The sequence below is a fragment of the Meriones unguiculatus genome, chromosome 9 (assembly GCF_030254825.1).
Source record: "Meriones unguiculatus strain TT.TT164.6M chromosome 9, Bangor_MerUng_6.1, whole genome shotgun sequence".
Lineage (NCBI taxonomy): Eukaryota > Metazoa > Chordata > Mammalia > Rodentia > Muridae > Meriones > Meriones unguiculatus.
In genome coordinates this window covers 46396684-47491663 of record NC_083357.1, presented here as the reverse complement: position 1 = coordinate 47491663, position 1094980 = coordinate 46396684, and the positions used below count along the sequence as shown (strand labels likewise).

The 1094980-nt window shown below is 43.0% G+C and overlaps 9 protein-coding genes, 1 non-coding gene and 2 pseudogenes across 19 annotated transcripts; 9 read left to right on the top strand and 3 right to left on the bottom strand.

The window, feature by feature from the left end:
• Nucleotides 1-12437: 12437 nt before the first annotated feature.
• Nucleotides 12438-32705, top strand: LOC110566629 (PHD finger protein 11-like). The gene is made up of 5 exons (XM_060390624.1): nucleotides 12438-12547; nucleotides 14818-15080; nucleotides 18802-18852; nucleotides 28458-28520; nucleotides 32494-32705. The coding sequence occupies exons 1-5, from the start codon at nucleotides 12438-12440 to the stop codon at nucleotides 32703-32705; spliced, it is 699 nt and encodes a 232-aa protein (XP_060246607.1).
• Nucleotides 32706-49601: 16896 nt separating this feature from the next.
• On the top strand, nucleotides 49602-65613 carry LOC132656211 (PHD finger protein 11A-like). Its single transcript, XM_060390623.1, has 7 exons — nucleotides 49602-49739; nucleotides 55849-55956; nucleotides 57474-57607; nucleotides 59642-59691; nucleotides 62628-62759; nucleotides 64259-64330; nucleotides 65588-65613. The coding sequence occupies exons 1-7, from the start codon at nucleotides 49641-49643 to the stop codon at nucleotides 65611-65613; spliced, it is 621 nt and encodes a 206-aa protein (XP_060246606.1). The 5' UTR covers nucleotides 49602-49640.
• Nucleotides 65614-75458: 9845 nt separating this feature from the next.
• LOC110544188 (PHD finger protein 11A-like) lies at nucleotides 75459-89671 on the top strand. Its single transcript, XM_060391112.1, has 7 exons — nucleotides 75459-75572; nucleotides 77867-77974; nucleotides 81296-81429; nucleotides 84713-84762; nucleotides 85619-85750; nucleotides 87369-87440; nucleotides 89460-89671. The coding sequence occupies exons 1-7, from the start codon at nucleotides 75474-75476 to the stop codon at nucleotides 89669-89671; spliced, it is 807 nt and encodes a 268-aa protein (XP_060247095.1). The 5' UTR covers nucleotides 75459-75473.
• A 26890-nt stretch (nucleotides 89672-116561) lies between these two features.
• Nucleotides 116562-122097, top strand: Shisa2 (shisa family member 2). The gene is made up of 2 exons (XM_021649050.2): nucleotides 116562-116895; nucleotides 120003-122097. The coding sequence occupies exons 1-2, from the start codon at nucleotides 116562-116564 to the stop codon at nucleotides 120554-120556; spliced, it is 888 nt and encodes a 295-aa protein (XP_021504725.1). The 3' UTR covers nucleotides 120557-122097.
• An 8010-nt stretch (nucleotides 122098-130107) lies between these two features.
• Nucleotides 130108-136826, top strand: LOC110555693 (eukaryotic translation initiation factor 4B-like; annotated as a pseudogene).
• Nucleotides 132886-644980, bottom strand: Atp8a2 (ATPase phospholipid transporting 8A2). 4 transcript variants are annotated; one of them, XM_060391096.1, is made up of 37 exons: nucleotides 644962-644980; nucleotides 558853-558997; nucleotides 520506-520605; nucleotides 519869-519967; nucleotides 518488-518533; nucleotides 517856-517896; nucleotides 513156-513229; nucleotides 511805-511874; nucleotides 510063-510190; nucleotides 508519-508630; nucleotides 502758-502923; nucleotides 500351-500478; nucleotides 499048-499125; nucleotides 497342-497430; nucleotides 497008-497052; nucleotides 495326-495401; nucleotides 491294-491399; nucleotides 490532-490614; nucleotides 488426-488475; nucleotides 485763-485832; nucleotides 483054-483138; nucleotides 480298-480437; nucleotides 478277-478415; nucleotides 468948-469012; nucleotides 402442-402614; nucleotides 339205-339388; nucleotides 336095-336205; nucleotides 287509-287583; nucleotides 279248-279370; nucleotides 276682-276760; nucleotides 265446-265507; nucleotides 265200-265256; nucleotides 263218-263325; nucleotides 186963-187051; nucleotides 180606-180710; nucleotides 145870-145961; nucleotides 132886-139470 (listed from the first exon to the last, which is right to left on the bottom strand). In XM_060391096.1, exons 2-37 carry the CDS (start codon nucleotides 558951-558953, stop codon nucleotides 139373-139375), a joined length of 3447 nt encoding a protein of 1148 aa, XP_060247079.1. In that variant the 5' UTR covers nucleotides 558954-558997; nucleotides 644962-644980; the 3' UTR covers nucleotides 132886-139372. The 4 variants fall into 4 exon arrangements, with proteins under 4 accessions (XP_060247079.1, XP_060247078.1, XP_060247076.1 ...); XM_060391095.1 differs by lacking the exon at nucleotides 644962-644980 and adding an exon at nucleotides 644684-644702; XM_060391093.1 differs by lacking the exon at nucleotides 644962-644980 and adding an exon at nucleotides 644280-644598.
• On the top strand, nucleotides 522007-523629 carry LOC110555692 (jupiter microtubule associated homolog 2-like). The gene has a single exon (XM_060391719.1). The coding sequence runs from the start codon at nucleotides 522007-522009 to the stop codon at nucleotides 522577-522579; it is 573 nt and encodes a 190-aa protein (XP_060247702.1). The 3' UTR covers nucleotides 522580-523629.
• Nucleotides 534717-534823, top strand: LOC132656742 (U6 spliceosomal RNA). The gene has a single exon (XR_009594434.1). It is a non-coding gene; the product is annotated as a U6 spliceosomal RNA (small nuclear RNA).
• A 15587-nt stretch (nucleotides 644981-660567) lies between the features above and the next one.
• On the bottom strand, nucleotides 660568-668329 carry LOC110555695 (PAT complex subunit CCDC47-like; annotated as a pseudogene).
• A 7320-nt stretch (nucleotides 668330-675649) lies between these two features.
• On the bottom strand, nucleotides 675650-730237 carry Nup58 (nucleoporin 58). Of its 4 annotated transcripts, XR_009594181.1 has the most exons (16): nucleotides 729929-730183; nucleotides 726800-726942; nucleotides 722572-722721; nucleotides 721615-721752; nucleotides 719365-719475; nucleotides 716359-716383; nucleotides 715114-715179; nucleotides 713883-714057; nucleotides 710496-710575; nucleotides 709214-709332; nucleotides 708783-708865; nucleotides 705507-705708; nucleotides 699887-699985; nucleotides 698165-698260; nucleotides 688799-689062; nucleotides 675650-675960 (listed from the first exon to the last, which is right to left on the bottom strand). XR_009594181.1 is itself a non-coding variant. In XM_021649044.2 (15 exons), the coding sequence occupies exons 1-15, from the start codon at nucleotides 730033-730035 to the stop codon at nucleotides 688854-688856; spliced, it is 1803 nt and encodes a 600-aa protein (XP_021504719.1). In that variant the 5' UTR covers nucleotides 730036-730237; the 3' UTR covers nucleotides 683743-688853. The 4 variants fall into 4 exon arrangements, 3 of the variants coding, with proteins under 3 accessions (XP_021504721.1, XP_021504719.1, XP_021504720.1); XM_021649044.2 differs by lacking the exon at nucleotides 675650-675960 and having other exon boundaries at nucleotides 683743-689062; nucleotides 729929-730237; XM_021649045.2 differs by lacking the exons at nucleotides 675650-675960; nucleotides 688799-689062 and adding an exon at nucleotides 694698-696769 and having other exon boundaries at nucleotides 729929-730237.
• A 9975-nt stretch (nucleotides 730238-740212) lies between these two features.
• On the top strand, nucleotides 740213-774925 carry Mtmr6 (myotubularin related protein 6). Its single transcript, XM_021649049.2, has 14 exons — nucleotides 740213-740374; nucleotides 750675-750791; nucleotides 753483-753645; nucleotides 755568-755725; nucleotides 758275-758403; nucleotides 762293-762427; nucleotides 764791-764923; nucleotides 765732-765841; nucleotides 766193-766318; nucleotides 768636-768685; nucleotides 769143-769343; nucleotides 770921-771052; nucleotides 771690-771816; nucleotides 772848-774925. The coding sequence occupies exons 1-14, from the start codon at nucleotides 740351-740353 to the stop codon at nucleotides 773094-773096; spliced, it is 1854 nt and encodes a 617-aa protein (XP_021504724.2). The 5' UTR covers nucleotides 740213-740350; the 3' UTR covers nucleotides 773097-774925.
• Nucleotides 774926-829651: 54726 nt separating this feature from the next.
• Amer2 (APC membrane recruitment protein 2) lies at nucleotides 829652-838260 on the top strand. 4 transcript variants are annotated; one of them, XM_021664824.2, is made up of 3 exons: nucleotides 829652-829899; nucleotides 830090-831285; nucleotides 831457-838260. In XM_021664824.2, exons 2-3 carry the CDS (start codon nucleotides 830319-830321, stop codon nucleotides 832326-832328), a joined length of 1839 nt encoding a protein of 612 aa, XP_021520499.2. In that variant the 5' UTR covers nucleotides 829652-829899; nucleotides 830090-830318; the 3' UTR covers nucleotides 832329-838260. The 4 variants fall into 4 exon arrangements, with proteins under 4 accessions (XP_021520499.2, XP_060247074.1, XP_021520500.2 ...); XM_021664825.2 differs by having other exon boundaries at nucleotides 829675-829899; nucleotides 830090-831078; XM_060391091.1 differs by having other exon boundaries at nucleotides 829653-829899; nucleotides 830090-838260.
• Nucleotides 838261-1094980: the final 256720 nt, after the last annotated feature.

The window sequence follows — 1094980 nt, the reverse complement described above, 5'->3', positions numbered from 1 at the left end:
CTGCCCAGCCAGTGATTGTATGGGCCATCCAACCCCTCACTGGCAGATAACCAGCTGAGTAACCACCAAAGCCTAGCAGACCTGCAAAAACTATACCTGCCTGCAATCTTCAACAGCACTTGTGATCCCTTAAGCGCCTGCAACACCTTCAGTGCCTGCAAGACACCCCTCTCACACACTGAAGGCCTCTTCATTCTCCAACACCCTGTCCCTTAGGACATACCTACACGAAAACGCTCAATCACAGGCTACCCCGCATTTGCCCTTCTGTGCCTGCAAACTTTCCTCCTACAGGTATAGCTGAATCACCAACGCACACACTGAAACCACTGGACCTCCCTCATTTTCCTGAACAATTCTCTAGACACCAGAGAAAGACCAGTCTGATCTGCAGAATCTAGGAACAAACAGTGAACACTACTGATAACCAAATGGCTAGGGGTTGGTGAAAGAACACAACCAACATAAATCAATATATCATGGCTTCACCGGCAAACCCCAAAATTAATGGATACTCCAACTCATCAGAAACACAAGAAAATGATTTTAAAGCTATGATTATCCAGTTATTTGAGGCACATAAAGAGGAAACCAACAAATATCTTAGAGAAATAGTCATACAGATTTAAACAGTTAAAGAGGAAACAAATAAATCTCTCAAAGATTTGGCCTCCCAAATGGAAACAAAGAAAAACAAAGTGAACGAAGCTCTCAAAGAAACACAGGCAAATATAGCCAAACAAATGGAGGCAGAAGTAGTGGCATTAAGAGAGGAAACAAACAAAAAAATAGAGACCATCTTGGAGACACAGGAATCCACATTCAAGCAGATGAAGGAAATGTTGCAAGGCATGAAAACAGAATTAGAATCAATAAAGAAAACACAAACTGAGAAAACCCTGGAACTGGAGAACTTAAGAGAAAAGAGAAGGAACCACAAAGGTAAGCATCACTAATAGAATATAAGAAATGGAAGAGAGAATATCAGGTGCTGAAGATACACTCGCAGAAATTGATACTTCTCTCAAAGAAAAAATAAAATCAGAAAAATCCCAAACACAAAACATCCAAGAAATCAAGGATGCCATGAAAAGGCAAAATCTAAGAATAATAGGAATTGATGAAGAAGAGGATTCCAGGCTCCAAGGTCCAGAAAATATTTTCAAGAAAATCATAGAAGAAAATTTTCCCAACCTAAAGAAAGAGATGTCCACAAACATACAAGAGGCCTACAGAACACCAAATAGACTAGACCAGAAAAGAAACTCCTCACGCCACATCATAGTCAAAACACTTAATCTACAGAACAAAGAAAAGATACTAAAAGCAGCAAGGGAAAAAAGCCAAGTAACATATAAAGGTAGACCTATCAGAATCACACTGGACTTCCCATCAGAAACTATGAAAGCCAGAAGGGCCTGGGCAGATATCATGCAGGCTCTAAGAGACCACAGATGCCAACCTAGGCTACTATACCCTACAAAGCTTTCAGTCAACATAGATGGAGAAAACAAAATATTCCATGACAAATCTAAATTTAAGCAATATTTGAACAGCAAACCAACCCTACAGAAGATACTAGAAGGAAAATTCCAATCCAATGAAAACAACTACACCCAAGAAAACATAGGTTAAAGATAATTTCCAACAAAAATCAAAAGCAAACAAGCAATGATTCACAGTAACACCACCAACTCCACAATAATAGGAAATAACATTCAATGGTCATTATTATCTATCAACATCAATGGACTCAACTCTCCAATAAAAAGACACAGACTAACAAAATGGAAACAGGATCCAACATTCTGCTGCATCCAAGAAACACATCTACACAAAAAAAGATAAACACTACCTCAGAGTAAAAGGCTGGAAAACTGTTTTTTAAGCAAATGGACCCAAAAAACAAGCAGGAGTGGTTATCCTAATATCTAATAAAATAGACTTTCAACCAAAACTAATCAAAAAGGATGTTAGAGGGGCACTACATACTCATCAAAGGAAAAATCCACCAAGAGGACATCACAATTCTGAACATCTATGCCCCAAATACCAGAGCACTTACATTCGTAAATGAAACATTATTAAAGTTTAAATCACACATCAACCCCAACACCTTAATAGTGGGAGACTTCAACACCCCACTATCACCAAGGGACAGATAATCTAGACAGAAGCCAAACAGGGAAATAAAGGCACTTAGAAACGTCCTAATTCAAATGGACCTAATAGATGTGTACAGGAGTTTTCACCCAAACTCAAAAGATTATACATTCTTTTCAGCACCTCATGGAACATTCACCAAAATAGACCATATAGTTGGTCACAAAGCAAGCCTCAACAGATATAAGAAGATTGAAATAATTCCCTGTATACTATTTGACCACCATGGACTAAAGCTGGACCTTAACAACAATGGAAATAGCAAAAAGCCTACACACACACGGAAACTTAACAACCTACTTCTCAATGACAGCTGGGTTAAGGATGAAATAAAGAAATTAAAGACTTCCTATAATTCAATGAAAATGAAGGCACAACATACAAAAATTTATGGGACACAATGAAAGCAGTGCTTAGAGGAAAACTCATAGCACTAAGTGCCTTTAAGAAGAAATTTGTAACATCTCATACAAACAACTTAATGGCACAACTGAAAGCCCTAGGGAAAAAAAAAAAAAAAAAGAAGCAGAAACACCCAAGAGGAACAGACTGCTGGAAATAATCAAACTCAGGGCTGATATCAACCAATTAGAAACAAATAAAACAATTCAAAGAATCAATGAAACCAAGAGCTGGTTCTTTGAGAAAATTAACAAGATCGACAAACCCTTAGCCAAACTAACTAAAAAGCAGAGAGAACCTATCCAAATCAGCAAAATCAGAAATGAAAAGGGGGACATAACTACAGACAATGAGGAAATCCAAACAATCATTAGGTCATACTACAAAAGCCTATATGCCACAAAGTTCGAAAATCTAAAAGAAATGGACAATTTTCTTGATAGATTCTATCTACCAAAATTAAGTCAAGATCAGGTAGAAAGATTGAACAGCCCTATATCCCCCAAGGAAATTGAAGCAGCCATCAACAGCCTCCCCTCCAAAAAAAAAAAAAAAGCCCAGGGCCAGATGGTTTCAGTGCAGAATTCTACAAGACCTTCAAACAAGCATTAACTCCAATTCTCTCCAAATTATTCCACAAAATAGAAGCAGAAGGAACATTACCACACTCATTCGATGAAGCCACAGTCACTTTAATACCTAAACCACATGAAGTTCCAACAAAAAAAGAGAACTTCAGACCGATCTCTCTTATGAACATTGACACAAAAATACTCAATAAAATACTTGCAAACCAAATCCAAGAACACATCAAAGATATCATCCACCATGACTAAGTAGGCTTCATCCCTGGCATGCCAGGGTGGTTCAATATATGGAAATTCATCAATGTAATTCACCATATAAAAAAACTGAAGGAGAAAAACCACATGGTCATCTCGCTAGATGCCGAAAAAGCATTTGACAAAAATCCAACATCCATTCATGTTTAAAGTCTTGGAGAGATCAGGGATACAAGGCACATACCTAAACATAGTAAAGGCGATATACAGCCAGCCTATAGCCAACATCAAACTGAATGGAGAGAAACTTAAAGCAATCCCACTGAAATCAGGGACAAGGCAAGGCTGCCCACTCTCTCCATACCTCTTCAACATAGTACTTGAAGTCCTAGCCAGAGCAATAAGACAAGTAAGGGAGGTCAAGGGGATACAAAAGGATCAGAAAGGAGGAAGTCAAAGTTTCACTATTCACAGATGATATGATAGTATACCTGAATGACCCCAAAAACTCAACCAGAAAATCCTACCAGGGAATTCCTTCAGCTGATAAACACCTTCAGCTAAGTGGCTGGATACAAAATTAACTCAAAAAAATCAGAAGCCCTCATGTATTCCCAAAACAAAAGGGCCGAGAAAGAAAGGAAATAACATCCATCACAATAACATATTACTATTACTATTACTAATACTAATACTAATACTAATATAACATAATACTAATAACATAAAGTACCTTGGGGTGACTCTAACCAAGCAGGTGAAAGACCTGTTTGAAAAAAAAAAAACTTTAAGTCTCTGAAGAAAGAAATTGAAAAAGACATCAGAAGATCGAAAGATCTCCCGTGCTCATGGATTGGTAGGATTAACATAGTGAAAATGGCCATCCTGCCAAAAGCAATCTACAGATTCAGTGCAATTCCCATCAAATTACCAACACACTTCTTTACAAACCTTGAAAGAAAAATTCTCACCTTCATATGGAAAAACAAAAACCCCAGAATTTCCAAAACAATCCTGTACAACAACAGATCCTCTGGAGGTATCTCCATCCCTAATCTCAAGTTGTACTACAGAGCAATAGTAATAAAAACTGCTTGGTCCTGGCATAGAAACAGAAAGGTTGATCAATGGAACCAAATAGAAGACCCAGAAATAAACCCACACACCTATGAATACTTCATTTTTGACAAAGAAGCCAAAACCATTAAATGGAAAAAAGACAGCATCTTCAACAAATGGTGCTGGTCCAACTGGATGTCTACATGCAGAAAAATGAAAATAGATCCATATTTATCACCCTGCACAAGACTAAAGTCCAAGTGGATCAAAGACCTCAATATAAAACGAGATACTCTAAATCGGTTAGAAGAAAAAGTGGGGAAGATCCTAGAACTCATTGGCAAAGGAGACAACTTCCTGAACAGAACACCATCAGCACAGGCCTTAGGAGCAACAATTAATAAATGGGACCTCATGAAACTGAAAAGCTTCTGTAAAGCAAAAGACACTGTCGTCAAAACAAAACGACAGCCTACAAATTGGGAAAGGATCTTCACCAACCCAACATCTGACAGAGGGCTGATATCTGGAATATATAAAGAACTAAAGAAGTTAAAAGGCAATAATTTAAGCAACCCAATTAAAAAATGGGGTATGGAGCTAAACAGAGAATTCTCTGTAGAAGAATATAGAATGGCAGAGAAACACATAAGGAGATGTTCAACATCCCTAGCCATTAGAGAGATGCACCTCCCTACCCCCAAGGGAGGAGCAGTCCTGCTAAGCCACAGAGGAGGACTTGGCAGCCAGTCCTGAAGATACCTGATAAAACAGGGTCAGATGAAAGGGGAGGAGGTCCTTCCCAATCAGTGGACTTGGAAAGGGGCAAGGAGGAGATGAGGGAGGGAGAGTGGGATTGGGAGGGAATAAGGGAGCAGGATACAGCTGAGATACAGAGTTAATAAAATGTAACTAATAATAAAATAAAATAAAATAAAATAAAATAAAATAAAATAAAATAAAATAAAATAAGACATATTTACAGTGCAGTCAGGGATTAAGCTGGTCTAGTAAGGTGGCAGCTCTAAGTTCTCCTCCAACATCTGTGACATCACTATCCCTGAGTACTTAGCTAGGTTTTTAGGATCAACCATAATCTCCTTCTTGTTGAGCAGGCCTTAAGATCAATTAGAGAGCCGTCAGTTACTCTCTGTTTTAGACAAACACGTTAGGAAGTAATAGTGAATTGCCAACAATATATCAGTGTTACATTAAGGCTAGAAATAAAGGCACTGCCCTTTGAAGTCATTTTACTACAAGCAAGTTAAGATTTGAATTCTCTAATTTCATATTCCCTGTATTCAGACTTACTGTCTGAATCTGTGTCTGCCTATGTATTACACTGTATTTTTCTGATCTTGTTTTTTTCTATTCGTGTATGTAAGTGAGTATAGACTTTGGATGTTCTACTTTATCAATCTTCTTGTCCCCTGGAGATAGTCTACATTGAACCTGGCTTGTCATTTCACCTAGACTGGGTGGCCAGCAAGCCCAGCATTCTGCCTGCCTCTGTCCCCTGAGGTCCTGAGATTACTGAGTTTATGGAGTGCTGAGGAGTGGAGAACTCAGGTCCTTGTGTCTGTATGCCAGAGCTCTACCCACTGATCCATGTCTCCAGCACCTGTTACTTTTGTGTGTAAGAGTGTTCTTTTCTTGTTTAAGGACTCTTTTGTTGTTTGACATGCAGTGTCACTGTGTAGCCCTGGCTGGCCTCAGACTCATAGAGATGGGCCTGGATCTGTCTCTGCCAGTTCTGGGGTTAAAGGTGTGAGCCACCATGCCCAGTGTGAATCCTGTTTTGGCCCATGGATATAATAGTTGTTTGTCTTTTAAGATATTAGCTGTGGGCCAAAGAGATAGCTGAGCAGATAAAGGCACATGCTGCCAAGCATAACATCCTGACCTCAGACCCTGGGACCCACATGCTAGGAGAGAATTATTATAACCTGAAGTAGCTCTTACTGCCATGTGTGTTTCATGGTACACATATGCACATAGTGATATGCATACAAAATAATATGCAATAAAAGCTTAATATACCATTTCATTGAGTATGTGTGTGTAAATGCACACACATGCAATCATGTGATAGTTCCCTTCAAGGCCTCTGTCTACCTGCTTGTCTGTTTCCTCCACACCTCCCCTGGCTTTATCTTTGAAGTTAGAGGCTTTCCTCAGAATCACAAGTCTTCATCTACTCTTACTGAAGAGTGAGAAAGGACTTCTCCAGGACCAACCCCAGGCACTTGTCATCCTGTGCTAGGACCTTTCATTTTGCTCAGGCTGTGCACATTGTCTTCTTTAGTTGTCCTTCCTTCTGCCAGGCCCAGTCTGTACTTCATCCTCTCAGAGTGCAGGCCTTTCTGGAGTCTATATTTAATTCCCAGCAAAGCACTGAACTTTTAAAGTAAGAATTTCTGTATGTTGGTGCCTCTATCAATAATTTTGTCACAGGGTCTGAAATCTCTGCATTTCTGTGGTGCTTTGTAGCCCATGGTGCTGAATAAAGACTCCTTACTGGCAGAGGGGTCTAGGGCCTGTTCATTTTGGGTTGGTTAAAGATACTCCTGCATAGGCCAGAGGGTGTGGTTGAATTTTCAGAAGTGGAGACCTTTTCTTCCTTCAGCTGAGCACAGGCAGGTAGTGGAGCCTGGTGTGGTCTCTCTCAAGCTGTTTGAGGGCTACTGTGGTTGTGCCTGACACACCTGGAAGAGGAACAACAGACTTGCCTCCGCCAGATTGGCCTGTGGGGCATTTTCCTGGTTGCTAATTGATGGAGGAAGGCACAGGCCACTGAGGGCAGCACCACCACTGAGCAGGTGGCTGTGGGTTGTGCTGCACAGCAGGTTTAGAGAGCCAAGGGAAGCAAGCCAGAAAGCATTGCTGCTCCTTCCTTCCCTGTTTCCCCTGGATGATGACTGTAACCGGTTAGCCAAATAAACCCTTTCCTCCGGTGAGTTACATTGGGCCATGCTCTTCATCACACTGGCAGAGAAACCAAACTGGAAAACTTTTTAGATGACTATTCAGAGTTGAAAATCTGCAAGCAAACTGCTCCAACTTGCACTTCCTTCCAGGTTGCTGTTTTCTATCACCACCCAAATTTAGAGAAATGAAACTAAAAAGTAGAAAGCAGAAACTAGAAACTTGCAGTGGCACATCCTGGAATGCAGGTCATAGCTCAAGAGCCACCAACGCCCAGTGGCCCAGTCCCTGAAACCTCTAGGCTGTCTGGTTCCACCCTCATGGGTCCTTGCTTCACAGGACTGGGAGTTCTGTACTTTAAAGTTAATAATGAAGACAGGCTGTTGGGGAGGGAGGGTAGCCTTTATTGTGGATGCTGGCAGCCTGGAAAGAAAGCTCCATGCTTTGGGGCAATTGGAGAATCTTGAGGACAAGATTGAAGAAGGAAGGTTGCAAATAGTTTCGTAGAAGCTTGAGTTATGTACATTCATGTTTCAAGGTCACCCATGCTGGCAAACTCCTTCAAATGGTTTTACTCTTATCTTTTTTTTAATGACTCTAAAGCTTTTTAATTTTTATTTTTGCTTTTTATATTAATTACAGTTTATTCACTTTGTACCCCAGCTGTAGCCCCTTCCCTCATTCCCTCCCAACCCCACTTTCCTTTCACCATCTCCTCCCAAGTCCCTTTCCAAGTCCAATGATAGGGTAGGGCCTCCTCCCCTTCCATCTGACACTATCCTATCAGGTCTCATCAGGACTGGTTGCATTGTCTTTCTATGTGGCCTGGTAAGGCTGGTCCCCCCTCAGGGGGAGGTGATCAAAGAGCCAGCCACTGAGTTTACATCAGAGACAGTCCCTGTTCAACTTACTAGGGAACCCACTTGTATATTGAACTGTCATAGGCTATATCTGTGCAGGGGTTCTAGGTTATCTCCATGCATGGTCCTTGGTTGGAGTATCAGTCTCAGAAAAGATCCCTGGGCCCAGATTTTTTGGTTTTGTTGCTCTCCTTGTAGAGCCCTTGTTCCCCCAAGATTTTTTTATCTCCCCTTTCTTTCATAAGATTCCCTGCACTCTGCCCAAAGTTTGGTTATGAGCCTCAGCCTCTGCTTTGATACACTGCTGGGTAGAGTCTTTCAGAGGCCCTCTGGTAGGCTCCTGTCCTGTTTCATGTTTTCTCCCTCTTCTGATGTCCATCCTGTTTGCCTTTCTGAGTGAGGATTGCTCATCGTACCCAGGGTCCTCCTTGCTTAGCTTCTTTAGGTGGACAGAGTTTAGTACGCTTATCCTCTATTATGTCTAATATCCACTTATAAGTGAGTATATACCATGTGTGTCATTCTGCTTCTGGAATACCTCACTTAGGATGATCTTTAATAGATCCCAGCAAAACAGAATGGTGGATCAATGGAATCAAATAGAAGACCAAGAAACAAACCCACACACGTACAGATACTTGATTTTTGACAAAGAAGCCAAAACCATTAAATGGAAAAAAAGACAGCATCTTCAACAAAGGGTGCTGGTCTAACTGTATGTCTACATGTAGAAAAATGAAAATAGATCCATACTTATCACCCTGCACAAAACTCAAGTCCAAGTGGATCAAAGACCTCAACATAAAACCAGAAACACTAAATCTATTAGAGGAGAAAGTGGGAAAGAGCCTTGAACTCATTGGCACAGGAGACAACTGCACAGGCTCTAAGATTAGCAATCAATAAATGGGACCTCATGAAACTGAAAAGCTCCTGTAAAACAAAGGACACTATTGTTAGAACAAAATGACAGCCTGCAGACTGGGAAAGGATCTTCACCAACCCTGTATCTGTAAGAGGGCTAATATCCAGCATATATAAAGAACTCAAGAAGTCAAACAGCAACAAATCAAGTAATCCAATTAAAAAATGGGGTACAGAGCTAAACAGAGAATTCTCTGCAGAGGAATATAGAATGGCAGAGAAACACTTAAAGAAATGCTCAACATCCTTAGCCATCAGAGAGATGCAAATCAAAACGACCCTGTGATTTCACCTTATACCCATCAGAATGGCTAAGATCAAAAACTGAAATTACAATAAGCGCTGGAGAGGATGTGGAGAAAGGGGAATCCTCCTCCATTGTTGGTGGGAATATAAACTTGTACAACCACTTTGGAAATCAATCTGGCGCTTTCTCAGACAATTAGGAATAGTGCTTCAAGATCCAGCCATAACACTCATAAGCATATATCCAAAACATGCTAAAGTATACAACAAGGACATCTGCTCAACCATGTTTGTAGCAACTTCATTCGTTATAGGAAGAACCTGGAAATGACCCAGATGCCCCTCAGTTGAGGAATGGATACAGAAATTGTGGTGCATTTACACAATGGAATACTACTCAGCTATTAAAAACAAGGAACTCATGAAATTTGCAGGTTTTCTCTTATCTTAAGGGCATGGAGATGCAGGATTTTGTCAGGTTCCTGGAATCTTCTTAGAAAAACATGAACTCTAAAAGATAAACGAAGTTCTCTCTGGGACAGGAAACAGAAATAGTAAGAGGAATGAAGCAATAAAACAAAATCTCATGATGCCAGGTTAATACAGTGTCCCCAACTCTGTCTCTCCAGTAGCAATCTGACCCAAAGGTTAAAGCAGGAAAAGACAGACACAACAGGAAAGCACTGACGCCAAACCTTTCAACCGTTCAGTCACCAGTGACTGCAGTGGTCACTGCCCAAGTGAAGTCACTAGTTCCAGCACAGCAGCTTCCATGCCAGACACTTAACCCAGGCAACATCCTGACTCACTTGGGAGAGATGTCTGCAGCAATCTGGGGGGGGGGGGGGACTAGTGGTCTAGTCCAGCTTGTGACCCTCCCTCCCAGCTAGTACATTACTGAGATATATTGTGTGTATGATTACCTTGCCTGTGTAAATGTCTGTGTGCCCCGTGTGCACTCGATGCCTGTATAGTTTAGAAGAAGAGTACATAGGATTTCCTCTGAATCTAGAGTTAGAGATGGTTATAGGTCACCATGTGGGTGCTAGGAACCTGGGGTTCTCTGCAGGACCAACCAGAGCTCTTGTCTGTCTGTCTGTATATATGTATGGATGTGTGTGTGTGCATGTGTGTACATGTGTTCATATGCCATGTGTGTAGAGATCCTGGAGCTGGAGTTAAAATTGTTTGTAAACATTCCCAACATGAATGCTAGGAACACAATATAGGTTCTCCAGAATAAAAGCAAGCACTCTATCTCTCTAGCTCCATCCTATATTTCAAAGTCAAGAGTCAGCCATATCTAGAAAATGTGAAAAGTGTTTTTTTTTTCCAGGCATAAAGGATGGCACAAATAAATGTACCACTCTCTAAAACACATAGCAACCACTAGCCATCTGGTCAACCACTTCCTTTAGTAATCCATTTGTGCAGTGCAGGGTGAGGAACAGGAGGGATGAGGTTCCATCCCATGTCCTAGGCTCAATATTAGCACACCCAAAATGGGCTGTCCTCAAAAAAACTATTTTTCTGATTTTTAAAAATTTAAATGTGGGCCTGAGAGATGACTCTTCAGGGAAGAGCAATGTCTGCTCTTGTGGAGAACACTGGTTGGATCCAGAGCCCACATGATGTCACACATCTGCAACTTTAGTTCCAAGGGATCCTGTGCCCTCTCCTGGCCTTTATATGCACTCGTGTGGTGCCCACATACATGTAGGCAAAAGACACTCATACCATACAACTGTTTTATAAAAATGTAATGTTACTGGGAGGTCACTTGAGCAAAATATAAGGTACAGAATAAAAAATAACCATGTGTTACCGTTATGACAAATTATATGTCATCATATACTTAAAAATAAATTCCATATTAATATTATATAAATAAGAGTTAACTAGTTTCTAAATAGATCTCTCTTACCTAAGAGTAGAAACTATAAAGTAGATTTAATATCACACAGAACAGATAGACTTTTGAAATACTTGGTATGTATGTGTATGGTGAGTACACATGTGTGCGCACTGCTGTGTGTGCAGAGGCCAGAGGAGGATGCCTGGTGTCCTGCTCTTACCAAACTTTGTTTGAATAACAAAGTGATAACATTGTGAACAAGTGACAAGCTCTTGTAAATCAGTAAGACTAATAATTCAATAGAAAAATTGGGCTTGGGCATTGCTGCTAGGGAAGAAATGCAAGCACCACTGTGTTATCCAATGAATTAAAAAAATGTGAAGTGTGACCCACTTGTGCCTGTATTGTCTGTCCTTTGACATCGTCATCTAACCATCTGCCCAAGTGGTTCCATGAACCATCAAGCAGGTATGAGGCCCTGTCTCATTTTCTCTAAAGCGTCCTCACTATCTGTGCCCATGGAGTGTTCCTAATAATTGCTTTTTCAAATTCTTTAACATTGGAATTTGGGTTGAAATTACATTAAGCCTATTAATGTATTAGGAGGAGGAGGTTGTATAGCATTGCCATTTTTGTACATCTAAGCCTTTGGTCCAGACATGAGACGCTCTGCTACATCTATTGGGATCTTCATCACACTCCTCCCTTGCTGACAGTCTTTTGCCTTGGTTTCGCAAATCTTCCTTTGGTCTGTTCTCCATCTGGACTGGTTTACTATCTCCAGATTGTGCTGAACACATACCCATGTGTGTGGCCAACCACTGAAGTATGGTAAAACTAACAGGGGCCACACCCTAAAGGAAATCTAACACTCCCTCCCCCAGAAACCTTCAACTGACAAGATCTCCTCAATTAGGGGTAGATGCTACTGAGTCCTGCTTCTCCACATTCTACCCCACCATGACAACTAGAAATTTAACTTGCTTGATGTTATGCAGGTGTTTTGCAGGTAACCACAGCTTCAAACACAGCTGCTTTGAGTTTATGATTATAGCATTCCGTCATGCCTACAAGACACTATTTCTACGAATTTTAGAATCATTCCATTCCCTCTTCCACAAGGTTCATTCTTTAAGATTTCGGGAGCTAGCAAGTCCATGAGACGCTTTCCTGTTCTTAATCTAGATGTTATTTAGAGGTGTCTGTGAGGTTACAGAAAAGATGGAAAAACGGACGTGTGCCCTCTGCCCAAAAGGCCATGACTGGAGTGTGATATACTTTACACCATCAGTGAATATAGCTGCCCATGAAAATTGTTTGGCAACTTACTTGTAAATTTAAAGCCACATCTGTGGGGCTAGAGAGATGGCTTAGTGGTTAAGAGCACTGGATGCTCTCCTGAGGACCCAGGTTCCATTCCCAGTCTGAGGTGCTAGCAAACTTGTGACGAACATCTGTGTATGACCCTTTGTTTTTTATGTGCTTTTATTCTTGGGCAAACAACTAAAAGAATTTCCCATTGTAAAGCAAGTGTATATTTAACATCTAAATGTTTATCACTTCAAGCCCAGTCTATTGGGTGCTTGCATGCTGGTAGCTCCATGATTTTAATTTGTGTGAGGGTTAGTTATTGTGGGTATCTTTTACCACTTCGAAGTATCCATTTGAATTTATGCTCCTCCCTTGTTTTTTGGTGATGCTGGGGATCAAATCCAATACCTGGAAATAATAAGGAAAGGTTTTATCACTGAGCGACAACCTCAACCCTTGTTGACCAATAATAATAATAATAATAATAATAATAATAATAATAATAATAGTAATAAGGTTTGTCTGTGTGTGAACACACGGTGCCACAGCTTGCGTGTGGAGGTCAGAAGACAGCTCTCTCAGGAGCTGGTGCTCTCCTTCCACCTTCTTGTTGGGTAGTCTCATTCCTGCTACCATGCTGCAGACACGGGCTTCTGACTGTGTCCTCTGCCTCTACAGGATCCCAGGACTACCGATGCGTGACGTGAGCCACAGCTCTCGCCTTCTACAGGGCTTTCAGGAATTGAGCTCATGTTGTCAGGCTTGCTCAGCAAATGCCTTTACTCGCTGAGGCTTTTCTCTGGCTCCTACCCTTTGTCCATGTCAAATTGAGTTGTCTTATTGAGTTGTAAGGTTTTCCTGCATTCTAGAGACAAGCCTCTGATGAGATTCACATTTTGTGTTTTTTCCTATTCTCTGGCTCACCTTTTTAAAATTGCATCTGTTTATGTCTGTAAGCATGTAGCACAGCATGCAGGTGAGGTCAGAGGATAACTTTCAGGAGTCAGTTCTCCCCTCCATGATGTGAGAGCCAGTGCTAGCCTCAGGTCAGCAGGGGGCAGCAAGTGATTTTTCTTGACAGGCCACCTTATTTGCCCACCTGTTCCCTCTCAGCATCTTTCAGAGAGCAACTTTCAATCCCAATAAAGTACAACATATTAGTATTAACATTTTAATTATGATTTTTTTTAAAGATGGGGTTTCTCTGTGTATTCTTGGCTGTCGTGGACTTGCTTTGTAGACCAGGCTGGCCTAGAACTCACAGTGATCTGCCTGTCCCTGCCTCCTGAGTGCTGGGATTACAGACATGCGCCACTGGGATCAACTTAATTGTGTTTCTAATTCTTATTTTTTTTAATTCCTATATAAGTGTCACAATTTTTTCCTCATATTTTTAATGCTTTTTGTCTTTGAGTTTTTCTGACGTGAACCTTCAATTGAAAGCAGGCAGATGGTTTAGGTTTCCCGTGACTCATAGAAACTTCCCCTTTCCAGAACAAGACAGCTGGTAGCTCTGTTAGTAAAGTTTTAGCAACATGAGTGTGAGGACCTAACCTCAATCCTCAGGACTCTGCATTGTCTGTAATCCTGTGCTAGGGAGCACAGACAGGAGGATCCTAGGAGCTTGCTGGCTAGCTACTTGAGCTGAATTTGTGAGCTCTCCAGGTTCAGGGAGAGCTAAAATAAGGTACCTAAAAATAAGGTAGAGGAGCTGGAGAGATGGCTCAGTGGTTTCAGCTGCTCTTTCAGAGGACCCAGGTTCAGTTCACAGCTCTCAGAGGTGAGTTCACAACCATTCATAACTCCAGTTCCTGGGATCCAAACCTTCTTCTGACCTGTGCTTGAACCAGCACACATGTGATGCACATACATAAATGCAGGCATAACACTCATAGTCATTAAGGAAAGTTAGTGAGTACTAGTGTTGTGCCCTGTCTCCCGGGAGCCTGGACACAGCCAGGCAGAAGTGTACACTTCTGGGCCAGGAAGGTCCCTCTGCCATCGGTCTCTGGGCAGAAAAGGATAAAGCTTGGGGTCCTGAGTTCCACTTCCCGCAGCTGGCCTCCTGAAGGGGAAGAGTGGAGCATGGAATGAGCTCTGTGCCACAGAAGGTTCAGCCGGGAACTCGGACGATCTCTGCAGTAAGAGCTCATTCAGTTCGACAGCTGCTTTGGTGGCAGACAGTGCGGAAGCCTGATCAGATTATAGCTGGAACATGGTTCCTGGGCTGAGCCAAGCTCAAAGACCTACAGAGATGGCAGCAGAGGCCCGAACTGACTGTGTCAAATAGAACGGCAGCGTCAGGAACAGCCACACCGCAGATGGGCACCGTGGCTAGCGGAGCAGTGCAGAAGATGGCGGCTGCGACGGTCTCGCCCATGAACAGCAGAGGCCCGAGGCTCCCGAGCAAAGGCCATGACAGTCCCTTGGTGACAGCTGGCAGTCAAGTCCTGGAGCCCAGCGGGGAGCCCAGCGGTGAATACTTGGGGGAGAAGGGAAGCTCTTCTTTCCCCAGTGTTGCCGCTCAGAATAAACAGCCAGTCTCAGATGATGGTCAGTGAAATAGTGCAAGTGCTTGGGGTATGTGTGCTTTATTGCAGTTGAAACAGGGACTTATAAACCTTGGGCAGGGGGGAAGTGATTTGGCGATGAATGCATCTCATTGGCTGGGGCTAGCATGCTGGCAATGGTTTATTTACATGGGGAAAGATAACAGGTGACAAGCTCATGCGACTGACCGCCTGTGCCCACCTTGGAGTTGTGTCACATGCTCCAGAGGCAGGCAAGGAAACAGGAAAAGAGCTTTGTTCCACACCTTTTGTTCTCAGGATGAGATTTTAAATCTCAAGTTTGAGATTTCTGGCTTCTGAACATACTCCATCTTGCTAACTTGGAATTCGCTCACTCAGACACACACAGAAGTAAACAAAGTAAATCTTTCATTTAAAAAGTCTATTGGTAATGAAAAGTTAGAGCAACGTCCTGAAGAGCTGGAGGAGGACTGTGAGAAACTACCTCAGCTAAGTACTATCTAGTTAAAACCGACTATCCCACACCCCAGGAAAACAGGCTTGGGATGCTTCTGTCTGAGGGAAAACACTCCCATCAGACAGGCTTTATCAAGTCCTTACTGTCATTTCACCAGAGCAAACACCAACTTGAGCAGCTCAGCAGCACCCTCTAGGTGCTTCCTTCTGCTCCCCTGCCCCAAAGCAGATGGCTGGTCCTCTTGCTGCCACAAAGGTGCAGGCAGCAAGCAGAGCCCAGGGCTCATGCTTCCCATGGAGGAAGATGCCTTCTGAATGTCTACTGTGGCTGCATGTCTTTCTGCACCAGTTGCTGGAATGTTGTTGCTGATCAGCATCTGCCTTGGAGCTGAGGTCATAACAGGCCTATCCAGGAAAGAAGGATGGCTCAGAGGGTTTCCTGCCAGGTCCACAGGTGTCTGGGCTTTCTTTGTGAAAGACCATCATTTGCAGATTAGTAAACAGGGTGGCAAATCTGAGATGTCATGTTTGACCAGGAGCACAGTAAGGTGTCAAGGAATGGAGAAACAATGCCTTACCATCTCTGTATAAAACCAGAAAGAAAAATACAAACAAGGGGTCCAGAAAAATGTGTATTTTCCAGTCGTGATTTCAATGTTGTTCAGTTTCTACACATTGAAGACCGGTCCCTTTATTTTATATTCTCCTCAGCAGCTTTAAACTACATGGTGGAGGGGGGCTGGTTAGATTGTGACACACTTCTCAAGCTTAGTTTATGCAAATGGTTTTCACTGGAGAACGGTTCTTATGGGACACCCATCAGGAACTCAGCTTCACAGCATGTCTGCCCTTGACAGGAAGAAGAACTACAGGAGCTCTTGTTTGACTTTCTAAACTTTCTCTGCACTCTCTTCTTCCTGGGAGAGCCTCCTTCCTAATGGCAGCATGCAAGTCCTACCTGAGCCAGGAGCCAGTTCAAGCCTGTTTTCTTCTGGGACAGGAAGAGACTTTCCTTCATTTACACATCCACAGTGTCATGGGTCTGTACTCCCACCTAGTGAGCATGAGCTCTCTGCTTCCTGGACCCAGATGTGGAACTCAGGATGTCAGACCTGATGGCAAGCACCTTTACCTGCTGACTCATCTCTTCAGCCCCCAGCTTGTTACTGTTCTTAAAATTTTCTTTCAGTTTTTTTTCCTTTTTTTATTATTATAACTTATTATAATTTATTCAATTTGTATCCCAGCTGTGGCCCCTTCCCTCATCTCCTCCCAACCCCACCCTCTCTCCCTCTCCCAAGTGGAGGTGATCAGAAAGCCTGTCACTGAGTTCATGCCAGAGAGAGGGACTCCTTTAATACGGAGCCCACTCAGAGACTGAGTCTCTGGGCTACATCTGAGCCTGGGTTCTAGGTCCTCTTCATGCATTGTACTTGGTTGGGGTACCATTCTCTTCAGGGCCCCAGGGCTCAGTTTTTATGGTTCTGTTGGTCTCCTTTTGGAGCTCCTGTCCCCTCCAGGCCTTTCTATCTCCCCCTTCTCTCATAAGATTCCCTGCACACTTAAAGTTTGACTGTGAGTCTCAGCCTCTTCCTGTATACCTCGATCAGTAAAGTCTTTCAGAGGCCCTCTGTGGTAGGCTCCTGTCCTGTTCCCTGCTGTTCCCTGATTTCTCCTGCTTCAGATGTCAATCACATTTGTCCTTCTGAATGAGAATTGAGCATCATCCCTAGGGTCTTCCTTCTCATTTAGCTTCTTTAGGAGTATAGATTTTAGTATGTTTATCCTATATTATGTGGCTAATATCCACTTATGAGTGAGTATATACCATGTGTGTCTTTCTGCTTCTGGGTTACTTCATTAAAGATGATCTTTTCTAGTTCCCATCATTTATTTATCTGCAAATTTCATGATTTCCTTATTTTTATTAGCTGACTGGTATTCCATTGTGTAAATGTACCACTTTTTACACTTGAATTGCTGAAAAACCTATAGGTAGTTTTTATCTTAGAATTTCACTTTTAGTACTCACTTTCACAAAGAACTCACTTTACTATTACAGTAGATATAAACACATAATCAAATAAAAGGGACTGAATTCCCTGCTGTCTCTAGTTTTTTTGTTTGTTTGTTTGAGACAGCATCTCACTGAGTAGACCAGGCTGCCCTGAAATTTATGAAGATACCTGAAAAGTTTCTCCCCCTTCTTTGTTTTAACTGTGTTGACAGTACTGGAAATAATTAACTCAATTAAAAAAAACCCGTTTAATTGTTTTGTCAAAGAAGAAGTGGGCTTCTCTGCAGTTTAAATGTTAATTTACACATCAATTTGCATAAGACACCTGAGACACCTCACAAAGGGGAAATGATTCAGAGAGAGAGAGAATGAAGTTTAAGAGTACCATAAGGTTGGGGCTGAGTGCAGAAAGGCCACTCTGGACACTGGCACATGGGAGGGGCTGAAGCAGGAAGGGACTTTGCCTAGACTTGAAAATTACTGACACTGGGGATGGGGAGGGCACTAGGGCACAATATCCTAGTATTTTCTTTACATTTTTACGCTTTTCAAAAACTTACAGCCAAGCATGCCTAAAATCAAACACTGGAGGAGTGAGGGGCAAAGTTCCAAGTCAGCCTGGGAATAAAATTTGAGACCAAACAAAAGGTGCTCAGGGGTCCCACATCTAGAGGAGGCGACTTTGAGCTGGCTGCTGCTGGGAAGGCTGCATGGAGGGACACTGGGGTAAAGGGGAGGACATTAGGTCCTATAGGGGCTAAGACAAAGGCAAGCCTGGGGGCAGAGAAGTCCCTTGCAACTCCCTCACTTCAGGTCTCCAGCCTGCTTTGCTGCTTTCCTCTCTGAAGACACTCACCAAACACTAGCCCTAGCGAAGGCATGTTCTGGACTTAGAAAGTCATTCTCCAAATTAATGCATATGTGTCTGTGTTATGTTTGAAGATCAGCAAAACTATGGGTAGCCAGGTTGAAGCTCGAAAATCTTAGACATTAGTTCTTTAGATGAGCCTCATCGCAGCAGAGGAACTGGAACTACTCAAGACATTTACTCAGCATTCATGTCTTCAGAGAACAGAGTCCCAAAGATAATGGCCAGGCTCACCCACACTGGATGTGGGTTAATACTTTTACACAGACTTAAACACATTTCTTTTACAAAATAAAGACTTTAGCCAGTGTAGAGACATGCACCTTGGGGGCAGGGAGAAATGGCAGGTGGCTCTCTACAAATGAAAAGATTCAGTGATTGTTTGAAATTCTGTATTTTCAGGTTATTTTGCCAAAAATATGCTCCAAAAACAAGAAGAGACCATTCAAAGTGGTAAGTTTCTAAAGTAGGTTTAAAGAAAGTTAATTGTTTAGGCAAAACATGGAATAATATAATTTCTTCTCAATTGTAATTTCTTCTGTGCACCTGTTTGTGTGGATACCATAGGCTACAGATGGTCGTGAGCCACCATGTGGATGCTTGGTTCGTCTGAAAGAGCAGCAAGTGCTCCTAACCACTGAGCCATCTCTAGCCATAGTCAGTATGTTTTTAGCTCATAGGAGGGTACCATTTGTGGTTGCTTCTTATCATTGTATGTTGCTGGGAATGATGGTAACATTATGTGTTATATACATATATACGTATATAAGTATATATTTGAGACAGGGTCTCTCTGTGTAGCCCTAGCTGTCCTGGAACTCACTCTGGTAGACTAGGCTGGCCTTGAACTCACAGATCCACCTGTTTCTGCCTCCCAAGTGCTGGGATTAAGCTTGTGCACCACAACCACCTGGCAATCTTTTGCTTTATATATTCTAACTTTTAAATGGTTGCCATTGTAGCTGGTTGCCATTGTAGCTGGTTGAAAAAGAGAGGAAGGAAGAGTTGTCCCCCATCAGGCTCTCCTGCACAGGTAATTTCATTTATAGATCTAATTTCTTCATGTAGAGTCTTTACTTAGAATTCTAAATGCCAGAGACTCACACTTTCCAGCTCGTTGGAGGAGTTGGCATTGTACAACATCCTGCATGTGTGTTCCCTCCCTAGATGAAGCAAAGCTTTTCTTAGGGTGGGATCTTGGGGAGAACCTTGCACTCAGCAAGTACTTAGATCATCCTGACTTTTTTTTCCTGTGTAAAGTAACTTTTTATTGGAACATTTTTATAAGGAAAATATACAATGTAATGCTCATTTTTCTAAAACAGAGTAAATATGACTATTTAAATTATGTTTGTGATTTTTATCTTCGGCACATATTTTTTCTTTTTTAATTATTTTTATTAATTAGAGTTTGTTCACTTTGTATTCCCCTGTAGCTCCCTCCCTTTTCCCCTCCCAATCCCACCCTCCCTCTTCCCCACCCATGTCCCTCTCCCAGTCCACTGATAAGGGAGGTCCTTCTCCCCTTCCCTCTGATCCTAGTCTATCAGGTCTCTCCAGGAGTGGCTGCACTGTCTTCTTCTGTGGTCTGGCAAGGCCACTCCCCCCCTCAGGGGGAGATGATCAAAGAGCAGGCCAATCAGTTCCTTTCAGAGACATTCCTGTCCCCATTACTATGAAACCCACTTGAACACTGACTACCATAGGCTACCTCTGTGCAGGGGTTCCAGGCCATCTCCATGAGGAGAGCAACAGATCCAAAAATCTGGGCACAGGGGTCTTAGGTTATCTCTATGCATAGTCCTTGGCTGGAGTATCAGTTTCAGAAAAGACCCCTGTGCCCAGATTTTTGGATCTGTTATTCTCCTTGTGGAGCTCCTGTCCTCTCCAGGTCTTACTATCTCCCACTTCTTTCATAAGACTCCCTGCACTCTGCCCAAAGTTTGGCTATGAGTCTCAGCATGTGCCTAGACACCCTGCAGTGTAGAGTCTTTCAGAGGCCCTCTGTGGTAGGCTCCTGTCCTGTTCCCTGTTTTCTCCCTCTTCTGATGTCCATCCTCTTTGCCTTTCTGAATGGGGATTGAACATCTTAGCCAGAGTCCTCCTTCTTGATTAGCTTTCTTAGGTTTTCTTAGATTTTTAGTATGTTTATCCTATATTATATGTCTAATATACACTTATGAGTGAGTATATACCCTGTGTGTCTTTCTGCTTCTGGGATACTTCACTCAGGATGATCTTTTCCAGTTCCCACCATTTAAGTGCAAATTTCATAATTTCCTTGTTTTTTTTTATCACTGAGTAACATTCCATTGTGTAGATGTACCACAATTTCTGTATCCATTATTCAACTGAGGTGCAGCTGGGCTGTTTCCAGCTTCTGGCTATTACAAATAAAGGTGCTACAAACATGGTTGAGCAGATGTCCTTGTTGTATACTTGAGTGTCTTTTGGATATATGTCTGGACGTGGTATAGCTGGATCTTGAGAAAGCGCTATTCCTAATTGTCTGAGAAAGCACCAGATTGATTTCCAAAGTAGTTGAATAAGTTTACATTCCCACCAGCAGTGGAGGAGGATTCCCCTTTCTCCACATTCTCTCCAGCGTTTATTGTCATTTCAGTTTTTCATCTTCGCCATTCTGATGGGTATAAGGTGAAATCTCAGGGTCGTTTTGATTTGCATTTCCCTGATGACTAAGGACGTTGAACATTTCTTTAAGTATTTCTCTGCCATTCAATATTCCTCTATTGAGAATTCTCTGTTTAGCTCTGTACCCCATTTTTAATTGGATTACTTGATTTGTTGCTGTTTGACTTCTTGAGTTCTTTATATATTCTGGATATTAGCCCTCTTACAGATACAGGGTTGGTGAAGATCCTTTCCCAGTCTATAAGCTGTCGTTTTGTTCTAATGATAGTGTCCTTTGCTGTACAGAAGATTTTCAGTTCCATGAGGTCCCATTTATTGATTGTTAATCTTAGAACCTATGCTGTTGGTGTTCTGTTCAGGAAGTTGTCTCCTGTGCCAATGAGTTCAAGGCTCTTCCCCACTTTTTATTCTAACAGGTTTAGTGTGTCTGGTTTTATAAAGAGGTCTTTGATCCACTTGGACTTCAATTTTGTGCAGAGTGATAAGTATGGATCTATTTGCATTTTTCTAAATGTAGACATACAGTTAGACCAGCACCATTTGTTGAAGATGCTGTCTTTTTTCCACTGTATGGTTTTGGCATCTTTGTAAAAAGATTAGGTGTCCATAAGTGTGTGGTTTTATTTCTGGGTCTTCTATTTGATTCCATTGATCCACCATTCTGTTTCTATGCCAGTACCAAGCAGTTTTTATTACTGTTGCTCTATAGTACAGCTTGAGATCAAGGATAAAGATACCTCCAGAAGATCTTTTATTGTAGTGGATTGTTTTAGTGATTCTGGGTTTCTTGTTATTACGTATGAGGTTGAGAATTTTTCTTTCAAGGTATGTAAAGAATTGTGTTGGTAATTTGATGGGAATTGCATTGAATCTGTAAATTGCTTTTGGTAAGATGGCCATTTTTACTATGTTAATCCTGTCAAGCCATGAGCATGGGAGATCTTTCCATCTTCTGATATCTTCTTCTAATTCTTTCTTCAGAGACTTGAAATTTTTTTTTTTCATAGAAGTCTTTGACTTGCTTGGTTAGGGTCACACCAAGGTACTTTATGTCCCTTGTGGCTATTGTGAAGGGTTTTCTTTCCCTCATTTCTTTCTCAGCCCTTTTGACTTTTGTATACAGGAGGGCTACTGATTTTTTTTGTTTGTTTTTGAGTTAATTTTGTATCCATCCACTTTGCTGAAGGTGTTTATCAGCTGTAGGAGTTCCCTGGTAGAATTTTTGGGGTCACTCAGGTATACTATCTTATCATCTGCAAATAGTGATACTTTGACTTCTTCCTTTCCAATTTGTATCCCCTTGATATCCTTTAATTGTGCTACTGTTCTAGCAAAAACTTCCAGAACTATGTTGAAGAGATATAGAGAGAGTGGGCAGCTTTGTCTTGTCCCTGATTTCAGTGGGATTGCTTTAAGTTTCTCTCCATTTAGTTTGATGTTGGCTATAGGCTTGCTGTATATTGTTTTTACTATGTTTAAGTATGTGCCTTGTATTCCTGATCTCTCCAATACTTTAAACATGAATGGATGTTGGATTTTATCAAATGCTTTTTCAGCATCTAAAGAGATAATCGTGTTTTTTTTTCTTTCAGTTCGTTAATATGGTGGATCACATTGATGGATTTCCATATATTGAACCACCCCTGCTTGCATATCTGGGATGAAGGCTACTTGGTCATAGTGGATGATATCTTTGATGTGTTCTTGTATTTGATTTGCAACTATTTTGCTGTATTTTTGCATCAATGGTCATAAGGGAGATTGGCCTGAAATTCTCTTTATTTGTTGGGTCTTTGTGAAGTTTAGGTACCAAGGTGACTGTGGCTTCATAGAATAAGTTTGGTAGTGTTCCTTCTGTTTCTATTTTGTGGAATAGTTTGAAGAGAACTGGAGTTAGCTTTTCTTTAAAGGTCTGGTAGAATTCTGTGCTGAAACCATATGGCCCTGGGCTTTTTGTGGATGGGAGACTTTTGATGACAGCTTCTATGTCTTTAGGGAATAAAGGACTATTTAATTGATTTACCTGGTCCTGATTCAGCTTTGCTAAGTCGCATCGATCAAGAAAATTGTCCATTTCATTTAGATTTTTCAAATTTTGTGGCATATATACTTTTCAAGTAAGTCCTAATGATTGTTTGGATTTCCTCAGAGTCTGCTGTTATGTCCCCCTTTTCATTTCTGATTTTGTTAATTTGGATAGTGTCTCTCTGTCTTTTAGTTAGTTTGACTAAGGGTTTGTCTATCTTGTTGATTTTCTCAAAAAACCAGCTCTTGGTTTCATTGATTCTTTGAATTGTTTTATTTGTTTCTAATTGATTTCATCCCTGAATTTGATTATTTCCAGCAGTCTACTCCTTTTTGGTGTGTCTGCTTCCTTTTTTTTTTTTTTTCCCTAGGGCTTTTAGGTGAGCCATTAAGTTACTTGAATGAAATGTTTCAAATTTCTTCTTGAAGGCACTTAGTGATATAAACTTTCCTCTTAGCACTGCTTTCATTGTGTTCCATAAATTTGGGTATGTCGTGTCTTCATTTTCATTGAATTCTAGGAAGACTTTAATTTCTTTCTTTATTTCTTCCCTGACCCAGCTGTCATTTAGTAATGAGTAGTTCAGTTTCCATGTATGTGTAGGCTTCTTGCTATTTCTGTTGTTGTTGAGATCCAGCTTTAGTCCATGGTGATCAGATACGATACAAGGGATTATTTCAATCTTCTTGTATCTGTTGAGGCTTGCTGTGTGACCAACCATATGGTCTATTTTGGAGAAGGTTCCATGAGGTGCTGAGAAGAAGGTAAATTCTTTTGTGTTTGGGTGTAAGGTTCTGTAGATGTCTGTTAGGTCCATTTGATTCATGACCTCTGTTAAAGATATTGTTTCTTTGTTTAGTTCCTGTTTTGTTGACCTTTTCTTTGTTAAGAGTGGGGTGTTGAAGTCTCCCACTATTAATGTGTGGGGAACTATGTGTGCTTTAAGTTTTATTAACGTTTCTTTTAGAAATGTGGGTGCCTTTGTATTTGGGGCATAGATGTTCAGGATTGTGATGTCTTCCTGGTGTAATTTTCTCTTCGTGAGTATGAAATGTCCTTCCCCATCTCTTTTTATTAATTTTCGTTGAAAGTCTATTTTAGCAGATATTAGAATGGCTACTCCTGCTTGTTTCTTAGGTCCTTTTACTTGCAAAACTGTCTTCTAGCTCTTTACCCTCAGGTAATGTCTATCTTTGTGACTTAAGTGTGTTTCTTATATGCAACAGATTTTGGGGTCTTGCTTATACATCCATTCTGTTAGTCTGTGTCTTTTTATTGGAGAATTGAGTCCATTGATGTTGAGAGAGATTAATGAACAGTGGCTGTTAGATTCTTTGATTTTGATGTTGCTACTTTTTGTTTTGCTGTAGTGAGGTTAATTATTTCCTGTGTTTTCTTGAAAGTAGTTTTCTTGGGTTGTATTTTTTCCTTCTAGTATCCTCTGTAACACTGGATTTTTGGGTAGGTACTGTTTAAATTTGTTTTTGTCTTTGAATATCTTGTTTTCTCCATCTATGAAGACTGAGAGTTTTGCTGGGTATAGTAGCCTGGGCTGACATCTGTGTTCTCTTAGGGCCTGCATGATATCCGTCCAGGCCCTTCTGGTTTTCATAGTCTAGGGTGAGAAGTCAGGTATGAGTCTGATGGGTTTGCCATTATATGTTATTTGGCCTTTTTCCCTTGCAGCTTTTTTCTTTGTTCTGTATACTTACTGTTTTGATTATTATGTGGCGGGAGGATTTTCTTTTCTGATCTAATTTATTGGGTGTTCTGTAGGCCTCTTGTATTCTTATAGGCTTCTCCTTTAAGTTGGGGAAATTTTCTTCTATGATTTTGTTGAAAATATTTTCTGGTCCTTGGAGGAGGGAATCTTCTTTTTCCTCTATTTGTATTATTCTTAGGTTTTGTCTTTTCATGTTTTCTTGGATTTCTTGGACTGTCTGTGTCAGGAATTTTTTTAGATTTAACATTTTCTTTGATGGATACATTGATTTCTTTCATTGTATCATCCACACCTGAGATTCTTTCTTCCATCTCTTGTAGTCTATTGGTTATGCTTACCTCTGTAGTTCCTGTTTTCTTCCCTAAGTTCTTTCTCTCCACAATTTCCTCCCTTTGTGTTTTCTTTAATTTTCCAATTCTATCTTCAGATCTTGAGCCATTTTGTTGATTTCCTTCACCTGTCTGACTATATTTTCCTGTTTTTTCTTCAATTCCTTCTGTTTGTTTGAACAATCCTCTGTTTCTTTTATTTCTTTCAGTGATTTTGTTAGGCCCAGCAAGAGTCTAACTATAAGAAGGTATGAAGAGAACTCAGGAAACTAATCATCCATCGATGCAAAATTGCAAGAGGTTTGTTTATTTTGACCATTGTGCAATGGGGTCACTCCTGCTGGTCAGCAAGGAGTGGCACCGGGAGACAAAGACCTTAGGTTTTTAAAAGACACAAGGTGGGAATCTCCTGGGGTTGCTATCTTGGCGATTCGGGAATGGGTGAGGTGTTTAGTTTTTAAAGTAATTGGTTAGTTCTGGTCACCCTTAGGTCCAGTCAGCCCTGCCGTAAATATCTGATCTTCAAGTCAGTTTGGAATTTCCTGCCATATGAGATATAGCTACAGTTAAAGGTGGGAGAGTGATTAACTCATCCCGTGTCTGTTCTGAGGAGAGGGGGTTTCAGGCTTTGGATCAAAGGTCAGGAGCTATGCAGGAGAAGGATTGGGGTCATTTGGCCCGGTTTCCAAACAAAGCTCATCTCACAGGCGTAACCGGTGATTTATTCTCCATTTAGTAGGGATCTCTGCTTGTTCTCTTCCTTATCTCTGCCCTCACAGATGGCTGATGTCAGGAACTTTTACATTTCTTGGCTCTCTGGAGAAGCACTAAGAGGCTTTAATTAGCATGGGCCTAAAACTTGAAAATATAAGTTATAAGGCAATTAAAAAAAACATAGTTTACAAGGTTAGTCTGATTCTTTCAATTTAAGTATTTCCTCTCTAAAGGCCCCAAACTGTTTGGCTGCAACTTCCTGTATTTCTTTATGGATGGTCATAGTCTGTTTGTCTTTATCTTCCTCCATTTCTTTATGGATGGCCATAATCTGTTTGATTTTTATCTTCCTCTAGTTCTTTACATTTTATTTGTTTCCTCTATTATCCTCTTCATAAGCATAGATGTAAAGTCATCTTCTTGAATTTAATTTATGCTAGGGTGTCCAGCACTGCTTGCCCCTGGATAACTGGAATCTGGAGATGCCATATTGCTCTGTCTTTTGTTGGTTGAGCTTTTATGCTGGCCTCTACCCATTGGCTATCTTAGGCGTTGTTTCTTATTCTTCCTGGAATCCTTTGGCGGGGAGAATCCCCTTGGCAAGAAGATGATTTTTCCTGAAGGAGGCCTCCTCAGCTTGTTGGGTATGGTCACTGAATGCTTGGTGTTTTTCAGGAATTGCCACAGCTCACCTTAGGCGTAGAGACCTGAGTGGTAACTGTGGTCTTTGTTAGTCAAGGGGGCTCTCCTCTCACCCAGAGAAGTCCTGGAGACAGCTGCCCTGCTTCTGGGTTTCTTGCTGTAAATTTAGTGAACTGCTGCAGTAACCTGGGTGTCCCGTGGTTTGCTCAGTTTAGTTAGGGATGACTGGTTGCCCCTTGGAGCAGTATCTGGGGGTTGATCCCAGGGATCCCAGGCTTCTGTAGGTCTGAGGTTGGAGCTCTGTGCCCCAGTACCCAAGCAGTAATCAGTGGCAGGTAAGCACCATTCTCATGCGTGCAGCAGGAGGCTAGAGTCTGGAGCCTGTGGATAACCAGAAACTTTTCTGGAGCTAGGTGTCCTGAGGTAGGGCCAGATGTTTCCCCCACCGTGGGGTTTCCTCCCAATGGGGAGACCCAGTCTGTGGTGTTTGGGTTGGTGCTTAGAGTATGCAGGCGCTGGCGGGTGGTGGCTCTAAGCTGGTGACTGGGCAGGAACCTGAGGCCTTTTCTGGGGAACTTTTCTATGTGTGCTGCTGCTGGTGGTGGTAGTGGGGTCATCTGAGTGCTCTAAGCTAAGACCTGCTGTTTCCCTCTCTGTGGGATTTTCTCCCGGCAGAGAAACCCAGTCTCAGGGGCCCTGGGATGCACAGTTCTGTCTGTGACTGAGAGTCAGGCACATAACAGGCCTCTATGCTCCCGGCTGGAGCCCCACTCAGGGCTGGTGGCATGTGCCCGCTGGTCTGCAGGACCTTTTCCAGGGATAGACTGTGTGACCTGAGGTCAGTCCCATTTGCTCCCTTCCCTGTGGGGTTTTCTCATAACTGGGACTCTCAGTCTCTGGTATTTTGGCGCCCACAGTTCAGCCCGGGAAGTTGATCAGGACACACAGGCTTGTGTTTCTAGTCTGGCTACCGAGTGCCTGGGCAATCGGGGATCTCTTCCAGGTTCTGGCTGGGTGGCCTGAGAGTGGACCCGACTGATTCCCACGCTGTGGAGTTTCCTCTCACCTGGGAAACATGATCATTGGTGTTTTAGGGCCCAGAGTTCAGTCTCTTGGTCACTATACCGGCATTGCTGTCCAGCTCCTCAGACACAGTATTCTCCTGGCGCCGCCATCTTGGATTTACCCCCATCCTGACTTTTTAGAAGCATGCAGAGAGTAGCAAAGAGCTAGAAGCTCAAGTCTGATGTCATTCCCTCAGCTTCTATCAAGCATTTCACTTTGCACCATGCTAGTGAAAACATCTGCCCTTACAGGACACCTGGTCCTAAACAGCCTGAGAGTACAGACAAGCATTCATTCATAACAATTTATAACATTCATTCCCAGCTCTATGTTCCTCACCTGACCTAAGTTCTAACTTACAATGTTCTGGTTTAGTAGATATAAAAGGAGAAAGAATTTGGAGAAATTGAAACCGTATTTCAATCATTTCTATAACCAAAATTAGCACAAAACAACAATCTTTCCCTCTTATTGTTTATTCAAGAGTTGTTTTTTCTGGCCACAAACAGCATACTCCATAGGTCTCAGCGAATTTGAGGGTGCCATTTGGATCCAGGAGTTTATTAAGACTACCTTTAAAAGAAATTTTATCTAATGCATCTTTTTTGTCATTTGAGTAAAAAAAAAGTTTGCCTAACAGATCTTTTTTGTTATTTGATTAATGCTTTTAATTATAAGGCTAGAGAGATGGCTCAGAGGTTAAGAGCACTGGCTGTTTCTCCAAAGGTCCCGAGTTTTATAGTGAGATCTGGTGCCCTCTTCTGTCGTGCAGGCATACATGCAGGCAAAACACTGAATTGATTAATTAATTAATCTTTAAAAATACTTTTAATTATGTAGCAAAACATTTAATGTAGTACTCTAGGCAAACATGAAAAGTCAATGCAATCTTGGTTTTCTCCTGTAGCCAACAAAGATGAATTCAGTAGATACAAAAGACACATGACGGAAAAACCCCTCAGCCATACAGGTGTGCTCTCAGTGATGGCTGTACAATCATGATGGTCTTTAAATGTTTATCAACACGTTGACCCATATTCAGTAACAGTAGTGTCATGCTTTGATCTTTATTCTTCTGGGATTTTGGTAGCTAATAAGAGCATAAGCCTTTATTACACCTATGGCTTCTATTAAACTCCATATCATATCAAAGTTGTTTGACTGGAAGGGCCCCTTTCTTCTCAGTCTGAGAAGACATGTTAGAAAGGCGGGTCTGTTTGCCTGAGGCCTGAACCCAGTGGTATGCAACCACTCAGGGTGACATGCAGCTCCTGTTCTATAAGGGTAATGTCCTTCCAACACAGTGTGATCAAAACGAGGGGCTGTCATCTGAAGCATTTGAAGCTGAATGTTACAAAGTCACACCGATTCATACAGTTACTACAAGTAGAGAAATGTTTTAATTTTTTGTACCAATTACTGTTTGAGCTATAGAAAAATGATATCACTTCATTAACAGGTATTGAATCAGCTAAATGTAAACAAATACTAGAAAACAAAACATTCCCATGCTTTTCCCTCCCTTCTTTAACCTATTCTTTAAGAACACTCATTATGGGTTGGAGAGACAGCTCAGTGGGGAAGTACACATTTTTTTCTTGCAGAGGACCTGAGTTTGGTTCCCCGTACCCACGTCTGGCAGCTCACAATTACCTGGACCTAAAGCTCCTGGAGATCTGACACTCTTATGGACTCTGAGGACACCCAATCCACACACACACACACACACACACACACACAAATAAATCTGTTTTCAAACATTGCACTGTGAACCTGCCACAGCACACATGTGCAGGGCAGAGGATAAGTCATAGGAGTCATGTCTCCTTCCACCACGTGGGCTCTGGGATGGACTTAAGTTGTCAGGTGGGAGCCATCACCCTACCTGCTGAGCCACCTTCCCAGGCCATGGACTAGTTTATATCACTTCAGTAGCAGAAGTTTCTGTCTGAATGAGCTCCTAGGGGAGAAAAAGGCCCGCTTACCTTGTGCAAGTGTGTGGCTCTGTGCCCTCCTGTATTCTGCAAAAGGAGCTAAAACCTTCATAGTCTCTTGTTAGGGGAATCTGAGCACTTCATATTGTAAGAGACAAAGCAAAATCAGGACTTTAAGGTTTTCTATATGGCAAAACCAAAACATAAATTACTAGCAAACATTTCCAAGAGCCCATTTGTTACGTAATTTTATTTACTTATTTTCTCAAGATCAGGAACTCTGAAATTTGTGGGTACCTTATAATCACCTGGGGGCTCCCTGAAACACAGCTGTTCCCTCCCCAGAAGTTCCAGCTGCACAGAGATACTGAGCTGGTGCTTCCACGGAGTCCCTGCTGGGGGTGTGCATTGAGCTGCCTCCTCTGCTGGTGACACCTACATTTTGGGGGTTATTTTCTGTTTCTCCCCATGTGACTTATTCAACTGCTTCTCCCTCTAGAGTATGACGAGGTTGAGACATTGCTGTTTAACAGTGGATTGTGTGAAGACACATTAATGAAATTCCAAGAAGGTAGGTGACTCATTAAATAATGAACAGGGTGGGTTTGAGACAGTTATTATTCATATCAAAATGATGGACATACTTCTAAAAGACAGTTTTATCAAATGAAGAAAGTTCATTACAAAAACAGTGTGACACAGGAGAAAAACATGCAAAAAAAAGTAGTTGTATACATACAGACAGACATGGATGATGCATAGACAGACAGGCAGCCCAGTCTATAGAAAATGCAGTTCTTTGTAGGTGATTCGATTACAGAACTTTGTTTTCCAGGTAGACCCACAAGTACTTTTGTGTGTAGAAACACTATTGACAAGGCAGAAACAACCGAAGGTTTTGACTGTAAAACTGCAGAGTATTTTGACCCATGCATAGACAGGCACAGGCTGGAGCTCAGGCTTCCTGCAGCTTCTCTGCCTCCAGGCAGCAAGGTGGTGCCAGCAGTGACCCATCCTGCAGCTTGCCTCGATTTTCTCTGCGCTCCGTTGGTGGCTGCGGTGCCCGGCAAGTGCTCCGAGCCCCAGCTTGAAAAATCAGCTTTAAAAAATCTACTTGGCACGTTGCTTTAGGTAAGAAATTTCTAAAAATTCAGCACAGCGGCGGAGCTCTCTTAAATAAAATTTTAAAACTCCTGCGGGATTTTAAATCTCCCGCAATACCTACGACGCCATTTTGGTTTTGGGGGGAAATGGGCGAAACCATAGCTTCACAGTAGACTTTCACATGGCGTCGCTGCCATTCTGAGTTCAGGCAACAGGGTTCGGCCTTGCCATGCGCTCCCGCCTCCCCCACCAAGCCACTTTCGTTCCGTTCCTAGGTCTGTGCATTCTTCTAAGAGGCTGCTTCCAAGCTTTAAAAAATATTTTCTTGCTGATTTTTGTACACTCTACTCTTATATTTTCAATGCTTTAAATTCCTTATCTAATATTTTATATAATCTTCTCATTGGGAGATGCCAATTTCTTTCCTAAGGTTTGTCCTCACAGCTCATCTCTTGAAGCAGTGTGTACTATAATTCTAAAATTCCTCATGAAAAAAACAAACCAAAAATAATCAAGAAAAATAAGAAAAAAAAAAAAGAATAACCAAGAAATATTTTTGTTGTAGTTTGTGTGTGTGTGTGTGTTTTAATGGTAGTATGCAGGCAGGAATAAGGAGACCTATTCTTAACAAACAAACAAACAAACAAACAGTGATGCATTTAGCTGGGTGCTGTGGTGCACACCTATAATCCCAGCTGTTGAAACAGTGAGGCATGAAGATTGTCAGCCTAAGCTACACAGCGAACCTTGTCTGAAAACAAAAGAAATGTGCATTTATTATAGTCCCCCTCAGTACTAAACACTCCATGTGCTGCACCTCTGGATATGGGTGAGGGCCAGATTCTCACAGGATTGGTGTGAGTCGCTGCAATGAGGACCTGCAGCTGGCTTGTCCTACTGGCTGAATTCATGAAGCCATTCCACTCTAGTGACATTCAGCCCAGTATTTCAAGCTGGGTGTGGGTATGCAGACACTCTGACAACCATGGATTTAAAAGTTCCATTATGAGGCTTCTAACCCTTCTAAAATGACCCTGACCAGGTCTATATTGCGCTACAGCGTTTTTTACTGCAGACGTGCCAGTCCGTCAAATGACTGGACAGCAGGTTTTCCCTGTGGAGAAGAGATTTTGTCTGTGTTGCCTCAACACACACAGCCTCTCTCATTTTGATTTGCTGTTACTCATTCTTATTTGAATTCTGCAATATTCCATTTCAGTCAGCAGAAAAAGTGTAAGTCACTTGAGAATGTCTGTGAATGAGAATAGCTTTCAAAGAAAAACCAGCCTTCAAAAACTTGTATTTCCTATGATCCTTACATGTGTCACTTAGTAAGAAAGTTACATGTCTGGAACATGTCACACAGCATATGGGGTGGGACACCTCAAGACCCTAATCGGGGCTGCATGAGAACCAGTGGGAAAGGCTAGCCTCTACGCAGTGCCATTCTACTCTAGCTGGCTGCAGGCATGCGGTCATTCTGACTATGAATTTAAAAGTGCAATTGTGAGGCATCTAAACCTAACCAAAATGACCTTGCTAGACTTCTACAATAAATCATTTCAGTTCCTAAATCATACCCAAAGCTGTGATGAAAAAATATCCTTAGAGCCAGAGATGTGCTCATGAAAGAGTTGTCACTGAGACCAGCCACATGCTCTAGTCTCTGAATGAATACTGTGCAACCTTGTTCTACCATAAAGATGTGCACAAATCCACGTTCCATCCTGAGTGGGAAAAGGCAGCAAAGACGTAGAAGGAGCAGTTTCTGCTCAGACCACTCTGTCTTCTCAGTTCAGGCACAATTACTATGGAGTGTCTATTTGAATTGGTCCAGACTAGAGACAGTACATTATTTCTAATCAAATTACTGCATAAACTGAAGCCACTTTATTTCCTTTAAAGTAATAAGGAGTAAAGCCTATGAACATGAAGAAAGGCAGAGGCACCTGAAGCAGCAGCTTGAGGTACTTGGAGACTTAAAACAAATCTTGTGCTCACTTCAAGAAAATGTAGACCAGGACCACTTGAGTTCTACTTCAAGATCCTTGGAGGACAACCAGTTCAAGTGCCAGGAGTCTGCTGAGATGCAAACAGGCTCAGCAGACAGCCTGTGACACACGCTTAGGTCCCCAGTTCTCTCTGACCTGCTACTGCTCATCGATGCTTCATACCTGATGGAGTGCTTCCTGTCTCCTCTCTTGTCATCTCACTTGTCCTGCTTTTTCCTGCCAGTAAAAATGGTTCCTTTGGTCAACTGCATCAGGCTCCCCATCTTTCTCAAGCAGCGAGGAAGACTTCCCACCTTCCCTACCCACCCCAGTCAAGTGCAGCAACACCAGAGCCTTTGCATGGCCTTCTGGGGAATCTTAGAACCTTCTCCTGCCTCTGCTGCTCCTCTGATAGGTTTCACAAAGGCCTCCTCTCAGGATGAATAACTCCATCAGAATAGAGCAGAAACACATTCCTATGGCTTGTTCACTGTTAGCCTGGCTTTCTGCTCACTACCACATTTCTAACTCTTAGCACATCAATATATTCTTGTAAAATACACTGAAAAGAGCAGGCCATTTACTTAATGCAGCCCCAGCAGTGCTGGGCTGTAGCAATGTAGAATGCAGTGTCCTGCTTTCCCGATTTTGTGATCCCCATCAGAGTCATTTTAGAGGTGTCTTTTTGCCATAGTCCTTACAAAGGCATGTGTCATCTTGAAGACAAACACCAGCACTTAAAACTCAGCTCTTTGAATAAGAGCATTATTGGGAATATGGAATGCAGACAAATTAAGACTTTTTTCACCTGACAATATGCAATTCAGACCTGTGTGCCCATGTTCCCTTGAAAGGGTTTGACTAACTTTGTAACCTGTATGTCTTCTAAAGCCTATAGTTTTGAGTTTTAGGACCAGGTTAAGCTAAAGCCTCTTAGTGCTTTTTCAGAGAACAGAGAAATGTGACCCTATCTGTGAGGACAGATATAAAAAAAGTAAGCAAACAATGACCTTCACTCAGCAAAAAGAATGACCAGACCCTTGTCTTCAAGATAATGTTTCTTAGCAACCAACCCAGATGGTCTCAATCTTTCTTCTGAGTAGCTCCTGACCTCCAGCCAAAAGCCTAGCCCTGATCTTCAAGGATGAGCTAACCACCCCACCTTCAATTGCAGCTGCATCCACACTTGGCAGGACTGGCCAAGCTTGAGCACCTAAGACTAACCAATTATCTTACTTTATAGCTTCCTCATCCAATCCTAAATTGCCAAAACTGCAACTTCAAATTTCCCACACTTTTTCTTTTAAAAACCTAAGGCCTTTGTCTCCAGGTGCCACTCTTTGCTGACCAGCAGGGGTGACCCCATTGTGCAATGGTTAAATTAAACCTCTTGCTTTTGCATCGAGTCGTGGTCTGTGGGAGTTTCTGGGAAGGGCTTGATCTTGAACTCCTGAGCTGTGAGACCCCAGGTCTTACACCCTGACCCTTGACTCTTTTCACATTCACCTTTCTAATTTCCTCCCACAATCCTCAGGTCCACAATAATGCCACCTCTCAGAGTGGGATTGAGCTGGGTCCCCAGCATGGTGTCTAGTTTGCAATGCGTGCTCAAACACACTCGTGAAGGAGTCATTCCTGGTGCAATACTGTGGTGACCAGGACCTCAGTCACTTCAGGAAGGACCAACTGAGTGACTGCAGTCTGCCCACACATCATAGTCTGCTGGGTCACTGTGTCAGCTTTCCTCTCTGCTTTACATCCAACTTTAATTTGTCCATCACAGGAAATTATAGGGCACAAAGGAGCAACACTCGTTCTGGGTTCACAAAGTAGGCATTTATTGGGTAATCAGCTAAAACAAGCCTGCTGTGTTATTACTGAAAAATAAGCCAAATAACCACACCCATTATTTCTATATAAGATAATGAGTGGAGGCTCAGGGCACCATGGATGGATCTGTGGGAAGTAATTTTAGACATCTCAGACACATAATCACTTATTCAGCCTGCAGTTTTTTCAAGCCTAGGCAAACATTATCACTCATGTTTACCTTACTGTTTTATACATGAGCTAAAAGCAACAGTTTATAGTTCTTTTTTCCTAGTGTACACAAAACAGCTTCAGAAAAATTGTTTGTTGGGTCCCCTTCATTTGGTGCCATTAAAAAAATAAATTCTGGTGAGGTGGTTCAACTCTTGCCACCAAGCCAGAGTACCTGAGCTTAATGCCAGGAATATGCACAGCAGAACCAACTTCTACAAGTTGCTCTCTGTCCTGTTTAAAAAAAAAACCTGTCAAACATTCCATTATATCATTGTTTGTCAACCCAATCTCCACTTTGCTCTAATAACCAGTATGCCTCACAAGGATAGTGGCTGCAACTTTTAATTTTTAAGTACTCCAAATATAAATACAGTTTCACTCTGATGGTTCAACTGTACTCTGCTCACATAACAAAGATCTTTCGGTTGGTGGGGTAGTTAACACAGTCATAGTGGTACGTTATTTGTATTCTAACTGCTAATTTTTAAAATTGTTACACAATATACATAACAAAATTTACCATCTCAACATTTTTTAGAATATATGGTTCAATAGCATCAAATGTAGTAGTAAAAAAGAATTATAACTCATCCAGAAACCTCTTCATCTTTCAAAAGGGAAACTACCCATTTAACATCTGTCTTTTTCCAGCTCCTGGCAACCACTCCCTTTCTATTTCTAAGGAACTGGACCATATACTACTGGGCTGTTTTTTGTAGGTGGATGACTTTTTAAATTTCACTTAAAATTAAGTGATTAATTTCCACTTAATTGTACAATTAATTGTACCAAACTATCAAATTTCTCCCTTTTTCAGGCTTTATACTACCATATTCTAACGGGAAAATCAACCACAGCTACACATGCCAGTCTTAAGAGATTATTTATTAATATGTCATTCGAGAAATTACATATATGCATACTAATTACTCGAGTATCAAACATTGTTCCAATTAGTTCAAGGATACATTCTGGGTTATTTTAAGAAATGTGACTTCTCTGATTTCCATTATTACATCAGAAGAAAACATTAATTCTAAGAGTAGTTCTTTCCATTTCTAAGATTTAAAAACAAACCCAAATAGAAAAATTTTTAAAAGTTGACTTAAAAAATCAAACACTTTTTAAAGGACTTTTCTTACCACACTCAGTTTAGCTATTCAGTAAGCTACCGGTGTGTCTTCAGTTACATCCGGAACTCAGCATATTTTTGTAGGTGAACTATCTGTGGACATGGATTTACAACTGTAATTCGTGGGGTTTTTTGTTTGTTTGTTTGTTTTGTGGAGAGTAAGTGCAATAGTAAATATACTAAAGTTACAGCTTTGAGACCCTAATTTTGTAGGACTGTGGCCATATAGATGGCCTATTACAGCAAATCAAATTAATGTCCACTGGTCATCCTGGTCAGGAAAACTCACAGAAGAGCCTGTTCTCACCAATGCACAGGGCAACAATCACTGTGGGCCTTCACTTTGGGGGTTGTTGGCAATTGACCCTCTACGGTGAGGGCAATAGAGGCTTCAGTAGGGTTTGGATGGTCAGAGTACAATGAAAGACCTTTCAGGAACAGCTTTATTGAGACAACTTAACTTTATTCATGGTGAAAAAAAAGCCATATAGATTTTGAGGAGTGGGTAGGGATTTCCTGGATTGCTGGAGCCTGCTGGCAGAGTTGAGTAGTTCTTGAGTGGGGAGTGAGGCTTGAAAAGAAAATAAAGAACTAACACGACATATGGGATCAGTTCAAGAGGGCTACCAGTAGAAACTGTCACACTGGTTTATTCCACAATTCCTTTTTATAGTCAGGGCAAAGCACCTCGATATAAAGAAGGGATTCATCGAGAAGTCAAATTTGTTTACCTTGACCACTTGTCTGTGTGATTCTCACACAAACAAAAGGAAATGAACTTGGCAAAACATCTCCAGGTGAAGGCCAGGGTGAAAACAAGTAGCTCTCCACACCGGATGAGTGTACATGATTGGCTGGAGTGGAGGTGGTCAGAATCCTTCATTTATGTTAAGAGGAATCTCAGGAGCTTGGTGGGCAGGTTCTTTTCCGGAGAAATGAAGTTGAACCTGTAATCTGTCCATAAGCTATATGACTGTCCTCAGAGGTGTCGAAAGTTGGGTTCCTGGGTTAGAGAATACAGGGGAAAAGCTATCTAATTCCTGCCAGTCTCAGGATGGGATTTTTCAGGGTTTGGGCTGTCTCAGTCTCACTCTTGCTCCAGGCCAGCTCCCCTGGTTTCACATGTCCACATCTCCCCCCCTCCCCCTTTTTTTATTTTATAAAGGGGAAGTGTCATCACAGTCCTCAGCCTCTAAGTTTGGGACAGTTTGGTTTTGAACTAGAACCCAATTGGCAGTAATTTTTGCAATGCTCCTTATCTGCCATTTTAGAAATTGAATAAGTCAGGGTGTCAGGAGGAGTATGGTTCTGAAGCCAGTATGGGCCCAAGGAGGCGAAGAAGCCAAGCTAAACGAGGATTTGAGTACCATGGGGTGAGGGGTACTGGGCGAATGGTGTTCTTGGAGATCCAAACAGAAATCGTTGCATTTGTGTGTCCTCTTCCACCAAGCCAGAAATTTTAACATAAAACATCCCACCCTCACAACAGTGCAAGCCCCTCCCTGTTCAGCACTCATTAAGTCCAGGGCTCTCTGGTTTTGGAGAACAACCCCTGCTATGGAGGTGATCTGTCACTGAAGGGACTCAAAACTGTAGTGAAAGCCATTGTCTGGTCAAGCTGGTTGTGGAAGTAAGTTACTGGCCAGATAGTGTGTTTGGGTGTAGGCTGGCTCCAGCAGATCCCATAGCACCCAGTGAGACTGCAAGACCCTGTCCAACAAGTAGAGGGATGAAGAGCTCTCTTTTAGTTTGGTCTCCTTCCAGCTGTAAAGCAATTCTTCAGGCTCCTAAAGATAAATCTGGGGAACAATCATTATAGTGTTATAGCCCAGAAATAGCCGCACAAACCACTTAGACCCCAGGCTCAGATGTGGTTGATTTACTGGACACCATTTCCAAGCTGGTTGCCATCAGGGACAGAGAAGGACTTGGGGAACTAAGTGTGACGTTGACCCATTTTCCAGGGTTATAAAGGCAAAAACTGCAATTAGCACATACAGGGTAATGTGGGGGGGCAGATGGTGGAACAGGGTGGTCAATTTTCACTCGAGTTATTTTTGGTAACTGGACAAGGAGTTCTAGTTGACCTTTAATTTAATTGTTCTCAAGTAAAATTTATGGTTAGGGCCAGCCGCGCTTATAGTTGGGAATTCTAGGAATAACAAGGCCACAGACTATGCTGAACATAGTTAACCTGACCTTGTGCAGGGATTCAGCAACAAGTTGAGATGATGTGGCTGGTGGTCCTGAAACAAAGATGGCTTCACTTATGCCTAAAGGACCAGTCTTCAAACAGTAGAAGCCTTGAAAAGAGGGTTTAATGCAGGAACAAGGAGTGTTAGTGCAGCAGAGAACACTGAGGGTGGGTTAGAGCATATCGGCTTGTTGACAGTGATGTTACAGGAGCATGTAGAACGGACTCTTGAAGAGGGCCCTGTAAGGCAAAGGAGAAGGGGGAGATTGCAGACAGGGATGTTTTGCAACTTCTGTGTGGGTAAGGACCCATGGGGTTCATGAAGCAAGATGTTCATGGGAACAGCTGCCAAATAGTAGCCAGTGAGAAAAGCACAGAAGCATTGAGTGGAGTTGGGTGGGTGGTGAGAGGAAGGAGATCAGCTGAGTATTAGATGTACTGTAGCCAGAAGAGGGTGGTCTGGGCTTCCTTCACAGTTTGATTTTTCCGAGAAACAATGTTAATATGGGCAAAGACTGATCTGGAGGCAGGGACAAGCTGGTTTAACACATGTAAGTTAGCTATGGGGTCTTTAGCAAATCCATTAGGATAGAGCTTGCCCACGACTTCCATTCACCATCATTTGTCACAGGAAAGCTGAACATGAGGTTGGCAAACCTGGTACTATCATCAGGGAATTCCATTTGGCATTCCCAATGTCGGCAACCTCCATATATGGAGGCCTTCTGGAGACAGTCACCTGTGTTTCAGTAAGGAAAGCAGAGGAAGAGGCTGGGATAATGGAAATGGAGTCATGGTGTAGGGGAATCTCAATCCTGGCCCGCCATCCTTGAAGTAGGCAGTCCTGGATTCCTGTGAGTTTGTTGTCCATTATAAAGGTCTCCCTAGCAAAAAAAAAAAAAAAAAATCTTTAGTGGTGGGTATTGGGAGGGTTAGGAAGACTCTGGGCATTATCATAATGAAGAATAACAAAGACAGCCATTGAATAGAGGAAAGGGAAGCCTGTGGAGGGCAGATGGCCTGGGCAGCAGCCACTAAATCATAGATGTCCTTCCAGGAGATGTTGTTTGATTAGGGGTGGTGTCTCCTCTGCCTTCTCTGTCCTTAATCTGTAATGGAGAAGCAGGCCATTTTCTTGGTTAGTGGGGTGGTGCTGGACATTCCAGGCAGAAACCCAAATAGGCCTAGGATGGTCCTATGGAAAGACACAAATAAATCCCCTCCCTACAGTTAACAGGGGGTCTGTCCCCTCCATCATCCATCAAATGAGTCCTTCCACCTGACCAGAATGAGTGGTATGTGTGGTGGCTCACTCCAATGATGGACAATGGGAGGTTCATCCTGGGTAGCACAGACATTTAACACATTGAGTATGAATAATGCCAGGTTTAATTGAGTGTTTGGTGGTAAGGGACCTTGTGTTTGTTTAACTCTATTTTTAAGTGTTTGATGTGTTCTTTCAATAATAGCTTGGCCATGAGGATTGTGAGGGATGCCAGTATGGTAGATAATTTTCCAAATCTTGAAGAAATTTTGGGATTGATGGCTCTTGAAAACTGGTCCTGTATCAGTTTTGATTTGGAGAGGGATCCCCGTAATAACATAAGTGAGGAGAATGTAATTAATTAGTTTTTTTTGAGTTTTCATTAGTCTGTGCCATGGCGCAGTGAAATGGAAACAGCTATCTATGGTAACAAATACAAATTTTTGTATACCAAATGGTTGAATATGGGTGACATCAATCTGGCAAAGGTCACTGGCCTTAAGGCCTCTGGATTTGGTGCCCAATTGTTGAATAGTAGGGATACAGATTAGGAAGGCACAAGAGGAGCAAGTTTTAAGAATACACTTAAGGTGGTTTATGAGGGTGTTAGGGAATTCAAGTTGTACTTCTTTCAGGTTGATATGGGTGTAACAGCATGGTTTAGTACTTTGTAATTAATTGTTAATTATTTTGCTCCCTGAGGTCTGCTTGCAGACTATCACATGCCCCAAGTAATTCTGTGTAACCTCGCTCCAAAATTATTCCAATTTGCTATTCCAAAGGCCTACACACCTGGGCAGGACAGAAGTGAGAGGAGCAGCTAAGATTTGTGGGCTCTGAGAGGAGAAGGATGGTGGGAAGGAGAGAGAGAGGGATGAGAGGAGAAGAAGGAATCGGGACTGCCAGCAGTTAGCAGAGAAAGAAACACATGACCAGGAGAAATTTACTCTGGATTAGCATGGAGAGAAACAGACCAGATAGAAAGCATGTGCAAGTGTTTATGGGAATATCAGATGAGAAGTAGCTCAGGTAGGAATGATTAGAGCAGTGGCATAGGATGTGGGGCTGGGTGGTGACCAAGGAAGCTTAGGGGGGTTGTATCCACTCAGCTCCAGGTAAAATAAGGCTTATTTAAAATTTGGCAGGTGTCTGTATCTTTTATTGATTTGGTAGCATATTAGAGAACAATACCATCATGATAATTAGGCTATTAATAATGAACTTTATAGCTATTTTTATTCTCTACAACATTTGGGTCAGCTGATGGAGTTCTTTAGTGGTGAAGGGTGGCACAGTAAATTCTCCAGTTGTGGCAATTTTATTGGCTAAGGCATTGCCATCTGAGAGGGGTCTGGGAAAAGATGAGTGTGGCTGTATATGACTGACAAAAATGGAGTATGTTCTAGTTTTTAAGTATTTTTGATACCATTATTAATAGTAGGGAAATGGGGTTACAATCAAATCTGATATAGGAGTGGTCTAGCCTGAAACACAGTGAGCTAGAGAGATATTTTTAATGGGACTGTTAATAGGACAAAGGGCTTTCCTGTCTGTTGGCAGCAGGGATTGAAGACAGAGGGATCTTTGTTACCCTTAACAAAGTTAAATAGAGGCAGAAATTGGCTATTTGATATGGGAAGCCAAGGTCTAAGACAATTAAAATCGCCTAACGAGCTTTGAAGGGTATTTAAGGTTAGTAGATTAGGGGAGTCCATAGCAGGTTTAGAAGGGCAGACTGAAGTTAAGGTAATTTCAGCCCCTAGGAATGTGATGGGAGAAACAAGTTGTATCTTGTCTTCTACTGTTGTAGAGCCTCTATCTTTCAGGGCTTTTATGGCTTGGTGTATAAGACTTTCTTAAAGTTAATTTTTGATCCTATCTTTTGTCTTGCCACATATTTAATAGGTCATCCATGTAATGATATATACAGAGACCTGATTTAATAAGGGGTTTTAGTGTGTGGGCTACAGATTCTGACAAAAAGTTGGGATCTTATCAATGCTTTGGGGGAGTACTCTCCACTCAAACCTGTGAGCTGGTCCTGAGTTATTGACTTTAGGTACTGAGAAGGCAAGCACTGGCAGTCTTATTCATGGAATGGTATTGAAAAGAAGCAATCTTTTCAAAAGATTTATTTATTTATTTATTTATTTATTTTATACAGCATACAGTATTCTGCCTGCATGTGTGCCTGCAGGCCAGAAGAGGGCATCGGATCACATTATAGATGGTTATGAGCCACCATGTGCTTGCTTGGAACTCAGGACCTTTGGAAGAACAGCCAGTGTTCTTAACCTCTGAGCCATCTCTCCAGCTCTGAAAAGAAACAATCTTAATGTCTAAAACTAATAATGAGGTATTTACAGGTTTGGCAGTGGCAAGGGGGAGGCCTCACTGAGGCAAGCCCCAAATTTTCCTGGTTTTATTAATTACTCTTAGGAGTCTCCAGGTCTGGATCTTCTTTTTAATCATTAAAAAACAAAACAAACAAAACAAAACAAAACAAAAAAAACAGAGGAAGAGGACTCACTCAGTCCTGATGAGACTTAATGAGCTGGGGTGGGGAGAGGGCTTCCCTTAGCTGAGAAACAGGAGAGGTGGGAAGAGGGAGGAAGGGTGGGGGCTATGATCTGGATGTAAAGTGAGTAAGTTAATTAATTTCAAAAATGGGGTATTCCAAGGGCTTCTTGAGGGACAAATGTGTCCTATGTCTAACTGGTGTTTAATTAATTGTTGTAAAATTGTTAATTTTTCTATTTCAAGGCCACTGTTTTACCCAGGTGGAATCTTCTGTGATCTGTTCCAGGCAGGGAGTAAGGTATTCAACAGTCCCCTTAGGACTCATGGTTCTTTTAATCTTGGTATTTTCGGTAATCTTCCATCTGAAGGCATTCTCCCTTTCTCCACTAGGAAGGACCACGTCTTCTAAGATACCTCTTACCCAGCATGTTAGTGGCCTTGTCAGATACTAGGGGTATAATGGTCCAATTTGTTTCATCTGGGTCTCCCCATTTATAAAAGTCTTGGGGAATAAATGTTTGTGAGAGACCACCTACTCAGTTGAGGCCCTGGTAGGAGGGTCTAATGTGAAGGAGCCTTGGCTTGTGGTAGGATGATCTTATCTGCCCTTGTGTCTATTGGGCATTAAAAACCATTATTGTTAATTTTTATTGAAAGTTTAGGGTGAGATTTCTACAGTATATTAGTGACCCAGTAGACTTGTGGGTTTTTTCCCTCTAACTGGTGAGGCTGAGTGTTGCCCTGTGAGGAGTTTAAAAGGGGCAGGTGTTTGCCTTCTTTATAATTTTTGGGTTTTCAATCCTTTTTCCAAGGTAAGCCTTTCCTGCACCACGGATGGATGAATTGAGGAGGGTTAAGGGCAGCTGGGTCATTTTTTGAGCACTCTCGCTCCCAATGTCCAGTCCCTCCATATTTAAAACATTTCCAATTAGACCATGTTGTGTCCGCAAAGGCTTGGTGAGAGAGAAGGCCTGGTGTGAGGCAGTCCCCATGTTGTGGGCAGCCACTATCCATTTATCATAATGTTCATTTTTTTTTTTTTTTTTTAGTACCTGTCATCCTTGCCTGTGTTCTGGAGTCATTTCTTCCCAGATAAGAAATATCTGCTGACAGGACCCATGGTGGGAATTGGAGCACCTCATGCCCTAATTTTAGGCCCTCCTTTTAGTAGATTTTAAGTCCTCTTGATTTAAGTAAAGCTCTAAGGGAATGGACTTGGAAATCCCTCTGGTGTGGTGTTGAATTCCCCATTATGGGAAAGAGTGGAAGCGCTGCCTGCAGTGTTAAATTTGCCAAAGGAACCGGATGCCTCTAATCAGAAGGAGGGTAATGATAATGTTGCCCCCTCTCTGAACCGTCACTTTATTCAGGGATCTCATTCCTTTTTCTCTATTCTTTTTCACTCTCTTATCTCGTGTTAGGGGGTTGAAAGGGTGGAAGATAAAAGAACCTACAAAGTAGCTAACGCCAGCCACAAGGAGCAGATATGTATAGTGTATTTGGAGTGATTCTGGGGAAAGGCAGAGGATAGCGTGCTCTGCGACCTCAACCCTTTAACACTCGAATTTCTGAACCACTCTCTCTTCTCACGCAAGGCTCCTTTTATCGCTAGCTTCTCACGGGTACTTCCATTCGCTTCTGTTTAGCTACCGAAGTCTTTATTTATTTATTTATTTATTTTTCCATTAATTCATTCAATCACTTTACAGTCTGGTGGTAGATGCCTCCCTTCTCTCCTCCCAGTCTCACCGTCATACCCTCCTCTTCCATTCCCTTTCCTTTCTCCGAGGTACCAACTCACTCTGGCACCTCAAGTTACAGCAGGACTAAGCACGTCCTCTTCAGACAAGGCCGCCCAACTATGGAAAAGGGACCCAAAGGCAGGCAACAGAGTCAGAGACAGTTTCCAACAGTGCCGGTGTCCCAAAAAGAAAATGGTTGTGGAGGAATGTCCTGTGTGGATGTAGCAGCTGTCAATTAAAAGCTGATTGGCCAATCAGCTTGGCAGGAAGGCAGTGGAAGGCGGGACTTCCTGGTAGAGAGACAGATACTCTGGGACAGGAAGAGAGAAAAACATTTTCGCCAGGAGACACGGAGGAAGACAACCGTGTCCATGGAAGCTGGCCGTTAACTTAGGTGAGATAGTTAAGAGTCTACTCAGTTTAGGCCTAAGTCTTGAAAATTTAAAAGGTCTTGGCGTCTTTATTTTTATGGTTTGAAGGCTGCCCTGTGGCTTGGGTGTTTTTCGCCGGTCTTCTACAGGTGGTGACAGAGAACAGCTCTCTGGGAGTACTCGGCCGGGCCTGTACTTCATAGACAGTGTGGAAAGGCTTGTTGCCAGAGGCCCAGGGACATTTGCCGACTTCCTTAATCCAAGTTCACAAGTTCTCATCATTGAAAGAGCAAAATCAACTAAACTTTCATCCCTCCCCTAAAGTTCTGCCAAATGTAAAGAAAATCTCACTTAAAATATACGTATCTAGAAACAAGAGTTGTGACAAACAGGCTCACAAGAAGCAAAAGCCCTTCATATATTCGTCCAGAGCACTGTCTCTCATGTGGGGTTCATTTTGCTTGCGGATTCACATCATCCACAGTGCCTAGAGCACTCACACCTAAATAAATAGGTGCCCAGTCTGTATAATGTTACTTGTATGTATATGTTTTCAAGGTTGCTATTGGTGACCAATTGATATGTTCTTCCCTGGAGAAGACTTATTTCTTCTGCTCTCAGCACTCTGGTTATCTGCAGTCTTTGTGGAGGGTTGAGGCTTCTGGGCTTTCCCTTCCCATGTTAGCATGACTTTGGTGTCATCCTTGATCAGCTCATGATTAGGCAACCATGTTGACTTCATGGCTGTAGCTTCTCAGTCATTTCTATGAGAAACAATCTCACAGCAGACTTCCTGTTCTTGTGGCTCTTGCAGTCTTTCTGGCTCTTATGCATTGATCCTGAGGGGTAGGAGTTGTGTTGGAGTTGTGTTGGTGTATTCGTTAGGGCTGGGCTCTGCAGCTGTGTTTTGATCAGCTGTGGTTTTCTATAACAATCTCCATCTGTTTTTGCTCTGAGGTGATAAAGGGTGAGAGCTATACTTATCCATGGGCATAAAGACACATATTTACAGTACAGTTAGGGATTATGCTGGTCTAGTAAGGTGGCAGTTCTAAATTCTCCTCCAACATCTATGACATCACTATCCCTGAGTACTTAGCTAGGTTTCAGGACCAACCATGATCTCCTTCTTGTTGAGCAGGCCTTAAGACCAGTTAGAGAGCTGTCAGTTACTGTGTATTAGACAAACACATTAGGAAGTAATACTGAGTTGCCAGTAATCCATCAGTGTTACATTAAGGCTAGAAATAAAGGCACTGCCCTTTGAAGTCATTTTACTACAAGCAAGTTCAGATTTGAATTTTCTACTTTCATGTTCCCTGTGTCTTCCGTATTTTGTCTTCCATGTTTTGTCTAAATCTGTGTCTGCCTATGTATTACACTGTATTTTTCTGATCTTGTTTTTTTCTATTCGTGTATGTAAGTGAGTATAGACTTTGGATGTTCTACTTTATCAATCTTCTTGTTCCCTGGAGACAGTCTACACTGAACCTGGCTTGTCATTTCACCTAGACTGGGTGGCCAGCAGTCCACCTGTCCCTGTCCCCTGAGGTCCTGAGATTCCTGGTGCTCATCCCACCCCTGAGTTTGTGGAGTGCTGAGGAGTGGAGAACTCAGGTCCTTGTGTCTGTATGCCAGCACTCTACCCACTGATCCATGTCTCCAGCACCTGTTACTTTTGTGTGTAAGAGTGTTCTTTTCTTCTTTTAGGATTCTTTTTTGTTGTTTGTTTGATACAGGGTCTCACTATGTAGATCTGGCTGGCTTCAGACTCAGAATTGGGCCTGACTCTCTTTCTCTCAGCTAGTTTTGGGGTCAAAGTGTAAGCCACCATGCCTAGGGAGAATCCTGTTTTGTTCAATGGCTGTTATAGTTGTATTTTTATTAACCTGTTAGCCATGGGCTAAAGAGATGGCTGAGCAGATAAAGACACAAGCTGCCAAGCATGACATCCTGACCTCAGACCCTGGGACCCACATGATAGAAGGGAATTACTGTAAGCTGCCATGTGTGTGTCATGGCACACATGTGCACACACTTAAATGCATACAAAATAACTTGTAATAAAAGCTTAACATACCATTTTATTGAGCATGTGTGTGTAAATGCATACACGTGCAGTCATGTGATATTTCCCTTCAAGGCCTCTGTCTGCCTAGCCCACTTGTCTGCTTCCCTGCACACCTGCCTGGTCTTTATCTTTGAAGTTAGAGGCTTTCCTCAGAATCATGGGTCTTCATCTATTCTTACTGAAAGGACTTCTCCAGGACCAACCCCAGGCACTTGTCATCCTGTGCTAGGACCTTTCATTTTGCTCAGGCTGTGCACATTGTCTTCTTTAGTTGTCCTTCCTTCTGCCAGGCCCAGTCTGTACTTCATCCTCTCAGAGTGCAGGCCTTCCTGGAGTCTATATTTAATTCCCAGCAAAGCACTGAACTTTTAAAGTAAGAATTTCTGTATGTTGGTGCCTCATCAATACTTTTGTTTGTCACAGGGTCTGAAATCTCTGCATTTTTGTGGTGCTTTGTAGCTCGTGGTGCTGAATAAAGACTCCTTACTGGCAGAGGGGCCTAGGACCTGTTAATTTTGTGTCACTTAATATATGCTCCTGCATAGCCAAGAGAGTGTGATGAAACTTCCAAAAGTACAGACCAAGCTTGGTGGCATATGCTTGTAATCCCAGAACTCATGGAGACAGAGGCAGGCAGATCTCTGTGAGTTTGAGGCTAGCTTTTCTTCTAAGTGAGTCCAGCACAGCCAAGGCTACACAGAGAAACCCTGTTTCAAATAACAAACAAAACAAAACAAAACAGAACAGAAATACAGACCAGTTGTTCCTTAAGCTGATTTTTCTTAAGCTGTTTGATGGCTACTTGTGGTTGTGCCTGACACACCTGGAAGAGGAACAACAGACTTGCCTCCGCCAGATTGGCCTGTGGGGCATTTTCCTGGTTGCTAGTTGATGGAGGAAGGCACAGGCCACTGAGGGCAGCACAACCACTGAGCAGGTGGCTGTGGGTTGTGCTGCACAGCAGGTTTAGAGAGCCAAGGGAAGCAAGCCAGAAAGCATTGCTGCTCCTTCCTTCCCTGTTTCCCCTGGATGATGACTAACCGGTTAGCCAAATAAACCCTTTCCTCCGGTGAGTTACATTGGGCCATGCTGTTCATCACACCGGCAGAGAAACCAAACTGGAAAACTTTTTAGATGACTATTGAGAGTATTTCAGACTATTCAGTTGCAAGCAAACTGCCCCAACTTGCACTTCCTCACAGGCTGCTGCTTGCTCTCACCACCCAGATTTAGAGAAATGAAACAAACCAGAAACTCTAACATTTCCAGGAGTGTAGGTAGTCAGTCTTGGCCCAGGAGACTGCATGCCTGTGGCCCATTTCCTAATGGTGAGTACTAGGATGGTGGCTAGCAGGAAGGTGCCACGTTCTACTTCCTCCCAGGGAGTCTGCAAGGTTCTACTGAGGGCAGAGCTGGACTTAGAGCATCTGGGAAAGCTGAAGGCACTGGGGACCTCAGGAAGTTGGAATCTCTAGATTAGCCTTTTGGATCCTGGCTTCACAGGTCTTGGAACTCTCTCCTTTAAAGCTAATACAATACAGGCTGTTGAGAATAGAGGGTAGACTTTATTGGAGATGCTGGAAACCTGGAAAGGAGGCTGCAGTCTCTGGAGAATACTAATGTTTCAGGGCCACCCAAGGTGACAGTCTCCTTGAGATGATTTTCTTTTGTTTCTTGACATAATGATGATTCAAGTTTTTGTCAGTTTTATGGTCTACAAGCTTCTAGAATCATCTGAGAAAAATCATGAACTCATGAATGCAAAGGAAATCCTCTTTGGGACAGGAAACAGTAACAATGCACAGAGAACAGCAGGAATAAAATAAAGGCTGTGTTGAGAAGCCACTAACCTCTGCCCCCTCCCCACACCTTCATGTCTCCCCAGTAGCAATCTGACCCAAAGGTTAAAGCAAGAAAAGACAGACACAACAGGAAAGCACTGACGCTAAACCTTTCAACCGTTCAGTCACCAGTGACTGCAGTGGTCACTGCCCAAGTGAAGTCACTAGTTCCAGCACAGCAGCTTCCATGCCAGACACTTAACCCAGGCAACATCCTGACTCACTTGGGAGAGATGTCTGCAGCAATCTGGGTGGGGGGGACTAGTGGTCTAGTCCAGCTTGTGACCCTCCCTCCCAGCTAGTACATTACTGAGATATATTGTGTGTATGATTACCTTGCCTGTGTAAATGTCTGTGTGCCCCGTGTGCACTCGATGCCTGTGTTGTTTACAAGAACAGTAAACATCAGATTCCCCAGTAACCCGAGTTAGAGATGGTTATGGGTCACCATGTAGGTGCTAGGAACTGAGCCTGGGTTCTCTGCAAGAGCAACCAGAGCTCTTGTCTACTGAGCAATTGGTCTAGTTCCTGGTATGTATATATGTATGTACGTGCATATGTTGAAATTTCGTTAAGCTGTAAACTTCTTTGGTGGGAGTTTTAGAATTTCCATATTTGCATATCTAGTCTCTGGTCTAGACATGGGCTATTCTGGTACATCTGTTAGGATCTTCATCTTGTTCCTCCCTTGCTGACAGTCTTTTGCCTTGTGTTTCTCAAATCTTCCTTTGTTCTTTTCTTCATTCTGGCATACTATCTCCAGATTGTGCTGAATGTATACTGTGTGTCACTGTGTGTGTGTCCAACCACTGAAGCATGGTATACCAAAGGATGACCACTACCTAAAGGAAAACTACCGTTCTCTCCCCACAAACCATCAACTGACATTATATTCTCAGGGGCAGACGCTAGGGAGTGCTGTTCCCAACAACCACCATCACCCTAGCTGGAAAGTTAACTTGTCTGATCTTACACAGGCCTTTTGCAGGCAAACACCCCTTCAAACACAGCTGCTTTGAGTTTATGATTACAGTATGACTGTCATGTCTAGAAAACATTGTTTCTATGGGTCTTAGAATCTTTCTACCCCCTCATCTACAATGTTCCCTGGGCCTTGGGGGGAGGTGAGGGTGATTTTAATTGTTACATGGCTGAGCATTCCACAGACAGTTGTTCTCTGCACTTTGACCAGTTAAGAACTTGGTATTAAGATCCTGTTGTCAAAGACACCACCCTTTTTAGTCACAGGACACAAAGAAATTATGCAGTTAACAGGAAGTTCTTTTCTGTTGGCTGACTTTCATGGTACTGGAAGGTGCCATGTAGCTTGTGGGAGGAGAAAAGTAATCAACAATCTTACACAGCTGTGAACACTCTGAGCTACAGTAACAAGCAGCACAGGAAGATATGTTTAATGGGTTTAATCGTGGCACAAATGTTAGAGAGGTAACCAACTGATTTCTATTTGGCTTTAAGGCCAGCAGGAGGAAACACATACCTGGTACTAAAATTTGACAAGAACTTATAATAGAGGAGCTCAGAGCCCCCCAGAGGTGAACCCACTACGATTTTTGCTAAATAGACATGGTATTAAACTTCAACCTAAACTTCTATCTCTGCCCATAGGTAAGTGCAGCTCAGTGACACAAAAGCCCACCCAGTGGCTTGTTCCTTTTCTGTGCATAGCACTGGTCTAGAACACTGAACAGAGGTGTACCACACAAACAATGCTGTTTTCCCCACCTAGATTGCTGATTTGTTGTTGTTTCCAGGAGTCATAAAACAAAAAAAGGGCCCTGCCTCCTTCTTTAAGATTGCAGCAATTAGCAATCCTGTTTTTAACCTAGATATCATTTATAGGTGTCAGTCAGGTTACAGAAAAGATGGAAAAAAGGACGTGTGCCCTCTGCCCTGAAGACCATGACTGGAGTGTGATATACTTTGCACCATCAGCAAATATAGCTGCTCATGAAAATTGTTTGGTAAGTCACTTATAAGTAAATATCTTTAAAAATACATGTGTAGGGCTGGAGAGATGGCTCTGCAGCAAAGAGCTCTTCCAGAGGACCTAGCTTCCATTCCTATCACCCACATGGTAGCTAACAACCACCCATAAACTTTGTCCCAAGGTATGTAAAGCCCTGATCCACCCTCTGAGGGTACCAGTACACATGTGGTACATACACATACTTGTAGCCCAAACACCGACAGACACAAAATAAAGAAGAAAAATGAAAATACGGCCAGGCAGTGGTGGCGCAAGCCTATAATCTCAGCATTCAGGAGGCATAGGCAGGCGGCTATGTGAGGCCACCCTGGTTCACAGAGGACAGCCAGGGCTATCCAGAGAGATCCTTTGTCAAAACCAGACAAACGAAAACAAGACATGACACCTAAATGAGTACTTCACACCAAAGGCATCTACCTGCTGAGGCACCTCTCTGTCCACAATCTTACGATCTCTTAAGTTATTTGCTTCTGTTTTATTGAATTTTTCTGGAGCATTCTATTGTAGTGATGATTAGGAGGAGTTAAAGTAGGCAGCCTTGTCTCACTTTTATCACTATAGAATTTTTGAAATTCTAGCTAAATTTTCATGTGCTGTAGACTTTCTTTAAGTTTCTGTATTTCCTTATGTTTTTAAAAATTAGCATATTCAAAGTTAAAAATTGTATCTATAGTTATTGAAATGCTCTTTTAAGTTTGTTTTTTTAAACTTCTGGCTACTATAAGGATTGAGTGCTTTATTTCAGGTTTTGTTTGTGCTTTATTTTTGTGTTTTGAGACAAGGACTCCATGGCTAGCCAAGATGGAACTCAATGTGTACACCAAGCTGTCCTCAAACTCACAAGAGATCCACCTGCCTCTGCCTCCTGAGTGCAAGACTAAGGGTATGTGTTACCCCAGCCAGCTGCCACATCTGTTAAAACCATGTATCATCTGTCCTGTGCATTGAGTGTGTATCTCTAGGGACCTTTCTCACATAGTACAATTTAACCATCACAACCAGACATTGGCACTGTGTCTACAGGACCACCTACTCCCCAAACTTGAGCTTTCACCTGTTATCCTAACAACACGACAAAGGGTTGAAGCACATGGGTTGCAGGAAGCTTTCATCCCTTAAGCCTTTTCCTTTAAACTGTTGTGTACTTACATTTTTTCCTGTTGTTAAATCTTTTCTGATGGACTTCTAACTGGCCAATGGTTTTAGTAAACTTTATTGATACACATTTCATTAAAAATGCAGCTGACTACAGTGTACAGTTGAGTTGTGAGACATGCTTGCCCCCATGTGATCACTATCACTATTCAGAGAGCTCCCGGGACCCCAGAACATTCCCCCGTGTCTCTTTGCAGTCAGCCCCACCTACTCCAAGTCCCTCTGGATTGATCTTTTCTCAGAGATCACATGACAGGACTGATACAGCATGGACTCTAGTGTGTAGGTTTCAACATTATGTGGTGTTTTGGGGACCCTCTGCCGAGTGTGCATTTGTCCCTCTTTGGGTTCTACATCTATGTACTCAGCCAACATATTCAGCAAAAATAAGCCTGTACTGAATAGACATGCACTTCTTCTTACCCTGTTGCTTTAACAATTGCAGCAAGCATTTCTGTAGCATTTACACTGTGTTAGTCCAGGGAATATTTAAGCATACAGGCAGGCATGCATAGGGTGTGTCTTAGGGTTTCTATTGCTGTGACAAAACACCATGACCAAAATGCAAATTGGGGAGGAAAGGGTTTATTTGGCTGCACTTATTGTTTATCATGGAAGGCATTCAGAACAGGAACTCAAACATGGCGGGAGCCTGGAGGCAGGAGCTAATGCAGAAGCCATGGAGGGTGCTGCTTACTGGTTTACTCTCATGGCTTGCTCTGTCTGCTTTCTTATAGAACCCAGGACCACCGTCCCAGGGATGGCACCGCCTACAAAGGGATGGACTCTCTCCCATTAGTCACTAATTAAAAGTGCCTTATTGCCAGTTCTTACATAGAAGTTTTCCCAATTGAGCTTGCCTCTTTTCAGATAACTCTAGCTTGTGTCAAGTTGGCATAAAACAAGCCAGGAGAGGCTACATACTTATGTGACATGCTTCTATAGGATAACTTGAGCACCCCAAAGAGGTGCCTTGAGAACAGCAGGTGGATGTATCAGTATTTACTTCCCTATTTTCATATTATCCTATTAGATGGATATGTCACACTCTTCATCTGTCCACCAACACATGAATTCTTTCCAGTCTGAGGTGATAGCAAACTTATGATGAACATCTGTTTATGAGCCTTTGTTTTTTATGTGCTTTTATTCTTTGACAAACATCTAAAAGAATTTCCATATTATAAAGTAAAGGTATATTTAACCTTCAAACAATTGTCATTTCAAAGCATGTCTGTTGGGTACTCGTGTACTGGTAGCTCCATGATTGTAATTAGTGTGAGGGTTAGTTATCTTGGGTATCTTTTCCCAGGTGACTGTTTACCACTCTGAATTATCTAGTTGAATTTTATTCACCTCCCTTGTTTTTTGTGGTGCTGATGATCAAATCCAGAGCCAGGATTTGTGTGTGTACACACGGTGCCACAGCTTGTGTGTGGAGGTCAGAAGACAGCTCTCTCAGGAGCTGGTGCTCTCCTTCCACCTTCTTGTTGGGTAGTCTCATTCCTGATGCCGTGCTGCAGACACGGGCTTCTAACTGACTGTTTCCTCTGCCTCTACAGGATCCCAGGGCTACATATATGTGTGGCTTGAGCCATAGTGTTGTAATAAATAAAAAAAGTGAATGTTTGGGTATATATTTTATTATCCTTTGCCCTTTGATTATCATGGCAGTATTATCTAGCCTGCTTTCACAAGTAATGAGACACAGACAGATACCTGTTAGATTTCATAATTGTCTTATTTATCTTGGGCCAGGCAGATATTTCAGTAACCTCTGCTGTCTCAGTAACCTCACCATCCACCTCCCAGCCCCCGTCCAATGCCATCCTCCTTAACCATCCTCATCTGGGCTGCCTTTCATCCATAATCTTACAAATACTTGACTTATTTTTCATCTGGGCCGTTATTGGAGTCCTTCCTCCAGACCCACTAGATTCCTTCTCCATGCTAACCCATCTTGGTGTCCTCTTTACTCCTCTCTTCTCCTCAGTCTGTTTCCTGTGATTTCTCCTTCCCTGAAAGCCTAGGGAACTTTTTAGTCATTCCTACCCCATTTTGCCCTGCCCTGGTATAGGCCTTTAATCAACCAATCAGGTAAAATGTGTTAGGCAGGTTTACAAAATAAGGATAGGTGTAACCAAATCTTGAAAGCCAATAATTAGCATCAAAATAAAGCAGTAGAACAACCCCCAATCCCATAGCATCTGCCTTTTTACAGGGATTTCAGGAATTGAGCTCAGGTCATCATGCTTGCTCAGCAAATGCTTTTACTCACTGAGGCATTTCTCTGATCAGTACCCCTTGTTCATTTTCAATTGAATTGTGTAATTAGTTTGTATGGTTTTCCTATGTTCTAGATAGACACCTCTGATCAAATTTATATTTTGTGTTTTTTCCTATTTTCTGGCTTGTGTTTTAAAAATTCCATGTATTTATTTCTGTATGCATGTTTCACAGCATGTAGGTGGGGTCAGAGGACAACTTGCAGAAGTCAGCTCTGTCCTGGGTAATGTGAGTTCCAGTGCTAGGCTCCGGTCATCAGGTGGCAGAAAGTGATTTTTCTTAATGAACCAGCTTACTGGGCCACCATTTTCTCTCAGCATCTTTAAGAGAGCAACTTTTTTTTTTTATTAATTACACTTTATTCACTTTGTATCCCCCCATAAGCCCCTCCCTCCTCCCCTCACGATCCCACCCTCTCCCCCCCTTCTGCATGCATGCCCCTCCACAAGTCCACTGATAGGGGAGGTCCTCTTCTCCTTCCTTCTGATCTTAGTCTATCAGATCACAACAGGAGTGGCTGCATTGTCATCTTCTGTGGCGTGGTAAGGCTGCTCCCCCCTCAGGGGGAGGTGATCAAAGAGCAGGCCAATCAGATTATGTCAGAGGCAGTCCCTCTTCCCATTACTATGTAACCCACTTGGACACTGAACTGTCATGTGCTACATCTGCGCAGGGGTTCTAAGTTATCTCCATGAATAGTCCTTGGTTGGAGTATGAGTCTCTGGGAAGTTTCCTGTGTTCAAATTTTCTGGTTCTGTTGCTCTCCTTGTGGGGTTTCTGTCCCAGAAAACAACTTTTAATCCTGACAAAGTATAACATGTTAATGTACTAAGCTTGCAGTTGGAGCAGAATAGAGACCCTGCCTCCAAAATGAGGTGGAAGGAGAGAACTAAAACCCAAAGTTGTTCTCCGACGTTTATGTGCAAGTATTAACATTGTCAACATGGGTTTGTTTTTGTTTTTGGTTTTTTGGTGCTTTTGTTTGTTTGTTTTTGTTTTGGTTATTCAAGACAGGGTTTCTTTGTTTATGTAGCCTTGGCTATGCTGGACTTATTTTGTGGACCAGGCTGGCCTCAACTCACATATATCTACCTTCCTCTGCCTTCCTGAGTGCTGGGATTACAGGGATGTACCATGGTACCTGGCTTCATTAGGATTTCTAATTCTTATAGTGAAAAAAGCTTTGCCTATGTAAGAATCAGAAATTTTTTTTCTCATGTTTTTCATGTTCTTTTTTTTTTTTTTTTTTTTAGTTTATCTGTGACAGGAACCTTCAATTTAAAGCAGGCAGATTGTTTAGGTTTCATGTGATTCACCTATCTGAAAGTTCACCTTTCTGGAGCAAGAGAGCAGGTGGCTCAATTAGTAAAGCGCTGGAAACAAGAGCGCGAGGACCTGACCCGTGCAAAAGGCTGGACACTGCTCTGTGTGTCTGTAATCTCATGTTGCACAGACAGGAGATTGCCAGGAGCTTGCTGGCCAGCTAGTTGAGCTGAATTTGTGAGCTCTCCATGTTCAGGGAGAGACTATCTCACAAAATAGAGGAGCTGTAGAGATGGATCAGTGGTTTAGCTGGTCTTGCAGAGGACCCAGGTTCCGTTTCCAGCTCCCAGAGGTGAGCTCACAACCATTCATAACTCCAGTTCCAGGGATCAAATATCTGATCCTATTTGAGCTAGTCTTCTGACCTATGCATGAAGCAATGCACATGTGACAAAAACACATGCATACAGGCCAAATACTCATAGTAATTAACAAAAGTCTTAGAAAAAAGCTGAAGAGCAGTAGAGAAAGCCAAAGTAAATCTCTGTCCTCTGCATGTACACACAGAACACACACACAAAACACCCCCCACACACTCACAGATACAAACTTAATACAATGTAAAAAGATTTTAATGTGCAGTCAGTTTGACCTGTGTGCTGGGAGCTGAATACAGGTTCTCTGGACACTTGACAAGCAGTGTTCATGTGCTGAACCACTAGGCCATCTCTCCATCCCTAAAACTCTGAAGAGTAAAGAAACTGGTCACAGTTAAGGCACACAAGGGGATTCTGGCTAGCTGTGGTCACACCTGCATTTCCAGTGCTCACAGGCTGAGCAAGAGGCCAAGGTCCAGGCAGCTGGGATGGATAGCAAGAGCCTATCTTTAAAAACATCCTAAGTGCAAGGTGTGCAGTGGATGCCTTTAGTCCCAGCACCGGGCAGCACAGACAGCTGGACCTGTGTGAGTGCATCCCAGGCCAGCCAGGCTACAGTGAGACCCTGTCTCAGCAAAAGGGAAGGGTTGCAGTAGATTGTGGAGACATAGTTCTTGAGGTTAAGAAGTGAGGCCAGGAAAGCCATCAGGAAGGGCCTCTGGCCCTTGCTTTGACTTCTCTGCCTGCATGGCTGTAGTCCTCACTAGAGCCTGCTGTGCATTCCTAAGCTAGAGAACAGTGGTGTCGCAGCCTTTGTCTGCCTGGGTCCAGAGAGTCCATGGAGATCAGTTACAATGTACAACCCAAGTCTGCAGACTGAGATCACTCACAGAAGTCACAGGACTCGTGTCTGTTCATCTAGCTGCAAAGGGGCCAAGGCTGTGAGCCATCATCCACTCTTTGCACTCCTGCTTCATGTCAGCTCTGTTTTCTCTCCTGCAGCTGTATTCATTAGGACTGGTGGAATGTGAGGATCATGATCAGAGTAATACAGGTAGAAACTTTGATGTGGAATCAGTAAAGAAAGAGATCAGGAGAGGAAAAAGATTGGTAAGTTGACATGTTTTTATCATTCTTGGGGGCTACATTTGAAGGACAGTCTATTGGGGGTGGGGGGAGTAAGAAAGATGGTTCAGCAGTTAAGAATGCTTGCTGCCCTCCCCAAAGACCTGAGTTTGGTTCCCAGCAGTCAAATGGCAACTCACAACTGCTTGTAAGTCCATATCCAGGGCATCTGACATGCTGTCTGCCAGCCACAAGCACCTGTACTTACATACTCACTCACTCAGACACACAGACACAGAAGTAAACATACAAGTAAATCTTTCATTTAAAAAGTCTATTGGTAAAGCAAAGTTAGAGCAACATCCTGGAGAGCTGGAGGAGGACTGTGAGAAACTGCCTCAGCTGAGTACTGTCTATTGTAACCGACTATCCCACACCCCAGGAAAAACAGGCTTGGGATGCTTCTGTCTGAGGGAAAACACTCCCATCAGACAGGCTTTATCAAGTCCTTACTGTCATTTCACCAGAGCAAACACCAACTTGAGCAGCTCAGCAGCACCCTCTAGGTGCTTCCTTCTGCTCTCCTGCCCCAAAGCAGATGGCTGGTCCTCTTGCTGCCACAAAGGTGCAGGCAGCAAGCAGAGCCCAGGGCTCATGCTTCCCATGGAGGAAGATGCCTTCTGAATGTCTACTGTGGCCGCATGTCTTTCTGCACCAGTTGTTGGAGTGTTGTTGCTGATCAGCATCTGCCTTGGAGCTGAGGTCATAACAGGCCTATCCAGGAAAGAAGGATGGCTCAGAGGGTTTCCTGCCAGGTCCACAGGTGTCTGGGCTTTCTTTGTGAAAGACCATTTGCAGATTAGTAAACAGGGTGGCAATCTGAGTGTGTCATGTTTGACCAGGAGCACAGTAAGGTGTCAAGGAATGGAGACACAATGACTTACCATCTCTGTATAAAACCAGAAAGAAAAATACAAACAAGGCATCCAGAAAAATATATATTTTCCAGTCGTGATTTCAATGTTGTTCAGTTTCTACACATTGAAGACTGGTCCTTTTATTTCATATTCTCCTCAGCAGCAACTCTGTAGAGCAGGTGCCACTGTCCCAGACAGGACTGTCTAAGAGGAAGAAGTCATAGCAACTGCCAGCTGAGGCCACACATCTCTTAGTGGCATAATAAAGAGCTGCTCAGCCCCAGGGTCAAACTCCACAAACCAACTCCCTGCCTAGAGATAAAGAAGCCTGCCAGCTGTGCATTTAAGAAATCTTTATTTAAAGGGAAAGACTATTTTTGGAAACATCTACATGTTTTTGTATTTATGTAGAACATGACTCAACTGTGTGTGGCAGGTCTTCTGTTCCAGCTGGCTACAGTTTTCCTCAAACTTCCTCATGAGTTATCCAATCTAAGTCACATTTAGTGTGGGCATGGAGGCTGGGACACACCAGTGATAGCCAGGACAAAAATGCAGGGTTGGTGGCTTAAATAACATTTAATGACATCCTTACCTTTTAGCAAAGAAACAGGTACTTAGTCAGTGTGATCTATTCTTCTGTAGAAATGCTCACTTTGTAAAAACAGAGGAGCCACCGTGGGATGTGATGAAGCATCCTGTGCCAAGAAATACCACTTACTCTGTGGCAAGGAGGACAAGGCAGTTCTGCAAGTTGATGGAGCTCACGGAACCTACAAGTAATCAAATAGCTTTAAACTACATGGTGGAGGGGGCTGGGTAAGGAATGGTTAGATTGTGACACACTTCTCAAGCTTAGTTTATGCGAATGGTTTTCACTGGAGAACAGTTCTTATGGGACACCCATCCGGAACTCAGCTTCACAGCATGTCTGCCCTTGACAGGAAGAAGAACTACACGAGCTCTTGTTTGACTTTCTAAACTTTCTCTGCACTCTCTTCTTCCTGGGAGAGCCTCCTTCCTAATGGCAGTATGCATGTCCTACATGAGCCAGAAGCCAGTTCAAGCCTGTTCTCTTCTGGGACAGGAAGAGACTTTCCTTCATTTACACATCCACAGTGTCATGGGTCTATACTCCCACCTAGTGAGCCTGAGCTCTCTGCTTCCTGGACCCAGATGTGGAACTCAGGATGTCAGACCTGATGGCAAGCACCTTTACCTGCTGACTCATCTCTTCAGCCCCCAGCTTGTTACTGTTTTTAAATTTCCATTCACTGTTGCAAGGCACTTTTTATATTTGAATTTCTGAGAAACCTATTGTTAGTTATATTATTTTTATTTATTTATTCATTTATTTTTATTTATTTGTTTTTTTGAGACCAGGTTTCTCTGTGTAGCATTGGCTGGTACTGGACTCACTTTGTAGTTTCTTCCTTAAACTCTCAGAGATCTGCCTGCCTTTGCCTCTGATTGCTGGAATTATAGGCATTCACCACTGCACTACCTATTAGTTATATTCTTAAATCTTCACTTTATCTATTTTCACAAAAACCTCAGTTTAATTTTTAAACATATAATGAAAGAAAAGCAACTTAATTCCCTGCTGTATCTATCTATCTATTTATTAATTAATTAATTTATTTTTGAGACAATATCTCACCAAATAGACCAATTTGGCCTGGGACTTCCAGAGATAACATAAAAAACATTTTTTAAAAATACCTCTATTTAACATACTGGAAATAATGAATTCAATAAAAAGACAAAAACAAACCAACCTTTTTTAATTGTTTCAGAAAGGAATAGATGAGGTTCTCTACAGTTTGAATTTAATTTAAACACTGAGGTTCATAGGATTCCTGAGGCTCTTCATAAGTGGTGATGGATTCAGAGAGAGAGAATGAAGCTGACAAGTATCACAGGGTTGGGGCTGGGTGCAGAAAGGCCACTCTGAACACTGGCATATGGGAGGGGCTGAAGCAGGAAGGGGCTTTGCCTAGACTTGAACATTACTGACACTGGGAATGGGGAGGACATTGGGGGAGGTTTTATCCTAACATTTTCTATAGTTCTTTACATGTGTCAAAAGCCTATAGCCAAGTATAGTGGACATGCCTAAAATCAAAGCACTAAAGAGGTGAGGGGCACAATCAGTCTAGGAACACAATCTGAGACCAAACAAGAGGTGCTCAGAGGTCCCAGATCTAGAGGAGGCGACTTTGAGCTGGCTGCTGCTGGGAAGGCTGCATGGAGGGACACTGGGGTAAAGGGGAGGACATTAGGTCCTATAGGGGCTAAGACAAAGGCAAGCCTGGGGGCAGAGAAGTCCCTTGCAACTCCCTCACTTCAGGTCTCCAGCCTGCTTTGCTGCTTTCCTCTCTGAAGACACTCACCAAACACTAGCTCTAGCGAAGGCATGTTCTGGACTTGGAAAGTCATTCTCCAAATTAATGCATATGCGTCTGTGTTATGTTTGAAGATCAGCAAAACTATGGGTAGCCAGGTTGAAGCTCAAAATCTTAGACATTAGTTCTTTAGATGAGCCTCATCGCAGCAGAGGAACTGGAACTACTCAAGACATTTACTCAGCATTCGTGTCTTCAGAGAACAGAGTCCCAAAGATAATGGCCAGGCTCACCCACACTGGATGTGGGTTAATACTTTTACACAGACTTAAACACATTTCTTTTACAAAATAAAGACTTTAGCCAGTGTAGTGGCATGCACCTTTAATCCCAGCACTGGGGAGGCAGAGGCAGGTGGATCTCTACAATTAAAAGATTCAGTGATTCTTTGAAATTCTGTATTTCCAGGTTATTTTGTGAACAGCATGCTCCAGAACAAGAAGAGCCCGCTCCAAGTAGTAAGTTTCTAAAACGGGTTTAAAGAAAGTTAATTATTTAGATAAAACAAGAAATGATGCATTTCTTTTTCAGTTGTGATTTCTTCTGTGCACCTGTTTGTGTGGATACTGTATGTTACAGATGGTTGTGAGCCACCATGTGGTGCTGGTTCTCCTGGAAGAGCAGCAAGTGCTCTTAACCACTGAGCCTTCCCTAGCCATAGTCAATAGTTTTTAACTCATAGGAAAGTACCATTTGCAGTTGCTTCTCATCACTGTATGCTGACAGGGAATGATGATAATTTGTGTATACACTGACACACTGACACACACACACACACACACACACAGTTCAAGGCTAGCCTGAGGTACACAGTGAGATCCTGTCTCAAAACAAAATTATTCTCTATAAAACTTTGTTCCACTTTATAACTATACTGTTAAGTATGATGGCTTTGAGAAAAAAAAATCACTGGGTTAAAGAATATAAATCTCTGGATAAGCAAGCGCTGGCTAATTATCTTTAAAAGCCCACTCTAGACCAGGAGAAGAGGGCTGCAAATCTCTGCAAGCATTAGAGACAGCACATCAGCCTGATATGTGAAACGTGTTATTCTGGCACCTTTCAGCCATCACCTATGGCCTGAGTTGACTCTTCTGTCTAATGAAATACAATCATCTGTTTTTCAATTTCATGTCTGCTTTTGAGCCTATAATTAAAATAAACCCTCTGTTGTAAGTTGCACATGCTTAGGTCAGACTTTGCCCAGTCAGCTGATTTTGTAACAACTTAGCAGATATTTTCATTTTTGCAAATATTAGTCATTTGATACATATGCATATTTGAGACAGGGTTTCTGTGTGTAGCCCTGGTTGTCCTGGAACTCACTCTTTAGACCAGGCTGTCCATGAACTCAGAGATCCTTCTGCCTCTGCCTCTCAAATGCTGGGATTAAAGTCATCCAACACAACCACCTGGCAGTTTTTTTTTTTTTTTTTTTTTTTTTTGCTTTTATACATTCTAACTTTTAAATGGTTTCTATTTTAGCCTACTACCCAAGGGTGAAGAGAAAGAAAGGAAGGAAGAAACGCTTCTTATCAGGTGCTCCTGCACAGGTAATTTGACTTACAGATCTAATTTCTTCACATAAAGTCCTTAGAATTCTGAATGCCAGAGACTCCTACTTTCCAAATCACTGGAGGAGTTGGCATTTGTACGTTATCCTTCACGTGTGTTCTCTACCTGGATGGAGCTGGAGCTCCTCTTAGGGTGGGATCTTGGGGAGACTCCTGCAATCAGAAAGTGCTTAGATCATCTAGAGAGTGTCATGAGGCCAGAAGCTCAGGGGATGGGAGTGGCTTCATTTCTGCAGCTTCTATCAAGCATCCCTTGGCACCACACTAGTGAAAACATCTGCCCCTACAGGATACTTGGTCCTAAACAGCCCGAGAGTACAGAAAAGTATTCATTCTTAGCAAGTGTTTCCCAGCTCCACGGTCCTCAATGACCTAATTTCTAACCTACAATTTTATGGACTAGTAGATATAAAAGAGGAAAGAATTTGGAGAAATTGAAACAGTATTTCTATCATTTTTATAAACTAAATTAGCACAAGACAGCATTTTCCCTCTTATTTTTTTATACAAGAGTTGTTTCTCAAACCACAAACAGCATACCCCATAGGTCTCAGCCATTTGAGAGTTCCATTTAGATCCAGGAGTTTATCAAGACCACACTTAAAAAAAAAGTTGGTCTAATAAATTTTTGTCATTGTTTGATTAATATATTTAATTATGTAGCAAAATAATTTTATTTAATATGATATTCCAGGCTAACATAAAAAGTCTATATAATCTTGCTTTTCACTTCTAGCCAACAAAGATGAAATTCGGTGGATCCAAAATCTACATAACAGAAAAGCTCCTCAGCCACACAGGTTTGTTCTCAGTAAAGGTTGTACAACCATGGTGACCTCCACATAGTTATAAATCCATTGACCCGTATAATTTAAAGCTAGTATCATGCTTTGGTCTTTATTCCTCAGGGATTCGGGTACCAACAAGAACATACGGCTTCATTATGCTTATGCACTCTACTAGAACCCATCCCCTATCAAAGTTGAGCTAGAAGGGCCCCTTTCTTCTCTGTCTGAGGAGACACATTAAAACGGTAGATCTTAGAGGGGATAGGAGCTCCAAAAGGAGACCAACAGAGCCAAGAAAACTGAGCTCTGGGAGCCCTGCAGAGACTGATATCCCAACCAAGGACAATGCATGGAAAGGACCTAAAACCTAGGCCCAGATGTAGCTCATAGACTCAGTATCCAAGCGGAGTCCCTAGTAAGAAGAGCAGGGACTGTCTCTGACATGAACTCAGTGGCAGGCTTTCTGATCACCTCCCCTTGAGGGGTGCAGCCCTGCCAGGCCACAGAGGAAGACAATGCAACCAGTCCAGATGAGACCTGATAGGCTAGGGTTAGATAGAAGGGGAGGAGGACCTCCCCTATCAGTGTACTAGAGGAGGGCATAGAGGAGGGAGGAAGGGGACCACAGCTGCAATACCAATTGAATAAATTGTAATAAATGATAATAATAAAAATGTAAAAAAAGAAAAACAGCAGGTCTGTTGCCTGAGGCCTGGACCCAGTGGTGTGTTATAACTCAGGGTGACAGGTGGCTCGTATTCTATAAGGGGAATGTCCTTCCAACACAGTATCTGTGACCAAAATGAGGGGCTGTCATCTCAAACATTTGAAATTAAATGTTACAAAGTCACATTAATTCATATAGTTACTAAAAGCAGAGAAATATTTTAATATTTTTTTTACCATTTACTGTTTGAGCCACAGAGCAATGAGACAAGTATGCAGACCCATCAACTGGTAAAGTATAAAGTGATCACCACATGATGGGAATTGTTGACCATTTCCTCCTAAAGACACATTCTTTGTTCTTAGATGCAACGTTCAAAGTTCCTTTTCTAAAGAAATGCAAGGAAGCAGGACTTCTTAACGAATTATTTGAAGGGATACTAGAAAACATGGATTCAATTCTTTCACGACTCATTGATGAGAGAGCTTCAGAATCAGGTACTGAACTGGCTAAATGTAAACGAATACAAGAACACACCACCTTCCCACGCTTCCCTCCCTTCCTTACCCTGTTCTTTCAGAACACTCCTTGTGGGCTGGACAGACAGCACAGTGGTCAAGAGCACTTGTGACTCTTGCAGAGGACCCAAGGTCAGGTCCCAACATCTGCACAGTGGCTCCCAACTGTAGCTCCAGTTTGTGGGGAGCCCAACACCCTCTCTTTCTTGTGCAATTACATGGTACTCATTACTAGGCAATTACATGGTACACATGTGTAAATACAGGCAAACATTCATACACAAAATAATGAATAAATCTTAAAAAATTAAAGTCAGTAAATGAACAAGGTATAAAAACCACAGATTCTTTATGTAGTGGCTAAAATGCACTGAGGCCTGGAGGGTTGTTTCACACAGAGGTGCACACAGATGGATGGAGACATCATTGAAACTGTGTTGTGCTAGTTTGCCTGGTTTTGTTGCTGCTGCAGCGGCTGTTTTAAGATATACCTTTATTATTTTTAATTTTGTGTGGGGGTGGGGGGAGAGAAAGATACGGACATGGCAGTGCAAGTACTCTCAGAGGACAAAACACTCTGATCTCCTGGAGCTAGTGACAGGCAGTTGTAAGCCACTCAACCTTGGTGCTAGGAACCAGCCCTAGGTTATAATTTTGATGTGTCTCAAATTCTCTTCCTTAATAGATTGACTTGAGGACACCTGGCCCATGTACACACACACCACACAGAAACACTCATGTGAGCATGCAAACACACAGAACCCCACAGACACAAACAATTAGAAATCTGTTTCTCAAACATTGCACTGTGCACCTGCCACAGCACACACGTGCAGGGCAGAGGACAAGTCATAGGAGTCAGGTCTCCTTCCACCACGTGGGCTCTGGGGATGGACCTAAGTCATCAGGTGGGAGCCATCACGCTACCTGCTGAGCCATCTTGCCAGGTCATGGACTAGTTTATATCACCTCAGTAGCAGCAGTTTCTGTCTGAATGAGCTCCTAGGGAAGAAAAAGGCCCACTTACCTTGTGCAAGTGTGTGGCTCCTGTGCCCTTCTGTATTCTGCAAAAGGAGCTAAAACCTTCATAGTTCCTTGTTAGGGCAATCTGGGCACTTCATACTGTAAGAGACAAAGCAAAATCAGGACTTAAAAAGGTTTTCTCTATGGCAAAACCAAAAGATAAATTACCAGTAAATGTTTCCAAGAGCCCATTTGTTACGTAATTTTATTTACTTATTTTCTCAAGATCAGGAACTCTTAAATTTGTGGGTACCTCATAATTACCTGGGGGCTCCCTGAAACACAGCTGCTGCTTCCCCAGAAGTTCCAGCTGCACAGAGATACTGAGCTGGTGCTTCCCTGGGGTCCCTGCTGGGCGTGTGCAATGAGCTGCCTCCTCTGCTGGTGACACCTACATATTGGGGGTTATTTTTTGTTTCTCCCCATGTGACTTATTCAACTGCTTCTCCCTCTAGAGTATGACGAGATTGAGGCATTGCTGTTTAACAGTGGATTGTTTGAAGACACATTAATGAAATTCCAAGAAGGTAGGTGACTCATTAAATAATGAACAGGGTGGGTTAGACATTTATCATTCACATCAAAATGATAGGTGACAAAACAATGGACATACTTATAGAAGACAGTTTTATCAAATAAAGAAAGTTCATTACAAAAACAGTGAGACACAGGAGAAAAACATGCAAAAAAAGTAGTTGTACACATACAGACAGACATGGATGGTAGATAGACAGACAGACAGCCCAGTCTATAGAAAATACAGTTCTTTGTAGGTGATTCGATTACAGAACTTTGTTTTCCAGGTAGACCCATAAGTACTTTTGTGTGTAGAAACAGTATTGACAAGGCAGAAACAACCGAAGGTTTTGACTCTAAAAAACTGCAGAGTATTTTGACCCATGCATAGACAGGCACAGGCTGGAGCTCAGGCTTTCTGCAGCTTCTCTGCCTCCAGGCAGCAAGGTGGTGCCAGCAGTGACCCATCCTGCAGCTTGCCTCATCTCAATTAAAGAGATGCCAAGTTCTTTTCCTAAGGTTTGTCCTCACAGCTTATCTCTTGAAGCAGTGTGTACTATAATTGTAAAATTCCTCATGAAAAAAACAAACCAAAAATAATCAAGAAAGATTTTTGGTTGTTGTGTTTTTGTTTTTTGTTTTGATTGTGTGTGTGTGTGTGTGTGTGTGTGTGTGTGTGTGTGTGATAAAATGGTAGTGTGCAGCCAGGAATAGGGAGACCTAGACTTTCCAAAAAGTCGTGCATTTATCTGGGTGTTGTGCACTCCTATAATTCCAGGTGTTTAAAGGTGAGGCAGGAGGATTGCCAACTTAGGCTACACCGTGAAACCGTGCTAAAAAACATAAGAAGCATGCATTTATTACAGCCCCCTTTCAGTACTGTATACTCTGTACTTTGCACCTCTGGACATGGGTGAAGGCTATATTCACACAGGCTTGCTGTGAGGAGCTCCTCCCTTCATTATGTAACCCACTGCCCTGCAATGGTCTTTGCTACAGATATTCCTGTCAGTAAATAGGACAGCAGGTTTTCCCTGTGCTTTTTTTTCATCTAATGAGATTATCTTTTTTACATGGTGGATTACACTGATGGATATTTGTATATTGAACTATTCCTGCTTCCCTGGGATGAAACCTACTTAATCCTGGTGGATAATGTATTTGATGTGTTCTTGGATTTGGTTTGTGAGTATTTTATTGAGTATTTTTCCATCAGTGTTCATGAAGAAGATTGGTCCGAAATTTTCTTTTTTTGAGTCTTTGTGTAGGTATCATCGTGGCCTCAAAGAACTAAAACTATTTTGCCCTTGGTTGAGAAACTTGATGACTGCTTCTGGACTGTTTAAACTATTTACCTTATTTTGATTTAGCTTTGCTAAGTGAAGTCTATTGAGAACACCATCCATTTCCTAGGTTTTCTAATTCTATACTACAGGCTTTTGAAGTAAAACCTAATGATCTTTTAGATATCCTCATTTATTGTTGTTATGTCCCCTTTTTCATTTCTGATTTTGTTAATTTGCATACTCTCCCTCTGCCTTTTAGTTAGTTTGGCTAAGGGTTTGTCTATCTTGTTGATTTTCTCAAAGAAACAGCTCTTGGTTTCATTGATTCTTTGTATTGTTCTCTTTGTTTCTAAGTTACTGATTTCAGCCCTGAATTTGATTATTTCCTGAAGTCTACTCTTCTTTGATGTTTCTGGTTCTTTTTGTTCTAGAGCTTTTAAGTGTGCTTTTAAAAAGTGCTAGTATGAGAACTCTCCAGTTTCTTTATGAAGGCACTTAGTGCTATGAACTTTCCCCTTAGCACTGCTTTCAGGGTGTCCCATAATTTTGGGTATGTTGTGCTTTCATTTTCATTGAATTCCTGAAAGTTTTTAATTTCTGTCTCTATTTTTTTCCCTGACCCAGTGGTCATTGAGTAGGGAATTTTTCGGTTTCCATGTGTTAACAGGCTTTTTGTTGTTTCTGTTGTTGCTGAGTTCCAGCTTTAATCCGTGGTGGTCTGATAAGATACAAGGGGTAATTTCAATCTTCTTGAATCTGTTGAGGCCTGCCTTGTGATTGAGTATATGGTCAGTTTTGGAGAAGGTTCCGTGAAGTGATGAGAAGAATGTATATTCTTTTTGTTTGGGTGAAATTTTCTGTAGATATTGTTCGGCCCATTTGATTCATGATGTGATTTATACTTAGTAATGTTTCTTTTACAGATGTGGGTGTCCTTGCATTTGGGGCAAGAATTTGTTCAGAATTGAGACGTCATCATGGCGGGTTTTTCTTTGATGAGTATGAAGTGTCCTTCCCCATCTTTTTGATTAATTTTGGTGAAAGTCTATTTTTTTTAGATACTAGAATGGCTACTCCAGCCTGCTTCTTGGGTTGGTTTGCTTGGACAACTTTTTTCCAGCCCTTTACTGTGAGTTAATGTCTATATTTATTACCAAGGAGTGTTTTTTTGTATACAGCAGATTGATGGATCCTGTTTTTGCATCCATTCTGTTAGTCTGTGCCTTTATTGTTGGGGAGCTGAGGCCATTGATGTTGAGTGATATTAATGACCAGTGGTTGTTAATTTCTGTTATTTTGATGTTGTTGGTGGTAGAATGTCTATGTGTGTTCTTCCTTTCTTTTGGTTTTGTTGATATGAGGTTGTTTATTTCCTGTGTTTTCCTGGGTACAATTAGCCTCCTTGGGGTTGGAATTTTCTTTTTAGTAACTTCTGTGAGGCTGGGTTTGTGGTTAGGTACTGTTTAAATTTGTTTTTGTCTTGAGTTATTTTGTTTTCTCCCTCTGTCATGATTACAGGTTTTGCTGGGTATAGTAGTCAGGGCTGACGTGTGGTTTCTTCATGTCTGTAAGATATCTTCCCAGGCCCTTCTTGCTTTTAGAGTTTCTTGTGAGAAGTCAGGTGTAATTCTGATAGGTCTGCCTTTATATGTGACTTTGCCTTTTTCCCTTGCAGCTTTTAATATTCTTTCTTTGTTCTGCATACTTAGATTATTATATGACTGGGGGATTTTCTTTCTGATCCAATCTATTTGGTGTTCTGGGTTCTTGTATGTTTATAGGCTTTTCTTTTTAGGTTGTGGAAATTTTCTTCTATGATTTTATCGAAAATATTTTCTGGATCTTAGAGCTAGGAGTCTTCTTCTATTCCTATTACTTGTAGGTTTGGTCATTTTTATAGTATCCCAGATTTCTTGTGTGTTTTGTGTTAGGAACTCTTTAGATTTAACGTTTTCTTTGGATGATATATCAGTTTCTTCAATTGTGTCTTCTACACCTGAGATTCTCTCTTCCATCTCTTGTATCTGTCGGTGATGCATGTGTCTGTATTTCCTGTCCACTTCCCTAGGTTTTCCATCTCTAGGATTGCCTCAGATTATGTTTTCTCTATTGCTTCAATTTTCATTTTTAGGTTTTGAACAGGTTTGTTCATTTCCTTCTCCCATTTGATTGTATTTTCCTGTAGTTCTTTAAGGAAATTATTCAGTTCAGTCACCTGTTTAATTGTATTTTCTGGTTTTTCTTTGAGATTTATTTTCCTTTTTCAAGGCCTCTATCATTTTCACAACCTCAGATTTAAGATCGTTTTCTTGTGCTTTAGGTGTGATAGAGTCTCCTGGGCTCCTCTGGTAGAGTAGTTTGTTTCTGGTGGTGTAATATGGCCCTGGGTTTTGTTGCTTGTGTTATTATGCTGACCACTAGCCATTTGGTTGTCTTTAGTGTTAGCAAACCTGGTGGTGTCTGATGGTAGTTGGCCTCTAGGATTGTAGGATTAGCTTGTGGTCCCAAATGATAAGTAGCCATTCTTAGGCTTTTCTGGGTGAAAGCAGATCTCCAGGGATGCAGGGAGAACTGGTAATCTGTCATGGCTGCCAGCCTCTGCCAATTCAGGTGGGGATGGGGACCAGGATGTGGATGCTGTTTGCCCCTGATGGATGTTGGCCTCTGCTACTTCTGGATGTTTACTGTGTTTCCTGGTGGCTGCTGATCCCAGTTGGTTACCTGTCTCCAAGTATGCAGGTGGAGATGTGTCCCAGGAAATGGAACAGGCCCAGAAGATGGTGCTTGGAATACACTGCTGTTTCCTGTGGTTACTGGCCCCAGGAAATGGGGTGAGCCTGATAGGTGGCACGTTGGGGAGGGTTGGGCACAAATGGCCTGAGGCAGACCACACCTGCAGGCCTCTGCAGCTGGTCTCTAGAAGGTCAGTGGCTGGAGGAAGGGTATTCCCCGCTATTCCCTGTAAGTTGGCGATCTGGGAAGTGAATCAGGCCCAGAAGAAGGTGCTTGGAGCCCTCTGCTCTTCTCCAGTGGTTTCTGGTCCCTGGAAATGGAGTAGACCCATGGGTGGAACTTGGAGCACTCTAAGGAAGGATAGTCATGGATGGCCCTAGGCAGACCATGTGCAGGTCTCTACAGTTGGGCGCTAGTAGGCCAGGATCTGCTATTCCCTGGTTGTTGCTGGTCAAGGAAATGGGGCAAGCCCAGAAGATGGTGCTTGGAGCACGCTGTTGTTCCCAGGTGGTTCCAACCAGACTTTCAAAGACTTCTCAAACTATTCCACAAAATAGAAACAGAAACAATGTCAAACTCATTCTATGAGGCCACAGTCACCCTGATACCTAAACCACTAAACCATATAAAGACTCAACAAAGAAAGAATTTCAGGCCAATATTCCTTATGAACATTAATGCAAAAATACTCAATTAAGATACTCTCAAATGGAATCCAAGAACACATTAAAAACACCATCCACCATGATCAAGTAGGCTTCATCCTAGGGATGGTTCAGTATATGAAAATCTATCATTGTAATCCACCATATAAATAAACCAAAGAAAAAACACATGATTTCTTCATTAGATTCTGAAAAAGCCTTTGACAAAATCCAACACCCCTTCATGTTAAAAGTCTTGGAGAGATCAAGGATATAAGGCACATATCTAAATATGATAAAGGCAATATGTAGCAAGCTAATAACCAACATCTAATTAAATGGAGAGAAACTAAAACAATTCCACTAAAATCAGGGACAAGAAAAAGCTGCTGGCTCTCTCCATATCTATGTAACATATCTGTAACAATGAGACAACTAAAGGAGATCAAGGGGATACAAATTGAAAAGGAGTAATCAAAGTATTGCTATTCAAAAATCATTTGATAGTATACATAAGTGCCCTCCAAATTCTACCAGAGAATTCCTACAGCTGATAAACCTTCAGCAAAGTGGCTGGAAACAAAATTAACTGAAAAAATAAATAGTAGCCTGGATTTTTACAAATGATATCATGCCTACTGAGAATCCTGTTTTGGCCCGTGGCTGTAATGGTTGTCTGACTTTTAAGATATTAGCTATGGGCCAAAGAGATGGCTGAGTAGATAAAGGCACACGCTGCCAACCATAACATCCTGACCTCAGACCCTGAGATCCACATGATAGGAGAGAATTACTGTAAGCTGAAGTGACTCTTCCTGCCATGTATGTATCATGGCACACATAGGCACACACTGAGATACACACAAAATAATGTGCAATAAAAGCTTAGTATACCATTTCAATGAGTATGTGTGTGTAAATGCACACATATGCAGTCATGTGATATTTCCCTTCAAGGGCTCTGTCCTTGAGTGAGAAAGGGCTTCTCCAGGACCAACCCCAGGCACTTGTCATCCTGTGCTAGGACCTTTCATTTTGCTCAGGCTGTGCACATTGTCTTCTTTAGTTGTCCTTCCTTCTGCCAGGCCCAGTCTGTACTGCATCCTCTCAGAGTGCAGGCCTTCCTGGAGTTTATATTTGATTCCCAGCAAAGCACTGAACTTTTAAAGTAAGAATTTCTGTATGTTGGTGCCTCTATCAATAATTTTGTCACAGGGTCTGAAATCTCTGCATTTCTGTGGTGCTTTGTAGCCCATGGTGCTGAATAAAGACTCCTTACTGGCAGAGGGGTCTAGGGCCTGTTCATTTTGAGTTGGTTAAAGATGCTCCTGCATAGGCCAGAGGGTGTGGTTGAATTTTCAGAAGTGGAGACCTTTTCTTCCTTCAGCTGAGCACAGGCAGGTAGTGGAGCCTGGTGAGGTTTCTCTTAAGCTGTTTGAGGGCTACTGTGGTTGTGCCTGACACACCTGGAAGAGGAACAACAGACTTGCCTCCACCAGATTTGGCCTGTGGGGCATTTTCCTGGTTGCTAGTTGATGGAGGAAGGCACAGGCCACTGAGGGCAGCACAACCACTGAGCAGGTGGCTGTGAGTTGTGCTGCACAGCAGGTTTAGAGAGCCAAGGGAAGCAAGCCAGAAAGCATTGCTGCTCCTTCCTTCCCTGTTTCCCCTGGATGATGACTAACCGGTTAGCCAAATAAACCCTTTCCTCCGGTGAGTTACATTGGGCCATGCTGTTCATCACACCGGCAGAGAAACCAAACTGGAAAACTTTTTAGATGACTATTGAGAGTATTTCAGACTATTCAGTTGCAAGCAAACTGCCCCAACTTGTACTTCCTCACAGGCTGCTGCTTGCTCTCACCACTCAGATTTACTAAAAAGTAGAAAACAGAAACTAGAAACTTGCAGTGGCACATCTTGGAATGCAGGCCATGGCCCAAGAGACACCGTCATCCAGTGGCTCAGTCCTCACTGGTGAGTTACTAGGGTGATGGCCAAGAGGAAGGTGCTACATTCTCCCCCCCCCCCCAGGGAGACTGCAGAGCAGTGCTGAGGGCAGAGCTGGGATTACAGCATCTGGGGACCTCAGGAACCTGAAATCGCTGGGCTGGCTGGATCCACCCTCTTGGGTCCTTGCTTCACAGGACTGGGAGTTTTGTGCTTTAAAGTTAATAATGAAGACAAGCTGTTGGGAAGGGAGGGTAGACTTTATTGTGGATGCTGGCAACTGGGAAAGGAGGCCCTATCCTTTGGGGCAATTAGAGAATACTGAGGACCAAGTTGGGGGAAGAGAGGTTGGTTACAAGTTTCATAGAAGCTTGGGTTGTGTAGGCTCATGTTTCAAGGTCACTCATGGTGACAAACTCCTTGAGATAATTTTATCTTAAGGACATGGAGATCCAGGTTTTTGTCAGTTTTTTGCTCCATAGGTTTCTGGAATCATGTTAGCAAAACATGAACTCTAGAATACAAAGTCCTCTTTGGGAATGGAAACAGAAATAATAGAGGAATGAAGCAATAAAACAAAATAAAACTGTACTAGCTTGTGATGCCAAGCTAGTACAGTGCCCCCAATCCTGTCTTTCCAGTAGAAATCTGACCATAAGGTTAAAGCAGGAAAAGACAGACGCAGTAGGAAGGCACTGCCGCCAAACCTTTTCAGCCCTTCAATCACCAGTGTCTGCAGTGATCTCTGCCCACATGAAGGCGCTAGTTTCAGCACAGCAGCTTCCATCCCGACACTTAACCCAAGTAACCTTTATCCTGACTCACTTGGGAGAGATGTCTGCATCCAAACTTGTGGGTGACTAGTGATCTAGTCTAGTCTGTTACCCTACCTTCCAACTAGTTCGTTTTTGAGATTTATTTTGTATATGACAACTTGCCTACATAAATGTCTATGTCCCCCATGTGTACTTGATGCCTGTGTTGTTTAGAAGAACATGTAGGATTCCTTCTGGAACTAGAGTTAGAAATGGTTATAGATCACCGTGTAGCTGCTAGGAACCGTGCCTGGGTTCTTTGCAGGACCAACCAGAGCTCTTGTCTACTGAGCAATAGTTCTAGTTCCTGGTATGTGTGTGTGTGTGTGTGTGTGTGTGTGTGTGAGTGTGTGTACATGTGTATGTATGTGTTCATATGCCGAGTATATGGAGATCCTGGAACTGGAATCATTTGTAAGCCTTCCCAACATGAGTGCTGGGAAAACAATGTGGGTTCTCCAGAATGATAGCAAGCACTCTGTCTGCCTAGCCCCATCTTATATTTTAAAGTCAAGGGTCAGCATGGATAGAAAATGTGAAAAATTGTTCCAGGAAGAGAGGATGGCACAAATTAGGATACCAGTCACCAAAACACATGGCCACCATGAGCCATCTGGTTAGCTAATCCATGTGTGTAGTGCAGGGTGAGCAGCAGAAGGCATAAAGCTCTAGCCCTCCTCCTGGGCTCTGTATTAGCAAAACCACATGGGCTGTCCTCAAGAGAACTAGTGTTCTGATTTTGTCCATTTAAAAGTGGGCCTGAGAGATGACTCTTCAGGGAAGAGCACTGGCTGATCTTGTGGAGAACCCAGGTTGGCTCCCCAGGACCCACATGATGGCTCACAGCCATCTGTTACTACAGTTCCAAGGGATCCTGTGCCCTCTCCTGGCCTCCATAGGCACCAGACACTCCCCTGGTGCCCACATACTCATGGGCAAAAGACTCATACATACAACTGTTTTATAAAAATATAAGTATAATATTAATAGGAGGTCACTTGAGCAAAATAGGTACAGAATAAAAAATAACCATGTGTAAACATTATAACAAATTATATGTTCACTATGTACTTAAAAATAAATTCCACATTAATATTATAAAAACAAGAGTTATCTAGTTTTCTAAATACATCCCTCTTACCTAAGAGTAGAAATCATGAAGTAATTTTACTGTCACACAGAACAGATAGACTTTTGAAATACTTGGTATATATGTGTATGGTGTGTATGCACGTGTGTGCACTGGTGTGTGTGCAGAGGCCAGAGGAGGATGCCTGGTGTCCTGCTCTTACCAAACTTTGGCTAACAAAGTGATAACATTCTGAACACATAACAAGCTCTTATAAATCAGTAAGACCAATAATTCAATAGAAAAATTGAGCTGAGATATTGCTGCTAGGGGAGAAATGCAAGCACTACTGTGTCATCCAATGAAGTAAAAAATGTGGAGTGTGACCCACTTGTGCCTGTATTGTCTGTTCTTTGACATCTTCATCTAGCCATCTGCCCAAGTGGTTCCATGAACCATCAAACAGGTATGAGGCCCTGTCTCGTTTTCTCCAAAGTGTCCTCACTATCTGTGCTCATGGAGTGTTCCTAATAATTGCTTTTTCAAATTCTTTAACCTTGGGATTTGGGTTGAAATTACATTAAGCCTAATACTTCTATGGGGGGAGTTGTGTAGAATTAACATATTTGGTCCAGACATGAGACGTTCTGCTACATCTATTGGGATCTTCATCACGCTCCTCCCTTGCTGACAGTCTTTTGCCTTGGTTTCGCAAATCTTCCTTTGGTCTGTTCTCCATCTGGACTGGTTTACTATCTCCAGATTGAGCTGAACATATACCCCTGTGTGTGGTCAACCGCTGAAGTATGGTAAAACTAACAGGGGCCACACCCTAAAGGAAATCTAACACTCGCTCCCCTACAAACCATCAACTGACAAGATCTCCTCAATTGGGGTAGATGCTACTGAGTCCTGCTTCTCCACATTCTATCCCACCATGACAACTAGAATTTTTAAAAATTTATTAATTTTTTTAATTAATTACAGTTTATTTATTCACTTTGTATCCCAATTGTAGCCCCCTCCCTCATCCCTTCCCAATTCCACTCTCCCTCCCTCTTCTACCCATGCCCTTCCCCCAGTCCACTGATAGGGGAGGTCCTCCTCCCCTTCCATCTGATCCTAGTCTATCAGGTCTCATCAGGAGTGGCTGCATTGTCTTCCTCTGTGGCCTGGTAAGGCTGCCCCTCCTGATCCAAGAGCAGGCCAATGAGTTCATGTCAGAGACAGTCCCTGTTCCCATTACTAGGGAACCTACTTGGACACTGAGCTGCATCTATGCAGGGTTTCTAGGTTATCTCCATGAATGGTCCTTGTTTGGAGTATCAGTCTCAGAAAAGACCCCTGGGCCCAGATATTTATTTATTTATTTTGCTCTCCTTGTGGAGCTCCTGTCCACTCCAGGTCTTTCTATCTTTCCCTTCTTTCTTAAGATTCCCTGCATTCTGCCCAAAGTTTGGCTACGAGTCTCAGCTTCTGCTTTGATACCCTGCAGGGTAGGTTCTTTCAGAGTCCCTCTGTGGTAGGCTCTTGTCCTGTTCTCTGTTTTCTCCCTCTTCTGATGTCCATCCTGTTTGTCTTTCTGAATGAGAATTAATCCTCTTACCCAGGGTCGTCCTTCTTGATTAACTTCTTTAGGTGTACAGATTTTAGTATGATTGTCCTATATTACATGCCAACTATAATTTTAACTGGTTTGATTTACATAGGCCTTTTGTAGGCAAGCATGGCTGCAACCATGGCTGCTTTGATTTTATGATTATAGCATTTCTGCCATATCTAGAAGACACTATTTCTACAGATCTTAGAATCTTTCCATCCCCTCTTCCACAATGTTCCCTAAGCCATGGGGAAAGTGGGGCTGATTTTTAATTGTCTCATGGCTGAGCATTCCACAGACAGTTATTCTCTGTACTTTAACCATTTGAGAACTCGATAATAAGACCCTATTGCTAAGGACATCACACTTTTTAGTCACAAGACACACAGAAATTAAGCAATTGCCAGAAAGTTTTTCCCTGTTGGGTACTGGAAGGTGCCATGTAGCCTGTTGGAGAAGAAAAGTAATCAATGTTACACAGCTGTGAACAACCAGTGTAGGAAGATATGTTCATATGTACAGTAGTGACACAAATGTTAGAGGGTTAACCAACTGATTTCTAATTGGATTTAAGGCCATCAAGAGGAAATACATACCTGGCACTACAAATTTTACCAAGTACCCATGGTACGGGAGCTCACCGAACTCCAAGGTAAGCCTACTACTATTTTTTGATACATAGACACTGTATCAAACTTGACTCTAAAGTCTCATCTCTGCCCATAGAGAAGTGCAGCTCTCAGGAGTCATCAGAGAATTGCTTTGTGTATTTTATGCATTTCCGTAGGACTATTAGAAAGTTTTGAGTGACACCACAGTCCACCTTTGTGGCTTGTTCCTTTTCTGTGGATAGCACTGGTCTAGAACACTGAACACTGGCTGTACCACACAAGAAATGCTATTTTCCCCACTTAGATTGCTGATTTGTTGTTTTTGTTTTTTTCCAGGAGTTAAGACTCTATCTTCTTTAAGATTGCAGGAGTTAGCAAGGCCATGAAATGGTTTTCTGTTCCTAACCTTGATGTTATTTATAGGTGTCAGTCAGGTTACAGAAAAGATGGAAAAAAGGACGTGTGCCCTCTGCCCTGAAGGCCATGAGTGGAATGTGATATACTTTGCACCATCAGCAAATATAGCTGCTCATGAAAATTGTTTGGTAAGTCACTTGTAAATATCTTTTAAAATGTATGTGTAGGGCTGCAGAGATTGCTCAGTAGTTAAGAGCATTGGATGTTCTTCCAGAGGACCCAGATTCCATTCCCAACAGCCACATAGTGGCTTACAATATGATACATAAATCATAATGCATCAGTAGGTAGTGTGCCTTTGAGGTGAAAATACTCATTTAGGTCCATCTGTCTATATCTTCTGAGTACTGAGACCAAAATTATGTGCCACCAGATCTAGCTTTCAGATGTTTTAAATTATGTATCATCTCTCCTACATACTTGAGCTTGTATTTCTACAGTCAAGGGCATTCCATCACATAAGTAAAATTTATCTATCAAAATCAGACATTGGCACTGTGTCTACAGTACCACCTACTCCCCAAACTTGAGCTTTCACCTGTTATCCTAACAACACGACAAAGGGTTGAAGCACATGGGTTGCAGGAAGCTTTCATCCCTTAAGCCTTTTCCTTTAAACTGTTGTGTACTTACATTTTTTCCTGTTGTTAAATCTTTTCTGATGGACTTCTAACTGGCCAATGGTTTTAGTAAACTTTATTGATACACATTTCATTAAAAATGCAGCTGACTACAGTGTACAGTTGAGTTGTGAGACATGCTTGCCCCCATGTGATCACTATCACTATTCAGAGAGCTCCCAGGACCCCAGAACATTCCCCCGTGTCTCTTTGCAGTCAGCCTACTCCAAGTCCCTCTACTCCAAGTCCCTCTGGATTGATCTTTTCTCAGAGATCACATGACAGGGCTGCTGCAGCATGGACTCTAGTGTGTGGATTCCAGTGTTACGTGGTGTTTTGGAGATTCTCTGCCGAGTGTGCATTTGTCCCTCTTTGGGTTCTACATCTATGTACTCAGCCAACATATTCAGCAAAAATAAGCCTGTACTGAGTATGCATGCTCACTACCGCTTGTCCATTTTTAATTGAATTGTCTTATTATTTTGTACAGTTGTCCTGTTTCTAGATACAAGCCTTTGATCAAATTTATATGTGGTATTTTTTCCTGTTGTCGGCTTGCCTTTTATTTTTTCCAGTCAGGATCTTATGCTTGGGAGGTACAGACAGGAGGATGCTAGGAGCTTGCTGGCCAGCCAGTTGAGCTGAATTTGTGAGCTCTCCACAAAATAAGGTAGAGGGGCTGGAGAGATGGATTAGTGGTTTAGCTGCTCTTGCAGAGGACCCAGGTTCCGTTCCCAGCTCCCAGAGGTGAGCTTACAACCATTCATAACTCCAGTTCCAGGGATCCAATACCTTCTTCTGACTTCTGCTAGAACCAGTGCACATGTGATAAACATATATGCAATATAGGCAAAACACTCATAGTCATTAACAAAAGTCTCAAAAAAAAAGGCTAAAGAGCAGTAGAGAAAGACAACCAAAGCAAATCTTTGTCCTCTGCATACACACATAAAACACACACACACACACACACATACATACATACATACATACATACACACACACATACACACACTCACAGACAGAAACAATACAATTTAAAAAGATTTTAATGTGCAGTCAGTTTGACCTGTGTGCTGGGAGCTGAATACAGGTTCTCTGGACACTTGACAAGCAGTGTTCATGTGCTGAACCACTAGGCCATCTCTCCATCCCTAAAACTCTGAAGAGTAAAGAAACTGGTCACAGTTAAGGCACACAAGGGGATTCTGGCTAGCTGTGGTCACACCTGCATTTCCAGTGCTCACAGGCTGAGCAAGAGGCCAAGGTCCAGGCAGCTGGGATGGATAGCAAGAGCCTATCTTTAAAAACATCCTAAGTGCAAGGTGTGCAGTGGATGCCTTTAGTCCCAGCACCGGGCAGCACAGACAGCTGGACCTGTGTGAGTGCATCCCAGGCCAGCCAGGCTACAGTGAGACCCTGTCTCAGCAAAAGGGAAGGGTTGCAGTAGATTGTGGAGACATAGTTCTTGAGGTTAAGAAGTGAGGCCAGGAAAGCCATCAGGAAGGGCCTCTGGCCCTTGCTTTGACTTCTCTGCCTGCATGGCTGTAGTCCTCACTAGAGCCTGCTGTACATTCCTAAGCTAGAGAACAGTGGTGTCGCAGCCTTTGTCTGCCTGGGTCCAGAGAGTCCATGGAGATCAGTTACAATGTACAACCCAAGTCTGCAGACTGAGATCACTCACAGAAGTCACAGGACTCGTGTCTGTTCATCTAGCTGCAAAGGGGCCAAGGCTGTGAGCCATCATCCACTCTTTGCACTCCTGCTTCATGTCAGCTCTGTATTTTTCCTCCAACCTGCAGCTGTATTCATCAGGACTGGTGGAATGTGAGGATTATGATCAGCGTAGTACAGGTAGAAACTTTGATGTGGAATCAGTAAAGAAAGAGATCAGGAGAGGAAGAAGATTGGTAAGTTGACATGTTTTTATTACTCATAAATGATGATTCTTGGGAGTCCATTCAGTGGACATTCTGTTTGGAGTAGGGGGTGGGGAGATGGTTCAGCAGTTAAGAATGCTTGCTGCCCTCCCCAAAGACCTGAGTTTGGTCCCCAGCAGTCAAATGGCAACTCACAACTGCTTGTAAGTCCACATCCAGGGCATCTGACATGCTGTCTGCCAGCCACAAGCACCTGTACTTACATACTCACTCACTCAGACACACAGACACAGAAGTAAACATACAAGTAAATCTTTCATTTAAAAAGTCTATTGGTAAAGCAAAGTTAGAGCAACATCCTGGAGAGCTGGAGGAGGACTGTGAGAAACTGCCTCAGCTGAGTACTGTCTATTGTAACCGACTATCCCACACCCCAGGAAAAACAGGCTTGGGATGCTTCTGTCTGAGGGAAAACACTCCCATCAGACAGGCTTTATCAAGTCCTTACTGTCATTTCACCAGAGCAAACACCAACTTGAGCAGCTCAGCAGCACCCTCTAGGTGCTTCCTTCTGCTCTCCTGCCCCAAAGCAGATGGCTGGTCCTCTTGCTGCCACAAAGGTGCAGGCAGCAAGCAGAGCCCAGGGCTCATGCTTCCCATGGAGGAAGATGCCTTCTGAATGTCTACTGTGGCCGCATGTCTTTCTGCACCAGTTGTTGGAGTGTTGTTGCTGATCAGCATCTGCCTTGGAGCTGAGGTCTTAACAGGCCTATCCAGGAAAGAAGGATGACTCAGAGGGTCTCCTGCCAGGTCCACTGGGTGTCTGGGCTTTCTTTGTAAAGGACCATTTAGTACACAGGATGGGTGTGTCATGGCTGACCTCACCCACAGTGTCAATGACTAGAGATACACTGCTATGTTCTCTTTGTGAAGGTCAGGGTGTGTACCTGCAGGCTTATGTAAAATGTCCTTCTAATTAGAAAGTGGCAGGTCAGCCTCTGAAACATTATTTTTATCATTCTGTGCTAATTGGATTTTGGGAGTTTGTGGATAGAATTAAGAAAAGCTACCATGAGAGTCTAGAAAAGTGGTTCTCAACATGTGTTTCGTGACCAAAAACAAAAACAAAACACATTTCCAATGGTCTTAGGAACTACTACCATAAATTTATTTTCATTGCTCCTTCATAACTGTAATTTGCCACTGAGCTGATTCTCATATTGTAAGGCTATCTGAGATATGTTTTCCAGTGGTCACAACCCACAAATTGAGATCCTCTGCTGGATAGTTTCTCTATATGCACAAAGTCCAGTGCAGAATGATGACAGTTAAGTAAGTAGAATATTGAGAAAGAGGTTTTTATACTTCCAAGTATTCATAGACTTTCCTTTTGGGAAGGAATGTATTGGAAGTGCAAGATAAAAGAGAAAGGAAGGCAAAAGGCATGTGAGGTAAGGGCTACCCTCTCACTGACAAGTGCTTCTGGAATCTCTGTGTCTGGACAAATGTTCGGCACATACCACATGGAAAGAGAAGCCAGTGCCCAGGCAGTAACAGATCAGCTGTGTATGTGTTCTGGGAGGGATCAGCCCTGTCCTCACACAAAGTCTCCTCCTGGAGCAGGGCCTTTGAACACTTTCAAAGTGTGGAGAAGAAAGGTAAGGAATTTCCCAAGGGAACTATCTTAGTTATATTTGCCATTGCTGTGGTGAAACACCAGGCTAAAGCAAGTTGGGGAGGAAAGGGTTTATCTGGCTTACAGTTCCACCTCATAGTCCATCATGAGTAAAGTCAGGACAGGAATCCCTGGAAGCAGGAGCTGATGCAGAGGCCATGAAGGAGTGCTGCTTACTGGCTTGCTCCCTGTGGCTTGCTCAGTCTGTTTTCTTATAGAACCCAGGACCACCAGCCCAGGCTGGCTCCACCTTCAAGAGGCTGGGCCCTCTTTCACTGATCACTGATTAAGAAAATGCCCTACAGGCTTACCCACAGCCTGGTCTTCCAGGGGCATTTCCTTAGTTGTGGTCCTCTCATCTTTGAAGACTAACCCTCATTGCAGCACTGTCAGCTGGTGTACCGTGAGGTAGCAGGATCATGTTTTTCCTGCACTTGCAGCTGCATTGCTCCTCCACAGTTAAATAACCACACTTGCATGCTTTGGTTTAGTCTTCTATATATGTCTTAATCTTCTTTTACACCTACATTTGACATTTCCTTGTGTGTGTCCTTACGTATTGTCATGGTATCCTTACCTGAGATTCCCTGAGTGCTGTCTCTTGCTTTATAGAATGGCCTCATTGTGCTTGTACCTCATTCATCCAGAGGATGGTGTTAGTCATCCTTGGTCCATGGCTTGGCTTGCCCCTCATCACAGCATGAAACTCTAGTACTGCTCAAAAGGCTTCCTGGAGCCACACAACCCTAACCACGTCTACACCACCTTTATATAAAACCAGACAGGGAAATAAAACAACACAACCCTAACCACGTCTACACCACCTCTATATAAATCCAGATAGGGAAATAAAACAACACAGTACCTGACCATGTCCACACCACCTCTATATAAATCCAGATAGGGAAATAAAACAACACAACCCTAACCACGTCTACACCACCTTTATATAAAACCAGATAGGGAAATAAAACAATACAACCCTAACCACGTCTACACCACCTTTATATAAAACCAGATAGGGAAATAAAACAACACAGTACCTGACCATGTCCACACCACCTCTATATAAAACCAGGTATGAAAATAAAAACAAGGGACAAACAAAAATATTGTGTTGTTCAGTTGTGTTTTCACTGTTTAGTTTTTACAAATTCCGAACAGGTCCCTTTGGTTTCATATTCTTCTCAGCAGCAGCTCTGCAGAGCAGGTACCACCATCTCAGACAGGACTGTCTAAGAGGAAGAAGTCACAGCAAGTGCCAGCTGAGGCCACACATCTCTTAGCGGCATAATAAAGAGCTGCTCAGCCCCAGGCTCAAAGTCCCCCAACCAACTCCCTGCCTAGAGACAAAGAAGCCTGCCAGCTGTGCATTTAAGAAATCTTTATTTAAAGGGAAAGACTATTTTTGGAAACATCTACATGTTTTTGTATTTATGTAGAACATGACTCAACTGTGTGTGGCAGGTCTTCTGTTCCAGCTGGCTACAGTTTTCCTCAAACTTCCTCATGAGTTATCCAATCTAAGTCACATTTAGTGTGGGCATGGAGGCTGGGACACACCAGTGATAGCCAGGACAAAAATGCAGGGTTGGTGGCTTAAATAACATTTAATGACATCCTTACCTTTTAGCAAAGAAACAGGTACTTAGTCAGTGTGATCTATTCTTCTGTAGAAATGCTCACTTTGTAAAAACAGAGGAGCCACCGTGGGATGTGATGAAGCATCCTGTGCCAAGAAATACCACTTACTCTGTGGCAAGGAGGACAAGGCAGTTCTGCAAGTTGATGGAGCTCACGGAACCTACAAGTAATCAAATAGCTTTAAACTACATGGTGGAGGGGGCTGGGTAAGGAATGGTTAGATTGTGACACACTTCTCAAGCTTAGTTTATGCGAATGGTTTTCACTGGAGAACAGTTCTTATGGGACACCCATCAGGAACTCAGCTTCACAGCATGTCTGCCCTTGACAGGAAGAAGAACTACACGAGCTCTTGTTTGACTTTCTAAACTTTCTCTGTACTCTCTTCTTCCTGGGAGAGCCTCCTTCCTAATGGCAGCATGCATGTCCTACGTGCGCCAGTAGCCAGTTCAAGCCTGTTCTCTTCTGGGACAGGAAGAGACTTTCCTTCATTTACACATCCACAGTGTCATGGGTCTATACTCCCACCTAGTGAGCCTGAGCTCTCTGCTTCCTGGACCCAGATGTGGAACTCAGGATGTCAGACCTGATGGCAAGCACCTTTACCTGCTGACTCATCTCTTCAGCCCCCAGCTTGTTACTGTTTTTAAATTTCCTTTCAGTTTTGCACACACTGTTTATATTTGAATTGCTGAGAATTATAGAAGACATTAACTCTTACTCACTTTCACAAAGAGCTCACTTTACTTTTATAGTAGCCTTTAAACATATAATCAATTAAAGGAGACTTAATTCCCTGCTGTGTCTACCTTTTGTTTTTGAGACAGTGTATCACTTAGTGGACCAGGCTGGCCTTGAATCTCTAGAGATAACTTAAAATTAAAAAAAAAATCTATATTGACCATACTGAAAATAATAAACTCAATTTAAAAATTTTAATTGTTTCAGCAAGGAACCGATGGACATCTCTGCAGGTTAAATTTTAATTTAAACACTGAGGTGCATAAGATACCTGAGACTCCTCACAAAGGATAAAGGATGCAGAGAGAATGAACCTGACAAGTTATCACACAGTGGGTCACAGATGCAGAAAGGCCACTCTGGATTCTGGCACATGGAAAGGGCTGAAGCAGGAAGGGGCTTTGCCTTGACTTGAAAATTACTGACATTGGGGATGGGGAGGACACTGGGATCAGGGTCTAAGAGATTCTAATATTTTAAATACTTTTTACATGTTTCAGAAACTTATAGTCAAATCTGATAGTATATGCCTAAAATCAAAGCACTGGAGACGTGAGGGGCAAAGCTCCAAGTCAGTCTTGGAATAAAATCTGAGACCAAATGAAAGGTGCTCAGAGGTCCCACCCAGATTTAGAGGAGGCGACTTTGCTGCTGGGAAGGACATGGTAGGAAAGTGGAGGACACAGGCCCATAAGGCACTAAGACAAAGGCAAGCCTGGGGGCAGAGAAGTCCCTTACAGCCTCTCCACTTTATTTCTCTAGCCATATTACCATTCTGTTTTTTTACAAAATTAATTTGTTTATTTACATTGCAGCAGAAACTTCCCTTCCCTCTTTTCTTCCCAGTTCTTCCCTATCCCCCTTATCTCCCCTCCCCTTTTCTCCTCCTTTTCTTCTCAGAGAAGGGGAGACCTCCCATGGGTTTCAACCAGCCTGCCTTGGCATGTCAAGTAGGACTGGGCACATCTTCTTTTGAGGCTAGACAAGGCATCCCAGTTATGGGAAAGGGATCCAAGGGCAGACAACAGAGTCAGGGACAGCTCCTGTGCCTGCTATTGGAGGTCCCAGATGAGAACCAAGTTGTATATCTGTTAGATATCTGTAGAGGCCTAGATCTGTCCCCTGGCTGCTCTCTGGAGCCCCTGTAAGTCCAGGTTAGTTGCCTTTGTAGGTTTTCTTGCCATTTCCTTGACCTCTCTGGGTGCTTCAGTCCCCGCCCCCCTTTCCTCCATAAGATTCCCCATGCTATGTCAAATGTTTGGTTGTGGGTTTCTGCACTTATTTTCATGAGCTTCTGGGTAAAGCCACTCAGGTGACAGTTATGCTAGCCTCCTGTCCGCAAGTATAACATATTGTTAATAGATTCAGTGCTGGGATCTCTCTCATGGCATGCAACTCAACCTGGGTCAATCACTGGTTAGCTAGGTTGAAGGTTTTGTGTGTGGGTTGGTGTTTCCCTCCCTCCACTGGAAGTCCTGCCTGGCCATTTAAGTTTCCATATCCATTGCTGCTAGGAGTCTTAGCAAAGGTCACAACCATAGACTTTGGAAGCCTCCTCTGTTCTAAAGATGTCCTTCCACTGATTCAGTTCTCTCTCCCTCCCTCCTCTACCCTTTCCCCACACCTGATACCCACCTCAGTTCCCCTCCCCAACCTCTTCTCCCATCCCATTTTCCTTCCTCCATCTACTTCATATGTCTAGTTTATTTCCCCTTCTGAGGGAGAGTCAAGCCTTCCCTTGGGCTCTCCTTGGCTTCTTTGGGTCTGTGGATTATAGGATGGCTATCCTATACTTTATGGCTAATATCCACTTATAAGTAAGGATATACTATATGTGTTTTTTCTAGTTCTGGTCTATCTCACTCAGGATGATATTTGGTAGTTTCATACATTTGCATTCAAATTTCATAATGTCCTTGTTTTGATAGCTGGGTAATATTCCATTGTGTAGTACATTTTCTTTATCCACTCATCAGTTGAGGGACATCTAGGTTGTTTCCAGTTTCTGGCTATTACAATTAAGCAGTTATGTGAATATAGTTGAACAAGTCTCTTTGTGGTATATTGGAGCATCTTTTGGGTATATGCCCAGGAGCGGTATATCTAGGTCTTGAGGTAGAACTATTCTCAATTTTCTGAGAAACTACCAGACTTACTTCCAAAATGGTGGAGAGAAACTTAAAAGCAATTCTACTAAAATCAGGGACAAGACAAGGCTGCTCATTCTCTTCATCTCTATTCAAAGTAGTACTTGAAATTCTATCTATCCTCTCTTTGGAGACAGTCACCAGATAAAGTTCTAGTGAAGGCATGTTCTGATCTTGAAAAATCATTCTGCAAATTAATACATTTGTGTCTGTGTTATGTTTGAAGATCAGCAAAACTGTGGGTAGTCACGTTGAAGCTTGAAAATCTTAGACATTAGTTCTTTAGATGAGCCTCATCGCAGCAGAGGAACTGGAACTACTCAAGACATTTACTCAGCATTCGTGTCTTCAGAGAACAGAGTCCCAAAGATAATGGCCAGGCTCACCCACACTGGATGTGGGTTAATACTTTTACACAGACTTAAACACATTTCTTTTACAAAATAAAGACTTTAGCCAGTGTAGTGGCATGCACCTTTAATCCCAGCACTGGGGAGGCAGAGGCAGGTGGATCTCTACAATTAAAAGATTCAGTGATTCTTTGAAATTCTGTATTTCCAGGTTATTTTGTGAACAGCATGCTCCAGAACCAGAAGAGCCCACTCAAAGTGGTAAGTTTCCAAAGTGGGTTTAAAGAAAGTTAATTATTTAGATAAAACAAGAAATGATGCATTTCTTTTTCAGTTGTGATTTCTTCTGTGCACCTGTTTATGTGGATACTGTATGTTACAGATGGTCATGAGCCACCATGTGGTGCTTGGAACCAAACCTGGTTCTCCTGGAAGAGCAGCAAGTGCTCTTAACCACTGAGCCTTCCCTAGCCATAGTCAATAGTTTTTAACTCATAGGAAAGTACCATTTGCAGTTGCTTCTCATCACTGTATGCTGACAGGGAATGATGATAATGTGTGCATATGTATATGTACACACACACACGAACACGCACACAGTTCAAGGCTAGCCTGAGGTACACAGTGAGATCCTGTCTCAAAACAAAATTATTCTCTATAAAACTTTGTTGCACTTCATTAACTGTACTATTAAGTACAATTGTAAGAAAAATCACTGAGTCAAAGAATATAAATGATAAATCTCTGGAGAGACAAGCGCTGGCTAATCTTCTGAAAAGCCTCCTCTAGACCAGGAGAAGAGGACTGCCCAAATCTCTGCAGATCTGTTTGCCTAAGGCCAGAACCCAGTGGTGTGCTACGACTCATGGTGACAGGTGACTTTTGTTCTATAAGGGGAATATCCTTACAACACAGTATCTGTGTACAATGAAGGGCTGTTACCTCAAGCATTTGAAAGTGATTTTGTAAAATGTTTCAATTTTTGTACGATTTGCTACTTGTCCTACAGAAAAATGAGACAAGCTTGCTCAGGCATCAACTGGTAAAGTATAAAGTGATCACCACATGATGTGAATAGCTGTTCATTTCCTCCTAAATATGCACCCTTTCTTCTTAGTTGCAGTTGTCAGAGTTCCTTTTCTAAAGAAATGCAAGGAAGCAGGACTTCTTAACGAATTATTTGAAGGAATACTAGGAAAAATAGATTCAATTCATGGAAGACTCATTGATGAGAGAGCTTCAGAATCAGGTACTGAACTGGCTAAATGTAAACGAATACCAGAGCACACCACCTTCCCACGCTTCCCTCCCTTCCTTACCCTGTTCTTTCAGAACACTCCTTGTGGGCTGGACAGACAGCGCAGTGGTCAAGAGCACTTGTGACTCTTGCAGAGGACCCAAGGTCAGGTCCCAACATCTGCACAGTGGCTCCCAACTGTAGCTCCAGTTTGTGGGGAGCCCAACACCCTCTTCTCTCCTCTGCATTTTCTAGGCAATCACATGGTACAGTGTGTAAATGCAGGCAAACATTCATACACAAAATAATGAATAAATCTTAAAAAATTAAAGTCAGTAAATGAACAAGGTATAAAAACCACAGATTCTTTATGTAGTGGCTAAAATGCACTGAGGCCTAGAGGGTTGTTTCCCAGAGGTGCACGCAGATGGATGGGACATCACTGAGACTGTGTTGTGCTAGTTTGCCTGGTTTTGTTGCTGCTGCAGAGGCTATTTTAAGATATACCTTTATTATTTTTAAGTGCGTGAGTTTGTGTGTGCGTGTAGCAGGTGGATGTTGGAGTCCAAGTGCCCACAGAGGACAGAACTCTCTGATCTCCTGGAGCTAGAGTTATAGGCAGTTGTAAGCCGTCCAATCTGGGAGCTGGGGACCAGGCCCTAGATTATAATTTTGATGTGCCTCAATTTCTATTCCTTAATAAATCAAGTTGTTTTTTTTTTTTTTCTTTAAAAATTACATCTGCAGGCGAGATAGCTCAGTGGTGAAGAGCACATTCATTCTTGCAGAGTTTGGTTCCCTGTACCTGTGTCTGGCAACTCACAATTGCCTGGACCTAAAGCTCCTGGAGATCTGACACTTATGGACTCTGAGGATACCCAATACATACACACACACACACACACACACACACACACAAAAATAAATAAATAAATAAATAAATCTGTTTTCAAACATTGCACTGTGCACCTGCCACAGCACACACGTGCAGGGCAGAGGACAAGTCATAGGAGTCAGGTCTCCTTCCACCACGTGGGCTCTGGGGATGGACTTAAGTCATCAGGTGGGAGCCATCACGCTACCTGCTGAGCCACCTTGGCAGGCCATGGACTAGTTTATATCACCTCAGTAGCAGCAGTTTCTGTCTGAATGAGCTCCTAGGGAAGAAAAAGGCCCACTTACCTTGTGCAAGTGTGTGGCTCCTGTGCCTTCCTGTAACCTGCAGGAGCTAAAACCTTCATAGTTCCTTGTTAGGGCAATCTGGGCACTTCATACTGTAAGAGACAAAGCAAAATCAGGACTTAAAAGGGTTTTCTCCACAGCAAAACCAAAAGATAAATTACCAGTAAATGTTTCCAAGAGCCCATTTGTTACGTAATTTTATTTACTTGTTTTCTCAAGATGAAGAACTCTGAAATTTGTGGGTACCTCATAAACACCTGGAGGCTCCCTGAAACACAGCTGTTCCCTCCCCAGAAGTTCCAGCTGCACAGAGATACTGAGCTGGTGCTTCCACGGAGTCCCTGCTGGGCCTGTGCATTGAGCTACCTCCTCTGCTGGTGACACCTACATATTGGGGGTTATTTTCTGTTTCTCCCCGTGTGACTTATTCAGTTGCTTCTCCCTCTAGAGTATGAAGAGATTGAGATCTTACTGTTTGACAGTGGATTATTTGAAGACACATTAATGAAATTCCAAGAAGGTAGGTGACTCATTAAATAATGAACAGGGTGGGTTAGACATTTATCATTCACATCAAAATGATAGGTGACAAAACAATGGACATACTTCTAGAAGACAGTTTTTATCAAATGAAGGAAGCCCATTACAAAGACAGTGAGACACAGGAGAAAACATGCAAAAAAAAAACACATCATTGTACACATCTACACACATTGATGATATATAGACAGAGAGGGATGGACAGAGGGACCTCTCTAGAGAAAAATAGAATTATTTGTAGATGCTTGCACTTTGTTTTCCAGGTAGACATACAATTACTTTTGTGTACAAAACAAAACTGATTGACAAGGCAGAAACAACCAAAGTTTTTGACTTTAAAATGGCAGAGTATTTTGACTCATGGAATGACAGGTACAGCCTGGAGCTCAGGAGGCTTCCTGCAGCCACTCCGCCCTAGGCAGCAAGATAAAGCCAGTGGTGGAGTCCTGTGGCTTACCTCCTCTCCCTTAAAGAGCTGTCAAATGCTTTTCCTAAGGTTTGTCTTCAAAGCTCTTATCTTGATACAGTGTGGACTCTTAATTCTAAAATTCCTCATGAAAAAAACAAACCGAAGATAATAAAAAAAGACTTTTTTTTTTTAAAATGGTAGTTTTTAGGCAGGAGTAGACTTTCAAAAAGTGATGTATTTAGCTGGGTAGTATGCTGCACCCCTATTATCCCAATAGTTGAAAGGGTGAGCCAGGAGGATTTCCAGTATAAGCTACACAGTGAAACATTGTCTGAAAAAGGTAAGAAGCATGCATTTATTATGTCACCCTCTCCATAGTAAATACTCTCTAAGTGGGTGAGGGCCAGATTCATACAGGATTGGTGGGAGGGCTCCTTCCCCTCATTGCATAACACACTGCCCTACAATGTTCTTTGCTGCAGATGTGCCTGTCAGTAAAATGACCAGTCAGCAGGTTTTCCCTGTGGAGAAGACATTTTGTCTGTCCTGCCTCAACACACACAGCCTCTCTCATTTTTATTTTCTGTTATTCATTCCTATCTGAACTCTGTAATATTCAGTTTTAAAGTAGAAAAGTTACTTTAAATGGGCATAGTGGCACATGCCTGTAATCCCCGCAATCTGGGAGGCAGAAACAAGTGGATCACTGTGAGTTCGAGGCCAGCCTGGTCTTCAGAGTGAGTTCCAGGACAGCCAAGGCTACATAGAGAAACCCTTTCTTGAAAAACAAAAACCAAACCAAACCTAAACAACAACAAAAGCCAACAGCCTTCAAAAACCTCCCTGTGGTGCTTAGCTCTGCCACTTAGTATGAAAGGTACATGTATGAAACATGTCACACAGCATATGATGTGGTGCACCTCAAGACCCTAACTACGTGAGAGCCAGCCAGAGGCTAACTGCTGACTCAGGACAATTCTGACCTGCTGACTGAGCCTAGCATTGCAGGCTAGCTACAGGTATGCAGTTATTCTGACAGCAGTGAAGTTTAAGATTTAATTGTGATTAATCCCCGCACTCACGGAGGCAGCAGCAGATCACTGTGCGTTCAAGGCCAGCTGGGTCTACAAAGTGTGTCCAGGACAGTCAAGGCTACACAGAGAAACCCTGTCTCAAAAAAACTAAAAACTAACAAAACATCAATTGTGAGGCATTTAAACCTAACTAAAATGACCTTGGTAGGCTTCTACAATAAACCTTTTATACCCAAAGCTGTGATGTAGCAAAAGTCCTTAGAGCTAGAGATATGCTCATATGTCACTGAGACCAGCCACATGCTCTAGTCTCTGAATGAATACTGTGCAACCTTGTTCTACCATAAAGAACCAAGTGATAAATGCCATGTTCCATCCTGAGTGGGAAAAGGCAGCAAAGACGTGGAAGGAGCAGTTTCTGCTCAGACCACTCTGTCTTCTCATTTCAGGCACAATTACTATGGAGTGTCTATTTGAATTGGTCCAGACTAGAGACAGTACATTATTTCTAATCAAATTATTGCATAAACTGAAGCCACTTTTATTTCTTTTAAAGTAATAAGGAGTAAAGCCTATGAACATGAAGAAAGGCAGAGGCACCTGAAGCAGCAGCTTGAGGTACTTGGAGACTTAAAACAAATCTTGTGCTCACTTCAAGAAAATGTAGACCAGGACCACTTGAGTTCTACTTCAAGATCCTTGGAGGACAACCAGTTCAAGTGCCAGGAGTCTGCTGAGATGCAAACAGGCTCAGCAGACAGCCTGTGACACACGCTTAGGACCCCAGTTCTCTCTGACCTGCTACTGCTCATCGGTGCTTCATACCTGATGGGGTGTTTCCTGTCTCCTCTCTTGTCATCTCACTTGTCCTGCTTTTTCCTGCCAGTAAAAATGGTTCCTTTGGTCAACTGCATCAGGCTCCCCATCTTTCTCAAGCAGCGAGGAAGACTTCCCACCTTCCCTACCCACCCCAGTCAAGTGCAGCAACACCAGAGCCTTTGCATGGCCTTCTGGGGAATCTTAGAACCTTCTTCTGCCTCTGCTGCTCCTCCAGTAGGTCTCACAAAGGCCTCCTCTCAGGATGAATAACTCCATCAGAATAGAGCAGAAACGCATTCCTGTGGCTTGCTCACTGTTACCCTGGCTTTCTGCTCACTACCACATTTCTAACTCTTAGCACATCAATATATTCTTGTAAAATACACTGAAAAGAGCAGGCCGTTTACTTAATGCAGCCCCAGCAGTGCTGGGCTGTAGCAATGTAGAATGCAGTGTCCTGCTTTCCCGATTTTGTGATCCCCATCAGAGTCGTTTTAGAGGTATCTTTTTGCCATAGTCCTTACAAAGGCATGTGTCATCTTGAAGACAAACACCAGCACTTAAAACTCAGCTCTTTGAATAAGAGCATTATTGGGAATATGGAATGCAGACAAATTAAGACTTTTTGCACCTGACAATATGCAATTCAGACCTATGTGCACACATTTCCTTGACTCCTTTCACACTCACATTTCTAATTTCCTCCCATGATCCTCAGGTCCACAATGACGCCACCTCTCAGAGTGGGATTGAGCTGGGGACCAGCATGGTGTCTAGTTTGTAATGCGCGCTCAAACACACTCGTGAAGGAGTCATTCCTGGTGCAATGCTGTGGTGACCAGGGCCTCAGTCACTTCAGGAAGGACCAACTGAGTGACTGCAGTCTGCCCACACATCATAGTCTGCTGGGTCACTGTGTCAGCTTTCCTCTTAGCTTTACATCCAACTTTAATTTGTCCACCACAGGAAATTATAGGGAACAAAGGAGCACCACTCGTTCTGGGTTCACAAAGTAGGCATTTATTGGGTAATCGGCTAAAACAAGCCTGCTGTGTTATTACTGAAAAATGAGCAAATACTCACGACCATCATTTCTAATGAATGGAGGCTCAGGGCACTGTAGACAGCACTGTGGGGACTGAATGTTAGGGATCTTGCACACACATTCTTTTATTCAATGCTACACTTTAAAAGATCTATATGAAGGTTCATTATGGCCCATGTTTACTTTTTTATAGCTGAGCTTAAAAATAACACTGTTTTTCCCTATTCCACACAAAACATTTTCAGAACAATTGTTTCTCAGGTCAACTTCATTTGGTTCAAGTAGTGTGTGTGTGTTTGTGTGTGTGTGTGTGTGCGCACACTCGCATTGCTAAAATAGTTCAGCACTTGCCACCAAGCCTGATGACCTGAGTTTAATGCTAAGAACCCACATAGCAGAACTGATTTTCACAAGTTGCCGTCTGACCTCCATATGAATGTCATGGTCCATGCACCCGCCATATACAAAGATAATCTTAAACTTTACAAATAATCCACTGTATCGTTGGTTGTCAGCCCGATCTCTACTCTCCCCTAATAACCAATATGTCTCACAAGGAAGTGGCTACTACTCTGCATTTTTAAGTCCTCCCAATTCAGATGCATTTTCCACTGTGATGGTTCAGCAGAAATAAGCCTTTTCATTGGTAAGGTAGCTGAGACGTAGTTGGCACATTCTGTCTTATCTTCCTTTTATTCTAATATTGCTAATTTTTAAAATCTCGATACACTGTAACAAAATTTACCGTCTCAATCCTTTTAAAAATATATAGTTCAGTAGCATTAAGTATAGTCAAAATAATTATTCATTCAAAAACCTCTTCGTCTGTGAAAATTGAAAGTAGCCATTTAATACCTCCATCATAACTCCTGGCAGCCACCCTCTTTCTTCCTCTAGGATCTGGACCACATACTACTAGTTTTTTTTGGTTTTTGTGGGTGACTTTTTTTTCCTACAAACTAATGCATGTTGTACCAAAATAACAAGTTCTATTTTCAGGCTGCATACTACTGTGTTCTAAAGGGGAAGCTAAAAATACAGTCTGGGCTATGTTACGAAGTGTGACTTCTCTGGCTCCCATTATTACATCAGAAGAAAACAATACTTCCCAAAAAAAAGTCTTTAGTTTTCTTTTTTTCAAATTATTTTTATTTTTTATATTAATTACAGTTAAGTCTTTAGTTTTCAATGATTAAAAATAAAACCAAGTAGAAAAATAAAATAATTGCATTTAAAAATACTCTAACACTTCGAAATTTTCATTTGTTTAATCTCTTTACAGCCTGATCCCAGCCCCCTCCTGCCTCTCCTCCAAGCCTTACCCTCTTGTCCCATTTCCCCCTACTCCTTTTCCCCCACTAACCTTCTCAAAGAATGGGAGACCCCCACCAAGGAGTTCCAAACCACTCTAGCACCTAAAGTCTCAGCAGGACTAATCACATCCTCTCCCAATGAGGCTTCATAAGGCAGCCTATCTAGGGGAAGGGGATCCAAAGGCAGGCAACATAGTCAAAGACAGCCCTGACTCCCATTGTTAGGGGACCCACATGTTGACATGGTACACATCTATGTATGTATATGGCCTCTAGGTCCAGCTACTGTCTGCTTTTTTGTTGGTGATTCAGTTTCTGTGAGCCTCCATGGGCCCAGGTTAGTTTACTCTGTAGATCTCCATATGGTGTTTTTGACCTTCCTGCTCCCTCTATGCTTCCTCCCACTCTTCCACAGAACTCCCCAAGCTTGGCCTATTGTTTGGCTATGGGTCTTTGCATCTGTTTCCATCAGCTGCTGGATGAAGCCTCTCATGAGACTGTTATGCTAGGCTCCTGTCTACAAGTATAGCAGAGTATCATTAAGAGTTAGGGGTTGGCTTTCTCCCATGGGGTGGATCTCAAGTTGGGCCAGTCATTGCTTTGCGTGTCCCTCAATCTCTATTCCATCTTTACCCCTACACTTCTTGTAGACAAGACAGGTTTTGGGTCAAAGTTATATGGGTGGGTTGGTGTCTCCCTTCCTTGACTGGCTTCAGGACATGACAGCTTCAGGCTCTTTAACCCCTGCTACTAGAATTCTCAGCTAGGAATACCCCCCATAGACTCCTGGGAGCCTCCTCTGCCCTACAGATGGCCCCCTCCACTGATTTCTGTTCTCTCTCCAGGTCCTCATCACCCAACCCTGCTCTCCACACACCTGATCTTCACCCCCTCTCCCACCCAGTTCCCTCCTTCCATGTACTTCAATTGTCATTTTATTTCCTCTTCTGAATGAAATTCAAGCATCCTCTCTTGGTCCCCCCTTGGCTTCTTTGGGTCTGTGGATTGTGGCATGGTTAACCTGTACTTTATGGTTACTGTCCACTTGGGAGTACATACCATGCATCTCTTTCTGGGTCTGGGTCACCTCACTCAGAATGATCCTTTTTAGTTCCATCCATTTGCCTGCAAATTTCATGATGCTGCCTTTGCTCTTAATAGCCAAGTAATATACCATTGTGTAAATGTATCACATTTTCTTTATCCATTCTTTGGTTGAGGGACATCCAGAAATTGTTTCCAGTTTCTGGCTATTATGAATAAAGCTCCTGTGGGCATAGTTGAGCAAGTGTCCTTGTTGTGTGGTGGAGCATCTTTTGGTATAACCTTCAGATTGACTTGCAAAGTGGCTGGACAAGTTTACATTCCCACCAGCAATGGAAGAGGGTCCCTCTTCTCCACATCCTCTCCAGCATGTGTTGTCACTTGAGTTTTTGCTCTTAGTCATTCTGACAGGTGTAAGATGGAATCTCAGAGACATTTTGATTTGCATTTCCCTGATGATGTTGAACATTAAAGACTTGAAGTTTTTGTCATACAGGTCTGTCAATTGCTTGGTTAGAGTTACACCAAGATATTTTATATTTGTGGCTATTGTGAAGGGTGTTGTTTCCTTTCTTGGCTTGTCTATCACTTAGGTAAAGGAGGGCTACTAATTTTTCTGAGTTAATTTTGAATCCAGCCACTTAGCTGAAGATGTTTATCAGCTGTAGAAGTTCTTTGGTAGAATTTTGTAAGCCACTTATGTATACTAACATATCATCTGTGACTAACAATACTTTGACTTCTTCCTTTCTAGTTTGTAACCCTTTGATTTCCTTTAGTGGATTCAAACACTTTTTTTAAATTTCAGTTTACTTACTTTATATTCCAAGGGTGCCCCTCCTTCCTTTCCTTCCAGTCTCCCTGTTTTCTTCCTTTCCACTTCTCCTCTCCCTTTCCCCCTGAAAAAGAGGAGCCCCTTTACCCCCATATCACCCCTCCCCAGCACATCAAGTCACATCAGAACTGAACATATCCTCATCCCCATGAGACCAGGCAAGGCAGCGCTGCCAGGGGGAAGTGATTCAAAAGCAGGCAATAGAGTCCATCTTAGAAACAATGCCCCACCCCCTCACCAGGTGCCCAGTATGGAGATCAAGTCACCCATCAGCCACATATGTGCAAGTGGCCTAGGTCCAGACCATGCGTGCTTCTCAGTCCCTGTAAGTTAGTTGTCCCTGTTGGCCTTCTTGTGAGGTTTCTGTCCCCTCCAGGTCTTTCCATCTTTCCCCCTACACCTCCACAGGATCCCTGGAACTCCACTCCATGCTTGGCATGGAGTCCCGGCATCTGTCTTGATCCAATCCAATGCTGGCTGGGGCCTCCCAGAGAGCCAGCGCTGACACTATTAATAATGTTCTGCTCTGCTTGCAAACAGGAGCCTAACTTGACTGTCATCTCGCTCAAACATTATTTAAAGAACTTTTCTTTAACACACACACACACACACACACACACACACACACACACACTCCCTTCCTTTTTCCCTCCCTCCCTCTCTCTATTCAGTAAGATTAAAGTGTGTCTTCAGTTGTAACTGGAACTCAGCTTTTTGTTTAGGTGAACTATCTATGGATATGGATTTGCAGCTGTAATTTGTGCTTTTCTCTGGAGAGGTTTTTCAAGTAAGAGCAACAATAAACATACTGAAGTTACTGCTTTGAGACCCTAAGTCTACAGGACTGTGGCTATGCAGACGGCCTTTTACAGCAGATTAAATTAATGTCCACTCTTTACCCCAGTAAGGAAAACTCTCACTTCCAGTGTCCAGTGAGCCAGTTCTCATTTCCCAATGTCCCAGGTAACACTTGTCACATAATCAAGAACGGGCTTTGACTTCTAGGTTTGTATTCTGTCTGTCAATGACTCCTATCACTGGAGCCTCACTCACCACTCTGCCCTGATACAAAGTCTTAAAAAAATGAACTCTTCACAAAACTGTGACTTGGAAACCCTATCTCAGGGCTAAAGTACACCAAAAAGTATTCCTAACACAATTAAAGAAAGAAAAACACTGAAACTGGAAAGGTGGCTCCAATTATGTTTTGATGGAATTTGGTCCAGATCCCACCCACCCCCAACAAAAGAGAACACTCTATGGGGTCCTGTAAGAAGGATGGTTTTAACCACCACATCATGTCAGAAAGGAGCAGATGTGCAGAGTGTTTTGAGTGACTACAGGGACAGGTGGAAGTGTGCCGTGCTGTCTCGAATGCAGCCCTACTGGAGCACTGCTGGGTCATCAGTGGAGACTAATTTCTCAACCACTCTCCTTTCTCACACAAGGCTCCTTTTATCTCCAGCTTCTCACAGGTACTTCTAGCTGTTTCTCTTTAGGAACCCAAGTCTTCTATGTTTTATTATTTGTCTTTATTATGATCATGTCTGTAGTGCTGGGACCTGTGTAGCAGTCAGAGGACACCTTATTAAATGTGCTCTCTCTTACCACCATGTGGGTCCTTGGGACTGAGCCTAACTCACCAGGCTCAGGATAAGAGCCTTTACCTGCTGAGCCATCTTTCCAGCCCTAGGCACCTTCATCTTCAGAGCATCAGAGCAAATCTAATAGTTCCTGCCTGTTTAAGTGGGTTTGATGAGTATTCAGGAGTATTCCTTAGGAGCCTCCCACAGTGCTGGTGTCCCCACAGGAAGGTGGTGACAGAGAACAGCACTCAGGGATCACCGGGCAGGGCCTGTCCTTCACAGGCAGTGTGGAAAGGCTTGTGGCCAAAGGCTCTGGAACATTTACCAACCTCCTTAATCCAAGTTCATAAGTTTGCATCAAAATTAAAAGAGCACAAGCAACTAAACTTTCATCCTTCCCTAATGTTTACCCAAATGTAAGAAAAATCACATTTAAAACATACATATCTAGAAACAAGAGTTGTGAGAAACTGGCTCATGAAGCAAATGTCCGTCATATATTCCTACAGAGCACTGCCTCTGGTGTGGGGTTGCTTTTACCTGCAGCTGTACATCCCCCACAGTGCCCCAGTGCACTCTCTTCAAGCTCAGTCTTAGTAATGTTATTGGTCTGTATATGTTTTCAGGGTTGCTATTGGATCACCAACTGATACGTTCTTCCCGGGGAAGACATTTCTTCTGCTTTCAGCACTCCTTGGTTGTCTGTGGTCTTTGTGGAAGGTTGGGGCCTTCTGGGCTTTTCCCTTCCCATATTAGCATGCCTTTTGGTGTCTTCCTTGTTCAGCTCATGTTTAGGTAGCCAACTGGTGAGACTTCATGGCTGTAGCTTCTCTTATTTCTGGGCTCCTGCACATGACATGTTCCACTTCAGAAATAGTTACATGAATTTGTATTACCTAATTCCAGATTAAAAGAAGGCGTAAATCAATGCGTTTGCTGAATTTGTGGGTGGGGACATCAGGTAGGCAGGTTAGAGCAAAGCAGGGAATCTCTGCTCTGTAGGTTTTAGCCATTTCGTGATGACATTCTTAGCTTTTGAGCTAGTTGAAGATAGTGTTTACACAATACATTCCAACGTGTTTAGCCGATAGTCAAAAGGATCTTAGGTCTGGTACAGAGGTAGATAGCATGTCTACTGAGGGGGTCAGTGATAGATTGAGCTAGCCTGGGCTCCAGGTCTACAACATCAGCCTCCCACAATCACAGGGGTATAGCAGGTCAGGCTACTGATCTTCATCACAGGTGTGGCGTTTTCAGGACACTGCCGCTCACAAACATTTCTTCACCATAGTTTCCCATGTCTGCAGAAGACCACAAACTTGGTGCAATTTAAAATTTGACAGCTCAGCTTGAGGCATAGCTAACCACAGTGTGGAAGCTTGTTTCTCAGAAACTTGGCTTATAAAAATACCCACAGAGAGAATTTTTAGAAAAACAAAAAACAAAAACAAAAGAACACTGTCTAGGGTGATCCTCTTTGTGAAGTCAGTGCTTGATTTGGGGACATCACGTGTTTGCAGTTCCCAGCTGATAATTTGAACACAAGCCTGAACACTCGAGGGCTGAGGAAAGACATTGGGGTCACAGAAGTCCTTTGTGGACTAGGCTGGTATGGGGCATGCTGCCCTCTACTGGTGCTGCAACTACAGTGACTGTTTCTGGCTCCCAGAAACCCACACCTGAGCCCTTGGTTTAGTCCCCTTGTATAGCTTAAGATTTAGGTATAGTTCACATGCTTTGCATTCTTGGGGAATATAAACCTGACTGTCGTTTTCACTACCCTGTGACAGAAGGGCAGAGGCACATGCATTCTGAAAATATTGTCTGGGCTGGGAATGTATCTCAGAAGCAGGACATGTGCTTAGCATTCTCATGGCCACTGGCTCCATCCCTGGCACCACCAGAAGATAAAATATTCTCCTTGGAGCAGAAGAAGGTTAAACAGCAGGTAGTGTGAGCTTGAAACATCTATTATTTCCAAACTTTGGATTTGGTAAAACAGGACATTGTTCAATAAGCTGTTTTCTTCTTCCTTTGAATATAATTGAATTTCCTTAGGGTTGCTTACCTGTAAAAAGTTATTAGCCCTCAAACCTTGCAAAGTTTTGTTTGTTTGATTTTTTGAGACAGGGTTTCTCTGTGTAGGCTTGGCTGTCCTGGACTCACTTTATAGGCCAGGCTGGCCTAAAACTCACAGTGATCTGCCTGCCCCTGCCTCCCTGAGTGCTGGGATTACAGGTGTGTTCTACCAGGTCCGGCTTCATTAAACTTCTGATTTTTATGCCTGGCTCACTTGCAAAGTTTTTGAACAGAGAGCTAGGTTGCTCTCTGAAACAGAGCCTGGTAAACTTTGATAATAATTCTTTGTAGAAAAATGTAGACCTGGGCTGGAGGGATGGCTCAGAGGTTAAGAGTGCTGGCTGTTCTTCCAAAGATCCTGAGTTCAATTCCCAGCAACCACATGGTAGCTCATAACCATCTATAGTGAGATCTGGTGCCCTCTTCTGGCATGCTGGCACACATACAGGAGAACACTGTATAACTAATAAATAAATAAATCTTTAAAAAAAGAAAAAGAAAGTGCAGACCCGGGAAATGCTGGAAACATCTTTTGTTGTGGGGAAGGAACAGTTAGTGAGTTAGATGAGCCCTTGCAGAACTCTGAAAGAGCTGGCCACCCAGAGACCCTCCTCCCAGTGAGTTACTGGGTAGTTAGTACAAAACCAAGCTGTTCACTGAGTTGTAATGTCGCAGTTGCCACAGCAGGGCTCTGGCTGGGGACTCGAGGATGTAGCAATTCGGCTTTCAGTGCGGCATGAGCAGACAAATTTATTGAACTATCTGTTCTGTTTCCTCTTCCCACCAAACCCTACATTCACCCACGAACATATCTCCCCTAAATCTGCTGTCCACCTTTTAATGTTTTTTCAGCCTCTTTGGAGCTTATCTATATTTTATTTACTATCAAATTCCAGAGGCTTCCAATCGAACTGGTAAGTACAAAGGTATGAAAATCACTTGTCCTCAGTTGTTTGGACAGATCTATTACTTCTCTGAAACAGTATCCTCCCCCCTTCTGGAATATGCTGAGGCATATAAGTCCTACTGTGTGTCTTAGATCTGAACTGAAGTGGGACGGCCCTACTGCCCTTCCCTTCATGCTTTTCTTCCTCTTGTGCTCACTCTGCATTTTGGGTACCCATAATGTGGCCCCTCTAGTCTTCGGTATTCCCCTCCTTGGCTGTGGGATCTTTGCTTGGCTCTGCTGTGGGTTTTCTGACCTCCGCTGCTCCTGTTGGATACTCATTGCTTATCCCCATCTCTTCTCAGTAACTCTATCAGAAGATGGCGTCGCACATCCATTCACTGTAGCTGCTCAGTGGTCATGTTCTTCAGCTCCCCTCAGCTCTTCAGTTAGGCTCGCTTTAGGCTTATCATCAATACAGTGACACAGCTACCAGCACTCACCAGCTCTCCTTGGCTCCCACACTTAGATACCTGAATTATATTACTAACAGAGTCTTTCACAGACAACGATGGAGAATTAAGATGCAGTAACAGTGATGACAAGTGCTTTGGGTTAAAGAAAAGTACAGGATTTTTTTTCCTTTCAGATTATCCACACTCTGAACTGCTCGAAAGGGGCTGTAGACACCAGGGGGCAGGAGAGGCTTCATTTCTAGCCAGTCTTGCTGCTGCTGCTGCAGGGACGGGTGCATACTTCTCTCTCTGTGCTTAACCGTAACCCCCGCATGTTTCCCCACGGTTTACACAGTTCTTCTGTGGGGAATCTTGATAGTCCTCTAGTGTTTTGTAAATACCTCATTGGCCCTGTATTGGCCGTAGATAAAACATCTGGGTCAATCTGGCAGCTTTTGTCTTCGTCGTCGTCGTGTGACTTGCTGGCCATGGTGCACTCTCCTGGCCAGGCAACATCCTTTTGAACCTTAGCATGCATTCAAAGGCAGCTTACAATTAGAGGTGTGCTACATACTAACCGCATCTGCTGGAGACTGACCACCCACTTCCAGCCTTCCCTCAGGCCGCTCCCACCATCCCACTCTGCTTTACATGAGCCTGTCTTTGGTGCTCATTCCTCCCCCTGGCAAAACCTCCTCCCCCACATCACCTGTCTACCCCCTCCCACTCACCTTCACCTCCTAGTGGCCTCTCCAGGGGAACTCCCTTTACTGGCCTCCTCCTGGGCTGAAATTCACTGAGATGGCCCAGTTGACCAGTAGTTGGCTTTGAACAGCAGGAGCCTGGGAGGCCCCAGAAGCAAGAATTCTGATCTTTTCTGTCTTCTGCAAAGCCTGCCCCTATAAACCAAGAATCCCTCTTCCAGACAGCTGTCATATAGAAACTGGAACCCCTAGCAACTTATTTTGTTCCTTTTCTTCTCACTTGTTCTCTGAGGACCTCGTTTCAGGGGGTCTTGAGATACTTCCCTTGAATGATGCCAGAGCAAGGAAAGCCACATGGGGCCCAAGAAGAGTCAGCAGCCAGGCTGGGTCCTCACTCTGCCCACAACCACTAACTTACATCCTTGTCCAGGTACCCTTCTTATCCTGATCTAAGTATTAGGATGGGTGTGTCCCTGGGTCTATGTGTTGTTTCTGAAGGCCCCCTTTCTGAATAAATTTTGCTGATATTGATTTGTTGTGCTTTTCTTTTTTTTCCTTCTTTTTCTTTTTTCCCTATATTTTTCCTATATTTTGCTTGCTGTGATCCTGAGATGGAGGAAAGGTGTTTGCCTCCTCCATGCTTGCCCCATCACATTTAAATCTCCATTTTTTCCTTCCTGTAGGTGAATGCCCTTTTATCTCCAATGACCAGCACTGTGTCTAACTCAACAAGTAACCAGTTGAATAAATAAACTTATGAACACACTAATGTGGGCCTGAGCTGCATCTCTTTGATGGCTTGGTGACCTTGGGCAGGTCTTACCTGGACCTTTAAAATTCATTCTTACAGAGAGTTATACGCAGAGGATGAAATGGTCACATCTATTCTGCACGACACTTTCTAGTTCATGTAATATCTCTCAGAGTGTTCCAGAATATGAGCAGATGCTCACCCAGGCCAAGCAGCCAACAAAGGTCTCCCTTCCCCAGAGGCAGCATGACATATTTCATTTCCAACCTCTACCATCTCACAAACACATGACAACTTAATTTCTTGATATTGACATAAGTTTGTGGCAGTGAACTTTATAAAGCTCACCCTATTTCAACAACAACAAAAAAACTAACATAGGAAGTAAGATGACATCACACTTCTTTGCATATTTATTTTCTTGTTTGTGTCACTCCTTAATGTTGGGGGTAAAAACTTGAAGATTACACACATACATACACACACACACACACACACACACACAAACACACTTTTCTTGTCCAGTTTTAAAATAGTAAGTACAGCTGCTAGTGGACATTCTTCAGGGATTTTAAACTCATTCATCAATTTACAGTTGGAGGCAAAGCACTTTGCTAGGAAATATTTTGCACATGACATTTGCTCTGACCTCATCAGGAAGTAGAGGTGCCACCTCACAGCCTGTGTCAATGCCAAGATGGCTCCAGGGAGGCTGAGCTCTGGGGCTGGCTGCTTTCCCCACACTTTGCCTCGTCTCTGCCCGCTACTGTTGAGAGGACCTGATTAACTCCTTTTTGAGACTGGTCCCAACACTGGGCCAAAGTTCTTGCCACCTTTCTCCCTTTCCTGCTTGATGAGTTCCTGGAGACTACAGGAGATGGGCAACCAATCAGCGACTGCCCAATATCTAGCCAGAAACATAGTCAATCAAAGAAAAATCCCTATAAGGTAATCCTCTCTCTTCCCCAAAGGGAAGAGCAGTCAAAATTGTGCAAACACATTCCTCCATGGGCATTGGCCAGTCCCAATCGAAGTCACATTGCCACAGTTCAAAGTCCTTTAAAAGCCTTTAAAAGAGCCTGTGGGTTCACTTTGTGGTTGCCATTTCGCACAAATGGTTGATCCCTGCATGCTGGTTGTTCCTGCAGAATAAACACTCTTTGCTTTTACATACTATTTGAGTCTGGGGTCTTCCTTCAGCAGTTCTCAGAACCTTACACTGTCACTTTTGACAAACTGAGCCAGAAACAAGGAAACACTGTTAGGATATATTTAAAAATTGCAGGCATGCACTCAACAGATCTGGGTAGAAAGAAGATTTATTTGGGGGAGGGAAGGGGAAAGAAATTCAAGCAGAGAGAGAGAGAGCACGCGGGTGGGAGTAGCAGATGGATCATATCTGAAGCACATGGCCCAGGGGACAACATCAGATGAAGGTGGTGCGTAGGATGATGTCAGCACCCTAAAGGGCCCTGAGGTCAGCTGAATTGCCTGCAGAATATAACAAACCCAACTTCAAGAACTTATGCAAGAGCCTTTTTGGTCAGAGACCAAGACCTGGTTTGAACGTGGATAAAGCAGACAAGTTTTCTCCCACTCCCAGAACCTGAGAAACAGCATAATACAGAAATGGTGCACTCAAACAACACAGCTGGGTATGGTGGCTCACACTGAAAGCTCCGTGCTTGGGAAGCTGAGGTAAGAGAATAGCCTTGAGGGTAGCTGAAGGTAGCCTGAACAACGTAGTGAGTTCCAGGGCAGCCTGAGCTACAGAGCAGTCTGTGTGTGAGAGAGAGAGTCAGAGAGAGAGAAAGAGAGAGAAGGAGGAGGAGAGCATCCCTTGCTGGGACTGAGGCCATCCTTCTCGGGGGAGGAAATGTTTGTTTAGCATCACAGGTCCTGGCTTCTATCCCCAGCATTGGGTCAATTCCCTGTCTCCAAACAACTCCTTCCTGCACCGGACTGCCGAAGGAACCCTGATTGCAGAGCGCTGATGCTCTGTGTGTGCGGAGTGAGAACTGGCATCTACTCTTGTTGCTGGTGCTTCTGAAACGCCCACTGACCACTCCTGTCTTTCGATGAAGTATGTGCTCATGTGATCATGGTGTTCTGTGGGGGGAAAGCAGCTTTTTTCAGTTCTGGGGAGGGAACCCAGGCCTAGCATAACTCTGCAAGTACTGCTGGGCCACAGCTCCTGCTCTTTATTCTGAGAGACAGCTGCTTTATTCTGGTCTCTCCTCTGCAGATGTCAGTTTCGTGGGACCTGGGGTGGGGAGAAGGGGGCGAGTGACGATCCACAAGTTGAGTTATTGCTCTTATGCCATCGTGCTTCAGGATGGCGACTAAAAGGACTGTTTCGTGAGATCATTTTAAGGATTTCCTCTCTCTGAGCCCTATAATATACTTCCCTGATAAGTGCTTCACTCATTCAATCCGTTTTTATGGAGCATCTGTGGGCCACTGTGAGATAGGAATGTGGCACTTCCTGCTCTCCAAACCCTTTCCAGAAGCAAGTTAGCATGTGTTGCAGGGTGTGTGTATGTGTGTGTGTGTTTGTGTGACACAACAGGACACGGACTTACCTGTTCTCACTGGAGGCTCATCTCAGAGATGGAGTTAGAAAAAGGATGTGCTTTGGTGGGTCAGGACATAGTGACCCCTGAAATAGCTCAGCAGTAAGCCACTTGCCCAGCATGTGCAAGGCCTGAGTTTGTCTCCACCACTAAAAAAAAAAAAAAAAAAAAAAAAAAAAGGAAAAAAGACATAGATTATAGGATAAGAGAGACCTGAAGCTGAGGGCATTCTAAGTATGTGTGTGTACTCTCATATATTTGTGTATGTATAACTGGAAACTGGAGATAGTCCTTACCTAATGGAAATGTAAGTTATCCACAATGTCTCCAAATTTTCAGCAGCCAAGTGCTAAATTCAAAGCTAACACTCACCACCATGACAATGCTCTCTGGAGAAATGAATGAAGTTGATGCAGTTATAAAGAGCAATCACTGATTCTATCCATTGCCCACTACCCCTAAGACCACTTGCCTTTTGTGCCATCTCACAGGTTGGCTGGGTGGCTCAGCTTCTGCTGGCCTGGGTCAGATTCCATGGCTCCCCCCTCGGGATGGTCTACTTCTGTGGCCACAGTCACTTGATATCTGGGCCTGGCCGATAGAGGCTGCTCTGCCCTGTGGCATGGAGACCTGTTGCATTGCCATCTCTCTGAGATCACTCATCCTCTAGCAGAGACCTGAGCCTGCTCTCATGGCATGGGAGGATGTGGTGGTGGTTTACGTGACAGATGTCCCGCACAGGCTTCAGTATTTGACTAGTTAGTGGGAGGGTTAGGAGGTGTGGTCCTGCTGGAAGGACGTCACTGGGCCCAGGCATTGAGAGCTTTGCCCTTCTTCCTATTTACTCACTCTGCTTTAGCTCGGATTTGAAGGTGTGAGCTCCAGCTCCCTGCCGCCATGCCCCCTGCTTGCTGCCGTGCCTCCCTATGCTATAGGCGCCTCTGCCTCTGGAACCGTATGCCCAAATAAGTTGTCTTGGTCCTGGGGTTTTATCTCAGCAACAGAGAAGTAACTAATACAGGTGTAATGACTGCGAGATGGAAGAGGAAGTCATCTTCAGGACTGAGCTCAGCACCCACAGGCCGGTTACTGGTGTTGTTCTCTGCTAGCTAAAGTCACACAGATTCAAACTTTGGCTACAAAGGCCTCCGTCCAGAGACTCCAAGACCATCTTGGAAAGCTTAGATGGGTAAAGAATTAGTGCTGTTTTGTAGACAACTTATATTAACATACTTCTATCACTAAGATTTGTGGCTGTTTAGCTCAGTGTGCTTCGCATGCTCAAGACCGTAGATCTGATTCCCCCACCCAGCAACAAACTCCCCCAATCCTTTACCAGTGAGGAGTGTCCAAAAGAAACAATGCTCTCTCCAAGAGCAGCCACTGGATTTCTCTTGTGCAATGGATGCCAATTTCCTCATCAGTGGGTCTTATTTTTGATTTTGCTACAGAAGCAACGTGGAGCTGATTTAAAATAGATACTCCACATTCATCCCTTAGTCTTTGTTATGACTGAATTAGAGATGATTTATCACGGGCTTTGCCACAGAAACATGTGGCAGATTTTCTTTCCTGTGAAAGTCTAAGTGACGAGATCAGCAAGATGATTGTAAAGCACTCATAAAATACTTTGAAGCAGAATTTTCCTGTGAGAAAATTATGACTTAAAACAGAACTTGAAAGTGAAAAAATAAACAGAGTTGTAAAGTTTTACTTCAATGGTAAGAATGCTAGTGTGCTGTTACGATCTGGGGAACTTCATGCTTACTCTTTATCATCCTCCTTTGTATTGTTACTTACATTTGCATGAACATTTGCGAGTTTGAAAAAAAAAACAAAACAAAACAGGATTATTAGGAGCTGGAGTGATGGTTCAGTGGTTAAGAGGGCCTCTTGCTCTTCCAGAGGCGCCAAGTTTGGTTCCCAGTATTCACACAGGGAGGCTCCCAACCACTTGTAGCTCCCCCTGAGGGGATCCAACAGCAATAGCCTCCTCAAGTAACTGCACACATGCCTACACACTCACATGCAGATACACACATGCAATTAGAACTAAAATAAATATTAAAATAACATACATCCTAAAGCTAACGTGTTTGCTTTTTTGTAAAATTAACAATGTTCTCACTAATCAGTCTTGTGATAATAAACATAAACTCATGTTTCAACTGATCTCAACTACTGTATACATGAAGGAGAATTTTTACTCTGAACTTCACAAGCAGAATACTTGTCTTTATTTGAAAATTAATACTGTATTTCAATATTAACAAATCCAAGTGTTTTATTTCTGATGTTATGTAACTAGCTACAGTGGAAACTCATGCAGGCAGAAGACCATCAATCATGCACAAGTTCAGAAATGCCAGAAATATCATTCCAACCACTTTCAAAACTGAAGCCAAAGGCAGATGGCAGGGTTTCAACATCGCACTCAACCAGAGCTGAGCCCTGGTGTGTCTAAGCTCCACTGTGGCATTTAATGGAATAAAAGAGTCTGTGGATGCAGAAATGTGTGGCACAGAGCAGGCCTTTGATAAATTACTGATATCCTTTTTTAAAACTTTTGCCATTTTTGCCATTGGTCAGAACTAGTTTTAATAGCATATTGCTGCTTGGCCCCCTGCAGGAGCACATGCTCAAGGCTTCTTGGGTCAAAGCAGAGATAACTGTGCAAAAATCAAAGGGTCCTGGTGTCTGGGGGATTAGAGCAGAGTGTGGTTGGGAAGAATGTCTTGGGGCTTTGTTGTCTCAGCTGTCCAGCTGTCCACCATCTTTCACTGTGTGGACACTCTCAGCACCACAGCGTCAGCATCATAGAGATTTCCTCAAACTCTTGGCACAGGTGTGCTGTGACGCTATTTACCCCAGAGCAGATTACCGAAGGGCTTGGACTCCACTGTTGGAATTTAAAGAAGTATTTAGGACGATAATTAAAAACCACGTGGATAAGTATTGAGTTTAACATAAAGTAGATAATCGTTATAGGCCAAGCTGGATTCAGAATATTAGAATTTTAAATAAGCACTGTATTTCTGCCAGTAGATTTTAGTAGCAAACTGAAAAATGACAATTTAGAGCTATGTGATTAAGTTTGGGTAGTAAAAAACTTAGTTCCAACAAAGTTTTTGCATAAGACAGTCATTTTCTTTCCCTTCCTTTTCTTTTCTCCATCTGTCCCTCCCTCCGCTCTCCTTCCCTTCCTTCCTTTACCTCCCTTTCTTTCAAACAGTATCTTACTATGCATCTCAGGCTACCCTCAGATTTAGGACCGGTGTTAATTACAGATTTCTATTGCTGTGATAAAATGCCATGAGCAAGGCTACTTAGAGATAAAGGTTTATTGGGCTTATGGTCCCAGAGGGTGAGAGTCCGTGACGGTGAAGCAAAGGCTTGGTGGCAGAAGCAGGAAGCTAAGGGCTCGCTTCCTGAACAGCTTCATGAAGCAGGTAGAGCAAACCTGAAGTGACAGGCATCTTTAAATTCTCAAAACCTGCCTACAGGAACACACTTCCTCCAACCTGGTCACATCTCCTGACCCTCCCAAACAGCACCATCAGCTAGAGACCAAGTGTTCAAATGCCTCAGACTATGGCAGTGTCCACACAGACCACCATAGGATGGTCTTTCCTTTGCCTCCTATTATTACTTTAATATTGATATTTTAGATTAAACACAACCAGCAAAGTTCTGCAAGCTAAAGAAAAGTGACTCACTGATCATTCTTTCATTCTTCTTCGCTGCTTCTTTTAAAAGTATTATGCAAGTTTAGGTATAAAAAAAATGATGCTATGAGATGCACGTGTTCAGTTCTGAGGCTACTATAACAAACAAATTAGTATATTATCTCACAGAATTAGTTATTTTAAAGACGTTTGCAAGAACAGCTAAAACCAATTTATTTAGCATGAATCCCATATGAACTATTTGATCATTCTGAGTTCATGCAGCAAGACAATGTGCACTCTGTAGAAGATACATTGAAACCATCTATATGAGGTATATTTGAGTAGGTTCTTGCCCTCAAAGCACTTAGATCCTGTTTGAGGGGAAAGTTAGGATTTAAGGCAAAATCATGATCATCAGATGATTGGTTTTCATTGCCTTGCACCCAGCTTTCACCCTTTCTGACCCCAACATGTGACCACCTGGTCTATTAGAGTCAGGTGGTGATTATTCCCACAAAAAGATCCCAGAGGAGGGCAAGGCAGCTTCAGCACCCCCAACCCCACCCCCACCCCCGCTCCCGCCATGGGAGACTTAACACAGTTGATCAATTGCTGTGCTCAACTGTTTCAGGTGTTTTCTTTCGGTCAGAAGAGGGCGCGCAAGAGCCCGGACTGGGAAATCCTAGGAATTTTTATGGCCTTCATATATTTTTCCCAGTTCTGAAAGACCTGGAATTTTATTCTTCAATTTAGCACTTGGAATGGGCTACCAAAGCCGTGTTTTAACAGCATATGATTTAGATTTAATAATTTGTTGAAAACGGAGAAAAAGCATAAATCAGCGACTGTTACTAAAGAACGCACTTTGGTTCCAGCCTGTCAAACACGTGCAACCGGGAATGCCGGCTCTTTAGTCTCCAAAGTCTGAATGACGGGGTGCCGGATCAGAAGGGGCAGGGTAAAGCATTTCTGTGACTCGCAGTGTGAGCAGGAACCAGACTGCCATGAATGTTAACAGTTGGTGAACTGGAAGAGGGGCCCTCAGGAGTCTTTCCTACTCATTCCTCATATTGTTGCAACTTTTTCTGAAGTTTGAAATTATATGTAAGAAAGAAAAAGTATATATATATATATATATATATATATATATCCTCATTTGCTTGGTCAGTCAGACCCAGCATGATTTTAGTCTTTGGTACAGTCAGCGCGCTTAGACCCTCTTCTTAGGGGCAGGAGACAGTAGTGAAAATAACTCGGCAGGGATCTATCTGTAGCTGACTGGGAGGTGGAACACAATTATCATCGGTGGAGGAGGTATGAAGATTGGTGTGCGCGGATTATCTAAATTCCAGTTTCCTTTATCCGAGGCGTCTCCGAGTCTCCCCTGATTCGAAGGCATGATAATGGCCAACTGGGTTTCCACAGAGATGATTCTCGCGAACTGTGGAAAGCTGCAGAGCAGCCTTTAAGGAGAGCCTCCTGGCCCAGGGCACTTGCTGCCACGTGCTCAACAATGGCAGGGTCGCAGGTCCCAGCATGAGAGGCAGAGCCTCAGCGAGCCCTCTGATCGGCCTTTTCTTCGCGGTTGAGTCTCACCATGGCGCCCAGGTTGGCCTCTCGCCTCCCGAGCTCGGGCCATCTTCCTGTTCCACGCAGCCTCCCTGAGTAGCTACGGGCTACATGTGCACAGCACCACACACGTTTGGGTTTTAAGGTAAATCAAGGCCAGAGCTTCTGTTTCACTTCCAGGCCTACAGCCGGGACCTATCGCAATGAGTAAAACAGGTGAGTTCTGTGCTGTGGAACCGGTTACTGGTTCCAAAAAAAAAAAATTAAGTCTATTTTCTCTTCCTATCAAACTGCATATGGGTTCTCATTCTCTCTCTCTCTCTCTCTCTCTCTCTCTCTCTCTCTCTCTCTCTCTCTCTCTCTCTCTCTCTCTCTCTCTCTGTCTAGACCAGGCACTGAGACTACAGGAGGGCACCACCACTGTGTGTGGATAGGGCTTCCTCAGCAACCCGGGTAAGCTGTGCTCTGGAAACGCAGACAGTGGTTTTCCCTCCGGGTTTGCTTTGCTTTGCACTGTTTATGTGTTGCGTTCGTCCACTGGCTCACACTCACTATTGAATGCTCAAGTGCATCTGAACTGCGACAAGAAACTCAGAAGTTCAATTTCAATGTTTTTTTTTTCTCCCCTGTGGTTTCAACACTCAGTATCATGATTGCTGTACTCAATTCAGCAGGCAAGATTACTGCAAGTGGGGGAAGACAGAGGTTTTTACTGCAGTCCATAAATAAATATGACCATTTATTGGCCCCTACATATTTCTGTCCCACTTGTTCAATGCTCACTTAAACTGTCCAATTTGCTTGACCTGGTCTATAAATGTAAATTGCCTATGTCGGAAAGTGACTCTGGATGGCTTTTGAGTGTGCGTTGGAATTCTGTGATTTCTGCAGGTGAATCAGCACTCTTTGACAGAAAGCACCAGGCCTGACGGCCCCCAGGCAGATGGCCACCCTTTCCTTCTCCCTTCTGCCTCCTCTCAGAGGCACTAAATGACAGGGCTGTGGTGACCCTCAGTGACAGAACACTTGCTGAGCATTCTGGGGTCCAATTTTTTTTTCAATTTGTTTTGTTTTTTCATTCCTAGTGTGAACCAAAAACAGTACTAAAACATCAGGCATACATGCAATGCCAAAACTTTCACTAGAACACCGTTGAGGTATGTGTGGCAAAGGTCACGTTGTCACATATAAAATGTTTGTTTGCTCGAAAAACTAGGCAAGCTTGCTCCTAGGCAGAAATGAGTCAGATTTACTAATTCACCTAAACATCCTTCTTAAAGATTTGTTGGCATTATCCGAGGGGTACCAGTGAGAAATCCTGAGCATGTAGCTAGCCTGGCCCTATCAACTGCCATAATTACACCGTTAGATCCCCCCCCCCCCCGCACCTGCCAGGTGAGGCTTGTTTAATTTAGTTTTGTTTTACAGGCTGGGGACCAGACTTCACACGTTAGAAAAGTGCTCTACCCACTGGGCTACAGCTCCCAGACTGCTCCTTCCTAGCACAGCCCACAGCTTTCTTTGTGCACAAGGACAACGACCCCACTCTGCTCTTCCTGATTTCCATTTGCCCCCAATGTTTTCTTTGTGACCTCATGTTTCCAGCATAAATTGATCCACTTTCAGGAATGTGTGTGTGTGTGTATACACATCTATACATATTTACATCAAAGAATATATTTACAAAGATATATATTTATATCAAAGATATAGTTACAAAGATATGTATATATTTATATCAAAGATACATATTTACATCAAATACAAACACATATTTGTGTGTGTGTGTGTGTGTGTCTTATGAGATCAACCTTGTGTGTACCAAAAAGGAAACTGGTGATGGAGAGTGAGGTGCCAGCGACCTCTTTCCTGGGGAGACATCACCTCCCCTGGCCACCGTTAGAAGGCACCTATTGCAAATGAATCCTAGTAATGCTTGTGTCACAATTACTTGCAAGGTATTTTGCGTGAATTAGAAATTTCTTTTTAACTTATTAGGGAATTCTAGAAGGGGTGATGAATTCAAAAGATCACTTAATGGACTTATTACAAGAGCTACTATAATGATGTCAAGGAATTCAACACACGCCCAGGATATGCCAGATGCCTAATCAGTGGAGTTATTAGCTGAGCTGAGCTACAGTCAGTTCAAGTATATTTTCTAACATAAGACCATTTTAAACCCCCTCCTTCTAATTAGGTACTGAAAGCTAGCGAGCTGGAGACTCTCCAGGTAGCTGTTATATAACCTAAGAATTCATGATACAAAGCAAGACACGTCTTGGACACTATAAAGCTGGAAACGGTCTGAAATTTGAAGGAGTCCTCCTTCAGGTGCTATTGCGGTCCTGCTGTTTGCTCGAGGTGGATTTCATTAAACATTTCCTGCTCCTTAGAGTACTCTAACACACAGAGAAGTCTCTTCTCAGGGCGTTTTCAGTGGGGCCCCCGCCCCAGCCCCGCAACTTTCTGCCCTGGGCACAGAGGCCAGGAACTTGTGCAAGCTGGATCGGTGCTCTACCAGGGAGCTTCAGCCCCAGCCCAGGGGCAGATGTGGATTGCTCTGTAAGAGCTCTTTAAAAACAAACAAAGTTTAATTCAATTGTTTCCTGAGAGACTGCCTTCTTGCAAAAGCCAAAGAAAATCGTGGATTAATCCAAAAGGTACAGAACTAAGGTTGAGACTGTAAAACTGAGGGGCGGGGTGGAAAGTTAGTGTGCTCGGCCGGGGATAATTACCCCTACTCTGAGGCAGTGCAAATCCCAACCATCGACTTTCTGTCGCACCAGGCAGCACAATGGCTCTTTTATCTGTCGAGGGAGCTTTGATACAGGAAATTGTTATTTATATCAAATCTAAACACCTATAATAAGGGAGACTTTTCTTCTTCCTCACCGACCTTCCCCTCAAGCCCCCCCTCCCCTGCCATTCTTCTCTTCTTTGACGTGGTCAAAGAAAAACAACGAACTTGCTAATTAGAAATCCCAAGGAGACTATTGTCCAAAACTGCCTTCTGCATTCTTTCAGTAAAGACAATGAAGCTGTCTACGTGCAATCCAGTTTCTCAGTCTGGATGAAACCACACCACGACATTAGACATTTCCTCGTTTCTCCATGCTGGGACTAGGCCCATCTCACTCAGAAACTGCTCTCTGCTGTGAAAGTCCTGTCACAGCGCAGGCGAGGGTTTCTCTAATACCAGCTGACCACCAAGTAAAATGAGGGTTCCTGATGTGGCGCTAGGCTTCAGCAATGCCTCCTCCAGAGCGGGGCTTGTGCTCACAGCCAGTGCTAGCCATAAGAGCACCCATATCAGGCCCTAGGCAGCCCAGGACTGGAGTCATCCCCTTTCAGTTAGATTCACCCTCCACCAGACCATCACTCATCTCTTGCTCACGGCGGCTTTCAGACTGATCATCCTGGCGGCACTGTAACTGTTCTTTTGTTTGGTAATGGCCCTAAGGTGTAAGAGTGGGGATTCCGGCAGTCTCCATATACTGTATCTATTTTATCATTAGTTACTGTATAGCTCCTGTTGTACCTGATTCATTAATTAAGCCAACACAGGCATCTGTGTGGGATCTGAGCCCTCACCTGTGGAAGCTGATGCTGCCTCCAGGGAGATGATGGGAGAATTAAATAGAATCAGAGGTCGGACACCTGGCTAGTCAGTTTCTGGTCTGCTGCTTGTTTGGTATTGGTCAGAAAAGCTTCTATATATCATAGCATGGGAATATTTTGTGTTGGGAGACTTATAGGAGAAGCTTTCCCCCCCACATATCCTCAAAGTAGCAAAAAGACATACATATAAAGTGCGGCCAATGACATTCATTCAGTACATTCCTAATGTGTGTGAACATCACCACCATCTATTTCAGGATACTTTCAACCTAAAACTCCAGACCCATCATGCATTCACCTCCTCTCCCAGCCTCTCAGCATCTGAAACCACAAACCTGTTTTCTGACATTGCCTATAAGGCAGCGGTCCTCCACTTTCCTAACGCTGTGACCCTTTAATACAGTTTCTCATGGTGTGGTGACCCCAACCACAAAATTATTCTTATTGCTACTTCATAACTGTAATATTGCTACTGTTATGAATTGTAATTCAAGTACTACAATGGTTTCCCAATGGTCCTAGGTGAACCCTGTTAAAGGGTCATTTGACTCCCCAAAGGGGGTTGTGACCCACAGGTTGATAACCTCTGCCTCCTCAATCCGGAGGCCCAGGAAGTAATCCAGCTTCATCTTGCCCTCATCCAGCACCCCAGTGTGAGCAAGTCTCCCCAGCAGAGCATTGTCTTCAGACGGCATGGGATCTTTCCAAGTGGCATCAGCAGCTCCCAGAAGGCCTTTCGGATCTTGGCAAGGGTAAATTTAGTCCTCCACACCTCATGTTTGTTCCGGAGCCCGACTCTCCGATCAGTTTAAGTTCCTGGTCGAGATGTGATTTCTCGAAGCATCTCCGTAGAGTCCTATGTTCCTGCAACTGGCATGTTGCCTTTTCTAGGCCTGCTGAGCCTACAGACTCATGCCAAAGTTCAGAAGTTTCCCGTTTTCTTAATCAACTATTTTATTCATTTAAATGCAGGTGTATCCACACATACTGAAAGGAAAAATAACCTGAGAATGTACTATAGAACTCAGGTTTTTAAAGAGAGAGATCACACTTTCGTGTGTTTTTAAATACGGCTTGGTCAGAATGCCTGATGTCTAGTTTTGATTATAATAAACTATTATTGCTACTAACTACTCTTCTGATAGCTAGCTGTGGTTTTTCAGAAGAGAAGAGTAGAGTAGGCAGTCCGTTAAGGATACTGATGGCATTTCTTCTTGTTTCCTCTGGAAAGAGAAGGCCATCTTAAGCTCTCTCTGTAGCACCCACAATAGAAAAGTAATTGGTAAGTTTATTTAATGTACTGTGCACATTAGGAACACAGTAAAAATAAAAAGAAACTAGAGGATGAGATAGAACAATGTGTAGGGCCTTTGAGCATTATTATTGGTTATCTATCAAGTCCCAATGAGGCAGGGCTCTGCTTAACTTGTGAGAAACACTTCTGGGGGGGGGCTCACCTGTAGAGCATCTGCCTAGAATGAGCAAGACTTTGGGTCCAACTCCCAGCACCAGCTTAAAGTGAGTAAAGGATGCACAGTGCCTTACGAAAGAGGGTGACCCTCTTCAAGGTGCCATACTTCCAAATTTGCTAATTATGGACCAGGCGCTGACTAGCTGGGAAAACAGAAATATGGTACTCAAGCCCCTGCCTAGCCAAGCTTCTGACCAATTCAAGGTGAAATGATCAACAACTTCTTCATGAACCCTGGACAAACTGTGAGTGCTTTTGAGACCCACGTAAGTGGGAGAGGAAGAGGGGGTATGGAACACGTGTTCTCCACACTAAGTATAAACACCTTACATCAAACAACAACAATTAAGGAAATACTTACAGTACTAACCTACTTGCAGAAGACTGGAGCTAGTTTCCTAGGATTTGCAAGGGACAGCTCACAACTGCTTGCAGTTTCAGCCCCATTGGATCTAATGTCCTCTTCTGGCCTTTGAACTCACACCCACTCATACACTTAGACACATAATTAAAAACAAAATAAATTTTAGAAAAGTACTAACCCTCAGAATTACCAGGTAAAATCAATTTATACTGACTCTTCTTGGGGCCTAATTTTAAATACCAGTCCTCATTTCTCTGATTATTTTTCCTGGCCTTTCCTTTCAGCCTGATATCAGTCTGTGTGTTTCAACTGGCTCTGTAAAGGGGCACACGGATCAGTCAGTAAAGAATGGGTTAAACAAGTATGAGGACCTGAGTTCAAATCCCCAGCACCTACTGAAAAGCTAAGTGTGATGGCACTGGCCTGTAATCTCATCTTGGGGGTGGGGTGGAGAGGAGCACAGGCAAGTCTCTGGGGTTTATAAGCCCAGAAGTCTAGCTCAGTTGGTGAACTCCGGGTTCAGTGAGACACCGCTTCTCAAAATGGAGGGTCATTGAGAAAGAGGCCTGACATCAACCTTTGGCCACCACACCCATGCTCAGGATATGTGGACAGATGTGTGTATGCAAACATATCCATCTCCCATACAGAAACTGGCCCTGTACATTGTGCTGGTAGACCATCATACTTGTATTGTTTTTACGTGTTTGATTATGTTTCAGTCCAGCTTTTCTGTTAACTCAGAAGCTTTAGGGTCTGCCTGAGTTTTTGGTCATAGCACCCTGATTGTGCCCAATGTCATCTGATCTCGGAAGCTAAACAGGTTTGAGCCTCATTAGTATGAAGGTTGGAGACAATGCTGCTTGAGGGAAATGGCCACAGTGTCTGGCTTCCAGGTGAATCCCCAGCACTCAGCACACAGTGTGTTTTTGAAATGAGTGGTTCCTCGGTGTTGAAATTTTGTTCATTTCTGAGCCTGTAGAAGGTTGGTGTTTGGTACATTTAGAATATCTAATGTCAGGACTGGAGCCGAACTCATTGGTAGAACATTTTATTCTCAGACACAAGCTCTGGGGATTGCAGTACTTGGAGGCAGCTTAGATGGTTAGAATAGAGGTGTTTTGTGAGCCCAGACACACGCAGCGGCGTTTTTTCTGTGAACATCTTTGGAGTGAGAGGGAGGCTAGTCATGCTCAGTGTCTGCGGTGAGGGGGTGCATTAGGAGCCCTGTAGTGTGTTTAGCCCAAAGGGTCTTCGCTACGGATGAAATTGCTTTGTGTTCTGCAGTTCTGCAGTATCCAACAGCTGGCGTGCCATTGGATACACAAACAGAGCCCAGCAGCACGCGATGGTTCCTGCTTGAGGCGCTGGGTCTAGAATTCACACGGACTGACTCTGGCGGAGAAAGGCGCGGTAGCTCTTTTAAAAATACTCATCGCTACTTGAATAGCATCAGCACCTGCTCAGCGGCCTCAAGAGCGAAGCTATTCGTTTCTTCTGAGAATCTCTGGCGTCTGGAGCCTTGCCTTCTTCCTGGCTGCAGCTGTCTAAGCCAACGAGGTCAAATGTGGCACCGAGGCACCTTTCTGCAGGACCTCGACAATCACCACCCTCAACTCCAGAGGGAAAAGGAACCCACCGACCATTCGGACAGTGAGATCTGTCATGGATGTCTTCGCTGACCTCTTCAGCCTGCCGTGCAGGGGCCCCGGGAAGTCAGCTCAGATCGTGTTTATGTTCTTCCTGGGCCTGGAGGCTGGAAGCTGAGCAAGACAAGTCTATCTGAGTGACGTCTGTAACATGGAAAGTAATTAGTAATTATTCCTTTAGAGGGTTGTCGGAGTAACTCAGAGTGTTGGTTGACGGAGAGCCACACTTGCTCCTGCTATCCTGGCTTTAACTGTGCTTCCAAGGGGTGGCTGACATAAAACTTGTTTTCCCACACGCCTGTTCTGTTCACTCACACCGCTGCCTGGCCACCGCCACACCTTCGGTGTGGCAAAGCGAAGGGCTACGAGTGTCCCCTGGCGTCCCAAGGAGGGAAACCCGCTCAGCACGCATGCGCGCAGGGGAGCCTCCAGCCCCTCTTAAGAGCGGAGCGCTGCGCGCAGCCCGGCAGTCGGAGCTGGCCCGTGGCCCCGCCGGGCGAGCGTGGGGTGGCCGCGCGCTCCTCCGCCCCGGTAGCCCGAGGGACCGAAACTTCCGTGGGCGGCCCCCAGCAGAGCGCAGGGCCGGGAGCGCACCAGGGACAGGGAGAAGGGGACCGGGGACCGGCGGCGGGCTGCGGCAGGAGCCGGAGAGCGCAGCCCGCTGGCCCCGCGCCCAGCAGCAGCCGCGGCCGCCGCCAGCCGGGCGGGCTCCGGGACTGCGGGGGAGGTGCGGACACTCGCAGCGCCTGCAGCGGTGGCCGGAGCCATGAGGACCGAGCGCGGAGCCGAGGAGGCAGAGTGCAGCCGGCCGCCGCACTTGCCGCCGGGAGCTCGGCGCGCCATGCCCGCCGCCTTCGCCGCTTCCCGACCGGGAGGTGAATAGAGGGGGAGCGCACCCACCCACGGGACCCCGACCCCGGAACGCCCCAGCCGCGCGGCCTGCCTCCTAGTCGGCAGCAAGGCGTCCCCTCGGGGATGCACGGGAAGGCCGGATCGCAAGTCAGGACTCCAGGAACGCTCCTTCGGTGATGCCCCTGTGAAGGCAGAGTCTAGCGGGGACCGGCTCGCTCGCAAGGAGGGATGCCTTAGACCCTGCCTCTGCAGCCTGCGCTTCGCGACAGAGGGGAGTGGCCCTCACGGAAAGCCTCTGGGGCCGCCACCGAGCCATAACTTCTCGGGGGAGATCTGTGTCCTCTAGAGACATCAGCGGTGCCCAGGGCAGTGCCATGTGGGGCGGACGCTGCTCACCCTCTACCTCCTCCGGGCACCGCGCGTCGCTGCTGCAGCTGCTGCTGGCCGCGCTGCTGGCGGCGGGAGCGCGGGCCAGCGGCGAGTACTGCCACGGCTGGCTGGACGCGCAGGGCGTCTGGCGCATCGGCTTCCAGTGCCCTGAGCGCTTCGACGGCGGCGACGCCACCATCTGCTGCGGCAGCTGCGCGCTGCGCTACTGCTGCTCCAGCGCCGAGGCGCGCCTGGACCAGGGCGGCTGCGACAACGACCGCCAGCAGGGCGTAGGGGAGCCTGGCCGGACAGACCGAGAAGGGCCGGACAGCTCGGCAGGTAGGGCAGCAGCAGCCTGGGGCGGGGCGCGGGGGGGGGGGCGGCTGTTTTGCCTGGGCAACAGGGACCTGGAAACCTGGAGATTTTAGGAAAGGGCCTGGGAACAGAAGCCCGAGTTTTTTGTTTGTTTGTTTTGTTTGTTTTCCCTACTCATTAACTTTGTGTGAAGTCACACAGAACTCGAGACAAAACACGTTGTTTCTGTTCGCAGTCCTTGGCTTCCACTAGACTTCATTTATTGAGAATACGCAAGGAAATGGCAAGGGTGCATCCCTTTGGAGAAGGCCCGTCCTCAAAGGCTTCTCCTCCAAGGGTCCTCAGAAGGAAGGTAGGGGATGGATTCCCATGGGTGACACACCTTTTTCACACCCAGTCTCACCCAGAGGAGCCAGTGCAGGGCTCCCAGTGACCATGAGGCCTCTAGGAATTTAGACTGGTCTCCTTAGGCAGACCTGATAGACAGGACACTGCAACAGCGCCCAGCCTTGCTCATTGAGACTTTGATAATTTGTTAATAGTCAAAGCCAGATTTTGAAAACAAGCCTGTAAAATAATTTAGTTCATTGCATTTCCTCAAAGGAGAGGCTGCCAAATTGTGTGTGTGTGTGTGTGTGTGTGTGTGTGTGTGTGTGTGCGTGGTGTGTAAGTGCTTCAGGCTTGGAGTTGCCTGAGCATTGGCACAGGTGGCTTCTGGTTTATAAAGCAGCCTCCCGCCCAGAGGCTTTTCACTGACATTCTCTTTGCAGGCGAGCACTTTGTAAGTTTGCGACTCCTACAGTTCCACTGACTTGAGTCTGAAGAGAGGAGAACTTAGGGTCATTCTAGAGAAGGTTCCAGCTCAGCTTCGCAGAGTGTGTGGTCTGGGAATAAAGCCTGGAGAAATGAGCCAAATTGCTACAATAAGGTGTCTGTTGAGTTGGGCTTGTTCATAATGCCTAAAAACTCAGGATGGCGTTGGCCAGAGCTGGAGGCAGCAGCTTTCTCATCCAGCTGGTATTGGGCATGGGCACCCTTTACTGTGCTCCTAAATTTTCCCTTTAAACCTCCTGCTCCTTTCACAGTCATTCTTTAGGGAAGGACAACACGCCCAATTAAGCCTTTGGGGTAGGGGGTGGGGGCTTCTGGTGGCACCGCATTCTTTTACCCTTGTAGAGTTATTTACACTTCCAATTAAAAATCCTGGAAAGAGAACAGTTATTTCTCCCCAAAACTCATTATGTGGGCTGAGTGGTTTCAGCTAGTTTTCGCTATCATATTGGAGGTAAAACTTACCTGTGTGTTTTTTTTTTTTTTTGTTGTTGTTGTTGTTGTTTGCTTCTTATGCCCTGCGGGGGCTGGTATTCAGTATAGGGAGTGGCATATTTATAGTGTGTGTAGGAGAAAGCTTGGCTTTCGCTGCTCCCGTCCTGGACTTGGCCTGCAGTGTTGGCATAACGAGAGCAGTACAGCTGTGGGAGCCAGCTGGGCTGCAGACGGCAGCTAGCCTTCCGGTCTGCTGAGGGGACCCTGGGTGTGGAGAAGTGGCTCTGCTCGGCAGTGGCCACTGCCCAGTTGCAAGTCTGTTTCTCTGTGATTCTGTGGTATGCGAACGGTGCTGTCTCCCAGGACATAGGTGGCAAAGGCCTCGAGTTCAAGTCCCAGCGTCTCCCATTCACTCCCACTCCTGCCCAAAAGTGGGGAACTGAGTCAGGAACAAACCAGAAAGTGCAGCAGTTTCTTGAATGTAGAATTTTACGGAAGTAGCTCAGAGGCTCGCCGGAGGCTCCTCCTGCCTGTTTTTGTCCTGAACAGGCTGTGGGACAGCTCGCTCACATGGCTTGCTAGCTCTGTGTGGTTGTCATCCCTATGGCTCCCACAGTTTAAAAACATTATTTAAAAAAATAAATTATACTAAAATATAGCATATTATTAAAATATACATTAAGACAAAGTCTTACTTTATAGGCCAGGCTGGCCTTGAACTCAAAGACAGTTTTCTTGTCTTAGCCTCCCAAGGGCTGAGGTTAAAGCCGTGAGACGCCGTGCCAGGTTCCCAAAAAGATTTTTTTATGACAATAGTTTTAAAATGAAGTCCATTACTCTCCTGGCTCTGCTAACAGGCTTTTACGGTTATTTCCGGTTTAATTTTTCAGAGTGGCTTAGTGCCCACTGGCTCCTCTCATCCTTCCCTCTTCCTCCAACTCGTCCTCAGCCTCTGATAGCCTCTCTAGTCTCTACTTTTATTAAGATGGGTTTTTTTTTAAATCTTTACTATTATATATATATTATAAAAACACATATGTATATACACACGTATATACTTTTTATCTGGTGTGTGTGTGTGTGAGGCAAAGAGAGAGGACACACGCACACATGCACACGTGCTGAGTGTGCATAAAGGAGGTCTGGAGTTCAGAAGACAACTTAGAGGAGCTGGTTCTCCCCTTCTTGAACTCAGGTCACTGGGCTTGGTGGCAAGAGCCTTTTTGTGCTGAGCCACCTCGTAGGCTCAGAGTGTGTTTTGTTCTTCCCCTTCCCCGTGCTCTCCAATGTTTTAGTTTCTGCTGGAAATGACAGTGGCTCAGAATCTGACCTAAGTTATTTGTTTCGTTGTTGTTGTTGTTGTTTTGTTTTTTATTGTTCTGCCTATAAGAAAAGAAACTTGTTAAAAATAATGGCAAAAAGAAGTCGAGGAACATGGAAAACTCACTAGAAGGAAAAGGGGGAATCGGGGAAGTGTAAACTCATTTCCGCTCAGACCCCGTGGCTGCCTGCTAGGGAAGACTTACATTTATTTAGGCTGCGTGGCCACCGTGGGATCGCCTAGATCGAGCCTATGCTTTGCCAATTTGGATATATTTGGTGTCTGTTGTTGTATTAGGGGAATGTAAGTGGGATTACCAAGTTTAGCTTTCAGGGGCCTTGCGTTGCCTGTGGGGCCTTGGCAGCTCTCCGAAGCACTTGGCCATGGAAGTTGCATCTTGTGTACCTCTGACCTGTGACCAAGCTGGCCTAGCCTCTGTCCTCCGCTCCTGAGGGTCAGTGTTGTATATCTGTCCCTGGCTGCGTTACCAGCACTGTGATATTCTGGCGTGAATCATAACGCTACCTCTCTGTTCTTTCTCCAGTCCCCATCTACGTGCCATTCCTCATCGTCGGCTCCGTGTTTGTTGCCTTCATCATCCTCGGTTCCCTTGTAGCAGCGTGCTGTTGCAGATGTCTCCGGCCAAAACAGGACCCCCAGCAGAGCAGAGCCCCGGGGGGCACCCGACTGATGGAGACCATCCCCATGATCCCCAGTGCCAGCACTTCCAGGGGCTCATCCTCTCGTCAGTCCAGCACGGCTGCCAGTTCCAGCTCCAGCGCGAACTCGGGGGCCCGGGCTCCCCCAACGAGGTCACAGACCAACTGCTGCTTGCCAGAGGGAACCATGAACAATGTATATGTCAACATGCCCACGAATTTCTCGGTACTGAACTGTCAGCAGGCCACCCAGATCGTACCCCATCAAGGCCAGTACCTGCACACCCCATATGTGGGGTATGCCGTACAACATGACTCTGTGCCCATGACGCCAGTGCCGCCGTTCATGGATGGCCTGCAGCCCGGCTACAGACAGGTGCAGCCCCCCTTTGCCCACACTAACAGTGAGCAGAAGATGTATCCTGCGGTGACCGTATAGCCTGCAGGTCACCCACTAGACCCCTGTGTGAGACTGAGCAAAACAGGGCCAGAGGCTTGCACCGAAGTCGGCTCAAGTTGGTGGTGTTTTCATCACTGTCCTCCCGGATAGCTTCCTGTGCCCCTAGCCTGTTGAGAAGAACAGCACACAGAGCAGCGGTCTCTGTGCATGTATTTTGAGTCAAAGTGGAAAACCACAGCCCCTGGAGTTGCCACCTCCATCCTCAAGCATGTGACACATGCTTGAGCCCCTAAGTGTCCTTGAGGGGTGGCTGCCAGAGTCAGAGGTTACAGTCAGAGGTTGTGCTAGGCCGTTCTTTCTTCCTGTTTCAGCCGCACCAGAGAATGCCTGTTACCTCCCCTTTACCTGCGCTGGGTTTTGTTTTGTTTTTGTTGTGCTGTTTTTTTTTGTTTTTTTTTTTTTTTGTTTTTTTTTTAAATCAGTGTTCAAGGCTGAAAGGAGATGTAAATTATATAATTATTATGAAAAGAAGCCAGCTTGAACTCTGAGACTAGTCATCAGCCTCAGTGTTCTGGAGGCATGTCTTAATTTCACTGTACAAGATATAGTCTGTCTATTTTTATGCTTTTTTGGGGGGCTATTTTGTGGGTTTTTTTTTTATAATTGTGTGTGGAGATCATATTATGAAGTTAAAGAGCTGGAAAGAAAATGTATGTATCTAGTGAAGGTATTCAGAATTCTGTGGGCAGAGTGGTGCTGAATCCATTCACCCCTTTTTTTCCGTGGAGCCCTTTTATTTCCTGGCTCTACAGCGTACCTGAGATGTAATTTGATGCTTTTTTTTTTTTTTTTTAAATTGAAATCATGAGCTGTCACCTGCTGCTCTCCAAGTTACTTTTAACTTTGCCATGTGCTATGGCCTGGTGCTTGGTTTTGTTCTGCCGGGCTGCAGGATCCCCTTGTCTAACTAGCCCCGAGGGCAGGAAATTATCGATGTGTTGATGATGATCAGTAAACAAAGGCAAGGCAACGTGCTGCGGAGATGCTCAGTGTAGGTCGTCAGCCGCCCTGGGGACACGGGTGGCTCTCAAACCTCAGACATGAACCACTTTGCAACTCTGGAGGCTTTTTTATACTCTCGTTTTCAGAATGGTTTACTCTTCCGGCAGCAGGAAATCCAGAAGAAAAGATCTTCATGGAGACATGGAATCCCTGTCCTTTTTCCTCCCCAGTCTTCAACAAGCTCTGTATTCAATGCCAATGTTTTAAGTTATCAAATTCAAGTGAATTTGTATGTTGATCACTTATGAAAAAAAAAAGGTTAAATATGTTGTAAGTAAGTTTCCAACTGCTAGCAAAGCCAAAATTAGTTAAATAACTGTGAAGGTTGGTCTTTTGTACATTCTACCCACAGCGTCGTTCATCTAGCCTTCTGTCAGCTGTCAATCATCTCATGATGACAGAATAATGTCACATTAGTGCTGGCGGTTGGTATCAGCAGAGATAGGAATCAAAGATCTTTAATAACCAAAGCAGGAGAAAATCATTTAAAATTTTTTAATAAATATTTTATGGTGTGAGTTCCTTGGGGATGCTTGTTTTACAGTTAGTCCTTGTTAGTGGAGCACAGCTACACAGAATCATCAGTGCTGTTTTGGGGGCCGTGAGCCTTGCTTGCTTACGCAGTTGCTGGTATCTAGGAAGGTCAGGTGTGTCTGTGGCAAACAGTGACACATAAAAACCAGTCACACCCCCCCCTTTGAGGACCTCCTGTCGTCATGGCAATGTGAAGTTTAGGAGCCAGTCAACTGCCCCAACACAGCTATGGATGGCACTTCACAAACCCTTGAGCAAGGCCAGTCTCCAACTAGGCCTTGTGTACATACTTGTTTAGTATTACATCTGTTTAGCGTGTATATGTGTGCGTGTGTACAGTGACACACCTGTGGAGGCCGGAGGACAATTTGTGGGAGTCAGTTCTCTCCTTCCATCTTGTGAATCCCAAGGATCCAATCCAATCCAGGCATGGTGCAAGCACCTTTATCCACTGAGCTGTCTTGCCAGCCCCAAACCTGACTTATAAAGAATGAGATTTGAATTCCATGAAATTTCAATGTCACAAAATAGTTTTCACCCCAGCCCTTTCCTCCAACCACCTCAAAGGGTAAAATCCAGCTTAGACACTAGTTCCACAAAGCCAGGCAACAAGCCGGTGTTGCCCAGGGAGTCGGAGGCGGCCAACTCTTAATCTGATCACCAGGCTCTGCTCCATGCAGGTGACCTCTGTGCATTTCTGAAGCAATGGATGGCCATGCATGCTCATATGAGACTGTCGGATTTCTTTGCTTTTCTGTGTTGGTGAAAGCGTAAATGAAATGGGAGTAAAACCATTTAGTCTTTCTAAAGGTGACATCACTAGATGCAATTGCAGAGATTTTGGGGAGGAAACGGAGAGAGCTAGCAAGCACAGTGGAAGTACAAACACCTAGTTCCAGCATGCCTTCCTTGCTCTCTTGGGATTATAAAAATTCTGAACTTCTATGATGTAATTTGCATTCAGTTGAAACATTTTACAGTCCTTCTAAAAGGGGGCTCATTTACTGATGGAAAAATAGTCACATTTTCTTTTCTTAAATTAATTTATTTTTTATAAATTACAGTTTATTCACTTTGCATCCTTGCTGTAGCCCTCTCCCTCATTCCCTCCCAGTCTCACCTTCCCTCCCTCAGCTCCTCCTACACCCCTCTTCCAGTCCATTGATAGGGGAGGTCTTCTTCCTTTTCCCTCTGACCCTAGCCTATCAGGTCTCATTAGGACTGGCTAAATTGTCTTCCTCAGTGGACTGGTAAGGCCGCCCCTCCCTCAGGGTGAGGTGATCAAAGACCCAGCCACTGGGTTCATGTCCCATTACTAGGGAACCCCTTGGACACTGAGCTGCCATGGACTATATCTGTCCATGAATGGTCCTTGGTTGGAGTATCAGTCTCGGAAAAGACTCCTGTGCCCAGATTTTTTGGTTCTGTTGTTCTCCTTGTGAAGCTCCTGTCCCCTCCAGGTCTTTCTATCTTTCCCTTCTTTCATAAGATTCCCTTCACTCTGCCCAAAGTTTGGCTGTGAGTCTCAGCATCTCCTTCAATACCTTGCTGGGTAGAGTCATTCAGAGGCCCTCTGTGGTAGGCTCCTGTCCTGTTGCCTGATTTCTCCCTCTTCTGATGTCTATTCTATTTGTCTTTCTGAGTGAGGATTGATCATCTTACCCAGGATCCCCTTCTTGCTTAGCTTCTTTAGGTGGACAGGTTTTAGTATGTTTATCATGTACTATATGTCCAATATCCACTTATAAGTGAGTATATACCTTGTGTGTCTTCCTGCTTCTGGGATACCTCACTCAGGATGATCTTTTTCAGTTCCCACCATTTTCTACAATGTTTAAGCTGGTGGCATTGACTCATGCAAGATAGTGGGGATTTTCTAGATTTTAAGAGGAAAAATCAGATCTTTGCAAGGAAGAAGAAACTAACCAGAAAGTATGGGCCTAGCATGGTAGCTCAGGCTTGTAATCTCAGAACTTGGAAGGCAGTGGCAGGGGGATTGCCATGAGTTCAAAGTCAGCCTGATTCAGAGTGATTTTGGTATAAACAAGTGTGATCTGTTCCTGGTGGCTCGTCACTGCACTGCAGTACCAGCACTTAGGAATCTAAGGCAGGACTGTTTGACTCCAAGCAAAGCAAAACAAAACATTAGTGGCAATCCCACATCTACCATTTCCACTGCAGGTGAGAAGCTAAGATGTATCAATATCAGGATGGGGAGTAGCTCACTACATCACCTGCCTACCTGGTGGGAGGCCTTGTTTCATCCCCACTACCAAAAAATAATGACGTCAGCACCCAGGGTGGTCATCCAGAGGAGACTAGTGTGACCCCTGACTTTATTCTGCAGCATGCCCCTTCCTTCCCCTCCACACCCTTGGCAAGTCCCCACAGGCACCTTGTGCTCATGCTCTCGAGATTGCAGAGTTTTAGTTCCCGAGCTCAGCGACCCATATGTTCCTTGTTTTGTTATGAATTAGGATCTTTGATTCCCTCAGAACAAAGTTTGTAATGACAATCAAGCCATATGCCCATAAATGCCCTGGACTGCAGGAGGGAGATAGAATGGTGCTCAAGGCTGAGGTCAGAAGGACTTCAGGGTCGGATGCTTTCTCTCCTCAGGCAACCCCACGTTGAACCAGCAGAGTGGCCTTTGTTACAGTGCCAGCTCTCCAGCCCACAAATGCATATCGCGGTTTCTTGAAGTGGCTCAGCCAACTGATAAATGGTGCGCACATTTGTTTGCAGTTGCTTGAGCTTCCTAGATGCCAAGGAATAAAGTTAATGGACTTTAGAATTGTGTCTCTTGTTAACTCAGCCTGGTCTGTCAGAATGGATGTCCTGGAGAATGTGGTTTTTACTGTGGTGCCCAGGGCAGACCTCCTTGTGTGGTTTAGAATCAGATCCTGCTGATCTCCAGAAGGAGGGTGACCATCGTCAGACAGAGAAATCAGACTGTGCTGTTGGTCTTCTGGGCAAAAAGCAAGCTTACAAGCAGTCCTTACAGGACTTCACTGAACTGAAGTTCAAAATAATAAGAAACAATAATGTGTCTGCATTAATGGCTCATTGAACTTCCAGGAATTAAAAAAAATAATGGTCACGTGCTGCTTATGCTTGTGCTTTTTGAGCACTAGAACAATCAAAGCCCCCAAAGGGTTGCCCAGTGTGGTGAGGGTAAAGGTCTGTGCAGAAAGCCCTCAATGTACTTACACACATTAGGCACCTACAGGGACTCTCTGGAGCATGCCAGAAAAAGAGCAGGGGGCAGAGAGGGCTGGTCAAGGCCACTGGGCAGCACTCTGCGCTGCACATTCACAGCACTTTTCATGCTTAATGGGATAGTCCAAGAACACAAGGAGGGTTGACAAAATTCCAGAAGCCCATGTGTCCAGAGGACTGCCGACAGCACAGGAGGACGCCTTCCTGAGTGCCCACTGCCACTCCAGCCTCTCCCTCCCCTGGCTTCTCCCCATCCTTCCTCCACACAAATCAGTAGACATTTCTTTGTCTTCTCAAAACGTTTCTTTATTAATTAAGAAACACACATGTTCCTCTTATTCCAGTGCCTTCCAGGGGTTCAGGATTGGAAACTAGCTGGGTGGTGGCTCACACGTCTGATCCCAGCACTCAGGAGGCAGAGAGAGGCAGAGGATCTCTGTGAGTTCGAGGCCAGCATGGTCTACAGAGTGAGTTCCAAGACAGCCAAGGCTAAAGATAAAAACTCTGTCTTGAAAAACAAAACAAGGTAAAATGAACAAACAAACAAACAAAAAGAACTGGAAATGGCTAGAAAGATGGCTCAGCAGTTAAGAGCACTGGCTGCTTCCAGAGAAACTGGGTTCAAATCCCAGCACCCACGTCGTACCTCACAGCTGTCTGTAACTCCAAGATCTGACATCCTCACAACAGACATACACGCAAGCAAAACTCCAATGCACATAAAATGGAAAAACGGATAGGTTAATTAACGTTTTTAAAAACTTTTAAGAAACTGGAAACTATTAAATCTCTTCCCAACAGCTGCAGCAATGGCTCCTGAACATTTCAGGGCCTTGCTTTACTGCCCTCCTTCAGTTCTGTTCTTCTGTACAGAGTCAGTGATCAGTGAAAAGCAGAAGAGGTAACCTAGGAAAACCCTCAAGTTACTCACACTAAGACGTTGACTGTAAAACCTCCACACTGTGAAAGAATGCTTTGGGGGTTTGAGACAAGGTCTTCCATATAGCTCAGGCTGGCCTGGAATTCACTATGTAGCCCAGGCTAGGCCTCAAACTTCTGGCAGTCCCCCTCCTCCAGCTTCCCTTGTGCAGAGATTACAGTTGTGAACCACCAATTCCAGCTGTAGCATTGTAAAGTTTTGCCTAAAGACCTGATAGTCATTTTATCTCCTACAGTTGCATCTTCCAAATGTCTTCAACATTTATTATACCCAGAATCAAGGGACCTACACTCAACTCATAAATGCCCAGAACAAGAAATTAAAAAGTAATGCTCTAAAAGCCTTCTAAGTGGAAAAATGATGATGGCCTTTTGCTGTTCTGGTACCTCACTTCCCCTTCCATAATGGGGTGACTGCCCAACAGATCCTGGAAGAGTGAGCAGGGCAGGAATGGCTGGGGGGATGAAGGCCTCGGGTGAGCACCAAGAAACAGGCCTCCCAGGAGACAGCTTCAGTGAGACTGTGGGGAGCAAAGGCTATTTAAACCTTTGGGGAGTAGGCGGAGGCTTTCAGGGTGAGTGGATATCTTTGGCTGGGAGCCAAGGTGCTGGGAATGCCTTATTTGCATAAAGAGGAATTCTGGGGGCTTGCTGAACATGACCTTACAAGGAGAGAGGAAGTTTGCCCTATAACCTGGCCACCAGGCCACATGACCACCTTAAGGGTGGCATAGGTGGGGTCTGTAAGGCTACGTTTGCCAGGAGGGAATGATCCTACCCCTACCAGCCTCAAGACAAGATTTTTGGGATTTGGCTGCCCCTCGACCTCATTCTTGCTCCTGGCCAGCTTCACTGGTTGCGTGGCTCTTGGGCCCCACAACTTTTTTAGATTAATTTTAAACATAAAAACTTGGATTTTAGTTTCAGCCATCTTGACGGCATTTAGAAAAACCATACCTTAGTGACATACTTTGATTTAAGAGACTGAATAACCACAGACCACTGATTGTCATTTGTAGCTATAATAATATAAGATGCTACATGTGTGCATGTATGTGTAAAGACAAATTTCGGGATGTTTCAGGCAATGGATTGTTCATCTGTGGGAGGCTCACACAGGACTCTCAGGTGCTTAGCTTGCCCTGAATCTTGTAGGATCAGGCAAAACCAATTTAGAATCACTTCTAGTGAGTGCCAGTGGCCTCTGATGACAGCCCAGTCTCTCTGAACCTGAGGACTGTAGTTCTCGCTTCTGGATGAGATATTACATGTTATATAACAACTGCACCCATAAATACACAGTCCAACTCCTATTTAGATGCTCTTAATATGTTCAGTATAGAGAAATGCATGTGTTTATGTGAACAAATATATCAAACAGAGAAAGAACCCTGGAAGCAACTTAGGGCAGGGTTCTTGATTTTCTTCCACAAGCCAATCAAGTGTTATACTGGGTTCATCTAAATGTCTTGTTTTTCAGCTGGTTCTCTCTGAATCCTGCCAGCACTTTCTCTTTGATGTGTCTGGTGGACAAGTCTTATTTCCTTACAATGTCGGGTTCATAACCCACAGGGGTTCTCTCTCTGGCAAGGCTAGTCATCTGGAGCCTTCTCTAGGACAGATCCAGATTCAGGAAATCACAGAGTGAGAGTTGGGCTGGGGCTGAATGCTAGCATCACACACACACACACACACACACACACACACACACACACGCACACGCACACACACACTATACCACATATACTCTTCCCAATAACTTTACATTATAAAACATGTAATTTTTATTGTTAATTTTAGTTGTGACTGATACGGAATCAGTTAAACATTTCTATCCAGGTAATTGCAAGTGCAAAACTGTCGGTGTCTAGCTCAACAGAGCATCACCCAGATAAGAAGGTTGGAAGTTCTCTCCTTGGGGACATGAGCTGAGCCTGGTGCTGAGCCTCCTATATGAAATTACATAGTGTGGAGGCCTTTGTGTCTGTATTTCCTTCCATGTTACCACCACTGTTGGACAGAACAACAGTTTGTGTCTTTTAATTGTGATGGTATTTCTTTGTCGGACTCTTGCCTAATTAGCTTTACTTCCGGTGATGGACATCCGAGGTATTATTCATTTGAGACTGCGTCTTGGAGAATGTGGCTCTCAGCTCCCTCAGATGGGGCTCCAAGGGCTGGATTGCTGTATTCTATCATGCTTGCTTAGAGCTCAGCAGCTAGCCATTTTTGACACTTGGGGCCTTTGGGGAAGCAACAGTTATAATTTGGCTAGCAGATGAAGATGTGTACACGTGTGCCTGTGTGTGTGTGTGTGTGTGTGTATGATTTTGTCTGGGGTTGGAGATGGAACCCAGAGCCTCACCTACACTAAGCATGTGTTCTACTACTGAGCCACATTCTGGCCCAGGCAAAAAGACTTTTAACCTTAGAAAATAATGCACAAAGAAACACTTTTGGAAAGTTTTTTTTTTTTGGGGGGGGGAGGGATGAAAAGCAATTTCTCTGCAAGTAATTTAGAATAGCTCAAATCAAAACACATTTAAAAGAATCAGAGTAGATGGGAAGACTTTCAGCCTCACTCAACTCTGTGAACGACTCTATACTGTTACAGAAATTGTTGGAGAACGCCACTCAGACCTGCTCAGGAGGAGATGGTGCCCAGAGTTCAGTGGAGACACCTTCCCTTTAAACAACTATTGCTCTAGAATCTCAAGTCCAGAGCACTTAACTGCAGCTGGTGATGGAGGACTGAGGTCAGTCTTCAAGAATTTTAAATAATTTTTTTTATGTTTGTGGCACACTGTTGATGAATACCCAAGAGCTTGCCGAGTGGGTTCCTAAAGAAAAGGGTTTTAGCCTCCGTTGGAAACACTGGGATTGTTGGCTTTGTCAGCCTGACAGGCCCTGGGATCACCTGGGAAGAGTCTTGATGAGGGGATGTCTACATTGGGTAGGACTGTGGGCATGCCTGTGTAGGACCGTCTTAAGTTCACTGACAGAGGAACAAGCCCACTGTGGGTAGCACCATTCCTTAGGTCCTGAACTGTGTGGAGAAGAAAGTGTGGTGAGCACAAGCAAGCACAAATGCATTTATTTCTCGCTGTTCCTGACCGTGGGTGTGACACGACTAGCTATTTGAAGCTCTTACCTTGCCTCTCCCACCATGGTGGAAGAATAACCTGGAATTATAGCTGAAATAAACTCCGTTCTACCTAGGAGCAGCTTTATAGCAAACATTTTAGATAATTTTGTCAATGAAATGAAGATCTATAGAGTGAATTTTCCACTCATGGCATAATAACAGGCTTTAAACCTTTCTTTCAGATTTGGGTGCCAGGGCCATAGATGAGTGGTAACATGCTTGCCTAGCCTTGCCTAGTGGCTCTGCATCTGACTCCTAGCGCTGCCAACAACGTGCAGGGAGATGAACCAGGAGGGAATATTGTTATAGACACAGTTCTTTCCTTTAGTTGACACATCAGAACCTGGTGTGGCCTTCTGGAGCTTTTTTATCATGAAGTGGGCATGGATACCATAATGCTTATGGGTGGGGAAGGAAATTCCAAAATAAAACATGATCCAGTCCTCTGTTTTAATCAAAGGTTTATTTAAAATGGGTTTGTGCAAACATCTACCAGTTAACAGGACTGTTCAAAGCCACTGGTCAATAAAACCGGTGTACAAGAAGACATCTTTGGCATGTCCCGTCCAGGAGGGAGATTGAGTTCATGCCACCAAACTTAACATCGTTGTCACTTCAACAACCAGACGACATCAACAGCACTGAAAATCATTACGGTTCCAGAGAGAAGGAATAAAAACCTTCATGTGCCATGGAGGTGCTTCACTTATCGGCTGCGAGCCAGCTTAACAAGGCCCCAGCCAGCTTCCCTCTGCACGGCTATATTAAGACGGTCCTTGGTAAACACTACTAGAGCAATCTCAGAACAGATGTAACAGGAGACAGGGGGGCACATGGTTTTGCTCACATCAGAGACATACCCTCACTGTGGGTTCAGTGACAGGTAAGGATGTGGGACCCTTGCTTTGCAAGCTGCGTTGCTCTAGGGAGGGAGGCCCAGATGCAGGAGTCCTGGTGCTTGTCTGCTCTTGGCCATCCTTGGCAAGAAGGGAAAGGGAGCAGTTTATGACTGGAAACCAGACAAGTCTGTACTAGCACAGGGCTCTCTGTAATTGCCATAGGATAATTGTCCATAGTTATGGGATATGCTGCTGGGATCTTGCTGGAAGGAGAGGAAACGCTGTGACCAGGCTCTCTCTCTCTCAGTTGGTGTCTGCTGCTTGCCCTGTAAGCACATACCAAGCTACCTCTAGGAAGACAGCTGGATCCAGTCCAACCCCATGGCTCTTTAGCTTTTCTTTCTTTTCCACACAGGAAATCAGAAGATCTTACCTGCACAAAGCTTTTATTTATTTTATTTTATAGGATCTTGCTTGTGGGCCAGGCTGGCCTCCAACTCTTGATTCACCTGCCTCTGCCTCCAAAGTGCTGGGATCACAGGCCTGTACCACCAGGAAGGGCTCCCAGCTTTTGATAAGCCCTCTTGACCCCTCTCTCCCTCACCTCCACCACCGGCGCTTCCCAGGGCAAGATTGTTTGGGTAGTGATGCTATTTCAACTTTCTTCTTCCTATTTCTGCCATAAATCACAGCCACCTGACACTTTGTTCCTGATTTCTCAGACAAGCAGGTCTCCTTCCTTTCTTGAGCCAGGTCAGAAGAGATGCCTGTGGGCTAATCCTGTGAGCATGTTTTTCTTGGTCCCATGCCTGGGAGAGGGAGCAGAGGAGCTATCTCAGAGGCAGGGAGAGCAGGAGCTTGTCATCTGAAAAGGAGCCAGCCTGAGTAGAAAAAGAATCGCTCCTTTGTCTCCTCTCCCTGGGGACTGCTGAGGTGTTCCTCAGGCTAGGCTAGGCTGGGGGTGGGGATCTCCCCTCTTTGCTCATGGCATTGGGTAGCAGCTTGACTCCTTGGATTTGTGTTTCTTCCACACCCACCTTCTCTTCACATGCAAGAATCACCCATCCTGGTGCACGGGGAGCTTAAACGAAACGAAACAGGGCCCACAATATGAGGCTTGGTATTCGGTGAAGCTCGGGGAGGGAGAGATGGACATGGGTACTGAGGGGAGAGATGCATGAAGGAAGGCTACCACACACTAGGTTGAGTATTGGTCTTTCTCTTTTTGGCACACTTAACAGTCCATTGTGAAATTCTTGGACCTATATCTCTGCTGCCCAGGGAAAACCCTTGATGAGAACCTTCTATGAAGGCTAGCCTGAGTTCATCTCCCCTACTTGATGGACACAGATAATAGCTTTGAGGCTACCACAGAATTGCCAACACAGTCAACTGATGCACACTTTCTTATTTTGAGGGGCCTTTATTTCAGCTTTCCCCTGGTCATTACATTTAAGCACGTACATGCAGAGGGTATGAGAGGGGATGCCATCTCTTGTTTGCTTTTTGAGACGGAGGTCTTCCTATGGAGCCCGGGTTGGCCTAGAACTCACTGTGTAGTCTGGGCTGATCTCTAATTCTGGTTCCTCCTCAGCATCCTGGGGGCTGGGATCACAGAGTGCACTATCTCACCAGATGGCATGCCACCTTTTAATTTGACCTGATAAACCCATGTCTTTGCTAAATTATCACTTCAGGCCTGTTTGGCCAGTTTCCCTGTTCAGTTTTTAAAGACCCCAGGAGATGAAGGCTACATTTCAAATGCTAAAGCTGAATCACTCCTTGAGTTACTTTTCGACAATGACCTGGGCAGTAATTCAGACCCTGGCTGACCTGTGCAGCCCTTTCACAGGTTCCAAACAAAGACGGTCTCACCTGACAGCAGTGTTGAGGACACTCGACCTACGGCTTAAGACATAAGCCCAGGACAGGGATAGCCGATGAAAATGATCTTCCTTGGTGATACGGCCTTGACACACATTGTCTTTTCATCTCCATAGGTGAGTCATGACCTGGGAGCACTCCCACACACATATGTACATGATCTCAATTGTGGACGTTTTGGTTTATGATATGTAAATATGTTTTTGTTATAATTCTAAGTAGGGGGTTTTAGTTTGTCCATACCTTTTCAGTGTCTTATGAGGAGTGTGTTCTTTGCCAGATGGAATTAGTTGAATTCTGAGAACTTTGAGGAGCATAAATTTGATATCCCAGAGGAAGAGGGCAGATGCTTGGAGGAGAACTGCTTGCTGCTGGTTTGTCCTGCTGCTGCATTTGCTGTTGGCTGATTTGCTGATTACCTGGATATCTGGATTTCTTGACGACTGACATTGGTATTTCCCCCAATAGAGTCCTATGACCCTACCCAATGGAAAGTAGCAAAGAAAACTCCATCCCAAGTCCCCACTAACCTTCTTTCCTTCCTACCTGCTGTTAGAGATTGGAAGGGCAGTAGAAGCATTTAAGACCCTAAATAAAGTAGGCTTGTTAAGAATATATATATATATATATATATATATATATATATATATCAACACACAATAAATGCAAACAATTAAAATTAAAAAAAAAGAAAATGATCTTCCTTATGACTCAAAAGAAAACTCATTATTATAATAAATGAGAGATTATGGATGATAGCTTTCTTTATTTAAAAAAAAATCTCAAAGCCTACATATCCATTTACATTTTCAGATTGTTTCGCTGAAACAAAACAACACAAATAAAAAACATTCACTGATTGGGAACGTAAGTAGCTCAATGGCAAACACTAGCCTAGCGTTCACAAGGTCCTGAGTTCCAGCCCCAGCACAGCAAAACAAACATACAATAAAACACTTTTCAGGAGGCCGGATGTTCAAGGGCAGCTTCCGTTCAGAGTGAGTTCAAAGCCAGTGTAGACGACAACAACAAAATCATCCATTGCTTCCTGATTAGTCATTACTGATTTTTGCCGTGCATACTTGAAGGCTTATCAAAGAAAAAAATGCTCAGCTGGACTCTGCTGAAGCCCAGGGTCACTGTCTGGCAATTTCGTTATAAACATTGAAGAAGCACTGTCTCTTTTGCCAGAGCACAGTTATCTATCTCGCTCTCATGACTTTGTTTTTGTGTTTGTGTGAGTGTTAGAAGATGGGAAAAATAATACTGATCTGAAAATCCGGACTGTTCTGCCCTGAGGCAGCAGGCACATCTGCTCTGCTTCTAGTACTATCCCATAGTGGACCCCAACCCGCTGGGCGGTGCTAATCCAGGTAGCCCGGTAGAGATGGGCAGGGTATTGCCACCAATCTCAGTGTGTGCTGTCTACACTACAGCCATCCCTGGGGGTGTGGGGAGCGTGGCAGAATCCAGAGCTAAGTTGAAGGGGTTCTCCTGGCTGTTTACAGTTTCAGGAACAGGATCTAGCCAGACATAAGAGCCTTCTGTGAGTAAGCCCAACCCTTAGCTCAATCCAGAGGCAGGCCTGGAAGTGCTGACCGAAGCTGACCTGCCAGGCAAGGGTCACAAACTATGTGACAGGAGTGACATGCCCCACATGACATTTCCACTGAGCTGACAGCCAGTGTGTGCGACCTAGTCCAGTCTACTCCACTCCCCAGGGAGGGGTTGTGTGTGAGGCACTCTGACCTCAATTTAAAGACAGGACACATGACATGGCTCCCCAGTGGGCCCTGCATAAATACTAGGCATCACACACCATGACAGCTGGTTTGCCTAGAAACCCAATTTAGTCATTTGGCTAGGAGAAAGCTTAATCAGGAGAGAGAAAATAGAAAATCAGCCCTCCCAGAAATGTTTTCTCCTGCCTGTATACCTCATTATTGCAGAGAATGTTTAGTCTACTTCTCAAAAGAAAAGAAAAAAAAAAATGCTTCAGGAAAATGCACACTAGAAAGTCAAAAGACAAGAAAACAAAAAACTCCAAACAAACACTTTCATTCACTAATCTGATTTAGGGCCTTCAAGAGAGGGCTAAGAATTGACAAAAAGCTGAATTTTTGCTTAATCTTTCCAAATGGGTTTAGTTCCTGAATGAAAATGAACAGTGAGTAGAGCCTTCCTGTTCTCTTTTCCTCTCCCAACGTGGTGGCCTCAGCTAAGAGGAAGATGAAGATGGGGAAGGCCACCTCCCTGACAGGCTTTCTGGCTGAAGGTGGGGAGGAAGCACCTCTGCCCCCAGCCAGGTAGGCTGATGAAACAGGTGACCTGCCATTGTAAGGATGGCGATGTGGTACTTCCAATACACTGTGCCCTCCTTCCCACTGCTCCATGAGCTGCTCAGGAACCAAATATTCACTAGAGCTGCCTTCCCAAAGCACCATCCTACACTGCTTTCCTAGGGAACCAGCGCTGTGATGTGTCAGAAGACTCCATTAAGGAATTCTTAGAGGATGAAGTATCAGCACTATCTACTTGCCACGTGACCCCAGCATTCCAAACAGGTTGAAGGGTTTGGCTGTGGAGAATGAGAGGACCTGAGTGCTCCACTCAGTGGTCAGAGTATCAGTGAGAAGTCTCTAGGTAACAAGAATCTGAGTGGACGTGGCTAATCAAGCAGTGGATGAAGACAGAAATGATTTTTGTTGTTGTTGTTGAGATAGAAATAGAGATGATAACAAAACAGACACAGACAGGAGGGTCCGCCCCGTTGCATACAGCTTTGAGAACTATCTACCTAGGAAAGGTGACGTTCCCCAACAATCGAAATTGTTATGCTTCAGAGCAGTATCAGGATGGCCCATGCTGAGAAACGGATCACTATGGGTGCCAGGATAGCTTTGGTGTCAGAGGAAGCAGAGACTATGACCATATGACTTCATGATAGGCAGTGGCAGAAGAGCATTTGGTAGTGAGAACCATAAGCATGATGACTACAGAGGAGGTAGGATGAAGACAGGTATGACAGATGAGGCAATTGATTAGACCTGGAACTCCAGGGATGATTGCTTTCAGGATGATTATAGGTTTGATGACAGAGAATTCCCCCACTTCCACAACCCCCCCCACACCTCCAAAGTCCAAACTGCACAGAAAGCCCCAGGGTGCTACTAAGGAAGCTAATTCCTTCGCTAACATCTCCCAGTCCAGTTGAGCAGACTCTACCTTTGAAGGGGCAAAGCATGTTGACCCAGCTGATAGGGGAAGAGAAGATCAGCTCCAGAAGGAACAGGGGAAGTTGCAGGGCCAGCTGGATGAGCCAAAATTTGATGGCCGACCCCAGAAAGGGACACCCAAGTTGGCCAAGTGAACTCAGGAAAGAGAAGAGCTGCAGACAGGAAGTGAGTCATCACAGACTAGGGCCTCAGCCATGTCTGGCCGATACCTGAAGGCAAGAAGCGAGAGGTCTCTAGAAAATGAAACACTAACAAAGAAGACGATTGTCACTCTCCAACCTCTCCTAAACCTGATCAGCCTCTAAAGGTAACGCCAGCCCTTCCACCAAAGGAGAACATGTGGGGGCAGCGATCTCTGACCCTCCTGCTGGATCGCAGTGCTCAGACACAGAGCAGCAGTCCTCTACAAGGGATGGAGGGAAAGTAGCTCCTGCTCAGCCCTAAGGAAAGAATCTAAGGAAAGATTAGAAAGGAAAGAAGAAAACAAGATAGATAAGGCGAGTGTCCCCAAAGGCCAAAGTGGGAACTCTAGCTGGTCCTGGAGAAGGAGGGAACAAAGACTACTGGAAGGAGTTGGACAGGAAGACGGCAAAAAGGGTCATCACTCCAGATCAGCACCTGAGCCAGAGAAACCCAAGGAGGACACAGCCTCCAAGGTCAGTTCTACAAGCAAGTAGGCAGCTCTCTCGTGGATGGTGAAGACGGGAATGAAGGACACAGCTGTACCAAGCAGACCTCCATCCACACCTCGTGCCCTCTCCTAGTCACTCCGCCCTGGAACATTCCAGAGCAAATCAAACTAGTCTTGTGCATCCTGGCTTTGCCCCTTCTCCACACTGTCCTTTCTAAACTTTAAAATATACCCACAGTTTTTCAAAGCCTTGTCACTCTGGCCATCTCATGTTCTTGATGATGCTGTCAGCCTCCCAAAAGTAGGCTCTGTAAGTCACACACCCGTTCTCAAAGATATCTATGTTAGGCACCGGAAAGTCCCGAGGAACCGCTGCTTTTCTCAAGTGCTCCAGCTCTCCTGCCCCCGCCTGCCTGCTCCTGTTGCTTTCACCCCCTTGGAGAACAGTTTGGCCTTCAGTTGGGGTGGTTTCTGTCTTTCCTTCACCAGAGCCCACATCGGTGCTTGGGTTCACAAGGTATCTCAGACTGCACGGTTTTCTGCTTAGGAGGACTGGTTTCTTAACTCCCCTTAAGAATAAACGATAATGCCAGGAAGTGTTGAACAAGGTCCTGGTTTCTCTTGCAGTACAGGGGCTTGACCTGTCTGCTTTGATATGCAGCTTTGTAGGGTCATCTCCAAAGACGGCAAGTTCCCCTGCTGCAGGAAGCCGGGGCACCTGCAGACAAATAATGCCTGGGTCTTCGTGTGCAAGCGCTGGTTCAGCGTGCTCAGAGTGGGCATAGCAGCCACTTATCCGGTAGACTTGATTGGCTCGTAGCTAGAAAGCGACCTACAGAATGGGTTTTTAAAAAACCATTGGTTGTAGACAGTGAAGAGGTAGTTTGCCCTCTTCATGGCTATTTCCCTTCCAAAAGAAAGCTGTTGTGTCCTGCTCTCTGTTAAAATAAAAGCAGGGATTGACTTAGGCCTCACTTCTGAACACATGTAAAATTTGTGCAAAAATATTTTTCCTATGAAATGATCTGTAATCTATAGATATTCCTTGGGAGATGTCCTGGGATATCAAATCCCAAACTTTAGATTGAGGGTTGTTTTCTCTCCAAATAAATTCAGACTTTAAAGTTGAAAAAAAGAAAGACAGAAAGACAGACAGAAAGATGAGCAGTGGAGATCCCAGGGCACATTCAGTTGGTTTCCCCTTCCCTCCACCGTTCTGCCCCCACCTCTGTGGGGGTGCAATACCAACAGAGGTAAACCATGGCTGGCCCCCTGGTCTGAGGCACTTTCTGCTGTTTCTCCTGTGTTGTACACACTGTTGGGATTCAGCTTGCTGGGCACACAAGACTTTTTTTTTTTACTTGCCTCAGGGAGCAAAGGGAGGTCACTTCCAAGATTGTAGTTAATTGCTTCACCTTTCCTCCTTTCAAGTCTTCTCAGTATCCTGGTTACTTCCTAAGTGGGAATCAGTCCTCTTACTCAGTGTAAATCATATCCACGCTTTTCCAGTGCCCACTGGCCTCCGATATTCCAAAGGTAAAGGGTTAGGAAGCAAAGCACGGTGTCACTTCTTTTCCTGAGGGCAGCACCTTGGGCTGCTCAGCCATCCCACTGCTGCTGCTGCTTTGTTTCTAAGCTAGTGCAGCATCCCCAGTGGTATGATACCACGTTACCCAGGAACAGGTGCCATCCAAAATCTGGGCTTTCGGAGTTTGGCAGCCAAAGTAAAGGGAAGAAAGGATGCTAGTGGGCCTGCATTTTTGGGGAGCCCCCCTCCCTCAGTTCTCACATGCAGCCTTGGAGCACCGAGGTTCTGTTCTAACTCAGAGTGGGGTTCTACAGTGCTCAAAGCTGAAAACCGGCATTCCCTTTCTTCATTTAGAACCCAAGCCACCGCTGAAGAGAGGCCCTTGGGTCTAAAATTTGTGGGATACAGAAAGGAAACCATCTGTAGGAGTCTGAGGAATTGTTGAGAGTTTGAGGCTTGCCTGGACTAGCAGGTGTGTTCAAAGCTAGACTGGCATAGCATGTAAGACTTGGTCTCAAGAAAATAAACAAAACAAAAAAAACCTCTGTGGGAAAAGGTCTGGTTTCTGCTTTGGTGTACGTGGGCTGATCACAACTGTCTGTCAAGAGTAGGACTTCAGAACTTCCATGGAGAGCTGATGAAAATGTCCTCTATGTCTGCCTCCTGAGTCTCATGTCCTTTGTCACTTTCCAGGGAGATCTGGGGTCCCCTTCCCTACCTCTCTCTGCCCCATGCTATCCTTCTGGGTCACCCTGATTCTAGAATTACAGTTGGCAGCTCTGTTCCTTCAGTGCTCAGACGCCGTTATAAGCTCACCTCCAAACAGCAGAAGGTCTAAAGTGTCCTGAGCTTCCAGGAAGCAGGTGTCGGTTCTGAGAGGTTGCTAGAGGCCTAGCTTGGAAGTGGTGTACAGTCTGCTGCCCTCACCCACAGGGTCCCATCGGAAGCAGACAGCGAAGTATCCAGGCTGGTTATGGGATAGCTGCTTCTCCTCAGTTTGGAGTTACAGGGCAGCAGGAGGCAGGACAGGGGTAGGGTGGGACTAGGCTAGAGATTTCTGACATCCTTATCTGAATGTACAGAGAAACAAAGACACACAGAGCTTGGATGTGTGGCTCGGAGCGGTGACGCACCACACCCAGGGGCCAGCTGTACAGCTTTGAGGTCAAGAGCACAGGGTTGCAGTGGTAAGACTGAAGGTCTGGACCTAAAATAGGTGCAGAAGGCATGGGACACTGGCTGGTTGCCTTGCTGAGGCTGTGGCTGAAAGAGCCAATGAAACTTTCTCAGGTTTATCCCTCAACCGTATGTTTTCCTGATTTCACTGCAATCAAGAAGTTTATGCCAACTTCAGACAAACAAACCAGGAATCAGAGTGAGTGAGCAATCTGCAGAAATCTGGGCGTGTATGATCTGTGCACGAACCAAACAGGAAGTAAGTGTACCCTGTTCCAATTACACAGGACTGGTCTCTAGTAATGTAATGAATGCCCTTTCCTCTCTCCCAGAACCACTAGTATTGATGTGTAAGCATTGGTGAAACATAGTTTTTAATTTCACACCTCACAGAGCCCAGCTGAATGCTTCATAACGACGTAAACAGAAGTCGGGCCAAGCGCTGCAGACAAGCCGGGAGGAGAATGGCTTCCCCTGACCCCTATACCCTGGGACTGCAAGGGGACAGACAGCTGCTAACAAACTGGTCGACTAAGGCCACAGAAATGTGTCTTCCGATGTTGGGCTGCTGGTGCCAGTCTTTTCTGACTAAACTGTTAACGCTGCGTGCAACAAACCGAATCTCTTTCCTTGGAGCCATCAGGGGAAAAACAAAAAGCCTCTTATTTCTTCCTCGACTTCTTTTTGGTGGTGTCGTAAGAACGGACTATTTCCTCCTGTGTGACAGCTCCATGTTCTTCTTGAGAAAAGGCATACCCATCTACGGAGAAACAGGAAGAAGCATGAGCGGGAGTGAGGGAACGCTCTAAAGACAAGCTGCTTCCTGGAAGACCCCGCTGGACTGTGTGCTCACGGGACTTTCTTAGCCTTGGATACAGAGACCTGAGATGAAGGTGCCTGCGAAAGCAAAGGGGACCGTGACCAGGAGGGACTGTCGTGGCAGGGGCTGATGGAACTGTTATGGGAATAGCTCGGAGTGGAAGGAGATTGTTTTCTGTAGCTGTAGTGAAATACCGTGGGCTAGCTGAATTATAAACTAGAAGTCCAGTTTCAGAACTCCCAGCTCTGGGGGCTGGGGGCCCAATAGCAAGAGACAGTACCCAGTTAGGACTTTTTACTGCAAAGTAACATGGGGGAGGGAGCAGCATCCCACTCCTGGGTGACAACATTAGTCCGCTGGAATAGAGCTCTGTGATCCTATTACCCTTAAAGCTTCCCCCTCGATTCCATCACCACAGCAATGACATACCCATGTGCATTATGGGGCACATTCAAATCACAGCAGTAGGTTTCTTCTTCTTGGAGGCTCAGTGTGGAAAATGTAAGCATGGGCTAGTGGGCCACGTCCCTACTATTCCCACCACCAATCAAGGGGAAATGTCCTCATCTGCCTAATGCTATTTGTGAGGCCGTAAACATGTCGGGAAAGGAACTCCTAATAGAGAAGCCGGCAAAGCACACAGGACACTTGAAGAGTTCCGGTTTATAAACTGGACTGGTTCTGGCTGCTAAGTCACTGAAGTGGGCTTGTTTCTGAATAAACAGGGAGAACAAACACATAAGAAGTGAATGGTTCCATGACCACGGGATGACTGAGCCTCACAGCGCAAATAATAAAACAACCGTTACCACTACACACTGCATGAAACTAGCTCAAGGAGTCCACCTGTCGACACGTGACATGAACTCCCACCTCACATGAGGAAATTAAGGCCCAGAGACATTTTTACTTCCCTGAGGTCACAGACCTCTGAGTGGCATGGCTAGGAAGCAAAGCAGTGCAGTATGACCCCCTCTGCTATGAGAACTCCTGCTGTGGCAGGGGGACAGAAAAATCCCATTGCTCAGTTATACGTCTGGGCCAGATGACAGCACAGTCAAGCCTGAGGGCTGTAAAGGCTCCCCGCCTTCCTGTCTGTGCTTTATCAATGGAGCTGTCTGATAATTGGCAGACTATTTTTAAACATTTTTTTCCTCTTTGCGCTGTTGGGGATGGAACCCGGGGCTTCCTGCATCCTAGGTAACTGATCTGGATCATAACTCGCCCCCCCCCCCACCTACCCAACCCTATTCCTGCCATACTCTTTAAAAGGGGAAAAGAAATCAGAAGAGGCAGGCAGCTGTCAGTTTGTTAATTGGGTAGTTATTTATTTTTTTTCCAGATGTTTGACAGAAAGTGAAGTCTGCAGGGTGTGAGGACTCAGTCACAAGTGGACAGGCTGGCCGAAGGCTGTAAGGGAGGGCTCCGTGATATGGTTCATTTGCGTGGCCAAAACCCGGAATCCATGTCCCTAAGACTAGCTTCCTGCCCTTCAGGAGAGTGAGCCTGCCAGCTACTCCCCAGAAAGGCTTGGGTGGGCACCAAGGGTTCCTATGTAGAGTGCACTGGGGGTCCCCTAGGACACTGGGTCTGAGGAGGAGGAGGAAGATTCCAGCCCAGCCAGTCACAGGAAGGAGGATGGAGTCTGAGAGACAGAAAGAGCATTGAAGGTGGGAAGGCCAAACCGGGGTGAGCACGGGACGATGGACATGCACCCCTGCCTGCTGCCTAGCCCCATTTCCAACAAAAATGAATGCTCCCAAACAGGAAACCCATGTTGTGGTAGCCACAAGAAGTAGCTCTCGGTGTAGCATGAGCCCCCGCAGCAGGGCAAAAGGCAGATGGGAGCTGGGGACAGGGCTCAGCAGGTGCCTGCGCTACACGCTAGGAAATGACTTTGCTCCCTGGAACCTACATAAAGGTGGAAGGCGAGACTGATTCCACAAAGTTGTCCTTTGACCTACACACACACCTGTCACCCACTCCCCTCCAAAATGGGGTGGGTCCTTGAGTAGGGGCAGAAACCAACCTGGATGGGAAGGCCCAGTGAAGCTACTCCCTGGCCTCAGGCCCTGAGGACGGGGGCTTCCTTATGGTGCTGTCCACACAGATGGCCCTGCTCCACACATCCTGCTTCTGTGAGGTAAGGAGGGAAGGCTGTGGCTCATCTCTGTTGCCAAAGAGCTTTGAGAAATGGGCCATGGCTTGCTGGAGAGCTCTGTGGGAATGGGAGGAGCTCCTCCCCCTCTGCCTCCTCTGTCCAGATCCCTGCCCGAATCACACACAAGGTGTGCTTTGTGAGGCATTCTTACTGCGGTCCAAGAGGACAGCCTTTCCTTGGAATGGTTCAAAGTAAAACCTAGTAAAAGAAAACCAGTGTGTCCTTTGGTAGCAAGGCTGCTTACTGTGGTTACATTTGACAATGTTCATTCTCTCATCTTCCAACAAGGAAGGTTTTGTGGATCCCCGAGGGTCATCAGTCCCAGCAGCTGTCCCTGCTTGGGATGTGCTGCTGGAATGATGCCTCCAACTTCCACTGTGGCTGCGGCTGCTGCAACCCACCAGAGTGACACTTCATTCTGAAAAATGTCATTGTGATCAAGGACGGGCCTCCCAGGGAGATTCTAGAAGCTTTTTTGAGGTAAGAGGGGAGAGGACCACTGGGCTCCCTCTGAGAAGATGGCACTCTCGGTTGTCCAGGCATCTATCGTGGAGGGTGACCAGATGGCCGGAGTACTGGGGACACAAAAGGGAACTTATCTTTTATCAGCTTTGCCAGGCTTTGTAACCTTGGATTCTCGAAGCTGTCTGGGTTGGGGATTGCTTCTCCATAAGAGAAAATGGCCTAGGACCAGGCATGCCCTCCCTCTAACAGCTCTAGCCCTTCCTATGGACTCCAGGAAACATCCTTGGCTGATCTTATGATGGCTGCAGCCTTGCCCTGACCTGTTTCTTTCTAGTTTACACTCTGGAGGGGGAGGCCTCTGTATGGGAGGCCATAGAGAAAGGAGCCTGTCTCAACAGTCAGTCCAATTTGGAAAATTCCTAATCATTTATAGGCTGTGTGTGTGTGTGTGTAAGGAGTTATGAATGAAAGTTATGAATAAATGTTAAGACATTAAAAATAAACATTAGTAGGGTTATCAAAACCTAAGTAAACGAATTATAAAGACTAGTTAGGGGTATCCTTTTGGACACCCAACTCTGGAAGAATCTTAATCTCAGGGCTACAAAGGGGTCCTGTGGGCTGGAAAGGGGCTGCCTCAGTAACTCTGAGTGAACGTTTCTAGGCTTCTCTTCAGGGAAGTAGGCAAACACTGTCATCTGAACCTGTTCTCAGGTGAGCAGAGCATGACCCAATGCCCCTCTGGAGGCAGGAGATTGGCAAGTTCAAGGCCAGATGGGGCAACAGATTGAGAACCTGTCTCGAGATGGAAAGTAAAAAGAGAGCTGGGACTAGATTAGGAGTAGAGAATTTGCCTACCGTAAATTTCAGGTTACCTTTGAGTACAAAACAAAAGGAAGGAAGGAGGAAAGACTTATCCTAAAAGATTTACCCTAGGAAGGGGTAAGGGTTTCCCTGGCAGAAATTTTCTCATTAGAAACCAGGCCGGGTGAGAGTTAGGATGGTCCAGTGAAAAGATAAGTCCCGGGGTCACTCACTGACTCACCATCTGGCAGCTCCCAAGTCTGACCAGGAAGCAGGATTTCTTTCTAGGTTATTTTAGGAGGGGCATTTAACTGGTATTTGCATCCCTATGGGGGAGTCAAGGGAAGCTCCAGCTCTCTGCACATGCGGCTTTTGTTTGTCTTGATGGGGATGGGGGACCGGGAGGAAGCATTCTCTAACTCATTTGTGATCCTCCTGGCTCCTGCTTCTAGACAGAATGGCGTACAGTTTATTTCTTCATTGTTTTGTCTTGTTGGGGTGGAACATTTGGTGAATCTGATAAAGTCAAGTCATTCCCCCACCTCCCAATTTCAGAATAAAATTCTTACATTCTATTCCTTTGAACCTGAGATGTAATAGTAGCTTAATGAAAGAAGAGTTTCAGAGAGGATGCAAATTACGGGGTTGATGATGAAATTTAGACTGTGCAGGAAACACTGATCTCAGTTATTAATACTGCACACATTGGCAGGTCATAAGAACTGTATTACTCTAATTTTTTGTTACTATAATGAAACATTCAAAGCTGAGAATCTTATAAAGCAAGAAGATTTATTTCATCTCTCAGACCTGGAAGTTAAAGATTGAGTGATGGGCTTGCTGGCAGGGTCCCAGGTGGCACAAGATATCACACGGCAAGAGTCAGGGATGTGTGTATGACTTTCTCTCTCTCTCTCTCTCTCTCTCTCTCTCTCTCTCTCTCTCCCTCCCTCCCTCCCTTGCCACAGGATTCAGTTATGAGGGCTATGTCGTGATGACTGAGCCCAATTTGAATCATTAGTAAAGGTTCTGACTTCTTAATTTTCTGCCCCTTATACAAACCATGGTAATGGCTGAGCACTGAAGATTACAGTCTCTCAGGTTCGCAGAGAGGTGAGGTCTGTGACAGCAGGACAGTCGGAGGGGACATTCAAAGCTCAGAGAAGCTACAGAGCCCTTCTGAGACCCGAGTTCTGAGTGCTTGAAAGTCTGGCTGTGAATGGCAGGAACACTCTAAGTTATTTAACAGGCTCTAGTCCTACTCACTGAGGGTTTACAATTTTTAACAATTTTATTTGTTGTGTATGAGTGTTTGTCTAAACATATGTCTATGCTGCCTGGGTGCCTGGGTGCCTGAAGAGGCCAGGAGAAGCTGTCAGATTCCCTGGGATTGGAGTCACAGATAATTGTGAGCCATGGTGTGGTTGCTAGGTATTGAGGTTGGGTCCTCTGAAGAGCAGCTGATGCTCTTAACTGCTGAGCCATCTCTCCAGCCCTCCATAAAGGTTTTTTTTTTTCTTCTTTTTTTAAATAAATGTGGCATGCATGACATTACAAACTGTCTTATTTCTTGTATTTCTTCAGTACACTTTTTTTTTCCCTTCAAGTGTTGACTCAAGTGTTGTTAAGACAGTTATAGTTGTCCCCTGGACATATGTGAACACATGTAATTGGTTTTGATACTGAAGAATGAACCTAGGCCCTGTGTATGCTAAGTAAGAGGTCTGCCACCCAGCCCTGTCTCCAGCCCTCCCTCATCTCACTTTTAATTTTGAGATAGGATCTCACTGAATTGCTCAGGCTGGTCTTGAGCTCACTTTGTAGCTCAAGTAGCTTTGGCCTTGTGATCCTCCTGCCTCAGTCTCCTTCCTTATGTGGGTGCACATATTCTTTCTCTGATTACTCTGAGACATTCATTAGGGAAGCCGTGTGGACCACAATGTGGATGCATCCATCCTAAGGGCTTTCTATATTTCATGTGAGAAGGTATTAAGGATATCATATAATCATTTTTTGTTTGTTTGTTTGGTTGGTTAATTGGTTTTTCAAGACAGGGTTTCTCTGTGTAGCCTTGGCTGTCCTGGACTTGCTTTGTGGACCAGGCTGGCCTCAAACTCATAGAGATCTGCCTGACTCTGCCTCCCTGAGTGTTGGGATGACAGGCAAAGTCCCAGAGGAAAAAAGTAGAAACTTTGAGAAATACATGCGCTCTCCAGAGTTACTCAGCTAACTGAATAATAACCACAATACTTAGCACTTACTGAACTCTTTAGGTCCAACATTCTCCTAGAACCCTATATCTATATGATCTCATTTTATCCTCCCAATAACCCTGGCTGCATTCTCACAGTGTTCCCATTTACAGATGTGGACACAGAGAGGTAAAGTGGCAAGACAGTGTGGGTCTAGAGGAGGACCCCTGCAGCTTGAGTCCAGAAGGGACTGATTTCCTTGGAGGATCTCATCAGTCCTCATACCTTGACCTCCACCTTTGCTCAGAGATATGACTGTGACCCAGATCCCATGGCGATGACCTAGAAGCCACAGTGATGACCTAGAAGCCACGGCATAGCACTACCACCTGTGGCAGGTGGATGCTCTCTGTTTGAGCCTCTGATACTTGTGCACTCCTAGATGTGCTACATATTCTTCTAGGGGCTGTGGGCAATAGAAAAAGGAGTGGCGTGCTGACAGGTGACATGACTACCCTTCTCTCCCCACTGAGAAAGCCTCAGTTGACAGGCAGAGCTCAGCTGCACTGCCCAGCGGGCCATCAGGACGTGTTCTTTCTGAGCACCCAACTTTCAGCTTTCAGAAAGTCTGCTCACTGCCAGGAGTGGCATCCTTCCTGGGCCCGCTGCCCCACTCACCCTGCAGCCTGCCGCCCTCTGCTACCCACTGTCACTTACGGGTGACACACTGCTGGATGGAGCCTGCACGGAAGAGAGTTGGGGGTGTCTTCCTGCTCAGCCTCTTGATCAGACGGTCGCGCTCATTCAACCTGCAAGAAAGCAAAGAGGGTCAGGACCCAGGCCACTCCAACACCTCTCTGAGGATCCAGGTAGCTTCAGACTGACAGAATGAGGCAGAGGGGCCTCCTGTGTCCACAAGGTTTATTTATTTGTTCCTCTCCCAGGGGCAATACATATGCCCCTTCATACTAGGCAGATATCTCTCTATCTCGTTCCTTCACCTCTCTCAACATGTTGAAGCCCAAACCCTGAACAGGATTGCACTTGGAGATCAGACCTGGACAGAGGGTAAAATGACATACAGATGGGCCCTGATCCTTATAAAAAAAGGAGATCGAGATTGAGACACACACAGAGGGAAGTCCATGTGAGTGCCAGACAGAGGCAAGGAGAGACTGCAGATTTCAGCCCTATGGGCATTTCTGGTTTAGATTTGCAGCTCCAGAACAGAGAGGTGTCAGCCCTCACTATAGCACTTAGTCTAGGCAGCTGGAATTCTGAGCAGACAAGTCCATGCCCCCGTCCCCACTATTTTCAGAAAGCTCAAGTACCTTAAGAGTCTGAAGCCTGAGGGCATCTGTGCTGATCACAGCCCTGCTTTTACCCAAAGTACAAATAATAAAGAAAAGAACTAATTTCACGAAAATTAAAACCTTTAAATTGGGCACAGTGGTACACACCTATCATTCCAGCTACTTGGAGGCTGAGAACCAAGTATTACTTCCAGAAATTTGAGGCTAACCTGGGCAAAATAGCCTAGCAAGATCCAGTCTAAACAAAACAAAACAAATGAAACAACACCCCCCCCCCAAACCAAACCAACAAACAAAAAATAAGAATAAGTTGGGCTGAGGAGATGGCTCAGTGGTCAAGACCACCCATTGCCCTTGCAGAGGATCAGGATTCAATTCATTCATTCAAGTCCTTTGTTCATGTGTCAGTTGGATTGTGTATATTTTTGCTGTTCATTCATAGGATTTTCTTATATATTCTAGATACCATACCACATTATGGTTCATAATCACCATGACTGTAGTCCTAGGGGATTTGGAGGCCCTCTTCTGGCCTTGGGCACCATGCACACATGTGGCACACATACAACATACAAGCAGGTCAAACACTCACACATGAAATTTTAAAAATCTAAAAAAAAAAAAATCAAGTTAAAATATCAAAAGGTTATTGTTGGTATATTGTTCTTATGGAATGTAAACAATTTAACCTTGTTCATTCAAATGCTGATTTCTCTACCCCACTATCTGGTTTCAATCTGGACATAGCATTGTGATGTTTACTCTAAGCACCACGTGTCTCAAGTTTGTGTAAACATGCCATCATTTGTTCTCTGTATTGTCAATAAAACAACCAGCCAATGCTGAGCAATGGAGAGAATAGAGTGGAACATCCTGGTCCAGAGGGGAGGAGAAATAAGTGAATGGGAGGAGTCAGAGAGGAGAGATGGGAAGGAGAGGACTTTGAGCCAGAGGAGAGAAGAACCAGACCTAATATATGACAAGTATAATGTGGAAAATCTGGATGGGAGGAAACTATACAGGCTTGGAGGTTTAGGATGGAGTAACTATCGCCCAGCATTGATCTCTAGGTTAATTAAGTAAATCCTAGTCTCTGTGTGGTGATTTGGGCACATAGCTGATCTAGGAGTAACTGCTGCTTAACTAAAAGATAAATCAATAATAAATGTTAATAACCAAACAACAGATCATTACAAAGGAGCAAAAGGCAACTACAAAGTGGGAGAAACATTTGCTCTTTAGTCATATCTGATAAGGACCTGGTATCTAGACTACATAAGAAATTCCTATGAATTAACAGCAAAAGGTAAACAATCCAACTGAAACATGAACAAAGGACTTGAATGAATTTCTGTACAATGAAGAAGCACACCGGTCAGCACATACATGCTAAGATTGGCAATGTATTCGTGACTGGGAAATGCTAATCAAAACCACAATGAGACACTGTTTCACACCCACAAGGATGGCTATGAATACAGCAAACAAAACAAACTTGTAGGAAAAGATGAGGGGTGGAGAAAGTGTGGAGAAACTGGAACCCTCTTATATCACTGATGGGACTACAAGAACGCAGAGCCACTGCCCCTCAGGAGGTTAGCCTAAATCAACAATATCACCTAGACACCCTAACTCCTAGACACACACTCACAGCTGAGATGGACTCAGACGACACCTGCACACCAATAGTCACCATTATTCACAGACATCTAAGGGTGGAAACCAAATACACATCAGCTGATGAATGAATAAATAAATAAAATGTGTCACATCCATGAAAAAAATATTAATCTGTGCTATAGAGGAATTCAGCCATGATCCATGATACACACAGACATGCTTTGAAAACATACCCAGTTCCAAAGGCCAGGTATATGAAATTTTCAGAGTAGGCTGTTGTAGACATTTTGGTTTATGAGATGTTAAACATGTTTTTGTTATAATTCCAAGTGGGGGAATTTCAGTTTGGCCACACCTGTTAATTGTCTCATGCAGGGCATGGAATTCTGAGGACTTTGAGGGGTATAAATAATGACGGCCTAGAGGAAAAAAAGGGCAGTGGCTTGGAGGAGACAGAGAAGGGCTGCTTGCCTCTCTTATTGGCTTGCTGGTTTGCTGGTTACCTGGACTTCTGGATTTCCTGACGATGTATATCGGTGTTGCTCCCAAAAGACTCCTACAGTCCCACCCAACAGGGAGAAGTAAAGAGGGCTACGTCTCCTTTCCCTTCCAGCTTTCTTTTTTCTCCTACCTGGTGCTGGGGGGCTGGAAGGAAAGTATAAGCTTTAAGGAAGCCCCAAATAAAGTATTGTTGGAAAAACTAGTACCAACAGTAGGCAACTATATGAAGACAGACTGAAAACTACATGCGTAGGCTGCCAGCGGCTGCAGGGCAGGTGGAGTGAAGCAAAGACTGGGTGTTTAAAGCATGATGGGTTCCCCTTAGGGAAATAAACATGTTCTGAGACACTGGCAAAATTCTTAATATTGTAATTGCAAATGTCACAGAACTGTAGACTTTAAAATGACAAAGTCTAAATTACATAAATTGGATCACAACCGAAAACAGAAAAATTAAATTTTAATAAAGGAGGAATAGGTCTTGATTCAAGACCAGTTCCCTCACATTCTCCAAACTGTTGGCATCTTTACAGCTCATTTCTCCAGCATTGCGGGGGTGTTGAAGTAAAGTGTTGTCTATGCTAGCTGGGATCTACTGGAATGGAAGGTGTTGGGTAAACACAAACTCAGCCTAGCTATGAGCTACGTGCAGTCTTGGTGCCTCCTCAATAATGACGTTGAAACTGAAGCTCTGACAAGTCCTCACAAACGGGCCCTTTTTAGAAGCTGACATACCTTGGAGGAGGTGTTATGTTCCTGTCCTGGAAAATAAGCAGTCTGAGGAAGGAGGGGCACACTGGGAAGGGTTGTGCTGGAGAAAAATAAACTCTCATATCCACATTTCTCTTAGGAAGCGCTTCCTCCCCCCAATGAAAATCACACAAGACTGGAAGCTGCCTAAGCGCAGGAGTGCAAGGCAGCCAGTGAGTACTGGCCTGTTTTCACCTCCCTGCAGCAGATCCCACAGCTGATAAGATTCACAGAAGATGCTATAACAAAATCCCAAACATATGAGGAGTTTTAGAAGCTCATCTTTAAATTAGCTGCTGGCCATTCTTGAAAGCATAGGTGTACAGGACTTGCCTAACAGGCTCAAGGCCTTGGGTTCATCCCCAACACCCCCAAAACCAAACCAGCCATAAGAACAACATGGAGATGACTGTGATAGGTCCCCTCCCTTCAGGCAGAGCCAGATACCGACCAACTCTGAAGGCTCTGGGAAGTCTCACTTGCCTTAGGTGGTGGCTATTCTTGGTTGTCAACTTTCTTACCTCTAGAATTAACTAAAATCTAAAGGGGAGAACACTTGTGAGTGATTTTTGCTTAATTTGAAGTGGAAAGATCCACTTCTTTTATTTAATTTTTATTTTATGTGCATGAGTGTAAAGGTGTCAGATCCCTTGGATGGGGGTTACAAACAGATGTGAGCTGCTGGGAATTGAACCCAGGTCCATTTGGAAGAGCATACAGCACTCTTAACCACTGAGCCATCTCTCCAACACCAGGAAGATCTACTTCTAATCTGGATCTTTGAGGTGGGAAGACACACCTTTAATCCAGATCTTTTGAGGTAGGAAGACATAGCTTTAATACAAGTCTTTAATCCAGAGCTAATCTGGACCATGCATGCTGCTGAAAGCCTATAGAAGGACATGGAAGCTTCAGCTCTTTGCATGCTTGCTATCACCCTGCTGGCAAGTCCATTTCTTCACTGGCATTAGAACCTACTTCTTCATGAATCCAGAGTAGAATGAAGACCAGCTCAGACATCCAACCTCGTAGACTGAACAACTGGATTCTTAGACCTTCCATTAATAGCCATCCATTGCTGGATTAGCTGGACCACAGCCAAAAAGTCATTCAATAAATCCCATACATATATTCTATAAGTTCTGTTACTCTAGAGAACACTGACTAATATACCTCAGAAGCAACTAAAAGCTTCACATCTGAAATCAAACTTGCGTTTCCCCAAAACCCATTCTTCTAGCAAAAAGCTGATCCACTTCCTGTTCCAAAGGCAGCAGCTTCAGAGCTTAGTGCTCTGAGAGCTGTCTAGAACCTTCTCTGGGTCATTTCTTCCATTTCATCCTGTTGATCAGGGCACCCATGGTCTTAGACTGTGATATTTATGTGTACAGTAAGGTCCCTCAGAGACTGTCTTCCTGCATTTCTTCCAGGGCCTGCCCCAGGCTGAGCAGAGGACTTGGTTAGCAATATGATGTGTCATGTCACTACGCTGTGACAGCTAGTCCTCTTCTAATGTGTACCTATGACATAATCTTGTTAGTCTTTGCCTCTTCGTGTGTCTTCTAGGACAGTGCCAAGCTCAGGCCATAGCAGGTTTGCCAAAGTGGCCCAAATCAACTCCTCTGTATTATTCTTTGAAAACCACAGAATATCTCCTGTCTCTCAGGAGGAGGGCTCATTCCCAATGTTGAGACTGTGAGGAAAAGTCTGAATTTGCAGAGAATAAACTCTGTATTTTTTTTAAAATTCAGGCTGCAAGGTGTTGTAGGAGGCCAGTATAGCTGAGCGGGTAACAAGGTTAATGGACAATCTAAATTCCATTCCAGAAATAAGAAGGCAATATTTCCTGTCCTCTGTGGACTCAGCTCCCATCTGCCTATCAGAATTGGGGACCTGGGGGACAGAGACTGGCAGTGGCATGGTACTTACTTTCCTTGATCCCAGACAAGCTCTCAGGATGCTTCTGAGTGTTTGAGAAAATCTTATTTTCTTACAATGTAGTTTGGGTGAATTCTTGTCAAAAGGAGAATTTGTCTAGGAAGCACAGTACCAACAGGGTAAGAAGAATAAAGGGGAAAATAACCGGTTCTCAGCCTCAGAACAAGTTGTGTCTGCCAGTCCACATGGCCTACAGTCAGGGCAGAGGTAAACGATGGCTGGCCATGGGTGAAAAACTGAGGGGGGGCTCCAACAAAAGAGGGCAGAGGTACCGCCAGCATTTGAAAGTGTTGTCCTGTTCTGTGTGCTTGACAGCTGGGATGGCAACTTGAACAAACCAATGAGGTTAGGAGGAAAGTTCAAAACTAAACATACATATGCTGGCAGCCAGTGCTCATCTGTCCTGTAACAGTAGCCTCAGGAGAAATGGCCAAAAGGCTGGTAAAGACTGGTAACACATTGTCAGAACCTGTTAGCTCAGAAAAATAACAACCATCACGTCAGATCCCTGCGTGGAGAGACCTCTGCTTCCAGGAAGGGGAAGATGGAGGGCATGCACCCAAATACTCCTTGCTGAGTGGAGCTGATGACTCTGGACTCCAGGTGCAAAGCAAACCTCATGAGCCTGAAAACATGGTGGGAAGAAGGAAGATCCTCAAGAAACAACAGCATGAGAACCCAAGTTTCCACTGACCTCATACCTCAGACTTAGAGCTGCAGATCTCATAGTCCCAAGTGCTCACAAGAACAGATAAAGAGGAGCTCAGTCTACTCTAGCCACAGGCACAGCACAGCAAGATGATAACCTTCCAACTCTAGCTGCTTTATCTGAGCCAGACACCCTAGAAAAATGTGTGATTCTCTCCCACCCATGCCAGCCATGACTGAGAGGAAGCCTAGGCTTGCTGTCTGAAGAAACAGTCAAGAGGCTGTCCAACAGCACTTCTTGCAAACAGAGAGCTGTGATCCTCAATGACAGCCAGTGCTGTGTTAGCCTCTGAAGTGGAGAACAGGGGATCCCCACAGGGAGCTGGAAGTGGACCTTAAGCCAGGACAGTGTGAAGGCTTTCTGGCCCCTGCTCACCGGGAGTCAGGGTTGCTCAAATGGAGAACCAGGAACCAGGCACCAGCAGAGGTCATTATTTCTATCCCAAGACTGGTATAGGCTGCCATAAAATACAGGGTCTCCAATGTCCAGAATTTATCACCGAGATGACAGGGATGGTGGAATTATCTAATGGACTTTAAAGTGCTATGACAATCACACACACACACACACACACACCACATACAGCTTCAATAAGCAACTATGAGTAAATTTAATACAACAAAAAATTTGGCCCGAAGATAAAAGAATTTTAGAACTGAGAAATGTAATAACTGAGATAAAAACTTTAGTGGATGGGCTAATGGGAAAAAATGGTAGGGGAGTAGAAACAGCCAAGAGATAGAAGAAGATGGAATAGTAGAAATCACCCAGTTTGAATAAGAGATAAAAGAGACCAAAAGGACCGGAAGAGTCTTGGGGACCTGGGGGTGGTGGTGACAGAAGATCTAACATTCCTCTCTCTTCAGAGTCACAGGCAGGACAGGACAGAGCTTTTGGGGTTGACGGCGCTGGGAGAAATAATGTCTGAAAGGAGTCCCAAACTTGTTGAGAAAGCTGAACTTACAAAGCAAATTCCAAAAGAGGGGAAAACTGAGGAGATGCATGCCAGGAAAGGATTTAATCCAACTTATCAAGGCTGAGATAAAGGGGAGATCTCAAAAGCAGCCTGAGAAACAACATCTTATCTATAGGCTAATTGGAATGTTAATGTGTTTCTCCTGAAAAACTACTGAGGCCTGGAGGAAGAGGAACAGCTTTCCTCCCTGCTGGAGAGCAGCAGCCAGCCAGCCAACCAAAGAACTGTACGCCTAGGGGAAACTTCCTTTCAGAAACAAGGAGAAAGAAGACATTCTCAAATGGAAAATGGAATTTGTAGCTAAAGACATGTCTACACCCAAGAAGGAGGTGATAAAAAAAGAGGGACTGGGACATAAGATGGAAGAAAAAAAATCACAGAGAATGAGTTTTTCCTCTCTTCCTCAATTCTCCAAGTTATACTGGATGAGCTTAAGTAGAAAGTATGCACAATCTGATATATGATGAGAAAATAATTATAAATGAAGATAAAGAAAGGATAAAAGAGGAAATAATGTTTCTGTGCTTCACTAAAACTGACAAAGTTGCCAGTAGTGTAAACAGTTATATATCTATAATGAAGCGCCTGAAGCAAAGCGCTAAAAAGTAATTCTAAGGTATAACTTACAATCACAACAAATAAGTGACAGTATAAAACACTATAAAAACATGTTTTATAGTGGGGATACAGGGATGGCTCAATATACAGAAATAAATAAAAGAACCATGTTAATAGGCTAAAAGAGCCGGGGAAATCACAGTATTTGTTTTTATAGGCAAAGCATCTTACAAAATTTGACATCCATTCATGATTTTAAAACAAAAATAGCAGATTAGATGGAAACTTTTTTTTTAACTTGTCAGAAAAACATCTACAAAAAAGCCCCACAGCTAATATCATACTCAGTGGAAAAAGACCGAATGTTTCTCCCCCGGGAACATAGTAAAGTTGTTTGTTCTCACTATTCTTATTTAACATGGTGTTAGACGTTCTGGACTGTACAATAAAACAAGAAAAGCAAAAAAGAAGGGGGGGTTAGGATATAAGTAATAACAGTGCCCACATTTATAGATGACAGATTGTCTAGAAAATGTCCGGAAATACATATCTGCATTCAGACAGAATATCTGTAGTAGCGTAAGGGACCTCAGCAAAGTCACATGATACAGACGTGCAGAAACGCAAAGTTAGCAGCGTAGTGATGAACGCATGAACTCTGGAGTTAAGAAGACACAACTTCAACTGCTCAAAGATATCTGAAATACTCATATGCAAAGCTAACAAATCATTTATCATTCTGTGAGCTGCAACACTTAAGTCAAAGATCTAAATGACTTTGGAGAGAGTTGTCATTTGCATGGATCACAACTGACTGCTAGGAAGCCATTAACTTCCCTCAGTGTAATATGGCAAAAGTTTAGCACACTCTCTATCAAAGCCCCAACATTTCTGTAGCCCAGGCAAGGCGATGCTTAATAGTGCTTGGAGCTGGCTCAGTGGTTAATGTGCTTTTTCTAGAGGAGCAGCAAGTGGAGGACAGGAGTTGGGATCCCAGAACCCACATAAAATGCGGGTGTGTGCTGGGCCACTGCAGTCCTAGCACTGAGAAGGTGGCATCAGAGGACCCCCAGTGCAAGCCGCCTAGCTGGACTAGTCATATGAACCAGCTCTGGGTTTCAGCCGAGAGACTCTGCCACAATGAATACAGTGTGGAATGGTTAAGGAAGACATACCACATCAGCTGTGGGCCTCCACACACGTGTACCTGCTCAGACGCATGAGCATACACACATATAGACATTTACATCATACACAGAGACAGATGCAAAAAGAAGATTATACTAAATATGGAAAGGCATGAACAACTGTTAACAATCCTTCTGGAAAAGAATACTACAATGGAGATAACAGTCTTCCTGATTCAAAGATGGTGATGGTATATAGTTATCCAGATGCTGCGGCCCTGGCATGGGTTTTATAAGCACACAAATATAGATGGAACAGAAAAACAGAATGGGTAGAATAACCTCAAAGCAAGAACTCCTCCCCAAGCCCTCCCCATGTTGCTGCCTTCTTCCTTTATATCATGGTGGGGAGGCGGTCCAAAGCCTCACATATGGGTCAGCTCTCCGCCACAGAGCTGCACCTCCATCCTCCACTTCACTTTTAGCAAATGAGCAAAGGAAGTCAGCGAACGAAAAGTCTTAACAAATGGTTCTGGAGAAACCATGTACATACAAGCAACAAAAGCAAAACAACAACAGAAGGAATCTTAATACACAGACCCTTATACAAGGTTAATAACTTAACATGCAACACGGACTTTAAAGCAAAGTATAAAAACAGAAGACTTTAAGGAAAAAACAGGTTCGCGGTGTGTGCAATATAGGTTGATGGGACAAAGAGTTCTTCAACCTGTCACCAAGAGCATAACCCAAATGAAATTCATGATTTTTCTTCTGCGAGGCTGGAAGGGCAGGCCTCCGAGTGAAGACAGCACTTGTGGACCACATAACTGCCACAGAGCCAGTATCTAGACTATATTAAGACATTCCAGGACTCAGTAACAGCATAGAATCCAGCTAGAAAATGAACAAAAGGCATGAAAGACATCTCAGCATGAAAGATCTGGGTGGCACGCAAGCAGAAGCTTGGCCTGCTCGGGCTGTCAGGGAAGCGTGACTTGGACTCACAAGGAATCACTGAACACCTATGACAATGGCCAAAATAATACTAAGATGGCATCAGGGGCTGTGCTCAAGGACTGCAGGGGTTCCAGCTGTGCCACCACCAGAAATGCAAGATGGCATGGCCTCACTGTAAAACGTTATCTTGTGAAAATATGCTTGTGAAAATATGGTGTTTGCCTTTGTACTCAACGTCAAAACACTGAGTCAGATGACTGTGGCCCATGTGTCAACCCACAGAACCATGAGCTAAAGAAAGGGCTGCTTTTCAGAACAGACAGCTAGCCCGGTGTGGTGCTGTGTGCCATAACACCAGCACTTAGAGAGGAGGCAGGACTGCCCTGTAAATTCAGGCACCAGCTGGTCAACACAGTGAGCTCCAGCAAGCCAGGGTTACAGAGTGATCCCCTGACTCAAAAATCAAGCATCAATAAATAGGATATTAACAAATAGATGGGTGTTGCTTTCACAGTGGGCCAGGTTCAGTTACCAGCACCCACATTATAACTCTTTACAGTTCTAATTCCAGGGGATCTGACATCCTCTTCTGTCTTCTGCTGGTACCGGACACACATGCACACACAATATATTCAGACGAAACACTAATGGATATAAAATGAATAAATCTTAAAAAAGAAATATGTAGCTACCATAAACACAGCTACTGTACTCCTGGACATTTATCCCACAGAAAAGAAGATAATGCTCTCAAAAGTTTTGTGAGGAAATATTTATAAGTGTTTGACACTTTTCCAGGCCCAAACTGAGAACTGACGTGTCCTTTCACGAATGAACAGTTAAATCACAATCATGGAATATTACTTGGCAATAAAGAGAAAAAAATAGTGATAGAGCAACAAACTGGAAGGAATTATGTGCGTGTGGAATATCACCACACAAAAGGAACACATGATGTGATTCTATTTACATACTTACTGCTCTTGAAGTGACAACATTGCCACACTGGAGAACAGCTCAATGCTGCCTGGGGTCATGAGGGCAGCAGCTGGCGGATGCAAAAGAGCCACACAAGAGACCCTGGTACGATGAAAAATTTCTGGTGGTGACCATGCCAGTGACTGATTGTGATGTTGTACTAAGGCTTTGGATGATGTTACCACTGGGGGAATGTGGGGAAAGGAGCCTGTGGTACTGCATTATTCCTTGTTTGCATGGGAATCTACAATAATCTCCAAAGGTGAGTAAAAAAATCCCTGTTCATTTTTTTTTTTAACGAATCTTTTGTTTCACTCATGTCTCCTTGTCCTCACATCTTTCTAAGCATTGCAAAGAAATGCTATCTTGACAACTTTCACTGAGGGGGCAGGACTCTCTCCTCTACCTCCTGCAAGCTTACCAGAGGAAGAGCTTCATCCTTGCTAGCTGAGCAGGCAAAGGAGAATTTGAATGACAGCTCCAGCAACATGTGGAAGCCATTACCTCATTCCATGACCCCAAATGAGGTAGTAAGGCTCCTCTCAAATCAGGCTGAGCTCTGAGGTACAGTGGGTAAGCCTTGAGGAGGTCAGGCTGGAGTCACAGGACTACTAGGAACAGATAAATTAGGAGGCCCTGGGGGGGGGCATACCAGGCTGTGTGGTAGGTTAAGGGGGCATAGGTGGAAAGGGACAAGGAACAGTCTTGGATGTGCATTTGCCAACATGAGCAGAAGGCAAAGGAAAGCTCCCTGTGCAGCCAGAAGCTAGGCATGAAGGAAGACTCAGCTGCCGAGGCAGAGAGTTCAGTGACAACTCTGGGGCTGCAAACAGGACTACGCGCACTGTTTATTTCAAAGCCACACAGTTGGAAATTTGAGGGTCCCCATTTCCTCTCAAGCTCTAACTGTTCCCCCTCCCTCACTCTGCTCCAGCCACATAACTGTCACCCCCTACCTCCAGGCCTCTATGTTTGCTTTTGTGTTCTCTCTATGTTCATCCCACTGAGGAGACTCACTCCTACCCTCCTGACCACCGCCCTCTACAGCCCTCTCCATGTAAGCACCCACACTAGGCCTTGTTTTCTCGATCACACTTTTTTTTTACCATGTAGCTCGAATTAATTCTTGGATTCTCTGTTGGGAACTAAGTTCTACAGGACAAGAATTTTGTCTTGCGGTTTTATCTCTGGTACCAGAAAGAGTGCCTGGTGCAATGGGGATGCTCAGAGTTGTTTGCTGGGCTGACAGGTAGCTGAGTGGTAGAGGGTTCCCCGAGCATCAGCAAACCCAGGCCTCCATCCCCAGTGCAGCTAAACAATGAAAGAGGACACTTGGTTGGAGGGTTGAGGAAATGAATGGATGAAGGAATAGATGTAGGATGGACCAAAGAACAAGAACAGTGAAGACAGAAAACAGAAGGGTATTGAGCCCTCTGTCTATGTTAGGAAATTCTCTTTCAAACACTGTCCTCTAAAGGAGATAGAAGGAGCCGGCCCATTGATGTCCCAAGATGTAGCTGGAGGGAACCATTTCATATAAGATGGGATTTCCAGGACCATGGGATGACTAAGTCCATGTCTTATCACTGTCACTTCTCAGACCTACACCCAAATCTCTCTAATTTTCTGCTGAGTGGGAATTTTACCTAGGTCTAGAGTTCAGTCTGAACACACCTCCTGCCAGGGGTGAAGGAAGAAAGGAGCTGAAGGTGGTGGGGGAGCATGTTAACCTTTATGGTGTGTGACTGTCACAACCACTGGGCAGGGAAGAGAAAGAGTACTGGGTGCTAGAGGGCAACTGGGATACGGTGAGACTCAGTGGTGATGCCTGTCCAGAACAGTCCACCTTTAACACAGCCAAGGATGTAGGTCAGCCTCTGAGCCAGGGCCTGATGGTGTGGGGTGTGAATCCTCAGACTAATGGGACCAGTTGCATCATGCCTATACCAGAACTTAAGTGCAGGCAACCAGGTACCACTATAAAATATAAAGAGGAGTTGAAAGATAAAGATAAGTTTCTGTCATCCCCAACTCCTCTTTCCATCTCTTTTAGCTGCATCTTCAGCCCTATTTTTCATACAGCTTTATAGTTTGCATACATTCACTGTACCCAAAAATGGGCTTCATTATGGCATTTTTATGCAGGTCTATCACATACTTTGATCATATTCATTCCCGATCACTCTCTTCTCCTCCCCCTTCCCCTCTTGCTGCCCGCCTTTTTTCTACAGATAATCCCACTTCGGCTTCACATCGTACTGTTTTGAATCCTAATTCTACATATAAGAAAACTATGGTCTTTCTATCTCTGGGTCTGCTTACCTTCCTTATTCAATACATTAGTTCTAGCCACTCTCCTACATGTGACCTTGCTCTGTCTGGTGTATATACGTCATGTTTTTGTCATTATTCATCTATTGATGAACTTAATCAGCTCTAGTTTGTAATCAATTAAATCCTTTTATGAACTTGCCCTGACATGACAAATAGATTTGCTTGTTGTGGTTTCAGGTTTAAATTAGGTTTGAAACCATTGTCTGTTTCGACTGTTGCACTATTTTAAAATAGCAAACCCCCAAGGTCCCTAAACCTGCAAATTAATTACAGTGAAAAACAACTGTGTCCACCACTCTGAAACTCTCACTAGCACTCCATCAGTGTTCATCTCTGTGGTAAACATCCGTCTTTATCAATTCAAATTAGCATTAAGACAAACAGAATAATTCAAAGCTAGCTGTGAGGACCCCCTGCCTCAACCGCTGAAGTAATTAAAGAAAGATGAGCCTTGCCACTAATTAACCTCCTAAACACTAATTAAAGATAATGAGGGTTCAAGGTGCTTGGCACAACCTGACCTGCTGGCAGAGTCCGCACAGACTCAAGAGGGAAAGGACAAAGTGGTTGCAGGTGCTGGCTCCAAGTGTCTCCCTGGAAAAATGGCTGCTGAGCTGGGAGAATTCGCCATTTTTCTATGCAAGAATTAGAGATGCCAGTCTCAGCTGGAGTACCAGTCTCAGCACTTTGGATCACAGGTGAACATTCAGCTTGGCACACAGAGTGAACCAGAGTGTTACAGAGACTGTGTTTTAAATTCCATTCATGCCTTGGGCTGCCTAAGAGCCCTTCCTAGAAGAGATCAGTCAAAGGTGGATAAAGTGTCATGAGGGGTGAATGAACTCCAGGTCAGGTACACTTTTTTTTTTCCTTCCCTAGAGCCAATACACAGAGGCACAGGCGTGGTGTCCATCTTGTCTCCTCTCAGGTGAGAAAGCTGGGATACTTCCTTGACAGTTGAAGGAAGAGCCAAGGATGAACCAAAAAGTACTGTCTGCAGCTGGGCCTTCTGCACCCCAGTGACTGTGCCCCAAGTGGGAGGCCACAGTCTCTGCACAGGCGGTCACCGAGGCCCTGCAAAGCAGGCTGGGCTGGTCAGGTAAGCAGCTTGGAGCTGCCACCATCTTCACTATGCAAGGCTACCACCTCTAGCACTAGGGAAGGTGCTGTCATTATGGAATCATTCCAGGGCAAATCCTTATCCAATCTACCCAGGGACCTCAGGACCAGGCCAAGGCCACCACCGGTCGCAACAAGCTAAGGCCAAGAAAGTCATCAGGGCTCAGACACTACCTGGACACTGCCTCCTGTCCTTCCATCACAAGCCCATGCTACTCTAGTAATCAGTGGGGCCATTTTGTGGTGGAAGGTCAAAGGGCTGGGCTAGAAATCTGAAAAATCTTCCTTTTAAACCATCTGCTCGACCTCAAATGACCCCGTCAACCTGTGACTTTTAGAATAAGAGCAATGGGAGGAACCCTTCCTGGGGCTCCCTGCCAGCAAGACACTACCACGTGCCTTCTTGTTTCAGCTGTGTTAAGATTTATGAAAATGTTAAGTGTGGCTCAGTGGTAGTGCAATTGTCCAACATTCAGGAAACCCCGTTAGATTCTGAGCATCACTAAAGAATCTGAATAAAAGAATAAGGGGAATAAAGAGTTGGGGGTGGAGCTCTGTAGTATGCTTGCTAGCATGTTTGACTCCAAATCCCTGGGTCAGTGGCACAGACCTAGAATACTAGCTCTTAGGAGGTTGGAGGCAGGGGCATCAGGAGTTTAAGGCTGTCTTTGGCGACATAGTGAGTTTAAGGCCAGTCTGAGCCAGCTCAAACATGAACTATATGGGACCCTGTCTTAAAAAAAGAGAGAGAGAAAGGAAAAGAAGGAAGGAAGCATTTTCCCCCATCTGGTAGCCACCAATGGCTGTCTTCAACGAAAAATAGAATCATGCCTGTGGTGAAGCTGTGTAGGCTAAAAATCATGAGCCTAGCCCTGTGTAGCTACGGGTGATATTCAATGACCTCTGAACCTTTCTGGGCCACGCATTTAGAAAAAGGACTCGGATTGGTATAGATCGAAACATCAGCAGGCTGCGTCTGCCAGCCTTTCTTTCTCTTACTGCCTTTACAGCCAGCTGCATTCACAGTTGATCAGCTATCAGGAAGTCACGGGCCCCGCCTTCCTCCTCTGCATCGCTGAGCCTGCCCAGGACTTCTGGTAAGCCCGTTCAATTCCTAAACAGGATGATGGTCTACACCACATGCTCCTGCTGGTCAGCTGTGATTAGATTCTGAAGGGTCCAAATATGGCTATGACATCACCCTACTCTGAGGACCTCCCTGTGTTGGGGAAGATCCCTGGAACCTGGACATGAAGAAATAAACAGTATAAGGGCATGGGGCAGGGAAGCATGCCTATCTTCCTGTCCACTGGGACAAAGAATCCATGGGTTATGAAAGGAGGTTGTTCTAGATTCATTTCTGTTGCTGTGACGGAATACCACAACAAAAATCAACTTAAGGGGGAAAGGGTTATGTTAGTGCACAACTCCAGATTTCAGTCCATCACAGCAGGAAAAGTCAAGGCGGTGGGAACTCAAAATAGCTAATCACATCACATCCAGTCAAGAGCAGAGAGAAACAAATGCATGTGTGTTCAATGCTAAGCTAGCTTTCTCCATTCTGATACAGTTCAGAATCCTAAACCCAGTAACCGTGCCACCTCCTTTCAGGCTGGGTCTTCACACACCAGGAAAGGCAAGGAAGACAATCCCCACCCCCCACAGACACACCTGCAGGCCAAATGGATGTAGGCTTGTGACTGTAGGTTGACAGGTAGACAGAACCAACCACAGGGATACATATTTTAAGTGTTTACATGTTATTTGACCCATGAAGATGATGGGAAAAGAACTTAATCACCATTTACCTTCAATGTTGACTCACCATATTTCTTGGCAGATAAACACTTCAGGAAGACGCTGGGGTAGAGGAATAAGGTGGGCTTTGCCCTTGGGAGGTGAGGTCATCTTTCTAAGTGACTCCTACCCAGTGTTGGTAGGGAGGTAAAATGGTATGGCTACCATGGAAACATCACAGAGTCTCCTCAGATGATGAAATGTTAGACTCCAATCCCACTTAGAGGGTATGAATCCAACTAGGTTGAAATTAATGTTGAAGAGACATCTGCACTCTCATGTTCATCACAGCAGTGAACCCAGTAGCTATGGTATGGCTGACAAGCAGATAAAGAAAACGTGCTTCACATACACAGTTGGATATTATTCTGCTTTACAGAGGAAGAAAAGCCTGTCACTTGGCATTATGGGTGAATCTGAAGGTCATTACATGAGGTGAAACAAGCCAAAGGCTACATGATTTCATGCATAAGTGAAGTCCACCTCAAAAGGAAAGAAAGGGAGTTACTTGGATGTGTGGAGCATATGTATTCAGAGTACAAACTTTTGGCTTCGTGTTGTGAGTGTTCTGGAGGGCTAATAGGCAGGGTGCTGTCTGTCATTTGTGGTGACGTGTGCTTGAGATCTGCTGAGAATGTTCGTCCTAAGCACCACTGCACATTCGAACACATAATTGTGAGGATTGTGCATTCTAGTTAGCTTCATGGTGACAATCATTTCACAGCACAAATAGCACACCATGACGCAATAGCACTTAGAACACACAACTGAGACACACAGGTTTGATTTCTCACCCATAGCTCAAGTAAGCCTGAAAGGGAAAAGAAAATAATTCACTACCCCTGATATGTAGTGAATCCAGACAAATCTAATCAAAATAGGTTCTGAGAGAAATGGGACTTAGCTTTGTGGTTCCCAGAGGTCTGGAGGAGGGATGCTAATATCCCCAAAGCCATCCCATCCTGACCCGAAGAGCAACCAGAGTGATACTCCACCCTACCTTTCCTACAAGGAGGCATTTGGAAACTCAAGCCTAAACTAACCCAAAGGTGTTTGCACAACCAAATGGCCCAGCTCTAGATGGCCTCATGGAGGACAACATGAAGTTCTGTTACCTGCCAGCGAACAAGGCTGCACACAGTTCTGGGCATAGCAACTCGTGCCTGTAAGAACAGCATTTGAAAGGCAGTAATTTCGAGTCCAAGGCCATCTTCCACTCTGTAGTAGCTTTGTGACCCCACTGGGCTACAGGACACACAGACTCAAAAAAAAAACAAACAAACCAAAAACCATAACAACACTCCCACCCCTAAAACTGGTGCCCACCACATAGGACAACCTCCTCAGAATGATGCCAGGTGCCAAGAAGCAGGCTTTGTACAGCTTTGTGGGCAAAGAGGGAAGGCGCAAAGAGACTGGCTGGAGGTCCTTCAAGCTCCTCATACCCAGAAGGTCAGTTGGCCTGGAGTCTCCATTATTTGCAAAATCAGAGCATGTTCCTCTGACCCAGGAAGTACTAATTCTGGATCGATGGCTCAGGACAGACTCTAAGGAACCCGGAGGACAGAGCACAGCGTAAAAGCACAGGACAGCATCCAGGAGGACAGGACTTGACTCTTTTGGCCTTCTGACCCTGAGAGCCTTGGTGATGATTGTTTTTACAGGGCACTTTCTGGATGTTGGTTAGTCTTCATCGTCAGCGTGGCTGGATTTAGACTCATCCGGGACACACACCTCTTTGTGCGCGTCTGCGTGGGCATTTCCAGAGAGGTGGAACTGAGGAGGGTTGGAGTCCTAAGCTGAATAAAGAGGAGGAGGCCCACTGGGCACCAGCATGCATTTCTCTCTGCTTCCTGACTGTGGATGCATGGAGCTGTCTCACGCTCCTGCAGCCATGCCTGCCGTGCCCTGCTATGATCCATAAATGAACCCCCTCTTAGTGGCTTTCATTCAGGTCTGTTTTTAAATAGCAACAAGAAAAGGGTATAGATGTGACTCATAACAGCTGGAATTGCTTTTAAATGTAGAACCATAAGACAACAAATGAAGTTACTGTATCGTAGGTTTAAGACCACGAGGGCTGGAAAGGTCTGTTCCTAATCCAGAGGAACAGAATGGATGGCTGCTAAGGGGTCATGCAGAAGCGTTTGTATACCCTGTGGCTGCTACTGACATATTTCAGGGCAAATCACAAGTGGTTTTGTGCTCTTCTGTGTGATAGGGAATAGGGCAGACCACCCGATACTCCCAGTTGCTAGATTTAGAACGAGATGTGTAATTTCTTAAGTTCAGACTGGAGTTTCAACCTGGATCTTAATATTCCAAAGTAAATGTTTCCCTATTACATCATCCTTCTATGGCTGGATCGATGTTAGAAAATGTGTGAGTCAAAGAAAAGCCTATCATAAGCAAATAATGTCAGGAACCCAGAAAAGGGGCAGTTCCTTATTTCCTATTGCTAACTAACCTCTTCTTAAACGGCATCGTTTTCTGAAAGCTTATGAGGGCACATTAGCCGCTTAAATCTGACCATTTTTTTATATGAATACCAACAATATCACTAGGTACTTGTTCTATTAAACACCTGCACCTGGTCATTCATCATTTAAAATTGTAAAACCTGTGGCTTGATATCCTGCCTAATTGTACTGCCACTTCCCATAACAACTGTTTAAAGATTTCTTTTTGAAATAACAAGAGAACGCGAACGCTGTCTACATCACAACAGCTGGATTTTAAGCTGTCATGTTTTCCATTCTCATGCTGAGCATGCGTTACTTGTACTTGTGTGGCCCTGGACGACAAGCCATATTCCTCACTGCAGCAGGGCTTTGATCCTAAGTGTGGTCAGCCAGGTGTGGTCAGCCAGGGGAGAGCACTAAGTAGTCACACATCTGGCTGGTTTGGGCCCAAGGGTAAGACAGTAAACTACAGTTTTCTTTTCTTCCCCAAAGGGCATGAGGTCACTCCAGGAAAACCTTTCTAAATCCAAATTGTTCTAGAAACAGGTAACTCTCAGAGAAATGTGTGTGCCCTAATATGTTCCACTTGGGAGAAGAATCCTGGTGACAGGTGACTTTAGTTTTCATGGCCATGCTGCAGAAGCCTTGCTGAAGGCCAGATTTAATATTCTTCACTCAACATTTCTACCTATAGCTATGCCTTATAGGCAGAGTTCCTGTGACTTACAGAGTAAAGCTCCAACTTTATTCTGTGGAGTAATCCAGCCTTTCTTACTTGTTTATCTTTTACTATCTTTCTAGACTCAAAGTGTACATCATACCCACTGGGCACATCTACCAAGTTATTCTCTGTAGTTGGAATTTCTCTCCTGCCTCATTACCTGGGAAGAAATTTCCATCCACTGTCCTGGAATTCTCTCCATCATTACATGTCTTAGGGTTTCTATTGCTGTGATGAAGCAACAGGATGATCAAAAGGAACTTGGGGAAGAAAGGGTATATTTGCCTTATGCTTTCACATCACTGTTCATTATCAAAAAGAAGCCAGGACAGGAACTCAAGCAGGGCAGGAACCTGGAGGCAGGAGCTGATGCAGGGGCCATGGAGGGGTGTTGCTTACTGGCTTTTTCAGCCTGCTTTCTTATAGAACCCAGGATCACCAGCCCAGGGCCAGGCCCTCCCCACCAATCGCTAATTAAGAAAATGCCCTTCAGGATTGCCTATAGCCTGATCTTATAGAGGTATTTTCTCAATTCAGGACCTCTCTCTGATGACTCTAGCTTGTGTCAAGTTGACATAAAACTAGCCAGTACAGTACTATTAATATTGAATTTCACTCTTGGGCTAGTCATCTGTCACTATTACCTTCCTTCTTTATTTCCCAGTTTGTTGCCTGAAAAACTGTCAGGATTTGATCCAAGGACTTGCTTGTATCAGCACGGCAAAAAGGAGAACAGAGTCTGGGATATAGTTTGGTCAATCAGAGCTTCATGGCATCTAAAAACCCCTGGTTTCCATTCCTAAAACCACAATGAAACAAACCCCAAACCAAACAAAATAGAAAAGCAAGGACACTGGCATTTTGAATGAGCAATACGATTCCAATTGACCCCTGAAAATTAGGAAACCTGAGCAGATGTTGGCTTCCCAGAGGGACTTCTTCAGCAGCATGTGTTCCCCAGGGAGACTTCTCAGAAATCATGGTGCTACAAACCCAGGACGTATTTGGAAGCTAAACTTTTATAAGGTCTAGTAATGTGGATGGTTGCCGGTTTATGAAGGAAAAAGTACTTAAGGGAAAAACGATGGCCTGCCTAGATGCTCCAGAAGGCATGCATGAGGGTATTCAAGACCAAACTGCAAACACCACCATGAACTCTGCTCTCATTGTTTCCTGCTGAAGCTGACATATAGACTATAGAGGAAATCAGAATAGACATGCAGAAGGTGCATCTGGGAACCAGAGTACTGTGGCTGCTGCTATCCTTGGCTGGATGCACTCCAGCAAAGCTCTAAGAGAGTGAGAGTTGGAAAGTAGAAAACCTGTGCACTCGGCCATGTTCAAGAAGCAAGTGTGCAGGACAAAGCAATGACAGGGACAATGATGCAAACCTGATGGACAGTTGCGGTTATGTACTCTGAAAGTACAGAGAAACAGAAAAATAGGAAGAAACAGAAAAAAAATCAGAATGGAGGAAGAGCCAGGGATCTAGAGTTAGAACAGGAGGATGTCTGCGGGCCTTGTAGAAGAAGAAGCTAGTGAATTTCTTTTTCACATGACAGTTGTCTACAGACATTCTATGCAACAGGGAACAGATAGGAGTCAACTGTTTTGGCTGTTGTTTTCATTTTCAAATGTGAAAGAAAACAAAGTAGAAACTCCATGAAGGGGCAGAAGCACAGCACCAGAGGGCTGCTTTGCAGCCACACATCTGCTGGGTGCAAGAGCGGAGGCAAGAGTGGCAGCAATGTGCAGCCATGGCTTCTCTCTGGTTTATGAACTGAAGAGCATATTGAGACTTTACTTTGACATAGTCCTTGTGTATCAATAGCTCCTGATCCAGAGCATACCTGTGGCTGTCAGTCACAGGACACAATGCATTTGTCAGGCAGCATGACAGCACATATGCTGAACCGTGCCCAGGTTGTCCCTGGCTTCTGAGTCTCCTTTGCACAGTGTGAAAGGGACTGTCACCAAATTTGGTACAAGCCAAAGGGCGTTGTCTGCAGCTTGTGGCAACTTGGACCATTCTAAAGATTTGTGTGGATGGAGAAAAGATAATAAGTTATCCAGGGAGGAGGCCCATGATGTCTACACAGGAGTGTTTGCAGGAAAGGCCAGTGCCAAGTGCTTTTTGTTTTGTTTTGTTTTGTTTTGTTTTGTTTTGTTTTTAAAAGCAAATGTTTTCTAAATAGGTGAGGGGGAAAGCAGGGTCATGAAAGGCCTGGGTCAATGCTTCAAGAAAACAAGACAGCTGGCATTCTAGAAATACCTTGCTATGTAAAATGTCTTTCATTTGGAAACCCTTTGGGTTGTCTGATGAATGAGCAGAAGGAAACAAATGGGGGATCTAAGGCACCGAGGCTGCCATGAGACATTGCCATTGTCGGGAAATTCAATGGGCACATGAGAAACTCTTGCTTGGACTATACCCTTTAATCTAACTGTCAACATTTCACATTAATCCGATCATGCTCTGCACTACATGTGTAATTAACATGAAAATAATCAGAAGTGCTCTGCCCCCTTTAAAATGAATATTCTTATGAACTATTTCAAGCCTTTTGAGGAATGCACACATTTGGATTTTATGACCAAGTTGAAATATAAAGCTAATGGATGGTTTTAGAGTTACATCAGTGTTAGCTGTTCTTTCAACACTAGTTTTTAAATTATAGTTTTATAAACCTAAATATATTTAACCAAAATGAGAACACGTGTTTCATGTAACCCACATCAAATCTGAACATGCTGAAACCCACAGGTGCCTTCAGGAGAATATGCTTCTATGAGGGCATCAGGCCTCATTCTTGGTCTTACAAATAGGCATGGATGAGAAGGCTTTAACCACAAAGCCTTTCAAAAAAAAATGAAAGAAAGAAAAAAAGAAAGAAAGAGAGAGAAAGAAAAAAAGAAAGAAAGAAAGAGAAAGAAAAAAGAAAGAAAGAAAATGCTTACAAAAAGGAGCCTTGGTAATTAATCTATTTTTTTTTAGGTCTCCTCTCAGTGCTGGGATGACAGGATTTTGCCACCACACCCAGGGAAGTGAGTTGGTTCTGCTCAAAGCATACAAATTGGCCAGTGAGCCTGTCTACACAAGCTCGCTGTATAACAAGAACACCATTGCTGTTGTTTCTGAGTTCTGGTACCAACTTGTACATTTTGTTAAGAGATTTAAGTTAGGCCCAGAGAAGTACACAAATGAGAGGTCATCTGAGGCTGCAAAAGCGAGCTATGAAAGCACAAAACTGGATGCGAACTGGCGTAAGCCAGGGCTTTCCAGTCACTGTCGGGACTCAACATGGTACCTTAGAGTACTGTGGACTGGAGGAAGCTGGGAAGGCCCGGGAGCAGAGGTCACCATCATCTTCCTGTGACAGATGAAGCAAGGGAATTCTCTGACCCTCCCCGCCTGTGAAAGACCCTCTTCTGAGGCCTTGCTCCACATGGGGCCCAAGGTGCTGCACAGAGAAACCTTGCAGAGGTCTCCCAGGTTGATTACCATTCGATCAGCTTCTTTTTGTCTCTTCACAGTGCAAGAGTACTTACTCCCATCAGCCCTCACTTCTCTTGCTTCTCATTGAGTTCCTACTGCAGGGCAGCAGGAACCTGCCACAGTCTACTTGGCCACTCTTGCCTGCCACGTCTTCAGTTTTCCACATGTCTGTTGCATGGACAAATAATGACTCACCTCGGACTCTGTTAGGTCAACCTGTTGGCTGTGCCTGCAATGATGCCAATGTGTTTATTCATTAGTAAGAGTGACTTCCAATTACCACCACCTGAGGTGTCCTGAATGAAGCCTGATTGCAGAGGGAAGAGAATAAACACTGAATAAGCATACTATCCGTGCCGTGCTGGAAGGTGACGGCCTAAATGGAGCTCAATGTGTAGCTGATGACCAAAGCTCTATGATAAGCAGACACGGAGTCAAGTCTGCAGAACAGGAGGGACGTGCTAGTTGTTTTTAGGGCCAAGAAAAGTTTAGTTTTGTTTTCCCAGGGAGGGGTTTGGGATGGTATTTTTACATTTTCTACTTCTATTCTTTAAAGATGTCTCCAAACTTTTTATAAATCAACTGCTCGATGCACTGACTCCTGTAGACAGTCTCCCAGTGGTAACTCTGCCATTCTCTAAAGTTTTTTGAACAATTGAGCCTATGATGTCATAATTCTTATACTCATCGGCTACTAAGCCAGGCCTTGTGTGGCTTTCCTAGTGCCAGGTGGAAGTATAACTTCCACATCTGGGCCAGAGGCCACACCTGGGAAGTGCAGGCATGCCCTGTGGTGAAGCAGCTGTCCAGTACTCCCCTGTATAGTCTCTTTTCTTCCCACAGTCCGATGCACCAAAAAGCACCGAAATTCTCTTACACGTTGTACTAAAATCAGATTCTGAACTTGAGGAGCCCTTGACTAGAGTTTCCCTGGTCTGCCCTCCTAAGGAGATGGACCCTGGGAGTGTAGACTGTTTAGACTGAGTGTAGACTCAGTTTAGGGAGGCCTGCAGATGGTCACCTGCCCTCAACTGCCAGGAATGTCTGAGCCTAAGAGAGCTTACACAGTGGGAGCTGGGAGAACAGGGGTCAACTAGAAAAGCAAACAGTTGCCCAGGACTTAACAGAGCTCAGCAGAGACCTTAGGGTGTCTGGGTTCCCGCCTGGAATGGGCACGGTCACTGCCCACAGTCGGCCACCCACAGAACCACCACCAAGAGCACCTAAAGTCTCCTGTGGATGCTCCAATGGCTGAAGCAGAGGCAGCTTGCAGGAAGCGGGAGAATTCCCACATCCACCAGGACCTGCAAAGGAGATTCAGGTATCCTGCCAGTGCTTTCCGGGGGGTTCATCAACCCTGAGCACTGGCTGAGGCTGGTACTGATTGACACTCAGGGTTTAGTAAGGATGATTCTTGAAAGGTAAAGAAAAGGGGCATGAAATTAACCTGCGAATCAAAAATAAATATAGTGGAGTCTTCCTGAAGCTGAGACCTGAGGCCAGGCTGCCCCAAGCTTCTATTGGACCCTCTGTCCCATCAGCCTTCCTCTGCTCTGCCCAGGCATTTCCTAAGGCCTGTGGCCTCTGCAGCAGGAAGCAGCTGAGGTCCTCACAGAGATGTCCCATCAGCTAGCACATCGTTTCACCAGTGAACAAGAAGGCTTTTGCTTGCCTCAGTAATCATTATCAACCAGTGTTTAAAATTGTTTTAACATTATTAAACATTAGCCCATCAAAACAAAGGCTCTGCGGATTTAACACCCATAATGTAACAGAGAATTGATTATTTTCGGTTGACGGGGCAGCTTGAGCCGGTGGGGGTGAGGTGGGGGGGGGTGGTTCCCCGAACACTAATGATGTGTTTTACCTCTCTGAGTGTTTACTCCCCTCCTCCTTCCTTCCTGTGCCCGGGAGCAGGTCTCAGCCATCCCCCAGTGGGTAATCCAGTCAGCCCTTCTGCAATTTCCTGGACCATTTACCCTCTTTGTTCCACTAACGCCTTTCCTCACCTGTGTTTGTTAGCCCGACACTGGGCAGCTTTTGCCTGCCTGCCAGAGCAGTTGACTTCAGCACTTGCTTTTCTAGAACTCTCACTTTTGTGTAGGCCTTGATGATGGTTTTCCCCTCTTCCAAAATGAAATGCATTTATTAATTTCTTTCACATGCTGTACTGGAGCCCACGAAGTGGTTCTGGAAGTTATGGAAGTCTGGAAGTTATGTGTATCAAGACAGTTGACAGGTCCATTAACTCCTTCCCTTCTACTCTAAATTCTTCACTTCAGTCTACCTTGGGGAGTCGGGGACAGTTTCTACGATTGAGTCTTGATCTCCCCACCTCACCCCCCCCCCCCCCGGCAAGTAGGCACTGAAAAGGCAACAACACGAAGCCTTTATTCCCTCACTTCAAGTTCTCACACAGCCTTGGCAGGCCTGCCTCCTTTAACCCTTTCCATCAGATGTTTCAGGCAGGTAGACATTCTGGTCTGGCGACTGGGGCTCCACAGCCTTCCGAGCACCCCCACTGAGAATGAAATTATGAATGGAAGCACTGGAGAGACATGTTATCCTGGTTATGTGCAAAGAAGCCTGGTAAAAGACGGTCTTGGTTTTCCTTTCTCTTTAGTGGACAAAACTGGGCAGAGGGGACACTGTCTCTTTCCGGTTTTGGGTCTCTTGGTTCCATCCGTCACCTGTGGCCACAGTGTTATGATAAATGAAATGGGACTGCAACACATAAGCCCATGGTATTAAAAATAACTTCTGCAGGTAGAGAGAGACTTGGCCAGGTTCATGTGGTCCTTGCCTCTGTTTCAGGATAAACCAGCTGGCCCTGAAAAGGCAGGGAGGGCCAAGGCCATCTGGAAAGTCTATTTCCAGAGCAAGGATGTGATTGCCACTGAGGAACGTTCACCAATAATTAGATGTGATCCAGAGACCATGGCATGACACTATTCAGATTTAACAACAGCACGGTGCACATTGTAGGAGGTGTTATAATGCAGGCTGTACTCTTTGGAGATAAGTCTAGAGTACATAAGGACAAAGAGTGCTGATGTCTAAGATCTACTTTATATACTTCAGCAAACTGAAATCTAGGGCCAAAAGGGACTGAACACAGCAACTCTGGCTTGCTCTTGGCACATGATGGATCTGCAAGTTGGGTGTGTGGGCCTCTGTGATAGTCTCTTTGATTTTGTGCATTTTAATGTTTGAGTACTTTCTTCTTTTTAAAAGCAAGGCTTTTTTATGCCTCCTAAGTGTATGGTTACCACCTTCTGAGTTCAAGGAATCTTCTCTCCTCTCAGTCTCTGATGTGCCAGCATACCGCCACCACTGCCACCACCACTGCCACCATCACCACCACCACCACCACCACCACCACCACCATCACCACCACCATCACCACCACCATCACCATCACCGCCACTGCCTCCACTACCACCATCACCATCACCAGCACCATCACCACCACCACTGCCACCATCACCACCATATCACCACCACCACCACCATCACCATATCACCATCACCACCACCATCACCACCACCACCACCATCACCACTACCACTGCCACCATCACCACCACCATCACCACCACCACTGCCACCATCACCACCACCATCACCACCACCACTGCCACCATCACCACCATATCACCACCACCACCACCATCACCATATCACCATCACCACCATCACCATATCACCATCACCACCATCACCATATCACCATCACCACCACCATCACCACCATCACCACCACTATCACTACAACCACTACCACCACCATCACCACAACAGAATGTGTTAATTTAAGGGATGCCCAAGCTGACACGATCACAGTAGAGAGAGGCCAAACATATGGGTGATGCCCATGAGAATGTGCTTGTTCCCAAGGCTTTGAGTGTGTCTGGGACCTATGGCAGGGGTTATGGGGGATGCTGTATTTCAGCTGGGCATCAGGAGAGCCTGAGTGTAAGGGACAGCCTTTGTGGGCCCAGCTTCTTATGTGTAAGAGGGGTCCTGGAGGCAGCGACCCAAAGCAGACTGAGTAAACTGACTGGAATCTGTGGACTAAAGTGTGCGTGTGTGTGTGTGTGTGTGTGTGTGTGTGTGTGTGTGTGAGAGAGAGAGAGAGAGAGAGAGAGAGAGAGAGAGTCAGTGGTAGAGTACCTGCTTAGCACGTGTGAGGCTCTGGGTTTATTCTTGGCACCACAAAAACAAAACAAAGCTCATTCTGGATGCCTCCACTATCCTGATACACCTCAGTTCAGCTAAATTTCCACACTGACCCAATAGGAACAGGGTCCCTGCTATGTCCATATCCTTTGTTGAGGAAACACCCATGGCTTTTACAAATGGCCAGTTGGGAATGGCCAATCGAGATGGATTATCTTCTAGGCTGGAGAATGAGATGGGAGTGTACTCTCTCTGAATGTCTACAATATACTGTAGATATGGTATTTTTCCATTTCGCCCTCAAAGCAGATCCATGACTGGGAAAGGGAAGTGCAGAGAAGTTGGTAACCCAGCCAAGGTCGCAGAGCTAAGCGAGGGCAGCGCCTGCAGCCCCACTCCGTCCTGCCTGTCTCACAACTGGTCTCCTTGCTCCACTTCACGACACAGTCATGGAAAAATGCAGCTGGAAGGCAAATAAATCTCAACCAGGTGTTGGAAGCAGACACTTGCCACCTGGCATGGAGAAGTTTGCTGAAATGATGCCATAATTTCCTACCCTTTTGGCCAATAAAAAACTAATAGTCATTTTAGGGGAAAATGTGGATGGGGTGGGAGGGAAATAAAGAGAAGATGGAGGTGCATGATGCCAACAGCCATAACTCTGAAAAAATGTCCTCTCCTCCCACCCCCACCCCTGAGCTGATGTGGTTAATGCTGGAGGAAACCCACAGTGATGATGGTGTCCCCTGGGAAAGGCCTGCCTAAATTCCACATCCACTTGGCAGTTGTGCCAGTGCCAAAATTTTTGAACATTATTATGATTTTATTTTCTTCTTTATTTGAGATGTTAGGGTTGGAGCTCAGGGCCCCTCATGGGTAAGTCAAGAGGTCTACTTCTGAGCCACACCCTAACCCTTAAATACTCATTTAATGACACAAGAATTTTTGGTTAAGGGTCACAATGTAGCAGGTGTTTTGAGTTGCATTTTGGGATGATTTTGTTGTGTTGGGGATTTTTTGTTGTTGTTTTAATATATATTAATATGCATATATTAATATATATATCACCTGTTTCAAAAGTAGCGCTGAGAGAGCATGCTGCCTGACCTTGGTGGTTTGGAAATCCTGGGAAGGCTACAGGTGCTGGCCTCCATTCTTCAGCAAGGAGCACTGTGCTAGGATTTACTGGTCACGGGCAGTATCTGCCCCACCTCCACCCTCCTCATCCAGTAGGGTTTGTCAAAAACATCCAGGCTGTCCTGGGGGCTGCACTAGAGAGCACAGGCTTTGCAGCAGCACCCAGCTGGGATCAGATTCCTTCCTGAGGTCACTTTATGCGAGGCCCCAGAGCCACGCATCAGCGTTCTCGGAGAACACAAAACCAGAGGGGGACACTTGATCACCGGCAGAAGACTCAAGGCCAGACAGGTCAGGGAAAGCACTTACATGAAAGAGAATCTGAGTTTTCTTGGGAAGCTACAGGCAGCAACCAGAACTGCTTGGCCTTGAAACTGGAGACAAGCATTGTGGCCACCTGCCCCCCACCCCCAGCCATGATGAATAGAGAGAAGGATCTAGAATGAAACAATGAAACAAGAGGGTCCTTGTTGTTTACCCAGACTAGGACAGTGCCACCTCTAGACCCTTTCCATTAGTCACCTGTTTTCTCGCCATATGGAAAACCTAACATCACAGAACACACTGTCCCACACCAAGGAATTAAAAACATAGGGAAAAAGTAGTCTGTTACCTTGCATGTTGTTTTGGACATTTGTTTGTTCTATCTATTAGTAGATTTTCTTTTACCAGAAAGGAAAACAAAAACAAAAACAAAAACCTCCAGGAACAAAGAAGGGAAAGTATTAAAGCACTGAAGAATGAGCTCTTTCATTTAGGTCTTTGTTTTTTAAACACCCAAGATAATGGCTATCCAGGGTGGCCCTTCTACAGAGATCAACTGGCCCACATGCTTCCCCCTTAGAAAGGGCTCCTGGGAGGATGGTTTGGGAGAGCATCCTCACCATCCAGACAGCAAGAAGTGCTGTGTGGGTAACCACACACAGGGAAATCACTCCTCTACGGGCAGACCAAGGCCGAGACGGTGCTGCTCTTGCTTACAGAATGCTCTGCTTTGTGGCACTGTGCTCTCCACACGCCTGTCTTTGACTCATTCTTGACCTACCAAGGTCTTTCTTGTGCATGGAATCCACAGGCTAGCCTGATTTACTGAAGGAAGAGCATAGAATTACTGTAGCACCTACTTCCCCATCACTGTGACAAAACCGAGTAAAGGGATCAAGTGCAATCAGAAAGGAAAGGCATGGTGGAGTCTCAGTTCATTCACACGGGATTCATGGTGGGAGCTCAGGTTGGAAGAGAGCTGTTGGCACCCTAACAGACAGTGAAATGGCGACTGAGGCTGAACCAGCGGCAGGCACACCTCTAGAGACATAGCTTCTACTCAGCCACACTCCTTTTTCTAAAGCCTCCAGAACCTCCCAAATGGCAACATAAATGAGAGGCCAGGCATTCAAAACTGGAGCCTGTGAAGAGTGGACATTCAGATGCAAACTGAAATAGGTATGTGAAAGAAAATGTAATGGCTTATTGAACTATAGTGAAAGACTGAGGGTTACATAAGTTCATCAAAATGGTAGGTTAAATAGTTCACTGGGGCCGTGGAGATGGCCTAGCAGGTAAACATTCAGCTTGCTGCTATGCCCCATGACCTGAGTTTGATCCCCAGAACCTGCGTGGTTGGAGAAAAGAACTGACTTGCACAAGTGGTCCTCTGACATCCACACACATGCACGGCAAGCCTTGGTCATCCTCCAGCCCCCTAAGTAAACTTCAAAAAGTTTATTGAATGAATGAAATACAGAAGGACCCTAGACACCATCCCAAAACTGTAGTTATAAATTTGGCACAAAGGGGTAAAGGTTTTTTCATGAGTACAATCATGACAAAACTGTTAAACTCTCTGCCAGTGAGTAGGATCTGGGTGCCACAGCTTGGCAGAATGTCCTTAAGGTCCCTAGAGAATGGAAGCTGAGAACTGGGTGCAGAGGCGGGCCCAGGCATGGCTGCTCCTGGTTTAACCCACAGCACTGAGCTAATGCCACCTGAGATTGTACTTGAGGTCTACCCTTTGTTTTGTTTTGTTTTGGGTTTCTCTCTGTAGCCTTGACTGCCCTGGACTTACTCCAGGATGGCTTTGTACTACCTGCCTTTGCCTGGGATTAAAGTGCTGGGATTAAAGGCATGTGTCACCACTGCCGGGCTTTTTTTTTTTTTTAAACATATATATTTCATTTATTTTGGGTATGTGTGTGTGGATGTACCACAGCACATGTATGGACATCTTTCGGGAGCCAGTTCTCTCCATCTGCCCTGAGGGGCCCCAGGATTGCACTCAGTTGTCAAGGCTTAGCAGCAGGTGCCTTTTACCCTCTGAGCTAAATCATCAGCCTTTAGATATATTCTTTCTAAAATTCTGTTCTTTTTTAACATAATGTGTATACATGCATGTCTTTGTGTGTTCGTGTCCATGAGTTCAGGTGTTTGGCAGGGCCCCTGAAGCTGGAGTTACCCTTGGCTGTGACAGGCGGATGTGGGTGCTGAGCCATCTTTCCAACAACCCTATCCTTCACTGGTAAGAGAAAGGTTTTTCTACAGAAAGGAAGTGACTACATCGCCCTTAGTTTTTCTCTCTGTGGCCACCTCCAAGACAAGCTAGCAAACTGGGCACCACCAGGTCACCTTCCTTTCCTCTCTGCCACCTCACTGAGCTGGACTTGAGAATTTTCAGACAGTCAGTCAACCAATATTTATTGAACTTCCTCTATGAGCCAATATAACACACACACACACACACACACACACACACACACACACACACGGCGGGGGAAGGTGACCTGACAGTCAAATGGGGAAGAAAGAAGAAATGGAAACAGAAGGACAATGTGATCAGAACCTTAGCAAGAGTCTAGATTCTAGATTCTTGAAGATCTTCAGAAGGAAGGCTGAGTCCAACCCTCCCTCTACCCATTCCCCACTGGCCCCTCCTACCATGGAGGTGCCCAGGAATCCAAGCAGATGTGAAAGAAGCAAACAAAAGTGATCAAAGAACAGGGATGAGGCAGCTCTCAGGAGGTCAAGTGGATGAAATTGCCTCCTGAAGAGCACAGCATGCCTCTATTATCCAGCCGGCAGATGGTCCATAGCAAACCTGGAGCAATTAGAAGGGAGAAAAAGAAAGTAACACTGGCAAGGACAGTGGGTCCCCACACCATCTCCAGTGAGCAATCCCACAATGAAGGGTTGGACAAGAAGGAAAAGAAAGGCTGACCTCAAAATGGTGTGCACACACAATATGCTCATCTGTATGTGCACACGTGTAATCAGAGCAACTACAGTGTCATGAAACTCACTGTAGACGAGGCACAGGGGTCTTCAAATGCAGCAGGTAGAAAACCACACACAACTTCTACCTTTTGAGACCCACTTGAACATTTAGAGGAAGATTTTGCTAAGCAGATGTTTGTTAGTTTAAGTTTTTTTGAGACAGGGCTTCTCTGTGTAGCCCTACGTGTCCTGGAACTCACTCTATAGACCAGGCTGGCCTTGAACTCAGAGATCTGACAGCCTCTGTCTCCTAAGGGCTGGGATTAAAGACTCCTGCAACCACACCGGGGAGAAGTTTAAAGCTTGGGGAGGGAGCTCAGGGGGAGGGTGTTTGCCCTGTGTGCCTAAGGCCTTGGCTGGGGTGTGGTGTGGTAGTGCATAGCCATAATGCTACCATCGGACAGATGGGAAGATTCACATTAATGGTGAGATTTTACAACAGGAAAAATCCTGGAGAAGTGAGAAGGGAAAGGACACAAATCCTCTCACCAGGAATGAAGCAAGAATTCCAGTAGTTAGTTAAAAGTACTGAAAGTAGGCTCCTCACTGCAATTCCCTAGGAATCTTACCAGAAACACAATTCACAGAGGCAGGGCATCCACTACATTCTTTGTGCACCCCTAGTGCAATCCTCCTTTTACTTTATCAGATTATAAATTAACCCAAGACACCTATGGTTACCTTATAATTGATCTAATCAAGAGAGTAAGGGGAGGTGTCCAAAAAACCTTTTGAAATGGGGCCTCAGAGCCACCAAAATGGCATATATGAATAATTCTAAGACACTCAATTGCATGTCTCCCTTGAAGACCCATACCTAAACTTGGGTATGCTTTAATTTCCTCCTACTCTCCCTTGAGAAGCAGAGGCCTGTACATGGGGATGACTTTCTGAGTGTCTTTTCTTCCTATTCATCATGTCTGAGCCTATATTAAAATGTCTTTTATAAAAGCTTCCAGCTTTGCTACATCCTGGTTCGGCCTCAGACTCTTTTCTGAGGTGAAGCCACAAATAGAGGCTTAGCCAGAGTTGAGTTCCCTTAGATTAGGTGAACTCCTCAGGCTGCTGAGGATAACATGAAGCTATGTTTCCGTCCCCCCTGGTGGAGAAATTCAGGGGCTTTATGTAGCTCAGGGGTGGAGCATACACAGGCCCTGAATTCAGTTCCTAGTACAGCACAGAAAACAAAACAAAATGAAAAGATCCCATCTTTTTATGAAGAGAGATCGGGCTCTTCTTTCAAAACAAACAGTTCACAGTTCCCTCTCAGACTGGGAGACTCTGGGAAAACTCAGAGGTGATATACTTTGCACTCTCACAATGGCTTAGGCTATCTCTATGACTTCATAAACCTTCCTCCTCCTTTCTAAGTGTTAGCTGTCTACAACACATGAAGAGACAGGCTTTCCCAGATTGCCAAGGGCACACAGTTAAGGGCTCAGCCAGCGTTCACAGACTCCAGAGCTCTGGAAAGTGTTCATAGCCCTGAAGACTAGGGTGGAGGGATGTCTCTGCCTGATGCAGACTCACCGCTGCTGTCCTCTCAGGTTCTTTATACCCTAAGTTCTTCCCCAGCCTATCTCCAGAGTGAAAGGCAAGCGTGTCACCACCGAGCTACACCCCATTCCCAGTTTTAAGCTCATAGAAGACAGAGATTTTCGTTTTGTTGGCTTATAAATACCAACACAGTGCTTAATACCCTCACCTATTAAAAAGCTACAGGGGCTGGAGAGGTGGCTCAGGGGTTAAGAAGAACACTTGTTCTTATAAAGGACCTGGGTTTAGTTCCGAGCACTCAAATGGTAGATTACAACCAGTTGTAATTCCAGTTCCAATGGATCCACAGACCTCTTCTGACTTTATAGTGTCTACACATGGTCCACATACAAACATGCAGGCAAGCATAGAAATACATAAAATAAGTAGAAAATAATCTTAAGTAAGCCATAAACAAAAACAAAACCACAACTCCAACCATGTCCCTGAAACCTTCTCTAAAATACCTATAAGCTATTTGAAACAGTATTTCTAAAACCTCCAAAATGCCTGATTCTCCGTGTGTGTGTGTGTGTGTGTGTGTGTGTGTGTGTGTGTGTGTGTGTGCAGGCCAGTGGAGAACCTTGGGTGTCATTTCTCCTATCTCATTTTTTTGGAGTCTGATTTCTAATTAGGACATGGGGCCAATTTGGCTGGAGGGTTGGGGTAAGGAGCTCACTGTGTATTATACTGACTGTTTTCTTTCATGGGGTTCCAGTGATTAGGCTTTTAATCCATCATGTTACCCAGACATCTCTGTGGCGCCGGGCTTGTGAGTGCTATCTTGCCTGACTTTTTCCATGCTTGGTGTTGAACTCAGGTCCCCATGCTTGCCCTGTGAGTACTTTATGGACTGAGCTACAGTCCCAACCCAAAATCTCCTTCCTTAAAAATCAAGAATCTTTGATTCTAAAGATAGTTCATACAAATGCAATATAAAACAAAGCAACTTAGAAGTACTTAGCTTCTTGGTCTTGGTTTCGCGCCCTTCCAGGCACTTAGGAGAAGAACACTCAGAATTTTTCTAGTTGTTCCACGTTACAAACACAGATGTCTTTTTACGCTGTAGATGATCCTCGGCCCAGAACCATCTCTTTTTGTAACACACAGATTTCTGGTAAATTTACCCTGACTAGTTGAACTCATGGGAGGAAAGGCACACCACTCCTAGTCACCTGTGTGTGGAGGGCCGAGCAGCTGGGCTCTTGGTGACAAAGAAGGTGAAGCAGCAATTTCTGCACCAAGAGGGGTCTCAATCTTTCTCAGATATACTACATCATGGTAATTCACCTAAAATATCCCTTTTTAGGGGGCTGGAGAGAAGGCTCAGTGGCTAAGAGCACTAGCTGCTCTTCCAGAGGACTCAGGTTCAATTCCTAGTACCCAGACAGTGACTCCCAACCATCTATTAACTCCAGACCCAGGGGATCTGACATCCTCTTCTGGCCTCTGCTGGTACCGCACACATATGATCCACAGACATACATTATATGCCAGCAAAACACCCATACACATAATATATAAATAAAGGGGAAACAGGTCTACTCAAGTGGACTGCAATGAAACTTCTATGGACAGCTAAAGCTCTCCATCATTAACCATAAAATCCTCTACATTCTCAGCCTTGGGTAACATGGTTGGACCTGAAACCAAAGGCCCACCTCTTGGATCCTCTTTAAATCCCTACTACTCCTCTTTAATAAATATTGCTAGGCTGTCGATTATTCATAAGACTGTTTTGTCCACATCCCAAACCCAACAAAACCACTACTATTACCTGGGGATAAGTCCGCTGACCCAGAAACTCAAGATTCTCATGGCTGCTGAGAAGATGCAATTTGAAGCTCACCATGACCGCATTCTTAGCATGTAATCAGAATGCCTGAAACCGAGCCTACCAGGCTCTTCTTGAAAACTAGCCAAGGAGGAGAAACCCGAGATGGAGGGGACAGGGGAGCACTCTGGGGCGGCCCACCTCTTTCCATTACTGTCTCGCAGCATCGCTTTCCCCATCACTCGGGACTTGGTCTCCAGCTCCTGCACTTCTTCCAGCAGCGTCTTTTTGCAGGTGTGCTTGGCCCTAGAGCAGGAGAACAGAGGGAAGACGGTATGTGACATAGCCGTGAAGACTGGCCATCATTCTTCTTACCACACCTAGGTACCCTCTGGACAATCTGAGCATGTCACAGGAGCTTTCCCTCCCCAGCCTAGAGCGGCCTGAGTTCCACAGATGAGAGCCAGACTGTGAGCCACAGGTTCCCCTAAAAGCCTGGAGACTAGGCCGTTCTGACCAAAGACAAGAGGAACCCTGAAGATCAAGAAGTTGGTCCCTAGAGCTTTCACTGCATGATATGAAGCACACGACACAATGCTTTGCACAGGAGCTAGTTCCTTGTTTCCTGGGGTTAGCAGTCTCCCTGTTTGCTGTGAAAAGAGCCACCGCCTCCACAGAGATGGAGTTTAGGGTACCAGAGCCCACGTTCTCAGTGCAAAAACCCTCAGTCTGAGGTTTAGAGTCAATACATACTCAGTGCAGTTTTCCCATCCTCTGGCTGTGACTCACTCAGGAAATCCAGCGCCGGTTTCCTACCACAGCGTTTGGTTCCTCTTGGAGAGTGGAGAAATTACCTGCTCCCCATTCCCGGCTAAAGTAAATCCCTCGAAATGGGCAAATAATCTGCCAATCTCAGGTTCCTCTAAAATTGAAGCTAAGCCATGTCCTGTTAAATACACATATTCAACCCCCGTGCTTCTCCCCAGAGCCATGCACAATTCTGCGTAACCAAAAACTACATTGCTGTTACTAGGCCCAGTGTGTTCTGAAGAGCTTAGTTTCTGCTTTCAAGACATTCTGTCTGTCTGTCTGTTTTTGCTTTGCTGGGGACAGAGCTCAGACATAACACATGCTCCACAAATGCTCTGCCACTGAACCACCCTTCTGCCACCCCGTCAGCTTAATAATTAACTCTCTCTCTCTGTCTGTCTGTCAATACATTCTATTTCCTCATCAAATAAATCTTATGTCTATGCATTATTTTTTTTTTAATTTGAAACTAAAGTACACAAAATTAAAATTGATCCTACGGTTGGAAATGTACAGGTGAAGGAAATGCGAGCAACCATAAAAGGGGGAAGAAGAAAACAGTAGGTGGGATAAAGGAAGCGCAGTGCTGCAGAAAGAAAGGTACGGCAATGGGGCGTGAGCGGTGTGGGCCATGTTCCTCTCGAGCAGCTGTGCAGCCGCTGCTGATGGGCTGTGCTTGAGGAGCCTGCTGGGCACCAAGCTGCAGACAGGGGTAGGAGTGCAAGTGCTCAGAAGTGAAAATGGTGACCCGGAACAGTTGGGAGGTGGGGATTCGCTCCACCTGGCAGCCCTCTGACTCTAAGGACAGAGGCCCCACTCAGATAGAGCCAGGTCACCTAGCACTTCACCTTAATCTGTAATGGAGTATTAGCAGGAAGACGTGGGAGATGCGCCTGCCATCCTTCCCCGCAGAGTAAACAAGCAGAAAACCACACAGGCTTTAACACATGATACCTTCATGACTTCAAAGGGAGTTCGGAGGCTCACTATTGATAATACCAAGTGCAAAGCCGGCACTGCAGAATTTTAAGTTAAACAACAAATGAGAAACTGGCCAACCTTTTGCAGGAGAGAGGGAGGGACGATGTTAAAATGTACACTGTGCTGTAGATTGTTGGATGTTCCTGGGCCCGTGCAGGCTTATGGGCTGTGATGATAATAAAACAATGGTGTGCTCCACTCTGCTCAAATCACTTTACAGTTACAGCCCTAGGAGAACATGCCTCCCGCATGGCCCGGATAGTCCTTGATCCCTCATCACCCTCCCTTCTGCACAGGACTGCCAACCTCTATGCTAGCCCCATGGCTGTTTTCTGGGCCAGGAGAGACAAAGAGGCTGGGGCTTGAGCCAGGAAGAATAGCCATGGGGTGGGCACAGGGTAATGGAGCCTGAAGCCTAGGCTAGAAAACAAACTGTGACAGGCAACTGGCATGCAGACACTAGGGCAATGCCTAGCTCACGTCCACAACCCCAGAAACTATGTTTTCTCTGAGGACGCAACGACGCCAGGCTGCCTACTGTAAGCTAGCCTGGAAACATGGCCACTGTTGAGAGCCCTGGGCTGTAAGCCTGGAAAGGCCTGGACTACTCTCTCTGCATGCAACACTTGGGTAGGATGGCAGCAATTAAAAGCCGTGTCCTCCAGAACCATGAACCACTAAAAGCTGAATTAGAAAAGTGATCTTACATGTCCCTGGAACCCATGTGTGCAGTGATTTCACACTGACAGGTTATCAAGGCAAACCTATAAGCATTTGCATTGGCAGGTAATCAGATCTCATTGAGGGCCGGGGTTTGGGTCACAGCTCTGAACTTAGATTATCTGTGTCTTTTCCCCATGGCCCAACTTCTTTCATCTCACTCCATCCAAGAGACTAGGTGACTACAGAAGGAAGAGCATGGAGGTACCTGGTGACAGATGAGTCACTCTGAGCTTTCAGATACAGGCAAGGGTAGCTCTAGGCTTTAAGAAACTTTCAATTGTCATTTAAAAAATGAGCATTAGTTATACAAAGCAATGGGTTTCACTGTGAGATTTTAACACATCCATATGAATATTATTTTAAATCATGCCCATCCCCCACTCTAGTCCACCCCCCCTGATCTCTGCTTTCATGTCCCCTTAGGCACTTTAAAAGGACGTCGCATGGTTAATATCTTTACGGTTTCATCTTTTTGCTTCTAAAACATATTTTCTGAGCTCCCATTTTTACATATACAAGGTCAGCATGTTAACTGAAAACATCAAATTCTAGGTGTGGGTGAAAATGAAAACACAATGTGCTTCAAGAGAAATTGGTTTGGTTAGAATGTTTAAAAAAAAAAAAAGCCCATTTGTACACAGAGATTTCTTTGATTGCCATTTAACTACCTATCTGGGATTATAAGAAAATGAAGTCTGGAATTGGGGAGTGTACTGTGTGAGGGCCTGCTAAAAGACAGGAGAGCAATTTGATAAAAGGAAGCATGTTCCTCCGTGCGCAGTGGCCTTGAGCTTTGTCTTATTTATCGAGAGTGACGGTAACCAATTTCTCTTGGATGTCGAGCCACACCTGGCATCTTACTTAAGTGTGCTGTCACAGGTGAGCATTTTGGAAGAGTGTAGGGTTAACAGATATTAAAATAGTTCTGGGAAAATTACATCCATGCCTCTAACAAGACTTCTCATTAGCCAGAGATCACATATAATCAATTACGTTAATAAACAATAGGGCCATTTGAGCCCTCATAAACTTTTGAGGAATAATAGAGGCAGGCTTTTTATGTTGTTCCAAATCTGACTTAAGATAGGCCAAAAATGGATCTTCATCCAGAAAGCTGACAAACTTTGTGGGGAAAGTGAGTTACCTCATTCAGGTTCTCCCTTTTTACTATTAGCAGCCTGGGGCCAGGAGTGAAAGTGAAGAATGGGGCAAAGGAAGCCAGAGATGCCTACAAGAGTCACTCACTGTCACAGATGTCCACTGCAAAGCCAGGCCTTCTCTGTGATAAAAATTTCAAGACAAGGCAACTAGCCCTGTCAGCGCCTGCAGCACCAGCATTTGTGAAACTGAGGCAGGAGAATCTCAATCTCAATGCCAGCCTAGGCTGTACAGAAAGATCCTAGCCCAAACAAAACAAAAACAAAACACCAAAAAACTAACAGGGCTGGAGTGTAGCTCAGTGGGAGAATATTTGCTAGTACAGTGATTGTGTCTGATTCCTAGAACCACAGAAAGAGGACAGGTAGATGGAGACACAGTGGTCCTCAACCTTCCTAATGCTGTGGTGACCCTTTAATACAGTTCCTCGTGCTGTGGTGACCCCTCCAACCATAAAATAATTTCATTGCTACTTCATAACCGTCATTTTGCCACTGTTATACATCATAATGTAAATATCTGATATATAGGATATCTGATATGTGACCCACAAAGGGGTCACCGTCCACCCACCCACAGATTGAGAACCACAGATGCAGAGCAAGGTTGGGAGGTGGGAGTGCGGAGGACATGTTCTAAAAGCTTACATAACTGCAGTTCAGACACAGAAATCACAGGTGAGTACTGTGGCTCTGCCAGGGGCAATCAGTCCACCACAGCCCGCCACATGCTTCCTCTCTTTGGGAGGAGCCAGCTAATTTACTTGCCTTGGCAAATATTTCCAGAATAGTATTGCATAGAGTATGGACCCCCATGCCGGTGGGCCCGTGGGACAATGCTCACATATATTGATAAAACCCTGTTCTTCGTGATGGGGATGGCAGAAGTCTAGGCATCAGGTGGACATTGCAAATGAGCATGTACTCTGGGTAACCCAAAACATCAGCTACTTTAACACACTGTTCTTCCAGCTCCTCTCGATAATTCAAGAGCAAGATGCATTCAGGAAAATGGTTATGTAAGTCAGTGGGCCCCTTCTGGTTCTGCGAGGTGATGGGACACTGTGCTTGCCACCCCTGCCAGGCAGCCGGCAGCAGCTTCCAGGGCCTCAACAATACAACAGACAAGGAGAGCCTGCCCTGCTGGCTCCTTAAACCTCTCTGTGGGGCTCCGGTCCAGGCTGGAACCCAGCTGCCAAGCTCCTTGGAGAGGAGGTGACTTTTATTCTTTCCATATGCTGGCGCTGGAAGCAGTATCATCTAATTTATCATCTTTAATGGTGCTAATTTTATAGCCTAGGTCCTACAAACAGGACCGAGACAAGTCTTGTTGGAGGGAGGAGATCATTTGCTTCATGGTGACAGGGAATTTGTACTTGAAATGCATTGGAAGGGGTTCTGAAAACACAGAAGGAGGCAGAGCCCTTGCAATCTATAAACATGCTCTTTGAAATGCAACAAAGATGCTTTTGCTGAAGACCCGCTTGGCAGAAGGAACCTCAATTAAACTCTGCTTCCATGACATTAATTTAAGATAGCTGAATTAAGATAGCTGGGGGTGAATTTGTGAGCCCATAACTACTCCCCATCAGACCCAGACAAGGCAAGAAGCATGTCCCTAAAGCCAACTGATTTGCAGAGCTGCATAAACTCAACTAGGGAATAAACACATTGTGCCAAAATTGGGTTTACCGCTCCAAAGGCAAGTAACAGAATAGATATTTCCTCACAGCACATCCATTAGGTTAAGGAAATAACTTTCCTGGCGATAATCATCCCAAAGGTTCCAATTATGCCATTTAAAGAACATAGTTGTAGCAAACAAAACAAAAGCAGTGATTAGTCAAAGCATTTAAGAAGTTCAAGTCATTAGAATTTTAGTAGTAGTTTGAAAAACTCAGCAGAAGAAAAACAAAAACAAAATACTCATTCCAGGAAAATTACTGCTCCCCTCTCTCTGCGTCAGCACCGTCAGTTGTCAAGATTATGCCCAAATGAAGACTTTTTCAAAAGATATCCCTGCCAGGCAAGAATATTTCCTGCCGAGTTTGGCAACAATGAGGAGATAAAAATGATGTCTTTTCCTGGAAGGCTTGGGTTAAAAAAAAATCTCACTTCACTACCTCAGGGCTCTGAAATAATTGTGGTTTGTCCAAGCTGGAAGTCTCAGTTTTCAGTGAAATTGGCCACATCTGAACTTAAACCAATACCGTGGGCATTGGAGCCATCTCTCATCTGCTTCTGAATAAAATTAAAGGTTCTATTCTCTTAGGACATCACTGCTTCCTTTATATTTTAGAAATGATATAATTTAAAAACATTAGGTGCAGAAAGTGAGTTTGAATTAATTCCAATTTAATCTGCATTATAATTTTATATTTGTGATGCGATTTTCTTACAGACTTGTAAACTAACTCTGGAGAAGAATTTGATTGGCAGGATTCCTACTGGGAGTCAATTGGAAGAGTGATGCATCCTTCTTTGTCATGGAAGTGACTTACATGCATATGATTTTCCTCTATACATGGTGTTTTGAGCCAGGAGCTATTTGTGATTGCTTGGCACCAGCTTTAAGATGTGAAATGAGTCTCCGGTCCTGCTTCCTAAACACGATGAAATGCATCTGTGTTTGTAATTGGCTTGTAATCACACAGAAGGCAATGCCCCCATCAACTGTCATGTGACTGCTGCCCAGTATTCCTTTTTCCTATCAAATGCATCTTCTATCAAAATGAAGCACAAGCTTAAATTTAAAACAAAAACAAAAACAAAAACAAAAAAACTCTCTTTGGTAAGTGTCAGGAGTCCTGTTCCTTCTAAATTGCCATCGTCCTTACTTTCGAGACAGAGGCGCAAGGCCTGAAGGTAAGACTTTTTTTTTACTTACGCTCTCCACATCACATCTTCGATCAAACATGCCGTCGGAACCAGGAACAATCCCAACCAGAAGTACGAAGAGCTCAGGACCATGGTTGCCTGCAAGAAACAAGTCACAGTATTCCTTCAAACAGTGGATGTGATTAATCAGCATAGAACATCCTGCCACATGGACACAATGGAAGGTATTAAGCCAATCAAGAAGAGGCCAGAAAGAGCTAGACAGGCTCTGGTCTGGTCTCCACTGGCTCTCACCTCCATTCTTCCAGTTTAATTTGTGGTGTGGTCCCTGCTTCAGCACTGCAAGCTCCCTCCTGAACAGTGTTGTTTTAACCCCACCCCCACCCCCGAGAGAAGTGTTAGAAGCATCCTTCTGTGGAATAAACTGTTTTCCCAGGTTCCCTTCACTCATTTAGCAGTGACCCACTTTCCTTTAGGACTCTTCATGGGCTAGGCAGCACATGGCTCACTGGCACAAGTCAGTGGTTCTTCCCATTTGGAAGTGGGGAAGATGTCCATGTCAGAGACCCTGGCTGGCTTCAGGCAGTTGAAATTATATAGAGTCTGTCCTGGACATGCTTGGCAGTTATGGGAGGGTTTCTTGGTTAGGATTAACATATTTTTTTTGTCTGTTTTTTTTTTACCATTTTTCTTTTCTTTTCTTTTTTTTTCTTTTTCTTTCTTTCTTTTTTTTTTTTTTTTTTTCTTTTTTTTGTTTGGACAGGTCTCGATCTGTAACCCAGGTCCTGATTCTGATCCTACTGCCTTAACCTGTAGTCTCCTGTCCAGGTAGGAATTACAGGTGTCTTCCCAACCCCCCCATCCCCCCCATTGCTGGACTTGAGAAGACAAGGGAAAGAAGGCAGAGTGAGCTACTGATGGAGGTAAAAGAATCAGTTCAAGGGCCAGCCTGGTTGCCTGGAATGTCAATATCCCCTCCCCCAACTAACAACAGCAGCAGCAACACAACAAACCAATCTCAAACACCACAAGCCAAAAGACAGGCAGAGAGGGACACAGGGAGATGACAGGAAGGGAACAGAAGACACAGAGCACAGCTTTCCGTGGATTTCCTTGCTCCCAGCAGCCTAAGCCCAGGACAATTTTGGTTAGTGAAACACAGAGGCTACAGAGAGATGAAGCTAACTGGCAGAAAGATGAGACACTTGGGACAAAAGCAAAGGGTAGGAGCAGCCTGCACTGAACAGAAATGGGGACTGGACAGTCCAGGCTCCATACAGTTTGGTTCTGAGTAAACAAAGGTCAGAAGCACGTTGTTGACTGGCAACTGGCAAGGCAGTCTCACAGCCCGCACAAGCAGAGTTAAAGAAAGGCCAGGTCCTTCTGTGCCCTGGCTTTTCGGTCTTCTGCGCCCTGGCTTTTCTTTCATCCATGAACATGTTTTGCTAGTACTTAGTGTGTGGTGTGGGGAGGGCCATAGGGGAAGGAGAGCACAGGGGCCTCTCTACCTCACAGAGACTGCATCAGGGGGATCCCAGAGCAGCTCCAGTCCCATGGGTGAACCTGGGTCCAGCCTGGTGTCCTAGGATCAACTCAGTCTGAGCTTCTTTCTAGGCCTTAGAACTTAAATACACTAAAATGCGCGAAAGTTAAACTCCATAAAGTTTTGGATACTGTCTATGTATGGGTTAACGGCTGCCCATACCAACATAAAAGATATTTCTATTACTCCAGAGGCCCCTCTGTGTCTATCCCTTCCAGCCAACTTCTGTTCCACAAAAATGGCTGTCCTGATTTCTGGCATTATCGTGGTCGTGCTGATTCTAGAACTTTTTCTAAATGAATGACACAGCAGAGTATGAATTTGTTTGATCAAGCTTTCTTCACTCAACATGAGGTTTTCGAGAATGAACCATGTTGCAGCACGGACCTGTAACACACACATTCTCTGTTTCTTTCTGTCTCCTGTGTCTCTCTTTGTCTCTGTCTCTGTCTCTCTCTCCAGGAATCATTATGTGGGCATACCGAATTTTGTTTACTCACTCTCCTGCTGATGGACATCTGGGTTGTTTCCAGTTTGGGCCTGCTGTTGAGAATAAGGCTGCTGTGCAGGTCTTTGCACAGTCTTGTTTTATGGACGTGTTTCCATTCCTTTCAGGTAAACACCTAGGAGTGGGAATGCTCTGTCACCCGGGAAGCCCGTGGTTCACCCCACAGAAGGTCCAGGAGGCTGCTGATGGCTGTGCAAACACAGCCGTGTGAGGCGCCAGGTGCTCCTCTTCCTTGTGGTGACTGAGATTTTGTCAGTCTAGTGGCTCCCTGGAACAGTGACATCATGCCCAGAGTGGACCACTCTCACTACAGCCACCACCCCTGAGGATAAAGAAGCCCAGAAGGGAGGAAAGCTGATATTTTCTGAGTGGGTGGGGTGGCTCATGTCCACTGTCAATCCCAACACTTGGGAGGCTGAGGCAGGAGGCCTGCTTTGACTTCTAGGCCAGCCCGGGCTGCACATGGAGTTCCAGGCTGGAATACAGGCTAAGACTGTCTCAGAAAACCAGAAAATAAGCAAGCAGGGAAACACAGAAACAAACAAAGGCTGCAGGAAAAAAACAAAACCCTGAAGCAAACAATATCCTCTTCCCCTCCAACACACACCACAGGGTGCTTCTGTTTGGAACTGAGGAAGAGACGCTGTGCTGTGGACAGCAATTTTCTTACTAGATCAACTCTCAAATCCTGCAAATTCTAGACTGATTTTCCCTCTTTCAAGTGGTAGTGTGAGTTTTCCATTTTTCTCTTTGGGATCTTATTTTAGAGAAAGGATGGTTGATTTAACTAAATTCCTGTATTATTTATATTTGTTTGGTTTCCAGTAACTTCTTTCATAGCCCTTTATATCCTTGGGGATGCCTGAGATGCCCATACCTACAGATGCTCAAGTTTGTCACATGCAACACTGCAGTTCTGCACAGGTCCTACACATGTCGTCATACCCTTTACGTCCTCTTTCAGTGACTGTGATCCTTCATACAAAGTCAGCACCGTGGGAACAGACGCCAGGCTGTATCTCAGGTCCACTGAGAAGAGAATAAGTCTGTGCAGACTCAGTAAGGTCCCTTTTATCCCACCAAGATATTTCCCATCCATGGTTGGTTGGATCCGTGGTTGGAATCAGCCTACACAAATGCCAAGGACTGAGTCTGTTTGGATGTGGAGAGGCAGGGCGGTTCTCACACTGCATGGCACAGGGTGTGTGGCAGGAGGAATTAAGGCAGGGAAACAGCTGCTGCTGACACAGATGGCTCTCGTTCTCAGCTGGCAACAGGGTGAGGTTAAAAGTGTGTTGTCCAGCTTAAAACCTGGCGTCTCTAGTCCTGCCTTCTGGAATGATGCATCAAAACAAGCTCCTGTCACCTCCGCCTCCCCTGTCCGCCAACCTCAGCAAGCTGTGACTCCCTGGGCAGGGGTGCACCCGTGGCTTCCAGAGCCTTGCTGGGGACTGCACATGTGCAGGACATGGTGTCTATTTACAGTCACAGGTAAGTCCAAGAAACCTCATTTCTAGGTTGCTAACAGAAAACTGGAGCGAGGCCTGGAAACAAGCCCAAACTTCTGGTCTTTTGAAATCTCAGATGAAAACAAGCACTAATGAAGAGAGGGCAGACATTCTATATCCTCTTGGCTGTCAGACCTCGGAGCCCTGAGGAGAAAGGTAAGCTTAAGACCTCCACAGCTTGTTCATGACCAATCGCTTCTGGAACGTCCAGGGATGGGGTTGGGGTTGGCCTAGCTGAAGCTGCGCTCCTCCCCAGCAGAGCCCAGAGCTGGAAGAGACGGTGCTACTTTCATTTCTTTCATGATCTGGAAGCTGGGACACCTCAGTAACACAGAGAGGCACAAGTCATATGCCACTCCCCAGCGGTGACCCACCCACCTCTCCTCCCACAAAGGCAGGGAAACTGAGGTTATCTAATCAAGCATTGAGTGGATGTGCCTCCAAAGAAGAGCATCAGAAAGGGCCGGAGAGATCGACTTGTGCTTCTGGGGGAAGACAGAAAGCCTGCGAGTTTTCCTGAGTGGGGCTGGGATTACATAGCTACTGTCACAAACACCAAAGTCCGTGCGGCGAAGCAATGGATATTCATCTCTTTGTAGATCTTAAGGCCAGAGGTCTCTGCGCTGAGGGCTCTTAGTAGACAACTGGCTGGTAGCGAACACCCCTCCCTTCACATGTGTATCGCTTCTATTACAGGTATGCAGAGAACAAGTTCCAGAGAGTTTCTGGGCTGTCCCTCTTAGGCAGTCACAAGCTACCAGAGGGACCCACTTCGTGACTATGCCAGCTGGATTTATCTTCTCATGGCCATGCGTGGAAGTCAGCACTTCCACAGCTGATTTTGCGGCGTGCCATGAACATTCAAGCCATACTAGGCAGGGACAAACTGCCACCAACCTCAGCCCTGCCATTTTTTTCTGACTTGACCATTCTGTCCTGAAAAACGCCAAAAATGTCCTATCTGGCAGAGGAGTGGTTACGTGCGGTTTAAACGAGCCAGTAAACGTGAACTGCACCATGCCAGCAGGCTATCAGGCCTCACGGATCTCTTTATCCTGCTGACTAGAACCACACAGCTTTTGTTTCAACATCCTAGCGGTGGTCAAGATGCTCTCCCAGTGATTCAGGAATCAAGTCTGAGGATGAGCGGGATGCAGAAGATCCTGACCTGTGTGGTGTGTGGTGTCAGCCATTGCCGCTCCCAGGTGTGTGGCTCCGTGGAGCCGCATGCTACCTCCCGAGTTCCGACACTACATACAGCGCCAGTGAACTGCTCCCTGTCAGGGGGCAGGGTTAGCACTAACCGCGACGAAACCTCGGAGCGGTCCATACTCAAGGCTGTGCATGTGTGCTACTCTGCACTCGTGTGCTGCTGTCCACCAGCAGCCTGCTTTTCATCGACTAAGGCAAACTTCTTGCTGTACCATGCCAGACACCTACTTATCTCTGAAAACACGGCCAAGCACACACTCAGGCGCAGCCCCTTGATGGAGGCTGTTAGCCAAAAAGAAAAGGGTGAGAAGGTGGGGTAGAACTGCTCATAAAAATGCACCCTCCCGCCCTGCCCCGCCATGGCTGGGCATCGGGAAGGCTACAGACAGCACCTCTTAGATTCCAAGCACAGGAAGAAGGACATGCTGGGTGCGAAGCATTCCAGAGCCCCAGCTAAAGTTATGAGTGTATGGGGTGGAGAACAGGGATTCCACAGATTTCAGAGCTGGAGGTGACCAGGCTTCCTGACAGACAGGAGCCAAGCTGCAGACAGATAGCGGTCACCGCTGATGGTGACAGATTCTGCTCCTGCTTGCAGTCCTGGGTGACCACATATTGAAGATGAGCTGTGATGTGCAGCCTGGGGGGAATGATGCTGGGAAGGACCACCTCCCAGCCTCTGCTCTTCTTGTTGGAATGAATAAAGACAGCAATGGGAACCACGTAATTTATGGCATGTTAATATGCACAACCCCCCTAAGTATGAGAAATGTTACCCTCCTGAAAAGCCCCTATCATTCAGCCTCAACTACAGGTTTGGGCTATATAAAATATACATTTGGTACGGCAATGACCATTTTGCCTAACACTAGGGGCTTAAGAATCAGTGTTTTGAGAGCAGTGATGTGCACTTTCTCAGGCGTGTGAACTTTGCCTTCCACATCCATCCCTCTGGCAAGTTCAAGGTAAGTAGGACTTGAGCCAGGAATGAACGTCAGCATTTGAAAAGAGATCCAACCTTAGGTGGCATAGTGGACTCATGGTGGCAATAAACAGGAGACACGTGTGCTCGCCTGAGTGTGGAAGGGTCTGAAATTCATTTCCTATTCCAGGGTCTTCCTCAGACTGGGCTATTCTTGGTGGACGCTGTGAATCAAGGTTGCTCCTCTCTTTCTGTCTGGCGGTATTTCTTGCTCTGGTTTTTATTTATTATCTCAGAGCTATGCCTTATGAGTAAGATGTGCAAGAGGAGATGTCCCTTCAGACACAAAGCCACTGGGCTCTCACTAGCAGTGAGAGGGAGGTGCTGTGAGGCCGTGGTGGGGCTCAGGAGTGAGGTGGAGGTAGGAACCAGGCCTCCGGTTCAGCAGCACTTGGGAGTGGAACCATGACTCTGAGCCGCAGAAATACCACTGACCCTAGTCAGTCAGCTTCTTGGTGACATCGCTCCTCTCCCTCACACTAAGATAGCACAGTGCCTACCTCACGGGGCCAAAGTACCTGGCATTTACTTAGCCGTGTTTTCACTTCCATGAATTCTGTTTCCCTAGAACCCAAGAAGCCCTGGGGCTAGCCCTTGGAAAATAAGCACCCACTTCTTGTTTCCTCCAATTCTGCAGTGCTCTTCCCCTCCCAAGTGTCTGCGCGCTGCAGCGTGCTAATCTTGAGACAGCTCCGCCTGTAAAAATGACTTCTCTGGAGCAAATGAGCTCAGTGGCTGGCTCAGGTACCTGGTGTCTGAGCCCCTGCCAGCTGGCTGTCATCCACCCCTCAGCTGCCTGCCCAGAGCAGAACAATCCAGGGACCCCTCGATGAGACATTTTCTCCAGTGTTTTCTTAAGCCCTGACAACTGCAACTGAAATTTAGCAGCAGCCGGCAGACCCCTTGGGATTCCTTCTGTGTAGTTCATTCTCTCCCTCTGTCCCTCCTCCTTCTTCTAAGCCAAAGCCTGCCTTTCTTTTCTTTTTCTTTCTTTCTTTCTTTCTTTCTTTCTTTCTTTCTTTCTTTCTTTCTTTCTTTCTTTCTTCTTTCTTTCTTTCTTTCTTTCTTTCCTTCTTTCTTTCTTTTTTCTTTTCTCTCTCTCTCTCTCTCTCTCTTCCTTCCTTCCTTTCTTTTTTCCTTCCTTTCCTTTTAATGAAAAGTTTTCTCTAGAAGAAGAGTGTTGATAAAGAATTTATGATTATGGATGAAGACTGGAAAATTCTCTACTGTTCTGAGGACTAGACTAAGAACCTAAACAAGGATTTCCTGCTTTTTAATTTTAAATTTATTTATTTATGTGTGTGGCATGTGTGTGCCATAATGCACACATGGAGGTCTTAGGACCCCTTGCAGGGGGTGGTCAGTTCTCTCCTTATACTGTGTGTGTTCTGAGGATCAAAATCAGGTTGTCAGTCTTGGTGGCGAGTGCCTTTATCCTCCAGCCACCTCTCTAGCCTGCTTCCTGCTTTTCAAGTTCATTTAGCCTGTTGTGCAAGTACATTTCCCAGTGACGGCCAGCCTTCCCTCCTGAGAGCAGTATTTGGGTGCTCATGGTGTGCCACCCTTTTGCTACCCAGGAGAGACGGAAGTACCTTCCTTGTGGCCTCATCACAGGCTTCTGCGCACATCTGGTAGAATCTGGTGCACATTACAGTAGGTATTTGTCAATACCCACTTTATTGGGTGCTTAGCACTTGCTAGCACATTCTGTGCAAACTCTAAACTCCCGATAGGGATATCATAAATAATGGGCCTGTATATAGTCTAAAGCCAACCCTCACTTCCTGCTATTCCTCTGTTTCCACCAGTGAGATCACTGGCCTGGGTACACCTGCGAGGTGGGTCTTGGCTTCAGCCTCTGTTCCTCCATCAAACCCCTTTCCTGGCTTCTCCTGCATATCTTATGTCTAAGTCCCCCAGAAACCTCACACAAGAGAGACACTAATTGCTCCTGTTTCACAGATGAAGCAACCAAGGCTCAGCAGTTGAGTGGCTTGTCCAAGGTCACAGGACTGGGTCAGGATGTGAATGCAGTAGGATCTGAGAGCGGGGCCTGTCCCGCAGTTGACTCCAGAGCCCCACAGACAGCTGCACTGTCTGCTCTGCACTGACCAGGGTGCTCTCTACCATCTGCTGACGTTTTCACAGCTCCCACTTTAATGAACTGCAAACTTTTAAACATGTACAACCTGGCTCCCACTCTCCAGAAATCCCAGCCCCATATTACAGACACATATTAATTCTTTAACCACTTTTCTGAGCTGGCCCGTTGTCCCTGGAACATAGCCTCTTAAGATGGTGGCTGTCGGAGCAGGAGTTTCTGGAGGCTGCTTTGACAGGCTCACTGAGCAGGCAGCTATGTGTCCTTTATTCTGGACAGCAGAGCCGCTGGCTCCTGCTCAGGCCTGCTGGCCGGGCATGCTGTGGCGAGTGACTGGCTTTCACGGCTTCCCACTGAAACTGATGACTATGAAGAAAATGACATTTTACTTTTCAAACCATCCCCAGTGGGTGTCCAGAAGTACCAAAATACCATTTTTATAAAAGGACAGTAATTGGATGAGAAGAACGTGCCTCGGGTCAATAGTTTTGATTGTTCAGTCACAATTATAGCAGAGACATTAGGATTCTGCTAAGAGTCTCTCCAGAGACTAAACAAGCCACTCAGGCATGGAGGCCCATCTCAGATGCCCTAAAGGCCAAATTCTTGCTCCTCTCAGTGTAGTAAGTAGTATATCACAGCAGCTTTTATGTGGCCCTTTCTGCAGATTCAGGGAACACACGAAGAGGAAGCTTGCTGTGTGGCTTTTCAACACACACGCATGTGTGCACACACACACAGACACACACATACACAACCCAGAAGGGTATCTATAGCACAAGTTCTCTATATGTGTAAAATTTCAAATCTCGGCAAAATAGCATTGTATGTTGTATTTTCCTAGGTTTATACATACAGAATCAGTATGTGGCCACAGTAGCAATGGACTAAGGAGAGCCATTCTGTCTTCAAGGGAGTGAGGACACTGGGGGTGGGGGCCAACACAGGCAAGTGAGGCTACTGTTCTCGTCAGCTTCAGACACATTTACACAGGTGGCACCATCATATTTCAATCCACAGTCTAGTTATTCGGTAGTTCTTGTCCTTTTGTGTGCAATTTGTCACAGTTTGGGTAAATTCCATTCTCGGACCCCGGTGGCTGGCTTAGTGGTGCTGAGGTTCAGCATGAGCGATGGTCTTTGTCAGTTTGCTTTGTTCTGTTTTTTGCTGTGGCACCAAGGTTGGAATCCAGGTTCAGGTGGAATCCAGGGTTTGGTGCAGCCTGGAGAAGTGCTCTCCCACTGAGACACACCCAAGACCTTGAGATGCTGAGCTCACAAGTTGGCTCTTGGCCACAGACAACAAGTCCAGCTGAGCGGGTGGTACTGCCAGGGCTCATGGGAACCTGAGGAATAATGCTTGTCCTAATGCAGTGTCAGTGTCAGGGAGCAGGGCTCTGTTAGGGCAGAGTCACATGACTGTGGAGAAGAGAACTCTGGATGGGGTCCACTTTGAGCAGGGATATGAACTGGTGGTACCAGCTACAAGAGGCATCCAAGTGAGGGCAGGATCTACACCACACAGGAAGCCTCTTCAGCAGCTGGGCATGAGCTGGAGTTAGGGCTAACAGGAAGGTGTTGGGCTTTGGGAGCATGGGCTAGGCATGGGGGAGGTGGAACAGAGGCTGTGAAGCTCAGAAACTGTCTGTTGGAGGGGAAATCAGGAGGTCTGCAGATGTGGAATTTTCAGAGAAGCCGAACATGCTGAAACTGTCAAGCGTAATGGTGAGGATGAGAAATGAACCCATTTGCTCTTGTTCGAGAGAGGGACCTATTCCAAAGACCTCCAGTGGGTGCCTGAAGTCCACGCCTGTGATGTGGGAGGGGGCAGGTTGTAGGACACCAAAATGCAAGGGCAAGAACAATCTCTTCGTGACGGTGGTGGTGAGGAGAGTGGTCAGTCTATGCATGGACTGTGAAGCTGAGAGACTGGCTGATGACAGCGAGAAAAGGGAAGATGGAGGGCAACAAAAGGCTCAGGCAACACAGGCCAAAGGTCACTGGGGGCCTAGGAATGAGCTTTAAGATCCTGGAGGGGACTGGGTTATAGAGGAGGGGCCTTCCCAGGGCTGGGGAGGGCGCCGAGGAGAGGGAACGTCACAGGCACTGAGGAGGTCCAAGGATCATGCAGACTTGCGAGTAGACGAATGGCCCAACATAGGAGCATCTCCAGGGACATAGCAACAGTCAGCAAGGAGAGTGAAAAATCAGTGTTTTGTGGAGGAGAGGCCGCAAAGTGGAGGAGAGCTAGTCCAAATGATGGTTCAGAGGAAGAGTTTGAGCTCCTCATCACTGGGTCTGAAGAGAGATACGCTGGGATATAGGCCATCAAAAGTTGATTGAAGGTCAATAGCAAAGGACGACAGAAAATCCAAAAATCATATCTATGGTTCGGATGCTTTCAAAAGGAAACAGAGTTGCCAGTAACGAGATGGTGTTAGGTAAGGCGGAGTATACCAGCGGAGGCTTACAAAGAAAAGGAAAGCACAAACACGGGAGTGAGGAGGCCTTTAGATCCAGTGGGGCCTCTAGGGTGGGTTACAGACATCCTTCCTTCCAGCCTGACACGCGAGGACTTCTCTGCAGTTTCAGGAAATGCGCACCCCTTCTCGCTCCTGCGCCGAACACTGACTCGACTCCGGTTGGCTCGCGCCCCCGCTGCAACGCAAGAGCAGCAAGACGCCAAGGTTCCCAGCACTGCAGCAGGCAGCCCACTCCTGTTCACACCTTCGCTCCCATTACCGCTGTGACTCCAGCCAAACGTATACACATGTATGTTTAGGTGTGAAAGTTCACGCCAGACAGTAAGGTGAAATACTACACATATGCAAAGGAGCTAATTTATAGTTACTGCGGGATCCATAACTTTACAATTTCCTGGCTTTGGTCTGCACAGGTTTTCAGACTCAACATGTTATTGGCTTCTCTCTGAGGCAGCGCTCTGTCTCTGGGCTGGTATTCCCCACTGTATCAGTTTGCCTGCTTCCAAGTGGAATATCGTGTTCGGAAAGTTCGCTCACTTCCTCTCATCTCTCTCAGCCCATCTGTATATTTTACATCTAACCTCCTGGGACTTCACCTTTCCTGGCTCTGTAAATTTAATTAATGTACTTTTGACTTTCTTCACCAGGTCACTCTTGAAAATTTACGTGAAACAGACCCACTTTTTCTCATCATAGCCTAATGGAAACACATTTGCTCCGTTTCCCTCTCCAGTCTATTTCAATTTATCTTTTCCATATATCTTCCCTCATTTCAAAATTTTCAGATACAGTCAAACACGAGTCCGGTGCAGTGACCCTTCGGTGGAGAGCCTGCTGGTTATGGCATTTCCCATCTTAGGGCTGAGTTAATATGTAAATCACACTTGCCATCATATGCTGTTCATAAACCTCTAGACCCTTTTATGGCTTTGCTCTCCTGTTGAAGTATTCCTTAGGCTTTTATAAAACTGTCCCCCCTTTCTCCACTAATTTTGGAAACTTGATGTTTTCAGAGAATGAGAAACAAAATACAACTAGCATTTTCGTGCAGTTTTCAAAACCAGAACCAAAGAGCTTAGAAATGCTGTTTATAAAAACAAGACAAAACATCCAGTGGGTCGAATGAATGAGCTATTGTATTTGAGATTCTCCCCCAATTTAGTTGATTGTATATTAAATGAATTTTATTTTAATTTAAACTGTAAATATTTAAAATTGTAAATTAAAGACTTAGCTGGACAAAGCATGGATTTGCCTCTAATCACAGCACTGGAGAGGTGGACGATCAGCAGTTGAAGGCTATCCTCTAAATGGTAAGTTAGTGGCCACCCTTGGCAACCTGAGACCTGGTGACTGTGGGAGAGTGCAAGGCCTTGGCATCCTCTTCCGCCTGGTCCTCTCAGGGACCGGCTCTTGGAAATGTCACTGTGCCGCATGTGGAAAACAAGTGGCTCCAGTGAGCTCACATGATTGAGATTTGAAGTTATGGGGTACTGATTGCAAAATGCTTTTTGTTTCTTCTCATTCTATTATTTACTTTACTCACAAGGCCACCTAATACCAAATAATTTCATGTTGACTTTTTTTTTTCATTTAAAGTGTCTTAATGATCTATTGTCAGTTATATTGTTCTCCTCATTAGCAACATAATTTCTCCTTAGTAGAAACATGGCCACATTTACTCTAGAAAAAGTCAGACCAACTACCCTTGTAGAAAACAACCTTGACATCATGTTGACCCCAAGCAGCCCAGCTGGGCACACACCTCACTGCTGTGCTTTTTACTAAGACTTCGGAGCACTGTAAATAAATCAGCAATGAAAGCCACTGGGGGAGAAATCGGAAGATGCTTTCTGAAATTTATTTCTCCAAGAATCTTCATTTAAATACTTGGCAAGCAATCCAGGTTTCAAAGTTACAGCCATACTGAAATATAGTTACCAATCTATTTGGGTTGCTATGAGAAGTATGATGTCTGGGTTCACTAAGTCTACAGGGTGCTGCTGGGGGTGAATACAGCGACAGAACATTTGCCTCTCATGGAAGCAAGGCCCTGGGCTCCATTCCTAACACAGCAATACACAAATAAGTAAAGAAATGTTTAAAAAATTTAAAAAGTGAACATAAATGCGAAAAAGCTCCAGGTATGGTAGTGCACAGTACTTATGAGGTAGAGGCAAAATGATCAGGAGTTCAAGGTCAGCCTTGGCTATATCACATATTCAAGGGCAGCCTGGGCTACATGGGACTGTCTCAGAAAAATAAAATCAGGGTTGCTACGTGGAAATACCTCAGCCAACATGAAGCCCTTGGTCAGCTGCCTACTGAGCACCACCTGAATCTGCAAGCGGACCACTGATCAGAGAACCCCTGCTCTAACCTTCACCATTGGAGCCTTGCAAAAGCTCTGCTAGTAGAGCAGACAATGCTTTGAGTGGAGCCATTAGATCCAGAAACTCAGGACATCAAGGAAGAAATAGCAGACTGAGGGAGCTCGGACTCAGCTTAGCCCGAGTTGGGGATGAGTGTTCTGCAGATTTTCCCTAAGAGTCTCCATGGAAACTGGAGGATGCTCCTTTAGGGCTTTGGTGCCAAGGTCCTGCCAGTTCATTCATAGATCCAGGCTGCATTGTAACTTGTATGGCTGAGCATTTTCCCCCTTCTCCATTCAGTCTGCCTCAAAAACACTGCCGTACTAATGTCCTTTAGCCAAAGAACACCAGGGAACATTTGTTTTGAGACTATGGTCTTGGGCCCACCAAAGCTTGCTTCCTCAAACTTCTCATGAAAGCTTCAGCAGGGCCTGTCTGCTTCTCGGTAATGAATTGCTTCCACAGATGCTATGGCCCAAGGCCTCCCCAAATCCTCCCCAATAATCCCCAACATCTGTCCTGTGTTCAGTGCTGGCCAACATGGGGCTTGGCCAGGACTGACTGTCAGATGAGCCAGTGTGTTCACGGGGCACCAGCAGGACCTGTTTTCAGCTAAATGGGCTCAGCTCAGGTTTAAAGCATGGTAACACAGAGGGGGTACCTGCTCAGAATTCTTCCAGGGCAAATGTGCCCAGAGCAGCTTGTAGGTTAGAGCTAATACTAATTCAAGTTCTAGAACTGGGTATGTGGTGACATCACACACTCCAGATGTCTAGAATGATGGCATCGTACTTTTCTAATCTTATGGTGGAGGATGGCACATTTGACACTGGTTTGAGATATTCTTTGTGGTGACATGGGGAATTTCCTGAGACCCATTTCTTTAACCTCCACTCAGCGTCTGATGTCGCTTTACTCACTAGTTAAAAACAGAGCATGAGTTTCTAACAAGGTGATTGCCTTATTTGAGGGACTAGTATGCACAGCAGCAGGTAACAGTGAATCTTAGTCTCAGGAAGGTGACTAGAGCCTCCTCTCTACTTCTCCAAGCCAACAGCATTCTGGGGAAGAGAACATGCTGAAAAGTGGAGAAGAGTGGAGTTTATCTCTTTTGTTCCAGATGAAAGTGATAACAATGGAGATTAAATTTTAAAAAAATAAGGCAACAAGATTTATCAGTGACACAACAGATGAGACAGTATGTCTGTCAGACAGGCCCTGGCCAATGATTAAGCAATTTAATCCAGTCATGCTCAGCAGTACCCTGAGGCTACAGTATCCTGACATGGTAGCTGTTAAGCAGGCAATAACAAACAGGTAGTTGTGTGTAGTGCTTTGTACTTAACAAACAAGACCTGGAGTTTTTAGTATATTCTTAAGAAAGACAGCAAAACTGAGCTCCTAGAATGTCATATAGACTTTGTAGCACAGCCCTGATCATTCAGGGACCCATTCCTGGGCCTCACGCACTACAGCCTGTACTCCAGCTGTGCCAAGCCATTTGAATTTCTTGAGATCCTGGCTGTCCCTGTCCCCTCACCTACCCTCAGCCTCTCATTGCCATCTTGTTCTCTCAGTTGACAGTACTCTGCTCCATCTTTGAGAAAATACCTTATGCAAGCAAGATTCAGCTTCAGTCTCGCCTGCGCAGCTTTGGGCAACGCATGCTTGCTTCTTCCCTTGAGTTCCTCTAAGGTGATAACAGTCCTAACGCTACCATTTGTTGCTCAGAGGAAACATGATGGAGGCTGGAGAGATGACTTAAAGGTCAAGCAAGCTTGTTGCTCTTGCAAAGGACCCAGTTTGAGTTCCAGCACCCACATGGTGGTTCATAACCACCCGTAAACACCAGTTCCAACACCCTTTTCTGACCTTCCTGGGCACCAGGTATGCATGTCAGGTACATACACACACACAGTCAGGACAGTTATGAAGCAGAAAGTAGGTAAATATTACATATATATATATATATATATATATATATATATATATATATATATAATGTGTCAGGCTGGTCATCTACATTCCCTTCCTGTAATGCATGCAGATGGCCCTATGAAAACAATTGTCCTCTACTGATGGATGAGGCAGTTTGGTTCAGAGAAGTCAGAATTATCTTCCTATGGTCACAACACTGGCCAGGGCTAAGAACTATCACCACCACCGGGTTTACAACAGCTTTACAGAGTCTGCTCTTAGGACTGGGCCCCGGGATTTCATAATACCTCTAATAAAATAAAAATAAAATAAAATCTCCTACTTTCAAGATGAAGTGTCCTAAGTCAGCTTAGGCCCAACTGCAAGTGCACTGGAGACTCCCTACTGGTATGTGTTTCCATGGCTACCTTTACCCCAACTAGCTACACCTAACAACCAGCAGATGTGACAAAGGTCATGAGCTTGAAAAGATTTAAAATAAGATGTTAAACATAGAGACTGCTGGGCACAGCGGTGCACAGTTTTAATCCCAGCACTCTGGAGGCAGAGGCAGGAGGATATCTGCGAGTGCAAGGCCAGCCTGACTTATATAGTGAAACCTGTCTCAACAAGAACAGCAGCAGCAGCAGCAGCAGCAGCAACAACCCCAAAAATCAAAACAAGTATACACACTGTTACAAGATCTATAGAGACAAGCACACATATAGTCTTTGCTGAAAAATAGACCCAGTAGCAGATGACCTGTACGAGTAACCCCCTGAGTGCTCAGCCAATGAGCAAAGGAGAAAGGGACCTGCACTCAGGAGTATTCAAACTGTCATCTGCACTTGATTGGCAGGCCCGCCCTGGAACTCAGCACTGCAAGATCTCTTTTAATCTGAGTCTCCACTGCTCATTATTACAGAGTGGGACACTTGCTCCTCACACACAATGGCCTAACGGGAGGTACACATTTTCACCATCACTGTGTCCTTTGATGCTAAGGGAGGCACTAGGGACAACGGAGGGGGACTCTGTCTAGGGGGGCTATTCATGTGTATAGAACTTCCATGTGGTCTCTGTGGCTGGGGTCTAAGCACACCGTTGAGCACTAACGGTGCTTTCACTAAGTCCTTTTGTTCAGATCCATAGCCTGGCATCGTGGGGGCTTCCTCTGCTGGCTTCCAGCAGCTCAGCCTAAGGTTCAATGCCTGCCCAGGGTCTGTTTTGAGCTGAAAACAAGCCAGAAACTTATGATGGGTTGACGGCGTGCTCCCAGTTAGCCAGATGTGTTGCCCTCTGCAGATACAGCCATAATGCTGGCAGTCAGTTCTCCTGCAGATCTGATTCTGAATTCCTTCTCTGGAGCAGGAGTCACAGGACGCAATGACTAAACGGCTGCTGTAGCTAAGCTTTCTGCTGGTGGATATCCCAGGTTTGGGGACACACCCTACTGACCATGGGTTGTATGAGTGACTGCCTTAACCACATCACCCATGTCTTTGGAAAAGTAAACTGCACAACTCCTCCTGCCATCTCTGTCTCCCAGACTCACTGGCTGCAGGTTACAGGGGTGACAGTCATGGTCACTGTTGCCATTTGGGGAAAACTCATCTAAGTCAGGCATGCAATGAATTTTTTTTTAAAAAAAAACCTGAACTGTCTAGCAAACTTAGAATGTCTTCAGTTCTGAGCTCCATTTTGCAGCTGCCAGAACCAGGCACAGAGAGCTTAGGTGACACACAGAAAGCCAGGCAGACAAGGAGTGGTCCGTCTTTTAACTATTCTCCTCCTTGGCAATGTCATGTCTTATTACAATGAAGACCACAGTCAGAAGAAGGGGAAGAATCTAGGAACAGGACTGCCAAACCAGTCAGAGAAGTAAGCCACCATGCTGGCCTTCTGATATCCTGGTAGGAGCTGAACAGACCCTCTGCAGGAGAGCATGAATAGACCATGCAGAACTTCCAGCCAGGAAGCCCTGGAAGCCTGCACGAGAAGACCGAAAGTGAATTGGGGGAGTATTAACTATGGTTCCTTTCAGGCCCTAAACTCATGGTTGACTTCCTCTGCAGGCTTTGAGCAATCAAAACACCCAAGACAAATCCCATGCGCACACCTAATTGAATAATCCAGATTCTGTTTGCTTGGGTTTTCCAAAGCATCAAAACAGTTCCTTTATGCGCTTACCTTGGCTCCCCTGTAGTTTTAATTAAGCCTCCCAAGGCTCACAAGTATATTAAAATTAGTGGAAAGAAAACCTGAAGCCTTTGATGCCAAGGACCACAAGGTGCAAGTATCCTGGCTTCATCTCTCACTTGCCCATACTCAGGGGCAACCTGAAGGGAAATTTTTCTGTTTGTTTTCCTTTGCAGGGAGGGGACAGCAATCATCCTGGTAATGAAAAGGTCTCTTTCTTGTGGGAAGCTGTGACAAAACAGACACAGGGGATCCCTCTGCAGAACATTCTCTGGTGTTCCATCTCGGGCTGCCTGAACCAACACACTCTAGCACTACTTTTTCCTACCTTAGGGGGAAATCAAGTCCCATTGCGCCTTAGGCCTGCAGGTCCATTTCATTGCACTTCCCCACTCTCAACTCCAGCCCTGATGCCACTCTGAGCTTCTTACCAAGCATCTCTTTCTTTGGAGGTTGGCCGTGGGCTTCAAGATTCTTCTCTGATTTCAGTTTGACTTCAGTGACACTTGAGTATTGTGAAAAAGTTGGTTCAGTTTTCTCCCCTGGCCTCAGCATCATGAGGAGTGAGCACTGTTGGCTGAGCTGCCTGTTCAGCCAGCATGGTTCCCAAACAAGGCTCTGTCCCCAGCTGTGGCAAAGTGGGGACTACACTAAGACCAGTGTGTGTGTATGTGTTTGTATGTGTGCCCATGCCCATGTGTGTACATGTGTGTAAGACACACTTGCTTCTCTGGCATTTTACATTCTAGTTCTAAAAAGACACACAAACATTCTATATAGCTGTACGGTGCTGGACAAACATGAGATGATGAACGGCCAGGTGCTGTGTGCTTCTTGCTGGGGACAAATTTAATGTGCGTCATAGGTAACAGGATTAGGACCATGAAGAAAAGGTTGGGCTTTGATATTAAGAGACAGAAAATGAAAACAGACAGGCAGGGTGCTGGACTAGTAACAGGGAAGGCATGCAGTGACCGCAAAGGACTGGGATTTGCTTCCTTCAACACAGATAGACAGAAGAAAGGAGGGAGGCCTCTGGAGTTGGACTCTTTTAGAGGCCACTGAACAAGCCTAGAGGCCCAGATTTTATTGGTAAGAAATGGCTACTTATTACTTATCAAGTGGTAAGTAATGACTATGTAATGATATTACATAATGATAAGTAATGTGGGAAACACAGAGCTTCCCTTCTTAGTCATTCAAAATGTGCCTTTTAGCCTGAGTTCTGTGAGGTCACTGGGCATATAATGAAGAAGGTCCCTCACCTCAAGATGTTCCAAGATTTGAGATAAGGGGAATGGAGCATGGAACAGATGAAGAGGTTGATGTTCTTGTTGTGAATGGTAAAATGAAAGAAAATATTTGGTGTCATTATCAAGAATAAAGACAAAGCTCAGGCCTTCTCCTAGGAAAAGTATTTAAGAAAACACCCACAATGGTGTGAAACCATCAGGAGAGGGTCTGGAGAAACAGTGTGAGCAAAGATCCTGAGTGGGGAGGAAATTTGGGAATGTGAGTAGCCAGATGATCAGTGTGGATAGACTGAAGCCCTTGAGGTGACAGGGCTGGGTCCAGCTATTTGCCATGTAAAGGATTTTCATTATAAATATAAATGTAAATCAGGTTTGAACAGGTCTATGATGGGGAGGTGTATGATTTGGTTCACACTGTTAAAAGAATTTCTTGAATACACTGTAGAAACAACAGAGAGGAGTAAGACTAGGAACAGAGAACCATGTTAGTGGCAACGTCATGGTGGTGGCTTGTGGGAGGAGAAAACAGTGATGATGACGACAAATTAACAGCTGAAAGATTCTTTTTTTCAGGGAAGAGTGGACAGAAGGAAGAAAGGGAAGTACCAAAGAGCTGATATACCAGGATAGACCAAATCAAAAAACCAACTGAGTTATTACCATACTTGCCCAGGAGAAGAAGTAAGGGCTATCACAGAGGGGATTGCATTGAGAGAGAAGTTGCAAGAAAAGGATGAGGAATTTGCTGGGCACATCTGAGTACAGGTTTTGAAGGAAGACAGTGAGGAGGACTCAAGGATGGCTTGGAGATCCTAGACTAGAAGCTGGAGATAGATGAAAAGGGAAACCAGTGGGTGATTATCACATGGACATGGTGTTTGAGGTCGGGGACAGTATAGAAAGGAATAAGAACTGTGGAGAACTCTGTGAATTGCTCAGGAGATGAGGAAAAGATGGGATGAGGCTAGGGGATGGAGGTGGACCAGAGCTGGGAGATATGACATCAAGTGAAGCTGAGACAGGACAGAAAAAGGCAGGAGATGCTTCCCAAGGCTAAAAGAATGTTCATGATTGGTGAGAGAAAAGGCCAAGTGGAGATGCTTCTGTGCAGTGCAAGGGACATGAAGATATGAAGACATGACTATGGCAGGAGCAAGTTAGGCAACTCTTTCAACGAGCCTAAGGATGCAGTAGAGTAGCAGAGCACAGAGATGGAAAAGATGGGCCAAGGTGTTTGGGAAACTCCTATCAGAGAAGGTTGAACAAGCAGAGAAAAAGCCAGTGGCAGTGGTGGTGGTGATGGAGAGGTAGAGGTCAAAGTGGAGGTTAAGGTTGAGGTTGAGATAGATGTAAAGAGGTAGGGAGAGAGAGGAGTGGGAGAAAGGGAGAGAGGGGGAGAGTAGAAGAGAAAAAAGATGGAGAAAGGAGGAGAGAGGGGGTGAAAGGGGATAGAGGGGGAGAGAAAGAGGGAGAGAGGGAAGAGAGGAAATAGGGGAGAGAGTAAGAGAAGGGGAGAGAGGGAGAGAGTAAAAGAGGAAGAAAGGGAGATGGAGAGGGCTCTTGGATTAGGCAATGTTCTTAATCTGTTCTGCTATGGGTCTGAATTGGAGCAGAAATATCTGTTTAGACTGTATTTGCATATACTGGGAATTCTGCTAACAGTGTGGCCAAACAAAATGACAGAATTTTCTCCCCGAATAATTCTGGAATTCTGTAATTGTTTCTGTAAGCACCTGGGTCCTTTTGGTCCTGGTGCACCACAGCGCTCACTGTCAGCTTTCCCCCTTCTTCTTGGATAGTTGTTGTAAGTAGTTTGCACCATACCTGCCATCAAGGAAGAGAAGAGAAGAGAGGGAGAGAAGGCACCATACCTGGTCCCATTCTCATGCTAGAAGCTATGAACTGTTTCTCTAGTGCTCAGTGGACGATTCACATTATCACGGATGGCTACAAGGGCAAGGCTGGGACACAAGCCATCATTACAGTGACCTCAGTAGACAGTGGTAGATCTGAAAGGGGTTTTAGCCTTTGGTGAGTGTTCAAGGTGGGAAGGTCACCTTAGGGAGAGTGTTCAAGGTCCCTAGAGTGGGAAGGTGCTATTGAGACATAGTGGGACCTTGAGGGAACTGGGCCTAGTGGAGGCCCTTATGACCCTGGGGGCTATGCTTATGAAAAGGATGGCAGGATCCCGGCCTCTTGTCTGGTTTTCGCTTCCCTGTATGAGGTGAGCAGCTCTGTTTCAGAATGAGGTAGCACCAGGATAGGGCCTCTTCCCCCTGTCCTCACCACCACCAAAAATTGATTATGGGCTGGAACCTTGAAATCTGTCAACCAGAATAAGCCTCTCCTCCTACAAGTTAATTATCTCAGTGTTTAGTTATGAGATACAAAGCTGTTTGAGTCAGCCATGTGGGTGCAGACTGTAAGATGGGGAAGAGACTGCTAGCCCTTGATGTGACGTGGTCGTGTGGTTTCTGAGGAACAGTGGATCACACAGAGGAATCTGGGAAAGAAAGGCAAGCACCTGCAGGTGTGTGAGGCTGGCTGTCCACCAGCCAGAGGAGGTAGTTCACTTCTGAAAAGAGAGCCAGGCTGAGAGGAAAGGGGGGATGGTCAGCCTGAGGGACAGCCACAGAAGAGAGGCAATTTCCAGGGGCAGACCACAGTGAAGGGGCTCCGATCAACTCTGTGCAAGAGAAATAGCCTAGTGGTTAATATGTGCATCTTCTTGCAGAGGACCCGAGCCCAGCACCGAGCGGGTCAGGCTTCTTACAGCTGCCAATGACCGCAGCTCCAGGACATCTGAAGCCTCTGGCTTCCCCAGTCGCCAGCACACCTATGGCATACAATCACACAGATGTGCACATACATGTGCTTAAATAAGATTCCTTGGAATAGTTTGGGATTGATGATATCACCTTTGAGAGGGAGGGTGGCAGTGTGGTGCCAACACCAAGAAGACAGAGCTGAGGAAAACACCCAGCTGGGGTCATACAGCAAAAGCTAACAAATGATTTTTCCAGGCTCTTTAATGATGGGAAGGAGCTAATTCTGAAGAAGCCTAGATTCCTCTATCTACTGCTCCAAAGGGAAGTGCAGACTGCCAGCCTCTTTCCTCTCCTACAGCAGCCATCCCCCCACCCCCACCCCATTCACAGGCTTCCAGAAACCCCTCCTACCAGCATACAGCCACTTTCTCACTGACCAAGATCTGGGGCTGCAGAACTCACTCACTGTTTTCTCTGGGGCTTGAAACCATCACATTTCCATCCAGAGGAAATAGTCTGGGATGTTTATTTTTTCAAACCTCATGAATATTAAAAGTGCTGTAACCAAAGCCAAAACATAAGAAAAAAATGAATGCAACGGTATCAAGTGTGGGTGTTCCGCTTTCAAAGCTGTCTCCATCAGTGTCAAATGTTTGAAGCAAAAGAAGATAGATGGTATAAACACAGCTAAAGGCCAGCCCTGCTTTGGAGATGAAGGGAGATCGGTTCTACTCAGGCTCCTCCCTCACCAGCTCTAGGAAGGGAAGCAGCCAAGAAAGTGCTGCTGCTTGGGGAGAGTGAGCGTACATCTACTGAAAATTCAAAGTGCCAATTCTCTTCTAAAGGTTCAGATTTACTTGGCCTGGATAGACCACAGACCTCTGAGGATTTGCATATCTTTAACATAATGTGCAGAGCTAATAACCAGTGAACAGCTTAGGTAAGACCTTATGAATATTCACACTTTTAAATCTCCAGTGCCCGTTTTCTCAACGCCACAACACATCCTTTTCAAACCCTGTTAGTTCAACAGTGGCCCCAGGACTGAAGAAAATACGATATTCTGACAAAAAAAGTAAATAAATAAGGTTCAGAATGGGATGCTAATGTAGACAGCTCTCAGGCTACTTTGGACTTGAAAATTATTCAGGATTACTCAAAGTCAAACTTGGGGGGTGTGTGTGCATTGCGCACACGTGTGTTTGTCGCCTCACCTCCGAGTTGGTACATGTGTTTGAGTGTACATGTGAAGACAAAAGGCTGGCAATAGCTGGGAGTCTTCTCTAGTTGTTCTCCACTTTATTTACCAAGGCAGGATCACTTGCTGAGCCCCGAGCTCACTGATCCAGCTTGCCTTGAAGATTCCCTGTCTCAGCCTCCAAGTGCTAAGATTTCAGACAGGCCTCCGTGCCTTCTCAGCCTGTGGTTATGGAGATCTGAATGCCAGTCCTTACCTCACTTGTACAACCACCTTTGAACCATCTCCTCCAGCCCTTAATTTTATCTTTTAAGATGAAATCAAACACAGAAGTCACTACCAAAAGGAGGATGCCATTAACTTGTTTGAAGAAAGAGATAAAATACAGGATTCAGCATCCTTAGTCCAGAAAGAAATATTTAAATTTTTTTTCATACTTCAGAATTTCATATTTTAGAACATCCATAATCACAAAATTTAAATTCAGAAATGCTCCAAAAACCAAGACTTCCATAAAAAGTTTCAGATTTTTGGATTAGGGGTGCCTGGTCAGTACAGACTTTAAATTTCGCCCTTGGTGCTGTGGAGTAAAGCTGGGCTTCCCATATGCTGAGAATGCACTCTCCCACTGTTTCCCAGTGGGCTGGGGTGATAGTGCAGTCCTAGTGCAGGACCAGCCTCCTGGGGGGGGGCGGGGTGGAGACAGCAGTGCTGTGCAGATACAGATGCACAAGTGTTGATATAATGTTCTTGTGGGGTGGATACAATTTACCCTTGTTCATTCCAATGCTGATTTTTCTACCCCACTCTCTGGTTTCAATCCAACATTGCATTGCGATGCTTATTCTAAGCATCACCTTTCTCAAGTTTGTGTAAACATGCCACCTTTTGTTCTCAACAAAACAATGAGGCAATGCTTAGCAGTGGAGAGAATAGGGTGGGACATGCTGGTCCAGAGAGGAGGAGAGAGAAGCGAGTGGGAGGAGTCAGAGAGCAGAGATAGGCAGGAGAGGGCTTGGAACCTCCAGGAGAGATGAACCAAGCCTAAAAGCAAGTATAATGTGGGAAATCTGAATGGGAGGGAACTATGCAGGCTTGGAGGTTTAGGATGGAGTAACTATTGCCCAGCATCGTGCTCTAGGTTAATTAAATAAATCCTAGTCTCTGTGTGGTGACTTGGGTATACAGCTGGTTTAGGAATAACCACTGTTTAACTAAAAGTTAAATCAATAATAAATATTAAAAATCAACACACACAAGTGTGGAGAACCCAGGCCAGATCCATGTCATTCCTCAGATGTCACTTGCTTGTTTTTGAGACAAGTGTCTCTCACTGGCCTTGGGATTCATTAAGCCGGTTTCGATGGCTAGCCATGGGGCCTCAGTGATCATCCTGGGCCCAGCTTTCCAGCAGTGGGGTGTGTGCCACTATGCCTAGCTGGTTTTGTGTTTGTTTGTTTGCTTTTTGAAAGGCTCTGGAACACTTGCTATCTCCCTACCGAGCCCCTTCCAAGATCTTTCTGAGGGGCACGCATCAGTATTGTCCTTCATCTCTGCTACCAAAATTGACTATGTCCCTTTATATTTGCACGGAAATCCAGGCTGCTTATCTCCACCTCTGTACATACTTCCATCATTGCGCAGAATAGACTGGTACTCTGGGTCCATCACCTTCACTAGCACCAGGAAGGCAGTGGCCAAGCATTTTGTTTTTATATCCCAAACCTAGATGAACCAATATCTGACAGAAAAAGAAACCTGTCCCATGACGCTTTCCCTTACCTGAACTATTAGTAATGTGAGAATAGCATCTCAGAGTTCCTGTGCCTCTGAAAAATGACTGAGAAATGGGAGCTCAGGACCCCTTCAGAAGGGAGAGAAGAAAGGAAGGTGGACACAGAGGGAGAAAGGAGGAGTGCAGTCTAGTGTGTTTTCTAGTTGGTGTTTAGAGAGGACTGCCTGTGTTGGGAACTCCAAACACCTCAGTGAAAAGCCGTCTTATTGCAGGACAGGCAGTACCTCCTGAAAGCGTAAACGTTGGACTGGGAGTCAGCTCACAGGGAGGGTGCTTGTTGGGCACATTCAAAGCCCTGGGCTTGACTACCAGGATCAGGACAAATCAACGAACTTCTTAAAGACAACTGTGACAAAACCTCAAACCAACAACAACAACAAAAATAAACAAAAACTCAAGCTGGCATCCCCTGTCCCAGGGATTCTGCTTATGACTTTATTCAGATAAATGACTGATTGCATATCTGATAAATTAAGTTAAAATAGGGTCATTACAGTGGTGGGCCCTGATTCAAGATGACCAGTGTCTCTAGAAAGAGGCGACATTTAGACAAAGGCAGGCATACAGAGTAACTCTTCTATAAGCCAAGGAATATCAGAGATTGCCAGCAAACTACCAGGAGCAGAAGGAGAGAGGTCTGGCACACACTGGCCCTCCCAGTCTGCAGAGGGAAGCAGCTCTGCCAGGCCTGTGGTCTGACTTGCAGCCTCCAGAGCTGGAAGACAATCCTTTCTGTTGTTAAAGCCATGCTGTCTGTGGCACTTTCTATCAGCCTAGGAAATTAATCCACATGTTTATTGGAGTGCATTCTCCATAACTGAATTGCTTTTTATCAAGCCTTGAGTAGCTCTGCTTTGAATGGAAAAGGCCCAGCAAAGCTCAGCTGGAAAGAAGGGTTGTTTTATGGGATCAGCTTTGGAGGACACTGTGAGCCCATCTTGTTTGTACAAAGAGAGAAGTAGGTGGAGAGGCAGCTGGCTGGCTTGCATTTGTTTCCTTCATCCATGCCAGCTACTTGGAAAAGAATTATTCCTCAATAATGGAAAGGTCTGCCATTTTAAAAGCCAGACACTGTGAGTGTACTAGAACTCTCTGGTAACCTCTTATGAAGGCAGAGAACAACCTTTTCAATATGCTAGACCAGTGGTTCTCAAGCTTCCTAATGCTGTGACCCTTTAATACAGTTCCTCATGCTGTGGTGACCCCAACCATAAAATTATTTCTTTGCTTCCTCACAACTCTAATTTTGCTACTGTTATGAACTGTATTGGAAATATCTGTTATGTGATCCCTGTGAAAGGGTTGTTTGATCCCCCCCCCCAAAGGAGTGTGATCCACAAACTAAGAACCACTGTATTAGAAAATATTTAAGAACTTCAACTCTTTGTCACCTGAAAGATGTAAATCAGGGCCCATCATTAAATGCTCCTAGCCTGAAAGTGAGGGCTTCTTCAATGTAAGGCCCACATGGGACTTCTACATCTGTTATTTTGATAGTTGAGTTAGCTCAGGCTATAACAGAAATGGGTGGTATAATGACAATCTAGATTTGACCAACAAGACTTTAGTCTGTAATCTGTAAAAAGAAGAGCTGGTTGGATAGCATCAACAAGAAGTGAGCCATACTTCTTAAATTACAAAAGCTAATGGTAAGAGGTAGGAAATAATTTTGTGAGTTGTCACTGAGCTCTTGAACCCTCAGGCTGACCCTCAGACCAAACACCAGCTCACCCTCTCTGAACGGGTGGAGAGCTGGCCTGAAGTGGGAAAACAATAAATGTTCGCTGAAAGTGAAATATAAGACTTTAATAAAGGACCATTTTAGAAAGGCTCCACAAGCTGGCATGCACATCACAGCGGCTCTTGCCAGGGCTTTGCTGGTGGATCTGCTTATGGGAAAACTTTACTGTTATGATTTAGCTGAACTGGAGAATCACCAAACCTTCCCCAGTGTGAGCAGGCATGGGTGCCACTTTTCACCGCAGCCCATGCAGATGTGAGTTTCTGGGGCATTCCTTTTGCTCTCTGAAGTGAGCACTGCGGTCCCCATCTGCCCCTGTATAGTCTCACAGCTCTTCCCACTTTGAGATGACAGCAGGGAGGGTCCACTTCAGAATCTGGATCCACACAGCCTGGAACTGGAGACTGCTCACCATCAGAGAAACATTTCTCAGGGCTTTCTCACAGGCAAGGCCCTGGGCACAGTGCATGCCAGGGGGCTGCTGGGCTCAAATGAGTCCCCACACAGTTGGGAAGAGGCTGACTCACAGTGTCATGAAACAGAAGAGCAACAAATGTGTGTGCAGCCCCCCAAGATTCACCTCTTTGGGACCCACACCCTCAACACCCTTGGGTGAGCTATGTGGACACATGCAGGCGCGTTAGCCATGGCCTTCTAATTCCAAGAGTGAGCCAAAAAAAGGAACAGAAAGTTGCCAACCCTTCTGCTTAATGCTTTCAGAAGGAGCTCTAATAACTGCCTATTTATAACCTCTGAGCACTTGGTGGCCTTCCGTGGAAGGAGCAGGCAGCTGCTGCAGGAAACCAACTGCCGCTGACTGGAAACAGATGTCCCTTTCTGTCATCTTTGTGAATATTTGCAATTCCATGAAGTGATCATTGTCGACTTATTTCCTTCTGTTTATGGCTCACTGAAACCACGATGTAAAGATCTCATCATCTTGTCATCAGACATGGCTCAAAGATGGAGCAAAGGTGTCACAAGATAAGCCACGCCTATTTCTCTAAAGACATTCCTTCCTTTTAAACATCCAAATGTCAATTTGAGGCTCCCATGGGGCTCAGATTATCCAAATTCTGAACGTTACTTTAGAATAAAAACTTATATTACTTTTGGCGATGCCAGGAGATTGAACCCAGAACCTCCTACAAGGTAGGCAAATGTTCTAACCCCAAGCCACAGCCTTGGCTTAGTTCAGTGGTTCTCAACCTGTGGGTCATGACCCCTTTGAGGATTGAACAACCCTTTCACAGGGGTTGCCTAAGACCATCAGAAAACACAGATTTTTTATATTGTGATTCATAATAGCAGAAAAATTACAGTTATGAAGTAGCAATGAAAATAATTTTATGGTTGGGGTGGGGTCACCACAGCATAAGTAACAGAATTAAGTGGATGCAGCATTGGGAAGGTTAAGAACCATTGTTCTAGAATTAAACACTCTTTACAAACAAGGACAGGACTCCCAGGGGAGTGACCACGAGTCTTTCCGGATTGGAGCCAGAGAAGGGAACCAGGGCCCACAAGGCCCCACTTGCAGCTAGAAGCTCCTACGAAGCCTGGGCTCAGGAGCATCCTCCCTTATCCCAGGGTACAGTTCTCAGCACTGAAGAGCTTGTACTGTTACATCTTAAGAACAAAAACCCCAAGCCCAATTCTTCAGAATTCTTAGGCACCGTGATCCAAACACAATTTTAAAGAAGGTGGCACGTCAGATGATAACCACAGTACTCCTAAGTGGCTGATGGTTTGAAGGAAAATTTCACAATATAGAATATATAATATGATATATGCCATCGTGTTGTTCTAAGATTTCACCAGTATAGAATTTTCTAGTAAATTATTTGTATCAAAGCTACTGACTATTCCTGATTCTATGCTATGAGTTCTCATTTGCCAGTTAATTATGTATATTCTAGCTTAGTACAGTGACCAGATAGTAAAATAAGTATGCTTGATATTTGGATGAAAAATGTTTTGTGCCTATGTGCAAACATATATGTTGTATAGTTGTGTGTATGTTTGTGTGAGTGTGCCCATGGGTGTTTTCCTCAACTGCTTTCCCCCTTACTGTTTGAGAGAGCCTCTCATTCAATGGGCAGATTCTGGATTCAGTCACTCTGTCAACAGGGTCAGAGGATCTGTCTGTCTCCACCCCCACCTGCACTAGGGATACCAGTAACACCCAGCACATCCAGCTTTTGTGTAAGAATTTGGCATCTGAACTCAGAACCTCATGCCTCTGCAGCAGGCATCTTACCATGCTGGAGCCATAACCCCAGTTCCTAGAAACATATTAAAAGGTAAACTTTTAAATAAAGAGAGAGGACTGCAATCAAGGTAACAGTCATGATAACCAGATAACACTTTATATCTCAGAACTAGCCTCTATTCTAGTGAGCTGTAGGTAGAAACAGACAGCATGGAACCTTGCTGAGAGCAGGCTAAGTGTGGCAGAACACTTTAGGACTTCTGTAACCATGGCCAAAGCTGAGTCCTGAGGCTCATTCAAAGCCCTCCTGATGGGCTGGGAACCAAGATGTCCTAAGAGCACACCCTCATGAAGTGACCATTTTTATGAACACATGTGGTGTATTTCTGCCCTTCTCTATCTCTCTTGCATATATGAATAACATCAGACTTACAGCTGCCCCTCCTTACAGCTGCTCATGTGTTCCGCATCCGTGGATTCAGCCAACAACGAATGGTCAGTGTTATTTAAGATGTTTTTCTCTATACTGAATACTTATCAATTTTTTCTTGTCATAATTCATATGGCATATAATGACATATAGGGCATAACAATGACATATAGGATTTTTATGCCATATCAGATATTGTAAGTCATTAGAGCATATCTATAGATGGGCACAACCTCCATGACAATACCATGCTTTTTTATGCATCCAAGGATTTTCGAATCCACAGGGGCTCCTGAAACCAATGTCCCACAGACACTGAGGGATGACTGTGTGCATGTGTGTGTCTTAATACATCTAAAATATAATACAATCAACCATACATTTTATATCTAGCAAGAATTAGAGCTCATAAAACATCACAGTTCCCAATCCCACAATTTACGCTTTCAAGACATTTAGCCCCCACCTTCATGCCCTTAGCAGCAGGTTTAGATTCCAGCTGAAGACCAAGAGGAGGACAGGCCACTTGCCATGTGCTGAGTGAGGGACCTTGACTGTGCCTCTCTCAAAGGAACGGGAGCCACTCTCCCTTCATCTGCATCTACAGGCTCCTGTGAACATTCAGTGAAAGGAGCACAGATAATTTCAGAATGGAATAATCACATCCCTTAATTGTGAGTTTCATCTTTCCAGGCAGGCTTTAATAAATGTTCTTAAATTATTTTTATCTGTGATCATGGATTGTTCTGCCTTCCTAAGTCTCCCATGGTAATCTGCAGCAGCCCTGCCAGAGCAGAACACTCACTATTTTAGATCCCCCCCCCTTTTTTTTTTACTGTCAATCATCTGGGCATATACAAGGGCAGCAATTTACTTTAGCAATTCATTTACTGGGTCTTGTTAGTTTGGGTGTCTGATGTTTTTATTTTTTTTTAAATATTAAAGTGTGTACAATTACAAAGCAATTCCTTATTAGGATTATATTGGAATGACAATCTAAAATAGTCACAGGAAGTAATACGGAAACCAATGCTCTGGAACAATGATCACGTTCCAAGTGGGGTGCAAACAAAATTAAAAGAAACGTTAAGGCACTTGATTGGAAGAGCTTTCTAAAACTTCTTCTTGGTGTAGCTCCGTGCCAGAGAAATGCGTATGTGACCCCCCCAACTTATAGGTATGTAAGATGGGTATGCAAATCAAACGGTTAGTCATGATGAGTCATAAAACTTGTGAAAAATCCTCTGTTGTACGTATAATCTTACAATTTACTAGAGACAAAAGTGAATTTGTGTGCTGGACGTGCTCGCTTGTCTACCACGAGAGACGCCAAAGACACAGTTTGATGCTTCGATGCTGAAGAATGATGGTAGGAAAACATTTAAAAGACTTTGTTTTCTGTGATTCAGCCATCACACTTTTATCAGAACTTTGAATGCATGCTGAAAACACTGTGATTTAGAAATAAGACATTCTGGAATCTGAAACTTGGTCTTGGAGGCAGCATTGGCATTGCATGGTGAGATGGCCCATACAGTGCAAGTACATACATTTTGTGGTCAGAGCCAAGGCCGCAGCCATAGGAGGCAACATGCAAGGACACTGCCAAAGCCACCTTGGATTCATTACACACTTGGGTTTAAGTTACGTCTGGATTGTTGCATGTTCAGAAGCTTTCTACTGTTGCCATATTTGTGTGTGTGTGTTCCCCATATTCCTTTATGAGACCCACATACAGGGTTGCGACCAACATTTAAGAACTTAGTACAGTTTCTGATGGGCTGCTGGAATTGTGTGTGTGTGTGTGTGTATGTGTGTGTGTGTGTGTGTAGGCCTAAATGTGTGTATGTGCAATGATTTTTCATAAGTGAGCAAATTTTCCTTAAGGTAAGTTACTGTACTATTTTATCATGTGACTTTCTGTTCATTTCATTCCAAAAGGGCTCTTTGAACGGAGGGGCTCTTTGGTGTCCAGGTAGCAGACACGTTTTGCACTGATGAATGTTCTACAGACCCTGGCCTTTCTCCTGCCGTGCTACAGAGCTGGATCCTGGTGGGGGAAGTGGCAGTGAAGAGTAACCACATGACTGGACTCTCGAATAGTGAGAAGCATTTGCTGCCTAATGTACGATGATAGCATTTTGGCCAGCTTGTTTCCTGTTGCAAATCCTTGTCCCTCCTATCCTATTTCAGGAACTGATGGTCCTCCTAGGGACACCTCGTGTCTCCAGCATCCTGAAATGTCTGGTTTCTACCCCAGGGCTCTGGGGACACTCCCTTGGCTGTCTCTGCTCTCTGAGCAGCTGCTTACCTGGCACACATTTCCAGTTTATTTATACGTTTGGCCAGGGTCACCGCTTCAGAGGACGTCCCCACTGCACACGTCCCTCTGCAAACAATCACTCTCTTCAAACAGCCATCTCCTCTTATTTGCTCTTATGTTCTGTCTGTGCACGCAGCAGACTTTTGGGGCTTCAGATATTCAAAGACAAAAATGTATTTTCTTGTCTTACAAAAGTTTAGTATTACAAGCTTTCCCCTTGTGTGTTAATGATGTATATGTTATTTTAATTAATACATAAAGAAATTATTTTTATTTAATGGAGGAATAGAAGCATATCTTTCTTGAAGTATTATTAGCACAGTGACAACTCTGCTTTTTTTAAACATCATAATAGAATTTTCTTAAGAAGTATTTAAGTCCACATTAGTGGCTATTTATAAAACTACATTTATAGGAATTATAATTGGTGTCACCACCAGGTGAGTCTGAATATTTTAACACAGGACCAAGAGCAACATAGTCTAAGTAGCAACATGGGCTAGCGAGCAGTCCAAACAGCCCGTCAGACTTGGGGCCTGATCCCAGCCTTCCACAGCGCATCGGCTCTGTGACCTTGACTCACTCTGTGTCTTCAGAAAGCACCAGCCACAAGAAGTAAAGCTTCAGGGTTACTATGAAAGCAGATACAATCAACATTTGTCTTCAACTAGGTACTCACTTATCAAACCTGCAGAAGGAAGTCAAGCTGGTCCGCTTCAGATTTAGGAAGTCTTTTTTGCTTAGTTACTTATCTTGTGGTGTTCTTAGTACTGGGAACTGAACCCAGGGCCATGTATGTGATAGGCACATGTTCTATCACTAGACTATATACACCTGAGCCCTATAGAGTCATTAAATGGGTGGGGGGAGGGGAGAGAGAAGAAAGTAGAAAGGAATGGAAGAAACTAGACTGCTGTCATTATGCTTACTTGTATGCATGACAACAGCCAAGACAAAGGTGCCATTACGCTGGGCCAGGAGGAGACTAGAAGACGAGTTCAGAGTTTCTAAGGCTTTATCTATCAATGGAGGTTGCCCCAAGGGGAGGGGAGTAGGTCCACTCCCTAGAAGTCTTTTTATGCATTGAGAATCAAGAGAGAGAGAGAGAGAGAGAGAGAGAGAGAGAGAGAGAGAGAGAGAGAGAGATTAAAGGATTTTGGTGTGAGAACAGGTAAATCAATAAGAAAGACATAGATGCTCAAGAAAAAAATAAAAAGGAAAAAAAATGTGTCCTGGGTACTGTAGTCAGTAAGTGTCCAATATGTGACATCTGACTTTGGCCTAAAGTGATCTAGTACAGGAAATACAGAGGGCTGTGCAGTGGACAAAGCAGTTGCCACACAGATGTAAGGACCCCAGTTTAGATCCCCACGACCCGTGTAGAGTGAGATACAACAGCACGCATTCATCACTCCAGTGCTCCTGTGGTAAGATGGGATAAGAGGGGATAAGAGGAAAACCCCTGCCTGCAAGGCAGCTAGCTTGGCCCACATGACACAGCATACATATTGAGGTGGAGGGACAGGCATGCGTGTCAGTCCCTACCTTCCATCAGGTATCAGCCAGCGTCTCTTGTTGCTCACCACTGTGTACACTGGGTTTGTAAGCAGTACACCTGAGCCAGTGCCCAACTCCCCCTATCTCATACTATCTTGTTCTGCCTGGGGACCCCACAGCAAACAAGAGACCATGTCATAAACATGGCAGAAGGGAGGACTGGCACCCAAGGTTGTCTCATGAGCCACACATGTGTACTGTGGCATGCACAAACACGCATACACAATACATACAAGGCCTTAACAAGAAGCATATGCAAAATATTATAGACAAATTACAGGTAAGGGGACGATCAGAAAAAGGGGAAACAGACTATTTCACAGTCACAGTCAGTAATGACATGGGAAGGCTGTCCATAATTCAGTTTTAAAATGGTTTCCAGAAGTGGGTACACTGGGTACCGCCTCAGGCATACTATTGCCAAGCTCTGGTGGCTGCAAAGCACTCTAACTTTTCTTAGCTTTAATTTCCTCTCCCGAAAGCAAAGGTCTCTGTAAGGTTTCCTCCACTCTTTTGGGTTGCATGTCTCCGATGCTGGGTCTGTGGCACATTTTACATTATAACCTTAGAGCTGAACGGTGTGATTCTCTGGCATTTTGCAGCATCCTATGACACAAGAGTAACAGAGCAATAGAGAAGAGTGGATTCATACACAAGAATGCACACGTGGATGCCACAGCCTACGTGCCAGGGTGGTGGTAGCCTTTCTCCCTAAGAAATGTCCTTTCTCAGGAAAAGCAAGACCTTTCAGAAAGAAGGCTGGAAGGCTGGAAGGCTGGGAGGCTGGGATAGTGAGCCAGTCTTTCCTTTTAGCTGGACAAGTTGTGTTCTGCCACTGTGCGGATGACTACGCTCATGAAGGTTTGGTCTGAGGGATTCAAGGGCCAGGCAGAGCAAGGGATACAGAGCAAGGAAGGAGGGGAAGGGTTGGTTCAAGGCACATCTAAGATGAGTAATGTGAAAAGTACCACAGTACAATCTCCCCCCGCCTCCACACGGTTAGTATTTGTTAGAGCAGAGTCTCCATTTCTCCTCCTGTATTTACTCTGATGCACAGTTGGTAGATATGTTTTCAAAACCAAGCCAGAGCTGATAAATAGTGCTGGCCTAATGTTAATAGAGGAAAGGGTTGAGCTTGAACTCAAGCGCGCGCTTAAGTAAATAATTACATAAGGGCTATGATTTTTCCAAAGAAAAAACTCGCAGGGAAGTGGCTCATGTTTTTGTTTCAGCATTATGATAAAGGGGGCCATGCATGGCTGGGGATAATATAATTTCCATCTCGGAAGGAGACATTAGTGTTGATTTCAAATACACTAAATGTTAAACCCAACGTGGTGCTAAGCACTGTGGCTGCAAAACCTGCTAAGTTTTCAGCAGCTCATAACAGGTTGAGGGACAAACACAAACCGCGTCTGCACTTGGTCTCCTTTGCACTGGGGTCTATTCCCCACGAGCCCCGCAGGGGTCAACTCAAGCTGGCCGCTCGTTTTGGGGACTTCCACCTGAGTTCTGCCGGTGGGAAGCTCTGGCAAGAGACTAGAGAAAGGGAGGGATCACAGGTTAATATCCCTCCCCACCAGCTCACCCAGAGATCTCTAGAAGTTGCTACAGTGTGCTAAGGTGTGGTTTCTTTTCCTGCACAGACCCACCAGGCATTGAGTTCCGGGTTCTGACAATGGTGCCTCTTGCCCTTGTCTTCCCAGCCTGTGATGGTGGAACTCTGTTTTCACCTCTAGGTCATCTCTCAGCCCTTTCATCACCTCAGCAACTAATTCAATGGAATTAAAGTACAATGCTTTTAAACTAACTAGTCTGGCTTCTAGCCCTTGGTTAAATTCTGACTCATCTATATGATCAATGCTCCTTCAGCGGTGAGGGCATTCTCATTCAAACCACCACAGGGTGTGCTGATATGAGGTCATTATATGAACACAGAGCTGAAAAATATGAGAGGTCCTAGAAATGCAAGTATGCTACTCAAGAGAGGTCTTGGCACACACACATGGGAGGAGAGAAGAAAAGAGAAAGGGAGGAGAAAAAAGACAGAAGAAAGGAAGGGAGGGAGGAAGAGAGAGAGAGAATGGTCAAGGTCCAGGCATGGATATGATGACCAGAAGGAAGAGGAGGAAGAGGTAAGGAAGCCATGTAGGCCTGAACCCTACCGAGCAACATCCCTGGAGGGCAGAAGAAGCATGCAGATGAGCTGAATAGAGACAGAGAAAGAAAGTCGGCAAGAAGCAACTACGATGGGTGAGAAAAAGACTTTTGAGCAACAGAAGGTGGCTCAGTGTCTTATGGCACAGCCACCAAATGAGGCCCTGACTGTCCCATCTCTCCCTCTGGTCCTATTCCCTCATTACACAATGAAAATGTAGCCTACAGGGATGGGCAAACCACCGAGAATTGCTTCCCATTGCAGCTGGCGTGGTGGTCAGCCTGTGCCATCAAGTTTTAAGAGCGGAAGCACTCTTACAAGCACCAGAGATGCAGGAAGATCTGGCTTCTCCACCATGCTGTCACATTTCATTGTTCATAATGACTTAGCCTAAGTGAAGACAATTCTTAGAAGATGGAACTACTCTTTGGAGACATCCAAATAAACATAAAATGTCTCCTACAGAAGCATTTGGAGACTCAAAATTTTTACATCAAGGGCAAGAGTTAGCATGCAGCCTTGTGCTCTAGTTTATATGCTGTAGCTTTTTTTCCACAGGAAACAAGTATCCAGCTTGAGAGCTAACAGTCATTATCTTGACTGTAACTTCTTCTCTTGAAAGAAGCCTGCTGAGAAGTAAACAAACACTGTGTATGTATGTATGTATGAATGCATATAAAATGTCTTTGCCAGAAAGATCAGAATGGTACATGTGAATACTGTTCCACTGGAGTGATTGACTTTCTCCACTATCTTCTGTCTTAAAAGATGCAAGTAAGTATAACATTTCATTTCCCACCGTTTAAAAAGTATGTGACTACTTTCCCTCAAGTTCTACCTATGAATGGTTAGTGCAGTATCTAGGAAATCAAGGCCCTAGAGTCATGAGAATAAGAAATGAGAAATTCTGTCTCTGCTCTCCACTCTGTGATGTTGGGCAATGATTACAGGGCAGGACAACTGCTCTACAGAACCTGTGACTATCACTACATTAAATAAACTATTAGGTTAGGTGCTTTATCTCTGCATTGACTGAATGAAATTTCCACTTTTTTAAACACTGTATTTACTATTTTCCACTATAATGAAATACCTGAGATAGTCATTTTATTAAAAAGTGAAGTCTATTTGGGAAGGTGGAAGTACATGGAGCTCAGCACAGGCTCTGGCATGGGTCCCCAGTGGCAAGGGGCGTGTGAGGACGGTAAAGCAAGAAGCTGAGAGAAGCTGGGTGGGGGAGGCCTTCGGCTTTTCAAACAACCTATTCACAGAAGTAACCTGGGACCCAAGAGAAGTGTCTTCAGGGGCACAAACTGTGACAGTAGAGTGTCGCTCTAAGCGATACCTCCTAAAGGTTTTCCACCTCTGAGAGAGTCATGATGGACGTCAAGCTTCCACTACAGTGACCTCCAGGCAACAGGACACATCCAACAGAGCAAACTCTTGAATCCCGCTTGCGAGGCAGAACTTAAATTTTGTAGGCATCCAGTGGTTTGCCCAGGGTCCACATGGATAGCTAAGTTAGACTCAATCCTGCCTGAGTAAGAGGCCTTACTGGCAGCCCATTCAACCAGCCTCAGGGAGTTCATGGACACCGGGATAAAATGGGGTCTTACAACCCCTGAGTAAGTGTTCCACATGAAATATTCAAGCTGCTGGTGCAGGGTCCCAGGGCTGGGGACAAATTTAAACACAAATTTAATACAAATGTAAAGAAATTAGATTTTAAATTTAATTTCATTAGAATTGCCACAGCGAAGAATGTGCCTGGTAGTGAGAGCACATTAAGGGCCAAAATCTGATCAAGAGAATGGAGTGTCTGGAGTGGGGATGGAAGATTCCACTTGGGCAGGCCAGTCACCTGGTTAAGGGGCCATCAGGCTAAAGAGAGAGGGGGATAATTATCCCTTTAGTGAAATGACGTGTGTCTCCTTTGCAGAGTTCCTGCCCTCTGAGTCACTGCTGCAGAGCATCCAGGAGGTTTTCTTAGGTCTGCAGCCTCTCTGAGCCCTAAGCATGCTTTGTTTGGTACCTGGTTGGGGGTGGGGCGGAGGGTTGCCTCTTTCTCTGAAGCTATCAGCACTCCTTCCATCATGTGCCTGCTCACAAGCAGCACAGCTTTTGCTTGGCCTTTTCTACGTCTTCTTTCTCTGGTCAGCTGCTAAGAGTTACAGCTTACCATCCTGAGGTTTTCTTTCAATTTCTAACAAAATCATTCTCTAGGTTGCTTTAGAGTGAATTTTTAAATTCTTTTATTAATGAGACTGAAAACCCCAGTGGGGACCCTGATTTCCCCAGTAACATGTGGTGACTCTGGCAGAACTCTTCAAAATTTTGGGCAGTAGAATTAGAACGTAAGCCTCAAAGTAAGATTTCATTATGTAGTTCATACCATGTTTGAATATGGGTGTGTGTGTGTGTGTGTGTGTGTGTGAACATTTGTTTTGTTTTGTAGTGCTGGGGAACAAGCAGGGTGGGTCTTACACATATTAGGCAAGTGTCCCTCTACTGGGCTGCATCCCTGGCTCTTTTTATTTATTTTTGAGACAACATGTCACCATGCAGCTCAATGAGTGCTTTGTGTGCTTTGAACTCTGAGCAGCTGTAGAGCACAGGCTGGCCTCAGACTCACAATCCTCCTGCTTTAGCCTCTCACGTAGAAGGACTGTAAGCATGTGCCACTATGGCTGTCTTAATCTAAAATTTTTAATTGTAAATTAGTGAATTACATTGACATTTATTTATGGGGTACAAAGGTATGATTTATGAATGCAATAATAATGATGAAATAAAACTAATAAATCCATCACCTGAAATAATTACCAGTTTCCGTGGTGAGAGCACTTTAAACTTACTGTCTTGGGAATACTGACAGTTCGAATTCATTATTGCCAACTAAACCCGTCTTGTCACACCTCCGGAAGAACAAATCACATCTGTTCATCGGCTGAAATTGAGCGCTCTCTCCCACCTGACGCTGCTTCTGCACACTGGGTTGCTTTAGATTCACATACAAGGAAGCCCCGGAGCTTTTCCTCTGTAACAATTTACATTCATACAAATGGAAAATAGTATGGGGGGTCTTAAGAAAAATAAAGGAAGACCCACTAATCATCCTGAGTGTACACCCAAAGGAGACGAGAGCAGCACCTCACAGAGCCAAGTGTACCTGATGTTACCTGTAGCACTGCTTATACAGTCGAGAAACTAAATCAGTCTAAGTGCAAGTGACACACATGCATACACACACACACACGCACCCACACACGCATGCACACACTCTAATACATATATAAATATATATATATATATATACACACACACAAATACATATACACACACACACATATATATATATATATATATATATATATATACATACAAACACTCGTATACACAATCACATTCACACATACATATTCATACACATGCACACACATACGCACATAACACTGAGCCTTTTCCGAAGGAGATCCTGGGTCTGGAGAGATGGGTCAGCAGTCTGAGGACACTTGTACCAAGTCAGGTTTGGCTGCCAGCACCCACCTGGTGGCTCACAGCCATCTGTAAATTTAGTTTCAGGAGATCTGATTCCTTCTTCCGGCCTCCACTGGTACTGGACACATGTGGTACACAAGTAGATATGTGGAGGCAAACACTCATACACATAAAATAAAAGTAAGAAAAAAAAATTTAAAGATCTTGCCAATTGCCACAGTGTGGATGATGAAGGAGGATATCATAACAAGTGAAATAGGTCGACACAAAAAGGAAAATGTTGCATGGTCTCACTTATATGAAGTAGAAAGGGGGAATGCTTAGGGAAAAGGGTTAGAATAAAGATGTGCAGGCAGGAGGGAGAGCTCTGCAGCGGACTGCTTACCCTGCACACACAAGCATAAAGCCCCAACTTCCATTCTTAGCCGTGAAGAAAAGACACACTGACCACAGTCCCTGTTACCAGGGAATTCCAGGTTCACTGTTGTGGAACTCTGGTGTCGTTAATTAAACAACTTAAGAATAGACCCAGAGGGAAGCCCACCAACCAACTGATTAGCTTTTGAGAGAAAAACAAGAGGATGGGCAAGCCACAGATCTCCTGGCTTCTGGAGGAGGGGCAGATGGAGACGTGGGGAGTCTTTTTCAGTCAGGGTCCAAGACAGCATGTTCAGTGATGGGGCTGCATGGCAGATGGGGGAAGAGAGAGAGAGAGAGAGAGAGAGAGAGAGAGAGAGAGAGAGCGCTTGTGTAGAGGTTCCTGAGAAGAGGACTGGGCTAGGGACCTGAAGACTCCACCTCCCAAGCGCACCTCGCTTTGTTCACTTCCACTCTAGGTTATAGATGAGACCCAGATACAGGAAGTGTCTAGTCCTTTGTCTGGAAAGTGGTCTGAGTAGGCTCTACTGGAGAAGGGCTTCCAGGCTTTCTCTGCCAACTGGCTTTTTTTTTTTAAATATATATAATATGTTAATCCAAGCCAGGCATGGTGGCCCATGCCCATCCCAGTACTCGGGAGGCAGAAGCAGGTGGATTTTCATGAGTTTGAAGCCAGCATGGTCTACAGCATGAGTTCCAGAATAGCCAGTGCTATGTAAAGAGACTGTCTCAAAAAGAAATGAAAAAATAAAAAATGTTAATCCTGTTTCAGTCTGCTTTCTTGACAATTAATGTACTTACATAAAACCAGCATTTAAAACATTTAAATTTGAATTAGTGATCATTGTTCAAGAAGGAGTTTTTAGCTGTTCTTATTACAAAACAAACAAACAAAAGTCTCAGAGATAACAGGCAGGGTGGAGTGATTTCACTGGCCTTTTACCATTTCACTGTGTTTATGTACGTCATCTTGTAAACTATAAATAACAGAATAAACATTTATTTTTAAATAAATACAATAAATAACCTATACTCCCACCTAATGGTGTACAAATTCCCCCTTTTCCACTTTTAAAAAAATTACTAGGCCTTTAACATGAAGAGGTGTTGGATTTTGCCAAAGGCTTTTTCAGCATCTAATGAGATGATCGTTTGTTTCTTTTTACTTTCAGTTTATTTACATGGTGGATTACATTGATGGATTTTTATATATTGAACCACCCCTGCATCCCTGGGATGAAGCCTACTTGGTCATGGTAGATGATGTCCTGGATGTACTTTTGGATTTGGTTTGCTAGTATTTTATTGAGTATTTTTACATTGATGTTCATAAGGGAAATTTGTCTGAAATTCTCTTTGTTGAGTTTTTGTATGGTTTAGATATCTGGGTAACTGTGGCCTCAAAGAATGAGTTTGGCAATCTTCCTTCTGTTTCTATTTTGTGGAATAGTTTGAGAAGTATTGTTATTAGCTCTTCTTTGAATTTTACATTAAAACCATCTGGCCCAGGGTTTACTTTTTTTTTGGGGGGGGGATGGAAGATTTTTAATGACAGCTTCTATTTCAATAAAAGTTGTAGGTCTATTTAAGTTGTTTACCTGATCTTGATTTAACTTTGGTAAGTGGTATCTATTAAGAAAATCACCCATTTTGTTTGGAGAGATCAGGGATACATGGCACATACCTAAACACAATAAAGGCAATATACAGCAAGCCAATAGTCAACATCAAATTAAATGGAAAGAAACTTAAAGAAATTCTACTACAATCAGGGCAAGACAAGGCTGTCCACTATCTCTGTATCTATCTGACATAGTACTTAAAGATCTACCTAGAGGAATAAGACAACTAAAGGAGATCAAGAGGATACAAATTGGAAAGGAAGAAGTCAGTGTATCGCTATTCGCAGATGATATGATAAGTGACCCCAAAACTCTACTAGAGAACTTTTACAGCTGATAAATATCTTTCGCAAAGTGGCTGAATAAAAAATTAGCTAAAAAAAATCAGTAGCCCTCCTTTATACAAATGATAAATAGGGTGTGAAAGAAATTAGGGAAACCACACTTTTTACAACAGTCACAAATAATATAAAGTATCTTGGTGTAATTCTAACCAAGCAAGTCAAAAACCTATATGACAAGAACTTTAAGTTTCTGAAGAGAGAAACTGAAGACATCAGAAGATGGAAAGATCGCCCGTGCTCATGGATCAGTAGGATTAAAATAGTGAAAATGGCCATCCTTCCCAAAGCAATCTACAGTTTCAATGCAATTCCCATTAAAATTCCAACACAATTCTTTATAGACATTGAAAGAACAATTCTCAACTTCATATGGAAAACCAATCCTGTACAATAAACATAAACGACTTCTGGAAGTAACACCATCCCTGATTTCAAGTTGTAGCTCAGAGCAATAGTAATAAGAACTGCAAATGGTATTGGCCTAAAAACAGACAGATTGATCAATGGAATCAAATCAAAGACCTAGAAATAAACCCACACATCTATGGACACCTGACTTTTGACAAAGAAGCAGAAACCATTCAACAGAAAAAAAAAAAAAAAAGCATCTTCAACATATGGTCTAACTGGGTGTCTACATGTAGAAGAATGCAAATAGATCCTTATTTATTATCCTGCACAAAATTCACATTCAAATGGATCAAAGACCTTAATATAAAACTGCAAACACTAAATCTAATAGAAGAGAAGGTGGGGAACAGCATTGAACACATTGGTGCAGGACACAACTTCCCGAACAGAACACCAACAGCTCAGAACAACAATTCACAAATGGTACCTCATCAAACTTAAAACCTTCTGCAAGGCAAAGGACACTGTCAATAGGACAAAATAGCAGCCTACAGAATGGGAAAATATCTTCACCAACCCTACATCCGAGAGAGGGCTAACATCCAAAATATATAAAGAACTCAAGAAATTAAACAGCAACAAACCAAATAACCCAATTTTAAAAATGCAATACAGAGCTAAACAGAGGAATCTCTAATGGCTGAGAAGCACTTAAAGAAATGTTCAATGTCCTTAGTCATCAGGGAGATGTAAATCAAAACAACACTGGTCAGGCTGGCTGTGATAAACAAAACAAAACAAAACAAAACTCAAGCAACAGAACAAGCTGTTGAGGATGTGAAGCAACAGGAACCCTTCTCCATTGCTGGTGGGAGTGCAAACTTGTACAACTACTTTGGAAATCAATCTGGTGTTTTCTCAGAAAATTGAGAAGAGTTCTGCCTCAGGACCCAGGTATGCCGCTCCTGGGCATATACCCAAAAGATGCTCTACCATAACTCCACAAGGATACTTGATCAACTATATTCATAGCAGCTTTATTCATAATAGTCAGAAATTGGAAGCAAGTTAGATGGCCCTCAACCGAAAAACAGATAAAGAAAATGTGGTACATTTACACAATGGAACACTAATCAGCTGTTAAAAACAAAGACATCATGAAATTTGCAGGCATATGGATGGAACTAGGAAATATCATCCTGAGTGAGGTAACCCAGACCTAAAAAGACACACATGTATTCATTTTATTAGCCTTAGAGTATAGGATAACCTACAGTTCATAGACCCAAAGAAGCCAAGTAACAAGGAGGGTTCACCAGGAGGATGCTTGACACTCATGCAGAAGGGGAAACAAAATAGACATCTGAAGTAGATAGAGGGAGGGAACTAGATGGGAGAAGGGGCAGGGATCAGGTGTGGAGAGAAGAGGGTCTATGAGGAGGTGGGGGAGGGTGGGAGAGAGAATGGAGGCATCTCTGTGATTGGAGGGAATCTACGAAGGTGACCGTAGGTGAAGCAGTGGGGTGAGGTGGGGATGGGAGGGATATGGAGCCTGAAGTGGCCACTTTCTATAGCCAGGTGGGACTTCTAGTGGAATGAGGGGGACACCAACCCACCCATACAACCTTTATCACAAAATTTGTCCTGCCTACAAGAAGCGGAGGTATTGAGATGGAGCAGAGATTGATGGAAGAGCCAACATAAATGACTGTTGGGCCAGTCATTGTTGGCTCTTCCATTTTTTTGTTTTTTTTTTTTTGAGACCCACCCCATGGGAGAAAGCCAACCCCTGACATTAGTAATGATTCCGTTATGCTTGCAGACAGGAGCCTAGCATAACTGTCTTCTGAGAGGCTTCACTCAGCAGCTGATGGAAACAAATGCAGAGACCCACAATCAAACAATAGGCAGTGTTTGTGGCATCTTGGGGAAGAGTGGGAGGAAGGACTGAGGGAACCAGAGGAGTCAAGGACACCACAAGGAAACCTAACAGAGTAAACTAACCTGGGCCCAAGGAGGCTCACAGAGACTGAACCACCAACCAAAGAGCATGCATGGGCTGGACCTAGGTCCCCTACACATATGTAGCAGATGTATAGCTTGGTCATCATGTGGGTCCCCTAACAATGGGAGTCAGGGCTGTCTCTGACTCTGCTGCCTGCCTTTGGATCCCTTTCCCTTAGCTGGGCTGCCTTGTCTGGCCTCAGTGGGAAAGGATGCACTTAGTCCTGCTGAGACTTGATGTGCGAGGGTGGGCTAGTACCCATGAGGATCCTCTCCTACTCCTTGGAGATTGGGGAATGGAGGGAGGGGGCGTTAGGGTGGGATGGGGAGAAGAGGTGGAGGAGGGCTGCAATCAGGCTGTAACGTGATTAAATAAATTTAATAAAAAGATGCAGTAGGTACCGATCCCAATTCTCCTGCATAGTAGTCAAGAATTCTAACAGTGAGCTTCATCCCTAACCCCACCACCATTTACTTAAAAAAAAAAAAAATTAAAAGCCAAAGTTTTTTTCTTTTCTTTTCTTTTTTTTTTTTTTTAAATACTGTGGGCCGGAACATTTATAAGTGACGTTAAAGATGAACTGAGACTAGGTTTGTGCTCTGCTCCTTTGATGGACATCTGAAACAGAATTACGCTTTCTGAGAGCAGGCAGTCCAGGTGCAGCTACAAGGGTGATGCCCTGCCCCAGGTAGAAGCAAACACTGGTGCAGGCTTCTACCTGTTCCAGCCCGTGGGCACACACCCCGTTGCCGACCACAGGAGCCTTGTCACACTGCCCTGGCCTTCAAAACTCTCTCACTAGCAGCTCCTTTCTATTCTGAAGTCTCCCAGTCGAGCACAAATTAGTCGCCTCTCTTGGACTCCCACTGCGCAGTCTTGGTACATCACAGAACACTGGCTGAGAAAATCGCTCTTTAGTCTCCGCAGATCACTCTCCTACCTGCTCCTCTGACTAGGCCTGTGCCATTATTTATTATGGAATGAGCACTAGCTGTTGAGGGTCAATTATTCCATTGACCGGGCATTACAATAATTCCTGGTAATTAGAAGAGGTACTTACGTGAATCTGGGTGCGCATTGAAGGAAACATTAGTCCTTTTGTCAGCTTGGCAAGTCCATTGTTCTGAGCCAGGCCCAACCAATTAACATCTTTTGCCAATCCCTGTCAGCAGGGGCTTGAAAAGAGGAGAGAAAGGGGGGCCGGGCAGATGCTAATTTAGATACAATTGTGTCAGGGTGGATGGGAGGGTTAGCTCTGAAGGAGAGACTGCAGTTTAATGAAGCAAACAGCTTGGGTCCCAGTGACCCTGCAGGGGTAATTTTAAAAGGCCCCTCTGTGTTCCTGTGCCAAATAGTGGAGGACCATCACAAGAAGCCCTTCCTTAAAAAAAAAAAAAATTAAGAGAGGGATAATCATCCATTTAATCTGCTCATTAAACAAATCTCTCAGGCGGACTTAACGTGAATTAGCACTTCTCTGAAAGGGTGGCCTCGCCGTGCAGCGGACAGCTCAGATCATTTGGAAGGTCACAGTTTTTTATTATATAATCCCAGTTGTTATTAATGTATTCATATTTGAAGAAACTGAGCAGAGACCACTTTCATTCAATCTGGCGAGCAAAACAGTATGTTTTCCTAACTGGAAAACAAAAAAACCATAAATGCTAATCCGGTCCTAGCAGAGATCAAAGCAAGCTAAATACAGCAGGCACCCTTTGTTCCCAGTTTTCTCAAATACAGAAATTAAGAAAGAGAGAAAGAAAGAAAAAAAAAAGCCATTGAATTTGTTGTCTCCCTCCGTGCTCCCCACCTGACACCAGCTCACACCTGGGGTTAGAGGCAGATGGAAAACAGTCCAGTTCAACAAGACCTCAGGTCTATGTGGAACCTTCTGACACCATTTTGCACGTCCTGGGGGCCACGAGGCCATTTGATTGAGAGAACCACATCCTGGATTCGACATCCCCAGTGGCTGAGGCTCTAAGATTATTTGTGGCTCTCAAGGAATCTTTCCTTCACTCACATGTGGAACATCCCAAGGACACAGCTTTCTCACACATCTCTCAACCTGACCTACAGTTGGACAGTTCACCTTCTCTTTATATTTACTTACTCATTTCTACGTACAGCGAGCGGTCGTTATGAGATGGCGTGCGTACGGTGCGAAATGAGACCTGAAGATGGAGAAACACCCCTAACTAGTCAGCTTAGAGCGTCAGACCAGAGGTGGCTTCCCCTTGGAAATCAGCAAAAAGGGCCAGACTGTAGCACTGCCACAGGAGATGAGGAGAGGGACATTCAGAAACAACTCTACATGGAAACAGAAACTGTACATCAAGGTCCACAGCAGCCATTTATAAGGCCAGAAAACCCACAGATGTCCATCAACAAGCATGCAAGAAGGAGGTTCCTTAGCTACAGGAGAAAGGAAGTCCTGATCTGTGCTAGGATGAACCTAGAGAACACAACGACCCCTGGAAGAAGCCGGGCACAAGGGAGGACACTGTGGGAGTCCGCCCATAGTGGCTTCTAGATTTGATAACTCCACAGAGACAGAGCAGATCTGTGGTGGCGATGCCATCTAAGATGATGAACGAATACATGCAGCCCTGCTCACCTGTCTGGTTAACAGTGGTAAAAAAAAGCCAAATTAATATCATAACATAAAGCACAACATGAATAAACTGTCATAATTATTTTACTGGCTACATTTTGTGGATAACTCATGCTGTGAAGCTTCTGAAGCTTTATATGGCATAGCTGTTGTTATTATAGAAACATACGCTGTGAAAATATTTAATATATATTACCTATAAGAGATAGTTGTAGGAAAAACACTCAGTAACTATATGGAAGAACTTTTGCGCATAGCTGGATGTATCTGGCTTAAATGAACAGGCAGTGCGTGTTTACCGCTAGTGAATAAGAATTGTCAAAGCTTGAGGTTTGTGCCGTGAAATCTAAGCATTAAAAAAAAGGAAAGGGGGTCAGAGGTTACAGTCACCGCACACCCTCTTGTTCCTTTGTAGTATATTCAATATAAACTACTCATGGGGGGGCAAAAAATCAAAACCAACCAAACCCTAAAACTTTAAGAGCCTGATTCAGTTAAAGCCACATACATACACATCATCTAATTTTTCAGACTCAACACTATCTGCCCCTATTTCCATCCAAATAATACTTTTGGCTTTATAGGCTTATTACATAAAAGCTCAGGCTCCCAGAGCATAACTATTAAACAGCACAGGGTCCCCACTGTCCCCAGGAGGAAACTAAAGTGCTGCAGAGTCCCCTCTGAAGTCACTTCTCTTGAAGTCAGCGCAGTTGGCTTTTAAATGTTTTGTCTGCTTGGAGCTTGCTGCTGGAATAGTAAGTCATGTCAGCTTTGGCTCAGCTCCCTGGAGGCCCAAACCAAGTGAGGCCCGAAGTCACCAGTGGTCTAGCAACTGTAACAGCCATGGGGTGTCTGGAATTTGTCAAGTGCACTGAGCCCTAAAATAGAACAGCTGCTGTGGAATGCTGCTAAGGACACCAAGGAGGACTCAGGCCCCAAGGACATCCTTGTGCATTCCAGGGAGGGAGGGCGAGCCTGCTCCAGTGCCCAGGACAAATTGAAAAGATGAAGGTATGGAACTGCAGCATCAGGACTGAGGAACTGGGAGACTCTAAAGCCTTGCATAACACCAGCTGGATGGGACTGCTTAGTTGGTCAAACCGTGTTCAGCATACCCAAATCACTGTGGTCACATGTGTTCAGATAAGAGCCGAACACACTATGCTGCACAATGACTGCTGACTTAGAGAAAATGCTGGGCTAAAAGCGGCTGCAACAAATACAGGAGCAAAACTGTGTCTCTGTAAACATTCCTGCCCTGAAAACACCCACAGAGCACGCGCCAGAATGCTGACTGTAAGTGAGCCTTCCACGGTTTCACACTACAGTGCTTTAGCTAGTTCACTTTCCACCACTTTCACTTTCTCTCTTTACCTGAAAAAAGACAGAAAGATCCATACTTTTAGCACACAAAACTTGAGCCAATTCTAAAATGAAAAACAATGCGCTAAGGCAGTCCCAGAAAAGTGCCTCTGGATCCCACTTCTGTAGCTTGAGGGGCAGAGTGCTGGCATGCTAGAGTTGACAGCTTCAACCTCCAGCACCTACTTCCTCTGTCCTTCTCAATTAAAAAATAATCCTACTTTTACACAGAGCAAGATCTGTTTCCTTTATTTTAGACCATCATTTGTAAAACCGAGATCCTCATGCAAACATGCATTCTACCACAGGGCTAAAGTGTCAGCCCCTTTTCACTCTATATTCCACTCCGTTTACTGTGAGCTATAGCTGATGTCGACAGCACAGAGGTCCTGACTTGTGGAAGACATAAAATTAAGATTAAAAAAAAAGTAGGGGGTTTGGGTGTAAGAGGCATGAAGAAGGCCTGTAATGGCAAAAAGGAGAAAAGAATTCTCTGTAGACTTGCTAATCAAGGGAGGTTTCTTTTCAGGAAATGCCATTGTTGTTTTAAAGTTCAAAGGCTGAAAGGGCCCCTAAAGATCATAAAGTTTACTATAGATACTCAAGAAATGGTTGTCAAGTGGCTAAGTCAATAAAGTCTGAGAGGTGCAGGACATTTGACAGCCAGAAATCCACTGATGCATTTACACAACGGAACATCATTTGGCCATAAACAAAGAATAAAAGCTTATCATTTGTGATAACACAGCCACCATGTTAAGTGAAATAAGCCAGATACAGAAAGACAAACACTGTATGAACTCACTCACACGTTGTTCTGGTTAGTTATATGTCAACTTGATACATGCTAGTTATCTGGGGAAAGGAGCCTCAATTGAGAAAACACTTCTCTATCAGATTGTAGCAGGCAAGCTTGAAAGGCATTTTCTTAATTACTGACTGATGGGGGAGGGCCCAGCCCATTGTGGCTGGGGCCATCCCTGGGCATGTGGTCCCGGGTTCTATAAGAAAGCAGACTGATCAAGTCCTGGGGAGTAAGCCAGGAAGCAGCATTCCTCCATGGCTTCTACATCAGCTCCTTCTCCAGGTTCCTGCCTTGTTTGAGTCCCTGCCCTGATTTCCTTTCCTGGTGGATTGTGATGGAAACATGTAGTCCCCCAAATTCAGCTTTCCTCTCTACGTTGCTTTTAGTCATGATGTTTGCTTTTAGTCATGACGATAGAAAGCAAACTAGGACTCATGTGAAAGTTGATCTTACAGAAGATGCTGGCAAAATGGGGGTGACCAGAAGCTGGAGAGAGGGGGTGGGGTAGAGGGAGGGGACAAGCTGGTCCAGCAGTACATTGCAATTAGGCGGGAAGAATAATTTCTGGTGTTTTATTGCGGAGGAGGGTAACTGAAGTTAACAACAAGGACAGAAAGCAAACTTCAGAAGAGCTAGAGATTCGGGTGTTCTCGTCAGACGCGTGTTCAAAGTGGAGAACATGGTAATTACCCTGTGTTAAAGCATGACCTCATAGCCCGGAAACAGGTACAGCTACTTACAGATTCTAGCCCCATACCTGCTACATAGGCAAGGACACTACACACAGCCCAAGAGGACGGGAACGTGGAAGGGCCTGTTGTGAGGACCTGAGGAAGGGAAAAGCCGTGTCTGAAGCCTGTAGTAAGGGGCTAGGAGAAACACCCCCGAGAGCTGGGATAAGCGTATCCCAGTTAAGAATTTGCTAGATGCTGAAAATGAAATAGTGGAATGTCCTCATCATTCTTTAGGACTTGAGAATATGATGAGGAGCAGATGTGAGAACTGTGGATTATAATGGAATATGATCTGGACGGAACCGACAGCGTCCTCTGAAAGCGACCACTAATTATAGGAGAGAGTGTAGGGCAGAGAAGGTGTAAGACAACACTATACTTAAACCTTGACATTTGAATCAGGACTTTACCCATGAGAAATTCACCCAGCGGAGTGGGAAAGAAGCATTTTAGGCAGAAAATGGTATGTGTTAGGGTCAAAGAAGGCAGAGCAACACAGCGCACTATGGAGGACAAAAGCTCCTGCAGGTGACAGAGTGCAGGCAGGTGAGTGGCAGTAATGAGCTGTAAAGCCTCTTTCCCTCAGGGGGTAAAGAGTCTTGGATGTCCCCTTCAAAATCCGGGTGTGACTCCGGAAGAAAATGAGGCTGGTGAAAGGCTTAAGTAGCCTGATAGCCTCTCCTCTGGTGACACTGCTTCTGGTGTCCATCCTGTTTGCCATTCTGATTGGAATTTAAGCATCCTCCCTAGAGTCCTCCTTAGTGTTCAGCTTCTTTAGGTCTGCAGATTTTAGTATGGCTATCCTATATTATACGGCTAATAGCTGCTTATAAATGGGTATATACCATGCCTGTCTTTCTGGTTCTAGGTTACCTCACTCAGGATGATATTTTCTAGTTTCATCCATTTGCCTGCAAATTTCATGATTTCCTTGTTTTTAATTGCTGAGTAGTATTCCATTGTGTAAATGTGCTACAATTTCTGCATCCATTCCTCCATTGAGGGACATCTAGGTTGTTTCCAGATTCTGGCTATTACATATAAATAAAGCTTCTATGAACATGGTTGAACAAATGTCCTTGTTGAATGGTGGGACATCTTTTGATTATATACCCAGGAGTGGTATAGCTGGATTTTGAGGTAATGCTATTCCCAATTTTTTGAGAAAGCACCAGGTTGATTTCCAAAGTGGTTGGACAAGTTTGAACTCCCACTGGCAATGGAGGAGGGTTCCCCTTTCTCCACATCCTCTCCAGCCTGTGTTGTCACTTCAGTTTTTGGTCTTAGACATTCTGATTGGTGTAAGATGGAATCTTATAGAGTATCCTTTGAAAGGCTCCACCCAAGAGAGGATCAAAGCAGATACTGAGACCCACAGCCAAACACTGGGCAATGTGCAGGGAGTCTTATGGAAGAAGGGAGGCGGAATAAATGGACATGGAGGGGACAGGAGTCCTACAAGGAGACCAACAAAGCTGAAAAACATCTGAGCCCAGGGGTTTTGCAGAGACTGTTGCACCAACCAAGGACCATGCATGGAGAGGACCTAGATCCCCTGCTCAGATGTAACCAATGGGCAGCTCAGTCTCCATGTGGATTCCCAAGTAAGCAGAGCAGGGGCTGTCTCTGACATGAACTCGTTTGCCTGCTCATTGCTCACTTCCCTCTAGCAATGCAGTCTTGCCAGGCCAAAGGAAAGAGGATCCAGGCAGTCCCAATGAGACTTGATAAGCTATGGGCAGATGGCAGGGAAGGAGAACTCCTCCTTTCAGTGGACTAGGGGAAGCAGAAGGGGGAAGAGGGAGGGAGGGTGGAGCTGGGAGGAGTTGAGGGACGGGGCTTCAGTTGGGATATATAATGAATAAATTGTAAAAAATAAACAATTAAAATTAAAAGAAGCCTGATTGCAGTGGCTTTCAATCTGACTGGATAGTGGCCACCATGAACCTGGGACGAAGTATCGCTTCCTGGACATCCTAGCCTTCTGCTTCCAGAGGTCTGGGGCATAATTCACAAAATGTGTTTGCTGTTATTTATTCTTGAGATTGCATTTTAACTACAACAGTTCTCCCTTCCCTTTACTGCCTCCAAATGTTCTCACACACCCCTCCCTACTCAACTTCAAATTCATGGCTTCTTTTTTCATCAATTGTTATTGCATTCATGTATGTATTTGTGTACATGATTTGTATACATGTGTATACACACACCTGTTGAGTTTATATAATGTTATTTGTGTATACAGTTACTTGTGTTTTCAGGGATAGGCATTTAGCATGGAAGAACCAATTATTGTTCCCACCTTTTCTCAGTTGTTTGTAGTTCTTTGTGTAGGTTTGAGCCCTTGTGAGCTTTTAGCTGTCTGGTTTGGCATGTTTGGCGGTGTCCTCCTTGTTCAGTGCACATTTTGGCAGTCATGTTGGCGAGACTTGAAGGGTGTGGCTTCTGATGTCACTAGTGGTCACAGTCTCGCAGCAAAGACTCTGGTCCCCTTACAATCTTTCTGCCCCTCTTCTGCAATGTTCCCTGAGCTTTAGGTGTCACAGGATGGTTTTTTAAAATATTGTTTAGGTGATTCTCATTCACTTATTTTAAATCAGCTTTATGCCTATAATTATAAAATCAGATGCTCATATTAACAGGAGATATGCCCCAGATACCTAGTGGATGTCTGAAACGGAGGGTACCGAACCCACCCACATCCCATACTGTGCTTTCCCTCCATAAGCCCTGAAGAGTTGCTGCACAGAATCAGGATTCATTTATCCCTCCATGGATTTGTTGTTGTTGTTTGTTTTCTGTTTTGTTTTTTTCCCTGTGCTTCTAGGCCTTTACTAAGCAAATTAAGGCGACTTGATCACAGAAACTACACTACCGCTACAGCTGTGCTGATAATGGAGACTAAAGTAACTAACAGGGGAAGTAGCATTTGCAGTGTGGACAAAGAGATGATTCATGTGACAGTCAGGATAGAGCAGAATTTCAACACACTAGATACAGTGACTAACTTACGAGTTGTTATTTTGGAATTTCCTATTTAATATCTTGGATCATATATGTCTATGGGTAACTGACAACCAAGAAAGAGGCATTGTAGCTAAGGGTTAAAATCACTGTGCATGTTATGTCAGGAGATAAGCAGCACCATGGAATGAGGTGCGCATGCATGTGGAGGGCACTGTGAGCACCACAAGAGGGCAGCACTGAGACTCTGGCTAACAAGTAAAGCAGGTTGAGAGTGTGAGCACAGGAAGGGGCAGTAAGTTCACTGCTCCCAAACAGAGCCTACCTCAAGCAGCGGAGTGACAGAGCAGTGTGCAGAGAATGTGTGAGACCTGAAGGGCAGGCGGTCTTCATCTTGGGATCATCATGAGTGAAATTTGATTTATACTCTCAAGGAGGCTTCTGATACACAGGTGATTAAGGTTCCAACAGGACAATGGGAGTTGACAATATATCAGGGATCAGGAGGGTAGAAGGCAAATGGGGGAGGGGAGCTGATGGGAACCTAGGGCATCTGGATGGATGGAGGGAGGGGTGCTTTGAAAAGAAAGAGAGGGCACAGCCAGCTCAGCCAGGAGTCTACTGCTACAGCACAGACAAATTACCAAGAAAAGAAAACAGAGGGCAACAGAGGGTTAAAATCATCATGTAGACCAGGCTGGCCTCGAACTCACAGAGATCCATCTGCCTCTGCCTACTGAGTTTGTCTTCAAGGGTCTGAAGATGACAGTTGCTTAAGAGAAAATGATATTTTAGCAAGCATGAGGCTGCTTAAGAATCAGGTCTGGGGAGCACAGCAAATTGAGGCCCGAAAGTGGAGACAACAGTCCTCGGTGAAGCTTGTGTTGAGAAGTCCACATTCAGGGGTGGGAGGAGAGAGAGGGAAAGAGGGACAGAAGGGGACAGAGGGGCAAGCTAGCACATTAGAAAAGCCTTGTGACTGCATTTGTGTTTTGAAATGCAGAGGAGGGGGTGAGGGAATGGTTCCCAAATCTGGCAATCTCCATTCCTTTCTTGCTAAGTGGTTGAATGTTTCACTGTCCCATTTAAATCCCACACGCTGAGTCTGTTTGATTGCCAACATTGTTTTTGTCCTCTTCTATAGCTACTGGGCTAGTTTCTCAACAGGTCTCGAATCTAGGTTAATGTAACTAACATACCTCGAATTAGCTCTATGTAGGCATTTTCAGATTTGGCAGGAACGCCAGTGTTCATACACTGTGCAAAGAATGTTTTCATTCAAATCATCTCGCTACATCCATTTAAAAAGAGATACTCCTTTGAGATCATTGTCAGAGAGACACGATCATTTACAAGTAATCACTGCAATCCTGTCTGGAGACAGATTCTGGGCCAAAAGGCTAAAAGAAGCCTCCATGGCTTTAATAGCTTAGCTAAGAAACTCCAGAGTGAGTGAAATCAGACCTAATGCTGAAACCTCAGTCCTCCATGGAAGCTCACTAGCAAGGCCAGCGTTAAAGCCCTCTCTTTGCTGAAGCACTCTGCTCATTCATGCTTCTGAACTCTGCATAAAAAACCAGCCAGGCGAAGGACAGACTTCAGTCCTGTGCATTTTTCTTTCTAGTTGATTTCATTTTGTCTTCAATTCAAAGATTCAACAACAGGCATGAGATGTATAAGATTTAATTCCTGCAGGTATGTACCTGCAGCTTCCTGGCTCTAAGCGTCCCACGTGATCTGTTCATTTACAGGAAAACAGATGCTACTGCACCTTCTTCTTAAGCAAAGCCCTCCTGTCTCACAAAACTCCCAAGGCCCTTTCTGTTCGGCACACCCTTCCAACCAACTCTGCTCTCCTTACAAACACCGACACTGGCGAATCCTGTAACCCAACATTATCCTGCGGCCACTTCCAGTGCCACCCAGGTTGCTGGCAGAGGTCCCAAGAGCCGTTTCCATCCCAGGCCTGCCATGCTCCTTGTCCCTCCTCAGCCTAGTCCAGCCCCACTCAAGAGGGCCACTCTGCAGCTGCGGTCCTTGCCTTGTCTCTACCACTCGGCTTCCCTTCAGCCCCCAGCTTCTACTTCCAGTAGACCAAGGGGAAGCTGCTGTTTTCCGGTTCTTTCCTTTCAACGGTAACTATATCATCGCTATGTCTGGATGTAAGGCCCAGAGGAGGTTTAGAAAGTTGGGGAAGATTGAGAGGAAGTGGGGAGGGCCTTTCCTGTGCAGTCTGGTTGAAGCCTCTTGCCAGATGAGAGTCAGGGATTCCAGAACCATTAACAACACTTGATGTGAAAGCTGCCAACACAGAGACAATATTCTTTTCCTATAATGATATTTCAAGTAAGAACAAGACAGTTGTCGGTGTGGTAGCACAGGCTTTGGACACCAGCACTTTAAGAGTGAGAAGCAGAGACAGGCAGATCACTGTGAGTTCAAGGCAGTCTTGTTCCAGAGTGAGTTCTGTGTAAGCCAGAGTTAGATGGTGAGGCTGTGTCAGCAACAAAGAATGCTACCTTTGAAATGAACCACAGTTAAGGCCTAAGCTTGCAAGGTCTCTCTCCCTTCCTTGCTATAATTTTCAGGAATCTTGCAAGGAGTCCCATCTATAGTAAAACATGTGTCATGACCCCCTTGTGCAGCCCTTGTGTTCATGGTTGACCTTATCAAACTGTAATCCCACCCAAGGGGCCTCTGGAGCCACTCTGATTTCATTTACCAAAAAACAAGGAAAAAAAAGGGGGTTCTCAATAACCTTTTGAGATAAAACTTGGAGCCACTGCAAAGACACTGAGGTGAAAATCTCCTTTGAGAAGCCACAGGGTACCCGGATGTTGTATTCTTTTGCAGAGCACCTTCCTATGAAGCCTTACACTTACACTAAATTCCTTCTTGGGGACTTCAAGCTCTGCTCCTTCCTGGGGCCTCCTGGCATCCTAACCTTTGTGGGGTGAGAGGGCTCAGTGTGTAAAGGCTCACGTCACAGGAGTGGAGGTCACTAAAAAGAACCCCAGGTGCTGTAGGTGACAGCCAGCATTGATAGGTATCTCTGCCTCATGCCCCACTGCTGCTGGTACCTCCCAAATTCAAATGTTAGGAAATGAATCTCAAGTTCATGTGTTAGCAGCATTTAGGGACAGGGCCTAGGAGGCTAGGGTTAGTTGTCATGGGTATGGGTCCTCACCATCCAAAGAGTGGTTTGATAAGAGGAGGACCCCAAGCTGGCACACTTGTTCTCCTGCCAAGTGATGCCCCTGCCAAGCTCTAAGAGGCCAATGCCAAGCTCTTGAATTTACTAACCTCTCAAATCAGAAACTGAAATAACCTTTATTCCATATAAACCCTCCAGTCTCTGGTACGTTGCAATAGCAACAGAAATTTAACTAAAAAATAACTACCCATTAGAGTCCTACATGAGCTATGTTTTAGATTGGCAAAGAATTGACATTTTCTTCCATCTGGTTCTCTGGATATTTTTGTGCATTTTCTAATTAGCAACTGACATGGCAGGAACATCTTCTTTCTTTCTTCTTTCCCCCACTCTGCTCTAGGCCTGCCCAAGTCAGCAGCTCTACTGCCTTCATACCTCTTCCCCTTGCTCAGGACAAAACTCCACAGATGTCTCACTCTGCCCAAGCTTCTAATCTACTCCTTGTATGGCTCTGTGCCATCCGAGTGCAGCCCCCACCCTCACCGCTGCCTGCCCACACTCTAACCTGGTCTTCCTGCTTTTCCTTTTAGCTGAGCCATCCACAAAAAAATGTCTGTCTTGTTTAGAGTCATATCCAGGACACTGAATGAGCCATGAGATGTTATAACACAAGGGCCAGGTAAGCAGATGCTCTCTCTAGAGTCTTCCAGGTCACACTGACAACTTATCAGGTGAAAGGGTTAGGCTAACTTTGTAACCTGTATATCTTCTAAAGCCTATAGTTTTGAGTTTTAGGTCCAGGTTAAGCTAAAGCCTCTCAGTACCTTTCCAGAGAATGGAGGAATGTGACCCTATCTGTGAGGACAGATATAAAAAAAAAGCAAGCAAGCAATGACCTTCACTCAGCAAAAAGAACGACCAGACCCTTGTCTTCAAGATAGTGTTTCTTAGCAACGAACCCAGATGGCCTCAGTCCTTCTTCTGAGTAGCTCCTGACCTCCAGCTAAATCTTCAAGGATGAGCTAACCACCCCACCTTCAATTGCAGCTGCATCCACATTTGGCAGGACTGGCCAAGCTTGAGCACCTAAGACTAACCAATTATCTTAGTTTATAGCTTCCTCATCCAATCCTAAATTGCCAAAACTGCAAATTCAAATTTCCCGCAATTTTTCTTTTAAAAACCTAAAGCCTTTGTCTCCCGGGGCCACTCTTTGCTGACCGGCGGGGGTGACCCCATTGCACAATGGTTAAATTAAACCTCTTGCTTTTGCAATGAGTTGCGTGGTCTGTGAGAGTTTCTGGGAAGGGCACAATTTTAAAACTCCTGAGCTGTGAGACCCCAGGTCTTACACAGGAACTGTCGCAGCATCCAGACTAAGGGACGAGGTAGGCTGCATCTGGGCTTGCCAGCAATAATCTCTGCTGACTTACCCTGAAACCACGTGATTGACGGAAACAGCACTAGCTGTGTGCCTGTCGACGGTTCCCTCCCATCTAACACTTGGTACAAATTTCGACTGCTTCAGTGCCAGGCATTCTTTTAGGAATGTTATCAGTAGTCCTCCTAGAATCAGCCAGTCCTTAGGTTCATGCAAAAGGCAATCACATATAAAGCAAAACTTTTAGGCCATGGTAGCAGATACCTTTAACCTCAACACTTGGGAGGCAGAGGTAGGCAGACGTCTGTGAATTTGAAGGTAGCCTGGTCTGCATAGAAAGCTGCAGGCCAGCCAGGGCCATATAGTGAGGATCCAAAAAAAGACTTGCGTCCATGGAGGGGAGGGAACACTGGGTTCTCAGAGCATGAGTAACACAGGAAGTGGCAAGGTGGGGTGGGGTCAAAGACTAGGGGGAGGGGATGTAGGAAGGAGGCAAGAAAGTGACTTTTGTATCCATTGCTTTTTAACATTTTCCCAAGCATCAGACAAGTTTCACTTCTAAAAAACTGAGTCTCTCGTAATTGAAGAGAAGCATCCCACTGACACACACACACACACACACACACACACACACACACATATGTATATATTTGTATATATATGTATATATATATTGCAAAATTATATGTATATATAATTTTGCAAAATAGATATGAATATGTATATATCTCCTTTGTAGAATTTAAAGACTTTGGAAGTACCATAACTCCATTTCTTCTAGACTACCAAACCTCACAATCCAGCAAACAGCAAAAAGACCACCAGTCTGATTCACCTGTTTAATATGCTACCTGGGGGCATTTCCCAATGTGTCAGACAAAAGGCGAGCCTTGTGGTTTTTCACTCTGTTGGTTCCTGGAAGGTCATGGGTACACTCTAGGTGTGGAGGAAGAAGTTGGAGCATGACAGTGTGGATAGGAACCATCTCATGGCGTTCCATCATACAGAGTGCTTTTAATTCATTGGGAGGCAGAGACAGAGAGACAGAGACAGAGAGACAGAGAGAGACAAAGACAGAGAGACAGACAGAGACAGAGGGTGAGCGAGCGAGCATATGGTTCATATCTTGGAAGCAGGCTGATTTCTATATCATTCCCAACAGGATTAGCTGTGAATATGATCATTTTCCAGTGGAAATGCCTTTAAGCAACATTGAGGCTGCATGGAAGGAAAAAGCTCAGATAACCGATAGCAGAGAACAGCATCTATGGAGGCATATTTTCATTAAGTAAAGGTATCTCTCAGGACAGCATGGCCTGCATTTTCAACTTGGTCTTTAATGGCTCCACCTAGGAAAAGGTCCTTCTATAGTCAAGGCGGCCTCTTTCCTCATCTGCAGCTCGGCAGGAGCCTGTGGCACAGCCCAGTCTGCAGTCTTCGGCACTGAGGATCTTCCATTTCTGAGGTTGTAAAAATGTGTTCCAGGTTGTAAGGAGGCAAACATGACTTAACCTGAGAGTAATGCTTTAAAACAAATTTCATACCATCTGCCATGTCATTTTTTTAAGCAATCCCGTCTGTTTCCACAGAACTTAAACACAGCTTTGTTTTTAAAGGCTAAATTTCACAGGTCTTTGCTTTAGCACTCCAGGATATTCCCCTCTGGCAATAAAAGGCTTCTATGATGAAAAAATATGTTCCCAAGGGTGGTAGCGTTTCTTCCCCATGGACTTATTTTCAGAATGTTCCACAGTTATAAAGAAAATCCTTCAGTAAGGTGTCATCTTAGTTCCCACGATGCTCTTTTGCAAGAAATCTGATAGAGAGACTTCAATTAAGAATAGACCAAATGTGACAGTGTACAAATGGCTATGGGGAGAGAGAAGGGCTACATTCATCCTGGCAGTATATCAGTGGAGGATAATTCGTTATCACACAGTTCTGAGGTTGACTGGAAGTTGCTAAGAAGCTCTAACAACATGAGCTTCCCAGCCATCTGATTTTTATTACAGCGGCACCGCTAGGTATTCGAAGAAATACAAAAACTGAAAAAGATATGTCTCCACTTTCAATGCACAGATATTGCTCAGCATCCTTGAGGGAATGCGTTTCAGGGCCCCCACCCTTACCTCGGATTAAAACTCATCGGTGTGCACGCCCTTCGTGTAAAAGCGGTACAGTGTCTGCACAGAACCTGTGCTCTTCCATATTTGCATACTCTGCAGATGACTGTGACACCCTCTACAGTGCACATGCTGTGGGAATTATCGGGCTGCACTACACTACTGTGAACAGTGACAACAGAAATGTCTCTACATGCTCAGTACAGATACAAACTTTTTCTGCCCATTTTTCCTACCTAGTTGAATGCATGGATAGGGAAACCCATGCATACAGCTATGGAGGCCCAACTGCTAATCAAACTGTAGAAAAAATGTTGCACTAAAGGTAAATACATTACTTAGCTGACACTAATCTTTTAGTGGCTATGATAGAAACCAGGAAAAAAACCTAAAAAATTAAAACAAGTAAATAGCCAGGTGTGGTATTGCACACCTGTAATCCCAGCACTCAGGGAGGCAGAGACAGGCAGATCTCTGTGAGTTCGAGGCCAGCCTGGTCTATAAAGTGAGTCCAGGACAGTCAAGGCTACACAGAGTAACCCTGTTTCGGGGGGAGGGGGAAGTCAGTAAAAAACCAAGTAAATAAAGTGGCCAAGGAAAGGATCTTTCAGACCAATTATATTTAAGAAATGGACCATGAAGGAGGATAGTCCAAAGAACCAAAGAACCCCAGGCAATTAACAGTCAGAGGACGCAGGAAAGACTCACATCTTAGAAGCAAGTGCTGCGGGGGCGAGCAGAAAGCAAGGAGACTGGGGCGGGAGGAGAGCAAGCACTGTGGAGGTGAAGGGGGTCCTTGAAGTCAAGGGACAACATCCTACAGGAAGGGAACCAAGGTTTGTAGAAAAGGCAACGTTAGGCCTAAAATAACAGTTCTTCTAAAGGAACACTTCATTAAAGCCAGGCCTCCAGACCCAGGAACAAAGCTATGGCCAGACCACAGTATTGTTTTTTAAAGAGCAGTGGAATTATTTCCCAAAGAGGCTTCTTGCCAAGAAACTGAGAAAAAGTAAATTGACATAAATAAAAATTATTCATACAATCCTCTACCTAAGGGACATCCTGTAAAATATTTACTTAGATGATTTACATTATATATATAAACATATATTGTGATATATTATAATTTGTCACAATGTGGAAAATGAGTGAACAACTAATAGACTTTGGTCTCTATTAGGGAAAGAGGTAGAGGTCGGGAATGAAGTAATAACAAAATTGTGAAATAAAGAAATTATTAACTGAAGATGATAATCAATATTTACTTGTTTCTTGGTAGAGGATGTGGTCCTAGTGTGGGGGAGCTTAACCCCGTCGCTGCCCTGCCTGCTGCTTCAGAGGTTACAGGAAACACACAAGGCCACATTGAGGGACTAGTGATAAAGGCTTGAGGTGCAAAGCAAGAAGGTCTGGTTTCAGTCCTCAGCACACACACACAAAGCTGGATGCCTGTGGAGAATCCTAGCCCTGGGGAGGCAGAGATAAGAGGACACGTGAGGGCAAGCTGAGCCCAGTGGCTCTCAACCTTCCTAAGGCTGAGAGCCTTTACTACAGTTCTCATGTTGTCGTGACCCCCAACCACAAAACCATTTCATCGCTACTTCATAACTGCAATTTTACTACTGTTACAGATCATCATGTAAATATCTGATATGCATGATGCCTGATATGGGACCCCTGTGAGGGTCAAGGCCCACAGGCTGAGAACCATCAGTAGCAGGAACCAACCAGTGAAGAGGCCCTGCCAAAAAGCAAGGTGGAAAGCTATTGAGGAAGACGCGCAATGCCAAACTCTGGCCTTCATACGCACGGCACGAGCACCCGCACGTGCGCTGTGCCTCCCACCTTCACACACACAGTCCCACCACACCAAGGCAAAGAACCCCTAGAAGGCGGGCCCCCAGGACAGAATTTCCACATGAACTGCACTTACATCTAGTTCAATCTGTACACTTGATTCAAGGGGACTGCTCTCAGCCAGTGTGAGAAATTTTGCATAAAAGCTTGGATAAGCCTTTAAGATAAAGTCCGTGAGAGGAAAGAGCTGTGGTGATTGTGAACCAACAGGTCAGGTGGGTGGTTTCATAGGAGCTTCACACCATTTTACTTTTATACTGGGAAAGTAGGTTCGAATTAGCTACAGTCCACTTTATAACGTAACTGCTGTGCTGTGTCTGGCTAACCTGTGCTACCTCTGGTGAGCAAGGTCTTTTACCCACCTTCTAAATGCTATCAGCAAATTCTTGGGGGCCTTGGGTCTTGGCCTTTTTCTGTCTCTTTGACCACAATTTGAGATGTCTGTTAGAGATTGAACCCAGAGCTTCATGCATGACAGGCCCAAGTTTTACCATTAAGTCATGTCTCAACCTTCTTGACCAAATCTTTGTATACATATTTTAATTATCCTACTGTGTTAGATGGGGCCATATCCATGCAAATGTTTAATAATGCATTTTGAGCCGGTAGGAATGTGAGTTAGTCTAGCCCTTATGGAAATCAGCATGGCGGTACCAGTCCTGGTGGCCAGTGCCATCCACCTTCGTGACCTTCAATATGACTCCAGTGGTGGCAATTTCCATGTCAAGATTTTGAAACTCTGTTCTGAATATTATCCGTTGCATAAGCAGCCAAATGAAGCATTCCATAGCAGCTCACTATGGGTCTGTTTAAAAATCAAACAGGCAAATAAAGCCGGGCAGTCTTAATGGATAAAGCGGAACATCCTAAGAAGAGTTATGAGAAAGGTAAAGTGCTTGGGTGGGTGTGAAGGGAGCGCCTCTCCTAGGGAGCTGCCTGCTGAAGGTATCCCACGCCTTCGTCCTCCTCCTGTAGGAACTGATCATTAACAGTTGACTGAGAAGAGACATTGCCCCTCACAACATAATTTAATGTAAACTTTTATCAGAGTGCCGATCATACAAAGATCATACATATGCGTCTCTGGTGAGTTTTCATGGACTTAACGTGCAGATCAAAATATCTAGGAACCCAGAGTAGCTCCTCATGCCTTTCCTGTTCTGTATCAGCCTCTGCCAGCAGCAGCCTCACCACACTCTTGACTAACACGACATACTAGTTTCGCACGTGTGGAGGCTTTCTGCAGACAGGCGCAGGACACTGATGTCTGTGGAGACCCCTCAGACGTTGTGGATGGCTGTGTATAAGTAAGGAAGTGCATTCCGAGGCTGCTGCTTGGCCAGCTGTTGTCAGTGTGGTCAGGCTGGTTCTCCTTTCACTGTAAACCTGTATAATGAACAACCTGTAATACCACAGAATAATAACGGCCAGGGCTGGCAGCCCCCTCACGCTTTGCTCACTATTTTCCACAGGGTAGCAGGTCTCTGATGGTCCCCTTCAGAGGCCTAGAGCCTTGGATGTTTTCCTGTGTCCCCCCAGACAACTTTTTATGGCACTGAGAGTTCCAGGACTGTCATTAGAAGAGGATTTCTGTGGACTGGCCTGGAAGACCTTCTGCCCTGTTAGGCTGAGGCCTGTCAGGCTGAGGCCTGTCAGGCTGAGGCCTGCTTAGCTCACTGTCAGTGTCTAGCATCTTCTCAGAGTCGGGAGCAGCTATGGTGCACATCTGAGTCTGGATTCAGTGAGCTTTTGACAAAGCAAAGACTGGCTCACAGCTGTGACTCAAAAGAGTACAGCCTACTGGGGGTGCGGGTGACTGGCCATTCGGCAGTTTGTAGAAAGCCAAGACATACAACCCTCTTCCAGTTAGACAGACACTGTACATATGCCATCTACGCAGTGAGAGCCATGTGCCACAGTTTCCACATGGAGAATCTTCCAGAATAGAAGGTAACTCAGATGTGTGACTAATGCTAGCAACAGGTGTTTTGTCCTGCCACTACTGCCAGTGCGTTCTCACTCTTCTTTCGGGGGTGTGTGTGTGGGAAGCCGGTAATGTAAGAGGTGATGTGAAAAACCTATTGCTATTACTACTAGTGACAGATACATAAGAATATACACCTTACCTAAGACTTGTCAGACAGTTGCCCAACAATTTCAGAGCTAATGACTGCACTATTCCTGGGGGAAAGAACCCGTTCTCTGACCGAGTACACAGAGCTGTGGGCAGTGGAGAGGGCAGCATTCAGACCAGGAGGCTCTGGCTCAGACAGTGGCCCCCCTGGCTCCCCCTTGGTAGCTTTTCCTCCATTCCTTCAGTGGAAGTTTAAACTGGGAGTCCTCCTTGGTCTTCTTTGAAAAGTCCCTGCCTGCCTCAGGAATCTTGCTTATTAGGAGTTTATATTGGATTACCTAGGGCCAGTGGGGACTGTGTCGAGCTAGGTAAATAAACACATCATTAAGGCACAAGGCATGAAAACAACCCCCTTGGCTGCCAAAAGGCCAATTTTAAATGGAGGTAAATGCCTTTGCTCCACAAATACCCAGCTCTGACCAAATTCCCCTCATCTCGGGCTGTGATTGTTTAATTCCAGGATAAACAAGACTATAGATTTAATAGGAAGAAAATGTCATAATCAGGAACAGCGGGCTGCAGAGATTTCCCTGGCTCAGGACTGATTCTATTCAGGCTGTGCTCACTCCCATCCCTGTGCTGGGGAGGGAGACCACATTCCTCACAGTTACAGCCTCCATGACCACCTCTGAAGGAGTGTGTCAGTCACCTCATGTGGAAGTGAAGGAGGAGAGAGTGACTGGGCCCGACAGAGGGGCAGAAGGATGAAGAGGCAAATCAAGAAAGGAGACAGAGCCATAGATTAGAGGAAAAGCCCTGTACAGCGATGAGTGGCTATATTCCCAACACTGGGGACACTCAAACTGGAAGCTCCTTGAATCTCACTGACGAGCCAGCCTAGCTGAACTGGGGAACACCAGGTTTGGTGAAATGCCACGCCTCAGAATAAGAGATGGAAAACAATTAAGACACTCAACCTTGATCCTTGGACTCTGTGCATATGAACCTATAGACACAAGGCACACACACACACACACACACACACACACACACACACACACACACACTTCTGAGAGGGCAAGATAAGATTCCTCTGCCACCACTCTGATGGAGAAGGACACAGAGGTAGACCCAGTTTCTGCTCGTTCTGGCTACCGAAGGCCACCAGGCCTCTAAAGGTTACACATTTGTGTAAGGCAAGAGAGAAAGGTCTCTGTGCTTTCACTAACCATTCTCCCAGGATAACCTCACAGGAGACCATCATTGAGGGTAGGTGGGTGGATGCTCCAGAAGAACCCTATTTCCCATCCTTCGGGCCCTGGATCTCCCTTTCTTACAGAGAAGAGCGGTGACTTGGGCTGGGACTCTGGCTAGGTGGTAGAGCTAGCTGTCAAGTGTCTACACAGCCATATGGCCAGGACACAGGAGGGGAGCCTGATTCTGCTTCCCGTTGTCCTCAGCTAGGCTTTGTGTCACCTCTTCCAGGCTGCAAGCAGCATGTCCACCAAGAAGGCCCATTAGTGCTCAAATGCCAGGGCTTGGTGCTGCCCTGGCTTACACAGGCCATGCCAACTGCTCTGCCTCCATGGTTTTCAGCAGCCCGTAGTGCTGGCATTTCTTTAATCCTCCCTGCAGGCACCCACAAAGGGTGAATGAACTTCTTGTGAAGATGCTGGGAGGCAACCACACGACAAGCACCTGTCTTCCCCTGCACATAGGAGAGCCAGATCACTGCTCACATCTTTCCCACAGGACCTGTGTAGAGATGGAGACACTGGCCTCCCAGCCTTTGGGAGGGGAACTTGCTGCCCACTGAGGGGCTGGTCTCTGCCAGACCTCAGCTATAATTCCTTATTATACCACCCTGTGGGGAGAGGCCTGCACACACTGATACTCATAAAATCAATATTCCATAATGAAATGATGCAGTTGGCGCTAGAGCATGGGAAAGGCGAGAAAAATGGAGGAGGGGGTGTCCATATTTGTAGCGGTTCAAACAAGAGGTATCGCTGGGGATGGCTGCCTGCTGTTAGGGACCTGAAACCTGCCAGAAGGCAAATCCCAACTCCCTCCCAGGTTTCACGATCTTGAACAGACACACCTTAACTTCTGCAAGGCCTCTGTTCCTTATATGGAGTAGAAATTACGGTACAGATTAAATATATGAAGTACGCAGGAAACTGTGCAACCTCTGGCTAGCAACCATTGAGGCCATCATCCTCACCCTTCTGACCCCCTCCCAGGAACAAAGGAATTCCAGACAACTTAAAAGAGCCTGTTGACTCTGTTTGCCACTCCATCAGTGTGTGGAAACAAAGGATCTATAGCTAATGAAGTTGGGAAAAAGGCAAGTCTTTAGAGTAAACAGTATTTGCTGAACCTCGGGAAGTGTCAGGATAGCAAGAACTATCTTTTAAGGTTTAAGCAAGTGTCTTTTCTCAGGATGCCACAGGGGGTTTAATAGATAATAGGTGGTGATGATCAGTGAGCCGTCAAAACAGTGAATGTGAGCTGTTGAGAACCAAACATATGAACGCCACCGTCTCGTGGCCCCTGTGTTTGCTCTTCACAGACAGAATCCAGTGCTCTCAGCCTAGTGTCCCGAATTGGTGCCTGGGAGTGTGGTGATGAACAGGTTGTCTGTCTAGAAATGGTGCCAGGTCAGGGATGACAAAGCACTATCTCATGTTCATTAACCCAGGAAACTGGGTCTGTGGTGACTTTTTTTTTTTTTAACTCCCAGAGGAAAGGGCAGTCATGGAAGCTTAATCTCTTCAAATAATGAAGATTTTATCTGCGCTAGGGCAGCTTCTCTGGTTCCGCCTGGCTCAGTGAGCGACTCTGCATTTAAAGCCCCTAATGCGATAATGACAATACCATCTCTGCCATCATTATCCCAGGGTGGCAGCATCCTCTGCAGAGACCCAGTCAGGCTTCCTGGCCCCTGGCTCTTCATCTTGCCTGCGCCCTGCAGGACACACAGTTCTGCAGCTGCCGGTTTATTTACACACATTCCTGATGCAAATTGAATTAATCAGTATAATTTGACTCAGCCTATGTCCTTCCCAGCTCTCTCTGCTCCTCCAACCCTCCTGCTCTGTCTTTCACACCTTCTTCCCTGGTGGCCTTCCTGATGTGGGCTCAGGCAGGTTGTGCTGCTGAAAAGTGGTATATGTGATTTCCATAGAACCTACACACATCCTTTGGCTTATTTAGGTCAGTTTAGGTGACTTAAAGTTCCTAATAGAATGCAAATGCTACATAAATACGTGTGGTGCTGTATTGCTTAGGGTAGGATGACAAGGGAAAAGCAGTCTGGAGTTCTCTACAGATGGAATACTTTTTGTTTTTTTTTCTTCCTCCAACTATTTCCAGTGTGTGAATACCTGGAGGAGGAACCCAGGGTCTAGAAGACCAAAGAAACAGGAACAGCATCTTTCCCCCTCTCTAAAGGTGATGCGTTTAGCCTCATCTACCTTTATTGACTGTTTATGGAACAGAGAAATCTCAAACCACAAGTCCCAACAATTCCTAAACACAAATTCCAAAGCTGAGGAGTTAAAGGAAGCGTGGAACGAGAAGGCTGGGACCCTTAACTTTTACACAGAAAGCTAAAGCAACCCCACATGAGAAACTTCAGTGTGGATGTGGTTAGATGCAGGAGGTCTGTTTATTGCCCTGGGCAGACCAACGAGGAATTTCCTGTGTGCTATGCCAAGTTCAGGGCTCAAGTAACTGTCTGAAGTCTGTGTGATGAAGCCAGGGGTTGTCCTGTGTATTAACACATTGTATACCTCTGCTACTTGCTCCTGGCAGACACCCTTCCTTCCACATTCTACCAAGTGTAGAAAGAGATTAGAAAGGGGAAGGGGAAAACATTCCTTCTAAAATAACCAAAAAAGTGAATTAAAAGTCAGTGTGTTGGACTTTTCTTTCCTCTTCCATAATACAGACACACGTAGTACCTCCAGCAATAAAATTCCTAACCTTGGACCCAAGACTGTTTGCCTAGGTCCACATAGATCCAGCCATTGGCTGCTTTAGTAGAAACAACACTCGTGTTGAATTTTGCCCAGAAAAGTAGATTTGGGGATTTTTTTTTTTGAGGAAAGATTGAATTTATCATAAAACATATTCATCGAGGTCCCAGTAAAGCAAACCACCTTTTTACCCAAACCACAAAGGCTGCAGATTCCTTTGCTGGGAAAGCTGGCCGCTTCTGTTGGAAAGATTAAGTTCTGCTGACTGTTTTGGGGCAGGGAAAGATAGGAGATCACTTTGTCCTGAACGGAAACAGAGAGGGTACCGCATGAGCTCCATTTCCTTACTGCGGATTCTTAATGCAGGTTTACAGAAGCGGACCCAAACATGTTCTAGAAAGAACCGGAACCATGCAGCCAAACCCAAATCCATCTGAAACCTTCCAGTACCCCCAGAAAAGCCTTCCCTGCAAGGATGATGGATTGGGAACGGCTTTGCTTAACACTAGTAATTTATTTACTCAAATTAAAAATGCCACTATTTCCATCAATATGATGAAAACACACACTTTTCCCCCTATTTCCTTTTTGCTTGCTCCTGATCTGATAGCATCTTCAGGCGAAAGATGCACTTTTTAATATGAGGGAATGGATATTTGGCCAGTTTATGAAAAAGCAAGGTTGCCAAGAGGCAGCCCTGTAGACCAGCTGCTGGATTTTCTTGCAGCAAAAATAAAAATTATTTCTCAAATTACTTTAGACACCGACAAGTTATGAGTTGTTATACGTGTACATAAATTTGTCTTTCAGATTATCTGGCCGTCTGCATCCCTCTGCCCCATGGGCAATCCTCAGCCAGGTCCCACAGGCCTGGGTGCTCTCTCTCTCTCTCTCTCTCTCTCTCTCTCTCTCTGGAAGCTACCTCTTCTGTATCACTTCCTTGTTGATTTTGATATAGCGTTTCACTCTGCAGTCCAGGCTGGCCTGCGATTTCTCACTCTCTTGCCTCAGTTTCCTGAGATCTGAGATTATAACTGTGTATTTCCACAGCTGGCTCCCTCTAGCGCTCTCCACCTGCTCCCCATTTAGCCTTTTCATATATTATTTGGGCCGCAGCATATCCTGTGTTTCCTCTTTCTACTTGTTAGATCAATGGCGTTCTGGTGGGGTTGGTGATTGCGATCGCTAACGCAGTTCAGCAGATTTAGAAGCCCCCAGTCAGGCCAGCTGGGCATCTAGTTTCTCCCTTAGCGACGCCTACTTGGTGCCACCATGATGAACAATTTCTCATTGAGAGAAATGCCAGCATGAGCTCCAGAGTTTCTGCGTTAGTGCAAACAAGCCAGACAGAATACAGTATCCCAAGTCCAAGCTCAGGCCTTACGGCAGCCACTGTCCTTGGGATCAAACTCAAACTCCCCTTCTTTCCACTCCCCGTGGACACAATGTGCAGTGGAAACTGTGCTGCTATGAATGCTCTAACAAAAGGAACCGCAGGCTGTTCCCACGAGGAGGGGAAAGGGAAAAGGGAAAAGGCAGCTGAAGGTTTTAAGCGACAATGATGGGGAGAGGACAATGCTGAGCAGAGAGGAACGTGAGGAAAAGAGAGAATTTTCAGAGTCTGCCGGACCAGGAAGCCATTTGCATGCATGGGTGACATGAAATGACCCAAAGTTATTTCGCTTTACTCCGTAGCATTAGTCACTAGTGAACACCTGATATAAACTATCAGACAAACCATCAGATTATCAGGAATGGTGATAGAAAAAGGGTTCCATGGCTTATCTCCTCCTCTGGGTCATCCTTAGCCTCACTGTCTCTGTGGGGCCATCTGTAAGGTCCTATCCAAGAGACAGCAGTGACCCTCCTTTTGACCAGTGAATGCAAGTGGTTAAACTGTTAGTTTTTCTGACACAACCTACTTAGCAAGTTGGTTGTTTTTCTTGGGCAACCTTGGAAGAGTGGCCATTCACACTTTGGGTCTCTCTACACACAAGAGAGCTCTGTCAGGAAGTCATTAGAAAAGCACCGGGTTTCCCTTTGTCAGCAGTTGCCTATCATAAGTAACGTCCTTAACAAGTCTGTAATGAGCAGAACGTCTTTCCTCCAGCAGCCTGGAGCCTTGGGGACTTAGAAAATGGCCCCCAAACTCACGTGATAAGAATTTTTGAACAAACAGCTTGAAAAGGCTCTCTCATAAGGCAAAGCTGGAACAGAGTGAAATTTTGACCTAAGACTGAAACTTCAGCTGCCGTGAAGATCTCAAAGGACACTTGCTTTAAGGAGCAGCAGACGGGGGGGGGGGGGGAGTACCAGGACAGGACTAGTGAGGACTAACTTTACAGACGGAAAATATAAGCAACACAGATGTATAGTCACAGCCCTGGAAAGCTGAGAGAGACACACACACACCCATAACAAACAGCAAGCCATAGCTCCTATTCACATGTCTTGTCTCCTAGAAGTTTAAGACTCAAGAGTTTCAAGTTTGAGAAGCTCATTTTACCCTTTCAGGTTCGTGTGTGTGTGTGTGTGTGTGTGTTTGTTGTGTTTATCTTCCGTATATGGGTGCATGGGTGACATGAAATGACCCAAAGTTATTTTGCTTTACTCCATAGCATTAGTAAAGAATTCCAGATACTAGGTGTGCTCTTTTCTTGCCACACCAGTGAACTTATATGCACGCAGAATACACGGATCAAGACTGGGTGTCTTCTCAATTACTCTCTCCCTCCTACTTTGAGGCATTACATCTCACCAAGCCTGGTGCTAACTGGTTCAGCTAGACTGCTTGGCCATGAGCTCCAGGGAGCCTCCTGTCTCTGTTCCCAGGATTGGGAATATAGCTGGTCATTGTTGGACATTCTGTGTGCTCTGAGGACTAGACTCAAGTCCTCACATTCATACAGCAAGCACTTTTACCGACTGAGCTATCTCCCCAGCCCTAAATTGTCTTAGGATTTTAAAGACTAAAAAGTCCACATGCTAAGCATATGAACTCAAAGTATGGCCTTTAAGAACAGTACTCCAAATTCAGGCAGTTACATAAGGGACAGGGGAATAAAGAGTAATTACTTTCCTTTAAAATGTGTGTGTGTGTGTGTGTGTGTGTGTGTGTGTGTTTGTGTGTGTGTGCATTGAGAAAGTAGAATAAAATGGCATCTGGTAGGTGGTATTCTTACCAAGGTGACTAAAGCCAGAGCTACATAAAATTAAATCACTTTCATGCTAAGAAAGATAATGTTATCTAATATAGGGTAGCTTTTTAAGTAATGATACATTCTTCAGAGGAAACTCTGTCATGTAGAGTTGCTTTTTTGTTTGTTTGTTTTGGATTAAAAACGAAGCTGTTGCTGGCCACAATGGCACACACTGGTCATCCTAGTACTTGGGATAAGAGGACTGTGAGCTGGGGGCCAGCCTGAACTACACAGCGTGGGCCTTTTCCACAAAACCAAGGGCTGAGTAGGACACTTATGTAGCCTGGCTTCCATTATCAGCATTGTAAAACCATACAAACAAACCAACAAACAAACCCTAAATCAAAACCTTTTTCGCAACATTATTTCTTAGAATCAGGTTCATGTCGGAGGTTTAACATATTATTTATGATCACTAAGTTTATGTCACACGGCAGTGTTATAATATCCTAATGTAACATTTGATTCTCTTTGAATAGCAGATTTAAAAAAAATCCATAGGACTTGACTTTTTAAAAGAGACCCTTTTGAAAAATCTAGCAGTCAGAAAGATAGCTCACAAGAATGTCCATGCTCTTTTTTGCTCATAGAGTTACTTTTCCCACATTCATCATGAAAGGCAAAAATCCAGACTTACTCAGTTATAGGACATTTTTCACGGTCACTCTTTCTTTCCTTACCAGACCTGGTAAAGTTTCCCAACAAGCTAGTCATCTTGTCTCAGCCTCTCCTGTAGGTCTTTCCCTCCACCTGGCCTTCTCCATCACACATGCTCCTGGGCCTCTGCCTCTGCCCTTCCTTACGCCTGCATCTTCCTGTTCATTGGTATTCTTGATCATGGTATTCACTGCTTTTCTTTCCCTCAATTAAGGTGCAGCGTTGGGGACAGAATTCCAGATACTAGGTGTGCTCTTTTCTTGCCACACCAGTGAACTTGGCGCTGAGAAGCCTGCATCCCCCTCAGCAGTGGCACCACTCTCAAGCTGTTCTGAGCTCCCTGGCCCTCATCCTCCCAGGAGCAATTCCCCAGGAAGCTCTCACTTCACCCATGAAATCACCTCCAGGATTTATTGGTGGCCAGATGCTACTAAAGCCTATGCCTGACATTTTCTCTGTCCAAACCTCTTCCCGAGTTCCACAGATATACACTTAAATTTATGACTTCAGTTACTTCAAGCCCTGGGGCAACACTGGAAATCTCACCTATTTGAATCCTGTTTGCTGAACTGGTCCATCATTAGCTTTACACTGATGTTCATACAAAAGCTTTACATTGTTATCTATGTAAACCAGCCACAACCTGGCCATGGTTAAAAAATATTTTTTCTTTTCTTCTTCTTTTTCTTCCTTCTTCTTTCTTTCTTTCTTTCTTTCTTTCTTTCTTTCTTTCTTTCTTTCTTTCTTCTTCTTCTTCTTCTTCTTCTTCTTCTTCTTCTTCTTCTTCTTCTTCCTCCTCCTCCTCCTCCTCCTCCTCCTCTCCTTCTTCTTCTTCTTCTTCTTCTTCTTCTTCTTCTTCTTCTCTTTTCCTAAGCCAGGATTTCTCTGTGTAGCCTTAGCTGTCCTAGACTCACTTTGTAGCCTGGATGACAGGTGTATGCCACCAGGCATGGCAGTTAAATAGTATTTTATACCTCTATTCCAAGTCCTTTTTCTCATTTCTCACGGTTTCTTGCATAGATCTTTGGCTTGGTGGCCTTTCTCAATAACCCCTATTTCCTTTGATAAGAGCAAACCTAAAGACTCCCTTCATCCCTGGGACGGGGAACTGCTGCATTGATCACCTGCCACCGGACAGGGCCACCACCCTCTGAAGATGTTAGAGAAGTGGGCCTCTTTGTGCAATGTGAACAAGACTGTTATAAAAGCACATTTCCACATACTGTGTGAAAGGAAAAGTTCAAAACATAAACCAGACTCTGAGCACAGGATGTGAGTGTCACAAACAAACAGAATCAGCGTGCAATGCACACTTTAATTTGCTGACAGATATTTAAAAAAATTAACATGGATGAATGACAAATGGAAGAAGATGGACACAGCTCTTTATCATGCCAGTGCTGATACTTCTGAAGTTCTGGTGAGAAGCAGGTAGGATACAGGGGTGAGCTCCCCTTACTGCTAGTGGCAAGAACTGGAAGCCACTTCATGGGGTCTCCAACTTTATATATATATAATTCAGCTATATAAATATACATTATATTCGGGAATATATATTCACTCAGTTCCTCCCTCCTCCACAGCTGCCATCTGTCTTTGTCACTGTAATCTGTCTTTCACACCGGTGTTGAGATTCTGAGGGCAGATTCATTTCTGCTAACTGAACCATCCCTGGGGTCTGTGGTCCTCAGATTTCTGTTACTATAGCGGATTCCTAGATGATCAGCTTATGAATGTTATTTGGCTCATTGTTTTGTAGGTTTTGATCTGTGAGCTGGCCACATGCTTTAAGCTTGCGGCAATGCAGCTTATCAGGAAGAGAGCACATGACAGAACAAAATCACCCTCTTCTTTGAGGAAACAAAAGGAAGTAGAATGGCTGGGTTCCCTTTATCCCTTCAAGAACACACTTCCAGTGACCTAAAGACCACCGCTAGTGCCACAGGCTGGGAAACTGGGTATATGTTAGCATTTGAGGAACAGTCAGAATTCAGGCTCACGGCTGTATCCACACCATTTGGAAGAAAAGGTGGGTGGCTCTTGATGGACTTCTTGAGGGAGCAAATGTCCCCTTGGAGCTTCTGAGCCAGTTACTACTGGCTAAGCACTGCCCTGTAGCCAGGGGAAGAAACAAGTCCCCAGGCGCTGTGCCTTGAACAAGTCATATATGTGTGAAAACATCTTCAGAAAGGTGAACGGGTAGAAGACCCTCTGCCATACCAAGGACAGTAGCCTGGGGCTTGGACAATGCCCACCTGGCAACCCGGGGCTCCAGGAAACACCCCAGGACTGCAGCTGAGCAAGGTGGCCTGCATGTCTTCTCAGCTTACCATTGAGCACAGGCGACTGCAAACACAGTCAGTGTTTCCACATTTCACCCGGGCACTCCCAGACCTGCAATCGAACGGGCAACATGATCCAGGGAGGCAACTTCTTGGGGAAGAAGGGCTACAAACCCCTTTGACTCCGTGAGACAGCAAAAGGACACTCCTCCACCATTCCTCCCTCCGTTTGCACTTAGCCCAGTGGGGTTTGCACTCTATTCCAAAGTGTGTCTGGAAAGCTCACAAGTAAGTCCATTCCCATATTTAGGATTAAAAAAAAAAAGCCTGTTTCATGCCAGTAACTGGCTGGGGTCTGGTGTTTGGCACTGAAGTCAGAGTTAGCAGTTTGTAAGCTTTGAAGTGAGAGGGCTTTTTCCCTCTTTTATTAGCAATGAAATGAACTTTAAAGGGGGGAAAAGCTGGTGAGGAGTATTTTTCCATGGCAAGCCACGTAATGTCTTTGGTACAATCCCCTATTTAGAAAGCTGAACAGCCTCGAGGTGCCCACTGGGACTACCTGGCATATCTCACACAACTCCTGCCCATGGGAATTTGGTCTGATGTGGGTACTTTCAGTGCCCATCTCTTAGGCATCCGGCAGGAGTTGAAGTGTTACAGTGGGATATCTTAGAACAGTTATCTTTAAGTTGGGCCTCCGCACCTAGAGAGCTGACTCTCTCTCTCTCTCTCTCTCTCTCTCTCTCTCTCTCTGCATGTGTGTGTGTATGCACAATTATATGTACATATTACCTTGAGGGACTGTCATCTTAACAGGCAGCCTGGGTGAGGCTAATGCAAGCAGTCAACAGCCCTTACTGAGAAAAACTCCCTTCGAATTTTTAAAATTCTTTGGCCCCAAACCATTGGGGTTTTAAATTGTACTATTTCTGTGCAGAAGGGTTCAAAACTCATTTGTCCTTCCAGGGAAGGAGAACACGTGTGCTCTTGACTTCCCCTAGGCTATTTCCAGAGTGATTATCATGGCTGACCTTATTCTGACTTGGCTGATTAGGAAGTCACTGCGGGTCAAGAGATGTGCCCAGGGTGTTGGCCCTGACTAGGGCAGTGTCTCCTGTCTCCTGACTTCGGAGCAAAGGTGAAGTCACACGGCCCTGAAATGAATTGCCGGGAGAAAATGCAAGCACAGACTGCCCTGGCTTTAGCTCAGTTTCCCTGCAAGCCCCACACCAGCAGGGCACCTTGTGGATGGAGTCAAGATAAGGAAATTAGCTGTTATGTTCTACTTTAGAGCATTTTAGCCACAATGGAGAAATTTCTATGGTTACAGTACCCTGCAAAAACCCATCCTCATTGACTCTTCATAGCGCTGGGCTGTGCCCTTCACCATGATAGACGCAAGCCAAGCTCTTAATTTACTATAGATCTAAGTGTGTCCTAGAAAAAAACTAAGACCTCTTAAGATCCTTGGAATGCACTCTCTGGAAGAGCCCACAGGTAGCTTCTCTGATTTCACAAATGTTCACTGGGACTTCCTGGGCAGCTGCTGGACTTTCCCATGCCACGTCACAAGGTGCCGTGGGGAAGATGAAGCTGACAGTGGCAAAGAAGTCTTTCATTCTATAGCTCTTCCTTCTCTTTGCCCGCAAGGGAAGACCTGCCTTCAACTCTGTGAGAAAAACTCCAAACAGACTAGACTAGACAAAGAAATACTTAGTCACATTGGTGGGGAAAATCTCAGCAGAAACAATGTATCTTTTCAATGGCTGAAGACATTATGAATAGACAGCATAGCATCTGCCTCTGGCTCTTGAGGGGAGAAACGCCATTGGCTGTTAGATACTACTTTAATTCTTAGAGCTTCAAAAAATTGTCATTTGCCAAAACCCCACTGGGTAGTCAACTACAAAGAATAGTTTATGAAAACCACTAGAAGCACTCTCATTTATTTTTAGACAAAGTTTCTCTGTGTAGCTCTGGCTGTCCTGGAACTCGGTATGTAGACCATGCTGGCCTTAAACTCAGAGATCCACCAGCCTCTGCCTCTGGAGTGCTGGGATTAAAGCCATAAAACATTAACTACTAAAAGCACCCTTTTCCCAGGATGCTCATTACTCTTAGCAGTGGATACGGCTTCGGCATGCTTGCAACAGTTCCCCCTGGGGACCCTTTGTCCTCAGAACAACCTGAACCCAGACACTGTCTCTTTTTTGATGACACAGTTCCTCCTGTGACAGGAGAGATCCCTTCCGAGGCTCGATCTGGGAGGTCAGGCTAGTCCTATCCAGTCCTATCCTAGCTCTCTATCCAAGTGATTATTCAACATCATTACACACTGTTTAATACATCTTTGCCACTGCTCAGAGAATCTAGACTGCTGAGTCAGGGGGCAGGTGAGATGCTGCTCTTAGCCACACAACAAAGCCATGCACCCTTTCCTGCGTGGATCTCACCGCAGAAGACTACAGATGCTAAACGGGTCTTTGATGAACACTGTATCATTCCCTTCACTTGATACCAAGCAGAAACCTTAGTCTTACCTAGTTGTGTTGTTTCAAAATGACCCACTTACTTCCTGATGAAACCAACCAACAGAAAGAAGGAAAATTTAAAGTTTTCACACAAAAGTGTGGTCTAATTTAATTACATAGGAGTTCTTGATCCTTTGTCGGTTTATAACAGCTCACTGTCTTCAAGGATAGCCATGCAGCACTTAAATGAAGAGGACATCTGAGAAATGAACCTGACGGTGATCTTCCCATTCCCCATGGTGTATTTACACACGCCAAGATGGCTGCGGTATTATGTCACTGGGCCATGTTATATCATGAGACCTTCCATAAATGTATGTTGTCGTTTGTTGACTGAACTGTTGTCATCCAGGATATGACACACACGACCTTCGGCCTCACTCAGGGGAGCTGAGAGCACCCTAATGGCTCCACGGTGAACTTAGTTTCTCCATAGTTTGAAAGCCAGCCATGTTATGAGAATGAGAATTGGCAAAAAGCCCAGTTCTCTGCTTCAGAATTGCAGTTACCAAAGTGAGTGTACACAGAGCAGGGCTTGCTAGAGCAGTCAGAAAAAAGAAGCATTTACCAGGGACGGGTTTTGTCTGCCAGTCAGGCGCCCACCAACTCCATCCTGCCAGCTGTGGCCTGCCTCTAGTTCAGACACTTGCATGCTGTTTGATTCCTTTCCCGACAGACATCACAGATGCAATGGGGTGGGGGCCGTGACCTGCAGACCCACTCCTGCAGGGCAGGGCTGGCATGCTTGATCCTCACTCACACACAGGCCAGGGTGCTCAGGGGATCGGCTGGCTTATTTACCGGGTAAAAGGCAAGTGATAACAGTCCTCCGCTGTCTCATGAACAGACATACACTTGGACATACACTTAGGCTTAGGTAGATCCAGGGCTTTGTTCATTTCTGTTGAGTGAGGCAGCAGGAGTGGTCAGGACTGCCATGCCCTGATCTCAGTTAATCTCTTCTGAGCCCTGCTTCTGTTTCCTGTGTTGTGAGCACCCTACTACAACTCAGGAGGCTAGACCAGCACGGACACTTACTCTAAGGGTATGCCATCTAACAGGTGGCTAGTGTTACAGTCAATGACAATCTCACAGATATTGAGGCCTATGGTTGTACGTGCTGGTTTGGAACCAGAGAGATGCCAAGGCAGAGCCAATCAGTGGGTTTCTGGCTAGTTGGGAAGGAAACAGCATAGAGAAGGGACCTAAAGTGGCAACAAAATGTTGCTTCATTTTACAAAGAGGGATGAGCCTAGCCAGTGAGGCCTCAGTAGCTCCTAAAGCCTAGGGCTAGGGTACCCCTGTGGGATCGAAGAGGTTTCTGGCCATGTGGGCCAGCATGGGCTTATGGTGGGCTCACACAGCCTCCCTTTGTGAACTAAGGAGGTTGCTGCTTTAGGCCATACCTTCCTCCTTTTCTCTACACCTGATGTGATGGAATTCTATGATCTAATTGGTCATTGTTAATGGCTCACTGTTAGACATAATAATAATGTAAATATAATAATAATAATAAAAATGTTAAAAACATATATCAGAAACAATTCAAACAAGCGTAAGGTCTCTAATATCGCTTCTTTGGCTGGCTCGATTAGATGAACAAAGAGAGATTCTGGCACACCAATTATCTGGTTACTAGAGTTCTTCGGTTGCTATTTTACAAGTGACCTGTTACCGATTAATCAGTTAATCATATAATTACCATCGAGCCTGTAATCAACACAAGCCTTGGCCATGACTACCTCAAAACCATGCCTATTGTCCAAGGGCCACAAACGGCATTGCACACAATCAGCACATAGACGCAAGCCAAGCTCTTAATTTACTATAGATCGAAGTGTGCTCCTAGAAAAACGTGCCAAGGAAACGTGGGCACGCTGTGTAAGCCAGAGGAGGACGTCGGGTGAGATATTTTATAATATTCAAACTTCTCACGCCACTTCTGTGGGCGAGACAACCTCTTCTAGAGGCATTTAAGAGGCTCATCGACTGATACTGATACATTTTTGCTGCAAGCAGAGTACAAAAGCCTCGACTGAGCCTCAATACTGTCACAAGACACAGAAAGCAGCCTTTCTCGTATTTGCACAGCACAATGGCGATGGCGCAGGAGTCACTGTACTGACCTGCCCTTTCATGTCAGGAGCGATGGGGATGGTCGGCCAGATGGTTGAGTAGACACCAAAGAACACCAGCCAGATCAGCATGCTTCCCCACACGGCCAGGTGACTGAACTGCAGAAGAAACGGATGCTTAGGCCTTGAAGGGGGGGTCCACTCCAGCCAATATGTTCACCCCTCCTCCACCCACATCCAAGCCCTAGTTACTGGAGAACTCTGTCTTTCTGAGTTTCTTGTCTTAGAATTTTTAATGATAAATTCAAGTTGTTGGTGGCTTAACCTATCCTGAAGATGAAAGTTCTTAGAGCCCAACCTTCTTCTTCTTTTTTTTTTTTTTTAAGGATTTATTTATTATGTATACAGTGCCTGCATCCCAGGAAAGGGCATCAGATCTCATTATAGATGGTTGTGAGCCACCATGTGGTTGCTGGGAATTGAACTCAGGACCTCAGAAAGCACAGACAGTGCTCCTAACCTCTGAGCCATCTCTCCAGCCCCCCAACCTTCTTCTAAATCCATCCCCCAACCATAACCCACCCATCCCTGGGGAGTTCTCGGGTGTTTGCTTTATAAAACAAGGGCTCCGCCACCTGACAAGAGAGTGGTGAAATGGGCGAATGGACAGAATATTTTTATTTATCACTCAGAGACATTATCTGTCCTATTTATTACAGAGACTATTTGAAAACAACCTGGAATGAATAACACCTCTTTTAAAAACTTGAAATGTTGCATTTCATTAAAGTTTTGAAAACCCACACACAATCGTTCACATTTATAGGTCCAGGGTATATCCCAGTGCATGTGCGTAATCAGATCAGGGCAACTGGCTTATCCACGGACACATAACATACAATTTCTTAATGTGGGAAACATTCAAAACTTTCCCTTCCAGTTGTGTTAAAAAATACAGTTAGTGAGTACTCAGCACAGTTGCCCACTTCCTACGGGACAGTAAAGTGACTCCTCCCACCATGCTATACTACCCTGTACCCTGTACCTGCTAGCTTCCCCCACACGTCTCCTCCTCCTTCTCTTCCTTGGCTCTAGTAACTCAAATTCTATTCTTCACTTCTCTGAGGTCAAATGGGTATCCTATGCCCTCTAAGGCATTGGTCTTTCTCCTCTATGCTCTTGACTTCTCTCTTTACAACACACAAGCCAATCCATCAGCAGACTCTGCCTTTTAGCTTCTAGTTTTGAACAAGCCCTTCTGTATTCTAGCACTCACCTCCTCTTCCTGAAACATTCCTGGCTCAGTCACTATTCCCACCTCCTGGAAAAACTGCCAATATCCTTTAACAGAGTCCCTGGCTTGTACTGACCTTCCATCCTACTTTATTTGCTTATCAGAGCAGGAAGTAAATGTGCTACAATTACACTGTGGCAAAGAAATGCTGTGAAGGGTGGTTGTTAGCCCATCCTGGAAATAACCAAATAGGAAAGAGGGTGCTGCTAAAGCAAGCCTGGGCTAGCTACACAAATTAATATTCTCTAATCGTGAACCATAATTTTCACAGTGTGCTTTAGGGATTCAAAACGTGAGATTTTTTTGGAGGAAAAAAATGACAAACCTGTATTGTTACAGTGCATGCTCTTATTTGAGAACACACACAAAGAACAGAGCATGAAGGACAATACAGGGTTACCATAGTAAAGTTAGGTGTAAATACTGCATTTCCTGATTTGTCCCTCTCTCTCTCTTTCCCCTCTTCTTTCTCTCTCTCCTCCCTTTCTCCTTTTCTCTTCCCCTCATTCTCTCCCATTCCCCCAGAGTAATAGCTATAAGCTGTGCTAGGTGCCAAGCAAATCAATCACTAGATGTGGTTGAGTCCAAATTGCCTCTACAAAGATCAAAAACAATTTTTACTTGCAAAATTTGAAATAAGACAACTGTATAGTATTTATTGTTTCCTCAAGGATTAAATGGAGACCACTGCGTACAACTATCTATAACAGCAAAAGAAGTAATTCCAAAGCAAACTCACTTTAGTCCAAGCTGTTGTCTCCAAACCAGCTTTCAGACAAACTGTAACCACAACGTACTGTGAAAAAAAGAGAGAGAGAGAGGAGTTTGGTGCAGTACGAGTATTTCTTGAGCAGCCTGAACTTGAAGGAATCCATAGGCCATAAAGACATGGAGTAACTAATTTAAATCTGGAAAGCCTTGCATACCTGCAGAGGTATAACCCACAAGTGTGCCCTTTCAGAACGCTCAGCAGTGCTACACTTACCGTGTAAACAATATTTCCAACAAACAAGTAGTCTGTGGCTTGACCACTTGCTAGTGGAGTATCTGGAAGAAAAAAAAAAAAAGAAGAAGAAGCCACATTAACTTCTAGAAGGCAGCAGTGCAATCTGTTTTTTCTGCTTTCTTTCTTTTTTTCTTCTTTCTCTTTCTTTCTTTTTAGAGTATGAAAATGGAGTAGTAGAACCATCTATGAAAACATGAGGGCATTTCTTTCTTTTTTTAATTTGCAAATAGAATTTGCTACTCAAAATTGTCCTGTTTTTCTCCATCCTTATATGACAACATGTTTACAATCTGAAAAGACACTAGTTTACTGATATCATGTTTCAACTAAACTTATTTAAGCATTAATGAGACAGCTAAGTGGGAAATGTCTGTGGTGCGCAAAGCTGGCAACCTGACCTTGACCATCATATAAAGATGGCCAAAGCAAACCTACAAAGTTGTCACTCAGTCTCCATGGCCTAAAAACCCACAATCACATTACAGACACACATCAGAGTGTTTTTAAATAGCTCTCCTCACTGTTACATTATCTAGCACCTCTAGAAAATTCCCTTAGAAGGCAGTAATTCAAGATGAAGAACGAAATGGAAAATAATGGGAACATGAAATATGTTCATGGAACATCAAATAATACATATCCATGACAATCAAGCTATGTTGTGAGATATACAGTTGATTGCTGATTATTCTACTTCATTACACCTCTACCAAGTGGATGAAAATGTTGCTTTGGATACACATTTGAGGTATTTAATGTTTTTTATATTCTCTTCTATTAAGCATTTTAACATTAACATTGTTACAGTGTGTTGACAAAACAGGATGGGGGTACCTCTTCTCCCCATGAATTATACTCAGGAGGCTGACATGTGAGACTCAAGGGTTCAAATGTGGCCTTGGCCAATTACTGACCTCCAAGCAAGGCTGAATAACAAACAACGTTTCAAGGGAATTTGTGAAAAATGAATATCAAACCCAGGAACAACTACGCACCACCCTTTCACAGACGTCCTTACTTGAAAAGTCTGATCACGGGCTGCCTGATATATAAACAATGGACCACTTATACAATGGGCATCCTATTTTACACATTGCAGCATAAAAATACCTAACACCAAGTGAAAGTGTAATGGAAGATGAACAGAAGCCACAAAAGGAAAACAAGAATGGCCTAATAAACTTCTATAAATGGATTTGCCACACATACAGCAAATTTTAATACCTACTCCAAATGTTTCAAAATACAAACCACAACAAGAATTGGTGATCTCCTCTATTACATTTGAGTGAACATAGTAAACAATTTACTTCCTTCAAGGCAAGGGAAAAAAAGATGATGATGATGAAAAAAAAAAAAAAGATGTCTCCTATGAGATTCTGAAGGTACTTTCTCATTACAGTGGTATTGTTTTTCGTCTTATTTCCTTCAAATGAATAAAACAAAATTGGACTTTCAAACAGAACAAATGCTTGATTTTCATCAATTTTATGTTTTTCTAAAACCAAAGTTTCTTTTTGTCTGAGAACACATCAAGTGCTTCAGTGTTAGAACCTTCTCAAACCTTCCTCTTGTAATTAACTCGGGACTGTACAGCAACAAAGTTAGTACAAAATGACTGACTCTATTTGGGGAGATATTCTCTGAGACTGCAAAACCATTTTAAAGTCAGGAATGGCTTCCTGAGTGAAGGGACCACCTCTTGTCCTCCTTCACACTCAGGTTCAGTTCTGGGGTCCCAAAACTGGGTGGTAGTGATTTCTGCATCCACATTTCCAGCACATCTGCTGTTGTCCATGCATATTTGGGCACCCACAGCCCTGAACTATGATGAATGCTACTGGGGGCTGTCCTAGAGATCAAAGAGAGATTCTACCACAGACGTAAAAGAAAAAAGATTCTGGAGGCTGAGGGAAGATGGGTAACGAGAGGGGACAAGGTGTGGGAGAACCATGTTAAAGTGAACGAAGAGAAAGTGTAAAAAGGGAGCAGCTAGCTTCAAAATCCCGAAGACATGTTTTAGGCTTCACATGTTTTAGGTATGCACTGAAGACCCCTAATATTCCACATCCCCAAATGTCTGAGCTGGAAACGCTTACAGTTCTAAGCCATGGACACTCATCTTGTCCTTGCAAACAGCTAATTTAAACAGAGAGTGCCTACTTCCAGGAACTGGGTCTGAGGTTATTCTAACAGTAGATGCAACACTTTAAAGAGGTACTTCATTAAAGGTCATGTGAGATTAGACAGGAGTTGTTTATTTGAGTCTAGCAAAGATCACAGCCATGAAAGGAGTAAGCTCAATGTTTTATGTACTCAAATCTACTGTGTGCAAAGCATTATGGGAACTGGGAAGAGAAGGATCCTCCCTCCATGGAACTTGGGACGATGACAGTGGGGGAAGAAAACACACTACACACAAACGAACAAAGTGATATACAGTTAGCTATGAAGAAGTATAATGTAGACTATTTGAATGCAGAGTGACCGGAGGTTGTTATTTAGTTCAGAGAGGTGATATGTGAACAGATCAGAATGATAGAGAGGCATTAATTCAATGATTATTGAGAACAGGCTCCTAGAAGGAGGAGAAACTGCCAAGAATCCTAATGAGAACAGTGCTTAATAAACCCAAAAGTCCATCATGAAGACCAGTCTGTCTAGAGACCTGGGGAGAGGAAATGGCCAGAGGCCACCAGGGGCAGACTGTAGCCAGGAGCCTGCACTTCTGTAGTACCCGTAACTGGTGACTACTGGAGGATGCGGAGCCTTCGATGAGAAGGTTTTGAATATTCTCAAAGGAACAGTGCAGATGACTGGCGAACAGAGAAAGGATAATGACAGGCACAGTGGCAGTTTGGCAGGGCTGGCAGCCAACCATGCAGGTGAGTGGTGCTGGTGACAGCAGAGTTGCACACCCACGCCAACACCCTATCTCCATTTAGTTGCTTACCTTTTAATTAACTGAAAAAAAAAAAACAGTTCAAAAAAGAAATCCCAGAGGCTTGGGAGGAGGGAAAAGGGGAGAGCAAGACACTGCTTAATGAGTACAGAGTTAAAAGCTGGAGGCAAGGAAACAATTTTGCAAATAGTTGGAGCAGCAAGCTCAGCATCTCTGATTTGCATATGTAAAGTGGTTGAAGCTGAAGAGTTTATTTCAACTATGTCTATACCTATTATCACAATATCGAATTAACAAAACATGATCACAGAGCCAAAACAATACAAACTTTAGAATAAATGAGAGCAGTACATCTTTCCAGCCCCAGACTTAGGACCTCAAGAAAAGGCCTTGAAAGCATGGTGACAAACTGGATCAGTTGGACTTGAACAAAACTGTAGACATTTATGCTTCATATAATGTCATCAAGAAAATGAGGGAAAATAAAGAAAACACCTGCACATTATGTGTGTGATGAGAAGCTTCTGTCTAGGACATGAAAAGAGCCCAGTAATATAAAGTGTGTCAATATGAAAATGGGCAAAGGACCCAAATAGATTTACTTAGCCCAGAAGATACACAAATGGATAACAGGGATTCAGAGAAGCCCAATATGATTGGGAATAAAGGGAAACATCCCAAAGCCACTTGAAGAATCATCTCACTAGGATGACTGTAACAAAAACGTCAATCACGAGTAGTCAGTGAGCCTGTGGAGACCTGTAATGGTTCACACACGGCCGGAAGCTGAGTAAGCTCTGCAGACATTTTGGGAAACTGTTGGCATTTCCTAAAAAAGATTGTGCACATTTAGTACATGACCCAGTAATTCCCAAGAAAAATTAAAATGTGAATGAAACACAAAAGCTTATACATGAATGCTCATAGCAGCATTAGTCACAACTGCCCATGAAGCCTAAAACAATGAACTTCATTATTCTTTATCCACAGTAGCCTATTCATAACACAGATGTCCATCAGCTGCTGAATGAACAAATAAATGTCCATCACTCGGTGAGTGGTGCATCAATATAATAGAGCATTATTAAGAAATAACAAGGAATGAAGAGTGCGTACGTGCTGTAACATGGATGAACCTTGAAAAGTAAAAGAAGTTAGCCTCAAAAAACCTGATGTTGCATGCTTCTGTTTATTAAAAAAAATGTCCAGAGTGGGCAAATCTACACAGACACAGTGCAAAACAGTAGTTTAAGGAGCTGAAGGCTTGGGGGCAGGGGGGAAAGAAGGCAGATGACAGCTTTTGGGGATGAGGAAACATTTGAAAGTTAATGATGATGAGGTTGTTGTATAACTGGAATTATACCTTGAAATGGGTGAATTGTTCAGTGTAAATATAGAGGTACAATTATATAACAATGAAGCTGCTATGAAGATTTGATCCCTTAGTCATTGGCTACATATTAAATGCTCAGTAGCTGTGTGTGGCTAGTGGCTACTGTACTGGCTCGCAGACACATACATCTCCATCTTTCTGAAGCCCAGCTGATAGTACAGGGCTGGAATGGCCATGTCAGACATGCTGAGAAGTGACAGAAACTGGTAAATATTTTGAAGTAGGGATGACAGTATTTGCCCATGATTTGGAGGTAGAGCAGGAAGGAATGTGAGGAACCCCAGCCTGAGCAGTGAGGTGAATGGGGTCACTGACTTGTAATGGAGAATAGCATCCTGGTCCTTTATCACAGGAAGACAGCTAGAGGAGACCCGAATCAGTGTTTTCAGTTCAACATGGAGCATGACTGTCTACAAGAGAAGGAATTTGGCAAACGAAGTGAGAGAAATAATTAGTTTAGTGGGCAAATCCTGGTCACAAGAGTTAGGAGATGCTGGGTGTTGCTTGACTCTCTTATATAAGTTCTACTCTCAGGGAGTTTATTTTAGATTTGAGGCTGTTTCCTACAAGCCTGGATTCTAACATGGAGGTTTCATGTCAAGGACAGAGGGAGGATGAGCCTGGGAAAAGAGAGCATCCATTATCTTTTCCTAAAGCCTATTGGATGATTTCCATGGGTGCATAAAAAAGGTCAACTTCCTATGTGCTTGGGTTGACACCACTGAGTCACATTTAGAATGGTCTGCAGCTGTACTTGACAGGCCCACTGCCATGAGGTACTCAGGCCATACACAAGAGAAACGAGCTGTCCTGGAGAGCTGGACCCTCTCAGACATGGACAGTCTGAGGTGTTGAGAGGCGCTGAACTCAAGCAGCTTGTCAGGCTATTCTTCCAGACACACATTGTTGTCAATTTCTACATTAGATCCAGCGACCAACATAATGCAGGCTTAGACAAGTGAGGTCCTGGAGGCACAGTCACCACAGCAGATTTTGTTGTGGACCACTGGGTCAAAGCCACACTGGCCTCTCTGTATTTAGTAGTAACAGTCTCCCAAATGCAAAATTTCTTTGAAAATAGTTGTGGGAAAAGCATGATTTATAAGAAAAGTATGTCTCATTTTCTGAGCAGACAGAAGGATCAGGGAACTTCTTTATAATATTCCAAAGGGCAAGGCTGATGGTATTTCATGAAGATGCAACTGCAATTAAATGTTCATTAAAAACATCACATCAATACCCAGCCAAACCACAGCATATATTCAGGGGTGGCTCTGACAAATAGCAAAATGTCATAGCATGGTGCTGTGTGGCTAAAGAAGCTAGGATGTGGTAATCATGAAACCAGACGGGAGATGTATATGTGTACTTCGGATGGAGCAAGAACCCGGGGACAGCTGAAGTGACAGCCGCAGGCATCTTGTCCTGCAGAAGGCATTAAGGGAGGAGTCAGGAACACCGGCCTCTTTTCTGGCCGTCAGAGCATTTGCCAAGACATTTTTGGTTGGAAACTATGCCAAGTCCCTGCTGTCTTCTCTTCCCTCTGCTTCGAAACATTCAGCAGAGCAATTCTGGAGCAGAGCAGACTTCAGACTCCCAGCCACCCCCCACCCCCAGACCCGAAAGCCTCTGGGCCTCTTAAGATTCCAGTGGCTCCGGGCAGCTACAGACAGCTCGCTACTCCCAGGTTTATATCCAGAGCAGAGAGATACTGTCCAGGATTCAGAAAAGTGGATTTACAAATAAACTTTCAGAACTGAACTTGTGAACATGGCTCCATGATCGGTCGCTATCGCCGGCACCATTATTTCTGCTTCCAGCCTAGGGAGAACATTTATTTTCTTCCCCTTCTTTATAAAGAATGGTATGGAATGTTGGAAGTACTCTCTAAAGAGAAGGGTTTATACAAGTGTTAGCGATTATAATTACATTCACGACGGTGCTGGGTTAAGTTCCTGGTTACATAAGCCTTTGGATTTTCTTCTTGCTCCTGCCATTTCAGCTGGATGAAGTTAAGGACACAGAACTCAAATTTCAATATCATTTTCCCCCCTTGTGTTTACTAAAAATAAACTTGAAAGGGGAAGTAAAAATGAGAGAAGGCAAACTTGCTGGTGACACCAAATATCAGTGTGGCCACAGACAGGTTTCTTATCTCTGTGTGTTTGGGTAATGGACATTCCCCAGCCGCTGGCACCCCAACAAAATCTTGCCAATCAGTTTGAGCAGAAGTGAGAGATCCCTTCAGGAACAAATAAGCCTTATAATCCTCTCCTGCTAGTGTGCAAAGTGAGGGTGAGCTCAGGGGCTGTGCACTTATGGGAGCCTGTGGTAGTGAGCCGGAGGACTGTTGGCCTCTGGTGCAGTATGGCATGCAGACGTGAAAATCACTGCCATGAAGGCAGACACTCACACCCGGAGACCCCTGTGTAGGGGAGCAAAGTACCTGGCCCTAAATCTACTTCTGTAGTTCATGCTGGCTATTCACAAAAACTGCAGACCTCTCTAAGCACAAGAATGGCACTAGGAAGAAACCCACAGGTAGCTATGGCAGCAAATAACAGAAAGAGACGAAAGCTTTGACGATGCCCTCTATTTGCCTAGGAAAGACTGGTACTCAGGAAGAACAGGTGGAGGGAACGGATGAAAGCACATGGCTGCCACCTCTACTGTGAGATGATCTTGCTGGCCGTGCTCCTCCTTCCTCACTCTCTCATAGATGGAGCCATCTCCTTCCCCCCAAAAGAGCATGTGGCTATCTCCAGTGTCTGCAACAGGCTCCATCTAATCCAGGGAGGAAAGAGCTTATTGGTTTACAGGTTCTGATCACAGTCCATCATGATGGGAAGTCAGGGCAGGAATTCAAGGCTTGAAGCTAGGCTTGGGGACTGAAGCATCAGTCATGAGAGAAAGCTGCTTACCCGCTTGATCTCAGGCTCACATTCAGCTGGGTCTACTTGCCAGTACTTCCCAGGACTGCCTGCCTAGGGATGACACCACCCACAGTGGGCTGAGCCCTCCCATATCAATCATTCTTGAAAAAAGAAAAATCCCCCAGACCTGCCTACAGGCCACTCTAATGGAGGCATCTTCTCAGTCGAGGGTCCTTCTTCCCAGATGACCCTAGCTTGTGTTAAGTAGAAACAACAGCAGCAGCAGCAAAAGCAACAACAAAAAACATAACCAGCACAAATATTTTAAGACAAATTTTCTTTTCTGGGAAGTATATTCCTCCCCCCTCCCCATTTTTCCCTCATAAATTTCATCAAGGAGAATCTGAAAAATGTTTTTTCAAATCAAAATTAATTTTGTGTTCTTTTGCCAATAACCACATTCCACTTCAAGGAGGGCTGTTCAACTGTGTAGACTAGAAATGCCAGCTGAAGCCTAAGAGCAGCCAACAAAGCCCTTGAGTTGGAGCCTGAGACGGTGCCATCCCTGATCTTAATCTACGGTAATTTTCAGATCAAAGGGTGGGGGCTTAAGGTAAATCAGATTGGGAGCTTGATGGTGGGACAGTTGAGAAAAGTCTGATTTACTGATTTGCTTGAGAGGAAAAATTTATTTTGAAACTTGGAATGAGTCATCACAAACTTGATCAACAAGACTGATTGCTTTGAAAGTCTATCCAAAACCATGCAAAAATAAGCAAAGGGAAAAATTCTTGGAGACGTTGTAGAAAATGAATGAGCTGCCCACACCTTCTCAAGAATATTTCTTCCCCTAGATCATGTTGCCCTGACAAAAATGAACAGGGCCGAGAGGTGATGCCTGAGCCTTTTGCCACCAATGGTTGGGACAAGATTTTAGAATAAAACTCACTGGTGATGTGACATAATCTGGGTAGCAGCATACAGATATCCAAAGCCACACTACAGACTTTGGTCTTGGGCAAGCAGAAGTTCTTCAGAACTATGAGTAGGGCTGTGACTGAGAAATTACTTCAGCACTTGGCTGAGGAAGAAGGGAGGCGGGTCTGAAGGCATCAGTGCTAGATGGGGTCCTTAGCTTTGGAAAGCACTCTGGCTTATTTAAAAATGGTGCTTTGTTCCTATGCTCTTAAAGACAGACTGGTTAAATCTTCCTAATTTTTTAAAAAAAGATTTGTTATTAATACTATTACTACTGTTATTATTATCTTAATTATGTATATGTGTATCTGTATGGTTTTATACATGGGAGAGCAGGTCAGTGGCATCAGATTCCCTACAGCTGGAGTTACAGGTAGAAGAAGGAAGGAAGGAAGGAAGGAAGGAAAGAAGGAAGGAAGGAAGGAAAGGGAGAGAGCAGGAAGTGAAGGAGGGAGGGGGAGGAAAATAGTTCACTTGTATTTAGGATATTAAATCACTTTCTGGATTTTTACCATTGACATCCTACCAAATAAAATGAAGCACACATACACACAATTACACACATATTCATACACACAGACACACATACATACATATATACATATGAACACACACATATACATACACATATAAACACATACAGAAACACATGTACACGAGCACACACACAAACACACACACACATACTAGCAGTTAATGTTATTGTCAAATTCTGTGTTTCTCTATAAAACAGTCTTAACTTGGTCATAAGCAAGATTTTATGACATGACTTTTCAATACCTCCAGCCCTTCAATGAGAACATGTCTCCTGACATGCTGGTGACAAGAGTCCCTCTCTCACTTCTTTACCTCATCCACCCCCATCCAGATGCCATCCTCCCCTTTCCGCTGCGGTCATCTGCTGCCCAGCCTTCCACGCAGGACACTGGATGTGTGCCGTGCAGCGCAGACACACTCTCACAGGGACACGAGGCTTGGGGAGGGGAGGAGGAAATGACACTGTCCACTGGTGCTTCCAGAACAAGCTCCCACAGACCAGGACAGTCACAGAAGCTTCTTCCTCACAGTCCAAGATCAAGGCGCTGGCAGCTGCTGAGTGTGGCAGGAGCTCCCTCGCTTCAGAGGGCTCTTCCTTTGTACTCTCACACTCTGAAGGAACAAGCACTCTGGTCTCTCACACGAGCCTACAACACTCATGAAGCTCTACGCCTACAACCTTACGACCCCGGCGGCCCCACCGCCTACCTCATTTGGGGGGTAGGATTTTCATAGAGGGATTTCAGGGAGCTACAAACAGCCCATTTCCCCACAATGGCTCTTCTGCCATTCCTACATAACTGAAATCTACTCATAGCTACAACTAAAGCTAAGTATGAACCCCTTTAAGGGTAGTAATAACCCAAGTGGAATGTACTCCTGAGGCTGTGTTCAATCATGCTCTGTTTGCTTGAGATGGTGACTTTCTACTCGGTACTAGAATTTTCCATGTTTGAATCTACCTCCCCCCACTAGAGTACAAACTCAAAAGGTGGGACCCTCTGCCTACATTTGTACATTCACCTTCCTTTTGTAAAATTACATTATTTCGTGGGGGTGGGGGGGGGACGACTGTGCACCACAGCATGCGGAGGGCAAAGGAAAACCGTGGGAGTCAGCTTTCTCCTCCTGCCACGTGGGTTCATGGGACCGAGCTCAGGTCCTCAGGTGCCAAGCACCTCCCCCTCTACCTGGTGGCCCTACAGTTCTCTCTCACCCTAGCGAAACCTAGCCCAGTTCCTGAGTCATGAAAACATGAGTCCATATGGTTTGTGGTATTAACAATTCCTGCTTTTCATCGAGCAAGAAACTTTACAAATTAGTTCAAAAGCAGTCATTCAGTTGTTAGAGGAATCAGATCAAGAAGAACAAAAATGGTCTTTACGCCAACATACCTAATATCTGTCACTTACCTTCGTTTAACACTTCGCCTTCATTGGCTGTTTTCTAAAACATTCCACAAGAAAACTTAAAAACAACAACAACAAAAACCCACAAAAGACTCTTACCCTAAAAATTCCTTAAATGATACTGACGATGATGACAAAGGGGAAAACCCCGGGGATCCTATTATTTGCCTACTAGGTGGGCAATGGAATTGGAAGAAATAGACAAGGGAGGCAGAACCTAACTTTAAATTCACTTGGTGACATCTGTGAGAGGTGAAGGCCGCTCTTCGGGGAATGAATGGATTTGAGTGATGGGATCTAGGCAGACTGCAGCAATGCCACCACCAGCTGCAGGCCAGAGCACAGGCCTTCGGGAGCCACTCTGAAGTGCACAAGTGGCCACCTGACACTGTGAGAGCTGCAAGGCCGCCTCCTCTGGCTGTCTCTGCAGGAGCACAAGCCTGACTCGCGGGCGACAGCTGCCTAGTACACTTTCCAAAGCAGTCCACTCCTGCCGCCTGGCCATCCTGCCATGGGATGGCTGCTCCTGCCCCCCACATGCCATCGCTTCAGAAACAAAACCACAGCCCAGGCTCTCTTCTACTCACAAGCCCTGACTTTAGAGAACAGTCAAAAACTGAATCCACTGCGAGTGAAAATGAAATGCAAAAGGGCTTAGGGTCCAAAGAAAATGATTTTGCTAGAATGTTCTCTGGGGGCGGTGGTGAATCTAGAGGCAGACAATTTCGTTTTCTAATCTAAATATTTAAGGGCTTCCGAAAGAAAAGGGGCTGTGATGTGTCTGAAAGAAAAGCGCATAGAACATCTTCCGACAGCGTGGAGTAGGTTAGAGAGCATCATCAGTGTGCTGAGTCGCTCCTGTGTGGAGCACGAGCATAGGCACAAGACTCACCTATCACCTGAGCATGGAGTTCCTTATATTTATACAGTCATTTCAAAGAAAAAGCCAGAACTTTAGGACTTGTATGGGAACCGGCGCCTGCTGGGCAAGGGAGTGGGGAGGTCTGTGTTTCCTGTGTTTATATCATGTGTGCAGGACCACCTGGGGAAAATGGTGCACACACTGGTCTCACAGGAGGCAGAGTTCCTTGCAGGTGGGTGAAATCATGAAGGCATTACCTACCGTGCTCCAATGCTTTCATGGGAAGCCAGAAGAGGATGAGGGAGTGGACCAACGCATTGATGCAGTGACCCCAGAAAACCTGCAGGGAGACACGCCAGGAAGTCAGAGTGCTGGGGACTCAGGGTCTCTGTGTATAACTGGCAACAGATGAGGCATTGTGAAGGCTCCCGTGTGGGCTGGGCACCTCAGCGAGGGGCCTTTTTAGTCTCTTTTTAAAAACAAAACCAAAAATGGCTCCCTCCTGCTTACATGTAGATGACAGGGTGATCTCCAGGTAATATTACTTCGGTACAAATCTGTCTACACCTGCGCGGAGACGACACGCAATCCCTCCACATCTGAAAACTGAGCTTCAGTGTGCTACCCACTGTACCTAAGGGGGCACTTCTGAATCACTCAGAAAAGAGGGCTTAGGTTAAAACTGAATAATAAGAAACTGGAATTTTGTTTACTTTAAAACATTAAAACCTATTTTATGTATACATTTCCATTTTTAATTCTTAAGCCTTAACATACATTTTTTTTTCTGTCATCTTTGAGGTCAATGTCTTTCTCTCTCACACACACTGTCTTTGGGGGCTGGCAAGATGGCTCAGTGGGCTAAGGGGCCTGCATCAAGTCTGAGGACCTGAGCTCAATCCCAGGAATCCCATGGTGGAGGGAGAGAACTGAGGGCCGTTCTCTGACCTCCATGCACCCGCAAGGGCCTGGAACATCCCCTCCTCATACACAGAATAAAATAAATAATGTGAAAATTCTCTTTTAATGTTTGCAATGTTCAACAAAAGGGCACAGAGTTCTGCCCATGACAGAGTTGTGAGCATTGCAATGACTTTAAAAGTTATCTTTTGCACCCAGGCCAAGCATGTGCTGTATTGCTCCACCCTGGCCTAGGCCCTTTCAGTAGTCTAACTACTATGGTGAGAATGCTTCTAAATCCAAGCGAGACTTAGTCGGCTGTCTCCAGGCTGTTCTGGGGAATGTCATGAAGGTGATTAACCTGTAATTAGGAGCAGAAAATGGCAAAAGACATTCTATTATAAGGCAACCAGATTTATCCCCAGTTTTATTTACTGTCAGTTTACTGTGATGATTGGGGCCAGATCCAGGCCTCATGTGTGCTGGGAAATGTTGTACCATTTCTCCATAACCTCAACCCATTTGTTCTCAGTTTGACCCACCTTTTTTCTGAACTCTCCATTAAAAATACAAAATAAAACAACCCTCCCCACCCCCGAAAATAATAACCCTGCTAAGTGCATGCTTGAGACTGAGGCCTACCCAGTCTGCTTTCAGTGTGGGCTCATTTTCTGCTTATGAGCCACCCCTGAAGATTCAAACTGAGGGGAACAGATGTGACCTGTGAAAGCAGTATGGAGAAGGGGACTCCATAAACAGACTCAGTAAGCAGGCTGATAAAATTACTCAGCATGTAGGGAAACCAGCGGAGCCAATAGGATGCCTCTTATTTTCTCCAATCCTGCATCTGCCTATTAAACCTGACCAAAGAGAAGGCAGCTATGAGAGTCAGCCGTCAGCTACATCTGCTCAGGATAGCCTACAGAGGTGGTTCACTGCTTTCTTATAGGCCGTGTAGGTTTCTAGGCACACACAGCACCATGGTCAGGCTGCCGTGCTTACATCCTGCCTCCTCTGCAGGGGGGACCCCTTCAGGCAGTGGCACCCAACCTCACTGCCAGTGTGTGCATGCGTGTGGCAGAGGCCTGTGTGATGGGCTCGTTTTGGTATTCCGGACGGTTCCACCCATTTTCTAAGTGGCCTAGCCTCTGTCTGCGTCTCCTCGGGATAGCCTATTCACGGTGGACATCTGAAAGCAGCATATCTTAAATGCCCCAAATTCAAAACTTGGTGGACAGTTGTTGAGTATTTAGACTTCCTCCCACCTCCAAGATATATTATATGTGCAAGTATTCCAAATTCTACCCTTCTCCCCTCCCAAAAGCCTCCGAAATACACAACACTTGGGGTTCTAGGCATCCCAAGAAAACAGAAGGCCCTTAGTTTGAATGCCCAGCACATGTAAAAGTGGGAACTGGCTGTATGTGCCTATAAACCTGGGACTGGGTGGTGGGTAGAGGCAGAAGGATGAGAGCTCTGGACAGGAAGCCCATCCTAAAGCATCAGCTTCAGGCTCTACACAAAGATCCCATCTCACAATATAAGGTGGAGAGTGACGGATGGTGACACCCAATATTCTCCTCTGCATGCACCTGCATGTGTGTGCACCTCCCCCAACGTGTGCATATACCTCACGTGCAAAGTTAAAACCAGTAAATGAGGCTGTAGCCAGCCTTAACAAGGGCCACTGATGGTATTGTAAAGGGGCCCGAGATGCTGCTGCCCACAGAACGCAGAGCTGTGAGCAGAAGGAAGGGCATGCTGGCTGGACTTGAGGGAAGTGTTTCTGGATCCCACGGCCAGATATAGGGGGTTCTGTCAACGCACTGTGCCAAGCTCCACTTGTCCTGTGGATGGGTATTCAGAGCTGAAGGAGAAGCAGGGCTGTGCCTTCCATAGGTCAGAGCTGGTTCTTTGCCTCATTTACCTTGGTGTTGAAGCCTTCTGCATTCTGGGTGATCTTGTAGAGCTGTGGAAATCTGAGCATGCTCTCCTGAGTACAGGACCTCTCGAAGATTCCAAGAGTGAAGGGCGGCAAGGCGGTGAAGATCTGTATGGAGACAATAAGCCATTAAACACAGCCCTTCTGCTTCCCACTGTACCAGTGTTTCGGCTCTGTGGGCAACGACTTCACCTCTGCTCACATCCAAACCCGAGACTATGATTCACAACTCCCATCCCCCAAACTGAACATCCCCCAAACAGAACAAAAGAAATCCACAAGTCGCCTTTTTCTCCTGTTGATCCATGTAAATGAATCCATGGAACACTAAAAACATAAATTGCTGCTGAGTTAGGAACTCACTGGTGAACCGCTGCCTTCTGGGTAGAACTAGCCACAATGGTGCTTCCACTACACTTAGCTCCAGAAAGCCGTGTGGTGTTTTCTGTCAGTGGCTGTGTGAGTTGTATCATGTAGGGAAACCCCTTGATTCTCTCCTCAAGTTTCAGGAGGCACGGGTAATTCCTCCATGTTTTCACTCACCAGTCACTCACTGTGAACGAGATAGGGCCAGTGGTGTGTGGGGCACTGAGAATTCACACACTTCTTTAGAGAGGAAGAAAGGCTGGGAAACTTCTGAGGCCCGTGTCTGCTGCCGAGGAGGTGACCCATGATGGCAGGGTGACAGAAAGGTAACATGTGTAGCGTTGGGGCTCTGCAAGGTTGCTCAGCTCTAACATCATGGCGGCGCAGTGAGAGAGGACTCAGTACATCCACGTATGAGGCTTGCAGGGCACGGGACCGATAGGGCTTGGTCAGATGATACTGAATGTGGACAAGGGGCTGCTCCTGGCTCCACCTCTGAGAAAAGCACCTTTCTAAAACTCTCAGGCATCAACAACATGTTTTGGGGAAGCCTGTAGCACTCAAAGGATGTGGCTGGCTGAGGACACAGTACAAAGAAACCATCTCTGGGGCAGTGGATGCAGAGAGAGCCTTTGAGGTGCAAGCTTTCACCAGTTCTCCTTGGGGTCAGATGTGCTCATGCTTCTGTGTTGCAAAATAAAGCCAGACACTGACAATAGGTTTAGAAAGAAAGTGCCATGTCAGTCTGGGGCATATGTAGTCCAAGTGTCACTCTTTCACTTGATTCTGGCAAGTTCAAAGAGACTGGCCCATCATTTATCCTCAGCCAGCCTTGCAGCCATGGAATCTAACCCACACGTTACCTGGAGACTGAGAATCTGACCAGTGAGAAGCACCCTTCCCCATGCTGCTGGGATCAGACAGGTGAGTGAGGCCAGTGATTCTCTCAGGTGCCTGCTTTGGCCCAGGGCTGATGGAGAGCAGCCCTGGCATTTCAACAGGCTACACGGAGATGGAGAGCTGCCACTATCACAGATGCTGTGTGTTTCACGGCCAGCAGAAGGAACGAATGGTCAAGGACTGTCTCAAGGAGCGCTGCATCCACTGTGGGCACATGCTTTCACCTCCACTGTTCTCCAGCAGTCCAAGCAGCATGCATATGCCGGCACGAACTCTGCCGGCCTTTTTCTTTTTCTCTTTTATTTGACTCTTCAATGTGAAGCCCTCTTCACCCTCATTACTGGTGGACAGCCCAGCACGTTCTAACATGCTTTCACCCTTTAAGGTAGACTGTACTCACCTATGTAGACTGGATGGGGACCATGGTTTTGTTTGCTTGCTTGTTTGTTTGTTTGTTTGTTTACAATGGAGACATTATGCACATTTATCTTCATCATTGTTTTCTTGCTAAACAATACATCACAAAAAGTCCTGCAAGCTCCTGGGATGTCACACTAATGCAGTCTTTTTAGTGCTCTTTAGTGTTCACATATAAGTCACAGCAGGGATGTGGCATAGTTCTGAGTTATTAATTCACCAATGCACAGGCTTTCACTTTGATTCTAGCATTCTTTTCATTACCACAAACATGTATGAAACATCTATAAGATGGCGCCTTTTGTGCTCGGCTCCTTCCCCACTGGAGGAAGAGCTGCTGGGAATAGCAGGAAACAGGTAGTTTTGCTTTTATATGATGTTGCCTGCTTGTATTCTAAAAAGGATCCCAAGATTTTATACTTCCCTTTGCAAAGAACGAGAGTGACCTCTTGCCAGTCTCCCTATCTGAAGTGGTTATATGCCACGTTTATTGTTCTCTTGTTTGAAAGAGTCAGATATTAACTCTTACTTTAAAAGTTTTACGTTTCCCCGTCTACCCGTGAGCCTGCACATGTGGACCATCTGGGCCTGCCACTTTCAGCAGCGTCTAGTTAGGTCCCTGTTCTGTGTTCCGCCATGGTTATCTGTCTCTGAGAGTTCCTTGAGTCCTCGGCTGGGTCTTTGAGCTGTGGCTTCTTTTGCAACCTAAAAGTTTTTAAGTTTTAAGTGGTCAAAACCAGCTTTGGACCATTGACTTGTGGACAGTTTTCCCACCATGGAGCTTATGTGTATTTTTTAGGAGCATGTCAGGGGAGACTCACACTTTTATTTTTCCCATTCAAGTCCTTAATATATTCGGAATTTATTTTTCTGTGAGGTATAAGCTAAGAATTAATTTTTTTCCCAGATAATGAACCAGATGTGAAAACACAATTAATTGACGCTTTCCCACGAAGCTGATAATAAAAAAAGTCACTATTATGGTTTATTAGACTCGGATGTATTGTTGTAGAGTCTGAAGTGGAACCCAGTTCTGTAATCTGTGGCTCTGAGTCGGCCAGGCACATACCGCTCCTGACGTGTTTTCCCGCCTAGCCTGAGAGTAAAGTCTACAACCTCTTCCGAACGTGTTTTGAACATCTGCTTTCAGGCTCTCCTTTATTCTACTTATAGCTCCTCTTGTACCCCTCAAAGCTATTTGCATCATGTAAATGTCCATATTAACTTTAGAAGAGATGACGTTGTAATGATTTTTAAGTCTTTTTGAATAAGAAAACAGTGCACTTTCCGTCTAAATCCTGGTGTTTAGTCTTTATTGCTTTGTCATTTTTCAGTGGAACTGGGGACTGTGCAAGGCAGACACACTGTCTATCCCTGAGCTATATCCCCAGTCTTGCTTTTATTTTACTGTTGAATTCTGAGACAAGTCTCACTAAGTTTCCTGGGCCAGCCTTGAACTCACTCCACAGCGCAGGGAGAATAAAGGTAAAAAGCTTTTGCCTCAGTCTCTGCAGTAGCCAGGTTACAGGAGGTGCTAGGAAGCCCAAGTGATTTTTAATCTTTCGTTAAGACTTTGGGCTTTTTCATAGGGTACTATAAAAGTACAACTATGTAATTTATAATTTAAAAATATGTGGGAGACGCAGTCATACTACGCCAACTGGCTCGTCCCCAAATTGTGAGCCCCAATGATTCTCCCTGCCCCAGTCTCTTATACACCTGGGACTCAGCCATGTGCCTCTGTGCCCAGCCATGTATGAGTTCAATTGCTTTCTGAAAGGAGTTCTTATATTTTTTTTTCTTCAGTTTTTAGGAGCTCTTTGGTAGACTTAAAAATAGAATTACGGGTTACTAGAACAGAAACAAAATGTCTTATCTGACTCTTTTGGAATTCCCTCATATTTCAAGTATTTTTCTGTTGGTTTCTTCTGGTTTTCTGGATAAACAAGCATTTATGACCATATTTATGTAACCACTGTCTCATTTGCATGAGTATTTGTATAAACACGGAAATTGCTCATGTAACAGTTTTAACCTTCTTGGTGGTTGCTGAAAACCCTGTGAGGATGCTGAGCTCTGCAGTGATGATGGCTGGTCTGCCTGCAGTGATGGCCAGTCCATGGACCAACTTCTGGCAGGTCACAGGCACTTTGGGAATCTGCCATGGATGGCAGCATGCTGCAGCTTTGCAAGCAGGCTCAAATCCAGCTGACTGACTTCTTTGTGTTTCCACTTTTTCCCAGGTCTGATTTTCAGAATGCCAGCTGAACTGCTTCAGACACTTCCGTGGCATTTACTGATGGGACTGTGTTTCTGTTCATTTTTATTGACATAATTAGAATGCTTTCTTTTTAAATGGAAACTCTTATCCTTGACATTAGGCCCGCTTTGTCAAATTATTTTAATCTTTTTAACACAGAGCTAAGCTCCATTAGCTGACACGTTATTTAAATGTCTGTAATTACAAGTCAGGCCTGCTCACAGGTTTTTTTTTTTTTTCTTTCTTTTTTTAAAGTTATCCTATGGGATCGATAACAGGATTGCTGTTTGGAAACAGTTTAAATAATATTGCAGTGATCTCCTCACTGAAAATGATATAACATTTAGCTGGATCTACCTGACCCAGGCAATTTTCCTCCCTGGTGGCCCTTTAAATCACTAACTGATATGGAAATTAAACTATAGCTCTGGGGCAGCTCTTAATGGTGTATGATCAATGGACACCTAACACCGTGGCCAGACTACACCCCTCAGATGCTTTGTTTTTCTACACACCCACCACAAAGCTAGGCGCAGCAAAGGCTAACACTGATAACTACTAGTAAAAGAGAGAGGTCATAGGATATGCTACCAAAAAAATAGTTAAAACTTTAGATTTTTTTCCTGGTGGTTTACTTAAAATGTTTTTGGGATAAGAATTACACCATTTCCCCCTTCTCTTTTATCCATCCAAACCCTCCCAATTCCTTCTCCTTGCTGTATTTTATGACCTCTTTTTTCTTTAATTGTTGATGTGTTTGTGTGTGTGTATGTGTGTGTGTATTCCTAAATACGATCTTCTTAGTCTGTATGTTCCTTGTATGTATATGTTTTCAGGGCTGACCATTTGGTATCAGATATCCAATTGGTGTGTTCTTCCCTGGGTACGACTATTTCTCCTGCTCTCAGTGTTCCCCAGTTGCCCGTAGTTCTTTGTCTAGGGCTGAGGCCTCAGGAGTGGCAGGAGTGGCAGTAAATAAGAGCTCTCTAATTGGACTTCCGGTCCACTCAACATGAGGGATATCATGCCTGGTACAGGAAACCTAGCCAACTACCCATTGACACCAAAGTTATGGGTCTTTGAGGAGACCCTACAACTACCACCTTACTAACCCAGCATAATTCCTAGCTACATTATAAATATTTGTCCTTATACCCACAAGCAAATGTATTCTCCACCCTTATCAAGGAAACCTCTTTTTGCAATTGCTAGAGACCATTACAGAAAACCACAGCCAACCATAATGCATAGTTTGGCGTCCTGTCCCAATGACTACACCTACCAAACTCCTACACCTAAGGCTGCTCAGGGGACATTCATAAGAGGAGCAGAAAGACTGTAAGAGCCAGAGGATCAGGGAGTTTTCTGAGAGTCTGTGTCTCCTAGTAATCTCAGAAGCTACACCTATAAAGTCTCAGCAACGTGGGAATCTTCTGAGACTGTCAGCCTGTAGCTGGCTGCAAGAAACCAAAGGCTCGGAAAGTGAAATCACAGGCAGGCAACTAATGGAAGGAGAATGCAATGAGACATAGCTAGGTCAGTGTTTAGGGTCATGCAAAATCAAGTCTGTTTCATTCTGTTTAACAGGGTGTGTCAAATTGAGGAACAATGATCTTTGTTAGCTGGTTGAGGGAATTCAAACATTAAAGATTAACATTATAAGAAGAGAAAAAGATAGAAAGAAATGCTGCAAATGCTTCACCTCTCATAGAATGCCCCTTGGAGAAGAGGTCCAGCAGTGGACCACAACCAAGTTGCATAATAGGACATTACTGTGACAATATCTACAAGATTAATTATAGACTCAAGAGCAGTGTCGTGGTCAGGGTCTTCTGATCTGATCATTATACTTCTGGGTAATGCCACACTGAAGTGTGCTGTATACTCTGTTCAGAATAGGTTTGTGTGCATGTGCATGCATGTGCAAGCATGTGGATGTACATGTGTAGATGGCACATGTATGAAGAGAGATAGCAAATGGAGACAAAGTACTAATAATTGACTAATCCAAGTAAAGGACAGGAAGGGGTTCTTTGTATTCCTTCTTGTAACTTTTCTTTAATTTTTTTCTCATATTCCTCACCAAAAAAATTGCCATGGAGAAATCTGTCATGATTTGAATATCGGGTAAGTGTGTTTTTCAGAAAGCCCACTGCTGGAGGCTTGGTCTTCAGTGTGGGGGCGCTGTGGTGGCTGAACCTTTAAGATGTGGGGCCTAGTACAGAGTGATCAGAGAAAGGGCTTCCCAGAGCTGAACAGATAGAGCTGGCCAGTCTTAGACTTTCAGCTTCCTAGGCTGTGGCCAGTTAAACCTGTTTTCTCTATAAAGTATTCAGCCTTTGATATTTTGTTATAGTACCCACAAATGAATAATATACCTTCATGTTCTCAAAAGATTTGGGGTCTCGAGTGTGAGAGATTCCAGGACTCATGGTTTAGTACAAAAAGAAATACCATTGTGACTAATATTCCCAGCACCTCCTTGCACCCCCAGCATCCCAGCATGTCCGGCACCCCCAGCACCTTCCAGCATACCCTAGCACCTCTATAGTGTCCCAGTGCCCACTTTAACATCTATTCTATGGACTCTAGTAATCTGGGGTAATTTCCCGCCAAGCTGGCTTCTCTGCTGCAGAGTCCTCTTCTCTATTGGTTGGTGGGCACTGTATACACAAAACATATTCCTAGTCCTACATTAAAGGTCATGGTTGTTCTTAACCTTCCATAGACACAACAACTCCGGGGAGAACTCTTTTGAAAGGATGCATATCTCTGAGGCACTCCCTACTGAGTGACCTGGGGGCCAGGACTCTGTATTTTTCAAAAACAAACCCTCGTTGCTCTTTCTTGTCAGTAGACTCTGGGCCTTGTTTTGCCCAACATCGCCCATCATCCTATGACGGCTCATGTGGCTCAGGCATCTCAGAACATTTCTTAGGTTAATTTGAATTTCCAGGGCTACCCAGAGCTAAGAAAACCATCCTGCTCTCAAAACAGGATGAAAATAGGGCTAAACATTACTTGTCCCATAGGGTGACATTCATCCTGCACTGCCCTGAACTCCAAAGCTCTGCCTCCAGGCGATCAGCTTCACGTTGGAGTTGGGTGTGTGGCATGGGTTGGTATATGGCTTCAAGTCCTATCTAGCTGTCCCTAGCCCCTCCTCAGTATACAGAAGCAAGGCCCTGGTGCCATATTTTGGGGGAAGTTGGCTAGAGAAGACTTTTATCACATTAATTCAGCTCTCCTCTCTCCACTGCTCACTTTTTAGTGTAGCTGCCCCAGCATGCAGTACACTTTGCAAACTGACCATGATGGTTTCAAATCAAAACCAGAACCTAACTTGGCCAGTGTCTGAGAACACACACCTGTCTCTCTTTGCCTAAAAGCCACAGAGGCCCAGGTCACCCTGTGTGTTCAACATTTTATAGCCAATAGGCCAGCTACTGAGAAAGGTGCCCCGGGGAATGACTACGCAGCCAGAGATGCACACAGCACCAGAAGCTGTGTTAGTCACACTCCCTCTATTCCTCTGCACCTGCCTGGGGTAGCTAAGTTAAACCCCGTGCGGTGCAAGAAGCTAGGATCGGTGCTCAAGGCAGTAGGAGAGAGCAACTCAAGGGATGAGCCACTATGGTGACCCACAGATGGGTAGCTATGGCACTTAGCAATGCCCACGCCATAGTTTTCTGTGCCAGAGGGAGAAGAAAACAGGAAAACTATCTATTTTAGCTGATAGTTTATACTTGTCTCTGGCTTTTGGATTTATCCATCAATTAATTACAAACAAAACAAAACAAAGCAAAAACAACAAAACAGAAACATGGAAAATACCAAAGATACTGATAACTGTTCTCATAGGAGCTGGAAATCAGAATTCATAGACATTCTTCCAAGAAGGGCAAAAAGCTCAGTAGGTCATATATATACTTAGTTCATATCAATGTTTAAAAATTCAGAAATAAGGTTACAGAATGGAGTGAGTTTAAATGCAGGATAGAAAGTTTTGCTTGAAAATATTGTCAAGGCATTTAGCAAGGGGGTAGCCAGGGGTCTATTACCAAGATATATGGGTTAATAATTTCATGGGGCTACTCAAGAATGATCTGCTATGATTGAAACCATGTGTGGAGAGTTCAGGCTTCTGCAGGATGTGTGTCAGCAACAAAGGCCCTAAAGATACATTTGTGCTGCCTGCTAAGCATGCAGATGATTGGCTTAGATACACTTCCCAGACATAAACAGTGAAGGAATGCCCTGAAGTCCTCCATGCTATCAGATAGAAAGGGGTATGTATGCTTACCACATTGTACAAGCCGATGCACCAGCGCTCAAACAAAATCTGCCCAGAAAATCCATTAACAAAGGCGAACCAAAGCTGCAAGAGAACAAAGTTCATCAAGTTTTATATCAATATTGACCTAAATGTTTCCACTCACTGGAGAAGCAGCCGGGAATGCGGACCACCAGCTGGACACAGCTGCAAGGGAGACTCTGTGCCAGGGCCGTGGCAGTTGCTCTTTCAAGGAATATAAATTTCCAACGTCACAAATATCAATATCTTAAAGGAAATTTATATTTAGGATGCATCAGCTTTGAGAGGTTATATATGCCATGTTTACAGGGAAATGAACTTATACCAAATATGCCTTGTGTCAACACTTTTTGATTGATGGAGTCTGAACTTCATGCCTTTTCGCCTATAAAGTTGATTTGATAGCTGTGATTTCCCTTTGTAGGACTTTCAAGTAGATAAAGATTGTAAATAATAATAATAATAAAAAACATGAAACTATTCTGTTAGTCACGTGCATTTTTAGTTGATGAAATATTAACTTCCTTAGTTGGCTATCCTCTACCTCAAGCAAAGGCCAGCACACAATGATAAGAAACAAGAGTGCTCAAATCATCTTTTATGATAGCATGGGAAAATGAATTAACTGTACAGATCTGGTCAGTAAACACATGAGAAAAACAGTCAGCAACTTCAGCCCCCAGGGATATAAAAATTAAACTACAATTCCATTTCAATCCGAATGACATCTTTAAGAAGAGAAATGGCAACTGTGGAGATTTGAGTAAGAATGGCTCCCATAGGCTCATATATATGAATACTTAGTCACTAGGGAGTGGCCCTACTTCAGAAGGATTAGTGTGGCTTTGTTGAAGGGGGCATGTCACTGGGGGGGTGGACTTTGAGTGTTCAAAAGCCTAAGCCAGGCCCAGAATCTCTCTCTCTGTTGATATAGAACTCTCAGCTACTCTCAGCACAATGCGTGCCTGCATACTGCCATGCTTCCTACCACGACGATAACATACTAAACCCCTGAAACTACAAAAGCCAGCCCTAATTAAACATTTTCCTTTATAAGAGTTGCTGTGGTCATGCGTCTCTTCACGGCAACAGAACACAAAGACAGGAAGCAATCAATGCTGGTGAGGATTGGTCATCTATCAGAAAATCCGTGACACATGGAGACTCACTGTGCTGTCACAGGAGTCCTCTCCCAAGAGGGAACCAAGGACACAAGATCTATAACAGGTGAGCAATGGCAAAGAAACAAAACTCCCTGAGAAAGTGTGCTGAGGCAACTGTGTGCTTCCTCCTCAAAGGTCTCAGAGTAAACAGAACAAGGACGATGGCAACAACAGCAAAGCTCTCACAGGACTAAAACAAATGCACAGGAAACAATCCCGACCTAAGAACCAGCCACGGGTAAGAGAGGACTGCAGAGATTCCTGGTGATCCTGTAGCATCTAAAAAAACTATGATTTTTCTTTGGAACAGGAGATAAAATTAAATGTGTAAGACAATAAAGAAGGTAGCAAATAGGAAAAGGTTGGCGTTAGAGGATAAAGCCACAAAAAATGGAAATAAGAAACAGAGATGACAGTGATAAAAACCAGTTAGATATCTATGGAGTAGGCTTTGAAAAAATGTGTCAGCTAAAGATGGGACAGTGATTAAAAGCACTTGCTGTTCTTGCAAAGGACCAGGGTTTGGTTCTCAGCGTCCATGTTACACTCCTCACTACCACCTGTAATTCTAGTTCCAGGGAATTTAATGTTCTTTTCTGGCCTCTGCAGGCATGTCTATACACATATGGACACACACACACACACACATATGTACATACAAACTCACCCATCTAGAAATAGCAAAAATAAATCTTAAAAAAACAACCCAATGTAATGCAAAGAATAAAAGCCTACATTGACTGTAAGAGAAAGAGAAACCTTTCAAAGAGGACAAAAATAAAGGATAATAAAACAATATTTGTTAATATTTTAATTTTCAGGCGTGTTTGGGTGGGCAGGGTGATCAGGGAACAGTTTGGTAAGAGTTGGTTCTCTCCTTCTGTCATGTGGGTTCCCAGGACTGGTGGTTAGCCTTGGCAGCAAGTGTCCTTTACTGGCTGAACTATCTTTCTGACCCACAGATTTTTTAAGGCATATGAAAATAACAACAATAACAAAATAATAGAAAAGTATTCAAAGATATAATAGAAGAAAAAAATTTCTAAAACCTCATTGTGCAAATGGAGGATGGATCCTCTGACTCAGGGAAGAAAACAACAAAGATAGAAACAGATCCATCAACACTCACAATAGGCTGACATAGGAGCTAATGTGTTTGTTCATTTATTGAGTTCTGCTGCGGGGGTCCTTCTAATCCACATGCATTTGAAGTAATGTAGACCAGGCTGAGCTCGTAAGTCACAGACACCCATCTGCCTCTGCCTCCCAAGCACTGGGATTAAGGATGTGCACCATCACGGCCAGGCTAGAAATTTCATTTTTAATTAAATACCACCCCAAGTGCAGGGTTATCAAATTTTACCTATGCAGTGGACAAAGATACAGGTTTGACAAGTTGAAGAACTGGCCACCCTGATCCTTAGCTAGAAATGCAGCATTGTTCAGAAGTACTCTCCTTTGACTTGAGGATTTCACTTCCAGGAAGACAATCTTAATTATTTAAATCTTACGGCTTTAGAAATGTGGCACTCAACATGAAAATGTTTGCTTTGACATTATATAGAAAAATAGAACCTGCGTATAATATATGACAATGGCTGTAGATGACTCGTTTAATTAGGCACAATAATCTGTCTAGAAGAATAATACAAATCCATCTGCACTGATTGTCATAAAAGCCCCCAGACACATCACTGAAAAGAAAAATCAAGTCGCAAAACAAGGAAATTCTGAAAGTCCTGCACTTCAGAATTTGGGGAGGGGAGAGGGGTCAGCCTGGATTACATAGCAAGACTGTTTCAGAAACAACAAATGAAACAAACCTTCAAAACAATAACAAAATGCAAACCTAAACCTAAGACCCCTGGCCCCAAATCCAGCAAAGCACACAGTGAAAGGTCATGACTACAAAACGGAAGTATAAATTCACTTACACAGGACAGCTTCCTGGGACACATCTTAGACCCCGAATGGTCCTTATCTCCTAATAGTTCTTTCTGAGAAGCAAAGGGAGTCTCACACATGCCTCTTCTGCTGCTTTGAGCTTTCAAAACATCCATGCTTTGTTTATATATGAGCCAGTTTTCAACCAGGGACAAGCTGCCAAGGAGGAGACATTTTGGGGTGTGCAGAGACGTCCTCCATGATTACCACCTGAAGGAGGCTAACTTTCATGGTGTGCTCAGAGGCCAAAGAGTCTGCCAAAGTCCCTTACACCACCCAGGTAGGCCCATGACAGTGACCTCACTTGACCCCAACTGTCACTAACACATTGTGGAAAAACCCTGGGTGTGTTAGGCTAGCATGGTGTACTAAGCCATGACTGTGTGGTCACTGTCTGAGGAGGATGGGGCTCAGGAAGCTTTGCCACTTAAAATAAGAACAGTTCCCCCGCAGTCCTCAGAGCTGTAGCTACAGCTGATTCTTAACGGGTCAGGATAGGCTGGAAGTGAACTCTGCAACTTCACATGTGTAAACTTAAAAACAGCCCATATATTATAAAAACAAATTACTGAAGAGCCAGGAAGAGCTTTGTATGACCAAGACACCCACATTGGTGAAGATTCCTAATAAGAAGGAAAACGAAAATTCTTGAGAGTTCCTGTCTCCCTGAATTGACTCTGGGACAGTGATGTGCTGAAGGGTAAACAACAAATGGTAGGTAAAAAGCCTTCGTGGTCACTTCAGAGTGGGGTCTTTGATCTAATCCCTGGGCTGCTCCCCACAAGCAGCTGCTGTTCCAACAGCTCAGCTGGCACAGGCCCGCCTCCTCACAGTCTGGATGTGTTGGCGCTCATTTTTATCATTTGCAGGTGCTGCTGGGTTTTGAGACGTGTAAACAAACTCATTCTTAACATTTTCATCTGAGTTCCAATCACTAGTCAGCTGCTGGATGATTAGACCTGTTTATTTGATTGGAACTATTTTTATTTGTGGGAGGAGGTGGGGAAAAATGAAACCCAAAATACACAAAACAAGTCCCTCCCCCGCCAAAGTCCTCCTTATAATTTCAAAACCCATGACCTGTTTGTTTCTTCCCCTGTAAAAATTCAAACTTGATTTCATCTTGGCAAGATTTCCATACGTAAAGGGAAAACTGAAAATGTACTGTATTTTCAAACATTTATACCAACGGGCTTAGTTTTTATTTTATTTACTTGAGAGGCAGGTACACGATGCCTCTCTGACAGGCTATAAAGTCAGGCTTTCACACCGCTTAGTCATGTACAGATGTTAATTCATATGTAAAAGACAGCACCGCCCAATTCCTGAACACCAAGGTCATTTTTGGTGGGCCCTGGCTCTCAGGTCATAGACCAAACACCGCCCTCCGTGCAAACAGATGGCCTGTCTCCTCCACTTGCGGCTCTTGGAGGGCAGCACGCTCGTGCCCGCTGTGCCTTTACTCTTTTGGATATACGGGAGAAAAGATTCCTCTGCCTTAATTTTCTCGTTAACCAGGAATGCTATCAAATGAACCAAGCCAAAGCCCAGAACTGGGCAGCCTGAGACTTGGTGGGTTGGTGGGAGGCCTGCCAAGAACGGCCGCTTGCCAAGCTCCTGGGGTTTGGGTCCTCAAACGTAGTCCTGTTATGAGCAGACTGACCCAAACTTATTAAATGGCTTTTCCTTCTTGGAGAAAGATCCTTCTTTGCTTTAACTCCTACCTGACTGCCAAAAGCGCAGAAGCTGTGTTGGCTAACTGTACTGGCTCCTGTCTGGAGGAGCGATGGCCATTGTTCAACCTCAGGCCTGTCACTCCTCACAGTTCCAGCTCACAGTCAGCATTTAGCAAAATGATTGTTGGCTTGGGGAAAAGGGACAGCCTTTCCTTCTAGGGGGCTGGAAGAGACTGGGAGGGCAAAGTGTCCTACAGAGAATGCTGGAATAAATCAGTCCTCTGATTTCTTACTGCAACATGACCTACTGGTTTTCACATCCAGTCCGAGACAATGAACTGGGATTAAAGACACTTGTTCCAATGACAAATTGCTACATTCCCCTCTCCCCCAGTTAACCTGGCCATATGAATTAAAAGCAACAAACAAAAACAAACTCCTAAGTATATCCTTTGTCTAAAATTCTGTTTCTGAAAATGAATTTCCCATTAATAAAAGCACTGGTTTCCAAAAACCATGCCCTGTTTTACAATGCTGTTGGCAATGGATGACAAGGGCGAAAGGGAAGGGGCTGAGAGTCTTTTTAAGCCAGTTGTTGTATGTGATGTGTGAGGTCAAAGAGCATCACTGTGGAGTGAGACGGCGCTCACTTTACGGTTTATGTGAGATTGCTGCAGGTCAGCAGGCTTGCTTGGCAGATGCTTTGCCTACTGATCCGTCTCTTTGGCCAGAGGTCAGGTGACTGTGGCAGACCTATGAGATATTAAGCACTTAAAAGATGGATACAGAATCAAGGGAGGAGGACCAAAGGTGTGGTGCAGAGGAAGAGGTATGAGACAAGACAGCAGGAGAGGGGACGGGCTCCAGAAAGTTCTCCCTCAGGTGACCCTTTGTTTGATGAGTTATATGACTGAGGAAGCCAAAATAAAACAGAGACTTAAAAAGAAGGTTTGGCCAGCAGACAGGGCCCTATTTTAATGCCCCGGAGACTTTCCTTTCTCTCAGTCAATATTAGACAGGTAACACACAGGAGCAAACACGGCAAACCCATCACACAACCAATAAAAGGAGAATGGTGCACGGAGATCCAGGCTCTTAAAATGCATATAAAGCAGTGCACGCACATACATCTATTTGAATCTGAGAAAGAGCACTAACGGCCGAGCCCACTGTTGATCGCTGGGCAGAAGCAGAGGCAGGTGGGAAGGGTACTAAGAGCACATGATAGCTTCATCTTAACTTGTAACCATTTTCTGAGACTGTATCCTTACATTCTGATGTAGGATCGTCATCTTCCAAAGAACAGAGGGACTATGGGATGCTCGGAGCCCATGGCCTTGTAACCCCCTTGACAGGTTAGGTCACTTGAACCTCATTGCCACACTAAGGCGCCCTATTCCTACCTCACAGTGAGGAAATCTGAGCACAGAGAAGAGAAAGGCAGCAGGTTCACATGAAATCAATACTTGAAGACCACAGCTACCAATGGTAAGCTTTGCATATCAGATAAAGTGATTTTCAAAACAATTAAGGGAAGGTAACTCAATACCAAATCAGTATCTATGACTAGCTTGTTGCTGATATTTTAAGATTGTAATACCAACAAAAATACTTCCCAAATGGTAAACAAGCCTTCCTCACCATTCCAGTTTGAAGCCTTTCCCAGTGATGCTCTGAGCTGACACACTGTAATCTTTTGCTAGCATGGCTGACACTGGCCCAGCAGACAATCAAAAGTAAACTTCAAAAGTAGCATTTTTTATCCCAATTCCTCCAAGAAAAACATGCAAATTAACGATCTTAAAACAAACACTATTGTTTAAGAGGTCTAAACTCTGAAGCTGAAAAAGCATAAAATAAAATAGAAATTATTACATCACATGTATATAGCACAAGATGGGTAACTATACATTTTATTACTTTTTGTTTTGTTTTGCTCTTTTCCATTCAAATTTCAGATGACTCAACAGGTTGAATGTTAGGCTCAAAGCCACAAAGTTAGTAAAGGGAAGTCTGGTAAACATTTTTAAAAGTGTCTTTAATTACTAATTTCTCAATACTATGAAATGCCTCTGTTTCTACATAATTACACGGTTATACTGTTAAACTATAGAATATTAGGTAAATATGAAGTCCTGTTTTCTCCCCCATAAAAGACCATAATTCCGACCAGATGGGGTATGCACAATTAAATTGATTTTTAATACGGAATTCTTGGCACAATAGAATGTAATCACTCTAAATTATATCAAGGACTATGTAAAAAAAATTGTTTTATAGTTCAAGGCTTCAACTCCTCAGTCCAAATCCCATGCTGGCATGCTAGGGGACCGAATGGCTCTGGAGAGCCATAAGGAAAAAAATGAGCCTTTCATGTGGAGGTCACTGGCTAGGCTCTGCTCTCGTTCCTTAACGCCACAGCCGCCTTCCACCTCCTGTTTCCAGGAACAGTGGCAGGGGTCTGTTAGGCAAGGGGTAGCAGACATATGTGTAGGATCATTTCATTTATGGGTAGGGCCTATGGCATGCATTTGGGAACGTGAGTTTTATAACCAATAAAAGAATGCTCTTAACTTAGTGACAGTGAGATTTAGTGCTTGGTTCGGCACACCAGGATGGTCGGGGAGGGCAGAACTCAGGTGCTGAGTGCATCTCCATCAGTCCCTTTGAGCAACAGCCTGGCTGTGAGGTGTGGACTTTGTGTTTCCTTTCTGGGAATGGAAAGGAAAGGACCCTGTCTACTATCCCAGAGTAGTACTAGAAGAGAAGAATTCTCATTTTATTTATTTAGGGCTTTTTTTTTTTTTTTTTTTTTTGCATGAGTGCAAGGATGTATGTGTGTGCAGATGTCAGAGGACAACCTTGACCTCACCATCCTCAGAAACCCTGTCCACTGCCTTTGAGATGGGCTCCCATCAATAACATTTGACTTGCTGGCCAAGGAGCCCAACTGTCCTCCTGTCTGCCCTCTCTCATGCTGTGACTAAACCTCATGCTGTCGTGCCTGGCTTTTATATGTGGGTTCTGGACATTGAACTCAAGTTCTTGTGCTTATAAGGCAAATGATTCATTAACTGATCCATTTATCCTCCTATCCATTTTCAAAAACATCCCCTAACCAAGCTCTCCGCTTATATTTATGTTCTATGCTGTCGGCAGCAGCTACCTCTGTGCTGAAACAATTCAGTCTGGGTGGGGACTAGAGAAGTTTGGGGGCGGGCATTGTAGACTGAGCCTGTTGTTCTCTCTGGATGATTCAGCATCTCCAAAGGGGGTGTGCTCCTGGAAGACAAGAGGGCCAGGGAAAGTAGAGGCATCTGCTTGTGTGAGTGTGCAGGGTGTATATTTCAGGGTCAGGGCAGTGGTGGTGCACACCTCTAGTCCCAGCACTCGGGAAGGCAGGAGCAGATGGATCGCTGTGAGTTGAGGCTAGCCCGGTCTAAGAAGGGAGATCCAGGACAGCCAAGGTTACACAAAGAAACTCTGCCTCTAACCCCTCCCCTACCCCAACCCCACCCTACCCCCAAAAAAGAAAAAGAAAAATCAGGTTGAATGGAAAGAAAATGAAGAGAGGGTCTTCAACTAGCAGGTTATTCCTCCAAACAGCCAAAGAGTTGTACATACATCACCTCACAGAAAAATAATTGAAGAGCCGAGTAACTGGACATTTGAAAAAAATACCTCAATATATCTATGTTTTACTGTGGAAAAATATATGTAACAAATTTTCCATTTTAAGCTATTTCTTAAGCTTTCAGTTGGGTAGCATTAATTATGCTGGCAGGGTTGTGCAACCATCTCCAGAGTCCACCTCCTGACATCAAGACATTTTGTCCAGAAAGTCACTCTCCCCTGACCTCCCTTTGTGTCTCTAGGAACTGGCTGCTCCAGTTGTCTCAGTAATAAGGCATTTCCCCTTTTCAGTTAGCTGACAAGATTTAGTTCTTTCATTGTTTTTAAAAGCTAAAATGCCAAGGTAGGTTCATCCACATATGGATACTTGGGTTGTTTCCCACTTGGGGTCCTGGATACCAGTGTAAACATCTGTTTGGGTCCTTGGTGTTGGAGTAGATAGGGAACCCCTGGAGCCATGGAAATCTATGACTAACACAAAGGACCCACTAATGTGTCTTCCTCAGTAGCTGTTTCACGTTGCCTTCCCAGCAGCAGGATGAGTTCTCCTCATCCTCAGCAATGTTCCGTGTTTCCTGCCCTTTTATTTCCTGCTGTTTTTCCCCAGTATCCATTCTAACAGGTGTGCAGTGATGCCCTTATGATACTGATGGTGAGTGGTGTTGTGAATAATTTTATAATTTTATATGGGAATTGGCCATTTGCATATTTTTTTAAATAATCTGTTTTTTGTTATTGAGTTGCAGTTCTTTTTTTATTTAGAATAATAAATCTTCATCCTGTTTTGCATATATTTTTCTATTTCATCTCTTATTCCTCACTGTTGATAGTATCCTTTACACAAAACACGTGTAATTCTGTTAAATTCCTGCTCATCTTCTGTCACATGTACTTTTGATGTCTTATCTAAGAAATCCCTGGGAAATCAAACAGCATGAACACCCTCTCTCTGCTTGTGCATCAGAGAGTCAGTTCCCAACAACACCCTTTCCCTGCTCAGTGGTCTTGGTGCCTTGTTGATGATCATTTCACCACATGCTCATGGCTTCCTGTCTAGCCCCTTTCCTGCTCCCATGGTTCACTCTTCTGTCTGTTCTCAGCACTACACTGTTGTGAAGACTACAGCTTTGCTCTGTGAGCCCCCCAAATTGTTCTTCCCTGTCAAGATTGTCCTGGATTCCTGGGAGTTTATGCATGTGCCACAAGAATTCAAGACAGCTTTCCATTCTTCTGGGGTTTTTTTTCTTTTCTTTTCTTTTCTTTTCTTTTCTTTTCTTTTCTTTTCTTTTCTTTTCTTTTCTTTTCTTTTCTTTTCTGTTTTGTTTTACTTTGAGACAGTCTCAATAAGTAGCTCAGGCTGGCCTTGAACTTGAAATGATTCTCCTGCCTCAGCCTCCCAGTTACTGAAATTACAGGTATGAGTGACCAAGCCCAGCTTAAGTTTTTCTATTTTTTCAAAAACCAAGTCATTAGGATGATAGAAATTGCATTGAATCTATACTAGCTTTGTTCTTAACAGACACTTAAGATAACATTTAAAACTTTTAATGATAGGGTTAAATAGCTATGAAAGTTATAATTTCCAGGCTAAGCTATTCAAGATATAGAAATAATAAAATAAATGCATACTGCTTCTTAATGTCATTAATGAAATTTACTTATCAGAAATTCTTACCATAATTAAGAAAGGCATGAACAAATATTTTCAAATAGTCAGAAGTTTTTATTGCTTTCACCTTAAACTTAATTTTCATTTCAGTTGACTCAATTTTATCTCAATGTATTTTTGTTTGAATGTCTTTGACATACAAAAAAAATCATGAATGAAAATGAGTTTTCTCTTAATATACTATGGCTACACACAGGAAGAATACTTAAATATTCTTCTGGATTGAGCTTTTGTTATAATTTTTAGAGATATAAATTGATGAAAGCAACAAATTTGATATTTATTAAACAAGTAAAATTTTGTTGAAAACGTAGCTTTTCTTATCATTTGTGAATAGTGCTTTTTTATTTGTTAAAAGGAAAGAAGTGCAAATAATAATGAAATAAATATGACTGCATCCTCTTTAGCTCCTTAGTTCATAACAACTATGAAAAAGTACAACCAACTGGTAGATTGAGGCATGACTTGCATCATTAGTAATTCTACTGGTCCTGCTAGACCTAAGCTGGGAAAGCTAGTTCAGAGTAAAAAACAATATGCCACTTCATCAGAGAGCATTCATCAATACTGTAGCCTTCTGATCCACAAGCCAAAAAGAAAACAGTGCTCTAATTCTCAGATCACTGGAAACCATTCACCCCCTGACATCTTGATTAGGTAATTTTGAGAGCTTCCTGAAAGCAAAGATATAGAAACTCCTGATCTTCAGAAGCATTTTTTAATTAGTCAGGAAGATTGCTTGTTTTTTTAACTTCTAGAAAGTAGCCCGGAAGGTTGTATATATCAAGGTGTCCTCAGGACTTCGAACAACCTGGCTATGTTCTTATTTACTGCACCTTTTCAACACTCAAAAAAGTTACAGAAAAACAAAAATGTTTCCTTTGAAACTTGTTTTTGCTCTGCCACCATCACTATTAACATCATCACCACCAACCTCCTAATCATCACCACCATCATCACATCACCATCATCGATATCACCATAATTACCACCACCACCACCACCATAACCACCATTACCTGTAGTGGAAAGTTTTGGTGTCTTTAAAAATTCAGTTATGTTATTGTAAATATGTTTTTGTTTTAATCCCAGGTGTGGGATATGGGACTAATTCAGTTTGTCTACAGCAGCAAAATATTTGCCTCCTGCTGGCTCTTTCCCAGCTTCAGATAGTTTAAATCTGAGGACTCTAGAGAGAGGAGAGTAAATGCCAGAGCTCAGAGAGAGAAAGAGGGCTCTGAAGAAGGCGGCTCCTGCTGCTCCCCACTGCTGTTCCTGGTTGCTGTTGATGCATCTGGATGAGAAGAAGTTGGAGCTATCCTAAAACAAAGATTGGACTTGCCCCAAGGAACCCGATGACCCTAACTAGCAGGAAGTAGCCAAAAAGAACTATGACCCCTCTCCCCACTAACTTTCTTTCTCTCCTACCTAGTGTTGGGGTATCAGAAGGCACTGTGGTGGAGAAAGGAGGAAGAGACATTAAGAAATACCAATTAAAGGAAATAAAAGAATTAAAAGTATGCTAACAATTACCACCTCATTAACACCACTATCACCACCACCATCACCACCATCATTATCATCATCAACAACAACATCACCATCAACAACATATCACTATCAACAATCCTCTGATTCAGGGAGAATAAGGTTCTCTGCAGAACATATCACATGCTGTGATGACCCTTCCACACAGTCAAGGTTTGTCAAATGTCGGTCAAACTGACTGGAAACATTTGCTTCCATTGCTCAAGATAAAAAAAAAAAAAAAAGTCCTGATTTCATATCCCTACGGGAACCATGTTACTTCTGAGCTTCTGTCTGTAGACACTGATCCATGGATGAACACTTAATGCCTTCCACACTTTTTTTTTTATTTTAATTATACTTTATTTTGTTTACTTTGTTTACTTTGTTTCCACCCTCTAGTTCCCTCCCTCATCCCCTGCCAACCCCTCCCTTCCTCCCTTTCTCCACGAATGCCCCTCCCCAAGTCCACTGGTAGGGGAGGATTTCTTTTTCTTCCTTCTGATCCTAGTCTGTTAGGTCTCATCAGGAGTGGCTGCATCATCTTCCTCTGTGGCCTGGTAAGGCTGCTCCCCCATCAGAGGGAGGTGATTAAAGAGCAGGCCAATCAGTTCATGTCAGAAGAAGTCCCTGTTCCCATTACTATGGAACCCACTTGGACACTGAACTGCCATGGGCTACATCTGTGCAGGGGTTCTAGGTTATCTCCATGCATGGTACTTGGTTGGAGTATGAGTCTCAGGAAAGACTCCTGTGTTCAAATTTTTTGGTTCTGTTGCTCTCCTTGTGGACCTCCTGTCCTCTCCAGATCTTACTATTTCCCACTTCTTTCATAAGATTCCCTGCATTCTGCCCAAAGTTTGGCCATAAGTCTCAACATCTGCTTTGATAGTCTGCAGGGCAAAGCCTTTCAGAGGCCCTCTGTTGGAGGCTCCTAACTTGTTTCCTGTTTTCTTCTTCTGATGTTCATCCTTTTTGCCTTTCACAATGGGGATTGAGCATTTTAGCCAGAGTCCTCCCTCTAGATTAGTTTCTTTAGGTGTACAGATTGTAGTAGATTTATCCTATATTATATGTCTATATGAGTGAGTATATACTGTGTGTGTCTTTCTGCTTCTGGGATAGCTCACTCAGGATGATCCTTGATGCCCCTCAACTGAAGAATGGATACAGAAATTGTGGTACATCTACACAATGGAATATTACTCAGCAATAAAAAACAAGGAAATCATGAAATTTGCAGGTAAATGGTGAGAACTGGAAAGGATCAGCCTTCTATACTTCTTACCAAAGCTTTCTCTGGACTATTCCTCAGTAGCAAAGTATCTTTGATCATCATAAGAGGTAGAAGGGGTGAGTTGCTACTTTTCATTAAAACTAAATGTTGTCTCTTCAGTGCACACCCTCCCAATTATTTCGTACCACAGTAAGATTCTAAGGGGCAAGATGTTTTTCTTTTGTGTACTGGGAACAAGAATATATAAAGAGGATGTGAGGAAGGAGAGCTGAGAGTACATGGGAGTGAAAGCTATGAAGGGCCTTTCTCTTCTAGAAGATTTATCTGCTCCATAGCTGCTTTTTGCTCTAGAATCAGCACTTTCAAGCCAAGTGGGATCTCAGGGCCACCATATTTAGGCTATGGGAATCACACAACTGCACTACACTTTCTTGAAGTTTATTTAACAGAACCATATAGGAAGTGCACCCACAGGCTCTGAGTCAGAAAAACCAGTGAGATGGATGTTGTAGAGAGATCCTAAGAGATTGATTGATGGAAATTACAAGGGGTGGTGGCAGCTGACTCTACAAGGCCTTTGAAGGGGTTAAAGAAGCCATAATGACAATAACCAGAGGTTACATGGCCACCGGAAGGTTAGTGTATCCTATTAGCATAGCAGGTAGACAACACCTAAAAGCTACAGGCAGAAACTAAAAGTGGAAGGCTGATCCTCAGCAGACTGTTTTACTTAGGAAAAACATCTGTAAAAGTAACAGACAGGCAGGAATTCCACTACGGGGAAATATCAATCATTCTTTGGATCCTGTGTGGAGGATGAAAGAATGTATGGGTGGTTTTGGGTGACATTGACATGTACAGGTCAAGGGTCAAAGGCATAATCAAAGACTTAGTGTATTTTGTAAAAGGGACTTGAAATACATAGTTCAGTTATCTTAACCCTAAGTAAATTCTTGCCCCTAGCCAGGGACTTCCATGTCTGTTATTGGCCAGAACAAGGGCCTGGAGGCGAGAGCTGATGCAGAGGCCATGAAAGGTTTCTGCTTACACAATAAGGACATTTGCTCAGCCATGTTTGTAGCAGCTTTATTTGTAATAGCCAGAAGCTGGAAACAGCCCAGATGCCCCTCAACTGAAGAATGGATGCAGAAATTGTGGTACATCTACACAATGGAGTATTACTCTGCAATGAAAAATAAGGAAATCATGAAATTTGCAGGTAAATGGTAGGACCTGGAAAGGATCATCCTGAGTGAGCTGTCCCAGAAGCAAAAGATGTACACAGTATATACTCACCCATATAGACATATAATATAGGATAAACCTACTAAAATCTGTACATCTAAAAAAACTAATCAAGAGAGAGGACCCTGACTAAAGTGCTCAATCCCCATCCCGAAAGGCAAAAAGGATGTACATCAGAAGAAGAAGAAAACAGGAAACAACCTAGGAACCTGCCACAGAGGGCCTCTGAAAAGCTCTGCCCTGCAGACTATCAAAGCAGATGCTGAGACTTATGGTCAACTGTTGGGCAGAGTGCATGGAATCTTATGAAAGAAGTGGGAAATAGTAAGATCTGGAGAGGACAGGAGGTCCACAAGGAGAGCAACAGAACCAGAAAATTTGAACACAGGGGTCTTCCCAGAGACTCATACTCCAACCAAGTACCAGACATGGAGATAACCTAGAACCCCTATACAGATGTAGCCCATGGCAGTTTAGTGTCCAAGTGGGTTACATAATAATGGGAAGAGGGACTGCCTCTGACATAATCTGATTGGCCTGCTCTTTGATCACCTCCCCCTGAGGGGGGAGCAGCCTTACCAGGCCACAGAAGATGACAATGCAGTCACTCCTGATGAGATCTGATAGACTAAGATCAGAAGGAAGGAGAGGAGGACCTCTCTTATCAGTGGACTTGGGACATGTGTGAAGAGGGGTAGGGAGGGTGGGACCGGGAGGGGAGGAGGGAGGGGCTTATGGGGGGATACAAAGTGAATAAAGTGTAATTAATAAAATAAAATTAAATTAAAAAATTATTAACATAAAAAAAAAGAAAATGCTTCTATACATCAGAGAAATCCAGATTGCATACTTTTACTCCTACACAAGGGAGGTGAAAGGAGGAGGATCTCTGTGAGTTCAAGGCCAGTCTGACTGGTCTACATAGGGAGACCCTGTCTCAAAAAACAAAAAGAAGTAGAAGCAAGATTGCTGTAAGTTCAAGGACAGCCTCACCTCATGGCTTGCACAGCTTGCTTTTTTATAGAACCCAGGATCACCAATCCAGGAATGGCCCCACCCACAATGGGCCAGGCCCTCCCCCATCAATCACTACTTAAAGAAATGTCCTACAGGCTTGCCCACAGCCCAGCCTTACAGAGGCTTTTTCTCAGTGAGGCTCCCTCCTCTCTGATGACTCTAACCTGTATCAAGTTAACATAAAACTAGCCAATACAAGTTATATCCCCTGCATGTCCTATGGACATATCCTGAAGGTGACTTTACATAGCAGTTTAAGTGCACTTGTGTTTTGACTGTCCTGTCACATGAAGTCCAGAGTGGGGTTTTCTACTTGTGGTATCATATCATGGAAGTGATACCAATGATCTGGATTAGGGACAAGAAGCCTATGTTGTGACCTCTCACTAAACCATGACAGCTTCTGCAAAAGTTTCCAACCGGAAACTGCTTCAGTGGGCAGAGCTCTGAGATCTCAGAAAGTAAAAGATGGCTCTTCTTTCAGTCAGTACTTCCCAGTAGAAAGTCATGGGTGCGCAGTAGACTGATGCCGGTGAAGCAGCAGAATGCCATAGGGAAGCCATTCTGTAAGAGTTTTCCTTCTTCTTTGCTCTCAGTGTCTCAGAAAAGATAATAGCACTGTAGTGAGGCCTTCTAGACCATCTACTATCATGGCTACTGTATCGCCTTATGCTTAGTTACAGTTATTAATATTCAGAGAACACGATTGAATAACATTTATTAAAAATAAGGCATTGATACAGTACCTGTGCACCATTTGAGCACATACATGTATTTATGGTATAGGCTAGTAGCTCACAATCAGATGAATATGTTTTGAAACCCAGACAATGATGTGGTATGTCACGATAAATGGGGCATCAACAATCTTTATAGCGAGTACATGTGGCAAAGGAAGTGTTTTATAGAGAATTAAAATTCTCAAAATGTCTCCTCCTGCTCTACTCATATCTTAGGCTTCCCAACTTAATTTGAATATCTAGTTTATTACACAGTCACAAATACCTTGGAAAAAAAAAAACCCACAGACCTCATTCCCCAGGAAGTCTCCTTCACTGTGAATGGAATATGCACACATGCACTCAGTTATAAAACTCAGTTATATCTATTCTTGCATGCTATGATGCCCTTCACAGTAGCGCTGGGAGAGTGGGCATGCTCATTAGTTTAAAAAAATTTTTTTCTGTTATCTTCATGACTCTTCTAGAAATCCTTTTAGGAGAGGAGACTATACAGGACAAGTCACAGAAAACACTGTCTCTGAGCACAGAGCTTGAGTGCAGCAAGCACAAGCTAAGGATCATCTGAAATGCAAGAGCAGTTCAGCATTTCAGAGTTTGGATTACCAGAAATAACTACTTAGAGGAAGTCTAAAAACATACTCTATAGCTCTAGGAAATTTTTGAGAATGGGGAAAATGACCTTAGATACAAACAAAGACAGATGAGGAAACAGAGGAAATCTTCTAACAAATTTCATTCCACACCCTCACAGACACATGAGTTCACTAAGATTAAACAGTTTCAGTAAAAGTCTGAAGAAAACGAAGTTTTAAAACATCTTGCAAATTGAAGGAGAAATATTGTTTTACAAAATAACAAAATATAGAGATGCTAGAAGGTAAATCAAAGAAACAGGACAGTAGAACTAAGTCAGTAGGTCAGGTGTAATCTAAGTAGCGCAGGGTGCAAATCTAGCAAGGTTCTTAGAAATCTGTAGGAAGACAGAATCTAGAAAACAGAAAAAAAGTTTATACAAAAGCAAGCTGGACGTAGTGGCACCTACTTGCACAGATGACGCAGGGCTCTGGGTTTGATGTGACTCAAAAAAGAAAAAAAAAAAGAAAAAAACCACAATAAGAAGAAAAAGTCATAGATCAGAGAAAACAAGTCTGTAGGTTAAAAGGGTGCAGTGAGAAAAATGAAAACCATAAAATACACACAGCTTTGTAAATTTCAGAACACTAAGCATAAACAGAAAAGAGATAGTTATTTCAGGGTATAAATAAAAGATAGAAAATCAAAATTACAGTGAGTAACACTGTAGCTAATTAAGAGGAAGTGAAATGATACACAGAGTTCTGAAAGAACGCCAATCTAAGCTTTTATACCCAGCTATTTTAACAGTCAAATGTAATTAGAGAATAAAGATGCATCAGAAGCATCTTATGACGATTTTTATGAACACAAATAGGGAAATAGAAGAAAGATAAGGAATCTGAGTCATTTATCCTCTTGGAAAACATCAAATCCAGCATCAAACAGAGGCCTACAGAGCAAGTAGTATGTATGGGGCCTGAAGGACCAGGCTGCAGAAGGCAGGGGAAGGCAGAGGTGAGAGATAAAAACACCTACAGTAATGAAATAATGGAGTATTAAATGCACATGAGATTTAGAGAGGATAAGAGACAAAGGAGGGTAAACAGAGAGCACAGGAACTGGACAAAGGGTTATATTCACCTGTAATCCTACTACTTAGGAGATTGAGACAGGAGGATTTCAGTGTTAGCCCCACCTGGGCTACACAGTGACTGTGTCTCAAAAGATCAAGGGCTGGGGCTTAGTTCAGTAGCAGAGCACTCACCAAGAATAAGCAAGGCTCTGGGTTCCATTCCCAGCACCATGAAAACGAATGATTAAATGACCAAATGGATCCACACACAAATAAAGAACTACACACACTAAACAAAAAGAAAACCCCATTTTCAGACTCTACAGCAAGCATCATTCGCATAATCTTAGAAAGCTAATGAGGACTCCCTGAGTTAACACAAACTCTACAGGGACAGAGAAGACAAGAAGAGAAAGCTGAAGAGTTCACGGGAAAGCCCCACCCACAGGACAAGAGTCACCAGTAATGTCTAGACTGGTCTCATCAATACAAACACATCATTTAGAAATATGAAGATAAATTTGACAGGAATGATTTGAAAGTTTTTAAGAACCTGTGACTAGGAAGGAAACATCTTTTTAATGACATATAACTATATCCATAACATTGTATCTACATATAAGGATGTAGACATATGCACTGTGCCTCAGGTGCCAGGGCTTTTCTGTGAGATTTGATCTGAAAACTGTAACTGACTAGATTTTTCAGGGGCACTGAGCAAGTCCAGAAAGACCTGGCACTGTTCAGTTCTACATTTGTGTTTGGATCACTCTTGGCATTTTTCTACTGCCAAAGTCATACCCTTGATATTGCCGTATCTCACTGCCAAGTGCATTCTCCACGCTAATTATCAGCTGAGGTTGTGTGACAACATCACAGTCAACCTAATTGATATAATTAAACAGGGAAACAGCGTTGAAAGCAGCTGCCTCTTAATTAGGAAGGTAAGGCCCTTTAATGCATACAGGGCCTTTTGTTTTCTTTTTAAGGGAAGCACATGACAAGAATTTTGTAAAACACTATTAGAAAATCCCTTGCAATCTTTATAATGTTATGGGTAAAACTTACAAACTGATAATAAAATTATGAAAAATGAAAACATAATTCATAATTCTTTTAATATTTACCTTCCAAGAAGTTGGCAAAGTTCAATGATTTGACATGCCATGATCATTTAAAACACACACACACACACACACACACACAGACTGGTCCACTCAAAAGACACCTGAATGGCTGGTACCTTTAGATTAATTCTGGTCTTTCCTTCCTACCCCTTCTCCTTTTCAATGTACCATTTCTCTAATTAAGCCACTAATGCCTCTGTATTTGAACTTTTTTGAAATTATTTACTTTTACAAACACAGTCCCATGTGACCGCTGCTGGAAATTGAGCTTCGAGTCTGTTATCAGCACTGGGCAGCTGGAAGAGATTAATTCAATTTATCTCCCATTACTGTACGGGTACCAGGGAACAGTGAGAAGAGGGCTCTCTGCCCTTGGAGGTTTTGAGATTGGGGTTGGAAGCAGTGACAGACTGAATGATTGATTTTTTCCTTTTCATCTTGAATATGATAAGTGCTCCCGAGAACTGGGAAACAGTGGCCCCTGATGGAAGGATACCCAAGGAGAGGCCCTGTTGGCAAAGGCCTGAGAGGCAGAAAAGTGAGCATGCTCCCCTCAGGCTGCCATTTTTCCATTTTTACCTCACTATCCAGAGACACAAACTTCTGAATGAACTGGGAGATGAAGTTAGAAGCATGGATAAATTCAGAAACAGCAGGAAGTTTCATTCAGAAAACCAGTCAATAGTGAATGGGCTCAGGGATGGAGGACAAGCTGTGAAACCACTTTCTCTCTTTTTCAAATGCCCATAGCTGCTCAGGGTTGTCTCCCCAGGAGCTAACTGTTGTGACAGGACACAGATGATGGCAGGGCATGTCTGTAATATTTTAGCAGGTACCCCAGGCTTTGGCCTTTGGAGTACTTCTTGATGGGGTATTGAATATGTGACCAGGCTCTACTCGTGCTAGACACAGATAATATCCTGATTCCAAGGCCATGATGGGCCTTTCACCCAATGGCCTACAATGTTAATCCGGGTGGCCCACTTCATGGTAACCTGAACAGAGAGGGCGAGTTCTTCTCCGAAAGCACTGGCCTTGCTCTGCCCACTCTGAGAGGCTGCAGCTTCTGCCCAGAGCTTACGGGACCCTGTTAATGCTCTTTGTAATTCTGACAGTCTGATTTCCAGTTCATCCTGTATTTCCCATATGTTCCTGGTCGTCAGCTTTGCAGACACAGAGCTTGAGAGGGCAAACAACAAAAATTTTCATTAACACACTTCATTTTTTAAAAAGCAGTATGCCACTGTCAGATCATGTGATGCTAACTATGTATATGTCAGCCAAGTCATTGTCAGAATCAGATCATTTAAAATGTAGGATGAGAATATTCATCATGTGATAAATTTTAGCAAATATAAACCACTTCCCATGGGTAGCTCTGAAATACCACACATCCTTCTTTCTGGGAGTTTATGTTTCTGTCTCCTCAAATTCTCTGGAAATAAAAATCTCTTGCCTCTAAACATATGGACTCCTACTTCAGTTCTAAAGCAATCCATTTATATGGCCACAGAGGCTTCTAAAAATTAAGTCATGGGTATTACAATGTAGGTATTTGAAAGATTTATAAAAAAGCAACTTAAGTAGAAATATTAGAAATATACTTTAAATAGATATTTTGGTATTAAAGAGGGCTTTAGGGAGCAAGGAAAATGGTTTGAAACCTGCTTTAAAAATGTTTGTTTGCTTCGGAATGCTCTTTTTTTCTTGCCCTTAGGTTAAAGCACCTTGTTTTGAAAGTTTCTCCAAGCATGTTAGGTACAGACTAAAGCACCCAGCTGATGGCGAGCCTCAGCAGGGTATACACCAAGTAATTCAGTTCCTATGGTCAGCCAAGGCTACTACAAAATCCTAACCACTTGTATCCTTTCTCTGCACTTGTGAAGGAAAGACAGGAGCCCAGGGGTCACACAGCTTTGTGAGGTTCCTTATGTCTTCTCCAGGGCATAGGTGAAAGAAGTTTAACGCAAGCAGAACAAGCCAAAAATAGGTAGAAATAAAAGTTAGAATAAATTAAATGGCTTAAATGAGACAGAGGTAGATGTGAAACATGGGTAGAAATCATTGTGTTAAGAACCAGGTCTTTGAGTCTGTTTTAAAAGCACTCTTTCTGATATTCATGTTTCCAAAAATAAGCCAAGACACTGGAAACAGGGCGATGTGACTCTCTAATTAGCAGCTGTTGGACTTTCCCTATTTGCCCTGACTGCCCAGGTTAAATGGACTATCGACCTAACAGATAGACTACCTACATTATGAGCTAACAGACAGATGACCTTCTAAGCTAACAGACAGACAGACAAAAAATCTTATGTCAACACCAGGTTCTTGATCACTCCAAGATGCCTTAAGACAACTGCAAAGGGCACAGTTCCTTGTCCTGGCTCTTGAAACCCCAGTCCCAGCTAAGACTGTTTCAAACAGTCTATACCAGAGTTCTTGCACAACAAACTCTAGATGACCCTGTAGCCATTTCTACCTTGGCCAGTGATGGCTTCCCTTGAAAGCCTAGCAAGATTGCTGTGACTGGTGCTAAGATACATGGTTGACATTGGCCCAAACAGATGGACAAATTGGTCTAAAACAAACAGCTGAGATGGTTCAAACCCCTGCTCTCAGGCTATCTACGCAGGCTGTGTAGGTTACCCTGTGTGTGTTGGCTGGGCTGACCCTCTGGTATTGCAGCATTAGGCCCAATATGAGATACCTTTTCTTGCTTACTTTAGTAGTACAGGATGAGCTGGTGGTACAAAAAAGAAGAAAGGCAGAGACAGCAAAACCGCAGAAGAGCAGGTCGGCAGCCACAGCTGAGCCTCTGGCATCCAAGCTACTTGAAAGCTGGAGATGAAGGAAGCACCTCAGTGGTTCTGGAACACCACTGGAGGAAGAGTGGTGAAATCAGAGAATCAGCAAGGGAGGCAGGGAACTGAGGGTGGGCTGCAAGATGGAGGGGAAGAATTGCAGGCTCTGGGTGCCAGGAGAGTTCCAGAGGCTCTTAAGTCTCCGCATTCAAGCCTATCAGACCCCAGCTAGAGTTGTAACACTGCCTACTGCCAAGGCCTAAGCGTCCCAGAACCTGAGGCCTGCATGTGGATTACATTTTGTAGGGCCTACTGCTGCTCAGCGCTGCCAAACACTGAGAGGAAGGAAAGCCGCCGGCCACCAGCATCGAAGAGCTCCTCCTGGCCTGCCCACACCACGGCCGGTGCAGCAGAAGCAGCCCAGAAACCACAGTCTCGCTTGGAGGAACTACAGCAAAACATTTACAGTGACAGCATCAGAGATACCTTTCCATTTTCTGTTCTGCCTCCTGGTTTTCATGAGGTACTAAGTTGGTGGGCTATTTGTTTTTATTCAGAGAATTTTAAGGTAGGCGTAGGCTAATGGAATAAATCTGAGAGCCCAGAAGTAAACTCTCACTGTCATTTGGTTCTCAAGGAGGATGCCAGAATGACTCAGTGGGGGAAAGAAAAGCCTTTATAATAAGTGGTGCTGGTACAAGTGGCTGTCCATAGGCAAAACAATAACATTGGGTACCTACCTCATACCACATACCAAAATATCCCCCAAGTGAATTGGAGTTTTAGACTCCTAGCATGACACACAGAATGCTCAGAAGAAAACAAGGACATGGTTTTGTGCCCCTGAAGTAGGCTCTGACTTCTTAGACAGAACACAAAGAACACAGGAGATGAGAGTTAAAAAGTAAATAAACTGTACTTTATCAAAATGGGAATTATTCAAGCAGTACTATCTAGGCCATGGGGAAAAAAGTCACCCTTTGAACGGGAGAAGAGATGTATAAGTAAGAGAATTACATATATATATATATATACATATATAATATAATAATTTATATAATATATTATATTATATATACTGTATTATAAATATGCTATTATATAATTAATGTATAATACATAATTAAAATATATAATTTATATAATATCTAATGATATTATAATATAATGTATTATATATTAATATATTATATTATATTATATTATATTATATTATATTATATTATATTATATTATATATTCCTACAGCTTGATTAAAAACAAAATACCTACCTAATTTCAAAAGAAATGCCCCAAAGATGACATGCTCATGAAGAAATGCTCATTGGTCTTTAGGGAAACGCAGCCCGTGGCAGAGCACTTCATGTGTAGTGGGTGGCCATAATACAAGGAGTGATTCTAACAAGTGTTGGCGAAGATCTGGGGTCACAGAGCTGCACTGCTTGTGAGAACGTCAAATGCTGCAGGCACTTTGGGACACTGCTGGCATTGTCTCAAGACACTGAAATCAGAGTCACCATTACGTGGCTCAGCAATTCCAGCCCCATGTATGTATGCAAGAAAATGGGAAACATACATCGACACAAACATCTGTCCATGCATACTCACAGCAGCCTTACCCATTGTGGAAAAAGTGAATAGTGCAAAGGAGGACTTAGCATGTGGTATGTCTAATCAGTAGCTTGTTTTGCTGTAAAGAGAACTTGCTATACAACATGAATAAATCTTGAAAATCACACCCAAAGTTAAAAAAAAGACAAAAAGCTCCTAATGTTTGATTTCATACACATAAACATCCAGAAGAGAAAAAAAAAATCATCCAGACATGATAAATTAGCCATTGCCAGGTGCTCAGGCAGTGGGGGAGGGAAAGTGACCTGCCGATTGCTGTGTGGTTTTCTTTTGAAATTGTATAGTAATAGCACTCTGAGATGCTATTGAAACCACTCAGCTCTGTTCTTCAACAGGGCAGATTTACTGCTACATAAGTTACAGTTTATGAAAGAACTCTGCTTTTAGTTCACACCTCATCACAATACCAGCTATCTATCTACAGCTAGTAACAAGATACCTCACCGATTCAACTTACAATGCCAGAGAAGAAATGAAATACTGCTTGAGAAAGCTCTCTGCATTAGTCTCTCAGTAGCCATATGATTTTCAGGTAGTCACTAGCCATAACCATTCTTTGTGATGGTCTCCTTCTTTGGGAGGTGACTAAATTAGACAGGGTAATTTTGGTGATGACTAAGGGACTCTATGATTAAAAATCAGTTCCTTGTGTGCACTCTATGTAGAATGTTTCACCTCATAGGGAATTTCAAATGAGGGTGCCTCAGAACTTCAACTCAGCCAATGCCATCAGTTCACTGCAGGGATTATCTACTTAACTCTAAATTCCCACGGATGGAGGCTATGCTTTTAGGGTCACTGAATTAACTGTTGTATACGCCAAGTCAAGAAGACACTTAGTGGGGATCCAGTGTAGCTCAGGGCAGACAGCTCGGTAGCAAGGCCGCTTAGATTCAGAGCCTTCCTCCCTCAGGAGCCCCAGGAAGTAAACAGAATGTCAGTTCATGGCAAAAGGAAAATGGGGAAAGTTTATATTGAGACATTTTAAGATTCAGAATGTGTTTACAGAAAGCTCTTGACAGATTCCGTGAGACAGTGATAAATGAAGAAACTAGCTGTTTACACTAGCTCTCAAAAGGCAAATGATTGAGTCCATTTAATTGTTCCATTACATACATGTAAAGCTTTAAAACTCATTATAGGAAGCTGGTCAACAGTGAGTTATCTTAACATTTTTATTATTTTGTGTGTGTGATTTGCTTGTATAAATGTCTGCAGAACGATAGAAGAAGCTTCACATCCTCTGGACTGGAGTTGTAGACAGACTTGCCATGTGGGTGCTGGGAATTGAACCTCAGTCTTCTGGAAGAGTAGCCAGTGCTCTTACATACTAGGCATCTCTCTAGCTCCAAGCTGGCCAACATTAAGGAATTACAGCACATGCATAAGCAACATGCCAGAACTAAAATTAGGGTGGATTTTAAATATTGTTGTAGCTTATTTGCCTAACCCTCACAAGGATCTAAGTCTACTCTCTAACATTGTAAGAAAAACAGTCACCACTGGGATTCCATCTTCTTAGTTGGAATGACTATCTGTCTGTCTATCTATCTATCTATCTATCTATCTATCTATCTATCTATCTATCTATCTATCTATCTATCCCTCCCTTCCCCTCTCCCTTTCCCTCTCTCCATCTCTCTCTCTCTATGTTTGTGAGAGACCTTTACACATTTCTGGAGGCCATTAGTGTAGTAACTATGGATGTCAGTTGGGATGTTCTTCAAAAATTACAAACATGCCCTACCATTCCTCTCCAGGATATACATAAGGAAATCCAAGTCACCACACCATGAGGATACTCGGAGAGCTGAGTTTCTTGTAGCACTGTTGACAAGAGCCAAAGTACAGAAGTGGCATAGCTATCTCTCAATGGACATGGATCCATAGAGACAATGCAGTACATACAGACAAGAGAGATTAATCCATTATGGCCTTGATTACAGGTTTGATCACTAGCACCCCTACGCAATGTTGCCTATAGAAAGAAGGTTTAGGTCTCAGGAGAGATGAGAAGAAGCTTGTGAGGGCCTAGCTTCCAGTCCCCAACATCCCTAGAGAAGAGGCTAGCTGACAGGGACCAAAACAGAAAAAAATAATAATATGTGCTTTGCAGAGAAGTGATGGAACTAGACATCAACATGTTCAGGAAATAAAACATGTTAACAGTCGAAAAGTACATATTTTCTTCATATGGGGAATCCCGATTTAAATATATATGCATACATGTATGACATAAGGGGATAAGCGGAGACTGTTCTGGGGAAGGAAGGAATGGAGAGGGACAAGAAAGGAAAATGGGGTGAACATGAAAGAGAACATGATATTCATGTATAGAAGTGTCATAATTGAACCCATTATTTTTCATGATAATTAAAAATGCTATTTGGAAGAAAAAGTGAAAATAAATATAGTGTTTCAAGCAGGCACATTTCTTGCTACCTTCACAGTTTTCATGTCAGTTGTGATATTTAGTACCACTTCTTTCCAGCAAGAATACACTTCATACGAACATTATCCAATCACCATGCTTCACTCCTCCTCAGAGATCGACTGAACGTTAAGACATGCATTTTTATATACACTAACCCTCCCAAAAGGTCTTTACATTTGAACAAGACACTTTGTCAAAGTCTATAATACTAGGTGCACGAGCCATCTCTTCTACAGTTATTACGGATACCTCCCACCCTAAAGGGGCAAATGACCATTTGTCATCTCTTCCAATATACAAAAGTTCTTCATGGTTGCGTGACAACCCCCCCCCCAACAATCTCTCCTCTTTCTCTGCCTGTGTGTGCACACATGCATGTGTGCGCTCTGCTCCCCATTAGGCAAGAGGGCTGGTGTCTGATACCTAGAGACAGAGGGTGAGCTCCTGTGCAGACGCCACGGGCTACAGCCTCATGTGCTACTGAAAACGAGTTTCATGGGGGAAGCAAAGCAGCTGCAGAGATCTTCAGGTAAAGGCAGTGTCTGAGTTGGGTTTTGAAAGAAGGGTAGAATTTTCATACTATGATATGAGTTTTGGTGAGCACGGCCTTTGGAGTTCATGTGCCTGTATGCATCAAGGCATGAGTTCTTTCCTGAAACCTGTGTGCTAGCTGCTTGTTATGTGGTGATGAATCTGTGTCCAGGCCGTGTCTTGACAAATGTGATATTTAATAATATACACTTACAGTTTTATAACGAATTGGCACCATGAACATCTACTAAATTGCAGTGTTGTAGGTTTAAATATTCCCCCAGTACTGAGATTATGGTTTTAAGGCACTTATAGAAAGCTCATTTTACAAATCCGTTACAATTCTGTCATCTAATGATTTAGTTTCAACCTGCAATAAGTCACTTACAATTGAAAAAGCAGTGAAACCCGATATGTAAATATTATATTTAAGTTAGAATACACAAGTGTGCATTCATCCATCAAAACTTGATTCTGTGGCCAAGAACACTGGGGCTAGAGTGCCCTGCTCCCCATCACGGTGGCTGCCATAGCCCGGTGGTGCTCTCCAGACACACATGTCTACCTTCAGGTTGTAGCCGTAGCAAAAGAAACACACGCGAGGCAGTTCGAGCACAGACCCTTCATGCATTGCAAACGTTTCACAATCATCTTACCTTCTCTAATTAAATTAGTCCTCCTCCCCAAACTCAGCTCTCCAGCTACCCAAAGCATACAGATTACCTTCCATTCAAATTATTTTCTGCATATGTGATTTGATGTAACCTTTATGGTATGCGGTTCTCACAGCATGTCCCTGAATGGGGTGATAGCCACCGAAGAGGTGTAAGGAATAAAAGAGGGATGAACTTCACCTTCTTTCTTTCACAAATGGAGGAGACCTGGGAATTTTCAACATGGGTGCTGGGACTGTTCATGATGAAATCACGGCATCAGTTTTTCAGATACTGTCGCAAATAATCCACTACCCAGCACCTCAGCCTGCTCTGTAACATTTCCACTAAGGCACGATGGGCTGGCTGGAGCTTACAGGCAACCCCTTTCTTCAGTTTGAGACTCTGCTTTCAGGCACAGAGAACACTTATATTTAATTTATGTACAAGCTCATTAGAACCACTGCACTTTCTAATCACATATCCAATTCTATTCTCAAAGTATTTATATTCTAAAGTCAGAATGCATTTGACAGGCATTTGTCATCTCACCTTTCAAAGCTATGCACCCATTCACCCCCCTCTGAGGACCATGGCTGCTGGCCTCAGAGATCCTCATCACAGAACCTTAGCCACAGTCACTGGAGGACAGTCACACATTTCATGCAAACTGTTCTCACGTCCACTTTAAAAACAAGTTCTGAGGTGACACATATACCTGTTTAGTTAACAACAATCGGTGGTTTTTCACAAAGCAAAATATTTAAAGTTTTGTTGCTCCCCTAATCAATCTCTGATCAATCTGCTAAGCAGACTGCATTTTTACCATGTGAAGAGTCAGGCAAGCCTTTCATTGACCTGGCATTTCCATGACATTGCTCAGTTTCTCAGTGGCCAGCTGGAAGGCCTGGAGGTGGGGAAGTCCAATACAGCTGTGGCCTGTCTCAGGTGCTGCCTTGCCTGCCAAGAGACTGTGCTCCACTGGAGATGTTCATCTTCTCTATTCAGCAAGTACTTCTTGAGGTATGGGAAGAGTCTTGAAAACCGCAGTCAAGAGCCCTGGGTTAGACACCTGGGCCTGATTCGAGATGCTTCCTGACAGTTTCTGGTGTGAGCATCCTTTGCTGGACCCGCATTCCTCAAGCTGAGGTTTAATACTCACGTAGCCACACTTCTAACTGTAGGTTAGTTACCCCTTCCTCTAGCAAACGGCTGGCTGGCCCCTGCTCCATCCGCTTCTGCACAGATGCCCTGTGCTTGTGCTTACTCTTCTCAGGCACAGTCTAGAGACTTTACCTGGCATCAGTGCAGTGGTTCTCAAACTGTGGGTCATGACACCTGTGAGGGCTGGACTACCCTTTCATAGGGGTCTCATAAGACCCCTGAGAAACACAAATATTTACATTATAATTCACAGCAGCAGCAAAATTATAGTTATGAAGTAGCAATGAAAATAATTTTATGGTTGGCGTCACCACATGAGGAAATGTATTAAAGAGCTGCGGCATTAGGAAGGTTGAGAACCACTGCGTTAGAGGTTCTAGCACAAGGGTTTATAGCATTGGCCTGGCCAGGGTCCAACTCCGGAGAAGTTCGTAACCTGTAGCTACCTTGATTTTCTCACATCAAGTGTGGACAGTGATGCTGACCCTCTAGATGATGATTAGGGGTTGGTGGATCTCACATACATTAATACTGTGAAACAATTAAACCAGTGGTTGCTATATGAAAAGATCAATAACTACCAGCCACTTAAAAATATGCTGAGATATTGGGAAAGTTTTGACTTTTTAAAAACTTCCTACAGGAAATATGGTACATCTTCCTAAAGACTTGAGTGTTTATTGGAAACATCTGAGTTTTGCTTTAAGGGTCCCTGATTTATTCCTCTAGGCCAGTGGTTCTCAACCTTCCTAATGCTGCAGCCCTTTAATACAGTTCCTCACGCTGTGCTGACCCTCCCCCAACCATAAAATTTTTTCATGGATAATTCATAACTGTAATTTTGCTACTGTTATGGGTCATAATGTAAATCTTTTATATGCAGGATATCTTATATGCGACCCCTGTAAAAGGGTATATCAACTCTCAAAGGGGCTGCAACCCACGAGCTGAGAGCAACTGTTGTAGGACAACCGAGAAAAGAAGCTCTATCCCTCACTGAGGAACTGCTGAGAGCTGATGGCCACTAGGAGAGGAAGAGTCAGGTTTTGTTGTTTTGTTTTGTTTTGTTCTTTCCAGGACTGTGGCTCCTGGTAGGTTTCTCCTCCTCCAGTGAGTGGCCCTACACCGTGCTCATGCTAGCAGCACTAAGTGGAGCCAGTGAGTTAATAAAAAACGATCACACACAGTTGAGAGTGGGAGTGGTGGTGTGGAAAAGGAAGAGCTGGAAGAAGGGAATTGGGGTGGATTTGATCCAAACACACTGTATAGTGTATAGAACTCTCAAACAATAATTAAAAAAAAGAAAGGGAGAAAGGGAGAGGAAGGAAAGGAGGGAGGGAAAGAGAGAGAAAGGGAGAGACAGAGAGGGAGAAAGAAGAAGCTAGGGAGGGAGGTAAGAGGGCGAGACAGGGAGAGAGAGAAAAAAAGAGAGAAAGAGAGAGGATAATCCCATTTTCCTTCCTTGACCTGGCTCTAGTTGTCACCGGTCAGCATATATGGAGTGGCAGAGTCTGAGGGCTCTTTTCCTGGAGGGGTCCCCGTGGGTACCCACAAAGCTAGGCTTTTCTTTTGGCCTTGGGAACTCCTTGCTCTTCTGTTTGAAGTTGGTTGAGAGCAGGAGCACAGTCCGTCCCTGTGTCCAGAGCAGTGGACTTGTGTGACATTATCTTCAAGTTCACACACCATCACTCTCTGAAATGCCTCTGTGCAGGGGACTGAGTCCCACAGCCGCCTAGACTCTTGGAGAGCCTGGGGGATGTCAGTGAGTTTCCACCCAAGCAGCTCTGCCAAAAAAGCATCGTAGTGAAAGGTCTGTAAGCAATGGTGGGAGAAAGAAGACCTCACTAACCTTCTTCTGTTTCCTTAAAGCAGAAGAAGGTCCCATCTGAAGGAAGTCCTTCCCAAACCATGACATGAATGAAAGCATGACCCTGCCAAGATAATGGAAAGCTGGCCAGAAAGGACATCTTAACAAGGAAGCACGTGAAACCCGGACCTGCCCAGTCAATTCCTCTCATGATGAACTACCTGAACCCAAGCCTAAGCCCTGTCTCACAGTTCACTAAGCTCTGTGAATCCCTCTATGGGACTGGCATGAGCTGCTACTTTGGTTCTTTAGACACCATGTGAAGAGCTTGTACCAGTGAAATCCCATGCTTTCTTCTTGTTCATCAGGCCCAGCCAGAACCTGAAGAGGATGAAGGTAGAACCTTGAATGCCTGGTACTTTTTTAGTGCCACAGCTATCCTGGGAGGCCAGCTAAGTTGTCTTCTACCGTCTGGCTTCTGAGGTTAGCTCTTTCTGTTGTATAAGTCTTGCTTTCTAGCTCCTTCTGAGGCTTGGCTTGGAAAGCATCTGTCCCTCCAAGCGCTGTCTTCGTGTAAAGCCACTTGATAGATATCGGTCTAAGCACTTGGAACCAGCTAAAGTCTCTCCCCACTGTGCAGAGACACCCTGGATCATCTATAAAGTGGCTTTGACATTAAGTTGGACCAAAGGGTTATGTCAAGGTACATGGATGCAGATGGTCCTGTGCTCCTCTCCATAGCACACAGACTGAAGCCCCCTCCCCCATCCTACCACCCCTTAGGTAATGCTTTGCCCCAGGAATAGATATTTCCAGGAGGGGTTTTCACTTAGGGATGTACTTGTCCATTTATTGTGTCTTTACAATACAACAGATCCCTCCAGTATGTATAAAGGCGTCCCCTTGGTTTTAGTCTGGAAGCTCACAGTCTGATCCATGTTGTCCTTAGCAGCCTCCACCACATTAAACTGAGAATGCAACCTGAGTATAAAAAAATTCTTGAAGTAAAATTAAGAGCCAAATACAAAGATTTTCTTTCTATTGGATGAAAAGTGAATGTGCACAATTTCTCAGAATAGGTCAGAGTTAACCAAGATTCAGTTCCGGTAGGCATTCATTCACTCTTTCAATGGATCCAGCCTGCTAATTATACACTGTTTCTCCTTTTAAATGTAATGAAAAAGCTAAGACTACATTTTTCATGAGTTCAGCAGGGGAGTTTAACATGACCTTAATGTTCCAAAGATGTGTCATTCTGAGTAATGACCTTGCCCTGAAGCAGCACAGTCCATAAGGACTCTATCTATAAACAATCCTGCCATTACGAACTAGCATGCATCCTTAGAACATTAAGATATGGTAGGGTGTAGGACCTTCATGGAACAAGGTCAGTAGTACTAAGACAATCAATTAATAAGGCTGTTTATTTCACAGCCTAGAAGGCCACCCATTAACAGTTTTCTTCATGAAAAGTCAGCCTGGTCAGAGCCCCTATTAGACACAAAGGAAAGCATAGCACTCTGATCCTGGTCAGAGCCCCTATTAGACACAAAGGAAAGCATAGCACTGGTGACCATAGCAGGAGCTAAGCCCATCTGATTAGTGACACGGCCAAAACTGCAAACAAACAAACAAAAGAATCAAGTACAATGAATGCATGAGATAGACTTTGTGATGGAGATTTTTGTCTTCCCACCACATCATGATTTTCATGATGTAAACGGTCATTTAAACACAACTTATGCAGAAGTGAAAACGTCTATTAGATTGTCAAAAAAAAAAAAAAAAGATTCTGGATACTGTGCTAACATGTGGGACACTGTGGAATAACACTTACCTGGCAGGGAGAGTGATGTGTAAATAAAAACACCAATATAAGCTTTGACAGCTAACGGGCTTCACTTGTGTCCAGTGATACTCTGTCTCATGGCACCCCATTTTTGTGATGATGGCCACTTTTTCTTGGAGCCTTAGGATAATCATTTGGATTTAATATGCAAGCCAGACAAAATACCTGGTTCTTGTCTTTCTAACTCCCCTCATTATGGTATCTATTCAAATGCATATATGAATAAGTTGTGTGGATTTTCTTCAGTATACAAATCAAAACATATCATTTTAGAATGCTAAAAAAATTCTAAAAAAAACCTATAGAACATACCATCCATGAATTTGTTAGTGTAATAAAAACATACATGTTAGTATGCTACCCCCGGACTTGTCAATGCGTTTCATTTATTTATTTTGATTTTCTTTCTTTCTTTTTTTTCCCCTGAGACAGTTTCTCTGTGTAGACTTGTCTGTCCTGGACTCACTTTGTAGACCAGGCTGTCCGTGCACTCATAGAGATCTGCTTGCCTCTGCCTCCCCGAGTGCTGGGATTACAGGTATGCACCACTGCGCCCAAGTTTACAAGTTTCTAAGGTGTAAAAATATTGCTATGTATTTCTTCTGGTCATTAAAAATGTTCACTAGTCTTATTTTTAAGAGTGCACAGGGCCCAAGTACCTGTAAATGCAATGTCAAAGTGTTCATGGTGCAGGCCATGCTTTGGCTAGAGGAGATCTGACTGTAGTAAAACCAGTGGGCACAGCTTGGCACAGGTACAGTTTGGGGTCAAAAGAGAAGCAATGGGTGGAGCTGGAGCTATTTCTGTAACTTCATTTCATGGTTTTATTTCTCTAATTCTTTAGATTAAGTCTTTTGCTCTTCTGTGCAAATTATCTTTCCAAGGCGCCAAGGATGCCCTCAGGCTTCATGCTTCCTCCCATTCGGAAAAAGACATGTCTCATCTGAAAGCTTGGGTTTCTGGGCCAGGTGGCTTATCCTAAAGGCTCTATTCAGCCCTCTGAGGCCACCAGAAGTCCACAAGCTCCCAGGAATTCTGTGGATCTAGCTAGAACAGCCTTTCAAAGGACACACCATAGAACGCCTGTCACTGAAGGATTTTGTCATTTCCATCCATTCCATGACACTTCCTTTTCTTCGGTTTCATTTTCTTTAAGATCAGCTCTTTACAACATCAACAGCTTAAGAGGAAGGAGACAGGGAAAGCTACATTCTCACAGAGCTGCTCTTCAGGACCACTGTGGAGAGTGGAGACAGTCCCTACAGAGGTCAGGTTTGTTCTCAGGTCTGGAGAGAGCTCTTCTCAGTCAGGGTGTTAGCGAATTTCACACTCTGGGGAGGGACTGCTCACAGCAAGGGGGACTTAGCAAGGACCCTGATATCCTTTCTAGAGGTTCATCCTCAGAGCTCCCACAGGAGAGGTCCCTGTGGTCAGAGGTACAAGTCAGCACAGCGCAGCCTCATACTGAATGTTCTCAGCAGTGTCCAGGTGAGTGCAACAACTCACTCCCTCATCGTGACACCACAGGGGGATTGTGGGGAGGCTCAGAGAGGGTCTTCAGCTCTTGCTCTTGTGTGCCAAGTGTTTAATTACTGCCGTGAGCTTACATACACAGCTAAAAGTAAATATACTAGAGAAATACTGTCCTGTAAACTTCAGCTTTTTAGCTTGAAATCTAACAAATAAATATGGAGAAATACTTTCTACATCTGTCAAGTTATAACCAGTCCTCCATCTAAAGTGACTGCTAGTTAGTTCCTAATAAAACATAAGAAGGCGCTGGAAAAATTTTGAGACTATTTTAAGCCAATTTTCATCTTTTAGGTAAAGGAGATCTGGGGTAAATTTGTTTACTGTTTATCTGCAGCTGTCCTCTAAATATCTGGTTTGTTTTTTTTTTTGAGCAATCTTGACATCTTACTATTTTGGAAGACATTTGTTAATAGATACCAACTAGATTGACCTTAGCCATAAAAGGAAAAAGAAATTCTATAAGTCTGACATATGGAATAACAATTATTCTTGTATTTCTGGGAAAAGCTCACTTAAAAAAATCATCCATTCCCACTAAAAATATACATCTAAAGCAATCTATGTCAGTGTGCTGACAATCTGTCACACTAAAGAGCCCTTCCAGCTGTCACTGGGTGGATATGGAAAAGAAACTGACTAAATATGCTAAGTGTGGCACGAAGGCATTTATATGTACCAGTGGTGGTTTGTGGTTTGCTATGATAGTCCCAATTAAAGGTTAAGGAAATATATACAAAACACAGGCATTTTAACAATCCTGTCTTTGCAGGTCAAATATAAGGAACATGAATCTGTGGGTGGGTCAATGGCAGAAAAGAAGAGCCCTGCCCAATACCTCTCAATCACCTAATTCCCCAGAACGAGAACACAGAATGGGAGACTCTCCTGTGACTTGTCACACACTCGTATGGAAAGTACTTGACCAACTTCTCCAGGATCACGTTGTGTTGCAGGAGGCTAAGTGTTGCGGTTTTCAAATGTTCTCCTGGTTTATAAAGTATTGAAACAATATTGTGATCATAGCCCTGTTGCTTGAAGAAAACCTAGCCAGGGATGGGTAACTCATGCTTAGCAGGACTAATGGCTAATGATGCTGACAGATGTGGGTGAGCTGGGATGTGCTGTTCATTATAGAAATTTTGCATGTGTGAGTGTGAGAGAAAGATAAGGGGGGAGAGAGGAAGAAAGGGGAGGAGGTAGGAGGGGAAAGGAAAGGGAGGAGAGGAGAAAGGAAAAAGGAAGGAAAGGGGAGGGGAAGGGGAGGGAGAAAAAAGAGAAGGAAGGAAAGGAAGAAGAAAGGAATGGAAAGGGAGAAGAAAAGGAAGGGAAGAGAAGGAATAGGAAGGGAAGGGAGGGGAAGAGATGGAAAGAGAGGGGAAGGGAAGGGAGCTGAGGGAGATGGAAGGAAAGGAGAGGAAAAGCTGGAAGGACTTCCCTATTTCTCCTGGCTTAAACAAGTCAGGGCTGGCTCAGTAGGGACTGTATTCATTCCGTATCAGCTGGGTGAGGTTGGGGCTGTGTCCTAGGCTGTGTCTCTCTCAGAGCTGGTCGATGACACCTAAGAGGGGCTGCTGTGTGTGTCCTATCTCACAATCACGTCCTGCTTCAATCTTGTGTGGCATCCCTCCACCCCCACCCCCTGGGGGATCTTCCTTCCCTCCTCCTTTCTGTCTCTTCTGCTCCTGGCTGTCCTTAGAGTTAGCCACATGATTATGCTCTGGCATGGAGGTCCTGCTTCAGGAACTTTACACAACACTGCAGCATCCTTTGCCAGAGGAAACCCAAGAGAGATCAGTAGGAGTCTGGCTGAACACACTGCTGCCCTCATGGCACACTCTGCAGGTCTGTGGCATGCAGAAGGCACAGTGAGGGGAAGGCACAGTGAAGGGGACTTCTTCCAACCTGCACCACAGAGGCAGGGCTGGCTCAGTAGGGACTGTATTCATTCCGTATCAGCTGGAGAATTATTGACTCTGATACCTGTGCTGCATCAGAGACTGGCATCACAAATGCACCAGGAGCAGCAGGAACACCAGTGGCCTTCACCCAGGACTGACAGATAATGAAGGGTTGGTTTCCACCATTGTCTCATTTAGGGTCAGCATATATATTTTTTAATAACCCACAAAGGTTTTTTTTCAGGAAAGATTCAAAAGAGAAGGATGCAACGTCTCTCCCAACAAAGTTTAAAGGTGTATTGTGGTTTTCTTTGTATGTGTACCCACACACAGACTTGTTGATTCTATGAACGTACACATATACAGAAAATATAGACAACTCCCAGAATCGAAGGCAGTGCACTGGGAATGTAGCTCGTTTGGTAGAAATGCCTAGGGAGCATGCACGAAGCATGGGTCTTATCCCCAGTGCTTTACAAACAGGGCATGATAATACATGGCTATGACCTCAGCATTTGGGAGGTGGAGGCAGGGGGATTCTAAATTCAAGAGCTAAGGCCAGCCTGGGATGGGGTACATGAGACACTGTGTCTCAAAAAACAAATTCTCTGGAGTCTTTGGGGAGAATAAGGCAGATAAGCAGGCATTTGCCCGAGCAATTAAACAGACCTATCAGGACATTCTCTAATGAGCGTCACTTGAAAGAGCCACACAGCCACACATTCTTAGGCAGTGGGGACAGTGACAAATGTTAACTCAAAACTGAAGTCACAGGGGCAGATGCCAGGAATGCCTGCAGACAGCCATACCCAGAGATGGGGCAGGCCCAGGAGATTCCAGAGAGCACAGCAAAGTCTGGCTAAGGGAAGGGGTGACAAATCACCCCAAGAACTTCCAAGGAGGCCAGTAAGTGGTAGGAGAAATTAAAAGTGAGACTTCCCAGTACATATTACTTCCCAATAGCCACTCACCCTGGAGGCCAATTAATGAGATAAGTAGAAGATGCGGTTCTGGCCCTCCAGGGAGTTTATGGTCGAGTTAGAAGGATTAGAAACCACTTTGGAAAGGCTTGACAGAAGTGCTGTGTTTCACCACACTGAGCAGGAGGAGGTCAGAGAAGCAGGGGTCACAGGCAGGAGAGGCCGAGTGGACGCCAGCAAGGCCGAGACCTGGGCCTTGAAGAATGTGGTGCACATGGAAGGCTTGAGAAGACGCGGCCTGAACAGTGTCGGGTTGAACATGTCACATTGGGTGCGCACGGCACACAGCACTGTACTGTTATTTTATTAATTTGGAGTGCAAACCTGGGGCTTTTCCTTCAGTTATGCAGTAAATAATCTGCCCCGCAATCAGTGTCTAGAATGTATGTGTAATTCACACAGGATTTTGAGCAGCAGCTTTTACAGCATAAAGATGAGGGTTTGTTTGTTTCATTTCCCTTTACGTTTCCTCAATTGAGTTAAACAGCTTTGGTCATGGATACAGATGGAGCCTATAGGGGCAGTGCTTTGACAAGCTGCTAGATTTAGGTTCTAGCACATTAATCACAAAAAGGGTTTTCTTCCTTCCTTCCTTCCTTCCTTCCTTCCTTCCTTCCTTCCTTCCTTCCTTCCTTCCTTCCTTCCTTTCTCTTTCTTTCTTTCTTTCTTTCTTTCTTTCTTTCTTTCTTTCTTTCTTTCTTTCTTTCTTTCTTTCTGCTTCTTTTTTGCTAACTGAATATGGGTAAGTTAGCTTTGGGGATAGATTTCCCTTGCAAGTCCCCCACACACACCAAAAAGTGCAAGTAAAAAGTGCACCTTTTATAAACTTTAAACATACTTAGCCCAAAGAACAGCAACACATGTCTGGAAAGTTGGTTTTCCTTTGTCTTATTAAACACTGGTTACTAGAGAGACACACCGGCTTGTTCTTATGAGCGGGTATTGCAAAGCAGGGGAAGTTTGTGTACATCTCAAGGATTTAGGAACACCGAGGGAGTGTGGCTGACAGAACTTCTGACCCTTAGACCTATACGAATGCTCTAGATTTGAGATGGCTTGACTCACAACATCTCAGTATTCTTGCAGCACCGCAGGTATTTGCTATTTGCTAGGGACTCACACTGAATTTTGAGGGTTGCTCTTTGCCCAGGCTGCTGCTGAGTGGTGTGGGTATCTTGTGCCTGGCAGCTATGGTGACCACAGCAACGAGCCACGCCCATAATCATCAGGGGTGAGCAACAGCATCCTACAATGTGCTGCACTGCCGAGCTGTACTACTGCTGGGTTGGATGGATTGCATGTGCTCCTAATGATGCTGTTAACTTAGTGTGAACCTGTCAGGACAGAGCCCTATCACCAGGCACATATAAAGTGTCCTGAGTCAGAAATGCAGACTAACAAAGCAATTTGCCCATCTCAAAGCAGGAGCATTATTTTTATTTTCCATTTAAATTACCACCCAGACCTCAGAGAGATGGAAAGTATATTTTCAGCCCATCAGTAGTTCCTCAGAGCTGGTGGTCTTGTCTCCTACCTTCCAGCAGGCATTCTTGCTCAGCACATCCTGGAGAATGAATCCACATGGGATGCTTTGGCTTTGTAAGAAACCAGCAAGCTCACATTCTGGGATTGCTTCCAAGTGGATCCCTTTATGGTGACATCCAGGTAGACAGCACTGTGGGGGCGGGGTGTGCAGTGTGTGGGGTGTGTGTGTGTGTGTGTGTGTGTGTGTGTGTGTGTGTGTGTATGTGAAGGGCTGAAGGTACAAGATGCTGAGTACATCAGCTTCCTCCTCTCATCTACTTGCTTTTTCGGGCATGCAAGTGTGGGGTCTAGGCTGATGATGGAATTTGTAAACTCCATCCTGGGTCAGTGCATAGGTGAGAACACAGATATGTAAGGAAAATGATTCCTCGGTTGTGGACAATGGGAAATCCCGTGTTTGTTAGTGTCTCTGCGATTGGCAATGCAGACAGGATTAATCAAACAGAGATGGCCAGGTTTATTTGCCACAGTGATGCTGTAGTCTCATAAATGTCTGGTAAAGCCAAAGCTTTCTAAAGGGTTGGTAAGGGGAGACCCACCTCGTCTTCCAGGTTTCCAGCAGACAGTGACTACCATAATGTTTTGAGTATAGATCTTAAAGGAAGGTTGTTGTGGATATAAACATAGTTTTGTTTTGGACCCAGGTGTGGGATGTGGGACTGATTCAGATGGTCCACAGCAGCAGACTATTTGCCTCATGCGGGCTCTTAGCAAGCTGCAGAGAGTTTAAATCTTAGGACCCTGGAGGCAGAATAAATGCCAGAGCCCAGAGAGAGTTGGGGAGCCCCGAGAAAGAACAGGGCTGCTGCTGCTTCCTCCTGTGGCTCCTGGTTGTTACTGATGCAGCGAGAGGAGAAGTTGGAGATCTCCTGAAACAAGGATTGGACTGGCTCCAAGGAAAACCCTAACCAGCAGGAAGCAGCTAAGAGAACTGTGCCCCCTCTCCCATTAACCCTTTCTCTCTCCTACCTGGTTTTGGGATATTGGAAGGTATTGGGGTGGAGTACGGAGAAAGAGATATAAGAAATGTAAACAAAAGAATTTTAAAAACTAATGCCTACAGAGGGTTAAATGGGAAAACACATTAGTTATCACATACAGCAGATTGCTCTCAGTGGTGGGAAAAGAGGAACCCAGACTTGCTTATTGAGCAAACACACTATCTAAGGATCTGCAGTGCTATAAGAAATTTGGACACTTCACCAAACAAGAAAGGCAGATGGCAGGTGAGCAGATGGCAGGTGAGTTTACAAAATAGCTCTCAATAGGAAAACAATACAGCCCATTATTAGGTACTTACCAAGTGAAATGAAAACTTGTTTATGCTAAAATGTAAAAAAAAAAAAAAAACAAAAAAAAAACAACGCAGGAGTCCCTCATAACTGTAGAAAGGTGGAAAGTTTCTCAAATGCCCTTCAGTAGATGACATGAACTGCAGTACATCCATGCTATAGAATACTACTTGATGATTAAAAGTAACGAAGAATAAACTACTGACGCGCACAACAGCAAGGATAAGTCTCCCGTGCATTAAACCAGGTGACAGTCAGACAAAGAACTATACACGCAGAAAACAAACCATACCAGTGCCCGCTAGGGTCTGAGGGCAGGGCTAAGCGGCGGCTGCAAAGGCACCTAGGAGAAACGCGAAGCAATGGCGATTCTGTACTTGATTGTGCAAGTGTATCCAGGAAGACTCAGAGACCTGTGCACTAAAAAGGGTTAATTTTAGTGCACGTAAATGATCCGTTATTAAAATAGAGCGTGGTATACCATACCAATAAACACCTTCAAAAGAATTAAACCAACCTCTGCTGTGAGGCTAACAAGGAGTAAAAGCTTCTACTTAATAGTTCATGTTATGAAAAAGCAACTTTCAAATTGGCAAGGGGCTGACAAAAAGATTACCACAACAACATGCGGCTTGTTCACAGAGAGGTAATAAACTTCATCCTATAATCCCTGGACTAAAGAGAGGCCAATATTTTAATCGATATTTTACTGGCAGGCTCTGGATGTATAAACGACATTTAACAGGATGGATCTGTATTGCCTCCCGTTGGCTTGGAAACCCAGGCAGGGAAGCCTGTATATCACTCCTCTGCCTGGGCTTGCTGTAGGGGTGTTTGGCCTAGCAGGACTTGAGACTGAGGAGCAGAGGGCAATCCAGTGGCCCTGGCCATCAGTGAGGAAGCATTCTAGCTGCCTGAGCTGACAGTCAGGATACAGCAGACACAGTTTACCACTGAAGTGTGGACACTAGTGAGGTGAACTTCCTGATGCGATGCATATGACAGAAGCATCTGAACTAAGAGTAAAGGCAGTGGAATGCAACGCTAAGCCCAAGAGAGCGAGTGCCCTAGCGTGAACAGTTACATTGAGCTCAGGCATGTAAGTGGGCTTTTAGACGGCAGCTGAAAACCACATCTCCCTCCCTCTCCAGCATCTCCGAAGCTGGGTGGGCAAGCCTACAGCTAGAGATGAGCAGAGGAGCCTGCACGCTGCTTGAGACCCTCCAAAAGCCAGTGCATGGCTTGGGGATGGTACTCTAGATTCACTAGCCATTCTCATGGCCTCACGCCATCGTTGGCCTGCTCCTGCCACAGAACGTGTCCTCGCTGTGTCTCAAGCTTTTCTACCATGTGGTTTTCAGCCTATGTTTTTTGTTTTGTTTTGTTGTTGGTTTTTGTTGTTTTGTTTTTTGAGATAGGGTTTCTCTGTGTAGCCTTTGGCTGTCCTGGACTCTCTTTATTGACCAGGCTGACGTTGAACTCACAGAGATCTGCCTGCCTCTGTCTGCCTGAGCACTGGGATTACAGGTGTGCACCAGCATGCCTGGCCCACTTTTTCTTTTCTTTCTCTCTTTTTTTAAAGATTTATTTTAAATTTTATTTTTTTGTGTATTGGTGTTTTGCCTGCATGTAAATCTGTGAAGGTCCCATATACCCTGGAACTGGAGGTACAGGCAGCTGTGAGCTGCCATGTGGTTGCTGGGAGTTGAACCCAGGTCCTCTGAAAGAGCAGTAAGTCCTCTTAACCTCCGAGCCATCTCTCAAGTACCTCTTTCCCTCCCACACACACTTTTTCTTTTTAGTCCTGTCAAAGGGAAAAAGAGTTAAATAGTTCCTGTCCTTAGCAAAGAAGTCAGAGCCAATTTCTAAAATAAAAATGAGCAGGGTAACAGGAAAGGGAGTTGTAATTCATGAGACTTTAACTTGGGAGATGGGCAAGCCATTCCACAGTGCTGGGTTTTGTTTTTACCCAGTGCCAGCTGGGGAAGGACTGGGCACAAGTAAAGCTTTGGAACCACGGCCGACCTTTCAAGGTCCCATGGTCCTACAGGTCCTTCACTCAGCTCATGTTTTTAGACTTGAACTTTAAAAAAAAAAAAATTATTATTCCAAGGAAATTCAAGCATTTTATAGAGTTTCAAATTCTCAATTTTAAAACCATCAATGTCTAAATATGTTTTTTTTTTTAAGTACTGGGTATTTATAATGATCCTCTTAGATAAAACAGCTGCAAAAACATCATTAAAAAAAGCTCACACCGTCACATGCAAAAGGCGGCAAGAGTCTATTTTTATAAAGTTCAAAGCAACTGTGAATCTTGCAGGCGATTCCCTGAGGACGCCCTGACGGCTGTTTCTCTGTGGCTGGGCCTGCCTCCTGCTGCCCCCATCCCTCTCCACCTTGTGCTAATAAACTCGCAGCTCTATGCACTAGCAGCCACCAACTTGGCCTCTCAGAACATTCCTAGAGCATGGCTAACTAGTTACACAGCCATCTTCGGACTGAAATACAGAACCTTCTGCGTTCCTTACCCAGGCCTCCACAATGACATTTATCTGAGCTGGGATGAGCACTGAGTGTGAATGGGAAAGGCAGGTGCTGGCCTCTCTTGGCTTGCTGACCTGCCCCTTTTCTTCCTACCCTTTCACTGCTCTGCATGGCTCCCGCTCACCTATCTTAACTCATTTCACCCAGGGACCCGGAAGCTCCAACCCACTAGCCCTGTGAAGCAGCATTTCTTGGAGCAAACACCATGTGTTCTGCCCAGCCAGCAGTCAGCTCACTGTGCCTCTGCAGGTCAACAGCACAGATCCTGGGCTCAGAATATCCACTTGAAAAAACAAGGCAAGAAAAGTAGACTTCACAATGTTTCCATTTCAAGGCAATTTCCCCGTTGTCCCATGGGAAGTCTCTCTGAATGGTTTTCCTATCGACTCTTTGACTGCCCAATAATTATTAATATAAAATAGGAACCACTGAGATACCGGTGGACCCTATGAACTGGGCTGCTCTTATGACAGGGTGCTACCAAGCTTGCGCATGCAGAGTTTCCTGGACAGGACAGAAGGTCTCACTCCTCTGCCAGTCACAGCTGGGAACATGGTAGAATGCATCCTGGATCCCCTAAGGTTAGCACTGCACTGGCTTCAGGGCTTCGGTAGAGCATGCATGGTTTATATAGGGTGATAGGGTCATGTGATAGGGTCACACCTCTGCTGGAAAGGCCTACAGGTAGACTGCCTTCCATGCCTTTGGCCTGTTACCCCGTTGACATTAGGCTCACAGCTGCCTATCCACCTCAAATCATATCAAGAAACATAAATCCATCTCTTCCAAGGAGGGCACACAGATAACAGAGAGCTTAGCTATCAGAATTTTTATCTTCTACCACAATGACATTTCATGCATCCAGAATAGAAAACAGTGGAGGGGGGAGGAAACAGGGAGTGTGTGCACATTTAAATATGAATCCATACACACATACATTGTACATGTGGAGGTCACAGGTCAGTGTTGAGTATCTTCATCACTCACCTCCTTGTTTCTGTGGAGACAAGGTCTCTTACTGAACCCGAGGCTTACCGTTTCAGCTAGACTACCTGGCCGGCAAGCTCTGCCCCTGCACTGCCATTACAGATATTTGCCACCACTTCATGGTTTTAGGTGGACACAAAAGAACACAGGCCCTCATACTTGTGCAGTAAGCTACTTCACCCACTGAGCCGTGTTCCTGTCACTAAAACATGTCTGAGGGATCCTTACATTATGTTCTACATTTAAAAGGCTGTGCCCATTGGATAGATGCTGTGAGAGAGTGTGTGATGCTGAGCTAACTGAATCGAGAGCCTTGTGCATGCTGGGTAGGCACACTGCCATTGAACTATATTCTTAATCCTTTTTTAATTTCTTAATTTTGAAGCAAAGACTCACTTGAGTTGCCCAAGCTGGCCTTGAACTCACTATGAAGCCCTAACAGGAACTGGATTTGTAATCCTCCTGCCTCAGCCTCCCAAGCAGGTGCAATTACAAAGCTGGAATCAATAGGCCTGGCTTGAGTGAATTCTTGTCTTGTTTTTTGGTTATTGTTATTGTTGTTTGGTTTTGTTTTTGTCACAGTTTAAGGCAGCTATTCTCTATAAATGTTAATATTAGTTGTTTTTAGGATTTCTTTTATGTATATAAGCATTTTGCCTGCATGTCTATGTGTACATCATGCCTGTGCCTGGTGTCTGCAGAGGTCAGAAGGTGCTGAGTGTCCTGAGATTGGGTTTACAGGTGGTTATGAGTTGCTATTCAGATGCTTTTAACAATGGAGGCATCTCCCCCGTCCCAGATTCTAAAATTCAAGGTGAAACTTAGCCAAATTCTTCTACCAGTGGTGCCATAAAGCTGTGAAATAACTAAAGGGTGGAGATTTTATATATACATGTTAAAAAATTCAAAGTGCTCATACACTAAGACATTTTGGATTAGAAACAGCAATTTGTGCATAATTGTGAGTCATTTTGCTTTTTAAATGTGCAGCTCAGAAGCTGGGGCACTGTTAAGCCTTTCCTCATGTTCTTAAATATTAGGGGGGTGATGGGTGTTGGGCCTGCATGTATGTCTGTGTGAGGGTGTCAGACTTTGGAGTTACAGACAGTTGTGAGCTGCCATGTGTGTGCTTGACATTGAACCCAGGTCCTCTGGAAGAGCTGCTAGTGCTCTTAACCATTGAGCCATGTCTCCAGCCCCCAATCTATTTAAATTAAATAAGTACTGCCTTCTTTCTTCTTCCTTCCTTTCTTTTTCTTTCTTTCTTTTCTTTCTCTTCCTTCCTTCCTTCCTTCCTTCCTTCCTTCCTTCCTTCCTTCCTTCCTTCCTTCCTTCCTTCCTTTCTTTCTTTCTTTCTTTCTTTCTTTCTTTCTTTCTCTTTTGGTTTTTTGAGACAAAGTTTCTCTGTGTAGCCCTGGCTGTCTTGTCCTAGAATTTGCTTTGTACACCAGGCTGGCCTCAAACTCAGAGATCTGCCTTCCTCTGCCTCTGCTAAAATTAAAGGCATGTGCCACCTATGCCTGACTAGAATGCCGACTTTTTAAATAATCTGTTTCAAAAATGTTTTCCCCAAGGTCATGGAGAAGTACCATTCCAGAAAATACTCAATACACTGCTGATGGCTGGTCAAGTTGTATCAGATCTAGAAAGCCGAACATCTGAGTAATTGTTAATTTACCCCTCTTGGGGACATACCACAGAGATGACGTAACAGGACCTCAAAATTTTACAAGCATCCTTCCCTAACTTCTTTATTCCTAATTTTGCAGTTAAGGCAAATTCTTCCCATTATCAAAATCAAAGAGGCTTTAAAAAAAAAAATCTGTCTCTGTTTTTTGTTTACAAATTACACAAGGAGGCAGTTACATAAGGGCCATGAGTGGTGATCCAGGCTTAACATTACAAAAGACATCTAAATTCCCCACTCACTGTCGACCCGGCCTATAGATGGGCAATTCTTCTGCAATCACTTTAAACACAGAAAGTGCCTCTTGCAAACACAGAAAGGGACTCTCAGTTTCTTAAAGCAGCACAAGTCCTGCCAGATCACACTCCTCTGACCCTCACTGTCTCATTTCCATTTTGGAAGCCAGTGTAGAGGCAGAGCGATGCCCATTGCCTGCTGGCTTCAGGAAGTCCATTGCTTGGAGTCAGAATATTCCAGCCTGTAGTCAATTTTGCCTTTGGAGGACGGTCCATCTAGTTGCTACCATGGGACTTAGTGTGTGATTAATTTAGGCAGAACCAAACTCCATGTGAAATTCCATAAATCAGCCTTTATGGGGCATTTCCCTCAACATGGCAAAGCCAGCAAGGTGCTGAGATGCACCCCACATCCCTAAAATCTACCATTTTAGTACCCTTAAAGTGTACAGCTCTGAACATTTGCGTCACTTGAAGCCACCACCCTGTCCTTCCTCAAAGTTTTTTGTGACACTCTTATTGCCTGTGGGAGGCAGACAGAAATTGTATTTTTCTGATAGAAAATCAGGTTTAATTAATAGAACTATACACTACTAAGGGAGCAACTTGCATTTCTGTATCTACACTTTAACAGCACTAACCAAACACAAAGGAAGAAGATGCCAAGGGAATGAGGCCAGTGAGGAAGGGGCCCCAGACCACACAGGGGGAGGTGAATGAGGGTCACTGGGATCCCAGGATCATGGCAGGGCCATCCTCCTGCCATGGGATGACTCCCAATAGGGAGTCACACAGTATGACGGCATACCCACGGTCTCTGTGAAGGAATAGTTAATGGTTCTCAAACACACAAGGAATGGGTGAAGGTTCTCAAGGATCCTTCAAGTGAAACATGAATTGCAGACCATGATCTGCATGATGACATTTATCTAAAAAGAGAAAATCTGTGTGTAACTGCTGAGAAAAGGGCAAGAGTGGATAACATATCAGGGGTAGGGTAAGTAGTGGGAACTTCCAGCATGCAGTCCATGTAGCAGAGAGAATTGTGCCTATTTCCCTTGGATAGGAACCACTTTTGCGGACTATTATAGCAAATAGGAATATTATACCAAATAAGGATCTGTCATGCCACAGTTTTCATTGGAAATCTAGATAATATAATAGTCATCATAAAACAGAGTACAGAGTCCTCATAAAACAGGTCACAGAGTATGTGTGCATATGCATGTTACGCAAATTGCTTTTAGACTGTATCTTTAAATGTCCGGCAGTTACCTGCGCAGCAGAGGGCATTTGAGATGAGTGCATGACTCTACTGCCGAGGTCCCTCCGTAAGTCAGAAGAAAGCCCTTTAAGAACCTAAGTAGCGTGCTTAGTTTGTTCTCACTTAGGTCAACAGTTAAAACTTTTTATTGCAAATGAGCAAATAATTCTACAATAACCTTTGACCCTGAAATTCAAAACACACTAAAACAGCATGCAAGCAGTTCTCCCCACTCTGAATGTTCCATTTGGAGCGCTCGCTGGTGCCAGCACAGTAATTTGGGACCAGCAGACATTATCTGAGTGGGTGCTCTGACCATGAACCAGTCAAGGGTTTTATTCTCTTGGTTTCCAAATTAGAACTTCCCAGAAGTCCTAACTAGAAACAGAGACACAGAATTGTGGAGGCTTTTACATTAAAAAAACAAAAAACAAAAAACTGTCTCAGGAATGCATGGACGGGCCTTTTCCAGTGGACCACTGAGCAACTCTTAGCTGCAATCGTCATCCAAGGCACTCACTCAGCACTGTCAGGGACTCATTCCAAGCAGCACTTTGCAGACTAACAGGGTGGCTCCACTCAGGGTTAGCCCACTTGAAGAAAAAAAATGACAAAAGCTAGATAGTAGGTATAAATGGCTAAGAGCTCTGCCCCCAAGGGGTGCTCTGGGAGGCAGAGGGTTGGGAGCCCCATGCAGAATGCCTTGATAAGAAGTCTAGACTATCAGCAATCTGCTGGTGGTGAGGAAAACCAGATTATAAAGAAGCTGTGTAAAGCCGACAGCTGGAGGGACAGCACGCTGGGAACCTGGGATGATGTGGAGGATCCCAGATGCCCATGCTGTTATCTATGACCCCAAGTGACACTAGGGAGTGACTCCTATCGTGTGTGCAGGGGGAAAAAGGCAAAAGGCTGGCAGCTGGCACGAGAGAAACAGACACGTCAAATTCCATAAGGGGACTGTAAAAATAAGAGCAGGAAGGAGATAGTGAGCACAGAATGCACGGCACCAGCATCTACATGGATTTGAACCTCCCTACCCCAAATCACATAATAGTTCCCTCTAAAACACTCCCAGGTCCCGCTGTGTACAAGGAAGAATTTTCTCTCCTAAGAAGCAACAATCCCAGCTGTTCACTGAAGCAGAGAGGACCTTTGTCACAGGCTTCGAGTAGGAGGAATAGGCCAGGTGGTAGGACCTCAACGAGGCCTCTTCTGGTCCAATGTAGGATTCTTTAAGAAGCAGGGGTGTTCCCAGCACAAGGGGGGCACTGCGCCAACTAGACAAGCTATCTTCTATGCAGAGGCAGCTACACTCAGGGAGCATGGAGAGGCAGAGAAACTGCCCTTTATGCAAAGAAGCAAAATGGGGTTCTCGGGTAGGCTCGTAGGAGGACACATGTACACAGGCTGTTTCTGCCCCACTCATGTCTTTGGCTGAGCAGCCACGTGCTGCAAATAATCAGCTTGGGAGAGCCGTCTTTCCCAGTGTGGTCAGCAGACCTGTGGCATCAACCTGCATGTGTGACCTGAAGGATTCATTAGGAGAGAGTTGACAAACTGACAAAGCAGCGACTGGCTGCTGTCACAGTAGGAAGCCACCTGCTTCAGTGGAGGCTTTCAGGAGACAACACGGAAAAGTTAGTTTCTGCCTTGTGGTTATTTTTAGTATTTCATTATTTTTGCTAAGAGTTGAAAATTTATACCGTAATAAAGTGAGATATTAAAACAGAGGCAACATTGACTTATTTTCTATTGCCCTAAAGATTGGTTTTGTCTCTTTCTGCCTCATCCACATCTTCCTCTTCCTCTTGGACAAAATCTCACATAGACTAAGCTGATCTGGAGTTTACTGTGCAGCTGAGTCTGACCTTGAAACCCTCATGTTCTACCTACCAAGTGCTGGGATTACAGGCATGTGCCATCCTCTCTGGCTAAAACATTTACACAGTCTTGTCAGTAACAAACAGAAAACACAAAGAGCCTCCTCCACTTTTGGTGCCTTGTCCTCTAGCAAGAATACGTTTTTCTCATAAGTGAATTAGCATCTTGGAAAACTGTAGGAGTGCCTGGTTAGTTTTTGTCAACTTGACCAAGCTAGAGTCACCTGGAAAAGAAAACCTCACTTGAGAAAATGCCTCCATCTGATGGGCCTATGGGCAAGTCTGCAGGGCATTTTCTTGACTGATGATTGACAAGGGAGGGCCTGGTACACTGTGGATGACACCACCTATTGGCCAAGCAGTCTTGAGGTATATAAGAAAACAGAGCAAGCCATGGGGAGCAAGCCAGTAAGCAGCCCTCTCTCCAGTTCCTGCCTCCAGGTTCCTGCTTTGAGTTCCTTCCTTGGCTTCCCTCAGTGATGGAACTACCACCAAGCTGAACTAATCCTTTCCTCCCCAAGTCACTTTTAGTCATCATTTTAATCACAGCATTAGGAACCTAACCAAGATAAGGACAATAGAACATGAACTCCGTGTGACATTTTAAATGGTCTTATCAGACACCCCACTCATTTCTGCACGAGCCCTAGCATGCAAACATCCCCGAGGATATGTACAGGAGACAACATGACATATGCAGCAGGAAACCAGGCCCTGTACGTGCAAGGGAAGACAAACACAAGAAGGGGTGTCTGGAAATGCCTCAGATCCGCCCAGAAAGATGGGCACCTCTGTTTCCTGGTATTGACCACACTGGTCTCCTTTTGCCCTAGCAAGACAAAGGAGAGAGCAACAGAAGCAGCCTCTGCCACCACTGACACGAGCTAGTGGCAAGGAAGAGGAGCACAAGATCAGAACTGGGACGGGAAGCTTGGGAGGAGTGTGTGGCTGGGCAGAAAAGAAAGTCTGGTTACCCACCCTTGGTTACTTATCACAAGCCTCATGGTACAGCCAGCTAAAAGGAGGCTGCCGGACACAGAGATTTTTAGTAAGATCCAACGGTATCTTTAATTTTCCGTTAACAGAACCCTTCCTTAAGATGTGCTTACTGTCCAAAGATGTCCTCTGCAGAGGCCTGCCTCCTTAAGGGGAGGAAAGCCTCCTTAAGGGGAGGGAACCCACCCGGGAACCCACCCACCCTCCACCTACCCCCATCGCTTACCTCAATGATGTAGAGGACCACATTCTTGTAGAAACAGTAGAGGATGCACTTGGTCACCCGATTATAGCTCCAGGCTCCGTGAACCAAAAGCAGCTTCTCCAAGTAGGAAAACTGAAAAAGGGACAGTGACAAAGTTCAGAGCAGCCTGTTGCTGAGGAACAGAAGACACAGACTGTTCTTATGAGCAGCAAGTAGACAAGGAAGGTGGAGGAAACCAGCCCCTTAGGAAACCAACAGAAAAAAACAAAACAAATAAAACCCTCAAACAAAACCTGTTCCCCTGCAGTGGAGCTTTCAGGGCAGCTGAGAAGAAGAGAAAATTCTCTTTAGTTGACTAATTGTTATCTTCCCCAAACATGCTGCTGGACTCTCACTATGACTGTTGTGGAACCCTCTGAGCTAAACGTCTTTCAGAGATGTAATTAGAAAAAGAAGGTGACTTCCAAGCTGGAAGAAGAGCACACTGGAATGGGATACCTCCACAAGATCCAGCCACAAAGTTTATGGTGACCACAGGAGAAAAGGACAGCGACACTCACACAATGAAGGTGTGACTCAAGAAAGGTATGCACACGAGCACAGTGACAGTGTGTCAGCTAAAAGCATACCCCACAGAGGCACCTGGATGGACTTACACACGACACACAGCTATACGATACCACACACACACACACACACACACACACACACACACACACAGCAACTACTCTACAACAATGTTACAGTCCTTTGTTATCTCCTACTCAAACATGGTACCTGGCTGTGCAATCAATTGCAGCTGACTGGCACTGGGTAGTGGCTATTTAAGGGCCCTTGTAGTCTGAGACAAAGTCATAGCATCCACCTTAAATCAACTCTGTCTCCCCAGAGCCATTCAAGACAGACATATGGGGCAGGTGGAATGTGCTCTGGCAGACGGAGAGCTGAGGGCTGTAGATAGGCACTATACCATACTGTCCCCTCTGGATAGTGCAGGTGGCCAGCAGTGGCCCGTCACCTGTTCAGCAGCTGCTGTGCAGGCAAGCATAAGGCAGACAAGCAAGGACATGGAACCAGGGCTTTGCCCACGGAATGACTTTCTAGCATCTTTTCTTTTCTTTACCTTTTGGGGCACTTCTTTCAAAACATGGTTTTTAGAAATGTGGCCACACAACACCACAAAACAACAAGAACAAAAACAAAACAAAACAAGATAGAACTGGAGAGAATGTGGCGTTAACCTCAGCCAGGCCTGGCTGTTGCCTCAGTGGGGCGGAGGAACTGAACCCCAACTAGTGCGGATGTGAGCGTGCTAACTAAGGAAGAGGCTATTCAAAATCTAGTGCTTGGCACACACTCAGCCCTGAGACGGCAGCACGCCCCTGCAACACATCAGACAGGAAAATCCAGGCAAGGCTATCAGTGGTTGCCTTAGGTGCTGTTTCCCACAGAGGGAAAAGACACCCCCCCCCCAGTGGACTTAGAAGACTCTGCCCCATCCCTCTCTGATGCCTCCTTCTGACAAAAGTGGTTGCACCTTCCGCCTTCTATCCCTGCACAGTTTCAGTCAGGAATCCTCCCTCCCTAGACATTCTAAAGAGAAAAGCAGACAAATATTTGCCTGTAACTCCTAGGAAACCTCTCAAGATCCCTTCCAGCCATATGATGTTATAACTCAAGTATTTAATAAACCTGGGGTGTATAACATCCACAGTTGCTGACAACCGACAGGAAGCTTGGGTCCCAGGGGCCTCTGCACAGTTGACTCGGCAAAGCAATGGAGCAGGTGTGTGTGGCGGCCCCCAAGTTCACAGGGGTGTGCTGCTCTGTGATGTTGGGCCTGTGCTCAGACCTGAGGCCAATCGTTATGTGGGTAGAACCCTTAGGTTTCCCACCTGTAAAATCAAAAACTCATATTGCCTACTTCAGGAATCAACTCAGGGATTTGGAGTCCACAAAGAAACAAAACTGAGTTTAGTCAGTTTCCAAAGCCACGTGGTCTGCCTAATTTCTTGCTGCATTTGCAGAACCTCAAACCAGAAGGAAACGAAACGTGAGAGGTGATCAAACAGAGCTTCCTTAGGGGATGGTATCCTAAAGTTGCAAAGGACCGGCCACAAGCCCTGGGGCTGGAAGAAGGTTGCCTGTTTTCTATGCCCCTCTGCATTTTAGCTGAAAGGGCGACAGAGCCACTGTTCTTGGTAATCGTGCAGTTAGGTTTAACATGTTCTTCAAAAGCTTTTCAGAGAAGCAGGGGAGAGGCCGAGGAGCTGGTGCTACAGCAAATGCAGGCATTCAGCTACAAGGCCCTGAACCTTAGCATCTGGGAGAACAAGGCAGTATTCTCGGAGACTAGGCATCTAGATAATCTATCAGGCCAGACAGCCAGATATTCCCCAGGAGGGTCTTGAGGTTGACTCCTGTCCTTCATCTTGTGGCTATCACGGAGGGTTGGACATTTCTCAGATTCTTGGAGCACAGGTGAGGTAAGCAGGAAACAATCAGAGCCAAAACCTGTAAGGCACATCAGACCACTCTGGTGGCTCTCAGTTCAGCGCCGAACAGACTGAACTCAGCCTGACTACAGGAGGCTGCTCACTTCTGACCATGAGCCACCTGGCCCCTGCTCTCTCAGTTCACCCTGAGTTCCTAAAGTGTCCCCAGCCATGATTGCCAAGAGGGGACATCTGCAAATGACTGCTTCTTTCTGACCTTAGCTGCTCGCCCAGAATGTGGCAGCAGTTCTAGAAGAAGGGAGGTCCTTGAGTGAGGGACCATGTGGTGGTACTATCCTGAGAAGCTGCTCTTCAGTGAGGGATGCACAAATCCAGCAAACAAACAGAACAGTGGGAAGAGGAGTAAAGATGGACACATCTAGTGCTTAGGGAACCTGTCTGTCAAGAAAGGTGTGTCTCTGAATGACAGGTCCGTGGGCCAGTCCCACCTCTGGCCCGAGGAAACCCAACCCAGTGAAGGGGCCTCAAGCTGTTCAGAACTCAGGCAACAGAGAAACCAGTGGACGCTGGCAGTTAATCTAGATGGCGGCCTCCCAAGGTGGGCAGAATCCTTGGGGCTGAGCTCTAGGCTGTTTCCTGTGCCCAGCAGTCTTCACTGGGAAAAGGGAGGCTGACCTGTGCGATGGCGTAATCTGAGTTGTTGGTGGCCTGCATGCCCTCGTTCCCGCTGATCCCGACCCCCACGTGGGCTGTCTGGATCATGCCCACGTCGTTGGCACCGTCTCCGATGGCCAGGGTGATGGCCTTCACCCGCTTCTTCACAACGTCCACGATCTCAGACTTCTGCAGTGGAGATACTCTGTGAGGGAAGACAGGAAGAAGAAGGAGGAGTGAGGACAGCAGGCATCCTTCCCGAGGGGCCAGCTGCAGCACACAGGCTGAGTTCAAAGGCAGACAACCTCCAAATCCAGCGCGTACATTTTATGCTCATGTGTAAAGAGGCATTGAGAAAGCAGGAGCTTGTGGCTTTCAGGTATTTGCCAAATTCATGGAAGCAATGCATATCTGTAAAGGAGCCCAAAACACAGCCAGACTTCCGTCTACTGCTGAGTGGGGTGAGTAGGAAGGAAACCCTCTGGGGCTCACACAGGTAATCAAGATAGTGGGACCATTGAAAACTTCTTCCCAATAAACAAGAACACAAGAAGAGAGTCTCTACACAGTGTGGGGCTAGCAAGGGAATTTACAGAAAGAAAAGAAAACAGGCAGGACGCGAGAGAGGACAGGGAGAAACCAGAGCAAGGGGGAAAGAAGATTCCCTTTCTACCCCAGAGATGATGATGTGTGTTTGCCAGGCAGCCAGCGCAGGAGGCTGAGTCCCAGGCCTGAGGTCTTCTGCTACTGGAGGGGCAGGAGCATAGCCCAGAACGAGAAGACAAAAGCAGCCCCTGCCTGGGAGGACGGTAAGTGCCAAGACCCCTCCACTCTCTGGGAAGAGGCCTCCTACAAACCTAAGGACCCAGTGAGCAGCTTCGTAGGTAAATGAGCTATGTCATCACAGCACAAGCCAGGATGATCCTGTAGCATGAAAAGCCCCACTAGCAACTCAGGGCTGATTTCTTATCGATCCTGAGTTGGTAAACTGATGTTTGGTGTGGGCTCTCGAGTCACCTCCAGAGAGAGGGGCAGTGGCTGTATTCTCACAAGGGCTATGTGTAAACTAGAGTAATGTTCAAAGACCTACTTCCTTTTTCTCTTAAACATTTATTTTTATTTTATGTACATTGGCGTTTTGCCTGCATGTATGTCTGTGTGAAGGTGTTGGATCCTGGAGTTACAGAAAGTTGTGAGCTGCCATGTGGGTACTGAGAGTTGAACCCAGGTCCTCTGGGAGATCAGTCAGTGCTCTTAACCACTGAACCATCTCTGTAGCCTCAAGATCTGCTTCGTAAGAACTGTGCTATCAGGCCTGGCCCCCATGCTCATGGACACCCTGTGCAGACTGTGCTTGCAGCTTCCCATGTCTCTTGGTTACCCAACTCAGAGTCAGTGGGTCTTTTCTCAGATGGTGTAGAGAGAAAGGACTTCTGTGGGTTGGAGGTTGGCCATTTCACATGGAAAGGAGGGGCTGGGAGAACTGTGGCCATGGAATATGGAAGGAGCTAAATAGAGCAAGGGTATTGTTTTGGAGCTAAAAGTTGTTGGTATTCTATTAGGTGTTATAGTTTGGTTCTGAAGATGTCCTACAGAGGCCCACATACTCAAGGCTTAGGCCACAGGTATTGGGAGGTGATGGAGCCTTTATGAGATAGGAATTGTGGCTGGAGAGATTGCTCAGTGGTTAAGAGTTCTGAGGCTGAAAACCAGCACCTACATCATGCTTACAACAGTCTGTAAGCCCAGGTCTAGGGGATCTGATGCCCTGTTCTGAGTTCTGCAAGCACCAGGCACAGGTGTGGTGCATAGACATACATTCAGGCAAAACACTAATACATACAAAATAAATTAGCCTTAAAGAAGTTTTTAATAATACAAAAAGGTGGTGTCTAGGAGGGGGTCTCACCACCACCAAGAGCATGCCTTCAAGGATGTAGTGGGACCAAGTTTGTCCTCTTTCTCTTTTCCAGTTCCTAGCCTCGAGGTGAATGTTTTTGGTCTGGCATGCACCCTCCTCTATGGTGTTCTGACTCACCGCAGGCCCCAGACAGCGAAGATGCTCAATGATGGAATGAGAAACCAACCAGTCAACCGAACGAACGAACAAACAAACAAAAAACCCTATCATCCCAAATAACTTCCCTTATAGTAACAGAAATCTGACTAAGGTGGCCTAGGAGTCACCAGGCTTGCTCAGTTTGCCTCTGGGATTTGGCTCTGAAGTATTGCAGTGGCTGATGGTACGGTCCATGAATGTCCAACAGCTGCCTCTTTCCAACTGGCAAAAGCAAGGGGTATATAAAGCAAGTCCTACCCTGGCACTTAGGAGCATGAAATTCTCATCAAGAATTTATTACACCCTCAGCTGTGATGCTTTGAGAAAATATAAGTCTAGCACATGCTCAGGGTTCAAAACAGATGTCAAATAGCCAATTTCTGCAGAACCGACTGTGCACCATTACACTCCAGCCACATAGAGCGCTGAGTATGCCAGGTTGCCATGGAGCAGAAAGCGGCTCTTTCCTATCTTAATTTGTGACCTGGAATCATGTACCATACTTAATAAGCATTCCCAGAATATAATGTGCTCACCCCATAAAATAAAGCTCCAGACCACATCTGAGCTGAGCAAGGTGCTTGGCAACACTTCTGCAACCAATTTTGGTGCATTATGAGTGAAAACATAAACTCTAAGAGTTCCATCAACTGAAGAGGTAATCTACATACCCGCAGAACACAATCCATTTGCAAACGAAGAATTCCCTTTTGAGACTTAAAACAGGCTCAGTACCCGCCGCTCAGAGTCTCGTTTTGTGTGTCCTGACTTTTGAAAACTTGTTTCCTCAAGTTAGTTCAACATAAAGCTTAAATAAAACCCAGGGCGAATGCTTCCACAGAATTAGTATCATACATTAATTTGCCTGAGCCCTGGTCAGAGTGACATTCTCATCCTGATCTTTCAGGGTAGTCTAAAGTGAACACAGAAAACCCCTTTCCTGCTCAGCCACCGTTCGGATGGGACGGGACCTAGATTACAGAGCTCAGCCTGGACTGGAAGAGTTTAAAAAGACTTCTCTCAGAGACAGCCAAGAGAATGCATGGCCACTCATCAACTAACCAGATTCACTGACTGGTTTCATTAGTTGATTCCAAATGATTAACTAAATAACTAACTACGAGAAGTTTGCACACCACTGCACCACATCAACGATTCTCAAGTGTTAAATGGCACCAAAGCCCCTCATTCCGAAAGCCAGGGAAGGGCTTATGTTTGTGGTATGAATGAGAAATGTCCCCTACAGGCTCATGTATTCAAGCCCATGCTCCCTGGTTGTGGCACTATGTGTAAGGGTTAGAGAACCTTTGGGAAGCAGAGCCTTGCTGGAGGAAGTACATCACTTGGGCCCACCTTGAGTTTTATGGGCCACGGCCCCATGTCCTGTCCTCTGCTTCCTCTGCATGCCCTTGAAATGTGATCAGCATGCTCCTGACTGTCAGGCTGGCCTCACATACCTGCTGCCACTCTTTCCCCAGACGGTATCCTCTCTGGAAATGTGAGACAAATAAACCCTTTCTTCCTTAAGCAGCTTTTTGTCAGGACACTGTCTCAGCAACTGGGAAACAACAAACACAGCCTGTGACGAGGATTTCTAACCATCTACCAGGTTTGTGTCAGTGATACTTTCCAGTTCTTTCTAGTTCACATGTTTCCTAGCCACACTTAAATGATACCATAAGGTGCATAGAAAAGATAATAATGATAATAATAATCAGAAAAATAATTGAATCTCATTGCTCCTTTTAAACCTTTACAGTCTTCTTCAAAATCAAAACCTAGCCTCAATTTAGGCTGGCACTTCACTTAAGACATATGAGTCCTTCAAATAAGAAGATAGTGGGGGAGTGCCAGAACCAGGTAGATGAGACCGTACTTCCTCTTTTCTTTGGAATGGTTTAGATCATCTACCCATACCAAGCCTAAACACAGAAGTACTGAGGGACACACTACCAATGTATCACAAGATCTCACTTGGGAAAGTGTGCACTCTCTTGTCAAGAAAAAACATACTATATGGGGATTTTTTTTATTTGATTAGAAAACCCGTTGAAATAAAAGACTATGAAAAGTCCCTTATAGCAGCCACTTATCTTCCAAAGTTACGGTTTCTTTTGATGTTTATTTTTTCTTAATGTGCATGAGTCTTTTATCTGCATGTAAGTATATCACATGCATGGAGAGGTCAGGAGAGGACAGTAGACTCTCTGGGACTGGAGTTACAAACAATCATGAGGGTGCTGGAAACTGATCCGGGATCCTTTGCAAGCGTTCTCAACCACTGAGCCATCTCTCCAGTCCCATGTAGCACCTTTAAACCTAGAAGGTTCAGTGGGCAAAGGTGCATGCAGCCAAGCCTAGTGGCCTGTTTGATCTCTGGGTCCCACATGGTAGACAGAGAGCCAGTTCCCTCAAGTTGCCCTGTGATCTACATGTATACACTGTGACATGCTTGTGACTGCACATGCATACACACATCCACACATTAACTTCTATAGTTTAAAGGTCTTATTTGAGCAGATATACACAGACCTAATTTGTAGGCATAAAACCTACATTGTACTGAGCTCTTCCACATGCATGTTTCTTAGGTACCTCACCACTTGCTTAGACTGTGTCCTTTCTTTTGATGCATTTGGTAGAATTCTATGGGAGACCTGGGGCCAGACTTCAGGACATCCACGCAGCCTCCGTGTTTAGAACAGCATGTATCTATCCATACTTTGACCTAAAATGTTTAGCTTTCTCAAAATGTAAACCCCTGCCCCAGTTTGTGGGACATCTCACTGTCCTCCCAAATTCTAAAAGCAGATGGTATTGGCAGTTTAAAATGGTCCTTTGAGCACAGTGAGAAATGTGGGACTTTGGGGCAGGAAGAAGTGGATCCAGAGAGACTTAGGACTGAGATGTTTGGAGGTGCTGGTGGGTAAGAACTCAAGCGAGTCACTTAATAGTTCTGAAGGAGCCGGCATTGGCATTGTTTCCCATCTTAACCCCTCCCTGCACATATCCTTGGAGAGAAGTCCTATTATAAGAACTCTTAAAGGGATAGTATCTCCAAAATATGCAGGAACTAAGGAATGTGCCTCTCCTCTCATAGCTCCCTTTGTTGTTTTATGAGTGCCCCCTCCCCACATGAACACACCTTTCCCATGGTACCTTCAAAGCAACAAAGATTGCTTTCCCATCAACCTCAGTCATCACCAGACTCCTAACATCAAATTCCTAAGTTATACAGCAGACATTCAGTGAACAATGACTAACTATATCACACTTCCTAGATGCAGTACATCTAGTCATGACTATAAAGAACTGTTAAAAAACAAAACAAAACAAAACAAAAACATTTGCATCAAAGTTCCACATGAGCAATTGACCTAGCCACACGCTGTTGTTGGATAGCCATGAGAGACTACTGATCCACAGAGAGAAGAAAAGAATTCAAGGTTGTCTGGACCCCTCTGTGAAATCAGCATATGCCATGAATGATAGTTCACAGAAAGCAGATAAAAATACGTCATTTTACAGTGCTCCAGGGACAGGCACTGTTTGCAAACTTCCTGACCAACATGTTGGTGGTCCCGATTCTATTTCCTGTTAAGGTCCTTGAAAACATTCCAGACTTCTTGTGACAGCTCCCATTGACAAATGGGCAGCAGCAATCCCCGGCCTCACAAAGGCTCTCCTGGGAAGGGCTAACACTAGAGCCTGGTCTTTTCTTCCACCTTGCCTCTTTAGATCACAATGCTTTGATTGTTATGGGCCAACCATTAGCCCCTGGATATCATCTTGCAGAAGCACTCTGAGGCTTGGAAGATATTTGCTCTCCAGGCATTAGGACTGCTTCACACAGTCTTCCGGTCTTTTGGCAGCATTGGATAATGAACGCCAGTATTTGCCTGGAATCACCTTCTGCCACCATCTGGCATGCCTCTGGAGGACATTCTGCACCACTGAGAACTATTCAATGCGGTCTTTGATAGGGTAATCATTTAATTTGTGGACCAAACACAATGATGGACCACAATATTTGTGATAAAACTTTGGCACAAAATGACACGAACCCTGGTGTGATCCAGCCACCTTTGTAAACTACAGATCAGGGCGTCTGATAACATTCTCTACATTTCCTCCCCATCAGTCACAAGGTTCTGCAGTGGAGGCTGCTGCGGTCACACACCAAGAGCCTGTGTAAATGTTAGCAGGAGGCAGCAGTGTGAGCAACTGGCTTTTTGTCTTGGTGTCATAACCAGACAGTAACTTGGGGAATTTAACACGTATATAATTTCAATTGCAGGAGCTTACTCTTCTGTGATATCATATAAGCCCCGAAGTTCACTGACAACAAGGTATAACTATTCATGATCAAAATCACTGTTACAATGTTTCCATCTTCCAGAATTGACTATTTCTATATGTTCCTATTTGAGACAAGAAGGAAAGGGCAGCCCAGTATAGCATTTATGTGTGTATATGTATATATAAATATGTATACATTATATGTATATGCCACATATGCATATACATACATATATCTGTATATATACACACATACATACGCACACATATGTATATATAAGAGGTAATTGGTTCTTCTGTAAGCCATCCAAGTGTGTTGAACTCTCACTTTCAATGGTTTACTCGTAGTTATAAATTAATGCACTCTACCTATTTTTTTTTTTTTTTTGGTGGTGGTTCTGGGAAACTAAGAGGGAAGGCACTCTAGCACTGAGCTACTTACCCACAAGCCCTGGAACCCAAAAGATCTAAGACTAGCTACTCTAGCAACCCAAAGCTCTTTCATGGCATCTATATCTAGTTCAACACTGCAAACATTTTTTTTAAACTGGACTTTTAAAGTAAAAACAAAACAACAACAACAAAAAAAAAACCTAAAATATATCTAGAGATAATCTATGTATGTATGTATGTATGTATCCATCTATCTATCTTTCTATCATCTATCGATTGGCCAGTCTGTTTATCTACCATCTGACTAATATTAATGACTGTGTCACTGGCTCTCAACACTTGTCAGCCTTCTCTTCTAGGCATCACACATCATCCTACTGCTGTGAGTAGCCATGGCAACTTGATATTCTTTATTAACCGAACAAACCTTTATAACTCGATCCTGCCTAAGGCTGTAAAAAGCTGCCTCAGCAGCTGAGATTCAGAGAAGGGCTGTGAGAAAAGAGAAGGCCGCCCGTCTGCCTGAGATCAGCTTACCCTGAGACTGAGAAAGGGCACACTATGGGCCACGGATAGTTTGCTCACCAGTTCAGAATGTACGCATTTGTCCTTGTATCTCTGACACGTTCATCACTTCACTGGATATAGAAAAATTACAGTGAGGTTCTGACAGGAACCCAGCACCTGAACACCTGGTCCAGGAAATGATGGAGGATGTTCTAAGATCTGGGCAACCTCACCTGATCTGGAAACTGAACAGAATGCATGTTGTGAAAATTACATGTGGTTTAATAATCATTGAAAGTTGCTGGGTATAGGCTGCCTCTTCCTCAATGAGGCTGAAAAGAATGGAGCAGTCTAGGAAGGCTGGGATTTAAGTAAATGATATTAGATCCTCTTGTTCCCAGGCTGGAACAGGGATTAGAATAACACATTTAAATACCTTAATGTTTTTAGCACAAAAAGCATTAATTTGATACTCTGCTTCCTTGAAGTGCTTTATTAAGGCCCGGGACCCTCTCAGGAGTGTCTACCTTCCTTGAAGTTAACATGCATGGACGGTTCCCACTGCAACTTCACTGTATTTCACAACAGTGTGTCTGACCTCTGCTGCGGGGAAGGTGGGAATAAGAAACGGAGCCGAGAGGAAAACTGAGAAGTGTTGGGGTTTTGACATTTCAGAGCAGACTTATAGTCCCTCCTGGACCAGGCTGCATGAGCTCATGCAGCACTGAAAATTAACGACGATGAGGAGATGCTTAAGTCGGCTTCAATTAGACATTCCCTTCTGCCATCACCTGTGCCAGGGGCCAAAGGTCACCGATTCCCAGTCCAGAGTGTAATGGCTCAAGCTCTGAAGAAAGTGGAGCAGCCTGAATCATTTTGTTGTTCCATCTAACCTAAGCAACCGAGAGACCCCAGAGCCAAAAGAACAGCCTTGGCCAATGCCATGCGTGTGCCATAGTTGAAGGCAATCTGCAGGTCAAAGTATTTTTCTCTTGATTTCATTTCCTATCTTTTTTTTTTAAGTGGGATTTGTTGAGTTGGGAATGGAAGTTTCACAAAGTTCTTTCCCCAGTTAACACACAACTTCTAAGACCTAATTCTTGAGCTACTGAGGTAATAAATAAAACAATAATAATAAATAAATAATAATGGATAATAAATAAAATAGACAATAATTTTAAAAAATGCTTTCCTTCTCCATGACCATGAAAATAAAACAGTCAAAAACAAAAAAGCTGGTGGCACTTGCACTTTCTCATTCCAAACCAACACAGAAGTGACTCCTAAGGAATATACATACCCCAGTAAAATCCATACCCAGTAAAAATACATACCCAGTAAAAAGAGATTTTTTTCAGTCTACTCATGTATACTATCATATCATCTGTGAATAGCAATACTAAAAAAATTAAAGACCAACAAACCAAATAATCCAACTAAAAAATGGGATACAGAGCTTAAACAGGGAATTTTCAATAGAGGAACCTAGAATGGTGTAAAGAAATGGTCAACATCCTTAGTCATCAGGGAAGTGCAAATCAAAACAACTCTGAGATTCCATCTTATACCTGTCGTAATGGCTAAGATCAAAAACTCAAGTGACAACACATGCTGGTAAGGACGTGGAGAAAGAGGAATACTCCTCCATTGCTGGTGGGAATGCAGACTTGTGCACGACTTTCGAAATAAATCTGGCCCTTTCTCAGAAAATTAGGAATACCTCAAGCCTCAGCTATACTACTCCTGAGCATACACCTGAAAGATGCTCCACCATACAACAAGGACATTTGCTCAACTATGTTCATAGCAGCTTTATTTGTAATAGCCCAAAACTGAAAACAACCTAGATGTCCCTCAACCAAAGAATAGATAAACTGTGGTACATTTACGCAATGGAATACTACTCAGCCATTTAAAACAAGGAAATCATGAAATCTGCAGGCAAATGGATGGAACTAGAAAAGATCAACCTGAGCGAGGTAACACAGACTCAGAAAGACACACATGGTATACACACACTAATAAGTGGATTTTAGTCATGTAGTACAGGATAGACATACTACAATGCACAGACCCCAACAAGATAAGCGCAATGGGCATCTTAGGCTTCGTGGCTGCCCACTAGTTAAGGGAGTGGGGATATCTCTGACATGGACTATGTTGCCTGTTTTTTGTTGTTGTTGTTTTTTGTTTTTTTGTTTTTTAATCACTTTCCCCTGATGGGACTGCCCTACCAGGATACAGGGGAGGAAGAAGAACTCAGTCCTCATGTGAATAGATGAGCTGGGATGTTTGGGTAGGGGGCTCCCCTATTCTGAAGAATAGGGGGGTGGGGTGCAGGAAGGAGAGTGGGCCTGGGAGGAGAGGAACAAGTGGTCTATGACCAATATGTAAATTGAACTAATTAATTTAAAAAAACAAGAAACAAAGCAAGCAAAAAGAAAGAGAGAGAGAGAGAAAGAAACAAACAAACAAAAGCATCAGGTTGATGGTGGGGAGCCATGGTCATGGTAGTTGGGACATGCAGGCATAAAGATTACTTACAGGAAGGTGTGTATGTGCCCGGGGGAAAGGGGCATTCCAATGGCAAGAGTTTGTATTGCTTGTCAGCTTGACAGGATCTAGATACAGTTTGGAGGCAGACCTCTGGGCACATCTGTAAAGAATTTTCCAGCCTGGGTAAGCTAAGATAGAAACGTCCACAGTGAGCACGGATGGCACCATTCCACAGGCCACGGTTCCAGACTGACCAATGAGGATGAAGCTGGCCAAGCACCAGCAGGACTGCTCTCTGCCTCCTGACTGCAGACACAGTGTTGTCTCATTAGCTGATGGCTGCCAATTACAAAAGGCAGCAATTTGAGAAACATGGCAATTAGCATATGAATTCACTCCGAAAAGTGTGGCTTCCAGGTGGAAGTGAAAGTGGAAATCTGGGATTGTCCTCAACTCAAAGCCTTTATCTTTCACTTCCTTTGATCAAAACTGCAAAATTGTCATTTCTCATTTAATGCGATGACTAGATGACTATAGCCTTGAACATGAAATGGAAACAAATAAAATTAAGGAGGAGAAAGAAAAGAAAGATAAATTTGAAATATATAAGACCACTGCAAAACAACAACAACAACAACAAAACAAAACAAAACAAAAAACCCCACTAATTCAACAAACATGTTTGTTAGCAATTTTATTTGTGCTAAGGGACATAAAGGTGAATAAAGTAGGTCACTGGTATCAAATAGTTAATGGTCTATGGAGGCACAGCCTGACAACATTTCCAATCAGACTTTGGGACAGGAAGTACCATTATGATGTTAATAATCAGAAGACAAGATTGCCCATTAAGCTACAGAAGTGTATGCCAGCTGCTGCTGTAATTGGTGCATTAGACACTTGTTGCTACAACAAAATGCCTGACAAAACCCAGTTTAAGGAAGGAAGGTTGATTTAGGCTCATGGCTAGCTACACAGGACTGCGTATCATGGCAGGGAAGGCGTGGAGTCGAGTCGGGAGAGAGGACATTGTGTCCACAGTCAGGAAACTCCTTGTCATCGATATGCTCCCTGTCAAAGGCAGCAGGAAAGGTGTAAATAGGGGTAAGGTGATCTGTGGCAAATAACCAGGAGATGACGGGAATGACAGTCATAGGAAGGTAGTCTCCTGACCTCTGCCTCTCTGGATCTACCTCCTCCACGGTGCTCCTTTCTCTTCCCTGTGGAGATCAGCGAGGACATTCCAACTGCTCTAAAAACTGTGACACCTGTCTTCAAGGGAAGAGTAGAGCCAGGGGATCATAAAATGCTGCTGTGAAAAGAGCTTGGCAAGTAGTGACGCACATACCCTTTTACTGGGCAGCGAAGGGAATGGGATTGCTTTCCACACTGATCAGATCCTCACTACAGCTCTACAAAACCACAGCTATTATTCTCTACATTTTACAGGTGGAAAAACAAAACAACAGCAGATAGCTTGGAAAGGGTAACCCACACACCTATGCTAGACCTGGACACAACTGTGCCTTCCAGTGTTTGCCTACTTAGCCAGGCTGGGACAATCTTCATCCTCTTCCTTCAGCTCTTATGGTGTCATCATCATTGATCTCTGCCTTACAAGATGGCCAGGAAGACCTGACAACCAACCATTGAAGGAAGACAAACACCTGCCTGGATCTTCCCTGACTGCAAGGCTAGGCACCTCTAATGCTCCTGATACCCAGCACCTCCCACCGTCTCTGTTAGTCCCCAGTAAAGGACTCTCCTACCCCGAGTGCCTGGCCTGGGGCCTCTCAAGGTCTTCAGGATGATGATGGGTAAGAACCAGGAGTGGAGTCTTGGCTGAACATGTCCCTGTTTAGATTCATTTCCCTTCCCTTTAAGTCCCATTTCAGATTATAATTTTACAGAGAGTTATATAAGACACACTACAAGTTGATCACCCCTAATTCAAAAATAAGGAATCTGACATCCAACACAATGAAAAGTCCCGCACAATGAAAGGCTTCGTTCACAAAACTATTAAAAAATATTCTATAAGATTACCTTTAGGATATGCAAAGGAGGCACATGCAAAACTGGGTCCTTTGGGGCCAACTACCAAGAAATTTCATCATTAATATACCCCAAATCTGAAAAGTTCTGAAACCTGAAATCATTCTGGTTCTGAACATTTTGGATGAAGGTCAGCTTGCGGTCCTCAAACACCGTGGAGGGACAGAGCAGGTCTCAGGAGGGGACCAGGTGCTTAGGGCTTCTGCTGTCCACACTCCCACAGTGTGCCCTCCCTACCATTCCCTGTGCCTCAGGGATCACACCGCGGCAATAAAGGAAAGGTTCTAAAGGAAGCACACAGTTAGGTCTGGAGCAGGGAGTTCTTAGCAGCGGACGGAGGAAAGGTTCTGGCCACCCTTCCTGGGGTAGCTTTGTCCCCAGATAACGTTGAGAAGCAGCACGGACTCAACTCAGCTCTGCGGACTAGACTATTGTGGTTTTTCTTGAATGACAGAATGGGACCATAAGCTTAATCTGTCCTCATTCCCTAAAACCACATCAGCTGTCAGCTAGAGTAAATTAGAAACACAAGGGAAACTACCACAAGCACCATCTCTGTGGTGTCAGCCATCGGGAAAGGATCTCTTCCCCTGAGTGTTGGAATAGGGTTCCCCCTTACTCTCAACAACACCATTACAATAAAAGCCTTCAAGAAACCCACCACAACAGCAAACGGGGTGATGGGGACACAGTTAGAACAAGGGGAAGGCTGTCATTGGCTCTCTAGGAGAAAATGGTAGGCGTTACAGGAAACAATCTTTAAGCTCTCTGAGGACAGGAGAGAGAGCGCGCGCAAAAGGTAAAGTGTTTGCCTCAGAAGTCCAAGGACCTGAATTCATTTCCCAGAATTCATGTTAAAATAAATGGACTTGGCGGTGTATGCTTGTGAGCCTAGCCTCAGAGGCACAGGCGAGTAGATTTTTGGGGCTCACAGGGTAGCTAGCCTACCCAACTAGCAAGTTCCACACCAGTGAGAGAGCCTCTTTCAAAAGCCAGTGGATAGTGCCAGACGGTATGGGACTGTGCTCTGACCTCGGCGCAGCTATGTAAAATAGCACTTGATGATTAATAAATAATAACACAGTTGTGTACTCCAATGGATGACCTAACGGAAGCCAATTATTAAAACTAGTAGACTTCCAGGCTCACCAAAAGGGAGTAGGTGGATGCCAGGCCTGGCTGAGGCAGGCAAATCCGTAGAACCCCACACTTGCTAGACAAGTCACACAGATTCACAGCTACGCAAGGGGAGTAGTTCTTTTGAGCCCTTGAGTAAATAAAAGAGAAACGTGCACAGGAATGTCGGTCTAATGCACTTCGACAGTGACTGGGATGTGGCCCGTTTCTATTTCTTCCAGATGCTGCGGTAGGAGAGGAAATGGACTTTCCCCTCACTCTGGGGAGTTAGTCTTTCCTGAGTTTTGTTGCAGGTGGCTATTGTATTTTGAGTGTATCCTAAGCACACACATAACGAGACCCTTGACATAACCAGGGACTTTACCTCATGACTCACATGGGCTGCCAGCTCTAGAGATAAAATACCCTGAGGTCTGGGATGCCAGAAAAGATCCTATCCCTCTAATCAGTGCCCCCCCCCCCCCCGTGGGTACTATGTCCAGGCTTCCCAGCACAGCTCAGTCCCTGGTACAGAACTGGTGCTGTGTTGTGGCTTGTCCCCTGCACTGGGAAGACTGACCCATTGCAGCTGTCCATGCTCCATTTTTCACTGCAGAGCTGTGTGTTCATGGTTGGAAGCAGAGCCAGTGACCACACTGCCCAGAAGTCTGGCCAACCCTGAGATAGACTGAAAGTTAGCTAGAAGTGACTCTTTTTTGTTGTTGTTGTGTTGTTTTGTTTTTTTAACAGGTTCTCACAGTGTAGCTCCAGCTTACCAGGATCTCACTATGTGTCTCAGACTGTGTCTAATTTATGTCAATTCTCCGCCAGAGCCTCTGCAGTTCTGTGTTGACAGCAGTGAGCCACCAGGCTAAGCCATCAGGGGACCAAACCCACGAATGTCCACACTTAACTGTGGCCTTCTGATTTCCAGGTTTATCACCTTTGTTTCACAGTAGTACAAGTGTCTCTACCTGTCCAGGCTTGTCCCTTCTCTTGCCAAGTAAATTTGAAGCCACACAAAAAGGGCCCAGACAACCTCCTGTTGGGGGAGACCCTATGTTGTTCCTAGTGCTCCCCATGGAAATTGGGGATACAGGATAATACATTGACACATTGCTTCTGCCCTGTATCAGACTGTTGCTATGTACAGCCTAGCTAAGCACATGCTCAGAAAACTGGTCCTGCAATCACAAACAGGGGCACTGTCCAAACCCCATCCAAAGATGCTTGGCACCAGGAAAAACTTGAATAGAGTTTGGCAAAACCTAAACAGACTAGAAGTACACAAAATAATTTGTAAAAACAATCTCTGGGACTTATTTCAAACCCCAGTTTTGGGCATAGCCTGTAATGGTGAAGAAGCTGTGGTGAGACGGGGCTCTAGCTGTGGCCTCAGGAACACAGGCAGCTGACCGTACTGTATCCACAGGCAGGTACCAAAGTAAGATGGATGCTGGCCCTGGGCTAGCTTCCTCTGTTTCCTCCTTTACTCAACTCAAGATGCCAGCCACATAATGTCTTACCATTTAGCATTCAAAGCTAAACTCCCCAGTTAAAATTCTCTGGAAACATCCCTACAGGCATGCCCAGAGATATGTCCCCGAGGAATTATGAATGGAGTCAAGTTGACAACGAAAATCCATCATCACAGGAGGCTGTAGGTGAATGGGGAAACCTACCAAATGAGTCGAGTCACATTCGCACAGTAAACTGAGTTTCCCCAGGTAGAGGGCATCTTGAAGATGGTAGGACTAACCATAACCCCAAAAGGGCTTTGAAAATGCAGTAGAAAAGTTTTCCTCACACAATCTTTGATTCCTTTGTGCCTCTGTAGCTGGTAAGTTCCCAGGAGTAAAGGGATGACTAGTAATCCCAGGCTCCCAAGCTCATCTCTCTGGGACTTGAATTCACTGATTTCTGAAAACATGGTTGACACTAAATTAAAGCCACCTGACCTCAGGGACTGGACTGGGCAAAGCAGTATGAAAGGGTGGAGAGGACACTGTCCGGGTGAGGACAGTTGATGGAGAGGGTCTCAGGAAGAGAGGATGAAGATGTAGGGCTGGTTTCGGCTACATAAGGGAGGTACTGACCCTCCGTGAGAACTGCAGATTAATACTGGTTTCCACAGGAAAGGCTGTCCAGAGGAGAACTTCATACTTAGAACCTCTACATCTGACGCCGATCAGTCCTCACAGGTGGTTTTATTGCAGATTCTTCTCCACCCTGTCTAGAGTCCTGAAAGAGCTAAGAAATATCCTCAGTGTACCTAACCTGCCTTCCCATCACACTAGCTTAGCCCAACTCACATTAACACAGCTGGAGCACTTCTATTCGCCTATACAGCCAGGAAAAAATCACCTGGGGCAAGGGCCATCTTACGAGGAAGAGTTGACTACCTCACAGAACTGACCCGTGATCATGTGGGCTCTCTGTCTAGGTCCTGACCTTAAGATCCCTCACAGTTTTCAGTGTTGGGGACAAAGTCTGTGGTTTTATACATTTCCAACGAGCATCCCACGACTGAGCTATGTCCTCAGCCCAAGATTCTACTTGTATTATCATTGTTGATTTTGTGTCTGTACGCTACATGTATGCAGCACCCATGGAAGCCAGAAGAGGGTGATAGACATCCCAGGACTAGAGTTACAGAAGGTAGTTAGCTACAATGTGGGTGCTGGGAATTGGACCCAAGAAGCGCGTCCAGAGGTAGTAACTGCTGAGCCACCTCTCCAGCTCCTGTTTGACTTTTTGATGGCATGAAAGCACACACACATAAACACTTATTTTTTCATCTTCATATCATATTAATAAAGTCCGTGAAGTGGCCAGCACTTTTGGTGTACAGTGCGTCTTGGGCTGGGTAATTTTGCTCGGTCTCTGGCTACAGAAGTGCTCTGAGCATGTTCATGGTCCAGATGTGCTACACAGTAGATTCCGCGCCAGATGCATCGCCCGCATATTCAACTTACTGTGGGATTACTGAGCGTGAGCCGTGGCAGGCCCTGGAACATCTGTGTCCCACTGGAAGGTCACCCAGTTGTTTTTGATGAAAAGTGTAGAATCTGCGCCAGAAAGCGCTTATGAAACAGCCTGCCACATGTGGGTTGCAAACCACCACTGGACACAGGGATTCCACCATTTGCCACGCCCACCCAAGCAATGGCGTCACTCAGGTTTCCATTCTGAGCTCTAGAGGGACGCAGAGAAGCCAACAGCTACTGATACAGTGAAACTGTCTCCACATGTGAACTACCCATATGTATCAAGTCAGAGTTAGTCCACATGCAAACAGCTCCCTTAAAGTAAAGATAGAGGTCATCTATCAGAAACAAAGGAAATGAATGTATGATGCCTGACTAAGCCATGCAATGACAAGAAACGTCTGTTTATGCTTCCTCTCTGTCCCAGACCCCCTGCTCAGATGTAGCCAACAGGCAGCTCAGTCTCCGTGTGGGTTCCTAGTAAGGGGACCAGGGGCTGTCTCTGACATAGACTCTGTTGCCTGGTTTTTGATCACTGTCTTCCCCACCCCCAGCCCCACCCCCACCCCTGTGTGAGGCAGCCTTGCCAGGGGAAAAGGATGCAGGCAGCCCTAAAGAGACTTGGCAGTTTGGGTCAGTTGATAAGGGAGGAGGGCCCCTCCTTTCTGAGAATTACAGAACAGGGATATGGGGGAAGAAGGAGGAAGGGAGGGACCGGGAGGAGACAAGGGAGGGGGATATGATTGGGATGTAAAATGAATGAAATTAATAATAAAAAGACAATGTGTTTTAAAGGAACCTTATAAAATGCTTAAATAAAATTTAATAATCTATTTTACTGAAAAAAGAAAGAACCTTCAGGAGCATAGTAGGTTCATTGCCAGCCACTGTCCAGCTTCCTCCTAAGAAGCTGACATTACCTCCTCCAGAAAGCCCTCTGTGGCCTCTCCCAAGGGAACCTAGCTCAGGAGACAGACCCTGGAAAGGGTCCTCTCACATCCTCCCCTTACGCTTCTTCTCCTGACGGCCTCTATCTCTCTAGCGGGTGCATGTGGGTCCTGTTCATAACCCGAGGACTTGTCCCAGATCTGCTTTTTCTCGTGGCTAAACCCTCCCCCTCCCCTTGCCTAGTTCCCAGGCTAGGGAGTGCTGCCTCTCCGTTTTTGAAGACAGTTTCCAGTCTCAGGTTCTCCCTTCATCCCACCTCCTAGAAAGTTTGAGTCAGATCCTTCCACCTCCACCTGGAGACAATCACCGAGTGCAGAAAAGCTTTCTCCTTCAGTATCTCGGTGCACAACAGTTGTTCAGAACAGACATCTCTAAGCACAAGAAAAGTGTGAACCTGTTTTAACAGGAAAGAAAAACTGCCAAGGCCCCGTAATATTATGATGGCGAGCTACTCTGAACAGCATATGCCAATTGTGATGACATCACAGTTCTCTGGTTAGCAAACATATTAGCTTTCACGGCTTAGGAAAATGTTCATTTATTTTAACTTTCACTTATTACTGTTGAAACCTCAGAAGTATACAGAAGTGGTGGTGATGGTGGGGTGGGTGCGTCACCATTACCCAAACACATTAAAATGAAAAGGAGAGAAATCCCATCTTGCAAGTGCCACAAACCACGCCAGAATAACCTGCTGGTTCAAACAGACCCCTCATGCAGGGTGAGTCCGCACAGTCAGTGCTGGCCTCAGAGCAACCACAGCCACCCCAGACTCTCCAGCCGGTACTCAGAAGCGCTTCAGCTGATGATCAGGCCCCAGGCAGAAACCTCTAGATGCAAGGCTTCTTTTGATTATTTTACTATTACCGAAAGCATGAGAAAGAGAGTAAACTATGTTCCATATGACATGGTCAAACAAATGGCCACTGCCTTCCTAGTGGAGTACCACAGACAAGAGCTGGATGGGGTCTGTGAAAAAGTAACAAATGCCCTATGCTGATTAGTGCTGATAGGGTATTTCCCCCTTTCTATGTCATAGCATTTCTTTCAAAGGCTCAACCAGAGTTTATGTAACTTAAAAAAAAAAAAAAAGTTCTAGTAAAGCTTAAGAAACTTCTAGTATGTCACAGGGGAGGGAGGGATCATTCAAAACAGTTATAAGGAAACTTCAAAACCCGGAACAGACAGAATTCTGGACATTCTGGACAGTTTACAGGAATGTTCCCAACATGAAATTGAGCAGAGGAAATCCTCTCTCATCTCTCTTTATCAAAAAATTTCTACCATGATACTTTTGTCTATTTTAAAATTTTATTTAAGAATGTGTGTGTGTGTGTGTGTGTGTGTATGTATGTATGTATGTATGTATGTATGTGCGCACGCGCACACACATTCCTGTCAAGGTTGAGTGTCTTCCTCTATGACTATTTTTTTTCAGCTAGGATCTCTCACTGAACCTGTTGTTCATTGATGGAGCTGACTTGGCTGGCCCCAGATCTCAGGGATCTGCCTCTGCCTCCCTGGGTGCCAGGTACCAGGATTCAGGTCCTCATGCTTGGGCAGCGCACACTCTACCATGGCGCCATCTCTGCAGCCCCAGGTGTGAAATCTTCTTAACTCAAACACTTGTAGCTCGTTTTTAATGTTAGTGCCATCCGTGGGCTGCTGTGAAAGCAAACACAGTGGGCAGGGGTGTACCTCGGGGCCAGGGGACCTACCAAGCACCCGTGAAGCCAGCAGCTCAACCCCCAGAATTGAAAAGGACAGAAGTATAGCTGTACAGGTGAACTGTTTACTCACTAGTTTGTTTTTCAAAATCAGAACTTAGACACTATCGTAATTCCCAAACCAAATGGAATTAAAAATATCTAAGTAATTAATACTCACAGGTTTTTATGAACGGCCATCTGAGCTAGGTTCCAAAAACCCAATGAGCCTCTGCAGCAAAGCTAACTTACAGATTTGTAGAGAAATGCCTTAATGAAGTCAGATGAAACTGCCATCATACTAAAAAGTCCGAATTAGGTAATTTATTTTCTGACGACCATTCATCAGGTAATTCGGTGTTATGATTATGAGTAACATTTGAGGCACACACTCACCATGCAACTCTACAGGCCTCTAATTTGCAATTCTCCCGGCCCCACCTCCCAACACTGAGATTATAGGTGTGCACCACCACATGAGTTAATTTCATACTATTTTAGCTAATGTACTAGAACTTCTTGAGCAACTCAGTACTACTCTGTCTTCGCCTGTGAGATGGAGATGGACACTTTGTACGAGTTCTGAGATTAAATGAACAAGTATTTGTAATATATATCTTCAAATTTTACCACACTGAATTCCTTCCTCTACAGCAGATGGGTTCTGGCTCCCTCGCAGTGGGTGAGGAGCCAGAGAGATTACCAAGCCTCACAGATGCTGTCACACACACACACCAGTTTAATGCCTTTCCCGTCTCTACTATGCGCTCGCTGCATGCTGTAGCTCTAACTTTCACAGTCTGACATGCGACATGTTCCATTTCATAGAACAGAAGCTTCTCTCAGCACAGATTTAGCAAGTTCAACATAGGAGCTTAATGTCTCATTAAGTTGAGAACGTTGACCTTTTCACTTCAGGGAAATACTTCACAAGCTCTTTTTCTCTGACAAAGCATAGTTGCCAGCCTCATTGTTAAGTAAAATAAGGGTTACTTGGGCACAAGCATTCTGGTATGTGGCAGTGGATCTCATAGCTGCATCAGCTAAATGCTGACGGTTTATGAAGCTTTCCATTAAATATTTTATAGTGCAGCTGACCATGGGCAACTGGGCCACGCAGGGTGAAACTGCAGATGGGTAAAGATAATGTACACACAATCTATGTTGAACTATTTGCAGTTCGTTCTCTCTGCTTGGGTTGCATCCTGCCTGCATTAATTTCCCCCAGCCTTTACACATATCTCCTTTGTTTATAATGAGAACCACTTTCTTTTAAGCATACAGAAAAACAGATATCCGCTGTTGTAAATCTTTTCAAAGATGGTGACACCATCCCTATTAAAAGATAATTTTAAAACTCTTGGGTGAGATCAGGAAACCCAGGGAGGAAGGCTTCTCATGTTCCAAAGGAGGCAGGAACTCAGGAGTGATCCCCTGTGGGCCCTGAGATTCTCCAAGATAGGGCTGAGCTGTTCTGTCAGCAATGCTGTGGTCACAGGGGTATTTGAACACACAGTCCAAAAGGCTGGAGATGTAACCACATTGTTGAAAGTAAAAGATGAGAAACATCTATGGATTATTCAACGTGGACTTCGACCCCAGCTGTACAATCTGCTTTCCTGCCGACCTGACATACAGTTCAGTATCCATAGACTTTGCCTCCACTCTCTGGCTACAACTGTCAGATGTTTGGTTTTTTAAGGTGACGTGTCAGGATGGCTTAAATAATATTTGCTTGTGGGAGAGAACACAGCAGTCTCAACCATGGTTAAAATTTTCTTTTCTGACTACAGTGCAACTTCACATCTTCTTGCATAATATAAGCACAGAGTAATATACAATAGATGAAATAATGTACAAAGTTACTTGAAATATTTTTCCATTGAAGTATCATCCCGTGCATGAAAGGGCCAACAGAGTCCAAATTCAAACTCAGATTCTTTGCTCAGCTCCCTTCTGAAAAGCTTCACACGCCCATTCCAGGCTTCCTTTGCATTCTCCACATTAACCATCAACAAGAGACCTTCATCCACCCGGCACATAGCCCACTTCATATCCATGTCAGCATCCAAAGCCACAGACAACCTGGAAACTATCACCAAGTCCCCCTTCTTGTCATGGGGATGCTTGCTTGCTTGTAGGTTCTTTGGTATTGAAGTGTCTGTGTTATTAGTCCACAAGACATGCCATTGAGACCACTAGCCTCAACTGGAAAAGTACCAGTATGACCAGCGTGGGCTTAGGAATCCAAACTGAAAAGCATTATTTCTGGCGGAGTATCTTTTAGGTGCTGAAGAGCATAAAAAAAAAAAAAAAAAAAAAAAAAAAAAAACTCACTGCACACTGCACACTGCACACTGCAGAGAAGTTAGCCCCATGCATCCAGAGCATGGCAACATCCACAGAGCACAGAGGTGGCGGAGCTCCAGATCCTAGGACTGAGCTCAGCTTTCTATCAGGCCCAGAGGGAGTAGAACTCACACTTTCTCACTAGAATACTTCCTCAAAAACTACCACCAGCAGCAGCAATACTGCATTCTTAGAAAGTGTTTCAAAAGTTACTTAGGTACTTTTGTTTTCTTGCTTGCTTTAAAATATTCTTACTTGGAAAGAAGAAAAAAAGAAAGAAACTCAACCAACATTCTGCTAGCGTTAGAAATTAATGTCAGAACTTCATTCACAAGGTACTCAAGTATTATTTGTTGTTTGTACCAATTGTACCTTGGTTGAATTTATAGTTACTACACACATAAATACTCCAGCACACTCCAGCTACCAGGAAAAGGCCATGTCTGGTCACCAAGCAGATCCATCGTCCAGAGCATAGGCAGCCATTGCCCAAACAATTGTTCAGGAGTCCCCATGCAATAATCCTGACAATGATGTCACCTTGGTTTGGGGAAATAAAACACAACAAAAAAGCTAAGTTGATTACTAGCGGACTTTCACTTCTAGACTGATCCTTTGCCTATGAGCATGCCACTTCTCACAACGCACACAACCTCTCATATTAGTGTCAGGAAACCAACAGGCAGATAAAGAATCCACCACCTACACCCTCCTCATACCTTGGATTCCCAGAGAAATCAGAACAGTGAGGCCCTCCATCTACTGATCTCCTGCATCCTCTCCTCAACTGCATGATGCAACCACAAAACATTGCGATTTTCTCCAAAGATGCTCATGTTCCTTTTACTATGTTCAGGATGCAGGGCATGTCCCTGAAAACATAATGTATCTGACTGGCAGCAACAGAACTCTCTCTTTCTCGGACAAATGCTCTAAGAACGAAGCACAGCTTGTAATGAGCTTTGTTTTTCTTAAATCACAAATATTATCTGAGGCAGGTTACTGTTCCTATGCTGATGTTTTCTTTGTTTTGCAGCATCAAGGACTGAAGAAGACGCCTCACTGATATTTTCTCCAAGCCTTCTATGGTGTTTTTTTGTTTTTTTTTTTGTTTTGTTTTGTTTTGTTTTGTTTTTTCAGATTTCTAATCACATGGGGGGCATATCATAGTAAGAATCAATACCACTATTTTGATGCCCAATCTGATTACCATCTCACTATTACTACCTAATTATCAATACTGTTACAGTATGTCATACTTTCAAAATGTGGAACCCTGCCTGTAAAAACTAAGCTGTCCCCTCCTGCCATCCACATTCTTTGCAAGGACTAAAGAAGCTGAGCATTGATGAAACCTGGGCAAACATGGATACCTTCCAACCTCTTGGAAGCATCTCTGACCCCCACACCCACATGTCTGAGCAGCCACAACTACTCCTTCATAGAGCATATAGGCAGGGTAAAGGAGAGACAAGCAAGACCTCGGGCAAGGTGGTGACGTTTACTTTACCAGTGGTAGAAAGAAGGCAGTGAAGAAAAAAAAAAGTTCTATCTATGATTTTATAATTATGTAACATTTACTGCACTTACATTGACGTGTGAGCTGAGAAATAAAGAGGATTCAAGCAGCTGCCTAAGAAAATGCACAATCAGGACATTCTCTGTCTTACAAGGTCAGGCACCCACTGGGAGATGCGGAAAAACTGAGTAAAGCTGCTCCGTGCTGTTAGGTAGCTGGTGACTTTAGATGTTCACACCCAAGGGCGGAGGTGCTTCTCTCTCATGAGCAACAGGTGCAGCCACAGTATTGACTTACATGTTTCAGGTTTCCTACAACCCAAGGACAGTCATCAATGAATAAGCCAACTGTTAACCAATAGCACGTGTGCTTCTTGGAGGGCTTTTACCTCACTCATCAATATACGTTTTTGTAACTGATTAGAACTCTTGCCGAGGGTAAGGAAAACGGAGCGACAGGTGAAGTGGATGGATGGAACTGGCCGGCGTGTCGAAAGCTCTAGAACAGATCACTGCAAAACCCCCTTGGCTGCATTGCTTCCTTCATACCTCCCTCACATACATCTAATATTTCTTTACACGTTTCCTGCCCAACATCTGCCAGAAGCTGGTGCACCAGCTCCCATTACAAACGAAAAAGGCAACTGCCAAATTCCTCCTGTGAAAGCGTACCTCGGCTCCCAGGTCTCTGTGGCCACCCACGATGGGAAGAGTTCTCAGAACCTCCTTCCCTCAGGGGAGAGTTCTCATCTCCTTTGAGCAGATGTCCCACCACTTGCTAGAATTCTAGAACTTGTCTGCATGGGACCACCTTCCCCGCTTTAACGGGTTCTTGGGGGGTTCTAAAACGTCAGTGCCATACACTGGGTGGCTCAACCGTGATGAGCTTCCTGTGCCTGCAGTTTGAACAAGGTGTTGGCATGGTGATGGGTTCCTTCCCCAATGGGTGATAGCACCTTCCTCCAGGCTGCTCTCCTGGCTTCCCAGGCTTGTTGGCAGTCCTTGAGGCTCCTTGGAGGCTACATTCCCCAGGTTTCTGCCATCATCTCCACAGAGCGTTCTGTTAGAGTGCCTGTGTCTAAAAGTCCCCTTCTTATAAGGCACAGCCATGTAGAATTAGGGACTATCCTAACAACATGAGATGATCCTGTTCCCAAACAAGGTCAGGTAATACATTCAGGGTTAGAATCTTACCCCCCCCCCAAAAAAAAGCAGGGGGTTCAATTTAACTTATAAATCATTTTACACTTACATTTCAACTTAAAACTCCCAATCACACGCACACTCACAGTTTCCTACTTACTATTACTATTGTTCAAGTTTACCATGGCTAGGAAATACACTTACACAACCACTCTGTATTTTCCTCTCAGTACAGTATTAAATGACTGGTGTATGATATAAAACAGGCTTGGTGTTAATGGTTTTGCCTAATTGTGGACTTTGGAAATGTTCTGAGCACAATTTAGGACAATTGAGCTGGGACACGCAGTGGATTATGTTAATAAGACACACTTCCACTTTCTATTAACCGTATTTCCAGTGGACAGTGGCTTTCCTAAGGTGGGGAACACTGGTATGGTGAGGAGCACTCCCAGGGTCTACTCCCCTACACATACTGTTTTAGTCACCTTTTGCATCACTGTGACAAAATACCTGACCTCCCCAATCAAAACAAATAAAAACAAAATCTAAAGGAAGGAAGGGGTTTTTTATCACACAGTATAAAGTCCATCATAGTGGGAGGTGTGACAGTAGGACCATAAAGCAGCTAGTCATATTACATTCACAGTCAGAAGAGAGATGAATGAGGATGGTAACTTACTTCCTCCTTTCTCCCTTTACATTTAGTTCCAGCACATTGGATGAGGCCACCCACTTTCAGAAAGGGTCTTCTCTCTGTAGTTAAACCTACCTAAAAAAAAACAAACCTAGATGTGTCTAGACACATGTCTCCTAGGTGACTCTTAATCTAGTCAAGTTAGCACATATGTACTTATGATAAAGATTAATTTATACATTAATCAACTATTCTCTCAGACAATAATAGAAAGAGCTAATTATAATAAAATACTATAATAAAGTTCTGTGAATGTGGTTGGGCCCTACTGTGCTGAGTGAGGTAGACTGCAAAGCTTCAGACGGTTGGGGGTGGGCTACTGTAGCTTCCACTCCGAATGATCTCCAATCTCCAAAACTACAGCTTGGCTCACCAGGAAGGCCTGTTGTTTGTACTGTATGCTAACCCATGTTCCACATCCAGGGGACCAAAGGATGTCAGCCTTACCATAGACACCCCAGAGCCATGCCAAGCACTGCTTCTTCTACCTGATCTAAAATTCCTGCTGGGAATTTTAATGGGTTTTGTTAGACCAAGTGAGTGCAAAGGTTCATGCCCCGATAGAAGCGGAGATAATTAAGTCAAATATGTTTGTGAATCACTGCGTAGCGCACAGCCGTGTAATGAAAATTCAAAGGAGATGATGCCGATAGGTGTCGCTTTGATGATGGTGAGTAGTGAGAAGCGCAGAGCCTTGGTTTTTAACCACTTCTAATGTTCCCATGTGACAACAGAGATCAGGCATGTTGGCCTCCTCCGGAGGAGTTATCCACAGTGCACTTTGCATGCTTAGCCTCTCATGAGCCTAACGTGCACATGAAGACACTTGACTATAGAAAACACCTTTGAGGAAGGCTAAGGTTGGGGGTTTCTGTCAGTAACAATCCATATAGGAGCCTCTGATGCAGAGCCCATGAGAGGAAGGCTGGGCCCATCGCCTGGCATCAGAGGTGTGTCTCAGACACCCAAGAGCTTTGTCAAGCTCACATATCTACGTCCACAGATATAACCCTACAACACAATTCTCCTAGCTTCTGAATATATCACCCTCCCTAAGATTCCATGACGTCGCATTCTCACTGTGTAAAGGTTTTGTGTTTATTTATGATCAGTAATTCAACTTTCCCTATTTTCTAAATTTAACAAGCAAAATTCTCTCTAGTGTCTTTCAGGTATTTGGGGAATATTCCATATTTATCAATGGCCAATTGCTATCCAGCAAGATGATGAAGCCCAGTGTCTTAAAAATATTTATATTAATCTGCTTTCAAGTTTACACATGGTCAACATCTTTAGAGTGTTAGATGGATGTCAGACTCAGTACTCACACAGGTTTCTCTGGCTTTTGAAAACTGCCTGGTGACTTTTAAACTTTTTTTTTTTAAGGTCTCTCCTAAAATACTAAAGGGCCAGGATAAAGCTTAATGGTGGGGCTCCCACCCAGCATGTGTACAGCCCTAGATTCAATCCCAGCACACAACACACAAAATAATAAAACCAAACCAAAACTCTGAATGTAAGAACTCAGGTTTTTCTTTAAAATTATTTTTCATTTTCACATGCAGTTGATATATTTAAGAAGGCTAGAAATCTCACAAAAAGAAAAAAAAATCTTAAATGATTGGCTTTCATTTTTGGCCAAAGTATCTAAGATTGCCACATTTTCTTAGCCCTTTGAGATGAAGTGCTAAACAAAGGTCCTAGTAGACATTCGCACATCAAACTGTGCTTATAGACACACCTGGTTAGACCTTGGCACTCACTAATATGCTACAAACATCTAGAAATATCCTACGAGCCACCGCAACCCAGCCAGGGTGGGAGTCATTTTCCTTCATGATCCGAACTTCTTCTCAGAATCCAACTCACAGGTACACCACCAGGGTGGATTCATCAGTGACCTCTCCTTTCTTCATCTTAGATTTCCACACTGTTAATATTACTGCCTACATTTAATTCATGTCCCCCATTTTTTTATCCCATAAAGAACAGCTCAGCTCAGCTCAGCTCCTCATCATTCTTCTTGTCCACTCCTCCTGGTTTTGTGGCTATCAGGAACTAAGGAACTAAAGTCACAGGAACTAAAGGAAACACCACTGGTCTCCTTCAAAATCACGCCCCTTCTCTCTGCTGGGGGCAAGCAGCCTGGGTGGCCTCTACTGGTCAGCTGGTCCCAGGTTTTGCAGTTCAATGAATGCTTTGAAGGCTCTCTGTGAGCATTTTGGTGTGCATTTCTTCTGCCTGCTCAGACTCTGCATTTTACATTATTTCTCCCAGTTGTATCAGTACGGATTTCCCAAGCTGTACCTCATTTTGTTATTTCCTGTCTCTATTTTGATCTCCTTGAGGTATAATTATAACATTTCTGTCCTTACAGAGTCTTGAAATCTCCCCCCATGGTTCAGGATCATCTGCCAACCTCATCAATGTGAAGTTTATCCCTCCTTAAATAAAGTGAGATGCATTGCACAAATCCCACAGCATCAAGCCACAAGTGGTCCTTGCCTTTTATGTCCCATTTTATTTGCTGTCTTTCCACTGCTTTCCATCTGTGACTCATCTTCAAGCCAAGCTGAATTTATCTTCTACTACAACAGGCTAGAATTTTGCTGTGAAAGAAAGAAAGAAAGAAAGAAAGAAAGAAAGAAAGAAAGAGAGAGAGAGAGAGAGAGAAAGAAAGAAAAAGAAAGGGAGAGAGAGAGAGAAAGAAAACAACAAAGAAAGAAAGAACCTCAACCTATACTTTATCAGTGTCATGCTCACATCTTCCCCATTGACTTAGTTATTCAAGTAAAAACTCAGGCTCTAGTTTTAACCCTTTCTAATCCACACTGTTCTTGTTCCAGTATATCTGATGCCTATATTTACTATATAGTATTATTCTGCAGTGTAACTAGCTAATAATAAAATCAAACTTCTTTCCTGGCACTCTCTAGCATCCCCTGTGGAGGCTGTGGTGCTGAGAGTCGATGGTGCTTTGTGAGAGTTGTCACACAGGAATCATGCAGACACCAAAGAAAAACGGGTTTCTTCCTCTCCTCGATGAATGCAGCCATTCTCCTGTTCTTCTTGCGGCAGAAGCTCAAGAGAAAAGAGCCCTCGCTCTGTCACGCTTTCCGAGCTCCTCTCCTTCCGGACAAGGTAGGGAGAGTCTCCTGTGGATCCACTTTCCAGCTCTAACGCAGACATTGAGAGTTGTACACACTCGCATTTCTCTTTATAAAGCAAATCTATATTCTGCAACCCTGTGGTGCACAGCTGGGGCAGAGGCACACTTATCTCGCCACCTTGCCACCTTGTTGGAAGGAACAGCAAGTAGAAATGTTGTAGTACATCCAAAAAGTTGTCAGATGGAAACAAACCCTGGCGAGGATCCAGGCGGCATGTGCCCCAATCCCAGCCATTTCGCCGGCAGTTCTACCATATGTAAATTGAGCAGCTGTTAGCAGAAGCAAGCCAGCTGAGAACTGAAGAGTTTAGGGCACACAGACACATTTGTGGGCCTTTCAGACCCAGGCCCCTTCCCTCCCTTCACCACAATCTCTTCCAACTTCCTACTCTGCCTTCCCTCACCCCACACTTGCTGCTCACCCGCCCCCCACATAGTTTTATCAGCCACTGCTGGCTGGGTTCAAGTGCCCAAGCCACAGTGGTAGACCTCAGAATGAGAGTACAGGATGTAACAAAATTCCTGGGTCCTACAGCCTTCTTAAAGATTAAACTTTAGCAAATGCTGGCAGAAGAAGGGGAAAGAAAGAGAGGAAAGACAGAGATCACATAGCCAACCAAAGCAGGGGACAGATAGCATAACAACCCGGAATTTGCAATCAGTGTCTCTGTTTGTGAGAAACCCTGGAATCTTAGGATTCAAGCCTAGCCCACCACTTTCTGGGGATACCTTGAACCCTCTCTCAAAAAAAAAAAGGTACCAAGTTAGTCCAGGCAGGTTGAGGAGCACGCATTAGCACAAACACAGCACTACCGTCACAAGCATAAGATGCATACGACTCGTTTTCCATTATTTAAACTTCGAAGGTCACTCCTGCCTTTCTTTTATTACAGAGAATGAACTGAATATTAGTTTAGGAAGTGCATTTTGTTTATTTCTGAAGGACAACATACATGAAACATTACCTAGATTTCTGTCTTCAGGTACTTGCCTTCTTGACATTCTTCAAACTACTTTTGCTTCTGGCATTCCATTAAATCTCCCCTCCTGTCTGTCAAACAAATCCAAGAGAGGGGGGATAAAAAACACCCCTCACACTGAATTCAGTGAAATTTCTCCTACCTGATTTCTCTTTCCTGCTCTGTCTTACATCACAGCTGCTGGGTGTGTCCTCCTGCTTCTCTATCTACACATCCACATGCCATCTGCTCAATTATTTTAAGATAAACTGCAGCCAGTCTTTTGAAAGTCATCCAGACCATAGTCAAATCTAATCCACTGCCCATATTTACAAATAACTTCATAAAGTTTTATTGGAACACAGACTCGTGCACACACTTGCATGGCTTCTTCTGGACAATTAAAATGTGACAATTAAAACTGTGGCTGCACAGATAGGAAGCCCAAAATATCTATTAACCAGCCTTTGCAGAGAAAGATTGCCATCTCTTTGTGCAGACATGCCTCCTAAGTTAAACCTGACTTTGTGCTCCCAGGTAATTGTGTTGGCTACATGTCCCATAGGCTGCGACAAATTGACATGAACATTATAATTAACAGCTTGTCTTTGTGTCACATTTTGAATTAATGAAAGCATGGACTTCACCCAGGAACAGCAGCTTCCTTCCAGACACAGCCTCTGCTTATCACACAATTATCAAGTGTGAGTCTACCTGACCTTGTAAGTTTCTCCAAGGTCCCATCGCTTTGCCTCTCTAGCTTTTCCTCTTGTTCTCCCTGGGGATCTATCCTCCTCCTGCATCAGTTGTATTTCTAACACAAAAACTTCCAACAGGCATTTGTTCACCAGTATCCTCTAAGCTATGGCATCCAACTTTAATCCAAAATGCCACGCTCCTTGGTATCAGGTACTATAGCCACCCAGTAGACTGTGCTAGGATTCATTAAATCAAAGATTTCAAAATGGGGTCCTAGAGCTGCTAACTGGGTGATATTTTAGGCATTGGGCTTGTGCCCACATCAGCCCCCTCCCCGCCTTTCCTTAAATGTTTTCCAGCTATCAGGTAGAACACATCCCTGTTCCCTTCTGTAAGGCATTGGGCTCTGCCCTCTGTTAGAGGCCAATATAGTGCATCATGACTAGGTTACAGCCTGTCTCCTCCACAGCCTGTCAGTGCCCAAGGGCGGCCTTTGCACACTGGAAGCGCTGAAGTACAGTGGACACTCAGTAAAGCACAGATGACTGGTGAACTACATGGTGCTCTTCAAACCAGTGGAGGAGACACAAACCCACACCACTGAGTGTGCTAGCTTCAGTTCACTCCTCACTGGAAGTCTCCGGAGAAAGTGAAGAAGGACAACCCTGCCCAAGGATATGGCCGTGGCCTCACAGATGGCCTTTCCGAGTATTGCAGCAGTGGGCCCAGTTCTCAGCTGGACCAAAGGCTGATGCGCTCAGCTGGCTAGAGATGGGGATGGGATGTGGAGAAGGCAATGGGGAAGAAAGGTGATGCTTTATTCACGCAGCAACTGACACCCCACACTGAATTTTATTCAATCAAAATAGCTGAATGTATACCACATGTCAGGCACCCTGTGCTGTGCCTAGCAAAGTTCTTGCGGTAAAAGAGAAGGATGAAGAAGAAGAAACTTAACACAAAGAGAAAGCAGAAGGATAATTTGATTTTATTTTTATATTGGGAAAAGATGATTTTACAAAAATAGGTGATCACTATTCTTTTTTACCAATGAAGACAAATCAAAAAGAGTGGGGCTAAGGTTGCGCATGAGGTGTCCTGACCTTAGGCAAAAGAAGCATCAGAAGGCGAAGGCACAGAACATGGTGTGTGGTATGTGCCTTACAATATTCTTTCCAAGAGTGTGGGAATGTGGGAAGCCCTTTTTGAGGAATGAGATAAATTATCAAGACACCTCTTCTGGTCATGAATGATTTTATGTCTTATCCAGGCCCCCATATAGAATAGATTATGTAATTCAGTGTTTTCAACTGCCATCTACCACTATCACTGGAGAAACTATTAAGATACAGAGTGTGAGAGGGTAGACAAAGTTACAGAGACCAGAAGAGAGATGTGACTACCATGTTAATACAAACTAAAAGCTGGGATTCCTGGCGGGAAGAACATAGCTTTGGGCCACTGCCTGGGTCTCAATCTCCTCTTAGCCACCCATGAGGTAAGGTTAGCAAAGAAGGGAACACACATACACTCACTGATGTCAAGTGTCCACAACAGAATGTCAGTGGCTGTCTTAGGAAAGGTGACATTCGCAGTGACTTCTATTTTGTCCATTGTTTTCCGGTTCTGTGATAAGCATCTATTCCTCTTGATGTTGGAGGAGGGGTTGTCTCCTGACATCCAAAGCTCTGGCTTGGGTTTTGACTAATATAATCCTTCATGCCTTCTTTATTATGCTATAAATGAGTTCTCTGTTCGCTGGAACACCTGCTGTCACTCAGATTGCTTTCCTCTTAGGCGCTGATGACTTTCACACACACAGCTTTATTCATCTGTGCTTCACCATATGTATAGCTATGGAACATTGTTGCATGACTGCGCATTGTTCTTACATCCATGCATTCAACTTTTCATTTGTGGGGAAACAACACCCCTGATAGGTAATAAGAACTCTGGCCAGCCATAGTTATTCTACATTTTGGGTGGGAGTTTTAAACATTGTCAATAACTTCCAAATGTGTATGCGTTCCAGGTTTGTTCATACCCATGGGACAAAATAACACCATCGTGGGAGACCTTGCCTTCTTTCAAAGCTAAGCTAGTTATTTTTCTGGGGTAAACTATGCTTTTAAGATGAGTATATGAGTTTTGCCATTTTACAAGAAGGCTGATGGTCTGTTCTGTTATCATGTAGCATGCTGCTCCACCTTAGCTCAGGGGTTGAATTCCTTACAAAGGATACTACTGACCAGAAACATTTCAAGCAAAATGCAGACCCACAGAAATGATTTATTTATATCAGTGAACTTCTTTTTTTCATTTTTCGTTATTATTTTTATATTAATTACAGTTTATTTACTTTGTATCCCAGCTGTAGCCCTCTCCCTCATCTCCTTCCTGTCCCTCTCTAAGTCCACTGATGGGGGAGGTCCTGTCCCCTTCCATATGATCCTAGCTTATCAGATCTCTTCAGGGCTGGCTACAATGTCCCCTTCTGTGGCCTAGCAAGGCTGTTCTTCCCTTGTGGGGGAACGGGGAGGTCAAAGAGCCAGCCACTGAGTTCATGTCTGAAACAGTCCCTGTTCCCCTTACTAAGAATCCCACTTGGATACTGAGCTGTGATGGGCTATATCTGGGCAGGGGTTCTAGGTTATATCCAGTCATGGTCTTGGTTGGAGAAACAGTCTCAGAAAAGACCCCTGGGCCCAGATATATTTGGTCCTTGTGGAGCTCCTGACCTCTCCAGGTCATACTAACTCCCCCTTCTTTCATATGATTCCCTGCACTCTGCCCAAGGTTTGGTTTTAAGTCACAACAGCATCTGTTTTGATACACTGCTAGGAAGAATCTTTCAGGGGCCCTCTGTGGTAGGCTCTTATCCTGTTGCTTGTTTTCTCCTATTTCCAATGTCCATCCCATTTGTCTTTCTAAGTGAGGATTGATCATCTTACCCCGGGTCCTCTTTCTTGCTTAGCTTCTTTAGGTAGACAGATTTTAGTGTGTTTATCCAATGTTATATGTCTGATATCCACTTATAAGTGACTATATACCATGTGTGTCTTTCTGCTTCTGGGATACCAGAATGATCTTTTCTAGTTCCCACCATTTGCCTGCAAATTTTATGATTTCTTTGTTTTTAATTACTGAGTAGTATTCCATTGTGTAAAAGTACCACAATTTCTGTATTCATTTCTCAACTCCAGGTTCTGGCTATTCTGAATAAAGCTGCTACAAACATGGTTGAGCAAATGTCCTTGTAGTGTACTTGAGCATCTTTTGGATATATGCCTAGGAGTGGTATAGCTGGATCTTGAGGAAGCACTATTCCTAATTGTCTGAAAAAGTGCCAGATTGATTTCCAAAGTGGTTGTACAAATTTACATTCCCACCAGCAATGGAGGAGGGTTCCTCTTATCAGTGAACTTCTTAACAATGAACTGAGTATTAGTTTAAGTAGTGCATTTTGTTTATTTCTCCTTGAGAGGCTGAGGTGTGATGCAAAGTAATCAGATCAGCCCTAATTGGCAGCAACCAAGCTCAGGTTTATTGGCACAGCTCTCTGGCAAGAATCACCAATTCCAGGGCACTGAGCCAGAGAAGTCATGCAAGGGATCCAAGATGGATAGTTCTTAGAGTCCCAGGTTTTTTTCCATTTAAGGTCTTGATTCGGATGTCTGGTGGTCACCCAGGAGGGGAGCTGGCACCACCTAGAACTTGGTATTGCACCATCTGGGTAAGGGGGTCTTTATAATGTGGGTGGGGCTGTAACGATCGGGAGCATGGGCCCCAGCCTAACACTCCAAGTATTGAAATTTAAGTATCGTCACCAAGATCCCCCTGGAACACAACCATTCTGCATTGTTGCTTTAACATCCCAGAAAATGGAATCTCCATTTTCACACAGAGCTTTTGGGAGTGCCCACACAGAAGAAGAAAAGAGGTTTGGGAGACAAAAACAGTAATTCAGAGACAGGGTCCAATAGAGGTTGTTAGATCCCAAAGACATTCAGGACTAATGGCTAATGGTGGTGCCTATTAGCATACCAAAAGGCAAGCTGGCCTTAAGGCCCACTCAGTACCTGTGGCTCCTCTCTGGTCTCACCCAGGCCCCTACCCTAAACCTCTCCAGCCCAAGGCCTTTACTTCCTTTCCCCCAGCTTCTGATTCCCATGAACCTGCTATTTCAGCCATGCAGACTTGATTCTCCTGGCTCGCTCTTTTAGTCCGCCACTCTTGGATTTCTTTGTTCGATGAGCTCCCTGGTGCCTACTTCCTCTTGGCCCCTCCCTCTTCTCTTCCTCTTTCACTCCACCCCCACCTCTCCACTTCGGCCCTGGTTCAGTCTGCTGGCCATGTTTTCTCTCCCTGCTCTGGACTCTTCTAGATGCCTCTGGCTGTTCTCTTCCTCATACTTACAATAAAAACCTTCTCCTCAACTACAGCTTTGGCTCAGTCATGTCTTCATTTCTTTCAGGGACCACAAGGACACCAGAGTTCTAAATGACAGTACGCTGTGCATTAGACAAACAGTGGACACTCCCAGATTCCACCTTATCTTCAAACCATTGATAAGTCTAAACTCTTTATAACCTGAAATGTGTCTGAAATAAATACGTGAATATTCACGAGTCTTTGGTGGACTCCTGCTCTTTAAGTAAACAAGCCTACTGCTGTGATGATGTGTTCCTTGACTCAATTCACAAATATTTACATTAGTCCCCATCTGCAACTCCCATGTGTATGTAAACGTGTGACTGTGAGTGTGCATGCATGTGCATGTGCATGTATTCAGTGTTTGCTTTCCATCATCTAATCTGGTGTTTTGCCTTACTTTACTAGCACTGGGGGTAGACCTTGGGGCCTTGCATATGCTGGGAAGCTACATTTTCTGTCCTTCAGCTTTTGAGATAAGTCTTACTACATAGGCCAGCCTCAGCCAGCGTCTTGAGTGCTGGGATTACAGGCATGCAATATCACACCTGATCCCTCCAGTGTAGTCTTTAAACCAAAGACAGTGTTACAGTACATTCTGTCATTTGACTACAGCAGGAGACACACTCTATCAGCCACCTGGGTGACCCTGGATGTTCTACGTCAGCACTCACAGAGTCAACCCTTTATCCAGAAAAAAAAAAGTCAAGAGTGGAAAGCATTTCCACTAAATATATACCATGCTGGTCAAAGGAGTTTGGGACGATGACAGGAAGGCTGTAGGTACAAGAGCCCGGTTGAGTTATTGTAGCTTGAATTCTTCCCTGAATTCCCTCCTTAAAACAATAAACAGGTCCATAAAACCCAAGAACTCCACAGCATCCACCTCTTGCATAACATGTAGTGAGCTGTTAGACAGCAGGCAGGGATTCTGCATTGAACTTCTTTAAGGAATTCATGTTAGACATATTAAACAGGAGAAACTGAAAGAAACAGGAGAAACTGTGTGTGTGTGTGTGTGTGTGTGTGTGTGTGTGACAGAGAGAGGGAGATTGAGAGAGAGAGAGAGAGAGAGAGAGAAAGAGAGAGAGCACAGATAAAGATACTCAACCATGAGGAGAAATCAGTGCTGAGCACTACCTCTGAGATTACCCCACTTTGGAGGCTATAAACACTGAGAAGGACTGAAGCTAACACCAGAGGCTCCCTTCAGTTCACTTGTTTATTACCCTTTAAATACCAGCAGAAAAAACAGGAGACCTTGGTGTAATGGTAGCTAGCCCCCATTCACACAGACAAAGCTACCAATCTCTACCTACTGCCTTCTGTTTTTTGGAACTGAAGCCAACCCCTTGGTATTGACGTCAGGCCCATCTCCATCTGAATTTGCTTTCTAACACTTTCCACTGGAGGCAAGGGTACTACAGTCTGTTCCAGCTGAATGCTCATTAGCATATTACAGATTTTAGGGAACAACCTAATTAGCAAGATTCATAGTTAGGTTTTATTGCTGTGAAGAGACATGACCATGGCAACTCTTGTAAGACAACATTTAATTAGGGCTGGCTTACAGTTTCAGAGGTTTAGTTCATTACTGTCATAGTGGGAAGCATGTCATCATGCAGGCAGACATGGTGCTGGAAGAGCCATGAGTTCTACATCTTGATCCAAAGGCAACAGAAGGAGACTGTGTGTCACACTGGGCATAGCTTGAGCATATAGACCTCAAAGCCTGCCTCCTTACTGGAGAAAGTGTGCCATACCTCCTATTAGTGTCACCCCAATGGGCCAAGCATTCAAAAAGCATGTGTCTATGGGGGCCAATTCTATTCAAACCACCACACAAATGTATGTATTTATTTCTGCATGGAAACTCTGCCCCTGATGTATACAATAGTATCCAAACCATTTCCCTTGACTGTAGATTATAAAGTGCTAGAATGAATGAGAGTCTGAACTGGGAGCAGATATTTTATTTTATTTCTCCTCTAGCTTCTCCCTTTAGCTTAGTAAAGCCAAAGAAAAGAGGAAACTGAAATCAAACAAAACAAACCAGCAGGTGTAAGATAGGCCCGATTTTACAAAAGCCTGGTGAGGAGGGCATAACTACATTTTTATTTAACAACACTGGACCCAAAGAAGGATGGAAAATATTGCCAGAGTTTAAATAATCGGTATCACCATTGGTTTCAGACCCAGGTCCCAAGTAAACAATTCCTAAATGTGACAGAAGGAATAAATGACCCAGTCTTTAAAACCCAGTTAAATGGGGCCCCTAGCATGGGGCCGGGAAACCCTGAGGGTATTCAACGCAATCCTTTCCTGAGTCTTCTGCAGGGCAGAGTGAATAGGGGAACAGAAGAAGGGTGAGAAAGTGCATCAGAAACCAGGGCAAGGCTCTTGTGATTCTGTGTTGTAAGGCTTAATTTGTAATCCCAGAGCAGAAAGAGGAAGTTCGGAGAGAGCATAAGGTGAACAAGGGTAGCTGGTGAAGGTGACCCCAGACACGAAGGGAAGCCCTACACAGGGACAGGGTGGGGGGTGGGGAGGATCCTCCAGATCAACCCTGAGCCTGTGAATACATCAGTGAAACACAGTGAAAGATCCTCTATCTTCTAGGGCCTGAGAGGATATTTGCAAGCTCCCTTCCCTGCCCTGGGCCCAAAATAGGCAGGGTCTTCAGAATTAATATGACAGCAGCTGTTTTCCAAGAAGCACACCTGTGGAAACAAGGCTCCCAATTCGAGTTCCACACTGTTAGGCATCTCTCTGCAGTGATTCAAAATTCCCACCGTGCATTCAGTGGGGGTGTCTCCTGAGGAGCCCACACTTGTGGAAACAGCACTCTGGGCAGGATCTAGGATTGTCCTGCTGGCCCTCATAGCTCAGAGTGAGGTGTTCAGGTGCCTTGAATAGCAGCTAGAGAGACACTGCTATGGCCTGAAGTGCCAGTTTCTCTCAAGGCAGAGATGCTCTGTCTATTTCGTGGACCACACAACCGCCCACAATCCAGAAAACAAAATATAAACCTTATTCCTGGCTCGACTGAGGATGGGGGCTCAGTATAGACAAAAAGTGGGCAAGACACTGCTCCCGCTTTTACCTCCAGTTTTAAAGCAGGTAACACTATTGGCCACATATTGTACCCTCTACACTTTCACAAACACATCCACAGGATAGCCACAGAAAATGTGATCCCAGCCACTTCCTAAACAGCTGTTGAACGAATGGTAGAGGCAGGATTCAAAGCCAGGTGTGTCTCACTTCCAAGCTTTATCCCCTTTCACCTCTGAGCTTCACACTGGGAATTTTAGGCGTTGTTAAATTTACTCTGAGTTTTTGACATTTGATAGAGATTATAAAAACAGGCTTTTGTTTTAACTGGATGGGGACACAGTATGTGGTTCTTTGAAAGATGAGCCTGGCAGGCAGGGTGTACAGGAAGGAACCTTGCAGGTGATTTGATCCTGCTAGCTGCCCCCCCCAACCCTTGAACTGTGAGAAGTCAGAGGTACAGACCGCTCAGGCAGGTGAGCTGCAAAGGCTGGCCTGGGCCGGAGCTTCCTCTCCAAAGCCAGGCTTCTGGCCAGTTAAAGATCTCCATCTGGAGTAGTTTCCTGTGTGGAGGTTTTGCAGAGTTAATGTCCTGTCCATAACTGGACATTAACTGGGCAAATGGGTAGGAAATTACAAAGGGAACTATATTCCCAGTGGCTCCTCATGCTGGAGGAAATGAAAGGATTTAAGCAGATCTGGCCTGAATAAATATTTTCTCTATAAAAGTTAATCTACAATTACATTTAATGTGAAATATTATATAGAAAAACATCCCGCGTGTTTTTGTTGCTGAAGGACACTTCTAGTTTGTATTTTATTACTGGCCTGCAGTTTGGGTTGGGAAACCTCCCTCGGGGAAGTTTGTTTGGGTAATGGCTGACTACAGCCCCAAGCATTTCTAGCCATCTGGGACACAGGTTCTGATGGGCATGCGGAAGTGCACTGTGTTTTCTGGAGGCTTTGAGATTTGCTTTTTAGTACTGCAAATATCGATCTGCCATGTGGGTCTCCTTTGGCTTTAAGAGGGAATACAAACGTGGTAACGCCACAACCATTTCTCTGTTTACCTACAGCATTCTGTGGGCTCTGCCGTTTTGCTGTTTTACAAAACACCAACAGAGGAACGGATTTCTTTTTGCAGTATTTGAATATACTAAGTAACACTTCTGAGCAGCATGGAAGGTGGCGTGTTACCCAAGCTCAAAGCCCAGTCAGGTTTCCTGGCTTAGACAGCCTGCCATCCTTAGGTAAATTTACACAGAAATGCTTTCTCTGTGGTCTGAGCGGGGAAGGGCCCCTTTCAAGCTAACCATGGCAGACTGAACAAGCGCCCCGAGCATTTTCATACCCTAATGTCTGGACACTGTCAATTTTACCTTAAAAGTAAAAAAATAAAAAATAAAAAAAATAAAGGAAGTTTCTGTGGAATTCTGGATCTTGAGATGGGGAGCTTATCTGAGATGGCCCAGGGTGAAACACTAAATGTAGTCTTAAGTGTGCACAGAAAGCGGGTTTCACTACAAAAGAAAGCACATGGGGCCGGAGGCCCAGGAGATGCTGAGTGGGCATGCTGTAAAGATGGAGGAAGGGACACAGAGAGTATGTAAACTGAAACGACCTTAGAGTTTAGCATCCTCATCGCCACCCTGTTTCTGCTTCTTCCCTCAGAGTATCCAGGCTCATTGCACACGGAGCCAGGCTGGAGGGAGAGAAGCTTAAATGCAGAATCTTAGTCGAAGCTTAAATGCAGAATCTTAGTTGGAGGTGAGCGCACAGAGACAGCTTCGGTGAGACAGATGGTTTAACTAGGGGCGGGGGTGGTTATTTAAACTTTTGGGAGTAGGTAGAGGCTTTGGGAGTGAGTTTACATCATTGGCTGAAGCCAGGGTGCTGGGAATGCCTTATTTTCCTGAAGAGGAATTCTAAGTGCTTACTGGACATGGCCTTATCAAGACAGGAAGTCTGCCAGGCTACATGACCACCTCAAGGGTGGCAGAGGTGGGGAATCATAAGACTATGTGCACCAGGACATGTAAGCCCAGGGCAGGGAGGGAGCTGTCCTACTCCTGTCTCAAGATGAGATTTTCAGGGTTTGGACACACCCTGACCTCACTCTTGTTACAGGACAGCTGCTCTGGTCACACAGCTCTCTGGCCTCATATCTCTGGAAGCTAAAAGTCACAAGGAAACAGATTCCCCACCCCCACCCCGAGGTCTCAGAACCTTCAGAGAATAACTGCATTCTAAACCATTTAAGCTGATGCTATGTATGTGGGACTCTGGGAGGAGTGAAACATCTTCACTCTCTCCTGCCCTTCCCTTCTTCCCTGTCACATGCTTCACAAAGTTAGTCACAGTAACACCTACTGTGACTCCATGGCCTTTCCTATCATCTTATCACTGTACCCTGTGCCTCTCACCACAGTGCCCTCAGTCTCTTCCTTCTCTTACCTCAGGGTCCCCAACTCCCTCCCACCCTCTCGCTGTAGCGACTCCTCACAGTCTCTACACAGGACAGTACCATCTACTCCACACCAATAAGAAAGTAATTCTCCCTACAAAAGAACTCACCAAAGTATTTCTTTAAATGCTGCATACCACTGATGGATTTGAAAGACACAAATCCAAAACACTTTCCTGAGCTTCCTGCTCAGCCTACCGACCTGCACATGGAAAGGTACCACATGCATAGGCAAGGCGTAAGCTTGTGAAGCTACTCACCTTTGCTGAAGCTTAGTTTTCTTGTCAGACAAAAGACATGTCCACACGCATGAAGCAAATAACACAAACAAAACCTTCTAGTTGTTGTGGTACAATACAATATGAATGTTCAGTCACACATGCTGGATTTCTTGTTATCCCACAACACGTGATGTCTAACCATAGGTCACCAGACTGAACTTTTGTGGTCCCTTTGGAGATACAACTTAAAACTACTGATCAAATAAGAAATAAAATCTGCCTGGATCTCTCTAGTCATACCATTTACATGTATTTCCTCATGGACAATTTCTTCTCAATGTCAATATGGGGGACACGGTTGGACGTCAGAAACAACAGAGTACTGTACAGTGAAAGGACAGAGATGTTTTAAGAAATGTGAATGTCTGGCACAAAACCAAGGTGAAGCCAGGGACATAAGAGACAAAGAGAAAGCCACACAGGAAGCAACATCCAGCATTAACTGATCAATGGCACAAAATCTCCAGTAACCGGAAAGCATTCGATAGGGCAAGGAGAGTCTCAGCTTCTAGCCCTAAAAGCCACCTAAAAGCTCCACTGTGGTATATTTCCTTCAACACTCACAAAACCCCTATGGTTAAGGCCAGCTAGAGCACCATGCCATTGACAAGAGCTGGCAAAGGCAGCCACCTGCTTCCCAAGCTAGACTTGTGTGACAGTTGCTCATGCTGACCTGGGCAACTTAACCAGACAGACAACCAACCTCAGGCCTAGAGCATAAGGGACCATATCTGCAAGATGGTGCTGTTCCCTTTCCCCAATGCCTGCACCCTGGTGAGGGGTTTTCTGGTGTGCTTTCGGCTCTGGGAATACTCATTCAGAAGGCCTGGGTAGAACAAGCCAAACCAAGGGTTTGAAGGAGACTTATACATGGTTGATATCCCCATTCCTAACCCTGATCTCAGAGTGTGTAGAAAACTTCTAGGCTCATTTCCACTGTTGAACTAAAACTTTTGGCAAGGCTTTCCAGATATGTGACCATGGAGACAGAAAGTAGAAAGTAGAATGGAAGACTTAAGGGAAGTCTTCTAGTGTCAGGCTGTTTGGTTTCCTGTGTGTTCTCTGGTTGCTGGATGAGGAAGCCCCCTTAAGGTTTACATGGTTGACAGCACATGACCATAGGTTTGTCCAGACACTTCAAGAACAACTTGTGCCAATACTTCTATGATACCTTGGAAACAGGGACATGGTTTCCGTTCTTTATTCAGTTCCTAACACAAGATACTCCTATTGAAGGGAACTTCAACATAACACCTACTTCTGTATCTCCCTGATCTCAGAGAACAACCCAAGGAGGAGAGGTATGTGCTGTGGACCCATATGCCACAGTTAGCTTGTGAAATGGAGAAAGAGCAGGTGAGAGCAGTTAGTATGTGACAGAACCTCACAGACTTGATAATCACGGAAGTTATGTGACTTCCATCCCCTCAGGCCCTGGCTCTCATTCAACACCAGACAGTACTGCTCCAGGCTCTGTGCTCACCTTCTGCCTGCCCAACTCATCTTCAGGTCACATTTTCAAAGCCCACCTATCCATGACAGTCCTACAAATCTATCCCCAGGCAAGATCTATCTCCTGAATGCTGAATACGTATGTTAGCTATCTTCTAAAATTGTTTAAGTACTGTCACAGGACCATCTCCAAAAGCACATAGCTGTGTTCATTGAACTCATCTGCCTCAGCTTTATAATAACAGCATCCATTTATCAGTCACTTTACACATTTGTAAAGTGTGTAGTAACTGCTGCTTTGGGGCAGGCAGAGAAGGAGAGAGATGAGTTTATCAGCATGGTGTGGGAATCTATGACACCATCAGGATTCCTGTCGTCTCACTCACAAACAGGAAAATATGAAATTAGAACTGGGAAATACTATTTCACATTTGGGAGGCTAGTGAACGTCAACTTCTCTACTCTAACAGGGTAGGTTTCATCCTGATGGCTGCCTAGGGTTAAGAATCCAGGTACTTGGCCAGGCTGAGTTCTAACCTTCCAAGCTTACATTGCTGTGGTGGAATTCATATCCACAGAGCTATGGAGCCGAGAGCCCCATGATCGTGTCAGCAGCCCCTTGGACCACTCCAGGTTCCCAAAGGCCACCTGCTTCTCTTAGTGTACAGCCTCCTCCTCCTTCAAATAAACAACAGCCCATTAAATTCTCCTCATTTTACAAACCTATTTTCTTTCAACCTAGGGGGGTGGACTGAGAGACCACTTTTGTGGTCCTAGGGACAGGATCCAGAGTCTTGTACACGCTGAGCATGCAGTTTGCTGCTGACTTACATTCCCAAACATCCCCACAGCACCAGAGTTAAATGGCCTATGCAACAGCATGGGCCCACTCAAGTAATCTTCCCTTTTAAAGGTCAGTCATACCATGTAACAGAACCAAATGATGCAGGTAAAGCCATGATATCCTTGGAGATTATGCAGAGGGTAGGAATCCTGGTGTGTATTAGAAAGTTGCTACAAACTCTTCTCTCTCTGTCTCTACCCACCCAAAATGTCAGCAATCAGCACAGCCTTTGCTCACATGCGCAGAATGCTCTAGCTATACAGATCTTCCAACAACAAAGAAACACCAGTTGAATGCTATTTTAAAAGAATACAGAAAACCCCAGTGGGAGAGGATGGGAAAAGCAGTTATGGCCACACAGTAATCAGAAGAAATCTTCTGTGTCCAAGTCCTATAGAGAGACCAGAGATACTAAGATAACAACACATTGTCAATGCTGGAGACTATCATTTCATTTGCAGGCAAATGGGTGGCACTAGAAAAGATCATCCTGAATGAGGTAACCCAGAACCAGAAAGCTCACATGGAATATACTCACCTATTAGCAGATATTAGCTATATAATACAGGATAAACATACCACAATCCACAGACTTAAAGACACTAAGTAAGAAGGAGGACCCTAGGGAGGATACTTAATTCTCATTCAGAAGGGCAAATAGAATAGACACTGGAAGAGGTTGAAGAGAAGGAACAGAATGAGAGCCTACCATAGATGTCCTCTGAAAGGGACCAAGAGAGCCAGGGCCCCTGGGAACCTACAGAGACCGATGTGCCAACCAAGGACCATGTATGAAGAGGACCTAAATCCCAGAAGTGACCAATAGGCAGCTCAGACTCCATGTGAGTTCCCTAGTAAGGCAAGCAGAGGTGGTCTCTGGCATGGACTCTGTTGCCTGCTCTTTGATCACTTCCCGCTGCTGGTGGGGTGCTTGCCAGGCCACAGAGGAAGAGGATGCAGGCAGTCCTACTGAGACTTAATAGGGTGGGATCAGCTGGTAGGGGAAGGGGAGCTTTGCCTTTCTGAAAAATAGGGGTGGAAAATAGGGGGGAAGAGAGTGGGAGGGTGGGACCAGGAGGAGACAAGGGAGGGGCTACAATCAGGTTGTAAAGTGAATAAATTATAAAAAATAAATTTAAATTAAAAAACCTCATTTCATTAGCAATGAGAGAGATAAAAAATTAGAACCAGGATATATCATTTCATAGTCCAGTCCAGACAAACCCTAAAAGTACACCTTGGCAAGAATTTATACCTAAATGCTTTTTATGAACTCACTCAAGGATATAATTCTGCATTATTTAGTGAGGTTAGACAAGTGTGTTCTCCAATACCAAGCAATTCTACCCTAACATATTATACATTATAAAAATATTTAAACAAGGGAATTTGTACTATTTTTGTAGTCACATCGCATGGAAAAGCCTAAGTCTGGCAACAAGCTAAATATCTATTGACAGGAGAATAAAAAGTATTTATCCAATAGAATTTTATGCAGCAGTGAAGATGAACATACTGTATCTACATGAGTTAACATGGATTAAACATAAGCAACCTTCAGTGACAAAAACCATACTGCAGAAAGCAGTGCAATTCCATTTATAGGCCTTTAGCTACAGAGCAAACAGATAGTAATATTGATCACAGATAAGTTAAGAAAAATGGAGAAGGGGCTGGGGAGAAGGCTGGGGCCAGAGAGGGGTAACAGTGCTTGCTAGCAAGCCTGATGACCTGAAGTCAGTGCCTGGGTCCCACACGGTGGAAGGAGAGCATGGACTTCCACAAGTCTCCAAATGCATGCTGCCGCTTGTGCACATGCGTGTAAATACATACTGCACTAAGAAAATAAATAATTGTACTAAAATGTTTAATTATTAGGGAACAATGAAAATAATGGGAGTGGCTAACTGGCATAGAAGGAAGGAGGCACTCTCAGGTGCACAGAGCCTTACCGAGGAAGGATTCCTTGGTCAGAGACTCCTGTGCCATATGCATTCTTGGTATGTACAGACAACAGTCTTAACCAACACAAAACAATGCATCATGTCCACAGACTAATACTGGCTGTAGTAGTTTGAGAGAAGTCTCTTCCAGGAGGTGGGGAGCCGCTATGTAAAAGAGAAGACTTGCAGGAAGGAAGGGCAGATGTGTCAAAGCACACCCTGAATGTGTAAATAAATCAGGGTCTGAGCAAGAACCAGAGCCAGGCTGAGGTCAGCCATGAAGCCCCTGCAGCTCACCAATGTAGATAACACTTTGGGAGATTAGGAACTCACAAAAGCCTTAGTCAGAGATGGCTAGAACCAAAGAGTGATGTGGTAAGGCTCCAAGAATACAACCCAGTTACAGAGTCCACAGTGAAATACGGATGAGGTAAGGCCACCCTGAGGAAGGAGAAACTCAACCAAGGGCCATTTATTAGCAGAGAACATTGTTGCAGAGCCCAGATCCATGGACCACTCTGAAATGCCATCTGTACATCCAACATGATGGCCATTAACTTGAGCATCACAGGACACATCACATGACAAGCAACAATGGTGACAACCTGAGCAAATTAGAACCCTGAACGCTGCTGGTGGGAAGGGAGATAGCAGATGCAGAAACAGCTTGACAGTGCAACCCACAGCTGGGCACACAACTGGCAGTAATGAAAATACATCCACATAAAAACCCATTGACAGGTGTTCAAAGAAAAAATGGGACTCATCCAATTGTCCATCAGCTAATAAACAGATAAACAAAATATGCCATGTGCATACAACAGAGAATTATCCACCCCTAGGAGGTAAGAAGGCACTGAAAAGGAAGCCAGATGAAAAATTATCAGCTGTAAGATCCACTTTGCACAGGAGGCTGAAAATGGGTGCATTTTATAGAGACAGAAAGTTGGTAAGCAGCTGCTTAGGACTGTGGCTACAAAAGTATCACAGGTTTTCTCTCAGAGGGGATGAAAGGGTTCTAGAACTGATTTGAGATGAGGGTATATTTATCTGTGAGTGGATTATGAAACACTGACTTAAACACCTAAATGGCTGGATTGTTGGCCAATGACTTGTGTCTCAATAAAGTTTTTTCTTTTTTCTTTTTTAAGACACTCATGGCTCAGGGCCTCAGCCTCCAGTTCTAGTCCTTGCACCAGCCCAGGGCCATGGCAAGAGGTTTTGTAAGCACTTAGTAGGAGGAGGTTCATGAGGGCCACAACACAGAGCTTGCTGAAGGTTGTAACACTCATCAATAAGCAAGAACCAGGCTGGGGGATGGTTCGATTGGTAAAATTCTTGCCTTACAAACATGTAGATGTGAGTTTGATCCGTGAACCCTGTACAGTGAGTGGGGCACTGAAGGTAGAGACTTGAGGACCCCTGGGGCTCTGTTTAGTGTCCAACTCCTACACAAGTGACACTAACTAGCTCTTGAATTCTTAGCAGCCAGGATAACTGCTGAGGCATGAACAAGAGCCACCTCCTTAATCATCAGCCATGGAGACAGGGAGAGGCAGCCGAGGCCCCTCCTCTTCCCGAGGAGCAGGCAGTTAGCCTCTACTGAAAGAGGGACTCAGAAAGCCTTGCCAGTCCCTGAGAATATGCTGGACTGCAGGGAGAGACGTTGTCTTCAGGGTAAGCTGCCTGTGTTCCTGCAATAACTTGAATTAAACCCTTGCTCATCAAGCTTCTCCTTGACTGGAATCGTTCCCTTGGACTGTTTCTGGCCCCCAGCCGGGGGTGAAAAGATGTTTGCTTATCTCCTCAGGAAATGTTCACACAAGACACATCCTCACCCACTTAGTTTCCCCAGCGGAAAGAACCCTTCTCACTAACTGTCTACAGGGAGGAAGCACAGCTGCAGTCACCTCAGGAAAGCCACTCTGGCTTCGAGAGAGCCCCCATGCTCAAGGGAGCAGGAATCTGACTTTCCTCCTGAGAGCAAACTGCATCTGGCCAACCCCTAAGGGAGAGTGCAGGCTGCCCTAGAAGTCGGGCTTGGGCTGTGTTAGCCTTGAAGAAATGAAGTGGAAAGACATTCCAAAGGGAAAGCCTGGAGGCAGGCACAACATTCTTCCTCCTGGTTTGGGGGATGGGGTCTCAGTGGTCCGCCAAGGAATACCAGGGGCCACCGCATCCCCAAACCACCCGAGAGCCCTTTAAGGTCGTCCTAATTCAAACAGGAACAAGACAAAAGCCCACTGCCTGTATCGGGTGTCCACACACATTCAGGAATGCTCTGCCATGGGAGCAGAGAGACCCTTCCACTCCCCCTGCCACTCTATAGCAGCCTGCTCTGTCTGTCTCTGCGGCAGATGACCATATGTCCAGTTCTAAGCAATGCCAGGAGCTAATTATAACAGACAGCCTTGCTGTCATTCAGTAAAGAGGACACATGCATAAATCCTCCACTTTAAATAAAAGTAGAAAACCTCAATTTAAAACAATTTACTGGTGATTTAATCTTTGTTGTTCTTGGCTAAAAAGACACAAACCTCTGGCTTCCTTCCTTGGATTCACGGTGTCTCTAGAGGGGTCCTCCAGATGTTCCCAGTTGCTGCCGGCTCCTCTGAGGCCTTTGTTTTTCTTTTTAGGGCAGTATTAACTTTTACAGCTTATCGGGAACGGAACAAAACACCGCAGAATCAAACAAGCAAACAAAAATAAATAAATTATTAACTATTTGGACACTATAGTTTAGCGGCTGAGTAAGAGAGAGCAAATGGGCTCTTGGTTTGTATATCTGCCATCACTCACAGTCAAAACCATGGAGCGTGCTCAGGAAGAGGCCATGAGGCCCAGGATACTGGGGCTGATATCAAAAGAGTTCAAAAGCTGACTAGTAAGTGAAAAACCCACCTATCCATAGCTATAGTCATTTACATTTTTCTGTCCCCGAGGCTCTGAAATTTTAAGAAATTCCCTAATAAACTTTATAATCCAAGACTTGTTTCAACTCAAGAAATATATATAAACACCAAGTTTTGAAATATCTGCTCTCCTTTATGGCAAAATGGTAATCTCAACCCTTTCGTACCATCATTATGCTGCTCTGAAACCCAGAACACATGTTACAATCCAAAGATCATCTAGTACTGCCATGAAGAGAACAGGTCCTGGAGTACACAGACCTTATTCTCAAAGACACACACATGGCCAAAGCCCTCCTGTCAGCCACTCACCAAGCCTTGACTACTTCTGTGTACTTGTCATTTCCTTTTCTTCCTCAGCCTGGACTGTTATGTACTATCAAGCAAAAATGCATCACGTGTGTGGAGGCAGGAAATTAAAATGTTACTAGCAAGCAGGCTTCACTTCAATTCTTAAACCCACCTCTGTGCACTAGGTGTGTACCACACGTTGAGGAACTAGATGCCTGGCATGTGCTACAAGACATACTAGCATGTGTTTCAAGTATACTAGAAGCAATCAGGTTAGGCCTCCTGATCTCTCAGAAGGGATGCATGGCTGTCAAAAGACAGCCACTCACTGTGCACGGCCTGAGGGAATGGGCCACAGTGGTTTTGTTTCATCTGGGTTTTCCCTCCATGGTTTTGTTATTGGGTGTCTGATCGGAACTGCCACATGTGTTTTATTCAACGCTGCTTGAAAGAACTGACAAAGTAAAAGTTCTTTATACTGGTAAAAGGCACAGTCATTCATCAAGCTTTACAGCTTCAGGGCCTAGAGCGAGTGACTTACCTCCCTAAGCAGAGATTTTGGCTGATGAAGTTGGTAGACTCAGTTTAGAGGTTTGTGTCACTTTCTGAGTGTCACATAAAATAATTCTAGACAGAGCTCAGTAGAAAGCCTAGCTCATGGTCTTAGGGTTTCATTGCTGTGAAAAGACACCATGACCAAGGCAACAACTCTTATTTATAAAGGATAACATTTAGTTTCAGAGGTTCATTCTATTACCATTATGGTGGGAAGCATGGCAGCATGCAAGCAGACATGGTGCTGGAGAAGCTGAGAGTTCTACATCTTGATCCAAAGGCAGCCAGGAAGAGGCTCTCTTCTGAGTGGGACTTGAACACTAGGAGATCTCAAAGCCTGCCTACCAGTGACATACTTCCTTCAACAAGCCCATGCCTATTCCAGCAAAGCCACACCTCCTAATAGTACCATTCCCCATGGGCCAAGCATTCAAACACATGAGTCTATGGGGCCAAACCTAAACAAACCACACACCCTCAGGTCTCAACTAGCATTACCATCCAAATCCTGAGCCATCCACACTCCACTTTTGGTTGTTCATCACTCCTTACCTCACTTTTCACATGACTGTAGAGTACACTAAATGCCACCACTTTGACTCAAGCTGCTATAACCTAATATCAGCATAGTCCTCCATCAGTCTTCCATCCTCGGTGATGTTGCACCCATCAGATGCATTCCTAGTGAACATCTCTGATGACAGCAGCACACATCCAGCCACAGGATTCACAAAGCCCTTTCCTCCCAGAAGAGATGAATTTCCCAACATCATGCTACCCATGGTGTGTGTGACCTGGCCTTTTTCAACCCCCGTGTAGAAACACACTGTGACTGAAAGGTAAACTAAACTAGCAGTTCATATTTTCCACGTTTAATATCCACATTATTTATAACTCTCTTCATTCACAAAGCCCCTCACTATGTTTTCTTTCTATTTTCCCCTTGGGTTTGCAAACCTAATGTTGAGTTCCAGAACTTAAGCCCTGTGAGGCTTTGGCTATGTCTGATTTGCACATTACCAGAGTGTCTTACGATAATCAGTACGTGGATGTTTGTCAAATGGATACTCCTCCTTTAAGCCCTTTCCACACTGCACTAAAGAGTGACCTTTTAAAAATGTATAGCAGGTCTTTTCTTCTTCCATCCATTTATCTGCAAAGTTCACGGTTTCATTTTCTTTACAGCTAGAAAATATTGAAGAGTATGATGGATAGTTTTATGTCAACCTGACACAAGCTAAAGTTATTTTGAGGTGAGGGAACCTAAATCAAGAAAATGCCTTTGGAAGATCAGGCTGTAGGCCATTTTCTTGATTAGTAATTGATGGGAAGGGCTCAGCCCAACATGGGTGGGGCCAACCCTGGGCGGGTGGTTCTTAATTCCATAAGAAAGCAGGCTGAGCAAGCCTTAGGTGCAAGCCCACAAGCAGCACCCCTCCATGGTCTCTGCAGTAGCTTCTGCCTCCAGGTTCCAACCCTGTTTGAGTTCCTGACCTGACTTCCTTGTATAATGAACAATGGAAGTATAAGCCAAATAAAACCCTTTCTCTCCAACTTGCTTTTATTTACGCTGTTTGATCACATCAGTAATGACCCTAACTAAGTCAGTGAGGTAGCCTAGACCAAGAATGATAAACCTCATGTTCTCGCTCATCAGATCTCTTAACTCCAAATCTTTAGGTGTGAGTGTACGTAGCTTGGGAACCAGGAAAATAAAAAGGGGCCATTACTGAGGTAGGGCCATGGGGGAAACCATAGAGAGAGGAATTGTAGGGTACAAGTCATCTGATCAGGTAAACAAGAAAAAGAGGGACAGGAGAACTCTAATTAGGGAAAGAGAAAAGAGATCAATACAGAAGGAAGGTGGAAGGTAAGAGAACAGTAAAGATATCTCAAAAAGTCACAACAATCATACTATTAATGAAAAAGAAAACCTAAAATATATGTACATCTGTATATAAATATTCATATATTATTTAGATAGAAGTTTCTGGGATAACGATGCTTCCTCCAAAGAGCCAAAGACCACTTAACAAACATACAAAGAAATAAAGAAAGAAAGAAACAAAACAGCAGTAGGCATGAAAAGCCTTTTTTTGAGTTTTGAGCAGGGTTGTTTAAGATACTTCCAAAATTCCTTGATTGACCCCTTCAGTAGAAGGTAATTCCCTATTGCTGAAGACACCATGCACTTTAGAAACAGTGCTCAAAGACCCCTGAGATAAAATTGACTTAAATGTTCCTTCCTTTAGGGACTAGCTTTCATGGCACCAGAAGTCCTCATGTGATCTTCCAAAGGAAGGAATCAACCAACATGTGATGCCTATGAACCACAGCCAGGACCACAATGGCACAATAAACCTATGGGTACAGTAGTGGCACATATATCCTGATAGTAACCAACATCTCTCTAATAAGATCTTCTCAACAAGAGACAAATAATGTCTGGCACTGGAAACCTAGCCCACTACCCAGGGCTAGTGAACTCATGGATCTTGGAGAACCTACAACCACCACTTTACTAAACCTGCATAATCCTTAAATGCACTCTGAATATTTCTCCTCATACCCACAGAGAAGTGCAGTCCTGACCTCTCATCAAGGAAACTTCTTTTTGTAATAGATGGAAACCACTACAGAAAACCACAACCAATGAAAATGCAGAGTTGGAGAGCACAGCTCTAATAGATATACTAAAAAAACACTCTAATACTACAGCTCAGGAAACACTGAGGAAGAGAAGGCAGAAAGAGTGTAAGAGCCAGAGTCTCAGATCAGGAAGTTTTCTATATCTCCTAGTAGTATCAGAAGCTATACCCCTTAAAGTCTCACCAAATGACTGCCTAAACATAAGCTGAATAAGAACAATAACAATAGACATGCTAAAGTGGATCAGTGAAAGACTAGGAGGTCTTAAACCTACACAAGAACTTTTTGATCAGTGTTTTGATACTAGTCTTCTTCTAGTATCTAGCTACCACTTAGAATATGTGAATTCAGACACCAGAGGCTTTTTTCTTTCCCTAACAATGGATGCCAATTTCCCAGGAGTATTAGGGTGGATGAGCACAAATCCTGAAGTGGAAAAAACATAAAGGAGAGTGAATGTGAATTACACCATCCATGATTTTACTGTACATGTGACAACTGCCCTCATTCTTACCACAACTTCAGCAGTTGTCACAGGATGGATGTCGGCTCAGCCAGTAAAAAATCAAGGCTGGATTGGGCATCATTGTATTTGATAGGGATAGAACAATAGACAGAACACACACACACACCTTGTCTCTCTCTCTCTCTCTCTCTCTCTCTCTCTCTTTCTCATTGTTTTCTGAGATAAGGTTTCTCTGTGTAGCCCTGGCTGTCCTGGAACTCACTCTGTAGATCAGGTCAGCCTCAGACTCACAGAGATCCACCTGCCTTTGCCTCTTGAGTGTTGGAATTAAAGGCATATGCCACTATTGCCTGGCTGTTATCCTAAGTTCTTAAAGCCACTGAGTGACATTGTTCTACAGCAGCATTATCAAATAGAATCTGTTCTTATAGGTCAGAGTACCACCCTTCACCCAAATGATCTTTAACAATATTCTTTCTCCTTGTGCTATTTTACTGTTCAATATGTGTGGCTTCTTCCTCCCATCACATTAACCATTATAAATGCTTGACCAGCCTCTAGCCTAGCTATTACCAGCCCCTTCCAGTCTTGGAGAATAATTCTATTTTGAGTAGCCCAGTTACTTAGAATTTGTTTTACTTAAGGTGAATGCATGCCCTAGGATATCATAGCCTCTTTAAACTACTTTAGATTTATAATTTGTATAGGATGCCATCCTACTTTGTCATGATTATGATCTGCACCATTAGCAGGCATGTGCTGTATAATTACTAGTAAAACTGATGGTAATTTTGCAATCTTAGTCTGCCCCTCCTTTATCTCTGGTGACCCTGTTGCCCTGTATGGCCTCCCCCCTCCAGACACTTAGCTCCTTGTCCCACCAAAAGTATGCAGGCCAGGTGGGGCTGCCATCTGTCTTCTAGCACAGTTTGTTTTCTTCCTTCCTCCTGGGGGATACTGTGGCTCTTTTGCTCAGCCACTGGGTCTGAGCCTTTTATTTCTCCCTTATCTGGCATTACATTCCAGGTGCTTCCTTACTCTCTTCCACCTCTCTCCACCCTTATTCCATCCTTCCAACCCCCAACACTAGGTAGGAGAGAAAGTTTAGAAGGGAAAGGGAACATAATTATTGCTAGACTACTTCCTGCTAATTAGGGACATCAAGTTCCTTAGGGTAGGGTTGATCTTTGCCAACTAGATTTACAATTTCTTCTCATCTCTTTGTGAATGATCACTTGACAAACTGCAACAAACCGCAACCAACAGCAACCAGCACCACCAGCAGCAACAACAGGAGGATCAGCAGCCACTACCACCCCTCTTGGAGTTCTCTTGTTTATATACCCTCTCAAAGTTCCCAGAATTCCTAATGTCATATACTTGAAGAAACTATCTATAGCTAGCAAAATTACTCCCCTTCTAGAGCATGAGGCAAGTCACAGTCAGCTTCTGTGGACAATCTGAAGCAGCCTCATATCTGCACACCTGGGATTCAAATAAAAACATATTCACATAACATTTCTATGTTTTTTGATAAACCAAAAATTCTCACTACAGGCCCTCCAGCAGACTGAGTGAGCGACAGGGCAGTTAAAGATTACATGACTTCTACTGATTCAACAAAGCTTCTCAAGAACTAGGTGACTCCTCCCTTGGGCCTGGGTGGGTCCACAGATGGTGTGCAGTAGTGTGATTATCTGTTCAACATCACTAAAATAAAACCATTTCAAAATAATAATGAAAATAGGCTCAAGTCTTCATAGACAAGCCAGAGCAGAAGGCCCTATGAAAGGTTTAAGACCATGCTTCTCCTCTACATGATATATATAAATGTGTGTGACATTGGGAACAGAAAATCTTTAGCTTGAGATGCTTGAGGCAGAAGTGTAGAGATGCCCAGGATCTAGCCATGGACTCATAGAGAATACTCATGGTAGCAGCTTTCAAATCAAGGACATGTAAATACAGCCAACCAAACAAAAATCTGGCTTGTTTCTTTACCTTTCCAGATGATAAAATTTTTAAACCAATTATTAATCATGGTCCTAATGCATTTCACTATTTGTTGTATTCACAGTAGCCTGGGCTAAATCTAATTACAGTTTTATAGGACATAAGTCCATCCTAATCACCAATAAAGTACATTAACCAAGCACACTGAAATACCACCTCACCCTTGTTAAAGTGCCTACACATTCATGAAGACAAAAAAGCCAGGAGAGGTGGCTCACACCTGTGATCCTTGTTCTTGGAAAACTAGGCCGGAAAATAACAGCAAGTCTGAGGCCATCCTGGGCTCTATTAGAAGCTGCAGAGCTGTAGGATAGAGAGTGAGACCCTGTGTCAACAAACACAATAAGAAGAAAAAAGAATAAGTGAAATTGGTGAAAAAACAGAGAAAGGGGGACTTTGAAATTCTGTTAGTAGAAATATAAATTAGTATACTCATTATGAAAAGCAGTCGGCAGTTCTTAAAAAAAAAAAAAAAAAAAAACAGAAACAGAACTCCCAAATGATCCAGATTCTATGTTTAAAATCTAAAGGAAAGTTGCTATATTAGAGATGACTGCATTCCTGTGTTCACAATAGCCGAGTTACAGCATCCACCAACAGGTAAGTGGACTAAAGAACATTATTATCCATCCATTTAAAGAGAAGATGAAATCCAGCAGCCTTGTGGGTAGAAGACAGGTTTGTCATGGCAAGAGAAAGGAACCAAGAGCAGAAAGGCAAGAGTGGGAGGACTAGAGAGGGGCGAGATTCCAGGTACCAAAACACAACAGGAGGGATTAATTCTAGAGTCAACAGCACACTAAGGCAATTGCAATCTCCAAGTTATATCTCAGATAACTAAAAATGAAACATCAGAATTGTCTTGAGACAGGGCAGTGATTCACACATAAACTCCAACTATTTCAATCTCACCAGCACATGCTGGTGTGCACGTGAATTGGATGCACAAGTAATCATCTCAACTATTAATAATGTTGGTTATTCAAAATTTCCCCTCTCAAAACTTATCCTATCCCCTTGACATTGATTCCCAGGTTGGGTAATTCAACCGTGGGTAATTCATATCTTAATGCAGAGCATCAGAGTTTAGAAGCATGGGACTTGAGAGCACACATACTTGTTCTATGTTTTGGGTAGAAGTCTTTAATCTCTTACTGTTGCTATATCCTATTTCAGGGAAATTAATTAAATGTGTGTTCATCATCGTTTTCTAAAAAGAAAACAAAAACTGCAAGGTTCAAGCCTCTATAGAAAAGGAAAAATATTGTGATAACATAGGACTCGCTGATTTCTAAAATTCTAATATCCTCAAATACCACCCACCCATTAAAACAAACGAAAGCAAAGAAGAATGAACAAAAGACTGACAGACAGATTTATCCTGGCACTTGTGTGTTTGTACAGGGATTATCTCCACTCTGCTTCACTTTGGTCTTAATGACTGGTGTGTCCAGGTGGTGAAAGACATTTGTAGGAGTACTTGCTTAGAATGAGAACAAATGCTCGCTGTATTTCTCAGATGACGCAGGGGTCAAGAATTTGATGGACAAGTGTGCAGAGAGGATGTCTGTCTGTCTGTCGTCTTCCCCTGTCTTGTTTGTACGTCTGTCAGGGAACAAGCCACAGGAGATTCAACCCTGCAACCTTGGCAGAGCTCAGCCAAATGATCAAACAGAAAACAACAGAAACCCAGGCTTCCAGCAGACATGCCACCTCCGCTGCCTCAGTACCACAGACATAGGCAGGACTTCATTACAGCCAGAAGACTGGAGCCCCACCCAGGCTCCACAAATGTAATGTTAGTTAGCTCCATCGTCTACCACAGCAACTGTGGAAACTGATGGCCTAGATGTGGCCAGCTTAAAATAGAGCATCAAATATTTGGGATAGACATGAGTCTTGGTGGCCGCTTTCATCAAGCATCCCAATGGGGTGGCTGTCAGGGTGCTGCAGAAATCAGAAAAGGAAGCACGTTGATAACTCAAGGAGCAGAACATGAGGCAACATGTCAGAGGTAAGCACAGGAAAATGGAAACATAATTTTCTTTGGGACCAATTAATGTAGGAACTGCTTGTATTCTCTCAGTCACAAAGGTATCAACATTGTGAGGAGAAAGGTGGGTTGGTTTGTTTTGTTTTCCTTAATGGGAGTTAATGTGACACTTTCCTGTACTGATGGGTCACATTCTGAACCTCTTCACAGCAAATGAACAAAATGCTCTTGAAGTACAAACGTCATCACAAGGCGGGACTTGGGGCAGAAGTATTCACGACATATTCCACATGTTGAACTAGCTCTGCTTTTCACTTTTTTGCTCTTGTTTTTCTAGTGGGGAAATAACAAACACCAAATACGAGCTTCTGCTTTGGCATTTCAGACCACAGTTTGGCCTGGAATCACCACATTTCATTTGGCGAGCATCACTGTCAGGAATGACAGGCAGTGATGAGTTAATCACTCATGAACGCAGGAAGTAGAGGAACATGGGAAGAAGCTTGGAGTGTGCCGCATCTCTCTGCTCTGGTGTCGACCTCTACCTGTGGTTCCACACACAGAGGGCAGCAGAACCACTGATACTGCGGAAGCTTCTAGACTGCGACAGTCAAATGAGGGGCCTTCTGCCCTGTAAATAGGTTTCTTACCAACACAGAGAGGAAACCAACCTAAGTTTCCTCAGCGAGCAGGCAGAGGTCTCCCAGGGCTGTTTCCCCGGCATCACTGCGTAGCCCCAAGGGTCAGGCTCACTCTGGAGTGTCCACGGCCAGCCACTTCATTGATCACCTCAGTGTCTGTCCCATGAGTCTGGCTTTGCTCTTTCACAAAAGCGCTTCTCCATTTCTCCATCTCACAGTATTCATTCATAAGTTTGTCAGCTCTAGGATAGCTCTGCACAGCTCAATAACTAAGCAATCAAGTTGACGTGCTAAGTTTTCTCTAGTTTACCTCTGAGTTAAATATAGTGACAGGGTGTAAGGTTTCTGGTGGGGCATAGTTCAAAGCCATGGGTTCAATCTCCCCAGATTCTCTCTTTCTTTCTCACATACACCCAAATCTGTAACACTTGGTGGGAAGGGAATTAAAATCCCTAATAATAGGAATTATTTAATATGAAAACAATCCTTTCTTTGTAAACATGTCGTCTTTGACCTAAAAAATTTATTTTATTTTTACCTTTTTGGAATCAGAAACAATTATTTAAAAATCATTCCTTTTTCCTAGTTTGGATTAATACTGCAGTGACGGGTGATATTCAGGTTATTGTGGATTAAGCGAGTTATATTTGTATAGATCAAGAGATGCACATCAGTATGATTTTTCACTCTGGAGATACACTGCTAAAATATACCGGGAAAAATATTTTCAAATTTCTTAGATTTGAGAAGTTGTTTTTATTCAAGAAACATTACATCTGAGAGCACTCATTCTCAAAAGAGTATCAAAACTAACAAGGATGAAGGGAAAGTGCCTTAACCATGAAAATAACACTGTGTTAGAGCTAAATGGGGAAAAAAGACAAGTTACGAATTCTGCCTTAATTGCAAGTAATCAACAGATCTGAAAATACGCTAAGCCACAATACAAACAGTCTAGAGGAAGGTATACAGCCTGGACAGGTTAATAATGCTCCCTGGATTAAACCATCAACCAGGAAGCTGGCTTACAGCTAGATACACACACTGTTAAGAAATCACATCATGAAAGAGACTAAAGAACAGTTTTATTTTTGCAAGTGTGTGATTGGATCTCTACCAACATGGAGGCCAATGAAAATACAATTGGTGAGACAATTCTAATTACCGCGTCTGAACTGTGTTTTGACATAATTCTGTATGTCGCTTGAAGGTTGAAGGGTACTGTACACACCATTATCAAGTGTGAGTCATTAATGCGAAAGACTAATGGAGAAGGAACAAATTAAAAGCCATTTCTAAGTAATCAAAGTTAGGCCAGATGTACAGGGTTCTGGATGCAGGCTGAGCAAGTGACAGGTAAGTCCAGGACATGACAGAAGACTGAGCCAGCAGTGAGAATGAGGGTTGGCTGAAATACTCAAAGATGGGTACTTCTACTCAGTATAGCATTGGTGTGTGTCGATTTTTCTAATTTTTAGTTTATTATCGCTTTATTTTTGTGTTGTGGTGAGTTAATCATATATGCATTAATCATGTGTATGCATATATGCATACATACATTTATGTATATATACATATGCATATATACATAGATTGTTTGGCACACACACCAATCTATATGCTGTATTATGCCAATCTAATTGCATATATAAAATATATTATGATACATATTATATATGTGTGTGTTTGTGTGTGTGTGTGTGTGTGTGTGTCCTAGCATGGACAAAGCTTCTGGCATTTCTCTCCAGATCACTTCAATTTCTCAAGCAAAGGGCACAAATTTTATTACACATTTCCCGATTGCTTACCCTTGGACTCATTCTCATCTAATGGAAATTCTCATGTTTTTCTTAAGTATACTATAAAAATATTTACAGTGCTGCTCACAATAATCAAACACTACTCAGCACTTTCATTTGTATTCAACTAGGACCTTAAGTATGCTGGGCAAGTCCGCTTGAAAAAGTGGTAAGATGCAGTGTGTTACCACTGAGCTGCACCCTAACCTCACCATTCAGCCTCTTACACACATGTTTTATATTACTTCTTCATGTAGAAAATGTTCATACACTTTTAGATTTGTACCTGTGGAGCTCCCCTTGCAAGAAAACATATTTTTGCAGGCAGAGAGAGTCTAGATTGTAGTACCAACTCTTAAAAGAGTGAATTGATAATTGGTGCCGTGGATGCTGCTTTCACTTTGTTTATCTCTGTTTTCTAATATCTTTTTCTACAAGAAATACAAATAATTCTTAGCTAGAAAAACAAACCTCCAAAGTCTTTTAAGCTCTCCAGTGCACCCTCTGCCTCTCACTCCTGTCTCTGTTCTGTGGCTTCACATGTTTACTTTTAAATCCACCCCAAGAGACAGAAGTCTAAACACATCCAAGAATATGAATGATGACCTCTGCTACCCTGCCCATGAACATCCAGTGTAGACCCCACCGAGGGCTTCATCTCCTGCCCAGACACTTAGAGCCATAAATCATACTTGCTAACTAGGCACTGCTGAGCGGCCACCATCATCCCCTGCTCTCGCAAGGGGTCTGGGCAGGGCCATTGCCGACTCCCTCATGTGGGAGACGCTGATGAACCTTTCATGACTCTCTTCCTGATGAGGCACAGTCACTTAGCATTTCTGAATCCTCTCAGGAGGCCAACAGTCTGCTCACCCCCACCAGCTTGGCTATGAAATTTATCTCCGTTTTGACAAAAACAAAGAGCTTCAAAGAAAAGGGGGGGAGGGAAAAAGAGAAAACAGAGAAGTCCTCACACACGTTGAAAATGGCTCACACATTTTCTATCAACATTCTTTCTCTAGAGAGCAACAAATCCTCTAACACTAGATGGGAAGAGTCCTAAATGTGGTAAGCTGCTGGGGAAACTATGAGTACGGACAGTATTATACACGCATGCCCAAAGCAACAGGCACAGCCAGGCCATGGCATTTTCAGGTCTACTCCATGCCAGCTTTGCCCTTGCTATATCACACCATGTGTAAGACAATTTTTTTAGGCCTTTATTTATTCATTTGTAAAAACAAACTAACAAACAAGACAAAAGTAATGCTTGTTAACAGGATTAACAAATGAAAGAACTTGAAATTCTAACCTCCATTTCGTAATTGGTGTATGTGGCTTAGTCTTGCAAACGGTTCCTAGCTTGTATGTGAAGCCATATCTACAAAATGGTCTCACAATGAAGCGGAAAATGGAGCTGCTACAGGTGTGTGGGGGACGGTAATTCTGAGGATCAGTAGGTGATAGGAGAGTGAACATACAGGCATACCCAATGCTACTGACACATTTTGAGTTTAAAGTGCTCAAAGAATACAGGCATGAAAATGTCTGGGACCCTGATGAGACTATAGGTTGGGGCCCAGTGGGGAGTCGGGTGAGGATACTGTGTGCAAGCTAACTGGGGATGCTGCCAGTCTTGGTCCTGTCAGCCCTTCACACTCACTCAGTTATTTGTAAAATTCCTGTGTTCAGGTTTGCTTGCTGTGGAGGAATGGCCTAGGAACCATTTTTTTCTTTTCATTTGATCTGCATTTCATTCTTTTTAATTCAGCAAACTTCAATTTAATTGGGTAAATTCTTTTATTTACACACATATATTTTTAGTTGTGATAATTCACCCTTTGAGGGTGGGAGAGATGGCTCCATGGTTAAGATTCTTGCTGCTCTTCCAGAGGAGCTGAGCTTGGTTTCTAGTACCTGTGTTGAGTGGCTCACAACTGCCTAGCACTACAGGTCCACAAGGTAAGATGCCCTCTGCAGGTACCCACACACATCTCACACACATTTCACACACACACACAGTAAAAATCAATCTTTCAAAGCACACTTTAAAGATTAAACACCTAATGGCATTTAGCACAATCACAACTCAACTATCCCCACAACATAGTTCTGGGACATTTCACCATGTTGGAAAGAAAAGCCTGTGCCATGAAGACGTGCCTCCTTTCACCCTTTGCTGAGCTGCTTAGCCTTTTGTCCACTCTGAGTACTCCACACTGAAGGAATAACACCATACACCGTCTCTTTTGTGACTGGCTTCCTTTGCCAGGCATAGTTTCGATCTTCAGCGTGTCACAGCATGTGTCAAAGACTAGTTTTTTCCCTATGGCCAGACATTGAATATAGATTTTACTTTGCTTAGCCGCTTGTGAACAGATAGACACTGAGTTGTCGACACATTTTGGCTATTGTGAACAATACTGCTATAAATACATGTATATACGTATTTGTTTGAGTACCTGTTTTTCAATTCTTTTGTGTCTATACGTATCTATAGAATTGCTTCATCATCTGGCACATTTATGTTAGAACCCACCACCTCTTTCTGTAATGTAATGTTCTCTGGATGATTCTTTGTCAAGATGATACTGAGAAGAGGGAAGTACATAGAGAGAAGACATGAAGATGAGACTATGATAGGCTCTATGTCCAGAGCTCAGAAGTACAGCAGACACAGTGGGATCTATGGAGAGATGATAGAGTGTGACAGCAATAGAAGAAGAAATCACCTCAAGGAAGAACCATTGGGGGCCAGCAAGAATGCTCACACGCTTGCTGCCCTAGCCTGGCAACCAAGTATGATCTCCAGACCCCAGCTGAAGGTGGGAGAGAAAGGGCTCTCCAGATTTCTCCTTTGATCTTCACAGCTGCACTGTGGCATGTGCGATGCCACCCTACCTCACATACAATAATAACAACAATAAATAATTTTTTTAAGAAGGGGAAAACGTGTTGGTTTGTCTTTGTGAACTTAACACAAACTAGAGACTCTCAGCTCAGGTATTGCCTTAGATTGGCTTTGGGCAAGTCTGGGGACCATTTTCTTGATTAATGATTGGCATGGGAGGGCCCAGATTACTGTGGGCATTGTACCCCTGGGTATGCCCAGGACCCTGGGCAGGCAGTCCTGGGATGTACTAAAAAAAAAAAAAAAAAAAGCAAACTATTAAACGCCATTCCTTCATGGTCTCTGATTCAGTTTCTGCCTCAAGTTCCTTCTCTGGCTTCCCCTGATGATCTACCATGACTTGTTAGCCAAAAAAACTCTTTCCCTCCACCCAGGATGCTTTTAGTTAAACAGAGAAGAAAGATAGGACAAACACCATCAGCCACAAACACTGGAAGGAATTAGAAGTCAAGAAAGAAGCTGAAGGTGCCAGCTGCTTGTGACAAACAGAAGCGCAGATGCAAGGACTCATCACCAATACTCTGAAACACCATGTCCCAGAGAACAGAGGCCACAGCTTTAATGCTCCCAAGACACCTAGGATGTACAGTGAAGATATCAAACACAACTGACGCTGTTTTTGAGTGGAAGCTTACAGGGCAACAAACAAGACAAACCTAAGAGCCCTGATAGTGAACTGACTGGCACCCATCCTGCTGACTACACGTGACCTTGCAAAAAGTTCTAACTGCATAGAAAATACTGGAGCACAGCAAGCTGTAATTAAGAAAATTGGGTATAATTTAATCAAAATATATAATAAACTTCCAAGGTCAGAAATTATACAAGTAAAGACTCATTTATTCTCATTTACCTAAATATTACAGAGTGGGTATTTGAGTGTGTATGGGTTGAGGCAGGCACACTTAAATGCCCAAAAAGGAGCAGTGAGAAGGATCTTAGACAGAGACGATCCTCCTGGTTAAGTTTTCTGAGTAGTTGGGACTACAGTTGCATGCCTATATGCCTGATTGAAGGGTGTCTTTATGGAGTCCCTGCTCTTGGAGTACAGAGAAGTTTTCAGTGTAGAGAGGACATATTTGGGAGAGTCTGGGCCCACTGGAGACCTGGTGGGGGTCCATGATTCCCCTTTACTACTTAAATCTATCTTAGTTTGAGGAAATTCTTTCTTTTTTACATTTTTAAATTTTTTAATATTAATTACAGTTTATTCACTTTATATCCCAGCTATAGCCTCCACCCTCATTCCCTCCCAATCCCACCTACCCTCCCTCATCTCCTCCCATGTCCTTCTCCAAGTCCACTAATAGTGGAGGTCCTCTTACCCTTCCATCTGACCCTAGCCTATCAGGTCTCATCAGGATTGGCTGCATTGTCCTCCTCTGTGGCCTGATAAGGTTACTCCTCGCCACCCCCAGGGGAAGGTGATCAACCAGTAGGCCACTGAGTTCATGTCAGAGACAGCCCCTGTTCCCATTACTAGGAAACCCACTTGGACACTGAGCTGCCATGGGCTACATCTATACAGGAGTTCTAGGTTATCTCAATCAATGGTCCTTGGTTGGAGTATCAGTCTCAGAAAAGACCCCTGGGCCCAGATTTCTTGGTTCTGTTGCTCTTCTTGTGGAGCTCCTGTCCCCTCCAGGTCTTTCTATCTCCCCCTTCTTTCATAAGATTCCCTGCACTCTGCCAAAAGTTTGCCTATGAGTCTCCACATCTGCTTTGATACCCTGCTGGGTAGTCTTTCAGAGGCCCTCTGTGGTAGACTCCTGTCCTGTTCCCTGTTTTCTCCCTCCTCCAATGTCCATCCCATTTGCCTTTCTGAGTGAGGAGTGATCATCTTACCCAGGGTCCTCCTTCTTCCTTAGCTTCTTTAGGTGTACAGATTTTAGTATGTTTATCCTATATCATATGTCTGATATCCACTTAGAAGTGAGTATACACCATGTGTGTACTCACTTTCTGCTTCTGGGATACCTCACTCAGGATGATCTTTTCTAGATCCCACCATTTGCCTGCATTGAATGAATTATGTTTTCAATCATCTACAAATCCATATTGATAAGAAAATACATAACAATTTCCCAAAAAAGTTATTTTTTTGAAAACAAGAATTTTTTCTTCTGTATTTAGAGAAAAGTGTAACTCAAAATGATTGTATTTTATATATGAAAAGTGAGAATTAAGGCCACCTTTACGTGCAGTCATGTATGACAATTTGGCGTACATTTCTGAACACAGGTGAAGCACCTGAGTGCTTTGTTTATAAAGTATGTGTTCAGTTGTTGTTGTTGTAAAGTCAGAGCAGGGGAAAAGCCAAGGCTGCCTGTGAGGAGGGAAGCTGGGAACCACCTGGGATCTTTTTTCTAATGAACGCTTCTATGTAGTAGATGGTTATTCATTTAAGCTGAAAGTGGCTCTCAGTGCCCGCTGCAGTCTGAACCCTTTCTCATGCCATCCTGACGTTTGTACCTGTGTGACACACAAAGCCAGGTGACAGGAGCTTAAGCACGAGGAGCAAATGGTGTTTTTCTTTAGCTTGAAGCAGCTGGCTAGGAAGCAGTCTATTCCTGCCATCTGTAAGTCTGTCCAGTTTTCCCTTGGAAACCCAGCTGGACTCACTTTGTCCCCTGAAAGCCTGTATAGGTAGGGGTTAACCTGTTGGCTCTGAGTTGCTGTTTACTAGGCTAGTTCGTGTGGTTTCCAGTTGTCCCTGTTCTACTGTTGGCTTCAGCTACTAACAAGCTGGGAACTGCTCCTTGCCGAATGATGTGGTGGCAGGCAGAAGTGAGGATCAGGTAGAACAATAATGACTCCCAGTACTGAGGGACTCACAGAAGTCAGGTCCCACCCACTTAGCAATTCAGCATCTTAGACACAATGAGAAATGATAGAAGACAGGATTCCCAGCAGGCTTTTCACCCTTCTGGCTGTCATGGGCCCTTCGCCGACGGTGGCCTCTTATCTTCCTAGTCGATTATTTTCATCAGTCTGACTTTCAAATCTCTGTCAGAAGTGGACCTCCATGTTATGTGCACTTAGTTGAATGTTAGTATCAAAAGTCTTCCCAACTTCCACAAGGAACCAATGAAGACTCTTGCTTGGGTGTCGGAATGGTTAGCTCTAATTGTCGGCTTGACTAAACTAAGAAGCACTTATTGCTATAATTAAGTACGCATTTGGGTGTGTCTGTCAAGGTGTTATCAGAGAGGTTTAACTGGGGAGGGAAGCCCCATCCTAAATGTGCATGACACCACCCCATGGAGTGACAGGAAACAAAAGCCTCTTGCTGCTTTTGAGCAGAATTCTATGAACCCACAGCTAAAGATATACTCAGGTTTAGCCTCGTCTATTTTTAACATAGGGTTTGAAGACTACAATCTGTTTGTCTCCCTCTACCAAAGACCACAGCACAGACACACCAAGATCACCGACTGGGCACAACAGACCCATTCTCACCTGCAGCAGATGACTGCTTTGCACGAGAGCGCCAGATCCAGGAAACTTCTGCGGACTTCAAAGGAGAGTGCATACTTCAGGGTGTGGCCGTCAATGATGAGGGCGACGTCATTCTCTTTGCCCAGCAAATCCCCAAGGTCTGTGCAGTGCTGAGTGATGGCTGCCCTTGTTGCCTGGGAAGAGTGGAAGAGGATGACATTTTTGAGCTTCATCCATAAAAGGTGAACTTATGGTTTCTTGAAATGAGAACATGGCACATGGAAATACACACAGTTCAACTTGGTACAGCCCCTGGCATGCCCTTTGGGGCTGTTTGCTGGGTAAAACACCCTCAGATTGAGACCCTTTTGATATTTACAATGATCTGACCTGGCTGAAGTGTGCAGATTAGTGATACAAAGCTCTTCTCCAGTGGAACAGGGACTCTCATTACACACACACACACACACACACACACACACACACACAGTTATGTGCGCATCTATAGATAGATAGATAGATAGATATTCACTCTTTTAATGCTCTTAGAAGAGAGACCTCCAAAAACACACCTTTGAGGGGAAGAAAGCACAACTGGGACTTACATGACAAACACTAACATTTCTCAGTTTGCATAAGATAAAGTTTTAAATAGCCCAGAAGCAGAGATTTAAAAAAAATATGTGTGTACATGGAGGTAAAGTTCCATACCCACTGAGGGCTTCAGAAGATTCAGTTACCTCCATGTGTCATAAAGATAAGAAACGAGCTGGTCATTCTCACATGGAAGAAACTGGCTAATCAAATTAACCTGCCCATGCCAACCAAACCTCTGCCATCAGCCTAAGCAAACACTGTGAGGTGTCTATTGTTACATGCAAAGCATGAGAATCCGTCCCATAATTAATAAAAGATGTTCTTGTATGGAGGAATGCATGGGCCCAAGTGTAAGAATGCACCTCTTGGCTGCTTAAAAATGAAGCTTAGGTTTATTCAGAGAGCACAAAAAATATGCTGAAATTATTCTTTCTCGATAATGGATCTTTTGTCTATGAAGCTACATTTTCATGTAATTTGCCTTAGGGTAACCTAAAGTATGGTTTTAAGCAGTGAGTTTAATGGACAGGCATTTTTCCCCCTAGTTACACTGATGCTCACTGCTAACTACAGTGAGAAACTGCTTCCTCTACCTCTCTGGCCAGTTCTTATTCTCAATAAGACACCGAGACACAGATAGATTCGTAAGGACATGTGTTCTGGAATCTTGTGCTATGGCTGGACATCTTATTTTTAATAAAAATCAATATAACTTAGTTAGGTCTAGTCCTAACTACCTTCTTATCACCTCTTTGACACTGGGCAAAAGTAAGTAACCTCTTAAGTTATGTAACCTCAAAAATACCTAACTACTATTTCTTCATGTATAAAATGGGGCTGAGAACATTTCCCTGCATTTTGATTATGAATAAGTGAGCTGACCCAAATAAGGAACTGAGCACAGTTTTGGGGCACACAATTAACACTTTTCTTGTACTCCTACTATGTCTTCTACTGAGGAAAACACACATGACAGTGAGTAAATGCCACCACTGACCAGGCTTTGCCGGTGTAATGGGAGAGGCATTGCAAGTCAAAGTTACACCGATTTCTACTAAAAGTAAAAACTATGCATTTTATCCTTCACTCCACCGTTCTGAGTTTCAAACAAGCATCTTGGGAGCATCTATATTTATTTATGGAAATAAACTGGCCTTTAGCATTAGGTGGACATTTAGGTGGACAGAAGACAAGCTTTTCTACTTTGCAAAGACCTGTCTTGAGAAGACAGGACAATTCTGCCAGAGGTCTATTCATGCAGGACAGGAAACTCTAAGACTACATCACTGGTGGGATGCTGTCCTTTTGTTATAGCAGGCCACAGTCTAGCTTACTGCTTTCCATCCTAGTGGCTGCCCCACAGACATGACTTGGTCCAAGAAGGAGAAGGCTGTGAATAAAGTTCCCTGAGAAACACAGATCATAGCTTTCATAAGAGGGCATCACACACCTAGTGACATCATGGAAAGTGGAATCAGGGAGGGGAAGCTTTCCCTATTTGGGCTGTTTCTAGATTACACATGAGGACAGACTAGACACTAGCAATCTTCGGTCATCATAGGTAGAGGCCCTGGCTTTGGCATGGAGGGATCCGGGGCCAGAATTAAAAAGTATGTTTTTAGAACAAGAATGAGCAGTGGGAGCTGAAGCTCAAAAGGGTGATACTGTGGTGTGAATGTGTCCCCAAAGTTGATGTGGAAACTTCATCCCGATAAGACAGCATTGTGAGGTGGGAGCTAACGAGGGTCATCAGGTCGCTCTCCCCAGAAAGAACTGACAGAAGTGTTGCAAGAGTGCATGTTTTTAAAAGCAGCTCACTCTTGTCTGCCTCCTTCACTCTACTCTACTAATGAGGAAGACAGGGCAAGGCGACTATTCAGGCTAGTTTTGCAACAACTTGACACATTTGGGAAGAGAAGACCTCAGCTGGGAAAATGCCCCCCGACTGGCTTGTGAATAAGCCTGTAAGGCATTTTCTTCAAAGATCGATATGTAAGCACAGCTCACTGTGGCCTGTGCCACCCATAGGCTGGTAGTCCTGGGCGCTGTAAGAAAGCGGGATGGACAAACACGAGGAACAATATGGTAAGCAGCACTCCCCACGACTTCTGCTTGCTTCTCCCTTCAGGTTCCTGCTTTGAGTTCCGGCCCTGACTTCCCTCAGTGTTGGATTATGACATGAGAGCTGGAAGCTGAAGGCATCCCTTTCCTCCCCAAGCGGCCATTGGTCGTGGCGTTCTATCATAGCAATAGAAACCTAACTAACACAAAGACCTTTTGCCAGATGTAGCCTTTAAACTAGGACTTCCCAGACCATACAACCATGAGATAAATGCATTTCTTTTGTTCACAAACCACTCAGTCCAGATATTCTGCTACAGAGCAGAAAGTAGTCTAAGACAGGATGCTTAGGAAAGCTATGCTTCTCAGAGGTGCACAATCTTCCCTCCCCCAGGAAAGCAAAAGAAAGGCCTGAAAAGGTACAGGGTTTCCACAGCAACAGGACCCCTGGAACAGAAAGGCACTTGCATCCACTCCTTTTGAGAGACTCTTCACATCTTACAACTCAAGAAACCACGAGTCTTAATCATAAAAGGTGTTCCTTAAATTGTTCTGAATTACTAAATCAGAGCCTTTTTAGAAAGCAGGCCCTCAGGGGGCTGGAGAGGTGGCTCAGCAGTTAAGAGCACCGGCTGCTCTTTCAGAGGTCTTGAGTTCAGTTCTCAGCAACCACATGCTGGCTCACAGGCATCTATAATATGATATGATGCCTTTTTCTGGCATGTAAGTAGAACACTTATACATTAGATAGGTAGGTAGGTAGATAGGTAGGTAGAGAGAGAGAGAGAGATAGGTAGATAGATAGACAGATAGACAGATAGATAGAAAAGAAAGCAGAGCCTCTAGAAGGTAATCAGATTGCGAAGGTGGAGTCCTTTGATGGAGTAGCACAAGGCAATAAACTGAAGTGTGCCCCTTTTCTCCTTTTCCCTTTTTCCTCTTCCCCACAGCAAGATGAAAGCCATCTGCGAACCAACATCTCATCTTGATCTTGACTTCCCAGCCCTTCGAACCATGAAGAAAGTGCCTGATCTTCTAGCCTCAGGACCCACGGTGATTTCGCATTAACAGAAGCAGCTGACTAAGCTAAAAGGTACCTGCTGAGGTGTCGAGCATTGGAGTTCTTGTCAGCAGACACTTGGATGAAACAACCACAGCAGCACGGGGCCTCAGTGACCAGAGGAGCAGTGCTGTTACCATGTTTGGTGTTTGGAAGAGACCTTACAGTAGAGCATGAAAACCCTGTGCAGAGCAGGCTACAGAGCATGGGAGAAAGCCACGCGATCAGTCTGCTCTGTGCTGTAAATGCAGCACACCTTAGCCTAGAAGTCTATAATGATCAAAGCCTGTCGATTCACAGTGACAAAGGCCCAAAGGCCAGGTTAAGAAACCAGCATTGCTGTCAAGCCTTCGTGTTGTCACCTCATGGCAGAAGGGCAATGGGGGGGCAGTGTGGGAGAGAGAGGGAGAGAACGCAAAGCCTTCAGTTCTTCTCCATGGCATTAACCCATTCACAGTTGCCTATTTTTAGGCACCACCTACCAACACTATTACAAAATTTCCAATACATGAATGTGAAGAGAAACATTCCCACACTAACAGTCTCTAATACTGAGTGTGGAGACAGGACAGTGCTCCTACAGCAAGGATACATGTAAAGGTGAACGGCAGCATCCCAGGCTCTATAATGTCAAGCTGCACATACACAGTGGATGCCCTCTCCACTTACAGAGCCAAACATTGCTAAGATGTTTCACATTTCATATTCTAGGGACATGAATTTTGTCCCCTAGCTTTCTCTCAAGCAAAGAAATCAGTCATATTAGCTCAATTAAATAGTTATGCAAGCTAAACCTATTTTAATAAACTAACCAATATATACGCATCAGAGTAACTACCATTCTACATAGGTAATAAAAACAACAGAATACACACAGACATTCCCACTTTATGTAATCTACTCTTCTGAATTTTTTATTAATTTACTTTTTATTAGTTTATTCACTTTATATCCCAGCTGTAGCTCCCTCCCTTCTCCCCTGAAATCCCATCCTCTCTCCCTCTTCTTCTCCCTTGCCCCTCCTCCAGTCCACTGATATGGGCTATTCTCCTCCCCTTCCATCTGTCCCTAACCTAGCAGGTCTCCTTAGGATTGTCTGCATTGTCTTCCTCTGTGGCCTGGTAAGGTTGTTTCCCCTACTCAGGAGGAAGTGATCAAAGAGCCCACCACTGAGTTCATATCAGAGACAGGCCCTCTTCCCCTTACTAAGGAACCCACTTGGACACTGAGCTTCCATGGGCTACATCTGTGCAGGGATTCTAGGATATCTCCATGCATGGTCCTTGGTTGGAGTATCAGTCATAGAAAAGACCCCTGGGTCCAGGTTTTTTGGTCCTGTTGCTCTTCTTGTGGAGCTTCTGTCCCCTGCAGGTCTTTCATCCCCCCCTTCTTTCATAAGATTCCCTGCACTCTGCCAAAAGTTTGCCTATGAGTCTCCACATCTGCTTTGATACCCTGCTGGGTAGAGTTTTTCAGAGGCCCTCTGTGGTAGACTCCTGTCCTGTTTCCTGTTTTCTCTTTCTTCCAATGTCCATCCCATTTGCCTTTCTGAGTGAGGACTGATTATCTTACCCAGGGTCCTCCTTCTTCCTTAGCTTCTTTAAGTGTACAGATTTTAGTATGTTTATCCTATATTATATGTCTAATATCCACTTAGAAGTGAGTATATACCAGGTATGTTCTTTTTGCTTCTGGGACAGCTCACTCAGAACGATCTTTTCTAATTCCCACTATTTGCCTGCAAATTTCATGATTTCCCTGTTTTTAATTGCTGAGTACTATTCCACTATGTAAACAGAGAATTCTCAATAGAGAAATATTTAATGGCAGAGAAACACTTAAGGAAATGCTCAACGTCCTTAGTCAACAGGGAAATGAAAATTAAAATGACCCTGATAATTCACCTTACACCTATCAAAATGGCTAAGATCAAAAACTCAAATGACAACACATGCTGGAGAGGATGTGTTCCATTTCTGGTGGGAATGTAAACTGGTACAACCACTTTGGAAATCAATCTGGTGCTTTCTCAGAAAATTAGGAGTAGTGTTACCTCAAGATCCAGCTATACCACTTCTAGCCATATACTGAAAATATGCTCAAGTACACTACAAGGACATTTGCTCAACCATGTTCGTAGCAGCTTTATTCATAATAGCCAGAATCTGGAAACAACCCAGATGTCCCTCAACTGAGGAATGGATAACAGAAATTGTGGTACTCTTCTGAATCTTACAGTGTAACCAAGATGAAATGCTGAAAGAGAGAGAGAGAGACAGAGAGATAAAGAGAGAACCGTGTACAAAGTAAAGGTTAAGTAAGGCAACATAACATTCTCCTTTGAGCATTGTGTGTGTCACCACTATTATGCCCCGCCTTGCTCTGGCTCATGTCTGTGGCTGGCTGGAATTATACCAACTTGCAAGCTCAGTGAAGTCATTAAGTCCCCTTGCCAGCCTTTGTCTACACTAAGCCATGGCAGGTACATTATGAATACGCTTAACTCACAAATTAATTGATATAGTTAGGCATTGATTCCAAATATTCCCTATTAATATCTACAGGAGACAATTTGCAGGACTTAAGGGGCTTCTCTTTGACTTCCTTATAGTCTAGCCAGCCTTTTAGGTACACATTTTGTTGTATTTTTCTTAAAATGTATTGGTTCAGCCGGGCACGGTGCCACACACCTACTACTCTGGCACTTGGTGAGGCAAAGGCAGGTGGATCTCTGTGAGTTCAAGGCCAGCCTGGTCTACAAAGTGAGTCTAGGACACCCAAGGCTTCATAGAGAAACCCTGTCTTGACAAAGACTGTTGGTTCTTCAATTCTTTCTTCTTACCTCGAGGCCTTCTTTCCTGTAGCTTCAGCTCATTTTCCATAATGGTCTCTCCCCAATCTATCCATCTACCAATTCACAACACTGCCAAACCTTGGAGATTTAAAACTGCTTATGTGTTTGCAGCCTTATCCTTCCGGCTCTATCATTGACTTTCGTGTGTGTGTGTGTGTGTGTGTGTGTGTGTGTGTGTGTGTGTGCATGCGCGCCTTGGTTTTAATTCTCATGCACTCCATGTCTACTCAGCAATAATCTTTGATCAAACCCAGACTAGATGAGTTCACCACACATGTATGGAAGAATATAGGTCCCTTTGGTGCCATTCTCAGACGAGTCAATGGAAGGCATTGCTGTTGCACACAGTTCCTTATTCTCAAGTGAACTATGATCCCAAAGTCTATTTGTAAGGTAGTTATTGAGCACTTAGAATTCTTTTCCCATAGGAATGATGTTATGTGTTGTGGTTGTATCCCAGGGTCTTTAATGCCTACTTAGCCTGCTTGCTAAAATTTATACTGCGCTCTTTTTATTTTAATAAAAAAATACCAATTACTAAAAGTTACAATAGACTTTGCTGTTATGAGGGCCATAGGGAGTTGAAGCAGGGGAGTTCACCAAAGCATAAGACACATTCCAGCATTCTTAATTGGCATCTGCCTTCTAGGTGTTAATATTGAGCTTTATGTCTCTAGCTTCTCATTTATGTTTTACAATTTCATTTTTCTTGGGATTAAAAGTACACGTGATTATGTGCCAAAAGTGAGTGACGGCACTTGATGATTGTCCCTTAAACATGCTGAAAAGTGACTCTGTGTTAACTGTCACAAGGTCAGTGCTTGTGGCTGCCTTTCCAGTGTTTAGATAAAACCACATAAACCTACAATGCCACCAGCCATCTCAAGGGATAACTCTGCAGCTGCTCATTTATAGACCCTCTCTGATCCTCCAGAGTCATCTGATGGTCCCTGGAGTACCACGAAGGAGCAGGCTTGCTCAACACTTGAGCAGATAGGCCTCCTAACGTGCTTCAGGTCTTAATCACTTCAGATTAGTAAACCAACCAGGAGAAAGGAACACTGTCAGACCCTGGCTATGTTCTTTCCAATCTGGAGATAGCAAGGGGTCTTTCCTCAAAATCCATCTAGTCTAGCAACTCTGCAGTCTGTGGTGGCAAGAACCCTTCCCCTCGAGGAGCTCAGCAGAGCCATAAAGGACTTCTGGGAAGCCTTGGGAGCAGCAGCTGCCTCAGTCGTCACTTTGATGTTTTGCAAATTCCAAAGGGGCTCTGAGCTGATGATGGTGCAAGCCAGGCGGGTTCAAGTTTCATTAGCAGCAATTCAACCAAACTATATTAAGTCTTTCAGGTGGTGAGCTGACCTTGGGCAAAGGAAATATGGAAGGATGACACATGCCCCAGAGTCCTCAGCCCAGTTGTGTTTGTTTCTGTTTTCACTGTCCTGTCCTATGCCTCCTGCACAGCTGTGGATTCTGTCCTTCCTCCCTGCTTCACTTCCCATGCCTCAGATCCTTCTCACTCTCACATTTGGGGGAGATGAAGCCATCATTTCCTACCCTTCTTCTTCTGTTCTCTTCTTATCGTCTTCATTTCTAAGAAAATCATGCCTCCTTCTCAACAGCAACAATGTGCTTGATGATTTTGCATTTAGGGAGCCTGACTGGTTCAGTGCAAGTTTGGAAGACTTAACAGGAGCCCTCACACAACAAAGCCATTGTAGGCTGTCACAGGCTGCCCAGGTCGACCCTGGAGTAAGGAGGCTGTGCTGTTGCGATCAGGATGTTTGCTTTCCTCTCATGCATGAACATTCCTGAATGTAAAGTCCATAAGCACACAGACAGAATCATTTAAGGAGCTCGGTGTTTCACATGCATTACTCCACCATTTTATTTATTTATTTTTTATTATTTTTATTTTTTTTACTCCACCATTTTAAAGAGACATTTGGGTTCCCACCCATAAACACCAGTACTCCTCACCAGGTACTTCCAGCATGACGCAACTCCAGTGCTCATGGTACTCCTGTACAACCAACCCCCAACTTTACACTTCCCTGTATCACCCATGTGTCCTTACACAAAATGTTTCTATCTCCACTTTAAAAAATGTTATCTCCTCAGACTAAATCAACTCCATTTATTGAATTCATACGATTTCATAATTCTCTACAGGACTAGTTCAATGGTGAGAAACACAGGCTGCTCTTCCAGAAGACCCAGCTTTGATCCCTAGTGGTAAATATGCACATACACACACAGAGAGAGAAAGAGACAGAGACAGAGACAGAGAGAAAAAGAGAGAGCACACACAATTGTCTAAAACTCCTATCCCAGAAGCTTCAGTGACCCCTCTGGCCTCTGATGGCACTGTACAGACACGATGGTGTACAGTCATGCCTCAAGCTGAGCACCCATACTCACAAAATAATAAAATAATGTCGAAACCCTTCTGTATTGTCACTTGTTACTAGTGTTGTTAACTAGTGTTCCTGCATCTCAATAAACCTAGTATATACCAATGACCCATTTTGAGTGCACAGCTCGGTGAGCTATGCCAATCAAGAATCAGAGCATACCCACCACGCTGACCTGACTGCAGCAGTCCGGTTTCACCTTTTTCAGATCACACAGCTATAGTTGTCTCGTGTCTGCTCAACAAAGCCTAATGTTTTGTGATTCGTCTGAAACATTCGCTCGCATCAATCACACCCTTTGTGGCTAAGTAGTACTCCAATGCATGATGGGCCACAGTTTGTTTATCTCCTTAGGTTGTTGTGATCCCTCCAAGCTGACCACCATGAGGTCAGGTGCTTCCAGCATGGTGTACTGCCTTGTCAGAGACCAACCAGCCATGGACAGAGAAACCAGAAACTGTAAGGCAAAATAAACTTTCTATTTCTTTTAAGTTGTTTATTTCAAGTATTTTGCCAGAGTAACAGAAAGCCAGCTAAAACAGAAAGCAAGGGCATCTCTAACTTCACAGAAACTGTGGGGCTTTTCCAGAGCGGACATGTCATTTTGATTTCCCAGCAATCATGTGTGAGATTCTTTGTCTTTACCAAACTTGAATGCAGCATTTCATTTTTGTTATTCTAGTGATTGTGTGATGTAACAATTAATAGCTGGTTCTACTTTGCACTTCCAAGATAATAAATGATGAATATTTGTTAGCTTTTCTATTTTAATTGAAAATAAATAGTATATACTGATTGAATACATGTTTTGTGATATATAATGCAGCAAAAGTCTTAAGCTAGAAGTAATTATATACTTCTGGATTTCATTTAACACTTGCTGAAGTAAACAGATTTCTTTTTGCTGAGATTTCAAGAAATATGACTATGGAGGAATCATGTTTTAGCCCACTTGTATATAGTATTCACTGTTCAAACAGAACCATTTTAAGAGCATCATTGCGTGGTGAATGGGAACAATGATCTTTAAGACTCTTCATCATCATCCTCCTCCTCCTCCTCCTCCTCCTCCTCCTCTTCCTCTTCCTTTTCCTCTTCCTCCTCCTTCTTTCTCCTTCTCAGCTCAAGTCTCTAAAAAAATTCTCATTTTCCTAAAAATGCACTCCAGAGGAGAGATTTGAGAACTGGTAAATGAAAGAAAATTGTCATGACTGCTTGTGCACTAGCAAAGAGAAGCTATTTATTGACCTGTGCTTTGGAGCTTCCTTATTAAAGAAAAATGCGACCGGCATTTGACACAGCTCAGATCACCAAGTTTAAAAGACAGTCCCTAAAAATATGCACTTCATTTCCCAACAGATATTATTAGGAAGCTTAATATACTTCATTTGTTTTCTCCCCGCAAACTAGATTTTTCTTTTTAGACCCATGAATCCTCTCACACAAGCAGCAGACATATGCTTGAACAGCTGTGTACAATAAGATCTCAAAAACAACTTACATGGTTTAAGAAGCATTTCAATTTGAATTTGGACTGTGGCTCCTTTAGGCAATTCTTTAAAATGTGAAGTTCTTTTTAAGAGAAACATTTCCTACAGGCCAATTATTTCAAGGAGTGACCCGGCTGCAAGGAAAATGTGACAGCAGCACAGGAGAGCTGTCACTCAGCGAGGGTAAAATGACCATTGTTGGGAGTGGTACTTGACCCACAGTTGGCAGCATGGTGATGCTGAAGACATGGGACAGCTGACACACAGTGACTCGTCTGCCACGTTTGCATCTTCATACTCAGTAGGACTGATTCTAAGAACTTCTGCATAATCACCAATATCTTTAACTTTGGGGGTTAAGACTTGTGCCTGTAACATGGCCATTGCTGTCATTGTACTGACTGTGTCTAAAACCCCAGAGGAAGTTAAAGTTCCTGAATCAAACACAAGAGTCAAATTTGTAAAGGAAACGGTTGCAAAGGGCAATTTCTGGGCAGCTACAGTTTATAGAGTGTTTTCAAGGAATTGCTTAACTAAACAGGTCAGTTACATTCCTGCAAAGAGAGCACCACAAATCACATTACTGTCTGCATTTAGTGCAAGAGAACAGATGTTAATGTCTTCCAAAACAGATGAGCTACACCTCTGAAGAAGCACACTGTCCTTTCAGTGACTGAGAGACTTATCTGCTTCCTGATAAAGACCAGTTTCCCAAATCACCCATGCTAGCTTTCTGATGCTATGTAAGGAAATGAATATAAGTAGCTAGGCTTCCTCAGCTCCTGCCCCTCAAGGACTAAAACTTTTAACTTCATCATCTCAAGTTAATAAGGGCAGTGGCATGTACTACTCTAAGTTTATGAATAAAAACCAAATGAACAGGAAAATGCATAGAAAAGTTCTCATTTCTTCTGGAGTACCCTCCACTGAAGAAAGACTAAGGACAGAGTCACAGTGACCCACATTTATGGGCTGAAGGTTGCCCTGGCAACCACCAACCAAAGCAGGTGGGTAGTGAGTGAAACTTTGGGCAGCCCTCAACCCCATTTGTTTTCCTACATAGGCAGCAGAGCGGAGAAAACGGAGATGGATGTTGATACTAAAAAAGAGCAGGAAAAAAAATTCTAGAAGTTGTGTTTTACCCATAGGGGCATATGATACATGTTAAATTCTAGGACATATAGAGTCCCAGAGACAGGCAGTAAACACACAAATGTACAAAGGAGTCAAATAACTGTGTTTCTCTCACAAATAGGCAGGGAAGTCTCAGACTTGAAAAGCAGGTGAGAACTTCAGGTCAGAGGAGCAAGATGCTACAGCATGGGCAGCCTCACAGGTAGGGGGTTAGCCTTGGATTTATCCAAAGCTTTAAGAGAACCCATGCAGGCTTTCATGTCCAAAAGTACAATATTCATAGTTTGATTCATAAAATATCTCCACAGTAGAAAGGATAGACTAGGATAGGATTAAACAGGTCTAGGCAATGTGTCTCTACCTCTGTGAGAAGACACAAGGCCAAGAACTTGTTTAAAAGCTGGATGAGATTTTGTGTAAGACCCGTCACGCTCAGGCACAATCCCAGGTGTGAGGCCAGCAAAGGTTACATAGCGAATCCTAGCCCAGTTTCAAAATGACCAAAGAGGGGGTGAGAGCCAGAATGAGAGTGAGAGAGAAACTGGCTTAGGGAAAAGAAAAACAGTACTTGGCAAACCATCAGAGGATGCTGAGGACCCACGCAGATACAGACTTCTGCTGCTGGTAAGAGAGCAGGAGTTACTAAAGGGAAAGTAGGATGTTTGTGACTGGGGATCAAGGCTGGCGCTGCTTTAGAGTTAATGGACTTCACCGATGCTTGCAGCCAGGGGACAGTGGGAAGGCCCAGGAGCAGAACTTTCAGAGAGAGAGCCTCTCCAGGCCTGGACCATGCCCCCAGCTGTCCTATGAGGACACTGCTACGTAGAAGCACAGCCAGAAAAAGGACACCCTTATGAGTGTCAATAAATTCCAAGTGAGCGTCTAGTGGCTGTCACCAGGTGGATCACGTGACCTTTCAACAGGCGCTTGATGAAGAATAGAAAAAACAACCACTTGAGTTATTTCTTTGCCACACTCCCTACTCAAAACCAAACAAGCAGATCACCTAGCTGAGAGCAGGCGCTGAAAACAATGCTGGCTACCCCTCGTTTGGGAACTCTTTGCGGCTGCCTGAACTCTGACCTTACCAGAGCAGCTGTTCTGGCTGCTGTGGGTCCCGTGCTCGCCCTTCACCAAACCACTCTTGTTTGTATCAGTGCTGTGACAATGGGCTTCTATCAAAAATTGGAAAAGTATTTGGTACATGGGCACAGGGTGGGGGTGTTTCCATTCAGGATACAATCATGGATGTAACCATGATGGCACATTAATGAGCAAGGTCTCTGCTCTCAAGACGAGTGGGCACACGGGCATCGTAGAAACAACGTGGAGCATAGATAGCTGAAGCTGAGAATAAGCTGGACATAGAGGCCTTGTGAAGAAGGTAGAAACTGTCAGGGCCCAAGGTGCAGAGGTCACACTGAGGGGTACAAAAGGTCCTTAATCATAGGTTTGAGTGCTCAGTAGAGAAAACCATTAGGTTGAGCAGATGAAAACTATACATCCTGTTTTAAAGAGAAGAAAAAAAATGTTTCTTTATCTAAGATTTAAATGTCAGGGGACTTCTCACAAAAACTGATATTCATATTCTCTTGAAACATTATCCTGTCTGGGAGCCTCTACCTCAGTCCCTCAAGGTGTAGCCTGCTTGTCCCTGAGGAATATTCCTATGTGCTGGTGGTCCTTTGGCTTAGTCACCGCTCTTTCCAGGCCAGGCTACAGAGGCCCGCGGGCTACTGAGACTGCACTGGTTTACTCCTTTCTAGCCCCCTCTTCATCCAAGCGGGTTTGAGTCAGCGCAGTGACTGCAGCATGGAGGCATGGGTCTACACGGGGTGGGGAGCCCTGCTTCTCTGTGCTTCTGCCTCAGGCTGGGGTCATGCCTGCTCATTGTAGGAACATGGTGTCCTTTCATTTCTGACAAAACGTCTTCATAAACACTGGGTGTCACAAGGACTCCAAACATCTCTTGGGGGAAACTATGGGTTATTTTCAACACACAAACACACACACACAGACACACACACATGTGCACACGCATGTACACATATGTGCACACATATGCCCCCAAACACACACCATGTTCTTTATCTCACCTAATGGGTGAGAACTCAGACTTCAAAGTTATACTAGTAATTATTTTTTACAGAACATCCAAGTATCAGGTTTGAAAACTAAAAATCATCCAAGAAAATAAAGTTTCCTGAAGCATATTAAATTTCTTTCTATAGATTTAACCTTATGCATGCACAGAAACACTCATGAACACAAACATATGAGAATGCACACACATTCAGGCAAGTGCACAAACATACACATAAATGCATACATACAAATACACATCTATGCACAGGCACATGCATATACACAAACACATACATGCAAACACATATATACACATGCATATAAACACACAGACATACATGCACATAAACACGTAAATAGCCCACAGATACATGCATGCATGTACATACAAATGCACACACACACATGCACACACACAACCCCACACCCACACACATGACATTTCATGTAACCAGCATTTCTACAGGAAACAATAAGATGCCAGCTTTACGATCTTTAATTTTAAATATAATAGTAAACTGAAGGGAGACAGTAGTTTCTAAGATGACTGAAAACTTCTTTCTTCCTGTATGTACCTTTGGGCTCCCAAGGCGTAATTACAAAATACATGAGGGAAGAGATGAAAAATCATTATTCTAGGGAGGAAATACATACTTTCATACAAAGATAGTTAAGTGCAGACAAGCTGTATAAAAGGTAGCAATACAGCACTCTCTGCAGATGAAGCGCTCCACACTCCTGACGTGACAGCCTGGAATGATGGTGTTCACTCATCATCCTTCCACATAGCCACATACATAGGTACATAAAAATATGTGGATACTGAATATATACATTCTAAATGAACAAGTAATATCTTAAACTACATTTGCAAACTTTAAACTAGACTTCTTGGTTCAATGCTTACTAAGCTGTTATGTGGAAGTGATAGCAGGGCCTGGGAATGTAGACTCTGACACCTGACCCCTCAACTTCAAGGAGTGCACTTTGTATCAGGGACAAGAGCAAGCAAGGGTGGAGCACTGTTCACTGTCCAGCCCTTGTTAGCCTATGTGAGGTCTTGGCTTCATCACCAGCACCACAAAGAAACAGAACCAAAAGGACAAGTATTATGATGACGGAAAAATGTTTCTGTGTTTTGTCTTGTTTTTTAGGAATGATAGAAATGAAGGAGAAATGAGGGACCAGTAGCAAGAGGAAACTCTGGGAATGGTAGAAGTTGTGCCTTTTTAAGAAACTCTTTTTTGGGGTGATGAGGAATGAGACATAACTCTTTATGTACCTTTATTCCATGTAGGTCAGGCTGGCCTTGAACTTACAAAGATTCGCCTGCCTCTGTCTCTGGTATGCTGGGATGCCTTTCAAAGAGTAGGCATTCTGGGAAACAAAATGGAATGGCAACTGGGGACACACAAAGGCAGGCCAGCAAAGAAGGTCTGCCCCAATACCATCTCAACTGCCTCTCCACACAGTTGGTTTTCCAAAGCACAGCATGTCCCAAACCCAGCTCCTGTTCCCTCCCCGAGGCCAGCTTTGCAACACGGTCAGCCCTTCCACTTCCTCTGCACTACTCCACTGTCATGCCAATAGCCATTGCCCCACCACCCCTCCACTCCAACCAGCCCCACCAGGCCAACCAGCCACTGCACACCATGCCACATGGTCACTGAATCCACAGACCACTATACCCCCCACCACTGTACCACCTGACCACTGTGCCATCCAAACACTATATTTTCAACCACGGTGCCACCTGGCCAAGGTGTCATTAGACTGTGTCACCTGGCCACTGTGTCCCATAGAAGCTTATACAGTGGAATACAGGAGAGCAAAGTTGCAGTCACAAGGGAAAGATTCTAGCACAAGAAAGCTGCACTTCTGGCTAGAGAGATGGCTCAGTGGCTAAGAACACTGGCTGCTCTTCCAGAGGTCCTGAGTTCAATTCCCATACACCCATAAAAGATGGTGGCTCGCATCCACCTATGATGGGATCTGATGCCTTCTTCTGGCATGCAGACATTCATTCAGACAGAGCGCTCATATACATAAAATACATAAATAAATCTGAAAGCAAGGAAGGAAAGAGAAAGTATCATGCACTTCTAAATCCTATCAGAAAAATGTCTGGGAATCAGTTCAAATAGGCTTCTCATCTGTATATTTGGGCTTCCCTCAGGTTAATATTCTCAAATGTCTGTTTCCAGGTACAAACTCCCCCGCCCCCAATTCCAGCTCCAACCATCTTAATGTCCCTCCACATGACCGTTAAGGGATGTCACACACACTTCAGTATGTATCCCCACCCTGAGCACTTCTGTCCAGGACACTGCCATCTCCTGGACCATCATCTGGACCATCATGCTTCCTGCTTCCCTGATGTCACCTTCTCAGTGAGGTCCTTATCTTTGTGTGAAATCACTCCCCTCCCCCATCCTGGCTCCTCATTTGCCCATCAAATCCTTGTCTTCATGGGGTGGATATTATGGCCCAACTTCTATCTCTTCGTGGTAATATCCTGGTATCTTCCCCGATTAAAATCTCCAGTTGCGGGGACCCACAATTTCTTGGCTAATCCTTTTACTATTTTTTTTCAATGAACATTTACAATATCATAGAATATGTTCAAGCTCTCAGGCAATAAAAGGAAGGTTTGGTAGAGTTAGAGATTGGAAGTGGGGAGCCGAGTTCAGAGACCGTAATAATTTCCACATAGCTACTGAGGCCTAAGTCAAGTGAGAGGTAGGATCAGAGATATACAGCACAGAGGCATGTCTGCCAGAGCCTTCCCAAAGGGTCAGGGTCAAGGTTTGCTAATAGAGAGTGTCTGATAACCTTCACAGAGAGAGATGGAGAGAGCCACAGCACAGAGAGGTGAGAGAAGTGAGAAGCGCTAGCACATCTCAAGGAGGCAGGTTTCTATGTTTGTCACTGTCTCCTTCTTGGGTACAGCTAGAGGGCACACAAGTCTCCAGACAGTATTTTCACGGTTTAAATTCTTCCTAAATTTCTTAAGCCCCAAACCTCATAAGAGCTCATCTTCCTGTACTACATACACTGTTGGCTCCATACCACGCTAGAGGAAGAAGTAGAGGAAGGCCACACAGAAAGGAATGTGTGGGAAATGATGTTTTGCATAAAACCAGTGTCCCTGCTGCGCATAGCTGTGCAGAAGAGAGGACCACTACTCTTACGCCCCAGACTTGCATTCAGTGGACTCTAACTTCAGCCTAGGGCTGACCTTTACTTTAAATAGATTTTCCTGGAGTGGAGGGAAGAAAACATTGATTCACCCAAGACTCCTGAACAACCTACTGTTCCCATTGCTTGGCATAAAGTCTGCTTTAAATCAGAATTCTTGAGACACAGAAATAAATATACCAAGAGGTTTCTAATTTGGGGCTTTCACCAATGGATTATTTTCATTCACAACAGTGGGCAAACTCGATACGGTCTTCCAGAAAGGCTGGCCACGGAGTGCCTGGTGGAACAGATCAGAGGGGCCTGCCTCTGACTTCAGCTTATCTCAAGATTGACACTTTACAAAGAAAGCGCTAGACATGTATATGGAAAGAAGATACTTTTCAGGCCTTTCCCAGGCCCGGGTTAATTTAGCCACATTTGCACAGTATAGGGGAGATCTCCAACCATGTTTCCAGGGAGTCAGAGCATGGTGGCACAACGTCTCCAGCACTTGGGTTGCACGCACAGCAAACTTACAAAACGTAGCCTTCCCAGTCTGCTGAACTCAGTCACTAACTTTGATGCCCCAGCCTCATGGACCAATGGGTTAACAATGTCCTGAATGCAGGCCTTTCAGGTATATTCTGTGGCAATTTAGTTTCCTCTCAAGCCTTTTGAACGCTTCACTGTTTTAAATCACTTTAGAACAATTGGAGAAACAAACAAAGGCATAAACCTAGTAAAAGCCTTGTTTCATCTTGGAGAAGAAACAGTACTTGGCATAGTCCACAGTAAAAGAGCCAGTGCAACAGGCAAGAAAGAAAGGTGTGGCTGAGACAGTAGAGAGTGAGCTCACCTGCCGAGCACCTGCCATACCAACCATTCACAGTGCCATCTGAACAGAATAGCATTACAGGCCAAGTGTGACCTGCTGGCCCTCAAGCAGACACCAAGCCAGGCACGATCAGAGACAAAGAAAAGGCTGGTTCAGGTCACATTTTCTCAGGACTCTGAACATTTCAGCATATGTCCACAGAGGCTGCCATCTGCAATCTGCGTTTGCTCCCTCCTCCCTCCTGGCTAGAGGAGATTAATGGCACCAGGCAGCTCAGCTGAGGTAGGGACTCTGTCTACCAGCACTTCATGTCGAAGCTCTACTGATGAGCAAAACACAGATGCACAGCTTGAAGCAATGAGTAAACCCACAGATGTGCGCGCGCACACATACATGCACACACCGTGAAATCCAGCAGAACTGTGGCCATCTGCTACCAATCCAAGCATTTTGAGACCTTCTACATCTACAACACACACAACCAAGAAGACTAATGGTCCAAATAGTCGGAGCTGACATGGGGACCACAGCAAGCCACTCAACCAGGACCTCCTCTTAAAGGCCTCAGCCTTGTGCCAGACATTAATAGGCTAATACAGTCCTCTTCCTTGTAAGTCCTCTGCTCATCCATCACATCCTATGCACCGTTCCCAAAATATCGCAATACCGACACAGGTGGGTGCTTATATAAATACAAAATACTTAAAATGTCATGTTAGCAAATAACTTTTCTCTTTATGGCCCTTTATTTCTGTGTTCTATCAAATGCAATATTTAGAGTCCATCTCACGTTTACTTTCTTGATAGCTAATATTTTTTCATATGCTTTCAACCTTTCAAGGCAAATGACCACAGAATCTGTAACTACATGAAGACTTTCTCCTAGAAAACCGAAGACTAGGATGTATAGAAGGCAGCCCCAAGTAGCTATGGAACCAGTCAAAGAGTACTAATTGGCTTTCACCCCAAACCATTGATGAGCCCCAACCCCAAGGATGCTCTGCCTCATAATGAGTCCTAAACCATTGATGAAAGAAGAATGCTTTACTAATCTACACGTGTGAATCCTTGTGGCAGGCCTAACAAGGCCAGAACATCAGGGAAGGACAACCACAGCTGAGCTCAGAGTTAAAGGCGTTCAAGATCTTGGGCTGTGACTCGGTCACTGGGCCTGCATACACTCACCTCATGTCAGCAGCATTCTGAAGGAAAGGAACGGGAGAGCCCACCCAAGGGCAAGCGCTGTGCCCCCAACACTGGAGGCAAATAGGAGGGCGGGAGGAAGTACTCCAGGGTTCCTGACAGAACTGTAGCCAGTAAGAGTGGCAACAGGAGTAGTAAAAACAGCTGGCAGAGGGTGCAGGCCGCTGCAGCCTCTCCTCTGGAGGGTGACCGGGTCCCAGCACAGATGGGAAAAGGATCTTACTCCCTGGTTAGCATCACCCAGATATGAAAGGTTTACAGAAAGGCTGGAGGAAGGGTTCAGTTAACCAAGAAAGCCAGGGGGAGCCATACTAGGCTGAGGCAGCAGTCCTGGCAAAGGCACAGCCCCTCAACTTCTGGCATCTTCCCTAAAGTCTCTCTCTCTCTCTCTCTCTCTCTCTCACACACACACACACACACACACACACACCTCTCCCACTAACGAGGAAGCAATCTCGAAAAAGAAATATTCCTTTATTTTGTTTTTCTCCAGCTAGTCAGGCACTGAAACTGATACTAGCCATTTTGCCTCTTTTTTAATTCTTCCGCACCTTGGCTCCAAAACAGACTGTTCACTGGGGCCAGGATCACATTCCAACACTGCCACTCAGTGGGGACCTCTCTCTGTCAGTTACAAAGGCAGCCAGCCCAAAGTCCTCATTAACTCCCACTTCATTTGAAAGGTACACACGAACGGAACAAGCCACGGAGGTTTTGGGTTTTCTTTTAATATCTAAGATCACCATTTTCACACTTCTTGGGCAAATAAATTTTTGACAGTGTTTTCTAGGAATTGTTGGTTGTTTTCATAGGTGTCCCAGGGAGGCAGAAAGAGAAGAAATCAAGCCTTCATCTAATGGGGAGAAAACAAGCTGTCCACAGCTCTATACGGGCTCCAGTTTTTTTCTCCACCGTCATTGAGCAGCTGTTCCCACACCTTGCACCAATGGCTGCACAGAGCGGCCCCTGCTGGCTTGTTTCATTTTATTTAGCATGGACTTAGGAGAAGGCTACTGCCCTGGGCCTGCAGGGAGAGAGCCTGCAGGATACACACGGCTCAAGATGTCATCTACAGATGCACCTGACAATCCCTGAAGTAAAAGGCTTGCACAAGGGGAAGGGAGGGGGAGGGGAGGAGAGAGGGAGGGGAGGGGACGGGAGGGGAAGGAAGGGGCATGCAAAGACTTAATTCTGTTCCCAGTACGAGAAACTCTCCTGAAATCCATTCCAAACTCATTTTCTAGTGCAAGAGCTCAGGATAACAAATTAAAGACACTCATTTTCATAATGCAGTAATTTCTGGGAAAGAACTAGAGAGAACTAGCTCTCTGCTGCTCTAAATCTTCAATACTGTCAAGACTGGATTCTTAGACACAGATTTTCTTTTTCTTTTTCCTCCCTAGCATAGAATTCCCTAGCTATCCATGCGTGGCTCTTCCCTCCAGAAAGGCGGTCTTGAATTCCGGATTTCTTGGCGAGTAGTCACCTCAATACTAAGTGTTTCCTTCCTTCAGAGTGATGTTCTGAGTGGCTGTTCACTTGGTTTTTCTGCAGTAGGAATTGTTGAGGCAGAGAGTGGGAGGCCCGTGAGCTGCTTCATCCAGAAACACTCAGCCCCATTTAGAATCACAAGCATCTCTTCCGTAATTCTTCCCTTAAAAAAACCAATGCCCACCCTAGGCATTCTCTAAACTCAAACTAACAGGTCTGCTTCACCAATGTGAATGAAACTGAAAGCAGAAAGCACTTTTGTGGCAAGGGCAGAAGTGTGTTGGTTTACTTTCAATGAGACTAAAATGAAGAGGCCTGCAAGAAGACTTGATGGAGGCCCAGAGCTCGGCCCCTGCATCCTTCCCTCCATCCCTTCACACTGATCTCTGAACTTTCATACTGCTGATGAGTCATACACTCTGGTCTCCATGGCCTTCGCTTCCTCTTACCTTGTGCCACAGGTCCCTTTTTACCAGGACTGCCATAACCAAATGCCACAAACTAATTGGCTGGCAGCAACAGAAAGTTATTCTCTCACAGATCTCAATGCTGATGTCTGATTCAAGGCGTCAGTGGGGCTGTGATTCCTCTAAGGCAGTGGCTCTCAACCTTCCTAATGGGGTACCTTTAACACAGTTCCTCATGTTGTGAGGCTCCCCCCACCATGAAACTATTTTGTTGTTACTTCATAACTGTAATTTTGCTACAGTTAAGAATCATATAGATCTGTGTTTTCTGATGGTGTCAGGTGACCCCTGTGAAAGGGTCCTGCTACCCCCAAGGGGTCACAATGCACAGGTTTGAGAAACACTGCTTTTGGAGTCTCATTCCCACTCTGGGAGGTTTCTCAGCAGCACATGTGCTGTTTCAGCCAACTTCAATCCCTGCCTGTCATCATGTGGCGACCATGGCACTCGCCCACTCTGTGTGTCTCTTCCTGTGATAAGGACACCAGCCATTGGATTAAAGCCTCCCCCCAGGCCACAGCCTGTAATAGTTCCGTTTCTAAAGCCCTGTCTTCCTTGGAACACAATCGTTTCAGCCCATGAAAGCTCCACAGTTGGCCTGGTCACGTACAAGAGCCTCTGGCTGAAAGCCTCTTCCATTTCTGCCTCTCTTTAATGCTTCCCATCTTGTTTTTTTAAAATGTGTTGTGTAGCCAAGTTTATCTCACTTTTGCTTCCCTGTCCAACTGCTCTGACTTTCGTGGATACTGAAAACTGTCCTAATCCCTGTACCCCTGCCTTTTCTACCTTTTTGAATCTACAGGCACCAATTTAATGCTTTGACTCAAAGTTTCTATTCATGGGCCCTTAGACTGAAAAGGCACTTGATCCCAGTGGTTTCATCCTAATATCAGTCAATAATAATCAACTTGGCCCATTCCTTTCCTGGACTCCCTTCACAGTGACTACCTTAGTTACAGAGCATGCCCCCTTTTTGGTCACAAGTTCACTACAAAAAACATTAAGAAAGTTAATTGCAAGCCAGCACACATGTACCCTATGATCGGGATGCTATGGTTCACCCAATCCCTATGCTCCAAGAATTAAGAGTGTCAGAAAAATATGATCCAAAGAATATATACTATTAATTGTGGCAAGTTCTCCAGTCATCAACTAGCCAACCATGTTGGCTATTTTTTGTCAGTTTGATACAACCTAGAGTCGTGTAGGAAAGAGGGAATCTCAGCTAAGGAACTGCCACTCTCGTACCGGCCCATGGACATATCCATGCGGTTTAGTGATGGATGGGGAGAGCCCAGTCCACTGTAGATGGTACCTTCTGGGCAGGTGGTCCCGGACCGTATAAAAAAGCAAGATGAGAAAGGCATGGAGAGCAAGTTAGTAAGCAACATTCTTCCATAGTCTCTGTTCTCTGGGTTCTGCCTTGGCTTCCCTTGATAAAGGACTGCAACCTGTACAACAGATAAACCCTTTCCTCACACAAGCTGGTTTCAGTCAGTGCTTTATGACAACAAAAAACTAAAGAACAGAAATGATGGCTACAATGAGGATGAGCCAGCAGCAAGGGAAGTTAACTTGGTTATGTGGCTGTGAGTCCATCCCTGACCATCTTCAAAGCACTGCTGTACTCCTGCCCTGCTGACAACATGCCATTCCAAAATCTCAGAACTTCTTTCTAGAGACTGTTGCCCATCTCTAGCCTCAGCTTTTGCTCTGAGAGCACAGCTACAATTTCCTCTTGTAGTCTGTATCAGGATGCTCCTGCAGTACCTAGAACTCATAAAGTCCAAAGCAAAGGCTGTCACCAGTCCACAATCTCCATCCCTCAGCTAATTACACCACTATTCTCCTTGTCATTCAAATTCAGAATCCTAGTGTCTTTCTCAGCTTTTCTTTTCCTTTATCCTGTGTCATTTTGACTCACTAGTTTTCCCTTACCGTGGCCTTGATTCCTATTCACATCAACTTGCAGCCATTATTATGAAAGCATTCTTTCATTGGGTTTTCTCTAAAGCCCCTTCCCTTTGACCCTCTCTCTCTTCTATCTCTCTCTTTCTCTTTCTCTCTCTCTCTCTCATACACACACACACGCACATACACAATTACATTTGGTAGCATAAGTGTTTTAAATGCTTTCATATATATATCACTTTGGTCCCCATATCTCCTGGATGACACAGTGGAAGGGATCCTAGAGACTGTAATTGATTTGCCCAAGTTCACAGAGCAAGTGAAAAGCTGTAATTCAACCCCAGGCTCAATGTAAATTGAACAGATCCACAGCTATACCACTACCAAAGTTATCCTTCCAAAGAACAGCTTGGACAGCAAGTCTGTTTAGACAGGTAATCATGAACAAACTCACTCCTGGGACAACTTTCCAGAGATGGGTGTAGTGGTGCGGTGGCTCGATTCCATCGGCTCTGTCCTCCTGTCTTAGAGAAACAGCCCTCCCCTAGGCTCTGCTCCCAAGACCAGGTCAGGCTGATGGGGAAGTACTGGAAGTTGAAGCAGCAGAACTGACTTCCACATCTCGGATCTGGGGAATCCAGTCAATATGGCAGTTCCCCAAGCAGGGGTTTGGGCTTCAGTCAATTCATCAATGCTCCCAATGACACCCACTTCTTGCTGCCAGCCAACTATACCTCCTCTTTTCTCCTCAGCCAGTCCTGTTAACTCTATTCCTAAAATTCTCACCTGAGGCGATGCATGGAAATCCATTTAGCACCGACCTCTACTACTAATCACCTTGGAAACCCAACCTCCCTTACAGAAAACAGATGTTTAATAGAATCCATTAATCACCAAATAATTTACAAAGGATTGAAAGCTAAGATCTTGCCATCAAGATCTATTTGTGTATCCATCCATTATATTTCCTGCTGTATCCTGTGAGAGCCCTGAGTTACCATGAATGAATGCTCACCTTAAAAGTTCTTGAATTCCTTCATTCATTGAATCATTAAGAAGTCATTAAAATCAGGCTTTCTCTGTAGTTACCATTTGCATGGCAAACCTCTAAGATCCTGCTCCACTTCCCACCATCTCTCATTTCTCTCATTTATAACAGATCATCAGAAGTGTTGACCAAGACTCCATTACTGTTGGTCTTCCTTCTGAAGTCCACACTGCCAACCACCACTCTGTCTCCCATCTTCCCTGTAAATATGGAATACACTCTTTGTGTTCTGTTTTAGTGACAGAAGAGGTTAGAAATGACTTACTTCAAATAGAAGGTGATTACCAAGCACATGACAACACCTGTCTCAAACCCTGATGGAGAACTCAAGCCACTTGGTTTTCTCCTGTTGGCTTTAATCCACGTATACTTCATGAGACTAACAGGCTCTATGCTCCACTAATTGATCTTAACTGTCACACCCTTTCCTCTTCTGCCACCTTCTATCTGTTGGCAAACTCTCCGCTCTTCGAAAAGGAGCTGATTACCTCCCATTACCACTTGAATTCCTCATTCATTGAGCCAAGTAGGTTTTCGTGACCAGCACCTACATTATAGTCAATCTGAACAGACTGTAAGATTTGAGGAGGCTTTGAAAGGAGCACAAAATGTTCACCTTTTAAGCCTTAAAAACAAACAAATAAAAACCTAAGGAAATCATTGTGAGTCTGGACCATTAGTGTCTATCTTAGTTACTTTTCTACTGTTACCATGACCAAGGCAGCTTATAGAAGAAATTGTTTATTGAGATTACAGTTGCAGAGGGGTAGAATCTGTCAATGTCATGGCAGGGAGCATGACAGCAGGCAGGCACGGTGCTGGAGCAGTAGGAGAGAGAGAGAGAGCAAGAGTGAGAGTGGAAGACTAGGAATGACATGAGGCTCCTGAAACCCCAAAGCTCACCCCCAAAGACACACCTCCTCTTACAAGGGCACTTACTAATCTATCCACTGGGAGCCCAGTGTGCAGATACATGATCCTATGGGGACATTTCTCATTCAACACCACACTGTCCACAACAACTTTCTATGAAAATGAAGACGTTTTTTTGCACTATCCCCAAGAACTCCTACAATGTAAGTATTGCAACTAATAAATGAAAAAAATTAATTTTAATTAGCTTTCACAATCCATTGTAGCCAACTTGGAGGGGGGACACTACAACGGCAGTGAAGTTCAAACACAATCAAAGAGTGTGGTAGGAGGCAGGAGGTCTGGCCATGATCGGAGCAGGAACAGGCTCTACTTTTCTCTGGTCAAAAGAAAGAAACCACTGCATTCTATCATTAGGGGCTCTAAAGAAAGGCAGGGCAGGGGCTTCCTAAATCCTTTTAAAAGAACAGAAATGCAGAATGCAGGCTACTTTTTTTTTTTTTTTTTTTTTTTGTCCAGGAGCCTTAACTTTTCAAACTCGAAGTTTCCTGTCAAATAACTTGACCAAGCAGAGATTTCTGACCGCTCACTAATATGGTTATACTTTCACCAATGCAGTTACAAGGAAGGTGTATATACTTTCTAGAAAAATCATGTCATATACTGTCAATCTGTTCCTTTTCAATTTCACAAAACTCAATTTTTTATAACTTACACACCCATGCATATAACACTGTAGGTTTCCAGTGAGACATGCTGAGGCTGATAGAGCCAAAAAGGCCACAGGGTTCGCTCTCATGAAAGGAGATGCATGGTGGGCGATGAGGAGGCTATCTCTTGGCTGGCGCCCATGAGGTCTCTCAGCTCCATAAATCTACCTCTGGAACAGACCCCTGAAATGGCCTGGAAGACATTTTCTCACCATTCTCCCTCCCCCTGACTCTCACCTCTCTCTCTCTCTCTCTCTCTCTCTCTCTCTCTCTCTCTCTCTCTCTCCCTTCCCCTCTCCCTGTCTTTACATGTGCACATGTGGAGGTCAGAGGACAACGTCGGGCATCATCCTCACTGTTCTACCTTGTTTGAGGCAAAGGCTCTAGTTGGCTGTCGCATACACAAAGCTAGGCAGCCTATGAATTTCTCAGGATTCTCCTCTCTCGACTTTCCATCTTGCCTCACACACACTGGCATTCCAGGTGGGTGCTATCACATCTGGGTCACCTGTGGGGCCGAGGGCCCTGAGTTCCCCACTGCACGCTTGCACAGCAAGTGCTTCAGCCCCTGCGCCATCTCCTCTCCCCTTCCACTTATTCTTCGAGACTGCCTTTGTTTCTGCTGTTCTTTTTGCATGTGCACGTGCATGTTGGCATTTATTGTACACGTGTGTGGGTGCACTCGCACAGTATGCACAGGTGTGCACATGGATACAGGGGCCTTGGGTTGACACCCAGTGTCTCCCTGTATTGCTCTTCACCTTAGTAAGGAAAGGTCTCTAGGCTGAGCACAGAGCCTGCCTATCAACCAGCCAGCTTGCCCTGGGGATTACCTGTTCTGCCTACAAGGTTGTAGGATCACAGGCAGCCACCACACCTGCCTGGCTCTTATGTGGGTGCTGGGTACCCTGACTCTAGCCATCACATGGGGGACAGCAAGTACTTATCAACAGAGTCATCTCCCAAGATCCTGTTTTGTATTTTACATAGAGATTCAATGTGTAGCACAAGTTGGACTTGGAACTCACTACTATGCTTCCCAAGATGACCTTGAAGTCACAACCTTCCTGCCTCTGACTCCTGAGTATTATGATCACATTGTGCACTATCATGCCACCCAGCCTCCTGTATAGCTCTGTACCTCACATGTCAAGTCAGAGGATGATCTATTAAGTACAGCAGATATACAAATATAGAAGCCATATAAACCCAAAAAACAAAGAAACAAAACAAAGAGACAAAAAAAAACCCAACCTAGCTCATGCTTCCCTAAATATTAATTACATAAATACTAAAGACATTTAAAGCTACCTTTGCTTATACTATCACCATTTACTTGTCAGAATATGACTCCTTTGTGGCATTGCTGAGTTTATATATGATCCATGAGGCTAGTATCCTTATATATACTTACACACATAAAATCAGCAATGCACATACATATATAAATAGCCCTTGTGTTCTCAGGTTAAACCAACTTAGGACTGAAAATATTAGAAAAGAAATTCCATCTGCATTGAACATACGCAGACCCTTTTCTTGCCATTCTCCCTAAACAAAATAGTAAGCCAGCAACGTGCACAGCATTTCCAATACATGAGGTAGAATAAGCAATCTAGAGGTGACTTAGAGCGTCGAGAGTGTGGGCGTGTGGTTCCATACAAAAGACAAGTGACAAGAAAAGACAGTGTCATCACAGTTCCCAAAGTACTAACGTGAGAAACCTCACACTCCAGGTGACCGTGTCTGTAAGCATCTGCAAACACCCAGAGCAGCTTTGTCTGGGAGCTCACTCCACCTGGCCCAATGGGCTTCTGCCTGCCCTGTTCAGGGACTCCTCTGACCAGGCTTGACTCCATAGCATGTGTGTGCAAACACAGAGTGCCCTCTGGAAGGGGAGAATGCCAGGCATTCTAAAGCGCCCAAAGATTGACAGCTGCTGAGCAGTGGCCCTAGAAAAAGCCTATGCTATAGACACAACACTAACACCATTCCAAGAATTCTGTCTTGCTGTGCTGTCAAGGCTCCGCCATGTCTGCTCCATCTGCTCTCTTTCACAAAACTGAATGTTAGGATTTCACTCAGCCAAGTGATTGATTGGAATTTAGGGACAGAGACAAAGAAAAATGGGAGCCACCCCCCAGAAGTGCCTTCTAGGGCAACTTCACATTCCTTTAGTGACTAATTTGCTCTCACATAGTTCAGAAACATAACCTTTGAACTTAACATGTCCAAAAGGTCACCAGTAGAATGATTGGGGGAACTGATAAGCAGGCCCAGCAGGGAAAAGGCACTTGATGCCGACCCTCACTACATGAGTTTGGTCCCCAGGACTCAAATGGCAGAAGAGAACCAATTCCCACTAACTGCCGTCACACGTGCACCTACTCGTGCATACACACATACACACACAATGCACATTTCTAATTTTTAAAAATTAACTTCTAGAGAACAGGTAAAAAATTTTGTTCCTATAAGCAATTTCTCGATCACTGCCATCCTTGTTTTATTCTGTTTACTAAATTCGAATATTTTCCTCCAAGTTTCCCTGATTTGCTGGCTGAAAAACAGGTGGAGGAGGAGAGGTAGCATTGAGAGTTGGGGAAGCACACTCCTGAACATTCTCCGGCTTGAAATATCACTCTCGTTTACCTTCCTGTGTCTGGTAGAAATCTTACATTCTTTGGAAAAAGGAGGAACCAGCTTGTTTTGGGGGAAACAGTGACAAAAGATGCACAGGTGGAGGGGCTCCCCACACGGAGGCAGGGTAACCTGCTCTAACAGACAGGGTCTCCCAGAATCAGCGGCACCACAGGGAAGCTCTTCTGAAAATCCCAGAGATGTCATGCCTTGGCTTGAGGGCCTGAATCTGACTAGAATGGGAAAACAAACCATTTAGGGATGAAGAATTTATAAAAAGGCCTGAATTGCACACTTATGCCCACATGTGGTTAAAAACTAGAAGAAAGCAGGTGAGAGGGTACACAGGACTACAGAGGATGGATTTAGTTTCTTGGATCAGTCTGGAAAAATAGCATGGCCAATATGAACTTGTCTGTGCAAGCCCCAAAAAGAGCAGTGATCTGGAGGGTTTGGGTTTTTTTTTTTTTGTTTTTGTTTTTTAATTGCAGAAATGTTAGCCAGGAAATGACAACCATTGCATAGTTGGATTTTAATTTTAGAGGCCAAGACTGTGAAACTTCCTAAGTCTCATGGTCATAGCAGGATACAGCCATGGTAGAGTCAAAACCCAACAGGATCCCATAATCACAGCCATACTGCTGAGTTTAAAACATCACTTCCATGATGGCGAAGCAGGTTATAGACAATTTAATCTTCACCAAACATTTGGCATGGCCCTTTACTCCTAACATTGTTGCCCTTCCTGTCCCTCTGTGAAACCAAGAGTAATGAAGCCCACACAGGCAAATAACATTACACATGTGTTTTTGAATTACTGGGTTCTTTCAGTAAGTTAGTTCAAGGGCTTCTATGTTGATTTTCTTTCATTATAAATCATCCTTTATGAGCCTAAACCGATTTCTCTAGTCACCAACAGATGCGTTTGGTGAGATGATTTTGAACAGGTTTGATCCTGGCATAGGAAAGAGAAAGCTGAGGAGAGGAACAAAATTCTCCCAGAACACATGGGAGAATAAGTGCCAATTTGTAAAATATGAAATTAAGAGAAATTGGTAAGGTGGTTTGATTCTCAGAACCACATTTGCTCAAATATTTTTGAGTTATTCCCCTGTAATTACACTTGTATACACAAGAGTCAGAGAACTGAGGCGCCTTTCCTGTGTGGTATAGAGAAATCACTCTGGCTTCAAAACTACACTGAGTAGTGTCATTTGCCAGAGCATGGCGGTCTTCTCTTAACCTACTTAGAACCTCTGTGAAGTTAAATGAGAATTACCAATTAGAACCCACGGGTATTCAGAGGAGAGCTTCACATTGAAGCAAAGTTCCTACAGAACCCCCTCACAGCTGCAGAAGAGGTGAAAGCCTTCTGTGTCTACAGCTCCTCACCCTGGGTGCAAAGAGACCAGGGCTGAATGTAGACTCGCCACTTACCAGGGGATCCTATGTCTTTAATCCTAATTATTACTCACCGTTTTATTTCGAAGAGGGAAGGCAGAGAGATTATTTTAAGGGAGTAACCATTGAACCAACTGGCAGCTAAGTGATTGTGTTGAACCCACTTCTCCTCTTTTCCACCAATGCCTATTTATTCACATCTGCTAAGGTCCCAGTGCACTCAAGCTGTCTGCTCATGCTCTGTAACTGCCTCCTTCTTCCTCTGTAACCCAGTGTCGTTTGGTCTTTGATAAGCACGTTCAGGCTATTAAATCTTTAAAATCTTGGAGGGCAGGCGCAGAGCCCACTGTACAGGCTTTGGCCCTAGAGATGCTAGAAGTCCTGCACTCATCTTTACTACTCCAGAGGAATAGCACCTGGCAACTGGGAGAGGCTCCAGAAACATTCCTGACAGAAAATCCAGAGGATAAAGAAAATACGTACACAGCATTCCAAATGACAAGTTTAGAAATCACCAGGAAAGTATATATTGTTTTTAAAATGAAGGTGCACATTTGAAGAAACAATTCCTTAAAGTGGGGATTGAACACCAATTGCCACAAGAATAGCCTAGCCCTCATATATACCTCTAATAAAAAAAAAATAGAAAAAGATTCTGCCATCATCCAAACACAGGGCAGTGAGATCCCATGAGAGGCAGTGGAGTCTCAGAGAAAAGCTGTTGACATTGCAAGCTGAGAACACAAAAGACCTAGGTCACCTTTTCAGTAGGCTTTTACAAGAACAAGTTGAAATGACATCAGAATATCCTAGGGCATCTCATATTACACCTCTGGGAATATCAGGACTCTCCAAACACAAAATGAAGCAGGGGAAAGAGGGGCAGATACTGATCCCAAGCTGTCTTTGCCAGGGTGAACTGGGTGGCTATCATATTCCTCACTGGGCACTGCTTTTCGGTGCATTTCCAGAATCCATAAATGTGCAGAGCTGAGAACTGTCAGCAGGAAAACCTCAAAGTCCACTCCTACTGACACACTCTCCAACGAGGCTGCATCTCCTGATCCTTCCCAAACAGTTCTACCAACTGCAGGCCACAAATTTAAACATACAAGCCCACAGAGCCATTCTCACTTAAACCACCACAGCCACCCTCAGCAGCGGATAATACTATCTTTAGCAAGAGAATCAGATATCTAGAGTTCTGACACAATCCTGATACTCAGTTCTAAGCAACAACATGGTCGCAGCAAAGCAGTAATGACGTAACACAAAGCTGGCAGACGCTATCCGAGAAACTTAAACACTAGACTCTGACTAGACATGGGATTTAAACAGCTATCTTAAAAACACACAAAGAACCAGAAGAAACAACTAACAGAAGAAATAAACATAGAAACATATTCTCAGCAAAGAGGCAGAAATTAAACAACGGAACCAAGTAGAAATTCTGGAGTTGAAAAGTATAACTGGAAAAAAAAAAGTCACTAGCAGAGGAGTTCATTAGTAGAAATGAGTTCATTAGAATGAGCAGAAAGTCAGCCATTGTGAAAACAGGATGAGTGAAATTGTACAGAGAGGTTGTGTGGACACTATGGAGCATGCTAAATATGCTTGTGGAACTTCCAGGAAAAAAAAAGAAAAGAGATTAATGGATAGAGTGCAGGCTTGAAGATATAGTGGCTGAAGTCCTCAAAGATTTACAATGTATAACCCACACAACCAATAACCTAACAAACTCTCTGAAGAAGAAACCAACGACCTACAGTGAGACCCATCTGATGGAACTGTCTGCACCAAAGACAAAGCAAGAATCTAGATGACAGAGAAGTGATGGGCAATGAAGTGACAGTCAATAAAGACCACCAGGTTCTCAGCCGACGTCACAGTGGCCCAAGGCACTTGTGTAAAATACTTAAAATGAAAGAAACTACTAAACAAAGGGAAAATGAAGCTTGTCCAAGGTAGGCAAAAGCTATGCAATCCTAGACCCACCTTAGAGAGTGGTGAAAGCACAATACTTCCAGAAGAACCAGAACCAGCCAAAGACCAGTACAGACGCTGGCAAGACCAAGGCAAGCCAACACGAGACAGGTTGGCTTAGCCTCCTGTATGGTTTCTCATTTTGTTTACTGCGTGATTGAAGGACAAATGAATTAAACAATTATACGTCCTCATTAACACAAATGAATAATGAAATCTGTGACATACAACAGAGGCAGAGGCCGACTGACAGCTCACACGTGCAGCTGAAGCTTAAATTAGTGCTGAATCAGCCAAAAGTCACTGCTATTTCATCTGCTTTTGTGTTCATGCCTTACATCAATCAGTATTTAAGGACTTTGACTCAACATACAAAGAAGTTAATATTTTACTTCTGTTGTCATGTCTAGTGAGATCTCTGAACACTTTTCATTCATTCTGCCACATGAAGTAAAAATTACGTTAAACTGAATTGTGTTACACAGTGCACTAACATTCAATTGTCAGGAACTAACTGGGTCAAAGGTGCTTTGTCTCTCTAGAGCACACAGTCATAGAGTGGATTGTAGTTCTCAAAAACCTACAAGTCTATAAGCCTTGAAACACAATGTGAGGCACGAGTTGCCGGCACAATTTCCCTTCCTATGGTTCTGAGGTTATCTGAATATTACACTGGGTTACAAGGCTAAATGGAGACATTCTTGGCTGTAACTCAACTTCATTTTCAACTGAAGAGCACTTTCTTCATCTTCAAAGTATAAATGAGACTAGTCCAGAAGTGGGGTAAGAAGTTTAGCTCTAATTTGGGCGTTCAGTGCAATAACTTACATTGAATTAATTGAATTAATACTGATGCGAAAGTCATCCCTCGCTGAACAGAGCTTGAGCAGCATGAAGGTGAGATGTACTTTAACTGACATTTCAGGAAGTGCCCTGTTACTATCTTGTTTATTTGGAACTGGATTTTAATCTTAGCTCTGCCACTTACGACACTGGACCCTGTCCAACATCTTCATCTCCTCCGAGCCTTCATGTCCCCGTGTGCCCAGTAGCACTACCACATCCCATTTGTGATATTTGTGCATGTTGACGGAGGTGTCTCCTAGCCATGACAGGGGCCAATGTCCCTCCCTTACCACCTTCCTGCCATGTGAGTTTAAGTGGTCCTTTTTTCTTTGTATTCCAGCGGCTGCCATCCATCTGTTCATTGGCAGAACTCTTCCAAATGAGCTCACCGCTGCAAGCACAAAATTTTCTTCTATGAAATAAGAGCGCTGTGGGCAATTATGACACCTTATCCAAAGGCACCTTAGGCACAGACCCAAGTGTGTTGGTTGTTTTTTTGTTTTGTTTTTGTTTTTGTTTTTTAAGTTCAGGTACACTTCCTCAAATCCACCAGTGACCAGCTTCAAGGGCTATGAGCAGCCCAGAGCCAATTCCATCCCGGCATCCTGAAGAACAGGGTTGCTAGCAAGGGCTCCCCTCCCCCTGGCTGATCCCTAATTCATGTTTCGGCAGTGACCATGGGCATGTGCCTCTGCCTGAAGCACACCACTGCATTCCCATCGGGCTTTTCTCCACCACACAGAACATTACAAACACAACGTACATAATAAGTTAGGCCTTGCCTATGTTTGAGAAAAATTAAGAAAGTAATATTCGCTAGGTAAGGCTGGGACAGGGAGGTTGACGACAGACCCACACCCTCTCTGGAAGCAGATTCTAAGCAGGCTTACAGGACTCAAAGCCTTATCCTCTTGGTTCAGTCTTCCTATGACAGGGGGAAAATCATCTTGGGAGACCCAAACTTCACCAAGGTGGTTTTCCTCTGTAATACTTAACTTCTGCTCACCACAGCAAGCACAGTGAGCAGATGTGGGTCAGCACCGCTACGCCAGGCTTAGGCATCTTTCAGAGATGCTCACATACACCAAGTCACTTAAACGGCCATAATAACCGGCGTAGGTGTGTTTTATGATTTTATCATTTCACACATGTGGAAGTCTAGGCACAGAAAAGTGAAGTCATGTGGCCCTGGTCAGGGAAACTGGAGACCAAAGACTCACAGGCAAATCTGATGTCTCATGCCCTTGGGGGAAAAAAGATAAATATATAAAATCCTTTGTTCCCATTGGCTCTCCAAATGAATGCCATCATCAAGCCACATTTTCATGCGGCCACTTTTATTGGTATCTTGTCTTTTTGCTCATAGTTTAATCTAATGCAAGACGATTTTTAAAATGACTTTATGAAAACAGCATATATGTTCAGCAGTCACCAAGGATGTGTTCAATCAAGTGTTAGTGCTCACTGGTGTTAAAAACATTACATATACAGACAAATAACATTATAAAGATGAGGAAGACTGTATTTATTTAGGAATGTATACATATATAACCATAACTAATGAAAAAAGAAGTCATGGATTCAAAAGAGAGCAAGGAAAGGTTTGGAGGGAGGAAAAGGAAGGGGAAAATGATGCAATTATATTAAAATCACACAGCATATACTGTGAGTAAACAGTACACCCAGAACCGCACTGCTCCCAAACTGTGTTTCACCCAAACTACACATGGGAAGGTTTTTCCAGAACTATACACATTGGTTTGTTTTGCATTTTTTAATAATTTTCACTCCACCTGTTTGTTCATTGTGTGTGTTTATGTGTGTGATGTTTGTGTATAACATGTGTGCAGCACACATTCCTGTGTGGGTTCAAGCATGTACACACCACGGCGCACACATAGAGAGGTCTCAGAAGAAAATCTGAGAGCTTGCCCTCTACCCTGTTTGAAGCAGGTCTCTGTTGTTTGCTACTGTGTATATTGGTCTGGTTGCCCTGGGAGCTCCCGAGACATGGCCCCTTCCACCTACTATCTTCCCATAGGAACACTCAGATTACAGACACATACGACCATGCCAGCTCTACATGGGTTCTGCAGGTGTGGACTCAGGTCCTCACACCTGTGTGTCAAGCACTTTCACCCACAGAGCCATCTCCGCAGCCCTCAGTTTTTTCAGTTGTAAACTATTTTTAGTTTATTTAGTGTAAAAATGAGACCTTGATTAGTGAGTGAGAGAAAGAACAGTGGACCAACCTAATGTTCCTCAGTGGTCAATTTCTGTAAGAATAGGTTATCTATACCGTCTTGGTTTTGACTGAGAAAGACTGAAGACCAGTCAATACAAGCAAAATGAATGAAATATTATCAAAATCAATGAAGGTAGAGGTAGAAAATAATTTTGGCCTTCAGTACTATGCATTCTCTCAGGTTAACGTACACCTAGAGCCAGTAGGAACAAGCTTAGGCAGTGGTGGAAGTGGGGGAGAGCAGAGCAGGTACCCCACGGCAGTACCTCTTTAACTAGACCTCTCTCTGGGCCTAGCCTAAGACTTTATATGCCACAGCAACCTTGAACCTCAAGGAACTCACATCCCAGTAGCTCCAATATACCACACCATACTAAAGTCAGCACAACACACAGAACAAATGGATCCCGCCCCTGATGTGCTGCTCATTCAATTGCTAAAGGACCTAAAAGGCAGTCTTCTTATGAAATGCCCAGCACACAAAAGAAATCCCCCAAAATCCGCTGTATTCTCTGACGGATGTAGTCACTATCAATTCAAGAAACACAACCAAGCAATAGGGCCATGGCTGTGACTGTTCACTGTTTCTAAAGGTATACGAAAGGGTTTTTCTAACTGGGTATCAGCAATGATCAGCAATCACCATAAGAAACGTATTATTTGTGAACATTCTCTTACCCATTCACATCTGTGAGTGGAACAAAGCTATTAGCATTTTCAGCATTCATTAACCTGCACTGGCAGATGGCTGAGCATGGGGTTCACCCAAAGCAGCTGTGGCTTTGCCAGAAACCAAACAATTCCTCAGCAGGCTCCACTCAAGGAGGTCTTACTAAAGTAAGAGGCTGTCTTTAGCACTGTTCCTTGGGATAGTGCCGTAGTCTCGTTTCACTGTGTATTCTGCAATGATGTCATTTTCATCTCCAACTGATCTATAATATTCTTTCTTCCTACTTTAGATTTTTAGTGTAGGGGTCTAAATCTTTGGTTCCAGACTTCCATTTCTCTCTCTCTCTCTCTCTCTCTCTCTCTCTCTCTCTCTCTCTCTTCCTCCAACCTTTCTCTCTCTCTCCTTTCTCCGGGCCAACATTGTTCACAAAAAAAAAAAAAAAAAAAAAATCTCTTCTTCTTTGGCAGTGTTGTTTTATATTAAATCCAACTTGCCAGCTAGTTACCTCTCAGTTGCCTTCTGGGCATCTGCCAGGTCACCAGCCCCAGCACCCCACTGCTTTCAAGCTGGGCATTTCCCATTGAGCCCCAGCACGTGATGGATTACAGCCTCTTTACAGGTCTATTGTTACAGAATTTATCATTACATTTCTGGCCCATTAATATTCCATATGAATTTTAGAGTCACAAAGGCGTTTCAAGAAAGGTGACGTGTTTACTGTAAGGAAGAAAACTGAAAGCATCTCACCCGAGCAAAGAGTGGGGTCAATAATGGGTTGCCCTATCCCATCTTACTTCCGAAGGAAAGAAACAGACTTCAGAGATGACGTCTTACAAATTCTAACATTTACAATAGTCAAAGTCAGTCAAAATAAAGGGCCTGACATGGAAGACTTTGAGCTCCTTGCTCACCATACCCCACTAGGAACAATCGGCATCCATCCAGTTGAGCTCAGTAGAAATGAAACGGGGAAAGAGGCTGATGGCAAATTTGGGGGAGTAGCCGGGCTCCCAGTAATTCAATTTTCAGTGAAATGGCATGCTTATTAGAAATGGAAGGTCACTCTCCCCCAAATTTCCACCACGGCGCAGCTGCCAAACTGACTTCTGAGCTAGTCTTTGTGGCACTATTAATTTAATATCGCAATAAGCTGGCAAGCAGAGGTTGCCTGTTTGCAAAGGGAGAGAGCTCTGCTGAGCATCTTCCCCACATGCTTGCTAGAAAAGTGATCTTGGAAAGTAAAAGCTAAACTTGCTCTCTCCCCAGCACATACCTTCCTGATAAAGGCCTGAAATGTTTTTCTATTCCTCTGGGGGAAAGCCAACTGGGCTGGACTGGCTTCCACAGCCTCAACTTAGCAGCGAGGCTGACAGAGGTGCTGAGACAGCTTATCTCAGGGTAAATCAGAGATCTGGTCTCAGGGTAATGCTGGCTATAAGTGCACAGCACCCTCGCAGGTTCTTCCCCGCTTGGGCACCGTTGAAAGGCACCTGGCAGGGAAGTCGGCCTTGAAACCAGGACTTGGCAGCAGAGTGTAATTAAAAGAAACTTGATCGCGGAATGCTTGTTGATTTTAACGTGTCTAAAGTTCCAGACTTCAGCAGCAGGCTGAAACCTGCTGTGATTGTAATCAGTGCAATCGATAGCTTCTAGAAAGAAATTTTTTCTAAGTGGGCCTCAAGTCATCCTCATCTTCTATCTGCACGGCTAATCAAACTGTGTCAGCAAATCTCTCTGGTGTGACTTAACAGCATTCCCAGACACTAACGAGGCATCGCACACACAGCCTTTCAGGGGACGCTCTGAATGGCTTTCACTTACATACATATTTCCACCAGAAACCTTCCTTTAAAAAAATGTGACTTCCTATGGGACACCTTCCCAGAACCTTCCATTTCCACAAGTGCCAAGAAGCGTGCAAACAGATAACATCACCACCTTCACCCATGGGTCACTGGATGTCAACTTAGAAAAAGTAAATCAGCTTCATCTGCTCACGGCAGTGAGGCAGCCAGAGGGCTCTGAGGCACTCCGGGTGGTCAGAACAGAGAACTGGGTGTAACCTGCCACGGGTTTGGTCTTGTTGGATTTTGTTCTCAACCTGGAGGTGTCTAAAGGAAATGATTTTATCTGGAAGAGAAGACAACGAGGAGGCTGATCCATTGCGATGACTGATATTGGTGGTTTAACTTGATTGGGTTGGGAGGTGCCTAAATACAAAGAGCACCTATGGGGCACCTGTGGGGATGAGTCCACAAATGACCTGACTCAGGGAAAAGACCACACAGGATGTGGGCAGTGAGCATTATCCCTTAGACTGGAGGCCCAGAAGGAACAGGAAGAGCTGAGCAGCCAGCTCTGAGAGACATTCTCTTTGCTCCCTGGCTGCCGTGAGGTAAGCATTTTTCTTCCACCAGGGTTTTCCCGCAGGGCATTTCTGCCATGCTACAGAGGCCTAAGAACAATAGAGCCAGGCCATTTCATGAACCGAAAACCAGAACCAGAGTAAGTATTCCTCCTTCAAATTGCTTTGGGGATCCTGTCCCTGTGGCTACGTACATAAAGCCTTACTAAAAGAGTAAAGAGGCAGCCACCAAGTATGACAGCAAAGGAAGCTACCTGGACCTTTTTGTGGTTTGGACACAGGTAATTCTAGATGCACATCTACCTGTTAATTTTTTTTATTCTTGTTTTTCAAGTAATGTAACTTAGGAGATGTTAGAGACATAAGCAAGCTGTGGTCTGCTGAGATAACCATTCTGCAATTCAATTGACGATGACTCATTGACGCACCGGTTTGCACATCTAGATGAATGGGCTTGGTACCAAGTGGCCTGACATGTCCCATTCCCTATTAGATCCTAAAGCGTCACTGAGTTCAAGGCTGCCATTCAGGAAGCTACGATGCTATCAATGATGTGGACTAAACAGGAAAAGTCGCAGTCCTACCGCCCGACCAGTGAAACAAGAAAGCAAAATGCAGGCAGCTCAGACACTTCACAGAACAGCAGTCTGTGTTTCTGGGCCTGCATCCATCAATTGCTCAGTCTCACAAGAAAATGCGAATTACACTGTGGGTTAACTCATTCAGTAGGTATGCCTGAAATAACAACAACAACAAAAAAAGGCATAATAAATCTTACCAAAAAATTCAAGTGTAACTACCTGACAGCCTATCTTTAACATACCTGTGCTAAAAGATATAAATTGTTCTAGGAAGAATTTACTAAATAGAAGAAATATTTTTTTTTGTCATGGCTTGCAAACAAGAGTACCCCTCAGCCTGGATTTATTTTGCTCCTCCTGTAATACCCATTAAGTGTCACTAAGTTTGTGGAAGACACATACCTTAAAAACTGAGATCTGATTGCATGTTTCTAGGTTTCTGGGTTTGGGAGTAAGAAAGTTTCCCATGCACAGTAGGGTACTCATTAAGCCCTGACCAATCTGGTCCACTACCATCCTTACAATCTGCTAGAGGCTTGCTGTGAATTCCATTTTATTAAGCCAGTAAACTGAGGCACAGAATCTCAGTACTGAGCACCAGGTCATGCAGCATGGGGTCAGTTTAAGACCCAGAAACAGGACTCAGCCTGTGAGAGCCTTTCAATTTGTTGAAAGGCTTGGAAATAAGACTCAGTGAAGGGGGGTGGGGGGAGAAGGGCCTGTATATCGATATATATTGCAATCAGGTGATGTCTGGACTGCTGCCCAAGTACTTCAACTCCTTCTGGTAATTTTCTACAAGTATTTATTGTGTGCAAATTAATTTTAAGTGTATATTTATAGTGTTCCTTGTAATGCTCTGATATACATACATGTTGTGGAATGACCACACCAGGTTATACATGCAATCAGATCTCTCATATACTTATTTTTCTGTGTATTACAAACATTTAAAATCTACCCTCTTAGCAACTTCCTAGTAGATACTATGTCACTATTAACTGAGGTCCTCACACTTGTATGATGTATCTCTGGCACATACTCTTCTTGCCTAACTGAAACTGTGTATCATTTGACCCCCATCTCCCCAGTGCTACCACCCTGGTAATCTCCACTCTGATCTCTGATTCCATTAATCCAAAGGGTTTTATTCCACATAAGAAATTATGCCATATTTGTCTTTCTTAGTATTGCTCATGTTTAGCGTAGTGTTCCCAAGATTCATGCATGTTTTATAAATGATAGGCCTTACTATTTTAAAGGCTGAAAAGAGTTCCACTGTGTATAGGTACCACATTTCTTTATCCATTTGTTAGTGGACACTATGTTGACTACATATCTTGGCTATTGTAAGTAATAGCACAATGAGGGCAGTAAAGCAGACATCCTTTGGTCAGTGACTTAATTTCCTTCACACAGGGGTTAGGTACTTTTCTCAGGGCTGTGACAGAAAATTCTGCCAAAAGCAACTTAAGTAAGTTTATTTCGGATCACAATTTGAAGGTGCAGATCATCGTGGTTGGGGAGTCATGGCGGGCAGCAGGAAGCAGCTAATCTCGTGCTCAATTCTGGGTGGTTGTCTCCTTCTCCCTTTAATTCAGTCTGGGACTATGGCCCATGGAATGGTGCTGCCCCCAGTTAGGGCGGATCTTCACACCTCGATTAGCATAATCTAGACAGTACCTCATAGATATGGCCAAAGGTTGATAGTAAGTATAAACTATTACAAGTTCACTTGCATATCAATATGACATGCAAACACATAGCTACTACGCCATCATCTCCCATCCCTAGCGCCCATAAGTGCACAGGAATGATAGAACATGGCTGTTCTGGCAAGAGATCATCACATCCAAAGATCTTCTAGGTCTGTGTGATCTGGCTGGAATACAAACACACCTTTAATCCAGGAAACAGAGCCAAGTAGATCTGAGTTCACTGCCAGCCTGGCTTAGAGTAAGTTTCCCAAACAATTAAGGTAGAAATAGTTTGTAAAAGGAAGCACCCATGTTTGAAATTGATGTCTGATTGAGTGGCATAAAAGATGGCAAATCAGAGAATATTTGATAGAATAGGATGCTACTTAAAGGGCAATACAGAGAAGAGACAGCTTTACCCGGACAGTAATAGAGAGACAAGTTGAGAGGGAGAACATGCTAGTCTCAGGTGAGACAGAAAGAGCCAGAGAATGAAAAGGAGCCAGGAGATAAGAACAGATTGCTGGAGTTAGTTTGAGGCCAAGCAGAGCAGTTCAGAGGCCTAGAGAAAGCCTGATTGAATAAATCAGCTGAGAGAGGACTTTGAGTCAGAACAGCTGAGTTGAACCAGCCATCCCACAGCTCAGCAAGTACAAGAAAGGGGGAGGTTATTCAGCAGTAAGTCTCAGGCTGAAAACATTCTAGTCCTAGGTTAGATTGTAGGGAGACTAGATGCTTCCAGGACTTGGCTTATGTTAGAAGGAGGCAGCAAGCTTCCGAGACAAGAACTGTATCAGGTAAATAATTTACTTTTACACATAAGCATATGGACATCTCATAATTCAAAATACATTCAGTCCACTTCAGAACTCCCTAGATTCTTGAACAGTTCTAACACAACTCAAAGGTGTAAGGATTGAGTCTCCCCTGAAACACAGAAAAAAAATCTCCTAACTGAGGCTTCTGTAAAAAAAAAAAAAAAAAAGAAAAAGAAAAAGAAAAAGTTACATATTTCTGACATACAATGGCAAAGAGTAAATATTCCTATCCCAAAAGGAATGATGAGGCATAGCAAGAAATAATAAAACCAAAGCAATATGAAAACCCAATAGGAAAAGCACCAAGTCCCACAGCAGCATGTCTGGTTCCTGGGACTCATGATAAAATCACCTGGGAACCAAAAGGCTTAGCTAGCCCTGTCCCTCCAGCTCTGCTGTGTATAGCACACACAGCCTCTCTCTTGAGTCACTGCACTCCATGCTTGTGTCTTTCCTTGATGGACATCCAATGAGCCTAGCATCTCCAACATCCTAGGGTCTTTACTGCAATTTAAAATACACCTTCACAGTTTCATGCAGTGGCCTCTTATGGTTTCCTTGCAGGGACTATGACCTTACGACAGACTACCTGGCTTCAGCAGCTCTCCAGAACCGTGGTATAATACTCCATGACCCCCTCAGACCTGTATTTTTCATGACTACCACATCAGTACCATGTGGACAGTTCTGCCAAATTTTCAGGCTGCTTGGGGTGAAACCTTGTTCTCTTAAAGCATGGATCACCTTCAGCAACATTCTCAAGTCTCTCTCCAGGTAACATTGTACAGGTAGTTCAATGCTCTTCAGTGTGTCCTGGTGATGCTGCCACTTTCACAACCAGCATAAAGTCTGACGACTCAGCAGGCCAACCCTAAACACATAGAGAGAATCCTTCATCACATGTCAAAGGGGGCACAAGAATGCTCACAAAGACGTTACTCAGAGCAGAAACAGACACCATGTGTCCAGCAACAGGAGAAAGGAAGAAAGCATGGCTTATGGTGGAAAGCAGGACTGCATCTGCATGAAAATATTAGCATATTTTCAACATCAAGTTAAAACAAGGGACCACATACACAATTCTCCAATCTCAAAGTCAACCAAAACCTAACCAGTTACCTGTTGCCTAACTTGAGTTCACAATTTAAGCCCTGAGAAGCAAGGGTTGGAACATTTGTCCAAGTTAGCCAATTTAAAGACATGATTAATAATGGAAAGCAGAAATAGAGATTTATTCAGTGTGGCCCCTGTGGAAGAAGGATAAAAAGACCCAGTGAATGTTCCCAAAGCTGTCTTTGGGTCCTGAGGTGAGACTGACGTTTGAATACAGGGATGGAATAGACACCTGAGTGGTCCCAGGTCAATGTGGTCCTGCTCACATTTTTCCATCACTGTCTGGACTTCAGTCTCTGGCAAGGTGATCTGATAAAATATTTGAGCAGTATGAAGGATCTGTCCTGAAGACACATTTCCTCTCTGGCGAGGGCCTTTTCCTTGTCCCAATGTGAGATTTCTGGGGAAATATGCAGTTTCAATATTCTGATAACCAAATTGAGAGACACAGGTGTCCCTTCAGAATGTCTTCATTTCTAGTAGGCCACTTGCACACCTACATGGGGGAAAAAGCTTTCTCAGAAAGTCAAGAGGAATAAGATACAAGCTTCAAGCAGGTATGTAAGGAGATGGATAGATGCCGTGGTAAGGGAAACCCACACAGGAGTCCCTAAGTGGGGTGTTGTGTTCACGGTCGATTGTATATCTTTGCTTGCTAAATCAGTTTTATATGCTATTAATATTAGATTTCCTCCCCAAAGTTGTAAGATGCATTCCCTTTAGGAAATGAATCAGAAGCAGAAAATTCTTAAAAACAAGGCTGCAGAAACCTGTGGCTTGACTGCCAACGGCAATTCTCCCACACACAATTCTGCTAAGCATTGACCCCAGGAATGCAAAAACATAATGCCATTACTTATCTGATTGATAAGTGATGAGTATCGATATTTAGTAGTATAAGAACATTGGACATTGTAAAATAGAGCAATCTGTCAACCTACCCTTTTTGAGTGTGTAGGAGTTGTATGTGTGTGCCTGCTTGGGTATGGATGTGTGCTCACCTGTGCCAGTACATGAAAAGGCCAGAGGTTGAGGCTCGTGTCTATATCTACTCTCTACATTAGCTTTGGAGTCAGGATCTCTGACTCTTTCTGCTAGAATGGCTGCCCAGTGAGCACCTGGGATCCTGCCTCTTCCTGACAGCACTGGGGTTACAAGTGCAGATAGCTCCATTGGGCTTCTGGTTGGGTGCTGAGAATCCACCTCAGGTCTGTATGCTTACACTGCAGGCACTTTCCTGCGCTTTCCACCCCCTCAGACCCTGCTTATTCTTGCCTTGTACATTAGAATTATATATTTATTTAACTCGATAATATCAAAACATTTTCATTTCAGGCTGTAGAAATGGCTTAGTTTGTTAAAAGTACTGGCTGCTCTTCCAGATGACATGGGTTCAATTCCCAGCACCCACACAGCTGGTAACAATTCCAGTTCCAGAAAATCCAGCCTTTTCCTGGCCTCCAAGGGCACTGCATACACCCATGCACACACACATACAATAAAAATAAATAAATTTAAGAAAATTAATTTCAATGCATGACCAAGATTTTAGAACTGGTAATGAGATAGTTTGCATTTCATTTTAAGTCTTTATTGTACTGTGTATTTTATACTGTTGGGGATAGATTAGAAGGTGTGGCCTTGTTGGGGGAAGTGTTGGGGGTAGGCTTTGAGGTTTCAAAAGACCTCACTAGGCCTAGTCTTGAGTGCTCTCTCTCTCTCTCTCTCTCTCTCTCTCTCTCTCTCTCTCTCTCTCTGCATGTGTGTGTGTGTTTCTCTCTCTCTCTGCCTGAAATTTGCAGATCAGATGTGAGCTCTCAACTACCGCTCCAGCACCATGTGGCCCTGCTCCCATGCTCCCCAACATGATAAACATGGACTAACCCTTCTGAAACTGTAAGTAACCCTCTAAAAGTTGTCTCGGCTATGGTGTTTTGTCACGGTAATAGAACCATAACTAAGACAGACATGCTACGGGGTTGCACTGTGGCAGTTTCATGTGTGTATATGGTCATCCCTTCACACGGGCACCTCTGCACACAGTCTGTAAACCAAATCCACAACAGAAAAGTCTCCAAACCATGGAGGTTTCCCATAAGGAATGGTTTTTCCTGTCTCATATTGCTTATGCTTTCTCTCTGACTTTATACACACTCCTGTCCCACAATCCTTTTGACTTCTACCTGTAGGCCCCACCTACCCAGGAGCCAGGCAACTTTCTGGAATTCTGGGGATTGTAGTTCTTGGAAAATAACAAAACCTCATGGGAAAGTATGGTGGCCTATAGGTTTGTTCTTTAAAAACCCCTGCAACATGCAGGTTAGTTAAGGCCAGTCCAGCTGGGGAATTCTGGGGAATGGTCCTGACCAAAGTCCATCTCTTGGTCAGTATTTAATATTTAATAAAGCTTGCTTGAAATTTGGCCCAAAATAATGGTGGTGTTTTTTTCTGGAGAATCTCAGGATTAGCACCACATTCTCTATATGTCTACTCATGTGTTTCCAACTTTTAAAATGCCATGTGGACAAGTGAGATTGATGACATGTGTGACACCAGCACAGAGCGAAGCTCCTGGCATACAGCAGAGCGTCACATAACACGATAGCACTGGCACATGGCAGGCCCAGGGACACTTTCTCCTGGTTCTGCTTCTTCACTTTTCAAGTTAGAGGGAGCATTCCTTGAGGTAACTATGCAAGATAGTTTGCAGAACCTCAAATAAGTAAACAAAGAGAGTGCCAAGCAGTTGCTTTCACAGCTTTCAAACTAATTGCCCAACGCCATGATAAACATCTTAAGGTTCCTCTTAACTATGTCTTTAAGCCACTATGGGAGGCCTGTGTTTGATCACAGTTAATTATAATTGGAGTAAGAGGAAGGAAATGAAAAGATGTTTAGTACAGTCCTTCCGTTTCTTCCACACACAGAGACACATGGACTTACACACACAACAAATCAGAGGCAAACCAAAACACGTTCACTGACTTCTAATACCACCGCTGGGTGAGTGAGAGCGGAAAAAAAAAAAAACCTTAGTTCAAACTTCTGAGAGAAGCCCTAGGAGACTATGTCAGCCCTCATTTGAAAGCCTTCAGACACGCTGCTGCTCATTAGATCGTGATTGGTTTTTGCTAGAGTGGGCAATAAAGACACGTTAAGGAAAAACTACATCTAATCAAGAATTTCTGGCCTAGGTAGAGACCTAACATTCCAGTCAAGGCTAAGGGGCAGGGTGCCCCCTACGAAGGCTGTCTCACCTCGAGCCATGTCAGAGAAATAGATAGAGTAATAGTCCTTCCATGAGATGATGTACTTTTCCTTCCCAGAATTCCCTCTCCTCACTAGCTCAGCAGCTTACTGGTCCATAACCGTGCAGCTATGCAATCAGCTATGCAAATTATTAAGAAAAGCATAACTTTCCCTTTTCCCCTATCTTTTTCTAATCATGCTATCCCCTAACATTTTGGGCTTCCTCACTACTCTTTTTTTTTTTTCTTCTCTCCTCTCCTCTTCAGGACAGCTGCTAAAATTTAAATGTCCCCCTCCCTGAGCCTTTGCTTGTTTTGTTTTCTTTTTGTTGTTGTTGTTGTTTGTTTTCTTTAAACTCTACTACAACTTCCCTTGTGCTTCTGATTGAGTTCATTCTTAAATATTTTATTAATGAGACTAAATGCCCCAAGATTTCTCCCATATCAGTTCCATAGCTTAGTTTGGGGTTAAAGGGGTACAATGAGGGACAGGTTAGAGAACATACCTGTAACAGCACCTACTGTGGGAACCCTGCTCCACTTCACTGGGCTAGAGACAGTGCCTGGACTTTAAAGAACCTACTAGCACTCCTGGACCCAGAGCATTTCTCCCTCATTCAATAGAAAGACAATTTCCAATTGTTGTTTCTGTCTCACTAGGAACCTGAAGGCTTCCTGACAGTTCACACTGTCTCTTTAACTCGTGACAAGGTTGGCCTACATTTTCTGAAAAGTTTTCATAGCTTTCAGATCAGCAGTAAAGTTTGCTTTTTACCCATCACTTAATATTTAGGCTTTTTTCCATCAATCAAAAATATGCATAAGATAGCCTATACCCTTAATGATCTTGATTACTAATTAAGAGTGCTGCAAAGCCAGCCAGCTTTTCTCTCACAGCTGAACTTACAGGAAGTGGATACTACAACACTGTCATCATTATCATGATGATGCCACGGTGACTAAAAAGCAGCATAAAAAAAAATGTCAGTTGAGCCAGGTGTGGGCGAGGCACGCCTGTAATCCCAGCACTAGCGGAGGCAGAGGCAGGCGGATCTCTGTGAGTTTGAGGCCAGCCTGGGCTACAGAGCGAGTCCAGCACAGCCAAGGGAACCACATTTTAAAAAAAAAGGTCAATTGATTTGCTGCTGATATGCAATATTTCCAAAAAGACACAGGGACGATCAGCTTTATCATCTTGCTCATGCCCCTAGTCTAGTGGTGTATGTTTTTCTGTGTCTGTCAGTGTGTGTGTGTGTGTGTGTGTGTGTGTGTGTGTGTGTGTGTCTATTGTCTCTCTGAAAGCCAGTAAGCTGAAATTCAAATAAAGTCTTCTCAGTGTAATGATGCACATCATTACCTCTCATCTTAAAAACCGCACTAGTGTGTAAGAGCAGTCACCCAAAAAGCCAATCTGCCAGTGCTGCCTGTGGCACACTAATGGATAGTCAGTTTAGCCTGCATACTTCTTAACATGCCACTTGGTAAGAAAGGCTAACTTACCTGGTTGTGCGCCTTGAATCTGTCAACTGCGTCGCTGGATAGTTGTTAGGAACTGAAATTCCATTCTAAAAGTTACACTTAAATTGAAGGCCAATCAACTGGTTAGATTTTTCTCTACCTTGGAGAGTTGGAATGTTGTGTATCAAAAACCAAAACGATATTGAACTCTTTTTAGTCCCTTTCATAGACCACCTTGGACCCAATATGCTTTTGTTAAAAGGAAAAAAAAAATCTTCGGATTGCATTAACACCACAAGTTTCCAAAAACCCAGGAACTAGGAATCCATCAGACAACACTTGAAACCTGCAACAGAGACTTAGCCGTGCTGGCACAACACGTCTATCTCATGTCTGCACCCCTGTATTTATGGCTGTCTTTTGTTCTGGAACTAATAAAAGTGTATATAACTGTTTCTGTTGGAACAGGTCATGCAGAGTGATGCACATCTGTGTTCTCAGGGCACGGCCACTCACACTTGGCTTAGAATGAATGCTTTCTTATTCCTTTTGGGACAAGGCTATGTTTTGCATCTGCATATGTAACCATCTTTGGGGATGATTGTAAAGGATGGCCCTGAGCTCATGAGGAATTATCCACTTTTTTGGCGAAGGGGATAGATTAAAATGGCTGTAAAATTAAACAAACCGCCCAGGGCCTCCTTCTTCAGTCTTTTAGAACTCAGTTGAACACTTGCCATTCCAAACACACATCTGTGACTCGATCTATTTACTTAAAAGGCTAAATTACAAACATTTTGTCACCCTGGCATAAAAGTGTAGCTATGCCGCCTGCCAAGAGAAAACTCTTGTGTGGCCCCAGAGTCTCTTCTGCAGTCCCCTCAAATCCTTGGTGGTGTAGGTAGGGAGCCCAATTTCCCACAGGAAAGGACAACTTCTGAGTTGAGTTAGAGACTAGAAATTCACTCTCAAGAAAGCTCAAGTCTCCTCTCATATCTAACGTCATCCTAACCATAGTGGGATTTTAGGTTATGACCTCAGTCTGGATCTGCAATAGTTAGGCAGGACCAGACCTTCGCTTCAGATAGCAAGGCAGAGCCATTGTGGATGAAGGTGTGTGGTACTGAAAAACAAATCACCCCATTTCCGGAATCACACAGCTCCTCAAGCCTTGGGAATCTATAAGGTCAACAGTCTTCTGTGTTAGCACAGCGAAAGAAGAGCGGCGGGGGCTCCACACAGCAAAGACTAAGGCAGGATCAGAAGGTCAAAACATGGAGGAAGAGCTGATCTCAGGAGCTTCATCAGCCATACTTATGGGGCGAAGCTGTCACAAAAGCCTCAAGGGCAAGATTCAAGAGTATTGCGGTTTATACCTGAAGTGTCCCTTGAGGGCCAGCATTGACAGCTTGGTCCAAAGCCTACAGGGCTAAAAGGAGGATGAGGAACCTTCCGGAGGTGAGAAAGAGCAGAAGGCAATCAGGTCCCTGCAACAGCCCTTTACTGAAGGGAGTATTTGGATATAGCTTCGTGCCCTCTCTTGGCTACCATGGGGGTCAGCTGCTTCCTCTCTCACAAGTTCTAGTGAGTAATACATCCCACCTTGCCACAATCTCCAAAGTGACTATGGTCTAAAACCTCAAAACAAACAAACATGAGCCTAAACAATCCATGCCTCCTTTTAAGTTATTTCTCACGGGTATTTGTCGCCATGAAGGGGAGCTACCTAACACAGAGAGATGGTGGACAGGTGAGCTGGGTGCTCCTGGAGGGAGGTCTGCCTGGAGAGGCGCGGAATTCCACACCTCTGCTTCATACTCACTCTCTGGATCTGGATCTCCTCACCTGCACCAGCCCTTTACTGTCAGTGTCTATGCTTGAGGACTGTGCTCCCTTGAGTGAGGTGAACTGTCTGTCCTAGCCAATCACCGAACAAGAGACCAGGTCATGGGAACCCAACAATTTACATATGGTCAAAGAGAGAGGTCCCTTCAGGCCTTGCAGCTGGCATCTGAGAAGGTTGTGGGCAGATATGTGAGCCCTTCATAGGTGAGATATGATTCTAACTCCAGATAGACAGTATCTGGAGTCTAACAAGAGTTAAATTAGATAATACCCACCAATGTCTTCTACCTGAGAAATGCTTGGTTAGAGAGGAGAAGGAACCACAATATCTGGTGTACAAAGTATCATTTTGAGTGTAAAGAGGAAACAAAACAGTTTTTCTTGTGTCTCAAAATATGTAAAGCTAAAGGAAGTACTTACAGGGACTCCAGTTTTAAATATTTTGGCAAAACCTTGTTCCTATGCCCCATGGGTCACTGGAATGCAAATGAAGCGCAGATGTCCTTCCTATGTGTCCTTTCCAGCATCTGGATGAGGAAGTGGGGGCCCTCCAAATCACAGATGAGCTGTGAGCCTTTGCTCCAGAACAAAGACAACCCTAGCAGCCTTGGACAAAATGCTGCTGTGTAAAGAAAGGCTTCCAAACTTCTGGTCTACAAGCCCCTCCTCTCAAAGCATCAGGCCCAAGAAGATAAACCTTCTGGCAAAAGCCCAAGTCCAGCTGTCCACAGTCTAAAAAGTATTCTCATCTGCCCCATCACACGTGGTAGCCACTACAAGCTGCATGGAGCAAATTACATTTCAATTAAAATTAAGTCAATGTAAAACTTCATGTCTGCACTGGCACTAGCCCGTGTGTCCAATGGGCACTGTTTGGCCAACACAGGTGAGCACTGTCAACACACAGAGAGTCCCACAGGAGAGTGCAACTGTCTTTTCAGAATACCAGCTTTTCTCCATCACACAAACAGGTCTGGCTTTTGTCATTTAGCAATTACCCGGGAGAAAAAGCGAATCACACTGAAGACAGATGAAGGCTTGGAAAACATACTGTAGCTAAGCTGTGACAGCTGTAGCACTCGAGCCTTTACTTCCCTGGCGAAGCCAGTGGCCTCTGGCAGAGCCAAAGACCTTTGAACCAGAACGGCCACTCCCCACCCCCTGAAAATGTCCTAAGTCAGTCTCAGAAGCAGTTGCTACTCTCCTAAATTAAAATGAAAGTTAGGAAGTGGGATTCAGTAGGAGGCTTTCCGGTGAGTGTAAGTCACTGGCCAGGCCAAGGTGCTAGGAATGCCTGATTTGCATGGAGAGGAATTCCAGGTGTTTGCTGGACATGACCTCATAAGGAGAGAGGAAGTTTAAACTGTAACCTGGCCACCAAGCTACTGACCACCTCAAGGGTGGCCGAGGTGGGGTTGTAAGGCTACATGCACCAGGATCTGCAGGCCCAGGGTAGGGAGGGAAGAGTCCTCCTCCTGCTGGTCTCAGGACAAGAGTTTTTGGAGTTTGGACACGCCTTGACCCCAGTCTTGTTCCAGGCTGCTCCTGGCTCCCCTAGGCGCATGGCTCCTGGGCCCCACAGAATTTGAACGTTTTTAGTTTTTTGTTTGTTTGTTTATATGTTCATTTTTCCCAATAGATAATATGGTGGACTTTGTTATTATATGCAGAGACTTAGAAGAGAATCAAATCCTGCTTATCGGCCAACCAACAGTCATTGTCACATCCCCCTCCAATGCTCCACTTATCTGATTGTCACCAGCATGCACAGTAAGAAGCCCGTTTGTCATGTATGACCATCTCAAGGCTTCCCGAGCAGCCACTCCCTCAGAGAAGGTTCAGAAGATCTTTCCATTCAGGAGAGCTAGCTGCAGTTAGCAAGCCGCAGCTCTGTCTCTTGAAACTATTTGCCGCTGGCCAAGTTTCATCAATGAAGGAGACGCAGCGATGCATGTGAAATGAGGATTAAAGCTGGGGCCCCCTGGCTCGAAAACTGACACTGTGAAATTAGTGTCACAACACATAAGTGTTGCCTCATGAAAGAGGGAAAGGCTTTAGTCCCAACTAATTAGTCACTTCTCGGGAGATTCACGCTGCCACAGCTCTTGGACACACCACAGTGCCTGGAGTGGCCTTTCCCCCAGCGGATCCAGTGAGTTATACATAGCCTATGAACACATTATCTTCCTCTAATTGCAAAATGAGAAGTACTCATGGCCACAAAACTAAATCCCTGAAACATGAAGCTTCGGAGTTTCTGTGACCAGATGGCCTCAATTCATATAGAAATTAAACATTAGACTGATAATCTCAAACTGAGCTGTCTCCTTGCTCAGGGAGAAGAAGAAAACTGTCTTTAACTCCATGGATGTGGTAGGGGATAGCTCTGTTGGGAAGATAAAGGCTGCTTTCTTTGAAATCAGACACTGGCACAGTTTCATGCTCTTAGGAAGGTGTGCTTTGCATTGGTTACACAGTCACTGGTTTTTAATTTGTCTGCCCTTGCAAGTGATCGCACTGTCAGTGCTGGCAGCCGGACATGGAGTCACCTGAGAAGAGGATGCCTTAACTGAGGAGATGCCTCCATCAGATCAGCCTGTGGACATGTCTATAGAGCATTATCTTGAGTTGATTCGGGAAGGCCTACCCCATTGTGGGTGGTGCCACCGCTGGCAGCAGGGCTCTACCCCTGGTCCAGGATTGTATAAGAAAGCAGGATGAGCAAGCCAATGGGAAGAGGTTTGTTTTGTTTTGTTTCCAAGATCTTACTTCCTGGCAGGTGCCTGCTTGAGCGCCTTCCCTGACCACCCTCGGTGATGGACTGCGACCTGGAAGTTGTAAAATGAAGCAACCCTCTCTCTCCCCAAGTTGTTTTTGCTTGTGGCTGTTATCACAGAAGGAGAAGCAGACAAGTGTTGTCTTCTCCCTTTCTGTGCATCTTAAATTCCCTCTAAAGGGTGCACTAAACACAGGAATACAAGGTTTACCGGAAGCTTAGCAATACACGCCACAGGTTACCACAGCATTTCTTCCTGTGGCCAAAGGAAAATAGAAACCACTATTCTAAAGAAGTGGGAGAAGGGTGGTGTGGGAGGGAAAAGGAGGGAAGGAAGCCACCCCTGAGAGAAATGGCAGGAAAAGGAACAGAGGGGCACAGGGCCTGCTCTGTAGGTAACAGATCCACAAGTGAGCATTCTCTACCAAATCTGGAAAATTGTGGCAAAGTACACACCTCATATTACCTAGGGCAAAGCATTCAGCAGGTCTTCAGCTGAAGACACATTTCAACCATTACTTTTAAAAATGAAATAATATTTCTGAAGAGGATTGTAAGGGATTTGTAAAGCCCGTACATTCAAGACTGGAAAACTGATTAAAGAATGCTGTTAAGTTCATCTTTTCAAACCATGAAAATGGGGCTAATGGGATGTTGTGAATTTATTATAGTGGATTTTTAGTTTTTTGCTGGTTAAAAAAAGAGGATTTGGGGAGAGGTGAAGAAATACAGATGCAGTGGGCACACACAGAGTAAGACCCTCTACAAAGCAGAGGGTAGTCTGGAAGGCAAAGCCTGGCCTCTTCCTGGGGGCTGTGAGTTTTACAGTCTTTGGAGTGGTGTAGGGTTGGTCAGTTTGAAGAAAGGCAGGGAAGCTGATTGGCTCACAGCTGTGCTTTAAGCATGCCCTGACTGGCCCTGAGCTTGTCCAGACAATCCATCAGGAAAGGGCCCTACGGGAGGCAGAAAAAGCCCACGAGACCTTTGTTTTAAGCTGTCAGCTTTTGCCTCAGGCAGGAGGATGGAAAAGAAGCCAGCCATCTTGGAAGCTCACCATCTTTGTTATTTAGTCACAGCTCCTTTCCGGTTCTGTCTAACTCCTAGTCCGTCATTCTTTGCCTCAGGAGTTACCTTAACTCTATGAGGGGTTTAAGTGTACAGAGCACTCTAACGGCTTCTGGTACAGTACCAGGGGCAATGTAGAATGAGCAGCAGCCCAGTGCCTCAGAGGAGGATCAATCTAAGGGGTCACAATCAAACTTAGCATATGCCAAAGGTCCAGAACGTAAGAGAGCACTGTGATGTCAGCATGCCTCCTTGGAGCAGGCTATGTGAGTGACATACATCTGTAACAGAAAAAGTAAGACCGTTGCTACTTCTATAATTTTCTATAGGAAAATTGGGGGCGCATTTTAGCCTCGTAAGGGATGAGGACAGGTGAGAAAACCCTCTAAAGAACCCTTGGCAGCTTCATGAGAGGCATTAGCAAGACTGATGGTTGGCTCAAGAGCTCGAGACACTTTCCACTGGCAGTGTAAGGTCAGAAGTCAGCCACCCAGTTTCTCCCATCACAGTCCCGTGGGGAACACAAAAAGGCGCGGTCAATGAGGAAAATTCTTTGGCATTATAATTAACGTAGGTCCTGTTTAGTAATGGCACAGCTGGCTGGACCTTGCACCAGAGTCCCATAGAAGAATAAAACCAGGGGATCTGGTCTTCTCTCCATCTTAATTGATATGTTTTGCAGAACAAAACAAACGCTAACGGGGCAATGAGCTGTTTGTTACCCCAGCCTTCTTCATAGGAAGCGAGCACCCGAAATCTTTGCAAGAGCACTCAGGTTATGTGTTGCCCTGATGGCAGTGCCCTCCCAGCAACGGATGCCCATGCCTGTGTACCGGGTACAATGGGAGACAGACACGATGGGCCAAACCTGAGTGAAATCCAGAGTCTAATTGTTGAGGTCACAATCAGACACTAATATCTGACAGTCTAAAAGAAGAACATAATTCTATTGGGCTTTTTTTTTTTCAGAGCATTGTCTAGCAGTCCCAGGGACACCACTCAGGTGTCTTGAGTAAGAGTTTAATTTTTAGAATATTTAAACATTTATACTTTTCAATGATAAGAATTAATATGTTATTTTCTGTTATAAAGTAAATTTTATGGAGTCCAACAATGCTGACTGACATGGTTGCAGAAACCCACAGCTGTAGGGTGCCTTGACACCAGCCATGGCTACAGGCACATTTAAGTGCCCAGGGTGGGCCGCAGAGCTGCTCCTGGTCCTCAAAAGCAGTGTGGGCTAAAGAGAGTGACAAACAAGTACAGCATAAACTCAATGAGACTCACCGAGACCGTTTCTAACAGTCTAATGGTTGTGCTGTCCATAAAGGAGGGTCCATCCTCTTATTGAACACAGGATGTTTGCAATGCAGTGCAAGGCCTATACTCATCATGAAGAAGGGGCAGTTATGGGCTGGGTCATGTCCAGCAGTAACAGACATGCTGAACGGTGGACCCCCAGTGTCATCTGAACACCACCTTATTTGGAGACAGTTCTGTGTAGATGTAATGAGGACAAAGCATCAGGACACACCCCAACCCATTGCTTAGGAAGAGGGGAAGTATGCATAGAGCTATGCACAGAGGAAAGATGATAAGAAGATGCTGGGGGAAAACAAACCAAAGAGGGCAGAGGTCGCCAGAGGTTGGGACACTCTGGTAACGGGGCCGTCCATCACAGCCTCAGAGGGAGCCAACTGCCCACCCCTTGATATTCCATGTAATAAGAGCACAGGTAGGGAGAGACACACCTACATGTGCAGGCTGCAGAAGAGGTTCAGAGGAGTGCCTGGGATCTTGGAGAGGCAGCTCAAGACCGAAATTCAGCAGAATTACTTAATCCAAAGGGCCAAGGCAAAGCTGTGTGACATCATCCTAAGGAAAACGGATGGCTCCTGGGCCAGGGGTCTCAGCTGTAACTTACCTGCAGAAATTAACATTAAGGGGAAAACACGGAGCAGAAAAATAAAAAAGGTGAGGCCCTGAGTTAAAGAGTATCGAGATTGGTAGAGGCAGACAGCATATGTTTCTAAGTCAGCAAAGGTGAAACTTGCCTGGGAGTGTCTACCAGGCCTGTGAGTGTGTGTCACAGACATGGCTATGCAACTGATGCCATTAAAAACTATCACACAATGAAGCAACCTTCTGATAGACAACACAGCTCCTCCTATGGTGTCCTCAACCCCCAACAGAACTTTTTCTGTTAATCCCCTTGCAACTGGCTCAGGACATTTCCATAGGCTGTTGAATCTGACTCCAATGGGGCAGAGGGTACATTACCGTGGCTCACTATGGAAAAGACATTCAGCTAGACTGAGCTTGCTGTGAAATAGCAGGCTTCCTCATCTGCTGTGATCTGGATCTTAAAATGTCCCCCCAAAGGGCCCTATGTCAAAGGCTTGGCAGCAACTGGAAGATGAGGCCTGGAAAGAAATGCCAGGACTAAACCATCCTGTCCCTCCTTGCTTCTTGGCTGGCATGATGTGAACAGCTCTGCCTGACCCTGCACACTCGCCACGGTGGGGAGGAGTGCTTACTGCCTCCCCACAGACTCAAAGTAACCAGGTCAAGATGACCCTGGACCGAAGCTGTGAGCCAAAATAAACATCCTTCTTCACAAATTGCTTACCTCAAAGAGGTTTTGTTTCCATGGTGACAGAATGCTGACTACACACTTTCTTCATCAATTGACAGCACCTTCCTGTGTTGGCTCAGCTTTCCATAATTAAGTGTGCTGAACAGGCAACACAAGCGATAGTTATTTTGTTTCTTATATTCTAGGGGCTGGGTCAAAGCTAAGGAGCGAGGCAGTTCTGTGACCAAGGACTTCCCTTCCTGGCTTTCAGATAGAGGAGTTCTTGTGCCCCTGTGATGGGTTTGCAGGGTGGATGTGACGGCCAATCTAGATGTCAACTTGACTGGACTGAGAGATTAGGGAAATACATATCTGGGTGTGTTTGTGATAGCATTTCTAGAGATGGTTAGCAGGCAGTGAATGATTCAATCCCTGATAGATTCCTGATAAAACCATTTCTTAGCCCAGTAGGAGGCAAGACTCAGGTAGAGGAAGTAGTCATTTGGAGCACACCCTATGGGGCTATGTCTGTACTAGCTCTTTCCTGTTTCTCCTTTCTGTTTCCTGTCTGAAATGATAAACAGCATCAATTCCCACTGCCATGATGTTTTCCCGCCGAGTATGAGGCCAAGCAAGCATGGACTAAACTCTCTGAGTCAAAAGACACCATTCTTCCCCTTAGCCCAATTATATTAGATCTTTGGTCAAAGTGAAAATCGAGTGCACTGGCTAATACAGGAGGGCCACTAAGCGCTCCCTTAACTGCCCTGTCTAAAGATACTCTCTGTTGAGCTAGGGAAACAACTCAGTTGATGAAGAACTTGTCTTGCAAGCATGAAGATCTGAACTTGCTTCCCAGAAAACACGTTTATAAAATGACAAGCTTGGCAATGTCTGCATATAATTCCAATGCTGGGGAGGCAAAGATGGGTAAGAGAGGATTTTCAACAGTGAGTTCCGGGTGAGTGAGAGCACTGTCTAAACAGGAGAACATAACAAGCATGTGCACCAGAGGAATTGGTGCTCTTACCCATCTCTTTTCTACAACCCCAAGCACTCCTTCACTCAGCATCTTCGTAATTATCCTTCAAGACACCTGTGCTATAGCGTTCATTCATTCATCTGCTGCCAAGCAAACTGACAGTTCCATGTAAGTGTCTTTCTGTGTCTTTTCTGTTTATTTCCAGTCGGTCACAGTTCTGATTAGCAACCAGAGACACAGCAAATAAACCACTTATCCCATCCGCATTCAGGCTTCACTCCCTCAACTTGGGACAGGGCTTCAAAATCACCTTAGAGTCAATGTCGACTCTGAAACATTGGGAACAGCAGAAAAGCTGAGACTGAGACTATAAAAGAACTACGTTGGAGCCAGGAGGTTGTGTGTCTGGGTGTATGACCCTTGAGAAGCCGTTGAAGCCTAGCAGGCCCATCTAGGCATGTAAGCCTGTAAATGTTAGCATGCTACTGCAAGGGTTAAATTAAAACATCCAGCTACATACCAAGACCTTTTGGTTCATAAGTAATTTTACTTAATTTCTAGTTATTTAGAAGATCAACACAGAACTCAGAGTAACAGGTAAATGATGCAAGAGACCTCTACTTTGTAAAACATCCTACAGACTGCAATGTTAACAACCCACAGTCTGGGAAGGGCAAAGGCTATAGAGACCCCCCATCACCCTGCGTCTCCAGAAACCTTCCCTGTTCACTGCTCCAACATACCATGTTGGTTCCCACAAGAAGTCATAATTTAATAAGCTTTGAATTGCCAAGGCCTGTGTATTTTAAAACTCAAAGGGTCAATTAGCAGCTACAGTGCAAGCACTATGGTAGCACCGCTCCTAATTTAAGACAATTACCTCCAGCGTGTGGGATCACAGAGCTGAGTGTTACAAGGAACATCTGTAGTATTACATTTCTTCACCCTTTTACAAACATTTGATATTTTCAAAGACCATATTTGCTCTTTTCCAGAAAGGGATCAGACAAAGGTAGAAAGCCTTGCTCTCACTAACAAGCACTTCTCAGTCCTCTCCATCCTGCATCTGCCCCAAGGATCAATCTTTGCTGAGGTGAGAACAATCAACTGCCTGGTCCAGAAAGGAGCTTGTTTGCCTTCTATCACAGTTCTGATTGGCCACTCCTGCCCTCGTCAACCTTGCTCCAAAATGCAACTGCACAAGAACGACTCTGCATAGGCCACTGTGGTTATGCTTTCCTTATGCCAGTGAAGAAAACCAAAACGTTTAATATATTTTGAGGAAATGTACATGCAAAAACCTTGTTAATCTCAGCTAACTCAAGTTTCCCAAAGGCAACACACTCCTGCAGATGGAAGAAATTCATATTTAAATAATATCTTTGGTTAAACATACAGGAGCTGAAATAGAAGTGAAAGACCAGAGAGGGCCAGTCATCAGGAAAATTGCACCAATCACTTTATTTGGGTAAATTGACTATTTTTCTGCAAAGTAGCTCAAAGGCAAGACCACCCGTGGGCAAGTACAGTTCACACAGCTTGTACTTATCCAACTAATAACAGCAGATCATTCACTTGACAAACACATAATCGTGTCTTTCCCTCCATTGCTTTTGGAACTTAGAATTTTTTGAAATACTGTAATTTGTCCCTGGGAAGTACACTGTTCCAAGACTGTGTGATACTCCACAATACTAATGCTTTTTAAAACATTAAATTACCTTGCTAAGATTATCTGTGTGTGTGGTGTGTACCTGTGTGAGCAGGCATGTGGACATGCATGTGGAAACCAGAGATCAATGTAATATTTCCTCCTCTATCATTCTCCTCCTTAGTTTTTAAAGGCAGGGTCTCTCGTTTTAGCACATCTCCTCAGCCTTAAGTTGCCATTTTAAATGGTCAACAGCCAAATATTTCTTTCAAATTATTACTCTACTTATTTTAATGTCTGCCTTTAACTTTTCATCTCTTTCCTGTCGTGGGTAGCCAATGAGAAAAGAAGACAGCCACATTTGGGTGGAAGGGTATGGAAAGGCTAGTCAACATGAACTGTCACTTAAAATAAAGATATCGTGACCTTAAGAGCAGTGTAGCTAAAAATACTGTATTTGTAACTCAAGTGCTCTTAGGGATCAAGCAACTGACCCCTTAAGCATTTGGAGAACCTGCCATGGTCAGAAGCTGCACCACACAGAGCGGCAGGATGTGGAGGGCTCCATCGATGCTTCTAAACAGTGTCAGGGAGATGTGGAAAGATAGCTGTCCTGTCGGTTCTTTGGGGAAGACTCTTACAACACAGGCAAGATCCTGCTTAACTGTTATCAGTGGAAGTTGAGTGGTCTAAAGTCACCAACGAGCAGACTCAGAGCAAAGAGAAACTGGCCATGTTGACCAAGAGATTATCTAGAAAAATCTCTTCAGAAATAGGCATTTTGTAAATTTGTGTGAGCTTTCTAATTTTTGACTAGTATTTCCAAATCCTGCATTAATTAAGAAACGGAGAGAAAACCATTTCATCGCTTCAGAGTCTACATTTAGATCTTTAAGAAAAACATATCATGATACACTTGAATAGAAAATATCTTTACTAATAAAACCACAACTATGTACAATGGATATGCACCTGTTAAAATTTAATGAGTAATACAATACTTTTCTCACAACTTTCCTAAGCATTGACCCACTCACAGAACAAAACTAAGCCATGTGTCAAGTTCAAGTTCCTACAGCTTCTTTTCTGAGACAGGCCTCTCACTGGCCCAGAGCTCAGGAGGTGTGCTAAGCTGGCTGGCCAGTGAGCCACTGAGATCCATCAGCCTTTGCCTTCCCAGCTCTGGGATCACACACTGCACGTGGTTTCTGGTGGGTGTGGATTGAACTCACCTCACATACTGATCCACCTCCCCAGCCCCTCACTGTGAATCAAACTCCAGTCAGTTTTCTACAAGTTTCCAGTTCTGACAACAGAGCAAATCTCCAAGCTCTTGAGAGGTACCTGTGTTTCATAAGCAATGCTACATAGTTATTTTCCTTTTTTTTTTTTAAGTGATAAAAGCTTGTTGTATATCATGACTGGATTTGGTAACTGGCAACATTAGCTGGATAGAAGACACTTGCACTTTCAGTGTGACATCTACAAGAAATGACTTTCTCAGTCCATAACCCCCGGCTGCTGAGAACATAGGTTATGACATCTGCGTATTTGACTCCGAGAAAAACAAGACAATAGCAATAAAGTTACAGAAAAAAGGAGGGGTTGAGTAAAATAAAAAAATAGAAAAATAGATTCAGTAACTGGACAAATTTTGTGGTTAATGTCTCTCCCCTCCCCCATGTTCCCACCAATCCTCAGCCCAGAGGACTGGGAAGCTGGAGCCCGACACACTCTGTAGATTTCCTGCTCATTAGTTCACAAAGCTACACTGACAGCATCTTTCCTAAGTGTGAAGGGAGCAGCTGTGATGAGATGCAAGGGACCTTCTGTGCTCACATAACTGGTACAAAGGTCCCCAGGATGAGATCACTTCCCTCCCTAGCACTTCCAGCAAGTAGTCAGTGAGACCCTAACTCTGACCTAGGCAGGAAGTGACCCCATAGAGGCCAAGTGCAGCAGCACTTATCTACCTAGTGCTGTCCCTGAGGACACTGCCCAGTTCTCAGCTCAGCTCCCATCACTGTGACCATGGTTTTGTCCTGGTTTTCCACAGTACTAGATATATTTCCCCTCTGTGGCCCAACACAATTTTACTGGGGGGGGGGGGGGGAGAAAGAAGCACGTCACATTTGATTCCCACTTTTCTAGGAACCACGTAATAATGCTTCGCCTACTTGCTGCTAACATGTGTTCATCAGTTTACCTACAAGGGAGCCAATGGTATTTTATACCTCAAGATTCCTACCCAGTGAAAACTGATTTTAAAATGGCTTACAAAACCATCTGAATTTCTTTTTAAGCACTTGACATCAATTTCCAGTCTTCTGAGCTTACGCTCTTTTTGCATTTTATCACAAGTGTCTTCCAAGGCCCTCTAGACACTGTTGAATATATTCATTACTGAACTCAGGTCTCACCACTCACTTTGCTGTGTTATCTTTGAACAACTCAGATCCCCTGTTTTCTCGCTGAGACAGTCACTTGTCATGTTCACTTGTCAGAGTGCTGGGGTGGAGGCGGGGTGTCCCTTGACCACATAGGTAAGGCGAGCCAGCCCTAAAGCCCCCAGGAAGCCAGTTCTGCATGTAGCACCTCTCTATCCTATGACTGTGACCCTTGAAGGGTCCCTGCTGACTGTGAGGAGTTCTGGGGTACAGCTTTTTCTCTCCCCAATCCAGACCACAAATGAAAGGTAAGTGAGCTGACATACTCAACACAAGCGCCCCTGCGTCAGCTCCCACCTCACCTGCAGCTGTACCACCTTCAATGCTTTCAAGTCTTACTTAGTTCGGCAGAGGGCTTGTAAAACAAAAGGGGAAGATCAAGCTTTTTAGCCATCGCTGCCATGTCCAGAACAGGAGTTCTCTTCGTCTCAGTGCTAAGCAGATGATTAAGGCTTTTTCTATTGCACAAGGACCTCACAAAGCATGCGGCCGATGTATCTAGCAGTAATGTCATTCCATGTGTCCTTAAAAGGCCTCAAGGCACTTCACCACCTCTAGGCATCATTCTCCCAGCAGAATGGGATTGCCTGTAACACACAGGATCCTGCTGGAAAGGGCACGATAATCTGTCTCATTTTAAATCAGGTTAGTGCCATTATTACAATTCTCCATTGCTCTAGGGCCTAGAACCAACAAATCATCTAATGAGATTGGTTTCCAGTATCCTAAGCATGGGTCCTGACTAGTGTGGACTCGGGACTAGCCAGCATTCTATCTACACAGAGGGCTACATGCCTCCAGCAGGCTGGAGGCTGTGCCAGCAAACTCTCCCCCAGAACTACAAACAAGCATGCAGTCCTACCGGAGAAGGGGAAGCAGGCACAAAGCACCACCCTTAACCAAGGAGCTATGTGCAGTTGATACCTGCTGGGAGAGGGAAACCAGTGTTCACCGATGGAGCCACTCTCTATGGCAGGCCTTGTGCTCAGCAGTAGGTGACCTACAAGACTCCATATTTTTTGTGTGTCTTTTTTGTTGTTCTTATGGTTTGGTGTTCTCTCTCTCTCTCTCTCTCTCTCTCTCTCTCTCTCTCTCTCTCTTTTCTTTCTTTCTTTTTGTACCTTTAAAATTTTTTTTTCTTGATTTTTCTTCCATGGTAATAATTTCTCCATGTCCCCCCTTCCCAGGCTGCCTCATATTCTCCTTGTCTGTCCTTGTTTCTCAGCAGAGGGCTGCTCTGTCCTCCCTGAAGTCCCTCCCATACACAGACAGGCCTCCCAACCAGAAGCAGTAGGCAGCCTTGGCAGTGACCTTCAACCCTCTCTATCTAACTTTACTGAAAACTCACTGAAGAATGACAAGTGTTGATTGAAAGTATTGCCAGTTATAATTTATACCTAACAATAGCAAAACCAGGAATCTAAGCTACAGTAAGTTACTTGGGCCATCAATATCTTAATGCACAGTGAGAACTTTCCTCTGAAACGGCCACCTTATCCATTCACATCCACCATCCTCCAATTCCTAAGCGCATTTCTGTAGGATGGGTTCATGAATATCACACGTTTACACATTGGGACCATGTTCATGATTTACAGACCACTGAATTCCTTGGTCTCCTAACTCACTAACATGGAAATTCACAAATTAGTATCAAAAGAAAGTCATCAGGCCACAGAAGTCATTGCTTAAACAGACATTAAGTCCAATTTGGGTGTGTACCACAGCTCAGATTTGTGTTGTGCAACGTGTGAAAAGAGCTCACGCCCTTCTCTTGCTACCTGCTCTCTTACCTGAGCACTGAATGTATTAAGATGATAAGATGAAAAAGGAGAAGCTGAGAGGGAAAGTGGGGGTGGGGGGATTCCTGCATCAGTCTTCCCGAACTGCCCTAACTTTTCCCAGTCAGCATCAAGAAAGAAAAACCAAAGGGAAGAAATTAAGCCATGGCAAGTTCAAAAAAATCACGTGGTGGAACTCTGGCAAAAAACGAATCAGTTAAATAAACCCATAAATATAATCACTACAAAGATCCAGATCAAGAACACTTCAGGAAAGACCGATTAGCAAGAGTATCTGGTGTTGTCTCTGCTCCCGAAGAACTGTGTCAGACCCTCAAGTTTTCTGTCAAACTGTCCAGGTTGCTCCCTGTTCATAAAGTAATCCTGTCAGTTCTCAGAGGAGATTACTAAAATACTAAATACTCAATGTCATTCGTACAGGGAAATTAATAAAATAAGTATAATTTAAAAAGTCAACTCCTGGAATTAAAACGCAACGTTCACTTTTGTAAATGGCTCATGAATAAGGAAAAGACAAAATCTACTAGACTATAATTTTTGAAAACTGCATATGGCCACTAGGTAATAACTCTCCATACAACTAGAGTCAAAACAATTAAAAGAGAGGAAACAAAACCTTTTCTACATCCGGTTTGACATCACAGCCTCTGCTATTTCTGAACAAATGCCCAGGGTTTTCAGTGCTGCTTGAGTCTGGTGGAGATTTATCAGTTGAATCTTGTCTTCTGCGCAAACTCTAATTAAAATGAACAGTAAGCTATTTGTATGTCTGCAATAATTTCCTTTCCAGCATACACCAGACTTCAGCTTTATTCTGTGGAATCATTTCCAATTAGCTATTTAATCTCTACATGTTTGCCTAAAATCCACCTGCACCACCCTGGAGCCTGATCCCGGCTGGAGGCTGGGCAGCAGCTGCAGGAGGAGTCAAGGGGGCATTATTACCTTCAATGGGAGCCACATGTACACAGGTCTGGCACAGTGATTTGTGGCCTATGACCCAGCTTGACCTATTGGATTTGGCTAACTTTGTTTTTTAACTAGGATTCCTGGTACTCATGATTGAGGCATAAAAAGTGAATGTTTCAGATGCAAAGCACCTCAGGATTGCTGTCATTGCTCTCGATCCCCCAGGCAGAAGATGGTGAGGGACACTGAGAACCTCAACAAGCTGAGCTCCAGGAAATACTGCTCTCAAAATTTCAGTCTCATTAGCTGGTTATGAAAGAATAAAAATGAGGAAAGAATGCAGGTCATCATCTGGGCAACAAAGAACTACCCTACAAATGACCCACAACCACACACCCCAACATACAGCTGGCCAACTAAAAGGCACCAGGAACACTGAGTCCAAGACACCTGAAAGAGAGGTGACGCTTCAGTTGCTGACAACATAATTCTTTACACAGTGACCCACTGGCAAGGGAAGTGACCTGCGAGACACTTCCCCTCCATAGCCAGGAAGCAGCAGCATTCACGTCCAATAGATGCTGATGCAGGCAAGAGGCAGAGAAACCAGCATACGTTCTTGATGTAAGGACTGAGGGTCTGCCACTGAGGACATGGGGCAAAGGAAAACCTTGGACAAGGTGAGAGTGGCAGAGCACATTGGCTACAAACTGGCCGTGTCTAGCTTTACTGAAGACAGTTGAGTGGCCCCTCCTGCCTCTAGATGTGAACCAGAGAGACGCCGGCAGCACTTGGGAAAAAATTAGAAAACTTCCAAAATACTGACCACCAAATTTAAAATGCCAAACACTCTCTAAAGCTAAAGTAGCTGCTTGAAAAAAAAAAGAAAAAAAAAGAAAGAAACATGAATCAGATACACAAACTACACAAGGATGTCTCAAATATTTCCACTGATGTGAAAAATCAAAAATTTAACTCCAGTTTACCCATAACTTAGAGATACTATGGAAAACTATGAACAGGACTGAGAGATTTCTCAAAAACAGCTGGACAAAGGAAGGGCACAAAGGAGCTTCAATTGTCCCTAATGCCCAGTTCTTTAAAATACCTGGCAATCAGTCCCCAGTTCTCATTATGATTCTCTTATAACTTCCATATAGGCAACCATATCATTAACTATAGGGGACTCTTTTACAACACACACACACATACACACACACACACACACACCACAATGAATCGGGTATCTGCAGTATACTGTTAAAAGAAATGCAGCATGGACATGCCTATGTCATGGCTGCCTTCCCAAAGGACTGTCCTAGCTCTTCACCACAAGCTTGATGGGTGGATAAGGTCTCGACAGGTTTTGTCCATTAGCTTAATAGTATTTACGCCTCTGCCAGGATTCTAAGTCCCTCAGTGCTTAGTCATAAATGAGTGCTGGGTTTGTTTTCTCTACCTCAAGTGAAATCATTTCATAGGTTTTCTTTTGTTAATAAAGTTTTTTTTTTTTTTTAATGAAAAGATTTTCCTAAGTAACATACACAATACACTTGGTAAAGAAAACGCATGCTTATGTAAGCATAATATGTCTTCTTTATATTACATGATTTGGTTTGCCAGTTCTTTATTAAAGAATTTTTTCTTCATTGCTGAGATTAATCTGAAATTTCTATGTTACCCTGCCTCTATTGGTTTGGACCTGAAGTTTGTAATTGCATCAAACCATATTAGAAAGTGGTAACATTTTCCCTGTCGCCTGGGTAGTGGGATAAAGCTGAAATTCTCTGTTCTTTGGGTAATCTGTCAAACGGCGCCGTAAGCACCCCAGGCTGTGGTGCTCTCTTGGGGTCACTGTAAGCAGTGGCCCCCATCTGTGTAGCTGTATATTTGTATATGTACTCTCTTCTCTCTACTTTAAGTCTGATTTTGAAAGTTACACATTTTTCCTAAACAATTCCCCACTTCCTTTAGTAAAGGAGTTTTCTTACATTTCCTTACAGTCATAGCTTTACATTTCCCCCAAATTAGCACAGATTCCATTTCCTAAAGAATGCATTTGAATTCTTAAAATCACTGCTTTAGACTACAGGGACAATAGGGCCATGTGCCTACAATCAAGGGCCTTTTCTCTTGCCAGGCAGGGCCAGGCCAGTGGAGTCTGTAAAGAACAGGATGGTGGCTTTCAGCACTTGCAGCTTGTGGCTTGCATTGCCTCCACTGGCCTCTGCCCTGGCAGCATTGTTACTGTCACTGACAGAACACGAGCAAGAAGTGTGCACAGCTGTTTTACAATAAAACTTTACAGGACAGGATGGGTGCATTTGGTACCTGGCTGGGTCCCTGCTCTAAGGGACTCTGAATTGCCTGCACTGTGCCACTCAGTAGGGGAACCAGCAGCTGCAAGACGCTCCTGAAATCCAGACTGCTTGCAGTTAATAGTTCTCATGAAATCCAGGTATGTTTCCAGTGATTGTTCACCACATGTGGCCCTGAGGTGAGTGACCACCATGTGGTCCCACTAAAGTGCTGCCTTGACACAGCCCAAAGCAATGGTGGAGCCAACTCTAAGTGCCAAATAAAACCCCCAAGCAGTGAGCCAAATGAATCTCTTCTCTTTACAAGCTGATTGTCTCAGGTACAGAGTGATGAGATGTTTGCACAGAAAAGAGCAAGCCTCACAGAGAAGTACCTGAAGCACTCAGGGCAAGGCTGGCCTCTTGCCAGTGATATCCTGGGCTCAACACTGAGTCTGGACTCAGCCACTGACCCATAAGACCCTGAGGGAGTAAAGAGAACTGGTCTTCACAGTAGAGACTTGCCCAAGTTTTCACAGAGACCCCAAACTCTCTCTCCTCCCTTTCAAAATGCAACCAGCCCAGGCATTGCCCCCAACACTGGTATTAAGTATATCACCTGAAAAGGGCACTGTGGGTACCTCCAGAACCTTCTGGAAGTCTGAAAAAATCTCATATTTAATTAATATTTTCCTATCAAACAGCTTTACAGGGTTACTAGTCACCCTTGAATCTGTCCCCATTACTGTCTTCTCAGGAGCTGTAAGCCAGGATCTTAGTTAAGGTTACGATTGCTGTGAAACATCATGACCAAAAGCAAGTTGGGGAGGAAAGGGTTTCTTCAGCTTACACTTCCACATCACTGCCCGTCATCAAAGGAAGCCAGGACAGGAACTCTACAGGGTAGGAACCTGGAGGCAAGAGCCAATGCAGAGACCGTGAAGGATGCTGCTTCCCAGTTTGCTCCCTGTGGCTTGCTCAGCCTGCTTTCTTATAGAACCCAGGACCACCTGCCCAGGGACAGCATCCCCAATCAAGGGCTGCTGGCCCATCAATCACCAACTCAGAAAATGCCCTACAGACTTTTTGACAGCCCAATCTTTTGGAGGAATTTTCTCGCGGAGGCTCCCTTGTCTCCAGTGACTCCGGCTTGTGCTCACACTGACATAAAACTAGCCAGCACAGACAGGAATATGCTTGCCTATAAAAATATTCTGGCACCCAAAGTGTTCCATTCCCCATGATCTGTTGGCATCTGGGTTGGAGAATCAAGTACCCCTCCATCCACTTGATATATAAATCTGAGCAACTGCCAGCACTTTCTATTAGCTGTATTGGACGGTCTCTACGAGGAAAAACACAGGTAGGAACCTCCACAATCAGCCACTACCACTTCATGGGAACCACACTAGATGCCATCACTGCATGTAACACTTCATAGTTTTAAAAAAGGCCACACAAGATCAAAACTAACCCATTTTAAATGTTCAGACCTATGAGAGAACAGTATTGCCAGCGAGGTAATATTCTAAGCCCACAACATGTTGATGTTAAGAGACGAGGCTTTATGACATCTATTCATGAAGACAAACTAAACAAAGTCGTATTACAATTGTTTTTAACACAAATAAACTGCTTGATAATTACAGTATATAATTTAATTCAGCTCTATCAGAAATAACAGTTGAGAAACAACTTACATCTAAAGAGTCCTCCTTCAGCAGGATAAGGGCCATGTTCTGTGACACCAGCCGACAGGAATAGCCTGCAATGGAGAGGGGCCCACACGTGAGCAGCGGTCACCCTTCCTGCGGATCCCCAATCCAGTGGCTCATGCGGCCACTCCTTTCTAAAAGACTTATTAATTTACCTTTTTTCATTTCCGCATTGCATGAGTGTGTGCACACATGTGTGTGCGCTACCCAATCTGTACACTTGAGTGAAAGTCAGAGAAGAGTTTCTGGTGTCCTCTACCACACTCCTCCCATTACTTTGAGGCAGGGTCTTCCCCTGAACCTAGAGCCCATGCCTAATCAGTCAGGCTGGAAGCCAGTAAGACCCAACCATCCTCCTGTCTCTACCCTGCTTGAAGTAGAGGTTTCACATGTATGCAGACATCTTGCAGCCTCCCTTCTTGTGTCTGCCTTATCACTACTGACCAGAGGACTAGGGGCATAAGCTAAACTCACTTCCTTGCAAACAGTTTGAAGAGAACTGCATGATAAGGTCTTTATAACTAATAGCTAAAATAACTATTTGCCAATTTCTGTGGATTTTTTCTTTATTCTGGCTATTCTTGTAAAGCATTAAGATAAACCTTGTTATACCTAAAATAACAGCAAAGTGATTAATGAAATCTGTGCTCTTAGTTAGCATGCTTACTGCACAATCAAAATTGCCTTTTATTTCTAAAGCTAGCAATTCTCAAGTTTAAAGGGATACTATTATACCAAGGGAGTTGCATTCCTGCCAAAAGAGCAATGCAATCTCCATTTAAAGAAGTGAACCTAAGTTTAAGTTAAGATATACAAAGATTTAAAACAAAGTATCCCTTTCCAATTAGAATCAACAATTTCAATCTTGTTCTCAAATCAAACTAAGATAAATAACACTAAGGATGTTTGACAAAGCCTCAAGGAATTGTATTATTTTATATTTATCTAAAGTTAATATATAATATATATTGATATATTTTATATATTATATTATATGTATCACATGCCTCTTGGACTAGCAATGCTTCCTACAAGAGCTATATAGACTATCTAACAAAAACTCCAGTACCATGCATGAGAAAACTCTCTTTGTGTTGGACAGGCTAAGGCATGTAACTCCCAAAACAATATAGGCTATTGCTCATGTGCTTGGTTGCCTCTCAGAGACTGAAGACAACTAAGCTCCTATTGCTAAGACTATACACTTCAAACACAGGACTCAGAAGATTCAAGCTGTATCTAACCTGAAAGCCTCCTTCTTGCTTTCTTGCTATGTAACTTTCATAGTATCAGAAAATATTACGTAAGTTGCCAGGTGGGGAAAACAATCAGTAAGCCTATGAACTATGTGATGCCAATGAACTGTAACAGTGGCCAGCATGGCAAAATATCCTACAAGGTGCAACAGTGGCACTCATACCTCGGCAGTAACCAAGAGCTGTCTAATTGGACTTAAGGCCCACCCAATAGGAGGGAAATCATGAGTGGTACAAGAAGTCTAGCTAACTACCTGGGGCTAGAGAGGTCATGATTCTTTTTTTTTTTTTTTTTTTCTTTTTCTTCTATACCCAGGTGCAATTTTTTTATTATTAGTTACATTTTATTAACTCTGTATCCCAGCTCTATCCCATTCCCTCATTCCCTCCCAAACCCTCCCTCCCTCCCTCATCTCCTCCCTGCCCCTTTCCAAGTCCACTGCTTGGGGAGGACCTCCTCCCCTTTCATCTGACCCTGTTTTATCAGGTATCTTCAGGGCTGGCTGCAAAGTCCTCCTCTCTGGCCTAGCAGGACTGCTCCTCCCTTGGGGGGTGGGGAGGTCAAAGAGCCTGCCCTTGAGTTCCTGTCAGAAATAGTCCCTGTTCCACTTACTATGGGAAACCAATTGGTTACTGAGCTACCACGGACTTCATCTGAGCAGAGGTTCTAGGTTATATCCATAGATGGTCCTTGGTGGAGTGTCAGTCTCAAAAAAGACCCCTGTGCCCAGATATATTTGGTCCTTGTGGAGTTCCTATCCTTTCCACGTCATACAAACTCCCCCTTCTTTCATATGGTTCACTGCACTCTGCCAAAGGTTTGGTTATGAGTCTTAACATCTGCTTTGATACACTGCTAGGTAGAGTCTTTCAGGGGCCCTCTGAAGTAGGCTCCTGTTATTTGTTTTCTCCTACATCCAATGCACCTCCCATTTGTCTTTCTAAGTGAGGATCTTACCCGGTTCTCTTTCTTGTTTATCTTCTTTAGGTGTATAGATTTCATTATGTTTATCACATCTTACAGGACTTTATGAGTGAGTATATACCATGTGTGTCTTTCTCCTTCTGGGACACCTCACTCACAATGATCTTTTCTAGATCCCACCATTTGCCTGCAAATTTCATGATTCCCTCATTTTTGATTGCTGAGTAGTATTCCATTGTGTAAAAATACCACAATTTCTGTATCCATTCCTCCGTTGAGGGACATCTGGGTTGTTTCCAGATTCTGGCTATTACAAATAAAGCTGCTACAAACATGGTTAAGCAAATGTCCTTGTTGTGTACTTGAGCAAATTTTGGGTATATACCTAGGAGTGATATAGCTGGATCTTGAGGAAACACTATTCCTAATTGTCTGAGAAAGTGCCAGATTGACTTCCAAAGTGGTTGTACCAGTTTACATTCCCACCAGCAATGGAGGAGGGTTCCCCTTTCTCCACAACCTCTCCAGCATGCGTTGTCACTTGAGTTATTCATCTTAGCCATTCTGATGGGTGTAAGGTGAAATCTCAGGGTCATTTTGATTTGCATCTCCCTGATGGCTAAGGATGTTGACCATCTCTTTAAGTGTTTCTCTGCCATTCTATATTCCTCTACAGAGAATTCTCTGTTTAGCTCCGTACCTCATTTTTTAACTGGATTACTTGATTTATTGCTTTTTAACTTCTTTAGTCCTTTATATATGCTGGATATCAGCCCTCTGTCAGATATAGGGTTGGTGAAGATCCTTTCCCAGTCTGAGGTCATGATTCTTAAAAAAGAAACTACTACTTCTGACAGACCCAAAGCAGAACCCGAGACAAACAGAAAATAAGTCCAAGAAAAACTTTTGTGGGTTTTCCTACACAGAAGTAGCCCATGGCAGCTCACTGTCCAAGAGGGTTCCCCAATAATAGGAACAGGGACCGACTCTGACATGAACTAATGGGCTGGCTCTTTGATCACCTCCACCTGAGTGGGGAGCAACCTTACCAGTCCACAGATGAAGACAAAGAAGCCAGTCCTGATGAGACCTGATAGACTATGGTCAGCTGGAAGGGAAGGAGGACCTGCCCTATCATTGGACTGGGGGAGGGGCCCAGGAGAAGAAGGGTAGGATTGGGAGGGTGTGGGGAAGGGAGTTCAGCTGGGATACAAAGTGAATAAACTATAATTAATAAAAAATAAAAATAAATTTTAAAAACTATTGTAGGTTTTCTAAATAAATAAATAAATAATAAACAAATATTTTCAACTTGTTTATTTTGGAATGTTACAATCCTTTATTCAGGATTGTCATTTGTTAAAAATAAATATTTAGAAAAGTACCCAGAAGAGAAATTATAGAGGCAAAAATAATGGCTTTTCATAAAATTATTTTGAAGCCATATCCAAAAAGTGTATTAATTACACAAAGTAACCTAGAGCTTCTCAAACTAAAACTGTTCTCAAACTAAATTTGTTAAAGACCAAACTAATATAGAGTAAGCACCCCTTATCCCAAACGTGTGAGACGAGATATGTTTCAGATTTACAATTTTTTAAAGTACTTATATATAAAGTATGACTTAATTTTAAGATATTTGCATGAATATTATTGGCTGAGCATTTCCAAAAAGTTTAAAATCCAAAATGCTCCAAAATCTGACTATAGTTTTGGATTTGGGAGCACTTCAGATTTTAGAATTTAGGATTAAGGTTGTATGAATTGTGCCGGGTCTCATTGACTCAGGGTCTATTTAAAGAGATTCCAGAACTTTCTCAAAACCTGGCTTTTGCAATTGGAGGTGGAGGACTTGGGAACACGGAGCCACCGCACTGTTCTAATGAGCATACTGTGTGTCCATTCTAACTGGACTTCAGGTTTCAATGGGCAAGCGCTCTCTCAGGGGAACACATCAGAAGAGGTTGTTTGTGGACGTGGTGACGTTTGCTGTGTTTGGGATTGTTGACTTTCTTTAGCAAATGTTTATCTACATCTAGCTCTACCTACAATATTTTAGAGTTAAAAATCAGTTAAAACTTTTTAACGTTGTGTGTGTGTGTGTGTGTGTGTACATACATTAGAGGACAATTTCTACATGTCAGTTCTCTCCTTCCATCACGTGGGTTCTAGGGACCAAACTCAAGTCATCAGGTTTGGCAGCAAGCACATGTACCACTGAGCCATCTCTCCAGCTCTAACACAGATCTTTACGGAACTTGAGCTTGGACCCAGAACCTCCCACTCCAGTGCTCTCCCACTGGGTATACTATCAGCCGTCACATTGTTTTTAAGTATATTTTTCCCATAATACCTTAGCAATTTACTTAACCAAATTAAGCCCTAGAATACTTTTGTGTTGTGTGCAACACTGGTTTATACGGATAAATGACCACTTTGCCTTTAAAGGCTAACTAGCTGTGTTTGAGGAAACTAGAAAAATTATTTTTTTAAGCTTAAATTTTTGGTATCATAGTCTCAAGTGGGATTTTGGAGGAGAACTTTGTGAATCCCTCAGCTGTCATTTCCCTACTGTCACGGGCTAATCACCTTCCAAATAAGTTTACAGTAAAAGCCAAGTTTCCAGTCTGTATTCTTTTTTCTTATGAACGTGGGGTTAACGAGACTAAAATGCTACTGTGTATTCATTCTATTTGAAGGTCATGAAGATGGAAATAATTTTCATCTCAAATTACTTCTAAGTTGGCAATATGTGCCAGTTTCTCATTGTCCCAGAATTTTGTTACCTGTCAACTGAGGCTTTTAAACTTTTATGGTCTTACAAATTTATTTTAAATTAAAAAAAAAACTTCATCACATACATTTAACATATAAAGTGATTAGAAACTTACTGTTCAAACAAACAAACAAAACAATCAGCTCTTGTGCCTGTTCCTATTGCTTAACTGACTACGCACACACTGCCTGTTCCTTCAGAGGAGTGAGAGCCTCATTCCCAGGCAAAGCAACAGCACTTATATTAATGGCAGAGGTTCCAAGCTCAGTGGTTATTCATCAAAAAAAAAAAAAAAAAAAAAAGAAGATCAAAACTTGCATTTTTACACTGTGCAGCTAGAGTGCTTGCCAGGCACTCTACGGTGGAGTTGAGGATTCTGCATTCTCCAACTGGGGCATGAGTTAATGATGAACTCCTTAGAGTGTGACTGGATGATAAAATGCTAATTGTGTAGCAGATTTTGACCCTCGCTAGCTCTGCAGCAGTTACTAGTGAATACAATTAATGATGTTCAAGGTTCCATGCTAACTCCCTTACACCTGGTATCGATGGGTCATTACTTGCTTTAAAGATCATACTGAAGTACTGAGAGATGAAGTAACTCAGCCTGGGTCACACAGCCCATGGCATGTGGTGGCCGCTTCCAAGGAGGAAAAAGAAACGAGGAGCTAAAGTATAGAGACGGGTGAAAAATTGAAGAATTTCTAAAAATAAATAAAGAAGCAAAAATTTGAAACTACAACAGTTCACAGAAGAGACAAGAGTCGGTGCTCTTGAAGCTCACAAGGTAAGGCCAGGTCAGCACATACTGCCATGAGTGAGGGTTCCTGAGGTGGAATAAGTGTCTGAGGGAAATGTGTCCATGAGCCAGGGTCTGTAAGAAACCCTCTGCCCTTGGTTCTCTGGAGGATGGGCCTTTGCCTGGACCTTCTGGCTCCTGCTGGAGTAACCTACAAGACCATCTTGTGTCATGGTGCCTGCTAATGGTTTTCATCCATCCACGTGCAGGAACTCATTGACTAGATTCTCCTGAACACAACTGAGAACCTCCAACACCACACACTTTCACAGGTTGGCACCATGCTGAATCATAGGGATGGCAGTCTGCTGTTGCTGTGAACCCAGGACAGATGGCCAGGAAGGCTAGATCCTTTCCAGTCTTTCAAACATGTCTCCATAGAAATCTAGATTTAGTTATGTCTGGGATTGTGAGCTTACTCTCTCCACTTTCTCCCCAAAGGGGAACATTAGTTTGGAGAGCTGAGAGCTTTAATTTGGTAATGTTTTTTAGGGTGCACTGTTATTTTGTGGTCTTAAAATCACATCCTGCTCTGAGATCCGCCGATCATACATGGGGAGCGAGAAGAGTAAGCTGCAGAGTGCTGTTTATTTCAACCCTGGAGAGAAGTCCCCCCAGAGCTGTTGCTCTCAGTCCCTGATGGCCATCTGACAGATTTTGAGATTAAAGAGCAGAGACCTCAATTTACAAGTGTGGGTCAACTTTACCTGGCTCTTCTCCAAGAGCTGATCTCATTTCATCCAAAGCCATCAGAAGCCAGGGGCAGCACACTTCGGTTGGTGCTCACATTCAACCAGGTTAAATGTCCCTGGCCTTCGGAGGGCAAGTAGTCTGTGATAATTTTTTGAGCAAAGACCAACTTCATTTTCCAAATGAAACAAAACAGCTTAATCTGCTTCTCCTCGGAAGCCTTTGGCATTCTCTTCAAATTCTGGCAAGTGTCACTTATCTATTGCCCTCCTCCTGCCAGGCTGGAATGAAAGTACTTAGGGGTTTCATCATAGTGCCTTTGTGTACTTTCAGTTGTCAAGTAGCATTTTGCTTAAAATTGCAAACTATAAAGCAGAGATCCAGGGTTTAAAACTTGCTTCAGCAGCGGTTGTTCAAATAAAAATGCTTCCAGTAAATTCTTTTGCACTAGTGACAGTAGACTCTAACAGTCTGGGCTACTTAGAGTTGCGGGAGGTCTTTAGGGATGAAGAGTTAGCCCAACCTATGGGGAAATGATTAGTCAAAATACCCCCTTTTGTAAGTGAAAATCAAATATAGACCTTCCTTCTGGGGCTAACCTAAGAACCTCCAGGAGGGAAGAAAACAGTTGTGAAATGTTAAATGGGATCCAGGGGCACACTCTCAGAGCCTCTCAGAGCTCCCCAGCACTGCAACTCCATACAAAACTGTTTCCTGTTCCCTCCCTATTCTTAATTTTTCTTTTGAAAAGGAATTTAACATGTTTATTTGTCTACTAAATGCTGAGATTTTAAATTATTCCGTTTCTTTTTGTTTTAAAACTATCTGGTGGTTTTAACAAGAGAAATAGTGATGTTCCTTGGGTGATACCACTGGACTTCCTAGTGATGAAAAGAGAACTATGGGGTAGGAAAGACACATACATGCTGACCTCTGCCTTCTGCCCATAAGTTCAGTGTAGTGGAAGTTTTGTTTTCTTTAAAAACTCATGTTATGTAACTATGTTTTTGTTTTAATTCCAAGTCTGGGATATAGGACTGCCTTAGTTTACCCACAGCTGATAACTGCCTTGTGCAGGGCCTGTCTTTGCCTGCTATTAACAGCCTTGAGCTACTTAGAGAGGGGCGTGGTCTCTGCCAGCTGCAGATAGTGGAATTCTGAGGACTCTGAGAGGGTATAAATATGAGAGCCCAGGGAGGGGCTTCGAGGAGATAGTGGAGGAAGAAGAAGGCTGCTCCTCATTTTAGCACTATCAATTATTTCCTTAAGACTGCCACAGGCTTGCTTGAAGTTTGCAATTTTACATGTTAATGATGCCTTTCACTCAGGAATGGAAAAAGGAGGAAGGTTATGACCCTAGTAACATTTTCACTTGAAGGTTACCCACATCTTTCTTACCACTGTAAGAGGCAGAAAGCATCTACCCCAGGGCAGCAGTCAACTGGCTATACCCTCTGTGAACTGTGAACAAGGCTCATAGGTTGCAGCATGGAAAACCCTGCTGAGGGCCAAAATTGAATAGGGATAAATCTGCATATGTATATGGAAAAACAGTACTCAAGAAACAAATGCCATCCCTTCATTTGAACCTGTTACTGGCACAACACAGGCCTGTAAGCTTGAAGGTTTACTTTCTAGTAAAAGCAATGGGTCTGTGGAGAAATGTCACCACACTGTTGTCTCCAAAATCAGACACTTGAGTGACAGACAGCAGCACAGATCTACAGAGTCCACTTCGAATGTCAGAGACTCTGTGACAACTCTTCCTGTTCTCTTGTGAGTTTAGTGTCAGCTGCTTGGGAGCCTGAAGTGCATATAGTCAGCAATTAGATCAGAATTAAAGATTATAATTAGATGAAAATTTCCTATTTCTTAAATAAAAATCACCCACAGGAAAAGGTACTGTCTGCAGCTGAGGTTGCCTGAGTGGACGGCTGATGGCAACAAGAAGGGCTTGAAGAAAGGGCCGCCCCTGGAGTGAGCGGACAGGAGTCTGAGGAAGCTGTTCTGATGAGAGCCCGTCCTCTGACTTCAGACTCTGTAGCATGTCTTCCTCTAAAGTAGCTGGGGCAGAGTACGTCCATGCACAAATAAGCTATGTAATCTTGGGTTATTATTTTTTTTTTCTTTTGTCTTTTTTGGCACTGCTGGGGATTTGTGGGCGCTAGGCAAGCATGCTCTACCACTGGCTACATTTCCAGCTACAAGTTTTACAGATCCATATATTCATATTATTACAAAAAAAATATGCATGTGTTATGAGGCCATACTACCAGAGGCCCAGGCAGTTTAATCCTAACTGAAATGAGCAGTTACATTTATTTTAAGTTTTAGTAAATTCAACTCCTTTTTAAGCCTAAAAGTGTTTCAGTTTTTAATCTGTATCTAACAACTTTTTGAAGCAAGCAACGAAGAGCGTTTTCTGAAGTTTCTCAAGTTCTTCTTCTCCACCCTTTCGATGCTCAGCAACAAGGTTGTAAAGAAGGGTGGGGGAGACAAAAGTGCAAAGCCCTTAGAAAGGCCCACTCAATAGCAAAGTCACTTAAACGTAACAATAAATATTTAAACCTAGTGACAATATCTGTCAAAGAAAACTAAGGGAAGAAAGACATCTAAAATAATCTATAGTGTCAACTCTTGAATTCTTTTTTCTACCTAAGAGTGCTTAATTCATGTGTGTGTGTGTGTGTGCGCGCACACACATGCATGTGTATACATTTATAACAGACAGAACATACTCATATGAGCATTTCATTAGATTCTTGGTGGATCTTTGAAACAAAAGAGAGGTCTATAAACTGCCAAGACACTTGAAAAATGCAATTTTTTTACAAGAACCATTATCAGGAATCTTAGGAAATTGATTACCGATGTTAATTGCCGTTTCTTGTTTGTCTCCTGTTAACACCCATATCTTGATTTCTGCCTTCAACAGAGTAGCTATGGTTTCTGGAACCCCTGCTTGAAGACGATCTTCGATGGCTGTAGCTCCAAGTAACAGTAAATTCTAGGTCAAAAAACAACATCAGTTAGAGGACAATTGATCCTTAAGAGCAGAAAGTCTGGCATCCTTGACAGGGTCCTTACCAATTAGTGACACCTAGGTGTGAAGCACTCACAAACCATTGACCATGCTGAGCCACTCAAGACACACCCATCAATCATTCCATGGCACATGGGAGTCATGTTTTCATGTTTATTATTTATTTATTTATTTATTTATTTATTTATTTATTTTTTGTCAACTTGATTCAAGCTAGAATCACCTGGGAATGAGAGCCTCAACTGAGAAAAACGCTTCCATCAATGGACCTGTAGACAAGTCTCTGGTGCATTTTCTTGATTGATGATTAAAATAGGACAACCCAGCTCACTGTGGACAGCACCACTCCTGGGCAAATGGCCCTGAGTTCTACAGAAAGCAGGCCAAGCAAGCCATGGGAAATGGACACGAAAGCAGCATTCCTCCACAGCCTCTGTTTCAAGTCCTGCCTTGAGTTCCTGCTCTGACTTCCCTCCATTTTAGTGAGCAATCAAAATCCTGACTGAAAGTGTACTCTTTGACATGAGCATAGCCATGTCAGCCATGTGAAGGACTATTGCTTCAGCCCATCAGAGTGGCAAAGCCTTGCCTGGGTGGGTGAGGCTCAGAGAGAAGTCAATGCTTTCCTCTGGTCCCAGTGCAAATGTTGATAGTGTGTGCAAAAATGTCTACCATGGCTTTCTCTTCCCCTGGATGTTTACATCTTGAGGACTGCTCCCTACAGGAACAGCTCCTACTGAGACTAGATGAACTTTGTTCAGCTGTATATAATAACCCAGCCTTGTTTTCTATCTGTATGTGATAATCCCACCTATCTGTTCAGCTCTCTGCTATAAGTCCATCCCCTTGTTCAACTCTATATAATGAACAAATTGCACTTCCAACCTGCTGCAGCTCCTTCAACCACGAGTTTAGACCACCCAATCCCAGATTTTCTGTGCCCAGGTGTCTGTGTGTTTGTCACTTTTCCTCATCCCTTCACTGTCCTACTCATGGCTTGGGAACCCAAGCTGTGCAAAAACACAGTGCTCCGTAATAGACTAGCCTGTAAGCTGAAGTAAACCCTTTCCATCCCGGGTTGCTTTTGGTCATAGTCTTTATCACAGCAACAGAATGCAAACCTGAGACACTGGGCATGTTAGCACGGGCATCATCTAAAAGCAAAGCACAGGCTTAGGCTGGCCTGATATTAAATGAATGAGGACATTTTCCTGTGCAAAGAATTTATTCTCATTATGACAGTTATCCGGAAGGATAGGAATAAAGACCTGTGAGTTTAGAATTCAATAATGGGGTGTTGGAAGTGTAGCAGAGTGGTACAGCAAGTGGCCCCAACTTCCATCCCCAGAACCGTGCAATGGTTAGTGGAATGAACACCACACCATCTCAAGGTCAAGGCAGCTGTGAATTGCTGCCCAGTCATCCTCTTTTAAAGCAGAGGAAAGCAAGTTCATACAGAGGACAATGTCTGTATGTCAATGTGTCATATTCCCTAGCAACCTGCTCAAGGCCCAAATACTCTCCTGTCCCCACCTCTCCAATACTGAAGTCACTAGCACAAGTTTGGGGGATTGAACTTGGATCCTTGTGCTCGAAAGGCCAGTACTTTACAGGCGAGCCGTCTCTTCAGCCCATCAGTACTAATTTGAACCAGATATTTAAGGTTTCCTTAATACCTAGCTGAAGGTAGCTAGAACTTTCGGACAGCGAGAGCATCCCAAAGCAAAGGAATGATGAAAAACTGAGAGTCCCCAGGGACACAACAGTACCCAAAGACAACAAACGGACTCCGATCCAAAGCCTTCGCAACACCCGTCACTGGGCACACTCCCACCCGTGCAATTACCTTCTCAATGCTCTCGTAGCATTCCTCCAGCCTCTGGGCTCTGTCCTTCAGTATCATGCTGGCCTCTTGGTAGACCTTCAGCCACTCCTCATACTCATTCTCAGAGAGGTCTGCATAGGCCACACACAGAGTCCGCAGGCCTGCAAGACAGCCACAGGGAAGTGGTAGAAAGCAGAACATAGCCCTCTTAGGGGGCATCACATGGCATTTTTTATGACAGTGTGCTCAAAAATTAACAAGGCCATCTGCTTCTTAGGGCTCCTCTACTTTAACATTCATAGAGCCACAAAAGGAAATTTTAAAATTGCCCACTGCGATGTTTAATAGTGAGTGTTAGCTTGACAGGATGTAGAGTCAACTAGGAAACAAATGTCTGAGCGTGTCTGTGAGGGTGTTTCTGGGTGCAAGTAGGAGTGTCAATTCTACCTATGAATGGCCCTACTCCATGGGCTATGTCCTGTGTCCCACACTCAATAAAAAGCAGAGAGAGGTGAGAGCCAGCTTTCATCTCTGCTTCCCAAGACGCAATGGGAACAGCTGCCCCAAGCTTGTCACCATGCCATGATGACCTGTACCCTCAATCTATGAACCATAATAAAGCTCTTCTTTCTTTTTCTTTTTTAATATAATTTTTTATTTATTATAATTTATTCACTTTATATCCCAGTTGTAGCCCCCACTCTCATACCCTCCCAATCCCACTCTCCCTCCTTGCCTTCCTCATGTCCTCCCATACCCCTTCCCCAGTCCACTGATAGAGAAGGTCCTCCTCCCCTTCCATCTGACCCTAGCTTATCAGGTCTCATCAGGACTGTCTTTCATAGTCTTCCTCTGTGGCCTGGCAAGGCTGCCCCACCTCAGAGGGAGGTGATCAAAGAGCTAGCCACTGAGCTCATGTCAGAAACAGTCCCTTACTAGTGAGTCCATTTGGAGACTGAGCTGCCATGGGCTACATCTGTGCAGGGTTCTAAGTTATCTCCATGAATGGACTTTGGTTGAAGTATAAGTCTCAGAAAAGACCCCTGGGCCCAGATTTTTTGGTTCTGTTGTTCTCTTTGTGGAGCTCCAGACCCTTCCTTAAGCAGTGTCTTGTAGCATTGGGAAGAGTAACTCAGACCCTCCCCTGTGTTTTCATGTAAACTTACATACACTGTCCTTCCTGTACATTTAGAAGTGCATAAGATTACATGAGTGAATTTTCCACTGCAAAGAGGTACAGAATCTGTGTAGCTTATGTGTGTGTATGTGAGAGAGAGCCACAGGCAGGTAGTAAGCCATCAATAAAAAGCCCATTGTGTAAGGTGAAATCTCAGCATCATTTTGATTTGCATTTCCCTGATGACTAAGGACGTTGAGCATTTAAGTGTTTTTCAGCCATTCAATATCTAGCTCTGTACCCCATTTTCTAATTGGATTACTTGATTTGTTGCTGTTTAATTTCTTGAGTTCTTTATATATTCTGGATATTAGCCCTTTGTCAGATATAGGGTTAGTGAAGATCCTTTCCCAATCTGTAGGCGGTCCTTTTGTTCTGATGACAGTGTCCTTTGCTTTACAGAAGCTTTTCAGTTTCATGAGGTCCCATTTATGACCAACCTTGGGCAGAGTGCAGGTAATCTTATGAAAGATTATGAAAGTGGGAAATATTAAGACCTGGAGAGGATAGGAATTCCACAAGGAGAGCAACAGGACCAAAAAACCTGGGCCCAGGGGTCTTTTCTATGACTGATACTCCAACCAAGGACCATTCATGGAGATAACCTAGAACCCCTGCACAGATGTAGCCCATGGCAATTCAGTATCCAAGTGGTTTGCATAGTAATGGGAACACAGACTGTCTCTGACATGAACTGATTGGCCTGCTCTTTGATCACCTCCCCCTGAGTGGGGAGCAGCCTTACCAGGCCACAGAAGAAGACAATGCAGCCACTCCTGATGAGACCTGATAGACTAAGATCAGAAGGAAGGAGAGGAAGACCTCCCCTATCAGTGGACTTGGGGATGGGCATGTGTGGAGAAGGAGAAGGTAGGGTGGGACTGGTAGGGGAGAAGGGAGGGAGCTACAGGAGGGATACAAAGTAAATAAAGTGTAATTAATAAAAATTAAAAAAACAAATAAATAAACAAATACATGAATAAAAAAATTTTTAAAGCCCATTGTGCTATGCCATGGAAGAGCTGTGCTCTCAAGCAGCCATGTCTTCGTGTGTGTGTGTGTGTGTGTGTGTGTGTGTGTGTGTGTCTATGTGTCTAGCCACGGAAGCATACCACAGTGAGAAAACACCACTCAGCCCATACACACCCATCATCACATTCAGTAGCAGGAAAATATGATGTCACCGTTATCCAAAGGCTTCTAGAGAGTTCCTTTCCTACTCATTGTGTGCAGGGGGAATTATATTAAGTCCTACACAAGGCAGTGATAGCACAAGGTCAGGGAAATGACCCCCTAGAGTATCCAAAGAAAGGGACAGCTGTAATTCTATATGCTGTGGGTCAGCTGCCTTCTGTTTTGGGGCCACTTGTGACGTAGCAGAGTCAAACACAGGTAACTGAGTTTGGACTCTGCCACTTACGTCCTCACTGTCACAGGATTTAGGAGGGGACAAAGGAAAATGGTTGAAAAGCCAGTCCAGGGAAGCAAGTCAGTACTACATGAAAAGCACCTATCTGCCAAAGGCACTCCTGCCTACCCATGCAGCAGCCACAGGAAAGCTCAGCTTCAGGGTCAGAAACAGCATCTTAAAATTTCTTACCTTCGGTGGCAAAATATTCCAGATGGCACAACGTCTCCTCCATGTACTTTGAGTCTTTAGAAAGTCTTTCAAAGATTACATTATCCTGTGAAAGAAGAGAACATCCACTGAGACTGGCAAAGCCCGGAGGACATCTGCCAGTAGGCACTCTAAACAAAGCTTTCTTTCGTGCGTGTTTACCTAATGTACATGAAAATACTTGACTGGGCAAAGAGGGGAGCTCTCAGCTGGGCCAAACATGAGTTTTGTAAAATGTGCCTAACAATACCAAAAGCTATTGTGTATCTAAAATGTCAAGAAGGAACAACAATGGGGGAAGAGCCTGAGAGCGGAGACATGACCAAGGCTGCTATAGAGCCCACACCTGCACATGTGTGCACAACTCAGACCCTCAGCTCTGCACAGGCTCAGCACCTGATATCCGAGTGGGAGTGCTTCAGATCCGGGGGGTTCAGACACGGGAGTACATGCGTATACATACGATGTGATAGCTCAGGGATGGGGCTCAGCCTAAACGTTTATGTTTGGTGTCCACCTTACTCACACAGCCTGACAGCAATTTTCTATCTTTCCCATGGCTACATTTAGACTGGAGCTCACACTCTGAAGTCAGCTGTGGGATCTACTGTCATGTCAGTGCTTGAAAAGTTTTGGATTGGTATTTGTTTTAATTTGTTGCATATTTGCATTTAATTGCGTGTGTTGTGTGTGTGTATGCAGTGTGAAGTGTCACAGCAAGAGAATGTGGGGTCAGACGACAGCCTGCAGGAGTTTGTTCTCTCCTACAAATGAGTCTGTTAGCTTACAAGTTGATGCACTAGCCCACACTTAGGTTACTTAGCCACCTGTGATGTCATCATTGGCTGAAGCCACCAGGGACCCAGGATAAAAGGACCCCTGCCTCTTACTTCTCTGTCTCTCTTGCTCTCCTCTCTGCTCTCTCCCCTTTCTCTGTTAGGGTGCCCCCTCTACCCCACTCTCTCTCTCTTTCTGTCTCTCTTTTCTCTCTTCTTTTTCCCTCTCTCTCCATCTCTATCTAATGAGTATCCTCCATAGTAGACCTGTCGTATGGAAGGCATATTTTAAAATATGTCATAACAGGGTCTGAGGAGCGACTCGAGGTGCTCAGGCAGCAGCAAGCACCCTTACCTGCTGAGTCATCTCATCAACCCACATTGGGGATTTTTGTTTGTTGGTGGGATTTTGTTGTTTGTTTGAGGCAGGGTCTCACTGAAGCCCACAGAAATCCGTTTGCCTCTGCCTCCCAAGTGCTGGAAATTAAAGTGTGCCACCATGTTCATCTAATTTTTTATTAGGGTGCTCATCCTGTGACATCTTTATGAAGAAGCAAAAAGAGTATAATGCATATCCTAAGATATTCAAATACAACTTTACTTGCCAATAATGGACGTTCCTATAACCAAAGTGACCACAGCTTTTGCTTTTGACTCACTTTTAATGAGAAATACCCAGTTTGATGCAGCCTGTACCTCACACTGACAAGCAGGAAAGGGTGCCTGTCTGTTCCTGATAATTCACTACATACACCAGCATCTCAAAACACTTTTTTTTTTTAACTAAACTAGTTTGTTGGAGGAGGGGCAAGTTTAAACAGAACTAAGCAGGCAAGAATGTGATGAGCACTGGCAGCATTTTCATGCCAACACTCTCCTGGTTTCATAGCCTTTCTCTTCCAGCTGCTGCAGCCGCCACAAGCGACACACAAACAGAGCCTAAAAACAAAGTCGTGTAAGACCTTGATGGCCTTAACTAAAATGGCCTTATTGTATAAGGAGAATTCTTTTGTTGGTCCAAATGTAATGCCTTTAAAAGCCACATACATTGTTTATCTTCAAAAAACAAACAAACAAACAAAAACCCTAATCATATGTGTGACTGCTGGAGATGAGTAAATTCTACAACTCATCACTGATCCAGGTTCAGTATCTTGCTCCTGGCATACTCTCAAATTAAGTTTGATAATTTGTCCCCTCATCCCACAGAGCCACCATGCAACAGGATACAATTTTACAGCTATATAATTCATAAGCATGTACAGCTTTCTGTAGCAAAAACACCTTTGGAGTTTGGTTATTATTAGTTAGGCATACTGGAGAAAAAAAATCAGAACGGAAACTGGCCAAAAGAAGTTATAAAAATAGATCCACACATGGATATGAATTTTGTCCTTACAGCACAGATATCTCTCTCTCTCTCTCTCTCTCTCCCTCCCTCCCTCCCTCTCTCTGCCTGTCTCTCTCTCTCTGCCATGAATTTAAAAATGAACCATAGCGGAGAGAAAGAGTACCTGCTGAAGAACCAGACACATCAGAGGACAGAATGATGACCCCAAGTCAACATGGTACCATCACTACAGACACCAAAGACACCAAACGATGGTGGCAAAACCAGACCTAGAATCCCTCCTCCAAGGATTCCGTGTGGCATGCCGGGTGTCCAAAGCCTGCTACTGCTAAAAGCATGTTTTTTGTTTTTTTTGTTTGTTTGTTTGTTTGTTTGTTTTTTTCACTGCCCATTGCCCACTCTTATCTAGTACCACCTTGAACCCGTGGCTCTTAGTGACTTGCTAGGGCTTTGTTTCAGTTTGGGGCACATCATGGGGGCACTGTGAACAGCAGTTTGGAAAGCAATACATTGGCAAAGCAGTCTCCAAGAAGTCGGTCAAGCCCACCACACGCTGAGACTTACAGCTCCCTTGCAGTAGAGTCGGAGTTGTCCTGATGGTGTTCGAACAATGACGGACATTCTTTTTCTGTCACTGTAACAGTATAAAAAAGAAAGGGGGGGGGAGTCATTACTAGTTTGCTTCATAGGACCCACATCTGATAACAAGTCAAAACAAATGGTGCCAAGCCTGGAAACATCAAGGTCACTCTCTCCACAGTCTTTTCCTCAAAGTAAAGCCTCAACTGTATTCTTTACTTATTTACACCAAATGCACAGACGCCTGTATGCCTTTCCCTGCCATAAGGACTCGCTGCACAGCTGTTTGCAAATCAGAACATTTGCGCATGCACACTGAACGCCGTCAACCCTTTTGGTTACCACTCTCTATTTCATGACCTCAGAGCTATCCCTTGTAAACAGCAAGGTGGGAGATTCAGACCCTTCAAAAGCTCCTCATGGGCTTCTCTAGTTGGAGGAGATTACCAGTTCCCAGACTTGCCTCACCCAGCACCAGGCCCTTTCTCTCCGCTCACTGCTGCACAGACCCTTCCTTACCCATTTGTCATCAGGGTCGGGCCCGCTTGCTGGGGCTCAGTGGCTTCCACTGCCTGGGCCCCCCGAATCCTCCTGCCCACCTCTGCAGTGTTGACCCCCTTCCCACTGACCACCACACAGGGGCTGCCGTTCTCCTTCCCCACGCATTCTGCCCTGTGCTTTGCCAACACTTCTTTCTACCGGAATGCATCACCCACCCCGTGGCCGTTCCTTGTGGTGACTCCCACAGTCTGACCCACAGCCCTCTCCGGGATGGTCCTTCATTCTCTCTCAGCTCCTAGAAGTTGGGTGTTTTTAGCAATGTCATATAGGCTGCTTCAGTTTCTTAATGTACAAAGCATATGACCACCAAGCACCCCAAGGAAATCTTACAGAAGGAAATGGATAAGGAAGTTGATGCATCCATTAAAAAGAACCAGAGCGGGAAGCGTGCCGTACTTCAGGGCTTTGTTTCCCTCTTGAATTCAGAGATAGAGGGACTAGAGACACAGCCTGAGGCTTCAGCTAAGTGGTGAAGACAAGGAGTGTGGGGTCCTAATGGAACTGGAGATTTGCTTATCGATCAGGTTTTGTTATTATTAACCCTGAAAGTATCACATAATATGGACATACAGTTTTGCTTAATCATTTTCTTGTTGTAGGGTTTTACTTTTATTTCAAATGTATATGAATAAAGCTTCTGCGGACATATATATATATATATAACCAGAGCCTCTGACCACAAATGGCATTACTTCTCATTCCTGCTCTCCCATCACTAGAGCCTTGTTGTTATTGCATCCCTTTCTGCTTCTTTCTTGCCTGGCTGTTAACAGATGGCTGCTGGTAATGCAGCACGCGACAGTCTCCAACAGGAAACGTGTTAGGGGCTGGAGAGGTGGCTCAGTGGGCAAAGTACTCACAGCGTAAGAATGAGGATCACAGCACCCACATAAAAGCAGGGTGTGGTGGTGTGTATCTGTAGCCCCAGGGCTGGGAAATGGCGGCAGGTAGGCCCTGGCTTTCCACTGGCCAGCCAATCTAAACAGTTTTCTAGACTTAGTGAAAGACTGGGGTGGCCGTCCGTCTCAAAAACTAAGGTGGAGGGTGACAGAGGAAGACACATGATTTCTACTTCTGGCCTCATATGCCCACATACAAATACACACACGAGAAGGAGGAGAAGAAGGAGACAAGTCTGAGGAGGTAGACGCATGTCTGGAAGTGCCACACAGGCAGGCACGCTTTCACCATGCCTATGTGAACTGCAGCCATCATTAGCCATCCTATGGCTTCTCTGACCCCAAGGGCTTCTCACCCACAGAGCCAAGCCCACAGCTCTTAGCCAAGCGGCAGGCAGAACAATATCCCCTCTGCGAGGATTTAAAAACATTGCCCTGCTCAAGTCATTGGTGAACAATTTAACAAAGGTGCCTCAAATTTAGGGTGTTCCTTCTACCTCAGCTTTCCGTTATCTGCCTGAGCCACCATGACCAGCTCCACCTACTTTCAGTATCAGGAAAAGGTGGTCTCGAGACAAAAACAAACAAACAAACAAGCAAACAAACAAAAACCAGGACTTTTCTCTAGTGTTGTCCAATGTGCAAGAAGAGAGAGACATACTCAGACATGGCTCCTCAGGATAAACTATGAATGCCCTGGGGAATCCAGAGAATCTGACAAATATTCCTGGATCTTAAAGAAACTGCTAGGTGTGCTAGCTTCAGGACAGGCCTGGGAGAGTGGCCTTGTGGAGGCTAAGCCTCCTGAGAGGATAAGCTGACCATATCTGCTCTGTGCTCGCTTGTTAGTATTTGCTCAGAGATAGAGGCCTGTCCTCACAGAACCCAGGCCGAGACAATGAAGACAGTGCCCTGGCCACATTCTCCAAGGCAGGCAGACATGCTTGAGGCAGCTCCAGAAAGCTAAAGGCAAAGGAGGCTGAAGAGGGTTAGCACCCCTGTCAGAAGGGAATAGAGAAACGTGGCTCTCTTTAATGAAATCCTTCAATTCTAAAATGGGGGTGGGGGAGGATTTACCATGAGCAATGCCTAAGTGTAAATCACGCCACACACTCAGTCACACCTGCAGGGGAAGCAGCTAAGTGTGTAGGAAATGTTTCATGTCAAGTGTGTGAGAGAGAAACATACCTAGAAAATTCCAGGACATTGAGGATTCCAAACGTCTGTTCTTGTCCCATCTACAAAACAGAAAAAAAAAAATAATAAAGAATATTAAAATCTCAGTTCAATCACCCTCCTAATTACACACACACACACACACACACACACACACACACTGACCCTGCCCTCTACACAAGCATTCTAGTCAGGTCTGTGTTCTCACAGTGTGGTGGGGTCAGAGCGCCCTCTCCTGGTAGCAAGCCCTCACTTTTCCTTCCACGACAGGCTCCTAACTGCTGTGTAGCCACTTCAAAGCACTAAAACCTGCAAGCTACACAGCACATCCAAAACCTTGGGGCCAGCTCTGCTTATGAATGTACTGAATCCATACATTGCTTAAAGGTGTGTGTGTGTGTGTGTGTGTGTGTGTGTGTGTGTGTGTGTGTGTGTGTGTGTGTGTATCATGACTTAACATCTCCAGCAGGGTCTGAGCTGCACTTCTTTTTCCATATACATTAGACCATCATACTGAGTTAGCATCATAATAGATAAATAGATAAGAAAGAAAGAGAGAGAGAGAGAGAGAGAGAGAGAGAGAGAGAGAGAGAGAGAGAGAGAAAGAAAGAAAGAAAGAAAGAAAGAAAGAAAGAAAGAAAGAAAGAAAGAAAGAAATCTAACAAGATCAGGACTGCCAGCGGGCTGTCCTCAAACTTAGTGGAAAACCTTGCCATTTAAGGATTTGGATATTCTGAATTTCCAGATAAGGCACTTTTAGGATCATTAATTAAACACTCCTTTCCCTGTGTTCTTTGTAGTCAAAGTGTCAATACCTGTGTGTGTGTGTGTGTTACTCTTAAAGGCAGTTTGCTATTTTCCTGACGCATCACAGTGGAAAGAACATGGGCTTTGGCGCAGATCCCTGTGAGTCTGAACCCGCTTCTGACAGACTCCATGAACAGTGCTCTCCTCGTAGGTCACCAATGCAGGGACACACTGCCCTACCTCCCCTCCACAGCCCTCTCTCAGGCTGCATCCTGAAATGTCACCAATGGCTCAGTTCACTTAGCCTTTGTCAGCCTTCTTACCTCTCTGCACCGGCCACTTTGCCCCTCAAACCCACCCTAGACATCAGCATGCTGCTTAGATGGGATCCCAGTGCTGCTCCCACGCTCTGCCAGGACCGCCTCTTCTCTGCACTGTGGTTGCACAACTGCCACACACTCAGCTCATGTAAATACGAGGGGACCAACGGAGAATCTGTGCTTTGGTGACCCCAGAATGAATGACTGAACAGACAGTTTTTCTTTCTTTTTATTTTTTATTTTTGTTTGTTTGTTTGTTTTGGTTTCTCTCTGTAGCCTCGGCTGTGCTGTACTAACTGTGTAGACCAGGCTGGCCTCGAACTCACAGCCATCTGCCTGTCTCAGCCTCCCGGAGTGCTGGGATGACAGGGTGCGCCACTGTGCCGGGCTCCGAATAGACACCCTTAATGGGTAATTATGAGACCTAACTAACCAGGGCCTCCAGAAGAAAAAATGTTCTTAACACTTTGGTAAGATCCACAGTGTAGAACCCACTGGCTAGCTATGCCCCTTCGGGACACCAACTCAGTCTCCTTTGGGGGTGCTCAGTTTGCTCTCTCTGTTAAATAACCTGCTTAAACCGACTGTGAATTTTCTTCTCCAGGAAGACAAGAACTGACAGGCCACTGCTATAATTTTAGGAAGAGAAAATACTCATCCAGATAAGAGAAAATACTCATCCAGATAACAGGCTCTGGCCTGTTTCTCTTGTACCCTGATGCCCTACTGTGCGACCACAAGACTGATGGGGCTACTGAGGTGCAGGGCCTGTCTTAAAAACAGAGGTGGAAGGTACATTCCCAGCTTTAGGAAAACAGAGAAGAGGCTGTCCAAGTCCCTTGCTACAGAAAATTTCATGTGAGTGAGTGGAAGATTGTGCAGAAGCCTCTCCAGGAGAAGTTACCACAGCCCAAAACACCGGCTTCTACCGCTGCCTCCCAGGCGACTACCGTGTTTCCACAAAGTGTTTCTAATCTAATCTTTTGCCATCGCAACTGTAATCAGCATAGCATTTCACACCTGCCGTCTTCCAAGGTCCCAGGCCCCTTACCGCCTCGATGATGACCGAGTATGGCGTCCTGCCGGTAAACACGAAGCCAAGCTTCTTAGCGCCTTTGACCAAAGCAGCTTCATCTGCCAACAACAAGCCAGCGACACTCGGGTTCATCCCTTGTTGTGACAGAATTCTGCTAAATATCGTGTTTCAAGTTAAGGCCCACCATGGTTGATGGGGCCTGCGCTATCCGCACAACAGCAAGGACTTGAGACAGACGCTCAACCCTTCCTGCCACCAGGGTGTGAAATGGGTGTTCCCACCAGAGAGATGGCATGCCAGAAGATAAGTCACCACAGAGGTTTACACTCCCCCACGCTCTGCTGGATCCCCTCAAGGAAAGCTCCTGCTGACAAGCTGTGGACACGGCCATGCTTCAGTTGTAGCACTGCGGGACTCAGGCCACCAGGAACGGGAGAAGGAAGAGCTACTGCTCTGATGCCCATGGGGTGTGGTGGATGAGGCAGCCAAGGGGCCAGCCTGGTTCTCTCTTAAGAGCATGGTCTAGCCCAAGATAGTATACTAGGATGTGTAGGATAGCCTGGGCTCTTCCTTGCCACCAGAGTACCCTGAGAGTCGGGACTTCCCAGCACCAGCTCTCCCGGGTTTCAACACCTATAATCATGAACTGAAGGGAGGCCAAAAGGCAAAGAGCAGGTCCTGTGGGGCAAGGTGTACCACAGCTTCTTCCAAAAGAAATGCAAACCCCCAGGTCTCCAGGAGAAAATCGAACCAGGCACTTCCAGAAACAGCCCTCACCTGGGGAGGAAGCCTGGTAGATGATTTCGTCTCCGTCTTTCTCAGGGACCACGGTGTGGCACACAGCCAGCAGGGTAAGGAACTCTTGTATGCAAGGGGCTGTGGGCTAAAAGCGTGAGAAACCAGTCAAATGGTCACTAAGGTTGTAACACACACTGAATTACGCCATCCCTGACTCTAAGATGCAGTGAGAGGCCAGGTAGAGTGGACCCACCATTGATCCCCGCACTTGGGAGGCAGAGGCAGCAGGATTTCCATGAGCCCAAAACCAGCCTGTTCTACATGGTGAGCTCCAGGCTAGCCAGGGAAATAGGGTAAGACCTTGTCTAAAAACAAGAAAAAGAAATCCAGCAAGGGTTTGCCATTTGCTTTTTCACAGAGTCCAGCTGCTCAGCTAGGCGACTCGAGGTTGAGGCTGGTGGTCCCCAACCTTCCCAAGGCTGCAGCCTTTCAATACAGTTCCTCGCGTGTGCTGACCCCAACCATAAATTTGTTTGCTACTTCATAACTGTAATTTTGCTACTTCTATGATTTATAATGTAAACATCTGTGTCACATGTGATTGCCGTGAAAGACTCATTTGAGTCCCAAGTGGGTCACGACCCACAGATTGAGAACTACTGCTGTAGGACCAGCCGCTTGCTCTCCGGAACCCACCTTCTGCTGCTCTGGACTTCAAACCAGCCATGTCCTTTCTCAGCGACCCTTCATGCCCACAGCCCCGCACCTGCTTTCAAGCATGCTCAGCTGGGAAACCATCCGAGTCACTCCCCCAAGCCCACTGCCCTGGGCCTCAGAACATAGCCTCCCTGTGCCATCAGGAGGCACTGCCCTTCCCACCCACTAAGCTGGCTAGTGTTCCCAATGCCTGATCTCTCTGGTAGTCACACACCACCACATCCATGTTTAACCCGCCTTTCCCTGTCATCCTCAAGAAAAAGGATCCTGTGAGTGACTGACATCTTAGAATACGGCACGCTTTTCCATGCACGAAGGACTTCTGAGTCTCAGAAAGCAAGAGCCTGGCTTACATGGTGTTAGCTTATTTGCTCAGACATACTCAGGGAACTAGTGTAGCCAGCACTGTGTTTGCCAAGGTTTGGGAGGGTGAACTCGTTGCACTACAGGCCAGCTGAGGCAATCCGCACTGGGAATGCCCTCCTGAGCTTTGGTCCCCTGCAAAACCAGAGGCCAATTAACCAACTGGGCTGGAAGCAAGGAGCTAGTTAGGTTATAACCTAGGAGCTGGTGGACTAAACCAGTAAACTTATTTCCTATCCCCACCCTTATTTTTATTCTCTGTCTTACCTTGTTTGGAGCAAGCCCAGAGTCTCCCAGTACACTAACCAAGAACTGCATCGCTGCTGTTTCTACCGGACCCGGATTCCAAAGCCCTCAATTGCAAGCTCGCCACTCCCTCTTACACAGAGACCAGAGCCCTAACTCAACCCAGGTCCCCTGTGACCTGCTGCCTCTGGCTCTGCCTCTGTCCTTTGCCATGTTCTGTTTTTCTTTGCTGACACAGACTCTGTGAAAATTAATACCCTGAGGAATTTTCCTTTCACTAGCCATGCAAGCTACTCTTGTTTCCCGCTCCTTATTACAACTCTTACTTCTGCTGTGGTTGCTGTGCTGTACTTCCCAGACTCAGACGCAAGCTTTGTTGTCTGGGAGGGGATGCAGCTAGGTTTAATTTAGTCTCCACCTGGAACTGAACTCTTACGTTTTAGTTCCGTTTCCAAGACTCCCAAGGCACGCGTCCCAAGGTGCGCTTTCTAAAGCTGCAATAAACACCATGACCAGAAGCAACCTGGTTTCACTTTGGCTTATAGCCCTCAGGTCACATTCTGTCACTATGTGAACTTGAGGCAGGAACCTGGGGACAGGAACTGAAGCAGAGGCCATGGAGGGCTGGTGCTTATTTGCTTGTTCCCCATGATTTGCTCGCTTCCTTTTTTTAAAAAATAGTTTTTCATTTTTTTAAATAAAAATATATTTCCATAAATTTCCCTCTTTCCTTCCTCCAACCCTTCCCCCATGTTACCCCTCCTCCCACTCTTTCAAATTCTTGACTTATTTTTTTAATTGTTAATATATATATATTTCCTTTTTTTCTATTAAATTTTTATTTTTTATATTAATTACAGTTTATTTACTTTGTATCCCAGCTGTAGCCTCCTCCCTCATTCCCTCCCAATCCCACCCTCACTCCCTGCCTCTCTCTAAAACCACTGATAGGGGAAAGATATGACTTTCTTTTTTTTTTTTTTTTTTAATTGGTAATACCAACCTTTGTTGGTTTTATTAAATTGTTCTCTGAAAAATTCACACAGCACATAATGCAAACTGACTATTCTTATCCCAATTTCTTCCATGTCCCTACTCTTTTTTTCTACATACAACCTGCTCAATCCATTTGATGCTATTTGCTGTATATGATTTCAGGGCTCACCACTTGGCATTACAGGAAACCACATGAGATAAAAATGCAGAGAACAAGTGTCAGCTCCAGTGGATACAACACAGCTCCTGCATCAAAGACTCGGGGATCCTTGCTGGGGGGTGGGGGTGAGGGGTTCCTAAGAGCCTGTGGAACAGGAAGTCTGCTGTGAGACTGTCTCTTAAAGTAGCTAGGGAAGCTATGTCCATGAAGTCTCAACAGCTTGGCTACCTAAATAAGACCTAAATACTGATGATGCCAATACACATGCTAACACAGAACGAACATGCTAACAGGGCCCAAACCTTAGACAAAGAACTACAGGCAGTTAAGAGAGAGCAAGAGGAAGCATCTTCTCCAGAAAATAGCCTCATAACTAGTTATAAGCTTGAATATGCATATATATATCAAGACCACCTGCTCAGCAGGAGCCCCACCCACAATGGGCTGGACCCTCCCAAATCAGTCATCAATCAAGAAAATGCCCTATACAGGACAATCGTATAGAAGCATTTTCTCAACTGTGGTTTCCTCCCCTCAGATGACTCCAGTTTGTGTCAAGTTCAAACACACACCAAAAAACAACAACAACAACAAAAAAAAAACTGACCAGCACAACAGACATAGTGGCCTACAGAGCCTAGTTATTTTCCCCTTTTTCCCCACTGGACACAGTTCTCCTGTCCACAGAACTAACACTCCAGAATTGAGGTCCAAACACAAGGGCATTTCTGATGTGCAAGCAAGATGCCTACTTGGGGGCATCACAGGTGGCTCAGGGGGAGTTCTACCCCAGGGCTGGGCCGTCATGATGGTGGTTCCTACTGACTACTGTTCCAAGTGAGGTGGCCGTCCCTGCAAGGGTACTGCTTTACATACCAAGCGCTGGACCAGATGCCTACAGGGTGCCTGGCACTCCCACTACCTAACTTCTCATACCACCTCTCATCCTTCACGGCCCCACACCAGGGTCTGGTCCCTAAGAGGAGCTAAGCAAGTTTCTGCAGTGGGCCATCCATTGGCTAAGGGGCTAGGAAGCCTAAGTAGGAGGCCCAGAATCTTGCCTTTCCAAAAGGTAACCCCTTCTTTCTAAGAAGAGCAGAAATAACAGTCAACTGAGGACCCTGAGCTTAACATCACTGTCCTCAGTGTGACACCAGATTTGAGGGATGCTTCACAAGAGAAAATTCATGCCTGGTACTGTAAGCCTAGTGACAAGCCCTTGGCTAGAGATCGCATGTGTCCTTCTGTTGTTGTTTGCTGACTGGTCAGGTTGTCAAACTGCCTTCTGAATGTTAGTATTTATAACAAAGACACAATCTGTCCTCTACCTTGGTCAGCGTGAGAGCAGAGACACACAGCTGGACAAAATGCTAAGATATAATGGTTATGGGCACTCATCCCTAAATGGGTCATCATTGGGGTGCATGAAATGCTGCCTTCTGGAGATGACAAGGATATTTCACTCATGAACTCACTGCAGTTGTGGTTATCTGCATAAGATTTGTAGAAGATCCAGCCAGCGGAAGTCACATAAAAACAGTGACCCACTAGTAGCCACTCTTAGTCCTAGAGATGAGGGACACACTTACATGCTGATCCTCAATGTTCTTTAACAGCCTGGGGTCATTAAAGTCACATGAATCACTGGGGCAAGGAGCTATCCGGCTGGAAGGAAGAACAAAGTTCATTCACTCAATTGAAAAGTCCCTGTCCAGATAACTCATACCTAGAAAGAATCTGCCCTCAGAAAGAACCATGAATAAAAACCCACAGACTTAAAATTCCTCATTTAGAGATCTGGAATACTGAATATTATATCAAGCTTTAAGATATCTTAAATACCTAAACTTTGCTATAAGAAAACTGTGTTATAATTTCTTTATAAATAACAACAAGTTTAAAAGGGAAAGAATCTCCAGGTATGGTGGCGCACACCTTTAATCCCAGCACTTGGGAGGCAGAGGCAGGCAGATCTCTGTGAATCTGAGGCCAGCCTGGTCAAGCCTACACAGAGACCATATCGTGATGCTGAGACTCACAGCCAAACTTTGGGCAGAGCACCAGGAATCTTATAGAAGAAGAAGGGGGTGGGGATAGAGTGACATGGAGGGGACAGCAGCCCCACAAGGAGACCAACAAAGCTAAAGGATCTGAGCCCAGGGGGTCCTGCAGAGATTGATGCAACAAACCGAGGACCATGAATGGAGAGGATCTAGACCCCCTGCTCAGATGTGGCAGATTGGCAGCCCAGTCTCCATGTGGGTGCCTGAGTGAGGGGAGCAGGGGCTGCCTCTGTCATGAGCTCGGTTGCCTGCTCTTTGATCACTCGCCCCTGGTGATTCGGCCTTGCCAGGCTACAGAGTAAAATGATCCAGGCAGTCCTGATGACACTTGATAAGCTACGGGCAGATGGCAGAGGAGGAGAACTTCCCTTTTCAATGGACTAGGGGAAGGGGATAAAGAGGAAAAGGGAGGGAGGGTGAAACTGGGAGGAGCTGAGGGAGAGGGCTTCAGTCAAGATATATAATGAATAAATTGTGAAAAAAAAATAATAAAAAGTAACCCTACAGGCAGATGCTGTAGGATTCTGTCTCTGACATTCTGGAGAAAGAAAAACTACAGAAACAGAAAGAATCCCAGTGGCCACACAAGGATGGGGTGTCCACGACAGTGGGTGGTTGGGCACAGCAAAGACTTTGGGGGCAGTGGAAACATTCCCATGATGCTATGATGATAGGAATATATCCGTGCACACGTGTTGATGCTCTAGAGTACTGAGTGACCCTGATGTCAGGTGTGAACTGCGGTGGCCATGAGGTGTCAGTATTGGTTCCTGGGTTGTAGTAAGTGCACAGTAGTGGGGAACTTTCAGGGAGTTAATGAAGAGAAACAGCCTACCCGAGGCTCATGGTTAAAGTTCATATGCTAAAGAAGTACAGAAAGTGATAAGCACTTCCAAGGGCTGGGAGGAGGGTCTGGGGGGTGGGCTGGCTATACCACAGCCTGCAATTTTTAATTAGTATAAAAACATTATTTTGAACTACAGGAATTAAAAATAAATAAATATTGCGGGTGGCTGGAAATGGGAAGGACCGGACAGGGGACCTGCTGGTGGTGTTAAAAAGCTCTGCAGTGTGGGCCTAAACCACATCTGAATTTAAATCTCATCCTGGCTCTCTTTCAAACTAACATACTCACAATTTATATTTAGATCTAAAACTGTCCTGATGCGTCCCCACCAATGCTGTAAGGCACACTACACTTGACTTACCAGAAGTCATCTGAGGATGGCTCTCGGGCTAGTTCCGGGAAGTGGCTGGCGGGAGAAAACACAGTGGTCAGGAGACTGATCCAAACACAAGCAATGCGGAATTCGTCCAGTGCGCATACAAACCCACAGGTGCCCTGGGGCCTCTCAGGGCAGTTGAAGAAACAAGTTATATCTTAGCCATTTAAAGATTCACTGGGGAACCCATTAGGTTTTAAACAGTATTTAATAGAAACCACACATCCAAACCCCTGAAAACACTTGACAAAAATAACAAAAACTATGCTTCGTTGGGAGACTAGAAATGAGGTTTCTTGTACATGAAGAACACACTCACCCATAGGTTACGCCAGCAATGCTACACTTCTTGAAGTTCATAATATTACATGTAAGGGTTCCAGTCTTGTCAGAAAACAGGTATTTCACCTAAGCAAAGAATGAACAAAATGCATATCAGGAGTGTAATAAGGGCTGCAGAGATGGCTCATAGGGTGACAGCATGGGCTGCTCTTCCAGAGCACCCAGGTTCCGTTCTCAGCAGCCACAGCCATCTGCAACTCCAGTTCCAGGAGATCCAACACACTTTTCTGGGTTCCAGGAGTACTAGGCATTATGTGGTATTCACACATACACACAATCAAAACACTCATACACATAAAATAAAGTAATTTTAAAAAACAATGTAATAAGATGAAAGGATCAAGAAATAAAGTTGTCTGTATGTCTGTAAATCTTTGTGAAATTTAAGTGAGTCCATAAAAGTAAACAAGTCAACAATAAATGATGTACTTTAACTCATAGAGCCATTCATAAACCTTTTTCTGCCACTATGCTACAACTTGGGTGATAAAGAAAAAGGAAGCTTCCAGAATCCCCCACTGTCTGTAAACACCCCACATGTTATTCAGCAATCCAGTGATATTTCATTCTCCCAAGTTCCTTCGTGTTCTCACAGAAGATGCAATTCTTTTTAAGAGTCCACCATCTGGCTAGACTTAAAAATGGCTGGCATGGCCAGATATTTCCAGAGATGAATGCAATAATGGCATTCATATTTTGGCAGTAACCCACAGCTGTCTAATTGAAGTTGAGGCCCAGTCAACAAGATGGATATCATTCCTGGTGCTAGAAACCTATCAAATTACTTGAGATTAGTGAGGTCACAGATCTTAGAGAGTAACCTACTGCTACCAGACCAGCGTATCTCCTGGCTTTTTTGGGTTTTTTTATTTGTTTGTTTGTTTCTTTCTTTCTTCCTGTTATTAATCTAGGAATACTAAAAATGTAGCATATTTTAAAAAGATTATCAACATAGTAAAAAGGGAAATCTTATAAAGAATGTCAATTTTGCCATCCCACTCTCGAAGTTTAACTTCTCCTTAGGCAAGTCTCCCCATGCCTTCTCAAGACAAGGTACTCCATCCTAGGCGCTTTCTTTAGCACCATCGGTCCTTCCATCTTGCTGGGTCACTTCAGTGGCACCTGAGAACAGTTATAGAATTAACCCTGTGAACCGTCAAAGGTACCCCCGAAAGGCCACATATATAGTTGTCCCTAAATAACCCACAGGGGGAAGTTCTGAAAAATCCTGAGGGTACCAACTCAATGAAAGAGGCAGACATAGTGCAACATGAAAGTCAAGAGGAACACATAGAAATCAAGGTGAAGATACAAAAGTCGCTGATTCTCCGGATTATGTCAAGGATACCTGTCCTTCAAAGGAGCCTCCATGATTTTTGGTTTAGCCCAATATCTTACTCTCTTTTTCTTGTCATCTGTCCTGAGAAACACATTTAAAAGGATCCAAAACATTATATTTTTGTATAATGTTCTATACCTTTTTTCCCAGATAGATTCTGAACAAAATGATATACTTGTGTCTCCAAAACCAAATGACAATTGCATTCATTGCCACCTTGCAAACCAGATGTCACAGCCACAATCATGGACAACTATCCCTGCAACACCCCCTCCCAGGAATCCTCTGCTAACACTTGCTTCCTGCTCACACCACTGTCCCCAGAGTCCTAGACAGGCTCTCACCTGCCCAAGCTCTTCATTAAGGTTTGATGTCCTGGCCATTGCAGGAGTGTCATTTTCCATATAATACATATCTGTGTCCTGAAAAAGAAAAGTGGGAAAGAAAAGGGAGGAAAGAAGGGAAGGAAGCCTTTAGCAAGCATGTAACTCTAATATTTCATTAAGATTGACACAGACTCTGGCAACTTAAAATCCTTCCATTTTCATTTAAATGCTAACTTTTACCTTGGGCCAAAATGAAGCTGCAGTTAGGACAGAGAAACCCTGTGACACAATGCCGCCCATGGAACTTAAGTTTGAGTTCAAGGTGCTTCATCTCATGCCCTGGCTGTGGGCTGGGTCAGGGCCTCATTCACAGGCTTGTTGTGAAAGTCAAAGTAAAACATAGGTGAAAGTGCCTAGCATAGGAGGTAGGAGGTTGGGGGCGGGGGGGGGAGAGAAAGCTGCCAAGCACAGGGCGTGATGGCCAGGGCAGTCCCCTAAAAAGGAGAACAACAGAACAAAAAAAAAAAAAAAAAGCCTGGGCCTAGGGCTCTTTTCTGAGGCTTATATTCCAACCTTGGACCATTCATGGAGATAACCTAGAACCCCTGCACAGAAGTAGCTCGTGGCACCTCAGTCTCCAAATGGGCTCACTAGTAAGGGGAACAGGGACTGTCTCTGGCATGAACTCAGTGGCTGGCTCTTTGATCACCTCCCTCTGAGGTGGGGCAACTTTACCAGGCCACAGAGGAAGACAATGCAGCCAGTCTTAATAGGATCCGATAGGCTAGTGTCAGAGGGAAGGGGAGGAGGTCTTCCCCTATCAATGGACTGGGGAAGGGACATGGGAGGAGGGAGTGAGGGAGGGTAGGATTGGGAGGGGACGAGGGTAGAGCTACAGCTGGGATGCAAAATGAATAAACTGTAATAAATAAATAAAGTTTCAAAAAAAGAAAAGCCTCCACCTCAGCCCCTGCAATCCATCCATGGTGACTGTCATGATGAAATCTGTGTAGAATGGACACTTTGGTGGGTCAATGAGAGGCCTTTTCCTTAGCATAAAGGAGACTTGGAAAGCACAGCCATGGTGGCCAAGTGACAAGCACCCACTGAGCACCAGCCCCACCTTCCCCACCCCGCAGGTTACAGCATTGCTTGCCAGTCATCAGTCTGGATGGCTTGATCCCATGACCTAGTAGCAAACAGCCTCTCCTGTTTCTCTTCTGGGGCTCAATGAAGCTACAAGAGCTGGTGGACAGTGCTCGGGAGCAATGGCCGGCTGACCTCCAGTAGCTCATGCTCCACGCTCTGCTTTGAAACTCACCCAGTTTATGAAGAGGGCTTGCGTGTACTTCACAACCTCCAGTGTCACCAGCAGGCTGATGGGAATCAGATTGTTGTACAAGATGATAAACGTCAGCAGGTTGTAGCCAAAATTATCTGAGCTCGTTTCTGTGGACAAAACCCAAGATAGCCGCACAGCTTTAGTTTCTTCCCATTTTGTTATTTGGGATTTGTTTAGAAACAAAATTTGTCTGCCAATAAAACTTAAGAAATTAAAAGCCAGGCGTGTTGGCACATGCCTTTAATCCCAACACATGGGAGGCAGAGGCTATTGGATCTATGTGAGTTCAAGGCCAGCCTGGTCTACAAAGTGAGTCCAGGACAGCTAGGTCTATGCAGAGAAACCCTGTCTCAAAAAAGAAATTAAAGTTTTACAGCTTTTTAACACTAGCCCCCAAAAAATGCTTTGTAACACTACATATGACTACATATGATGTCAGAGTAGTGACTGTGGTGACTATGCAAAGAAAACCTATCAGCTAAAAAACAAAAACAAAAGCTTTAAAACACTACATACAACCATACATGGTATCAAAGAACAGACTATACAAAGGAAACCTGCAGTAAAATCCTCAGAAAGCAGAGAATGTTCTAGTTTGCCAAGAATCCAAAGAAGTCCATAAAAGACAAAAAGAGACTATTCATCCCTATGTAAAATGTTTGGCCAGGAAAAAAAAAAAAAACAATGAAAAGGAGGTGAAGACAGGACTGAATTTGATAGCAAGTGAGATCCAAGCACCAACAGAGACAGCAGAAGTGTGAAACAGCTTCTCTGAGCAGGTAAGCACATGGAAAGTGTCCTCCTGATCGTCACACAGCTGACACTGAAGCTTGGCACAGCCTGTGCGATTTGTGCCAGGTTCTCCAAGCTGTGTTGATGCCATGTGTTTACTCAGACGACATCATTGTGAAGCTACATTCATAGGAACTGGTCTTCACATCTGAAGCAAGATTTTACAAACCAACACCAACTCAACCGTTGTGCCCATGTTGATAACAGAGCAGCACTGAGCCTGGCACAGGATCTCACACCTGTGATCCCAGCATTGCAAAGCGAAGGCAGGTGGACTAGGAATCTGAGACTAGCCTCGACTATATACTAAGTTCAAAGCCAACCTCGGCCACATGAGCCCTTGTTTAAAAGCAAACAAAAAATAGGCAACAAGAGTTTTCCTGTGCATTTCAAACCCTCAGATTTTTATGTTTAAAGAAACTGGAAAAGTAAAATTATGTCTAAATCAATTTAAAATTAATTGAGGAGTATGAATAACAATAATGCCAAGGCAATATCCTAAAGTTTTGAGATTTATCATAAAATTTTTGCCACTAAATTCTATATATTTTTTTGACTTTCTGAGATCAGAGACTGGCCAACCTTCCCTCTACTCCCTAGCCATCACCCCAAAGAAACAAAATGAGACAGAGCCATCAAAATCAAGTTAAGTATCTAGAAACAGATTGAATGCATGTATCAAGAGAATGTGCCAAATCCTGTAAGGACCACTGGGACCATTATTCCACTCACAGGTCACTGTCATGTCCCCACTCTAGGGACTGGTAGTGGTTATCAGGATAACCGCCATCCCTTAAGCTCAGCTGTAGACATTCTCCCTCAGGGTAGGACAGGAACTCCTCGGTAACTCATATCATATGAATGCAGTATGAAAAAGGCTATCCATACTATTCCATGTACTATCAAACACAACAGATCTCAGTGGCTAATGGTCAGGGAAGGCTAATGCTCCCATGTAGTAGTAGAGAGGAACAGAAAACTGGCTTGAAATTTAGCAGAGTTATTCACAAAAGGGTTACCAGGGAAGTCCTGCTAAGAGCTCACCCTGACCAGCACAGAATATGTGTAATCTAGATTCCAGTACAGTGAGCAAGAAGACAGTGGGAGGATGAAGCAAGGAGATAATACCAGCTAGTAACTCATCCACAGGAAGAAATGAAGACAACCAGAAATGTGTACAAGCAGGTTAACAGAAACAAGCTCACAGGCATTTCTCTTTTCTTTTTTCTTTTCTTTTCTTTTAGCTCTTTAAGAGATCTGAGATTATACAGAGCAGTAATTGTAATGCTATATGGTTAGGCTGACAGTACATATTTGCACTGTCAAAAATAGCACTAACAGGGAAGCACATGGAGGTGTGCTGGTCTGATGCTTATGAAATAAGTTACTAGTTATACAAAGGGGTTCTCATGTTGTCATCCCTAGAGCAACCATAAGAAAGTATCTTTAAAAATAACTGAGAAACACTCATTTGACCATTAAAAAAAAGTTGCCCAGATACACCCACCTTCTCTACCACTCACAAACACTACATGTAAGGATCTTCCAAGAGGTTTAACCCACAGCAGTGACCAACAGCCACCCTAGCACTCACCCATCTTCTTGATGTACCAACTCTTTCCGCCATGAGATCCATTCCAAAACAGGGCCCCCACTGAGCTCACCAGCGCCATAACCAAGAGGATGCCAAACAGCACCAGGATCTGTACATTGGTTACCTTCTCAACGTTCGACCTCTTGAGAGGCGCTTTTGTTGAATTCTGTAAACCGGTACTAAAAGTCAGTAACCATCACAGAACAGGCTAGGGGTGGGGGCAAGCAGAAATGGGGTAAGACAACCACATTCAATGATGGAAATGAAAAAGGCTATTTGTCTTCGAAATAAATGATAGAATTAAAAAGTGCATCATACTTTTGAGTAAACAGACCAGTTTTTAAAAGACATTTTCCAGTTTAAAGAACTCACCTGTCATGGTTTGAATAAGAATGGCTCATATTTGAATGCTTAGTCACTTGAAGTGGCACTATTTGATAGGATTAGAAGGATTAAGAGGTGTGGCATTGTAGGAGGAAGTGTGTCACTATAGGTGTACTTTAAGGTTTCAAAAGCCCATCCATGCTAAGCCCAGAGTCTCTCTCTCTCCCCTTTCTTCTCTCTCTCTCTCCCTCTCTCTCTGTCTGTCTGCCTACTGATTGGGATGTAGCTCTCGGCTACTGCTTCAGTGTCTACTTGTATGCCTGCATAGTGCCCTCCATGATGACAATCAGCTAAACCTCAGAAACTGTAAGGAAGGAAGCCCCCAATTAAATGCTTTTTCTTAAAATGGTTGCCTTGGTCATAATGTCTCTCCACAGCAAAAGATCACTTTCTAGGACAACACCCCCCAACTCTGCATGATCTATCCTGTACTCTTATATACACCATAGCACAACGTCAGCTACTTTCACAGACACAGCGGGGGCTAGATAATGTAAATCTGGTTTAAAAGCAACCAACACACTGCTATTTCTTCATCATAAAAACCTAAGGAGAAGTCCAAGGCAATAATTTAGCTCTGTAATAAATGTAATAGAGATTTTTTAAGTATTCATGTTCCTTCCAGTAGGAAGTAATAAAAAAGAGAGAGACTCAAATACAAATGCCTCAATAAAACAAAGAGAGAACACAGGTAGGTGTCAATGTGAGTGAACAAAAGGCTCACTTGAAGAGCTCCAGGAAGGAAGGGCCTTGAAGACAGGAAGTAAACAGAAAGAAAGACAGAGGACAGAGCCCCGCTCCTGGTAGAAACAACTCAGTTGGCACTGAGGCCTGTGTTGGGACCTGGGTGTCCAGCGATGTTGCATCACTCACTGCATCTCCCATGGAAGACGTGAGACTGCCTCCTCTCAGCACTGGAAAGGTCTGTTATCTCATATCAGTAAGATGGTTATACACCTGAGGCCATTTTATGAAAGAAATTGTCCCCATCAAAGGACTTCACAGAGGTCATTAGGGACTTTGATATGAGCAGATTATCCTAAAACTTCCTACGTGAGCTCAGTACTGCACAGTGACTCTCACATCCCAGCATCACCCACATCTTTCTGACCTCCATTGCAGACCCAGAAATTCTGTCTACTGTGAGCACCATGAAGTTCACTGGGGGTCGGGATGTTGGGAAACAATTACACTGGAAGCTTTGTCCTTTTTTTTTTTTTTTTTCTGCTCTGTTGTTAGTTCACTAAATTGTCTTTTATGGACTTTGAAGAAAAGTCCTCCAGGGTCAAGATGAAAATTTGTTAGCAAAGGCCATTTTACAATCAGCCAGGCACCACAGGACAGCTACCTGGACAGCACATCCACATCGGGCCTCACGCTGAGAGCCAGGAACCATTCTGCTGCAAGACTGATTATTTGAATCCTTTAAACACTGAAGACACTCCTACTGTGTTTAACTAAGAGTAGTTAAATTTTCAGGAAGGAAGAAAATGACAAAAGCTTTCATTTCTGTGAGGCCATCTGGTAGTTGAAGTGGTTGAAATCCTGCCAGTCACTAGGGTTAGGAAAACAAGAGTTTTCATCCGACACAAGGGAATGGCCTAAACGCCAGGCTGTAACACGTGCCCAGCACGGAAAGCCAAGCTTGGCACACTCCCTTTTCCAAACATTTCCACTTGCAACAATGAGTTTTTAGTGCTCAATCCCTACTAGAACAATAAGTTCTTTTTATAAAATTCCTAAAGGACACTATTACTTTGATGCCTGGGTCTACAATAAAAATGGGTCAACCTGTAAAATTTTGAAAATGCTGGAATCTGACCTGAATTGTATACATCTTATCCCTCCTGAGAAAGCAGACATCAGAGTAAGCCTGGAATGTGTCAATCTGGATTTCAGCCCAGTCCTCCCTCATCTTTTCAGATTTGTAAGCTAAACTGGGGTAAATTTGATTTAGTTTCTCCACCAGTACTGGGGGTAGAGAGATGGCCCAGTGGTTAAGAGCACTGGCTGTTCTGCTAGGAGACCTAGGTTCAATTCCCAGCACCCACGTCATGGCTCACAACCAGCTGTAACACCAGTTCCAGGAAAAGTGACACTTGGCTTCTGTCCTCTGGCCTCTGCAGGCACCATACACATATGGTGCACAGAAACTCACTCATGCAAAACACCTCTACAATTTAGATAAAAGTAAACACTTAACTAATAGAAGCGCCTTCCTCGTGCCAACGAATAAATGAGTCCATGTATGTAACAAAACAATGTATGCTTTGTTAAAACCAACGTTTCCGATAATTATTGATTACCTCTTTTCCATTAACTCAACCAATGGAAAGAAGCTGAGCGTTCGCTGTGTGCACCTACACTAAGCACGGCCTGAGGGAGCTCTGACAAGTGAAAGGCACACAGTGGGAGCTGAGAACCCTGGGGCCTTCCAGTTTCCCCTCCGCAGTCACAAACACCAGTGTAAACACAGTGGCATCTCATGGACAGAATAGCTTCCAGCTGTGTCTGTTGTTTTATGCTCCTTTTGAAATCTCATTGTTGATGTTGTTTCAGCCCTCAGGCGCAGCAAGTCTAGCACAGATGTTTCTGGCATTACCCATCACTGTCTGTATGTCAAGGGCAGTAAATCTTGCCAAGGTTTGTCACACAGGGGGCAGGAAAAGTGCCTCTCGTGCTCTAAGGCTGCAAGTGGCAGGAGCTCACTATGCCCACTAAAGACATGATAGGGATGTTCAGATGCAAATTACACTTGGCCTGAGCCCCAAAGCTATAATACTAATATGTGATCTAGAATAACAACATTATAACCCTGAAAAGTCACTCAGGATACAAGGGAACCTGGAGAAAGCTTGACTTTTTTAATAAGCGTGATCCAAAAACCTAGCTTGGGGCTCCATCCAAATCTGAGCTACCCACCCACAGTCTCCTTACCACTTCATTACAAAAACACAGAAGCCATGGTGAGCATAGCTCTGAGGGTTTGCTGTGGCTACTGGTAATGGGCTGTGAACATTCAGGGCTGCTCAAGAGGCGACAGAGCGTGAAACGGCCTGTCAAGATGGTCTTTGTATGCAGACTGGCAGAGACAATGAATTTTAAGTGTTCCAATCCTGTGGACGGCTGAGACTGAGCAGGAAAGTCAATCAGACACATCTCAGACATGCTGAACAATTTTTGTTCACTCAAGAGCTGCTGTCACTGACAGGCATTTTTCTACTTGCTATGAAGTGCCCCACCACCACCAAAAAAAACACACCTAAGAATATTCTTCTGAGCCCACTGGCCTCCCCTGTCATGCCCAAAATGATGTGTATTTTCCCCATGCTTCTGAATCTCTCCTCCTGACACTCCTCTTACCCAGCTGAGGACATGTGACACCCCAAATTTAGGCCCCTCTCCCCAAAACGAGATGCTTCAGTAAGACTCGTCTAGGTAGCTCTCCTGGATATACGATTAAAACTTTGTAGTATTTCTTGAGTCTTTGTTCCTCTAAGTCCATGACGATTGGATATTTATCTTCTTCCCTTCCCCTGGCAGGTCACATCCCTGGCCTCCCCAACACCGAAGACTTGAGAAACTAGCTCATAGAATTCTCCTCTGCTCCAGCCCCATTTTTAGTCTACCTTCACAACCCCAGCCCATCATCTGCCTTAAGCTCTGAGCCTTTCTACTCAGCATCAAGGGACTTGGCACTGTTGGACCTTGAGCTTCCACAGCCATGGATCATCCCCAGATCTTCCAACATATACCCCCCACAAACAGAAACTCAGACGTGGGTACTGTAGACCCACAGCCACCTGCCCCTCAACAACTCCAAGGATCCTTTTCAATTTCAGGAACTCTCACAGTCCTCTAATCTAGATTTCTTCCATGTCTTCATTGCACTAACTAGCATGCTAAGCCTGGGATTGGAGACTCTTATATATATACACATCCACAGAACTTTATAATGGCATAGTTTACAATAAGTACATCCCTACTTTCTATATTTTCCATATTACTCCTTTACTCACCTGGCCCCCAAAGGTAAAGATTTAGCCTTTTTGCTAATATACACAGAAAGCTTAGCACAAGACTCAAATATTTTTTCAACCAAGATATAATACAAATATGACTTTGGAAGTTACACAAAATAGCAGAAACCCCAACTCTCTTTAATAGATATAATTAACAAAACACAGTGACATTATATATTAATTTCCTCTGATACAAAACATTTAATCTTGAAAGAAAGCTTATTAAAACACGGGATTTTCTAAGAAGAAGTAAAATATACCACCCTGCAAGGAAGCTCAGGAAGTAAACAACCCAAAGGCCCCAGGAAGTCCCTGAAACTGATCAGATTCACTAGGCCATTCTTTTCCCAAGAATCTATAAACAGTAATGACTGCTGAGAGATACTTGTAGCCCATTCAGCTGCTTAGAAGACCCTCAGACCAACTGAGCTGCTTGGAAAAGGCAGAGACCTGGAAGAGGCACATGCCAATTACGCTGCCTGGAGAGGACAGTCTCTGACCTGCCAAGCTGCCCGCAGGCTGTGCGCTTCAGATTTTCAGATTTTGTTAGCCATCACCCATGCTAGGTGTTTGGTGATTCAGCTGTCTTTGAGTCATTTCTGCTCTTCTGAGTAACCCTCCCCCATATTCTTATAAGTGACCCCCAAAAAACTCACTGATTCACCAAGTTGGACTTTGGTGGTATCTGTACTTTAGTTTGTCATCAGTTCCCTGTCAGAGGGGAGTAGAGGTTTCTTCATGTTTCTCCAGCAATAGCGGCACACAACAAATGTCAAAAGCCATCCGAAGAATGCAAGAAATAACAGTGAGGCACTGATTTATGCAGAAGTTCCAAAGACCTCTGGCCAAATATGTCACAATGTAAATAGGGCTGTAAGTCTAGACGCAAAATTTAAGAAAAAGTACTAACAGTGAAAAAGAGAAAAATTATTTTAAATTGGTACTGTTTGTTTGGTATATGAAGAATAAATACTTGTTCAAAGTCTCTTGCTTTTAAAAGACTTAGAATAATGAGAGTTTACTCTAACACCCTAGTTAGTGGTATTCAGAGGGCAAATAGAGAAAATTTTAGAGGTTAACTAAGTCCTCCTCACATCTAGAAGACAAAGTTAGAGCCAGATGTCCCTCTTGAACATAGACCTTTATATTCAGGGAGACTGTCGCCAAGGATGTGACAACCAAGGGCCAGAGAGAATCACAGAAGCAACTAAAACAGTTACCTTTCACCAAATGTACATCCTCCAATAAACCTGAGCTTCCTGTTTGTGCTTCCCACCCTCGAGGAAAGCAGAGAAGGGGAGAAATAGACAAAGAAGCAACTAGAGCCGGCACAACTGTCTGGAGAAGTGTTTTACCTGCATGAGTTTGCTGTCGTGTCCGGTGTATACAACAACGCCAAAGACCCACTGGGTGTTCCTGAGCTGCGTGCCTCTCAGCAAGAGCTGCTCAGGCCCGAGGGCCACGGAGCTAAAACAAGGAAAACATGCACATGTCGATAATCTGTCAAACACGCATGCACTTTCCCTTACGTAAGCCCAAAATAAACCAAAGGCTCCAACCAGTCAAATCTGTCGGTTTATTCTTTGCTTCATCTACCTATCCGCCCTCCCTGCCAGAATGTCTGCTTTATCCATTCCTCGCTATAGGATGGGTATTTCTTTCTATCAAATGTCAGAGAGGAGTATGTCTCATAAGCCTATTGTGCAACTCAACACTGAGAAAGGGAATGCTAAAAAGCCACAAGCTTATTCGTTTCTGAAAACTGATTTACTTTATAGACTAGGAAAGAAAAAAAAAGCATCAGTAAACTCGTATCTAATGCAAAGTGATTAGATGAGGGTCCGAGGGGTCATTTACAGATGGGGCACACACTGGATGGCTGAACACCAAATGCCAGCCTAGAAAAGGGGCATGCTTGGTTATCACACTGAGCATCTGTTGGGTGCTAACATTTGGTCGCCTGTGCCCCCAGTCAAGAACTATTTAAAGGATGGCAAAGAGCCCAGACAGTAAATTGTGGAGTATCAGCAGGTAGACCACATGTCAACATCATGACAAAAGAAACCCTCAGACAGTAAGTCATTTTGTGTGTGTGTGTGTGTGTGTGTGTGATAATCTACATGTTCATGCGTGTGCACACATGCAAGAAGCCAGAGGTCAACATCATTTGTCTTTCCACCTTATTTTCAAGACAGTCTCTCCCTCTGACTGACTCAGCTGCTAGCCAGCGGACCTCGGGATCTGCCAATCTGCACTTCCCCAGGACTGGGGTTGCTCTCATGTAGGTTCTGGGAGTCCAAACCAAGGTTCTCATGCTCGTAGACAAGGCATTTCACTGCCTGTGTAATAGTCACAGCCCCCATCTCATTCCACTTCCTAAAAACAAGCAGAGTCGTGGTGAGGCTCGCTGGTGAAGTGCGGATCTGGCATGTGCAAGGCCCCTGCAATGCAGAGCACTGCAAAAATAAATCGATAAATAAACAGGTAAACAGATAGCTAGATAATAAATAGAAACAATTATTTTTTAGAGGAAAGCTATCAAGAAACTATCTGTTCCCCGTAGGTTGAGTACATAGCAGATACCTCCCTGCTGCTTTCCTGAACCATTTATTGCAACCTGAACTATTTATTTGGCCTTGCGAGTCACCCTCACCCACTTTCTATGAACCTCATATGAGGTCTTTGGCTTGTTTCTTTTTCTTCTTCAATGTCAGGGAAGTTTTAAATGAATTCAAAGGGTATTTCAGTCTCTCAGAGTTGAACTAAACAGGAAGAAATCTCATTATTTTCAAACACTACGAAACTAGGATTTTCCAAAGCTCCAGGAATTCTTGGCCACATTTTTCTTTAAAGGAGGCAGGGCAGGTGGAGAGGAGAAATAATTAAGGAGATGTGAAACCTCTTCCCATCCAAGTGCAAGTTGCCAGTGAAGTCGTAGAGGTGGCGATTGGGCCCTTCACACTCTATCCTTCCCGACAGCTTCATCAGCACTTCCCTTGTCTGCATGTCGGTCGTGTGGCTCAAGCCCTGAAACGGAACCATAAGCCAACAGAGAAGATCACATACCACCCTCCGTGCATCAGAGACGGCATGTCAATCACTGGGACATAATGAGCTGTCTGCCATGCGATAATCTGCTAAGTCATACAGCTTCTCAAGTCTGCACACAGCCTGACACACAGACGTCAAAAGATTTCAGTGGTGAAGAGGAAGATCCCATGCCTACGAGAAACAGCCTTATTCAAGCCACAGTCGCTGCAATGAAATATGCAACAGAAAGTAGCGCCGCTGCTGTCGTGTGTGACGCTGATCGGAATCAGAAGAGTCCTTTAATACTTTGCAGTATATCCTATTCATTACACTGAAAACTTCTAATGCTTTATTCTGAGTATTTCCTAACAAAATAGTTTGATGAACCTGATCAATGTTTCTTCAAAATAAATAAATAAAGTTAGACCAACTTCCTATAGGAAAAAGAAAGATACATGAGCTGAATTATTAAATTCAGTTTTATGAAGCAAAAAAAAAATCTCAGAAGGGTTAAATGCTTTGGATTTTTATTCATGAAAGATTATTCTTTATATTATAATACAATGTGTGGTGAGAAGAGTTTTTATTATTATTTGTTTTGTGCTGAATTTATTCCTGTGCCATAGGGTTTTTTTTTTTTAAACTGAAATTTTTTTTCATGCAATATATTTGATCATGCTTTCTCCCCTCTCCCAACGATTCTCCCAGGATGTCTTTTCTTTCTGTACAGCTTCCCTCTTCTGGCTTCGGAACAATGTTTCATTTTCAGAGATTAGCCTGGTGCTGCAGAACCTCTCTGGTGGGGTAAGCTCAACTAAGAGCGCTGTAAATGTGGTGGCTGGTCTGGAGCTGTCCATGACTAGAGAATCTACATCAAAACTTCTGTTGGGCATTACTCTGTATTTTTCAGCATGGGCAGCAGAAATGTAGCACTCCTTTTCAGTCACTGGAGCCCACTGTCTGGCCTGAGTACACCTACCAACCTCACCATTGTGATACCTGAATGTCACACAATACTTCTTTAAACATCTTTCAGATATTTTGTAGCCCTTCAAATATACAGAGTCCCTGAGGCCTGGGCAGTTTCCTAAGCGTTCTTAAAATGAACACAATGATCGAACCTGTTGCTTTGCATGGTTTACAGGGTCTTTTGGGTCAAGATGGTAGTGAACCATTTTCACAGGTGATCCCATGAGGCTTATGGGAAGAGTGGTAGGAATAGTTCAAGTATATCTAATGCTTGACTTTCCATTATTAGCATAATAGCTCCAACAGGAGATGCAAATGCAGGCATTTGCATCTTTCTACTTCATAAGCCCAGGCAGCTGCGGTCTTCCTGTAGCCCCTGTCCTAAGCGCTGTGGGCAGAACTTAGGGAGAGACAAATGAGCCATGATACACTGGGCTGAGGAGCCTCACTTTTCTAAATTCCTTGGCCTCCTCAACAAGTTTCCCTCATCATTGGAAGCACAATCTTCTGTAGATTCCACTGGGGTTTGACGTATCATGGCCAAACAACTTTTTCTGTACAAGGCACATGGTGGAAATTTGTATCACATACTTATTGGCAGCCTGGTTTCCTGTACCATCGTGAGTCATGAAGCAGCTTTACCTGTCGTATTTTAAGGTTCGTCTCCCCATCCAGGTTAGCGGTTTCAACATAGCACATCCCCTGAGGCTCACTGTGAAGAAGGGGGAAAGGCCGAGGTTAGTATCTCCACAAAGTTCCAGCTCACGAAACCTGTGATGTAGAAACTGTGTCTGGTGGTGGCCCTTTAAATACACTGTTTCACTCTTGTAATAACAGCAACTGATGAGAGAGGTCGCTACACACTCATCTGTGGAGCTCAACACCAATAATCCAGTTTCAGCTCCACATGCTTGCTCTTGACTAGACACAGAGTGGATGAGACAGGGCCAGGCCTTTGTTCTAGAATGGGAATAAAACCCACTCACTGAGGGCCTTCCTGCCCCTGACCAAAAGTGTTACCTTTGCACAAACACATCTTTTGAAGAAAATTAGCGCCATAGGTGTTAAAAGAAAAGGCACAAACCTGGTAGGCCTTTGGTTCCCCCGTGTCACAGTATCAAAAGATACCTCTTTCATCAATTTTAAGAAGAGAGCGGATGTGAGTACTGCATACACTACGGTCCCACCTCCAACCTTCTGGTTTAAGTCAGTCAGTGGAGTTAGTGCTCAAGAAAGGACTCTGCATTCTACTGGCTGACTTTACCCCCCCCCCCCCATGATACTTCTAGGGAACATATAGCCCTGGAAAGATGTTTAATCTCTCTGTGCCTTGGCTTTCCCATATACTGCTATGAAAAGCATCAGGGGCTAAGAGCTGCTGACAAGCTGCTGGCACACAGCACCCACTCAGATGCAAGGAACACCCAAACCCGCTGTTAGCCCAGCAAAGCATCCATGGGAAGCCAGCTGCTGGCTGGACAGACCAGCAACGTGCTGAAGTCTCACTGTGCTGTCTCCTGGGGGTCACTGAACATGCGCTCCCTTTAAACAGTACCTTGAGTCTCTGGGAGCTAAAGCTCAAAACCAACAAAACGGGTTCTACAAATTCAAGAGAATGAACAAAAATCAAAACAAAACATACAAACAAAAAACAATTAAGGGTCACAGCAGGAGAAGGTGATTGACAAGGGTCCAGGCTGAGTATCTCTAACTTATCCAAAATGCTTGAAGCTACAAATGGTCCCAATTTTTCTATCTTTTCAGATTTTTAAAAATTCACATAGACTTTAACAACTGAACATCGCAACTCTCAAAATGCTCCAAAATTCAAAACTATATTTTATTAGGGGTGCTCCGCTTGTAAAGAGAGAACAGGATGGTGGGAGGAGAATTCATGGGATAGAAAAGATGAACCAAGATGTCTGCAGCTGGTGTTTAGCACTTTATTGTCCTTAACATTCATGTCAAAGCCTGTGCCCAGCGGCAACCTGACCTGGAGGAGAACAGGACCATGTCTGCTGGAAGATACTGCCCATTGAGGACCTTCACGATGTCTCCCACTGCCACCTAGACCAGGGACAGGACAGAGGTACAAGAGAAAAGAGAGCACATATGTGATACGGGCGGTTAAATACACGAAGAAGAGAGTTAGTATGCAACTAGGCCACACCCGAAAAAACAAGGGGCAGATGTTTCTACTGTGCTACAGCTGGCCCTCCACACCCACAAGCTCCACGGCTGTGGACTCTACCACCTACACTTGCAAAAATGTTTACAAAGAGATACGCATATGACCCAGAGCAGTGGTGTGCACCTAGAATCCCAGCGCTTGTGGTTTTGAGGCCAGCCTGAGCGGCAGGATGAAGCATCATCTCCACAAAACAGTACAAGAAGAGGGGTGGCGTTAACAAAGATATCAAGAGCTGTTGCTGCGCTGAGCATCACAAACTGCTCCCCTGGCATTGTCCCCCAAGCTACACACCATAATACCGTTTCCATGGTGTTTACACTGCATTGGCTTTTCTGTAATCTTGTGGGAGGATACCCACATGTTCTATGCAAATGCATCTGTTTTATACAAGGGACTTGAACATTTATTCACTTAGATATCTGTTGTTATCAGCCTGGAGCTAGTCCCTACAGAAACTGAGAAATGACCACATTTTATGTTTTATTTTTAATTATAGGTGTGTGGGTATCTGTTTGTCTGTCTTTGTGTCTGTGTGTGCATATATGCACCTTAGTGCGGGTGTCTGTGAAGGAGAGAATGTTGGAGTCCCTGGAGTTGTAGTTATAGGTAGTCCTGTACTAGTAGGTACAATGGTTCTCTCTTAACCACTAAGACGATCCTCCAGCCCCAATACTGCAATTCTGCAGTGATGTTTCATTAAAAAGTTTTTTTAAAAAAAAAGGAAAGGAAAGGAAAGAAAGAGAGAGAGAGAAGAGGAGTGAACAAGAATAAAGATCATGTTTCCTTGCAAACATTCACTTATCTTAAATACTCAAACGTTTCCATAGCTGCTTATGGTATAGATGTTACAAACATGGCTCTGAAGCTGGCCTGTGCAACTGGACCTGAGTTCCTCTCTAGATCCCTGAGCAGCTGTGTGACCTGGAGAAAGCTGTGCAAAGTACATGCCTCTCCTTCTCATCTGTGTTCCAAGGATAACAGCACTCATCTCGAGGGACTGCTGACAGGATCAACTAAGTCAACATATCTAAGATCTTATGCTTTGCAAATGGAGAAACTCAGCCTTAAAACAACTGAGGTCATGCAGCCAGAGTGTTACAGCCATTACTTATATATTTTAAAAATATTTATTATTTCTGTGTATTCGTTTTATGGTGCACATGTGAAGGTCAGAGGAGAAACTTGGGTATGAGTCCTCGCCTTCCACCTTGTTTTCGAGGCAGGAAATTTTCTTGTTGCTTAGTGGCACTAAGCAGCACAGTTCAAGCCAGCTGGCCCACAGCCTCCAAGGGGTTCTTTTGTTTCTGCTGCCCACCTACTCATAGGAGTACCGGTATCACAGACCCTTGCCACCATGCCTGGCTTTTATGGAGGTTCTGGGGATCAGAACTCAGTTTGTCAATACTTTGTGGCAAGTGCCAGGCCATACAGCCATCATTTAAAAGTGGGCAATCTTGCCAGAAGGCTAGTGTAGTATCCCGATTAAAGGGTAAAACTGTATCCATCTATGAGCAGTGCATTCGATCATGCTCCGGGACCCTCATTTTGAAGGAGGATACCACTACTGCTTGAAAGAGTGGCACACAATATTTGGTTTTAAAAATATTTGTGTGTGCATATGTGTACATGTGTTTGTGTGCATGTGTGTGTATGAAGGTACACTAATGCTGTGGCAAGTGTATGGGTCTGTAGATAAGTGGATAACTACAAGAAAACATGGTTAATTGATCACTCAAACTTCAGGTCCCCGTCTTCCATCTTAGAGTTTTGGTGGTTGTTGTTGTTTCATATTTTATGTATTTGTGTCTGCGTGAGGAAAGGGGAGAGGAACGGAGAAAGACACACACACAGAGGAGAGATGATTGAGTGTAAGCGTATATGCCACAGTGTGTGTGTGGAGGTCAGAGGGCAATCCCAGGAACTCAGGGAACTCAGAAGTGGGCACCTTCCGAATCTCATGGAGCCATCTCCTGGGCCTCCACGTGTTACTGAGGCTAAGAAGTAGATACAGGTCTATGGCTTAAGGTGTGAAACAGGTGGATAAGCAGTCTCCCTCCGCAGGGTGAATGTAACTGAATGGACTGTGTCGGTGTGAAAGCCAAAGTCGGCAGAATTCACTGATGACACAGGGTAACGGTTCCTGGTGCAAAATAGGTTCAGAGTGCACAAATGGTAAAAAGCTGTGGCGTTTTGTTCCTATTCTACTCAAATTGCCATGAATTTCAAAAGCTACACTTGTGGAAACGACTATGTAACACAGGCCAGCACGTACCATGTAACCCTTTTTGGTGGGGCTGGAGGTGAGTGAGTGGTAGAGCATTTACCCAGAAGGCACAGGCCCAGCTCCACCTGTAATGACCCTACCACCCCTAAACCCACTAATTTTTCGTTGAGAAGTGGGAGGGATTGGAATAGCTCTCCTGCCAGTGAAGAAAAATGCTTATCAAAATGTGTGGGGAAATATAAATGACCAGGCTCAGCACAGGCAAGAATAGCAAAACTAAAGCCCAAACCCATGGGACACTGAAGTTAGCATCAAGTTACAAGTCAGTATGCAGTCCGAAAGCAGAAGAAAGTCACAGATCAAAGCAGATCGTAATAAAATAGAGCAAACGCAAGGGACACTCGCGCACATTGAAGATGTTTTTGAGTAAAAATGCCTTACGTAAGAAGTTTAGAAAAAGAAGGAGCAATTAATAAAAACTACAAAAAAAAAATTAATCCTTTTTAAAAAGAAGTGGATTTTTTTTTCCCTAACTCAAGGTGAGCAGACAAGCAAAATGGTGTTCTTTCTTCTCTAAATAAAGGAACTGGATACTAAGTTCCTTTATTTATAACTGGATACTCACTTTCCAGGAACTGGATACTAAGAGGTTTCAACTACAATGAGAAGCTGCTGGCTTAGAACCAGGAGACAGTTTTCTGTTTGGTGTTCTTACACATGACCAATCATTGCAGGAGCCTGTGGTATTAACTAAAGGAACTAGTAGAGTCAGGTGGGGGGAGCTAGCCTGGGTCCCTGAATTCACTGCAGCTGCGGGAGGCCCCTCCTGTCTCTCAACTGTAAAACAGCTAAAGATCTCTCTGCTTTGATCCCAACTCTGGAGATCTAACTCTATGAGATCCTCAGAGTCAAGCAAAGGCCAGGGCCTCTGCCACAAATGTAACACTCACAGGGATGCAGCTGTGTGTGGCTCTTGAGGACACCTCAGTGTTTCCTACCCTCTGTCCTGAACACTCCATAGCCTCTGGCACCTGCTAACAAGGCCCATTTAAGATTGCTTCCCATAATGCATTAAAAACTGAAATCACGATGTATCCAGCCAGACCTATAACAAGGTGGTAGTGTCCCAAGTACGTGTGAAAGCAGGAACGAACACTGGGAATCTGAAAGACCACCAGCTCTTGAACTCAGAAATCGGTGATTACCACTGGGTGTCCCACTACTTCAAGTGGTGTCAAGCCACCTGGATGGAAGCCATTTTTCATCTGGCTACTGCGGGTGCCTTTCTGAGGAGGGGGCAGCCAGAAGGCTCCTGGAGCGACAGGGTTTCTATGAGGATTCTCCAGTTCCCACTGAATGGGCAGCAGTCCCCCCCACCCCCGGAAATTCCGCCTTTTGACCAGGAACCATCAGACTGAACTTCCAAAGTTCAAGAGGCCAATGAGGCCACGAGGGTTACAGTGTTCCACAGTGGGTGCTCTAGACACACTGGCAGCTCCCCACACAAAGGGCTACAGGAGGCACTTACTATGACTTAGATGTTTAAGCAAGAAACAATGCTTGCAGTTGCCTTTCTGAAACATTGTTTTCACTTTTAAAAAATCAGTTTTGAATGCCAGAATGATGAACAGCATCTTTAAAGTCAATACTGTGTGTCCATAAGCAAGACCCAGCTAAGTAAGATAGCTGGATGAAAAACTGGCTTATCATATACATAACGCCTATACGGCACCGTGCACAGTTGATTTCAGCCAACAACCAACTACAATACCTTCCCTTGGTGAATGCCGATGCCACGTTGCCAGCAGCAGGGAGGAAAATCTCTCTTGCTACCACTGTAAGGGTAAAAAGCAGCAGCCCACTCCACAGCCCTGCCTGGGAGCACTGATCACACTTGTTAACTGCTCACCCTCAGAGACCTTTCCACCAAACTCACTGAAGTAAGACTCCCAGAGGTTAAAAACAACAACTCTAAACAGGGAAAACAGGGGACCAGGGGAAATGGTTCTCACATAGGGTTTAGAAACTGTGAAGTGCTGTGGGGTTCCAGAACTATCCTTGGAGAATAAGCCTTGAATTGGCACATCAGTTCCTTCTAGTAGAGGCCAGAATAGAGGAAGCACATATCAGTTCTCAGGGGAAAGCAGAGTGCCTGAGCAAACTCATATGGAGGATCGCGGCCTTGGCTTTACAGCAAATGTTACGTGGCCATTACATGAGCAGTCTGTGACAGGACTTCAGCGACATCTTCTGGCGTTATCTTTAGACTGATGCTCACCTCTTTCCACACGATGGTGTGCCACATACCATTTCTCAACACTGCAAAAGAGGAAACAGTGAGCCGGTTAATGCTGGTGTGACTCACAAGCAAAAGTCTGTGGGCTACACATCCAAAGGGGTTCTGCCCAAGTTGTGCTTACCAATCCTAACAAACCATGTCCTTGGCAAAAGGTGGATGACCAACTATGCAAAAATGGACCTCCATCTGCGCGCCTTTACAACATCTGTGTGTGTATGCACACACGCTCACAAGTGCATGCAAGCAAACCCAATTTATGTTTTACAATTCCAATAGCAGCCACAACAGCAACAGGAAAACGAGGTAATGTAAAAACTAAAGCAACGAGGAAAGTGAGTCACAAACCAAAGCTGTGGATATGTGAAACTTCTAGGGGCATAAGCTCACTTCTGAAAATTCTCTCTTCTAAACCCCCAGAGTATACAAATCCCATTAATAGCTTACTATAAACACCAACATTTTATTTGCACACTCTTCTATTTCTTTAAAGATTTTATAGATAATGTTTTCAATTTATTCTCCATAGCACTAGCCACTGACCAAGAATAACTTAAATGCAGGACTTGTTCCTAAATTAACAATGGAAAAAGTGACCGAGGCCGGCAGCTTACCTATTGTTTTCTTCTTGTTAACTGCATTGTCTGCCTTATGTCGTTTCTGTTACGGGGAAAAAAAAGCAAAGGTTCTTACATCCAAATGTTCCCAATGAATAATTGAAATGGAAAGCAGGAAAATCAGGGGGCAAGAACCTAACGATGCTAATGCTGTAGATTTCAGCTGGGTGGTTAGCCACCTGTCAGCCCTGCCTAGATCTAGATGTGGCTACGCCAAGCTTAAGTAACTATACTTTGGTTCTAATAATTTGCAAGCCCTTCAAAGTTTCAAATTCCTCCGATTTTTTTGTGGACAGCCTGAAACAATGACTCTGTACTATAAACCCGGCAAAAGATAGCAGGTTCCATTCTCAGGTTAGCTTACTATGTAGTCCGTGAAATATGTAAGTGGGGGGAAGCAAGAGTGTGTGTGTGTGTGTTTGTGTGTGTGTGTGTGTGTGTGTGTGTGTGTGTGTGTGTGTGTACAAAGTGGAAAGAGGGAGGGAGATAATAGCAAGATGGTTGTGGCCAATGAGGCAGAAAGGAGGCGTGAGGAGAAAGATTCTTGGAGAATTACTTCAAGCATAAGAAGGACAATGCTGTTTGCTGTTTCAGGCTTCATTTGCTACCTGAATCCAGGGGCTCTACAGTAGGATACAATGGCTGTTAGTGATAAACACCAGCCAGGGTCTAACAAAATGATCCAGAACATAGAACTGCCTCAGAATCACTGCATAGGTGTTTAGGACTCTCGGAGTACACCTTCCTGTACTGATCTGTAAAGCCATTACGGCTTTGTGTCTGGTTTTGAGTAAAATGTTTCAGCAAAGCCTTTGCTAGGTTTGGGTCAATCAGTAGAGGCTGTTTTCAGACTGTTTGAATCTTCAAGAATGTTGTTTCTCTGGAAAGTTTGTACTTGGCGTTACATGGGAGCTTGTAGCTGTCCAGACCTTGGTCCTAAGACGCTCCTGGCAAACCTGGAGTTCTTTCTTTTGCTTATGGCTAGCCACAATCAAGAGGCACTGAGATTTGTGTGGGTTGTCTGCTTTCTCAGGCAGCAAGGGCAAGATGACTTTGGTAGTTGGAACCATTCCAGCCCCAAGTAACATTTGTATAATGTTTGAATAAAATGACTAGAGTGAGCTAGCTGGGTGTCAGTCTTTTCTAAGAAGGCTGAACTCCTCTGCTCCTTCAGAAAATGAAGGCCTAGCATCTTGGTGAGCTTCTCTCTCTACCGCAGCACCTACAGCCAACATCAACCATACCTTCCTCCCCTGCGAACACCACACTCTAGGAGCTGGTTAGGCTGCAGCCCGGTTTCCTACTATAAGCATATCACAGCCATGTACACATCAAATGTCATATTGCCATCTTTTATTATCCAGAGACAAAAACTTACATAATCTTCTACAATCTCTTTGATGCCTGCAATTGTTAAAATGATGATCAATGGCACCAGGGTGGTGTATCGTCCTGTTGGCGATACGTCTGGAATTTGCTGTAAGAGAACACAAGCGAGAATGTGGCAAATGAAGGCCTCCACAGAGAAGGAAAACATGGTGCTCAACCCTCGCTCTCAATAGTCTGGTCCATCTTTGTTACACAACAAAAGACCTACTAATTCAAAAGCTGGATATGCCACTTACATTTGAAAGTTTATCCAACACGGCAATGCGTTTGGAAAAAGAGGGTTAGGAGTATGACCTTCATGGCCCAAATATATGCATGGTATGTATGTATGAAATATAGTGTCTAGTGTAATGAATGTGCATTAATAAAAAACAAAAAAGTAAACATGACAAAGCATGACCATGAGAACCAGTTTCTGCTCCCCCTTTAAACGACCCAACTGTTTTCAAGGAATGCCCTCTCAAGTCTGTTTTATACAAAGATCATGTCTGTTCACCCTAGTGATAATTTGAGCAAGAAAACTATATGTGAATATTCTAACACTTTTCCAATAGAGATACTTGCTAGAAGAATCTCGTCTTGCATGTAATGGAGCTTGCAATTTTTAAGTACTTAAAAAATATTACCTGTAATAAGGCAATGAAGAGGAAGAAGGCATTAGCAGCTCTCCTAATCTGCTCATACAAGAATCGAGGTAGAAACGTCAACACGCTGTACTTGGCCGTACTGTAAGCACAAAGCAAAGCACCACATTTAGTTAAAGAGGTCACCGTTGAATAACAGCAAAGTGACCCCAACAGCATGTCCTCTGAGGGGGGACAGCTGATCAGAGGTGCTCCCGATGGCTGCTGATACGCACATTCGGCTTTCCCACGGGGCGACGGGGCCAGTCAGCCCCATCTGGAGCCACACGCTAAGCGCAGATGATGCACTGTGTATGTCACCCACACCTGAGTAGCTTTCGTCATCCCACCCCACCACCCTTCCCTTGTCAACCTTCCCTCAGGCTTCAGCTGCTCCCAGCTATCCTCTCCCTTCTCCCTGTACCCTCCCAATGAGAGATCTGTCTCCCCTCTCATCCCAGACACGTCTTTGGCATCTATTAAATTTGGTCACATTCTGAAGGGTTCTTCTGCCTTCAAAACCCACAGTGGTTATTCCTATATCACGTTGTCTCTGCTTTGATTCATACAGCAGCCCTCTGCACCGAAGGCTTTGCATCCAAAGAAATATATATATATATATATATAGTTTTGTTTTGTTTTTGTTTTTTGTTTTTTGAAAGGAGGAGACTACATATGCACTGATCATGTACAGGCTTTTGTTTTGGTTATTATCTCCTAATTAACACATTATAATGATTTCCATAGCATTTATATTGCACTGAGAGTTGTAAGTCATCTAGATATGACCCAGAGGGTATATAGGTTCTATGCACAAACAATTCCACTTGTAGAAAAGACTCTAACATTCATGGATTTTGATATCTCAGGGAGTCTTAGATAAATCTTAAATCGATACTGAGAGATAAAACTTTATTTCTCTGTACTCAGAAGAGATTACTGAAACAAGGAGAATGCACACTTCACCTTTGTTCCGATGTAGGACACAGCAGTAAATGATAAAGGAAACAGACTGAACCAAAGACACAAATCCAGAGCAATTGAGATCCAGGCTAACTCTAGGTCTACTCTCTGGAAACATACCCCTATACCTATTATTTCCTTTATTTAGCTATTATGATGTTTGTTTATTTTTTGCTTGGTTTTGGATTTTGAAATAGGGTCTCATGTCGTCCAGGATAGCCTCAAATTCATCATTTAGCTAGCATAACCCTGAACTCCTGATCCCCATGACTCCACCTCTCAAGTGCTGAGTGCTGGGGTTGTAGGTTCTAAGCCTGCCCTTAATTTAGTTTAGCAAGATTATCTACTTATTCCAAATTAACTCATCATAAGAACCAAAGCAGAAGGGCCAAAGCCCAGGAGACATCATACACCACAGGATGATATGGACTGCCATAGGATCTGACGGCAACCGAGGCAAGAGCAACACATGAAGACCTAGGCTGACAATTTAGACCTACAGCAGCCCAAGAAATAGTGATTGAAAGCAACTACTAGGGATATGTTCCAGGGCACGGATGGCCAGGCTGGCGGGTCAGGCTCCAGATCCATGAAGCCCCCAGGAGGAGAATCAAGTGATCTTTTTGGAAGTCCAGAAGAAGGTGTCCCTTCAAGCAAGCCTAATAGGATGGCATCTAACATTTTTGGACCAACTGAAGAACCTAAAAACGTACCCAAGAGGACAAATCCTCCAGGGGAAAAAGGAAGTGGTATCTTTGACGAATCAACTCCTGTGCAGACTCGACAACGTCTGAACCCACCTGGTGGGAAGACGAGTGACATATTCGGATCCCCAGTCACTGCCACTGCACCCCTGGCACACCCAAACAAGCCCAAGAATCATGTGTTGTTGCATGAAGGCGAAGACTCTAAATCTGGCCTGAAGTCTGCAACAAACTCCACACCCAGAGGAGAGCAGAGCGAGAAAGGAAGCTCAGAAGAAGCAGAGCATGCCAAGATACCAGAGCCCGCACCTACAGTTGATAGTCATGAGCCTAGGCTGGGGCCACGCCCTCGCTCCCACAACAAAGTCCTGAACCCACCAGGAGGCAAATCCAGCATCTCCTTCTACTGAGAGGCTCCTGCTCTGCCCGTTACCAGACACACTCAGATAGGGTTTTGAATGTTAGCGTTTCCTTTAACCCAAGTGAGTTGGGGTGGGAAAGGGTTTATCATATGTGTGGGGTTGGCTGCTCATAGGCCTTGTTGTTATTGGAAGAGCTTCACAGAGGACTGTGCCTTCTGGACTGCCAAGATACACATGTGTGGGGATAAAATGGAATGTTCTGGTGCCTTCTCTCTAGTTGCTGTAAGGTTGTAGGGAGGGCAGAAGAGAGGGTACCCATTAACAAAAGGATCGCTAGGGTCTATCTTGTCCTTGTATCAGCAGTCTGCTGGGTCTTGGGCATCTAAGAATGGTTTAGTTGAAAAAGAACCCAGACTACCTATCCCTCAGTGTGGGATGAAGGAGAAACAGAAACAAAGAGTGAGGTCTAGCTACATTAAGCCTTTTCTTTCAGGAAATGCCTATCACTAAATGTTTCCACCTCGGATTACCTCTGAACCCTGATGTCTCCTTTTCCTTTTTTCCCTCAATATGTCACCCTGTAGTGTTGAAACATGATTGCTCTTTTTGGTAGCAGTCAACAGAAAATCAGTTATTCTCAGTCTTGTCCTGAGCATAAGGTTTTGTTTTGCTTTGCTTTGCTTTATATACACTGATCCTCTGAGTTGTGCCATACCTGCACCTAAAACCATGGCCATGTCTGAGGTAGCAGCTTATCTTCCTCTACAGTGGGCTTCGTATCCTGATGTGCCAGATTTGCTTATGGGTTGTTCTTTTGTTTCTCTCATTAGCCTTAAGTCTAAGCCTTAGTTCCACAGCCATGAGGGGTTCTCCCTGTCCATGGTTTTTCCTATACATGAGGTCTCTGGCCTCCACAGAGCTTAAAAACTACTCATATATGTCCAGATATTGGGTGGGTTCCTGTTTTTCCCATCTTGCTTTCTTCCTGTAATTGGGAGGAAGACCTGTTGAGGGACGTTGGGTTGGTTTCTTTACCAATGTCTGAAAGGTGTACTTAGTATCAGCCTCTGGTAACTACCCATGGACTGCATTCAGCACCTAGAACAGTGCTGCCCTGGTGCACTGAAGCAGAAGCGTTGCCTGAGCCACTTCAGGGAGCTCTCTGCCTGCTCATAAGCCATGCTCCCTCTGCAAGCGAGGGCATCAAGTGTTTTGGCAATAAAGGTCACAACTGTCATTTGTCAGCAGAGACCTGGGCTCCACAGTCATGTTGCCACGGCAGTTGTTTATTTCATCTGTCAGGCAGATGCACCTCCTGTTCAGCTCTTACGGGCTGCAGCCTTAGTTCCTTGTTTCCCCTCTGGTGGGCATCTATGAAAGGGACTTCTGAGTGCTGCTGCTTTTGTTTCTAGTGCCTACAGAGAGCTTCATAGCAGCCAGAAATGTTCTCAATAAATTTTGGGAAAGCAGCAGTCCTGCAGCTACACCTGGATGCTTACCTGCCTGCAGGAGCCACCTGCCAAGCTCTGCTTCCTATGTCTGGCCCATTGGTGGGTCTGACCATGGCTTTGTCAACCAAAGAGTCTTGCCCTTCATCTGCCCTGTATCCTGAATCCAAGAAACATGTATTGCATGTGTTGTAATTCTGTGACAACTCAAAAAGGTTGTGGTTCGGTCACTATGAAGATGCCATTTGGAATTCAGAGCATTTTTTCCATTTAAGAAAATGTCACAAATTATGTCTGCTTTATTTAGCCCAGACACTAACTTCTTTAGCTTATAAGGAAATGATACATTGATAGAAATAAACCTCTTTTTGTAACTGCTCTCAAGTAGAAAATGATTTGTGAATTCCAGACTGGATTGTCAAGAAGGAATCTGACGTCACTGCTGGCCGCGCTCTTAGCCCAGTGAGAGAAAAGCTCCAAGCTCCACCTGCCAGCCTGGATGGCCAGGAGGATATAGGGACCTGCAACAGTGACCCACAGCAGCAGCTGCCTTCCTCATCTCCCCTATCTTTCTATCTCTTCCACTGAAGCTGGGCTCAGAGCATGGTATACAGTGGTATACAGTTTTCACCTGCATTAAGCCTTAAAACTTTTTTTAAGTACATTTGGTGCCAACATTTTTCTAGCACTATGTCAGAACAAGAAACCAGTCCTTACATCATAATGTGATTTTGATAGGAACATTTTGTTACTTTTATGAGGCAGAACTGGGTTAATGGTTGAATTAAACTTAGTAACCACAAAAAAAAAAAAAAAAAAAAGAAAGCAACTACTAGTAAAGAAAGAACAGAAGTTCACATCTGTAAGATAAAACTACAGAAAGTATCTTGCAAGATTGTCTGATTTGGACCTAAGATTCCATCTGTGTAATAAGTGTGTGTGAGTGTGCACACATGTACGCATGCATACAAACATACATACACACACAGCTGGCATATAACTCCTTCAAGGTTGAACATCTTCCACTTCAGCAGAAGGCTGGATGTGTTTAAGAAACCCAAACCATGAAGGCAGAGAGCTGGAGAGTAAAGAAGTCTTGGTTATGCAAATAACAACAACAAACAAACAAAATATGTACCAACAGGAAGTAAGGTAAAGGTTTTACCCTGAGGCAGAAGGAGCAGGTCAGTTACTCCTATTAATCTTGGAGATGACCACTGTATGGCATCAAATATAATTTTTTATAAACTATATATACATGCATATATTTTTAAGACCCAACAAACACTTGTCTTTCAGATGCTCAGGGAGAAGTCTAGGTCCTTCCACAGATGACAAACCCAGCTACCATGTGAGGTCAGTGCTGTTGGTTCAGGGACCACGGCTGGAGGGGCGGGACTTTAGGGCAGCTCCTGAAGAAGCAAGGTAGTTCACACTTCCTACCCTGAGTTTAGTCCAGCTGTTGAATCCACACTGTGAGAATTTACAGTATGAGGTAGAACAGAGTGGGAGATGCTTTAGCAGCCAGGTACCAGGAAAAAGGCCAATGAAGAAGTCTGGCAGCAAAGGAGATCATCATCAAGTGGGTAACTCACGCTTGAAGAGTCCCACTCATGCACGTGCCACCCTGGCCCACACACCACTCTTCATGGCAAAAATCCAAGGTGGGCAGGCTGCATGACTCTAAGTGTGAATATCTGGCAGGCAGTAGGCCTCAGAACTGGAGTGAAATGACCCTAAGGAAAGAAGGTGTTCCCTGCTGGTCAGCAGTCTCTCCCTATATGTAGGGGGTCACAGGGTCCATTGTGTGACTGAAGTCCATGGTGTGGACCTGAGCTCCGGATGCTGTGTGTGAACACATCAGGCCCTGGTCACATTTCCTCCAGTGCTAAAGCTTTCAGCATTTCTTGGGAGAAGACAAGGATGTGGGGAAGGGTGTTCCAATGGGATTGAACAAGTCTGGGAGGCAACCCATCAGAAAACAGAGCCCAGCAAGAACATAGGTCTGTAACTAGTCAACATCCCAAATCACCAAGCTTCCTGGGAGTGAGAGCTGCAGAACACAGAAGAGAGGAGGCATCCTCAGAGCTGCTGGCTGCACTGGCTCCCCAGCACAAGAAAGGCTGGAACTGATAGTTCCGGATTTCACCAGCAGCTCAAAGTGTGAGTTTGCATGAAGAAGCCTCCAGAAACCTGCCAGCTCAGCTGGCTTAGCAGACACGTTGGGACTGTGAACAGTAAATGCGCAAGAACCATGAAGGCGGCCACACCACCTCTTCTCTTGAGTACAGGCAAAACATATCTGTCTGCTCAATGGTAAAGGCATCTTTCACTACTCACTGAAAAAGTAGAAGGCCAAGTTGAAGTCCCCAAAAGATGCCGGCTTGATGTAACGATTAGTGTTTCAGACCCACGTTCTGGGAACCTCACATTCCCCCAGGTCTCTGGAAGACACCATCCCTCTTCTTCTTGAGGACACTCATCTAGAGACTAGAGGTGAAACCCAGTGGTGAATACTCTCCTAACACGCTCAAGGCCCTAAGTTTGATCCCTAGGACAACAAAATCAAGCTGATGCCCCTAAACCCTGCCAGGCATGAGGATGCACACCTATTATCCTAGCACCAGGGAGGCCACAGTGAGAGGATCATGAGTTCAAGGCCAGCTTAAGCTACATAGTAAGTCACTGTGTCAAAAACACTGGAGAGGGAGGAAGAGACAAAAGGGGATAGGAGGAAATGGATGGAAGGGAAAAGGAAGAATGGGGGGATCACTAGGAAGAGACTACCAGGATTTGAAAAAGAAATAAAGAAGACAATATTAAATAGCCTAAGAACTTGTTCTAAGAGCTGATTTATTTATTTTTAAGTTATTCATTATTTATTTTATGGTGCTGAAGATAATTGCCAAATTCTATTGACATGCTTAGTTCTAACCGAAATACTTCTGTTGGTCTCCCATATACATACAGTATTTGCATAAAACTAAACTATGTGGCCCGAATTCCCATATCTATGTGTATCCCATAGACAAAAGTTGTCCCCAGCCTTAAACAGAGAAGCCACTCTGAGAATGAAGAATGATGAATGTAGAGACTTGTGGCTGTCCAAGATGCTGAGAATAAGTGATAATTATGAGCTCACTCCTAAAGAAGACATTTTCACCTCCCCCTCTAAGGCTCAGGGAACACTGTAGAAGAGGAGGCAGGAAATATGTAAGAGCTGGGATATCAAATTAGTTGAGGGGCTGTGGAAGGCTAGCCTATCCTCTAGCTCACACAACTACGGCAACCACTAACTCACAACAACTGTGCCATCTTGCGCTGGGCTCACATCAGACTAGTTAGCAGCAATCAGTCGTGGCAGCAAGAGGGGCTCACAGACCTCTAGTATTTACCACTGATGTGCTGGCTATTACAGATTCCAGAAGAGAATCACTGTCTCTAGTTGTGTACCCACTGCCAATCCCACCAGGCTCTAGTGTATAGCTCCAAACCCATAGTCCTACAGACTGCCCTGGTTAAACTCCGCATGTCAAAAAACAAGTAGGCATGAGAGTAATCTGTGGAGAGGGGTAGTAGCGAGATGAGAGAGTTGCTGGAAACAACCAAGAAATGAGACAACCAAGCTGAAAGTCAGGAAGCATTGATTGTGTGCAATGGGCCCAGGAACATAGATTCCAAAACTGGACCCCAAGTTCAGTTAAACAGAGCCATTTATGCCTTCTTTTGTTCCCTTACCAAGCTGTAATGACACATATTTCCATCAGATAATCAAGTTTGCCTAAGTATCCTATATAAGCAAAAACGTTTCCCCAAGCAGCAGAATTTACCAAAAACCATTTATTGGGCATAGTAGAAGGAGAAGGAATTTTCACACAAGTGAGATCGTACAAGGGCGCCAGCCTGTTGCAAATGTTTTTAATTGTTGCATAACAAATGTTTCCTAAAGACACAAAGCCACAAAAAAGAAGAAAAGAAAAAGAAAAAGAATCTATTTGTAAAGGGAAAAAATTAAGTTAGACATTGAGCTACTTGTTAGCAACACAGATAGCTAGAGAAACAGTTCATATTTTTATACCCAGCCAAAATGCAATGTATTCTGCACATTCGCTTTTTTAGGAAGCCCCTTACTGTACCAGAAGCATCAATAGAACTGGATATCAATTATTGTTTTACTGGATCATTGTACATTACAAATGCATTGAAGAATCCTAATGAACACCATAAATATGTATAAATATTACATTCAATTACTTTTTTAAGATTTATTTATTAATTTATTATCTATACAACATTCTTCATGGGTGAATAAATACATCAAGAAGGCCTATAACTATTTAAACAGAAAATGAATTCTGTTTAAAATACTAATGAAATAGAAATCTAGTGTAGACGGTTTCACTATAAATTGTATCAAATACCTAAGAAGAAATAGCAATTCTATATAATATATCCCAGAAAAGATAATAAAGATAGAGCAAGGTGCAAAGGCAATTCAATGGTGAAGGGAAATGTCTTTTCAATTACCTTTTTAAAGAAAATAAACATAACATTGCAACCAAAAACTTGATATGTAACTCAGGAAAGTTCTAGAGTGAATACTTACAACACAGATACCTAGTAACCAATCTATCTAGTGAGGAGCTGGACAGGGCAGACATAGAATCCATTTGACAGAATTACTTCCAAATACAAAGAAGAGCCAGTGTGAAGCCCAGCACAAGAGGGCTTCCCTAGCACACTCAAGAACTAGGTTCAACTCCTCACACTGCAAAAATAAAATAAAATAAAAATATAGAGAGGTTGGGTAGTATAAATACATAGAAATCTCAACATGCAAAAATTGTTTAAGCTAAAACGTAAGGAGGGGAAGTTATACTAAAAAAGAAGTAATCACAGTTCCCACTTCACCATTCAGCCCTAAGATCAGTAAGTTAAATCTTCATTCATTAAGACTTCTAAACTTAATTTTAAAATATGGTTAGTGAAGGGTTTGTGCTGCAACTCACGGGCAGAATACTGGCGTATGTAAGGCTTCAGGTCTCATCGCCAGCACAACATCCAAATATGTGCACACAAATGCAGAAAAACAAAATTTCTGTGTTTAATTTGGAAAACTATGGGAGAAGCCAACAGAAGAGATAAAGCCAGAGTTCAAAGTGGCTGCCTTCAGTAGGGTGGAGAGAGGGGGCAGGGGATTGTGCATTGATTTCCATGATAAGCCTTTCCAGCTGTTTGAACCTTTAACCCTCTGTATATGCTGTTGTTACCATTTTACTGATACCTTATTGTCTGTACAATTAAAGGGCCTCTAGATAGAACCAGGAAGTAACAGTTGTTCTTCGGGTAATTTTAGAATGAACACATACTTAAGGAGCTGTTTATTGGAAGATGATGTTGGCCTCAAGATGATGTTGGCCACTTCCATCTGATATCTTAACCAAGAGCCACTTCCTCTGGCCCACCGCCGTGGGAAGAGCCCCAGGCTCCTGGATAGAAGGAGGGGAAATCTGGCCTGTCCCACGAGGGCCTATCAAGCAGCAGCATTAGCACAACCCTCTGATTGCACTCGAATAAACTCTCTAGCCATCGCCCTTGGATTTCAGTGCAGGCTCCTTTCCCTGTGGCTCCCCCCACAGGGAAAGACAGAGCAGAGCCCTCCCCCTGTAAGTGGAAGTCACTTTATTCCGAAGGACACTGTCCTCACTAAGTTTTCCAGCTGCTTTCATCCTTTGCCAAATCCCCATAACATTCTTCTTTCTTCTTTTCATGAAAGCACATCCTTCTCTTTGGAGCCAACAGCCCAAGGGGCCGTCCACTCTAGCAAGCTTTTCCCATTCCGCTCAATGCAAAGTGTACACTGCACATCCACCCACCCATTTCAACACAGTGTGAATGAGACACAGAGAGAGACAGCCAGCCAGGCAGACAGACAGAAACAGTCTGCAGAGGAAGCTTCGGTTCTCTTATGGCCATCTCTAAAATGGCCACACCAAACATCCTCATTAGTCCCTCTCTGTGCCTTGCAGGCCGAGGGGACTGTGCAGGCAGACAGACTGCACAGTGCCCTCTGCTGGCCAACCATTACAGCGGCACTTTGTTCAACACAGCACTGCAATAGGTCTCAGCAACTCCGCAAATCCTCCAGGACCTGATACTTAAGGCACTACACTTCAGGGATTCTCAACCTCGGGTGGGGGGGGGGGGGGAGTCATAACTCCTTTCAGGGATCAAGTTACCCCTTCACAGGGGTCCCATATCAGATATCCAGCATGTCAGATGTTTACATTACAATACAGCTATAAAGTAGCAAAAAAATCATTTCATGGCTGGGGCGCACCACAACCTGAAGAACTGTATTAAAGGGTCACAGCCTTAGGAAGGTTGGGAGCTGCTGCACTATTTGATTGTCTCCCTGTACTTTGTTCTTACACATCCACTGATGGATGCTTCGTGTGGAAACAACCTACTAGCCATTCCTAAGAAATTTTACTTATCTTTTTATTTAATTTATAATTTACAAACAAAGAACTATATTCAGATTTTGTGAATCCTGGATGTAATTGTACATACAAAACAGTGCATAATAATGAGAGAGATTTCCTCTCAGTATTGTAAAGGTCCTTGCAAGTCATTCTTTTTAATGGCTACTTAATATCCTCTGATTTAGTCAGCAACTCTACCATGAACATTGCTTTATGTATACATCCCAATAAATATCTGCATTCACATGATCATGTATACAGGTGAGCATAATCCTGTAAGTCAGATTACCTGAGGCCAGACCAAGAGGAATGTGCCTTTTTAAAGAGTAATAATTCACATTTCCTAAGTTCTAACCAACATATTTTTGTTCCCAAAGGATCACAGATACTTGATTTTACTATGTAACCTACAACCCTCCCCAAAATATTTTCAAACCTCACACATTACACAAGAGGAATGTCAACTGTTATTTTTTTGCCTTTGTCTTATGATGCTGGGGACTCAGGACCTGCGGCGCGGCTGGCAAAGGGTCTTCCCCCAAGCAACCCCCCCAATGTGTTATTTCTAATGGCAGTGCATGAGAACTTTCTTGGGCAGACGCCCCTGCAAACAATAGCTGTCAGCAGTCTTACACTGCTAGGTCTCATGTCAGTGATGTATCATTGTTGCATTATTATTTCTTGATTACTATTAAAGTCAGATATATCTTCATATAACTGGGGGCAAATGGTTTTTACTCTCCATATATTGTGCTCATTTTGCCGTATGTGTGTGTGTGTCTATCTCTCTGTCTGCATGCATGCACCTGTGTGTGGAGCCAGGAAAGGAATTTGGGCATCAGCTTTAGAAAGCCAGACTCTCTCCAAGGTCCTTATGAAAAGACAAAGTGAACTTCAGTTCTGTGTCCTTGTCCAGGATCAGACTTGGCCACATCCATCTGGGGCTGGAGCCAGAGCTTTGAAGCCAAGGCTGCGGCTGGAGCCAACTCTTCCCTCCGGCTGTGGTTATCAGTTCTACGGCTGCTGTGTCTGAGATACTGCATCTTCTCTTTGTCAGCATTGTCTGATTGAGCTGTCTGCTGACCTTGGCCATCTCCCCCTGGAAACAGTATATATGATGCTGTACTTCTTAATAAACTTGCTTGGCATAAGTCTTCAGCTTATCCAAGACCTCCTTATCCAAGGTCCCAGCTACTGCTTTTGTCTTTATCCCTCAATCCCTGGTTCTCCCACTCACCCTCTGGAACCCTTATGCCTCCAGGCTCAGGTCAGTCGACTCCATCACTCTCCACCTCATTCCCCTGAGACACAATCAAACAACTTCTCTCCTCCTCTCCTCCCCTCCTCTCTCCTAACTTCCTCTTCCTCCGACAGCCCTCCTCCCTCTCCCCCTCTGCTCTCCCTCCTTCTCTGTGCCTAGAGTGAGGCTAAAAACCAGAAATCCCTCACAATCTTCTGATCTTTTGTCCCCACAGCCCTGGGTTATAAGTGTGTGTGTGTGTGTGTGTGTGTGTGTGTGTGTGTGTGGTCATACCTAGTTTTCATGTGTGTACTGGAGATCCAAACTCAGGTATCCTGCAAGCAAGCACTCTTATCCACTGACCATTTTCCCAGATTTTTGTTTTTGGGTTTTTTTGTTGTTTGTTTTGCGGTTGTTTTTTTTTTTTTTTTTATTTTGAGATAGTTGCACTGTGTAGCCCAAGTTAGACTTGGACTTCAGGTCCTCCTGAATATGCTTTCTAAATGCTGGAATTATAGGAGGGTACCAATATACCGGTATTCATCTCATATTTTCTTGTCTTGTTCTTATTTCTTATTTTAAGTATCTATTAGTAAGAATTCTTGGTATTGGCTATTAACTAAATTGCAAAAAGAGTTTTCTAAAACACTAATTTGTATTTTGATTTTCTAAGAGGACTTTTAACCTACAAAAAGACACTAGACAATGTAAATATTCCCCAAACTTTACAACTGGTTTCATTAGAGCCAGATATACTATTTTGTGGTATACACCCAAAGAACTCTACATCCTATGACAGAGACACTTGTTCGTTTATGTTCATTGCTGCTCTATTTACAGTAGCCAGGAAATAAAAACAACATAGAAGTTCATCAACTAATGAAAATGTGGAACACTTGCACAATGGAATACTCCTCGGCTGTTAAGAAAAGTGGAATTATGTGACTGGAGAGTTTGCTCAGAGTTTAAGAGCACATGTTCTTGCAGGACCCAGGTTCAATTCCAAGCCCCCACGTAGAGGTGCAAACAAACCATAATTCCAGTTCCAACACAAACATAAATGAAACCAACACCCATACACATAAAATAAAATAAATAAATCCTTTAAATTTAAAAATCTGAAATTATGAAATTCAAAGAAAAATACATGGAGCTAGAAGTTATTCTGGATATGGTACCTGAGACTCAGAAGAGAAATAGCACATGCTTTCTCTAATTTGTGGATTCTAGCTTTTAATCTTTAGATAAGTGTGTAGAAGTCAGGAAATCTGAAAGGGCTTGGAAGAGGGCTTTCAAGGGAGGGAAGAAATAATACAGTAGAAAGAGGTAAATGGTAATAGACAGGAAGAGTTAAATGAGGTGGGAGAATAGAAGAACTGAAAAATTCATATTAAAAACAACCTACGAAGAAGCTTCCTTATATATATAATCATACATGTACATATGATATAGATGAAGATATCTTATACAGGTGACAATTGCCTAGACACCACAGGGTAACAAATAAAACCTCCAGTACTAGGTAGGAGTTACCTCTTTTTGAGCTGTTGGCCAAAGGGGTCCCACAGACCCACACAGACAAACCATTGCCTACACTTTTGGTCACCTTCTGAAACTTGACAATAAGGCCCTAATACTGAAGACTTCACATACTCGAGTCACAGAACATGAAAGAAGAAAACTGGTACTGAGCTGGAGCTTCATCCCTGTTTGGTTAGTTTTTATAGTGCTGAGAAAATTAATCATCATTCTTATGTAGCTGCAAACCCTGTAAGCCAAAACAATGACCAGCCTGGATGGATGCCATAGTGGCACAACTATCACGGAAGTAACCAACCACTTTATACCTGAACTTAACTCCTTAGAAGGAACCCATACTTGCACCATTACAAGGGCCTAGAACCTACAATCAGATGGGTGATAAGCCCTAGGGGACACCCTACCACTAATACTCAGATAAAGGGACAGCAAATTAAAGTGATACCTAGTGGGTCATCATTGTATCCATGGGTTAGTACATTACCTCTCAAACCTCATGAAAGAACTTCTCATTTTGCACATATAAATTAGTACAGAGACTCACAATTGGTCAAGATTCAGAAAATAAGAGACTGTGGAATATTCAGCCCTAAATCAAACCTCTATAACACATTGCCTTCTGTCCCAAGATCAAGAATCTGCCCTAGAGGAGGCAAAAGGATTGTATAAGACAAAGATGGTGGATGACTACAAGGAAACTGCTTTCCAGATACATGTGAATTCACAGAAGTTATGACAGCAGTAGTCCCAGCACAGAAGGGGGATGTGATCATGAAGCCTTACCCCTGGTGAAGGAGCTGCTGACAACTGATAGCTACCCCCGGTAGATCTAACATGCTCCAGGGAACAGACACACACTCAGAAATACATGAGCAACACTACTTGGACTGGATGAGTTTTTATTTTTTTATTTTTTATTTTTAATGAGGACACAAAGTTGAGAGGGTAGGAATAGGGTGGATCTAGGAGAAGGTATACAGAGATCAAAACACAATGTATGAAACCCTCAAAGAATTAAATATGCATTAAAGAGTCTTTATTCTTCGTGTGTGTATGTGTGTGTTCTGCAATAGTCTGCTTATAGTTATTTTTTTTGTCAGTTTTTAATCATGAAAATTTTGAGTTGGACATCACGACTAGAAGAGAGTGTTTCCATCTTCAACATCTCTGAGGATTACCCTAAACTCATACAGTGCATGCTCTGTGCTGAAGCAAATTCTCAGAAGAGCTGGCTTTTAAAACTGCTTGAGTCATCATTTTGGCAACAGGCACCTGGAGTTTCTCTATACGTTTCTACATGAAGATTAATGATTCTAATTACTAGTAATGCAAAACTCATTCATCTAAGGCAAACCCATAGTATTTGCCCAATAGTTTGTTCAATTTAAGTGCATATTTTAATATTGTTTTTTACTATATGATATAATTAATATAACAGGTAATATGCCTCTAATGTAAAAAAAAAAAAACTTTGTGCTCACTTCGGCAGCACATATACTAAAATTGGAATGATACAGAGAAGATTAGCATGACCCCTGCGCAAGGATGACACACAAATTCGTGAAGTGTTCCATATTTTTAAATCATTCTGAGTGAAATATCCCAGAAGGAGAAAGACAAACACGGTATATACTCACTTATATAGACCTATAAGATATGATAAACATAATGAAATCTATACACCTAAAAAAGATAACCAAGAGAGTTGACATGGGGTAAGATGATCAATCCTCGTTTAGAAAGACAGATGGGATGTGCATTGAACGTATGACAGGAGTCTACTGAGCGCATCTGAAAGACTCTAACTAGCAGTGTTTTCAAAGCAAAGACTCATGACCAAACCTTTGGCAGAGTACAGGGAATCATAAGAAAGAAGGGGAGTTAGTCTGATGGGGAAAGGATAGGAACTCCACAAGGACCAAATATATCTGGGCACAGGGTCTTTTCTGAGACTGACATTCAACCAAGGACCATGTATGGATATAACCTAGAACCTCCGCTCAGATGTAGCCTGTAGTAGTTCAGTAACCAATTGGTATCCCAAAGTGAGGGGAACAAGGACTATTTCTAACAGGAACTCAATAACTGTCTCTTTGGCCTCTCCACCCCCCAAGGGAGGAGCAGTCCTGTTAGGCCACGGAGGAGGGCTTTGCAGCCAGTCCTGAGGATACCTGATAGAACAGGATCGGATGAGTGGGGAGGAGGTCCCCCCTGTCAGTGGACTTGGAAAGGGGCATGGTGGGGATAAGGGAGGAAGGGAGGGACTGCGAGGGAATGAGGGATCGGGACATGGCTGGGATGCAGAGTTAATGGAGTGTGACTGATAAGAAAAAAAAATCTTTGTTTACTGAAAGCCAATGACAATAGCCACTCCAATTTTTTTTCAAGAGGTAGACAATGTAGACACATAAATTAGACAAACACACATTCTTGTTAGAATAAAAGAAGTTCTCCATAAGAAACTGAATGATCTCCCTATACAAGAAACTCCTGTATCTCTGCTAACACACAGGGCTATTTTTACTCTATAATCAGGAGACCACGTGCTGGCAGGGACAACAATGTCCTGGGCTTCTTCTCCACCACATCACCATAGCTTGGGTTGGACGCTACTGCTCCTCCTTCAGATTCCTGGCTACATGCCCCACAAGAGGATGGAAATGTGAAGAGTCCACACTTCTCTCTGGGGATGGGGGTGTCCCTGGTCCCTAGGCTTGCTCAGCTCACGTGCAATGGGCCCTCATCAAATTCCTCAACCATGTCTCATTTGGGTGTTCTTCACTAGGCACGCTTGGAACACAGCTGCTCAGAAGTCCATGTTATAAATCTTCCCGAGACAGTGTGTCTGCCAGATATGACCTCCTTGCTTTAAGTACAGAATAAGCCCCGAGCCCCTTCCCAGAGGGAGTCAAAGTGTTAAGGAGCCAAGCTGTACGGGACTATCTGTGCGCACTGCAGACAGAAAAGGAGCGGAATTAATGGTTTGCGCTTGGAGCTTGACCAGACTACTTCATTTGCTACTGTTATACACTGTAAATACCTGGTATCCAGGGTATCTGGGATGTAGCCCCCAAAGGGATAGGTTCCTACAGGTTGAGAACTACTGCTCTCAGGTCTCTCCTGCCTCAGCAGAGGGGCACCATCAAAATTTGACAGTAGGTGTCTAGGTGTTTGTCTGTGTCTATGTTAGGGAGAGAGATCCAGTATTTTGAGTAGTGTGTTTGTCAAAGCCACCTCCCTCCTTCCAAGCCCTGGATAGGCACAACTTGGTGAACGAGGCCCATTATCACACCTGTGGCTGCCTGTCCCATCCTGTTCTGCTCAGACACTGTTGGGCAAGGCTGATTGATGGGCAAGCAGGTCCTTGCTCTCTACTGTCCTGATGAACCAACTGTTCTATGGACAGGCTCAGGAGTGGCTGCAGTGGGCAGGTACAGCACCAATAGCATCCTTAAAAGTCCAGGTCTGCAGTGTTGGACACCTAGCTCTGGAATGAGATCTTCAGGGGAACCCATGGATGACCTTCTAGCCTTCTAGCTACTCTCCAGTACAGAACACTCAAAATTAGATATGGTTGTGGAATTTGATCATAGCATGTGAGCTGAGCAAGCCTAGGGACTAGGGACATCCCCATTTCCAGAAAGAAGTGTGGAGTCCTCCAGTTTGCATCCTCTCAAGCACCAGAAACTCCAAGCTCAGGGAGCGCCAGGAGCTTTGGCGCCCTCTTCTGGCCTCCAAGGGCACCTGCACTCACATGTACATCACACAAACACACACACAAATACACACAATTACAAATAGAACAAATATTAAGACATATTTTGGAGAAAATGTACATGTATTGAACATAGACATTCTTATTCCTCATTAGACAATACAGGTGTCATCACCTCATCTAAAGGGGACAGAAGCTGCATCAGATGTGCACAGGTACTGTGCATGCACTGTGCCATTTACACACGGGCTTAAGCATCTGATTGGGTCCTGGAACCAGTCTGTCCTGAATGCCAGAGACAACTATGCTGACACAATCTCCCAATCCGAGCAATGTTATTAAATATTCAATTACAAAGGAAAATAAATCGATGAATCCCAAAATGACTTTCATACAGTGCCCATTTCTTCCAGTGTCTGGCTCTGAGAAGAAATGTTTCCTCTTTTTGGAAGGATTGTTTAACACCCCTCCTTGTCCTGTTTATCTTCTCAAAAGCAGAATTTGGTGGGAAGGGCAGCTGGAGATCACTGTATCTGCCAATCACAAGGCATGTGCCCTCCCATTTTCCTGGGAATGCATTTCCTGAAAACCCAGCATCCTGGCCGCCCTCCTCTGAGCATCCCCATGTGGACAAAATGTTTTTGTACCATTTACCTCAGCTTCAAAAGTCCTGATATCAAATTCATCATTTCTCTATAGAGGAAGTTGAGACCCATTGAGATCAAGATACCATTTACTTGTTTCAACTGTCCATAACCACACTGACCCTGTCCAGAGTTTTATGCAAACAACAAAACCAATTCCTACCTCCAATGTGCATTCTATCTGAGGTTAAAAATAAGCCAGAAGCAGTAAGCTGGGGGTTGGGAGATCAGGTCATGATGGCTCTAGGGCAAGTCTGGGCTGAATCCTGCTCACCAATTACTTGCCCTCTGGAATGGAGGCTGCTGGTTTTCATTTACCGCTCTGCCTCCTGCTCCATGGCTATTCAAACCATTAACTGTAAGCTTGCCTTTGTGGTCCTGCTGAGTGGGCTCTCATTCCCTCCCCAAGGCTGCCATTTCCAAAGATAAAAATCCCCGGCCATGGAATCTCCCAGTGTCTCCACAGAGGAACAGCTGGTGTGATGTCTGTTGGGAATTGTAATCTGAGTGTCAATGAGCGTAAAAGTACTGAGAGGAAGACAGACAGGATCAGGCCCTGTGTGCAAAGGCCTTAGATCCACAGGGGAAACCAGAGTTTGTGCTGTGCAGCTCAAACCAAGGGATCCTCTGTATAGATCTGTGACAAGCTGGCAAGCAAACAAAAAATTACAGATTACAAAAACAGACAGAGTGGCCGGATATAGAGCCACATGTTTGGAATTCTAGGGTGTCGGAGGAAGACACAGGAAAATTCAGAGTTCAAAGCCAGCCCCTGCTACAGAGGAAAGTCACCAAAACTTGGGATCAAGGGAAGAAGGCAGGGTAACCCCTTCGGCTCCTGCAAACTACCCTGTTCCTACCTTACCCTAAATGACACTCGGGGGACATGGAGTCCAGTCCTCCACCCTTCCAAAAGCCAATCCCATGGCTTCTCAGAACCAATTACCCCACCCTCAACCTCTCAAAATCCATTTCTGAGCTAATGGTGTTCTTTGATTTTTCCTGAAAAGAGATGGGACAGATGAAATGAGCTCTAATAGACAAAGAGAGCTCTCAAGGGTTATCACTGGAACAGATTCCTGTTTATCTGTTTAACTGTGTTTGCACAAACATGTTTCTGAAAGACACCATCAATGGTGGGCTCCCACAGCTGTCAGCTCATTAACCAAAACAAAATCTGAAGGGGCATCATCTCAGACTGTTAAAGAAGTGCAATGTTAAAAGGGGAGTGGTTAGAAAGGCCACAGAGTCATGACCTGTGTGGTGGTTAATCTTGGCGTCAACCTGGCTGCACCTGGAATTAACTAAAGGGCAAGCCCCAGCAAGGCTGTGGGAGATTCTGTGGATTCTGTGAAATGGAAATGCCACCCTCAATGTGGCTGGCCTCACCTGGTGGCCACCCAGATAAAATAACATGGAAGAAGGAAACTTTGCTCCTGACTGCTTTCCCTCACTCTTGCTGGTAAGTTCATCTACTCTGCTGCTGCCGCCACTGCAACATTCCAGGAAGCAGAATTAGCTTCTACAGGATTCCAGTGTGGACTGAACAGCAGAGGTTCTCCAGAAATCCACCAGGTCTCCAGCACCCAAGCCTTGCAGAATGAGCAGCTACCCAGCTCCTCTGGGTAAGAAGCCATTCCTGGATCACCCCAGACCTTACTGTGCAAGCCAATCTGATAGATTCCTTTAAATATATAGATGTGTGTAGATATAGATTCATTCTGTCTCTATAGAATCCTAGCACATGTGTGACAAAAGACACACACACACACACACACACACACACACACGACTTTCGCTTCCTGGGATAACAGACTATGACTGGTTGGATGCTGGCAGCATGAGTGCCGTGGCAGGAGGGTCAAAGCCCCATTCCCCAGCTGTGCCTCCCCCTTGGAGAGTTTACCTGCTCAACACAACAGTCAGCGCAGTAAGTGTAGGCTGACCCTTTTGCTGCACTTGCTATTCAGCAAAGTAGTGCAGCTATTTCATTTGATGCAGAAATGCCAAGTGGGTTTCTGAATATCACCCCCCACAAACTAATCCCATGACGCCTAGGTTCCAGGTGCTCTGAAGCTTAGACACTTCCTCTCCAGGCTACTCCAGCCCTTCCTCTCCTCTGTCTCCCTTCAGCCTTCACCCCAGGGCTCTGCTCAGTCCCCGTGGGGTGAGCTAAGTTTTGACTCACCATGTCCTGGACACACAGACTGCTCCGCCTTCTCCATCTGACACTCTTTCCATCCCGACCTAGAAAAAGGTCTCTCCTCTTGCTGTCCATACCTGCTAACTGTGCCTGAGCTCAGGGACGCCCACAGGACCTGAACCTGTGTGCTCCTCCCCCCTGTCCATCTTCTTCAGTGCAGCTTTGCCCCACACTGTGAGCACCCCTGAACTAGGCGAGATGTCAGTACAATAACCTTCCCAGGCCTCCGGTCACTCTTCCTCTTCCATCGCTGCCAGCCTCACTCAAGAGCATACCCAGCTAAGGATGAGGAGTCCCCACAGCTCCTCATGCTTAGCTGCAGCCTCCCAGCTTCCCAGCCTCCTACTGATGGAGCCTGCACCTGAGTGTGGTGCTCACCTGAGTGTGGCTCATTGGGATGGCTCCGCCTACCCCGAAGGCTGTGAGGACAAAGCAACAGCATAAGAAACCAAGTACAAGAGAAATAAGGCGACAAGAGCCCAGGCTCGGGCAAAATGTCTGGGGTGATTTGGTAATGCACAGCCCACTCTTTGCCGTGAGCAGGAGTAGAGGCTGGAATAGAACAAAATGCACAGCACAGGAAATATACGTACTCGTCATGTCCTCTCTCGCTGCTATTATAGACGATTACAAGCCACGGTAAATTGCTCAACAGGGAAACAGTAAGTGGATCCTGTGAACTAACACAGAGTGTTTCTGGAGCAGGTTCTCACGCTCATTTTAAACCAGGGTTTCTCTGCACTCACTGCTGGGGGCAAAAAGAGAATGGGGCGAGAGGGGGACCTGCCCAGGAGAGAGTTGCTGATTTATTTCAGTCTTTAAGTGGAAAAACTACTTTCAAGATTCAGCACTGAGATGTTTCTACACACTGCAGAGACCTGTAGCAAATTATGTTGGCAATAAAAAAACAAAAACAACAACAACAAAAAAAATCAAGGCCAAGGCTAACATAATGGGCAATACAAACTGTCTTGCTAATGCCAGAATTGTAGTAAGTTTTATTTTATGGAAAATTAAATTTTACACAAAATATGTTGTTTTACATGAATATCAAAAAATCATGAGCGAGTCAGGTAGTGCAAACCTAAAACAGTACCACTTGGGAAACTGAGGCAGGATTGTAGACTCAAGGTCATATAGAGCTACACAAGTGAGAGGGTCTCAAGCAAAACAAAAATTATGCACAAATTGGGGGGAAGTGGTAGGAGATAGCTGTGATTACATCAACTGGATACGGTAAAAGCACAAGTCTAAGAAAAGTGAGGAGAAAATGCAAAGTGAGCATCTCAGAATGCACTTGAGTTGATGCAAAAGGACCTACAAGTCCCACTGTGCGTGTCCCACACCTGGCTGCAGTCACTAGAGTAATGGGGGCAGAGAGGTGACCAAACCTGCAGCCTACACCGAGGCATAGAGAAAGTTTAGCAAACTCCAATGGGTCCTTCACACCTCTCAAGCAGGCAGGAATGGTGGTGGCCACACCACCTGACACCCCAAGTGGACCTTGACAGACCACGTTGCCAGGTCATAGTGCTTAGGTCATGCATACACAGGGCTTCAGAACTGGGAGGGGCCGTGGAAAGTCTAATGCGCACTTTTTGTCTTACACAGGAGGACACCGACACCTTGAAAGATAAAGTGTCATTTCTACAGGAGGACACCTACTCAGGCACAGCAGCTGGTGGTCCTTAGAATACAGCCGGAGGAACCCAGATCTGCACTCTACTGTAGCTAACTGAGAACATAGTGAGAAAACCAGAATCAAGTTCACTGTAGTACTGGCTCTCACAATCATGTACCTGTTATGATTAGTTCTCAGCTCCCCTCCTCTATGTGGCAAAGCTCATTTGAGTAACAACTGCAATGCAAATGTAAATACATATATATCTTTCTTTCTTGTCATATATATATATATATATATATATATATATATATATATATATCTTATTAGGGTTTGGAGTACAGGCCAGTGGTAGAGCCCTTGTTTGAAAACAAAGCATGTACAAAGGCCTTTGTACAGTCCCCCACGCTGCAATGAAACCAAACCTACCCTTATTAAGCTGGATCTGATCATTCCAATAAGTAAAATAAAAGTTTATTACATTGCCAAAACTTTACTTATCTGATAGTCCTCATATCCACGTACCAGTTCAGAGTGTGAATCTTTGGCTACCCGCTGGTGAGAAGACTTACATCAATAACTGTTGAGTGACTAACAAGAAGCTAACAAAGCCAGCACATCGTGAGAGATCTAAGTTGAACAGCTACCAAACCACAACACAGCACTCATGTTTCAACTTATTTCTTGATTTGGCTTTCAATTTTTAAACAACAAAATATTACCAATAAGTTTTAATTTTTAGAACACTATCAAGTTCATGTCAGAGGCAGCCCCTGCTTCCCTTACTCACTTGGAGAATGCAAAACTAGTGTAAGCCCAAAATATATACTCATCTGAAACATGCATGTGTAGATATTTTAAATGCATACATGAAGGTTTTTTGTCTTGTGTACATCCTCATCTGTGTAATGGGGAGAAGGGTTAAGGAATGCTTCTGCCTTCCTTCTCATGGCTCCTGGAGACCTGGGATTCCACTGGCGTGGTGGCTTTTGTGTGGTTTGTTCCCCAACAAGAATGTAAAAGGAAAGAGCCATGAGCATTAAAGCTGTAAGGTAGGCAATGCACAGAGGAACCATGGCGTGACCTGCACAGCCCAGGCAGAACATGTTGAAGGCTCTGCATTTTCCTACTCAGCGACTCTAGCTTGTTGGCCTGTCGACCTCCCTGCTCGAGAGACTGAGATGAAAAAGAACAGAGAGGCCAGCAGGGGCAACAAGCTGAGTTCCAGAGGTGGACAATGCACCATGCATATCCCTCCTACTTTCCGCACAAATCCGGCACAGGAAGCTAATGAGTAACAGGAAGCTGAGGTTCAGGGAGGCCCAGCCGCGCCCTGCTCTCTGGCACTTTGTCCCATTATCGACCAAAGGTACTCACTGCTACATGCTAAGTACCAAAAATATATTTGTTGAATGAACAAAATTTAAACCTCAGCTGCTATAAAGGACTTGAGGATGCCAAGTATCACATTAAATCCCAAACGTGCCTGCATCTGAGGACAGACATCAATCTACTAAATTTGAAGAACTGACACTAAAAGCATTTGGTGAGGCAGCTCTCTCTCAGGAGGAGCTTATTTACAAAACAAAGCCCAAATCACACACATCCCTTCCCAAAGCCCAAGAACTGTCATCACCATGGGGGTCTGCTGTGATCACTATGCATGGAGTCTGCACGCAGGTCTCAGTGCACAGTAGTTATAGCAGCTCCTATTTTCCAGACTGTTCTGAACTGTCTGCAAAGTTCTCTGGCAAAGGGTTTGCTCTTCACGTTGGCCAAAAGCTGAGCGAGCCAGTCACTGAGAAGGATTGGGAAGAAGAAAACTCTGACACAGCAGAGCTGGAGAGTTAGGTGTGAGAACAGACACAGCCTCGGATCCACAGAGAGTGGATGGGGCGCTCCCACCTGCAGAAGGGCAGACAGGTGGGGCCAGGAAGGAAAGACTTCTTCACAGAGATCCAAGTTTGGCCTTAGAAGCCACAGCACCCCAGGAGCAAAGGCTAGAGAGAGAAGACTTGACTGCCCAGCAGAGAACAACGTGCAATCAGAGACTGCAGCCTGAGCACAGGAAGAAACAGTCCTTTGGGAGAGGAAACAGAAAGTGAGGACAGGGTGAGAGTGGCCTTTCAGATAGCACAGGAGACAAACAGCAGTCGGCAGTGGTCCCTGAACAGGGAGAATCACAGCACGTTTCTCATCAAAACAGCCTTTAGAATCTACTGTTATACGCTGGATCCTCCATTGACATAGAAGAGGGAGGGGAAACGGTGTTGAGGCAAGAATCCATTTCAAGAGGTGATGTCAGAGCCTGAACTTGAGAGCGGAAAAGCCACCCACACTGTCTAAAGGCAGATCTGGTTAAAAACCCCAAACCCATAAGGTGTCCTTTCCAGTGCACGACCATCGTTCTGTTCAGAATAAACTTGGGGCAAGATGTGGGAGTGAAGTCATACCCCCTGATGAAGGTAGAGGACTCATGTGAGTCTCCTTTAAGTGGTTTTTTTCTATGAAGTTTTTAAAAACTTTTAAATGTTCATGCGAAGATATATTATACGTTGACCCTACGCTCTTACACTAGCTCCTCTTTTCTCCACCTTCTCCCGCTAGCGCCCATAATCCTCTGGACAGTTTTTCTTCTAGTCTCATGCCATAAACACATACATGATTTTGTTTATCTACATAAAACCTAGGAACCACAAACTTGAGAAAATATACAATAACTGTCTTTCTGAGACTGGCTTAATTTGTTCAATTTCATCCATTTTTATGCCCACTTTTAGAACAGTGTGTACTGCAATGGCAGGAAGGCCTGAGGGAAAAAGCGGGCAGAAGCTGGAGACATGGCTTGATGGTTAGGAGCATTTGTCCCTCTTGCAGAGGACTGGAGTTGTGTTCCCAGCACCCACGTTAACATATCCTAGAATTCCAAATCCAGGATCTGATCAGACCTAATCTGATGTTCTCTTCTGGCCTCTGAAGGCAAGCATGTGAGCTATGCACATGTACATGCATGTGCGTGCTGGTACAAACACACACACAAACAGTAAAATAAATCTTTAAGAAAGTAAAGACATAGTAAAAAAAAAAATGCCATTTAAAAATCATCATGTAAGAGCTTACCAAGACTCACAGGTAATGGCGGAGTCTCAAAGTGCTGTAAGACTTTCTTGTGGCAGACCCAGTATAATTGAATACACAGAGACAGAAAGTGGATTGTGGTCAGGGTACAAAGGGAGCAGGAGAAGATGTTCTCAGTCAGGCGAGAAGGTTCTGGGAGGCAGGTTACACAGCAGCATGAACACAGTCACTGAACTGTGCACGTACAAAGGTTTAGATGGTAATGTTTGTGTTACACGTGGTTTGTAACTGCTAAAAAGAAAAGGAGCAACGCGCCTACCCATGGAGCAATGCGCCTACCCCTGGCAAACAGGATGGGAGACACAGTGTGTGTGGTGCATTATGTTCTAGACTTCCGTGTTTGGGGTCTCAGCTTCTGAACAAACCTTGAAGGAGAGCACACTCCGCCTGACAGACCAGGAAACAAGGCTTGTGAAAATGATGACCCTGGTAGAGTCAAGACTTCTACCATGATTGACTTATTTTTGTTCAGTATTGGGGCTCCGAGCCAGGCCCCACACGTGCAAGGCATGCCCTCTCCCCTGGACTGGCCTGGTAGCTCTACCCCTCTCACTCCACACCCTGCCCAACTGCTACACTGCCTTTAGCCCCTTTGAATTCAATGCAAAGCCTATGTACCAAGAAGGCGGGGGAGCTATTCTCAAACACACAGTCGAAATGCAAACAATGGCTAAATTGAAACCTGTAAGGTGCTCAGTGGGTACTATTTACATTGATTTCTGGACAGTACTCATCCTCCCAGAATACACCCAAAAAATACCCACCAGAAGATGGAGGTGACAACAGACCACCCGCGATGGAATCACAAGACATGCCAGAGAGCAGCCAGAGTCCTGCCCCCACCAAATGCATTAAGGTTAAACACAAGCACCTTATCGCACACTTGCGAGCCAGGGCTCTGTGTACAACAGGAAATGAAAGGGGCGCCGCAACCAGGGGAGAGCAAACACGCTGATACTGTGAGACCAAGAGAAAAGTAAACACCCACACTGATAGCGCCTAGCAAAGACACTACCAAATTTCACTTGATCGTTCCATCAGTCTTATGGTAGAGAACATGCCCTATGAACAATCACAGAGCTCCATCATGCCTTCAGAAAACAGCCACAGCACTAACAATTCTCTGAAAAATATGAGTGACCCTGTGGGTGGACGTGACCCATGCTATGCTGTCATTTTAATATACTCACGATATTTTAGAACAAAAAGGGTCATGAGTTTCTTAAGCCTAGATATTCTCACTAGGTCCATTTTAAAAATGGCAGCATCCCAAAATATCAAAATTCCTGGTGCCAAAACCATGTATATTTCAAAACATATATATATATATATATATATATATATATATATATATATAGTATATAAACCATGTATATTTCAAAACCATGATATATCATCAACTTAGCTTCAAGACATCTGTAAGATGCCAAGTGTCTCTGTAGAAGTTGTCTGGGACTACAGAAGCACTGTGACTTCAAACTCAGCACACTCTGCTACCCCATGAAGGCACCTTACTACACACAGTTCTTAAAGACCACAGACGCCTACTTCGCTCTTCAGCAAATACCATCACTGGGTGGAGGACAGCTCCTTATCTAGTTAAGCCTATGACACGGGACAAAAAAAATAATTAGAGCCCTCATTGTACCAATGAAACATCCAAAGAAAATTGAAATAAAAAAATGTGTGTTCTTCTGAAGAGGAGCTAGAAATACATGATGCCAAGAGGTAAGGGGAAGTTTTCAGGCTTGTTAGTTTCTTCCAAGTTCATGTGTATCAACATGCTGTTTTACAGCTTTCAGGTACAATTGTAAGCACCAAACATGGAGAGTATGTCACCTCTCAGTGCTGTTGGTAGAGACTCGATAGAAATGTCGATAGCTACCAGGAACCTTGGTGAAATAAGACACCTCACTCCTGCCCAAGGACACACCAGAAGATCCCACAGAGGAAGAATTAAGATCTGCTTTCTGGGCAACACTAAATCTCTGTAAATGGTCCCATGATCATTGCCCTAAACACTGAGGATGCCCTTAAGCGCATGACTGTTCATGAATGTCAGTTCCAACATGACATGGGAATGAATGCTTTGCTACGGTGGTTCATCACAGCAATAGTAAGACACTTGCCTCAGAAGCTCCATGAGAAACATGGCCAGTCCCAGGCTCAGGTATTAAACAATGCTGCCTTCATTTCCCGTGTGTTCCTGTGAGGGCCACATGAGTTACAAGCATTGCAGGTTGTGGGATGTGTATACCTGTGCACACACGTCATACGTCAGAACAGAAAATGGTTAATAATGAACCAAAAAACAAAAAAAACAAAAAAACAAAAAAACAAAAACTACTCTGTTACAGTATTATTTGATTTGGAGCTCCCTGACTTTGCCATATCTGCAATGTTTGGCTTGCGGATTTTTCTAGGTAAGTCAAATCAAGTCCTCTGTACAGAAAGGAACTGTGGTTTTCCTTCCTCCTTTCCACCTCACTTTGTATTTAAAATTACTTCTCCTGTGAACTGTGGAGAAAGTCCAATGGCAAATAAAGCCTTTGCTGTGAGAGAGATTATTGTGTAACTATATACAAACCTAGTCACATGCCACAACTTGACGTTTGCATATGATGTGTGTGTGTGTATATATACACATATATACATACATATATGTATATATGTATATTTGTGTGTACACATGATGTATATATGTGTGTACACAAGATATATGCATGTGAGAGAGATTATATGTCATGTAATGTATGATATATATTATGTCCTTTATATGAACATCAAAGAGGAGAGGGGGACGAGAGAAGGGGGAAAATTAAGAAAACAGAAGAAAAGCCAGCTCTCCTGCTGCCTAGAGTATAATGAGCCAAACCTTACTGAGATGGGTGTGGGTTGAAGCCGCATGACAGCTGACAGGCAAAACAGCAGGAGAGAAGCTGAAGTTCCCACTGCCCCCACCCCCGACATCCTCAGTCTATGAGATAATTTAGTTTGCTCTGGTGATGCAGCACTAGCGCGATTAATGAAGCTCAATTTAAAGGTGGCGTTAAAAACAAATCTAAGACAGTGCTAACAAGGACGGGTGCTGCGGAGTGACAATGATACTACTGAGGAAAACAGCCACGGTGTTGTCAAAGAAAGAGCTTTATTCTCAAAAGACAGGAGCTTAGAAACGAGTTCCACACTCTAGACAGTGGTAGTCTCAAGTCTACTGCTGGTTGCTGGGATAAAAAAAAAATAGAAGTATAATACTTTATTAGATAATTTAAGGAGTATGCCCTAATAGAATGGAGTCTCCTCTTAAGAATTTAGATTAGTCTGAGAGAGATGCTCAGGGGTTAAGAGTACCACCAACTCTTTCAGAGAACTCAGGTTCAAGTCCCAGCACCCACACGGTGGCCCACAACCATCTGTAGCTCTAGTTCCAGAGGTCGGACACCATCTTCTGTACTTTGAGAGCACTCGACAGGCATGTGTTACCCAGATGCACACAAAGACAAAACATTTGAACACATAATTTTTAAATGTCCGATTAAATATTGTGCATATTTCTAAGTTCCTTTGGAATATTAAGCAAAGTCCATATTACCATAAAATTCATGGTCCAAATAAGAAAAAAGAAAATAAAGGGGACAGAGCAGAAGCTGACCTGGGTGGCACACTCCTGAATCCTAGCTACTGTGGAGGCAAGCCAAGTGGCCAGCGTGGGCAACTTAGTGGAACATGATTTCAAAATAAAAGGTATACAACTCAGTGGCAGAGTACTTGTCTAGCCCCCAGCAGGCCCTGGGTTTAATATCTGGTACTGGGGAGGCTGGGACAAAGAAACTTTGTCACTGGTCACTAAGATTCCACTTATAATTGGACTAAGCTTTTAACCAGTCTATAGTGAAGAATCTTGTTGGGTGTTCTATTACAGGAGAAGGTGACGGTGAATTTATTATAACCTTATATAACTTTGTTTTTCCAGTGCACCAATAGGAAGACTCAATCTCTTGATTTAACAACAATTCATGCACTCACACAAAGTCACACGCACATGCACTCGCACACTCGCACACTCACTCACTCCCCACCTGCCTTATGCTTCAATGTAGCTGGCTTATGTATAGCATTTGTAGCCTAAAACTGAATATATTTATTTATACATGTACTTACACATTAAATATGCAACTAAATAGATTTAGGTACGATATTGGTAAATAGATTAAATATACACACAGAAAGACCCTAATGCTCTAAGTCTAACAAGTTATCCTTTAGCCCACATAGTTATTTTCTAGACAACATAAAGCCCTTGAACAGAGCAGTACTCTAATCCACTGTGTTTCTCCAGATCATCAATTTATTGGATTATCAAAGAATTAGACAGTGAGTGACATGAATGGCCAAGCAGAACAATAGCGGTAATCACCAATGCAGCCAGCACCCAGAGCTGCAGAGAGACGCAGTCTGACCTAACTCTCACCGCAGCAGGAGGATTTCTGCTCTACAGGTGGAGGAGGAAGGAGGTCTCTCCAGAAGAGTCAGAGCATCCCAACATAGGATGGTTACTCTGCTCATGGCACACTGTCAGAGGTGGTCATGTGCCTCTCATCACCGTAGGAATACTAAAGAGAACGGAGATTTCTGATACTGTGAGGCCAAGCACCCTGCTCCCAACAACTGTTCAAAACAGCTTCAAAGAAATAAAACACAGAGGAGAAGCCAGTGCTTTCCCCCCTGCTGAAATTCGAACCTTGTAAAATCATTGCTGGTAAGGGCAGACCCATATCTGAAAAATACACTTTCGTGCATACTCCGCTGCCCCTCAGGCCCCCGTACCATCAGGCTCAGGGTTGCTGTGGTCTGCAGCAAAATCTCCCCCAGGAGCTTCTTCAAGAAAGGGGAACAGCCCCCACTCGACACAGAACTACAGCACAGCTAGGCTTAGAAGGGACTTATCCTGAGGGCTTATACTGACATGCCCCCCGGCCCAAACACTGCTGCTGGCTGCTTGACACTGGGGTCGCCCTCCCGGCTCGGTCCTATATGATGTGGCTGGAGAGGAGATGTTACAGGAAGCTTCCCAGTGAAGGGTGGGAGAGGAGTGAATTATACCCCTAAATATCTGAAGCCCTAGATGTGGTGTTATTCGCATGTGGGGCCTTTGGAAGACAAATGGATTAAATGAGTTTAGGAGGCTGTGAGTTCCACTGCAACTGCTATGACACTTGGCACGGCAGCCTGGGCCAACAAGCACAGGATGGCAGAGGTGACCACCTCTCCATCTGTCTCTGTGATTATGACTCAACGCTTCTGTCTTTGTCTCTAAGCTAGATGGATTTTTCTGGATTATTTTCTCTAATTTCAAGGACACAGACCTTCCCGAAGAAGACTCATGCAATGAAACCCCATCAGAAGCATTCAAAAGAACTCAGTACACATGCTTATTGTACATCCACAGTGCTTAACTGACAACGCATGCCAAGTGTTAAAACATGGCCACAGGACCACAGTGCTTAACTGACAACGCATGCCAAGCGTGAAAACATGGCCACAGGACAGTCTACAGATGCTTAAATGCAGTGGTAAAGATTTGTCCTGACAAGTTATACTGAGGGGACATGAAATCCAACAAGTTTGGAGACCCACTGATACAGAGAACTTACGTGACAGTTTTGGGGCCCCATAATTTGGCACCCCAGATACAACATCTCAAACTAGCTTCTTTTTTTTTTTTAATTTCAAGATGGGCATTCTGAGAAGCTACAGACAGCACTGACTCAGGGGCTGTCCTTTGACAATGTTATTACGGTAGTGAAGTGAACAGACAGGGCGTCCATCCAAATAGGCTTTTCATCTGATACCCCTTTGCTGCCTTGGAAAGATATCATCAGAAAGACCTGACACCTGAATCAGACAGATGACCCTGGACGGCTGTGGCCTAGAAGATTTCATCTGTATCACAAGATAGCCCTTCCCATCAGCCTCCCACAGTCCTCCCAAGAGCAAGTCCCTGTCCCTATGTTTAGCTGGATAATGTCTGGCCATTTGTTGTCCCTCCTTTGAGGCTTGAACTCTGTGCATGGTCCCCAAGTTTTGGCAGGAGACTCTGTAATGGTTTTCTATCCCCTGCAAATCTGTCTATTGTTGATGCATTTCATATAATAAAAACAAGCAACACTTCAAAAAGAAGAGAGAGCAAATCCAGCAGTTTGCTCCCAGACGCCTGAAAGTTGAAATAGACCAACTGATCATGGCTCTCCAGAGCCACTCAAGCAATGGTGCACACAAGTCCTAAGACAGAATACTCCACCCAGATAGCCAGCAACGTCCTAAATTCAACCTCAAGTCATTCACTCATGCCTCTAATATAAAACAAGATGACCAGCTGAAAGCCTTCCATTTAAGTTGTACAGAGCTGGCTCTCACTCAAGAGAAAAGAGTGGGTCAGCATTTGAACCTACCGTGACCTCATGGTTTTCAGGAACTTTCTCCGTAAAACATCCCAACAATGGTCCGCCACCCTTTGTTGTCTCTGTGAACTGTCCCTGAAAAGAGCTGCTGACTCAGTTTCTGGGGGCATGTCTGCTGTGTGCTGGGTGGCCACAAGTGGCACGGCAAACCCTCCGGTGCTGTTTTCCAGAAGGTAAATCCAAGAGCTGAGACTGAATCCTGGGCACAGGCAGAACTGTCTAGTGCCTACGTGCTGCAGCCTCCTCAGCCTCCGTACAACTAGCCCAGGTGTGCTATGTTGTGCTATGCGATGGGCTTGCTTAGGACAGCTTAATTATTATGCCTACTTCTGTCCCTGTGAAACCCTAACAACTTATCAGGACCCTGAAGATGGACTTAGTGGTTCCTGGAGCCCTTTATATGCTACTCTTTGTAATGCGGCCACGGTGAATAAATCTCTTACATCTACTAGTTCCTTTAATTGATGTACTTGGGACAGGTGGGCAGGCTTTGCTGCTTGGTGCTGGGAGAGCCCAGTCTCTTAGCCTGAAAACTCTGGTAACAACCCCCACTGCAGTACATGGTCAAAAGGAAGGACCTCGCACTGGCACAGTGCTCGTGCAACAGGTTCTTCCCCAGACTGGTAGAATTTATGAAGAGGTCAAGTTCCCTGCTGAAGAGTGAGTTCAAGGCCAACCTAGGCTATAGAGTGAGGCCATATCTCAAATTTAAAAATAAGTAAGGAAGGAAAGGGGAGGGGAGGGAAGAAGGGGAAGGCAGGGAAGGGGAGGGGAGGGGAGGAACATGAAAGGAAGGAAAGGAAAGGGGAGGAGAGGGGAGGGAAGGGAAGGGGAAGAAAGAGAAGAGGAGGAAAGGGATGTGGGAAGAAACACACACAGAACTAGGTCACTGATCCAGATTCTCAAACAAAACGTCTTTGCCTCCCTATGATGGGAGCAGCACAGAGGTTTCTTTGGTTCTATTATGCACCCCACACAAGGGTCAACTTGATAAAGAAATATTCACCACCAAAGTCTATTCTCCCAGACATTTGCTGTTTCCTTAGAAACATCAAACACTTAACTAGCCCAAGGCTGACATATTTTTTATAAGTTTCCAAAAATATAGCTTAAGACAGCTTAGGCATCCAGTGGTCACCTGAACTACATAATGCCAATAACCTTCTCACTTCATATTTTCAACTGTAAGATGCCTCAAAATCCTGCTCCGGGTATAAACCAGGCAGCGCTTTTAATTAGCAGACTTTCTACCCAGCTGCTTGATGCTAGTGTATACAAAATAAGTAGTCCTGGTCTATCATGACGAGCCTACCCCGGTAACAGTGTCTGCTCTGGAAAAGAGTTTCTGACTCAAAGGTAAAAATAGCAGAGACAGAGATGACATCTCCAGGCTGCTTAAAGGCAGCCAGGTAGATGCATTCAACATGAGCAACAAATCTGATGGGTCTTTGATCTTCAACAAACTTATCAAGAACAGCTATCCCTGTCAGATCATTGCAGGCTTTGTTATTTACTTATTTATTTACCCATTTATTTGCGCATGCATGCACACTCATGCGCACACACACACACACACACACACACACACGTGTGTGTGCACATGTGTGCATTGTGTGCATGCATGTGTGTATGTTTAAGTACATACATGTGTGTGCATAAGGAGACCAGAGGCTGATATCAAATGTCAACTTCAATCCCTATTTTTGGATCATGCTTGCTCACTGAACCTGGGATTTATTTATTGGCTAGACTAGTTGGCCAGCGAGCCCTGGAATCCTCTGGTCTCTGCCTCCCCACTGCTGGAACTATGAGCACATACTAGCATGCCGGCTTTAAAAGGTTACAACATGGGGGTGCATATGTGAGTGTTGGTGTCCACAGAGGCCAAGGATGTGTGTCCTCTGGAGCTAGTTACTGACAGTTGCAAGTCCCCTGATGTAGGTGCTCTTAGCTCAGGTCCTCTGCTCTTAGCACTGAGCCATCTTCTCTCCATCCTCACATGCCTGACGTTTTGTGTGAGCATTAGAGATGCCATCTCAGGTTCTCATTCTCCCTCAGTGCGCACTGTGCCATGTGAGTCATGCCCCTAGCCCTGTTTATTTATTTTTGAGATACCTCATGTATCCCAAACTGACCTGTATCTGGGGATGACCTTGAACTTCCTATCCTCCTCCTACCCCTACCCCCACTGAGTGCTGAGAATGCAGCCACGCACCACCACGCCAGGCTTATTTCGCGCCAAAGACGGAGCCTTTATGCCCACTTGGCAAACTCTACAAGAATCTGCATTCCTAACCCCTCTAAATAATGATCTTTTGCAAATCAACAAAAATGTATTAAGCTCTCCATAGCATTTCTTTGCTAAATAATTAGCAGGTTTAGCAGAAACCAGATTCTGACTAAATTCTGTAGCTTAAAGCATTTTAGAAAACTCTTCATCTTCATAGTACCCAACACCATTGGATCTAGCACCGCTTGCGCTCTGCACCGTGGCGCACCAGCAAGTGGACCACGGATGATTATGTTCTCTCCATGCTCTGTGACCAGCATACTCTCTGTGGCATTTGAGTCCCAGCATATAGGTTAAACATCCTGTACTAAAGTGACTGAGACCAAAGCTGTTTCTGATTCTGCTTGACGCCTTGCTTTTTATTCTGTTATGTCCTTCTTGGGTTGGGAATACCAGCATAGACACAAACAGAATGAGTCTAAACAGAGTACCTATTTGTGTCTCACATGTGTCACACGCATTAGCCTGACAGTAACTTTCCTGGATGTTTTTGCTGTGCCTGTGTTTTGATAAGGTTGCATGTGAAATTTTCCACTTCTGATATCATGCTAATTCTCAAAAAGTTTCAATTTTCTAAGCAGGTTTTTTTTTTAATTTTGTATTTTCAAATTAGGGCTGGTTAACCCGCTTCCCCGCCCCCCCTAAAAACTATGGTCATGGATACACCTAGCACACAGTGTTCAGTTCTTTCTAGATAGGTAATATTTTATTTTAAACTTACATTGGCAAAGACATATTTATATTAAATATAAAGCAAATTTTCCTTTAAGACAAACCAAGCTGAAGAAACACACTAATCTGACAAAGCTTGCTATTGCTCTCCTGGGTATTCCTGCTAGCTGAAACACCCACCTGAAACGAATGAGTCATTCCAAACCCAAACCAACGTGCTCTCAAGACCTGACTCCAAACATGAAAACTCCTTACAGCTTCAAAAGTCACAATTTCAAATGATATACATGGATACCCACAGAGAAAGGTGACATATTGTTGACTGTGGTAAGTTATTGTTCATCATTCCTTTGACTAGTAAATTATGCCAACATATAGAAAATTAAAGACCTACCATCAAATCCCTCTAAATAGCAAGCTTTTGTTACAACTTAAATATAACTAGATAAAAAGATACGGTTTCATCCTTGGAAAATGTCTGACACAGGGACACCTACAGAAACATAAAGTAGTTTGGTAGTTATTTAGGTGTTGAGGGAGAAGGAAGGAGGCAGAGGGGAGAGAGAAGGGTGACAAATAGATAGTACAGTGAGAAAGAAGGATGACTGACAGATGGTACAGTTTCTTCTTGAAGTGGTAGAAATAGTCTAAATTTTACAATTATGATAGTACACAATTCCATGAATAAACAAAAAACATCACTGAACTTTGGATGTCTCAATTACACACTTAAATGTGTAAGAGGAGAGAAGATTGTACACCAGAAAAAAAAATGAGATCTTGTTAGGTTCACAGGCTTCCATATGTATAAGAACACTGAAATACCCCATTAATTACTATTCATTCTTTTTTTGTTTTGTTTTGAGACAGGGTCTCACTGTGTAGCTTGAGCTGTCCCAGAAGTCACTACCCAGACCAGTCTGGCCTTGAACTCACAGAGATCTGCCTGCTTCTGCCTCCCAAATGCTAGGACTAAAGGCATGCACCACCACTGCCCCCCCTTCACTATTAATCTATAAACAATGAAGAAAGTAATTGTCCTCTTAGGTAGGAAGCAATGCCTATGAGAAAAGCCCTGCTTCCAAGCTGACCTCCATGACAATGATGCTAATTCACCAGCTTCCTGGTGGAAATGTCCACGAGCCCAGTGCGGGCAGCAGCTCAGTGCTGAGCCCAAGACCAAGGCTTGGAGAAACTTGCACATAGGTGACACGACTCTCAGAACTTAATTCTGACTGCCCAGAATCTAGAATCCCCATATAGAATATGTGCCAGGGGGCCGGGCCATCCAGAAATGACTGCTCGCTCACTCTCCGGCCATTCCCCCAGATAAAGCCTCTTCCTTGAGTGACGGCGGTTCACATGCCAAAGTACAGCACATCATCTTTTACATGCCTTCCCAGATGCTCACCAGCTCCTTTCCTCACTGTCACACTCCCAGGCCCTGACCATGTCTAAGTCAGCCCCAAGAGCCTGCGAAAGCAAGTATAGAGTAATTGTCAGGCCTACAGGAGTCCAAGCCAGAGAGGGCCTGGGGTCAGGAGAGTATATCTGAGCTAGAGAGAGCTGGCTTTGAAAGGCACCCCAGTGCAGTGGACCATCAGGGCCTTCAGATGAACCCCGAGGTCTTTGCTTTCCAAAAAGCAACACAACTAGGGGTGTTAGCATGTGCTTAAAGCGTGTAAGGCAGGCTCCATCTCCAACACCAGGGAGAGGGGGCCAGTCTGAGAAAGACACCCCTGTTTCCTACTATGAGAAAAATATCAACCTTTCCATGTGGAAAATCATATTAAGAAAAAAAGAAATTCTTTAGCAATTTCCTTTTATGAAAACATTCCCTTAAATAGCTTAGTTAAAAAAAAAAAAATCAATGTTTTGTAAACCTGACTCCAGCACTGCTAAGATGCTCCAACCCCATGGCTCGGTGTTCCGTAAAAGCCTGAACTCTAATGTGAAGGAGCTTTGTAATCAGTTTGTAATGAGCTCCAAGTCACTGACAACCATTAGGGATTCCCATTAACACACAGTAGAAATGGAACGCATACTCCAAGGCGATTTAACAGAAGTTCAAGGTCCATGCTGTACAGTTCTTAGTCTAGATCCAGGGTGTTTACAAACATTCTTACAGGACAAGCCACAAAGAAAGAAAGATATTGTCACTTTAATACTTAGTATGAAATATTTAAATGAATCTAGCCATGCATTTACACAGCCAGTCCAATACACATACTCATTCCAAATCCCTCCTGCAAAAAAGTACAAATAAAACTGTATTATCAGGGAACCAGCTGGACTTCCCCTAAGGATAAAAACCAGCCCTGATACAGACATGTATTGAGGCCTCATTGCTCTTAAATGTTCACCTCCTGTTTGTTTTCTATTGCTATAAGTACATGAGCACAGCAACTTGGGGGCAAAGGGTTTATTTCAGCTTACAGTGTTCAGGCAATCATGAAGGGAAGTCAGGACAGGAACCTGGAGGCAGGAACAGAAGCAGAGGCCATGGAGGAGTGCTGCTTATCAGCTTGCTCATCAGCCTGCTTCCTTATACACCACCTTACCCAGGGATGGACGCCACTAACCACAGTGAGATGGGCTCACCTACATTAATCATTAATAATAAAAAAATGCCCTCCACAAACATGTCTACAGATTCATCTAACGAAGGCATTTTCTCAATTGAGGTTCCCTCTTCCCAGATGACCTTTGTGTCAAGTTTACAAAACAACTAAACAGCACACTTCCTGTGGAAACTAGGGATTGGGGGGGGGTCCCTATTTTATTGTCACTGTTTCAAACCTTCACAAAGAGATACCAAATTGGTGGAACTAAGCAAAAATACCTTTTGAAAAGCACCAAAGCTTATTTTAAAAGAGAGAGGAAGAAAGAAGAAAAGAAAGTGATGCTCCAATCATAGCTCCTCGCATAATATTTAATATTTTTTTTAAAAAATGAACCTTCGTGGTTTCACAAAGAAATCAATAGAAATATCAGCGATATGGAGACAGGAAAGAATATGGCCAATGCTGGGCTCCAGATGGCTCTTCATGCATTCAGAGTAACACAGCCATCATTGCAACCTACACAGCTGCTCTCCCTCTCTCCTTCACCTTCACCTTCCTTCTCTAGCCCCAGGAACTACTAATGCATCCTGAAATACATTAGTATTCAATGAAATACATTGAGATAACCAAATCTCTCTTTTGGTTATTTCACACAAATCAGTTCATACAAAATAACGCTTTTCATGACTTGTTCTTTCATTTAACACCTTTAAGGTTCTTCCATGTTGTGACATTTTATAGCTAGATAATATTCCATTGTGTGGCTCTTCACACTTTATAGACTCACCTGAATGAATGTGTGCATGTTTTCTCCACTATAAGTCATGCTGCTTATGAACATCTGTGTACCTGTATGTGTGAGGACTTCTGCTTTCACATGTGTTTGCCTAGCTTTGAAATTGCTGGGTCTTACGGTAACTTTATGTTAATGCTTTTGGAGGCATGCCGAAGCAGTAGTCCCATTTTTCATTCCTATTGGCCTTGTATGAAGCTCCAATTTATCCAAGGCTAAAGGATAAATTTATCCAATTTATCCAATTTTTCCAGCATTTGTTTTCCATCTTTTTACTTTAATTACAATCACTCAAGTTTGTAAAAACACAATGTTCTGTTTGTAAGTTCTACAGCTCAAAACAAGCCTACTTATTCAGGAATGAAGACTCAGATATCCTAAGCTTTTTACATTTGTTCAAAGGTTATTCCTGAAGCATAAAATAAAGCCACAAATCTAACACTCCCTTAATAAAACAAAAAACACCATCTCCACATATGTGCATTGTTATTCTTTCCCAAATTCTATCAAGAAATAGAAATGAGCACCAGCCAGACCTTACTGCCAGTATGGCATTACCGAGGTATTGTAATACTTGAACATCCAACAATAAAGTTTTAGCCAAAGATTTCAAAAACAAAGAAAGAAAAGAAAAGAAAGAACACTAGATTGCACCTCAGTAATCTGTGCTTAAATCCAGGCCTGAGTAGATCACAAAACTATCCCCGGAAACCATCCACAGACATGAAGCTGGTCAAAGCCCAAAAGTTTAATGACTTTTCAAAGTGTGTTGACACCGAGCTGAGAACCAACCTTTGCACAGCAGCAGGAATCTGCTTGCTGGTCAGATGCGTGGGTTCAATTTTTAGCTTTCCCATTTAGTAGCATGAGCATAGTACAACATTTCACATCTCTCCACTCCAGTTTCCTGATCTGGAGGTAACGACCTGCTGCTCAGTGACACCCTGGAGAGACCCTGCTAAGGCACTTAACACGGTGGCCAGCAGACAGACACTAAAACGCTGCCTTCATTCATCTTTCCGCTGACTCTGGACAAGGTTTCCTAGCAAATAAGACCCTTAGCAAACGCAGTGGGTCACTGGGAAATGAACTGAAGTCCCTGTGGCCTGTGGGATTCCCTTATAAAGCGCTTCCCCAAAGACATTCTGCAAACTACTCAGGAGAGTTATGACAAAGAGAACCATCAGTGCGGTTACACGAAGGCTATGGAGATTCTTGGAAGGCAGTGCAGGGATGGGAGGCCACCTTCACTTTCATCGAGGCCATTAGAATAACTTCACCTCGGCTCACAGATGGGCTGGGCACAGCACTGCAAAGGAGAGGAAGACAGCAGCTGTGTTCACATGGCCCACTGGGTTCCGGGTGTGGACCTCTGGGCTCAGGGTGCCTGCAGGAGGCAGACAAGCGAAGTGCCAGGGGAAGCAAGTGGACCGAGGGTCGGCCGGGTGATGGAAAAGCCATCCCCTGGATGTGAGCACTGAGCTTCACCCGGCTGCCTGTTCTCCTACCTGATCTGGTTGTCGCAGAATTTGTTGAGAGGAGATTGGTTGAGGTAAATTATGCGGGCCGGTGCCTCTAGCTGGTCTCCAACAGACGTGGCCCGGGACATCTCATCCTCTGCCTTCTTGTAGCCCGCAGAAGAACGAACGGGTCCTGCAGAGACGAGGCGCGGGGAAGAAAACAAAACACAAAGAAGTCAGCCTCCAGGCCCGAGGCTGCGAGCGCGCTGCAGGCGGGGACCAGCCTCCAAGGATGCTCTGGAGAGACTGGGGCTGCCTATGTACCTTGGCTCCCCTTGGAGACTAGCCTGTAGCCACAGCCGCCGCCGCAGCGGCAGGCCCCGCCCCACCCTGCCGGGCCCTGGACCTGAGAGTCCCCACCCCTCTGTGACTTGAGATGCCCCACCCCGGACCTGTCAGAAGGCTCCACCCCCTGAGGCCCCGCTCCGCCTGGGACCAGTGAGGCCCCGCCCCTCTTCGGAAGCCCTACCTCAACCTGGGCTTGTGAAGGAGGTTTCCCGGCTTCTCTAAGCAATGCTATCCTGTCCTACCCGACCCCAACGCTCCAGGGCTTCTTGGCGGCCCAGAGCGCACGCCGGGATGGAGCTGGCCACGCCTGTAGTTTTCGGTACTGCCGTCAGCCAGGTTGGCCGAGGGGCGATAGCAGGAGGGCCGCTCTAGACTGCCTCAGACTGGAGAGGAGGCCAAGGGAGTCAGCGTCAAAGCCAGAAGACATCCACCTAGAGGCCACGCCTTGTCCCAGGGATTGCACTCAGGAGCTGGGTTTTCTGGGCTTCTTTGATGATGCTTAGGCATAGTGAGACACACAGCCCTAGGGAGATGCCCTCAGCACCATGCAGGAGCTGGTAGCACCTCTGCGCTGTGGAATCAGGGTCCCTCGCCAAGTGGGCACAGCTTGCTCTCCCCCACACACACCCCCAACCCCCGCGATCTTGCAGGGCTCTGCTGCTGGTGTCCAAAAGCAGCTCAGATCACTTCAGAGGAGCAACTTCGCCATCTCCAGCTCTGGTCCAGCGCGCGCTCCCGCGAGCTTCCCCACCTCCCAGTTCTATGAAATTGATAGAAAGCCCTGTCTCAAAGGTTCTGAGTGAGCTAAACTCCCCAGGACTTTTCTGGAGGTGTATGCTAAAGGATATACACACTGCACACCCAAACACACACACACACACACTCCAACTCCAACACAGCATTCCCTCTGCAAAGAGGCCTCCCACCTTGAGAAATAACCTTTAGGGAGAATCAAAGCTCACAGAAAAACAAAAGCCCTGCATTTGGAACCTTGTTTTCCTTAAAGATTCATCCAACTAATATATCATCCTCTCTAAAAAGGTATTATATTGTACATCATTTACCAAACTTGCATCTTAGATCAGAATAAACTCCCCACTTGCTAGCTACAGAGAAACCTGTCGCTGACACGGAGAACATCTGAAAACTCACATTCTGTGAAATCATCTTGTTCACTTGGCTGTAATGGTTACAATCCCTAATTCAAGGAAAAGGAAACTGAAAAGTCGAGCATCCAGAGAAGCCACACTCTGCGGACTGGTGAAGAATGATTAAGCCTGGAGCAGGCTGAAGTCTGGAGCCCAGGGCAGGTTGAGTCTTCAGTGCTCACACCTGTATCATGGTCACAAGACAAACAGACCATTTCCTGCTACTTCTTGAATGGGCGTACCACACCAAGGCTATTTCTTTCTGTAGGGGTAACCCCTCATCTCTTTCCCTTTCACCAGACAGTTTTATGGTTTACTCTAGCCAGTAGACACTGTAAAGACCTCTCATTACAGAGACAGAGCAGCAGGAAACAAGGGTCTGCTTCCATATTGGCTACCCCATCAGCTCTGCTTCCTGGATTTCGATCAAAGGAAAGGCAGCCTTTAGTTTGGTTTTAGGTTTGTTTTGTTGTTTATTTTCTTCTCTCAGCAGGCTAGGAATAGAGCCTGGGGCCTCGAGTGGGCTCTGCCACTGAACCACATCCCCAACTCAGGCTGCATTTTAAAGCACTCAGTACTTGCAGACAGATGGAGAGTCCTTTTGTGACTAGTCTGTATAAAATAGGTTTCTCTCTCTCTCTCTCTCTCTCTCTCTCTCTCTCTCTCTCTCTCTCTCTCATTTCTCTCTCTCTCTCTCTCTCTCTCTCTCTGCCATCAACCCCTTTTGTTTTCTACCTCAGCATTCATTACCATCACCTGGTATTATTTCTTTGTAGTGTGTGTGTGTGTGTGTGTGTGTGTGTGTGTGTGTGTGTGTTTTCTATATCCAACAGCCCAAGTTCCAGGACACCAGGGATCTGTTTTGACTACTAGAGTTACCTGAATGAAACTCCCAGAGTCCCACAGCCTGACACAGAACGGGGCCCCATAAAGGATGCCTTTGAACTTCCCAGATAGAGCTACGGTGACAGGCACAGAAGACCTGCCACTGGCTTGGATCAAACAGTTCACTGCCAGGACCACGCTCACTTAGTGGTTCTCCACTCCTCCAGGCATCACACCCGTGAAACCCATATCACCAAGGGAGCTCCCGCCATTCCCTACTTTGCAGACCACATCCTCCCAGATTCTGCATGATGCCACTTTGTGAGTGATGCTCATAAGCAGCCATGCCTGAAAAATCCATTGTTAGATACTGCAGGCATCCAAACTAGGAGGTCTCGCCTCTTGTTCTCAGACATACCGAGTAGTTTCAGGAATCAAGTGGCAATCCACAGCATTACAGCTGCCGAGCACTGAATGACTGTTTATAACCAAGTAACTAAGAGTAGGACTGAAGGTGTTAAGGGAGCTCAGAGGTCACACAGTAACTTGTGTTTTGGGTAGAGACGTGGTTGGAAGCTATAAGAGCCTTATGGGTATGGATTTTGTTAGGAAAAAGAAGAGCATTGTGGATAAGGACAATGAAAGCCCAATTAAGTGACTGTATTGGGGGCCAACTGAAAAGTAAATCCGTACTGAAGGTTTAAACTTCTTTTCTTTTCTAAGTGCAGAAAAGAAGCTTAGGAAATAATAGGCCCTGTGGGCAGACTACACATGACATGCTCGCTCTAGAAGACCCAGCTTTGACCTGAGCTTCATCTGAAGCCACAGAAGATGTCTAAGCAAGAAAGATGAGCATCCAGCAGTGCCAGGCAAACTAGCAGGAGACAAGGGAACGGCTATACAGAGATCAGCTTGCAATCCAGATGAAGTCTGGTAAATGCATGGGCTGAGTGGAGAATGAAAGAAAACTTAGACCTGAAAAACATCTCAGAAGGAAACTGTGTGACTGTTTTTTTGAGAGGGAAACTGGTTGTGTGGGAGAGAATTAGATACCTGAGGTTTAAAGCAGACTAGGAAAAAAGCATCACACACAAATAATAGAGTGATGGCCAGCCGTTAAGGGCACATATATTCTTAGAGAGGATTTGAGTTCCATTTCTAGCACCCATGTTAGGTTGCTCAAAACTGCCTGTAAATCCAGTCCCAGGGAACCTGACACCTCTGGCCTATGTGGACACTTGCGAGCATATCACACACACATAATTAAAAATAATAAAAGAATGGAAACAATAGTTTGCCCAAATGTTTAAATTCCGATAGCTACTATGAGAGGTGAAAGATTATTAGCACAAATAAGTAGTAACAAAGCAAGACTGACGTCATAGCTCCCAAGTTTTAGCATGCAACAACACTCATCTTCCTATACTGGGAAGCCAAACTGGGAGATTTTATTCTATGAAGAAATAGTTAACAGTCCCCCACTGCCAAAATCCAGATAAATTTATTTTAATGCCATGACCTCATCTTGACCTACCCTTGAACTGGAAGGTGTATTTTCAAAATAACACAAATCTGTTTTGCCTAAGGAAGATACTGTGCCATATATAGCAGAGCACATTATGATAAAGGTTTCAAATTTGGACTCCTGAGACAAACCCAGAGTTAATGCATTTTGCAAATACCACAGCACAATAGCCAAGCATATGCTTATAACTCCCCCAAATAAGCAAGCACAGTGTCAGCAGATAGATGGGTCAATAGATACCTGGTAGATGAGAAAGAAACCAAAGTAAAGGGAAAGGATTCAGAGAACAAGGCTAGGTGAGTGGACAAGTGCCTCGCAGAAAGCAGAGGACAGTTGATGGACAAGGCTTTGAGGGAACTTATCTTGCCTAACCCTAGTTGTAAGTTTATGATGGGTGAATACAAACTAAACCTAATGGATTAGATACCTCTTGAAGACACCTAGCTGGCCATGGTACCATGGACTTCTTCCTTGTCCTGATGAATCAGCAAGCATGGGAAGCAGAAAGGATGGTCTCTGCCTGTGGGCACACACTCTGCAGGATGAAGGCTTCTTACACCCACTAAGGGGACCAGGAAGCAGAGAAAACATTTCCTTTGCAATAAATATGAAGCAGCTGAAGGAGAGCCAGAGTCCCCTACTCCAATCCCACCGTGTTGAGGTCTTTGGTATACATGAGCCATGCCCTGATCATTCTATCAGTTATTCATAACCAGATGTACTGACTAACACACAAGAGAACCTATGTTACCCCATAAAACAGGAGAGCAAGAAAGGTGAACCAGGAAGAGCAAACTGCTGCTCACTTTATAGTTCACCCTGAAGCGCTATGATTCCAGACGCCTCAGACACAGGTTTCACGAGATCAGCAGATCTCAATCTTCCTAACACTGGGACTCTTTAATACAGTTCCTCATGTTGTGGTGACCCCCAACCATAAAATGATTTCACTGCCACTCCATAACTGTAATGTTGCTAATGTTATAAATTATAACGTAAGTATCTTATCTGAGGAATATCTGATGTGTGAACCCCCTGTGAAAGGGTTGTTGGACACCCCCCCCCCAAAGGAGCTATGACTGACAGGTTGAGTACAGCTGCATTAGACGCTGGCCACTCGGATTAAAGAGACACTAGGCCCCAAGAAGAAAATATCCATTGGCAATATTCCGGCTGCTGGGTTGAACGAACCTTGAAGTGGTTGGAAGGTAACTGAGAGATGGTAGGCAGTATCTGACTGAGCAATTATGGGTAAGGCAATGGTGAAGAGTAGGAATGGGGCAGAGGAGAGCTGACTAGGTACTGCGGCCACACGAGTGACTGCAAACACAGAGAGCACCAGATGGACAGGGATGCCCACCTAGCTGCTGTGGACTCCAGCAACCTCTGCCTGCCACCTCTCTCTTCTCTTGGCTCTGGATCTCTCTCCGTCTCTTTTTCCCATGCCAGTGGGAGGGGGCATCCATATGGCCTTGCATTCACCTTATGGAATCAAACAAGTGCCCTAGCGTTTCACTCATGCTCAACGTGTGGGTGATAGCAAGAACATGCAGCTCGGTGGGCAGGAAGCAGGACAATAGACCTCTCCCTGAGATGTAAGCAGGTACAGGTGAGGAGGCCAGCTCAGTTCTAGTCATCCTAGAAATAAGCTGCATGGAACTCATGCTTTAACATAATGGAAATTCCTAGTAAGCTTTACCATTTCTTCCTGATACAAACTGGAATAGTATATATCTTGTAATGTTTATTATTTTATTATTTAATATTTGTATGGTATATGTAAGTAAACATTAGCATAATAAGCTAATCCAGGCAGTTTGGGGCTTTTAAGTAAGGAATTAAATACGAAATGAAAGTTACTGTAGCTAAATTATTACAGCTTTTCATTGATTTAAGGAACATAAGAGGAGAAAACCCCTTATGACTTACCTAGCTAATTCATCTCTCTGGCAAAGTTTTACCATCTCAGAGTACAGATATAGAGAAAGAAGCAATCTGGTCCTCCTATGTCAAACTGTCTTAAAATAGCCTGTAACTAGCTCTGAGAGTCTGATGGAGATGAGAAGAATAGAAGCAAAATCAGACCTGGCATGGGCAGTAAAGAATTCATCTGGGCATAGCACAGTCTCACACTCCTATCGTCCAAAAGACCCAGGGAAGACAAGTTTAAAGCCAGCCTACACACCAAAAAAAGATAACAAAAAAGGTATTTATCTGGTATTCATCTGGTATTTATCTGGGATCCTGAAGGGAGTATTTGTTTTTGTGCTTTTTTTGGTTTTTATTTTTGTTATTGTTCAAGACAGGGTTTCTCTGTGTAGCCTTGGCTGTCCTGGGCTCACTTTGTAGACCAGACTGGCCTCAAACTTGCAGAGATCCACCTGCCTCTGCCTCCTTGAGTGCTGAGATCAAAGGCTAGCATCACCGTGCCTGTCACCCGAAGGGTGGATTTGAAACCCTTGGAACTTCCGGAGTGATGGGAACATAGGAGCCTTTATTATTATTATTATTATTATTATTATTATTATTAATTCACAGTGAGAACTTTCATCCACGGTCTAGTTTCTGTTAAGAAGATGGCTGAAGGTGGGCCTCTAACTAGTTTTAGATGTACAACTGGGCATGCAGCCGATGCCAACCATGTGAGGTCCATCAGCACAACATCCCAACCTTCAGGCCACCTGGAGCTTGAGTTCTGTCCTGCAGTGATTCCAACATAGAGAAACCAAAAGAGCAAAGCAAGACAACAGCCACTCAAGACAACAGACAATATCAAAGCTCAGGCTAAGGACCCAGGCTGGTGATTCACATTAACGTGCAGACGAGGTAACATATTAAACTTCGGGCCTGGGGTCCTCCCACACCGTACCCTACTACCTCTAAATTTGGATGGTCCAGAGTTAGCCCTTCTAATGAAACTTATTACAAGTAGTATGTTCCCGAGTTCTCTGAAGGGCTTAATGAGAACTTTTAATTTACATGCAGTTGATCAGAGTTGCTGGGGTCTCTGGGGAGTGCAGGTAGTGTTGCCTGTGTCCTCGTCCTGCGACACTGACTTAATTTTGGCCACTTAGTGTTATAGCTTTGAAGTCTGTATTCTTGTGTGTGGAGGTGATGTGTACAAAGGTGTGTATGTATGTGTGTGTGTATGTGTGTGTTATGTGCACACATGGAAGGTGTGCATGTGAGCACATAGGTGTGTAGGCTAGAGGTCAATGTCAGGTCTCTTCTTCACTCAGTCTCCACCTTATTTCTAAGACAGAGACTTTCATTGGACCCAAAGCTTATCATCCAATTAGGATGACTAGCCAATGAGCTCCAAAGGTGCTCCTGTCTCTGCCCCTGAGCTCTGACATGATAGAATCATACCTTGGCACCTGGCTCTTCTGTAGGAGCCAGCCGTCCAATCCCAGGTCCCGATTCCCATGCAGTAAGCCCTTTACCAGCTGAGCCATCTCCCAAGCTCCCTAGAGATTGTGAACTCTTGACTGACGGACCCAAAAGAGAACTTAACAATCACAAAACATCTTAGACCGTAGCAAAGGCAGGACTAAAAGCCAGACCTGCAGAAACTTGAGTCCTGATCTACTTAAATGTAGTCATGCTGCTTTGTGAGCCTAGCTAAGCAGCTGCCCAGAGAGCCCTGGCTTCCTCATCCACAAAATTGAAATTGATTATAGAAGTCAGAGGTTGACATTTGTTCTAAAAAGTGCTAGATGATAAATATTTTAAGCTTTGGGTCACATGTGGTTCCTCATATTCCTTCTCCTCCTCCAAAACCTTACTCCCATTCTTCTAACCACCCTCCCTCCTTTCGTAGCACAGACATCTTGAAAGTGTTTTCTTTGTTTATTTCTTCAGAGTCTCCCAAATGTCCTTCTATTAAAGGCTTGGTCACCAATAGTAGCATTATTGAAAGGTGCTTGAATGTAGAAGTGGGAAGGGATAACGAAAGAAGTTAGGTCATTGGAAGGCATGTGGGGACACAGGTCTCTCCCATCCTGTCTCTTCCTTCCACCCACAATGGGGTGAGCAGTTTCTTCCATCGTGGGCCCCTCCGGTGATGATCTGCCTTATTGCTGGACCAAAGTCAATAGGGCCAATTAAACATGAACTGAAATCTCTGAAAATTAAGTTCTCCCTTAGTTATTTACCTAGATATTTTGTCACAGCGTTGGAATGGGGACTGATACGACTCTTACTTCACAGATCAACTTTATCTTCAAGCCACAGTTTGCTAAGCACTTATATAAGCAGAATTCTTTCACAGCTAGATTCCATCTTGGCTTCACTTCCCAGAAATAACAGCTTAAATTTCTATTACTTACACTTTCTAGTAGAACAGGCTATTCGGACTTTTATAATGAGGAAAAGGAAGCTAATATATCTCTCTCACACTTGAAAAGTGTATGAGCGTGGGTCTTTCTGTGCCTCCAGGAATGCCTCCGCTCTAGGAAAGCAGTGCCATGGCTAATTACAGTGCTTTTTAATCAGAGGCATGCACATATACACACATGCTTGCATACACTCTCTCTCTCTCTCTCACACACACACACACACACTCACACACACAAACACACACCTCCTAAAAGTATCAAGCTTAGCCCCAGTGTCTACACATTCACTAAGCTGTTTCGAGACTCTTGAGAGCACAGGCACATCGGCAGCAGTTTTGGGTGCCAAGAAGAATCGGGCTGATTAGCTCTCCTAATCTAACAGACACAATGGAAATGCTGGGCAAATACAAAATGTGGTTATTTTCGCCTTGGCAGACACACTTCAGAGGCTTTTCAAGACCCCACTCTGCACAGACTGTGTCTCTCCAAATATAGCAGATGTGATCCACTCCTACTGAGAGCTCCAAAGCTCAGAGCACAAAGCGAGGATGACATTGATGGGTCAGGATTTCTTATTTATGTCAACACTCACTGGATTCTTTTCTCTTTCCAAGGGAATAAAGAAAATGCAGCAAAAGCTATAGGCTGTGGACTGTTGATGATTCAAAATTTTGTGGATGCTGGATTCATTCAGTTGTTGAGTCCCTCCTACGTGTGAGGCGTTTTGGTAGGTAGTGGGAGGGAAAGTACACAGCTGAAGGCATGGTTTTTTGTCAAATTGACACAAATGAGAGTCACTTAGGAAGAGGGAACCTTGATTCAGGAATTGCTCCCATAAGGCAGTCCTCTGAGCATTCTGAAGGCCATTTTTTTGACTGCTTGCTGAGGGAGGGCCCAGTCTACTATGGTTGGTGCCATTTTGAGGCAGGTGGACTTGGGCTATACAAGAAGTTAGTTAACTAAGCCAGGGAAGCAAGCAAGCAGCCTTCCTCCATGGCTCTTGCCTCTGGTCCTCCTTGAGTTCCTGCCCTGACTCCCCTCGGTGGTGGGCCATAGCTGGGATGTATTAAAGATAGATAGATGAGATAGATAGATAGATAGATAGATAGATAGATAGATAGATAGATAGATAGATAGCCTTTCCTGCTCATGTTGTTTTGGGTTATGGTGTTCATCACAGTAACAGAGACCCAGACTATGACGCTGACGTCTTGGTTTCAGTAAGTTCTGCAGTACAGACTGCTGTCCTCAAAACCCGTTCTGTGTCCTATACTAACTCAGCATGTAAATTAAGTGAAGATAAATGTGCTTTCCTGGAGATGCATTTCATAGATAAAACAAAACTTAAGAGGAAAAAAAAAATCTATGTTCCATTTACTCAATTCGGAGGATTCTTCATTCCAGGCAGGGTTGGCCAAGGATTAAATACTGACGTAGTAACTTCCTGTAACAATCCCCTCTGCTAGGAGAGGTGCTTCCCTGCTCCTGGGATCTCAAATCCGGGCTCCAGGCAGGGACATCAGCTTTAAAATACCACCGAGAAATTACCCACAGTGGATATAGGGAGCTGGGTTCAAGATACCATCACTGTTTTAAAGTCTACGAATGATCAAGCCATGATGGCATAGCACTTGAACAGCATCTACACCCATCTTCTCACTCACCACTACATAATGCACCATGTCCGACACATGGTATATATAAATAGACACTGGACTATGTGTCTTTATTAATTGCATGGCATTCACTGTTATTCTTTTTTAATTCTTTGTTTCTTAAAATTTATTCACTTTGTATCCCAGCTGTAGCCCCCTCCCTTGTCCCCGCCTAATCTGTCCTCTCTCCCTTTTCTCCTCCCATGCCCCTCTCCAAGTCCACTGATAGGGGAGATCCTCCTTCCCTTCCCTCTGACCCTAGCCTATCAGGTCTCATCAGGACTGGATGCACTGTTTTCCTCTGTGGCCTGGTAAGGCTGCCCTCCTCCAAGAGGGAAGTGATCAAAGAGCCAGCCACTGAGTTCATGTCAGAGACAAACCCTGATCTCATTACTAGGGTACCCACTTGGACACTGAGCTGCCACGGGCTACATCTGAGGGAGAGATAGAAAGACCTGAAGGGGACAGGAGCTCCACAAGGAGAGCAACAGAAGCAAAAAAAAAAAAAAAAAAAAAAAAAAAATCTGGGCCCAGGGGTCTTTTCTGGGACTGATGCTCCAACCAAGGACCATGCATGGATATCATCTAGACCCCCTGCACTGCTATTCTTAATATACATATTCTATCCAGCGTTGGCTGAACTTACAGATGTGGACCCTGCCAGGGAACCAACTCCAGTTTTTTATATTTTATCCCATGAGAAGAGCAAACGTCTTCCTGTCACTTATGCCCCTGCTTCAGCCTCCCTTCGCAGAAGCAGCCCTGGTACAACCCTATCTACAGGAATCCCTGCTCCAATATGCCCTCCTAACGCTGTGTTTCTCTAACACAGCGTTCACCACACAAGGCCTTTCTTTGCTCCTTTCTGTCTTCAACTTCTGAGGCATGCTCCAGGAGGCAGGGCTCATGCACATGACAGCCACATCTTAGCCGTGTGCCTCACCATGGGGCACAGAGGACATGCAGTAGACATGTAGTGTATATGGCCCAAATAAACACTGTCATCCTTAAGTGGGCATAGGGAGATGCAGCTCCTCAAATTCTATTGCAGCTACTCTGGCCACCTCTGCCTCCAAAGGCTATGTACAACAAAGAGCTAGTAAAATGGAAGTGTCTAGTTGCTCAGAGTTTATGCTACTGGGAGTGTTCATGTGAACACCTTTCAGTATGACTCGATGAAGGATGTTTTGGCTCCATACTCCTTTCAGCTTCTCTGGTGCCTCTCCTTTAGATGATAGCATGATAGCATGACAACGGAAGAGCAGGGAGAGGCATGTGGAGAAGAGCAAGGCTCCTTAGCAGAAATGCCTTCTGCCTCCTCTGCTCTACAGAATGGTGGCCTATTCTTCCTGCTTGGATTCATGTCTACAGCCTTTGCGTGGTCCTCTTGGCTTTATCAAAGGGTAGGAGTGTTCCCAAGTGGCCCTGCCCCACCCATGCAGACACAGCAGCATCTGTCGTCTCCTGGACGCCCTCATAGCCTTGTTAGAAGGTTCCTAGGCTTGCCTGTCAGCCCCTTAAACCACCTAGAAATAGTACCAGCAGGTGAGGAAAGCAAAACCAGCTGACCCTGACAGGCACCCTTAATTATCCCACACACCTCAGCTCTATGCTCGGAGAACTTTCCCCAGAGAAAGAAAGACGTGAAACACCTGTGTTGTTCTCTCCCTACCTCTCTCCTTCCACTTCTCCAAGACCAAAGTCAGAGGTGGCTTTTTGTGTACACACCTGATGCCATTCCTTAAGCAATGCCTAAAACTCCACTGAGGTGCCTCTCTCCCCAAAGCAGGAAATGCTGATGTCTGAACCCATCCAAGCACTGTGTACCTATGCTAAAGGGTTTGGGGTTCACAGGGGGTCAAATACAAAAGGTCCCTGTGCTTCTTGACATGGTTTTTCTTTCCCAGGGGAATGGAGGCTCTAAGTCACCTGAAAAGTAAACGAGGGAGGGTCTCTCTGTGCCTCATGTACAAGAGAAAGGCACGTTCATTTTCTTCAACTGTCATCCATAGCACCCCAGATTGTCATGTTGGCTCTCCTCTCTGGTCACAGGAGCCCAACATCTGCTTCCAACAGCAATTTTAATGAAAACTTCAAAGTTTGTAGTCAGATATTAGCAGGTCAATGGAGGCCCACTTACTCGCCTCTCTTCCCAGCATCCTGCCAAAATACACTTTCCCAGTATTCTGGCTTTTCCCGACTTTCTCCCTGACTTGACATTTTGTGTATCACATTTTCTTCTCAGACATAGAAGTGAGAATGCTTAAATATAGGAAAATCTGTTAAAGCAAAGGCATATGGAGCATCTGCCTTGCAACATCCTCAGCCCATTCAGTACTGCCAGACCAGTCATGTTTGCCATGTCACAGAGGGGTCATGTGAATTATTATTCTAAAAAGAACACTGGGAGTGGCAGCTTATACTTGTAACACCAGCACTGGACAGGTGGGGCAGGAGAAACTCTACAAGGCAAGGCTAGGGTATATAGTGAGTTTGAGGCCAGCCTGGGCTACATAGGGAGAAACTATCTCAGAAAGACAAAAACAACTATGTGTCTTTCACTGAGCCTCCTATTATTCCAAGCACTCTATATTTATTGACCCATCTAATCCCTATGACAGTAATATGCTCACTGTGGAGACAATTAACAATATGGCAATGGGTAATAATCAGCCAGCCAACATCCAATTTTCCTTATTTGTTATGTGTTTTTTGAGAGAGTATTTCTCTGTGTAGCCTTGGCTGTCTTGGACTTGCTTTGTAGATCAGGCTTGCCTCAAACTCACAGCACTCCACCTGCCTCTGCCTCCCAGAGTGCTAGGATTACAGGTGTGTGCCACCAAGCCTGGCTTATGAGAGTCATTTTTATGACTATTTCAAGGAATATCTTTTAAAATAATAATCAAATCTGTTATCAACTGAATCTTCTATCATTCTAAGTTTTTTTCTGAAAATAGAAGTTTATTCTTTAACTCAGTGCACTAAAGGGAAAGAAAAAGAGAACAAAATAAAAGGGGGGGGGGAATCCATAGGCTCACAGGCATCCAGTTTTAACTACCACTTCATTTTGGGCCCAGAAAGCCAGCACCAGTTGCTAGAGATTAACTGCCCTGGAATCAGGAACACACAGAATAAAACAGAATGATGGAATGTCAGGATGTGTAAAATATTGAAGACAAGAAGCTATTTATCCATTAGAAATTCTAGGCATCCTCTGTGTACAATACAGGAGTAATGGTTCTCCCTGGATACAGGAGGAAGGAAGCCTTGAATACTGGGGGTGGGAATATAAGTTTGCACAACTACTATGGAAATAGGTGTAGACATTCTCAAAACACTGAAAATAAAAATGCCATTCGATCCAGCCAAATCACCTCTGAAGAAATCAAGCTCAGCACGTAACAGAGATACCTGCATAGTGACAATCAGCACTGTTTGAGCCACAATCTCAAGGTTATAAAGCCAGCTAAGTGGTATCAATAGTGGGATGCATGAAGAGTGTGATGCACTTATATTTGAATGTACACACACGCACACACACTAAAGTGTTACTCTGCCACTGAGCCGGACAAAGTCATACCATCAGCAGGAAAGAGAACATCATGTTAAGGAAAACTAGCCATGTTAAGGGAAAAAAAAAACGCCAAGTTTGCTTTCTCTCATATGTGAAATCTGGAAAAAGAAAAGAAGACATGAAAGTGGAAAGACACTATTAGAATGTGGTGAGATGGGGCTTAAAGAGGGTAATGGCAGTCAGCATGATTAAAGTACATCAGATGTGATGTGCGTCACAGTGAAACCCATAATTTTGTACAATTAACATATACTCTTAAAGATCCAATTTTTTAAAAAAAAGCCATCTTCTCGTATTTACAGATCTTGTGATCTGGTATGGAAACATGTGAGGAGGAGAACTCAGGACACTGAACATTGAGTACTGCCCTCCACCTGGAAGTCTTCACCCTTGAGAGGGGTCATTGCTCTACCCTTTGACCATCATCCACTCTCACCAGTTAAGTGTGCTCCACTCTATTCTATAAGAAACTGCACGAAGTCCTCACAACTCCAACTCACACAAGTTCTTTCAACAGAGATCACAAAGACTAGGAAGCTGAGGGGAACCCGGAACTAGATACCACTCAGCTGTAGTTGGGCTTTCTTTGCCTTCATCATGGACAGGTAGGGACTGCCCTTTCTTGGACCATGGAGGTCCATCCCTTTGCTCTCACAGCTTTCCTGAGGACATGCACTAGTTCTCCGTAGAGTCCTGGCCTGTCAGCACTTGCCCTAAGCCCTTTTGAGCTACTTTCCTGTTATCAAGGTTAAATGGTGTGTGTATATGATCAGTAATTCTATTAATGTCCCATCTGCTTTATATGATCTACTGATTCAATCCATATCAGACACTACCATCTCTTTGGGTGAACAGTTTTGGGATTGGTTCTTGGAATTTTCATAATGAAATGAGTTATACTTATTATAATCTTAGGAGTGACCCTATTTGGTCTTGGAGCCTGTGTGTTTAACCCCTATATTAGTTCTAGCTCCTTGAATCAATGGTCAACTCACCCTCAGGTGGCCCTATAATGATCTAACTACAGAAATAGTGGGTCCCCTGGATTATCCTCTAGGACATAAAAATTGGCAAGAGTGGAGGAGACTCTAAACCCTTCTGTGCTCCTGCTTCAGCCATTAGTAGCCATAAGAACTGGACCCCATCTCCTACATGATTCTGGGGCCTCAACTCAAGGAGAATTGTAGGATATTAGCAAGCTATAGGTCACCAGGCATGGACCCTTTCTCTACCCAGCAGCTTGAAAAGCTGAAACTGAAGCCACAGGACTCTGCTTAGAGCTAAAAGCATGGTCAGTCATATCTCTGGTCTTGGTGGAGACATGACCCTCTGACCTACTTGGGAGATCTAATACATCACTATCTAAACTTGATAGGACTACTAACTGGAAAAAGGTTTTCTGACAAAGAACAAGAGGGGGGGAATTGTTCCCTCCTGGAAGTATTAGTGTAAACGGGCCTGTCACTCACCTAAGAAAGAACAGGTGTCTATTTCAGAGGCTTAGAAATAGTATAAGACTGCCTAAAATGTAGGTGTTCTTTTGTACCTTGTCACTCTTGCTCTCAAGAATGCTGTGCTTTATCTGTAATCAGTGCCACCATGTAAGTATCTTCTGTAGCAGGAAAGAGTATACACTAGATGAAGAAACCACTCACTCCTTTTTGGCTTTTAGCCACCTGTGTGTGTGCAAATCACCAGCGCTAGCCTTGCATGCAAAGCGGGGCGGCAAGGGGAAGAGTAAGAGTATTGGAATTCATTTACTTTCCTAAGCCTCATTCTTTATGAACATTACAAAGCATAAAAATGTTATTCAAATGCGTGGTCCTCTACGTATTATACAGAAATCCTTGCAAGTAGGGTTACTTTGTTTACACTTCATTTACATTTACCTGTATTATGTATATATGTGTGGTGCTGGAGATGGAACCCAAGGCCTTATATGTGCTAGGAAAGCCCTCTATCACTGAAGTGCACCTCAACCCTCAGATAGGACATGTGATACTATTTCAGTGGCTCTCGTTATAGTTAACCAGAAACATCCCGACAATCAGCATAGACACACAGAAACTCCAACATGACCCATGACGCTTTCTCATTATGATAACCTGCCAGTCATGACAGTCAGCTCTCTGTCACTATAACAAACACCTGAGAAATAAAACTATAAAACAAAAAGCTTGGGTTTTTTTCTGTTGTTGTTGTTTGGCTCACAGTTCTTGGCAGTTTCAGTCCAACCTCTGTCTTGGGCCTGTGACCAAATCCCCAGTACACAGTAGAGAGCTGTGGTAGAGACCAATTGCTTACCTCATAGCCAGGACACAAGACAGAAAAAGTCTGGGATCCCACAATGCCCTTTGACCTCAGTGAAAGATAGACTTCCAGTGTGGTCCAATCTCTTAAAGGCTCCATTCCCTCCTAATAGCACCAAAAAGGCTCACCAACCCTTTAGCACACAGACCTGTGAGGTGGCTCTAAATCCAAAGAATAGGCATAGCCTATGCAATTCAAGCCTACAGTAATACCATATTTTAAAAACACATAATTCAAATAGAAAAAATAAAAATAATTAATGATGCTGGTGGTGATGATGGTGCCAGTGGTGACAATTTCAACTTTTACCCCAAGAATAAGAGGACAAGGAGACTGGAGAGATGTCTCAGAGGTTAAGAGCACTGGTTGCTCTTCCAGAGGTCCTGAGTTCAATTCCCAGCAACCACATGGTGGCCCACACCATTTATAATGAGATCCTGTGCCCTCTTCTGACATGCAGGCAGAACAATGTATACATAATAAGTAAATTAAAATGTTAAAAAAAAAAAGAGGACAAGAAATTCACAAAAGTTGCTAGCCCTGAGCACTGAGTGCCATTCCCAGGCTCTTTAGTTCACAAACCACAGTCCATCTCGGGGTATTTTCCTATGCCAAAAGTTTTCCATCAAAGGCTTGAAGAAAGGATGTGGAGAAAGGGTGGCCATGATTGACAGAGCAGAACTTCTGTGCAAGGCACAGCAGAGAGATGATGGTTGATGACCCCGAGATTCAAAATGGCTACAGGAGAGGATTTCCAATGTCCTGAAGACAAAGGAATGGTAAATATTTGTGGCGATGAAATTCTAGCCAACCTGACCTGATTGATATACATGGTAAACATGGTGATAGAGTCTACATCCCATAAACATGTATGACTACAATGTGTTGATGAATTTATAGTGTGTGTGTGTGTGTGTGTGTGTGTGTGTGTTTCCACATACTGGATTTAGTTCCCACTAGATGGAATGGCTAAACTTCCTTAAAATGCAGGACTATCTTGTGTAATCCCTGACATGTACCATGTGCTGAAATTGAACAAACATACCACTTTTTTATTCTGTGTGGGAATAGAATGACCGATCTCAATAATAACTGCCATAAATTAGAAGTAATGCAGTGTTTATCTTTGCAGTATTACTTCCAAATGTTTTGTTTCATCTCCTAATCCCACATCTAATTGTCAGAGAATCCTAGCTATCCTGCACCTCCCAAACTGAGAAATAGGTTCTGAATCTGACCTCTACCCTCCTCATCTACCCTCACCTCGCATCATTCCAAATGTGGATGCTGCAGTAACCCCCCTTGCTCAGCCTCTTCTTGTTCTTACCCTGAAGAGTGATGGGCACACAGTAGTCAGAAGTATTTTCAAAATGTAAAACTAAGTCAATCGCCAAATCAGGTTGACTGCTTCCAAGGCACTTCTTTAAGCACTTCTCCCCTTTGGGAGAGCAAACTCCTCATTGTCTTTGTAAATTTTATGGTGGCATAACAAAACCTCAGATGAGTTCATTTATAATGGACAGAGATGTATCTGCCTGATAGTCTTGGAAGCTGAGAACTCCCTGGGCAAGAGTCTTTTTGCTATCTAACCCCTTACATAACATTCCATTATGTACGGGTCAATGACAGCAAGGAAGGGCATCAAACTCACCTATTATAAAGACCTTAGTCTCAGAACAGTGACACTTTCCTACAGTGACAGCATGAAGTCACTCACACGGGCTGGGCTTCTATAACCCATCACCTCCTGAAAGCCTATCTCTCCACACTGTTACATTGGTGATGGGGTTTCCAACACATACCTTGGGGGCTTCATTGAAACCATGTACTCCAACATAAAATGTCAGGTTCTACTCCAAATGCAAGGCTTTCTCTGCTATATCTCATTACATGTCTAAAGCATCCCTGCTCCTGCCTACAGTAACCTCAGCTGAAATTCCCTTCACCACTCTAGTTATTTATTATTTGGCTCTCTAAACCCAAAGCCAATCTCCTCAAATGGAATTCTTAAAAGGAACAGAATTTAACTACACGGCACATACAATTCATCTTCCACAGAGCCCTCGGCTAGGCGGCACGTAATTCAGCCTCTTCCATCCCTTTGTTAGGAAGATGTGCGTCTGTTGAATGGCTTGCTGCTGAGAGCTAAACACTCAGCCCTACAACCAATTTTCTGAATTCTATGGAAATGTCTGCACATCTGATATAGAGGCTGTTAACACAATCTCAGCACAGTGACTACCAGGTATGAGAAAACCAAGGGTAACTCCCAATTAGAACCCCAACTTATGCCTGAGGAAACCTAAGAATAAGTCTGATAACGTTAATGACTCCAGACACTGGCTGGCTCCTGAGCAGAACTGGACATGGCTAAGTTACACAAGTTACTTATTATAATTGCAAATTACAATGTGTAATTCTATAAGCAAGAAACTCAAAGAATCTATTAACTGAAATGGTTGTGGCTGTGAGGTGTAACATCATCAAGGCACCTGAGAGAGCTACCTTACTGCTTCAATTTACACAAGCCACATTGGCTAAAGTCATTTCTTGCAAGAATCCCACAGGATGCACACTGTTCATTCTACCATGGAATTCTTACATCTGGTCCACTGATGAGCCTGAATTTTGTGATTCCAATGGTGCAGGCCATCAATGCATCCATCATTCCTTCATTGCTGTGCTTCAGAATGCTTAGTTGCATCCCATGTTTTCCTTGCACAAAAATATCACTTGTATCACTAGGCAGCCAATGGACCTTTCTTTTCCTACTGTGAAAGCACAGTAAATCTTTAAAAATATATTTTGCATAAAATCTTGATCATAAAAGGTACTACATCACAAAAAATCTTCACCAGACTCACAAGTGGTAAAAAATGCAGAGGACAGGTGTCTGTGGAATGCTCCTCTCCTCACAAGGCTCAGTGCCACATTGCCAAAAGGAGGGTGGAAAGATTTTAATAGCTGAAGTTTGAGGAAAACTGGGCTGAAAGTGTCTTATAGGCACAAGAGGACTATTACACTCATAAACTCACAGCAGCTGTAGCTACCTGCACAAGACCCAAACAAGATCAAGCCAACAACATTCTAGCATGAATAAGAGAGTGGTACATAATTCTCACCCCTAGATGAGAACTATTGATGGTTTATGGTTGCTAGAGAAACAGAGATAATTTTCTTTAGGGGAATGGTCCCTGATGGGTTGACCATGCTCTAGCAGATGACCCCAAATCCATGCACATACAGACAGGACTATTTGTACTAAGTACCTTACCAAGGAGAGAGAGAGAGAGAGAACATGAAGTTGTAAAGGGGATATAGAAGTAGGGGAGATGGATCCGGAAGAAGTTGGAAGTAGGAAGATGGACATGGTGAAAGTCTTGAAGGAGATGGGGGTGAGGGGTGGTAGGCAGATATGTTTAAAACATTTCATAGAAGTATAAGTTTTTAAATAATTTTTAAAATTATTAAAGAAAAGCTTAAATAACACCTTCATTGGGGTCTTGATGCTTTTCCACAAGTTATTTTTATGCAGAATTTCCCTAAATGTTTAACTTATGAAAACTATATTTTAAAGCATAAGTCTTTCATGCTTAATTTAGTATCTATTTATCAAGCTGAAGAGCATATTGTTTTAAATATTAGTGCTTTCCTTGGAAATATATAAAGTCTAAAATAATATATAATATGTATCTTAAGTAAATACGTGTCTATAAATGCTCTTGTGGCCAGTAAATTTCTGTTAAGTACTCAACATAAGCACAATATCAATCTTTATTTGCACCCTTCTCAAGCATACCGCATTAACATATAGTTTACATAAATATAGCTACTTGTTCAGATAAGCCAACTGGAAGTTTGCAAGGAAAGAAAAGCACTTACATACATACACACATACATGCATGCATGGACCTCAAACTAGACTTCAAACTAAAATTAATCAGAAGAAATAAAGGAGAACCCTTCATTCAAATGAAGAGACCAACTACCCACCCATGAGAATGGCCAAGATCAAAAACTCAAGTGACAACACATGCTGGAGAGGTTGTGTAGAAAGGGGAACCCTTCTCCACTGCTGGTGGGAATGTAAACTTGTACAACCACTCTGGAAATCAATCTGGTGCTTTCTCAGACAACTAGAAATAGCGCTTCCCCAAGATCCAGCCATACCAGTCCTGGCATATATCCAAAAGAGGCTCAAGTACACAAAAAGGACATTTGCTCAACCATGTTTGTAGCAGCTTTATTTGTAATAGCCAGAAGCTGGAAACAGCCCAGATGCCCCTCAACTGAAGAATGGATGCAGAAACTGTGGTACATCTATACAATGGAGTATTACTCAGCAATGAAAAATAAGGAAATCATGAAATTTGCAGGTAAAGGGTGGGACCTGGAAAGGATCATCCTGAGTGAGTTGTCCCAAAAGCAAAAAGACACACACAGTATATACTCACTCATATAGACATACAACATAGGACAAACCCACTAAAACCTGTGCATCTAAAGAAACTAAGCACGAGAGAGTACCCTAACAAAATGCTCAATCCCCATCCTGAAAGGCAAAGAGGATGGACATCAGAAGAAGAAGAAAACAGGAAACAACCTAGGAACCTACCACAGAGGGCCTCTGAAAGCCTCTGCCCTACAGACTATCAAAGCAGATGCTGAGCCTCATGGTCAACTGTTGCGAAGAGTGAATGGAATTTTATGTAAGAAGTGGGAAATAGTAAGAGCTGGAGAGGACAGGAACTCCACAAGGAGAGCAACAGAACAAGAAAATTTGAACACAGGGAACTTCCCAGAGACTCATACTCCAACCAAGGACTATTCATGAAGATAACCTAGAACCCCTGCACAGATGTAGCCCATGACAGTTCAGTGTCCAAGTGGGTTACATAGTAATGGGAAGAGGGACTGCCTCTAACATAATCTGATTGGCCTGCTCTTTGATCACCTCCCCCTGAGGGGGGAGCAGCCTTACCAGGCCATAGTAGAGGACAATGCAGCCACTTTTGATGTGAACTGATAGACTAAGATCAGAAAAGAGAGGAGAACCTCCCCTATCAGTGGACTTGGGAGTGGCATGCATGCAGAAAGGGGAGGGAGGATGGGATCGGGAGGGGAGGAGGGAGGGGCTTATGGGGGGATACAAAATGAATAAAGTGTAATTAATAAAATAAAATAAAATAAAGAGAGACCAACTACCAAAAAGACACTACCATCCTATAAACATATGCACCAAGCTCTGGAGCACCCAGTTTTGTAAAAGCCATACCTATGAGGCCTCAAAGACACAGATTAACTTCAATTTAGTAATAGTGGTTTCATCACCCCACTTTCTCTAACAGGCAGGTTCTCTGGACAAACACTAAACAGAAAAAAAAAGACATCATACACTAAATGGACCTAACACATATCCACAGAACATTCTACCCAACAGCAAAGAATATACATTCTACTTAGCAGCCTGTGAAAGCCTCAGTAAAGGAAAGCACATGAGACACAAAACACATCTTAACAAATTCTGAAAAAATGAGATAACCTCATGTACCCTATCTGCCTACAAAGCAATAAGGCTTAAAATAAACAGCAAGGAATCTTTAGTAATTACATAAACTCATGGGGACTGAACAACATATTACAAAGTAGGTCAAAGAAGAAATCAAGAAAGAAATTTTTAAATCCCTGAAATTAAATGAAAATGGAAGCACAACAAAACCTCTGAGAAACAGAGAAGCAGCCCTAAGAGGAAAGCGTACAAGCTCTAAGTGCCTCCATTAAAAGAAAAAAAAATCAGAAAGGGCACAAATAAATGACTTAATGGTTAAACTCAAGACGTTGTTAAAACCAAGAACAAACTAAACCCAAATCCAATAGATTGGAAAAAGAAATAAATATCATATCATAATTATTGAAACAGAAACAAAGAAAACAATATAAAGAAAGTAGTACAAAGAACAAATCTAAGAACTGATTCTTAAACAAGATTGACAGATCTTTGGCCCAACTAACCAAAAAGAAAGAGATAAAAAGAAATGGTCCATATTAATAGACCTATTTCAGAAATGAAAAAGGAAGCATTAATACAGACAACATAGAAATTCAAAATGTTATAAGGAAATACTTTTAAAATCTGTACTTCATTAAGTTATAAAATCTAAAAGAAATGGATGAATTTTTAGATTCATGCAAATCATCAAAGTTAAACTGTATAAAGACCAACAATGTAAACAGGCCTATAGCAAATAAGGAGAGAGATCAAAACAGTAATTTAAAACCTTCCAACTAAAATACCCCAGGCCCATACAGATTTGCAGTAGATACCATGCTTTCAAAGGAGACCTACACCCAGTCCTTCCTAACCTATTCAAAAGAAAGGAAGAAAGAAAGAAAGAAAGAAAAAGAGAACGAGCATTTCCAAATTCCTATGAAGTTAATATTTCTCAAGTGCTAAAACCAGGTAAAGACACAACAGAAAAAAGAAAACTACAGGCAATATACCTGATGAACACAGATGGGAAAGTTCTCAAACACTTGCAAAACAAATTCAGGCATATAAAAATCATGCACTACTATCAAGTTGCCTTTTGCAATGAATACAGGAATAGTTCACCACACATACGCCAATAAATGGAAATCAAGCATATAAATGAGCTTAAAGACAAAAGTCACAGGATCATCTGTGACAAATGTCACAAATACTGTGAAAACCTTTGACAAAATCTAACATAAAAGTCCTAAAGGAAGGGGAAAATATGTTTCAACAAAATAATGGCTTTATACAACAAAAACACAGACATCATCCAAATAAATGGCGGGGGGGGGAAGCAATTCCACTGAAACAAAAAATGAGAAGGGGCTGTCTCCTGCTCCTACTCCTTTACAATACAGTGCTCCAAGCACTAGGCAGAGCAATAAGGCAAAACAAAGTAAAGGGTGAGAGATAGGGAAAGAAGAAATCAAATTATCACTGTTTGCAGATGATATGATATTATACATAAACAAACACACATATTCCACCATAAAACTTGTAGAAATGAGCAACACTGGCAAAGTGGCAGGATACAAAATCAACTTTAAAAAGTCAGTAGTCTTTCTAACACCAATAATACACATTCTCAGAAAAAGTTCACAGAAACTATTAATTATCTATTAAATGTATAGCTGGCAATGTTTCTCTCCCACCCCATGGGCTTCCTCTTTATTTATTTACATAAACTTTTTAGTTTTATTAGGACCCATTTGTTAATAGGAAATTAACATTCACAATAGCCTAAAAATGTACCCAGAAATTAACCTAACAAAGGAAGTGAAAGACCTCCACAATGAAAACTTTAAATCTCTGAAGAGAGATTGAAGAAGTCACTAGAAGATGGACAGACTTCTCATGTTGCAAACCGATAGAACTAATGTTGTGAACGATGACCATCCTACCAAAGACAGTACATATCTTCATTGAAATCTCAATCCAATTCCCCACTCACAGAAGCATTCACAGAAATAAAATTTATATCATATCAAACCAAAAAAAAAAAAAAGACCCCAGATAGCCAAAACAATCCTGAGTAAAAGATGGAGGAAGAATGATAACAGATTTCAAGCTATATTACAGAACTATAAGAATAATAAAAACACCATGGTACTGGCACAAAAACAGACATGTAGATCAATGAAACAAAATAGAAAACCCAAACTTGAGCACACAAAACTACAGCCATCTGATATTTTGGCAAATATACACAAATATATTGTGTATGCCAAAAATACACACTTGTGAAAGGACAGCTTCAACAAACAGTGCTAGAGAAATTTGATGTCCACACATCAAATTAAGCGTGAAATTAGACACGTATCTGTCACTGTGAACAAAATTCAACTTCAGATGTGTCAAAGGCTCCAATGTGAAACCTTAAACACAGAAACTGCTGGAGGAAAACATAAGCAGTACCCTGTAAGATAAAGGGGTAGGATCCATTTGGCAATAAGTAAGGCCAACAATTAACAAATGGGACCTCATAAGACTAAAAAGTTTCTGTAGGGCAAAGGAAATAATTAGGTAAAGAGGAAGGAAGCCCAGGTGTAGGAGAGAAACTTTGCCAGCTATTTACAATTAATAGATGATTAATACCCAGAATACACAAAGAACTCAAAGTGCCAAGAATGAAGAAAACAAATGGCAAAACTAAAACGTAGACTTCATATATGAACAGAGATCTCAAAAGAAAAAATATCTGAAAAAGGGTTCAACATCTTTAACAACTATAGAAATGCCAATTAAAACACTTTCATCTTATCCCAATCAGGATGGCCAAGATAAAACAACAAACAAACAAACAAAACAACTGGCAACAAATACTGGCAAGGGCACAGGAAAGGGATACACTTCTTCTCTGTTGGGAGGAGTGCAAACTGGCCAGCCGCTACGAAGATCCACGTGGAGAATTCTCAGAAAGTTAAAAGTAGACCTGCTATATGACCCAGTGTTCTGTCCAGCCTTAAATCAGCTTGATACATCTGAGACGAGGGAAACTCAACTGAGTGAATCCCTCCCTAAGATCTCATTGTGGGCGAGCCTAAAGGCATTTCCTTAATTACTGACTGATCGGGGAGGGCCCAGCCCACGGTAGGGGGTGCCACCCCTGGGCTGGTGGTCCTGGGTTCTATGATAAAGCAGGCCGAGCAAGCCATGAGTAGCAAGCCAGTAAGCAGCACTTCTCCATGGCCTCTGCATCAGCTCCTGTCTCCAGGTTCCTGCCCTATTTGAGCTCTTACCCTGGCTTCTTTCAATGGTGAACAGTGATGGTGAAGTGCAGGGGTAATAAATCCTTTCCTCTCCAAGCTGCTTTTGGTCATTGTGTTCCTTCCCAGTAGAAACCCTCTCAGCCATGCTCAGCTTTACCATGCCTGGATGTTTGCCCGAGGGACTTGATGCCCTACTACCCGCGTACTTGCTCCACCATGGTCACTGGCACTCTAGTCACAATAGCTAGAAAATGGAAATAACCTGAATTTCTTTCAAATAATAAATTGTTAATGAAAATATTCATATAACAATGAATTATATCTAGCTGTAAAGAAAAAAGGAAGTCATGAAATTTATAAGTAAATGGATAAAACTAGAAAATACTATATTGAGTGAGGTAGCCCAGACCTAGAAAGAAAATATCTCTGCTATTTGTGGATCCTAACTCCTAATCATTAGACGTGAGTATATAAGCTAGAGTAACATTACAAAGCAGGAAGTGAAAAGGGACTGTGGGGGAGCTCTTCAGATGAAAAATGGAGAAATGGGAATACAGAGAGATTTTAATTGGAGAAGTGGTAGAGGATAATACAGGAGAATAAGGGGGTAGAGCTAAATGATACTAAGGATGTTTGTAAAAGCCACAAGGAAACTTTATTTTATGTTTATTTTAAATACATACATTATACACACACACACATACACACAGGTGACAATTACGGTGGTGGTGGTGATAAAGTTAAGCCACTGGGGTGATAATGTTCTCCTGAAAAGCCATAGACTATCTAACAAAACCCCCAGTGCCAGGCATTGAAATCTCCTTGGAGCTATTAGTCAAGGGAAATCCAAGAGAGCCCCCCAAACAGTACAAACTGTTGTGTAAGCTGGGCGTGGCTGCGCATACCTATAATCCCAGCACTTGGTGAGGCGGAAGCAGACGGTCTCTGTGAGTTCAAGGGCAGCCTGGTCTACAAATTGAGTGCAGGACAGCCAAAGTTACACAGAGAAGCCTGTCTCGAGATAGATAGATAGATAGATGAATAGATAGATAGATAGATAGATAGATAGATAGATAGATAGATAGATAGATAGATAGATAGATAGATAGACAGATAGCTAAAACACTGTTGCATGGCCTGCATATAGTAGACACTCCTACAGTCTGCTGCTGTGTGATCCCTGGCCCCATAGATCTTCTTTCCCTCCCAAGAGGCTTGCCTCCCCAAGCCAAGCAACGGCATAAGCCCTTCTCCTCGGCAGTGCAGCGTAGCACACTAAAGCGTATCATGCAAACAGCCCCCATTCATCCATGAGACCTTCTGTAGCATGAGTACATCTGACGACAGTACTGAGAAATACTACTCTGCATGGTTCTCCTTGTCTTTCTGTCCCTGCTTTGAACCTTGAACTCACTCTCTTTAGATAAAAGCTTCAGAGGAGCTCAATAATGGGCTCTTGAGCACTATTTCTTGGCATTCCCTGGTTCTGCTGAATCTTGAATTCAACTTCAATTTCTTAGCAAGTGCTGCTGGAAGGCCCGGGGACTGTGCCCTTGGTTTCCTCCCCAGACCTGAAGGGAAGACTGTTATTGCAGACATCACAAACTTCAGGCACAAGACTGAGAGTAACTGAGCTGGAACTGACCAAGAACCTCCTCCCTCCCTGAAGACTAACTCTCGCAGTGTCAGGTGGCGCTATGCAAGACCAGTGTGTGGAGGCGGATTAATTCTTACACAGCTAGAAAGCCTATGGACCACGAGAAAGACCAGTCTGTCCAGACAGCCCCAGTGGTGCAGCAGGGGATAGCCAACAGCTGTCTAATGAGAATTAAGGCCCTCTCAATAAGAGGAAAGTCAGGCCTGGGACTACAAACCTAGCCAAGCATCAATGGCTGGTAAGGTCAGGAGACCCTACTATTCCCAGTTTTCTAAAACAGGATAATTTCTAACTCCTCTCTAAAAACTCATCCTTATCCACAGATAAGTATAGTTCTCACTACTCATTAAAGAAAGTTCTTTATTCAGCAGCTGGAGATCATGACAGAAATCCACAGTGGTCAAAATGCAGAGCTCAACAGACTGCTGTGTCCAACACAACTGACACACCAGGGGCTCAGGGAATGTGGCAGAAGAGGAAGCAGAAAGACTGTAAAAGTCAGAGGACAAGGAGGTTCGGTGTGTTTTAGAATAAGAAAGATGACAGGAGTTAAAAGACACAGTTCATAGTGATGAACAGGTCAGTTTCCCAATAGGAATGAACAAGAGGAATGTCTTTTGTTTTGTTTCTATTGTCCTGTCAATTTAACACACGCTAGAGTTAGCTGAGAAGAGGGAGCCACCATTGTAAGACTGAGAACAGCCAACAGAGGAGAGGCATGCTGCCCAGCAAGGCTGACCTCCACCAGAGCCATCACCTACCATCTCTGCATGGAAAACACTAGGCAGATACAACGCATTTTCTGCCCCAGCTAGAACGAGATCAAAGGCTTTTTGAAAAAAATCAACAGATAATTTGAAAATCAAGTAACATTCAGAGGGAAGCCAGGGAACAATTATGTACTGAACGTAAAAAAAAAAAATGTCAAAAATTGTGTGCCTAAATATAGACATTTACAACTTAAACATTTATATTAGAAAAGTAGATACACACAAGCACAACACACACACAGCACACATTAAAAAAACACCACGTAAAAGGGGGGATACAGAGGAGAGAACCAATGAAATAGAAGATGGTCAAATACAGACTTTTGAAGTCAAAATTAATTCTGTGAAAAGACTCTCATTCTGTTTACAGATTTAAGTCATAAAGGATTTTCTTACAGCTGTATGTAATGAAATTCTTTTATTATTCTGAGGGATCACTTTAATATGTTCATCTACATGAGGCCTGTTTAAACATTATGAGTAAAACTGAAAAAATAAAAAAAGTTGGAGATTCCCTAGCCCACTGCACCCAAATTTTAGCCAATCTTAAGCCAAAAAAAAAATGGCTTAAGCTTCCCTGACTAACATACCCTCAACCCTGACTTGGTCATTGCGCGTTGTAGCGTGATCGGAAGTGCCAGACTGCAGCATGAATACGTGTGAGTCCTACACATCACCCTGACAAAGAGAGAGGTGGGGCCCTCTGCGGTCTCCCATGAAACACCTTTTAATTAGTGGCCAAAGTGGAATGGCATAGCAGACAGAGTTATGCTAATTTATTTTATGTATTTGCTGAAAACTAAGTCTTTATTGTATTTTAACAGGAGGAGAAATATGAATTAGAAAAAAGTTAAAGTTCAACTTGACTTGCTTACTTTGAAAGGCAGTTTGAAACTGACGTTTGGCGTGTGAATGATTACCTAGGAACTTCCCAGCTGGCCCCCACCCCAGTTTTCTAGAATTAGGTTAAGAAAATAAACGTCGTGTCTACCTCTACAACCCCCACCCCGCCCAGCATCAAAAGAATTTCCTTATTCTTTTCTGCTTAGCAAAAAAAAAGAAAGAAAATGTTCAGCTGTAGTGGACAGATTTGTTTTAGATAAACTTTGAATTTATAATGTCCTTCCCGTAATAAATATTTCACTCAGTGAGAAACCTCATAAAAATACCTAGTGACTCAACACTGTAGTCCCCTTGGAAGATGACATGAGGCTAGCAAATTGATTGTGTTCCTGCAAAATAAAGCCAGATAATCCCGCCCCGGTGAGGGGCTGCTGAGGTTGTGAGCCTCAAGAAGTGCCCTTTCACCCCGACCAACTACACAAGTAACAAATTCAGTTGCTCAGCACACTCTGGTTGAGGGTAGGGCAGGGCAAGGCAGCAGTCTGAGAGGCGAGCATGGAACAATGTTGAACCACATTCTCCCCTCCTTTCCCTTGGAGCTGTTTAGGTGAAAGGTGGGTGACACACAAACACACATTCTCTATAGAGCATACATTTTATCAGAGTTATGCACAAGGCATTCTGAAGTAGCCTGGCTGGCTCTCCTGTGAGTAAGACGTGGTCAGGAGAAGATGGCGGTGGCCTGGGCGCACCCACAAGAGGGAGCATCCGGTGACAATGGCAGTAAGTATGGAGGGCAGCCCAAGCATAGAGCCACCACCTGGAGACTAATGTGCTCTAGGGAATCAGAGGGGGAGCAGAGGGAGGGAAGGAGAGAGGGAGAAACATTCAATCTCACAGACACCTAGTATCTTCATTCCATATCCCATCCTCCTACCACCCGACCAGCCGCTTCAGATCCCACTGAATAGTAGAGCAGTGGTTCTGTCAAGGGTGACAACCCTGCTTTTCACTCTGCCCACCTCACGCCCTACGGAGTGGCCATGGGGGTCCAGCACCCCACACTCTTGGTCCACAGTGTTTCTTTAGCTCCCACTAATGAACCAAGCACTGTGGGCTGCTGCTCCCTCCATCCCACAGCTCCTCTCCATGCACAGGCATAAAGGACTCCCATTTATTGGTTTTGTTTTGGATTGATTTGGTTTTCATTTTTCAAGACAGGGTTTTTCTGTAGCCTTGGCTGTTCTTCACTGGCTTTGTATACCAGGCTGTCCTTGAACTCGGGAGATCCACCTGCCTCTGCCTCCCTGAGTGTTGGGATTACAGGCTGTGCCACCGCACCTGGCTTCCTTTCTTTGGGGACGGGGAGGAACTAGAGAGTGTCCCTCCCACCTCTCTCAGTAGCCCCTTTAAATTTTAAGTTGTATTTTCCTTCTGTAGTCTCTGTTTAAGAAGCACACTATGGGTTTATGCCAGCACATGAGAATGGTAAATTTTGGCTAAAATTTAGAAAAAAAAAAAAATCAATACTTGACTAAGTCAGCATACCTCAATTCAGTCAATAAAACCAGGGCCACTTTAAGCTAGGAATAGTACATGCACTTAGAACAGAGATGCTGGGGACAGGCACTGCCCTTCTTGCAGGTCAAGGAGACAAGGACACAGTGTGCCAAGTGCATGCTGTCGGGAGCTTGTAGGTCCAGCACGCAAGCACATGGGATGGCGTGCTAAATGGTAGCAAGCCCAAGCAGGACAATCCCCAAATGGACAATGCCAAATGGGGAAATGACTAGGCCCCAGTTACAAGAACAAAAAAATAACTCTCAGGGGCCACAGAACAGTCTTCTGGATAAAAGAAACAACATACTAAAGTTTACACTGAACTAAATGTTCAGTGTCACATTCTGAAGGAGGATGAAAAGAAACAAGGTGTGCTGAAGGGAAAGGAGATTGAGGGGAAGGAGCCAGGCTGAGGGCTCAGCATCCCTGGAGAAGAATTAACACCCTGAAACCCTCTGGGAGAGAGGCAAGAGGGGGTGAGGCAGAAACAGACAGGGAGAAGCACAAAGCAGGGAGATTCCGGAGAGTTGTGAGCAGAGTAATGCCTTGTGGGAAGGAGACAGGATTGGCAGATCCATCCCCGGAAAGAGGAAACCAGAGACGAGAAAAAATATTACCGTCTGAAGTCCAAGCCATAGATAGACAGCAGAAGCACCAGACACAGCGGTGGAAGAAAGGGGTGCTGGAAAAAGTCTCTTCTTTGGACATCTCTAGTCTTCAGTTGCCTTCAAGGGAACATGTAAGTTTGGGCGTTTGTGTAGAGAGTAAAGGCAGATCTGGGCTGGCCACTATGGAACCCACTGTCCAACCATGTGGGGAGAGTGTATAAATCTGGCCAGCCCAAAGAAAACTCACAGGTAAGAAGAGGTCAGGTCACATGGCATAGATTAGACAGTATTTATAGTATTTAAAACAGAAAGAACGTCTAAGTTAAATGATCCTCATGGTTTGGATCTGAAATGGTCTGAACAGGCTCATGTGTTTGAAAACATGGTCCTCCAAAATATATCAGGGCACAGGGGTCCTCTATGAGACTGTTTGTCTAACCAAGGACCATGTATGGATATAACCTAGAACCCCTGCTCGGATGTAGCCCATGGTAGCTCAATATCCAAGTGGGTTTCCCTAGTAAGGGGAACAGGAACTATTTCTGACATGAGCTCAATGACTGGCTCCTTTACCTCCCTCCCCACTCCCGAGTGTGCGAGGGAGGAGCAGTCTTCCTAGGCCACAGAGGAGGACAAGGCAGCCAGTCCTGAAGATACCTGATAAGCTAGGGTCAGATGGAAGAAGAGGAGGACCTCCCCTAGCAGTGGACTTGGAAAGGGGCAGGGAGGAGATGAGAGAGGGAGGGTAGGATTGGGAGGGAATGAAGGAGGGGGCTATGGCTGGGACACAAAGTAAATAACCTGTGATTAATATAGAAAAATAAAAATTAATAATAATTATAAAAAGAAAACATGGTCCTCAGCTGGGGGCAGTGTTTTGGGAGGTCATGGGTTGATTGGGATGGGAGGTGAAGGTACATCTTGGTGCCACTTCTGGTATCATTTTCTACTTCTTGTTGGTCACAGCAGTGTGACCGGCCACCTTAGACTCCCACTTCCACACGCAGCTCCTAGCTGCCTGTCCTTTCCTTCACGATGGGTTTTACCCACTGAAATGGTGAGCCAAAGCCAACATCCCCTCAGGAAGTACTTTTGTCAGGTACTCTGTCACATGAGAAAAGTGACAACAGGACATGAGCTTTTATCTTCAGAAACTCAAAGCCGGTGAGCAGAAGACAGAAAAGCACTGCAGACTGATGAAAACTGCAAACATGCACACTTGAGAACTGAGCAAGAGTAACTACAGACAGAAAAAAAAAGAAGAAAAGCAATGGCCATTGGTAGTCAGGAACTAGGTTTTGTTTGTTTTTGTTTTATTTTGTCTTTTATGTACTTGAGACTAACAAATGAAAACAAAATAAATATTGTCTAGGAAAACGGAGGGCTCTTCATATTCAATGCTACAAGATTGCCTCAGGACAGATTATTCACTGAGCAACACAAGAAAAGAAAAAACATGGGTTCCAGAACATGCAAAATCTCAAGACAGCTTTTCTGAATGACTCTGTTACTGGAAAGCCTTCAGGGAAGAAGGGAGTGCCTGTCCTTCAATGCATCAAGAAAATGGTTTCTTTTCCTAAAACACTTTTCATGTTAAAATAAATGTAAATTTATACCTGAAGTTAACGTTACTCATAATTGCTAGAGCAGAAGGTTCTACATTTTCATTTGCGTGTTATAGATGATGCTATGTGTAATGTTACAGCAAGAAAATGTCACTCTGGCTCACAGTATTAGACTAAATTGTTAAAAATTAACATTTGGCCAGGATTTCTTGAATAGCACCAAAGACACAGTTAATAAGCGAACAATCTTGGGCTTGGTTAAGTTAGAAAGGAGTAGTGAATCAAGAGCCTATCAACAGTAAAATGACAATCTAGAGAAGAGAGAACACATTTACTGCAAATCAAATATACAACAAAGGATGAATATCCAAAAATACAGAGAGCATTCATGACCTCATCAGTAGGAAAAACCAACCAGAACCAAATGTGGGCAAAGGACATGAAAAGTTCATTTTCCAAAGAAGATAACAAGCATGAAAAGACATTCAAATCATTCATCAGCAAATGCCAATCAAAATTAAGGTGAGATTTCACCTCACATCCATCAGGATAGGTATATTTTTAAAAAACTGATAAGAAGAGTTGCAAAAGAGGGAACTATTGGTGGAAATACAAAATGAATCACTCTTAAGGGTAATTTTATGGTGGTTCTTCAAAAATTAATGGTAGGATTGTCATCTGAGCCAAACATTCCACTTTTAGTACACACCCTAAATAACTGAAAACATGGCCATTGTGAGTCATTTCTATGCCCATGTTCACAACACCAAAACTCACAATAGCTAAAACGTGGAAGCCAGTCTAGTGATCCACGATGGATCAGGAGATAGCCCAACTGTGGTACATATCACTTGGCCACTGAAGGGAAGAGAATCTTGGCATCATGAATGAAATATGACAGCCTTGTGCTTGGTGATATAAGCTAAGTGAAGAAAAATACTGTAAGATGCCACTTACATGAGGTACTTAGGATAGTCAGATAGAAAGACAAAAGTAAGGAAGAGAAGGGAATGTAGAGTTGGTATTTAATGATACTATATAATTCCAGTTTTGCAAGCTAAAAAGTTGTGGAGATGGATGCCCTTGACAATTACTCAGTTAGAGGCTTAGTCACTGCACTTACCTGTATATATAACAATCGTGGTGGTGGTGGGCTGAAGTGAGAGCCACTACAGCAGTGCCTGGGCCTGGTTACAGCACCCACATGGTGGCTCACAACTATCTGTAACTCCAGTTCCAGGTACCCTGACACCCTCTTCCGGCTTCCGAAGATAACAGGCACACACATGGTACACACACATACACATGCAGACTCATACACATAAAACAAAAGGAGATTTGTTTTTTAAAAGATTTTTCAGTGTTTTCTGAGTATTATAAATAATTTTTAAAAATTAAGGGAAGAAGCCAGGCTTGATCTAGCAACTGAAGAAAGGTGTATAGTTATAAAGTAGGACGTTATAGTATCGATGTTGTTTGCTGGACAGTTTTCTTGTCTATCCAATAATGCTGGCAAATATGTCTAAGGGGATCACAATTTGTATCTTGATTGCAAACATTGGGTCCCAAGTTAAACTGGACTCATAAATGAGTTGATGGGGTAAAAGGGGACAGGCAAGCAGGGGGCCTCCTCATGCCCTTTGGGCTCTCTGGGGGGCTTCCTCGGGACATTGTCTTGTCATATAGATTCAGCATAAAGCCCTTCTCTGTGCCCACGATCCTGAGAGTGTTGTTCTCTTTATATAAGAAGGACTGGCATGCTCAGGTTCAAAATGCAATGCATCCTGGCAAGCAGTGAGTTAGGTCTGTTCCCCATTACAGTTTTCATCTATTACCATTGTTGCCGCTTAAAGGATGCTCAGTAACTGATAATACAATTCACATTTCAGGATGTTTCTTTTCTGGCCTTTGGCACACCTCTGTTCCTAAGCCACAAGAACAAATGGAATGCCTAATGATAATTCAGCAGGATATTACACAACAACAACAAAAAAAAAAGTCTCAAAACAAGTTCAGATGGGAAGGAAAAAAAATCATTTTCTTCTGGCAGCACTGAGGAGCGAGCCTGGCACTTCATGCTCAGCCAACAATTGCTCTGCTGCTGAGTCCCGGGAAAAAGCCAGTTGAAAACAAGATGAATATCATGATTTCCAATGAAGAGCTATAGTAATTCAAACCTTTCAGCTGTCCTCTGGTGACCATTCAAGCAAACCAACTACTTCATGACCACAGGGAGATCCAAGACCCTTTCCAAGCAGAACTGATGGGTGTCTTACTAGTCACATAATGAAGCACTGAAATGTTCCTCCACATGAGCTTAAACACTGTTTCAAGGGTTTCAACAAATGTGAAGTACACACAGTGAACAATTATAAACAGAAAGTTCTCTCCATAAACGCAAGTGTTGCTTTGTCTTAAACTTCCGGCCTATAATCCATATTGAAAGGGTGTGACACTGAAAACCTCTTCATTACAATCATCTGCTCAAAGCCTCCCCCTCACAATCCTCCCCCACCCCTGCCTGGTAGAGGTGATAGCTCTGTTTTAAAAAGGCTGTGGCGACAGCATCCATTACCTATGGAGCAGCATCTTCTCCAGCCGCAGACATGAGGCATGGCGCATAGTCCTTCACACCACAGCCTGAAAACAAAGGCAGCAGGAGTGTGCTGGCTTTCTGAGTGTTTAGAGAGCTTAAAGCTGGCCTGGGATAATCTAGGAGGATTACAGTATGCTTGCAACTGCCCTCTTCTAATGCACCTGCTCTCCAGTGCAAGAAACAGGATGGAGAGGACAGAGCTGTACCAGAACAAAGGAAGCAGCTTTTAAATTTTAGGTGTAATTAATGTAGAAGTTGTCCATTTTTCTGGAATGCAAAGTGCTAACATGTAACCCAACATGTAATGACCAAACCAGGGTAACCAGCATCTTCTGCTCTTTAGACACAAAACATTTCTCCTGCAGGTGTGCTCTCAATTCTCTCTTCTAGATATACACTATACAAGAAACCATGGAATAGCGTCCCTTTAAAGGCACACTGCACTAGAGCAACCCCTCCTTTCAACTTTGAAAATCATTCATTCATTTATTTATTTGTTTGTTTGTTTGTTTATTTGTGTGTGTGTGTGTGTGTGTGTGTGGCTTGTGTAACTGTGCACCATGTGCATACAGGGCCCACTGCCCTCTGAGATCAGAAGGAGTCAGGTCCCCTGGAACTGGAGTTACAGAGAGTTGTGAGCTGCCATGTGGATGCTGGGAAACAAGCCTGTCAACTCATAAGTCCCTACCAACTTCTCTACAGGTCGGCCATAAGGAGTCATTTTCCCAGTTAAGATTCTGTCTTCACAGATATGTGTGTGTGCGTGTGTGTGTGTGTGTATATATATATATATATATATGTGTTTTCATCGAGTTGATAGAACTAACCAACAAGCACTGATAGCATAAAATAAAGAAATCTAAGAGGAGGAGGAGGAGATGGTAGTGACAATAACCAAAAATGGTGTGCATACCTGAATCTGGGTTATTATGAGTTCGAGGACAAGCTTGAACAACACAGTATGACCATCTCAAGAAACAGAAGAAAGCAGAAGGTAGTGGGGAAGTGGAAGAAAAGGAGGAGGAGAAAAGAAAAGCAGAGAGAAGAAGAGGAGAAAATAGGGAGGAGGGAAGAGAAGAGGACAGCACATTCACTGCCACTGATCTCTCATTGTTTCTCATAAAGCGGCCTTGGGGTTTTGGGTTTTTGTTTTCGTTTTGAGACAGAGGCTCATGTAACCCAAGCTGGCCTCAAACTTACTTTGTAGCAAAGGATGGTCTTGAACTCATAGTCCTGACTCTCTTCATCCTCAATCCCGAGTTACAGGCATATACCACCTTACCTGCCTCAGCCCTTGGATTTTAACAAACTCTGCAGATGAGGAGCCTCTCATTGATGTCCATAGAGAAAACATACCTAAGTCCTCGTACTCAGCATGTTTAACAAGACAAAGTGTGGGAAGTGTGTCTAGTGAAAACTGAAAGGCGATGTGTAGCCATATAAGCAAGTGAGTGCCAGTTTCAACACCTGCCAATAGCAAGGTGCACAGAGGTGACGGCAAGAGTCTCCTGAGCGTGGTGCTGCAGCAGGCTTCCTTACATACAAGGCCTGAGAAAGCCCCACTGACACGGCAAGAGGCCAGCTGGGCAGTGAGGGGAGCTGAGTTCCAGGTTGTACATTAAGGAACATTCTTTGAGAATTCCACACATGAATACCATGTATTTTGATCATATCAACCCCATATTCCCCCCCTCCAATTTCTCCCACCTTCCACCACAACCCCCTCCCAACTTCACATTCTCTTTTGTAGTCCACTGAGTCCAATTAGTGCTGTCTATACGCTGATCATGGACAACCTACCAGGAGCAACTTCATGAAGAGGAACATTCCCTCAGCGAGGGGTGGGGCCTTGTGGGCTCCTCCTCCATCTAAAAGGGAGTGTTGACAGGCTTGATCTTGTGTGGGTCTTGTGCAGGCGGCAACCACAGCCACCATGATTTCACAAGTTAAACAGTCCTGGACAAAAGGCCATTTCACAGAAATCCTTCCCACACTGAAGCTTCTTGCCTTTTGGGAGTTACAGGCATATACCACCTTACCTGCCTCAGCCCTTGGATTTTAACAAACTCTGCAGATTTGCTGTGATCAGTTCCAGCAGCAGCAAAAGGCCATAGCCTTTCCAGCCATCCCAATGTTGCAAGGCCTGTGGGTTGTTCTGGGATTACTCTGCATAGACCTAAGTGTTAGAACCAGACTACCCACTCCCTGGCTTTTTTTCTAGGAAATATGGTAGGTGCATGGTTCTTCTTACAGTATCATTTAGCTTTTAGTGTTAGAACCAGACTGCTTATTCCCTACCATTTTCCTAGGAAATATGGAAGGTTATGGTTCTCAAAGCATTTTTTTTGCTTCCAGTGTTAGGACCAGATTGCCTATTCTCTGCCATTTTCCTAGGAAATGTGATAGGCACATGATTCCTCTCACAGCTCTTTCTGCTTTCCAAATGCAGATACTCAGTTCTGGATTCAGCATAGCCTTGCATCTTTGAGCACAACTTTTCTCTCTAATGGACACGAATTTTCCTGATGGATCGCCTCTTCAGGCTTTGACTGCTTGAAGGCTGTCAGCTAAAAGCATCTTCCTCTTTGACCTCTGACTTTATCTTCCTCTTCCTTGCTCCTGTTTTCTCTTGTCCTCTGTCTTCTATTTATTTTTGGTCACAACTTACTGTGACATGTTGACATGTGGGATAAATAAATCTTTAAAAGGATTACAAGAGAGTGGCTGTGGTGGCACACACCTATACTCTCAGCACTGGGGAGAAGGGTGGGGGAGTCTTAAGTTCAAGGCCTGGCTTATATAGTAACATTCTTTATTTTAAAAAGACTATAGTTAAATAATACTATCAAATACTTGAAATATAGGAATAAAAACAAGTATACACTGGGTCTATTTGGCAACAATTTAGTCCAAAGTTGAGAGATAGAGGTATCATCTTAGTCATTTCTTCTGGTTTTTGATTATTCATAGAAAACAACCCCCACAGAAACACTGTGAAGGTTGATGAACATTTAAATGCCCTTTTGAAAGTAAGATGGACCTCAGGGGAGACCCTTCCTTTGACGTTTACTGAGTATTTCTAGATTGTCTGTCTCCAGTCTACCTAGAGTTCTCCTTTCTCGTCTGCCCTCAAAATCGTATGATCCTACCATTCAAAGATCAACTAAGAATCATGGCATGCCAAAGACACTGGCTGAATTAAGACATTAAAGCAGTGGAGTAACAAGTGTAGAAAAAAAAACAGCATCTTGAGACATGTTTATAAATACTCTCAATGATTCTTTATTCTTTCTCCTGAAGTACACATGGTTTATGAATGATTAGAAGAGAACTAACATGGGAAAGCTTGTTTCATTTTCTGTTAAATCTTACTTTCAATAAAATCACTTTCTCAATGTTGAGTTAACCGATCACACTCACTTTATCACACTGTGTTGACTTTGTGTCTCTGAGACAAAAAAAAAAAAAGTGTCGAGGACACAGTTTTTAAAAGGAATGGTTCGCTGTAGCTCACAGGCCTCACAGGTTCCCAGCCGTGACCTCTCAGCTCTATCTGCTTCTGCTTGATGCAGGGCAAAGTATCAGGGTGGTGGGAGCTTAGGCAGAGGCTGCTCACCTTGAGCAATGCAGTAGGTGGTAAAAGGAGAGGAAGGAAACATCGGGACCCATCGTTCCCTTTGGAGTCTACACCCAGTGAAGTATTAGGCTCCACCTCCTAATATCCATTACTCATCATCCTCATGAGTCAATAACCTTGTAACAGCTTTACCGTCCAGGAACTACACCATTGACACATGAGTGTCTTTTTGTTTCTTAGAGGAGAAAGGAGACCATTCGTTAAAAATGGGGAAGTCCTTGCAGGAGTGGAAGTCATCTAGTGGGTGGAGAAAGACCTAAACTCAAGGGCCAACACAGATATGAGGGAATATGTTTTATCCAAACCAGAGCACTCACTAGAGTGCATGAGTACCAGGTCTACACTGGACCTGTACTGAAGAATTCTATCTGGAAGCTTAAGTATTACTGACCATCAGCATATCTAAAAGATGTCTCAGCCAGTTGTGGTGTAATCCCAGCACTTGGGAGAGAAGAGGCAGGAAGATCACCATGAGCTCAAGGTCAACCTGGGCTACATAATGAAACCTATCTCAGAAAAAAAAAAAGAAAAGAAAAAACAAACAAACAAAAAACCAAGCAACCAAAGTAGCAAAAGCTCATGTCCTCTCTAAAGCATGGTCACCACACTGTCTGCCCTTCCTGCCATCCTTATTTTTGCCTTTGAGTAAAGCAGGAACTCACTTTAGTGGGTGTTAAGACCCATTTGCAATGCTGTCTTTAAATAAGAGATGTAGGGTTCACTAATCTTACTTGACAGTAAAGCTTCTACCCTCAAAAAGAATCTTAGAAATGCTAAATACAGTCTCCAAAAATACCAGGAAAAGCTCTATTTCAGACAGTCATATTGATCTATGTACACCAATTTCCTGAATGTACCACAGTCTCGAAGCTTCTGAACGCTGATGTCACAGGGCTTTGATCTGTTGGAAAGCCCCAGATTTCTCAGCAATATAAATATATATTTCACTGCAGTTAAGGCAGCCAACAGTACGTTGTCCACTATTCGCAACCAAATAGTTCTACTCTGGACTGGGACGTTATGGAATTTTACTGTCAAGAAAAGTTATTGCAACTTCACTTGAGGCAAGTTTGAAATCTCCAGTGAGAAAACCAAGTGACAAGATTGAAAAGATCACCAGTAACTTAGATTTGCTCACGAAAGCGTGCACACACAGAGGCTTCTCTTTTCATAGTGATGCCGAATTCTTCATAAGAACGGTTTGCCCCATAGTTTAAGATAAAACTAGGGGAAGAATAAATAAGATACTTTTCCAGTTGGTGTTCCTAAAATTAATAGTCTACTTTATATTTTCCCGATGCAAACCTTTTAAAGAAGAACAGAAACACAAATCAATATAATACCATCAGTGCATGTTCCACGGGGGATAAAAACCGCAAGATCCATTATCTGTGCAAATATGGCTCAGAGGGAACAGAAAGTTCTACCCCACAAAAAGCAAGAAGTAACCTACACCATCCATTCTGGACACTTCTACCATACTTTAGGTAAAGATGATTCCAGAATAACCTTTACACCCCACATCAAGGATTTTGTTGTAGCAACAGAACGTGAGCTAACATATGCCCAGGAGAACCCAAAGGCATCCACCCCTATTCATTTTGTCAATAATTCTCTTGTCACTATTTTATTTCTACATCTAAATTGCATGCTTTTGAAGGCAAGAATTTCAAGGAGTGTCTTGCCTATTTCTACCAGCATCAACAGGTTCCGCTCAAGACTATATGCCTACAAAGACTCTTGCTAACAAAACTTTGAATTTATTGGCTTTCCCTCCAAGTAGGCAGAGAACACGGATAATTGATTGTGAAATGAAAGGTTTCCTCTGCCCAGAAGCACCTTGAGGCTTCCAGTATTTTCACTGTCAAGTACTAATGCTCACCAGCATCCAGCAGATGAACACAGAAGCTCAGGGCATCCCAGCATAAAAGTATGCATAGGTCCTGAGGACAGTATTTGGACTCCAAGAAAAGTTTAATGTAGCTCTTTACCCCTGAACTCCCATCATTCCCCAGGGCTGAGATGGCATCCCATACAATGATCCTTACAGCAAGGATATGTTCATGAGAGTGGAACCTGTTCATATACACACCATACACACACACACACACACACACACACACACACACACATTAAAACTGGGGATCGTTCAACCATAAAGACAGAGTTGGAACGTGGCTCAGGGGCAGAGCAGTTGCCTAGCTTGTGCAATCCCAGGGTTCCTTGCCCAGATACGCAAAAAGGCTACCACCTTCAAGCCACAAACTTGAGAGTATACTGACCTTCTGCCACTGAAGTGACTGGCTATACTTCATTACAAACTTCTTCAAAGTCCAGCTCTCCTCAAATGCCCTGTCCCTCTCCTCTAGGGCTTTATCCTCTGCCTGGCTCATGGCTGCTGACTGACCCCTGTCTAGACTAACTGCTAGCCCAACTTCAGTCTCTGGGCTGGACTCTCTGACTCCCCTGGGCTTTCCTGTTCTACAAGAGAAGCCAGAATTCCTCAGCAAATCAGAGAGGGCCAGTGAGCTAAAAGCACTGTTTCCCAGTTTACCAAATACTGACCCACCCAAGCATGTAGAAAGTTTCCAGAGGGACAGGGGGTCTGACGGCTATGACTTAAGCTACACATTTCTTGAATGATCCACACATTTGAAAGGGAAAACATTTAAGGAAAACAAATAGCCAATAAATAAATAAATAAAAAGTAGTTCATCCATCTCGAAGCCCCATTTTCCTTCTGGGGACTCACATTTAGAGGACTCCTAAACAAAGAGCAAATAGTTGTCTTCTTTAGATTGCAACCTGCTGTGTCTGTGGGGGGACAGGGACAGTCTTCTTTCTACTGAGAGCTTTGTGCTACCCACTTCACAGCCCAGAGCTCTAACCTGGAAGTGCTTCCCAGCCATGCGAGGGAGTCAGTAACAGAAAAGGCAAGGGCGCAATAACAGAAAAGCCCTGTCTGTCCCAGTGGGTTGAGGCCATCAAGCTCTGCTTCTCTCCATCCTTCCTCATTGAAGGAAAGAAATGTGGTAAAATTGGACGGATCTTTCAGTACCAAAGCCTGCTTGAAAGTGAGCTTCCAGGAGACCTTAAGTTACCTTGCTGAAAGGAAAGATCCGTGCTCAGAAGCTGGCCGAGGAAACACACCACCGCGAACATATTAGGTGTTACTCCCCTTACAGCGGCCAGTAACACACAAGCTCTAGGAGTTGGGGTGTACTTGACACCTTTAGATTGGAGTGTCTTAAGAATGACAACAAATAATGAAGTTTGCAATACGTATGTGGAAAAGTGTATTCTCAGAGATTGTCACAGAAATATGGAGGGCGCGTGCCTATAATGTCAGCGCTTGAGAATCTGAGGCAGAAAAAAATCATGAGTTTAAGGTTAATCTTGGTTTCATAATATAATCTCTCCCTCACCTCTCACCAATGGAACTAGTATGACCTTTAGAAACAGAAATAAGTATACAGTAAAATCCAAAACTCAGTTCCACTCTCTAGACTATATCACAAATACATTTTAAAATATACAAAAAAAACACCTCTAAGTATCACTTAACAAGTACAAATGTGAGAATATGAGTTCAGATCTCCAGAAGCCACATAAAGCTGCACAGGTGTCTCACATCTGTAATCCCAGCACTCCCAACACAGAGATGAGAGGAGGAGACAAGAGAATCCCCAGGAGGGGAGAACAGCAGCAAGCAATAGTTAACTCTGTCTCAAGCAACGTGGAAGTCAAAGACTGAACCAAAGGCTGTTTGTCTTCAAACATACACATTCATGTATGAAGCATCCTCAGATAACAAACAAATTTCCAGCCCTCAATCAATGCTTTTAAAATAATCCATCCCATAGGTTTACTAGGCAAATGCTCATGCCAAAATACATTACTGAGATCAATAAGGTGTGTTTTCAGAAAGGCCTCTGTATGCTTTAAACCCTTAAGGAATCTTTTATATGTGTGTTCTCTATTCATAAGTGTTCTGTCTGTTTACATAATACTATGGTTAAATAACAAGCCTTTTAAAAGAGAATACCTGCTGTTATGACGCCATCAACCAAGAGGTGACGGAGCCAACGGAACTCCAGCTAGAGCTTGAACTATGCTGTTTGAGTTTTGAGAGTCAAAAATCTTGAGATGAATTCACCCAGTCTTGAGAAGTTCTCTACAGGTACAGAAAACAGTATTTCTTGCCTTCTCTAAACACCAGAACCTGAACCTTGCAACCTATTCATGGCTTTCTAGTAATTGCTTTGTATTGTCAATTGTAACTGGTGGGACTGAGGCAAGGAGGATCAGTTGCAGAAGGATTTGTTCTAGGTGCTATATCATAAAGAAAAAAGTTAACTTAAGGGGGAGGAAGAGGAAGAGGAAAAGCAGAAGGGAGAGGAGAGGAAGGAAGGAGGAGGAAAGAAGGGTAAGAGAAGGGGTGGAAGAGGAGGAGAAGGAGAAAGAGGAGAAGGTTAAGGGTCTACTCAGCTATTTCCAAAAGGAACCTGAGTAAGATTCTGCCCTTTGGAGACCTGCTGGAGCCATGGTTCAGTAACAAATGCCTGCATGCGCTTGTTGCATTTCCAAAGCATCCGATGGCAACCCACAGAGTCACTGCAGCTGTCTTTACTTGCTCACTTGTTTGGTTTCTGCTCTGCTGAGGTAGAAACCAGTGTCTTGTGCATGCTAGGCAAGTACTCTGCCACTGAACTACTGGCTCAACCTCCAGCCATTTTATAATTTGTTTTCTCTGCTATGTCCAATTCTGTGCAGGTAAGAAGTAATCTCACCTGCAGAACTCCTAAGTTGTCACATAGTTGATTTCTTTTTAGAAGAGTGGGGAAAAGCACAAAGAATTCTAAAGAGTCTTAGCCACTCCCATTGCTTATAGTAATTTTACACACGGGTCTGCATCCATGTGTAAAATACCCAGCATCTCTGTATAAAAAGTTGGGTACGATGCTGAAGAGGGAGAGACAGGAGGCAAGGGGACAGCTCTGAAGGACTGAACTCTAGCCTCTATATACACATGAGCATATACATATATATAAAAGGGAGGCAGAGGGGAGAAGGAGGTGTGTGTCTTCCCAGTCAATTTAGAGTACATCTCACTTCACACAGTAAGATCCTAAGTCCTGGAAATTGAATGCAAACTTTAGAAATGAAAGAAAAACATAGTCAAAACCAGAACACATCGCCACGGGCACAATTTTTAAAGAGTTCGTACAGAATCGTTTGTAGCTATGCCAGTTTAAATCCTAAGTTCCAAGCGTCCTTTCGAGCTCCAGCTTCCTGAGAGAAGGCAGCACTTTCGGCTGAGTGTAGAGAACCTGCTGATACCCACTTCCACCACAGTGTGCCCCAAATACTTCCTGAGACTCCCTGTGACCGAGTTTATCAGAGCCTTTATAGGTTAAACACTAAGCCCACTTCAGTTACTAGCCCAGACTTTGTGTTTGCAAGATCACGTCTACAAGCACGTTCTGCAAGCACGTAACAATCCTAAAGATGTCACATTTGCGTGGAAATAAGATTTAATACGCAGAGACACGTGAGCCCCTTATTCAGCCTTCCCTTTGCTCCTGCCACAGGCACTCAGGGCTCCCTCAGCTCATTGTCTCTGATCACACGAGGCCCAGCTGTTATCACCTGCTCTCCTGTGTCAAAGCTCTTTTTCCTCAAATGATTTTAACAAACAGAAAGGAATAAACCTGAGAAAGAGCTCCCTATAGCGCTCCACTCGGATTTCAAAATGTTGCCCATTCGGAGAGGCCCCCAAACTGTATCTTCAGGGATACACATGTCACTGGGTTTACCCAGAAACCCTCAGGTAAGCCTGGAATTCAGCAAACCCACTTATTCAAGACCGGCGTGTACAGCTACCATGACATAGTGCACATTTCTTCTAGATCTGTCCACATAGCTTTTTCAGTCTGTTGCTCCTCTCAAGATTAATCCTGCAGTTTGTTAGAAAATGCAGCATTCCAAGACCTGTGTGGGGCATGTGTCCCTGGCACCCTAACCGAGGATGCTCCCAACAGATAACAGTGCGTGCCATGCTCCAATTCCTACTGCTTCACCTTCTAGTTCTAATTCCATGTGCTTCCTAAAGCAAAGAATGTTTTAACTAAGTACCTTATAGTTGATGGAGAACTAAGAAGCTGGCTGCAGAATCCCAGGCGCTGCCACCAGTTTGTCTATAACATGATAGGTGATAAAGCTTTAAGTACATTTTTATTTAGTGCTGCATGTGTGTAGTTGTATGTGTGTGTGTGTGTGTGTGTGTGTGTGCGCACGCGCATGCATGTGCTTCTGCTATGGCACATGTGGGTGGTCAGAGGATTACTGGGTCCCAGGAATTGAATTCATATCTTCAGGTTTGGCAGAAGATACCTTTCCCACTGAGCCATCTCACCAGCCATCTATCTGTTTGAATCACAGCACTTTAACCACTAGAACGCCGCTTGCTTGATGAGGAGGGTACACTGAGTGTTATTGCAACCCTCTGGTTCCTGGCTTGAGATCTACCCCTGCCTTTACCTCCTGCTCCTTTTTTCTGCAACAAAGCAGACAGCCAAAGGACCCTGGAAAACTGAGCAGCACAAGAGACATAAGGCCACATTTGCAGATGACTTAGTGCCAAGCATAACATATTTTGTTTCTACTTTAAAAGGTCCTGGGAAGGAAATATTGTCAGCTTGGAGCTCACACAGAAGTAGGATGAAAAGCTTGGATTATTTGAGGAAATCTTCCTTCAAGGCCTCACTCCTCTGTGCTCCCAATGGAGCAAAGAGTTAAAGCAGAAAGACCAAAATCAACAGAAGAATAAAGCACTTAAGCTGTAACTCAGTGCCCCACACAATGCTAAAAAGAAGGAAGGAACACTTTATGGAGTCCTCAAGCAAGCTTCTAAGCTAGCAAATGGGGTTCAAGCTATGCTGCTCCCAAACACTGCACCCTAACCTGGAGAAACCAGACTAGCAGCAAGGTCACTCTGACTTCTCCTTACCTTATCCCCATCAGTGAGAGAGGTGCCCTTCCTACAAGTCAGAAGAACCTCCCAAAGAATCTGAACAAACAAACAGCTCTAGCTAATACAACAAATTCAATTACCATATCTCATCACACTCTCAGTCAGTCACAATTCTCCATGACCACACACAACTCCATCAAACAACATGTGAAACACACAAGTTAATTGGTCCTTATTACTGAAGGCTTCTGTGTCATGTACATGTGAATGCTTTTCTCTTGTTGGTCTGTCTTTAGTTACGGGAACTTTAGGTATGACCCTAGTGATGAGCAAGCAGAAGAAAATCTTTGCTCCATTACACTAGGCAATCAGTATTGTCTCCAAGTTTTAAAATCAAAGCATCTGGAGATAAGAGATCAGAGCTCTGAGAAGCACCAGGCAATAACTAAAACTGCAGGTCCCTAGGGACAAATGCCTAAAGTCTCTGTGTGACTGATGGAAGTGAGCTTGAGATGTACAGCAGTCCTGTGACCCAGCCAGGATACGGGAGCCTTTCCAACATGAGCACGTGAAAGCTTACACATGCAGTCCCATCCGTGTTTCCGATGCATCTAGCCACCCCTCGACCAGCCAGCTGTATGAAGACGCTCTCCATCAGAAGGCATGTGCCAATCTTATCACAGAGCCTTGGTGGCCCTCTAGCACAGTTACTGTTTGACATAAGGACATGAAGCCGAAAGAGGGAAAATGTGAAGTTGATAGAAAACCATGAGGTTGTAAATCACACTCTCCAAGTGACTTGACCTTGGTGTCTCACTGCCTTCAATGTCTATGAACTGAAGACAAATAGAGGTTAGCTATTTTGTTCTCATCCATAGACAAGGAGGTGCTAGGAGGTGTCTGTTCCATTTATTGCCTCCTTTTCCCTCACGCTGTCAAAGACGCCATATTCATTTCAATATTCCTGCTCCTTCCCTCTTAGCATTTTTTCCATGAGAGCTGTGATTCCACCCTGGAGATGGAATCCAGGTTCTCTATAAGCTAGATTATTTCTCTACTCCTGAGCTACATACTCAACCCAACTTCGACAAGCTATCCATTAACACAGCATGATGCCAGATCAAGAGGCGGCTCAGCAGAGGTGTTTAGCAGGTGCTTCCATTAATCTGTAGAATTTGAAGTCATTCAAGAAAGCTTCATCTGACCTCTTTGACATAGGTCACTCATGATTCTGGAGAATGCTAGAGGCGCTGTTACAAGAGATCAAAGTCTCCTATTGGTACACTGCTGAGGGTTTATCCTCACAGAAGTTATGGGCCAAGCAGGGAGAATCATGGGCTTCTTGAAGCTGGATACCTAAGAGAAAGAGCTAAGAAGGTCTGTTAAAGGGAAAATAATTATTCGTAGGGTAGGAGGTATTAGAACTGTATTGGGTAAAATCTACAAGGTTAGAGTACTACAAATAAGACAGAGAAGCTGGACAATGCTGGCACACTCCTTTAAATCCTACCCTTGGGAGGCAGAGGCAGGGGGATCTCTGGGAGTTCAAAGCCAGCCTGTCTCCAGAGTATCCGAGGACATCCAGGGATATACAGAGAGACCCTGTCTCCAACAAACAAACAAACAAACAAACACAAATGAGACAGAAAACAAGTTAATTTTTCTTACGGATATTTTAAAGGGCCCATTGACCAATGCCACAATAAAGCTGAGGTGAAGTTGCATCCAACACATGTTCCTATGCTTAGAAAGTTTAGTGTGATTTTTTAACTTTGTGTATATATATATATATATATATATATATATATATATATATATATGGGCTTTGGAAGAAGGCATGTGTGCACCATGGCTCATAGGTGGAGAAGTAAGGGGACAAACTGTGGGATTTGGTTCTCTCCTTCTGCCTTACAGGTTTCAGGGTTGTCAGGCCTGGTGGCAAGTGCCTGTACCCACTGAGCCATCTCAGCAGCCCTAGATGCTTTAATTCTGTGTCTAGTGGCTGATACTGACTTGAGATTTGTTGATGAATGAATCTGTTAATGAATGAACATTTGGTGACCAGCTATGTTGTGCCAGGCACTCTATTAGCATAGAAAGCAGTGTTTCTCAAAGCAGATGTTGAGGCCTCCTTGGGGCCAGGCTACTGTGCCTCCTCATGATCTAGCACCTCACTGTATTAAAAGATGAATTTACTTGAGTTGTGTTGAGGATGTAGCTCAATGGCAGAGCATTTGCCTAAGCATGCACAAAGCCCTGGGTTTCATCTCTGGTCTTACACACACACACACACACACACACACACACACACACACAGTCTGAATCATTCCCACTGCTTCCTTTAGATGCAGACTTTCAGGCTGTACCCAAATATAACAATTCAGAAATCAAATTAATATCTTATTAATATACTCTGAAGTTGGAGATCCAATGAAGTACGATATTTCTACTATCTGGTCTAGATCACATTGGACTCACCAAGTTTGCTACGAAGGGCTCCTAGCCCATCTGTTCCATGGAGTTAATAACAACTATTAACTTGCTTGCCTAATGAGATAATACAACCAAATGAGATGATAAATGTCCAAGTGATCTGGATGTTCAAGAGAATAAATAATAATTAGTCCCCATCCCCTTAAATTCTTTCTGAAACAAATCAGAATATGTGATTCAGTGAGTAAATGAGCGAATGCAGGTATCTCGGCATCAATGCCCAGGCTCCGAAGACAGTACTCGGTGCACAACTTCTGGTAAGAGAATGGACTACAGACTGTCTTATAACTGGTGTCATTGGTAAGGAAACCACATGTCAAAATGGTAAGGCCTCTTGACCAAGATCACGGAGGGGGGGTGGGACTTTGACAAAGTTTAGCCTTGACCAAGAAGGCAGAACATAGGAGCCAGATATTGGTGAGAAAATTAAGTTAAAATAGAACAAAGTTTTCTGGGCACTTAAGACACAGCTTCATAGATAACAAAGGAGACGCAGTCAGCAGGCTAAAGGCATCTGGAACTGCAGCACTGAGCCTAAACTGAAGGAAAGTTCAATCATACCTACCATAAATGGCCTCAGGTTTGCAGGAAAGAGGGAAAAAGGAGGTCTCAGGAGACAAAAAGCAGGCATTTCAACAAGTGAAAAACAACAACAGATCTTAACACTTCATGATTGAAGTATAGGACCAAAGCGTTCCTTAATCTGGGTTCCCGTATCCCACCCTCTCCCTTGGTGATCCATGCTTCCAATGTTGGGGTAACCTTTGTGTGCACTGTGTAAAAACTGCATCTGTATACTCAAATGCTGATTGCTGTACCAACAGAGAGCTGAGGACTGGCCTGACTCTGGTGTGATATTCTTATGGCTCATCACTGACATCATTTTTTGTAAGCATTCACCTTCCTTACCTGTTGATTAATAAAGAGCTGATGGCCAATATCTAGGCAGGAAAGGGAAGGCAGGACTTCCAGCTGAAAGAGGGTCCTTGGGAGAAGAATCAGACTGAGGAAGATTCACCAGCAGGACACAGAGGTGGAGGGACAAAGCAAAGAGGGAGAGGGGGCCACATGGTGGGGCATGGCAAGACAGCCGGGATAAGTTTAAAGATTCTGCCCAGCTGAGGCCTAAGCTTTCATAAATATTAATAAGTCTCTGTCTTTATTTAACCTCTGGCAGGTCCAAAGAGTCTCAATACACCTTAAACTATGGAGTAACCCAAACAGCTAAAATACACAGGACTCAGAACTTACAGGGACACAAGTCCACAAGCATGAAAAATGACTTTCTATAGTTTCACTCTAGTACCAGAACTGAATGCTGCTGCTAGTATCTCCATGAAGAAAAAAAAAAGTAAAATGAAAGAACTATTAAAGGACTAATTATAAAACCAGGAAGAGTAATACAGTCATTCTAAAGGAGCCATTAGCAATTAATTCATGCTTGTTCTGGGTAACTTACAAGTCTGACACACAGAAATTAACACAATAATAACAGCAACTGTACACAGCTAGTGCGTCCTAAAGTTTTGATATCTGTGTTTTGAGAGGCCTGGAAATGGGAATTTAGCTCTTAGATGTTTTAAAAGAGATAAACATGTGGACATCGAAGCTACCCAGAATCCCTGCATACTCTCTAAAAACAATGGGTCAGACACAGAGGCTCCTCTCTCTCCTTCTGTCCCTGGCAGAACAGACTTACCTTAGATCCTTCCCAAAGACCTCCTTACGGAATCTATTGATAAAATTTTATGAAAATAAATGTGGGGGCAGGAAGAAATGCAGCACAGATAAAGCCAATTACCATGAGGCAAAGAGCCGTGATCCTACCATGCTGTAAAACTTTTGGCTTTAATAGGAATGTTAAGGCCATGGCAATATAGTTCCCAGACAATCAATAACTCATTCCACTAATATTTATTTTCTGAAGTAGAAATAGTGTGCCCAATGTATGTTTCTACTGTGCTTCCCCTGTAGGTGTTGGCACATGGCGAGCACATCTACTAGGTACAACAGAGAAGAATGAAGAAGAGGTGAGTGTCTACAGCACTCAACGTTGTACACAGTGGTCAAGTAGCCCTTCAAAGACTGACATTTGAGCAGATAACTGACTGAAGTGAGGGAGCAAGACCATCGGGGCAAGTCTTCCACACAGGTTGAAAATCAGCCACGAGGAGTGGTTTGGTGAGCAACTTCGAAGCCAGTGTGCTAATGCAATGTGCCAGGAGGAGACTGGGACTGTGGGACCTAGCCACATATGATGCTTACTCAGGCAAGCTTTGAAGTACATGAAAGTGGAACTAAAATATCACTTGAAGATCTAACAGGAGTATCGCCATTTGGTAATTGATCCATAAGGGGCACAGTCTGCTGTGGGCTGGAGACGAAAGAGCAGAGATGTGTGAATGGCTACTCTTCCTTGTCTCCTTGACAGAATTTAGAATCTCCATGGAATAAGGGTGTTTTCAGAAATGTTTAACCAAGGAAGGAAGACCCACCTGAATGTACCACCATCCCATGAGCTGCAGTCTTAACTGAATGAAAATGGAGACAGTGAGCTTAGCGTAAGCATCCATCTTTCTGTTTCCTGATTGTGGCTGCCATATGATCAGCTGCCTCATGCCACTGCCAACATGCCTTTCCTGCCATGATGAGCTATATCCTCAAACTGTGAGACAAAATTAAATCTGCCTTCCTTCATATGCTTTTTTGGGGTGTTTTGTCACAGCAAATAAATAAGAAAAAAGAAAGAAAGAAAGAAAGAAAGAAAGAAAGAAAGAAAGAAAGAAAGAAAGAAAGAAAGGAAGGAAGGAAGGAAGGAAGGAAGGAAGGAAGGAAGGAAGGAAGGAAGGAAGGAAGGAGAAAGAAAGAAAGAAAGAAAGAAAGAAAGAAAGAAAGAAAGAGAGAGAAAGAAAGAGAGGAACTCTCATACAGGAAGAGTGTGGGAATCAAGATTGACCCCAAGTAAAAAATGACAACACCTTGGAACAGAGCCTCAGCTGCGCAGATGAGATATAGTTATAGTAGGGGCATATTTTAGAGGCAGTATGCAGTATTTATGGCTGAACTGGGCAGAGAATGGGAAAGGGCCATCAGGCACTGCCTAGATATTGGGATCCATGATGGGAGCCATGTTGGCATTGGTTCGATTCACTGGTCAATGAAAAAGGCATGCAAGGAAGTGGATATGCTAATTTAATATTCCATCAGACGTTCAAGGAGCCCAACACCATCACAGTCGAACATATAAAGGTGACTCACATTCCGTGCATAGGATCTAGAGATAGTGCTGAAAGCGCAAAATCAAAGGGAAAAACTTAGGACTCTTCATGGCTGTCACTGCTTATGGTGAGAGATTTTTCAGAAAGCCTCTATTTCATTTGGACTGGCAAAACACATTGCTCTTCTGCCTGGTGCATCTGAATATGTCCCTCCCGTGGTTAATTATTTACATAGTACCTGTCACATGAGACCGCACTACTGGAGCCCAGGGCAAGGACTCATGAAAAGACAAAATAGCAGCTGTGTGGGGCCAAGATCACAGAAGGAGAGGAAAATATATAAATTAACCAAAGGCAATTCTCCAAGAACAAAGGATCCACTTGCTGATCAGCCATGAACTAGGCTATGAAATTTGGGGTCATTTGTGCTCTGAGACTTTGAACAACAGACTCACCATGGCTGTCGGGTCTATTTAATATGTAGAAAGCCTGAATAAGGAAGGCAAAGTCACACATAATGGAGAGACATACGTAAAAGAAGCCCAGTGAATGGTTTATGAAATGTTCCAGACTATTCCTGGGGCTGAGAGCAGCCACCTCCATCTTCTAAACTGAAAAGTCTTTATTCTGCCTGCTTAGGAGAGCAGACCTGTGGTGACATAGACAGAAGCGCCAGGTCCTGACACAGCTCTGATTGTGACAAGTCACTTGGTCTCTACCATGTAGGGTCAGTTTCCCAACATGAGAAGTCAAAGTCAGACACCCATTTATCAAAGTGCCGCTGGCTCTCTCAGTCACCCTGGTATGTTCAGGGGTACACTGTAAGACTCATGTGGGTGCCGGAAATTGCAGCTGGTTCTGAGTCCCATGTTTCATCAGTTCACTCACACTAGACTAGTCTATTGCTAAAATTGTTATACATTATTAATCACTGCTCTCTTATGGGACGCCCAACTTATAATTTAAACCTTGTCAGATGATGACCCTCCACCCTACCATATGGATATACCTAGATTGGTAAGCCAGCCTTCTCTATCACCAGCAATAGAGACACCTTTGTAGCATGACAGATGTCAACATGTTGAGGTAGATATGGTAGGGTCTATTAGTCCTGATTATGTAAGAGAACTACAGAAGGTGAAGGGTCTGTGAAAATTCATGTGTTAACCAGTGGAAAGCCATGCAGTAGCCACTGTATTGTCCCTCTTCATCTGGAGCTCCTCTCAGACTGCTGTCTTCCTCATAAGAACCAGGCCTGGTGGGGGCACATTGGATTTCATGCCGTCGGCTGGCAAAGACCCTGTACAAGCTGCACCAGGGACACCCTCCGAATCGGCAAAGGAAACTGCTGTGCTTAAAACTTACAGCTTGTATAGTCCTGGTGCTGGGCTAATGAGAGGCTGTAAAACACTTGTAAAGGTTTGATGATATAAATAAGCCATTGTCACTTGCTCATACTGCTGTAATGGACAAAGAGAGGAGACTATTACTGCAGGGAGAGAGGGAAAATGAGAAGCATCCCAGAGGGATGAGAGACACTAAGAATTCAGCAGAACAGCTGGGTGAAGCTCGTGGGACTGGGCAGATAAAAGTATCAATTGTAACAAAAAAGGAACATGATTGTACAAATGAGAATTGGAATGTGAAGGGCAGACCCAGAGGGGGTTGCCTCTAATTAAAGAACTTGCCAAAGTAGAATCTCTAAGATGATGCTGAGCCAGTCAGCTGCTGAGAGAGAAATCTGTAACTGTCACAGAGATTCACAACTGGCAGAAATGCATAGAAGAAATGAGTGCAAGTCTCAGCCCCAGATGAATCTGGCAATACAAACTCTACACCCACAACTCAGGAAGAAGTAATGGAAGGAGTTTAAGAGCCAAAGGCCTAGGATGCCTGCTGTCAGATAGTGTCCCTAGATATGACAAAGAAAATGCACCCACGAACTTGCAATAATACGGTTACCTGAACAAGCCCAGCATGGTATCATCAACTGACATTGCAACATGAACAGGGATAATTCCATATGGCCCCATCCCCAGATAAGAATGACGGGTGAGCAATGGCAGCTACAACAGAAAGAATCCGTTTCCTCCAGGGATAAACTCCCACATGGGCTCTCCAATCCCAAGTGGTCATCCCTGCACATAAACTAAATGGACTCAGCAACAATTACAGATGCATATCCATGTAACAATGATATGTAAGAAGAGATTGTGAATTTGGGATGAGGATGTGGGAGGAGTTGGAAGAAAGTGTGGAGTGATATAGAGGCAGAACACATGTATGAAGTTCTCTCTCTCTCTCTCTCTCTCTCTCTCTCTCTCTCGGTTTTTCAAGACAGGGTTTCTCTGGGTAGCCTTGGCTGTCTTGGACTCATTTTGTAGACCAGGCTGGCCTCAAACTCGCAGAGATCCACCTGCCTCTGCCTCCCAGGGTGCTGGGATTACACGCATGAGCCTCTGTGACCAGCTTTGAAGTTCTCAAAAAATTAAAACATCTTTCTATAAGCCATCTCAAAGGTGAGGCATCGCATGGAGGAGGCCCCTGAAGGCATACTACCTTAACAGTACATTTGAACTTTTGAGAGAGGAAAGTAAAATGCCACTCTGGAAAAATAAACCAACCCATGATTTTTTTTTTAAATTGCTTCAATCGCCTTTTCCACAGACTCTTCCAAGATGTTTATCTTGTTCTTAATACAACTCAAATATTTTGTATGGTATTTGGAATTAAAGTCTAGATCTTGAGTCGAAGATATCCAGGCCCCGCCCTGTTTCTCATAAGTTTCGTGCTTGAACATAATTATGCTTAGGGTGATACCCAAATACCTGTATCCACCTCCTTCTTTCCCTGAGGAATATGAGACCCAGTGAATTCCTTTCTAGACACAGTAAACATTATTATGAAGCCTGCAGCCATTGTGTCAATATCTTAGCAGACAGCATGCTTCAGAATCCACAGGAGATGAGAGCCAGCCTCCTTGTCTAGCCAGCCATGTTAGCTCCAGACACATTGTTTTCAGGACAATATAAACAGAAAAGAAAAGTAAACAATGAAGACTGTCAAACTATAATCTCATGAAATAACTGAAGTTTCAAACTGAAACTAAAGATATTGAAATCAAGCATCACAAAAATGCTGTATTCCAAAGCACTCCTATAATCCTTTGCATAGCTGCCCAGAATTTATAATAAATAATAAATTTAATTCTTTTAGTTTCTAAGTGGTTCTTCTGCAGCATTCCAAGAGGATCTTGGTATCTTTCTGCATCTAAAACCAGAAATTAAAAGTTAAAGATGCAAAATTGGTTTCCTTGAAGTATCTAGTCAAAGAACGATGAAGCCCTGTAGCATAAGAGATATGAGGATTTCCTAATTTAAAAGTCTAACCCATAGGTAACACTAATTAATGAGAGAGTCCTGTGATAACTTTGCAATTTCTTGTTTTGCTACATTGAGACCTACATTCAAAGGGCACATGCAGTAACAGAAGAGTCATGGTTCTTCTCGAGATGAGTGCCTCACATTGCCACAGAAAACCACACACAACTCCCTCCCACTGGCCTCCTGGTCTGGAGGAGGAACCCAAGAGGTCAGGAATAGCTTACTAAGAGTTCAGTGCTGACACAAAAGGGAGCCTCCTACATGAATTGAAACATGTTTGACTAGGAGAGACCACAGCTCCCAACCTGAATAAAATTAGACCTACTGTGAGGATCTTACAGCAGCCAATCAGCCCACACCCTAGACTGTCCATGTCACCACAAGCAAGAGCACAAGGCAGAGCACAGATCCTAGGAGTAGTAGTGGCAAGCGAAGGTGCAGAGGCAGAACGGTACACCACGCAAAGAAACCAGGGTGTCGTCCAGCCACTATGACAGGATAAAAATAACTTCCAAATGTCATCATGGGGAAGAGCCTCAAGGAGAAGGTGCTTCTTTCCCAGTGGAGACATTGTTTTCAAGTTCACTGCCCAAGGGATGCTGACCCTTCCAACAGCCATACTCCTGCACCCTGTCTCTGCATCAGGAGGCACTGAGGGGGGGGGGAGAGAAAAAAAGAGACTGGAACATTATTCAACACTAAAAGGAAATGAGCCATGAAAAGGAAATATAAATGCATATTGCCAAGCGGAAGAAGCTAGGCTGACAATGGTTATTTGAACTAGGTCTCCAACTCGAGCATTAAAGAAAAGAGGAAACTATGAAGACACAAACACCAGCCTGGAGCTGCTGGCGCTTCCACAGAAGGGTTAGCTGTGCAAACAAACAGTGAACTTTTTGCTAGTGAAATGTTCCATGGGAGGCTGTAACGGTGGGTGCATGTTCTCTGCATTCGTCAAAACCCGTAAAATGTACAGAAAACAAGAGTGAACCCTAGTGATGGCTATGAGACCTGAGTGATAATGATGTAATAAAGTTCATTTTTATCATTAAAATGTATTATGAGCTGGGGAGATGGCTCAGTGGTTAAAGAAATTGGTCGCGACCCCTTTGGGGGTCGAAAACCCTTTCCAGGAGTGACCTAAGGCCATCGGAGGACACAGATGTATACATCACAGTTCATAACTGTAGCAAAATTAGTTATGAAGTAGCAATGAAAATAATTTTATGGCTCTGGGTCACCATAATCTGAGGAGCTGTCTTTAAAGGGTTGTAAAATTAAGTAGGCTGAGAACCACCCGGTTAAAGTGTTTACACAAGCCTAAGGGCAGAAGTTCAGGCCCCCAGCACCCGTGTAAACAGTGGGAGAAGTGTATGTGTGGCAGGAGGAGACACGGGTGGAGACAGATGGACCGTTGAAGTGCAAGGGTCAACCAGGCCAGCCAATTCAGTGAGCTCTCAGTTCAGTGAAAAATCTTGTCCGGGAAAATAAAGTGGAGAACAAGTCAGACCGGGAACATTGACCTCCACATGCACAGAAGAGGACATACTCCTGCACACAAATGTGTACTTATGTGTGCACACGAGTGCTTGAGGGCAGGCACATGGGCGCGCACACACACCTGCACCAAAAAATTCACCATTGTGATTTGAAATACTAACAGTGAGGGAGAGTGAAAGGTGCGAATAGGGAAAACTCTGCATTCTCCATTTATTTTGCTGTATACTTAAAGCTGCCCTAACTGCAGCCCGAGAAAGGAGAAAAGAAAAAAAAAATAACAATGCTGTAATGTGTGTCAGATGGAAAGCCTGGGGTGCGTAGTAAGAAGGATGGACACATGTCTCCAATGGAGCCCAGCAACCCTAATACAAGGAGGACCTGAGAAATGCAGTAGAGCTAAAACACAAGGCAAGAACTTCAAAACAGCATTCATGAATATGTGAGAGGGCTTTGAAGAAATAAATTCACTAAAGAAACCTATGAACCTTCAAACTAACAGTGAAATAAAATAGAAATTAAAGAAAATGTTCAAAACTTGCAAGTGGAAACAGAGTCAATAAAGAAAACCCAAACTCAGGAAAAACTGGAAATGAAAATTTAGGAACATGAACAGGAACCTCAGAGGCAAGCCTCACCAACAGAATATAAGAGATGGAAGCCAGACTCTCAGTCATTAAAGACAAAATATAAGTAAGGGAAACCTCAGTCAAAGAACATGTTACATCTTTTTTTAAAAATCCAAACACAAAACATCTAGGAAATCTGGGACACTATGAAAAAAAATCTACAAATAATAGGAATAAAGGTCAAAAGGAATAGAAAATATTTTCAAAAAAATCATAGACGCGTTCCCCAACCTAAAGAAGATGCCTATCAAAATACAAGAAGTATAGAGAACTCCACATAGACTAGACCAGAAAAGAAATTCCCTTGGTACAAAATTATCAAAACACTAAACATATAAAACAAAGAAAAATATTTAAAACTAAACTTAAGCAACATATATCTACAAATGCAGCACTACAGAAGGTGCTAGGAGGAAATTTCAACCTGAAGAAGCTAATGTCACCCAAGAAAATACATGTAATAAATAATCCTGGACCAGCAAATCAAAAGTGAAGAAAAACACCCACCACAACAAGGTAACAGGAACAGGCAAACACTGCTCGTCAATAGCTCTCAACATCAATGGTCTCAACTCCCCAATAAAAAGACACAGTCTACGAGAGTGGATTTGCAGAGAAACACTTAAGAATATTTAGTGTCCTTAGTCCTCAGGGAAATGCAAATCAAAACAACCCTGAGATTTCACCTTACACTCATCAGAATGGCTAAGATCAAAAACTCAAGTGACAACCCATGCTGGAGAGGTTGTGGAGAAAGGGGAACCCTCCTCCATTGCTGGTGGGAATGCAAACTTGTACAGCCACTTTGGAAGTAAATCTGGCACTTTCTCAGACAATTAGGAATAGTGCTACCTCAAGATCCAGCTATACCACTCCTAGGCATATATCCAAAAGATGCTCAAATATACAAGGACGTTTGCTCAACCATGTTCATAGCAGCTTTATTCGTAATAGCTGGAAGCTGGAAATAACACAGATTTCTCTCATTTGAGGAATGGATACATAAATTGTGGTACATTTACACAATGAAATATTACTCAGCAAATAAAAACAAGAAAATCATGAAATTTTCAGGCAAATGGTGGGAACTAGAAAAGATCATCCTGAGCAAGATAACCCAGAAACAGAAAGACACACATGGTATATACTCACAAGTAGAAATTAGACATTAAACATATGATAATCATACTAAAATCTATACACCTAAAGAAGCTAAGGAAGAAGGAGGATCCTGGGTAAGCTGATCAATCCTCATTCAGAAAGGCAAATGGGACTGACCTCAGAAGAAGGGGAAAACGGGGAACAGGACAGGAGCCAACCACAGAGGGCCTCTGAAAGACCCTGCCCCACCGGGTATTGAAGCAGATGCTGAGACTCATAGCCAAACTTTGGGCAGAATGCAGGGAATCTTATAGAAGAATGGAGAGATAGAAAGATCTGGAGGCGACAGGCACACCACAAGGAGAGCAACAGAGCCAAAAATCTGGGCACAGGGGTCTTTTCTGAGACTGATACTCCAACCAAGGAAGATATGCATGAAGATAAACTAGAACCCCTGCACAGATGTAGCCTATGGCAGCTCAGTCTCCAAGTGAGTTCCCTAGTAAGGGGAATAGGGACTGTCTCTGACATGAACTCAGTGGCTAGCTCTTTGATCACTTCCCCCTGAGTGTGTGTGGGGCGGGGCAGCCTTACCAGACAGGAAGACAATGCAGACAGTCCTGATGAGACCTGATAGGCTAGGGTCAGATGGAAAGGGAGGAGGTCCTCCCCTATCAGTGGACTTGGGGAGGGTCATGGGAGAAGAAAAGGGAGGAAGGGCAGGATTGGAAGAGGCAGAGGAAGGGGACTACAGCTGGGATACAAGGTGAATAACTTGTAATAAATAAAAAAATTTTAAATAAAATAAATAAATGGGAAAAAAGAGAATGGATTTGAAAACAGGATTCAGCCTTCTGCTCTATCCAAGAAACATACCTTAACATCAAAGATAGACATCACCTCAGGGAAGAAGATATACAGAAGCAAAGAGACCTAAGAAACAAGACAGTATAGCCATTTTAATATCTGACCAAATGGACTTCAAAACAAAACTAGTCAGAAGAGATAGGAAAGACACCTCAATACTTATCAAAGGAAAAATCCACCAAGGGAAAAATTGCAATTCAACATCTATGCACCAAACACAGGGGCACCTGCATTCAAAAAAGAAAAAAAAAACAAAAAAACAAAAAACATTATTACACCTAAAATCACATATTGGTGATCACATAGTGGGAGGCTTCAATACACCACTCATGCCAGAAGACAGGTCATCCAAACAAAAACTAAGCAGAGAACTGCTGAAGCTAACTGACATCGTAAACCAAATGGACCTAACAGATATTTACAGAACATTTCCAAACACAAAAGAGTGTGCCTTCTCAGCACCTCATGAAAATTTCTCAAAAATCAACACATAATCCGACACAAAGCAAATTTCAACTGACACAAGGAAATTAAAATGACCCCCTGCATCCTATCTGACCAACATGGATTAAAGCTGAATATCAACCAGAGCAGAAACAGCAGAAGGCTTACAAACTCATGGAAACTGAACAACTCTTTACTGAATGGAAAATGGGTCAATACAGAAATTAGGAAAGAAATTAAAACTTTCCCAGAGCTTAATAAAAATTAAAACACAATATACCCAAAGTTATGGAACACGGTGATATTGTTTTAAAAGGCAAGTCCATAACACTAAGTATGCACATTAAAAAAATATTGAAGGTATCTCCTATTAGTAACTTAATGGCACTGTACCCTTTGAGAAAATCATTAAGACTGAAAAAATCCTCAGCCACATTAACTAAAAGGCAGAGAGAGAAGATCACATTAATAAAATTAGAGATGAAAGTGGGACATAACAACAGACGCCTAGGAAATCCAGAAAATAATGACATAATTTGAAAGCTTGTACTCAGCCAAATTGGAAAGAAATGGGTAATTTTCTTGATATACACCACCTACCAAAGTTAAGTAAAGATCAGATAAGACATTTAAAAAGCAAAATAGAAGCAGTCATTAAAAGTCTCTCAAGGAAAAAATGCCCAGGGCCAGATGGCTTTAGTACAGTGTTCTACCAGGCTTTCAAATAATAATTGAACGCAACAATCCTCAAATTATTCCACAAAATATAAACAGAAGGAATATTGCCCAATTCTTTTTTATGAGGACACAGTCACTCTGATACCTAAACCACATAAGCACCCAACAAAGAAAGAGAATTTCCCTCATGAACATAGACACAAAATTTCTCAATAAAATACTTACAAACAAAAATTAAAAAAAAAAATCATCCACCATGGTCAAGTAGACTTCATCCCAGACAGGCAAGGATGGTGGAACATTCATTAATTGAAAATGTAATCCATCATATAAACAAACTAAAAGACAAAAACCACATGATCATCTATCTAATTAGATGCAGAAAAGGTCTTTGACAAAAATCCAACACCCCATCATGATAAAAGTCCTAGAGAGACTAGGGATACAACAGATACACCTCAACCTAATAAAGGCAATTTACACAAAAACTCAAAGCATTCCCACTCAAATTAGGAACAAGACAAGGAGGCTGTCCACTATCTCCACACCTATTCAATGTCTTAGCTGGAGCAATAAGACAACTGAATGAGATCAAGGGATACAAACTGGAAAGGAAGAAATCAAAGTATCTTTATTTGGACATGAAATAGTTAATATACATAAGAGATTCTAAAATTTCCACCAGGAAACACCTAAAGTTCGCTTTCAGCAACTTAGGACACAAACTTAACACACAAAACTGCAAATGACAGACTCAGAAAAAAATCAGAGTAACAGTACTTTTCACAATAGCCTCAAAAAATATAAAATACCTTGGGGTAACTCTCACAAAGTCAGTGAAAGACTTATGTGGTAAAAACCTTAACACATTGAAGAAAGAAACTGAAAAAGATATCAGAAGATGGGAAGGTCTCCCGTGCTCATGAATTGTTAGGATTAACATAGTAAAAATGGGCATCCTACCCCAAACAAACAATAGATTCATGCAATTCCATCTCAATTCTAATACAGTTCTTCACAGGATTTGAAAGGACAATTTTCAGCTTCATACGACACATACACACACAAACAGAATATTTAAAAAAAACTCCTGAGTAGGATAAAAGAAGTGCTAGAGATATCACCATCCCCATCTCCAACTGTACTGGCAAAGCTATGGTAATAAAAACAGCACCAAACCAGACACATTGATCAATGGAATGGAATTGAATATGGGGAGGACAGCTAAAACGAAGGCCCATTTGAGGGGTCATATGGAAATCTAATACAGTAGAAGCTTCGTATAACATATACATATACATATATGAAGGGGATCCAAATGAACTTGCCAAATGACAAGAGACACAGAGCCGCAACTGGATATCACATTGGTGACATGCCGGCAAGATACCCTGGTGCACTAGTGGCACAAAGCTGTGGGAGGAACCAACCAATATCTGATTTTGAGTTAAGGCCCACTCCATGAGATGGAGCCCATAGCCAAAGCTACTTGGGTGTCCATGAACCTGAGACTAGATAGCCCAGGGACCTAGGGGAAAACTAAATACTACCATCCTGTTAAAGAGACATAGCAATGAAATGTCTCCTAATAACATTCTGCTATACTCACTCAAGATCAGTGTCTTGCTCAGCCATCATCATAGAAGTTTTCTTCTGCAGCAGATGGGAACAAATATAAACCCACAGACAAACAATATGCTGAGAGTGAGAAAACTGGGAACACTCAGCCCTAAAAGAGATGTCTCCATCAAATCCCTCGCGTCAGGACTCAGTGAACCTTGTGTAAGAGCCAGAGGGGATAAAGGACACCAGGAAAAATAAAGCCGTCAAGACACAAAAGGGCAGGCACACATATGAATCCACAGAGACTGTGGTAACATGCACAGGACCTCTATGGGTCTGCAACAGAAGGGGTCCTAGAGCTCAGACTGGAAGTGGACACATGGCCCCAGCAAATGAAAAAGTATAGTTTTCTCCAAGGGAATCTCACAGGGGAAACAAACCATTCTTACGGGTAGGCCTCAGATGCAGCTAAACGCCAGAGGAAGGTAAGCAATAAGTAACATCCTGTTAAAGTCAAATACAAATAAGGAAAAAAGATACTTGCAGAACAAGTGTTCTCATTGGATTCCAGGGGGAGGAATATGGTTGCCACTGCACAGAAGAGAACCCTAATCTGATAGAGAACTTCTGTAAAGTGGGCCAGTGAGTTTCTGGCAGTGCTAGAGCCAGACCACACAGCTCCTCCTGAATTCTCTGGCAGGGAACTTCTACTTTCCTCCTCACAGCTCATTTCTGTGCTCTCACAGCCACAGTTCACAAGGCTCTTTCAACGCAGTGTAACTAACCAAGTTGGGCTGGGCTGTACAGCAAGAACTGTTCCCCAGAAAGTCCCCGTTTGGAGGTTCTGGAAGCTTAAAGTACAGAGAACCATTGCCAAAGTTCTGCTGTGATGACAAACACCACAACCTGGGACATTTCTAAACAACACAAACTTAAATCTCTTAATACCAGAGGCTGGCAGCCCGAGATCAGGGCCCCTGCAGATCCAGTGCCCTGCAATGGCTTACTCTGCTTCCAAGACTGCTGAGTGCTCATACGTCAGAAGAACAGAGTTGGGTGCTATGCTGTGAGTCTCTGCATCTCTTCCCAATCCTTGCTGAAGCTTCTCCCTTAATACAACTTCATTGGGAGGTGAATAGGTCATGAGAGGTCTTGCCTCATAGATGGAGTTAGCACCCCATCTCTTCCACCCGGTGAGAATGTCATGCTCACTTCTCTCTTCCACCACAAGATGATGCTGCAAGACTCTATCTTGGAATCAGACACCAACACATCACCAGACAAGGACTCAATGGGCACCTTGACCTTGGACTTGCTAACTTCCAAAACTGTGAGAAACAAATTTCTATTCCGTAGTGCTGTGTTATAATATGCTAAAGAGACTGAGAGAAACACGGGTCCCCACACCCATGACAGAACCAAGTGACCTTCTGAGAGTCTTGCCCTTATTACATTGGTGGTTGACTGTCACCAATGGAACCTACCTACTCTTCTTTCTCCCTCCCTTCTTCCTTCACCCCTTTCTTTCTTTCTTTCCAGTGATGAAACTTGAACTTAGGACCTTGTGCATGCCATGCACAGACACATTCTCACATTTATATATAAACCTTAACATTAAATTCGGATACACCACGTATCCACAAGGGTCATTTTAGTTAGCACCCAGCCTGACTCAGGCAAATAAAGGACTGAACCAATAAGCCAGCTGTCTACTTGATTTGGTGCTAATCCGAAGCCAATGCCAAGGCAAACCAGCAGAGTGGTTTTTAGGACTTGACTAACTATATCTTTACAGTTATCAGGGTAAGAACACAATAATCTCACTGTCTAGGATCACTCAGGAAATGTAATTGAATACTATGTTTTAAGTATTCCAACAGTGGCCATGTTATTTTAGGAAGGGGAAAATAAGAATAAAATTGTAAAATGGTATCTTCATTTCTATAGTACTAGAAGACATTCAGGTTCTGAAAGACCTACATAAAAGGACACAAGCCCTGTGCCACACAGCCAGCCTACCGCCATGAAGACCATTTCCAACTAGAGATCTCATGTGTACGGTTGCTACTTTTCTCCTTCCTGACACAAGCCTTATCTGTGTCACTCATGATTTAGCCTAAATTCCTCTTTAAGCACAGCTCAAAGCAGGAAAATAGTATGACAAAATGTTTATTTTCAAAGAGAAGGAGGAAAAAGCTTTTGCCATATAAAGGAAGCAAGAGCTAAGAGCTTCCTTACCCACATTCTGTAACAGCATTTATTAGGAATATGGCCACTGGCCCTTTTGTCTGATTAAATGTGTAACTTGAAAATATAAACATTTGCTATTTTGTAACAGGGTTTGAAAAAAGACTTTTTAAAAGCTAGTCCTGCAATGGTTCAAAGGTGCAAATAGTATCTTAACTACTATTCTATTGCTGTGAAGAAACACCATGACCAAGGCAACTTATAAAAGTGGACATTTAGTTGAGGGCTTGCTTACAGTTTCAGAGGGTTGGCTTAGGACCATCCCGGCAGGGAGCACAGCAGCAGGCAAGCACGGCACTGGAGCACTAGCTGAGAGCTTACATCTTATCCACATGCTGGAGGCAGAAGTCAAGATAGGCCTGGCGGTAGGCTTTTGTGACCTCCAAGCCCACCCCCAGCAACACACTTTCTCCTGTGCTCCTAAACTGTCCACCAACTGAGAACCAAGCATTCAAATATGAGACTCTGGGACTGTCCTTATCCAAACCACACCAAGAGAATTCTAAGTCTCAGGGAAGCCACACATCACCTCCCAGCTAAGCAGCACACTCACCCCTGCCTGATTAACCTGGGCATTTTAACAGGGTCCCCAACCTGGCATAACTGATGCCATGATGGAAGAACCATTCAGAATGTAAAACTCGCATAGCACTACCTGTCCAAACTTAAACAGAAACCTAATCATCAACGTCAATAATACTGGGAAAGTCTCTAAATGTACTAAACTTTGCTTTTTGGCTTCCTTAGCCCTCGGTTAGTTCCACTTCTGTCTAACTGTTTTTGTTAACTGAAGTATGTCAACCCAGAACATGTTTTGGTTTGGTTTGGGTTTTTGGTTTTTGGTGTGTGTGTGTGTGTGTGTGTGTGTGTGTGTGTGTGTGTGTGTGTTTAAGAGCTCACCCCCAAGAAAAGCTCAGAGCTACACTGGGATCCCGAACATCCAGTATAGTCACCAGACTTTCTTAAACCCATGTCCAAGTAGTCTTCGCTGGCGAATACACCAAACAGTATGAACCTAGTGTGCCTGACAGTTGCTCAGTGAATAAGTAAAAGGTAACAGTGAATGAGGACTTGACGGCAAGAAAGAAAAAACAGGAAACCCAAACCTGTCATTCGATAGGACATCACCAAGCTAATGCGCACTGATGCTTTACACCCACAGTCACACTATAGCTTGGATCTAAAATGTCCCCTACAGGTTCACCTATCTGTGACTTGGTCTCCAGCCTGGTGGTATTGGGAGGTGACAGAACTTCTAAGAAACTGTGTCTGGTGGGAGATGTTAGGTTGCTGGGAGGTTCTGTCGCCTTGAGGGATCTGTGAGACACTGGCAACTTCCTAGTCACCCTAAGTAGCGTCGTTCTACCACACTCCCAACAAAACGTGCCACTTTGCCCCAGCCCACACCAGTCGGCCACGAACTGAAGCTCCCAAAGCCACGTGGCGACAGGAGCCTTTCCTCTTTACAACTGGATTACCTTAGGTATTTTGTTATAGTATCAGTAAGCTAATGGATAGTACAGACTTACTGTTGTGGAAATACAGAAATATCTCTGTAAATAGCCATTGTCTTCAGCTCTTTCCTACGCCCAACCTTCTCAGCTCCTTCCCCAGCATCAGCCTCTTGGTAAGGACACGAGACTAGTACTTCCCAAAGAACCACAGAACACACCACCCCTCCCTGGCTCCACTGCTCTGCTCTGTTATGACAGCAGTCTGCCCTGGCAGGCATGGTCTCAGATTCTTTGGGATCAAATAGCTTGAATATGACCCTATGTGCATTTCTGAAAAGAATCATAATGGATGCTCATTATGGTGGTCCTGAGTCAGCAAGAAAGGGCCGGTGGTGGGCAGATCCCTCTGGATAAGAAAGCATCAAAAGGAAAGTTCCTTCCAGACATAAGTGCTCTCTTAAGATTTGAGGAAGCAAAGGCAGCTTCGGTTTATCTGGCTGTACCTTACACAGAACACTGTGTTCCGCCAGAGGGCCTGGAAACTACAATCTTAGACAAGAGTAGTTTCCAGAGTACAGTCCCAGAACTGCTAGAAATACAGTTCTGGGTCTCCAGCCTCTAGGCCATTTAAGCGAGAGCCCCTGGAGGTGGGGCCCGGCCATGACCACACCACAAGACTGCAGGCGACACTGCATGCTTCAGTTGAGAACTAGCCTGCACCCAGCAGTCCTTTGCCTGTCAGTGTATGAGAGCCCCAGGAAGCTGGTCATCCATGTAGGTTAGCTACTCAGTTCCTGTCTGCAGTTGTGGAATTCTGCTTCAGCCGGTCTGCAGACAGACATGTGTGGGTGACGGCTGCCCCCCTAACCCCCTCCCGGATCAACCTTTCCAGCCAGAGATAAAGACCAGAGAGAATTGCACATGTGTCTGTAAAAGCTAGAGATTATGACCTCTGTTCCTATGTTTTCAGAGTGATAGCTGCTGCTAAGGATGCTTTGTGACCTACAGAATCACTTTTTCTCATTCTCTGTCACCTCCACCCCAGCAAAACAGACACTCTCTTTTCTGTCACCTGTCAACCTTATCCACAGCTTTTTAAGCTTTTATTAAAAAGATGTTTTTCAGCTTTATCTTATTTTACATTTATCTTATTTTATGTGTTTATTTCATGTGTTTATGTGTTTATCTTATTGTATGTGTTTATCTTATTGTATGTGTTTATTTTGTATGTTTCACCTGCATGGCCCATGGAAATCAAAAGAGGTCGATGGATCCTCTGGAACTGGAAGGTGGTTGTGAGCCACCATGTGTGTGCCAGGACTGAGCCCAGGTCCTCTGCACGAGCAACAACTGCCATTAACCGCTGCCATTAATCTCCAGCTCTGTTATCCATATGGAGAGACTGTGTCTTCCTCCCCTCCCAACTTCCTCAAGGACATGGGGCAAAACTTGCTCAAATATGTATCTCTGGGACTCACAGAGCACTCAGTCAACAGTGTTTAATTGTGCAGGAGCAAAATAGTGAGGCAACCTTTACATCAGTTATTCTTCAGTATCTGGTAGCCTGTCGTAGTTACCCTGGCTGTAAAAATGGAATTGTAATAGTGGGCTTATAAAATGGGAATTTTTAAAGAGGTCATAAAGGGGGGTGATTTCTGATAAAGAAGAATAAGTTCCAAGAAGTAGGACACTACAAGTTGCCGGTCCTGTGGTGAGCATGAGCTGAGTCATGGCGGATGAGCAGCAGAGAACCCCTGTCCCTGTGCCCATCTGGGAAGTCACACTCCTTGTTCACTGGCAGCATGACACGAGGTAACAAGGGGCCTGAGCATCGCTGGATTTTAAGCATGTGTTTTAATAGGCTGGCTCTTTGGGGCTCTGTGTAAGTGATCAGGATACCGACCAGAGGTGAGGCTCTGACAGCCTTCCTAGAACCATCACCCAATGCCTAATCAGTCCTTCAGCGGGCCCTCATTGTAAAACCTGGCATAAAACGAAATGCAGGGGGCGGGGCTGTACAAACAGGACTCTTTTTCTACCATGGGCAACCTTCCTGAGGCTTGGGAACAGGCTCACCCTGGTCCCAGGTTTCTACTGTCCCAGCTGCTCGTGAGTGATAAAGCTGCATTGCCTCAGCACACTGGTGCCAATGGGTTAGAACCAGGTAGGATAGCACTGGGATGCCTTGAGTACCCAGGGGATTGCCCTCGCTCATGGTGGGTCTGCCTTTTGCTTGTCTGTCTGGCAGCAGACAAGACAGCAAATACACACACAGGAAGAGCAAGTTTCCACCCACAGAGAGAGTTAAACAACACCAAAATATCAGCCCCAAGATTCAGTTAATAAGAGTGAAGGCAGCTCTGGGTGTGATAGTGCACTCCATTAATCCCAACACTCAGAAGGCAGAGGTGGGCAAATCTCTGCATTCAAAGCTAGCCTGGTCTACTGATTGAGTTCCAGGACAGCAAGGGCTACACAGAAAAAAAAAAAAACAGTCTTGAAAAACAAAACAAAACAAGCAAACAAAAAAGCAGTAAAGGCAGGGAATATGAAGAAAAGCATGCATCCAAGAGAAACTGCATGGTTGAAATCCAGGCTACCTGTGGTCAAAACAAATTAGCCCATGATCCGAGAGGCTGAAACCAAGAACCAGAAGTAAGGGCGACACACAGAACATCTTAACAATGAATGACAACTGGGAGGTTTCAATGAGATAAAGAAGATAAAGAAGGGTTTTCAAGGGTCAGTAAACTGTAGGAAGGAAAACATTCAGGGACGGCACTAGAAGACAAGGCTTGCTCAGGAAGATTTATCATCAGGTGGGTCTCTTGGTGCTCTAGGGTGCTTAGAGTCCATTGGAGACACCGTCACAAATGGGATTCATGTCCTCCTTTTAGTTAATAAGGACAAAGCAGCTATCTTTTCTTTTGTGTCGGCTCTTTCTTAACTGCCTCCGCTTGAAAAGATCCTTCCATCAAACAGACACTTGTTAGGACAGCATGTTCAACAGGGCTCACAGCCTGAGCAGCCTGTACCCAAGATACTTCGTAGCCTGATCAGCATCCATCTTCCCTTCCTCTGCCTGCTCTGATTAGAAGACTCAGTTTAGATTTAGAGCTAAAGTGCTATGTTCTAGTCAGATTTAGACTTGTCCTTTGTCTTGGTTTTCTGTTTGCTACATCATTGCTACAAAACAGTAACTTTTGTTTTGCTTAAGGAATGACACACAGATACTGAGAAATTCACAAAGCAGGTAAGTGCATGGCTTATGAACTCTCCAAATGCAACACCTTTGTTGATACCTGCTTTACTTAGTCCAACTTCTCCACATGACTCGGTTGAGATTTCATCCCCTTGGACTAGCCACAGTTCCCCATCAGTCTGTGATTGGTCATCCTGGGTGCTAATCACCCTAACCACAAGCCCCACCCTCTTGTGGACCATAAGGTAGACTGAGACCATAGAAATTGAACATCAAAACTTCTGAAGTTAGTTTCCATTTGGCTGTGTTAGGGATGGAACCCAAGTCCCCAAGTGTTAGGAAACTGTTACTCTCCCAGACCCTGCAACCTGTTTCTTTAAGATGGATTTTAAGGTGATGATAGTTATACTGACTATTCATTCAATTACTCAACAAACAATAAAAACAGTATTTATGGAAAAACTCTCAAAAGTCAGGCAACTTGCAGACTGTCTAGTGTCTCTCAATGATCCGGAGAACATGTTCTCATTTTATTGGTTGGTTGACTGAGTTTTGAGATGTTTCCCCAAGATTCCACTGCCAGTATCTGGAAATTCTACCTCCATCCACTTGGTGCTGAGACTTAGACCTAACCCAAGGCCTGGAGTTAAATGGTCAATAACTTGACTACGGAGTATCTATTCCAGCTCAGGAAAGTACAAGATGAAATGCATCTCGAATTCTTCCCTCGTGGCAGTGAAAGATGTCAAGTTTAATCTTTTGAGATTTTTCTAAAAAGTAACCATAACCTCCAGCATGGTATAAAGTGTCACAGTGACCTAGAGAAAGAAAAGTTACCCATCTGGATCACCAGGGAAGCAGGCACCACCACTGGGCCTTTGGGATGAGATGGACATGTGTGGATGGGTAAAGGTTCAGCTTCTTTCACTGCAGTCCCCAGCCCTGCTGAGTGTGCAAGGGCATCTGTGAGCATCTCTGCTGTCCAGGCAGGGACCTGACATGGTGCTCCCCACCACAGGACTCAGCCCCAGTGAGCACCCCTGGGGACAATGTGGAGCACGTGCATTTGATAGTCTTACTTTTAAGCCATGTACCTGTAATTGTACATAATGATAGATTGCTGTCCACTGACATCTCAAACCATTTTCTTAGCTACAGATACTTGATGAGGACAACGCAACATTCCTCTGACCTAAAATTCACTCAAGGCAGCCTGAGTAAGGGTCCCCATGGGATAAGGATTCTTCAGAATGTCCTCTGACTGCCATCCTGCAAGGGCAGGAACCTCAACAGATTACTTTCCCAGGACAAATTTATACATGGCTTCAATTCCAGCTATTGTTTCCACTGGTTGAACTCCTAAAAATATTCAAGGCATGAAACTGAAGGCCAAGACTTTCTGTCCCTCAAGGACACACATGAAAAGGGAACAACGATGCAGAGCATTTGTTACTAGATCTGGTCACAGGTGTTGTTCCCTTAACTTTTGTGCTGTCTCTTCTACTGGACACTTAAGAATTTCCCAGGGACAGAGATTATGACCTAACCACAGCCCAGTACCTGGCACAACAGAAGCCTTCAGCAAAGAGTGCTAAATGATGAACAAATAAAATGAGCAAAATAAAGAAATAGATAATGGAAGAATAGGCAGATAAACAGGCAAAGAATGGACAGATTTAAAAGTGCTTAGGGCGGAGAGAAATGACAGAGCAAGGCTGAGAATGGAGGCATAATGAGGCAGAGCTGCGCATCCTGGAGTCCTTCTCTCTGACGCAGTGGTTCTCTCAGTCAAGATGTGTCTCAGTATCACAGTCCACTCTGCCTCATACCACTATTGGGGCCCAGAAAACGCTGTGGTGACTAACAGAGCGCCTTGACGTTCTCTCTGGCGTCCCTCAGCTTGTCTCTGATTTCCTGTCTCTGACAGGTGGGCAGATGCTTCATGGATGATGAGTGGAGAACAGCTGCTCACCTCAAGCACAAAGCACGTCCTTCAGCAATAGACTTTTAGTGACTTCTTCAAGTGACACCTCACTTCCTACCTTCTACCACCTACCAAAAAATGCTATTATACTATAAACCCATTAATGAATTAAACCATTAATTTAATCAGAGCAAGCATGATCCAATTATGTCCAACACTGCGTTGGTGACAAAGCCATGAACATGAGTTTTAGGGGTCATGTCATATCCTACCCATGCCATAACATAAGTTAATTTACATTAATAAATTGCTATGTTCTTGTTTCAGTCTGTCATCAGTTCATGTCAGTGAGCCTTGGCAAAGTGAAGGAAGTTATCCCCTATTCCCTAAAAACTGCCCCATCACCATCACCACCACCTCTTCTGTCCAAGAAAGCTCATGGTACAGGATAGAAGAGTACTCGTCAATACATTGAAATCAACATATGCTACCACATGGAGGGACGTTAAAGAGGTGCGGTGAGGGACAGCAGCCAGACAACGGAAGTGTTGAGTGACCCATGCCTATAGCTCCAGCTCTCAGGAGGCAGAGGCAGGACTGACAGAGTTCAAGCCCAGCATGGTAGTCACATCAAGCTCCACAAGAAGCTAGCCAGTGAGATGCTGTTGAGAAAGCAACAGACTGCCTATGCCATTAGAATGACGTTCTGAAAAGGGAGCACTAAAGGAAAGCTATCAGATGTGTGGGCGATGCGAAGGAAACTGTTTCCAGGAGGACAAGGGAGAAGCTCAGGGGATATGGAGTATTCCATATTGATACACACATCTCAAACATGTGTGTGTGCATGAGTGTGTGTGTACACGCACACACACAGAATAATGTTTCTAAATAATTTTTTATTAAATGCTAAAGACACATGCCATTCTCAGTCTCTGCTTTAGGTGTTCATGCATCATTGTTAAGTCCTCAGCAATTAATTATACTTTGTGGAAACTTCCATGGGTTATCTTGGAAAAGCATTTATTTTCTATCATTCCTTTCTCTTTATGCACAGGTCTTATCTCTCAGGCCATGAGGCATATTCATTGGAAACAGGAACAATGCAAATCTTACATCCTTTATCCACTCCAGCCGCTGCTTGACACATTAGACATGAAAAATGTTTAATAAATCTTTGCAGACTAGAGTAAGAACTCACTAGATAAAGACAGTTTTCGGTACTTCTTTGCAAAGCTGAACGCGATAAGCAGGGTTACAAGTGCACTTCTCTAGCTGTCACCAAAGGCAAGGCTTCCTGAAGCAGCTTGGGCCATCCAAGTCCACCATCCACATTTCTCGCCCACACACCCGCTAGCTGATTTGTCTCTCACCTTACAGAGGAGAGTCTGGGGCATTGGGGCCTGCCTCAAGGGGAATACTGAGGTTGTCTGAGCTGATATCTTATCCTCCATCCATTTTCCTATTCAGCTAATGAATATTTAAGTCTAGATTTAATATTTTAAGGCGAAACATATGAGAAAAATAATTTTTTCATATTAATAAAACCATGTTTCTGCTTTAAGCTCATAAAGTCTAACAATTTCTACTTATATTTGCTTTGCACCTAAAATGTTGGCCTTTACAAGTGGAATTGCATGAAGTGAAAGAGTGAAGGAAGCCATGAGCAGAGCGAAGAGGCGCTCTTCACTGGAGAGACTCTTCTGCCAGCTAAACAGACAGTGAATGTGGGGGGGGGTGAGGGAGGTTATAAACAACCACATAACAAATTTCAAAATTAAATCTGAAAAAAGGAAATTATCCAACCAATAAATTGAGCTGATGAATTGAATAGATAGTGTTCAAAGAAAGAAATCCAAGTGACCAATAGATAGTTGGAAAAAACTAAAACTGCAACCATACGCTCATACATACTCTCCTGTCAGAGGACTCTGACTCAACACATACACAGATGTTTGCGTATCTGTGTTTATTTTGAACAACTGGGAAGTACAACCAGCCTACATGTTCATCAGCAGATGAAGGGATTTTTAAAAATGTGGGACATTCACATAATGAAATTCTATTCAGTTGAAAAGAGAAATGAAATCACGACATGTAAGGGGAAATTGATGGAACTGGATTATCATTGTGCTAAGCAAAATAAGCCAGACTTAAAAGATAATGAGGAACCTAGATTCTCGAGTGCGAGCAGGTGTGCGTGCATGTGTGTGTGTGTGCGCCATGAAAGAAGGGAGAGTGTAAGAAGTAAGGAAGAAGTTGGGGATAAGGGAATAATGGAATGCATGTGATATGAAAGCAGAAGCGGGGAGGAGTTGAGGGAGGAAGGGGGCCAGCAAAGGGGACGTGGGAAGGCAACGAAGGGGGCAGGGCAGAGTATAATGCTATTCATGTGTGGAAACAGTGAAACCTATTTCCTCTGTGTGCTAACCAAAGCAGTGGCTTAGAACAAGTAAATACATAAGTAAGCCAGGGTTCGGCTTTTTCCTGCTTATCTTCAATTTAGAGAAGGACAGCAGAGACTTTAACCCTGTGTCCTCAGGTCTCACTAACTGCCACTCTTATCAACATAATTGTGTGCACTGTCACATCATTTTATGAGGTGTGCCTTTATTGATCTCCCAGAGGGTGAGCAGGCAGCTTGTCTTGAGTCATTGATTCCCTTTCCCCCTCACCCCCCCCCCCGCCCGCGTGGCTGCGGAATGACCCTTGCACATCACAGCTCTGTCTGAAATCTCCTTATTAGTTTACTGGATTTTTCTTAGCCTTCTTGGCAAACCAAAGTTCCTTCAAACAGCCAGAGAAAACATTTAAAGCACTTTTGCAGACCCACTGCCCTTCTACCCAGTTCAGGCCAAACACCTGCTCTTGGCACAAACTGCCATACCCTAGACTCTCCCTCCAGAGGTGGGCAGTCTTCCAACTTCCTGTCCTCTTTTTTAATTCCCCTCTCTCTGTTTTCCTTCTCCTCCTTCTCCTCCTACCTCCTCTCCCCCCCCCACCTTCCTTCACTAAATAAGAAAAATAATACAAGCCCAACAAAACCATGTGGGCCATGAAAGCAGTGCTATGGCTTCACCCATAAAAACCACGAGTGTCCCCAAATGGCCCATGTGTTAAGATTTGGTCCCCAGGAGGGTACCGCTTGAAAGTGGTGGGAAGTATTCTGGCCATTAGAGACATATTCTTGGTGAGGAAAGCGGGATCTCTCTTCTTCCTGCCCGCAAGGACCATGTTTGCTTGGCTGTTCCCCTTTACAAAGGACCCAGCTGACCACAGCTGCATTTTTCAGAACTGTGCTCACTAAACCCTTCTCCTTATAGCTGCTTGTCTCATTCTGCTGCAGTAGTAGAAAGCTGAATGACAATTAATAAACAAAAAAGGTTGTGAGCAACATATGAAACATATTTAAAGGTTGAGGATAAAAACACCTATTTTTAAACCTAAGTTTAAATACTTACAAGAGCTCTTAAAATTAACGAAGATGACCATGTAGGTTTGAGAAGAATGGAAGGGTTTAAAGAAGGATGCTTTGGTTTTTTTCTGCAGTTCTCTATTTGGGGGCAGTATCAGGCTGGCCGACTGTATCAGCTACCATATCAGGTAGACTGTGCCTTCCCCTAAGAGACTACATGTTACAAGCAGCACTGACTCCATTTTGAGTCCAAACCCAGAGAGAGGATGACTCTTCCAGTCACCAGCAGCATCTGTCTGGTACCCACATGGTACAAGCTAGTATCTTACTTCTAAAAGTAAAGAGTCCCAGCCTGCAAATTTATCTGAGTAAACTGGGGCCGCATCAGTGTAGGGAGGTAGTAAAGCCATATCAGCAAAACCAGGCTTGGACACTACCCAACCCATCAGATTGAGGAAAGGGTACAGTGCTTTTACCTGGACCCCTTCTTCTCATGGATCCATGGCTACCGCTCCTACTGATTTGTCATTTTGACTACTTGGTGTGTGTGTGTCAAGATGCCAACAGACAGAGAACTCCTGACTGGCTCTTTCAGGGCTTTGACTCAGTTTGGTCTCCATTGTTGACATGGATGAGCTGAATTCTGTCATTATGTCTGGTCACCATCAGGACATAGTTCCTCCTTTCACCTTTCCAGGCTCTACAGGCCCATACTTCATTTCTGCAACTAGATTTGACACCTGGGATCAACTCAACCCTGGCTCTGGCTTGTCTCTTGCTTCCAACAGACTGGTAGCAGTTTCTCATCTTAGTCCTTTACAGGCCTTGGAGGCAGTCCCATCAGCCTTCTGCTGCCTCTAGTCAGGCTCCTTGAAGCTCCTTAGTGTCTGGCTATAGCCTCTTTAACCCTTTGTAGCCACTCTGTAATATAGACAAAAAGACAGACAGATGACAGATAATTGGCAGATGATATATATAGACAGATTTACCCTGTAATGTGTTCCAACAGTTAATCCTAGCAGTTAAGATGGGGGAAAAATAGCACAAATACATTTGAGTATCTTGGCTGTGTTGGTATCAAGGATAGCTTGTAAAGCCATTATAAGGATGGCTGGTGAAGCCATTATTATTCAATAAATTCTGACATTGTGGAAAGACACAAATGTGTCCATCTATGTTTCTGATGTAGCACACTCATGACTGAGGCCTTGAGATGAGCTGGTTAATGGGTCTGTTACTGACACCCCTTTTAGAGACCAGAAAGGCCTATGAGGCAGTGGTTGCCCCAGGAATGATGCCAACTGCCACTGAACACGGGCTCTGCTAAGGAAACACCACAAGCAGCCCACCTAGAACCTACAAACCATCAGGATGTAAACTTAGCCACCCCAGAGTCTCCAAGAAAAACAGAAGCAAGCATTAATAGAGGTGAATGTATATAAACAAGAGAGGAAAGGCATTCGGATGTGAAAAGCATACATCCAATTCCACCCTGCAGCTCAAATGTATTTGTGCTATTTTGAGTCTTACTAATGCACATCATTTGAGGCTCATGACGGTTACACTGCCCTGAAAATACTCAACTGCTTTCTAGGCAGAACCTCCTCATCAACACTTTCTCTGATTTCAGTAGTGCCCTTGGTCCCAAGCACAGAATGATCCTCTTTGCTTTGCTTTCAAGGGTTAAGAACATCAACATCCCTTTGACTTGAGAAAGAATCTAATCCTGTGTTTACAGGACTAGGCAGGAAGACAGAAGTTCAGTCAGTAATATGTGCTATGTGGAAATTAAAAGGGGGGAGGTGAGACCATTGCATTGTTGGTGGTCCTGTCTTCCATCTTTAGTGAGTAGAAGATAGGAATGGTTGGATTCCAGAACACAGCCAAGAGCAGGTTTACTAAAGTGTCTGCGTGAATGGAAACCAACTCAGCCTGCTCCCACAACCATCACAGCGGGTATGTCATGGAGGCTGGTTAAAAAGATTCAGCTTGAACACTGATTCTAACAAGACACCATCAGCATGTAGAAAAGGTTCTATTCCTCAGAAAGGGGTGGATTCTCCCACATCTTAACTGCTCTGTAATGCTGTGGTGATGACTGGAGTGTTCCCAAGAGGTTGATTCCATGCAGAGTTCAAAAGTCCCAGAGAGGCAAGAAGAACAGAAATACAGATGCAGTGAGGTGAAGGGGTTCAGTCCCTGTGCCCCTAGCATGTTATTCTAGAATGTTACAACACCATATTAGTATCAATATTGCTTCAATAATTGATTTTACAATGATAAACAACACTAAGTCTTGGGTGATGGTAAATGTTACTAGATGTTATCTTGCTTAGTTATTCAAAAACTCAGTTGGGGGGGGGTTATTATCAGCCACTTGTCATAGATTCCATAAGCATTTTCTAGACGCAAAGAAGCCTAGCATGTCCCATGCTCCGAACTTCATAAACTGTCTCAGCTCTGTAACTCCAGGATTCAGGATGTGGAGACAGGAAAAGTCACAAGATCGAGGTTATCCTTGGCTATATAATGAGTTTACAGTGAGCACAGGGTCACATAAGATCCTTTCTTGAAAGAAAAACAACAACAAACTAAAACCAGAAGCAGACCACTTACCACTCACACACTCTCAGAATCCCAGGGACCTGTATACAGGAAGAACACCACACGGGGAAACACTGCCAAAAGAAGGGGGGCAGGGAACTGTCAAATAAAAACTTCAGTCCTTCCTGGAATCAGTGCAGGTGACCTTGACAGGAGAAAAGGGGAGTCAAAAAGAGGCAGGGAGTAAAGCACAGCAAAATGTCTTCTTTTTGTTGAGGCGTTACTATGGACCAGAAAGAAGATACATACTAAAAACTTCCACTGATAGGAACAAAAGTCTGTGTGTGCCGTGTATCTCTGTCTATGTGTGCATGTGTGTATGTGTGTCTGTCTGTCTGTGGGTCTGTTAGGGGGGTATATGTGGGTGTATAACTGCATGCATTCGTGTGTGTGTGTGTGTGCGTGCGTGCATGTGTGTGTGTGTGTGTGTGTGTGTGTGTGTGTGGTTAGTGGTCATTGTCAACTCCACACAAGCTAGTTTCACTTGAGAAGAGTCTCGAGAAATTTTCTAGCTCAACTGGCCTGTGGCACCCTTAGCAATGGAGAGATGACTACTATGCATTTCCACATTTGGCCTCTCTCAGCTCTCTACTGTGCATATCATGCGACTCGCTGCTCCAGGTTTCTGTCTTGACTTCCCCACAATGACCAGGCTGTAACCTGGAATTGTAATCTGAATAAAACCTTCCTACCCTAAGGCTGTTGTTTTATGGCAACCTTCCAGGCTAACCAAGTGAGAGGTCACTCAAGAATGACCTCAATCTCCTCTGAGGGCACACACCCTGGATGATTTAAAGTGCCCCGCTAAGCCCCACATCACCATATTGCCACACTGAAACCCAGGCTTCCAACACAAGAAGCTCTGGAGGACAGACTCAAACCACATCCAAACCATAGCCAACGCCATTTACTCAAGGGATTCCCTCCCTCCCTGCCCCCCTTGGAATTTACTTCCTGAAATTTTCTGTTTCACTTAGTGGAGAAAGTAACACAGAAAGCAGATGATGTGCGTGGAGAGCAGGTGGGTGGCTTAACCCCTATTTATCTAAAAAGAAAACCCAGCTCGACACTAATGACAGTCACTGGTCTTGAAGGTCGGTGAGTGAGGAGTGAGGATGCGCTGCTGTTCCCCCAACTTGGTGCCACATGAGGTCACCAGCCCCTTATTCCCTGAATTCATAGCTTATCATTTTCAAGGATCTCAAGTGTTGGCTGATGACATCACACCACAATCAAAGGCTGAAGCAGTTTGATTTCACCAGAGACTGGGTTCAAAGAAATAGAATAGAATTTCGCAGTACTATGGCCTAGTTCATTTTCAGAATTAATCTAGATTGTACCCAAAGGGGGTTTCATACAAGGTAAGAAGACAAAATAGCCCCGGAAAGAATCCTGGAGGAATCTTAAGGGCATCAGCTCTGATGTCTTCCCTGGGAAGAAGTTGAAAACCGTAGGCAAGTGTCTGAAACTCACTCTCCCATGGTCTCAGTTTCCCACTTGGATCTTTTCACATTACAGAGCACACAATTCCAAGAATAATGGAGTAGAAATGTTTGAACTCATGAACCCATTGCAGCTATGGCTGCCTGCACAAGGCCTGCACCATATCAAGCCAACAAAAGCAGTCAGCATTCCAACAGGCATCCTTAACTGGACTCAGTGGGTTACAAAAGGGGGGGGGCATGAAGATAGAAGGGAGAATGTTGGGATGATATCCAGGGAGAGGATGAGAGGATGAGGGGGAATTGGAATGGACACGATTCATGTGGCATGCACAAAATTGTCAAAGGATAAGTAAAAATAAAGCTTGAACCTGGTCTGTACTGGTATTGTCCAACAAAATATAACACAAGCTATGAACATATTTAAAATTTTCTAACACTTGGTTTAAAATGCCATATTATCTAATACCTTGTATACTAATTATTTTTTTTAAATTTCTAGTAGGCATACTAAATGAAAGTAAAATTACAAGCTGGGCATGTTGGTGCTTGCCTTTAATCTCAGCACTCTGGAGGTGTCTGTGAGTTCCAGGCCAGCATAGTCTATAGAGAGAGTTCTAGGCCAGTTGGGGCCACACAGTGAGTCTGTCTCAAAAAAGGGAGAGAAATTACAAAAGAACAAAGTACATTTTATTTAACCTAGTAAAACCAAATGTTATTTCACCACAGAGTAAACAGAGAACGTTGTGAATAGTGCATAATTAAATGAATGAATGAACGATAACTTTCCTAAATATATATATAGTCTCACTAGGTAGCCCTAGATGGTTTGTGTAGACTAGGCCGGATGGAACTCACCGAGATCCATCTGCTTCTGCTTCCTGAGTGCTGGGATTAAAGATGTGGGGCACCTGCGTATGTTATAGTACAGCATGGCTGTGTTCTGATTCACCATCAGTCAGCCCCACGTAGCTAGTGGCCCCATACTGGCTGGCAGACATCCCAAAGTCACCGTCATCTTTGACCATCCATGACAATGGTCTCTAAAGTACTGGTTACCGTATCCGTGACATCTTGTGCTCTCCCAAAGACAACAGAACACCCATGAAGCATAAGGCCAGTGAGATGGCTTAGCAGGTAAAAGTGTTTGCTGACAAGCCTGATGACCTGAGTTCAATACCACCCACATGATAGAGAGAGCAAGAACCAACCTCTGCAATTTGTTCAACTTTCACAGTATGTCACAGCAAGTGCACATACACACGCAGATGCCCTCCCACGTGTTTTTTTTTAATAAGACAATATTAAGCAAGTGAGGTACAAATACTACTGTCCTCATTTGCTTCTCCATTTCTCTTATAAAAACACTGACCAAAAGTATCATGGGGATAAAGGGGTTGTTTGATTTATGCATCCTAATCACAAGCCAGTATGGGAGGAAGTCAGGGCAGGGACTCAAACAGGAGCAGAGGTGGGAACCATGGAGGAATGTTGCTTAACTAGCTTGTTCTCTATGACTTGCTCAGCTGCTTGCTTGCTTGCTGGTTGGAGTGATAATTGTCTCTTTAAAAGCCCAGTTATGTTACATTAATTTGTTTTTGTTCTAATCCCATGTGTGGGATATGGCACTGCTTCAAATTGTCCACAGCTGTTAACTATGATTGTCTCGCGCACTAGCAGGGCCGTGATTTTGCCAGCTTGAGGATAGATGACCTTTGGAATTCTGAGAGCTTTTGAGTGGGGATAAATGCCAGAGTGCCAGAGGAAAAGAGGGGGAAACTCTGAAGAAGAAAGTTGCTTCTCCTGGTTGCTGTTGCTACGGTTTGATGAAAAAAAGTTGGAAATATCCTTTCAATGAAGATTGGACTTGCCCCAAGGAACCCAATGACCCTAATTAGCAGGAAGAAGAAAACAAAACAAAACACAACAAAAACACCTCAACATCCCCTCTTCCTACTAACCTTCTGTCTCTCCTACCTGGTGTTGGAAATGGATGTGGTTGATAAGGGCAGTAGATACAAGAACCCAAATAAAGTACCCCCCCAAAGAAAAAGATACACCAACAAGTACCACCCAGGCATGGGCCTTAGAATAAAGTAGCTGGAAAAAAATGGCTGTGGCTTGCTTTTTATTATTGCTATTATTTGTGTGTATGGGTGTTTTGGCTGCACATACATCTATGCAATAGATCATGCAGTGCCTATGGATGTCAGAGGAGGTCATCAGAACTGGATGGTCATCAGACTGCTGTGAGCTGCCATGTGGATGCTGGGAATCAAACCTGGTTCCTCTGGTAAAGCAGCCAGTGCTCTTACCTGCTGAGCCATGGGTCCAGCTCCTCAGCTAGCTTTCTTATACAGCCCAGGGATGGCACTGCCCAGAGTGGGCTGGGTTCTCGCACATCAATCATTAATCAAGAAAATGTCCCACAGGCATGCTTACGGGCCAACCGGTATTAGCAATTCATTAATTAAAGTTCCCCATTCTGAATACATCTAGATTTTATCATGCTGGTGAAACTAACAGCACAACCACTTCTCATGAGGATGAAAAGCTCCTCCTCACCCCTCCCACTCCACTGGTTCCACCACCAAGGCAAACAGCCATAGCAAAATGAATGATAAAGCAAACTGGTAATGTTTGCCATTACGCATTTGCCAAGACATGACCTAACTCAACCCTTTATTTACAGTCTCCATTCGTCCCCTGTGTTCACATCTAGCCCAGCTTATTCTCAATGGAAGGTCCTACCCACTGACCTGCCCATACTTACATGTTCCCTTTGAGAAAGTCTGTCCTCTGAACAGAAAATGAAACCATGGGAGAGTTAAACAGAGCTGAAGAAATGTATTTCTAAGCAGCTAGAAAGAGTAATGAGGAAAACGAACACGAAGGAAATAAACCAAGGTTATGTTCCAGCAGAAGAGAACAGCAGGGTAATTCGAGGCTGCGGAGTACAAGCCGGGGCGCAGCACAAATGGCCATGTCGTAAACGCTAAGCAAACTGTTCCGCTCAAACTCAGCAGCTGGACAGGTCTCCTGGGACTCTAAAGAAGGGACTATCATTTAGCTTGTTTGTTACAGTAACTACTACTGTGGAGTTTAAGGCAAAAATTCTACAGTTTAAAAAATCAAGATATGAAAAAAAATTTTAAAAATGAAAATAAAAAAAATCAAGATAAGCAGCCAGGTGCTGTGGTGCATGTCTATAATTCCAGCACTCGGGAGGCAGAGGCAGGCAGATCTCTGTGATTTCGAGCCCAGCCTGGTCTACAGTATAAGTCCAGGAGAGCCAGAGCTACACAGAGAAATCCTGTCTCGAAAGAAAGAAAGAAAGAAAGAAAGAAAGAAAGAAAGAAAGAAAGAAAGAAAGAAAGGGAGAAAGAAAGAAAGAAATCAAGTTATGCATGTTCCATATATTAGGATGAAGTAAAAGGAAATTAAGAGTCTTAAATGGGGGTGATTGTTCTGTAGCTAACCTAAAAATCGCTGGTAGAAAGCCTAATCCCTCACTAACTGGATAATAGCACAGCAGACACCGGTGTGTCCTTTGAATACAAATAAACTGCTCTTTGCCATAAGGTGCCAAGATTTGAAAATGGCAACTGTCTGGAACATGGTATCTGCAATGAGGTGCTGCACGGCAAAGCAGCTCACGTCAGGGAGTCATCTGCCGCCCCAGTTGTCCACACATTTGGGCTCAGGGATGTTCTGGACACATGTACAGTAATCCCAGCACCCCTCTGCCTCTGGCTGCTGCGGTGTCTCTGGCGGTGAGGGGAAAGCTGTGTGCCCAGATGTCCCTGGGAAATGTCTGAAATGAATGTGTGCTCATTACCTGACATGTAATAACTCAAAACAGGGGACTACATCCAAATGTGAAAAATCGCTGCATCAAAATGACTGGAGATTTTTAGGTCACGCTTTCAGGATGAAATGTGACATTACTTTTTTAACTAGCAGGTGAGGGACAATCCTTCGTGGCAAGGGGTGCAGGCACAGAAGAAATAAGACACACATGTAGGGTGGTAGAAGTCCCCTCCACTGCACAGCCGGCCAATGGGCGGTATCACATGTGTACACTTCTGTTCTTTATCTGATTTTTGGTTGTTGACACACACTCTCACTTAATTGCCCACACTGGCCAAACTGGGCTCAAATGATCTGTGTGCCTCTCCCTTCCAAACAGCTGGGGCAGGAGTGCTTGGCATGTCCGAGTGCACTCTCACAGACATGCCTGGGAGGCACATGGACATAACTGTCCCCACCTAGATGCTGCTCAGTGCCACAAGGCAGGTTATGCTTTGTATCTGCCCTTGACAATGATATGGAGAAACTGCCAGGACAGGAATGTGAGCTCACTTTTATTTTTAGCCTTTCTTAGTGGTTGCTAACATTCTCCCCAGCACTTTTCCTGGCCTAAAAGGATGTAAATAACGTCTCGGTGGGCTATTGACTGGAGATTATATTTAGCAGATGTGAAAGCCCCAGAGATCCAGGAGAGGGACTCTTCTGCAAAGGCATTGTATGAACATCCTCCCATAAACCACCCAAAGGCTCTAAGAGAATAACTTTAATGTAATCCATTTGTGTGGCTGGCACCTCCATCAGATGAGGATTTAAGATAAGGCATCCATTGTTAAAGTGAAATCAATTATTAAACAAGTAAAGCCATCAAATTAGGGGCTCGGTGGCCACCTGCAGGCAAAAGCCAAGGCTCCTTTTGAAGGGAAATGACAACTGCTGAGCACTAGAGAATGGACAGTGTATGGAAAGTGACAAGCATCAGACACTAGAGAAAGGGTAGTGTAGGATCAGGGTGACTGGTGAGTGTAAATTTTTACATCATGTACACCTACATATGCCTCTATGTGGCCATAGAAAATGTTGCCCCTTTTGCTATCGCATAGAATGAAGGTCTAGGTATAGGACTCTTCCCTGGGTTATGATGGCCAACCTAAGAAACTCATGACACTGGCTAACTTGAACACGCATCTGGTAATTATTAATGCATGCACTGCTGTGCTCTGCAAGTCTCTCTCTCTCTCACCACTGACCCAAGCTCTTGGGGGAGGAGGATAAACTCCTTTACATCCTCAACTATAATATAAGGAAATAGCCCATAGGAATCAGATGACAATATCAAACTTTGAATCTATTTCTCTCTAAACCTACAGTCCGGTATTCTATTCCTGACACACACTGTCTCCAAGAACTTCCAAACATAATCTAGACCTTCAGATCAAGTACACCATTACCCAGGACAGAAATGGATTAAGCATGTGTGTGGAGTGCACTGAATAGTGTGGAAAATACAAGCGAGGGAGCTGAGACCCAAGCCTGCCTTACTTCCTACCAAGGAAGAGGAAAACATCTGGAATGAGCAAATGAACCTGTCCTGTTCAGACCAGACGTGATGATGAATTGCGCTGGTACTGTGGGCCTCGGGAACTAGTTGGTTCTGCCAGAAATGAACAGGCTGCTCTGCAATAGTTTGCTGTGAAGGGAAGGGATTAGACCACCTCATTGCCTGTTTCCAGCTCTTACACTCTGACAGCAGAGCTGCTGGGATCTTCAGTGTCCTCCCCCACTTCTTTAAGACTTGGGGCAGGGACTTACAGGAGATGTGACAAAAGAACTAAGTCCACAGAGGAGCCCATTTAAAAATCAAAACCAAAAAGAACACCTTACCGGCTGGAAGAGGGTGGGAAGATGGAAGGGTTGGGTAAAGAAATTGGAATAGACCTGCAAGAGCATTTTCAGTAGGACTTGTAGCCATCCAGGTCCTGTATTTAATCTTATCAAAGGCATAGGCATGGTGCTTGTTGCCTGCCTGCTCCTGTTGCTAATCTTTTACAAAGCCAAATTCAGAAATTCAGTGAGAGGGAAGATGCTGTTCCCTCTAGAGAAGATAGATGCTGAAGTCCCCAGAAAGCAGCTCCCTTTCTGACCTCACTCCCTGCTGCCCGCGCACCTGTGTACACATGCCTGCTTCACCTTCCTGTTTACCTGTGTCCACTGCCTGCACATGTAGACTCCAGGCTGGAAATGGGTTGAGAGCGCTGACACAGTGTGCTTTGCACTCATCCCTAGACCTTGGGCTCTATCCAAAGGATACCTGTCCTGCTCAGTGCGCCATCTCCAGATCCCTCAAGTGTCTGGCATGCAGAAGGCGTTCAGTGTATATCCAGGCACTCATGTTACAGCCTGTCACAGTCAACTGGTCTTTGGATTCCCATTATCTGGTAAATAAGAGATCACTGAAGAAGAGAAGAACTGACCATGGTACAAGAGGAACCCCAGAGTAAGATGGAAACCCGAGGTACAGTGGCCAAAAATAATGATCCCAGAACAGCTGGGTATTTGGCACCTGATCTCAAAGGAGCTATGAGCTGTCAGACCTGCTACTTTGCACAGAATGAGAAGCCGTGGGCTTCTTTGAAAAATCACACGTCACTAATATTTTATGGGAGTGCACGGGATTTTCAGATTCTGTGTCCAGGTTTCCACACCAACCTCCCTCTTTCCCATCCACGATTTATGTGTTCTTAAAAAGACCCATGTTGCAAAGTCCCACATTTTTATCTTCTCACCTTCAGAAACTCCTAAACCTTTTCCTCTAACCCTCTCTGCTCTGAGCCCTGCTCCCCACTGTCGCTCACACCACAGCCCACGGAGAAGCCCCTGACTGAGATGTTCTCACCATCACACACTTGAACTGTGCAGTCCTCAGCAATGCATCCTCCCCAGAATTCCCCTTTTCCAGCTACCGCTCCATTTGCTTCTCCCTCCATTTTCGGCAAAATTCACAGCAAAAGGGTGCGTGGACAGTCTGTTTTCAACCCGCCTTCCTATCCTCTCCTGCTCCCCACTAGCAGATGCTTCTCCCTCTGGTTACACAATAGCTGCTCTTTCAAGGTCATCAGTGACCTGCACAGTCAAGCATCAATGCCCAGATTCTTTCTGGAGCTCTTGGCGGCATTCCTGACTCCCTGGCCTTCTGCACATCCTGTTCCAATCCCTTTCTGTTGCCTGAAGAAAATACTGGAATGCTCACACCACCTTTAGGTGCCTCTGGTATCAGTTATATAATTTTTGGAACCCAGTGAAAAATGAGATAGTGTACAGCCTTGAGCAAAACAATCAAGACCTGAACCTTAAAAACCACAGGACATTGGAGCAGGACTCTTCAGGAGGAGGCCCTGTGCGTCCTGGGAAGCACTCTGAAATTTATACCTCCCCCTGTGAACTCAGGCTCATAAGCCAATCTCTACTGAACACCCCACTAGGCTCTCAAGTGGGCATTCCAGGTGCAATGTGATCAAAGCTGAATCTCTCATTCTCCCTTCCCACCAAAAGAACCAGAGTTCTGCACTCTCCCCATCAGAGGGTATTTCTTCACAAAGCCTGCATCCTGGACACTATTTCGGAAAACACACACTTCCTTCATTCTGTTGGTACCTAGGCTATCCCTCTGACTGTTCCCTAAGGCCCCTTGAACTCCCCACCTTGTAGTCTTGTTTTGTCTGGTGACCCCTTCAGGAAAGGAGTCTGCTCAAAATGAATGTGGCAGCGTCCTGACACTGTCCAAGCTTAACAAACACTAGTTAAAATGATTTTCTTCTCCCTCACATTGCCCAATGGTGGAAATGTAAAGGTCGTTTATTTTTATATGTCTACTGTCTCAAAACAGACAAAACCACACACTTGACAAAGGACCTCAGCTCCAAACCCTCACTTTGAACCCTCTTCATCAAAGATCTGCCCAGACTCCTTTCAAGGAGTCCTGAAATGCCAGACAGGAGGGCATCATTTTAGAGGTCCTCCTCCAGTTTTGCATTATCTAATTGTCTAGGTCACCTATCATGTGCCATAGCCAAAAAACATCCGGTGTGCCTGGTCATGGTCCCTAAGCAGATTATACCACAAAGGTACCTAAGGTGATGGGTTGGAGACACTGGATTTAAAATCCCACCCAGGCCCTGCCAGCGTGTATATGAGAATGAGTGCATCAGTGCTGCAGCTTCCCCATGCAATGGAACCCCGGGCTAATCTGTCCGGAGTGTGAACCCGAGCGCTTGGGAAACACTCTCAGGGACTCCCCTTAGGTCTCTGTATAAGACAATACACTCCAGAGATGTAAGCAGCCAGCCCAAGGAGGCAAGAAGTTCCCTACAGGGACCAAACTGTGCCCACCACAACTGGGAACAGAGCAGAAAAGTGCTGTTTGGTCCTTTCCAGCATCCGCATCGCCACGTAGGAGCGCACAGAACCGCAACCGCGCGCGTGCACGCATACACACGCACACTCGCGTGCGCGCCACACATACAAACACACATGGATACACGCAGGCGCGCGCACACACGAACACACACGGACACATGCACACGCACTCTCGCATGCACGATTGTGCCAGGGGCCAGAGTTTTCTCTCTCCGTCCGCTCGCCGACCCCTTGACCCCTTGGCCTCGTGGGAGGCCTTACAGCCGGGCAGGTGCAAGGTTGTCTGGCCAGGGGGCATCAGGGCGTGGCGTCCGGAATCCCGCAGCCCCAGGCGCCTGGGGGAGGGGACAGGACGAAGGGCGGAGCAGTCTCCCAGCCGCGGGCACCGCCCCCGCCCCGGCGGCCCCCTCTCCCTGCTCACCCACGGACGCGCCGATCCTCGCCCTCCGCGGCAACGACATCTTAAAAGCCTGGCTCAGGCCTGGGCCATTCAGCATCGCGCGGCTGGCAGGCTGGGCTGCCGGAGGCCAGCGGCTGGGATTACGTGCGGGGTAGAGCGCCAGGGCCAAAGGGCCAGGGCCATGGGCAAGCGGGCCGAGGGCTGAGCGAGCGCCCGCAGCCCCGAGGCTGCACCGACCGCGCCTCCCGCACCGCAGCGGTCAATGCGGCGGCGCCCGGAACGCCGCGGCGGCCTCGCTGGCCCGGCAGCGCGGGGGCGGGGGCCCGCCCGAGGCTACGCCACCCGTCCGAGTCCTGGCAGGCGGCGCGGGAGGCGCGGGCAGAGCTGCAGGGCTGGGTGCGGGCTCCGGGAGGGGATGGGCGCACCTGGGCAGCTCTGGGGCTCAGCCAGTTCCTTATCTCCCTGCCTGTCCCTTGCGCTGAGCAGCGAAGGGTCCTCCGTTAGCAGCTTCTGTCCTTTTGCATCCAACCCGATGGGGTCTGCTTGGGTCCTTCCAGCAATAGGAATTTCCAGCCTGGGACCTGAAACTCAGGGAAGTGCTGGGTCTGCGGCTCCTGTCCTCCACAGCATGTCACAGTCGGGAGACCTCCAGAAAGCTGTAAGGGGCACCTACCACACACACCCACGCCCACGACACACGCACCTTCTACATTGCAAACAAATCCATTGAGAGGTAAGGGATGGCTGGCCCAAGATCACTCTGCCTGCTTTTGTTTGTCTTCTCCCTTCACTTAATGTTTAAACTGAGCCCTTCTGAACACAGTTCCATGGGGGTGGGGGGGGGGGGGTGGGGGGGGGAGTAGTGAAGAAGCCAGCTAAATCTTTACTGTGTCTGATGAAATCTTGACTCTAGACTAAAAGCAAAAAAAGAAAAAAGAAACCAGCCAACCTGATTCTGCTCCTACACTTGCAGAAGCGATCATTACCTTTTCTCTTACGTAAAGCGAAGGAGTCTCTGACCTAGGGGGACTACAGAGAAATGAACTATAGAAGTTAAGAAGGCCATTGGTTCCACACAACTCGGTAGCCAGTGTTGGCTGCAGCTTCAGGAGTCTGACCACGAGGGGTGTATTTTAGGCATATTTAGCACAGCTCAATTTGGTGAAAACTGTTCTGGTGATAACTGAATTTCGCGTGCACAACAAAGCATGCATGACTCTCCCGAAGGAACAAAGTCAGCTAAAAACGGATCAGATGTAACTACATCGAAACTCTGTAAAGTCCGTAAAGGTAGGTTCTATAGATTGAGAAAAATAAGTTGTAGATGAGGGTCTGGGGGAGGGCCTCAGTGAGTCTCCCAGCTGCCGAGGGTGCTCTCAAAATTTAGGCTGATCATTGCACTGAAGCTGTGAAAAACATTATATATATATGATTTTATATATGTATATGATTATATATATATATATATAATCATCCCCAAACAGAAAACAAAGACCATAACTAGATGAGAATAAAAAGAACAGATAATGGCTATTTTTAATTGTTCTTTTATTCCATGGAATCAGAGCATAAAATTGGTTCATTGCTCCTGCCATCGCAGGTATCTTCCAGTAACCAAACTGGCCAATAGCTCTGGAGAAGTACGGTGGTGGGGCCGGGGCGGTAGCATAGAAGGGGAGGAGTCTTACTGTAGCAGAGCCCGGGTTAGCCTGGAGCTCACTGTGTAGCCCAAGATGACTTAAAACTGGTGGTAATCCTCCAGCCTCAGCTTCCCATGTGTAGGGATCACAGGTGGTTCACTTGCCACACCCAGGATAGACTGTCAAGGGCCAAGAGGATTCGAACATATCCCCATGGTAAATTCCCCTTACTGCCTTTTACAACGCTGGAAAGATGAGATTGGCTTTAGCCACAGAATCCAGACCTCAGTCCCATCATCAGATGCTAAAACGAAACAAAGGCGCACAAGACAAAAACTGAGTGATGAGCAGTATTTCTTAAGCGTTGAATCCAAGTGCAATATTAATCACACATAACCGGTATTGACTTTGAGCAGAAACCCTTTTGTCCTTGCCAGAGGTAGTCTGGGTAGAAGCATGGAAGATTTACCAGCAAAAGGAAGGAAAGGCAGACACAAAATCCAAAACAATGGGAGAGGCTAGGAGATGTGTTTTATCTCTTCATGAATGAAAGCAGAACTTTCAAGATAACTGCTTCAATTAATTGGCCGTGACTGCAAGTTTTCCCAAGCCAGGAACAGAGCAGCCCATGGGGAGAGCAGTGAGGCCTCAGGAGAGCACCATCACCGAAGCTGACTGAGCCACTAGCTCTAGCACCATTTCTTTTCAAAATATTTATGTGTGTGACTTTTACAAACATACATATGCAAAATTTTTAAAAGAACAGGGAGTGTATAGAGCACATTAAAATTTAGACACAGACAAATTTCAGTCTAACATCCCTACACAGGCCTGTAACCCATCCTGATTCTTTCTCTCTTGCTTCCTATCCACAGACCTGCTCCTTCCTCACCTTTATCCTCTTTCTCTTCTCCCTGTTATTTACAGACCAACGAAGCTATTAGTCAACTCTGACAGCATTGGGTAAAAGGTCTTTGACGGGAGATCACTTCATTCAAATCCCATTCTTCCATAAATTCTTATTAACGATTCCATGCTTCATTGTGATGGCCTAAATCCTATCTGGATCCTCATTTTTAGAAAGTTTCTTCTCTTCTGAGAGAGAGAAAGAGAAAGAGAGACAGAGAGAGAGAGAGAGAGAGAGAGAGAGAGAGAGAGAGAGCAGTGTCCCAAGCTGCACACAGAGTGAATATTTACTATCTCCCCAGAGCTAACAGGGGTAGTAGTGAAGGAGCCCCTCCCATCATTAGTTTATGAATTCATTCGCATTCATTCCTGGCACTTGATACTGGCCTGCTGCTGGGGCCTCTCCTCCTGGGCTTGTTGAACCCTAGTGAGTGGATTCCAAGAGCAGAAATCTCAAGAGACAGGGTCATCTGTCCTACCTTGGCCTGGAGAATTCATGCTGCTCCCCTTCTACCACACCCTGGTTGTCCAGGCAGTCACAAAGACCCAGTCAGCACCAAGCAGGGAGGAAACAGAGTAACAAGAGTCTGGAAGAGCATGAGAGTTGGAAACATTGCTGCAGCCATTTTGGGATTTGCAGCCATTTCTGTCTTGCAGAACTAGCAACAAGCACACTTAAGTTTAAGAAAATATTACTGAAAACCACTCTATATGATACAGAAAAGTTAATGAAAGATGTATATGACCTCCACACTGAATACATGGCATAAAGACTCCCAGAGAACAGGCTAGAAGCGTTTACCCTGCAAGGAGACAGAGTGGTGTGGGCAATAAATAGAGAAATAGCTCGCTGAAACAGAACAGAGAGTCCAGAAATAGACCCAGAGCCATATGGTAAAGGAATTTTGGTAAAGATACTAAAAAGCAATCCAGTAGAATGGAGAGAGTCTTCTCAGTAGATGATGCTGTGACAAACTTGATGTCCAGAGCTGGGGGTGGAGGGAGGGTGCTTTAACGTTTTATCCATGTACAACACTTAAACTGAATCACAACTACTAAGAACAAGGTATGTCAGTCTTCTAGAGACACAACATGGGAGAAAGCTGTCATAGAAAGACATGGAAAGTGCTAGCCATAAAAGTAAGCATTCAAATTAGCATCAGAAACAACGCTTCTACTCAGCCAAAGATATGACAGGATGGAGACGAGGCTAGCCACAGACTTGGAAGAGATTTTAACAACATGTTAAGCAGACAAAGGACTTTACATATGTAAATGATTCCCACAAATAAAAATTTTATTGGCCAAAATACCTGAACCGACACTTACCAAATAAAGATAAGCAAAGGGCAAATGTCAGCAGTCACCAGGAATGTGCCAATTAAAACAATAACCTATTCTGCAATGGACAGCATGTCCAAATTAAAAGGTATTCCTAATATTATGGAGGATGCTGAGCTACCTGAGCTCATATATTACTAATGGGGGTATAAATTGGTGTACCCACTTAAACAAAAAAGACCTAGTGGTTTCTCATAAAAATCAATATATACCTTCTCTGTGATTAAGAAATTCTACCTTCAGATACTTACCCAGGAGAAATGAACATGCATTTGCACAAAAATGCTCAAAAATAATATTAATAACAGTCTTGCTAATAAAAGCCCCAAACTGGAAACATTCCAGACACCCATCAACAGGTCAGTGGATGCACAATTGTGGTCTGTGCCTAAAATGGAATGTGACTCAGCAGTAAGCAGCAAATCAGCAAACAACATAGATGAATCTAGAAATTCGTACAAAATGACTCTGAGTGGACCTGAGACAGTTGGATTCAAAACAATAAGCATCAGGTTGTGGAGGTTTGCTGGGAGAGGAAGGGGCTCAAGGGAACTTTTGGGGTAGGGGAAACTTGTTTAAAGGATAGATAGATGTGTATTAAGGCTATCAGACTGTCTAGTTAAAAAGTCCACATTTCACAGCACATTATCTTGACCTTTAAAATACTAATAGAAGAAATAACATTTTAAATACTAAAGTATTCATGTTATTACTAACAAGAAAAATTTGGAGAACAAGTCCAGTGAGCAAGAAAATGTACAGATAAATTAAAAATAACCCTGGATTATTTTTAATGTTTAAAGTTAGTGTGCAATGGAAGAAGCAGTTCACACATATTCATAATGTGTGTGTGTGTGTGTGTGTGTGTGTGTGTGTGTATTTCCAGATCCCTGCCTGTCCCTATGGAGACAGACACTCACTGTGTAGCCTTGACTGTCCTGGAACTCGATATTTAGACCAGTCTGGCCTCCAAGTCACAGAGAATGCACCTGCCTCTGCCTCCTGCATGCTGAGATCAAAGGTGAGCATCACCACACCCAGATAATTGTATATTATATTATCTTCTCTATCCCCTTCTTCAAGATGCTTTCTTCCCCTCTCATGGTCCCTTTTTTACTTTCACAACCAAACACACACATACACACACACAAACACACACACACACAAATTTAGATTCTGCAAATGAGAGGAAATGTTGTATCTGTTTTCCTGTGTCTGGCTTGTTTTGCTTAACACAATGATTTCTTGTTGCATGCCTTTTCCTGTAGATGTCATTATTTCATTTTCATTGCTGAATAAAAATCTATTTTGTATATATACCACATGTTCTCTATCATTCATCTGTTGGTGGACATCTAGGCTGGTTCCATTTCCTGTTTGTTGTGACTACTGGTGCAATGAACATGGATGTGCAAGTATCTCTGTAGTATGTTGAAACAGAACCTTTCAGACAGAGACCCAAGAGTGGTCCCTGTGTTTTGCCAGCTAATGATCTGCACCACCCAAGGACTCTGTCAGCAAGAAAGTCACCATCCAGTGCAGCTCTTCTGCCTTGAATCCTTCCTCTTCATAATCTTCCTGATTTGTGGTAACAGTAGTTATGAGAAAGCCAAATTTATTTTTTTTTATTTTATAATTATAATAATTTGGGATAATTGGAAATCCATGTGCAAAAATAAATAAATAGGACCACTGAATCGGCTTAGCAAGTAAAGGCATGTGACACACAGGCTGGATAGCCTGAATTTAATCCCTGTACAAAACCAAACTCGGCAGCATTGGTCTCTGACCTCCACAGCTGTGCCATGCCCACACATACATCATACATATAAACAGAATATTTAAAAACAGAAATTAACTCTACTAAGATCCTTTTCTCTAACCACCTACTAACACGTATCCGGGTTCGTTTCAGAACTCGGGCTACACAGCGGACTATATAAATCACTCCTGAGCAGCTTAGGAAAAGGTGAGCTCCTGAGGCAGCCCTCTTACCCTGCCCTCATCACCACCTCAATCTCTGGGGTACAGGAAAGAATGCAAATTTTTCTTCTGCAGTTTTCACATTTCATATTTCAGTCAGCACACAGTCACGGCACGTATTCACAGTGTGTGCAGTGTGATACTTCAAAACTGTGAGAAGCAATTATGTCAGGTCAGAGACATCCACACAGGCAGTGCTGCAGAGATTTATCCTCTTCGTTGACAATGGACACCTCCTCCTCTACCTATTTTGAAATGCATACCCAAATATTGCTAATTATTGATGTGGTCTAGAGCACTGGAAAAGAGCCCTCCTACCTACATACCCTACCCCCAGTAGCCATACTTTCTCCATGTTTTCTCTTCCAACCTCCCCTCACTGGTAGCTACTATCTTAGCCTCAGTAGATGGGGCTTGTGTAAGTAAGAGGATCAGTATTAGTCTTTTCAGTGTTTCAGTTATTTCACTCAGCAGAGTGTCCTCCAGGTCCAGCCATACTGCAGGAAATGACAGACTTTCAATACATGTCAATTTTTAACCTGCCCTCAGGTTGGTCCCTGCCTAAGGGCTCCAGTCTCTCCATGTATCCTGGATGGACAGGGAGGAAAAATGTGGATTCCCAAACATCAGGTGAGCCACTCCAAGAAGAGGGTTAGACCAGGCAGGATGCCGCTTTGAGACTCAGCCTGCTGGGGAAGGATACCAGGGAATCGTGGACAGCATGGAGAGGCTACTTCCAGGCCTGGCTCTTCCGTGATGGTGGGATCCTGTGCACACCAGGACTGACTTCCCCCTTGGAACAGGGAAGCTTTGAACACATGCAGCTTTATACTTGCTTGAGTCCTGCAGTCCTTTAGTCAGTGTCCACTGCTGAGGCAACAGCAGAAGAGAAAGCAGAGCAGGGCAATGCACAGAGCAAGGAGGAAGACCCAAGTAGTATATGCTGAGTGGCTTAGAAGCGGCCACCATCGTACATACTGTCACAGTCATTCTACCCTGCATCAGATAGACTGACTGGGCCCATGTCTCATCATGGTGAGCTCCCACAACATGATCTATAAAGCATGAGAAGTTGTCCTTCTCTCTTCAGAGGCCTGGTCTCTGAATGCCTGCAGAGACCAAGATCCAAAAGTATTCAAAACCCTGATATAAGATTGTACAGTATTTACATAGACCCTGTATGCTTCCTCAAGAATAATCATCAGACATGTCCAACCTATGGCCTGTGGGCCACATATGTCCCAGGATATCTGTAAAGATGGTCCAACATTTTTTTTTTTTTAGATAATGTCATGTTGCAATGTCAAAATGTTGCATGCCCCTGCATCACTCCTAAGTATCTTATGATACCTAATACAATGCAAATGGCATTCAAATAGTTATAGCACATTGTTTAGAAGTGATGACAAGAAAACAGTCTGTGGGCATTCAGCACAGATACAAATTGTTTTTGCCTATTTCCCATCTGTGGTTCATTAAATCGATTATAGGATGCAGAACCAACAAATGCAGGGATACAAACTTCATTTCAATCCACTGGAGGCCTAGCGGTGCATGCATAGTTTCATACCTACTCGTGTTGAGAGCCTACAGCACGTACTTAGTGTGCTGAAAGCTGGGGTGAACAGATCCCTTCTGGAAGAGCAGGCAGTAAGCTGTAAAGATGGGGTACAGAGTTTCAGTTCTGAGGAGGTCTCTCCTTTGCTCTCCTAGTAGATGCCATGAGGGCAGTCGCATGCATGAGTTAGTCCAGTTTATATTAGAGGTGCTAAGAACATTGACAAAACAGTGGTGGGCTCTGTCCTTCAGCAGGTGGAGGGCCGAACCACATGAGGAGAACAGCGCCTTGGCGATATCCTCGCAGGCAAAGGCATCTTTAAAGCCAGTCATTTTAAAACTGTTATTTGGGGCTGGAGAGATGTCTCTGCAGTTAGAAACCACTTATAGTTCTTACAAAGGACCTGGGTCCAGTCTCCAGCACCCACATAGCTCACAATTATATGCAACTCCAATCCCGGGGGATCCAGTGCCCTTTCCAATCTCCAGGGCTCCTGGATACACATGATGCATACTCACAGACTCAGGCACACACAAATACAGACGATAGAAATAGTTTTTAATTTAAAAAAAAATGTGTTGTTGTGGATGGTAGACCTCACACCTTATATTTATCTTTTCTGAAAGAATTTCATTTAAATGACTCTTTCAAATGATGGGTGCTAATCATAGATCACATACTCACAGTGCAGGTGTTTCCAGTTCTATGACTGGTGACAGAAAAGTCACTTTTGAAATATACAGTATTCAAAAGCTAAATCTTGTGTTAAATCCAACCTTCCAGTCTGGAAGGTCTTTGAAATAAGGGGTGTTGAGTGTGCAGATGCTAGCCAAAGAAGAGGAGTTGTGCAGGGCGATGCCAGCGGACCAATCCTGGGGAGGAAGTGAGCCCTCTTCAGATCAGCTCTCAGAGCAGATGGAAGCCCTGCAGCCTTGGGAGCTGGCCTTCAGCACTCAGAAAGGCACCCGGCAGCATTTGCTTTCTCTGTGTTGATTTAGGCTGATGCTGTCAGTTACAATAAGCATGTCTCTTTCCTCCTTCCATTATCTGGACTGCAGCTTAATATAGGCCATGGAATTAGGAGAGTGGGAAAAAGCCCAGAGCACGCTATACCAAAGGAGTGCCCCAGTGAAAGCAATAACTTACTAAACATAAAAAGCATGTACACACACACACACACACACACACCTACACATTGCTCCTCCTCTTTTCTCTCCTTAGCTCCACCAAAGGTCACGGAAGTGAGATGAGCAGGAACACCTCTGTCCTCTGTCTTGGTAAATGGGCTCCTCAATGGTGAGAATTTCTTCATGGGCAAAATGTGAAGGTATTTTGTGAAATTAACATTGCAAAGTTGGTTTACAGTCAGCTCCATCATTTTCATAAGGCTAAAAATACTTGAGCTCAGTGTCTATGTACATCCTCATCTTTCTCTGACTGTTTTCTGATTTCTTTCTCTGAGTATGGATAGCAAAGGGAGACACATTTCAGCCAAGGCTAGTTCTGAATAATTTAGTACCCAAAATGCTGTAGGTTGCATTTTTGGCAGAATGGAACACACTCAGGACCTTACGAATACACTGGCCAGTGAGGAAGGGAAGAAGCCAGCACTCTGTGGGATTGCTCTAGATCAGACATGAGTCATGGGAAAGTCTGGAGGCAAGATAGGTTCCCACTATACAGCTTGAGCATCTCATCCAGCCGCAGCCAACCACAGAGGGGGCGATAATGGCTGCCAGAGGCTACTTGAACATAGCCTGACATGACAGCACATCTGAATGTTTGCCAGAATGGATTCACTTCCCCCTGCCCCCCTGCAAAAACAGTGCCAATATATACATATGCCATTTCACTAGTGACTGAACTTTGGGAAAACGCATCTATTAACTATACTCAGCCAAATTCTCCTCTCATATTCTGGAGAACAAAGTGCTCACTTACTACGAGTAAAGTGTAGGAGCAGGCGGGATGGTATATGCCTGTCATCTCAGCACTCAGGGCGGAGGCAGGAGCGTTGCTGACATCCAAAATGTGAGACTAGAAGAGTCGTATGCTGCCTTCAGGTCTAGGGGATGAGCCTCTACCTTTACAGAATGTTATGATGGTGTCTTGGCGGGGGAGGGGGTGGAGTTCCAGGCCTCATTGGCTGGAGGAGGTTAACAGAAACCATGGTGCCCTGAGCATTCAAGTAAAGGCAGTGCCACCTCCTCCGGCTTCCACCCACCCCATCCCTGCCTCTCCCTTCTCCTCTCTGCCTTCCCTTTGGTACTCAGAGGCTTACTCAGTAGACTCCAGGACTCCTTCATGCACATCTCAGGTGGTGGAGAAGACATGACCACACAACCTAAAGAACTGAAAAGCCACACATTCAAGGGCACAGAGACTTCCACTTAAGAAGAGTCCCCTGAGAGCAGATAAATACCCTTGCCATCAGCCAGAGGCTCACCCTGACAGTGCAGTTAGTCGGAGGTATCAAAGCCCATTTTGGAAAGTTTGCATAGCTTTGCTCAGATAAATTACTTACTTTTTCATGCTTGTTGGTGATAATATTCACTTTATGAGGGTTTGGGTTTGTGGGGGGGGGAGGTTGTTTGTTGTTTATTTGTTTTTGAGACAGATTCTCTGGATCTCACTTTGTAGCTCTGGCTGTCTTGGGACTCTTGCTGTCTTGGAACTATATAAAGACTAGCCTTGAGCTAATTGATATGCCTGCCTATGCCTCCTGAGTGGTGGGACTGAAAGCCTAGGACTAGGCCTGGCTGCCATTATATTCTTAAGTCTATTTTTCTCTAATTGGTACTTTATTCATACTATATTTTGTTACTTTTCTTTCACTTCATTTAGATTTTCTTTGAGCTGGGCATGGGATTCTCCACCCTAAAACCAATCATTTGTTCAAGATTCTTGAATGTTAGAATTTTCAAACACTGAGCATGGTTAACCTATATCGCTGGATCTCAACCTTGCTACCACTGAGTCCCTTTAATACAGTTCCTCATGTTGTGATGGCCCTGACAAAAAAATTATTTTCATTGCTACTTCGTAACTGTAATTCTGCTGTTGTTATGACCCATAATGTAAATATTCTATGTGCAGGATATCTGATGTGAGACTCCTGTGAAAGGGTCATTTGATCCCCAAAGGGGTCACAACCCACAGGCTGAAAAACACTGACCTACACAAAACTCATTGAAAAGCATGGCTCTCAGAAAGCCAAAGCCAACCACTGGGCCAGGGCAAGGCCTGGGTGCTCAGAGATGTAGGTACTAGGATAGCCACTGAGCCACCTGTCTCTCACATTGTGTCCTAGTCACACTTCCTGGACAGAGCTTGAGGGACCTGGCCTTCATAGGCCCCCAAGGTCACAAGGATCAGAAAAGGCTGCCTCTGGTGACAACCACAGGTAGCAGAGGTACCGTGAGATAAAAGACCAGGAAAGCAAGCCTGCAGAAGACATGGGGCACCATGCTGTCAAGTTCTGTCCGGTCATCACCTGGAGTTTTACAGAATTTGTGTTGGAGAACCTTCTTTATCTCAGGCTACCCTTTAAAGCAACAATCTGTTTAGTGTGTGTGTGTGTTCTCCCTTTTCATAGTCAAACCCTCATCCCTTTGGATGATGGCTCTAGAACGATAGTACAGGGTTACTGAGCTCCAGAGAGAAGAAAGGAATTAAGGATGTGTTGGGACAGAAGGGCACGGCTGTTCACTTTCACCCTATGTATTCTATAATCGCTGTTTAGAGTGGCCTTCCTCCAGCACCTAAGAAACTGTTGGGAAAGCAGTGTCATTTACGGTTTTGTTCTTTGGTTTATTTTCATGGCAAGGTTGTTAATCCTTCACGGCAGCTCCATATGCTCACACCAGGAAATGCTCTTGTACCAAAGTCCCTCTGCAGGTGTCTCACTAGGACTTTAAAAATTTGCATTTAAAAATGTTCAGTTGAAACAGTAATGGAGAACCATGGGATGACCTCACCATAGCATTAATGTTTTCTTTCCTCTCCCCTTCCCTTTTGTATTTTTCAAAGCTTCCCAATAAGCATGTATTTCTTTTCAGAGCAGGGGCTGGGAGGTGCTAAGATGACTTATTAGTGATTTAGGGGAACAGGAGAGTTTACTTTGAAATAGAGATGTGCAATCTGGACCTAGATCATTCTCACCCTTCACATATTCCCTAATCCTTCTGCAAAAGAGAACAGTGTGTTTCTCCAAGAATGTTAAGAGGGCAAAGGAAAGAACAAGTAAAATATACCTAAAGCATTTTATGAACTCTACAGACACAAAGATGGCATTAAGAGACATTCTTCCTGCTTAGTTATGAAGTCATCAAATTAATGCAAGGGCAGGTTGTTCCAGGACCTGATAAAACCATTACAAAGAACTCACTGAAAACTCACATCTGTCTCTACCACTGGCAACTATGGTCTTGTCTTTCAGAAGGTGTGGCCTTCCCAGGGATGGAACTATTTGGCTTCCTGAAAAACCCAGCCCAGCTGACCTCCTGCTCTTTGTCCTTCTCTGTCTACCAGCCACTCAAGCAGGAAGCAGTGTCAGTCTGGTGCCATATACACAAAACACTCTGTGATTCTGCATTTTTAGTCACTCTGCTGTACCCTTTTGAAGTCTTTTCTATGACATTTAAAATTTTCAGGATCACTTCCCTTTCTCTCCACTAGGCCACAAGAAGGGTGTTTGTTAAGATAGGCTATACATAGCCCCAACTGGTCTCAAACCCTGAATTCTCTAGAGTCCTGAACTCCAGGCATGTTCCTGTTCAAGGAAAGGGTGTTTTGTTAAGCTTCAGAATAAAAAATGTCTGTTAAACACCCCCACCCCAAACCAGACCTGCAACTTGGCTCAGTGGGTAAAGTGTATGCTTCCTAATCTGATGACCAAAATGAAATTGCATTTCTGGGACTCAGAAGGCAGAATGAGAGAGCTGACGCCCCGGAAGTTGTCCTTTGAGTTCAACAAGTATGCCGTGCCATGCCAAGCACATACCTGAATATCCAAATTCACACACACACACACACACGCATAATAAACAAACAAATAAATAAAGGTAACGCCCCACACACCACCATCCAAGGCATTTTTCTAGTTTTCCCATGTAGTGATTAAATTATCCCAACTACTGGAGTTATCCTATAAGAGATCTGAATTTCCCTCCTGGTGCTACTTCCAACTGTGAGCTGGATCTAGTCATTTCAGTTTCTTTCTGTCAAAACAGAATAATAACCATCCTGTTCTGAGAGAAATGGGCAGGCTTAGATTATGGACATACCTATCAAATGGCAAATTATGTCAATAAAAGAGAAAAGTGGGAGTCAAGGGCAAGGGACAAGCCTGAGTCAGTCTTATGGGAAAACCAGAGGATGGGTACTTAAGAAGCATTTGCAGCATAAACTGGCAGCTTAGCATTCACTCAGCAAAATGGCTGAAATCCACAGAACAGGCTCTGGGGAGCCAGGGAGAGGGAGGATTCAGAGAACCTGAAAATGTCTTACACTGTGAACCACACACGCCAAAATCAAGCTATAAATAGATGACAAGCTTTTGTGCTTGTCAGCAGCCTCATCCGCTGAGACAACGAATGGATGTACTAAAGAAAGCCCTCTGTTGTTACCAGATCAGATCATAATGTGCACTATCAAATAAGCGTGGCAGCTGTGCCCTCAAGAGGCAAATGCTCTGTACAAACAATTCTGATTCAGGCCCTTTCCTGGTCTGTCCCGTGACACAGGTAATAGGTACACAAGGACTCAGTCTATCTACAACTTATTTCTCATGTTTCTACACTTCTAGTCAATTCCTTCTGCTCTTTTTTTTTTTTTTTTTTTTTTTTTTTGTCAATCAGTTTAATATATGTTATAGGTAGTTCATATGAATGCTTAAATTACAAAATTAGCTGCCACGGTCCAAATGTATGGGACTTTAAGAAAGCTTATATTACTCAAAAGATAACTAAGCACAAAAAGTTTTATTCTAAATGTATTTTAAAGATTTGTATAACAATGTTAAGTCTAGAATCATATGGCCTTAAAGTGATTCAATTTTGTGTCATTTTTAATAACTTAAACTTGTGAACTGTTAAAAAGCATTACACTTGTTTATCCCAGTGCATACATTTCTATTAACCTAGACAAACCCATGTGAAAAACTCCATATAATTTTCAAGGCAACAGCATACACTGTTTTCACGGTAACTCACTATTACTGCATCAGAACACAGAGAACATCAACAAAAACCCACCACTCCCAACAGAAAACCAACCCTTCCCAACCCGAACAAAAACAACCTGGCACAAGCAGTGACTTTAAAAATGCCTAAAAGCCATGGAGCACGTCTCGCCCCTGGGGGCAATGGTCTCCTGAACCTACTCAGACCTCGGACACCACCACTGCTAGTTCTAGAACTGACGCAGGATGTTCCAACGAGGGGTTAAGGCTTCTCATAGTATTTCCTATAAGCCCACACCTGTTTGTCTATATCCCCCATTTTTATTCATTATTAGCCAGATAGAGCCAAGTAATTGTGGTAATGATACTTGCTTTTTTGCCCAATGCTGGAATGCTAGTAAAGTTAGGTATGCCCTGGTTACTCGCATGCCTCACTGGGTGCCTATGCCCATTGATGCCCCTCACGCTATGACTCTCTTCAGACAGAAAAGGGATCTTGGAACTACAGCCACCATTGTTACTACCATCTCATTGACGGCTGTTGGAGCTACCACCAGGGCATTAGCCATGAGTCATACTGGGCAGACTGCTCAAACCCTGAATAATCATTTAGCCAATGTAGCTCATGCCTTAGTTGTACATAAAGGAATTAATGCTCAACTAAAAGGAAGCTTGATGGTGTTCAATCAGAGGATTGACCTCTTGCAGGAGCAAATTGATACCCTATGGCAAATCACTCAACCTGGCTGTCAATGAAAGTATGCTGGACTTTGTGTCAGTAGCATACAACATGAAAATTTTTCCTGCGCTGCAAATCTGTCTAAACAATTGTCGAGCTATATTTTAGGTAATTGGACTGGAGAATTCGATACTACGATGGAGCAGCTGAGAGTGGCCATTGTCACAGTAAATTCTACCGGAGTGGACGCAGGACTAGCCAGAGGATTATCAACATGGATTGCTGCAGCCATGAATCATCTGAAGGAATGGGCGGGCATGGGAGAGTTAGCAGGCCTTCTGGTGTTGGTCTCCTTGGTTTGCCTGTGGTATATATGCAAGATTAGAGTCTCACAACAGTGTGATGCAGCCATGATCATTCAGGCCTTTACAGCCATTGAAGCAGGACATTCTCCCCAAGCATGGTTGGATACCATAAAAAGCTAAAATGATACGCTCAGGATGCGAGGCTAAGCACTGCACTCAGGGTCAGCCGCTTTGGACCCAGAGAAGAGCATGTCTGATTGCATGCGGGTTGATGCCCCAGGTCCCGCCTCTGAGAAAAAGGTATCGGACGGTCTGATGCTCTTTGGGTGGATGACACCTAAATGAACATCTGTACAAAGTCCCAATTTATTTCTAATATCAGAGATCAGACCTCTACTCTTGCCTGATGCGTCTAAAACAAAAAGGGGGAACTGTAGAGAGCTGCAGAATGCTATGCCTTAAAGATGGAGCTGGTTTCCGCCTTCCACCTTCCCGATGGTGAGTGCTCTCTGTCACGAACAACTCCACATTTGGCTAAGGCCGAGGATCTGGCTTGCTTCCATGTATGTGGACCTATCTGCATTGCCCCCGTGGCACGCCTGGGTTGGCTACCAGAGGCTATTTAAGCTGTGGGCTGGCTTTCCCCGGGGTCCGAGGATTGTTCAATGTTCCTGAATAAACTGCATTGAAAAAAAAATGCCTAAAAGCTTATTCAGGTAGAGGGGCCTCTCCCCTCATGAGGCAGACAGCTCCGAATTGCCTACGAAAGCTCACCTTTTAAAAGCATATTTGTACATATTGATGGTGACTTGTTTCAAGAAAGTACATATGGGCCCGTAGACACGGTAAAAGCAGACGAAGAAGCAAAGGCACTCTCACACAGCAGAGACCAGCTTCTCCATGAACACTTATCATGCTGCAGCAACCAAGAAAACCATTGTGACTTCACAGAGACCAGTGATCTGACTGCTGCTGATCTGAGTTAGGTGAAGCAGTTCATGTTTTCATGAACTTCTAACTCAGGAAAAATAAACATACAACTACTTCAAATTGCACTCATGTTGTCATTAGCTTGTGTATCAGGCGAGGAGAAACTGTTCCTGTACTACCTACCTCTAGAATCTTCCATGAATTTACAGTACCCCTAGATTTGCTCCTATAATACTATTGTCAGTGCCACCCACATACAAAATACACACTGCACTATGTTCTAGGCCTCTGAAATTCATCATCACATACAGTGTTCTAGATTCCATTTTTCACAAGTTTAATGTGGGACACAGGAAACAAGCAATGTTTATTGTGCAATTCCAATAGATATTTTTGGAATATTGGTTTAGAGTCAGTCTCCATAGTTATTTCAATTTCCCAGTTTAAACCAAAAGCAACAACCTATCTAGAAATTTCACGATCGTTCTTCAAGCATCAGAGTAAAGCATTGATGATTCATGTTATAATTTAAAAATATTTTAAGACTACACATACTTTGTAACCATTCCTCTTATAATCAAAATAACTTGATTATCTGCAAGGAGATAACTGAAAGAACCCTCCCAATGTATCTAAAACTGCTGCAGAACTCCAAACCAATAGGAAAGGAGAGGATGAAATAAGGATTTCTCAGTCACTAGAAATATGTGAACTTCAAGGGGCGAGATGGACTCGTGCTTTTCAGATGGCGAGGACCAAGACCTCTGGGATGGCTTTACATGGCTTTCACTTTATTTGTTTCATTTTCATTTGCTTCTTCTCTGACTTCTTTTGTTCTCTCCTCAAAGCAGCTTCCTCCAGCCTGTGCTGCTTCTCAGGGTCCTCTCGTTCATGATCCACTCCTTCTCGGCTCTTCTCCTCACACCAGGACTGTGCAGCTTCCTGTCTCTGCACGTGTCAGCTTCAAAAAGTTCTCTTCCACTCAGGCATGGTTCTTGTCTGCTTTTTGTTTGCCCTCTGTTGAGTTGGAACTTTTTGGCTTTATCAATAGAATAAATCACCATGTTCATCAGAGGTAGCAAAGCTTCCATATCCTTTGGGTATATATTACCTGAGCCAGGCACATTAAATGTAAACAGTAGTGACCTCTTAGTGTCAGGCAGCTTTAAAGGCTGACCTTCCTCTTGCATAATCTTTGGATCAGAGAATTGTTCTGAAAAATGAACAGATTCAATCTTGTCAGCATAGTGTGTAAGAAAGTGAACCATCTTTGTGTCCATCATTCCTTCTGCGACTTTTCCCATTTCTGACAGAATGGCCAAAGAGTCTGGCAGTCCATACTTTTTCCAGACTTAGGTTTATCACTACAAAACTCACATCTTTCATCTCTTTCTGCAGTCACACCAAAGCTTTGTGAGTGCCACAGCAAACACATATGTGTCCATGTCTTCATCATTCATGGTTACTTTTATTTGCACTTGATCACTCACTGGCCTCATCATCCAGGCCAGGACATTAAGCAAGTCTTGTCTCTTAAGGAACCTCAGCTGGATGAGCATGCCTTCACAGCACACTCGACCACAACAGGTTATAGATGTGCTCATTCTCCTGATTCAGCTTCCCTGTGCTTGTGGCTCCTTTGTTAGTTCCATCATTCCCCACCAAGGTAAAATTGCTTTCCAAAAGCTCTCTGTGAGAATTAAACCAGGCCTGAGCAAGTCGTCTGTTTTTATTCTTCCCAATGATGTAGTTCATGATATAGGCCAGCAGACCAGTCAACATCAAAATTTCTAGGTAAAAACTCTCCCAACTGTTCTGGAGGTGTGCAGGGACATCAACAATTGTTATTGAATCTTTATTTTTGCTGGAAGAGGTATCTGGTTTGTCTTCATAACCCTCAAATTCTTCATCATTATATGGCTCCCTCCTGGGTATCTGCATCTTCAAAATCTCCTTCTTGGTTTTCATCCTGCCTTTCCAACTCTACTGTGGTTTTGTCTTTATCATCTTCCGAGGTTATCCCCCGCAGAGGAGATTCTGTAACAGCATCTTCCATGACATCCTCAAACATGGCGAAATCGTTATCATCATACTCTACCAAGTCTTCCTCATCCTGCACTCGAGGTTGCGACCTGGCCGGGGCTCCTGAAGGCTAGCACCGCCACCCAGCCTGCCTTTGTCTAGTTTCTGCCTTCAAGTTACAAAGATATTTGCGGACCACAACGTCACTGAACAGCTCAGAACAGGTAGCTCAGTCACAGCCCCCTCCCCACCCCTTCTGCTTTTTTTTAATGTTCCTTTCTGATGAAGTTAATGACGCCCGGTGACAATGAAGATGATTGTGATGGAAAATAGCCCATGGGAGTGAGTCCTGGGCCTCACAAGTGACCATCATCAAACCTTTGGAAGTATTAAAGAAAGTTTACAGAAAGGGTACCGAGAGGGTAAAGAGATTGGAGACTTTTTTTTAAAAGCAGTAAGCAAAAATGAGACTCATGAGCCATGAGGAAACTTATAAGATGGACAAGGATCCCTGAGGCAGTATTTCCATAAGAAAGGCAATGTAAATGGTTAAGATGGAAGCCTCCAAAAAGAAAACAAAAACAAACAAAAAAACAAAACAAAACAAAACAAAATCAAACAAAAAAAAAACATACCTTAAGTAAAAATGGCAGTTTCAGCTGGAAAAGGGATTTGTGATAAAATATGAAAAATTACTTATAAGTCCATCTTGGAGAACAAGAAGATAGAAATTAGTCCTCAAAAGAGTGGATGCCCAGAGGACCAAGACAGCAGTGGCTATCCACAGCTGAACCCCTATACAAGGTTCATCAAACAGTGAAGGACAAATAAAATATTCTGTGTGAGCTGCAGAAATTAAAGACAAAGGGGCCACAGATTTCAAACAATCTGAATGTAGAAAAATAAACAGCAACGTCTATGAAAGCTATAACTCAGTTCCCAGCCCCAGCCTTTGTGAGGAGACTGGGGAAGTGACCATGGAAGAGGAGACAAAGAAAGCAAGGTGGTTGTGGTGATTCAAATGAGGATGGCCCTCATAGGCTCATCTGTCTGAATACTTGGTGCCCAGTTGGAACTGCTTGGGAAGGATTAAGAGATGTGGCCATGTTGCAGGACGTGTGGCTTTGGAGGAGGGAATGTATCACTGGGGGTGGGCTTTGAGGTTTCAAAACTCACACTGTTCCCAGTGTGCCCTCTTCTGCCTCTTTGTGAATCAGAATGTGAGCTCTCAGCCACTGCTCTAGATGTCTGTCACCATGCCTTCACTCTGCCATCACAGATTCTAACCCTCTGGAACCATAAGCCCAATTAAACTCTTTCTTTTGGGCGTTGTCTTGGTCATGATGCTTTATCGGTGCAATAGAAAAGTAACTAAGACACAGGGGTTTAAGATTTACTTACAGTCCACACCTGTGATTCCAGCACTCTGGGAGGCAGAGGCAGGAAGATCTCTGTGAGTTCAAGGCCAGCCTTGTATACAGAGTGAGTTCAGGACAGCCAAGGCCATACAGAGAGACCCTGTCTCAAAAAAAAAAAAAAAAAAAAAAAACCAAACAATTGAGCCAGCATAGCACAACATGCTTGCAAGTCCAGCACTGGGGAGACTTAGGTGGGAGGACTATGAGTTAAAAATGGCAAGACTCCTCGCAAAAGAAAATCAAAATAAAAACCTAGTGAGGAAAAAACTCCTTCCCAATGGTGACAGTGCTAAAAAGTGACTGTTGATGCCTAGAAAAGCTCTGGACACAGGAAAGACTTAACTATGTGCAGGTTCTGAGCTGAGCCCACAGGAGGCCAAGATTGGTAAGTGAGAGTTGGTGATGAAATAAAAAAAGAAACAAAAGCTGAATCCTAGCAGGTTCAGTTTTCCAGAGAAAAGAGTGCCAGAGAGAAAGAGATAGATAGGACCCAGGACTCCTTAGCATCCTTCACAAAAAAACACATAATATGTGACAAATCTCTTTTATACTTACCAGGAATTTGAATTGAACCGGGGATTTTCTGTACTGAGTCATTTACAAGGAATGATGCACCAATCCGTTTCCTCATCTACATGTGCTCCTTTGTTATTGGCTGAGGACTTGATTTCTTCTGTCTTTGATCCTGGGCTGATACCAATGTTTCCTTTGCCAGGACACAACTGAAGACACCCTGGGAGAGCTGAGACTAGGCCTCACACATGCTCATAGTTTCCATTGATACCTTCTTTAGAATACTGCTGTGGTTCTGAGTTCTGTCTGCTTCTTTCTTCAGGGTGTGCAAGCCACTGCAAACAGGGCTGGAGAAGATGAAGTGGAGCTAGAACTAGTAGGGTCTGTTGGAGGTGCCAGGGGTGTGTTATTTGCATGAAAGGGAATTCCAGGTGTTAGGCTACCTGACTACCACAAAAAAGGACTATGTACACCGGGGCACGCAGGCACCGAACAGCAAGAGGGAGATCCTTACTCCTGCCAGTCTGAAGATTTTGGGGGTTTGGACACATCTCGACCTTACTCTGTGCTGGGTTTCTCCAGGGCCACACATAACACAAAGGGCTAAACAGACAAAGGGATAAAGCTATCCATTCCAGCAAGGCCTTGTCACAAGCCAACCCAGCAGCTGAATGTAGCTTCATGAACGAGCCAGGTAAGGCACCTGAAGATCCATCCTCTCAGCAATACATGCTTATAAGCCATTGAAATTTTGGTCTTAAGCAAGCAATTTTGTGAAAATTTGTTGTTAAAAAGTAAAGAGCTGATACACACATACAAATGTAACCAATGTGCACTTATGCAAACCTGCTGAGGAAAAACAACAAAAAATAAGAATCAAAGCATTTACACCAAAGAACTTAGTGCATAGTACTTACTTCAAAAAACAGGAGGGAATTCTAACACAAAATCCAGTGTTCAGGGAATGGTTTGGCAGAGGAACACTTGCAAACAGAAAGTAGTGAATAAAATCCAATTAAAATGAGGAAATAAATTATAGAAAATGAAGTCAAATTAATGACTGGTTAGCAAAGGAAGAATAGACTCAAATGGAAATTTTGTAAGGAGAGTTAAAAGAAGGACAACAGTCAAGAACAAGAACAAGAAATTAACAGATAAGAAAATGTTGAAATGGGGGCTGAAGAGATGGCTCAGGAATTAAAAGTGTGTACTGCTCTTTCACCAGACCAGAATTTGAGCCCTAGACCCATGGATGGAGACTTACAACTGTCCATAACTGCGGCTCCAAGAGATCTGACATCCTTTTTTGGCTCCTGGGAGCACTGTGCTATACACATTAAAAATAAAATAAATCTTAAAAGTAAAAAAAAAAAATGTTGACACAGATAACAAAATTAAGGCCTGGCATATATACTGATATTTTAAAATCTGATCACGTGCAGTTTCTTCCAGGCTATACTCATGACATAGAGAATGTTCCTCATTAAATAAAACCTGACTGCACAGGCTGAAATAAACATAGCCTAGTTAAAGCTTTTAGACTTGTTAGATATAAAGTAAATTTTAATGTAATTATCATTAGAAACAGAGGAAAATAATCCCCAGGGCCCCTAGGCCAAAGGTGAGAGGAGCCAAGTAGCTTGCAAGGGCAAAAGGCTTAGATTTTTGTCTAAGAGTAACACAGAAAAGACTACAATTGGAAGCAACACTGCCCAGAAATGCAGAGATGCTAGACCAGCAAATGAAGGGGGGAGGAGGTGAGGATGAGCCTGCCGTGCTCCTTCAAGTTCCAGTCCACAGAGGCTGGGGAGATGGGTCAGTAGCTGAGAGTCCTGTTGCTCTCTCAGAGGACCTTGCATCAGTTCCCAGCACCCACATCATGGCTCACACAACCATCCATAGCTCCAGTTCTAGGCGATCCGATGCCCTCTTCTGACTTCCATTTGGACATTAGGCATGCACGTGGTACACACACATACGTGCAAGCAAAACACCTATACACATAAAATAAATAAATTTTAAAACAAAAAATAGAAGCTACAAAAAGCCAACAACGAACAAACATGAAACGCACCACATATGCTCAAGATGCCATCCTCACAATGCCCTGAGGGGCAAAAGGCTGCAGCCCTGTAAGCACTCAGTGTATTCAAATGCACACCTAAGGACAGCGTGGTGTGTTTTGTCATCACAGCACATAAATACGAGTGGAGATAGTAGGTTGAATAAGTTGATTACTACATAAGTGACAGTAGAAGTCAATAATTAGACTAATAATTAGTCAAATATTAGACACTGGCAAACAAAAGCAAGAAATGTCTATGTGTACCTGTAACTCTAGCACTGAGGATAAGTAGGCAGGGAGGGTTATGAGTTTGAAGCCAGCCTGGGTGACATGGCAGAATTCAATCAGAAAATAGGAAGGGAAGGAGGGAGGGAGGGAGGGAGGGAGGGACTTACAAAGTAGTACATCGTTAAGTGAGAAAATGGAAAGCAAAGGCAGTAAAAAAAAAAAAAAGGGTTGAAGTACAAAGGCAATCCACTAGAGCAGAACTGAAGTCATTTTTAAGTTCTAATTTTATTTTGTGTGTGTCTTGCCTGCGTGTATGTATGTGTGTGTATGCATGTGTGCCTCCTATGTGCCTGGTTGGTGTGTAAGGGGGCCAGAAGAGGGTGTAAGATCTCCTGGAACTGGAATCACAAATGGTTGTGGGCCATGGGTGCTGGGAATCAAACCCAGGTACTTTGGAAGAGTAGCCAGTGCTCTTAACCACTGAGCCATCTTCACCTCCCCCAAAAAGTCTTTCTTACATCAGAAATTAAAATCTCAACCATAATGGAAAATATGTGCAGAAACACAACAAACACAAAATAAAACAATTGAAATATGAGATAAGATGATTGAGTTGTGCTTAAATATACTAATTGTATCAATAAATGTGATGGGACAAATTAACACACTAAAAAGGGGGATTTTCAATTTGGTTCAAAAGTTGACCCTTTATATATGCTATATATAACACCTAAAACATAGTGACTCCAAAGGTCTAGACCAAAGGACAAGTAATTAAAATAAGACAGCTAATGTTGAGATTATGACACCCAAGCAGAATTTCAGCCTATAAAAGTGTTACATGTAGCCAAAAAATACATAATTCTCAAAGCCTTGACAACAGAGGTTGTGAGGATCTGTGCTGCAAATAAACCATCAATCACTGTTACAAAGCACAAAATTATAAGAGATGAGAAAAAGGCATCAAATTCATAGTGGATTTTATTTTCAGTTGCCATTCTTAGTACAAATCAACTGAAAGTGGCAAAAATAAGAATGGTGACCTAAGCAATGTAGGTGATAAAACATGATGTATTGGGTAGGTATAAAGACTTTGCACACTGATAACAGTCAGCATGCCTCTGGGCTTCAAGACAGCTCAACAGGTGAAGGCCCTTGATTCCAAGCCTGAGAACTAGATTCAAACTCCAGGACCCACATGGTAGGAGAGAATTGACTCCCAAAAGCTGTTCTCTGACCTCCACACACATAATGATGCGCTTGAGTGCATAAGTACACACATACAATAAACATACAGATGTCATTTTAAAATTAAAATAAAAGATATACCATCTTCCCAACTCCACACAGAACAACCAGAAAAGGCAGGGGAAAAAGGAAGCATGAAAGGCTGGAGATACAGCTCTTGCCTAGCATGCACCAGGCCTGGGTTCAAGACCTTAGCAATGCATGCATGCACACCAGTAAGTTCCATGAAACGGTTCACATTGAAGCGTTGAGGAATGAACAGATGATTCAATGAGCTATGTTGAAATTCCACATCAGAAAGAAAGAGGGAGAGAGAGAAATTAGATATCATATCACACATACACACACAAGTCTGTTTCCATCAGAAAGGCCAAACTACAATAATGCAATAGATAAAAATGTCCTGGATCTTTGTAATAAAAAAACATTTAACACATTTTTAAAAGCGATGTAATCCCATAAAGAAAAAAATGGATTTTAATGACATTAAGGCCAAGAAATTCTATCCATCAGAAGACATCATAGGTGGGGAAAACAAGCTGCAAACTGGGACTAAGAATTTGTAATCTGGATAACCAGCCAAAGGTGAACAGCAGGAACACTTGCATTAATAAGAAAAAGAAAACATGAGTTTTAAAATGAGCACCACCTGGAGGGCCACCATTTCGAACCAACGAGGTGGGCAACAGTCAATGGATCTCCTACTGCACGTGGATAGATGGCCGGAAGAGCACCAGCAGAGTCACCCAGAAAAACAGTGCTCACAGCTGCACCCCAAACCTGTTCATCACCTCCACAACTGGACCCAGTGCAGGCGCTCAGCATGCTTGCATGTGAAACTGGCTTAATAAAACAGCATTTGCTCGTCCTATATGTGACACACGCTGATATTTTCTAGTTTTTCACATCTTTTACACCCTTCCTGTAAGGATTTGCCTTGCCGCTCTGTTTCCTTACCCTCGTGATTCGCGAAGTGGCTTTCCTGGCGTAGAGCGTACTGGGATTTCTTCTGAGCCTGTGAGTCTCTCTCATTTGACTTCCATTTTCCGCCCATGGTTTTTCTTCACTTTTGAGAACCTGTCTCAGCTTTCGACAGTGCCCAGACGCTCAGATCACACATCCATCCTCTTGGCAAGCAGCTGTTGGAGCCAGCAACCTCAGCTGCAGTGTCTGATCGTCTAGACTCCAGTTCTGCCATGGTAACGTCTGTGAGGTCTGCGGATAGGCCAGTCTTCATTCCCTGACGCCCACAGCACCCTCAGTGTGGCTTTCCACTGAGGGGCCACACACCTGGGGTGGACAAGTGTCTTTTGGCCAAATGCAAGCCGAGTTGAAACCTGGAGCCTTCCCACACTCCTAAACCACCTTTGCTTTTGAAATGCTGCTGCTACCATCCTCTAAACTGATCTTCATGACTTACTATCATGTTTGAAAAAACACCTCCCAAGAGAATCTCTCACACGATCTCTCAGGAAACATGAAAAATATTCATGACAACCATTTCTCATAATAGGAAGCAATGTGGAGTCAACACGTGCCTGCTTTCCGATGAAAGGGTTGTTTAATGTTTACAATTGATGATTATAGGGGAGTGAAAAATTCAAGAATACAACATGGGTAAATATTGAAAATATGCATATAGGTGATTTGTAAAAGAACAGACAATATACTCTCATAATACTCAAAAAATAAAGATAAAATTTATAGTGAAATGTGCATATACAATACAGCTATTTTTAAGACATCAAAGAAAAAGTAAAACTGCAATCTAGGAGGCTGGCTAATCCTCTCTGGAGACAGCATTAGGTGAGAAGACAGTTTCAATCATATTTTTTAAATATTTATCATTCATATGTGCATATAATGTGTTTAGACCAAATTCACCCAAGTTTTATTAATATTTATCTTGCTCTGCTTTCAAAATTGAATACTGATTTCATCAGTATTCTCAGAATCTGTGATCATATTATCCTTATTTATATTTCTACAGTCTAACCCCTGCCCCTCAGTCCTTCCCTAGTTCCTTTGTTCCTTCATGGAAGAACCCAAGACCTGCTTCAAGCCAAGACTCTGTCACATACATGCCAAAGTCAGCCTGGGCAGATGGATTCTTGACTGCAGCCTCAAAGGGGGCAAAGTACCCCTCTTTCTCCTGAACCCCTTCACTACTCCCTTATCCTGAGGAACTACTGAACACTTTCCTTTCTCTTTAGAGCAGAGACCCAAACACCAGCATCCCGTCTCTGCGGACCTCCGCTGTGATGACAACTGCTCTTCCATGATGATAAACGCCCTGACATGGCAGACTGAAAGCTTTAAAACCATGTTCAAAAAGAAGTCCTTCCTTGTTTCTGTCAGTTTTTGTTGTTGTTTCACAGTGATGCAATGTAACCAATACAGTAAGGTGTAGCATATGTACTTAGAGGAGAAATAATCAGTCAAGACATTTACTTTATTCCCAAGTTTGTTCCCTTGTATTATTTAAACACTGTAGTTACTTTTCTGTGGCTGTGATAAAATACCATGAGCAAAGTAACTTAAGGGAAAAAGGCTTATTTTGGCTTACAGTTCCAGAAGGATGAGTCCATGAGAGCAAGAGGGAGTGTGAGGCTGGAGCAGGAAGCTGAGAGCTTACTTCTTCAAACAGAAGAACAATGAGAGAGCTACTGGAGACAGAAGCCTGCACTGACATTCTTCCAAGGCCATACTGGGGACCAATGGTTTCAAAATATGAGCCTAGAGGGGCATTCTTATTCAAAACCACATGTTTAACATTCCACTTTGTCTATTGGTATTCCATTATATCTTTTTTTTTTGTGTGGATGGTAGTAGTTGTTGCAATTAGAATATACTTAAACCTCCAGGTCTATACAGTGTTCATAGAGTGTAGAAACTTCTAGCTATGTACATTTCTTGACCCTTCCCCAAATATCTTTTGTGTTAGGTGATCCAAAGTACTGTCAAACAGTGCTATAGTTTTGGGTCTAAATAGTTCTATGTGGTTTAATGAGCTAAATAAGATCCAACTTCCATTTGCTATATCCTTTAGAATGATTTCTTTATGGTTCTTGAGATGTGATACTCTTTGACAAAAAAATGTTATTTGCATCTCTGGAAGTGTGTTTTTGCTCGGTAGAAAGTTCTGGATTCACAATTTGGGTTTCACTTTCAATAGTTTAAGGTGAACATCCAGTAGGAGGGCTACTGATGAGAACTCCATGATTATTTTCATGTGTTTTCCCATATGTGCCATTTATATCTTTCTATGAGGAGGTATTTTGTTTTTGGCTTTAGATTCAGTGTCTCATGCAGCCCACTAAAGCTCCAAACTCACTATGCATTTGAGGATGACCTACATTGAATCCTTGGTCCTCCTGCCTCTACTACCCAAGGGTGGGAAGGTGTGTGTCACCATGCCCGGCTTCCTATAGAAACTTTAAAAATTAATGTCAATCTTGTGTAGTTTAATAATGATATATCTAGGCACAGGATCTTTTAACTTGTTGGGCTTAGATTTAGGTCATCATTTTAAATCCATAATTTTTTGCCTTTTCACCACCTTTATTATACTTCTGGTCATTATGCCTTCAAATATTGTCTCTGGCTCAATATTTATCTTCACTCTGTTTGAGGTTCCTTTATATTTCTTATATGTATTTATTTATATGTCTGGGTGTAGCTGTATTTATTTAAGCTATTTTATTTGGGTTCTTATAGCTCTACTTCCCTTCCAGTCCTTATCTACCTTAATCCCTTCCAATCCCTCAAAACTTGGTAGGATAGAAAGAAGGTTAGAGGGGAAAGGGGCATAGGTCTTTTTAAACTACTTCCTGCTGGTTAGGGTCATTTGGTTCCTTGAGGCAAGTCCAATCTTCCTTGTTAGGATATCTCCAACTTCTTCTCACCAAACTGCAACAGCAACCAGGAGCAGCAGCCTTCTTCTTCTTCTTCTTCAAAGCCCCACTCCTACCCCCACCCCCCATCCTCTCTGGGCTCTGGCATTTATAACCATTCAAGAGTCTCCTGAATTAAACTATCTGCTGCTGTAAAGATCATGTCCCTGCTAATGCAGGAGACAATTATAGTTGATGGCTATGGCCAAACTGAGGCAGCCCCATATCCGATGCCTGGGATTAAAACAAAACATAGTCACATAACTAGGGTTTTAAAGAAATCAAACTCTCACTACCTCTGGGCCTATGTAGGCCGGTGTGTGTGTGTGTGTGTGTGTGTGTAGGTCAGAGGACAACATGTCAATTCTCTTCTATCATGTGTGTGATGGTTTCAACAGGAATGGCTCCATAAGCTCATGTATTTGAATGCTTGGTTATTAGAGAGTGGTGCTACTTGACAGGAATTAGGTTCCCCTTGCCAGAAAGACTCAGAAGCTACGACTGGAGTTTTAGCTACCTGAATCACATGGTCAACCACTGGGAATTGTCCCTAGCATTGAGAAGAGAAAAGTAAAAAACCAAAACACTCCTCAATTAGAAAACAGAACAATGGGATACAGTCCCTGTGGAGCCCCAAGGTGCTATGTCCCTTCTACAATCTGTTACATACTTTTCAAAATCTTCAAGTTGGGCTCCACGTTTTCTGCAGTTTGTTTGTAATCAGTGGGGGAGAACAGGGTTTAACAGGCATGGTAGGGCTCCCCATGGCCTCCCACTACCCAACTCTAGTCAGCCTCTCCTCACCATTCACACAACCACGTTGCAAGGTGGCCAGAAATGCCCTCTTACCTCTCTCTGGCTGGACAAACATCCAGTGTGTGCTTGTGTCTCCCTGCCTACCACTCTGACTAGCTCATGCTGGAAAGTCCCAGACCGAGGCTCTTTCCTGAGCTACCTAACACCCCTGTAGATCATATAGCCTGAGACTGCCATGCTGATATCACATGTAGGCCATTCTTCTGGACCACGGGCATGCCTATGGATAGCCCACATATAAAGGGCTGGCTCAAGCCCTCAGCCCTCTCTTCATTTGCTCCTCCTCCAGTCCCAACATTTTCCAATTACTTGCACCTCCATATGCCCCAATGTTAGGAATAAAGTTCTAAAGGTACCTTTGGCTCTTTTCTCATTGTTACCAGGCATTCCATCTGCCAGAGGCATCTTCAAATATCCATAGTTCCTTGATTTCTCTTTATTGTTTACTCCACCTCAGCTTGCTCCAAGCCACCCTCTGGATTATCAGCCATTTCATCTGTTTTGTGAGTGTGTTTGATTATTGTATTTTATCGTAGGCTTTAAAAATTGGAGTCTGTTGGCCACCCTGTAATTGAGCAAGTTTGTGCCCTTGTTTCAACAGCAAGTGTTCAAAGCTCTGTAACATTTTGGCAGGCCACAACATATTTTAAACATTCTCAGTATTGTCATGTTTTGATGATCTAAACTAGAACAAGTTACTACTGCAGTTGTTTAGGAGAAGGACATAGTCACCCCACAGGGTGATACATGTAGTTGGCACGTGTGTGTTCAAACCACTCATCTTCTTTAACACCTCTTGTTCTCCAGAGCAGTGACTGAGATTTGACAACTAGCAGCCCTACAGTTGAGACCTGGATCTCTCTTGTACCCAATTGGTGAAAGAGAGCCATGGGATTGGCTTCAGATCAACAGGTAGAAATGGTTAAGGTTAATCAGAGAGGCATATCAAAAACTGAGAATAGCCTAAAGGTTGGCCTCTTGAGTCAAACAGCCAACCTGTGAATGCAAAGGAAAAGTACTCAAAAGAAACTTAAAGTTACATGCCAGCGAGCACACAGATGATATGAATGTTCGAATGGTCTTAACAGAAGACCAAGGCAACCACTACATTCCTTTAAGCCAAAACTTACTTCATCCAGAGCAAGGACTCAGGTTTCTAAATAAAGGCAGAAAGCCAGCAAGATGGCTTAGTGGGTACAGGAACTTGCTATACCTGGAGCTCACCTGGTACAAGTCAGAGTCAACTCCCACAAGTTGTCTTATGCATATGCATACTGTTGCAGGCACATGCCACCCCTCCCAAATAAATATAGGTTAATATTATTTTTAAGATTGTTTTTTTAAATAGTAAATAAGGTAGATGTATGTGACAAGCTGCAGAAGGCCAAGTGTGAAGCCGACGAAGGTCATTTGTGAGGGAAAAAGCTGTCTCCCTGAAATCAGTGAGAAAATGCAGGTTGAATGGGAAATGCACCCATGAGCTCGCTTTTTAATGCATGGAGACTCTAGCTGGTAATGCTATTTCGGGGGCTATAGACACTTTAGGAGGGAGGTCTAGTTGGAGGATGACGTTTCGCTGGGGTGGGGGGAGTTTCCTGTGTACAGTATCCCCAGCTGCTTTGTCTTGTTTTGCTTCACCACCAGCCTGGAGTAAGCAGTTCTCCTCCATCGTAGACTCCCACATCCCCAAGCCCATGAGGCCATGTGACCACGAACTGAACCCTCTGAAGCTGTGAGCCAAATAACTTCCTTCCTCCAGTTGTTTCTGTTGGGCATCTTGTCGTGGAAAAAGAAGCCACCAACCAATACAAGCAGCAAGTGCTGGGGTAGAAGCCGCGTTAAGTTGTCCAGACCTAGGTGAGAAGAATGAGCAACACTTACATAACACACTTCCAGTGTCTCACAAGGCACCCTTCTGTAGGAAGAGGATGCCATCTAGGACTTTCATGGCTGGAGAGAAGGCAGTGCCTGGCTCCAAAGCTACGAGGTACAGGCAGATGCTCTTGTTAGAGGCTATTGGGACTCTTGACTTTAACACTGAAGCCAGGGCTTATTTAGCATTCTGACACCTTGCAGCACTCAGAAACGAAGCAAAATCTACCTACCTGTGCCTACAAATGGAACAACAAAGCCTGAATGATAATATCTGTTTAGGATTTAGTGACTATTTCAAGCCCAAGAGTAAGACTTCCTGCTCACAGAAAAAAGACACCTTTCAAAACATTAGTGCTGTTTGATAGCACACCTGGACACCCAAAAGCTCAAGTGGTGGCAGACAATGAAATTAGTGTTTTCGTGCCTGCTACCTGATAACACAACATCCATTATGTGGGTCATGGCTTAAGGAGTCATTTTGATTCCAAGTCTTTAAAGAGTAAACCTACTATAAGCACTGCTTCTTTTGATGAACCTGAACAAAGTCCACTGAAAGAAAGCTTGGAAAAGGACTTACAATCTAGAGGCCACTGGAGCTCATAATTCATAGACTTTAACTTATTTCATGCATTGTCAGTATACCCAAACTAGAATGTATGTTCCTTCCACAAGAAATTTCTGCTTGCTACATATACTTAGCCATTCCAACATTTAAAATGAAGTCTCGCACGAAGTAGGTGCTCAACAAATATCTGTTGACTAATAAAAGGAACATGGGAAAGGTGTATTCATAAGAATGCATTGCTTAATGAGTGACTGTCCATAAACACATGGAAAGATAGTCAAAGTAACTTATCACTGGAGGAATAAAAATTAAAGCCACAGTGCAGGTCAGAGGGATGGCTCTGATTAAGAGCACATACTTCTCTTCCAGAGAACGTGAGTTCCTTCTGTTCCCAACATTCTTGTGGGGCAACTCACCTTATGTAACTCCAGCTCCAGGGGATCTGACACCCTTTTTTGGCCTCCATGAGCACCTGAACTCTCATGTACACACATGCACACATGCATGCACATAAATTAAAACTAAATCTTCCTAAAAACACAGTGAGATTCTACTTCAAACCCTCTCAGGTGACAGTGACACAGTGGAGGGAGAAACTGGAGCACTCATCCAGTGCTGGTGAGTGGAGAGCGTACAGCCACTTTGGAAAGTCTGACAGTTCCTTAAGATATTAAATAGTTAGTTACCACAAGACTCAGAATTTGTACACCTTAGTACAAACTCCAAGACAACCAAAATCATTGGTTCACACAGAGACTCCTATCCATGAATGTTACAGTGACATTAACCACAATCACTGAAAAGAAGGAACTATGTGTTTGCTGACTGAAGATGGATGTGTCAGAGCCACACAATCAAATATTATGTAGCAAGGAAAGGAATGGAATAATGATACAGAATATCCTTGGAGTCAGTGTACTAGCTGAAAGGATGAAGTCTACAGGAAGTATTCAGAATAGCACGCTATAGCACGCTATAGAGAAGTGGAGAACAAGTAGCTGGAGTTGGGAGTGATGGTGGTAAGAAATGGGGAATGAGGGTTAACGACAATGGGGTTTGAGCAGTCACTACATACCATAAAAACCACCTGAATTATAAACTTCAGTTGGACAAGCATAAATCTTATCTCAACAAGATTTTAAGAATGGCACAATTGAAATGATATTCAGTCCACTCTACTTGCTCCATTTTATTTTGTATCAACGTTGCCTATTTCATCTGTGAATTCCCACAGTCTACTATAACTGAGTTGGGAGCCAACTTTGCATTCCCAGGATCTAGCACATGATCTATTAGCTTATTCTAAAACATTGGGGCCAAGTTTCCTTCCTGAATTATAAAGACCTTGACCAAACTCACTCTATGCCTCCCATTACTCTTCTTAAATAACAAGTCACCAAAAGAGTGTCAGACGTCCCTTGCAAAGAAGATACTTGTTGATTTCAGTGACTGCTCAGAACTGGAGTTTTCTTCCCAGTTCATTGGTTTCCGTAACACTAGGTTTTCGAAATCCAGTTAAAACATGTGACTTTTGGCCTGAGAGAAAGAGAGAAATAGTTTAGACTGCTGTGATAATAAGAAGCTATTATGTATTGAATTCTGGCCTTGTACACGGCACACAGTTCCATACCTTTATTTGTGGTAACTTATCCAAATGTTCACAATTGCTGTATAAGGCAAGCACTATCTCCTTTTTATTAAGGAGGTACAAGGATGCTAAATAGTTGGCCTAACGGCAACACTGTTCAGTAGTGGCAATAAAATCCGACCCTAGCCACACAGTTGAATGCTTGTGGGAGGTGGGGGAGGAGGCTGCAGTATTAATTCTTCTCACTTCATTACTTATCAATTAAGAAATATTCATGGAATTGAATCCCACACTAAGTACTGATGATGCAAACCCAAACTCAAATAAAAACAAGAGAGGAACCCTGGGTTTACAGTCTAACATGGGAGATAAGTGTGTGACCAAACAATTAAAAAAATACAACATGGTAGGTGTGGTTTGAATGATATGTCCCTCATAGTCTCATGTATTGGATTACTTGATCCCCAGTTGGTGGCACTATTTGGGGAGGCTTAGGAGGTGTGGCCTTGTTGAAGAAACTACATTGCTGGAGGTGAGCTTTAAGAGTTTAAATACTTGTACCATTTCCAGATCACTGTTTCTGCTGCACGCTTGTGGTTTGAGATATGAGTGCTCAGCTTGCTGCTCCAGCTACCATACCTGTCTGCTGCCTTGCCACTGGTGAGAATGGACTCTTATCCCCTGGAGCTGACAGACCAAGCAAACTCTTCTTTCGGTAAGTTGCCTTGGCCACAGCAAAAGAATAATAACTAATACAGTAGATGTTTGTCATCCACTAGAGTGAGGTGTTTGTGCACTATCTGCTGCAGGATCTGTGGAAGAATAAAGAAAGGGAGCACCCAAAAGCTCATGTTTATCTCAGATGAGGGAAACCACCTATGTGGTGAATTGTGAACTGAAAATGTCAAAGGGCACAGCGTTTTTGGAAGGGTCTTTGAGTGAGAGATCCAGAAGGAAGGTCTGGCAAACAGAGTAAAGGCCAGATTGTGAGGATCCCTGTGTGTGTGACAAGCCACTGTATGGAAGAATGAGTAGCTACAAGTATGGGCTTGTATTCTGAAGAGATATGAACTCTGAGCAATGAAAGCAGGACTCTAGATCAGAGGCTGTGTTAACAGTTGGTTTAAGAGTTAAAAGACAAGGAACAAGTTAAACACCTAGAATTACTTTAGCTTTGTAGTAGGTAAGCCATGCATGAGCTTACAACCATGTCTAGAAAGAATGAAAGCAGCACAGCTGGACAGAGATACAAGACAAACTGCTTACATAATTTCAAAAGTTAGACTAATTATATTAAGGGTCTCAGTATGTGGCTTGGCACTTGTCTAACATGCAAAAGGCCCTGGGTTCAGCTAAAGACATTATAAAAAATAACACATGTGGCATCAATATGAAAATTGCACTATTTTTCACAATAAATCCATAACATCCAATGTGAATTTAACATCTAAATTATCTCAGGTTTTTCTGGGAACTATTCAGCTTGCATTTTGATTTAAAAATAATAAATTGAAAATGTAGATTCCAACCAAAGGGGTGGTGGCACACACCTTTAAACCCAACATTCCAAAAGTAGAGGCTATACATAGAAATCCTGTCAAGAAAGAAAGGAAGGAAGGAAGGAAGGAAGGAAGGAAGGAAGGAAGGAAGGAAGGAAAAAAAAAGAAAGAGAAAAAAAGAGAAAAAAGAAAGGAATGCAGATTCCTAAACCCAAATTGTTCTAAACACACTTGATTGTTTAATTATAGATAAGTGTTGTTTTAAATGCAATACTCCATTCCTAGTTGAGCTTGCTTCATTTCAAGCCTCCCATAGCCTCTATGGTAGGCCAGGGGCTACCATTTCAGACAGTGTAGATTCCTTATCTTTTCAACTACAGAAGGATTACTCACCAAGTTCTTGGTTGGCTTATAACAGGCCCACTAGTTATACTCATTATTTTCTGAGAGGGGATTTAAAAGTAGAGAATTGCTAACTGTAGAACATCATCAAAAAACACAGACAAAACACATGGGAACAGCTCAGCAGTTGACAGCACTTACTATTCTTGCAGGGGACCCAAGTTTGCTTCCCATTCGCTCCCAATAGTCTTGTAGCTCCCATTCCAGGGATCTAATGCCCTCTTCTGGCATCCACCTAGACCAGGGACACCGGGTGCACCAAGACCAGTAACTGCCAAAGCTCCCAGTGGCTGTCAGGAGACAAGCAAGCCCAGGCACTTGTGGCAGTGTGTTGCATTCACAGTCCCTGAGGAACTGTTTATCTCAGTTCCTTTCTGTTTTCCTGGCAAGATTCTGAGTCCATGACACATATGAAAGGACACTTGGAGCTATGCGACCAGTTTCTGGCCAATGTGGTGTGCAGAGGTGAGGTAAGCCACTTTGGGATCACAATCTTACAAAGAAAGGAGGTGTAGCCTCCACTGTGTCTTTCCCCTGTGAGCTGGAAAGCACATTTACTCCACTGTTCATAAGAAATTATTCAAGGACTGGCCCCTAGAGGCATGGGGCCTGTGCACCTGGATCCACTGAGCAGCCTCATTGACTCTGACTGCCTAAATGATCATGTAAAAGAGAAATAACTCACCTTGCTTAGCCGGCTACACTTGAGTCACTGACCGAAGCAGCTTTCTTCCCTATTTAAGCCATGTGGGGAAAGATCAGTGAATCCCTATAAACCAAGATATTCAGCCAGCTATTTTCTGTAATGGGTCAAAAGACCATATTTGCCTTCCCAACTGAACTCTACCAGCATACTGCAGAAGTACCACAGGCAACTGCAAATAAACAGACATGGTTGTGCTCTAATAAAGCTTTATTTACAAGAACAGGCAGTGGGATGGATTTGGTTCACATGCCATAGTTTGTCAACCTTTTGTCAATACCATTCCCCCTCTTCCACACAAAGGTGTCTCACACATAAATAGATAGATGACAGACAGACAGATAGATAGGTACAAATAACTTTTCTCTTGTAGCCTTGGTTCCTTAAAGGGGAAACTAATCTATGTTCTGAGAATTAATTACTTTGAGGTGACTCTCAGAAGAAAAGGTGGGCCAGGTGTGGTGGCACACTCCCAGCACTCTGGATGCAGAGCCAGGAGGACTAAAGCAAGTTTAAAGACAGCCAGGGCTACATAGTAAGTTCTAGGCCACCAAGGGAGGTACACTATTTCAAAACTAAACACACAAACAAAAAGGGGAAGAGAAAAGGAGGGACAAACTATGGCATTAACTACTTATTTCTCAAAAAGAAACCTCTCTAAGTGGGATTTATTTTATGTGATTCTGTTGGGATGTGCGTTCAAGAGCCTCATAGAAACAAATGTAAATTTCCCTCTGAAAAATTTATCTTCAAGTCTTAAGGAATTTCCAAATGATAAATTCCCATCAAATATGAGCTCACAAATAATAATACGAAAGGGGGCAGACTAGTCGTGCTGAACAAATATCAGCAAGCAACAAACACAATATGACCCTCAATCGCTTATTTTGGCTTTCTGAGACAGGGTATTGATATATAGTCCTGGCTGGTCTAGAACTTACTACACAGCCTCAAACTTAGGGAGACCCTCCTGCATGTGCCTCCCAAATGCTGTGACTACAAGCATGCCCAATATGCCTAGCCCCCCCAGTCACTTTAAACATTAAAATTATCAATGACAAATATAAATGGGTTGAATATCAAAAAGTGGCCAGATATGATTTTTTTAAGGAACTAATTAGAACTTGTAGAAATGGAAAATAAAAATGAATTTAAATTAGATGAATTTTGAATAAAGGGTATAATGCAATTAAAACTACTAAGAATGACCACAGCCTGCAAAGACAATGAGAACAGGAAGCAAGCAAAGGAAAGCATGACTGACTCAGAAAGAAAACTAACCTTTAATCTTAAGAGCCATTTATATTCTTTTAGTGCAAAGATGGGACTAAAACTGGTCATTTCAAAAGAGAGAAAACAGAGACTATTTTCTTTATAGCAAGCCATGGTGAAATATCTGAGTCTTCAAGTTATGCTTCTGACCTCACAGACGATGAGGCTGCATGCCCAGAAACTGTTACTAGTTCAAGCCAGCCAAAAATTCAGCATGGAGGGGTAGGGACTCATGAAGTCCCAGCTCTAGCTGAGGAACTGCTGGCACCTGATGGCTGCCTGGAGAAGAGTCTGGTTTCTTCTGGGATAGTCCCTGAGAAAATGCCCATGCTCCAGCAGTACATGGCTCTACAATCATGTACATTCTGGCAGCAGTAAGTAGACTCAGGGTGTGTGTGTGTTGGGGGGGAGCTAAAGAGACAGCTAGAAGCAGAACTTAGTAATATGTAAGAAACTACCAGATGGCACTGGCTTCAAAGTCATGAAGGGATTGTGGAGATCAGTTGAGGACAGGAGAGGACATTGGTGAAGGTACAGCCTCAGTTGCAGTGGAGACCCCAGTGTAATGGAGTTGCCAAGACCACAGGACAGCACATACATGGTATGACCACCAACGATTAGTATCAGGTGTAGAATGGAGTTGGCCCGAGCCTGAGACAAGGTATGTTTATTATGGATGATACCAGAGAAGCAGAGTTGCCCTAACCTCTTGGAGCCCAGATCACAAGCCCTAGATGTCACACACTGAGTTTAAGACTTGGGAGCTATAGTGATATATATATATATATATATATATATATATATATATGTATATATGTATATATATAATGTATATATGTATATAATGTATATATATATGTATATAAATGTATATATATATATATATATATATATATATACACATTTATCCCTTGGTTTCTCCCTCTTGGAAATATGTGTGTGTATGTGTGTGTGCGTTGGTTCCTCCCTCTTGAAAATGTATGTATGTATGTATATTTATTTTACTTGAGAGACTCTGGACTTTTAAAGAGCAGTTGGATTTTAAAATGAAACTTGGATACTTAAAGTGTTGAAAAATTTAAGGACTATAAGACTTTAAGTTGGACTGTTTTAACATGAGATCTTGAGACAAACAAAAAGGAAGAGATATGGTTTAATAGTGATGTGTTTAAGCATGCCAAGTTGATAAGGAATGAGAAAAGAAAGAAACCATAAGTGTTTTATAAAATTCTTAAAATAATTTTTTAAAAGCAATGTCTACACATAATTTCAAAGCTAAACTTTTCAAAGTTTCAAATTAACTTTGAATTTTAAAAATGGAGATTCATTACAATACTTTCAAGAGTTTAAGCTAACCATACTACCATCAGTTGGAGGAGAAAATATTGTTATATAAGCAAGATGAACTCAGACAGGAACACAAGAGTCCCAAGTTCTCCTGTGCAGCTTCTTAGAATTGTGTGTTTACACAAATTCCTTTAAAAGGGACCAGCTTTGAGTGGGAAGAGGAATGGGAGGATAAGACAGAAAAGGATGTTGAGAAATAGCACAAAGGATGTTTGAACAAAAATATACCAAAACCCTATTAATTTATAAGCTTCATATATATTCAAATAAAAAAATCTTAATTGGGGTCACCCTATACAGGGTATGATGCTCCTCTCAGAAGCCATAGGTTGCCAAATTAAAAATGCCAGTGCCAGATTCAGGATACTGTATCCCAGTGAGAATTCTGGGGGTTTGGTTTCTTTTAAAAACACAGAAATATTGTAAGACTATGTTTTTTGTTTTAATCCCAGGTGTGGGGATATGGGGCTCCTTTGCAGCAGCTATGATTTGTTTCATGCTCTGTAGCAGAGGTGTGGTTTTGCTAGCTGCAGATAGTTTCTGTGATTGTGTGACATTTGGAATTCTGGGAATTCTTTAAAAGGTATATAAATGTTAGAGCCCCAATAAGTGTTGGTTGGTTGTTGTTGTTCATGGTTGATTAAGTAGTCGTGCTCAAAGAAGAGACAAGAAGAATTTGGATATCCTGATAGCAAAGATCAAACTTGCTCCAAGGAACTCTACAACCCTAATCAGCAGGGAGGAATCTAACAATAATGTCACCCGTTTTCTAAGCCCTCATTTTATTCAGGAATCTCTTTCCTTTCCTCTTTATCCTTTTGTCTTTCATATCTAATGTTAGGAGGCTGACAGGGTAGAAGAAAGAACCCACAAAGTAGCAAATGTCAGCTACACCATCCTCCCTTGAGCTGTTGTACAGAGGTGTCACAGAGAATCCCAAACAGTACAAGATACTGCCATTGCTTTGGTTGGTCACCAGAACTTGATGGCAAGACCCTTTTGCTGAAAGCAGCACACATCTGCTCATAATAGGGAGGCCAAGTTGGTACTGACCAGAAAGCATCCTTCTTGCTGGCTAGCTTTTCTTACTGAAAGATTCTATGAAGGCTGCTGTTGGAGAAAGTTATCAATGGTCTTACTCAGCTATGAACTCAGTGAATTACAATAATGACCACCATGGCAAGATACACAGGGCAATAGGTGCCCAAATGTTATGGGCTGTCTGCTTCACAGGAAGAAACATATGCCTGGTACTGTAAATCTGGCCAAAAACCCATGGTTGGTGAGCTTACAAGCTCAGAGGTGAACCCTCTATTACCCCACTAAATGCACATAGTATCAAACGGCCTTTTAAACTCGTATCTCTCTGCTGGTAGCTTGGTGTAGCTCTCAGACTTCATCAGAGAACTTTCTTTCTGCAGTGGAGAGCAGTTTAACACAGAAACTCTCAATTGGTAAAAGTGCAGCCAATATATATCAGTGGGACACTCAGCCACAAATGGGACATCGGAATCACACCTCCTCCACTGAGGAAGAGTGGGGTGGAAGGATGGTAAGCACCAGAGATCAGGGACAGCAGGTGATCTGGGCACGACAGGACCACTGTACTTGTGAACTCACAGCAGCTGAGGTTGCCTGAACAAAAAAATCAATCCAGTCAACATTCTAACAAGAAGTGGGAAGGGGTACATGGCCCCCACCCCTAACTGAGGGACAACGGGCAGGCCTCTAAGATTGGGAGAGTCAGTTTTCCTTAAGGGTGCATCTTCTGGTAGGTTGACCACGTCCTACTGGATGGCCACACAACCAGAAGTATATAGACAGTTACAAACTCGAGGCAGGCAGTTATTTTTAAAAATAAAAAAACAGGACATAAAGTTGCTGTGGCAGTGGCCAAATGATCAAAATACCTGCGTGAAACTTTCATTTAAGAAAAATTTCAAAGGATGACTAAGTATTTGTGCAGCATCTACAGAGATGGCAGGAAAATGGATACACTGAAAAGCATTGGATTTAATAAATCCACGTAGACTCACACAGACAAACTGCATGTTCCGTCTCACATGTGGATCCTGGCGTATAACGTCTATGTGTGCATACACTGGTGGGAGAGGTGTGCGTACGCTGGTGGGAGAGGCAATAGCTATGAAACTAGAAAGACCACGACACAGAAAAGGTGGAGTTGAGCAGGACAGAGTGGGCAATAGGGCACATGTGACATGAAAGTGGCAAGGAGGCTGTAGGCTATGGGAGAGTATGTGAAGGGGGTGAAGATCAACAAAACAACTCTATCTGAAGTAGTACCGTAATAAAACTATGTTGGATAATCCAAAATCTTCTCAAAAAAAAAAAAAAAAAAAAAAAAACAAACAAAAAAAACAGGGACAGTTTTCATCCTGTTTTTAACTGTATTAAAAATTTGTATATATATCCTCATATTTACTGAAAAAAGAAACAACACAAAATCTGTTTCAGAGTGAGAATTTTTTTAAAAAACTCATTAGAACCATAGCTCCAACAGTCTGGAGGGCACAGTGAGATTTACTTTCATCTCAAAGCAGCATCTGCAGAGCCATAACCTAGGACATTAGCAGAATTCACACTTGTGTTGTTTGTCTAGACTTGGAATCCTTGAGTCCTTATGTTCAGTTACAGGGTAAACTTGCAAAAGAAGCAGGTGGGAAAGTGTTTATGGCTCCAGTGGAATCTTTCTCCTGCCTCTTCAGTTTTTCAGAACACGGGCAGGATTATTAACGTGGAAAAGCACAAGATCGAAGCTCTACTCATCCGATGACAGATAGCAAGGGTTCCACATGAAGAATACATGAGCTATGAGTTTGTATCTTGGCATTACTACTTAGCACAACACTCACTGAGCAGCTTCTGTTGCCCCTTGAAGAACAAAGGAGAGCACACACAACAAATGAAGTTGCTGGGACTAAATGCCAGCATCAGCTATCCTAGAAGCAGGATTACTTCTAGTTGAAAATGAAAGAGATAACCTAAAGTCACCAAGAACTAGCTGAATGGTTCAGAGGACTAACTATGGTGCAAGACACACACATACAAAGAGTTGAGCAGGAATGTGGGGAGCAGAGCACAACTTGCATTTTAGAGCCCTTTAATCTGCTCAACTTCAGATGACCATTCACAGTGCTGGCCTCCTCTACTAGACAAGTGCTCTACTCTTAAGTTATCCTTGTAAGCCCAAGGGCTACTTTTAATTAAAATGCCTGGCTCTTTAATGATGTAATACTTCATACAGTAAACTCATACTCTTTGCTAAAATCTAACTACTGTTTTGACCCCTAAGCAGAATTTTCTTGGTATCTTTATTAATTAACAAGAATCCTTTCTTGCAGTGTGTAGTTAAATTTAAAAGCCTCGTAGTTTGCTTACTTGAATCTAGACCCAACCATTTGTTAGTTCAGTCCCTTTTAGGTTGTTTGTCTCTGTGTCCAGTTCCTTAGATGTTAGAGGCAATACTCACCTCAAAGAACTGAGGAGTTAATATTTTGGAGCACCTAAGACTAGGTCCTGGCCCCTTCAGGGTCACAGCTAACATTATTAGATACAGCCACCATTTCTTACCTTTACTGATATCCATAGCTCAGTGGTAGAGTACTCAACTTCTACATGTATATCCATCGTAGCAAAAAATAAAGCAAAAACAAAACAATAACAATAACAAAAAATTTTAAGAGATTTTTGCTCATGGGTTGATACTAGGCTCCTATAAGGTCAGGCTCATGAGGGCCAAGTGTGATGCCCAGAACAGGTTCTACACAGTAAACACAACATACTGTGCTACAAAAGGACCACTTTTTCAGCCAGCCTTAAACTGGGTTCAGACTGACTTACTTATAGGAGAGGGAAAGAGGAAAAGATGCAAACCCTATACTGACACAAAACATGTCACCAAACAAATATTCCATAACAGTATTTCCAAAGGTACCACATTCACCTTTTGCAAATAAATAAATAAATAAATAAACAAATAAATAAATAGTTTGAGATTAGAAGGATAGTACATTATTTGCAATAACTTACTGCCTGCATGGTTTTGGAGGAAACTAGGGATTGAACTCAGGGCTTTCTATACGCTATGCAAGTGCTCTGCCACCATTTTACACCAATGTCAATTCTCTCCAGATTAGAATGCTAATGTAACTTTGTGTGAATAAAAAATCAAAATCCCAGTGAGACTTTTTAAAAGAAAAACCAAACTTGATAAAAACGTATCTTAAGTAGTAAATGTCCTAGAGGCTGAACATTGTTGATATGTAACCCCAGCTTCAGGAGCAGAGTTAGAAGATGTGATTTTAAGCTACATAACAAAATATAAAAATAAATTGAAAAAAAAAAAGCTAAAACCAACAACAACCAGCGAGGCCCCACACCTCCCAGGGGCGACTACTGACAGTTCAACAGCTGTCAGAGAGAGGTGTCATTTTCTGCATCATGATGCACCTGATAAGTTACTCTTGTTCTAGTAAATAGCTCCCTGCTCACACTCAGGTAAGAAACTCTAAACTCGGCAGGTCACACACGAAAGGGAGAAATGATAGGAATGGGGTCAGGTTGGAAAGATGGCTCAGTGGTTCAGAGCATGGCTGTCCTTCTAGAGGACCCAGATTCAGCGGCTAGCAACACAACTATCTGTTAACTCCAGTTCCAGGGGATCCAGTGCATTCTTTTGGCCTCCTCCAGCACCAGACATGCATGTGGTACAAAGACATAACAAGCAGGCAGAACACCCTTACACACAAAATAACAAATTAGGAGGGGCTTTGTTGGGGAAAAGGGTTTCCTTTGGAGGAGGTGAACGAGAAAAAGGGATGGGAAGTGAAAACAACTAAAATTCACAAACAAGTTAAATTGTCCTAAACTAGATACCCCCATAAAAACAAAAGGAATGAACAAAAGACAGGGCTTTTTGTAAGCTGTTTCTAGTAGATTATTTTCTTAATACAAACCACCCATGTATGTCAGATTCATTTTCTGCTAAAAAGGCTGAGGTGTAGGTTAGAGAAGATCATAGCATTAAGGCATGGTTCTGAACCCAACTGACTCCAGACATCTCATAGCAAAAAAACCCAAAAAAACAGTACCCACTAACAGATCCTATAAGCCATCAAAAAAAAAAAAAAAAAAAAAAAAAGAAGACTGCTGCCTGCAATTATATGAATGCAAACAGCTAACATGTGGGTAAACATACTGAAACATATTAAAAGCATATTTAAAAAGCTCAGGCCCAACAAGAACTGATTTACAACTGAAAATCAGTATTACAGAGAATTTGAGGACATTGACACTGCTACATACTGAAAGGGGTGTACAGAGCAACTTGACGGATGGAGCGGTGGAGAGACAACCAAATGTTAAAACACATATTTATATACCACTTAGCAAACCCTTTTCAGAACCAATCACAAAGAAACATTAAACATATAAACAAAAGACAGGAAACCAAGTGAAGGGAAACCCAAGCTGAGAGCCAGGAAGCAGTTTTAGTCTACACAATACATTATAACCCACAGACAACAGCCTAAAGGCTGAAGGCCATTCCACTGAACAGAGCCTTGTAGATCCTTCTGTTCCCTGGCCCCAACCAAAGCAATCCAGAGTGACACATATATTTGATTGGTTATATCAAGCTTGCTTAATAGTTTGCTCAACTCCCCCATAAGCAGAATTTTTCACCCAAGCAGCACAATTTACAAACCATTTACCATGCAAGAATGGGGGAGAAATGTAGTTATAGAAGAGACATAGTGCGTGAAGTATCTCAGGGAAGCCAGACTCCCCTTCTTTAAGATGCTAGAATCCAAATAAGTCTCTGGGGGCCCAAAACCTTCAAGATTTGGAGTGGGGCATAAGCAAGCTTTGTTATGCTGCCTGTGATGTCCTACAGCCTTTGTTGGTCTGTTTAGGTTGATCTTTCCACAGAGGAAAGTAGATAGTCCAAGACCAAGGGATTCTGGCACACTATACTATACATCTTGTTGATTGCCTAGCAACTCAAGAGGCATTTTTAAGTTGTATTAGTCACAAAATTCAACAACCTGTGACCTAATGATGGTTACATGGAAAGAGTATACTATCTTCTACCTTAGTGGCCAGACCAGAGACTATTGGGTTATATGTTCAGTGGGCCAGTCATTGTCCTCCTGGTCTCTATTAGAGCTGGTGTTTGTTCCTGTCTCAGAACATCCAACTCTTGAATACCCACTGCTTGGCTGTTACCCCTTGAAGAGGGAGGTGGCAGGAAGGAAAAGGGCCACATGGAACAGCCCGTATACTGATAAGAGTCTGGCAAACTTGGTGGAGCTCAGCACATGCTGTTCTCCCACATTTCAGATACACTCCCACGGGGCTCAGCACCATTCCATCCCTGTCAGGGCTGAGAAAAACTGGACAGTGGGTGGGAGTTTGGTCCGGAGTCATTAGAGGACCTTCATTACTGAGTCTTTTGCGTGGTAACATCCTAAAACCTTTGGCCCAAACATGCTAAGATTCCCACAGGGGAAGTCAATTTGCTTCCTCATCGAGTGACACCATGTTTCCCAGTGACTGAGGTGTTAAGGCCCCTGGTGTTGGGTGGGGTATCTGATTTCATTACAGGACTCCAGAAGACTATAAATCATCTAGGTGCCCACGACCATTGATTTCCTGTGTCAAATCCCCAACATATGTAACAAGAGATGGTTAGAGACTAGACTATAGTCTCTGCCATAGCTAAGAATAGAGTGCAACCTCATAGTAGAAAGAACACTTGCATGGGTGGAGGCTCGGTGCTCAACACTGCAGGAGGGTCCCAGGGTTTCAGAGTTGGTTATGTGTATTTCAAGACAGTAAGGTCAACTTGCTTACAAACCCGACTCAGAGCAGGATGTGGTTATACCCAACTAGCCAACTGAAGGCATGCCATTACTATGGTCCTCGATTTCTTTTGGGAACCAATTGTGCCAAGAATTTTACAGCTAACTTGTCCTAGACCCAAGTAGAGAGGGCTGTTTACATTTGAATTATTCTATTGACTATACTTCTATTCTTGTAGGAGGCTGTCACATGGTCTGTCATGTGGATGGAGCTTGTGTTAAGTTTCCACATACATCAAAAGAGATTGTCTTCAGTGCAGAGGGTCCTGAGCCAGTTTTCTTGTAAAAAATAAAAATAAAAATAAATAAAAATAAAGGGTTCCATCCCATCTTTGAACTTTTAAACCATTCCCAAAAGGGGAGCTAACAGGGGTTAAAGCAGGGGCACTGGTCTTTGTATTCACAGGTTCTTAAGGCCTTTCCCTGGCATTCAAAATGAGTTTGGAATAGCAGGGTCCAGGTGACCCCATGCAGGTCACAGAATAGTTCAGAAGACCATGACAGAGAGCCAAGTTAAGAGCAACAGATAACAGCCATGCATCCTGTGCGAAAGAGGTAAGAGATGGCTAACAGGAGCCCCTGGCCATGAGTCCTGTCTGCTGGGGCAGCCATCTGAACCCTGTTAGCAAAGGCCCAAAGCAAGAAGATTGGACGAGGTAAAAGCAAGGGCTTGGCCACGCACTCGTGAGATGGTACGGAGAGCAGCAGTTTACTTGTCCCACCGATGGCTCATGAGGTCAGTTGGCTGCTGGAGGGACTGAAGCAGGGCCTTTGTTCTTTGGTCTGGTTGTGCCTCTTGATCTCTTCAAGTCCTTTGGTAGTGCAGCTGGATTCCTTCGAATGGTCAGCTTGCACGGTGTCACAGGATCAAGGACACATTCCCAGTTATTGGAGGCTGGCTTCTCTTTGCTATGATCAATCCTGGGAGTCACCTTGGCCGCCTTTACTGCAGTGGAAGTGGATAAAACAACAGTGAATCGACCTCTCTACAAAGGCTTCTGAGCCTGGGAATTGCATTTTTTTCTGTAGACTGCTTCTCCTAGTTTAAGGAGTGTGTTTGCAGTTAGGCTTACAGGAAAACATTCCTTGCCTTCATGATGAATGATGGCCAGGGATGAGCAGCGCCCTGGCATCTGCTGTCTTACAGTGATATTACCCAATCCTCTTAAATTCCTCTGATTCTCCTGACAAGAAGACACCCATAAAGGATCTCATAAACAGAGAGCTTTGTTTGGTAGATCTGATTCTTAATAATAGTTTTGTGTTTTATCTGTAATTTTACTGTCCAGTTCACACACCAAACCTTTCAAGAGCTCTGTGGAAGGAAGACATGGCTTGTGTAGCTTTCAGCGGAATTTTAACCCAGTGTCTAACCCTATAGAACAGGAATCCTAAGCCCAGAAATGATTTCTTTTAGAGGCCATATTACTTCAAATGCCCTTTCCATGAGAACAGGAAGGGCTTCTGTCCACCCTGAGGGTACACATACAAAGACAAGTAATCCTCTGTAAAGTCAACAACCAAAGTCTAACAGAGCTCCTCCAGAATTCTATAGCCCTCAGCCTGTGGTGGGCTAGTCCAGGCATAGGTGTTCACAAGTTTACATGGGGAAACAGGAAACATCCCTTCCAGAGCCGACCAGCTGAGGTGAAGTCGCGGATGGAACTTTTAACAAATGCAGGGGCAGAGGCCTCAGGGATGGCTATCTTCACCTTTGCAATATCTACCACCCACTGGGAAGACAGTTCCCATTTCCAGTCTTAAGCCAAGCCATGTACCTAGCTGGCATGGAGATAACTAGGCTGTTGCAATTGCCAGCTCTGTCCTTCCTTTGGAAGCTGGTAGTTTTCACTTTCCAGGTTACTCTGCAGTTGGCCCCAGAAGTTGTATTTCCTTTCTGGTGTCCTCAACACTGCAAGGCAGCCATTTGCTCGGGGACTACAACAGGTCTAAGAGTTTTATTATTTCTTTACCATACTTCGTCTTTCCCTTCTGAGTTGACTGGGCCCTTTTCTTTATATAGGGTCCCATGCTCATAGAGCATGGTGCAAGCACATTTAAGAGTTGTAAATAAATATGTTCACATTCATCCCACTGCCAGCTGCAGCACTCTTGTTGAAGCTCTGAGTTCTTTTTGTGCTGGTCCCCCTGGGCAGGGTCTTTGCCTCAGTGGTAGAACTGAGGGTCATCGGAGTGCCAGGACAGGCTGTTCTCCTTCTAGAAAACTACTGCCATCAGTAAGATATGCTGCAGCAGTCTGTTAGATCTAGCCTGCCAGAAAACGCCTCATCATGACTTCAATGTAGTCATGATTTGGCTAGCCTGGCGTAATGTTGCAGGGTTTAAGATTCTGAACCACTTGTAGGTAAATGTGTGGGTTTTCACATAGCATTGCCTAGTATCTGGCCATCCTGGCATTTGTGAGCTACTACTGCCTTTGTATCCCATCAATGTAATCACTGCATATAGCGCCAACAGTTCAGTCCTTAGAGTTTGTCAGCCTGTTATCAAGGGCGTGTGGCAGCAAGCGCATGTAGCCCAATGTCACAGAGCCCAGCTATTTAGATAAGCTATGAGGAAATGCCAAGACCCCAACATCTGACAGCATGCTCACACACATGTAAAAAGATTTATTACGTCTGAGAGGCCAAAGGCCTGCCGGATTTTGAAAGCTTTCTGTTGGTCTTTCTCCCAGTGCTATGGCTTCATAAAGCTGTTTTGTTTGTTTCTAGAAATTTCAGAGAAATTTGGTATGCAGACAGAAAACCAGCCTCTCCAAAAAAAAAAAAAAAAAAAAAAAGAAAAAAAAGAAAAAAAAAAAACTCTCAAATCTGACAAAATCTGACATGGAGGTATGTGAGACTGAATAGAGCAAACGGCCTGCTTCCTCTCAGGACCAAGTTGTAGTTGACCCTATGACAAACAAAGCCTGAGATATTTGGCTCTTTCTTGGCAGATCTGTGAGGCGGGGAGATTGTTTTGAGACAGGGCCTCTCTATGTAGCCCTGGCTGGTGTAAAACTCACTATGTAGACCAGACAGGCCACAGACTCAGTCTGATCCACCGGCCTCAACCTCTCAGTTGCTGTGATTAAGACCAAAATACCCACCCAGATTGGGGCTTCACTAGAGTTGTTAACTCAGTTTTCTACAGCAGGGTACAGTGTGTCTATGTCCCTTCCAGTCTTCATTGGCGGCTCTGGCCAAGAATAAATCATCTACATATTGAAGCAATGTCCAGTGTTGCTGGTCAACAGCACAGTGCCAAAAATGGTAAAGGAATTTTTAAATCTGGGGCAATCTAGTTTAAGTAAATTGACTTTTGTTACTATTTTTCAGGACCTTGCCATTGAACGGCCAAAATAGGCTGCTAATTTGGGGGTGTGAACCTAGAAGCTGTTCCTTTAGCTCTAGAGAGAACAGCTTCAGCAGAACCAGACCCTGAAGGGTGCAAGAGTTGGGAACGGGATTAAAAGTTTCTGTGATTTACTGCCCTTAAGCCCTGTACTGCTAATCATCAGCCCTGTATTTCTGGCCTGGCAATAGAGAGATATACCCCCAGGCTGTTTAAAGGGACTAGAGAATTCTAGATCTCAAGTTTTTCTAGACATTTAAGACTCCCAACTTGTGCCTCAATAAGGATCTTTCATCTGGTGAGTGGGCTGTCCTTTGCCATAAATTTGTGACCACTGGAGAAATATTTCAGGAGAGCCCGAGTAGGTTGTCTTTGGCCAATAAATCAAGAATTGTGAGAGGGAGCTCAGGTCCCTGTTGTGGCTTCTTAGACAGAACAAACAAGCATCGTTCCTTTTCTCAGAGGCCAGTAAGAGGAAAAATTTTTTCTTCCAGTCTCCCAAGAGTTTAGGTTTCTGGTCCTGGGGAAACAGTTATTTGAGCTTAAAGCTTTCTCGGTCAACTCGGCAGAGGCACTGTATACCCAGGATGGTATAGAAACTCACAGATAACTTCATAGCTTCCCAGGCGCCAATGGCTGGAGATGAGAAAAAGCTGCCCGTGGCTCTGCTCCCAAAATAGGCAGTATGCTTTGAAAAAGAGGTTTCATCACAACCAAACAGGAGACCCCAGTGTCCATGTAAGGTCAACTGGACAGCTCCAGCAGTTCTTTTGAGAGTGTGCTCTTACAGACCCAATGGGATGCAGTCTAGCTTACTCTTGTTCTCTGTGGCAGCTGAGCCTGCAATCTCATTTTCCCAGGGCCTCTAACTTTCACTGTCCAGGCTGCTATTACCATTGAATCATTCAGCCTCTCTCCTCATCTGGAACCTTAACAGGCATTCTCTGCCTTCTGTGGGTATTCATTTTTCCAATGGACTTTCTATGGCAATATGCACAGTGGTCCTGAGTCAAATTCGGCTCTGGGCAAGGTGGTCTTATGAGGCTCCCTAGTGACCTCATCCCCAATTTAGTGGGGCACTGTTCCATGGGTGTCCTCAACAATCTATTATTGCAGCAGCCTGCAAATCTACTTTTCTTTTTAACCTTTGATGTGCCTCACATTTGACTTCCCTAGTCTCTGGAACATTCCAAGACACTCATAGCAACTGGCTGGCATTCTTTCAAAACCTTCCACAACTTTCTACAGCTTCCATCTGGCATCTCTGAGCCTTGCTATCAAGGGCTGCATTTACCCTTCATTGGTTCTCAGCTTTGAAGTCAAGTAGACTGAATGCTTCAGAACCTCTCAGAGTAGACTCAGGATTTCCACAGGTCCCTGAAACACTTGAGATTCCCCCTCCCCCCCCATGTTTATTGCCTTTCCACCTCCTTTTCTGATTAAAAGAATCTCCAGTGTCTAAGTTTACTCTGTCCACCCAGTAGATGGTACTCCACTTATTCAGTTCTTCAAACATACACCCCTTGCCCACAGTCAGAAGATAAATTTACTCCACTACCACCCCTTGCCCAATGCTCAGAAGTCACTGCAGAGGTGGATTTTGTCTTTTGGTTTTGTTTCCTTGTTTGTTTTAGCCAGGTTATTCAGACAGCTCTAGGACCTGTCCTCTTCCACTCAGTGGAGTAGGTTAACTGGAACCCAAAGCAAATGAACCTGGGTTCTACCAGACTGATGAGCAGGTCCCCTGACCTGCTTCGTGGGCCTGGGCTCAGGTACACATTTGGGAGCTCTTCTCCAGGTCCCCTGGAGGACACTCTCCTACAGATTAATGGCCTGTTGGTGCTAGGCAAGCAGCCACTCCCAATGCCCTGAAACACCCCAACAACCCAGGGAGTAGTGAGGGAGGCAAAAGAGGTGAAACTACTTCCTGGTCAATGTATCAGAAATGCTGCAGGAAACCCTGGGAAAAGGAATACAAGCTGAGTGCCAGAGAGAAATTTTACTGTACACATATACTAGCCCAGCAGACAAGTCTACTGGCTAAAGGCCATTCAGCTAGACAGAGCCTTTTATTCCCTCTGTTCCCTTCCCCCCACCCACAGTAACCCAGATTGATATGTATTTTAATTGGTTTCATCAACTGAATTGCTTAACAGAAACTGTCCTACTGCCTCCTAAGCAAGCAATAGAATTTACCACAGCAATTTGTAGTACAGTAGGGAGTAATTTAGTTACAGAAGTGAGACAGTGGGAGGTGCTGACCAGCTTGCTGCCGATGTTTCCTGTTAAGTGTCTCTGGGCCCTCTACTTCACCACAACTTCTATAGAACTGAACCCAACTGACCATCAACAGAGAACAACTGAACAGATCACTGGACAGCCAAAGGGTATGGAAAAGAAAAGAATACACAAATGGCAATCTCTATTAAGTGGACACGGCAAGAAATGTAAATACCATGCCGCAAGGGGAGAGCAGCAAAGCCACAGGATACTTTAGGAGTTTTTGTTGTTGTCAACCTACTTGTTTAGAAAGGAGCTAAGAGAAAACAATAAAATGAGAGTACAAAAGAAGAAAAAGAAAGCAGAATGAGCACTCATACACACAGAAAGGACATTTTTAGAACTGTCTGCCAAGATAGACCAAAAGCATTAGAGTACATGCTTGGGCAGGACAGGACTGAGACTAAGGTGAGGGAGCCGTTGCTTTTTACTCAAATATCCACCTACGTAATTATGATACTGTAATAATTTTCAGAAGAGAAAGCCAAGTGACAAAGAACTTACTTTCCCTCTTTGCATTTGTACATGTATGTGCATGGGTGAATGCATGAGTATAGATATGCACACTGAGGTTGATGGTGGGACTCATTCTTGAATGTTCTTCCACCTCATTCCCTGAGGCAGGGTCTTCTTGGTAAAAGCATGGAGCTTGCTGGTGTGGCTGGTCTCCCTAAGCAGCTAGCTCTGAGAATCCCTTCTCTACCTCTGGTGGCTGGAATCAGGAGGGCACCACACCCACCCAGCATTTACTCAAATTTCTGGTCTTCACAAGCATTTTAAGAACTGGGTCACCTGTCCAATCAGAATTTACTATATTGTCTTTACCTTTCATTAAAAAGAAAAGAGAACAAGACCATAAATTACTAGTATAGGAAACACTAAAAGCCAACCAAAGAGAATACAGCAGTAATAAAATTAAATAGTACAACTGTTGAGACCTACAAAGATTCAAAGCAACTAATAATTTTATTGTTTCCGTAATAGGCTCTGGACAAAGTGAAGACAAAGGAGACAAGGACAACATTCTGACTCCTACCACAAATAAATGTTACAAGTCTCCAGTGGTTCAACATATGAAAATGTATATAAGAAAAAAATAACCCAAAGAAATATAAATATTCAGATACTTGTAGCACAATACAACGTCCTTAAAAAAACAACAAAGCAGTATTTTTGTAATGGTATATATAACTCTGATAGTAATTGAAAATGCCAAAGCATACATTTTTCCTATCCTTCTCCATAATCTGGACTGAAGATTGCAGAATTACAAAAATATACAAATAAAAACAAGTTTAGTGCTCAGAAACAAATTACTCTCCTTACTTTAATGCACCAAGATGCATATTTTGAATTCAAGAATGCCAATCATTGTTATATGCAGATAAATAAAACAGATCAACAATACTTTTATAATCAAACCAAACTAACATTATACTAAAAATATATATGTGTATATGTATGTATATACACCACACCTATTTTAGAAAAAAGGTGCCTTGGTGAAAATGATTCTGAAAATATTCACTGATGAACACTATATACAAAACCTTCTATGTTAAAAATTAAACTACTTCCATGCAATTCCATGTTATCATCCCACCCGAAATCTACTTTCACGCTGACATGGTCCTAAGGCAATTCCCTTTAGTTTCTCCACTCCCTGAACACCGAGAATGGGCAGCACTAACAGAGGTCACATGGACAACCCAACGTACCTCCATGACACATACACTGGAGCTCTACTCACCCTTCAAACCAGGAAGTTTACAGCTGGTACAAAGACTTCCTAAAATGCAGTTTCTCTAGTCCAAATTAAGTACTCAAGACAGTAAGAGGCTGAGAAGTCACTTCATTTGGTTTCTCAATAGCCCTATTAGAAGGAACTCTGTATTGGAACAGCTAAACAAGTTCTTACTGAATTAACATTGCATCCTTCACCTGCATAGATTCAATTTGGCTTAATAGCTCTTTGCCCCAGAACATCAGTCTGGAGTTCACATACACTCCTAAAAGTCCATCTCATTTACAAAAAAAGATTCTATAGTTGTAGCATAAGAATATGTAGGGTAATAAAGGTTTCTAAAATCTGATGAACCTTAGCATTCCTCAGTTGGAGTAGCTCCTAAGGGTTAAGGTATAAATAAATAACAACAGAAGAGTGGGGACAATAAAGTTGAATGGGTTAAATACTTATGTCAATAATCATTTACATCCAATAAACAAATGAAGAGACAAGGTATCCCAAGCTACTCCTTCTGTAAGTGCTGAGGATCTGAAACATAGTAACTGAATACGCTAGAAAAGGAGAACAGTCTGAGGCAAGAGTTATAGGTGTGTAAATATATATTTTATGCACGCACACATTGTGTGCGTTACTCTCTATATAATTACATACATATCCATAAGATGCCCTGAAGCACAGTTCTAAAGGCCTTATCAAAGAACAAACTACTTCTAGCACAGGCCCTAGAGTTCATACCATCTGCATAAGAAACCAATGTGCATATATTCACAGCATAAACCTTAGCAACAAAAACATTGCTATTAACACTAGGATAAATCATACGTTTAAGTTGATGGATTTTTTTTTTCATTACTATCAATTGGTAATTTAATCACAACATTTCTTACATGGAGAATCAAAAGTAATAGCAACAAAACTGCGACTAGATTTTGAATTCACAAGAAAGATGTTTGGTAAGGTAAAGAAAGTTCATTTCCAGAGTGAGGAATATCAAAACTTTATAAATCTCCCGAGATGCAGTTCAATTACTACATCATTAGAAAAATAGAATCATAGAATGAGCGGCGCCGGCTAAGCACTGCCAACACATTGACCCGTATGTTTATCTCTTTCCTCTTTTGTTTCCAGCTGGAGGTCTCTTCAACTGAAGGAGTTGTCCTCCTGTTCCAAACCCTGCAGAGGCAGGATTGGACACCCCAAATGTCAAACCAGCTGATGCCGTGATGCCAGGATTGCTGAAGTTAAACCCAGACGTACTTGAGCTGCCAAAGCCTTATGTTCAGGGAAGAAAATATTCAAATGAGAAGTTAAATCACAAAAACAAATATATAAAACAGGGATGAGTGAAAATCGCTAACTGAGAATAGACAATTTATGAGTAGAAAAGGCCTATGGCCCCTGAATTTCTAACATGGAGCTTTACAGAAAAATGATATAGCTAACAGCTAAAGGGTGTCTTGAGGGAGAGAAGTCTGATGATACAGACCAAGAAAGCAAGCTAGCAGACAATTAAAATCTACAGGAAAATTCAAACTGCCAGAAACTTCCTTGTCTCTATGCTAACATGTTTTATGTGCACACACGATTGTGTACTATTCTGTATATAATTTTATATGTGCATAAAATTACATTATTATATACACATTATCAGTGTCTTCTTACTCAGACTCACCAAAAACATCTTAGAAAAGTCGTTCAAGGCATCTGCACCTGCCCTTAAACCCCAAGCCTTCCAGGAAAGTCCCAACCCACTTCAATGTTCACGACAATGCCAAAATGAATATTGTAAGTCTTTATAATTAGCCTGGTTACTTAACAAAGTATTTAGATTCTAGTTCTGATACTACTGATTACAAATCTTACTCCACTCGCACTGCTGACTTTAAATTTTTTTTTTTAACAGTGTTACATCATTATTTTAGACATGCTACTTACACCTACATCACACATTAGGACAAGTCAGTATTTACAAATATAAAAAAATGGAAAGGTACCCAAAATTTGGGGTTTTCTACCAGAAGCAAATTAGACCTATTTAAAAATGAACAGAGAGGCAAGTTAGTCATTATTCATAAACTACACTACTCCTTAAAATCATAAGTATTAACACCTATTTGGACTGAGAGGTCTCTTCTAGTTAGACTGCCTGGTGTTTCAGACCTACAGCATCAGCTACTCAGGAGGCTGAGGCAGGAACACAAGTGCAAGCTGGCCTAGGTGACTCAGTGAGAGCATGGTTCAAAGTGAAAAGTAAAAACCAGGCTGGAGAAATAGCTCAGTGCTACAGTGCTTGCCAGAGTGGATGAAACCCTAGTTTCCACCCCCCAGTACAAAACAGAAGTAAAAAGTTCTCCTGGATGAAAAACAAAACAAACCACCAAAATGTAACTACTAAGTTAACAAGGGGAAAAAAAGCCTTAAACCATAAAGTCAGTCACTAGGATTCAAATTAATCTCTGGTTAACTGTTTCTAAGCTGAGTAAGAAGTCTCATTACATACAGCCACCAATGGTAAAGCTACACAATTTAGTTAGGCATACATGCTTCCTCAGAGTAGAAAGAGAATTAGGGATCTTCAGGGGTTACTGGAATAAGAATGTGTTTAATCTTTAGTTGAATGATTTTCACTTTTTAATCTGCCTGGAATTCAGGCAGAAGCACACAAACCTGCACTAAGACTTCCTGAGGGTTTATCTGTTGTTCCAAATCCAAATGTGGAGGCCCCTGTGGTGCCGCATCCGAAACCAGAGCTAGCTCCAAATCCTAATGGAAGGTAATAGAGAAATACACAGTGCACATAAAACACAGATTACAGGGTACTCACAAGAAAACCAACCACCACCACAGGTCAAATAAACGCAGTGTTAACAAACAGACTTATCTAGGCAGTCTTCTACTTACTCCTCTGCATAAGACTTCTTGAGCAGATTCTGAATAAAACACTAATTTTAACTATCCATGCTAGTTCATGGATTAGCAGCAATTTCTAAAGAGCGAGGCTATTAAATTCAAGATCACATAAGTTATTTCACCACTGAAATGTGTATAGACTGTTAAATATACGCCTACCTGAAGCATTATTTCATTTCAGAAAAAAAGCTGGCTAAATTCATAAGCAAGTATAACTTGCACAACACTGTAAATACTAGAATGTTCCCAGGTAAGTGCTCTCTGTTCCTTACTAACTACAGTCCGTTACCTCAATCTACTCTGTAACAGTAAATTCTGCCATGTTAACATTGATAAACTTTCCTCTTCAAACATATTTTTTATCATACAAGTCCATGAAGAAACTCTTAAGTACTCAAATATAGTTCACCAGGTATTCTCTATATAAACTCCAAAGTCTTTTTTATTGTTGTTATTATTTTGAAGATAGAGTCTTATGTTATTTCCCCATGCAGCTGCGGATGACCCAGAGCTTCTGATCCTCCTGAGTACTGGGATTCCAGTTATGTGCCACCACTCCCTGTATTTACAGTTAGGGATGGAACCAGGGCTTCATGCATGCTGGCTAAGCTAGTATGTATGTACTTATATACACCTAAGATGTACCTCCAGCAAAGTTCAGATTTCTTTTGTCATTCTGCAATGGCATATTAAAACACTTAGGCTCACAGTGAACTATCACTGTCTATGAGGAACATGATGGAAAGGGGATTATGCTGTCATAGTTCTAAAATTCTCAATATAGAAAAGTTTGTATTAAACCACCGTGGTAGCTTATAGCCCCTCTTTATGTTTTAGTGGAAATACAAGAACCTTCATTACACTACAAGACTTTTGTCAAAATATAATAAACTCAATTATCCACAAAGAATTCTGAATGCACTTATAATTACCATGTTTTATAGACTCGCCTTACTAATTTATGAACCAATTACAACAATCTGAATTGCTTATGTATGTATACAGTCAAATATGCAGAGTGCAGAGAAATGACAAGTTAAGCTGTTTACTATAAAATTAGTTCCATTTAAAGTGGTCACTCTCAAGTTTAAAAAAAAGTTAATGATGGAATATGTATATGATCTAGTAAATTGGATTCCGAAATTGCATTAGAACTGATTTTTAAAAGTTCAGTTAAAACTAAGTTGATTTAAACTAACTAATTCTCAAGTTCACATTTCAGCACATTGGCTGGAACACATAAAACTCCCTGCTGCTTAGTTTTAGTGTTTTTTTAATATCTACTTTCCATACAGGACACAATGACTTTTTAAGCTCTGAAGCTAACACTAGAAAGCAATGATTATGTCTGGAGAGTCCTTTTTGCCAGATGGAACCGTAACTTCCCAAAAAGCAGCAGATCCTCTTAGAAATGTGTTACAGGCTACCATCAGTTCAAATGTAAGAGCTCAATGAAATATGAGAAAAGGTAAAGTGTACCTCCAAGGTTTGAAGAACCTAAGCCACTTGATTGCAAGCCAGTGCCAATACCTGAGCCGAATGGCGTTCCAAAACTAACTCCCAGAGATGGCTGTGGCCCTGGTATGAAAAAAAAAACGGGGGGAAAAACAAATTTGCCTTACTCTTTCAAGATTAAAGTTCCTTTATGAGATTATTTTTAAGCTGAACATTGATTACTTTTTAACAAATTCCCCTTGTTAAAACTTTGATTTCAAGATGTCTTTCTAACCTAGCTTATCTATCCCAAATGTTTTATCTGGAAAAAAAATTAATTAATCTGCTTATAGCTACACAGTTAAAAGAGGCTTACTACAATAAAAAAAAATGTTCAAAAGTTTAATGTACTAACAATTTAAAATATGTAATGAATCACAAGTTATAGTTTTTGTATTTCTAGAATTGCTTTAGTTCTCTCTACTTGTTTTCTGATACAATTATTTGGTGTAATAAATAAGGGTTTACTTTCCTTTTTAAAACTCAAGCTCCCAGCATTGGAGCCCAATGATCAAGAGACCAACACTAACAGAGCAAAACTATCATGTTACTTTATAAAGTACCCAAAAACTTAGGTATGACTTCTCAGAGTACAGAAATGGTATATATAATAAATAGATAAAAAACAAGACAATGTTTTATTTTATTTAATTTATTGTTCATCTTAAAAGCAAACCAATTACACAGTAACATGACAATTCCAACTTGTTCACAAAAGTGATTATTGAGTTCTATTCTTCAGCTTTGCTACATTTCACCACTCATCACCTGATTAATGAGATCGAGAATGAACATTTACAAAGGCACGCGTGCACCTTGACAGACCCAATACATTCAAGACTTCAGAAGCTCCTTTCCAACATTCTGGAAAATGGACTTAAAATCAGAGCCATGTGTCACCCTTTCCACACCTGCTACTTTAGGGATTTTGGCCGAGTTTGTTTGGCAAGAACAGAATCAAACTTACTAGCCCCTCATGGTAACTACTTTTTTCCTAACTAAGCAGAATACAAAAATCTAAAAATCTCTCATTTGATAATAATTTATGAAAACTACTCAGTAAGTTCCATAGTACAATCTTAATCCTGGCCTCTGTAAGCACAATGGTTAGTGCATCTCAGAGCTGAGGGAATGCCAAAGCAAACTGCATCTTCAAATTTAACTTAAAAAAAAAAAAAAAACAAAGCCTTCACGTTGCCCAGTGAAGAATGAGGTTTGTATATTCAAAAGGTAGTGTATGTTTATAAAGCACAAAACAACAACAAAATGAGGAAGTACATTTTGCTACCCTGGGACAGAAACTGGACTTTTTAAATAGCTTCTATCCATAAAACAGAATCACAACTAAATAGCAGCCAGAGTTCTTATACTATTCTTAAAAAAATAAATTAAAAAATATTTTTAAGTTTTTACATCCAGTTCGAGATTAATTAAGAATAAAGACCTGACTAGCAGCTCTTTCATAAAATGTTACAACAGGAAAAAGAAACTTGCTTATTACGTTCTTATGCATAACAAAAATAACAGAAAGTGTACGTCCAGTTTCTTTAACATTGGGAGACTGTCACATTTTAGCAGGAGGCACTGTTGGTAGAAGACGTTACAGAACAATGCACACCACAGTCCTCTCAGCCTTACAAGTCGGGAGAGTTACCCAAATAGCATGGTTTTTGTCATGTGTGGGTCCATTTTTTAAGAGCAACAGAACAGTTTCTGCAATCATATTTATGACATCAAAACGCATCTAACAATGACAAGACTTTCCATTGCACAATAGATGCGAAATATTTTGAATTTTCTACCTTCACACAAATTCTGAAGGCAACATCATTTATAAAAGTAGTAAGCAAATGTATAACATTTTAAATAGTAAAAGCTCATGATAAATTATCTCCCACGCCAAAGTATTAACATATATTATACTCTGGCCACAATATATATTAGTTTCACTATCAGAAAACAGATTCTAAATCCTTCAGGTAGAAGCTATGTAAACAATTCAAGTCACTTTGAAATCTGAATAGTCATTCAATGAGGGGCTCTTAGATCTATAAGTGAAATCAAATCAATAATATAGACCAATGATTGCCTAGAGTGAAATTTCCATATAAAGAAACATTTTACAAAAGTTTCCATGATAAATTCACACAACAAAATCAGGTTTAGCACTGTAATTCATATTTTCTAGAATAAATATTACTTTATTTAATGTAAAACTGCATTTATAGGAAAAGGACTAAAGTGCTAGAACTTCTTATAATTTTCCATGGTCACCAAAAATGTCTAACGTAATTACCATCGTTACTTGTAAGTTACCTTTTAAAATAATAAAAATGTCTTCCCCTGGTAAGAAAAATGTATTCTTGCTATTTTTAATGGGGAATGTTCCTTTGGTTATTAAAACAAAATCATGAAACCACCAGAAACTAAGATGAAATACTTAACATTTCTGATTTAACACTACTCCTTACATGTCCAAACCTTCACCTAAAGCTAGAAAGCAGGTATTCCTCACAAATGCCTCAGCTCTCCTTAAAAACAGCAGCTAAGTCACATGAGAAAAATCTTATGTAAACACCAAAAACTTTTAAGTCTGAAAACACAACAACAAAATTTAACCTCAGGACACAAAATAAAAAACAAACAAACAAACAAAAAACCCATCCTAAATCAAGATCATATTGAAAAGTCTAACAAAAATCTACTAAGGTTTTTGGGAGGTCTGAGGAACATTTACAGACAAGAATACATGAATTTATCCACATACTGCTGGTCACCTTATGCTTGAATAATCTACTAGGTTTTCATGAACTCAGCATTTACAAAAAACATCCACATATTAAACATGCCTAAGCCCATCTGTATATTTGTTTTCATTAAAAAAAGCCCATCTGTATATTTGCTTTCATTAAAAAAGAGGGTTGGAGAGGCAGTTCAGTAGTAGAGTAAGTGCTTATTAGCATATATAAGGTCCTGGATTCAATCCTAGCACCACCACCAGCAAAAGCAAAACAAACAAAATACAGTAAGTCCTTTAAAATCAAGTCCATACTTCCACCTCCTAGAAAGAAAACAGAAAAAAAGCAACTCTCAAAAAAAAAAAAAAAGCAACAATCTAAGAAAAGCTATCATCCTTTTGTGTCCCTGTTTACATCAATTAAATAAAAAATCCATATGCAAGTAAGTCAAACACTTTAATAAACCACATCTACACAGCAAAAGTTGGGTATAAAAAAAATGTAAGCTCTGTCCACTTTCTCTAGATGGTTTCAAATTGGGACTTAAAAGGATTTCATGAAAAGTACTGCACAGTCCTGGGTAAAAAAAGAAATGTAACAGGGCTTACTAAATGGGATGCAATTCCAAACACCATTATCATGTTTGTAACAGAACTCCTAAAACATCACAATCCAGTGTCCTAAGGACTAGACTAGCATTTGTAATGGGAGGGTATAAAGTGACTACAGAGCCTTGGAGAAGCTTTTAGGAAAACAAACTGAGAACAAAACATAATGCAAAATTGTTACCATTGATATGTATCAATAGTTCAATAACCTGATACAACTCCAAAGTACAAACACTGTTAAGATTACTAAAGTTGATAAATTCTAATTCGTGCCACCTAATTAGAAAGTCTTATGTACACACTAAAACTACAAGAACAAACTAAAAGTAGTAATTGCCCCTCATGGGGCAGGGAGGAGAAGCCAAGTAAAATAGGTAAAATTGAAGCATGTGAAAGAAGTCCTGCAAGGTTAAGCAAATATTCCTTCTATGACAAAGAGCAAAGACCTTTCCTCATTGTCTACTTTTGTATTTCACCAACCTACCTAACATGAGATACCCATATTTATAGAATAAGCATTTGTCTTCATGTCTGTGTCTATAAACTTCTCAAGATTACACACTCTACATGTTTAAAAAAAGGGAGAGGGGGATGTGGTGGCACATGCCTTTAATCTAAGCTCTCTGAAAGTGGAGGCAAGCGAATCTCTGAGTTCAGGACAGCCAGGGATACACAGAAAAACTCCAAAAACAAAAACAAACACAAAAAAAAAGGAGAAAAAGCAAAGCACTTTGCTTCATATTTATTATTCACCACAGAGGACATAAATTTAGAGCCCAAGAGTATGGACAACTCAGGCTGGAGAGATGGCTCAGAGGCTAAGAGCACACTGTCTGCTCTTCCAGAGGTCTGAATTCAATTCCCAGTAACCACATGGTGGCTCATAACCATTTATAATGAGATCAGGCACCCTCTTCTGGTGTGCAAGCATACATGTAGCCAGAACACTGTATACATAGTAAATAAATAAATCTTAAAAAAAAAAAGTTTGGACAACTCATTTTATTCTCTTAAAAATTAAGTATATTTTATTAACCCTTATCTAAACCACATTTCTCTAACCTACTTAAGGATTACGAACTGTGACTGATTAGCTATTAAATAACGAGAGCTGAAAAATCATACTGTTGGGATTAATACTCCATTACTCTAGAGCAAAGACTCTCCCCATAGTCTGTCTACAGAAGTCTACACTCTAGCCAGCTAGCGAGCCACTAGATAGTGCTTATGGGAATCACCATTCACACAGATCCAGCCATGGAATGTGGAGATTTGGCCTAAATCCATCAACAATTCTTTTCTGATGGCAGGTCAATGTTGTCATTCAAATGTGAAGACAGTGACTAGAGCATGCTTCTCTAGTACAGGTGGCCAAATGCAACCCAAACATATATTTGTTTGGTTTTTCACTGTTTAATATTGCAGTTTAATACTGAATTACATGGAATTGTCAGAAAGACATATATTACAGAATAAGCCTCACTCAAAATTTATAAATGATCAAGGGGAAAAAGGTAAACTATTAAGACTGCATTTTTCTATGTCAAACTTCAAATCTGATTTTAAAAACTACCAGAAAAAGACAACTAATCAACTTCCAAAATTCCAAATGAACCATTGAAGAACCACATCACAAAAACACTGCAAATGGTATTCAACCAAGGACTAAGGTCCTACTTAACTACAATCCAATCTCAAACCTTCTTCCTGATCTTGCTACTAGTTCAGTCCACTCTGGAGTTACAAAAAACCTAGCATGCATCTTCTTCAAATCTGGTTAGACTCTTTTAGAGGACCTGTTATTTTGTTTTCAAAGTACATCCAAATAAACCTATTGCCCATCAACACACCAACAGTCAAAGGAAACATAACTGCATCCAGAATGCAAGTACTCTGCAATCATGTACGAGAATAAGAATGCACCATAAATTAAAGGGTACAATCACATCTTGAGAATCTAATATTTTTCTTAAGTGTAATTCAGTAGTGAAACACTGTGTTCTAAAGGGCATCTATAGCAATACAGCAAATAACAGTAAATTCACAATATTCAACATCTGATATATAGTTATTGCTAAACTACCCTGCCTTTTGTTTCAGGTATGTTTATAATTGTGTCTATCACATTTTTTTTTAAGATTGGAACAACTAAGTCATAGAAATTTTGTCAGTGCTCACACAAAAGGAAGACTTATAAAAATGCACATAATGTTCTCTGCATTTGAACAGTAAGAAGCTATAACTTGAATGCATTCAGACCTGTAGCAGGCTGTTGCTGCTGTGTAAGTGTTGCAGCCATGGCAACGGCTGCTGCATTTGGCATGGCACTGAAAGGAGTGGGTCCAGTAGTAACTCGGGGTGCATTCTGCCACTTCTTGGCTTCAGTTCTCCTGGCTTCAAACACATCTACAGCATCACCCAAAAACATTTTTCTGTAGCTGAGATACTGTTCTTTAAGCACCTAGAAAGATAGAGAAGGGAGGAGAGAAAGAGATTAAGATGATGAGAACATGTAATTGTATAAAATGAGCTGGCAAAGATCACAGACACTGGCCACATTATACATTCCAGGTAAACTACAAATGAGGCTACTAATAACTGACACTGACAAGACAAGGGATGGGCCTAAAAGCTCTACCACTCCTGAGAATAATGTTTGTTGCTGCTGCCACAAATCTTTAGCATACTCCACCATATTCCTGAATATTTAAAATATTCAGGTCGCATGGGCTAAAATTACAGGCTAAGAATATTTAAATATATACTATAGTTTATCACAAACTTTTCCCTTAAGGATCCAGCTTTCTTATAACCTTTAGATTAGAAGTACTAAATATATAGCAGTTAAATACATATTTTTAAGTGACTGGGTACCATATGATAAAGGAGTATTTCACACTTTAACCACAGGAAGACTGAGGGCAGGGCTTCGACTATGCCAATGAAATTTGGCCACTACACAATGAAGGTGTAAGTCTATATACCAAGTCTTCCTTCTCATTCCTAAGATTTGAGTTTTACAACTGCAAGCAAAAAAATTACCAAACTACCTAATTCAATATACACCCCTATTAAGGCCATTAGCCTGTTCACATTATTAAGCAATTTTATTACAGATCTAGCCTAATTACATATTTTATTCCAATTTTTGAAAAGTGGTAGAGTTTTCTTATTTCTTAAATTTTTTTTAAAATAGTAGGCTCTTTACCACTAACAAACACACAGTTATAAATCTTACTATTATAGTACTCAAAGCTGCCGTCATCCTTTCATGTGGCTGTTCACTTTTAATACTCCAGTTCCAAGCTTCACTATTATAAAGGATCAAAGGGGACCTTAAGAAATGTGGCATTAGCAGCAAGGTAAGAAAAACAAACTTCACTACTGTGCTCAAATCCATTCTTCCTCTCCCTGCATCCCATATATGTTCCCAAACATAGCGCAACTTCGATAACAGGAAGTAATGGCCTAAGACTTCACAAAAACATTTTTTTAAAGGGGGAGAGAGGACCAACCACACATATAACACCAACCATGGTTTATATGATGAGTTTTTTACTTCTTGAATAACCCTGTTCTTTTTCAAGACAGTTTCTCTGTGTAGCCCTGGCTGTCCTGGAACTTGCTCTGTAGACCAGGCTGACCTCGAATGTATGAATTTTAAAACTTCCCACTTTGTTAATCTCACTGAGGTGCACTGGGTAAGGTAATTCAACTCTTTTTCAATCGGTTAATGAAACAACAGGAACCAAAATAATTCTGAGATTCACAAAGATATGTACAAATCTAGAACGTGTATGAAAATAGATAATAATATAATTTCCTGGCTAGTTGTTAACTTGACATAAGCTAGAGTCATTTGGCAAGAGTAACTCTCAACTGAGACCATGCCTCTGTAAGACTGCCTACTGCAAGTCTGCCAAGGATTTTCTGAATTGTTGATGAGAGAACACAGACCATTGTGAGGAGTGCAGACCCTGGGAAAGCAGTCCTGAGTTGTATAACAAAGCTGGCTGAGCAAGATGCAAGCCAGGGAGCAGCACTTCTCTGTGACTTCTGCTTCAGTTCCTGCCTCAAATTCCACTCCTGATTCTCCTCAGTAGCAGAGTATGACCTGAAACGTCTAAGAGGAAATAAACCCTTTCCTCCCCAATTGCTTTTAGTCATGGTGTTTTGTCACAGCAATAAATCCTAATCGAGACACATAATCAATCTGACCAAAGTCAAGTGTTTGGTTCTTAGAAATATATGTAAATAAATCAGGAAACAACTAGGGGAGCTGAGACAGGAGCTCCAGGCCAATTTAGGATATATAGCAAGACCCTGTCAAACAGAAAAAAGACGAGAGACAATAATTATTCAAATATGTATTTATGGTAACCTCAGTCTGTTTTCTGGCCTCTTACTAAAAAAGGCTGTTTTTCAAACAAGAGGAAAGAAAGTCTACTGAAGACAACTTTGTGACTAGGCCTGGTGTCATAGGTCTAAAACCCCATAAACTGCAGAAGATAAGGCAGAGAGTAACAACCTAAAGGCTTGCCTGGGATGAAGAATGAGCTCAAGGCTGTCCTGTGCAGCTACTAGCTCACTAGCACCTGTACCTCCAGTTCCAGGGGAATTGAACACTCTTCTAGGCTCCATTGGCACTAGGCACACACATGGTACACAGATATGCATGCATGCAAACACTTATACACTTAACTCTTAAAGAAATTTTAAAATAAAAGAAACAAATGCTTCAAGAGTGGCAAAATGATCAAACAATCAGGATCTGATGATGGCTGAAGTGAAGTAGAGGAATTTAAAAATGCTTTGAAGTTTCAAATCTGTTGGTGTGGGTCAACAATTTAAAAATGACCCAGTCTAAAACAGTTAACTTTTTAAAAACTCTATTACCAGGAATCAAGCAAATATGAACAAACTCAATGAAATGTCTGAATACCTTATACTTAGAGTCAGGCTTAGCAACTTTGAATTTTCAAGGATTTTCTGGAGTATAGATAACTAAGAAGTTATATTTTTTTAATTAGCTGCCCCCCCCAAAAAAAGTATACTTTATTTTATATTTCACTTGAATTAAAAAAAACAAAAACAAAAACATCTATCTGGCCTACACATAAAAAAATTTTAAACTAATATAATTACATAAAAATCAATACTCAATGACAAATGATTTCATTTACATTATTCAAATAAATATTACATTATTTGGTAAAGAGTTCCCAGTATGTGAAAGAAATTGTAACCAAGTGCTCCTTACAATTAGCTTTATGATTAATAAATATTAATAAAACACACGTTAGAGTGAGTTAGCATAAAGAAGGATTTGTCACTAGGGACATTTGTTTTCTATAGTGAATTTATACTGGAAAAGAGAGAGCAACAATCTGAACGTGGGTTATACAAGCATTACACACACATACACAGAGTCAACTAGGTATACTGACTAACAATAATTAGGGAAAATGAGTGTTAACATCAAAGCTAGTCCCAAGGCCCTATATGCAGACAGGTGAATTGACAACAAACGCTTACCTTGACATTTTCATGAATAGACTGAAGTTGTGCAGCTAATGCTACAAATGTTTGATAAATTTTCTGCATAGCCATTGATAAATCTGTAAGATAAAATTATGAAACAAGTATGAACATATTTTTCTGCAACTCTGTCACTTTCCTTTACAACTACAGAAGACATCAGGCTAAGAAGACTGAGAGAAGACGTTTCCATCAGTGACCTGAAAAGGAAGGGAAGTCCTAGACCGCGACCCACCCTCCCCCTGCCAAGTCATCAATGTAAACTACTTACAATATAGCATTCTACATCTCCAGGGAACTAAGACTTACCAAACACTTTCTGGGACATTTTCTTAAAGCAGCTTAAGACAAGCAATATAGTTGTTTGCACAACCTACTTATAAGTGTAACTGCCTATCAACAACATAACAGTGCAGCAGTGCTGTTACCTTGAGGGGTTATGTGTGAGTTGTTGGCTTGAGTGGCAAGATGGTTTTCTAGGTCTTCAATCTGCTGCCTGTACTGCTGAAGCTGTGCCTCAAACTGCTGAACCAAGATTCGGAAGTAGCTATAAAGAGTTACAGCAAATATTTAAAACAGTGTTTCCTTTATGCTTAAAAAGACCACTAACGAAGGAAATGTCTTCTTTTAAGTGGGGCTGTCAATTTAGGGTGAGGATATAATTCACAGATTTGGAGTTTGAAACAGTTTTTTACTATTACTGATGTAACATTATTTCAATTATAGAGGACATATTACACAAAGTGACTTCATAATCTTTAAAGTAGCAAAGTCATCCAACACAAGGTAGGACTCACCTATTATAGACAGGTAGAGATTAAGGAAAATTACAAATAAATGCAACACCCCACCCCTATCAGGATCCTAGAAGAAAAAAGGCAAATTAATGGGGAGGTGGGGAATGGAGGGGAGGGGAAGGGAGAAGTAGCTGTGAAAACTTTTGGCAACATGAACTTTTGCTGTGAGCATAAAAAGGGGAAATGAAATCAGTACAGAAGCATGTCATGGTAATGAGTAAGATGAGTATCAGCTATTTCCTGAACTTGGTTAACTATAGTGTTATGTAAGCAATTATCCTTATTTTTAAGGAATTCACAGTTAAAACATAAAAAAAAAAAACAAAACATTGTTTGCAAATAATGGAAAATGTTGCTTGTGGGATATAAACAGATATACAGAATATGAAAACAAAATACACATGATAAATTTAGTAAGTAGGGAATTTGGATCAAAGGTATATATGGGAAATATCTGTTGTTGAAGTTTTCTGCAATTCTAAAATAACTGCCTTAAGGAAAAGGAACAAGAGGGAAGTACAGCAAGAATCACATACATACATAGACAGACAGATACACACACACACACATACACACACACCTCACCTGCCTTTGTGACATCCAAACTCACTAAGACTAGAAGTGATAGACTGAAAGAAGAGGTAGTGCAGAGCCAGAGCCGAGCACACTAGCTGCAGACAGTGAGCACTGAGACTATGTCACTGCTCTCTTATCAAAGATAGCTGGAAATTCAGATCTTAGCCTTTCAGTAAGACAAGAATAAGTTACCATCCTAGGATAATTAGAAGAAATCATTATAAAGATCCAAGTTAAGCCTTCCCATGTAGCAAACCAAAAATTCTGTGTATGATTATTGCTCTGCTGTCATAAAATGAAAAGCTTTTGTTCAAAAAAGAAAAACCCAGTAACTTACTCAGCAGGAGCTGTATTTTCATGTTGGAGTCCAGGTGGTGTTTTCTGGGTTCTTAAAGCTATTTCAGCATTCTTTAACTCCTAGTACATTCAGAGATTTTAAAAACACACAAGGAAACAAAGAAGCCACATAAGAAGTAAGCTAATATACCAACCATTTCTGACCAAGATGTCAAACAATTAGATGGACATGCTTAAAAAAAAAAAAACAGGTAATAGAACAAGCTGTATTACACGATGAACCTTTTTCAAAAGAAGACAAATAAAACTTTCAATAAATCTTAGATAAACTTATACTGATCTTTTTGAGGATCTATGAATAAAATTTTATAAATTTATAATATAAATTCAACCACAATGAAAAGATTTTGGCACTGTTTTAAAACATTCACTATGCAATATAGGAAATACTATTTTTAAGAAAAGGCAAGCAGTTCAGAAAAAGCAGAGGCTGATGTCAGCAAGGATTACCACCTGGCCAGCCGACTGCCATACACTAACATTACTGAAGGCTTTAGTCATGCCATCTTGTCAGTCTAGAGTATGCCTATAACAGAGCTGTTTCTCTTCTCACTGATGAGGAAGTAGATCACACATACTTTATTTGCTAATACACTGTGTGAGAAGCCTGAGAGTTTCTACGCTTCATCAATGTCATCTTATACTTTTATCCAATGGGTTTTCAAGACTAATATTCTCTCTTACACCTTATACCTCATACTCCTGTCATTCCATAGCTTTTTTCAACCCCTATTTTTTAACAATTTTTTAAAAGAATTACCTTAAATTTATGCTCCCCACAGTAACATGTTCTCCCTTATTAAACGACCAAGCTGTTAAAGTTACAATAGTTCTTTGTACCATTTTACTTTTTTTTGTTTTTGTTTTTGAGATAATACCCCATTATGTAATTCAGACTAGCCTCAACTCAGAATCCCCCTGCCTCAGCTTCCTAACTCACCCCTCCTGCATCACTATACCTGACATGGCCTTTTAACCCTTGGGTTTCTACCACCCCAGCATCTCACTACCTACTTATGTGAACATGATTCTTGACAAGCATTCTTCAGGAAAAAGCTGCCGGCAGATCTTCACATATGCCATGTCATACCCCTGGACACTGCCCCTTCTCTTTCCTAAACACAAGCCTTTGTGATACTTAAAACATTTCAAGACTCATCATAAATCACACATTAGACTCATGGTACAAGTGTCAAGTTGAGCCCTTTGTGTCTAAAACATTATATCTCATTGATTTAAGGAGGGATTTTTGTTTGTTTTTTAGCAGAATTAGTTTTTGGTCCCTAAAGCCCTAAATCCCCCCCAAAATACAGATTTTTAAAACAGACATTGAATGTTATGACAACTAAACCCAACAATATAGTATCAATAAAGCATCTGCTGTCTACTCCAGTCAAACAAAAGCAAAAGAACACAACCTACTTACTTAAACTCTTGGATTACTTTGCCAAAAACAAAAAGAAATCAAAGAAAAGAGGGGGGTGGGGATAAGTATTTATGAGGCTTTGTGGTCATCAGATTTGGTCTGTTACCCTTCACCAAAGAATCCCTTTATTTCCATGGAAGACTTTTTTGAAAATAATTTCTGGGGTAGATTGTAATAATTTCACAAAGGAAGTAATACTTAAACTGATAAAGTTTGGGGAGTGTTAGTTCTTGACACAGAGTGTAAGACTTTGTGAAGAAAGTTGAGGTGACAATTCCTTAAGGATCTGCATCTGTGCTTACCACCTTCAGACTCTACCTAACCATTTCACTATTTCATTTAGCCCAATTATCTTTTTATCTCAAAACACTTACAGTGCACCTACATACAGTGTTGGGGTCGATGATGCCTATTCTTCATTGTCAACCTGACTCCATCAGTAATTAACTAAAACACTATCTGTATTTTTTCAATGAAATCATTTTAAGTGGAAAGACTCACTTCTAATCCGTATCTTTGAAGTAGGAAGAGCCACCTTTAATGTGGGTCACACCTGGTGGCAGCCTATATAAAGGAGATGGAAGAAGGAAGCTTGCTCTCTTTGCCTGCTTGCTCTCATTCTCACTGGAAAGACCATTCCTTCACCAGCATTAAAGTCTACTTCTTTGGGATTCCATCATACTGAAGACCAGCTGAGGCATCTAGTCTAATGGACTGAACAACTACTTGAATCTTGAACCTTTAGATTGTAGAAAGCCATTGTTGGACAAGCTAGACAACAGCCTGTAAGCTGTTTGTTTCTCTATATACATATAGATTCATTCTGTAAGTTCTGGTCCTCTAGAGAACCTTGACCAGCATAGGTTCTTTTAGCTTGCCACCTCCTTTATTGGCTAATGATAACTTTTTATTAAAATATAAATTCATGTATTTTGTATACAAAATTTCGTTTCATATAATTTCATGTTTAAATAAGTCTAAATATTCATTTATCTAAGGCATAATTAACATTTTATTTTTCCTAAAAAGTACCCAGTGATAAAGGAAAATGACTGAGAAAAACACACAAGAGGAATATATTCCTATTGAGTGAAAAGATTAGGCAGTAGGACCTTGAGAACAGACAAGAAAGTCTTCCAGTCCCTTTTATTTTAATAGCATTATTTAAAAGATTACAAAGTATTCTTGAATAAATGACTTAAAGACAGATTACATAGCCACCTCTGAAGGTTCTACTGAAAATTCTATCACTTCACTTTGAAGAGCACAGCACTTGATACCCCTACAGTAAAAAGGCATCACATGAAACTTAACACTAACTCTGTCTAGATGCTAGGAAAGGATGACTTTCTAATTATAATACATAAAACACAAGTGATTCATATATTATCACTCCTCTTCCATGAAGAAGAACCACTTAATTGTATGCCACAGGTGGAAAAATTCAGTAGAGACAAGTGATGACATTAGTTTTGTTATAGCAATTAACTAGTTAAACTTGGTATTAACAGAGCATGTCATAGTTTTTAATCTAACTGACAGGTTAGAAAACATTTTCTGTCCAGGTATTTTCCTCCTTTATAAGATAAGCTTGTCCATAAGCACTCTTATGAGAGTTTAAGGTTAAGAAAAGGACTAGCAAGGACTGTTCCTCAAACTCGTAACAAAGTTCTCTGCAGATGTAATTAAATATTACAGACAACAGTATCTACTCTAAATGGCTATCATGAAAACTAATCTAAGCTAAAAAGTATAACCTACTTAGGACATTGCTATACATACACATAGAGTACATATATAACATTAAGTAAGAAGTAACATGGTAATCTAAAATTTTATGAATGCTCCATTTTAATTTAGCATGTATACATCAAACTTTAGAATTAATTTCTATTTTGATTTCACAAACCATCCTCCCACACACGCTGTAGTATGGCATACCTGAGCAGTTTCTAACTTCAGTTTGTCAATATTGAGGGTATTCCTCTGTAACCCACTGGCAGCCAACGACAGAAGCTGCTTCAGAGCCTTGATGTCTTCCTGGACTTTAAGCATCGCTTTGGAAGACATTCGACTAATTTCTTCTTGGACTTGTTTTTGTTCCTTGACAAATTTCCTAAAATAGCAAAAGAATACAGGCATGAGGGGTGGGGAGGAAAAAGATAGAGGTGGGGAAGGGAGGGATGGAAATGATGTATATGTAGATGGGTTGGGGAGATGGCTCAGCAGTTAAGAGCAATACACTACCCTAGCGGAAGACCCAAGTTCAGTTCCCAGCACCCACATAGCAGCTCACAATCAGCTTATGACCAGCTGTAACTCCAGTTCAAGGTCCTCTTCTGACCTGTATAGGTACCAGATAGGAAAGCACTGCGCAGACATACACGCACGCAAAACACTCATACACATAAAACAACTCTTCAGGAAAAAATATTAAGAAGAGAACAAGATTTAAAAAAATAACACCCCCTTTTATTTCTAAAGAAAAATTATAATTCATTCATACATACACACACACACACACACACACACACACACACACACACACACAATTGGTGTTTCAAGACAGCTTTTCTCTGTGTAACAGTCCTGGCTGTCCTGAAACTCCTTTTGTAGACCAGGCAGGCCTCAAACATACAAGTGCTGGAATTAAAAGGGTGTGCTACCACCATCTGGCACTTTTTTAACAGAATGATACAGGGTTTTTGGGTTTTTCTGTTTGTTTGTTTTCTTCAAGACAGGTTTTGTTTTTTGTTTTTTTTTCTCTATGTAGCCTTGGCTGTCCTAGTATTGCTTTGTGGGCCTTGAACCCACAGAGATCTGCCTGCCTCTGGCTCCTTGAGTGCTGGGGTTACAGGCGTGCACCACCATGCCTGGCTAATAATTACAGATTTTTATTCTTACTTTACTGATTAAATTTTTTCAACATTATTTGTGTGTGTGCTAATTTTTTTCAACTTAACACAAACTAGGGACACTTGGAATGAGGGAACCTTAATAAAGCAATTGCCTCCATCAAACTGGCCCATTGACAAGTCCGTTGGGCATTTTCTTGATTAATGATTGATGTGGGAAGAAACCACTCATTAAATATTTAGCAAAAGATGTTTCCCCTAAAATTGTACCAATAAATTTTCAAGTGTTATTTATCTTATTTACACTTGGTACTTACTGGAGATTTTCAACATCCTGACAGATGACAGGAGGCAGATTCTCGTCTTTTAGTGCTTTACTATCCCTATGAAAAAAGCCACACCACATTAATGCCATCCACAAATGCATTCATACTACCCAGACTCTAAGAACTAACAAATCAGATGTTAAAAATGAGAATATAGCGATGTTCTCTACTTATATTCTTACTACAGTCTTTATAAAGAAAATAATTTTCCTGAGTTGAAAAAAAATGTTAGCTATTTATTTGACACCAATATTTTTTACCAAAGATTGGTGTGTGTCATATTCTTAAAAGTATTTAAATGTCTGAAATAAAATCTGAAAATACTATACTGAATGAGAAATTAAATTAAGTTTCTTCTGATTAGAAGATTCTATGATTGACATTCAGTTAAGAAAATATTAAGATTAAATTAACAAAGCTTTTTTCATCAGATACTCAACATAACTTTGTATTTTATAACCTTCACTCAAATGGAAAAATATGCCTACTGACATAATAATAAAAGACACAAACAATAAATTAAAATATGGCATGCTGTAACAGAATCATTTTACAGTGCTGGCTAGAACTCCCAGTCTCTCCAATCCTTAATTCAAAACTTTTAAATTTTGAGTTAGATTTGTTCAGCTTGTTAATAAATATCCAAACTCTGAAACACTTCTGGTCCCCGGGTACTCAACTTTAATAGATTAAAGAAATACATTTATGAGGAGTAAACCTATGTCCTTACAAATGATTCATTTATCAAAATACAAATTAATCGGGTAACTGCCAAGTAAAAAAAATATCATATTCTAAGCACACATACGATGCATATGGAAGCTATTGCCTCAGCTGAAAACACAAGGAAGTAAAATGGTCCTGGAGCAGTAATTTGTGTGTGTGAAGTTGACAGTGTAAGGGCTGCACAAGAGTTCACACAGAGCACGCGCAAAGCCCTGGGTCAATACTCAGCATTCAGAAGGCTAAAATTAAATTATTTCTATTATCTGGGAAATGTCAACCACCTTTTCCTAAAAAATGGCTTTAAATTTTCTCAGTGACCAGTAATCAAAGATTTGACATTTCAAAGGGTTTCAAAAACCTATTTATCATTTTTGGCAAATACTGATTTTTTTTGTCTTCTAAATGTATACCTGGTTATAACTTACTTCTATCTATACAATCTGCCAACAATTTAGTAAATAAAATATTTTAAAATAATTAAAATATTTTAAAGTTAAATTATAAACTTACTCTGGCCTTGTTCCTGTTTTATCACCTAGAAAATTCAAGAAGCTTCATGTAAAAACAGGTCATTTAACAACACTTTAACACATTCCAAGTTTTAAGCTAACAAAAATTAAAAATACAAACACAAGCATGTGATGCCCTGAACTTAAGGAAGAATATCGTCATGATGGAGATTTGACATCAAGCAAGTACATTACAGAGATCAGCTGCATCTACTTCCCTCAAGAAGAAACAACTTTTTAAAACAGTTTCTTGTATGGGTAGTTTAAGTCCCTGTCTACCAGTTTAACTACAGAAACTTAAATACCACCATCACCAGTATGAACGTCCTAACTTCTCCATCCTGTAAGATAACCATCTCCAAGTACCTTCTGATCTGCCACAGCACAGACTATATCAGACCCTCCACAATGGACATCACTTAAAATGCCTTCACACTATCATTCAACTTCTATTTCTTAATGTAATTGTGAGGTCAAACATTTTTTCCATTTGTGAACTGCTCACTCCTGTGATCTGTACATTTTCACTGAGGTAACTGTTAAGTTATCCAACACTAATTGTATTTTTTGTCTCATACATATCACATTCATTCACCTATTTCTAATCCATAAAACATATTGATTCCAGAGATGTTAAAATGTGAGAAAACGTGTAAAAATCAAGTACTCTACATTTTAACGTCATTTGCCACTTATCTTTACATATAGATAGATAGATGGGTTTTTAGCTCTTCTTCCATGGCTTCATATTTATTTTTTCATAAAAATATGGATTACTTCACCATTACCTTTCACAGTTCAACATTTCTGAATCTGGAACCTTCCTTCTATAAATGAATTCTAAGATTTGGCAAGACAAGGTAATAAAAACAGGAATTTAATTTTCTTTATCCAAATAACTCATTTTCTTAAAACTAATGTATGTAGTGGTTTGAATGAGATGTCCTCCATCTTCTAGGAAATGTTAATACTTAGACCCCAGTGTGCGGCAGTTTGGGTACGATTAAAATGTGTGGCCTTGCTGAAGAGGTATCACTATAGGCTGGCTTAGTTTTCAAAAGCCACACCATTCCCAGTTTGCGCTCTCCACTCGGCTTGCTGTTCCTGATGTGGGCTCTCAAGGGCTGCTCCAGCGCCTCCTACCTACGGTCTCTGCTCTTACAATGGACTACTATCCCTCTGGAATTGTAAGCCAAATAACTCTTTTATAAGCAGCCTTGGTCATGTTTTTTTTTAGCACAGCAATAGAAGAATAACTAAGATATGTATTATTTCCTCAACACTTTAGTTTTGGGCTACAGTTTTCTATATACAACATGTAAAGGCTAGATTATCGTGGACCCCATCACTCTACCCGCTTTGTCTCAGTAATACACATACAAACATTTACTACCCTTGCATTCTTCAGCTACTTCCCACACAGCCATCTAAATGTTCTTTATTACCTCCCACTCCCCCCTTTTATTTTTCTACACACACATCACTATACTTGCTTTAACTTCCTATTCCCTACCTCTTATCTTGCTAGTCCCCTTCTTCCCCTCAAATACTTCCCACTCCTGCTTTCATGGCATAATCATTTTATTATCTTTTACTTCTGCTCCCCTATTCTTTTAGACTTCAGTCCTCTTTCTCCTTTCAGCGTTTCCCCCCAGCCTAGATACAAGAGGGGAAGTAGGAGGGAGAGAAACAAGTGATATTTGGGTTATCATAATGTTATTTGAGTTTTAACATAATGTTCTCCACAACCACCTCATTTAAATCTTAAAACAAATCTCATCAAAACCCTTCAGTTTAATTATAAAATTCAATATGGTATAAAAAGTTATTTATAACCTCTGGTGTCTGATACCTGTACCCTACAGTAGCCTCTGTCAATTCTTTAGAAAGGCAAAGCCTCATTCCATGTTACTTTTTCTTCATTTCCCTACTCTCCCTCCATCTGGCTAAATCTCATGGATACAGGCCCCAAGCTAACTTATATGTGTACTATAGATAAAAAGAAGCTGGAAAGATGTATCAGTGACATTTTAGTTATGCTTCTATTGCTATATAAAACACCCTGACAAAAATCAACAATGGGATGAAAGGGTTTAGAGAACCCAGGACCACCAGCCCAGTGGCAGCACTACTCCCAGTGAGCTTGGCCCTCCAACATCAACCATCAACCAAGAAAATGTACCACGGACTTGCCCATGGGCCAATCTAGTGGGGGCATTTTCTCAACTGAAGTTCCCTCTTCTGCAATCACTCTAGGTTGTGTGAAGTTGACAAAACTAAACAGCACAAGTGTCTAAGAGCATATGTATTGCCCTTGCACAGGACCCTAGTTAGTTTACCAGCACCCATGTCGCAGTTCACAACTGCCTATAATTCCAGCCGCACAGAATCTAATCCTTTTTCTGTACTCTGGGCACTTATATTCCCCAATATACATATATATGTATATATAATAAATAAAGAGGGAAAATCCTGTGATTTAATAAAAGAATCCTGACAGATATCACCAACTAATGGATCTGGGAGGTGGTACATTATTCTACACATAATCTTTGTTCTACTTTAGCTCAGACACAGTATAAACACAGAAGAACAGGGGAACCGAACAGACGGGAAACAAAGTTGTGCATTTCTTTTATTTCTCTCTTCAGAGTGAAAAAGCCAACCAAATAAATCACCAACATAAAAAACAAAATTCCAATGTTTACTGAGTTAGAAAGAGTACATACAAAATATACAGATAATTGTCCTGATTTGCAAATAAGCAATAAATATATATTAACATAGCTATGTAAGACATATACACCATTTAAGCTATTTACAAAAGTCAATAGTTTATGTCAACACACACAATTGGTAGCATACTGATGATAATGTAAACAAACTTAAAGGTACCATACTAATGAATCTTAGTGATTTTACTAGTGATCTTTCAGGCAGGAATTTTGAGTGTCCTGTAAGCATCCTAGCAATGCTGTTAGAATGAAACAGGAATAACATTACTTACTTTTTTTATCTGATGAGGTACTAAAATCTATACCGCCAAGGCCTTCATTGCCTGCAGTTGAAGTAGGTGCTGTAGTTCCCAAAGACAAGCTTAAAGCATTTTGTCCGAGACCTATAAATGACCAAACACCATTTATTAACTTTCCTGACTTTAGAAGAATTCTCCCTTACTAACCAAAGCACTCAGTACTTTAAGACCATACATGTTCTTCCTACTTGCTTTAGGAAAATAATAACGAATTCAAATCCAGAGCATAATTTGGGGAAATGTTGATAATCTTGTTGGGCTGCAATGGTATGTTTAGTTTAGAAGTTGGAATCTTTCATTATTAAAGGGCCCAACAACATTTAATTTTTATTTATCTTTAAAACTTTTCTATAAAAATCCATTTCACATGATATACTTTCGGATTAATACAGCCTGCTGTTTGATATTTTGGAATTATACAATTTTAAAATAATCTAGTGTGAATTTGTAAAATGCAGGTGTGATTTATGTTAACTATACATTCCCAAGGTATTCTTAAAATGAAAGAAAAACTTGTTTAAAAAGTAAATAACCTTTATTTATTATTTAAATCTCATCTCACTGACAAAAAGGCTCAAACGGATTAGTCAGTGATTGTAATTGTATTTACCAGCCAACTAAATTTTTGTTGACAAACATTTTTACACATACCAATGAATGTATTTCTACACTGTTTAGATAAGATGCAATCTGCTGTTCTATCTGCTGTCTAGATACGATGCTATCTGTTTTTAAAACAGAGAAAATGTGATGTGATAACTAAAAACCAGATTTAAATTGTAGCAATGACTAAAAAATATTACGCTAGGTAACCCCAACCCACAATCTGAAATGTGCCATATATTAAGCAATTCTGGCTTCCAGCACTTCATCAAAGTGATACTCCACCTGTAACCTTTAGCGTCAATGGCACTTTTAAGTTAGCATGGACCTAAGCATTGAATATTGTGTCAAAAGTCCAAGAAGTAGTACAGATTTGGCTGAGAATCTTCTGTTTCCTGATCCTGTGGTGATGGGAACAAGCCAAGAAGATGCTGTGCCTGAACCTCAACTGTACTCTCTTAACAGAACTCAAGTTGCTTCTATTTGGTTACAGCAATAGAAAAAACAAATTGGGGGGAAAAAAAGCACTAGCTTGCCTCTCCTTTTTATGGTATTTTCGCTTTGATTCTATACAAACCTGTGTGAAAAATGTCTATATGCTTATACTACAAGTAGGCATGATGCATCCATTATATGTTGGGTTATTGGAAGGTATTTTGAGTAAATACAAAACTAGAGAATGGTAAAAATTAGTAATAAAAAGAATCTGAACACTACAGATTTCTACAGGTCACCCTGGCCCACTCCTTTCCTTCCTTGCCAATTGCCAGGATATTTTCCATTCACTTAATAAAAGACAAAAAAATCACTAGGTTCTTTGGCAGAAAGCATCAGGCTATGCTTTTTTTTCACCTTATATAACTAGAGAAAAACCTATTAAAATGGGTCTAAGATTACTATGATTTCTACATTTAAATATATGTATCAACTTCTCCTGAACCATTAACCATTGCTGAACCACTAACCAGAAAGCTCCTGAGGTTATACTTCTACATGAAATAATTCCACAAAGTCTTCAAATAACAGGAAAGCTTTACTCACTTTCAAAAATACCATCTCCTGACTTCCAAAATAAAAACCATACTTAGAAGCCAACTTATCTAGCTGTAATAGATGAAGTTAGGATGTAAACCTCCCTTATAACTCATACTAAACAAATTTCACCACTGACCTTCATGCCCTACCCAACTTCATTGACATTTATTTAAAAGATAAATTTCTGTGGAAATTTTCTGAATCTTTCCTTAAATATGCTCACTGAGAAAAAGGGACAACATATTCTAAAGTTTGGCTAAGATGTTCACTTATATAGAAAATTATTTTGGTTTTTATGTTGAAAGAAAAACATTATTTAAAAAAAAAAGTGTTTGTTGGGGCTGGAGAGATGGCTCAGTGGTTAAGAGCACTGTCTGCACTTCCAAAGGACCTGGGTTCAATTCCTAGCACCCACATGGCAGCGCACATTGTCTGTAATGCCAATTCCAAGGGATCTGACAATGTCACACTAATGCACATAAAAAAAATTGAATAAATTATAAAAAGTGTTTGTTCTACCAAGCTAAAATAAATTTAAATACAAATATTTACTATTCTGGGGGGGAAAAAACTACTACCAATTACCTGATGTTCCTGTGTTTGCACTCTGGAAAAGTGAACCACCCAAACCAGCTAAGGCTCCCCCTAAAGAAAGCCCTGTTGATGCTGTTGTAGTTGTGGCTGGTGTTGTGCCCAAGTTATTTAAAGTAAATCCCGTGGATGCTGAAAGTGAGAGAAAGAGAAAGAGATGAATACGCCTTCACACAGAAAGAGCACTTGAAAACACCATAGAAAAATAGGAGTACATTCTCAAAAACAGAATCCTACTGACACAACTGAATCTTTGGGGAAACCACTTTCTCAAGAAAACTTTGGAAATACTCAGAATAAAGAGTAATTAATAACAGTTTCAAGGCAGAAACCAGTGGCCCTCCCGTTTCCCCCTCACCCCAAAAAATAGCTTTGGGAACTATTAGAATGGTACCTGGTAACTAATTCTAGACAACAGTATAGTTTATAATCCCAGGCAACAACTGTGCCTTTAAAAGAAATGAATCCTGAACCAGTTAAGTTTACAAATGTATTTCACTTCCTGCCATAAACAGTCTCTTGAAAACAAAGCTAAAAAGTACCCCTGTACTTCTCATTATTCTGAGCAGAGACTGCATTTCTAGATGACCACAATTGTTTTAATGGCCAATGCTAACTTCTTTTTTCCAGATAAAGTCTTGTTACATAGCCAAGCCTTGCCTTAAACTCAAAATCCTCCTATGGCATCCTCCCAAATCACAGGTTGTGGACCACTAAGCTTGGCTGTGAAAAGCCAATAGTTCAGTTATTATTGGCTAACTAATTCAAATACTAATTCAAAATTATTCAAAGTATAATTTTGTGTCAATTTTTTTGTGCTTGTACAATAAATACTACCCACTGAACTACCTCCCCAGCCCAGTGTTGATTAATAAATGGCTACTCACGTTCTCTAACTGGGTAAAATTTTAATGTAACCATCAAATTCAATTTCTGCCCATTCTGTCTCACCTGCTGGAGTTGACGTCAGAGCAGACGAGAGACTGAGACCACTAGCTGAGGTAGAAGTGACAGGCAGGGCAAATGGTGTAGCAGAAGCTGCAGGTTTACTGAATCCTAAACTGAAGCCTGTTGTAGATGCAGATGTAGTAGCTGGTGTTCCTGTTTAAAAAAATAAAAATAAACATTTTATTTTAATCATGTAGATATTATGTTGGTTTTAATTAGTATTTTATGTCTGTGATCTTTTTCTCTACAAGAACTGGAACAGAGATACACAACTTGAGACTGAATCATGGTAAATATAAAAAAGAGGGTCTTTTGTGATAAGAAAAAGAAATGCGAGATGGGTGTGGTGGTTCACACCTTTGATCCCTGGTGGTTCACACCTTTGATCCCAACACTCAGGAGGCAGAGCCAGACAAATCTCTGTGAGTTCTAGGCTAGCCTGGTATACATAATGAGTTTCAGGACAGCCAGAGCAACACAGTGAGACCCTGTCTTAGAAAACAAAAAAGATAAACACAAAGACAAAAACTATAATATTGTGATCAATTTCAATTCCATCCCCAGGCTTGCCAACAATAGCATTATTAACAATATTTCCTTCACTACCTTTGCTCTAAACAGAGAAACAGTCCTTTCTGTCCCAGACTATACAGAACACCATTCTGTACTCCTGAAAATCCTTCTCTGCCTGGACTCCATCTCTGTGAGCACCAACCTCCTTCCTCCTCCTTCTTCCTAGTCCCTGTCTGTAGATCTCTTTCCTCTGTTCAGGCCTTCTACATACTCCCAGGGTTCTCCCACTGCTTCCTCCACTGATCTCTCCACTGTCATCACTCCCAGTACAAGTATCTGAGTTTAACCCTAACTGCCACCAGCTTCTGTTTTCCTGAGGCAGTATCTCACTAAGCAGCCTGGAAAATCCTACTGCTTTATCCTCCCTAGTGTTCAATAAGAGGCACGCAGAACCATACCCGGCTATGTCTAAATGCACACCTACCTGGATCCCCACTGCTTGGTGGGCCTGGATATCCCTTTGACTCATGAATCTCACTGCAAGGTCCTCACCTCAGTCAATTCAATCACTCAAGGCAAAAACTTTGATACTTACGCTCTTCTCTGCATGACTCTAGTTAAAAATCTTATTAATTACTGATTCTATTTCAAAAATACTGCTGGATTACTGGTACCCTCAAAAACTTTACTCTAGTAACAAACTCTTAATCTGACAGTCTCTTCCAATTTCTAATCTATTCTTAGTATTATTGCTTTAAAAATATCTTGGTGTTAGCATTAACTTTTCTTTAAGAGACATGGTAAGTGTCTACTCATCCCAGTTTGAAAAGGAAAAAAAAATCTGAAAGAAATAATTGGGGCTGGAGAGATAACTCAGCAGTTAAGAGCATTGTCTGCTCTTCCAAAGGTCATGAGTTCAATTCCTGGCAACCACATGGTGGCTCATAATGTGAACTGATTCCCTCTTCTGGCAGGTGTAAATGCAGATAGAACACTCATATACATAAAATAAATCTTAAAAAAAAAAAAAAGAAAGAATTGGTCAATGAGTTTAACGGGGGAGACTCAAAGAAGCATACGAGTGAGGGTTTATCTACAGAAGCATAGACAACCCCAGCACTACAAAGTTTCTCCCTCACTTAGAAACTGCTTATATACTCTCAGGGAAGAACAGGACTTGAAGCGGCCCAGTGGAAATAAGCCTTCTCTCCTCACCAAGAGGGAATATCAATGGTTCAATCTTTTGAGTCCCAAAGAGGGACCCAAGTAGGTAGGTGACCACAGCTAACCTAATTTTAAAGTAGCAAGAGCTACGAGGACAGCGTTCTACAACATCTGGTCATTCTGTCCACCATTAGGATTCGTCAGTTCTCAGACATGTCTAACAGTCTAAAGACCTGGCAAAATACTGCCCATTCTCATGTGGTCTCAACTTGCTATTCAAATATCAATTCTTCCTTCCATTTCCACTTCTGAATCCTAAACTCCAAGAACTGGTTTTTATATCTCCTTAGATCATTTATGACCAACTGTACTTTTGACTCCTTTGTCTAAAACATTTCCTGTCTCCAAATAAGCCTACCGTCCTTTTTCTGTCTTCCATACTGTCTTTCCTCTGTCTATGAGCACACTATCAAACACCAGAACATACTGATATGTCCACATCACAGCTCATGAATGCCTTGCCCCTGCACTTAATGTCTTTATGTCAATATTTTCTTAGCACCATGTTCACCACTGCAAATTCAAGTTAGTACTGAATATTCAAGGCATGGTGTACATGTGGGCTATACAATTTGGAAGCACTAACGACTTAAATAAGATTAAAGACAGAAATCAACCCATATTTGACCTTCTTCTAAAGTTTCTGAAAAAAGTCAGAAACCATGCTTTTGCATTGCCCAGAGTACAGCCAGGAGTTAATCACAAAGCAGTTCTCTAAAATTATGTGTGGAAGGCCTGGATAGCCTCAGAGAACAAGAAAACTGTTCACCCTCACAGCCAATCTTGTCAAAACTCTATTAGCAGGTAAGCAAAGTCTTAGTAAAGTATGCCAGAGATGAATTTAAACTCAACTCAAAAGACTTTTCACACACACAGTCTTCCTAACTATACTAGGAGTCACTGAGAAGCACACACTGGTCTCCAACTTGTGATCTTCCTGAGTGTTAGGACTACAGGCTTGCACCACCTCGCTGGACTTTCACATGCCTTCACTCTTTCTGTTTTATTGCCACCCACTATTTACTGCTCTCCAGAATGAAGGGAGGTGGACACTCTAGTTGTTCACGTTCCCTTGAGCTTACCACTAAAAACCTAACTATTAAGGTGAAAGAGGATCTAAAACTTTCTCTAGTATATTGCCTTAAAAAACTGGCAGCAGCAATTAACGCTCACACACACAAAGGCAAGTGATCTTCCACTGAGCTATGTCCCCAGCCCCTAGTCATAAATAGCTAGAAGTTTTGCTCGGGGTATGACAGGACTATTAACATTTCACAACTTTTCAGAGATACAAGCAGGGTTTAATTCTAAGACTGTCACGGGTGCTTTTTCCACTTAAGAGTCTTACAACTGAAAATGTAGTAAGACATAAGTCAACATCAAAAACCATCTACATTTAATCCACATCTGTAACTTACAAAGGCATGATACAAAAACATTCAGTTTTTATATACCCAAATACTGAAAAGTTTTGAAAAAACAATTATGTAGAATCCATATAAAGTTCTCTGATAATTATTCTTCTTTCCCCTATTCTGAAATATTACATGAGAGGAGAAAAAACACTCAGTTCACTAGAGAACCAGAGTTTGAGCTCTTCTCAAAAATTCTTACCTACAATTAGTGCTATGGTTGTAGCTAATCCCAGAGACAAAAAGAAAGAAAAAAACAAAAACAAAACAAAACAAACAAAAAAACCAGAAAGATCAATGAAGATGGCTATCTTCCAGATTCCACCTTCAGAGAATAACACACTTCTAATAAGACTGACATATGTATTATAGCAACAAACACAAGCATCTTTCCTAGGGCACTGGTTTTTATAAAATAGGCTGTGTATATTTGATTAAAAAGTGAAAAGGGTGTGTTAAATGCAAACAATACTTATTACAACATTAAGCCCAGGTGCAGGGTGGGAGAGGTGGGTGCTATTCCAAACAGAATCCTAGAACTGAGAACTATCTCAGTAAGCTTACTTCTTGGTAACACTGTTGTTATTTCATGGGCATGCCTGTGAAATGTGCCACACACCACTGAACAGTCAGTAAAAGACAGCAAGTGAAACTAAAAGGTTCTGTAGGTAGAGAATAAAAGGTAAATAAAAAACAGGTATATGCAGCATATAGTATTAAATCTATAAATTACTAGAAACAAAAGCTATCACTTGAATGTGTACCAGAAACTTGCAAGTACACCTTTTTTTCTACTGAAACAACTTTTAATATCAAAATTAACTATGAAAATTTAAAAGGGATTGGTAAAACTCCCTTAAGCATCTTTACTAAAGAAAAAAATATTGCATTATATAATCTACTGCAAATATCATTTTAATTCATGTTTACAACTTTCAACTGCTTCCCTTAATTCATGTTTACAACTTTCAGATACTTCTTTATACCACTCTTTCATCCACACAATCCTCCAATCCCAGGGACAGCTTCTTAAATACAGACAGAAGACAGAAACTGGGAGAAAACAAGAGCACGCTCCTTACCTGTACCTGCTCCTCCTAGAGTGAACCCAGTGGCAGACTTAGCTCCAAAGAGTCCTGTTCCAAAACCACTGGTTGAAGCACACGTAGATGCAGGGGTTGAAGAGCTGCCAAGAGTTCCGAAGTTGAGCCCCACAGAAGGTGTGCTTGTTTATACAAAACAAAAGAAAAACAAAGTCTACTTCAGCTAATATTTACTTTGGAAAAATAAAAATTAACTGTTTAAGATTGCTTTTTCTTATAATAATGTCTATGATCCAAAAAACATTAAAGAAAATATTCCTAACAAATTCAAATACCTTCCTTTTCTCCTTTAAAACAAGTAAAGTTATTCTTAAATAGTACAATCCTGAACCAAACCTGAACCTGTTATCTGTTTGGAACACTAAGGCCGAGAAATCAGAACTTCCCAGCCTGTTAGGCCACATGGGAGTTTCAAGGCCAGTCTGGGCATCTTAATTAGACCATGCCTCAAAACTTAAAAAGCAGAACTGTGGCTTGAGACACAGTGCAGGGGTAAGCACTGGCTTACTTAGCATGTGCACCATTCTAACCTCACTACTACAGAATCAAGCAACACAACAAGGCTGGGAAACCATACTCTACAGCAATTAGGATGTCAGATCACAAGACAACAAGGAACACAAACATTTTGCTCCTAAGATTTTATTTGAACCCTGGAATGCTTTAAATGGCTAAAGATTATTTTTCTTTTGAAGTAACTGAGAACAGTTCACACTTCAAAATACAACTGTTCAACAACTACTCACATAAAAACACATACATCAAAGTTAGTCTAGGTAACTTTACTGCTATAGTTAAGTATCACATCCTCTGTCAAGACTGTTTACAGGCAACCTGAATAAGAACAGCTGGTAGAAGCAAGAGAATGTGAAGTTCAAAACTTAATTGTTCATATCAACTCTCAGTGGCCCAAGTTTGCATCTACGGGGGGGGGGGGGATTACGAAAATAAGCCAAAAGTTTCAACAATCTGACACCTTAAAACTCATGTAGGAAAATTAGGAGATTATAACACATAAAACACACTCACTACGTGTGTTCCATGTTTATTACTTCCAATTCTGCCCTTCAGAAAGACAAAATTGTGCTGGATATGGTAACAAACATAGTCCTAGTCAGAGTATCGCTAGAAGTTCCTTAAGTCCAGGAACTGTCAACCCCACAGTCAGCCAGAAAAGCCATTCAGCTTTCTGCACACGCTGGGAGCCCAAGAGGAGAACGCTGCAATTTAAGCAGTACAAACATATCCATTCAGTAAGTTAAGCTTAAGTTAAGGAGCAGATGATGCCTAATAAGTGGAGGGCCATAATGACAAAGGACCGTCTTTAAAAAACAGGAGTTACAATGAGTAACGGAAGGAGTACTCAACTGTGATGGTCTCCCAATAACTTCAAACAAAAAGTTTGTTTTTGTTTGAAGACATATTATTGATTATAACCAAAACTAAGCAGAGCTAGAGATAGGTCAGTGCAAAGGGCAAGGGGTAAGGCTCTCCAGTTCTCAGGAAGTTACAATAGCCTCTGGCCTTTAGCTTATAGCATACAGACTTCCCAACCTTCAACACATTTTAAATTTAAAATGCTACAGTGCATTGAATTTATGATTTTTCCCCCATGGGATTTTCAAGTTTTGTGTCACAGGACCCATTCTTTTTTTTTTTTTTTTTAAAGCTTTTACGGAGTTTATCAGTAGTAGCATCGTAAAGAATTTTGTATTGTAACCACCCATGTTATTGTTTCCTTTCACTACGACCTTAAGTAGTATATTCTTCAGTTTGTATAATATATTCAGGTAGTGGCCCATGTATAGCCAGAAAGCCATTTCAGTGAAAGAGTTAATCACTCAGTCTTTTGTAAAGAGTTCATAAAATCGGGAATTGTGTACTCGAAGGGTCTGCCGAAGCTTAACAAGAATGTGAATGTGGTTATTGATTAGATTTAATATCCTGGCCCTTAACACCAGTGGGGGGGGGGGAGGATCTGACGCCCTATTCTGGTATATGAGAGCAATGCACCCACATGGAGCAGGCAAAACACCCACACACATTAAATAAAAATAATAAATGAAATATTTTTTAAAAACTTAAGTGAGATAATGCAATAAAAATGACAAACCTAAAATCAACTGATCAATCAGACAAGAAAACAAAGTGAAAGTTAAAAGAGACAGTAAGGCTGAAGAGATGGCTCAGTGGTAAGATCACTGGCTGCTCTTCCAGAGGACCGGAGTTCAATTCCCAGCACCCACATGGCAGCTCACAAATCTCCAGTTCCAGGGGCTCTGACACCCTCACACAGACATACATGTAGGTAAAACACCAATGCACATAAAATAAAAATAAATAAATAAATTACATAAAAAATAAGCAGTACAGCATATAGTGGTTTGTCTCGATAGTACAACTAAGAAAGCATATACAAAAATGTTACTTTAACTGGGGCAGTCTAATAGTACTGTTATTTTGGATTAGCTGTATCTAACGAGGGCTGGAAAAAACGAGCTTTCCTGGGATATTAAACCTTATCTATAACCACATTCACATTCTTGTTAAGCTTCGGGAGATACCTTGTCCTTCCAGTACACAATTCCCGATTTTATGAACTCTTTACAAAAGACTGAATGATTAACTCTTTCACTGAAATGGCTTTCTGGCTATACATTGGCCACTACCTGAATATATTACACAAACTGAAGAATATACTACTTAAGGTCGTAGTGAAAAGATAACGTGGGTGGTTACAATACAAAATTGACACAAAACTTGAAAATCCCATAGGGGAAAAAATCATAAATTCAATGCACCGTAACGTTCAAAACTGTAACGGTAAATGAGATGTGAACTATCAAGGTAATTTCTTTATCTATCTTCCTCCTGCTTTTCTAGTCCTAAAGGCCAGCAACAAGCTGCCATTCATTCAACGCCCACCCTGGCCCTGAGACTGAGGGGTCGCGAAGGCGTAGGCGCGGCGCCAGGCCGCTTCCCGCACTCGGGCCCACTCCGCGCCTGGGGTTTGCTGAGCGCCGGCAGCCGAGCCCACCCCCACCGTCGCCGGCCGCCGGGGGCTCGCGGGGAAGCACCAGGACGCCGAAGGCTTGTCAGCACGTTTACCTAGACGCGCCGGCCCCGAAGGAGAATCCGCTGCCTGTGCCGGTCCCGCCGGGGGCCACAGTGGTGGAGCCGAGAGCCCCGGACCCAAAGGAGAACCCCGTGGACATGGCGGCCCTTGGCGCGAAGCTGTCAGCAAGGATGGAGAGGCCTGGGATGCTTCTCCTCACTGCCGAGGAGGGACGTGCGGCATTGCTGCCGCCAACCGGGGACCAGGCGGGAAGTTCAACCCCCAACAGGCGGTGCGGCGAGGCAAGAAGGGGCGGAGCCACAGGGAACGCATGCGCAACACCGCCCGCATGCCGACCGCACCGGAAACGTGCCCGCCGCGAAAGGGACCCTGGGATCGGAATGGCTGTGAGGCAGCCAGGATGAGGTAGGGTTGGTACCCCGCCTACTCTCTTAAAGAGATAAACGCCTCTGGTGCCGGGAGGATCTCGCGGTATTTCGTTCTTCGCTTCCTAAAAAGAGAGACTCAAATGCTGCTTCTATCAGGCGTCCTGTTACAAATCGTGCGAAGGGCTCTAGGATTGGCGAGGCCCTTGATTGTCACCTCGCTTTACTCCAAGGGGGCTCTGGGTTTCTTTGGGGTCGCTGCACCCGAGGAAAAAGGAGGATGCCTACTTTATGATGATCCGGAAACCCACGGGTTCTAATTTATGCACGCTTCCGGCCAGAGGCCCGCCTGGTGCTCCCGACTTGCACATCCCGCGCGGAGGGCCTGCGTGCGTCCCCTGCCTGCGAGTGTGAGGTCCGGACATGGTGCCACAAGCCCTGGTGGGCAGAGAGTGGGACGCGTGGCGTTCTTGGGGACCTTCCCCAAGCTGCTTCGTGGTCGTGTGGCTTTCCCACAACGTGGCTATTTACTAGAGGAACTGCGAAGTGGAAAGTGTAAGCACAGAAACGGGTGATCTAAGTAAGGTAGAATGTACGTGAACCCGGAGCAACATGAGCACCAAGAAATGCTTCTTAGCGGCGGTCGCGGGGAACTGCCATCATGACGTGGCTCCTTTAATTCTGTCAGGAATTGGTATATTATTCGTGCAAGTGCTTTACTTACCGGCAGGGTCTCTTCAATGAAGTTGATCCTCGTGACGGGATCCCTCAGATTTATTCTAAAGCACAGCCCTCGCCATCGTAGTGCTTTGAACAAAAGCCCAGTGGCCCCTAAGTTTAGCACTCAGTACCCTTTATATGACACATCCTTGGAACTTCCTTTCTCACAACTCCCCAATAATTCACTTCTTTTGTGTTGCCCTTGGGCATTGTGACCTGCGGTTGGCTGAATTAGAGCACCCTCCAAATTCATAGTATAGCCGTATCCTTGCCCCAAATATTTAAAATGATGAAGCTCTGTTCCTCACCATGTCCCTTTAGGAGGTGATTAAAGTTAGGAGACGTCAGAAGGTGTGTTTGGCACACGATGAGATTAGTGTAAGACTGCATAGCTCTCCACCTTGTGAGGGCTTTGTGAAAGGCAGGAATAAGGCCATTTGCAGGAACTCAGTCTGCAGGCACCTTGATCTTAGTTTCTTAAACTCCAAAGCAGAACAAAATAAATACTTTACCATTCTGATGTATTTAAAGTAGCCCAAGTAAACTAACACACCATCTGTGGGTTGATAAAAAGGTCCCATAGACTGCCAAAACAAAAAGGGCTATTGCCATTTCTCTTGGTTACAGATCACAGGATATAGAGAAATAAAGCGAGTAATGACCTGAAAATTTCCTCCCTACTGGCTAGCATACGTCGTGCCAGAAGGTGCTTTACAGCAGTGGTTCTCCAGCTTCCTTTGTGCCCCATATTGAGTGATCCCTCCCAGAGCGCCCAGCTAAAAACTCAAGTGCAGGGGGCCACTTTAGGTGTGGACCCAATGGGAGACCCACCCACATAAAGCCATAGCCAGAAAGAAACTCAGCTAATCCAGTGCCCCAGAGAGGAAAATCCACCTTGACACTGAGAACAGAAGGTGGGAAAGTGCTTGTCTTGGAGACATTACAATCACAAAAACTTCATTAGGCAGATTTATATCCTGAATTCATTTTCAGTTATGTAGTCCAAGAACATTCAAGAGGTAAGTGGAGTTTAAACAGGCCAGGGTTAATTGTGCAAACACAAATCTTTTCTAACGGAATATGCATCTGTAACAAACCTCGAATAATTTATATAGTTAATCTTCCAAGAAAAAAATTGAAATCACAGTAAAGTAGCACACAAAGAAAAGCTTTTGAAGTGGTAGGGAGCAACAAGATGGCAAAAAGAGATTATATAATAATCAGGCTTATCTTACTAGAAAAACTGCTAGATAATATGTAAGAAAATAAAAAACAATAAAAATATTTGCAATGCCATGACAGAGGAGTAATTTGGTTATCCTTTGGAGAAGACTTATTTTCTTTTCTTTCTTTCATTTTATTTTCTTTCTTTTTTGAGACAGGTTTTCTCTGTGTAGCCCTGGCTGTCCTGGACTCACCATGTAGACCAGGCTGGCCTCGAACTCACAGATAGCCTCCAGAGTTCTAGAATCAAAGGCACGCGCTTTTGAGATCAACACAGATAGTAAACTGACCTCATTGACATGGTCTTCTGCAGCATCAATGTCAGCATCCTGCTCCCCTCTGGGAATGCATACATGTATATACATAAGTTCTCACTGTCTCCCAGTTATTGAATGCTTCATAGAATTTTATCTTATAGTCTCCATTACTTCAGGTTTTATTTTAAGCACAGTGATTTTCTAGCCTCTCATATTACCATAAATGGAACTTTAATATGGATTTTGAAAAACAAGTCAATATAGAATGGTTAATAAGAACACAGACTCTGGAGTCAGACTGTCTGGTTTTATGCCATGACTCTTGACTCTTCTCTGTAATGCCAGACAAGTTACTTCATTGTATTTCATTTTTGTCGCCTTGGAAATGAGGGAAGTTACAGTACTTTCTCCATAACACTGATAAGATACTTAGTGTCCTTTCTGTCGCCTGATAATCACAGGAGACATTAGCTAACATCAGTATTACTGTCAGAACATTTGGAAAAGAGAAAATGGTAACTGTCAAGAAACAAGTGTTGGGGCAGGTGAGAAACAGACAGTAATGGTTTGAAGTAAAACGACATAAACAGTTTTCCTGTGAGAGTCTTGCTGTGTGTTATACAGTGTAATTTGCCTTTCTGTATTCTCATCATTTCCATTCTTTTCAGAGCTGTGTGTGTGTGTGTGTGTGTGTGTGTGTGTGTGTGTGTGAAAGATAGAGATACTATCATAATAAGACTTCTTTCTGGGTTGTTAAATCCTCATTATATATTTACTTTATGTCTCCACCACGGAGTAATGTGTTAATTCAACATCCTTATTTCATTAGAAATATATATTGAAAAACAGTATGCACTCAAAACACAAAGACAGAGCCAGTCATGGTGGCTTATTCTGTAATCCTCACACTTGGTAGGAGGATTGTCACAGATACTAGAAATTTTCTAATAAAAGAAGAAAGTAAAAGCTTTATTGGGGCTGGAGAGATGGCTGCTCTTCCAGAGGCCCCACATGGTGGCTCACAATCATCTGTAACTGCCGGGGATCCAATGCACTATTCTGGCCTTCATGGGAACTAGGCACACGTGGTGCACACACATACATACATACATGCAGGCAAAACACCCATATACCTTTTGAAAAAGCCATGCACGCATGTGTGTGTGTGTGTGTGTGTGTGTGTGTGTGTGTACACAACTGCGGCACAGGACATATGTAGAGTTCTAAGGACTGAACTTGGGTTGTCGGATCTTTGTTGCAAGCACTTTACCCACCAAGCCATCTCACCAGTCCTGAAAGTACCATTTTCTAATGACAAACGTGAAAACTGCTTCATTCACACCTCTTGGACAGGATGGAGCAGGGTTTATCCACCTTTGCCACTGTCATCTAGGGCAGAAGGATTTTGTTGTGTGGGAGTCTCCGGCACATTGCAACTGGCCTGGACCTATTAGCTGTGAGTAGTATTCTGCCACCCCATCCCACAAGACAATAAAAGGGTTCCAGATGTCACTGGAAATCACATGAAAAGAAAAGTCTTCTTAAGGGTGTAAAAGGAATTACAAAAATCACCCATGGTTCTACTTGCAATAACTACAAACTGTTTACTGGTCACACTGAACTTGCTATAGCGTGAGGTAGCATTTTGCTCATGCAGTAGTACATCACCACTGTGTCGTTGAGGAACATCCCTCTGTAGGATCATCGGGCATCAGATGACCTCCTCTATCACGCTTACCTCATTCCTTTGAGGCAAGATTTCTCACTGCACTTGAAGCTGGTGCTTTTTGGTGAGGCTGGTGGTCAGTCAGCAAGTCGTAGGCCATCCTGTCTTCATTGGCCCTCAGCTCTGGAGTTGCCAGCATGCACAGGACCACATCTGGCTTTGATGTGGGTGCTGGAACCTGATTTCAGCTTGTCATGTTTGTGCAGCAAGTGCTTTTAACTGCTGAACCGTTACCCATCTGGCCCTAGGGTTGGTTTTAATGAGCACCTACGCTAACACAGAATGAATGCCCCGCAATTCCAAAGCCCCGAGGAAATGGAGAATTGTTTCAAATAAATCTACACTGTCTTAAATTTCTTTGGAATAAATCCAATGAGTAGTAGAGTCACTTCTCAAACTAAACTGCAAGTGTTTCTACCTGACTGGCTGGGTCCTTTTATTCTACATGTGCAGAAATCCAGGAATGAGCAGAGGGTGATCTTTAATGGCCTGTGTAGACCGCAGTGTCTGATAAACTGAGAGCCAACTCTCGAGGACCACAGCAGGTAGGACCCATTAGTGTTACAACTCTAGTGCAAGCTCTGGATACTGGCGTCCTACACTGTACAATTGTTACAGCTCAGGGATGGGCCTAGAAGTAGGGCCTTCTTAGCCCGTGGTAGTATATGGAATTGCAGCATCCAGGCTGGCCTCATTGCAGGGATTCCTCAGTACTTGAGACAGCCAGTGTTAAAGCTCCTCTCATGCAGTGTCTGTCATGTCGTTCCATGTCCATCCTTGTGTCCATCTTTAGCCTCAGATCTCTGTCCTGTCTACTTCTACCTTCCCTTTTGTTTCTACCCTGGCTACTTTTTTGGCTGTCAGCTGGATTTTGTGCTGCTTTTTATGACGTGACTTGCCAACTTCCCAGATGTTGTTTCATTGCCACTGCCATGCTGTTGTCACAATTGCTTCTTCCTTTGTGTTATCACGTCGGCCTGCATTACTGAAAGTAGGTGAAAAAAGAAACATGTAAACTGGGTATAGTGGCTCACACCCTTGATCCCAGCGTTTGGGAGGCAGAAACAGGCAGATCTCTGTAAGTTCAACGTCAGCCTGGTCTACACAGTGAGTTCCAGGACAGCCAGAGCAACATAGTAAGACACTATCTCAAACAAATAAAAAAGATAGAAATTTGTGAGAATTTTACTGAGTCTAATATTTTGCCTTTTAATAATTTTACCTTTTACTGAGCCTAATATCACCACAGGAAAGAGCACAGGTGTGTCATGTAGCTGCCTGACCATGCAAACGTGAACAGCCCATTTATATAGCAGGAGAAGAGGTGTGGCATCCAATCCAGAGCATCCCCCATTTGTGCAAAACTGCAAACAAAGTATGATATTTACAGTTATTACCATCTTCACTGGTGATCTTTTCAGCACATCCATGGAGTGTGTAGGAAAACTTTTATGACAAATTGTTCTTTTTTTACTATGAATTTTTCTAGTCATAGTGATTTTTTTTTTACATTGCTCAAGTTCTATACCTTTTTTTGCTTCACTTGCTTTTCTTAGCATCTTTAGCTGTCAGGCAAAGTGCATTTTACTAAACATCAATTCTTAATCTGTGGTATTGTTTATATTAACAAATTTAATTAAAAGAAATACGACAAAAGTGGAACATAATATGAGTCCTGCAGACATAACCTGACTGTGAGGCTTTTCTGTCATTTCTTGGGGCCAAAAATGTTCTTTGACAATGTTTGCTGCTTTGTTCTCCTGAGGATGAGTTTTTATACACTTTATGAATAAATTTCAACTTCATAACTTGGGTTTTGATTTCTTTTAAAAATGTATTAAGATATAAATATATTTATATTTAATTATAAAATTAAATATATGTATGTAAATACACATATTTTTATATATGGATGTTTTGTCTGCATGAACGTGTGTATACCACATTACCTGCAGGGGTCAGAAGAAGGTACTGAATCCCCAGGAACAGGAGTCAGAGATGGTTATGAGCTGCCATGTGAGTGCTGGGAATTCAACCAGAGACCTCTGGAAGAGTAGCCAGAGCTCTTAATTGCTGAGCTACCTTTCCAACCCCCTTTAATTTATTTTTAACTGTTTCAGAAACTCTTTCCTTGGGGAGACATAAACAAATGTTTACCTCTCCTTTACAGGACACCAATGACAAACCTAAGTATGATTCTACCAAAGTCCAACTTGACAAACCAATGAGCTTAATGAGATTTTTACAGAGCATGGGTGATCCCAAAACTGCTTCTCATAATACCAATAAATGTCACCCAGTATTAGTGACCCCCCCCCCATTGTTGCATAGATAAGGTCCCTCCTTCAGTTAACCTTCCACACACTATATACCCCAGCATCTCTGGAAACATGAGGCCATGTGCAATTATAGGCAGAAACAGAACAAAGGACAACAGGAGGGAGAGGGGGAACTGGCTGGAATCTCATGGTCCCATGACCCTCCTCAGCCCTTCCTCCTTTGAGGGAATGCACAGCTGCTCTGATGAAGGTGGTGGCTCTTAAGCACAGAAGATACTCTCCAGTTAGCTTATGGTACTTTAGATGTCTGTGTAGCACTGTAATTTTAAAGAGAGATAAGGCAATGCTGAATTGAAAAAAAGGAAAAGGAAAAAAAAAGATAATGCTGATCTCATCTCATCATTTGGACATTTGCCCAATGATGTGCTGGTGACGTTTAAAGATGGATTTTAAAAATCTGTATATGCATATAAAACTGCTGTGTTAACTTTCCCTGGGGAGAACAGGCACCAAGGACAGACAAAAGTAACAATTCCACTCAAGTCTAGTGTGGGGAACCAATAAGTTTTTCAGACTCAGAGGAGCATGGGTGAAGGCTGAGCTACAGAAATGCTATGTGGGTGACCCCAAAAAGCTCTATCTCCAGTTGCTTTCACTTGGGCACTGAGGGAACCCCCTTTTCTGTTTAGCGTGTGGAAAACACTCTATACTGTGGAATCACCAAGACCATATGTAGTGAGGCCAGAATCACATGCAACTGAAATGAGGTACACAAGGAAATGGCTGGAATCTCAGCTGAGAGTCGATCACACACCCCATCGACTTTCTCTGCATGGAGTCCCTTGCAGGTGGTAATAGCTGTCCTGTCCAGAGAACAGCATCTTACAACAAACTTTTATTTTCAGAAAGGTATTAGGCTCTGAGTACATTTTATATGATCTTTGCTGCCAAGTGTCAGGATATAACATAGGTTTGTAGATTTAAGATGCTACATGAGTGACTTTCTTATTTTAAAGATATTTGTTGGGGCTGGAGAGAGGTTTATCAGTTAAGAGCACATGCTGCTCTTCCAGATGATCAGTTTCCAGTACAGGTCAGAAGGCTCACAGCCTCCTGGAACTCCGGTTTCAGGGTACCCTCTTTTGACCTCCTCTGGCACCTTCATATCTGCAGTATATACTCACATAAACAAACACGTATACATAAAGACAAAATTAATCATAAAAAGAAGCTTATCTGAATACTACTAATAAATAACAAGAATTCAACTTGAAGGTAAAAGTGTCAAGAATAATCTTTTCAAAAGAGAAATTTACATTTTTGTCAAAGTTGCTTATATATGATGAATGTAAGTCGATGGCAGGAGTTAGAAACATGATATTCTTGGATATAAATCAAGGCTTACAGAGCATTTTAAATAGTAGAATCAGAAGTACATTACTCTCCACCTTCAAGAACACAAAGGGAAGGATATAGTGCCAGGTTACATTTGGTTGACTTGTACACAATAGACATATTTTTGAAGATTTTCATTTTGCCAACATAAGAACAGCTCTCAAAGAGAATAAGAGTTTATTCTGGAACCAGATTTGAGTGACCATGGCTGGAGTAACACAGATCCATGTTACCCCAAATATCATTTTATAACATGTTGGGAATGCTATGAAATTTTTATAGTAACAGAACAAAGAACATTAAAAATCAAGCCACTTTGCAGTTACATCAGTGTAAATATCAGGAAGGTAGGTTAACAGCAAGCAGACCAGCCTTTGCTTTGGTCTCAGATGCTCTCTGATGACACTTTTAGCCTTTGGGTTTGTAGAAGCTAGGGTTTTTTTTTTTAAATGTTTGTTTGTTTGTTTGTTTGTTTGTTTGTTTGAGACAGGGCTTCTCTGCGTAGCACTGGCTGTCCTGGACTCGCTTAGTAGACTAGGCTGGCCTGGAACTCACGGAGATCTGCCTGCCTCTGTCTCCTGAGTGCTAGGATTACAGACATGCACCATCACTCTCTGCTTGAAGCTAGAGTTCTTGTTTGCACATTCTAAAAGGATGAATACATAGTCATAAGGGTGTTAGGTCATACAGAAAAATGGGCAATAAGTTGATGACCATTTAGGGGACTAAATGTAGGTCAAGCTAATTTGGCTCCCACTTCGTAATCAGTCTAGATATCTGACCAGATTCTTACTGAGAATTTCATTTCTGCCAAAAGTCAGTTAACTAAATGCTGTCTTAAAGTGTGTTTTTGTGAAAGAACTCAAATTACTAAAAGTATTGCTTAAGGAGAAAATGAACACAAACCAAAATCAAACAAAATTGATTGATTCAGACTTAAGGGTAGCCTGTTTAAATATCTTTTAAAACATTTTCTCTCATGCCCCCTTTTTGGCAGAAAAGTTTTGTAGTTATATAGGTATATGAGGTAGGTGTATAAATCAAAGATTTGCTGATGATATTTTGCTTGTTTATCTTCTTACAGTCTCATTATGTGGATCAGCATGCCCTAAAACTTACAGAGTAGCCTGCTTCTGCCTCTTGAGTGCTAAAATTAAAGCTGTGCTCCAACACACCAGATAGATTAGTTTTTTAAAAGCAATTCTTTTGTACTCGTGCATATTTGGTACTTATTAACTACTAAAGCAGAGATGGATATATTTTTTCCCAATACAGCTCAATCCAATGATACACTAATTTGATACATGCTAAGGAATAACAGGACATTATGAAAAAGTCTCGCTTCCTGTAATTAAATTGCTCTTTCTATAAGAGTAGAAATTTTCGTACAAATTGTAAAACCACCATAATTCGTAACACGAAGTAGACGAAATCTGAGCTCAGGCAGTTCACCAGCGGTTACTGGCATGAGCAAAGCAAAGTGCACTTGTAGAGAGTTGAGAACCAAAGCTGAAGAGAAGAAATGCCAGAGGCAGCCTGTATCCTTTAGATAGATTACATTCGGTTTTTGATTAAATTTTGGGTAGCTACTGGCCCTCAGGGTTTCCATGCACAATTTTAAAAGCGTTGGTTTAATTGAAGAGCCTTCTGCACAAGGCAGCCAGAGAAACAAAGGAGAGAACACAACAGCTATCAGTTAGAAAGTCAAACTGCTCATCCCCCAAACATTTTTGTTTCTTTACGGAAAACAAACACCAGGACACTTTCCAATAAAAATTTAACCGATAAGGCATTTCTCCGGCTCTGACAAATGTCTTTCAAATAAAAAAAGATATTCATGTAGCACCCTAAAACAAAAGACAGCCTTATGTACAAATCTGTAAGAGTTACTTCCTGACGTTTGGCAACACAGACCATATAAAATGTACTCAGACTTGATACTAATAATGAAAATAGATTTTTTTTAAATCATAATAGATTTTAACAGTTCATTACAGCAGCCCAGTGCCCCATGGTTTCTAAATGTTAATTAAAATGGCATGGTAATGGAGACATCCAGTCTTTCCCTCACCGACGAATTAGTTCGGGTCGGGGTATATCTTCAAACCTAGAAATGTCTTCTAATCCCTCAGAGCTCAGAGCTTCTCTGGTCCTAGGCTTGCTGAACAGAGGGGTCCACCTGGTCGGCTTTGGCAATGCCAGTCCTCCACCAGACGGGGCGCTGTAGAATCTGCCATGCGTGCGACCCGGCCAGCGCGCGCTCTCGATGGACGACGCTCTGCCCGCAGTCCAGCTCCTCTCTGTGGCTGGGGTTTGCGGAAGTGTTTCTAGGCGACGGCACTCGCAGACGACGCCTGCGCAGTGGTCGCCGCTGGCGGGCTGGCTGACGCTGGCGGGTTGAGGGAGTTCCTGCGGGTGGCTGTCACCGCCCCGTTTCTCTCCCGATGGTGCTCTCCTGAGGCCAGCTGCCTGCGGGCGTCGCCCCGGGATGGAGCACATCCGGACGACCAAGGTAGTCGATGGGAGATCCTCGAGGCCGCCGGGGTCCATCCTGCCGAGGCGGGCGGGCAATTTGGGGGTGCGGGGCCTCCGCTGCCGGCCGGCAGTTTTGGGGGTGCAGAAGCCGTGCGGACGGCGCAGGCGCCTTGGCAGGATGTACTTGGGGAGTCGGCAGTGGCGGCTTAGCGAGCTCCGCGCTCTTGGACAAGATTGGGGCTACTTTTTACTTAGGGGCCTTTCGGCCACTCGCCACCTGGCTCGCCCGGATCCGGGTGGGGTCCGCACCCTCAGTTCTGTGCGGTGTGAACTAGTCTTGGTCTGGTTTAAGTGCCCCGCCTGCAGAGTCGCGGTGCTAATGTTAGAGCATCCCAGGCCACTCGCTTTTCTAGTCCTCCAACCTCTTAGAGCTGGTACTTCTGTGATTTCAACTTTAGTGTTGGGAGCCAGCTTGACAGCAGTTATGCAGAAGGGGAAAGGCTGTGTCATATTGTAGGAGGTCCATGGAACTTCCCTATAACTGAGCTTGCTTGTCAAGTCCGTGCTTAATATTTTTCTGTGTGAAAGGAATTCAGAGAATGAACACACACGTGTAATTATATACATATCATGTATATAAATATAAATCTCATATATAAAGTTTAAAAGCTGAAATGACACCGGACGATTACCAACAATGCGTTAGACCGACTTCAGCTTCAGAAGGGACCAAAACAGGCAGAGAGATACAAAGTCTTGAATACCATTTTAAGACAGGAAAACCAACTCCCCTGGCTTTGCCAAAGCTGTAACAGTCACTGCCTGTCTTAAAGGTCTTTGGGAACAAGCTGAATTTTCTTCATTATTCTTTAAAATGTTTCACAGCTCTTTATGTTATGAATAACATGGATTTTTGTTAGGATTTATTTTGGAGTTTGCCTATACTATTTGTAATAAGGTTGGAGATGCTGAAAAATCTAACTCCTTTTCCAAGATTTTTTGTTTGTTTGTTTGTTTGTTTGTTTTTAAAACAGGGTTTCTTTTTGTTGCCCTGGCTGTCCTGGAATTAGCTGTGGTAGAGCAGCTGTCCTTGAACTCAGAGATCCAACTGCCTCTACATCCTGAGTGCTGGGATTAAAGATGTACATCATCACTGCCCAGCAGATTTTTTTCTTTAAAGAGAAGAAAAATAAAATAATTGGAGAGTTGAAGTTGCTGACATTTAAACTTTGAAAATGGGAGGGTGGTTAGATACCCAGAGAAGCACTAAGGCAGGAGAGAGAACAAGGGTGGACATGGGAGCCAGTTTGTCCGGGTCACAGGGCCCTGACAGCTGTTGGCACAGAGACTGCCTTCTACTCTGAACCTCATTCAGCTCTCATTTGCTTGTTGTTCAATTTATAATTAATTGATAAATATCTCTGGATTTTTTTTTTTTTTTGGTGGGGGAGGGATGGTATAGCTGTAGCTTTATGACCTTCAAGATTGTTCTTGATTAAGCCTTACATTTCATGGTGGGCCCATGCTAGAAATAGGTAAGGCAGCTTTTCACTAGTTTTTAGGTAAGGTTTCTTTATGTCTTTCTAAAGGTTTTACTGAAGTTGCTTCTTAAGGGAGCTCCACTGTACTCTGTGTTTTTGAGGCACTGAGTCATTTATCTGGAATAATCTGAAGTGGGACTTTGTAGACTATAGTGAAACAGAGTTTTGCTAGGTACTAGCATGTACACACCCAACTGACACTAAGCAAACCACAGCAAGATAAACACGGAACTCACAATGTTTTCTGATAATTGTTATATAGACTGTACCATTTCCTTAAACTATGGTTTGGAAAAAGCACAGTCTTATGAGATTGCTTTGAACATAGCCAAATCTTTGTTTTATTATGTGTAGTCTTCTTCTAGACATACTTAATTTGCAGCAAAAAAATATTGTATTTCACGTTGCTGTTTTAAGCTCTGGGAAGCTTAGTTACCCTGATCAAAATTGTGTGTAGGGCTGTCAAGAGAGCTCAGTGTGGCTAATGGTGCCAGGTGCCAAACCTGACAACTTGAATAGGTTCTCCGTAGCGCACCTGGTGGAAGGAAGGAAGGAGCCAGCTTCTGAAAGTGTCCCTTTGAGCTCCACACAGGGCCACCGACCCTCGAGTATAAGTAATAAACATTTTTAAATTGACTATAATGCAGTATGACTGTTCAGTGATTTTTTTTTTAAATATTGTTTAACAGCTGTTTCTGAAAAGGAATAATTACTTATCTTCTGTTAGGCAGTTACGTCAGGGAACACAGTTATGTAATGTCATAATTTCACATTTTACATATATGATAATTCATTAGATGTGATGGTTACTTTTATCAACTTGCCATGATATGGAGTCAGTTGAGAAGGGAGTCCCAGTGAGGGACTGCCTGGATCACGTTGGCCTGGGAGCACTCTTGTGAGGGATTTTTTTTTTCTTAGCTGGGTTGGAGAGGGAAGGTCCATCCTGATGTGGGCAGTATCACTGTGTAGTCGGGTCCTGAGTGCACGAAAGTAGAGAAAGCAAGGGGACAGCATGCATGCGTTTATTCTCTTTCTGCTCTTGACCAGAGATGGGACTGGCTTTCTCAAGCCCTTGCTACTGTGACTTTCCCACAGTGCTGGGTTGTGACCTGAGATTTTAAGTCAAATAAATCCTTGCTTTATGACACAGTTATCACAGCAACCAAAATAGAACTAGGACAATCACTGATTTTAAAATGAGCCCTGCTAGTGGTTTTAGCATTTCCACTTATAGACGAGGAAGAAATTGTTGAGTTCAAATGACCTGTCAGGTCAGCCACATGTGGCAGTTAGAATTTAAACTAATGTCGAACTCCAAAGGTTAGGCGTGCTTTCCCAGCATCAGTAGTTGTAATGAAATTTGTTAAATTTAGAAAATACTAATTAAAAGGGCTTTTCTTCTCTAAATTTCTCATAAGTAAGAGTTTTATCTTTTTTGTTTTTGTATTGTTTAGAGTTGCCATTTGCTTTGTGGTCTGCTATTAGAGGTCAGTATTTCAGCTGAGTACTAATTAACTTTCTAGCTCTAAAATTCAGTGTTAGGCATGTCATGGTATTTTCGTCACGTTTGCCTTGAAACAGGTTCTCTCACTGAACCAGATAGTCAACCTTTCAGACAGGCTGCTGAGCTCTGTAGATGTCCTGACTTTGCTCCCCCAGTGCTGGGACACAGGCACATGTGACTGTGGCTGGCTTTTTACGTGGGTGCTGGGGATTCAAACTCAGATGCTTGTGTTTGCAGAACAAGTGCTCTGAGCTTTTCCCACTGAGCTTTCTCCCCAGCCTGGAGACCTTTAGGCTTTTTGTTTTTAAAGTTTTATTAGTTTTACTCATTTTATGTGTGGGTGTTTAGCCTGCATAGATGTTTGTGAGCCTTGTGTGTGCTTGGTGCCCGAGGAGGTTAGGTGAGGGTCAGATTCCCTGGGGCTGGAGTTACTGATGGTTGTGAGGTCTCACTTGGGAACTGGGCACTGGTCCTCTATAAGAACAACAGATGCAGGAGGTTGTGGTGGCACACCCCTTTAATCCTAGCATTAGGGAGGCAGAGGCAGGCAAATCTGTGAGTTCGAGACCAGCCTGGTCTACAAAGCAAGTCCAGGACAGCTAAGGCTACACAGGGAAACCCCGTCTCGAAAAACAACAAAACAAAAAAGAGCAACAAATGCTATTACCCAGTGACCCATCTCCCTAGCCCCCCAGTTTTAGGTTTAGAGATTGATTTTCATATATATGAGTGTTTTGCATGCATGGATGTATATGTGCCACATGCATGCCTGACGCCCACAGTGGTCAGAAGAAGGCATTCCATCCTATGGAACTGGAGTTATGGAGGAGTGTGGGCCACCATGTGAATGCTAGGAATCAAACCTAGGTCCCCCATAGGGGCCACAAGTGCTCTTAGCCTCCAAGCCAATTCTTCAGCCTTTAAGATCTTAGATTTTGAGGCATACTTGAACACTTAACCCAAGTACAATACCATTTTGGCCTTCATTAGTACTAACCCATGTTACGGGTGAGAAACCTGCAGTTTGTTAAGATTAAATCACTTGTCCTGTGTCTGTTCGCTTACTGGGATTTCATTATTGGCTCACTGATTGCTGGTGGGAGCTGGGTTCTGGTTTTTCTGATACAAAGCCTCTCTTCACTACCTTACTCCCCTGCCTAATAGAATAGTTATCAAGTAAAGAGATTGGAGTATAGAGGTGGAGCCATGTGGAAGAGTAGAGACAAGAGCTGGCTGAGAGAAACTAGGTGGTAAGCGTTTTATGTAGTAACCAGCTAATCATGAAGGTGTTGAGCTAGGAGAAAGGTCTGGGAAGGGAAGAAAGTGTGGATGTCTAGGTAATCATTCATAGTCTTCTGCTGGGTGAGCTTATGTAAGAGAGTACTTTGTGACTCCGCAGAGAAGAGAAGGGATACTAGGGCTCAGGGACCTGCAGAAAGGTGCATGCAGAAGTCAAGGTGCTGAGGGGGAGAAGAAAGAATAAAATGGAAGCTGTGAGTCAGAGGAGCAGAGATGATTCTTCTTGCTCTGATTTCTTTCTCTGTGCTCATTATGCCCCTCTCTGCCTTCTACTTGGGCCAGGCACTGTTGTACATACTAGGAAACTAGGCAGATGGCAGTAAACTGGACAGACAAAAACTGAGTTGAGAAAATGTATTTGGTAGTTGAGGGAAACACAATAAATAGAGTTGATGGTTGGATCTACACTGTGTTAGATGGTGGTGAATGCTGAGAGAGCAAATAAAGTAAACAGGAACCCTGGAGAATACCAGGGTGCCATTGGAGAGACACTACAAAGCAGTGAGATAAATGTGGAACTGTTGAGAGGAAGGGGGTTCCCAACAAGAAGGAACATCCTCCTTTTCAGGCCTGAAAGAACTAGTGAGAACGCTGGAGCAGGGTGTGTGAAGGAGATGCGTAGAGAATATTAAAATGCCTAGAGAATATTAAAATTGGGGGACAGGCAAGTTACTTCAGACTTCTGAAGGCCACTATAAACTTTTTTTAAAGTGTGTGTGTGTGTGTGTGTGTATGTGTGTGTGTGTGCGTGTGAGAGAGAGAGAGAGAGAGAGAGAGAGAGAGAGAGAGAAAGACATGAGCACTTCAACATATGTGTCAGAGGACAACTTACATAAGTGGGTCTTCTACTGCATGAGTCCTCGGGATTGAACTCAGGGCATCAGGCTTGGCAGCAAGTGCTTTTACTCATGGAGCTGTTAGCTGCCTTTGTAAATCTTTGCTTTTACTCTGAGAAAGGAAACTTTGTGCTTAACATGGCAGAAGAGCAAAGTGAACTAGAACTGAAAAGTTCCCACTGTATTTATGACCCAAGAACATTCTTTTTCCATCTTAAGAAGTCCATAGTCGCTTCACTGATAACTTATGCTGCCAGATGTCCCAGCAACTGAGGACACAGGATGGGAGAGTCAATGTCCTCACTTACTGTCTGCCTCGCGCATACCAGTGTAATGTCCTCTTCTTTTTCCACAGCTAGTTCTTCACAGGATGTCTGTAGAGCGATCTCAAAGTCTCAGGAGATGTGTGGCTAGAGAAAGGGAGCACAGTCCTCCCAGTAGCTGGCTGTGTTCTCTGCACTGGGTCACCGCCCGCAGTATAACATAGCTGTGGAATAAGAGCAGTCCTTGATCACAGAAGTTTGGTTGAAGGAGGCCCTTGGTCTTCTCCCATCACAGAGAGGAAAAAATAGGTGTCTAGACGTCTTACACTGTAATTTTCTGTGTAAGATGCCCTATGTTTTTCATTTCCAGAGTCTTAATCAGTTGAAGTTTGAGTTTCTCCTGTAAGCCCTTAGTGTACCTGTAGTTGGCAGCAATTCAGTTAAGTAATGTGAGCTGGCACTTCCCACCCCTCAACAAAGTGACTGCATCTTCAGTTTCTTTCTCCTTGCCCCATTTTTTTTTTTTTTAATTCTTTTGCCATTTATCTTTTCCCATTTACTTTTTGCTTTCTAAGGATCCTGATGCTGTTTTTATGGAGCCCCGGTGGTAGTGACCTAAAATAGTTGTGGTTGCTTCCAAAACAGGTACCTTAAAACATGCCCAAGAAAAGCCTAGGTACCCAGGTGGAAGGGGAAATGGCAAGGAGCAGTTGGGTTCTAGCCTGGCATTTACTTTGTCTGTCAGTGATTGTAGCACTTTTTTTTGGAGGCAGATTTGCAGTAAAGGGCAGAATAATGAGTGTTTCCCCCAAACTACTCATATTCTCCAGAACTTTAAGCAGAAAGTAAATGCTTTGGTTTAACTTCAGATTAATGACCTCGTTTGCTATATCCATATGCTGAGATGCTGTAGAAGCTGTTGGTTATATGTAATGATTTTCACTGTCGTAGTTCCTTGGTTTGATGTAACTTGGTACATACTAAATCAGTGATTAACTCTCTGTCAACTGTTTTCCAGACTGGCTTTTCTGACTCACTTTCCTTTTTCTGTGCCCAGGCTGACAAGCCAACAATAATGAATAAACAGTATCCTTTGATTTTGGATTCATTCACAGAGCCAGCCAAATTTAAAGATCTAACATGCAGGAAATAAGCATATAGTTTATTAGAGCATCTCTAACTAGAATTTTCCACTTTGATGAAGACCCATAAAAAATATTGTAGTTCTTTGTAGTCCTCTGAGAAAATCCTTGTAAAGTATTCTAGAATACTCTAAAACAAGGAATTTTTCTCTGATTGGCTAATGATGTGGGGACAGAGAACTGGAATCACCAATAAGAATTGTATTACCAAAGTAAATAAATGGATGGATGGATGGATGATGGATGGACAGACGGACAGACAGACAGACAGTAGAGCATGTTCAATAATAACTGTTTCCTAGTGGTTTTTCTACTTATTTTTTATTTGGCTTGTGCACGGACTGCTGAATGAATATTTGCTAGTTAGCATAGGGAAATAATAGAATAACGAGATAAAGAAGAATCTATTTTATAAATCCCTTTAATGGACCAAGGGACCAGTGGTATACTATGGGCATCTTCCATTTCTTTTTTCCTTATGAGAAGTAAGTTCTCCATGGCAGTTCATCTGAGGTGAATAAACATCCATTGTATCAAATATTATTCCAGCTACCTGGGGGGATTCAGAAAGAAAAAAAGAGACAGTGCTTGTCCTTAGATTTGTACTAGTTTTACAGACACTTGAACAGGCTTTCATTTGAGCTTAGCAAGTACTCTGATATTAGTGGAAGGAGCAGAGATGGTGAGTGGAAGGAGCAATAGGTGAGTAGGTGAGAGGAGAAGTCAGAAGGATGATTTCCAGTGCTGGCAATTTGATGTGAATGGCATGACAGAAGTCATGTATGAAATGCGGAATAAGGGGAAGGAGGCAAACAGCAAGCCACCACCCCTAAGATGTTCAAGTGCAGACAGCATAATACCTGGCTAAGTGTTGCTGTTTGGGATTTAGAGCATACAAGATTGGAACCACTGTCCTTGTTCTAGCTGCTGCTACTTGTATGTAGTTCCCACTGAGACTGTGAAAATGAAAACAAGTAATACACGTCAAGCATTTATCATAACACGATGTCAGGAAATGTTCTTAGCAGATGGTAAGAACTGGGAGAGTTCAGTCAGAGTTTGGGGAGTCATTAGCAAATAGTCTGAAGTAGTGACAGTGATTAAGATTCATATAGAAGGTGGGTCCTTAGCTGCCCAAGATGAGGAATGCCTGTAATGCCTCAACCCCACATCTCAGGAGGCCGCTGCAAGAGGATGAAAAAATCCAAGGCAGCCTGGACTCACTAGCAAAACTACCTCCTACCTCCCGTCTCCAAAAAAGGAGAATGGGCCCCTGAGCATAAGTAATAGTGACTAGCAGGTGAATCTTCATCTGGGTGTGTAAGATGCCTTCCTATCCTTTGTCCTATATTTTGAGACTGACCCTCGATGTGCCACTCTGCGTTCTGTGGCAGCTGTGCATGCATGCATGGGTGCGTGGGTGAATGTGTGTACTAGTGTTAATACACATTGATATTGTCATAACTATGTGATATTGTAGATCTCACCATCCTATGTACAAAAGGAGGCCAAAGAAAGAAAGTGACAGAAATAACAACATCTTTTATTAAATATTTTTCTTTAGTTACATTTAAGTTTTAACTTGTTTAAGCAGTGATGTCACAAGCAGGAATTCTTCATGGAAGTAAATTATAGGGAGTGAAGAAGGGTGAGAAGCTGATCAGCCTTTTAAGTGGTAGCTATTGATTACCTTGGAAATGATCATTTCATAATGTTCATTAGTTGGTAAGAGAAAAAGAAAAATATTAGGAAAGTATAGAGGTAATAATGTAAGCCGTGTGTGATAGCCCATGCCTTTTATCCCAGAACTCAGGAAGCAGAGGCAGGTAAATCTCTGAGTTTGAGGCCAGCCTGTTACTATTATTCTGCTAAGTGTAAATAGTACAAAGAGTACAGAGTGAGTTCCGGGACAGCCAGGGCTACACAGAGAAACCCTGTCTCAAAAAACAAAACAATAATAAACAAAGAATTAATGATATAATGGTGAGCTCTCTGGTTTGAAGATCTACACAATTAAAAGAACTGTCTATAGCCTCCTGTGATACAGCTGTACATTAAAAACTACATTAGTAGCATTTGTTTTACTTCTTTTCCTATGAAATGAATGACATTAAAATTTAAAGTTGCAGTCTTCAGACCAGCCCTGATCCCGCTCTGCATTCTGTGGCAGCTGTGGGTGTATGCATGGATGTGTGTGCTAGAATTAATACACATTGATATTGTCATCTTTATGTGATAGTGTAGATCTCACCATCCGAGGCATTAATGGGGGCCAGTGCAACAGAGGACAGGGAACTCAGCAAAGGAAGAAACAAAGTGACAGAAGTAACAAGTTAACTTTCTAAATAAGATCTGTGAGTCTAGGACAAGGTTTAGAGCACTGGGCTGAGCAGAAGACAGCCAGAGAGCAAGAGCCACAGCTGGCTGTACAGCAGCCATGTTTGGTGCAGCAGTGAGGGGAATATAAGCTGGAGGTTGCAAACAGTGATTTCCTGCTTTAATTTTCCCAGTAGTATATTTCTAGAACTTTATATGATCACTTGATTTTACAGGTAAGCTAAAACTGAATAGTGTTTTATGACAAAGCTTCTTGGAGAGACAATACACATATCTCTGATCACCCCAGATAGGGAGCCCACAACAGAACAAAGTACGGATAACACCAAAGTCCAACTGGATGAACCATGGGTTTTATAGGACTTACAGGAATATGTGTGAGGGGTTCTTTACAGAACCACACAAGACTCGAAGACAGCTGACTCACCAAAGCCCACCCCAGCACTGCTTACACTGCACAAAAGCTGGGAACCTGGAAACACAGCGCAGTCTGCAGGCACCTCAACAGGTTGGAGAGTGTCCCATCTAAGTGACTTGGTTGCTGTAAACCTTTTCCAGGTGGCTCAGCTGGTTTCTAGTCTCAGCTTCTGCAAGGCAGTGGGTCTGGTCTCAGAGTCTTCTTTGCAGTTTGGCTTGTCTGATAATGACTCTTAGCAGCATTTTTATTACCTACTCTGGGAGGAGGGGCCTAGAGAATCTGGTCAGTTTCAGGGACTTCCTGAAGCTATTTTGAATTGTTTGCCTCCCTGATTAAGGAGCTTCCCTGCAATATGGAATGTTTCAATCTTGGAAGAAACTGCTACACACTAGATACTCTTTGGCAGTACATACAGTAAAGTGGGCTTTTAGATTGCTCACTCACCCTGTACTCCTTGCTCCTTGTACATTAGTTTCTTAAAATCTTCCCTAGGTTACATTGGCATCTAAATATCTGTGTTGCTTGTGACTTATGTGTTCCTTCAAAAGACAGATGAAATTTTACCCTGAATGTTAAGTAACTTCTTGTGTTTGGGGGCAAAACAGATTTAAAAAACTGATAATGATATATGTAATTCCTGGAGTTAGAAAAATGTATTTATGCTGCTGTCTTAATTGTCCACTTAACTCAGCCTGAGTGGAAAAGCCTTGACTGAGGAATTGCCTAGATTGGATTGGTAGTGGGCTATGTAAGCAAGCCAGCTAATCATGAGCCTGGGAGCAAGGGAGTAATCCACAGTGAGCCAGCAAGCAGCATTCCTCCATGGTTTCTGCTTCAGCCTTCTGCCCTGACATCCCTTGGTCATGGACGAAGAAATATAAGCCAAATAAAGCTTTTCCTCCCCTAAGTGGATTTTGGTGAGAATGTTTTATCACAGCAACAGAAATAAAAATAACTACTTTTGAAATGAAAATAACATCCTTTTTGTTTTTAGGTTGAACAAGTAAAGTTACTTGACCGGTTTAGTACCAACAACAAGTCACTGACAGGAACACTGTATCTTACGGCCACACATCTGTTATTTATTGATGCTCAGCAAAAGGAAACCTGGGTAAGGTGGACTGTCTACCATACAGTAAAAATCGACTGCTTTATCTCAACCAATTTTTCTGTGGAGTTTGCTTTTGTTTGCTGTTTGTTTTGGACAGGGTCTTTTTTTTTTTTCAATGCAGTTTATTCAGGAACCTTGAACAATCCTCGGACCCTGGGGAAAGCCAGCCCACAGCTTAAATAGCCTCTGGGTAGCCAACCCAGGCGTGCCACGTGGGCAATGCAGATAGGTCCACATACATGGAAGCAAGCCACATCCTCAGCCTTAGCCAAATGTGGAATTGTTCGTGACAGAGAGCACTCACCATCGGGAAGGTGGAAGGCAGAAACCAGCTCCATCTTTAAGGCATAGCATTCCGCAGCTCTCTATAGTTCCCCCTTTTTGTTTTAGATGCATCAGGCAAGAGTAGAGGTCTGATCTCTGATATTAGAAATAAATTGGGACTTTGTACCGATGTTCATTTAGGTGTCATCCACCCAAAGAGCATCAGACCCGTCCGATACCTTTTTCTCAGAGCATGCAATCAGACATGCTCTTCTCTGGGTCCAAAGTGGCTGACCCTGAGTGCAGTGCTTAGCCTCGCATCCTGAGCGTAACATTTTAGCTTTTTATGGTATCCAACCATGCTTGGGGAGAATTGGACAGGGTCTTTTTATATAGGCCAGGCTGGCCTTGAACTTGCTATCATCTTCTGGAGTGGTGGGCTTGCAGACATGTGTAACTATTCACATGTCAATCAGAATTTTTTTCTGTTTCCTTTCTATGACTCATTTATACCACTTGTAATATGGAATTATGTAGAATATCAGATTCTTTTTTTAACCTTTTCTAAGTAGAAACAGAAAATGCCTCTTTGTTCCTGTAGTTTGTTTTTTTTTTTAAGTCTAGGTATGTTTGTGCATGTTAGCAGTCATATGGATTGTATAGTATATTCCATAGCATTTTAATGCCCAATTACCAAATAAGGTAGTTTTTTTGTAACTTTAAACACTGCAGAAGTATACAAATTAAGAAAAAGTCAAATATGTCATGGGTGCATTAACTATATGGTCATTTTTGTCCTACACACAAGGTGTATCATCTACCTTTTTAACAGTACCTTTTTATGTGTTGATTCCAGGATTGCTGATCCTCTCAACTTGTTCTTCAAGGTTGTCATGACTACCTGATGCCTTTTTTTTTTCTTTCCTTATCCATTCATTCCTTTAGCATATAATTACTGAGTACCTGCTGTGTTTTCATGTCACCATTTTGGAAATAATAGCCAGTTTTGTATGTAGATGGTACACCCTGTTTGTCTATATTGTAAATTTTGATAAATTTGTATAATAGATTTTTGTATTTTATAATAGTAAAGATAAAAAAATGATACGTTGTTAGTGTGCTGAGCACAGAGAGGTTTGTTTTGGCTCTTGGTTTTTTTTTTCTGCTGGATTATTTGTCACTATGTATTGATGTTAAATTTTATTTTAGTCTTTTGTACTAGAGAAGGGTCTGTTGTGCAAGGCAGACATTCTACCCTGAGCTGCATCCCCTGGCCCGACTTCTGAGTTTATAGGAGTTCTGGATTCTGACACTGTGTCAGATTGTGTGTCATCACCAGCTCTTCTCTACAGCCAGTCTTTTGTATGCCTTTGTGTACGTGTCTTAGTTAAATATTTTGTTTTTAACACAGTTTCTCAGTTTTCTTCTTTGGTTTTGTTCATTTGTCATACACTTAAGAAACCTTCCTGTGTGTCAGTATAAAGAAGCTCCTGTGTTTTCTTCTTCTGAAGCTTTAAGTTTTATTGTCTACACATCAGTTCTTAATCCATCTGGTGGATGGCCTAACATGGGGATTTGGTACTATTTATTAGCTGCTTCTTCTTTTCTTACTCTTCATTGCTTCACCCAGCTCGTTCGCAATGAAGCTTCTGTCTGTCCCATCCTTTTGGCATATTGACTGCATGTAACCTGCCTCACTTTCATTTTTTTTTTTTTTTTTAAGACAGGAGTTTCTCTGTGTAATAGCCCTAGCTGTCCTGGACTAACTTTGTAGACCAGGCCTCCAGCTCACAGAGATCCTCCTGCCTCTGCCTTTCTAGTGCTGGGATTAAAGGCATGAACGACACCTAGCTATCCTGCCTCACTTCTTCATTAACAGTACCTTTTTATATGTGTTGAGTCCAGGATTGCTGATCCTCTCAGCTTGTTCTTCAAGATTGTCATGACTACCTGATGCCTTTTCTTCTTTCCTTATCCACTTATTCCTTTAGCATGTAATTACTGAGTACCTGCTATGTTTTCATGTCACCATTTTGGAAATAATAGACAGTTTTAGCACAGAACTTCTGTACTCATGGAGAGCACATTCTAGTCCGGAGAATCAAATGATAAATAAGAAAAATGCAATAACGCCCTAAATAGAAAGACTAGGAAAGGGGATGGCATACTCCAGAGGGAGACCCTTGGCCATATTTCTTACTGCCCTGGTTCTGCTGCTGGACTATGCCCACTCACTCAGCTACTGTTTATTGACATGGAGAAAACAGAGATGATAACATATTCTTGGCTCAGGCATCAAGGCATTAAAATGTGTTGAGTGTGATAGCACATAACATCTGAGACTGAGTATTAATGTGTATGCATTCTAGATAAGAACAAATATCAGTGCTTTGTGTGTTGGTGACTGAGATGTTTATTTAACTGTAGATACTGCACCACCATATTGCCTCTGTGGAGAAGCTTGCTCTGACCACTTCTGGATGCCCACTCGTGATTCAGTGCAAGAACTTCAGGACTGTGCATTTCATTGTTCCCAGGGAAAGGGATTGCCATGATATTTATAATTCACTGCTACAACTGTCAAAACAAGGTATTGTTCTTAGAGAGCAAAGCTTACATACTCAATTGGGTTTTCCAGGATACTTTAAGATGTCATTGTTATTTTATCTTTAAGTTATACCTAGGTTCATTTGTTCTGTCAACTCTCTCAGTACCATAGAAATACCCCCAAATGGTTTAGAAATAATAGAATCTAATGCTTTGAACTGTAAGAATGATATCCAGTGAAGGAATAATGAAAAGTATTTGTAGTGAAGCCTGAAGTTACTTAGATTGTATTAACACATTAAAACGTTCTTGATAAACAAATAGCAGATAAGAGGCACATGTGTGCGTGTGTACGTGGAGGTCAGCGTCCAGTATCTTTACTTAGCAGCTATCCACTTTGTTGTTTGAGAGTTATTGGGACCTGGGACTTGCCAGTTTAGGTGAGACTGACTGGCTGTGAGCCCTAGGGAGCCACCTGTTTCCACCTCCATAGCACTGAGATTACAGCCATGTGCGACCTGTGCTACCATGCCGGGCCTTTCACTTGGATGCTGGGGATTGAACTCAGGTGCTTGTGTTGTCATAGAAAACACTTTATGACCAGCCTATCTCCCTAGCCCCTCATTTTGTTCTGTGTTTTCGAGATAATGTTACTCTCTGTAGCCTTGGCTGTCCTGGACTTGCTTTGTAGACCAGGATAGCCCGGAACTCACAGAGATCCACTTGCCTCTGTCTCCTTGATTGCTAGGATTAAAAGTGTGATCCACCATGCCTGGCTCATTTTCTTTTTTTTTAATTTTTTTTCCTCATTTTCTTTTTAATGTGGGTTTTCTCTACTAGTGAAAGAGGTGTTATTCAGTGAAAAGCCACAGAAGGTCATGGTCCTCATAGCATAGCTAGGGTGGTAGATGAACCAGAAGACAAGAGTAAATTCTGTCTTAGTAGCTAGGAGTTTGGAGGGATAGAAGCCTAAATGTGAATCTTACCATTACCCAGGCCTGGGTGTCTAAAGGCTTCTTTCCCCAAAGTAACTTGAATTACTTGTTGGCTTTGATTTCAGTTAAATGTTTAGATGGAGGCCCACATGAGTGATCTAGAAGCAGGTCCGTGTTCTCTCTGAGTAAATAGAGTCTGATATATTTTGTTGTCCTAGGTTGAACCAAGATATAGAACAAAGATGTCAGTGCTGGTTTGGTCCATACTGACCTATAAGAATGGGTAATTCTAGGGCTGGAGAAGATTATTCAGTGGTTAAGAGCATTGTCTACTCTTTCAGGGGACCCAGATTTGATTCCCAGCACCCACATGATAGTTCACAGCCATCAGTCATTACAGCTCCAGAGGTTCTGATACCTTCTGACCCGCATAGGCACCAGGACCAAATGTGTTCAATAGACATAAAGGCAGACAAAACTTCTATACGTGTTAAATTAACTCAGAAAGAATATGGAATGCAGTTTCATGCTCTCCTTGCCATCCCTGTTTTGTTTATTATTGTTTTATCCCTCCCTTTTTTTCTTTTATGTGCTCCCATGATGTTTATAGTCTAGGCTGGTCTCAAACTTAAAAGTCCTTCTGCCTTGGTCTTGTGAATGCCGGGGCTTTAGACATACACTACACTTGGCCATTTCTAGTTTTTAGTCATGTTATTTTGTTTGCAGTGCTTTGGAGAAAATGATGAGTAAGAAGTGTCTTTATGTTTTTAAATTTTAACATTCAAAAAAAAGAAAAAGCATGCCATAGAAGATTTAACTTTTAAGGCGCCTTTTGCTATGACATAAATATTAGGTCCATACATATGCCTTTAGCTACTGTCATTTCTTTTACGGAATTTAGGAAATATTAAATTTAGGTGAATGATCACATTTTAGCCACCTCTTTGAAGACGTCAAAGAAAAAAATGGAGTTTTATTTATAGTGCACTATTTTATAAACTCCATTGTGTTGACTTTTATCATTTTGCAGCAAAATATGAAGATCTCTATGCCTTCTCTTATAATCCCAAACAAAATGATTCTGAACGACTAAATGGTTGGCAACTTATTGACCTTGCTGAGGAATATGAGAGGATGGGAGTGCCCAATGCAAACTGGCAATTGTCTGATGTCAACCGAGACTACAAGGTAAGCAAGCAGCCTCTGGAGCAAGTCAGAAAATAGTTCTAGAGGACAGCACATGGTACGGTTTCAGCCATTTGTAGAACAGCATGCTGCTCTCGCTTCTTTAAATGTTTTAAAAGCTGAATTTATTTATTTATTTATTTATTTATTTATTTATTTATTTAGTTATTTGCCTCACAATTTGTCCAATTTGTTATCTCTTTTTCTGTAGGCACTTAGTGCTATGAACTTGCCTTTTGGAACCTCCTTCACTGTGCCCCTTAAGTGTGGGTGTGTTGTGTATTCATTTTCATTCCATTCTAGAGAGTCTTTTAATTTCTTGACACATCTTACATTCAGTAGAGAGTTGTTCAGTTTCCATTATTTTGTAGGCTTTCTGTTGTTGATATCCAGCCTTGCTCTGTGGTGGTTTGATAGAATACAGGGTGTTATTTCAATTTTTCTGTATTGTTGAAACTTGCTTTGTGCTTGAGTATGTAGTCAGTTTTGGAGAAAGTTCTGTTGTGCTGAGAAGAAGGTATACTCTTTTGTGTTTGGATGAAATGTTCTGTAGATATGTCTTTGGCCTACTTGTCTGTTAGCTCCAATAGTTTTTCATTTAATTTTTACCTGGACAGCCTGTCTATTGGTGAGAGTGAAGTTTCTGACTATCCATGTATGAGGGTTAATATGTGATTTAAGATATAGTAGTGTTTCTTCTACGAACTTTGGTACCCTTGTATTTGGTGCATAGGTGTTAAGAATTGCAGTGTCCTCTTGATGGAGCTTTTCTTCGACAGGTTATGTCGTGTCCTTCCTTATCTTTTCTGGTTAGTTTTGGTTTAAAGTCTATATTGTCAGATATTAAAATGGCTGCACCTTCTTGCTTCTTAGGTCCATTTGCTTGGAATATAATTTTTCCTTTTTTTTTTTTTTACCCTGAGGTGATAGATCCTTGATGTTAAGGTGTGTCTTTGGATCCAGCAGGATGGATTCTGTTTCCACATCCTTTCTGTTAGTTTGTGTCTTTTTATGAGGGATTGAGACCATTATGAGAAATATCAGTGTGTAATGATTGTTGTTGTCTGTTATTTTGATGGTGGTATGTGTGTGTGCACATGCATGTGCATTTTCCTCTTGATTCTGTTGGTCTGGGATTACTTATTCCCTGTGTCTTTTTGGGTGTGGTTAGCCTCTTTAGGTTGGAGTTTTCATTCTAGCACTTTCTGTATGGCTGAATTTGTAGATAAATATTGTATAAATTTGGTTTTATTACAAAATATTTTATCCATCTTGAAAGTTTTGCTGGGTATACTAGTTTGTGCTGGCAACTGTGGTCTTTTAGAGTCAGTAGCATATCTGTCCAGGTAGCTTTTAGAGTCTCCATTGAGAAGCTGGGTGTAATCTTAATAGGTCTGCCTTTATATGTTCATTTTCCCTTGCAGCTTGTAATATACTTTCTTTGTTCTATGCATTTAGTGTTTTGATTATTATGTGATGAGGGGAACCTTCATTTCTAGTCCAGTCAATTTAGTGTTCTGTAGGCTTTTTGTATCTCCTTTGAGTTGGGGAAATTTTCTTCAATGTTTTTGTTGAAAATATTTTCTCTGCCCTTCATCTGGCTTTCTTCTCCTTTCTCTATTTGGTCTTTTCATAGTGTTTCAGGTTTCCTGGTTGTTTTGTGTCAGAAGTTTCATTAGCTTTAACATTTTCTTTGACTAATTACCCATTTTTTCTATTGTGTTTTCAGTGGCAGAGATTCTCTCTTCCAGAATACATGTCTTGTGCTCTCTCGGTGAAGTTTGCCTCTATGGTTTCTGTTCAAGCTTCTAAAGTTTTTGTTTCTATACTTCTCTAAGTTTGGGCTTCCTTATTGATTCTATTACCACTTTCAAGTTTTGAATGCTTTTATTCATTTTCTATCACTGTGTTTACATAGATTTCTTTAAGGGATTTATTTTGTTACCTCTCTAAGGATCTCTGTTGTCTTCAGAAAGGCTGTTGTAAGATCTCTTTCTTGTGTTTCAGCCATGATGGAATACTCAGTGCCTGCTGTAGTAGTTGGGCTCTGGTGGAGACATATTGTCCTTGCTGTATTGTGTTGTCGTGCTGGTGTCTAGGGATCTGGGACTGGGAAGATTGTAATTCTAGGTGTCTGGTTTTGTCTCTGTTGGCTGGGTATTTTGTTCCTTGGTTTCTGTTTCTTCTCTGGTTCTTAGGAGAGTGTGGTTGGCTGTGTGTTTGGTGGGGAATTTTCTGATGTCCTGATAGGTGTGGTCATTGGGTATTCCCGGGAGGTGACACTTTGAAAGGGAGGCTGGAGGGGCATGCACAGGGTCATTGGAGGGAGGAAAGCAGTGTATTTTCACCAGGGTCTGCTTAGTCTCCTGGAAATGGGGACAGAGAGTGAGTAGAGGCCACAGTAGAAGGTCTTCTACAGAACTGGGTGTGAGACTGGGGCATTGGACTTGGAGGAAATGGAGGGAGAGGTGAAGATCTGCAGTTAATCCACCTGTTTCCACTAGCCTCTCAGTTTCAGATTGGAGTTAAGTACTTTCCTTTGATATTCCCAGGTCTGTGAGACTTACCCCAGAGAGATATATGTTCCAAGGACAGCCAGCCGGCCAGTGATTGTGGGCAGTTCCAACTTCCGGAGCAAGGGCAGACTTCCAGTCCTGTCCTACTGCCGACAGGGCACTGAGGTAAGAGCCTTCCCTGACTCTATAAATGCAGTGAACTAGGGATATGCTCTAAGCTTCTAGAAGAACACTAACTTTTTTGTTTTGTTTTGTTTAGGAAGATAGGACCTCACTATGTAAGTAACTGTTTTAGAATGCACTATGTAGATCAGGCTGGCCTCAAACTCATGAGATCTGCCTGCCTCTGCTTCCCATGGCCTGGGGTCAAAGGAGTCATGCCCAGCAGTGAATGCTAACTTTCACTTGGTAGATTTGCTGTTGCAGTGTTGCTAACAGAGACATGCTGGCTTTCACTATTATTTTTTGAGTTTTAACACAAAACTTCCCTGAAGTACACCTTTTCTACTTTTCTTTTTCAGAAATTCTTTAATAGTGGGTCCAGTGAATAGAGAGATTTTGTTTTTTTTCTGTAGTTTTCCTTTAGCCCTACCTGTACTTAGAGAAATAGGATAGCTTGCTCATGCCAAGGCAAGCACTGAAAGCAGGAAGAGAACACAGAGCATGTGGTCTCTGTCTGCACAGTGTCCGCACGGAAAGGATTTGGTAAGGAGGAGGTAAAAGAGGCGTATCCACATGAGGGCTGAGGCAGGGCTTGCTCTTTCTGTGTGTCTGCACATATGTGTTGCTGCTGCCGGAAGCCAGGGTCTCCTGCATACTGAGCAGGTTCTCTGTCCCTGAACGTCACCCCCAACCCATGGGAACTTACCTTTGTAGCTTCCTGAAAGGAGGTGCACTGTGTGTTCAGTGTGCTCTGTGTATCTTCCCCAGCTTGGAAGGTGCTTCTTTGCTAATGACTGATGTTCAGAGACAGATTCCACATGGTTGAGACCATGCCATCTCTGACTCCCACGCCTTTCTAAACTGATTTTGAAACACATTCCCCTCCCCTCCAAGAAGGTTTTTCTTCTTCCCTGGTTTTGGATTTCATAGTGACTGATGTCCCTTGATATGTCGTTTGCAGACTACTCAGAACACCAGTCTCAGCTTAGAGAAGGAGCTTCTCTGTTTCTGCAGTGTTTCTTTTTTCTGTTCATTTTCTTCGTGTTTTTTTTTTCTTCTAGCTTTTATTAGTTGACAAACTTTCTGTGTAAGCAAGCCTCCATCTCTGCAGGTTTATTTTCACACTTGCAATGTTTTTCTGTTTTCTATAAGAGTTCCTTAGCTGTATTTCTTATCCAGCTCTCAGATTCTTTAATTCTCAGACTTTGTGATGTTTAAGGGCTCTTTCTCTTTTCTGAATTTCTTGAGTCCTTTTGTCTGATTTGATGTCAGCAACTCTCAAGCAGACTTTTTTTTTTTTTTTAAGGAATTCTGTGTGGCTTTCTCTTCCTCTGTTCATATTCTAGGTTTTTAGAAGCCTGAAGTATACCTTTGCATTTTTCCTTTTCTGCTGTTCATTTGGCTTCTTCATAGAGCTTGTGCTTTTGCTGGTGTATCAGCAAAAGGATTTTGTGTGACGTAACACTTAAGAAGGCAGCTCACATTCTGCTGGGTAGACTATATTTCATCCTCTTGATTCGGAAAGTTCACAGCTTCAGGCCCATCCATTGCTGTGCCCATTCTTACGGTTAGTCCCCTTTGTACGCTAAACTTTGTGTTCAGGAAGGAAAGATCTAGAGGTCTCAGCCCATTTCTGTGTGTGTTCAGCCACGCCCTGCTCCCTTCGGGTGCAGCTCCAGTGCTCTCATCTTGCTGCTGGGTTCTCTCAGCTCCTTCCTGTAGCAGATACTTCCTCTGCCAAACCAGCTGACAATCTGTTGTTATCTCCAAATGTCATTGCACCTCTGTTGAAATTTCTTGTCCATGCTTGTCCTGGTGGCTTCATATGTTGTATATTTGTTAGAACTTGGTTCAGGTAAGTTTTTAAACAGACATTTCTAATTTACTTGTAGTACCTTAAGCCATAGGAAGTTACCTGGTCACCTCTGACACACCCTGTTAGCCTATGTTGTTTATTGGAAAGCTTGGCTAAAAAATACTCCTTGTTGACCTAGTAAACAAAAAATGGGTGTAAAAGGAATGTGGAGCACAGGATTCCTTTAAAACAACACCAGAAAGCCCTGCTTTTGCTCAGAGAAGTAAGGTGCCACATCCAGCAATAAATAACTAATTTTTTTTTTCCCAGAAAATAGGAAAGAACTATTGAATATTAAAAACAATGTAACAAGCCACATGCAGTGTCACACATCTGTAATCCCAGCACAGGGAGAAAGAGGCAGGGGGATCTCTGTGAGTTTAAGGCCAGCCTGATCTACAAAGTGAATCCAGGACAGCCAAGGCTACACAGAGAAACCCTGTCTCAAAAAAACAAACGAAAACAAAACACAACATAAAGTCCCCACTGTCTTCTGCCACTGTAATTTTTGTGGTTGTATTTTATGTGTGCATGTAAAATGAACAAACATTTACCCCAATGATATGCTACTAGAATGTAACCTGGAGGCAACATGGGTAAGACAGAGATACATTTCTAAATCTTTAAAGAAAGATTTTTTCGGCATGTGAGGAGGCAGGGTTTCTCTTTGTAGCAATGGATGTCTTGGAATTTACTTTGTATATCAGGCTGGCCTCAAACTCACAGAAATCCTCCTGCCTCTGCTTCTCAAGTGCTAGGTTTAAAGGCTTGTACCACCACACCCAACAATCTTTCAATTTTTTTAAGGAATTAAAATACAGTAAATATTCATTAATTTATTTTTATAGATATGTCTCCCCTTAGATTATCTTTTCTCATCTTTATGTGTCACTTCACAAAAAGATTTCTGATTTTTAGTAGGAAATTAAATTTCAGATGTTTGTTTTATAGTTTTTATTTTACACATAAAGGTGTTTTACCTGAATGTATTTCTGTGTAGTGCTCTTACCTGCTGAGCCACCTCTCCCGCCTAAGATGTTGTTCCTGTTAAGGGAAGGAGAGATGGCTCAGTGGTTAAGAATGTGTTCTGATCTTTCAGGGGACTTGAGTTCAGTTCCCAGTACCCACACTCAGCAGATCAAAACTGCCCGTAATTCCAGCTCCAGGGAATCCAATACTCCCTCCTGGCCCCCAAGGGTGCCTGCACACAGTGGCATGCACTTGCCTAGGCATACATTCAAAAACAGAAATAAAAATCTTAAAATTTCCTATTCTATGTATATTGTTAGCTCATCTTTGTTACTTGAACTTGAGCCAAAAGTACCTTGTAGCTCATCTAAAACCTGGAATGCAGATGTGTCCTTGGTTTCAGCTCCTTGATAGACAGTTGACCAAGTCCTGCTACTTAGGGCCACAGCAGTGAACTTATGTTAAATTTGATTGTGTGTGTGTGTACAAACTAGCTAAGGAAACATTTAGAATAGTATATTGGAAAATGTCTTAACTAGGGTTTTATTGCTGTGAATATACACCATGACAATGGCAACTTTTATCAAGGAAAACATTTAACTGAGTCTAGCTTACATGTTCAGAGGTTTAGTCCAGTATTGTCATGGCGGGAAGCATGGCTGTGTACAGGCAGACATGGTGCTGTAGAAATCGCTGAGAGTTCTACATCTGGATTAGCAGGCAGAACTAAGAGAAAGTGAATGTGAGCCTGGCTTGAGCTTCTGAAGCCTCAAAGCCCACACTTGTGACACACTTCCTACAGGAAGACCATATCTACTCCAAGAAGGTCCACTTTTAATATTGCCATCCCTGTGAGTCTTTGGGGGCCATTTTCATTCAAAACACAGGAAACATAGGCAACATCTAGATTCTAGCAAATGTTTAAATCAAATAATTTTTTAAAGTTAAGGCCATCTAATTTTCTTGCTGGCTTTTAAATAGATTGCATATTTGATTTTAACACTTTGAGTCTTTTTTTAAAGCCTTTAGAGTCTTTTTATACTTTGGTTTTTGTCTTTTTAAAATTAGGCTGCCATTTGTCGATGTAGTCAGCCATTGTCAGGCTTCAGTGCCAGGTGCCTAGAGGACGAACATTTGCTTCAAGCCATTAGTAAAGCCAACCCAGGAAATCGCTACATGTATGTTGTCGATACCAGGCCCAAGGTATGTATCCAGTACTGTGCAGTCTGTTATCTTTATTGTTTTCTGTCTTTAATTAATGGGAAGAAATATATTTGCCAAGATATAACAAATCTGAATTGTGGCTTTAAATTAACCAAGGCTAATGCTATAAAGGAAATCAGTCCTCTGAGGGATAAATTAGGAGACCAGTTCTCAGTGCCCTAGGTCATGATTTCTTCTGTCTCCTGATACACACACACAAACACATACACGTACATATGGACAAACAAAACCCTGGGCTTTTTTGTTTCTTTGTTTTGTTTTTGCCTTTTTTTCATGACAGGGTTTCACTATGTAGCCCTGGCTGTCCTGGAACTCACTATGCAGACTAGGCTGGCCTAGAACCCACCAGAGATCTTCCTGTCGCTACCTCCCAGTGCTCGGATTAAAGATGTGTGCCACCACACGGCCAGATAAGGAACTCTTGAGGATGTTAAGTCTTATGTTATTGTGAAGAAGTACTAGTTAGTGTGTGATGTAAAAAAAATAGAAATTCTTAATACTTTCCCCCTCCTCTACTTTTCTTTTTGTTGTTGTTGTTGTTGATATGTTCTAGTTTTTTTGAGACAGGATTTCACGTGGCATTTGCACTATGTATCTAAGGATCCTGACCCTTCTGCCTCCACCTCGTAAATGCTGGAATTGTAGGCATGCACCACCACACCCAGCTTACTACTCTTTGTTAATAACACTGATAATTAACAAAACACTTTGTGTTAAAGTAATTTGGCCATAGTTTGAAAGATTAAGAAAATAGAGGAAACAATTATTTAACAAAGGAAACATTGAACTTGAGAAATGTACTGTACAGGGAATCGCTGTTCTCTTGGCTTCAGTGGTAAAAGCTAAATTCTCACCACTGAGACTGACTCAGAATCCGTAATACTTTTTTTTTATGTGCACGGTAAACAGCTGACTCATATAGGACCCTGAAAGTAGAGTAATTACAATCGTCGATGGTGACAGCTAACTTTATTTTGATTTTTATTATAGCATCGCATGCAGAGCTGGTGGGATACACAAAAGGACATTGGCAGAATTATAGTGAGGATTTCTTCAAAAATCTGGAATGATGAGAAAATAAGAGAAAGCGATGAGAAAAAGCGAGTGAGCACTATAGAACACAAGCAATTTTAGGCAGCATTGTGAAAGGAACCATAGCTGTTTTAGAGTGATTTTCATCACTGTGCAATCTCACAAAAGACAATGGAAAATACAGAAGTTGAGAATAATTCGAGTAAATTAGAAAGTATTAAAAATTAGAAATTGGTATTGATAATCTTTTGTTAAATATAAAAGACTTTCTTAAGACTCAAGAGTTGGTAATGCCTCATAAAGAAAAAAATCTTTTCCCTTGTTACTGGAGGCTTGTAATCTACTGATTCTTTTTAGGTGGTATTATATATAAAAAGTAATTATAATATGTACATTTTGAAGATGAGGTTTGACTATTAGCTCAAGACCTAGTAGTTTTATCTTTATAATTGTCACTGATACAAAAAAAACCTTTTTTTTTTTGCTTGCTTTTCTAAGTTTAAAACTAAGAAGTAATGTGGACACATTTTTAATTTTGCTTCAGTCTTTCTATATAGCTGGGTAACTGGTGAGTTCGTGGGTACAATTCACCTGTACTTGCTACCAACTTGAGGCCCATTCACTTAATAAGAAGCTACTTTCAAAAATAAAAAAAAGAAGCTACTTTCACCTAATTTAGGTCATTTTCTTTATCGACACTCATAAGAAAAGAAGAGTAATTATAGTAACATACTATATGAAAGAAGCCAGCAAGCCAAATCCTGATGGTGTCTCGGGCCAGTGTCTGTTTCCTCTAGAGCGCAGTTTGCCTTGGGCACGATCCTTGGAGCTGAGCTAGGCTGGTGGATGATGCTGTGCATGACACAGCTGTGGCACAGTGCTGGGTCTCCAGTGCTGAGCTTCGTGGCACAGAGCCAGAGTTCACATCTGCCTCTCAGGGCATCTGTGTTTTGATCTCACAGGCCGATTCTGTAGACCGAGCTCTCCAGCCTACCCATCTCCAAATCCAGATGTACACAGGAAACGTTTCTTTTTTAATTTTGAGATGTCACAGAAATGAATGCAGCTGAATTATCTTTTTAAATTTTGAGTCTGCTGGATTTTCCTCTGTGTAACAACCACATTTCTCTGCACACTGTTTCTTCACTGCTGGTGATGTGGCAGTTTGGCCTATTAAAAAATAGTAGCTTATTCAATTTTGATGTTTCTTTAAATGTTCTCCTGAAGTGTGACTTAGTGTTTTTATGGCATTTAGGTAAATTAAAGACAAAAATAACTTGATTGTAAATTTCTAAAATCTTTAATTTTAGCTCAATGCAATGGCTAACAGAGCAGCTGGAAAAGGTTATGAAAATGAAGACAACTATTCTAATATTAGATTTCAGTTTGTTGGAATAGAAAATATTCATGTCATGAGATCCAGCCTTCAAAAATTACTGGAAGGTATGATACTTTACTGTACACCTTTTGGAGAGCTTTGTGCAATGGAAATACAGTGGTAGTCACATAGGGCTTTGAATGTTCTGTCAGTCACTCACAGACTAAAGAAAACGTGGGAATGATGTTAATAATATACTGAAAGTCTTATTTTTAGCATGTAGACAGTATAAAACTGATAGAATAATCTCTCCCTCCTCTCCCCCTCTTCTTTCTTCCCTTTCCTTCTCTCTCTCCATCTTCCCCCTCCTCTCCCTCTCATGCTCAATTGCCTACTCATACTTTTCTGGGGGACAGAGGCTCATTTAATCTAAGGTATCCTCGAACTACCTCTGTAGCCAAGGCTTGCCTTGAAATACCCATCTTCTTGCTTCAGCCTCCCAGCTTCATGCCTGGGATCACAGGCATGCCCAGCCACAGCCAGCAAGAGCTTTACATCATCCAGTCTTAGAAAGCAATGCTGTCTTACCTCACCTCTCCCTTCAGCACACTTGAGTGGCCATAGTGTGGGCGGTAGCTGCCCTGCCTGCAGTTCTAATGGTTTACGGATCACTGTTGGTAGAGATCATTGAGTAGTCACTGTAGTAATCATGGTGTAGTTTTAAAAAATTATAATATGAAATAGTTAAACATTTGTGCTACTTTTTTAAAGGTGATTGAACATTTCTTTTAAGCATAAGGAAGGACAGAAAAGTATTTCCCAAAGTGTTATTCAGCTCTAATAGTGCATTCATTGTATGCATTTTCCCTAGTTCTTGAGAGATCCTGAAAAGATGAGCGGGCACTCTGATTGAAAACCTTCTCTCTTTTGTAGTGAATGGCAGCAAGGGGCTTTCTGTCAACGATTTCTACTCTGGTTTGGAGAGCTCAGGCTGGCTTCGCCATATCAAGGCTGTTTTGGATGCTGCGATCTTCTTAGCCAAAGTAACTATCATTCATTGATTTGGGGTCTATAATGGTTGGGAAAGAATGGTCTTAGCCTTGGTACAGAAATCTCTTCTGCTCAGACAACCTTTACTATTTTTCACATTTTTAATGGGTTCACTTTAAAGTGGTACCTAATATGGAGTTTACAATCCCCAACTATTTAGAACAAGCATCTTTTGTTTGTTTGCTTTGTTTTTGGTGTTTGTCATTTTACTTCTGCAGTGGCAGTAGTGTCATTGCAGGACCAGCTCTTATGATGTGTATTTTCTGGTGTGGGTTTCAGTACAAGACCTGACTGATTTCTATAAAAGGGATTTTTTAAGAATCTAAATGTCATTTTCCCTTCAGGCAATAGTGGTTGAAAATGCAAGTGTGCTGGTCCACTGTTCGGATGGGTGGGATAGGACCTCCCAAGTCTGTTCCCTCGGTTCGCTTTTGTTGGATTCCTACTACAGGACGATGAAAGGATTCATGGTAAGGGTTTGTTCCATTGGACCCAGTGAGTTCTTTACCCTGGAGATGCTTGGCAGTAGTCAGAGACAGTTTTATACTAAGGTCAAGCAGCTGATAGAATCTGCTAGGCAGCTGACCCTGCACAGGGCAGCCAGATCCGGTTAAAGCCTCCTGGGACCCTTGATGCTAGTGCTTCTGTGGCAGAGGACCTATGGTCAGACTGATCTCCATTTGTGCCGTGTATATATATGTATGTACATATACACATGTATATATGTACATATATATTTATATGTATATATATTTTTTTGGCAAAATACTTTAGATTTGGAGGTTAACATCCTACCATCACCACTGCTACCCTAAAGTGTTACAACAAATTGTATATATCTTCTCCCTCACTTTTGTCTAACAAATGTAACACAGTACTTAAATAAGGTAAGTACTTAACTGTAAATCATATTGAGAGTTACAGCACCCTGATGTTAAGTGAAACAGCATGGAGTCATTTCTCTCTATGAAACCAAATTTCTAGTTGAACATGCTTCTTCTAGGCAGGACTTTTTCTCCTGTTTATTTCCTGCTTAGTATTTGATTAGATCAACTTCCAATTTTGCACGTAAAGCCAGGTATATTGATCTAGGCCTGTAAGCATAGCATTTGGGGGGTGAAGATAGGTCTATCAAGAGTTCATTGTCATCCTTTACTATGTTATCAATTTGAGACCAGCCTGAGCTACATGAGACCAGCCTGAACTCTGTATGAGACCCTGTCTAAAAACAAAACAATATTTACATGGAAATACATGATAAGTATTATTAGAAAAAATATTAGATAGATTTTTAAGCTTACATTATTATTAAACAGAGTCCTGTGACAAGGATAATATTTAGTGGCCAGGTGATGGTAGAGCACACTTTTAGTCCCAGCATTCTGGAGGCAGAGGCAGGCAGATACCTGTGAGTTCTAAGCCAGCCTGGCCTGTGGGGCTAGTTGTAGGACAGTGAAACACTGTCTTAGGAAAAAAAAATAAAAAAATAAAAAAACCGACTCCCCCAAAAAAACATTTTATAAGATAACTTTAAGCTTATTTTGCAAGTATAAGTGAGGAATGATATTCTTAGTGCATCTTTCAGGCATCTGAATAAAGCCATGTAGTAAATGACCAGGACCCTTTAGATGTAGGTAATGCATGAGAGATAGGCCGAGTGAGTGAGTGAGAGCCTGAGGAAGAGGACACTGAGGTGTGCTTTCCCTTCTGGACAATGAGAGCCATTAGAGGATATAAAAGGAGAAGCAGTAGCTTACTGAGAGATGCTCTGTGAAAAGATACCTTGGCCCCTTGAAAGCAGAAGGAAGTGGGATGGAGGCTCTGGGTCCATGATAGCTGCTATTAGGCCAGCTGAAGAGGGAGGAGGTCTGAAGGTAAGACAGCAGGGCGCACACAAGTAGAGGCAATGGGCTCTGGGGTCATTGACAAAGGAGGACTGGCCATGGACTGAGTGGCAATGGAGGATAGGAGCCCCTCATCCAGGTTTCCAGGTTGCTGAGTCAGCTTCTGGGGGTCCTGTTCATCTCTGAGCTCAGCAGAGGAGGAAGTTCGGGAGAATAACAAGTCAGGATGGATAGATGTTGGAGGGCCCAAGATGAAATCTGAATTCTCACACATGGTCACAGTGTAGAGGTGACAAAACCACCCAGGATGGGACCTGTAGTGTACTCAAGAAACTGCATCCTTGACCAGTATGCTGTGTTAAATGGGTTTAAGACAACATTGGAGATGTCAGAAGTGGCCATCTTGACAATGAGCAAAGAACGCGCTGCTGTGGTTGTATAATGAGACTATAAGGTGTGTTGAGCACTAAGAAGGTACTTCAGATCTGACAGTAACAGTTGAATCTGTTCTTTTACTGGCTGTGGTGATGCATGTCGTTAGTCCTGTACTTGGGAAGCTGAGAGAAGAGGATGGAGAGTTCAGCCCAACCTGTGTTTCATATTGAGAAGTTGATTCAAAAAGAGAAACAAGGAAAAGAAACAAGCCTGTCTGGCCTCAGATTCTCTTTTCCTCCCTGAGCCTCTCAGAGCTGGGTCACAGCGGGCTTCTGCTGCCTGTCAATGCATCTGACCAAATGCGCTTCCAATAAGCAGAGCAGAGGCAGTCTGTCATAAGACCACTTTATGTTTATTCTCACTCTTCTGGAACCCTCGCTGTAGTCGAGAGGCTGGCTTTTTTTTCTACCCGTAGTTTTTTTATTTTTTAATTTCTCTTCTTAGCAGGATTGTTACCATATTTTTTTAATTGAATAGTGATATAGTTGATTTTGCTTTTTCTCACTAGGTTTTAATAGAAAAAGATTGGATATCGTTTGGGCATAAGTTTTCAGAGAGGTGAGTGGCAACTGTACATTTCAATCTTTGCAAAATTGTACCACCATGTTCCTGTTCTTTGGAATTTGCACATTTCTGTGACATGAGAACTGTAGTTCTGTATTATATGAAGCCGGACTTTATGTCTCTTTTCTTTTCTTTTGTGCCTTTGTTAGTTCTCATGGCCATTGAGGTTTGGTTTTTCTGAGACCAAGACAGTCTTGTAGCAAGGCTGGCCTTGAACTTCTGGTCCTCCTGACCTCCTGGTCCTCTACTTCCCAAGGACCGGGGTTATAAATATCCATGAAAATGATGGTTACAAATGGACTTTTATATGTCCATATTACATTTATAATACATATGTTAATATATATTTATAATCTATATGTATTAGTTTTGTATGTTTGGGTTTATAGTACCTAAGCAAAGAACTTCTTTCAGAGGCATTTTTAAAAGCTTGTGCTTTCTGGGGGTTTAGGTGTGGCCATTTGGATGGTGACCCAAAGGAAGTCTCACCGGTGTTTACTCAGTTCTTGGAGTGTGTGTGGCATCTGACTGAGCAGTTCCCACAAGCCTTTGAGTTCAACGAGGCGTTTCTTCTTCAGATCCACGAGCACATTCATTCATGCCAATTCGGGAACTTCCTCGGCAACTGTCAGAAGGAAAGAGAGGAACTCAAGTAAGTGAATGATGAAAACCAGCCTTTTCCTCCTGTACCACCTAAGCCATCGTACCCAAATCATGGCTACAAATGAAATGCCCTGACAGTTTCAGATAGAGCTAAGTTCTACTTTAGAATTTCTAGTCTTATTTTTGAAGCTAAAGTACCCTACTAATATCTGCTGCCTTTCCAGGTGATAGTAAAAATACATTTTGAAATATATTTTGAAGTTTAACAGTATCTGGAGAAGTACATGTAGGATGTGTGGTCAGCACACTGCTGACATGCACGTGTGCATCACATACACATACTTTCTCTCTCTCTCTCTCTATATATATATATACATATATATACACATAGATAGATAGATATCTATATATAGAGAGAGAAGAGATACATATATATATATCCAATACCCAGCGCAAGAACAGCCTGCTGTATAGAAGTTCCCCTTGGTGTTCTTTTTCAGTTTGAATGTATATTTTAGGAGAGAGAAATGTTTACATAATTCTGTTTCCCAGAAAGTGTTGGCCACTACTTTTGTAGCAGTGGAAGTTTTACAGTTTTTTAGAAGTAGAGGATAGAAAATGATGGGTTTGTCTTATGGTAAGATGGTGGATTATGGCTGTCCTCCCCGTGGGGCAAACAAGCCTGCTGGCATTGGCTGTTACATGGCACCCCTGATGGGGGTCTCGTGCAAGCACTAGATGCTGCACTGGAACCCTCACCTGTTCTTTATACCAGCTTGTGTTTTGGGGTTTGGATTCTGAGTTTAGATATCTTACGGTAACAGTGAATCTTGAACTTCCAAGTGACATATAGAGAGGCAAACCCTGGTTGTAGTTGGAAGACAGCCACATGCCCACATTCCCAGTAAAGCAGAACCGAGGAGATGTGGAAAATTCTAAAGGTGTAAATGGGAATAGCACAGATATGAGCAGTAAGGAACAAGATGACATTAGCCTTTGGACTGCAGTCACAATGACACTATGGCTTATTATAATTTGGGGCAGGTGACTTTTCTCGGGGTACAAATCCATTTTAGGAAAAACTTCTCAATTGGTACCAAAAAACCCAAAATAACCTCAAGAAAATGAGAAGAGCAAAATAAAATTGGTTATTTCTTTCTTAGAACATTCTCTGGGCCTTCTTAGGGCACACACATGCCTGCAGCATCTGCCAGGCTTACCTGCTGTGGCTGCGCTTCTTCTACAGCCATCTGTCCATCACCCCTGTGCTGTTAGACAAGCACGTGGCTGGCATTTCAAACTCCTACTGAAATATGTTTCTGTCCTGTGGTGATTGCCCTCATGGCCCAGCATGGGGTGGGAATAAGGCAGAACAGCTGAATCAGCGTCCTGTTGCAAGGCGTGGCAGTCCTGGGAGGTGAGAAGAATTCCAAAGTGGACAAGTGAGAAACTGGTCGACCTGTGCTGTGCCCAAGACACATTTGTTACATGGTCGAAAATGAGAAAGAAAACACGGGGGCAGCAGAACAGAGACAGGAGAGGCTAGTCCCGAGCTGGAGGCCTGAGAGCAGCTGCCTGATGTGTGTCAGCAGAGTGCTGTGCTTTATGCTGTTCTTGTTCCCTAAGGCTGAAGGAGAAGACTTACTCCCTGTGGCCCTGCCTTTTGGATGACAGAAAAAAGTACTTAAATCCTCTCTACAGTTCCAAATCTCAGAGACTGACAGTCTTGGAGCCAAATACAGTCTCTTTCAATTTTAAGTAAGTTGTCACTGAAGCATTTGTATATGATTTTTCTCAAACAAATTTTGAGAGCTTTAAAAAATAATGTTAATTTATTATTGTTACTATAATTTTATGAATATTTTGCCTGTGTGTTTGTCTGTGCACAGTGTGTGTGTGTGTGTGTGTGTGTGTGTGTGTGTGTGTAGCTTGTAGAAGCCAGAAGAAGGCATCAGATCACTTGGAACTGGAGTTACAGGTGATTGTGAACCTCCATATATGTTCTGAGATGAACCCAGGTCGTCTGGAAAAGTAGCCAATGTTCTTAACCACTGAACCATCTCTCCAGCCCCTAAAAATATTATTTTAATTAAACATTTATGGTCATTGTATGTATGTATGTATGTATGTATGTATATAATAATGAGCAAATCAAGATAGTTAGCATGCCTGTGGTTTTAAGTAGTTTTCTTAATTTTAGTGAACATACAATGCATGTTTATGAGCAGGGTGGTGTTTTGGACCTGATTAGCAGTCAGAACAGAGAAGTTCCCTTCTCTTCCATTGTTTGTAGAGCTAACAGGCTGTATGAGCTGTTTCCTCGCTGCCGTGCTGAGAGCTCTAGAGCTCACTATTCATCTAATGATGTTTTGGTTAAAATTTGTTTGTCCTAAAGGTTTTGGAGAAACATGTACCACCAGTTTGATCGGACGCTCCATCCTCGGCAGTCTGTATTGAACATAATTATGAATATGAATGAGCAGAACAAGCAGTTAGAGGAAGACATTAGGGACCTAGAGTCTGTAAGTATTCTGAGTTGTCTAATTTACGGGATAACATTGTCTTCCATTTTGAGTTTCTTGATTATAGATGAAGAGAAGTTATTGGGCATTTTATTTTCTTTTGTTGAGAATAAACATACAAATTTCGCTAACTTTTTTCTTGGCCTGTTTGCCTTTTTTCTTTTTGTCAGGGTTCCTTATATACTAGATACTAATTCTCTCTAGGGTTATTACAAATAGCATTGTCTAGCCTGTTCTGTCTTCCTCACCTTACTGTTGTTATCTTTATTCTTTGTTATGTGTGCATTAAATGTCTCTCCACTCTAAGATTTTCCTGCAGTCATTTCTCTGCCATCATGTATAGCCAATAAGGATGAGCAAATATGTATATATATTTTTAAATGCTAGACATTTCTTTTTTGTTTAGGGAGACAGGCCTATCTGCTTTGGAGACAGATGTTTTTCATTGTCTCTTAGCTGGGAAAGTGATGACTGAGTAAACTGTAAGGGGGCATGTTAGTGTTAAAGAAAGAAAAGGCAAGACATGGGCAGCATGAGACAATTGTCTGCCACAGGGCACTTTAAATATTATGTTAAAAAAAAAAAAGTTGTGTTACCTTCCAGAGGCTGATACGTTCACTTGCCGACCCCTAGTGAGGGACAGCCATTGAGAAGCGCATCACAGTCAGCAGGCCCTTCAGCTGGATCAGGTGTGACCGCTGTAGTCTAGTGAACTCCGCTCACATGTCCTCTACACCCCTGACTTATAAAGTGATGACTTGTTACACTTCCTAAGCAACATGTGTGCTTCTGGCGTGTGAGGACTTGCTGACCTGTGCAGTCAAATCTGGTTGACTCAACTGACAAACGTAAAAACTTAATGAAGCGTTTTCTTTGATAGGGTTTAAGCTATTAGAATTTTTAATTATTGAGTTCATAGTTCAATGTCATGCACAAGGGGAACATTTGTGAAAGTGTGTTTTCTTTTCACATAGATCGATCACCTATTATCTTTAGTTACTAATGTTTTTTTTTTCTATGTTTTGTTGTAGAAAATTAAGCAATGCAAAAATGGCATCCTAACCAAGGACTTGGTGCATGCCGTTCACCCTGAGTCGCCTACCCTCAAAACCTCCCTGTGTCTGAAAGAGCAGAGTCTGCTTCCTGTGAGCGACACGCTCCGAGCTGTAGAGGGCAGCAGCCCAGCAGATAACCGTTACTGTGACTACACTGAGGAGTTTTCTAAGTCGGAGCCTGCTGTGGTCAGCCTGGAGTATGGTGTCGCCAGAATGACTTGTTAGCCTCCTTCAGCGTTTCCTGGATGACTGTGGTGTAGGAAATGTGTAGTGAGGATGGTCTGTACAGGGGGTTGTCAGTGACTTTGGGGCTTAGCAGCAGGTGAACAGTGGAGAGAAGGATCGTAGCTACTCCTGAGAGGAATAAGGCAACCAAGTGCCATTTGTAGCAAGAGCGACACTCGTTTCTGTAGAAGTGAGTGGTATTGTGTGCACTTACTGGAAATGATTTACACAGCACACTAGTGAGCTGACAGCCTGTTGATTCAGATGTTAATTACAGCCAAGCTCAAAATGCTTTCCTTAAGTGTAACTTAACTCTGAGAAAACAGACCTGACAACCTGAACCCTTAATGATTGACATGGCATGTTCTGGAGCTGTGCGACTGTTTGTGTACTTTGCCATTTAGTGACGTTTTAAACATTGAAGTGCCATGAAAAGTACTTCTGAGACAGCCTTAAAGTAAATTCTCAGTTGATTCTTTAGGCTTTACAGCCAAGGACAAGATGTTTGATTTCTCCTTTACTCAGCCTTATTTCATGTAAGAACCGCACTCTGGTTACTCCAGGGTCCCACACTGCAGCGCCCCTGCGTAGAAAGTTGTAGACGTACTCTGGTAGTTAATTCGTAATTGGCCAGCTCCACCCATATTCAAAATTAATGCCACTGAAGGCTTTGTTCTGGTTGTCATTTGTTTCGAGCTGCAGCTGACAGTTCATTAGTTACAGCTTAGAGGACGGATTTCTTAGTATAAGCACATTTGGCATTTGCTTTCGGATTATTGCATTCTATTAATTCTTATTTTGTGGTTGGCTTTAATCCTATGATAACTGTACGTTTAAAGTGGCAAAGTTCTAAAGCATTCTGAGTACTAAATGCATTTTTAACTGCCTGATCTAGAACATTTCACTTTAGTGTACCTGCCTACAGACTTCCAGGTGAAGTGGAGAGGGGAGTACTGGTAGTGGAGATTTGGCTTGGTTATGTGTATTTTCAAGCAATCATTTTTAGGTGGAACATATTTCTTTTAGCTTATTATAGAAGGGCAAGAGAGGGATTACTGAGGAGCCAGTTAATGTCCAATAAAAGCAGCCTTGACTCTGGAAAAGGGTTTATTTTGCTTTGTTAGACTCATTGTTTATTCTGTGCAGTAGGACATACATATCTTTTCGAAAAATCATTTGCAGTTGGCAGTATTATCAGGTGGCTTTAAAACAAAATTTAATACCACGGATGGTACGAGGTACAGTTCAAGGGCACTAAGAAATCTGCATATGTTACCTTATATATTTCCCGATTATACCTATATCTGTAATATTTCTTATACTGGTTTTGAACATATGTATCCTTTTTGAAAAACAGAAAACTTTATTGTATGTGATTTATCTACTCCTTTTTATTTTTCCGGTTCACTTCTGTACGACCTTATGTAATAAAAACACTGCATTTTAAAAAGTAACAGAAATATACTAAAAAAAAAAAATGCAATGTATAACTAACAGTGTTTAGACATGGGAAAGGAAACTTAATCTCTGTGGCCACAACAGGAAGTTTTTGTGCCTTGGGTCCAGTCGGGTTGTGGTTTTAGACTCTCCCATGGCAGACTTCTTACAGTCATCTTTTTGGTTCATTATGCTAATCCTCCACTTTGCGTTTACATACGTGTTTATGTGCCCACACACAGATAACATCCTGAGTGACGTGCAGGGCATATGTTGGCAAAAATCTGTGTAAATGTCTTATAGAATTGGATTTATGTTCATTGTGTTTTGGGATGTATAGCATGTAAATTATTTCATGTATTATTTAAAGGCAATTAAATGTTCATGTTTTACTTTGAATGTGGTTCTTTTGGGGAAAAAAAAAAAACAAATGAAGATCTTGGAGAAGAATCTGTTACTGTCACTAGTAAACCAGCACAATTCCTAACTGCATGCTGAACACTTATCCTTACACAGATCAGTGTAACTCTCTCCCTCAGTAAAGAAACTTCTTTTTGTAGCAGATGGAGACCATAACAGAAATCCACAGCTGCCCAAGCTGCAGTGAACGACTGCCCATGGGGTGCCTGGTACCAATAGACACAGATACAGCACAGTCCCCACATGCAGAGGCCCAGGGATCGTAGCAGAAGTGGACAGAAAGGTGGTATGAGTTGTAAGAGCCAGAGGACCAGGGAGTCTGCTTTGAGATTGTGTTTCTTGGAAATGACAGGGAAGCTAATCCTATCATACCACGCCTATATGGCTTCTTGGACAAGACCTGAACAACAGCACCAACTGACGTGGCAACATGGATGGGTAAAATCTCACAGAACCTCACCATAGACATAGAGCTATAGGAAACTAATGATTGCTGAGGGAGCCGTCTGTCCCACAGATGAGCCCAGGAAATGGTTATTGGTAGCAAGTGGTCAGTCCTGGGATCATGTACACACAAGTTAAGTCTAAACAGGGAAAACAGAAGACACATCAGATGGCATCAAGTTGTGATTTTTTTCCCTTGATTAGTCAATGGGTTTTTATACATCACCTTAACACAACAGTGAAATTTTTAGCATTTTATTTTCCAAAGGTTATTGAAAGTTTCTTTTATATATACAAATGCCTTCTGGGCAATAAGCCCAGGCTAGTGGCGGACAGGTTGAGCAGGGAGGGATGACAATTGTGGGAGTTCCGAAGTTCCTTTGTCCGTGCTGTATGTTCTGTGCTGTTGCCAGCTTGCAGATGGTCTACCACATAGAATCATGCAAGGTGCACTGGCTCCAGGGCAGGTTTAGATGCCAGTGAAAAGTAGAAATCACAGGCCAAGAAATGGGCATCTTTCCAGGAGTGTTTGGAACCCATCTTCTGGGTGAGAAGCCGTGTGGAGAACTGTGAGAAAAACGATGGCATGATCTCTCCCTCCCTCCTTCCCTCTGTCACTGATAAAATCTGATGAGCAAGGATGTGGGGTAAGATTTTTTTTTTTTTATAGGTCAACTTGAGAATTTCTGAAAATATTCTAACTGGCAGTTCTGAGTTACCCACATAACCATTTAGGTATGTCCAACCTGCAGCCTTTGGACCTCATGTCTCCAGGGTAGGTAGGGCTACAGCTCTCTACATACTGCTTCTCCACTTGAGGTTTCTCACGGAACCAGGAGCAGTTAGAGGAGAAAGCATGAGAGAAGGGGTGGAATATGAAATATATTCCACCTGGTGAGCCCTGGTGAGAAATGGTTCAGAAGGTGTTCACATGAGCTGTGCTAGGAATGAAGCAGGTAGGGGAAGGTACTGAGAGCCATCAGGCTGGGCCAAGGATTTGAGTCAGTTGACTATGGTGGAAATGCCAGTTAAAAGTTTGGCTGTTGTTCTTTCATAGCAGAACGTGATGCAGTCTGTGTTATCCTGGCACAAGAACTAAGTCCTATCATTAGAAAGTAGTTACCCTCCATCACCTTTGGTTTCCATAGCAACTTCAATGGGTTGAGGTCAGCTGCTTGGTATATTTGATTCACATACATAAAAGCTACTGTATTAATACCACGTATGTTGGGTGGTTGGGAGGGGAGCTAATAATTTCAGTGTTTTTCTAAAGATGGTCCCTGATCAACTGTTTTAGAATCACTTAGATGTACTTTTAAAATGTGGAGTCTTGAGGCCAGCCCAAATCAGTGGATCTGAATGTTGGCTTGGGTCTTCAGCATTTCAAGAGGTTCCCAGGTGGCTTATGCAGCTTTTGTTATGAGCCCCATGGTGAATAAGTGGACCTGGATACAAATTAGTTGTTTGCTTGTCTCCCCACCCTCATCCCCATCTACGCAAGGGTTATAGTGTTTACTCTTCTGCTATAAAGAAGTCCTAACTTAAAGCTAAGAGATGGGGAGCAAGGCGCTTAATATGCAAGCGTGAGGGCCTGGATTTCTATCCCGAACACCTACATAAGGGTCCAGTGTGGTGGCTGGCGCCGGCAACTTCAGCACTATGGGGTGGGGACAAACATTTCCTGGGGGCTCACTAGCAGCCAGTCAAGACAAGAATGCAAGCTCCAGGTTCAGTGAATGATCATGTCTTGGAAAACACTAGGTCAAGAACAATCAAGGAGCACACTTGTCAACTTCTGGCCTTCACTTGCATCCTCAAACCCACATGCATAGAGTACACACACACACACATACACAGTGTGATAAAGGCTGTCAAATGCTTCCCTTTCACCTGTCTGTATGTAGAGACATGAAGTACAGGAGAACATGACTTTGAGTAGTTTGCAATGAAATAAAATGATTCTCAGGAGCAGTAATGGTTGAGAGTGTCAAATGGAAGAATATACCACGCAAACACTGGGAATGTTACCCATTCTGTCTGCTGTCCAGATCAGTCATCAAGGCTACAAATTTTGCAAAGGAATTTACCACTAGGTGGCTAAATCTAGACATGTGGGAGTCTGAAGGCTTCTTCCCCACCCTGAGGACGGAGCAGGAATGTTTACAAGGTGAAGCAGTGGGATGGCCTGCCTGAAACATGGGGACAAGAAAAGTCATCAATGCAGTGTTCTGCAAAATGCAAACTCACTGGTTCTTCACAGGATCGTGCTTTTTAAAAATGGCTGTGCTACTGTGCTCTAAGGGTGGGGTTTCCAGCCCTCTGAGGTCAAGATGTCATCCAGCAGGCCTTTGCACAGAGCTGAGTGAAAGGCTAAAAGTTTGATTTGACACAGACAAAAATAGGTAGCCTCCAGTGCGACTAACAATACTGAGATCTACACATCTTGGTGTCATCTACTGCTTAGCAAGTGAGAAATTGCTATATGGCTTCTGAAATTGGTTGTAAGCCTGGGGACTAAAGCTATTGAAGCCAAGGCTTCCCCTCGGTTTCAATAAGGCAAGTGGACACTGGTTTTCAGTAAGAGAGACAGTGATCAAACTTAAATGTTTGGATGCAGGCATGAACATGGGGAAAAAATATCAGTGATGAGACCAGGGCTGCCAAAGCAGATCAGTACAGAAGGGGCAGATGGTTGTGGTTTCAAGTGTGTTGTGTTGGCAATGTCCATGGGGCACTGAGGAGGGGGCATTTTATAACACCTGGAATGTGGAACTAGTGTTAGGGGAAGAAACCTCAGAGAAGAAATCTGGAACCTATCATTTTATGGTGGAGAATTAAGCTATAGATGTGTGTACCATTTCCTGGGGCATCTTGGAGTAAGATATGTCATCTGAATATCTGAGTATGCAGCCCTGAATTCTAGCCAGATATGGGGCTGTGGCTGGGAAAACACTGGAAAACGAGAGAGACAGAGAGAAACTCAGTGAGGCAGAAAGTTTGAGGAAGTTTTTTTTTTTGTTTTTTTGTTTTTTGTTTTTTTTTATTTTTTTTTCAATGCAGTTTATTCAGGAACCTTGAACAATCATCTGACCCTGGGGAAAGCCAGCCCACAGCTTAAATAGCCTCTGGGTAGCCAACCCCAGCATGCCACGTGGGCAATGCAGATAGGTCCACATACACGGAAGCAAGCCAGATCCTCAGCCTTAGCCAAATATGGAGTTGTTTGTGACAGAGAGCACTCACCATCGGGAAGGTGGAAGGCAGAAACCAGCTCCATCTTTAAGGCGCAGCATTGTGCAGCTCCCTACAGTTCCCCCTTTTTGTTTTAGACGCATCAGGCAAGAGTAGAGGTCTGATCTCTGATATTAGAAATAAATTGGGACTTTGTACCGATGTTCATTTAGGTGTCATCCACCCAAAGAGCATCAGACCCGTCCAATACCTTTTTCTCAGAGGCGGGACCTGGGGTATCAACCCGCATGCAATCAGACATGCTCTTCTCTGGGTCGAAAGCGGCTGACCCTGAGTGCAGTGCTTAGCCTCACATCCTGAGCGTAACATTTTAGCTCCCATGCTTGGGGAGACTGTCCTGCTTCAATGGCTGTAAAGGCCTGAATGGTCATGGCTGCATTACCGTCATCAAAACAAAGCGACTGCCTACAGATTGGGAAAGAATCTTCACCAACCCTTTATCTGACAGAGGACTCATATCCAGCATATATAAAGAACTAAAGAAGCTGAAAAGCAGCAAACCAAGTAATCCACTTAAAAAATGGGGAACAGAGCTAAACAGAGAATTCTCTGTAGAGGAATACCAAATGGCAGAGAAGCACTTAAAGAAATGCTCAACCTCACTAGCCATTAGGGAAATGCAAATCAAAACAACCCTGAGATTTCACCTTACACCCATGAGAATGGCCAAGATCAAAAACTCAAGTGACAACACATGCTGGAGAGGTTGTGGAGAAAGGGGAACCCTTCTCCACTGCTGGTGGGAATGTAAACTTGTACAACCACTCTGGAAATCAATCTGGCGCTTTCTCAGACAACTAGGAATAGTGCTTCCCCAAGATCCAGCCATACCACTCCTAGGCATATATCCAAAAGAGGCTCAAGTACACAAAAAGGACATTTGCTCAACCATGTTTGTAGCAGCTTTATTTGTAATAGCCAGAAGCTGGAAACAACCCAGATGCCCCTCAACTGAAGAATGGATGCAGAAATTGTGGTACATCTACCCAATGGAATATTACTTAGCAATGAAAAATAAGGAAATCATGAAATTCGCAGGTAAATGGTGGGACCTGGAAAGGAGCATCCTGAGTGAGTTGTCCCAGAAGCAAAAAGACACACATGGTATATACTCACTCATATAGACATACAACATAGGACAAACCCACTAAAACCTGTGCATCTAAAGAAACTAAGCAAGAGGAAGTTTTTAACAACCTCAAATGCCACCTAGTGGTTTATTTCATCTTAACACTAGTCTAGTAGTCACTTGTCTCATTGCTTTGGCAAAATACCTGACAGAAGCAGCTTAGGGAAAGAAGAAAGGTTTGTTTGGATCACAGTTGCAAGGGACACAGTCTATTGTGACAGAAAAATTATTGTGGCAGGAACAGGAGGTGGATGGTCACATTCAGGGCATGTGGGCACATTGTCCCATCTCAGTTGATCTAATCTAATCCCCCTCAAGGAAAAAAGAGGAGAAGCAGAGGAGGCAGAGGCAGAGGTGGAGGCAGATTTGGGGACAGAGGCTGAGGCAGAGCGGGAGGAGGGGGGAGAAGGAAGATGGAGAAGGAGGAGGGGGAAAGGAAAGGAAGAAGAGGGAGGAGGAAGAGGAGGGAAAAAAAAGAGAAGAATCCCTTATTGAAACCCCCAGAAGTTTTAATCCTCGGTGAATCTAGAGCTTGGGTGACAATCAGAATTGACCATCACAAGCAAGGGTCACCACATCATTTTTGTTTGGTAAAAACAGTTCCAGCAGGAGGTAGTAGAGACAGAAGTGAAGTCTCTGGCTTTGTGAGCCATGAAGATGAGTACAGAGGATGAATATGAAGATTACGCACATGGGAAGAAAAACATGCCTTAACTTACTGTGTAACTTTTCCACTAAAATAATTGAATATATTAAACATTATCAAAATCAAACATTTGAATGAGTATGCCATGTGGACTGGATATGGGAAATAAAAGACATCTCATGGAGAATTTGTTTTGTTCTGGGCTATAATATAACACCCCCCCTTTCTTGTTAATGACAAGAAGCCTTTTTTTTTCCTTCAAGAATTAAACACAATGCCTATTCAGCAGTAGGTCCATACTCATTGTGACTCTCATGTGGACAGATGGACAGATGGATGGATGGATAGATTGAATATAGATGGATGGATGGATGGATGGACAGACAGACTGGATGAATTGATGGATGGATGGATGGATGTGTGGGTGGATGGCGGATGGATGGATGGATGAGGTGGGTGGATGGAAGCATGATGATAAATAGGAGAATGTATGCAAATGACCCCAGACATATCAGGGTCATTTATTCCTAATTTAAAATGAAGTTAAAAGATAAGGAATTAAAGAGAACCATGCTGTAATATATATGATGCACACCAAAAATTATTCTTTTAATTCTTAAGTAGCTTGGAATATTTCAGTCCACTCATTTCTCTTCCTCATAATTGCAGGAAAGTACTTAGTCTAAATATCTTAGTGCCTTATGTAACTGGGAAATGAGTTGGAGCTTTAAAATATAAATGCTGACCATAGACACCAAGCAAATTGGATAATGGGGAATCCTAACACTGCTACAGTCCCCTGTGCTTTCTGACATAGGAACTGTCCCTTAGCAAGCCTAGGCATGCTAAAGCAGCAAGCAGGACCTCAACTTAGGAGTCAGGCCAAGTGGTGCTTTGCCAAATGCTTCTGAGAATGTGCAGCGCTGATAAATGTTTCATGTCCCTCCTTCCTATGCAGCTGCTGATGAAGAGGTTTCCTCTATGCGAAGAGCTTGTGTTTGGCTGTCTTCCTCATTTTTTCCCCCACTGAATGTTTTGACCCAATTTCTTCCTCTGCCATTTTCTCCACTTACCCTTTCCCAGGGCCTCTTCCATCAAAGCCTCTCATTTAGCATTCAATTTTGAGTTCCTGGGGCTTTTGATTTGAGCTAATAAAATTTATAGCAGCTGCCCTTCCAGGACTGCATTTTAATGGGTAAAATATAAAAGGAAAAGAGACAAAGCTGCAAACGGAGAGGACCCGAGGCCTATTTGAAGCTGCCTCTGTGCATTTAACGCCTTTTCTGCACACTGGTTTCTGGTGCGTGGTTTGAGCACACGGCTTCCTTCTCCACACTGTTAAGTGGCACGTGCGTTAAACATGCAATGAAGCACCTGGACAATTGAACAACCCCTGTGTTATTCTTAGAGACAATTTATCGAATGACCTATGGGTCAGATGCTGTGTGATGCACTAAAAATACAAAAATAAACAGGACCTAATAGTCTCTGTCTCCTAAGATTTTAAATAGTGTGCTCACACGTCACACAAGGAACTTTACATCTTAGGAAGATGTTTGGGATAGTAGTGAATTGGATTGGCAGCTACTGGCCAATGGGTATTATCAGCCTCTTTCCATCATCTCCTCCCTCTCCCTACACCACTCTCAGCCCTCCGGCAGCGGGCTCTCTGCAGCTTGGACACGCCCCACACTGAGGCTTTATTCACAAGCACGGCTCACACTTATGCTGTCCACCCTAGGTGATCTTCAGAGCCCTAACCCGGCTTGGAAGGACCGGACCTTTAAACTTCCCAGGAAGGGGTGGGGCAGTGGGTCAAATGTTCTCTGGGCCCACCGTCAGTGCTGCTGTGGTCAACTTCCTGTTGCTCCACCAAATACTGGGCGTAGCCAGTTTAGAAATGGGGTGTGTCATCCAACCCACTGCTTTTGGACCTGTGATAGTGATGCCAAGGACACGACAAGGACATGTGGCACGTCATGTTTATGACCAGGAATTTAAAAAGAGGATGAGGAAGGAACAGGGGTCCTTTAGTTCCCGTCAAGATCACCCTCCAGTCACCTAAATGTCCCTCTCTCATTAGGCCCCATCTCTTAAAATTTCTAATACTTCCAAATAGCAGCTCCCAGGGCACTAAACTTTTAGCAAATGGGCCTGGAGTGGGGTGTTCAAAGGTTTCAGCCGGGATCAAAGCTCAGGCACCCTCAGAGGTGATCTCAGTAACTCACCTTCCTTCCTCTGCCTTCTGGTGCCCTTTTTCCTGCTGCTGAGTCAACGCCCAGCTTCTGGGTTCTACTCATGTTCGTCTCGAGGGAACTTTGACTGAATAGCAGGTGCGTGGGGGGAGGGGTTGGCACCGTGTGCCTGATGTCCAGTTGGGAAAGAAGGAAGGAGGGCTATGGGGGAGGGGGAGAGTCAAGGGGCCAAGGACTTGAGGATCCAGTTGCTATGAGGGTTGGGAAGAGCTCTCGGGGATGGCTGTGAGATCGCTCAAGTTGAGGAATAAGGCTGTGAGCCTAGCGTGCACACGAGCCTGGCACTGGGCTCCACCTGTCGTAGGCACGCAGGCGTCATGAGGGAATAAGCAGAGCTGACTGTAGGCATCAGTTACTACACAGCCATGGCCTGAAACACCCTGCCTTTCTACATCCTGCTTCTATTTCTTTATCACTGGCTTATTTCTAAGAGATTGCCACTTGTTTTGAGATAATGTTCCATGTAGCCCAGGCTAGCTTCAGTCTTACTATGTAGTCAAGGATGACTATGGACTTCTGATCCTCCCGCCTCCACCTCCCAAGTGCTGGAAGTACAGGTGTGTGCCACTACACCTGATTGTGTGTGATCCTGGGACTCAAACCCAGGACCTCGTACATGCTAGGCAAACTTGTTATTAATCAACCCACATCCCCAACTCAATTTTTCAAAGTCTGTATTGCTATAGTCCTGTTACTCAGTTTTGTCATCCTAAAAACATTAACTCAAACAAAGCTTGAAGTCCCCACCTTTGTGAACAACAGGCAGGAGGGCCAAGCACATAGGATAGGAAGCCAGCTAAGAGCCCCGCTTAAGTTAAGGACACCTGTCTGTGTTGGGGTCTGTAAGCAGGCATCTCACGGCCAGCCCCAAGGGACCTGACAAACTGGCTATCCGGCATCTGTGAGGCCACCAGACCACCCGCTGACCACCGGAAACTACCTGCGCATGCTCCGGGTCGCCGTATAAGAGAACTCGGAGCTCCTCTTCTCTCTCTTTCTCTCCTGCCTCATCCACAGACGGTCTCGGTGACCCCTTCCCCTAATAAACTTCCAACATGGAACCGGTTGTGTGGCGTGGTTTGTGAACCAAATAAGATTAATTTTAACTCTGGTATAGGATTTTGCATATTGATGCAAAAATAAGTCTATTTTTAATACGTTGGTATAAGCTTTAGTATCTTGATAAAAAAAATCAAGGTTAATTCCAATACTTTTAAACAGCTTTTAAAAACGGGTTAAGGTATTAGGTAATGCAGTTAATTTGCTAGTTATTGAACTCATAGTCATGTCAGACAGTAGTCTAATTTATCACATGAGTATACATCCTAGGTTTAACAGATATGATTTTGTATACAAATCGATTACATAAAGATAGGTAGTCTTCAAAAACTTCAGAGACCTACAGAATATGGGATTTTAAATGTTCTTATTATTTTAAAGATTCTTTGACAATGAGACAAGTCATTTCCTGGCAGCACCCCACCTACCTGAAAGAAGATAATGAGCATCGAAGAACCTCCATATGAAGATGGCTTCAAATGTGGCAAACAAGCCACTCAGGTAAAGTAAATACCCTTGCTTCACAACAGACAGATTCTGCCAAAAATGGGCAAACTTAAATGCAGGACAAGTCGACTGCTGAACTCTGCCAAGACAGTTCCAATCTCTTATAATATTTTGATAATATTTTGTCTGCACTTTGTTTCATTCCTTATTTCTCTTCCTTCCTTTTCCCCCCTCTTTGCTTCCATCTTCCATGAGGTAAGCAATCTCTTCTGACACTCTCTATGCCATCACATTCTGCCTCTCCACAGTCCCCAAAACTACAGAACAAAGGAATCATGGATTGCCAGTGATGGTGGATCCCAGCACTTCGGAGATAGAAGCAGGCAGATCTCCGTGAGTTTGAGTCCAGCTTGGTGGAGTTTCAGGACAGCCAAGGCTGCACAGAAAAGAAAAGAAAGAACTCATGGACTGAAACTTACTAAGCCCGGAGTCAAAGCAAACCTTTTCTTCTTCAATGTTGTCGTCCTCAGATATTTTGTCACAGCAGTGAAGAGCCAGCTAAAATTCAGCTCGTAATACAAACAAGTAAAAAGATGTTTTCCTCAACTGTGTTGATAGCTTTTTGAGGACAAGCCCTGAGCTTTCTCTCATCTCTGTAGCCTCAGCCACCCTTGGTGGGCACTAAATTACAAAAAGGAGTGAGTATGACACCTGCTAAAAAGATGTCAACAAAACTAATTTTGAAAATCTTAGGTGGCTTTATCTGAGGTTATGGAAATGGCAGTAATCCAAACCAAAATATGGCTCATAATGTGCCACCTCACACACAGGCAGGGCATGTTTATGGCCAGGAGGAAAGAAGTACCAAGCAGAAAACAACGTGAGGTTCCCCCTCTGCTATCTTCTTTGAGCTTGTTATACAGTTGGTGGCTTTCATTGGCTGAGACCCAGCAGCTGCATGGAAGAGTAGGTTACAGTCTTTTCATGGGATCAAGTTAGGTTATAGCTCATGAGCTACAGAAAGTATCAGCCTTAGCCCAGACTTGGCACCGAGGGGATGTAAAAGGCACGGGCAGGCCAAGAGACCCCAGGCAGAATCAGCAGGTCTGCAGTCAACCTGGCTGAGGATAGTTTATGACATGAGGTGGAAACTGAGGGGTGGTATGAAAAAAATGAGTCCTAAATCTTAGGAGGAAGGGAAGGCTATGTGTGGGGAAAGGGGGTGCTGGTGAGGAGCTAGCCTCAGATGGAAAGGGTGATGGGCAACAGACTAAGAGATGCGGGTGTCTATGTGTCCCCTACTCTTGCCTACATTTTTAGAATATATGCAATATGACACAGGGAATCCTTTCAGTCTGTCAGTATGTTTTCCTGAGTGTATGCTTTGCTACAACAGGCACTTAGACACATGTGATGTCACTCAACAGCCTGGGACTCAGTGGACACTCAGTGAAGACCTGTTTTCCAGGAAGTCAAGAAAAGATTTGGAAAGGAGAGCAACCACGGAAATGTGAAAGAAGGTGGACACTAAAAGGCTCCCTTAGTCACTTACCCACAGTGACATGTTATTGGAGAAAAAAAAAAATCAGCTTCTGAAAAGCAGGCTGATTATGTATGAGTCTACCATTAAGCCATGCTTAGTCTCCCCTGGTCGCGTCATTTCCTCGTGAAAGCCATGTCTTCTGCCCTTGGGGTTGAACTCATAAGGGCTCTGATGGAACAAAAGCCATAAAGAAATGGTTCTTATCTGTTTGAATTATTGTATGTGCATGTGTGAGTGTATGCATGTGTGTGTGTGTCTGTCTGTGTGTGTACGTGTGTGTTAGGGCCAAGGTTAACCTTGGGTGCTGTTGCTCTGGAGACAACTACCATGTATTTAGAGACAGAGCCTTTCTTTAGGACAAGAGGCTCACTGTTTAAAAAAATGTGCAGCCAGTACTATTAGTTACCCGACTAAATCTGAGCATCAATTTAAAAAGCATTTCATTTGGTCAAGAATTAGCAAGATCCTGGATATAAGAAACAGATCTGAAAATGGTTTGCATAGTTCTGTGCCAACTGCTCCCTTCTTTACTTAGGCTGAAACAAATAGTTTGTGAGGGCTCAGGATCTGGTTCTGTCTGTTTCCTGCCCTGGGTAGCTTGTCACATGATGCCAACCCACGGAGACACTGGGGAAGCTCTGACTAAAATTAATCTTAAAGACAAGAGACAGCTAAGACAGTTGTTGGGAGGAGAAACACACAACAGCGTCTTTGTGCTATGAAAAAGGGTGGCCAGGTGTGTTGGCACACACCTTTAATCACAGCGCCCAGGAGGCAGAGCCCGATAAATCTCTGTGAGTTGGAAGCCAGCCTGTTCTATAGAGAGAGTTCCAGGATAGCCAGGCTACACAGAGAAACCCTGTCCTAGAAAAAAAAGAAAGAAAAAAGAAAAGAAAAGAAAGAAAAGAAAAAGAAAAGGTTGGGTGGAAAGAGGAATCATTACCTTGGAAGCTGATAGCAATTGTACAAGTTGAATAATTTAAGATCTTTAAGTGTTCCTTTTTGAAAAAAGAAATTAAGGGTTCCTTGAGCGCTGGCAGGAAATGCATCATAAGAAGCTGTGGCGTTGAAAGGAATAAAATGTGTCAGGAGGTGACACTACTTTCTGGGCACCTAGGAAATCATGAGTTTAATGTCCTTGTCTCTGCAGTAGCAGTTGCTGCCAATCAGAAAAGAGCTGCACACACAGAGGAAGGCCAAGCATCAGCATCCCAATTCAATGTTCCTCAACTGAATCTGTTGAAAATGTATGGATATAACCTAGAACCTCTGCTCGGATGAAGCCCATGGTAGCTCAGTAACCAATTGGTTTCCTATAGTAATGGGAACAGGGACTATTTCTGACAGGAACTCAATGGCAGGTTCTTTGGCCTCCCCACCCCCCAAGGGAGGAGCAGTCCTGCTAGGCCACAGAGGAGGACTTTGCAGCCAGTCCTGAAGATACCTGATAAAACAGGATCAGATGAAAGGGGAGGAGGACCTCCCTTATCAGTGGACTTGATAAGGGGCAAGGAGGAGATGAAGGAGGGAAGGAGGGTTTGGGAGGGAATGAGGGAGTGGGATACAGCTGGGATACAGAGTTAATAAAATGTAACTAATAAGAAAAATAAATAAAAAAATAAAAAAGAAAAGAAAATTTGGTGTCTGGAAGTGATGGAAATTTTCAGGCATGCGGCCTGGCTGGAGGAAGTAGGTCCCTGGGGGCACACCTGGAAGAGAGCTCTCAGAGTGTGCTCCTGGCTTTCCGGCTGTCTTAAGGCGAGCAGCCTCCTCTGCTCTGCCCTTCCATAATGCCCCAACTCACTCAAGACTGGAAGAGCCGAGCCAGCTGACCATGGGCAGAAGCAACTGAAACGGTGAGCCAGAATAACGCTTTCCTCCACTTAGCTATTTTAGGAACTTTGACACAGCAGCGGGAAGCTGACCCATCTTCTATCTTCTCACTTAGAGAGGGTTCAGGGATGAAGTGATGTCTCAGTGGTACAGAGCTTGCCTTGCACACACGAGAACCAGAATTTTACAAAGCCAAGTGTGGAGGTGCACACTTATATCACACAGCTGGAGAGGCGGAGATAGGAGGACCCACGGAGCTCTTTGGCTGGCCAGCCTAAACTGGCTCCAGACTAGTAACAAGGTGGATAGATGTGTCTGAGGACTAACAGCAGAGGTTGTCTTCTGGCCTCCACATTCTCACATGTGCCTGTACACACATGAGTGAGTACACACACACACACACACACACACACACACACCATAAAATGAAAGAGAGATGGTTTCTGTCTTGGAGGTCCTCTTTGAGCCAGTGTCTTCAGATTCCAGGCATTCTGTGAGCTGCTGACCTCAGACCATAATGAAGCTCTGCCAGTTTTTGCCAAAGTGAAGGACAATATGGTGGCTCCCTATGTACGGATCAAGCTGCTGAGAATATTCCCTCAGAATGGATGATTCTTCTGCACATGAGCATGTCATCTCTATATTTTGCTACTATTATAACACCTTTTCTATGATTCTGCTTGTTGGTTGCTTAATGAATGTTACTAGCTAGACTGTTTAATTCTACTTGCCATGTTTCAAGCCAATACATCTTGTTTTATCCCATTTTTAAATCTTTTTGTTCAAATGTATTCAGATATAACTTTATTTTATATTTAATATGCACTAACCATCTACAGAGACCAAAACTAGAAAAGTGACATTGCCCTCATTAATATACATTTTTGGGATCCCTCTGACCCTTAAATCTCAGATTAGGTTTTAGAGGATAGAGCAGGGAGATAGATGACATTCAAAATTCCAAAGAAGGAATAAGAAATATGAACTGGAGCTTGACTTCATAGAAGTACTGTCTTCTTAGGCATCTATGTAAGCAATTGTTAACTCTGGCCAATTCATTCATGTCGACAAAAAGTTCTTGGTGTTTTTTTTTGTTTGTTTTGTTATTGTTTTAAATCTTATTTGTGTGTATGTGGGTATGTGCACTTGAGTGTAGGTGCCTGCAGAGGCCACAAGAGGACATCAGAGGCTCTGGAACTGCGGTTACAGGTGTTAGTAAGCTGCCTGAGGCTGAAAACTGAACTCTGGTCCCCTGGAAGAACAAGAAGCATGTTAACATGGAGCAATTCATTTAGCCCTCAGAAATTTGTTCTTAAATAACTTTATAGATGATGAAAATAAATCCAGAGAGAATTTGCTATCAAGTTCTTGCTGTCTAGTTACGGGGCAAGTTAACAAAACTTATGAAAGCTTGGTTTTCCCAGCAGGTACTGTGTGGGAGCTGTGGGTATCTGGAGACTCGGAGCTCATTGCAGCTCAGAGAGCAGTGCCTATACAGAACATTTCTAGCACTAAATACATGTTCATTGACTGGTTAAGTGGGAAGATGCTTCACACTGCCACAGGGGTCCAAACTTTCATTCTTCAAACCTAGATCCTGTATATGGCAGGATCCCATACAAGCTGCTTAGAACCCTCTCAGGAAACAAAGACCATGGGAATTTTTTCTTTTGATACCAATTTTCCACCATGAAGTTAAAACTTGTAAAAGCGGTGACACAGTTGATTAACAGTGTCTCAGTTCCAGGCCGGTCTCTGAAGTTCCTCAGCACACAGTTCTTGTATGTCTGCCCCTTTAAAAGGTTTCCTGGAGTTCGTGGAATGAAATCTAAACCCTTCATCATTATGTAGACCTTCCTCACCAACCTCTCTCTTGGGTACTGTATGAGGAAAGGGATCTCTGTCCTGTTTGGAAGACACAACCAAATACAGGACCAAGATTGAGCTATGTATGAGTGTATTTATGCTGGATTCTGTATGTATGCATGCATGGATGCTGGATTACTGAAGGAGGCATTGATGGGAAATTAGTCATAGGGAAGCAGTAAATAAGGGCCTTCATACAGCACCCTGGACCTGGTAACAGAGCTCTGTGGCTTTTGGGTCAGCCTTAAACACAGCAGAGCCTGCTGGGCTCATCCCAGCCTCCCAGTGGCATTGGGACCAGAAGAGGGCCACCCCCTTGACAAAGCTGAATGAAATTGTGTGGACCGAGACCCCTGAGCTTTCCCAGTGTCCCCAGAGGGTCTTCTTTAGCATGTTGGGAGATGACACTATGCAGGGCCAAATCCTGAAGGTGCTCCTCTCTGGCATCAGTCCTGCTGGGGGGTGGGTTAAATGCCACCACAGCAAAGAGAACTCCATAACCTCCTCACTCACGATCAGAGTTAGCATCCCTTGGGGAGGACTTGGTCACTCCAGTTGTTCCCTTGCTGTTCTAGCCAGTGCAACTTAGGATTTCCCAGGATAAAAGGCAAGAAACTGTGAAACTACGGATTTTAATCGAATAACTGTCTAGTTAATCTTACATAATTAATTACTCCGCATACAGTACTTGATAATTTCAAAATCGTGAATCCTAACTCAGAGGTAATCACAGTTTGCTAATGCCATTAAGTGGATTTGATTCCATTTGTGCCACGCTGAGGGAGCCAAGTAGCATTAGGGTCGCATACAAGACCATTTTCTATCCCTTGGCCTCCTATAAATTATACTATTATTTTAGTTTAAATGGCATGTGGTATGCATGCATATGAGTATGTGTGTTCAAGTATGTGCACGTGTGTGCTCATGCAAACTATCTTCTACCCCTCCGTTCCCGTCTTCTGTATGGAGGCAGGGTCTCTCAGAGCTAGTGCTCTAGCTTCTTCTTTGCCCCCTCAGACTACCTTTACAGGAGGGTTCTGAGGATCCAGACTCCAGTCCTCACACCTGTACAGCAAGTGTTTTACCCTTGAACCATCTACCCAGCCCCTACTTGGCTTTATATCCCCCCACCCCCAGTGCTGAGGGCCAGGCAGGTGCTCTACCACAAAGCTAAATCCTAAGGTAAACTTCTGACTTTACACAGTCAGGTTCATAAAACAATTTAAATGCGCCTTAGAGAATCCATGCCCTCTACCCCTCACCTCCCTGCCTCTAGCAGCATTTTTTTGTGACTTTGGGAAAGATGAAGTCATGTGTAACCTGGGCTGGCCTTGAACTCCTGATTCTGCCTGTACTGTCAAAGTCCTGGAATTGCAGACATATGCTAGCACACACAGCTGCTGTCTTACATCTTATGGTATTTATGTCACAAACACAGCCTAACCCTGGTCACAACTATTAAATAAAATGTGTACTTTATTGTGATGTCATTGGCTCTAATTTGCTTACTGCTGTTTTTCTTTGCTGTTTATCCATATTCTAGGAGTCTACCCAAGATCCATGCCCTCACTCTCTGAGGCAATTCCTGTTTCTCCTTGTTTTTCACGGACACTAGAGCATTGAGGAGTGTGGCTTAGCTGTTTCCTGGGAACGCCTTCTATTAGTTAAGCTTGCCTCATACTTTGTTCACAATGAGCCTGGGCTTCTTCTTGGGAGGAAGACCACACAAGGCAGAAATCTCTCGTCACACTGTGCCAGGGTCCGTGCTGTCAATGCTGATGCTGGTCACATGGCTGAGCAGTGTTGTTAGGTGTTTCCACTGTTGAGTGGCTTTCCCCTCCGGCTCACATTCTGATTTGTAAAAGCAAGTCACTGGGTCTATCACATTCTTGGGGCAGTGAGGGGAATGCACTGCTTTGTGGAGAGAATAGCATGGAATTCTGTGTAATATACTTCTCAGCTCCCTTACATATTCATTCTTTAATTGTTAGTGAAAACTAACAATTTTTCATTTTATATTTTGGATTGTAAAGGGTCATCATCTGTTGTATGAGAAAACTTGCACACACACACACACACACACACACACACACACACACGTCTACTCAACCCAGGCGGGGAGCCCCAACAGACCAAGTATAGATACCACAAAAGTTCAAATAGGTGAACCAATGAGTTTTATTGGGGTTACTTACAGGAATATGGGTGAAGGCTTACTTACAAAGACAGAAATGACTCGAAGACAGCTGCATCACCAAAGCCCACCCTAGCATGGGTGACAGCTCACAAAAGCTAGGAATATGGATCACAGTATCACAGTGCACCGCCTGCAGGCAGCTCACCAGGTTGGAGAGTGTGTGTCCCTTCCAAGTGAGTCAGTTGACTTGAACCTCTTCCAGGCAGCTCGTTGTTTTCTGCTTCTTCCAGGCAGCCGATCTGGTCTCAGAATCTACTTTTGTCTGAGAGTGACTCTCAGTAGATTTATTGATTTATTGCTAATTCTGGGAGAGAAGGGTCTAAGAATTTGATCAGTTTCAGGGACCTCCTGAAGTTACTCTGAGTTGTTTACCTCCCACTTAAAGAGCTTCTTTGCAGGATGGAATGTTTCAATCTTGGAGGAAATTGTTACACAACATCATCATACTGGTTTTATTGTCCAAACTATTCAATCTTTGGCTGTTGGAGCTATTTCAGTTTGCAAATGGCCGTACTATAAATGTGTGCATTAAATTTCATCTGTTGGAAACTTAGTTTCCAAACTCATATGTTGATGTTTTTGGAGCTGAGGGTCTTCAGGATATGGTTGAGAGATGAGATAGTGAGAGTGGGGCCCCACAGATGGCACTATGGCTTTGTAAGAAGGGGAAGGAAGCACCATACCAACACATTTTCCCTGTTTGACTAGATGATGGCTTCTACCATGTGGTAGTGAAATAAGATGACCATCCCTAGATTTCAGCACCGTGTTGATAGACTTCCTGAACTGTAAGCCAAAAGGCACTTCTATTCTTTAAATTACCCACTCTTGAGTATCTTCTTATAGCAATGAAAAATATGCCCGAAAAAGAGAAAGAAACTCATCTACTATTTTAAAAATTTACGAGTGTGAAAATTTGAATGTAAGTCTGAACCAGTAGGTCTAGGAATAATTCCTTGGAGTTATAAAACCTAGAAAAAAAATGACAGCAAGAGAGTAGTTTGTCCTCAGACACTATTTTTTCATTTTTTTCCTCTCTGCCCAAGCCTACCACCTATACTTTCAGAGTGTAGTCTGGCCTTAGTGGTTTGCCTGACCAACAGCATATGGCAGAAGTAACAGATGTAAGTTCTAGATCTAGGAAATGAGCTTTTCCAGACCCTCCCAAGATGCTCATGTCTGAATGCCAGAAACCATGGAAGCAGGAGTCCTGGAAATACTTGAGTCTACCCTGCTGCCAAATCAAAACACAAACAACACACACACACGGAGAGATAGAGACAGAGACAGAGATGGAGAGACAGAGGGAGAGACAGAGACAGAGAGGCAAGCAGAGAGAGTGACAGGCAGTGAGAGGGATTGTGCGTGTGTATATATATATATGGAGAGAGAGAGAGAGAGAGAGAGAGAGAGAGAGAGAGAGAGAGAGAGAGAGAGAGAGGCAGGGGCAGACAGACAGAGGCAAGAACAGAGAGGGTCTGAGAGGCAGAGCAAGCCTGAAGGGGCCTGGCAGACAGATGAGAAAAGGCTGGGAAACTGGAGGCTTCACATTTAGAAGGGAAAGGTCATCTCAGAAGCGGCTCTTCCAGCCCCAGCTCCCAGATGACACACTTGTGGGTCGGAGGAGACAATCAAGTGGACCCATCCTGACAGAGCAAAATCAAATGATGGCTTCTGATCGCTAAATTTTAGTGTATGTTAACAGTGTTAAAGCTAAATCGTTCTGACCCTTGTTAGAAACAACAAGGCAGCTTTTATTTAAAATATTGCAATAGAGGTCAAGACGGTTGCTGTAGGGGAGGCTGAACTGAACTCTGTATATAGCAGCACAGATAAGCAAAGGATGGTGAAGGCTGGCCATGGTGGGTCAGTCATGAGCTCCTCCTAGGCTCTGCTGTCTGTTTACTCAGGGACTACTGGAGGCAGTCTACTCCTTCTGGCCCATTTCAGGGCAGTAGGACAGGGGCCACTGGTTAGATGGAATCTGTACTGGTCTCTGGTGAGTGGATATTTGAGAGCTAGTACTGAAAGCATAAACCCTGGTTCAGGGGAGCCTAGAAGAAACAACAAGCTGTACTCTGCCTGTCTGCCTGTCCACCTGTCCCTGGGACTGAGGATGGCTTCTTGCCAGCATCTGGACTCCTCTTTATGTCCTTCTACTAGTGAAATAATGGCTGGTCTCTGCTGACTGAAAGCCCATAACTGCAACCAGGACAAGGATTTTTAGCATTTGTTGTCAGCTCCAAGATGTGGAATTGTCTCTGGAAACTCACCGGCTGTGTCACCTGTTAAAACTGTTCTCATCGGGTTTGCTGTCACAGGGAGGCATCTTCTTTGAAGCCATCTTTGCAACTGTCATTAGTTCCAAAAGTGGTCCTTCTGGTGTGCCCCTCTGTAGGGATGCTGAGTCCTTGGTTGTAGTGTGTGTGAAAGACCTGGAAGTGCCATGTAGCTGAAGAGGACTGCCCACACAAGCCAGGTGGGGTAGAAGTCATGAGAAGCCCTGTGTGTTGGGGTGTCCCTGTGCGTGTGTGCGTGTGTGTACATTGCTCCCTTTCCAGTCCATGCAACTAGTCACTTCTTTGTGAATCTGGGGTTGGTCCCAACCAGATTTGCTATTCTACACTCACCAGCAGGGGTTCTCTGCAAGACTCTGGGGAGGCAGCTTCCTAAACACCCTGTGATTTCATGAGCTACCCTGTGATAGTTTGGGTCTGGAAGGTCCCCCAAAGGGCCCTATAGTGAGGGCTATGGCTCTATTGGAACATACTGGAACCTGAAGCTAAGTGGGAGGCAGTTAGGTCATTGGGGGCGCGCCGTTAAGGGAGTATTAAGACTCCACCCCTCCTCTTTCCTTTACTCCTTGGTTGCCATAAGTAGAGCAGCTTCCTCTTGCATGCATTGCACATCACGATGGGTTGCCTCGGGCCCAACCAACAGGCCAACTGACTTCAGACTGAAACCTCTGAAACTGTGGGCCCAAAGGAAGCTTTCCTCCTGTTGCACTGGTTGTCTCAGGCATTAGGTCATAGGAATGGATGGGAAGCTGGCTGGTGCACATCTCTCCCTTCAAAGACACTATGCTGTGGAAGAGCAGGCAGAGGGGGACCCATGAAGAGATGGAGCACATTCAGAAGGTGAGGTTGAGGTGAGTCCATCAGGCTGAATCAGCTGACTCCTGGTCTGTTTTGCTGTTCACCCTGTCTCCCTTCAGTCCTGGGGGCTCCGGAGCACAAGCAGCTAAACTGTAGAGAAAGGAGAGACTTTCCCTGTGTGTGAGGGGGTAAGTGTGGGGCCTGCTCCGGCTCGCTACAGTTCCCAAATGTACTTTCTGTGTCTGTGGGTTTCAGAGTAGCCACCAAGCCAAGTGATGGATAGATCCTTGAGCTAGAGACCCATTTTATGCAGCTGGACCTGCCTAATGAGCTCCATGGTATATTTATGACCCTCATGTTTCATTTTCAACCAAGAGCTTAAGATACTCCATAAATATTATTTTATGTGGAGACGTGAAGAAGTGCTGTCCAGGAAATAGTCTATCAGTCACACTGCTCTCAGAAGGTCAGGGCCCTGTGTGAACACACAGAACATGGCTCCGGGAGAGCCATGGGTTTTTACTGAGAGCCGCCTCTTGTATAATCCACCTCTCACTCTGCTTCACTGGCTTCAGACACTACAGGATGAGCCTGAGGGAGACCTGGAAAGCCAAGAGAGACTTCTGTGTGGGTCCAATTCCTCCTCCAATTCTCCCCTCCACCCTGGGGCACACAGTGACACAACCTAAAGCACCAGCTGTGGGAGAAAACCCAAACACCTACACCTCCCCTCCCCCTCCAGGAGGGAAGGGTTACATTATACACCTGGGCAGAGCTTTCTAGTGTGTGGAGTGCCCTCCTTACAGCCCAGGGATGGGCTAGCCTGGGCCTGTGGTCCAGAAGAAGGAGAGTTTGGGAGGTCCTGAGGATTTGTTCCAAGCTTCTTTGCCCAATACATGGGAACCAGGGATGTCACTATCCTTAGAATAACCAGAGAGATGGACAAAGAAGAAACCCTAAGATCTCACTTAGATAGCCCCTTAAAAGTATGTGTGAATGTGGCATTTATTTTCTGTCATCTTAGCTTCCGTTGTCAATTTGACACCCTGGAGAAAACTCATCTCAATTGAGAGCATGCCTCTATGTCATTTTACTAATTGTTAATCAATGTAGGAGGGCAAGCCCACTGTGGGTGGTGCCATCCCTAGGCAGGTGACCCTGGATTGTATAAGGAAGGTAACTGAGCGAGCCAGGGAAAGCAAGCCAGTAAGCAGCATTCCTCCAGGGGCTTGGCTTCAATTCTTGCCTCCAGGTTCCTGGCTTGAGCTCATTTCCTGGCTTCCATCAGTGCTGGACTCTAGTCTGTAAGCTAAAATGAACCCTTTCCTCCCCAAGTAGGTTTAGATAGTATTTCATCAAAGCCACAGAAGTGAACTTGGGAATCATGTCGTTCCATCCTCCCCAAGAGCAGAAGTATTAGATTACTTACTCATCCACTTCCTCTGTCATCATTTTTTGGGCAGTTTCAGTTATCCAGTCAAATCAAAGCCAGAGCATACCAATAGAAAATTTCAGGTGTAGTTTATAAATTTTAAATAAATATTACTATACTATACTGTTATAATTATTCTATTTTATTATTGTAAGTTTCTTATTGTACATAATTTATAAATGAAGCTTTAGCATAGGTATGTGTGTGTAGGAAAAAACACAGTTATTTATAGGCTCCTATATTTAGACGCTTGGTGCCCAGATGGTGGAACTATTTGGGAAGGCTCTGGAGGTGTGGCCTTGTTGGAGGAGGTGTGTCACTGGGAATGGGCTTGGAGGTTTCAAAAGCCAGCGCCACTCCCAGTTGGCATGCTCTTGCTCTTTGCCTTGTGGTTGTTGCCTCACCATGTAAGCTCTCAGATGCTGCTCTAGTACCACGCCTGCCTGCCTGCCTGCTGCCATTTTCCCTGCCATGATGGTCATGGACTCACCCTCTGAATCTATAAGTCCAATAAACCTTGATCATGGTGTCTTAGCACAGCAATAAAAAGTAGTTAAGGCAACACTCTCCTTGCAGGGAGCTTGTGGAAAGACAGCTTTTATGAAACAGATCAACACTGACATGTGTTTGGAATGGTAAAGCCAAAGCTAGGTGAGGTTGATATACAACTGCAATCTCAGTATTCTGGAGACTGACATAGGATGATTCATCAGTGTTTGAGGCCATCCTGGGCTGCCATAGTGAGAGTTTATATCAAGCAAAACAAAAAAACTTAAATACATCAAACAGAAAGATGGCGAAACCCATACTGTTGTGAGAAATAGACTATTTCTTTGGAGCATGGCACATAAGTAAAGTGAGTCATGGTAGGGTTTATGATGAGTTTTTGTGACCTCCTTGTGATACCTGTGGGTTAGTATGTAGCAAAGCAGACCTTTTTCGTATGAGGGTTCCTCCTCCCCTCCAGGGATCTTCTCTTCCTCCTTTCTTTCCCCCCTCCCTTTCTTCTCTTCTCCTTCCCTCCCTGTCTTCCTCCCTCTCTGTGTTTTTCTCCTGCTATCATTTACTTTCTCCTTGCTCCCACCTTCTTATCCTCCTAAACCCACTTCCAGTTAAGATGTGTGCTGTGAGGGGGAGAAAGGCACAGGTGCCCAAGAGCACCCTGTTAGTTTTGAGACAGCAAGTGCTGTAATACGTAGCCCAGGGAGCCTGGAACTTCTGAGCCTTTGGGTTCTTCCTCCCAAGCCACCACTTCCAGGAGGGGTAATGGTGATGCCAGGGGATTTTCTTCTAGGGGAGCCCCGAGTCACTCGAGTGGGCAGTGGAATAAAGTGGAGTAAGGCTGGAGGAAGCTGAGGCTCAATAAGGAAAAGAAGAGCACTTGGGGGAAGAGTTGACAAGAGCTCAGCAGATGAAGAGAATAGAGGCCAGAGTCGGAGTTGGAGGAGTCTCACAGGCAAAGCTTTGTTTTGCTTCTTTCTAGAACATTCTGTGCATGTGGTGAAGGGTATTTGGTGTAGGTTAATTGGCCTTAAAGTACGAGAGGAAACAGGTTAGTTGTCATATACAGAACACCTTTCCCCGTGGTCACAGAATGTTCTACAAGGATGTGAAACAATCTCGGAGTCCAAATGAAGTCAGACAGAGCACTGAGAATTTTGTTAGTGTAATAATTTATAAAGTCTTTATTCAGAAATTTTACCTTTTTGTTTTAGTCAATTGTATTTACATTACTAGGTTAAATTATTTTAAGATCTTAGAATTGCAACCCAAGGCTTTGTTCCTTGCCAGGAGCTTTAAAAAAATGTTTTTTTCATACTGGCCCTGTGTTACTTTGTGAGGTTAGGTGTAAGGTTGGATTTTCATCCTCACTGGTCCTGATCCTGAGAATGGTGTTATTGACGGGAATGTGGAATAAAGCATTTCACAAGCTTTTCTGTGATGTGTGCAACATCTGGGCAGTGCAGGCATGGACAGGAGCTGTGATGGAGAAAAGTCAAGCTGGATCCAGCTGTTGCACTCATTAGGATGCATCCCTGACTCACTTGGGGCACATCTATCCTGTACAGGCACTGAGGGGCACAGCACCTGCTTGTTTTCTGCAGGCTGCAATTTCCTTTAAAAAGTTGCTTGTGTGATAAGCTTGTCAAGCAGTCTTTGATCTGGGGCTTGAATCAACCAGAAATCAGCTACAATGGACCCCTTGGGCCATTCTGAACATTCCCACTGGATGTTCAGCTCAAGGTCTCATGAGGAAAGCTGTATCTGATGTGGAATGTCTATTTGCTTTCTCTGGAAGAAGCTGAAATCCTGGCTCCCTAAAGTCTCTCAGCCCATTTGGGGAACCACTGAAGAGACACTGTTATTCCTGGCCTTGCACACTACACTATTTTTTTGAAAGGTGAGTACACTGCAGCACCTGTGTGGGGAACGGGTACTGGCCTGCTTCTGCAGCCTTGAGCCTCCAAGACAGGCAGAGCCAGGTCTTTGCTTGTAATTTACATAACAGAAACACCCAGGGGCAAGCACGATTCTACTCCAGGCTTCCTGACATGGGAGACTCACCTCATCCCTGAGGACAAGCTCCTGGTCTGGAAAGAACAGAATAGTATTGAGAGATGTCACTGTTACCTGCTCTGCAATTATGGTTCCTTCTTTTCTGTTACCAGTGTGAGGTGGACTGGTGTCTTAGTTAATGTTCTATGGCTGTGAAGAGACACCATGACCACAGCCACTCTTATAAAGGAAAGCATTTCGCTGGTGCTTGCTTACAGTTTCAGTGGGTTAGTCCATTATTAGCACAGTGGGAGCATGGTGGCACACAAGCAGACTGGTGATGCTGGAGAAGTAGTTGAGAGTCCTATGTCTGGATCCTGCAAGCAGCAGGAAGAGAGAGAGACACACTGGGCCTGGCCTGAGTATTTGAAACTCAAAGCCCACCCCCAGTGACACACTTCCTCCAACATGGCCACACCTCCTAATCCCTCTCAAGTAGTCCCTCTCCCTGATCTAAAACATGTAAACCTATGGGGGTCATTCTCATTCAAATCCGCCACAACTGGGCTTCTATATTTTCTTCAAGCCACAGAGCATCTTTTCAAGACCTTTGTCTCTACTCACTTGTCCTGATTTCCCCAACTCTTTCTTGAGGAGACCTGAAAGGCTAGAATGTCTGTCGATCTCTGGATCCATCCTGGTGCATATCACACATGTACAATAATAAATGAGCCCATGAATGAATTTATTTTTGTCTTTGAGAGCAGATTGTCTACAAATCACCAACCACAGTAATCACAGCATTTGGGAATTCAGAACTGGAAAATACATTATTGCCAGAAACACATTACTGGTTAATGAAAAAAAAAAGAAGAAGAAAAAAAAAGAAGGAAGAAAGTACATAACTATTCCTAGTCATGGTGGAAAAGGTTTATTTTAGATAAAAGGGAGCATAGCCAGAGGCAGGAACATCTGGGAGTGTCCAGAGTGGACATGATCCTGAGCTAGGCCATGTGAGGAGATGTGGAAGGGTAGAGAGAAAGCCAGCTCAAGAGGCCAAAAGGTAAAGGGTAGATCAAAAGAGCCAAAAGGACCAAAAGCAAAATGGCTGGATTTTATAGGGAAGGGCAGCTGGGCGAAGGGCAGCCCAGCTCCTAGGCTGGAGAAGTAGGGGCAGCAGGGCATGCCAGCTGCTGGGGGAGAGGGGGAGGGGGCTGCATAACATCCAGATCTGCTTTGATATGTTAATGGGCACCTCAACTGGCCATTTGTCCCAGGTTTGAGACCTCATAATTGGATCAGGTTCAAAATTAGGCTGTGGCAAACTGAAGGTGAAAGAATAAGTACCTAGACATGATCTTAGATAACCCTTGAGTATCCAAAACAAGAAGAAATATGCTCATTTGATTGCCTGGGTAGGGAGAGGTCTTAGTGAAGAATGTGTCACATGTCAGGGACCTCAAGAGGATTAACAGGAAGGCTGGCTCTCCTGCTGGACGCCAAGCAGCTCTTAGAGCAGTCTGTTTGGCCCCTCAGCACAGGTTGGCCTGTGTGAGTGGGTACCACAGAAATAGGCTGCCATCTTTGTTTGCCCACAGCAGCAGCAGGCCATGAAGGAATGGACTGAAGCAGGAGCGGGCTGCTGTTTACGTGGAGGGGGGGCTGTCACAGCAGAATTGGGCTGCAGTCTGTGTAGCCTTGGGGCAGAAATTGTCTGTGCTTCCCTAAGTGACATCCTGTGAGTACTACCCAGGGATGAGAAACTCAGGCTCTGAGTTGTATTCCATATCTACATGGTGTCCTATAGGACAGGTGTTCTCTGGGTTTTGGAGAAGACAACACCTAGTTCTACAAAGCCCATTATGTAAACATGCATTAGCCTGACGTTTTAATCTGTGAGCTCTCTTACTTCATTTCCAGCATAGCCCATCCAGGTACACACTGTTCTCATTACAAACGAACAACAGTTCTGAGGGAGAACCAGATTTTCCCAAGGCTCCTTTCAGCAAGGTCTTCTCCATGCACCTCCTCCCTTGCTCTGGTCTCCACTGCTTCCTGGTCTCCGAGGTCTCCTTTCTTGCACTTTGCCACCATTGTTTTCTAACTTTTTGTTTGCCTGCATCCCAAAAGAAGAATATGTTTTGTCTGTTACACCAGGTAAAATTAAGCTAACCCCCAAGCCCTGTTCCTGGACATTAAAAAAAAGTTAAACCAGCAACTGCCGCAACCCCCATGTCAGCTACACACCAGACACCAACAGAAAACAGCAATAGAAGTACAGAGCAAGGGCCAAGAACCCACTTCCCTGATTTCCCAGCCTCCTGTCTTCTCCCATCCTCCCCAACCTCCCCAGCCTCCTACATGCCTGCCTTTTCCCTCCCTTCACTTTTCTCAGGACCACTGGGGTGAGGCTGTATCCTGACCTGGGCAGCATTCTTGTGTTCTCAAGTGGTACCCCAAGTACACTTGGATTTTCACCTCCCATTTCAGCCCTCCTCTCACCTCTTCTCTTGGGCACAGCCCCTCAACATGCTTTATTGCCATCATCACACCTTAGCTGGCCTAGTTTCTTCATTTGTTCACCTCACCCAGGTTTCCAGCTACGGAGGCCCAGGCAGAAGTGAAGCCAGGCTAACAACATTGCCTGGTGGTGGGGCTAGAGTGCCTGGTCTCTAGACAAGATGGTGCCTCTCATGTGACACAGGCACCTTGCATCCTAAGCACTCATGTTTAGGCTGCTGCCCTGATATGGTTCCCACAGGCTCTTGTGTTTTCTTGGCTGGGGTAGCACAGTTTTGGCAGATTGTGGAACCTTAGGAGGTGGAACCTTGCTGAAGGACATGTTCATTGGGGACTGGACATGAGGTTTAATTGTCCAGAGATTCTTCCTGTCCACTGTTTTCCGACTGGAAGTAAACATGCATATTCGGTCACTTCTTGATCCTGCTACAAAGCCTTTTCCAAGGAGATGGACTGTATCCTCTCAAACTGTAAGCCTTTCCTAAGAAAGGTAGCTAACATCATCTGACTGGCCATCCATTTTGTTGTTGTTGTTTTTAAGCTGCTTAAATGGTCCCATCCATGGTGTGTCAGTGAGCTTCCAATTTGGGTCCCATGTAGTTTAAAAACTCTTGACTATGACTTCCTTGTTGGGATGCTCAAGATGTCTTGGCTCTCCTTGTAGGCTTCCTGCCCCCAATCTTTCATGAGTTGTTTCTCCCAGGAGCCCTGATTCTTCCTAGTGGGAAATGATATTTAAAGGACAATTCTACATGCAGAAGCAGTTCCCTATCAATGAATCTAGAGCTTTGAACTTACATGAAAATGGATAGGTTTAATTACACAAATGAGACACTGGTGGAAAGATTTCTAGCAGATGAGAGCCAAGGGACCTACCCTAATTCACATCTAGCTCTGGGCAAGTGAACTAAGTATGTAGCCTGAGGGTTTTTGGTTGTTGTTCGTTTGTAATGAGAACAGTGTGTACCTGGATGGGCTATGCTGGAAATGAAGTAAGAGAGCTCACAGATTAAAAAGTCAGGCTAATGCATGCTTACATAATGGGCTTTGTAGAACTAGGTGTTGTTTTCTCCAAAACCCAGAGAACACCTGTCCTATAGGACACCATGTAGATATGGAATACAATAAACTATCAAAGGATAATGAGTTACAAAGAACAGCTGAGCGTGGGCTCCGCAATTCTGCAGCTGACCAAGTGCTTGTGGGAGCACATGCTGTTAGGTGGACACTCTTCTGAGGACAAGCTATGTCTGCAGTGGGGCTTCCACTCTGCAGGATAGATGGTCCCAATGAGACGGCCCGTCATTTTGGTGTGCAGGCCCTCATTGATGGTGATCACACACCAACCCAGGAGCCACTCTGTCCTGAGAACACCTGGATTAACTGACAGCTTCATACAATAATGAATATATGACTATACCAATTAGAGAAGGGAGAGGGGAAAACACCACATGTTCAGCCTCCACTGGAGGTTGTGGTTTTGCTCACTTCCTCCCATGAAGCTGAAGCCAAATTTCTGGCTATCACTGAGTCTAGCAGACTTTCAAAAGAATTGTGGGTACCATGTGAAACAGAACAAAACAACAACAACAAAAACTTTTCAAAAAGAAACATGGCTGTGAAGAACAAGTGTTTCTGGTTGTGGACCACTAAGATTTGGGGTTCTTTGTTACTAAGCAACAAAAGCTCACTGCTACACGGTGCTGTTTTACAGCAGGGAATGCATAAACAGTATCATTGTTAACATAAATAATAATAAAAAAAAAGACATCCAACAGTCTCCAAAGACAGTGAATTTTTCGGAAGTGAGTACAGCTGTATTTGTTGGGTGTGGTATTCATTAATCCCAGCACTCAGGAGGCAGAAGCAGTCAGATCTCTGTGAGTTCAAGGCCTGGTCTACAAAGTGAGTTCCAGGACAGTCAAGACAGTGAGACCCTGTCTCAAACATACATACATACATACATACATACAACAATAACAACAAACCCGAAGAATATTTATTTGTTCTATAGCCAGTGTTAGGTTCAAAGAGGTTCTACAAAATGGCAGCACTTTTGACAGTATCCTGAACAGAAGGTTCATTATTGGGTAAACAGAAGCTTAAAGGTGGATTTGTTGTTATTGTTGTTGTCTTTACAAAAAAAAGCATATCTCATTAAGTGATTTCTCTTTACCAGAGACCTCCCATAATCCACCCCCAAAGTTCAACTACCTTGAGCAAAGATCTAGTTCTGAACAGCTTATATCAGCTCAAAGACACACACCCCCACTCACACTGCTGGCTGTTGCAGTGATAGTTTTGGTTTCCTAAAAAACCCAGTTATGTCATGTGAATATGTTTTTGTTTAAATCCCAGGTATGGGCTAAGAGACTGTTTCACAGCAGGTGATTATGATTTGCCTCATGCAAATCATAAACGTGATCTTTGCCAGGTGCAAATAGTTTAATTCTGGCAGCTCTGGAGAGGGTATAAATGGGAGAGCCAAGAGAGGGGCCTACAGCAGCTGCTGCTTCCCCTTTGTCCAATGGTTCATCCTGCCACTGCATTTGTTTTATTTGTTTGTTTGTATTTTTTGTGTGTGTTTAAAAGCTCACTCTGAGAAAGGCTTGGGGCCTACGCTGGGATCCTGAACACCCAGTGTAGCTGCCTTCCCACTAATAAAGACTTTCTATTGGTTTAAACCTGTGTCCAAATGATCTACTCTGGTGGATACCTCACAATATGGTAACATGGAAGGGGAAATTTTTTGTGGGGTCCCACTATATACAAGAACTACAGTCAAGTGATGACTACTGAGAGGGAGAACTAACCTTTCCCAGGAAAGAGTATCTTTAGTAGTTGTCCAGTGCAGCTAAAACCATATACCCATAACAAAAATGGACTCAGCATGTGCATGAACACACACACACATACACACACTCACACATGTAGTAATAATGAAGAAAAGGACACTATCAACGTCGGCTTAGATTTTTTCGAAAAACAACTGTATTTAGGGTTCTTAAATGCCTCTACTTCTCTTACAAGCACCTTTCCTCCCAACACATACACACTAGTTAGGAGAAAAAGCAAGTCAGTAGAAACAAGAGACAAAGACCTCTTCAGCTACTTCCTGCTGGTTAGGGGCATTGGATTTCTTGGGGAAATTCCAATCTCAGTTGTCCATATTCCAGAAGTCCAGCTAAACAGCAAAACAACAACCCAGCAAATACAACAGCAACCTCGAAGCATCATCTGGAATGTTTCTTCCTAAAAGCATCTCAAAAGGATGCAAAGCAAAGACGCTAAGAGATACAGAGATGCAAAGCAATCTCCCTCTGGGCACTTGCTTATATCTTCTCAGAGTCCAAACAACAATGTTTTCCAGCTGGCAAAACTTGTGCCCCTCACTTGAGGTAGTTTCCAGCTAGAAAACAGCAGGCACTTCTCATGAGTCTGTTTTCAGTATATGGGTAGAGCATTTCCACATCCCACACTTGGGACCAAAACAAAAACACAATGTCATAACACAGCTGAGTTTTTAAAGAAACCAAAATGACGTGTGTGTGTTTGTGTGTGTGCGCGCGCGAGTGCGAGGATGTGCGGATGTGTGGATGTGTGCGTGCTCAGAGACAGGGAGGTCACTTTGCATCACTTTGGATGGCAAACAAATCCTAGGAGTGGTAGTGCATGCCTGTAATCCCAGCAAAGGCAGGCGGATCTCTGTGAGTTTGTTTGAGATCAGCCTGATCTACAAAGCAAGTCCAGGACAGCCAAAGCTACACAGAGAAACCCTGTCTTGAAAACTAAACAAGAGGAAAAAATAAAAAACAAAGAAAAAAGAAAAGGAAAACAAACAGGCAAACAAATTAGAATGAAAAAAAAATAGAAAAACGGAAAAAGCACAAGAAACAAACACAAACAAAACCCATAAATACATAAACAAAACACTAAGCAAAAAAATGCAGCACAAGACAAAAGGTCTACACAATCACCACTGAGCTCGTTTGTGTCAACCATCTGGTGTTAGCCGTGGAGCCTGCCCTTGAGTGTGATTTGCGTCCCCAGTGACACGCCACTGAAAAAAATAAGTTTTCCTATGCAAGCAGATGTGACTTCATTTTTATTCTAACCAATTTTACAGTATTTTAAAACAACAGAAAAACAGCAACAAACCTGATCATGAATGGCAAACAACTCTTGCCTTTTCCACTCACACTATTTTTGTCTTTTGACACGTATCCAAATAACATCCTCCAACCTTCCCTCCTTCCCTCCTTTTCTTCTTTTCTTCCTCCTCCTTTTTCTTTCAAGCCTTTTAAAATGTCCTTCCTCTGAGTACAGCAAGGAGCAGAGGAGGAGGGGGGCCTGGGATGGGAGCCCTGGGATGCTCAAGTCCCTGTCTCCTCCCAGAGGAGGCATCTGCACCCGCCCACCTCCCTCTTCAGTGATGCTCTTCCCACAGGACTGTTTTCCCTCCTGCCTTTGTCTTGCTGGTTACAACAAGAAAGGCAGTTTCATGTTCCCCAGTGGAGCGCTGAAGCCACCTGTCCAGCTCTGCACCTGGGCTGGTACCACAAGCCATACTCCTCAGAATTCTCCAACCAGAGGCTTGGGTTAGTCTCGATTCTCTAAGAGGGTGCACATTTTTACTTACACAATTTGCCTGAAGAGACTGAATCATAGCTGGGCCTTGGTGGTGCACTCCTTTAATCCCAGCACTCAAGAAGCAGAGGCAGGTGGATATCTGTGAGTTCAAGGTCAGCCTGCCCTACACAGTGAATTCCAGAACAGCCTGAGCTATGTAGTAAGACCCCGTCTTGAAAACAAAAACAAAACAAAATGGAACGAGAGAGAAAAATGAGCGGAGACAGAGACAGAGAGTCTGGCTCATGTGATTTTGGGAGCCCACAAGTTCAGAATGTACAGAACAGGCTGTAGGCCCAGGCAAGGACGGATGCAAAGCTCAAGGCTGAAGGCCAGCTATGGTGGTAGAATCCTTCCATGAGGCTGTGTGTGCTTCCTGAAGGTCTGTCAGGAGTGGGATGACGCCCACCCTCACCAGACAGAGGTCTCTGATGTTGGTACACTCACATTCTGGTGATGATGTGTATACACATGTGTGCAAGTGCAGCTGTGTGTGTTGAGCAAATGTGGGTGTCATATGTCGGAAGCAATCCAGCTTGTTTATGAGGCAGGGTCTTTCATCAGCCTGGGGTTTGCTGACTGGCCATCTTGGCTGGCCTTTCAGCCCCAGGCACTGTGCTGTGTCCACCTCCCTGGCACTGGGATTACAAGAGTGTGCCACAATGCCTGGCTTTTTACACACTTGGAATCACTCTTGGGTCCTCACCCTTATGTGCAAGCACTTCTCAGACTGATCCATCTTCCTAGCCGAAGTCTAATAACTTTAATGTTAGTTTAACCTATACAAAGTACCTTCACTCAAGGCATCAGTCTTCTCTCACCTACAGGGCCCACATCCCAGCATCCCCCAAGGAGTCTAAGACAGTAAGCCCGTAGCTTTATGGATGCCGTGAGTTCCCCTATGCACATCAGCATTAAAATTTACTCTATAAACTAGTGAGAAATTACTAATAAACGATAACATATGGGGAAATTTTAACAATATACGGTAACACAATTACCAACATCTCTACTCTTGTTCGTTGGGCCAACCTGAACTCTGGCTGTCCTGGAACTCACTCTGTAGACCAGGCTGGCTTTGAACTGATAGAGATCCACCTGCCTTTCTCTCCCAAGTTCTGGGATTAAAGGTGTGTGCCACTATGTCTGGCTTATTCTGAGCAAAATGCTTTAGTAGACTTTATGTTTTATAGTGGCTTTAGGTTCAAAGCAGAATTCTGCTGAAGTCAAATCTCCCTCCTCATTCCCCAAGCACATCCAGCCCCACTCTCCACTCTGTGTTTGTTATGATTGGAGTCCAGAGACTATAGAAGATCCACTTTTGGTTATTCTTCTTCAAGATTTTCCTTATTTATTTTATGTGGATGAGTGTTTTATCTGCATGTATGAATATGTGTGCCATGTGCATGCATGGTACCTGAGGGGGACAGAAAAAGGTGTCAAATCTCCTGGAACTGGAGTTACAGATAATCGTGAGCCACCGTGTGGGAGGTGGGAACCAAACCTGGGCTCTCTGTAAGAGGATGAGAGACGGCCCAGCCATCGCTTAAGGCCCTGTGCAAAGATTCACTCTGACTCCATTATTTCATTCTTTTTAATTTTTTCCAACAGAGATCATATATATGTGTATATGTGTGTATATAAAGTTAGATTTTCATTTTTAGGGTGCTATACAATGGCATTATGTATTAAATAACACATTCTACCTTTTTTTTACAAAAGGTAAAAATATGCCAGTATGGTATATGGGCTATAGGTGACTTTTACACCTTACCCTTTTATTTTGTGATTCACTATAATAATTTATTAATTCTAGAAGCTTCTTGTCATTTTTCTCTTGTTTTCTCCATAGAGGACCCTTACCTCTGCTCTGACCTTGCAGTTAAAGATTTTAGTTTCCCACCATTAATCACACATTAAATATGTTATCTGTAGGTATTTTGTATTTCTTTTTTTAAAAAATCAAGTTAAAGAAGTCATCCTGTATTTCTGGTTTATTTATTTTTTTATCATGAAGTGAATTTTTAATTAATGAATGAAGGATATATCTGCGCCCAATCCTGTCCGTCTCTGCATCTTTGCCCTCAAGGTGAACAACTTTGCTTTGTCACAGCCCTCTTCCCTGCTCTGTCTCACCATGGTGAAGACACAGTGGAACCAGTAGATGTTGGATGACGAGCCAAAAGGAACCTTTTCTAGGGTATTTTGCCACAGCAAAGAAAATGACTAACACCATTGCCTTGGTCTTCCTAGCTCCAACGATGGGTTCTGTAGCTGTGGATTCAGCCAACCACAGAGCACTTGGCAGGTACAGACCTTTTCTCTTTCATTATTTAATAAACAATACAGCATAAAATCTATTTTTACAGCACTTTTGTGAATTAGCATGTCATCAAGAGCTGCCATAAAGACTATTAAAATATATATGGTTTTTTGTTTTTGTGGTTGTTGTGCAGATTCTACACAGTCTTCTTTAAAAGGCTGGGACAGCTGCAATTTTGGGTATCCAAAGGAGATTCTAGAACTAATTTCCCACCAGATATTGAACACAATTATATTTGTTGACTGAATAAATGAATGAACATTGTTACGTCTGTCTATTAGTGTAACTTTTATGTTATATGTATATATATATATATGCATTATAATGTATAGTTTTAATGTAAGGGTGGGGATATCTGTTCTACCTCAAATAAATTATGTTCAGTCATGTAGTTATACATTCAATGAGTGATTACTGAGGGGTACAGTGCGCTTGCTGTATCCGATACAGCAAGGCGTAAAGGATAAACATAGGTTCTATCCCTCTTCTAGAAATTTTGGTTCAGTCATAAATGCAGACAACTAAGTAGAGAATAAAAATGAGGCAGGATACTTGTTTATAGAGAGATTCCTTGTAAATTACTATGTGATTTGTCTATTAATTCCAGAAGATCAACATTGCCTGGCAACGGGGCTCTATGTCGATGCTACATTTTGAGGATTTTGAGGACCTGACAGTCATGCTTGTTGTCAGAACTGGTCCCATTCTAAGTTCAAATTAAAACAGGAGTGAAAAATGTTTTTCACATGCCATGATTAAACAAAGCTCATATAACTCCTAATGTAGTTGACTAAGTTATAGGGTGTAGGCTTCTGTGACCTCCAGAAGACGAGGCTACGCAGTAATTCAAGTGCAGCAGGTTAACAGTCAGCACTGCTCCTGGCTCACCTGGAGACTGCCCACAGTCAGGTGCTCCCTGTTTGTCTGAACTAAAATCTGATCCATCTATGAAAATGCGGTGGCTGTTCCTTCTTCTCTAGACAGCCAGCGAACAGCAATCCCTCAGAGCTGTTGGGAAGGTGGTGAACAGCACAGAGCAGGGCATTGTTGTTCAGCTGGAGTGCCTCCCTCTGTCGGGAGCTCTGCCCAGTACTAGCAGCACATCTGTGGCTGCGATGATCTCATTTCATATTCGGACTCATCACAGGCGTCATCATGGGCATTGAGTATGTTCCCAAAGGATTGTAAACAAGGGCTGTTTAACAAGAAGCATCAAAATAATAATAAAAGAGCATTGCTTTTTCCTTTCTTTTTTTCCTTTCTTCCTAGATTTGGATTCTTTACACATCTTCATGAAAATCCTCCAGGTTTGTCAACCATATTGGCTTCCAGTGAAATGTGTAAAGGGTTCCCTGGGTAGAGGGTATCACATCTGTGTGGAAGAAAACACACTCCCTGTAGCATGTCTGCCATGGTGACCCTTGAACACCCGCTGTAGCTACGGGATAGAGCAACATAAAGAGAGAGATGGCTTGACACTTTCAGGATGTCTGTCATCAGCAGGAGGATTAGCAGTGACTGAGGTGGTGAGGCAGAAGCAGAGCCCAGCTGAGCAGTGGCTTAGGACACTTGTTGTCCTAAGGTGTCCTCAGGAAGAAGCAGGGAGACATTCAAGAGAGAGGGGAGTGTGCTTCCAGAAGCTCCTCCCAAGCCTAGCTCAGATACAGATAGAGGGTTTCCTTTCCCTAACCACCGAACTTCCCAGAAGTGTGTGTGTGTGTGTGTGTGTGTGTTCACGTGTGCGTGTGCTCAGAAGAGGACTCTGTACATAGAAGTGTCTCTTCTTGCTACGGGGTTACATCCTAGCAAACCCAATATTAATTTGAAAGTCTCATATGATAGACCTGCCTTTAGCCAACTTGACTTCCAAACACTCCAGTTCAGGGTGCAGCACATCGCAGGTGTTGTGGCTTCCCCATGCCATCAGGGAAATGGCAGAACCATGGTCACTGCTGTTGCCCAGTATTCCAAGAGAGGACCTGACCATATATATATATATATATATATATATATATATATATATATATAGTGATGGCTCCAGATAGGATCCAACTCCAAACTCCCTGGGGCTTTGAGTATAGTTCAGAGGTAGAGCCTTCATCTAGCATGCTGAAGAACCTGCTTCATCTCTCAGTACTGTTAAACAGAAACAAAGCCCCAAGTTATGTTTTCTATCCTGTATATTGTTTCATAATTTCCTAAGTCAAAGACCTTAGGCTGAATATGCCTAAGCCAAACACTGTCTACATTTCTTTTTTCCAAGCATACAACATTGCAACTTACTTTTCCTTTAGTTGAGTAAGCAGCCTACCTTGGTTTGCCAGGGACTTTCCCTGATATTTAAACAGCAAGTCCTATGCCTTGGGAGGCCTCTTCTTCTTAGCAAACAGGAGTGGTGCCATACTTTGTCTATCAAGGAAATGTATAAACTATTTACATGTTGTATTGGACTCATGGGCTGCCGATTGGTGAATCTCTGGATGGAGCAGCCAACCTCCCACAACAACAGGTGTTCGTTGGTGGTTGGAGAGCTTCCCTCTCCAGGGTGGAGATGGACTGTGCTGAGTCTCCCGCTTCTCAGTGTAACCCTTGAATAGAAACATCATTGCTAGGACTTGGCTGAGCTGAAGGGTTAGTCCAAGACTATAGAGCTCTTCCTGCTGACAATACATCTGAGCTCTGCCCACAGTTAGGAAGAACAAGTGCTCAAGCTCAGGGCCTCCCCCCATTTCCCAGCACTCCTGGTAAGAGCTGAGTCCCTGTGCCTTAACTTCCTTGCAGGTAGCCATGGTACTCCCTACCTCTTATATTCTGGGAGGATTGAGCTGTGATAGATGCAAGCCCAGGCATGATGCCTGGCATACACAGTAAGCACTCGGTCAACATTGCCTATTACATGGATCGAAATGTCACACTACCCCGTTAATATGTACAATTACTGTCCATTAAGAATTTTAAATTAAAAAAAAAAACCATTGGCTACTGTTGTTACTGTTATTTCCAACTGGGATGTTGGGAAATGCTTCTTGGATTTTATAGTATTGTTAGGAATTGAATTATTAGGAGTAGAAACAAAGCTCTGTGAAGAGGACAACAGTTTACACTAAAAACAAGTCTAACATTTTGGATTGGGATTTTTTAAGATTCAGTGACAGAAGAAAGAAATGAATTCTGAAGGTGGACATGATTTGGGTTTAGTTATTTGGAAAGAAAGTGGAGATATGTAAAGAGCAGTACACACAGAGCGAAAACCAGGTCCCGCCTGTAGTGTCTAGATCTGACAGGCTTTCCTGACATTACGAAGATGAATGAATCTCTGGGTAATGGTTCAGTAGAGCTTAAACATTAACCAGCAAGTTTCCTGCATGGTGAAAAGTGTGAGGCTAAAAAGGGTGACTTGTGTGAACCTCACTAACTAGAACCTGATATGGGGGATATCTCCACAAGGCACTGGTCCTTAAGTGTCCATCAAAACAAGGACCAGACAGAACCTTGTAGAATAAAGAACAGTTCAGTGTGCATTACTTTTGGTAGCTAGCCTAAGGTTGTAAAATGGGAGTGTGGATGATTTAGTTCCAAGGTGCTGCAGTTTTTGTATTTCAAACACGAAGTTTGGTTAAGGGAAGTCACTCATTCCCTTTGTCACTTTTTTTTCTTTGTTGAAGGAAAACGAAACCAAATTTGTTGCCTAGCTTGAACATTCTAATGAAAAGGGTTACATGTGCCATGGAGTTACAATTACCTATTTATTCTAAAATTAGACAGAGCTGGACCAAGGGCAGATTAAAGCGAGCTGACTCCATTAGCTTCATTAGAGAGCTCCAAATTAGATTTTTCAGCTAAATTTTTCAGCTGAACAGGGCCAGCAGCTGTTGCCCAGACGCAAGCCTCAAAGGAGACCCTCCCTGAGCCTCTGTGGCTGGGTCCTTGTCCCTCCCAGGTTGACCTCCAGAAGGACTTTAGAAAGCCCCTGGGGCTGTGTCCTGTAGTCCCAGTTTCCATGGATCCATGCAGCCACTTCAAACCTTATCTCCAGGCAAGACCCCCCACTGGCCTTCTCTGTTATTATCAGACATGTGCTAAGCTCTGTGCAGGACCAGGCATATAATTTGCTACATCTAGTGCAAAACACAAATGCAAGGCTCCTGTTTCAAAAGATATTAAGCATTTCAAAACGCAACAGCAGGACGTCAGTCCAGTTCTGACCCTGGGCAGCTTGATGTCTGCAGTGAAGCCTGCCTGCCTTTCAGTTGGAACCATAATTACTGTCTCCACTGTGACCACTGTGGTGATGTCCACCTGTGCATAGATGAGAGGGTTAGTACCACGTGAGAATCTTTTTACTTACCTGAATGGGCATAGACAGTATGGTGCGGTTCTCAGAAATAGCTACTCACAGGAGGATATGTACCATTGCCAACCAAAGACTTCCAAAATGTGCACCAGCCTACGATTGTGACATCACCGAATATCTTTAAGATACTCAGTCATGAAAACATAAACATTCACAGAGTCTGGAAATATGAAAGGATGGGAATGTGGGCTGGTGCTATGTTGGAAGACGATGCCCTGTGCAGCGGCAGAAATACTCGTGGAAGATTATTCTCAGCAACAGCAGATTCTGTTCTTGGGCATTACCACAGCCAGTGAAGTAACAGAGTACCCAGACAGGCAAGACATTGGCCAGCTGCAACACCCTTAAACCAGCCGTGCTGAAAGGGTGACAGCAGGCCCCCAGCACATCTGAGGTCTACAGAGCTGTGACATCATCTTCCTCTGGACAACTTTGCTGCTTCTCTTCCTTCCTCCAGTTCTCTGCTGTAAGCTTTCTCCAAGCTGAGTCCTGTACACCCTCTCTTTCTGTCCTTGTTAGCTGGTTCTCCAGCATGCTCTCTCTGGAGTCCTGTGCCTTTCCATTGCTTTGACTGCTATCTCTGAAGAGAAGATTCTAGAAGACATGCCTCTCAAGCTTCCTGAGTTAGGAGTGTGTCTCCACCTGTCTCCATTGCAGAGACAAATAGACTCCTGACTGTCCTAGTCACTGGCTGTCAGCACCCTTTAGCTCCCTTTCCTTCATCCCTAGAGAGTGATGTGCACGTGTCATGATCTATGTTCTAGCTTCCCTTCTAGAATCTACTTCTTTTTGTGATTTTTCTCTCATACCTCAAAGCATCACTTACAACTTTGGAACGCATGCCCTACCTCTGTCTCCCTGTCTTACTGGGGCTAGAAAGGCGTAGTTCCCACAGCAAGACCCTGCCATCCTTCGTGGGTCAACATTGTGAGCCTGCTCTCGGGAAGGACCTAAGGGTCATCATGGCTACAAGGACTCAAGTCCCTTCACACGTACCTCTGAATTGTCACTCATCATATCTGGTCATAGGAGAACTTTCCTTTCTATATTTTGTAACCTTTATAGCCCAGGCTGGCTGGGCTTGTGATCTTCCTCTCCCAGCCTCCTGGGCGCCTGGAGTTACAAGTACACTTCTTGGCTCCTGACTTACAGTACACATTATATTTTATGCCACTGGGCTCAGTAAGCAAGGAGGCAATCAGTGTCAAGGAGGCAATCACAGAGGTCACATGGAGCTCTCTAAATGGCTCCTACTGACAGGCTGCATGTTACGCAGAGCTGTCACTAATAAGGAGGCTGAGAACACAGTCCACAGGCATGCCACTGCCTCTAACGCTGCCACCTGCACGACCCGTCTCCTGGTCACTGAAACGGACCCTAACGGCTCCCTCTGTATCTGTTCTGTGTTCCAACTTCGGTCTCCACGTAGCAGTCAAGTAACATTCTTAAAAGCTAAGCCAGTTGCCGTTGTCTCTGTTGAGAACCTTCTAGACTTTCTATAGAGGAAGGGGTCTTAGTCGTAATCTGGTCAGAAAGGGAGATAAGTGTTTTGACACTCTCTGCATCTTCAGTACAGTGTGCAAGTGGATTACTGGTGAAGCAGCCACAAATCCCCCCACATCACTCTGCTGTCTGGTTTCCAACTGTAATGTGTTTACCTATGAGCCCTAGTTGGGGCTGGAATCCTCCCAAACAGGAACTTCTTTCTGGATCCTTCCCTTTTCCTTCCAAAGAGAGCACAGCCCCTCTTTGTGCTCTCAGAACTATTGCCATTTCTCTTTCTCCTGTGTGTCCATGTCTAAGGAGTCTGTGGTCTTCCTCTGTCTTAGGATTGCTATGTAAGACCTGGGGTCTTACATCTCAGGAGTTCAAGATCGTGCCCTTCCCAGAAATTCCCACAGACCACGGACTCGTTGCAAAAGCAAGAGGTTTACTAACATTTCGCAATGGGGTCACCCCTGCTGGTCAGCAAAGAGTGGCACGGGGAGACAAAGACCTTTAGGTTTTTAAAAGACAAAGTGTGGGAAATTTGAAGTTGCAGTCTTGGCAATTTAGGATTGGATGAGGAAGCTATAAAGTAAGATAATTGGTTAGTCTTATGTGCTCAAGCTTGGCCAGTCCTGCCAAGTGTGGATGCAGCTGCAATTGAAAGTGGGGGTGGTTAGCTCATCCTTGAAGATTGGGGGCTGCGGACTTTTGGCTGGAGGTCAAAAGCTACTCAGAAGAAGTCTGGGTTCGTTGCTAAGAAACACTATCTCAAAGACAAGGGTCTGGTCATTCCTTTTGCTGAGTGAAGGTCATTGCTTGCTCACTTTTTATATCTGTCCTCACAGAAAGGGTCACATTCCTCCATTCTCTGGAAAGGTACTAAGAGGCTTTAGCTTAACCTGGACCTAAAACTCAAAACTATAGGCTTTAGAAGACATATAGGTTACAAAGTCAGTTTAACCCTTTCAGCTATTGCTGTGATGAAACACCATGACCTAAGAAACTTGAGGAGGAAAGAATTTATTCCACTTATTCTTCCACAGCACTGTTCATCATTGAAGGAAGTCAGGACAGGAACTCAAATGGGGCAGGAACCTGGAGGCAGTTGCTGATGCAGAGACCATGGAGGGGTCTCTTGCTTACTGCCTTGTTCCCCCTGGCTTGCCCAGTCTGCTTTCCTATAGAATCCAGAACAACGTGCCCAGGGATGGCACCACCCACAGTGGGCTGGGCCCTCCCCCATCCATTGCTAATTAAGAAAATGCAGCCCAGACTGATCTTGTGGAGGCATTTCTCAGTTGAGGGTACCTTTTCTCAGATGACTCTAGCTTGTGTTAAGTTGACATCAAACTAGCCAGCACACCTTTCTTCACGGAAATACTGAAGAATGTTCTATAAAGACAGGAAATCCTCACTCCTCTCCCTGAGTAGCTGAGGGAGAGTAAGCAGCATCTGGGTCTTGGTATCCATTGAGGGGGAGAATGAGAGGGTCTGATGGGTTACCCCCTGGTAAACACAACTCCTCACTTACAGACAAGGGAAATTCCACTCATTGAGAATGACTGAATGGTACCATTTTCACAAACACAAAAGGAAATTTTTCTAGCATGTTGGAATAACAAACCTCTCATAATAACTTAAAAAAGTTTATGGGAAAGTTTTGGCGCACCACTATTGGGAAAGCCATTTTTTTATCTCAGCATGTTGCTGAAGAAAGGAAGAGAAGAGAGAGGCTTACTCTATTGCTTCAAGCTCTGGATCTCTCTTGAGAAGAACTTTGAAAACACGCAAACTCCTTGTGGTTTATGTGTGCTCCGAGGCTTGCCCCTAAAAATTCAAGGAAATTACTTCAGACAAAAAAAAAAATAAAAAAATGAAACCCCTCTCTCAAGTTCTCTTGATTAATGTCTGTCAGCTGCACCATGTTTGCATCTGGTGCAATGGGCTTGAATTATTCAGAAATTATTCAGGGAGAGCGGGGGCTTTCTCTGACTCTGATGCCTTCCTTTGGATCCCATTTCCCTAACTGGTGGGATGTCTTGTTTGGCCTCAATAGGAAAGGATATGCCTAGTCCTGCAGTGACTTAATGTGCCAGGGTGGGTTAGTACTCATGGGGGACCTTCTTCTTCTCTGAGGAGGAGCAGGGAGAATGAGGGGAGGGATGTGCAAGTAGGGGACTGGGAAGAGAGGAGGGGGCCATAACCAGGATATAAAGCAAATAAATATATACATTTAGAAAAAGAAAAAAAGAAAGAAAGAAACAGCTTTCTCGGTTGACTACCAAGGTTCTCCTATGCTGGGGAAAGAAGAGGACCCATCTACATTCAAATTTTCGTTTTGCTCTAGAAATAACACCCTAGAGGTGACATTGCTAAGTTCTCCTCCATCGGGTCCTCACCTGATCCCTGCAGACGAGGGACTCCTCTGTCTTTCAAGAAATCTTGCTGGTGGGTCATGGAGGCAGTATAGAAACAGGAGGAGGAGAAATCCGAAAGCTGGATCAACCTGACTTTTACAAACACTTGAACCAGTTTCCATGCTGATGCCAGTACTTATCAGTGCAGAGCAGGAGGAAAGAGCATCGACTGGAACGGCTGTGTGCTCCTGGAGACGGAAGCAAGCCACACCCACCTTTCCACACTGTCTGCATCCCACTTCCGGCGTTTTAGTTTCTATTTTTCCTAAATGGTGATATAATTCTCCCAGGTACCTTGGCTCACATATCTGTATGACTTCTGAAGGCCTGGGAAGTAGCAGTGTGTAAATACTACAGCAAAAATGACCCAGCTATGTTTGATTTAAACTCCCTCTGAAGCACATTGCTCTCCATAGATAAGACCATACTGGGTATAGCTTTAAGATGGCCTCACTTGTTTCCTGCTTAGCTTATGTTATCATAAGCATTTTCCCATGTCACAAAAATATTCTTCATACGATAATGTGTGGAGGAAATATATATTATTAGCAGCTGACACAAGAATTCCTTTTAGGGAAAACCTTAGCTTTTTTGAGAAAAAAAAAATAAGAAAAGCTCTGGGGAGAAGCGTGGGGAATAATTGTGTCAGTTCCTCCAGGAAACTGTGAGACAGAGGAGGGTGAGTGATGGAGCTGAGAAATGCAGTCCCAGGCCCTTTGTGGACCCTCTCCATCACAGTCCGTCACCGCATCATGAGGAACTGGAAGGCCACAGAGAACCCAGGCGGCCCTAGGCAGGGTAGGGCAGAGCCAGAAAGAGCCTGCAGAAGGAATCCCTCGGTGATCTACAAAGTTAATGGAGGGGATATGCATTTTTCATAAACTGTGGTTTGGAGAAACAGGGCGTGTTAATCAGAGCATAGCAAAGGCCTCAAGGGTGCCTCAGCTGGTACCAGGATTTTGATGGTTGCTCTGGGTTCCACTGAATCCAGTTAATCATTTAGATAACACTGGGAAACAACTTCATGTTTGGCTTATTGGGAAGAAATGTGCCAGGCAAGCTTCAGAATGTCATCCGGAATATATGGATCTATGGTCTTTCAGATAGCTGACCTACTGTGGAGGATCCTTTTCATATCCTGTAGCCACTACAAAGCCCTTTAAAGGTGACCTGTCCAAAGGAAATTGTTCAATTTTCTCTGGTCTGTATTGTTTCACATTTACCAGCAAACTGTTCCTGGTGGCAGAGGCAGCTTCCACTCCTCCCTTGGAACTCCAAGCTCACCACACCATGTTAAACAAGGGAGCAGAAAAGCACAGACAGCCCCTGTCACTATGATGTCATGTCTGACCCAGATTCATAAGAGGATCAAGTTCAAAGAGGCCGACTGATTAGGGGCTGCCCCCACTGAGCCAGTCTCTGGAGCCGCTGCGGAGGCTGGAAATGGGTGGAGAGGGACATGGTGATAGAGCAGGTGGGGTGAGACTCTAGCCTGGCGTGCTAAAGCCATGGCTTGCCATCTCCAGACATTTGGACAGACCTGAATAATAGTTATACATTGGTAATGGTAATTAGTACGTAACAAACAATAGTAAGAATTCCTATTACTGTCAGGGTCATGGGAAATAAAGGCAGCATTATTTGACTCCTGAGCCTGGGACTGGCTGTGTTTGTCACAGTGTCCCTGAGGCAAGTGTCTTAGTTTGGGTTACTATTGCTCTGATGAAACACCATGACCAGAAGCAACCTGGGGAGGAAAGGGTTTATTCCGCTTATACTTGCACATCACTGTCCATCAGTGAGGGAAGTCAGGGCGTGAACTCAAGGCAGGAACCTGATGCAGAATCGTGGAGGGGTCCTGCCTGTTGGCTTGCTTTCTGTGCTTTGCTCAGCCTGCTTCCCTCTACGCCCAGAGCCACCTGCTCAGGGATGGCACTGCTCCTATCGGACAATGCCCTCCCACATCAATCACTAATCAAGAAAATGTCCCACAGGCTTGTCCCCAAGCAAGCTTATGGAGGCATTTTCTCAGTTCAGGTTTCTCTTCCCGAATGACTCCAGCTTGTGTCAAATTGACAACACCCAGCCAGAACAGCACGCTATGAAGATGCGCTTCTTAGGTGAGGAGAGGCTGATGAATCCAGATCTACATGAACATCCTCATTAGTTCTCGAAGAGTTGCAGAGCTGTGGATGAATTCTAACATGAAGAGAGGTTTTTGGTAATGTAGGGTATTGTGGTGCTGTCGCTGAATGTGGTCCTTCAGACAAAGCAGCTGCCCTCTCTCTCATGTCAGCTGTGCCTGCTTGTAAGGGGCCAGCAGAAGCAGGACTGCCAGTCGTCGATGTTCCCTTATAGAAGGAGAGCACGGTGAAGGTCTAACCCCTCATCCGAGATTCCAGATTCTCCTGCAGGCCATCTGTATGCAATCCTGTTCTTGTTGTGCGTGGCCTCTGCAGCCTCCAGAGGTGCTAGAGTAGATAAGCTGGAGAAGGTTAGCTGAAGGGACTCCATCTATGTAAATATGGGGAAGCCATCACCCATGCTGGGTGGAGACTTTGTGGTATGGCTGCTTTGGGGTCGCCCAGGCTCCGCTTGGGAACCCTTCATTCATATTCTGTTAGTAAGCCCCCAAGATGAACTCCGGTGGAATTATAGCTTGGGTTGTAGCTGGGACCTTTTAAGGAGGGAGGTAGACATTGTTTATGTCTCTTCCAGGGAGGATTCTCACTACAGGATTCTCGGGGAAATAATTACACGAGTGGAGTTCCCATCATGACATTAGTGTTTTCAAAGAGAGACCTGGGTTCCTTCATCTGTCCTATTGCCATGGAATCTCTCTACCGGGTTGTGATGTAGGAGTACGGTCCTCCTAATGCTGGGAGGATGCCAGTGCTATGGCACTGAATTTTAGACTGGACTGTGCATAATCAGTGACAATCAGGCCAGTGAATCTTTCTGTCCGCGGCTGGTGATTCTGAAGGGAGGCCGTGGAGCGCTGCTGCTCTGCTTCCTGCTAGCCATTCATTCCAGGACAGATCATATAGTTTCTGTGTTCTGGGTTTCTCCTCTGTGACGTGGGAGACTCCAAAATCCCACGAGTGCTGTGTGGCTGAGTCACTGAATACATGAGAATTACCCAGACCAGCCCTGGTCTACAGACGCCACTCAATCTGCTTAGAACCAGGACTGCCGAAATTATGGGGCTATTTCTGTGAGGAGACACCATGGCCAAGGCAACTCTTATAAAAGAAACCATTTAATTGGGGACTTGCCTACAGTTTCAGAGGCTTAGTTCATTATCATCATGGCAGAGAGCACGGTGGCATGCCAGGAGTTGTGCTGGACAGCTTCATCCTGATCCACAAGCAGAGAGAGAGAGAGAGAGAGAGAGCTTGGCATGAGCTTTTGAAACCTCAAATCTCACACCCAGTGACATACTTCTTCCAACAAGACTATACCTCCTAACCCTTCTAATCTTTTCAAATAGTTCTATGCCCTGGTGACTAAGCATTCTAACACATGAGCTTCTTCTTCTTCTTCTTCTTCTTCTTCTTCTTCTTCTTCTTCTTCTTCTTCTTCTTCTTCTTCTTCTTCTTCTTCTTCTTCTTCAAACTAAGGGCTAAGGGAGGAAGCTGTGGATATTTTCCAAAACTTGTCAGTGACTATGGAGTGGGCCACCTCTGGAGGTGGTGGGGTCAGCTTTCCTGGACACACTCGGTCATGAATGGGTATTATCAGTAGAGCTTGGATCTACTCATGGAACTTGTGGATCCTCCATCACGGGCTCTATTTTGATGGTGCAGAGGCTGTGGTGATGGACAGTTACTCAGTTTGCACAATCCTTTTTTTCTTTTTTTTTGGACTGACTGAGTTAGAGATGAAAGAGAGAAGCACCAGTCTGGCTAGATCATTCCTATTGGAGACTGCCCACTGTGTTTGACTTGGCATGTTTTTCATCAGCCGTTAATGCCTCTGGACACACCCTTATGAAGTCAGCACCCCTGCTCTAGGAGATAAAGACTTGGGAGTGGAGGAGTCTGGGCATTTTCACCTATTGAATAGGCCACTCTGTACCCTTCTGCCCATAAAGTCTAGGCGGATGCAGGCCTAGCCTTTTGTACCTCTCTACCCACCTCCCAGTGAGTGGGTTTGAAAAGGCACAAGGACTCAGGTCGCATTTCCCTCTTTCTGAAATCACAACTCCGTAGCTCTGATGGAGCCAGCTTTACTGACACTCAAAAAGGGGACATCAAATGTTTATTAGTTAATGAAAGAGAAACATGTCTGGAGATGAAAACGCCTGTCTGTTACACAGTCTCATAACATGCCCAGATCTGTTCCCCAGGGCCCTGGGAGATAACCCCAAAGTCCCCTGTAATTCAGCAGAATGTTTCTCTACCACATCAATCTAGGACGTGGTGAGAGATAGGGAGAGAAGCCAAGAGGGCAGAGCTGCTAGGCCAGACAGGGCTGGCCCTACACTATTCAGTTTCTCCAGACACCACACCGGCACCAAAGCCAACGATCTTGGGGCCCTAAATGAGGACAGACTGACCTACAAAATGGGGACAGGTGGTTCCTACTACCAACTCTGGAGCCCCACATGGGGTATTTTAATAGTGTTCTCCATCTGTCCGACCTCCGGGGTTAATCCTTCCTAATCTATGCTGTAATAATTGGGTAATCAGACAGGACACCCCAAGAAGCCCAGGCCATAGCTTTACTGTTCTTTTTGGCTTGACTTGCTTTTTATTAGTGTGAAGTACAGCTGACCTCCAAATTTCCTGCCAGAGCTTCAGTCTTCTGCTAAATAAAAACAGATACTTGTAAGGCGGAAGCATTCTTACAAATTATAGCCCTCTTGTTTAGGGGTAATTTGAGTCTGTTTCCCAAACATATAGGAATAAGAGCTGATAGGAGGCAGATCACATAATCCTGGTCTTTGCTACCAACTAAAAAGAAAGATGAGGAGTGGCAGGGACTGCGGGGGTGGGGGGTAGCTGGCTTGGCTAATGAGCTCGCTGGTGTGAGCCCAGGATAAAACCCAGAGTGAATACATCTGCTGAGATTTCTGTCTTTTGAAAACAGTAAGCTTGCTGCAGCAGACTGGCGCAAGAGAAGCACAAATGAAAGAGCAGTGAAGCCAGATCAGGGACCTACCCCAAAGCCCGTGAAAAATACCCAGTAGGTGGTTAGGATATGGCGCAGAAGGAAGCCTGGCTATTTGGGGACTAACCCATTATGAAGGAAAACAGATTTTCTCCCCCCCTACCCCCAAGGAGATAAAATAACATCCAAGCTGCTGAGCCTGGCTATCCTGGCTTACTGTCTAAGGGGGGGAACAAAGATGCCAACAGCCTAATGAGCTGGAGGATTGCATATGGAGCCTCACGTGGGCCAGTGTCTTGGTACTGCCAGTGGCCGGTATCCTCTGGGCTCAGAGCAGCACCCAGCATGCAGTTGGAGTGAATGGACTAGATGGAGACCCTTGTCAACATACCCTGGAGGGGGAATAACTACAGCCAGGTGTTTAATTTAGCCTAGTTCATGCAGGAGCTAAGTGTATTGACTTGAATCCAAAACATGGCCCTTTAAGGAAAAGGCAAAGGGACATGAGAGCAAAGCTGGGAGTGGGGTTGCCAAGCCAGCCCTGTGACAGTCTAACCATTGAGACCATGACTTTGGCAAAAGAGAAGTTTCATTCATAGTGGGGCCAAAGGTATGTATGGCTCAGGAGAGCAAGTCTAAGTAGGTCCCCTCAAGATAAAGTTGGGGGCTGTTTTCAGACTGATTATCGATCAAACTTTTCATCACCACGAGCCACACACACATCAGAAGTGCAACGTTCCCTACAGTCAGGCTCAGTTGGTTGATTACTTGCCTAGCATGCATGATGCCTGTAATCTCAGCACTCGGGAGGAAGAGGCCAGAGTGGCAGAAGTGAAGGTTATTCCCAGGTGACTATATATAAAGTTTGAGGCAGCCTGGGCTACACAATACTCTTTTTATTAAAAAGTGAGTAAGGTCAGAGTTAGAGAGTTTGCCTAGCATATGGGAGGCTCTGGGTTTGATTCCCCAATACTGCTAAATAAATAAACAACAAAAAATAAGATAGATGATAGATAGATAGGTAGATAGGTAGATAGATGATAAATAAATAAAATATGTATTCTGTATGCTAGCTATAGTTATTTAAATATAACTGGTGACTGTGAGAGATGAAGCAAAAATGTTTAATTGAAAGCTGAGAGCAGGTGGTTTGGGTTTCCCTTGCTTTTGGCAGATGGTAGAGGCTGAACACAGGTTTTGAGGAACAGGGAGAGGAAAGGAAATAAGGCTACCGAGCAGATGAAAAGTGGGATGATCTATGAAGGTCTGATGTCATCTGCTTGCTCCTTTGCTGGCCTTTGGTGTATGGCTGGGTGAGAACATATTTCCCTCCTTCTCTTTGTAGCCCTGTCTAAAACAGATAGGTGAGTGCTGTGGGGGTGATGACATGAGGGTGGAGCCCTTGTGGCTAATATTAGTGCCATTACAGCAGAGGGCAGAGGGAAGGAGACCATGGGTAGATAATGGGGTCTAGAAGCCACAGGGCCAAACCCTCAAGTCAAGGAACACCTTGACCTGTTTCCAGAAGAATACAGCACACTTCTGTTCTTTATGCACACCCTGGGGCCAGTGAGACGGCTCAGCTGATAAAAGCTAGAACTGACTGAGACTCCTGGGACCATGGTGGAAGGAAAGAACTGACTTCTGAGAGTTGTTCTCCTCCTTCTCTATGTGCCCCGCATAGTGCACAGTAGCTCACAAACACACACACTAATATGATAGTAAGGATATGATATAGAAGTGAATATAAATATGATAATAATACAATTGTAAACAACTCAGTCTGTGGGATTTTGCTATGAAGAAACAAGTGAACCAGGAAAGTAAGAAATGGGCTTTGCTGGGTTGAGTCCGGCAATTTGGGGCTACACCTGATACCTAAGCTAGTGAAACCCTGCATAACATATCAGTCCACTACCTCTCATGTGACGAGACCGGTGGAGCTCAGACTCATCAGTCCCTGGCTGAAGTGACAGACGCACCTGACAACAGCTCTGTCAGCTACCTGCTGAGTCGGGACAGGATCCGTGTGTGGGAAGTGACCACGCTGACTGACACTATGTAGAAAATGGTCCCACCATCTGTGACATTCCATAAACATCTGCAGGGCTTCTGTGGTCCCAACCACTGCATGGTGTGTGTAGAAAATCACGAGTCCCAGAGGTGAGAGGACGTGTCCCGGGACCCAGATGCAGTGTACACAAAAGTGAATCAAAAACATTTCAAGGAATTTGTTCACAGAAATTGGAGTACCTGTTATTGTAGTATGTTACAGTTTAGAGATGGGCCAGGGCTGGGAAATTCACTGGAACAAGGATAAAGAGGTGCAGGAAAAAAAAATATGGTTCTCAGCTTTTGGAGCTGTGTGTGCCTTTGTGCGTGTTGTGTGCGTGTGTGCGTGCAAGTGAGGGCGTGCATGTGTGTTTTTCTTATGTCTGAAGTTTATGCGGGTGATGATGCCTCACTTAACTGGTGACCTTAGTTTAATTCTCAGCATTGGCAAACGGAAGGGAACTGGTGTGTGGTATTGGGCGAGTGTTCAGAATCCCCCCAACACACACCGAACTCCATTCCTGTACGCGGTGAGCCTGCTTCACGGAAAGAGAGGAACAGCCAAGCCCAGGGGCTTCAGGAAGGGCTCTGTTCCCCTCACCCTGGAAATCTCCAAAAGAGGAGGGAGGAGACACTTCCTGAACTCGGGGGCTTGAGAGCAGAGGAGATTCTGCCCCTGAGAAAGGGGAGCAGTGGTTCCACATGGCTCTCAGGACTGTGATTAGGAGGTCAGAGCTGCTTGCTGTAATGGCTGGGGGCAGGGGCAGAAGGGGAGGAGCCTGAGAGCTACTCTAGCCCCTCAGAGTGGCTCCAGCCTGGGTATGTGCTGAGGGGATTGGAGCAAGCTCCTGGGTGACACTGACTTTGTGTCAGAAGTGGATGTAGAAGAGCTTCCCTAAGATGAGCCAAGGTACCCACAGGAGCAAGGCATGGACTCTGTGGATGTTGCGTCATCACCCACTGTGATACAGCTTAGGTCTGCAGCCATTGTCCAGCCTCAGTCCCCAGCTCCCAGCCCTAAGCTCTCCTGTCCAGCTGTGGGGTTTTCTTTTCTTTTCTTTTGCTTCCGTGGGGACCTGCTGGCTTCCTGACTTCCCGCGGCCAGTGTGGCTGCCCTCTACCCCTGTTGCTTGGAGCCCAGAGCTCTGGCATCCTGTCCGCACACCCTCTGCTATTTGACCTCATTTACTCTGATTTTTGGCTTCGCCTTGGAGCTGACAGCTGAAGAGACCCCATCCCACCCTGCATTCTAAAATAGAATCTTTCCTGAGAGTGTCTCTGACAAAACGAAGCAGGAGCAAAAAGAAAAAAAAAATGTTTTGAAGCAATAGTCTGCTGGAGACCCTGTGAGGTGTTTCTCAGGTTGTTCTGGCTTAGGTGCCAGGACACCTGTCCGAAACCTAGTCAACAGAACCCTCGTTCTATTTACCCCACCACGTGGGAACTCTGACACCCACTTACATTTCACCTGGATAGTCCTGGAGTGTCTTATGGGTCTCATATCGGACAGCTCTTCTTGGCCATCACCATTTTCTCTAGTGCAATTCCACATTGCCGACATACCTACAAACCCCATCCACAGCCCAGGTATTTCCAGGGGACCTTTATATTGGAGCAGCCCATGTCCACTGTGAATCTACCTGTGCCTGAGTCCCAGAAGAGCAATGTCTGAGTCAAAGGGGTTGGTGACCATGTTGAAGGACTGCAGGAAAGATGGATGCTGTTACCACTGCAGGCAAGAATGCTTGCTGTGGGATGGACTGCATACTTCAAAAGATAGGGGAAGTCCTAACCTATGCAAAACAGTCTCTGCAAATGGAACTAAGATGTAAGGTGAGATTGTATCAGGGTAGGATGTACCATGTGTATGGAGTGTATGCACAGATGCACACATGCACGCATATGTGATTGTGGAGGAGGAGGATGGGCACCTCACTGTGTCACTTACTGCCTTATTCCACTGATGCCGTGTCTCTCGCTGAACCTGGAGCTAGACTGGCAACTGGCTATCCCTAGGAATCCTTTTGGTCTCTGTCCTTACAGCACTGAGGTTACCATCATGACCGACTTTTTACATAGACCCCAAGGGTTCAAACTCAGGTCCTCACGCCTGTGTGTCAAGTGCTGTGACCACCGAGCCTTCTCACCCCCTCCAAAAGGTAGATCCTTAATACAACTAGCATCATTCTGGAAAAGAAGCACCACAACCAAAGGCACGGAGAGTATCTATGACAATGGAGCAGAGATTAGAATGATATGATTCAAAGCTGACGCATGGAGGAAGGATTTGAGCAACAAGTAGGGCCAGGGGAAAGCATGGCTCAGTCTCTCCCTGGATCTACAGTCACAGCTGGCCCTACTGCCAAACTTGATCTTGCACTTCTGACCTCTAGAACTACTGGATGATAGGTTCCTGCTGTTTTTAAGCCCCCAGGCTTGTAGTAGTCTGTTATCATAGCCCCAGGAAACTGACTACTGCTGCTGGAAATGTCGGATCTGTCAGCTGCTGCCTGGCCATGTCCCCAGGGCACCCACTAAGCATTGCAGAGACTGCTCACTTTGCCTGTATTTGGTCACTTGTACCTTTAATCCATGTACAAAACTGTGAGGGCTAGACCCAAGTGACAACTTGGCCTCGGGCATATGTCCATCACACAAGACTTTGGGTTGGACCTTTGACCCTTGTTGGCATGCCCTCTTCAAGAGCACACCTTGGAGAGGTATCATAGGCAAGAATGCACAGAGCATAGGCTGGGCATTTCCAGTTGGGGTCGATTCAAACTGGCCAACTGTCTGCAGATGGCAAGTGCTTGTCCTAACTCAGGAATCATTTTCCCAGACCTCCTTGAATAATACTGTTGGAGTTTAGTCTGATGCTTGTCTTTTGATGCTAATTACTGGCCTTCAAGATATGTTTGCTGCCTGGATGCATCTATGCGTGTTGTCTAAACCTTCCTAAGACATTCCTGATTGGTTGATTAAAGGGCCTAAAAACCTGGGCAGGGCAGAATGGGATAGGGATGGCTAAGTTTCCTGGGCTTTGGGAACAGGAGACTCATAGGAAGCAGATGGACAGACAGGAAAAGAGGAAGAAAGACACCAAGATGTTTTAGTGTGGAGAAGGAACCATGTGGGTAGGAAGAAAGGACTCCAAGAATGGCGTGGAAAGGCACAGATGAAAAATATAAGCAAGTATTTATAAGATTATGGATGAAGGTAGCCCAGATGGGAATGGCTAAGGCAGATGGCATGAGATCAGGGCCGAGAGGCTATCCGAGACAGCCTAGGTGGAGTATCTGCCCAGCCTAAGGTAAAGAAAGCAATTATAAAATCTAACAGGTGTCTGTCTTATTGATTGTGATAGTAAATTAAATAATACCACCGAATTAAAAACAAAACAAAACAAAAATAATACCACTAAAATAATTACAGGGCGAGTAAAAACATTATTCAGCCCAACACCTTTTTTACAACAACAAGATACTTTCAAGGTTCTAGGGAGGCCACATGGACATAGAGCCAGTGGTCCCTTCCATCCTAAACGCTGTGACTGGAGCACCACCACCCAGCAGTGGCCATCCAGGGACTTGGAAGGACCTTTCCATCAGCGCCAGGGTGGTGCCTGTGTGGTTCCGCTTGGCAAGCTTAGGACAGAGACAGGGGCTAAGCTGTGCTGAAGACAGTACACACAGGAAACGATGGTGGCAACTAGGAGGGTGCTAGGTCTCTGAGGTGGTTTTCCCCACCCTTTTCTTGTTCCGAGCCTCTTCATCCAGAGAGAAAAGTCCCAACTCAGTGATGAGCCCTCCCTTGTTCTGAAAAAGCAGCACTCACACGTGCTTTCCAACAAAGCGTCCTGCTCATCGTTTGTGGAGGTCATCATTATTTTGGAGCAGCTGCCACTGGACATTTCCCCTCAACCCCCTTTGTATTCTCTCCAGCCTTCACTCTCTAAATCAAGCCTATATGGAGGAGAGAAAAATAAAATAAAAGAAGATTAAAAAAAAAAAAAACCTGGGTGCCTCTGGGTAAAAATCACCTTGAATCTCTTATTTTGTACAAAAATAATCCCTGCTTGCCCCACTCTGTGGAGGTGGTGAGGATGGGGTTTGATTTTATGGCCTAGGGCAAACTAGAAAACTGCCTAGCTCTTAGTTATATCCTGAGGCTCCTTTTACTTTTCATGTGACAGGGTCTCTTAAGGTTGCCCAGGCTGGTCTTGACACCTCTCTGTAACCTGTCTTTCAATCCCATCAGGCCTTCATCTTTCAATCCTCCTGCCTCAGACTCCCATGTAGCTGAGCTTCCAGGCCTGCACCACTAGGCCTGGCTCTTGCCCATCTCTGTGAAGAACACTCTGCCTTAATCCATACACTGGCCTTTCAATCCAGCCTGCCACGCAGCAGCATGCTTTGGGTTCTAAACCATTAGACATCCTGCTGATCCCGCCCTCTGCCCAACCTGTGTGGTCCTTTTGAGGACTTCCTTGTAAAATGCTCTCTCCCACCTGGGGGGGGGGTTGGGAGTCCTCGGTCAGTCTATAGCTCACCTTTGCCTGTTGGCTGCAGTGGTTAGCACTGCAGTATCCTGCTTCCTTCCTCCACAGGGGGAGGACTTGGCATCAAGGAGCCTTCCCTACACTGAAGGCTTTGTCCCTTTCCCTTTGAGCATCTGTGTCCCAATGGAATGGCAGAAACCCCAGTGTCCTTGGTCAGTTTTCTGCCTGGGGAATCAAGGATTCTTATGTAGATGAGTTACACTTGGCCTGTCTTGGTGGATGGCAGTGCTCTCCTGGGTAAGCAGGCCACCTACTCCAACTCTTAGGCTCAGAGACCTGGACTTTTTCCAGGCTGCTTCTTCTTCCCAATTGTGCTCTGAAGCAATTTCAGAATGACATAGTTACTTTTATAGTAACCCACATATCTAGCCAGCATTGTGCGTAATGTGTGTGTGTGTGTGTGTATGTGGTATGGTGCGGCATGTTTAAAGAAATAAAGCAGGCTTCCAAAAGCTTTCAAAGAAATAACAAATGACTTTCTCTTTATAGTTCTTCACACCTCATGTGTTGCAGGGCAAATGGGGCTCTACTCCATTATGTCAAATAGTCAACTAGGATATCAAGAAATGGGCCAGCGAGACAGCTCTATAGGAATGGAGTCTCGGCACCAAGCCTGACAGACTGATCTTTGGGACCCACCCGGTAGAAGATGAAAACTCCCACAAGTTCTCCTCCGCTGTGGCACATGTGGCACGCACCACACTCATAGAAAAGAAATAAATATTTTGAAAAGAAAAATCATTTTAAAACGTCTGTCTTACATCCTGTCCATAAAGAGTTAATAGGTGGAGAGAGCTAGTGGGGCTTGAACTCCGAAAGCAGAACAGTCCATAGAACCTAGCCTCAGTTTGGAGCAGTTTTTCATCAAAATGACAAAGAGCGATATAACTACTCTCAACTCCATGGCCTAAATGTGAACCGTGGAAGCTGCCTTGGCCAGCTCCTGAATCTGCATAAGTAACTCATAGAAAAGAAACAAAAGAGAAGCAGGAAAGACTGCATTTGTATTCATATGCAAATAGTATATATAATCAAATAATATTTAAGAATAATGTTACTAAACATTAGAAAACATGAAGTTTTTCCAAATCCGTATTTTGCTAGGAAGCCCTTGATCAGGACAAGTCATAATTTTAGTGGTTGTCTTCAATGTCAGAACACAGAAAAATTCCCCAGACATGATTGTTCTCTGGAATGGAGTTTTCTTTGCCTCTAGATCAGTGGTGTCAGAGCCACCTCAGGGACCTCTGACTCTGTCCCCCCCACTCCTCCTGTTGGAGAAGGTGGCAAGTGGGTCTTGGGGTGTTGCTAGCCAGTGTCAGGGTGGCACAGAGTGGAGCATACATACCGTACCCGTGAATGGAAGAGGAAGACGGAGCCCAGGCCTCTAGGGCCCACCTGTAGACAGACCAGAGCTTTCCAAGCTAAGTTCTCAGTGTGCTCAATCTATTGTGACCAACTGTAAGCCGGACAGTGAGTTCTGTGACTTAAGCCCCATGTCACTGGGGTGTGAGATAAAAGCTTCATGGTTTCCCAAAGGACCCGTAACCTTCCGCCAGGGACGGGTTGCACTTTCGTGAGAGCTGCTAATTGTTATCTGACTGATGGCTGTTGCTTCTGTAACAGGCAATCAGACCCACATGATCAGAAAGCGGCATCAACCTGAGGACCACACTGAGCACCGGACCGGATACGGGCGTGGGCAGACTGGCATGGTACCTCCTGGGTTTACGCCCACATGTTAACTTATGTGAAGGATCCGGGAAAGACAGGAGGCTGCATGAAGCCAGAGATAGATGGTAAAGGAAAAGGCATTGTTCTTGTGGGTGCAGGGGAGCATGTGTTGATGCCTGAAACTGGGCTCCCGGGAAAAGGCTGAGCTAGAGTAGGAGCCTGAGCTGGTGAGAATCGACACACTGAGATCCGATTGCTCATAACTGCGAATTCTATTTATTTTTTATTGACTTATTTATTTATTTTTTCTTTCAGCTCAGGGCGGCGATGAAGGCTTCTGCTACACGAAAACCTATGTGGCGCCCAGGGTATTATATAAGCTCTTGGCAGGAGGGGAGATAGTCCGGTCTGCGCGCCTCAGCCGCCGCAGTCGCAGCAGCCACAGCGCAGCAGCGGGAGCAGCTCAGGTTGATTTAGAACGCGGGTGACAGTGGCCTGGCGCGAGCGTGCGGCTGACGACAGCGGCTGAGCCCGCTCGGTTTCCATGGAGACGGGCCGGAGCCGCGGCGGCGGCGCGGCTGTCAGCAAGCGCGGCGGCGCGCGCGCGGGGGTCTGCAGGAGGCAGGAGCAGGCCGGGGCCCTCGCCGCAGACATGGACTCGCATTGTGAGTGCGCCGCGGAGACGCCCGCCGCAGAGCCGCCGTCGGGGAAGATCAACAAGGCTGCGTTCAAGTTATTCAAGAAGAGGAAATCGGGGGGCACCATGCCCAGCATTTTTGGGGTCAAAAACAAAGGGGATGGGAAGAGCGCGGGGCCGGCGGGCATGGTGAGAAGCAGGACCCACGACGGACTAGCCGAGGTGCTGGTGCTGGAGGGCAGCAAAAAGGAGGAGCCGCCCGGCGGGGGCGATCACGGCGGGGCCCGGCCGAGCACCGTGCCCCCCAAAGCCGCCGGGCCTGGCCTGGGCTCCCTGGCCAGCAGCTCGGTGGCCAAGTCGCACAGCTTCTTCTCCCTGCTCAAGAAGAACGGGCGATCCGAGACCGGCAAGGGAGACCCCGCCGAGGCGAGCAAGGCTGGCGGCAAACAAAAGAGGGGACTGAAAGGGATCTTCAGCAGCATGCGCTGGCACCGGAGGGACAAGCGCGGAAAGGAGGAGGAGGAGAAGGCGGCGCGCGCGGCGGGCCCGGGAAGCCTGGTCCTGCCCGGCTCGCTCACCGCCAGCCTGGAGTGCGTCAAGGAGGAGCCGCCCCGAGCCGCGCGCCGCCCGGACAGCTCGGGCCAGGACGCCCCGCGACACGCAGCAGGTGAGCCCGCAGGGGGAGAGCAGGCGCGCGCGTCCGCCGAGCGCGTCCCGGCGCGGACCTGCCTCGAGGCCGCCAGCCCCTCCGGCCCTGGCGACCAGAGCGCCCGGGGAGAGGACGCCGAGGGGCATCGGCGCGCGGAGAAGCCCGGGGCAGCCCTCGAGTCGGGAGCCGGTGAGGTCCAGGAGACCGAGGATGCGTCCAGGACAGGTGACGTTCCGATAAAGACCGTCCCCCTTGTCGACTCCGAAGGTGGCAGCGGCCGGGCGTCTGCCGTCCCTGACCCTTCCTCTGTTGATCCACCCTCAGACCCGTCGGCAGATCGTATTTGTTTGATGTTTTCTGACGTGACTTCACTGAAAAGCTTTGACTCTCTTACAGGCTGTGGAGATATTATTGCAGACCCAGAAGAAGAGGCAGGCCCCAGCTGTGACAAGCATGCCCCCGGGCCAGGCAAGCCAGTTCTCTCTAAAAAGAACCCCAACGTGGTGGCCTACCAAGGAGGAGGGGAGGAGATGGCCAGCCCGGACGAGGTGGATGACACCTATCTCCCGGAATTCTGGGACATGTTGTCCCAGAGTGAGGACCAAGGACAAGGACCCCAAGAGGGCGCGGCGAAGGCCGCCACCGCCTCGGACACCAAGCTGGCCCCTGAGACCTCCGCTGATGCCCGGTGTGGGGAGGTGGACAAGGATGTGTCCTCCGTCAAGCGCAGGAGGCTCCACAGGATACCCATGGAGTCCCAGCAGAAGGAGGAGCCCAAACAGCCAGAGAAGGAGCATCAAGAAGGCGGCGTCCCTAACAGCGACGAGGGCTACTGGGATTCCAGCACTCCTGGCCCAGAAGAAGAGAGCGCCAGCAGCAGCAAGAAGGTGGCCATTGCTAGGGACAGCGACAGCGGCGATGCTCTCTACGATCTTTATGCGGAACCCGAAGGAAGTCCAGCCCCTCTTCCTGCCACGGAGGACCCCCCCTGCTTGTCCCGGCTAAAGCCGGTGTCTCCAGGCACGATCACCTGTCCTCTGAGAACACCAGGCAGCTTGCTGAAGGACTCTAAAATCCCGATTAGCATCAAGCATCTCTCCAACATTCCGTCCAGCCATCCTGTGGTGCACCAGCAACCAACCAGGAGTGAGATGCCCAGAACAAAAATCCCAGTTTCCAAAGTGCTGGTCCGGAGGGTCAGCAACCGGGGCTTGGCTGGAACCACCATCAGGGCAGCAGCATGCCATGACAGTGCCAAAAAGTTGTGAGGTCTCCAAGGCCAAGGAGGATGGATGGGCCGTATGTTAAGGAATACAACTTTCCCCTGGAAACCAATGAAGGGAGTTTGCTTTCCCCAGAGCCAAGACTTTAGACCCACCCTTCTCCATATGGCCTAGAAGTCTTTGTTGCAGGCAAGGGTAGGACACCCTGCAAATGTTACACCTGGAGTTCAGATAAGTTTCTGAGAAGTCTTTTCTAGCACTTTCCTTTTTCTTTTAATCTTTTAAAAAAAAATCTTTTTCCCCTTCTTTTTCCCCTTAAATCATGGATCACTCAGAAGTCACCTTTTCTTGCCTTTGCAGAAAATAAGATTCAACCAGATCTAAGAAACAAACAAACAAACAAACAACACCAAGCTACCAGGCTGTTCTAGAGTCAGGAGGGCCTTGAGGAATCACTAAACAACAGGATTCTTGCCTCTTTTTCCAATAAAAATAAGGGGGGGGGGTGACTTTGCTCTATCCTTACGTGGAAAACACCTGAAAAGCTCAAAGATCCATGTAGCTATGTGACAAGACGAGGGGACTGCTGATTGGTAGAAAGTCCCTAGGCTTCCGGTTGCCAGATATGCAAATAGGTAAAGCTCTATCTCTACGAAAACAGAGAAGGTTTGGCTGGTTCAGATCATTTGTCTGAGGAGAAATAAAAAGCTCACTAGTAGCTTATGTGTTGTTTGTTTGTTTGTTTGTTTGTGTATTCTTGGATCCACCCCTCCCTCTCGGTGCAAAATTCAGGATCAGGGAAAGATCTCACTAAATGCTAATTATACGGTATTTTGATGTTTGTAAATGTCAGCCTTATGTGTAGCTAAAGCATATTTTACAGTTTATCTCATGGCTAACATTTTACAGCCCATCAATTATATAGAATTTAAAGTCTGGTCTTATAGCTGCATATGATAATAAATCATTGAGGTTCTTTATGTACTGTAGCCTGGGGCAGTGCAGCTTTTGATTTATTAGGATTTTTTTTTACACACACACAAACACAAACACAATACAAATGTATTGTATTATATACATATATGTATAGGATTGATGCCCTTGAACAATGGTTTGCTTGGTCTTGGTTAAGAGTCTGTTTCTCCGCCCAAACCAGAGATTTTTACCTGGTTTATAAAATGTTGGATCTAACCATTTCCCCAAACATAGGAAGTCCAAAATGAACATTCCAAGAAATAATAGAAAAATACAAGTTTAAAACTATTGACTTTTGCTATATAAACCTATTCCTGAGACAAGTATGTTCTTCACATGATACTACCAAGCCTAAGTGTGTAAACATTCTACTAAATTATCTTTTGAGAAGCAGTTTGGTTCGATATATGCTTTCTAATATTTCAGATGAAAGGTTGATGCCTTGGCAGTTTGAATGACACAGTGAAGGGCTTCCTAGAATGCTATTAGTGTCTGCTGATTAAACTGATATCCTTCTGGGGATATGCACTTCAGAGCATCTCACTCAGAGGGCCGGAGCTTCTACCAGAGGTGCTGCTGCCCACCAGGGAGATGGCACAGATCCCAGGGACCCTGCATGTGTGTGAATGATATGAGCACAGTGTAATTTGAGTTCTAGAGAGATGACTAAGAAATGGTCTGCTATTTTGTGTTTTAAGATTTTAGTTATATTTTATAAAAGAAAAAAAGAAGCTAAATATATGAAAAACTTATTTTAATAGTACGAAGGAAGCAAAAATAAGTGGGCATCAAGGAAAAGTTGATAAGGCATAGAGGAGTGTGTTTCCGTTTGTGATTTGTACCTATTCCCTCAGAAGGGGGGGGGGGGCTGCTGCATACCTTAGTTGGTCAGGTTGCTGACTTTTACTGCATTGTCTCAGGTCCTTGATGCTATCTCAAAGCAATGCTTTAAATTTTAATTTCCCATGTCTCTAGATGAGACCCTCTCTGTCCTCATCACCCTAAGCACTCTGGACTCATTATCAGAAACCGCCCAAGCATCTCACATGCTCAGGAATTCATCTGGACAAAAACCAACAGACAAAAGACATCTCAAAATACTTGAGATTTGGCAATATTTTGAAAATCATCTCTGCCCTTGAGAAGAGACTTTAAATTTGAATAATATTGATAGAAATATTTAGACCCTCAAATGCAGTTGCTTTCCCCCTAGAACTGGAGAGAATATAGATTTTGCTTCTAGCAGGAAACAAAGGAGCTTTTTTTCCCCCCTTGTGCTTTTCCCTGCAGAGATTATATTTATTCACCTTTGCATGACTTCGTGGCTGGGTTTCGTCTGCTCCTGCTCAGCTGTGTAGGAAAGGCAGCAAAGGAAGAATGGGGTCAGACACTGTCAGAGGAATGGCAGCTGGCTGCTGAAGTAGCAGGAGCCACTCTTCCAAGTGCTCTGCCTTCACCCCCTATGCATCCTCTCTTTGTGAGTGAAGAAAAATTTTAGGAAGATTTATTTTAATTTTCCCTGGAAACTAATCACCCACAAAAGACTTAGAAAGGTTTTGCTTACAAAATTCTTGTCACCACACTTTTTTTTTTCCTGATTTTTATCTTTTACCCTGAACATGTAAGAACAGCAGCCATTCCAGTCAAGTAAAGGACTTGGCCAGGAATTAAATGTCCTTAGTCATTAGCAAGTGGGACAGTAGTCAGCCTTCTCCAAACACAGAAAAGGGATCAGAGTTGCTTTCTTGTGCCAAGAGTTACTTTATCTTCAATGCAAGACATTTCTAGATTTACAGGCAACTGTTTATGAATCTGTTATTGAATAGTCTTGTGAGGACTGCACAGGACTCTTTGCTGTTTTGTTTTGTTTTGTTTTTTAGATAAAGGTCGGACATGAACAAATTATGCTTTCTTGGTATGTACAGTTCTAAGGTCCATTGGTTTGGCACCTTTGGGGCAAAGAACTGCCTAAAAGGAAAGGAGGAAAGGGCAAAAAGCCAAAGCCATTGTTGGGCAAAAATTTGTCAGTTTAATGGCTCTGCACAAAGACAACTTGTATTTGAGATATCTACAACACCACACACACACACACACACACACACACACACACACTCAACTTAAAGCCAATCTAGCCCTGCTTTGGTTCTGCCGGCAGTGGGGCTTATTCTCCTTCACCAAGAAGTGGGAGACACTTCTGTTTACTACAGCATTTTAAATAATCACAAGAGGAAATACATTTTTTTTACTTCATGTAATAGTAATGGAATACAGATCATCAGGACTTTCTTGAGATGCATTTTGCACAAACGTCTGCCTACTGACGTGCAAATATACATTCCTGTGTAATCTGTGCAGACGATGTCCTGCACACTTTTCATTCATTGAAATTGATATGCAAAGAGCCCCTTGCTGATTCATTTGTCAAGGTCAAAAGTCCCTGTCAGGTGTTACGATTTCTCTGACCAAACTTTCTAAGCGTTTTCATTGCTGCCATCTCTCTGGTCTACTTGGGGAAGCTCCTCACAGAGAGGATTATCAGAAGAGGTTGACTCACGTGGCTTTCTCTCTCCCTTTGTTTTCAGCATAGTTGTTCCCCATGTTGTTGGCCTTCTGGATTGTGTTAATATGCTTTGCTGCTTCCTTGCTTCCAAGTCATTGCAGATGTCTGCCTTGTACTTGGAGTGTGAGGCCTTGGCTCACCTCCACTGAGACACCTTCTCAAACACTTGTTTCCAGGGCATGTACTGTATCTACTACTTAATTTTAAAAAAATCCAGTTGGGGGCTTACATGTTGCTGTGCTTCCATTGGATTTTCCCAGTGTTCATTAAACCCATGTCACCTTTGCATGTCTTGCATTTGTGGGCATCACTTATAGTTTGCACGTTGGAGCAGACTGGGGATGGGGGGAGTAAATCAAGCCACACAGGTGCTTTTAAAACTTCTGACAGTAGCCAATGCTTGCTCAGCTCTCCTGGGCAAGTGTTGCTGGAAACACTATTGAGAGTTTCTCCACCCTCTTCACAGCCATACAAGGTGAAACCGTCTCCCTGGTAGGACTTGAATTCAGATTTTTTGTTCCTTTTGACCCTTTCACTGCAGTCTCTCTCTCTCTCTCTCTCTCTCTCTCTCTCTCTCTCTCTCTCTCTGCACTTCCCTCTTTCCCTAGTCTCTAGGGGTAGGCTATAAACTGTTTAATGTCCTGGGATAACACAGAGCTAAAAGCTGCTGAAACCATTGGCCTCACTTCACTTCTAACAGGAAAAGCCAACTCACTTCCAAACTGATAAAACGAGCCTTGTGTCTAAGACATTGGTGCTTGGGTCACACACAGGAAAACCTGCAGCTCCCTGTTCCTTTGTGGGCCATAGGCAAACAATTGGTTTCCTTCTCTTTGGAGCACCCTCTCCTTCTAGAGATTAACAAGGAAAGTACAGACAGAAGTCTCTTCTGTTGTCATGGCAACACTTCTTCCCTGAAAGGATTTTGCCCATTCCAGGCACGCTTCACTTGTTTTCCTACCTTAAGCCTAGACTAGTCTTGTTCTGAGTATTCTGTGTATTTTCACTGTAGTAAGAACATTCAGCACGAGGTCTGCCCTCTTCAATTTGTACATGTACGACACAGTTCACACACTGTAGGCACACTGCTGATGGCGTGAATTCATGCAGCCTGGATAATGGGCACTTGATTGCTCACTGATCAGCACAGGGAGTTGTGCCTTTCACAACTCCCTTCAGTGCCCTTCCAGCCCTGACAACCACCATTCTGTAGACTGTTTTAAATACCTCAAAAACGGTGGGACCTGGTAGGTTTTGTGCTTTTATGACTTGCACATTTAACTGAGCATAGCACCCCCCAGGGGCAACATCCACCTTGTCATGTATCTAGTCCTCCCTTTCTGGCTGCCGATTTCATTGTGCCACACATATACTGCATTTTATTCATCTAGCCACCTGTCAACAGACATGATACTGTGAATAATGCCCCAGTGTGCATGAGAATAGAAAAAGCTTTCCGAGATTCCGACCTCAAGGCCTTTGATATAAATACCCCGAAGCGGAATTGCTGGGCCATACAGGGATTTTCTTTCTGAAGCCCTTGAGGACCGTTTATGTTTCTCACTGCAGATGCGCCATTTTGCACCCCTAACAGCAGTTCACAAGGGCCCAGTTTCCCCACCATCAACTTTGGTCTGTTGTCTGCCTAAACAGGGAGCAGCTGAGTTGTCCTTATCCTGGTCCAACTCTGAATCCCAGATGCAAGTATCTTCCTTGTAAGCCATCCATCCTCAGTGGCCCTGGGATCTCGATTTACGTTTTCCGTTTCATTAACTCACTCAACTGATGTTTACTGAGCACATCCTATCATTTCCTGGCTAATTCTGCTAGCCTCCACAGGCTGTGTTTTCTGCAGTGTTTAGAGATGAAGCAAAACACTCGTTGTCCAGTGTTATCTTCATAGCTCACAAGAAGCATGCCTGGTTTGTTTTGGCTTCATTTTCCAGAGGAAGAAACTAATTTTTGAGATGGTTGCAGGTCATTGAGGCCCGAGTCACTCTGTGAATAACGGGGGCAGAGTTTGAACCTGACTCCGAAACCCAGGCTTTAATTGGAGAGTTGTTTTTGTTTTTTTTAGCCAACACTCACCTTTTGAATTAATCATTTTAAGCAAGAAACCAATTGAAGTTCCCAACTATAAGAATCAAATTCCATTTTTATGATGGTAGATGCCATTTAAATGATGATTTCAAGTAAAACAACTTGGATTTTAAATAGCCATCAACAGCTTTCAAGTCAGCTTTTTTTCCTAGCTAGGCTGGTTAAAATTTGGGGCCATATCCTCTAGTTCTTTAGATTGTACTTATGAACTGTATAATCTTATCTCTGTTTTGCCAATAATATAGCAAGAAAAGCAATTTCAGTGGGGAATCCATTAGGCTTTGCTGTGGTTTCCTTTCTCTTTGATCCCAGTGAGAAGCTTTTCTCAGTATTTAGGGAAAATCAGTTCGAAACTGCATCAGTGTCACAACTAACGAGATTATTTGTTCGTACACATGCCACCCACCTTTGGTCAGCTTGTCCCCTGCTTCTGTGTAGTAATGGCACACAGTGGGCGAATCAATGCTAGCTCTTACTCCTTTGAACTGTAGGCTGGCAGATGTTGGGGGGGGGTTAATAATGAGCTTTCTCCTCTATACAAGAACACACATTTCTAATGCAGTCTTGGTTCCTGGTTCTTGAGATGCACTCAGACATCTTCAAATCTGGGTCACTTAAATGAAAGTAGAAATATGAGAAACACATGTGGCCCAGGGGCCCCGGGGCATGGTGGGTGAACACAGCACTGTCACATATTAATCAATGCTCCTAACTCCTAATTGAGAACTACCAAACAGTGCTGTTGCTTCCAGAATAAACTTTTAGCCGAGCTGATCTGATGAATTGTGGTGGATTTAAGAAGATAGCAGTGAAAATGGCTCTGACTTGTAACCCCGTGGGTTTTGTTTGTCATCAGCGACCCACCAGCCTCTGGTGAACGCCTGTCTGATTCCCATACAGCATCTCAGTGCATAGAAGGAAGTGCAGGTTCTTCAGCAGCAGTGAGTAAGGAAAGCCAAGCAGAAACTCCACTTCTCTAGCAGTCTTCCTGACAGGAGAGCCTCTGAGGACAGGGCGTGGCTGCATCGTTTTTGTGCACAGGAGAATTGTTAGTAACTGTAGGTTTGTAGATATTATTTTTATACTAGAATGTTAATCTCCTGAAAAACATCAAACATTAGCCTCCTAGAGTGAATTCTATGCTTTCCAAACCTACTTCAAAGAAGGGTTCTAAACACCACTAGGGTCCTTTTTCCTTCGCCACTCCAATGGTCTAATGGGATAGATGAATCAATGTTTATATTTTTAAACCTGTAAATATTTTTATTTTGAATATTTTGTATATTTGTTGATATAATTCCATTTTGTGCATATGTACTACTGTGCATGCTGCTGGTTTTGATAGTCACTCTTTTAACAAATGTAAACAGGTTGGACTAATGGGCTCTCTTCTTTCATTCATCTTACAATGAAAATACAATGTTGCCATTTTAACTATTGTGTTTAAATTTGGTCAATAAATTCTGTTGCTCCTTTGCAGTTAAATCAAATTCTGTTGGCTGTTATTTTTCCAGGACAGTTTTTTTTTCCTAGACTTTTAAACTTTTTAGGACTTATATGAATGACAGTGAGAAATGTGTGTGTGTGTGTGTGTGTGTACAAATGCTCAGGAGCTCATGAGTTTTTGCATGTGAGTGATAGCTGTCTGTGATGCACCTCTGTATCTGTGCATAAGTGTGAAGATGTGTGATTTGCATATGTGTATTGTGTGGTTTGCATGTGAGATGTGTGATTCGTGTGTGTGACTGAGGTGGACACACCAAGGGGAGGCCCATGTTTCTTTCCACACTTTTTAAATCATTTCTGAAAATTGTTTGCTTTAGACAGCTGCCTTTTGAAAAATGTGCTTGTTCTCCATCCCGGCTCTGGAGCCTTCTACTGGGAAACTCTCTCTGCCTATAATCCCCTGTGAGACCAGCTAATCTGTGTGACTCTTAGGTAACATTCAAAATAAGGTCACAGATATCCTTCCAGAGTTGCTTTCCGTTCACTTTGAGTTTGGTGGCAGATTGTCAGTTCCTGTATGTTACATCTCCAAATTCACAGAAGCTGTGTGAAGAGTAATGAAGTTGTAACATTTTGTGTTGAAAAGTAAGAATGGAAGGCCTTGAATGTTGAAGTGCATCTCCCTTCAAACAGGTTTGTTTGTGTCATTCATGCTTACAGTCTTCTTAAATGATGGAAAAGTTAATGTCTATCTGCAGAACATGATGCAGAAATAATAGGAATGTTGATGATGATCTGGTTATACAACAGGAGAGCAATAATAGTGGGTAACAAGTTCTCAAACATCCTTCCCTTTCTCCTGCCCCTCCCTTTCCTCTCAGCCCACTGTCTTCCATTCTTATCTTTTTTTCCTGAAAATAATTTGAAAGAAACATCCCTTTAAGAAGGCAGTGGGGAACCTGAAGTTCAGAGATGCTAAGATTAGACTTTCCCTAAAGTTACAAGCAGCTGTGAGGTAAACAGTGAAACTCTATGGATCTGATTTCTGTTATTGTAACAAAATAGCTGAGGCTGGGTACCTGAAGAGAAGTTTACTGAGCTCAAAGAGTGAGAGCTTTATGATGAACACCTCCTACCACAGAGTGTGTACTCCGAGCATGCAGAGATAAATTCAGGCTGGGCCGGATAACTCCGGCTTGGCATCCCAGCACTCAGGAAGCTGAGGCAGGAGGATCACCAGAGTTCCACACCAGCCTGGTGGACCAGCTAGATAAAGAACCACAGAATAAACCTGTAGACATATCAGTAAGACATACTGTGCTGGGCTGAAGAAATGGCTCAGTGGTTAGAAGCTCCTGCAGCTGTTGCAGGGACCTGGGTTCAATTCCCAGCATTTATACCAGCCAATTCACAACTGCCTGTAACTCAAGCTCTGAGGGACCCAACACACTCTTCCAGCCTCTCTGGGCACTTACATGCATGTGCTGTTCATACACACATCCAGGCATATACACATACACATAAATAAAATTACTGAAACTTTTATTACATGTAGTGGAAGTTTTGGTTTCTTTAAAAACTCAGTTTGTCATGTAAACAAGTTTTTGTCTTAATCCCAAGTGTGGGGTATGGGACCACCTTAGTTTATCCACAGCTGATAACAACCTCGTTCGACTCAGAGGGGCTCAGTCTTTGCCAACTGGAGATAGTGGAATTTCAAGGACTCTGGGAAGCATAAATACCAGAGCCCAGAGAGAGGAAGAGGCTTTGAGGAGCCAGACAGAGAGAGAAGGCTGCTGGTTCTGTGGACTGCTGGAGATCTTGACAACTGAGATTGGTGTTTTCCCAAAGAACTGGATGACCCCACTCCACAACCAACTAAAGAGGTCTATGTCCCCATCCCTTCTAACCTTCTTTCTCTCCTACTTGGGGTCGGGGAGGGGAGGCTGGAAAAGAGGTAGGGGCCTAAGAAACCCAAATAGAGTTTTAAAACGAGTGCCTACAATAATATCTGAAAATAATAAGAGAAAACAGAAATACTTTATTCAAAAAGACAAAAATTGGTTCTTTTGTAAAATATCTGACAAGAAAAAGTGGGGCTGGAAAGACGTTTCAGTGGTTATGAGCACTGACTTCCAGAAGACCTGGATTCTATTCCCAGCAGCCACATGGCAACTCATTCTGACCTCAAACTTCAGAGATCCGCCTGCCTCTGCCTCCCAACTGCTGGGATTACAGGCGTGCAGCCTGGCTAACCCACATGGCAGCTGCAACTGTAATTCCAGAAACTCCGACTCCCTCTTCTGGCTCTGAAGGCACAGGCATGCACATGGTACACAGACGCACATTCAGGCAAAACACCCATAAAACAAAAATAAACCAATCTCTGAAAAGAAATTTTACCATAAACCAGTTGCAATGAAAAAAAAAAGTTCTTCATACAACATATTCTGATCACTCCTTGCCTTCCCCCAACTGCTCTCAGATCAGACACACTTTTCAAACAAATAGGCAAACAAATATCAAAAAGAGAAAAACACAAGAAACAACACAAAATCAGAAACCATAATGTACAAGCAAAAGGCCAGTAAGGGGGGAAAAAAAAGACCAAACAAAACAACATGAGAGAAAAAGTCTACAAAACCACCATTGACTTCATTTACTGCAGGCCATGGGGCCCAGCCATGAGACACTGTTGGAGAAAGCTAATTTTTCATTTACAAGTGGCTGTCTGTTGGAGATGGGATGGAGATGTGTGTCCACTTCTCCTTTCTGCTCCAGGTGCCCCACCTGGTGCAGACGCTTGTAGGCCTGTGCTGGCTGCCCCAGCCTCTGTGGGTTCATAGGTGAATAAGGCCTGAAAAAAAATTTATTTTTAAAAAGAGGATATAAATTCAGAATGAGATGGTTGTAGGGAGATAAAGTATAATAGAAGTTGGTTATAATTGTGCAAATTATATTTAAATTGTGCAATATTTAAAATAGGCTCAGATTTTTAAAAAAAATTCTAAATGCACACACTTGCACTCAAGCACATGCAAAGTTGGACAAGATGGTGCGCATCTGTAATCCCATTGCTCCCGTGGGGGAATGGCAAAGAGTCAGTTACCCTGGTGTATGATCTGGTAAACAAGAGGCTCGAAGTAGAAGGTAAGGGCAGGGCACCCAAAGTTATTCTCTGACCTCTATACATACTTTGTGGCAGGTGTGTGTATCCCTGCTCACACACATGAGCACGAATATGTGTGTGATCATCTACACACACGGAGATTTAAAAAGAAGAGAAAAATGGAAATGAATTGTCTGTAAAGCTAACACGCCATCATAGCTAGATTGGGCTAACTTCAGAGGTGTAAAGATAGATTACCACTTTTTAAAACTCTGTTAGAATTTGCCTTTTTAGAGATAGGAGGGAAACTGGTATGTTAGAGCCATCAAATCACCACCGGGTGTCGGCCTATTTCCCTTAGCCACTCCACAAGTCGGACGCCTCCTCCTTCCTGTGCTCTGAATCCACAAGCTCCCAGGACAGTAAGTTGCTTCAACTTTTGAATGCTTTGACTCCTAACATTATTTTCAAATAGCAGTTGCTTATATTTCATCTAAATCTAAAATGCTATACCACAGTTTCAAATAGCATAAAGAAAGGAAAGATGCTGTCGATTAGAATTGTAAGATAGCACCATTTGGAAGAGTCACCAAATTTTGGAGACACAGAAATTGTGAAATGCGTATATTTAAAGGCTGCAGTAACAGCGTGTGCGCATGCATGTTTGCACGTGTGGACGCACATGTATGGAGCCTGGAGGGCAACCTTGAGTGTCATGCACTGTCTATCTTTTTGTTCATTTGTTTGGAGATGGGTATCTCTCTGGCCTAGAGATCGTCAAGCAAGTTAGGAGGGCTAGCCAGTGAGCCCCAGGGATCTGCTGCTCTCTGCCTTCCCAGTGCCAGGATTACAAGGTTGTGCCACCACGCCTAGCTTTTCCTTTCTACTTTTTAAAATGTGGGTTCTCGGGATTGAACTAAGGCCCTCAATTGTTATTAGGCACAGTGCATTACTGACTGGGCTATCTCCCTAGCCCCGTTTGTTAAAAATTTAATGGTAACATTCTTCCTTATCTAGAGAGTAGAAGTTTCTGTGGGAAGATAGTTGCTTATCCGTACTGAGTGGGCAAACATTCAGAACATCTTCAGTTTAGTTCAAGTGCCTGCTTTAGGAAAATTGTGGTCTGCTTCCCGTACACAGCACTGCACACGTCTAAGCACATGAACAGGAAGGAACAGGAACATGGGTGTGGCCATCTAAATGAGCTCACTTCTGAGCGAACGGCACGCATGCTGGACACCTTGCCTTCCCAAGATGGCAGGCAAGCTTATAGCGACCATCTTGTCATTTTTGTCTGTCAGCTGCTGGCACCTCAGTGTTTCCCAGAAGACCCCAGGTTCTCGCAGTCCCAGATCTTGTGTGGTTTTGCAGATGGTGATGTGTTTCTAACAAGCTCCCAGCTCCTAATCTGGCCCATGGGGCTGCATTTCCGAAGCCTGGTGTTACAGCTTGCTTTCTCAGCCTCTCAGATATGCCGGAGGCCCGATGTGCTGACTGTGCCCATCTTTATGTGCCTTTCTAGGTGGTCCAAGGGAATTTCTGCTTTTCTACAGTGGGTGGAGAGCCCTGTTTACCAGAAAGTACAAGCCCAACATTTGGTTCAAGGACAAACTGGCCTTCTGAGAGTGACATCTTCCAGTCTGTAGATATTTACGTGATGTCAAGTGCTATGTAGTGTCCCCAGCTTGAGGACTGGCACATTTTAATCGATTGCTTTGTTTCATAGCAGCAGTGCTGCTTTATATCTGCCTTTTTGCTTTATGCTTAGGGGTTTTTGCAGAATACAGTATTTGTCCAGTCTTTGTTTCTGCTTTCTGAGAGAAAGCCTGTAAGCCTTTGGAACTTTTCAGGGGCATCTGTGTGCTTCCCGGCGAGCCCTGTGACCACACTTAGTTCACGGGTGGTGATGTAGGGTGAAGCTGGCTATGCTGGAAAGGCTGACTTTGGGATCAGAGGGTTGGGCTTTGAGCCAAATGTCATCAGCTTGATTTCTTGACATCCAAACTCCAGGGAAGGAAAAAAGGTGCAGATTGAGTTCAGTGTCTCTCAAAGGCCCCTGTATGAGGCATGGGCCCAGCCATGGTGCTACAGCTAGGTGGTGGAACCTTTGATAGACAGACACAGTGGGAAGGCATGACACCACATGAGGCATGCCTTTGAGGGTGTTGGGGATAGACTCCCCCTAAGTCTCTTTGTAGATTCCCCAGCCATGCTCTGCCATCAAAATGAGCTGTCTTCCCACAGGCCCAAAAGTAGTGGGGCCACCCAGTCATGGACTAAAACTACAAAATCCTAAGCCAGGCTACACCTCCTCTCATCCTAAGTTGACTTACTCATTACAGTAATGGAGAGTGAATTACCACAAGACACACACTGAGTGTTTTAAGTCCCTGTGCCTGTTTATTAAAATCCCTGTGAAATGTCTGAGCGCGAGGCTCCTCACCTGAGTTTCTGAGTTGGGAAGCACTCCAGTGTCCCCGGGCTGATGCGCCCTGACTCTATGAGAGCATCTGGTCAGGCTGGGCCCGGCACGGGTCCTCTATAAGAACTGAAGTAGCCTAAGTTCCCCAGAGTCGCTCTGCTGAATTCTCAAATCTGAAAAGAGGGTCCGAGAAGCCCTGAACTTGCAGCAGTTAATCAGAGTGCTAATACTAAGGGCAGGGTTGAATTGCAACATTTAAAGACAGAAAAGTTTGACACTATCAGACCCCTAGACAGCAACACAATTTTTATTTTTATCACATAATACATAAAAATAGATACCATTTTCTCACAGCTTGCCTGCTCAACTAACTGCTCTATAGCTACGCTTGTTTCCCAGTTATATTGTGGGGCTGGATCACTCTGAACCTTTAAAGAATTTTTTTTTCAATTTTTATTTACAGCTTTTTAAAAAGATTTATTTATTAGTGTGTGTGTGTGTGTGTGTGTGTGTGTGTGTGCCTGATTGTATATATGCGTACCATGTGGTGTCTGAGGAGCTCAGAAGTGGGAATAAGATCCCCTGGGGCTGGGACCACAGGCAGTGGTGAGCTGTGTGGTGTGGGTGCCGGGTGCCAAAGATTGCGTCCATAGGAAACAAATTTTGTTCCTGTGGGTTCTTCTCCAGGTCAAGTGTTCTCAACTGCTGAGCCATCCTTCCACCTCTCTACTTACAGCTTTAACTGGAGATTCCTCAAAAGTGTGCTTCTAGGAACTGACTCCTGAAGTGGCTGCCTAGCACCGAGCTGGAGGTCTACAGAGATGGGGCTCCAACGGGCGAGAGAGCTGCTTAATGCCATTCCATCCAGGTACCCAGAGGCTAGCACAACAAAGACATAAACACCGGGTCTGCCTGCAGGCCTGGGAAGGAAGGGAGCACCTGGGTCTGCCTGCAGGGCTGGGAAGGGAGCACCTGGGTCTGCCTGCAGGCCTGGGAAGGGAGCATCTGGGTCTGCCTGCAGGCCTGGGAAGGAAGGGAGCACCTGGGTCTGCCTGCAGGGCTGGGAAGGGAGCACCTGGGTCTGCCTGCAGGCCTGGGAAGGGAGCATCTGGGTCTGCCTGCAGGCCTGGGAAGGAAGGGAGCACCTGGGTTTGCCTGCAGGCCTGGGGAGGGAGCACCTGGGTTTGCCAGTAGGACTGAAAAGGGAGCACCCAAGTCTGCCTGCAGGGCTAGGAATAGAAACCCAGCTGCCTATTGGGCTAGGAAGGGCAAGGCAGGTGACACAATGCTTGAAGGCCTTCTTCTGCCTCCGGCCACCTGCTTGATGGACAGGGAGGTGAGGCTGCTGGAGGGGTCTGCATTGGACACATGTAAGCATGCTGTCTTTGCAGGCAGCACTGCAGGGAGGAAGGCTTGGCTGTGCTGTTGCAGACAAGAAGGTCTCACCCCAGTCTCTGCCTTTATGTGCATGCATCTGGCTCTGCTTCTGGGCATGGGCTAGTGCTCCTGAGAAGTGCAGAGCAGAGCATCTCCGCTGTAAAGAGTCCAACCAAATTCAAAACCTACTTGCTCGCATCATAAGAACTTCCATGAGGAAGGAGAAGAGCCAATCAATTCTTTAAACCTAATTTCAGCTGTTATAAATGTTTGAGAGGTTTGCAGAGTGGTTGTCAATATTTTATCACCCATTTGTGTGAGCATGCTTTCTCCTGGATGGGCAAACCCGAGCAGAGCTAGAGAAAGAAGGTGGATCTTCAAGAGCCGTAAATCCAGAGGACAGCCAGCAACATCCCTACAGAGCTGCCCAAGTTTATAGGTAGTCCACATTAAATTCTTCCTGGAAACTTTCTATTTTGTTGTTCTTTTTGGGGGGGAGGTTACATTGTTTTGAGACAGAGTGTCACTCTATAGTCCAGGCTGGCTTCAAACTCACCACAGTCCTGCCTCAGCCTCCTAAGTGCTAGGATTACAGGTGTTAGTCACAGTGTGTGTCTGTAACCTGTTCTGCCTAAGTTACATGACACAATTTAAAGAACACGTAACACTGCTTGCTAAACTGCATGTCCCGTCCCAGGCCACATCACAGTTACTTTTTAAAAAATGAAAAATGATCAGCTATGTGACCATGGATTTATTATAATGTGACTAAGGTCCTGTTGTCATTGCCCTTAGAAACGTGGCAAAGTTCACGTGGTGACAGTGCACACAGACCCACCGCATTGCCCACTGCATGCACAGCGCCCACCACTGTGGGCAACACATGCTACTTGACCAGGGCGACTGGTCTGAGTGTTTGCTACACAGACTTTTTATTGTGTTTCAGAGCTCTCACCTCTGACATATATATATGTGTGTGTGTGTGTGTGTGTATATACATATATATATATATATATATATATTACTTTAATGGGAGACCTGACATTTTTTACCAGTGTCTTGATTGCATTGAGAATCTCCACTGAGTAACCCACCTAGTCCATTTGAGATACTGGTCCTGGGAAACTTCCCTCTGTGCCTTTTGCAAGGAATATTTGCGGAAAAGAGCCTATGCCTGCTGGCATTGCTGTACCAACAGGAATATAACTAGGAATTGCTACCTGCCATCTAGTCTTGTAGTAAGAGTCTGACACGAAAGTAAAGTGGGTGAGCAGGACTGGGAAGAGGAAAAAGGCTCCAGAAGATCAAAGCCCAATGTTCACATTCTCAGTTGCAGCTCCGGAAGCTGGCACCATTCTTGAACTTTCTGCCTGTCTGAACCAATGACTAACTCTCCTGTCAAAAGTGATCTAAGGGCTGAAGAGATGGTTCAGGGGTTAAGAGCACTGGCTGCTCTTCCAGAGGACCTGGGTTCCTTTCCTAGAACACACACTGTAGCTCACAAACATTTATAACTCTGGTTCCATGAGATCCCATGCCTTCTCTTGGCCTTGGAGGGCACCAGACATTCACATGGTGCACAGACATACATGCAAGCAAAAATCCATATAACACACATGGTGCACAGACAAACATGCAAGCAAAGATCCATATAAAAATTAAAATCTTAAAAAAATAAAAAAGAAAGGAAAGAAAAATCAATCTAAAGTGTGCTTTCCAGTACTTGTACAAACCTTCCTGAAGCGCTTTGGAGATTAGCATGTGAAGGTCTTGAGCTTTGGTCTCTGAATTTTGTCTATACATGTGGTGGTTCCTGTTGATCACCAGCTAGACAGGATCTCAAACCACCCAGGAGACACACGTCCACGCACACCCGTGAGGGCTGAGCTAGATCAGGGGAGCCTCTGGGCTTGTGAGGAATTGCCTCAATTGGGTTCAATGCCCACCTTAGCAGTGGGCAGCACTATTTCCTGCACAGGTCCTAGACTACACAAAAAGGAGAAGGATGGCTGAGAGCACCAGGAGGAACAGCCTGATACAGCCGACTGTGGGTACAATGAGACCGGCTCTCTCATACTTCTGCTGCTGGGGCGTTGAGGTCATGATGAACTGTGCCCCAGAACTATAACCCAAAGAATAAACTCTTCCTCTCTTAAGTTGTGTTTGTCAGGATAAAGTAACTAAGACAACAATTGTGCGGTTGGTTATTTAGTCAGCTGATGTTTACAACCCTTTAAAGGGCAAAAAAGTGTTAGGGTTTAATTTGGAGACGTGTCTCCCAACCCAGGCTTCTGTTGAAAAGTTTGATCACCAACTGGTGGTGCTACTTCAGAAGTTCTGAAAACTTGGTGAGGACGACACTTTGGGGTGGGTCCTTATGGGTATGTTGTTCCTGACTACTTCCTGTCTTGCTTTCTAGTCCACTGTAGTATGAACAAGTGTCCATGACAAACTCATACAGTTACAAATTGAGCTGGTTTGCCATGATGGACAGGAGAAAAAAAAAAAAAACCCTCTGAAGCCATGAACCCAAATAAATCTTTCTTCCTATAAATTAGACGTGACAGGAAATTTGACCACAGTGAGGCAAAGGCTAACGGAAGTTAGAAAGGTGGAAAGTTCACACTACACTCTTTTGAAGCTATGCCTCGTGGTGAGAATAAGGACGTTTCAGGTAGATGGCTACTAAATAAAACCAGGAAACTTCTCACATGTAGAGTTGACGTGGGATGTGGGCCCACACTTCGCTAGCACGAACTCCAGGAGAGACAGAGTTCTATGTTAACTGGACGGTAGCTTCTGGTTTGGAAGCCTGCTCCCCGGGGAGACGCAGGCCAGTTCTGCTGCGTGGGTTGGATTTCTGAGACTCCCAGCCCGCTTTAGTACCATGCAAACTGCCTATCTTCTTGGGATGCGGCAGTCTGTTGTTGAGGATCTGGACCAGCACCATGCAAAGTGGTTGTTTCTAGGGGAACGAAGGGTGGATTTTGCCAGCATGTCAACAGGCTTTGTGATCTGAAAAAGGCTTGAGGGAGGGAAGAGCTGAAGGGCTGGAGCGGTAAGATCCGGGAGGGGGCTGCCTGCCAGGCCACTCTGAGGAGAATAAATCAGCAAGGCTGACTGTGAAAGAAGAGGGTAATGCAGAAAGTAGGCTACTGCACTTGGCAGATTTAGAGGAAAAAAGGGGGGGGGGGGAAGCAGAATCCTAATTGCAGCAGGCTGGGAAGTTGAGTGGATGATGAGAAGGAGCAAGCCTAGACTGCAGTTTGCATGAAGCACAGGAGGGAAAAGGATGGAGGGCTGGCTTTCTGGAAGAAGGAACATCTTTCCTCCCTTCTTTCCTGCTTTCCCTTCCTTTCTTTTCTCCCTCCCTCCCTTCCTAAATTCCTTCCTAAAGATACCACTGAGCAGAAAAGCCTGAAGTTAAAAGGAACTGAGGGGGTTTACTGACAAGGCCAAGTGCAAGAGAAGGGCTGGACTGCAGGATCTGGAGCAGAGGTATGGAGATCTCTGCCAAGAGGGAAGGCAGCTTTTTTGACATCTCAGTTGTTGAAGGTGTGGGTTGGTGGAACAGCAGCAGTGGGAGGCTGGGGACCTGTCCCTGGGGTTTTTCTCTTCCCTGTGGAGCAGGAGGCAGGAGGCCACCTGATGAAGGTGAGCACAGAGGATGCGTGACACAGCATGGAGAAGGGCCCAAGCCGATGTGGAGAGTGGGACAGGCTCTTTGCAAGTGTCCCAATAGTAGGATAGAGAGAGCTGCTCAGACTGGCTGGGATTAGAAGTCACTGGTTTCTTCACTGCACAATCGGAGGCTCCGGCTAGCTTCAGCACCTGCCCGCATGGTTGCACAGCAGGCATGGGGCTGCGGGGCTTGCCTGATCTTCCTACTACATTAAAGTTTCAGCACAGGGCCCCTGGGCTGCGATGATGCTTCGGGAGCTTGCTGCTCACCCCTGTTGCACTGGCTCTGGCTTTCAGTTCTATTTCCAGTCCCTGGCCATAGCTAACTCACCCTCTAAAGACTGAACACAACAGTCCCTCCTCACCGTAACGTCACATAGCAAAGCTTCAGTTCATGGTCTGAAAATATCAAATGGGACATCCCAGAAATAATTCACATGCTTTCATTAAACTGTATTACAACATATCGTCATAGTTATTTTATAATTATAATTATTCAGTCGAGGTTGTGATTTCACAACCCTGAAGCAAAACCTCAAGTCGTGCTCAGAGGTTTCACCCCTGTTCTGGGGCCACACTCAGACCATTTCCTGAGAACCCAAAAGAAGATGTAGGGCTTGCTACAGCTACCAGCACTGAAACAAGGGTTGCGTAGGTTCTTAGTGAGCGTGGGAGGACTTAGAGTGCTGCACAGAGTTTGGAAAGGCCGTATGGAGACCTAGAAGACAGGGTGCTTAAATATGGACTCTGATGAGGGCCTTGGGAGTCGACAGTACAAACACAGGGTTGAGTTAATCAGCACTTTTTTTTGAGGCCTTTTAATTTTTATTTCTAAAAGCACTTAGTAGCCAGCCCTGAGGTATGAGTAGAGGGAGCCAGAAACAATGGAAGAAACAGACGCACTGCCCTTGGAAAGTCTTGCTGGGAGGGAAGGTCCAACACGGAATCCTGAATCTGTGGAGAGCAGAGCAGGCACTACTTACAGGTGGTCCTGGGCATAGGAGAAGGCTTGCATGGGAGAGTGTGAGTCCAAAGCCGCCTTAGATTGGTGTATTTGTATTAATCATATTCAACTGAGCCAATCTTTGAAAGGTGTGTCTGTGGGAGCTAACACACCATCTGCCCCAAATCTGCTCTCAGTTTTTATTTTATGTTGCTCCTTTGGGGACATTCTTAATAACAGTAGTGGTGTCCTTTGGTTCCTGATCTCCATCCCCTCCCCCAAAGCCTCAGTTTTCATTGTTCACTTTCTGCAGTAACCACAGCACTATCTCCACAAATCTCCATTTGAGTCAGAGAGCCCTGCGCTTGGGGAGGCTGTCCAGCAGCATCTCCAATAAGTCCCTCTGAGTGTGGGGATGGGGTCCGCTATGCACTGCAGCAACAAGAGCAAGCTGCTGGCTTATATTCTGTAGTCCAGTGTTTGTGTGTGTTCTAAAAGGGACCCTTTTCTTAGGTCTGCCTTCTGTTTGCAATTGCCTTCAAACCAAGTTGATAGCTTCCCAGCCCGTTCTAAAATCACAAATCAAAGCCATTGAGGTCCACAAAGCTAGAATGGTTGTAATTTTGTCCTTTGTTTGTATCTGTCAGCAATGCATGCAACCAGGGTGTAAACCTGTTCCCCAGTTGAGTTCTCCGTATGCATCACCTTCCAGTTCCTTTTTTGTACTTGATTTTGAGGCTCACCCAAGCAAGCAAGATATATCCAATCTATGGCTTGACCATAGTCACAGTCCAGGGCAGGAAGTATTCTACATCAACCCCTTGAGGCCACTTTAAGGCCTCCTTAGCTGTTGTGACCTATGAACTGTGTGAAGCTCAATATGCGATTGAGAGCTGGTGTTCGAAATCGGAGTATAAGAACTTGTGTTTGTCAACGGCTACAGGTTCCACAGGAATAATGAATATTTGGTGAGTGAAAGCTGAAAAAGCAAAAGTCAATGTATCGTGATTTATTGTTATTCAGTAACATCCAGCGTGGTGGAGAGATACAGACATGTGGATGTTGCTAACAGGCCACTCACTACAGACCTTCTGGAGGTCTTATTTGAAACAAATGCAACTTGCAGGCACATTACCAGAAATCTAAAGAGGCAGCGGTCCTCTTTTCTACTCCCTACAAGTACAAGAGAACAAGAGATTGACCCTAAACGTACTTGCCTCGCAGCAGCTAATATATTTATATGCCTCCCAGAATCATTTGCAGGAAGAGGAATAAATGCATCAATGAGTACATAAGTAGATAATTATAGCAAGAATATATGGGGTAAGATAAGCTTATCAAATAAATTGTGTCCATTAGAGAATTCTATGCTGACACTAATTCATGCAGGGCATGTTTCTCTTTCATAAATAATGTGCTTTATAGTTTCTTAACATTGGCATTTTCCAGTGGAGAGCCAGACTCAGCCCTCTACCCTCTGACCACTGCAAAGATCAGTGATCAAAATCAAATATTATCCTGCCTCCTTTTCCTGATCAGAATATTAATATGCAGATCAAAAGGACAATTTTTTAGCTTGCTAATATCCAGTGGTTAGAGGCAGGGCAGGAGCCGTTGTAATTCTGACACAATGGAAACAACCCACTTGTCAGTGGATCCCCTTTTAGAAAAAAGATTAGACTCGTGAATGCCTTAATCTGCCTGCTAAAAGATTGTATGTAAATCCTATGCAAATGATCCCCACTGCTGACAGTGACTAACAACATTTATTGTAGCCCACATGCTCAGCTAGGAAATGTGGGGAGGGACTAGTCCTTTGGTTGTATTTTGGGATCTAAGTCTCTCAATGGCTTTGAATGAATAGGACTTTTAAGTGTCTTGCCTGGATGAGCCTTTTGTGTTCTGTATTGGAGTCTTTTCCCACTTCATTTTAATCACAACTTCACTTCATTATAAATGTCTTTTTTTTTCTTTTGTTGTTAAAACGGCTACATGTCCGACAATGTAAGAGTGTCTTAAGTGTTTTTCTTCCATGCTCTACTGTTCTACCTAGACTATGTTTATACACAAATTGGTTTGACAACATTTAATAACTTGACAGATTAAAATAGGTTCTTGCAAAAAATGTTTAAGGAAAAAAATGAATAAAATTAGATTTTTTTTCTTGGCTGATCTAACCTTATTCATGTCTATCACTGCTGCCATTTTCTGGCTTATTGAACAATGAGGAAAAACTAGATGAATTTAAAAACCTTACTTAAATTGTTTTCAGATGGATGGATTTTCTTAGCCTCCAAATGCTGATCTCTTTTGGTACGGTTTCATCTCATGTATTTTCAAAGCATACTGGGTGTGGGCAGATGGCCCAGCTGGAGAGCAGAGCCTGGAGCTCACTGGGCCTGTAGGTACTGACCTGCTTCTTTAAAATATCAGCCCGATGTATTAATTTGTCTTCACAAGATTTAACATACAAGGAAATCTTCCAGCCGAGTGAGGTACACCTGTAATCCCAGTATTTGGGGAGTGGAGGTAGAAGCTACACAGAGAAAAGCTGTCGAAAGAAAGAAGAAAGAAAGAAAGAAAGCAAGAAAGAAAGAAAGAAAGAAAGAAAGAAGAAAGAAAGAAAGAAGAAAGAAAGAAAGAAAGAAAGAAGAAAAGGAAAGGAAAGAAAAAAGAAAAGAAAAGAAAAGAAAAGAAGAAAAAGGAAAACAAAATATACGGCTAGAAATATAGCTCAGTGGTAAACTGCTTTTTTTCTAATGAACCCAAGACCCTGCGTTTCTTCCCATAACCACAAACAAATCAACAGACAGACAACCACTAAACAAATGGAAAATTATCTCAGAAGTTACTCACTTGATAACAACTGGCATTTTTTCCCCTGAAAATTTGTTCCCTTCAGGGCACTTTTCACACGGCTGCCTCCACAAAGTCTTTCCCCATTTAATAAAAAAATACTGTTTTTCCATGAGCCAGAACATTCAAGATGGAGATGAAGCCCTAAGACCTGCTAGTGTTAGTTGAGGGCTCTCAGCCTCAGCCCTGTCACCTTCGTAGGTGAGGCTCCCTTGCTGTGGGGGGTGGTCCTGGTCACTGGATGCCCATCTGCATCCCTAGCTTCTGTCAATTAGCACCCAAACCCAGCTGTAAAAGCCAAAAATGGCTACAGACATCCCAGAGTCACCCTTAGAAGTTGGAGGCTTGGCGAAATCATCCCAGTTCATGACCACTGGCTTGTTTTCTCTCTTATCTGAGAAAAACAATCACGATTTTGTGATTTGGGCAGGAAAGATGTGGATTCAAGTGGCAGAGAAGCCAGCTTCTGAGGAAGACATGTGGCCTTCTTCAACTGTCCCTCAGAATGAAGCCAGTCAGGTAGGGACTGGAAGTCCACACTCAGCTGGTCAAGACTGACCAGGAGTAGATCTTTATGTCAGTTTGTGGGTCTTCACCAAAACGCACTGAGGAAGGGAATATGCTTGTGTATCAGTCACTGTTCTACTCCTATGAGGAGACACCACGCCCCAGGCAATTTATACAAGAAATTGTTTAATTGTGGGATTGCTTACAGGTTCAGGGGCTTGAGTCCATGGCCATCATAGTGGGGAGCACGGTGGCAGGCATGGCATTGGAGCCATAGCTGAGAGCTTACACCTGACCCACAAGCAGGAGGCACAGAAACAGCAAGATGGGATCTGGCATGGGCGTTTGAAACCTCAAACCCCACCCCTAGTGACACACCTCCTCCCACAAAGCCACATTTCCTAAACCTGCCTAAAAGTTCTACTAACTAGAGAACAAGCATTTGAATATATGAGCCTATGGGGGTGGCTCTCATTCAGATCACCAGAGCCTGCCAGATGGTGAAACTGAGGCCCAGATAGCATAAAAAACCTGCCTGTTATCTCAGATACAGGCTCGGAGCATTTGTGGGTGAGACTTAATTCTGCCTTTTACTGCTACATAGAGAGCAGGTATGTGCCCAGGCCTCCCTGTGGGAATACACACACACACACACACAAGCACATTTTAGGTTGGGATGGAGTCTGGTGGAGAGTTTTATTTTGCTAGGAAGCTAGGCTTCTTCTTTGATTGCTCAGAAGATGCCAAGGCTGCATGCTCTAGTTCACTTCCTATGGCAGATGGAAGCTGTTGACCCCACATTTCCAAAATTCGTGTTAAACTTCTCCCAAGGCATGATGGGATAGAAACACCAGCCATCTGTTACAGACCAGGAGTAACATATATAGGTGACTGAACAATCAGGCCTCAGAGTTAGAGGCCCGAGAGATTTAGAAATGGGAGGGATTTGCTCCTTCTTGCAAAGGAGTTATCTTGATTGTTTTGTTTTGTTTATCTCTGAGGAAAGTACCAGAGAGAAGAAGAAACTGAAAGGCTTGAGGTCCAAGTTGACTGTGCTTTCTTAGCCCATGTCTGTGCGGGGCACAGAGCTGAGGGTGGGGTCAGAGTATTTCTCAGGGCACTCAGTGAGATCTTTAATTTTTTTTTTTTCCAAGGAAAGCAGAAGACATGAGGTTGATTACAGTGAGGGAGACCCTGGAAGACCTAAGGTGTCTAATGAGAGAGTCCACTGCTTCTTCTGCGTGCCAGGTGCTGTGAGTCCTCACTACTGACTCCTCACGAAACCTTGAGTAAAATACTCACATCCCATCATCACCTGGTGTTGGGTACTAATCTCTGCTACTGAATTCTCCAACAAGAAGTAACTTGAGAGAGAAAGGACCTAGAGGGTGCTGTCCACCATGATGGCAGAAGATTTGGTGTTGAGAGCGAGTGGCCGGACTCCTCATCACTGGCCAGGAAACAAGGTGTCAGTGGAAGGCAGATTGTAAGGTTCAGTGTCTATCCCAGCGACCCACATTCTTCTCTTAACGCTGGGTACATTTCCTCTGCAGGGATCACAGCTCAGAGAAGGGATACATCTTGCCCACGACTAGAAGTCAGCAGCAGAGGGGAGCTCACAGTCCACCTGGGATGGACAAGCAGAAGCTCCTGCTAGCTCAGGCCCTGCCAAGGAAGAAGGGCCAGTCTGGAGAGCCTCTCTGTCCTCAGGGTTCTCCACTGGCTATGGGACATCACATGAGGGGAGCAATGAGGATCAGTAAAGTCTCCCCACCCTTCCAAGGCCGGGCCCTAGGAGAAATGAGCTCTCTACATGCAGCTCCTCAGATTCCTCTGGAGTCTAAGCCGGCACATTACTAAAGCTTGTTCTCAAAAGCGTATGGAATTCTCCAGAGGAGAAAAAAAATGCAAGGCACATAACTGCTGCTGCATCTATCCCTTCGGATGAAATCTGTTGGGACGCCACTGAGTGAAGTTCATCAAGCAGCCCTTCCGCAGCTTCACTGCCATGACTGGGCACGCAGCTGAAGAGCGTCTGACAGAAGCTCCCTGACTTACAGTGGGGCTATGTCCCATAAACCCGCTATTGCGGGTTGAAAAGTATCACAAGAGAAAATTGCATTGAATTTTCAAAACCCATGGGGCAAATCCTAGCTCAGCAACGCAGCAGCGTGTCGTAAAACAGTGGCTGCATACTTGTGAGTGCAGGGCTGGCTGGGAGCTGTGGCTGCTGCCGCTGCCACCTGGTTTCAAGACAGGATCCGACTGCTCGGGAAAAGAACCACATTCAAAATTCCGAATACGTGGACCCAATGGGTAAACGCGCTTGTTGCCAAACCGGATGGCCTAAATTCAATCCCCGGGACTCGCATGGTGGAAGGAGAGAGCTGAATCCCAAAAGCGCTCCTCCGACCTCCACGGGTGTGTGATGAAATGCGCTTGCTTCCCCCACACAATGCAAATAAGTAAAGCTGTACTTTTTAAAAATCTGTGCGAACCTGATGGAACAAGTATTTCTTCCCACCAGTGTACGAAGAACTGTAGGTTGGACCTTGGTAAATTAGGGACCATTTATATTTCAGAGTCAACCAAGGAAAAGTTCATGGTAAAATATCATGCTAGGAAGGGCCCAGAGGGGCGCCACCATTCTCAGCTACTGAGGTTCAAGACATGCAAAGTAAAGAAGAATAAAGGCGAGCTGCAGCCTGGGCTTGGAGACTCAAGATCTGGGGCAGAAAGTGACAGAAAGTGACACCCATCCCCCACAGCAGGCAGAGCCGCCATGAGCCACTCAGCAGGAGAGTCAAGTTCAGGAGTCAAGAGCAAGAATGCATGCACACTCTCTCCGTGCCATCGAGGAGTGTGACACACTGTGACTACCTTCCCAGAGAATGCCTACTGTCTACTCTTAAAATGGAGAGTCAAAGATTAACCAGCAACTCTTCATAGTCCAAGGGAAAAAAAAAAGACTCCATAGTGATTGAAGTATGTGTGTGTGTTTGTGTGTGTGTAAACTGTAGATATTAGAAAACTATAGTACTAGCATTTTCCTACATGCTTGCTTGGTGGATATATCTTTATGGCGTTGCTATGTGGCTGTGTAGAGGTACACATTTATCAAGTTGGCTCTGCTTGACCTCATCTGTTAGCTAATAAGGTACTGGTCAATGGCCATTCTTCAAAGAATATGTGATTAGTCGTAGTAGTCAGATGTGATACCTCACATCTGTAATCTTCAGAGTCAGGGGTCTAAGGAGGGAGGATTGCTGCAAGTTTGAGGCCACTGTAGGTGCTATAATGGGTTCCAGGCCAGCCTAGGCTATTGAGTGAGGCCTTGCCTCAAAATGATGATGATGATGATGATGATGATGATGATGATGATAATGATGATGGTGGTAGTGGTGATGCTGGTGGTGGGGGTGATGAAATAAAAGCAAGCAAACAAAAATTTCATGGTGAGTGTGAGATCTACAGCATTTTCTTTGGCCTTATGAACCTTCTGCAAGGCACAACAGCAGTGTGTTGCAATCAGAGGGGCACTCCCCTGCTGTGCTCTTGTTTCGACCACTGACTGACTGATTGTTCTAGTCAGTGTTTCTGTCAGTGTTTGTTTTAGTCAGTGTTTCCATGACCAAAAAGCAGTTGAGGAGGAAAGTGCTTATTTGGCGTAGGCTTCCATATCATTGTCCATCAGAAGTCAGGGCAGGAGCTCAAACACAGCAGGAACCTGGAGGCAGGAGCTGAAGCATAGGCCATGAAGGGTGCTGCTTGCTGGCTTGTTCACCATTGTTTGTCTCAGCTTCCTTTCTTATGGAACCCAGGATCACCTGCCCAGGGATAGCACCACCCACCATGGACTGGACACTCCCCCATTGCTCCCAGAAAAGCTGACACAAACTCATTGTAGGGCCAGGCCTGAATTTAAAAGAAAAGTCATCAGTCCTGGCAATTAGGTTGTAGGTCACCAATTCCAGAAACAAGACCATAAAATCCCCTACCCAAGGAAGAACCTGGAGATAATCCAAGAATGGGAAAATATCTTTTCTCAGGATGGGGCATCTGTGCTGGGCAGCCTTACCTCATTCTGTAGTCAAACATTCATGACACAGGAATGCAGCCCACCGGACCACCAAGATGCAAGCCAATGAGGAACTGACCTTTATAACTTCCCTGGCACCCACCAATGAGGTTTTAGATTACCTCACACTTGCTAGAATTCCCCCAGTTTCCTATAAAGAAGCCTGTGTGCCTTTGTGTAGGGTCACCATTTTGTAAAATGGTTTGACCCCTGCATGCAGGTTTTCTTGCAATAAAACACTCTTGGCCAATTGCATATGTGAGTGGTGGTCTCTGTCATAACTCAGTGGCTGGCTCTTTGATCACCTCCCCCTGGGAGGCAGGCAGCCTTGCCAGGCCACAGAGGGAGACAATGCAGACAGTCCTGATGAGACCTGATAGGATAGGGTCAGATGGAAGGGGAGGAGGACCTTCCCTATCAGTGGACTGCTAGAAGGGCATGGGAAAAGAAGAGGGAGGGAGGGGCTACAGCTGGGATACAAAGTGAATAAATTGTAATAAAAATAAATAAATGATTGGATTCCCCACTACCACAGAAAAAGTAAACATTAAAAAAGACAACAGAGGGAGGAAGAGAGAGGATAGGGAGGGGAAGGGAAGAGGACTTGGAGGAGCGGGAATGGTGGGAAGGGATGAGGAGGGAGGGAAAGAAACTAGTTCTAAGGAAGGAAAGCTTGTTAAGTGAGGAAAGATTTTGATTTCAGCTAATCTGGACTATTTCCCAACTTTGGGGACAGGAAGACAGACAACCCATCTTTGGGAAACCTTTGTCTGGGAGTGAATCACATAGTTTCCATTCTATTGCAGGGATGCTAGCATCTTCAGGCACTCATTGCTATACAATCAGGTCTTGTCCAAACTCAACAGGTCTTCCATTCGGGACCCTCTTGCCCATAAGTCTCCCTTATTTGAACATACTCTGGAGATTCTGTAGCAAAATCCTCCATGATCATCACTGTGCTGGATGGTTTATGTCAACTTGACAAGCTGAAGTCATCTGAGAGGAGGGAACCTCAATTAGGAGAATGCCTCCATAAAATCCAGCTGTAGGGCATTTTCTTAACCAGGGATTGTCAATTACAGTTTATCCACTTTGTATCTCAGCTGTAGTCCCTCCCTCATCCCTTCCAGTCATGCCCTCCCTCTCTCATCTCCTCCAGTCCCACTCTTCCTCCCTCTTCTCCTCCCATGCCCCTCCCCAAGTCCACTGATAGGGGAGGTCCTCCTCCCCTTCCCTCTGGCTCTAGCTTATCAGGTCTCATCAGGACTGGCTGCATTGTCTTCCTCTGTGGCCTGGAAAGGCTGCTCCTCCCTCAGAGGTAGGTGATCAAAGAGCAGGCCAATCAGTTTATGTCAGAGACAGCCCCTGTTCCCATTACCAGGGGACCAACTTGGACGCTGAGCTGCCATGGGCTACATCTGAGCAGGGGTTATCTCTATGCATGGTCCTTGGTTGGAGTATCAGTCTCACAAAAGACTCCTGGGCCCAGATTTTTTGGTTCTGTTGCTCTCCTTGTGGAGTTCCTGTCCCCTCCAGGTCTTTCTATTTCCCTCTTTTTTTTCATAAGATTCCCTGCACTCTGCCCAAAGTTTGGCTATGAGTCCCAGCATCTGCTTTAATACCCTGCTGGGTAGAGTCTTTCAGAGGCCCTCTGTGGTAGGCTCTTGTCCTGTTCCCTGTTTTCTCCTTCTTCTGAGGTCTATCTCATTTGCCTTTTCTAAATGAGGATTGATCATCTTACCTAGGGTCCTCCCTCTTGCTTAGCTTCTGTAGGTGTACAGATTTTAGTATGATTATCTTATATTATATGTCTAATATCCACTTATTAGCAAGTATATACAGTGTGTCTTTCTGCTTCTGGGATATATCACTCAGGATGATCTTTTCTAGTTCCACCATTTGCCTGTAAATACTCAGCAATTAAAAACAAGGAAATCCAACCATCGTTTTTTACTGTTTATTCTGTGGGTACTGGGATCAAATCCGAGGTCAGGTAAGTGCTCCGACCCTGAGGAGCCTTCAGCGTCTTTCCTGAAGTTTTTCTACCTATCTGCAAAGCTGTGCGCTGACGGAGCATTTGGCAAACCAGAACATGCTCATAAAAACACTAATCAGGCAGGCGCATGTCACTCTGTCAGGTTCCTTATCACAAGCTTGCCAAAAAAAAAAAAAAAAAAAAGTGGGGGAGGGGCAGAGGATGGAGCCTGTAGCTCAAGCCCTGTGTTTCTGAAGACTGCACTGGTCCCAGCCACTGCCCCACCCCCTCTGTTTTTATGCCCTGAGGGTAGCATTGTGTAAGCTCAGCCCCAGGCAGCTGACAATTTTCACGAATTGTTTACAGTGCTCTAATTTTTACACTCTCTTAAGGATCTGTGAGCATACTGATTGCGGAAGGTAATATTTCCAGCATCGGTAACCATGGCAATGAATCATCCGCCTCAGAATGAGTGCCAGCTGCGACAGTGTCTAGCTAGTAGCACCCCGGTGTTCCGCTAATGAGCGGTTTCATTAGCTATGGAAGGAAGGACATTTCCACGTCTTCCCATCTTTACATGTTTTGTTAAAGACTCCTCCTTGGGAGCAACATCTGAAAAAAGAAAATTAATCCCGTTTGGCAAAACCTTGATCCCCAAAGGAAAGCATTACTTGGGCCCGAAAGTGGAGCACGGAGGAGCATGTCTTTGGAACCTGCAAGGCTGCTCTGCCATGCCTGCCCTGGCCCCAGCGTCCCTAGTGCCTTTTTCCTTTTCTCCGTAGAAAACACGCCATCAGCATTCTCCTTTGACGGTATAGGAGTAGACTTATGCTGTGAATAATTTAAGATAAATAAAGCAAGCTTCTGAACAACTCCCTTTGAATTATGTAACGAGGGCTTTGAAGTGTGTTAGCATTCTGGCTTACCAGATTTGATTTGGGGTGGAGGGTGGGGGGGAGATTGAAGTGGGGCTGTAAGTCAGTGTCCTTTATCTGATGATGGGTCCGACAGGCTGAGCCTCTGAACATCACAGAGATAAGAGCCTAGAGCAACGGATGCTGCTCCGCCTGGGTGGGAGAGGACCCCAGACCGCTGCGGCTGCCAGTATGGTAAGGAAGAAGGAAACTCAGTATCCAGGATCACGGTGGACGTGGTCGCGTAGAGATGCCGGCGGGAAGGCTGAAGGAAGGTGCCTTTTCTGCCACTATGCTCTGCATGCTCATCTCTTTCAACCTTCCCAGGACTCTGATGTAGATACTGTTTCTGTCCCACAGCGGAGAAGACCGAGGCAGAGAGGTTAAGCAACTGACTCCAGGGTACCTGCGTGGTAGACAGCAGAGCCAGACTTCCTCCCTGGCCAATCGTGGCAGAGCCTTCCTTGTAACCCCACATGCCATCATGAAAGAAAGCTCAAAGGAGGGCAAAGGGCTTTTTGAGGGAAAATTTTACTTTTTTTTTTCATGTTTTTTTTTTGTATTGTTTTGTTTTGCTTTTTAAATTTGCTTTAAAAAAATCTTATTTAATCAGGGGGGTGAGGAGGGATCTGTAGGCATGTGTACCATGCCCTGTACGGGCGTGGTGGGTGGTAGCTGTGTGGGTATGTATGTATCATGCCATCCATGTAGAATTTTTATATGGGGGGGGCTGTAGGTATATGGGTATGTATGTATCATTCCATGCATGTAGAACTCAGAGAATAATGTGTAGAAATCTGCTCTCTTTCCAACATGTGGGTCCCCATGATACCGACCACAGGTCATCATGCTTGGCTTGGCATCGAGTGCCTTAACCTGCTGAGCCATCTGCTAGCCTCAGGGCAGTTTCCAACCTCAGCTAGGACTTCTGCCATTTGTCTCATATACATTTCTTTTTCTTCCTACATTTCAAACAGCACCTGCTTCCCAGAGATCCTGGGAGGACCACATTAGAAGATGCACATATGAGCTTATAGCACCTGCTTCACAGAGTAACTGGAGGACCGTGTTAGCAGATGCACGTTTGAGCTTCCTATACACTCCTGTGATGTGCGAAGGGAGTGAATGTGGGGCTGGCAGCCACAACTGTTGCTGGAAAGACAGGGCAATAACAAAAAGCAGATCCTCTGGAAATTTAAATTAGCTCTCACAAAACTATTCACGTTTCTCAGAATTATGCAATCAGCAACGCACATATTTCAAATTATTCATATTTAACTAGATTACGCACTTAAAACACTTGTTCAAGAGCAACCATGAGACACTGTTTTCTTTTGAGAAGTTTTGCATAGACATTTTTGTTCTTACTTTTTTTTTTTTTTAGACAACATCCTGTGTAGCTCAGACTGGCCTTGATTCTGCTGCTACTACTTCCCTCGGGCTTGGATTACAGGCGTGTCACCCCATACTCAACTCAGCATTGCTATTCAGAAATGAACATCTTTCAAAGAACTGAACGTCTGTCACCAAAGGGAGTCGAACATTAAAGACTTTATCTTGCTTTCTAAACACTTCAGAGGGAGACTAAAACAAACAACAAAACCTGATCAGCAAAGTGAGTCCCTTTGTGGGCAAGGACAAGGGCCATCAAGTCCTTGACATTTAAGAAAGAATTATCTAAGCCTCTAAAATATTAAATGGAAAATTCCAGAAATAAACAACTCACACATTTAAAATTGCATGGTGGCCCGAATAGCATTTTGAAACATCACACTGTCTCTCTTGTCCCTCCTGGGAGGGACAATGAATCATCCCTGTATAACATCTCCTTGCTGTGTATGGTACCTGGCCATCGCAGTTACTAGACCCACTGCTAGAAACAGGAACTAGCTGTAGACAGTAGGACAGGGCTGATGGTCGATCATGAGCTTCGTGGACCCCTTTCTGGAATCCACAAATAACTCTCCAGCTGGCAACACATGTAGTTTCCTTGTAGGTTTGGTCCATAATGCTAAACACAAATGCATTAAAAAAAATATGATCAGTCACAATAAAGAGTACCTCAGTCTCCAGCTACTTCCTACCACAAGACCTGCAAACCACCAGCAGGTACGGCTGCACATCCCTTGGAGCCCCTCTCACACTCAGGAATTTTCTCACTTTTCCTTAATAAATTTTTTCTTTGTCTCACTCTTTGTCTGTGTTTCCTTAATGAATTTGGAAGCCACAGGCTGGAGTAGCTTTGATAGCTGTTGGATTTCTAGAACCCCAGTCCCCTGAGTCAAGTCTGTCAAAAGCCTGAAAGCTCTGTTGAACTCAGCCCACATTGTTTTCACAGTCCTTATATTCAAGTGTTACCTTGGCTAATGGTAGTGAGGGGCCAGTAAGATGACTCGGTGGATAAAAACGCTTGCCACCAAGCCTGATAGCCTGAGTTGACATGCATGCCCACCTAACAGTACACACACACGTAAAGAAATGTAAGCCTAATTATTTGAATTCAATCCCTGGAAAACTTGACTCCTTTGGGTTATCCTCTGATCTCGACACTAATACTGTGGCCTCTACATTATATACATACAATTATTTAAAAAAAAACAAACCAAAATCTCTAGTAATGGTATCAAAGCTCAAGAGCAGTGATACTGGCAATTACATTGGAGCCTATTGTTAGAGTTGTTCTACTTTAGCATGTAATGGTTAATTACATGTGCCTAATTTATACATTGAATGTATCCTAGGCTTGTTTGTACAGAAGAAGAGAAGGCATGGGTATGGCTTGGTACCATCTTCAGTTTCAGGTGTGCATCTTCTGAAGTAAAGTAGAGGGGGCTACTTTACTTTGTTTTGCTCTGTACAGGTACGCCTGTGACAAAATTCAACTTGCAATTTGTACAGGAAAATAATAGGGTTAGAAAGGTGGCTCAGTAGTTCAGAGTGACCTGGAGGGGACAGGAGCTCCACAAAGAAAGCAACAGAACTAAAAAATCTGGGCACAGGGGTCTTTTCTGGGACTGATACTCCAACCAAGGACCATGCATGGAGATAACCTAGAACCCCTGCTCAAATGTAGCCCATGGCAGCAAAGTGTTCAAATGGGTTCCCTAGTAATGGGAACAGGGGCTGTCTCTGACATGAACTCAGTGATGGGCTCTTTGATCACCTCCCCCTGATGGGAGAGCAGCCTTACCAGGCCACAGAGGAAGACAATGCAGCCAGCCTTAATGAGACCTGATAGGCTAGGATCAGAGGGAAGGGGAGGAGGACCTCCTCTATCAGTGGACTTGTGGAAGGGGCATGGGAGGAGAAGAGGGAGGGAGGGCATGATTGGAAGGGATGAGGGAGGGGGCTACAGCTGTGATATAAAGTGAATAAATTGTAATAAGCAATTAATTAATTAATTATTTTTTAAAAAAGAGTGCTTGCTGCTATTGCAGAGGACCTGAGTTTGAGTCCCAGAACTCACCCTGGGCAGTTCACAAGCACATTGGGCAGTAACTCTGGTTCCAGGAAATCCAAGTCCTCTCTACCTTCCACCACTTGCACTCACATGCACATTGTCTCCCTACCACCAACAGGGAGATAACAATAACAATAATAATAGTAATAATAATAATAACATTTAAAAGATTCAAAATAAAACAGAATATTTATAACACTTTTCTGTAGTAAGCCACATGATTTTTTTTCCCTTTAAAATACCTCATTACACTCTATCCCTCCTCTTCTTTGGGTGATGGCATGCAATGGTATAGAGCAGTGTGCGATGATGGGGTGAAATGAGTGATAAGGATACCGCACAGGCGTTCTTGACCATCAGCTCTTGAGACTGCAGAAGACTGAGAACTATGCTCCCCACAGTGGACAGGGAGTATACACTGTGTGGGCAGACTGGATGCATCGATAATTTCCCCCCAGAATGGACTGATTGTATCATGCTACCCAAAGTGGTGTCATTTTAATATTGGTGAATTTATTTATTTATTCCTGGAATTACCCTAATAAAGAATTTGGATTGTAGTCAACAGCAGACAGCTGGAAGAGCAGAAAGCAGATGGCAGAGGAGAGGGGCTGCCTCTCACCACAGTGGCTGTGGGGGTCGGGGAGCGGAAAGCACTGTATTTGCTACTTTTCCTGTTGCTGAGACCAAGTAGCCGATAAGTGGCAACTTCAGGGAGGGAGGGTTAATTTGGGCTCACGAGAGGCTACAGTTCATCATTCTGAGGAGATTCTGTGGCAGGCTTGGGTCCACAATCAGGAAGCAGAGAGAGAAGAGTGCTGGTGTGCAGCCTGCTTTCTCCTTCCCTACAGTCCTGGGCCCACCCCATGGTGTGATGTGGTGGTGCCATGTTCAGAGCGGCTCACCTCAGTCAGACCTCTCAGGAAACACTCATGGACATACCCAGAGGTGTGTTCTCTTGTGATGCTTCTACATCACAAGATCAGCCATCAGGTTACCAGATACCAACACATGGATAAAACATTTGAGAGAGAAAGGGAGTGAGAGAGAAGAAGAATAGACCCGCACAGTTCCATCTCATGCTCAGTAAAGATCTTAGGTCTCGTCTCTGCCTCCCAGAAATGAGTCCCTGCTTTGATTTTCCTCTTGGCTATTTTCCCAGTAGATTAAAAAAAAAAAAAAGTTGCTACTTATTGCAAGTGGACGGAAATAGTCTCTTGCTTTAAACGGAGATTTGGTTTTGAAGCAGGCTTCTATCGCCAAAATGCCTCTTCCTTCACGGTTGTAGCTATATTCCAGAGTTGATTCTCTAAGTAGAAACATGGAGCCCTGGATCTTTCCACCACAAAGCCACAAACTACCTGCTTTATTCATGTCGTCCTTTAAGAGAGTACCGCACCATTCCCCTATTTCCACCCCCCTGCAAGCCACAACTGTTTACGCTTAGAGAAAAGAGGACAGGGAGACATCTTTACTGGCTCCAGGCTGTGGAACAGTATCGCTGGCAATGGTGCCTTTGCACACATGCTTCCCACTCAGAACCTGTGAACGTCTTGGCTGGGTTCCATCAATACATACTCAGAAGGACAGATGGTGAATGGAGGCAAGAGAGCGCTACAGTGAGGAAAGAGATGAATTAGCTTATTAAGAAACAGCTACTTGATATAACGTGGCACATTTCCACGGAACCCAGAACTAGGGTTCAATTCAAAGAGGAGAGGGATTTCCCAACAGCTTGTCTCTGAATTGCTGTGAATCACAGCAATTCAGAAGCCTTCCTCCTACAGGTTTTTACACTGGCCCTCAGCCTTCCTTGGGTGGTCCTTCCTCTGGACACTGCCTTCCACCCTCCTCTGGACATTTTACTCCTAATCTATATTTTAGTGACTGTACTAAGTGTAAATCAGCAGTCTAGCTGATGGCTCAGGCGCGGTGTTGGGCTGGAGTGACACAGGTGACTAACGGAAGACATGCATTTTCCTGCAGCTTAGAGAACAAAGGAGGCAAACAAGGGAAGGTGTCATTTTGTGACAGGACAAGCTAATCCATGTTAACAGCCAGAAATAAGCCCCCAGGAAGTGATACGTACTGTGGCAAGCCAGAAGGGCAAAGGTGACGAGTTAGACCTTTGTGTAAAGTTTGTAACAGGTTTTGCTGTGACGTCTTCACACGTATGAATCATTCAATATACTTTGTTTTGATTTGTCCCCCTCCTCGCTCCTCTCTACCCCTTGCTGTTCTCTGTCTACCTACCCTCACAACTGATCTCCTCCCATCTTCATGTCTGTCGTGTGACTTTCCTGGAGGCTTGTGAACAAATGTCTATTCATCTCAGACATAGCACAGACAATGGACCAAAGACACAACATCACCGGACTCTAGATTGGTGAGCCCATGAGTTTTTATTGGGGCAGCTTACAGAAACCGGGTGAGGAGCTGCTTACTAGGTGACCTGAAGGTGGATTCCTCGCTAAAAGCCCACCCCAGCTTGGGTGGTGACTCCTGAAAAGCTGCACCCCTTCCTTGGATGAGCAGCAATCCTTTCTCTAGTTATCTGTTCGTGTACATCTAGATTGACTCCATTTCTCAGCTACAGTGCCTAACGCAATAGTTAATGCGAATGTGCAGGTGCCTCTGCGGTGTGTTGGGAAGACACCCAAAGACTATAGAGTTGTGGCATGTGATAGTTCTTAGTTTCGGTTTCATGTAAATATTTTTAATTTTTAAGACACTTAGCAAGAAGCAGGGCATGCCCTGGCCTTCCAGTTTGCATGCTCCAATGAAGGATGAAAAGGCAGGAACTGGGGGAGCCCAGGACACATCAGGCTCCTGTTCCTTTTTGAGATAGCAGAGTGAGAAGCATATCTAAGAAACAGAATAAGCCAAACACTCTTAAGAAAAACTAGAACAGAAACCAAGTGCAAAATCACAAGACCTGGGAAATCCCAAGAGCAGGGTGGGAAAGACCCCAGCATTGGGGCAACTGTGCCTGAGCTTGAGTCCCGGTTCTGATGCTCTGCGAGCTTTGGAGAGGTCATTCACCCTGGCACCTCAGGTACTGAGAGAACCTTAGAAGTCACTTTATGTGTTGCTGACTGGATAATGCCGTGATACCAGCAAGGTTCCTGAAAGAGGGCAGAGTGCTGCACAGGTGTTGGCTGTTACTGGATTTAGTAAGACAGGTGGTCTCTGGCTCTGCAGTGGTTATTTCCTGCTGCTATAATAGAATATTGCAGGTCAGCAGATGTGAAACAGTAGGAGTTTGCTTGGTTCACTCTTCTGAAGGCTGGAAAGTCTCATAGGCAGTGGCCAGCAGCTGGAGAGGAACCTTAGCAGCATTCTGACCTCTCCTAATCACGTCTCAAAGCCCCCCCAATATGGAAACCTAGTTTGGGGAGCACATTCAAACTGTAGTAGAAAATGAAGCACAGCCTATCTCAGTACCTTAGTTACTTTTGATGGCCAAGGCAACTTAGAGAAGAGTTTATTGGGGATTACAATTTCAAAGCATGAGCCCATGGCCATCATGACAGGAAGCATGATATTAGACAGTCATGGCATGGCACTGGACACTTGATGGGGGCTTACTTGCATATTGATCCACAAGGAGGAGAGAGGGAGAAGGAAGAGGGAAAAAAAAGGAGTGGGAATAGGAGTGGAAGAGGGAGAGAGAAAGGGAGAGGGAGAGAGAGAGAAAAAGAGAAGAGAGCTCTAACTGGGCCTGGCATGGGCTTTTGGAATCTCAAAGCATTTCTCCTTCCCCCCTCTGCCAGTGACATACCTCCTCTAAAAAGGCCACACCTTCTAATCCTTCCCGAACAGTTCTATCAACTGGGGACCAAACACATATTCAAACACATGAGCCCACAGGGACCATTCTCTTTCAAAACAACACACTCAGAAGAGATGTTTTCATTCTCTGTGAAGTACATCTGGGTGGGCTGAAGGTCTCAGTGTCCCAGTGCTTTGCTTTCATCCCAGGCTGAGTCTTCTCTTTACTGCTAGCCCAGCACTGTTAAGACTTCTGTGCTTATGAGCTTGGAGGTCCTGCTGAAACACACATTCTAATTCTGTAAGTCTGAAGCAGCACTCCAAATCTGGCCCTTCTAAAAGCTCCCAGGATTTGCCTACTGTGAGGAATTAGGGGCCAAAGAATATGCTCCCTGATATCTTCTTGCAAGGCAAGGTCTATCTAGCAGATCTTGCTTCCTAGGGTCTCATGTCTCTGTTAGCATCAGAGGGGCTTCTAAAGTGGGCCCGACACTCTTCATCCCACTCGTCTGGCAATGACGGAAGGTGCGCCCTGCATTGATGTTTTGTTTGCTCTCAGCCCCTCCCTTCCTTCTCACATCTTCTGACTCAGGAACACACTTCCCCGTGGGTGTGTTCTTGTAGGTGTCTAATGTGAATAGATGCTTCAAAGCTCCTTTCTAAGCTAAGGACACTGCAGATGCACTGAAAGGAGAGTCCTTTTCTCCAGAATAAACAAGTAAAAGAGAACTTCCGGGTACAGGATATTGTATCTGTGTATCGGCCTGGCTGTTTTTCCTCTGAGACACAGGATAACTTAGGAGAGACAAGGATAACTGCTCACAGTCCCACTCCTGCATCCTCGCTCTGTAAGACCCTCATGTGCCGCTGATCTTGAGTTAGGTGGACAGAGGAAATGAGTGTCCTTCCTCACTTCACATGCCGTTCATCCACATGCATTTTGTTCCAAGGTACCCAGCCACACTAACCCCTTATGTCATGTGTATGAGGGTGCTGCCATTGTCTACACAGTGAGACCACTTCCCTCTCCCTCCATTTTTTTCCACTGGTGTTGAACTATGAGGAACTATCTTGTGATTGGTTCCAAACCAGATGTAAAGCATTTGCTCTGTACTGAGCATTACAGCTCCTCTAGGGAGGGTGTTAAACATGCAGGAAACTATGTACAGGTTATATATAGGTAAATGCCACACCATTTCATAGAAACGATTTGACACTCACACGGGTCCTGGAACCAGTCTGTTGTGGATACCAAGGAACACTTGTACATATTTATAATAAAATTTTTTTAATTAAATTTTTTTCCTATGGTGGGGATGGAAACCAATGCTTTTTCCATACTGAGCCAATTCTACAACCGAGCTACATTCTCAGGCCAGGACACTTTAATTTTTAACTGATGCATAGTGATTGTATGTTTTTTGGAGTATAGTGTAATATTCCAACACATGTATACTATGTGCAATGGCCAGATCAGAATCTATCATGAGGCATTGTTTCTTTGAACTCTATTACAACAAGAATAACATGAATACATTTTTAGTGGGAAATGACAGGAACTTAAAGTGTGAGTGTGTTACACAGTCTTTCAGAACTCCCACAATAGTGGTTTCTGATGCCATTTATACTAGAGTCCGTGTGGTCTTGGGGTTGCCTGGGAGGCTCCATCCTCAGTCTGCTACCCACAGTTAGGGCTTAGCTATCACTCCAGCAGCTCTGTATCACTTGTGTATTTATTTGCTGCTTCACATTCCATTCAGCCTCTTCAGGGTGCCATGCCAGAGAAGATGGAGCCACACAGCCATTTGATTTAAACAAGATGGAAGGATGACATGTGTGCCACATGTCAGGGAAGTTGAGGAGGGGAAAGACAAGGCCTGTGTAACTCCTCCTCCCCAGATACCCCGTGGGGATAATGACACTGAGAAGGCAGCCTATGGGTACAGCCCCTAGTCTCAAGGAAGATTGTTAGCAATGGACAGTGCTAATATTCATGCTGACTTTGGGCAATGGAAACAGGAGAGGGAGTTCTGGAAGAAATGCAACAATGACCAAAGCTGGAGCAAGTTTTAGAGCCTGGATAAAGTCCCAGAGGACACTGTGGATGGCTGTGATGTCCCAGATCTGCCACAAACATGTGCTAGTGACAGCTCTGTGTGGGTGACATTTTCATGACAAGACTGACAGCACAGGGACTTGAAAAGAATCTCCTGCAAGCAAAATGCAGCTGGATTCAGGTTGGTTGACAAAGAGCACACAATGCTAGAAACTCAAGAGAGCCTTGGGATTTGGGGAGAACTGGAGAGGGAAAAACACATACACAAGAAGCTGGGAATTACACTACATAGCGGATAAAAACAAAGCAGTAGATCAGGAGTAGAGCATGTGCCTTGAATTCCATCCCTAGTGCAACAAAACCTACCAATCAAAGGAAATCATAAATAAATACTCCCTACCTATAAGCCTCACAAGAAATCTGGACAGTTTTAGTGGGAGATCACAAAGGCTTCATGGAGAACAGTGGAGGTTCTGTCCACAGGACCATCTTTGCATTGTATAAGGTCTTCAAGTTGCAAAGTGACTCTGTGTCTATACTTGTAATGGTTGTCCACACCCACCTTTGAGAAAACACCCAGAAGAAAGGAGCCACTCAGAGCTTCAGTGACATCATGGTCCATGGGTCATCTGCACCTGGGTCACACGGGGTACACTAAGATGACTCTCTCCCAGAGTGTCAGCACCTGGGTGTGGAGCACTGCCTTCAAGCATGACAGCTGTCGTCGTCAGCAGAGCAGTCCTGACTGCCTTCAGTGAATTCCCATTCCAGCTTGTTGACTGTTGACATTCTCTTACATAGAGAGGTCAAGGGGGAGGTTATTGGACCCTTGCCTGGGGTTCCCATGGATCCCTCTTGCACCTCCCTATGCCATTTCCTGCCCTAATCGAAGGCGGCCTTTGTGGATCTCAGGTGCCGGGGTATACGGACTGTGGTTAACTTGGGGGAGACTCCATCTATGCAGCTGAGGGGAAGTCATCATCTACGGGGTAAGACTTTCTGGAGGTGCAGTTGTTTGGGGGTGACCCACAGTCCTGAGGAGCCCCCCATCATGCCCTGTAAATGAGCCTGATGCACTCATTGGTTTGCCACATTAGACTTTAGTGGGATCGTACTTCAGGCTGTCACTGGAACCTTATGAGAAAAGCATGGAAATGTTGGTTTATTTCTCTCCCATGGAAGTAATTCTCAAATCAGTATCTCTCGGAAGGAGCTCAGAAATTTGCATTTTAAAAAATTGGACTCTATTTTTTTTTAATGTAACTGACAAAGATGGTTTTCTAAGATGTTACGTTAGCCCCAATTGTGACTAGAATTGAACATCTGAGAGTGGGAAATTTACAAAGCATAGAGGTTTATTCTGGTAGTCCTTGAAGTCCAAGAGCATCTGTTGGCTTCTGGTGAGGGATTCATGTTGCTCTCTAAAGGTGCAGGAAAGCAGAGGTGCAGGTGGACACGGCAGAAGACACAAAATACCGTGAGGCCTCAAGTTACCGCAACCCGTTCAAAAGAACTTTGTTAACTTCTCTGTGAGTCTCTCAATTCAAACCCAGGGCCTTGAACATGCTTGAAAAGTACTCTGTCAAGTGAGATACACTTCTAAAAAAATATTTTATTTTTATTAATTACAGTTCATTCACTTTGTATTCCAGCTGTAACCCCCTCCCCCATCCTGTCCCAATCCTGCCCATCCTCCCTCTTCTCCTATGCCCCTCCCCCAGTCCACTGATAGGGGAGGTCCTCTTCCCTTTTCATCTGACTCTAGTCTATCAGGCCTCATCAGGACTGGCTGCATTGTCTTCCTCTGTGGATTGGTAAGGCTGCTCCCCCATCAGGTAGAGGTAATCAAAGAGCCAGCCACTGGGTTCATGTCGGAGACAGTCCCTGGTTCCTACTACTGGGGAACCCTCTTGGACACTGAGCTGCCATGGGTTACATCTGTGCAGAGGTTCTAGGTTATCTTCATGCATAGTCCTTGGTTGGAGTATCAGTCTCACAAAAGACCCCTGTGCCCAGATTTCTTGGTTCTGTTGCTCTCTTTGTGGAGTTCCTGTCCCCTCCAGGTCTTTCTCTCTCCCCCTTCTTTCATAACTCTGCACTCTGACCAAAGTTTGGTTATGAGCATATGTTTTGATACTCTGCTGGGTAGAGTTTTTCAGAAGCCCTTCGTGATAGGCTCCTGTTCTGTTCCTTTTTTCTGTTCTGTTTTCTCCCTCTTCCGATGACTGTCCTGTTTGCCTTTCTGAATGAAGATTGAGCATCTTACTCAGGGTCCTCCCTTTTCATTAGCTTCCTTAGGTGTACAGATTTTAGTATGATTAGCCTATATTAAATGTCTAATATCCACTTATAAGTGAGTATATACCATGTGTGTCTTTCTGCTTCTAGGATACCTCACTCAGGATGATCTTTTCTAGATCCCACCATTTGCCTGCAAATTTCATGATTTCCTTGTTTTTAATTGCTGAGTAGTATTCTATTGTGTAAATTACACCACAATTTCTGAATCCATTCCTCAACTGAGGGGCATCTGGGTTGCTTCCAGCTTCTGGCTATTACAAATAAAGTTGCTATGAACATGGTTGAGAAAATGTTCTTGTGTACTTGAGCATCTTTTGGATGTCTGCCTAGGAGTGCTATAGCTGGATCTTGAGGTAGCACTATTCCTAATTGTTTGAGAAAGCGCCAGATTGCTTTCCAAAGTGGTTGTACAAGTTTACATTACCACCAGCAATGGAGTAGGGTTCCTCTTTCTCCACATCCTCTACAGCATGTACTGTCACTTGAGTTTTTTATCTTAGCCATTCTGATGGGTGCAAGGTGAAATATCAGGGTCCTTTTGATTTGCATTTCCCTGATGACTAAGGACGTTGAACATTTCTTTAAGTGTTTCTCTGCCATTCAATTTTCTTCTATTGAGAATTTTCTGTTTAGCTCTGTACCCCATTTTTTAATTGGATTACTTGATTTGTTGCTGTTTAAGTTCTTTAGTTCTTTATATATACTAGATATGAGCCCTCTGTCAGATACAGGGTTGGTGAAGATTCTTTCCCAATCTGTAGGCAGTCGTTTTGTTTTGACACCATGTCCTTTGCTTTACAGAAGCTTTTTAGTTTCATGAGGTCCCATTTATTGGTTGTTCATCTTAGAGCCTGTGCTGTTGGTGTTCTGTTCAGGAAGTTTCTCCTGTGCCAATGAGTTCAGGGCTCTTCCCCACTTTTTCTTCTAACACATTTAATGTGTCCATTTTTATATTGAGGTCTTTGATACAGATGGATTTTTACTTTTGAAACAGAAACTCATTATGTTGAAGTGTGTCCTTCAACTCCCATGTAGCCCAAGCTGAGTGTAAACTTGAACTCAAAATCCTTCTGCCTCGAGTGTTAGGATTGTAGCTGTTTTTCACCGTGCCCAGTTGTATTAATCTTGTAGTGACTTAGTTATTTCTTAAAGGCCCATCAACTCTCAGTATTTTTACATTTGGAATAAATGCCAGCAAGAGAACTGCGTCCAGATCACAGTAGGTGCGCAGTCTAACGTGTACGTGTTTGCACAGGGAATTTGCACAAGGGTGAAGGAACTAGCCACTCACACTGGACCCTCTCTGTTCTCCCCCTCCACCCCACTCAGCCTTCTGATTGTCATTGCATTTAGCCACTCCCCTCTTCCACATCCCACCCACCCTGTGCTCATCAGGAACACACCTATCATTGTTTTGGATAGAGAGCAGGATTCGGACAATTTCCTGGCGAGATCTCTTCATTCAGAATGATCCCTGTGTATTTCATCACTTGACACCTCGGCATCCATCCCTCCATCATGCTCTCCCAGCGGTGAAGAGCTGAATACAGACTTTCACTGTGTGTCTGAGGTAGGGCTCTGTGTTGCCCATGAAGCTGAGGGTCCTCCTTGTTCATGGGCCCTACTAAGCCCATCACTCAACCGGTTCCTCTCAGTCCAGCCTCTGTTACTATAACAGAATACACAAGACTGGGTTAATTATAAAGAATAGGGGTTTATTTTGATGTCTGTTTCTGGAGTTGGATCTCACAGCTGCTTCAACTCACGGAAAAAAGTGGGTTGACCAAGAAAGTGTGTGCCGCCGAAGAGGAAGAGCAAGGGGGACGGTCCACTTTCTGGTGACCTGCTTTCAGTAACCAATCCAGTCTTGTTTAATGGAGCGCACTCCCCGGAGAAAGCTTCGCCACGCCCACAAGTGCCCCATGAGTCAACAGGTCCCACCACATCCCCCTCCCACCCAGCACTGCTGCACTGGTGGATCAAGGTTCCAGCATGTGAACCCTTGGAGAGACACTCTCGCTATCAGGCGGCATGGGAAGCAGCAGGCAGCACCCCTCCCCCCAGGCCTTACTGCTTTCTGAAAGTGCACGTTCCACACTGCAGGCCAGCCTTGGGCAGGGCCAGCGCATCTTCTGGAGCCATATTCAAAGAAGCCTCCTACTTACATCTGCTTTGTTCTCCGGAAATGGCCTCCTCTGCAATAAAATCATCCTTCAGGGGTTGGTATAAAATGTCTCTCCTTTTACAGCTCTCCTCTCAGGTGTTTGCACACTTGGTTCCTAGTTACTGGAGGACTTTGTGGGATCTTAAGCTGGAGCCTAGCTAAACAGTTGGCCACTGGGATCGGGTCTTTAAGTTTGTAGCTAAGTTCTGCTTTCTGATCCACTGAGATTGTCAGCAAACAGACTTATCCTCCTGCTGCCATCCACAAACCTTCCTGGCCTCAATGGACTGTGTCCTCAAATCACAAATCAAAATGAGCCCTTTGTCCCTCAGTTCCCAACTGCATTTGGTCACAGCAGTGAGAAAAGTAACTAACATGGGGTCCCAGAAGCCTCTCACTTTTGAGCAGGGCTTGAATTAGATCACCTGTGCTTAATTGAATTTCTCTTTCTTGCCAATAAAAATTTTCCAGAGCTTGGGAGGAGCAAACTTGACACACTGAGCTGATGCAAGTTCCTATGGGAATCTGTTACACTGAAAGTAATTAGACAGGGAATGGCTGCCACAGCCAAGGCTCGTCCTTTACTAGTGTCTGCTGATATTGAAGCAGCAGGACTGTGGCAACTCTGAGCCTCCTCGTGTTTGCAAAAACACCCAGCCACAAGCAGCTCTCTTGAAAAAGAAGCTCAGGAACTCAGCCCAAAGGGCAATGGATGGACCATTCTTGTGAAGGGCTGCATGATCTCAGCTGCCTGCTCTGTAGTTTCTCTCCTTCTCTTCCTTTGAACCTCTCATTTGGACCCAAGCAAATTTGTCACTGAAATAAAATAGTCACTGGAAAGTGAAGCAGCATCCCAATTTTCCTAACAAACTCAGCACATCAGAATATTAACTAGACTAGAAATGTAGGAAGAATGACTATGTTATTTCCCAAGCACAATGCACTCTTACAAACATTTTTTTTTGCATTTATTTCTTTATAGTGGGTTTAGCATGTGTGTTGTGGGTGTGTGTGGGGGCACACTTATTTGAGTAAGATCTCTTCTTCTACCACTTGGGTCTCAAGGTGCCCTGTGGTTTGGAGTAGTACTCAGTCTGAAACCCCAGTGAGAGGCGGGCTCTGGGACACAGAGTGCCCCACACACATGCTGCTGAACTCGAAGGTTCCTGGCTCTGTCTTCCACAGGAAAACCCACAGAGCTGCTTGGATCTACAAATAGCCACGAAACAGTCCAACTACTTATTGTTAGAAATAAGTTCGGGGTCACAAAGAAAGAGACTGTCACCCCAGCTGATGTGTCTGGACAAAACAAACTTTGCTCTTCTGTTGTTGTTGTTTGTTTTTGTTTTTTTGAGATAGGATTGCTCTGTGTAGCCTTGGCTGTCCTGGACTCTCTTTGTAGATCAGGCTGTCCTGGAACTCACAGAGATCCCCTTGCCTCTGCCTCCATGATGTGCACCACTGCGCCCCACTGCAAACTTTACTCTTAATCAAAGGGATGTTGCCTTAGTTGGGGTTTCCATTTCTGTGAAGAGACACTATGACCAAGGCAACTCTTTTAAAGGAAAGCATTTAATTGGGGCTGTTATAGCGATTTAGCCCATTATCATCATAGTGAGATACACGACAGTGTGCATGCAGACACCGCGCTGGAGAAGGAGCTGAGAGTTCTACATCTAGATCAACAGCAGCACAAGGAGACTGGGTCACCTGGGTGGAGCTTGAGCATATATAGCCTCAAAGGCCACCTCCATGGTGACGCACTTCCTTCAAGGCCACACCTACTCCAATAAGGCCACACCTCCTAATAGTGCCACTCCCTATGGGCCAAGCATTCAAACACATAAACCTATGGGGGCCATTTCTATCCAAACCACCAAGAGAGCTGGCACACAGAGATGGAACATGCTCTTGGGTTTCACTCTAATGCAGAAGACTGTGTTTTTCTGTCGGCTAGTGTCTGACCTCAGTCTTCCATGATTGGCTACTTTTAAAAAGAATTGGGGCAAAGAAGGAAAGAGAAAAAGGGTTAGCCATTTTAATCCAAGAATATAGCAGGATTAAAAATTTTTTTTTTTTTTACTGGCTGTATGGGGGATTAAAACACTTGCATAAAATCTCAAAGGTGGGAGAGATAATAAGGTTTGAATTCCTTGTCCTAAATACAATTTTTATAGTATTTGATGGAAAAGACTCATATTTAATATTTCTTTATGCTACAATGTCGTAAAAAAAAAAAAACAGAGTTCTCACTTCAAAGGGGACAAGAAACAGTTTATTCTGGAGCCAAATATGAGCCATCATAGCCTGAAAACACAGATTTAGGTTACCCTAAATTCCATGTTTCAATGTGGAAGCAATTTCATGTAGTGTTTATAGTAACAGAACAAAGAAAGTCATAAATCAAGACACTTTTCAAATACATTGGTAGGAACATCAGAGGGGAGGGTTATGGCCAAATAAAAACTCTGCTATAGGCCTAAGGTGCTGCCGAACATCTTTCCTAGCCCTCTGATTGGTGGAAACTGGTGTTTCATTAATACTTTATAAAAGGTGTTTACCAGTTAGTCATAGGATATTAGGTCCAACCTGGAGGCCACCAGTCAGGCAACAGCTATTTAGAGGCCTAAAGATGAGCAAGATAAACTGAAGTCAGTTCTGGACCTGCAACGTTCTAGTCTCCCCAGAATCACTGAAGCCCTGATCTCTCAGGCAGCCTCATAGGAGTTTTCAGTTTCCAGGAGCAGCCTCTTTCCGGGAGCTTTCCCTACATCTACCTGTTGGGTGCTGCGCAGGGCTGGTCCACACACAGCAAAATCAGAGGATAGTGTAGACTGACTAACCAGAGGGAAACCCAGAGTGAGTAGCGAGTGACAGGAGCCAAATAGCTGGGCAGTGGGTCAAGGGAAGAAGACTTTGTCCCCCAGACACTCACAGAATGATCTTAAGTAATGTTTCTGAAGAATAACTAACCCAACTGAAGAACGGTATGATAGCTGGGAAAGGCCACCTTCATCAGCGGAGAAACAGACTGCATGTCCTGCCTCAGGTTGGCCTGAGAAGAGACTCCGGGTATTGCTAGAACATGGGACAGGAACCCTGTTTGGAGTGTCTAACTGTTGCTGTCTTACTGGATGTTGCTTTACCCTAGACAGCCCTCAGACATTTCAAATCCAGCAGACTGGAGGCTGGAGAGATGGCTCGGAGATTAAGAGCACTGGCTGCTCTTCCTGGGTACCAGGTTCAGTTCCCAGTATCCATATGATGACTCACGGCCATCTGTAACTCTGGTTCCAGGGGACCCAGTGCTTTCTTCCGGCCTCCATGGGTACCAGGCATGTATGCACATGGTGCGCAGACATGCATGCAGACAAAACACTCATATACATAAAATAAAATTAAGTAGAAAAAAAAATCAAATCAAACAGATTAAACACAGAGCCCATCATCTTCTCCCTAAGATTCCTAGTTTCCTTTCACCTTCTTACCTGCACGCTCTGCATATGTCACCAGTCCCCAAATATCTCAGGTTTGTTTTCTGAGCACAACCCAAAGAGAACTTAGTGAATTGCAATGGTGTTAGGTGGGAGACGCCTCCAGAGGCTCCAAGACTCCTTCTCCCACACTTGTTCTTTGAGAGTTCCTCAGATCACCTGAGGTGATAGGTGGGTCCCAGCGACCAAGTTCTTGACGTGCTAGAGATACTAGCATCAAAGATTTTAGAAGCTTGGAGATTCTGGGTGCTATTAGAGAGATGTGATGCCAAACAATATCCTGAGTTTGGGGCAGCCCCCATGCTCTAGCATTGGGGTTCAGATCCCTCTCCTCTGTTCTGCCTGCCCTGGGAAGGTGGAACACAGCTGCCCAAAAGGCGAGTATGTGACAGTTTTCTTTGGACACCTGCTCTTGGAGCTGCCACTCAGGGTGCCCCAATTTTCCAGGCCAGACTTTGGGCTCAAGGTGTGTGGTTCTGGGAGAATCCATGCTAAGTTCTGCCATACTGAACACCCTCTTAGCTGACCTGAGGACTGAGTTGGAGGACTGCTTTCTATTCTTTCTTAACATTCCCTTTAAGAAGCTTCACATCTTTTCAGGAGGAAATAAAGCTCACTCAGAAATCAAGATGAGCCACCATGAAGTCAATCTCATCCGAATTTGGCAGATGTGAAATGAAAAGGCCGCAGGAGTTTGAAGAGCATCCTCATGCTGCAAAAGGAGCCGCGGCCGCCTATCCACACCAGGGCGAGGTGCTGCCTGCTCTGACATCTCCACAGACACAGACGACCTGCAAATGAGTTCTGCGGGGAATTGCATTTCCGTTATTAGCATTCAAACGCCAGTGGGAAATAAAAATCAGGGAGTTCTTATGTGTAAGCCACATCACAAGAGGAAGAGGCAATTTTATGAAGCAGCAGAAACAATCACAGCATGCTGAGCTCCAGGGAAGGAGATGGAAAGTCCACCCACTCTGGCCTTCAGATAGGAAACAAGGCTCCGGAGAGACCAGCCAGTCCCTAGCTCATTAGTCACAGACTCGGGCTCAGAGTGCCTTGCTCAGCCTCTTCCTGCTGTGTGCCTGCCTCCCCTGAAAGTGTCAGAAAGCAAAATATCTGTCTGATTATTCTAAATATAGATCTAGACATCCTCATAAGGCTGCGGCTTTAAAGTATTTGTTTAATAAATTCTTCCAGGACAAGACTTCCGTCTGACTCAGGACTTTTTGTGAGCTGCTTTTCTCCTAGCTGTGATGAAATGCCAGACACCAGGCAACTTGAAGAAGGAAAAGTTGCGCTCTGGCTCTTGATGTGAGGGGAGGCAGTGTGTTACGGTGGGAAGGCATGGCAGGAGGATGAAGTAGCTGGTCACGTGCATCCCGCAGGCTAGGAAGCAGAGAGAGATGACCCCTGATGTTCAGGCCACCTTCTCCTTTTAAAACCAGCCTAGGAGCCCAGGCCCCTGGTTGGTGCTGCCATGGGTGGGGCTTTTCTTCTTAGTTAAATCTCTCCAGAAAGGTCCCTGAGGACACACTTGGTGACAAATCCAGTCAAGTAAGTTTATTCACCACCACGAACAGTACAACTGGTGACGTCATCTGCTGCATTTCATTGTAAATAAAGACCTTTCCTGAAAGAAAGGGCATCATCCATCAGTCCAGGGGCACTGGTCCCCAGACTCCCTCGGTACCCTGTGGCAAGTGCCCAGCACAGCTCACATAGTGTTGTATGCACACGGAACCTGAGCTCTCACAGAGATCAAGTCCTGAAGGGACCCTGGGCAGCAGGAGTGAGGTAAGCATGGCTCTGGCGGGCCTTGCCCTTCTCCCTAGCTCCCTCCGCCTCGCTAAAAACCTTCAGATTATATTCCTAAACCTGGTCCCAAGTTACATTCCATTATTTGGCCAACCCCTCCTCATGAGGCTGACTACCAAGGTCCAGCTATCAAAGTGTTGAAGTCCAGCAATCAAAAGCCTCTGCTGGCTCACCTAATTAACATGCCCAATTAAACACCTCATCCCAACACGTCCTTTTCCCTTTACCTTTATAAACTGTTGTTTTCCTATGTGCCATGTCTGTCTCCTCTCTATCCAGAGACAGTCCTTTGTCCCATTCCCCACTGGGACAAATCTTCCTTCCCCTTCTCCCTCGTTCCCTTTCCCTTCTCCCTCATCCTCTTGTTCTTTGTCTCTGATTACCTGCCCTCTGCCCTTCTGGGTAAAATAAATCTCCTTTGTGCTGAGAACTTGGTCTTGGGGATCCTGAGCCGATACTTTTTTCTTTCAAGTCCCCTCTGGATAACTTATATGATCTACACAATGTGACTGTGTACTGTTTTGGTGATGTGATAAGAGAAGATAAGTCTGCACATCTTCAGTACAGATGCAGTTTTTGTCAGTGGATTTTGGGGTGCTGACCCTATTGGTTTTAGACTAAGAAGTCCTTGGTCAGGGTCAGGGCAGGGACAACTGTGCTCTGGATTGGGGTGGGGGTGCACTCTGAGGGACTTGCTGTTGCCAGGACATCTGCCCTGCTCCACCGAACCTGTTCCAAAGTGTGGGGGTTGTGCAAAGTGTAGTCACAAGCAAGATCTTGTGGGACTCCAGAAGTGTCGTCACACATGAGAGCCGTTGGCCGTGCTGCATCCTCCTCCATACTGGAGCTGCTCGGGCATTCAGCCGGCACCGATTGTATTGGAAAGGAACGAGGAGCGGGGAAGCCTGACCCAGTAGTGAGCATTGGAGAGGCAGCCTGGGGCGACAGGAGAGAACCAGGCACAGGACAGAGACACTTCCCTGGCTCAGAAAAAGAGCTGATCCCTCCAGGGGGTTGTGGGGGTGGCTTTAGTTGGGATAGCAGCGAAACAGAAGAACAGGAATGAAAGAAAAAAGAAAAATCTCTTGTACTGCTATTGCTCTAAAGATATAGCGTCGGCTATTCTTGTAGTAACACAGCCCATGTGCTATCCCATGGAAGAGAATATGAAGAGAGCAAACTGCTCTAGGCTTTGGGGGTATCGGGAGAGGTCTGCGGTTTTCCTCGTGGGAGCTCCACAATGATAGCACTCTAGTTGAATTAGTTACTTTTCTTGATGTTCTGATAAAATACTGAACACATGCAAGGAAGGAAGAAGGGACTCTCTTTCGGCTCATGGTGTGAGTGGCGGCAGGCCACAGGGAAAGCTTGGTAACAGGAGCATGATGTGGCTGGTCACGATGCTTCTATGGTGGAGAGTCAGAGAGAGATGAATGCTAGTGTTCAGCTCACCTTCTCCTATCCACTAGTCCATGGATGGCACTGTCCACATTTGGGATGGGTCTTCCTCCGCTAGGTAAATTCTTTAGAAGGGCCCTTGTACACATACCCAGAGGTTTGTCTCCCTGTTGATTCTAAATCCAGCCAAGTTGGCAGTGAAGATTTAGCATCACACCCAGGTAATGGCAGACCCCTTCCCCAGTTTCTCCATATGCCTCTGTTTTCCTTCCATCCCCTCTCAGCCTGGAGGGGCTCATCCAGTGATTTCCCAGGCACAGCCTTTCTGTGGTCCTCCCCCTCTATTTCAGGCCTGGAGCACCATCATTTTTGACATCTCCATCCTTTACCTCCTTAATTTGCCTTCATAAAGGTTGTTTCCACAGACGCAGTCCCTAATATGTCTATTGGTTTTTGGCTCAAAGAAGCCCAAGTCTCCTGGTCCCTGTACTCCACACCTGGTATTTCAATGTCCACCACAATCCTCAGTGGATGAGTTCTGTTGACCTCTGTTTCCACTCCAGGACCCACTACCCCAAAACACAACTTCAGGGGAATAGAATATATCACCCTAAACCATGCCTCTGTGGCCTGAAGATTACTCAGAGAAGTTTACTTTCAGAAGGGACAGACACTGGTATGACAGTTTGAATGACTGTCACCACACTGTCCAGCATTTTAATGTTAAATCCCAATTTGGTGGCCCTGTTTGGGGAGACTTCGGAGGTGTGGCCTTGCTGGAGGAAGTGTGTCACTGGAGGCGGGTTTTTGAGAGCTTAAAGACTTTGGCGAGCTGGCTCTCTCTATGTCCTCTTTTCTGTGAGGCAGCCTTCAGCTGCTGCTCCAGCCACCATTGTCTGCTGCTACTCACCGCCTCACCATGCCCGCCATGATAGTGAGAGACATCCTCTGGAAATCTAATCTCCCCAAATCCCTGCTTCTGTTAAGTTGTCTTGATCTTAGTGTTTTACTGCAGCAACAGAAAGTTTAACTAACACAACTGGGAAAGAATAACCCTCTTGTAAAAAAGAGTGACATCACTAAAGGAAATTTATATGTCAGAGTAGCCCCATGTCCGCACCTGAGACAATCAGTTATTAGGTCCGATGGCCCATACGGAAGGCAACTGCCTAACAAAGCTGGCCCCAATGGACAGTCAGCCAGGACTTTGCTCATGCCCTTCTTCCCCTGTACTGGACAAACAGGGTATTTAAGCTCAAAGCTTAATCTGCCTGAAATCTGCTTTGGGGATATGTTAAGTCCTCTGGCTCATCTCTTGGATAAATGTTTCTAAATGTCTGATTACTGTTTTCTTCCTGAACTGTCCTGTCACAGGAGGTTCCAGCCCAGCTTCAAGAATCGTTGCAGGAGTTTTCTTGGGGAAGTTTAAGGAAACATGTTTACCCCGGACAGGGACCTGATAATAAACCAAAGTAACAGTTCCTCCAAGCCCAGCTGGGTGAACCAATAGCTTTATTCGAATCACAGGAGCATGAGTGACTCAGAGGTAGCTGAATCACCAAAAAGTCCCATCGCAGCATGATGACTGTGCTGGCTGGTTTTTGTGTCAACTTGACATAGCTAGAGTCATCTGAGAAGCGGGAACCTCAATTAAGAAAATATTCCACACCAGAATGGCCTATGGGCAGGCTGTTAGTGCATTTTCTTGGTTGATGATTGATGGGGGAGGAGCCAGATTGCTGCCGAGGGTGGCACCCCTGGCAAGCTGAGCAAGCCACGAGCTGCAAGGCAGGAAGAACTGCCCCTGCATGGCCTCTGCATCAGCGCCTGCTTCCCGGTTCCTGCCCTGCTTGAGTTCCTGTCCTGACTTCCCTGGATGACAGACTGGAATGTGGAAGTGTAAGCTAATTAAGCCTTTACTTTCCCAAGTTGTTTTTGATTCTGGTGTTTTATCATAGCAATAGAATCCCAACCAAGACAGTGATGACTCGTGGAAGTGGCCCTAAAGCTCCCATCCCTAGCCAACCTTCCACTTCCTATTTATTCTAGCACTTCCAAGACCATGCAGGGTAGAGGAAAGTTGTGGCTGGAATCTCAGGTCAGGGTCTGATGAGAGAACCTTTTCTCCGAGAGGACATTGATAACCTCAATATCATTACCGGAGAACTGGCAGTCACTGTGTTCTTCTGCGCCCTCCGTCGCTATAGCTGAGGGCCCAGGTGTTCTGCCAGCGTTACAGCAATTCTTCTCATGGTGGCCCATGGTCACGTGACACTAGGAAGTCCTAGTGCTATTGCCTCACCACCACTCCTCCAGGTCCAAGAGCTTCTGCCAGTGACCAGCCTTCATTCTGTGTTCTCTTGCAGGTTTCACACTTTTGTCATCGTCTTACTAGTCAGGTTGTAGATCGTCTCTACAGCCTGCCTTCCTCTCTCCCAGAAATTAGGCCCCAGTCCCCTGCTGTGAAGGATGGAGCACACAGATCTCGGGGGGGGGGGGGGAGAGCAATCCCAGCTTGCTCCTCTGCCCCGCCTCACAGCCACAGGAGCAAGATGTCTGCCCCTGCCTTCTTCACCCCGTCTCTGTCTATATCCTCACCCCTTTGCCTCAGCCTGTTGGAACAACCTCCCTGTTCTCTGAAATGAATTGTTGCCTGATTCTAGAATAAAAATTAGAGCTTTCAAATTTGTCCACTGACATAAACCACTCTTACAGAGAGAGGCCTGAAGGGCAACTCAGTTGGTAAAAATGTTTGCTTGACTGATGCTGTGAGTTCCTCCCTGGAACCAGCATGAGGCAGAGGGAGAGAACCAACCTCCACATGCACAAGTGGAAGGCGTGCACCCGTCCACCCCCATGTGACTACACACGATACTGATAAATTAAATAAACTGAAGATCTTTAAGTGGCTAATTCCGTTTCTGTCGAGGGCAAAAATCCACTCATCCTCCATGGAGGGGCCCGGGCTAGGGTGTTGGTTTCAGTGTCAACAGCCACAAATTAGAACCCCCGGAGTAGGGAGCCTCACCTGAAGAATTGTCTGGTTGCCTGATTGACGTGGAAGGCTCACCAAGTGCAGGCGGCACTTCCTGGTTGTAGCCCAGATAAAACACGCGTAGCAGGAGGGAGACCATCTGCCCTCTGCCCAGGGTCTACACTCCCGATGCCTGGCTGACTTACCCTGTTGCTGCTGCTGCTGCTGCTGGTTTCTTTGCTGACACCAGGCCCAGCATGTCCAGAGGCTGTCTGAGCACTCTCCGGGTTTTAGGTACTAGGTTGGGACTGTTGAGGTGTCCAGCTTCGTGGACTGGGCAACGACTTGTTCACAGCCTCTCAGGAGTGGGGCAATTGTTGTTCCTATCTTAACATCGGTCAACTTAATAACAGAGAATTTATTAATATATATGATCTACTATGTAGCATATATGTGATTTATAATATATGTGTCTTATCAGTTCTCTTCCTCCAGAGACCCCTGATTAATACAGGGGTGGATGTCCTGTGACCCCTCAATGTTTTCTAAAGAGTCCACCACCCGTCAACACTGTTACGTTTGGGACCACCACAACAAGAGCGACAGTAGGTTCAGATCACAGCTCTAAGTTCTGTAAATCCTCCTTGCCGTTATTTTAAGGCGTATTTTCCTGACTACAAAATCACCTGTAGAATCCGGGTCCTTATGTATACTTCACACTGACAAGTCGCACTGATAACCGGTGAGCGCTGAGGGAAGTCACGGGGAAAGAAGCCACTGTTTGCAAGACTCCTTTAGCTGATGTGCCGCCAAAGCCAGGTCTAGAGCCCAGCAAGCTTGCTGGCACTGAAATGGATAGCTATCAAGGAACGTTAGAAGAATCCACTCCTTGGCCTCTCCCAGTCTGCGGATTTAGCCTGTTTGGCTTTCATATGCAATTCCTACTTTCAGAATATTTCCTTGTTCTACATGTTGAGTTTTCTATTAAATAAGTCATTTGTGTGTCATTCAAGAAGCAAGCATTCAACTTCAATTCTACCTTCATTCTTCCTTCAAGGTAGAGGCCAGAGAGAGAGAGAGAGAGAGAGAGAGAGAGAGAGAGAGAGAGAGCACCACTCCTGCTCATGCCATTTTTCCCCTTAGCATTGACTCAGGTCACAATGGTCCTGAACCTTGGGCACGACGTTATAGTTAATACAGATTCATTTCTGTTCCCTCCAGGAAATGTCACCCTGCTGGGACCCAGTACCTTGTGGAAAGTCTGGCCTCTGATCACTCAGTTTGGGGACTGCAAGGTGGATTTAGACCCATGCCATGGGGTTCTGAGGATACCATCTAGAATGCTGCCACTGTCAGAGAAGATGAACAAGAGAAAGGGAAGTTAAGGTCATCCCCTGTAGGAGACCACTAAATCCTTGCAGGGAGTGCTTCGGAGGGTTCTCTGAACATCACAATTAGAAAAAAAAAAAAAAAAAGGAAATTTGCACCAGTGGCACTAATTATTATTTATTTGGCCAAAGAGCTCGATCAGAGAAGCTGAGAACATGGGATGTGCTGAGAAAGATGCCCGCCAGGGAGGTGAGAGCGCACCGACTGCCACCAAGCAGCAGGCGCCACTTATTTTACTACTGCCCTTGAGGCAGGAGAGGCAGATCCGGGCCTCAGAAAATGGTGTGTGAGCGCTTATTTTTAAAAGCCAAGGGGGGCCAGAAAGGACTTTTTGCTACCAATCTCCAGAATCTACATGGCAGAAGGAAAGAACTGGCTCCTGCAAGTTGTCCTCAAACCTGCACATAATCCTCACGCCCACACGACTAAATAAATGTAAAAGTTTAAGTGACTCAGGGGACAATGTCTTGAGATCTCAGACTGGGTTTTATTCATCGCTCTCATGGTCATTCCAGGCCACAAAGAGCTTCCAAGAGTGACTCTTCAGGAAGCCAAGTCTTCCACCATAACGCGGGGTCTGAACGTGTTGTTACTTGGGTAATCAGGATTTTAGTTTTACCATGTTGCCAAGTCTCCAGAAGATGGCAGCAGCGAGACTCTGCCACCCAGTGGTCAGCGAGTAGAAGTATCTGTACTCTTTCTGGGACTGATGCTACTTTGTGTAAAACTGCCCCATTGGGGGAAGAATAGTCATGAGTGAAGAGTATTTGAGTTAAATACTATAATATTTGGTTAAATATTATCGAGCCAGAATGTGGGGAAATATAAAAGCCACGCTTTTCCTGAGAATTCATCCCGATCAAGGGCTATGTGTTTGCAGCCCGTTTTCAGGCACAAATTGCTGTCTAATCCTTTGACTTCCGGGAGGAAAAGGATGGACTATGAAGCTGAAATCTGAAGTGTCTACTAAAGCAGATTGTTGGTAAAGGGGGTATATAAATATTTTGGCTGTCTCAGAAATGACACCATCATTTTTCTTAGACAAGAAAGAGTTACTTTATATTCCACGGAGAGTTCAAGAGTTCATTTTATCTCAAAAACTGCCATTCAATAGAATCACACAGACTCTTGTTAATATAGATTGATGTACGAACCTAATTATTATACAAAATGCATATGTGTGTAAGTGCAGGCATTTATAGTCTGGCATGATTTTCTATTTAAAAGATATTTAAGATATGTGTACTTAAATATATAGTATTTGAGATAGCATAATATATAAAAGTCATGGTTTTTACAGTCAACCAAACACAGATAAAAAAATTTTGGGGGAAAAAAATACAAAATGTTCAAGCATTGGTTAGACTTTTCTCTGATCTGAAACATGACAGAATTGTCCAAAAAAGAGGCCATCTCAGGTGAGAAAATGTCCCCATCAGATTAGCTAGGCAAGCATAGGTGCCTTTATTATTATTATTATGATGATGATGATGATGATTAATCAATGGCCGACATGAAAGAGCCAGCCTACAGTGGACAGTGCCGCCCCTGGGCAGACAGGCAGTCCTGGGTGGCATAAGAAAGCAGACTGAGACAGCCACAGGGAGCGAATCCAGTGAGCAGCACTCCTCTGTGGCTTCTGTTTCTGCCTCCAGGCTCCTGCCTTGAGTTCCTTCTCCCACTGCCTTTGATGATGAAGTATAATCTCAAAGAGAAATAAACCATTTCTCTGCCAAGTTGCTTTTGGTCATGGTGTCTATCACCAAAACAGAAAGCAAATTCCGACAGCTCCCCAAAGCAACATTTAAGTTGCCACAGGCTGAGCCCTGTGCCCTATCCACACAAACCCGGTGCCCTGCAGCCCTCACATGCGCTTTCCATTATCTGGGGTGACAGAAACTGTGCTGAAGCTCATGGAGGTTCGTGAAGGTTCCAGGCAAATGGGTTTCCTAGAATGGACCTGGGTGCCTCTGGGAGCCCTGGAGCCTGTGGGCGACTATGTTTGCACAGATGCTTGTTGTAGTCATGTGAGTCACAGATCCTGCATAGTACAAGAATTCTTTGAGCTTAATTTCACAATCTATTAAGACTGTAGGTGGCACTGGTTGTGGTGGTGCATGCTTGTAGGATTTGCCGAAAGGGGCAGAGGCAGGAGGTTCACGAGTTCGAGGCCAGCCTGGGCTACACATCTTGGGGCTTGAGAGATGATTAAGAGCACTGGCTGCTCTTCCAGAGAACCTGGATTCAATTCCCAGCACTAACATAACAGCCTACAACTGTCTGTAAGTTCCAGAGGAACTTACAGTTCCTCTGGAACACTACAGTTCCAGGGAATCTGACACCCCCACACAGCGTACATGTAGGCAAAACACCAATGCACATTAAATTTAAAAAATTAATTAAAAAGACTGAAGGTGGCACTTTTGAAGAAAGCCACGCTTTCTCTTACTGTCCATAGCTGTCATGATGAAGTTAACAGTGAAGCCCAGGGCTCCTGTGTCAGCCGCTTGTCCTGAAAGAGGGTTTTGACTTGAATTCTGGTTCCTCTGCATGTGCCCAAAGTTCCTTAAAGGGTCAGGACCCTTGCAGCCCTCTGAATTACCTGCATCAGGAGATGCTAGGATTCAGAAAATCATTTTCATCTTTACTATCACTCAGTGGCAGAGGAGGCAAATTCATCCCCCCAGCCCCACCAGCAAAACCTCCCTAGATGGATATCATCCATAAATGTCACACAAGAGAGGAGAGACACCTAGGAGTTGAGAGGCTTGGACCAGGGTCAATCAACCTTTGCCCTGGTTTTCTGGTCTGCCATTTCAGCCTTTCTTTTCATGCCAGTGTAAGGGGAGAACTGGGGACTCGTTACAACACCGTCTTCTGCTTCTGCTCAACACCAGCAGGAAGAGAAAGCTTTCTTTTCACTCTGGACAATCTCATGGCCACCTGAAGATACCACACAAAGGGAGCCGAAGGCTGCCACAACCCCCCAATCTTACATTCTTGTTTTTTGTTCTGTTTTGGTTTTCATTTTTGTTTGTTTGTTTGTTTGTACCCACCTTTTAGCTCCACCTCCCTAACCCCCAGCTTCCTACAAGGTCAATATTGTGCTTTATGCAACTGCATTCAAAAAAGGCGATTCTCGGGATCTGTGTTCGTGGATGCTGGCCGGAAACCAATGTCAGCTCAATCCTGGGTAATTGATACAAGACAGCTCAGCTTCAGGGCTCAGCCCAAGTAGTTCCTAATAGATTCTAGATGACAGATAGGCTCATCCTTCAGTGGGAAAAGCCAAGGCACAGCACTGTGGTGGATTTAGATGTCCTTATGATTAAGGTGGAAAGAGAAAGTTCACAACTATTTTATGAAATAAAGTATTGACACACACGTATGTACACACACATGCTTGATATCTTAATTGTCTGTTAAGTGAACGTTCATTTACTGAATTTATTTGGGATGTAAAGTGATTTTAAATCCTTTTATATATTTGTTTATTTACTTATTTTGTGTATGTGCACATGCCATGGTGCATGTCATGTGGAGGACACAGGACAACTTTCAGAAATCAGTCTCTCTTTCCACCATGTGGGATCTAGAGACTGGTCAGATGATCACTTCAGGCTTGTAGCAGGCACCTTTATGTACTGAGCCATCATTATGGTCATACACACACACACACACACACACACACACACACACACACACACATAATGTCTAAATATATGTATGCATATATATTTAGACAGGGTCTAAATTCTGTTGTGTATCTTCAGCTGTCCAGAAACTCACTATATAAACCATGCTAGCCTCAAACTCACAGAGATCTGTCTCTGCCTCCCAAGTGCTGGGACTAAAGGCGTGCACCAGCACACCCAGCTCCTTGAGATGATTTTAAGAGATTGTTTGGCCTGGCATGGAGGTACACACCTTTAATTGCAGCACTTAGAATTCACAGAGGCCAGCCTGTGAATTTGAGGCCAGCCTGGTCTATACACAGAGTGTTCCAGGCTAGTCAGGACTACATATTAAGACCCTGTCTCCAAAAATATCATTTTATTAGATTTTAATCAAACTATTCTCAGGATCAGTTTATAACACCTAGCATCATTTTAAATGAATTTTATTAAAAAATAACTAAAGAGATTATTCATTGCTTCACTAAAGACCGTATGTGAGGGCATCAGGCCTTGCCTGGCACTGTCACTCAGCTGTTGTTAATAGTATTTTGAAAGCATGTTATTGAAGGGTGATTATTTGCAATAAATGTCAAAAACACCCATGTTATTTCCCCAAAAGCAGGTCATGTAACAATAAGGTTGCCTCCAGTGAGTGCCAGCTGGTTGCACTTAGGGTTGTTTTAGCCTGGGTTTGATGAGCTTGCTAGTTCTGAAGAGGAATTATCCTGCCCATGAGAAAGCAGACATGGCTAACTCATCTTTCATTTCATATATAAAAAGCTCAGGAATCTTTGTGTTCAGAAAGATCAAATCAGCTCTTAGTTTGCTTCCTGTTGCTGTGATAAGTGCCATGACCAAAAGCATCTTGAGAGAATGTGATGGTTTGAGTAATAATGATTCCCACAGACTCACATGTTTGAATACTTGGTCCACAGTTGGTGGAACTGTTTGGAAAGGATTAGAGGTGTGGCCTTGTTGGGGGAAGGGTGTCACGGGAGGCGGGCTTTGCGGGTTTAAAAGTTCACACCATTCCCAGTCACCTCTCTGCCTCGTGGTTGCAGGTGAAGATGTGAACTCTTGGGTGCTGCTCAAGCCTGCCTGTTTGCTGCCAGGCTTCTAAACCTCTAGAACTATAGATAAGCCCCTAAGAAACTCTTTCTTTGTAAGTAGGTTATGGTATCACATCACAGCAATAGAAAAGCAACCAAGACAAGGAATTAATGTGTATTTCACCTTGAAGATTACAGTCTGTCGTGAAGGGCAGTCAAAGCAGGAGAAGGAGCTGAAGGCAAGCATCTGGAGGCAGGAACTGAGCAGGGACCTCGGAGAAGTGTTGCTTGCTGGATTGCTCTCCACTCTTTGCTCTGCTACACCAGGGCCACCGTCCACAGGGAGCCCACACTGATTATTAATCAAGAAAATCCCCCCACAGATTTGATTCAGGCCAATCTGATGAACCTCCACTTTCTCAACTGAGATTGCCTCTGTTCAGATGATTCTGGAATGTATCAAGTTGACAAAAACTAACCAACAAGCTAAATAAGCGTTCCCTAGATTTCCTCCCATCAGGAGCTTTCTGGAAGAAGCAATATGTTTGGGTTTGAAGGGCCTGCCTTATCTCTGGAGTCAGGAAAACCTGTACAAACAGAGCCACTTCTCACTAATAAGTGTCCAACAGCAGCCTCTGCCACAGGGGTGTAGCTGAGATACTATAGTTTTCATTCTCAGGAGCCTCCAGATGTGAACAGCACGGCTGAACCTGGGGACCCTGCACTTGCCTCTTCTTCAGTTATGATGGATGTAAATTCAATAAGCAATGTAGTATTGTTTTTAAAAGAGGAACAAATGTCTGTTTGCAACATTGCTCTGACAAACTAAATGTCAGTGTAATATGAGTTACAGCCTCTGTTGTCCTCCATCGCCATAGTTACCGGCTTAGTGGGGCAACCTAACTCCTAGGGGGGAGTTAGCTTTGAATGACTTTCTTTTTCCATTCATAGCTGCTAGCTGTGCTCTGTTGAACACCACCTCTCCTTTCTCCCTGGGCAAAACCTTGCTTAATGACAAATTGGTGCGATTACATAGACACAGAGTATTTTCTGTTATTATGACATTCTCATTGTAAAAATAACTACTCCTGTTAAGGGTTTTAAACCACACACTAATATTTTTAGCTAACATATGCTTTATATGCAGTTATGTTGTCTTAGGCATAGTAGTCAATAGATTTTAACAAAAGTGTGAACCACTGTGGGATACCTGAAAAGTGGGGGCGCATCGTTCTGAGTGCATTAGTGAAAAACTCAGTCACCAGTAACGTGCTGCAGCTACTTCAAGGAAAGGAGATTAGAAACACTTCCCCTTTAAATAATGTTACTTCTTTATTTCCCTCTCTCTCCCTGTGTTTTCCTTCTGTCTGTTGTATGGGTCTGGATCTGTGCCCGTGTGAATACTGTCCTGTGAATCTGTCTGCCCCTGTGCCCGTGTGTCTGTCCCTAACAGAGAGCTTTGTTCTGTATTTATTGAACAGCACAAAAACAATCAAACGGGGCAGGAGTTGGGGAATCTTTACAGACATCTTTAACAGAGTTTACAAGAAATTAACTCACTCAGTCCACCTGCCCACCACTCACAAACAATTAAACACACTATAAAGCAATAAAAGAATGCTGCTTTTAGTATTTGCAGTGGATATGAGTATCATAAGATTCTTACAAATACATACATTACTCTTGGGTCAGGGCCATGGAAGAGAACATAATTTAAGATTACAGCTATGGATTGTCTTAGGTTGTAAAAGCTGATTGCTCAAGAAACTCAAGGCGAGTGAGGTTGGTCATTCTTGTGTCTCTTAAAGGCAGTTTAAACAACTGGGCTGAGTACACAGTGTTCAGTCTCATGGTACTCAGTGCGCAGTCTCATGTCTTCCATGACCTTAGCGTGTATTATTAACTTTGGCTGTGAGGTACAGCAAATAGTTCTGGTCCCTTACAACAATCTGATTATCTAAAGCAGAAAACACATGATAAATGTGGCTCCACATTCTGGGGTCATCCAGGTGACGAGATATGAAAGACAGAAACTTTGCTTTTTGTCTGCTCATCCTCAATCTTTCTGGAAAGTTCATCTATCCTGTGGGTGCAAGTTTCCTAAGGCTGCGACCCTTTAATGCAGTTCCTCATGTTGTGGTGATCCCCCACCATAAAATTATCTTGTTGCTGCTTCCTAACTGTAATTTTGCTACTGTTCTGAATCCTAACATGAAGAGCTGATATGTGACCACTTAGGTCTCTAAATGTGTGCCCCTGTGGATAAAGTGGGGAAAGACTGTCATGATGGCGAGAAAGTTGAGAATATGTCATTAGTTGTTCCTTGGCAGAATTCCAGTCACTCTAGACACAGGGATTTGTTACCTGTGCATCTCAGGTGTGAGTGAATAACTTAGGGGGTTTTGTGAGCCAAAGATGGGAGCAAACTCCCAGGGCCACATTCACAGCACATCTTTTCCTACGATTTGAAAGAATTCATAAAAACTTAGATAGGGAATGTAATACTGGTGATACTTTCAGTAAGTTGTAAGTGTCACAACAGTTTAGAAGCCACAAAACCTTACAACATAAAATATGTCTAATATGGTCAGAAGAGAGGTAAGAGTGGAGTCGGCAGGCTCAGCCTCGGTGCAGTCTGAGCCGCAGAGCTGCCTGGGTGGCTGCAGGACTCTTTGTGGGGAGCTGTGGGGGCAGCAGGGGTAATTCTGTGCCTTCGAAGGAAAAGTTTGTCAGGCTGTGGGGAGAAGTTAGGCCAATGTGATAGGTGGTGGTGGAACTTGTCACTTCTGCAGTAGAGAGGACGCTCTACCCTCACCTTAGCTGAACCCCTCCTGCTCGCACACTCGGAGGGGAAGATGCAGAATCCTTATCCACGTGCAGCAAGCACTCTGGGGCATACCAAAGAGCATGTGTGCCTCACACAGCTGCTGCCGCACCCAGGCTACAGGGACCGTGTACCTTCAGTCTGTACTCCGGCTCCAGGTCGTGCACAGACCCAGCGAAAACTTATTTGCTGCCTCTGGTTTAGTGAGAGAAAAGCACATCTCAGGGAATTAAATGGATTGACCAAGTTCACACAGCCTGGTTAAAACCAGTCTGTCAACCTCCAGACTTACCTTTCATGATCTTTTCACATGATCTCTCGAGCAAAGAAGTTCTCCTGCAGGAAAAGTTTGCTTTTCCCAAAGCATTTCCAGGGCACTTGAAATGCCTGGCAAAGCCAGCTTTCTTCTGCTTGCCCAGGTGCCCTGGAGATGTCTCCATGCTATGAGCAGTGCCCGTTTCCTGTACTTTGTCCTTGCTTAGTAATCATCCTTAAACAGATAGCTGGTGTATTCCGTAGGCTTTGCTTTACCATAATTCATTTCTCCTCAACTGATAGTAAGATATTTAAATGTTACCCTGACATCTTACTTCTTCTATACAAAGAAGGACATGGAAATAAGTTACAAAAGGTCTTTGCCCAGTCACTAATTTACTGGCAATAACCAAAGCCAGAACTGCTGGCACTAACAGCTGGGTTCAGTTCCCTATTGTTGGTAATCAAGGCCATCTGCTTCAAATTGTCATTTGGGAGGGAAATGAAATTCCAACGACAAGGTAGAGCGATCAGATTGTAGACGTGGGAATGTGTTTGGGGGAGTAAATTGCAAATGAAGACAGCTACACAATGAAGCTACACATCTTCCAAGAAAAGAGAAAGAGAGAGAGAGGGGTTTCTGAATATAAATGTGTATGAAGCTAGTTTAAGTAGATTAAATAGGGCATCATGATTCCTGAGATGATACTCAAATCCAGAGATGCGTAAAGGAAATGTCTATAAAGATCAAGGTACTAAAGTTTCAGAACACCACCAGGACGCCAAAGATGTGATCCGGACTGATGACCAGTTTTGAATGGAGGCAGAAATGGGCACCTCCACCCCTTCCTGTGCCACCCTGATTTCTCTCAGGAGAACAGGCTCCCAGGAAATGTTCAAGGAATTTTGCAAAGCTTCCTGACAGTGTAGGACTAACAAGAGGAAGTGACCCTTTGAGAACGGAGGGCTGTGGGCAGCGTGACACAGAACGGGACACAACAACAAAGCCAGGAAGGTGACTGGCACTACCCATGGCGTTCAGGGAACCCCAGCAAAAAGCGTCCTTGGAGTATAGTCACCTTTCAGAAGCTTTGCTTGCGTGGGCTGGCTACGGAGGTCTGTGCTGGGGCTAGTTTGCTTTAGAGAAGCAGGGAAGGCAAGAGTCTCCAAGAATCCCAATCCCACTGATGAACTGTATTGTAGGAGAGAGTCTGTGTCCATGGCAACAGATAGAGACTGGGTTCGTTACGCGGAAATTCCTGGAATTCTAAGAAGACACATAGTAAAAGTAGCAGCTTTTAACATACTTTCAGAGACAAAGAAACAGAAGGATGAAGAAGATTTTCAACAAATGAGTCCTGGGGCCTGGAGAGACGGCTCGGCAGTGAAGGACGGCAGCTGTTGTCTCAGGGGAGCACAGTTTGGTGCCTAGAATCTACGAGGTGGCTCACAACTGCCTGCAAGTCCAGCTTCAGGTGACCTGATGCTCTCTCCTGGCTTCTATGGGAACTGCACTCATAATGGTGCGCACACATAAATGCAGGTAAACATCCATACACATAATAACATTTTTTCAAAAATCTGTAGCTTGTAAACATAAGCTAATCTTTCTTCAAATGATCATAAAATACTAACAAAATGGTCACTTAGTAGACCACAAAGAAAACTTCAATAACAGCCCCCCCATAGAAAAACAAAATTTTCTGGTTACAATACAATAAAAGAGTGACTGACAAAAAAGAGTGCTGACAAAAGTGGAAATTTAAAAATAATCATTCAATTAGATTTCTTTCAGAGGTGGGGATGGGCAAAGCCCAGGCAAGCCTTTTATCACCGAGCTATGGCCCCAGCCTCGGGAAGTAGCTCAAATTCTCTTGAATAATCCATTAGAAGAGGAAATATAAACCATAATTGAGTTGTTTTTAAAAGAAAATATAAAAAATGACAGTGCTATACATAAAAAAAAAAAGCTGTGGCCTTGAACTGAAGTGGAAGCCCCTGCCTATGTGTGATATAGATCGCAGTCTTATTCTTTGTTCATTCCTAAACAAACTTTTACTGGTATATTTGCCTCTAGAATGTTATTGGTGTGTCTCTTTAAAAAATAAACAAAAAAAGTGAAGCACTTATCTCACAAAGGGTCATATAAAGAGCTATGAGAACTTAACAATAAAAAGGCCAACAACTCAACCAAAAACTGCACAAAAAAAACTGAACAGATGTTTTCCAAAAGAACACATGAAAATGGCCAATGAGCAATGGGGAAGGCTCAAAATCATTAGTTCTGTAGCCAAGAGCAAGTATATATGTATCCACATAAAGGTACTGAAGGCAGGACTCTGTGACATTAGTTATAGTGATTCCAAACTGGAAACAATCCAGACAGTAACAACTCATAACCTTGTTTACTACGAATACAGGAGTTGCATACCAGATAATGGAAGATACTAGCAAAATGTCAGAATAAATTGTTGGTGCATGCAGCCATTTTTGTTTGTTTGTTTATTTGAAACAAGGTCTCACTATATGGCTTTGGCTGGCTTGGAACTCCCTGCATAGACCAAGCTGGGCTTGAATTTGTAGACATCCATCTGCCTTTGCTTCCCAGTGCTGAGACGTAAGATATTTGCCACTAAGCATGGTCATCCAAAAACTTTGATGAAACTCAAAAATTTCGTGCACGATGAAAGAAGCCAGACCTCAAAGACATTTATATAATATTTTATAAAAGACTAAATTATAGTGAAAAAAATCTTAGAAAGTTGTTATCTTATACTCAGGCTGGGGAAAACAGAAGGCCTGAAGGAGCACAAAAGCCCTTTGTTTTTTGTGGGGTGCTCATAGCCATTTAGATCTTCAATCTTGGTGGGCCATTCTTTTAAATTCTATGAGTTTTATCACATGCAAATTACACCTTAAAATACATAAAAATAAACGACGATTCTCCAAACTAACTACAGATGTAAGGCCAACAGATATTCTTATTGTCTTGTTTGCCGTAGGTACAAATAGAAGAATAGATCTATATAATCAAGCAAAAGCCCATTTATAGACTTCAAAACAAATATATATATATATATATATATATATATATATATATATATATATATATATAAAGTGTGTCTAAAGGCGGCTGGAAGACAGCTCAATGGTAAAGTGGTTTTCATGCAAGCCTGAGGATCTCCATTCAGATCCTCTTGTCTACCCCTGGTGGAGTGGGGTAGAGACAAGCAGCTTCCAAAGGCTCATTGGCTGGCCAGCCTAGCCAAATCAGTGCACTCTGGGTCCAGTGATGGCCTCAGGGAAAGAGCGTGCGCTTAGCTCTGCTGTGACTTGATGTGCCAGGGTGGGTTGGTACCCATTGGGAGCCTCCCCCTTATTCCCAGAGAGAAAAGGAGAAGGGATGTGAAGATAGGACTGGGAGGAGAGGGAGAGGGGCTGTGGCCAGGATGTGAATAAATTAATTAATGGGAAAACAGATGGAAAGTGATTGAGGGACATCTGACTTCTGGCCTCCACCTCTGTACGTCCAGTTGCACATGTGCACACACCCACACAACACATCATCTTCTCCCCCTAGTCCTCCTTCACAGCATGGGGGAGGGGCAGAAAAGGGGGAGAAAGAGAGCAAGAGAGTGCTGCTAAAATCAGTAGGGAAATATCTTTCTCTGACTGTTCACTGAATGGTTTGAAGCAACAGAAAGCAGCATGAGAAATAGATGAGAAGGTGAGTCCATGCCTTACAACATACAGCAGGGTAAGCTCAAAATGCTCTGAAGACTGAACTGCATATAAAAGTGAATCATGGAAGCGCCAGGGCTGGGAGTAGAGTTGGTAACAGAGCACCAGTGTGCACAAGGCCCCGGGTTCCTCCCCAGCACCACACACAAGCAGAAGTAAATGTGACAGAACCTGTTGTAGCCGTGGAGTGGAAAGGTTTCTAGCCCTAATGTAAACCATGGGAGTATTTACAGTTTCTATCACAAGACCCAGAGTAAGTGACACCAAGGGACGAACCGGGACCAATTAACCTGTGCTTAGAAATGCATGTGCCAAAGGCCAGCAGCCGTATAGAAAAATGGCCAGAAGAGGCAGCGATCAGAGAAGGAACACAAAGGAATTCTGAAAGGGAAAAGAGATCCTCGTCGAGCCTCATCATCAGGGTGCATGTTTCCCTCTGGAGAGAGAGAGAGAGAGAGAGCACATTCTCTCTAGTGCGTTCCCTCTGGAGAAGAAAGGTGCAATGTAACAAGGACTTCCGGGGAGCTTGTGACTGCACCAGGCACAGCTGGTCAGACTGTAAACTGAATCAGCTCCAGGAAGGCTGGCGACATCATCTGTCCAAACTCAAACGCTCTACTTCTTGATTGAGTTCTTTTGCTCCTGGGTATGTGGCCTGTCACATGTATTTGCAAGCTCAAAATTGTGTTCATACATAATTTCCATTGCAGCATGGTAAGGAAGAGCAGAACCTGCAGACAGAACATTAGAAATGACTCCTCAAATACCCAGCAATCAGAGCTGGTGGGGTGAAGCCTTCTGTAAGTGCCTGGTGCAATATTTTGTAACCTAAGCAAACGCTGAGGCTCTGTTCTGTGTACTGATGCTCCGTAATGTTAGGTGGACATAGCAAGGCTCTGAAGATGGTGTAAAGAGAGAAAAAGTAAGAACATATAATTATAGTGTATGTAAGTAAAGAGGAATGTTCAAAGCACGGGTAAGAAATTAGTGACAACTAGACATCTTACACCACCAATGAAACCTCCAGTGACAGGAATAGCTTACTTCCAGTTAAGTGGTTGACCAAAGGGGGTCCCAGTAGAAACCCTTCATATCTTAGGCCATTGCCAGCACTATTAGTTATTTTCTACAAACTGATGATAAGGCCCTATTGCTGAAAACAACACACACGTGCACAGAATTGAACATGGAGAATTTGATCTCGTGCCTAACCGACTAACGCCTTCACCCTACTGACTAGTGTTTGTGGCACTAGAAGGCCTGCTGCATGCTATTGGAAAATAAAGGTAAACACCAACCCAGCTGTACATGCTGCAGTCTGCAGTGGTGACCTGCTTGTAAGATAGGCTGCTGTAATCATTGGCACAACACCAGCCACTCTCTGAGTGGATTTAAGGCCCACTTCATGAGAAAAAACCCATGCCTGATGCTGCTTGGGGGGCTTAAGGAAAACCCAAAAACCACTGTTCTGCTGAAGAAACATAGCAGTAAAATGACACCTAATGACATCTGCTACCCCCATAGACCAGTACCTCACTCAGCCGTCATCAGAGAAGCTTCTTCTTGAGAGACGGGAACTAACGGAGAGCCACAGCTGGTGCAGAAAGTGAGGGGCTTTGCAACATTCAGTCCTAAATGGGATGCTTTTTATCAAACCCTTTCTCTCAGGGCTCAGGGTCTATGAAGAAAAGGAGCTGGAAAGAGACAGAGGTGATGCTTACCAAACAGAACAGGATTGATTCACATGTGAGCTCGCAAAGCCTGTGGCAGCACACAAAGGGCTTGCACGGGTTCAATCTAGCCAGGGTCCCAGTGCTGAAAAGGACAAGTGGACACAGGGTCCCATCCCTAATCAACAAGCTATCTCCAATTCCCATATGCTTGCAAAAGAAAAATTCATTTTCTCTAATGGAGTCTCACTGGGTTCATTAACCACACTTTAGGGTAGTCCCCTGCCCAGGAGTAGCTGGGAAACACAAAATGAACTCAGTGGCAATTTGTGGACTTTTTGTCTCATATTGCTTTGTGTAGGCTTTTTTTTTTTTTTTTTCTCTTTTCTCATTGGTCATTTGCTTATACATTTTGGTTCCCGATTACAGGCTTTTGTGTCTCTTTTTGTTTGTTTGTTTCTTTTTTAAATAAATGGCATGGAGCTGGGTGGGAAGGATGTGTGAGGAGTTGGGGAAGGGGAAAAGCGTGATCGGAATATACTGTATGAGAAGAATGCTTTAATTAGAAATGCAGAAAAAAGACATTAGTGAGAGTGTTTGTTGATGAATCTTGTCAAGTTGACTGTACTGAGAAGCATTTAGGAGCATAGAAGAGCACACATCAGATGTGTTCCTGACAGCATTTCCAGAGACAAGCAGATCTGGCGGGCTCTGACCTAAGCGGTGGCTTCCTCAGCTAGTGAATTCAAAATCTGAGCAGAGTGGTGGAAGGTGGGGCCTGGTCCCTGAAGGAGGGGTGCCCTTCAAGGAGTATCTTTACCCTGGTCCCTTCCAGTTAGTCTGTTGTGCTTCATGGACTTAGGAAGCAAACGCAGGCTTCCTCTACGGTATTTTGCCTTCCCACAAGCTGAGAAACGATGCAGCCAGTAGAGAGCAAACTGAAGCTCTACAACCGGAGCCAAATTCATCTTTCCTCTTTTAAGTTGTTTATCACTAACATGCAGTGTGACCTGAGAGGCAGAGGTGGAAACAACTAGGTGGATGAGGATCAAAAGTGGGAGATAATTGTTTTCTTATGATCCAGGAGCTGCTGGACCCTGAAACTGTATACCCTGTTTTGTATTTTAAAGAACTAATTTTTCCACTTTTTCCATTTATTTATTTAATCACTTTATAGCCCGATCCAGCCCCCTCCCTCCACTCCTCCAAATCCCACCCTCACACCCCTCTCCCCCCATTTTTCCCCCTTCGAGAAGGGGAGGCCCCTAAGGGGTACCAACCCACCCTGTCATCTCTAGTCACAGCAGGTCTAAGTGCATCCTCTCCTACTGAATCATGGAAAGGCAGCCCAGCTAGGGGAAAGGGATCCAAAGGCAGGCAACAGAGTCAGACAGGCCCTACTCCCATTGTTAGGGGACCCACATAAAGAACAAGCCACACATCTACTACAAATGTGTAGGTGTCTAGGTCCAGCCTGGGCATGCTCTTTGGTTGTTGGTTCAGTCTCTGTGAGCCCCCATGGGCCTAGGTTAGTTTACTCTGTAGGTCCTCTTGTGGTATTCTTGACCTCTCTGACTACCTCTCTTCTTCCTCCCACTCTTCCACAAGACTTCCTGAGCTCCTCCTGTTGTTTGGCTGTGAGTCTCTGTATCTGTTTCCATCAGCTACTGAAAGCAAGTAAAAATATACCTTCAAAGTAAGAATCTAGAATAATGAATATCCATGTGTTACCTAAGAAATAGTTCTTAATTTAGGAGAATTCTATATGCCATTGTCACCCAGAGTATCCACTGAACATTTACCATCTTCACTCCAGCCAGGAAAACCAATAGCAAAGCAGGGGCCTGTTTCATAGGCAACGAGATGTGGTCAGACATACTTCTTCCTTGACTCCTAGCCAGATTCACAGATGCTGTGTTAGTCAGAGCTCTGTCGCTGTGAAGAGTCGTCATGACCACGGCAGTTCTTATAAAGGAGAACACTAATTGGGGCTGGGTTACAGCTCAGAGGTTTAGTCCATTGTCATCATGACCGATTGCATGGTGGCATGCAGCCAAACATGGCGCTGCAGAAGGAGCTGAGAGTTCTGCATCTGGACCCACAGGCAGCAGGAACAGCAAGACACTGGGCCTGGCAGCATTTAAAACCCCAAGGTCTGTACACATTTCCTCCAACAAGGCCACACCTACTTCAGCAAGGCCACACCCCCTAATAGTGCCACTCCCTGGGGAGCAAGCATTTAAATTTATAAGTGTATGGGAGCCACTCTTATTTAAACCACCGCAGATGCTAACAATGCAAAATGCCCTGGGTACCGTTTTCTCTATGCTCTCTGTATTTGATTCCACATACTTACTAGTGTTCATTCCCTGAAAATGTTCTGTATTTGAGCAATCTAATTCACGTGGCCGTAAGCCCATTATTTAATGCGATACCCTTGCCAACAGCAATGGACTGTTAAGTTTGCCTGACGGCTCATGTTTGGTACCCCTGCCCAAAAGAACTGCTGAACTTAAATAAGCTTGTCCTATACTACTTCCCATACCTCAATAAATTATAGTCTAAGTGGCCTCTACACACAGCGAACTGCAGCCTAGCTTAGTATACAAGAAGGTTGTGACTAATGTACAATTACAGCTTTCTGAGAAGCTGATGAGCCCAGCCAATTACAGCATTTGCTCCCTTAGCCAGTCCCACACTGGAGGTTGGAAATTATAGACAAATAGGGCAACCACCCAATTAGCTGTGCCAGTTGGTAATTTGATGTATATCCTGTCCTTTCCCGAGTCCATGGGGTAGCCATGCTTTCAGTTTGTAGTCTTAGCTGGTCCTTGAATCTTTTTGGTTATTTTCCTCTTTGTTTTTGAGATGTGCTTTTGTTGTTGTTGTTTGTTTGTTTCTTTGAGACAGGCCTAGAATTTGAAATTCTCCTGCTTCAGCCTTGTGAATGCTGGAATTACACATATATGCCTGAGTCTTTAAGTAAACTTCAAATTGAAGGGGTCTCAGTATTTCTCCTTCAACAGAATATACTTTGTTCTTCCTCACTCATAAGCCCGATGACCCTCAAGTTTTCCTTACAAATAACCTACATGTGTCATATTTCTTAGAGGTTGGTAGCTCTTCAGCAGAAGGACCATCAGCCAAATCGTCATGGCCAAATTAATTTCAGCAGCTAATCAAATCAAGATTTTTTTATTCCTGTACACAGATTGCCTCCCACTTGCGAGAGGTTGGCATTAGATGAGAGGAAAGCACGGCTTTTATAGCTCAGGGGTAGGGGGTTCCCAAATCAAGGAAAATAGGCAAGGCCACAGGAGCAGAAGATAACACGTGGTCAAAACAAGGTCATCACAACAGGTGGTCCTAACAAGGCACTCATAAGTGGTCATATAACCTTTTGAGACAAAGCTAGGGTTGCAAGATGGACATAAAAAAACCCTTTGAAACAAAGATGTGATTGCCGCTCCTGGAACAGGCAGCACAGAACCATTTGTAGTTAAGGTTACCCATGGGGCATAGCCAATCCTTGAGAAACAGGTTTCACCGTAAACAGGAATGAGCCTTGTTTGCCTGTACTTTAAGGTGTTTTTCAAGCCCGAGGTGGAGTCAGGCTGGTTCTTCACCTCTATGTGGTGAAAATCATGAAATACAAGGGAAACTCCACAAGAGGGAAGGAAGAAAGGCAGGACTCAGGAATTAATTCCCCTGTGTTTCAGAGACCACGCGGCACGTAGCTGAGCCTGGCAAAAGCTACTCAGAAGCAGCTGTCACAGGAAGTGCTGCTTCGGTTGTTGTCGGAGGTTGCTGCCTCTGTCTGCTCGCCTAGGCCTAGTCCTGGGAGCTTCGAGCCTCCGTACAGTCGAACCTAGGTCTAGAATGTTTCCAGCCTCTGAGACTCACTGCTGAATAAGCTCCCCCTCTCTTGTTCTTACTGAGCTCTGGGCTGGCAGGTTCAACTCAGCTGTTCTGGCTCAAACTCTAATCTTGTGGCTGCCTATTCTCTGGCTCGTTCTGTTCCATCTTCCCCAGTGTCTGGCTTGTTCTCTCAAGCATCTGGGGTGGGATGGAGCGGGGCAGGGGACTGACCTCAGTCTGTCTGCTCACCTACTCTCCAGGCTGAACAGTATCGTTCCACACAAATCCATTAGATCCTGTCAGCCACAGAGAAGTGGACAGATGAGCTGCCCACTGGAAACGAGCTGCTGTCTATAGTCTAGTGTTATTAGTTTGTTATTATTTATTTCCATTTTATTTTATGGGATACCCTGGGACTGGAGTTACAGAGGGTTGTGAATGGCCATGTGGGTGCTAAGAATTGAACTTGGGTCCTGAACCATCTCTCTAGACCAGTGGTTCTCAAACTTCCTAATGCTGCGACCCTTTAATACAGTTCCTCATGTTGTGGTGACCCCAGACCAAAAACTTATTTTTGTTGCTACTTCATAACTGTAATTTTGCTACTGTTACAAATTGTAATGTAAATATCAGATATGCAACTTCTGTAAAAAGGTCATTCAGCCCCCAAGGGTTGTGACCCACAGGTTGAGAACCACCGCTCTAGACCATAATATTTATTGATTTTTTTTTTTTTTTTATATTGGGTCTTGCTTTGTAACTTTGGCTTGGAGCTTGCCGTGTAGACCAGGTTGGCCTGGAGCTCACAGAGGTCCACCTGCTTCTACCTCTTGAGCGCAGGGGTTAGGGGCCTGCACCACCACACCTCATCTGTTGTTTAGTCTCCTTTCCAGAGCTTGACCGTCACAGGACGCGAGACTGCAGCTGGAAGAGGAAGTTACGCTTGAGCTCCAGGTCTCTGAGAAGTCTGCTTTGTCAAGTGCATTCCGTTGGTGCGCACACTCCCCAGCAGCGGCTGCCGGGGAGGAGGCTGCTCCTCTCACCTCTCTGAAGCGAGGAGCACGTGGAAACAGTCTCCTGCTGCTGCCTGTCTCAGAAAGAACAGTCTGCATCCCTTAATGATGCAGAAAGCTCTTCACACATTTTTAAGTAATCTCACCCTTCTGCGGGCCCGCCGTGCACAAGCAGGCATCCTTGAAACGACAGCTGCATTCCTGAAAAGCTAGGCACACATTTTGTTTTTAAAACCTTTGTCGGATTGGACTTTCGTAAAAGCGTTTTCTTAAGCAGAATTATTTTGTCAGTTATTTAATATGTTAGCTATATTAGCTTCCAATATTAAGGTGACATATTGATGAGTATAAAACCCATGTGGACATACAGATTCCAGGTTGATCTTACTAGAATGTGTCATATATAACAATCTATTCCTGACATGATATTTATGCTTTAGGAAGTTTATGTTTATTCTGTATTTCATATAACCACATTATAACATTACTTATTGTGTTGCAAATAATAATATAAGAACAGAATATTAATATAAGTAATATCAGAACAGAAAAATAAATAGAAATACATGTAAAATAGTATGTGGAACATTTTAAAACACAAATGAAGTGTGTATTAAAAAAGTAAAAAGGAGAAAGATAAGTTTTTCACTTTACATTTTCCCTAAATATTCTCTACTTTTTCTGGGCTACAGTTGTATTTCCCAGGATACATCTTTCAACGTAGAAATTATTATATTTTTTTATTGAGAATGTCAAGCCTGTACAGAATCATATTTATAAGAAATGTATGACAAGATAGTTAGCATAAATCCAGTAATATTTAATGATTATATATGATAGTTATTAATTCTAAGTTAGGTGAGTCCAAGATAAATAAACACACAGCTTTAAAAAGTCTCATTGGCTGGAAGCTGTAGCTGGCCCCGCCCACAGAAGGGGTCACGTAGTGGCTTTCAGCATGCCTGGTCCCCACTTTTCTGTAATGATAATTGCACACGTTAATTTTTGGTTTCTCCAGTTGTCAGCCACCATGGACCTCCTGCTTTGATAGATGGATTTCTTTATAGCCTTCCCTTACCTCCTCTCCTGGCACCCAGTAGAATTTAACAGCATTTTCAGTGTGTATCACCGTGGCCCCTTTCTGGAGCTGTCCTAACCAGTGGTATCTGGTGCCTGTCCTCACGGAATGCAGTTGCTGGGTGATGGGAAGTGACTAGGCAGCTCTGAAGAGGGCATGGTCCACATTGTGACAGGGCAGGCTCTGAGAGAGAGGGCCTGAGGCTCAGTCAGAGAGTGGGTTTCACAGGCAATCATATCACAGGACTGCTGAAGATGATGCGAAGCAGTTAACATTTCTCTGTCAGCTGTCAAGTTCAGTCGATGCTAAAACATGTGAAAAGAAGCTGCCCCAAGTAAATAACCGTCCACATCAAATGCTCACAAAGGCTTATACACAAGACCACACACAAATCTGGATAGTCAGCTCTGTTCAAAGGCTGAGACAGAGGATCACAAGTGTGAGGCTAGCCTGGGCTACATAGTGCAATACGGTCTCAAAAAAAAAAATAAATAAAAGAACAAAGCAAACAAATATAAACAAGCAAACAGAAAAAAGTACCTCAGGATGTGTGAACAGTCTGTGTAGAGACCACCACTGACTTGGCAGCTGTTGTGAGGTGCAGGCTTCACTGTAAAGACCTGTGGAGAGCCACACTGGTAGGCATGATTTATCTTTTTCTTTTTTTCAAGTAAGACCAGGTTCGGAGAGTGAGTGAAAAGGGACAGAACGTGGCTCCTGGGACTGGAGAGAGTGTGTGTTAGTTCTAGCTCAGGGGGATGGTGGCGAGGACGGCACACAAGGTGGACCAGCTTATTGCTCTGAACTCCACACTTAAAAACAGTTTAAAAAAAAAGTAACTTCAGCTACGTGCATACTGCCACAATTTTTAAAAGTAAATACTTGGCAGGGAGAGGGCTGGAGACATGGCTCAGAAATTAAGAGCGCTTGCTGCTCTTCTAGAGGACCCGAGTTTGGTTCCGTGCAACCATGTCGGGCAGCTCACAGCTGCCTGTAACTCTAGCTCCAGGGAATCTGACAACTTCTCTGGGTACCTGCACACACATGGCACACACTCACACACATACACACACACACACAAACACATAAATAAAATAAATGTTTTAAAACATAAAATAAGAAATACTTTCAAAAGTAATGAGTGTGGTGTCCTTGGGGGGGGGGGGGAAGAAAAAAAGAAAAGAAGAAAAAGAAAAACACCTCCCCCTGAAGAAAAAATGATAGCCAGCTCCGCCCAACAGTCATCCTGGCAAGACAGCCACAGGGGAACTGACCCAGAACATCAGGCCAGAACACTGACAGCATTTCTGCTTACACCATTTCTTATGAGATGAATTTTTTTTCATGAATTATGGATGTTGCCTTTAAAAATATATAGTGGGCAGTGCCTTCATTTGCTTTCTATTGTGTGATCTATGCTGTGACCAAAAGCAACATGGGAGGTAAGGGTTTATTTTGTCTTACACCTCCATGTCACAGTTCATCATCAAGGAAGTCAGGGCAGGAACTCAAGGCAGGAACCTGGAAGCAGGGGCTGATGCAGAGGCCACGGAGGAGTGCTGCTTACTGGCTTGCTCTCCATGGCCCAGCCTGATTTCTTATATAACGCAGAACTACCTGCCCAGGGGTGTCACCACCCGTAGTCAGATGGGCCACCGTCTCACATCAATCATTAATCAAGAAAATGATCCGCAGAATTGCCCACAGGTCAATCAATGGAGGCACTTTGTCAACTGAGGTTCCCTCTTCCCAGATAACCCCAACTTGTGTCATGTTGACAAAAAACTAACCACCACAGGAAGCATTTTAGAAAACATATAATGCGATCACCAAAGCCCAGTAAACAGTTGGCAAATACTTCGAATACTGTAGCTGAATAGCAAATGCATTGTGTAGAGTCACCTCTCTGAATCTGCAAATTCAATCAGCCCCAGGCAAAAGTACCCAGAAGACAAGTCCGTTTTCCTAGCACTGAGCATGTGCGATCTGCACGACTCCCTAGCAATACAGTGTATGCACTCACTTTGCATTTGATGCTCTCAGTGACTTGGAGAGCATCCCACTACAGAGTAGATGGGATGATGCTCATAGGTTATATGCCAATGATGTACCATTTCATAGGTGAGATTTGGGCACCCTTAATTTTAGTAGGGATGGGGTAATGTTCTAGAGCTTCAAATGCTGAAGAGCAGCTACACATGAATAACGGTAAAATTTTCTGTAATTTGTGTGACAGAAATACATAATTAACTAATATTCAGAATGTTTGTGTTATTCTGGGTCAGTTCTCTGACAACCACATCTGAAAACACATACTTTATTGAAGGCAGGTCTCCGGGATAAATAGTTGTGAGGGAAAGAGAGGGAAGAGAGGAAGGAAAGAGCCCAGGCCATTTGAGGTCAGGTCTAGCCTGAGGTAGTGGACCCACTGAGTCACCCCCAAGGGCCGCAGTCTGGACCCAGTGTTGGTACAGCATTGCAGAAGTAGGAGAAGAATATGCCAGGAGGAAAGGTAGGTCATGGCAGGCAGGGCTTGGCTTGTCACCTACTGTCCCCCCCATTGATGTGCTTGGGCAGAGCTACAAGGGAAAGACAGTTAATCACATAAAGCATACCGCACCTGCACCGATAAATTCAATAAATTAGTTGGCTTGTCTTTCATCGGAGCAATTTGTCCCACTCAACTCATCCTGGTACTTGGTAAGCAGTGTCCAGCTACTAGGTTAGCCGAGATGCAGCCCTCACACTTTGGGATGCAAGGGTGTGAGAAACAGATGCTCAGGCCCGAAACTCGCTGGCACAGAGCAGGTGTTCAGTTCATCAAACTGCAGAGTCAGAGTCGGGCATCCACGTTGGAGAAGCCCGTGTGACTTTGAATGCAATCCTCCCACGTGATGGTCAGGCCTAACCATTGCTTTCCCCGACTGAGAGAAAGAAGATGCAAGACACAACTTCTGTTTTACATTTTTTATTTTAAAACTGGAAAAGAGCCAGCAAAGCAGCTCAGTGGGTAAGGGTTCCTACTGCAGGTTTTAATCCTGGAAACCCAAATGATGGAAAGAGAGAACTCATCTCCACAGGTTGTCCTCTGACCTCCAAGTGTGTGGGATAACACACCTCACACACACGAATAAATAAAAATGTAGAAATTTCAAAAAGTGGTAAGAATTAATCTTAACCATTTATAACAGCCAACATTAATTTATAGCATTCTTAATGAATACATTCAAAAAATAATTATTTTATTTATTATGTAATCAGTATAAAATTAATTAATGATAGAAGTCCCCTTTAAAAAGACTTAGTAATCAAGTTATCAATTGGGAGCACATTTCAGTGCAGAATGGGATCATTTTAAAGTAGTCATGGTCACCTGCTGGGAGCACAAAAGTCCTTGTGCTCACAATGAAGCCCCGGTGAACCCAAGAATGTTAAACACGTCAGTTGTCAATCCAACGGTAGAGATGTCTGACCTGTTTCCCACCCAGAAAGATGTTGATGACCTGGTACTGAGTGCTATCTCTAGGGCCAGGACATACCAAGATCCCACAAGTAGGACTCGAGGTGACTGACAGTCTTATGTGACCTTTGTATTATCTGTATGACAACCAGGACCAGAGGGAGACACTCAGTAGTTGGGTGGTCTTTGTGTCATATGTATGGTTAAGTGTTCTCCCAGGCCCCACAAGCAGGACCAGAGGCGGCCAATAGCCCAGGTGACCTCTACACTGTAGAACCTAGACCACAGCAGGTCCTCCCTAGGCCCTTAAGATACCCATGTAGACCCACCTCTAGAACCCATCTTTGTGAAAGATGTGACAACGTGTACTTTGGGAAGAGTTTTGGTGTGATTATGCCTCCTTGAGCACAGGGGGTTGCATTACTCCTGGAAACTTTTTCCCAAATTGTGCTGTACTTAAATATGCTTACAATAAACTGCCGGTGTTGGACTACAGAAGTTTGAATGAGCACTGGCTATCTAAATGATGCTGGGTCAGATTGCCTCCTTGCCTCACATGAATCGTTACTCCGAGGCCCTGGTGTTTGCAGGGGTCCCCACAGTCACCTGTTGCTTGTGGCCACTGCATTAGATAACCCCTTTTCTTACACGCTTTACTAGAACTGAGGAGCACAAATACCTTTCAGGATAGTCAGTATGTTATCAAGCATTTCCTATAGTAGGCACCAGAATAACATCTTACTTTCTCTCACATATGGTAGAATAAACAAGAGAAAGTACACGTCACCTGAGCAAGTAAGAGTAAAATATCACATCTCCACACCCCAAAGCCATGAGATGGCCTTTAAGTCTCTCTGCTGTACCCACTGCCCAAACACTCCTACCAGAGTCAGAGGCAAGGAGGGCGCTTGCAAGCTTTACCCTCTCTTGGTGTACTTGCATGAGATTTTTTGTTTGTTCTTACTGTTCTCTAAAGAGAGAGAGAAAGAAGGCATGGAATGGTGCTGGGAGCCAAGGCCAGCTAGTGGAAAGTTACAGACAGCTGCAACAAGGTCGTGGGTGAGAGATTTATGTTTCCAGAACTTATGAGACATCTGTTCGTCAGACTAGACATTTTGAGATATCTTAGCTGACATTCTTGCAGTATCTCTTTTAGTAAACATTCTTGCAGTATTTTGCATCATCAACCATTATCTTTTGTATTGTAAACTACTTTGCTGACCATTTTCTCTTCCTGCCTTCTCCCTATAAAGTTGTGTGAAAATTATCAAATAAATGAGAGCTAGATCAGACTATAGACTTGCTCTCATTCTTTGTGTCTCTTGTCTCCATCCCATTCTTTTCACCCCTCCTTAGGAACCTGTTGAACTCCCGTTGGATGGGGCAGAGTGGGTTGGACAGGAGGATCTAGGAGTGGGAAGGGAAACCATAATAAGAATATATTGTATGAAAAAGTATTTTGATAAAAAGTAAGTTTGGAGGCAGGGAAATTAAATAGACAAAATACAAACGTGGTTTGTGGGGTTTATTATAATTATTTTCTCTATTTTTATGTTTATAAATTTCCACACTAAAAACATCCTTTAATGTAACTAAGGAGGTGAGAGTGTCTTTAAAAAGAGCCCTTTTCTGGTACTCTCTAATTACAACATACTTATGCTAGCTATCAATTCAGTCTTCATCTAATAAGAAGAGGATGCTCAGGCCAGACTGTGACATCCGGGGCCAGGTCCCTCTTGCTGTGGGGCTGCCCTGTGAGCATAGCATGCTCATGACATGGTTTTTGTCAGTGCTACATAAACCTAGACATAGCTGCAAAGAGAAACTTCAACCAAGAAAGTGCTTTTATCAGATTGGTCTGTGGGCGAGTCTGTGGGGGCATTTTCCTGATTAATGATTGATGTGGGAGGGTCCAGCCCACTGTGGGTGGTACCACTCCTGGGCAGATGGTCTTGGGTTCTATAAGAAAGTAGTCTGAGCCAGCCTTAAGGAGCAAGCCAGTAAGCAACACCCCTCTGTAGTCTCTGCATCACTCCTGCTTTGGGACTATATAAGCCTGTCTTCCTCAGTTGTGTTTTGGCATTCCCTTTATCACAGTGATAGAAACAAACTAGAAAAACATGTTTAGGTTGATCCTTGGTCTCTACCCATCAGATACCAGGAACATTCACTATAAAAACCCATAAATAATGATCCAAGAACAGAAGAGAGAGCAGCATCTAAAATTGCCCATCTGTGAGTCATCAAATGAGATGGAAGTTCTTGGGGTGTTTTACAATGCTCTGATCCAGGTGGCTGAAACAAGGCCTGGTATACTACCAGTGTTTAGGAAACACTGGTGAATGACTAGGTTGGTAATCTGACTTGCGGCCGTAGGCAAGGCAAAGGAAAAAAAAATCTGTGAATAGAGTGGAACAGTTCAAAGGTGACAGTTCAACTTGGTAACAAGAACATATCAAAAATATGAAGAGATGGCTCAGTGGTTAAGAGCTTTTGCTGCTCCAGCAGAGGACCTGCACTCAGATCTGGGCACACCCCCTAGAACTCAGGCTTTAGAGGTATCTGCTGCCCTCTTCTGGTGTCCTCCTGACCTGCATGCATGTAGTACAAGACAAGGAGGCACATACACATAAACTTTTTTTAAATCTCTCTGACTCTTGTAGTTTGCTGTTATAAGCAAAATTTATTAGTTGGCTTTATATGTTAAATGTTGATATACTTTGAGCATCAAATATTTTATTAAAATATGTTTATTATTACACTTTGAATATCATCACAATTATTCCACTTTGAATTTAGTCCCACATACCCACATTGTGGTATCTTAAAGTATATCATAATATCTTCTTTTATTTTTTGTTTGATTTTAAGTGTATATGTGTGCCTGAGTGTATGTCTGTGCACCATGTGCATACAGGAGCCAATGAAGGTTAGAAGAGACATCAGACACCCTGGAACTAGAATTACAGATAGCTGTGAGCCACCATTTGGTGCTGGGAACAGAACCCAGGTCCTTTGCAAGAACAGTAAGTACTCTTAACCACTGAGCCATCTCTCCATCCCTGTAATATCTTCTTGTCTAGAAATTTCAAGTTCTTAATTCTCTCAGCCTGCTGGAATAAAGTCCGACTGATGAGTGGCTTATGAGAAATAGAAAATTAATTCTCACAGTTTTGAGAGCCGAGAAATGTGTCAGATTCTATATCAGGTTGGCTCCCTTGCTCACTGACAGCCATCTTTTCGTTGCGTCTTCACATGGTGAAAGGAGCTCCCCGGGACACTCATAAAAATAGCATCAATCTCATTCACATGAGAATGGCTGCCGTGACCTAAACACTGCTCAGACGCCCCATCTCCTGACACCATCACGTAAGAGTCTGAGCCTCACACTGGGAAAATGTACAGAACAAGAACACCCTGACCCATGGCTTTGACAAGCTAATATAGAACAGAGCATGTGAAAATATGGGCACAGAGCCTTGGGCAGCCGGAATTAGCAATACAAAGTTCAGGATTTGTCTCTTCTTCCAGGAACATTCAGCATGTGCCCACTTAGAACTAAGTTCCCTTGGGAAGTGGGATGTAGGTCAGTGTAAGACTAGCACCTTAGGATGTATGAGGCTCTGGGTTCAACACACAGAACTGTAAAAACAAAAGCAAGACAACAACAAGAAACATGGGACCAAAATTTAAATTACCAAATTATTCTTACTTTCCATATGCTTGACAACTTAATTTCTTTTTTATTAAAAAAAGAATCAGTGGGAAGGGCTGAGAGACCGCTCTGCTGGTAAATTGCTTATTATTTAAGCACAGAGACCTGAGCTCCTCAGTTTGAGCCCAGGAGCCCAAGTGGAAAAAGCCGAGTGGGGCAAAATGGGATTGGTAATCCTAGACTTGGAGAGGAGGGACAAAGGCAGATCCCTAGGTGTGCTGGCCAGCCAGCATACCCCACGAGATAAGTCTGCAGAAAAAACAGAAACAAAAACAAACAACAACTATAACAAGCTGCAGTTGCCGAGGATCTACACTCAAGATATCCCTCTGCCTCCCCCATACATGTACCTGCATCCACTGCCACCTCCGTACACACAATCAGAGAGAGAAACACCAGAAACAAACGCACAAAAACAAGAAGAGCACTTTGTAGGAATGCTTGGAAAGAAACAGTGCACTCAGTGGAAACAGCAGTGGTGGAACAAGCACCCTCAACACTGGATTTTCCTTCCTAGTGCCCAGCCAGTGACGTCACTCCATCTTCCGGTACAGGGAGTGGACGTCAGGGGACAAACGCAGAATGAACATGAGCAACAGTGAAACTGGGGCCAATTAAAATGAGGATGTTTCCAGTATGATGATTAAAAGAGGGGGGAAAAACAAGAAAAAAATTAACAACACACACCACATATACACCAAAGGTTTAAAAGCAATGCTTTGTTACTAAGGTAAAAATAAAATTCACTTATGTAGATACCTCCTTTCCCCAGAAGAGCTTAAAAATGAAGTAGTGTAGGATTATTTTTAGGAATGCAGACCTTGATTAGAATTATAAATTAAATTAATATATTTTGTTGTATTAAAAGAAAAAAGAGAAATTATATAATCATCTAGGTAGTGTTTTAAGAAAAAAAAAAGCATTTTTTAAAGTTTGAAACACTGTTTCAAGTATAGAACAAAAGAGAGATGGGAGGTGTGTGGGAGGGAAAGGAAGTAGAGAAGGGAAGGCTGCAGGGAGAGAGAGCTCTATTGTCACCATTTCTTCCTTCCTTCCTTCCTTCCTTCCTTCCTTCCTTCCTTCCTTCCTTCCTTCCTTCCTTCCTTCCTTCCTTCCTTCCTTCCTTCCTTCCTTCCTTTCTTTCTTTCTTTCTTTCTTTCTTTCTTTCTTTCTTTCTTTCTTTCTTTCTTTCTTTCTTTCCTTCTTTTCTATTCTTTTCTTTTGTTTTTTTTGAGGCAGGGTTTTTCTGTGTAGCCTTGTCTGTCCTGGACTTGCTTTGTAGACTAGGTTGACCTGGAAATCACAGAGATCCAGCTGCCTCTGCCTCCCCAAGTGCTGGGGTTATAGGTGTGCACCACCATTCCTAGCCATTATCGTGATTTCTATTCATCATTGTAGTTTTAAAAAGTAAGAAACAATAAGCACCAGAAGGCAAAAGTAAAAAAATAAATAAGTTAAGGAATAAAGATTGGAAAGAAAAGAAAAACTGTCCCCATACATAGATAATGTATCTAAAAGAGACGTGAAAGCTGGAAAGCTGTCCAAACAAAAATGGAGTCCCTTATGTCTTTTCTTCTAGAAAAACCCATCCAAGCAAAGTTGAAAGTTGTGGAGGAAGGTTGTGAAGGTGCTCACACATGTTAGCATCATGGTAATTGTTGCACCAGAACCTCCCACAAAAAGCCTCTCTCTGCACTGAGTCTACCCTGCAACTTTCTGCCTGGCCTTGGACTAACACCATACTTGTTACTGATCACTGTGACCAGGCTATTGTTACAGTATCGGATGCAATCATCTTTATTTTGTCTTTAGCAACTTTCCTCTTCCTCAGGCTTATCTCACACCATGGTTTGCTGCCAGAGGGAATGTTCTGCGCTGTGGGCTCAGAAACCCACTTGCAACAAAATAGCAATTCTTCTTCATATTTCCATAGATCCCATGAAGTCCCAAATAAAATCTCGACAGTTTCTTTCAAGTTGACAAATGGGGTAGAAAAACTACCTGAAAATTCACAGAAGCAATCTTGGAAAAGGACGGGATTTGTCTTGCTAGATATTGAGGCCTACAACAAAAGTGTAGCAGTAATTCAGACTTATGTGTGCAAGGACAAACTAATAGAACAACAAACAAATTAGTGTTCAAAACACAGAGAGAGAGAGATGGACAGACACACACACACAGCGACGTGACATAGGAATAAGGGGAAGGTAGGTTTCTCAGGGTAGGGTTCTTGTGCTTGGTGTACTGGAGATTTGTGCTATAAAATCAAACCTTGTCTTCTACTTCAGGCATACATTAGAAATATAACTGGAAGTAGACAATTGACCTAAAGGTGTCTGATAAGACAACAAAGGCCTGAAAAACAAAACAAAACAAAACAAAACAAAACAGAAAACCATTTTCAAGACAATAGGAAAAGGCTTTTGAAACAGATGCCAAAAGCATAGACGAAAAGACTGATACATTGATCTTCATTAAAATGAAGACCTTTCAGGCGGGGTGTAGCTCTGTGACAGAGCCCTGCCTCATAAAAATGAACCCTGGGTTTTGCTATGTTGGAAAAACAATTAGTGAAAAAACCAAGTCATTTAAAAAAGGAGAATATCCAAATAGCCAATAAATAGTAGGTGCTGAGCTTCACCAGTTAGCAGTCAGCACAGATTAAACACACACAGAGGCCCTCCAGAATGGCTAGGGCTAAAGGACACTAAGTGATGGAGACGCTGTGAGACCTTCAAGGATTGCTACAGGATAGGCTTTTTCTTCTGGAAAACTGGCATTCTACAAAACATGTATGTACACATACTGTGCAATTTCCACCTCATTATGTACCCACAGAAATGTGTCCCTAGTCCCACAGGAAGGCACACACAATGTCCATCACAGTCTCCTTCACAAAGACTGGTGAAACTGGAAGATCCAAAAGTCTGTCCACTTCAGAATACCTAAATAGATGATAGATAATAAGAAGTCAGACCTGACTAAGCACAAGTTCCCACAGAACAGCTCAGATTTGAACATAAAATGGCTCTTCTTACCCAAAGTCCTCCCACAGTCTTCCCCAAAACAATAAGATCAGGTCTGTGACAACAACTCCCTACTCCTGGTACCAATTTCTGTCTTAGTCAGGTTTATTATTGTTGTGATGACACACCATGACCAAAGCAAGCTGGGGAGCAAAGGATTTATTGAGTTAGGCCTCCATGTCACTGTTCATATTGAAGAAATTTAGAACAGAAACTCAAACAGAGGAGGATCCTGGAGGCAGGAACTGATACAGAGGCCATGGAGGCTCCTTACTGGCTTGCTTCCCATGGCTTGTGCAGTCTGCTTTCTTATAGAACCCAGGACCACCAGCCCAGGGATGGATTCACAATGGACTGAGCCATCCAATGTCTAAGAATGTGTCTAAGGATGTCTGTAAAAGCCATAAAGAATCATGCTGTTTTTCATTTACCTAAAATTACATACAATACATATGAGTCTCCATGTTATACACTTACCATGTAAATGAAATTATACCACTTGGGCTGACAATGTTCATCCTAAGAGCCATAGACTATCTAACAAAATATCAATTAGAGAAATGAGAAACATTTTTTGTATTGTTTTTGGGGCTGGAGGGCCAAGCGGTAACCCCCCACCTGACAATATGGGCTATTCATGCTGCTCTTAGTTGTCTCCCAGAGGTTGAAGGTAACACTCTATTGCGATAGACACATTGGACATAAGACCTGAGGCACTCAAGACCTGGTTCTGATTTGAAAGCCTCTTTCCTCCCTGAGGACTAACTTCCATAGTATTATAAGATGCTGTATAAGTTTCCAGGGGAGGGAAGCAACCAATAATCTTACCAATGCCTAAGAACCACAGAGAGGACCAGCATGGCAGGATAACCCTAAGGGCACAATAGCGGTGCTCATAGGGCACATGGTGGTAACCAACAACTCTTTAGTTGGATTTAAGATCCACTCAACAGGGGAGAAAGAATACCTGATACTGAAAAACTAGCAAATTACCCAGGACTACTGAGGTCATGGATTTTAGCAAGGAACCCACTACTACCTCTTTACTAATCTAGCATAATTCCTAACTGAGTTCTAAATATTTATCCTATGCCCACAGGTAAGTGCAGCTCTCATCTCTCACTGGAGAAACTTCTCTTTCCAATGATGAAGACTGTTAAAGGAGACTACAGCTGGTCAAATGTAGAGATCGATCTATCATGAGGTGTCCGGTCCCAACTGATATACCTACAATACAACTCCTGCACTTAAGGCTCATGAAACATGGTGAAAGAGGGCTGGGAAAAGAGCCAGAGGACCAGAAAATCTGCTGTGAGAATAAGTCTCCTAGAAATAATAAGGAAGCTTTACCCATGATGCTTCAACAATATGGCTTCCTAAACAAGGCTGAAAAATATAGAACAACAATAGGCATGCTAACATGGAAGGGGAAAATCCGGGTGTCCCACATACACACAAAGGACTACAGGAAACCAGGGACCACTCAAAGGGGGAGAAATAGTCTTCCCTGAGGGCGAGCCTGCTAATTGGTTACCCAGTACCAAGTCATCAGTCCTGAACTTATATATAGACAAAGAACACTAAATGGACTGAACAAGTTGTATTTATGTATTTAGGGATATATGTGTGTATACATATACATTGTATGTAATGTATGTACATATATAATAACAGTTAAAGAAAAAGAGGCCATGAATTTCAGAGAGATCAAAGGAAGGACTGGAGGGAGGAAAGGAGTAAAATCATATAGGTATATTTTAATTAAAGTGAATCATATGTATATGTGTGTCTGAGTGCATACTGTGGGCATATGAACACAAACGCAGATGCCCTCAAGGCCAGAACAGAGCATCAGAAGCCTTGGAGCTAGAGTTACAGGAGTTTGTGGGCTGCCTGCCATGGCTGTTGGGAACTGAACTCAGATCCTCTCTCTGCAAGAACAGTGTGAACTTTCATCTTCCCAGGCCTCCACTGACTTTTTAACAGGAGCAAACTGGTCCTCTGTCTCCACAAAACACTGGTGGAGAATAGCCGCATTTTCTGGGAATTTTAGATGCAGGTTAGAAACCACCAGTGATCTAGCTGTTTCAAGTCACTTCGGTTCTCCTTCCCCCGCTTTCCATGGTTGCTTTTCCATATTTGTTTTTTTAACTTAAAAAAAAATTACTGTATTTTTTATTGTGTTCTTTGAGGCCATGTGCCAGCACGTGTGTGAGCACACACACATAAATACACACACACCCTTATTTTGCTTATACCCACACCCCACCTCCCTCCAACTCTCCCTGCCCATCCCTCCTACATGTCCCCCTTACAATTTCATGTCCTGCTTTTTGGTGTTATTTTTGTCTTGGCTAAGACCCAGATAGGGACAAGTTAACAGTGTAAGGCTGACAGGGAAATTTCTGCACTGGGTAATGGGGAAGGCATGTCTGTCCCTCACGGTCCCTCCAGGCCACTCAAGTCTGACAGCGATGCTTGCTCCTTCCTATTTTAATCCATGTCCTCAAATTCCCTGGGACATGAGCATGACTCTGAGGTTGATTGCATCGAGAAACTTATGTTTGTAAAACCCGCTGACTTGACTCCTTTTGTGGCGTTGCCTCAGCATCTCTCCTTCCCAGTCCAGCCCCTTCCCAGGAGGTGGCTGCTCTGTCTTGGTTGTGGTGTGTGGGGCATCAACCATTCCCAAAAGGAAAAAAAAAAAAAAAGAAAAGCAAACCTTCAGAACCACAGGTCTTGCTGACTGAGCGAGACTCAAACTGTTTGCCCAAGTCTCTGCAGTGAAAGGGGTTGAACACGAGTTCAGTTCCTCCAGTGCCTACCTGCCTCTCTCTGACGCTGCCTGTCTGTCTCTCTCTCCTCTTCAGAGGAGCTGCATGAGCAGGCTCCACACTGGCCTGGGCCACTGATTGTCAAGGCAGGTCTAACACAAGGAGTCACCGCCCTCGGTGTGCCCTCTGCTCTGAGAACTTCGTGTCTGTTTGTAGGTGTGTTTGCACACGTCTGGTACCTGCTCAAAGTTAGTATCTGCTTACTCTCTGAGCATCCTCTCAGCTTAGAGGGGAACAGTGGACAGAGTGGGGCTTTCCCCTTACAGGTTGGAGAGCTTTGAGGGCAATGCCTTCATTTTGAAATTCAGGATTCGTTCAGCTTTTATTTTTAAAGCATCTACCCAGTGTTCTAGGTGCTGGGAAAGTAACAAAATAGATTTCCCTCTCCGCCCCCAAAAGACATCCCATGCTACTTATAGTCATTCTAGTAACATGGAACAGGGAACAGACGGGCAGCATACAAGAGAAGTTGGGAATGGTCTAAGTGTGTGTATGTCCCCCCAAGAGGGCCCCCATGTTGAAATTGAGTTCCCACTGTATGGTATTTGGAGAGCAGAAACTCACTGGGCAGTGGTAGGTGGAGATTTTGGGAGCTGAGGTGTATTAGAAAAGGTTGTCAGTGTGGAGCCTCCATGTCTGAATCCTGGTGGCTTCGTAACAAGAGAAAAGACCAGAGGACTCTATGTGTGTATCTGCCAGGAGGCCATCACCAGATAAAGGCCTTCGACCTTCTAGAACCATGACATAAGTAAATCTCTTTTCTTTACAAAGTTATCTAGCCTCAAGTATTTGATTATAACAACACAAAAGAGACCAACCCAACAGTAAGAAGAAATCTGTGTAAGCCTTCTCAACAGCTCTCGTCCTATTTGTAACAGCTCCATTTCTTCATTTGTTCCAGAAACATCTGCAAAAAGACCTCCTCCACGCTGTGAGAGAGCAAGAGACCTTCATCCCTGTCACCATGGGCCAGATACAGTTCTCTAGGTTAGTCTCTGTTTCTGCCTGTTTGCCTCCTTCAGTACTCCGCAGCTCCTTGTTCCTTCCGCTAGCTCGCTCTGGTGCAGTATTCCTGGCAGGGACTGTCACCCTGAATCAACTCCTCTCACCAGCGCGCTCTGCCTCTCCCACCTCTACTCCTTTCCCTTCCTTCACCTTTCTGAGAAATCTGTTTTACTCTGTAATCATCTGCTTATAGCCCTCCAACGATTATTTTTCAAGTCTCTCCAGTAATGTAGGGAGGCAGTCAACCTAGTTAAAGCTCTCCTCCTACTAAGTGACCAAAAGACTCCCTCTTCAAATGACCCAGAACTACCTCCCTCCAACAACGGCCTTCCTCCTCAGGGAACAGCCAAACAGAATCTACACCCATACCCCCCCTCCATTTTATTTTATATCTCTTCAGGGTTTGGAATGATCATTTCTTGAGAAAACACTACACTTCCCAGCCTCCCTTGCAGCCAGGCAAGTTCAAGGAGAGTAGCCTTGAACAGAGCCATGGGCTATGTGCTGCATTCATTTCTGATCCTCATTCCACTCCCTATAGAAGGTCGCAGCCATAATTTTCCATTAGCAGATGGCTCAACTTCCCGTGGGTTAGGGTATGGCCCCTTGCCATGTGTGCCAAAAAGCATGGTCACGTCTGTTGAAGGTCAGATGACTCTACTGTCCATCGCTTAGAGCTGCCTTAGTAATCTAACACTCACTGCCTCTCAGCTTCATGGGCTGATTTCCTTCTATCCAAATTGCAAATTAGGATAAACTGAATAATTTTATAATATTATTGGATTCTTTGTGAAAGAATATACTACAATATTCTTAAAATTACATCCTGGGCAATCATATTTAAGCAACAAATCAACAGAATTTGATCTGCTTATACATAGTTCCTCTTCCACTGTATTATAATGTCCTTAAGGACATTTTGGTTTTTTCTTATTTGAGTTTCCTGGGTACCTATTACCTTGTCTCAGACATAGCTCCTTGGAAAATAGTTGTTTAATAGACAAGGAGTACAACTCAAAACTAGGAAGCGACAGTAGGGGCAGTGCTGGCACAGCTGGTCACAATGAATGCCTTTTGGGAAAAATCTAAGGAACAATTCAGGGCTTTAAAACTTGTCAAGGGGAAGTTCCCTAGCAATCTGCAGTCACTCTCTGCTGTGCCTGTCTACCTGGTGATCTGGAGACAGGGAGGCTGCAGTATGCCATGCAGACATGCTGTGTGAGGGGTGTCAGCTCAAGGACATGGCCAGCTTGCCAGAGTGACCTATGTGCCTGTGTTGGGTGTATAGTGAAAATGACAGAAAGTGACTGAGTGGAGTCCCAAGGTGAACTGCTTGTTAGATGCTTAGAAGAATTCAGCTCAGAAGACACAAAGAGCCTTGACTTTGATCCCCTCGATTTCCTTTAATTTAATTCAAAGCCCAATAATCCCGAGAGGGATTCATGGGGATATATTATAATCAGAAATTCAGAAAGTTTTCTGTGCCTATACAGTTTTTAAAGGAGATCTTCCTCCCCCTCTAACGTTTGGCTGTGGGTCTCTGCATCTGTTTCCATCAGTTGCTGGGTGAAGCCTCTCTGATGACAACTGGGCTAGGCACCGATCTATGAGTATAGCAGAATATAATTAGGAAACATTTCATGACTTTTTTTTGCCAGTCATTTCCGGTTCTATCCTAGGTCTCTGAGCTGTTCAGCCTCTGACTCCTGGCCCCCCAGGCAGTGTCAGGGGTGGGCTTTTGCTCATGGCCTGGATATCAAGCTGGACCAGTCATTGGTTGGCCACTCCCACAATTCTTACACCACCTTTAACGCAGCACATCTTGTAGGCAAGACAAATTCTAGGTCAAAGTTTTGTGGCTGGGTTGGTGTTCTAATCCCTCCATTGGAAGTCTTGCCTGGTTCCAGGAAATGGCTGTTTCAGGCTCTATATCCTTCACTGCTAGAAGTCTTAGAATCCTTGTTGATTCCTGGCCGTTTCAATTGTCCCAGGTTTCTAGCTCACCCCTGTGGGATCCAGCTATTAAGGTACAAGTCTGGCATTTCTGGATAGTCCCTGAGCTTGGTACAAGATGATGGACTTCCTTTCTCAGCTGGGTTCCTTCTATGACTGACCTGTGGCTCATACCCATCTATAATGAGATTTAGTGCCCTCTTATGGCATGCAGGCAACAAAGGGACTCCATGTATTCTCATCAGTACAGAGGGTGACTGAATTTTTACCAGGATCAGTCCATTTAATTCAACTGTGTCATCAGCTACTGTCTGCATGGTTACTATCCAATGGTTTTATTTGTCCCTACTAACCTTCTTTTTCTCCTACCTTGCTCTGGGAAATTCTAAACTGGCCTTTGCCTTTCCTTTTGTTGCCTGGCTTTTTCTCCTCCTCCTCCTCCTCCTCCTCCTCCTCCTCCTTCTTCTTCTTCTTCTTCTTCTACCGCCAAGAGCTCCTTTTGGGGCTCCAACAGTGGCTAAGACAATGAATAAAGCGTGCAGAATGAGTGACAGCTAGGTGGCTCAGCTTGCCTTTCTGTGGCCATTGCCTATGAACCTATGGCAAGCCAAACTGAATTCCATGACATATAGCAGTGTCAGTGCCCATGGTGGGTGTGTTTCAGGATGGAGGAAACAATTGGAAGATCACTTGGTCTTTGCGGTGTTTCAAAAGAGATGTCATCATAGTCTAGGTTCCCAATCTAGCAGTGTTTCTCAACCTGTGGGTCACAACCCCTGTGGGGGTTCACACATCAGATATTACATATAGCAAATATTTACACTGTGGTTCCTAACAGTAACAATTATAGTTATAAAGCAACAACAAAATAATTTTATGGATAAGGGTCACCACAACATGAGGAACTGTATTAAAGGGTCACAACATTAGGAAGGTTGAGAATCATTGGTTTAAGGCATTTGAACACTTGGTCTTCAGTTGAAGGTGCTGTCTGAGAGGTTGGGGGAGGGGTGGCCTTGTTTGAGGAAGTACATGGCTGAGGGTGAGCTCTGAAATTCAAAGGCTGTAGTCATTCTCAGTTCATTCTCTCTGATACATAGCCCTCAGCTTCTGCTCCTGCAGTCATGCACTCCCTCTGCCATCTGGAATCATAAGCCCAAATACCCTCTTCTATAAGTTGCCTTGTTCAAAGTGTTTTTTATCACAATAGAAAAGTAGCTAAGACAGTCTGACTTGAAAAAATCTGGTTGCCAGAGCCCATAAATGCCTCCCAGTTGCTGTCCTGGGCACCTGTGTCCAGGGTCCTCAGGCCCTGCCATTTTTCTTACACGTCCCCCTACCCCACCCCGAAAGCTGTTCGAAACAGCAACTTGACTGTGTCCAGAAATCTAGGCTTGGATGGAAATGGTAGCAAGGCTGCATCTATTTTAAAACGGAGACATTTGATACATTTGACACTGAGCCCTTTAGAGCACTTTTACTTGGTGAATGCCTGAGCCTCTGTGCTGGAAAATAGAGCTGTGTGTATCAATATTTTATAAGCAATATATTACATGTGAATTGGAAATAAAAGCCAATGCTTTTTTACCGTTGTTTTAGCTTCAATGTTTGCACTATGCTCAAGTAGCTGGGAAGCTATGAAGGTGTTATAATTTCGCACAGCATAGTGGAGTGTGGTGTTGCCAAGAGCATCCATAGCGTTTGGTCAGCACCGTGTTGTAGCAGGAGAGCCACACATTCCTCATGCTGGTGCTGTGAGGCCTATGAGTGTTACATAAATACATCATTGGCTCAACTAAAAATAAGCATTCCACACTTCATCAATTACTGGTCATTAAATGAGATACAGTCATTGTTGTTATTCTAAGAAATATGCCTTGCTTTTTGAGACATGGTCATCTATGTAGCTCAGCCTTGCCTGAGTTCACATCTTCATACCTGAGCCTCCCAAGTGGTAAGATTGAATACAGGTGTGTGTAAACACACCCAGATAGTCTAAGCACTTTTACAATATTTATTAATTCTTGGAAATTTTCATACAATGTATGTTAATCATATTCACCCCTAACCCACCCGTCTAACTCCTCCCAGATCCATTCCCACCTCCCCACACTCTCCAACTTCATGTCTTTTTAGTTATTTATTATTTAAATATCCCATGATTCCTATCTGAGCTGTCCATGTACTCTTGGAGTGTGGTCATCTACTGGCATGTGGTCGATTTACTAGTAGCCATACCATTAGAAAGCTGACTCTCTCAGGCTCTGAGGTGGTTCATGTCTGTACTCCCAGTATTAGGAGAGGCAGAGGCAGGTGGAACTCTGTGATTTGAGGCCAGCCTGGACTACAAACTGAGTCCAGGACAGCCAAGGCTACACAGAGAAATCCTGTCTTGAAAAACTGAAATAATAATAATAATAATAATAATAATAATAATAACAATAAGCTGACTCTCCTTCCCCAGAAGCCACCAAATGCCCTTGGCTCCTAAGTTAAAGATGGGGCTCATGAACCAATTTCCCACTCCATGCTAGAATGCTTGATCTTGTTCAGGTCTTGGGCAGGGAATCCCAGCTGCTGTGAGTTCATGAGTACCTCAGTCTTGTCATGCCCACAAGACACTGTTTCACTCTGGTCCTCCCTGACCTCTGGCTCTTACAATCTCTAAGTGTAGGTAGCCAGAACTACCCAAGACTTCCTCAGAGATCCTGATGAAAAGATAAAGGGAACTTTTGTTCTTTATCCTTGTCAAGGAGTGGACTGTGCAAGACAGTCTAGGAATGGAGCAGTGCCTCAAAAGAGTCGAAGTTGAAGCTTCTGGGAACCCAACTCTTCCTCCTGGACTGTGGTAATCAGTCCTTTGACAGCTGTGTCTGAGGTATCCATGTTCTCATTGCCAATATTGACTTGGCTCTTTTCACCCTTGAAAATAGTGTGTGTGTGTGTGTGTGTGTGTGTGTGTGTGTGCTTCTTAGGAAACCTTCTGGGGATGAGTCATCAGCAAGATCTACTGTCCCAGCTATGCTTTTTGTCTCCTTTATTTCTCATCCCTGCTCCTCTATCTGAGACCCTTATTTCTATTGGTTTGGGTCATTTCAGCTTTCTGTCTTGAGATGTTCCCCGAGTCTTCCAGGAAGGAGTGTGATACAGAGGTCCCATTTGGGGCTAAGCGCTCCACAGACACTTACTTATTCTCTACATTTTGACCAGTTATGACTTTCTGTGCTAGGTGTTTTCCACTGCATCAAGTCCAAGCATTTATGTCTCATCCATCTCATACTGAAATTGTTAGCCATTGTCTATCTACCTTAATTAGAGTTGTGCAGCTGTTGTCGTCACAGACATTAATGTCACAGTTCCTCTCTATTAGAAGAGTTACCACTCCCAGATGGCCACTTGCACAAGCATAATGCAGTGCAGTTCTGTGAAAATAAGAGGACTTTTTAGGAGGTAATGGAGACCTATGTTGAAGCACATGTATGCACATAATTTTAAAAATTAGATATTGTGTAATTAATTTTCTTCTGAAGGAAGATCATTTCTTTCCTTCATTCCTTACAATTCTGGAGTCATATGACAAAGCCTGCCCCATTCAGGGAAAGTGCTCAATCATGATTCCCTCCATGCTTGGAGTAGCCTGGTGAGTAAAAGGAGAAGTCCCAGTAGGTTTGTCTCGGCTTGGATTTGAATTAATCGAATCTGTTACCTTCTAGCTACTACCATGTGCTCCATAACTCAACTTCCTCATCCACAGGATGGGCATTAAACAGTAGCTTTCTTACATGGTGCTCCTGCAATGCTTCACCTTAAATCTGTACAAAGTGTGTACAAATGTTGCCAGCACCTGACAGCTTAATGTTGGTGATAGAGTGATGATTAGTCTTCATACTGCTAACAAATACAACATTTCAATGAAGTGAAAGAATAGCATAGAATACATGTGTGTTCACATGTGCGCATGCATGCTCATGCATGCTATTGAGTGTATGAAAGTCAGAGGGAAACTTGAGGAGGTCAGTCCTCATCCACCATGTGGGTCCCCGGATAGGAAGTCAAGGTTTCGAGGTTGGCAGCAAGCACCTCTAGCTGCTGAGCCAGTCTCTCCTGCTGGAGAATTACAGATCTAGATAACTGTAATTTTAACTGCAGAAGGGTCAGGTACACGTTCAAATGGGAATGATCTTGAAATTGTATCCCTGCCTTCAACTAGCTAGCATTGCATACCAATGAACATTGTGTCTTCCTAAAATGCTCTTTATTTCACATTTTTAGTATCTATGACATCAGAATTCCAGTTACAATTTGCCACATTTTATAACTAGAATTAGCAGCTTTTTAAATTTTTGTTTAAATTTAATGTTTTAAATTTAAAACAAAAATTTAACACACCCTCCCTTATTCATTAGTGTAAAGTACCATGGATCGTATCATGACACAAAGGAGAATAAAAGCTTTCAAGTCTTCCTCCAGTTCTATTCATTAATGGTAGAGAAAAGAGGTAACCTGGGCTATTCTTTATGTCATGCACATTCCCACCTCAATTCAGGTGTCTCAACTCTAAAGCTACACTTAATACACAAGAAAACCTTAAGGAGTATCCAAATTCTCACGTTTTCCCCAAAATTCTTCTTCTGGGACTAGTGAATGCTATCTGAGCTAGCCCACTGTTCAGGATAAGGAGAAACTCACATTCAGGCCCAGATTTGACCAGTCCTCTAAGAGTTAATGTGAAAAAGCAGAGCCTCACTATCCTTTCCTTGGTGACCACATTGGGCAGTGTATCTACATAACCTACTATGTCCTGCTGCCCTCTCACAACAAAACATTGGGAGTTGATGACTTACAGCTAACCCCTCCGTTGCACAGAGAAACTCTCCCTCATCATAATCACATCTGACTCAGTTGACTCAACTACTCCCCCTATCGGCCCAGCCTGCCGCCCACAGCCCCTTCACCCTTTGCTCCTACCCACTCCCAGGTTCTATTACCTGTTCCTCTTGTCTGTCATTCACACCATTTACCCGGAACATGAGAAAACTCTCCACTGTAGTTACAACGCCTACACTCGCAGCCCAGTGGATCTGTCCCACCGCGCAGTATCCTGTGAGGTATCTGGGCACTTCGGGGCTATCACCACTAACACACCCACAGACCAGGGAGGCTGCCCACTGGGGAGTAGAGGAGCTGCCAGGCTCCAGGCCCCTTCTCCTGGACCAAAAGATCCTCCTCATACTCGGGCCAAGTGGCCAGCCAGTCCTGCCCACCTCCCCCGCCGCCCCCACCTCCTCCCAGAAAAACTATGAAATAAAGCCAGCCAAGTCTCTCCACCCCACCACAGGAGCATCCATGGAGTCCATGGTTCAGTGTGCAGCCAACCGCCCCCTCTGCTGCCTGGCAAAGCGGTTAAGTTAGGTGAGCCGGTGCATGTCTCAAGCTTTCCAACCCGGAAGGTTCCCAGTTCTCCACCTGCCAAATATGGATTTCATCCCCTAGCCGCTGAACTCCAGTGCACTCTGTTAAGTCAAAGTGTGCACACCTCAAAAGATCCTCCCAGCAAAGAAGGAAGGGATTGGCTGCTGCCTACCTCCTTTCCTCATCGCCTAGCTTGCTACAGTTTTGGGCACACAGACTCCAGTGACAGGACCCTAGCCAATCCTACAACCTCTGCTCATGAAAAGCCCTGTCAATCGCACCTCCCCCAGCAGACCTGAAGAACCAAACACCCAAGCATGCTGGGTGATGATTCAGGTCCTTTGCCACACTGCAGTTCACTCTTGCCTGCTCCAAAAGCCAAGTGATTCCTAGTTCCCAATGCAGACTGGCAGTTCAAAATGTTCAAATTTGTTATTTACTGTTCCAGAATAAACCAACTCTTTGGAGATGGAAACAGGGAAATCAGGGGTTTAAGCTTGTCCTTCGCTACCTAGGAGTTCGAGGTCAGCCTGGGATACATGATATCTTGACAAACACACACACAAAACAGAAACAAACACTAGAATAAAATTATATTGGGAAAGGAAATAAGGAAATATTGATTGGCTGGAGTGACAGCCTGTTCCAGGACAAAGGCAAACCCTGTCTCGAAAAAAAGAACGAAAGAAAAAAAAAATGAAGATCTTTTCTTTCTCAGATAACTTTGAGTAAATTTTGATAAAATCTGTAATAATGGCTATGAAGAGGCAGACACAAGCACAAGACCAATGCAAGTTTGAAGCCAGTCTAGTCTCTGTATCAGTGTCTCATGAAAGTGAATACAGAAAAATAATTAAAAATATGACTGTGCTTAGAAATTTGTTTTTTGTTTTGTTTGTTTGTTTGTTTTGTTTTGAGCTGAGTTTCTCTGCAGACCAGGGTGGCCTCAAGCTCAAATATACACCTGCTTCTGCATCCCAAGTAGGAATTTGTATTAATTAATGAGCCAGCTGCTCCTAGCTATAGCCTCTCTTTACCTGTTGTAGAATGTGTCACTTTCAGAAACACTTAGTGGCTATTTATTGTCATCTCAAATCTCAATAAATGTTTTGAGGTTGATGGCCAGAAAAGCAAATTATTTTTTTCTTTCTTTCTCTTTCTCTGTCTTTCTTTTTTGTTTTGTTAGGTTTTGGTTTTGGTTTTTCCAGACAGGTTTTCTCTGTGTAGCCTGGGCTGTCCTAGACCTGCTTTGTAGACCATGCTGGTTTCAAACTCATATTGATCCACCTTCCTCTGCCTCCTAGAGTGCTGGGGTTACAGACAAGTTTGTGCCACCACAGCCAGCTAGAAAGGTAATATTTAGCCCACCTAAATATGTACATATATTTTTATATGAAATGAACTTTTTTACTATGATCGAAATTAATTTTATGTTGCCCTTAAATTTTTATTTTCTTCATTTTCTACTTCCATCCTTTTGATGTAAGAGTCTGTGCCTGATGGTGTTATGGGTGTATATAAATATGGAGGTCAGAGGATAGATTTACATGTCATCCTCAGGAATGTCACCTCCTTTGACTGGCCTAAAGCTCAACAATTAGGCTAGTCTGGCAGCCAGTGTGCTTCAGGGACCCTCTGGTTTCCTGTTACAGTGCTGGGATTATAAAAGCACATCACCACATCTGTATTTTAGAGGGATGTCAAGCCCCTGCTTGCAAAGCATTGACTGAGCCAACCCTTCAGGACTACTTCTATTGTGTGTATGTGGGGGTTCAGGAAGTTGACACTGTGTATTCTTCAACAATTTAAGTGTCTATATTTAGAATTACCAGCTCACTTATGTTTCTTTTTGTGTCAGCCTATATGTCTGTCTTTTTATGTCATCCTAATTTGTCTACATTATCTATGGTCTGACACATTATCAGAGTAATTCTTCTCTTTTCTGGAGACAATTTCTGAATAAGTCCTTAAATATTAAAATATTTAAAAACACACACAAAAAACATGTGGTCAACCATCCAACATTCTTTCTAGACCAAGTTGTTATTCAGTGTAATCAGGTAAAAAAAAAATCTCATGAAAAGTTAATTTCTTTTGAATGCCTTATGGCTTCTAGCGATATCTAGTCCAGCTAGACTATGGACCAAGAAGCCCTAGGTAATCTGAACAAAGCCCTCAAATCTAAGCTGGTTAAACTCAAGCATCTGTTAAGACATGACTCAAATCCTATTCTAGACTCAGGAAGAGTAAGACTCAAGAAAGCAGAGAAAAGGTGCACTGAGCACCCACATTCTGTTTCTGAATTCCTATCTAACCAACTGCTAGGTGAGAGGCTTTCTAGGATCTGCACTCTGTAGGATACAAATAGGAAATGCAAATATCCATTGTCAACCAGTTCTAGCCAGAAAGCTACAATCACTAACTTCATATTAATCAGTGATTAAACAAACAATATAAAATATAAGATCATTCTGGGCATGTTGGCACATGTCTTTAATTCCAGCACTCAGGGAGGCAGAGGTAGGAGGATCTCTGTGAGTTCAAGGCCAGCCTGCTCTACAGAAAGAAATCCAGGACACACTGAAAATCCCTGTCTCAAAAAACAAACAAACAAAAGACCTGATACCTTAAATATATAACAGTAAGTGATATAGTAGAAACTATAATTACTAAGCGCTTTAAGAGGTTACATAAAATTGATGCTAAAAGTTTAAATGCTCAAGTAATTCACTCGTTCTGGTTCTTCTCAGTACCCAGTAACTGCCAGATGGTTTTATAGGTCCTGAAACTTAGCTGAGATCAACAAACAAACACTGCATACAGGAGAGTTCTATTGTGGTGGGATGATTTTGATCCACAAGAACACAAGGGGGTGATGAAAATATCAGGAAATGTGAGCACAATGAACAGCATACATGAGCACTCATAGCACACAAGCTAGTAGGGACAGTTTTAGACAGAGTGGTCCAGAATGACTTCTGGGAAGTGCCAAACATTGAAAAGCAAGAAACAGCTCTACAAGCAAGGAAAGGCATTCCAAAAGAACCCAGTGCAAATGTCCTGGTGAAAGATGAATTTGCTGCTTGTGATTTGTTTTGATTACTTTTGTGGTTATTCTGTTTTAATTTAGTTGCTGTTGTTATTTTTCTGAGGCAGGGACTCATGTAGTCCAGGGTGGCCTTGAGCTCCTAAACCCCCTACTCCTACAAACTTGACTTGGTTTGCTTTTTAAGGATGGGGCATGGGAGACACAGTGGCTAGGTGCAGAAACCAGGAGGAAATGTAATGCTAGGTTATAGGGCTGGTAGGAAAATGGGAAAATATCACAGAATCCGGTAACTGTGTATTCTACAGCAGTTTTTGACATCTCTGACACTTTTCATACTGTAACTGCACATCACAACAGTAATTACATGGCAAATACTATATCCGCCACCTACAACAGGTTATCAGTATTATGTACTTAAGGCACATTGAGATATACAGAGTTCAGAGCACAAGCACACAATGAAAGAGTTCCATGCTATTATTCATGGTCGTAGTGATAAAACTGTGTAAATGGAGACTCTTCAGAGGACTCGGGGGATCTTGCTGGAGTGTCACTAGAACTCAAGACAGGTAGATTTCATATAGAAAGGAGAGATGATATTCCAAAAAGTTTGGGTGTGATTTAGTCAGTCTAATAAAGTACTTGAGGTGAAGAACAAAAGTCAAGTGCAGGGGCTGGAGAGATGACTCCTCCATTTTGAGTATTTGTTTCTCAGAAGACTCAAAGGGCAGCTAACATTCCTCTGTAACTTCAGCTCCAGGTGGAATCCAGTGCCCTCTTATGGCCTCTGGGAGAATTGTATGCATGTGGTGTATAGTCCTTCATTAGGCAGAACACCCATATGTGTACAAGAAATAAATCAAAAAAATCAAACAAAAACAAAAAGGAGGCAAAGACCTAGTCAAGGCCTACAGCACAAGACTAGACCAGACAAAAAAACAAAACATTTTAAAATATATATACACTAAGATGTATGGTTCTCACTGATGTTGTAATTTAAGGAAATCAGAGGCAGATGGCTCTGGGTTTTCTGACTTTTTTTTTTATATCCCTGAGCAAATATTTATATTTATTAAGAAGCATTTGAGCCATGCTGCTGTGTTTCTCATCAGTTTGTTTCACATGGTCATCCACAGAGTACCATATTTCAGGGGGAGTTAAATATATGACCACAGGGATACAGTATGGACACTATTCCCACAATGAAGTGGGTATCCATAGTGTTGGATACACTATCCACTTTGAAAGAACATTCCCTCTGTGTAGCCTTGGCTGGATGGCAACTCACTATGTAGCCTTAGGCCCCTGAACCTAGAAGAGATTCATTTCTACCTGTGACTTCTGGGCTTACAGGTCTAAGACCCCACATCTGACTAAAGAAGAGTCTGAAGAATTAACAGTGGAAGATTAATTTTTATTTGTAAATATACAGTCATTTTACTCAATAGGGGATAATTGAATGGTATAGGAATTATAGACAGAATATAGCCTTAGCAAACTAGCAAGTCAATAACATCATCAAATGAAATAACAAATAAATAACAAAGCCTCAAACCAAAGAACACAATAAACCAAAACCAAAAAATAACTAAACCCAAAATTCAAACAATAAATTAACCGAAGCAACATTCTCTTGCTAGAGATTTAACAGCATGCACATAAAGTCAGTTGATATTGGATTCAAAGGTGAGTTCACATTTCAAAAGGGGTGTCTTTTTTTTTTTTTTGAGGAGCCCTTGATCATAGAGTAAAAAATGCTGTGTTCAACTTCTCTGTCACTTTCTTTCTTTCTTTCTTTCTTTCTTTCTTTCTTTCTTTCTTTCTTTTTTACTGTCTCCTCAGTTCTCTCAAGGGAGCTGTCAGAGAAGAAGGAAAGACAATCAATAAAACCCAGAGGCACCCATGCTAGGCCTGAGGAAAGATAAAATCAAGGCCAGTTTACACATAGGAAACCAAAGTCAAGGAAGAAAAACCACCCCAGGATTGCCAGAGTTGCTGAGGATGGGATGAGATGGTCGTCCAATTACCTGGAAAACTCAGTTGTCCAGCTGCAGAAGCTCTGTCTGCGGGGAGCTCTCTTCCTGGGCTGTGGCTCCTTCCAGGTCAGACTGGAGTCTTTCAGACCTACTGAAGGAAGAAGGAACAAAAGCCTAGTGAAGGCAAGCCATGTCAGCTGTTGACTCTACACAAGCTCTATTCAGCTGGACAGTCCAGGATGACCTTTCAGCTGAGGTCATTCCCTGCATTTCCCAAAGAAAAATTGTCAGAGAGTACATGTGCCTGGATATTTTTTTTCTCACAGTTTTAAAAATTGTGGGAAGATGAACTGAAACCTACACACTGCATTGAAATAGAAAAATAACAGCACATTTCTCCAATAGTCCAGATGATTAATTAATTAACTAATTAATTAATGTCTGAGTCACACTTGAGAAAAGATGTGAGCAACCTAGTTATCTATGTAGAGTCCCTCTTCAGGGCCTACTCACATCAGTGAAGGCCTTGAGTTTTCCTACAGTGCAGAAACCTTCCTGGGTAACCTTGTCAACGAAGTGCCCTGTTTATAATCAAAGAAATCATCTCACAGGAATGCCCTGTCACTGCAGGGAGCCTGGATTCAGTAGGAGTATGCTATATGAAAATGTGTCCGAGTGTAGGAACTGACCTCTAAAGGTGATGTTCCTGAAGGAAAATAACATGTCAAGAGTCACACTTTCTTCTACAAAGGATACGCCCCTTGCTAGGTTTAGTACTAAGAGGATTTGTGGGGAAACCAAGGGACAAGGTTCTCAGATAATACTAGAGAGGCTAGAAAAGAGGAGGGGGTGCACAATCCCCAGAAACACTAAGGAACACATGTTGTTTCCTGGACAGAAGTTCTTGGTGACTAGAACAGCTAATAATCAGAGGTGTTCTTTCCATGGCTGTGGTTGAGAGACATGGAAATGGCCAGAATCCCAACAGAACAAGACACACAGGCACAGGGTACCCACTTGCCTCCACCCTCCACTCGATCCCTGGGTTCCTACCTCATCTCAATGACATCAGTGTGATGCTGCATCTTTTCTGCGAAATCCTTTTCCTGAGTTGGCAGCATTTTCGGCTCCAGTAGGTCCTTAATTCTAATCTCTATTGCTTTTAGTTCCTGTGTTTTAGAAGATTGTGTTCAGAGGTGCTGTGAACATGATTGTGCAAAAGCACATGTGCACATTGACACACACACACACACACACACACACACATACAAACTCCTGAACACACAGAAATACATGTGTGCTCACATACAACTATACTGCATTGCAGTAACAAAATTATTTTACAAGTAATGTAAGAGATCACCAGGGATCCTGTATAGAACAATGTTACCTTTCTTTAGAAGGGATAAGAAATTAGTGGACATGGGATATAGACAGTTCAGTGAATAAAGTACTTCTCCTAAACCTTCTGTGTAGACATGTTGACCCACTGGGTCTTGGCCTCTTAACCAAGCCTACATAGCAAGTGCCCAAGGCTTGCAATATTGTTTTTTTCCCCAGTCCAAGACCTGGGGATGTTGGTGAATCAGCTCCTTGTTCTGTCCCACTCTTTCCCAGTTGTTCCAAGGTGAGCAGCTTCCTACTAATGGAGCTCGCTTATTCATAGCCTGCATCGCTTTGAACCCAAACAGTGAGCCTATGAAATGAGAAAATCTCCACAACTAAGACAAAAAAAATGTTCTCCCTCTAAGATGATAGGATCAGGGATCTTTTTGAGTAACAGAAGGCTGATTAACTCAAGGCCAAATGATCTTGAGTGTCTTTATTTCATGATGAACAATATTTCCATGAAGGGTGGACCATATGGTACACTTATAAGCTAAAGGACACCTGGAAACTTTCAACTTGTGGCTATTATGAAGAAGACTGTTACAACCCTGATGCCTTCTGTTTTATCTGTGGCACCTACTTCTAGTTCTGGAATTGCTGAGTCACCTTGTGACTGCAGTTCAGGATGTTGAAAAATTATTCATGGCTTCTCACAGGACTACCTCATTTTACACCACCAGCAATGTCTGGGGGACCCCACTTCTCCCAGCCCTCTTAAAGCTCATTTTGGATTAGATTTGAGTGATTTAGAATAAAAGCAGTTACTGAGTGCTGTAGACTAATAACAGGATGAATTTTTTAGACTTGCGTCAGTTAAGGGGGCTGTACTGACACAGCCCTGTACACAAACTTCAGTATTGCTATGGGATTTCTGCTGAACTGAGATGCAACCACATGCAACTCCAAATCTCTCAATGCTTAAAATCAAGACCAAGCTCCAAGGCCTTTGTTTACTGAGCCAAGATTAGGTGAAGGAGGAAAGAAAATGGTTGCTGGCAATGATGACAACAAAACAGGATGCAGGGAAGACACAGAAAGGCACCCCACTGTCCAGTGGACAGTCACTATTCACCAAGAGCAGAAAAAGCACACAGACCCTTAACCAGCCTTTCCTGACTCTCAAGCACCTTGTTTTTTATAGCAGCCTTCTTCTCACCTCCTTGTAAGATTTCTTTGAAGATATGTATTTTTGCCTCTACAAAGTCTATGAGTTATAGCAGCTTTTGTGTCCATTGTTCTAAGCAAAAGTTGGGAATGCAGAAAGATGGGCAGCAGCATGTGAGGTTTGATGTCTGAAAAGTCAGTCAACCTGACATTTTCTCATTGAAGCTGGTCTCTTCCATCATTTAAGATGTTTCAAGAGCAAATCAACATATGTATATGCAGAAACACACACACAAATTCACACATAAAAACACACACACACTGACACTCATACATACACTTGCACATACAAGCATCCAACACAAACACCTACACAAGCACTCACCTCTACACATACATGCAACATAACAACAAGGACTGACCCACACCTGAGCACATGCACACACACACACAACATGGATAGGGACAGTAATGTGCAAATAAGGGTCGACACACATGCGTAAGTACACAACTATTAACACACATATATAAAAACACACACATATGCTTACTCACAATCACACATTCACATAGATGACCACCAATTCACCACAGACAGAAACACAACACATGCACACACATTCATGAACACACAGAGAGGCACAAATACACACACACACACACACACACACACACACACACACACCATGAAGAGAATTGCTGTTACAACACTTTTTCTGATGCATAAGGAGTTACTAGGACCTACCTGATGTATACAAGGCTCTTTGACTTAGCTAGGATTTGGTGTCATCTATTGTGATTATTTCCTCTTCCAGGAACCTTTTCCATCCCAACACACACTGATATCATGGGCAAATTACAAGCACTGCACTGGTTCAGCTAAATTGAACCACAGAAGACCAAGTTCCCAAGAAGGAGGTCTCCAAGCTAACCTTCCAAATAGCTCCATGTTGATCCATCATGGTTTCCTTACCTAACCTATCCTGGTTCATGCAAAGAAGATCTTGGTAGCTCTAAAGAAGTCAGTTACCTAGGTCATTACCCAGAATTCTTTTCAAAATATTACACTTCACATAATATGAAAACAGATCTCAGGTCAGGCAGTATGAAGCTTATGAAGTCACATGCAGGGATTTTCTGAAATGCAGCATTCTGAACAACTATGAGGAGGAATCTGTCCTGAGCTACAGGCCCCTGAAGTGATCACTCAAAGCTCTGTGACACTACCTAAGTGGGTTTCCACATAGCAACACTCCTATCATGGTGGCAAGTAGGTGTGAGAAGTGTGATCCACCTTTCTCCCTCAGTGGACAACAATTTCTAGCAGAGCAGGACACTTTGCTTTTCAATCATCCAGTTTCTCAAAAGACAATAACTCCCCAGAGAGACTTGTAAATGATCACAGAAGTGAACAACTGGAAGAGATGTAGGTGAACAGATGGAAGGGTGGGTGGATGGTTACATGGGAGTGTCTGTTTTTGGTTGTTCAGGTGGGCTTCCTGCCCCTGCCACCTAAACCTACCTGCTCCTTCCTAGCACACAGGCCGCACATCTTCTCAAGGGCCTCGTCACAGACCCTGTTTTTCTCCTGACAGGAATTTTGCAGCACAATATGTTTCCTCTGCAGCTCTCTGTTCTTCTTTCTCAATGTGGTAACTTGTAGCGTCAGCTTAGTCCAGTCAATCATGAGCTGGCAGTGATGAAGGCTGAACCAAAGCCAAAATATGGTGAGCCCCTGACAGCAAGTATTTGCCTCCCCACATCCAAGTACCATCATCCTTACAATGTCCATGGTCTCCAGAGAGTCCAAGACTGGGGCCTACATTAGCTATTCCAGCATCACCTAGAGGCATGCCCAAAACAGAGACTATACACATTTCAGAAAGACTCAAAGTTCTTCTGAAAACCCTTACACCAAATGGAATTCATGCATCTCCAAGAGCAGGAAGTGTCCCCAATCTGTGTTTATCAGTCCATGATATCTGGAAGACATCAGCACATAGAGAGCAAACCATCTATAAGCTAGAACTGCAGTTCTTTCAAAATTCCAGGGTATTTAGGATCCCATTCAAACCAGCTATTTAAATCCACTGCAAGAGTCCCAAAAGACAACCCTTTCATGATGCAAATAATTATTTTTTTCTCTCCAGAGGCTCTTGAGGATGGCAGGACAGTGTTGGGAGGGGCTCATAGTCTCTTCACACTGAACAAAAGTGAGTCCAAGTGGTACAAGTCCAAGAACCAAAAGGCAGGCTGCTTGCTCAGAGACAGACAGGCTAGAACCAGAGCCCTCACTTTGGATTGAAAACAAAGAAGAGCAGATGCAGTACCATTCAAGTGCTGAGGTCCCAGCTAAGTCAGTCACTCACCTGAAGGATTCAGGCTCCTTAGTCAGCACTTTGTACTTGTCCAAGGCCGCACTTAACTCCTGGGGCAATCTCTGCAGGGCTGACATCATTTTCTGATGTTCCAGATTCAGGATTGCGAATTCAAAAGTGAAGCTGTTTTAAGATGTGGGGCCCAGAAGTGAATAACTCATGAACAAAGCCTCAAGTATCACATGAATTTAGGCTGCATCCAGGATTACCTCAACCCAGGAGATGCTACATCCTGATTCCTAACTACTAGGATCTTCAGGTGCTTATTAAAGTTAAGATCCTGGTCTCAGGCCAGCAGAGGCAGGGGTATCAAAGTGAAGAAGCTGGGCTGCATGAATACTCTTGATAGCACTGAAGGAATATATCAGCTTTCTAAGAAATCCCCAGGAGTCCACGCCACAGACCTGGGGTTTCCAGAAATTTGTGATGACATTTCTCCTATGTTTATATCAGGGACTCTCAAACCTGAGGTCTTAATGCTACAAAGATGCACGGAGAACATCATCAATATTTCCAGGGAAGAGGTTTTATTAACTCCCAAGGAAACTCCAAAGTGCCACCAAGGTGAGGACGAGGAACAAGTGTTGACTCCCCAAAGGGCAGCTCCATGGCGTCATCACTGGCATCCCTTGAAAAGTATAAGACAGCAAATTCTCAGGTCCTATCACCTACCACCAACTCTCAGGATCTAAAGGTGGTCTAAATGATCTAAATGAGAAGACAACACTCATTCATGCATGTGCCTTTAGGAATATGCTAAATAACACACACACACACACACACACACACACACACACACACACACACTAACTAGCAATTAGCATGCCAAATTCAGGAAGGTGGTATTGTCTCAAAGTACAATGAACAAGACCAAGAGAGGCCCTGATGAGCTCCATGCATTTCAGGCACATCATGACATGCACCAAGTGTGCCCAGGCTCCTCCAGCTCCGGCAAAGAGCAACCCGTCCCCATGTAACTGCTGGTCAAGTGCAAAGAATCACCATACATTCACAACATGTAGCATCTCGCCCAAACTAACACCTGTTAAGGCCTATAAAATGCATGATGATAGCTCTCACACTATTGTCCTATTGATACACTAAGATTCATGCCATAGGATCTGCTTTTCATTTGGAGCAAGCAGAATAGCCTATGTCCCCAGGCTTCTGGTACTCCTAACAAGGCTTCAGGTTCTGCCTTTCAAATGCACTAAGGAAAATTAGTTTGGCCATGAGGACACTGTGGAGGTGCAGCCTCTTATGATGTTAGGAAAGATAGGGTTGACCCACAGCAATCAAGACAATCAACAGAGAACTGGGCATAATGACTACCTGTTGTTCAAATCCTTGTCAGTATAATGAGCCAGGATTGCACGCAGTTCATCCCTCTCACAGGTCATCCTCTGTAGTTGAATGATCATTTTCTCCAACTTCGTCATCTGCTGCTCCAGCTCATTGATTTTGGAACATTGGAATGATTCCTTCCCAGAAGAGCCTGTTGGTAGATAAACACAAGTGAACTTGGACAGATGAATGGCACAGCCACAGGAGAGACCATGCAGTGTCACAGCATGGAGTCCATAAGCCATGCTCTGCCCATAACCACCCTGGCTAGATATGTGCCTCATTAAGTGCTGCAATCTCCAGAGCCATGCAAGACATAGCTAGCCCAAACATGCAGATTTAGAAGGGGATGTAAGCTGATATCTAAGGAAATGAAGGCAAGTCCCAGAGTCCCTCACTATTACCACCACCAAGTTACGACAAATGCATCTGAATGTGTGAGTCCAAGGCAATTGCCCAGGGGAGTATTCCTCATTGTTATTGGTATCAGATACCTAAGGAACCTACAGAAATCTGCTGAGAATGGAGTGCATCAACACGCTTCCCTGAGAGGGACACCTCATTAATATCTCTGCTGGCCTTCTCCCAACCTCAGAATGAAATTAAGGTCTCACAGAATGGAGCTAGAGTCTTGTCATTTCCTGACACCCTGCCAAAATCACCATCACAAATCCCTGACCTGGGTTGTTCTTCAGGAAACAGAGAATCAGGAAAGACCCTTTCCTTCCCAGAGGCAATCAACTGTTGAGCCCCCCTCCTCAGAGGCCTAGCTCAAACCCCATCTCTTCTGAGAAGCTCAGTAACTCCTGCCCTCAACTCACTGTGCTTTCCACAGAACCACTTTTTTCTTGTTCTTCTGTATGAAGATCGAAGGCAAGATTCCTTCTGTCTCCCTCTGGCCTCTCCACACTCTCCCTCTGTTCTTCCCAATAGCCTGCTCAGCCTAGACAACATTTCTACAGGAGAAACCTATAGGCACTGACCAAATGCCACCAACAATATTTACTGTTGCTACAAAACTGATGACATCAGAGAGAATACAGAGAGCTTACTAGGATACAACAGAATGTCCAGAAAAAGGACTTTTAATGTCCCCTGGAGCAGCCCATATCAGTATCCTAAAAGCTCTTCCCCAAACCACTCAAAGCCAAACTGCCCTTTCCACTAGCCTTCTCTGACAGACAATGGAAGGCCTTCAGCACCTTCTCCTTCCTATCCACTGAGCTCTCTGTTTCAATATAATCCTATCACTCCTTCATCTAGGGTAGATAAAGGCTCATTTTCCAAACACAGCTAAGCAGTGGCTCTTACCCTCCTTAAAATGTCTAAGCAATAAAATAATTAATAAAGTTTTCCAGGAAATCAGGTCAGGTTTATGGGAAAGCAACATCAGTCCCCCTGTCATCAATAAGTATGTCAGGGATGATTCATACAGCTGTTGCAATGTTCTTGGGTTTGTGGGAGATGTTGGGGGTCCTGTCAAAACAAAGATAGGTAATGATGAAAACTTCTCTCAAAGATTCAGCAGAAGACATTCCAGGCTTGATGTTCACAAAGGTGTGGTCAACTATTGACAGGGAAGGATGAAGAGTATTTGAGATCCCAGGGGATTCCCACACCTCAGACACTAGGAGCAAACACTCACAGGAAGATTCATGGCCCAAACTGCACAAGAGCTTTTGGGAAAGTTGACTGACTGGTGGGAGGACAGATGCTGCTATGTAATAGTATGCTCAGTGGCAAAATTAAATACATCTGTCAGTCTGCAGAGACTGATGCAACCAACCAGGGACCATGACACATGAAGAAAACATTGACCCCCTGCTCATTTATAGCCCATAGGCTGCTCAGTTGGTCCCAAGGTAAAGGTAGCAGAAGATGCCTCTGACATGAACTCAGTTACCTGCTCCTCAATCACTTCCCCTCAGGTAATGTGACCTTGCCAGGCACAGATGAAGAGGATAAAGGCAGTCTGATGAGACTTGATAAGCTAGGGGCAGATGTCAAGGGAGTAGAACTCTCCATATCGGTGGAATAGGGAAAGGGAATAAGGGGAAGAAGAAGGGAGGGTGGGACTAAGGAGAGCTGAAGGAGGGAGCTACAATCAGGATATAAAATGAATAATTTTTTTACTGTTTATTTATCTGCATATTTTAGTTTTTAGATATTCCCTTAGGTTTTTTTTAATCTTTTATGAGAACATTGGCTAACACTTTTGTATCTTAGATAACATTGCTGAAATTTTTTTGTTAGAATTTTATAAAAATTATCAGCAACATGAATTTCTATTACAACATTTTTATTTATTTTATTTATTTAACTTTTATTAGTTACATTTTATTCAATTTGTTTCCTCACATAAGCCCCTCCCTCCTCCCCCCTTAATCCCATTCTCCCTCCCCCTTCTTCATGCATGCACCTCCCCAAGTCCACTGATAGGGTAGGTCCTCCTCTCCTTCCTTCTGATCTCAGTCTATCATATCTCATCAGTAGTGGCTGCATTGTCATCTCCTGTGGCCTTGTATGGTTGCTTCCCCCTCAGGGGGAAGTGATCAAAGAGCAAGCCAATTCGTTTATGTCAGAGGCAGTCCCTCTTCCCATTACTATGAAACCCACTTGGACACTGAAGTGCCATGGGCTACATCTGTGCAGGGGTTCTAGGTTTTCTCCATGCATGGTCCTTGGTTGGAGTAAGAGTCTCTGGAAAGACCCCTGTGTTCAAATTTTCTGGTTCTGTTGCTCTCCTTGTGGAGTTCCTTTCCTCTCCATATCTACCTATTTCCCACTCCTTTCATAAGATTTCATGCTCTATCAGTCATGTGGAAATTATGTGGTGAGTCTCTGCTATGATTCTTCTCCCAGAGCTACACTAAATCCAAATTCCTTAATGTGGAGCCTGTACTAACAACGCACATGCATTGATTTTTGTCTTCTTGTAAACTTTAATGCTTTCCTTCCAAGAAGTTTTAAAAAAAATCTTTACAAAATGATTTTAAATCCCTTATGATTTCTAGTACTATTGAATACTGTATTTTATTTTAATATTCAGTTGATTACTGCTGCAGAATGAATAATTACTAAAGGTATGTTTTCAAGAAACTGTAGCAAAATAAATCTAACATGAACTGCATCCCTTTATCATATTTTGCTTGGTCCTCTTCAGTGGGATTCAGTATTTGAATATTGTTGTGTAACTCTCATTACAGACATCTTTAGAACTCCCATCACATTGGAAACTTGTAATTACATACCCAAGAAGTAGTCCTTCCCACCCACTCTGGCCTGCCTCTGGAAACCCACCCCACTTTTTATTTCAGTTTGATATCTCTAAAAGTTCCTTATGAACAGAACCATTCATGCATTTGTGTTAGGACAGCGGGTTTATTTCACTTGGCATAAAGAGTTCATGTTTTTTAATATTGAAACCTGTCAGAGTTTCCACTGCCCTTAAAGATGATTAATATTTCACAGTTTTTAGTTGCATTTATATATTCATCATTCATAGATATTTTTGCTGCTTCTATTGTTTAATATTTATAATTAGAGCTGCTATTTCCCTAGTCAAACATTATTCATGTTCCTAGTTTTGATTCTTTTGGGTGTATACCCACAGAACATAATAAATTATTTAGGAACCATATTTTAAGATTTCCACAGTTACATTTACACTTTACATTTGCAATAGCGTAAACAATGGTTTATCATTTTCCATTTATTTTGGTCAGCATGTGTTTGGTTTGGTCAGCATGTGTTCGGTTAAATTTTTTTCCATTTTCCTCCATCTTTTTTTCTCATCTCATTCTATTTTTGTTCCTACTTTTTATGCTTTTGTTGTTGTTGTGTTGTTGTTGTTAATATTTTACTTTGGTCCCACCAACTTGAGTTGTGGTCCAGGCAGTCTTTGAACTAAAACTCTGACTTACTAGTGCTCACTGATGGTCAAGCAACAGCATAGCTGTCTTTTCTTCTTCCCTCAATATTATACCCTTTTTTCTTATCATTTCAATATCTTCAAGTTTTTATAGTTAATATCATTATTTAGTTGTCATTATTATAGAAAAATTAGATTTTCAGTTTTTAACATCATTTATATACCCACTTTGTGTGTGTATGAAAGGGTGCACACATACCATAGTATGTGTGTGGAGATGGGGGGACAATTGATGGGAGTCAGTTCTTCCATTCTATCGTGTGTGTCTTTAAGCCTGAATTTAGGTTTCCAGGCATGATGGCAAGTGCCATTATCCACTGAAGCATGTAATAGAACAGTAGGTCTTATACATCAAAAGCTACATTCTACTCTTAATGGAATATAGCTGTCTCTGTTCCTTTCCTGTCAACCACTTTTCCCATTTGCTACTAACATGCTTTACCCCCTGATTTATTCTCTTTGAATGTGTGACTATTGGTAGGTTGCCCATCCTCTAGTGGATAGGCCAGGCATATATGGCAGCACCAAGTAGCTTTAGTAGGTTATTAAAATAAAAGAAGAGGTCATGAAATGGGCAAGTTGATTGTGTACATGGGTACTGAGGTAGTTAGATGTGGGAAATGGGGAGTAGATGGGATTGTTGTGCCCAGATCACGAGATCAAAATACACCACCACAAGTCAAGTCCACTGCAAAACACAGGAGGGCTTATTCGATACAAGCTAGAGCCCACGTCACAAGCTCCCTCTAGAAACAAGAGAAAAATGAGGACCCAAGGTGTGCAGAAACAGGGTTTTTAAAGGGCAAAACCACAAGTAGAGGCTCCAAGCTTTGGGTAGGGAGGGTCTACTTTAGGCACCAAGACCATAAAATGGTTCTGGCCAGCCTTGTGGAGAGGATTTTATCATGAATAATGCCTGGAATGTGCTGATTAGCTGTTGCTAGGGAAGAGTAATTAACACACTCTCTGGACATAAGCTAGACACTGTCTGGGTGGGATGCCAGGAAAGGTTATCTCTTAAGTGCAGGAAGGAATGTGGTCAAGCCTGATTACTCCATGCACAGGGCCAGATATATCTTAATTAACCTGGTCTTTCTTCTAAACCTTTTAAAAATTTTATTTTATTTTCCATTAATTACACTTTATTCACTTTCTATCACAACTGTAGCCCCCTTCCTCCTATCCTCCCAATTCCACTTTCCCTCCCTCTTCTTCATCCATGTCCCCTCCATTTCCACTGATAGGGAGGTCCGCCTCCCCTTCCTTCTGATCCTAGTCTATCAGGTCTCATCAGGACTGGCTGCATTGTCTTCCTCTGTAGCTTGGTAAGGCTGCACCCCCATCAGGGGCAGGTAATCAAAGAACAGGCCATTGAGTTCATATCAGAGAGAGTCTCTGTTCCCATTTCTATGGAGCTGTCATGGCATACATCTGTGTAGAGGTTCTAGATTATCCTCATGAATGATCTTTGGTTAGAGTATTAGTCTCAGAAAAGATACCTGAACCCTGATTTTTTAGTTCTGTTGTCTCCTTGTGGAATTCCAGTCCCCTCCAAGTCTTTCATCTCTGTTTTCTATCAAAAGATTCCCTGCACTCTGCCCAAAGTTTGGCTATGATTCTCAGCCTCTGCCCTGTTACCCTTCAGGGTAGAGCCTTTCAGAGGCCCTCTGTGGTAGGCTCCTGTACTCTTCCCCGAATTCTTCCCTTTCCTATGTCCATCCTGTTTGCCTTTCTGAATGAGGAATGATCATTATACCCAGGGTCATCCTTTTTGCTTAGCTTTGTTAGGTGTACAGATTTTAGTAGGTTTATTTTGTATTATATGTTTAATATCCACTTATAAGTGAGTATATACCAGGTGTGCCTTTCTGTTTCTGTGATACCTAACTCAGGATGGTTTTTTATAGATCCCACCATTTGCCTGCAAGTTTCATGATTTCCTTGTTTTTAATTGCTGAGTAGTATTCCATTGTATACATGTACCACAATTTCTCTATACATTCCTCAAATGAGGGACATCTGGGTTTTTTCCATATTCTAGCTATTACAAATAAAGCTGCTATGAACATGATTGAGCAAAAGTGCTTGTTGTATACTTGAGTATCTTTTGGATATATGACTAGGACTGGTATAGTTGGACCTTGAAGAAGCACTATTCCTAGTCATTTGAGAAAGCACCAGATTAATTTCCAAAGTGGTTGTACAAGTTTACATTCCCACCAGCAATGGAGGAGGGTTCCTCTTTCTCCACATCCTCTCCAGCATATGTTGTCCATTGAGTTTTTGAACTTAGCCATTCTGAAGTGTGTAAGGTGAAATATCAGGGTTGTTTTGATTTGCCTTTCCCTGATGACTGAGGACATTGAGCATTTTTTAATAATTTTTTTAATTTTTATATGAATTACAGTTTACCCACCCTGTATCCCAGTTGTACCTCCTCCATCATTCCTTTCCAATCTGACCCTCTCTCTCCCACACCCTCCCTTCTCCTCTCAAAGTTCACTGATGGGGGAGGACCTCCTCCTCTTCCATCCTACCCCTGCCCAACAGGACTCATCAGGACTAGCTTCAAAGTCCTCTTCCATGGCTTAGCAAGGCTGCTCCTCCCTCGGTGGGGGGGAAATGAGGTCAAAGAGCTAGCCACTGATTTCATGCCAGAGACAATCCCTGTTCCCCCTACCAGGTAACCCACCTGGATACTGAGCTGCCATAGGCTATGTCTGAATAGAGGCCCCAGTTTATATCCATACATGGCCCTTGGTTGGGGAATCAGTCTCAGAAAAGACTCCTGTGCCCAAATGTATTAAGTCCTTTTGGAGCTCCTGTCCTCTCCAGGTCTCACTAATTCCCCCCTCCCTCATTGATTCCTTGCACTCTGCCCAAGGTTTGGTCATGAGTCTCAGCATCTGCTTTGATACAATGCTAGGTAGAGTTCTTCAGAGGCCCTCTATGGTAGGCTCCAGTCCTGTTCCCCATTCTATCCTACCTTCAATGTCCATCCCATTTGTTTCTCTAAGTGAGGAGTGATTATCTTACCCTGGGTCCTCTTTCTTGTTTAGCTTCTTTAGGTGTACAAATTTTAGTATGTTTATCCACTTTTATGTGAGTATATACCCTGTGTATCCTTCTGCTTCTGAAATACCTCATTAAAGATTATCTTTTCTAGGTCCCACCATTTGCCTGCAAATGTCATGATTTCCTTGTTTTTAGTTGCTGAGTAGTAATCCATTGTGCAAATGTACCACAATTTCTTTATTTATTCCTTCACTGAGGGACATCTAGGTTATTCCCTGTTTCTGGCTATTACCAATAAAGCTGCTATGAACATGGTTGATCAAATATCCTTGTTGTATATATTTTGGATATATGCCTAGGAGTGGTATAGCTGAATATTGAGGTAGCGCTATTCCTAATTGTATGAGAAAGCATCAGATTGATTTCCAAAGTGGTTTTACAAGTTTACATTCCCAGCAGGATTAGAATAGTGTTCTCTTTCTCCACATCCTCTCCAGCATGTGTTGTCACTTGAGTTTTGATCTTAGGGAATCTGATGGGTATAAGGAGAAATCTCAGGGTAGTTTTGATTTGCACTTCCCTGATGGCTAAGGATGTTGAGCATTTCTTTAAGTGTTTCCCTGCCATTCGATGTTTCTGTTAGAAAACAGGTAGCTGTGAAGGTTACCTGTGAAGGGTGGGTTCACAAATCACACCACAAGATTGTTCCATGTGGGGAGTTATAATAGGGGAAGGGGAAAAGGGTCACAGAGAGACTAGGCAAAAGAGAAAGAGGGGAGGGGCTCCGCGAGTTCTCTTATAAGGTGACCCAGAGCATGTGCAGGTGGTTCCAGGTGATCAGCGGGTGGTCTCTTTGGTGGCATCAGGAATGCCTGATGACTGGTTTGTCAGGTCCCTTGGAGCTGGCCATATAGATGCCTGTTTACTGATCCCAACAGTTCCTCTATTGGGAATTTCCTGTTTAGTTAGCACCATACCCCATTTATTAATTGGATTTCTTGCTTTGTTGCTTTTTAACTTCTTTAGTTTTTTATAAATTCTGGATATTAGCCCTCACTCAGATATAGGGTTGCTGAAGATCCTTTCCCAGTACATAGGCTGTCATTTTATTCTGATAAAAATTTCCTTTGCTTTACAGAAGGTCTTTAGTTTCATGAGGTCCCATTTATTGATTGTTGATCTTAGAACATGTGATGTTGCTGTTCTGTTGAGGAAGATGTCACCTGTGCCAATGAGATTTAGGCTCTTCCCCACTTTTTCTTCTAACCGATTTAGTGTATTTCGTTTTATGTTGAGGTCTTTGATCCACTTGGACCTTAGTTTTGTGCATGGTGATGAATCTGGATTTATTTGTATTTTTTGCATGTAGAAATCCAGGTAAACCAGCACAATTTGTTGAAGATGCTGTCTTTTTTCCAATGAATGGTTTTGACTTCTTTGTCAAAAATCAAGTAAACATGGGTGTGTGCATTTATTATTAGGTCTTCAATTTGATCCCATTGATCCACCGTTCTGTTTCTATGGCTGTACTATGCAGTTTTTATTACTATTGCTCTGTAATATAGCTTGAGACCAGGGATCGAGATACCTCAAGATCATCTGTCATAATGATAGTAATACTTAAATCCTACTATTGTTACATTCCCTGCTCAGTTCTCTTCCTTCAGTATTCATTATCATCTGTTTGTCCACATAAATTTCAGAATTAGCTTGTTAACATTTACAGAATATTCCCCTGATATTTTTTTTAATTTATCATCAATTACACTTTATTCATTCTGCATCCCCCCATAAGCCCCTCCCTCCTCCCCTCCCAATCCCACCCTCCCTCCTCCCTCTGCTTGCATGCCACTCCCCAAGTCCAGTGATAGGGGAGGTTCTCCTCTCCTTTCTGATCTTAGTCTATCAGTTCACATCAAAAGTGGCTGCATTGTCCTCTACTATGGCCTGGTAAGGCTGCTCCCCCCCAGGGGGAGGTGATCAAAGAGCAGGCCAATCAGATTATGTCAGAGGCAGTCCCTCTTCACATTACTATGTAACCCAATTGGACTCTGAACTGCCCTGGGCTACATCTGTGCAGGGGTTCTGGGTTATCTCCATGAATAGTCCTTGGTTGGAGTATGAGTCTCTGGGAAGACCCCTGTGTTCAAATTTTCTTGTTCTGATGCTCTCCTTGTGGAGACCCTGTCCTCTCCAGCTCTTACTATTTCCCATTTCTTACCTAGAATTCCATTCACTCTGCCCAACAGTTGCCCATCAGGCTCAGCATCTGCTTTGATAGTCTGAAGGGCAGAGGCTTTCAGAGGCCCTCTGTGGTAGGTTCCTAGGTTGTTTCCTGTTTTCTTCTTCTTCTGATGTCCATCCTCTTTGCCTTTCCGGATGGGGATTGGACATTTTTGTTAGGGTCCTCTCTCTTGCTTACTTTCTTTAGATGCACAGGTTTTAGTGGGTTTGTCCTATGACCCGAAAGATGGTGAACTATGCCTGGGCAGGGCGAAGTCAGAGGAAACTCTAGTGGAGGTCCGTAGTGGTCCCCTGATATTTTGATTAAAATGCTTTCCCAATTTTCCGTCAGTGATGGGAGAATAGATGTCTTAGTAAATATTACATCTTCACATTTCTAAAAAAAGCTATGTCATGATTTTTTTGTTTTGTTTTGTTTTCAAGCTGGCCTATTAATCTCTATAGCTTCTTGACAACAAAATAAAAAAAAAAGAAATCTTTTAAATGAAATCTCTTAGTAATATATTTACATGAGTACATTAGATAGGCAGATTCTATCATAGACAAGGAAGGGAAAACAGATGTCTTAGTTGCTATGGGAAAAGACTTGCAGTCCCCAACTACAAGAAAATCAGAGAACATTTTGTGTGAGTTTGTTCTCTCCATCAAACATTTTTGTCCCACAGAAAGACCTCAGATATGTGGACATAGCAACAAGTACCTTTATACGCTGAGCTATCTCATCAACTGATTACTTAAGCCATGGAGTTGAATAAGTTCTTTATCTGTATGTATGTTCTCTGTGTATGTCTTCCTTCATTTACAAAGAGTGGATTCTTTTAATCCTTGGTATGATAGCACAAGTTTAAGAATACATAGTATTACATACTCCACACATTAACACTCTCACACATGGTCAGTCTCAGGAGTCAGATCCATTCTAGGGAAGCTTCACCAGATAAAAATCACTCTTCTGGAAAAAAAAAAACACTTCCCAGTATACTCTGATATCTACTGTGGTGAGGGAGCAGCATGAACCATCCCCCTGCCTTCATAGCCTTGCACAGACATGTTTTCCACCAGACACATGTGACCTCTGTTGCAGGCTCCATCCATGCTGGCTCATATGATGCTTCTTCCCAAAAACTGTTTAGCTGATGCCTCAAGAGGGAGTCCTTAACACACTTCAACCCCCAGAGGGTCCTCCCAATTGTGCCTTTGATCAGTTGAGCCTAATCTACCTTGTAATGCTGGATAAGATGTAAGAAATCTGCTCCAACCTTGAAAATAAGAGATGCTAAGGTATGATTCTGAACCCAAGTATGCCCTGCATGGATACCTGGCAGCCTAAGACAATCAGGATGCCTACCTCATGTATGTGTCTCTACAGGTTTCCAGAAACTTCTCTCTTTGGTTGTGTGTGATCCAGCCAATCTAATAAAGTACATGAGGTGAAGTAGAAAAGTCAAGTGCAGAGGCTGGCGAGATGACTCATACATTTTGAGCCTTTGTTTCTCAGAGGACCCAAAGGCAGCTAACAATCCGTTGTAAATTTGGTTCCAGTAGAATCCAGGGCCATCTTATGGCCTCTGGGAGAATTGTATGCATGTGGTATATAGTCCTTCATCAGGCAAAACACCCATACATATACAATAAATAAATGAATAAATAAATAAATAAACAAATAGATAAAAACAATTAAAAAAAGGAGGCAAGTACCTAGTCAAGGCCAACAGCACAAAACTTGACCATGGTAACAAAAAAAAAATTAAAAAACAAACCAAACTCATCCCAACAAGTCTTTGAATTCATTGTCAATGCTGTGTAGTTCTCACTGATGCTATATTTCAAGGAAAACAGAGGCAGATAGTTCTGGGTTTTCTGATTTCTTTCATAGTCCCTAAAAATATTTAAATTTCCTAAAATGCATTAGAGCAAAGCTGTTGTGTTTCTCATTAATTGGTTCATGTGATCATCCACAGAATACCATATTTTAGGAATGGCTAAATATATGACCACAGGGATAGAGTATGGACACTATTTCCACAATGAAGTAGTTATCCATAGTATTGGACACACTATCCACTTTGAATGAACATTCTCTCTGTATAGCCTTGGCTGGATGGCAACTTACTATGTAGCCCAAGGCCCCTACACCTAGAAGAGATTCATTTCTGCCTATGAGTTCTGGGCTACATGACTGTGATACCACATCTGATTATAGAAGAATCTGGAAGATTAATTTTTATTTCTAAAAATACAATCATTTTACACAATACTGGATTAAGAGGGACAGACATTATATACAGGGTATAACCTTAGCAAACTACCAAGTCAATAACAACATCACATGAAATAACAAATAAATAACAAAATTAAAACCAAAGAAAATTAAAAAAAAAAACACAATAGGAAACAAAATTCAACCCCAAAACCAAACAACAAATTAAGCTAAGTAGCATTCTCTTGCTAGAGATTTAGCAGCACAGACATATAGCCTTTGGCTGGCCTTGGAAACATGGTAGAAACGTAGTCACTGATTACAATAACCCTTTCAAGATGAGTGTTGCCATGCTTCTTTGGGGGCTTTGTAAGTCAAGTACTCTCAAGGCAAAGGATGTGACACTTACAGGCTTTGGCTCAAAGCCTTTCAAATTCTCCTGCTTGATTTCTATTAAAATATTTAGATCAAGCACTAATTTACATGCTCAGGCTTCCCCTGGATGACCTGAGAACTTCTCTGAAACCCTCCCAGGTTCATATTCCACAAGAGAGGTATCCAAATATCTGTGTGGAAATCCATTTGGATGTCCTTTATACTCATCTGTATATAATCAGAATCTATACGGATGGAAGTCAATATTTTTTTTGTCCTGGTTAAAGGTCATCACACTGCCTCCAGATAATTTTGAAATGGCTTCTTGTTTATGCATGCTTCTTAGCTGATTTCACATTATCCAGCAACAGATGACATAGCTCTTGAATATCACTTTATCTGAAGTTTCCCAGCCAAATGAGGATTAGTCCCTTTGGCCATGGTCTTGCCATTGTGTGCTAGTTTCTAGAGCAATTTTTGTGGTTCTACAGGGTGCTTCTTGATGGATTATCACCCACTCTTGGCATAATATACACAGCCTCTATTCCTTGAGAAAGAATAAAATCTACAGTGTACTGATCCTGTAATATGAGCCTTTCAGCCAACATATGACTATGAGAGCTAATTTGAGATCCAAAAATTCCAGAAGGAGAATCTGAGTGCCCAGAAGATGTCAAAGATCATTCAGACATCCTCTCTAAATCCATTTTCTGGACTAGTCACTTCAGAGTCCAGGCTGTGGAACTGAAGAATACCCAGTAGTTTTCCTTATTGAAGAACAAATGATTACAACAAGGAGTAAGGGACATGAAGAGTGAGGGACACAAGGAGTGAGGGATGCAATGAGTGAGGGACACAAGGAGTGAGGGACACAAGGAGTGACACAAGTTGTTATCTCTGTAGAGCACTGAGTTCAGCATCACATGTGTGTGAGATGGAGTAGCTTCAACACTGTACTGGAGAGAGAATATGGTGTTTTTTGTTGGTCTGTCTGGATTTATTACCACATATTGAGAGCTGGCAATCTAGTCAACTTGCAAAAGCTCTTGATGGAGTAACACGTGCTCTGCAACTTATCCTCAATGATGCTGTGTTCCTCACTGTAACCATTTGCCAGTGCGTTTCAGGATTCTGTGTAAGCCTTTTCTCAGTGTTTTTCTATCTCAAGCTTATTTTTGATGGTTTCTTTCCTCCTGGAATAGGGAGCCAACAGACATGTGGATCAGATTGGGGCTGCATCACCTGGAGGTCAGTTGATATTTGCTTCACAGGTGAGTTCACATTTCAAAGGGGGTGTCTTTTTTTCTGAGGAGGCCCTGATCCTAGAGTTAAAAATGTTGTGTTCAAGTTATCTGTGGCATTTTTTTTGGCCTCCTCAATTCTCTCAAGGGAGCTGTCAGAGAAAAGGCAATCAATCAGTCAGACCCAGAAGCACCCTTGCTAGGCCTCAGACAAGACAAAACTGAGACCTATTTATAAATAGGAAACCAAAGTCAAGAAAGAAAAGCCCCACCAAAATTGCCAGGTGCTGAGGATAGGATGGGATGGTCGCTGCCTGGAAAACTCAGTTTTTCTGTTGCAGAAGCTCTGTCTGCAGGGAGCTCTCTTCCCGGGCTGTGGCTCCTTCCAGGTCAGACTGGAGTATTTCAGACCTACAGGAGGAAGGAACAGAGGCCTAGTGAAGGCAATGACAGCTGTTGAATTTGCACCAGCTCTATTCAGCTGGACAATCCAGCATGGCCTTTCAGCTGAGGTCATTCATCAGAGAGTATGTGGCACTGGATTTTTTTTATCAGCTTTTAAAAACTGTAGGAAGATGAACTGAAAACTACACACTGTGCTGGAATAGAAAAAAAAAATAAAAATAAAAAAACCCAGCACACTTCTTCCTTAATTCAGATGCAATACTTTGAAAAAATTATTAGTGTAGCAATGTCTTAGTCACAATTCAGAAAAGATGTGCGCAACGTAGTAACCTATGAGGAAGACCTCTTTAGAGCCTACTCACTGCAATGAAGGCCTTGATTATTCCTACAATGCAGAAACCTCTTTGGATTCACCGTGTCAACCCCTTACTCTGTTTATAACCAAAGAAATCATCTCACAGGAATGCCCTGACACTGGAGGGAGCCTGAAATCAGCAGGAATGTGCTGCATGCAAATCTGTCCAAGGGTAGGAACTGACCTCTAAAGGTGATGTTACTGAAGGAAAATAACATGTCAGGGGACACACTGTCTTCCAAAAGTGATGCTCCCCTTGTTAGGTTTGGGATATGGAAGATTTGTGGGGAGACCAAGGAACAAGGCACTTAGATCAGACTTGAAAAACCAGAAGGGAGGAAGAGGTGCACCATCCCCAGAAACACTAAGTAACACAAGTTGTTTCCTGGACAGAAGATCTTGGTGAATTGACTAGCAAAATGCTTTGAGGTGGTCTTTCCGTGGCTGTGACTGAGATCCATGCAGATGGCCAGAGACCCAAAAGGAAAAGACAGGCAGCCACAGGGTACCCACTTGGCTCCACCCACTTCTCCATGCCTGGGTTCCTACCTCATCTCAATGACATCAGTGCAATGCTGCATCTTTTCTGCCAAGTCCCTTTCCTGGGTTTCCAGGCTTTTCTTCTTCAGTGGGTGCTGAAGTCTTTTCTCCAATATTTCCAGATCCTATTTTATAAAAGATTGTGTTCAGAGGAGCTGTGGACATGATTGTGCACAAGCACACATACACACACACACACACACACACACACACACACACACACACACTCCTGAACACACAGAAGTACATGTGTGCACACATACAACTATATTGCATTGCCATAACATGTTTAGTTTCCCAGTTGAAGCTAATATAAGAGATCTCCCATGATTCTATATAGAACAATGTTACCTTTCTTTTTTTTTTTTTTTTTTTTTTTAAATTTAATGTTCATTGTTTAATGTTCAGTAGCTATCAATAGGTCTGATTCTTTTTTTTTTTTTTTTTTTCAATGCAGTTTATTCAGGAACATTGAACAATCCTCGGACCCCGGGGAAAGCCAGCCCACAGCTTAAATAGCCTCTGGGTAGCCAATACCAGCGTGCCACGGGGGCAATGCAGATAGGTCCACATACATGGAAGCAAGCCAGATCCTCAGCCTTAGCCAAATGTGGAGTTGTTCGTGACAGAGAGCACTCACCATCGGGAAGGTGGAAGGCAGAAACCAGCTCCATCTTTAAGGCATAGCATTCCGCAGCTCTCTACAGTTCCCCCTTTTTGTTTTAGACGCATCAGGCAAGAGTAGAGGTCTGATCTCTGATATTAGAAATAAATTGGGACTTTGTACAGATGTTCATTTAGGTGTCATCCACCCAAAGAGCATCAGACCGTCCGATACCTTTTTCTCAGAGGCGGGACCTGGGGCATCAACCCGCATGCAATCAGACATGCTCTTCTCTGGGTCCAAAGCGGCTGACCCTGAGTGCAGTGCTTAGCCTCGCATCCTGAGCGTATCATTTTAGCTTTTTATGGTATCCAACCATGCTTGGGGAGAATGTCCTGCTTCAATGGCTGTAAAGGCCTGAATGATCATGGCTGCATCACACTGTTGTGAGACTCTAATCTTGCATATATACCACAGGCAAACCAAGGAGACCAACACCAGAAGGCCTGCTAACCCTCCCATGCCCGCCCATTCCTTCAGATGATTCATGGCTGCAGCAATCCATGTTGATAATCCTGTGGCTAGTCCTGCGTCCACTCCGGTAGAATTTACTGTGACAATGGCCACTCTCAGCTGCTCCATCGTAGTATCGAATTCTCCAGTCCAATTACCTAAAATATAGCTCGACAATTGTTTAGACAGATTTGCAGCACAGGAAAAATTCTCATGTTGTATGCTAGTGACACAAAGTCCAGCATACTTTCATTGACAGCCAGGTTGAGCTATTTGCCATAGGGTATCAATTTGCTCCTGCAAGAGGTCAATCCTCTGATTGAACACGAAAATAGTGGACAAAGGGTATAGACAGTTCAGTGGATGAAGTACTTTTCTTGTAAACACACTGGGCAGACATCTGGACCCACTGGGGTCTTGACCTCTTAGCTAAGCCTACATAGCAAATCCTCAGGCTGTGCAATGTTGGCTTGTTCCCCAGCTCTGGACCATTGGATAGTGGTGGAGCAGCTCCTTGTCCTGTCCCACTCTTTCCCAGTTGTTCCAAGGTGAGTGTCTTCCTACAAATGGAGCTCTCTTATCCACAGGCTGCATCATTTCACACCAAAAGCGTGAGCATCGGGAAAAAAATCTCTACAAGTAGGAAGAAAAAAAAATGTTCCTCTTTTGAGTGTGATTTGATGAGGGATCTTTTTGAGTAACAGAAGGCTGACTAACTCAAGGCTAAATGATAGCATGCATTATTTCATGATGAACAATTTTCCCCTGAAGGGTGGATCACATTATTTTTATACTTATCAGCTAATGGACATCTGGATAGTTCCAACCTGTGGCTGCTTTGAAGAAGACTGCTACAACCCTGATGCCTTCCAATTTCTCTGTGCACACCTACTTCTTGTTATGGAATTGCTGGGTCGCCCTGTATCTGCAGTTCAGGATGTTGTAAAATTATGCATGGCTTCTCACAGGAACACCTCATTTATACCACTAGCAATGTCTGAGGATCCTCACTTCTCCCAGCCCTCTTAAGGCTCTTTTTGAATTAGATTTGAATGATTTAGAATAAAAGCAGTTACTGAGTGCTGTAGACTCATAACAGGTTGAATATTTTAGGCTTTCATGAGGTTAAGGGGGATGCACTGACAGAGCCCTGTACACAAACTTCAACATGGCTATAGGATTTCTGCTGGATGAAATGCAACCAGAAGCAACTCAAAATCTCTCAAAAAGTAAAATCTCTTAAATGAAAACTCTTTTTTTGATGAATTTACATGAGTGCATTAGATGGGCAGATTCTATCATGGGCAAGGAAAGGAATACAGATGTCTTAGTTTCTATGGCAAAGACTTGCAGTCCCCAACTAAAAGAAAATCAGAGAACAATTTGTGGGAGGTTGTTCTTTCCATCAAACATGTTTGTCCCACAGAAAGACCTCAGATATGTGGACGTAGCAACAAGTACCTTTATGCGCTGAGCCATCTCATCATCTGATTACTTAAGCCATGGAATTGAATAAGCCCTGTATCTGTGTGGATGTTCTGTGTGCATGTCTTCCTTCATTTACAAAGAGTGGATTCTTTTAATCCTTGGTATGATAGCACAAGTTTAAGGATACATGGTAGTACATACTCTACACATTAACTCTCTCACACATGGTCAGTCTCAGGAGTCAGATCCATTCCAGGGAAGCTTCACCAGATAAAAATCACTCACTTGGAAAACAAAACAAAACAAAACAAAAACCTCCCTAATATACTTTGATATCTGCTGTGGTGTGAGAACAGCCTGAACCATCTGCCCACCTCAACAACCTTGCACAGACCTGCTTTTCACCAGACATGTGTGGCCTCTGCTGCAGGATCCATCCATGCTGGCTCATATGATGTTTCTTTCCAAAATCTGTTTAGCTGGAGCCTCAAGAGGGAGTCCTTAACACACTTCAACCCCCGAGGGTCCTTCCAATTGTGCCTTTGATCAGTTGAGCCTAATCTACCTTGTAATGCGGGATAAGATGTAAGAAATCTGCTCCAACCTTGAAAATAAGAGATGCCTAGGCATGATACTGACCCCAAGAATGCCCTGCATGGATGCCTGGCAACCTAAGACAATCAGCATGCCTACTTCATGTATGTGTCTCTACAGGTCTCCAGAAACTTCTCTGAGACAGCACTGTTCTCACTTCAGCAGAGCTATAGGACTTCTGTTGGACAGAGTCAGACAAAAGCAACTCAAAATCTCTCAAATAGCCAAGCTCCAAGGCCTTAGTTTACTGAGCCAAGGTTAGGCAAAGGAGGAAAGAAAAGTGTTGCTGGAAATGACGATGACAACAAAAAAGGAAGCAAGGAAGACACAGTAAGCTACACGACTGTCCAGTGGACAGCAATTATTTGGGACAAAGACCCTTAGCTACCTTTGCCTGCCTTTCAAGCACCTTCTTTTGCCACAGGAGCCTTCTTCTCACCTCCATATAGCTCCTTGCTTTGTTTTTCTAGAAAGGATTTCTTTGCTGATAATATTCTTGCCTCTACGAACACCTGAAAGTCTGTGAGCTATATCAGTTTTTGTGACCTTTGTTCTAGGGAACTAGGTGGGAATGCAGAATGATAGTCAGCAGCATGTGTTTTTTGATGTCTCCAAAGCCAAACAACATGATACTTTCTCATTGAAGTTGGTTCTATCATCATTTAAAATGTTCCAAGAGCGAACGGACATATATGCAGGAACATAAATACAAATTCACACACACACAGACACACACACACACTTGCACATACAAGCACCCAACACAAACACCTAAACAAGTACTTACACCAACACATACATGCAACATAGCAACAAACAACTGACCCATACCTGGGCACATGTACACTCATACAACATGGATAGGGATAGTAATGTGCAAATATGGTCTGTACACATACATAAGCACACAACTATTAAAACACATACATAAAAACATTCATAATCACAAGCACACATATATGCACACTAACAGTCACATGTTCACACAGATGGTCACCAATTCACCACACACAGACACACAGCAAGCAAAACACACACACACACACACACACACACACACACACACACACACACACAAACCAGGGAGAGAGTGGCTGTTACACCTTTTCTGCTGCATAAGGAGTTACTAGGGACTACATACTGTATACAAGGCTCTTAGACTCAGCTAGGCTTTGGTGTCTTCCCTTGTGATTACTTCTTCTTCCAGGAATGTTTTCTATCCCAGCACACACTGATATGATATCATGGGCAAATTACAAACTCTGCACTGGTTCAGCTAAGTTGGACCACACAAGACCAAGTCCCCAAGGAGGAGGTCTCCAAGCTAATCTTCCAGCTAGCTCCATGTTGATCCATCATGGTCTCCTCACCTAACCTACCCTTGTTCCTGCAAAGAAGATCTTGGTAGTTCTAGAGGAAGTCAGTGACGCATGGTCATTATGCAAAAGCATTTGAAAAGATTACAGTTCATATAATATGAAAACAGCTCTCAGATCAGGCAGGATGAAGTAAGTGAAGTCACCTGCAGGGCTTTTCTGAAATGCAGCATTCTGTACAACTATGAGGAGGAATCTGTCCTGAGATACAGGCCCCTGACATCATCACTGAAAGCCCTGTGTAACTACCTAAGTGGGTATCCACATAGTGGATAAACTTGTAAATGATCACAGGAATGAAAAATTGGATGAGATGTACGTGAACAGATCAATGGGTGGGCAGATGGGTACATGTGTGTGTCTGTTTATGGTTGGACAGGTGGGCCTCCTGCCCGGGCTTCCTCAACCTACCTGCTGCTTCTTGGCACAGAGGTCACAGATCTTCTCGAGGACCTCGTCACAGAGCCTGTTTTTCTCCTGAGAGGAATTTTTCAGCACAATATACTCCCTCTGAAGCTCTCTGTTGTTACTTCTCAAAGTAGTAACTTGAAGCTTCAGCTTAGTCTCATTAATCATGAGCTGGCCGTGAAGAAACCTGAACCAAAGTCAAAATATGGTGAGCCTCAAACAGCCAGTATCTGCCTCTCCAGATCCAAGTATGATCATCCCAGCAAGGATTCCGATCTGCAGAGAGCCCCAGTCTGGGGCCTACACTAGATATTCCAGCATAACCTAGAGGCATGCCAAAAACAAAGAGCCAAATTCCAGAAAGACTCAAAGTTCTTCAGAAAACCCTGACACTAAAGAAATTCATGTACCTCCAAGAGAAGGAAGTGTTCCCCACCTTTGTTTATCAGTCCATGATATTTGGAAGACATCAACACATAGAGAACAAACCATCTCTAAGTTAGGACTTAGAGATTCAAGAATTCCAAGGTATTTACTGTCTCATTGAAACCAGCTTTTTAAATCCACTGCCAGCGACCCAGAGGACAATACTTTCATGGTATAGATATGTATATGTATATCTATCTATCTATCTATCTATAGAGAGACAGAGACAGAGAGACAGAGACAGAGACACAGAGAAAGACAGAGAGAGAGAGGGATGGAGAGAGAGAGAGAGGTACTTGAGAATGGCAGGACAGTTAGGACAGTGTTGGGAGGGTCTCATATTCTCTTCCCACTGAACAAAAATGAGTCCAAGAGTGTTCTGGCTGTTTGCTAAGAGACACACAGGCTAGAACCAGAGCCCTCACTTTGAATTGAAAACAAAGAAGGGCAGATGCAGCCCAATTCAAGTGCTGGTGTCCCAGTCAAGTCAGTCACTCACCTGCAGGATTCGGTCTCCTTAGTCATCACCTTGAACTTGTCCATGGCCTCAATTAATTCCTGGGGCAATTTCTGCACAGCTGACATCACTATCTGATGTTCCAGATTCAGGACTGCCAGTTCAAAATTGAACCTGTTTTAAGGTATGTGGTCCGAAAGTGAATGATTTCATGAATAAAGGCATCAAGGATCACATGAATTTAGGCTACATCCAGGATTACCCCAGGCCAGGAGATGCTAGATTGTGATTCCTAACTGCTAGGACCTTCTGGTGCTTATTAAACTTAAGATTCTGGCCTCAGGCCAGCAGAGGCAGGGGTATCAAAGTGAACGAGCTTGGCTGCATGAACTCCCTTGTTGGCCCTAAAAGAATAGATCAGATTTCTTAGAAGTTCCACAAGTCCGTTCCACAGACCTTGGCTATCCAGCAACCTTTGATGACATTTTTCTTATTTTCTTAGCAGGGACTCTCACCCCGTTCCTACTACTACACAGATGACCAGAATACATCATCAATATTTCCAGGAAGAGGCTTTATTAACTCCCAAGGAGATTCCAATGTGCCACCAAGATGAGGAAAAAGGACAAGTGCTGTGCTACCCAAAGTGAAGCACCCAGGCTTCAGCACTGGTGTTTTTTCTGGAAATTACTAGAAAAGAAAATCCTCAAGTCCCATCTCCCCAGGATCTGAAGGGAGTACACACAGTAGACAGCACTCATGCATGCATGTATCTTCAGAATTGTACTGAGAAACACACACACACACACACACACACACACACACACACACACACAGTTAGGCCAGTTAAGCAGCCAAATTCAGGTAAATGACATTGTCTCAGAGTACAATGAACAAGACCAGAGAGGAGCAGTGATGACTTCCAGGCTTCCCAGTCACACCTTGAGATGCACCAAGTGAGACCAGGCTCCTCCAGCTCCTGACAAGAAAAAACAGTCGAGTACAAAGACTCACCATAAACTCGTAGCACCTAGCATCTCCAACAAGCTAACACCTGTTAAGGCCTTTAAATGGCATGATGATAGCTCACACACTGTTGCCTTATCCCCACACTGTGATTCATGCCAAAGGATCTGCTTTTCATCTGGAGGAAGCAGAATAGCCTATGTCCCCAGGCTTCTTGAAATCCTACCCGGGCTTCAGGTTCTGACTTTCAGATGCACTCAGGAAAATTAGTTTGGGCATAAGGGTACTGTGAAGGTGCAGCTTCCTGTGATGTGAGGAAAGATGTGGTTGACACATAGGGCTCAAGACAGTCAACAGAGGAGAGCATGGCATAATGACTACCTGATGTTCAAATCCTTGTCAGTAGAATGGGCCAGGATTCCAAGCAGTTCGTCCCTCTCACAGGTCATTCTCTGTAGCTCTCTGATCATTTCTCCCACCTTCATCACCTGTTGCTCCAGCTCACTGATTTTGTTGCATTGGATTGATGAGTTTCCAGAAGAGCCTGTAGGTAGATAAATGCAAATGAACTTGCACAGTTGAATGGCACAGTGACAAGAGAGACCATGTTGAGTCACAAAAAGAAGCCTGAGAGAGAGGTACTACTAGAGACCCAGTAAAGCCCTGAAAGAGCAGGAAGTTATCCTCAAGCTGGGGTCTTTAAGCCAACCTCTGTGCTTAAACTTCCTGGCTAGATATGTGTCTCATTAGTACTGCAATCTCCCTGGTCCTGCAAGACATAGCTAGCCCAGACACACTGATTTAGAGGGGAACATCAGCTGATATCTGAGGGAATGCAGCAAGTGCAGGAGTCCCTCACTGTTAACACCACCAAGCTGTGATCATGTGTCTAAGCCCAATGCATCTGAATGGCTAAGACCCTGGTATATACCCAGGGGAGTATTCCTCCCTGTTATTGGTATCAGATACCTAAGGCACCTACAGAAATTTACTGAGATTGGAGTGTATCAACATGCTACCTTGAGAGGGACACCTCATTAGTCTCTCTGCTTGCCTTCTCCCACCCTCAAAATGAAATTAAGGAGCTGCAGTCTTGTCAATTCCTGGCCCCTTGACAAAATAACTAAAAGAAATCCTTGACCTATGTCTGCCCTTTAGAAAACAGGGAATCATGATAGATCCTTTCCTTCACAGGGGCCAGCTGTTGAGCGCCACTACTGGAAGGCCTAGCTCAAATCCCATCTCCTCTGGGAAGCTCACAAACCCTGCCCTCAACTCACTGTGCTTTCCACAGAACCAGTTGTTTCTTATTCTTGTACACCATGATCGAAGGCCAGATTCCTTCTGCCTCATACTGGCCTCTCCACACTCCCCGTTTGCTCTTCCCAATAGCCTGTTCAGCCTAGACAACATGACTACGGGAGAAACCTATAGGCACTGACCAAATGCCACCAACGGTATTTACTGTTGCCACAACAGTGATGACATCAGAGAGAATGCAGAGAGCTCTAGGATACAACAGAATGTCCAGAAAAGGGACTGTTAGGGTCCCCTGTAGCAGCCCGTTTCATAATCCTAACCAGCTCTTCCCCAAATCAGCCAAAGCCAAGCTGTCCCTTCCAGTAGCCTTTCCTAGACAGAAGGGAAGTCCCTTAGCACCTTTTCCTTCCTATTCACAAATCTCTGTGATTAATTAGAATCCTGTTACTACTTCATCTATGGAAGATGAAGACTAACTTTCAAACACGGCTTAGCAATTGCTCTCCCCCTCCTTAAAATCTCTAAGCAATAAAATAAAAATAAAGGTTGCTATGAAATTAGGTCAGGATGACGAGGAAGAAAGATCAGTCCCCCTGATGCTAATAAGCATGTCAGGGATGATTCATTGAGCTGTTACAATGTTCTGGGGTTTGGGGGACATATGGGGTCATGTCAGAACAAAGATAGGTAATGATAAAAATTTCTCTCAAAGATTCAGCAGGACACTTTCCAGCCTTGATGTTAACAAAGGTGTGGTCAACTCTTTACAGGGAATGGTGACTATATTAATGATATGGATTCCTAGGTGAGACTTAGACACCAGAGGCAAACACTCACAGGAAGATTCATGGTCCAACTTACACATGAGTTGGAGGATAGTTGACCGACAATTGGGAGGCATGGTTTTGTTATGTAATAGTATTCTCTGTGGCAAAATTAAATATTTCAATCAGACTGCAGAAACTAACATATGGAGATGACCTAGACATCCTGCTTCTATGTAGCCTATAGGCAGACCAATCTCCAGGTGGGTCCCTGGGTAAGGGGAGCAGAGGCTGCCTCTGACATAAACTCAGGTGCTTCCTCCTCAATCACTTCCCCCTGGTGTTATGGCCTTGCCAGGCCACAGAGGAAGAGGATCCAGGAAGTCCTGATGAAACTTGATAAGCTAGGAGGGAAGAAGAGTGTGACAGAGAAGAGTTGAGGGAGGGAGCTACAATCAGGTTATAAACTGAATATTTTTTTTAATTAAAAAATCCCTATCTGTAATATGGAGAGTATGTGGTGTGTCACTCCTATGGTTCTGCCCCCAGAGCTCCACAAAATCCAAAATCCCTGATCTGGAGCCTGCAATGACAATGCACATGTCCTTAGGAAGGGTGACATAGCTAGCTTTTAAAAACAATATCACTGGAGCATGAGAAGAGCAAGCAAACAGCACAAGAAAACAGATTACTAAGGTACCTTTGCCCTAGAGATTTACCAGAGCCCTATTTCACATTTTTTTACACTCACAGACAATCTTGGAAATGAAGAGCTGATACCATGCACAGCCTAGATTGCAAATTCTCCAGAAATATGGACAGTGGCCTCAGAAGTGTACCTTTAGACCTCAGAACAAGAGGGATGTGTGAAGAACTGTGTCTTTCATATGTTGTATCACACTGGCAAGGCATGCTAGATGAGGTTAGCTACCTCAGGAATACATAATTAAAGAAGGGAAGTGACAGCACATGCCTTAAACACTACTTCATCTGAGCCCAAACCTGGCACATTGAAGGCTGGTCAGCAAGTAAATGGACAGGTGGTTCTTTGCCCTAGCTGGTTCTGAGAGACTTGGGTCTCCCCCACTGTGGAGGTCGACTCTCCCATCCCTCTATAGGGAGGTGGGTGTCTCATAATAAGTTGGGTTCTTCTAACATTCTGTGCAAGCTGACTCAGGGATCAGCCTCCTCGGGCTTATTCACAGCTGTACAGTATGCAACTTGGTTTTAGAGCTCTCAGCCATGTGCTTTCCAAAGCCATGAGAAAACTGATAATGTCCACAAGCAGTCAGGTAGTTTACAGATGTTCAAGTTACTTGCTGCATGCTTCAGACTTATGTTTCAGGCTGGCACAATGAGGGTCAGTTGGCATATATGACCGTAGACCAGGCCTCCAAGGACACAGTCCATGGCCACTAGATTGGTGGGCAGCAGCAGCAGGCAGCCAAAAACAAGGGTTGAAAAACTTCTGAGTTGTTGCAGAGCCCTCAGCAGATAACAACTGACTCAACTCTATTTCTAATGTCTGGTAGAGAACAGCAAGTTGAGGCCACAGTGTGTTCTATGAGTAAGGCATGTGCATAAATTGTTATGAAAAAAATCTGTATGAACATACAGAGGGGGATGGTGGAGAAGAAAGGAGAAGGAAAGAGAGAGACAGAGAGAAAGAGACAAAGACAGACAGAGAGAAAGAGAGAGAATTAGAGAGTATGCCTTGAGCACATGAAGCCAGAGATGAGGCAATGGATGTACAAGGCAAAGTATGAGAGATTGCCTGCAAATCTCAGCAACTTAGAGACCTGGAGCCAATGTGTTCTTGGGACTTCAAGCAGATTGGCCTTTCTCTCAAATGATGGTGAGACATCACTTTTCCCTGAGGAAAGCCACAGCCTAGGAGATACAGTAACTGCACCCCAGGCAAACTGACACTGAACCCCAACACATATCTACCTGTCTCTTATCACACTGATCTCCCATAGCAGAAGTTGCTCAGTGTTCTTCTGTGAGATCCAGCTGACAAGGGACAACACCTGCCTTCTACAGTGCTTCATCTCACCTCACCCTTGGCACTTTGAGGGTGTTCAGGAAGAGAAATGGCAGATGAGATGTTGCCTTGCTTGTTCTCAAAGATCATGCTTGAGACTCACCGGCTATGAATGTCAAGTCTCCATGTCTCTACAGGGAGGTCATACTCAGTGGTCAGCTGGTGCCTTCTCCCTCCATTCCCATGTTTCAGGTGACCCAGGAAACAGCCTCCTCCACCTTATTCACTGATGCACATAATGCTGCTTGGATTCAGAGTCCTCAAGTCTGGCCTCAGAAGCCAGGCGAAAAAGTAAACTGTTCACAGAGATAATGTAGACATGCCAGGTCATTTCCTTCAGGTCCTTGCTGTCAAGTCCTCACATGTGCCATAGCTTATGCAATTGTTTCTAGAAAGCCACCTTGTGGGAAGAACATTCTGAGTCTGCCCATTCATTTTCCACAGCTTCCTTACATAAGTGCTAACAAGAGTTAAGTAGCAAGATGTACCTAACTTGTATAAAACTGTCTTCATGAGCACACTCCATACCTCCCCCACACTCACACATTCAATGGGAATGCACATACACATGTGCAAGCAAATGTTTAAAAACAGGGCAATACATAGACATGTTCATACACATTCACTCACACACACACACACTGAGACATTAGGAGAATGAAGATATACAATCTCAAGAAAAGATAGGAAAGTTCTTCTAATAGGTGAGGTATGAAGGATTGCTTCAAATTTCAGAACCCAGGAGGCAGGCTGGGAAACAATTGCTTCCTGGGGCTTTCAGACAGCTTGTGAACAATGAACAGCGAGACAATACACATTCATGGCCTAAGCTCCAGCCAACAAAAGCCCACAAAGAGCTTCTTGTTTGTAATTGCTGTTCTCACACTGACGTGTCACAAAAAAAAAAAAAAAAAAATTATCTCCCACGGACTCTGAGAGAGAACAGCTGAGGGCCAGCACCTTCTATACACACTACATGATTATATTATAACCCCAGAACACTAAAAGATGTTTAGAAAATATACCGAGAGGTGACAATTTACACTACTGGTTCTGAAATCATAGCGTGGGGTTGTCATATTTCCTGCAGCTTTGTAGAGATGTGGGTGCTGGTTTTCTCTGGCTCCCTTAGCACATACCTCAGGGGACCCCAGTGAAGTCTCCTTGGCATATTCACAGCTGCACAGGCCACAGCCAGGCTTTAGAACACTGAAGCCTGTGGTCTATTAGTTCACTCAGATAGCCTGATGGAGAACTGGAGGGTCTTTATTTATTTTTTTTTTTCAATGCAGTTTATTCAGGAACATTGAACAATCCTCGGACCCCGGGGAAAGCCAGCCCACAGCTTAAATAGCCTCTGGGTAGCCAACCCAGGCGTGCCACGGGGGCAATGCAGATAGGTCCACATACATGGAAGCAAGCCAGATCCTCGGCCTTAGCCAAATGTGGAGTTGTTCGTGACAGAGAGCACTCACCATCGGGAAGGTGGAAGGCAGAAACCAGCTCCATCTTTAAGGCATAGCATTCCGCAGCTCTCTACAGTTCCCCCTTTTTGTTTTAGACGCATCAGGCAAGAGTAGAGGTCTGATCTCTGATATTAGAAATAAATTGGCATGTCTGATTGCATGCTGGAGGGTCTTTATAAGGAGGAAGAAATGGTTAGAGAGTTCTTCCAACTTCTGATCTCTGAGCCTGGGAAGCAATGGGGATGTCTTCCAAACTTAATATTATAGGGATGAATCCCTCCTTATGTGGTATACAGCAGCCCTAAAACAAGAAGGGAATCTCTCCACTCTTCACTGGACTCTAATGAGAGTTTTGTTCTTGTTTAATTTTTTAAATTATTTTTATCGTTTTAAATTAATTTCAGTTTATTTATTTGTATCTCAGCTATAGCCCCCTCTCTCATTCCCTTCCCACCCCCCCTCCCTTATCTCCTCCCTGCCCCTCTCTAAGTCCACTGATAGGGGAGCTCCTCCTCCCCTTCCATCTGACCCTAGCTTATCAGGTCACACTAGAACTGGCAGCAATGTCCTCCTCTGTGGCCTAGCCAGGCTGCTCCTCCCAGGGGGTGGGGAGGTCAAAGAGCTAGCCACAGAGTTCATGCCAGAGACAGTCCCTTTTCCCCTTACTAGAAAATCCCACTTGGATATTGAGCTGCCATGGGCTATGTCTGAGCAAGGATTCTAAATTATATCCATGCATGGTCCCTGGTTGGAGAATCAGTCTCAGAAAAGTTCCTGTGCCTAGATATATTTGGTCCTTATGGAGCGCCTGTCCTCTCCAGGTCTTACTAACTCTCTCTTTTTCTTGTGATTTCCTGCACTCTGACCAAAGTTTGGCCATGAATCTCAGCATCTGCTTTGATACACTGGTAGGTAGAGTCTTTCAGAGGCCCTCTGTGGTAGGCTCCTATTCTGCTTCTCCTTTTCTCCTACTTCCAATGTACATCCCATTTGTCTTTCTAAGTAAGGATTGATCTTCTTATCTCTGGTCCTCCTTATTCTTTGGCTTCTTTAAGTGTACAGATTTTAGTATGTTTATCCAATCTTAGAGGTCTAGTATCCACTTATATGTGAATATATACTGTGTGTGTCTTTCTGTCTGGGACACGTAACTCAGGATGATCTTTTCTAGTTATCACCGTTTGCCTGCAAAATTCATGATTTCCTTGTTTTTAATTGTTGAGGAATATTCTTTGTGTAAATGTACCAAAATTTCTGTATTCATCCCTTCACTGATGGACAACTGGTTTGTTTCCAGATTCTGGATATTATGAACAAAGCTGCTACAAACATGGTTGAACAAATGTTCTTGTTATGCACTTGAGCATATTTTGGATATATGCCTAGGAGTGTTATAACTGGATCTTGAGGAAGCACTATTCCTAATTGTCTGAGAAAATGCCAGATTGATTTCCAAAGTGAGTGGTTGTACAAGTTTACATTCCCACCAGCAATGGAGGAAGGTTCCCCTTTCTCCAAAACATTGTTGTTTTGTATTGCATGTATTGTTACTTGAGTTTTTGATCTTAGCCATTCTGATGGGTGTAAGGTGAAATCTCAGGGTTGTTTTGATTTGCATGTCCCTGATGGCTAAGGACATTGAACATTTCTTCAAGTGTTTCTCTGCCACTCTACACTCTACATTCCTCTTCAGAGAGTTCTCTGTTTAGCTCTTTTCCCCCTTTTTTAATTAAATTATTTGATTTGTTGATTTTTAAATTCTTTAGTTCTTTATGTATCCTAGATATTAGCCCTCTGTCAAATATAGGGTTGGTGAAGATTCTTTCGCAGTCTGTAGGCTGTCATTTTGTTCTGACAACAGTATCTTTTGCTTTACAGAAGCATTTCAATTTCATGAGGTCCCATTTGTTGATTGCTGCTCTTGGAGCCTATGCTGTGGGTGTTCTGTTTAGAAAGTTGTTTCCTGTGCCAATGAGTTCTAGGCTCTTACTCACTTTTTCTTCTATCCGAATTAATGTGTCTGATTTTATATTGAGGTGTTTGATCCACTTGGACTTTAGTCTTGTGCTTGATGATAAATATGGATCTGTTTTCATTTTTCTGCATGTAGAAGTCTAGTTGGACCAGCACCATTTGCTGAATATGCTGTCTTTTTTTCTATTGAATGGTTTTGGCTTCTTTGTCCAAAATCAAGTATTCATAGGTGTGTGGATTTATTTCTGTGTCTTTTATTCAGTTTCATTGATCCTCCTTTCTGTTTCCATGGCTGTACCATGCAGTTTTTATTACTATTGCTCTGTAGTACAGCTTGAGTTCAGGGATGGAGATACCTCCAGACAATCTGTTGTTGTAAAGGATCCTTTCCACAAATCTGAGTTTTCTGTTTTTCATATTAAGTTGAAAATTTTTCTTTCAAGGTCTGTAAAGAATTGTGTTGTTATTTTGATGGGAATTGCATTGAATCTGTAGATTGCTTTTGGCAGAATGGCCATTTTCACTGTTAATCCTACTGATGCATGAGCATAGGAGATCATTCCATCTTCTGATATCATCTTCAATTTCTTACTTCAGAGAATTGACATTTTTTTTTCAAACAGGTCTTTCATTTGCTTAGTTAGAGTAACACCAAGGTACTTTATGTTATTAGTGGCTATTTTGAACAGTGATGTTTCCCTAATTTCTTTCTTGGCCCTTTTGTCTTTGGTATACAGGAGGTCTTCTAAATTTTTTTTTAGTTGATTTTATATACAGTCACGTTGCTAAAGGTGTTTATCAGCTGAAAGAGGTTTTCTGGTTGAATTTTTGGCCTCAGTCATGTATAGTATAATTAGACTCATGCTGGGCGCTATTATATCATCTGCTAATAGTGATACTTTGGCTTCTTCCTTTCTGATGTGTATCCCCTTGATCTCCTTTAGTTGTCTTATTGCTTTATGTAGGACTTCAAGTACTATGTTGAAGAGATATGCAGGCAGCCTTGCCTTGTCCTTCATTTCAGTGGGATTGAGTTAAGTTTCTCTCCATTGAGTTTGATGTTGGCTATAGGCTTGCTTTATATTGCCTTTATTATGTTTAGGTATGTGCCTTGTATCCCTGATCTCTCTAAGAATTTAAACATGACTGGATGTTGGATTTTGTCAAATGATTTTTCGGCATCTAAAGAGATGATCATGTGATTTTTCTCCTTCAGTTTTTTTTTAATTTTTTTATTAATTACACTTTATTCATTTTGTATCCCCCATAGACCCCTCCCTCCTCTCCTCCATATCCCACCCTCCCTCCTCTTTCTGCATGCATACCACTCCCCAAGTCCATTGATAGGGGAGGTTCTCCTCTCCTTTCTGATCTTAGTCTATCAGTTCACATCAAAAGTGGCTGCATTGTCCTCTACTGTGGCCTGGTAAGGCTGTTCCCGCCCAGGAGGAGGTGACCAAAGAGCAGGCCAGTCAGATTATGTCAGAGTCAGTCGCTCTGCCCATTACTATGTAACCCACTTGGACACTGAACTGCCATGGGCTACATCTGTACAGGGGTTCTAGGTTATCTCCATGAATAGTCCTTAGTTGGAGTATGAGTCTCTGGGAAATTCCCTGTGTTCAAATTTCCTTATTCTGTTGCTCTCTTTGTGGAGACCCTGTCCTCTCCAGCTCTTACTATTTCCCACTTCTTACATAAAATTCCATTCACTCTGTCCAACAGTTGACCATCAGGCTCAGCATCTGCTTTGATAGTCTGTAGGGCAGAGGCTTTCAGAGGCCCTCTGTGGTAGGTTCCTAGTTTTTTTTCCTGTTTTCTTCTTCTGGCTTTCAGTAATCCTCTGTAGAAGGTTCCTAGGTTGTTTCCTGGTTTCTTCTTCTTCTGATGTCCATCCTCTTTGCCTTTCCGAATGGGGATTGGACATTTTAGTTAGGGTACTCTCTCGTGCTTAGTTTCTTTAGATGCACATATTTTAGTGGATTTGTCCTATGTTGTATGTCTATATGAATGAGTGTATACTGTGTGTGTCTTTTTGCTTCTGGGACAACTCACTCAGGATGATCCTTTCCAGCTCTAACCATTTACCTGCAAATTTCATGATTTCCTTATTTTTCATTGCTGAGTAATATTCTATTGTATAGATTTACCACAATTTTTGCATCCATTCTTCAGTTGAGGGGCATCTGGGTTGTTTCCAGCTTCTGGCTATTACAAATAAAGCTGCTACAAACATGGTTGAGCTAATGTCCTTTTTGTGTACTTGAACCTCTTTGGGATATATGCCCTGGAGTGGTATGGCTGGATCTTGGGGAAGCGCTATTCCTAGTTGTCTGAGAAAGCGCCAGATTGATTTCCAGAGTGGTTGTACAAGTTTACATTCCCATCAGCAGGGGAGAAGGGTTCCCCTTTCTCCACAACCTCTCCAGCATGTGTTGTCACTTGAGTTTTTGATCTTGGCCATTCTGATGGGTTTAAGGTGAAATCTCAGTGTTGTTTTGATTTGCATTTCCCAATTGGCTAGTGAGGTTGAGCATTTCTTTAAGTGCTTCTCTGCCATTTGATATTCCCCTACAGAGAATTCTCTGTTTAGCTCTGTTCCCCATTTTTTAAGTGGATTACTTGGTTTGCTGCTTTTTAGCTTCTTTAGTTTTACCAACACAATTCTTTACAGATCTGGAAAGAAAAATTATCAACTTCATAATGAATAACAAGAAACCCAGAATTTCTAAAACAATCCTCTACAATAAAAGATCTTCTGGAGGTATCTCCATCACTGATTTTAAGTTTTACTATAGAGCAACAGTTTTAAAAACTGCATGGTACTGGCATAGAAACAGAATGGTGGATCAATGGAACTGAACAGAGGACCCAGAAATAAACCCACACACTTATGGACACCTGATCTTTGACAAAGATGCCAAAACCTTACAATGGAAAAAAGATAGCATCTTCAACAAAAGGTGCTTGTCAAACTGGATGTCTACATGCAGAAAAATAAAAATAGATCTATACTTATCACCCTGTACAAAACTGAAGTCCAAGTGGATCAAAGACCTCAACATAAAAGCAGACACATTAAATCGGCTTGAAAAAAAAGTGGGGAATACCCTAGAACTCATTGGTACAGGAGAAGAATTCCTGAACAGAACACCAACAGCACAGGCTCTAAGAGCAACAATCAATAAATGGGACCTCATGAAACTGAAAAGCTTATGCAAAGCAAAGAACATCATCATCAAAACAAAGCGACTGTCTACAGATTGGGAAAGAATCTTCACCAAACCTTTATCTGACAGAGGACTCATATCCAGTATATATAAAGAACTAAAGAAGCTCCTTCAGTTTGTTTATATGGTGGATTACATTGATGGATTTTCATATATTGAACCACCCTTGCAGGCCTGGGATGAAGCTTACTTGGTCATGTTGGCTGATATCTTTTATGTGTTCTTGGATTCTGTTTGCACGTATTTTGTTGAGTAATTTTGCATCAATGTTCATAAGAGTGATAGGTCTGAAGTTCTCTCTTTTGTTTGGTCTTTGTTTTGTTTAGGTATCAAGGTGACTGAGGCCTCGTAGAATGAATTTGATAATGTTCCTTTTGTTTCTATTTTGTGGCATAATTTGAAGAGAATTGGAGTTAGCTCTTCTCTGAGGGTCTTTTAGAATTCTGCGCTGAAATCATCTTGCCCTGTGCTTATTTTGGAAGGGAAACTTTTGATGATTGCTTCTATTTCCTTGGGGGATATCAGACTATTCAATCGTTGTACCTGATCTTGACTTAATTTTGGTAGATGGAAAATATCAAGAAAATTGTCCATTTCCTTTAGATTTTCAAATTTTGTGGCATATAGGCTTTTGTAGTAAGATGTAATGATTGTTTAGATTTCCTCAGTGTCTGTAGTTATGTCCCCTTTTTCATTTCTGATTTTGCTGATTTGCATAGTTTCTCTCTGCCTTTTAGTTGCTTTGCTAACAGCTTGTCTATCTTGTTGAATTTCTCAACGAACCAGCTCTTGGTTTCACTGATTCTTTGAATTTTTTATTTATTTCCAATGTATTGAATTCTGCCATGAGCTTGAGTTTTTCAGATGTCTACTCCTCTTGGGTCTCTCTCTCTCTCTCTCTCTCTCTCTCTCTCTCTCTCTCTCTCTTCCCCTAGGGCTTTCAGGTGAGCTATTAAGTTGCTCGTATGAGATCTTTCAAATTTCTTCTTGAAAGCATTTAGTGCTATGACCTTTCCTGTTAGCATTGTTTTCATTGTGTTCCATAAGTTTAGGTATGTTGTACCTTCATTTTCATTGAATTCTAGGAAGTCTTTAATTTCTTTCTTTATTTCTTCCCTAACCTAGCCGTCATTGAGTAGTGAGTTGTTCAGTTTCCATGTTTGTTTAGGCTTTTTGCTTTTGCCATTGTTATTGAGGTCCAGCTTTAGTGCATGGTGCTCAGACAGGATACAAGAGATTATTTCAATCTTCTTGTTTCTGTTGAGGTTTGATTTCTGACCAAACATATGGTCTATTTTGGAGAAGGTTCCATGAAGTACTGAGAAGAAGATAAATTTTTTTGTGTTAGGGTGAATGGTTTTGTAGATGTCTGTTAGGTCCATTTGATTCATGACCTTGGTTAGAATCATTGTTTTTATGTTTAATTTCTGTTTTATTGACCTGTCCTTTTTTGAAAGGGGGTATTAATGTCTCCCACTAATTAATGTATGGGGATCTATGTGTGGATTAAGTTTTATCAATGTTTATTTTACAAATGTGGGGCCCTTGCATTTGGGATGTAGATGTTCAGGATTGTAACATCTTCTTGGTGGAATTTTCCTTTGATGAATGTGAAGTGCCTTTCCCCATCTCTTTTGATTAATTTTGGTTGAAATTCTATTTTATTCGATATTTGAATGGCTATTCCTTCTTGCTGCTTTGGTCCATTTGCTTGCTACAAGATGTACAGGGAGAAAAATACAGCAAAGACTGATGAAATGTCCAGCCGATGCCTTGCCCATCCTGAGACCCAACCCCTGTGAGAGGGACAACTGCTAACATTATCAACACTCTGCTATGCTTGCTTGAGGAGTGAGGGAATAGAAGGACCCAGATGGTACAGGATCTGCACAAGAAGACCATCAGAGCCAAATAACCTGGGCTCAGGCAGGGGTTCTTTTGTAGCTCCAACCAAGTACCGTGCATGGACTCGACCAAGGGTCCTTACACATATGTGTAAGAGTAGCTTGGATAAAATAGAGAATGGGAATGGGGGGAGGAAAGGGAGGGCTTATGATGAGCAGAAAAAGTCAATAAATAAATAATAAATAAACAAAAGTACTGAGTTTTTTCATTGAAATTATTCAGCTTCCAACACAACCATCATCGTGAAACTGGAGTACTTTCTATTTCCATATGTAAATATCCTGAAACTATTATGTGTTCTGTTTATATCTTAACTATGTCTAATTCTGCATGTCACTTTTATGGAGATGTGCTTCCAATTTTAACCATATTAATGCACTTACATTAGTTCTTATTAGTTTCAAATTTTAGCCATTTAATTAATAGTCTACAGCATTACTATACAAATTTTTCATTTTGTTACTGAAAATATACACATTTATTTATAATTTCTAGTATAAATAATTACACAAAGCACATCATGTAATGTTTTATGTGTACAGGTGCAAGACTTGTGGAGTTTTACAATTATACATTGTACCTTATTATAGATAAAAAAAATCATGTAATGGGTTGTAAATGCTTAAAATGATTAAATGTCATATGGCATGATTTGCTATACTAAAGAATAACATGTTGAACATAAAACTTGTGTCTCAAGTAATTTTGCATTATCAAATAATAATAAAGAAGATTGCTGTCTTGACATAATCTAGTTAAAGATTTTCAACCTTATGATGTTTTAGTCATGAAACTTAGAAGCTATACTTCATTTTTTTAATTTTTTTCTTCTCCTGTGCTAGTGGTTTGTAACATGAAACTGTTTTTCAAGTCAGTCACTGCAGTTAGCCATGGTTCAAAGATGAGACAGTATGCTGTAGTGAACTGTGGAGCCAAGAAAGGATACTTGTTAGGCTAACTGAATTAAAATTCATTTGCATTTGTGATTTTTTCAATTATGATGAGCTTATTGACACAGAAACCCATTTCTAGATGTAGGAAATTGCTACTCCACCTACACAGCAAGTAGTAGAATTATGGGTATTTGCATATTTTTGTTATATGTCTATTAAATGTATATCATTTTATAAGGTTTAGGTTACATGTTGTTCTCCAGGACATAAGCTGAAAGCAATAAACGCAGTAATATGTATAAGGCAAGTGAAACTGCAAATGATATAATTAATGATCCACAATGCACTTTCATATTGATTAGAAAGAAGCTCACTATTGTAATATAAAATGATAAGCCAAATCTTTTAAAGACACAGTCAAGGTCTCATCATTCCCTCATAAAACAAGAAGCTGAAGATGATTATCTACTTTTAAGTAAACTTCAATACTATACCAATAATGCATCAATAATGCTAAGAGAGCTGAGAAATAATTTAATGGCAATAATTTGGTAGCATCTATAAAGCTAGTAAATCAAATAACACAGAGAAAATGACACCTATCAGAATTCTAAAATAAAAGAAATCTTATAAGAAGAACTACATACAGGAATGCCAGATCCAAAGGAATGAAGATCTGATGTACTCTTTGCAAGGAGCCTAATCTCGGGACTCATCAAAGCATTTACCAACAATCCAGGATGTGTCCCTTGGATGTACCTGTGTCTTAGTTACTTCTCTGTTGCTGTTACAATGTGCCCTGACAAAAGCAAGTCAAAGGAGGAAGGGTTTTGACTTATAGTTTTTGACTTATAGTTCCAGCGGGGGAAGACATGCCAGTAGTCAAGGGAGTTATAGTGACAGTAGCAGAAAGTTGGTCGCTTGGTCATAAAACATCCACACCCAGAAAACACAGAGAACTGGAAGTAGAGAGGAGCTACAAAGCCTCCAAGTCTGTCACGGTTTCCCACTTCCTACAAGGCTCCATCTCCTAAATGTTCCACAATGGCCTCAAAGCCAGCAGCTGGGGGACATGTGTTCAGACAAAGGAGGCTATGTGTGGACTTTCTCCTTTAAACACAACAGTCTAGGACAACATTATTTTCTTTCTGATAGAAAAGAGTTTGGGGAACTTATGACATATGTAAAACATTTATTATTATGTGAAGGAAAATATGTTCTCAAAATAAAGATAGTGTAGATATAATGGTAAGTATTAAGTAAATGTTACAAAATATTTTAACATTTTAAGCATTCAGTTGTTAAATTGTGTTCATTTGGCCTACTGTTTAAACCATTTGAAATACTCAATAAGATCTAATGTAAGCAAGTAATTTTCATTATTGTAGAGTAATAAATTTAATCATTAGAATTTTACTTGTGTTTAATACTTAATAAAGATATTTTTCAACTTTTATGGATGTGAAACATGTTTTATAAACTGCAGGTTAAAAGTAATATACCCTAAAGAAACAATATTTATCAATTTCAAGCCATCATGTATAAAAAAAGAAATAAAAATACTACTAATTTATATTTTATTGTGTATGTTTTTCAAGTTACAAAATTAACTCTTTTTTTTAGTCAATTGAAAAAATCAAAGTTGAGAGAAATAAAAGACTTACATACATCTCAAACCACACACCCAATCACACTCACATTGAGTAATGAACAATAGCAGCCTGGTACACACATTTTACACCTTGTTCTTGTTCATCTTGGTGCTTCAGAATATATCCATACACGTATTTTTTTGTGACCAGTATTGACTCATCCATGCACACTGGTTTTCAGTGTTTCATTTTATGTAGCTATTTCTGTGCACCAGTAGATAGATATCAATCTGTAATATCAATCTGTAACTAAATCTAGAATTTCTAAAACTGCATTGGGCATATTATTTTGCTTTTAGTCTTCTCTCTCCTTTTAATCCATATCCTTCTATTACATCTTTAATCACATCACAGTAACACATCAGCAAGCCACATGTAGGTCACAAGTTCTGTGCTAGAGTCGCCTGTCAAGCCACAGTAAAGTTCATGGCCTTGTAAAAATAAATTGTACCAATAATAGGGATTTTAGCTGTTGTAGTTAATAAAATATGTGACTCTTATAAACTATAGCTGTCTAGTTTCTTCAAACAGTTGAACATATGCTCCAGAATTCACGCCAAACTGCATGAGAGAAAAGCCCAGGAGTCCTCAGCCCCATACAAAGAAAAATGGGACACTGAGCAAGGCTGGGATTAGAAGTGGTTCCTTTCAACAGTGATTGGTTGTCCAGTCCAAACACCTAACCCTGAAACCATGCATACAACTAACCTCATATGAAACAAAAGGTATATTCAGAAATATATAAGTCTATGCAAATCTATGCTTTCCATAATAGTTAATGGAAAAAAGAGACCACGAATTGAAAGGAGAGCTGGGAAAGGTATACAGGAGAATTTGGAAGGAGGAAAGGAAGAAATGTAATTAAATTATAATCTCAATATAATTAAAAATAGAAGACTATATTAAACATAATTGTCATCTGAAGAACCAACATATGAAAAACAAAAGCCATAAAACTTTTGTTAATTTGCTTGAAATGCCCAAATTTATATTTGTTTGAGACAAATCTTGTATCACAGTTATTTCTGGAAGAAGAAAAACATTCTACTTTCAAATCTGAACTTAGCAGGCATGGAGAAAAAACTAGGATTCATGCCTCTGGGTACTCAACAATTTAAAAATTATGTTATGTTTGGAGGTAACTTTTTCGAACTACTTGCACACACCTCATTTGAAGTCATTAAAGTGGGGAAAATGATGTCCCAGAGTGAAAATATAACTTGCCTAGGGTTTTTGCAGCTAATTAAAGTCAAATATAGGATTCTATTGCAGCCTAGAAATGCCTTTTTCTTGTTTTCTCAATATTGTCTTTTTCTCAAAATGTTGAGTTAAAATTAACTTCCGTGATGATACAGAACATTTATGAGACTACACAGTTCCTCAGTATCTTCAAAATGAATGTGTCCTCAGATCTGTGCTATGAAATTCCTTTGAGGGGGGTCTCTATAGCCTGAAAGCTTCACACTTGTGAACTGCCAGCCCCTAGCAAATATTCACTAGAATGAGTGGTGGAGAGATGTCTCAGCAGTTATCAGCAATTGCTGTTCTTGCAAAGGACCTCAATTCAGTTCCCAGAACTCACACATGTGCCTCACAACTATTCTAGCTGCAAAAATTTTGATGCCTCGTTTTTAACTACTGATAGTATCCCACTGTGTACATGTACCATAATTTCTGTATCCATTCCTCGGTTGAGGGATATCTAGGCTGTTCCCTGATTCTGGATACTATGACTGAAGCTTCTATGAATATAGATGAGCAAATGTCGTTGCTGTATATTTGAGCATGTTTTTGCAGTAAAGTGGATAGGCTAGAAAAGCTGAGTGAGGTAACCCAGAAACAGAAAGGCACACAAGCTATAAAGACACACATGGTAAATACTCACTTATGAGTGGCTATTAGAAATATAACATAAGATAAACATACTAAAATCTATATTCCTAAAGAAGCTAAACAACTAAGAGGACCTTGGATAAGATACTTAATCCTCATTTAGAAGGGTGAACAGGATGGATTATCGGAAGCAGGAGAAGACAAAGAACAAGATAGGAGCCTTCCACATGGGGCCTCTGAAAGCGTCTCCTGAGGAAAAAGTACCGAAGGAGAATTCACCTCTGATTTTAAGTGATTAATTGTGAGGCAAAGAGTAGGAGGGTCTTGAAATTCAAGTTGACTTGAGTATTTTATTTTGTTTTGTTTCCTATTTTACACAGATTGAAGAGAAGAGTGAATAAAAATTAATAAATATGTATTCATTGTGACATTCTCCAAATAGTTGCTTTCTGTAGTTAACCCATGTGCCCACGTGAAGAAGTACCTCAAAAATATATATATAAAAAAAGAAAGCTTTAATATTTGTTACAAAGTTTACCTCCTATTTTTTTGGCTTTTATTTCGAGAATACTATTTCTGTCTCGTATCACTTATATGTTTATAAAGTTCTCCCTAAACAGTAATTTGTTGCCATAAGCTAGAATTATAATTCATTATTTGTCTTTGAATATGAGCTAGTTCAAAATTATCCGTGCCTCATAGTCTAGATCTATGTACTACAATAACTTCATTCTCAACAGGAAAAATGAATCTATAGGGCTTGATAACTGCTAAGGAAAGGAATATGATTTTCGGAAAACCCTGAAAAGCAATGGGTAGTAAAATACCATTAAAATAAAGATGACTTCAGAACAGTAGCATTCTTTTTAAAAGCCCACTTGGAGGTAACTGTAGGTTGATGACTCATTTATCATCCCCCTTCTCATCAGCTTATGAAAAATTATAGTATTAAAAAAAGCCCACTGTGTCTTGTAGATATAAAGTCAGAAAATCAATTTGTGAATCACAGGAGGTCATGGTAGGTACTAGGGATGAGGGAGTTTTTGAGATTTTTAAGCTTTTATCCACTCTTTTTAAATTTTATTTTATTTTATTAATTACACTTTATTCACTTTGTATTCCCCCATAAGCCCCTCCCTCCTCCACTCCCTTTCCCAGCCTCCCTCCCCTTTCTTCACGCATGCCCCTCCCCAAGCCCACTGATAGGGGAGGTCCTTCTCTCCTTCCTTCTGATCTTAGTCTATCAGATCACATCATGAGTGGATGCATTGTCATCTTCTGTGGCCAGGTAAGGCTGCGCCCCATTCAAAGGGAGGTGTTCAAAGAGCAGGCCAATCAGATTATATCAGAGGCAGTCCCTCTTCCCATTACTATGTAACCCACTTGGACACTAAACTGCCATGGACTACATCTGTGCAGTGGTTCTAGGTTCTAGATTGTCTCCATGCCTGGTACTTGGTTGGAGTATGAGCATGAAGGAAGTAGGAAGCTTTGAATCAAAGTAACACTTTCATTTAGGTACTTTAGAATAAGTCTGTCTCTATACAATCCATGAATTTCTATAGTCCTTAGGTAAGACAAAATTTGTTATAATGAATGGATTCATCCTAAGTAAATTTTGGATTCAAATCAGTTATTTTTTTTCTTTCTCTAGTGTACACTTTCTAATATAATATTGTGTTAATGGATAAAACATAAATTTTGCTCAAAATGAAATAGATTAATATTATACAGAAATAGAAGCTTCCTAGTCAACTGGGCTTTGAAAAAACAGTAATTTCACTCTAGTATTTCATCTGCATTGCCACTTTCACATATCCTTACACAAATTTATATTTTGAGTTATTTTCCTGTTGTTATTTTCATCTTTGGGTCATTATGGAGCAGTTTACTAGTTGTATGCTATGAAATATAGAAAAAGCACAGGAAAGTGGGTTAAAACTTCTGACTTTGCTCTACCTTTCTGTGGTTGAGATAAAACACCATGAACAAAGCAACTTAAAGAAGAAAGGGTTTATTTCGGCTTCAAGTTCCAGAGAGTTATAAAACCCATGATGATATCAAGAAAGCCCTGGTATGGCAATGAGGGTAAAACACTGAGAGTCAAAAAAGAAAGTGGTATGAGACAATAAACCTCAAAGCTTGTTCCCGGTGACATATTTCTTCCAGGAATGCTGCATGTCCTAAAGGATTCATACCCTCTCTGCCTTAATGAATTTTCTATTGCTGAGAAGACAACATAACATATAAAACTTATAAAAGAAAGCATTGAATTTTGAATGTGGTTTCAGAGGACTAGAGTTATGATGGTGTAGCAGAGGCAAGGTGGTAGGAACAGCTGAAAACTTATACCAGGACAGTAGAGACGTACTGGGAATGCTCTGCCCCTGTGACACACCTTCTCTAACAAGGTTACGCCTCCTAGTCCTTCCCAAACAACTCCACCAACTGGGAACCCAGTATTTAAACATTAGGAGTCCATAGGGACTACTGTCATTCAATTTACCATACCCCCCAAATAGCAGTAACTACCGAGAAACAAGTGTTACCATATAAGATTCTAAAGGAGACATTTCTTATTTAAACCACCAGAGAATATAATATTAAGTTGGGCCAAAACCAAATTGATTTGCATTCTATAGAAATAGAAGATTTCTATATAATTGGTAATTTAAAAACAAATAATTTATATCTGACATTTATAAATATCATGTATACTGAAAGTTTTGTATGTCTATATAATTTTAAATTAAGTTATTTTTTCATCAATAATTAATTTATGAAGCATTATAAGGCATTTTTCTAGTTCTGTGCTATAAGTTTTAGAAAAACATAGACATGCACTAAAAAGATTTCAATAAGCACTTCCAAACAATATATGGTGCAATGAAGTACTTTCTATATTTAGGTAGAACAAGCCAAACAGAAAGCACTAATTCAGAAACAGAAATAAATTATTGTCATTAAATTAATTGATTCAAAATACTTTCTATCTTCAGAGCCTTATTTTTTTTATATCCTGGCTTCACTCTGCTAATGCACAGGCTTTCTAATGAGTTGGAAGGCACCATACATAGTGCAGCCACATGGTTTATTGTAGCATTCAAAAGTAAAGGTTACCAAAACAGAGTGAGTAAAGCAAAAAAACAAACAAACAAAAAAAAAAACTTTACATGATGGTTATATGACCCTCTAAACACCTGTGTAATAGGTCAAATAGAAAAAGAACTACTATCCTAAGCTTCAGTTCTAAAAAGTCTCCTTTTTTAGGAATTTCATTCTTAATTCAACTCAGCTATGACCAATCACATCCTCTAATTCTATGCTGCCCTAAACCTCAACTTTGTGTTAGAAGCATATCATAAGGTCTGAATTCATGTTGGTTTGGAAATTGATCAAACTAAATTAAAATGCCTGAGGATAATAAAGACTGTCTGAAGAGCCTTAACTGGGATTTTGGTTCTTACATTCACAAACATAGCAATGGATATTACAAAAAGAATTTAACTTAAATTCATTCATTAATGCTAAATATGCCAAAAACTTGAATCTGAGGATAACTTCTATTACAGAAATTTGGTATCTGATATTGAGGCTATGCAATAGTTCAAGCTAAATAATGATTACAATTTCTACTTTCTTTGTGATAGGCTAAGGTTTTCTATTTTATTATTCCCTTATTTTATATACTAAATGGAGATTGTGTAATCCTTAATTATTAAAATGGAAACAAAGTGACCGTCAATTTGTTTTCCATTTTTAATAAAGAAAATCAACCGATATTTCAAAATAATAACCACAACGTTCTTTCTAATGATATATTAACAAAAAATATTTAAGTCTAAGTACTCATGTATAATAGTGGAAGAGAAAAATGTTTTCTCTTGGTTCTCTTTCATGAGGGCCATGGACCCAGACATGAGTGCTCTGCTATCATGATGTTCCAACACCTAATATTTACTTTGAGATTAGAAATTCAACCAATGACTTGGAAGAAAACCATACATTTCAACCACTGTGACCATATTAGTGTGGTGTCAGTTTAAAATTTATACCTACTCAGTTATTACATAGTGTTTTTGTTGGGATCAGTAAGCAGGCACTTCTACAGGCAGCCCTAAGGGACCTGACAGACCAGTTATCAGGCATTTGTGAAGACACCCAGAACACCTGCTGACCACCTGGAACTACCTGCGCATGCCCTGGGTCACCCTATAAGAGAATTGGAGCCCTCTCCCCACTCTCTTACTCTTTCTTTCTCTCTCCCTCTCTCTGCAACCCCCTTCCCCTAATAAACCTCCCACGTGGAACCGATCTTGTGGTGTGATTTGTGAACCCATGTGTAACCTCCACATTGGTGGGCTGGTCCTAACATTGGTGTGTTTTGGCCAGGATAGGTCCCTTCAGTGAGTTCACCAAGCGGGTAATGCCGGCACCCACCAGAGCTTCTGGAGACCTATTTTTTCTCCAAATCCACCTGAGAGACTCACTTTCCTGCTACCAGTTCGCTACAGAGTCATCCAACACCGGCTACATTGGTAACTTTCCCTTTTGGTCAGCATAAACGTTTCTCTAGACAAGAGGAGAGTGACCAATGAGAGTCCGGCACCTCCCGACTGCTCTTTTGCTAGACCATACCTCTATTAGGGCCTTAGTTTACCCTAGGAGAGCTTTCTCTGTCTACACATGGTTTATTTCTCTCTCTTGCTCACTGAGTCTCTCGACCTGCTGTTGCTGAAAGCCCTAGCTAGGCAAAACCGTGTTCTCTCGGCCATGCTACAGGGCACTATGCCTTGGTCCCTGGCCAAAATCTGACGAGATATTGGACAAGAACTGACCAATCTGTCTAAAGATTCGCCTTCATCTGAGACGTCATTAAAAGGCCTTGTCTCTTTCACTCCCCAGTGGATAACGCCCATATGACACCGTTTATTTCCTCAGCTTCTCCACTAGGATGTGTTCTAAAAAGTTTTAAGACTTTGGGTCTACAACCCGTCCAAACTCATACGCCTCTGTAATAAAACCTGGCCTACATACTCTTAGGTAAGGGTCCAAATTGGCTGATTAACGGCACGTTAAATCCCAGTATTTTACGGATTCTCAAACATTGTCAGCAAACTGGTAAAGGAAAAGAGGTACCCATGCTTTCTTTCTCCTTTGCTCTAAAACTCCTCTCTGTTCCTCCTGTTCTCCTACTAAACTCCTTCTAACCATAAAACTAAATCTAAGGAGTTCTGCCTTTGACCCAGAGGATAAAGTTCCACCCTGCCACCACCACCTCACTCCTCCTGCTTCCTGCCCGGGTGGGCTGCTGCCCACCATGCCCGGCTCGGCCACAGGTGGTTGGGTCTGGGTCTTCAACAAGGTAAACAGCCTGAGTGGTGCCAGTCTCAGCGGCCGACAGCGCCCTGAGACACTGAGACACACAGCGTTAAAACTGACTTTTCAAAACTTGGTAGGGAGTTTTGTAAATTTTAAAATTTCCACGAAAATCCCTGGCTGTGGCCATCTTGGCTTTGGGAAGAAATGGGCATGACCTTGGTTTCATCAGAGGCTTCCACATTGCCTGCGCAATCTTTAATTCTGGCAAAGAGGCCCCACCTCCCGTGTGCCTTTCTCCAGCGCCATCCCTCTGCCCCTTTCCCAAGTGGCTTCTATTTAAAAGCTCTCATCCTGATTCCTATATTCCACTCATATATTTTCAAATGCTTTATATAATCCTTATAATTTTCTCGTTGGGGTTACATTTATAAGTCTTAACCATAATTAACTGTTTATCTTGTCTTTTAGGCCTCATTTCAAGTTGGTATGAATTTTTTTTTAAAATGCAAGGTTACATTTCACATCCTGCTTCAAAATAAATTTTATATAATAATAAAATTTCAAAGTTACAAATATCTGTTCAAATTGAGTTGGTTTAAAATATAAGACTATTAAATTGCTTTATACTGTTCGATTTAGGGGTTCATTGTTACATACAAATTGTTTATCAATATTTTAAATTAAGACCTAAAGTAGGTACTGTAAAAAAAAAAATCTAGTAATGCCCTGAGGGAAGAGCCACCTCACTGCTTGCATTCTTTCCCCACCCACTAGAGATACAGTTGCTAGGAAACTGGACCATCCCCCTAGGGAGGGACACCTGGTCATTAATGGTCTGGGAAACTTCCTATAGCCAATCGATTCAAAATGTAGCATTTTGACCAATAGATGCTTGCCAGGCAGGAATCGCCCCTGCCTTGGGCATGCAGGGATGGAGCAAAATCTTTAAATCACCCAACTAACCTGGGTGCAGCGTGCTGGACTCCCACCGCTTTGGTGGTGGGGCTGTGTAGGCCCAAGCTGCAGCTTGTAATTTATAATAATAATTAAAAAAAAAAAAACTTCATGTATTTACAGTGGAGTCTGTTTATTCCTGGTCTTTTGGGGTTCGTAAACTGGGCAGAACATTTTGGGGGCTCGTCCCAGGACCCCAAGACTCCAGGAACCTGACCCGGAGGTTTTTATGCCAGCTGTAAGTGTAATGTTTCTGTGCAATGTCTGTATGTGTAGTACTTTCTGTTCTCTGTTCTAAAACTTCCTCAGAGCTCCAGGTGTCTGTATCTGCGTAGCAAGATGTGATCAAAGTGGTCTCAGCTGCCTAAGTTCAGAGGGACACCCCTAGCTTCACCAGTATTTTCAATATTTTGGTGGGTAATCTGTATGCCTGGTCCCAGTGAGTGCCACTGGGTGTCTCCTGGGGCAACAGCCCACTCTTGGTTTCTTACTGGGGCATCAGGGCCTTTATCTCATTCACCTAATACAGGAGGAATCAGTATGTTCGGCCTGTCCTAAAGGAAAATTTGGTCAGCTGGTTAATGTTTTTGTGTCAGTGTCTCTGTGCAGTATTTGTTTGTATCTACCTTCTGTTTTCTGTTCTAAAAGGCCTCATAAAACTTGTTTAAAATGTGTGCCTATGTGTTTATAAGCTCTATAAACGCATATGTATAGGTTACCACGTGGTATATAAAGTGGCTCTTGACTTTACCATGTAGGTTATAATGTGACTGCCATCTTGGTATGGGTAATAAAAAAAAAGGAAACCTTGGTCAAATAATTCTCATTTCCTTCTAGGTTAAAAGGATGATTTATTTTAAATTGGTATTGGTTTTAAAAATTAAATTGTTTACACTGGTAAATTCTGGTTTTAAAATCTGGGTTTGACTTTTAAGATTATGGTTATGCCTTGTGACTTCTACAAAAGGGGTACTTTGTTTTGATATTGCAAAAATGGGTTTTAAAAATGTTTAAATGTTTAAGGCTATAAAATGTTTAAAGTTTATCAGGCATTTGGTATAAAAATGATCTTGGGTAGTCTAACAAAAAATTTGAAAGTTTCTCAATACTTTGGGGGAGAATAAAATACTTTGGTGTTTATTTTATTAATTTTACTAAATAAAACTAAGCCATGTGGTTTGCACTAATTAAAAAGATTGCAGTTTTTACAATGTATTTTGTGGAGAGCTGTTTGTTTGTTAAGCTGCTTTGTTTATGGCAAAACATGTTTCCACCCTGATCTTTACCTTGAGACAAAGAAAAGAGGAAGTTTCACCAAGTTCCTTAAAGCTTGTTCTAAGTTCCTTAGAGTTTATGTGACCTTGGACCATCTTGTCTGCTACAGGGAAGTAATTTTAGAGAAAGAGTTTAGCAGTTTCAGAACTTTTTGTATTAATGTAACTTGCTTTGCTTTGCCTATCAAGCAAATTGTAAATGCTCCACAGTGTTTGCTGTATCATCAGCAACACCTAATGGCTATGTTTGGTATTGTCAGTCACAGCCTGTGCTAACACGTTGCTAGCTGGCATGGTGGTTCAGCAACAGAGAGAGCGTGGAGCTGTAGTTTTGCTGCCATATTTGTTTAGGGCTTCCAGCTGAGTTCAGTTACACGTGGCCAGCCGCCATGTTGGTCTGGGGATAAACAGGGTGGAGCCATGAGTTTGCGATCATCTTTGTTTAGGTCTCAATTGGTAGGAGCAGCAAGATTTGCTAGCCTCTCTATGAACTGTATCTGATTAAAAGATTTGCTTTGATTTTATTTCAGAAAGAGCAGATTTAAAGTCATGCTAAATACGACAGTTGAGCCTTACCTAGTCTCTTTGTTTAGGTTTAAGGTTAAGCCTAGGATGGGTAACTAAAGTTGCCTTTATAAATCTACTTAAAATATGGTTCTAGATAACATTCTATTTTATTGGACACAGTTTAGAGCAGATAATAAAGACAAAGTCATTCAGACACCCTCAAGCTTGTCAGAGATCTGATGAATATGGCATTTTAACACGTGTAAGCTTATTGTGACAGAAAGTCCCGAAGTCCTGACAGTAGCTTCCCAAGGTCTCCGAGAAGATTTGAGTACAATGACTGTTATACCAGGTTCACAGGACCCTCAGAGACCTCCAGGAGATGACTCGATGCAATTGCAAGAGAGCTTTATTACAAGAGCGATCGAACTCGGGACCCAAGTCTCATTGGCGCAGCAGTAGAGAAGTGGGACCTCGAGTTCTGAGTGAACAGAATTTTTAAACCGAAAGTCTGTGAGCAGGGGGTTTCCATGGCAGCAAGCAGGGGGCACAAGCCTTGGCGTTACAGAATTGGGTGAAATTTAGCAGGGCAGGGTGCCCTTTTCTGAGGTACATAATCACAATGGCTAAGGCATATAATCACAATGGCTATTTTTCTAAACCATATCTGAAATATTGGGGAGAATTTTCCCACCTGATTCTCAACCAATTCCCATTGATTATTGCCAGGAAGTTTGTCTCTATTTCCTATGAAGCATTTATTCTGTTATATTTCCTGGAGGATGTTGCTAGGAGAGTTAACTTTGTTTTCTGCCAGGTGTACATTTTGTGATATTTCCTGGTACCTGAATTTAGCTCCCAGTCAAGATCTTTATTTCAAAATGGAGTTATATTCAGGCTATCTTAAGCTTTTCACAACAGATGACTTCGACTCTGGATTGTGGTATGCTAACCACTGGGCAATACTGTCTCAACTGGCCCACTGCTAAGGCCCAGCCTAAACTGTGGACAAAACTGTGGACACCTGGAGAGTCAATGTTTCACGTTGCTAAAGGTGAGGTGAGGCCATTCTCTTGTTTCTTTCTCCACAGAAACAGTCTCATCTTCTGTGCCTAGCTGGACCACCTCTGCTCATGACGTTATGAGACCCCAGGAGCCAGGGACAGTGCCTAGGTGATGGACTAACTAGTCATCTCTGTCATTTTGATTGTTACATAGATCGGTATATTTATTTAGCTCATAAATTATCCTTCTCAGGTCTCTGATCACCTTGACGGCTATGCTAAGCTCATGGTAGCTTTGCAGCTAAAGAGCAGACAATTAGATCCACTGTTAGCTCACCAATCAGTTTAAGATATATCACTAGATAAAATATATATAACTTATGTAAGGTCAAAGGATAAAAGAAGTTTAGGTTATAAAAATACAAGTTACACATATTTGAGAGTCTTAAAAAGTGCCTTAAGGTTGGCAAACGTAAGTTATACATATATGAGAGTCTAAAAATGTGTCTTAAGGTTGGTAATACAACTTATAAATGTTTGAGGGTCTCAAAAATATTTTAAGGTTGGTAAATGCAAGTTATAAAGGTTACAAGGTCTAAGGTGATTTAAGGTATCTTAAATAGGTAAAAAGGCTTAATATTTCTTCCTGTTGTTCTGCTACTGTTGTATTGACTGTCCAGAGTTTTGACCTTTATCAGTAGGACTCTAATTTATTAATCTAACTCTAATACAAAAAAATTCCACTATACCACTATGCCACTATTATGGTCCTAAGCTCAAGATTGTAAGCCTCCATAATGTCTATGCTTATACTAAAGTTAAGATCAAGTGAGTTTCTCTTTACTTCATAAAAGGCTTTTGCCTTTTCAGAGCTCACCTTAAAAAATACGTATGCCGTTAACACATATGTATGTCTACTGCCTTTTTCTCAATGCACAGTACAATTGTAATACTAACATGTCTAAAGTTTAATCTCCTTCTTAAAACTTAAAAGTAATTCTTGTTAGCTACAGAAAGTCCACCTAAATCTACCTCTCAGGACAACTAGACTCCAGATAAGTACTATATTTATTTCCTATCTCAAAAGGTGGGACTCCTCCCCTTTCCCTGGTTTTGGGACTTCCTTTCCTGGCTACCAGACTACTGTTTACTGCATACAACCACTGGCTAGATTGGTGAGTTCACTCCATTTTCTTGGCATACACACCTCTCTTGGTAGGAGAAGCTTGACCACAGAGCTCTGGCAACTTCCTACTATCTTTTGAGATAGAGGGACGCCCCCCTCAGCCGTAGCCTTAATTGTCTAGGTTTGACCCTCTGTTGACTTTCACTTTAGGGCCAAACTCTCCCTTGGTCGGTATACCCCCTCTAAGGGTTCCTTCCCCCCTCACTCCCACATGCACTTGCTCGCTCGTGGGAAGCTCCCCTCTCCCACACGGTTCCTCTACTTCTCTGCCCCCAATGGGAGACTCCCAGATGCCCGTCCCTCCAGACAGGCTGGAGAAATTTAGGTTTCTACACCTAGTGCCAGCTGGCACCAGGGCCTCTAAGTTTACATGCTTCTATAGCCAAACCTCACCTTGATGACAAATGGAAAACAAATCCTTCTATAAATATTGCCAGTGAATGGGTAAATAAAGGTCCCTCCAGGTAGACAGAGGTTCCCATGTACAAGCCTCATCAATCCAAACCTTTCAATGTATACCTACAGGATTTTCTCTATACTCAACTTTATCTTTTGCCTATATATGTGTTTCAGTGTCCTGCCAGAGAAATGTTTCCTATAGCCACAACAGTGCCAAAGCAGCTACAGGTGTTCAGCTCTGACCTCACGGACTTCCAAGAAGCTACAGGTGTTCAGCTCTGACCTTACAGACTTCCAACAAGCTGGACCTGCACTTTCCCTCCCAGCCATGGGTGCTCTCACAGACCTGGGAAAGCTTCAAAGCAGCCTATTCTTCCTGGACTTGGCCAACACTTCAGCCTTTTGACCTCCCTACAGCACCCCCAGTGTCAGCAGGAAATAGCCAGAAGAGAATCTACGCCCGTTATTCACTTGTTGTTAACAAAAGGCTGAAGTGGTGTGATTCAGGACCAGGACAAGCGGCTCCAGGTTCTCCCAGTGTTCCCCTGTCTCTACTGGCTGCCTTGCATGGCTGGAAACTCTATGTTGACAACCCTCTACCCTAAACTCTCTACCCTGAGTTTTCCAGGGCAGAGACTTCTCTTATTCTTAACCTTGCAACCTGACCATTTGTTGCTATAACTCTTCTCTCTCAACCTCTTGCATGACAACCAAGAGCTGCTTCCAATGAGCCTAAATTTATATACTTTAACTTACCTTATAAAAGGCAGCCCAAGCTCCCTATTTTTAATTATAGAAAAAGGGAGGAATGTTGGAATCAGTAAGCAGGCACTTCTACAGGCAGAACCAAGGGACCTGACAGGCCAGTTATCAGGCATTTGTGAAGACACCCAGACCACCTGCTGACCATCTGGAACTACCTGCGCATGCCCTAGGCCACCCTATAAGAGAACTGGAGCCCTCCCCCCAATTTCTTACTCTTCCTTTCTCTCTCCGTCTCTCTGCAACCCCCTTCCCCTAATAAACCTCCCACGTGGATCCGATCTCGCGGTGTGATTTGTGAACCCACGTGTAACCTCCACATTGCTGCGCTGGTCCTAACAGTTTTTTCCTCATAGATTCTAGATTCCATGCAGTTTTCTGGGAAGAGTTAAAGTAATAATAAAATCCAACCATTAAGTGCTCAGCCAGAAAATCCAAAGGCCTGAGGAAAAGTGCTTTGCTTGGGACAATTTCATGTTAGTGTTTTTTACTAGATTCTATAATTCTGCAATAAAGTTAATGCTCCAGACACCTATAAAATGCTGTTTCCAATATACATTTTCTAGCATAAAGTTCCAGAGAACATCTTAAGCTTAGATACATGTCAAATTCTTTTCATAGGTGATGAAGCAAAGAAAAAAAGATAGTCATCTATGGAAGGAACTCAAAGAAATTTTAATTAGGTCAATTTACATTCTCTTGATTCCACATACATTCCCCAACAGCCCACACTTTTGCTTCTTCATAGACCCCTACTGGCTCCTGATAAATGATTCTTTGCACAACCTAAAGGGCCAGTGTATATAAATGGCATGTAATTTGATGGCAAATGAATTATATCTGTAGCAATGATTTGTTAACTGCATTTCTTTTCTTGTGAAAATACACAATATAGTTTTGTAAAAGATAATGCAAACGGTTATGCTGAGTTTACATTTTTTTCTGGGGCTAGATAGAAACAGATGATGAAAACAGCACAGTGTAATGCTCAGAACTTGCCTGCACAACATGTTGTAAATGCAATCTTCTGGAAGACAGGGTTTCCTAAGAGAAAGAATACTTTTAGAGCTTTAGAGTCTTGTGCATTTTCCCTTAGGGGAGAGATCTTTATGGAGGCTTTATGACAAAATGACTTTGATGGAGTGATGTATAAACAATGAGCCCATTTTTCCCTTCACATCTGATAGCCCCAGTCATTTTCTTAGCATTATAGAAAACTTTTCATGTTATGATGTCCCATCTGTCGATTGTTGGAAAACTGAGAAAGGTAGTATAAAGCAACTTACCCATGACCTGCCCAGAAAGTTATTTCCAATATTGCAAGAGTGGTATTTTATCTTGGGGAAAGCCAACAGCTGTCTACTTAGACTTAAGGCTTACTCAATAGGATGGCATTTCTACCTCATATTAAAAGTCTAGCCATCTAGATGGTCAGAAAGTTTATAGACTCCAGCAGAGAACATGCTACTGTCATTTTGCTAAACCAGCAATATTCTTAACTGCACTCTAAATACTTATCCTTATTACAGAGATTTAAAACTGATCATATCATGTAAAACAAGTAACAATAGGGTACACAGCTCCATTTAGTCCATCTGTAATTCTACCCTTATACCTGAGTCTAGGAAACCTGAAGGCAAGAGGATGTCTGGTACAAGAGAGTGTCTTCTAGACATGATTACGTTGTCAGGTCAGTAAAATCTCAGCAGCAATGTTGCCTAAATAAGGCCTGCATAATATCAACACCATCTCATATGCTACTTTGGATAAGGAAAATTTCACAAGGCCTGACCATTAGATGAAGAGCTACAAGCAATTAATGGCTGCTGAAAGAAGGATAATCAAGCTTCTTCAAGGACACGACTCCTGATAGGTTATCAAATATGAGTGTCAGGCTCAAACCCACATATAAATGAACAACACTAAATAGACTAAAGCATTATGTGTGTGTGTGGGAGGAGAAGTATAATACTTAAGGCAGATGTTGTAAATTTAAGAGGAAGAGAGGCATGGGAGGAGATGGAGGGAAAGGACCAGAAATGAATTTTTCTTGATGGATGGATATTCTCTGCTTTGTACAAACTTCAATGTCCCCTTGAAAATATCTCTTAAGCACCAAAGACTTTTTCTCACATTGGAGTCAGAGAATTGTCCTAAATACATAGACTAGGGAAAATTTGTCCCAGTAGGCCATTAAGTACTGGGGAAGCGACTGAGCAAGAGAAACCATCAGGTACAGAAAATAACATGCTAAAGTGGACAATCAGGCAAAGACTGCCTATGATTTCATATAAAGCAGCTGCTTGTCTAACAGGAGTCATTTTCTATAATATAACAAATTTCCAACTCTTGCTGACTCCTTTCCTCCAAAGAGCCCTTCAAGGGGGTCTAAGGGATCTTAGCTACAGCGCTACTCCTAAAAGTGGGTCTCTGAGGAAAATGCACCTTTCCTACAGTGTTCCATAGCCGTGTCCGCTAAAAAAGGTTTCTGTTGGGTGTTGAGTTTTCCAAATAAACCATGGAATAACAGACACAGCCAGACTAACTATATACAATCAGCAAACGTTCCAGGTTTCTCATATTTTTATGTGATCCATGTAAGCAGTTTTTCCCTCTCAAGGTACTGAATGTAAATCAAATTATTTTGGAGAGTGAGAATAATAAACAAACAAATAAATAAACAAAAGCTCAAAAAACAAATAAACAAAAAACTAGTGAGAAGTTACTGAGACAAGTATAACCCTTAGTTTTTCTGGATAATTTAAACCAATGAACTAAGCCTTAATTTTGTAATGACTTTAAAATGTTCTTCATTGGAGGCAAATGAAGATGCCTGGGCCAGCTAGTATAGACATAGTCACTGCCCTAAGATCATGATCTCTATTATTCAGAAACTGCAGCAAGTCATTATCTTCTTCATTCCTTCCAAATATGGTCCAAATGCCCCTGACATACAAACTCCAACATCTGATTCATCATGGCTTATGCCAGTCATCCTGTTTGGGCAGTCTCACTGGCTTTCAGAAATGCAGATGAACCAAGCCTGCTTATATCTCAGGGCTTCAACACTTCTTACACTTTGTTTTCAGATTTCACTATTTTTTAGAATATTTTTTTGTCACAACATATTTTAATAACAACTAAGGGATATTGTTATTTCATATTATACACCCATGAATGCGTGTTTTCATCTTTTGATTTTTTTTAAATCACCATGTTTTAGAAATATATAAAAAAATCATATACAATAAATTTTAGAATTTGTAATTATGACTTTCATTCATAAAATAAACAATGTGTGTATGTGTGTGTCTCTGTGTATGTATGTATGTGTCTGTGTGTGTATGTATGTGTATGTGAGTGTGTACATTTATGTGTAGATGTGTGTGGAAGCAAGAGGCCAAGGGTAGGTGTCTTCACTCATAGGCTTCTATCTTATCTTTTGAAATGGAGACTATCACTGGATCTATATATATATATTGAAAATCAAAGCCTCAATATATATATATATATATATATATATATATATATATATATAATCAAAGCCTCTTATTGCAGGTTTCTTAGGCATGTGCATTCCTTGGATTGAACTCACATGCTGCAAGCCAACATAGATGAAAATATTAGAAGACATGACCATGTAGGCAATAGAATGGGCATCAGTCAGTAAGATGTGTCCTTCATTGTGGTCTTTCTACTTATTAGGCAAGCTTATTTAGAATGGAAATAAGAAATTAAATCTCCATGTTTTTTTATTATTTAAAAATATTTTTACTGTCTATACAATGGACATATTTCAGGCTTCATTTAATGTGGAATGTTTAATGTCTAGACCTGGGAAACATTCTTTGAGAATTAGCCTACCACCTCTGTGAATCAGCACTAGGAAGTAACTATGATATGTGTGTTGAGGGAGGCCAAGGACCAGGATGCACCAGACCTGAAACAATCTGCTATAATAAACTCAGAGCATTTTGATGGGAATAGCCTATTCAATTCCTAGCTTACATTTCATTAAACAGACATTACATTTGCTACTGCAGCCATTTAGCATCAACACTGATTTTTTTAATTATGTCTTTGGAATTTACGCAAAATAGATTACTTTGACCATTAGTATCATATGTAGTGTTTGTGTGGTGTGTGTGTTGGCCTACTGTGTGTATTAAAACCGTGTGATGATCCACTTGGCCCGATCTTTTGCACTTACATTGAGTTTCCCATAAATGCGTGCAAAAGAGTTATTTAGATAAGCTGAACAATATTCCCTTGGGAAAGTATAAATCAGTGGAACAAAATTAAGATTGTGAATATTTTGCAATTTATTTAAAAGAAAATTTCTGCTCTATCACCTGATAACTGCATAGATTTAATTTTTCTAAAACTCAGTTGCTCTTTTTATATTCATGCCTCAAAATTTGTGAGCCATTAATTAGATTACACATGTAAATTAAAAGATCTGAAATACTAATTAGGCATGTAAGGGTCATTGTTCTTCTCTTCACCCCCTTTCCATGTTTTGTTCTCATATAACAAAAATAACTTGCCCATTGTATTTATTGAAGTCGTTGGTTTTTATTTGTTTGTTTGTTGTTAGTATTTGTTGTTTTGTTTTCATTTGGTCTCAGGGCCTTTTGTTTTGATCTCAATATTTGTACCAGTGAACTTCAAGTGATTTAGAATTTCTACTTTAAAAGTATCATTTCTCTGACCTCATCACAATTCTTCAATTAGTTTTTATATTACTGTCAGCTGGGTGCCTGTGAAACTGGTAGAGTCAGATGCAGAAAAGCCTATATTCTACAACACTGAAACTGGGACATGGTTTAATGTCATGGACACGATGGTGACCACTGCAGCTTTTCAACGTTCAAGCATATTGACACTGATGATCACAAGTCTCTAACAGCTTTTTACTTTCATTTTTTATTGTTTTATTAATTATAGTTTATTCACTTTGTATCCAAGCTGTAGCCTCCTCCCAATCCCACTGTCCCTCCCTTCTCTCCTCCCATACCCTTCCCCAAGTCCACTGATAGGGGAGGTCCTCCTCCGCTTCCCTCTAATCCTAGTCTCATCAGGAGTGGCTACATTGTCTTCTTCTGTGACTTGGTAAACTTTTTAATGATTTTTGCTATGTATTATGGGAGTTGGGGAAATTATGTTTTCTCCTTTGGGAAATTTTATATGGGCTTTGGTAGAGGATATGAATGTATACAATGGCAGTCTCAAAAACTTTTTGGAAAAAGTCTCCACCACTGTGGAACCCTATAGTATGATAACTCTGCCTGCTCCTACACAAGAATACCCGCTGTGCCACCTGTGTGCACCAGAAATAAAGAAGATAAAGATTTACTAATTGAAAATGGTTCTAGAAACTCTTAGACATTTACAGCTGGTCCCGAAGATGGATGCATGCAATCCAGAAAAACAATGGGTCCAGACCCAGAGTCTGAGGCCTTGGCAGCTGAGGGCAAGAATTCAGTTAATGAGTATAGAATAGTGCCCATGATTGATTCCTTGGGTACGTGACTTACAGGATGAAAATACCTGGGACACTTTAAGATCATTACTTTTCTATTTTCATGCAGAAAAGCAATCTTCAAGCAAAATTTATATTCTTTGTTTTCTACTGTGAGCAAAACCATCCATGTGTCCTTGTCACTTATGGTCTCTACTACTGGATATTCAATATGTTGAATTGTTCTGCCTGTCTTAATTACAAAATTAACCCAGATGCATTGGAGGCTACCTATAAATGATGCAGCACTTTGATTACTGTCATACTTCCATCCTAACCACAAAAGACTCATCTGTTTTGCTACATAATGGACTTGCTCCTCTGACACTAACAATACTCTAATCATTGATTATCTCCATTCTGGGATTTTTCTCTCACAGAACTGTGGCAAAGAAATCATGAACCTAAACAGAACTGAAGTATCTGATTAGTTTTCCACAAGTGGCCCACAGGCAAGGGATATTTTCACTGGTTAAACCACTGGAACACTGTAGAACGTAAAGAAGGGAGGGGTGTCAAGCTAAGCTGTCTGCAATCTACAGTTCTTGGAAAGGTGGCATAAACTACATGTCGTGTGAGCAATATATTCTGACACCATGTGTGTATATCTTTTGTTCTTCTTCTGAACAAGAACTCAGAAATAATTTGTACATGTGTAAAACATATTTCATTTTAGTCACCTTTCTGCCCCAAGATCTTATGTCAGAGCATAGTACATGAAATAAATTAAGGGTTTTCAAGATCATCAAACACGTTTAATATAGAAGCTTACTCCAGCTGACTCAGAAAGATCATCACTTAGGGACTTAAAAACAAATGGCAGAAGTAAGAAAAGTAATATTAAAATAGTAACCGAAATGGGTTTAGGTTAATAGAAAAAAGACAAAAAAAAGTGTGGTTTAAAGTAGTAAGGAATGAGCAGCAGGGAGCTTTCATTTCACTGTGGTAGAAATGCAGTGTAAGATCTAAGTTCAGAAAAATATATTAGGGAATATTGTCAACCCCAGGAATGTAATTGTACAAACAGATGTGTAGAACATACTATTTCCGCACAGCTGAGACTACATCCACTGATTAGCAGCTTGTTCTTCAGATTCAGTAACCATAAATCTACTCCAGCTGTATGTTACACCACTTTATGTATACCATATCAATGTGATCTTGCATCATTGTGTTTTATGGCCTTATATAGCACAATATTTTCAAGTTTATCCCTACTGTGGTATATTCAGTATTTTTTATAAAAATAAAAAAATTAAAAAATATTCAAAGGCTAAATGCTCTGTTATTGAATGTCATTCCGTCTGTCTATTTATCTATTAATGAGCATTCAGGTTTTTTCCTTATTTTGGATATTATGAATAGTGTGGCCATGAACAATGGAGTGTCAGTATTTCACAGTGCTAATTTTAGGATGTAAGGGAACACTGTGTCCAATATCTGTCACCTCATTCATCAACAGAGTAGAGGAAGCTGAAGTGACTGACTATGCAAATGTACCCTTCATCACTCATAAATCCATGGCCATCCTCCTGGTGGCTTTCTCTGACACAGGAGGGAAATTGTTTGGCAAAGGCTGTATGAGTGGCTGTGCTTGTTGAGAACATGCAGACAAGCTCTCAAAAGACCCTTATTTTCGGGGTAAAAACTCAGGAATGGAATGCTTGGGTTTCATTTGAAATGTATTTTTATTTTGATACTTTTCATAATGGCGCCATCATTATTCCTAAACCAGTTGTATGCCCAAATCATCACACAGAGACTAGGATAATTTAGTTAATCTGGAGCACAATGCTGGGCAATGATTACACAATTGTAAATCTCCAAGCCCACATAGTTTCTTTCCATTCAGAATTTACACATTATACTTGCTTTTAGTAATATCTTTAGTCTGGGTCTTCTCTCCTCATTGTTCCAGGCCCTCTCCTGTTGATCTCTACTCTCCAACTCCCCACAATGACTTTCTTCTCCACCTCTGGACCAGGATGTCCTACCCTATTCTCTCCATTGCACAGTATTGGCTGGTTGTTTTACTGAAAATGTAGAGTACAAATGCTGGCATGTTTACACAGACTTTAGACAGGTGATGCATACAAGAAACATCACAATGTAATGTCCAGATTGAAACCAGATAGTGGGGTAGAGAAATCAGCATTTATATTGGTAGATTATATACATTCCACAAGAACATTATACCAACAAGTGACTCTAAACAATTAAGAATTCCATAAGAGATCCAAGATGGTGGCCCAGGAGGATGCTCTTTCTGACCAGCAGCACAGCAGGATCTGAACAGTGACCAGCAGACAGAACTGTCTGTCAGAAAACACCAGCGATTGTGTTGCCCAGGTCAGAGGATACCCCATGGTGGGGGATTCAATCAGCTTCAACTTACTCAGCTACAGTGCCAAAGAGGTCTCGGTTCCACCAGCCACTTGGTCGCCAGCAGAGAGCCACATACTGCATGCTTTGATCAATGCCCCAGACTGAATTGTGGGCCCCATAACACCAGAGAAACCCACAGTGCAAGAAATGATCTGGACGGACCTTAGGTCACCTAGACAATCCCTGGAATAGAGTTGGCGTCTGGCCAGCGCCCAGCAGCCAGCCCAGAGCTGCGCACACAGGTGGCAGCACAGAGTCCTGCCTGTGTGCTTGACTCACTGTCCCAGATAGAACTGTCGGCCCCAAGGCACCAGAGACTGAGTTTCTCTGTTGGATGGAAACTCACAATGAGTGGAACAGCAGGTCTGACCTCAGAGCTCTCAGCTGAAACCCCTCAAAAAAGTTCTTGGGGAAAGTTACAGTTTTGGCAGATGTGCAGACGCCCAGGAGCTCAATCTCCATCAAGGCAGAGCCACCTGCATGCCTGTCTCCACATGTTCTCCTTGCAATCCCAGACAGAACTGAGGTCTCCAAAGCACAGAACAGCAGTACCCCTGTCAGGAGGAAACCCCAAAGCAGGGGGAATCATCAGGTCCAATGTTCAGATACCCAGTTCCAGAAGACTTTCTGGGTTCACGCAGGCTCTAGGCTCCAGGCTTCTACTGCAAACTTGAGTGTTCTGCTCCCCTGTCATTGATTAGGTATAGGCTACTGGGGCACACAGCTACAACATCAGACCTGCAAAAGCCTGAGAGCCATTGCAGCAGCCCTCAGATACTGCTCCAAGGTGTGATCATTTATCCCTAGCTAAACTGACAAAACTGTGGAACTCTCTGGTTCTTCAAGAGGGCTACACCCAACAAATATGTCATAAGAGCAGCAGATGCAGCTCACTAAATTCAGAGCAAGAAAACTACCAGCAGGGCAGCCATCTCCAGGATGTCTCCTGATGAGAGGAGAGACTTCCTGAACATCACAGTTACCACACAGTTCCATATGCCTGAGTTGAACTGTGACAATTCCTGAGAAGCACCACCATACAATTGACCATACCTAAAAAGGTGAGATCTCCTTGAGAACCCTACCAAGGGGATTCTCCCTATCCCAGGACTCCAGCAGAAACCAGAAATTAACAGACTACACCTGAGAGAGCCAGATGGGTACAGGCCAGCATAAAAGCACAACCAACAAAATGCAAAGCAGTATGGGATCCCCAGAACCCAGGTATCCACATACAAGTATCTCTGGATACCAAAACATAGGTGAAATTCAAGAAGATGACCTTACATCTATGCTTATGAAAAGGTTAATGGAGGAAATAAATAAAATGCGTGAAGAATTAAAAGGAGATAAAAATAAAACAGGTTATGGCCATTTGTAAAGAAATACAGGAAGGCGCAGCCAAATATTTTGTGGCTTTCAGAGTAGAAATGATTAAATCACTAAAAGAAATAAAAGAAACAGGAATGTTCAAACAAACAGTAAAGGAATTGAAGGAAAATACAGTCAAACAGATGAAGGAAATCAAGAAAACTGTTCAAGATCTGAAGATAGAACTGGAAAATTTACAGAAAACCAATATGGAGGAAATCCTGGAAAGGGAGAACTTAGGAAGGAAAACAGAAACTACAGAGGTAAGTGTAACCAAAAGACTACAAGAGATGGAAGAAAGAATCTCAGGTAGAAAAGATACAATGGAAGAAATAGAAGTATCCGTCAAAGAAAATAATAATTCTAAAAATTCCTCATACAAACCATCCACGAAATCCAACACAACATGAAAAGACAAAACCTAAGAATAATAGAAATAGTGGAAAAAGAAGATTCCTGACTACAATTCCAATAAAATATTTTTTAACAAAATCATAGAAGAAAATTTCCCCAAATTAAAGGAGAGGCCTATAAGCATAAAAGAGGCATACAGAACACCTAATAAATTAGACCAGAAAATAAAATCTTCTTGCCATAAAATATTCAAAACAGTAAGTATACAGAACAAAGGGAAAAAAATACTAAAAGCTGCAAGGGAAGAAGGCCAAGTAATATATAATGGCAAACACATCAGAATTACAACTGACTTCTCAACAGAAACTATAAAAGCCAGAAGGGCCAGGAGAGATATCATGTAGACCCTAAGAGAACATAGACATCAGCCCGGGCTGCTATACAAAGTAAAATTCACAGTCCTCATAGATGGACAGAACAATACTTTCAAGAACAACAACAACAACAATTTCAAAATTAAAAAAAATCTAATTTCAACAATACCTACACACAAATCCAGCAATATAGAGAATATTGGAAGGAAATATACAACCCAAGAAAATTAACTACTTTCAAGAAAACACAACAAATAATTAACCTCACTACAGAAAAACAAAAAGTAGCCAAGCACACAAACACACTACAACAGACAACATCAAAATCAATGGATCTAACAGCCACTGCTCATTAATCTCTCTCAACATCAATGGACTGAATTCTCCAGTAAAAAGGCACAGACTAACAGAATGGAGGCATAAACAAGACCCAACAATCTGATGCATACAAGAAACACACCTAAGTCACAAAGGTAGATATTGATATTACCTGAGAGTAACATGCTGGAAGACTGATTTGCAAGCAAATAGACCTAAGAAGCAAGCAAGAGTAGCTATTCTAATATCTAATAAAATAGACTTTCAACCAAAATTAATAAAAAAGAGATATGGAAGGACACTTCATTCTCATCAAGGGAAAATTCCACCTAGAAGACATCACAATCCTAACCATCTATGCCCCAAATACAAGGGCATCCACATTTGTATAAGAAATATTAATAAAACTTAAACCACACATAGATTCCCACCCATTAGTAGTGGCAGACTTCAACACTACACTCTCAACAAAGGACAGGTTAACAAAAATTAAAAAAAGAAACAATAACTCTAACACAGGTCATTAAAAAAAATGGACCTAACAGACATCTATAGAACCTTTCACCCAAACACAAAAAACTTTACCTTCTTCTCAGCACCTCATGGAACCTTCTCCAAAATAGTCCTTGGAGTTGGTCGCAAATCAAGCCTCAACAGATACAAGATTACAATAATCCCTTATATCCTATCTGATCATCATGAATTAAAGCTGGACCTCAACAACAACATAAATCACATAAACCCTACACACATATGGAAAATGAACAACTCATTACTCAATGACAGCTGGGTCAGGGAAGAAATAAACGAAGAAATTAAAGTATTCCTAGAACTCAATGAAAATGAAGGCATAACATACCCAAACTTATGGGACACAATGAATTCAGTGGTAAGAGGAAAGTTAATAGCACTAGGTGCCTTCAAGAAGAAATTTGAAACATCTCATACAAGTAACTTAATGGCTCACAAAAAGTCCCAGAAAAAAAAAAAAAGCACTCATACCAAAGTGCAAAGTGGAATAGACGGCTGGAAATAAACTCAGGGCTGAAATCAATAAATTAGAAACAAATAAAACAATTCAAAGAATCAATGAAACCAAGAGCTGGTTCTTTGAGAAAATCAACAAGATAGACAAACATTTAGCCAAACTAACTAAAAGGCAAACAGACACTATCCAGATTAACAAAATCAGAAATGAAAAGGGGAAGATAACAGACACTGAAGAAATCTAACAAATCATTAGGCCTTATTTCAAAAGTCTATACACAACAAAATTTGAAAATCTAAAGGAAATGGGCAATTTTCTTGATTCAATTCCACTTTCCAAAGCTGAATCAAGACCAGGTAAATGAATTAAATAGTCCTATATCCACTAAGGAAATAGAAACAGGCATGCATCAAAAGTTTACCATCCAAAAAAGCCCAGGGCCAGATGATTTCAGTGCAGAATTTTAACAGACCTTCAATGAAGAGCTAACAGCAACACTGTTCAATCTATTCCACAAAATAGAAACAGAAGAAACACTACCAAACTCATTCTGTGAAGCCACAGTTACCTTTGTACCTAAACCTCACAAAGACTCAACGAAGATAATTTCAGCCAATCTCCTTTATGAACATCGATGCAAAAATACTCAACAAAATACTTGCAACATGAATACAAGAACACATCAAAGATATCATCCACTATGACCAAGTAGGCTTCATCCCAGGCACGCAGGAGTGGTTCAACATATGAAAACCCATCCCTGTGATCCTGCATATAAACAAACTGAAAGAAAAGGCATGATAATCTCCTTAGATGCTAAAAGAGCATTTGACAATATCCAACATCCATTCAGGTTTAAAGTCTTGGAGAAATCAGGGCTAAAAGACACATACCTGAGCATAATAAAGGCAATATACAGCAAGCCTATAGCTAACATCAAACTAAATGAAGAGAAGCTTAGAGCAATACCACTGAAATCAGGGACAAGGCAAGGCTGCCCACTCTCACCATATCAATTTATCATAGATCTTGAAGTCCTTGCTGGAGTAATAAGACAAAGGAGATCAGGGGGTGACAAATCAGAAAGGAAGAAGTCAAATTATCACTGTTTGCAGATGATATGATAGTATACATGAGTGAGTCCAAAAATTCTACCATGGAACTGCTACAGCTGATAAACACTTTCAGCAAAGTGGCTATATACAAAATTTACTCAAATTCAGTAGCCCTCCTATATACAAAAGACAAAAATGGTAAGAAAGAAATTAAGGAAACAACACCCTTCACAATAGCCACAAAGGACATGAAGTACCTTTTTGTGAACATAACCAAGCAAGTAAAAAACTTATATGAAAAAAAAAATCCAGTTTCTGAAGAAAGATTTAGAAGAAGATATCAGAACATGGAAAGATCCCCCATTCTCAGGTCTTGGCAGGATTAACATAGCAAAATTCACCATCTTACCAAAAGCAATCTACAGATCCAATGCAATTCCCATCCAATTACTAACACAATTCTTTATAAATCTTGAGAGAAAAATTCTCAACTTCATTTGAAATAATAGAAACCCAAAATTACTAAAACAATTCACTACAATAAAAGATCATCTGGAGGTATCACCACCCCTGATCTCAAGCTGTACTATAGAGCATCAATACTAAAAACGGCTTGTTCCTGGCATACATACTGACTGGTGAATTAGTGGGATCAAATAGAAGACACTGAAATAAACCCACACACTTACGGACACCTGATATTAAGAAAGATGCCAAAATAATTCAATGGAAAAAAGATAGTATCTCCAACAAATGGTGCTGGTCTAACTGGATGTCTCATGTAGAAAAATGCAAATAGATGTCTTAGTATCACCATAAAGGAAACTAAAGTCCAAGTGGATCAAAGACCTCAGTATAAAACCAGACACACTAAACCTGTGAGAAGAAAAATGTGCCTTGAACCCATTGGCACAGGAGACAACTTCCTGAACAGAACTCCAACATCACCGGCTCTAAGAGTAACAATCAATAAATGGGACCTCATGAAACTGAAAAGGTCCTGTAAAGCAAAGTACACTGTTATCAAAATAAAACAGATTGAGAAAGGATCTTCACCAAACTTATATCTGACAGAGGGGTAATATCGAGAATATATAAAGAACTCTAGAAGTTAAACAGCAACAAATCAATTCAATTAAAAAATGCGATAAGAGCCAGAGAATTCTGAATAGAGGAATAGCAAATGGCAGAGAAACGCTTAAAGAAATGTCCAATGTCCTTTGTCATCAGGGAAATCTAAATCAAAAAGACCCTGAAATTTCACTTTACACCAATTCAGAATGGCTAAGATAAAAGACTCAAGTGAGCTAGCAGTGTACCAAAGCAGATGCTGACTCATAACCAAAATTTGGGTAGTATGCAGGGAATCATATGAAAGAAGGGAGAGTTAGTCAGACCTGGAGAGGACAGGGGCTCCACAAGGACCAAATATGTCAGGACATAGGGCTCCTCTCTGAGACCAATTCTCCAACCAAGGTAAATGCATGGATATAACCTAGAACCCCTGCTTGGACATAGCCCATGGCAGCTCACTATCTAAGTGGGTGTGCTAGAAAGGGGAACAGGGACTGTCTCTGACATGAACTCAGTGGCTAACTCTTTTACCTCCCCACCTCCCGTGGAAGGAACAACCTAGGTAGGCCACAGAGGAGGACATTGCAGCCAGTCCTGGGGAGACCTGATAAGCTAGGGTCAGATGAAAGGGGAAGTGGATGACCCTATTAGTGGACTTAAAGAGGAGCAGGCAGGAGTTGAGGGAGGGAGAGTGTAATTGGGAGGGATTGAGGGAGGGGGCTACAGCTGGGATACATATTAAATAGTGTAATTTATATAAAAAATTAAAAAAAAATCTCAACTGACAACACATGCTGGAGAGGAAGTGGAGAAAAGGGAACCCTCTGCCACTGTTGGTGGGAATGTAAACTTGTACAACCAATCTGGAAATCAATCTGGACTTTCTCACACAATTAGGAATAGCACCTCCTTAAGATCCAGCTATACAACTCCTAGCTATATATCCAAAAGACTCTCAAGAATACAACGAGGATATTTGCTCAACCATGTTTTTGGCAGCCTTTTTTATAATAAAAAAGAAGCTGGAAACAGCCCAGATGATCCTCAATTGAGGAATGGACACAGAAATTGTCGTACATCTACACAATGCAATATTACTCAGCAATAAAAACAAGGAAATCATGAAATTCTCAGGTAAATGGTGGGAACTGGAAAAGATCATCTCGAGTGAGGATTCCCAGAAGCAGAAAGACACACAGGGTGTATATTCACTCATAAGTGGATATAATATAACATATAATAGAGGATAAACCTACTAAAATCTGTACACCTAGAGAAACTAATCAAGAGGAAGGACTCTGGCTAAAACTGTTTACTTCTCATCCTAACATTGGATCCTTCCTCTTCAACTACTTTTTGTCCTTCATCAGTGAAAACATTCAAAATTAATTAATTTCCCCTAAGAGTAGACAGCTGAACTCCAACACACAGGACAACACCAATCCCCTCCTTCAAAAGGTTCCTTTGCTCAGACTGCCAGAAACAGCTTCACAGCACTGATCTGCAGGTACCTCTAGAGAAGACCCATTGTGATGTGTGATTTTTCTATTGAGATGAATTTTCAAAAGGCAGTAGAAAGGAATGGAAAAACAACAACAACAAACACTGCATAGTCTTCCTAAGAACTCTGTTAGAAAAACACTGATGTTTGTGTGAAAAGGGTGGGAAAAGCCAGGCATGGTGATACATGCCTTCAATCCCAGTTCTGGGAGGGAGAGGAAAGTAAATCTCTGAATTTGAGGCCAGCCTGTTCTACAAAATATGTCCAGGACAACCTAGGCTATACCAAGAATCTCTGTCTGTATATACCGAAAAAAGGGGGGGGGGGTAGGAGTAGAAATTGTAAACTATAGTTAGTATTACACTACTGCATTCCTAAAGTGCTTCAGAAAATTTAATTTGTAATATATATCATATACCAGATACAATATGTGAGACTATTTTGTTGTTGTTGTTCATCAATGGCTCATACAAATTTAAGGCTGCAAAGCTACATTTTCTGTGGAAAAGAATGTTATCACATTTTTAAAAATGAAGATGAGGCAGGAACTGGGATAGGCGAAAAGATCAGAATATATTTTATAAAAAAAATCTATATTCAATGGAGCACATTAAATTAGGAACAAAGAAATTTGGCATAGGGAAGGGTGAGTGTTATTTTTTCCCCCAAAACTCATTACCCACATGTATAATATTCTCAAAAATCAAAATAATTATAATTTTAAAATCCTATCTATAGAAACTTTATTTGTAATAGTCAGAACCTGGAAACAATCCAGATGTCCCTCAGGTGAGGAATGGATACAGAAATTGTGGTACTTTTACACAATGGAATACTACTCACCAATTAAAAATGAGGAAATCATGAACTTTGCAGGTAAGTGGTGGGACCTAGAAAAGATCATCCTGAGTGAGGTATCCCAGGAGCAGAAAAAGACATACATGGTATATACTCGCTTATGTAGACCTATAAGATAGGATAAATATACTGAAATCTATACACTTAAAGAAGATAAACAAGAAAGAGGACCCAAGTTACAATAATCAATCCTCCCTTAGAAAGACACATGGGAGGTGCATTGGATGAAGGAGCAAACAAGGAACAGGACAGGAGCCTACCACAGAGGGCCTCTGAAAGACTCTACCTAGCAGTGTATCAAAGCAGATACTAAGATTCATAATCAAACCAAAACTTGGGCAGAGTGCAGGGAATCATATAAAATAAGGGGGAGTTAGTGTGCCCTGGAGAGGATAGGAGCTCCACAAGGACCAAATATATCTGGGCACAGGGGTCTTTTATAAGACTGTTTTTCCAAGCAAGGACAATGTATGGATATAACCTAGAACCTCTGCTCAGATGTAGCCCTTGGTAGCTCAGTATCCAACTGAGTACCCTGATAAGGGGAACAGGGACTGTTTCTGACATGAACTCAATGGCAGCCTCTTTGACCTACCCCTCCCCCAAAGGGAGGAGCAGCCCTTCTGGGCCGCAGAGGAGGACTTTGCAGCCAGTACTGAAGATACCTGAAAAAACAGAGTCAGATGAAAGGGGAGGAGGTCCTTCCATATCAGTGGACTTGGAAAGAAAGGAGATGAGGGAGGGAGGGTGGATGTTGTAGGGAATGAGGGAGAGGAATACAACTGGGATACAGGGTTAATAAAATGTACAGCAGGGATACAGAGTTAATAAAATGTAACTAATAATGAAAAATAATGAAAAGAGAAAAATAAAGAAAAGAAAAAATAAGTCAATATAAATGGTTTTTAACTAAAGAAGATCCTTTCTTTTTTCTTATTTTTCTTTCTTTTTTCCTGTCTTTCTTTCTTTTTTCCTGTCTTTCTTTCTTTCTTTCTTTCTTTCTTTCTTTCTTTCTTTCTTTCTTTCTTTCTTTCTTTCTTTCTTTCTCTTTCTTTCTTTCTTTCTCTCTTTCTCTCTCTTTCTTTCTTTCTTTCTTTCTTTCTTTCTTTCTTTCTTTCTTTCTTTCTTTCTTTCTTTCACAATAATAGAATAGTAATATGTCCATACATTGGCATCAACAGGCTGAGCCAGATAAGAGAAATAAACAAGGAAAATACAGTCTTTTTACAGATGACCTAATACTTATAGACCACTTCTCAAAACCACTTTAAAACCCTCTAGAAATGATACCAGCATATTCTTTTTTGAGATAGAAAGATACAGAGGGAATGGGAGCTCCACAAAAAGAACAACAGAGCCAAAACAATCTGGGCCCAGGGGTCCTGCAAAGATTGATACTCCAACCAAGGACCATCCATGGAGATTGCCCAGACCCCCTGCTCAGATATATCCCATGGCAGCTCAGTGTTCAAGTGGGTTCCTTAGTAAAGGGATCAGGAGCCTGTCTCTGACATTAACTCTGTTGCAGGCTCTATGATCACTTCCCCCTGATGGGTGCAACCTTGCCAGGACACAGAGGAAGACAATGCAACCAGTTTTGAAGACACCTGATAAACTTGGGTCATAGAGAAGGGGAGGAGGACCTTCTCTATCAGTGGACTCAAGAGTGGCATTGCAAAAGAAGATGGAAGGAGGGTGGGTTTGGGAGGACACACCTGAAGGGTTACAGGCTACAGCCGGGTTACAGATTGAATAAAGTGTAATAAATAATAATAAAAAAAGAAAAAGAAAGAAAAGGCAAACTCTAGTGATTTAATAAAATCTACAAAATTTTTGTTTATGAAATAATGAGTATTGTCCTGTTTGCTGAACTTCCATCAACCAATTAAAATTTCATCAATTAAAAACAAGAATTGTAATAGAAATCTGGTTTCTTTGTACGTTTTCTAATTTTTTTTTACTTTTTTATTATTAATTACAGTTAATTCACATTGTATCCCAACTGTAGCCCCCTCCCTGTTATTCTCCCAATTCCACCATCTCTTGCTATACTTGTTCGTCTTCTCCTTCTTCTAAAATCAGTGTGCTGATAGGGGAGGTCCTCTTCCCCTTCTAGTCTATCAGGTCTCATCAGGAGTAGCAGCATTGTCTTCCTCTGTGGCCTGGTAAGGCTGCACCCTCCTCAGGGGAAGATGATAAAAAAAAAAAGGCCACTGAGTTCATGTCAGAGACAGTCTCTATTCCCCTTCGAAGGTAACCCACTTGGTCACCGAGCTGCCATTGGCTACACCTGTGCAGGGGTTCTAGGTTATCTGCATAAGTGGTCCTTGTTTGGAGTATCATCTCAGAGAAGTTGACTGTTCCCAGATTTTTTCTCTCTCTCTCTCCTTGTGAAGCTCCTGTCTCCCCCCGACCCCCGAATCTTTGAATCTTTCTCTTTTCTCCTTCTTTCATAAGATTGCCTGCACTGTGGCCAAAGTTTGTTTATGAGTATCAGCCTCTGGTTTGAAACCCTGCAGGGTAGTGTCTTTCAGAGTCTCTCTGTGGTAGGTTCTGGTCCTGTTACACGTTTTTTTCCTATGTCCATCCCATTTGCCTTTCTGAATGAGGATTGTTCATCTCACCCATTAGTTTCTTCAGGTGTGCAGATTTTAGTATGATTATACTATATTATATGTCTAAGATATACTGATAAGTGAGTATATATCATGTGTGACTTTTGGCTGCTGGGACACCTCACTCAGGATGATCTTTTCTAGTTGCCATCATCTGCATGCAAATTTCATGATTTCCTTGCTTTTAATTGCTGAGCAGTATTACATTTTGTAAATGTTCCACAATTTCTGTATCCATGCCTCAACTAGAGACATCTGGATTATTTCCAGCTTCTGGCTATTACAAGCAAACCTGCTACATACATGGTTGAACAAATGACCTTGGTGTATACTTGAGCATCTTTTGGATATATGCCTAAGAGGTATAGAGCTGGATCTTGAGCTAGCACTACTCCTAATTGTGTGAGAAAACACCAAATTGGTTTCCAAAGTGGATGTACAATTTTACCTTCCCACCAGGAATGAAGGAGCTATCCCCTTTCTCCACATCCTTACCAGCATGTGTTGTCAATTGGGTTTTTGACCTTAGCCAATCTGGTGGGTATGAGGTGAAATCTCAGGGTCATGCTGATTAGCATTTCCCTGAAAGCTAAGGATGTTGAGCATTTTTTGAAGTGTTTCTCTGCCATTCATTATTACTCTAGTGAGAATTCTCTGTTTAGCTCTGGACTCAATTTTTTAATTGGATTAATTGATTTGTTGCTGCTTATCTTCTTGAGTTCTTTATATATTCTGGATATTAGCCCTTTATCAAATATAGAGTTGGTGAAGATCCTTCCCCAATCTGTAGACTGTGGTTTTGTTGTGAAGACAGTGTCCTTTGCTTTACAGAAAATTTTCAGTTTCGTGGATTTTATTGATTGTTGATTTTAGAGCCTGTGCTGTTGGTGTTCTGTTCAGGAAGTTGTCTCCTGTGCCAATGAATTACAGGCTCTTCCCCATTTTTCCTATTAAAGGGGATGATGTGTCTGGTTTTATATCTTGTATCGACTTAGACTTCAGTTTAGTACAGGGTGATCAGTGTGGTTCTATTTGCATTTTCCTACATGTAGATATCCAGTTAGACCAGCACAATTTTTGAAGGTGTTATCTTGTGTGTGTGTGTGTGTGTGTGTGTGTGCTTTTGGCATCCCAAGTGTGGGATGTTAGTTGGACTACAGTTTGTTCAGAGCAGTTAATTGTCTAGTTTGGCGTATGTCATCAGGTAATGGCTTTCTAAGTGCAGAATAAAGAGGGCTGTGTTCTAGTCCTCTGTGAGTCTAAATATAGGGCTGAGAAAGAGACTTTGTGAGTCAGCATTTTAGAGAGACCAGAGACTTTGCGGTAATTTGGAACAGACATAGAGAAACAATTAGGTGCACAGAGATGTAGAGGAACCTGCTAGTTGTCTCTGCAGTTGACAGAGATTTATATAAAGCCCTAAAAGAACCTTTGGCCCTAACTAGCCTGGGGAAATAAAGAGGTCTGAGCCCCCTCTACCCACTAAATTTTTCTCTCTCCTATTTAAGGTTGGTGGTTGATGGTTTAAGGGAGTTACAGTGAAAAGCACCCAAAGTAAAGTAGAATTATAAGCCATATATATATATATAGATATATATATATGAATTAGAATAATATGTATATATAAATTAGAATAAAATAGAATAAAAGACAGCTTATAGCTGTCTTGCATCTAAAATTCTTGTTTTATTTACAGTACTTACACATTTGAGCATTAGAAAAATTCAAATCAATAAACAATCACTGCAGCTTCCTTTGTCTTACTATGTGTCTATTGTGATAAGTCATTATGGTTAAAACTTATGTGGGGGTTCAAGGCTTTATTTCAGCTGACATTTAAAGTCCTGCCTGGAAGGGAAGTCAGGGCCAGAAATCAAGAGCAAGAAACTGGAGGCAGGAACTGACGCAGATACTGTGGAGAGTACTGCTTACTGGAATGCAGCTGATGGATCGTTCAACCCCATTTTACAAATTCCAGGACCAACTGCAGGGGTTTGGCACTACTACACATATCTGGACCCTCCATGTCAATTGTCAATCAAAATAAGTGCCCTCCAGAGTTGCCTAAAGGCCAGTCTAATGATTGTCCCATTTAAAATTCCCTTTCACCAGACATGTTCAAGTTTGTTTCACACTGACAAAGAAACAAACATACAAACAAAAACCAGCGCAACTGATCTGGTGTCAAATTGACACACAAATATCTTTTAGTAAACCTTGACTTTCTTTTCTTGTTCATCCCCAAATTTCATATTAGTATCTTAATGGCACAATATAAACAATAGTACAGGGAGTTCCACATTCTCTATGATTTCCGAAATTTAAATTCCAACTTATATGTTTAACTTATGCTTAAAAGTTCAATGTTGCTTTACAAGTTCAGAGTCTCTCAGCTGCAAACTCATACAAAACATAAGTCCTACTCTCACACTTCAAAAGCTAGAGAAAAGGCGCTGTCAGAATAATACTAAAATTGAATACAATAGTGTAAAGAGCTTAGTATCTAACATCTGTAACTGCAGATCTTCTGGGCTCCAGAATTCCCAGGCAGCTCCATGTGTCCTGTTCTGCATTCACAGAGTTTAACTCCCAGAATTAGGAAGCTCTATCCACAGCTATAGCTCTACTTGGGGTTCTTCTAACGACCATGGTTTTTCCAATACACTGCGGACCCCACTGCAATTCAGGCTGTACCCTCACCGAAGAAAAGTTGGGGCTGGCATTTCTAGAATATTTTGGAGTTAGCATAGTATAGAAGCACATGAGGATTCTTGGTAAGGAACTGAAATCTAGGTGGGAGTTCAGAGTTTCACAAATAAAATGTATAAAAGAAAATTAACTTCAACTTGAAGGAACCTGAAAGCCAAGCAGGGGTGTTGATATCCTGATAGGAGCCATAGGTCAATGGAGGAACATGGGCCTCTTTTCTCAGAAAAAAAAAAAGGAACTGACTTTTTTTGCTGGACAAGAACTACCTCCCAAGTTTGTGATGAAACTGTTTTTTGTTTTTGTTTTTTGTTTTTTTTCTTCTAATCACCAGAAAACTTCTAAACTTTTTCTTTTTTTATAATTTTTATTTTTATATTAATCACAGGTTATTTACTTTGTATCCCAGCTGTAGCCCCCTCCTTCATCCCTACCATTTCCACCCTCCCTCCATCATCTCCTCCCTGCCCCTTTCCAAGTGCACTGATAGTTCTCCCCTTCCATCTAAACCTATTTTATCAGGTATCTTTAGGACTAGAGGCAATTTCCCCTTCTGTGGCCTAGCAAGGCTGTTCCTCCCTCTGGGGTTTGGGAGAGTCAATGAGCAGCCATTGAGTTCATGTCAGAAACAGTCCCTGTTCCCCTTATTAGGGTACCCACTCAGATACTGAGCTACCATGGGCTACATCCAAGCAGGGGTTCCCAAATGGTCCTTGGTTGGAGAAACAGTTTCAAAAAAGATCCCTGTGCCCTGATATATTTGGTCCTTGTGGAGCTTCTGTCCTTGCCAGGTCATACTAACTCCCCCGTCTTTCATATGATTTCCTGTACTTTGCCAAAGGTTTGGTTATGAGTCTCAGTATTTGTTTTGATACACTGCTAGATAGTCTTTCAGAGGCTCTCTGTGGTAGGCTCCTGTCCTGTTACTAATTTTCTCCTACTTCCAATGTCCATCCCATTTGTCTTTCTAAGTGAGGATTGATTATCTTACCCCAGGTCCTCTTTCTTGTTTATCTACCTTAGGTGTACACATTTTAGTATGCTTATCTTATCTTATAAGTCTAGTACCCACTTATAAGTGAGTATATACCATGTGTGGCTTTCTGCTCTTGGGATACCTCCCTCAAGATGATCTTCTCTAGATCCCACCATTTGCCAGCAACTTTCATGACTTACTTGTTTTTAATTGCTGAGTAGTATTCCATTGTGTAAAAGTACCATAATTTCTGTATCCATTCCTCCTTTGATGGAGACCAAGACTGACATTTCAGCATATCTGCTTTCCCTGGGACCTAAAATTTTTATAAAATCCTGATTATTTTCTTTACATCTATTTATGTTCACATACAAAGTAATAGCTATAGTATTCTAATTCTGATTTGTTTTTATTTACCACAGTGCTAGGTATCAGTCATAGGAAGTCAACATTATGCAGCAAAGATAGTTATGAAGAACTTTACAATTTGGTACAGTTTTGTTATATTAATTAGCACCGTAAAAATACATACATTAAACAAACTAAGCAGTGTGCAGGAGGCAAAAATGATTACTGCCACACTAACTCCAGAGTCTACGTGAGCATAAAAATGTGCTATATAAGCATAAAATTATGCTGCTAAGACAAGGAGACACATTTCCTACAGGAATCAACTTCCTGGAAGGCCCTCGATGTTCCCCTTGGCCATCTATGCCAAAAAGATGTACTCTGAAAATCCTGCTTTCTCAGATGGAGGATTGAATTAATGAGCCTTTTGATTTTTCTCTATGATTCCTTGTACAGCACAACTAACTATTCAAGGAAATATATTTTTGGTAGATTATTAAAAGCTTTAACAAAAATAAAATGGTAGAAAAATAATTTTAAAAGAAGCAATGAATCAAATTTAGTATTAAAAAGCATTACAAAATAGTAAAAAAAAAATGGGCTCCTTTTTAGGAAAAGATAGCATAAGAAAGGACAGCTGGCTTGAGCATGCCTCTCTTTGGCGTCTTCTTGTTTCTAAGGAAGATTATAAATCTTTAGCAAGACATGTGGGAGGATAGTTGACCAAGGTGTAATTAGACTTTAATGTAGAAAAAGGCTTTAGCAGGTATTCGACTTGGCTCAGAGGACTATTACAGCTCCTGACTTTCCCCTTCACTAGTCCATGATAATGAAACCACAGTTTGAGGTTTTTGTTTCTTGTTTGCGTTGATCAGAAAGTTTCTAGGCGAAGATTTCTTGTGGACATTGCTTTATGCTTAGCTGCACTTTTGAGTTAAAACATAAACTTTGTATCCTTGGTAAGAGTCTAAACGTTTTGGGAAGCTTGCCAATTTTAAGGTGCTTCCTTATGAAATCACTATAAAATTATTAGCTTGACTTCAGTAAAATTGCAGCAGAATCACTCTTAGGTGTGGCCTCTGTCTGTCAATCCACTGAACCTGGGTCTAACCTGGTATCCAAAGCCCTGATTTTCCGGCTGTTAGTGGGACCTGACTGGGTAAGTCTGTGGCAGGTGTACTATTAACAAAATTCACTCATTTTAAAAACAGGCATTCTAATTGTAAAATAACTGCCCATGATTATTATGTGGAAAAGGATTACTAGATATTTAGTATAAATATTTACGGAGCATCTCATAAATTGTTTAAGTCACAATTATTTGGCTCTAGGATTTAGCATATATTTATAAACATATAGAGGCTTCTGTAGTCTTCAAATTGTCTTATTTCTCTATGCATGAAGCATTCTGACTCAGATAAGTGAATTCATCTTTACAGTTTTCTGTGAAATTTTTCACATCAGCTAGACTCTGAGGTTCACAGTGTTCATGATTTCTACATGCTACTTTGGTCAAGTAGACTTTCACTTGGTTAAAGAACTAAGAATTGAGACTCTTTGAGCATGAATAGAAATTTCACAACGTTTTACACAATTATCCCTCTTCTTTTTGCTCCTGTATCATTACAGTTTTCTGTCTATACTTCAAAGTTCTATCTGTATCTATCTATCATCTATTTATTTATCATCTAGCATATAGAACATACATTATACATATATGAATATATGGCAGTAAGAGACTGTTATTCCTGAGGAACTTGTGGTCAAAAATATTTCTATAATAATTTTGAAGGCAAAAGTATGAAAGAAAATGAAATGCATGTGTCATTTTGTCAGTTACTTCATGAGCTTTACAGTGTTGACATCACAATGGTGTGACACTATGACTACTCCAGAACCTTCAGACTTTAGTAGTTGGTCTACAAGCTACTGTAGTGCCTGCAGCTACTGGTGTTTCGTGCCAGAGGGAAAAGCCGAATTTCACGCTCATTGAGAGTTTGTTCATTCCAGGCTCCACCGTAAAGGTATTTTTTACATGACTATTATGATTCTCTAATGGTTTCAGGAAGTGCTGTGTGTTGATTCCTCCAGATCATGTGAACTAATTCTTAACTCAAGTGTGGCTCCATGGGAAGCTATGCATACTAGCCATATTCAGTAGCATCCCCCCAAAGACACAAAGTTATCATGTCTGGAGAGGTATGCTCTGAGCTGTATGTAAGAATGTTGTCTGTATATCTTCAAAATATGTATGTCCACAATATGAGAGAGGAGTATTTTCTGCTCCATCAAGTTGTTTTCCCTGCTATGATCACAAAGCTTAGTTAGAAACTAGTCAAATTTCAACCTCCAAAATCTAAGAACTCTGTGGTTTTCAAAAAATTCCTACTTTTTCCAACATATATAGTGTTCTTTGAAACATAATTCTCAATATTTGACATAGATTCACAACAAACAGGAATATATTTCACGATCTGCTCATTCACTTTCATCTTTTATAATTATGAAACTGATTTGATACAATTCTTTTTTGATTATTTTTTATATTTTATATTAATTACAGCTTATTCACTTTGTATCCTAGCTGTAGCCCCCTTCCTCATTCCCTCCCAATCCTGCTATTCCTCTCTCATCTCCTCCTATGCAGTTCTCCAAGCCCACAGATAGTTAAGGTCCTCTTTCCCTTCCAGCTGACCCTAGCTTATCAGGTCTCATCAGAACTGGGTGCATTTTCCTCCTTTTTGGTCTGGCAAGGCTCTTCTGCCATCCAGGGGTGTCCATCAAAGAGCTACCCACTGACTTCAGGTCAGAGACAGTCCCTGTTCCCCTTACTAGAGAACCCACTTGAATACTGAACTGCCATGGGCTACATCTGAGCAGGGTTTCTAGGTTATATCCATGACTGGTCCTTGGTTCAGTCTCAGTAAAGGTCCCTGGGCCCAGATACTTTGGTTCTGTTGCTCTCCTTATGTGGCTCCTGTCCCCTCAAGGTCTTTCTCTCTCCCCCTTCTCTTAGAAGATTCCCTGCACTCTGCCCAAAGTTTGGCTATCAGTCACAGCATCTGCTTTGATATCCTGCTGGGTAGTGGCTTTCAGAGGCCTTCTATGGTGACTCCTGTCCTGTTCCCCTGTATACTCCCTCTTCCTGATGTCTGTCCTGTTGGTCTTTCTGAGGGAGGAATGATCATCTTACACAGGTGGGTTTTCAAAACATTTAACAACTACTTTTGCTTCCCCTTCAGTTAACCTGGAAGCCAGACAGCGGGTTAAATATTCTGATAGGTCACAGGTTATTGAAGAGCCATATGTCCTTTCTGGCAGAGGCATGGGAAATGACTTCTATTTATTGACAAGTTCTATCTCAAAAATTCTTAATGAATAATGTTGGCTATTTTTGTTCTCTTTTGTTTGTTTGTTTCTAAACACCATAAATCCTTCTGTCCTCTATCTTGATGTGAACCAAGTCTTTTATTTCTGGATAGATGTGCTCCCTAAGGTCTAAATAGTTTAAATCATTAGGAAGACCTGAGTTTTTTTCATGTTAATTTATATTTGCTTACTAAGAATTGAGTTTAGTTTAGGCATTCCAGTACATAAATTTCTTTCTAATTTTATATGATATGCCTGTGATTTTAAAGTTTCCAATGAATCCTACATATTCAATTATGAGATTTACAGAGTACCTCACACATTCTTTCAGTCACATTTTTAAGTGTCTCTAGGATTTAGTATATAAACTTTCCACTAATAATCATGTGTCCTTCTCTATACTCTTCAAAGTTGTCTAATGTCTCTATGCATGGACCTGTCTGACTATCTCAGTAAAGCACATTTCTCTATAAAATCCCCCATCCTTTATACATCTGTTAGAGTCTAAGTTTAACAGGGTTAATGATATCTGCATCCTTCATTTTTCAATTTGAACTTTGATAGGTTAAAAATATTAGGGAGTAATATATGGGGAGAAACATATATTTCACCATGTTTGTCAAAAGTATCCTTTTATTGTACACATAATATTTCAGTTAAAGTGAACTATGATATCCATGTTACTACTCTAATGGCCAATGTTTAGGAGTTGACTATTTTGACCTTCATTGGGTGTTTGATATCAATCCATCTTTTTTTTGTGAATCACTCAATTATGTGAATATTTCTTCTTCTCTGCAGTAAGATACCTTGCAATGTTTCCTGCTTTACTTTTTAAAACATGAAAAATGTTGGTAAACCCAATTTTAAAAGAATATTGTTTTTACTCATTTATTTTAAAAAATGATTTTAATTGAAATAAAATTACATTCCCCACCCTTTCCTTTCCTTTGACCAGTGGTTCTGAACTTATGGGTCCTGACTGCTTTGGGTTCGGCATATCAGATATCTATGTATCAGATATTTACATTAGGATTCATAAGAGTAACAAAATTATAGTTATGAAGTAGCAATGAATTAGTTATTTGGTTTTTTTGTCACCACAGCATGAGGGATCTATATTAAAGTGTTAAATCATGTGGAAGGTTGAGAACCATTGATCTAGACCACACCGACTGCCTTTCTTCAAACTTTCCCCACCACCCACATGTCAATAACTTCTGAAAAAAGCCCACTCCTTCAATGTGTTCCCAATACATCTTTTCCTAAGTACCTCTTCTTTTCTGTTATTTTTTCCAGATAATCAAAAGGATTTTTTAAATTATTTTTATAAATTTATTAATTTTTTAACCTGATGGTAGGCTCCTCTCTCAACTTCTCCTAGTCTTATCCTCCATATCTCTCCTCCCTATCTTCTTCCTCTAGACCACTGAAAGGGGGAGTTCTCTATCCCTTCCATCTGACCTTTACTTACCAAGTTTCATCAGGAATGCCCAGATCCTCTTCCTCTTTGGCCTGACAAGGCTGCATTGCCAGACTACAGTGATCAAAGAGCAGGCCACTGAGTTCATGACAAAGGCACCCACAAGGAGATTCTGCTGCCTTTCAGCTACATCTGAGCAGGGGTTTTAAGTACTCTCCATTCATGATCCTTGTTGGTCTATTAGTCTCTGCAAACCCCAGGGCCCAGATGTTTTGTCGTTGTTGTTTTTATGTTGTATTTAAAATCTGCCTCTACTTCAAAAGAATCCTGCTTTGGAGCCTGTGTTTTAAAACTATGCACCTCTGAAGAGAAGTAATAACTAGTCTTATAACTTATGAACTGCATGACTCTTCTAGGTGGCGACCTGCATGAAGATAATCCTAATTTTTCCCACATGGGAACCAGGAAGGAATTCAACACCGAAGCAACACACCGTACCTTGTTATGCCAGGGACCTGTAGAAATCAGAAGGGGATGGTCAAAGAAGAAACGATATCTTTCTTTATTTGATGACCTTCTGGTTATATCTACTAACCTGTGAGTATGTGTGTCATGCCAGCCTAACTATGCAAGGACACAATTGATTAGGCTTTAGTATGCAAAAATAACTTTTTTATATTTTGTGTATTTTGATGTTAGAATTCATTATTTAAACCCCCTTTTTGTCTTTTCTTTTTCTTTTTACTTTTTTATTTTTTTATTAGTTACATTTTCTTAACTCTGTACCACAGCTGTATCCTGCTCCCTCGTACCCTCCCATATCCTCCCTCCCTCCCTCATCTCCTCTCTGCCCCTTTCCAAGTCCACTGATTGGGGAGGACCTCCTCCCCTTTCATCTGACCCTGTTTTATCAGGTATCTTCAGGACTGGCTGCAAAGTCCTCCTCTGTGGCCTAGCAGGACTGCTCCTCCCTTGGGGGATGGGGATATCAAAGAGACTGCCATTGAGTTCCTGTCAGAAATAGACCCTGTTCCCCTTACTATGGGAAAACAATTGGTTAGTGAGCTACTACCAGCTTCATCCGAGCAGTGGTTCTAGGGTTATATCCCATACATGGTTCTTGTTAAACCCCCTTTCAAAATTATTCCACATCCTGCCATATTTCCTTCCTTGTTCTTTTAAAAGAAAAACTCATGATATCTTTATTTAATAATTGTTGTTATATACATATGTATATTGAGATACATAGCTCTTCTTTTAAAATATGTATTTTACATAGACTATAATCTTCTCAGTCAGCATAATATTAAATTGTATATATGTTTTCAGGATTGTGCATTTGGTACCTAATATCCAATTTTTCTACTTTTTCTACGGAGGAGTATTTCTCTTACCCTCGAAATTACTCAGGGTCCCATACTGCTTTGAGCAGGCTAGAGGCTTAGTGGATTTTCATCTGTACACATTTTTCACTCTCTTTTCACAAACTTTCAGTCATACTGAAAATAATGAATTATTTAAGGTGCTGTTCTGCAGTTTGAATCTGGAAAAAGTATAGCAACAAATTTGAAATGGAGGCAACTGTGGTAGCACATGCCAACAATTCTAGCAATTTTGAAGCTGATTTATGAGTGCTGCAAGTTTGTAAACTATGCTAAGTAATTTTCTCAAAACAACATATTAAAAACATTTCCTGTTGTAAAGACAGATCATTGAAGTGTGGGGGGGTAAGTCCCTGATTATAACAGTTGCTCAGCAGGGTCCACATATGTATGCTCCTCTGAGCTCATAACTTCCAAGTTAGTGTGAAGAGATGAGAAGCAGATACTATCTACATTCATTAGGGAAAACTGATGGAACAAAGCAGGTAATTCTTGGTGATCCTGCAGATGCTACACAAGTCTGTTGTGATTGCATCTTTTACATGGTTGCATTGTCACACTTGCAATGCACTTGGAGGTGTTTTCTCGGAGCACATCACATATAATCTCCAGGTGCCATGACTATAGACTTCATACTATTTGGAAAGGTATGAAAATGGTACCAATCTCAAGTAAATAATTTAAGGGTATTCTAATAAGTCCATCAATGAATGGATTATGGACAGACATCAATGCAATTCTATTCAGTTTTGGGGGGCAAACTTTCTGGTCATCAGAGAATAATACTCCCCAAGTTCTACTTCAAAGATCATGAGGAAAATGAAAATCCAGGAGAGCATTCTTTTATAAAAAAGACACAACCAACTGTGAACATTTTCCTCTCAGCCTGGTCAGTCACTCTAAGCTACAAACCTAGAAAATGGTAACTTAGGGTATGACCGATGCCGGCTAAAATAAGTGAATGACCCAGCTGTCTGATAATCTGTCCATCTTTCTTGTGATTTCTCCTCAGCTCCCCTTCAGTCTACAGTTGGAATTCCTCAGATTTTATATATAAAAGATAGTAATCAACTCACTTCAAATGTAAAAAATATACTGATCATATTCCACACAGAGTAATTGAGAAATAAATGAACTACATTCTGTTTTTTGAGAATGAAGGAAACTAAATTGGTTAGTTTTCTAAAAGACTGCACATTTGTATTTCTTCAATTGTTAGAGTTGTATTTAATACTATTTTAAAATTGTAATTTATATTATGGAAAGAGTATCATCAAACACTTAAGGTATAATTGAAATTATTTTCCTTTTCAAGGGAGATTGTCTCTTAGGAGAAATATTGAAATTAATAGTTACAGGTTTAAGCATTTTTTTAAAATTTTGTTTCATATATATGCACATATGTATATTTATATACATTTACAAAAATATATACACAATTAGATGTCTTGACAGTAGAATGCAAATATAAAATTAATGTTTTGTATTTCTGTGACACCTGTGGGTGTCTCTGTGATTGTGTGTGTATCCTGAATCAAATGGTGTATGATATGTTTGTATTTTGATTATAGTATGTCTTATAAGATGGGGGGGACTTTCTCCATAGTATCGTGTTAGTCTTCATGTGTACTGACTTTAGAAATTTTTACACATAGGATTTTCTTATCGTTGTTGCTTTTTAAAGACCTCTGTGTAGCCTTGGCTATCCTGGACTTTCTTCAGAGAGCAGACTAGTCACTAACTCACAGAGATCCCCTTGCCTCTCCCCAACACCCAAGGTATGGGGTTACAGGCACTTGCCACCATGCCCAGCTTACATCTCTGATTTTGAACCAAGGTTTATATTGGTTACACACAATCTCCTGAATGTGAGAGAGGGGGAGTCATGATCTTTAATTGTATATCTACATTTAGCTCACTAATATCCAATGGAGAGTTTTATATCCAGGTTCACATAACAAATGACTCAGATACTACTCAGTGCATCATAAAAATAGCTTAAAATATTTACAAATCAGAGAAGGAGGGCTGTTAGGAGATCTGAGAGAGTGACAAAAGAAAACAGAGCACCTTGTATACATATGTACAATTCTCAAAGAACTAACTTCATATAAAAAGAGTGAAAGAATGGAACTTACATTCCCAGGTATTGTTTTACAAGAGGATATTGATAACATCAGAATGCTTGAAAGGAAGACATGTTTATAATCACTTGAGAAAGTTCTTGGAAACCTGAATCCTCTTTGTGTTCCTTGTATGAGAAGCATACCTTGTTTTCACTGAAGTCGCAACAGTAGTGAGCAGACATGACTTCTTACATCAGGGTGAAGGACCACAGAAAGGGAAAATTATTGCATCAGACAGGATTTCGACAGTATTTATTTTGAAGAGATTATTAAACTATATTATCTAATTATAATTTAAAAAATTAACTAATTTTCTGTGTAAGCAATTTATGGAAATAAACAAAATAAACAAAAGAATAACAAATAAACAAAGGAAAAATGTTAGTGTTCCACTAAATAGAGGATAGAAATATTGAAAGATGTGTTTCTAAAAATGCTAAGCCTTTAAAACCCATGGTACAGTTTTCCCTTAACACTCATCATTCAGAGAAAGAGTAGTGTATGGCTAATTATGAGCATTGAAACCTGGGTACCTACTCACTTCTTTCAACAGAGGTTTTGCTGAGGTCTGTCTACCATGGCATGAGCTATGTGTGATTAGATCCTAGAGATGGATGAGTCCTCTGTTCTGGGGCAGGCAGAACTGGGTGTTATGACAAGCAATTCCAACTGCAATGAAAAGCAAACTAACAGAGATACTTGATTATTTTTCTAGGTGCAAGAAAAAATTTAAAATAAAAATTATCTTCTCCCTGACTTATCTTTGGATTGATGAATATGCAGATATTGTTGAGACAGAAAACAGCTCTGCTTCCAAGTCGATTACTCTATTGTGTCCTATGGGAAATTTTGTGGCCACTTTTCGGTAAGACCTACAGCTTGGACCAGTGTTCAAAAAAGGCTGACTGTAGAAATTCTGGGTCAGTTTAATGCTTACTTACAGGCAATATAGAAATCAGTTAATCAGAATATTTACAAAATAAGAATTTATTTTAGTCTCATTGTATTCAGGCTCCCAACTCAAGTTTTCAGCTCCTAAGAACAACTTTATGTACTTTTCACCACGCACATTCCTATATGGAAGGAGGTTCCTTAGCTTTTGATCAGTGTTGCTCATCACGATGTCCCAAGATCCCTGCGGTAGAAATCAAGGACATTGTTCTCTATGAGGGATGTGACAGGAGCAGGGCATGCCCCACATGTTTTACTCCAAAATGACCAGGTATTATCTGGGTTTTGAAAATAAACAAATTGATCTCTCTCCAATGATTTTGTGTAGTATAATTAAATTTAAAAAAATCATGCTACAGTGCCATGATTATTTCCTAAAAATACAGTATATAATTCTACAGATAAGAATAGTAACCCTTGGATTGTTCAAGGTCTTGAATGTCTGTTCAGTAGAATATCACTTGTGTCTATAGTCAACAGATGAAGTCCAGTGTCATTAGACCATCAGAGTCACAGTTGATTTGTGCACTGCAGGTAAATTTCAAAGTCACATTCTGATCTTTTATGAAAAAAATGTGATCATGGTATACTGAGAATATCTTCAGCACAACAGTTGGAATCACAGGGATTGTGTGGTATAAACCTTCTGCTCTACACAAGTTTATACCTGAATTTATATTTCTTTTCTACATGAAGAGTTCATCACATGAAACACTCACTTTAGAGTTTTCTTGTTCCTCTGTAAGTTCCTTTGATGTTTCCTGCTCTGTCACCTTTTAATATATGATGTGATATCTGATGTGTTGTCTATGTACACATGAGGTTGGGGCCATGGGTTTAATCTACCCTTCTGATCAGAATGGTTTCAGGCACAGATATAAAGTGGGTGAGCAGTTAATTGTAGAAAAATGAAGTGTACTAGTCTTTTGTCAAGAATCAGTCCATAGCTACACAGGATGTTACAGAGAATTTCAGTATGAATATGGCACTGGAATTATGAATGTAGTAACATGGAGAAAAGGAAAGGAATGTTCCTAACCACATAAATCACAATTTTCATCAAGGAGAAATAACTCACATATTAAACTTAAGAATGGAACAACAGTACCTGGTATAGGTTGTGAGCAAGGAGAATTAAGAATAGTGAACTGAAAAAGGACTATCCTCCAGATAAGAAAAAAATGTTCTTTTTATGTTGTCTTGGATTTCTTGGATGGTTTGTGTCAGGAATTTTTTAGATTTATTATTTGATTTCTTCCATTGTATCTTCCACACATTTTCTTCCATCTCTTGTATTCTGTTGATTATGCTTACCTCTGTAATTCCTGTTTTCTTTTCTAGATTCTTGCTCTCTGTGATTTCTTCCGTTTGTATTTTCTTTAATTCTTCCAATTCTATCTTCAGATCTTGAACCATTTTGTTGATTTCCTTCACCTGTCTGACTGTATTTTCCTGTTTTTTCCTTCAATTCCTTCAGCTATTTGTTTGAACGTTCCTCTGTTTCTTTTATTTCTTTCAGTGACACAGACTGTTTGGCTGCATCTTCTTGTAGTTCTTTACGGATGACCATAATCTGTTTTATTATATCTTCCCCTAATTCTTTATGCATTTTATTTACTTCCTCCATTAACCACTTCATTAGCATAGCTGTAAGGTCATCTTCCTGAATTTCACTTATGTTAGGGTGTCCAGGGCTACTTGCTCCTAGATAACTGGGTTTTGGGGATGACATGTTGTTTTGCCTTTTGTTGGTTGTGCTTTTTCGCTGGCCTCTACCATCTCTCTGTCTCAGGTTGTCTGTTAATTTATGGTGCCTTCTGAGCCCTGGGGTGGAGAGAATCCATTTGGTGGGGTTCTGAAGTTCTCCTCTGCTGTTTGGGTATGGTCAACTGAATAGTGGTGCTTCTGAGGAATTGTCACAGTTCACTTCAGGTGTCAGACAACTAGGAATAGCCCTTCCTCAAGATAGAGCTATACCACTCCTAGGCATATATCCAAAAGATTCTCGAGTACACAATAAGGACATTTGCTCAACCATGATTGTATCAGCTTTATTTGTAATAGCCAGAAGCTGGAAACAGCCCAGATGCCCCTCAGTGGAGGAATGGATGCACAAATTGTGGTATATCTACACAGCTTTTTATTACTCAGCAATAAAAAACAAGGAAATCATGAAATTTGCAGGTAAATGGTGGGATCTGGAAAAGATCATCCTGAGTGAACTATCCCAGCAGCAGTGGGATGCACAGGGTATATATTCACTCATATAGACATATAATATTGGATAAACCTACTAAAATCTGTACACCTAAAGAAAATAATCAAGAGGGAGGACTCTTGCTAAAATGCTCAATTCCTATTCAGAAAGGCAAAGAGGCTGGACATCAGAAGAAGGAGATAAGAGGGAAAACAAGTCAGGAGCCTGACACAGAGGACCTCTGAAAAGCTCTGCCCTGCAGACTATCAATGTAGATACTGAGAATTATGGGCAACCTTTGGGCAGAATGCAGGGAATCTTAGGAAAGAAGTGGGAAACAGTAAGATCTGGAGAGGAGAGGAACTCCACAAGGAGAGCAACAGAAGCAAAAAATCTGATCACAGGGGTCTTTCCTGAGACTGATATGCCAACCAAGGACTATGCATGGAGATAACCTAAGACCCCCACACAGATGTAGCCCATGGCAGTTCAGTATCCAAGTGGGTTCCATTGTGATAGGAACAAGGAGTGTCTGTGACATGAACTGATTGTCCTGCTCTTTAATTACCTCCCCCTGAGGGGGGAAGCAGCATTACCAGGCCACAGAAGAGTACATGGCAGCCACTCTTGATGAGACCTAATTGACTAGGATCAGAAGGAAGGAAAAGAAGTCCTTCCCTATCAGTGGACTTGGGTAGAGGCATGCATGCAGAGAGTGGAGGAAGGGAGGGATTGGGAGGGGATATGGGAGGGAACCACAGGGGGACGGATACAAAGTGAGTAAAGTGTAATTAACAAAGAAAATTAAAATAAAAAATAAGAAAAAAAGAGAAAAAGATGTTCATAAAAAATAATGTTGACCATTATAAGACACTCTAAATATATCCAATATCACTGAGGTCCAACCCATTCAACCTATAATTTGCATTCTCTCGAATATTAGTGTGGTTCATTCATCTTTAATCCATTTACATTTGAGTAGTATGTGCTACAGTAAAATAGAGGTGAGTTTATTACTATTTAGCACCAGGAGATTTGATGTTATGACTCACAAAAATGAAGCACTAGTTTTCTAGGAACCTAATGTCTTATGTGTTAATTATGTAATTCATGTGAAGACAAAAACAAACAATTTTTTTTCATAAAAGGTACTTTCCCTGGTTTAAGTGTATTCTAACCAAAATTCACGTGATTTACAGGAGGTTTGTGTAGTGGCACCTTTCGGTTTTTTTTTTAATTATTAATTTTTATTATGTATCCTGGCTGTGGCCCCTCCGTCATCCCCACCTAATCTCACCCTAGCTCCCTCTTACTCCCTCTATGCCCCTCCCCTATTCCACTGTTACAAGAGGGTCACCTCTCCTTCTCTTTGATCTAGCTTGTCACATTTCATCAAGACAGGTTCCATTGTCTTCCTGTGTGACCTTGCAAGGATGTATCCCCAGAGGGAGGTAATCAGAGAGCCTGCCATGGAGTTCATGCCAGAGAAAGTCCCTGCTCCCCTTCCTAAGGAACCCACTTAGACACTGAATCTATGGGATACATTTGAAAAGGGTAATGGCACCTTTCAATGTGAACACTACCTCAAGAGTTAAGGGAACACTGTAAGCCTTAATTATCCTTTTAGACATATGAAATAAAGTTTGGAGAAATTTTTGGCACAGCCATGGTCACAGAGTTCTTGTTCCATGGTTATAGTCAAGGCTTGTATTTCCCCACAAGCATCCAAACAATAGTTCATTTCCTACCCTGTAGGTTTCCAGGGAAATAACAGAACTAACAGCTACCCAATCATGTGGAGAATGCCACCTACACCAGCATGCTCACGCATGGCAATTGTCTTATAATATATGTATGAGGAAGACTGGTTCTTTGGTCACATCCACCTTGTTGGGGGTGGGACAGGCTTGACAGGCCTCAAAGGAAGAAAGTGGTAGCCTGGACTGATGAGACCTGATGGACTAGGGTCAGATAGTAGGGGAGGAAGACCTGTCCTATCAGAGGACTAGGGGTGGGGCATAGGGGGAGAAGGAGGAGGGAGGGTTGCACAGAGAGGAGATGAGAAATGGGGCAGAGCCTGGATTATGAAGTGAATAAACTGTGATAAATAGTAATAATTTTAAAAAGTGTGAAAAAGTTTTGTCATTTCTCAAGAGTGTAATTTTTTTTTCACTTTTACATTACAGCTCGGTGGAGCAGAAAGAACAATGGTATCGTGTTCTCCACAGGTATTTCACTTGTTTAGTACCTTAATTTCTTAGTGATGTATGAATGACATTCTGAGTACCATATCTTTTATTAAAATTGTATTTGGTAATTTTCGCCAAATGTGCTGTTGATTACAGGTTTTCTGGCTACTAGTTTAAAGTCTCTTGTTAAAGTGAATATTTTGTTTAATTTTGAGGAAATTCTGCATGCTGTGCTCTTTTTTGTAGTGAACTCTCTTCTGCTATCAGTTGAGGTTACTGTACCATGTACTCTCTAAACATCTGCTGCTTCCTAGTTTGAAATCAAGCAGGTTTCTGACATTCTTTTGCAGACAAAACATTTTGAAGACTGTCTTGCTTGCTGGGTCAATATGCTGTTACCCAACCATGCCTCTCTTTCTGAAACATTTCTGAATACTTCCTAATCCAATAATGCATACCACTGAACTGATAGTCTTGTATTTAAAGCCAAGATGATATTGATAAAATATTAACAGTGATTACCTTGAAATATTCTACTAGATAATTCATCTGACTCTATTGTGTGTCTTGATTGCATTTGAGCAGATCCATCGAAGATGCCAAAAAGGGCAACAAGAAAGCTCTTCCCCTGAAAATATTCATGGAGGACATCCCAAGCTGTGACAATGTATGTGAATATAAAATGAAAACTAACATTCCAGATTCATGACTAGAAGAGAGACTGTTTGGAGAGTAATGAAATAGGAAGACATGAAAAGAGGGTTGAGGAGAGAAAGTGAGAATTTAGGCAGCGGTACGCCAAAAATGAGAATTTGTTGTTGTTAAATGTCTGAAAATTGAGTCAGCTATATCCAACAACATACATTTTTCAATCCAAGTATTCCTCCTAGAATTCAACTGTTTTCCCCAGTCTTTATAGCTTACAGACTTTATAGACTTCCTCATGTAGTGTTTGCATGATTGCTTACATTTTAAAATATATTTGTCTATTCATAAATGTTTAAACAATTTTTAAGCAAAGTGTTATCAATAATTACATTCACTCTTCATATTGACCTGTTTGGTGACATTTTACCTATTCAACTCTGCTCTTCCTTTCTCTCACTCTTGATTGTCACACCTTATTTTGAAGCTCAGGTACTACATAGTCATGGATCCTTATCCTCAGATACAAGTGAATCTCCTAGGTAAAAAGATATCTTTTCATGTAACTTCTGTTCACAAATCACCTTTAAAAAATTTGTAAGAGTGAGAGAGACAGTGAGTGAAGGAGAGAGAGATTTTTTTCTGTGGATAGTGCTTAGGATAGAAACCATGACCTCACATATACTACAGAGCTGTTCTGTCTTGAGTATTAAATACTCAGAGACATACTATTAAAATAACTATCTATTCTTTCAATTTTCATTTTCTTGCTATATTTTCCACTACTGGTGTCAGTGTCGATCAGCAATTTAACTATTATGTAGAATGCAGAGCACGGAAGACCTTTCCTACTTTCATACCAGGATAGTAGAGCTAAAAGGATCACCGTGTTTCTGAACTTCATAAGTGCTAATGACTATTCAAACACATTTAGAGTCAATTTTCTAAAGTGTCACTGTTGGAATTGCACTAGAGTAAACAAGGTGTTAAATATGAAGAAATTTTAGTTCACAAAGTGATGTGTTCTTTATACCTCATTCTCCATATTCTCCTCTGAGTTGTCAGCAATGATCTTTCAAATACATATACATATATGTATATAGTTGTATATAATTGTATATATATATATATATATATGTGTGGGTATATGAATGTGTGTGTACTTTTCTATGGAAAAATTAGAAAAAAAATTTTTTTATTTTTTTTAATTTTTTTTCAATGCAGTTTATTCAGGAACCTTGAACAATCATCTGACCCTGGGGAAATCCAGCCCACAGCTTAAATATTTTTAAGCTATTCTTACTCTAGGATGTTTTACCTCCAAAATTTTCTGTTGTTATTATTAAAATTCTTGGAATTCAATATAGATTCTTCATATACTGCTTATATTTTGAACACAGCGATGAAGATGATTTTTAAAATCATCTTCATTTGATAATTTTATAGATGTGTACAAATTTACTGCCAACTCACAGCATCACTCCTAATATATCCCCCAACCCTTCACATCTTCTTGTGTTCCTGCACTCTTCTCTCTGCCTGTCCTTCTGACTTCAATTACAAGTATACGAAATGCTGATATTCTGACTTAATATTTTGCAGATAACAAATATCTGCACTCTCAGTATGAGTCATTGGTTATGCTATGGCTGGAAGAGAGAATTTCACTGCATGCATAGATGACTTTAATGTATTTTGAAATTCATGCCTTTTTAGTAATAACAATTATATTTAAACTTATCACTGAAACAGTGATAAGTTACTTTAAAGTGTAATTTCAATACTACAGGTTTTCTATTTCTATCTGAATATATACTTAATTTTTGCATTAAACATATTTCCTTTACATCACTGAGCATTATTACAAAAAGCTATTATTATTCATATTTTGAACATGTGAGCAATTGTGAAGTTGCTCATTACTTTTCTTTTAGTTCTCTCTTTTTATGTATTATTCATTATAGTTTATTCACTTTGTATCCCTGCTCTAGACCCCTCCCTTATCTCCTTCCAGTTCCACCCTTCCTTCCTCTTCTCCGGCTATGCCCCTACCCTGTACCCCTGATGGGGAAGGTGCTCCTCCCCTTCTATCTGACATTAAGTCTTGCTGTATCTTCCTCCTCTGTGGCCTGGCAAACCTGCACACCCCTAGGGCAATGTGATCAAAGAGCTGGCCACTGAGCTCATGTCAGAGACAGCCTCTGCTCCCATTACTAAGGAAATCCCACTTGAAAACTGAGCTGCCGAAGGAATACATCTGAACAGGGGGTCTAAGTCCTCTCCATGAATGGTCCTTGGTTGGAGATTATGTCTCTTCAGGCCACTCTGGTCCCAGGGTTTTTTGCTCTATTGATCTCCTTGTGTAGCTCCTGTCCCATACTGGTCTTTCTAGCTCCACCTTCTTCAATAAGATTCCCTGAACTCTGCCCAAAGTTTTGTTATGGACTCTTCACATCTGCTTGGATACTCTGCTGGGTAGCCTTTCAGAGGCCATCTTGGTAGGCTCCTGTCCTGTTCCATTTCTTCTCCAGCTTCCAATAGTCATCACTCAATAATTATTTATATATCCCTGGTTCATTATATATCAAGTTTATTTTAACATGTATACCAAATTTTAGATTATATTTCCTTTTAATGCTTTAATAAGCAGTATTTTTTAGAAATTTTTGGTTTAAAAAGACTCTCTTGAACTGTGTTTGTTTTAAAACACAAAATCTTATCACTAGGAAATATAAACATTAATGCAATCTTAATTTAGGTCTTAATATGGTCCAAATGTAGGTAATCTGTTCTAAATTCTCTGAAAACACGACTTTACATGATGAGAATGAAACGCTACTACCCTATCACATATGAGTTTTTTCTATAAAATATTTCACTGGTTAAAATGATAGGGAAGAGTTTTTAAATATTCAACAAAATGTCAGAAACTTTACTTATCTTTAAAATTATTACTCTTACCATATTTTGTGTGTGTATGTATGTTTTTATGTGTGTGAGTAGTTTCAAGTGTGCACACGTAGGTCAAAGTGCCAATTTTGAGGTAAGAAGGAAACTTGCTGGAGATTGTCTAGTTACTTCTATCATGTGAGCCCTGAACTATCTTTATTTCCAGAGATGATTAAATCCACATTCTGAGAGGAAGCACACATTGTTCCTTCATGCTTGCATTAGTACTACAAGAGTAGAGCTCTTCTTTCTTTCAAAGGTGCTCTTCCATACTTGCTAGCCTATAGTTAGTAAGTTGTAAAATCACTAAGTGTAACTTATTCTTGTTCATAAAATTCAATTAACCTGGTAGGTTATGGCAGGATCTGGGGTAAATCATAAGCAACAACAACAACACACACACATACACACACACACACAAACACACCCCATTTTCAAGGAAATATTTTATGCCTAGTGTTTAAAAGATAATAAATATAAACACATTGAATGATACAGGTTATCCATCAGTGTCTTTTGGCCTTGTTTATTTTATCTTTATTTTTTATTTGTGGATGCCGACAAGGCATTTGTTCTGGTTTTTTTTAAAGGGACAGATTCCTAGATTCTTAGAAACTTTAGTGAAAATAATCTGATACTATTGCAACTATCTGCATAAAATGTACCTATCTACTCATTGTTATATTCTATGGCGACAGTTTAGAATTCCAGTATATCAGTGGTATCAATTCACATCAATTCCTACCATTTGAATTTATTCCCTTTTCTTCAAGCTGTCTTCTTAGGTCTCTGGAGCACATCTAATTATGAAGGCAGTAGAAAGCTAATTATAAGCCCTTGTTTATTCTCAAGAATATGAAGTGATGGGGTTTCATAACTAACATATTTATTTTGTATTTCTACATCTATCACTGCAACGGATTTTCAACATTGTATATCAACTCATTACAAAGACTGATATAGAGAACATACACATTCACATTGGCTGAAAGTTCATAGTTGAATGTCCACTTCTTATCCTGATTGTCCTATAACTGTGCACATGCGGTGCATGAAAATAAATTAGTAAAATGGTGGAAGTATAGTCGGGGAGGCAGCAAATGGTTCTGCTCTGTTTCTACTGCCCCCAACCCCTGCTGCCATGATGAAAGAAAAGAGTTCCTACACCCATGGCTCCTCAGTCTGGCTTCATCCTACACCACCTGTTACCTGTTAGGTTTGAGGACCTGTTACCCAAGTACTTAATTTAGATTTGTGAGACTGACAGTCTTCCAGCATTGAGTTATAGAAATTGAAAATAAAATCAAGGTATTTAGGCTACATTAGCTTTGTTATTACAGGTTGTACATTATAGGTAGTGATTAATAATAAATAATTGTATAATCACGTGACTTAAGTTATGTCATAATATATTTTTTCTCTGTATTTTTATAGCCATTATATTTAACAGCAACAAACACTGAAACAGTGAATGATATTATACAGAAGGTGGTGACAATGATAGGAATGCCTGTAAGTTACTTTCAAACTACTTCAAGTTAACATTCAGTTTTGTTTTTCAGTTCCGCATATGTGCATATGTGCATATAAATGGATACAGAAGATACTTGATCATGACTAATTTGCCAATCAAAGGATTTTACAATATCCTTCAGGATATAAAAACATCTAAGATATAATAGTCTTTAGAGAGAGAATTTGTTTTTTCAACTGTTGTCTAACGTTCATGTGAAATAAAACTCATAGCCCAATGGCATTGAGCTACACTTTTAGTTTCACTAGATAATACACATTGATTGTAATAAATAATTGAGATTTGTTGGCCATATGCACATATCTGGTTTAAAGGATGCCAATCTTAGAGGAAAGTAGGTTTTTCTTTTCATTTAAATTACATTGTACTTCCTCTTTGGTATAATTTCTTCTCTTATCCCATTCCTTCTATTTTCATTCTTGTCTGTGTTCAGGTACAGGTGTATAAGATTTGAATGTATTTTTCTTTTTTTGAACCTTTAGTAAATCTTTAATAAATGTGTCTCTGTTCTTTCTGCATACATATCAAAAAGTATATAACCTTTTCTTTCTGTTTTAAATGTGCATGTATATCTCTGTGTAATTGTCACCAGCCAGCAGTGACACCTGAATACCACCTGAGAGAGGGCTGGGAGAGAGAGAGACAGGGTGACACAGAGGACACCAAGTCTATGCTTTGTTCAAGGTGTCGATTTAATGGACGTCAAGTTAACACTTAAGTAGTCAAAAGTACAAGAAGTTTCTCCAGTAGGAGCTTTACTTGGTCAAAACATAGGAGAGATCACTCAAGGTTACACAGAGCCTGCTGTCTGGTTACTATGGTTGCACAGAGTTTCTCGGGGTCAGAGCAGTCTGCTTTAGGACCACCAAGGTCAGTTTATGAGAGACTGGACTTTGGTAAATAGCCAAAGCCAAGAGGCCAAATTCCACTGCTCAGATGCCATTAACTCCAAATTTGCCATTAACTCCAAAAAGGCTGCCACATGTAATTATGTCTCTCTATCTGGGTATGTTTCTCCATATGTGTATATGTCCTTCTCCATTACCTTATGTGAGTTTGTAGATCTTTGTCAGGCTGTCTCTCTATCTTTCTGTGTTTCTCTGCTTCTATCTCTGCCCCTCTTTCTTTCTGCATGTGTGTGTGTTTTTGTGGACGGTTTTGATGTGGGTTTCTACCTGAGTGTATATGTCTGCTAGTTTTAACACTTAAGAATTTTATAGGGCATGACAATGGCTTATAATCAGTAATCAACAATAAGAAAAATTATTGATTAGTCCAATTAGAGCATATTCTCACTTTAGCCAGTTTTTAAGGTGCTAAATATTTCAGGAGCATATTCTATTTAAATGATTGTTTCAAATGGATTCATGGCATTGTGAGCAGTAGCTATGTTGTGGAACTTGTTTCCAACACCTGGCCTATATTCCAGGTTGGACACATATCTTCCTTCTCCACAGACTGACCATCTATAATGAAAGCCAAAATTTTATTGTTTTGTTTGGTTTGGTTTGGTTGTTTTTCATTCCTAGACACTCTGAAAGCTTCTCTGTGTTTATTTTTTGTTTATTTGTTGTTGTTTTGTTTTCTTCTTCTGTGTTTCCTTTTCTCTTTGTTTGTTTGTTTGCTTTTTCCTATATTGTTCATTGTTGCTGAATTTGCCCAAGTCATCATAGCCACTGTGGGTGTAAGACACTCTGGATAATACATTATGTAAAGGCATCAAATTATAGTTCAATGTTCCACTTACAGGCTGGACAGACAGATGTAAGAAATCTTAGTTGACCACATTCTTGGCTAGTGTGTATGGCTGAATGGAAATTCTTAGGCTATAATAATTCAGATCCAATTGCAATCAGTAGATCTGGGCTCCATCAGAGATGAAGTACTCAGGATTTTCTCCTGAAATCAGCCCTATTTACTCAAACCTGTGGTCAGAAGACAAATCATTAATACTGCTCTTATAAACATTTCTGCTAGAGAGATGAAAATGGTTAGGAACAAATGACAAGACTCTTCCAGAGTCCACTGTCAGATCATTTGTGATTTTTTTTGACCCCCTAGAATGTTCAAGATTACGAACTGTGGTTCTGTTGTGGCCATAAAAAAACTCCCAGACCACTGCAAGGTGAGTAGCAGGAATATCTTGAGTTCAGTGTACTAATCTTGAATTCCCAATGCTTACATTTTTATTCTTAAATTTAAGTACACATTAAAAGCAAAGAAACTTGGAAAATCATTGCATTCACTTAAGTCATAATTGACAATAATTTAATATAACCTTCAGACATGATAAGTTCTCTTTATGTAACATTTTGAGGTCTGGTGAAAAATTAACTAGAATTTTCTTGCGCTTTTTCCATTTGAGAAACAAGTTTTCTAAAAAGACAAACAAAACAAAACATTGGTTGTCTTGTTTCTGGTGAAAAAAAAATCATTTGTTGAACATTAATGAAAATCTAACCAGCTAGGGAGGTGTGTCAGTGGTTCCCAGCATCCACATGGTAGGTAGCTCACAGGCATTCAAAGCCTCACAAGGTTTTGATGCTCTCTTTCAACCAGCTCAGGTACAAGGCACAACATTATACACAGATATACTTGTTAGCAAAACACTCACATACAAAAATAAGTCTAAAATTAAAATGTAACACTTTTAAAAATACTCTGTATGCTCCATAAAATGTGAATTGCGTTTTTTTATTGTGTATATACAATTTATTTTAGTAGTAGTCATTAATTATCAAATAAATTACATTAATTTTATTCTTGCAGTAGTATGTTTTGAAACACTGTTTCTTAAAGGTTTACTAAACATTTTCTTCCACATTTATTAAGATAAAGGGGATACTTCCCCTCAACTGGAGAAACATAACAGCGTTTTGGACAGCAAATCTGAAATATAGTCATTTCTGTGAATCTAATTAAAAATATTCAGTTCACAATCTCTCCACTAACAGCATTTTCTCCCAGAGCATGAGAAAACATATTCATATTCCTGGAGCCTTCCCGAATGAATCACCTGCTATTCCATATGCTGTGATTTTCTAGAATTTTTCACCAGATAATTGACAAATATGTAATATTATTAAAATCAAAGAATGCATTAATATAAGAATTATGAATATGAAAACGCCAATGATCGAACAAGCCTGACTTTCTAATTTTAGTTTATTTTCTAAATTTTTAAATTAATTACAGTATTCCACTTTGTATTCCACCTGTAGCACCCTCCCTCATCCCCTTCCAATCCCAACTTCTTTCCCTCTTCTCCAATCATGCCCTTCCCCAAGTCCACTGTTAGGGGAGGTCCTCCTCCCCTTCCATCTGATCCTATTCTATCATGTCTCACCAGGACTGGCTGCATTGTTTTCCTCTGATGACTGGTAAGATAGTCTCCCTCCCTCAGAAGGGAGATGATCAAAGTGGCAGCCACTGTGTTCATGTCAGAGACAGACCCCTCTCCCCTTATTAGGGCACCCACCTGGACCCTGAGCTGCCATGGGCTAAATCTGTGCAGTGCTCCTAGGTTATCTCCATGAATGGTCTTTGGTGAAAAAGGGGGAGATAGAAAGACCTGGACAGGACAAGAACTCCACAAGGAGAACAACTGAACCGAAAATTCTTGGCCCAAAGGTCTTTTCTGAGACTGACCGTCTAACCAAGGACATTTTTTAAACTAATTAATTAGTTTATTCAATTTACATGTATGTTGTAGTCGACTCCTCTCTTTCCTCCCAGTCCCACCCTCCCTCCTGCAGACACCCTCCCCCTCTTCTGAGGAACTGGGAGACTCTTACCTCAATACCCTGGCTCCTCTAGTATCCTAAACACAATCTGTGGAACATTCTTGATTATTCAAATTGTAAAGTAAAACTAAACTACTATGATTTTCTACAATACTTATCTTTAGAGTTTTAGTGTATTGGATAATACACACGGGGTATAATATATCCACACTTTGGATCTTTTCTTGTTGTTTTGTTTTAATTGCAAAGTGTACTGAGGTTATGTCCAGGAAGGTACGGGTTTGATTCTTAATCTTCTCTGTCACTAAAATCCTCACTGTCAGTATAATTCTCACTGTCACCATAATTAGTCCTGAAAATACAGACACATGCCAAAAAAAAAATCTGGTCTTTGTTTTTTGTTTTCTTTTTTTAAATTTATTTATTACATCTCATTTCAGCCTGACACCCAGGCCCCTTCATCCTGTTCTTCCCCTCATTCCTCCTTTGTATTCTCCCCTCTCATTTTTCTTAAAGGAGGGACCATAAGTGATATGAAACATCCAGGGACCTCAAGTTCTAGTCCACATTCACTATCATTGGAACACAATTCAAGAACATAGTTGTGCAAAGGAAATTCTGAAAGATTTTGAAAAAGCATCAGGAAAAACAGACTAAGGTGTTGAAACCTCAGTTTCCTTGAAAGCACTGAACTTTTCTTAAATGTGTTTTGAAGTCCCTCCCAGGTGAAGCAGATAAGACTAGGTTTGTTTCAACTGTTGTTATTCACATGCCTCTATGGAAAAACAAATTTTTGCCACATGCTGCTTGTTCTTGTGGTTGTAGACTCTACCCAGGTGACTTCGATTCTCTGAATGAAATTGGCTATCACATGAAACTTTCATCTGCCTCATTTTTAGGATGAACTTTCTAGGAGCCATGCCCCCAACTAGAAAGTTACACAAGTGCTGTGTGTCCAGGACTCTAAATGTGTTTTGTACAGCAAACAGCATCAACCTGACCATTGGCAGGAAGAACAGCAGCTGGAGGAAGGAGAAGCCATCCTACTACAGTGCTCCTGAGAACACAGTTCTCATACTGGGAATGGAAATGGATTCTTTATAAATGTGGAAGAAATCAAGAGAAAGAAAAAAATATATACAAAGCAGTGTTTGCCATGGCGAATAGAATTACTTAAAGAGTGCAGGTCCCCAAACCACATAAACATCTTTCTTTTTATTATATACAAAGGGTGGTAAATATTCAAACTGATTAATACAAATAAGGACAAATTAAGAAAGCTTCTAATGATGTAAGACTCTTAGTGACATCAAGGTTGAAGCTGGAAGGCGTTAAAACTGTCAAAGGGGAGAACAGCAAAAGCCCAAATCCACAAACACACAGTTTAATGATGGGCCTTATGTTCTCCAAACAAAGCGAAAAGTTTTCATTTTCCTTCCCAACTTTCATGAGTTCTCCGGTACACAGGCTTACTTTGTCAGAGTATCCCAGAGAGAGTGCTAATGCTCTAGGGTGTACATTGTACTGTGTCCATAAGTACAGGGAAATAATATACAGCAGTGCATGCTAAATCTTATTGGCAGGTTTGCTCACACTTGTTACCACTAGTTTTATATTCACATTGTCTTCCCATAGGACATGAGATCCCACAAGACATGCTTTTGAAGAACATAGAAAATAATTTCAAACAACGGGAGAGGAACATCAAAGCATTTCCATCCCTGCCTGGAGTGTTCGGGAATCATGACAACTTGGAGGATTATGGACGCTTTGTCTTAAAGATCAGAGACTCTGCAAAAACCCAAGAGCAGAGCAGTGAGTTGATGCTTCCTTGGAGTGCCCTAATCAGTTCCCACTTCTATTCTGCATAATATGTCAACGCCCAGTGTCATTCTTGCATGAGAAAAGGGGCACCATAGAAAGCAAAAACATACAGCAATACAGCTCAGTTCAGGATCAGGAGCACACTAAATTGTGATGTCCAGACCGAGCTAGTTTTTAGGGAGAACTTTTTAAAAGTAATTTACATATTAATCACAATTTATTCATTTTTGTATTCAAAATGTAGCCCCTTCCCTCATTCACTCCCAATCCCACCCTTCCTTCCCCTTCTTCTCCCATGCTCCTGCCCCAGTCCATTGAGAGGGGCCATCCTCCTCCAATTCTCTATGACAATTGCCTATCAGGTCTTATCAGGACTTGGCTGCATTGTACCCCCCCCATCAGGGGAGGTGATTAAAGAGCCAGCCACTGAGTTCATGTCAGAGACAGTCCCTATTCACCTTACTTGATACCCGCTTGGACACTGAGCTGCCATAGGCTACATCTGAGCAGGGATTCTAGGTTATCTCTTTGCATGGTCCATGGTTGGTCTATCACTCTCAGAAAAGACCCTGTGCCCAGATTTTTTGGTTCTACTGTTTATCGTGTGCAGCTACTGTCCCCTCCAAATCTTTCATCTACCCCTTCTTTCATAAGATTTAGGGAGAAGTTTTCATTTCCATCTTTCAGGCAGATAGTCAACACAGGGAGGAATGCCAAGGCACTGTGTACAGGAAATTGTGTGTGCACACACACATCTTTTGTCCCATGAGAATATGACTTCTAAGAGTTGGATCCTCATATGTTCCTTATTCTGTGGGTTTCATGATCAGAGCAGAAAATGCCCTAATAACTGCAGGTAGACAACCCTATAAGGAATGTTATACAGAAAAGTTAAATGTATGGAATTGAAGATAATTTATTTCTGGGCTTGTGTGAAAATGGCCTTAAGCTCCAAGGCCAGGCTTTAAGCTCATTTCTGTTCCCACATCAAGGATGTTTTACATGTGTCTTTTAAACCTGCCTCTGGACTAGAAATGGACCTACTATTTATACACTGGAACATTTGAATTTATTTTACTGTTTTTCCAAATATAATATGCTTTTATTCTATAGTCTCCTTTGCTGACTTTTCTCCAATCCTCTCATGCACTTCCCTTGATTGCTTCCAATTTCTTGTCTTCTTTACAAAGATAGTTGAATATGTATATGTTTTAGCACTCATGTATACACACACACAAACATGCAAACACACTCACATATATTACTCATCTATCCAATAATACTTGTGTGTTTAGGCCTGACTATTTTGTGTTAGACAACCACCCAGTATTTTCTACTCTGAAGAAACCTATATTATGACTATTAGTCATATTAGTCATATATAACTAATAGTTTTATAACTATTTTTTTTTACTCTTAATGCATTTGTTCTAAGTAACTTATTTGAGATTTCAATTTGGTCTCCTATTCTAAAATAAATCTTACATGAACAAAAGAAAAATGTTTAAATGATCTATTTATTCATTTATTTTCTATAAATGAATGCTCCATCTGAAAATATGTCTACAGGCCAAAAGAAGGAAATAGATCACACTATAGATCATTGCTAGCCACCTTGATGTTGCTGAGAATTGAACTCAGGAACTCTGGAAGAAGAGCTAGTGTTCTTTACTGATGAGCCGTCTCTCCAGGCCCCACAAAGAAACTTTGATCTCAGATTTGAGCTGATACTATGGGAAAAAGGGTCTCGAGTCTGGCAGACAAAAGTAATCGTGCATATTTCCTCATGAAGGGCACATGCTGATGATTAACAAAATTTGACTCAGTAAGAAAACTAAGAATGGGAAGAGATGCACTGAGACATTGAGGACAATAGAAAACTTTCTAATATGAAAACCAATGAGGGTAGCTGTGGAAAAGGACATGAACACTGAAGCAACTGACTGTACATATATCTCAGGAAGTTGGTTCAAATGTGTATCAAGTGCCTCATGACGCAATGTGGGAGTTATTCAATATTGTCTTGTGAGAATTCCAACAGGCAAACTCATTTCATGTCGCTAACATTAAAGACATTATAGAGTATAAGGGAAAAGAATATCCACACAATAGAAGATGACTAAGCATTATTAATATGTGGGGAATGTTTTATTACAAATATTGTGTTCGTTCATTACAACAGCACTTCATGCAATTGTAATCGTTTTGCATTTTGAGGTCGTGTAATCACTCTACTCCATGTAATAATCTCATTCTGTCTTTAGATGTGGAGGAAAAAACACTGAAGAAAAGATGGCCCCACATGAGTTCGCTCTTTCACAAGGGCTCTGTGCCCCAACCTGACAAACTGGTGGAAAAGCAAGGAAAATTGTTTAGAAATAGTCTAGAGGCTATTTGCAACGACGGCAATCTGCCCTATGCAGTATTGGTGGGTCTTACAAGGTTCTTTTCTGGCTGTCTTAAGGATAAGATCTGCTTCTTAAATACCCCCTCACTAGCCTTCAATTCTGTCCTCAGGTTGAGAAACTATTGTGATTCAAAGGGTTGGCTTCAGAATAGGGAGGAAAAAGAGGGTTATTCACCTGAAACAGGTATTGGGAAAGTTGGGTTTAATCTCTTTACAATGGTGGACAGCCTGATAAGAAAATATTGCCTGGGGCTTCAGAGTTCTCCTTAAGGTGGTATGAGAACAAGGAGAGATGGAGGCACCCACGCAGTTCAAGGTCCTCTTCATCCATGCCAGCTTTTGCATTGCACCAGTGAGCAGGGTTGGTCTGGTTCATAAGAAGCAAAGAGTGCCCTGTGCTGTCGATGAAATGACAGGTACTTCCCTTTCTTCCTCTCAGGACATGCTGTCAGTCATGAAGAACAAAGGGCCGAACACTGAGTGTATTTTTATGTTACCAGCGAATATCACTTCAGCCCAAATTTTGAAGGAAAAACTAGATCATGGGCAGTACGTAAATCTCAACATAGAAGATGTTGATGTCGTTGCTGCAGTCCTAAAGGTAGGGTGATCCCTTGTGTCATCTACCCTCGGATTCCTCTAGGGCTATGTCAATAGTTTCTTCATAATGCATTTCCCGACAGACAGTAGATACCACTGGTAGAAATGTGGTAACCTCAAAGGTTCCCCTGATGTTCACAACAGAAGGAATAAGGAATCCAGCATAAAGCAGCCATCATAAACTGTAACATAATGAAGAATATTCCATCCTCCTCATGGGACAAATGAGGACCCATGAGACACATATTATTTCAAAATAATAAGTGTGTGTGTGGGGGGGTCATTTCATATACATGTGTCACCTGGTATGCATGCCTAGTCGCAAGCCTTTGGTACCAGTGTTCTTCAATTAGTGTTACTAGTTTATTTCTGAGAGGCAGGTTTTTCTTTCTCAATATACAGCATGTGTCTCCTTCACATATATCTTCATTACCGATCCCTTTAAGATCTCAGGAATTCTCTCTTTCTTTCACACACAGACAAACACACACACACACAGAACTGTACTCAAATACAAATCTTCATGACAGGGAAATAGGTGTTCTTAATCACTGACATATCCCTTCAGCTCCATAAAATGATATTTGCATTTTATTATTAAAATTAAAATTCAATTACAACATTTCATTTCTTCCATTTCTTTGTTCTAAGATTCTTTCCCAACAACCTCACACTTCTTGTCAAATACATGGCCCATTTTCTTTAATTGTTATTATATAAATACATATAAATCCATAATATGTTCAAACATCCTGATGAGTCCCCTTATGGTTGGTAGTATATGTATTATTTCTGAGCTAACTATTTGGTATTAAATTACCAATAACGGATTCATGTTGGGGAAAGACGAATTTTCTCACACTCAGTAGTATTTATGTGCATATAGTTCTTTGTCTAGAGTTTGGCTTCATGACATTTCTTCATCCAACTAACTTGGATGATGTTTTTCGTTACGTATTGTTAAAGCAACCATATTGTTGGACTATCATGACTGAAGCCTGTCCCTCATTTCTAGGAGGCCCAGATTTAAGACAGATTATCTGATTCTCTGCTTTAGAGTCTTTCTGAGTCTTTTAACTGAAGTTCCTTGAGCCCACTGTTCAAGAGTTACCTCGCATATGTGTCCACTGGGCTGTAAACCACGGGAACATTAGTTCTCTGTATTTTGAACAGCTATAGTTTTCTGTAATAATCTCATTCCATTGCAAAGAGAACCTTTGATGAAGGGGTAAGAGCTACATTATCTGAGAGTAGTAGCTTAAATATTTAGAATGCCTTTAAGACAAGTCCTTCTCCTCTAATAGGCGTGACCTTAGTTGCAAGGTTTCCAGTACCGGGCATGGTTTTCTGAAGCTGAGAAACCACACAATTACTTAACACACTTGTCATTTTTGTGGTTCATAGGTGCAGTTGTGTAGGATTACTTTTTCCTGGCCCCAAGGCCCTACTGTAGCTTGCATAGCACCTTTGAATACTGTTAAACCTGGTCCTCAAGGAGGAGCTTTACATGTCAGCCCCAGCTTAGATCTTTCATCCCCTAAGTCTGAAGTGCATTGTGTGTTCAGCAATGGAGACTTATTGTCAATTTCTGTGAGCTAGCCAAGGGTAGGAACAATAGCATGTATACTTAGAAGAATCTCTTAGACTCTGAACCACGTCGAATGCGATTTTTCAAGCCTTGTTCTGGGATGTTTATTAGTCTTTGTCCATTGTGTGGAGCATTGCTATCCTTAACTTTAATTTTTATGTATACTTAATACAAATAAACTTATGTGATTTATATGCAATTTTGCTAAATAAAACAATAATGTGATTTTTTTATAGATTTTTCAAACAACCTGTTTTCTTTCCTTCTATATTTGTTTCTTCTTCCTCCTCAATTAAAACTGCCTACCCAAGTTTATAATACATAGATTTTTAAACAATAAGCAAGAATTATTCTTTCAATTATTTTATAATCAAAACAAACCGGAGGGCTTATGAAGAACTCTATTCATTTACTGGCCATAACTCTTCCCATCTTCAAATACTTTTACTTTGATGTCTGTCTGAAAGGATGACTCGATCTGTGTGCCCTTCACTGTTATGCTGTTAATTCAGTGTAGTTATTCATCATGCCACACGAGAAACGTTTTCTGATTGTAGTCATTTTGGATAGGTCTGCTTTATATTCTCATTGACAAAGACTAATTTGAATTTTGATTTCTGAAAATTAAATTGATTTATGCAAAAAGAGTTATGGAATAATAAAAATAAATTGTATAAATACCTTGAAGAGAAAACATTACAATAGAGGAATAATTCATACTGATGTATGTTAAGAGGTTTTAATTATGTTAATATTTAATTATTTTTTAATATTTTGTGTCCATTAACATTTGCCTGAATATGGGAAGGGATCAGATCCCTGGAATAGGAGTCTCATCCAGTTAGGAGTTGCCATGTGGGTTTTGCTAATTGAACATGGGTCCTCTAGAAGAGCAGCCAGTGCTCCTAACTGCTGAGCCATCTCTATAAATCCATATATCTCTGAAAGTAACTGTTTCTGTTACTCAGTATTTCCATGACCCCCATTATTATATGGTTACATGATAAATGGCAATATTTCAGAAATACCTTATAGCAGATCAAGTCAACTTTCTTATAGGTACATAAAGGACTCAGGTATTGCCTATATGAGGTACACACTGAGTGATTTGATTATATAGCAACAGCATATATTAAAAAACACTACATTTTCTAATTTTTTCCTCATAATACCTTGTCCCATTCTCAAAAAGTTACCTTACCCTATTAATAAATATGGTGTCAGCACCACATAGAACTAGCCATGTTGAACAATGCAGATTGCCAAAGAAGGTTTGAAGCATCTATTATATATTTATGATATAAGGAGATGGTAACTGAGAGATTCTTCACTGGTCTATCCCAAGTACTTCAAACCATGCCTAGTATATTGGCCAGCTCTAAAAATGTTGGGCTACTCTAGAAATTTCTGAACTGAAATCATAAGAATAGCTTGGTGCTTTTCCTGAAAGTTAAATCCGTGATACCTATACAAAAGGCGTGTGTCTGGAAACTATCAAGGTGATTTGAAATCTTCTCCCTGTTTTTGAATGACTCAGCAGGAAGGTTCCACTGAGTTTTCTCTAACAAAGAATTATCCATATTGTTGCTGTATCTCCAGGATTGAGCTCTAACTTAAGATTGTTGTTTTCCTGTCTTGAGCTCTGAGTTCACACACTCATTCCATTATGGATCACAAATTGTCACATTCCCAGGTTTCTGATTTTTATTTACAGTCATTACAAAAAAATACACATTCCATTTCCTCCACCACTTACAGGATGTCACTAGAAACATTTCCTCTCAAAGTATAAATTACACAAGTAAGTCCAGGCTTACTCAGCCTTGGCTTTAAGTACGCTGGCACATGCAGTTTGATCTCTTGATGCGGAACCATTAAGGTTAAAAGCAAAAACCTTTGACCTGCAGAGTTTACCATAATGTGTCTCTTGATGTCATTTAAAAATAGGAGTTGAGCTGGGATATTGGTCACTTCAGTCTGTGCTAGTTGGCTCAGCTGTCCAATAGAGGCCCTTTTGAGCCAAGGGAATATCTCTCTGCAGTAGCAGCCCTACTGAAAGATCTGCTTTTACATTTCTATTTTGATGGCCCAGACTTAGCGGACCTCCATGTCAATGAAGGTTCTACCTTGGGCACAGGTTGAGAGCTATGACAAAAAGTTTTGACTTAATTTATACTTTAAAGTAGTTCATGTAATTTCTTTGATTAATATTTTTTCACAAAATATTTCCTTTCTATGTATATAAGGAGTTTTTACAAAACCTTGAAAATAGTCTGATGACAGCTGGACTCTATGAGGAGTGGCTGAGTGTGCTAGACTGCCTCACAGAACAGGAGCAATTGGCTGCTGCAAAAAGGTAATGCCTTGCTAATTTCTTAAACAACATCAACAAAAACAGACATAATGTTTGCTTAGACACATTAGAGTACATATCAGAGAATTGCTTAGTAAAATTAATTACTGACAATAAAATTGACAATTATTCACACACCAGAAAGAAATGTTAAGAAGAGTCATATGGTGAGTCACAATGTCCCAGGCTCATAATCTCAGGATTCATACAGCAGTTAAATTTGTTTTTTTTTTTTTTTTTTATTGTTTCTGTGTTTCCAAAATCTTTATTTGCAGAAGGAATAACACTTGAGAGCATGGTTGTAAACAGGGAGACAGATTTATAATCTTGAGGTAGTGCTTTCAAAATCCATGCTTAAACTATACTTGGGGCCACACTGCACTGTCAAACATTCCAAGAGAGGAAGCAAGAGTGAATAGCAACTTCTTTGGAAAGGCTGTCTGGGTTCAGAGATATTCTTAGATAAACTTGTGGCCCAGGAAGGAAGCTTTTTCCCTGCTGTTAATGGAGGACTGATGTTTTAGTTTGCTTTATTTGTATAGTACAATTTATTCACTTTGTATCCCAGTTGTAGGCCCCTCCCTACTCCCCTCCATATCCTGTGCTCACTTTCTCTTCTCCCATGCCCCTTCCTCAGTCCACTGATTGGGGAGGTCCTCCTACACTTCTGCCTGACCTTAGCCTATCAGGTCTCAAAAAGGACTGTCTGCATTGTTTTCCTCTGTGGCCCAGTAAGACTGCCCTGCTTCAGGGGAAGATGATCAAAGAGCAAGCCATTGAGTTCATATCAGAGACAGCCCCTGTTCTCCTTACTAGGAAGCCCATTTGGAGACTGAGCTGCCATTGGAAACATCTGTGCAACAGTTCAAGTTTATCTCTTTGAATAGACCTTGGTTGGAATATCAATCTTAGAAAAAGACCCCTGTAAGCATCCAGCTTTTTTGTTTCTGTTGCTGTCCTTGTAGAGGTCCAGTCCCATCCAGGTCTTTCTATCTCCCCCTTCTTTCATCAGATTACGAACACTCTGCCCAAAGTCTGGCTAAGAGTCTCAGTATCTGCTTTGATATCCTGCTATGTAGAGTTTCAGAGGCCCTCTGTGGTAGGCTCCTGCCTTGTTCCTTTTATTCACCATCTTCCAATGTCTATCCTGCTGGCTTTTCTGAATGGCAATAGAACATCTTTCCCAGGGTCCTACTTCTTGCTTAGCTTCTTAGGGAGTACAGATTTTAGTATGTGTATCCTATATTATACCTCTAATATCCACTTAGATGTGAGTATATACCATGTGTGACTTTATTCTTCTGGAATACCTCACTCGGGATGATCTTTTCTAGTTCCCACTATTTGCCAGAAAATTTCATGATTTCCTTATGGTTTTGTTGAGTACTATTCCGTTGTGTAAATGTACCACAATTTCTGTATCCATGCCTCAATTGAGGGACATCTTGGTTATTTCCAGGTTCTGGCTATTACAAATAAAGGTGCTAAAAACATGGTTGAGCAAAGGTTTTTGTTGTATACTTAAGCATATTTTGGGTATATGTCTAGGAGTGGTACAGCTGGATCGTTAGTTAGCACTATTCCTAATATTCTCAGAAAGCACCATATTGATTTCCAATGTGGTTGTACAAGTTTAAATTCCCACAAGCAATGGAAGAGGGTTTCTCCTTTCTCGACATCCTCTCCAGCATGTATTGTCATGTGATTTTTTATTCTTGCCTATCCTAATGTGTATAAGGTGAAATCTCAGGGTCATTTTGATTTGCATTTCCCCAATGACAAGAGATATTAAGCATTTCTTTAAGGGTTTCCCTGCTGTTCAATATTCCTCTATTGAGAATTCTCTTTTTAGCACTCTACTCCCTTTTTTAATTGATTACTTGATTTGTTGCTTTTTAACTTCTTGAGTTTTTTATATATTCTGGATATTAACCCTCTGTCAGGTATAGGGTTGGTGAAGATCATTTTCTAGTCTGTAGGATGTCATTTTGTTCTGATGACAGTGTCCTTTGCTTTACAGAAGCTTTTCAGTTTCATGAAGCCCCATTTATTGAATGTTGATCTTAGAGCCTGTTTTGTTGGTGTTCTGTACAGGGAGTTGACTCCTATGTCAATGAATTCAAGGCTCCTCCCCACTTTTTCTGCTAACAGGTTGAGTGTTTCTGGGTTCATATTAAACTTGGACTTTAGTTTTTGTGCAGGGTGATAAATATGGATCCATTTAAATTTTTCTAATGTAGACATTTAAATTTGGAGAAATATTCCAAGAACATTCCTACTTTCATTTTATTCTCATAAAACCATTAATAAGATAGAATTACCCTGTGCACATTCTTTATTTTTGCAAATCAATGAGTAAAATTTACTAGTTGAAAGTAACTTGTTATTGGGTTCAGTCTTCTAGAAAAAGTGCCACCCGTGAATGCCCTTCTCATCATACAGCTCTTCAGAATACTTCACACAATTTCTAAAAATTCAGAAAAGAACATGATGTGCAGTGACCGGTTAGCTTTATGCCTAGCCCCAATTCTGCTCTGGAGACCTGGTTCAGGATTCGGAGAGAACTTTGCCAGAAAGGTAATGATGCATACATTTAGGTATAAGATTAACACGTCTACAAAGAGAAAGGAACGGAGGGTTATCCTGAAAATCTGTTTTGGTTTGGTTTTGTTTTAAATAAATATACTCTTGAATTATGTTCCTCTAGGAGGGAAGAATCATTGGTTTCTTTTAAGTAATTAGACTGAAAGTGGCTGCTTGAACTCATTTTGTCATTTGTTAATTAAATGACATTAAATGGCATTAAAAATATCCTATACTTAAGCTAACCCACTGAGAGCAAATGTTGTAAAATGATGCAAACTCATGGGTGCTGGGTCCAGCAATCAAAACTGAATCATCATATCTTTACAGAAGAATGAGTGAACTCTATTTGATTCCAAGGTGGTTTCCTCATAAAACAGGCAATATGGGTTCCTTTTAACATATATGGTTTTTATTAGGCTAAGAGAGAGTTATTAGTTGGTAATTATGGTTGATTTAGAGAAATTCTGGTGAACACGTTTTTATGGTACATGCATTTCATATACTATCATTTAATGACTGAATATATAGTATATATATACATATATATATACATACATATATATATATATATATATACATACATATATATATATATATATAGAGTTTCTGAGTTATTATTGCTTTTGGACCTGTAAGGAGTACATTAGATGAACGTATAACTCAGAAAATATTTTCCTCATATTGTGCAAAATGAAAGGACAGGAGAAAAAGATAGGGTACCTAAGAACTGGCATTACAGGAACATAATTATCCAGTTTTCTCCAAAAAGGCCTTATTTCAAATGCCTCTCGAAAACCCATGCCTGTGGATGAGGCTTTGACCATTGAGTCTGCACTGAGCAATCAGAGACTCATGAAGGCTGCTGCTTAGTTTTATTTTGCCTCTGTCTTCCTTTAAATCCCTGAACGGGAACTTTCATTAGGACGGTGTCCACATTCAGAAGTGCTACATTTCCTTCTGAGTTGTGTGTTTCTATGAGCATCCTTTTCCAGCATGCTCAGCCATGCGGGTGACAAGTGGAATTAAAATTACTCAGGTTGACAGTAGATACTAGCCATTGCAATGGGAAAACTGGAAACCATCCTGTTATGTAGTCTTGCACTGTGATGAACATATTTTAAAATCTGATCTCAAAATCAACTTTTAAATTTCTAACAGAATATCCTCCCTTTATCTTATAACAGCTGACTCTTTCTCAGAATTTTGGACTGCATATTTTTAGCCTACAAGACTTATATATCAAATGTGATTTCAAGACCCTCTGTTTTTCCCATTTCTGTCACAGGTTTCTTTAGTATCTTTCCTTATTAAAAATTCACCATATATATTTGGAGAAAACATCATTTTCTATGAAGCATCGTTTTTTAATTCTTACGGTAATAAAACTTCAAGTGTCCTGCAAAAAGAAATAGAGCAAGAAAACCGCTCCCACAGTGGGATGACATGCCCCACAGAAAGTGACACAGTGCCTGGAAGTACAAGGGCTTCTCTTGAAAATAAGGAGATTCTAGGTAAGTATAGAAGTTCTATTATTGTTAATTTTTTTCACCATTTGTTTTAATGATTCTTCACAAATGGTGACAATACTAAAGTAGAGACAAGGAATAATCAAAATGTTACTGCCAACATTATAATATGGAATTACACATTTAAAACATTTTCTGGTTTAAAAATAAATCTGGTCATCAGTAAAGCACAACAGATCTCTAGTAAGGTGGGTCTCTATATTCCTGAGGGTGTTCCCTTTTGTCCCTATCCCAGGGCTTTCATATCTGCCTGATCTTCCTCTGATGGAAGGTCCAGGAGATCCCCCACAATCAGAGCCTCTTTCTCCACCAAAGCCACCTCTGTCCAAGAAAGGGCAACCTCAGAAGTATCATCTATCTCAAGATAAGAACAGTCCTGCAGGTCCACCAGGGTTCATCAGTCCTCCTCAACCTCACATGGCAGCAGCCCCAAAGTCACCATCTGGAGGTGGGAAGGGTGGCAGAAGGAAGTCCTTGGTGTTAGGGGTCTTATACAGTTTGCATTGTATTCCCCAGCAAAGTTCTGTTTTCCAGAGCACATACTGAGATACTGCCACTCTCCAGCTCTGGGCTGGACTAATCTTCTTCCAGAGGGGGTTCCCTCTTGAGCCCTGGGATAGATTTCAGGGTGAAGTCTATTCTTACTCTTCCAAAGCCTCCTGTGTGGCCCGTGCATCCTCCAAACTTCCTTGGCCTCCAGGTTCTTCACAACATCACAGCTTGATTCTAATGCATTTATGCATTGCATTCAAAGCAAAAAGTAGCATTTACAGATTAAACCTAAAAGGATGAGCCATATGCAACTAGCTATCGAGTGCCTCATGATGCAATCTCTTTTTAACACATGCTAAAATATTGATTATTTTCTGTGTATTTGTGGTGAGGCACAAGTTATACATGCTATGAAAAGAAAAGAGCATTCAAACTTAAGTGAGTTCAATTGCGATGTACAATGATTGCCCATTTTTCTTAGGTTCTGTGACATCTGAGGGTAGGACACCAACATCAAGACCGGAAACAAAGGAAGAATCTCTGAATATCACTCCCCCAGAGGAAGATACTACGGTGTTTTCGCCCTCTCCACCAGGGCCATTTGTGTCTCCACCAGGACACCTATTTGGAAAATCTCTCAAAAGTATATGTAACAATGGAAACCTGCCCGCTGTTATACTTGTAAGTTAAGTTTTGGTCTCCGTAGCTGTCCTGTCCAACATACTTGCTGGGGAGCCTGTTCTCTCAATTCATTATCTTACAAACATAACCTATCCATGAGGGTGAGATCCTTTTAAAATAGTGCCTCCAAGAAATAAATCCCAGTGAAATTGGAGTTGTGTAATTCAAAAAAATTGAAAACTAATGTATAACATTCCCAAGGTTCCCTCTGAATACCACAGGAATCCAAATCCCCCATCTAGTTGGAGGAAATGATTCTATGGATGGGAGTCTCCTCTGAGTCCCAAACTGTCAAATCTTCCAGCTTCTTTTAACCTCCATATTATTCTGGAGTCTCCTGTAATAGTGTTGCCTCTGAGATCATTCAGTCTTATAATTCAATATATCTAGAGTGCTTTGTTTTACTTTATCAAGGAATTAGGTGTAAACATTTTTCTTTGCTTTATATTAATCCTTTCATCCTAGAAAAATATATTTCAAAGTCATCTAATATGGCTTGATCTATTTTAAAGAAGTTATTAAATTGCCATAGAGAATGAATGTATTTACTGTGCAGCAAGCATTTTAAAGCTATATGGCAGCATGTCAATAGGATTAAGTCAGACACATGATAATTACTGCACGTACCTTGAGTATTTTACTGCAAACTCTTCTGCTAACCATGACTATAATCATAACCCAACCACGAAAATATTGAGTAAAGATGTGTATGGTAGTCAATGTTACATGGTGAAACCATGGAAGAGGAATCGAAATCTCCTTGAGTTCTTGACTGGGACATCTTTCTATATTGATAGCTGAAACTAAAAAGTCCCAGGAAAAAGAAATGAAAGTCTTTATGAAAGGAACTTTCCTGAAAGGCAAAAATCTTTCCTGACAAGAGAGATATTTAGATTTCCAACAGAAAGCAGCACAGGCAGGACACATTTGCATGCTGAAAGGGAAATATTCCAGTAGTAACTGAGAATGGCATGCTTGGGAAGAATATTCCTATAGAAGAGGGAAAAAGTAAGGGAGGACCCATCACCAAAGTTATTTAGGGAACCTAATTGCGATTCAATGCCAAGGAGGATCTGATTCCAACAAACCCCAATGTTTAAAATTGAGATAAAAGGATTAGGAGAGAAAATGTATTCAGAAGTTAAGAAAAATTACAAAATACAATATCTTCTTCATTCCTCCCGGTTGTAGTTACTGACCTATAATTGCCATTGCTCTAGTTCACAGTAAGAGACACATTTGTTCTTCAAACTATTGGATGTGTAATCATAGAAGCATGTGTTTATCTCATACAGGAGATGATTTCAATTATTCATGAAAAGGGACTAGATGAATACCGTTTATTCAGGTATTTGGGGACCAAAGCATTCTGGGACCTCCGTGAAAAGATTGACACTCAACAGGCTGTAAATTTAAATCAGGAATCTGTGAATGTCATAGGAGCGGTCTTAAAGGTAATGGTTTTAGCCTCCTTCATACTTAGCATCCCTCTAGACATGCCTAAGTACTTTCTTTCCTTGAGACAAATTTCTGATGATAGATTATTTCAGCTGTGGAAACTGATGATCTGAGGACAAGAGGATGGTAGATAAAGGTCTGACAAGTTAAGGGATTCATCACAAACATACCGTTGAAAACCTTCTGTAGGAAGTTAACTTGCTCATAGGGCAGATGTGCTTTGGTTTGGCATTGCAAAACACCCTGCTGATTTCACTTCTGAACACAATATTTGAAGTCATAACAAAACAAGTAATAATAGTGGTAAACATGTGATTGACAAAACTCAAGTCTTAAATCATACATACCAAAAATATATCCTTCATAAATAAAAACAGTTCAAAATGGCTAGTTCATCACTGACTTGTAACAAGTTCACAGAGAGGTGGATAATGCCCCCTTCCAGTACATACATGAAATTGATCTCCTTCGATACAAAAAAATTAAACAAGTACTTTTATATTTACTAGATCTTTAACCCTTGTCAGATAATCAACAATTTTCTTAACCTACTCAAAATACTCTTTCACACACTGAACTTACACTGGAGCAACCAGTGGTTCTAGAGAAACACCATTGCTTGACTTTAATTGGGCCATGCTCTGAATTCACCACTCAGCTGACTCTGGAGCTGTAGCCTCAGACATAAAGAGAGAAGGTACTGCTCTGAGAGCAGGAAGGATTAGTAACATCAGACAAAGGTACCACTGGATCCCTCCTTGTTCTGGAGCTTAGCAAGTATGGTTTGCTCTCATTGCCAGAAGGCTGGGACCACATCCTGAGAAAGAAAGTGAAGATCAGTGATCACAAGTCAGGGCTGTTCATTCAGGGTACTTTAAAGGTACAGGAACACCTGGACTTTTCCTATTGTTCTCATTTCTCTATCCTTGGAACCTCAAAATATGGCTGATCTTTCACAGCTCAGAAATCTTTAAAATGAATCAACCTTTACTGAATTATGAACATGAAAGTTGGTTGTGGATTTACTGAACTAGTTAGTCCTGAACAGTTTTGGGCTGTTTAGTAAGAAGAGAAGATATGCTAGTTTTAAGCTATGTAAGGTAATTTGATACTTCTTTTTCTTACCCCAGTAATTAGGGATTTCTCCAATTTTTGTTGTTTTTTTTATTTTTTATCTATTTACTGTTTGCTTGTTTGTTTACTTATCTATTTATTCATCTACTTTGAGTCTTGTCTGTGTTTGACACTCACTCTAATCTCTAACCTAAGGCCCAACTGCATCATTATGCGTTCTGAGTTTCTAACTGTATACCACCAATGCTTGCCTAGGCCTCACACATTTCAATATACCTAGGCTTTTAAAACTGCAGTGTATGTGTGACCCAGTACCAGAGTTAGAAGGAATTAAAGAAAGAGACATTTCTGCCCATCAAACAAGCTGTTAGTCACTCTTTATTTAAAGATTTGAATCTTTATACATTTAAGGGAATGGATGTGAAAGTGTGAAAGCTTGTCTCATGAGACACAGGAAGCTCAAGAAGGAATAATGTTCTTCCCTACTCCAAGTGTGCCTGTAAGCACATTAGAACCTTCATTCTATGAAGTATAAGCACTGATTCATCAAGTTATTGAATCAGGACAAGACATTCTCTTGCTCTGCCTGTTTGGGATGCTTGCTTATTCCGAGGAAGAACACTTTGAACATACAATAGGTTTATTTCATTGCTACCTATTCCAGAACTGTGCATCTGTGATTCCAACCTTAGATGAGAAAACACAAGCTCCTCCTCCTGGGATTTACAGTTGAGCCAAGAGTCTGGGTAGGTGACAGGGTGGGACTCTCTTAAGAGAGTAGACTCTAAACCTGGGTTCTCAGCCTTCCTAATCCTGTGGCCCTTTAATAATGTTACTCACTGCCATGGGCTATGTCTGTGCAGGGGTCTTAGGTCATCTCCATGCCTAATCCTTGGTTGGAGTATCAGTCTCAGGAAAGACACCTGTGCTCAGATTTTTTGTTTCTGTTGCTCTCCTTGTGGAGTTCCTGTCCTCTCCAGATCTTACTGTTTCCCACTTCTTTCCTAAGATTCCCTGCACTCTGCCCAAAGGTTGCCCATAAGTCTCAGGATCTGCATTGATAGTCTGCAGGGCAGAGCCTTTCAGAGGTCCTCTGTGTCAGGCCCTGACTTGTTCCCTCGTTTCTCCTTCTTCTGATGTCCACACTCTTTGTCTTTCTGGATAGGAATTGAGCATTTTAGTAGGAGTCCTCTCTCTTGATTTGTTTCTTTAGGTGTGCAGATTTTAGTAGGCTTATCTTATATTATAGGTCTATATCAGTGAATATATACCATGTTCATCTTTATGCTTCTGGAATAGCTCACTCAGGATGATCTTTTCCAGTTCCCACCATTTCCCTGCAAATTCAGGATTTCCTTGTTTTTTATTGCTAAGTAATATTCCATTGTGTAGATGTGGGTTCCATTGTAATAGGAACAGGGACGGCCTCTGACATGAGCTGATTAGCCTGCTCTTTAATTACCTCTCCCTGAGGGGGAAGCAACATTACCTGGTCACAGAAGAAGGCAATGTAGCCACTCCTGATGAGACCTAATTGACCAGGATCAGAAGGAAGGAAAAGAAGACCTCCCCTATCAGTGGACTTTGGGAGGAGCATGCATGCAGAGGGTGAAGGGAGTGATTGGGACAAGAGGAGGGAGGGAACCACAGGGGGGGGATACAAAGTGAATAAAGTGTAATTAGTAAAGAATTAAAAATAAAAATAACAAAATAAAATAATAATGTTACTCACGTTGTGAACCCCCAACCACAAAATTAATTTACTGCTGCTTCATCACTGTAAATTTGCTATTGTCGTGGATTGTAATGTAAACATCGGATATACAGGCTATCTGGTATGTGACCCTCAAAGCTTCACAACCCACAGGTAGAGAATCGCTGGTCTAAACTGCTATTTTTCAATAAGAATCTTATCTATCATTTCTCCAGTATACATTGACCTTTACAATTCTTGTTTATTTCCTAAAATATAAATAAATAAATAAATAAATAAGGATTTCATCCGAAAGTTACAAGGAAGCCTCCTTTGTTGTGAATTATATGAAGACTGGCTTAATGTTCTTGATGAAGATGATTTGGATCAAAAGATTTCTACAATTCAAAGGTAAAGTTGCATTAAACACTCAGAAAACAACACAAAGCTAGGAGCAATACATTTCTTGAAGGTATTATTAGCTTGTTTTTAAGAGATTACCCCCTTGATATGACGACCCATGCCAAGAGGGTTCTTTTGCTCGCACATGTGTAGTCACTTCATGAACAGATGCATTGCTCAGGCAACAGCATTGCCTCGTGCTTATAATCCCACCACTTGGGAGGCTGCCACATTTTAATTGTTATGGATTGCAGGATAGCCGTGATTACATAGCTGAGTGCAGTCCAGGCTAAAATGTGGGTTTCAGTTCCTGTGTGAGAGAAATTAAGAGAAGTATGTGTATGCAATACCTGTGTGTTATTTCTGTCCAAATAGTATTACCATGGAAGAGTTAAAGATACTTCACACACTAAATAGATGACACTGCTTGGTACATAAAGCTACTAGTGAGTTCAACTTTCTCAACTATAGCAATATAGAGTAGTCTAGATCAAGGTCAGCTTAGACTTCATGGAAAAAGTTTCCTGTACCATACTCTATAGAACGATTTCTCAGGTAACGGAGGACTTTTCAGCTCCATGACAATCCAGAACCCCAGCATGTCTGCTTTATTTAAAGCATCATCTTTCATACTGCATTGCTATGTTTCATTAGAGTGTTTTCAGCTCATCCTAGTCATCAGATCAAGAATGCCTAAAAGTGTTACTTGGGTTTACATTAAATTGTAAATTAAATGTGTCCTCATGGTGCCTATACAGATATCACAGTGCTTAATAACTCTGGATATTTCCATTGTCAGAACCCACATGATGGCTTGCAACAACCCAGGTTCCATTTCCAGGGTTTCTGACACCGTCCTAGGGGCTCATGGGCACTAGTCAAACAGGTGGTGCACAGATATTATTACCTATTTTTTTTTTATTTCCTATGATTCTTTACAGAGACTTGTTTGGAAGAAACTATTCTAGACAATATTTTAGCCTCTTTTAATTTTTGATTATCATATGATCTGGTCTATGAAACATTTACCCTGCATTTTCACTGAATTTGGAGATTGATAAGTAACTTTCCCTGTAAAGTCAAACAAGCATAAAATCCTTATTTTTCTATATTCAGACTTTTATTGAAGATGCCACCACCAAATCTGATTCTTTTGAGGCACTTCATGCATTTGTTACACGAGATTAAAAGTCATTCTTCCATTTGGTTTGTGAACGCTTATATTTTATCATTTCGCATTGCTGATAGTCTTCTATGGAAGGATACTGCTGACTACTCAATATCTGAAACAGATTTCTCAAAAAGGGTAAGTGGATCTCTTGGTTTCTGCCTTTGTGAACAAAGTCCTTCTTGTGATCTAGGAGTTGGAAAAGTCATTGCTATTAAAGAACACCCTAGGATTGCATTCTTTTGGAGTTGAAGAGGTATTGATCTATTTCGGGGAGGTTGGGAAGGGACCTTGTTAATGTGGTTACAAGTTGTGAATCATCCTTATTTAACTGGCTTTGAAAACCAAATCAACTTGAAGCACAGACACTGAGGATGATAGAAAGAGATGAGGAGGCTCATCACACTAAAACTGAGGACTGTGGACCATCATGGATAAACACTGATGAATAGAATTGGACATAAATTTCCAAAGTAGTTTTCTCATCCCTGGGAGTAGCACTTGTCCCCAGCTTCACTGCACTTAGTCCCCCTTTGTGTTTGAATAGAACACAGAAGAAACAATGCAGCTGATATGTTAGGCAGCTTTTCATTTCTACAACAACAGACCTGTAGAACTACACTTATAAAAAGGAAACATTTATTTTAGTAAAATACCCTGTGTGCTAACCTTCTGCTTTCATGTGATTTTGCATGTATCAACTTTTCTTAGTGCCCTGCATGCCCAAAGAAACCTTTGAAATCCATGGAATTAGAATTACATAATACTCTAAACAACCGTGAGGTGCTGAGAACCCAACCTGATGCTCTCAAATAGCAAATAGTGCACTTAATAGTGAGCCATAATTCTGGAACCAAAATATTTATTTTAATTTATGTAAAGCAGGAATGAAATGTTTTTTTTTTCTTTTTAATGTGGTCTGCATGGAAGTTGTGCACTGCTTGCATTGTGGTGCCCTTGGAAACAAGAGGATGGCATTGGCTCTCATAAAACTGAATTACAGATGCTTGTGAAATTACAGATGCTGAGTCTTTTGAGATAGCTGCCAATGAACATAACTTCTGACACATCACTTCACATAATAGTTTACCTTAAGCTTGTTTCATCAAGGAATTTACTTTAAATTACTTTACTGATTGTCTCAAATTTTTATTGATAAGGTTATTTTTTATTACAAGCCTGAGAGGAATATTTCATGTGGTGGGAGAAAATTCCTGAGAAGAAAATATATGCTCACCTGTTAAGAAGAAAGCTGACTGAGAGAAAGGCAGAGAGAAAGATAGGACTCCTGCATTTGCTCTAATGCCAGAACTGCATACCATTTGCCTCACAGTGGGGCTTCCTTCTTAAAGCATAATTCCCAGGAAAAAAGCCTTATAGATTTAATGATTAGCGCATATGTCTCCTGAGAAGAGCAGTCACTAAGAAGTTGGATATGATAGATTTGAAAACAGAAAGAGTACAAAGTTCAGTAGGATTAAGACTAAATTTTAAAACTGAATAAAATTTCAAAGTGTAATGCCCTAATGTGCAGATGGAGAGTGATAAGACCCTTTTCATGTTTTGTGTCAAAATGAGAGACAAAATGTTTTAAGAAAGTATGGGTGTGTCTTCTTGTTAAGAAGGTGCAGGAGAGCTGGCCCTGGTGGCATGGTTTGCAAGGAGAGTTGGCAAGCTATGTTACTAACGAGATCCAAGACTTTGAGCAGGCCCAGTCCAACATCTCCATCTATGAACTTTTGGAACGTGTGAAGAGTCTGGTCCTGAACACCCAAAGCTGCTGGAAATCCACGGTCAGGGGCAGCAGGAGAATATCCGGAATATCTGAGAGAGTCTCTGAGAGGATCTATTACTGATGTTGTAGCACAAAACCATAGGCCCTGACCCAGAGCATTGCCTCATTTTAGTGAATATTTGCAAATTGAGCTGTTTGAGCAAAAGGATATTAGTTTGACACACAGTGGCACAACACAGCTTACATGGAATAATTTAGTGATTTATATACAGATACATATAATTTTTTATTATTTCTTTTTGTGGGATTTAAAGGGTGGAGAGCAGTAATGGAAGCATTGGGAAATTTGTGGGTTTGGGGTACATGATGGAAAATTCACAAAGAATCAATAAAGTCATTTGTTTACCAAGAAAGAAAAGAAATAAGAAGAAAGCAAGGGGTATATTTAACTAGTACCTTTCAGGAATCAGCTGCACAGGACAGAAATCATGGTACAGTGGAGTAGTACAGCACAGAGAATCACTTTCGCATCCAGGACTCTACTTGGCTCTATTCAGCTATCAAGCTACTGGCAACCTAAAATCCAAGTTTTATTAAAATTCATGTTCAGTACAAAAAGAACAATGCGATATATTTTTCACTCTTAACTACTGTTAATGATTCTCTTCTAAACAGTTCTATTCAAATATATTCCTGTATGTGGTCAGATATGAAAGCCAAGAAGGATCACTATTCTGAACTATTTGTGTAGGAAATAAGAAAATCATCTAAGTATGATATTCCTGAAAATTATTTCTTTGCTACCCTGTTTAAGACTGGTCAAATTTTTTGGTTGTGAGCCCAGACTTTAACTGCTGACCTTGGAGGGGGTTCTCCCCTGTCAGGGAACTAGGGAAGGGGCACAGAAGGAGAAGACGGAGGTTGTGTAGTTCTAAGAGGAGACCAGGGAGTGGGCTGCAGTAGGGAAAAATTTGAATAAATAGTAATAAATGAATAAATTTTCAAAAGACTGGTCAAATATAAAATTAGGTGCATCATGGGATGAAACACAAAAGTTAAACAGAAACAGTCATTGCTGTGAGGATACTAAAACTTTTTGTTATTTTACTGAGAAAATATTAAATAGGTGCCCATACTATTCTTACTCATTTCATGGGTTCATAGCTGCGTATAGTAACTACTATTTTTTTTGTCATTTCAAGAATCTAATATCAAATTTGTAAGCAATGTGAAATGAAAGGATCTTGTTTCTACACTGTTGATTTACAGGTTTCCCTTATAAAACTTCTAATTGATTATTTCCCCAAGATTTTTAAAGAGGATACTAGTAAATTGTATAAAGATGTCCAAAGGAGTGTGGAGGACATCAAGATCTCCTCTGGTGATAAGTCTCCTGATAAGGCTGATGCGGATAACCAAAGTGAGTATGACTTTCCTAATGATAATACTGAAGAATTAAAGCTTACATCTGTTCCTTCTAAGGAGGACATTCCTACAGGTAATAGGAAGCTTTAAAGAAGTAATCAGATGAATGGAAAGACAACATCCTCTCTTGATTTCACAAAACTGTAAATAGCATCACAGCAGTATTGTCACACATCATGATATTAGAGCATGAGAAGTCTCTTTAAACAACAGTGTAATTTTAAAATATAAATATAAGCATACATACATACATATACTGTTAAGCACATTTATCCACATGCATGTTTATACTCACATATATGCATGCATGTATGTATGACAGATACCGTCCTAATTTAGCCCCTGAAAGGATCCCAGAATATTCCTGCTGTGTTTCTCACCTTTCCTTCTCCTGGTCCCTGAGTCAGTGTAGGATATCTTGGATACTGAAATTATTACTTTTGGAAAGAGCACTAGAGACAATGATTTGATTCAAAAACCCCTCAAACATTCTGGGAGATAAAGCCTTGTGCCACTGTCACCAAACTGTGCAATCGTCTTGCAAAAACACTAACGTTATTTTGATTTCTTATGAGAGATAAATCTTATCAAATGCTCAGCATTATGTAACTATTGGATTCACAGGATCCACTACAACAAATATGTGAAGAATGATAAATAGGCTAAAACATACCTGAATCATCAATTAGCACCTCTCAAAATCAGATATGTTGTAAACACAAGAAATTTTCTGTGTGGAGTTGTGTAAATAGACTGAAAGACTCATTTCATCTGAATCGAGGGGAATCTGTCTTCTGAGAATGTTTTGAATCATGATATTTGTTTGTTTTATTTGACAGTGGATATTGGAACAACTTTCTTCTCCAGTACAATTGATCATCCTGTGGAGGATGATAACTGAAGAAACTTTTGGATTGTCCAAGCAACCTTACTTCCCTTCAGTTTCTTACCAAACTAAATACTTGGAATCCCCACAATTTCATTTGTCTACATCCTTCCCTTCCTCTTATCCCTCATTGTAATACATTCGTAATGTTCTCTATTTCACTTTATTATTGTTTACAATGTTTCACTTCCATTTCATTTATGCTGTGTATTCAGTACTTTTATTGTGGTAATAAATGTTAAATTTGGAAAATGCCATTTGGCAGTCTTCTCCTCCATCTCAGTTACTCAGGAAGAGGCGTTCATGTGATAGATCCACAAGAAACAATTTATTATTATTCCAAACTCCAATCAGAATGGCATAGTAAGTTCTGCTTAATAAATGAAGACAGGGGATTTCTCTGACCGAATTCTTTCAGACTCTAGCCACCAAAGTGTCCCAAAGTCAAAGAATCAACTACCAGTTTTCTACAAAACCTGACTCATTCTGGGCATTAGAGCAACATTTTTGTTTTTAAGTTATTTTCATGTTGGTTTGAAAAGTTGCTTTAGAATATTATTTGCGCAAGACCTCAGAACCTGGCAGTGACAGCAGCACAGAACTGGCGGAACACATCAAAGAAGCAGGGCCAAACCAGAGAGCAGAGAGCCCCGGATACCACGATCTCGGCCAAGAGACCTGCCTGTAAGTGAGTGCACCCTTGAGAATCTGCAGTTCCCCAGATCCTGGGTCCTTCTAAATCAGAAGCCAGACATCGAACCCCCTCCCACCCACATACCCACTTTGGGAAACAGAGGGGCATTAGGGACATTGAAGTTCCTGCCCTGTGGGCCTGATTGAGGAGCTAAGACAGTTAATACCAGAAATTGCGCTGCGATCATCATTAGTGCCTGCGACATATACAGTACCGAGCCCCTCCCACACACTCAAGGGTTCAACATTAGCCATCACTCTGTCCCTCGAGAAACTCATCCACGCACACTTACACACACAGACACACACGCGCGCGTGCGCGCGCACACACACGCTTGCATTTGCCCTGTTTGCGCCTGCGTACTTTCCTCCCACAGGTACAGCTAGTCCTCAGCACACGCTGAGAGTGCTCAGCTTCCTGAAGAACTCTCCAGACACCAGAGAGAGACAGCACCAGTCTGATCTGCAGAATCCAAAAACAAACAGGGAAGGTTTCAGATAAGCCAATGGCCAGAGGTAGGCGAAAGAACACTTCCAACATAAATCAGGACATCATGACTTCACCAGCAAACCCCAAAATCAATGGATACACCAATTCAACAGAAGCACAGGAAAATGATTTTAAAGCCATGCTTGCCCAATTATTTGAGGCTCATAAGGAGGAAATGAACAAGTCTTTCAAAGAGATGGCCAGTCAATTGGAGGCAAAGAAAGAAGAAATAGACAATATCCTTAAAGAAACACAGGCAAACATAGCCAAACAAATAGATACACAAGTAGAGGAAAAATTAGTGGCATATAAGAAGGAAATGAAAAAAGAAATAGAGGCCATCGTAGAGAGACAGGAATCCAAATTCAAACACATGAAAGAAATGGTGCAAGGCATGAAAACAGAATTAGAATCAATAAAGAAAACACAAAATGAGAAAACCCTTGAGCTGGAGAACTTGGAGAAAAGATCAGGAACAACAAAAGTAAGCATCACCAACAGAATACAAGAGATGGAAGAGAGAATCTCTGGAGCTGAAGACACACTTGCAGAAATGGATACTTCTCTCAAAGAAAAAGTAAAATCAGAAAAGTTCCAATCACAAAATATCCAAGAAATCAAGGATGCTATGAAAAGACAAAATCTAAGAATAATAGGAATTCACGAAAAAGAAGACTCCAGACTCCAAGGTCCAGAAAATATTTTCAAGAAAATCATAGAAGAAAATTTTCCCAACTTAAAGAAAGAGATATCCATAAATATACAAGAGGCCTACAGAACTCCAAATAGACTAGACCAGAAAAGAAACACATCACGTCACATCATAGTCAAAACACTAAATCTACAGAACAAAGAAAAGATATTAAAAGCAGCAAGGGAAAAAGGCCAAGTAACATATGAAGGTAGACCTATCAGAATCACGCCGGACTTCTCATCAGAAACTATGAAAGCCAGAAGGGCCTGGGCAAGTATCATGGAGACTCTAAGAGATCACAAATGTCAACCCAGACTACTATACCCTGCAAAGCTTTCAATCAACATAGATGGAGAAAACAAAATATTCCATGACAAAACTAAATTTATACAATATCTACACAGCAAACCATCCCTACAGAAGATACTAGAAGGAAAACTCCAATCCAATGAAAACAAATTCACCCAAGAAAACAGGGCATACAGATAATGTCCCAACAAAAATGAAAAGAAAACAAGCAATGAATCAGGGTTAGATCATCGACTCCATTACAAAAGGAACTAACATGCATTGGTCACTATTATCTATCAATATCAATGGACTCAACTCACCAATAAAAAGACACAGGCTAACAGAATGGTTAAGGAAACAGGATCCAACATTCTGTTGCATCCAAGAAACACACCTATGCAACAAAGACAAACACTACCTCAGAGTAAAGGGCTGGAAAACTGTTTTTCAAGCAAACGGTTCCAGAAAACAAGCTGGAGTAGCCATCCTAATATCTAATAAAATAGACTTTCAACCCAAGTTAATGAAAAAAGATAAGGAGGGCCACTATATTCTCATCAAAGGAAAAATCCACCAAGAGGACATCACATACTTGAATATCTATGCCCCAAATACAAGAGCACCGACATTCGTAAATGAAACATTATTAAAGCTTAAATCATACATTGATCCTAATACCTTAATAGTGGGAGACTTCAACACTCCACTCTCACCAAGGGACAGATCAACTAGACAGACACCAAATAGGGAAATAAAAGCACTCACAGAATCCCTAAATCAAATGGACCTAATAGACGTCTACAGATCATTTCACCCAAACTCAAAAGAGTACACCTTCTTTTCAGCACCCCATGGAACCTTCTCCAAAATAGACCATATAGTGGGCCACAAAGCAAGCCTCAACAGATACAAAAGGATTGAAATAATCCCTTGTATACTATCTGACCACCATGGACTAAAGCTCGACCTCAACAACAACAGAAACAACAAAAAGCCGACACGCACATGGAAACTAAACAACTTACTACTCAATGACAGCTGGGTTAAGGAAGAAATAAAGAAAGAAATTAAAGACTTCCTAGAATTCAATGAAAAGGAAGGCACAACATACCCAAATTTATGGGACACACTGAAAGCAGTGCTCAGAGGAAAATTTATAGCACTAAGTGCCTGCAAGAAGAAATTCGTAACATCACATACAAACAACTTAATGGCCCAACTGAAAACCCTAGAACAAAAAGAAGCAGATACACCCAAAAGGAGCAGACGGCTGGAAATAATCAAACTAAGGGCTGAAATCAATCAACTAGAAACAAATAAAACTATCCAAAGAATCAATGAAACAAAAAGCTGGTTCTTTGAGAAAATCAACAAGATAGACAAACCCTTAGCCAAACTAACTAAAAAGCAGAGAGAAACTATCCAGATCAGCAAAATCAGAAATGAAAATGGGGACATAACCACAGACATTGAGGAAATCCAAACAACTATTAGGTCATACTACAAAAGCCTATATGCCACAAAATTTGAGAATCTAAATGAAATGGATAATTTTCTTGACAGATTCCATCTACCAAAACTAAGTCAAGATCAGGTAGAAAGACTGAATAGCCCTATATCTCCCAAGGAAATCGAAGCAGTCATTAACAGTCTCCCCTCCAAAAAAAGCCCTGGACCAGATGGCTTCAGCGCAGAATTCTACAAGACCTTCAAAGAAGTGCTAACTCCAATTCTCCTCAAGCTATTCCACAAAATAGAAACAGAAGGAACACTACCAAACTCATTCTATGAAGCCACAGTCACCTTAATACCTAAACCACACAAAGACCCAACAAAAAAAGAGAACTTTAGGCCTATCTCTCTTATGAACATTGACGCAAAAATACTCAATAAAATACTTGCAAACCGAATCCAAGAACACATCAAAGATATCATCCACCATGACCAAGTAGGCTTCATCCCAGGCATGCAAGGGTGGTTCAACATACGGAAATCCATCAATGTAATCCACTACATAAACAAACTGAAGGAGAAAAACCACATGATCATCTCCTTAGACGCCGAAAAAGCATTTGACAAAGTCCAACACCCATTCATGTTTAAAGTCTTGGAGAGATCAGGGATACAAGGCACATACCTAAACATAGTAAAGGCAATATATAGCAAGCCTATAGCTAACATCAAACTCAGTGGAGAGAAACTTAAATCAATCCCACTGAAATCAGGGACAAGACAAGGCTGTCCATTGTCCCCATATCTCTTCAACATAGTACTTGAAGTCCTAGCCAGAGCAATAAGACAACTAAAGGAGATCAAGGGGATACAAATCGGAAAGGAAGAGGTCAAAGTGTCACTATTTGCAGATGATATGATAGTATACATGAGCGACCCCAAAAATTCAACCAGAGAACTCCTTCAGCTGATAAACACCTTCAGCAAAGTGGCAGGATACAAAATCAACTCAAAAAAATCAGAAGCCCTCCTATATACCAAAGACAAAAAGGCTGAGAAAGAAATTAGGGAAACAACACCCTTCACAATAGCCACTAATAACATAAAGTACCTTGGCGTGACCCTAACCAAGCAAGTGAAAGACCTGTTTGAGAAAAACTTCAAGTCTCTGAAGAAAGAAATTGAAGAAGATATCAGAAGATGGAAAGAGCTCCCGTGCTCATGGATTGGTAGGATTAACATTGTGAAAATGGCCATGCTGCCAAAAGCAATCTACAGATTCAATGCAATTCCCATCAAAATACCAACTCAATTCTTTACAGACCTTGAAAAAAAGATTCTCAGCTTCATATGGAGAAACAAAAAACCCAGAATCTCCAAAATGATCCTGTACAACAACAGATCATCTGGAGGTATCTCCATTCCTGATCTCAAGCTGTACTACAGGGCAACAGTAATAAAAACTGCATGGTACTGGCATAGAAACAGAAAGGAGGATCAATGGAACCGCATAGAAGACCCAGAAATAAATCCACACACCTATGAATACTCGATATTCGACAAAGAAGCCAATTCCATTCAATGGAAAAAAGACAGCATCTGCAACAAATGGTGCTGGACCAACTGGATGTCTACATGCAGAAAAATGAAAATAGATCCATATTTATCACCCTGCACAAAACTAAAGTCAAAGTGGATCAAGGACCTCAACATAAAACCAGATACCCTAAATCAATTGGAAAAAAAAGTGGGGAACAGCCTAGAACTCATTGGCACAGGAGACAACTTCCTGAACAGAACACCAACAGCACAGGCTCTAAGAGCAACAATCAATAAATGGGACCTCATGAAACTGAAAAGTTTCTGTAAAGCAAAGGATACCGTCATCAAAACAAAACGACTGCCTACAGATTGGGAAAGAATCTTCACTAACCCTTTATCTGACAGAGGACTAATATCCAGTATATACAAAGAACTAAAAAAGCTGAAAAGCAGCAATCCAAGTAATCCAATTAAAAAATGGGGAACAGAGCTAAACAGAGAATTCTCGACAGAGGAATATCGAATGGCAGAAAAACACTTAAAGAAATGCTCATCCTCATTAGCCATCAGGGAAATGCAAATCAAAACGACCCTGAGATATCACCTTACACCCATCAGAATGGCCAAGATGAAAAACTCAAGCGATAACACATGCTGGAGAGGTTGTGGAGAAAGGGGAACCCTGCTCCACTGCTGGTGGGAATGTAAACTGGTACAACCACTCTGGAAAGCTATCTGGTGCTTTCTAAGACAAATAGGAATAGTGCTTCCTCCAGACCCAGCTATACCACTGCTAGGTATATACCCAAAGTTTGTTCAAGTACACAAAAAGGACACTTGCTCAACCATGTTTATAGCAGCTCTATTTGTAATAGCCAGAACCTGGAAACAACCCAGATGTCCATCAATGGTGGAATGGGTACAGAAATTGTAGTATTCTTATACAATGGAATACTACTCAGCAATAAAAAAGGAGGAAATCATGAAATTTGCAGGCAAATGGTGGGATCTAGAAAAGATCATTCTGAGTGAAATATCCCAGAAGGAGAAAGACAAACATGGGATATACTCACTTATATAGACCTATAAGATATGATAAACATAATGAAATCTATACACCTAAAAAAGATAATCAATTGAGCGGACATGGGGTAAGATGATCAATCCTCATTTAGAAAGACAGATGGGATGTGCATTGAACGTATGACAGGAGTCTACTGAGCGCATCTGAAAGACTCTAACTAGCAGTGTTTTCAAAGCAAAGACTCATGACCAAACCTTTGGCAGAGTACAGGGAATCATAAGAAAGAAGGGGAGTTAGTCTGATGGGGAAAGGATAGGAGCTCCACAAGGACCAAATATATCTGGGCACAGGGTCTTTTCTGAGACTGACATTCAACCAAGGACCATGTATGGATATAACCTAGAACCTCCACTCAGATGTAGCCTGTGGTAGCTCAGTAACCAATTGGTTTCCCAAAGTGAGGGGAACAGGGACTATTTCTAACAGGAACTCAATGACAGGCTCTTTGGTCTCCCCACCCCCGAAGGGAGGAGCAGTCCTGTTAGGCCACAGAGGAGGGCTTTGCAGCCAGTCCTGAAGATACCTGATAAAACAGGATCAGATGAATGGGGAGGAGGTCCCCCCCATCAGTGGACTTGGAAAGGGGCATGGTGGAGATGAGGGAGGGAGGGAGGGAGGGACTGGGAGGGAATGAAGGATCGGGACACGGCTGGGATACAGAGTTAATAAAATGTAACTGATTAAAAAAATAATAAAAAAAATAAAAAAAAAAAAAGAAGGGCAACAGAACCAAAAATTCTGCACCCAGGGTCTTTTCTGAGACTGATACTCCAATCAACAACCATTCGTGGATATACCCTAGAACCCCTGCACAGTAGCCCATGGCAGCTCTGTCTCCATGTGGGTTTCCTAGTAAGGGGAACAGAGGTTCTCTGACATGAACTCAGTGGCTGGCTCTTTGATCACCTCCCCCTGATGGGGGAGCAGCCTTACCAGGCCACAGAGGAAGACAATGCAGCCAGTCCTGATGAGACCTGATAGACTAGGGTCAGATGCAAGAGAAGAGGGACCACCCCTATCAGTGGATTTGGGGAGGGGTATGGGAGGAAAAGAGGGAGGAAGAGTGGGTTTAGGAGGGCAAGAGGGTGGGGGTTACAGTGGGTATACAATATGAATGAGTTGTAATTAATAAAAAAATAAATAAACTAAAAATAGCAAAAAAAAATATTATTTGCGTTAGAAATAAATTTGGCTCAGTGTTTGTGGGCTCATGCCATTGCTATAGGGCAGGTCTGATGTCAGGATGTCACAGCAAGTGAAGTGGCTGACTTAGTTAAAAAGCAGAGGAAAATGACGGCTCATACTCACTGAGCTTTTTCCTGTTTATGCATTCCAGAAATCATGCTTGTAATTTCACAGTCCAATAATAGTTGTTATAGTTTTCTCACTGTGATAACTTAATCTAGATAATTGCTCAGAAGCATGGAAAGAAGGTAATGTATTTGAAATAATCCTGCAGAGTTGTGCTTAGAGTCCTGTATCATAGATGGCTCCAGATAAAATACCATTAACAATCAAAATTAAGCATCACACATCATGAAGTTGGAAGTAGATTCCAATTGTAAGAAAGTGCACAATGGCCTGAAAAGGTGGTTCAATATTTAAAGCAACTGAGATACAAACTTTGTAACTGACATGAGTCCTGATCATCAAGACTGTAATTAATATAAAAACTAAAATATTGGTGGCTACTGCTGGAATACAAAGTGAATAAACCTGAATTAATATAAAAAATAAAAATTTGTTTTAAAAAAAATAAAAATTTAATTTAAAATAAAGCTTCAGAAAAAAAAGAGTGTGCATGACATATTGTATCTTAATTATTATATGTGAATAGCAGGAATAAATATTGGAAATTGGGATGTCCTACACATACCTATAAGATATTTTATTCTCTGTGTTCTCACATGTATTTGTTGAAGTACTGGAGATCATGACCCCAACCACAAACCCCTCAGTTCAAATTTGAAATAAGAGGTGTCCTACACATACCATAGAAGATTTTTTCATTGTCTGTGTTCTCACGTGTGCCTCTTGAAATACTGGAGATCATGAACCCCTTAACAAAGATAGACATTTATAAGAGGTTATTCCAAGGGAACACTGTATACATGCACACCAGTTAGAAATAGAAGGCATGATCATGGTTGTAGTGATGCAGTGAAAACAGAACAGAAATTAGAATTCTGAGTGTTTCATTTATGTAATTTCTTCGTTCAGTTGGTTCATTGCAAATGTAAATGAGAAAGGATAAAACACATGGTTTGAGATTAATATACTTTACATAAACCAAAGTGAATGTTTAGTTTACAGCATGAGACGAGTCAATAAATTCTACCAAGGTGACAAATGAGGATAGAAGACTTTTAGAACAGGGAGTCCTTCAAGAAGTAAAAAGTTAAATTACAGTGATACTCAGAAATCATAAAATGGCAATCAGTTTCCCTTCAGGAAAACAAGACAAAGGGCATGGGCACCATGGTTAAGTTATACCATAAACATGAAGGAGACCTGCATAGCACAGTCATATAGTATTTAGCCCATGAAAAGATAGCAGTAGTTGCCAGTTAGGAGTTAAAATCACATTCTCCCCAAGGACATACTTCTGGGAGCTTTTATTCAACAAGAGGCTGTCTGGATGTGACAGTGGTATCATAGAACCCTTCCTTCAAAACACCTGGAGCTTCTTCCAGTGGATAATTTTGACCTGTGTATTCCTCGATATTTTGGTAAAAACAAAACAAAAAAGGAACAAATTGCAAAATACTTAAGAATCACTTTGGGAGAAAAAATATTCTCAAAAACAAAAACAGCAGGAAAATTATAATATAAAAATCACATAAATATAATTTAACTCTCTGAAATATATGAAATATCTAAAAATAATTCAGAATCATAAAGTTACACATTGCTAAATAAGCATAAATATTTTGCAACAATTTAAAATTCAATGTGATTTCATACAGGAATTAAGTATGTTCATTAGAAACATGAACTCAATTTAAAGTAGATCATTTTTACTAATCAGTTAAAAAAAGAAAATAAAAGTTTTAATTTTTTGTTTTTTTATATTAATTACAGTTTATTTACTTGTATCCCAACTGTAGCCCCCTCCCTCATGACCTCCATATCCTACCCTCTCTCCCTCATCTCCTCCCTGCCCTTCTCTAAGTCAACTGATAGGAGGTCCTTCTTCCTTTCCTCTGACCCTAGCTAATCAGGTCTCATCAGGACTGGCTGCAATGGCCTCCTCTGTGGCCTAGCAAGGCTGCTCCTCCCTCAAGGGAGGGGGTCAAAGGGAAAGCCACTGAGTTCATATCAGAGTCAGTCCCTGTTCACCTTACTGGGGTACCCCACTTGGATACTAAGCTGCCATGGGCTATGTCTGAGCAGGGATTCTAGGTTAGATCCATGCATGGTCCCTGGTTAGAGAATCCTTTTCAGAAAAGACTCCTGTGCCCAGATATATTTGGTCCTTGTGGAGCTCCTGTTCTCTCCATTTCTTACTAACTACCTTCTTTCATAAGATTCCCTGCACTCTGCCCAAGGTTTGGGTATGACTCTTAGCATCTGCTTTGATACTTGTAATAGCCAGAACCTGGAAACAACCCAGATGTCCCTAAATGGATACAAAAATTGTGGTACATATACACAACGGAATACTACTCAGCAATTAAAAACAAGGAAATCATGAAAGCTGCAGGCAAATGGTGGGATCTAGAAAAGATCATCCTGAGTGAGGTATCCCAGAAGCAGAAAGAGACACACGGTATGTACTCACTTATACTTGGATACTAGACCTAAAAGATAGGATAAACATACTAAAACCTGTACACCTAAAGAAGCTAAACAAGAAGCAGGATCCGGGGTAAGATGATCAAGCCTCACTTAGAAAGACAAATGGGATAGACTTTGGAAGTAGGAGAAAACAAGAAACAGGCAGGAGCCTACCATACAGGGCCTCTAAAAGACTCTACCAGGCAGAGAAAATAAATTTCTGACAGGAGAATGATTATATAGATATTTATAATTTATGTAAAGCACATATGCAGGTTTAAAAATTGCATTAAATAAAATATGTTCAAGGAATCAGGGTAAATTTAGAGAGACAGAATATAAAGTAGACTATACATATAATTGTTATTGTATAAAAAGAAACATAAGGAATAGATAAAAATAAATGAGTACCGTCAAATAAAATTGTTAAAAAGCAATACATTATTCTAACATCTAGAGATTAAAGACTAGAAGAAAAATCTAGTCTAAGAATAAAAAGAAAACAGAGAAATCCATTTGTCACTTGGATTGTTGATGAACATTTTTTTTAAATTGTAAAAAGACACAAAGACATTGAGACTTAGAGAAGGTTCTGATAAGATAATTTAAACAGATATAAATTGCACTGGTAGATTATGGTTTGTCCTCTTCTAACTCACTTTGAAGAGTGAAATCGTGACAACTTGTAAGCAACACTTAAACAAGTATTTGTGTTCTTAGGAAAAACTCATTATCTTCTCTTGAGAATGAGTGACTGCATTCATGAGGTTGCAGTGCTTACCCTGTGAGATGGTTTATATTGTCTGCCCACTTGACATGATCTAGAATCACCAAAAGATAAACCTGGTCAGATGCCTGTGGGATAAGCCCTGATTAGATCAACTGAGGTGGAAAAACTTCTAAAATAGTGTAGCGCTGTAGCGATGGTTGGCTCCATTATATGGGTGAGGTTCTAGATATATTAAAAGTCAAAAACAAGCTGAGCATGCTTTTCACACAACCTTCTCTTGGCCATGATGCATTAGCTCCCTTCAAACTGTCAATCAGAATTAACTGTCCTCACATGAAGTTTCTCTTCTCAGTTACTTTTTCACATCAGTGAAACAAGGAACTAATAGCGTATCCAAGGATGTTGTTATAATGCAAGTCATACAAACAAATTTTCAATTTCTATTTGTCCATTTTCCCTTCTCCTCCTCAGCCATCTTGTTCCTGTTGGCAAGCTGTATGATAAGCTCCAAGACAGGGACTCTATTACTGTACCAACAGTAGATTTCCTTCAGTAAACATGTATACGAATATAAAAAAACATGAAGACAGAAACTATGTAGTATTAATCATACTAAAAAGTATTTTATTGAGGTTGAGTATGTAACTCAGTGTTGCAAGGTTGACCATGATTCTAATCCATACCACTAGATGAATAAATCTTGAGCTTTAAAAGCTTAATTATTTACTAAATGGTTTGGTAACCATGACAAAGAACCTGACATACGCAAATTTCCTTTCTACACATTCATACTTAGGATTGATTAGCCCATTATTATAAAAGTATTTTCATTATTTAGTTACAAGAATAGGAGGAAAGAATACATGTAGAACAGTAGGAAATTAGCTTAAAATATTTTAATAAACACAGTAAAATTAATATTGGCAAAGATTTTAATGAGAATTATTAAAATATACATAATGCGGATCTAAGATGGCAGCGCCTGGAGGACACTGTTCCTGACCAGCAGCACAGCAGGGACAGAGAGTGACCAACACATAGAACTCTTGGCCCTAAAACACCAATGATTGTGCTTCCCAGGTGAGAGGAAAGCCCATGTTGTGGGAATCAGTTGGGTTCAGGTCCCCCAGCTAAACTCCTGGAAGTGCAGTTAGTCCCAGCTGGCACTTGGTTGCCAGCCCAGAGCCACACACATGCATGCTCTGATCACCACCCTAGACTGAACTGCGGGCCCCACAACACCTGAGACCGGGATTTCCAGTCTGGAGAAAACCCCACGGTGAAGAAAGTGATTGGGAACCAACCCCAGGACATGCAGACAACCCCTGCAAGAGGTACCAGGGTCCTGCAGACACTCAGTTGCCAGCCCAGAGACATGCTGTGTACCTGACTCACAAACCCAGACAGAATTGTGTGCCCCAGGACACCAGAGACTGTCTTCCTCTGTCAGGAGGAAAATCCACAGTGTGGGAAACAGCAGGTCCTAACTCAGGGAACCACAACTCCAACCCTCCCACCCCCAAGCCAGCAAGGTTCCTGCAGAAGTCCAGTCAATAGCAAGGCAGAGTCAAACTGCCTGCATGCTCTACTGGCCATCCCAGATGGAACTGTGGATGCCAAAAACACCATAGACTAGATCTTCCTGTTGGGAGGAAACCCCACAGTGGGGGATATATCAGGACTGACCTCAGGACACCTAGCTCCAGAAGAGTTTCTGGGGTCCTGCTGAGTTCCCACTGGGTTCCTGCAGGCTCCAGGATCTGGTCTCTGGTTGCACACATGAGCACTGGGTTCAACTGCCACGTATTACCACTAGGGTACTGTGGCACACAGCTCCAACCTCAGACCTACATAAACCTGAGAGTCATTGTATCAGCCCCTAGAGACTGCTACAAGTTGCAACCAGTTATCTCTAGCTAAACTGAAGAAACCACTGGGCTCCCTGGTTCTTCGAGTGGGCTATAGTTAGAAAACACAATAAAGGAGCAACAGCAACAGCTCAATAAGTTCTGAGCAAGAAAGACAAAGGTACGGTAGCTCTCTCCAGAACTTCTCCTGGGGAGAGGAGAGCCTTCCTGACTACCAAGGACCATAGTTACCACACAGGTCCTTATGCCTGAAGTGAGCTCTAGCAATTTCTGAGAAGCACCACCATTAAGTTGACTATACTGAAAGAGCTGAGGATGCCTTCTTCAGAATCCTGCCAAGGAGATTCTCCCTACCTCAGGATTCCAGCAGGTACCACAAATTAACAGCCCACACCTGAGACACCAACATGGGTAGAGGCCAGTATTAAAGCACAACCAACAAAAGGCAAAGCAATATGGCATCCCCATAACCCAGTTATCCAGTTACTCTGGGCATCCTAACAGAAGTGAGATTTAGGAAGATGACCTTACATCTATGTTGTGAAGAGGATGATGGACGAAACAAATAAAATGTGTAAAGAAATGGAAGGAGATAGTCAAATTATGGCCATGGTCAAAGAAATGCAGGAGGATGCAGCTAAACAGTTTGTGGCTTTCAGACAGGAAATGATCACTGAAAGAAGTAAATGAAACAGAGGAATGTTTAAACAAAAGGTGAACGAATTGAAGGAAAAACAGGAAAATACAGTCAGACAAGTGAAGGAAATAAAAAGAATGGTTCAGGATCTAAAGATAAAATTGGAAAAAAATTAAACAAATCACAAACGGAGGAAACCATGGAGAGAAATAACTTAGGAAAGAACACAGAAACTACAGAGGTAAGCTTAATCATCATACTACAAGAGATGGAAGAAAGAATCTCAGGTTTGGAAGACAGAATAGAAGAAATAGATGTATCCATCAAAGAAAATAATAAATCCAAAAAAATTCTGACACAAAACATCCAACAAATCCAAGACAACACCTAAGAATAATAAGAATAGAAGAAAAAGAAGATTCCCTCCTCCAAGGCCCAGAAAATATTTTCAACAAAATCATTGAAGAAAATTTCCCAAGCTTAAAGGAGAGGCCTTTAAGCATAGGAGAGGCCTACAGAAAACCTAATAAATTAGACCAGAAAAAAAAAATATATCCTCCTTCCTCATAATGATCAAAACAGTAAGTATACAGAAGAAAAAATACTGAAAGCTGCAAGATATAATGGACAAGTAATATATAATGGCAAACGCATCAGAATCATTCCTGACTACTCAACAGAGACTATAAAGTAAGAAGAGTCTGGACAGATACAACGCAGACCCTAAGAGAACACAGATGTCAGACCAGGCTACTATACACAGCAAAACTCCCAGTCCTCATAGAAAAGAAAACAAGATATTCAATAACAACAACAACAAAATTCCAAAATACCTACACACAAATGCAGTGTGACAGAAGATACTAGAAGGAAAAATACAACCCAAGAAACTCTTAACAGGAAAACACAGGAAAAAAAAAAAAAAAACAATACAGCAAAACTAAAAGTATTCAAGCACACAAACACACTACCATAGCCAACATCAAAATCAAAGGATCTAACTGCCACTGGTCATTAATCTCTGTCAAAATCAATGTACTTAAATAATAATAAAAAGACAAAGACTAACAGAATGAATGCATAAACAAGACCCAACAATCTATTGTATACAAGAAACACACCTAAGTCACAAAGATAGACATTACCTGAGAGTAAAGGGCTGGAAGACAGTTTCCCGAGCAAATGGAACCAAGAAGCAAGCAGGAATATCCATTCTAATATTTAAAAAAAAAAATAGACTTTTAACAAAAATTAATCAAAAGAGATGAGGAAGGACACGTCATACTCATAGAAGAAAAATTCAAGCAGGAAGACATCACAATCCTGAATATCTATGCCCCAAGTACAAGGGCAAACACATTTGTAAAAGAAACATTAATAAAACTTAAATCACACATAGATCCCTACACATTAATAGTGGGAGACTTCAACACCCATCTCTCAACAAAGGACAGGTCAACAAAACAGAAATTAAACATAGAAACAATGACTCTAACAGAGGTCATGAATCAAATGGACCTAAAAGATATTGACAGAAAGTTCCACACAAAAGAGAGAGAATTTACCTGCTTTTCAGCACCTCATGGAACTTTTGTATTCTCCAAAATACACCATATAGTTGGTGGCAAAGCAAGCCTCAACAGATAACAGATACAAAAATAATGAAATAATTTCTCGTATCATATCTGACCACCATGCCCTGAAGCTGGACCTCAACAACAACAGAAATAGAAAAAAAAAAAAAAAAAAAAAGCCTACAAACTCATGGAAACTGAACAACTCACTACTCAATAATGACTGGGTTAGCGACGAAATAAAGAAAGATGCTACACCCACACCAGTGTCTGGTGTAGCATATCAGTAGATAGTGCTACTCAGACTAAGAGATATGTGTCTTTCAGATTATGCTCTCTGGAGGTCCCTAGCAGATGCCCCACCCCCGCCTGGCAAAAAGACATGTTCTGAGATTTCTGTGCTTTTCGGTCACGGTTTTGGTATTGGAACTTTGAGCATTTTGGTTTTTCTCTGTGACTCCTGATATAGCACACCTAATTTTACAAAGAAATTTATCATTAGTAAATTCTTAAAGGCTTTAACAAGAATAAAATGTAAAAAGAATAAGCTTTAAAAAAGTAATAAAACAGATTCAGTATCAATAAGCATTATAAGAATAGTGAAAAAAAAATAATGGGCTCCTTCTTAAGAAAAAAATAGCATGAGAAGTACAGCTGGTGGGAGTTTCCCCTCCCTTCAGCACCTTGTTCCTAGGGAAGATTGTAAATCTTTAGCAGGACATACGGGAGGATGGTTAACAAAGGTGTAATTAGATTTTGATACAGAGAAAGATTTTGGCAGACATCTGACTTAGCTCCTGACTTTCCTCTTCATTGGTTAGCAATAATAAAACTGCACTTGAAGTTTCTTTCCCTTTGTCTGCTTTGATCAAAAGTTTTCAGGCCAAGATTTTTTTGTGGGCACTCCCCTCTGTTAAACTGTAAACTTTGTATTCTTGGTAAAAGTCTAAATGTTCTGGGAAGTGTGCCAAATTTAAGGTGCCTTTTTGTAAAATCATCATAAAAATATTAACTTGAATTCAGTAAAGTGCAGCAGATTTCAAAGCCTCACTGGTCTCTGTCTGTCAATTCGCCCAAACTGTGCCTTCCTGATATTCAAAGCCTCATTCCCAGGGAATCAACAGAGCCGACTGGGCTGGTCTGTGGCAGAAAGAAATTAAAGTCTTTCTAGTTCCAATGAAAAGGAAAACAAAACATACCCAAACTTATTGGACACAATGAAAGCAGTACTAAGAGGAAATTTCATAGTGCTAAGTGCCTTCAAGAAGCAATTCGAAACATCTCATTCAAACAACTTAATGGCTCACCTAAAATCCCTAGGAAAAAAAAAGAAGTAGACATACCCAAGAGGAAGGGATGGCTGGAAATAATCAAACTCATGGCTGCAATCAATCAAATAAAACAATTCAAAGAACCAATGAAACCAAGAGCTGGTTCTTTGAGAAAATACAGAAGATAGTCAAGCCCTTAAACAAACTAACTAAAAGGCAGACACTATCCAAATCAACAAAATCAGAAATCAAAAGAGGTTACATAACGACAGACAGTGAGGAAATCTAAACAATGATTAGGTCTTACTTCAAAAGCCTATATGCCACAAAATTTGAAAATCTAAATGAAATAGACAATTTTCTTGATTGGTTCCACTTACTAAAGCTGAATCAAGACCAGGTAAATCAAATAGCTCAATATCCCCTAAGAAAATAGAAGCTGTCAACAAAATTTTCCCATCCAAAAAATGCCCAGGGCCAGATGGTTTCAGCCCAGAATTCTACCAGACCTTCAAAGAAGAGCTAACTCCATTACTCTTCAAAGCACTCCACAAAATAAAAACTGAAGAAACACTACCAAAGTCATTCTATGAAGCCACAATCACCTTGTAACCTAAACCTCACAAAGATCCATCAAAGAAAGAGAATTTCAGGCCAAACTCCCTAATGAACATTGATGCAAAAACACACAACAAAATACTTGCTAACGGAATACAAGAACATATCAAAGATATCATCCACTATGACCAAGTAGACTTCATCCCAGGTATACAGGGGTGGTTCAATATATGGAAATCCATCAATGTAACCCAGCACATAAACAAACTGAAAGAAGGAAAAACACACACACACACACACAGTAATCTCCTTAGATGCTGAAAAAGCATTTGATAAATTCTAACATGTATACATGTTTAAAGTCTTGGAGAGATCAGGGAATAAAAGGCACTTACCTAAAGTAAAGGCAATATACAGCAAGCCTATAGTCAACATCAAACTAAGTGGAGAGAAACCTATATCAATCACACTGAAATCAGGGCAAGGCTGCCCACTCTCTCCATAGCTCTTCAACATAGGTCTTGAAGTCCTAGCTATATCAATAAGAAAATTAAAGGAGATCAAGGGAATCTAAACTGGAAAGGAAGAAGTCAAAGTATCACTATTTGCAGATGATAGGATACTATACATGAGTGACCCCAAAATTTCTACCAGGAAACTTCTACAGCTGATAAACACCTTCAGCAAATGACTAAATACAAAATTAACTCAAAAAAAATCAGTAGCACTTCTGTATAAAAAAGATAAAAGGGCTGAGAAAGAAATTAGGGAAACAGTCTCCTTCAAAAGAGCCACAAATGACATAAAGTACCTTGGTGTGGCCCTAACCAAGCCAGTCAAAGACCCTGAAATAAACACACATACTTATGGATAGCTCATTTTTTAAAAGATGCCAAAACCTTACAATGGAAAAATGATAGCATCTTCAACCAATGGTGCTGGTCTAACTGGATGTAGACATGTAGAAAAATGCAAATAGATAGATGCTTATCACCCTGCAGAGAACTAAAATCCAAGAGGATCAAAGACTTCAATATAAAACCAGACACACCAAAGCTGTTAGAAGAAAAAGCAGGGAAGAGCTTTGAACTCACTGGAACAGGGGACAGCTTCCTGAACAGAACTCCAACAATACAGGCTCTAAGATCAACAATCAATAAATGGGACCTCATGAAAAGAAAAAAGCTTCTGTCAAGCAGAGGACACTGTCATCAGAGCAAAACGACTGCCTACAGATTGGGAAAGGATCTTCACCAACCCTATACCTGACAGAGGGCTAATATGCAGACAGCAAAAAACCAAGTAAACCAAATTTGCAAATGGGGTACAGAGCTAAACAGAGAATTTTCCATAGAAGAGTATCAATTGGCAGAGATACGCTTAAAGAAATGCACAACGTCCTTAGTCATCAGGGAGATGCAAATCAAAACAATCCTGAGATTTCACCTTACACCCATCAGAATGGCCAAGATTGAAAACTCAAGAGACAACACATGTAGGAGAGGATTAGACAAAGGAGAACCCTCCTCCATTGCTGGTGGGAATGTGAACTTTTAAACCACTCTGGAAATCAATCTGGTGCTTTCTCAGACATTAGGAATAGTGCTTCCTCAAGATCCAGCTATACCACTACTAGTCATATATCCAACTTACTCAAGTATACAACAAGGACATTTGCTCAACCATGTTTGTAGCAGCTTTATGTGTAATAGCCAGAAACAAGAAACAACCCAGATGATCCTCAGTTGAGGGATGGATACAAAACTTGTGGTGCAATTACACAATAGTAGAGGACTCAGAAATTAAAAACAAGGAAATCATGAAATTTGTAGGCAAATAGTGGAAACTAGGAAAGGTCATCCTGAGTGAGGTATCTCAGAAGCAGGAAGATACACAGAGTATATATTCACTCATAAGTGGAGATTAGACAAATAATATAGGATAAACATACTAAAATCTGTACACTGGAAGAAACTAATCAAGAAAGAAGACTTTGGGTAAGATGCTCAATCCTCATTCAGAAAAGCAAAGAGGATGGACATCAGAAAAGGGAGAAAACAGAAAACAGGACAGGAGCCTACCACAGAGGGACTCTAAAAGACTTTACACAACAGTGTATCAAAGCAGATGCTGAGACTCATAACCGAACTTTGGGCAGAGTGCAGGGAAGCTTATGAAAGTAGGGGGATATAAAATTACTTGGAGGGCACAGGAGCTCCACAAGGAGAGCAACAGAACCAACTGTTTTGGATAAAGGGGTGTTTTCTGGGACTGATATTTCGACCAAGGACCATGCATGGATATAACCTAGGACACCTGCACAGATGTAGCTCATGACACTCAGTGTCCAAGTGGGTGCCCTAGAAATGGGAACAGGGACTGTCTCTGATATTACTTACTGGCCTGATCTTTGATCACCTCCGGGCTTTCAGCCTCGCCAGGCCACAGAAGAAGACAATGCAATCACTTCTTATGTGACCTGATAGTCTAGGATCAGATGGATGGACAGGAGAACCACCCCTAACAGTGGACTGAGGGAGGGGCATGGGTGGAGGAAAGACAGAGAGGGTGGACTGGGAGGGGAAGAAGGAGAGAGCTACAGGTGGAATACAAAGTGAATAAACTGTAATTAATAACACCTTCAGCAAAGTGGCCAGATACAAAATTAACTCAAAAAAATCAGTAGCCCTCCTGTATACAAAAGGCAAAAGGACTGAGAAAAAAATTAGGGAAACACCCCCCTTTACAATAGCCACAGATGACATAAAGTACCTTGGTGTAACCCTAACCAAGTAAGTCAAAGACACGTATGAAAAAAATTTCAAGTCTCTGAAGAAAGAGTTATTAGAAGATATCAGAAGATGGAAAGATCTCCCATGCTCATGGCTTGGCAGGATTAGCATAGTATAAATGGTCATCTTACCAAAAGCAATCTACAGATTTAATGCAATTCCCATCAAATTGCCAACACCATTCTTTACAGACCTGCAAAGAAAAATTCTCACCTTTATATGGAATAACAAGAAACCCAGAATTGCTAAAACAATCCTCTACAATAGAAGAACTTCTGGAGGTATCTCCATCCCTGATCTCAAGCTGTACTATAGAGCAACAGTTATCAAAACTGCATGGTACTGGCATAAAAACAGAATGGTGAATCAGTGGAACCGAGCAGAAGACCCAGAAATAAACCCACACACTTATGGACACCTGATTTTTGACAAAGATGTCAAAACCATACAATGGAAAAAAGATAGCATCTACAACAAATGGTGCTGGTCTAACTGGATGTCTACATGTAGAAAAATGAAAATAGATCCATATTTATCATCCTGCACAAAACTGAAGTCCAAGTGGATCAAAGACCTCAACATAAAACCAGACACATTAAATCGGCTAGAAAAAAAAAAAAAGTGGGGAATACCCTAGAACTCATTGGCACAGGACAACTTCATGAACAGAACACCTACAGCACAGGCTCTAAGAGCAAAAATCAATAAATGGGACCTCATGAAACTGAAGAGCTTCTGTAAAGCAAAGGACACCGTCATCAAAACAAAGCGACTACCTACAGATTGGGAAAGAATCTTCACCAACCCTTTATCTGACAGAGAACTCATATCCAGTATATATAAAGAACTAAAGAAGCTGAAAAGCAGCAAACCAAGTAATCCACTTGAAAAATGGGGAACAGGGCTAAACAGAGAACTCTCTGTAGGGGAATATTGCATGGCAGAGAAGCATTTAAAGAAATGCTCAACCTCATTAGCCATTAGGGAAATACAAATCCAAACAACCCTGCCTTTCTGAATGAGGATTGAGCATTTTAGCCAGAGTGTTCCTTCTTCATTAGTTTCTTTAGGTGTACAGATTTTAGTGTATTTATCCTATATTATATGTCTAATCTCCCCTTATGAGTGAGTATATACCCTGTGTGTATTCCTGATTCTGGGATACCTCACTCAGGATGAACTTTTGATTACCCACCATTTGCCTGCAAATTTCATGATTTTTTTTTGCTGAGTAATATTCAAATTTCTGTATCCATTCCTCAGTTGAGGGACATCTGGGTTGTTTCCAGCTTCTGGCTATTACATACAAAGCTACTACAAACATAGTTGAGCAGATGTCCTAGTGGTATACTTGAGCATCTTTTGGATATATGCCAGGTAGTGGTATAGCTGGATCTTGAGGAAGCACTGTTCTTAATTGTTTGAGAAAGTGCCAGATTGATTTCCAAAATGGATGTACAAGTTTACATTCCCACCAGCAATAGAGGAGGGTTACCCTTTGTTCACATCCTCGCCAGCATATGCTGTCACTGGAGTTTTTGATCTGAGCTATTCTGATGGCTATAACGTGAAATCTCAGGGTCCTTTTGATTTACATTTCTCTTATGACTAAGGATGTTGAACATTTCTTTAAGTGTATCTCTGCCATTCTATATTCCTCATCAGAGGAGAGACATCAGAAAAGGAAGAAAACAGGGAACAGGAAAGGACCCTCCCACAGAGGGCCTCTGATAGGCTCTGCTCTGCAGGGTATCAAAGGAGATGCTGAGACTTATGGCCAATATTTGGGCAGAGAGCAGGGAATCTTATGAAAGAAGTAGGCAAAAGTAAGACCTGAAGAGAACAGAGCTCCACAAGGAGAGCAACAGAACCAAGAAACCTGACCACAGGGATCTTTTCTGAGACTGATACTCCGAACAAGGACCATTCATGGAGATAACCTAGAACCCCTGCACAGGTGAAGCCCATGGCAGTTCAATGTCCAAGTGGATTCCATAGTAATGGGTACAGGGGCTGTCTCTGACAAGAACTGATTGGACTGCTCTTTGATCACCTCCCCCTGAGGGGAGAGCAGCCCTACTAAGACACAGAGGAGACAACGCAGCCACTCCAGATGAGACCTGGTAGACTAGGATCAGAATGAAGGGGAGGAATATCTCCCCTATCATTGGACTGGGGAAGGGATAAGAGAAGGGGAGGGAGGGTGGGATTGAGAGGGGAAGGAGGAGGAAGCTACTGGGGAAATACAAAGTGAATAAATTGAAATTAATAAAAATTTAAAAATACATGAAAAAGAAATATTTCTGTAGGCCCCAATATCTTCAGTCAAGAATGGTTCTTTAATAAAATGTCATAGACTAAAATTGGAACATAAGAAAGGAGAACACTCCAGAAGTGGCTCTGCATTCAAGATTGCTAACAGATCTTTTTGTAAGTCAAGTTTTGTTCCCAGCACCCATGTTGAACAGCCTACAACTACTTGTAACTCCATCTCCTGGGGACCTGTTTTCAGACTAACACAGGCATAATTGTATATATGGAACACAGACACACACACAGAGAGAAATAGAGATTAGAGAGTCAGATATATAAATGCAAAAAAAACCAATAAAAAACAAACAAAACAAAACATAAAATAAAAACAAAAAACAAAATTAAGCAGAAAAAATGGCTGTTTGAGGTTAAGGGGGAACCTTAAAACATTTTCAATTATAAGCAAAAGGAAGAGAAGAAACAGAATTTCTCCACTGAGTTTTTTCTTTTTTCTTTTTATTAATTACAATTTATTCACTTTGTATCTCCCCTGTACCTCCCTCCATCCTCCCCTCCCAATCCCACCCTCCCTCTTCTCCACCTCTGTCCCTCTCCCAGTACACTGATAAGGGAGGTCCTCCTCCCCTTCCCTCTGACCCTAGTCTATCATGTTTCATCAGGAGTGGTTGAATTGTCTTCTTCTGTGGCCTGGTAAGGATGCTCCCCCTCAGGGAGATCAAAGAGCAGGCCAATCAGTTCATGTCTGAGAAAGTCCCCGTCCCCATTAGTATGGAGGACACATGGACTCTGAACTGCCACAGGCTACCTCCGTGCAGGGGTTCCAAGCCATTTCCATGAGTAGTCCTTGGCTGGACTGTCAGTCTCAGAAAAGACCCCAGTGCCCAGACTTTTTGGATCTGTTGCTGTCCTGTGGAGTTCCTATCCTCTCCAGGTCTTACTATCTTTCATGAGAGTCCCTGCACTCTGACCAAAGATTGGCTATGAGTTTCAGCATCTACCTTGATACTCTGCAGGGGAGAGCCTTTCAGAGGCCTTCTGTGGTAGGCTCCTGTCCTGCACACTGTTTGCTCCCTCCTCAGATGTTCATCCTCTTGGGCTTTCTGAATGGGGATTGAGCAACTTAACCAGAGTCCTCCTTCCTGATTAGCATCCTTAAGTGTACAAATTTTAGTATGTTTATCCAACATTACATGTCTAATCTCCACTTATGAGTGAATATATAACCTGTGTGTCTTTCTGCTTTTGGGATACCTCACTCAGGATGATCCTTTTCAGTTCACACCCTGAAATCTCAGGGTCATTTTGATTTGCATTTCCAGGACAACTAAAGACGTTGAACATTTCTTTAAGTGTTTTTCTGACATTACATATTCCTCTATTGATAATTCTCTGTTTTGCTCTGTACCCCAATTTTAATTGGATTACTTGATTTGTTGCTGTTTAACTAAAAGAGTTATTTCTATATACTGGATATTAGCCCTCTGTCAAACATAGGTTTGGTGAAGATCCTTTCTCAATCTGTAGGCAGTTGCTTTTCTTCTAATAGGTTAAGTTTGTCTGGTTTTATACTGATGTCTTTGATCCACTTGCAATTTAGTTTTGTGCAGGGTGATAAGTATGAATCTATGTGCAGGATTCTACAAGTAGATTTCCAGTTAGATCATCACCATTTCTTGAAGATGCTATCTTTTTTTCCATTGTAAGGTTTTGGCAGCTTTGTCAAAAAACAGGTGTCCATAAGTATGTGGGTTTATTTCTGGGTCTTCTATTTGATTCCATTGATCCACCATTCAGTTTCTATGCCAGTACCATGCAGTTTTTATAACTGTTGCTCTATAGTACACCTTGAAATCAGGGATGGAGATACCTCCAGAAGATCTTTTATTGTAGAGGATTGTTTTAGCAATTCTGGGTTTCTTGTTTTTCCATATAAAGGTGAGAATTTTTCTTTCCAGATCTGTAAAGATTTGTGTTGGTAATTTGATGGGAATTGCATTGAATCTGTAGATTGCTTTTGGTAAGATGGCCATTTATACTATGCTAATCCTGCCAAGCCATGACCATAGGAGATCTTTCCATCTTCTCATATCTTCTTCTAATTCTTTCTTCAGAGACTTGAAATTTTTTCATACAAGTCTTTGGCTTGCTTTGTTAGGTTCACACCAAGGTACTTTATGTCCTTTGTGGCTATTATGAAGGGTATTTTTTCCCTAATTTTTTTCTCAGCTCTTTTGTCTTTTGTATAAGGAGGGATACTGATTTTTTGAGTTAATTTAGTATCCAGCCACTTTGTTGAAGTGATATGGAGAGAGTGGGCAGCCATGCCTTGTCCCTGAGTTCAGTAGGATTGCTTTAAATTTCTCTCCGTTTAGTTTGATGTTGGCTATAGACTTGCTGTATATTGCCTTTACTATGTTTAGTTATGTGCCCTGTATTCCTGATCTCTCCAAGACTTTAAACATGAATGGATGTTGGATTTTTTCATATGCTTTTTCAGCAGCTAAGGAGATTATCATTTGTTTTTTTTTTTTTCTTTATTTTTGTTAGCATGGTATATCACATTGATGGCTTTCCATATATTGAACCACCCCTGCATACCTGGGATGAAGCCTACTTAGTCATAGTGGATGATATCTTTGATGTGTTCTTGTATTCGGTTTGCAAATATGTTTTTGAGTTTTTTTGCATCAATGTTCATTAGGGAGATTGGCATGAAATTTTCTTTCTTTGTTCGGTCTTCGTGAGGCCATAAAGAAGGGCAACACAGCCAGTCTTGATAAGATCTGATAAGCTTGGGTCATATGGAAGGGGAGCAAGACCACCCCTATCAGTGGACTTTCAGAAGGGCATGGGAGGAGATGAGGAAGGGAGGGTGGGACTAGGAAGGAATGAGGAAGAAGCTTACAGCTGGGATACAAAATGAATAATTTGTAATTAATATAAATAATAAACATTTAAATAAAAAACAGAAAAATTTAATTTTCTGTATGTTAAAACTCTTAACTCCCTGCAAAGATACCAGTGAGATATTAGGAAAAATATAGGTGATTATAGAAAATTACCAGGAAAAAAGAAAATGAGCAAGCTGAAGAGAAAAAATATCTAATTCCTTTTGAGATTCATAAAACTTTTTGATATAATCTGTACTGATTTCTGAGGTCATAAAACAAGAATTGCATTTTTAATAATACTTTGCAAAAGAAGGTTTCAAGTAGCAGTGTTATTTACTTACAATTGATATCTGCATTTGTCATTAGTCCAGAGAAAGGCCCTTTTCAATGGAAGACCCTTGAAGCAGCTAGGGAATTCTGAAACTTTTGAAGAGAGAGAACAAGATAGGAAAGGGAATGAAGAGAGAAATGAAGGTGAAGATCAGACTTGGGGAAAGCAGGGGCAGAAAGAAAGAGGCCCTGTAGAGAAAAGATAAACCATGGGTGCAGGCATCTCTGTGACAAGCTGGATGCTTAGGACAGGGTAGGCTTCTGGGAAGATATGGGAGTGACTCTAGCTGAGACTCCATGTAGCAGGGTCCATGGAGACTGAAAAGGATACCCTCTAACTAGACAAGAATTTAGTGGAGTGAGAGGAACAGCAACCCACCCACAAAAACTTCAACCAACTATTTACCCTGACTACAAGATGTGCAGGAATAAAGATAGAAATTGAGGGAATGTCCAACCAATGCCTGAACCTACCTGAGACTCATCCCATTGGAGAGAGTCAACCCCTGACAGTATTAAAAATACTCTGCTATGCTTGCAGAAAGGAGCCTAGCATAGATGTCCTCTGAGAGGCTACACCCAGCAGCAGTTCCAAACAGATGCAGTGTTTGACTTACAGCTAAACATTGGGCGAAGCATAGGGAGTCTTTTAGAAAAGTTGGGGGATGGATAGAAGGATCTGGAGGTGACCTGAGCTCCAATAGAAGACCAACAGAGCCAACTATTCATGATGCAAAGGGGCTTGTGGAGACCAAAGCACCAAGGACCTTGCAAGAGTGGACCTAGGCCCCTACACAGATGAAGCAGGCATTTCTTTGAAGGAGGCAAGGGAATCTACTCTGCTTGCCCTTCTGAATGAAGTTTAAACATCCTCTCTAGGGTCTTAATTGTTATTTAGATTCTTCAGGTCTGTAGATTTTAGTAAGGTTGTCCTATATTATATGTCTAGTATCTGCTTATAGGTGAGTGCATACCATGTGTGCCTTTCTGTTTCTGGGTTGCCTCAGTCAGGATGATCTTTTCTGTTTCTGTCAATTTGCCTGCAAATTTCATGATTTCCTTGTTTTTAATTCCATTGTGTAAATGTGTCACAATCTCTGTATGCATTCCTCTGTTGAGGGACATCTAGTTTGTTTCCAGATTCTGGCTGTTACAAATAAAGCTGCTATGAACATAGCTGAGCCAGAAGTGGTATTTGAGAGGGAACAGGATTCGAGCCTACTATAGAGGGTCCTCTGAAATGCTCCACCCAACAGGGGATAGAAGCAGAAGTTGAGACTCACAGCCAAACATTGGGCAGAGCTCAGGGAGTCTTATGGAAGAAGAGGGAAATAGAAGGACATAGAGGAGAAAGAAGCCCCACAAGGAGGCCAACAAAGCTAAAATTTCTGAGTTAAGATGGTCTTGCAGAGAGATGCACCAACCAAGGACCATGCATGCAGAGGACCCAGACTGGCTGCTCAGATATAGTTAATAGGCAGCTCATTCTCCATGTGGGTTCCAAGTATGGGGAGCAGGGACTGCCTCTGTCATGAACTCAGTTGCCTGCTCATTGATCACTTGCCCCTGGTGTTATGGCCTTACCAGGACACAGAGGAAGAAGATCTAGGCAGTCCTGATGAGACTTGGTAAGCTATCTTATCAGTTTCTCTTCCCCTGGGCAGATGGCAGGGGATGGGAATGCCAATTTTCAGTGGTCATGGGGAAGGAGTTGAGGGAGGGGGCTACAATTGGGATATATAATGAATAAATTATAAAAAGAAAACACATACACACACACACACACACATACACAAAAGGTGAAGCTAAAATACAGAGTAAACCCTGGCTTTCCCTAACTCACACTGAACACAGTCCCCAGCAGTACCTATCCTACATGGAGAATTAGATGGGATTTTTTGTTTTGTTTTGTTTGTTAGTTTTGGGTTTGTTGTTGTTGTTAGTTTGTTTCTGCATTATATCTCCAAAAAATTCCAATGCATAAACACTTAGGGCTTTCGAAAAGAGGGATGCTCTTTCTGACCATACAAATCACTAGAACTCTCAGTCTCCTTTTACACATTCAGTGTAAAGAAAATGATGTAACACCCCCAAGAGTAAGATAAAAACAGCACCCACTGTCAAACATGAGATAGCAGCATCTTGTTGAGAGATAATTAATGCACTAAATTATCGCGTGTAAAAAGAGTGAAATAGGTGTGTATGAATGGAAATGCCAATGAAGAAGGAGAATGAGGAAAGAAAAGAAGAAAAGTAGGAAGAAAGGAAGGAAGGAAGAAAAAGAAGGAGGGAAAAGGTAAGAAGGAAAGATGGAGAGAAGGATGGAGGGGGAAGGAGCTAAAGAAAATGCAACAATTGAAAAAAGCACACCACAGATGCAGACGTCTTTTAGTGTGTTGGACATTGTCAGATTTGGAGTAGGGCATAATAACGTGGAAAAGGCCTAAGAGACAATATTAGCCTTGGGAAAATAGGTAGTTGAAATTCTTGAGCATTAAGAGAGAAATTCAAGGCAGAAAATATAGTTGAAAAAAATTATAACCAGTTGAGATGAGATGTGGTTTAGGGGTCATCAGTATTGACTATTCTTCCAGGGGACCTGGGTTTAACTCCCAGCTTCCACCTGGAGACACACAATCACCTATAACTCCAGTTACAGGGAATTTGCTACCCTCTTCTGGGCCCTGCAGTCACTGCATGTACACAAATGATACACAGGCATGCAGGTAAAACACACATATACATTAAATTAAAATTATATATGTATATATGTATATATATATATATATATATGACATTGATATAATATGTGTCCGGTAATTAATTTTAAAGGATGCAGGATATTTCTGGGGATCTTAACCCACTTGATACAAAAAAGGTCCCATCTACTCTCTTTCTCTATCTATCTCTCTGTCTGTCTCTCTCATTTGTTTTGAAACTTAATAAAAATTGTAAATAGGCTGTAAAGCTTTTCAATAGCTTGCCTGTGTTAGAGCTACAGTGACAGCTGGCTTTTTATTTATGCTTAAAGCCTGTTTTGAATCACTCTGGATATTAATTGGTGAAACCAGTAACTTGGAAGTCTATGCTCTTTGTCAGACTTCCTATTACATTCCTCTTTCAGTTACCACAAATCACTGTCCTTTACCCATTCTATAAATATTTGCCTAATGCCTGCATTTTTTGATGGGCACATCACCAAAGGAGAAGCATAATACTGAGAGTTAGTACATGAGGAACCTTTCATACAAAGCCAGGCCTGGATAATTAATATTTGTAATCCCAATACTCAGGAGCACAGATGCAGGAGGATCACATGTTTGAGATGATCCTGGGCTACATAGAAATAGCCTGGTTAAAAAATAATAGTAAGCCACCAACTCATCAGCTAGTCATAAGTGGAAGCCTTTTCTTGCCAGAAGCATGAGTGATGCCAAATGTTTTCCAAGATGGGCTGGAGAAGAGGGCACAGGCTACAGTCAATGTAGCAGTCCTGGGCGGAATGATAGAAGAAGCAGCTGCAAGTGCAAAGGACCACTAATACCCTGTAGGTAGAACTCTCTGTTATTCAGGAGCCCGACTCCCTGGCTTTTCCAATAAAAATGTTTATCTATATGGTACCATGAACTTTATTGGAAGTCACTAATGACCAGTGGCAAGAACTCATCTCTAGAAGATAGGTATTACTATTAACCATATTCAGAGTGCTATCATGGTAGCAACTGCAGGAAAGAGTTACTGTCACTAAAAAGCAGAGACATTTCAGAGGGCCATATCCTTATTTCCCTCATTATTTACCAAAGGTCTACCTTTGTCAAGCAAGGAAAGCCATGCCACCAGGGAAGCCATCTGGGGCAAGAGTCAGGTTATAATGTGTCTATAACCCAAATTTTTTTCCTGAGACCATCAGGAGCAGGACTACTTTCTCCATTCTCTCGACCTGCATATCCACGCACACATAGCATTTATGATCTCCCACCTCTGCCACCTTTGATGTAGTCACGTGGCCACGTTTCAGATTAAACTTCCTCTCTCCTTATTAAAAAAAAAAAAAAAAAAAAAAAGGAAAAGATGTGGCCAGATAGCACCTGGAATTCCTCTTCATACAAATGAAGGATTCTCAGCACCTTGGCCCCAGCCAATGATATATACTCACTTCCAAATCCCCTACCCACACCCTAAGGTTTACATGTCCCTTGTTCACCCCTTGTAAAGAGATCTGTTTCACCAAAAACTATCTCCAGAGAAGGCTGTTTCTCTTGCCTAGCACCCACCAGGACTCTGCCTAACCCAACCACCCCAGCAAAGTTTTTCATTCCTTCCATTCCAGCCCAATGTGTAACAGTGCCTGGATACCTCAAGCAAGAAAGACAGCCAGGGTAACACATCTTCATTTTTCTTCATAATTATTTCTTATTTACACAAAAACAGAATACAAGAGGCAAAAATATAGATACCTCAATATAATTTAAAATTTTAATAGAATTTTTCTGCTTTTATACCCACAACAGAAGTCATTTCAAAGTGTTACATATAATCAAAAGATAATGCAGCACAAAACTAGGTATATGCTCTAGAATAGACAATTAACTGGACTATCGGGGTATATTACTTGGTATAGTACTTATGAAAGGCCAGTTTTGTGTTTTAGCTTCACACCTATCCTACTTTGCTGGGTTCTCATAGGCCAGACACTTATGGACATGGGTGTCATCCAACAGAGGCATTTCTGCCTGCTGTTATGTGAGTCCAGGAGCTCTTGGATTCAACAAAAGAGGTACTTCCTCTGTTCCCCTGAGGCATACCCAAAGATGAATGAAGGTGAAAATTCTGAGAACTTTCTCCTCTAAGAGATGCATCAAAAATTTCTCCACATCATAAACCCAATAGGCACTTCATTTTAACACGGAGACACTTGTCCAAACTTGTTCATTGCTGCTGTATTTATACTAGGTAGAAACTAGAAAAAAAACAAGATGACTGCCAATAGGTGGATACATGATGAAAATGTGGTGCATTTACACAATGGAAAATTACTCAACTACAGAAAAATGAAATTAAGAAACTCACAAGTATATGGATGGAACTGGAAGGGAAAAACAGTCTAAATAAAGTTAAGCAGACCCAGCATGACAAATGAGTAATAATAAGATAAAATAAAATAAGATAAATAAAAACAAGCAAATTGAAATCTGACAAAACAACCAAAGGTGGAAAAGAGCCAAAGAAAAAGCACAAGAAAGGCATATTGTCACATTAATAACACCAAACCGGAAGCCATAATAAACATACAAAGAAGCTGGAATGTAGGGGTGAAAAGCACACCTTGTGTGAGTATGCACCATGTGTGACTTTCTGCTTCTGGGTTACCTCACTCCAGATGGTCTTTTCAAGTTCCCACCATCACTCTATACATTTCATGATTCCCTTGTTTTAAATTGCTGAATAGTATTCCATTGTTTAAATGTACCACAATTTCTATATCTATTCCTCTGTTGAGAGACATCTAGGTTGTATCGAGATTCTGGTTATTATGAAGAGAGCTGCTATGAAATGGTTGAGCAAATGTCCTTGTTGTACAGTCTGGAATATTTCAGTTATGTGCCTAGCAGTGGTATAGCTGAATCTTGAGGTAGCACTATTCCGAATCTTCTGAGAAAGAACTAGATTGGTTTCCAAAGTGGTTGTATAAGTTTACATTCCCACCAAAAATGGAGGAGGGTTCCATTTTTTCCACATCCTCTCCAGCAAGTGTTATCAATTGAAGTTTTGATTTTAGCCATTCTGATGGGTGTAAGGTGTAATCTCAGGGTATATTTGATTTACATCTCCCTGATGACTAAGGAAGCTGAACCTTTAAGTGTTTCTCTGCCATTCAATATTCCTCTATTGAGAATTCTTTGTTTAGCTCTGTACCCCATTTTTAATTGGATTATTTGGTATTGCTGTTTAACTTCTTGAGTTCTTTATGTATTTTGGATATTAGCCCTCTATCAGATATAGGATTGGTGAATATTCTTTCCCAACGGTATATACTCACTCATAACTTATTATTAGATATATAATATTGGATAAACATGATAAAATTCAAAAGTCCTAAAGAAGCTAAACAACAAGCACGACCCTAGGAATGATGCTCAATCCTCATTCAACAGGGCACATATGATAGACATCATAAAGAGGAGAAGACAGGGATCAGAACAGGGGCCTACCTCAAAGGCCCTCTGAAAGACGATAGTGATTAAGGTACCAAAGTAGAGGCTGAGACTCATAGCCAATCTTTGGGCAGAGTGCATAGAATTTTATGAAAGAAGGGGAAGATAAAAAGACCAGGAGGCACAGGAGTTTCCAAAAGGAGACCAACTGAGCCAAAAGACCCTGGGCCCAGGGAGCCCTGCAGAGAGTGATGTCCCAAACAAGGACCATGCATGGAGAGGACCTAAAACTCCTGCTCAAATGTAACCCAGTCTCCAAGTAAGTTCCCTACTAAGGTGATCAGGGGCTTTCCCTGGCAGGGGCTCAGTAGCTGGCTCTCTAATCATCTCCCCATGGTGGGCAGGGTGGAGCCTTGTCAGGCCACAGAGGAAAACAATGCAGCCAGTCTGATGAGACCTGACAGGCTAGGGTCAGAGTGAATGCAAGAACCACCACTATGAGAGGACTAGGAGAGGGGCATAGGGGGTAAAGAGGGAGGGAGGGCGGGATAGGGAGGAGATCAGGGAGGGGGACACAGCCAGGATACAAAGTGAAAAAATTGTAATAAATAATAAATAAATAAATTTTAAAAATTAAAAATAAAAAAAAACACCTTGATTACTATTATTACACAAATAATTTCCCGAATTGCCATTGAATTACTTTTGTGTTGGCCATTTACTTCTGGGCATGGGGCCTCCCCCTAAAAGTGGTTTGTTGCCCCAGTGAGACTTTCTTGTACAAAACGTTTTTCACTTGCAAGTGGCTATCAATTAAAGATCACTTCCCCATTGGCTGTCTACTTCTCCTTTAAGATCTAAGACGCCATCTGGTACAAACCTGGGCATGCTCCTACAGCCTCTGTGAGATCACGTGTGCACCAGCCCTGCTGTGTCTAGAAGGCCTTAATTCCTGCTGTCCTCCATTCCCTCTGGCTTTTACACGCTTTTTGCCTACTCTTCCTCAGAATTCCCTGAGCTCTGAAGAGAGGGATCTGATAGACATCCCACTGATGATGCATTTGCCACGGTCCCTCACTCTGCAGAACTTATGGCTGTGAGTCTCTATATTTATTCACATCTGCTGCAGAGAGAAGCTTCTTGGATGATGGTTGAGAAAGACATGGATCTATGAGTAGAGCAGAATGCCTTGGAGTCACTTTATTGCTATGTTCCTTTTTCAGAACAGTAAGATTTGGTTCCCTAACATATCTGTCTACACTACTCAGTCATCATAGCAGAGCTGGCTGTGGGCTCCATCTCAAGGAAGGCGCCTTAGGTCAGATATTGGCTGTTTTGTCCCACAAGATTTGTGTCATTGTCCAGCATACTTTTCAGGCAGGACACCTGAAAAATAGACTGTAAGGTCTAGGCTTACCTTTATCCTTTGGTTGCATGAGGAGTACCTTCCAATTCCATAGAGGATGACAGTTCTAGGTAGCTTTGACTCCTCCAAGTTCAATGAGTTGTATACTTGTTGTCTTCAGCAATCGTGTCTTACTGTTAGTTTGTGGAGAGCAACCTGTAACCTTTGCAAAATCCTGTAGTATTTGGGAGTTCCCATGTGACTCCCATGGCCAATAACTCAATTAGAAATACCCATTTCTTACTACTGAAGCTCCATTGGGTGATGAGAGATGTCAATTTCACACTCTCTTTCTGCTACTTGCTGACTTTATGTAGGTTGCCTTCACATATGTACATATTACATAGGATATTTCTACTGCATTCAGTTTTCATAAGACCCCTCAAATGTCTCTTGCTTTTAGCTATCCTTCCCTTTATTCTTTTTCTTGTCTTCCTCTTCCTTCAGACTCCCTATCTGACTTTCCAGTTTCAGTGCATATTCCCCATTCACAAATCTAATCTATTTTCCCCTCCTAGAGAGAACCATTCTTTTTGCTCTCTATCTAACTTCTGTGGTTATAATAATTTTAGCTCTGTGTGTGTGTGTGTGTGTGTGTGTGTGTGTGTGTGTGTTCGAGTATGTGGGGGGGGGTCTGTCTCTCTGTCTCTCCTTGTTTTTTTTTTTGTTTTGTTTTGTTTTTTTAAGACGGGGTTTCTCTGTGTAGTTTTGGCTGTGTTGGACTCTTTGTAGACCAGATTGGCCTTGAATGCACTCCTTGCCTCTGCCTCCCTGATTTCTGAAATTAAATGCATTCGCCACCACCTGCAGAATAGTAGATTTGTTATTAATGACTAAATTGCTAACATCCACATATAAATGAATACAATATTTGTTTGTCTGCTTGTCTGTCTGTCTATCTGTTTGTTTATTTGTTTGTTTGTTTGTTTGTTTGTTAACCAGAGACAGGAAGGGTGTGGATCATCAGGATGAAAAGTGAGGTGATTAAAAACTAGGAATAGTAGGGGGAGGAGAAACCATAATCAGAATATATTACATAAAAATAATCTACATTCAATAATTGAACAAATTTCTGCCCTAGTCTTGGCAGGACAATATATACCACAGTTACTTATCAGTAGCATTTTTCTGTTACAAAATAGAGATTTGCAGACAGGAGCCTAGCCTAACAGTCAGTTGAGAGGCTGTGTCTAGCAGCCAATGGAAAAAGATGAAGAAACTCAGGTCAAACAATGACCTAGTTCAGGGAGTTTGGGGGCACAGTGAGAGGAAAATGGGAGCCAGAGGGGGCAGGACTCCACAAGAAATCCTACAGAGTAAAGTACTCTGGGCCCATGGAATCTCCCAGAGACTGAACCCCCAACCAAGAGCATGCACAGGCTGACCTAGGCTCCCTTCACATATGGAGCACATGTGCAGCTTGGTCATCACGTGGGTCCCCTAACAATGAGTGGCTGTCTCTGACTCTGTTGCTTGTCTGAGGATCCCTTTTCCCTAGCTGGGCTCCCCTGTCTGGCCTCTGTGAGAAAGTATATTCTTAGTCCTGCTGCAACTTAAAGTGCCAAGATAAGTTGGTAAACCTTCGGGACTTAATATATTCTGAGGAGAAGGAGAAAAGGAGGAGGGTGAGGGTATAACTGAAAGAAGAGGAGGGAGGGGGAAGGGTTCAGGCTGTAAAGTCATTAAATAAATAGATAGATAAATAAATAAATGGAAAATTCATAGTTTTGGGGGCTGTTTTTATTTTATTCTTATGTTGTTTTTTTTTCAATCTTTTTTTAAAATTTTGTTGTTTAAAAAGGTTTCAAATAAGCACATACACACATCAGGTTAACCACACCCAAAATTATATTGTTGTGAGTCATAGCTCTCCCCTCCCCAAACAAAGACACCCTTAACCATGCACAGCAGAGATCAGGGCTTCTTCAATGTTTCCCACTTACTTACTCTTGAGAGAACCTGGATGCCAACGTGGCTTTTGATAACGTGATAGGAACTACAGGTAATGGAGAGCCATAAGCCCATTTTGTCTAGGCAAGGGAAATGACTCTGTTAGCTGGATGAAATTATGTCACAATTTCATTTTTATTTATTATTTATTCACTTTGTATTCAGGGTGTAGCCTGCTCCCTCAGCTCCCTCTCTTACCATCCTTTCTCCTTAATCCTTATGGCCCGTCCCTAGTCCCCTGATAGGGGAGGTCCTCCTCCCCTACTACCTGAACCTAGTCTATCAGGTCTCATCAGGATTCGCTTCACTTTCTTCCTCTGTGGCCTGGCAAGACTTCTCCTCTAATCCCCAGGAGTAGGTAATAAAAGAGCAGGCTAATGAGTCCATGTCAGAGAATGCCCATGCTCCTTTTAGTAGGGAATGCAGATGAGACTGAGCTGTCTATGGTTTATTTCTGGCCATGCATGGTACTAGGTTGGAGCATCAGTCTCTGCAGTTCCCAGATTTTTCTCTGCAGGGCCCAGATTTTTCTACTCTGTTGGTGTCCTTTTGGAAGTTCTGTTTCCTTAATGTCTTTCTTTCTCCCCATTCTCCAATAAAATTTCTGGCACCCTGCCCAATATTTCGCCATGAGACTCAGCATCTGCTTCCATACCATGCTGGGTAAATTCTTTCAGAGACCATTTGTAAAGTTTCCTGCTCTGTTCCGTGTCTTCTAGCATTTCTGATGCCTATTCTGTTTGCCCTTCTGAATGAGGATAGGCATATTCCCAAGGATCCTCTTTGTTGTTTAGCTTCTTCGAGACTATAGATTTTACTATATGTATCCTATATTATAGGATGAATACCCACTTATAAGCGAGTATATACCATGTGTGTTTTTCTGCTTCCGGAATACCTCACTCAGGATGTTCTTTTATAGTTCCCAACATTTGCCTAAAAATTTCATCATTGGCTGGTATAAATGTACCACAATTTCTTTATCCATTCCTTGAGTGAGGGACCTTTAGGTTGTTTACAGATTCTGGCTATTAGGAATAATGCTGCTATGGACATAGTTGAGCAAATATCCTTGTTCTATGCTGGAGCATCTTACACATAGATATATGCCTAGGAGTTGTATAGCTGGATCTTGAGGTAGCACTATTCCTAATTTTCTGAGAAAGCACCAAATGGATTCCTAAATTGGTAGTCCAGGTTAACATTCCTGCCAGCAATGGATAATGGTTCTCCACATGTATTACCACCTGTGTTTTTGATCTTACCCATTCTGATGGGTGTAAGGTGAAATCTCAGGCTTGTTTGTTTGTTTGTTTGTTTGCATTTCTCTGATGACTAAAAACTTTGAACATTTATTTGTTTCCCTGCCCTTCAAATATCCTCTGGTGAGAAACCTCTGTTTATCACTGTACTCCATTATTTAATTGGATTACTTGGTTTGTTGGTGATTAAGTTCTTGAATTCTTTATATATATTCTGGATATGAGCCGTCTGTCAGATATGGGTGGGTGAAGATCTTTTCCCAGTCTATAGGCTGTCATATTGTTCTGTTTACAATGTCCTTTGTTTCATAGAATATTTATAGTTTCATAAGATTCCACTTATTAATTGTTGATCTTTGAGTCTGTGCTGTTGGTGATTGGTTCAGGAAACTGTCTCCTGAGTGGATGTGTTCTTTTTTTTCTGTTTTTTTTTTTTTTTTTTTGTGTGTGTGTGTGTGTCTAAACAATCAAAATCCCTTCTTACTCCATCCTGAGAAGGAATTAACTTGCATTTCTGAATATATGTACCTCCTGGGACCCAACAAGTTTAAACTGCTATAACAAACTTAAAAATTTCTTTACATTTATTTAGGTTCACTAACAAAATAATATATTTATTTATGGCATGTTAACACATAGAATTCTTTCTCATTTGCTTTTAATTACATACTCCAATTTATCAGTCATTTGAAATCAGGATAATTCAGCAGAATTCCATTATGAAAATTTTTACAGTTTGAGATTTCTGTTTTCTGAATTACCACTGTACAATTACACATATAAGTGAAAGAACACAGTTTTTAAATGATACAATTAATTTATATCACTAAAATGCCATCATTTTAAAGACATTGGCATTCTAAGTTTAAATGATCTGTCCATGATTATTATTTGTCAATTTATACTAAATATTTAGTAAAAAGTATCTCACAGGTTATTTCAGTGACAAATTTTTGTGTCTCTCTCTATATATATAATATATAAGCTGGACTATATTTTAACAAGCATGTGCCCTCCGTGGCAGTCTGACTTCTCTGTACATGATGGTCTCTGTCGCTATCTCAGTAAAGCACATTCATCTTTAATGAATGTTGTTATCTGGCATCTAGTAGACTCTAAGGTTCACAGTTTTCATGATTTCTGCAAGTTGCCATTTTAAATGGGAATGTTCCTAGGTCAAAGAAATAAGAATCGAGGCACTCTGAAAATGAATATAAATTTCACAGTGTTTTACACTTGTATTCTGCTACTTGTTGGACATATATTATTATAGTTTTTTATTTATCATTCTAATTTCTGTCTATATCTGTCTATCACCTATCATATATATATATATATATATATATATATATATATATATATATATATATATATCACGTACCTATTATACCTACATGATTGTAAAAATCGGTTATTCTTTACAAATATTTGGTCAAAAATAATCCTATAATACTCTTGAAAGTCAAAGTATGAAAGAAAAGGAAATGCATGTGTCAGTTTGTCAGTTACATCATGAGCATTACAGTGATGACATCACAGTGGTCTGTCAACTGTGACTACCCAGAAACTTCAGGCTTCAGTGGTTTGTCTACAAGCCTCTGTAGCCATCTTTGGTGTTTAGTGCCAGGAGAAAAAAAGTTACATTTGCACCTGTTGAAAGCTTCCTCCTTCTAGGCTCCACTGTAAAGTTATTTTTTACATGACTATTATGATTCTCATGATAGACTAAATGGTTACAGCAATTGTTCTGTCTTGATTCCTCCAGATCATGTGAACTAACTCTTAACTCAAGAGTGGCTTCATGGGAAGCTATGCATGTTATCAAAAGGTATCATGTCAGGAGATGTATACTCTAAGCTATATGTGAGAATGTTGTCTGGAAAGCTTCAAAATATATCTGTCCAAGTTATGAGAGAGGATTATTTTCTGCTCCATCTAATCGTCTTACCCTCTGTGACACAAGCTTTGTTTGAAACCTGTCAGATTTCAACCCAAATATCTAAGAGCTCTCAATTTTTCATCAAGTTGTTATTGTGGTTTTTTGAACCTATTTCTCAGATTAACACAGATAGAATAACACAGATTCTATTAGAAAGGAATTTGGGATTATGGTTGGAATGAAGGAGGAAGCTACAGCTGGGATACAAAGTGAATAAACTATTTAAAAATAAAAATATTTTGCAATATTATTCATACAAGCAAAATTAAGAGTTCAGAACTTATCGGGAATAAAAGCAGGATGTTTCCAAAGTTGTCAGTGAGAGAAGGTAGAACATCAGGAGATTAAAATAGATATAGGTGCAGCAGGGAAAGGAACTGTGCCTTTATAAAGAAGTAGAGAAGTTCTCCTCTGCTTTTTGGGTATGGTCAACTGAATGGTGGTGCTTCTCAGGACTTGTCACAGTTCACTCCAGGTGTATGGACCTGTATGGTAACTGTGGTGTTCAGGAAGGCTCTCCTCTCATCAGGAGAGTTCCTTGTGATGGAGCCCTACTGCTGGGTTTCTTGCTCTGAATTTAGTGAGAAGCAGCTGTTGCTCTTAAGGTGTAATTGTTTGGTGCAGCCCTCTTGAAGAACCAGGGATTCCCACAGTTTTGTCTGTGTAGCTAGGAATAACTGGTTGATCCTTGGCACAGTATCTGAGAGCTGCTGTAATGTTTCTCTGGCTTTTGAAGGTCTGAGGATGCAGCTGTGTGCCTCAGTGCCCTAGCGGTACTCAATAATGGCAGGTGAGCACAGCTCCTACCTGTAGTAGAAGGCTAGAGCATAGAGTCTGCATGAATCCAGAAAGTCTTTTGGAGCTGGGTGTCCTGAGCGTTGGACCTGATGATCCCCCTGCTGTGGGGTTTCCTCCTGAAAGGGACACCCAGTCTTTGCAATGGGGACAGCCTTTCTGTCTGTGATGGTGAGTAGAATCTGCAGGCACAGACTTACATGGCTCCTCCTTTCTGCCTTTCTGGGGATTGGGTGCCTGGGCGTCTGCTGAAACTGGGTAACTTTTCCTGAGACCTTTTTGGAGTGGTGGTATCGGCTGAGTGCTCTGAG

Coding starts and splice junctions, on each gene's coding strand:
- Atp8a2 (XM_060391093.1), bottom strand. CDS start 644,355: ATGCTGAATGGCCCAGGCCTGAGCCAGGCTTTTAAGATGTCGTTGCCG. Junction 287,584..336,094: donor TGGTCCTCTACATCATTGAG/GTAAGCGATGGG, acceptor GTTCTCTTGCAG/CTTTGGTTCGCCTTTGTTAA. Junction 265,508..276,681: donor CATGAAAGCATTGGAGCACG/GTAGGTAATGCC, acceptor TTTTTCTTCCAG/ATACTCCACTAGCAAGTGGT.
- LOC110555692 (XM_060391719.1), top strand. CDS start 522,007: ATGTTCCAGGGCACGGATGGCCAGGCTGGCGGGTCAGGCTCCAGATCC.
- Nup58 (XM_021649044.2), bottom strand. CDS start 730,035: ATGTCCACGGGGTTCTCCTTTGGGTCCGGGGCTCTCGGCTCCACCACT. Junction 716,384..719,364: donor TACCTCATCAGATAAAAAAA/GTAAGTAATGTT, acceptor TGAATTTTCTAG/GTGATAAAACAGGAACAAGG. Junction 698,261..699,886: donor AGGTTCTTCAAACCTTGGAG/GTACACTTTACC, acceptor ACCTTCCATTAG/GATTTGGAGCTAGCTCTGGT.
- Mtmr6 (XM_021649049.2), top strand. CDS start 740,351: ATGGAGCACATCCGGACGACCAAG. Junction 765,842..766,192: donor CTGCGATCTTCTTAGCCAAA/GTAACTATCATT, acceptor TTTTCCCTTCAG/GCAATAGTGGTTGAAAATGC. Junction 771,053..771,689: donor ACAGTCTCTTTCAATTTTAA/GTAAGTTGTCAC, acceptor TTTGTCCTAAAG/GTTTTGGAGAAACATGTACC.
- Amer2 (XM_060391091.1), top strand. CDS start 830,319: ATGGAGACGGGCCGGAGCCGCGGCGGCGGCGCGGCTGTCAGCAAGCGC.
- LOC110544188 (XM_060391112.1), top strand. CDS start 75,474: ATGGAAAAAAGGACGTGTGCCCTCTGCCCTGAAGGCCATGAGTGGAAT. Junction 75,573..77,866: donor CTGCTCATGAAAATTGTTTG/GTAAGTCACTTG, acceptor TCCAACCTGCAG/CTGTATTCATCAGGACTGGT. Junction 85,751..87,368: donor TGAGAGAGCTTCAGAATCAG/GTACTGAACTGG, acceptor TTCTCCCTCTAG/AGTATGAAGAGATTGAGATC.
- LOC132656211 (XM_060390623.1), top strand. CDS start 49,641: ATGGAAAAAAGGACGTGTGCCCTCTGCCCTGAAGACCATGACTGGAGT. Junction 62,760..64,258: donor TGAGAGAGCTTCAGAATCAG/GTACTGAACTGG, acceptor TTCTCCCTCTAG/AGTATGACGAGATTGAGGCA. Junction 64,331..65,587: donor ATTAATGAAATTCCAAGAAG/GTAGGTGACTCA, acceptor GTCTTTGTGTAG/GTATCATCGTGGCCTCAAAG.
- LOC110566629 (XM_060390624.1), top strand. CDS start 12,438: ATGGAAAAACGGACGTGTGCCCTCTGCCCAAAAGGCCATGACTGGAGT. Junction 12,548..14,817: donor AATTGTTTGGCAACTTACTT/GTAAATTTAAAG, acceptor TGTGTCAAATAG/AACGGCAGCGTCAGGAACAG. Junction 18,853..28,457: donor AGAAGAGACCATTCAAAGTG/GTAAGTTTCTAA, acceptor TTTCTCCTGTAG/CCAACAAAGATGAATTCAGT.
- Shisa2 (XM_021649050.2), top strand. CDS start 116,562: ATGTGGGGCGGACGCTGCTCACCCTCTACCTCCTCCGGGCACCGCGCG. Junction 116,896..120,002: donor AGGGCCGGACAGCTCGGCAG/GTAGGGCAGCAG, acceptor TTCTTTCTCCAG/TCCCCATCTACGTGCCATTC.